Genomic DNA, 1,153,433 nt, shown 5'->3' on the forward strand with positions numbered 1-1,153,433 from the left:
ATCATGTTTGGTATCAAACATGTTGGAATCATACCCCCACACCGTTTTAATTCCAAGCACTGGAAGAGCCCCTCGTTAGGCTCTTCCAGTTATCAAGACACAGAATGGAGTAGGGCTCAGTGACAGGATCAACCCCCCATCTTCCTTTACCGGCTCGATGATTGATGATTCATGTGTTGGCCGACAGTGAGGGAGGGTGTTGAATTGTGATTTGGTAACTTGCTTGTGATGATTTGCAATGTTTGGGGCCTGAATGATGGGTGATAATTTCTGCCCTGGAGGTGATTGGTCACACTTAGCCATATTTACTTGCAGGGTCTTCTCCTATTTATGGTTCTTTAGAGACCAGAACAGTCACTTTAGTTACCAAAGAAAAACCTATGCAAAATACTGCAATTCTGTTTCTCTACTTGTTCTTCAACAGCAGTGCACTGAACCCCTATCTTGCTCGGGTCATGACTGATCTGATATAAAGTTACTCAAAATCAGGAGAAGGATGGAAGAACTCAGGGCTGGAGCCATGTGACTACCTCATCAACAGCTAGAACCAAGAAGTTATCAACTTCAAAGGGAAACCATTAGTCTGAGGCCTAGTACTCAGCTATGTGGAGTGGAGAGAGGTGCGTTGATTTGTGAAATGCTGCTGTGTGTTAGTGTTGCACTGGTGGCAAAAGTTAAACTCTGAGTTTCCTCTTGTTTTTTTTGTCTGCCTCCGAGTCTTCTTTCTTACCTTCCTCCAGTCCTTCTCCTTGACTCTAAAATACAGATTCTGTTTTACATTTCACAGGCCTTCTAGTATCCTGCATACTCCATACCAGTCTTCTTGACCCAGAAAACACAACACGGTTGCTGCCCACCAGAGACACATTCTGCCTTCCTGCTACTGGACCAAGCTTGAGTAGAAAAAGGTGGAACAATAGGCATCTTGTCACAGGGAAGTGTGACCACCTCCCAGACAGGATTTAGTGAATTGGGGCTGGGTGAGTGCGCTTGCCAGTGTCAGAGAGTCTGCATGAGGGGCACATTTGGTGTCCCTATACATAGTCCAGTTTAAACCAGTCCTGGAAGCCATTGGCTCCCGCCCTGGTGCAACACTAGACAAATATAATGGGAGTAAACTCCCCCTGTCCAGAGCCTCCCATGGGAGGGTCACCTGAATCTTCCTAACCCTTTCCTTAGGGTACCTAAGTGCTTACCTGGGTGTAGGTTTTCAGATTCGCCGTGGGATAAGATTCAGATCAGACACCATTGCACGTCTACCATCTGGGCACTCTTGCCTTCGCTGGACTTTGTTTAGGCCGGACTTCACCTCTCTTCCAGTCTCCTGCATCGTCTGTGCCTCTGCATCATATAGGAACCTTCCTAGACCTGTGAAGAATCAAGGACAACCAAAGTAATCTCTTGGAGTAAAGGGGTCAATCCCCTGCATTCGCAGACACCGCAACTAAGTCGACCGGTCTGCAGATCTAGAGCTCCCTAAACTCCGTGGGTTCTACAATCCAGGTAGTGGTTTTCCACAGCTCCTTAGGCCTTCTCTACCCTCTCACCAGGTTTCAAGCCAGTAGTCCTCGTGGGGGTTACAATAACCGAACCCCTGAGCACCGCATCCCCTTTGTAGTTGCAAAGGCTTGTTTTTGTCTTTGCAAGAAGATCTTCGGGCACCAAGGAACCCCAACCTCGAGCACCTCCAGTGACCCGAATCTTTGGCCACACCGCATCGGGTGAATCGTGGCCTGCTTCTTTTGGTGAGCTGCTTGAGGTCCTCTCGCGACTCCAGTGCCTTGAGCCTGTGGGTCTACTTGAGGGTCACACTTGTTTATTTGGGCTCCCCAGATTGTTCAGGGCCTGCCCTGGCTCCCCTGCTTGTGGTGAGTCCCTGGACCTTGCTGGTCCCAACTTTGCACCTTCTTGACTTCCTGCATGGGTTGCATTTGCCAAGGCTTGTTGGTGTGCCTACTATTTTGTGAGACAGCTCATTTCCGGGTCCTGGTCTTCCTCAGCATTGCCTGGTTCACACAGCTGCAGAGTCAATGTCATCTATATTTTCCCGACATCAGATGGCATTCGCCTTCCAAGTCTCCTGGTCATCCTTGAGTGAGATAGACTCGGTCCCCTCTGATTTCAGGTACTCCTCTTCAAGAATCCACATTTGTATTCCTCCAGACACTTTCTCTTTTTCCAGCATTGGCACTTTCCTGAAGTACTCCATTGGGTTTGACAGCGTTTTCCGATGCCTATTCACACCTATGCATCGGCTTCCCTGGGATAGGTAACGTGGGTACCATGGTATCCACGGGTGGGTTGGCTCTCCAACCTTCTGTCTTCCATGGGGTGTCTTCAGGGTCCATTGGAAAGGGTCCCTAATCTTTAAAAATCCATGTTCACACACTGCACGTGCTCTCTATGGGGTCCCTAGCTACTTGCCTTGGGTGGATCTATGGATCCTCAGCAATTCTACTTCCTCTCAACATCGTCCTGAATTGAGTTGTGGTTCTTATACCACTTTCTTAGTATATGATTCCCCCTTGGCCTACTGTGTTTTAGTGCTATTTACTGTTATTTCTTTGCTAAAGTATTGTGTGCTTTGTGTCTATCTCTGTGTGGGAGATACTGTAACATACTAGATCGTGTTATATAGTAAATGCATATTTTGTGTGGTTCTTTTTCATTTAATCTATACTATAAGATTGCATTCTGATAAAATAAGCTGTTTTACATCCCTTCAAGACTAAGCCTGAATGCTGCTCTCCACAGCTACAACTTGGATAGCTTTCTAGGTTTTTCCGAGACAACCTAAATCACCATAAGGGTTGTCCGGACTAGTGTAAGTTGCCCCCTTACATTAGTGGACATCATATACCAGGCCTGTTCCTCACACTGACTATCTGCACTAGCAGAAGGACGTCATCTGTGATCCAGCGCTCGGCACTGTCTCTCCAGATCGCCACTCGGCTGATGGCGGTAAGACACAGGATGGAGTAGGGCTCAGTGACAGGATCAACCCCCCATCTTTCTTTACCGGCTCGATGATTGATGATTCATATGGTGGCAGAAAGTGAGGGAGGATGTTGAATTGTGATTTGGTAACTTGCTTGTGATGATTTGCAATGTTTGGGGCCTGAATGATGGGTGATAATTTCTGCCCTGGAGGTGATTGGTCACACTTAGCCATATTTACTTGCAGGGTCTTCTCCTACTTATGGTTCTTTAGAGACCAGAACAGTCTCTTTAATTACCAAACAAAAACCTATGCAAAATACTGCAATTCTGTTTCTCTACTTGTTCTTCAATAGCAGTGCACTGCACCCCTATCTTGCTCGGGTCATGACTGATCTGGGACAAAGTTACTCAAAATCAGGAGAAGGATGGAATAACTCAGGGCTGGAGCCATGTGACCACCTCATCAACATCTAGAACCAAGAAGTTATCAACTTCAAAGGGAAACCATTAGTCTGAGGCCTAGTACTCAGCTATGTGGAGTGGAGAGAGGTGCGTTGATTTGTGAAATGCTGCTGTGTGTTAGTGTTGCACTGGTGGCAAAAGTTAAACTCTGAGTTCCCTCTTGTTTTATTTGTCTGCCTCTGAGTCTTCTTTCTTACCTTCCTCCTGTCCTTCTCCTTGACTCTAAAATACAGATTCTGTTTTACATTTCACAGGCCTTCTAGTATCCTGCATGAACAAAAGGTGAAAGTTTAGCTCAACACTCCTACTTAGGTACCGGACCAGTCCAAATAGGCACCCAAGAGTGAAGGATATTCCAAAGAGAATGCAGGTGCACCAACTCATTTTCCAATAGAGTATAATTTTTCTTTTAACAATCATATTTGGAAAAAAGGGTGCGTGGGTTTACTTGCAACTTAGAAAACAGAACATTTAGAACCTGATAACTTGGGTTTCGGGGATACAAGAACTGTTTGCGATGTATTTAACTGTACTGTGTCATACTGATTCCTTTGTTTCCTTCCACATCAGATTGATGACGATTGCCCAGATAAATGTTGTCCTTGAGTAGTGTTTGTCTTTGTCAAAACTTTCCAAAATCCCCTTTCCCGTCCATTTATCCAACCCCTATCCCTCTTCCTCCGGGCAGTGGGATTAATTGAGGTGTGGCTTAATTTACAACATGAATGGATCACATACTTGAGGGGGCAGATGTGGTAAAAGCAACAGAAACTTTGCTGTGTAGTTCCTACTAATCCATAGGATCTGCACATTTGTTGGATAATAGAAACTTTGGGTAGGATGTGTTGGCTTTGGAATCAGCTAGATCACATTGCAACCATAACCTCCCTAACCGTACCATGGAACAGATTGTTTCTGGCAACCGCTGAGCATGACAACCCTGACCCCTCGGGACCATGGAAAAGGAACAGAACCTTTTGCTCAGTACTTATGCTTACTTGTGCTGAGAGAAATAAACAGAGAATACACAGAGGGACTTTTGCAATATATTTATTGAACCAACTTTATTTTTGTAAAGAATATATGTGCTGCGATAATCAGTAGACAGAAGCAGATGAAAGTCATTACAAGCACCAAAATCAACCAAAACTCTACCATGGTGCTAAAACAGTATGTATATGTAGGCATATAAAAAAGGCACTAATCAGGCGTACTCCTACTATGCAAACCCTACTCTGCGTGTACCTAGAGTGTGTGTAGGAGTGAAGCCAAGAAATCCCCCAAGGGACTCTCCAACCCATTTATCTGGCAGGAGAGACTGTAGGAGCCCATCTTGCTCACAAACTGAGCACCCCCTCATGGAGATGTCAGAACGCTGCATGGTGAGGTCTCAGTTTGCAGGGACCCTCTGTGTCAGCCGAAGTGCCTCCTCTGCTAATCTTATGGAATGTTCTTTATTTATAATAGAAAGCAGCCTTGCGATGTGCGCATAGATTAGCAATGTTAGGGATATGTGGATAGCCCTGTCGCCCCTTGGATGAAGATAGAAACGACATTTGTACATAGTGCGTAGAAGGGCCTTGTACATGATGTTTGAGGCATCGAGATAATGTTGTGTGAAGCTAAATGTGTAAACAATGTAGTTTCTGAGAAACTACTCCAACATTGTCATCCATGCAAATAGGTGCAAAAGGTCATGGCAGAAATGTTATTGTGAAAAATAGGCCAATGTAACAAATGAGCACCTTTGCCTCATGGGCCTAGCCCGTGCACATAACACCTGATTGCAGTATCCTCTAAGCAGTAGCCCACACTGGCCCCATCTACCCACCTGCGCATAAAAGTGATCCATATTTTAGATATAGAAAAAAAAATCAGTGGATCGGATCATCATTCAGGCCTTTGGTTGCGTAACCATAAACGCCTAACCTAAGCTTGTCAACTCCAGACTTTGAGTCCATTTTTTATGAGTCAATGATTTTGTAACTGCTAGTAGCTCCCCATTGCTCAAGCTATTACTATTGCCATTATTTGTTATTTTATAATTATCTGGAATTCTTGTGTCATCGTGTAATAGTCTGGTCTCAATGCATTGTAAAGCTTTGATATCATATAACCCACTAACTCAGTGTTTTTTTTTCGATTTAGTTGCCTGCGATGGATAATGTTTCCAGCTAATCCTACAGTTGGAGCTCACCTGGGCGGAAGTGGGGCCTTGTTTGTGAAGTTGTGATGCCTTTCATGTTGTTGCTTCATCTATATTCTGGGAAGATAATTATGGAGTGAAATGAACTCGTTAAATTACCAAGTAATTAACTAACTGCTACTGCAAGTAATCATTTATCTTGGTTGTTGTAGACAATAAAGGTCATGGCAGCATCCTTCCTAATGGTCAAGATAGTAAAAGAGGTATAACTCAATAACTAAGTAGTATAGTACACTCTTACAAAAACATAAATAGACTGTGTAAAAACTAAAGGCAGCAGTGCAAAGCAAAAGTAAAAGAAACTGCTTCAGGCATACACTTCGATGAAATATAATGTTTTCCCCATATTTTGTTTACAAACAAACCCACTCTCTCCACCCACAGCAGGCCCATCCCTCTTTTCCAACAAACGGACCCAAACATCAAAGTCCAAAAACCTGAAATGTCCAACGAATATAAAACACCTGATCCCAACTCCCTTCCCACCCAAAAGTCACTCCCATTAAAATAAAAACATATATAAAAAGACTAGAAGAGCGCATTGTCCATTTGCATCCAGAGCCCCATCCTTCTGAGTCGGGTCTCCATATGCCAACCATCCACAGCAGGGTGCTCCATAGTATTGGCCTGTCAGAGCCTGAGGAGTGGCAGCAGTTGTGATCAGCTGGCGGGGGCACCAGCAATGGGATGTGCTGGAGGCTGGAGGCTGATGGGGACCGGTTCCGTAGGGGCCCGGCTAAGACTGAGATGCAGCTATTTCTGCTTTGTCTTCCTCCAAGACCCAGCAGCCGCTAGTATTCCTGCTTTGTACAGTCCAGCCTCTGGTTCGGCGAACAGGATGGTATTTCCTGCCCGGAGATTGCTATGGGTGGACCAGCATGAGTAGCTAAATTGAGAAAAACAAAAAATACAATTTGTAAATATTGCTCTGCACAAACCAATATTTTAAATTAGTTAGTGGCACAGTAGTAGCACATTGCTGATACCCTAGCGTCATTAGAATTTGATTTAATTATGATTAAGAGGGTCACAAGGCCAATTTTATGTTTCAGCCACACATGTCTCACATAAAAAGCACTGGCTATGTGTCAAAAATGTATTATGCAAAACAAGAATAAAACTGGATAACAAAATCTGTAATTCTTTTTTTCTTGACCCTTTCAGTGGAAAAATAAATTGTCTCTCATTAATGAGTAAGGAGTTATGCACTGTGGAGTACAAGTTGTGTGTTGTACTAAATAAACAGAGCCATGCTCATTGCTAGTCAGTGTATCAGATATTTTACTTCGGTCTGCAGAAGGGGTACTTGTAGTTGACAATCATCTATTTTGATTCCAACGGCCCTACTCTTCTCCAAACGCCTTTCTCTTTCTACCCTGACTCCAAAGGGGCAGATGAATAATAAATAAGAAACTTCATCACACAGCTCGCGTATAAAAAACAGTTATTATCCAGTCTCTTGTAAGTAGACATTGGGGGAAATGATGCACTGCACTACTGGGAAAAAGACATGGTAAATAGATTGTATTTGGCACGTTCATCCCAGCATATCCCATACACCAAATTTTACATACTATAATGCACTTACTCACTGGCCTGCTCCACCACATATAATTTCCAACAAATGAATTTGCTGGGCAGTAAGGAAAGGAAACGCGACTTACTCTACTGCAGGGTAGGGTAGAGTGATTAGGCGGGTAGGGTAGAGCTTTTAATATAGAATAGATGGGTCACTACACTAATCATCAATTCATCGGTTTTTGGCTTATTCAGTCACTGTACTGGGTCGATGGAAGTCAGAAGGGATAAAATTCATCTGTTATGGGAAACTATGAAAAATATTTTGGAATCACTTCACAAAAAGCAAAATGTGGCACATGCCAAGAACAGAGTTTTCATTTTTTTGGAAGGTTGGGACAGACGAACTTAGGAAAAAATAAAGGAGTGAAGTACTAAGAGGTGACTGAGTGGGTGAAGGGAAACACACCTTGTGTGTTTGATTTGCAATGCATAGAAAACTTTGTAAATGCTGCATTAACTGAAGCAGATGCACATTGCACAGGCAACACTGCAGGCCTGAGACGAACCATACTGCACTTTGGTTATAGGTGGCAAAATGCTTTATGCCTGGAGGGGTGGTTGATGAATGATGGGTGAGATACCTCTGCCTCGCTTAACATATACAGGGGCATATTAGCAAGGGCATTATTGCCGCTTTAGCTGCACTTTTTGCCGAAAAAGCAGTGATTTTTTTATCGCTCAATTACCAAGCTGTCGCTAACAGCAGTTAGCGACAGCTTCCAGGCGTTACCGACCGGTTTGGGGCCCGCTTTGCATGTCAGCGATATTTAGCGCTAATTACATGCAAAGTGGGCGCACCCAAACTGGTACGGACTGAAAGCAGCCGCTAACACAGCTATCACCTATTAGCAATACCTGTGACGCAATAAAATAATGCGCGCTAACCGCGATTAGCGCTAGGATTTTACACCTGGTAAAAACCTGACTAAGCCATATTAGTCAATGGTGGTTAGATTCTACGACTAAGTCCCCACCTGCCTATTAGCGAGATTTTCCTTAGCGATAGGATTTTTATCGCTGGAAATCTCATGTTATAGATGGGATTTGCCGCTATCGCTGGATTTTTTTGCGCTGTGGAGATAAACGTTGGTAATACTGCGTTATCTCCGTGATAAAATCCAGCGATAGGAGGCAATAAAAAAATCACGCTAAGCGTGGTTTGCAATAATGATCGCTAGTTGTTGCTAATATGCCCCACAGTGAGTCAAGGGAGTAGAACAAAATGTTAAAAATATCCCCCACTTTGAACCATAGCATCGATAACCCAACATAAACAAAGTAAACGAAGTAGGGGAGCAGCATGCCACTCTCCATGAGAAGAGCTGCCTTGCTTATTCCTCCAAGCAATCCAAATATTCATTCATCCTTTCATTCTAATTCACAGATTGCCACCATGATTAAGCTTTATGTTCTCTCATCCAATCTTTCACAAAATGTGCAATCCATCCTTTCAAAATCCACCCTTTCTTCCAACCATCCTTTCACCCATCTACCACTTTACCCACCCACTCACACTTTCACCCACCCACCCTTTTGTAGAAGTGAGATTCCTATCAGTCTCACTGGTGCAGGTACACCCTTTATCTACGGGTTCACAAAATGAGGATCGACACTGGAGTGGAAAAAAACACAGGTTTATTACATCTCATGAGAGAGTCCGTCATACATACACGACAAGTGTTTAAGAGGGAACTGACTAGCATGGTTTCAAACCTAGTATTTATATATTTTTGGTCCAGTAAGACAAGCACTGAAACCCATTTGTCATTGTTGCATAACGCTTACACAACCCCTTACACAACCCTTTTGTATAATGCTTACATGCTTAACTGTTGAATCCTGATAAACCCCTACCCATGTCATCTTTGTAGATAGGCAAGGGAGGTTACAGGCGTTAGTGGAATAACAGATTAGACATCTGTGCACTTTGGCCCTTCGGCAGGGCAGGACCCCTACTGTGGTACGCAAGTATTATCAGTACAACCAGATTTCCAGTGAACATGTAACTTCTGACTTTATGAAAGTCCCAGCAGAAACACAAAAATTGAGGCTGGTAGACAAAATGGAAGATGAGTAGAGCTAACTTAACAGAATACATTTTTTACCGTTCAACAGTCCCTCCTTTTAGACTCAACTAAACACCTTTTGTCTAATTAAATAATAAATAATATATATTCCAGACACATAAAACGTCATGAGTACAGAAAGCATAAAAGAGAATATATTAACATTCTTAGTGATATATTCACCATGACCACCATATTCCACCACTTCTGAATCTGATCATTGTGCCTGTGGGTTACCATCATTGTCTGGATTACATGCTATATTTAGCTCTTTATTAAAACCTCCTGTATCAAAGGTAAAAATCTTACTAACTGGTGCTGCCCATAAAACTCCAAACCAAGCTGTGCAAGAGGGATGTATGTTTAAACAACTACCGCCAAAACCACGAATACCTTAACACGAAGGCTAAACAACGACCAATGCTAAATCACCATTGCCCACATGCATCAAACTAAATTGCATTCGCAAACGGTGCGAATCGCAAAAATCGTCCGTTTGCGAATGCAATTCCTGTTTTTGAGGTGCATCATTCAAAATTGTATTTTTCTCAATCTGCGAATTCGCAATTGGTTTTGCGATTCCTTAAAAACTCGCAATTCTAAGGAATCGCAAAAAAATCGCAAAAAAGTGTATGCATCAAAAATCGCAAATTGCGATTTTTCAAGGAATCGCATTTAGGAATCTCTAATTTTAGAAGTACTGGGAGTAGGTGGTAATTTTTTTTATTTTAAGGGAAACATGTGTAATCAATTATTTGGGTACTTAAGGGGTTGTTCATTTGCAGTACACCTCTTTGAGGATGGCAGCAGTCATTTTTCTTGCACGTCGCTGGAGGTTGAGAGCAGCAGGAAGGAGAAGGAGGATGCTTAGTGAAAGGATATTTAGATTGCGCATTACTTTGTTTGGTCAGACACAGGCAGAAATATATGACAAGTATAGGTTGAATGCTGACTCCATAATAGATCTTATTGCTGAATTAGACCCAATATTACGCAGAGAAACACGTAGGACCCTAGCCATACCCACCCATGTGCAGGTCTTATGTTGTCTACACCTGTTAGCCTCAGGTTCCTTCCAGGGAGTAATAGCAATTGCTGGGGGGGTTTCACAGAGTGCACTTTCAAGATTTTTCCAAGATTTCCTTAATGCAATGCTGACAAGGATACAGCATCACATTCATTTCCCTAGAAATCAACAAGAGTTGTTGGAAACCAAGTTGGACTTCTACAACATGGCTAATTTCCCTCATGTGATAGGTTGCATAGATGGAACCCATATTCCCATTTGTCCACCATCTACCAATGAGTATATTTTTCGCAACAGAAAAAACTACCACTCTTTAAACATCCAAGTAATTTGCAATTCAAAAACAATAATCACAGACCTAGTTGCAAGTTTCCCTGGGAGTGCCCATGACTCCTATATATTCAAACATAGTGCCATTCATGGGCGACTGTTGTCTGGGAAATTTGGAGATGGATATTTGCTTGGTAAGTCATGCTTTATTGCACAAATTACATTCCTTTCACATTCTGTTACATGATAACTTAACTGCCATTCCAATATTTTAAAACTTCATAAGAAACAGTGCATATGGTGTGAGATCATATATACTGACACCATACCTCAATCCATCAACCCGTAAGCAGCAGAACTACAACCATGCCCATATTTCAACTAGAAATGTAGTGGAGCAGACCTTTGGGGTCATGAAGTCTAGGTTCAGGATACTGCACAAAACCGGTGGAGCATTGCAATATGGTCCTGATGTATGCTGCAAAATTGTAGCGACATGTGCCATCCTGCACAACATTGCCACACGGAGAGGCTTGGAACTGGATGTAGATGACATTCTACCAAACAATGACAACCAGCCACAACAACCACATGCAAGATTGCGCGGACCTGATGCTGCTGAAGGAAGGCGAAGACGAGCAGAAATCACAGAGCATTATTTTTAAAAACAGGTAAGAAGCCAGGTAATGTTCATGAATGCAGATTGATTTTAATTCAAAATGAAAATAGCAATAATGACAAAACAAGGAAACATGAAAGCAAAAGAAGTTAAAAAGAAAACAACATGTAGCTTTAAAATTTCAGCTGTTTCAGGCCAGTATTGGCAAGTTTTCAATCATTCATTAGTTTTTAAATTTATTTTCGCCCTCTCACACCTAAAGCTTTGCTTTTAGTATTCCTCAAAGCTGCAGATGTGTTGCCCTGCAGTGTGACATGTCTTGTACTGCGTCGTCCAACCACTGTTTCAGTTTTAGATGCAGTACTTGCTTCTGCACCTTCATTTGCATTGCCCCCATGTGTTGATGGAAGCACAGTCATGTCTTCCTGCATTACCTCCTTTGAATTGGTTTTGGAAAGCATTCTTTCAGACAGGGCCTTGCAACATTTCCTTAAGTCCTTTTGCATACACAGTGTAGTAGTAATAACTTTGACATTGGTATTGCATAAGCGATGGATTGCTCTGGTGTAAGTGTGTATGCTAGAGAAGATTCTCAGGTGCCTATTGGCATTAGCAATGTTCTGTGACTCCATTGCATCACACATTCTTTCCATGGCTGTTGCCATGCGCTCAAGTTTTGTACTAGTGGCCACATGTGCATTTTCCAACACAAAAGTCATTCTGACAAGGCTGTCACTCATGGTGCTAATGTTGCTTTTGATGTGGTTCAGTTGGCCCTTCATGACCCTGATGTCTTTGCCTTGCAGCCTTTGAACTTTGAGGAGCTTTTTCTCCACCACACTGGCCTGGCTCTCATCTTGTGAGGACATTGCCTGGCGAGCAGGACGTGATCTTCTCCTGTAAAATTGTTGGAGTCTACTGCGTTGATTTACAGTTTTATTTACATTACTTCCAACTGCTTGTTGCAAATTTTCATTTGTATTTATCTGTTCATCACTATCAGACTCTTGCAGTTGCTGAACCCTTTTATTTTTTTTATTTTTGCCTACTGTTGGTGATGAAATATTTTGAGTATGGACTTGCATTTCCTCTATGCCTGTATTGACATTGTTGTCCAAATCCATGCTTTCCCTCTCTTTCTGAAAATCTACAAATTGAAAATATATGTATAGTTAACATAATTCTATGTGAATTCCCTTCTAACTCCAATAAATTACATTTTGAAATGAAAAGAAACATGTTCTTTATGTTGAAATTCGTGTATTCTCATATGCTCTGACTTCTTAAGTAATTTTGAAACATTTAATTTAAAAAAATGGAAATTAAAAAATTCATGGAAACTACAACTCCCACAATGCAATGCTGCAATGCAAACTCCCATTAATTCCTATGACTCTTTTTGTGTGTGTTTCAGAGTACATGCTGGGGATTAATTATATCATTTGAGAATGAATCTAAAGGCAACTGTCTGTGACATATTTTAAGTAATGACATTTTAAATTACACACTTACCTTGTGAAGTCCCAGGCTGCTCAGAGGTATCTATGTTGGTCACTCCTACCACTGCTTTAGTGAGCAGGGTCCCCTCAACCATCTCCTCCAGTGGGGTGTTTGGTTTATCCTTTGGGGGTCCACCACCTGTCTTGTTAGCATGTTTAATCCTGGTTGCAATTTTATCCTTAGCACGGCTGCGCAAGTCATACCACCGTTTTTGTAAATTTGTGATATCTCTGTGGGCAACCCCCACAGCATTCACTTTTGATTGAATGGCCAGCCACAGTTTTCTCTTCACTCCTTCTGGGACCTTCAAGGAATCCTTGTCAAAAAGCTGGTCATGCCTCAGAGTGACCTCTTCAATTAATATTTCAAGTTCGTGGTCACTAAACTTTAATTTTCGTTTTCTTGCATGCAGGTCTTCCACAGCACTTTCTGCAGCCATTTCTCCTTCAAGGGCACACCAAACACACTCCTCCTGTAGCTGAAAGCCGAGCTCCAACTGCCAACAGCTGTTTAAAGTGAACTTCAGCTGTGTCTAATCAGTGTACTGACTTCCTGGGTGTGTCCTCATTGGTATGCATGAAATTGCGAATTCGCAATTTGCGATTTCGCAATTTACGAAATCGCAATGAAAAAATCGCAATTTTCTTGCGATTCGGTAAAAAATGCGAATTTTACCGAATCGCAATAAAATTGCGAAAAAAATGATGCATACCATTATGCGAATCCTAATTTGCGATTCGCTAATTTTCGCAAATTAGGAAACGCAAAAAAAAACTTTGATGCATGTGGCCACAATTTTTTTACGAGTTCCTAAACCACAAATTAATCCACCTCATGACTGTCCAATAGATGACACTATTGTAATAACAATACTTCTATGTGTGATGCTAAGAGTTCTTTTTCTTTTTCACTTTTCTCAGAACTGTGTTTAAATGTTTAGACAGATATAGGAATAATGCCCTAATGATGTGATGTGTTCTGTTAAACACATGTTTTCATAATATATGATACAATCACTTTAAAAATGAAAAAAAAAGATTTGAAACATTAAAATCAAAAGTTATGAGGGTTGTTTTGAAGATAATAACGTTTTATTAATGGAATATTTATGGAAATGTTACTTTGTAGTGTGTGCTCCAGAATTCAGTTCAAATTGCTTTATTACTCATGTTATGGCACTGACCAGGGATGTAGGGAAATATAAACTAGGTCTATCAAGCAGCTTCTGCCAAAAGCATTCGTTTAATGCCTTGGTTTGCTGAAGAGCCTGGGATGAAATCTTCTCTCAAACAAACAAAAATAAACTGACGCACGTCCATCTTTTGGCCCCCCCTCAGACCATTCATCACTGATTAAGTGCATTTTACGAACTGCGCCTTCCTCCTGTAAACACAGAAAATGGACTTTGCCTCAATACATATGACTGACATCTTAAGACAGTGTAAATACAATTCCTTCACAGCCTATTCCTCGATGTCTGTGACCAAGCATATGCTCTCCATAACCCCAAAGCCCAAAGTTCATGGGATGATTTATGTACAATGCCTCTGCAGATACATGCCACGCGTTACCATGCTGGCAGGATGAAGGGGCGAAGGTCGTGTGGGAGAAGGAGCGGAGGGGAGAGACTCGTGGTTTAAGAAAATCGTGGTAAGAAAAGTCGTGCTTAAGGAAAGTCTTGCTTTAAGAAAGTCGTGGTTCAGGATTCGTTGTTCAGGTAAGTATTGATAAAAACGTTGTTGTTAAGGATGTTTCCCATGCAAGAGTTATTGTGGGAGAAGGGGAGTGGTATTCCTGGTGTGCAGGCAACAATCCACAAACCCAGCAATCAAAATTATTAGCAATACTATGCGTATAATGCAACATTTAAATGTTCAGGTGTAGGTGTTGGGCATACAAGTGTATGCATAGGAAATTTCACATGTAGGAACCAAGCTATTACACAAATACTCATAGCACTAGAAAAACCTGCTGCCAAGTAAATTAATTTCCATTAATGTTTAGTCTCTCTCGACGTAGAGTGTTGAATATTTGGGCGTTCTTCCTCCATGTTTGGCATCTGAAAATCAACAATGTCTTTAACTGTATTGTCTCTTAAAAACGCTGCACAAAAAAAAATATTTTTCAAAAATGTCTATAGTTTATTTCCAATGTATATATCAATCAATTGGGAATTTCAGAAAGAAAGGAAACATTTGAAACAATCAAACAGCATTTTCACCTCAATCAAAGTCCAAGCTAAAAAAACAAAAATCGTTAAAGACTTGCAGTTCAATAAAACCATAGTAATGTAAAAGAAAGTCAATATAGCAAGTATTCAAGAAAGATCGTCCACAAGTTCATCCCCTACAGCCTGAATAATCATTAAATAGATTGCTTTTTTTTCAAGAAATATTTCTGGGCCCACTGGTGGAAAGTTCCGATTCTATTTCCAACCCTGGACAGAGCAAAGTAATGTACACACGGATAGTATTAGCAGTTTTCTGCACCACAAATCTTCTTATTTCCATTCAAAAATTATTTTCTCTTCAGCTCTTGACAATTCTCAGTTATTTATTTTAGCATTTTTTGACACTTTGATATAAGCTTGCCATCAGGGTGGCTCACACAGTTCAAACTTTGCATTACACAGTTTATTCAATGTGGCATTCTGTATTTTTTGTCATGCATTTTGACCACTCAGGTGCTGAGAAACTCTGACAGAGCACTATCAATCCTTTGCACATTTTCAATCCAAGCTTTTCACTTTTATTTTCACTTTGCCGCAAAAACCTATTCGATGTCAGTTGCGGTGTGTGTGTGCCTCGTAGATTTGCTTTATTTGCCCTTGTTTTTGAAAATTGTTATTCACACTGCTTTTAAAGTTGCATAGAGTCCGATTTGGGACTGTGGGGAACAAGCCTACCTGTGACCTCATTTCCGCCTGCTCCTCGGCCCCGGTCCGACGCGGTTTGTGCCGTTTGATCAGAGGGCCCCCCTGGAGTCAGAAGCGCGGTTAGCGCTCTAGCATCCTGGCGCTTCATGCTATTTAGGGCAAGGCTAGGCGTACGCGCAGCAGGCGCGCCGGTGGCGCACTGAAGGCGTGCCAAAGGCAAGCCCGTCTGTGCCCGTCCGCGCCTGTTTCGGGCCGAGGGCCAGAACCCCTGCCCCTTTTACCTCAGGGTTTATTTCCTACTCTCGCGAGGAGCTATGGGGATGGAAACCCGGAGCCCGAACACCCGTGCTTTTCCAGAATTGATCCTTTGTTAAACCTAGTAAGTGTCCTCATTGTGATCTCAGTTTCATTTTCTCGCAGTCAAAGTCTATGAAATTAAAAACACAGCAAAAGCCTAGTAAACATGGTATTGAACACCCGCTCCTTAGTCAAACACAACTTGGAGATGGCCGAGCTGATTGAAAGTCTTAAACTAGATTTAGGTTCTGTTACAGAAACGTGGGCCAAATAATCTTCTGACCCGGACCTAATAGCAGCTCTTCCCCAAAATTTTCAAATTACTCGAGCTGATAGGACACATAAACGTGGAGGGGGACTAGCTATCATCGCAAAAAACGATATTTCAGTAAAAGTTTCCTCTCTGGGTACTTCATTGGACTGTGAACTGCTTGAGTTTTAGGTTCTGTTGAACCACAATGATTCTCTCAATGGCCTCTTAATCTATTGTCCTCCCAAAGCTCAGCGCCCACTGCTCGACATTCTCACCCCTATTTTAGAATCCAGCATAAATTATGCTAGCTATACTATCTTGGGGGATTTTAATCACCATCTTGAGAGCCTCCTATGTACTAGCAGTAGGGACCTTGTAGAGGCACTGGCCAGGCTAAGCTTGGAACAACTGGTTAAAGAATGTACCCACGATGTAGGACACATCCTGGATGGCATTTTTACGTCTCATCCTTTGATTAGTATTGACAAAGTCCTTCGGATGGTATGGTCTGATCATAAAGCAAATATATTTTCAATTAAAGCCTCTGCTCAAGTACATAGCGAATCTGCGTCATCACTATCCTTTTCTTATCGAAACTGGGACAAAATGGATCAGGACCTTTTCCACTCTGCCCTGCCAAAGAATGTACCTAATCCGGGACCAGACATGAACCTAGCGGTTAACAATCTTAGCGATTGGATTACTCAGGCGGCCAACAAAGCCGCACCTCTTCTCACTTCTTCAACAAAAAAGGAAAATACCATCGGAACCTTGGTTCTTAGAGGCTTTAAGGCGTCACAAGCAATTGTGCTGAAGGACAGAAAACAATGGAGATCAAGCTATAGTACAGAACTAAAATAGAAATATGCACAGTCCCTGTCTTCATATAAAAAATTGATCAAGGAGGGAAAAAGGTAGATACTATTCGAACAAGATCGCAGTAGCCAACAACTCGTGTAAAGAACTCTTTAAGACGGTCAAAAAATTAGCAAAAACCCCAGAGAAAGGGATTCCGAGTGATAATGCTGATTTCTACAATACTTTAGGTCAGGTATTTGTTGATAAAGTGCAAGCAATCTATGACACTTTCAGCAACATTCCTACCGAGCCCAATACCAAAGCCTCCCCCATAACAGAAACTCAGAATTTCTCCTTTACCCCACCCAGCAGGGACCAAATCTGGCAAGCCATTAAAGAAATCAAATCACAAGCTCCCTCTGAGCTCAGCACTCATCTGATGGATATATTTGAGGGAATCATACAGCGCGGAAAGTTTCCTATGGCATGGAAAGGAGCATTGGTGCTTCCTTTTTAAAAAAACCCACCTGAGCACTGACGATGCCAATAACTATCGCCCAATCTCTAGAATTCGGTTCTGTGCAAAGGTCCTGGAGAAAATACTTAATACTCAACTTTCCACCTTCATCTCCTCAAATAGTCTGCTGGACCATTCCCAGAACTGATTCAGAGAAGGGCATGGGACGGAATCGGCCCTGGTGACGGCTAGCGAGGAGCTCAGGCAGTCTTTGGATGGAGGCAGGAAGGCCTCTTTGATATTGTTAGATCTATCAGCGGCCTTCGACACGGTCAATCACAACATCCTTATCTCTAGACTGTCTGAGCTGGGCGTGCAAAGCTTGTCACTGGAGCTACTTCTATCTTATCTGACTGAAAGATCGTTCAGAGTAGAAGTAGGAGGTACCAGGTCACAAGTTTTTAATTTACGTTGCGGAGTGCCTCAGGGATCATCTTTGAGCCCTACGCTCTTCAATGTATATGTGGCTCCTCTAGCAGCCAATCAGAAAGTATAGTTTCTCTGTAATCAGCTATGCCGATGACACACAAATTGTGGTGTCAATTACCGACAATGAAAGCGAGGTGGCAGATCGTTTTAACACGTGTATGTCAAAGGTATATAGCTGGATGCAAGCAAACTGTCTGAAACTGAACGGCAGCAAGACAGAGGTCCTACTTCTGGGAACTTACCCTCTGGGCTGGTCGCCGATATAGTGGCCCTCTGAGTTGGGTGAGTGTCCCCAAATTGTTTCCAAAGTCAGAAACCTTGGGGTGATTTTCGATGATCGGCTAACATTTAACAGTCAGATCAATGCCCTTTCAGCAAGGTTTTGGGCCACACTTAAGCTGATCAGAAAGATTCGAGCTTTCATTCCCCCAGAGTCATTGAAAACAGTGGTAATTGCCCTTGCAATATCCAAATTGGCTTATGGCAATGCGCTGTACCTTGGAATCCAAAAGCAATATCTAAGCAAGCTTCAACGTTTGCACAATGCGGCAACCAGATTAATTTTGAACATTCCCAGACATGAATCAGTGGCTCAGCAACTGGTGTCACTTCACTGGCTGCCTGTCAGAAAAAGAATAGCTTTTAAGGCATTATGCATTACATTTAACGCACTTCATGGCAGAGGTCCACTCTATCTGACCTCTAGAGTAAAATACTATGCTCCCACGAGAAATCGTAGATCTGTTAATCACAAGTTGCTGCAAGCACCTAGATTCAACAAGTTCAATATGGAGGCAGATGTTTCTTGGTAAGAGTGACCAAACTCTGGAACAGCCTGCCCATCTCGATAAAAAGCAGTTCGAACCTCACGATGTTCAGAAAATCTTTAAAAACCTGTTTTTCTCAAACAGACATTTAAACACACATGCATTTGTCTCTGACGTCGATTTCTTTAGTGTCAGCGCCAAGACACCTCCAGACATTTGTTGCGCTTTATACATTTTTAAATCAAATCAATCAGTTTCAGACGTTTCAGCTACGGGTGCAAATGATTTTTCATGGGACCACTGCAGACATTTTGGATACCCTGTCAGCTAGATTTTTTCTTCCTCCACTGGTAGGCCCACATCACTCATTTTTCCTTCAGCTGCTATACCTGACTCATTCACCTCTTTGACACCGCTTTCATATGAGTCAGTTTTCTCTTTTTGCTTTTCCAGTGCACTTTGCTTTAGTGCTGCTTCAAACTGTGTGTATTCCCTTACAGCTTGACTGACCCTCTTCTGTTGGCTTTTGCCCACTACTGGCATCTTTTCTTGAAGAGGAGCTGTTTTATCAGAGGGACACAGGACCATAGTGTGTGAGAGGCATACACCCAATTTGGAAGGCCACCACATTTAACAGCAGTCTTTGTCAGGATCATTTGGATCAGGCCTTTCCATTTCACATCTCTCAGATCACAGTTGTGGCACCAACCATTATGCAGATCTTGTGTAGCCACTGCAATCTGGTGAGAAACTGCACTCTCCACATTAGCCAGGCCTTCACAGCAATGGCTAGTCTTTTCATCAGTGATTTTCACAAGTGCATTTGCATGTACATATTCAAGCCACTTCAGTGATGCTGAAAGACAGTCTTTTGCAAAGTACAACTCAGTGCTGTCTTTTTGTTGCTTTATTGTGCTTGAAAGTTCAGGCAGATAGCTACAATCCAATCTTTGTCCAATCTGTGGCTCATTACGATCCTATTTCAGAGAAACCTGCAATCTATACCTGGACATCACTTTTTGCATTAACACATTTGCTACTATACAGTTGTTCTTTTTTCCATATTCTGTTCTGATACAACCTTGTTGTTCTGCTTCTAAAACATTCCTAATAGCTCGTTTAGTTCTTTAAGTCATTCACATCAGCTTTAAATAAATGGTATCCTTTTCATATTCACCTGTGAAAATTCCATTGAATGTATAAGCTAACAGGACACAATATTGTACAACTGAATTAGCATTTGTCTCTCCATTGACAATAATGACTTCCATTTGTGCAGTTATACTGCATGTTATGGTAAGGGCAATCAATTTCAAATTTGGGGCTACTACTGAAAGCCATGAAGCTTTGACAACATAATATATAGGGAGCACAGCGTGTGCTGCTCGAAATCTGTCATTGTTACCTTTCAAACCTGGGCAATCTACAAAATGGACATTGTCAGGCTCAATCACATGTTCATCCTTAAAATATAACCTTGGCTTTACACATAGGTTCATGACACCTAGACATTCAAATTCAGTTTCATCACAAACAATTCCATTTGTTGGCTGTAAGCTCAATAGATTTGAATTCAGACATTTCTTAGTCACAGTATTATCCCAAAACAACTTTACAAAGGAAGGCATTATTTTCTTACTCTTTTGTGACTGACATTTACCATAGCTACTAAATTAAGGCCGCTGGGCATTTCTGTGATGTTGGGGTCAAGGGTCATTGGGAAATCCATCACAGACCGTTGAACACATTCATTTTTCTGAACAGGCACTGAGAGAGTACAGCCTCCCTCTCACTGCAAATTGGTGCAATTCCTTTTAAAATAAACTTGCACTCATAGTGCCGGGCACAATACTTTTTCTCTTTCAACTCTAGGAATGCTTTTGTGCAATTGTTGTCCAATGGAAGCGGATCAGTTACATCCTTGTGTGTCAGCCTCAGAAAAGGCGTAGCCACCAGGGAAAGGTTTGGTAACCACTCACTACAGCAGCCAACCATTTCCAAAAAACATCCTGACTTCTTTCTGAATTTGAGGTGGATTCATCTGGTGAATTATTTCCACTCTCTCTGGTGACACTTTTCTAGCTCCTTTTCTAATTATGTGTCCCAGACATTCATCTTCTTTTTGACAGTATTCCTGACTATTCTCATGCAATAACACTGTGACATGAACTTGACAAAAATCAATAACAGAAAGCCATTCTTCCGCACATGGAATGTGAAAAAATATATTGGCTGGATTCAGTACCATAGGTCAACCTAGAAAAGTTATACTTCTACTCTCCTGCATTATTCTGTTCTTTTAATTTAGTTTCTGTGAACCTGTGATCAGAAAGTTACATAAACTTTCAATCAATTCCATAAAAGTTCCTTTGCTCAGTTTATCTCCAATTATTAGTAACATTTCTGCAAATGATGGTGTTCTTGGACACATCATCTAGTTCTAATTTGAACATGACATGTTCTGCATGTTTTATTAATCTGCAATCTTTTTCTGTGAACTCCCTTACTTCTGTGTTTATTATTTCTTTCAAATCATAATGTAATTTTTCAATCGTCATTTCTGCTATAGCGGTCTCTTGTTGGGCCATTTTAAAATGTACATCCTCATCAGGAATCTGATAATTAACATCAGCAAACTACTTTCTGGTGCGCACTACACTTGACAATAGCCACTCGCTTTGGTAGTGTTAATGCAGTCTGCAAATTTTGAAATAACTCTCCATGCTGTCTCCACAATTGATGCAGTGTGGTAATACCATCAGCTGCAGTCGTGGTGCCATCGGGTAGCTTAAAACAAGATCCATCTACATACAATTCACCCTGAGCATCAGGCAGGGGAATGTCAGCCAGGTCCACTCAACCCTTTTTTTGTTCTTCAGAGGTAAAAATGCAGACATGTATACCACTAGGCTATTCAGAGGGCAATGGCAGGAAAGTAGCTGGATTCAAAGTCAGGCAGGGTTTAAGTGTAATGTGTGATGCAAACAAAGTGAGTTTGTACCCAGTAAGACGAGCACTCGTCAAATTTTGTGCCTTAGTTTGATTTAATAATACTTCAACTGAATGGGGAACAAAAACCGTCAATTTATGATCCAGTACAAGTCCTGCTGATTGTCTGATTGAAATGGCACTTGGTGCCACAGGCTTCAGGCAACCCGTGAGTGCCCTGGCCACATATACTTTTTGCATTTTAAAGTCTAACCCTTCTCTCATCACTTTTTACACTCTCTTTGTGTGCTTCTAATTGTAATTCTTTAATTTTCTGTACAATAGTCTGTTCTTCAAATTTCTCCCTATCCTTTTCTTCTTTAATCTGTTTTTGTTTTATTTGTTTTCTCAATAACCCTATGGCATCAAACATACTCTGCCTACTTTTTCTCTTAAAGAGCTGCTCTTCTACATATTGCAATTTATTTAAATCAAATGTACCATTTAAGTGGCCACTGTAAACTGGCATCTGCCTTCGTATATTTGTTCCACAATGTGCTAAACAGTATGGCAGAAATACCGTATTTATTGTACATTTCAAAATTCAGAGTGCCTTCTAGAGGCGCTGGCTGTCTTTCTTCTAAAATTCTATTCGTGTTGCAACAGCAACATATTGCAGGAAGTGTGCTCAAAACAGGCATGTTTACCAAATACTTCTTAACAGTAGCATTAACAGACTCTTATACCAAAATCAAAAGAAGAAAAAACATTCTCACATTACCTGTCAAAGACATTTGCAAAGGCCTTTTTACTAACACAAAACCCTAAAAGGTTGACCAATTCGATCCTACCTGATCGCAGTACTTCCACTCCCTCCTGCTGATCCTCTGATCAATAGATCATCTCCAAAATGCCAACTGAAGAGCCCAAGTTGAGGCACAGAGCCACCATAAGTCGACAAGTTGAAAATCACCTTGGCCGTGAGAGCAAGTCTCAGTCTGCGTGGCACCCCTTAGTGTTTCTGTCCTGTTGAAATGACCTCCTTCTGGTCCAGTGGTGTCCTTCACTGAGGTCCAGCGTTGGGCTGCAAATTGTAGAAGAGAGATTCCTATCAGTCTCACTGGTGCAGGGACACCCTTTGTCTAAGGGTTCACAAAATGAGGATCAACACTGGAGTGGAACAAAACACAGGTTTATTACATCTCATTAGAGAGTCCATCGGTCAGACACTATAAGTGTCTGAGAGGGAGCTGACTAGCATGGTTTAAAACCTAGTATTTACACAGTTTTGGTACAATAAGACAGGTACTGAAACCCATATGTCATTGTTACATAACACTTACACAACCCCTTTGTATAATGCTTACATGCTGAACTGTTGAATCCTGATAAACCCCTATCCATATCATCTTTGTAGTTAGGCAAGGGAGGTTACAGGCTTTGGTGGGTTAACAGAATAGACATCTGTGCACTTTGCCCTTCGGCTGGCAGGACTCCTTACTGTGACACGCAAGTATTATCAGTACAACCAGCTTTCCATTGAACATGTAACTTCTGACTTTATGAAAGTCCCCGCAGAAACACAAACATGGGGGCTGGTAGACAAAATAGAAGAGGAGTTGAGGCCAACTTAACAGAATACATTTTTTACCGTTCAACACTTTAACTCAAATACAATTTTCCTTTCTGTGAACCTTCAGTTTTTTCATTTTCCCTCAAACCATCAATGCTCATTATGTGAGCTTTTGCTGAGATACAGATAGAAAAGGGCATAATAACTCAACTACCGCTGCAGCAGGTAATGCTGGAGGGTTCACAGTCACGAGTCTATGACAACCAGGTTCTAGGTAGTGAGTATATTAGTAATTGTCAATAAGCAATCACTTATGTGACTTGCCAGTTCTCATCCCTGCCTCTGCTTCTCCCCCTCCAACAGCTTCTCCTCCTGTAGTGGCACTACTTGAACTGGCATCCATGGTGATCTGTGTGGCTAGAGTAAAACATTATATATATTTTTGATGCCAGATATGCCGCCCCTTAATTTTTTCAATCAAACAAATACAATGGCAATACATCACTACTGTCGGTTAGCACTGCAGTATATTTTAACATAAATATTACTCTGGGAATTGGTTGTTTGACAATGTTAGACAAGCCAGGTAGTGAAACCAACCCCCAAAATGTTTTATTATAGAGGGACAGAGCTATGACCTATGATGATCACAAATCATGATGACTTGGTCATTGAAGCACAATTAAGGGGTGGAATAATGGTCAATGAAAGACATATAGTGTTGGTTAGCAAATGTAATGGAACCTCATACTTTTCTTCCAGCCATGCTGCACTGTATTGGAAACAGCGGGTATACTGTATAAATGAATAACACAACACACAACATTGTGGGGGTTGTCCGTGACCATGGCCACTCTCTCATTCACTCAACTGTTGAGCATGAGCAGGAAAAAGAAAGCCTTCCCCCCAAAAAAACCATGGTGAATATTATTTATAATGCCATGTTCACGGTAGACAGTAGAGTACCAAAAATGTGTTCTTAGCCTAACTCATTCAGTACCACAAGATATATAGGCAAGAGGGAAAATTATCAACAAAGCAGGAGATAAGTGAACTAGGGACTAGACACCAGAAACACATCAGCTACCAAAAAAGAAAGTGATGTAATATAAGAAAATTAAAGATAATGGAGGGATAACAGGACTGAGACAAAAATTGAATAGATGAGTTGGAAAGAAAAGGAGACAGTATAAAAAAATAAACAAGGCAAAATTTAAAGGTAGCATAATAGGCAGAGGAAAAATAGTGAATCCATTGTGCTTTGCATGAGTGGGTTTGTATCCAGTCTTTATTGCCACGTGAAAGGAAAATGGTAGGGAAAGGTGTCAGAGCAACTTTTTTTCTCGCCAGCAACACCAGCCTCCAGGCACCAACTGCCATCCTGGAACCTAGCACCAACATTAAAATAACCCAAGATTCTACCCTAACTCTACAACAATCCTAAAATACAACATTAGGGTAAATTATAAAAATAAATATTAGGACATTTTGGGGTAAGCAGAGCCCTCAGCAGCAGCGCTGGTGGTTGGCACTTCCTACTAACCAACTACTGCTGGACCCTTTACAACGTCCCTCTTTTTGCCCTTGGGTGCTGATGTAGGAAAAGAAGAAGATAAGAAAATAGATTAGTGATTCAGATAATCTCTACAAAATTATTATGTCATGAAAACGCAGCCACATAATTATACTACTCTAAAACAGATCATCTATAGTAGTAGTTTTAAGTCTATCAACTATTGTTGAGTTGCCCATACTAATCCTAAAATCCCGATTCCAAATTTCCTTAACAGAAACTACATTTGGAGCAAATGCATTGCAGTGAATTATCTTTGATTCTATTCTCATTGCTCAACCCCCTGATGACACAACTCAGTCTCCCTTTTTTACAATGAATGGATACATACTACACGTCACAGTGAAATAGCTTGGAACTGTATGAACTACATAAACAAAGTCGCAGAGAGAAAGCTAACTCACTGATATCCTTGATTCATTGTGGTGACAGGAGGACAGTCTGCAATCACTTCTTAGTTAATCAGCCAAAGCGAGCACCAATGATGAGTCTGATTAGGTACCACTGAGCACCTGACTAGCAGAAACTTGAAACTGGATCACATAATAATAATATTCTTAACATAAACTAAACGTAACTTACCTCTGAGTAGGAGCTTCTATTCAAAATAGTTTTAGAGCATTGTAGAAACACAACAAATTTTTTATACTCACTGAGCCCCAGTATTTCGACACCAAGCAGGTTGAGCGTGTCCTGCTCCCGGTCAAGGCTATCCGACCAGCAGTGAATCAGCTGCAGGTTGGTGTGCCAAACCTAGCTGGTGTGCTGCATGCACCAGTGAACCTTATGCCAATGCTCCTGCAGGGGGTAACCACTGCTGGGCCAGCCTCCTGCTGCCAGTATGGAGGGGAAGTGGAACTGCACAAACAAAATAGTGCTGCCACCTCCTCTTTGCTGAAGATAACCCAGGGATACACAACTGGGTACTGGAATTCCCAGCAAGGTAGGCAACCCTCTGCCATGGTGCTGGTTTTGGGAAACAAAAGATTAGAAAAGAAGGAAACTGAAAAAGGAAAAGTATGGAGAGAAAAAATAAGGAAGTAAGAAGATAAATAAACAAAATACAAAAAGTCACGAAAAACACTAAAAACTTACAAAAAAAGCATAAAATACACAAACACACACACTAATATAAGTAATAAAAATGAGAGGTAGGTGCATTTGATGGGCAAGATTAAAGAGGGACTGAAAATGAGGCTCAACACCATAAACAGAGTAGAAAAACAAAGATGGCGGTGCCCATGCAAATCGTGTGGTGTCGTTTGCGTGGCAGACAATCCAGCAAATTATCAGTCATTGCCTTAGCAGATGTTGAAGCAAGGGTATTTGTGTCTTGCCTAATTGAAGAACCTGAAGAGTGAGTTGTATCTCAAAACTTAATACCCATTTATCAAACAGTCTTTAGAAAGGCCAGTGAACAATTATCAACCTGCTTACTCTTACTTTGATGGCTGAAAGAGCAATATGTAAAAAGCAGAAATGATATATTTGTTTTGTGGACTTGAAGGCTGCCTTTCACTTTGTTTCAATGAGACCGGTTATGGGCAAAACTCGGTGCATGGGGTGTGTCCCACACTCTTCTTAATTTAACAATCCTACTATAGACTAACACATGGGTTCAGGTGAAGCTGGGAGACAGCACTGAAATGTAACACGTTCCATAGGTTTAAGCATAACTGTGTCCTTGCCCCATGTTTATTTATTCTTTTTATGGCTGATCTTCCCCAACACTTGGAAAATGTGAATTGCCCATGTACCCTCCTTCGCAGGTCATAACATAAAGTAATTACAATACGCTGATAACACTATATTATTTAGCAATACATGAATAAATGTATAGCGGATAATAGGGTTCCTTGATGAATATGCATCAGTCAACAGCGAGGAGATAAAGATTAAAAAAACTACAATTATCGCAATAGGACATTCAATGAGTGAGGCTTGTCAGAGGGAAGTCTATAGAGCCCATGAGGTCATAACAATAGTTTGGTATAATTTTGGATGATAGAGTATCATTTAGAAGACATTTTAATCATTTGAGCGCCAAAAATGCAACTTTCATCTATGCTTTTAAGATCCTGCATAACAAGCTAGTGTGTCCAAATACACTATTTTGATCAAAGTCATGGAGGCGAGATTGGTCCCTGCACTGGCCTACGGATCAGTCATCTTACAAGGCTGAGATGCTCCACTATTTAATAAGTTACAAATAAAGGCTTTTAAATGAGTTTTTAAGAGACCTAGGACTAGATGTAGGTAATTTTTTTTTACCACTTCTTAAATACCGAATTTTACCGATTCGGTATTTAAGAAGTGGTAAAATAGAGGGGGGGGGGATGTAGGTATTACAGAATCGGTAAGTACCGAATCGTTAAGATTCGGTATTTACCGATTCTGTAAATACCGATTCGGTAATGCCCATTGATTCCTATGGGCATTGAAGCCCATAGGAATCCATGGGCATTACCGAATCAGTATTTACCGATTCGGTAAATATCGATTCCATCAAGGGTGTAGGGGGTGTCACTTTGACACCCTCTAGAACCCCAAATAAGGGCATGTCTGTGTGTCACATTGCACAGGTGTGCATGCACAGATGTGCATGCACACCTGAATTCGGTATTTTACCACACAATAGGATTGTGTGGTAAAATACCGACTCTTAAGAGCCTGTGGCACTCTTAGGAGTGTTACCTACATATGGATTTACCGATTCGGTAAATATACCGATTCGGTATATTTACCGAATCGGTAAAATTACCGATTCTTAAAATACCATGCCCCTACATCTGAAAACCCTAATACCGGTCGGAAACGGCCAAAATCGGCCGTTTCTGACCGGTATTAGGGCTACTACATCTGGCCCCTAATATTTTGTCTCATTAGTAGACTATCTGAAAGATGAATATTTAACTGATGTTTACTCATCAGTGCAAGAATATGCTAGCCGCAGCCCATGTAGGTAAGAGCAGTGGGGCTGCGGGCCCGGTTGGGGAGGATTCCGATGGACGACGATGAGGGACAATTAAATAAAAAAATAATTTTCCCTTGTCACTGTCCATTGAAACCTCCCACCCCACCACCCCACTGCTCTTACCTGCGCTGTCCGCAGCTGGAATATACACATGCTACGAATGCTAAGGATTGTTATGTGTGTGCACACTTGCCTTCTTTGTCGGAGGAGAAGGTGACGAACCATCACATTTCCTTGTCTTATGCAACTTTATGCTGCAACTAGCTTCATTTGGTTTATAAACCACCTGGGAGCAGAAGTTGCTTCATGACACAGGTACATACATGTACTTTAAAAGCCCATATATAAGGCCATCTACAGAAAATGTTTAAGACAACCACATGTGTCATGAAAATATAAAAACGTATCAGAAAATACATTAGAACTTTTTGTTGAATGAATTCTTGAATTGTTGATTATATCCATATATGTATATATATTTCTATGATTGTTTAATCTGAATTATGTGGTATGTATGTGGTTTGTCTAATTTTATGTCAGAATAAGGAATATCTCAATATCAATCAATAGTTTTTGTATCTTTTCATCATACTGGTTTGTGTCCCTCCTGAGATTTCATGTATTTATTGTCATTTAATATTGTTTGCAGTTGCCCTAGGAATTTACAATATATATTCATTTGGTTTATAGACAGCAACATTTTGAATACTATTATTCAAATTTTGACATGGTGCTTTCAAAAATGCCTTCACAGAAGAGCATGAGTTTACACCGATTATAGAAAGAAAAGGAGACTGGCATTGTTTAAGACCTTACCTTCCTATTTACATTCTCAAAACCTATAAAACTAATTTCACATGCTCAATGAGACCTTTAGAGAAGACATTTATCATGATGTTAGATGAGAGAAGAGCACACATTGCTCGTACTCAGAATCCAAATAAAGATGTTTTAAAGGAAGCATGGAAAAAGGAAGAAGATGACTTTAGAAAGAAAAGACATCTCCAAAGTTAAGACGGAATAAAAGACAAAAAAGGGACAGTTTGCGTTTTAAGGACAAGATTTCTAAATAGTAAGAGTCATATAGGGGAAAACTATTGTGACCATACATTTGATCTATCAGGAGGGACAAGGCAAATTATACAAGGTGATGAACCAGTAATTCCTAAAGTTTATCTTATCTGAGGACAAAACACATATTTTAAATTGGCAAATAATAAGAGGGTATCTGCTGGTGAACCCTCTTCACACTCAGCAGTGCCAGGATCTGGCGTCTTTTTTCGTTGGAAAGATTGAGACTATCATCTCCAACATCAACCAAAATTGTACCGATACATACAAGCAGGACGACACCCCCCAAGCCCCCAGAGGAGATTAACGCCTTGAAACTTGGCCTCCCATTACTCTGGATAAACTGAAGGAATTGTCAAAATCCATTAAGTCGGGTTCTCCACGAGACCCTATTCCTATTAGCATCATCTGCCAGTTGGAGGACTTTGCTTTGACCATCATAGCTGAGACACTTAACTCCTCCATAGAACAGGCCACAGTTCCAGCGCTATGGAAACACGTTATGGTTAGTCCACTGCTTAAAAAGCCGGCGGCCGACCCCGCGATACTGGCCAATTATCGTCCAATATCGTTACTTCCTGCTTTCTCTAAAATTCTGGAGAAGCACATCCATAGTGCCCTCTCAATCTACGTGGAAAATAATGATCTGCTTCATTCTTCCCAGTCCGGTTTACTTAAATGTTTCTTCATGATTGAGATGTGTAAATTAGAATATGTGAGAAAGAGATGGTTTTATTTGTGGAATGATAGACCTAACCATGAACTGTTTTGTTTTGTAGAAGAAAAGCCTGTGGGAACCAAACTACAACTTGAACAGGGTTGTTACCAATATTACATGTAACACCTAATACTTGTAAGTCGTTCTTTCTAGAAAGCATAGACGGAGGAAGATTTCCATTCCCATAAATACATTGTGATTCAATTAGCTGAAAGGATGGACTGCTGCAACATTTGTTTTAGTTGTTGATATCAAAATATTATATTGATGTGTGTTCCTAGAGTAGACTTTGAGGTTCAAGCCTTTTCTTCACACAGCCATCCAGACACTCTGAAGCTTTATATTTTGAGCAGACTTTCTAAGCTTTTTGTTGAGCCAAATGATGAGGCTCATTCATTTCATCTTACTAGAATCTATGCTATATTTTCAAGACTCTACTGAATTTCCTAAACTTCTTTTCATGAGAAGTGCTATTTGAATTGCTTAAAGCTTTATACTTTCACCTATTGATTTACAACTCTTTATGGGTTCTGAAAGATATATTTACTTCCATTTTATAGAGAAAATAGGGATTTGCCTTTATGGAATGTGCTTTATGCAATGGCTGTGTATTGTATTACTGATTAACTGATTACTTATTGATGATGGATAAAGAAAATATTTGCTGATTGACTATAATAAAACCCTTTAAACGCATACCGAAATCTCATCATTGATTCCCAATAATTGATATTTAATTGTGATGCCTAATTAGAATTTGAATTGGCAGCTTCTGAATACATCTTTAGTAACGGTAAAGATCCTCAGTCCAAGGGCCCAGTAAGAGCAGGGACTTTATTTTCAGGTATGTTGAGACACAAATTCTGAATTCTGAGGCCGAAGTCTGGTTCCCAGAATTTTCAGGCAGTATGGTAAATTCTTACCAGATGAACCAGCGTGGCAGTAAGGGGCTTAGTGTAATCACCTAATTTGCAGTTGAATATAATGAAAAGTTAGCAAACACATGGACATAAATATTGTTACCCCACAAATGGCCATATTTGGATTTGGAGGAACTAAAGTTCACAAAAACTCAAATGTAGGATTCCTTCTGATGGTGTTCAGCAAGTATTTTCAATCCCAAAATCAGTGAACATTTTAGATGCACGTAGTCAGCCCTGCCTGCAGTACCAGCATAACTTCAGGAAAGACACAGCTTTCCTGGCCCTAAGCGGCAAATTGAATCAGTTCAGTTTATTGGTCCAAAGAGGATACAACATTCCCACTCTTGCTGCACAGAGATTTCAGGTGCTAGAACATCTAGAATATATTAGAATATTACATAAACGTCCAGTACTAGAATCAGTGTCCATGATAACCTATAGGGAGGTAGTCCCTCTATCTGGTACAATCATACACACCGACAAGCTCCATATGAGGCAGTAGATATTCTGATCTGCCTTAGCCTGCAGCCTCTGTCTCATGGTAAAAGAAGAAACATTAAAGTTCTGCAAATGAACAAATATCGAAAGCATCAAAGAATATCTGATAGGCTCCCAGCACTAGTTGCCAAGTGGCACCTTCTTCATTTTGGTGTAATTTGCTCTTCTTAAAAGCATTTTGCCAACACAACAGGAGCAGCATAACAAACCTCATGTAGTCCCAGTCACAAAGTTTTAAAGACCTCTCCACTTGTACATTTGCAGCTACATAAAACTCTGAAGTTGCTCTTTTTGACAGAGACGAATTTCCAATCCATACCTACCTCTATGAATACATTTGTAATTTTGGCTCTTCTCTTGCTTAAATGGCCCACAGTGACACTTGGTCAATGTTTCGGCCTATGCACCCTTCCTAACAGAACGACTTGATTTCTATATGGTATCATGTTAGCAGCAGCTTCCACTGTCAATTTTTCTCCAGTTTTCCTGTACTCATTTTTGTAAACGTTTTGTGATACTTAGATGATGCATAACGTTTCCATTTTATGAACTTTAGAAGCAGCAGATTCGTGGTTTGCCAAATCTGTGCTTCTCCGTTTAGAAGCATGGGATAACCGAGGTTTCTGACAGTGGAACTCAGCTTGGTCTGCTGCTAAAAACCTTTGACCTGATGGCTCATCTGTTGAGTACTACTACTTTCGCTTTAGGGTGGACCGACTGTTACTAGATAAGGTAGGTAAATTGCATAACAGCCCCAATGGATATACAGAAATCTCTCTGTGTAGCTTGCTATTGCTATTTTTTTTCCAAGAACAAGTTCCTACTAGGAGACCTTGTTGTTGCTGAACAAAAAATGGTTGGCAAGGTTGGCTCCACTAATGGCACAGAGAACCCCGCGTGTCTCACACAAACTAATGGGTACATATTTAAGAACATTTTTGGGATTCCTCCGTGAAACCCACTGTGATAGTTGTGGTGAACCTCAGCTAAAGCTACTCTTTCACCTCCAACTTTCTTTATTATGGGCGATGACCAAACCATGTGATTTTTATTCCAGCAGGAATGGAGACCATAGTAGAATCACAAGGGCAGAGTTTACTGCCTTTGCTTCTTTCTGTCTGCTGATTCATTGTGGGGATATTACAAGCATGGCCTGACAATCATCAATTTAACATACTCTATAATAATGTACTCCAGATTACATGGGTGCTGCTCCTAATTCAGCAAGTCAGTAGGACTTTTCAGTTAAATTTTATTCTTGGGGTAGTGGTGTTATGCCTCTTTCTAGTACACAAATCTCATCTCACTGTTTGAAAGTGAAGCAAATGGATTCTATTTCCCTTACTTCAGTCACACATCTACTCAGTGTTAGGGGTGTCTCGAGTTTAGCAACTCATTCACTGCCTGATAAAACAGTTGTATAATCAAAGAGAAGGGCTCGAGAGCTGAAGAGTTGCAAAACTCCAGCACTTAAAACAAGGCAAGGAGTGATATCTTGGAATGGATACACAGACCCTTCTGATCACACAGCTGTGGGATTCAATCAGGCAACTGTCAATTTCAGAGATACGGAATTACAATTAGTATTTAAAAGATAGCCAGTATTAATTTCAATGACAGCTATAGTAACAGTATGAAAATGACTCTGAGCTGAAATCAAAATGTGGGAGCCAGCCACAGAGAGAACATGAAGGACAGATGTAGTGAGAAATATAGACAGCCACGATGTGAAGTAATGAGAATGAGAGAGAACTGCATTCAGAATGTGTCATGAATATGCATGATACAGAAAGCTATGAGAGAGATAAAATGTGTGTGTGTGTGTGTGGAGAGTGTTTAAGTGTGTGTGTGTATGTATGTGTGTGTGTGTACATCGAACAAGTTACTTACCTTCAGTAATGATATATCTGTAAGAAACATTAGTTAGTTATAGATTCCTTACCTTAGATTTACCCCCAGGCATCAGACTGGATACAGAAAGTTTTTTCGTCAGTAGTACCTCTGCACGTTGGAAGGTTGCATCGGTCGGGATGGCATCCGTCGTTGTCGTCGTGCTCGCTGGGATGACATTGCAGTAGTTACTTAGACGCCGCCCTTGCACAATGACGTCAGTTTTGTACACGGCTTTATGCGCCAGAAGCGCAGAGCCATGCAAGACCCTGACCACTGGTGCACAAAACTAGGGCCCTGAAAGGACATTCTTAACCCTAGAAATCAATTAGCGGAACAGGGATGATGCAGCACAATCACTAGCTTGGGTTACTCATAAATTACCATACTCACCTGGGTCTATAAACATTCATACATACGCTGATGATCATTGCTCTCCATCAGGAATTTATATTTACCCTTGTCATAAATGTTATCTTTATACCATTTCTTACTAATCCTTATCACCTTAGTTCTTAATTTCCTCTGGTCAATGGATCAGATTGTTTACAGAATAGGTAGAAATTACATTTATTTCCATTTCTTTGAATGACCACAGACTCAAGAGAGTTTTAAAAGCTTTATCTATGCAATAAAATTGTGAGTCAGATACCAATACATGTCATACACCAGCTTCTTTAAGGAAATGATCAAAGTAAATCAAAGACTTAGTCAAATCTCATAACATTGGCACCTGGGAAGGGTAAAAAGGGAAAACGATACAAGGATATACCACACAGAACTATATTTACCTAGAATGGTGTGAGGACCAACCCCTGGCCAAGGAGCTGGGAAAGAAGACTCCCGTTTAGTCAAGAGTCAACAGTTCAGGACAGGTTCAGGATGGGACAGGTGACCTCTTCTAAGTGCAACGCCAGCGTCACACCCCTCTCTGGTACTGCTCTCTCAATTATTCCCCCTTCTAGATGGACAGGTTCATCTTCTTCAGCAATTTCACCAACTTTTCTTCTCTCTCCGTCTCTTCTCTCTCGATTCTTCTCTCAGAGTGCTCCAACAACGTCTTTGGCCTCCGTGGCATCGGCCGTCTTCTGTTTCAGTGATGGGTTTGTGACAGGTCTGACAGTCTATTGGTATGTGTGAGATGACAGTGACTTCTAAATGACTAAGCCTACCTTAATTATAATTTTTTTCAATGTATGTACCACCCCCAATGTTTCGATATTCGTGAATCCCCTACTTCTGATTGGACAATGGGATGGGGAGAGGTCATCACACCATACTAATGTAATGTCATTTATTAAGCTTATTGTTCAATATTCCCGTCCCTTAAATTTGCTTTCCCATGCTTTATTCCCAACTGCATTTCCTATTGATTTCATCTACAATGTATACACATTTTTGACTTCTTCCCCTTCCTCTCTTCGGGTCACGAGGTGGTGATCCTAGATGCTTCGCTGCTAACAGTGTCCTTGGCTGGGTTTCAATGTCACAGCACAAAGTTTGACAGAGTCCAGTGTAGTTACGCATAATCAGGCAAGATTTCAGTCCCCCTCCAGGCCCAAATACGAACCAATAATAAAGTCAAAGAAAAACATGTTAGAATACGAAAATAAATTAATGCACTGTATAACACCTATTCCTGCTCTAATCTCTTTAATTTATTTTAACTATTGCATTAGTAGTTCAGTAAGACGTGCAAGGTTTAGTTTAAGCATAGCAGGTGCATTAGCATGAGAGGTTCAAGCGGCCGTCTTCATAGCTACTGCACAGCTGCAAACATTTCTCACCATAGAGAAAGACGTCATACTACGTAGATGCAGTAGACGCATGCGCAGAAGAGTCTCGCGTTTTAGGCAGCCATATTAAGTCACTCGAATTACTTGTTAGTAAAGCACATTGAAAAGAGTCCCCTAGATGATGTATAATGTAGTGTAATACAATTATTAGTATTCACGAAACATGTTGGTTGCATTATTACATGTTATCCGAGAGGATTGAATCCGAGCAAGTTTCTTATGTACAAAATCCTGCTCCATCAGGGAGAATGTGTGGGGCAGTAAGGAATCTTTAACTAACTAATGTTTCTTACAGATATATCATTACCGAAGGTAAGTAACTTGTTCATCTGAAAGAAACACGTTAGTTATAGATTCCTTACCTTAGAATAGATACCCCAGCAATACCAACCCTGGAGGTTGGTCTGAGAACCAAGATCACACCATAAAGTCCTGAAGAACAGAACAGCCAAAGAAGCCATTTCTCCTGACTTGATTGAAAAGGCAGTAGTGTTTGGTAAAGGTGTGCAACGCAGCCAATATAGCTGCCTGACAAATGTCATTCAAAGGAACGCCATGTCCCAAAACAGTAGTTGCTGCAATCGCCCTGGTGGAATGGGCATGCAGCCACACTGGAGGCTCATTCTCTGCCAGACAATAACAGGCTTTGATACACAAAATGACCCATCGAGAGATAGTCCGCTTGTGTATGGTCCAACCTTTTTTGGTGCCCACGTAGCCAACAAAGAGCTGGTCATCCACCCAGAACTGTTTTCTGCAATCTAGATATATGGAAAGGACACATTTTGAGTCCAGACGGTGGAGCCTCTCCTCCTCTTTCGAAGGCTGCGGAGGCGGAAAGAAGGTTGGCAAAGTGATGGTCGGCCCAATGTGAAAGGCAGTGACAACCTTGGGCAGTTAGGATGGCTAAGTCCTGAGAACCACCTTGTCCGGATGGACAGAAAGGAAAGGAGGCTTGGAGGAAAGAGCCTGGAGCTCCCTCACTCGTCTGGCAGATGTGATGGCTACCGGGAAAGCAGTTTTAAGTGTCTGAAGCCTTAAAGGACAGTTGTGAAGCAGCTCAAAGGGAGCACACATTAAAAAAGTTAAGACTAGATTCAAGTCACACTGAGGCATAAGGAAGGGGATAGGAGGAAAGGGATGAGTTATGCCTTTCAAGAAACGATTAACAACCAGGGACTTGAAAAGAGAAGGCTGATCGGGAAGCCGAAGGAAGGCAGAGATGGCTGAAAGATAGCCTTCGATTGTGCCCAGAGCAGAGCCCTGCTGGGCTAAATAAAGAAGGAACAAGAGAACTTCAGAAAGAGAAGCAGAAAGGGGATCCACAGCCTTTGCTGTGCACCATGTCACAAACTTGTTCCACTGGCAGGCGTATACTGTCTTAGTGGAGGGGCGCCTCGATGCCAAGATTACATCACAGACTTTGGGAGGCAAGTCAAATGATGTCAACTGCCGCTACTCAATCTCCACTCAAGGAGGTGGAGACTAGACAGAGGCAGAGAGAGGACCATCCCCTTGCTGCTGCGACAGAATATCCTCCTGAAGAGGCAGTCTAAAAAGGAGGATCAATGGCCATGTTGAGCAGCTCGGGATACCAGACTCTTCATGCCCAATCTGGGGCCACAAGAATGACTTGGTCCTGGTCGCGCCTGATCTTCAGCACTCTGGGCAGAAGTGGTACGGACAGAAAGGCGTACAACAGACTGCAAATCCACTTGTGACGAAAAGCGTCACCTAGCGAGTACCGCCTTGGAAATTCCAAAGCGCAAAATTTCTGACATTGCACGTTCTCTTCGGTGGCAAATAAATCTAACTGAGGCTCTCCGCACTGTTGAAAGAGACCTTGCACCACCTCCAAGTGAGGACACCATTTGTGATACTTCAGGCACCTGCGGCTGAGTTTGTCTGCACTGTTGTTCAGGGAACCTGCCAAGTGTTGAACCACCAGGGATATGCCCTGATGATCCAGCCATGTTCAGAGGTGGAGGGCCTCATGACATAGGGTCCATAACCCCAACTCGCCCTGTTTGTTGCAGTACCACATGGCGCTTGTGTTGTCCATGAACACCTGCACTACTCTTCACAGGACAGAGGGAAGGAATGCCTTGAGAGCAAGCGAATCGCCCGAAGCACCAGAAGGTTGATGTGGAGCCCGGACTCCACTGGAGACCAGAGGCCTCGGATCTCGACCTCTCCCATGTGGCCGCCCCATCCCAGTAGGGATGCGTCCATCACCACTGTGTGCTCTGGTTGGGAAAGGGAGAGGGATCTGCTGTTGACCCAATCCTGTTTCATGAGCCACCACTGCAACTGTCGAGCAGTGCCCTCCGAGATCTGGACAAAATCGGACAGATTCCCCTGAAACACTGGATAGAAGCTGAAAGATCAGAATCATAGCCTGGAAATCCCGTACTCGCTGTTCAGGAGGATAAACCAGAAACTGTGTTGTGTCCAGATGAAGAGGAGCTTCTGAGAGAGACTAAGGTGTGACTTCAGCACATTCATGGAGAACCCCAGCGAATGCAGGAGGTCAGCCGTAGTTTGGAGGTGGGAGACGACTGCCTGGGGCGAGCCTGCCTTTAACAGCAAGTCATCGCGATAGGGGAAGACTGGAAACCCTGATCTGCGCATTTGAGTTGCGACCACCACCATCACTTTCATGAACACCCGAGGGGCACTGGTAAGGCCAAAGGGGAACACGGTCAACTGAAAATGCTTGTGGCTTACCCTGAACCGCAGGTAACGCTGGTGGGCCGGCAGGGCGGGGATGTGAAAATAAGCGTCCTGCTAGACCAACACTACCATCCATTCTCCAGGGTCGAGGGCAGACAAGACCTGAGCGAGGGTCAACATCTTGAACTGCTCCTTCCGAAGGAATCTGATGACATTCCTGAGATCCAAGATAAAATGCAGGCCCTTTCCCTTCTTGGGTACCAGAAAATAGTTAGCAACCACAACCTACTTCTGGGGCAGGAATGCGTTTGATGGCTCCCTTGGCCAAGAGAGCGAAAACCTCCTATTGGAGAAGTGCCAGGTGATTCGCTGACATGCGGTGGTATTTAGGTGGCATGGCTGGAGAGGGAGCCTTGAAGGGGAGAGAGTAGTCCCTTAAGACTATTTGCAAAACCCACCTGTCCCACGTGATGGTGCACCAGTGGGGGTGGTGATGGCGAATCCTGCCACACATTGTTGTTTAATGGACCTGAAATGTCAGACTAGGAGGGTTTGGAGGCTGCTGCAGAGGGGGGGGGGGTTGGTGGACTGGCCCACCCCCTGGCCCCCTGAACCACGACATTGGTTCCCACATCCCTGGACACACAAAGGTTGGAAAACCTACTGTGGCCTATGGCTCTGGGCAGGACGTAGTGGGGCACCCCTTCCGTAGCCAAGAAAGGGGTGAAAAGCAGACTGCACTGGGTGGCTGGAGAGGCCCAAGGACTTGGACACAGCCTGTGAGTCCTTAAAAATGCTCTAGAGCGTTGTCCGCTTTGTTGCCAAAAAGGCGACGGCCATCAAAGGACATGTCCATCAAGGTGTTCGGGACATCCCCCGAAAAGCCAGTCGATCTCTTCCAGGTGTAACGGCGAAGGGCTGCAGACGTGGAAATTGTCCTGCCTAGAGAGTCAGCAGTATCCAGCCCACAATGGATGGTAAACTTAGCTGCATCCCTCCCGGCAGTGACAGTCTGAGAGAGCACTGTCCGGGACTCCTCCAGACACGGAGGCAGCACCTGCGCAACCGTATCCCACACAGAGTGGAAATAACGACCCAATAGACATGCACTTTTTACCGACCGCAGTCCCAAGCTGGCGGAAGAGAACATTTTCTTCCCAAGATGGTCCAGCTTCTAGGATTTCCTTTCCAGTGGAGCAGTAGGTAAAGCGCTCTTGGAAGTGGAGGCTTGGACCACTAAGCTCTCCAGGGTGGTGTGTTGGCAGAGGAAAGTGGGGTCGCCGGCTGCCAGGCAGTGATGTCGGGCAATCATCCTATCCACAGGCGCCCCAGTGTTGGGCCTGGTTACATGCCCAAAAGGACATCGGTAAGGGCATCATTATACTGCAGCAGGGGCTCCGAAGAACTTGCTGCCGGCTAAAGCACCTCTGACAGGAGTTAGTCCTGACCGCCACCTTAGGAAGCTCGAGGTTGAGTGCCTTGTTTGCCCTATGGACCACCACTGCATATGATACTCCCTCTGCCGGAGCCACGGTAGGAGGAGACAACATGCAAAGGTCAGGAGATGTGTCAAGACCACTGGCATCTCCCAGTTCCTCTCTCCAGTCCTGCTCAGATTCCATCTGATCGGTTAAAGGGTCACTGACCCCTCCCAGTCCTCCTCCTCATCCTCAGGTTGCCAATCTGGCCAAAAACGGACCCCAGGAGTGAACAGGGGCACAAAAACCCCACTCAGCGCTGGATCACGTCGGGCGATGCCAGTCCGACTCTGGATCCACATTGTAATGGAAGTCGGGCTCAATGCCGGCAGGGGACACGACCGGCATCAGTTGCGGTGCCGGAGGAAACGGCGCCATTGAAGGCGTAATAAGGTGAACCAGTGTCGCTCTGGATTCCGAGAAGGCAGGGAACCCCGGAGTCGACTCTTCAGGCTCAGCACAAGGAGCGGCAAAAGGGGCACTGCATCAGCCGACCGACGCAGAGAAGTTGAAGAGCGACGATGCTTCTTTGACTTTTTTTCGTGCTTCGACCTACTCGACCTCGAGTGCAAAAACTTCGATGATTTGGACGAGTGGTGATGGCTCTGTGACCGGTCCTGCGACCTCCTTCATGGCCGGGACCTCGAACGGCCCAAAACTGACTACTCAAGCAGCTTTCGGGACCGCTCCCACAAAGCCTTCAGTGCCTTCAACCGGCAGTCAGAGTACGACTTGGGGTCGTGGTCGCGCTGAAGGCAAAAGAGCCACACTTGGTGCGGATCTGTAACCGACATCATTCAGTTACAGGAAGTGCATGCCTTTAAGGCGGGGATTCCTTCTGCACCAGGAGTTGATGGACTCAAAAAGTGAAGTCGACAAAAGTCAAGAAAAAGTCAGTCAAAAAGTGACTGAGGTACCGCTCTCTCCGGATCTGCACTGGCTGGTGCGGAAAAAGAAAGAACTGATGTCAGCGCATGAGGGCGGCATCTAAGTAGCTACTGCGACGTCATCCTGGCGACCACGACGCCAACGACAGACGTGAAGCCGACCGACGCCACCTTCTGAGGCGCAGAGGTACTGCTGACGAAAAAACTTTCCAGATCTAGTCTGACACCTGGGGTAATTCTAAGGTAAGGAATCTATAACTAACGCGTTTCTTTCAGATTATCCAATCATTTTGTTTCAGGAGACTGGCAATCGTGAGCAATGGCAAAGGGGCAAGATACATGGCCTCAACTGTAATGGAACCACATAGTTTGGAAGAGATATTTGTGCTGTCATTTTCTGCAATAGGTGCTGAAATAAAGTACTAATTATAGGTCTTCTTTAATGTGATGAACAGCTTTACAAGTCAAACTGGGGACAATGCAAGATGACACCTGTTTCCTATGAGGATTGCCCATGCCTGAGTTGCTTCAGTCTGGAATTGCCTCATCTAATTTGATCCAAACAAACAAGCAATAGTGTGACAGTGAGGGTCACTACTTTTTGTAGGCAAGGACCTAATCAGCAATTACATCAGTCGGGCTGTTTGTTGTAAACTGATTTTACTATACAGTGTGCATGCTACTGCTAAAATATGATGTATGTTGCATACTGCATTACAGTTCTGTGTCAGTCTAATTTTACAGAAAACTGAAGGATCGAAGGAGCTTTTTATTGAATAATTCTCAATTTGAGTGTCTGCTTCAGTTTATTGACTTTCTGTTTTAGTTAAGTGACTTTTCATGGGTTCATCTAATGATAACGTGTATTGAAGACTATGATTACATAGATTATAGATTTACACCCCTTCCAGTGAGTGGTGGAGTTTCATGCAATTGACTTTCTGAGTGCAAGGTTACTATGAGTAACTTGCCATCTGTTAGTGGAGATGTCCACCACTGGGGTGGTACGAAATCATACAAGTAAAACAAGTGAATAAATAAGTTGCTTTCATTAATAGTAACCTGGAACTAAACACGTGGAAATAAAATGTTACAACCCATTACCTGCTAATATTAAATTATAAAATAGTATATATTAAGTTAATTTATAAATATTATTTTGAAATAAAATAGGACTACCCACACTTTCTAACATTTACCTTTGTTTAATTTGCAGTAAATGCGGGTACATAATTTAAAAAAAAATGTTTACATATGTTACATGCCGGAAAGCACAGTCTCATGGGATTGGGAAGGAAGAAATTGCATTGCAATAGCGAGTTGGATAGTGAGGAGATTTTAGACGTTACATTGCTTTTAATCAAAACAAGCCAAGCCTGTGTCCAAGAAAGACAAGCATTGGCAAAGTCAAGTAGTCTTGCTCTAGCCACCAATCTTGTTGTCTTATTGGGAAGGCTACTGAACCGTACACAATCTCAAAATCAATTGGTTGAAGGTAAAATATATTTTGGTCCTCAAAACACACATTACCATAGCAGTCCCTGGCACCAAAGAAAGCTACTTTGTTTGTAGATGTACTCCTTTTTGAAAGGGCAGCAAGGCATAACTCACAGTAAAGTCAGCCAATATATGTAAGGACCTGGCTCATTGCCCCGTTATGGATAGCGAAGTGGGTGAAAAAAATGTGAATTACATAACAACAGACTAATGTATGAAGTCTGGCTAAAAAAGCTCAATAACTATGTTGCACACATAATTTTAGTAAAAAATGGATACACCAGACCTAAAAAGGCCAACTGAGCTGCCTTTGGCTGGCAGCCTCATTGCAAATGAGATAGATAGATAGATAGATAGATAGATAGATAGATAGATAGATAGATAGATAGATAGATAGATAGATAGATAGATAGATAGATAGATAGATAGATAGATAGATAGATAGATAGCAAGACATGCAAAATAAATTAGTTTACAAATATAACGGCATACAAGAGCTCAGATAGGGATCCATAATGCCATACAAGATTGAAAAACAGACTAAACTGGTATAGAAATATAACGGAAGTTCTCACTTACAATGTATGCAAGCATGACATACCGTGGTGCAGAAAGAAATGCACTTCGTTGCAGGCATACTAAAAAAATGACAACTTCATGAAGAACAGTTTCAGAGAGACACAATTTTGGAATGTTGTGAAATAGCACCAGTCAGATAAATGCTAAAAAGGCTACTCCAAAACAAATTTACTGCACCATCAGCAGGAGACAGGAACTGATAAAGCTGCAATATGCACACTGCTTAACATGGGGCGGCTGGTAGAAAGCATCTTGCTGTCTCATCAGACTTTAAACACAGAGGAGACACCAAATGATTATAGTAAACATATCAGTTGGTCCTGAAGAGAACAACATTGTTTGCGATGTACTCCTTATGAAAGAGCAACATGCAGTCACTCAAAGTGGCGTTATCCAGTGGCTGAAGGGGGCTGAACCCCGCCCCATGCTATGACTGTAGTAGGCAGGCGCAAATGTCAATGACACAACAACAGACCAATAGATGAAGAGAGGTGGCTGGAAGCCGCTTTAAAAAATAAGTATATTATACATACATTTTAAGAAAATCAAAAGGTCCTCTGCTACCCTAGGCCTAAAAAGAAGAGTGTTGTTCCTCTTGCAACTCACTGACACCCCTACCCACTCCCCTCTGCTACTGTCTTATGTTTCTGGTTGGGAATTGCAGCTCACTGTATCTGCGGATTATAATCCATGGTGCTGTGCTTTAAAATTAAATATCCACATAGACTCAATAAATAATGTTCCTTTCTTTCTTCATTTTCAGAGCCTCTGTTTTCGCGCGTTTTTCGAAGGAGCGCTGCGTGTAAAGCGTAATGGCCCTTTGGTCATCAACTATTTCAGGACACAAAATATCTTCTAAAAGCACGAAAGGTCTCAATTTCGAGGTGCAGCGGATGTGCTGATGGGGAGACAAACTGTGGCAATTTATTCCAAATGAGTAGCTTTAAGCTGCGTATTCAGACGCAGACACAAAGGATGCAATGTACTAAAGTTACAATGACTTGGAGTGATTTCAGTTGATAGCGCAATTCATCGCAGCACCTTTCAATTTTCTCCCGCTTTTACAGGAATGACGGGGCAGATTGACTGGCCGACAGCTAAAGAGGGATTTTGATAAATATGTAAACGGCTTTCAATGTATTCAAAGCTGAAAAGAAGAAAATTGCATGCTTTCCTTCCATAACAATATTACTCATTGATAGCTGATAGGAAAAGAGAGGCCCAGCATGTCACAGAGCTGCTGCAGTTTGTTCACAGATATAAACAATGCCAATGCTTTCTATTGGTTCTTCATGGTGCCAGATCAATGGCTTGGAAATCGCCTCCAGATTCCTTCTAGCAAGCTCTGGAATTCATGAATTTTATGAACACACTCATAAATACTGTTTGCTTTGGTATCCTGGCAGGTTATACAATCCTCATCTTTATTCTCTTGTCTCTAATGTAAAGGAAGCTCAGATGGTGTTCTCAATAAGAAATCATATGTTTCGAGCCCTTGTGTAGTCGAAGATTCATTCTCACCCATGGTTGAATATGTGGCTACCTTGCATTCCTCCTTCTCAGTCAACCACATGAAGAAGAATGCTGTGCTGAGGCCACACTACAGCCACTGTATAGAAATGTTGGAACATTTTCAGAAGATGGATGATAAATCTGGAGGTCAACCAAATGCAGCATTTTTGAAGAAGCATAGTAAAAAAAAGCTGCCCAGTTCTGCATGGAAGGTGTTGGGCAGATATTGAGGCCTCAATCAGGATCACATGTTGTGCTGCGAAGAGACAGGTGATTACCTCTGTACTGTGAGGGTTTCAAAATGCATTATTGGGATGCCAGTCCTTCAACCACCACAGAACTGCACAAGCTTGACTTCAAAATGGGAGACAACTGACTCTAGGAAGGTGGAGTAGTGTGTGGTGATGTGGGCTAGGCTTCACCATGCAATACTCTCACAATACCCAAAAAATGGTGCTTGGATTCACAATAATAAACCCTTACCTCAGTCCTGGTAGAGTGCCAAAGAGCGGTCAGGCTTTAGTAGAGGAACATGTGTTAAGTATTTCAGAGTATCAACATGGACAATAAGTAATTGACACAACGTGAAAGAAATCCAACATCAATTTTTTTTTTAAAGAAGATTTTTATGTAAATTTAGACACCAAAACAAAATCAATTGGATAAGTATAACCATACATATGAATTATAAAAGCAAAATGAAATCTGTGCAGTCCTGCAAAACGTTATCATTGCAGTCGATGGAAAAAAGCCCTAGTGATAATCGGCCACTTGTAAGTCGAGTTGCGTGGAACCCAAGGCTGGGAAAGTTAATGCAGGTCCCAGGACCAATTCACAACAGTCAGTTCAATTTTACCTGGCTCGAAAAGCCCAGGTGCAGAATTGTCCTGGCTGTTCTTGGTGCTGAAGTGGGAGCCGAGGAGGAGCTGTTTTTACCACTTACAGTGTTGGTTGGGAACTAGGTGCAAAAAGTCAATAACAAAGCCACTGCTGATGTTAAATGAAGGTTTTGTCGGTTTCCCTCGAGGTGCAACTTCGAGTAAAGGTGGTGGTTGCTGGACTGGCCACCTACAAGCATTGTCAGGAGTAAGGTCATCAAAAAGTTATTCTGGCATCAGGAGATCCGGGGGAAATTGTTGCCATCTCAAAACATGCTGGGGGTCAGGGCTACATTTCCCACAATGCACTGGATCATCTATGTTTGGGAGATCCCATGAAGGGCCTAACGGCCAGCGATTCCTTTGGTTCCGGTATGTTACCTGCGGTGTGCAGTGGACTATTTGCACTAGTCCAGGGGAGTCTGGAGTTGCCTTTGGCTCTCAAAGGGGTCCCTCTGTCTGCGGGATGATGGTCTAGGATGAGTTGCAGTCATGCAGTTCCATGAAGGTTGCCACTGGTGCAGAGTACCACACCTTTGCTTCCTGCAGATTTCTTTGTCAAAGACACAGGTATTTTCTTTGTCCTTTGTTGCAAGTCAGATCAGAACTGATGTTCTGATTTCAGGGGTAGCCCTTAAATAATACATTTAGGGATCTTAGGGCTGTGGTTGCAAGTTGCCAATGGGATACCAGGGTGTGGGTCACCTTTTCTACCTAGAACCTTCTGTTCTGCCACTTTTTAAAATGGCAGAAACGTTCATTAGCTGTACATACCAGGTATCCTACCCTAGAGATGAGGCTAGCCTTCTAGTGGTGTACCCCTCCTGAATACCTAATTTTCCAGCCTGCCTGGGTGTAAATGTGTGGGGGCACAGGTGGAAGGCAGATTTCTCCTTTCAGAGGCAGCCTGATTGCATATCAAAGGCGGTGAAGGTTTTGAAGCCACCGCCTTGATGTGCCACTATCCCTAGCCATCCTGACAGGAAAGGAGGTGTGAACTCCTTTCTTGCCAGACCAGTGTTTCTAACTTGTAGGAGACATCACATTCCTGGAAGATGGTCATATTCCTGTCTTGGTGGCAGCAGCTGCAGGCTGGCAGTCAGGGCATAGGAGAGGCAGGTGCAACCAGTTGGGGAACGTCTAAGGTAGCCATCTGGATGCATGCCACATCATTTTCGACAAAAGAATCCTGTCAGGGGTGATGTAGCATGTTCTTGGATACCAAACATGACATATTCCAGCAGTACCCTAATGGAGCTGCCAACTTCTAGATTCCCCAGGTGCCAGCCCATGTTATCCTATGGACCACTTATCACTTATAGTAGCCTTTAATAGAAAACACCACCATAGGGACATACAGGCTTGCACGTACATGCCTATTGAGTTAATATAATACCCCCTGATCCTTGGGCTCTGAAGGCCTTCCTTAGGGGTGACTGACATATATTAAATATAATCCACTGACTGTGTCACACATGGTGAGAGAAAAGTCAAGTTTGTGCAATTTGCAGTGTTTCTGTAGTCTGCAATGGCAGGCTTACGTGGGTCCCTACAAAAGGTTCAAGATACATAAACTCCTAGTCTTGTCACTAGCTGGTAGGGCACTCATACATGGCTGTACTTGCCCTTTTGGTAGACACACTCTCCGTGTACCCGAGTCTCATTAATGATATTACTAACTTGGGTACAGAGTGGGTACACAGTTCTGCAGTCACACATCCTTAAGCATACATAAAAATATTCCACACACCTCGACAAGCCAGAAGGGCGAGGCTGAGATTGGGGCGAGGCTGAGATTGGAGCTAGGCCTTGGGAGAATGGAACTTGAATGCCAAGTAGACCTATTAAAATATTACATCAGGATCCAATGGGCCCTCAAGAACACACTCAAGGCACAACTTTAAGCAATATATTCGAGGCACGGGGCTCTCCATGACAAGTGTACCTGGCTAAAAATGAAAAAAATGTAAGTTGCAAATCTACATCACCCTGACATACCTTTTGTAGTCGGCAAACATACAGAGAACTCGCAGGTCAAGAAGACCTCCCTAAATCTGGCCTTAGGGGGGATATTTACAACTGAAGTGGTGGAGTGAGGTGTTAGCCGGCATGGCTTAACTCCTCAGTCCACCACTTCAGAAACTCAAGGCTGCACCATATTTACAAGAATAAGGTGCAGCCTTGCGCTGGCACTATACTTAGCAGTGCAGCATCAACAAAGGTACCCTTGCACCACAGTGTAAGGGTGTCTGCGTGCAAGGGAAAGACTGTTTATGTACAGGAAGGTCATGCTTCCTGTACATAAACAATCATTAAATGACATTTTGACAATTCTATGTGTGCTGTTTAATGCAGCACACGAGGAAGTTACAAAATGGCATTTAAAAAAAAGATTGTTTATGTGTAGGAAGGGGGGCCTTTCTGCACAATACACAATCCAAAGCTTTTTTGCTTTTTCCATGTGTGCTGCACAGGGCAGCACACAAAAGAAAAAACGAGGAGAAATAAAGCATTTCTCCTTGTTTTGCCAACTTAAGACCAGATTTTCCCTCGTCTTAATGTTGGCGTTGCCTCCTATTTACACTGCCCTTGTAAATAGGGGTCAGTGTCAAAATCAATGGGTGTTGCAGTGGAGCACTAGATGCCTCCTGTATGGTGGGAATAGGTCAGCCCTACCTACATTAATCCCGTGTAGTCCACACATGCAGAAACATCTTATACATGCAGCTTCTCGCCCTACCTATTCTGGATTTCAACCCCTCTTGGGCAAGGCAGGGTGAGGCAAAAAAATTGGATATGGCGTAACTACTGTAAAGATTCTTGGTTCCCCAAACATGCCAGTGATTGTCATGCCTGTTATTCCCCCTATTTCTGGCCCATGGACCCAGAACCTGCAGACAAGCCTCGTATCTTTGGTTTTCCAATAGCACTCCAATGATCTTAACAAGGCTGGGAAAATGTACTGATACTATTAGATTAGCTCTCCATTTGTCACAAGTGGGTGCTACTGGACTGGACTGAATGTGAGCAGTGCACCACCCACAATGAAGTACAGCCCCAGAGGACCCAAAGTTCCTGCCCGCTCTCCAGCCCCCAAGAGCATTCCATCAGTACTTTCTGTTATCATGTGCATTTTTCATTCTCCCAGGGACATATGTGAAGACAATTGGATGTTGCCGCTCGCTAAAATGTGTTTGCAGAACTTTGCACTTCTGAGACGTCCTTCCTTTTACTTTTTTAAATGATTTAACCTCGACAGATTTTACAGTATCGATTTAATACATCCACTTTTGTATTCAGGAATCACTGTGCCTGTAGTTTCATGTAATGATTTTAAGTAATTTATCATGAATAAAAATAATTCATTCATTGGCGGCATGCGGATATATGATGTTAAAACGCGGACTTTTACTCCGCATACTGTTACAACGCGGTTTTTACAACGCGGATCATGTAACAACGCATGTATTTACAACGCTTTTTTTTACAACGCAGGTACCTTTACAACGCAGACCATTACAACGTAAGTATTGGTAAGTATATGTTAATAAGAATAATATAATAGTAACTTAATTTTAAAAGTATAATTTAATGTAATTTTAAATAATTTAATTTCCGTTAATTAATTTAAATTTAAATTAATGTTACTTTATTTTTACCATGTACCCCTGTACCCCAAAAACTCTAAACTGACCCTAAACACCCCCAAAAAAATTAAGTAATTTTTTTAAATATAATTAAAATTAATTATTGTAAATTAAAAAAAATATAACTTTATTTTTACCCTGTACCCCTGTACCCCAAAAACTCAAAACTGACCCTCAACCCCAAAAATAATGCAAAGTAATTTAATTTAATTTATTTACTAATAAATAATTTAATTTAAAATTAAATTTTATTTATTTTTACCCTGTACCCCAAAAACTGAAAACTGACCCTGAACCCTAAAAATACCCCTTTACCCAAAAACTAAAAACTGACCCTGAACCCTAAAAATACCCCTTTACCCAAAAACTGAAAACTGACCCTGAACCCTAAATATACCCCTTTACCCAAAAACTGAAAACTGACCCTGAACCCTAAAAATACCCCTTTACCCAAAAACTAAAAACTGACCCTGAACCCTAAAAATACCCCTTTACCCAAAAACTGAAAACTGACCCTGAACCCTAAAAATACCCCTTTACCCAAAAACTGAAAACTGACCCTGAACCCTAAAAATACCCCTTTACCCAAAAACTGAAAACTGACCCTGAACCCTAAAAATACCCCTTTACCCAAAAACTAAAAACTGACCCTGAACCCTAAAAATACCCCTTTACCCAAAAACTAAAAACTGACCCTGAACCCTAAAAATACCCCTTTACCCAAAAACTGAAAACTGACCCTGAACCCTAAAAATACCCCTTTACCCAAAAACTAAAAACTGACCCTGAACCCTAAAAATACCCCTTTACCCTAAAACCCAAAACTGACCCTAACCCATAAAAATACCCCTTTACCCTAAGACCCAATACTGACCCTAACCCCTAAAAATACCCCTTAACCCCAAACATATAACATTTAAAATATAACTATATACTTACCAATACTTACGTTGTAATGGTATGCGTTGTAAAGGTACCTGCGTTGTAAAAAAATGCGTTGTAAAAACATGAGTTGTAACAGTATCTGCGTTGTAATGGATGCGTTGTAACAGTAGTGCGTTGTAAAAAATGCGTTGTAACAAGTAAACACCGCGGCATGCCATTCCCATCTATCTAATAGGAAACTAACCAAGAAATGCCTAGCTAGCGGCTTCTAGGATGGCATCAGAATAGATGAGCATTAGCATATGGTGAGACCAGGACATCAGAAGTGCTGAAGGGAAAGAAATATAAGTGATGCATGCACTGTTACATGTCAAAATGATAATCAGAAACATTAGATAGATTTGATGCTGAAACTCATATGTCTAAACTCTCAACTACAAACCCCTCCACTCACCACTTTAGCAACCTGTACTCTGTATTAGTTGCAACATGTGGATAAACCAGTATGCGCTGATACCTGCCACTAATCATACTGGGAGCAAAGAGTTGCAAGCATGACTAGGCGTATTTATAGGATGAAAGAGGACATTTCTGAGCAATTGCTGGCTCTTACCATTCATTTTCTTGGGTTTCGAGAGTCAGGATATTTTTAAGAGAGTCTTTCCAAATCTTCAACAAGTCCGGGGAGATTGAAGTATTATTCATACATCTGATATATTTGTAGATAGTAGCTGCCCTGAGGAGGCTTTCAGGTGGAAGTTGAATAGAAGTAAACAGGGAGGAAGGTCGGTTTATGTTTTGTTTGATTAACTTATAATTTCTAAAAGATTTACTATGATCTTCATGCATCGTTTTTTTCCTGATTGTCTCGACCATACCATTTTTGTAGCGCAGTAAAGGAAATAATAGAACTGTCCTGATATATTTGACTGATTGGACCGAATTTCACTGTTGTATCATAGAGATTTGTGAAACCTTTTACAAAAACTGAATAATAGGCCGTGGTATATTCCAATAATTGTGTTGATTGAGCTTAGTGAAGCATCTTTTTTCTCATTTTTGGTAGTTAGAAATGAATGTAAAAGTGTGGGAAGCACTCAGAGTAACCCAACCCACGATCAACCCATGTAATACTTGGGACACCTTTTCCTGCTGATTTTAAAGAGTGGAAACAAAGATGTAAGGGTGCAGCAAAACAACATAAGGCCTTATATCAAATTATGCACAAGGTTGGTGGCTTAAAAGACACTATGCATGAAGGTTTTGCATCAGTGACTCAAAGCATAAAGAGAATGTTACAGACCATATTCACATTGACTCAATCATGAAATGAGCGGTTTGTTCAGGCAAGGCATGAGCTGTCACACTCCAGACAGCAGCAGCATATTCTATCTAGATCTGTTGGTCGGCTCTCAAATGCAACACATTTTCTGCACCAACATACAATTAAATTTCAGGTTGATTTTAAAAAACAAAGGGGCAGATTTATGTTGGTAATGCGCCACGTTTGCGTCACGCAACTGTGACGTAAACGTGGCGCATCCCTACGATCCATTTACAACGTGACGCATCTAGGCAGATGCGTCACGTTGTAAAGCCCTGCGCCACTTGTGGGCGTTCCGACGCTGGGTGGGCGTTCCGGGGCAGGTGCGCCTCGCAAAAGTGGCTGAGTAAAATCTATAAGATTTCACTCAGTCACTTTCAGGCCAATGCTGCATCAAAACCCTGCGCCTGCTTGAAGCAGGCGTAAGGCTTGATGCAGCATTGGACAGATAGGGCACCCCCGAGCCTTGCTGGAGCTGCGTCGCGCTTGCGACGCAACTCCAGCAATGCGCCACCTTTACGGCACAGATGCGTCACGCATCTGTGCCGTTTTTGCCCCATGGTGCGCCGCATTGTAAATGCGGCGCACCATGGGTGGCGGGGCAGCGGCGCAAAATAACTGGCCCATCCCTGGGGATGCGCCGGTTATCATAAATCTGCCCTCTGGTGTGGATTTAAAAGGTCTTTTCTGCCATAATAAAAATGCCCTGGAGGACTTACAAACCACTAATTTCACCATGACGAGAAAGTTCAATCTCAACAGGCGAAAGTGGGTGTGTCCAATATGCCCATCACAGCAGTGACAGAGGCTGCTATTGCAAGGCCCGGATTGGACAGGAATAGTGACATTGACTTAAGGCAAAAATATAAGAGCCCTGGCAAAGGAAATAAAAAATACATTAATTGTGAATTTTTTAGTTTCATGCTGTTTGCCTGTATTTCTGTTTCACAAGGGTAATCATTTGTTTAAAAAAATTCATTAATACAGGGAAAATCCTGTTCTTCATATTCTCCATATGTAGAAATAAACAATTGTGCAACTATATTAAAGTACAATTATCAGCATCAATATTTACAGTACTCTTTCTTTAATGCTTTTCCATAGAAATAATTAATTGTACTATCAGTTTTGGTGCCTTAGTTCCCTTTTGTCCTGATTGTTTTGGAGAAGGGGGTGGATCTTAATCAGACCTGTCATTTCAGGGTCAATTTGTGAAGGATTACACACATAGCTATCATTTTGCAACTTGTTTCAGGTGTTCTTCAATTTTCCTCCACTTTCATAAAGGCAACAAAATGCCCTCTTCAGAATTCCAAACGTGCACTCTATTACTGATCTTGTTAGTTTATGTGGGCTGTTGTATCTGTTTTCCCTAGCAACTCTTGCACTTAGGTAAGGGGTGAGCCCTTCCAATCTATGACTTTAATCAACTTTGGCCTCGGAGGAATGGACAGCTAACGTGTAGGCTTTGTAATTACCCAGATGAGTCTTGGCTACATCTGCTATGCTGTTGTCCCCGCCTTGCTCACGAACGTTGTCGGTTATTGTTCCCAGTTTATCGGGACAAGCTGCTGAGGCATAGCAAGGAAGCATCTAATTTGTGTTTCAGCAAGAATTCCCCTTAAGTTCTTGCAAGGGCTGGGAAGTTTATTAACAATAGTTTAACCACATTACACACAGCTCAGCCCTAAGGAATAGTCAAAGAACATGAGACGGCATCCAGGGGGTCAAATCGGATCACCTTGCAGGGTCTAACAACACACTCACAGAAATAGCTCACTAAGCTCTGTTGAAGCATTCTCAAGTCTCTTCCTATATTTCCTTTTTTTTTTTTTAAATCTTTTTATTCACAGAATTTTTAAATTTTTCCACCCTCTGGAGCACAGAGGGGGCATGGAGCAAATAATAATAAAAAAAAAAAAACAATATTGCCTACTCATATGAGGTTTACACCATATGTTTCATCTGAGGTAAACGAAAAGAAACTTCTTCTTAATACCAAAATAATACAACACTCCATATTGGGATGAGATCACTCTCCTTATACATGCAGATTAACATCAATTATACATTCTATATGTGTTATACGTTATTATACCTTTTTTACACATAATATACACAATAATACAAGTTATATACAAGTTATATACATATACATTTCCTATACAAATCATTCTTCTTCCTTCCATTTCGTTATTGTCTCCCATATTTCCAAGCCTAATTTCCTCAACCTTTTCCCTCTTTTGGAGTAGATCGCTTTTTCTAAATTGTATATACTCAGCAGCCTGGCTAACCATTGTTGGAATGATGGCGCCATTTGATCTAACCATGCAGTGGCAACACACAGTCTGTACACTGCCATGGCCACAAAAATAAAATATTTCCCTGTCTCAACATCATTATTTCCATCTACACCTAGCAGAATAATCGCGGGTGTTAAGTTAGCAGGTAGTTTTAGTGCCCTTTGTAAAAACATTTCTATCTCTTTAAGTACTGTAGCTAAACTCGGACATGTTGCGAACATATGGATGGCGTCTGCATCTGCACTCGTGCATCTGGGGCAGTTTATACCGGTTGTCGCTCCCCATTGTGCCAGTTTAGCCGGGGTATAATATAGCCAATACATAGTCTTGTAATGCTGTGCTTGTAATGACGCAGAGCATAGAATATTCATCCCTAATTCTGATGATATATTAAAACACTCTTGTTCTATGCCCAGCTTCATTGACCAGGTTTCCCCCCATTTAGCCATGTCGTCTGGTCTTTGTTCATTTAGCTCGAGATAAAATCTTTTAATTGTGCAATCTACTCCAGTCTCTATTATCTCTAATATATTATTTTTTTCAAATCCTCTTGTTCCCCCTCTTTTGTTTTGTAGAAAGCTTCTTACTTGTAAATATTTGAAGAAGTGATGTGTCGACAAATTGAATTTTTTCTGTATTATTGCAAATTGTTTCACCCCTTGTGTCCCCATTACATCCCCTAATTTTATTATCCCTTTCCGATACCATTCTGTAAAAACTGAATCAGAAAATATATCTCCCGGAAATAACATATTCTCGTGTAACCTCGTGTACCTATTAAACTTCCCTAAACCAAACTTTTTCATAAAAGCCATCCATATATTATATGCGCCCAGTAAAGTCTTAAAGCGTGTTCTTTTAAAATATGCCGTGTCAAAATTTTTCAAGAAAATATCTTTTGTTTCTTCACCCATCAATATACCATATACCGCTAATGACCCTAAGTGATCTTCTCCTTCTGCTTCAGCTCCACCTATTAATCCTACCATATACTGCAGGGCAGCGGCCCAGTAATACAGCTTAATGTCTGGTAACGCCCATCCTCCTCTTTCCCGGGAGTGCCAAGAATCTCGCCGCTCTCCTAGTTTTACCTTTGGACCAAATAAATTTGTTGATCATATTTTCAATCCTTTTAAACCACGTGTTATCAAACCATAAGGGAATTGTTCGGAAGAGATATAAAAATTTCGGCATGATTAACATTTTTAAAATATTCACTCTTCCAACCAAGGTAAGATGGAGATTATTCAGTCTGTCTAGTTCCCCCCCAACTTTCCGTACAATAGGGTCGATATTTAATTCTACTATCTTGTCTAAATCTGAAGTTATAGTTATTCCCAAATAGGTTCCCGTCCGCGCCACCCGAGAATCCTGGCATAAAGCCTTACTATTTTTTATAATTTGTGTTTTTCCGGTGTTCAAAGAATACCCGGAAACCTTCCCAAAATTCTTTGCCTCCTGCTCCACGTGTCTTATAGCCTCTGTGGGTGATGATGTTATGACCGCCACGTCATCGGCATAGGCCAATATCTTACACTCCCCCCTAAGTGTAACAATTGGGGAGATATTCCTATTTGACTCCAGTCTTCTGATTAGTGGGTCTAGATATATCGCAAACAGTAGCGGGGAGCATGGGCAACCCTGCCTTGTGCCCCTGTTAATTTTTACTTTATCCGTTAACCCCGCATTAATTCTAATTGCCGCCACAGGCTCTCTATACAATGTTTTTAACGCTGTTAAAAAGCCACTCCCAAATCCCAATTTTTCCAAAACACTCCACATATATACCCATGACACACGGTCGAAAGCTTTTTCAGCATCAAGTAATAATACCGCGAATGGGACCCCATCAGCCTCTGTTTTATCCATAAGGGTAATTAACTTCCTTACGTGGTGTGTAGTCCCCCGTCCCGGTATAAAACCGTGTTGGTTGTTAGTAACTAGAGGTGTTATTACACTGGCGAATCTTGTTGCCAGTGCCTTTGAGTAGATCTTTGTGTCCGTGTTCATAAGAGTGATCGGTCTGTATGACCCCGGGTTAGTTGGCGTTTTCCCTTTCTTAAGGATAACCACAATTTCGGCCTCAGACCAAGTGCCTGGTATTGAGATTCCCTTCTGTGCCTGTTTCATAGTATAGAGCATATCTCCACCTAACTCCTCCCAAAATACCTTGTAAAACTCTAGCGGGATTTTATCTGGGCCAGCCGCCTTTCCTGATGGTAAACTCTTCATGGCTGCTTTTACCTCCTCTAAGTCTAACAAGTTGTCAATCCTCTTCTTCTCTATTTCCTCCAACTGCCTCCCCTCATAATAGTTCAAATACTCCATTATGTCTTCAGGATCTTTTATATCGCTTTCAGAGTATAAATCCGTGTAAAAATTCCTGAAGACTTCCCTTATTTGTTGTGCATTAGTAACAATCACCCCTGAGCTGTCTTTGATTGCTTTTATCTCCCCAAAGGACACCTTCTGTCTAGTTCTAGCTGCTAACATTTTACCCACTCTTTCATTCATCTCGTAACAATTCTCTCTATTCACTGTATATTGTTTGGCTGCCCTTTCTGCTATCTGTTCTTCCTCCTCCATTCGCAATTTCACGAGTTTAAGATATGCAGAGTCCGTTGGAGCTCCATTATCAGTTTGATCTGTCCTACTATTCAATTCCTCCTCTGCCCGCAGTAGTTCCCTCCTTACCCCCTCACTTCTTTCTTTCTCCTGTTTCCTTTTCCTAACCCCATAGCTGATGGTCTCGCCCCTCACTCCAGCCTTAAAGCAATCCCACACTATCCCTACGGGTGCTGTATGCCTATTTATATCCAAGAACTCAAATATCCATCTCCTCATATGTTGAATATATGCGTCCTCCACTAAAAAAGCCTTTTCAAAAGACCACTTCGAAACCTTCCTTACCACTGTCATATCTTTTAAGGTGACTATAAGAGGATTATGGTCCGATAACAACCTTGGTATTCTTTCGATGTCTATCCCATCAATGCCTTGGCTATTAACCAAAAAGTAATCTAATCTAACACTTATCCTATGGGGTGCTGAATAATATGTAAAACCATCTTGACCAGGGTTAAGGGTGTCCCAAACATCAAGCAAAGCATTATTTCTGGCTAAGTTAACAATTGCTTTATAAACTCTTTTCTTCCTTCCCTTATATTTAATTGGGGGCCCCAGCCCCAGCCCCAGCCCCAATCCCCCTGCTCCATTGATATTAAAATCTCCTCCTATCACTATAAATGGAGCCCAGGTTGCCAACTCGGTATCAATTTCTTCAAAAATCTCCGGATCATCTCCTGTAGACCCATAAATAGACCCAAGGGTGACCCATGTTTCTCCAATCAGACATTCTATCAAGGCCCATCTACCCCATACATCCTCCCATTTTTTCCTAGTGGTGACATCTCTTTGCCTTGCCATAACCGCAACCCCCCTATTCCTACTTCCCTGCCTAGAGTGTGCTAAGACAGTAAGACCCAGCTGGTCTAACAGCCTAATTTCAGACAGTTGTATATGGGTCTCTTGGAGTATTAGAAAGTCTAATCTTAAACTTTTGATCAAGACAGCTGCCTTCTGCCTTTTTGTCTTATCATTAAGGCCATACACGTTCCATGTCATTATTCGTATACTCATCCTGGGTTTTTAACAGATACAATCACAATTTTAGTCGTTTAAAAAAAAAACAGATTACACATTGTAACCACGGCTTTATATAACAGAACCAACACAAACCTTCCTTCTGTTTCATTATTCCTCTTATTCCATAATATTTCCTGTATTATACATTTCCTATATGCTTTACGCTCCTTGCCCCCCCGTGTCTCCCACCCTTTCCCCCCCACCCCAACTATCCCACCCCCCCTACAGGCAAATAGGTCCATCGGACCTATATGTGACAGCTGTGTCTGCTTGGGTCCCACGCCCCCCCCCGCTCCTATTGTGTCCCTAACCCTCTACATAGAAGATGCTCACTTATTGTTACCAATCTACACAATTATATAACAATACGCTGCAATTCTCTGTTCTTGTGCTTCAATAGAATTTCAGAGATCTTAATTTTTATATCCTGCTACCTTTAGCTGGTAAGTCTACCACTAGGTCCTGAGATTGTGCACTGTTCTGCGGGGTCCTTTCCTTGAGCCATGCCAAAAATTCAGCCGCTCTGACCTCAGAATGAAAGATTTTAAACTGGCCATCCTTAACCACTTTCAGCCTACTAGGGAACATTAGGTATGCCTCACACCCAATTCTCTGGAATGGAGCTATTAGCTCCTGGAGTCTCCACCTGCGCTCTACCGTTATGTGGCAGAAGTCGGGTCTAGCAAAGAACTCTACCTCCTGGTATCTGCATTTTGCCTGTGGTCTTGCTTTGGCCATTATCTCTTCTCTCAATAAGAAATTGCCCACATATATTAGGAATGCTCTAGGCTTTTTTGATCCGTCCCCCTTTCTCTGTGTAAAAGGAAATCTATGAGCACGCTGAATCTCAGATTCCCAGTTCCAGCCTTTTATATCTGGAAGAGCACCCTTGAGGAATTCAATTATGTAAGCTCTTGCATCCTGTCCCTCCCTTCCTTCCGGAATACCTAAGAGTCTGACATTGTTTCTCCGCTGCCTATTCTCAAAATCTTCGAGCTTCCATAATACATCGCTGTTAATTTTCTCTTGGTCTTGTCTAAATTCCTTCCATCCCTTCATTTCATCTTCCAGGCCCCCCTGTTCTTTCTTCCACCTCTGTAACTCTCCCTGCCAACTCTGTGCACGCTTTATTTACTTTTCGAAGAGCATTTTGTATTTTTTTACTTTCCTGTCTGGCTCTCTGGCTCTCTACCCTTGCCTCAGTCTGAATTTGTTTAAGCATTGAAAACATCATTTCGAACCCCAAAGGTGAATTTTGACGTTGGAGTTGCTCCTGATTTTGAATCTGGGTTTCGGGTAGGCCTTGCCTGACTCTCTCCTCATTCAACCGTAAAGATCCCAAAGTCTCATCTAGACTCCCAACACCCTCTTTATACATCTGAGATGTAGCTGCGTAGTCCCAATCGAGTCTCTTTGCAACATTTATAGCTGCTGGGCTTATAGATCCTTTTGTTCTTCTCCTTTTTTTAGTCAAGACTTCCTATATTTCCATTGTACAAATGGACTTTGCTGAAAGATAGGTATTGGCAGCTGTAATAAACCCTGGGACATTCTGACATTGCCTTTTGCACTCCACACCTTCCATCTGGCTCTAAGTGGCCAAATTTGACATTCTTGCCATCAACCAGAAATGCTACTTGGAAAATGTTATTAATCTTGAATGATAGCTTTTATAATGTGCTTTTAAATTGTAATCCCTATTTTAATTAAGTATCAATGCAATGTTTGTATGTTACAGTTGTAATTAACTGTATAATAAAAGAGGGTGATAACCCATGGATGAATGACTTACGCGCGGTCACCTACGTTTAGAGAAAAATATATTTACACTTTAAGGACACCTAATGAATACTTTGTCTAAAGGTTCAATTGTCATGGTACATACCAAGAAGAAAACCATCTCCAAACTCTCCCCTTGCCAGCCAGTTTTAAAGGCCTGAATGACAAAACATGAAGGAGTTATGTGTGCTGCCTGCATATTTTGCAACTGTGGGCCTGAGTTAGATCTTGGCAGAACACGCCCCACCTTCACTTTTTCAATGGTTTCATCACCCACCTGCTTGAGAGTCTGCCTGCTCTATTTAGATGTTGGTGGGTCTATGGGCAAAAGACCATCCGAGAGCCACCAACTTTGCCAAGAATCATCACCTGGATCAACTGCGTCATAAGCAGAAGTAGCTGTTCAGGGAATCCTCCAAGATTACTGCCGGGCCAATCACAATGTGCCTTTCCATCGAGGAAACTGTGGCAGTAACACCTCCTGCTTTGATTTGGCAGAATCGAAGGAAAGGAGGTGCACAGTTAAAAATCACTAAATCCCTAACAAGAACTGCTGAGAAAAAATGGCGGAATAATAAAGATCCAGCTGACCGTAATGTATATAAAACCCTGCATACTAACTATATGCGGGATATAAGGTCGGCGAAGCGAGCGTATTTAACGGAGCGCATACATAAAGCAGAAAATTCCTCTAAAGAATTGTACCAAATTTTAAGAGAATTTACCACCCCCTATAATCCATCGTCCACTCCCAACGCTAGAGAATCGACCGAAGCTCTTTCGAGATTCTTTGAGGATAAAATAACTGCTATACATGAATCCTTTTCCCCATGCCAAATCCTAATGCAGTCGGAAGGGCCAACATGCACCCCTGATGACTCACCTCACATCTGGAATGAATTTGAAATGCTTGATAATGACAAGACCTTGTCAGCTGGATTAAAAATTAAGTCAGGCTCCCCTACTGATCAGGTCTCCCCCAAACGTTTTACTATACTGGCCCCTGCCCTGGTAGAAAGCCTAACCAGCCTCCTCAATAAATCTCTCCGGGAGACAGACTTTCCCATAGTATGGAAGGCAGCTATAATCAGGCAAATATTGAAGAAACCCGCAGCTGACCCTAACGTTCTTCTAAACTACCGACCATTGGAAAGATATTGGAATCCTTTGTTAATGGACAGCTGTTGAACCATCTAGAGAATAAGGGGCTTTTAGATCCTTCCCAGTCTGGCTTCCGTGCCGCTCACAGCACGGAGACAGCACTGGTCGAAGTCGCAGACAATATCAGGTTGGCCCTGGATAAACATCAATCAACAATCCTTGTCCTCCTTGATTTGTCTGCGGCCTTCGACACCATCTCCCACCGCATTCTTATTCAACGGCTGTGGGAGATTGGTATCAGAGGGAAAGTCCAAAAATGGTTTACCAGCTATCTATCCGACCGTACAACTACTGTCCAAGTCGGCAGGAACACAGCAAGTACTCGGCCTGTCAAGATGGGTGTTCCACAGGGCTCCATATTGAGCCCCACGCTCTTTAATGTCTATATGACACCTTTGGCCAAAGTGATTAGAGCGTTCGGCTTTGAGGTTCTATCCTACGCCGACGATACCCAAATTCTGGTCACTTTAAGACCCTGACCTCAATGAGACAAAACTCTGCTTCAAAAACTGCATGATCGAGGTCAAGAACTGGATGGGTATCAACCATCTGCAGCTTAACGGCAATAAAACAGATATCATGTTCTTTGGCAAACCCCTGGAACATTGGGCTCAGGACTGGTGGCCAGTACAGCTTGGCGACTATCCAACCCCCAAGGAATCAGTGCGGAACTTGGGTTTTCACATGGATAATAAACTATCCATGAAGACCCAAACCAACCACATCATAGGAACCTGTTTTGGACTTATGCGAAGTCTACACAAAATTTTCAAGTGGATTCCAGCAGAGGCGCGGAAACCCTTAGTGCAGGGTCTAATTATAAACAGGTTAGACTATGGGAATTTGCTCCTACTAGCGATAAATGAGCACTACCTGAAAAGATTACAGGTTCATCAGCACACTGCAGTGCGGTTGGTTTTAGACCTTCCCCGAAGATCGCCGTCCACCCCATGCCTCAGAAGCCTTCATTGGCTCCCTGTGAAGAAGCGAATTATGTTTAAAACATTATGTCTGGTTCATAAACATATGTATGGTAACGGCCCAAAATATTGGTCTCATAAACTTACTTGGTACGCACCCAGAAGGCAGCTCGGATCTAGTACTGAGTCGCTGCTTACCCCGCTGAGAATACAAACCACCAGAAATGGGAGTCGTGCTTTTTTCTTTCTTGTCCCTTCCCTCTGGAATAAAATGCCCCTGAACCTGCGCACTACTTCAGAACACATCTGCTTTCGCAAGAAGCTGAAGACATGGCTTTTTGCAAACTAAGCTGTCCGCCTCTCGTCAGAGCCGTCTGCAAGCGCCATGAGACACTTTGGATGTGATATGCGCGCGTTACAAATGCTTTTGACTTGACATTGACCTTTTGTTATGTTTCCCACCACCGTTTCCGTCTAAAACCTCATTATCCAGGTCCTTCCTTTGCTGAGTCTACTTGACCACAACGGTAATCATCTCTGTTGTTGGCGGTATACAAGGTAAGCAGCTTTTATACTTGTCTTACTATGAATCATGTGTTGACAATAGGTTGGCCTTGTGTATTTTTACATTGCTCTTAAAAGCATTTTCTTAATATAAATGCATATTTTACAACTTATCGAGTTAGAATGAGTACACCTGTATTGACAATTGTTAGACCTGGCCCTTTCTGCAGGGTTATCCTCAACGCTTTTGCCTTCCTCCTCCTATTTTTCGAACCCTCTTTTGCTGGCTGTAGGACTCTGGGCACTTTACCACTGACAACCAGTGCTTAAGTGCGTATGCTCTGTACTCTAATCATGGTACAGTTACCTTATCCACCATTGGCATATTTAATGCACTTGTAAGTCCCTAGTAAAGTGCATTATGTGTGTCTCAGGTCTATAAATTAAATGCTACTAGTGGGGCTGCATCAAAGCCTGTGCCATGCACTCAGTAGCCCCCTAAACATGGCTCAGGCCTGCCATTCCAGACCCTGTGCATGGAGCTTTACACTGCCAATTCGACCAGCCAAGTTACCCTACTTGACAGGCCCAAACATTCCCTTTTATTCCCTTTTATTACATTTAAGTCACCTCTAAGGTAGGTCCTAGGCAGCCCCAAGGGCTGGGTGCAGTGTATTTATAAGGTAGGACATGTACTTTTCAGTTTTACATATCCTGTTTGTAAAAAACTTCTAAATTCGTTTTTAACAACTGCAAGGCCTATCTCTCACAAAGTTTAATATGGGGATTGCCTCAATACATCTTTTAAGAGTAACTTCCAATTGGGAGCAGATAGAAAATGGGAGTTTGGTGTCTCTGGATGCACAATCTAAAAACACATATTTTAGTAAAATAGTTTTTTAATTGCAGGTCTGGAAATGCCACTTTTAGAAAGTTGAACTATAATGGGTGTGGCTCTAATCAGTAAGGCTGAGCCAAATAGAGACACAATGCAGTAGGGACCTGATGGTCCTCACTGTGGAAACAGCACTAAGGATTTCGCTGCAACAAGTAGAGGAAATTGCTACCTTGGTAACTGAAATCAAGAATAACCAATTGATATACAATGCTGCTTATACAATTCCGACCTCATGGTATGTGTTTTTATGCAAGTCACGAAATTGTGTATTACCCTGCCTTTATTTGCTATGATTTTGGTATGACCCCGTATGTAATTCATTTCATGTATCGGAGACCCTGTGTCTTTTACTTTACATTTTCTTTCTTTTTTCCTTTTCTTCTATTTATTTTTCATTAAAAATGATTTGAATACAAAAAAAAGAATAACCAATCGATTACTGATTCAAAAACTCTACTAGAGAAAGTGAATAAAGATATCCTGGATTTCAAGGATTATACTATTAGCCAAAAAGAGACCAAATTTGAAGGAAGGTCAAAAAATCAATGTATCTCTTTCTCCGATACTTCATCATCATCCGGGGGGAAACAGACAGCAACGAAGGACGTTCTAATTCTAATTCAAATAGAAGATGGAATGCCAAGCAACAACCTGGACAGTCGTCTTTTTTAGGGAGAGGCCAGTTAAAACCAAGAGGATGCACCAGATTTAACAACCAGCCGTGGGAGATGACCACCCGTCGGCAGCATTACAAAAATTGAATGCCTCACCAATCTTTAATTTATCTGGAAGGGTACTCACAGATGCGGAGGAAAGCCTACTCAATAAAGGCCTAACATTTGTCCCTATGAGACACACAGATCAGAAGCGGTCGCTCCTCACGCTGCTCCCTGCTGCTAGAAGTGGTATCGTAGCGCTTCTGCCTGACTAATCATTGCCTTAGTCGAATTGCGCACTGCTCGCTCTGCTCACTGTAATTATTTATTGTGCCTCATGTTATAGACATCGTAGCGCTATAGTGATAGACTGCTCTGCATTAACTGCAATACTGTGCACTGCTCGCTTTGCCTGCTTGAAATATTTGTGCTTGATTGTACCGGCGCCACTGCCCATTTATTAGCAATTCCAGGTTGTGCCCAAATCTCGTCCTGTATCGCTTTTGGGCTTGCTGCCATTTTGTTGTTTGTTATTGTGCCTCCCAGACCGGCTTTCCACCCCGCTCCCGCCTCCCAGCTGCTCCTCCCTCCCACTAAAGTTAAGGCTCGCCCCGATTGTTGTAACGCTGTGACCGTCCTGCCTAGCTCAGAAAGCGGTTGCTCCTCAAGCAGCTCCCTGCTGCTAGAAGTGGTATCGTAGCGCTTCTGCCTGACTAATCATTGCCTTAGTCGAATTGCGCACTGCTCGCCCTGCTCACTGTAAATATTTATTGTGCCTCATGTTATAGACATCATAGCGCTATAGTGATAGACTGCTCTGCATTAACTGCAATACTGTGCACTGCTCGCTTTGCCTGCTTGAACTATTTGTGCCTCATTGTACCGGAGCCTCTGCGCATTTATTAGCGATTCCAGGTTGTACCCCAATTTAGTCCTGTATCGCTTTTGGGCTTGCTGCCATTTTGTTGTTTGTTGTTGTGCCTCCCAGCCCGGCTCTCCACCCCGCTCCCGCCTCCCAGCTGCTCCTCCCTCCCACTAAAGTTAAGGCTCGACCCGATTGTTGTAACGCTGTGACCGTCCTGCCTAGCTCAGAAGTGGTCACTCCTCACGCTCGCTTTGCCTGCTTGAACTATTTGTGCCTGATTGTACCGGCGCCACTGCCCATTTATTAGCAATTCCAGGTTGTGCCCCAATCTCGTCCTGTATCGCTTTTGGGCTTGCTGCCATTTTGTTGTTTGTTGTTGTGCCTCCCAGCCCGGCTCTCCACCCCGCTCCCGCCTCTCAGCCTCTCCTCCCTCGCCCCTCCCCCCCCACAATCCACATATGACAGATGCTTTCGCGCGCAGTGTTCACGCGCAGCGGTCGCGCCCCATGCGCGCCGAAGGTGCGCCAAAGGTAAGCCCGTCTACGCCCGTCCGCGCCTGGACCGCTCCCAGGGCCAGACCCCCTGTTCCCCGCAAAACCCTTCCCACCCGCATAACATACGACGCCACAACCCTCTCAGCCCTTAACCCCGGCCGCACACCACAATGCTACCAAGCTGCCCCAGGACACACTCATGGACCCTTCACCTGCCACTCCTGCAAGTTCGACTGCATCAGGACCCACACCAAATCCACAAACTCCAAACAGAGCTCCGACACTAACCACCTAAAGTGCATCCTGCTCAACACCCACTCGGTCCACAGACACTCCATTGAACTCTGGAACCTACTCGACACTACATCGCCGGACGTCGCCTTCCTTACAGAAACATGGATGAACGCCTCATCAGCGCCCGACATCGCCATAGCCATCCCGGACGCCTACAAGATCATCCGAAAAGATCGCACCAACCAAACAGGAGGAGGCATCGCCATCGTCCATAAGAACACCATCCGCATCACGACCAGTTCCGACGATAACCTCGCTACCGCCGACCACCTTCACTTCCAGATCCACACCAACCCCAAAATCACACTGAGAGGCACCCTCATCTACAGACCTCCAGGACCCTGCACACAATTCAGCGAAGACATCACTGACTTCATCAGCCCACACGCCCTCCCCTCCGAGAACTACATTCTACTGGGAGACCTCAACTTCCACCTGGAAAAGAAAAACGACAGCAACACCACCACCCTTCTGGACAACCTGGCCAATCTCGGACTCAAACAACTTGTTGACACCCCCACTCACTTGGCCGGACACACGCTCAACCCTATCTTCACCTCTAGCAAGCACATCTGCTTCGATCACACCACAGCTCTCCATTGGACGGACCACAGCTGCGTTCACTTCAACTACAAAAAGACCACGACCCACAACCCCCCACAACCTATTCCTCGAAGAAATTGGAACAAAATCACCACCGACCAGCTCTTCACATCGCTTCATCAAAACCCCCCTGCCAAATCATCGGACCCAAACCAAGCAGCCACCAACCTCACACAATGGATCACCCACAGGGCCGACGAACTAGCACCCTTGAAAAACCATCTAATCAAGCAAGGTAGCAAAAAAGCCCCCTGGTTCAACGATGACCTTAAGAAATCCAAGAAGTTCTGTCGTACTCTCGAGAAAGCCTGGAGAAAAAACCCAACCACTGACAACCTGGCCACCTTCAAGAACGCCACCCGCAAACACCACCAACTGATCCGATCCACCAAGAAATCAGCATTTAAGGATCGACTCGACAACAACGCCCAAAACAGCAAGGAACTATTCAACATCGTCAAAGAATTTACCAACCCCACCGCCGGCACCAACGACATCACTCCCTCCCAAGACCTCTGCGACTCCCTATCCTCATTCTTCCACAACAAAATCGCCGAAATACACAACAGCTTTGAAAACCAGTCCAAAGACCAGTCCACTCCACCCACCTCCGAACCAAAACCGCACTCTAACAACCTTTGTGCCTGGAACCCAATCACCACCGAAGACACCATCCGCCTGATGAACTCCATCCACTCAGGATCTCCAACCGACCCATGTCCCCACCACATTTTCAACAAAGCAGACTCCATCATCGCACCCCATCTCCACGATGTCATCAACTGTTCCTTCAACTCCGCTACCTTCCCGGAAAGCTGGAAACATGTCGAACTCAGCGCCCTTCTGAAGAAACCCACAGCAGACCCCACTGAACTTAAGAACTACCGCCCCATCTCGCTCCTCCCATTCCCTGCTAAAGTAATTGAGAAAGCCGTCAATAGTCAGCTCGCCGCCTTCCTTGAATCCAGCAAATCCCTCGACCCCTCACAGTCCGGCTTCTGAGCCAAACACAGCACCGAAACAGCCCTCATCGCAGCAACAGACGACATTCGAACCCTACTGGACAACGGAGAAACAGCTGCCCTCATCCTACTTGACCTCTCCGCAGCCTTCAACACAGTCTGTCATAGCACCCTCATACAATGCCTCAGCAACGTCGGAATACAAGGAAAAGCATTGGACTGGATCATCTCGTTCTTCGCCGGAAGAACCCAAAGAGTCCGCCTCCCCCCTTTCAGATCAGAGGCCACCGAAGTCATCTGCGGCGTACCACAAGGATCATCAATCAGCCCCACCCTCTTCAACGTATACATGAGCCCCCTCGCATCCATCGCGCGCCAACACAACCTCAACATCATCTCCTACACAGACGACACCCAGCTGATCCTCTCCCTCACCAAAGACTCAAACACCGCCAAAACCAACTTACACGAAGGAATGAAAGAAGTAGCCGAGTGGATGAAGAACAGCCGTTTAAAACTAAACTCAGACAAAACGGAAGTCCTCATCTTAGGGTCATCCCACTCTGCCTGGGACGACTCATGGTGGCCACCGGCCCTGGGAACCGCACCCATACCTACGGATCACGCACGTAACCTGGTCTTCATCCTGGACTCCTCCCTCTCGATGACCAGACAAGCCAACGCCGTCTCATCATCTTGCTTCAACATCCTACGCATGCTCAAAATATTTCTTCCGTTGGATCCAAACCGAAACAAGAAAGACGGTCACTCACGCACTGGTCACCAGCCGACTGGATTACGGAAACACCCTTTACCCCGGAACCACAGCCAAACTACAGAAAAAACTCCAACCCATCCAAAACGCCTCAGCCAGACTCATATTGGACATCCCTCGGCAAGCCCACATTTCCGGCCACCTGAAAGACCTCCATTGGCTCCCCGTCAACAAGAGAATAACGTTCCGTCTCCTCACCCACGCACACAAAGCCCTCTACGACCTAGGACCAGAATGCCTCAACACGTGAATGTCCTTCTACACCCCCTCCCGCCAACTACGATCGTCCAATCAAGCCCTCGCCGCAATTCCCCGCATCCATAGATCCACCATGGGGGGAAGATCCTTCTCCTACTTAGCGGCCAAAACCTGGAATTCTCTCCCCACCCACCTCCGCCTTACACAGAACCACCTTTCCTTCAGAAAGCAACTAAAAACATGGATATACGATAAGTAAAGCACCCCCCTCCCTCAAGCGCCTTGAGACCCTCTGGGTGAGTAGTGCGCTATACACATTTTTTTTGAACTTTGAACTTGAACTTGAACAATCAAAATGAAGACAGAATCGATTGAATTCTGTCGCAAGATCCGTTTAAAAGCGTTCTTCCCTGACAATGAAAGTTCAACATCATTAGAAGTCACTGGACTTCGAAAGAAATCCACCTTCTGCACGCCAGCAAACAAAACTCCCCAGGAAATTAAGACTTTTGAAAAAATTATTCTGTCTGCAATTTCAATCATGGAACAAAAATCGAAATATGTGAAACATAACATCACTAAAGCTGAACGAGACGCTATCATCTCCCTCAAAGATGACCATTCAGTGACTATAAAACAGGCAGATAAAGGTGGCTCAATTGTAGTTTGGGGTACCCCCGAGTACTCAATCGAGGGATTGAAACAACTCAATGAACCTGTCTGATACAAACTTATTTCGAAAGATCCAATGAATGAACTCCAGGCCCAACTCTTCTCCATTTTGAAAACAGGATTTGAAGAGGGCTTCTTGGGTAAAAAGGAATACAGCTTTCTGCAAAATAAATTCCCAAGAATTCCTATCTTTTATGTACTTCCTAAAGTACACAAAAGTGTGACTAGCCCCCCAGGTAGACCAATCGTTTCCGGGTGCGACTCACTGATCGAACCAATATCCAAATACGTAGACTTTTCCCAAAAACCTTTCATGGAGAATGTTCAATCTTACCTCCAAGATACCACTGATTTTATAAACAAGTTGGTTAATGTTTCCTTCGAAACCAACAGAGATATAATGGTAACACTAGATGTTACTTCATTATATACCCAGATTCCGCAAGATGAAGGACTAGCTGTTCTGGAACATCACTTAGAAAAAAGACCTACACCACTGAGGGTACCCACTGAATTCATATTGCAACTGGCAACATTTGCACTAAAAAGAAACTACTTCATGTTCAGAAAAGAGTTCTTTTATCAGATAAAAGGAGTGACGATGGGGTGTCCTTTTGCCCCAGAGCTGGCCGTACTTTATATATCAATGTATGAAGAAAAATCTGTTTACACCAACAATCCATTCAGACAATTCATTAAATCATGGATGTGTTCCATTGACAACATCTTTTTGGTGTGGTCAGCTTCAAACTTCAACAATTTTATGAATGGCTCCACCAAAGATCGCCAGACATTAAATTTAGTATGAATCGGTCACCACACAGGATGCCTCTCTTGAATGTCGAAGTATATCCATCTGATGGAGGCTTGGCAACAACTCCGTATAAAAAACCTACAGACAGGAATAAGGCACTGCTCTTCTTGAGCAATCATCTGAGAAGCATGTAAGAGAATTTACCATATGGCCAATTTTTGAGGATTCGCCGCAATTGTACATTTGAGGATGAGTATAGTGCACAAGCCAGAAATTTGAGTGAGAAACTGTCAGAATGAGGTTACCCTAAAAAACTGCAAAGATCTACAATGAAGAGAGCCCGATGGACCCCAAGGGAAACGCTGTTACAAAAAAAAAAGGGTAAAAGAACATCAAGTTTTTTTGACAATTTTCTGCCCCAACTCGAATCTGCTCAAAAAAACCATCACCCAAAACTGCCACTTGATCCAAGATCTTGATCCGGCGTTTTCTAATGCTCCACTTTTTGCGTACAAAAAAACAAAAAAGTTTATCTAATCACATTGTGAGAGCTGCCCGTAAAACTGTACAAAAGCCATAATTGAGACAATTGATAGGTCTGGCCCCAGTCACAGGGCATCACAAATGCGGGACATGTTCCTGTTGTGAACAGACAGTGGAAGGTGCTTTATTCAGCCCTAACGGAATCTACTAGAAACAGAACAATTTTACAAACTGTAAAACAAAAAATGTGGTCTACGGTGTCCTTTGTCCTTGTCCTATGCTGTATATAGGAAATACAAATCAGGAGGTGCGACAACGCATCACCCAACACAAATCACGTATCAGAAAGCAAGTGGTCACAGCTCCACTTGTTAACCATTGGATGAAAAAAGCCCATACTGCACAAAACCTCAGTTGGACTGTCATTTGTGTCACAGTGGAGTGGTTTGGCTCACTGGTTAGAGGCGGCAGACCCAGAAGCAGGAGTCGGCCTGGGACCAGGGTTCAATTCTCGACGCGGCAGGGTCGTGGACCTGGGTCAGCGGACTCGATAATTCTCGCCTCGGTGCCTACTCTAACCAGGGGTCCCACTCGGCAACTCTGGGCATTAGCTTGCCTAATCTCCACAACGGCCCCATCAACGCCGGGGATGCTTGGCTCCACCTTGGGGACTCCCAATAGGGACCATCCCACAGGGAAAGCCAGGACGGGTTCCCCAGCGGTATACCGCGCCAGGATACTCCGGTAGTAGTTGTGCGCATTACAAAACAGCATATAACATAACATATAACATTTCCAAAATAGAGAGGGATCAAAGAGGCGGCAACCCTGAATTGAGATTATCCCAACGTGAAACCATGCTAATTGTCTGGTTCAATACAGCATGCTCAGGTTTGAATGAACTCTCTGAGATTTTTAATTTGTAAGCACTGCAAATTATTCGATATCACTGCGACATTCTTTGGATTTACAAACTTCTATTATATAGAACATTGAGATCACTGTACTACAGCTACCAGAATCCCTAGCGGTGATTTTTCCCACAATCCTCTGAATCGACCGTGTTGTGTATGAGTTCCACCTGGAGCACTTCGAGATAAAAGTCACATCCAGAGGTACAGGTAGGAGACGTTTACTGCCCTTGGAGGAGCCAACTTCTTTCAAATAAACACAGATATGATGCCTAACATTAAGTAAGTCCCTGTCTTTGAAAGTCCACTTTTTCGGGACATAACCGCATTGTTTATCTCTCGTAGCCTAAAATGCACAAAGGAAACGCGGCCGTAGCCAGGCAACCGTGCACCTCCTACGTCATGCCGGACATTCAAACACCTTAATCCTAAATTAGCAAGGTACGTTTGTTTGACCGTTTCTAGATTAGCGATTTCTCCCGTGACCGCCTCTTAGGTATTCACGATAAAACGTTAAAACTACCGGGCGGTTCACATTTTAAATGAGAAGCTGGGCACTGCTTATGAGACATAAGTCCAAGGCTAATAATTATATAAGAACGAGACCGGCTTGAATAGACCTTGCGAGTCATTCCTGTGTTTTTTCAGAATCAGCAACATTACACGGCATGGCTCCTTCCACCTGACGTTCAGTCACATTGGATTTAGATTCAACTTCGGACATCAGGTATGCTTAAACGCCAAAGACTCGATGCTAACAGTAATTATGTCGGTTGGGACGATATCACGATTGATAACATATACCCAAAAGTTATCTTTTCGCAGAAGCTGCAACTCACAGATAAGCCTAAAAATCTACTGCTTAGATGACACCATCTCATTTGAATCGGTAAGAGCTGATCATTGTTTACAGATACAGACAAAACTTGAACAATGTTCAATGACAACGTTGTTTTATTTTATTTCACGGTTGTTTTATGCTTTTTCTGCCTTCAGAGAACACATTGCTCCTTTGGCTATACAAAAACTTTAATGATCGCTAGTGGATCTGCAGGATAGGTAAGAAGCTCTTTGGTTTGCTGCTCCTAGATTGCACATTCTTGAGGATGGAAGTCAGAATTTCTAAACATTAGTTTGTTTCTTTTCTTTTTTTCAGATTTTTGTGGTCCTGAGGAGAACCCCAAAAGTGAGGGGGTTCGAAACGCGTACACCCCTTTGTGTTTCATTTTTTGTTGAATAGCAAACAAATGCACTACTTAGATAGTTAGGGCTGGTTGCACAGTGCAAAAAGTCGTTTTTTAAATGTATCATTGTTATCTATTATAGGTCTCTTGTAGAACCAAGCCTTTCCATTGGATTATTGCATTGTTTGGTTTTAGGCCCCACTGCCCATTTAAAGATACAGAAAAAAAATCTTTTCTGGGCTCTAAGGGGCCATTAGTATGTGTGTGATTGTTGACTAGTATGACTGAGGAAATATGGCATGAATGTGTAAAGCTATGAATGGACGAGTTGGTGTGAGATATTTCCCTGTATATAGATCAATTTTGTTTGAGTGTTAGATGTGGTGTCTTTATTTTTCTAACATTTTATGTCAAATGTGGCGTTGTTCCTTTTGAGAAAGAAAGATTACCAAAGAATACAGTTTTCAAACAAATAAAGATTATTGAATAATCATGGTACATATTGACTAGCAACTTTTGTGCCTGGTAAAGTAATCTGAACAGTGATCAGTATTGGCATCTCCGGTTGTTTTGACTTTTAGAAAGTTGGCATTGTCTTACTCTAACCATTCTGTACCTCTGCCTGTCTCAGAATACACAGCTGGGTTAGGATGACAGTTGGGATTTGTACATCCCCTCCAGACAATCACACAAACGGAGCTGGGGTGTGACATTTGCATATTAATGGCCCCTCACCAGGCTAATGGGCCTTTGTGTGATAGATTAGGATGGAGGGCTCACATTTGCACCTGAATAGGACTGGGCCTGTCCCCACACACAGGTTTGCATACCCCTCCTGTAGAGCTTCTCGAGCTAGAGAAGGAAGAGCAGGGACTTTGTGAGGATCAAAGGCCTCTTTGTTGTCTCCCCCATTTCAAAGACAGTGTAGTATAGGTACTGGACCTCTGACACCTAAAACTAGTTTACTATGTGGTCCTCAGGAGAGTCTGCAACAGAGAGAATCTACACTGCCAGAAGGAACTGACACATTGCCATTGCTCTGACGTGTTGGCCTGCTATAAGCTGATTGCTATGTTGCCAGGATGGACTGTCATTTTGCACTGTGCTCTGCTGTGTTGGCCTGCTGCTTGCTGCCTCTGCAGTGAGGGAGGAAGGATTATGCCCTCTTCATCTAATCACCCAGGAACTCCAAGGTCTCTGAGACATCAAGGATCTCGTGTTGTACTGCTGTACACTCCAAGTTGCAGGAGCATGCCTGGACATTCCTAAAGGACTTAAGTGTGGTGCTTAATTGCGTCCTACACTGCACCCACTGCTTGGGGAATGACTAGCTGCCTGGCAAAGGACGCTTGGCTCCCACCTTCAGCTGTGCACTGCGCCGTGGCAGGATTTCTACTATCTCCACTTTCTTTGCAAGCCACTTGTGCAAGGTCGCCGACCCTGTGAGAGCAGAGTCTGGCCTCCAGCCCCACCTGCCCCTCTGACCTCAGTCCTGCGTGATGCTGATGATCATGGGGGGGACAGCCCGCAAACAACAGCGATTTAGCCCCTGGGAGTTTTCTACACCTTTGATCCCCTCTTGAGATAACTCCCCAGAGACCCAAGTGGGTTTTATGGCACAGTGCTTTCTGACAAGCCTTCTGCAATACAGACCCCAGTGGAGATGTCCGCCAGCTTTATACACTGGTACCATGCCTACCGGGCCAGGCAGCTCACACTCACCAATATTTTAAACGACCTGGAGAGCAGTCGTGTAAGACCTACTTGGGTTTTTAGTTCTTGAGAAGACACTTCAAAGCTCCCTGTCCTCAAACGCAGAGACGGCCGTGGTGGAGAACCAAGAGCAGTACTGTCAAGTCAAGTCAAATAACTTTATTCGGTTGTTCGAATTGACAACCATAAAAGTATTTACATTACAGAAAATAGCATGACATACACATAATCTTAAAAGGTCATAATCAATTACAGGTAAAAATCACAGAATTAAAAATACATCCCTATTTCAAGATATTGAAGATCGTTTAAAAATGATGTTCTTTTGGCCGCAGTGATAAATAACCATATCGGTATTGTTATCCTTCCATACTGTTTCTGAATTTGATCGCCATTCTCAAAAAACCACATACAAATAAAGTGTAATCACAATTTAGCAGCTGTAGAAAAAGTTGTGCAGGACGATATTGATGAAAGTTCAATTTTTTCAAACAGGGTTTCAAGCATAACTTCCTTGGTACAACATAAAAGGGGCAAAAAAACAGAAAGTGTGCCAGATCTTGCGGAGACTTATCGTCGCAGCCGCAAGCTGGCAACACTTGACCTCGATGAGAACCCCTGGGTACCGCCAGCAAAAGGTGAAACAGGTTGAACCTGAACCTTGTTAACAAAAATCGGTCATAGCTTGACATTTGCCATGTCAGGTAGGGTTCCATAAGCAAAGTGCTTTTGATTAGTATGTGATTGCGTACACTTTCTTTTTTTAATTCACATGATTCCCTTTCCTGTTTTCTTAAGTCAATAAAGGCATTTTTGACAGAAATAAGATCCAATTTAGTAATGGATTCCGGGCATAAAAAGAGTTCAGGACGGCCTAAATCAGAGAAACATTTAAGTAGATATTTAAGCCAAGGAATCTTCAACCTGTTATCCCATGTAAGTGCTTCTCTTAGAATAAGCTTGGTCAGAGGAATATTGTCATTTAACCAGCTATTCATCCAGCATAACATGGGATTCAAAGCAAGTTTATCACTAACATACGGGACCCCCAGTTCTTCATGCACAGAAAAATTTGCTGTACCCCTTGGAACCCTTAAAATCTGTTTTAAAAAATTGTTTTCAACTATCTGGAGTACATCCAAGGGAACATATCCCCATATCTCACTGCCGTAACAAGCTGTGGTTACACTTTTGGCTTTGTATAGTTGGAGTAGCGCGGCAACTGGACTATTTCCCAGCTTTTTAGAGAAATCTAATATAGCCGCGTTTACCCTTGAAACGTCTCCCTTTTTTTTCTGAATCACGGGTCCCCATTTAAGTTGATTATCAAAGAGGACCCCGAGATAGGAGAATGTGTGCGTTACAGGTATTTCCACTCCATCTACATTTAGGCGATTTGGTTTCTTAAAACCTTCTCCGACCTTCATTATGTAGGATTTGGTGTTATTAATACTTAAATCTCTGGTTTTCATAAATGTATAAAAGGAGTCTAATAAAGTTTGAAGTCCATTGGCCGTTCTAGATAAAAGGACTGCGTCATCCGCGTATAATAAAACCGGCAGACCTTTTCGGCCAATGTATGGATAATCTATGTTGGTACTTAAGAGGGTCTCTTCCAGGTCATTAATATATAGATTGAAGAGGAACGGGGCCAGAATACACCCTTGCCGGACGCCCCGAAACACTCCAAAATCTTTGGTCACTTTTAGGTCCTGGGTATATCTAACATTCGCTTTGGTGTCTGAATGTATGTCTTCTAAAAGGTTTACTAAATTTTTGTCTACGCCCATTTTTTCCATGGCGCCCCAGAGTTTCCCACGGTTCACACAATCAAAGGCCGAAGAGAGATCCATAAACGCCATGTGAATCGTTCCTCTTCGTGCCTTGGTGTACTTCCCGACTATGAGATACAAGTTCAGACATTGAGAAATGGTAGAATGTCCAGGCCTAAAGCCATACTGGATTGGCGATATTATATTATTTTCCTCTGCCCAACTAGTCAATCTATTTAAAATTACTCCTCCTATCACTTTTGCCACAGAGTTTATTAAAGATATCGGTCTGTAGCAGGCCGGACTGCTACGGTCACCCTTCTTGAATATAGGGACTATTGTAGATACCCCCCATGATTTAGGGCATCCACAAAGCACAGCTGCATTTAGTACTGCTGTGAGTACCGGCGCCCATAGTGCCTCACGTGACTTAAAGAGATCAGGCGGAAGTCCATCGGGACCCGGAGCCTTATTATTTGACAAGCCTTTAATTCCTTTAACTATTTCCTCATTTGAGAAGCATAGAGAAATATCTCTGCCTATACCAGGATTGTGTTCTGCCTGTGATGTATTATTTATAAAAATAGAACTGAAATGGTCTATCCATTCGTCCTCTGATATATTTGTGCCCACATTTGGAATGGTAGGACAGTCAAATATTGGTTTGTTAATTATCTCCCAAAACTTCGAGCTATTTTTTAAAGTCTCGGGCTCTAGGAGTAATTCCCATACACTTTTTTTGACTGCTCGCTTACGAATGGCCAGTGATTTCTTATACTCATTCCGCAAGCCCCTGATGATCAGTGGATCTCTTGGTTTTGTATTTAGGGCTTTCTTGAGCTCACGACTGGCCTTTGAGCAAACACTGTCAAACCATTTTGGATTGCAGTTTGAATTTATCCTTCCCTTATTAGGTACCGTTAAAAGAGACTCCACCTTTTTAGCTATCTCCTTAAAGGATGTCAGGATTTGCAACGGGGCTGATGCAGAGGATGTACAAATCATTAATTCTTGATTACAAACTGCACTAACAGAGGTATAAAATTGATCGCTATCCACCATAGCCCATTTTAAGCGACGCTTCCCATTTATGCATTCTAAAAGGCCACGGTCCTCGCGAGGGATGTGTTTTTCAAGTAAACTCATGCCCAAAGTAATGCACAAAGGGTTGTGGTCGCTATAAATACTCATGAGGATCCTAAAATCCTCGATGATATTAACAAAGTCAGCTGAAATGAGGATGTGGTCTATATAAGTGCCTGTTGCATGGCCTTTATAAGTAGGGATTGGGAATACAGCTTGATCGGGTACAGTCGACATTGCAGTGAACAGGTTGTTTTCATTCATTAATTCGTTTAACCCTGTACCCCTCCGCGAGTATTCAAAGTGTATTCCTTCCATACTGTTACACCCCAACTGTCCAACAGGTCCCACGCTAGGGTTCCCACATAAATGTGTGTTAAAATCACCTACTAGTATTTTAGAGCATGGCAGAGAACTATCAATTGCCCCTAGCAAATCACGTAAGGTTTCTATATTGCAATCTCCAGCCTGGTTCACAGAATTATAAAAATTAATCAGTGCAAAATGGATTTTACCCCTTCTAAATTCCAAAACCTGGATGTTTTTGTTACCAGATTTATGTTCAGTCTTCTGACATATAAGCGACAAACTAACAAAAATGGCCAAACCCCCTTTAGCTCTTCCACTTGCAGATGGTGTTGCCGGGATTATAAAGCTCTGATATCCCTCAATGTATAGGTTTCTCCCTACTACCCAAGTTTCTTGAAAACATATTATGGGATATTTTTTAACATAATGCAGCCAGTCTTTATCTTGCATTTTGTCAGAGAGTCCGGCTATATTCCATGATAACAATAGAAGTCCCTCCAAACATTTTTGACCTCCACACTGTGTTTCATTCAAGCTCTCTGTTACAGGAGGGTTAGTAGTAGGGATTACAGTACTACAAGTATTCACATTCACTATGCCTACGTCTTCTGGTAGTCATTCTACCCCGTCCAGCCCTCCCTCCGCAGAGAAGATATCATACCTATTTGAAGTGGGGATATTAAAATAATAGGGATCTGTATGATATGGTCGTGGTTGTTGGTCATATCCGTCCCTACTATAGCCCCAGTTGTTTGCTGGTACTTCAAAACCCCAACCGTTTGTTTTTTCTGGCCATATTGGTCTAGTATAGGTATGATTAGGCTTAGGGTATGTCATGCTCCTTTGTTTTTTACCAAAAAATTCCAGAGTGAGAGGAATAATAGTACCACTCCTTCGTTGTGGTGGTAGAATGTTTGGAAGGATATTTGGTAAGACTGCAGAATTTACAAAATTTATAATTATGCAGTCGCCTTTAAATTTTTTGGGGTTTTGGCCTATCCAAGTGACCCTTCTGGCTGATTTAATATCTCTAGCTAGTTGTTGCTTCCCCCAGGGGGCCAACCGCATATTGCCCGATAGCCAATGCAGGGCTTTACTTGTTAGCCCCGTGGGTGATTCAGTTTGGTCCGGTGTTAAGGGGGGAGCATTTGCTAAAACCAGCACTAGAGGGGCTGCGTCCTCAATAAAGTGAAGTATATCTTCTCCTGCTCTTGGTGGAGTTATTCCTCGTGGTTGTGGGGGGTGGATATCCCTTGACGGCGACTGAGTGGATACAGTGTTTTGTGTCTGATCTGAAAGATTTACCCTTGTGATATTAGGAATTGTGCCTGCATCTGGTTGGTGGCCAAGTACCTCTTTTACAGGTATGGCCAGATTTTTAACTGAACCGGATATGTTGGACACTTCTTCCAATAACTTCTTTTGATCTACTCCCAGCTTTTTCACGTCTGCGGTTAACTTATCCAGTTTGGCCACTACCGGTTTAATTAAGGCTCTGAATTTAGTGTCAATTATATCTACCAACCTGGAAATAAGCTCCTCTTCCATATTTAATTTATCATCCTCTTCTAATTTCCTCCTACCTTTTTCCCTGCTTCTCAGTGGTGACGCAGCCCTCTTCCTCCCTATACTAACTCCACCGCGAGGTAGTTGGGTTTTTCTACACTTTCTAATCGCTCGAGCAGCTGGAGCTAGAACGGGAGGATCGGCTTCTATAGTTGTCTGCTCACTGACTTGTACAGTATGATTTTCTTCAGGGTCTACTATCTGTGAGTCCGAGACATTGATTGTAGCTGTATCTTGGTCCTGAGCTATACTCATGTTTAACGGACCATTTTCAAGCGCCTCGGAATCTAGAATTAAACTTCCCTCGGCCTGAGATGGAATATCTAACCAAGGTGAATCTAGTGAAGGGCTTAAAGGAGATAAATTGGGGGAATGACTAAGACCTAAAGATTGTCTCCTTTCGGTATTTATCTTTGATACTACTTGTACCATATAGTTTTCAATAGAATTACCCCCCATCACAACATTCTTCTTTGGCATTATTAAAAGTGATTGATGTTAAATCCTAAAGGTTATCCAATAGCCAGAACAAGCAGAATCACGAGTAATATAGTGCACAATTAACAAAAGGAGAGCGGGTATTTCTGGGAATTATAGTCTTACTGTTTGGTAACAATCAGGTACAACAGAGGCGAAGTGACGTGCCCAGTCCAGTCACGGCCTGTCTCGGAGGGTCTCAGAGGGTCCGCCCTTAGTCCGGGCTTTGTCCCGGGATGAGTCCCGCACACGCGTCCCGCTGACGCGCGCTGGGTTCGCCTAAAGTACGAAGCAGAGGGCTGAAGGGGAGGAGACCCGGGAAGAGGCGGCAGGTGTGCGAGATGTCAGAACGCACTGCCTGGTGGGCCTCGCAGTCCCGGTCTCCCGTAGTTCAGCACAAGCGCACTTGGGACCCAGCAAGGACAAAAGCTGCTCCAATCCTCTGATAAACGGCAATCACGAGATCCAAGGACAAAGCGACTACGAGCGGCACCCGCGGAGCGGGGGCCGCGAGTCGTCTTTTAACAAGCAGGCAGAAGAGGGGAGGAGACCCGGGAAGAGGCGGCAGGTGTGCGAGATGTCAGAACGCACTGCCTGGTGGGCCTCACAGTCCCGGTCTCCCGTAGTTCAGCACAAGCGCACTTGGGACCCAGCAAGGACAAAAGCTGCTCCAATCCTCTGATAAACGGCAATCACGAGATCCAAGGACAAAGCGACTACGAGCGGCACCCGCGGAGCGGGGGCCGCGAGTCGTCTTTTAACAAGCAGGCAGAAGAGGGGAGGAGACCCGGGAAGAGGCGGCAGGTGTGCGAGATGTCAGAACGCACTGCCTGGTGGGCCTCGCAGTCCCGGTCTCCCGTAGTTCAGCACAAGCGCACTTGGGACCCAGCAAGGACAAAAGCTGCTCCAATCCTCTGATAAACGGCAATCACGAGATCCAAGGACAAAGCGACTACGAGCGGCACCCGCGGAGCGGGGGCCGCAAGTCGTCTTTTAACAAGCAGGCAGAAGAGGGGAGGAGACCCGGGAAGAGGCGGCAGGTGTGCGAGATGTCAGAACGCACTGCCTGGTGGGCCTCGCAGTCCCGGTCTCCCGTAGTTCAGCACAAGCGCACTTGGGACCCAGCAAGGACAAAAGCTGCTCCAATCCTCTGATAAACGGCAATCACGAGATCCAAGGACAAAGCGACTACGAGCGGCACTACTGTAACTTCTGTGAAGGGGACCATTGCAAAAATTGGTTCACTTTGAGTGGCCTGGGGACTGTATCACCAGGACACTTCCCGACGTGCCTGTGCTGCTAGCCCAGATCATCAGACTGATTTGAAGAAGCAAATTTGGGTACTTTCCCCATGGACCCTAGTGGTACCAATGTTATACATGGTGTTCCCTCTGCACTAGCTGCCTACGAGTGTTTAAATGCCTGAATACTGGTCTAAAATTAGCGTAAAGGCTATACAGGCAGCCCTGTTTTGAAACACTTCATTTTGACCTGATTTATCCAATTTTGCATATCTCTGGACTAACTTATTTGATTTTTGTTATTTTGGTTTTGCTTAATTAACTATTAAATCTAGCTCAATTGTTATAACCTGGTGTGTATTATTTTTTGTATGGTGTTTCTTACTATCTTACTGTTCTAAGTGTTGCACCCATATTTTACACATTGCCTCAGATGATGCCTGCCTGTTCTGTGCCAAGCTACCAGAGGGCGAACACAGGTTATCCTTGGTGTGTAACTTACTTACCCTGACTACAGTGGTGGGTTCTGCCTGGCGGAGGTGCATACCCTAGCCACCCAGACACCCCATTTCTAACAACACTTAAAAAAATATATTGTTGTGGTGGTTGTGCGTGTTGGTCTTGTGGTGCCTGTGGGTGTGCATTCGATAGAGTATGTGTATTGTTTGTGTGCAATGCCATATGTAAGAAAGGGCATAATACATTACCTACATATATTTTAGAAGCAAACACAACATATATGTGTAGTGAGACATTAAAAGTAGTACTTAACAGTCGCCACTCCAGCAGGGAGTCCTTCTTTCAGGAATATGCTGCTAGGACAATGCCAGCACAACAAGGAAATCTAAATTAGCCTGGTAAAAACCTGCTGTCCTGATGGTGACGGAGTACTGTCAACCAGCAGAGGAGTCCGTAAGTTGACGGAGGTGCGCCACCCACATCTAAGTACGGTGACCAGCACTCCATCAGCTCAGCAGAGTACTTGTAACCGCCATCACAAAGGGACGACCAGAGTCTCACCCAGATCTCAAATCAGGCCCTATGCCTCTAATGATACAAGCAGCATTGCAAACTAATTGAATATTCAGGAAGCAGTGATTATTTTCCAATTTCAGTACAAATACTCAGTTTCTGAAGGAGGGCATATTTGAATGTGAGTGCTAGCCATACATCCCATTACGAGCGGAAACTGAGCAATGGCATAAAAATCTGCCTTATTGGAATTAATTTCTATTAGGCTACTTGGGCAATAAATGTGCAAGCAGAGTTTAAATAACATGGCATTTTAAAAATGTTGAATAATTCATGAAGGCTACTTTGTAATATCCCTCCAACAACTGCCACTATCCCTTGGTAGCTCCCTAAAGATAGAAGTCGAAAGGAACAAAGCACCTGTATATGTGTAGGTATGGCCTGGGTACGCAATGTGTGCCTTCCTAAGATTAGATAAGTTCATCAATGACATCCATAACAAACTGCATGTTCCACCTATATATATATAAAAGGCCTCCTCCTCTGTCTTCTATATGGTCCTTTCTTATTTTTTGTGCAGCTAGGATATACATTAGCCTCAAAAGAGCATGGATTGTAGCCATTTTGAAAGACTGTATATATAAATTTCTTTATTCAGCATTTCGTAATAGAAATCCATAAAAGCATTTTTGTACACATTATACCATAAGATCAAAATACAACCATATTTACAATAAAGAAATTTTTCCAGTCCAAATTTGAGAGGTGTTTCTTAAAAAAGAGATCAAATCTTTTTCCATTTGATTCAGTTCATTATGATTAAAACAATTTTTCCTCACAGATTATTTCTATGTTTAAAAGTACATTTAAAAAAATTAACCATGTGATAGCAGGTAATTTCGGAGTTCAAAAGTTGAAGGCGCAACATGGCAGGGCGACATTGTCTTAAGTCCCATGATTTCAGCAGTGGTACCAGCCAAATTTTACGATGAGCATGGTAATATTTACTAAAAAATACTGTATGTATGGTGGTCTGTACAGATATATCATCGCAAGGGCAGTGACCTAACGTTTGTTCCCAAGTGTTTCTCGTTGGGAAGACTACTAACCGATGGAAAAGATTTAGTCTAAATCTGGTTAGCAGGAAACGATCAAAGATGCCAATTTCCAGCGTTAGGTAAGGCTGGATAGTGGGGACAAGATGAACCATAATTGCGTGGTGAACAGAGGATTTCCCTATTTCACTTGCGAGTCTATTTCCGTCTAAGTGGTTCAGGGCCATTTCTTTTAACTCCTTCTTGGATATGTCAATGATTTTTTCCGGTGTTATATAATAATCCTCTAGGCCTAGATCTATAAAGAAGTTTCTAATATAGGCAAGCCATTTTATATCTCCTGAATGATCTAGTGCCATAGAATCCACCATAATTCCTCTAGTTAGCATATTTTTTTCTGAGGTCCAAATACGCCTCCATAATAGGAGAGGTTGAATTTTAGCCAGATCCTCAATGTAAGGTATGCCTAATTCAATATGGGATGCGTATATAGAAATTCGCCTCGGTGCAATCAGAAGAAATCTTAGAAAGGAGTTTTCTGCCACCTGTAAAGCGCTGACATCGACATGCCCCCAAACCCCAGCTCCATACAGAGCTACTGCTCGGCATTTTGCATTGTAGATGTTCAGCATTTCCAAAGGGGATCGTTTACCTAGTTTTTGTGAAAAAGCCATTAATGCAGCTATTGCGCGCTTAAGGGAATGTTTTCTAGCCTCAACTGCCGCTTTCCAATTTAATTTGTCGTCTATTGTAATCCCTAGGTAGGGGTACTGGGCTTTAGTTTCAAGATTTTGGTTATTAAGGGATATGTTTCTGAACCCTTTTTTTCCTTTGCCTGCCACCATTACAAAGGTCTTCTTGATATTGATATGGAGATCAAGGCTGCCCATGAAAACCGCATACCTAGTTAACGCTTTTTGGAGTTCTCGTGGAGTACGGGCCAAGATGACAGCGTCGTCCGCATAAAGCAGAGCGGGAATAGGGCGTGATTTTACTTGGGGGAGGTCTTGAGCCCCCCTCAAAAGTTCCGTCTCCAGACCGTTTGTATATAAGGAGAATAGGAAGGGGGCCAAGACACAACCCTGCCTTACTCCACGCTCAACTCCAAATGACGTGGTCAACTCTCCCCCAACACCATAGCGTACTCTTGCTGAGGCCTTGGAATATAGTTCCCTTAAGAAATCTTGGAGAGGGGGATCCACGCCCATTTGTGATAGAACTAGCCATAGCTTGGTATGGGACACGCAATCAAAGGCTGCGGAGAGGTCAACATACACCATATAAAGTTTATCTTTTTTTGCATGGACATATTTGCCTACAATCATTGACAGATTAAGAGCCTGCTCGACGGTGCCAAACCCCTCCCGAAAGCCAAATTGTTGTTCTGACAATATTCCCCTATCCTCTGCCCATTGTTGGAGACGTTCAAGTATGACCCTACCGGCTACCTTACCCACTGAATCCAATAATGAAATTGGTCGATAGCAGGTAGGGTCTTGACGGTCTCCTTTTTTGAAGATCGGGACCATGATAGACTTGGTCCAAGATTCCAGGAGCCCTATTTTTGCAGCTCCCGTACACACCCATGTCAATATAGGAGCCCATAGGTCTGTATTGTGTTTGAAAATGTCCACCGGGACCCCATCAGGGCCCGGAGCTTTTCCGTTTTTACTTAAATTTATGGCCATAAGGACTTCAGAAATGTCAAATTCTATTTGAATAGGGTAGTCAACAACTGGTTGAATTATTTCTCACTCTCAGAGGATGTCTGTTTCCTAAATATTTTTGAGAAGTGAGAGATCCAGGCTCCTTCTTCTATAGCTACTTCTAATTTTGGGAGGTTATCGTCAGCTAGAAAAGGGGATTTTACTACTCGTCAAAAAGCCTCACTGTTTTTCTGTAGGGCACTTTTATGTAGTTCATCACAAAGGATCTGCTTCAATTCGGCTTTTCTCTGCCTTCGAGCGGAGAGATACTCCTTTCTGAGTCTTGCTATTACCCGTGGGTCTCTATTATCATTGTTCAAGGCCAATTTGAGCTTAGTGTGTGCCGAGGTACAACTGTGGTCAAACCAACCTCTTTTATTTAGAGTTTCTACCTTCGGTGTTTTTGTCAGAAGGCCCTTAATGACAGTTAGAAATTTGCGGAAGTTAATTATAACTTCCTCCTCTGTCGCAGTTAAGTCAAGACATTTTATAATGTAAGGGTATGCTGCTTTAATCACTTTCTCGGTAATTTGTCCAGGGTCTATTTTCCCCCATTTTAGGCTGTACCCGTTTACCTGCGCCAATTGCAAGTTATTCTGGTTCAAGGCTTGGGCTATCGTCGTCTCAAGAGATTGTTGGTATAATAAGTCGAGCTCCATCCTTATGGCAAGGTGGTCACTTAATGTATTTGCTAGGGTCTCAACGTGTTTAATCTTGTTTGACAATCCATCTGATATAAGGACATAATCAACAGTGGTCTGGTAGCCTCTCCCAATATAGGTTGACTCTGGGTTTCTTGTTTTTGGGTTTAAGATGTTAGCTATTATAAGTCCCAGGTCAGACATAAGGTCGTTAATGGCTATGCCTGATTTAGTATGGCAGAAGTGAATGGGGGGAGTGTCCTGATCCTTAATCGTTTCAATACAGTTTTTATTTAAGCAAGGGTGCAGATTAAAGTCCCCTCCCCATAAGAAGAAGACAGCACCTTTCCCTACTTTCGTCTGTCTGAGGTAGGAGAGTTTTTCATTTAGGTTTCAAATTAGTCCCGTAAATTCTCCTGCCTCCAAGTTATTATAGGAATTAATGAGTACAATAGTCTCATTTTTCAGTAGAGAGAAGGAGAGAAGCTGAAAATTAGGGTCCAATTCAAGAGTAGTTATTTTTATCTGGAAAGTATTTGCTATATAAATTGTTAATCCCCCCTTTGCTCTGCCCATGTTCCCAACTACAGCTGGAGAAAAGAACGTCCTGAAACCCAAAAGATGGAGTTCCGTTGATGACCAAGTCTCTTGGAGACAAACAAGTTGGTGCTTGGCTAGGAAACTTATGGCGGTACCATCCTCGATCTTGGGGCGGAGACCGGTAATGTTCCAAGACACGACGCTTAAAGCTTGGGGGTCTCTGGTTGGGAGCTTAGGTATTTGTGATCCACTATTACACTCTAAATCCCTTTTTTTTGGGACTGAGATGTTTTTTATCCTGTGGTGGTTAGTCAACTAGCTCAAGGCCACTGTATCTGTTCGACATTGGGATGCCATTCCAACCCTCCCAGGGTAGTGGCTCTCTATATGAATCCCTATAGTAAGGCCCTCCCCAGTCGTCCCTTTCTCTACCCCGATGTTGAGGGCCTACTGTATGCCAGGCTCCATCGTGATGATATCCATTTCGATTTCTCGAGGGGTAAAAGAAGGAGAGGCGCTTTGTTCCTATAGCCCCGGTTGAGGTCTGGTAATCCCATGCACAGATGTGATCAACTAATCTGGGATTATCAAATGTGATAAGAACACAATCACCTTGTATCATTTTTTTACCATATCCTACCCACGGGGCTCTTCTTACCATTAAGATCTTAGGTGAGCAGTAAGGAGGAGGTGGGCGATTTAAATTTAACCAATGTTGGACCTTGTTCTTTAACAACCAGGTTGCTTCATTAGTTTGGTCTCTCATTTCAGGTACGCCGGTCATTACGACTGTGAAAGGACTAGCCTCCGGTGGGAGGTTGACGGAGAGTCTTCCATCATGAGGTCCTCTATCCCACCCTTTATTCAACTGTGAACTGCACAATGAGAAACCAGAAGACCTCGGATTAATCAAAGCTTCCCCACTTTGCCAAATTGCGCGATCCTAGGCAATTGTTTTATTTAATTTTCTCTCCTTTTTCTTTTAGTACCACATATAGGAGGACCTCAAAATACATGACTTCAGGATGTGTGCGGTACAAAACCTTCTTTTGTATTTATTAAACTATAACATTGTTCATGTATAAAAAGAACCTAGGTCACCCTAAGTGTGCACATAACAATTGACTTGCCTCTTAGCTCTCTAATAACATTGTTGTTGGTGTGGGAGGGAAGAATTGATGTTTCTAAATTTATATTTGAAAACTATCACTTAAAAAATACTTCTCAATGCACTGATATAATCTGATATTCTAAGGTGCAATGGCTGTGCATGTTATTGAAATACACTTTGTGAAGTTTGAAGAGTTCTTCTCATATTTTTACACTTTTGCTGCAAGATGGCTTTGATAATGAAGGTGTTTCTAAAGTTAAGTGGTGCAGGACAACCTAGTTACTTCTTTCTCTAACTTCAATTAACTTTTAAATAAAGGCTTGCCTGTATACACAACATCTTTTTAATGTTTGTACTGTGTTGAGTCCAGTGTTGCCGTTTATCAGGGGGGCTGCATGCTGCCCCCGGGCCGTACACCGCTCTATATGGTCACAGAACTCCTCTAGGAATTGTCACATCTTCATAATGTACAGCTGGGGGTACTTTATCCCTTGTATACCACTATGAGGGAAAATAAAGTTATACAAATACTACTATTATACATAACAAAAATGATGATCGGTATTATTATTAGCATTGTACAGCAAACTGGAATTTATAATTACATTGGTTATCTCAGCACCAATTGCTGGGATTGGAAACAGTTAAACAAGTTTTATGGCGAACGATCACATCTCAACCTTTTGAGCTCCATTTGACAGACCAAAATAAAACGGCACCAAAGATGTGGAAGACGATTTAACCAGCATCAGAAGCATCCACACCTGAAGTATTTCTGCTTCATGTTAAAACAAAGATTTACCACAAAGTGCTCAGCTATATCCAATGCCCCACATCCCTCTGACCACATTCACTCACATTTGGCCTTCGAAGGAACCCCGGGCCAGGTGAAAACATCATATTAGGATTTTGCATTTGTTTAAGCCTCACACCTTTCCTATACTTCAATGTCAGCTGGAACTCCTTTTGAATTTAACAAGGACAGTTTTTCCTGTTTTAGTTGATTCGACATGTTAAAACTCTTGAGTGTGTTTTACATGATACTTTTACCTTTTGTATGTAGGCCGTGCTCCCCAGGGCCGGACTGATAGTTGCGGCAACCGGGTGTTTCCCCGGTGGGATGCCAGGTTGGAGGCAGGTTTTGTGCCCCTGGGGGCAGTTTTTGTTGCCGGGGTCGGCAAAATCGGCCCCCTGTAACAAAATCGCCCAAAACCGTCCCTCACAAAAAGCTTGGCTGTACCACCCCTCACCCCAGGGGGGCCAGCCGAGCTGTTTGCCAGGGCCAGTTTCGGTGCCCAGTGCGGCCCTGGTGCTCCCCTACAGATTTGTGTAAGTGTGCACAGGAAAGCTGGAGGACTATATAATAAGTGCATGTGTAGATGAGTACCAGTCAAGCCACTTGTGTAGATGCCTGAAAGAACACTAACATGCTCACTCCTCCAGGAATTAAATCAGATGCAGGAAAACAATGTGTGAAATAGCTTTTTGGGTGACTGGAGGCAAATAGTTCATCTGATTGGCTGATGATGTAAGAATGTATAAGGTAAACAATATATGATTTTCGAGTTAGTGCTCAATTATTTTGAAAGCTGTCCTCTAAGAGAGTAGAGCAGCACTCACAGGTGTTGAGTTTAGGCACCCGAAGGGCATCTTCTCTACCAAAACTGTCATGAGTGGCATGGACATACCACCATCGCTGAGGTAGGGACCCTGTTAGTCATGGGGCACCAGCCTGAAGGCAACAATCACATTAGAGGGATGTAACAGTAAAGTACCAAGGTACTAGGCCTTGTTGGCCAGACTCTCTAACACTCCACACATCCTTGTAAGGTGCACGGAAGAGGAGATTTCAGAGAGGAGTTGCTGGACTTGTAGTTCATTAGAAGGCAGTCAGAGGGCAATATGCATCAAATCACAGACAACAGGGGAAATCTGAAATTCCTGTGAGGGTTCCTTCCTTTAGACTGAGAATCAGTTCCATATATAGTACCTAAATGGACCACAATTCTGGTGCCTACAAAGAATAACTATCACAGTGGGAATAGTTGGTGGATTACTCTTATTTAGAGTTGGCAGGCTTTATTGAAGCATTGGTTTGCTTATTGAAGTGTTTGTTTACTGAGTGGCATGTCTGGGGCTGCCTGGTGCTCTACTCACAGATAACAGCATTAAGATTCACTAATATGCTGTCGATACATAACTCTACTTGAAAGTCTTTTCGGCTTCAGACATCCAACACTTCAAGCACTACTTTAACAAGATCCAGGCCTTCATTTCCAGTGCCTAGCTGATGCTTAACCCAACTCTATTATTTGCCAAAAACAACAAACAAGATAGAGTGCAAACCTGGCCTAATGACCTGAACCTAGACAGCTTCAATCTCCAATGCTCGCCGAACACCTTCTCAAGGAACATGTTGCAAAAAAAAAAAAAAAAGACGACCATGTACATGCTCTCTCTTCTAAAGAAAGTCAGACCATGTTTTCCATAAAGCTACTGCAGAACTGCTGTTCAAGCCCTTGTACTCTTGCATCTGGATGGTGTTAATCCTCTATTCCATGTACTCTCACAGTCAACACTGGAAACCCTTAGTAACATCCAACAGGTCACTGCACATCTCATCCAGGGCCTGACAAATCATGAACACATCACACCCATTCTGATGTAAATCCATTGGCTCCCCTTGCCATCCTGCACCATCTACAAAACGGGCTGTATCATTTACAAGGCCATCACAAGCAGCACTTCTGTTTATCTTGCAGACAAGCACAGTACCTCTGGTGGTTCTCTCCACACCAGCACCCAGATCGCCATCAGACTTCAGACTTAGAGGTGTTGAAATGAAAAAAAACAAGAGTGCATTCCGTTTCCATCTATGCACCCAGGATCTGGAACAGCATCCCTGTATTCATCAGGACTGCCCAAATGCTGATGCTGGAGAGAGATGATCATCGGCTGATGTGCCAACGCTCCTCCACCTTGTCATGTCAGGACATGACTCTATGCGCGAGGCATGGTGTTCGATGCCGGCTGCCAGCTGGGGTAAGAGACGAGCTAACAGCCAGCTTGAAGAATGTGGTCACGGCTGGAATTTTACAGGGGATTAGTATGTAGCAGGCAGCCATGTGAAGACACAATAGGGAGGCCTTTATACTGTTCTTTTTTTTCCTTCTGCTTTCCTCACCTGATTGAGGACTCCAGACACAGTGACGCATACCACAGCATGCTGAAAAGCGCTGCTGCACATGGCATGGGGTTTACGAGGAAGATACTGTGCCCCACTTGGTTGGCATGATTTGGGGGCGCATAGGGCAACATGGATGGGCATATAGTCCCTTACTCCTGATAACCAGTGGTGACTAGGCTGTGGAGAAGACCAGTATTTTCCTGGCTGTGGCCGCCAGGTTTCTCACAGGAGGTGAGTGCACATGCTCTGCTTATTATCTCTCAGTGTCTGGTGGTGCTTCCCAGTAGAAGGTCCCTAGGGAGGGCCACATGAGTACTATTTCATCCTGGAGGCAGTCAATAACTCATAATATAATGGAGGCGTAGGGAAGAGAATAACAAATAGCAAGACTTAGGACTGGACCAGAGAGCACTAAAATGTGATGTCATCCAAAGCTTTCAGACACTGCAGCCTATCCTGTTGCAATTACTCTGACTCAAAGGGTTATAAAACTAGTGGGGAAAGATACAACAAAATTGTACTGCTGCTGCACATAAGTATTACACATTGCCTGGCAATATATTAGATCATGAAGACAGCACAAGCCCTGTAGAAGACTGTCAGGAACACTGCCAGGAGGGGGTTTTGGAGGTAGTAAACATGAACCACACCTCTAGTGCTAATTGCCCAGGAAACAGGAACTGTTCCACCTAATCAGACGTTAGCAAAATGTTTAGTGGAGGTCAATCTGGGGCAGGAGGTTAATATTTCAAAGACTACAGAAGTTATGGAATATCCTTGTTTCATAAAGGTAAATCTGGTTTCGAGCGAGGGCATGTATCTCGGGGCACATTTGAGGAGAAGTTACAACCTTGGCGATCACTCTCTGCTCTCCCACAGGGGGGCGATTTGGATATATTTCAATCACTAACGCCTCCAATGTAGTGGGAAACAATTTTGTGTCTGTCAGATATTGAGCAGGATGACCCGGGATGTGAAAAGGTGCAAAATGAGCCAGGCTTAAATCTACCAAACAATAAAGCAATGCAGGGGAGTATCCCAACTACTATGCAATGGAATGCTAATCCTGCTGGAAATAAGTGATCTGACTCACAAACTACAGAAATAACAGTTCTACATGTTCAGCTATCTGAGATTAAGGAGATCGTAGCCCAGATCCCGGAGAGGCTAAATGAAGCAGAGGTGAGGATTTCTCAGCTAGAGGACGAGGTAACCATAATGGATGAAAAGGTGGCCACTTTTCAAAAACAAAAGTCTTCAGCGGAGTAGAGTTAAAGGAACTGGAAAATCATTCCCGGTGCACCAATCTCCTCATCGTAGGGGTTCCACAGGGAATGGAGGGACATCAAATGCTGCAATGGGTAAATACTTTATTCAAAACACTAGTTCTTCCAGAATACTCTGGGGACCTTACACTTACAAGAGCCCATCTGCACACTTTACACTTACAAGAGACCTTACAATTACAAGAGCCCATTGAGTGCCAGTACACCAGCCCCCAAATCAAAAACTTGCCTTGTACAATGCTCGTAAATTTTGGAGACTATCGTGTGAAAGAAAAAGTACTATCTAAAGCTATTAAACAGAGACAGTTCAGCACACCATTAATCCTTCTCTGCCGTATATATTCTCCCACTTGTCAGCTTCAGCAGCCAAACGAAGGAAAGAATTTGTAAAGATGCTCTGTCTGTTTAAAACGCAGGGCGCACAGGCACTGATTGCGCAGCAATTCAAACTGAAGGTGCCAGTTAAAGGGTAATTCCAAGTGTTTTGTGATGTCTCCGTGTTGCAGGAACTTTTACAGCAAATCTCTAATAAGTCTTAGTTAAGCAATGTGTGGCTGGAATGTGGACCCATTGCTATTTAGTTTATTAGGATTGTGATTCAGCCTGATGCCCTTGAATGATGCTAACGATTGTGATCTGAAGATGTTCAGTTTGTTTTTCTATGCACCAAGTGTTTGCTTTTAGGGATGAGTTTTATTTATCTCTTTATTCTGTTTTGCGCCCGGATGGGGTAGGAGTTGTAGGGGTAGGCCAACTGATCTTGGAACAAGGTCAGGGTGCCAGCTTTTGTTGGGGGAGGGTAAGCATATCAGAAGTGAGTAGGGTTCCCACTCACCTCTAACCGCCACATAGGAGCAGGGTGACATGGGGTTGTTATAGGTGGGGGGTTGGGGACGTAGATTTGTGGGGTCAAAAGTTTGATAATGGGTATCCAAATTTGCAGTTGATTAGTTCATGCATAGGGGTGGAGGAATAAAATGTTAACCCTGCATGAAGGGAGGACCAACTGCCGAGTTGATTTTTGCATTAGTCTATTGCAAGCTAAAGCTGGGGTTCAAGAGTCTACCTGTGGGAAAGGGCAGGACATCTCAGCTTCTGCTCAATCCATTTTTGGATTCTGGACGGAGCAGAAGCTGGGATGTTACCAGCCGCGGCCCATGCAAGTAAGAGTGGTGAGGCGGAGGGGCTGGGTGGGGGAATAATTTCGACTGACAATGACAAGCGAAAATTAAATAAATATATCATTTTCCCTCCTCTTCGTCTGTTGAAATCACCCCACCACCCGGCCTCACCACCTCACCGCTCTTACCTGCAAGGGGAGAGGCTGGTTGTTACCTTATTAGTGTGCATTTGTAAGTAGGGCCTAGAGAGTGAGGAATAGGATAATTGTAACTGTACCTTCTAGTGTATTTTGTTCCTGGCTTTTCAGAATGCTGTTGCTGACCTTTTTGTATTTTACCCTGCTGAGTCATGGCCATTCTAAATGAAACTTAATGGAGTGTTACATCTAGTTAGTATGCATGTCCGCATGTTTCTTTTGGAGATAGACGATGAAGGGTTTTCTGGATGAACAACCAGAACAAAGGCATTTCAATCTTTGTATGAAGCATGATATGTCACTATATATAGTACACTGGTGTAGGGGTTTTAGTGGTGAAATCAGTGGTCCATTTATTAGTAAACCTGCCTTGGCTTGAAACTCCTTTATTCAATTGCCATTGCACTTTTTGATTTTTGAATTCGTACAGCACCTCTAGTGGAGGAGAACATTATTGCATTATTAATAATGCCCTACTGTTTCAATCTCAGATGCAATTCAATCTTTGTGCTTGACAAATACTACTATTGAGCCAGACGTTATGTGAAGGAGACCTCTGAATGTTCTCTGGTTCTGAGTTAGAGTTTGGCATAAAGGCTACTCTGATGCAGTCCCCTGTATGCCACACTGTTGGGCCACCTGGTCCATTTAGAGCAAGGCAGAATGTCCTATTTTGCGGGTGATGCTCATGCATATTCCACTGTAAGAAACCCTACACTTTCAGCCGGATGAACCTGGGGCCTTTGGTGTAAGAGCATCAGACCTTCCGCCTGTTTAGAGCAAATGGTCTGATGTGCTCTTTTCCTCTTCGGGCCACCAGTAAAAACCTGGGGGCATATTACCAAGCAATATCGATAATTATCGCTATTGCTTGGTTAGAGATAAAAATTTACTGCTGAGCTGCAGCGATTTTTACCGCAAATAAACCTTGGTATTACCAAGGTTTATCGCAAATGCTATAAAAATCGCCGCAATGCATGAATATCGCTGAAAATTCAGCGATATTCATGCATTACCGAGCTAATGCTCTTAGCCATGTTAGCCACCTCCCATTGGATAACATGGCTAAGAACTGCTCAGGGCTGGTGTTAGCTTTTGGAGATATTCGCGCTTAGCGCGAATATCTCCAAAATTTGGTAATAGGAGATAGCGATGTTAACAACTATTTTCAGTCTCTAACATCTTGGCACGCCCACTTTGCATGTCATTAGTGATAAATATCACTGACATGCAAAGTGGGGCCCAAGATGGTCGCTATCTCCTACTAGCTGTCGCTAACTGGTGTTAGCGACAGCTAGGTAATAGGGAGATAATTTTATCTCCGCTTTCTTGGCTTTTAAAGCCAAAAAAGCAGAGATAAAGCCCCTTGATAATATGCCCCTCTGTGATCCGAAAGAGAAAATATTTACCTCCTACACCCTAGGAGAAAAGTGGGTGAAACAAGATAATATTAGTTTAGAAAAATCAGTGCCATTAATTTTCAGTTTTACAGAAATTGCCACTTTAAAGTTTCTTTTTCGTAACTCAAGAACATTTATTGAACTGCTTCCAGGCGGGCAACTAGAGCCACATTTCGGGGGGGGCTGAAAAATATTTTGGGGGGGCTAATTCTTACAACGATAGACAGAGTGGCTTTAAGAAGGGGTGAAAACACAACAAAAGCCTAATTTACAAGTGAAAAAACCTGTTAAGTACTCGGGTGCGGCTGCAATTAGATGTTCGCCAGCCCGCAAAGCTGTGTCAGCCCGGGCTGACACACACGACGGGGGGGGGGGGCTGAAGCCCTGTGAGCCCAATGGGTGTTGCGCGCCTGGCTGCTTCTGTATATCTATAAATATGGTAGGCAGTAGTCTGCCAGGACAGCAAAAGCTATTACCTCTCCTCCCCTGGTGGATGGTGGGCTGCCACAAACCTTAAATTAAGGTCTTTGTCCGTAAACCACTGGGGGTGGTCACTGAGAAATTCTCAATGCAGCATGTTAAACCTCTACCCATGCACTCCCCCCGCTTTTCCTTCTTGATTTCTTACAGCATGTTGCTATTAACATTTCTGGCACTAGGACACGCTTCTGTCATTTGAAAAGAATATTATTTTGATATGAACTGGTGTCACTACTTACACATTGCCACTGCCCGCTTCTCTCTATCACTACATAGATTTGGAGTTTGCAGCATCTGGTAACCAGACTAACCATAAACAATTGCTAATGTTATTTGGTAGTCATGTAATCAATCCTTGCTGATAGTATCATACACTTTCATCTAAGGTTTACACCTAGATGTGCAGTTTTTCTATTCAACAAAAACCTCAAAATCGTCGGACACTGGCCCAGATTTGCAAATTCTTCATACAACGTCGAGCAGCAGCCACATTTGCTGCATTGTGCACTGAGGTCTACACTGAACAGATCCATGTCTGCTAAGACTGGCCTGCTTCTGTTGTATTCCTTTTCGTTGGCACACAGACTCCCAGCTTTGCACTATGGCGCAATGTCTAGCACAAAATGTATACTGAAAGAATACCCTTCTCATACTAATTCCTTTGCCTAGATGCACTCAGAAGAATCCCATGCATTGGTGTGTGGCGTGCCCGACAGCATACGAGCAGTGCTTGGGTCCTTTCAATAAATAAACACATCTCCCCCCGTAACACTTCTTTCAAGGATCCAGTCTTAACTATCAGTACGTTGGCCTTTGTGCTGATCTCCCCCAGTAATGCCCGTGACACAAGCAATGCAAAGCCGCACAAATGGGTCATTTGCACTAGGAAAAATGCCCCTTTTCAGTGCAAAACATGTTTTACCATCGCTCTTCAAACACGTTTTGCACTGGATAGTAAATAATCTGGAAACCCTTTGCAGCGCTTTTCATTCGTGCAACGCGTTATTAAATCTGGCCATGGTGCTCTCACTAACAACGATTTAGATGTGAAAATAGTTTTTCAGTTAATTATCCATTTCTCTTTCAATCTAATGGTTTAGCCCTCCATTCTGTTTACATTACGTTTCAAACAAGGAACATTCTCGCAGGGCTTGTACAAAACATTATTCAGGACACAAAGTCCTAACGCCCACTCTTGCAGCTGGTGAGGCAGGCTATCTCACTATTACAATTAACAATTCAGGATAAGTCCTTAAAATCAGCAAATAATGTTGTTAATCTCTTTTTCTGAACAAAAGCAATACACAGATATTGTTAAATTAAAACTAAAGCTATTAACCACAGAATGACCTTGGTTTTAATGTATGTCTTTAAAGAAATGAGATACACAGGTTACCAATTTCGGGTAAATTAATGTGAACAATTTCTGTAACCAACTACCATAGAATATGCATTCAAGTGTTGAGTACTGATGTACTTTGGAGGTTTAAGTTACCGTATTTTGAAACAAATACAAAATGCATTGTCATTTCATATGAAATGTCACAATGACATTTGTCTGATTTTAGCAGAGAATCCATTATTTCACAGATTTTTCTACTCGGGTATAGGTAATGAATATTACCGGCAAGTAACTGGGCATTACCTCCATCACAGCCCTCACGTCAGAGTACGTACCTAAGCCAACCGCTGATTGCGAAACAACACCACACACCAAAACATGCAAAGCAGAGGAATATTTAATGACACAAACCATACAGAATCATACCTCTGAAGAAGCAGCAGAACGCAAAACAACTGTAGTAAAATCAGAGGAGACATCCTCACCCACATGCAAATGGTAGTGGCTCATGAACGTGTGGGTCTGAGCCCAGGTTGCAGCAAAACAAATGTCCATAATAGAAGACCATTTTGAAGGATACCCAGGAGGCCAAAACACTCCTAGTAGATCTCCACGAAAAAGACACATGGGGCCATATTTATGAAGGCCTTGCGTCAGTTTTGCGCCGCAGGTGCGTCACTCTTTGTGATGCACCAGCGGTGTAAAAAATGCACCCTGTTGCACCATATTTAAAAAGTGACGCATCTAGGTAGATGCGTCACTTTTTAAACCCCTGCGCCACATTATACCTGCGTCAGGTATAATGTATGCAGAGGGGGCGTTCCCCCGCAAAAAGCCTCGTAATAGTGACGCAGTGAAATCTATGAGATTTCACTGCGTCACTTTTAGGACGCAGTTGCGTCAAAATCTTGCTCCTGCCTCACAGCAGGCGTAAGACTGACGCAAGCCCTTTCACATGGGGCTTTCCCCATGTGAAAGGATGCATTGCTGGAGTTGCGTCAGTTTTGTGACGCACTCCAGCAATGCGTCACTTTTGAGCTTACAGATACATCAGAAATACTGACGTATCTGTAACTCCTTGCGACATGATGCGTCATACATTAAATATGAAGCATCATGAATGTCGCGGGAGTGCGCAGTGAAAAGTGACGTATCGCTGTTTGCACACAGCGACTCGTCACTTTTCATAAATGAGGCCCATGGAGAGGCTGACCACCCAGAGAATAGACATGTGAAATGGGAAACGTAATGCAATGAGACAATGTGGAAAGGGAGGGCTTACAGCCCCATCAGACCAGACCATTGGAGACAAATAAGGCATCTGACTTGCTGAAGTCTGCCGTGCGACGCAAGTAAATCAAAAGAGCCTGATGAACATCCAGCAAGTGTAAATGCACCTCCTCAGCAGAGACAGGAGAAGGACAAAAGGTGGGCAAAACAATATCCGAATTCAAATGAAAGGAAGACTCCACCTTCAGTAGAAAAGCCAGACTGGGTCAAAGCACCACTTTGTCAGGAAAAAACTAAGGAAAGGAGGGAAGAAGAGCAAGCCCCCAAGCTCTCCAACCCGCTTACCGAAGAGATTGCCTCCAAAAAGACCACTTTAGCAGAGAGGAAGTGGAACTCTGTGGAGTCCAGAGGTTCAAAGTGAGCCCCCTACAAAACCAGCAGCAAGTCCCACACAGGCACAGGGGAATGTACCATTGGCTGGCAAAGAGAACAACTATGCAGCAAATGATCCACTGGAGGAGCCACCAATTGGAAAGACTCCCCCCCCCCCCCAAAAACGCTACAACAGCAGCCTACTGACTACAGGGGGTAGAAACATTCAAACCTAGGGGCCTGAAGGAACTCCAAAAGAGCAGGAGGTGGTCAGGCAGAAGAGAGACCCTATCCTGAAATGAGAGCAAGAAATTATGCCAGTTACGGTCATAAGCCTTATGGGTAGATGGCCGCGAAGACTGCTGGATGAGCTCAGCCACATCCACTGTACAACCCTGCCCTAAGAGGGAATGCCATTCATGTGCCAAACTGTGAGCTTCAACTGGCAAAGATTGTCCAGGGGAATAAGAGGCAGACATAGGGAAGACTAAGGCAGGAGCAGCAACCAATGGGGAGAGACAGACAGGCGGAGAAGACAAGGAAACCAAGGTCGCCATCCAAGCCGGGCCACCAGAAGGTTCTCAGCTCAGTGCTGGACCACCAGAGTGAGAAGGGAGAGGGGTGAAAAACAATAAAGGAGACTAGTAGGCCAGGGAACTGCCAGGGAATCCACCCTCCATGTACCCGAGGAGAAAATCAGACAACAAAAGTTAGGAAGAAGGACATTCTCCTCGGTGGCAAACAGATCCAGTCAACGGTGGCTAGACCTCCAGAGCCAGACACATTATCACCGAGGATGGAAACTCAAACTCAGAGCATCGGCAGGCCTATTCTCCCATCCCCAGAAGGAACACTGAGGACTGAGCCATAGGCAAAGTCAAATCTTCTAAGTCAGGAGAAAGAGAGAAGGCCACATGCCTTCCTGGCTGTTCAGGTAAGAGCACACTACATGGTTGTCCGTCTGCACACACACAGAAGAACCCACCTGTAAGGGACAAAAAAAATGGAAAGCCTGCTGGACAGCCACCAATTCTCTCCAACTGGAAGACTGATGTGGCTCCAGCGGGTCCTACAGGCACTGAGCTGAGGCCTCCCCCAGAGTGGCATCCCAGCCCTTTCTACTGGCATCGGTCATGAGAACCATGACAAATCTAAGGGGTCACAGGAATCAAAGCCTCATACAACTGGGACAGCAGATCCCAATGTACCAGAAGATGGTGAACACGGAGATAAAGGTGCAACCTCCCACAAGGAACCAGAGCCAAAGTAGAAGACATCTCCCCCTGACTGTGAAGCCAAGTCTGGGCTGAGGCCGAGACCCGAAAAAGGAGAGAGGACAGATGGGAGCGGAGACAATCAGAATACTCATCTGACACCACAACCTCCCTCAGGTCACTGTGGAAGCGATCCTCAATGAACAGGAGATCCTGGGAAAGCTCGACCTGGGACTTCTTCCAGTTGATCAGGAAGCTGAGGTCCTGCAGCAACGTGGTCACTCTGCGAACCTCTGACTGGGCCTTGGAAAAAGAACAAGAGGAAATCATCCAGTTTCCCAGATAGGGAAACACCTGGATACTCTCTGAATGTAAAATACCCACCAGAGAAGGCAGGAGCTTGGTGAACACCCTCGGGGCAGAGGCCATCCCGAATGTCAGGACCCAGAACTGGAAGTGGTTGTTCTGGACTGAAAATCGGAGATATCGCCGTTGAGAGGGATGCGCCGGGACATGCAAGTACGATTTAGAAAAGGGGGTGGTGATGAACAGAGTGTCTAAATTAAGCAGACCACTCTTACCCAGTCCAAAGATCAGGGCTTGATCCATCACCGTTATTTATCTCACTGCACCATCCCAGCTCAGAACCTGGCTATATGCAAATCAGTCCCTGGCCCAGTGCATCATGGGAACAGGGCAGACTAAACTACCAAGCCAATTCTTCACCAGAAAGGAGACAAGCTACCGGGGTTGGATCTAGCCCTGATCTCTTGACTGGGTGAGAGCTTTCTGCTTAATTCAGAGACTCTGTCCCTCACCACCCCTTGATGTAAATATGGGACATGCAAGTAGGCATCCAGGAGATCGATGGAGGGAAGGAACCCGCCCTGATACAACAGGTGCAGAATCTGTTACATGGAAACTATCTAGAAGGAGACATGCAGAACTAAGTGATTCACTCCTTGGAGATCCAGCACAGGGCTGAGGTCCACGGAAGCCTTCTGGACCAAGAAAGCAGGTAATAAAACCCCTGGAACTTATCCCAAGGAGGCACAGGAACAATGGCTGCCTTCTGAAGTAGCAACAGAATCCCATGAAGGAGAGAGAACAACTTTGCTGGAGAACGAGGAGCAGGAGTCTTGAAAAAGTGAGCAAACGGAGCCTCACTGGAATTAATTTTGTAACTGTTGGAGACTATTTGGACAGCCCAGGCATCAGAAACAGACTGAGTCCAAACCTCCTGAAAGTATTGGAGCTGTCCCCTACCAGATGGAACCTGGAACCATCATGCTTTGGGAGGGGTGGGAGAGGTGTGCCCAGGCCATGACCCCTACCTTGAAAAGGGGGTGTTGTGGGGTCTTACCCCCAGTGGAGAAAAACCCTCCAGAACCCAAAACCTTTGCCTCTTGTAGCAGGACGACTGGAGTGACCAGCTTCTAATTCTCTGCAGACTACGTTACTATGTCTTTCAAGTCACTGCCACACATCGTACAATCTGGAAAAAGCAGTTTAAGAGGGACCGCCCTCTGAGCAGGATTTGCCTTCCAAGACCGCATCCAAATGTGCTGGGCATCAATAGCTGCGCTTGAGACAGGGAGAAAGAGCCTGGTACTTCGGGGTGGACTGTTCACATGGGGAAGAAAACAAGAGAGGGAGTGGAGAGTCGGTATTCTACATGAACACCTGGGGTGGATACAGCCTCCCCTTATGATTACTAATAAACAGAAAGATCCACCCCGAGGAGATCGTAGTTAAATGAAGGTTAATCAAAAGAAAATTGTGTTCCTACAGTGGTAGGGAGCACATTAAAAAGTATCTGGCATGCTTTGAAACATGTTGACACACACAGGAGGTTTTCTACATTAATACAACACACCTCCAACGCCACCTTTTTAATAATATCAGCACCAAGGCTTATTAACATTTTTATTCCTATGGTTCCTGATATTTTTTAATTACTTACTCACCACTCACTCCTGACCCTACCTCTCACTACCTCTCAAAACACACCACACATAGTGATTATATCAGTGCTCCTACGTACTCATCGGTAGTAGCATGCCGCGCCCTGTAGAGGGGTGCGAGATCCCCTATGATGAAGCATGACACCAAGGGCCCTTTTGGTATGTGAGGGGTATTTAAGAAAAACCAAAGGAAAAAATGGACGGAGCGTTGACAATACAAGCACTCACCCCCAGTCAACTGATCTAGGTTTAATCCATCACCGTTCTTTAGCCAACTCTGCCACCCCAGTTCAGACAGGGCCATATGCATAAGCCCGGCTGAAGACAGCTGTAATGCCAGAAACCGGTCCTGGGAAGCTTGATTCCGGTCCAGGGAAGACATGGCTTGGCAGTTCAGGCTGGACTGTTCCCATGAGGCACACTGTCAGACTGATTTGCATATGGCCATTTCTGAACTGGGGTGGCGGAGTGAGCAAAAAAACGGTGATGGATTAAACCCAGATCAGTTGACTGGGGGTGAGTGTTTGTATTGTCAACGCTCCGTCCATCACCACCTTTGGTTTTTCTTTGTTCGCCCTAAGTTGTCAGGGTATGCTCAGACGTGAGACCCTTGCTCACTTTGCTACTGGAGTCAAGCAAGTCCGGCTGAAGACGGCTGTAATGCCAGAAACCGGTCCTGGCAAGCTTGATTCCGGTCCAGGGAAGACATGGCTTGGCATTTCGGTCTGGACTGTTCCCATGAGGCACAGGGTCAGACTGATTTGCATATGGCCATGTCTAAACTGGGGTGGCAGAGTGAGCTAAAGAACGGTGATGGATTTCACCCAGATCAGTTGACTGGGGTTGAGTGTTTGTAATGTCAACTCTCCGTCCATCACCACCTTTGGTTTTTCTTAGGAGTATTTAAGAAACACGATGTGCTCCCTGCCACTGTTGGAACACACTTATCTTTTGATCAACCTTCATTTAATTACAATCTCCTCTGGGTGGATCTTTATGTTTATTAGTATTGTTCACATGGGGAGCAGGGTCAATATTGATTTGCATTTGGCTGGATTTCAACTGGAATGGTATGGGGAGCAACAAAACAATGGATTTAGATCTCTGTACTGGGGTGAATGTTTGATATTGTTCAACATTCTGTCCATCACTTGTTCTTTTCGCGCTAGAGACAATTGCAGAAGTGCAGAGGACATCAAAACTGAAATTGGAAAGAAAGTGCACCTGCTGCTCCATCAAAGGCAACAATGCAGAAAAATCCATACCCTCCTGTGCCATCTTGGCCAAAAAATATGAATTCTTGAAGGAGGATATGAATGGAGTGAGGAATCATTGGCCCTAATGAAGTTTGAAGCCGCATAGGCACGCTTCACAGGCCCTTTCATTTTGGAGTCCACCGGATCCGAAGGCAAAGCATACTCAGACACATCTCCCCCCTGAGAAGACAACCCAGCCATAATGTCAATGTTATCGAAAGAGGGAAATTCCTTCCTGAAGGCCTCCAAGGGGTAACGCTCCCCCAAGAAATGTGGAAAAAAACGACTTCTCCACATCTTTCCACTCATTTGCCCAAACCTTGCAAATGGATGCATGTAAGGGCAAAGAGTCCGGTTCAGACTGCTGATATTGGGAAATAAGTTGTCCTCATCTGGAACTGGAGAGGCCAGAGAAAAGCCCAAATTGGCTCAAACATGATGTAGAACCTCAACCAGGTTTGCACCTTGCACAAACCGGCCCTTCATATTCTCATCCTCCCCGTCAATGGGAGAGTCAAATCTCGGCACTTTGGCAGGAGGCGCCCGCTCATTTGCACAGAAAGTAGCCTCCACAGCAGCCGCAATGATGGCCTGTAGGTCATGGGACACCAGAACACCAGAGGATGGCCTAGCCACTAACGGAGAGGCCTGAAGATCACTCCCAATGGGGTTGGTAACAGGTCAGATGTAACACGCAGGCACCAGAAAGCAACACACCAAAGCCACCAAAGCACAAGAATGAGGCAACAGCACCATGCAAAGAAATCAGGTATGATATAGAACCGGCTGGGACCCAGAACACGCTACCCTCACCGGAATGAGGGCCAGGCAGAAGTGCCGGGAAGTCCGAACTATCTGGCTGCTGTGCGCCATGTTAGAATCAGGCGGGCGCCTCGTGCCTCTCGATACATTCATAAAACCCACCGATACATCACATGAGAGCCCTGCACTAAGTAACAGTGACACAAAGGCGCTCACCGTTATTGCAACAGCCCAGCATACCCTAGACTCCTCTCCTGACCATGCATTACCAGTCTACATATGCAATCACAATAAAAATACAGGGACTGCCCAGCAGACCTGAAAAACCAAAGAAAAAAGGAAAAAGAAAATGAACTACCGGAGCCAGGATGACAAGCAGTGCTGAATGAAAAAAACAGGAAGCCTGTCCCAGGATGAGAGGTACTTGTACTCAGGGAGTACGGGGGCCATCTTGGAATGGGAAGGAAAGTCAATCAATCAAAAACTTTATTCGATGTCATAATAATATCTTAAAAGTACAATATATTACATTGTAACATCTTATGCAAAATGTATCCAAAAACAGTGTGTAAAACTGGTCATTTCTTTAAAAAAGCAATGTCCACTACTAATAAAGAACCATTTAATAAAAAATGTTAACATAAAATACAGCCCATACGAAACTTGACATACTACAGCATATCTCCATGATGGGCAAAGATTGTAAATAAAGATGAGCAGTGTGACATTATGTGAAATTAAGTGGTCTTAAAAAGGCAAAATGAAAAAACATGTTCTCAAAGTGCTGTAAAGTTTACAGAAGAGGACTATGTGCATAGTACTCTGTGTTGTCATAGTATCACAAAGGGCAATTTATTAGGTTTGCAGACCAGTCATTCATTTCTTGAAAGCTAACTAGAGGATAATAACTATCTATTCTTAAACGTGTAAGGATGAATCTGTGCCAATGACTTGATAGAGATTTAATGTAAAGTTGCATTTCATAGGTAGTTTGAATAACTTTATGTTTTACTACACTAGGCTTTAATATTTCATTGGTTAATGAAAGGTTCTCAAAATGCTACTTAAATTCATTTTCAATACTTTCCTATTAATGGCTCCCCGCGATTCACACTTCTCTTAATAATCAGAAAGCCTGAATCCCTGTAAGAAATTAATAGGAAAGACTTAAATGTATGGACTATCTTGCGAACCTCAGATTAACCATTGAAATATTAAAGCCCAGTGGGAAGGGAAGTCAAGTTTGGTGGGTAGGTTCTGTAGAATGGAGTAAACTCTGATGTGAGGACTGTGAAAGGAAGACTGACGAGGAGGTAATACATAATAATTATGTTGTATCTTCCTTTGCACTTGGAAAAGGCTTTTTAGGGAATTGCAGTCAGAGATAAAACACCAAATACCAGACAGCTAGTCTGTTCTACACAAATTGGCAGTAAGTACATCATTACAAGTTCTGAGCAGCAGTATGCAATGTTTATTTTGTGTGATAAATAGGATATTTTATAATTTCACCTCAAAAAATGGGGCAAAGCATGCGGATTTCGGTGCTTAGTGCTCTTAAGTCTGCATGTTCAGGTAATTACTGGGCCTTTTTCCATTTGTGAATTCTAGTTGAGTTGATTTGTCAAATGTTAATTTGTCATGCTTTATCACCTTCCAACTGTTGAATGTGAGAAAAGTCTTCACCACTCGGACCCCCACACAAAACAGAGATTGAGCAATGGCTACGATTTGAGGCCACTTGTAATGCATTCCTACATTATACTCCACTCAACCCACAAATACAGGAAACCAACCATGACACATCCTCGGTACCATGAAGAGAACAAACATTGGCAAAGCACACTTGGAGCATACAGACTTTATTCTGGTGCACCTTCCCTTTCATACAGATTGCTTATCTGGTTTCCAGTGGAGTGGAAGTGCGGCGAACTCCGGAAGCAGTTGCACAGACTTTTTAATTTGAAATCCCTATTTTGGAATGGATGTGCTGAACATTGGTCAGCCACATTCTATTCTCTTTTCTATCTATTTGTAGACCGTTTTGCACTGGTTCCCATTGTTATATTGTGTGGACTAAGCCTAGATTTCAAGATGGTGGTGAGGAATTGGCTTTGGATTTGTTTGGGGCGAGTACAGCTAAACAAATAATTAATCAAGGGGCAACTACTGTTACAAGCCTCAGAAACTAGAACGGCTTCAAAAACAAGAATTAAGTCGATGGTTGGATGGGGTGATTCTAGATCAGTATATGAAAAATTGTTAAATCCCTAGGGGATTGCGGATACTGATTTTTCCCACCTTTGAGGATTTAAGTAACAATTTACTAAAAGAATGGGAATGCAACTTGGAAGGAGCATCAATAACCATGATGCAAATCCTAGTGAGGCACTCTGCAGAAAAGGGAGAAAAATTTACAGGCAGACATAGAATTGCTTGAAAAGGAAATCAACAGTATGCCACAAAAAGACTTTATTGATAAAAATTACGCAATTCTGAAGCAAGTGATGGAAAATCAAAAGCTATTTTTAAAGGACACAAAACTTAGAAAAAAAAAGGGACGACAAGGACTACAAAGAAGGCAGGGTTTATACCTTTGCAAAAAAATTTGATGGGGTGCAGGGACTTGAGGAGAATAAAAAAAAGAATGAGAGATGACAGAGAGGAAAGTGACGAGACACAGTCTAATAGTAATCTATCCGTATCATCAATGAGAAGCTCCGCCTCTAATGCCACTATGCCTGAGGTCTCTTTAGGGGAAGGGGCCTCCTCCTTCCAAAAGGAATTAGCAAAACTAAGAATAAACAATCAATTACAACAAAAGAGGAATCAAGTAAAACCAGGAGGGGCGGGAGAAGGTCAAAGGGCAGATACAAGACGGGGTACAGCGAACAAAACAAATACAGGAACGAAACCAAAGAAATAACAATAACAAAGACATGTAATGCAAATGGTCCAAATGTTTGCCCAGGTATTGATCCTAATTTAAAAATTTTACAATTTGTCAAATAAAGTTTTGGACACTGAGGGGGGTGCTAGAGGGCGCGCAATCAAAATGGCCGCGCATTAGCGAGGCTCCGACCGGTTCGGGCGGACGAACATACATAAACCCCATCCTACACTACCACCCATGCAAATTAGGCACTGCCGAGAAGAGCCACTGCCGTCCTGCCTGCAGTGAACTTGTTACTGTCGTTCTGGGACATCGTGCGGCGGAGAAACGCGCCGCTGAATATTGGAGCGGCTGACCGAGTTGGGCGCCGGAACTTCGAGGCGACCGTGGTCAACAGGCAAGTCCGCGGCTGATTGGGCCCAGCTGCGTAGTGAGGCAGACGACAGAACTCAAGCTGTCGTGACCGCGGAAGCAGGCAACACTTGCGGATCGGCTGCGGCAGTGAGTGAGAACTGACAAAAGCGGCCAGAGCCTGTTTTCCAGCCTACTGGCGGCGTGGCGTGATGAGCGCGAAACTGCAGAACGGGTAAAATAGCCCCGGGGGACTGGTGAGAAATCGACGAGGCGCAAGCAGCGGGATAAGTGCCTTTTGAGGCTGCAGTGTCCACAAAGTAAAGGAATATTGCCTCGGTCTGCCCCAGCATAAACTTGGACTTACGTGCACCACTGGCATAGAACCCTTGCATGGAGCACCGATACATGGAAGACCATAGGCAGCAGCAGCCGCCATTTTGAGCACGTATAACCCCGGCGGGGGAACGGACAGCAGCCGCGCACAGAGGCTTGCCCAGGAAGATAGTTGTAATGCCTCACTGTAAGCCAGAGAGTGTCATAGAGGTGACGCTTGAGTAGGGGACCAGAATCCTGCTTCCAAAGCCGCCATTGTGGGGCGCTATGCCCACTCACCCCTGAAGACCACGGGCCCTGCTCAGAGAGGCTAGTGTAACAGTGAGGATTGGTGCGAGGAAACCCACACAAGGTAACCGCGGGCCTCTTTATTCACGACGGTGCGGCCTAATTGGAAGAGGGAACGCCGCACAGAGACGACCCCAAGCCTGGGCCAAGTGGATGCTGCACGCCCTTGAACGAAGCGTGAGAAGCCTATCATTGCGACACCATATCCCATATGCTGGCCACTCAAGCGGCGGCCCGAAGTATAAGGCGATACCACCATCACAGTATGGGGTGCACAGAACATAAACAGGCCAAGCTCTTGTTTGACTCCCGAAGGGGGCAATGGTCAAGCTCAGCTGAGCACAGAGATAAGAACCCCGTGGAACAGCGCAATGATGACTGGAAGGCGATCCTGATGGGTATGAAGCAAAGCCTTACGTCCATAGATGCCAAAATTGACACTATGAACTCCAGAATGGATTCCGTGGTTAACAAACTCAGGGAACATGACCACAGGCTCAAGCAGGCAGAGACTAGAGTGTCGGAGTTGGAGGATGGCGCTGCGGCGACGAGCGCGCACGTGCTTCAAATGGACAAATTGCTAAAAGTAATAGCTGATAAGAATGAGGATTTAGAAGCGCGCTCTTGCCGTAATAACATTCGAGTCCTGGGCTTAGCAGAGTCCACCAACACGGGCCGGATGGAGGACTTTATAGAAAAACTAGTCATGGAACTGTTTGGCGGAGAAGCCTTTTCAGCCCATCTTACTGTAGAAAGGACACATCGCTCGCTCGCCATGCAACCACCTCCGGGAGCACCTCCGCGGCCAGTCATTGTCCGCTTCCTAAATTACTGAGACCGGGACACTGTGCTGCGACTGGCCCGGGAAATGAAGCAGGTGCGCTATGAAAATACGACCTTAGCATTCTTCCCGGACTTCACTCAAGCTGTTCAGGAAGCGAGGCGCAAGTACGCAGTGGTAAAGAAGAAACTCCTGGCACAAAATATCCAATATGCAAGTTATACCCCGCGAAACTCAGGATCACTCAATTAGGGAAACAGCACTTCTTCACCAACCCTCAGCAAGCCGAAGACTACCTCTGGAAGAATCGCAGGGCCGCTTCCCAAGAGGCAGAGGAACGCAGGCAATCCAAATCCCAATCTCCCACATCTGATCCGGACTGAATGAAGGGCTGTTGCTGAAGCACGCCGGACTGCCAAGACATATGGATGCCTAGAGACTATCTCCTACTTGGTGATGTATCAACATTGGTATTACTTTTAATGTGGTCCGCCCGGACACTCCCCTCCTTCCCACTGATGCAGGCTGGCTTACTAGGTAGGGCTGCGGGTGGGTGGAATATTGGAGGTGTAGGGATGGTGTATCACGTGCCCCTAGTGTTTTCCCTCTTAACCCCCAGTTACCCCTCTAGTGAGAGAGGGCGCTTAATAGACTCCAGGACTTGAGTTGGGGGGAGGGTAGTGTACCCGGCAAGTTGGGGATGCCGGCGTGGGTGGAGGGGGGGGACAAGGGATGGTTTCTAGCTACAGGGATGGACAATGGACAGATTATGCAGGTACTGGAAATGAGAACAACTTGGGACAATGGCTGAAGGAGCAAATGTTATTAAGAGACTTAATGTATTATCGTGGAATGTCCGTGGGTTGAATGATCCGAGAAAAAAGAGGCGTACTAGGTTATATGAATAGGCATTGTGTTCAGGTTTTTTTTTTTTTGCAGAGTTTTATATAGCGCGAACTAGACCCGAACCGAATCAGGAATCAGAGCGGTTTACATATCACCAGTTACGTTACATGAGGACACACATTCATTTTAGGCACAGGGAGATTAAGTTATTTGCCCAGAATCACAGGAGGTTTTGGCATCGTTACTGGTTTTCTGAATCCAGATCCCCAGGTCCGAGGTGGAGCGCCCTAGCCGTTAGGCCATGATTCAAGAAACACATTTAAGCCTGTGTAGCCAGCCCCAATTTGCATCCCGGTGGGATTCCACTAGATGTTTTGCCTCGTACTCTAACTATTCTAGAGGGGTTGCAATCCTGGTGAAACGCGGGGTACACTTTGTGCAAGGGGGGATGGAAGTGGATATGAATGGTAGGTACTGCTTACTTTGGGGACGACTGCACTCCCACGATGTAGTGTTTGCCAATTATTATGGACCCAACGTAGATAACTTGCATGCCCTATTGGAAGTATGCGATAAGATCCAGGCGATAGGTACTACCTATGTGATATGGGGCGGAGACTTTAATACTGTCATTGACCCTAGGACTGACAGATCACGACCTGGTCCCCTGCACTACACCAACACTTAGGAGACACTCCGCGATATTGTAGCCACTATCTATCTCCTGGACACATGGCGGTACAAACACCCCACAATGCGAGAAGGCACACACCACTCCACTGTGCACGGAACCTGGGCGAGGCTTGGTTACATAATGGTGTCGGTGGGAATGGCACACTGGATAGAGAAGGTATCCCATCTAGCTCGCACTTACTCAGACCACTCGCCTGTCATGACAGAACTGCTTCCCCCGGCTACCCAATCCCCATACATTCACTGGCGCCTTAATCCCCAACACCTACAGGACTCAGTATTCCAAACAGAAATTAAACAAGAAATAAGAGAATTCTTTGAACATAACGTGAATTCACTTGGGTCCCATGGACTGCCGGTGGAATTTTATAAGACTTATGTGACGATAATGGCCCCCATTCTAAAGGCAGTTTACTACGAGGCACTGGAGGAAGGAATGTTACCCATAACAATGAGGGAAGACCAAATTGTTACACTGCTGAAGCCTGGGAAGTCCCCGATCTCCTGTGATTCTTACCGACCGCTGTCCTAAATTGCGACACTAAAATTTTGGCAAAGGTACTAGCCACACGCCTCAATCTCCTGATGGAGCGATTGGTACTGCCTGATCAGGCGGGCTTCATTCCGAATAGGGAGACAGCGCATAATCTTAGAACCCTCCTTGCAGTGAGGCAAGATATTGATCCTTCTAGTGCTGCGGTGGCGGTTTTTTTAGACGACACCAAAGCCTTCGATTCCGTGGAGTGGGATTACTCATTGGTACGTTGGGACATATGGAAATGCCTTACGCCTTCCTTAACTGGGTACAACTGCTGTACCGCAACCCGCGGGCCACGGTGTTATTGAATGGTGCCAAATCGGACAGCTTCCCCATTTCAAGGGGCATGAGGCAGGGGTGCTCCCTATCCCCGGTCCTCTTCGTGCTGGCGAATGATATAAGGCTGTACATCCACAAACCCCAAGACAACTTAAATCCAGTACTTAGGGAAGTCATGAAATTTGGTGCAATATCGGGAGTTCAGATTAACTGGAACAAATCAGCTGTATTCCCGTTAACAGACAGAACAGAACAACATCAGCTGGACTATCCACTGCAGTGGGAGATGAGGAGTTCAAATACCTGGGTATCCATATTATCAGAAATAGAGAAGAGCTAATGCGTGCAAATTATGGTACGGCTATGGATAAGATAACGGATAGTGTTTCTAGGTGGCTGAAGCTACCCCTCTTGATGGCAGGTCGCATATCTCTCATCAAAATGATGATACTGCCAAAAATGTTATATTTATTCATTAACATACCATAACATCCGGGTAGTTCCTTCTTCCGCACATTAAATACACAACTTCTCTGGCTCATAGGGGGGGGGAGCAGGCTCGGCTGAACTTGGCGACGATGAAGTTGCCCTACTAACAGGGTGGCTACGATGTCTCCAATTTTGAACAATACTATTATTGCGCGCAGGCACATTTTGCAGTATATGTTATGTTATGTTTGGGTCTCTTTTATAGCGCACGGCTACCCCAAGGGGTGTCCCGGCGCTTTACTGGCTACATCTGCCTCCCTTCATGGCACACTTGGCGGTAGAGGATGGATACATGGCTCCAACCCCCCCCATCTGGGTACTTGTTCACTCAGTTCACTCAGTAGTCGGCTGAGGCTCATTCACTTCAAATTTTTACATCTCTTGTACCATACCCCCGCTAAATTGCACCGCGTCCATCTCAGAGAGACTGATTGTTGTGAACGATGCGGCAGGGAAGGTGGGGACTTCATGCACTTAGCATGGCTCTGTCCTAGAGTGGAAGCTTACTGGACGGAGGTCTTTGAAGGAATGTCTGTGATTTTGGGTGTACAGATCTCAGCGTGTCCTCTCATAGGACTTCTTGTCTTAACACACGCGGTGCAGACTGTGCACAAGAAATTCCATGCACTGGGAATATTGATAGCCAGGCGGAGGGTGGCATGCAGATGGGGCGGGCACCTACATTTAAAGACTGGATACGAGATCAATCTACCTGGCAGGAACAGCTAAACAACTATGCAGAGTTACTTCCTATGAAATCTTGGCCCAAGGACATCTGGGGGCCCATGTTGACATATCTCCTTGCACAAGAGATGAGTGACGAAGGGGAATCAAGACCAGTAGAGGAGGGATTGGATGACATAACTACTGATGAAGTGGCTACGAGTGCAGTAGGCCCGCGCTGAAGGGACGAGGCGGTACATGGGGATGGCAGTTACTATAGCGGACTGTGCTTGCCTAGAATCACGTCGCAGATGCAGATCAACGCATTTGCTCCTTACACTGCATGTGGGTTCCACCTTGGTGAGGGACGAGAGGATACAAACCCAAGTAATCATTAAGTGCCAGAAAGCAATGTACCTGTATCGTCGCAACTGTTGGATTTTGTGGGAGGGGGTGGGGGGTAGGAGGGATATTCACTGGAAGGGGATGGACACACACTTTGCTGTTATACTGTATAAGATACTTCACACCTTGTACTGTACAAGATCACTTGAATTATGCTTCAATAAAGGTTTTAGAAATTAAAAAAAAAAAAAAAAGAATTGTGGACACTGATGGAATTATTATTTTAAGCAAGGGTCTCAATTTCTGCCCCACACAGGGCGGTGATTTTTCCAGCAAAAATATTGAGCTATACAAATTTATCAGAGTTCTTAAACTAAAGGATTATTTTTCTAACAGACCACATGACCCGGGGGAAGGGGGAGGGGGGCAACTTTCAGCCACTGTTCAGGGACACACACCATCAAGGATATCAGTGATGTTTTTTGTTTATCGTCCCTCGACAATGAGGAGGATCAGGATATGTCTTCTGCACTTAGTGATCTTGATATCTCTCAGAATAAGAATACGGATAGTGGCCTCCATCCCAAATCGAAATTCATACCCATAAATTCTTACCATCAGAATATTTACGTATTTTATAAAAGTGTTACGGATGAACTGTACAGTTTAGAAGTTCCCAACAAATTCACACCAAGGGTCCATCACATCATTACAGCCTCTGAAAGACTTGCTCTTAACAGACTTATCAAGGATTCAAATATTGTAATCTGAGAAGCCGATAAAGGTGGAAATGTTGTTGTGTTGAACCACTGCGATTATATGCAAGAAATAACTAGACAAGTGAATAACAATCCTTTTTATCGGGAAATTCAGAATAACCCTGTCCCGAACCTTACTATCATGATTAATGGCAAACTAACTGAATGGAAGGACATTTTCTTATTGACAGAGGACAAGAATAGATACATGTGGGTGGACTGTCCTACCTTCCCGTGTATATACATCTTACCCTAGATACACAAAGGCGGGCAGTTCCCCACGGGGAAACCCATTATCTCAGGAGTAGGTTCTCCCACTGAAATATTGTTACAATATGTGGACTTAAGACCATGACTTCATTTGTTCTCCTTTTCTTTATAGGTTTGCACAACGATAGGGTCTTTGTGTGCATATATATGTTATATAATATTTTCTATCACTTGGGCAGCTAAAGTGCATCTTTAATTGATATTGATATTCACACTCACACCTGTGCCCTATTGACTTCTATAAGTGTTAAGGATGATCGTACATGTCCGTTTCCCACTAGGACTCGGCCCATCATTTTGGGCCACCCCATGAATATATGAACGTGGACGATTGTGGGACACTCTATGTTTGATAAGCCCACCCCTTGCATTGCAAGCGGTAAGATGTTACACTTTATAGCTACTTTTGATACCAGCGCGACTGGGCACATCTCCGATTCGGGAATTCTGATATGCAACATTTGATTTTTTGTGATTGTTATTCCTTTTTCTCCCTTTCATTAGACTCTAAACTTGAGCCTTATGTTTTTTAGTTTGGATTACATTGACCCCAGTCTTAAGGATGATTACATATGTCCTTTTCTCCACTAGGATTCGGGCCATCTTCGTGATTTAAGGAGCCTGGACCATTGTGGGACATTATATATTTAATAAGCCCACTACTTGTACTGCAAGCAGTAAGATATTACCCCTTTAAAGCTTCTCTTGATATCAGTATGATTGGGCACTTCTTTGATTCTTGAATTCTGGCAAGGATGTTTATATTTATTCTCTTGCCTCGTGTAATTTTCAGTCACTGTTCTTGTTCCCTTTACTAGATCCTAGGATTTGCCCTATTTGGTTTTATCTTGGGGTACATTTATTTATGCATTCAGACTCACGCATACAGACTGACTGGATAAGGAATAATAGAGTTAAGCTGAGACTTTTAGGTGGGTTGGTGTTTTCTCTCTTTTTTCTCCCTTTTCCTTCCCTTCTGTTGCACTTCTCTATGCTATTATTAATATTACTGTTTTAGGTGACCATTCGTACTCTTTTAGTGTATGCTATATTCATTATGTCTCTTACCCAGGTATACTCTGCACTTTAAAGATAAATTATTTTTCTTCAATGGGGTGATTTCTTCTCTTTAAATGAGTATAATTCGAAATTCGACTTGTTATTTGGTATTGTTTAATGTATACAGGCTTGTCTTGTATTTTAGCATGTTTATATTCATAGTCTGTCTATTTTTGATTCTTTAATTTCCTTTTCTTCATTGTTTGATGAGTTTTGATGTTTTCTATATATATACACATGTTTTGTCATGAGATATATATGTATACATCTGTACAAAGGAATTTTTCATGTGGTTTTATCTTCAAATCGTTTCTGAGCGGTTCTGGGAATGTCATTGTATTTCTTTGTTTGGTTTACATATACTTATATGCTAAACGCAATCTTTAAATGTTAGTCTAATTGTACAGTGTGATTAAGTGTTGTTTTGTCTCTCTGTCTTTCCAGCCATGACGAAGTTCCAGCTGTGGAACGAAACGTATTGGCTGATGTCTAATTTTAAAATTTTAACTACAATAAAAGATACTTTTGGACACACTTGGAGCATACAGACTTTATTCTGGTGCACCTCACCTTTCATACATACAGGAAACCAACCTTGGCACATCCTCCGTACCATAAAGAGAACAAACATTGGCAAAGCCAATCATTCTCACTTTTAGAGAGCACACTTGTATGCTCCTGAAAACCTGCACACTGGACTTTCCTAATCTGATGTAGGCTGCAGTACCTTAAACATTTACTGAGGTGAACTCCAGTGAGACACAAATGCATGCAGTACTTTTAGCTGTTACCAGCTCTGCCCATATCCTTTGTGGCCCCTTTACTTAAGTATAGAAAGGTAAAGATGCCTTCAAGGGACTTTGTTCAATCTAAGTTTTGTTATTTAAAATTAATATGAGAAGAACCAATTTATCGTCCTTACAATGAGTGAATCAAAACTGATCAAATTGTGTTGTCAACATGAAACATATAAACAAAGACACAGGGTGTATACGAAAAAAGTGTTTTATCAAATAATTCATTAAGAAAAATCAGCTTCATATACAGACAAATAAGCGAATAAGATTTTAGGACTGTGGGTACACATAAAAATAAATTGCTAAGTGACTCAACAGAACCTAAAAGACACCTATCCCAAAACACATTGAGTAAAACAAAGCAAGGGATGAAGTGCAAAGTCGACGTTTCGGTTTCTTAGCAGTTATTTGATGAAACCATCCTCAGGACTGTAATCAGTTCAGAGTCACTTAGCAATTTATTTTTATGTGTACCCACAGTCCTAAAATCTTATTCGCTTATTTGTCTGTATATGAAGCTGATTTTTCTTAATGAATTATTTGATAAAAACACTTTTTTCGTATACACCCTGTGTCTTTGTTTATATGTTTCATGTTGACAACACAATTTGATCAGTTTTGATTCACTCATTGTAAGGACGATAAATTAGTTCTTCTCATATTAATTTTAAATAACAAAACTTAGATTGAACAAAGTCCCTTGAAGGCATCTTTACCATTCTATATTTACTTACCCAAGCCCTCAAGGGTATTCCGGGTTGCTCACTTCCTTAATAATTACCCTTTACTTAAGAGCCTTTCACCTACAATCAAATATAGTTATTCATTTGAAACCAAGCTCATGCCTAACTGTCTTGCTCTGATGCAAAGGGACAGACTGTCAGGCATTTTCAGTAGCTGAAATGTAGACTAGACACTGCTCTGTAGCGTAGAAAGAGCTTATGTTATGTAGCTGGAGCCCTCATGTTTCCTAGGATCCCAGGTGATGTTGCATCCCAGTCTCCTCCACTTTCTGGCGGCGCTATAGAGATTAGCCTCAGGTATTTCACCCTTCAGCTCAGGCTGCAGAAGGCTGAATGTCAATCAACAATACTTTCCCCACCCTTTCCCATTTTCTCATAGGGTGACGGGGAATCAGGAAGCATTAATAACCACACCCCACCCTGTGACATAATGGGAAGTGTTTAGAAGAGTACAAGATACTGCGTACTCCTTGTTCTGGAATTTCAGGTCGTATCACCTTTCACTTTTTTAATTAGTACATGATGGGACAAAATGATGCATTCCAACAGCTATGAATGGAGTTTAGGAATATCGGCAGAACTTCTATGATCAAGTCAGCCCAGCTGTCAATGCGAGGGAATAGGCACAGCTGCAAAACAAGCATTAAAGTGACCTCCAGATCTGACCCACGATATGATTAAATAGCACACTTTGGTATATATTAAGAAAGTAAATTCGAATCTCTGACTTCTGCGTGCCTACATAGTAAAGATTAAAAACCTGTTTAAGTATTTGTTTTCCTTTCACCTCCCCGTCTCACTAAGGAATATGCTCACTGGAAGGATCTGGTTTTGACTTCATCGTACAGGTAAAATCCTCTTAAAGCACGTCGACATTTCATCCTGTTGGATAGCATGACTACTCTTAAACCTTTTGGCTCCATAGTATGATATTATCAAATTCCTCATTCCATCTCCCCTGAACTGAGTGGGCATGTTTACTTGTATATAAACATTGTATAGTGCTTTATCTTTAATTTAGAATATGGCGTCCTCACAATCTCACAGAGCATTGTTTCAATGTCAATACTAGCTATGGAAGAACTATCCAGAAATTAGCCATCCCTCTACACTAAACAAAAATAGAGCACATTCAAGCATTGACAAACATAAAAAATTGTAAGCAGGCACAAGAAAACAGATGCAAACCAAAACAGTAAATGCACACAAATAGGCAACCAGACCCATACACACCGCCTGCCCTGATGCAGACACATGGGTACACATGGACAGGAAAAAGGAAGATAACTGCACAGGCACACACATAGGCACACACTTATAAAGCAGAGAAAACAAAATATGCTTTCAAATTGTTTAATTCTCAGATTTTAAATAGGGCCTCAAAAATACCAGGTATTGTGAGTAGTACAAACCAACAGTGTTCTAAGCTGATCAGGATACAGCGTTGGACATGCACAGGAGACATGTCAGCAAAGGTTAATTTCTTAACTGGTGTGCATCGAGTGAGGATGCTGTTTTTTTAGGTGGCATTTGAGAAGAATCAGATTGCAATGATTGCCGATCGCCCTTTTGAAAAAGGACACATCTGCAAGTGGAATTTTCGATGATCTGACAAGACCTCTTGCCTGGTCCAAGTTTCCCTCAAACTTGCTCATTTAGTGAAATTCTTTCAGACATGTCTATTGCAATTGTGGTCTTTGGTCAATTTCTTATATAGGGCCTGCTGTAAAGTTCATTATTTTAGCCCATTTGTAAATCAAAATTCCAAAGGGTAGAACTCATTAACTCTCCTTGGGAGAGCCGGTCATTTGCATTGTACAATTCCACGTATGAAATTAAGCCTCACCACTTTTTGCAATCACCAGCCACCACTGCTCTCCCAAGCAACACACAGAGACATTTTAATGCATGGGCAAAATGGGCTCTGACCCAGGGCCCCAGCCTGTCAGGGGGCCCCCTGACAGAGTCAGCTCTGTTCTCCAGAGTTTTGCCGTAAGACCTTGAATATTGCTTAAACAGATTGTTTTAAATACCGTTTTCCTCTAATTCATTTTTTATGTTCCTGATGTGTGATAGTCTAGTACAGCCATTTTGCAGATAAATGTTGGGTTTATGTTTCATGCAAAAGTTTCAAAAGTTTCTTTTAGATCAAAACAAGGCCTAACATAATTGAAATGGGAGGGCGTCACAGAGATTATGTGCAGTAATATTGGTGAGCTTCTGCTGTGTTACAATATTGAAAACACACATAACTATCCCTGAATGTAAACACATTTAGGGCCTTATTTATGAGAAGTGATGCATCGCTGTGTGAAAACAGGGATGCGTCACTTCTTTGTGTGACCACCTTGCGACATGATGGATGCATCATATTTACTGTATGACACATCATGTCGCAAGGAGTTACAGATAAGTCAGTATTTCTGACGTATCTGTAGGTGCAAAAGTGATGCATTGCTGGGGTGTGTCTGGAAATAGACGCAACTCCATCAATGTGTCCTTTGACATGGGACTTGCTTCCATCAGTCTTACATGTGCTGTGAGGCAGGTGTAAGATATTGACGCAATGGCGTCCTAGAAGTGGCACATAAGTTCTCATAAATTTGTAGCGCAAGAGTTCTCATGGATTTCAATGTCACTTCTACAAGGCTTTTTGAGGTGCAACACACACCCTGCATACATTATACCTGGTGCAGGTATAATTTGGTGCAGGGGTTTTCAAAGTGACGCATCTGCCTAGATGCATAACTTTGTAAATAGGGCCAACATGGCACATTTTTTACGCTGCCGGTGTATCACAAAAAGTGACGTACCAGTGGTCCTTAGAATTTGCACTAGTGCCCCTTTGCACTGTCAGGGACCTGATGAAAAGAAATAGTGTATTTAATAAAGCGTGCAGCTACTCTAGACTAGGGTGTCCTGGCGCGTGACAGCGGGAGGACAACGTGTGTAAAAGACCCATCAGTTATTAAAAAGCCAGGTTTTTAAGTTCTTCCTAAAAGAGAGTAGGTCTGTGTTAGTCTCAAAGACTCAGGGAGGCTATCCAACAATTTTAAGCACAATGCCAGGTTGGCATTGGAAGATCTTAGGGGTCCAGATGTTGTGTAGCGATTAACACGCTTATTTAGGTAGCCGGCACCTAAACCGTGGAAAGCTTTAAAGAAGATGGTCATCGCTTTGAAGTTAAGCCGTTCTTTGATGCGGAGCCAGTGTAGAGACTTAAGAATAGGGGTCATACTAGATCTGGGTTTAGATCTCAGGATGGCTCTGGCCGCCGCGTTTTGTACCACTTGTAGGCCCTGGATAAGGGATTTGGGGAGACCGAGGTACAAGCTGTTGACATAGACAAGCTTTGATGTCACCAGAGCCTGCACCACAATCCTTCTGCTCTCAAGCTGTAACAGTGGCAGGATTTTTTTTAGCATCCGAGTATGCCAAAGCAAGCGCCAGTGAGATTTTGGATTTGAAAGCACATGGAGAGTGTCTGGTCTATGACAATTCCTACGTTTTTGACTTTCTCCTTTTCCGTGGGCGGTGGTGGCAGATCTTTCGGCCACCAAGAGCTCCAGTCAGGTTTTTCTGGATTACGAAAGAAAACAAATTCAGTTTTGTTAGGATTGCACTTCATCTGATTAATCTTAAGCCAGTTAAAAACTTTTGTGAGGCAAGTCCTTATAATTGCCCCCTCAAAGTCGGTTCCTTTTTCACACGTAAAAATCAGCTGAGTGTCATCAGCATAGGAAACAATTTTGTCGCCCTCTTCCCCTACCAGAAATGTAAGGGGGAATAGTTATATATTAAAAAGGGTAGGACTGGGAATGGAGCCCTGAGGGACATCTACATTCATGGCCGGAACCCAAGTCTCTCTAGGAGCCTTTCTTGTGGGACCATATCGAAGGCCGCCGACAGATCAAGCAGGATCAAAACATCCTTGCCTTCTTGGTCCAGCTTACCCTTGAGAAATTGAGTCACTTCCAGCAGAGCGGACACTGTACTGTAGTTAGCCCTAAAAACGGATTGGGACCCATGAAGGGGCTTCCAATCTTCAATGTGTTTTTGGAGGTCCTTGTTTACATGATTCTCTAATACTTTGGGCCGGAAGAAGGGAGATTGGCCTGTAGTTGGCAGGGTCCGTCGGTTTGGCGTTAGCCATTTTTATCAGTGGAAGAAACTTAGCATTCTTTTATAATTTCAGCATGTTGCCTGAGGAGAGGGAAGCATTAAAGATCTGGTTTACCGTGGAGTTTATGGTGGGAGCTAATAAGTACAGGATATTCGCTGGACATGGGTTGGTAGGAGAGCCAGACTTAATGCTTTGGAGAAGGGTCAGTGACTCTTCAAGCAGAAAATCAGGGAAAGCTAGTAAAAATGGAGGATGCAAGAGGTGAAATTTGCTATTAGAACCAAAGTAAAAGGTCAGTTCTCCCTCTGAGATGTTAGTGAAGGCTTGTTGGAACACAGATATCTTTTTGTAGAAGAATTGAGCTATTTGTTTAGACCATTCATCTGTGCATGGCCCTTCCTTTGTGCCAGCTTTCGGGGCGGTAAAGAATTTGACTATGCTAAAGAATTCCTTATTCTTATTTTTGGCATTTTCTATCTTGGTTTGAAACAAGTTTTTCTTGGCTGCCTCCCCAAGAATGTAATGAGCTTTTAAGGTGTCTATATACACCTTCCTATCCTCAGGTAGATAGGATTTACGCCATTTTCGTTCCATTTTTCTACAAATTCTTTTGATAGATCTGAAGGAATCGTCAAACCATGGAGCTGGTGGGGCCGAACTCTTTGAGGAGCGGGAAGCAACCAGTACCGCTGCACCAATGTTGGTTCACAGCCATGAATCTATTGAGAGGGTGTCTGAGTCGGGGCAGCCAGACAGCTCCGGTGAGGAACAACCAAGGACGTCTGCTTACATCGGGATGGATATTTTATGGAACGTTCCATATTTAGGGACCCTCTGCCCTGCGTTAGCCCGAGGGGCTGTGGCAGAGTTGGGAATGATGAAATTTAATAGGAGGTGGTCAGACCAGATAATGGGAAGAGGTAGGATTACTGATATGTCAAAGTTGTGAAAGATTTTTTCTAGGGTATGGCTCTTCTCATGGGTGACCGGAGAAATGGATGGAAACATGTTGCAGGCCTGCAGCGTCTCCAACAAGGGTCTTTTCCATTGTCCATATGTATATTGAAATCTCCCAGAATAAGGCTGTTGTATTTTAAGGCCAGGGAGGTGGTGGCTGTATTAAGCTTAGTAATACAATTTCCAATTGCACTGGGAGGTCTGTAAATCAGATAACAAGCTATGCTATGATGGGGGGATAAGGTACAGTGGAAGCCTAAGGACTCTGCACCCTCGATGTTTTCCATCAGGATGGGAGAGCAGTCTAGTTTTTTATCCTAAATTATGGTGACACCGCCCCCCTTCCCACTCGGTCGGTCCCTCCTATGGATTTTTTAAACCATAGGGATGGCCGAGGTGATAGTAGTGTTGGAGGCTTCAGACAGCCTGGTTTCAGAGAGAAATAAAAGATCGTGCTGTTCATCTAAAAGTAGGCCATAAATGTGTGGTTTCGTCCTCAAGGGACTTCTTCAGGGCAAGTTGTTTAGAATGTTTGCAATCGTCGTACTGGATAGGCAGTTCTTTGTAGAAGAATGTTTCAAGCGATCTCTTAGTTCGTGGTATTAGGAAGCCCTAGGATTATCTGTGCACTCGAATAGGTAGTCAGAATATCAGACGTCTTCGAAAGTTCTATTGAAATATATCTTTCTTTTTGCTGTATGGATTAGTATTTGAAGGAGGATGAACATAGGAAAATGATAATTCCCTCAAGGATGACTCTTGTTAAAGTCCTAAGTCCCCTGCATCCTCCTTCATTCGTGTCGCACCTCGTCAAAACGCGGCTTCCTTCCCGAGGTAGGGCGTGACTAATACGAAACGAGTCGGCTGCGAACACCCGTGTTTTGCCTGTACACTTTTTTTGGAATAAAAGAAAAATCACGACTAAGAATATCTACGTCTGTTGTTTATTAACATTGTAGCTTTTACAATTGTGTGGTGCACCTTTGCATTTTTGTATTTACTCTATAAGTTCTTGGATGAACTATCATTGTGACAGTGGGTGTTAACCAGTGTGCACACACCTCGCCCATATATACTACCAGGGGCGATTCAAAATTTGGGGGTTGATCTGAGTTAGGTGCTAAAATAAGGAAGTCTCCACTGTCTTTCCTGTTTTTTGAAACCATAAATGTGTGGTTTATTGCTTTTGCATAGAGCGACAATTTAAAAGGGTGGCCTTTAAGTCCTCTGTTTTCATATTGTTTTTAAACATTGTTGCGTGGAAGGATCTTGGGTGCGAGTTTCCTGGGCTGGGGGAGATACCAGTTGCACTTATTGCATCGAAAGTTTACCTCCAAGATTGGATCAGCTGCTGTACACTGACATAATGGTAGCCGCCTAAGGCTAAGCATTTTTCCCTATCGTAATATAGTGAAAGAAACTCACCTGAGGGGAACTGGGCAGCATGGCCTGCACTGCACGCCTCCGGGTGCAGACAAGCTTGCCTTTGATGTGCCAATGGTGCGCCCGCTGCGCGCATCCATTTACATCGGGACTATATAAGCCAAGGCCAATGCCTATGATGCACACTGGATTGCTAACACAGATGAGGAAGTGGAAACTGCATGGGCGGCAGTGAGGAGCCTGATAGTAGCCCCAGCCCTCCGCACAATCTGTGTATCAGCCGCGGTAGACCAGGACTAGAGGAAAAGCGAGATGAGAATCGAAGCAGCTAAGGAAGTGTAGGCAAGCATAATCAAGTAAAGTGCAAGTGCGTGTAGGTAGGAGAAATTGTTAAAAAGCACAGAGTAATTCAGCCACACATATACAATTGAAAAAGTATTAAAAACCTAGTAGCAGGACAGGAAGCACTAAATCCTACCGCTGTCAGCTGCGCACGTCCGTTTGCATCTGGAATATATAGGCTAATCCCTGTGATGCAAACTGGGTCGCTAACGTAGCTGAGGAAGCGGAAACTGCATGGGAAGCAAGGGCTCAAATTGGATCATAATTTGAATGCTGTTATAAACAGGGGCCCCCAAAATATGTTTGGCCACGGGCCCCCAAAATCCTTAAGATGTCCCTGGCAACATATAGTATCAGTACACCTAAATGTACACATCAAAGTGAAAAAAATAGTACCAGCACCACATATGGCAAGAGAATCACTCCCTTGACTTTATAATTAGAATGAATGTGACTGCCCATTCTATTGCATGTTGCCTTTTCAGTTGGGAAGTACACCATCTTAAGGAATCATGGAACATCTGAGCACTATAAATTGTAATTCAAGAGACCATATTTTAAACAAAAACATTACTGAAACAACAGAAGAGGTGGTAAGCATATAACCGTAACTCTCAGGAAGTTGCAGACAGCAAAGGGAGCTCAGCAGGAGATAGCGATGAACAGGAGCAAGGGGGTTTTCTGGTTTCTAACCATGCCATCAATATAGAAGCTGATAATTAAAACCGCTCAGTGTATGACTATAACATCTCAGATCCACTTGCCTGGCCTAAAAATGAATATGCTGGGTAAAATTATGACTCATCTCTTTTTCATTCACAGTACTTTGCAGCTGATGCTAATAAAAAGCTTTATAAAACAGAATTGGCGGCAATGATTGCCCCTGGGGAAAGTGGGTCCCAGACTAGTCTTCCCCCGGGGTGCTTTGTTGTCAGGATTGCAAGCCCCCCTCAGAGAAAAAGACTTTCAGTAAGTGTCATTGCTCTTAAGGCCAGAGTTAAAAGAAGAGAAAACCGATTTCAGGTTAAGTTGTGAACAGGTGCCACCCCTAAAATGGCCGCCAGGAGACGACTTCTAGAGCAGCACGTTTGCGCTCTAGTGCATGACCGGAATCAGGATTTTCCAGGTGCGGGGCCCACTCTATTGTGCACTTCACTTAACTCACGAGGACAGTTAGACGTCTTGGAAGAAAGCACAGAAAAAGTTTGGAGAAGGAAACTTTTGTTGCGCCTGACCCATTTTCAAATTCAGCCAGAACTGCATCCAGAAATTATCACTGATGAAGACTATGGTAAGAATGTTCTGTATTTTGAATTTGAAGGCAAGCGCATTTGCTCTGAGTGGCGTCAATACTTAGAGCATGCGCAGCAACCAGAGTTTTTCAACATTGCTTATTTAGTTAGAGTCAGCACAAGTCTTTTGCCTAGTTATTTTTAGAAGCTCGGAGTAGGGAGTTTTTGGTAGTTCAGTTCAGCAATATTTGTTTAGTTATAGCGCAAAGTGATTGAACTTCACAGCAAGCCGTGGTACTTAATTCCTGAGTTATACAGAGGGAGTGAAGACGAGAATCTATCGAGGAGAAAAGATAGAAGTACAGAAGTAATACTTATCAATAAAAAGATTTCAGCTATCTCTACAGCTGAGATAACTTGAGGTGAGGAATTCAACACTAGAATAATAGGCTCTAACAATCTTGAATTATTAGTTTACAGAAAACAGAAGTCAAGTAATTATCAAATAAGAAGAGAAGCATAGGTCACACTAATACTGGGTAGGTGTGCCTGCAGAGGGAAATTAAGTAGGACACTAGAAATGCACAGAATGTCTTCATATATGTTTTTTCCCTACAGTCACATTCCAGTAAATTGCCAGATTAAGACGAGTAGCAGACATCTGAAGCTGACGGAAGAATCAGACGTAGTGTGGCTGTCTCTTCTCTGTCCCATCCCCTTTCCCCCCTGGGGTTTCATTGGCATTCATGCTTTTGGATCTGCGTGTTGCTGAGTAATCATAGTTTGGCATTGGGAACTTGCGACATTCTGCTCCTGTGCCTTGTGAAAACACATTTCTGACATTTGTGCTCAAACAGAACATAGTTGGGGAGGAGGGGCAGGAGTTAGTGAGAGTTTATACGAGTCAGCAAGGGCGGGTCCGACCTCTTCCTGACTGAGTATCACATGGTGGGGGAAAAAAAGTAAGCACAAAGTTTGTCGTGATCGGGTATGGAGTGGCGGAAATAGTAGGTGCATTGTTTTCTGATGTTCCATCCATTGCGATCCACAAGACATGGCCATGCCTTCAGCGGAAAAAGTGAGGGCTGCGCTGCACATGCTGGTTGCAGCCTGCCGGGAAGACTTATTGATGCCCTGAGTGTTAGGTCAGGCATGGGTGAGGTTGACCCATCTGACGTGTTCCATGTCAGGTGGTGTGACCTCAGTGGTAGCAACATGCAAATTCCTGGGGGGGGGGGGGGCACGTTTCTAAGGCCTCTCGCAGGCGGGCAGGAGAGCATGGCGCTCTACAGGAGACGCTTGCTGGATGGGAGGTATCGAAGCCTTCTGGCCCGCTTGAAGGCCCCCGGCCCCGCTCAGGAACTGGAAGCTCAGAGGAAACCTGATGGGACAGGGGCTAGCCGGATGCGCTCCCGCACGCAAGCTCAGGCGCACATAGGACTGTGAAGGATGAAAAGGATGCTTGGGCAGGAGGCCTATATTGAATTATCCACTAGGACTCCACCAGAAGGGGAATTTACAGCCCAGCTACTAATTAAACTGAAGAATGCTGTACAGGTTAGGCTGGTGGGGGACACAAGGGGAGTAAGAGGTAGGATGCACTCGTGGTCTAAAAATCTAGGGTCATGGGACACTATGCACACATTATCCAACAGCCTTATTTTAGTTTTCCCTACCATCTCCATGAATGAAAGGATACCTAGGAGAAGGTGAGGGATTTTTAATCTCTAGTTAAGCCCACTGGCCCACCTCTCTTTCTAAGTGCTCCCTGAAACACAATTGAGCCCACCCTGACCTTTAGGAGCCAGGGTGAACCTGATGATGAAGTATGAAATACCAGTATTTGAAAAGCGAACAGCTACCTTCGAAGTGGTGTCCCGGCGCTGGGGGCCCTTGGGAAGATTAAGCAAGCTATTGCCCGGAGTCTAATGGTGCTGGGCTAACCTGCTGCCGGCGCTGGGGATCGAACTGTGAACCCTGTAGTCCGGAGTCAGGCACCCTCCTTTAGGAGCCAGGGTGAACCCGATGATGAAGTATGAAATACCAGTATTTGAAAAGTGCACAGCTACCTTTGAAGTGGTGTCCCGGCGCTGGGGGCCCTTGGGAAGGTTAAGCAAGCTATTGCCCGGAGTCTAATGGTGCTGGGCTAACCTGCTGCCGGCGCTGGGGATCGAACTGTGAACCCCGTAGTCCGGAGTCAGGCACCCTGGCTGCTGCGCCACACCTCTTCCATGATACTACTAGAGTATGTGAGGGTTATATATAAAAAAGGATTTTTTTCCTTCCCCGCACAAGACATGTGGGGGGCTAGAATACCCATGTGGGGTGACCTACCCCTCCAGTCCGCATTCCTTACGTTAAATATACAATCCCCATGAGCTTTGGCGGTATACTGTTTTGCTGTTTCCAAGTGGAAGACAGGCCTTGGAAGGGTGGCAGTGGCCATGGGTACACCAGCACCACTGAAAACAGATGGCTGGGGATGGACATTGAGGGCCGGATTAGGAAACAGTGCTGCCTGGTCCAGGAGACTGAGGGACACCGGGAGAGGCTATGTAGGACCAGGGAGAAGATATGGATGCGGGGAAGAGGGTGGCAGGGGCACTTCCACAGCCGTGGGGGTGAGAGGGGAGCATGGAGATAATGTTTCTGGGCCTGATGCAAAGCACTGGATTTGGGTGCTGGATGAAGAGGTCAGGAGTTCGGACAGGCAGGGAGCTTGTGCGGCTGGGGGTCAGTGGTGCTCTTGACCCTCCTGGTTGGTGAAGCCCGGTAGGGGAAGTGCAGCCAAAGTCAGTAACTGAGGCTGGCAGACTGACGGCAAAGCCAGCAGGGCACAATATGGCCCGAGACGTTTGCCTGAAGAGATGGGGAGACACGTGGCGGCAGCTCCTACACTGAGGCCTCACGCATTCCCCACCACTCATGATGACTGGTCCCAGCTGCGTGCGGAGGCTTGATACGGAGGCTCAGATGGGTGACTTTGAAAAGGATGAATGAAAGGATGTGCTTGTGCTGGAATATGTTGAGGGCAGTGATGAGTGGAATGAAGGCGAGCTGCAAGATGAGGACGAAGTGGAGTTAACTGAGGTGCATCACAAGGGAAAGGGGTGCACAACAATTGGTGCAGTTGGTGTTTTACAGAAGTAAAGTGCCAACCTGAAAGGCACCACAAACATGGTGACAAAGCGGTGGACGTAGCACAGACAAGGATACAGAGCCATTGCCTTCAGGTATGGGGGAATGGTGGTCCATTTGGGGATAAGGGAGCAGAGGAAGAGTAGAGCCACCTGCATGTCTATAGGTGTTGGATATGGGGTAATTGAAGTGGGTAAGGTCAAGGTAGCTACGGAGGGAAAAAGGATGCCCAAGCAATATAGTGGCAAGAAGGCTGAGGAGGGAAAGAGGTGTCAGTCAGATAGTTTGGAGGATTCTGAACGGGCAAAAGGGGATGAGGCATCAGACAAGGAGAAACATAAGAAGAGATTGCCTTACCTGAGTTTGGCAATGCATCTGGGGTCCCATTTATCAGAGAAGATCAAGTACAGGATTTGGAAACACGAATATATGGATGTTTTAAGGCTCTTACATAGGGACATTCGGGCAAAGGAGGGGACTAAGGAGCAAGAGTGTAAACTCAGTAGATGGCCCAGGGTGCCGATTAATTTAGAGGATTTGACATTGTAATTCTTCATATATATATTAGTATATACTGCAAGAAGCACGGCGACAGGTCCATAGCGCAGTACAAATATATGGACATTATTCGGAATGCTCAGAACCATTTTGGGGGTTTCGCATGACTAAGTTATGATGAAAAGTTTCTGGGCAAGGGTAAGTTTGAATCCAGATAAGCCTTGGAGGGGGATGGACATTTTCAGCCTAAGCCCTGTGGAGTGGGTTATGTGCCTAAACCAGCAGTTCCAAGTGTTGGCAGTAAATAAAGGTTTCTGTTCCCACCACCAGTGCAAATTTAAAAAAGAGTCACCCAAAGTTTCACACTGGCCTGCCAGCCGAGCAGTGGAAGGCTTCCAGAGGAAGGGGTCTTTAGGGACACAGTGGTATGAAAAGTAACTACTCCCATTAGGTTTGATGCCCTATAGCCATGGCTGGAACTATAGACTGAAAGAGAGGCGGCTTTGCGGATGGAATGGGGTTTTAAGGAACGTTTCAGGATTGGGAACCAGGGGCCTAGGGAACTAAGGTGGGCGGACAATTTGTAGTCTGCAAAGGAGTTTCCTGGGGTGGTGGCAGCAAAACTGGGCAAAGAGGTGGCTGAGAGGGAATATAGTGGGGCCCTATTTGGACAGGCCCATCTTGGAGTTGATTGTTTCTCCTTTGGGAGTGGTGCCTAAGAAGGTGACAAGGGATTCCGGTTTGTCATGGCCTGAGGGAGCTTTGGTGAATGACTATTTTGTGGAGAAGGAATCCAGGGTGTTGTATGAGGCTGTAGATGACTTTGTGCTGCATCACAGAGTGCAAATCTCACTGGCAGTGAGGGCAGATTTGGGGGTGTGGAGGGCATTTTCAGATGACTTCAATGGAGTGCCCAAGGGTTTCCTGGACGAGACTACTGTCTGGCAGGTACAGATATTTTAGGATGCCACAGGTTCTCAAGGTTTTGTTCTGTTGTGGGACAGGAGGTGGTGTGCAGAGCACTGACCAGCACACTGGTTGAGGGCAATAGGCAATGGGCATAGCATTGCCCTTTTTGAGTTCTTCCCACTATTGGTGGCACTGTAGGTGTAGGAGAGAGCTGGCAAACAGGACTGTGTTGTGTAATGACAACAACATGACAGACAGAAAAGAATTGAGGGTGCTGCATTTGTTGAGGAGCTTCATACTAATTTGCTTATGTTTGAATATTGTTTTCAGGGCTAAACATTTACCTGGGGTGCAGAATGACATTACAGATTCCTTTTGTCGTTCACAGGGGCATCGTTTTCCCAACTTGGCAACAAGAGGAGACGTTGAGAACCGCATCCATGAGAAGAAGTTAAAGATTGTCTTGGAGCAAGTTCAAGGCGTTTGAGGATTGTCCACTGCAAGAGGGAGCCAGATCGAGTGCCAGTGGAGAAGAGTGTGATACGTTTTGTTTTGTTCAGTATCGACAAAGGTCTATCGCCCACAACAACTATAACAAGGGCAAGTTGTCTGGGGTCTCGTTTTATGGCAAACTGTGCTGGGGTTTTGACCCTGTCAGTGATGAGATTCTGGCTGGGTTTTGAAGCGATGGGGTAAACAACAGGGTGGGGGGACAGCAGCGCAGGAAGCTATTACGTTTGACTTGTTGAAAGAATTGTTGGCAGTGTTACATGCATGTTGGTATGATATTTTTGAGGTGGCTGCTTTTCATCTTTGCATGATTTTGATGATCTTTGGGGTGTTTTGGGTTTCGGAGTTGTTGGAGTCTGTGGCGGAGCTGGGGGTACTGCATGAGAAAGTATGTTTGGATCCAGGTCGCCTGGATATTTGGCTCCGGCGTTTAGAAACTGATCAACATGGTAGGCAAAAGTGGGTATGGTTGTGTGAGGGAGGGATTGTGGAAGTGTGCCCTGTGCGGGTATGGCTTTGCTTTCAGGAGTGGCCTGGTCGGCGTTATAGGCCACTTTTCTAGCATGATGGTGTCGGCTTTTCTGTTGTTGGTGGGACTGGGAATGGTGCTGCACTGCCTGGGGAGGGATCCTGCTGTCTTTGAGACAAACATATGTTGATTGGGTCAGCCTTTAGAGCAGCATGCTTGGGGTGAGATTGAGGTCAGATAAGTTGGATTGGAAGTTGGCAGTCTTAGTGCTGCGAATGCTATATGAAGAAATGAGGGGGGTCTAGTTCAAGTTGGAGATGGATGTGGGTCTGCAGGGGATACCAAACCTAATAATCGCAGAATGTGTGAGCGGTTCCGGGTCCAAGATGGTGACCTGGATCATGGGACATTAGTTTGTACATTGGTTGGCGAAATATGCGAACCAGCATGTATGCAGACAAAACCTGTGACCGCACAGCAGCCGTCACAAGGTGCTTTGGTTGGGTAAAAGTGAAATTCACTGGGGTAACTTGCTGCCTTGGTTGACAAAGTTGGTTCCACAGAGGGGTTGCCCTGATATGCTGTTGATTCACCTAGGGCAAAATGATCTGTTGCAGTTATCCAGATTGAATCTGTTGCAGTATAAGTAGCATGGTCTAGAGGCAATCAAAAGGGACCCTGCCAGGACTTCATTAATGTGGATGGAATTTGGGCCACATTGGGTTTGGAGGGGAGTCTTGAGACATGCAGTAATTGTCAAAGCTTGACGTAAGCTCAGCAGCGCTATGAGGCTTTTCTTTGGAACTATGAACATCACGGTGATCTCACATGGGGGCATAAAGGAGGAGGAGGTTTATCTTTTTTGAGATGATGGGGTGCATCTTTCACAAATATGGAATGCATATTATATGATGGAATTGCTTGATGTGGGAAGCCGCTTGTGGCGTACGAGCATCTGGTGCAGCAGAGATCCCAGTTGATGTGATTTCTGGAAGTGGAGTGGGAGGGTCAGAAACACCCTTTCCTGGATTTTTCTGGGTAGCAGTGTTTTGGGGGTGGGAGAGTCACATGCGGGCACATCCACACACCCACTGGGCCAGAAGAATGGAGTACAGGATAAAAGACAGTGTGTGGTGTGTTGTTGAGCGAGGAAAATGTTTCACAGGAAGGTGTTTGAGAGAAAGAAAGCAGAGCTTAGACAGTGAGCCCAATGAGTGGAACAGTGAAGTATAGAACAAGGTATGATGGCTTGGGGGATTGAAACTTAGAATGAGGTGTGATTTGTCATGAGATGCATAGGGAGTTTCATAATTGCAAAGTTAATGTAATAGATTTTGATGAAAAGTTCAATGAGTTTTGCACACCCGTGTCATAATAAATGGCCTTTTACACTAAATCCTGGCCATGGTGTGTTTATTGAGGCACGATGATGGCACCCAGGTAAATGAGTCATAGACTAGTTTCCCCCAGGGTGCTTTGTGCCCAAACAGGACATGGTACCGCATAGGTAGTTGGGGGGGAAAGGGGCAAGAGTTAATGAGGGTTTATAAGAGACAGGAAGGACGGGTTCGACCTCTTCCTGACAGAGCATCACTAGGTTGGGGGAATGGTAAGCACAAAGTTTGCCCACCCTACATGATTACCAGGGTTTGGTGCCAGGTTTTGTTGGCCCATAGCATTTTACCAAAGTTAGGACAGGTGGCAATGGTAGGTGGTATTTTGGGCGGGGAAGGGTCACCCTCAGAGGAAGGGAGAAGAACGTAGTAGAGAAACAAAAGACAGTGTGCTCTGTATTGTCGAAAGAGGAAATATTTTTAGGGGAGGTTGTTTGGCAGAAAGGTAAAGAGAGCTTTGATAGATGGCAAGAGCTGAAGCAGTGAAACAATGAAGTATGGAACAAGGTATGATGGCTTTGGGCTTGAGGGATTGAAAGTTGGTGTGAGGTGTGAGTGCTCGCGGGATGCATGGGGAGGTTTGTAATAGCAAAGTTAATGTTATGTATGTTGATTAAAAGTTCAATACTTTTTGCAACCATATCCTAATAAATGGCTTTTTATGTTACATCTTAGTCATGGTGTGTTTGTTGTGACACGAAGAATTTCGAAGCTGATATCTTCAAAGAAAAAAGCGGTACCACAGATTTTGTGCTACATTTGGGAAACATAGATGCCATTAGGGAAAAAAATGATTGTAAACAAAGTATGTGTGAGATGTATATCTTCTTTAATGGCTCTATTTTCTGGATTCTGCTTTCTGGTTGGCAGAATTGCCACTAGAAACACTTGCATTTCCGCCTTGAAAGATTAAAAAATAGAATAAGCTCAGCAATCTCTATATGATATTTCTCTTAATGAATGGTGACCAATTAATATGAAGATAGTAGCTGCCTGCCGGCATTAACATGTGCAAAATGCACAAAAGACCAATGTGGACACAACCCCCCCCCTTTTTTGTGCACACCGAGGTGGAAATATGACATGTGCACTTACACACACATACCCACACATTCAGGTTTAGTGCAAATGTTATGTGCAACAACCTCAGTTTAGATGTTGTTTCAGTGACCCCAATGCACTTTTCAAAGGGGACTACAAGGTACCTATAGCCACCATAAACAGTGTTGTTAAACTCTTGTCAGAGGCACTTTCTCAAACACAAAGAACAAACATAGAATCTCACAAATAATTACTTTAGATCCAACAGTGTCTGAATAATGGCTTCAGCAATGACACTGCTACAAATACTCAACCATCAGTGTGAGGCATACTCATTCTGTAAATAGGTTTCCCAAGGGAATAATTGAGGCAGGGTTTCTCTATCTGTGCTTTACTTGACAGTGCAACTGGAATCAGCCCACTCTGAGCCAACCTTGCTTCCGATAAAACAAATTGAGCATTGTTTCGGTGGGAAATAAAAGAGCAGCTAAACTGAATATTCTGAAGCAGAGTTTCTAAACCTACTTTCCCACCTCACCAAAACTGAGAACAGAGAGTTAGTTTGCTTGGCTTTTAACAATTGGGAGCAACAAATCCAAGTCTTGGTAACAAGGTGAGCCTTAAGAAGCAGGGCAGTGATCTTGGGATCAAGTCAGTCCTTCTTCTGTAAAGTTTGAAGGTCCAGGAGTGTACTTAAGAGATTCTCAGGAGGTCAAATATGTATACCTTGTGCCATCCTTTCCTGTAAGTGAGCAAATGTGTAGGCTATCCCACATCTGGTTCTTTAAAGTTCTTCTCTTCCTCTACCAGGTTTCAAGAAGGCTAGTGTGACAAACGACTAGTTCAAGTTTCTTTGTGCGTGCTGGAGGCACGCTCTTTGAAATATAAGTGGGCTAGGGAATAGCTCCCCACCAGTCATCCTGGCAGTATGGACCAGCATGGCCACACTTAGTCCCCTGTTGTTCAATGTCTGGGCCAATATGCATTCTTATAGTTTAGAATGCTTTATTGAAGTAATAATCAAAGTACAAAATCAATTCATGGTCTAAAAACAAAAGGATGAAAGGTAAATACAAAATATATGTGGCAATGAAAAAAAAACACAATCCTTAAAAGGTAAAGCCTGTAGAAAGAGTAAATGAATTTTATTTTTTTGAATTAAGAAAAGAAAAGGATAAAGAAAAGAAAGAAGGAAGAGGGAAGAAAGAGGGGAAGAAGAGTACTGCAGAGGAATAGAATAACGATGAAGAATGAAAAAAAACGAAAGAAGTAGCATTTTAAATTATAACAAGATACATGTTGGTATCATATGTACAAGCATAATCAATTGGCACACCTGTAAAGAAAGGAAGTTAGTGGTAATCACAACAAGTCTTTTTTTATCAGCAAATTAGTAGAGGAAGCCTAAGCCCGATCAAGTCTACGATGATGACAAAGCAAATTCCACCAAGCTTGAAAACATTTTTTTTGAGTCCTTCCAATTAGTCGTGATAATCTGAAAAGAAGTGGCTAAAAACAAATCAATGAATTTGCCCACCTTGCTCTGTCATTTCCAAACAGGAGAAGAACTACCTAGAAATATGTGTATGATATCAGAAGGTACATTAGTTGATACAATTTCATTCAATTTGGACCATATACGGGAGCACAAAGCTTTACCCATAGGACAGTGAAAAAACAAATGAAGACAATCACTACTCTCTTGGGAACAAGACCAGCATTCTGGGGAATCCAATAGTTTAAATCTGAGTAAGTCAGTGGGGGTAACAAAAAGTCTATTGTAAAAACAATATAACATCTGGGTTGTACTAGCTGAGCGTGAGGAAGTGTGGCTTTTTGACCAAATGGAGTCCCATATTTGAAATGAAAAGTTTGTGTTAGATCCTTTTCCCATATAATTTCTAATTTGGATTTCGCTCTGACATTAACAGGGCGAGAAAGTAACTTGTAAATACCAGCGGCTTTAAATTGGGTGGAGAAGTCCAAAGGAGAAGAGATAGTTTGGTCAGGTGTAATAGCAGAGTTACTTTGGCGCAAATAAAGAGTCAAATAATCTTTGAGTGAGGGGTAGTATTGGGCTCGTGTGGAAGAAATACCATAGGATCTTCGAATTTTTGGATAATCCATAGGGGACCCATCTCTTAATAAATGGTCAAGTTAGAGGATGCCTTTGTCAATCCATTCTTTCCAAAATAAAGCTCTGTTGTTAATCTTTAGATGTTTGTTTACCAGTTTTGTGTACTAGAGATGTAATCTGCAGAAGACAGCTGAGTTGCAAGCAGAGAGGTGGGGAGTGCCTTGGAATGGGTAAAGATAGGTGAAAAAAAACACTTTGGAGGTGGGGAAAGACAGGTAGCTGAAAGAAAGGAAAAAGGTGTGTATTGCACCTGTTCTATGGAGCTCCATGCTGTTACAGGTAGATGAGTAGAATCAAATAAAAAGGACCACATTTGTTTCAAGGAAAATGCAGAATGATAAAGTTTGAGGTTAGGGAAGTTTACTCCTCCTAACTCCATGGAAAGTTGTAAACGGGGAAATCAAATTCTGGCCTTGCGATTATTCCAAAGAAATTTGGTCAAAGAGTGATACATAGTGCTAAAAAAGGAGTTAGGAATCGCTAATTATTCTTGATGAGGCCATGAACAGGAACGAAAAATAAAAACATGCATAAGTGTCTCTTTTGTGATGAGTATAGCACCATTTATCAGTGATTCTAATGGTGGTTTGTATGGCCAGACTGTGTTACATGAATGAACGGTTGTACAAGCTTTATTCGAGATCATTTCTCATAAAAGCACAGCATAAAATTGGACATGACAGAATAAAAACATATCATTTAACAAATACAAATTCATATAAGCATTTTGTGCAAGCTCATACAATGCCGTCATAAAAAGGTTTACATGTATAACAAATTATGTTTGGATTTTATAAAACAATTAAAAACCAGATTAACTAAGCCCCCCCATAGATCGCCGCCTAATTGCCCAGGCCCACACCAAGTATTTGGCTACCCCAAGAACTATCGACTCCTGGGTTGATGTACACAAAATTCTCAATGCCACTGCACTATCTCTTGTCCCAAGGTTTTTACATACATGGGTAAGCCATACCCTCCTAGGTGATGAATAGGCTTTACAGACAAATAGAAAGTGGCCTAGGCTTTCCACAGCTGCTTCACATACTGGGCATGACATATTGGTCGGCCTCTGCCAACCTGCAGTTAGTTTTTTTAGGGGAATGGATCCAGATCTTAGCTGGAAGACTAGCTTCCTATCCAGTGGGACCGTAATAGTGTCCCAGTAATTTTCTAAGATAGGATAGATTTTTGCCTCCAAGAAGCGACCCGCAATAGAGTCAGATCTGGCACCTCTCAGCAGATTGTTGCCAACCCAATCCCAATATTGTGATTTGAGGGCTTCCTTGCTTGGGAAGACTTCCCCCAGTGGATTGGTCCAAAGATTAGAAAACCCAAGGTTAATTAACATTGCCCTTAAATTTTTTAGCCACTTTATCTTGTGGAAATTATCTTCCTTGATTATCGAAAGGAAACCATCAGCATATTGCCTAATCTCTGGAGTTGTCCAAAGACGTCTCCAATAGAGAACAGGGCGCAGTCGCGCTCTATCGCTAATTGGCCGTCTACCCAACTCCAGGAACAATGGTATTAGGGGGGTGCTCTGTGGGAGGCCTGTAATCCCTCTAAAGAACCTGTTTTCAGATGTCTGTAAGGTCGAGAGGTTGTCCCAAGCCCATAACTCTGCACCGTATAAGGTCGCGCCTAAGACCTTTGCATCATAAACTATAAGGGCAGGTTTAATCGGTTTGGTCTTGGATTTTCTGTGTTCCCCCCGCAATGCACCTGATAGTTGTTGGTGTTTTAAGGCCGTTTTTTCCAGGTGATGGGACCAACCTGAGCCCTCTGCTTTTTGGACCCCTAAATATGTAAACTCCTTGACAGTCTCTAACTTGCTATTGTTCAGGGTTATCTTGGGATAAATTTTACGGTGTGGGGAGAACGCCATTAGTTTCGTCTTCCCCACATTTACTTCTAAGCCGTGCTCTTTGCAAAAGACATCAAATATATTTAATGCGCGTTGTAGCCCTGCAAGGGTTTTTGACATAATCAGGGTATCGTCAGCGAACATCAGGATCGGGACCCTGGCGTCCGCTAACGATGGAGCATCTACACTCGCTTCCAACATTCGCTCGACAATCCCATTAATGAATAATGAAAAGAGTAATGGTGCCATGGCACAGCCTTGGCGGACCCCCCTTTCCACCGGGAAGTCCGATGTTGACTCACCATTCCCACCCCACTGAACTCTTGCGGAATTAGATTCGTGCAGACGCATGATTAGGGTGAGCAGTTCAGCGGGAATGCCCAGTTTTTGCAGGACCAGCCATATCTTAAACCTGGGGACCAAATCAAATACCGCCCGCAGGTCGACAAATGTGACATACAGGCAGCCCCTCCCAAGCAGAACCGTCTTCCACCGCAGTATGGTAAAACGGAAGACCTGGTCAATTGTGCTGGTTGCTCGCCTAAATCCTGCCTGGTATGGGGAAAGAGCGTTGTTGTCATCCACCCAATCCATAAGCTGATTTGTAACCATTTTCCCCATTACTTTTTGTACGGTTGCTATCAGACTTATGGGCCTGTAGTTGGCGGGGAGAGAACGATCTCCCTTTTTGTAAATGGGAATAATGATTGCTCCTTGCCATAACTCGGGAACCACCCCCCCCTTGGCTAGAGCATTTCCCAGCAGAAAAACATACCTCACCCATCTCTTCATGTCATGCTTGAAGATATCCGGGGGTATCCCGTCTAACCCTGGTGCTCTCCCGCATTGTACAGAGCTAATTGCATTCTCTACTTCTTTAAGGGAGAACAAATTGTCAATAGCAAAGACTGGCAGTATGCCCTCCCCCATCCCGGGGTGCTTTACTTTGGCATATTGTGGTCTGAAGTACTCGACCCAGGCTTCTTCGGCTACGTTGTTGTCAGGCCTTGCGGGGATACCTCCTCTACCCCACTTAATGATTTTCCAGAAGAGCCTAGAATCCTTGCTGCTAGAAGCCTCCTTTAACTCTGCCCAGTGGTCTTCATCCCATTTCCTCTTGGCCTGGGAGATGGCTAGTTTATACAATTTCCTAGCCGCTCTAGTTGCAGCACTGTCCCTGTTTCTAATGGCTTGGCCCAATTTCAATCGTGCGGATCTACACTGGCAATTGAACCACCTACCAACATCCGGGTTTTTTTTCCCTTTGCTGGTCTTAGTCAGAAAACATGGTTTAAGGAGGGAAAATAGCTTGTTATGGATATTTGTGATTTCCCTAGCCCCGGGGGTTGTGGAATCTACCGCCTCCATGGTGGAAATTGCCTTATCCACCTCAAGGTTAATGTAGGTCATTGTTTCATCATTTGCCAATACCCTTGGCCATTTTAGCCTACGTCCATCATTGGCCATAACTGGGATCTGGTCGTTCCTTGAATGCAAGTTTTCGGACCCAACATTCCACCACCTATGGATCACACAAAGGGGATTGTGGTCACTTTCTATTCTGGGCTTGATGGCCATATCAATAACTCCCTGCCACAGCTGGAGGCTACATATTACGTAATCAATTCTACTCCTGCTGTGGCCGTTATCAAAAGTACAACTGCCCTCCTTGTCCCCTGGTGTTCTCCAATTCAGGGCTCTTAGACCGTGCTCCATACAAATAGCGTTTAATAACAGGATGTCCTTTGTCCACCGCGTGACGGGATTTAGACATAAAGATGGTACTCCCCAAAGAGTGTCCTCTTCCTTCCCTAAGGGATCGTTTGTACAGTCGAGAGGTTCGAAGGTCCTGTTAAGATCCCCGGCTACTATTACCCTACTATCTTGGGACTTAGTTTCTAAGGAGGCAGACAGCACCTCTAGAGTAGAAGAGTTAGCTGACTTACTGCCTCTTGCGTAGACGTTATACGGTAACTGGACATAATATCGACTACATAATATCGAATGGACAAAATATCGACGGAAAAATATCGACATTAACAAAATATCGACTATAGGAATATCGTTGAAAAAAATATCGACTGCAAAAATGACCCAAAAATATCGAATACAAAAATATCGACTCAAAAATATCGACTAGACAAAATATCGAAATATAGTGAAAGTAAAAAATATCGAGAAAATGTTAGAAAATATTAATTTTATAAAATAATATATATATTATATAAATAAATAGTACCTAATGTTTAGGAGCGGGTTGTGGGTTTATAGGGGAATAGGGTGGGAAGTAATTTAATAATAATTAATTAGTTAATATATGTTTGGTAATTGTTTTAATTAGATTTTAATTGGTAATTAATTAATATTAATTAGTTAATTGTTTAATTGATTAATTAGAATATAATTTAATTGATTATTAATAATCAATATTTTTAAAAAATTAATTTGTATATGATTTCAATTGATACATTGGTTATTAATTAATAATAATTAGTTATTTATTGTATTAAGAATTAGTATATTATTTACATTTATTAATTGCTAACACATTAATTATAATTAGTTAATGATGTAATTAATATATTGCATATCATTTAAAAAAATTAATTGGTAATTAATTTATAATAATGACTTAATTACATTAATTGTATACATTTAAATGTAATGTGTTAATTAATGTTGATGTTAATTAATTAATTGGAATTAAACAATATTAATTAATCTAAATTATTATTATAGCTAATGTGATAATATATTTTATAATAGTTTTTTAAAAAATATTTGTTTTTTTAATATATTTATGTTTAATGTTTTGTTCCTTATTATTAATAGTGTTCTGGCTTTGTTTCATAGTTTTTGTTATAGGTTAATTTTTTAGGGTTCTGGGTCATTTTTCTAGTCGTGAGTAAAGGTGTATTTAGTGGGATTTGGAAAATTTTTACGTTTGTGGGTAAATGGGTATTTTTAAGGTTGAGGGTCAGTTTTCAGTTCTTGTGTAAAGGGCTATTTGTAGAGTTCAGGGTCAGTTTTCAGTTTGTGGGTAAAGGGGTATTTGTAGGGGTCAGGGTCAGTTTTCAGTTTGTGGGTAAAGGAGTTTTTGGGAGGTTCAGGGTTAGTTTTCAGGTTGTGGGTGTAGGAGTTTTTGGGAGGTTCAGGGTTAGTTTTCAGGTTGTGGGTGTAGGGGTATTTGTAGGGTTCAGGGTCAGTTTTCAGTTTGTGGGTAAAGGGGTATTTGTAGGGTTCAGGGTCAGTTTTCAGTTTGTGGGAAAAGGAGTATTTGTAGGGTTCAGGGTCAGTTTTCAGTTTGTGGGTGAAGGGCTATTTGTAGGGTTCAGGGTCAGTTTTCAGTTTGTGGGTAAAGGTGTATTTGTAGGGTTCAGGGTCAGTTTTCAGTTTGTTGGGAAAGGAGTATTTGTAGGGTTCAGGGTCAGTTTTCAGTTTGTGGGTGTAGGGGTATTTGTAGGGTTCAGGGTCAGTTTTCAGTTTGTTGGGAAAGGAGTATTTGTAGGGTTCAGGGTCAGTTTTCAGTTTGTGGGAAAAGGAGTATTTGTAGGGTTCAGGGTCAGTTTTCAGTTTGTGGGTGAAGGGCTATTTGTAGGGTTCAGGGTCAGTTTTCAGTTTGTGGGTAAAGGGGTATTTGTAGAGTTCAGGGTCAGTTTTCAGTTTGTTGGGAAAGGAGTATTTGTAGGGTTCAGGGTCAGTTTTCAGTTTGTGGGTGTAGGGGTATTTGTAGGGTTCAGGGTCAGTTTTCAGTTTGTTGGGAAAGGAGTATTTGTAGGGTTCAGGGTCAGTTTTCAGGTTGTGGGTGTAGGGGTATTTGTAGGGTTCAGGGTCAGTTTTCAGTTTGTGGGTAAAGGGGTATTTGTAGGGTTCAGGGTCAGTTTTCTGTTGTTGGGAAAGGAGTATTTGTAGGGTTCAGGGTCAGTTTTCAGTTTGTGGGTGTAGGGGTATTTGTAGGGTTAAGGGTCAGTTTTCAGTTTGTGGGTAAAGGGGTATTTGTAGGGTTCAGGGTCAGTTTTTAGTTTGTTGGGAAAGGAGTATTTGTAAGGTTCAGGGTCAGTTTTCAGTTTGTTGGGAAAGGAGTATTTGTAGGGTTCAGGGTCAGTTTTCAGTTTGTGGGTGAAGGGGTATTTGTAGGGTTCAGGGTCAGTTTTCAGTTTGTGGGTAAAGGAGTATTTGTAGGGTTCTGGGTCAGTTTTTAGTTTGTGGGTAAAGGGGTATTTGTAGGGTTCAGGGTCAGTTTTCAGTTTGTGGGTAAAGGGGTATTTGTAGGGTTCAGGGTCAGTTTTCAGTTTGTGGGTAAAGGGGTATTTGTAGGGTTCAGGGTCAGTTTTCAGTTTGTGGGTAAGGGGTATTTGTAGGGTTCAGGGTCAGTTTTCAGTTTGTTGATAAAGGGGTATTTGTAGGGTTCTGGGTCCGTTTTGGCCTTTAGGGTGAAGGGGTCTTTTTAGTGTTTTGGGACAGTTTTGGGTATTTTAGAGTGCTGATGTATAGTTTAACTTAACAGTGATACATTAAATTTATTACACGAAAATAGCTATTATTATAACTTTACATTAGTACCCTTTATTTAGATAAAAACAATTTATGTATTAGCATGTTTCCAGACAGTAGCTATAGTGGAGTTGGAATTCTAATTATTAATTGGTTGGTGTCCAGCACCATCAGTAATATTATCAACACTGGAGTTGGATTAATAAAAATACATTGGTTAGTCTCCACCACATTTTATGGTATTACCTTCAGTGTAGTAGGAATAGTAAAATAATTTTTGCTACTGTCCTGCAGCTTCTATCATTTTAGATTGACTGGAGTAGTAATAATACATATAAAATTGGTCAGTGTGCAGCACATTTGTATACATTTGTTCATTACTGTATTTTAATAATAAAAAATAATGCAACATAGATGTTTTCAAATTAGTTTATTAAACAATTTTTTATTTTTTTATTGTGTACTACAATAAAATCAAAAACAAATATAACATCACATTTTTTTTAACTTTTATTATTCACACAATAACATCTTTACATTTATATACATGTGGTCAATGTAAAAAATTATTTGGATTACTAGATTCTTTCAGAAAATTTTACATATTCCCATCAGTCATTTACAATTTAAAGTATTTATATAGAAATACATTAAACAATGATTTGTTATATATTTCTTACATTAATATTTAATAATGTTAATATTAAATATTAATATAATAAAATATATAATACATATTTCTTTTTAACAAGTAACATGACTATTATTACATTTCTTAGGATAAATTGAAATACAAAAATAAATTTTCTTGGTGTATAATTCACACAATGTTGTTTTTACATAAAACATATAAATCGCTTTGGTTGTAAAGTTTATAATTGTATAGGGAAACAATATGTTTAATTATAATATCTGGTATTTATCAAATTGTAGTAAAGCAATTATATAATTTTGTTATAATTAGAAATAATTATATAATCTTTTTTTACTAATTAATAAAAATAATAATTATTTTATTAATTATTATTATTATTAATTAATAAACATAAACATTCATTTATTATTAACAAAAATATATACATTCACAGATAAAATATAGACTTTTTTCAGGCCATTCTTTATATACTAAATGGTTCTACTTGTTATATTAATAACAATAAATAAGTTATATTATTTATCATTATTAATTATTCCCATAAACATTTATAATGTTTTATTAAGATTATACACAAAATTATTCATATAAATATACAGAATAACTAAATATTTACATCTTTTATTCAAAGTTTTACATAATTATTTAATATTATTAATATATAATACATATTATATATTAATTTATATTAAATATATTATTTTTTTTAAATAAAGGAAAATTGTCATGAGTATAGTGTATTAATTTGTTACATTATACATGTGTATGTATTATATATTTTATATTTCACAGTGTTTATTCTATTATCCCTTTACACAAATGGGTTAAGGGGACTACTTTTTTACCGCGTAAGGTTATTGCGCTCCATTCAGGACTGGAGAAGCTCGCGGTTGGGAGTTGCTTCGCGTGGAGAGAGGTAAGGTTATTTTTAACTACAAATTATAAGTAAGTGGTCATGTTTGAGGGTGTAATCAAACTCTGTAGTGTTTTTTGGTGTATGTATTATTAGTTTAAGTAGCGTTTGGGTGAAAAGTCTCCGTTATAGATGTGGCGTGCTTTTTTTCCTTCAAGTCTAATTTTAAGTGTTCGGAAATGTCTTCTTACATGGTTAATGTTAATTGTTAGTATATTTACAAATGTTAAGGGGGTATTTGTGGGTGGCTTTCGTTATGTATGTTATTTTACAGGTTTCGGTTCCTCGCATGAAAACTACATTGTAGGAAGCGTGTTTTTTAACGGAGAAACAAATGTTTAAGTTATTATGCTTATATTTTGACTTTTATCTCCTATTTTTCGGGTTTGCCAGGACCGGTTTTTTAACTTTTTAAACCTTTTTCGGGTTTTTTGGAGGGTTTCGAATCGGATTGATACATTGATATGTGTGACCGTTTTTTTTAAATAGTGTGTATATAACTTTAAATCCTAACGTGTACACACTACTGTTTTCGGGATTTCCTGGAGCGTTTTTTTACGTTTTACAATTTTTTTTCGGGTTTTTGAGGGTTATCCCATATTGGAATAGTAAGATATTGGATTGGATTGTATGGATTGATTTTTCCTTGATTGCGTCTCTCAAGTCCAAAAATTGTAAGTATTTATTTTACAATTTTGATTGGGTGGGAAATGTCGATTTACAATGTTATGTGTATGATATAAAAAATTATAAACATTGCATATTTGTTACAAATTTTTTTTACATAACTTTTAAAAGTTTGTCAAACAAATATGTTTTATTTATAATTCATTATATATGTTTATGACATGTGAATTTTATTAGTATTGTAAGAAGACATTCGTATATTTACTTGACATTTTTATAGAAGACTTTTTGCTATTATTGCCAGGTATTCTAAACCTCTAGTTGTAGGGTATAATGTGACTTGACTTTGAAGTAGTCGGAACATTTGTTGGGTTTGTTTAGTGAGTTTGGGCCCTATTTGTGACACTGATTGTTCCATTCTTAGTTCCTGATAGCTTTGTTCTTTTTTCAAAGCTTCAAGAAGGTTGTGGAAAGTGGGTTTGCCTCTGTTTGTAGTTGCTTGGAAAGCATTATGCCACCCTTCAACACTATTGTTGGTTTTCGCCTCTTGGTTTAAAGTACTGAGATAGACATTCCACCAAGAAATTTGGAATTTGGGCTGGCGTCGATGTCCTGATCTGTGCAACCTTCCCACCCAAGTGTCTTCAAAATAGTCTAGCAATGGTGTTAGCTTATCCTCATTCCTCTTATAATATGCGCTGTCAATTAATAAATTGTAATGTTCAGCAACATCTGTAACAGGGACGTAGGCCAGGGCTATTAACTTTTTAACTTGATAGGCAAAGGTGCTATCTGTAGAGTATAGTACACTTAAAGTAGATTTTTGGAGATGCCTCCATATACTCTGATTAAAATGATAATAGCAACCCTGGATTGCTGTGTGTGGAAATGTTCTCAAAATGCTATTTATCATAGCTAATTCGAAATCAATAATTATTTTTTCGGGAAAATAATTATTGATTTCCGTTTTGAGAACATTTAAAATTTCGGTGTAGGTTGTTTGCTGTTTGTTGGGTAGCAAACAGTAAATGAAAGGTATGTTAGAATGATGGTATAAACCGTGGATGGAATACAGTTGGTAAAAAGGTTTTGGGCAGGGTTTAAATGTTCCATCCATCATCCATTGGGGACACTGTTGGATTTTTCGTAAATTACTTGCAGTTGCAAACATAATTATTCTGTTTGTACTGCTTTCATTATCAAAAAGAATAAATTTATCTTTATTGTGTGTGATGGCCATTTCGGGTGAAATAATAATTTCTTCAAAACAAGTTGGGTTGGGTTGGGTTGTGCTAGTGAGTCGTTTGGTGCGTGCAATAGTGCGTTTCAGGGAGTCAATAGAGGGTAGTTGCCCTGAAGCATGGGCAGGGATTTTTACCAGTTCTTCTTTAAGTATTTGGGTGGTGGGTTTGTCACTTTGTGTGCTAGCACTTTTAATACTTTCTAAGGCATCTCTAATTTCAATTTCGGTGACATTTGGGGGATGATTATGTTCTCTAGTAAATAGCACATTAGTTTCCTCGGTAGTGGCCCTCCCATAACATTTGTCGGAGTAGTATTTTGTACACTTCCAAAAAACCTTTCTACCACTTTGTCTCTCCTGATTATACACATAACCCATGTAGCATAATAGCAATTTATTTTTCTGAGACATGACAAATTCTGCACCTTCAGTCATTTTGATTTACTTGTTCTAGGAAAGAGTAGAAAGAAACAAAATCAGTACACATTTTTTTACTTATGTGGTGCTAACATCATTAGTGATGCATTTATACTTACAGTTAATCAAAGTAGTAGTCACAGAAGCAGAAATGTCTTTTGAATTATGGTCTTGTATGTATGTCTTTATTTGCTGTTGGTATGAAAATATAGAAAAACAACGTTAATGTTTATATATAACAAACGTATTTCCTACTCAAAAGCAGTTGTCATTTTTGTCTACTAGTGCATTTGATGTAAGCATTACATATACTTACTTGTTTAAATAGTAGAATAGTAGTAATTGGTGGAGTTCATCAATTTAGTACAGGTATGATCTGTAGAGTAGATAGAAGAAATAAAAGCAAAATATTATAATTTTAATACTGAACCGTTTGGAAATGTAACAGATTTAAACGTATACTAACTTCTACATATGTTGTTTTATTTGTTGTAGGTAGAATAGCTGTATGATGTATTCAGAATATCTGTAGAGGAAATATAAAATAGATAAGATGTTGTTAAGAACATAGACTGTGTTATTTTCGGCAGTTTTAGAGAAATGATAAATATACTTACATTTTTTACAAGGCTATTCTTCTATATTGGTATATTTTGTGTAGGATGTTTTCATATGATATGTAGAATAGATGTATGATGTTTTCTGAATATCTGTAGAGGCAATTCAAAATAAATAACATGGTGTTAAGAATATAGTTAGCGTTTTTTGTGCCCACATTTTAGCAAATAACAATTATACTTACATTTTTCTGAAGGGTATTCTTGTGTTTTGCTATAGTTGATCTTGGATCTTTCAAATGATCTATAGGGAAGATGTAAAAAGCAAGATATGTTGTTTAAAAATGTGCATTAATGAAATTTGCCGTTTTATAAGAAACACATCTATACTTACATGTGTAATTAGCGTAGTTTTATCGTTTTTGCTGTAGAAATAGCACAATTTCGGTATATCTGTAAATATAATGTTAATGAAAAATAAATACTTTTGTAAATTAGTGTTTAAAAAAAGCAGTTGCTGTGTAACAGAGAATTATTATATACTTACTATCTGATTTTGCACATGAAGAAATATGACCATGTAATAGGAATTGTGTTGGAGTAGTTTCTATCAGAAAAGTAGGAAGACATGAAAATAAAATAAGTGTAAGACTTAAGAGATGTAAGGAAAATAGTGCACTTCTAATTTAGTTTTCTACAAAAATGCTGTGTTACTTACTTGATTAATTAGCTAGTAAGCTGGATCTTTAAAGATGTTTATTCTGCAACAAAATCTTCAAAGTGTTGGCATCTACTTTCCAGAGAGGTAGCAGCAACAAATGGTAGAATGCATGTAGCCCTTTTATAGTATATGTGTTATGTGTGCTTTGATTTGATTGGTTGTAGGATGTAAGGAAGCATAGTATAGGCTAGTTTGAATTTTTTTAAGTTAATTGGAGTGTTTGTTGATGTGAGAATGGTGGTATGTGGTTGTTCCCGCATTAAAGCAGGTTCGTGTTTAAATGAAATATATTTATATGTCAAAATAAGTAATGAAAATGTTAGTTAAATGCAAAGAATAATAGAAAATGATAAAATGCATGTAATAGAATGTATAGTAAATGTGGTTTAATAGTAATTTTATGTAAGAAACAGGTATTATATGTGAAACGTTTTTTTTACTGAGAAATGACTTTTATTGATGATAAAGATGGTATTTTAGAAAGAAAAGTGTGCAAACATGAACTCGATATTTTTTTTTTAACGATATTGTGGTAGTCTATATTTTTGTAGTCGATATTTTTGTAGTGTTAGGGCTAATTTCATGTCCAACGATATAATTGTAGTCGATATTTTTTTAAGCGATATTTATGTATTCGATATAGTTAGTACTCGATATTTTTTACTCGATATTTTTGTAGTTTGTGTAATAGGTATAGTAAGTCGATATTTTTGTCGTCGATAATTTGTCAACGATATTTTGGTAAGTCGATAATGTGTCCGTCGATAATATTTCAGTGATCCACGTTATACAAGTCCATTAAAACCCCCTTTTCTGATGAAATTCTTAACAGTTGTAAATCGCTAGTTCCCAAATCCAACATTTTGATAGAGATGTCCAGGTCCTGTTTTATCCATACAGTGAGACCACCCATTGGCCGACCCCTACCACCTTTGGAGGCCGGTATAGAGAAATTTAGATAGCCACAAAGGAAAACGGGGTCACAAGCCCAAGTTTCTTGGAAACAACACACATCAAACCCATTAATGAATTCCACCCACGTTTGAGAGTCTAGCTTGCTTCCCAACCCAGCAATATTCCAGGATAGAAACATACCAAAGCTAAGCTCGATCCCACCGGAATTGTTATTATTGGAGCATGGTTGAGAAGACATTGGGTTTTCAATGTTGTTAGCGACCTTCACAAAATCACCATTGATATCGTCATCCTCATTTACTGTAGGTGTGGATGATTCCCCTACACCAGCGTTGGTATTTGCCATCCCGCCTCCTTCCGCCACAATCAGACTCCCCTTTCCAGTGTTCCCAACAATTGTGATTGTACCAGCAGTAACATCATGCTCTTCACAACTCCCTTTAAAATCATTGGTACTTCCTCCTATACTACTGCACAAGTGTTGAGGGGTTTGTCAACATCCCCACCCTTGGTCTTGCCATCCGACAGGAGGGTTATAATTCAAACATGTAGTATAGTTTTGGGGCAGTGGAGGTGGAGCTGGTGTGGGAATAATTGGCCATGGTAGGGTGGGGGGATTTATGTGTTCGTTGAGCAGGCTAGTCAATACACTGGTTGGGCGGGGGTAAAAGAAGGTGAGATCGACAATTCCAATACCTCCCTTGTTTGTACCCCATCCCTGTCTAGTTATCCATCCTGCCACCCTTGGATCTTGGAAATTAACCACAATACAATCCCCACCCAGACTTTTAGTTGTATACCCTATCCAATCTATTCTCCTTACCCCCAAGATTAACCCATCAACGTCTCCAAGTAGAGGCCGATTCTCCCTTAACCAGTGCATGATCTTGTTTTTAAGCATCTGGAAGGTTTCTCTCTGTCCTACAGGTAATGGTGGAACATTTATGAGGACTGCTACGTAAGGGAAAGAATCTGGGGTAAGGTTCACGGGGGGTTTCCTATGTGGTGGCTTTATCAAGGGTGGAGGGATTGATTTGGTAACTGTAGGAGCAGGGCGGAGTGCAGGTTTGTTTGGTGCTAACTGATTATTAGTTGGTTGGGTAGGTACTGTAACTTTGCCCCTTGAAGGACATACGTTACCCCCTGGCCCAACAGCAGAGGGAGGAATTGGTATTGTTGTCGATTGATGCACCACAGTCTGGGCTGGATTTACAGTATTAGGAGGATTTGGAGCAGGGCCTGGATGTACTAATTCAGTAGGTTTGGGAGTTCTATTTGCAATCGCACTACCTGACTTGGGCGGTAATGGGGGGTTAGTTTGTGGCTTTCTTCCCTTATCCTGGGTAGCACAGTGGGTGTTGCCCTGGTGCTTGTTACTTACATCCGCCCTTGCGTGAGTTTTAATCAACGTTTTTGTAGAATAGAAGTTGTCTAACGTTGCCTGCTCGAAGTGGTCTAGTCGATCAGAGAGTTTACCAATTCGTTCCTCTATCGGGGAGAGAAGTAATCTAAGCAGCTTTTCTAGCTCAGGGATCAGGTTTGCGAGTGGTGATAAATTGTCATCAATTGGGGGACCTATCTCAGGAGAAATATTCTTTCCAGGGACTGGGCTATCTAATAAAACAACATTCCCCTCCTGAACACTTTCTGTGCTACAGCTTGCTTCAGTGGCAACCTCTCTAGTACACATAATTTTATGTAACTTCCTATGCTTTTGTGGGGGTTTAACAAATTTACATTTTCTCGGTATGGTGGTCCTTTTCCTTTTAGATCCATGCTTGGGTTGAGCCAAGATAGCCTGGGCACCTGAGTCAGGAAGCAACATAGAATCAATATGACTCCCACAAGGTGAAATCAGTTCGGTAACATTGTCCTTACTTGTTACATTTGTGGGTACATCAAATCACTCATTTACAGCTGGGAGATTTACTGAGGATAATGGTGTTACCAAAGCAGGATATATTTGGGCAGGGTGCTTATCCGTAGAGTTTTTGAGTAGTTCAATGGATAATCTGCGCTCAGCGCGCCTCTCTGCCAGCGTTATCTCTTTATCAATGGATAAGGATGAGCGGTTAAAAAAGAATTTATCCAGTGGACCAATTGTCAGTGGTCCGGTCTCGACCGGTGGAGTTGTCAGAATGGCATTACTTATGGAGGTAGCCATTGATCTGCTAATCGCCAACAATATACAGCGCTGCGGGAAACTCAAATTGAAAATATACTGCCTGAGGAGGAAGGGGAGGAGCCTGCAGGGAGAGCGTCCCAGCTGTTGGCAATTGGGAGTTGTGGGCGCTCCTGGGACTTGGAGTCCTGCGCCCACAACACGCTCGCAGCCCTGCAGGTCTCAGTGCCCAGAGGATGACTTTAGGCAGTAGCGCTGTGCAGGGAAGGCCTCTGGCGAAGCGGGACCCGCGCAGCGGGTACCGCGAGCAGTTGAAGGAGGCAGGCAGAAAGGTTCAGCAAATGCGGTAACACGGCAGCCCAGCATCTGGTCAGCAGCAATGAGGCAATGGAATCCACCAATGCAGGTGAGGAGGCGACTTTTCTCCACGTTCACAAGCCAGGGGAGGAGCCTGCAGGGAGAGCGTCCCAGCTGTTGGCAATTGGGAGTTGTGGGCGCTCCTGGGACTTGGAGTCCTGCGCCCACAACACGCTCGCAGCCCTGCAGGTCTCAGTGCCCAGAGGATGACTTTAGGCAGTAGCGCTGTGCAGGGAAGGCCTCCGGCGAAGCGGGACCCGCGCAGCGGGTACCGCGAGCAGTTGAAGGAGGGAGGCAGAAAGGTTCAGCAAATGCGGTAACACGGCAGCCCAGCGTCTGGTCAGCAGCAATGAGGCAATGGAATATAGCACCATTTAGAAATGCCATCTTCTCAAAAAGACCAAAAATTAGGCCATCAACAGGCCCAGGCAGCTAGAAACTCCCAGATGGCCTTAGGTTTTGAGAAAGAAATGCCAACTTGATACAAGTTCCTTAATAAAGGGTTTGGCCCTGTAACAGACAGCTAGATGGGGCCTGTCATAAGTTAGAACAACATTTTATCTAGCTGTCACATTCACCACTGTTCTTTACTTTAACAGACTCAGAGCATTCACTGATTTCTTTGGTCTGTAGTATTTCTTTACTCATCATTATCTCTATGTGATAAGCGTCATTTATCTTTTATATCAGAGCAAGGGACAAACTTGACTGTTCCAATCAATCAATCAATCAATCTGTCATAGCATTTATAAAGCATACTACATACCCATGAGGTTCACAAGGTGTTGGGGGGTGCTGCTACTGCTCAAAGAGCCAGATCTTGAGGAGTCTTCTGAAGGAGAGCAGGTCTTGGGTCTGCCATAGGTGGATAGGGAGGGTGTTCCAGGTCTTTGGCAAGGAGGTGGCCAGAGGTCGCTCTTTGGATGTGGGGGACTGTGGTGAGGTCAGCGGAGCGGAGCTGGGGGTATAGAAGCTGAGACGGCTGTTGAGATACAGTGGTCTGGTGTTGTGGAGTACCTTGTGTGCGTGGGAGAGGAGGTTGAAGGCTAGTCTCTTGTTGATGGGAAGCCAGTGCAGGTCTCTCAGATGGGGTGTGATGTGACTGTGGCAAGGGATGTTGAGGATCAGGCGTGCAGAAGCATTCTGGATGAGTTGAAGCTGTCTATGGAGTTTGGTCAAGAATGCTGCATAGAGGGTGTTTCTGTAGTCCAATCTGCTGCTGACGAGGGCCTGGGTGACCGTTCTTCTTCTCTCAGTGGGGATCCACTTGTAGATCTTGCAGAGCATGCAAAGGGTGTTGAAGCAGGAGGACGAGACGGCGATGACCTGCTTGGTCATGGAGAAGGTGGAGTCGAGGATGACCCCTAGGTTGCGTAAATGGTCGGTGGGTGTTGGAGCTGTTCTCAGTGCAGTGAGTCACCAGGAGTCATTCCAGGCTGAAGGGGTGGATCCAAGTATGTGGACCTCCGTCTTATCGGAGTTCAACTTCAGTCGGCTGTTCCTCATCAATTCAGTGACGGCCTTCATTCCTTCGTGGAGGTTGGTTTTGGTAGTGTGGAGGTCCTTGGTGAGGGAGTGGATCAGCTGGGTGTCATCGGCATAGGAGATGATGTTGAGGTTGTGCAGTCGGGCGACGTGAGCAAGTGGCGCCATGTAGATGTTGAACAGCATTGGGCTGAGGGATGAGCCCTGGGGTACGCCGCAGATGATCTCAGTGTATTTGGAGCAGAAGGGGGGAGGTGGACGCTCTGTGTTCTGCCGGAAAGGAAGGAGGTCGTCCAGTCCAGGGCTTCTCTTGGATCCCGGCGTCGCGTAGGCGTGTTCATAGTGTGCGGTGGCAGACCTTGTTGAAGGTGGCTGCAGGTTCAGGAGGATGAGGGTCGCGGTTTCTCCATTGTCTAGCAGGGTTATGATGTCTGATGTCATCAGTGGCGGAGATTAGGGCAGTTTTGGTGCTGTGGTTGCTGCAGAACCTGGACTGGGATGGGCTCAGGATGCAGTTCTCTTCTAGGTAGCTGGTCAGTTGTTTGTTGACGGTCTTCTCGATGACCTTCGCTGGGAACGGGAACAGGGAAATGGGCCGGAAGTTCTTGAGGTCCTTGGGGTCCGCCTTGGGTTTCTTGAGTGAGGCATTGATCTCTGCATGCTTCCAGCTAATGTCACTTACCCTATTCGTTTCAAAATATAAACGGAACTGGTTTCTAACGTTGTTGGAATTGCAACACAAGTTCATTACCGTATAAAGCAAACAAATACGCTAAATCGAACTGTATTTTAAATTACTGCAAAGTAAGACGTTCTCACTTACATTTTTATTACAAAGCGCCTCTCAATTTGTATAAATCACGGTGATACAAACTAACATTATTCAATTCTCATATTCCAGATGGAGGTCTCAAAAGCAATCACTGCTTCAAGTTAAGACACATGCGATGCAGCATAAAAAGACAGAATAGCAGGTACCATAAACAAGAAAGCCACAATAATTACAAACTGTAAGTTGATGAAATGTTAGTGCATGCACTATAGACAAACCGAAGTGTTAATGGATTACAGAACACTCATGTCACCTACCCTATTTGTTTCAAAATATAAATGGAACTGGTTGCTGTCTCGAAGGAGATGTTGATGGGTTTCCGGAGATGGGGTGCGATGGTGGTGCTGGCTTTGTTGAAGATGTGGTGTGGGCAAGGGTCAGACAGAGATCCGGAGTGAATGGTATACATGATCTTGATGGTGTCGTTGCTGTTGATTTTGGTCCAGGAGAGCAGGCGGTTGGTGTGGATGGTGATCGTAGGGGCGGGGTTTTCAGTGGTTGTCTGGGCGGTCGTGTTGTTGAAGCTGTCGTGGATGTCTGCGATGTTGTGATGGAAGAAGGTGGCCAGCAAATCGCACAGGCCTTGCAAGAGTGGGATGTCGTTGGTGTTGGAGCTGGGATAGGAGAGTTCCTTCATGATGTTGAAGAGCTCTTTGCTGTTGTGTGCATTGTTGTCTAGGCAGTGTTTGAAGGAGGCCCTTTTGGCGGATCTGATGAGGTGATGGTGTCTGCGGGTGGTGTTCTTGTGGGCTGTAAAGCTGTCTGGTGTTCGTTCATGGAGCCAGTTCTTCTCCAGCTTACGGCAGGTGTGCTTGGAGGCCTGGAGGTCTTCCCACATTCAAATCATAATCTTACAACAAAACATTACAACTATTACAAAAAGTGCAATACATTTGTGTGAAATGATTTACATGAAAAGAGTGAATTATATTATTGGTCCAGTCATCATTTTCAAAAAGCAGCAATCAATATCCAGGTTCATTTGAAAGCTTTGTAATTCTACAGCTGCTAACCAGTAAGAACACTGTTCATAATTTTCAGGATAGTAATATTTAAACAAAGAACTATTCCCTAGGAGTTGATTTATAACTATTAAATATGTTCCCCTGCTTGAATAATGCCAATGCGTTTTGAGCCCCATTGCAATTCCTTTTTTTTTTCAGGGCGGTTACTGGGTACAATCTGAAAGGTCAAAAATATGTAATAAAAATAAATTGTGGAATTTTCTACATTTTGTTGTTATTGTGGTTTTCTTGTTTATGGTACCTGCTATTCTGTCTTTTTTATGCTGCATCGCATGTGTCTAAACTTGAAGCAGTGGCTGTTTTTGAGAACTCCATCTATTGCGACACAGCGACCAGAGCACAGCGCGAGGAGAAGAACACAGGGGCCATTACCTGCAGAGACGCTGCCCAGGAGGAAATTGCAGTGAAGACCGCGAGCACCAGGCACGCCACCGCCGCCTCGGGACTACAGGTCCCGGCAGCCTTTGCGGCGGAGGCGCGTTCCCTGACGCCGATCTAAGGCGCCAGGAGGGGCTACAAAAACATCTAGCCCTCGGTGAAGCGGGGGGAGTCCTCTATTGCGACACAGCGACCAGAGCACAGCGCGAGGAGAAGAACACAGGGGCCATTACCTGCAGAGACGCTGCCCAGGAGGAAATTGCAGTGAAGACCGCGAGCACCAGGCACGCCACCGCCGCCTCGGGACTACAGGTCCCGGCAGCCTTTGCGGCGGAGGCGCGTTCCCTGACGCCGATCTAAGGCGCCAGGAGGGGCTACAAAAACATCTAGCCCTCGGTGAAGCGGGGGGAGTCCTCTATTGCGACACAGCGACCAGAGCACAGCGCGAGGAGAAGAACACAGGGGCCATTACCTGCAGAGACGCTGCCCAGGAGGAAATTGCAGTGAAGACCGCGAGCACCAGGCACGCCACCGCCGCCTCGGGACTACAGGTCCCGGCAGCCTTTGCGGCGGAGGCGCGTTCCCTGACGCCGATCTAAGGCGCCAGGAGGGGCTACAAAAACATCTAGCCCTCGGTGAAGCGGGGGGAGTCCTCTATTGCGACACAGCGACCAGAGCACAGCGCGAGGAGAAGAACACAGGGGCCATTACCTGCAGAGACGCTGCCCAGGAGGAAATTGCAGTGAAGACCGCGAGCACCAGGCACGCCACCGCCGCCTCGGGACTACAGGTCCCGGCAGCCTTTGCGGCGGAGGCGCGTTCCCTGACGCCGATCTAAGGCGCCAGGAGGGGCTACAAAAACATCTAGCCCTCGGTGAAGCGGGGGGAGTCCTCTATTGCGACACAGCGACCAGAGCACAGCGCGAGGAGAAGAACACAGGGGCCATTACCTGCAGAGACGCTGCCCAGGAGGAAATTGCAGTGAAGACCGCGAGCACCAGGCACGCCACCGCCGCCTCGGGACTACAGGTCCCGGCAGCCTTTGCGGTGGAGGCGCGTTCCCTGACGCCGATCTAAGGCGCCAGGAGGGGCTACAAAAACATCTAGCCCTCGGTGAAGCGGGGGGAGTCCTCTATTGCGACACAGCGACCAGAGCACAGCGCGAGGAGAAGAACACAGGGGCCATTACCTGCAGAGACGCTGCCCAGGAGGAAATTGCAGTGAAGACCGCGAGCACCAGGCACGCCACCGCCGCCTCGGGACTACAGGTCCCGGCAGCCTTTGCGGCGGAGGCGCGTTCCCTGACGCCGATCTAAGGCGCCAGGAGGGGCTACAAAAACATCTAGCCCTCAGCTCAGCGGGACGCGAGCGGGACGCCCGGGGCGAAGCCCGGGCAAAGGGCGGGCCCTCTGAGGCCCTCCGAGGCGCGACTAGGCCAGGCTAGGCCACCCCCCTGAAGACGACCACGTGGGCTTGAGGCACGGCTTTTTGGTTCCTTATTTTGGGAGTAAACTTCGGCCAATAACATAGTCATTATTCAATATTTGTGAGTCGGCCACCTTATACAGTATTACCCGTCAAGACCAGCAAGTTATTCGGCCAAAGTCTAGCCGACAGCGTGAGTTTTTGACTCTACAAACATTAATTTAAAGTATGGGTAAAAAATTGGTCCCTCAACCTTCCGAGGCTGTGAATACCCTTGATTCATACCTAGTTCAAGTGGTAACCAGCATCAACAGCAAGAGAAGGCAATCTCTGGGCCTAAGCCAATCACCAGTGCTGCTTGCAGATAGCCCGTCCACAAGCACAGCCATGTCCGATTCCCTGATAGGAAACGCACAGTCTATTGCTGTAGATTCTGGCCCTAACTCTCCGATCAATCACATTGAAGCCACTGAAAACTCTACTTCTGCCAAGGACAGAGCCGATCTTATAGATTTAGCTGACGACGCCTCCACCGAGACAAGCATCCAGACAGACGTCATAGATGAGGTCCCTCAGCTCCAGTCTCCCCCTAACCGTGCCGTTAGAGCATGTAGGAAAATAGCAGCCAAGCGAGGGGGGAAACAACAGGGGAGGAAGAAGCCAGCCACCCCACCCTTCAGAAGGATGGGTAATTCCACAGACCATGAGGTAGATGTCGAGTCTAAGCGCATATCTGATGATGATCTTTTCAACAGGATCCAAGAAATGATGGATATTAAGATCAAAACTATCATAAAGCCCCTGATCGGGAAAGTGGACAAATTGACCGCCGAAGTTAAGAAATTGGGAGGGGTTCACGGTAACCTGGCTAAGGAACTAGAGAATCTTTCAACCCTCGTTGCAGATCTAATATCTACGGATGAGGACGTTCCCTCTATTGACAGTAGTGTGCAGCCTATTCAATCAGGCTTGCCATACCCACCCCCATCCTTAACATCAATAGCCCCGAATCAGAATGCGGCAACCGGGGGCCCTCACGTCACCACCACTGATGCAACAGTGGCACGTAATCAAGAGGCCAGCCCGGTCCAGTTTATAGCGGAAGCCTTACCGCTAGTCTTGGTATTGGCCAACGTTCCTGTCTTGTCACAAGATAAATCAGAGTCCAACCAGGATCTCAAGGACAAAGCCCTACATTGGCTTTCTAACAACATCTACATGGCGCAAGAAGGGTTTGATAAATTGGCAGGTGATATAGTTTCGACCAGGAGGGTACCCTGGATTGGCAACAAGCCGAAAAAGTTTCAGGGAGACTGCGTCATCATAAACTTCACTAACGCAGATGTTCTCCCCGAAATCCTGACCAATCTCTTTCCGCCTCAACGGCGTAATGGATCCATAGTCCCGCTAACACTCAGATTTTTTTAACAACGAGCCCCAATCTGCTACTTTAGCAAATACTAACAGGCTAATTAAGTACAGGAACAATAGCAGCTGGGGAGGGGCAACGGGCTCCCGATTCACTAGTGATCGGTTTCTGCCTGCATCGCAGCAAATGTCAGGAAAAACCAATTACCCATACGAGCGGATCATCCCCCCGGCTCACCCGCAGGTGCTGGGACTTAGCGGGTGGGTGAACGGCGTACCCGGTTACGACTACAGTGCTCGGGGCATCAGGCCAACACGGTGGCAGAGAATGGACCCGGCTATGGGCCACCCAATCACTCCACATCACCAGTGGAATCTAGCTCATGCTGGTCAGACCCATCTAGCCACCCCTTCCGCTTGGGGCTTCACCACAGGCAATAGGTTTGGCCCCTTATCGGACCTCAACACCTGTGATTGACTTGCATTAAGATCTAACCCAAATAATTCTGGACTAATTAATTCGAACCCACGTAAAGAGGGCCATAACATCGACGGTCTCCAAAGTTTTTACAAGTCTAATGTAGTCATAGAGCCACATATACCCATCACCCGTGGCCAGCAAATACTTTCATTTGGGTCAGACGCTGGTCCTGATACGGGAACTATCAGAGGGATGACACAGCATCGCTGTCACGTGAATTCTACTAGGGCCACATTAGCGCAAGTTTCAGATGAAGGCGATTCTGAGAGTGGCAGTGAATCCACGACCATTAGGGAATCATGTAGGATTTTAAGCTGGAATGTGGCAGGCCTAAATACCAAACGCCAGGACCCAGTATGGTGCAGCTTTATTTCAAAGTACCACATCATCGCGCTGCAAGAAACATGGGACACTTCCAGTAATATCTGGTGGGATGGGTACACCAGTTTTGCAAGTTCTGCTGTCCCTAGTAGAATGGGCAGAGCCAAAGGCGGCCTGGTGCTCTTATTCTCCGTGGATTTAAAAGGAAGTTACAGACAGATTAGGTCTGAATCTGATAACATATTGATCGTTGAAAGGACTATCAATAAAACTAGCAGGACCCTATATGTCAACTTCTATAATTCAGGTAACTGTGCTTATAACGGTCGAAATATCGCTAATTTAGATAGCATTTTAAATTCAGTCCTACAGAATATCTCTTTTGTATTTGAGTTAGTTTTACTAGGTGATTTTAACATTCATTTATGTAATTTAGCCTGTAAGGGAAGAGTAGCATGTGATGATGAGGACGCTGCCTTAGTTGCGCCCCACTTCGAACATTCTACAGAGGGTCAGGAGCTTGAAGACCTACTGGCTAATTATAATCTTTATGAACCCAATTTCGGCGCTAGAACGCCAACTTTCAACGGCAGCCAGAATGGTTCTGTGATAGACTACATTTTCGTTTCTCTTGGTATTCTATCTCTTATCACGGCATACAGGACGGTGGCTACCCACTTCAGTGGCCACAACCCAGTGCTACTGGAAGTGGCGTGGGGCAGCCAGATGGGTACAGCACCATCAATCGTAAACCCAGTCTCCTCTCTGAGGACTACAGATCAAGATAGAAGAATAAAATGGGCAAAGGTGATCCCGGAAAACTTTTACAAAAAATGCTTCCCTAAGATTAAAATGCAGACTGAGTTGTGTCAGAATCCTGATACTCAAGGGAGCCTATTGGTCTCAGCCTACGAGGAAATATGTGCACAGGTCTCGAAAGATCTTATAGCTAAACCTTTTTCGGGAACTCAAGTTCACAAGCGTTGGTTCGACTCTGCATGTTCGAAGGCCCACAGAGATCTGTTGGCGGCTCTTAAAATCGTTCCAAGAGCAAAAGAGGAAATTGCGAGGCTAAGGAAAATCTATAAGTCAGCAGTAAAGAGCCGCAAAGACTCCATTAAGCGCGAAACATGGGAGGATCTCCTATCAGCGGCGGTGCTTAAGGACAGCAGAAGATTCTGGGAAATTATCAAGCATCCTCTTTTTTCGGAAGACAATAATCTACCAATGGACTGTGTGATCACCGAGGAAAAATGGCTATCCTTTTTTAAAAATGTGTATGGGGGCAATGCAGCCGTAGAGGACACTAATAGTCGATTACCTTCTAATGGGAATGTTAACCCTATTGTTTTCAATCCCCAAGAAGTAGAAAAGGCGCTTATGGAAACCACCAAACATAAGGCACCGGGCCCGGACGGAGTTCCGGCCGACTTTTTTATGTTCTCCCCTAAAATGTGGTCGAGAGTGTTGTCTAATGTGTTTAATGCAGTAAACTTCAACGCAGCACCCGCCTCATGGGCTAATTCTATTATCGTTCCCATTTATAAAAACAAAGGCCAGAGGGACGACCCAGCATTTTATAGGCCTATATCTCTGTTGGACTCCAATGTAAAAATTTTGGGGAAAGTTCTTTTATTAAGACTGAGGGAGAACGTTGAGGGATGCGGCGGGCTGTGCGATCTACAATATGGCTTTAGAGAGAGTAAAGGTACGATCGAGCAATGCATTAATCTGTATCTACTCATCTCTAAGTATACAATGGCTAAGGAGGGTTCAGTTTTTCTGGCCTTCATGGACCTTTCGTCGGCCTTTGACCTCGTCAATAGGTCCAAATTATGGTCGATTTTGTTGGATATGGGAATTGACGAAGCCCTGGTCACGTATATGGCCTCGTTACATCAGGAGCTTTTCGCAGCTGTCCGAGTGTCCAACAATGGTAGGTGTACCTCCTCATTTAAATCCCTCAAAGGAGTACGCCAAGGCTGCATCTTGGCCCCTACGCTTTTTACCATTTACATTAACGGCTTGGGGGCACACCTGAGGGGCAGGGGCACGGACGTCCCGCGCGCAGGAGACACCCACATTCCGGCACTCCTGTACGCGGACGATGCCGTGTTGATAGCCCGCACGGGTGTTGGCCTGCAGGTTCTTCTTGATGCATTTGGTTCCTTTATGGAAAACCTGGACCTAAAGGTTAACGCATCTAAATCCCATACCATGGTCATGGGTATAGAGGGCGTAAAGAGAAGACACAGATCATTCTTCTGCAGTGGGACTCCTGTGTCCGAGGTAACCACATTTCCCTATCTGGGAGTGCTGTTCGACCAAAAATGTACCTGGGGCCCACAGATAAATGCAAAGAGGTTGGCAGTAACTAGATCTTCCTCCGCACTCCTGGGCTTTGCCGGCAAATTGGGTGCCAGGCCCATGGAAGCGATGTTGAAGATATACAAAAGTAAGCCTGTTGCCATCGCATCTTATGGATCTTCTCTGTGGGGTTATGTAAACCTTGACCCCATTCAGAGAGCAGAAAATAGATTCATAAGATCCCTTCTCTCTGTCCCCCAATCAACCCCCACCTATTCCATTCACAAGGAGGTTGGGTTGCCATATCTGTCGGACCTATTAAGTGTTGCACCCCTGACCTTGTGGCTGAAAATGTGGTTAAATGCTGATTTACCTCTGAACCATAAAATCTTGAGGGACGTCCTATCACTGGACAATCAGAGCAAAATTCCTTGGCTGGCCTATCTAAGTAAATCATTCTCAGATCTGGGCCGCCCAGAACTTTTTCGCTCCCCAGAGAAAATCACGAACCGTGATATAGCCCAAACAAAAAAAGCCTTTATAGAAAGGAAGGAAGCAAGCCGTGAGGCAGTCGAGCTTCAGAAGCCTGCAGTAAGGGCTCACTTTCTATTGATGAGCGATTCCCAATTGGCCCCTTACCTCCGTTTCGTAACTATCCCTTACCACAGGTTTTTATTAACTAAACTAAGGTTCAACCTTATTAATTTTCACCTAGGCTCTTTCAAGGGTTGGCAGAAGCCAGAACTAGCCGCCCCTTGCAGCTGCGACCATTTTTCTGTGCAGGACACAATGCACTTCGTCATGTTTTGTAGCTTATTCCATGAGCAGAGGAAAAAACACTTGCTCCCCTTACTTAAAAATGCAGGGTTCACACAGGTGAGACCCGCACTGCTCTACCTACAGCTTATGACCGATCCATGCACCGCATTTAGTCTTGCAAATTTTTTAGTCGCGGCAGCTAGGGCGAAAGTTGCTGGCCAATCTCCGCCCTAAAAGTTTACTAAATGTATGAAATCATGTTATAGGCACTGTTTTATATATATACATACCTTTTAATCATGTGTAAATAGTATTTAAAATGCGTATTGAGTTAGATGTTTTTAAATGTCATGACCGCAATGTATTCTTCTTAACGTGCTGTTTTAATGCTTTTCTTTCTTTGTATGACTTTAATTAAGTCGAATAAAGATATTCTGACTGACTGAGAACTCCATCTGGAATATAGGAATTTTATAATGTTAGGTTGTATCACCGTGATTTATACAAATTGAGAGGCGCTTTGTAATTAAATGCAAGTGAGCACGACTTACTTTGCAGTAATTCAAATAACAGTTCGATTTGGCATCTTTGTTTGCTTTACACGGTAACGAACTTGTGTTGCAATTCCAACGACGTTAGGAATCAGTTCCATTTATATTTTGAAACAAATAGGGTACGTGACATGAGTGTTCTATAATCCATTAACACTTCGGGTTTGTCTATGGTGCATGCACTAACATTTCGTCAACTTACTTTTGAGAGATCTTTCTTCGGAGTTCCTTGTGTATTTCATCAATACGACTGAATTCTGGACTTCCGGTTTCCTGCTTATTTATACTCAGCAATCCATGATGTTTCAGATGATGCATTCTGGGACTCAGAGTACATCATGTATGGAACTGATTATGCCACTTCTAGGTTGCCACTGATCCAGCGCTCTGATTGAAAAACTGTCTCAAAAACGCCACCTATCACCTCAATACTCACCATTAATCATGAAACACATATAAAGGCCCATAATACTAATGAGACAATTTTTGAGCAACTGAATCAGGTGGTATGATTAACTAAACTACTCACATATTATTTTCATTATTATATACAACTGCAGTTTATCTTTCTTTACCATGGTTTTAAACATTTATTATTTATTAATCAGACCACTAAGGCGATTGGATCAAATGATGGAAACTAGACCATGAATAAAGAAAACCAGCTTGTCCTTTCAAATCTAATTTTGTTAACTTTATTGTTTTTCAAAAGAAAAAGCATTTACGTTTTAGAATCTTTATTTTATAAGCAAGTAAGAAAGCAGCATTTAATTAAGGAAATGAATTAAAACTGACATTTTCAAAGCGAGCTCAGAAAAACAAAGTATTAGCAGAATAACAGTTTCCATTCCCTAAATCTATTTCCCTGACTATTTCTCACTTCACCAAAAAAGGAAAAATCTTTTAAAGTCTGCTGTCCTTACATGCGCCAAAGGTCCAACAGCATGTCACGTCATTCAGGAATCAGAAAGTAAGAGTTTTTTTTCCTGCTCATAGTGTCAGATTGTATACCTTTCTCTCTAGCTAAACTTTCTACAGTTTACATTCTTTTAAGCAAATTGGAGCTTTTCATTGGCTGTCCTGTGTCAGTCCATGATAAAATGCATTAGGTCATCTCCGATTCTTGACCAAGTCCAGGCTTCAAATACGCCCTATTGTCTTTCATTTCCACATCTTTCAGCTTCCTCAAGAAAGTTACTTTTTCTTCGAGTTTCGAACATTGACTTCGTAGGCTTGGCAGACACTTTAAGTTCCTGTCCTTGAGCCTTTTCTCCATGAGCACGTTCAAACACGACCAAAGAACTGCTTTTTCAATTAACGATGACAGTGCAGTAAAAATCTTCACAGCTACGCATGTGCAAAGACTTTGCTCTGGACAAGCTTTTGCGTCTGCAGCACTGTCATCCATATTTTCTGAGCCACCTTTAGGCCTCACTCTGGAAACTATTATTAAACAAACACAAGACATCAATTAATTAAAGAATTGAGAGCCATTCTGTTACCCACCCCCTTTACTTAATAATCCTGTTATTTATGTTACCTAACAAAAAGCACAATCAAACAGCATTATAAATACTGACAAAGACAATAGACAAGGTTAGTTTATTATTTTTTCCTTTGCGTTTACAACATAAAGCACATTAGTTTGTCTCACGTGTATTGATGAATGTATTTTTAAACTAAGTTGATTAGTAATTTCACCACAAGTTTATTAATTTAATTACTGTTATGGGAGATTAACGTCACAAGTTTGAACAAAATCTTGTCTTCACCTTGCTCCATCACCACCAATAGTGAAACGCAGTTTATGTGTAAAGCGTTGCGCTATGGTCGTATGGTACTGTGTGCTTTTAAGGGCTCCATGGCACAAATTTCCATTAAGTTCTGCCTATTTCCGATGATTCATTCATGCCACTTATGTTTTTTTACAGATGATGACAATGAAGCCAATAGCCATATTGACAATAGAGCAGCATGTGTACCAATTTCTTTCTGGATTTCTCACAGAGTGATGTAGATCAATTAGGTGGTCCTAAAGAATGCCATGCACCTCATATTAGAGTAATTTTGAGTGGCAGGAACCTGTTGACCCTTTTGATCATGATTGGGTAGAATTATATTCCCCTTGGTTTGTTTTTATTATGCTCCTTAGGTACATGTATTAAAATGTATTACGTGTAATAAAATGTTTACTGATAGGAATTTTAAAAAACTTATTTCAATGTTCCCTTACCTCTACACTGCACAACACTCTGTCTATTCTCAATAACACCATCCAGCTCACACTGGTGTATTCTCTGCAAAAAAAGGCTAAGTGTCTCCTCTCCTATCATTTTGAGATAGTTGTAACCCATATCACCACCATATTTGTGAAGTGGTGACAGGAGGAACCCATTGATAAGGCATGCCACCTAACGTTGGGTGAGGGGTGTGGCCAACTGCCGAACATGGTGGAAGTGTCTAATAAACAAGCTCCGGGGCTGGGCAGCAAATTCCTGTTTCCACACCAGATTTCCTGTCCCTAATAGTCCAGCAACAGCCATACAGTTTCGGGCCGGCAGCATGAATAAATGTGTACAATGCGGACGAAGCGGTGACTGCCACAAGCGGAGCTGTGGTGACCGCGATCTCAACACGGATGATGCAGCTTATTATACCGTCCTGAGGGAAACTGTGGGCACCTTGCTGAGAGCAGAGGTGTCAGCGCAGCACACTTGCAGTGGAAAAGATATACCGGGCCGTGGCCTGCGATACGAAAGGAGCTAAAGACTCTGACCTGGCCAGCTGGTGAGCTGTGAGTGTCTCCTGTTACTGTGGATGAAGCCTGTGTGTTTTAGTTATGTGAGCCTAGACCGTCAATGTCGCAGTATACTGCAGAGACCTGGTGCCTCATTTATGGGGCTGTGTGTCACTTTTACGCCGCCGGTGCGTCACTTTTTGTGACGCACCAGTGGCGTAAAAAATGCGCCTTGTCGCGCCATATTAAAAAAGTGACGCACCTAGGTAGATGCGTCACTTTGTAAACCCCTGCACGACATTATACCTGCGCCAGGTATAATGTATGCAAGGGGGGGTATTGACGCAAGGAAGGGTCGTAGAAGTGACGCAGTGAAATCTATGAGATTTCACTGCGTCACTTTTAGGACGCCGGTGTGTCAAAATCTTGTGCCTGCCTCACAGCAGGCGTAAGACTGACGCAGGCATGCATTGCTGGAGTTGCGTCACTTTTGTGACACACTCCAGCAATGCGTCACTTTTACGCTTACAGATACGTCAGAAATACTGACGTATCTGTAACTCCTTGCGACATGATGCGCCATACATTAAATGTGACGCATCAGTAATGTCGCAAGGAGTGCGCACTGAGAAGTGACGCATCGCTGCTTTCACGCATCGGTGCGTCATTTCTCATAAATGAGACCCCTGGGGTGTAACGGTGAGGTTGAGGGAAACAGCGGAGGTCGACCCGATTAAAACTGAGAGAGAATAGAATTGGAGTATACATGAGCGCTGAAGCTCTGTTGGCAGCGCATGTGCAGACACAAGTTCCACAATCAAATATATGGCATTGACAGTGACAAAGTAGACACAGCTGGACGGTATGGCACTGTTTGCCTGGCTGTCTACAGACGTGTTGGGCTGATGTCGAGGAGAAGCCAGGATAGATATAAGGCAGCATCTGACCAGTAGTTCACCAAATACCTGTTGGGGCCCCATGAGCTGGTGAATACGATAAAAGGAGGAAATTGCACCCTGGACACAGGCCAATAAAGAGGTGCATGCACAGATTATTTCACCCCTTGCCTACATGTACGTGTGTAGTTCTGAGACTGAAGCACTACTGTGAATTACATACTACCATTAGCTTGGACCCATGCTAATATAAAAGCCAAGTGAAATTTGTGAACCGAGTCACCAAACCTCATTGCACTGTCCGGAGAGTGTGCACCCTACTACCTAATATTATTGGTGCAGTGCTAGTCTGAGCGGGAGCTTTGACGCTTGCACACATGGGGTATACAAGGCAGAAAACAACAAGATGCCAGCCCAAACACCACTCAATTTTTTGGAAGAACCAGAGCATACCTATCCTTCACTGTCACTGAGTTGTGTGCCCCCAACTAATGAGGACAGCCCAGTGGAGAAGCTGGACTTAATCTTCCAAGAAGTCAGAGACTCCAGGAAGGCAATTGAGCAGCAAATTGGCGCCCTTACGAACTGATTCACACTACTCAAGGTAGATCATGCCAAATTGGCGGACATAGTGAAAACAAATGCCATTACAATAATGGAGATGGCCCGCAACACAAATAAAATACAACACAGATCCAACAATTACAAAAGCAGGTTACTAACCTATTAGACCATGTTGAAGATGCTAAGGGCAGGGGCGTAACACAGGCCCCCACAGCCCCTGCTGTCATGGGGGCCCCAAACTCTAGGGGGGCCCTCAGCACTGCACATTGGCTGAAGAGCACCTGATAGAGACCAGAGGGGTCATACGATCTTGCTTCACCCCTTTGATGCTGGAAGAAAACCACTCTAACAAGTGAATACATATTTATAGCCGGTGCAGCAAAGCGAGTGACAAACACTTCTGTATTTCTAGATTTGGGTAAGCCACAAATTAACACAGGAGAAGAGTCGTCTGGCTTGCCTTTAAGAGCTCAGTTGCGAGCTGAGCCATTAAACTTTTGGCAGGCAGATCAGGCAATTGAGCAGCAAATTGGCGCCCTTACGACCGGATTCACACTGCTCAAGGCAGATCATGCCAAATTGGCAGACATAGCGAAAACAAACGCCATTACGATAATGGAGATGGCCCCGCAACACAAATAAAATACAACACAGATCCAACAATTACAAAAGCAGGTTACTAACCTACTAGACCGTGTTGAAGATGCTAAGGGCAGGGGCGTAACACAAGCCCTCCACAGCCCCTGCTGTCGCGGGGTACCCAAACTCTAGCGGGCCCCCTCAGCACTGCACTTTGGCTGAAGAGCTCCTGATAGAGACCGGAGGGGGTCATACAATCTTGCTTTATCCCTTCGATGCTGGAAGAATACCACTGGAACCAGTGAATACATATTTATAGCCGGTGCAGCAAAGCGAGTGACAAACACTTCTGTATTTCTAGATTTGGGCAAGCCACAAATTACCACAGGAGAAGAGTCCAAGTAGTAGTCTGGCTTGCCTTTAAGAGCTCAGTCGCGAGCTGAGCCATTAAACTTTTGGCAGGCAGATCATGCAAAAAATATTAAGTAAAAATGTGTTCAAATCCCTTAAAAAATTCATACGGAAGCGTTTATCTTTCACCTCAAAACATCAGATTATATCACTGCACTGAGCTGTATGTATACATTTTTTAAAACCTGAACTTAGAAACATTCTATTTGCCCCCACCGCCTCTGATGCGAATGCACTAGTGAAGTAAAAACTTGTTAGCGGTTGTGCACCCTTTGTATGGGGTAGATTATTATTGTAGAAGAAACAATAAAATAGTCAAGTCAAACACAAATTCCCGCCCCCCCACAGGTCACACCCAGACCTTATGTATTTAAAGGTGCTCTTGTGGAAGGCTACTTGAAATAAAATATTTGGCCAGTATCACACATTTTCATCTTTCAGTGCAATTCAGCAACTGGACGGGTATTTGTTTCTCTCTACTTTTTTATACCAAAGAGTAAGGTTTTCTGTTCCTTTCGTGGTGCTAAAAGTGGTGGGCAGAAACCACACAAAAGTTTGTTTTGGGCTTGAGGGTCCAAGAGGACCCCGGGCAGAGCCACAACCCGGTATCTGGCTCTAGCTTTACTCAAGCTTTCAGCGGCTCACCCACCTCTGTTTGTGCTAAAGTAGCTCAGTGAGTTAATGGGAGCTGCAGCAGACATCCTTGTGTAACACTGAGGTCAGAGGTGGGGAATATTACTTTTAAGGTAAGACGAAACTAAACAGCATGAACATTATGCCCTTAGCTTAAAAGGGTGTTTTATTGGCAGATAAATTCTCTGTCTACCTAGCATCCCTAGACTAGTGCCTACTTCTCATTGCACCCTCATCTGGAGGGTATCACGCTTCTTGGACACATGTTCCTCCTCCAAACAACCATAATGCCTATTCTTGACACTTAGCGAGTCATCTGCCCTCAAAACCTTCCTCGCTCTCCAGAAATGTTTCAAACTTTGTTGATTTCAATGGGCTGTCCTTCAAAAACCACTGTCACCCTGCTTAGAGACTCAAAAAGTTGAGATACATGGTAGTGGGAGATGAAAAATTAAATTATGTTAAGCTATTGTCATCTGTATGGCATGTAATCTGTCTCTGTTGTGGCATCACAACGTTTTCAGTAGTCAGATGTGACTTTCAAAATGTGTCTCTGCAAGGCTTTACAAGAGGAGTTTTCCCAGTAGTCTAGGTGGTTTCTTTGATGACTGGAGGGTCTTCACAAGGACAACCATATCAGAGGACGCTGCTCCATCTATTCCTCTGGATAAAAGTTTGGAGAATAGGGCTTACATGGTGGTCAGAACATCGACCTATGGCAACTGCATCGTGCAAAACTTGCTGAAGAATTTTCAGAGCTCGGCAGAACACGGCGACCGGGGTTTTATTTTCAGTCACATTTTCAATAATAGAGCAGAATGTGCAATATTTGGTGGACATCTCATCTGATTGCCTGGGAACAGCAGCAACGATTGCAGGTTTGGTGATGGCTGCGAGGAGGTAGATGTACATGGAAGGAGAAATCAAAAGAATTTATTGACACAGTTGCCCTTTATGGCATCAGAGTTGCTCAGAACACAACTAGGCCGTCATACAAGAGCCTGTAGAAGACAGATGCTCATAACTCCACCCAAACCTCCATTCATTCTTAGCGTCTCAAATACCTTTTTGTTTCATCCTTCCAGGCAAAGGAGATTGACCACAGGGGAGTAACACAGGCCCCGCAGCCCCCTCATCACAGTACTCAGACCTGGGAGCTCTAAATTAAATCCGGAGCGGGCCCCCTCCGTGTTTCTTGCATTGGGGCCCCCTCAACCTTCGTTATGCCACTGGCTGAGGGGAGGGCAAGATGCAACAACATTCGCATCATAGGCCTACCGGAAAGAAGTGAGGGTCCCGAAGCAACACAATATATGGAGCAATGGTTTAAAGACTATGTCACATTGGAGGGACTATCAAACCAATACTGCGTGGAGAGGGCACACAGGTAGGCCAAAACCTGCCCCCCCACCCCCCCGACCGCTCATAGCCAGGCTGCTGCTCTATAGAGATCAGGACCTTTTACTTCTGAAGGCACGAGAACTCTCATAGATCCGGTTCAAAAACTGTTGCATAACCTTGTATCCAGATTAAATGCTCATGGTGCAGCAGCAAAGATCATCGTTCATGGCTGTTAAGAAAAAACTACAAGTCATGCGGTTGAAATACGCGCTTTTGTTCCCAGCGAGATTGAAAGTCATTCATGAACAGAAAACATATTTTTTTGAGAGCCCAGAAGATGCAGAGGAATGACTGGAGGTGAAAAACCGACTACCTCAATGGGTAATGCCTCTAAAAACTCACTTAGTTGCTCCAGACGTGTTGTGAGAACGAATCGCTGTCGGACCCAGAAGACATACAGCAAGATACAACTATCTAATCCGACACAGCAGCAAGAGAAAAATGAGCAAAGACCTGGCAGTAGTGACGGCCTCCACTTTCAGAGACAATACGCACACTGCGGAGACAGCCTCGTCTGATGATAGCATGAACAAATCGGACTATGAGGACAGTGCTGCCCTTTCCCAATGGTAACACCACAGACAGCAGATGGTTTATTTGATTAGGAATTAATGGATAATGCTGGCTCGGATGGGTGACTTCCAATTAGTACTCTTTGTTTATCACAATACTGATGTGATTTTATATCATTTCCTAGCCCGAGACCCCGTAAGGCTCAAATGATCATAGCTGTAGCAGAATGTATGGCGTTGGTGACTACCCCCTAGTTGCGAATGCACTATATATATATACATATATAATGTAGATATTCACGTTACGTTGCGTTGTTTGGTCCGGTACAGTTTTCCAACCGGGCCTAGAATTGGGATTTATGGGGAGGGTTTTGGTCCTGGAGTACCCAATAGACTGGATAGGATTAGCGGCATTTACTTGCCACTGAGGCGAAAATGGTTTATCAAGACGCTACAAAGTGCACGCATAATACATATAATTTAATATCTTGGAACAATAGAGGTACAGGGTCTGTACAGAAAAGACACAGGGCCCATGCGCAACTACTCCGACGCAAAGCACAGATAGTGTACTTGCAGGAATCTCACATTATCGATCAAGAAGTGGTGAAACTCAGTGAGATATGGAGTTGTCAGAACTTCTCAACCAATTACTCGGGTTTCACAAGGGGTGTCACAATAGGGATTGGACATGGGGTACAATTTATGGCATTAGAATAGGGGGTGGACAAACAGGGCAGATATATCCTCATACGAGGGACACTAGACCACCAGCAGGTGGTCTTGGGTAATATCTATACCCAAATGTTGATCAGGACAAATTCTTGTCTAATCTAAACTTGGCATTAGCTGGCTGGGAAATGCATCTTTGGATTATAAGGGGAGATTGTAATGCAGTAATAGATGTCGCATTGCACCGCTCCCATTCCCCATTACAGGGTACTGGTGTGGTTAAACAGGCAAAGGCTCTTTGTGGGTGAACAGATGGGTGGGTTGTCTGCCACTCTCAGTTATATGTCGGGCTGCCATAGCCAAGATGGTGTTCCTCCCATGTTTGTTGTATTAAACATTCTGATTCTAATACTACACGTCTCCTTCAAACTCCTAAATACCATACTTACAGATCTTATATGGGGGACTGGTAGACGCAGAATAACCCTTAAAAAGTTACAATAGGGGACTGACAGAGGAGGACTGGGAGATCCTGATTTCGAAGCATACTACTATGCATGCCAGTTGCAATATATCTCCTACTGGACAGCGGGCCATAATTTACACAAAATAGCCTACACCACACGTGACATTGAGCAGGGTACCCTCCATACATTGTTATTTCCTAGTACAAAAACTCCCAAAGTAAAGTGATATTATAGACTGCACTACTGCAAATTAAGTATGTACTACCTGAATGTACTTGTTGTTAGTTTACTTTCTGTACTCAATAAGTGTCTACAAACTAAGCCTGTTTACAGAAAACGTAATAAAACTTGTCTTAAAAAAAGGTTGGGTGAGGGTTTTGGCCATTTAAGTCCTATATTCCATGAGATCGATAACTGCTCAAACACAGATTTTGAGTTATTTTTTGTTAGATGGACTCTCCATGTCTTTTATGTATGGTTTTTGATTATGAATTAACTCATTAATGAATACAATAAAGGCATGTAAGGACCTCCTTCTTATTATTTTTTTTAATTTACTGGATCACGTTCTTTCTCTCCGGCAGAACCCAGAGCGTCTGCCTCCCTCCCTTCCGATCCGAGGCCACCGATAGCATCTGCGGCGTCCCCCAGGACTCATCCCTCAGCCCGACGCTGTTGAACGTCTACATGGCCCCCCTCTCACAAGTGGCCCGCCAACACGACCTCAATATCAACTCCTACGCTGACGACACCCAGCTCCCTGACCAGGAAGACTACTTGAGGAGGCTCGGCCAAAACTATTCATTATTAAATCTACCTGGTTATAGCACAGCCTTGTTACCTCCTAAGGGTATTGACAAATGAGTAAAAAGACATAATTTGTTGGGATGGGGCATGGCTAGTGCCCAAGGACGTTGGCAGAGTTCGAGTGATCCTCCTTGGAACAGTGCAAACACTGGTAACCATACAGCGCTTCTCATGCTTGCTGACCACTGAAAACTGGGTTCCAAGCACCACAAACAACGGAGAGTAATGTGAGTTTTCCACATTTTGGCTGGTCGGAAACTCTGACTTTTTTCCCCTCGCATGTGCAGCTACCTCACAATGTCACCCACCATCTTGAAGTTATTGCAACAGTAAATAAATAGATGTCAGCATGATGGCACTTCGCCTGCTGATTTAAAACATGAAACCAGACCTCATGTGAGGCGAGGGCTGAAGATATTTAGCCTTATGTTATTTCCCCACTATCAAGAAGCACAGGGGTTCTGCATCTAGCGCAACCTCTCACATGCTACTCTCTCCCATTTTGTGGAATGTAGACTGCATGCTGGACAGCCTCTCAAACAACCATTATTCACCATTTGCATTCTCAAAATAACGTTGCCTCATTATATATCTATATATCTTTTTAATATTTATATGTCCCCGTTGGCTACACTAGTTGAGGTGCACGGCGCCCAAATTGTATCCTATGCTGACGATGCACAGCTTCTTTTTACCTGCGACAAAAATTTTAACTTCCCGTGCGATCAAATCAAAGGCTGCCTATCGGCAGTTTTCGCCTTATTCCAACTGAATCAGCTTAGGTGCAATTCAGACAAATTGAAGGTTATTTCCTTTGGTAGTCCACCAGACGATAATTGGAAAACCTGGTGGCCCGCCGACATGTTCCCCCCTTCGTCTGCCACTGAGTCGGCCAAAAACTCTCAATTTTAAATCGCACATCCTTACAGTTGCTGGTCAGTGCTATGGCTTTTTAAAATGTCTCAAAAAATTCCTTCCACTTTTTTCCTTCTCTCACAAGAGGATTATTGTGCAAGCTCTCATAGGATCTCGGCTGGACTATGCAAACATACTTTTCCTCGGTCTGCAGGAGTATCTAATCACTCGCCTCCAGCTGGTCCAAAATTCGTCTGCCAGGGCAATTTATGGCCTGAGTCGCAGATCAAAGACCTCTGGTTTGCTGAGATCTTTGCACTGGCTCCCGGTGCAAAAACGTATCTTGTTTAAGACACTGACCACTGCCTTCAAATCCTTACATGGAATTGGAGCAACTTACTTGAGGAAAAGGGTGCACTTTTACTATCCTGTCCGATCCTTGCGATCTGCGTCTCTGGCCTTTGCCTCTGTTCCTAAAGTCAAGCGAGCACGTATTGGCGGGTGCTCTTACAGACCTTTGGCCCCCCAACTGTGGAACAAGCTGCCAGTACATCTCAGACAGCTAAACAACCTGCTCCCCTTTAGGAGGGAGCTTAAGACCTGGTTATTTTCACAGTAATCTAGGGCTCTTCTTTCAGTCTGACTAGGTTTCTGTGCGCCAGGACACTCGGTTCGAGTAGCTGAGCGCTATACAAAAATTTCATCACATAACATAACATAACATATTCTATACTATATTTCTTCAGAATCAATGCTATTATGCCTTTTACTTTTTTGTTAATTATTTTTGAGGAATGACTTCACAGATATCTTTTTGTCTTACATATATATGGTGATATCCAAATTTAGTTACTACATTCTTAAAGTAATCTAAGCTGCTTCTGACTTCCTCCTCATATGGGCAGATTAAAAAAGGCAATGTCTTCGTTGACACCTTCTGCTCACAAATGTATAAATCACTCATATTTTCTCTCACATCTTGCCACAATGGAGGACTCAGTGGTTTCCTTACCTAAATATCGTTCTTCATCAACTATTAGTGTACCTTCTGCACCTGGAAGGCATCCACCAAATGCTTAAATAAAATCCTACTCCAAAACTGTTCCCGACTGTCTCTATGGATCTTCTTCTAGAAGAGCTACATGCTTTACGCCCCTTTGTCGAAGAGACTAACGCTAATTTACAAATTCTCACAGATAGATGGTCATGGATGGAAGAAATAATTAGCACAGCTGAGCAAAGCATCGAGTAATTGGGATCAACCAATCTTCAATCCCGGGTTTGTCTGTTCAGAAGCAGGTCAAACCTTGAAAATTGAAACCGAAGGAACAATCTTCAAATATATGGTATACCTGAAGGCTCCGAAGGTTCTGATCCCATTGCCTTCTTTAAAACATCCTTTTCAAAAGTTCTAAGTTTACCAGAAGGTACTCTTCTTAGTATTCAAATTCTCACAGGTCAGGTTCTTTACATGCAACCGACTCCAACATGAGAAAACCAAGAGGGATTATAATGTACTTTCTGGAATATACTGATCTCCTTAAAGTTTTGTCCGAAGTCAGATCTATGAAGTCTGTTTCTTGGGCGGGCAATTCTTTATTCTTCTCACAGGACTTTGCAAAAGATACGGCTGACAGATGTAGAGAGTTTCTTGCCATGAGACCGGATCTTCGCTCACTTGTTGCACGCTTTGGCCTGTCCCATCCCTGCCTATGAAGACCCTGTTAGACTGAGAAGCTTTCTGAACTTCTACAGGATAGACATTATGAACACCTCTTTAGCACCCACTACTTAGTTTATTTGGTCCCCCTTTAACTCTTTGGACCATTTCTGATGTTTCTTGATGATTTCTTCTATAAGAATATCGATAATATTTTTACTCACAAAAGTTACAATTTATTTTCCCTCCTTACAGGTACCATCTCCTCATTGTGTGACTTTTCCATTTTCATGTTGTATGTGCTGTGGTCCCTCCAACCTTTCCCCCTAGAGTCTGGGTGTGGCATATGTTCCATGTGGCCTGATCTCCCCACCCTTCTGTGCTCACAATTTGTGTAGGTATGGCCTACTTTCCCCACTTAATTCTAACATCAGCCTTTTTTTCTTCTCAATCTATTTAGTTTCTTTTTCTCAAGACTTTTTTCTAGTTCATCTTTTACTACAATCTGTATATCTCTTGTACTCTCTCCTTTCCTCTTTCCAGCATACTGTTTTTAATGTTATCGTATACATAATTGTAGACTGGTCTAAATTTGATATCCCATATATTGTGGCTCGTTTGTTTTGCTATGTTCGTAATTTGAGCATGTTATGCCTTTAAAAAATGTTTCATTGAATGTCAGAGGCTTAAACTCTCCCATTAGGAGACAGTGTGATCCATCGTATTTATCTAAATTAGAAGTCAACATAGCTTTATTGCAAGAATGACACCTTACAGAGTCTGATTCACTAAAACTAAAGGGGTTTTCTTTTCACTTGGTAATGGTAAAAGAATTGGAATTATAACTTCATGTCAAAAAGCACTAAATGCTAATCTTGTCTCTCAACAATCTGATGATGAAGGCTGATAGAAATTTACCAAAATAATAATTGGGAAGATTCCAATTTCTTTATTTAATGTCTATGCCCTCACTAATGGAGATGCTCCCGTTTGGTCTCGTATTTCCCAGTTACTTGTAAATTATCCTGCGGACAAATTTATATTTGTAGGCGATTGTAATCAGGTGGTTGATCCCTTTCTCGATCGCAAATCCATGGTTTCTTTTATTCCTAATAAAGCACATAAATGTTGCCTACAAACCATAAAACAATGAAAGCTAACAGATGCACGGAGACTTTGTAACCCTTCATTATGAGAATATACTTATTTTTTCCCAACTCATCAGACTCAAACCAGAATTGACAGCATTTTCATATCATATGTCTCCCAGTCTGTACGTGCAGTTGATACATGTCCCATTCTTATTTCAGAACATGCCCCTGTTTTTAATCAGATGAACATCTTATTTCAACCCTCACTCCCCAAAAGATGGCGTTTCAATAAACGTATTCCTTATAAAGAGATTGGAACATTCCTTTCATACATCCAAATCAAAGGAATGCTTGTCGGAACTTGGTAATGCTAAGATTCAATTTAATAAGAAATCCACGGATAACGCTTCGCTATACTTACTTAAAACCAGTGCAAAATCTTATGGTGGTAAAAATAAGTCAGGTATATTGTTAGCTATCTGCCTTAAGATTAGATATGATAAACTTCAAATTGAATCCATTATTGATGCACATCAAGTACCAAAGTATAAGGACTACTCTTAAAAAATCTTCTGATGCTTCGTCAATTTTAGACCTTTTAGAATCTGATGTGACACTGACAGAGTTGCAAAAAGCATTGAAGGTTCTTCAAAAGGACAAAGCCCCAGGTTCAGATGGATTAATAGTCGATTTTTATTCACATTTTGCACAATTACTCCTCCCGCAGCTACACACTCTCATAACCTTCTTCCTCACCTCACACAGATCATCTGGGTCCTTTTTAGAAGCTTCAATAAGTATCATCCCAAAGAGGGGAAAGTCTAGCTATATTGCAAACATTTTAGCCCCATCTCCTTAGTTAATGTTGACTATAAAATAAAATCCAAACTTTGGCCCTCTGACTTGAATCCTATCTTACCCAATTTTTTTGTAAGGAACAGTCAGGCTTTGTCAAAGGACGTCACATTACTGATAACACACATTTATTTTTTTATATTTTATCAAAAACCTCAAATTACACAGAATCTTTTGCAGCATTTGCCTTAGATGCTGAAAAGGCATTTAATTGAGTTGTTTGGCCTTTTATCTTTCACACACTCAAATGGTTTGGATTTGGGCCAAAAATGATATCCCTAATTTCTTTACTCTACACTGATCCTAAAGCTGCTATTTTTGCAAATGGCCTTACCTCTTCCTATTTCACTTTATATAGAGGAGTACGTCAAGGCCGCCCTCTTTCCCCTTTTCTTTTTAATTAGGCACTAGAACCATTTTGTCTAAAATGCGACAGAATCAATCAATTACTGGTTTCACATTTAACACTCATCAGATTAAACTAGTGGCCTATGCCAATGATGTCCTATTGTTCCTTTCCCGACCTCAATATACGCTGCCAGCATTTCTACAGGAGGTTCACTCCTATAAGATAGTATCCAGTTATAAATTGAACAAATGAAAAATTTGAAATTGTGCCTCTAACCAGATATACTTTTAGGGAGAAATGTTCAATCTCTAACTTCATGTGGTGCCGATTTCATATCAAATATCTTGGGTTATAGTTCACCCCATCTACTAAAACTTCAATCTCTTTAAATTTTGACAAGTGTTTTGATAAATTGACTACCCTCGCAATGAAATGGCATCTTCTTTATTTGTCCTGGTGGAGTCGTCTTGAAAACATCAAAATTATGTTAGTCCACATCATACTTTATACCATATCTATTATCCCACTACCTATACCACTGAAATCTTTCCATAAGATTAATTCTATCCTTTTATAATTTCTATAGAATACTAAAACATCTCAAATGTCATTGTCAAAATTGTCACACCCAAAATCGGAAGGGGGTGTAAACTTTCCTGATTTTCCTAGATACCATAAGGCGTTCTTAGTAGGACAATTATCTAAATGGGTCTCTGACCCCTCATTAGACTCCCCATTATCGGTTGAAAACTCATTCCTTTCACCTTTTTCATTCCAAGAATACTTATCTTTTACTCATAAACTGCAAAAGGTATCTACACCGGTCCTTAAATACTGTCCTTCACTCTACCACAAAAGATCTAGATGGTTTTCTTGCTTCTGCCATTTGGAATAATACACATATACTCAATAAAAATAAACCCACATTTTGGAAAACATGGGAGAAATAAAGGACTACTCTGGGTACATCAACTTTTTGAACAAGACACATTTCGTACATTCTCACAGGCATGCCTTCTTTTTCAACTCCCCTTTTCTTTTCAACATAAATTTTCTGCTCTATGAACTGCACTATTTGAAACATATGTTTACCTTCAATCTGCTTCCCCTTCCTCTTCCCCGACTGAGGCTATGTGGTATTACATCCTTCGTATAAACCCCACAGCATCTAGTATTTACTCTCACCTGACATCCACTTTGACTGACAGAGATAAAACAAAAGTAGAACTGTCCTGGGAAGCTGACTTGGACATAAAGTGGTCAATTTCCCTGTGGAATAGGATTTGGATAAAACTCAGGAAATCCTCCAGAGCCACAAACACTACACAAACTCTTTTCTTCACTTATAACAGGCTCTTACTGTCACCTATGACCTTGTATAAAATGCATTCCCGAGATTCCCGATACTGGTTGGTCGTGTTCCCTCAAACATGCTGACTTAAAACATTTCATTTTCACCAGTCCATTTGTACTCAAGTTTTGGAAACAAATTTGGGCTCAGATCAACACAATTTTTTACACCTCAACCCCTTTTTCACTCATTAATATTTTTAGGGGAAGTTTATCTACTGATTGGGACATAGGTCAATCTCTGATACTTATTATAGACTTACTGTTAGCAGTTGCATTCCAGCAGATCCCAAAGAATTGGAAAGATATGAATACATTATCTTTAGTAACATCGTGGTAAGCTGTCTGTCACAACCATAGATTAGATACCACATTTGTATATGCTCTATCTCTTCCTGTGAAAGATTTACATTTATGGTCTTGTGTTACACAGTTCTTGGATAATAGTGCAAAACGATCCATCCTTTGATCCTGTACCCTTTCAAAAAAAAGTTGTTCAGCCTCCTCGACTTCCTCTTTATTGATGACAGTGATGCTTAACATGTTACTTGTTTATTATTCACCCAATTGCATATTGATATTATATAAAGATTTTTGCTTGTATGAACCAGCTCTCTGTACTTTTTAAGTAGACAGAATACTTAAAATGAATGCTGTTCCCTTTATACTCTATCACGTATTATTGTACTAAGCATTGATGTTTGAATATTTCTTCAATAACTTATTTTTGTGCTGGAACAAACATAATTAGCAACTTAACTTGAATAAAACGTATTAGGAGCATGTAATATTCTGCGCCTCGGACATAAAGAACAGTAAGAACTGGCTCCTAGTTTATCATTTATTTCCCTTTTACTGGAGAGTGGTCTGAGAGTATGATCTCCATGACCATTGGTCATGCGACTGTTCAAGAACCTCACTAGTAAAGCCTGGGATGAGGAGGACAGAGAACAGGCACTGATTTTGTGCCAGGAGGCCAGGTCAGTCACATTTCCTGCCTGCAGCATTTTGATACTTTACAAATAATTTTAAAAAAAGGTTTTAAAACATGCCAGTCAGACAATGCTGCTTCAAAACTATATGTTGTTGCATTTGATTGTACCCTGTCTCTTGCCGAATTATTACAAGCATGAAGAGTTTGGGGGTGTGGGGTGGGGGGTGCTGTTTCTTGACTTTGAGAGTCCAGTACATATACAGTGTATTTTTTTTGTAAGATGACGGTTTCAACACATTTGATTATAGTGTATCAAATGGCAAAATTGCATTGAATGTCAATTGTTAGACCTGATTCTATTCACATACTCTGAAACATATATGCCCTCACGACGATGCCCCTACATGTGTCCTTAGGTGTTCCTATAGATAGAGTAACATTGTAGTATTTTGTTTTTGTGCCTCACACACCTAAACTGATGCTTTAAATGTGCTTTCATCAAAGAAAAAGAGAAACTGTGGAAAAACATAATTGCCTCGGATCACACAATTTTGTCAAGTTAAAACCGGAACTGATACAAGGTTTCCTGGCTTCATGTTGTTCAATTAGGTCACTACATTGTCATATCATTTTCTTTTTCATCTTAGATCAAAACTTAATGTTTAATTGTTTGAGGCCCTAAATCATGACACTGTTAAATACATCTGGGCTGTACACGTTTCACACAGAGTGGTGGTAGTTTTTGGGAAGGGTGATGTTTTATTGCTAAAAATCAAATGAAAACCAAAGCACACATGCTTGGTCAGTGCGTTGAGAACATTTGATCCACATCGGTAAAAGTCTTTGGTTATTTTCATCCATTCTTTAAAAATATATATATTTTTATTAAACAACAAAACAACATCTCAAACACAGTTTCGGCAGGCTAATTCACATTTGCATGATTATGAGCCCATTCTTTTCCGTTATACAATATATATTAATACAATAATGCCGCGATCTTTGTGGTGTTGCAGGATCTTCCAAAGAGAAAACAACTGGGGGATCACAAATATTATCAAGGTAGTATTTTTATCCATTTTTAAATGTGTTCATCCACCCGCTCCTCCCCCATCAAATTATCCATGCATTTCTTGAGCTGTGTAGCCATGTTCATAGCTGCCAAGTTTTCAGATTGCTTATGTGTGACATTTTGATGTTGTCAGAGTGCTTCTAAGCAATATCCTAATGCCAAATGAGTGACCCTTTCAGTGACAGTTTCTTGTAAGAAAGTTAAAGCAATGACCAGTGTTTGGGTGTAAAAACTGTAAGAGAATCCACAGGTAGAAATTAATTTACTATATTATAGCTATGCTATGCTCAAGGAACTTTCCTCTATATTTAGCACTATTCCCACACATCTGAATATTCTCCATTATAGCAAAGTTCACCCTGAACTCAGGCCCAGTACCTGCTGACTGGCAGGTGATCTGATTTAGAGATAAAGTTACACTACGTGTATTTTCAAATTATTCTTATTTAGTTAGGGGATCACAATATCCACACTCTCCTTATTCTTACCGACCAGGAAACTTTTGACACACTTTCCCCTCCTCCTTATTATATATAAAAACTACCTTGTTTACATTTTCAGGGAATGAGATAAAATATTTAAACGAGAAAGCTTTTTATTTGTCATGATATAATACAGTCAATCAAACGCCGACATTGGAACCCATTCTGATGCTCCTGAACTTAGTCTCTGCCTGCTGCATAGCAGAGAACCTTTTAGAGGTTAGATGATTCCTATGAGCATGAGATATTTTGGAGTATAGGAGTAGTAAACTGAAGCGAGACTGAGCCTGCTGAAAGTACAGGGTAGTATTTCCTTCAACAAGTTGTTTAACCCATAAGAATCCTATAGCTCTTCACAGTTTCCCAAAAAAACGTTTTACCTTTAATGGTAATTGTGGGTCCTGGTCCTTTTTGCAGGGTTGCCCCCAAACATTTTGCTTACCTCCTCCCCTTTTTGCCGAATTTGTTACTGTTGGCTTTAGGACTATGGGCAGTTTACCACTGCTGATCAGTGCTAAAGTGCATGTGCTGTCTGCTTAAAACATGGTAACATTGGCCTATCCATAATTGGTAAAAAGTCCCTAGTAAAGTGCACTATGTGTACACAGGGACTGTAAATTAAATGCTACTAGTGGGCCTGCAGCACTGATTGTGCCACCCACTTCAGCAGCACTTCAAACATCACTTAAGCCTGCCATTGCAGAGCCTCTGTGTGCAGTCAGTTCTAAACTGCCCTGTCAACCTGACAACGTAGCCAACTTAATTTTCTAATTTGGTGTCTCTGGACTCACAATATATAATCACAATTTATGGTGAAGTCAGATTTTAAATTGTAAGTCTGGGGATGGTGACAGCTGGGCTTGGTGCATTCCCTCGAGACAGTTACACACAAAGGGAGCAGAGCTAGATTGGATGGAGGAGCTGACACTTGTACCTGAATAGGGTTGTGCCTGTCCACACACAACAAACTGCATACCCCCTGTAGTGAATCTGGAGCCAGAGCAGGAAGGATAGGGACCTTGTGGACTTCAATGGCCACTCTTTGAATTCTCTCCCAGTTCAAAGGCATAACTGGGTATAAGTACAGGACCCCTGACACCACCAACTCAGTAAATTCTGCCAGGTAGAAGGACTGCTGTGCTGCTGAAGGGACTGTCACTCTGCTGGACTCTGCTTGACTTGTTAGCTTCTCCTCTGCTATGTCTGCCCTGTTACCTGATGCCTTTTGTCTGGTGGTGAGAAGGACTGGATCTGTCTCTCTACATCCAAGTGACTCCAAGAGCTTGCTAGCTTGCCTCCTGTTCTGAAGTCACAGGGACAGCAAAGACTTCATTCAACTGTGCTTTAGCTGCTGTACTCTGGTTATGCAGCTGTTTCCTACAAAAATCAATGCATTGCCTGCTTTGCACCAGTCGAAACTGGCACTTTTGCCTTCGAGATTGATGCAGTGCCACTTCGGAAACTACACAGCATCGACAGTGGGGCTTGATGATACCACAGTGCCTTCATTTTAAAGGAGTTTGATGATGAAGTGGGACCCGATAGTGGCCCTACATGTCTTCTGTATCCGACTTGCCTTCATCGCGGTCGGCTTGACATTTCAGATTTGACCTCAAGTGCCCCCTTAACTTTTGAGCACCAGATATCATAGCCTTGGTTCTACTTATTTGATTTTTGTTGTTTTGGTCTTGTTATCTTCATTAAATTAGGTTCTATTTTCTAACTTGATGTGGCATATTTTTGTGTGCTGTGTTTTCACAGTTTTACTGTTTTAAATGTTGCACAAGTACTTACACATTGCCTCTTAAGTTAAGCATGTCTGCTCTGTGATAAACTACCAGAGGATGAGCACAGGTTAAACCAGGGTGAGTAGCTGACTTACCCTGACTAAATTGGTGTTACCCACTAGGACAGGGTGCATACCTCTGCCAACTAGGGACCCCATTTCTACAATAATCCACTTATTACACCACAAGTATGATTTTAAAAATGTATCCGTCCCTGTCATTGCAATGAATATTCATAATAGAACGAAAAAGATCTAAAGAAGTTTTAAGAATAGGGCAAGAAACAAAGGAAAATTTCCAAGTAAATGTTCAGCAAAAGAAAATGGTGTGATAAAGGAAAGTTTGAGTTCCACCCATAAAGGAGGAGGGTGAGTAAGATTGTCCATAACTAAAAACCTAGATTTATTAAGAAAGAAAAAAGTGTGATGAGATAAAAATATTTGGAAAATTGACTCCTCCTAGCTCTTTAACTAGTTGAAGTTTAGCAAAAGACATATGAGGAGTTTTATTTTTCCATAAGAATTTATGCAAGATGAAGTATATAGATTTGAAATATTGATATGGAATCCATACAGGTAAATTAGGTAAATGAAAGAGGATAATAGGTACTAATATCACCTTGATGGAGGTTAGTCTGTCCCCCATCACAAGAATAAAATGGTCCATTAAGATATGAGAAATATAATTTTTGTGATTTTCGGTTCTAATGAATATATACTGTGTCTTTAATATTGTTAGTAAACCATATTTCCTAGTATGTAATTATCTGAACGGTCAAGACAAAATTAGAACATGAAAGGTCTTGTTTAAATCAGATTTTTGTTAGAGAGAGAATTTTGCGTTTGTCAATGTTGAGTTTACATCCAGAAATGATAGCAAACGTGTTTACTTCACCTAAGAAAGCCAGAAAAGAGGAAGCTGGTTTACTTGTTTCCTATCATACGTAAAGCCCATAATTACTAAATGTTGATGTATTTTGAGCAAGAAAGGTTCTAAAGCCAAAATAAATAGGAAAGACAAAAGATGACATCCCTGCCATACTTCTCTATGCAGTGGAAAAGATTCTGCTAGAAGGCCCATTTACAAGAATGGTAGTTGACAGAGATGTAAATAGAATAGAAACGAGAGAAAGAAAACATGGACCACAACAAACCATTTAAGCATTTGGAAAATAAAAGACCAACTCATATAGTCAAAGGCTTTCTCAGCATCCAGAGAAACCCCTGCTAAGGAATGGGCATATCTTTGGACCTGCTTATATTAGTGAGAAAAACTTGGGTACTATCTGCTAAGTTTCTGCCTTTAACAAACCCTGATTTTTTCTTGAACTAACAGTTGTGGGAAGAGTAAATCAAGGGGCAGAGGAATGTGCTTTGCGAACGTTTTATAATTTTAATTTAACTAAGGAAAAAGGCTTAGAACTCTTGAAAAGTTTGAGATCTTTACCTTCCTGTGGGTAAGGGAAATCAAAGCTTTTTGAAATGCCCCATTTTCTGACATATTGGTGATAAAAAAAGGAAGATAGTAGGATTTTGGAAAAGTGAAGATAAAATGAAATTGTGAATGAGTCCAGTTTAGAAGCTTTCCCTTTCCTGATTAAATTAATTGAGTTAAGAATTTCTTGAGTAGGGATCGCCATCTCAAAAGGGGCACAATCAATAGAAGAGGCATGTTCCTTACAGATAGAAGTGAAATCTTGGGAAAGTGAGTCAGAAAAAAGAAGCAATTCCAGAGTACACAAGTGGAGTAATACGATTTAAAGTCCTCTAGAATATCAGCATCAGTAAGGAGAGGAGTATTATGCTTGTCAAGAAGGAAATCCACTCTAAATGTCCCTTTCAAACCTTTAGAAAGTTGGCTAAGAGTTTGCCTGCTTTCCTTTGTCCACCTTAGTATTTGGCATTAGATTTAAGTAAATAAGTAGTAGCATCATCTATAGAAAGTTTATTCAAATCAAATTTAGCTTTAAGTAATGATCAAGGTGTGGTTTAGATTTAGAGGTGTAATAAAGGTGTTCTAAATGTCTGCTATGCTGTACGAGTTCAGTTGACTTTTGAATATTAAGGGGCCCATTAGGATCGCGGACGGACTTGCGTCCATCCACGACCCCAGAGTAGGAGGGAACCTCCGCATGGCCTGCAGAGTTCCCTCCTGTGCAATTGGGATGTGATCGCCACCCTGGCGGTCACATCCGCTATTTTTACCATTGCGGCGGGTGCGGCTTCAAGCTGCACCCGCCGCAATGGTAAAAATGCATACATTGCATTTGTATGTAGAAAGCGGCACGCACCGTGTGGTGCCTGCTGATTTCTGCATACAAATGCAGGGGGGTACCATAGTTACCCCCCATGTGCACCCCCCACACCCCCTTCACCCAGGGGCCCCGCAACGGGCCCCTGCAGTGAAGTTCCACATGCTTTTCCACGGCGGAAAACCCATGGCGGAAAAGCATGTTTTGAAACCCATCCTAATATTGCTGGCGGTGTCTGAGAGACACCGCCACCATATTAGGGCTTTTCCGCCATGGTTGTAAGCCAACCGCGGCAGAAAAGCAGTGGACTGAAACCAGGACCCACCAGCCATCCTAATGTGGCAGTGGGTCTTTGGTGGGTCCGCAGCGGATTTTACGCATCCTGCAGGCCGGCGGTGGCTTCCGCCGGCCCAGAGGATGAGGAAAATCCGCTATCCTAATAAGCCCCTTAGTTTCCATTTTTTAGAAACATATAAAATATTGAAGTCTTTAGTCGTAGCTTTAAATGAATCCCCACGAAGTTGTGGAGATATATTAGAAGTATTGTTAAGAAGGAGAACTCCTGAGTAAATTATTAGAAACTTTGAGAACAAGATGTGTGTAAAAGAAAAGAATTTTTGAACCACCATCTTTTAATACTTTTAATACCTAATACCTTTAGTAACAGAAATAAGATATAAATCTGTAATTACTTGTGCTAGGCCAGAAATTAACAAAGAGCTAATTTCTGAGTTTAAAAGATGTGACAATAAGGTTTTAGAGACAAAGAGGTAATCAATCCTAGACTAGGAAAACTGAACTGGGGAAAAAACATGGATTCTCTCAAAGTTGGGTTACAGAGTATCCAATGCATCAACCAGAGTTCTGTTAATGTTAATGTTAATGTTAATGTTAATTATCATTTATTGAGCGCTCGTACGCCCAGAGGCTTCATGGCGCTGTAGGAAGGAACAGGGTGCATCAGTCAATTAGTAGAAAAAAGCAGCTCAGTGATGTGCCTGGGAAAAAAGCCAGGTCTTCAGGAGATGTCTGAAACTGAGGAGATTATCACTTAGTTTTAGGTGAAGGGGGAGAGAGTTCCAGAAGGCAGCTGCAAGGTGGTCAAAGCAGCTGCCTCCGAGACGCTTCCTCTTGTACGGAGGAACAATCAGGAGAGATTTATGGGTGGACCGGAGGTCGCGGGAAGGGCTGTATCTTTGGAATAAGTCTCTGATGAATTGGGGACCAATGTCATGTAGAGACTTGAATAGAATGCAGCCCGCTTTGAAGGCCACGCGTTGTTCCACCGGCAACCAGTGTAGCTGTTTCAGGCCAAGTCTGACTGATTGCCTTCTAGGGATGTTCAAAAGAAGTCTGGCTGCTTGGTTCTGAACCAGCTGGAGGCGTCTGAGCTCTCCCTTTTGGAGAACAAGATAAAGACTATTAGAGAAGTCCAATCTGGACAGGACCAAGGAGATGACAATCTGAATAAGGGCGGCAGAAGAGAAGAAACAGGCAATTTTTTTGATTTTTTTCAACTGAAAAAAACTGGAAGACACGACTGCTCCCACCTGTTTTTTTAAGGAAAGGTCTTCACTGATATAAATGCCCAGACTTTTGACCGAGGGTGACTTAGATGGGGGGGCACCCATGCAGGAGGGCCAGAAGCTGGGATTCCAACTATGTATACTCTGTCCAGGCAAGACCAGTTCGGTCTTGCCTGGGTTAAGTTTCAGGTGATTACAGCTCATCCAACTCAGAATGTGGGACATGGTGTTTTGAAATTCTACCACTGAGTCCTTGGTGTTAAGAGGAAAGATGAGCTGCAAATCATCTGCATAGTTGAAGATGGTTACCTTTGCGTTTCTAAGGGAGAACAAAAGGGGGCGCAGGTACAAATTAAAAAGCAGGGGAGATAACGAAGAGCCTTGAGGTACTCCGCACATAGTGGATATGGTAGGAGATGTAAAAGTGCCCAGTCTAACCGATTGAGTTCGGCCAGAGATGAACGAGCGGATCCAGCTCAGTGCAGGGCCCCTGAGGCCTGCCTGCTCGACACGGTCGACCAAGATGGTGTAGTCGACCGTGTCGAACGCAGCAGAGAGGTCCAACAGCACCAGAGCTTGGTGGATCCCCTCGTCCGCATTCCGCCTCAAGGTATTCTGCACTGAAAGAATGACTGCTTCAGTCGAATGGCAAGGGCGGAAGCCGGCTTGGTTAGGTGCAAGGTACTCTGCTTTTTCCAGAAATGTAGAAATACTGTCACAAACATGGGACTCCAGAAGTTTGGCACAGTATGGCAGCAAAGAAATAGGCCTGTAGTTAAGTGGATCTAGCGGGTTGGCTCCTGTCTTTTTTATAAGGGGAATAAGGAGGGCTTTTTTAAAGTTGTTTGGGACTTTCCCTTGTGTGAGTGATCCATTTAACAAGGGAAGTAGGCCCTCGGGGATATAGGTGCCCACTTCTTTCAGGATGTGAGGGGGGCAAATGTCATCGGGGGAGCCGGATTTGACCTTAGTGAGGAGTTTGGATAGGATGGCATTGTCAATAGGGGGGTATGAGTCCAGGGTGGCAGGATTGTGAAAGATGTCTGAAAACAGAAGAGGAGGCTGAGTGGTAGAGATGCTTTGTTTGATGGTGCAGATTTTATCAAAAAAGAAGGAGTTAAGTGAGTTGCAGAGTTCCTGGGTGGGGATTGTCGGGAGGTTCTGTCACTGGTGCTGAGGTTTTCCACTATATTAAACAGTTCTCTGGATTTATTGCGGGCTTTGAGAATTTTTTCAGAGAAGTATTCGGTTTTATGTTTCAGGATAAGCTTATGGTAGTCCCTGCGAGCCTTGCAATAGTTATCCCTGTCTTGTTCTGAATAGGCTGTTCGCCACTTTCGCTCCAGTTGACGGACTTTGAGCTTGAGGGTTTTCAAAAAAGGTGTGAACCACCTATGAGCGTCGTTGGGGCGAGAGCGGGGAAAGTTGGTGCAGGGAGCATAAACATCAGCTGCCTGAAGTAGCCACCCTGAGAAAGCTACTTCCATTTCATCAATGCCCTGGTCAAATGAGGGAGGGGAGGAGGTTAAGGATCCAATAAAAGTGGGGATATCAACATTCTTCCACAGTCTAGTTTTTCCTCCTGGCTGGGGTAGGGACCTTCTACTACTTTCAATGGTCAAGGTGAAGTTGATCAAATAATGATCCGACCAAATGCAGGGCGTGATGGACTTAATAGCAAGGAGGATGTTTTGAGACCAAATTTGATCTAGGCTATGCCCTTTATCATGGGTAGGAAGATGAATATGTTGAGTAAGGTTCATGTCCAAAAGGGTTTCTTTTAGCGTGGCTGCCTGAGGGTCAGACTCAGTAGAGTCCAGCCAGAGGTTGAAATCTCCTAATAGCACGATTTTATCGTGGGCGATTGTCAAGGGAGCAAGTTGTTCTGCAAAGGATGCGGTGAATGTGGGCATAGTTTGAGGGGGGCGGTATAAAAGGATCAGAAGTAATGATCCTGAGTTAGTGTCCAATTTAAAAATCAAATTGTCTGATCCTATTAAGTCTAAAGATGGTAAAGAAGAGACTTTATGGGAGCTGCGAATGATCGCAGCGACCCCTCCACCTCTTTTGCCGACTGGTCTGTCGGCATGCAGAATATAATAGTTCGAGGGAACAGCGGCTAAAATATCAGGCAGGGATCCTTCATTAAGCCAGGTCTCTGAGAGGAATAGAAAGTCTGGTTGGTCGGCCTGGAGCAGGAGAAAGATATCCAGGTGGTGTTTAACCATGGACCTGGTGTTTAGGTATAGACATTTGAGAGTGGTCTCTGAGTTACGAGGGGTTGCAGAAGGTAAGGAGGGCTTGAATTTGGGAGCTTTGTCAAGAGTGTATTCGGGCTTCAGAATACCATACTTGTTCATCTAAATTGTTTATGGACATTAGAGGGGACAAAAGTGACCACTGAATTCCAATCAAGGAAAGGATCCACGACTAAGGGTCTGATTTAGATCTTAGCGAATATGGTCCTTCCATCACATATCCGATGACCACACCGCCTGCCCACATGGTGGTCTGCCCACTTGATTTAGATGTTGGGGTCTATGGATGCCATCTCTGAAAGAATTTCACTCCCACGTCAACAACATAATCGTGTGTTAACATTTGCTTTAGCCTTATGTATTTTTACATTGCTCTTTTTTTCTTATGTGTAATGCACTAGTGTTCATTTTATTTTTGTTGTGGGTGTTGTCCTTGTTGTGCCTGTATGTATACATTTAATAGTGTGTGTATGTTGTTTTTGCGCTATTCTATATGCAAAAAGGTTCATAACACATTACCTACATATTTGTTTGAAGCAAACATAAAATATATGTGTAAAGCATATTAATACGCAGTACTTACCAGCCTTTACTCCGCCAAAGAGTCACTCCATCAGGCATTCGCCACTAGGACAACGCCAGCACAACAGGGAAATCTAAATAGACTCAGCTCAAAACGAGCCAACCAGACAGGGAAGGAATACTGTTAGTCAGCAGAGAAGTTTGCCACTTCGAAGGGGATGGGCCTCCTACCTGACATGACACAGTCTGTTGATGCAGACATGCGTTCAGCAGGCACACATGTTGTTATGTTATGTTATGTTATGTTATGTTATGTTATGTTATGTTATGTTATGTTATGTTATGTTATGTTATATGGAATTTACAAGGCACAGCTTTCACTCCAAGGAGCATCATGGAGATATGCAGGACACTGCATAAGGTTCCGAGATAACTCAGATAAGTGAGAGGCATAAGGTGTCAGGAGCACCAAAAATCCAGGGCTTTACTGAAGTTAGCCTTTGTCGAAGGAAATTAAGAAGGCTAGAAAAGAAGATTCCAGGCTTTGATCCCTAGGACAGCAACTGATTTGCCACTCATAGTTATACACATGAAGCTAGGGGGCTTAAGGAGATTTGATGATAAAGATTTGAAGGGGCACTGTGTCATGTAGAGGGTGAACCTGGACCTTAGGCATTTGGGTCCTGAAGATCTGAAAGCTCTGTATGTAATTACCAGGATCTTAAAAAAGACTTGTTGGTGGATAGGCAGCCAATGTAATGATTTCATAGCAGCCTCAGCTCATAAATACATCCGAATATATCCGGCGGGACTCCACCAGCTTGACAGAGTATTTCTAACCACCGCCACTGAGGAACAACGGGAGTCCCATCAAGATCACTGTACCCAGCCAATTTCAGACAAGTTTATTGATATCAGGTTGAACTAAAATAGTTTCTTGTCGCAAAGCCACCTCTTTATTTAGTTTAGCTAATTTAGATAAAAACCTCTGCCTCAACATTCCAAAAGACTACTCTTAAAGACATTAACAATTATTGACAATAATGGTGATAAAACTATCGAACCCAAAAAAATACTCAACGGATTGTAGAAGTTTAAAATAATAGAAGAAAAACCGTCCCATAAAACCATAAAATAAAGTGAATTTAAGTAAAAAACAACAGCTCTATACAGAAATAAAGAACATCATAACAAAAGAAAAAAGATGGAAACAAAAGGACAAACAAAATGTACATATTAACAGACAGATTTTTAGGGGTGATGGATCCATAGAAAGAAGATGGCATGATCGGGTTCACAGCATAACATAACATGTGCATTTGTAAAGCGCACGTACACCCATAGGTCTCTTGGCGCTGCATAACGGATGTTTATTGTTACCCAACTCAATTGTACTCATTTTATCGACCTCAGATGGTTGAAAGGCTGAGTGGAACCACTGGGATTAGAACCTGTGCCCATGAGGTCGAACACAGGCCCTTGCAGTGGACGCTAGAGTCCACTGAGCCACCAGACCTGGTCTTAGCAGGTTGGAGGGGGGAAGAAGGCACATGAGAAGGCAATAGGGGGTAACAGCACAACACAGAAATGATCTAAGGAAAAATAAAGAATACAATAAAATGACAAAACATGTCATATAATAACCACAACACATGTGATACACAGGCAAAACTAGCATTAATTATACAGTAAGACATAGTCACAAATAAATAAGATATACAGAAAAACTCATGAAGAAGGTTCTGACATATTCATATGAACTTCTCAACAGGAATGTAAAAACGTCTGTAATAAGGCAGGATCATTGTAAGTTGTAGTCTTATTTTTGTATGTCACTTTACACAATAAGGGATGGAAGAGACCAAATAGGACATCCATTGAGCATAAATTGGGTGCCATTGATAGTAACATTTTCAGACTATCTGCAGTAGATTTAGCAACATCTTGAGGAAAGTAGAGATTATTATTGCCAGACAAGAAAGCACAACTTTACTTTCAGCAGCTTGAATCACTTTGTGTAGACCAGTATATTTCAAGAAGAGAATAATAATGACTCTGGGTCATAGGGAAGGAGAATTGTGTGAGGAATGACCAAGATGATGTGCTTTCTAAATATTGAGTTGGGTATCCGCTTGCAAGTCAAGAATCTTGGGAAGAAGATTCTGAAAGAAAGTAATAGGTTCTGTGCTCTCCAGGCCCTCTGCCTGACCGTAAATACATAGATAGTTCCTGTGATTGTGATTTCAAGCTCTTCAGCATGTTTTTTAAAGTGTGCTATCTTCATATGTAGATGGTGAACATAGTGAGAAATGTCTTGCACATCACTCTCTCTGTCTTCCCTATCAGTGACTCTATGATAAATTAAAGACCACCTACATCAAATTTCTGAAGTTTTTGGTTTGTTTCTTCCATATACTTTTTGAGCACTCTAATTGCATCCTGAATAAGTTCCATAGAAATAGACGCAGACAACTTGCTTGGAGATAGCAGATCTTTTTTAACCCACTTATGCTTAGCATTAGAGGGAGATGCACAACTTTTCCCTGTATATTTGGGAGATGGAATAGGAATGGAGGAAAGGATCACATCTTTAGAGTTCTACAGGGTGTGACAGCTGTCATCCATGCTGGTGCTGCAATGTGTAGAGAAAAGGGCAAAAGTACTGCAGGCTGTATAAAATGTCTGGATAATGAGGCAGGTTTGAAGGTAGAAGTTTGTTTCAAAGTTTTAGTACGACCCATATGCTGACAAGGAAGACAAAAATAATATGGTCCTTGAGTGAAGTAAAATATCAGAAACAGAGTGCAGGGTTAAATGAAAGTCATAAGCAATTCTAAAGACAACACTAGCATAAAAAGAAGAGATATGCTGTATGCATAAACACAAACAAGATTTTCTGCTGCTCAGAAATGGACATCACAGTGCTCCATACTCCATTGAAACATCCACAAAAAAAACATTTCTGTAGCTCAAAATATTTAAATTAGCTCATCATAATACAATTGTGCGCTTGTTTAAAGCAGTTTGAGTGACTCCATTGTATAGCAATACAAGGTGCCAAAAATAGATGTGGAGTGAGCAGTGTGTGTCACATGTTCTGTCGGGTAAGTGCGCTGAAGGTCATGCTGTTTTTACAGGCAATTGGACTGTCTCTCTCCACAAGCAAAGCGTAGCTCTGTTACACATCGGCCATCCTTGATGGCGCGTGGTCACGCCCCTCAGTAAAGATTATTTTTAAATCCAATTTATTGTTTTCATTTTAAGTACAATGGCCTCACTTCAGTCATGTATGTGGGAAGGAGAGACGGGTGAGCACAGGAAGCTCAAGCTAGAGGACTGCTTCTGGGTCAGCTTGAGGTCCTATTGGAACTTCGAACTAAGATTTCATGGGAGGCAATGTGACGTTGTGTCTACAACTCCAAACCATGTAACACTGGAACATGGGGAACCAGGTTCGAATCCCAGCCTCAGTGTATCATCCTCCGAATCCCAAGCAAATCTCCTTGTGATAAAAAAATAAACATCTAATATAGTGTGTCTGTTGGGAAGAACTCGTATGTCCTTGGGTAAGGTTAGCGCTATGTAAAACTGCCAAAAATAAAGTATGTATAATTCCTATCACCCATGTTCTAATCTCACTCTCCAAGAATTAAGGGTAAAGCACTAACAGTTTATGTCTGAAAGAAATACTGATATGGTAGCTGAAGTGCACAGTGTGAAACTGGAAAATCTGGAATCGGTTCTGGCCTCTTTACTTGGCCAAAGTGTGTGATCCTAGGCAATCAATGTATTTAACTGATACTCCTTTTCGTTCATTATCACTTATGTGGGAATCTTAAAACCTATGTTTGCTTGAATTAATAAACACAAATGTTGCTCCTTGTATAATAAGAATGTAGCCCACCTTATCATATTCTAACATAAATGTTGCATAATTGAAATGCTGAATATTTCTTTAGTTTTAAAAAATGTGCTGGTTTGGTACAAACAAATAATCATTTTTGAGGGGGTTGCATTTTGTGCCCTTTCATGTCACGGCCACACAAGTGAGGCACAGTTTTTCTCGGGAGACTTGAGGAAAGGCTGGATGGTAAGGACATGTGGAGATGCCTCCAGATTCCAGGACTTTGCCTAAAAAAAATGCAAGGAAAATATGATTTTTAGGCAAAGGTTGAGCCTTGCATAGGATTCTGGGTAAAGAATCCTGGTGAGAACCATGCTAGTCACCTCAGGGTGAACTCCCCTTGGTGTCTAGTTTAAAACAATTTGCTGGTTTGGTAGGTTTCCTTAGGTGTGATGTGTCTACATTGCCTTTGGCGCCCCTTTCAAGTTGTGGCCACTTTGTCTACCCACACAAGTGAGGTACAGTTTTTCTCAGGAGACTTGGGGGAACACTGGGTAGTAGGAAATTTGCGGCAGCCTCCAGATTCCAGGGCTTTTCCTCAGAGAAATGCAAAGAAAATGTGCTTTAGGCAAAGTTTGATCTCTGCATGGCATTCTGGGTATAAAAACATAGTTAGAGCCACGCAAGTCACCCTGCCCTGGACTCCCCTGGGTGTCTAGTTTTCAAAAATATGCTGGTTTGGTGGGTGTCTCTAGGTGCTGGGTGAGCTGGGGCCCAAAATTCACAGCTACCCACTTGGAAAACAGCATGTCCTTTTCAGTGGAAAAATGTGATGTGTCTGTGTTGCATTAGGCACCCTTTAGTGTTGCGCCCACTTGGCCTACCCACACAAATGAGGCACGTTTTTTTCTCTGGTGACGCAAAGGAATGCTGTGTGGGAGGGAATGTGTGGCTGCCTGCATATTCTAGCACTTTTCCTCACAGAAATGCAAGTAAAATGTGTTTTTTTAGGCAAAGTTTGAGATTTGCATGGCATTCTGGGTGAAAAATCTGTTTAGAGCAATGCAAGCCACTCCACTATGGACTCCTCAGTGTCTCTAGCTTTCAAATATGTGCTATTTTTGTAGGTATCCCTAGGTGCCGGCTCAGCTGGGCCTCAAAATCCAAAGCTACCCACATTGCAAAGAGCATCTTGTTTCAGTGGAAAAATGTGATGTGTCCACATTGCATTTGGAACCATTTAGTGTTGCGGTCATGTGGTCTACCCACACAAATGAAACACTGTTTGTCTCAAGGAGACTTTAGGGAACAGTGGGCCGTACAAAATTTAGTTTAGTTTAGTTTAGTTTAGTTTATGCATTTATAGCGCGCGTAATTCACCGGCAGACGGTCTCAGAGCGTTTGGGTCTGCCGGCAGATTCCAGGACTTTTCCAGAGAGAAATGCAAGGAAAATGTGTTTTTTAGAGTAAGTTGGAGCTTTGGACGGGATTCTGGGTGAAAAAAACTGGAGCGACCCACACAAGTCACCTCACCCTGAACTCCCTTGGGCACCTAGTTTTAAAAAATGTGATGGTTTGGTAGATTTACCTAGGTGGCGGCTGAGCTAGGGCCCAAAATCCACAGCTACCCACATTGCAAAAAACATCTTGTTTTTTAGTGGAAAATGACCGCACCCTTTCTGGAGACTTGAGGGAACAGAGTGTGGTAGAAAAGGTGTGCCTGCCTGCAGTTTCCTGGACTTTTCCTCACAAAATGTCAAGGAAAGTTTGATATGTCTACGTTGTGTTTGGTGTTCTTTCGCGTTGCGGCCACTTGACCTACCCACACAAGCGAGGCACAGTTTTTCGAAAGAGACTTGGACAAACGCTGGGTGGTAAGAAATGTGTGGCTGCCTGCAGATTCCAGAACATTTCCTCACAGCAATGCAAGGAAAATTTGTTTTTTTTAGGCAAAGTTCGAGCTTTCACTGGATTCGGGCTAGAAGAACCTGGCGAGAGCCCCGCAAGTCACCTCTCCCTGGCCTCCCCATGTATCTATTTTTTTAAGATGTGCTGGTTCGACTGGTTTTCTGAGGTGCCGGCTGAGCTGGGGCCCAAACTCCACAGCCTACCACCTTGTAGAAATAAAAACATGCCTTCTGCTGGATGAAATATGATGTTTCCTAGATCATGTTTTGGGGTGCTTTGTGTTACAGAAACAATGCCCAGCCACCACACAAGTGGGGTACCATTTGTATTGGGAGACATTTGGGAATACAGAATAGTAGAACATTTGTTATTACAAATTGAATATCTCTATATTTGTGCCTTTCAAATGTAAGCAAGTGTAAAAGAGACAGTTTACAAAACTGGCTCTTGATGATAGAGCATGGCACATTTTCACTAGCCTGTGCTCGGGATCGTCCTTCAGCTGAAGTGTTGCAAATAGTTGCATTGCGTGTCCCAGATCATTGCACACCGTCCGCTGTGAGGTCCCGTTATAGGAAGAACAATGCTTAATAAAATTGTTGTGGAGGAAGAACTTGCATGTTCATTGTAATGCCTGGTGTATGTATAGCTCCTTCTCATTTTCTTTTCTGTATTTAAAAATTTTTTTGAGCTTTTGTGACACTTGTGTTGAAATAAAGCTTAAGCAATAACATTTTAAAAGTGCCCTCCAAACACATGCCAGTATCGGTACCTGTAAATTCAAAAAATATACAAACAAACACTGCTTCTATACTCAGTATCTAGTGAACATTTTAGAAATGCAGAATTTTCCTTCATACACTTTTTCCATTCTTTATAATTTATCATATGAATCGATGTATATTTGGTACACAATGAAAACCCCTTGTATGGTGCAGCTTGGTTGTTGTATTTGGATATCTTTAGGTTCTTGGAGAACCTACTAGCCCGATATATACCTACAACCAGAATGGTCCAGTGGATGGAAGAGATATTGCTTTTAAAATCCTGCTATAGTAAGAAGAAGGTACAGATGAAAATGTAGAAACAAATGGCTCAATTTCAATATTTTTTTATTTCCACTGTCACTTTTTATAGGCAAGAGTTGAAGGATCTACACAAATGACCCATGGATGAGTTTAAAATATTGTCTAATTTTCAGCAATTTATAACTTTCCAGGATTCACCATGAGTGTCATACCTGTTTGCACGACAAACTGGAAGGCGGTCGAAAGAACACAAACTGGAAAAATGGGCTAACTCCCAGTAAAATTACAAAAACATTTTTAAAAATTATGTTTTCTGAATCAAATTTGCCTGTTGCTGAAAGCTTGAAAGATGGCTATTTTACCATTGCAAACCTTTCATTGATGCCATTTGCAGGGGGAAAACACAGACTCTTTCTTCTGCAGTATCTTTTTTCAATTTTCCCCAAATGAAAACCAAGGGGCATATTATCAAGAAACGGCGTTAAAATTATCGCTGATTTAGCGGCAGAAAACTGCTGCTAGAGCGGCGATATTGGGCTTGATAAAAAGCCCTTGATAAATCCAATAGAAGCCCATGTTCTGGTGTCAACATAGGCTTCCTTTGAAATTCTCTGTGAGATATTATCAAGCCCATTATTGCTGCTTTAGCAGTGATAATTTTAACGCTGTACTTGATATTATACCCTTTAATTAATAAATATTTTGGCTAATTTCTCTTTAACTCCAGGGGAATCTAGAAAGCCTGGATACCTTTAGAATCTCCAGGATGTTGAAACAAATGAGGCAAATTGGGCATGGATATCTTATGTGGAAAAAAGTTATGGAACCCTAAGCACAAACTACCCAAAATAGCCAGAAAAAAAGCTCAGCACTTGAGGGGGGAGAGTGGGAGGTCCAGCAGCTAAGGGGTTAAGTATTTTTACAGACTTCAACCCCATGTTGATGTCTGTGATAATTTTTATCAACGGCTCAGCACTAAGGAAGGGGAGGACCAGCAGCTAAGGGGTTAAGTATTATTCAAAAGTTAAACCTTATGTTGGTGTCAGTGATCATTTGTATCAGGGCCCTGCCTTTATGTTTTCTTTTTCTAAACACGTTTGCACCTACTTACCATGGTGGCCTATGATTTGCACTTTGTGTTTTAATAAGACGTTAGTTTCTGGATGATGGCATAGTCCTTCTAAATCATAAGAAATCCGAAAACATTGTTATTCTACCCTCTGACCACCATGCTTACCTTTTAGTATTGTTTGGTCTCCGTATTAAGAGCTTATGGGGCATTTTGATCCAGATGGGGATGGACACATTATCAAGTTCAAATATAAGCATTACATATACTCAAGATTCGGTTATTACTTTACTGTACTTGTGCAGGTAACTATGAACAGCCAGCATCTTGGGACTGTAGCATAAAGGTTGGCGAACACATACTGGATATCAGAATATCAGTGGTCTCTTGACATTGTTAGTTAAATATGCTTGCTTAAACTGTTTCTTTATTCACCTTTACACCTAAGGCACAAAAACAGAACATTTTCTGCTTCATTTTTTAGAAAATGTCACCCCCTTCGTGCCCAAGAGGACCTGTTATATCACAATCGTATTGTTTAAGTGACCCCGCCCCTTTGGGTATTGATTGTTTAGGAAATACATTTTACTCCTTTATTTTTTGCACACTTTAAGAGTTTAATTATAATCTATGCACCATAGATCGCTGATAGACCTATATTCACCACAACGGAAGACATCACTTTTTGCATGCTTACACGACTGATTCGGCCTGCTATCACGCCCTAATATCTGTATTCACTGTCTTTTCTTTTCTACTTCATCTCCAGGCTAGTTGGTATCTTCTGGGGCTTTTATTCTTCATTTTTTAATGACTGATCTGTGGTCTTTCTATATTAACTGCCCACAGACACGAAGCAACAAATGTATCTTCTTTTTATCTGTTATCCTAATTTTTTGGGAGGCACGCCCTATATATATCTTTTGTTCTCATCCACAGGAATTTCTATCTGGTTTTGGTGCCTTTTCCTGATGAAGGCACGGTTGTGTCGAAGCACGCAACGAATCCCAAATTATTAATCAGACTGAATTCATTGTCCAACAGAATATGGCTCCTTGCCATTTATGACGACATCACATGTCATGGAGATCTAATAGACTGAATATCATTGAAAATGAGAGACATTTTTTCTAACTAGTTTATCTCTCATATTATTTATGTATTTATATTTTGCTTGGCTTGACTGCACAGTGTGATGTTAGAGTGAATGTGGATAAGGCTGTTGTTTGCCTGTGGACTGTCTTATTGTTCGTATTATTTATATATTTTGTCTTGACTTAATAAAAGCTATTTTTGTATTTGTTTATCTATCCTTGTTCCTTTGTTCCTCCATATGCAAATTCTAAATTATTTTTACGTGTTAAACCATGTTTGAGTTGCCCTAGATATTTTCATTCTTTTAAGCACAACAGTGACACATCCGCACAGCTGCCATGTTTAAATAGCCTGCCTAGAAGAGGCTAGAGCATTTCTGGTGCTAAAAAGCAGGGAGGGGTGGCGGGGGGGGGGGGGGGGCAAATGAACACAAACGGGGTCCAGCATCTCCACTTCTCACCAGGTGAAATTACTAGAAAAGAATGTTGCAATTTAAAATTAGAACAGAAAACAAAAAGTGTGAATACAAACTCATAACAGCAAGTTTAAAACTGACAGGGCCTGACCTGGAGATGGCCACTGACTGGGACAGGAGCCAGCCAACTCCTTATATTGATTAAAACAAATACATGTTCAGCACAAACAAGCTTTTGGGCCCAAAAAACTTTCAAAATTTGTGAGTACTCTTTGGAAAACATAAGTGTAAAAATGTAAATATGAAGTACATTTGAGCGCTTCTTAACTTGCATTTCGGCTGCTGCTTTTCATAAAGTTTATGGTTTATTGTTTGCATTGCATTTGGTATTTGCATTTGCATAGGGTAGAGCTGGCTATGTCTAAAGTATGATGCTTCCCGACTCAGTATTAGCTGCAGTAGCTTCAATAAAATAAATGATATGCTGTCTTGCTATTATTAATTGAATAGGCAAAAATAAAAATATCATGTTTTTAAATATCCATCAAATATTACATTAATGAGATTAGACCATGAGCCTCCCATGGCTTATACTGATGTGGCACAACAGGAAACCCCACAGCACGACCAATCAGGCTATGCTGGGAAATAAAAAACAAAACTCAACCTTATGAAGTCAGAATATATTTGTAGATTACTCGTTTAAACATGCTTTAGTATGATACACTCACTATTAACACCTAATCTTGTGGTTTGTATGTGTATATTGCTTCCATGTCAAATATTGCCTTTGTGATGAAAGGGGACCTGACCCATTTAGCTCTTCCTAGATTGTTTTGTCGCGACACCCACTTTAAGGAATTTCATCAGTGAGTGAGTCTAACTGAGCCCCAATAACTGTCCGTTCTGGTAAAATAGGTGGGAGTCCTAATTGTAAAGACTCCCATTTAACATGAGGTCTGCTGCTGTGCAGCTGGGGTAAAAGGTTCTAGGCTGATTTCAGGTGTTCACATATACACATGTGCATGTGTATCCGGGGCTGAGCAAATGCAACTGCTGTCTGACACAGCACGATATCTGTGCAATCTGCACACAGATTGCCTGACGCATGTGGCCTTTAATAAATTAGTTATTGCAGGTGCAGATTTTTAAGGTATGTGGACATTAAAAAAAAAACATCCCCATTCTATTCTTACAATAGTGTGAGTCACTAGTACTTCACTGCAGGTCTGTTGTACTTTACTCTATTTATATTGTTGGTGAAAGCTCCTCAAAACTATTTTCGGATAGGCTGAACCTAGAGACACATTTAGCGTGCACTTCCCTAGGTAAACAAAAGTCCTGAATTCAAGGGACCACTAGGGGTCGTAACGGAGGACGCCGCCAGCCCAGTTTCACACACGGGAAAGAACAGGAAGAAGGAGCCCTGTTGACCGCACAGAGTGGTCAGTCGAGCAGCGGACATGGATGAATTTCTAGGGAGTTTGTGGTGGAGCGGTTCGTGGAGAAAGGGCTGCAGATGCCAAGGACACTAGGTGACAAGCAGGTGAAGACTGTGTCATGTAAGCAAACAGGCTATGTATATTAGTTGAATCAACACAAACACATCAGCAAGGCAAGGAAGTGAGGGCAGCCAGCCTGCACCCCTGGATACTTGGGGGGGGGGGGGGCGGATCAGGCACTCTGCCTAGTTTGGGAGTGGGTAGTTTGAAATCCACAGGCAGGGAGGCATTATGGGGGAGGGGTGGTTTCTGGATGAGGGGTTGGTTGAGTCTGGAGGTTTGAGTTCATTAGTCACAGGTGGACTGAGCATGGGGGTATACAACGTTTACAACAAAGTTTTTACCACGCACTACCACTACAACGCAGGCATTACCACGCATACCTTTACAACGCATTGCGCTGGGGGGCGCTCTAGGATAGGGAATAAGTATAATTTTATATGCAACACCTTCCCTAGTGTCCACGGGGACTGGAGTTGGAATATAAAATTATACTTACCACTATCCAGCACCTCTAAGCGCTATGCGTTGTAACGGTATGCGTTGTAAATACCGCGTTGTAATGGTATGTGTGGTAAAAGTATGCGTTGTAACTTCATACATCCGAGCATGGGTTCCAGGGTAATTCACATCGGTCATGTTGTAGCTAAGATGGCCGCATATTGGGATGCATGTTCTACGCACATAGGGAACTGCATGGAGGGGCTAAGGGAGATCATCCTACTCTTGGGTATGACGGTGCAGGCGGGTCAAGGTCAATGGACATTCGATGGCAGGGACTGATATGATTAAATCCCTTTCAGTGATGACGTGGAATGTGAACAGCATGGGGATAGTGCAACAATACCTGAAAAAGCAGGCCCAGGAACCAGGTGTTCCTCCTAGAGACACATATGGTGAGTAATAAATGCAAAGCCCTCACGAGATAGGGATACAAGCAGTTAGTCCACTCAAAGTTTACCTCAGGTTCAAGGGGTACAGGTATCCTGGTCAAAAAGGGGGTGGCGCTCATGGTGAGGCGAGTAGGGATGAATCCGCTGGGCAGGTTCGCTGTGGCAGATGTGCAGTCGGAGGGGGAAATTCTGAATGTGATCTCTGAATACCTCCCACCGGCGCTGGGTAAAGAAGTGATGGTGGATCTTGGGAGGATATTGACTGATCTCCCCGTTGGCACACTAACATTTGGCAGGGATTTTAATATGACCATGGATGATTGTAAGGATAGACATCCATCCGGACAGCTGACATGCCCACACACACATATGGAAGAGTTCACTGTGGCCCTGGGTTTGTTGCACATATGGCGTGCATTTCACCCAGATGGCGTCGAATACACCTACTAATCCAATGCCCACTGAAGCTCCTCTCGCATAGATTATTTCTTAACACAGTAGGAGTCCTTTGGCCACTTCCACAATCCCCAGGCGCTCCCAAGAGGCTTCTCGGACCACTCCCCAGTGATAGTGGAATTTACACTGTTTGGGCGCCAACCACGCACTGTACTCTCAATTAGTTCCTGGTTACTGAAAATCCCAGACATCAAGGAGGAACTACTCGAAAAACACCACCAATTATTATACCGAAAACGTAGGCTCAGTGGATTCGGAGCAAACAGTGCGGGAGGCATTCAAGATGGTAGTGAAAGGACAAGCCCTAGCTCTTAAAGTGGGATATACCAGAATGCGTCGGCATCAAATCGACCAGGTAGAGGGTGACCTCCATAGACTGGAAAACAATTTAAATGCTGCCCCTTCAGGGGACAGTAGGCACTGACTTAAGCTAAAGCGGGAGGAATTTAAGATCATGGTCAGGGAACAAATACAGGCCAACTTAGAAACACAACACTTAGGGCCATATGTATCATCATCACCATTTGCGATTTCTAAATTGCGATTTTTAAGGAATCGCTATTAAAAAATCGCAAAATGGTATGTATGTAGAAAATCGCTATTTTTTAGCGATTTCCAAATATTCCTTATATGTGAATTCGCAATTTGCGACTTCGCAAATAAGGAATAATTTCCCATTAATTTCTATGGGCCAGGAGGCCCATAGAAATTACTGTAAAATAATTCTCAATTTGCGAATTCGCAATTTGCTAATCGCAATTTGAGAATTATTTCAATGGTGCAGGGGTGTCTCAAGGACACCCTGCTGCACCTCTGAAAATTACATGTGTGTGCATATGGCGCACATACATGCCCAATGGGCATGTAGGTGCGTCATATGCCACCCTCACAAATGCACAATTGTGCATATTTACAAGAAATCGCAAATTACCACCAACTACAAGTTGGTGGTAATTTGCGATTTCTAAACCTGAATTCGCAATTTTGAAAAAGCTTCATACATAGCATTTAAGGAATCGCAAAATTGTGATTCCATTAATGCTTAAGCAAAGTAAGGAATCGCAATTTTTTGCTTATTTTGCTAATTTTTCATACATTTCAAAATTGGAAAAAAGGCCGTTTGCGATTCGCTAGAGCCGAAATTCTTCAAATTTCGGCCTTAAAGAATCGCAAAAAAGGTTTGATACATATGGCCCATAGACTCTACGAACTGGGGGACAGAACTGTGAAACTGTTGGCATGGCTGGAGAGGCGGGAGCAAGGGGAGAGGTGGGTGGCCCAATTAACTCTTGGGGATGGAACGCAGGTCACTCATCCGGGAGAAATCGCGGATGCATTTGCAGACCACCTGGAACGTGTCTACACTTCATCCACCTCATACACCATGGAAGACTCCCGTCAGTTCCTTGAAGTGAGTGACATACCGGTCCTGTCTGACAGTGAAAGAGAGGCCCTCGACCGAGACTTGTCTGACATAGAAATCCTACAAGCGATGAGTAAGATACAGTCCGGCAAGGCGATAGGTCCCAACGGGATACCCATTGAATTTCTGAAAGTGGCAGCTACTAAATTGACGTCCCATCTCAGGCTATGTTTGAGGAAATTTACGATAAGGGTCTCCTACCAGAAGACCTGCGATTGGCGTCCATTGTAGTAATTAGGAAACCGGGTAAACCCACCGATGCCTGTGGCTCTTACCTCCCCATCTCTCTCATAAACGCGGAAGCAAAGATCCAGGCAAAAGTCCTCGCCCTCCATTTAATAACGGTCATCTCATCGCTGGTCCACCCAGACCAATCGGGATTTATGCCAGGTAGGAACACGGTGCTCAATATCAGACGACTCCACAATGTCATGGTGTGGTGGTCCTCTCACTTGCCTTATTTATTTGAAGTTTTGAGGCGCAGGGTCTTTGGTCCCAAATTCATAGGCTGGGTGCGGTTGTTATACACAGATATCAGGGGACAGGTTCGAGTGAATACCTATACATATAGATACTTCACTCTGAAGTGGGGAACAAGACAGGGCTGCCCCCTCTCCCCACTGCTCTTCTCTCTGATGCTGGAGGGGGCTGAGATGGATGGAGGGCCACGAGGACAAAATATCCCTATATGCAGATGATATTCTGCTCTATCTTGAATCCCCTTACAGATCCCTACATGGGGTGTTAAATATTTTTAAAAATTTTGGAAAGTACTCGGGCTATAACATAAACTGGAGTAAATCTGTGTTGTTTGTTCTGAAGCGTCAGGCCCCCCGCCTACCCTCGGGGTGTAAAGCTGAGGTCACAGTGGAAGGCTTTCGCTATTTGGCGATCTTTGTCACTCTGGACACCCAGCTTTTTTATGATTGCAACCTCGCGCCCCTCTGGCCAGACAGAGGGCGGATATTAAACACTGATGGACTCTGCCTCTATCCCTAATTGGGCGAGCTGTACATTTTAAGATGTTGGCCCTTCCAAGGTGTCTGTATATCCTTCAAAGTTGCCCCACAGGATCTCAGACGCCTATTTCTCCAAGGCAGAGGGTGAAGTTAGTGTAAAAAAGCAAGGTCTCAATGGGTAGGTTACTCGTCAATCATCCACATGCACTCAATGAATCTCAAAATGTCATTCATTCCATTCGCTCACCAGGAATTTACTACAACCTATTGCTAAATGTACCTCAAAGACCACTGAACTTAATTATTATGAAATTTATTTTGTTACAGGTTCGTTTAAAATCTCACATTAAAAGCTGAAGTACAGCAGTACAATTTAATAAAAACAGTGCACAATGTTAATAATCCCAAATAAATACAAAAGCATAGGTCAAACATACATGAAGAGAGTATTGCACCAGACCTATACACTTGTTCTTTGACAGCTACACATCCCCTATTAAGCGATACAATACATTACTTGACAACATTTGAATATTTTTTGCCGTTCAAGTAGTGCGAGACCAGGGGGTTGTGTATCAATTTGTGTGCGTCGACGCGTTTCGATGGGTTTTCAATTTATTCCATCTTTATCAAGACCAAAGGATCACTCTCATTTAACAGGATACAGTTGTAAGTAGCTATGCACCTTCTATTTACAAGGTTTAGCTATTATGTTGACACCACGGCTTCTATTGCCCAATTCAGTCTGGTTTTCGGCCTGAAGTGATATTCAAATGCCTTATTGCAGGGAGATCTCTATACACTGTCGATAGGTATAGGCTCCACTGCTATTTTCTTCTTTCCACCTGTTTATTATTTTAGCGATTCACCCTCTAGATGCGAGCGCGAAGGGCCTCCGTCTATCGAGGTACCGTCTGTGTCCTCCTTTTGTATTTTGGGGATAGGCTGGAACTGGTTGGTTCCCAAATTATTATCAGTAGGCTCAGTGTCTGTATTAAACATCTGATTTCTGCATGCAATCCAGTTACTTCTCGGGACCCCGAGACACTGAGCCTACTGATAATAATTTGGGAACCAACAGAGCCAAGCGATGACCCGCTGAATTCGGATCTGGGGAGCGTAATGTAGCCGTATTTAAGTCCGAAAGTTTGTGTTCGAGCCGTGCGAGTGTGTTACATAGATCCTTAAGTACCCCAGCATGTTTTGCAATGCAAACGCCTCCAATGTATGCTTTAAAGCCCTCCCACAAGAACGCCCATGTGTCCACAGACCCAGTGTTTATGGAGAAGTAGTCTTCAATGGCTTTGCGTACCTCTACATTAAAAAGATCATCATGGAGGACCCTGCTTGGGAATCGCCACTGCCACTCAAATCCCTCAGGATGGGTGATCTTCAGACTAAGCAGCACAGGAGAGTGATCTGTTTCAGTCCTCGTCAGTGTCATAGGTGATTTGGCCCAGCCCACAATGCCCGGCGAGGCTATCCAGAAGTCTATTCTAGTCCAGGTGTTGTACTCGCCAGAATAATGTGTGTAGCATGTGAGAGCGGGATTGCGCTGGTGCCAAACATCTAGCAGCGATAGTTGCTAACAAAGATCTATGAGAGCACGGCGCGGACGAGGTTTGGTGTCAGGTGAGGGGGAGTTGCTGTCTAAGCTGGGGTTTAGGAGTAAGTTGAAATCCCCCCTACTAACATGAACTAAGGTACCAACTGCGCCACCTTGGCATGTAAGGAGTGGAAATCAGTATTTGGACCATACACACATACCAGAGCCGTGTTGTGGCCCATGAGCGAACCAGTGACAGTTAGGTATCTGCCCTCATTGTCCCCCACCACTGATCTGAAACTGAAAGGAACCCTTTTATGTACAAGGATGGCCGTGCCCCTGGCGTAACTGCTGTAATTAGCGAAATCCCTGTGCGAGCCCCCGCAAGCCGCAAATCGGGCAGAATCCAATTTTGGTAAGTCAGTTTCCTGCAAATAAGCAATGTCCACCTTATGTCTGAGTAAGTAGTTAACTACCTGCCTTCTCTTACAATTGTTATTAAGTCCCCAGACATTCCAAGACATCAAGGACAGGCCAGAGGGCCATCAACATTACCTAATCAAGCCACCAATTGTATATGTCAAACCTAACACATTCAAGCAGCTGCATATAAAGAAAATCTGTGACAGTGACCATATCTTCAAACATAGAGAAATAATGAACCCATGAGAGAATACCTCCTCCTCCCTCCCCCCACTCAACCTCACTACAATCAGAGCAAGGCAGATCCATACCCAGCAGTAGAACAGAAAGAACCAATCAGCTGTACATTGGAATGAAAGAACCCAATAGAGGAACTTTTGTAATAACAAGAACAAATCCAAAGGCATACACTTTGAGGGGTGGCAACGCCACGTCAGTCGACCAGCTGCATGCAACTGCACAGAAGGATGGAGAATATTATCCCCTTATTACTTATCTAAGGAGTGAGAAGGGGCCCAGTCACAGAGTCCGCCGGTGCTGGGGCCAGAGATGAGTTCAACACTTGCGTCAGATCTGCTTTGTGGGGGAGAGGAGCCCCCTTCCCACCCCCTGTACAGGTGTTGTTTATTTTTACGGGTGGCAGAACACCTGCACCTCTGTAGGAGTGTCAAAGATGCAAGTCCGGCTCCCCACATCTACCCGCAGTCTGGCGGGATACATCATGCCATATTTTAAGACTAAATTTCTGATGGTAGCCTTGACCCCATTGTATTTACGCTATGCATCCTGTACCATGACTGTGAAGTCTGGGTAAAGGGAGAGCTAAGAGCCCTGCCAGGTGGTGTCCCCTTGCTCTCTGGTGAGGCGATGTCTCGGAAGTTCATAATTCGTGCAATAATGGATCTGGGGGGCATCCTGGGTTAGGCCGTGGCCCCAAAGAGCGGTGAGCACGATCTACCACAAACCCTGGGATGAAGGACTCCTTTCCAAACAGGTCGGACAATAGGGTCTCAACAAACACATCAGTGCAGCTGGTGGAGGTGGTTTCAGGAACCCCCAAAATGCGAACATTTTTGTGCCTGCTGCGTGCTTCAAGGTCCTCATACTTTTCCGCCACCTCCTTGAGTATGTGTTTAATGCGTTCTAATCATTTTAGAGACTGCGCAGTACTATCTTCCACATCTGAGATGCAGGCCTCCGACACATCCTGGCGTCTGTCATGTACTTTGATTTTGGACCCCATATCCGCCAAGTTCTTTTCCAGTGCGTCAAATCGTCCGTAAAGAGATTTAAAGCTGGCTCTCATCTCCTGCAGGAGGGATGCGGACAGAGCGGGGGGTTGGTCGGTTGGTCTGCGCCCTGTGCATTTTTGCCTTGTAGTAGCCGTCCTCTGGAGCCTTATCTGTGATCTTTTCAAATGGTAGGGTCTTATGCTTGGGGTCTTTGCAGCCCATGCCGCAAAGAACCAGTGCAGGCATAGCCGCAATGCAGCAAAGTACGGCAAAGAACTGTGGTGGTGTCGGAGCAGACCAATGTGCAGGCCCAGTGGTGTTGGGCGAAAGGTAGTGGCATGGGGCAAAAGTGAAGTGATCCCATGTTGGCCCCGAAGAGGCTAATGACCAGAGTGACGCTGCAGGCAGACCACAGCACTCCCACTATGCTACTCGTCCAGGTAGATGTTTATAGATGAAGTTACTTGGGACTTAGGTTCTGGCCGGTAGCTGGGCCTGGGGCTTATATGGATGTCAGCATCCCGTCAAGGCGTCTGTGCCGCAGCAAAAGTGCACAGACAAGAGGTCAGCAGCATAGCCGGATCCGGCGGCAAAGTCAAGGCATGGATCCAGAGGCCCAGTAAGGCAGGGGCCCTCTCAGGATGTGGGCCGATGGTCAGATAAGTGGAAGCAGGCATCACGTCACCGGGTGGCCGGTCACGTCGCAGGATGGGCCGGCAGCAGCCCACCCTGCCCCCGCTCTCCACGCCTGCCCTTGCCTGAATAGGTGTCTACCCAGCACAACGCAGGCTCTATCCCCGCAGGGGCCTCAGGGTAAACAGCAGGCTTGTTTGGAGAGAATCGGGTGCTGCCCGACTAGGCCGCACCTAACCCAAACATGATACCGAATGGGGGAGGGGGAATCGTACCGCTGCCGTTGTGCGTCCGGCCCGCAGGTCCCAGCAACGGGCCCCTGCTCACACATACCCTGCTCCCCCCGTTCTCGTTTTCGTGACTGTGCGCAGGACAAAGGCCCAGGACGTTGTCAGCCGCTGTTCTGCCAATCACTCCACCAGGTGCGGCAGCTTGACGAAGGATTCACCACTGAGCCTCAGAGTTTGACCACTGTGTTCAGGATCTGTTCAGCCATCTCAAGCAGGTTTACTGGGCCGACATCAGGGAAAATGTCAATTCAGCTGGGGCGGCCGGCAGAGCTTCAGCGACAAGCAGCCATCTTGGTCACTTGTGTGGCCACGCCCCCCCTAGAACATAAACACTTCGGTGCGCTCACACCATTTTGGTTATGTCATGTTCTCAGGTGTACCTACACTTTATGTGTTTTGCCTTGTCTCTGATTTTCACTTCCTTTACTGAAATCTATGGATGACTGGGATCCTTTCAGTTCCTTCACTGAACCGGCTAAACAGTTTGAGTAAAGCTTCTGATGGTTGACTGGAATTCTCTCAGTTCCTTAAATAAGCAGGCTAAATGGTATGAGTTTACTTCCCTTACTTAGATTTCTGATGACTGGAGTTTGCCCTGTTCCTTCGCTGTGCAGGTCACATAGTTTGAGTTCCACTCAAAACAATATGGCTTTTGTACCTTTAGAGCAAATGCCTGAGTAGTAGTTGTGCCTGGATTATTTGGGATTTAGTAAAACAATGGCAGTATATCTGATTATTGTTGTTAGCACTGTGTTCAAGTTATGCCTGAGTTCTGAACTTTAGAATACACTACCTCTTCTTTTTTGGATTGTCTCCAGGTACCTGTAATGCAGCTGGACTGATGGAGATGTGCTCAGGTTGGTGGGAAGGTAAGTCCTGTTTTTCAGTGTGGCTAGGCTGCAAAAGCTGTTGGATATGGGGTTCCTGATTGTCTAGCAAGGCAATGAACATCTGTCAGGACTCATGGTAGTGCACACACTGCATTCTGTTTACCTGAGCTTACATCGGATGACCCAATACCAGCCTCTGCCCCCTTCTTCCTTATCAAGGTATCAATAATTTGTTTTTTAAATGTTGCATTTGACACTGTGCAAAAATCAATTTTATAAAGTGCTTCTATACAGCATGTGCTGTGTTTACAACACACTATAAAACTATATCAGTAAAAATGTGCATTGAATCAGTTAGTAATTTAAACCAAGCTCCCTGAACAGGAAGATTATTACCAAAAGGTCTGTGTAAGCTGAACACTAAGGTGATGTGTTTGCTTGTGAAGCAATGTGCTAAGCAATGTGCTAAGGCAGGCCACAATTCACCAAAGACACTCCGTTCTAGACTCTTCCCTACTCTACCCTTCCTTGCATTGTCTCATACCTCTTTTACTATTCTGATCCCCAAAAACAAGCCTTTCTAAACCCTTCCCCCTGAGTCTTCCCCCTCCCCCTCCACCTTCCTTTTACTCATCCAAAGCCTACACCTACTACTATGAGCTCCAAAACAAAAACATATATATTTCTAAATCCGTCCCTCTTTAATCCCTCCACTATCCTTTTCAATCCAAGTGACAGACTAACATGTCCACCACTCAAACTAATTTAATTTTTCACTATACTAATTTACCACTTATTCTTTAGAGGTTCCGAAGTAGAGTGTTACTCGCCAAATAAGCACTTTAACACCACATCGGGGTAGCAAGCCCTATATAGATTAAAACGTTGTTCCCTCTTCTATCCCTCTGCTATCCTTTTCAATTCAAATAACTGACTGAAATATCCACCACTCAAATTACTTTCATATTTCAATATACTAACTCACCACTAATCCTTTATGGTTTCCAGAGTAGCATGGTACTTAGCGAAAAAGAGCATTGATGTCACGTCAGGGGAAGTAAGCGCTATATAAATGCAATTGCAATAAAACACAATCATGCCAGACAAAGCATTCTTGGTCGTGCTTCCCTTCCTAACTAATCCACACACATGGAGGGGAAGGAAGTGGAATATTTTAAGACTTGCATACATGTCAAGGAATCCGATTCAGATAGGAGACACAAATGGGCTTAATTTTAGAAGTCTCCTGCCTAAAATCTTCTACACTTCAATGTAATTCAAAGGAGGAACAAATTCCCACATTGTTTTCGATATCTCCCAGGTTTTAGTTACAAAACGGCGACATGTATAAACAGGGCAATGGAGACTAGGAAAGGTAGGCAAGACAGACTGCTACCCATTGTGGAGATTATGTAAAGTTGGGCATTCATTTCCGGGTTGACCGAGGAAGCACACATATTCATACACTTCAGTCTTGTAGAAAGGTGCCTGACAACAAGTCAGTTAGTTGTATGGCTTCCCCGTTTTACTTGCAGTTTGTCACCCAGCTTCTCGATTCTCTACATTGATATTTTGCCTCCCACTCAGTTCTCTCGAATTAGAGAAACCGTGCCTATTTCTCTATGACTGTATTTGTCTGTGATTCCTGCTGCTGCTTTTTGCTTCGCCCTTAGCTCTTTGACATCCCAGCGTTCTCTGACAAATGATCCCTGTTGGTTGGACTGCTGGCTGGTTCATTTTGTAGCACGAATATGGGCGTCAGAGCGTCTTACATTGAAAAGCTATACACACACCAGTGAATGTATAACAAGAAAATACACTTATCACAGAGAGACAAGAACGACTCATAAAGAAGCGCAACGGGTACGTGAAAGCTGGTAAATAAAGTACAATACCAAATTAATTGGCAGTTTTTCATACTTTTCTGGTCATTTCCATTAGTATTGATTTACTTCCTCTTTTTCAAAAGAAAATAAGCATTGGGTTCTCTTTAAACACAGCATTAAGTGTCTGATCATGTGGTAAACAACGATTTTGTATAATTGGTTTGTTGTCACCAAAAAGCCAAGAGTTTACTATACAAAGAGATATAAGTTGTTGAGGAAATAGAGGTGAAGTAAAGATCAGTTAGGGAAAGAAAGGTAAGGTCAGTTTAAAAGTAGAGGGAGAAAGAGGTGGATGTGAGGTGGGCAAATGCACAAAAAGAGAGAAGCGGAGACGGAAAGTAGTGATGGAGCTGAATCAGTAGTGAAATAGTAGGTGCGAGCTGAAATAGAGAAGGTGATGCAAGGTGAGATAGCAGGCGAGAGAGGCAAGCTGGAGAGGGAAGGCAGTTAATAAGTTGTGTGGTCAAATGAGAGGTGAAATGGACTTAGGCGGAGGGACGGAAGGTTGATGCTGTTTTTACTTCTTCGATGATTATTTCTTTATGTTAAGATATTTGTACACAGTTCAAGAGCTGATGCCTCCTGATCTGTCTCATAAACTTACTGTTGGTATGTAACAATGTTGACCCAATGACGAACATCTCAATAAAATCTGTTCAAGAAAAAAAAGTGAGAGGTGAAATGGAAAAAGAGAGAGGGTGGCATAGTCCGAGAGATGTGATTTGAAAAGAAATGAGGTAGAGAGACAAATGTGGTAGAATGGTGAGGTAGAGGGAGGGCTGAGAGTGACATTGGTATGGAGACAGAGAGAGGCGTGACGTACAGAGAGCGCTTTGAGAGAGGTAAAATGGGATGACAGATGCTCGAGGGTGAGATGGAAATAGTGCACTGAGGTGCAGAGAGATGGCTGAGGTAGAGAGGGAGCTGCGATACAGAGGCAGAGGTGTAGAAGTCGGCACAGAGGGAGGTTTTGTATAGAGAGAAATGAAGAGAGAAGTTGAGTATATAAACTTCTAGTTAGAGAGAGGAGTGGTCACCTACATGTGATATAAAGAGTTGAGACAGAAGGGAGTAAGTAGATAGAGATGTCGGGCTGGGTAGAAAGAAGGAGAGTTATATAGAGAAGAGAATAGACAGGGATGACGCAGAAGAGATGACGTGAAGGGCACAAGACATGATTCAGAATGTTTTTTTTTGTATTTACTTATTACCGACTGCCAAATAGCATTGGACTTATTGATACACAGACTGGGCCGGTGCGCCAAGATTTCGGAGCGTCAACTTGGCGAGCTACCAAATTTGAAAGGAATCTGTTTATTTTGCCCACCTACTAAAGTAGAACTTCTGGTTTATCTGATTGCTTTCCTGGGTGCAGCCTGTAACGTTGGGGCGTTGGGCAACCTCCTACTTTACCCACTTTACCCAGCTCTTAAAATATTTTTACATCAATCTGAAATTTTGCATTTAGAGGCCCCATGCCTGTTCTTTGAGTGCCCACCCAGAAAGGTTTTTGTTCAATAAGTCTTGTGTGCCAATCAATTTATCAGGAGGTTTCCCTCCAAATTGCAAAAACCTTTCTGGTCTGCCCGGAGATGTTTGTTGCATGTATAAAAGGTGTCTCATATACCTCTTACCCAGAGCCCCTCACTCACAGGGGTCTGCGGGGTGTGGTTTGTATAAAAAAAGCCATGCATTAATCACCACAGGATATGGGGCTCTGAAATATGCCAAAAGTCAGCCATACCCAACCCCCCATCAAAGGGGAATTTACAATATTTTGCCAAACCAAGGCACAGAGGCCTGTTATGCCACAAGAATGGTCGAGTCAATGTGACAACTTCTCTGAAGAAATGTTCAGGAATTTCATAAGTAAGGAATTAGGTTATTATTTGGTAAGGAATATAGCATCTTCAATAGAGAGCCTACTTTTTAATATTACCCCACTCATCAAAGTGAGAAGCAAGGGCATCCAGTGTTGCACATTCTGATTTCGTTTTTCCAGTTGTGTACTATATTTCTGTCACAGGTCCTCTTCCTACTCTCCAACTTATAAATACCAAGGTATTTTTTACTCCCCTCTCGCCCAGATGTTTAAGGCGTGTTGGTGCATGCAGATGCTGCTAAGTGCAGTCTCTTTTATGGGGAGTAAATTATATTTCCCCTAATCAGTGGTGGCTGCTCCGGGAAAGTAGTGGTGTGGTAGAGAGATGGGGCAGAGGGGTTTAAACCCCCTAGCCAATCATGACACTGCTGTCCCCAGCATGACAGCAGCATCGTGATTGGTCTGAGAGGTCTGGTTCGGCGTTCAGATAGAGAGTGGGAGTCTGTGCATGTTCTCCACCTGGCTGTACAAGAGAACATGTTAAAGAACATTTTAGTGCTCATGACTCTTTGTAGATTGATTAAAGAGGGATGGATTGATTAAAAAGTAATTTGCATATAAAGAGATCTTATTTCCCATTTCCAGATTCCACTGTAAACCTTTAATTCCATTGAGTGCCCTAGTCATTCCAGAAAGGGTTTCTACTTCCATGGCAAACAGCAGCGGCAGCAGAGGACATAAGATTATGCAAGTGATCCCTTAATATCATACTTGCTGTAGGGGTAGTGATATTCAGTAAACTTGTTACTTCCAGATGAGGAGAAACAAGTATGACCAGTTAACAGAATTAAAAGCCTTTTCCAGGTCAATCTGTAGAATGTCTGCCGGTCTACTAAGTCCATGGGGCAGTGCACGTGCATTAAAAAAGTCTCCAGATATCGGGTCACATTGAAATGCTCCCTCTATTTCCCAGGTTTAAATTTAAAATACGCAAATTTAAAATACTCCTTTTTACTTCCCCCACACCAATAGTATAAAGTGCCTTTAGTAATCAGTGTACTTAAATATTCCTCTCTCAGGTCCCATCTTTCTAGCTGCCCTGTGGAAAGAACTACATATTCCAAACGAGTTTGAAATGTTCACAACATAGCACACTAATTGTCAAGAGCTGTAATGAATTACTATGGTATATTTTGTTCATATGTGTGCTCTTTGTGATTAATATTTGAAAGATAGTTCTTTTATAAGTGTGATCTGCATACTTCTATATAGCCTTATAGCCCGCCATAGAGGGCTATACCGGCTATTAGAACATTGGAATGTTGGGAGCTTCATTGAAAACAATGGAGTGCTCTGGGCTTAAAAAGGCTGGTATAAGCCTGGAGCTCCAACATTCCAATGTTTCTTTGGTCACAGCTCTGGCTGTGAACAAAGGCTTCAGGGAACCTGAGGGGATTCCATGCCCTCACGCTCCCAAAAGGCTTCGTTTTTTTTGTTAGAACATTCTGTCCTCTAGTGACAGAATGTTCTAATAGCCTTATAGCCCTTCGTAGATGGGCTATACCGCTATTAAAGTCCCTCTCCCTTGTTAAAGGCCCTCGCCTTCGCCTCCCATAGGAATGCATGAGGAATATGATTGACCATGGTAGTTCCTGATGTGTGGGGAGTAGAGGGTTGAGTTTGGTATGTGCTAACTCGTGAGATTGAATGCTGCGCAATGATGTATGCCACATGATTGTGTCTAGTGTGGAAGTGCCACTTCTAGAAGATGATTAAAAAAAGGGGGTGGTGATGAACAGAGTGTCTGAATTAAGCAGACCACTCTTACCCAGTCCAAAGATCAGGGCTTGATTCATCACCGTTATTTAGCTCACTGCACCATCCCAGCTCAGAACCTGGCTATATGCAAATTAGTCTGTCCCTGGCCTAGTGCATCATGGGAACAGGGCAGACCAAGTATTTGAGGAGTCCGAGTGCTCCAGAGGGCATGTGTTTATTTCTAGAGCCAGAGGGCTCCACCCCTTTGCACATTTGTGCACAGACTTTGTCCTAGGGCCAGTGGGAGCCCAGTTGGCCAAGGGGGCTGGTATGTAATTTCTGCGCAGTGTGATTTTGCTATGTTTAGAATGGTAATTGCCTAATGTGATTTTTGCGCAATGTGATGTTACTGTGATTGTGAGGTTACTTTACCTGTGTAGGTTTATGTTAGTGAGAGTTTACTTCACTGCGAGTCACACCCCTAAATGTGAGTTATGCTTGGGGGAGAGTCTAATGTGTTTAGACTAGTGAGAGATTGCCTACTGTAGTTTTACTGGTTAGGCCTCAATGTGATTATGCATAATGTGCTTTGCCTTTATGCTTATGTGATACATCTAAAGGTGCTTATGCTTAGAAGTTTGCTTCGCCTAGTATGTTGTACTAGAGAGGTTATGTGTCCATGTGTGATCTAGGCCTCTGGTTATTAGTATTGCGTAGTGTGTACCTACCTGTTACCAGTGGTTACTGGTTGTGGTCTATAATTGTTATTTTGTGCTACACCTATTCTATGTTCTTGAAGTGCTATTTCTGGTAAGTGTTGATTCTGACAGTGGCCCATGTGGCCCTGTCCTGTAAATACTCCCATGTGAATATTGCCCGTGCCAGTTGACACAATGTATATTTGTGTGATTACTATCTGATGTGTTTTGACAATACAAAAGTTATTTTTATACAACCTTGTGTGGAGTTCCTTTTGTGGTGTGCCTAGGATGTTGTTGCTGTTGTGTGCGTGCGCAAATGCTTTACACATTGCCTCCGGGATAAGCCTGTCTGCTCGTGCCAAGCTACCAAGGGGGTGAGCAGGGGCTATCTTGGTGTGTGACTCCCTTGCCCTGACTAGAATGGTGGTGTCTGCCTGGCTTTGGCATAAGCATTAGCCAACCAGAAATAGGCAGTTCTAACATACTTGGTTATCGAGCTGACTTTAAAAACTAACTCCCTGATCTAATAGGTTGTAGGTACCAGTGACGAGGATTTGTAAGTCATTGGTATAGGACCTTGGAGGTAAAAATAAACTGATAGTAGAGCGAAGGTTACCTGATTAAGTATTGTTTGTTTGGAATCCTCGGGGGCAGAATAGCGGGTGGGAAATGGAAGCCACATCGCAGTGAGGTTACTTACCTGTAGGAAGTTAGTGCATGGTTAGGTAGAACCAGAAGCACTATTTAGGGTTTTCTGTATGAATGTATGTATAAATGATAGCAAAGAGTTCGATGGCAAAACTTTTGTTGTGATATCACCTAGAAATGGTCACACGGAAGGAGAAGCAGGTTCGTCTGAGCTTGATTGATAGCAAAGGGGTTAGCTGGTGAAACTTTGGTCTTAGTATATATGCAGAGTGGATTAGTCCAGAGGAGTAGCAGGTTCTCTAATGCTTGTTTAGGGTAGGCGGAAGGGATCTACTCGTAGTATATGAAAGGTAAACGGAAGGGATTTACTTGCAGTGAAATATTTTTTTCCTTTCTAGTCACTCTGGTACAGTGGGAAATGTTTTTATGTTTTTTATTAAAACAAATTGCACTTTAAAATAAAAGAAATTGAAGGAGGGAGTGAGTTGCGGAGCTGCGCTGACGTCACTCAGAGCCACGCTGGTATTGGTCGAGACAGGGGACTTGTAGAGGAGATAGCATTGCAAAGGACGGGTGTGCACAGGAACGTGGGAAATCATCTCACGGGAAAAGCCTTGCAATTGTTGGTTGAGAATATTTGAAACCGCATTGTTGATTGGTTGAAGAAGAATGAAAGACGCGCTATTATTGGAAGCATTTAATTAACATTTTCACACAATTTGAATCTTTGCAAAATATATGTGGTATCCAAGTAATCCAGAAACTCGACCTGATCGAAGATACTTAGGGTTTGCTAGAGAACAGATGCTAAGAGGCAGACCTTACAAAATGTATGGAAGTGAGAGGAAAATGTCACTTATAAACAGAGTTAAGAATTTCTTTAAAAAAGACAAACCAATTAAAACTAGAGAGTTATTATTCCACCACTGAATACTCCTGCATCATTTATGATGCTTGACCGGGGTTACTACTCTTGTGTATGGTTAGAAAACTGGGTGGAATACACAAAAGATGACAGAATTTTGGCATTTCCCTTAGAAGACACATTTAATGGCAGAATTTTGTTCAACTTAAGGACTCGAATAAATGATTTACATCCTAGACCTAGATTAACGCAATATGAAGCACTAGAGGAATGTGAGATTGAGGCTTTGGAGCGAGACAGGCCTAGAATTGACAAGGGATTGAGTAAGTTCTACCCTAAAGTTCCACTGGATTCCAAAGATAAACAAATGAAACAATGGAGACAGAACATGTTAGTGGAAGGGCTATATCCTGTATTAACTCTAGAAGAGCCCACAGGAAGTAATAGGACTGAGAAAACCAAACATTTAATGACTAGTGGTGATGCATACGATGATTATATGGAGGATTTATTAATGAAAAGTCCACCACCTTATAATGAGAAACCAAGTACAGTAAATCCGAGCGCCCCGTTTTGAAAACCCCCTTTAATTCCGCAAGTGGTACATGAGACCTCCATCGAAAGGGTGTTACAAGAAAGAGAAAGAGAAGCTTTAAATAAACAGAGAAGTTAATTAATTCAGAAAATTTCCCAGTAACTATTGGCCCAGTTGTTCCTTTGTACGGAGACAAGCAAGCTAGTCCAAAAGCTCTGGTTATAACTACATCGGTAGTAAAGCCAAGAAAAGAACCATTGATAATAGATGATCAGGCAAGTGAGTGTGAGTCAGTAATCTCCTTAATGGATTTACCAATAAAAGAACCAGAAGGTAGTTCAATTAGGAAAACAACTCTTTTAAATTCGAGAGAAGTACCGATGGAGACATCTTCAGGAACGAGAAGTGCCACTGTAGTAACTCCTAAAGAGATTGACAGATGGACACGAGAAATAGAAAAAACAAAAACACAGCCAAAGTCATTAAATATATATAAATTGAGAATCGAATTGGAGGAATTGATGGCCGTAAATGTGGGATTGGATAGGTTAAATACCCTTAGTGAAGATGAATTACTATTCATTTGTAAAAGTATTACTACAAATACAAGGGTGTTTCATGAGAAATTAATGGACAATGCAGCTAGCATGGGAATTGACATTGGAAAATCTAAAGTATTGCAGAAACCCTATTGAGCAGAATTCTCTGACAAGGATTTAGAAAACATGAATGTGTCAGGAAGAACAGTGCACATAAGAGAGCTGTTGACACTATTGCAAAAAAATGGGGAGAACTAGACAAATGGAAAGCCAGATGGGCAAAGAAAAAAGAAGAGGTTCGATCAAAACAAATTACTTCAGATTATGTTTTAAAAGAGGCAGAAAAGGTGGAAAAATGATGTCCCATGCGAGAGGTACCAGGTGGAGGCTATGTGCATGTTCCATGGTGCCGACAGGATATTTTGTCATTTACGAAGGATTTTCCAAAACTTCGTGAAAAACCTGTAGAATGGTACAGACAAGTTGAGAGATTTGTAAAGGTTTTAAAGTGTTTTTTGACTTAGATGGATTATTTGACATTGTGGTTCCAGTAGATTTGTGGACGGAATGCAAAATTGATGTTGATTGGCCTAGTGATGAATACCCTAGAGACCCAAAAACAGGGGCACCTTCCGAGGATGTCATGAAAAAATATAATCAGGTAATACTTTACCTTAAAGGAAAGGTGCCTGCAAAAGAAACAGACTGGATGAAAATAGATAGAACCACTCAGAATAAAGACGAGTCAGTGCATGCATATTCTGAACGTTTATTACAAATATTCAAACAGTACAGTGGGTTGGATAACATTGATAGGAAGGATATGGCGCATTTCATTTATCAATTTGTGTTAGGATTAAGACCAGAAATTTCACAATGGATTAAAGACAATAACATTTGTTGGCAGGCTAAGCTCATAGACGAAAACCTTAAATATGCTAAATATTGTGAAGTTGAGCTAGAACATAAACGAAAAGAGTTAAAAGAAAAAGTCATGTGGGCACAAGTAAAATTAGCAGAGCAACAAGAACAACAGTTAAATCAGATGAGTAGCAACCAGAATCAGGGTGATGCAAGCGGAAGGAAGTCAAGGGGAAAATTCAATAGAGAGGATGTAAAAAGGAAATTTCCATGTCACGGGTGTGGCAAGTTGGGGCACTGGAAGAACGAGTGTAAGGCTGTGCAAAGTGGTAATATGCAAATTAATGAATCCACAGATGCAGACTGAGGTGCCACGGAAGACCCAGCAGCAGGTAATACAGAATCAGTTACCCCCTGCACCTATGCCAAATTACAGGAGCAAAGCACAACAGAGTTTAGATACCACAAATTGGGAAGGAAGGGAAAGAAGAGATACAGCAGCTTCACAATTTCTTCTGAGTGATACATTCTTTTGTGATGAACCTTACTGACAGTGCCTGAGGGGGGAGGACGAGGAGTGCGTGCTTGGCACCTCCTTGCAGGTAGACCAGTCAGGGCCAAACATTGAAGGAAATGTTGAAGGAAATGATGTCACCTTTCTGTTGGACACTGGTGCTACCCGTTCTACTGTGAGAACAGCAGACGTTCCAAACCTACCCCTCTCGGGAGAAGCGATCCAAGTAGTGGGCGTTTCTAATAAACAAATTAGTACCCCAGTCACAGAACCTATGGAAGTCAGAATAGGTAATTTTAAAGAAATGCATAGATTTGTTGTCTGTGATTCAAGTCCTGTAAACCTGCTAGGATGAGATTTGTTCTGCAAAATGAAATGCACCATTTTCTGTGCTCCAAATGGTGTTGAAATTCAAACCCCAGACGAAGACGGAATTTATAAATTAATGTTAGCAAGACCAGAGACAGAAATTAAAAGACTGACAATAAAGGACTTAAAAGAAGAACTGCAACAGACGGTAAAACCAGAGGTATGGAACTTTACTGGAAAAGATGTAGGATTAATGGCAAATGTTGACCCAATAAAAGTGACCATAAAGGAAGATGCAGTTTACACTAATACTCTACAGTACAAAATGAGTGCAGAAATAAAAGCAGGTGAGCAGTAGAAATAAGGCGTCTGGTTGAAACAGGCATTTTACAGCAAATAATGATCAGTCCATGCAACCCACCCATAATTGGTATAAAGAAACCGAGTGGCAAGTTCAGGGTCGTACAAGACCTCTGCAAAATGAATAAGATTGTTGTACCTTGCTGTCTAAGTATGGGCGGAAAATCCGTTTCGCTCGCGGATTTTGCGGATTTTCGGTAAATTCGCAATCCGCGAGATTCGCGAATCTCCCACAAAATCCGCAAATCCGTGAGCAGCGGATTTTATGGCTTGCTCGCACTGTTCGCGTGAGTTCGCGGCTTCCCAGTACAACTTCGCGCCCCGCGAATAAGCGCTAAATTGCAGAAATACGATCTTAGCAAAACTGAAACTACTTACCAGGTTCAAAAGTTCAGGCTCATCATTAGTAGCCATTTCCTGTAGTGCTTCCTGAGGGGCCCCTCCAGAGTTCAGTTGCCTACTTGCAACTATTATGTGACCCTGCTCTGAACCTCAGAATAGTTACACATATGCCACAAAGGTCCTGAATTACAGCTAAGGGAGACAAGCAGGAGCCAGGCTGGAAGTTCAAATCCATTAATCAGCCCCTAATTCATTATTGTCAGTTGGGGCAGGGCAGGTGTTGTAACTAATTTTGCAACAATGAATGCACTTAGCAAGTGCAAAAGATCACTAATCAGGAAGCACTAAGGAAGCAGGTGCCAGCTAAAAAAATATTCTGTGACACATTAATCAGCCCCAAATTAATTCAGGTCACTTGAGGCAGGGAAGGTGTGCTTTGCTTTGCCACAATAATGTACACTGACTGGACAACCAGAGGGTGCTGTGATGAAACAGAGGGTGGCATGGGTGGGCCAGAGGGTGGCATGAGTAGTCAGAGAGTGGCAGTGGTGACAGAGAGTGGCAGTGATGAAGAAGAGTGTCCCAAATAGGCTAGACACGTAGAAACAACAAGTTTGCAAAACTTGCAACCCGACTGGTAAGTTCGCGTTTGCGAAATTGTACAAAACCCTCGCGAACTGGCAGAAACCCGCGTGAACACAAAAAAAAAAAAATCTGCAAATTCGCGAGAATTCGCGGATTTTGCGAATTGCGAGTTCGCAAATCCGCAAAATTCGCAACGCGAGATTCGCAAAATTCGCCCATGCTTATTGCTGTCCAGTTGTGCCAAATCCTGCTGTGATTCTGTATCACATACCGTGGGAGGCTGGATAGTTTACTGTCATAGACCTGTGTCACGGATTTTTCTCGATTCCATTACATCCAGATAGCAAATGTCTTTTCTCATTTGAATTTGACAGTCATCTTTACGTTTGGAAACATGTCCCTCAGAGGTACACAGAAAGTCCCTCGATTTTTAATCAGATTTTGAAAAAGTGCCTTGAGTCATTGGTACTGCCTGGACAGTCAGTCCTAGTTCAGTATATTGATGATCTATTGGTGGCGTCTAAAACTCGAAATGACTGTGTCGTCGACACCATTGCCTTGCTGAATCATTTAGGTGAATGAGGACATAAAGTGTCACCAGAAAAATTGCAATTCTGTGCCACGTCAGTGAAATATCTGGGGCACCAGATAGAAAAGAGTGTCAGAAGAGTTACCTCAGAAAGAATCAGAATAATTAGAAATATGAATTTGCCTCAGACCCAAAAATAGATTAGAATGTTTCTTGGAGTTGTAGGATACTGCAGGCAATGGATTGTGGGATTTGCAGTCCTAGCGAAGCCTTTAATACAAATGACAAAGAAAAGAGCCAAGGACCCAGTAGAGTGGGATGACGAAAGCATGACTGCTTTTGTAAAATTACGAGAATGTCTGTGTATAGCCCCAGCAATGGGAACGCCTGACTATTTAAAGGATTTTGCACTGTTCTGTGACACACAAGATAATTGTGCACTTTCAGTCCTGACTCAGATACATGGAGTAGTGCGACGTCTTGTGGGATATTTTTCTTCCACGTTAGACCCAGTAACCGCTGCATTACCTGGATGTCTGAAAGCGGTAACTGCAACTTGCATGAGTCTTGAGCAGAGTGAATCCATCATTATGGGACATCCTGTAACTGTGTATGTTCCACATACAGTTGTAATCTTGCTAACCAGGACTAAGACTCAGTATCTCACACCTAGTCGGCTGACTAAGTACGAGAGTATTCTTGTAGGTGCAGGAAATGTAACCATTGCTAGGTGTAATATTCTGAACCCAGCAACCCTGTTGCCTAATTCACATATTGCCGAATTGAAGGAAGATGTTGAACATGACTGCATTGACCTGACTGAATACAGTACAAAACCACAACCAGACATAAGAGAAGAGCCTCTAATTGATTCAGATTATGAGCTATTTGTAGATGGCTCATGCATGAGGCATGAGGAAGGGGGTCTAAGCGCTGCCTACGCATTATGCACTTTGGGTGGTCCAGTGGAAGCATACCATTTACCTGGAGTTAAGTCTGCACAAGTAGCCGAATTGGTTGCCCTGGCAAAGGCTTGTAAAATTGGGAAAAAATTGGAAAATATCCATATACACTGACAGCCAATGTGGTTATGGGGTTGTGCATGACTATGGCTAATTATCAATGCAAAGGGAGTTTCTGACTTCTTCAGGTACCTCAATCAGAAATGGTCACTATGTGAAAGATTTACTGGAAGCAATCCAGTTGCCAAAAGAAGTGGCTGTGGTCAAGTGTGCTGCTCACAAATCTGGCAACGACAAAGTGACAGCTGGTAATCGATATGCTGACCAGTTAGCCCAACATTGTGCAAAATATAAAATGGCTGTTAACAAGAAAGTTGAGGTGGGCGGAAACAGCTGCCAACTTGTGTTGCTAGAAGGTGTGAATACGTGGGAAGAAGTGAGAGATTTGCAGAATGCAGCAGAACCAAAAGAAGGAGAAGAATTGAGGAAGCTAGGCTGTCGGAGAAGGGTTGAGGATGGTGTCATTGTTTACCTTGATGAAATGCCAGTGTTACCCGACTGTTTGCTTGCTCCTATGGCTAGGTTGATTCATGGAGATTCTCATTTAAGAAGAGATACTATGATACGTCTGTTCAGACAGTCATGGTTTAATACGAAATTCAGAAACATAGTAGAGGCACTCTGCCAGAGGTGTTTGGTTTGTCAACAGATGAATCCAGGGAAGAAAACAGTAGTGTTACCAGGGAAGATTGGGAAGGCAGAAGGTCCCTTTATACGTTTGCAGATTGACTTCATTCAGTTACCCCCTTGTCGAGGACTAAAATACGTACTTGTCATTATCTGCTTGTTTTCAAAATAACAGCTCCTATACCAGTGATCTGGTAATTTGTAATAAGCCTTGTTCCCACAGATGTAATACACTCTGGGAAACAAAAATTCAGTTCCATCTTACCCCACACGCAGGAATGATAGCATCACTATAGCCAAACTTCTACTTAGAGAGCTGATAACACGTTTTGGTTTTCCAGTAACAATTAAATCAGATAGAGGAAAGCATTTTAGTAGTGAAATAATGGGTCTAATTTGTGAAGCATTAAAAAATAAGCAAAAATTGCACTGTGCATATCGCCCAGAGTCTTCTGGAGTGGTAGAACAATTGAATGGCACAATCAAATCAAGACTGGGAAAGATGTATGAGTCTACTCGATTAGAGTGGCCAGATGCTTTGCCACTTGTTCTGATGGGACTTAGAAGTATTCCAGACCGGAACACAGGCTTAAGTCCCCATGAAATACAGATTGGAAGAGCAATGAGGCAAGCATGGGTGCCAGGACACAAGCTGCTAATTATATCTGATGATTTAGTATTGGAGTACTGCAAAGAACTGGCTGACTAAGTGCGTTCTATCTCTCACCAGGTTGGGGAAGACGCTGTCGCCAGACCAGCAACACCAGCACATGACCTGAACCCAGGTGACTGGGTAGTGCTTAAGAAACAATATCGAACATCTTGTCGTGCACCAAGGTGGGGAAAACCACGACAAGTGATTTTGGTTACCACCACAGCTGTAAAGTGTGCAGGAGTTCCACACTGCATCCATGCCAGTCATATGAAAAAAGTGACTGAACCTGATAACACTGAAGCTGAAGGTTGTACAGCTGAGATGTCTCAAGATATCGATCCTGAAGTAGCTGAAGAATAACAACCGAGCACCGGTCAAGATGATTGGATTCCAGTAGTCGACATACCTGCAGAATATGTGAGAACAAGAAGTCAAACTTATCAAGATAGACAGAGTGATAGTGAGGATGAGACAGGTGTAGAAGAAGGTACTCAGATCGTAGAAATACAAGTCAAAAGTGATTCTGAGGAGGACCAGATAGGGAAAGACCCAGTAATCAACACTCCACCAAGAACTTCAGAGTCTGAAAAGGGAAAGATAGAAATTAGGGCGGAGGCTCAAGCAGAAGCAAATCAAGGGTTCAAAGAGCTTGAGCAGGACCAGGCAGGAGTAGACAATAGTGTTCAGGAAGAAGAAAGAGAATCAAACGAAAGTCAAATTCAGCAGATCCCTGAACAAGGCCAGCTTAGTGACCAGGCAGAAGAAACAGAAATAAGACCTGGAATTAGTCAGATAGAGAGGGAAACTGAACACAGCATTGAAATCGATGTGCCACAACTGAATGAAAATAAAAGAGCTTTTGAAGAGGGCCAAAGCACAGTGCCAGCTAAAAAGGAGATAAATGGCCTAGATTTTTCAGAATACTGAGACTACGTTTAAAGACAATTAATGAAGAACCTAAACAAGTAAACTAAGTTACAAGTCCATCTGATCAACCTGTAATACAACCAAGAAGTAGAAGTCCACCACTAAAGAGACTGAATAATAAAACATTTGTATAAAATAATACAAATAATACAAATACAAAGGCCCTGAGTGGACCTACATAGTTTTGGAAGATTTTGAAAACCTGGAAATAAGTGACGAAACTGATGAAGCATTGATTACTGATCAAACTGACGAAGAAGTGAGACCCACCTGAAATTCACACAAGGTATAAGCTGTGTAAAAGTTACAAAGACTGGTTGAATCTCCTTTAGTCAGAAATGGCTGATCATACTGTTACTGGAAGACCGAAAAGAAATTGTTTAAAAACATGCTGCAGAGTATGTTTATGTAGTATAGCAATAGTACTTATACTTTAGATAGGACTAACAATAGCTATTCCTTACATGATGAGTAAAGAGACAAAGAATGACATTAATGGACAGTTGCCAATAGATACAGAAGAACTACAGACATTAGATACACCAAAAAGAATAGATACACAAGAGAAAGCCCTTAGCATTAGGCAATGAAAGGTTGACTTAGAAGCACCAGATGAGGAAGGACTGCATTATAATAGAATCAAAAACAGGACTCACTTAGATGCATTTTCAAACCTATTAGTACACTATGTAAAAGCGATGGAAATAGAGGTCTGCTATGTTTGTATGAAGCTGCCTACTTCGGTAGCTGAAGGTGTGACGTACCACCATTTGCAACTAACATATGGAATTTCATGTAGTGTTTTAGCTAGTTTATTCTATAAGAAAGGACCTTTATAGTATTATTATTCTATTTTAGATGTGATATTTTCTGAACTTCCTATACGTAGAAACCTGAATCCTGTACGTACTACTAGAAATGTAGCACACTACATGAGTGAATATTTTAAATATGGTTGAGAAAAGGAGAGAGAGTTTCCAAAGAAAAGCGAATGATAAGAATCATAAAATTCCTAAATGGGCTGAAAGTATAGGGAACACCTCAAATGGTGGAGCTAATGCTGCTGTGTTGCTGGATTTCAAAAAGAAGGGGAAACTCTGTCTTCACAGAAAAAAGACTAATTATAATAACAATGTATACAATTGGTTCAGAATTAAACTTGCACGGCGAACGGATGCCAACAGATGGTTTTCTGCCGACTTGAAAAGCAGGAAACTGGCTCTCCGTCATCTTGAGCGCTTGTGGCGCCGTGATTATGACATTGAGGGAAAAATTAAATATACTAGGGCGAGGAAGGAATATATGAAAGCCATCTCTGCAGCAAAGGTGGAGTATTTCTCTTCTCGTATTCTAGACTCATCAAACAAATCTAAAGATATCTTCTCTGTCTTTAATGAACTGACCAACTTGGAGAATGTCCGTCCTAAAGTAATCCCCACTCAGTGTCTGTGTGACTCACTCAATTCTTACTTTAGTGACAAAATCACAGACATAAAAACTAGCATTCCCCAATCAAAGACCCCAATCATGACCGGCATGGCAATAAAGACTGGCTCTGCCACCCTTACCAGTTTTCAACCCATAACCCATGGCCAGCTCTCGGAATTAATGATGAGAGTCAAATCTGGCTCCCCACTGGACATCTGTCCCCCTCGTATCTTGAAAGAATGGTTTTCCACCTACCCAACCCCTGTTCTTGCCCTTCTAAATGACTCCCTCTTGTCTGGCATAGTCCCGTCCGCTTTCAAAGAAGCCACGGTCAAACCTCTATTAAAAAAACCCGGGGCGGATCCTGGATGCAAGGCAAACTACAGGCCCATCTCCTTATTGCCTTACTTGGCAAAAATTCTAGAGGCACACGTGACGAAAACTCTCTCTAATTTTTGGGAGGAGTCCTCCTGCTTTGACCCTCATTAGGCTGGATTCCGGCCTGCACACTCTACGGAGGCAGTGGTCACTGCAGTTTTGGACACACTTCGAGACTGCGCAGATAGACGTACTCCCCAGGCCCTGGTGCTTTTGGACCTGTCGGCCGCGTTCAACGCGGTCGACCACAACATCCTGATTGACCGTGTCGGACAGGCCAGCATACAGGGCGTGGCGGCCTGCTGGTTGAGGTCCTTCTTGGAGGATCGCTCCCAAGCGGTGCGTCTTGGGGACTTGACCTGTGTTAAACAGTCCATCCCATGTGGAGTGCCACAGGGTTCCTCCCTGTCACCCCATCTTTTTAACATATACATACTCCCCCTTATACAAACCTTGAGGGACAAACAGGTGAGAGTTTTTAGTTATGCAGATGACCTGCAGATACTCTTCACCATTGACAATTCCGAAAAATCTATGAGTCATTTCCAGTCAACCATGAGGTTTATTAAATCCTGGATGGATCAAAATCAGCTGAAACTAAAACCAGGTAAAACCGAACTGGTACTGACTGGGGACAGTGCTAAGTACTGGGGTCCTCACTATTGGCCTTCAGATCTGGGTCAAGCTCCGCAACCATCACCATCGGCTAAAACGCTTGGAGTCATTGTGGACAGTGCCCTTTCACTAAAAGCACAAGTGGGACAAGTGGTCTCCAAATGCTTTTACCAGCTAAAAAAAATCAGGAAGGTCAGGCGACTACTAACGCCAGAAGCTATTACCCAGGTTGTGATCGCCACTGTTCTGTCCCATCTGGATTACGCGAATGCCATCTACCTGGGTCTCCCAAACTATTTACTCAAGCGTCTCCAGATGGTGCAGAACTATGCTGCTAGGTTGATCCTGAAGCAACCAAGGTGGTAGGCGGCAACTCCTCTTCTCATCAAGCTGCACTGGCTTCCGGTCATACAACGTTGTTCCTTCAAAGCAGGTTGTATGATCTTTAAGTCACTACACGGCAAAAGCCCTAAAATTCATTAATCAATTAATCACCAGATACGTTCCTTCCCGCAACCTTCGTTCACTCCACCTAGGCCTTCTCCAGACCCCTCCCTTCAAACTTAAACGTTCTGGTGGACGTAGATTTGCAATATTGGCCCCCTGCTTATGGAACACCTTTCCCCTGGAAATCCGGTCCTGCCAAGATCTCTTACCTTTCCGGAAAGCACTGAAGACCTGGCTTTTTAGACAAGCTTCTTAATCCACTTTCCTACCTTTGATTGTGTTACTGTCAATTTTAGCGCCAAGAAACTAATCAGTGTTAGTGCGCTCAATAAATGATTTAATAACATAACATAATAACATAACATGTGAATGTGAACATAATTTTAAGGTAATTGGCGGTTGGGGTTTCAAAGATGGAACTGAACCTTTGTTTCCCGGAGTGTATTACATCTGTGGGAACAGGGCTTATTACAAATTACCAGATCACTGGTATGGGAGCTGTTATTTTGGAATAATTTTCCCAAAAATATATCATGTGGGTAAAATCACTGGAATCAATGAAGAAACTAATGGATTAGTACGTAGTAAAAGAGCTAGTTTTTGGTGAAGTAGTAGGTGTTATATTTAGTGCATTGATACCAACAGTTGGAGTGGCTCTGAATATACACAGAATCTGCAATTTGTCAACAGTAGTAGATCGGTTATCAACTGACACTGCTGGAGGTTTCTTGATGGCCAATACCGAATTGGTTGCGATCAGATCTATGGTTTTACAAAATCAACTTGCTTTTGACACTTTATTGGCAAAGGAGGGCGGAGTCTGTAAACTGTTGAAAGCGCAACATTGTTGCACTTACATACCTGACAAAAGTGTGGAAATCAAGAGGTATGTGAGAAATATTACTAATTTGGAAAAAGAGCTTAAACCACTGGAGGCTACCTGATGGCCTCTCCGCAGTAGGTAGTTGGTTTTCTAATATAGGTAGGAGTCTTGTGAGTAGAATACTGATGCCAATAGCAGGAATAGGTTTACTAGTTTTAGGAATAATAATTTGTTGCAAATGTCAAAAAAACATATAAAGATATATTCTATAAATAGGCGAAGAGTAAAAAGAAATATTGAAAAACTCTAAATAGAAGAATTGATTAGCCAAAAATACAAGAAAATGAAAAATTCTCATAATAATAATGAGAAAAGGAGAATAGAAAGTTTGAAGAGATTGAGATGGGTGAATTGTGAAAAGTTGGCATCTGTTTCATTAATTAGTGATGATATAAAATGTCATCAAAGAGGGGATTGATGGATCAAGGATTAGCACGAGAAGCAACTTGCTTGTACTCATGAACCTCGAATAACGCTAACTATGTAACCAACATGTTTGTCTTACTAATTTTACACCTTTTACATTGATATGGGATGTCCGAGTGAAGCTTGCTTATGTGTTTACTAAACCTTAATACGCTTGCTCAAAAAAATGGCTGCTGCTATGCAGGATTTTCTACTGTGTATGTATCTGTCAAACTCACCTGACATGACGTACTCGCAGCTTTGGAGGTAAACTGTTGCTTCTGCACACTAGTGCTAATATGGCTGCTCTATGTTCTCACATGCGAGAAGCTTGCACTGCTGCTTTTGCTAAGCTGTTCGTTCTGCTTAATCCTAATGCTATAGTTTATTATAAAGTAATGGGAATAGTGTAGAAAGTCATGGTATACAGTGTTTTCATTTTATTATATGTTCTAAAACTGTTTCCTTTTACTTTTCATGTATCGTAATCTTTGGGCCTGGGAGGTGCTATTACTCCATTTTGGAAGTCCTTCTGCGCATGACAGACTGCAGCGAGAAGATGAACTCTTTGGCATTGAAACCGAGCCAGAAGACAGTCACAGCCAAGATGCGCCTGGGAAGATCACATTTGACCCCACTAGAAGAAGCCAAATTGCACACAATGTATCTGTCAATAAGATCAACCATTGTTAGGTGAAAATGCAGTTGTCATGTGAAAAGAAATTGATGGGGTGGGAACGGAAAAATTAATATTCAACACTGAAGTCTAAAATTTAGGTGGTGTGATGACATGTCCTCCTCTTTCTGTCCAATCGAAATTGGGGATCCCCACACTTGCAACATTGGGGGGTGGTACACTGCCCTGAAAAACAGTTTAACTAGAGTAGGCTTAGCTAGTTAATTTGTCCGACTTGTACGAATAGATGAGCTGTCACTGACCCAACGCACTCAACAGGTGATTAAGAGCAGTGGTGCTGCGAAGCACTCTGCCAGAAGATTTGCTGACCCATTCGGGGTTCTGGGAAGCTGAAGTGCTGGCAAAGCACTTTGCTGGTGAATGCTGTAACACAATCGGGGTTTTGGCTGAGTCCTTGCAGAGAGGGAGTAGCGCAGGCGTTGCAACTGAACTGCGGGTGCTGGTCTTAACCTTTTGTGGTCCGGTCCTGATCCAATTCTGGGATTTCCTGTCCTGATTCTGAACTGCACCTGCAGGCCTACTGGCACTGCAACCTTTGGGGCTCCTCTGTCCTTTCAACTTACCCGAGGCCAGGGTTGGTCTTCACACCATTCTAGGTAAATATAAATCTGTGTGGGTAATAATCAGTATAATTTGCATCCTTTTCTTTACCCTCCCTAAAAATTGCTAAAGCTTTATTTGCATATGTTCCTTTTTCTTACCCTCCCTTGGATAAATGATAAACTCGTGTTTTTGCTGTTTATTAGCATGTTCCATTTTCTTACCCTCCTTGTAGTTGAATGTTAAACGCTTTTTATGATTGCATAATTGTTCCTTTTTTCTTCACCCTCCCTTTAAAGTAGTTAAACTTGGTTATTTGATTTAATAGTGTGTTCCATTTCTTACCTTCCCTATGGTTATATGCTAAAAATGTGGTTTTGTCATTGCATATTGTGTTCCTTTTATCCCAACCGTTGATAATTGCGAAAGCTGTGTTGTTTTAGTATGTTCCTTATTCTTTACCCACCCTTAGAAAATTGTGCAAGTTGTTTTTAAAAATAATAGCTTGTTCCTTGTTCTTACCTTCCCTTTATTTTTCTGGCTAAATGATTGGCATAATATATCTTTTGCATAGTTATACACTATTTCTGATATTGGTTATCAATAGTCTCATTGCTTTCAATCTTTGGATTATGACCTTTGATGATGATTAGATAAAGAGTTTTAAACCTTCCAGAGTCTGTTGTTATTATGTGAGTGCAAATGCAACTTGGTTATCGAGCTGCCTTTAAAAACTAATTCCCTGATCCAATAGGTTATAGGTACCAGTAACGAGGATTGGAAAGTCAATGGTAAAGGACCTAGGAGGTAAAAATAAACTGAGTAGAGCGAAGGTTACCTTATTAAGTAAATGTGTAAATTAAATTATGGGCCCAGTTGAGTTTGGTAAATTTATGGTCGGGTGACCTGCGCGCTCTATGTCCCAGTTGAGTTGCCAGAACCTTGGCCAAAAGCTTTGGCTTTACATTTAGCAGCAAAAATCGAGCAATGTGAATTCGGTCTGTCAGCAGGCCTTCTGTTTTTAAGGATTACTGATTTATTGATCTCCATTGACATCGAGCTCAGTCTCTGGTTTTATGAAACATATCAAGCAAATGTGAAGCCAAGACATATGCATTGGTTTTTGTCATATTCAGCAGGGATGTCATTTTGGTCTCTGGGTCTTGCCAAACCAAAAAAGGCGAATTGCATCGAAATTCATTTTCACTGTATTTTTCTGATCTAAGTTACTATGGTCCAGTTCCTGCAGGACATTTAGAGGAAGTTCATCAGTATATTTAAGTATTGGGGCAGAGAGGGCAACGGCCTTTGGTGATATATTGCCCCCAAAATATTGAAAAAATTAATTAGTGGTGCCCGCAGTGTCTGTGACATTTCAGCCTGTATTTGTATTAACCGTAGTACTGCTCTGGGCTGTACATTGTCCTTACTCAGACAATAAAGCAGCTTACTGGCCTTTTGTCTATGATCATAAATTCTGCAATATAAAGCCAAGCATGCCTTTTGTTCATTGCCCATATACAGCCTGTTGGACTTGGCCTCTTTTGGAAGGTTCACCCCTGAACTTTTTTTGCCCTAAGCTCTGACATGGTGGTGGTGGTTTTAGGCCTCTGGGCATTTTAGCACTGTGGTCCAGTGTAAAGTGCATGCGCTCTCTGTGTAAGCTTGCCCTGCCCTCCCATAGGAATGCATTAGGGATTCCCCGATCGGTGTGTGTCAGTGGTAATTCCTGTTATGAGAGAAGCAGTGTGGTCAAGTTTGGTTTGTATGAAATTGTGTGAATAATGGTGTGCGCAGATTTATTGTGGTTATTTTAGAAATGCCACTTTTTGAAGTTGGCATTTCTGTGTGCTATGTGTCTGCCTGCCTGATGTGAATTGCATGTCTGGCTTGTGAGTGACAGGAGCTGAGGGGTGTGGGTGGCTCCAGGAGGGGCAGGATGAGTCAGCGCTGAGGAGCTGAATAGGACATCTGGGAGGGGTAATCCCCTGAGTCTGAATAGGATGGTGCCTGTCCTAGTGAATGCTGGCTCTGCCCCTGTGGTGTGTCTGATCTCCTAGCCCCCACCTGACAAAGGGGAAAGCAAAGTGCTCCAAATCCCCCCATAACCAGTTCTGATTGGTATCCCCAAGCCCTGTGCTGTGACACAAAGGGGAATGTAGTTTAAATATAGGGGCTGTGACCCCATGAAAATGTTCAGTTCCTGTTCTGATGTGCTGTTCCTGGTGGAGGGGGGCTTGCTGCTGCTGGGGCCCAAGAGGAACTGCAATCGGGGCTGCTCCCTGCCAGAGATTCCAGTGTGCTGGCCTCCCTGGGCCCAGCTATGCCCCTGAGCCTGGAGGATCTGCATTGCCCTTTTCATCTCCAGGAACATTTTGCTGGGACTTGGTCTTTTCCCAGGATCCAGGACCTTTTGCGGTCTTCTGCGCCCTGTGAGCGCTTTATCCTGCCTTCCCCCCAAGGGGGAGGGAGAGCCTGGGGGCTGCACAGCTCTGAGCTGCGGCCCTTGGCAAGGATTCCCCCGTTTTGCTTTGATTTGTTTGGCCAGTGCCCCCCACGCATTAATGTGCCTTTTTGGCGGGTGCCCATTCCACCAATAGTTTTAACTTAAAGCCCAAGCCGCTTTTAAAACTTCCCCGGGCCGCTGTCAGCGCGACCCGGAAGACAGGCCCTGCCTCGTTGTCGGCGGGCTGCAGGCAGGAAGGAACCGCCGGAGAGAACGTCCAGTGACACAGCGGGCTCCCGTGTCTAAAGGAGAGCCCTGCAAGTGCAGCAGCCAGCGGAGAGTGAGGTGAAGGGGGCCTGAGGCACATTGTCGGGGCCTGCCCCGCTGCATAAGACTCCGCGCCGCAAGAGGAGACAGCGTGAAGCCGCCAGGGCCCCTTCAGTTTATTTACCCCATCTGCCCTGTTTGCAGAGGGCAGCTGCACCGATGTAGATTTGCGCAGAGTCCCAGTGAGACCCCGAGGGCACAGTTGTGCCAGGGCCCATTTGTGTATTTACAGATGCCCCACCAGACAGAAGGCAGTTGCAACGTTTTGCACACATTTGCATAGGAGGGCTCAGTGGTGCCAGGCTTCATTTGATATGCACAGCTGCCCAGCAAGTAGTGGGCAGCTGCAACTTTTAGGCCACAGTTCTTTGGGGGCATGTTTTATGAGGTAGGAGTGATATACACTCCTCTGCCCCAGTACTTCCCCAGCTGCGCAGCACTTATTGCCATCTGCAACGTTTAGGTCAGCGCAATTGCGCATCTTGACTTCTGCTGCAGTGGCAGCACACCCTGACTTTTGGACATAGGGCATTTGAGCCCTTTTGAAAAGGCCAGTTGGCCAGGGGGACTGTTAGGTCTATAGGGCACCATGCCCTAATGTGATGTATGTGGTGCCAGGAAATGTGATTTATAGGGTATGATTTACAGACCCTGTTTTATTCCTCTAGATCTGGTTTTATGATTATGAGGTTTTGCATACTGTGTTATGTTTGAGTTATTCCCTACTGTGGTGTAGGTACAGGATTATTTGCCTCTGTGGTTTATGCTAGTGAGATGATTTCCTAATGTGAGTTATACTTAGGAGGTTATGGTCTAATGTGTTTAGGCTGATGAGGTTGACGTACAATAGATTTGGTGCCTATATGATTTATGTTACAGGAATGCTGAGTACAGTGTTTGCCAGTAAGTACTGGTTGTGTTCTATGTTTATCATATATCTACATTTATTATCTTTACTAAGTGATGATTCTGACAGTGGCCCACCTGGTCCTGCCATGTGTATATAATCCCCTGTAAATTTTGCCCAGTGCCAGTTGGCTGTTATATTGTGTGATTACTATTCTAATGTGTTTTATGATAATACAAAAGCTAATTTTGGATATAACCTTGTGTGGAGTTCCTTTTGTGGTGTGCCTAGTATGTTGTTGCTGTGTGTTTTGCTCAAATGCTTTTCACAATGCCTCTGGGATAAGCCTGACTGCTCGTGCCAAGCTACCAAGGGGGTGAGCAGGGGTTATCTTTGGCATGTAACTCCCTTGCCCTGACCAGAGTGGTGGTCTCTTCCTGGCTTTGTCGCAAGCCTTAGCCAACCAGAGATCCCATTTCTAACACAGACTCTGTACCAATTTTTTTATAATAGTATATCTGAAGCAACAAACCTATATCTGCTTTCTATGTGGAGAATGGTCTACTCTGCCCTTAAGAGATCATCCTCTGCCATTTCTCAAAGTGTGCAAATTCACTTAGCCTTGAAACAGAAGGTATCCTCCATCTGAGTTCTGAGGTGGTCTCTTTGGTTGGGATTTAAAAGCTAACAGAAGTTTAGGTGCCACATCTTTGATTTTTTTCTTTCAACAAGCCTGTATGCCACACTAATTGTAGCATGATCTGATAAGCCATGCAGGTGCAGGAGGGACCTAGTTACTAGAAGAAAGCTTAGCCTTGTTGATTAGGCTGGGATACTCACCATGTATCATCAGACAATGGGTATGAGGAAGCAAAGGCATGTAGCTTTGTGGAGCCTAACATGCCGAAAGTAGGTTGACGGTATCTGTCAATTAAGAAACCATCACCCAATTACAATCACCCTCTATCACTAATGTACTCTGAGGGCACTTCCTAACAGATTAATGTTAGAAATGGGGTCTCTAGTTGGCATTGGTTTGCAACCTATCCAAGTAGGAACCCACAATACCAGTCAAGGTAAGTGTAGTGCACACTAAGTTTGCCTGTGCTCACCCTCTTGTAACTCGGCTCAGAGCAGTTTGGATAAACTAAAGAGGCAATATGTAAAGCATTTGTGCGCGCACACACACACACACACCCACACACGCACACACACACACACACACACACAGTAACGCAGTGAATACAGCACAGAAGCACTCCACCACGCCAGTTAAGAAAAATATTGAATATTTATCTGAGTAAAACCAGACCAAAATGACAAAAATCCAAAATACACAAATCCAAATATAAATACTTCAAGATTAAATGCAGGTGTAGCACTCAAAGACACAATAGCTCCGGCTGGGGCTATAACCACGTGCTTGACGGAGTTTAAAGTCAAAGTTCGCGGCCAACCATGATGGAGTCCGTGCTGGCTATGGACTAGTACAGATCCCACTTACAGTACCTGGAAACAATGACAAAACAAAGATATTATGAGGCACCAGGGAGGTGAGGCATTGCTGAGGGCGATGCAGCATCTGCTTTTTACTGTCAGTGAAGGTTGCTGGCATTTCGGTGCTCGGACAGTACATTGCACAATGGAGGAATGGCGTCACTGTAGCAAGTGAGGAGTCACTTCTTAGAGGTGGTTCTGAGTCGAAAAGCCTGTGCCGCCCGGGACATTGCAAGGAACAGGGGAGGTGATGCTGATTTGGCGGCGAGGTGTCGAGCCATTGGCAGTGTGGGGTTGATGAAGTGTCGATGGTCTAGCCACAAGGCGTCAACTTCGCGGTTTCAATGTCACATCACAGGGCCACTGGTGCTGCGGCGGAGTTGGGAGTCATGCACTGTGGCTTATCTTCAAAGGCGCTGCTGTAGCGCTTAGACCTGCATTGCAAGTCGCGGTCATTGCATTGAGTGGAGAGCATGGCTTCAGAGCAGGCAGCAGCGTGGTGTTGAAGAACGGTGCAGGCTCCAAAGGTATTGCTTTATTCTTTAGCACAGCAAACTCACTTTCAAGGGCCAAAGAATTGTTTTTGGCACCCCTTGGCAGAGTAGGGCTCTCATCAGAGAAGCCCAGGCACTGCAGGTGAAGTCTTTGATGGCCCTGAGACATCCAAAAGGAAGCAAGCTCTACTCAAGCCCTTGGAGAATCTTAGACAGCATGATTCGGAGATCAAAGTCCAGTCCTTTCCTGTCCAAGACAGAAGCAGCAGGCAAAAAGGCCAACACAGTAAATCAAGCAGCAAAGTGCCAGTCCCTCCTGTCAGCACAACATCTCTTCTTCTTGCCAGAATGTCCTCAGTCCAGAAGTGCTCCGAGTGTTTGGTGTCAGAGGTCCAGTACTTATACCCATTTCAATCTTTGAAGTCGGTATACTTAAAAAAAGGTCTTTGTTATGCACAAGACCCTGCCCTTTTTTTCTCCTGGCTTTAGACACACTACACGGGGTAGGCAGCTCTTGGTCAGAGGGAAGGCACATCCCTATTCCAGGGCAAGCCTCAGCCCCTCCCACCAATCTAGCTCAGGAAGACCCATCAGCCTGGTGATGGGCCATCAGAATATGTAAGGCACACCTCGGCTCCCTTTGTGTGGGACTGTCGAATTTGAATTACCATTACCCAACTGACAACCAAACCAAAAGTGTATTCTAGGAACAGGCAGAGACACAGAATGGTTAACTAAGAAAATGCCAACAGTCAAAAAGAGACATTTTCATCCCTGCAATTAAAAAACCAGCTTCACTAAAAGATGTGTTTTTAAATGTTGAGTCCAGAGACACCAAACTCCAATTTTATATGTGTTCCCAATTGGAAGATACACTTGTAAAGCATTACACGGTAGCTCTAAGGGCAACCTAGAGGAGAGATACACTTTGCAGTAGTGAAAAACAGGTTGAGCAGTTTTTCACTACCAACACATGTAAAACTAAACACCACATGTCCTGCCTTTTAAATACGCTGTACCCTGCACAAGGGGCTACCTTGGGCCTACCTTAGGGGTGCCTTACATGTAATAAAAGGGATGGTTCGGGACTGGTAGGGAGGGGTGCATGCCAGGTTGATATGGCAGTTACAAACTGAGCACACCGGTTCTGCATTTGCAGGTTGGAGACATGTTTGAAGGACGCTTATGTGGGTGGCACAATCAGTGCTGCAGGTCCACTCGTAGCATTTGCTTTACAGGCCCTATGCTCACACAGTGCACTGTACTAGGGACATAATAGTAAAGCAAATATGCCAATCATTGAGAAACCAAATCCCATTACATTTTAGACACAGACCACGGGCACTTTATCACGGGTCAGCTGTGGTAAAGTGCTCAGAGTCCTAACACCAGCAAAAAAGAAGTTCAGTACACACTCAAAAACAAGAGACCTGAAGCGAAAAACGGGGAAAGCACGCCAAAAGATGCCAGGTCCAACAATTACTTATTAAATTGAGGAACAATGCTGTGATAGCTGGTGGAGCAAATAAGCTCAAATGTCAGCATCTGGTCTTCAATGTTGCCTGTCACCATTAAGTAGCTTCCCAGTTTATCTATTCGGGACAGAAATATGCAAGGGAATACATAGCATCTATGAAATTGAATTTCCACCCTCGCAATCCATGTTTGAAGCCTGCATTAATCACCTAGTTAAACCAATATATGCCTCAAAATAAGTAATTGTTTCCCATTAAATGTGTCCTTGAACCATCAATATATTGGGACCAATGTGTTTGGCAAACTGTGCGACTGCTTGATATTATTCAGTAACCCATTTCCACTCTACAATAATCAAAGCAGCTCTCTAGATTTTTTGCACAGTATTATCATTTTAGGGTGCTGTGATATCAGTAAAGCATGTAGACGACCCTCTAGCAAGGGCCTCCAAGTTTTTAGTGTTGCTATTTTTCCTTTTTTATTCTACTTTAACTAAATATTGAATCTCAACTCCCTTCTGAATATGAACTATCTGTCAAACAACTAATAAGAAAATGACCCGTCCCCAGTCCTAGAGAACTATTCTGTATTATTCCACTTATCCAACTTACACTCAGACTCTACTGGTCAGTAAATAAACAAAGTTAAATAAAAGTATCACACTTTCGAGGGTATTTGCATATGTGCTGATTTTGCACCCTAGTAAGCTTCTTCCCATGAATAATTGACAAACATAGCTATTTCATGACATATGTATGATATCAATAAATTAGAACAGGGGTATATTCATGACTGGCACATAAAATGCAAAAATGATTTATTCCCAGAAGGAAGGTCCGACTTGAAATTACCTCTCAGTTCCTCCATACTAAGGGCTAGATGTAGGTAAATAGGTTTTACCGATTCTTAAATACCGAATTTTACCGATTCGGTATTTAAGAATCGGTAAAACCTATGTAGGTAAAAAATACCAATTCGGTAAGATTGAAGCCCATAGGAATCAATAGCAAATACTGATTCGGTAATTACCGAATCTGTAAATTTACCGAATTGACAGGGGGAACAGGGTGTCACTTTGACACCCTGTTGCACCCCTGTTTCAGGCTTGTGTGCCATGTGACACACATGCATGCCCTTAGGGCATGTCTGTGTGCCACATGGCACTGGTGTACATGCACAGATGTGCATGTACACAGGAATTCGTTATTTACCATGTAATAGTATTACATGGTAAATACCGAATCCTGAATGGCCTGTAGCACTGTTTAAAGTGCTACCTACATAGCAAATTACAGATTCAGTATTTTTACCGATCGGTAAGTTTACCGAATCTGTAACATTTACAGAATCGGTAAATTTACCGATCCTGTAATTTTACCGATTCGGTAAAATTACTGATTTGGTAAAATTACCGAATCTGTACATTTTTCAAACCCCTACATACCAATGTCCAAATATCGGTTGGAAACGGCCAAAAATCACTATTTTCGGCCGTTTCCCACCGGAATTTGGACACCTACAACTGGCCCCAAGTCTCCTATTTATATTGAGTAATTTCCTGAAGTTGGTAACTCATCTCTTAAGTAATTGCCTGCATCTCTTTTACATAGGGAGTATTACTGTTGTGCCCACAACCACGATTCTCTTCATTTTCAGATCCCCAACAGAGTTTAGTAGAAGGAGCAGCACTCGTTGCTGCCACAGTGCATCGCTGGTTCAGCCTCCGACCGTGTTGAGATCCTTGTGCCTTAGTATGTTGACCCTTGGGATTAGCCTTTTCTCTATTCCCTCTGGTTGAGTCAAATTGTGTTAACTGAAGATTCCACACATTTGACTGCTTTCCTCACGCCTGAGGGCCTGTTTCAATATAAGAGAATGCCCTTTGGACTAACCTCTGCGGCATCTGTCTTTCAACATGTCATGCATCATATTTTTAAAGATCTAGAAGGATATGTTAAATGTTTTCAAGATGATATTCTTGTGTTTTCCCCTAATGATGACGCTCACAAGGAACATGTAATCGAAGTTTGTAAGCGTTTGGAATCACATGGGCTCACTCTTAAAGATAACAAATGCAAAATGTTTCATAATTCAGTATAGTATTTAGGGCACACTCTTTCTGGGGATGGAGTTTTTCCTAAAAAATCCCTTGTTGATCCCATCGTGAAAGCTCCACATCCAGATATCAAGGAAAAACTCCTGTCTTTTGCTGGATTATGTGAATATTACAGTAAGTTTATTACGGGTTTTGCGACTAAAATGGAACCTTTGAGGGAGCTTATTAGACAAAATGTTGAGTTTTGCTGGGGGGATAAGAAAGAATCTGATTTTCAGCTAATCAAAAATGAAATTGCTCATGCTCCCACTTTGAAACCGTTTCGTGTTCAAAAATTGTGTGTAGTTACAGTTGATGCTAGTGAGTATGGACTTGGAGGGGTCCAATCTCAAAAATGTGGAAAAGATGAATGGTGTGTGGTGTTTGCTTCTAGGACTCTTAGTGAAACAGAGAGGAAGTACTCAGTTACTGAGAAAGAACTTTTAGGATGTGTTTGTGGTATCGAACATTTCTGCAATTTCTTGTGGGGTAGTCGATTTCTTTTGAAGACAGATCATAAACCGTTGGTCTCAATTCTATCCCCAGGTGGCAGTAATAATGCCACTGCACGTAATGGAAGGCTCATGTCCAGATTACAAGAGTACAATTTTTCTATAGAGTATGTTCCAGGTAGAAGGAATGTAACTGCTGATTGCCTTTCCAGGTTACCCTGCATTCCAGAAAAAGTGAAGGATGAAGTGGATGATGTGGATGTTGTGGCCTCTTTGGGAGATGTTGTGGCTGGTGAGTTCTCTGCTATTTCTGAAGATGTGTGGAAGAGTTGTTCTGTAGGAAATAAACTTTGGGAGTTATTGAAGAAATATATATTGGGAGGTTGGCCTAGAATCAACATGATTCCTCCTGAGTTGAGGCCTTTTCAGCAAGTGTTAAATGAACTGGAAATTGACAATGATATTATTTTCAAAGTTGGGAAATGTGTTCCTCCTGAAGGAATGCAAGATGAGATCCTTAAACTTGCTAATGAGGGTCACCTGGATATATCGTCTATGAAAAGGTTGATAAGATCTAGTTTTTGGTGGCCGGGAATGGATAAGATGATTTATAGGATAGTTACAATATGTTCCATTTGCTGTTGCCTTAATATGTTTTTACTAGAAGTTTATCCTTGAAACCTGCATTGCAATCTGTTGCTATGGTTTTGTGTGTTCTATGTTTCAGCTACCAGGAGTTGAGAAGCACCTGGCTGGAACAGCTGTTGTACTGTGTTCCTCTTCAATAAATCTTCTTATGTTTGTATTTTATTGGATTATTTGCTACAGGAACTCAAACTGACCATTCAGAATTGTTCTCTGGGAACCTACACTCTCACGGGGCACCAGAGTGTGAACCAGTTCTGCTGCACCCCAAAGCACCACTCTTTTCTTACCTAATGTTGATTTCAGTGTTAGATGCTCAGGACGAGATCACCACCTCCCCAACGTTGTATGTGAAGAGAAGAGTTCAGCCTCAAGAAGCACTGCATGAGAAGGCACTAGTGCTGCAACGCCTGCTACTGCACATGAGCTACACAGTCCTCCATTGAGCAGAGCACACAGCTCGAGACCCCAGCCAACTACCTCCCACAATGGCCAAGGTAGGCGTCCTCACGCCTGGCTACCAATGAGGAGGAAGCTGCACATGAATTTCTCCTCACTCTGACAGCTTTGATTGCAATTGACTGCTCTCATCTCGGCTACAGTACTGCCTTTGCCACCCACCTCTCACAGATTGTTTTCCTGCGAGTGCTGCCTCTGTCATGGTTGCATGTACTGACAGCCTCTCGTTGCAGAGCCCCTAGCAACAGAATCTCCAAACCAACAGTCTACCAGGTGCAGGATTGGGTGGCTCTCTTTTTCAACGCTTTCCCCTTTTCCATTCTTTCTGCTTAACTACTTCCTTTGCTGACCTACTGTACCTCTTCTCATTTTTCTCTCCCTGTACTTTGTTCCTTTTTCTCTATACGTTGCATCTTTCTATATTTCTCACACCACTTTAGTGCTTTCCTTGCCTCTTCTTTCTGCTATTCCCTATCACACCTGTTTTACTATCTTACCTCTCTCGATCTTCGTCATCCTCCTATTTACCCTACACCACACCTTCTCTCTACATTTCTTCATCCTACCCCTAACTCTCTATATTTCTCCATCACTCTAAAACCATGGCTTCATCTTTACCTCTCTTTCTCTCGTTACTTCATCCTCTTTCTACCTTATCGTACCTTTTTTCTGTCCCCTTTAGCTTACGTCTCTCCATTCTTCACATATCACTAATGCATCACTATTGCTATCCCCTTCCTACTGCACTTGACTTCTTGTGATTAATCGTTGTCTTTATGTCTCTGCCTATCACTTGTCACAATCTCACCAAAAAGAACAATTGATGGACAGAATGCAGAACAATGTAATACATTCACCTCAGTACAGAGATGTGGGCCTAAATCCATTGTTGTTTTGCTCAACATGCCATTCCACTTTGGACCCAGCCATTTCCAAATCAGTCTGGACCCTGCGCCCAATGGGAACAGTCCAGACCGAACTGCCAGGCCAGGTCCTTCCTGGACTGGAAACAAGCATCCTAGGACTGGCTTTGGGCTTTCAGCCCTCATCAGCGAGGATAGCTTGACTCCAGTGGCATGGAGAGCACAGGACCCACGTCTGGGCATACCCGTCCCACTCAAGTGACAAATGCAAAGAGAAAAATTGATGGACAGAATACAGAACAATGTCATACATTCACCCCAGTACAGAGATCTGGGCTTAAATCCATTCTTTTTTTGCTCACCAGCCATTCCAGTTTGGACCCAGCCATATGCAAATTAGTCTTGACCCTGCGCCCAATGAGAACAGTCCAGCCCGAACTGCCAGGCCAGGTCCTCCCTGGACTGGAAACAAGCATCCTAGGACCGGTTTCTGGCTTTCAGCCCTCATCAGCCAGGATAGCTTGACTTCAGTGGTAGAGAGAGTACCGGATCCACATCTGGGCATACCCGTCGCACTGGGGGTGACAAATTCAAAAAGAACAATTGATGGACTGAATGCAGAGCAATGTCATACATTCACCCTAGTGCAGAGATCTGGGCCTAAATCTATCGTTTTTTTGCTCACCATGCCATTCCAGTTTGGACACAGTCATATGCAAATCAGTCTTGACCCTGCGCCCAATGTAAACAGTCCAGCCCAAACTGCCAGGCCAGGTCCTACCTGGATTGGAAACAAGCATCCTAGTAACGGTTTCGGGCTTTCAGCCCTCATCAGCCAGGATAGTTTGACTCCAGTGTCATGGAGAGCACGTGTTCACTACACCACTGGATTGAAGCTAGCCTGGCTGCTGAAGGGTGATGCCCTGAAACCAGTCCCAGAATGCTTGTTTCTGGTCCAGGAAGGATCTGGCTTGGAAGGTAGGGCTGGACTGTTCCCACAAGGAACATGGTCAAGACTGATTTGCATATGGCTGAGTCAAAGCTGGGGTGGTGCGGTGAGCACAAGAATGATGTATTAAACCCAGATCCTTGTGACTGGGGGTACATTTTTGCATTTTCCAGCAATCCGTCCATCAATTGTTTCTTTTGCATTTGTCGCCCTAAGTGGGAAGGGTATGCCCAGATGTTGGTCCCGTGCTCATAACACCGCCAGATTCAAGCTAACCTGGCTGAAGAAGGGTGATGCCCTGAAACCGGTCCCAGGATGCTTGTTTCCGGTCCAAGGAGGATCTGGCTTGGCAGTTCGGGCTGGACTGTTCCCACAAGGAACAAGGTCAAGACTGATTTGCATATGCTGGGTCCAAACTAGGGTGGTGAGCAAAAGAATGATGGAATAAACCCAGATCCTTGTGACTGGGGGTGAATGTTTGCATTGTTCAGCATTCCGTCCATCAATTGTTACTTTAGCATTTGGGAAATTTAGAGATCAGGTTCCAGCCACAGACTAAACACAGAAAGAAGAGACAGCCAAAGATTTAGCTCTAAATGCATTAAGAAATTGCTTTATTATTTAAGCTTTCTATTGCTATTTGGCTGGAAGATGTGCAGCTTGAATGTTTGGATGTTTTGCTTGTCCTTGTATTTTTTTTAAAGCTTGGAATATAGTTCAATATTGTTTACCGTTTAAAGAGATTGATTTAGCTAGTTCAGGAGACACATTTAACGGGAAACGGTTAACAAATTATTAAGTTCAAAGTTGTTCAGGTAGCCCCAAAATATGTCTTGCACAGACTGCAAAAATCCTTAAGATGGTACTGGAATAATGAAATAGAAGCAGAAACTCTTCCAGCATCAGGTAGATTGCAATCTGAAATCTCTAGCTGTGTGGGCACTTTCAGCCTTAGTAAGCACTGTAGTTAGACACTGCTAGCTCTTAAAGAAGCAACTTTTAAATTGGGTTTTTAGAGTACAAATACCAATGTTTTGCATTTGAAGTGTTCTCAAAAGAACAAATGCCAGTGCAAGATTGTTGCTCTGGCATTTAAACAGAGTTATTAGTTTGTTTCCATTTCATTACGAGAGCGGCTCTTATTCTCCTGGTGTGGCGTTGTCTGTGCCTCAATTAAGGGAGGGGATTGGAGGGTCTGTGGTGTGGGGAATGGCATGAGGAGATGTGGAAAGATGCAGGAGTTCCCTGTGGTCTAGGTGGGACTCATGATGTGGGTGCTATGTCTTGGTTACCATGGTTATTGTACCTCGGTGGCAGGATAACAAAGGTGCTAAAATGGAATGGGGAGTGGAGCATGGGTGACTGTTGGAGGACTGGAGGAGAGAGGAAACTGTCTTGCTTGCTCTAATAAAGATACTACTTACCTTAATTACTAAATGTGCTTACTACAAATTGGAGTTGAGTGAGGTGTAGGAGCCCTGCATGCACTTCAGCTTTAGGTCCTCGAATTCTGTGAAGGAAGTAGAGCAAGCAACGGAAGTGTCCAATGTGGGGTACATCAGTTTTTTGGGATGCTGTTGTATTTCAAGCTTTGCAGAGGAATTGTGGAGCATACTAGTTCTAGTGATGTGAGGCTCACTATTGGGTTACTGCATAGGACCAGCAGTGGTCGTGAGCCCTGCAATGTCTCGTGTTCAGCCTTGCTCGAGCCTTGCTCATGCACAGCAACCAGACTGTGGTGTGTCATACTGCCCGGAGATGCTGTCTGCCGTTTCCTCGCAACAAGGCAGCTACACTTACAGCGGAATGTCAGATGCACGATTGTACGTGGCGGCCATCGTTGAGTGTATCAGCATAATTGCAATTCCTGCCAGAGAACAGAAAGGAGAAAGGCTGTAAGTAGATTCACAGTGCACATCAACATTGATTCACACACTTCATTTTTAAAAAGTGACAATGTGCATCATCAGTGATTCACACACTGTAACCCACAATAACTTAAAGTTAATACTGCTGAGAGATGATCTTCTTTGGAGATTTGGGCACCCTGTACCTTTTATTCAGCTAGTTGAATATAGTGAGTGCCCTCAGTGATTCGCACACCAAGTTGACTAAAGTTACAGGGGGATATACTTAAGGATTGAGAACATATTCACTGAGAGTTGACACTGTTGGGTATAGTATTGGGTAGGTAATACAGGGAAGAAAAAAGGAAACCTTGGTATGAGTGCCCCAAATAGTGGTCTCAGCTCACCAGTATCGTTTCTTCAACAGAAGGCTTAAGGGTGTACAGTCAAATGGAAAAGAAGAATAGTCCTGCAAATAGTGCTGATGTGTTCAAGGATGAAGTGGACGATCTTTATGCACACTATAAACTTGATGTGTGTGTGGCCATTGATAGGTACACTTTTTTTCAGAGAAAGCCGGTTAAGACAGAATCAGTAGAGGACTTTGTGGCGGTGCTTACAAAACTGGACATAACTTGTAAATTTGGGGTCTTTCATGAGGATCTCATCAGAGATCAAATAGTTATGTATTCAAATAATGATGGCGTTCAGGAGAAGCTGTGGATTAGTGGGAATTCATCCTGGAAAGACATTATTGCTCTGGTAAAAAAAAGCTGAGATGTCTAAAAGGTGTACAAAAGCAGCTGTTAAAAATGGTGAGAATAATGAGTCTGTATGCAAGGTTTCAAATTCAAAAGCGGAAGGGAACAAGATAGAGAAAGGTAGTGGTAAAAATCACAGGTAGAAAAGGACAACTGTGGGAACACCTGAATCTGAGGACAAGCATCCGGTATGTTTCAGATGTGGCAATAAGGGCCATATGGCCAGAGATAGGAATTGAAATATCAAGGAGAGAGGTAGGGAGAGTATCTGACACTCTTGTTCCCCGGTCAATAGTAAATAAACAAAAGAAGAGTGTCTCGGAGAAAAAGAAGAACTAAGCTTGGAGCTCAATAACAACCACACTAGGATGTTTAGGAAGGCCCTCACTCACCACCTAGTGATGACATGCTTCATCATCGGGCCCCACCAAAGAGACCGAGTGTCTCTTTGGTGTGCTGCAACGCCAGGATTACTGCGGAGCTGGATGGTGAATATAGGGCGTGTTGAGTGAAAATGAAAAATTAGTGAGTGATGAGGGTATTTTTAAAAAAAATTGTCAGTAGTGTATCTGAAGCAATTTTATTAATGATCACTAAAGACAGACAATATAAAATGTATTTAAGGATCCAGTCCACTTTTAATTGAATGGTGGGATCCTAGAGAGTAGTCAACATGTTTCTTGCCATCGAAACGGTGTTAATTTACCCGGCCAGGGGAATTTAGGAATTATATTTGACCCCAATAGCTGTGAAAAAGTGATGCTGCTCGAGGAGCAGGTTGAACACATAGTTAAGAAACAATTTCCTAATTTATTTTCTGGTAAAGTAGAGAAATCAGCTGCTTTGTTAATAAAATTGTATTGAAAGAAGGCGTTACACCAGTAACTCACAAGGTCTTGAACACAACATTAAATACAGCCGCGGTCGGTAGCGGGTGTCTCTGCAGGGCGATGACGTGGGGAGGGGGAAGGGCAGGGTGGGGGTTAGTAATCTCTGGATTACTGAGCTTTACATGTAAGTAAACATATAAATAAATAAAACGAATTTCGCTGCATGCACTGCATCCCCGAAATTCGTTTATTAACCCAAGTCTTCTGTATGGGGGAAAATACACAGAGGCATATGCTTCCCGACTTTTGTCCCCCTCTGAGGAAAAGGTCTCAGTTATAGAGAAGGAAATGTTGGCAGCAATTTGGCCTATGTTCAGAAAGTATTTATGGGGATCCCGATTTGTGCTCCAAGTGGACCACAAGCCACTAGTAAAAGTCTTTACATCCAAGGGAATTATTAAAGCTACACCTCACATACCTTGGGTGACATTAAGAGTACTAGAATACATATACAATGTGGAGTATCTACCAAGTAAAAAGAAGCAATTAGCAGATTATTTTAGTTGTTCTCAATTACCCAGGAAGGAACTAGAGTGTGGAGAGTGGGATGACTCCAGTGTAGCAATGATTGGTGAGGGCAATTTGTTTCTTTTGAATAAGGAATGGAGAACTAAGTATGAAGAAGATGTATCTCTAACACAGATCAAACAATTAATTGTGGAAGGTTGGGCTAACAAGAGTACTTTGAGTGATGAGAGTAGAAAAGTGTGGTTGATCAGAGACGAATTTACCATTAGTGATACAGGTTATGGTTTAAGAGGGGACAGATTGATACCTGGAGTCTAAGATCGAGAATTCTAGAAATAAGTCATAAAGAACACCTCATCATAGTTACACTTAAAATAAGTGTGAAGTCACTCTATTGATGCCTGGGAGCAGATGTTGACACTGAATGCTTGTGATGAGCTGCCAGTAATGTGCAAACTCAGACAAAGCTCAGACCATGCTTAGACCATCTCTGTGGGATCGCAGGAGACCAGAGGGCCCTTGCGAGGATCTTAGCATGGACTTTTTCAGGCCTATTCTAGATGAGTAGGGAGTTTCCAAATATGTTATGGTCATTATGGATAATTACTCTAAATGGCCTGAGATTGAGGTGTCAGAGGTCAGAGATGCACAGTGACAATAATCCACATTTTGTAGCTAAAACATTTGAGAAATTTCTAAGCAGGATTGGAATTTCTTTTGAGGAAGACTTCGGTTTATCACCCTGCAGGGAATGGCATCATGGAACTCTTTATTAGAGTGGTGATGGGCAGCATGCACGCTGCCATAAATGCTGATTGGATTGGGTGAAGGAATTACAAAACATGATCTGGCCATACAGAAAAACACCTACTGTAACTGACTACAGCCCCTTTAAGATTCTCAGGGAAAGAGATCATTTCATCAGTGATAACAAGGTTTGAATGGATTTGAATATTTGTAGTAGATGGTCTCCCTCTGTGGTGAAGAGTAATTTAACAAATATGCAGAAGCTTTATAAGATATATTTTGACATGAAACATGGTGTGAAAGATGTGAATTTAACAGCAGGTGATTGGGTGAGAGTGAAATTGGGTTAGAAAGCAGGGAAGGGATGTAGCAAATTTTCGTAACCTATGCGAGTCACAGATGTCTATACTAAATCCGCATTGTTGGAAGAGAAAAAAATGTGGCACTTTGGCAGAATTGCGAGGTGTAATAAGGTTTACAATTGGCAAACTGCAAGAAAAGGGATGGGAAAAATATAATAATCTATGGAATGGTTGTGGGATGACAACAGGGTTGCAGAAGGGTAAAAAGGAACACTTGACTTACTGGATGATCTAAATGCAGCCAGTATACATTTTACACTTACTAATTCTGCTGAGAGGAGTGGAAGTTCTACAACCACAGCAACACGTGCAGGCAGGACAATTGTATCAGTGAACTTTTCTGCTGATTTTGTAATGTAATGGTATACAAAGAAGGGATGGGGATTGTGTTGTAATTGTCACATGCATGCTGAGTAGCAACAACCCCAATGGAGGTTATGCAGCTTATTTTGCGATATTCTCCAAAGCAGATTATCTCTCAAATGCAACTTACCTTGGGGCCATGTATTCTGTATTAGAAAGTATCATTTTATTAGTATTGCTAATTGTTCTATTTAGTGATTTTATAGTAAAATGATTAAGAAGGTGAGATGTGGTGTCTTGGTTACCGTGGTCATTGTACCTAGGTTGCAGGATACAACAGGTTCTAGAATGGAAATGGGAGTGGTGCAAGAGCGGAAGTTGAAGGAGGACTGGAGGAGAGAGGACGCTGTTTTGCGTGCTCTAATAAAGATAATACATACCTTAATTATGAGTTGCGCTTACTACAGTGGGCACTCCTCATGAGCCATGTGGATGGGACACATGATGTCTGGTGCTGTATAGGGCTGGAAAGGAGAGCACATCTAGTAGAAATTCAGCGAGCATTTGTCAACTTTCCACAAAAACTGTGGCAGTTGCATTTAAATGTTATTACCCTGCTTCCACGAAATGAGTTGTGGTTGCCTCTCTCTTTATTAGTCTGATTTGCAGACAATAGTCCAGTTACTTCAATTTCTAGTGAGATACTCAATTCCTATGTGATGCCAGTAAACATGTGCGGAACAGAAAGCTAATGTTAAATGTATACCCCCTGCATGCTATTGGGGTGTGTTTCCCTTCCCTGAGTGCCTATATGCATTTGTTTCTGGCCTCCTAACTTTTATTTTGGTTCTAGTGACACACTGATCTAGTGCACATGTAGAGACCTAGGGCTGTAGTTCACTAAGTGAGCTCCTGGACTTCCTAGTGACCTGAGGGGTGCACCAAGAGTGCCCTCTTTTGTTGAAAGAGGACTACTGTCCATGTCCTGGGCATAGTGCATTAAACAGTGGTGGAAAAGTAAGCACAGCTTGTTCCGGAAGGATCAATATTATGACCAGATAGTTTTATCTGGGCAACTGTCAGCAAGGCCTACAGCCCCGTTTGTGTAAAGTACCGCTGTTATGTCTTTGCCCAGAACCTTGCGCTAACACCCAGAATGCACATTGCATGAACATGTGTAGCAAATGCATAGTAGTAAGGTGTCATTTGTGTCAGTGAGCCTGGTACTGAAGCCGGTGAGATCCATTTTGGATGCCCCCAGACTGACATAGCAAAGATAGAGGGCTGATAGTGAGGACTGTTCTCCTCCTAGACAGTTGAAGTGCATTGCCTACAGTCCTATGTATGGAGGGGGGAAGCACCGAAGCAGGGTGACTGGAGAAAGGCTTACCTTTATGAATTCCATGAGTCATTTTGTTAGTAAGCAGCTGCTAATTAGTTCTTCTTGAGAAATTTCCATTTGGTTGATGATATGGGTGACGTTGCGACTGCAGTATTTGTTGTACAAATTGAGGACATTTCCAAATTAGAGCAGCTCTTTTGTCCACCCCTTATTAATGCTACAGTGGGGCTGATAACAGACTGATACAGACATCTCACATTTCATTCTGCTTACGTTGTCAATGACCCAGAGTTTAGACAGTGCCAGTGTTACCTGCTGTGGGAAGAATCATGTTGCACAAGAACTCTGCTTGGAAAGCAGCCTGAGGAATACACTTGAGAAGAAAACTGTACCAAACCCATTCTGTAATTGGAGAATGGATCCACATTCCCTGTCTATAACATGTGTATAAAATGTGGAACTCAAAACAGACCAATTTGTCGCAGTTCCAAGTCCTTCGTGTCCAGGGAAGGTTGTGCTCTCAATGTACTCAAAGTACTTTTGTGCAACCAGCCTGGTGTCTGCCTGATATAGTTAAGGTGACATCACCGGAAGTCCGCACTTTCTGCTGAAGGAGCTAAGGATCTGCCTGACATACCTAGACCCCTGTCTATCAGCTGAGAGGGAGAAGACATCTGATGATCCCTGCAGGAGAAGAGACTGGCCAGGAGGAGAGAGGCCTAGCATGTTCCAGAGATTGAGGGACATCCAGAAAAAGATGTCTAGATGACAGTGAGCTAGGAATGACCCGCACGGCAGAGGGTCTCCCTGGTCTCTCAAGTGGTTCCTTTTGGGAACTGTTTCATATGCTTGTGTCTTTGGCCTGGATGGGGCCACATCGGCCATGATCATAACCTTGGTCTGATCAGGACTGAAACTGTCTTGATCATGCTCTTAATTTAATTAGAATTGCAATTGTCATTGAATCAGTTGTGGCTGAATACGTTGTGACCCTTTCATTGACACACATGGGGTTTAATTACTTATACCTACCTCAGCTAAACTCTAGCCTACCTAGTGGCCTATAATTCTTCCCTCATTGTTCCACCTACAGGAGTTCAGAGGGCCTAACCAATCTGCTCTAAAGGAGCAAACAAAAAGACTATCATTGTCCTGCTACACAACCAGTGGGTCAGATTGGTAAAGGTAGAGAGCCCTCATCCACATTAATAAGACTATAGACTACATTCTAGGCAGCAAAACTGTGTGTCCACTTAGAAAAAGGCTTTGCCATAGTGTTAGCATTGCGCTGTTCTGAGTATACCTGTTTGGTACCAAATTCCTTCTCCAGACAGATCACAAAAAGACTCACATGTTTGAAGGCAATGAAGGGGGAGAATCCCAAAGTTGGTGACATGGTCTATCTCATCACAAAGCCTACATTTCACAGTAGAGCAAAAAGCCAAATTAATCATGGGAATGGAGATGTAATATTACCCTGATTTTGCCAATGTGTCAACGGGACATCTCTAATTGTGGATTAAGGATCTAGGTAGCCAGATCTTGGATGAGTATCTGAAGGATGTCAATGTGCCTCTCCAATTATACCGGCATGTTCCCCTACTCTGAGTGCTCGACTTTGTGTATGTGGCCCCCTAATTTTTTATTTGGTTTTAGCATCATGCTAATCCAGCATATATGCATAGGCCTAGGCCTCTCCTTGACCTCCTGAACCTAACAAGTGACCCAGAAGGGTGCATTAAGCATACCCCCATTGTGGGTAGAGGCCACATGTACCAGTCCACATATTTTAAAAAGAAGAATGACCTGGATGCCATGACCATATTTAGATTAGAGTTGAGTCTTGTATTACAAAGAAAGAATTGAAAATTGGAATTTCACCCTGACCAATATTTATGGAAGGATGGAGAGAGGTTAGTAAACTGTTGTCCAGTAGACTAAAGAAAACAAAGAACGTGTTGGGTTTCCTTATGGGGTACAAAAGGGGGTGGTGATGGACGGAGCATCTGAATCAATCAAACACTCACACCCAGTCAAAAGATCTGGGTTTAATCCATCACCGTTCTTTAGCCAACTCTGCCACCCCAGTTCAGACATGAGCTAAAGAACGTTGATGGATTAAACCCAGATCTTTTGACTGGGTGCGAGTGTTTGATTGATTCAGATGCTCCGTCCATCACCACCCCCTTTTGTACCGCTTTTGGCCGCCATAAGTGTGGCAGGGTATGCTCAGACGTGAGTCCCTTGCTCACTTTGCCACTGGATTCAAGCAAGCCGGGCTGAAGACGGCTGGAATGCCAGAAACCGGTCCTCGGAAGCTTGTTTTCGGTCCAGGGTAGACATTGCTTGGCAGTTCGGGCTGGACTGTTCCCATGAGGCACAGGGTCAGACTAATTAGCATATAGCCATGTCTGAACTGGGGTGGCAGAGTGGGCTAAAGAACGTTGATGGATTAAACCCAGATCTTTTGACTGGGTGTAAGTGTTTGATAGATTCAGATGCTCCGTCCATAACCACCCCCTTTTGTACCGCTTTTGGCCGCCATAAGTGTGGCAGGGTATGCTCAGACATGAGTCCCTTGCTCACTTTGCCACTGGATTCAAGCAAGCCGGGCTGAAGACAGCTGGAATGCCGGAAACCGGTCCTCAGAAGCTTGTTTTCGGTCCAGGGAAGACATGGTTTGCAGTTCGGGCTGGACTGTTCCCATGAGGCACAGGGTCAGACTGATTTGCATATAGCCATGTCTGAACTGGGGTGGCAGAGTGGGCCAAAGAACGTTGATGGATTAAACCCAGATCTTTTGACTGGGTGTGAGTGTTTGATTGATTCAGATGCTCCGTCCATCACCACCCCCTTTTGTACCGCTTTTGGTCGCCATAAGTGTGGCAGGGTATGATCAGACGTGAGTCCCTTGCTCACTTTGCCACTGGATTCAAGCAAGCCGGGCTGAAGACGGCTGGAATGCCGGAAACCGGTCCTCGGAAGCTTGTTTTCGTCCAGGGAACACATGGCTTGGCAGTTCGGGCTGGACTGTTCCCATGAGGCACAGGTAAACACGGAAAGGGGACCTGCCCGCAATAATTTTAGTTCATGGCCTAGGAGAGGTCCTTTGTATTATAAAAATTGTCCTGAACCCAAGCAATTCATATAACAAGTTAGTTTTTATCAAAATATATTTTTTTTATTTTCATGAATTCATTATCATTGTATATAGATATAAAAAGTTATACATCCAAATAAATAAACATCTTGGCAACAATTAAATGGTGGTTCTGACTTCATACTAACATACCCTTCACATTCTTACAAAAAACATTCACACATCATGCATCCTACAACACTAAGCAGAGATGATTTTCAGATGACAGGGGGACCGATGATCAAATGTCCGGGTTGGTTCAGAAGGTTCCTCAGTGGGAACAAACGCCAACGCGCGTTTCGGTGTATGGCCCCGTCCGGGGCAACACCTTCATCAGGGCAAAGTGGGGTAGAGAAGAAGGAACCACACAAGTATAGAAAATCTACTGGTAGCGGAAGGAGCTGGCGTATGGTTAACCACAGTAGGAGGCAATTTGCTTATGCCTAGGGGAGATCGTGTTGCTGTAGATAAATGGCTGGGATGGAGGGAATCCCGTTCCCACTTGTATGTGGCGGAGTCAATCCCACGGGGGGAAAAATGCAAGGATAAGTAAAATTGAGAGTCCCTTCACATCAAGAGGAAGATATCGTGGAGGACAGTAGGGGGATGCTGACCTTGTCTGCTGCCCGTATGGGATAAATATACCTTTTCTAGGTTAGGGCGAAAACCACAGATGGATTCTGTTCAAAGCGGGGGCCGCCGGCTGAGAGAGTAAATAGGACTTATCACAGATGATGTCTTGGGCGAATTCGGCAGTATTACCGTCAGGTTAGTTTCGAATTTAGTCAGGTCCCTTCTGGGCGGAGCCTGGCGCGTAGGCAAGGGGCAGTCTCCAGTCGGCGGTCCCGATCGCTCGCACGAGGCACAGGGTCAGAGTCCCTTGCTCACTTTGCCACTGGATTCAAGCAAGCCGGGCTGAAGACGGCTGGAATGCCGGAAACCGGTCCTCGGAAGCTTGTTTTCGTCCAGGGAAGACATGGCTTGGCAGTTCGGGCTGGACTGTTCCCATGAGGCACAGGGTCAGACTGATTTGCATATAGCCAAGTCTGAACTGGGGTGGCAGAGTGGGCTAAAGAACGTTGATGGATTAAACCCAGATCTTTTGACTGGGTGTGAGTGTTTGATTGATTCAGATGCTCCGTCCATCACCACCCCCTTTTGTACCGCTTTTGGCCGCCATAACTGTGGCAGGGTATGCTCAGACGTGAGTCCCTTGCTCACTTTGCCACTGGATTCAAGCAAGCCGGGCTTAAGACGGCTGGAATGCCAGAAACCGGTCCTGGGAAGCTTGTTTTCGGTCCAGGGAAGACATGGCTTGGCAGTTCGGGCTGGACTGTTCCCATGAGGCACAGGGTCAGACTGATTTGCATATAGCCATGTATGAACTGGGGTGGCAGAGTGGGCTAAATAACGTTGATGGATTAAACCCAGATCTTTTTTTCTGGGTGTGAGTGTTTGATTGATTCAGATGCTCCGTCCATCACCACCCCCTTTTGTACCGGGTTTTCTTATGGAACATTCCTTGTCCTGTGTGAAATTGGAATGTGGGAGTAGGTAGATTGTTTCTGTTTGAATGTAGGCAGTTGCTGTGTTCCTGCCAGGGCTGCTGGTCATGTTCTTTGATGATCAATAAACATGACTTGGATTACAATATACCTACATCTGGGTATCTTTTCATTGGTGATGAGACGACCGGTTTTGTCCATGGATCTTTTTCTGCATCATTAAGTCTCTGCAGCTGAACATAGAGGATAAGATGTACTAACTCATCCCTTCTTGACACTCCGCTTTGGTAAATTGTGGAGACAATGGGGCTCCTCGTGGCTTCAAGCACTCTGTGATGCACGCCATCGCACTGACCTGTAAATTTTGCTGCACTGTGTTTGTGTGCACATGGTGCAGTCTACTTCTATCTTGACCTCATTTTACAGTGGAACTCAGGCATCTCCTGGATGAAGAGTTGTTTAAGGCGGATGGGCCTAAAAAAAAGAAGTAAATCCTCTTGTAACTTAAAAAAGTTACTGCGGTTAGCAGGGACAATGGAAAGGCCCTTGCTTAGGAGTGAGATTTCATCTGATGATAAGGTGTGTTTAGACAGATTAAAGATGGGGATACAAGAGCAATTTGAGGTGCTAGGGCACGTGGGTGTAGGACCAACATCAATAGCTAAGCTAGATTGGGCAATTGCTGTTGGGTGCCCCATAGATAAGGTATACAGGGTAGTTGTGTGGTTTGAGGCACTGGGACATATGGGGGTTGCTTCATCATTGGTGCCCGGTTGATCAATCACTGTTGGGGGCCCCATTGATAGAACTTGCAACAAGTTTGCCACTCGCCCGCTTACTGGTATTAGTAATTGGGCCTTGTTTGCCCCGGCCGTGTCCACTGTTTACTACTAAAAAACGGTAGCTAGGAGTGGGGGTGGGTGGGGTCTGTTCTGTGGACGCTCTGAGCTGTGACCTTCACTAGGGTCCGAATCTTCAATGGAAGTATTCGATGAGTCTGAAAAGGTAATGATCTGATTATTCCTGTATCTCCCCCAGTTCCCTCATCCCTGCCTTCATTACCTTCACATCCCTCATCCACACGCACCACCCTCTTTGTCACTCTCCCCTTCCCTTCACAATCCCCTTCTATTTATTTATTTATTTTGGAGTTTTATAAAGCGCATGGCATTACGCACACCGGCGTGTCCCCGCGCTAAGAGAGAGTGAAGAGACACGACGGGGAGGCTACATCAAAACTGAGCGAAAAAGATGTGTTTTTAGAGCTCTACGGAATTTTGCTTCGGAAGGTTCGAGACGTAGCTCCCTCGGAAGCGTGTTCCAGCTCTTCGCCGCCAGTAGCCTAAAGGATCTGCCACCCATTCGGGTTTAATGAATTTTGGGGACTGCGAGTAACCCGGTGCCAGAGGATCTAAGCCTGCGTCCTGGGCTATAGGGAGTGATGAGGGATAGTAAAGGATTGGGTGCCTTGCCATTGATGATACGATGACATACGCATAGTGCTTTAAAAGTTATCCTCTCCCTTACCGGTACCCAATGGAGGGTTTTCAGAGCGACTCTAGAGGCAGTTCTTCTTGGGAGCCTTAGCACCAGCCGGGCTGTGGCATTTTGCAGTACCTGGAGGCGGTGGAGGCTTTTTGCTGTTATTCCCAGATAGAGAAGATTGGAATAATCCAATCTTGATGTAACCAAGGCGTGCACAAGAGTCTGTCTGGCACCGACCGGAAGTAGATCCAGGATCTTTCGTAGACTCTTGAGTATACCAAAGCACATCCCGGCTACCCGGTCTACCTGGGGAGCAAATGTAAGGGCGGAGTCAAACGTTACCCCAAGATTTTTAGCCTGTTGACAAGGCACTGGGGTAGAGCCCAGGCAGGCCGGCCACCATGCCGATGACCACACATTCGGACCACCTCCTACCACGAGCACCTCAGTTTTGGACCCATTCAGCCTCAGGCAGTTGTCAGACATCCAGGATGCAAGCTCCTGCATGCAGGCACTGAAGCTGACCGCCGCAACATCCGGTGCACATGGCAGTGAGATAGCCAGTTGTGTGTCATCGGCATATGACACTAGTTGGATTCCATAGCCTTCAACAATGGTGGCCACCGGGGAAGCATAAAGGTTAAACAGGGTGGGACTCAGGGCTGAGCCCTGAGGCACCCCCTGATCAAGATTGAACAACCGGGAGTAGTGTTCACCCTGTCTAACCTGAAAACCCCGGTCAGTGAGGAAAGATTGAACCCATCTCAGCGCTGACCCTGTGATACCCCCTTTGTTTAGACACTGTAGCAGAGTGTAGTGAGCTACAGTGTCAAACGCTGCGCTTAGGTCTAGTAGAATGAGGGCCATAGTTTGACCCTCATCTACTCCTTGCCTGATGGTCTCAGTGGCCATCAGCAGCGCAGATTCCGTGGAATGGCGGGACCGGAAGCCAAATTGAGTAGGGTGAAGTAGATTGGCTTGCTCAACAAATGCCATAAGCTGGAGGTTCGCTACCTTTTCAGCCACCTTGGCCAGATAGGGAAGAAGAGAAATGGGACGCAGATTTTCCATCCGGTCCCAACTAAGATTCGGTTTTTTTTGGAGAGGGAGGACTACCGCCTGTTTCCAAGTTTTAGGCACAGTGTTGGATTTAAAAGATGTATCGAGAACCTCCCTAATATAGGGTTCAAGAGTCTCGATACTTTCTGCAAAAAGTTTAGGTGACGCCGGATCACGAGGAGACCCTGACTTAATGGTACGGCATATCTGCTTAAGCCTGTCGGGGGATGGAGTAAAGAAATGGTCCAACCTACTGACACCATCAACCTCCAGTTTATTTTCTCTAAACTCAATTCCCTTTTTTTTTCCCCTGTGAAAGTAGAATAAATGGTAGCCACTTTGTCAGAAAAGAAAGCAGCGATACGGTTGCAAGATTCTTCCGAGACCAGTGATGGGTCAACAGATGAGCCGCAAAAAGAGATCTCCTTATAAATTTTAAACAGCTCTTTGGTTGAGTTCTTGGCTTCTCCTATCCTGCCTGAGAAGTAAGTTGCTTTAGCCCGTCTGATGGAATTATGGTAATCTCTGCGTTTGTCTAAATATCGCTGTTTAGCTAGGTCTAGGTATGCCACCCGCCACTGTCTTTCTAACTTCTTGCATTGTGATTTCGCTAAGCGAAGCTCATCACTAAACCAGGGGGCAGATTTCTGGGGTCTACTGCCGAGTTTTTTCTGACAGAGAGGGGCTATTTCATCTAAGGCGTCGTTGATGCGGCCATCTAGTCTATCTGATACCATGTCAGCATCCTCACCTCCTAGTCTGCCACCTTTAGTCAGTGCAGTCTGGAATTTAGTTATAGAAAAAGCCCGCCTATTACGGCTCATATATTTAGCATTAGTACTTTTATGAGTATTTCCAGTGGCAATATCAATGCTAAAAGGTACTAACAGGTGGTCGGACCAAGGGATGGAAACTGGAGTCTTTACTTCAATGCCTTCCCAATTAGCACCAATTCTACTCCTTCATCACCACCCTCTTCTCTTCTCCCCCTTCGTTATTCCGTATCTTGTCCTGCAAACAAGCTGTGTACTATCTGTAATTACACCAATGTGAATACCTTCTTTCATAAATTGTTTTCATCCCTTGTCAGTTTTATTCTGACACTATACCTTAGAACTTGTTTACATAACCAATGTATTACGTTTCTTATCTTAACTTGGCATCCTCTGGATCTATTCTGATTATTGTTACACCTTTATTTTAATCGATGACATGTTGAAAACCTATTTATATGTGTCATCTTTATTCAGCAATTGGTAACTATTCGTATAGCTTGTTATCAAGACTCAGTCTTTTTTCACCGTAGAATACGATGTATACCAATGTCCGTATTCCCCATTGCAATTCATTGTATATTATTGTTTTTCTGTCACGCTCGCATTCGTGCTTTCAACTTTTCCCGCTGTCATCTTTTCTCTGGTGCGTTTTCCCATACATCCCCCCGAGGCACGAGCCACGGCTATACCCACCCGGTCTACTTTTTAGGTCTCGCCTTTTCCATTCCGAAGGAATGGGAAATGGAGAGAATTCAAGTGCTCAAAATACTCGTCAAACCAAGGGTTTTTTGGTGCGGTTTTCTTCGAGTTCACGTGGCCACAGGCACGCGCTTTTGGGCCATAAACTTTAACGGCCATCTGTTCCCCAGCTCCAGCACCTCCCCTCACACTGCCTTACTTGGATTTCTCCTCCCCCTCCCCAGCCAGCTTCCCCCAGGCCGTGTTCCCTCCCACCTTTCCTCCTCTCTGTCCCTTCTTTTTTTCCCTTCACTTTCACTTGTCTTTTAGGGCCGCAACAACCAGCCCCGCCCCCCTCCCTCTCCCCTCTTTCTTGCGCCCGCCACTGCAGAACACTTTCGATTTCATCATTTTTTTTCCCCCTTCGCTTTCACGCGATCACTTTTAGGGCCGCCACAACCCGTCCCGCCCCCTTCTCCATCTCCCCTCTTCGGAATATTGGTTCTACCCCAACCCTTATAGTATAGTTCACCAACATTTAGCCAGTCAATCTTCCCCCAGGCCGTGTTCCCTCCCACCTTTCCTACTCTCTGTCCCTTCTTTTTTTCCCTTCACTTTCACGTGTCTTTTAGGGCCGCAACAACCCGCCCCACCCCCCCTCCCTCTCCCCTCTTTCTTGCGCCCGCCACTGCAGAACACTTTCAATTTCATCATTTTTTTTCCCCTTCGCTTTCACGCGATCACTTTTAGGGCCGCCACAACCCGTCCCGCCCCCTTCTCCATCTCCCCTCTTCGAAATATTGGTTCTACCCCAACCCTTATAGTATAGTTCACCAACATTTAGCCAGTCAATCTGAAGTATGCACTTTAGAAATATAACAAATGCATAATTAAATAACGCACAACAGCTTAGAAACTTGAAAGAAGCAATGCACAGGGAAAGAATAGTTCTATTCAGTGTCAGTGAAAATTCCTTTTGTTTAGTTCTCATCCCCAAAATCCCTCCTTGGATGTTGACTGCCAGGAAGATAAAAAGTAAATCTTTTTTTGTTCTAAATTTGTGCCAATCTTTCATATTTGCGTGCTGCGTCGTACCATGTTTTTTTCTCAGCAAGGCATTAAATTAAAGTGCTGCAGCTGGACTAGCACAATTTCTCCACTCTCCCAGGCTCCCATACAAGGGGGCCCTCTTCCTGTTTACAACTGTGTTTGATGAAAGCTCCATTTGTGCTGCATGGCGTGCTGCTTTTCAGCTAGAAAGAGTGACCTGCAATGCTTCAGTGGCGGCCCCTCCTGCAGCTTTCGTCGCTGCTTTGTGAACTCCACTTCCCCACCGATCCTTCCCGGCCTCTTTATCAAGGGTTGTCAGACTATGCTTGTTAACCAAATCTCGGCATGTCCTAGATGTTGGTGTAAGTATTGTTATCTATAGACACGCAAATGTAACAGCTGCATGCTGGCTGAGCTGTGTGGATGTATGTCAAAGCCGACACCCAGAGTATGATAAGACAAAGTCCTGGTATAGCGTGTCAATATTATGAATGGTTGCCAGGCAACTCGGTGTTGCCCCAGTGGCTTACACTGATGCCGTAGGAGTAGGTCACTTCGTAATTACAAGTGCCATTGAATACAGACTTCCAACTTCAGTTTCATGTTGTTTTACGCGCCTCTGGAGTGTGGATACTTAGATGTGATGTACAGTGCCCCATTTGAAAGAATTGGTGACCCTCCGCAGTGCAAAACAAGCAACCACCGTTTTGGAATACAAAAGGAGGTTGAGATGTGGAGCGTATGAGTGGGACAGCAAGCTACATATCCAATCAGTGCAACCAAGCTGCATTACTACAGACAATGAAAGCATGGCAAGATATACTCTAAAATTAGTGTTACTAGAATTTTCAGAGTGGGTGTGCTCCCATCATAACATAGCATACATTTTTATTGATCATTGTCAGGTGTATGCCTGCACTTTATCCAGTGTCTCATATTTAAACTGTGCTTATTGTTGGGCTGCTGGCCTCCATATGTCTGTAAATTATTAAGATATGCTGATTATGGGACTGGCCTGTGTTTGTTTTTTTATTATCTTACATGTGTAACTGTTTAAGATGTGCTGATTGCGCAGCTCATTGGAGTTTATTTTTTATTAGGGTCTCTTGTAATCTCCTAAAGATACCCATCTTTAGTTCATTGCTTTAGAACATCTTACTCTTTCGTGATGTGTGTGTTTCGTACCTTGTGCAGGACCACTATGTACTTCTCTGTATCACTGTAACTTTAGTATAGGCACACATTCAGCATCACACTGCAAATGACTGTTGGACTGAACAAAGCCATCATTTCGACGTCCTGCGGCACACATCCTCATGCTTATAGGCAATAGGTCTTGCCTTTGGGACCTTATAAGTGTATGACCATACAACAGTTAATGCTGTTGCAGTATGGATATTGTGCTGCATGACCAGTTTTTCTATTTTGCCACTATTTTATCTACTTCGGACCATTGCCATTATAAATTACAATCACTTTTATTTAAGTATTAATTATTTTAAAAAATTAAAAGCCATTGTTATATGTAATATCAATACATCTAAGTCACGTCAATACAAAACATGTGGCATTACAAATGCTAAAAGTGTCACATTTGCTAAAGTTAAAAGTATTGGCATTGTAAATCACAAAACATAAATATAAAATGTCATTTACAAAACCAATAGCTCCAACTTTCCTACTGCGAGACCTATTGGCAACGCCAGTGCTTGTTTGTGCCCATGTGACCCACTCTGCACCTCACCTATTCGGGCCTGCCTTTGCCCGTTCACAGCAACTTCGGCTGAGAACCTGGGCAATTCACTCGTCCATCTCTACTCGCTCTGCAGCAGTAATCCTCCCGCTTGCCTCAAGATCGGATCACTGCGTTCCTGGATAGCCTACCACCCTGCATTCAGGTACTGCCCTGATCGCCCTTTTTATCTCTGTCCTCCTTCTTTCCCTACTTCGGCCTGACATCCTTTCCCTCCTTTCCCCCACTGGTCACGCTTGCCTCCAAAACCATTGGACCTCCACCTGAAATACCGCAAACTATGTGATCAGTTATGTTCCCTACTGCATCGTGCTCCTGCCTCCTCCCCTGTCAGCGACTCATGCAGTCCTTTTATCCCTGGTCCTGCTTTCCTCCACAGGTCCCGGTACCTTGATACCACACTTCTCCGAACATTGACTTTCCTTGTTGGAGCACACACAGGCATACCTTACCTCTGCCCCTGTCGCCTTTGTTCCCATTCGGCCTTTACCGGCCGTTCCAGGCCAATACTTGACATTTTTCTCCCCTTTTCCCACTAGTGCTCCCTCTGGGACCTCCCACCTCGTGGGTTCATTATGGCCCTCTCCCCTGAAAGCCAGATTGTTGTGGAACTACCAATTCAGGTCGTTTTTCATCCCTCATCCTACCCTTCTGCCATCTACCATTATCATTTACTTGTATACAGGGCCCCATTTGTTAAACATGTCCTTCTTTTCCCTTTTTCCTTATTTCTCTGTACAGCACTATTCTGAAGATTGTAACCATTGTCCTGATGATGACCTGGAATTGAACAGTTCAAAATGCCATCGACTACACAGCGCAAATCGTGGCGTTATTGTGGTCAATCAATTCGGTCTAAATCAGAATACTCACCTTGTACATATTTGCATTGTATCATTGACCACATAATTACTTGCTTTCACTGTTTTTTCACCACTCATGCTGTCTTCTCTGTCTCTGTCTCCTCTGTCACTCTTCCGTTCACCGTCACTAGCACGTTCAGTGTACACTTGTGTGTTATGGTTACTTCATATAAAATTGTACTGTAGTGCTAATACAACTACTTACAAATAATACTCTATTCTCTATGAAATCCTTTTGTGGTCTCTTATTCTTCTCCGCCCCATTCAAGTGTTTTATACTTTCTCTGTAATTGTCCTCCCTAATGATTACCCGTTGAGGCACTGTTGCTTTGTTACTTAATCCATCTGGTCTCACCTGGGTTAACGGGATTACTCCTGTACTTGAATTCCATGTCAGTAATATGGCGGATTCTGGATCTCCTTTCACTCCTTATGCTAAAAAAAAGGTTCAGGTGAAGAAGCGATGCAACTTTCTGAGTGGGAGAAGAAATTCCTAAGAGTTTTTACTGAGGAGCATGGGAAACGTGAAGGATTTAAACACAAAATTAAACTTAGGTCAAGGAAGAACCCAAAGTCCACTAAGTGAGAAGGGTACTACTTAAAGTGAGTGCAGAATTACAGAACGAACTAGAGAAATTACAACAAGACATCATCAAACCCATAGTGGGCTCAGAGTGGTTATCTCGCATTGTTTTGACATGCAAATCTGATGGCAGTCTTAGAATGTTTGTTGACCTTAGGGTCCCAAATTCTAGGATTTGAGTAGACTGTCACCTGCTTCCTAATATAAAAGAAATATTTTCTTTGAATAAGGGTGCTAAGTTGCTTTACACACTCAATATGGCGTCTGCATATCACCAAATAGTTTTACATGAAGATTCACATCATTTAACCTTGTTTATCACCCCAAGAATGCTGATGGAATTGTTGTTCAAGGATGTGGGAGGTGTTATTTGTTTTCATGATGATGTGTTAGTGTATTGGAATGACAAAACTAGCTATGACAGATGGTTAGCACATGTACTAAAAGTTTTAAGAACAGAAAGGAGTAACACTAAAGGCAGATAATAGCAAATTTGGGGTGACTACAGTTGAATATTTGGGCCTTAGATTGTTAGCTACAAGTGTGGATCCAAAGATAAGTTTGTTCAGAACCATTGATGAGGCACATGTTCCTCAAGGAAAAGATCATTTGTGATCATTTATGGGACTGTTGGAATTTCATCCCTGTTTTATACAATGTTGCGCCAGAAAAACGTATGCTGTGCATCAATTATTGAGGAGAAATGAGGATTTTGTGTGGAGTCATGCTTGTGAACATGCATTTGAAGACATACAAATATTATAGTCAACGCAATTCCTCACAAACCTTTTGATAATAGGGAGCCTAGTATTGTGATTACAGATGCTAGCTAGTATGATTTAGGTGTTGTGTTGTTGCAAAGGAGGAATGGAAAAAGTGCTGGCCTTTGCCAGTTGTAGTTAAAAGGGGCAGAATCAACATATTCTGTGGTAGAACATGAAGCTTTAGGTTGCTGGTGCTGTGTCAATCATTTCCCACATTATTTGTGGGGCACAGAATTTGTGGTTAGAGTGGATCATAAACCTTTGACTGGCATTCTTGCCACGAGAGTTACTAAAAAAGTAACCCCTAGAATAGCAAAGTGGCAATATAGGATGCCAGAGTACTCTTACCATGAGTATATTCCTGGAATAAAAAAAACATTATGGCGGATTATTTATCGAGGTTGCCTTTGATTTCTAATGTTGAGGATCAGGAAGTGAGTATTACAGAAAAAATAACATATGGATCAACGAGTTGTCATCCATCTCTAGCAATGGCATTTCAGAGTCATAATGGTTAGTGGCTCTGGGTCAGGATCTATCTGTGACAGAAGTCATGAAGTATGTAAATAAAGGTTGGCTAAAAAGCAAACTTAGTGATTCTTCGGGGGATGCTTTTTGGAATTTTATGTCAGAATAGTCTGTAGTTGACGGTCTGATCTTTTAGTTTTTCTGGTCTCTGTGACATCAAAGGCAGTGGAGTTCACCCATGATGGTCATATTGGCGTGAAAGCCATAAGGATGAAGGGCAGGAGAGTTGTTTTGGTGGCCAGGTGTGGACAAAGACGTTGAACAACTTGTACAGCAGTGTGGGGTTTGTTTTGTAACAGATAAAACTCAGATCATGGTTCCTAGTCCGGTGACAGCTGTTCCTGTTCCTGAGAAGGCACGGTCCAAATTATTGGTCATGGGGGTATAACTATTGGTCAAGTAAAATACGAGGTTGTAGTTGTTGATTATTTTTCTAGGTTTTTGGAAGTGGCATTTGAAAATAATATCATTACTTTCATAGTTAAGGGTGTTTTGGACAAAAATAATTCGGGAAAGGGGTTCCAGATGGGATTTTTACTGATAATGGTCCTCAGTCTATTTCCCAAGAGTTTGAGTTTGTTTTGGCTGATTTCGGCAATAAACATATTACTACTTCATTTTATCATCTAAGGAGCAATGGTTTAGGAGAATGCTGTAAAAGAGTGAATAATGAGAACATACAACTATCTCTTGTGAATGGTTTAGACTAAATGCAAGAGGTAAAAGAAATGTGTGGACTATTCACACTGTACCCAATTCAGAGACTAAAGATTCTCATTGTGTGCTGTTGAAAAGAAGAATGTCTGGATCAAAAATTAACCAATTGTGGATGAAGAAAAAAATTATTTTTGATGAGGTGATGCAGAATGTGAGTGAAAACCGAAGGGAGGCTCGAAGAAGGTACACAACGGTTAAGAAAAGAGTTCTAGATATCAAAAATGGGGATTATGTGAGAGTCAGAGTATCAGTTAGGGGAGGAAAGAGGTCCTCTTGAATTGTCCAAAAGAAGGGGTTAACCTAAGTAAATATTCAGCAATTTTTGATTATGGGAAGTGTTTGAACAAGGATAAATTGTTGATTGCTCAAGAACACCATGTTCCTGTGAAATGTAGGCTGAAGGGTTACATACAGCCACGGCCCGTTGAGGGAGTTTCGGTGGGGCGGAGATGCGAAGCGGGGGTGCTAAAAACCGGAGTATGGATAATTGAAGGTAAGTAAACAATTTGAAAAATAAAATGAATTTCGCATCGCGCCCTGCATCACATTTTGCGATGGAGGGCGTGCTACGAAATTTGTTTTATTAATTACATTGTTTACTTACCTTCAATTATCCATACTCCAGTTTTTAGCACCCCCCACCCTGCACCTCCCCCACCCCGCCTCTCCGCCTCACCTAAACTCCCTCCACGGGCCGTGGCTGGTTACATAGAGCATGATGCTGGCTTGAGAAGGTCATGTAGAACATCAAGTCTTCCAATTAATTACAGAATAATGTGTTACATTGATCGGGTCTTCGTTTTGTTAAATATACTTGTTGTATTAATGGTGTTTTATTTCATAACTAAAGGCCCGATTCACAGAACTAACTTAAGACAAAATCCTAAACTTACTACCATTTTGGTATTCACAGAAGGCACTTACTCATTTTGGTATTCACAGAAGGCACTTACTCATTTCGGTATTCACAGAAGTTAGGAGTCCTATCTTTAGGACTCCAAAATGCCTTCTGTGAATACAGAAAATCTTAAAATTAGGATTTTTCGCAATTTAGTAGTAGTAAAGTTAGGACTCCTAACTTTAGGACTACTAAATGCCTTCTGTTAATACCGAAAGTCTTAAAATTTGGATTTTTCTCAACTTTACTACTACTAAACTGAGAAAAATCCTAATTTTAGGGCTTTCGGTATTCACAGAAGGCATTTAGGAGCCCTAAAGTTAGGAGTCCTAACTTTACTACTACTAAATTGAGAAAAAACCTAATTTTAGGACTTTTGGTATTCACAGAAGGCATTTAGGAGTCCTAAAGTTAGGACTCCTAACTTCTGTGAATACCGAAATGAGTAAGTGTCTTCTGTGTAAGGGCCTTCTTTGAATACGAAAATGGTAGTACGTTTAGGATTTTGTCTTAAGTTAGTTCTGTGAATCAGGCCCTAAGTGAGAATATCTTTAGGCAAGTGTGGGGTTTCTTTTATCATGTTTGTGTAGGGGAAGGTGTGTTGGGTTTTCTTATGAAACATTCTTTGCTCAGTGTGGGATTCGGATTGTGGGAGTAGGTAGAATGGTTCTGCTTCAATGTAGGCAGCTTCTGTGTTCCAGTCAGTGCTGCCCATCATGTACTCTGATGCTCAATAAAGCTCACATGGTTAACGTCATACCTGTATCTGAGCATCTTTTCAGAACCCAAGGTCTATATTATCAGTGGCAAAGCGAGGCAATTATAGTGAACATTAGCTATTAGAGTGAACATTAATTTTTCATTTTAAAGAAACGTATGAGTCTTTGGACAGTACAGACAAGGAGGCTTCCCAGGAAAACATTTTTTTTATACTATCAAACACCGAATTTTAAGGGATATCACGGATGACACACTTGATTCTTCTATAGCTGTTGAGAAAGATAAGACGTCATAATAAAATGAAATGTCAGAAGTTCATTCTTTGCAGTTATGCAAGATTTGTAATAATTTGTTTAAAATAAAATGGTTACCTGAATCCATGCAATCTGAAGTGAAGTGATCTTAGATTTTGTATTGTTTATAGAAATATATTACTCATGAATGGGGACAGTAAAATTATTGGCAAGATTTCTAGAGTTATATTGTAAAATGGCACATAGGAACATGGGTACATTCTGTCAAACTAGTGTTAAAAGGGGTTGGTAAAGAAATGTCATCATTCAAAAGATGATTGACATATGGAGTAGATATAAAAAATTCCAATAAGCTCTATCGATAATTTGTATCAGTGCGAAAAAGGCTTTCGGTTGTTTCTTACGAACCACAGTTTTAGACATGGTTTTTTATGTTGCGCCAACCCCATTTAGAGAGACACGCACCTTTTTCTCAAGCAACTGTGCCAGTTACTTTAAAACCAATTAAAAACTCTTAACACATTAATAAAAAACGAAAATAATTTAATCTTACAGTTGTACAAATGATAAGAAGGCAACAGCACATTTTACACAAAATAACATACAGATATTGAAAGGGGCGCTTTGTGTTTTAAAAAGCCTTAAAGTCCTAACTACATGCTGGGTTGTCTAAGCTCAGTAGTACTGTGTGTGAACGCTGCTCTCTTATTTGTGCTTTTGCAACTTACACAATTCTTTAAAATGAACATATTGATATATGCAAATGCAAATAATATTGAATCCAACACTGCTTATTCCAAAAACGAAATCTATCACTTTTGAGCCACCAAAATCTCTGGGATCCTACGTGTCTTGATAAAACATAGATTTCTGACTGGCAGTATGCATCACGACATAGTTTTATTAGACAACATCATGAACTGGTTTGCCCTCTGAAATGCGTTGCTCCCATAATATTTAGTTCATAAACCTTTGACCCATTCAACACACCAAAAAGTACAAGTTTCGTCTTGTTAATGGTCGTATCCATGGTCTTCAGAATAAACACATTATTTTATGCAGCATCCAATATCCCCTCGAGCTTTATCAATCAAGTGCTAATTCATGTACAGTAATACGAATTTGTCAGGATACCAATTTCTGACTTCACTTAGCTTCTCCCAAATGATTTCATTCCGTTATTACTTCTAGACAGTTGCTCTCAGACATAATTGGATTTTAAATGCTTTGCAGGAATCAGCTCCATATACAATTTACACGTTATAATTGGGCAATAATTAACATGGCACAAAATGTGGGTAGGAGTGGTCGGAAAGCTGCCATATGTAAATGACCTGTTTGTCAAGACATTAATGCACCAGTACTGTTAAGCAAGGCAGATGGAGAGCAGGAGAAACGGAAGGGGTGTCATTTTCGATGCACCGTCCCTGCCTCCCGAGAATTGTAGGCACCATTGCTCCGGTAGAAATCGTCGATTTCCGCCACTGCCTTGGATCTATTCTATGAAAGAGGGGAACAGAGACAAAGGCACAACGCTCGTACAGAGCTGAGTGAAAGCACATGAATCTCAGCGTTTGTGAACAACAAACTGTTCATGATTCACCCGTGTGCCCTCAGATTACTGAACCATCGTTGGCAGTGGTGCAAGGTAGGCATCAGAGGCATTTGTGGGGATGATTGTTTAAAGAGATTTGTTGTACTCCAACAGCTAGTGCTTAATGTGTTTGCAAAATGTCCATTGGATAGAAATATTGTGAATGCTCTCAGGCAGGCTGCCAACTACAAGGCTACATGCCCTGAAATGAATTCTATCATCTCCATGCCTAAAAATGTCTGGGGCCTTTTCGGAAAGGTAAATTTGGTCATAAAGGTATAAAAATGATGGAATTCCTAGCAGGGCTAAACCCATTCAGGAGTGTGAGGATATTTGCCATGAGTGCAGAGATTTCCACAGACCTAGATCCTACTGAAGGGGGTAGAAGCGTGGCATTCTGTGGTGTAGTTTGCCTTCGAAGTTTGGGAACGCCCACAAACTGGTTTGTTTGTGGGAATTCTCACACTTTGATTTATCCCCCTTCTACAATATAAGAGCTGCACCAGGCTGGCACAAATCCCCTTCCCTGTAATTTGTGGGCCTGATTGTCAGTCAGCCCTGTTGGGGTTTAATACAATCATCTAGAGAACATTGATAATAACATAACTTAACGTAACGTGTACTTGTAAAGCGCACGTTCCCCACTATGGGTATCTTGGCGCTGAATAACAGATGTTTGTTTAGGGGTAGTTTTCCGGAGGTGATTAGAGAATGATTATCCTTAATCCTGGGCTGGCTGGGAAACCATTCATCCCCACCGAATTGTATCTGAGAGGTTGTAATGAATGCCTCATGCAACAAAAGCTTATGGCTTTTTACTTTCTATTTGGAAACACTGGGGCATATTATCAAGGGGGTTAAGCTCCGCTTTTTTGGCTTTAAAAGCCAAGAAAGCGGAGATAAAATGATCTCCCTATTACCTAGCTGTCGCTAACATCAGTTAGCGACAGCTAGTAGGAGATAGCGACCATCTTGGGCCCCACTTTGCATGTCAGTGATATTTATCACTAATGACATGCAAAGTGGGCGTGCCAAGATGTTAGCGACTGAAAACAGTCGCTAACATCGCTATCTCCTCTTACCAACTTTTGGAGATATTCCCGCTAAGCGCGAATATCTCCAAAAGCTAACACCTGCCCTGAGCAGTTCTTAGCCATGTTATCCAATGGGAGGTGGATAACATGGCTAAGAGCATTAGCTCGGTAATGCATGAATATCGCTGACTTTTCAGCGATATTCATGGAAAGGGGCGACCACTCGGTCCCCCCGAACGTATGGTCGGTGGCCCGGATCCTCCCGGGAAACCATTTTGGGTGGGGGCGTGTCACGGCTGGTATGCCCAAAGCGGCGTAGCCGGGGCACGCCTTTTCCCGCCCAAGAGGGGTTGTCCTAGACACCTACACCGATGGCCACGCCCAGTAGGCGTACCAGCGGAGGGTTCACGCCCTCCCGACGAGGAATAAAGAGAGCGGGAATCCAAAGAAGCATCCTCTTGTTCCTGTGCTTGGAAGCTGCACCCACTCGTTGCACGTGAGCCCTCGACGGAACAAGGAGCAATTTTGAGAATTTGTAATTCTTTTGTTTCTCTTTCAGCGACTTCGAGGCTAAAAGATCTAGGACCGTTTAGATCGACTTGGAGCGAATATTCGAGAGGAATGTCTGGCAAGAAGGCAGAAAGAAGTCCGAGGCTGACCAGATGCTTCGTATGTTGGTGAGCAGAATCGCGAAGATCGAACGAAACGTTGGTATGGTCCCAGCGCTTGGCCGAGATATGGCGAACATGAAGAAGCAGATGGCTGTGATGAACAATCCGGGTAAACCAAAGAAGGTAATAGGCCCGGCATTGCCGGGAGTCGCCCCTGAGGGTAGGGGGAAACGGGTCAGGAATAGGGCGCCAGGGGGGGAGCTCCCGGTCCCCGAGGTACCCCCGGTGAGCCCCGCCATTCCGGTCGAGGCCCCGGTACTCCCAGACGCGGGTCAGCCGATTCCGGTTGTGATTACGCCCGCCAACGAGGAGGACATGCCACCTGAATTGGCCGCCCATTTGGCTGCATGGCTCGGCAGAAATACAGTGGGTGTTACGGCACCTGGAGACACGGCCAAAGAGGCCAGGTTACTAATTCAGCAGTTGCGGCAGTCGCGAGATGCCACAAAGGCGAATCTCCCTCTTGTCCCCCCACAGGTGACCCCGGAAGGACCGGCAGCTGGCGTCGAAAAGACAGCGGGAACGACAACCGAACCGGGTAAGCAGGCATTGCCAATTGCGGGGGAGGGCTCATTGCCCTCAAGACGGGAGAGAGTGGTTCAACACATCCCGTTGGCCACAAAAGAATTAATATGGGCTGACAAGTATGTTAATATGTTTTCTCTGTTGACTGACCATCGCGAGATGGAGTATGCTAAGACGCAGAAAGATTTGTGGCACCCAAGTGTTTGGCGAGCCAAGATGGCGGGATTCAGGGTGGATGAGACAATAACAAATTGGGCCAAGGCCTTTGCGATGTTTACTGCAATTATTGGGGAGCGTAAGCCCGAGGTATTACCCGAATTGTCTTGTTATCAAGCACGTATAATGGATTTTTATGAAACATATGAGGGGAATGAATGGATGGGTTACGACATGAAGTTCCGTAAGGCCAAAGAGTACGATTCATCTCTGACGTGGGATTGTCTCGACTCGATTTCTTGGCAGAAGCAGCTCCTGCCGGGCGCGACAAAGACGTCTTCGCCAGGCGGGAATGGGTCGGGGTTTTCCCGCCAACAGCCGGCGGTACCCTTTTGAGCGGGCGCCGGTGGCGATCACCAACCAAAGACCGGTGGGAATGGGGGAAAGTGGGGGGTCTGTTGGAGCTTTAATAGAGGTAACTGCTCCAGACCGCAAGGGGCATGTAAGTTCAGGCATGCGTGTGCGGGTTGTGGGAATTCCTCGCACCCGGAAAGTTCGTGCAGATCCAAAAATGGCGGGTCGGGAGGTAAAGGGGGGTCTAAACAAGACTGAGGGGGACCACTGCGTACCGTTACCTACCCCCGTTGATATCATGGCAATGGTTCCCTGGCTAAACAAATACCCTGATCATGTCTCCGCTGGGGTGTTGAGGAACGGATTCATATATGGTTTCTGCATCCCGGCGGGGGATTTTCGTGGGGAATCACTTTGTAGAAACCAACTATCGGCTCGGCATAATCCAGCTGTGGTAGAGAAGAAGATTGCAAAAGAGGTTACCCTGGGCCGGGTGGCGGGCCGATACCAGCACCCTCCAGTAACAAATTTTATCTGTTCCCCGTTAGGAGTAGTCCCCAAAAAAGACCCAGGGGAATTTAGGCTGATCCATAACTTGTCAGCTCCGAAGGGTCTCTCGGTGAACGATGCGATTGACCCGGGAGTTTGTTCGGTGCGGTACGGATCCTTCGATGATGCCGTCACCATGTTGAATCGCCTGGGGCCCGGAGCGCTGATGGCGAAGTCAGATATCGAGTCGGCGTTCCGGTTGCTCCCGGTACACCCACAGGATCAGCGTCTGTTAGGCTTTGTGTTCCAAGGACGTTACTACATGGATAGATGTATGCCAATGGGTTGCTCCATCTCTTGTGCTTATTTTGAGAAATTCAGCTGTTTTTTGGAATGGGCATTCACCGAGGCCACTGGGCATAGCCATGTTATGCATTACTTAGATGATTTTCTGTTCTTGGGGGCAGCCGGCGACACAAAATGTGCGCTGGCGCTACAGGATTTTTGCATTCTCATGAAGGAATTCGGAGTGCCATTGGCACCAGGTAAGACGGTTGGACCATCTACTTCACTGGAGTTTCTGGGAATTGAGCTCGATTCTGTGGAGGGATGTTTCCGTTTGCCGGTAGGGAACGTAGCGAAATTTAGGGCTTCCCTGGAACTGTGCCTTAGTAAGGAGAAAGTGACCCTGCATCAGTTACAACAGGCAGTGGGTCAGCTTAACTTTGCCCTGAGGGTGGTACCAATGGCCCGCCCCTTTTCACGCTCTATTGCACAAGCTATGGTTGGTCTCAAGGAAGGACACCACCGCACGAGACTGTCTGCAGAGGTTCGCCAGGACATGCGCATCTGGTTGGCATTTCTGGCGGACTTCAACGGTCGAGTGGTATGGAACAAGCCACCAGCGTCTTCGGACGAGCTAGGTTTGTGGACTGACTCGGCGGGGAGCGTGGGATTTGGTGCCATTTTTGGTAACCGATGGTCGGCGCAAACATGGCCGACATGGTGGCACACCAGCGGTCTCACAAGTAACATTGGGTTCCTCGAGCTATTTCCTATTTTGGTGGCTCTGATGGCATGGCCGGATGAGTTCAGAGATCGCTCTGTGGTATTCGGGTCCGACAATATGACTGTCGTTGAATGTATAAATAATCAGGCAGCACGCTGCAAGTGGATATTGAGATTGTTGAAGGAAATTGTACTACTTTGCATGAGACTGAATGTACAGTTCAGGGCGAAACATGTGCCGGGTGTACTGAATCATGCTGCTGATGCACTCTCTCGTTCACATATGCAGGCGTTCAGGGGTTATCTACCTACTACGGACCTAGCGGCGGCACCATTCCCCGAAGTACTCTGGCTACTCGGTGCCCCGGATTACAAGACCTCGTGGCAGCAAGCTTAGCCCCCAGGACGAGGAAGGCATACGAAGGAGCGTTTCGTTACTATTGTGCATTTTTGGGTCCGGCAAGGGATCAGAAATGGGGTCAGGAGGATTGCTTCCTAAGGTTTCTGGTAGCATTACACAGGGAAGGCCGATCAGTGGCAACGGCCAATAGGCACCGGGCAGCTATTTCATTCATGGCGCAGGTGCATGGCATCAAGGACCAGACATCTTCCTTTTTAGCAAGGAAAGCCCTTCGTGGCTGGCAGCGCCTTGAGGGTCGTAGAGTAGACGAGAGGCGCCCGATTGGGTTAGAAAGGTTGTCCCTGCTTATAGCGATACTACCCACGACATGTTCCTCCCAATTCGAAGCAGTTCTGTTCCGGGCCGCTTTCGCATTAGCGTTCCATGGGGCTATGCGGGTGAGCGAACTGGTCGCAAAGAATAAGAAAGATGTGGAGGGAGGTCTGTGTCGGGATCACATCCTGATCAGGGGTGATTCAATGGTAGTCACAATAGCTAAGTCCAAGACTGACCAGAGAGCTATGGGAGACAGTGTTGTTGTCCAGCGCATGCAAGGGTCCCCCATGTGCCCGGTAAAGTGAATTGAGGAATATTTGGCGCTGAGGGCGGACACATGGGGTGGGAGTCTGCTGAGACACATCGATGCCACCCCACTGACGAGGTTTCAGTTTCAGAGGGTACTAACATTGGCAATCGCAGCGGCGGGCTTGGACCCGTGCGATTTTGGGACCCACTCCTTTAGGATAGGGGCTGCTACTGAGGCTACAGCCAGGGGTCAGAGTGCCGAAGAGGTGAAACTGTTAGGACGATGGTCCTCGAATTGTTTTAAAAGGTATGTGCGGTTGCACATGTTGTGAAGTCAAGTTACAATGCACTCACGCTTCTTGTCTTCTGTTTGATTTACAGTTTCGCAAGCATGTTATGCGGGGCGGAATGTGCAGTCGACCCGGCACCAGGGGACCAGTGGTCAGAGTTCACCGGCTGAGGAGAGAGTGGTGTGGGTCGTGGGCCACTCATACATGAGGCGGGCCGGGGACGTATTCAAAGAAGGTGACGCGACTCACGCAGCTGGGGAATACGGGTACAGAGTGACCTTCCACGGAAGGGGCGGGCTCAGTATTGACCAGTTCGAATCTTTTGTCGAGGGACTCTTAGGGCGGCAGAGGTCACCGCCATCTGTAATCATAGTACACCTGGGGGGCAATGACATGGTGCCACTCGGTAGGCGAGTATTACTCGAGCGAGTTTTGTCTACCGTTAGCTGGCTGGCGAAAAGAATCCCGGGGTGCACGATTGCATGGTCCCACATGATTCCCAGGAAGGTATGGCGGGGGGGCCTCTCGGTGTCAGCACTGAACCATTCAGTGAAGAAGGTCAACAACAAAATTGGTAGGTTGTTTCGCTCGGCGCAGTTGCACAGTATTCCGCATGGGTGTATTCGGGGTGATCGCATGTATCTCGATGATGGGGTTCACTTGTCCCGGGAGGGGAATGTCTTACTCATAGGAGACTTCATAGCATGGCTAAGGGGTTTAAGGGAGCATGACCTCTAGGAGGAGTTTGTGGGGGGGGCCGGATAGCCGGTCAACTATCCGGCCTGTGGCGGTAAGGTCATGATCGGTGAGCAGTAATATCAAGGTCCCTAGAGGGGGGCGCCACCCACTATGGATGGGAGCGCCCGGGGGGAGGCGGCCATTGGCCCCTCCCACGGGGAGGCGGCACCCACTAAGTATGGGTCGCCCAGGGGAAGACGGCCATAGGCCCCTTCCAGGGGAGGAGGCGGCTATATGCCCCTCCTACGAATTTCCCGGGGCCCGGATATCCGCGACGGCGGATGTGATAGACAATGTGGGGTGTGGTGGGGAGTCCACGCTGCCTTCTTACAGACACCTCACACGGGTCCTCGGACGACCTTTAAGATGGCGTTGAGTTGAAATGGGGGGCCCCCAACAAGAAAAGGGAAATTGGAGTTGGCACAGAGGGTACAGTCCTCTGCGCGGCCGCCACTCACACCGTGAGGGCGAGAGTTTTGGTAGTAGGGATCTGACACCGGTTGCGACCTTGCCGTTGGCCCGTAATGCTAGGATGTACAATTTTAATTTAGAAAGTATGCATTTGCAGGATGTTAGACTCGGCTAGGAAAACCTTTGTATTAGAGATTTGTTAAGGTTAGCCAATGAACATGTCTTCATCGAAATGTAATAAATGAAAATTGTACATGATATGAAACTTTTATTTAATGTTTTAATTTTGTTTCATATTTTAATAAATACGGCCGGGAGAGTAACTCTCTCCCGCCTTCCAAAAGTTCAGAACTGCGTCCGTCTTCCCATCCTTGGGGATTGTGTTGGGAGGGGGTGACAGGCATCCCGGCCATATGGAAAGGGGCGACCACTCGGTCCCCCCGAACGTATGGTCGGGGCCCGGATCCTCCCGGGAAACCATTTTGGGCGGGGGCGTGTCACGGCTGGTAATCCCAAAGCGGCGTAGCCGGGGCGCGCCTTTTCCCACCCAAGAGGGGTTGTCCTAGACACCTACACTGATGGCCACGCCCAGTAGGCGTACCAGCGGAGGGTTCACGCCCTCCCGACGAGGAATAAAGAGAGCGGGAATCCAAAGAAGCATCCTCTTGTTCCTGTGCTTGGAAGCTGCACCCACTCGTTGCACGTGAGCCCTCGACGGAACAAGGAGCAATTTTGACCCACCCACCAGCCCCTTATGGCAATGTTAGTTCTGCAATAAAGTCTTTTTTCTCTGATAAACATCTTCTTCCCTCTGTGTTGCGGTATATGAAGGTCTAGTTTAATGATATGATTTCTGTCTGAAGGTACTGTTTTTTCTTGTAGCATAGACAAATATGCAAGTAGACAAGATGATGTTTTTTCCCTTAGTAGGTAATCAAATGTCGTATTTATTTTTGGTCGGGCGGTAAGGTCATGATCGGTGAGCAGTAATTTCAAGGTCCCTAGAGGGGGGTGCCACCCACTATGGATGGGAGCGCCCGGGGGGAGGCGGCCATTGGCCCCTCCCACGGGGAGGTGGCACCCACTAAGTATGGGTCACCTAGGGGAAGACGGCCATAGGCCCCTTCCAGGGGAGGAGGCGGCTATATGCCCCTCCTACGAATTTCCCGGGGCCCGGATATCCGCGACGGCGGATGTGATAGACAGTGTGGGGTGGGGGGGGAGTCCACGCTGCCTTCTTACAGACACCTCACACGGGTCCTCGGACGACCTTTAAGATGGCGTCGAGTTGAAATGGGGGGCCCCCAACAAGACAAGGGAAATTGGAGTTGGCACAGAGGATACAGTCCTCTGCGCGGCCGCCACTCACACCGTGAGGGCGAGAGTTTTGGTAGTAGGGATCTGACACCGGTTGCGACCTTGCCGTTGGCCCGTAATGCTAGGATGTACAATTTTAATTTAGAAAGTATGCATTTGCAGGATGTTAGACTCGGCTAGGAAAACCTTTGTATTAGAGATTTGTTAAGGTTAGCCAATGAACATGTCTTCATCGAAATGTAATAAATGAAAATTGTACATGATATGAAACTTTTATTTAATGTTTTAATTTTGTTTCATATTTTAATAAATACGGCCGGGAGGGTAACTCTCTCCCGCCTTCCAAAAGTTCAGAACTGCGTCCGTCTTCCCATCCTTGGGAATTGTGTTGGGAGGGGGTGACAGGCATCCCGGCCATATGCTTTGCGGCGATTTTTATCGCATTTGCGATAAACCTTGGTAATACCAAGGTTTATTTGGGGTAAAAATCGCCGCAGCTCAGCGGTAAATTTTTCTCTCTAACCAAGCAATAGCGATAATTATCGCTATTGCTTGGTAATATGCCCCACTATTTCCCTAAAGACGATGGTGGAATTAACTAGCTATCACACCATATGCTTTCATTCCCTGTGAAAATCTATCTGGCTTTTTAGTCTAGCCAACATTTAAATTTAGACATGGAAGAGGCAGTGTGTCAATTTCTGGTTTCGTTATGGTGAAATACAACTGTGTATCAACTATGCATGGGATAAAGTACCTCCTCCATATATCATAAGGCTATTGAAAATCAAAGAGGAGTTTTGTGAACATATAGTCCTTTAAAAGGTCATGGAACTCTGATTTGCCATGCTGCCATAAATATCTCCTTTCTGCTTATCACTGTTCATGTAGAAAAACAGATCAGATGAATAAAAAGTCACATTTCATTGACTTTTTTAAAGTGCAGCTTTAATTATACTTTGTGACCTGACTTTCCCCTGGTCTGCTGGCTCTGGCAGTGGCTACTGTGTCGTCAGAGCTAAACTGTAATACGTTTTTATAACTAAGGAGCCACGTCATTTTTTTGTTACAGGTGGCTAGGGCACAAGTCACCTGTAATGAGGACATTATAGACAGATTTAAATTCAGCGATTGCAGCCTCCCATGCATTATATATGATTGAAGTCTCAACCCATGGCATACTTTATCAGGAACATTAATGGAGCGATGTTTAAAGAATACATAACGGTCAATTGTGTAATAAGATCTAGTGTTGCCATTGAGAGGTTCTGGCGACAACAAAAACCACGAGGCCCATGGCCTAGTTGTTTCTAAACCCGAACCATGAAATGGCAATAAAAGACCATTTTAACATTATGTATTTTTTCAGTTGCATGTTTATTTTGGTTAAGCTAGCTTTAAAAGAAGATTTCCTTTAAAAAGCAGCTAACAATGTGCATGATTGGAATTCAATATTTATGTTTTTATTTGTTAATAAAACAATGTACAGTGGTAATTGCCTGTGAATTAATGCGATTCTGTTGCTGCAATGCTTGTAGCATAATTAGGTATTTACTGCATTTGACAGATAGTTGCCTGAGCAATAAGAGACAATTATAAACCTACAGCAATAGCCACACAATGAAACCCAATGTGTTCACTGATGTCTGTAATCAGTACTTATTGATCCTGACTGGCACAGATGGGTGTAAGCCCATCCGTGATACCCTTCTGACAGAGGAGAGTCTTGATAATACATTTTGGTGGTGACCAAATTACAGCAACATACTGACAAAAAATACACAAATATATATTTATGTTTTTTAAATGGTTACATTTCTCCACAAGATGAAGTAGAGCAGCATTCTGCATTGTCTCTGCGAACCTTTCTCTGACTTAAAATCAGAGGTTAGACATGTCAAAGCACCTCCATTTTTTTTAATTGCAAACAATCTAACCACCCTAGTAAGTACTTTTTTGTCTTTATACTGAATATTGGTATTTAATTATTTGTAACAGTGATCGTTTTCTGATTTGTTAAACTGATACGGATTGGTGCTAGGACGCATTTTTAAGGTGCTAAAGTGCTACACAATAATGAAAAGAACAGCTACAGAAGTCTAGTAACACTCACAAAGCCCACAAAAACAGATAGTTAACTGGAGCTGGCAGGCCTATCAAGCAGAGGAGTCCACAAATTGGAGCAGACGTCTTCTCTCAGGGGCTTCGTGTGGTTGAGTTACATGTGGTTGGTTCCTTTATAAAAAGGCAAATGTGATCTGAATTGATGGTATTGCTGTCATAAAAAGTACTACCAATTGTTTAGAAGAATGACGAAACCATTTGATAATTTGTTCTATTCCTATAGCATGTTATTTGAAGTTATGAAATATTATGCTATGTTAAGTACTGTTTTATTATGTTATGAAGGCCTGCCACGGTATGGCCTTGAATCGTGCCGCAAATACTGTGACAGCATATTGCTGCAGGCCCACACATGACATGAGCAGCTAGTTTAAAATTTAATTTCTTAAATCAATCCCTATTTTCAGAGAAAAGTTGATTGATCCCACTATTTTGACCATCTACACTTTGAATGAACAATATTAACACTGTGGTAATGCACTTTTATACAGCTTGGTTTGACTCAGTATGTCACCAAGCAACTGGCTGCTGTGCTAGTGTAGGAAATATTGAATAAACCTAGCTCTCAGATGTAATTGCTAAGCCACTTAAGCCCTCTAGAGTGAAGATCTTGCAGAGCTTCAAACCATCAAGAGGTCAGTTTCAGAGATAGCAACTTTTACAAGACTCTTCATTTACGCCGATAATGATGTTCGTGAAATGTCATGATATTCTCATCGCCCACAGTCGTCATCCCAGCAGCACAGCATCACAGTACAAAGTGTACATTTTATCTTCATAAAAATGCTTGTATTCTACAAAATCAGTGTAATCTTTGGTACCAAAAGTAAGGGCACCTACTTTGTATTTGATCACCTCCCAAACTGCACTTTACACTAACGTCCTTTAGGAGCACCCCATACTCGCTGATGTGATAAAGCACAGCAGATAAACAATCATGAGGATTTACTACAAGCTCAAGAGATCTACATTATTTTGTGTCTGGGTAAATCTTTCCACTCGTTGGTGCCAGTTTGAGGATGAGCGTTAGTCAATGATTATCAGACAATATCAGCTTTGCTACATTTGCTGGGGTGCCAGACCCCGTCTTTTCACACACCAATAAAAAAGAACACCCTCCACCCCACATTTAAAAAAAGTCAGATTATTGTACAATGTCAGACACAGTAAAGACTAAAGGCATTTAGTTGACCTGCTTGTTGTCGTGGCTCTACCTGTTCTACTCATTCATTGACCACTTTCCAATTATTTAAGCCAAATGTTTCTTTGAGCAGGGCTTCTATACTGTACATCCTCTTGCTGCTGTGTCTTGAAACAAGAAGCCAGAAGCTCTTTCCTGCTCCAAGACTAGAATACTTATTGACTTGTTTGGATCAAGAAAGCAACTCTTATTTTACATTCAAGATTTCCACTTAGTAAAAGTGGCACTTGCAAGATCCCTTGGATTTGGGATGCTTCAATGTTATAGCACCTTGCAAAGAAAAAAAATCAGCAGGAGCCGAAGTGACAAGCTTCTTTTTTTCAGCTGCTTAGTACATACTGCAAAATCAACTCCTTGAATTCAAGCCAGACAGATCTTCTTGAAGAGCTGCATATTCAGTTCATGGTTGTACTTCTTGTTTACTTCTATTGCTGTTCACATTTGCCTGTTGTTAATTTAAGTGCTCCTTTATTATGCAACATATTTAGCGTCTTAAACTCCAGAGGCATCCTATGTGGACTTGCGTTGGAAAAATACCTATACTTCAAATCATCATAATAGTGGTATTTCACTGAATTTCCATTTAAATCTTTTGGAAATGGCCAGAATCCATACAGGTGAATTTCATCACAGAATCTGGTTGCAAGGGTGTACATGAGAAGTCCTGTGCTTGGTCGCTTGATGTGCACCTTATTTGTCAGCCAGTAACTGCAAAGTAAACATGAAAAAAGGTGGTTAATATTGAGGCAAATGAAAGAAACACAAACACTTAATGCACCTGTACTTCCTACAGGATTGCCTAGTTATACCTTTGTTTGAATTAGTTTTAATTTATTTGCAGAGTTTAGCATTTATGACAGAACCTGTACAACAGCTAGCAAAGGCTACACATGAATTGAGGCGAAGGGGGGTTATATAAACCAAAGCATACTGGCTTGTGGACTGACAACAGCAAAAAGAGCAGAAGAACAGTCCTGAATTAAACATACATAGCATTAATATCTAGGTGAGTATTAGCTGTCCTGGAAGGTCAGGCTTGAAGTCTAGACTTTAAGGAGGGACCCAGAAGGATACTTCAAGGAAGATCAACAAGAGGGCACAAAGTACTTTCAGATCTATTGCGACTGAGTTCTAATGGTAAGAAGGAAAAAGATAAGAAGAAGCATGGGAGGCAGCAGACGTTATATGAAGGAGTTTGTAAGAGCAGGTGTAACCAGGCAGAGTACCTGCAACCAAAAAACAGGACACTCCTCAGAATACCCAGGATAATCGACGAGAAACTTCATCTGAAAGCATCAGGGTGTATTCCAGAAAATTGTAATTGAAACCCAGCATTAGGAAATTCATAAATAGGAAAATAAACAAACTATCAGATAATAAAGTAAAAAAAGAACAAAATAGGGTAAACACTACCTGTAAAACTCCTTAACCAAAAAACGCAAAATCCCTTACATTCTAAAATAATTATTTCATATATGATATCATTTTTCAGATATTTAGGCATTTAAATTACCCTTTTCCCAGGATATTTGCAAGTAGACCTCTCACAGTTGGTTAACATCTTTGAATTACCACTCATTAATCATACCACTGATTGTTAAGCTTAGTGGTATCAATGCACAGCTTACTAGTATAATCAGCCGTGGAACAGCCATCAAGCTCAACAGATTTCAAATTCTCTATAGATGACTCCCTATTCCTACCATAATTCTCCATAAGTGCATACAAGATTGTTTGATCAATTGAACTGCCACCACAAATGCTTTCTGCCCACATTACCTCACTGTCATGAACATTCCTGGGGAACTTGGAAACTGATTCTGCTCCACTATTATTCATCACACATACTTACGAAATGTTTTACCACTATCCTTAGCACACAATCTTGCAGCACCTTTTGCTAGTGTACTCAGGGCTTTTAACATAATCCAGTTGCCTTCACTGACAGTCATATCCTCAAAATGCTTTTCTTTTCATTGTAATCTAAATGGGTTTGCAACTACTCTTCTACCCAACTCTTCACATAGGCAAGTTTAACTTTAGTGGTTTTTATAGACTTTTCAAAATCGTGTTATTGATTTTATAAGTAGACAAAAAAAACAACAGGTCTCCATCAGTTACAAAACAGACTTGACATCTAACATAAGTCAGCGCAACTCTGGACCAGCCTGGGAAGCCCACATATTGTTGTCTGACCATCTGGGAAATAATAGAGTGAATCTCATGTTATAGGAAACTGCCAGCAGCCACTCATAAATCCTCAATACCATGTACTCCATATTTTCTCCCACTTCTTAGGGCTACTCTGACCCTCATATATCACTTTTTCAACGAGCATACACCAGCCCATATCATTCCTACAGTCACTGAGGAATGACAATTCTTTGACGAACCAAAATCTGCCAATATTTCGCTTTACCACTATTAGTCTCAGGCCATCCATAATTTCAAGTACTTCAGAGTTTCTGTATTTCCCCCCCCCCCATATATTCAATACATATTGTTTAGCAGAGCTGGCCAATCCAATTTCTGTTACATGAGTCATGCATTCCATATCTCTTTGCAGTAAGACTGTGCCCGAGAACATGATAAGAGAACATGGAGAAAGGAGCCAACCTGGCGACACCCTCTCAGACATATTTCTGAGTCACTCCTTCCCATCTTGAGTACAGTTACTCTTGAGTATTAGGACCTATGCAGGATATGGAGTTGTGTGAGTCTCAACCTAGATCTTAATGCCATGATTTTTGGGAGCCCTAGTTCCTGGTACCACCCCCTCTCCTCAAAAACGCAGACATCCACCTCCCAGTCCACTTTAAGTTTCTGTAGGGTGTCAGAGAAGTTATTCATGATCTTTTTATACACTAACAATATAGGGGGCCGATTATGTTGTTGGTCGGAGGCATATCATCTGGGAATTGTGACCAACCTGCCTCCAGTTGGTGGTCCCAACTGCCTAATTACGATGCGAACGGCCATGGTACGGCCGCATACTTACATTTCCCAATGGGAGCTTGTGCTACGGCCATAGGGAATTGGGAAGTTTTGTTCATCCCTGCACCGCTGGGCAGGCACTAAGAGGCGCCTGCCACGAGGTGCAGGGATCACACCCCTTGGCCTGCAACAAGAGGCTGCAAGGAGAAAGGGGTCCTGCTAAGAGCCCCCAAACTCGCTTTCTGACAGGCATTCCATGTCGGAAAGCCCAGCATGGAAAGTTTGTCCGAAACCAAGCATTGTAATCCCAACAGCGGAAATGCCATCCATTGAGATTAAGGGCCATTCTCCGACTGGCCGACGGGCTTCTGAGCCTGTCGGAATTCCGACAGAAGGGCCCATCAATTTAAAATCTGAATGTCTACTTTGTAATTAGGTGGTTGGATTTGAAACCAACAATGTTGGTCAGAAACGGATATAATTGACTCCAAAGTGCCAACACATCACTGTCCAATAGCACAGTTTCTTCGGTAAGTCTTCCTTTCCATCCCAAGTTGGCTCTCACCTTCCACTAGTCTTATACTATTGTCTTGGTGTGAGTGGGCAAATCTTTTGGAGATAAAGAAATGTCTTTACAGTACTGCAAAGTAGGGTCTGCTACCACAAAAGGCCAATTGAGAAGTGTGGCTCAATGGTTAGAGCGGCAGACCCTGATGCAGAGGTCTAGCCTGGGATCAGGGTTCAATTCCCCGCCTCGGCGGGTCTTGGGCTCAAAATTCCACAGACCTGATAATTCTCGCCTCGGTGCCAATTCCAATCATGGAGTCCCACTCTGGGCAATAGCCTGCTTAATCTCCACAATGGCCCCCACAACGCTAAGGATGCCTGGCCTCCACCTTGGGGGTGCCCAGGAGTGGACGCCTCACAGGGAAAGCCAGGATGGGTTCCACAGCGGTATTCATACAAGCTCCTCGAGACCCTTGCGGGTGAGTAGTGCGCTATACAAGTATTAATTTACAATTGGAAGGCTGAATAATATCTCTTTATATCCAGCAGAGCAATTCCTCCATGATACTTTTCAGCTTTAAATTTGCTTAGAACTATGAGGGGGGCATCCAACAACAATAAATGCATTTCAGCCTCTAGTTTTATAAGATCTTAACAAGAATGCAAAAAGGGGTGTTCCTGACCACATAGAGAAACCTGGGCAAGCACATCATTTTGCACAGGGACTTCCTGTCCAGACATGACAGAGGCAAAGCCTGCCAAGTTTGAACATCACTTTTAAACTTATGAAGAAATGAGAAGAGGTTTTGATCAAGTAATACTCCTGCATTCCTGGTTACATTTATGCCCCGATTTTGGAACCCCTCCATTAGAACAGGTATCTTGCAATCATTCGTCAATTTCAGTATTCCTCCTGTAAGGTGTGATTTTTGGCACTTGCCCCAGTTTATTCTATACAATGAAAATGTGCTAAAGCTTATCACCATTGCATTACTCTAGACACTGTGCATTCAGGGTCTGCCACAAAAAGCAGCCCATTGTCAGCATAGATAGACATTTTATCCTCCCAGGCATTATTTCATTTCAGGGTCCTAATCAATGGACCCTGCCAGATCCAGGCAGTCAGGGACCCTAGTGCCAGTGTAAACAATATGGGCAATAGCGGGAAACCCTATCTGTTTCCCCATCTTAATTCAAATACACACTCCATTAACCTTGACACTAGCCATTGGTCAGTTGTAAAAGAGTCCAATCCACTGCCATTTGAGGGCCGAAGCCCAGTCTGTCCAGCCCCGCAAACATGTAGATCTGCTCAAGAGGTCAAACATCACAGTGGATAAATTCTTTATTGTATAGTTAATAAAAACCATTACAAAATATAAAATACCACAATGTTTAAAAAGCAGGGAGTTAACACTGCTATATGAAAAATAACATTTATAAAATGAAGATATCATTCGAACTTCAGGATAAACTTGTGAAGGACCATGGCTCAGCCACATAGATAAAGAGTGCATGTTGCAGGTTCAAGTCTTTGCCAATAGCCCTCACTTTTTCTCAAAATTGGCAATAAATTTGACTGCTCTGCAGATGAATTGAGGATCCGCTGAGCATAGGAATTGTACGATCGCAGACCGACAGGTGCGAATTCCATGTTCCTTGAACTTGGCCTTTAGCCAACTCCGACGTTCCTGATTCAGAACAGGACAAATGCAAATCAGATGGATGAGGTCTTGTCTTCCTGCGCCGCATAAATCGCAGTCCTTACTTTCTTGGGGCCTCCATTTTGGTTGATCAGCCTTTGTTGGGAGGTTGCCCAGCCTTAGATTTAGGTATTTATGTTTAATAAATGGCGAGAAAGCGAGGTCTAGATAGGCTGCCGGTACAGGCTTTTTATATGATTGAATTGTTATCCAGGCGTGGGTTCGATGACTAAAGGTTAACTTGTCGTTGAGCAACGAGTGCCTGTTGGCAGCCTTCTTTACCACCTGTTTAAACGATAGAACTGGAAGCTTGGTTTCCCAAAGTGCTGCCAACTCGGTCTTTTCTATGATAGTCTTAAGTACTTGGCATAGTGGGAGTTGGGACTCTTATGTATTGCTTCCCACATGGCGCGATAGACCTCAATTTCCTGATTCATGCAGACATCATACTGAAATTTGACAGTCTCATACTTTTTCAGCAGCACTTGGGATTGCAAACCAAATTCAAGTCTTACTTGTGCAGGTGATGCGTTGTTTGGTAAGGCGAATACACGCTTGTAGACTTTCGTTTGAATTTTGTCCATGAGCTGTGCACTCTTACCATGAGGTAATACACTCCCGTATGCTATTGTTGGGAGTAGCTTAGCTTTCATTACAGTTAGTAGGGGGGTAACCAGAGGGCCTTTGAGTTTGGTTGCTACGTTGCTGAAAGCATGCAGCAGAGCAGTGCCCTTCTTTTCAATGCCGTTGAAGTGCGTAGAGAAATTAAGGCGCTTGTTCAGTTGTATCCCCAGATACTTATAACTTTCCACCACTTCCAGTTTAACGTTGTCTATTGTGAAAGTTGGTGGTGCTTTGTGGCGTGGGGGTATAACCATGATCTTTGTTTTCTTGCTATTTATTTCTAGCAAGTTCTGTTTTGTGTATCTGGTCAGTTCTTGCAATAGACGTAGCAAGCCTATTCTCGTCTGGCTAAGTAGAACCACATCGTCGGCATAGGATAGATGTGTAACACGGAGATTGCCTAGCCGCGGTGGATGAGCATTGGTCTGGTCAAGGCTTGCTGTTAAGTCGGCCATAAATAAATAAAAAAGGTGGGGGGCCAACACGCAGCCTTGTTTTAGTCCATCAAAGGTACTGATCTTCCTAGACTACTAGTGTTTGCTTTTGTGTGCCCCATCTCACCCCAAACCCCCCATATTGGTGGCAGAGGTTAAGCCTTGTTCAACTGTTTGGCTTAAAATCAGATTGAACTGGTTGTCTCAGGGTCAGTATCTTCCTGCAAAGCAAGAGGGTGTTCTATGTTCAGTACCTCCACTTCAAGCCTTTCCATTCACTCCCTCTTTTTTCCCCTTTTGTCTCCTCACTACAGGCTTGTATGCCTCTCTCTGTGTGATTGCAGAGTATACTGCTTCATTATTTTCTGTTAAGTTTTGAACAGAACCTGTACTAAGCCCCTTCAGTCTCTCCCTTTTTCAGGGGTTAATGGTCCACTCCCTCCCAGTCCTGCCAGCTCTAACACTCAAATCTACCCAAATAGGTGAATAGTCTGAAATTACCCTTGTCAGGTGTCTACCCTCAGTAAAAGAGCTCACATGCAGTCACTTTGTTAGAAGATAATCTATTTGCGAAGAGCTGCTATGGGCACCTGTGTAAAACATGTATGGATTTTCCAAGGGGTTATAGAACCTCCATAGGCCAATTAAGGGTAGCAAATCTTGGAATTCCAGTAAGGGCCAAAGCCTCCCCCACATTCCTCTTGGATTTCCTCCATCTCATTCTTCATTGGCCGCTGCATTTAAATCACCACCAAGTGTCAAAATACCGAAGTGGTGTTGTAACAATAGTGAGCCTATATCTGAAAGGGCTGAAGTGTGCAGGCTAGGTGGGATGCATACTGAGCAAAAGCTCAATGTCCACCACTCCCACTGCCCAGTATGTGTAACGTACAACTCCTGGGCATCTACCCATGCTAGGCAGGGGATCAAGGGTGAAAACTTGTTTATTTGGAGAAAACACCTCTGGAATCAGATGTGTAGCCCGATTACGCAAGCATCTTATATCAGTATCTATCGAGTGCTTTACAGTCATTACCTTTTAAGTGGGATTTCTGTATCAGGACAGCACATGGGGTGTCTTCTCTAAGCTACTGTGAAACCACACCTTGTTTGATCCTGCTGACCAGGTAATTCACTTTCCAGGATAGCATTTTTCTGAGTTCCAAAAGGACATTTGTGAGAAATTTGGGTGTTGGTTGGCTAGGGGGTGAGCCCTGGTCAAGCAGCAACCAAAATCCTTGTCAGGGTGAAGCACAAGCCAATCCTAAATTAACCTTTGCTCAACCCTCTGGTAGCTTGGCATAGAGCAATCAGGTCTAACTTAGAGACACAGGAACCGAAGTAAAGTGAAAACACCACACAAAATGGATCCCACAGCAAGTTAGAAAAACAAAACTGTCTTTAATAAAGAAAACAAGACCAAAACGTCATTAATCCAATCAGTAGAACCAGAGATATGCAATTTCAAAGATTTTAGGGAAAAAGCACAAAGCGCCAACTGTGGATATCTGATTGCACTGGACCGAGATAAAATCACAAGATAAGGGTGACCATGGTGGAGCACAGGCCAGCTACAGGGACCCAGCTTGTGGGTCGCTGTAGTACCTTAAATCCTGGTTTGTGGAGCACTGCGAGGATCCACGCCGAAGATGTGTCAAATCAAGGCATTGGTTCTGAGATGTGGCGATGCTGCAATGCAAGGGCCTGTGTTGCCAATGAGGATCCCGTCGACAGGGCCTTCGATGCACAGTCTAGTGTCGAGGATGTGATCCACAGTTGGAGTGATCTGTCAGTTCCATAGAGCTGTAAGGCTGTGATGTGGAGTGCGGTGTCATCATTGAGACTGGTGTGGACGAGGGATGTGAGGGCCTGTGTCGATGATTCATCATGTAGGGCAGTTCCAATGGTGTTGCGGGCTGCAGAGGCAATGTAGTTCTTTGCGACTGGTCTAATCTCTGCAGCAGCGAAGATGCATTGGTATGGCTGAGATTTGCACCACACAGCAAAGGAGATGCATCATTCTGCTGGATCTACAGAGGCTATCAGAGCTAACTAAGCCCACTTCCAAGGTTTCAGGATTAGGTGGCTATACTTGGCAAGGTAGAATCACAGATGGCAGAATCTGGGTGCCAGAGGAAGGTTGTTGGCAGCCTGTTATGTCCCTGAGGCTTTGGCTCCGGAAACCAGCCAACTAGCCCTTTGAGTCACTCTGTGTTCTGGATTCAAGAGATGCAGGTCCAGTCCTTCTCAACCAGGCAAGAGGGCAGCATGTCAGCACTGAAGGACTGCAGTTTCTTTAGAACAGCATTTCCGCAGAGTGACTGTCCTTTCAGCATAACAGAAGTCCTTCTTCCTGGTGGGGTATCTGCAGTACCAGAAGTGTAGTAAAGAGTTGGTGCCTAAGGTCCAGTATTTAAACCCAGCTGTTTCTTTCAAGTGGACAGAAGCTTCTAGAGGCATGCCTATGAAGTGTGCAGGTGCCCTGCCTTCCAGTCCCTGGCTCCAGGCTAAATATAGAGGTATGCAGTCATTTGTGTGGCGATAGGACACAACCTATTCAAGTGTAACTAGAGCTGGTCCCAGATATTCCTCCCATCCTGACAGTGATGGCCCATCCAGTCACACATTAGCTTCCCATTTTGTTGGGCTATCTAAGAGGAATAAACCAAGCCAAACTATCACCCACACCTAGTGATGTGACCCAGAAACAGGCTGCAGGTACCAAATAATTATGGCATGAAAATGCCAACTTTCTAAAAGTAAAATTTGTTCTAGAGCTTAATGTTCTAGACAGGAAGTGCACTACCTAAAACACTCCTACATGAGTGTGTATAAACAGTTCATCCAAAATTCATTAACACTTCATGAAAAGAAAAAACTTCATATAAAAGAAAAACATGAAAAAACATGAGAGAACAATATTATTCATCATGTAATATTTCTTCCATAAACCAAGTTAATCCAGGGAATGATGACAAGTGAATCGTTAACCACGATTGCCTTGATAATGTACTGCTTTGTGTCCGTGTGTGCAAAGTGAATCCAAATCAAGTGTAAGTTCCAACAGTCCATTTATTCTGTTCATAAGGAATGAAATAGCAGTTCGAACTTCAATCCCAATGCATTTCGGGAGCTGTCTGCACCCTTCTCCAGGGGATTTCTACAAATGACTTTATCAAAGTTTGTATCACAAAATTCTTATTACACAAAGATATTTATTTTCAAACATATCTGTATGAATTAAAGCATCAATTATCAATTAATGATAGACTTGGTTGAACCGGGAAGATCCCAAAAATACAACGTGAAATGTACTGAAGTCTGTTGAATGATAGAGAAGCACCAGATTATGGAAATAAAGGTGTCTAAATTCTACTAGATACTAGGTGAGCACTGAGGTATAGTAATGGTGACAAAAAAAATTCTTAAAAAGTGTCTACAAAAGTGAAACTGCCAAACGTACCAAAGTACCCTGTGAATGAAATCAAGTGTGCAGGAGAAAGAATATATAAAAACATGCTAATAATAAAAATCATCACTACGTGTAGGTAAAAAGCAGTGAGTACTCATATCTACCTAATTCCAATCACAAACTGTGACCAAAACAATGTCCAATCAATCAGAATCGAAGCCACAGCTCACTGTTGCTACGAACAAATTTTCTTTTGAATTGGCGGAAGGGTGGAACCACTCGAGGTAGTGCACACCAAGTTAGATTATCATTGAATTTTGGGTATAAATTTGGAAATTGATTTAATCTGATTAATTACAAGCTGTAATTAGTATCTTTGAACTTTCTAAAAGTGGCATTTTCAAAATTGTAATGTAATATCCGACTTCGCCATAAATTAGGATTATAAATTACAATCCAAGAGAAACTAAACATGAAATGGTTACCTGCTCCCATTTAGAAATTACTCTCATAAAATGAAATATGGTAACTCCAATGTTATCCAACCTTGCAATAGAGAAAACAAATGTAAGAGTTTTTCACTACCAGGAAGTGTAAACCTTAACCTCTTCTGTGCTCATGACGAGCTCAGCTGGTCATGAGTCACGGTGCCGCTGTGCTCATGACGAGCTGAGCTCATCATGACACGCGCGGCGCTCACACACGGGGATAGTTCCCTCGCTGTGCTGAGTGTTCAATTGAAACGGGCGTGGCCATGATGAGCTCAGCTCATCATGAGCACAGCGCCACTGTGCTGCGTGACGAGCTGAGCTTGTCACGAGCACCGCGGCACTGCACGCGCCCCTCCTCCCCCCAGCACAGCAGGAGAATTGGCCCCGCGGGGAAGGGTTAAAAGTACATGTTGAACTTTTTAAATACACTGCACCCTGCCCTTGGGGGCTGTTGAGGTCCTACTTAGGGGTGACATAGGTTTTACAAAGGAAGGTTTGGGCCTGTCAAAATGTGTATTTTTGCCTGGTTTAAAACTATACACATACAGGCTTCAATGGCAGGCTTGGGACATGTCTGAAGTGCTACTTAAGTGGAATGCTCAATCAATCCAGCAGGCGGGTCAAGAATATTGATTTTAAGGTAAGTAACATCGGTTTTTATTTTTATTATGTATTTTGTTATATATTTTATATGTATATTATGTCGTTTTTGTTGTTTAAATATTTTCAGTGTTTTTTAATGTATTTGCAATATTTCTAGTCATGATTAAACTTTATTTATGTAATTTTTATTATTTGTGGTACCCTAGCGGGCTGTGGGTTGATAGGGGTACAGGGTGGTAAGTAATTTAGTTCTAATAAATGAATATTAATTTTTTTATGAATATTATTTTTTTAATTAATGAATAATAATGAATTGTGTTAAATTACTAATTATTTTTTCAATTGTTCAATAATATTAATTATTTCATTGGTAATTAATTATGTTAATATATTGTAAATACTGTTTTTTATTTTAAATTATATGTGTGGGTTGAGGGGGTTATAGGTCTAGAGGGTAGAAAATAACATAATGTATTTATGTTACTAGTGAAGTTAATTCTTTTTTTTTAATTGTGAGTCGGTTGAGGGATTTATGGGTGTACAGGGTTGGAAGTTATTTAATTTTAGTTAATAGTTTGTTAATTAATATGAATTATTTAATTGATAATTAATTAGGTCAATTGTGTAAGTATTTTCGTTTTTGATTTTAGGTGTGTGTTGTGTGTTTTTTAGGGGTATATGAAGGGAGGAAATTATGAATAAACATATTTTATGAATTACATTTATTAATAATTCGTTTTTAAGAGAAATATTTTATACGTAAAATAACATTGCATTTCGTTTTTAATATTGTTTGTAATATTTTTATGACGTTTTTATTTAATGTTTTAATTTTCATTATTTGTTAAAATGTTATATACATGTTATTTTAAATATTTATTATTTACATTTCCATGTAGTTTTTAAAATTAATTTTTGTATTTGCAGAAAGTTTTGTTTGTTTGTAACGTAGTACTGACTGGTGGGAATAAAGTATTCAGTGAATAGCAGTGAATGTTGACCACACCTATTGAACCATGCAAACATGTAGCTAGGAGGGTGACAAGCATGTTGCCTGGTTATGACGTGAAGAGTGTGGCACATTGGTTGCGTTTCCTCAAATTAACCATCATACAGACACAGACTATGGCCCCTATTGCTCAGAGAGCTGCAGATATATGCGTTGTATTACCTTACAATGGGTAATTCTCTGTAGCAGGCACAATTAAAAGGTCTGTAACATGTCATGCAACTGTGGAAAAACCATTGGCAGTAACTAAACATGTGTGTGCGTGCACTGTCTTCGTGTCTGATGAGCTGCATATACAATTACTCATAAAGCCATAGGAAGCACAGGAGCCATTCCTTCTCTCATTGTTGCCAGAAATGTACAGAAAAAGTTAAAGTAGATAAAGGCTGTGAATAGTCGTTATCACTGCATGAAAACTAACGTATATATGAGGCCTGATGGTCAAAGTACTGGATTAAAAAGCAGTTGTTTGGTCTGCACAGTAAGTAATTTGCGATCCAGGGCTTATTTTCCACTGCAATAAATGTACTGATTCATTACAGCAAAAAGTGGATCTTTGGTAGTATTTGTAAAATGCTGCTCTAATAATAATAATGAAAAACTAAAAAAAGTGATTGGGGAATAATTGATATAATCTCAGAAGCTGGCAATTACTTTGGGTTGCATAGTATTGTGCCCACTCTGCCAGTACATGAAGATACCAGCCACATGCAAATCAGATTCGGTTATGCTCCAAAAGGGAGACGCCACCCCGATCTGCTAAGCCTGGTCCCCTCTAGACATAAGCAATGCCAGACTGGTTTCAGCCTAGATGGGTCTCATAAGTGAGATACATCTTGAAGGTATATGGTATAGTGAACATGCGCCCGTTGAGGCAGGATTTGTAAGTGAATCTTTCTGACTTGGCTGATAATACAGGACTGGTGCTCTTTAAGGGACAGATGACCTCCATAACAGACTGCAATATTTTAACTATTGGGATTGACATACGAAGGACATTAGGGGATAGGTACCAGTCCTGTGGACTGCCCCATACCCACAGCTGTAAACCATTGTTATGTTCAGCTGCACATCTTTAGAAAGGGGGCATTCTTATTGCAAGCTCATTTTTCAAACACATTCATAGTGGATCGTAAAGTGCTAATTGTGACTCACAAACTAATTGCAGAGTGCATTTTATACATTGCCTCGCATTTTATGGTCAAGGCCTGTGCGCTGTTGACTGGCAAGATCCACACGCACACATTTCTTTTGCTAATATAGCCCATGGTTTCTTACTTAGAGCGAGCATTTCACAGCAACATTTTTGATGTTATGTAATTTAAAATTAATGGTTAATGAAATTTAAATATATTTTATTCACAAGTTATTGTGTCAAAACTGCACATTTGTATACAAGTTTGTATGTAAAGCACAATAAAGGTGCCTATGATCAGAATGTATGCCATTTCATAGTTACTGTTTACGTTTGATCGGTATATATTTGTATGTGTGTATTTTTGGATCAAAATAGTCTGCAGTGAAGTGAAAATATGTCAGCATATGAATCTCTTATAATGGCGCTGGGTGGATATTTTAATATTTATGTGTGCATAAGTATATGAGTTTGTAAATATCTATGCATAGGTGTGTGATCCGAGAGATATCTAACCTTGGTTCCTCTACAGAAGCAATACATTGTGCCTGTGAATGTTTACAGGGTTTGAGTATTTTGTCTGTGCACCTCTGCTCAACTGTTTATTTATATCTTGTTCTAACATGTATTTTAATTTCGGATTATATTAATATATTTGCAAGTGTACAGGTGTGTGAAGGAGTGAGTTGCAATTATATGTGCCAAAGGGAATGAATGAATGTGTAGCTTTATTTGCATGTTTGGCACATAATTTAGATGCTGAAAGGTAAGCGCTGCAGTCCAGAAGGATACTTGCTGAATTTTAAAGCTATTTGTTTGCGTGATCGGCGCTACTGGGTCGCGCCTATTAATTAATTATTATTTTGCCCATTTTACTGCTCGTGGCTCTTAGCCGCTTTATTTTTAAATTAAATCGCCGCGCTGTCTGAGAGGGTAACGGGGACTGTTAGGACATTGCTAGCACCTAAAATCTGGAAACACTCACCGCTGCTTTAGCGGGCCTTTAGCTGCTTCTTCCTGCGTGGGGGACATCTTGGATGAGGTAGTGCCGGTTTGCGGCAGACATCTTGGGTAGCAGGCTAGTTGCTGGGTGACGTGTTAGGCACACAGGAGCCCATTTAAGACAGATAGGATTGGGCGCTCCCCCTGAAAGGTAAGCGCTGCAGTCCAGAAGGATACTTGCTGAATTTTAAAGCTATTTGTTTGCGTGATCGGCGCTACTGGGTCGCGCCTATTAATTAATTATTATTTTGCCCATTTTACTGCTCGTGGCTCTTAGCCGCTTTATTTTTAAATTAAATCGCCGCGCTGTCTGAGAGGGTAACGGGGACTGTTAGGACATTGCTAGCACCTAAAATCTGGAAACACTCACCGCTGCTTTAGCGGGCCTTTAGCTGCTTCTTCCTGCGTGGGGGACATCTTGGATGAGGTAGTGACGGTTTGCGGCAGACATCTTGGGTAGCAGGCTAGTTGCTGGGTGACGTGTTAGGCACACAGGAGCCCATTTAAGACAGATAGGATTGGGCGCTCCCCCTGAAAGGTAAGCGCTGCAGTCCAGAAGGATACTTGCTGAATTTTAAAGCTATTTGTTTGCGTGATCGGCGCTACTGGGTCGCGCCTATTAATTAATTATTATTTTGCCCATTTTACTGCTCGTGGCTCTTAGCCGCTTTATTTTTAAATTAAATCGCCGCGCTGTCTGAGAGGGTAACGGGGACTGTTAGGACATTGCTAGCACCTAAAATCTGGAAACACTCACCGCTGCTTTAGCGGGCCTTTAGCTGCTTCTTCCTGCGTGGGGGACATCTTGGATGAGGTAGTGCCGGTTTGCGGCAGACATCTTGGGTAGCAGGCTAGTTGCTGGGTGACGTGTTAGGCACACAGGAGCCCATTTAAACCTACCATTATGCTTACGCGCAGCGTATGCGCGCAGCGGGCGCGCCATGGGCACGCCGGAGGCTCGCCAGAGGCAAGCCATCTATGCCCATCCAGGACCAGACGGGACCCGGGGCCAGAACCCCTGGTCCGCGTATCATATATGGCAGAGGTGAGCTTCTGAAAATTAACTTGCGATGCTCACCACTTGAGGAGGGAAGCGAGGCGACGCTCCGACAGTCAGGATTATGGAAGGCTCATGATAAAAATCGTGACAGGGCTCTCTCTCATAAAGCTGGGGTTGTGCATTTCGGACTGCTAAACACACGCTCTCTCCAGAAACATTGTGGAGAGGTATTTACACTGCTGGAGGATGGGGAATTCGACGTGCTGGGGATCACGGAGACATGGTTGGAGGATTCCTCGCTACCGGACCTGGTGGCGGCCCTACCGGCAAGCTTCTCGGTCTTACATCGCAACAGAGCGGGAGAAAAAAGAGGGGGAGGGGTGGCACTTTTCTTCACTGACCGTATGCGTGGAGAAACAATCTTGGCCGAGGATATAGGCGGGGCGGAGGTTCTAGGTGTTAAACTTAGACTGGGGACAGATTGTTTAACTGTCCTGGTAGTTTACCGTCCTCCCTGGGCCTTGCCGGAGTTCCCGGATCTATTTCTGAAACTGGTGCAGGACATGCGCTCGAGGTTTGATAATTTGGTCATCTTGGGAGACTTTAATTATCACTGGGAACTCACCCCAAGAGAAGGGCAGGCTGGCCATATTGACGAGGCATTATCCTCGCTAGGTTTAATTCAGCAGGTAAGGGGACCGACACATGTGAAAGGCCACACGCTCGACCTAGTCTGGTCGTCAATACCGGTACAGGGACCGACAACCTCACAACCGTGTGTCTGGTCGGACCATTACTTACTGAAGGGAGATCTCCTGATGAACCTGCTTAAATCGAAACCGGCAGAAGGTCAGAGGCTGGTGAGGAAATGGAAAAACATCAATGGAGGAAAGATGGTGGCACATCTTTCAGCGAATTATCCTCAGACCCGTTCAGCTGACAATCCTGATGCCCTCTGTAGTAACCTAGAGGAGAGGCTTCGAAGTGCGGTCGACCATGTGGCGCCAGCACGTAGGGTCAATCTAGTGAATAGAGGCCGGAGGTCCCCTTGGTACAACGACTCCCTAAGGGAGAAAAAGAGGGTCGTGCGCAAGATGGAGAGAGCTTGGCGCAAAGCCTATGATACTAAGGCGAGAAGCGTCTATTTGCTTGAATTAGCGAACTATAAGCGGGCAATAACAGCTAGGAAGGCAGAATTCTATGAGGAAAGGATCACCACAGCGACAAATCCTCAAAAGGAAGTCTTCCGAGTCTTAAATGAACTTAAAAAAGTGAAAGAACAAAGGCCGGAGTTCACTCTAGAGGACTGCCAGAGATTTCAGAATTTCTTCACCAGCAAAATTGAAGATCTTAATTCGGAAATTGCCTGTACTCCCATACATGCTTGCCCCCCACTGACCACGTCGGCCAAAAAGCTGGTGGTTAGACCTCTGGAGCTTCTTCCCCCCATTACGAAAGAGGACCTGCCCCGGCTCACTGGGAGAGTGAAGTCGGGTTCCCAGGCAGACCCTTGTCCCCCTGACGTTTTCAAACTGGCCATGCCAGGAATAGAAGAGGAGGTGTTGAATCTTTTGAACTCCTCTCTAGCATCAGGAAAGGTTCCCACTGCCTTTAAGGAAGCAAGGTTGATCCCTTTGCTGAAAAAACCTGGGGCAGATGTGAAATGCCTAAAAAACTTTAGGCCTATTTCCCAGATCCCTTTCCTGGCCAAGGTGTTGGAACAGCATGTTTTGGCCGCCCTCTCTGACCATCTAGAAGGGAACGGCCTGCTGGAACCAAACCAATCAGGGTTCCGTGCAAATCACAGCACGGAACTGGTCATGCTGTCCATCATAGATGAGCTCCGAAATAGGGCAGACAAGAGGATACCCGGCGCCCTGGTGCTGTTAGACCTCTCCGCGGCGTTTGACACCGTCAGTCACAAACAACTGCTGTCGCGGATGAGAGACTTCGGCATCCAGGGCACAGCCCACGCCTGGTTTGCTTCTTTTCTACAAGGGAGGACACAAAGAGTTCAGTTGGGAGAACTGCTCTCCACTGCATCACCAATCTCTTGTGGAGTGCCACAGGGGTCGGCTTTGTCGCCCCTGCTATTCAACATATACCTCCAACCATTGATTGCACTCCTGAATCAAATGGATTGTCAGGTATATAACTACGCTGATGACACCCAAATCATTATCCAAATGGATGATGCACCTGGGGCACCAGCAAATCTGCAAACCATCCTGAAGCAGACAGCTAATTGGATGTCGCTGAACTCCCTAAAAATTAATCCGGACAAGACGGAAGTTCTACCTGTTACCATCGCTGGCAATCCATGGCATGATGGATTCTGGCCGAGGGAGCTTGGACCGCCCCCGGAGCCGGCAGTGGCTGTAAAAAGCCTTGGCATTTATGTGGATGACAAGCTTTCCATGCGGAAACAGGTTACCATGGTGGTAGGAACCTGTGTTGGCATGCTTCGTCAACTTAGGAAGATCGCGCCATTATTGTCCCATTCTACCCTGCGAAGGGCGGTTTCTGCTATGATCCTTGCAAGACTGGATTACGGTAACTCGCTCTATTTGGGCTTACCCCAAAAACTCCTAGACAAACTTCAGATGGTGATGAACGATGCCGCTAGGCTCATTCACAAGAAACCCAGGAGCACGCATGTGTCCCCACTTATGCGTGAGCTACATTGGCTCCCAATAAGGCAGAGGGTGCTCTTTAAAGGGTTATGCATTGCACATAAATCCCTTTACGGTAAGGCACCAAGTTACATCAAGACCCGCCTGACCCCATATACACCTGCCAGGGTGTTAAGATCTGCTGAGGCAACCCTGCTCATGCAACCCCGTTTTAGATTGGCGACAGTGGGCGGTCGTGCCATCTCTAACACCCTCCCAGAGGCCTGGAACAGTCTACCGGTGGATTTGCGCAAAGAACCCAATTTGCTGACCTTTTGGAAGAGGTTGAAGACTGTTCTATTCCAGAAGGCCTGGGGAGGGATATAAATTTCCTGTAGTGTTTCTTTTGGTTCCTGTGGTGCTTACTGGACAAGCGCTTAGAGACCCCTGGGTTATATAGCGCTATATAAATCGAAAGAAATAAATAAATAAATAACTTTGGCACACAATTCGCTCCTCCGTACTGCATACCCCTGACAATGTTAAAGTTCACCAGAGTGGTTTTGGGGGCTGTCATTATGCTGATTCAATCATTTTTCCTCATGCAACCAAGAAATATCTTCCATATTTCTCTTTGCCTTCTGAAATATGGGTTTTTATACCACTTTCTTTTTTACAATGATATATTACATACTGCCATTGCCAGTAGGTAGTTATAGTTAGGATCATGTTTCCATAGGAAATGTGCATTTTGGCTTGCCTATATCTTTACACTGTTTGATAAATATTCACGAAATGTTGCCCAAAAAGTGCGCTGGCGATTCTTGATGCTCATTTCAGGGTGATCTTTCAAACGGGGACTGAGAAGAAAAGGGTGATCAGTGTTTTTCAAATTTCATTTACATAGAGATTTTTGACATGACTACAGCCTGAACCGCTGGATGGAATTACACCAAATTTTGTAGAAAGTTAGCTCTTGGTCCAGAAAGAACCCTTTTTGTTATTTGGTGAAAATCTGTTCAGTGTTTTTTCTAAATGTAAAAAAAACCTACTTTTTATGAATAGGGACTTGGATCATCCACGGATCCGAAAGCCCCTGTGCTGAAATGTGATTGGCTGCCAAAACTTCACCCAGGAAGTGTTGACAGCCATCTTGGGACTCAGCTTTGGCCAAGTTCGACAAAAAAGTTTAAAAAAGAGAAGCGGCAGGGTAGGAATACCCATACCTGCTAGGCATCTTGTAGAGTTCCCCTGGGACCCTATATGGGGCAAAATAAATGTTTTTCTCTGCTGGAGTCACACTGGATCCACGGCTCCTGCACAAAAATAAACAAAAAGAGAAGCACAGGCTCCTGGGCTTCTTTCCAATTTAGCCCCTGGGTGGGCCAGGTCATGGCCTGAGGCCCATTGAGCCCCGGGAACCACCACCTTCCTGGGGCTAAAGAAAGATTAATGAGGGGGGCATGCAGAGGCCCTGAGAACTGAGGACCACCACCTCCTGCAGAATAATACCCACAAGTAATTCCCCACATCAGGATTGCTCAGACCTTGTCGGAGTCCCCACTCCCTTCCTCACCACTCAGGAAAGGAGCCTCCTGCAGCACTACTGGTTGGGGAATGAAGTCCCCTTGGCTGTTGAGGGTCGTTGGGGGCCAAGAACTACCATTGTTGCCTCAAGTAAGTCCTTCACAGCTGGATTGCTGAGACCTCATTGGAGGCCTGCCCCCTTTTCACCCACTCTGCCAAGTGGCCTCCTGGTGCACTACTAGTTGGGAAATGAAGTCCTCTTGGCTGCTTAAGGTAGTCGGAGGCCAAAAACATCTTTGGTTGCCACAAGTAAGTCATCCACAGTGGGATTCCTGAGACCTCGTCAGAGGCCCCGCCCTCTTCTCAACCACTCTGCAAACATGCCTACTGCAAACTACAGGTTGGGGGAGGAAGTCTCTTTGGCTGCTGAGGGTTGTTAGGGTCCAAGAATCCCTATTGTTGCCACAAATAGGACCCCCACAGTGGGATTGCTGAGACATCCTTGGAGATCTCGCCCTTTTTATCAACTACTCTGCAAAGGGGCATTCTGCCACACAACTGGTTGTGGGAGGAAGTCTAGAGGTGAATGTGTCAGTAAATACAGCCTGTGGTTGGCAGAGTCTGGGTCATCACAAATGACATCACTCATTTTATCATCCACAGAACAACTCACTCACCTACTCACACCCCAAGCAACCTCTCTTACACCCACTCACACACCCACAACCACTCACATACCCATTTATAGACCCACACAAGTACTTAAACACCCATTCACTTATCCATAGATCCATTTACACACCTACTCACTCACTCACTCATTCACTCACTAACTCATTCACTCACTCACTCACTCACTCTCTCACTCACTCAGAGAGCCTGATCATACAACCAGTCACTCACCCATATAGCCACTCACACAGCCACATACTCATCCATACAGCTACTCACCCACCCAGTTATTAACCTATACAGATACTCAAACACCCACTCACTTACCCATACAGCCTCTCTACAGAGCAGCTTACTCACCCATACAACCACTCACCCACTCTCTCACACACCCACACAACCACTGACATACCCATTAACACATCCACACCACCACTCTTCCATACACCCACTCACATACCAACTCACTTAACCAAACACTCAGAAACCTAGCTACTCACCCACCCATACAGCCACGTACATACCCAATCACTCACTCATACAGCCACTCACTCATCCACCCATACAGCCATTTACACACCCAATCACTCAATCATACAGCCACTCACTCAAACGCCAATACAGCCACTGACACACCCACTCACTCACCAATACAGCCACTCACACAGCTACTAAGTCACCCACACAGCTACGCAGACACCAACCTATACACCCATACTGTCACTCACAAACCCACTCACACACCTATACAGTCACTCAGATACCCACTCACACACAGATACATACAGTCAGAAAGCGACTCACATAAACTATATTACAAAAAGAATCACTCATTAGTGGTACAGAAAGTATAACAATTCTACTTTTGTGGTACCTTAGTTTATATGTTTAACACTCAAAACCTTTAGAAAACACTCAAAATTACTGGATGATATCATCATCAGTGAGATCATTTGAGATGTCATCAGTGATGGCCCTGACCATTTCATGAGTGATATAATATGTAAGGTCATACACTGGATGTCAATTCATTGTATACCATCATAGACCATTAAAAAGGCATCCAGGCTTGCCAACACTTCTTATGAGCTAGACCCCTGAGATACCTGGCACACACAGATATGATCCTAGAGATGACCAAACATTATCTTTCCAACAACATATTCGTCTTTGATGGGTCCCTGTACAAACAAATCCTTGGAACCATGATGGGGGCATATTTTGCTCCAATTTTCGAAAACCTTTTCCTTGGGTGGTGAGAGGAGGACATCTTTAAACAACAGAGAGGACTTTCCAGAGTTTGAACAGGTCATACCTTGGCTGAAGTATATCGATGAGCTGTTCATCATCTGGAAGGACATTGAAAATGTAATGATTCGCTTAATTAGCAAACTCAGAAGCAACAGACTCAATCTTATCCTCTCCCACATGATGAGCAGGATCACCGTAGATTTGCTAGATGTGAGAATTGAGATTATTGAATACACCATACATACCAAGCTTTTTTGCAAATCAATGGTGGGCAACAGCCTCTTGCATGCACTCAGTTGCCATCCAGATACCCCCAAATGGAGTATTCTGCACAGGGAGCTACTACAGGCCTAACACAATTGCAGTAATGAGGAGAATTTTTTGACTGAGCAAACCACCATGATCACCTGATTCAGAGAGAGTGGTTACCTCCAGTGGGTCCTTAACAGAGCCATAGACAGAGCCAAAAATGTGACCAGAGTTCAAACACTGTTTAGATTACAAGCCCAGCAGTGAGACCAGAGTTATTCTGACATACAATAATAATTCTAGGGACATCCAAAAAATCTTGACGAAAATTGAAACATACCCACAAGTGACCCCACTATAGGGCATACAATCCATGAACAAACCCAGATTAACCTACTGAAAGGGACCCAGCTTGTGGTATATATTATTCCACAATTACAACATAATCATCAAGCAGTTAAGGGAACATAGTGAAAACTGTTTAACACGTGTCAATAGTTTCCCATATTTGGATGCCATGTGTTCCATTTTAGGAGCTTGGGCACCCATTATTGTACATCGCAGAATGCAGTTTTCAAAGGCAATTTCTTTTTATTCTCTCTCCCTCAATCTTGGGGGATGGGCAATTGGCAGCTATGTTGCAGATTTACAAATCCCAGTGCATTTCCATTGCCACCAATGGACCCAAAATATGTGGTGTTGAAAATAGGTTCTGCAGGTAACTCCTTTGTGTATCGATTTTTACCCCACACATCACCTGCCATGAAGAATTTAATTTACAATACATAATTGATTTTATTAGGGTGAAACCCTTAATATTCTAGTTGTCTATTTGCACCAATGAGAAGGCATCACTAAATAGCCATATAATACATTACTGCCTCTCTTGTGGCAACGGTCTCCGAATTCCGTGCTTGGCATATGTTGAATCAGAAATGGGTAAAATTGGAATGCAGAGGGCTTTCAGCGAGCCAAATTCATGTTTGAGTTTTAATAAAGAAAAGTAGGCTCAATTTTTTGAAACTGCGTAGGAAAGGCATCTTAGAAGTCCAGAGGGGATACCTCAGATTACTGCCATGCCTCTTTGAGAATCCCTGTTTACCTGTGGCAGCCCTGTGGGAGATGGGTGCGCTCTCTGTTATTTAGGTTTTGGGCCAATACTGTTAAATACCTATTGTGTTTCCCACTTGCATATCTGTCAAATGTTGCTTTTTGTCCGTGCCCATGTGATGGCAAAACTGGCCAAGCAATGATACACTTTTTATTGTTCTGTAAATTCCCTAAATGTTATACTAGGTTGTTTGTCATATGTATGTTACTTTTATGGTTGAAAATGTCTTCTGAATAAAGTGTTTGAAACTGAAACTAATCCACAATGACATCACCATTACCAGGTGAGAGAAAACAACCACCAAGGTTTCTTTCCATGCAGCAATTGTAAGGCATGCAGGATAAGTACCATGCACAAGGATTATACCACACCTAGACAGAACCAAACCAAAAAGATGCTCCAATTCCCTATGTGAAGCTTCCCTTATGTGGTATATATCCTAGAATGCCCCTGCCATTTGAGATACATTGAGAATACCACCCAAATGGTGAAGACATTAAAAAAAGTGATCCTCATTACCCGAAAGCATAGCACTTTGTTGTGTAACTAGTCACTTGCTACGGGAACGGTTCCACCTCAGTGGAAACAAGCGGTGGTGACCCCATTACTGAAAAAGCCCTCGCTTGACCCGGATTGCCTCAAGAACTTTAGGCCTATCTCGCTCCTACCCTATCCAGCAAAAATTGTAGAGAGGGTGGTGGCAGGCACTCTCTCCAAACATCTTGAACAGCACAAGCTCCTGGAAGACGTTCAATTTGGCTTCCGTCCAGCTCATGGCACAGAGACGGCCCTTGTGACCGTATTGGATGAGCTATGTTGGCGGGCAGACAGGGGGCAGGCAGGGGTTCTGATCCTGCTTGACTTGTTTGCCGCCTTCGATACGGTGGACCACGACATTCTGCTGGACAGGCTGAGAGAGGTAGGAGTTGCAGGGAGTGCCCTTGGATGGTTTGAGTCCTTCCCCCAGGGTAGGGAACAAGCTGTGTCCCTTCCTCCCTTCCAATCCGCCTTTTCTACCATTTCGCATGGCGTCCCTCAAGGCTCGGCAGTTAGCCCAATACTTTTTAACATCTATTTGAAGCCCTTAATAGCGGTCATCAAACATTTTAAGATCAAACTTGTCAACTACGCTGATGACACGCAGCTGATTTTGTCCTTGGAGGTAAATGATTCAACCTCCCTGGAGGAATTCCACAACTGCATGCGAGCCACTGCGGAATGGCTCAAAGCCAATTCGCTGCAATTTAACACAGGGAAGACCGAGGTGTTATACTGCCCTCGGCCCAGAATACAATCTTCTCTACCCAGTAACTTCTGGCCAAGGGACTTTTCTACACTGGTCCAGCCTGTGAAGGTAGTCCGGAACCTGGGTGTGATGTTCAGCAGCGATCTCTCCCTGGAGGCGCAGGTCTCAAAGATGGCAGCTGTTGTGTAACCAGTCACTTGCTACGGGAACGGTTCCACCTCAGTGGAAACAAGCGGTGGTGACCCCATTACTGAAAAAGCCCTCGCTTGACCCGGATTGCCTCAAGAACTTTAGGCCTATCTCGCTCCTACCCTATCCAGCAAAAATTGTAGAGAGGGTGGTGGCAGGCACTCTCTCCAAACATCTTGAACAGCACAAGCTCCTGGAAGACGTTCAATTTGGCTTCCGTCCAGCTCATGGCACCGAGACGGCCCTTGTGACCGTATTGGATGAGCTACGTTGGCGGGCAGACAGGGGGCAGGCAGGGGTTCTGATCCTGCTTGACTTGTTTGCCGCCTTCGATACGGTGGACCACGACATTCTGCTGGACAGGCTGAGAGAGGTAGGAGTTGCAGGGAGTGCCCTTGGATGGTTTGAGTCCTTCCTCCAGGGTAGGGAACAAGCTGTGTCCCTTCCTCCCTTCCAATCCGCCTTTTCTACCATTTCGCAAGGCGTCCCTCAAGGCTCGGCAGTTAGCCCAATTCTTTTTAACATCTATTTGAAGCCCTTAATAGCGGTCATCAAACATTTTAAGATCAAACTTGTCAACTACGCTGATGACACGCAGCTGATTTTGTCCTTGGAGGTAAATGATTCAACCTCCCTGGAGGAATTCCACAACTGCATGCGAGCCACTGCGGAATGGCTCAAAGCCAATTCGCTGCAATTTAACACAGGGAAGACCGAGGTGTTATACTGCCCTCGGCCCAGAATACCATCTTCTCTACCCAGTAACTTCTGGCCAAGGGACTTTTCTACACTGGTCCAGCCTGTGAAGGTAGTCCGGAACCTGGGTGTGATGTTCAGCAGCGATCTCTCCCTGGAGGCGCAGGTCTCAAAGATGGCAGCTAGCTGTATGACTATCATCCGCCTCCTGAGAAAAATCTTGCCCCTGTTACCGCCCACTGCTCGTATAGAGGTGGTGCGCTGCACCGTTTTTAGTAGGCTAGACTACTGCAACGCCTTGCTGCTAGAGTCCCCAAGTTACCTTATGGATAGGCTTCAGAGACTACAGTCTGCAGCTGCTAAACTAGCCTTGGGGTGGTCTACAAGATCCTCCTCCTCAGGGGCTTTGGCTCAGCTGCACTGGCTCCCAGTGAGGCAGAGGGTGATTTTTAAGTCTTTATGTCTGACCTTTAAAGCTCTTCACGGTTTCTGCCCGGCATGTCTACAAAGGAAGTTATCTTGGCATGTGCCAGCCCGTAACCTACGCTCCTCCTCGGCCAGGATGGTGACCGTACCGAGGTTCAGGAGATCCAGAGCAGGAGGAAGATCATTCAGTGTGGTTGCGGCCAAGCTCTGGAACTCTTTGCCCATTGAACTTAGGCAGGTCAACAGCCTTCTTGCTTTTAGAAGGCAATTAAAAACCTGGCTTTTTCCCCTCCCTCCCTAATCCTCAGTCTGTCAACAGCTGTTCTCCATTCTTCTTCGAGTCTGCTAGCGCCAGGATGCCTCTCGAGGTGATGGTGCGCTTTATAAGTGAAATAAATAAATAAATAATAAATAACTTTCAAGAAAAACACTCCTCTGAAAGTTCACTGCTTTGCTACTTTGTCATTGAATACATTCCACCCAACTCCAAAAAAGAGGTCAAGGTTTTAGGATTCATAAAAAAAAGGAGTCCAAATACATTCTCAATCTCGAAACTATGAGTCCGGGTGGGCTCAAACTCAATGAAAAGCTGGGGGTCCATCTTAATGAAGAGTAGTGGAGTATGGGATTTCTTATTGCTGCCCCCTTTTTTTCTCTCTCCCCACCTTGGCTTGACTTGTTTGTTTTGGCTTTGCATGGATTTACTTGTTTGCTTTTCAGTTGCAGTGTAGGTACCCATTGTGGTTCATTCTGTGGCTGCACTGAAAAATATATTTTGTATGTTACAGATCTTCATCCATGTGTTCAGTTACAGACATTTATGTTATTCATGGTTTTGTCCTTGTGATTTGTTTCTTTCATCTAGGAGGAAAGGAAGGGGCCCTTGATGTGACTGTGATGACACCTGGACGGGTTCCCTACCTTTTCTTCATTTACATCAGCTGGGTGATGCACCTTCACAAATAGGAATTTGCAGACTATGTTACACTGATTTGTTTTTGGCTGTTTAAGTGTTTCTTTTGGATAATTCTGTGACTGGCTGGTTACAGGGTAGTGATTTGCTCACAGGGGAGCAATGTTTACCTAACCTCAGGATGCATTCCTCTTCTTCTGGGTGACACCATTGCCCACTGAGGACATGATTGCAGAGTTGCATCAGGGATTGAGCCTTTCTCTCTGGGAACCATTACCCACTTATAATGTGGATCAGTCCCCAAATGTGCACACTTAGGTATGACTTTAGTTTTAGTAAATTTGACCGATTTCAAGAGTTTTGTTGTACCCCATTCATGACACACCTTTATTGAGGGGCACTATGCAAGTACAGTCTCTGGATCCCTTCATAAAATGTGGGGGTTTTACTAGCCGAATGAGGCATGATTGCAGTACTTTCACTGGACTTGAGGCATCTCCCCTGGCACCCATGCTATCTCACATCTCGGGCCATCTCCAGTTATACACACCTGTTGTGCGTTTTGCACAGGAACGTGCCTAGCTATCGCACAGCATTACCCTTCCCCCCACCCTCAGAGCAGCATGCCCTTTCATGCTCATTATGCACATGACCTGCTTTTGATGTATGTACCATTTCTGTTATGGGTAAATGCCTTATATGACTATGGTGCTTATAAATCAATTTTCTGATCAAGTTGCCTCATCGACACTTAATGTATTTGTACTTGTCCTACTGTTTCTACTTTTAATGTGACTTTCCATCATGGCGGTGGTCCCCAGATGATTATGTTGATCTGTGCCTGACACAACCCGGAATGTTTTCGTCAGGCAGGTATTACTAAGACAGTGGCCACTGTATAAAACAATTTGTTTTACTGCTTATGGTACTCATGGTGTCAGCAACCACACATGTAATTATGTCTTTCATGCATGCATTTATGGTATCAGCATATCAGGCAACGGGCATTATACTGCCACTCCATCACGGCTGCACCTTTTTAAGAAGTTCGAATAGTTCTCATATGCACTACTGTTTGTCATACAGCTGTAAAAACTTGCACACAACTTTCTCTCATTTCATGTGATCAAGACTGTTTGTCAGTCGACATGCATTGTTAGACTCTGCATTGAAATAGACACACAGTTCCTATGACTGTGTCCTGAGTGTGTGTTAGCATTTTGTGGTTTTTGTTGGAGTTTACCAGCCGGCTTGCTCTGCTAGCAGCACAGCCCCCCCCCCCCTCAAGGGTATAAATATATATATATAATTTGTGAAAGTTACAATGCACTGCGTAAAGAGGAATCATGTAATTTGTTATGAAGAGCAATCAGTACACCTAGTTTTCACAGCAATTGATAACCATCGATGCTAGTTTTTTATTCCCCCCTCAAAGTTCATATACTTCAGTATGCAAAAGAGAATGATTTCAGTGCAGCCCGTTCAGACCACGCACCATCGCAGGGTGAGCAAACGATAAACACCAGACATACCACTAACTCAGTACACCGTAAATATTCGCCACATGCCCCAGTGCGGTCTGCCCGAACATTCGCATCATCGCGAGCTCTACCCAAACCGCTCCTACGTCAGTCCACCACAACTCATGAACTCTTTACAATAGTCATAAACCGTTTATGATGAAATATCTGTATATGATATCATGATTACCTTTCTACTTCTTACCAACAACAAATGTAATAAAATGGAGTTGAGCACATATGCCCGTACCCATTTCAACTATCTATCTGTGTCTATGAATTTATTGTGTTTCTAAAATGCTGCTCCTCCGCCCTACACGCAACATTCTATTTGGAATAACTTTTGCGTCTTGAAATTTTCCAAACTTTTGGCCAGCTCAGTTCCGCTCCTTCCCTGAAAGTTTGGGGGTGACTGGTGAAGCGGGCCGAGAAAAACGGGGGGGTCCCAAAACATGCTTTCTCCATGCAATTTCCCATGAGATCTTTACCACGGCTACAGCCCGAACGGATGATCGGAATTACAGAAAATTTGGAGAGGTAGTCCTCAGTTCCGACTTGTGTCGTTCACTTATCTGGTGTCAATCTGTTCAATAGTTTCTTTGAAAATTACAGTTAAAGTCCTTTATATATATCTATGGGCGCAGTGGATCTGCAGATTGTGCGAGGTTCGGCCTCTTAGGATAGGCGCATCGTCGCGATCACGTGCTCAATTCTAATTGGCTGTCAACGAGTTGTAAACATTCGAAACCAGTAATAGGAAAATTTCAAGAAGATTCATCAATCAACGCCAAAGTTATTCCAAATAGAATGTTTTACTATGGATAATAGGTCCTAACTATAACTACCTACTGGCGATATATATATATATATCTCAACCCCATGCTATAGGGTACTTATGGTTTCATTTGCTGACTTTTCACGAAGCTTTTTAAAAAAATTGTGTTATCCACCTCAGCTCCTTCCCGAGTTGTTTTGGGATGGTCCCTTAAGCGGGTCGCAAAACACATTTTCCAATGAAATGGTCTTTCGGACAAAGCTACAGCCAAAAACAGCTGAATGGAATTACACCAAATTTGTCAAAAAGTTAGAAATTGGTCCAGAAAGTGTGCTTATAGTGATTTGGTGTAAATCCATCCAGTACATTTAGAGAAATACATTTTCTAAATATTTGTTATTTCATGCCGCAGAGGATCATCAGATCGGACAAATCTAAAGATAAGATCTCATTGGCTACCACCATATCAACAAAGATGTGGCAGAAGCCAATTTAGGACTCAGGGATTCTGCAGTGGCTTAGCTAGACCTTAGACCACCTGGGACAGTTACTGCATTTGCTTCCCCGCGGCAAACATATTGAAGAGCGGGGTGGCTGACGGATTCCTTGGTTTCTTGCTGCCCTGCGATGATTGCACTGAAGAGCGGGAGAGGGGTGCTGGCAATTGCTGCCCTAAGACAGCAAGTGAGAGCTGGGTGGAGGCTGCCGCCCCAAAACTCATATCGCCCCTTGCTACACCATTGGGATTCAGTCACCTGTCCTGAAAATAAGCTTTTTTTAAAACATCTGCGGGGCAGTATAGGGATACCCTGCCCTGTAGACCTGGTCAGGATCCAAGACCTATATATTGTGATTTTTTAAACAGGGCATCAGATCCATGGTCCTGGTCCTTTGTGGGCTCCAGCGCTTTTTAAAAAGAAGCCACCAGCATGGACCAGGGCCTGGGGGGGGGGTCACTGCAATATTGTTTTCAGAAGGAGTAGTGCAGCCCCCTTCCTGGGCTAGTTCTAGGCCCACAGATACCCATGCCCCGGCCCATTTTCCTTTTTGGGGAGAGACATGCGCTCTACATTCCAGAGCCATTTTTTTATGCCCAAGGCCAAAGGCATTTTTTTGAATGGTAGGGTGGGGGTAAGCAGCAGCAGCCTGTTCAGGTAAGAGCGGTGCACTGGGGTGGGGGGGGGGGAGGGTATTCGATAGACAACCAGGAGGGAAAACTCAATAAATAATTATTTTTTCCTCCTTGTCTGCCGAAATCTCCCCCACCCGGCACCACCGCTCTTACCTGCATTGTCCATGGCTGGGGGAGAGGTACCCTTCCTGAGCCATTCTATGACCCTGGGGACCCCATCTCTTAGGGCGTGATGGTAGCAGGGTCCTGGGGACCCCAATCCCTGGGACACTGCTGTGTTCCCAATCTCAGAGAATATGGGCAGTGAATAGAAATGTAATTCCCTGCCTACAATCTCAAGGGCAGGAGCTGAGACTTAAGCTTCTCCCTCCCAGGTGGGACTAAAGGAACATTGGGCTACCGCTGACTCCCATGACCGGTGTGGCTGGGGAGCCGGCAGGGACCATGGGTACGTGGGGTACCCCTGTGCCCCAACTAAAAAAAAATAAAAAGTGGGGGTACCTCAGTGGCCACCGGGGCACCCATAGTAAACGTTTATGACCGGCTCCCACCAGCATTCCCAATGGGTGCTGGCTGTTGAGTCGGCTGGCGCAGTGTGGCGCGGGGCTACCCAACGACCCACCACTTAAGTGTGGGTGTCATGGGTGGGACCGAGACACCCAAAGAATAAACAAAATAAAGAATAATAAATGAGGGACAGGAGCCACTCATCTATTATTTACTGCTCCATGCAAGGAGCGCCTGCAATGCCCTACAAGGGCTTTTCTGCAATTTTTTCCTGGTTGTACCCCTAAAAGGGGCTGATCACCAGCAAGCATTTTATTAATGTTCTGAAGGGCTTCAAGACGACAGCAGCCCCCCCCCCCCCCAAAAAAAAAACATACAAAGGCAGTAATACTCCTGGACTAATAAATCCATTACCCCAGGAGTGCTTACCATCTGTTGTTTTTTAAAGCTCCCCAAGCTGGAGCTTTATGCTTTGCAACTCCCCTGCAGGTATCCCTTGTGCTTCGTTCTGTGGCTGCACTGAAAATTTTTAGAAAAAGGACTCAGACATGTTTAATGATTTTTGTTAAAAACACTTTCTTGAAAATATTTTGTGACAATCACTATTATCAAGCATTACCATACGTGACTTTATAAAGTATATATTTGATTATAGTTATTAGTGACGTTTGCCAACTAAGGATGCTAAAATGGTCTTTTCAGTAGCCATGTTATAGAGCTTTCTACACAGAAGCATACTTTGAATAGAAACACTTCTTGCCTTTTACTCAATTATTGCAATAATTTTCTTAATGTATGATTTTGTCAGCAGATTCTCATTGTGCTCTCTCAACTATGAATTCCTTTTAAATTCCTTTTATTTTTTTTCACTATCAGAACGGATTCCCCGAACCTTTTTAAAGCAACAGTGTTAACACACATTGTCTCTTTCCTTTTTCGATCATAATATTAAATTATGCTTTTTGCCCAGTTCGATAGCTAATTTAGACTGAATAATTTAACAAGCATTTTTTCTTGAATGCGATATTTGTGTATAAATCTTTTCATATTATGACCCTGATCAGCGATTGAGCATACATAAATAATGCCAGTTTTTAAATGGGGGAGAATAATACCAGCCATGGCCCGCGGAGGGAGTTTCGGTAAATAAAACAAATTTCGTAGCACACCCTGCATCACATTTTGCGATGCAGGACGCGCTACGAAATTTGTTTTATTAATTACATTGTTTACTTACCTTCAATTATCCATACTCAGGATTTTAGCACACCCCACCCTGCCCCTCCCACACCCCGCCTCTCTGCCCCACCGAAACTCCCTCCACAGGCCGTGGCTGAATAGTACTGTATCCTGCCACAATGTTCAGTCTCTCAGTTGTAATACAACAAGAATAAAAATAAGAATAAAATGAAACAAAATAGGATACTATTTTTCTGTACTGTGCAATAGACATTATATATTCCTGCATATGCCAGATTACACATTGGAGCATATTCACAAAAGAAAATGTAAAACCGCATATGAAGTTTGCATCGCCACATATACCTACTATTAATTATTTTTCCTTATTCACAAACAGGTGAACAGCTAACCTGCTGGGAATGGCATTACCTAAAGACCCCTGACCTTTTCCGTCAGCAGCTGTACATACTGTGGAATTCTACTAAGGGGAATTAATGGCGCTTGTGCAATTGCACATTCGTTTCTCCATCTGGAAACATCTTTTCTGTGTGGAGAAAGCTTTCTCCTATATCTCAATGAAATTCTTATTCTTCCGGTTCCTATCTTGAAAGTGAAGTTAATTTAGCCCTTAACTGGAGCAAATCTCTGACCGGTTCCAGGGTGGAAAAAGACCTTTGTGAATGTCCAGAAACATACATTCCTAGACAAACCACACCTTGAAACGTCCACTTCCCACCCCTTGAAAGTGATTCACATTAGAAAACATTTCTCCACACCTATGGCTGAAAAATGTGCATTCATAAATACATTTAGCCTCACCAGGAATCTCTTGAGCGTGCTGGTACCAGTTGTGTTAGCACTGTTTTGGAAAACATGTTGCATCCATTCTAACACAGCATGAGTTAAGAAGATTTCACATTCTTCAACATCGAAAGGTTGGTAATCCTTCTATTGTTGTATTGTATTGTATTGGTAATGTGCTAGCATAGGATCATGATGTCTTCAGGACACAGGGGACCAGTGATTCAAAATTCTCTTCAGAATGTAATTGTGGAAGCTTAAAAAGGATAGAGATGTTCCAGATCCGAAAAGAATGGTAAAACGGTGACAAATGCACCATAAAGATTGTCTAAAGCAGCGAAAGTGAATAATTTTACCTCATATATTTGCACTGGTGGATGCTTTCGTATATGTGCCAAAGAGTTGTCGGTTGATTTATTACTTTAATGCAAGGCGCCACCCCCCTTCGGGGAATGGCGTCGTTAGTGGCAGCCAAAGGGCCGACCCAGAGTAGGTTCACTTCCGAGTCAGTTGACCCGGAAGTGGATATGGTGCAAGGACCAATAGGAACGGGGGGGCGGCGGAACGCCCCAGAAGTAATCGTAGGGCGCGAGGCATAAAAGCCCGAGACCATCTTAGAGGCCCCCTCTTTGTCCGCTGACCGCCCAGGAGTCGGACGTCGCCTAGAGAAGACATCGCGGGACCATCGCGTAGGAGTGAACAGCGAGGGTCAATCCGACTTGTGATCTAGGTTAGCGGGCCGTGCAGTGTGTTGTATGGTTGAGTTTAAACGTTTTGCATTCGTATCTCTTGGTTCATACGTTTTTTGTTGAAGGAATGAACGGAATTGCATTAATTCCGAGATGGATGGGGTGGGGCTTGGGGATCGGGGTCCAGCGGTAATTTTAAATGCTTTTGAGGTCGCCCCCTTGTTGTCTTCATATCCAGGGGGGGGGAGCGCTGGCGCATTTAGCACAACCTGATTTCCCGGGAACAAGCTCAAGCTGCGCACGGCTTGCCTAAATGCATGTAATATCAGTCAAAGGTTTTTAATGTTTGTTTTCCTTAAGTGCAGGATGCCGCCGAAGAGGGCACCGAAGGGCAAAGAACCCGCAGCCAAAAATGATGAATACCTCGCTTTTACGGAGCTGCTGGAGTTCACAAGAGAAAAAGGCGTGGATTGGGTACTAAAGAACATGAGAGAAGGGGCTAGAGCAGATGCAAATTCGCAGGAAGAAAGGGGGAGAGGCAAGAGAGCGAAGCGTACCCCAGAAAAGCTTAAAGGTGCGACAAAAGGCAAACGGTCTAGGCCGGCAGACCCCCAACCAGCATCACCAGGTGAGGAGGAGGTGCTAGAGACAATTGACTTGAATTCAGGCGCAGATAAAGACAAAGACGATACTGAGGGGCAGCACGTGATGGCTAGGCCCACGCAAATAGGAGGGCTCCCCGTCACTCCTGTGGGGGGGTCCTGTTCGCAGGGTATGTTACCACCAGTTGTGGCGCAACCGGGTAGCGGAGTGTCTCAAGTGTGGGTGCAACCCGGAGGGGTCGCGCAGTTACCAGGGATGCAATTATATGGGTCGCATGGGCAAGCGATAGGTAACGGCCCCATAAGCTCGATGCTCCCTGCCATGTCCTACCCGACAAATGGGGCCCCCGTAATGATGAATGCTTACTCGAATTTAGGGTGTCCAACGCAGGGCCCAATGGCTAGCACCGTTGTTGATGTGACTGGGTCTCCTAATAGCCAGATACAAGGGGTGGCTGGGGGGCAACCAACAGGTCACCCACTGTTAGCATTTAGCCCGTTAATGTTTGGTTCATCCTCAATGACCCTATCGCCATCCACAGGGATCACCTGGCACGTGCCAGCAGATATGAAGGAAAAGATACTCAGAGGTGAATATGTGGAGGTATTCGACCTCCTTAATGCGGGGGTAGCGGCAGGAAAACCCAAAAGTGGGAAAGAGGGTGAATATAATCAAAAGAAGTCGCGGGTGGAGTGGTCCATGAAAAATTGGATCACGGGATTTGCTATTTATGCCGCAGTTGTATTGGAAAAGTATCCTGTGCTGGGCCCTCAAATGATGAGCTATATATCCCTGATTCATGGGGCGGCAGCTGAGTTTCCAGGCCAGGGGTGGTTAAAGTATGATAAAATGTTTAGACAGATAAAAGCAGTCCACCCAGGTATATCATGGGACCAGCGGGAGATCAATCTATGGCACACAGTGTTTTATTCCTCCCCCTCAACGTCTAACTCTGCTCCCCCCGCTCAGAGTCAGTCCTTTCGGAGCGACAAAGGCGTTGGCGAGAAAAAACAGGCCTGCTGGCAGTTTAACAGAAATGAGTGTACCAGGGGGGTCTCGTGCAGGTTCAAACACTGCTGTTCGTATTGCGGTGGAACCTCTCATCCTGAAATCAGATGTTTTAAGAAAACTGGTAATCCCAAAGAACAGTCCAGCCAGGTCACCCCAAAGGGAAAGCCTAAAACTTCCGACAAGGCTACCAACTCCCATTAAACGGCATGTCCTGACACACCTCCTCAGTAAGTATGACAACCTCGGGGAGGCTCAATTCCTGCTTCATGGTTTTATGTTTGGCTTCCGTATCCCGTCTTCAGCCCCCCCTTCCAATGTCCCGCCCCGTAATCAAAGCTCAGTGTTGCGAAATATGGAGGCAGCGCGAGACAAAATTATGAAGGAAGTATCCTTGGGACGGGTCGGGGGCCCTTTCAAAGATCCACCTACCCATAATCTGCTTTGCTTGCCGTTGGGATTAGTTCCGAAAAAAGAGGAAGGTAAATTCCGTCTGATTCATAATCTATCAAGCCCCCCAGGGTTGTCTGTCAATGATAAGCCAGACCCAGACCTGTGCACGGTGCGGTATACCAAGTTTGACACGGCCATTGAAAAATTGCAGGCACTGGGGGAAGGAGCATTAATGGCTAAAGCTGATATTGAGTCGGCTTTTAGGTTACTGCCTTTTCACCCAGAAGATACCAGGTTCTTGGGTTTCACTTTCGATGGTAACTACTTCGTAGACTTATGCATGCCTATGGGGTGTTCTATTGCCTGTGCAGTTTTTGAGACGTTTGCGAGGTTCTTGGAATTGTCGGTGGAGCAGCTCCTGACCTTGGACAAATCGCATGCAGTAGTGCACTACTTGGATGATTTTTTATTCATGGGTCCCGAGGGTTCCCAGTCTTGCAGGAAGGCCCTTCTGGGCTTCCAGCATTTGGCTGGGGCGCTGGGGGTGCCATTGGCGGCGGAAAAAACCGAAGGCCCGACTACATGTTTGACCTTTTTGGGCATTGAAATTGATACTACAACAGGTGTGTGCAGGTTGCCAAAGACTAAAGTAGATGCCTTCAAGGCCGCAGTTGATAGCTGCCTAGGAGCAAGGAAGGTAACCTTGCACCAGTTACAAGTTCTATTGGGTCAACTGAACTTTGCCCTGCGGGTCATACCAATGGGCAGGGCTTTCTCCAGGAGTATAGCGAGGGCAATGTCCGGGCTGCGGGCAAAACACCACAGGGTGAGGCTTTCAGCCGAGGTGAGAGAGGACCTACTGATTTGGAAATGTTTTTTGCAAGATTTCAATGGCACGGTGTTGTGGCGGGCAGCCAGCACCTCAAACGCTGACCTTGAGCTATTCACTGATGCTGCAGGGAGTATTGGCTTCGGGGCGATTTTGGGCCCCAAATGGTGCATGCAGCACTGGCCAGACGAATGGATAGAGCGAGGTCTGACCCATAACATTTCTTTTCTAGAGTTGTTCCCCATAGTAGTAGCTTTGCACTTGTGGGGGGATATGCTTGCAAACAGGCGTATTATATTCTGGTCGGACAGCATGTCAGTAGTCATGGTGATTAATAACCAGAGAGCAACCTGCACGTGGGTGCTCAGGCTGTTGAAAGAGTTAGTATTGCAGTGCCTGAGCCACAATGTCCATTTCACTGCTAGACATGTTCCAGGTGTAGAGAACAGAGCGGCTGATGCATTGTCTCATTTTAAGTTGACAGAATTCCGGGCGCATTGGCCGCAAGCAGAGACGACAATGACAGCCTTCCCAGCGGAGCTATGGAAGTTTGGTGCCCCACGGCTGCCGAGTTGATATCTGCATCCTTGGCCCCCATGACTAAGAGTATGTATCAAAAGTCCTGGGATTGTTATACGGCATACTTAAGGGGAGCAGGCCTAGTGAACGCCTTTGTGCCTCAGAGCGTGTTAGGTTTCATAGTACAACAAAAAGAGAAGGGGAAATCAGTGGCATTCATGAAAAGACAGTTGTCGGCATTGGCATTCTATGCAGGGCTACAGGGAGTTTCGGACCGGACAAAGGATCAGAGGGTAAGAAGAGCAATGAGAGGTTGGGAGCGCTTGTCACCAGGGGAGAAAGATTCCAGAAGGCCTATAGACGTAGGGAAGTTGGTTAAAATCTTGGAGGCACTGCCGCTCGTTTGTTTTTCCCCATATGAGACGCAATTATTCCGGGTGGCCTATGCCTTAGCTTTTTGCGGAGCATTGCGGATCTCCGAATTACTCCCAGCGTCTAAGACAGATAGAGAGGGGGGCCTAAGGTGCTCGGACATAATCGAGTCGGAACATGTCCTGAAACTTAGAGTTCGTAGATCGAAGACGGACCCTTTGGGTAAAGGGGCTTGGTTACAATTGGGTAGAGTAGAGGGGGAGCCCTTCTGTCCAGTTAACCTACTGAGGGGATTCATCCAAGTCAGGCCTCAGGGGGCGGATGATAGATTGTTAGTTCACGAGAGTGGTCTACCCCTTACCAGGTTCCAGTTCACACGAGTAGTTAAAATGACCCTGGCAAAGATCGGAGTTGATCCCACCGACTTTACATCCCATTCGTTCCGAATTGGAGCAGCGACAACAGCTGCTGGCCTGGGCCTGCCCGAACATGCAATTAGGAGATTGGGTCGCTGGAAATCAGCGTGTCATGAACGTTATGTCCACCCGCAATTAGTTTAACAAGTCTGTATCATTAACCTTCCGTTCCCTTCTGCCTAGGTTCATTCTCATCGTATTTCTTAATGTTTACTTTAGGTACCTCCCCTAAGAGAATCCAAATATGTTGGTGTGGCCACTCCTTCATTCGCAGGGCGGGGGCGCACTTCGAAAAGACGCTCAAAGACAGGGTGAACATGATGCAAGGTTGTGATCATCATTGGGTGGGCATAGGCGGGCAGCGCCTAGCGGACGTCCCGAGGGATGTTAAGGCGGCTTTGGCCAGAGGCATGCCTTATCCGGATGTATTCGTGTTGCACTGCGGAGGCAACAATATGATTCCGGGCGGAAGGAGAGAAGTGAAGGAGTCCCTGTTCTCTATTTTAGCAGCAGTCAAAAGCATTTTTTCGGAAGCCATAGTAATGTGGTCAGAAGTCATCCCGAGGCTCGTTTGGTCGCGGGGCGCACCTATGAAAGCAGTGAACAAATCTATTAAAAGGTTGAACCAGTCAGTGGCGGAAATCCTCCAAAAATCTAGTATTAGAACTATTCGTCACAAGTTGATACAGACGACCAGGCCGGAGTTATACGCGGAGGATGGAGTGCACCTGTCTGAGGCGGGCACTGAGATATTTATAGAAACAGTCCTAGGGGCCATCTCCGAAGCTCTCGAGCGCGGGGGGGGGGGGTCGAGTCCGCCAGTAAGCGCCTCGCCCTGTGGCGGGGTTCCGGACAAGAATACCACGGGAACTTCTTGTCTAGTGACAGTTTTTACCTCTGAACAGGTTTTCTAAATCATTCTGAACTCTGGGCTGGCGGGAGAGTTGGGGCTGACCTGCTGGTGGCCTTGGCTCTTCAGCCCTACCCCGGAGTCCGCTGGTTGCCAAGTGGGGGCACATTCCTCACCTGCGGCTCTGTTGACCGGAAGGGGGTTAACGTAAAGAGAGCAAGTGATCTGGGTTGTGGCCTGCAGGCGCAACCCTGAAGTCAAATCAAAGGCCCATTGGAGAATGGGCGGTAAATTAGTGTATATTGTATATAAGTGCAAGTTTATTCTTAAATACTGTGATGGAATATTTTACTAATAAATAAAGAAATGGTGGGGTCAATGAAGTAATTGACCTGTGAACTTAATTTTTAATAAACAAGCACACTGCAGAAAATCAAGCAAGACTCCCGAGTTTGATGTTGAATTGGGGCCTTGTAAAGCATGCAGTGGGGAGGGAGAATGCACTTTGTATGCCATCTATGCAAGGCGCCACCCCCCTTCGGGGAATGGCGTCGTTAGTGGCAGCCAAAGGGCCGACCCAGAGTAGGTTCACTTCCGAGTCAGTTGACCCAGAAGTGGATATGGTGCAAGGACCAATAGGAACGGGGAGGGCGGCGGAACGCCCCGGAAGTAATCGTAGGGCGCGAGGCATAAAAGCCCGCGACCATCTTAGAGGCCCCCTCTTTGTCCGCTGACCGCCCAGGAGTCGGACGTCGCCTAGAGAAGACACCCACCCACCCATCCCTGTAATAAGGATTTCAGGCAGGGCAGTAGCGGGGTTCCGGACAAGAATACCACGGGAACTTCTTGTCTAGTGACAGTTTTTACCTCTGAACAGGTTTTCTAAATCATTCTGGACTCTGGGCTGGCGGGAGAGTTGGGGCTGACCTGCTGGTGGCCTTGGCTCTTCAGCCCTACCCCGGAGGCCGCTGGTTGCCCAAGTGGGGGCACATTCCTCACCTGCGGCTCTGTTGACCGGAAGGGGGTTAACGTAAAGAGAGCAGGTGATCTGGGTTGTGGCCTGCTGGCGCAACCCTGAAGTCAAATCAAAGGCCCATTGGAGAATGGGCGGTAAATGAGTGTATATTGTATATAAGTGCAAGTTTATTCTTAAATACTGTGATGGAATATTTTACTAATAAATAAAGAAATGGGGGGGTCAATGAAGTAATTGACCTGTGAACTTAATTTTTAATAAACAAGCACACTGCAGAAAATCAAGCAAGACTCCCGAGTTTGATGTTGAATTGGGGCCTTGTAAAGCATGCAGTGGGGAGGGAGAATGCACTTTGTATGCCATCTATGCAAGGCGCCACCCCCCTTCGGGGAATGGCGTCGTTAGTGGCAGCCAAAGGGCCGACCCAGAGTAGGTTCACTTCCGAGTCAGTTGACCCGGAAGTGGATATGGTGCAAGGACCAATAGGAACGGGGGGCGGCGGAACGCCCCGGAAGTAATCGTAGGGCGCGAGGCATAAAAGCCCGCGACCATCTTAGAGGCCCCCTCTTTGTCCGCTGACCGCCCAGGAGTCGGACGTCGCCTAGAGAAGACACCCACCCACCCATCCCTGTAATAAGGATTTCAGGCAGGGCAGTAGCGGGGTTCCGGACAAGAATACCACGGGAACTTCTTGTCTAGTGACAGTTTTTACCTCTGAACAGGTTTTCTAAATCATTCTGGACTCTGGGCTGGCGGGAGAGTTGGGGCTGACCTGCTGGTGGCCTTGGCTCTTCAGCCCTACCCCGGAGGCCGCTGGTTGCCCAAGTGGGGGCACATTCCTCACCTGCGGCTCTGTTGACCGGAAGGGGGTTAACGTAAAGAGAGCAGGTGATCTGGGTTGTGGCCTGCTGGCGCAACCCTGAAGTCAAATCAAAGGCCCATTGGAGAATGGGCAGTAAATGAGTGTATATTGTATATAAGTGCAAGTTTATTCTTAAATACTGTGATGGAATATTTTACTAATAAATAAAGAAATGGGGGGGTCAATGAAGTAATTGACCTGTGAACTTAATTTTTATTAAACAAGCACACTGCAGAAAATCAAGCAAGACTCCCGAGTTTGATGTTGAATTGGGGCCTTGTAAAGCATGCAGTGGGGAGGGGGGAGAATGCACTTTGTATGCCATCTATTAGAATTATCAAGCACACGACCACCAAAATGCGTTGTGGTGCAAATGATTGAGAAGTAAACTTCCTGAAATTAGAAACTTATGATTGAACCAGAGTTCACAAAATGATAATGTTTTCAACTCTCTTCTAAAATCCTTATTCCATTACCAGATGCATATTGTTCCACAACCGGGGCTCAAGGTGACAACAGGAGTAGATCCCTGCCCGTGCACCTCTGACACACGGCACATGCAAGACAAGTGAGTTTCATGATGGAAGGGTTGAGTGGGCTTTTCAGCCTGCAGGACAGAAGTGAGTTTAGATCTTTAATTTCCATTGAAGATTGAATAGGTTTTACAAAGACACGAAACTTGCACTCTATGATCCACAGCCAGCTAATACAGATAAATCCGAGTCTCTGAAACATGAATGAACTTCCATTTCTACTGACTACAACATTATGTATATGAGGTCAGTTTCACACAAGATGAGAAGGCAAACCTAGATATAGACTTATAGCATGGTTGGCTCAAAGGAGAAAAGGAAGACTTTTTCTTAGCAAGCAAAACACATGAAAGCAGAAAGTACTCACTGCCTTCATCTTCATCTCCAGAGATGACTCCTGGTCAAGCAGGACCTCCTCAGATTTAGACTTAAAAGTAGCAGGTGTAGAAACAGGGCCATGCATGCAGGCCAAAATACGGTGTCTCACTGTCCTGCATGTTACCCCAGACAAGCAAATCAGTTTTTGGCACATATTTGCTGTTTTACGTATATACTGATAAGGTAAGAAACAGCTTTGGGTAATTTCCCTTTTTTTTTTTTTACTAGTCTGCATGTTAAAATACATGTCATACCGCTACAAAAAAGGCAGTCAGCTGTCAACCATAGCTATGACCCATCCATTGTTGATATATTGCCTAGCAGGTCCTCAATCCCAAGCATTCTGACTTTCCCCCCTAAAAATTAGTTCATTAAAGACTCTGTTTTAAAGAGCTGCAATTTTATAAAAAATATAAGAATATTTAAATTAACTATATAAATGCTATTTACATTATTTCATTGAAAAAACGAAAAAGGGGTTGAAAATGCATGATATCTTGAATGGCAGATATTTAACCCATTATGCATGATAGTATTGAAGGACTGGGTTCTTTAAGACCCAGCGGTGCCAGGGCACAACACCTGAAACCTTCGTGGGTGACCTGCTCCGGCGTACGAATGACAGAGACACGGGACACTTCCTTCGGCGTCAAAGATTCAGGGTTTATTTGCTGCAGGGAACACAGAAATCACAGGAAGTACATCGAGTGTAGTTCGGGGAGACTGCTTCAAATTGGTTCTGTGGATCGCTCCTTTTATACAGTTTTTACCCATAGGACAACATGGCACACAAAAGTTTACAACCCGGTTCCCACCATTATCCCCCAGAGGGGTAGCTTTGGTCACTTTGATACACATGAGGCCCGGAACATAAGTGCGGAAACAATTGGTGGTTCCCAACTGTAAAAACCCATCTTCCCAACATTAGTGCATTCCAATCGGCAGTAAAACAGATCGAAAATAGGAACAAGGACAGGTGCAGAGGAAGACGGAGACAGTGGGGAGATCGGGAAGGGTGTAAAAGGGGAGGTATCAGGAAACACGAGATACAGGCATCAAAGGGACGTGCCTAATGAGATGCACGGCTGAGACAATAAACCGGTACGGCAAGATGAGCCTCGAGCGGGGCCATCTGTCGTACAGTATCATCCCCCTCGTCATAAAGACACTTACAAAGGACATGCGTCTTCCGCAAATATCTAGGAAGTCCCAGGGTCGCGAAGCGGACAGCGTCCGTTCGCTGGCTACTTGAGGGCAAGAGACAAAATGGACGCCGTATCTAAGATGGAACCCGTGGGTACAGATGAAAAAACCCGTACAACAAACGAACGGTTTAAGTTAGCACAGCGAAACTGCGCACACTTACTAAACTCGTCATTTGCGGTTCATAGATACCAGACTCGACCATATTCGTGCGAGTCGAAAACACCACTTACAATTGTCACAGAACCTCAGTATGGCACCCCGCTGGTCGTGACGTTCATCAGTGCCCTGCCCACATTAAACATAAGTCATATACCTTGTAAAAAAGAGTCACTATTTTATGGGATACATTCAATAATTGCGGAAGTGACAATTGCTGCAGGAAAGGGCGCTAATGGCCACATTAAGAAATTAAGCAAAACAACAACTTCATACAAGATGCGATTTGTTGCTAAATAGAAATAGCATGGCACTTTATTTGTTCCAGTCGCCCACCACATTTGAAAAGCATTAATAAATACTCCAAGGACCTGCGTATATTTCGCAGAGCATGGGAGAGTATTGCGAGAGTGTGTATTAGTTCTAGCTGTGAACAGAACCTTGTATAAAGCCTTTTTTGATTCGCAAAGGCCGGAATTCGGCGAATTTCAGCCTTTGCGAATCGCAAAAGGCTGTTTTGCATTTTTTGATATGTATTAAAAAATCGCATCATAAGGAATCGCAAAATTTTGCGGTTCCTTATTTTGCTATAGCATTTAAGGAATCACAATTTTGCGATTCCTTAAATGCTATGTATGAAGCATTTTACTATAGCAAATTTAGCTTAAGAAATCGCAATTTACCACCAACTTTCAGTTGTTGGTAAATTGCGATTTCTTTTAAAAATGCACTCATTGGCATTTTTTAATGTGGCATGTGACGCACATACATGCCCATAGGGCATATATGTGCGCCATATGCACACACATGCTGATTTCAGGGGTGCAGCAGGTTGTCCTTGAGACACCCCTGCACCCTTGAAATCAATCTCATTTTGCGATTAGCAAATTGCAAATCACAAAATGAAATGCATTTCACAATCATTCCTATTGGCCTCCAGGCCCATAGGAATGAATGGGAAAATATTCTTTATTTGCGAATTCGCAATTTGCGAATTCGCAAATAAAGAAGATTAAGAAATCGCAAAAAAATGTGATTTTTTACATACATCCCGTTTTGCGATTTCTAAATAGCGATTCCTTAAAAATCGCTATTTAGAATTCGCAAAACGGAACTTTGATACGTGTGCTCAACAGGTTTGTCTTTGGTGAGTGAAGTGTTGTTATCCAGTACTATGTTTGGGGGGAAATATTGTATGTTCCATCATCACGAGGGACCCACACATTTCTATGTATCAATATTGTACATCCCTATCATACCTAACATTTTACAATGTGTGGATTTAAAAAAAAACATTACTTACATTTTACTTTCCCAGTATCTGGCTATATTCCGCAACAATGATGCCTAAGTTTCCCTATTGGAACCTGGTTTGTAGAGAATATCAGAAGTTATTTGTATTTTCGTTTGGTCACCTTAAGCGTTAATATCTGCTCCCGTCTGTAATTAACAGCATGCTTGTTCTGATTATTAAATTTCTTCCGCAAAGCATAATTCATTGTGGCAGTGTCTGGTCATATTCCCATTCTTTCGACAAAGGCTTAGCAGTGTTCATTAACGACGAGTGTCATTTTTCTCATACTTAATGTGCTAAAAGTCTATTTGTGAACATCTGCCGCAAGGCTTCTTTCCATCTGTGACCTTCAGAACTAGTTTGGACTTCTTACAGGAACAATAAAGTGCTCTTCTGTCTCCATAATACACGGCTTCACTAAACCAAACAATGGAGCAGGGTTTCACCAATAGTGTCCAGGCCTGGCTCCACCTTCATCTAAGCCAAAATGTTTCTTCCAGTAACTTCAGTTCTACTGCCTGGTCATTTGGGTTGGCACAGAGTTTCTTCCGTTTTGTACCTAAGTTTATGATCTGACTTACCTTCTAGGAGGTTAATCAAAAAGAAATTACTGGATTTATCAATGCTTTAGGCTGGTGCAAAGTCACCAAAAGTGACACAACCAGGTGCAAAATGTTGATTTGGGATTTACTTTGCAGTGTAAAACCTTTTGTGCTGGAAAGGTACCTACAAGTAACGGAAAGTAGCACTAAGCACTTTTTCATCAAGGGGCAGTTCTGTGGTTGGTTCATGGGCATTCCAATGATACCACTCAAGACTTTTAATGCAAAAGCCTAGTTTATTTACATTTGCAGAGAGTGCTTCATGGTAAACATTACCTCCTTTTGGTGGGTGCAAAGAAGAAGACTTTTTTTTTTTCTTCAAATCAATCACATATATATATGAAGGGGGAACGTATTAAAGTAAATCTAAGATTAGTATTTTGTACTGGAAGGGTACCCTTCCAATAAAACGCCTATGCTAGACTCACACAAACACCTTTACACTATGGTGTGTGGCAGGGCTTTAAGTGGGATGAAAAAACTAGGGGGTCTCTCAAAGGGGCGTGGCCAGTGTATCAGGGGTGTGGCTTTAAAATACTTTCGCTAAAAATCTGTGTTTAGCATAGTGTGCCGCCCGACTTGTATTTTGCTGTTTCTGTCATTGCATCCAGAAATGTGATACAACAAGTAACATTATACCTACAACAAGTAAGGACTATTGGCTTTGTCAATGGTTATTAGTTGTATAAGATAAATAAGCTGCAACTATGGCTTGTTAATATTGAAAAAGCTTCCTAATAAAGCCCTGGTGACCCTACCACAATGTTACTGCTCTTGCGTTTCAGAAAGAGAAGGGAAATGGAGAAAGAAAATGACTCTTTACAGGATTTCCCTTCCCCCACAACGCTCACCTGGCATGACGTCATGCCGTATCTTCTTCACTAGTGAGAAGGAAGCAGTGTGGGCAGCGCACATCCATGTGCTTGCTGTCTCGAAACGGGTCTCTATCGGGCTGTTTTGCGCCCTGGTCCTTTTTTCCGGACTGCAGTGACAGCAAACTGCTGTCTCTGCAGTCCGGAAAAAAAACGGACCACATGTGCCATGGCTCAAAACAGAACCCGATAGAGACCCGTTTCGAGGCCCCCTTTAAAAAATTGCTGGTGCTCAGACCCATTGAGACCCGGCCTACTTAAAGCCCTGGTGTTTGGTGCTACAGAGACAGAAAGTTCACCAAAGTTTGGGAAGAGATCGTCAGCACCATATCTTTGAAGTTGTGCTGCTGTCCTGCTTATCAAAGAAAAGACAGAGATGTATGAGGTAACAGCACTGTCAGACTCTTGAAGCTTGAGGAACTGAACTGCAAACAGCTGGCAGGTACTTCAGCAGGCCATTCACTCTGCAGGAGAGTACAAAAAGTGATTGATTGAATGTTTGAATTTTTTGCTGGAAATTATTAAGGGCCACATCCCAGTCCACTTTCCTTTTGTCCACCATGCCACCTCTGGCAGCACCCGGCTAAATGCTAGTCAGCTTGGTTCTACTCCAATAGCAACAGTCTAGCTTGAACTGCCAGGCCAGGTCTGTTCTGAACTGGAACACAAGCTACCCCGGCCCGATTATGACCTATTTGAGCATCTTCAGACGGTGCAGCGTTGTTCCAGTGGCACAGTGAGCACGGCACCCACATGTGGTAATACAAGTCACACTTTGGGTGTCACACTATGTAGTACTTAAATATGATGGGTGCAATGCTTGAATATGTGACAGCCACTGGTACTTACTCAGGGTTGCATCTGTGCTCTGCTGCACCTTGAGCTTAACCTCATCCGTGCTGCCCCGATTTACCGCCGGTGCTGGGCCCTAATGAAAACGGGCGTTTTCATGACGGAACCGTTCCGTCATGAGCATCAAAAGGGTTAAATCAGGTTAAATTCTCTAACATTGGTAGAACAACACAGTTCAGTTGGGATTTAGGGAGAAAGTCGGGCATCTTGTTTTAGCTTCTACTAAGGATTGTATTAACAGGTGAGTGGCCGAAAATGGCAATTTAAAGGGTTCCGTAAAGGTCATTACAAAGGGTACTCCAAAACCAGTCACTAGCTGTTTCAGATGTGATTTACATCCTCTTTCTCCACAGTGTTTAATTCTAACAAAGAACATTTGATGGTTATTTCTTTTCTCACTGAAGACTGGAGGGGTCTCTCTTGAAACTTCAGCATTTTGGCAATTCTCCAAACTACTTTTACATCAGCGACATTCCCACTGCTGAGTAAAAGACACAAACTAGAAACCTCATGTGCAGCATTACTAATCAGTTCAGCAAGGAAGGCCCTATAAAGGCAAATGTATAGGGCCATTTAGGGGTCATCAGAGGTAGAAACTGAGACCCCAGCCATTATTTGGTAGCCCTAACATTGTCTTTGAGACTCCCTAAGCACTGGCAAGACAACACTAGGAACATAAAATAGACACTACTCTCTATACGGCTGTGTTTTCTTTCTGCAGTCTGCAGACTGAGTAGTATAATGAGCATTCTCGCAGCCAACTGCAGCCCAACCATAGGGGCTGAGGGGTCATGCCCCGTCATATTTTGCCCCTCTAGAAGACTGTCTGTCAAGCTGAGCAAAGGTAAGCCTGACAGACATTCTTTATTTTCAGATGAGGCAACCAGGAGCTAGACATGAACTTAATGCACAGGCTCCTGGCCTTTGGGCTGAGGATGTCACACCTCCTGTGGGTGTGACATCTTGGGCTCAGAAATGGTCCTTGAGGCCCCACTCATGGTGAGGTGGAGTGTCATTCGTTGCCTCAGACCTGGACGCTTCAGTTTTTAGCCCTTAAGGGCCCAGGGCCAAGTGTCAATAAGTGACACTGCGTCACAGAGTGGGGTGGGGTCAGCAGTCTCAATGACCCTATCCCACTTTCTGATTAGGATAGGACTGCTGTCTTCCCTCACAAGATGACCAAAGGACAACCAATTAGGGAAGGCAGCAGTTCAAACTTTCCTCGGACCTAGGGGCAGAGCTGCAGGTCAGTGCAATTTATTTGTAAAATAATGTTTGGTACGTGCACGTATGTCTGAATATCTGGTAATGAGTGTTGTGAATGAATGTATGTGTGCACACTCATGTGTGAATGCATAGGTGTGAGTAAGTGTGTGTTCCAGTCCGCCCCACTGTCTCCTACAATTACTGCTACCACTGCTCGCAGCTTGTGTTAAAGCTTGTTTTCTCTCAAACTCAGCACCTGGTGTGTCCAGCATGCTCCAGAATAGTGCCATGAAGTTTTCCTGAACTTACTACTATCTTTTTCAGGAATGGAGATGTTATGGTATGCGTCGTCATACTTTCAGATATTCGGCGTGAAAGGAGAATCCTCTTGCGGAGGCCAGAAAGTGCACATGCAAGTACTGCGATTTACATGCCAAATTAACATGTGGAAGTAGCACTCTCCAGATCCTACACGCTGACTTTAAACATTGTGTCTACATGAATTATACTTGTAGATCGATTTTATTATTACCATTTGGCATTTCAGCCCTGATGAAGTCGGTGGCTAATGAGCCAAAACGACAAAACACTTGTTGGCTATTTAAATTGCATAACTGTTGTATACGAATTGATGTGTAGAAGATAAAGAATCAAGAAATAATTTTTGGATCAAATTTAAAAGAACGGATAGATCCTGAATCCTTGTTGTACATTTAATTTTCTTTGACTTTGAGTGGCCAGGATAATTGCTTATATAGAAGTTTAACTTTCCCGACTTGGGTTATATTTAGGGTTGTTTAGTGGCTAACTGTTATCCTTGAGCACAATGCATTGTGTACTATTTAATTTTCCCTGTACTTGGGAGAGTGCCCCATTTTTGCCTGGCTGTCCCTTTTTTTTTGTTTTACATAGCAACTGTAAATGAAGGCTTTCATACTCCATTGGTTGTAGTGAACAAAAGGATTGGTCATAGGCTTCCTAACGGTAAAATGTATGTTTCAGTGAGGCCTATGTACAGTGAAAACTAACTAAGGCTTTAGACATTCTCAGCTCCCAAGTAGGGTACCAAATACACTTTAGGGAACGTTTACTAATCAAACAAGCATTTGGCGTAGCCAATAGGTTTCGCCTTTGGGACCTTATAGTGTTTAGCCATGCAACAGTTGATGTTGTTGCACCAAGGATATTGTGCTGGATAACTAAACCCTTATAAGGTCCCAAAGGCTTGTTAGGATTACTTTTAGCGCTCTTAGCAGCTCCCACCAATTATAAAGAGGCCATCTCCTAAGAAGCACTGCTTAGGCGAAACCTAAAAAGTGACAAGACGAATGAGGAAGTGGCTTTAGGTGAAGGTGAATTAAAAATAATTAAAACTGTGTAAGCGAAGCAAAGGGCTCATGTGAGCATGATATAAATAGCCTGATATTAGTATAATACAGATTTTTTTAGGTAAAATTACTGGTACAGGGAGCATTCTTTAAAGTTTTTGTTAACAACAGGTGAATAAAGTTTTGCTGCAGGTGACTCCAAAGAGTCTAGGGAGGGATTTTATTTATTTCACTGTTGTTGTCCGTCCTCTCTCTTTGATAATGAAGCAAAATGGCAGCCACTGAACCGCAGAGGGAGTGGAGCAAGGAGCAGTTGAAAAATGACGACCTGCCAAAGAAGGACATCATCAAGTTCCTGCAGGATCACAGCTTAGAATCGGTAGTTCCATGGCGGGAGGCTGAGCAAATTGGGGAAAGCGTGAAGACGGCATCGCTCTGTATCGCACACGCCTTGGCCTGACACACACAGCGTTTCCCTTGCGGGAGCAAGCAGGGTCACCATCTGTTTGCAAGATAATTACAAACAGATGTCCCCAAAGCTCACTCCTGCAAGGGAAACGCCAAACGTGCACACGTTGCAATTGAAAGCAATGCAAAGCATGCACTTGTTTGGACAAAAAAGCTGATTGATTCCAAAGAGGTCCCCTCCTCAGCAGCGCATGCACGCTGCGTAGGCGAGACCTAAAAAGGGACTCAAAAGGATTTTGGTAAGGTCCAACATACATGCCCAGGTAAATCAAAGAAGTGGTATGCAGTTCCTGAGTGGGTCAGCAGGTATTATAGTGGAGAGAGGTACATATAGGATAATGTAGTCCTAAATCAAAGAGTAGGGAGAATTCCCCCTCCTATTCTTTGCATTAGGAGTACATTATCCTATATGTACCTCTCTCCACTATAATCCCTGCTGACCCAGTCAGGAACTGCATACCATTTCTTGTTTGACTTTAGGTAACCTGTCACTTTCAATAATGCCTTATAGATGGGTGGTTATAAAATACAAAATGCCCCCTCAGAGAGTCTCTGAAGAGAACTTTTCTAAAGTGTCAGGGTAAATATAATGAGCTTTTTCCCAGTAGACATCAGTTCTCTTGACTTCTTTATTTCTCTCATGTTGTTTTGATCATATGTAGCGTGTCCTTTATAACGCAATACATCTACATGAGTTCTATTTTAGTGGTGTGATTTTACGTGGCTCAGAAAAGTTAAGAACTCACTGCCGATATCTGGTCATTGGCTTTAGCCTCTGAATATAGCTTCCCTTCTGTTTGGTGATGTAAGAGTACCAATATACTTGTTATGTTTGTCAAATGGTGTCTTCACATATATATTGATGCTGGGTGGCCTAGTCACAAAAGTAGATTAACAAATTAATACATCTACATATGTAAATATACTTTTACAATTTGTAGTAAGTTTACTGCTTTTGGCTAGTCACCACTACAGAGTATAGACTTGCATGTCTCATCCCCTGAATTCAGAGTGGAGCCTAATTTTGAAATGTAAACTTACTACAAGTAACTTTAACCTGTAGACGGAGGTCTCTCCCACCAGGGCAGAGATCTCCCTATGGTAAACTACAGGGAAATTGTAAAAAGTTTATATGTAAATCATTAAATATTTTAGATTTTTTCAAAAATATTTAAAAAATATTTTTTTTAAAAATGCCCAATAAAAGTACAATGTTTATTTATCATGTAGTTAAGGTTACTAAAGGCTACTTATAGAATTAGTTCAAATGTAATTAATTTTGTTTTATAAAAAAAATAACTTTAATTTTTTTCAAATTAATTATTAGTACATTTTAAAAGAATATATAATTTATTTGTGATTTATGTATATTTTAACACATTCAATTACATGTATTTACATGTATATACATTTCTACGAAGTTAAAATTCTATTTTAATTCTCTGCCTTCCTTATTTTCTGTGGTAGTGTTGCAGGATCAGTGGTTGGCCATGTGTGGTACTTAACATACTACAGGTCTGAGATGCAGTGCATTTAGAACTGTTTGGGATCTTTTTTTTAGCTGGAATAACTTTAACTTTAGAATGCAGTTTGAGAATAGCAATGGGCATACTCTTGTCGGTGGGTGCATCTCCATCCCTTAACTCCTTTTTAACCCTCCCTTAACCCATCCTTACCCCTTCCTAAACCTCTTGCATTTAATAGCAAGTATTGCCCATTTCCTAGCCACTACCCCATCCCTCCCACATTTACTACTAAACTGTAGACATACATGTGTGTAGATCTTCGCAGATGGGAAGAGATATCCGCCCAGAAAAGAAAGGAGGGGAAAGGCAGAGGTGGAGACGTTGACATCCACTTGTAGGTTAGTGAATAAAATGTTGTAGTATCTGAGAAGTACTATTTTAGTACTATTAGACATACTACTAAATGCAGTTTGCGCATTGGTCCCTGCATGTTTCGTCTGTCAGGTTCATTAATTTTTAATTGTTTGTAATCTTTTTTTCCTAATGACCCTTTTTCTTGGTTAGACCCATTGTGTCTAATAACACAGATCCATTTACAATAGTAATCAAACAAGCTATCGCTTAGGCACCAGATTGCTGATCTCAAAAGATATCATCAAGAGCACTTACAAACTGATTCATAAAATTCCTACACGTTTTCATAATTGTGGTAAAGAGCACTGCTTCCGAACATTCCCTTCTCTATTTTTGTCTGTGGATTTCATACTCTACATCCTCCATAACTTTTCCCCTAAGCCAACCATCATTAAAATTAAATCATGTGAAACATAAACCATTGACAACTCTCATCCTGAATGATATATGTTATTCGGGATCAATAACATATCCCAACGACTTAACATCAAACTGTCAAATGTCCTATCTAACATGTATTAAATTTTGAATCACAGTCATTCATCACATTCATCCAAATAAATCATCTCTTCTTCTATCACTTAAATGAGGTAGCTTTCAAATTCAGATAAAAAAACTCCTTTCACCTTTTAACAATTTGCAAACTCTGGTAGTTTTTTAAGCTCTGTGTAAGGTTTTTCTCATGTGATAACATGGTGCTCAGGGATGCAAAGCAACACAAAGCAAGGAACTTCACTGCATCAATTTCCTTAGCATTTTAAAAGCCAGAGGGCACAGCAGAAGCATTCTACAGCACCACACAAGAATCCACAGAACTCAGAGTAAATACTTTCCTATGTGTCTCAGCCTTTGCCCAGAAAAGTACTTAAACAATATTAATAAAGGTCTGAGGCAATGAAAAGCAGATGGAACAATGACATTTTCCTCAAAACTAATTCTGACAGGAATGAGGACAAAGGTTCTTCCTGGTGAAGAATAAAACTCACTGATGTAGCTTCATCAGAAAATACAATTAGAATGTATACATTCAGAAAACATTTTCATTTTTTATCAGAGAAGAAGGGAATGCTTCACAAAAAAAGTATTTTCTTGGTTGAGAAGATAAAGAAATATACAGATGTGTAATATCCTAAGCCTTTTTTCACCTAAATGTATGTCTGAAAATCATCAACACAAAATGTAGCAGAGACCTGATGGTCCACACAATAGAGACGGCCCAACGTCTATGCAGTCAGGAAGAACAGGAAATTGCAGATCTGATAAAGGCTATTGCAGATAATAAAACTGAAACTGAGGCTAAAGCCTTACTTGAGAAGATTGAAAAGGAAATACAAACCTTTAAAGACATCACGATTAGCACTAAAACTTCTCAATTTGAAAGAGATTCTAAGTCATTCAAACTTGATCAAGTATATCCCTTCTTAAAGGAGGACTACTACACAACGGTAGAGTCCAGGAGGGCCTTGAATACTTTCCAAGGAAGATCAAAAACAAGATTTTCCACCTTTTCTTCCACCTCGTCATCGGGGTCTTCTCCTGATTTACGCCAAGACAGACAATGGGGCCAGAATAAAAGGGGTGCAAATCAACCTTTTTTAGCGAGAGGCGGACAACAACCGGTCCGCTTCAAACAACCATGGGAGATGCGCACGAGGAACAGATACTACAACAATTAGATACGTCTACCATCGTTAATCTTTCAGAAAAAATTTTAACGCCAGATGAAAAACTGATTCTAAGTAGAGGCTTAAAGTTTGTGCCCAGCCGTAGAACAGACTTCACCAAACTTAAGCTGGAGGCAATCGAATTTTGCCGAAAGATCAGGTTGAGAACCTTCTTTGCCGGTGCCGAACCCACTCCAGAGAGGGAAACCACTGGGTTAAGGGTGAAATCTAAATTTCTGCCTATGACAAATATCCCAAAACAGGTCTACGCCTTTGAACAGGCGATTTTATCATCACTCACAAAATTGGAAAAAAGCAAAAGCTTCATTCGTCACAATATCAGCAAGAATCAATTGATGGCCATTAATGATTTAAAAACAGACACTTCGATTGTGATTAAACAAGCGGATAAGGGGGGAGCGGTGGTAATTTGGCCTCGCACGATGTATCTATCCGAGGGTAAAGCACATGTGAACAACAGAGAATGGTATAGACCAGTCAAAGAGGACCCAGTGTTTGAGATTCAAAACAAGATCAGCAAACTCACAAAAGAAGGGTTGGAAAATGGGTTCCTGGGCCCAAAGGAGTTCGAGTATTTAAACAAAAAGTCACCACGAACACCGATACTTTACTTCTTGCCAAAGATCCATAAAAACCAACAGACACCCCCCGGAAGGCCAATTGTTTCAGGCTGTGATTCAGTATTGGAACCTATTTCCAAGTACATTGATTTCTTTTTAAAGCCTTTCCTTCCTCAGGTTAAATCTTATCTGAGGGATACGATTGATTTCATCAACAAATTACAAGACACTGTAGTAGACGGTGAAAATGAATTGATGGCCACAATGGATGTCAATTCACTGTATACACAGATTCCTCAAGATGAGGCGCTTGAAGTCATGGAATATTACCTTGAGCAACGTGAGAGACCTCATAGGGTCCCCACCACCTTCATCATTTCATTGGCAGAAATTTCTCTGAGAAGCAACTACTTCAAATTCGAAAATGAATTTTTTATCCAGATCAAAGGGACAGCCATGGGTTGTCCCTATGCGCCGGAAATGGCGGTACTGTACATGGCGCAGTACGAAGAAAAATTCATTTATCAAAATAACCCCTACAGTAATAACATCAAACAGTGGGCAAGGTACATTGATGACATCTGGCTACTGTGGCAGGGTAGCCAGATGGAGCTGGATGAATTCCATCAATGGGTGAATGCGAGACACCCAGACATTAAATTTTCAATTGACTCTAGCAAGAAGAAAATGACCTTTCTGGATGTGGAAGTAGGCATTGAAGGGGATAGGTTCTCAACCTCATTGTTTAAAAAACAGACAGACAAAAACACCATTCTACATTATAACAGTGCGCACCCCCAAGGTCTTAAACAAAACTTACCGTATGGCCAATTACTAAGGATTCGACGAAACTGTTCTGAAATAACCAACTTTGAGACACATGCAGCTACATTCTGCGACGAAATGAGTAAGAGAGGTTACCCAAAAAAATTGCTAAAGCACTCCGCGAAAAGAGCGAGATATACCCCTAGGGAAGAGCTCCTGCAAATAAAACCAAAAAAGGAACTGAACAAATTGGTCTGTGTCACCACATATGGGACCCATACCAATAAATTCAGACAAATAATACTGCGAAATTGGCACCTACTTGAGGGTTTGGAAAACCCCCTGGAAAAACCAATTTTCGCTATGCGAAAAAATCCAAGTATTGGCCAACAAATCATCAGGGCGGACAGTTATGTCGCCAAGCCAAAAAGTGATCTTATATCACAGTGGAAATTAAAGCCCATAACCGGACACCACAAATGCGGTACGTGTGCCTCCTGCAGTAACACCGTAGAAGGAAATGAATTCATTCATAGTGGCATCAAATGGAAACATGAGATGCATACAAACTGTAAAAGTAAGAACGTTGTTTATGCAATAATGTGTGCTTGCAATAAAGTATATATTGGAAAAACTTGCCAACAAGTGAATGCCAGAATTACACAACACCGATCACGACTAAAGAAAAGAGTTCCAAATGCCCCAATGGTTGACCATTTTGCGTCCCTTAATCATAAGGAGACCGATTTCACTTGGACAGTGCTATCAAGCATTGACCCTAAACATAGGTCGCCTGATGTTGAGCAAGCGCTGTTACGCAAAGAAGCATACCTCATTATGAAGTTTGACAGCATTAACAAAGGCTTAAATTCGATGAGTGAATTGAATAGACTATGAACATTGCCTCAATTCACTACAACTCCCAGAATGCTTTTTTCTGGTCCTCTCGCAACACTCTTCTCCTATTGGTCCAAAAAGTTTTAAGAACCCGACTGGAAACAGCCGGTCTAAACAACACTGAAGATTCAGACCGAGGATTGATGCGAGAGGAGATGCAAGCAAAGGGATAGGTAAGCGATTATCCCCAGAACGCTTAAACTAGTTTTAGAATCCCAACTCTAAGTACAGCGCCCTTGAAACGTTCCTTTAATGTTGCAGATTAAAAGAAAACTGCACGGGTATTCAATGACACGAAGGAACAAAGATAACATCTAAAGCGTCAGAAGAAACGCGGTGAGTGGCTTAGCGGCTCACTAGCCAGAGCGACTAAAAATAATGTTCTTTCAGCGCTCCGTTTTTTTAAACACAAACAGAAACTATAATGGCATTTTGGTCACTTATTTCCACAGAAATGCGTGAGAAGAGTGATTCTGTGTAACCCTAAGATAGAAGGAAAATAATAAACAATATTGCACAAAGCTCTAATCAAAGATTCAAGTGTGACCTTCACCTCTACAACCCAGAGGTAAGGCGCCTTGTTTTTCACCAATTCTAAAGAAACTAAAAACCCAAGGAAGGGGTTCTAATAAGCATATATATGTTTTTTATCATTAGGATAAGGAAAAAGATTCACTCAGCCCTGATGAGAGTGTGGGCACAGGATACCCACACTTGAAACGCGTCGGCACAAAGGACTCAACCCCATAAGTTTGAAATAAAGGCATAAAGGACTCAAACCCATAAGTTTGATATAAAGGATTAGAACCTAAAATTGCTGAAGAAGTTTGTTGTTGACAAAGGGGGACTGAACCTTATCGATTTAAAATATCGTTGGCATTCTAGTAATTTTGAAATGATTGCATGTATGCATTGATGTCTATTGATTAATAAGTTTGACATCCTATTTGATTTCTTTTTTCCACCTGTTTGTTTTAAACTCACGTCATATCATGAAATGAAATGTATTGACTGTTTGCTGTTTTATGTTTGCACATATGTTTTGTAGAAATCATTCACGAAAACGTGTGGTTATTTTTGTGGAGAACTCCTTTTTCTCTTTCTAAAATATTGCTCTTTTGTAAAACTCATTAATAAAAGGCTTAAATAATTGCCGAGATGAACATGATAGATTTGGTTCATTTCTTGCTCTAAATAAGTTTAAATTAAACAATTGGAAGTGTGGGTACCTTCTCCTTTATAGACATAATTGGGCCCAACCCCACTTCAGTCCACAGGGCCATACCCCCAAGTTCCCCATGAAAATCATCCACAGCAGAATGTGAAGTATTCATTTGGGAAGGGGGACCTCATAGTCTCATCGTAAGTCTCAGAGAAAGTCTGTTTGATCTTTCATAAGAATGGCACACACCGCAGGAAAATCCCCAGAGACATCTGTATTAAGTTCAAGCAGTATCAGTAATTCAAGAAAATAAGGCAATACAATTCCCAGTCTAATTTAGAAAAATAGAGAGTACTTTTATGAGCAAAAAGAAACCAAAATTATAATGTTGGTCCTCTGAAGTAGGGAGAAACTTCTAGAGGCATGCCTTTGAAGTGCACAGATGCCGTGCCTTCCTAGTCCTGGTTACAGATGAACTACAGTATACAGTATACAGTGGGGGACACAGCCTATTCAGGTGCAAGTGAGGCTGCACCCAGCTCTTCCCTCCCATCCTGCCCATGATAGCCCCGCCAGTCAAACCTAAGCTCCCATTGTGTGTGGCTGTCTAGGAGGAATACACAAAGCCTAGCTGCTAACTACACGCAGTCATGTGACCGGAGACATGCTGCAGGCACCAAATGGCTATGGCAAGAAAATGTCAACCTTGTAAAAGTGTCATTATCGTAATTGCAATTTAATATCTGACTTCACCATCAGTTAGGATTTTAAATTAGAATTCCAGAGACACCAAACATGAACTAGTTAACTCTTTCCATTTGGAATGACACTTATAAAATGTAATAAGGTATTCCCAATAATATCCTATTGGAGAGATAGGCCTTGTAGTAGTGAGAAACTAATTTAAGAGTTTTTCACTAACAGAACATGCGAAACTTAAAGTTCATGTCCTACCTTTTAAATACACTGCACCCTGCCCTCGGAGCTGTCCAGGCATATCCTAGGGGTGACTTATATGCAAAATAAAGGAAGGTTTGGGCCTGGTAAAAGGTTTATTTTGTCATGTCAAAATGGCACTTTTAAACTGCACACACAGGCTCTGCAGTGGCAGGCCTGAGACCTGTGTACTAGGCTACTTAAGCGTGTGGTACAATCAGTGTTGCAGGCCCACTAGTAGCAATTCAAGTCAGGTCAAACTTTATTTCGGTCGTTCCGACGACAAAAGTGTGAATGCTAACAGTGCAAAGTGGTAGAAATTAATACATTGGAATAACACCTTAAGTGACTTAGAACTGCAAAAGTGCAAATGCTTACAGTACAGAACTTCAGATTTGATTACAAGACAAATGTTCATTGAATGCATTACAATAATTATTATTCGGACAATTAACAGTCTTGATAAAAATAGTTAAAATAATCGATTAAAAAGATAAAAAGTGTGGTTAACCAAGGGTAATACCCTGTTAAAGTGCATTAAAAATCCCACTATAAAATCACAATAAAAAGATCGGACCACAAGCGATTTTAAAAATCCTAATGTTGATTGCATGTTCTCGATTAGCGAGTTTAGGAAGGTTGAGATGGGGCACTCTAAGGCATACCATATCACTTCTTAAGTGTGCGCCTTCTGATTACCCCCCTTTTTCCAAGAAACTCAGCTACTGCACAGACAACAAATGTTCTTAAATCCATTTTTAACATATGCAGCGCTTCCTGATAACTTAGTGTTCCCAGCAACCTACAAACGGATGCCAACCATATGCAGCTCGGGGAGTTATACATTGGGTAAACAAAAGAAATGTGTGCGATTGCCTGAGTAGACTTGGAGCAACCAGGGCAATGTAGCTGACCTGATAGAGGTTGTCGCCACTCAGCTGTAAAGAAGTGCACAGGAAGTGATCCAAATCGAATTTAGATATAAAGCTTTCTATTCTGTGGGATTGTAAGGAACTCCAAATATTGCTTGTGTACACTTCGGATTTTAAAGTCCAAGAATTCAGTTGTGAGGCGACCACCATGTGACTATGTTTCGCTAGTCTGAGCCACCCAGTTCCAATATTGAGAGTTAAGCAGCCTTTTACTTGGTAAAGAACAGGGTTCATTGGCATTCTATGAACTCCCTAAACCTATTGCTGCGAGTAGGGATCTAAATGTGGTAAACCACCAGATTTTGTTAAAACAGTTGAGTTTGCAAACTACATCAGCTGCAGCAGCATAATGTGTATGCTCAGGGATTTGTTTCAGGCACAGCCAAATGAGTAAAGGGCAATGTCTTACCTGATTAACAATGGATTGCCTACCAATATGAAACCTTAGAGAAAGAAGTGGGGTGCATTGGGGGAGAGAACAGAGGGATCTAAAAAATCTGTTCTTAGTAGTTGAGACTGTCTAAGTTCTCGAACACCCAAAGTTCAGCCACATACAAAGCAGAGCCCACTACTTTATGGTTGTAAATCTGTAGTTAAGCTGCTATTGGTCTTTACTGGCAGCATCTGTGCTCCTTCAGCAGAGCCCCAGTGGTCTGCTTCTGCTGAAGAGTCTGCTTTGCTATTTGGTGCTTCCAGGCCATTTCCACCCAAACAGACAAAAGTGACTACTCTCTCGAGGGGGGTCCCCCCAAGAGTCAATTTACCTTGAAGGGTTTGTGGGGGTTCAACAATAAAAGTTTTGTTTTCAATGTGTTGAGCTCCAGGCCTCTCAACCCACAGAAAGAATCAAAGCGATCTAACAGCAGTTGGAGGCCACTGGGGGTCTTTGAGACCAACAACGTGTCATCCGCATAAGGCAGAGTTGTTACTTTGACCTTTCCCAGCGAGGGGGCATCAGCTGAGACTTCCACTAAGTGGTTGACCACTCCATTGATAAAGAGCAAAAATAAGGTGGGCGCCAACATGCAACCTTTTCTAACCCCTCTATCGACCCTGATCGGATCTGTCAGCTGTCCTTGCTCTCCCCAGCGAACCCTGGGGAAGTTATCCTAGTGAAGGTAGATAACCAATGCAAGGAGTGGTGGTGGAAAACCCATCTCCTGCAGGACTTGCCATAACTTGTGTCAGGGGATGAGATCAAAGGCGGACTTCAAGTCGATAAATGCTGTATAAAGATTATACCTCTCCATAGTGACTGTTTTCCAGGCCAGTAGTCAAAAATGAAAAACCTGATCGATGGTGCTTACTTTCTGACTGAACCCTGCTTTGAAGGAAGATAAGATATTAGTCTCCTCCATCCATTCAGTGATTGTCGTGAGAAGTGCATGGGACAAGACCTTTTGGGCACCATCAATAAGGCTAATGGGCATATAGTTGGATGGAAGTGAGCAATCACCCATTTTAAATACCGGGATGACCTTTGCTTTCTTCCACGAGGGTGGCATTGCAGCCCTAGCAGCAATACCATTAGCAAGTGTAATGTATGTGTCTTGTAAGGACTAGTTAACTCTATTGGAAAGGAAGATGTCACCAGGGATGCCATCAGGCCCTGAAGCCTTTTTCCTGATCACCCAGTGTATAATATGTGATATTTCCTCTAGGGTAAAAAATGAGGGGTCTGGACAGTAGTTGTATTTGAGTCAAGCCTTTGAAAACTGTACCAGTGTAAACTGCAGAGATGTGTGCATACCAGGTGGAGGTGGCAATGTTATTAGTAGGCGGCCTCGGTCTATCTATGTCTCTCCTGATCACCAAGAGCCAAAATTGCTGCGAATCCTTGTTTTGGCAGGCATCCTTGATTTGAAGCCATATAGCCTCTTCCCACTCCTTTTTGGCTTTGTCCTGGGCATTCTTGTAGGATCTCCACACTACTTTTAGATCTGCCACATTGTTGGCTCTAATAGCCAAGACCAGTTGTAATCTTAATTTTCTACATTCCTGGTTAAACCAAGAGGAGTGATGACTGGCTAGTTTTGGTTTGCTCTGTGGTCTGAGAGGGACGATAAAAAATTTAGCTGTTTGTAAAGCGTGTGTGGAACAACGTAATCTTTGTAAAACCTGCTGCTCCAGTAGGCTAAATAGCACAATAGTGCTCTCTAGCAGTTTTTCTTTCATGGCCTTTAGCTGTGATGTGTCAGTGGCTACACGATCCCACTTGAGTCCCCTATTTTTGTTAGTTGGGACTATCTCCTTGGTGATAAGTTGTGTATGCGGGTGGCTAAAGTTTGTGTCCCACAGGGGTGACATGTCAAGCTCGAGAGGGTTGTGGTCACGGTCAATGGTTCACCCAACTACCATATCCAGCACCCCTAGGAGGATGTAGTTGATGCGGCTTGTGTTGGTGGTTCTGTTAAAAGTATTAGCCCCCTTCTTATTGGACTTGGTCTGACCATGAACATCTCTGAGCCCATTTTTAAGAGTCACAGCATGTAGCTGTAGGGCTGTGCGGGTCCATTTTTTAATGGGTGGCAAATCTAAAGAGGGAACGAGCCACATCTCATCCACCCTATCGCTCTCCAGTATATGATGGGAATCCAGGGGTTCAAAGGTGGTATTAAGGTCCCCCACTACTATTACCGGTGACTATGATTCCTCTCTTCTAGGCAATTTCCAGATCCAGGATGGTGGGAGAACTACAACTAGCCTTGGTGCACCGGGCATAGACATCAAAGAAATCAAGTCCTGTACCATTCCTGCCCCTGATGTGAATGGCTAGGATGGCAGAACTTTCGATTTTAATCTACTGGAGACTGCTGGATGGAAATAAGTGACTTAGCCAGGGATAAGCACAGGGGTAGTAGACAGCCAATATCAATCTGCTCAATATACTGGGACCCATGTGGTAGTGCCAGCTTGGGCTTCACTCCTGCAATGTTCCATGATAGTATATGAAAACTATGAGATGTTCCCCTGTGTACTAGTTGAGGGAAATAGATGGCGTTCAATTTGTAGCCTGTTACTCGGTCTACTATATTGTAAAGCCATGATGGAACCTCCTCTCTTAGGGTAGCAATTGTAAGCTGTTAAAAAACGGAGGCCTCCAAGGTACCAGGCTTTAGAGGTGATAGTGTTGGAGCAATACAGTGGCTCGGTTTAGTTCCTAGGTGCTCAACCTTTCTAGTGCAAGGGGCTGATGAGGAAAGTAAATTGGTTAAACATGAATCAGAACCTATAGGGATTCCTTAGCTAGTGTTTGTAGACTGCTGAAGGTTGCTTAAGGGATTCTATTTAAGTCTGATACCCGTTTAAGTGGGTGAACATGATCTTGCCTCTAGGGCTATGAGGTTATGGGCTAGGTTTGCATCCCTGAGATGTAGTTCTATAGAATCTGTTGGAGAATAGTGATGTTATAATATCTTTGCCCATACAATATCCTCTCTAATGATGGATCTACTCCCCCTCACCTTCCGGATCCAATGTGTTTCATATGTGTACTTTGGGTACATTTGTCATGTAGATGGACCTGAAGCAACTTTGGGCCTGATAATTCCTATAACTTAGTTGGCAGCCACTACCTTCTTTTGTGTGGTCTCTGCTTTGCTTTATGTCACATCTACCTTTGACAGTTGTTGTTGTGGGGGAAAGGTGGGAATGGCCATTAAAGGGACTATACTACTCAAAGTGTTCAATGGCTCCCGTGTAGGTCCCGTAATCTGCACTGGGCAGCATACTTCAGAGGAGCCTCTGTCAATCAAAAGTTGTACTCAAACATTAAGTGCTAAAATTAATGTTTTTAGTGAGGTTCCTTCTGCCCTCAGATTTAAAATAATCCTAGCGGTATCCTCGCTCTGCGAGATATTATCCCCTGGGAGGCTCCCAACTCATTGCACTCTTGAGTCTGTTTTTGAGGGTTCTGTGGACACCCTTGGCAAGAGAAGATCTGTCTCTAACTCCTGGACTTCCCCTTTTTGGGTGTTGGACTGGTCTTGAAGCTGTAATAACCTTTTTGATAATAAAATGGTGGTGGAACTGTCAATGTTGGTGTTTATCAGGGTTTTTTCTACATCCATTGTGGGGAGTGGGGGTGAAGCTGCCTCCTAAGTCCCATTGCTATCTGTAGCATATGTAGCGGTGGTGGTGTGATGGGGCAAAGTTTTTCTATTCCTTGTGTTGGTAAACATTGTGGGAATCTGTTTTGTAGGGTTAGTAGTGGGAATATAGGGATAACCACAGATGGTTGTGGATTGACTGAAATGGCTATGCTGGTGTCTGGAGTAAGGATTTCCTGGCATTCCACTATTAGATCATCGATGAAAACAAGTACACAGTTATTGGTTGTAGTCTTTTGAACCAGCTTAATTCTGCTCGATTTCTGAAGGGACCCCTCAGACCCACCTCTTCCCTCACAATTGTACAATTTTCTTTTCCCCATAATGATGGTCAAAAAGTTATAATGTAGATAGATAGTGGTTGATAATATCTACAATGGTGTGTATGGGAAGTATTTCAAACTAAAGTTCAATAAATAGCTACAGTTGTCTGACAACTGCAGCTACCACACATATATTTCACAGGTAAGTGCAGTCCCCAAAAGCAGTACCCAAATCCCCCTTTCTTAATGTGTGACTAAGCACGAATGGAAGCTTAAAAGAATGGAAATAAAGGTACTCCACGTCTTGCCTTTTGGAACTTAGAGATAGCAGTAGCTATACCATAAACAGTAAACGAGGAACAGCAAATCAGTCCCAAATCAAAGCAGGAATTGCAGATAAGTGCAGGGTAATCGCTAGACGCAGAGGTTGCTATCAGGAGTCTCAAATTCTCAAGAACCCAAAGTCCAAGGAGGAAACAGGATGGTGTCGTGGCTCCAGCCAGGGGCAATGAGTCAGACTCCTAGTGAACAGCAATGGCACATGAGTTGTTCAGACAAGACGGTATAGTGATGGAGAAGGCTGGCAGTTGAGAGTAGCCCAGGCCTGCTTTATCCTTGTGCCTGTCAAAAGTTATTGCGACTGTAGGCCTGCTATAGTAGCTCAAGGACAAGTTTGGAACAGGACCACTTTGTTACCTGAATACAGAATGAGGGAAAATGCGCAGGACCCTGTGTCCTGATGGCAACTGCAATCAGCAGTTGGTCAAGATGAAGTAGAGTGGCATACTCACCCAACAGTCAGAGAAGGAGTCCTCAGAAAGGTCCAGATGGAAGAGGGGTGACCCAGCCCAGCCTCATCCGGGCTCTGACGGGCATGGACGGACCCGCCCTTGGCCCAGGCTTTGCCTGGGCAGGTCCCGTGCTGCGGGAGCCCAGGCACGATTTTATGCACCTCCTGGTGTGCTTGTTGCATGCTGGCAGCTCCCCTGCCGATGTAGTCATGATCAGCAAAGTGGAGGCAAAAGGTGGAGCAGGAATACGGGCGTCCCGCACTGCTGGAGCACTGGTGCTGTTTTATGAGCCTCCTGTCATGCTAATGGCATTCAATTTACATGCCATGAGCACATGTAATGCACTTTACTAGGAACTTATGTGTAAATTGAAAGTCAATTGGGTATAAGCCAATGTTACCAAGTTTTACACAGAGAGCACAAATACTTTAGCACTGGTTAGCTATTATTAAGTATGCAGAGTCCTAAGGCCAGCAAAAACATGTTTAGCAAAAATAGGAGGAGTGAAGGTGAAATGTTTGGGAATGGCCCTGCAGAGAGGGTCAGGTCCAGCAGTTGTTAACTTCCGCCACCAATGGGTATTCAGCCTCTGGAGGTGAAAGGAGTTACAGAAATTATTTTATGGCAGTTCTGACTCAAACAGCTCAAAGTATATTTTTAAAAAAGATAATTTTCCACTAAGGTTATCAAAAATCTAATTTCATCATGGAATTCATTTTTTAAAATTAGGTGGGAAATAACTTTGAATTTGTTTCTAACATTTACCCAAGCAGTGATGTGAAATAAATATTTCATTGACTTTACTTTGGGAAATCTAGCTCTAACCGCACAGTGAACATAGATTGCAAGCCTCCTATTACTATGAGGACACTTATTTCAAATATATAATATGCCACCTTTTTTATATATTCAACATACTGCCTGGTGGGATTCCATTAGACACTTCAGGGATGACTTATTAATATCTAAAAATAGGTTTTCTTACATGGCAAGTGTACCCTTTCTTGCAATGTGTTACTGCAGTGCATTTAAACTCCAGCCCAGCCAGAGCATAGGGCTGTTCATGACAGCCATATATTTTTGTCATATATTTGGATGCTGTTAATACATACCATAATACAAGGTTGCGTTCTTGTCCCTACATTATTCACCCTCTACATTAATGGTCTTATTGGTGAAGTCTATAATTGTGGTGGTGACCCTCCGAAATTGGCAGGCAGCGCAGTGCCATGTCTACTTTTTGGGGATGACACACTGCTTATAGCCTGAACTCCCAGAGGAATCCAAAACTTTTAAAAAACATTTGCTATGGTCTGTGAAGAAAAGGGCTTAGAAATAAACTGCTTCAAAACCAAATACATGTCTTTTAATCCCTACAAATCGAGCAAGGGAAAACTTATGCTGGGCACGCACGTTTTGGAGCAAGTTAAGTCCTTTGACTACTTGGGAGTTCGTATCAGCGACAGTCTGGCATGGAATCCTCAGTTGGAAAAGAGTTCCTTGACCCTCCAGCATGTAGATTGTGCCATAGTACACAGGGCTAGGGCCTCTCCTTACCAGCCCATCTCACCTATCCTAGAACTCCACAGGGCAAAAGCAATAGGAGCAGCCCTGTACGGGGCAGAGTTATGGGGGCTGGATAACCTGACTGACCTAACCCTCGCAGAAAATAAATTTATCAGAGCCATAATGGACCTGCCAGTAAGCACACCACTCTTGCCGCTTAGGTTAGATCTTGGCTTAAAACCTACTGAACATGTTGCTATTCTCAGGGCACTCCTGTTCTGGATAAGGGCCTGGACAAGTAACACCCAGGTCCTGTTGAAGGAGGCTATGGTCGAGTTGATTGCCCTGCATAAGCAAACAGGTCATATTAAGTTGTTCAACAAGATCAAGGCTTGGTTCATTCAATTAGGGTATGGACAGCTCTGTGAGGAACCTAGGACCATTATTAAATCTATGGCTGCCCCCTTGTCAAAAAAAGGTTCTGGGGACTGATGCCTTCGAAAAACATTGAACGCACAAGGCACAAGGCACTTTAACCGTGAGGTTTTTTAATGTCAAAGATACCTTTGGCTTCAAATCTTTCCTGGACGATATCGAACGACCACAGGCATGTGCACTGTATACCCAACTTAGATATGGAACTATTCCCTTAAATGCAAGGAGAAGCTGCTGGGGTAATGTGCTAGCTAACCCATTGTGCAGTTCATGCCACACTGCTCCTCAGACACTTGAGCACTTATTCTTTTGTTGTCCCTCCTATGCTGTTTTTAGAAGAACTTGGATAGCTCCTGTGTGTGTCGTATGCTTCCCATTAGGTGTCCTTTGGCAGCCACATGCATTTTTTAACCAAACACCACAAGATGGCTAGTGTTTGCTATTTCGAGATTCCTGCTATTTGCCTGGTGGAGGAGATCAAAATTTGTTAATCAGTCTCTGAACGTTGTTGCACCTTTATAGCTCTTCTTGCTCTTATGTTTGATGCTGCTCACTATGGGCCAGATGTAGGTAAGTTCCATTTACCGATTCTAAAATACCGAATTTTACCGATTCGGTATTTTAGAATCGGTAAATGGTATGTAGGTAAGTATTCGGTAAAGTTTACCGAATCGGTAATATTCGGTAATTACCGATTCGATAAATACCGAATAGGTAATTCCCATACATTCCTATGGGCCTGGAGGCCCATGGGATTGAACGGGAATTACCGAATCAGTATTTACCGATTCGGTAATGGGGGAACACATTCAAGGGTGGGAGGGTGTCACATTGACACCCTGTTGCACCCCTGAATAGTGCATGGGTGCACATGTGGCACACATACATGCCCTAAGGGCATGTATGTCTGCCACATGGCACTTTTGAAAAAGGCAAAAATTTGCTTTTTCAAAGGTTTTCGATGTTTACCACCAACTTTTATTTAGTGGTAAATACCGAATACTTAACCATGCAATGCACTCATTTGAGTGCTCCCTACATTTCAGATTCGCTAATTTACCTATTCGGTATTTTAAGGAATCAGTAATTTACCAATTCCTTAAATTACCTGTTCTGTAAATTACCGAATATGAAATGTAGCCACCTACATCTCGATAGCCTAATACCGGTCGGTAACGGCCGAAAATCGGTAATTTCGGCCGTTACCGACTGGTATTGGGCTACCTACATATGGCCCTAAGTTTTTAAAGTGCTTATAACATTGAATTGTATTGGATATTTTAATGAATATTCTTTTAATGTAATATTGTTTGTTTTGTATCCTGATGTATTGCTTTTACAATGTAAATGATCTTACTTTTGATCGAATAAAGAATATACATACCACAGCCCACATATGAGTAACTTCCTTGCCACTGGTGCACAATCTGTACCCTCTATCATAGTGTTATTGAAAACTTCAATAGAAACCAATATTACCAAGAACATTTAGGCAGAGAGCGTACATACTGTGGCACTGAGTAGCAGTGCCATAGTGTGCACACTCTTAAACCAGCTGGAAAAAGACAGAAAACCTAGGGTCGCCATGAAATAAAGGCAGTTTGAAGCCACACTGCTCTGTCCACCATGCAGAGAGTAATCAGGAATAGGCATAAAAGATGAGCAATACTCACAAAACTCTAATACTACTTTTGGTTCTTAGGATTTTTTAGAAAATTTAAAAATTCTGAAATTTGTCTATTTCATAGTGTGTGGAATTTGCCTAATTTCCTTTTGTATACTTGCATGAAATCGCGAGAAAAGTTACATGATAATTAAAAGAACAACAAACCCATAATGTATTGCTGTAGTTTAGCTAGATAGGTGTCCTGGTCCCAATTTTGAATGCAAAGATGCATTTTGTGCTACAAAATAGTGCTAATTCATAGGACTTGAACAGCAGCTGCTCGCATTCTCTTCGTTCACAATGTTGCTATGAATCTGCAATACGATATTTCCCGAAAAATGTGGAAAATTAAACAACATGGTGTAATGGCATAAATATTGCCATTTCGCTGAACAAGCATAAAGTAAAATGCTGGAAATTAGGCGACATAATTAAGATTTCGCTGGGCCAAGGGTAAATCTAATTCCAACTTTCGAAATTCAATTTGGAAACCAGTACTTAAAGACATAATTGAGATTAGGGCTTATATCATTTGATATCTGATAATTTATTCAGTGTATTAAACTTTCTGGTAGGGCGCATAATATTACACGCAAGGTATTTGGCACATAACTCATTTCTGAAGATACTGTATTCTGAAAAGTGCTACATTGAAAAGCAGGTGGAAACTTCAATTTATTTTGAGGCTAAGGAGATCTTGAATGACAAGCTGGGAAACCAAGCTGTTTATTGCTGCCATTAATCAATCTAGTTACTCGATTTCAAACCAACCGCAGATTCAAAGCAGGATTTGATGAAACCAGACAATGAGAAAGTAAACACATTCACAGAGGATATCAATCACTTCTCTGTAATCATAACTTTGAAATCCGTCTGAGGAACCCAAAGGCTTCCTTATGTTGCAACCAGGTTGCTTATGGGCCCACTTCACAAAACATAATGCATCCCTAAGTGTATCTTATATGTGCAAAAAGTGGAATCTTTGCTGAGAAAAATCCCAGACGTTGAACACTTCCTGTAGCCATTGTGTGCAGAGATTCTGCATATCACTGCTGAAGAGATGCAGGATGAGTGAATATTTTTAATGTTGTTTATTTGACCACGGTGTAGGAAGATGAGTTATGTGAGTTAGCAACACAAAGGTGATGAAACGCTCACAAGCAGTCACATGACTTTACACATTATCTGCACATCTAAAGTTCCCTCTACAAAGAGAAGTAATAGTAAGTGTGTGAAGGAGATATCCTCACATAGAAAACATTTAAGAGGTTCTAAAGCCTGTTCAACTTCTAATTTTCCTTTTAAGTGTAAAGGGTCCATCTTTTAGATGATTCACAAGCATAAGGTTGGCTGAATCATCATACACACCCAAAGTTGCTGAAAACATGGATTTCTCAGGCGCTCGGAACACGCATTGGGCAATAGCAATAGGTTTGATCTATTTAAGGTTCATCTTTTTTGTTGTGTGCTCTGAAATTTGAGATGTCATCAGTGATGTAATTGAGATGTTATTAGTGTTTTCATGAGTGATGTCACTGACTATGTCATCAGTGATGTAATATGTTAGGTCATAAGCAGTGCATTGCGCAGGTGTTAGTTATAGTTAGCTAACTATAACTGCTGAATTTCACTGGTTTCGTACAAGTGAAATCTCAGCTTAACTATAACGTCCCTGTGACATTTGTTTTTTTTCGGTGAATTTCTACATTTTTTTAAATTCTATTTCCTAAATGTAACATCCCTGTAATCTTTGTTTTTTAAAATGAATTTCTATGTTTTTTTTAAGGAATAGTCGCATTTGTAGAGTGCTGGAGAACGGTGGTGGGGAACACATAATAGAGGTAACAGGAGGTCTTATTGGCCCCAAAGGACACTCAGCTTATAGGAGGACCCCATCTCCCAACCAGTAGTGCACCATGAGGCGCGTTTGTAGAATGATGAGAAAGTGTGTGTCTTTTCCGAAGACCTTTCAGCACTTCCGCTGTTTGAGATTTACTGAAGGTAAAAGGAGGGCTTTTTGGCCCCTCATGACCATCAGCTGCCAAGGAGCCTTTATCCTCCAACCGGTAGTGTGCCAAGAGCGGCATTTGGTGACTTGTGGACATAGGAGCAGCGAGTACTGTTTTTACTTTACATGGTATAGAATGGCTGTCAAGTGACCAACTTCAAAAACATGGACTGTACAGTGTTAGGGTGAGTCTTGAGTGACTTTAGGTGATTAGTGATTGTAGTGCTGCACATGAAGTGATAACGAAGACATGTGAATACAACCAAAATGGGAAAAGGGATATTTTTGATGGTCAGGTCCAATTTACAAACATATCATGCCAACAAACAATTCGAATTTTTGTTCAGTTTAGCGAATTGTATGGACTAGTGGACACAGTAACGTCGACGTTTTGACCCTGAGGGATGGTGCAGTCAATTATGCGCATCCGGAGCGGGTCTTAATCAGGACAAGGGGTAAACAGAGAAGGGATGGGACAGCCTGTAGATTGAGAACCAAAAGGTTGGTCTTAATGAAGTTATCATGCTGCACGTTTGTTTCACTCGCTGATTGGAGCCTCTTAAATATCTGTTGGGCGCTCTTATTTAATTTGCCATTTAACTTTGACTTCGCTCTTATTTAATTGGGAATTTAACTATGACTTCGAAGGGTATGCATCACCGCGGCACTGCAGGAGGCTTTGTAATTTTCCTTGTAACACAAGAGTTTAGAGTGCACGTGTTAGGATATTGTGCATTTCGGTCAGAAACAATTGTTTTAAAATACAACGCCTAGTTATTGACGATGTATTCAGGCACTGTACAGCGTGATAGAATTCACCGACTGTTTTTAACTCGGGCTGTGCTCGCCCAACACCGGCATAATTATTATGTACAATAGGCACTGCCATAGACCCACCGGTGATTAACATGACCTTACCTGGCACACTATAGGCACTGTTAACCGCTTTTATAACTATGCACCACCGAGCCCCGAATTTGCACTTACTAGGTCATAACACAGATATATCCTGTGTACTATAATACCATGACTTGTTTGGCCTCTGGCACCCTGTTTGAGCCCTCTTTTTTAACCCCGCACAAATCCAGGATCGCCTCGGCGACCAACCACAAACTTCAACCTGCTGATGAAGTTCAGAAGTATTCAGGTATGTTACCGCTCGTGATGCATCACACTTTTTAGCACACTACCCCTGACCTGTATGTAATTCTAATACTGGTCCAACCTTTGTTATTTCCAGATGTTGACCAATCGGTGTACGTCTCAGGTGTCGGCTGACAACTCCTCGCATTATTGCCACAATAGGAGACCAATTCACAAGGATACTCCAGTACTGGTAAGCTTACGTACGCCATTAGGTCCTATTCAACAAGCTTAATTTAAACACACCATTAAGACCAACCCTTTGGTTCTCCCCCTACAGGCTGTCCCCTCCCTTCTCTGTTTACCCCTTGTCCTGATGAAGACCCGCTCTGGATGCGCATAATTGACTGCACCATCCCTCAGGGTCGAAACGTCGACGTTACTGTGTCCACCAGTCCATACAATCCGCTAAACTGAACTTCAATTCGAATTGTTTGTTGGCATGATGAGCCCGATTCACAGAACTAACTTAAGACAAAATCCTAAACTTACTACTTTTGGTATTCACAGAATGCACTTACTACTTTTGGTATTCACAGAATGCACTTACTACTTTTGGTATTCACAGAATGGATTTACAACTACTAACTTTACATCCGAACTTGGGCAGGAGCTTCAGGCCCAGAGGCGGAGCTACCGGCTTGGAGGCGGAGCTTCCAGCCTGGAGGTGAAGCTTCCGGCTTAGAGGCAGAGCTTCTGGCCCGGAGGCGGAGCTTCTGGCCCAGAGGTGGAGATTTCGGTCATGGCTAAATCTCCCCCACCTCTGGGTCGGAAGCTCCGTCTCCGAGCCGGAAACTCTGTTAGTTAGTAGTCGTAAATCTATTCTGTGAATACCAAAAGTAGTAAGTGCATTCTGTGAATACCAAAAGTAGTAAGTGCATTCTGTGAATACCAAAATTTGTACGGTTAGGATTTTGTCTTAAGTTAATTCTGTGAATCGGGACCGATATGTTTGTAAATTTAACCTGACCATCAAAAATATCCCTTTTCCCTTTTTTGTTGTATTCACATGTCTTTGTTATCACTTCATGTGCAGCACTACAGTCACTAATCACCTAAAGTCACTCAAGACTCACTCTAACATTTTATTATCCATGTTTTTTGTAGCTAGTCACTTGACAGCCATTCTACACCATGTAAAGTAAAAACCATACTCACTGCTGATTATGAGCTGTGTGTTTTGTGAAAAATTAGTGTGTTTTTTTACAAATGTTTGAAGTGTATTTATTACCGTGTACAAATTAGTTGTCACACCTGACAGAACCATTTTTCTTGCTCTACAATTTACCCAGGTTCTGAGGGACACAGGGTCACCCCATTATTTCCAATGGTGGACAAAGGAAGCATGTCCTCTGATGACCTCTCAGCAATCCCACTGTTTGGGACTTACTGGAGGTAACACAGGGGATTGTTGGCCCCCAAGGACCCTCAGCATTCAAGGGGACTCCATTCCTCAACTTTACAGAGTAGTGGAAAAAGGGTGTGTGACCTCTAAGCACCTCTCAGCAATCTTGCTGTGTGGGACTTACTGGAGGTAACAGGAGGGGTTTCTGGCCCCCAAGGACCCACCGGAGGCAAGGGTACTTCATCCCCCAACCAGTAGTGCACCAGGAGGAGCGTTTGCAAAGTGGTGGAGAGAGGGGGCATAGCCTCCAAAGACCTCTCGGCAATCCCACTGTGTGGCATTTACTGGAGGTAACAGGAGGTCGTGTTGGCCCCCAAGGAACCAAGGGGACTTCTTTCCCAACCAGCAGTGCACCAGGAGGTGTGTTTACAGAGTGGTGGAGAAAGGTGAAATGACCTCCAAACACCTCTCAGCAATTGCGCTGTCTGGGACTTACTGGGGGTGACAGAAAGAGTTCCTGGCCCCCAAGGACCCTCAGCATCAAATGGAACTTAATCCCCCAACCAGCAGTGTGCCAGGAGGTGCATTTGAAGGGTAGTTGAAAAAGGGGGCAGGGACTCTTACAACCACATTTATTTGTTTAGTTTAGGGGAGGGGGCCTTGTAGCCCCCCTTCCCTTGGCTGATTTGTGCCGGGGGACCCCTTCCCCCAGGCCAGGCTTTCTTTATTGGGATAGGGGGCTGTGTGGAGTCCCTCCCCTCAGATCCAGCCTTTTCTTTTTTATGTAATTTTATAATTTAAGGGAAGGTGGGCCCACTCCTTGGATGTTTTCAGCCTCTTGACCCTATGCCCAGTGGCGTGGCCTCAATTGTGGGTACCCTGGTTCCACCAAGGGCACCCACTGCCACTAATGGGGACTGCAAGGGGATCCTAAAGTCCTCCGCTGTCCGTGCTGGTTACCCACCTCCTGTGGGAGCCGGCAATGATTTTACACATAGCGTTCTGCTAACATGCAGCTCCCTGTGTGTCAAAGCAATTTTGCTCTGCTTTGAGCAACCGAGAAGAAAATGCTGTTGCTTTCTCAAAGCGGAGCACCATTTTCTATGGCCTGGAGGAAGCAGAAAAGTCCCGCCTAGCCATAGCAATCAGCTATGCCGTGGGGGTGGGCACCCTGGAACATAGAAGGAGCTGATCCTGAGGGGGTGGCAGTCATCAGGACCATCTTTGGCTCCAGGAGGGGGACGGCGTGCCCCCTCCTTTGTTACAAGTGGTCCTTAGGACTGTGGGGGGTGGGGCCCACCCGCCCCCTACATTATTGGCAAATTAAGTCCCGGGGACGTGGTGGCCCCCGGGGCTGCGGGTGGGTCAGCACAGCCTCCGACTACTTTTCTTCTGAAGCCCTGAGGTGGTGGCAGTCCCCGAGGTTGGGGGGAGTCTGAGAGCCCCCCTATTTAATAAGTAAATGAGACCCAGGGAGGTGGTGGTACCCGGGTTGCGGGGGTGCTGCGCAGACACCCACCGCATATGACAACAAAAACCCAGGGGTGGTGGTGGCTCTTGGGGTTCATTAAACCCTAGAAGGAGGGCCCCATGCATCCCCTCTGTTATTTTTAATATGCCCTTGGGATTTGGCCCACCCGGGGGTTTCCTATAAAAGATGCGTGGGAGTCTGCAACTTATTTTTTCAATTTTGCCTTGGATCCCCGGGTCCACCCATGACTTTGCTGCAAAATTGAATTAAACATAAAAAAAATAAATCATCTAACCCCATATCTGGGGGGTCAGAGTATTCTTAACCTGCCCTCTTTTCTTTATCTTTATATTTTTGTGGGGCATGGCCAGGGGGTTGGCCTTATGTATGGTAATAAAATATTACTTTTTATTTTAAAAAAACATAGAAATTAACCGAAAAAAATCAAAGGTAAAGGTGACGTTATAATTATGTGAATACGTCAGTTTAAGTGAAACATGTTAAACTAAAAAAAAACACTGCAATTCAATAGTTATAATTATTTCAAGCACACTGCTTACAACCTCATGTGTTACTACACTTATGACAGTCTGAGGCACTATTGATATATTGATAACATTACTGATGAAAACTGCATTGGCATCATTGACGACGACACTGTGCATAACAGGGTTGCGCAATTGTTGAATTTCAGTGTGTTTTTTTAATGAAAATATTACGTTTAAAGTAAGGTTTATCTAGCTATGCCACTTTAACCTTTGTTTTTTCAGTATGTGTATATTTTGTATGCAAATGAGCTGACAATTTATTTTCTCCTAATTTTTTAGGATCTGCCTCTAGTGAGTTATAAAACCTCCCAATGGCAATGAATAGCATATTACATTCTGCCATTTAAATATATGGTGTATTTAATGGCTCTCTGCTTTGTCATGTGTATTCCACGCTAATCTATACTACTATAATAAAGGAAGAACTTTCAGCCTTTGAGGCGGGTAAACTCGGGAACCACAGTGCCAATCCACAAACCCGATACATCGTTGGGATCGTCAGGGTGTGTAGATGGTTATAGGCTATATAAATTTAAAAATAAAACGTTATTTAAAAAATGTACAGAAAAAAAAGTAGTCCCTCCGAAGTAGCGCCGGCCGCGACGTGCGTGCTCATGTCAGGAGCGCGGGGAGGAGCGGCGTCCAGGAGCGCGACGAGAAGTGGTGGACATGGCGCGGGGGAGGAACGGAGACGTGAGGAACAGCGGACAGGCCAGTGGCGGTGCGAGCAGCGGACATGCTGGAGGAACAGCGGCTGAGGTAAGGGAGCGGCGGACATGGCGCGGGGGAGGAGCGGTGATGTGAGGAGCAGCGGACAGGCCAGCGGCGGTGCAGGCAGCGGACAGGCGGGAGGAGCGGCAGCTGAGGTAAGGGGACCCATGTCGGGGCAGGCGGGGGACGGGCTGGGCGGGGGCCGAGGCTGCAGGAGAAAAGAGAATGATCCCATGTTTTTATGGTGAAACAGCAATCATTAACACTCCTCTAGGCCAAAAAGATTAGCTATGATGTAAGCTTTCCCAACCAATGTACACTCTGTAGAACGGATTGGTCAGCTGTACACCTCTGCAAAGAAGAACAGACATATTTAAAGCAGTATATCAGCAGCGGACAGGCGGGAGGAGTGGCGGTGAGGTAAGGGGACCCATGTCGGGGCAGGCGGGGGTCGGGGCAGGCAGGGGACGGGCCGGGTGGGGGCCCGGGCTGCTGGACAATGTTAGAGCTGGTGGGGTCGGGGAAGCCTGGTGCTCCCGGACAAGGTCGGGACGGGCTGCTAGTGTAGAAATAAACTGGAATTGGACCTTTGTACTATAGTAATAAATGCATGAACTCATGTCCATCAGTACACTCTAAACATTGTGATAATATATGTACATAGGAGAGGATGTGGTGTAACAACCAGAGCAGCCAACTTTAGGAGCTGGGGTACTAGGCTCGAGTCTCTGCATTGGTTCAACATCCAGTGATTCTGGGCAAATCACTTAAATTTCCTGTGCTTACAAAAATGAATGTGTTCATCTGCAATATAATTGGCACTCATGTAAAGTGCTCCTATACGATACATTTAAGAGTTTATATTGGTTTAAAAAAAATGTCAAGTGGAGTTTAAAATGTTAACACGTTTGTATATAAATTATGTTTAAGTTCATGAATCAAAATTTGCAACTACGGTCAATCTGACTTTGCATTTTTTGACAAATCTAATTGGTTGAAAGGAAGGCTCTGAAATGTTTACCGAAATCTTGAAAATCACTAAACAGTTTAGATTCTATATATATTTTCCAGCTGTGGAAATCAAAATTTGTAGCAATGGAAGAGTATTCTCTGGGCTAAACATCAGGAAAAAACATTAAAACTGGTGCATGAATCACAAATCAAAAAGGAATCACTGATCCATGCCGATTCCGGCAGTCCCATGGCGGCACCACCACCATGGCCACCATAGTCATAATTTGGCGTTTAGTCACCATGCCAGTCCCAAACCTTATCAATTCCTTTGAGAAGTGTTATCTCACTCGGTGTGGCTGAATGCTAGTTCATGCATTTGAGAATGTACTCCTATTTCCTGTTCTACTGCACTTACAATCACTTTCCTGTTTCTACTCTCCCTAGGCACCACTGTAGGGATTATGATGCCCCTTTCCAACTGCCTTTTCATGGCGGTCCCACTGCTATGGAAAGGAAGCCGGAAAGAGACTTTGGGGCCCAAAGTAGGGCCCCCATCCCGTTGGCCACTGTTAGGAGGAGAGGGGCCACATGTGGTGCCCCCCCACACCCATGCACTGTGTGCCAGGCATTATATAGTTTATAACGTGCATTTTTCTACTGCAGCTTGTGCTGCAGCTCTTTTCTGGGTCACAGCAGAAGCTGCAGTAGAAAAAGGTATTTTAGGACTGCCTGCTTGGTGATCGTATCATATTAGGGCATCGTTGTGTTTCCACACACCCAAAAGAACTCTCAGATCCGCCGACCTAGCCCTAGCAGAGACACCCCGCATTTGCAGAAGCAGAGCAAGAGGGAGGGTCTTCTCCTACACCGCAGCCAAAACCTGGAATGAGCTCCCTGTCAGCATCAGACGCTCCCCCAACCTGCACATCTTCAGGAAGGACCTCAAGACCTTGCCCTTCGACTGAGCCAGAGCTGCCAACTCCCATCCCCTCTCCCAGCGCCTTGAGACCCTCACGGGTGAGTAGCATGCTCTATAAAGCCCTGATTAATTGATTGATTGATTGATTGATTGATTGATTGATTGATTGATTGATTGATTGATTGATAGGGCGGGTGGTACCGCCAACACATAGTCGGACAGTCATCTTCCCACGGTAATGATGGTTGGACGAGTCCGACCACCATCATAATGAGACCCTAAGATGTGCATTTCCTTTCAGTTTCATATATTCTTTCTACTTCTAGCAATAAATACTGTGAAATATATGTATTATTGCAATGTGAGCATGACAAAATTAATGTCAACCATTTTTCCTCTTCTCAATGGTTACAAGCATTCAGACTTTTTCTTTGTATCCACCAGTATCAGGCTATAACATATTAACCTAATGACTATTTAGAGTTTGGGAGTTTCGGACCATCCACCAAAATATGTGGAATGTCCCTTCCACCCTATTAGAATATGCATAGTGTATCACAGAATGCTGAATTTTGCTTCAGTCATACTCCTCAGGTATTTGATGAGGAAACTCATCCTCTAAACAGCAGGTGGGATTGTGTTCTTTTCTCTTAGAGAAAAAAAGAAATGAACTGGCCTAAATTTATCGTGTAATAAATTATCATTTTTTCTTGGCATAATGCATTTTTTATTAGATCTTTACCAGACAGATTTTTAGCTGTTCGTGTCCTCCCAAGGTAGCATTTGAAAGACTAAATAAACAATATCACATTTCAAATTTTGCTTGCAATAGTGCAATTGAGTTCAAGATCAAAATGCATATGTCAAACAGGGTCAGAATGACTTTTCTATCCGATAAGGCAATAATTATATTAAAAATATTCAGAGAATGGGTGGTTATGATATATCATTTCTTCTAGCAAAATGTAAAGGTTGTTTTGATAATTATCTATATTTTGTTAATGCCACTCAAAGACCTAAATGGATTATGGATGACTAGTATGAATAATGCAGCTATGGCAAAGCCCAGTGTCACTCCAATAGGGATTGTGTCATTTCCAACTGCTTTTCAGGACCATATTAATGTCAGTATGATGGCATTCAGAATATTTAAAATTTTAGATTTGGATTAGTTAGCATTACCTTCACAAAAATAATGGTGGAACTGTTATTTTATTAAACATATTTTTTTGTGAAAAGTAATAGATGGATATTTATTGCATCACTTAATTGTGTAGCTTTTACACCAAACATGCATATTTCTGCTTTTGTGGTTCTAATGAGTATTTGTCCGGCATTTCTGCTTTATATTTGAAGATCAGAGCCATTTCAACCAGTACAAAGTTTTTTTTTCGTACACTACACCCATTTAGGGAGTTGGTAAAGTTTTACTGACTCCTATAATGGGGTTAGAAATTAATACTGAATTGAGATCCGGAAGTGCGTGTTGTAGGCCTTCCTTCCAAATTCCAATTAGGTGCCTTCTCTATAAAAGGTTTGCGACTAAAATCAGTAGCCGCCTGTAGTAGGAGTACTGCTGGGCGCTGAGGTGGGGCGGGGGAGGGGAAGGGTTGGGGTAGTAAACTACGGATTACGGCCTATTAGATGTAAGTAAACATATAAATAAATAAAACACATTTTGTTGCGTGCGCTGCATCGCCAAATGCTATGCAGCGCTCGCAACGAAATACGTTTCATTTATTTATATATTTACTGAACTCTAATTGGCCGTAATCCGTAGTTTACTATTCCCCACCCTGCCCCTACCTCGCCCCAAGTCAGCGCCCAGCAGCACTCCCACTACGGGCCGCTACTGACTGGAATTCCAGTTGCAAACCATTGAAAAGTTACTGATTCCCAAGTTGGAGTGGGGAGCCAATTTGCAATGGGTTGGAGCCCCCCCTTTGGACCCATTTTCCTTTAGGAATTGAGGTGGCAACTTCAGGAGAAGTAGGCAGTGGTACAGAGGACCCCTGCTAACTCTCACTAAAGCTTTTTCTTCAAAGAAACGGACTGCTTTAAAGAAACGTTTTCTATTTTTGAAATACTTTCCCAGGCATAGTCATCTCCTGAATTGCAGGCATTCGTCCCTCTAAAATAAGTCAATTACAGGGAGTCGCAATTTGCAACCTGCTAATTAAACAGATCATTCTGCAACCTCCTCAAAATCAGTATTTTGCAAATTAACCTATTAGAAAATGAGTTGCTTTACAAAATAAGCAAAAAGTAGAGTTGCAATCTGACCATTTTTTGCAAACAGTATCTCAGTACAGCTAGCCCATACTCTGTGCAAGTAATACCATCATCAAACTAGGTGATGCTTAAAGCGAAATTTAAAACCATTTTTGTTATTGTTTATTCAGAAGTGCAAGTAGAAACATGGCAGGCAGGTCCTCAGCAACAAACCTAGCCCACTCTGCAATAAAACCGGCCCCAACCAGCCAGCACACCAAAAGGCCTGGTAGCTAGTCTAACCTTGCTCAAGGTCCCAAGTTGCAAAGCTCAGGGTACAGGAAGTATGTAGCAGGTCTCCATATCCTGCCTTAAAGCACTGCATCGACCATGTCATTAAGAAACATTCCTGAATCCTGCTTCTTCAAACTGAGAGGAGCAGTTATGTGTGCTCCTGGAAATTGCCTACTCACAACACGTTACACAGCAGGTGAAGAAGAAAAAGTATAGTCGGGGATAGAAAATGTTCAGGGGTATGATAAACAATGCCTGTCAGAAGGTGAGCAGGGCATCCGTAAATTGGACCCTAGATTTATCGACTAGCACCGATGGCGCGCTGAGCACTGCCGAACACATGCATTTCTAGATCCACACAGACCCTAACTCCACCCTCAGAGGCACCCTCGTCTACCGACCCCCCCGGACTCTGCCCCCAGTTCAGCGACTCCATCACCGACTTGATCAGCACGCACATACTGACCTCCACTGACTACATCCTCCTCAGAGACCTGAACTTTCACCTTGAGAACAACAACAACAACAACTCTACAACCCTGATCGACAACCTCGCCAACCTCGGACTGAAGCAACTCGTTACAACGCCTACCCACTCCGCCGGTCACACACTCAACCCCGTCTTCTCCTTAAGCCTGCACATCTCCGTCAGCCACACCACCAAACTCCTCTGGACCAACCACCACTGCATCCTCTTTGCCTTCCAGAAACCAACCATTGCACCCAACAGATCCCCCACCGCTACTGGAGCAAAATCACCGAATACCAACTACACGCAAACCTTGCTCTGAGCCCACCCACCGAACTCTCCAACTCCGACGACGCTGCCCACAGCCTCAGACGCTGGATCAAGGACTGCGCTAACACCCTCGCCCCGCTGAAGAAACCCCCCCACAAGAGGGTCAGCTGGTTCACCCCTGAACTCCTAGCTTCCAAGCAAGCCTGCCGGAAACTAGAGAAGAAATGGCACAGTGAACAAACTCCGGACAGCCACGCAGCACACAAGGACGCCATCCACAACCACCACCTTATCAGGGCGGCCAAGAGGACCTCATTCAAAGACTGCCAGGACAACAACGCACACAATAGCAAGGAGCTCTTCAACATCGTGAAGGAATTCTCCAACCCCAGCCCCAACACCAACGACATCCCGCTGCTGCAAGCCCTGTGCGACTCCCTCGCCACCTTCTTCCACCGCAAGATAGCAGTCATCACAGACAGCTTCAACACCCAGACAGCCCCAACAGACAGCAATACAACAGACCCTCCACATAACACGCTGAGATTAACACCCTACTCAAAAAACCTAAGGCAGACCCAAGAGACCTCAAGAACTCCCGGCCCACCTCTCTGCTCCCCTTCCCGGTCAAGGTCATTGAGAAAACAGTCAACAGACAGCTAACCTGATACCTCGAAGAAAAGAGAATCCTGGACCTTCCCAGTCAGGGTTCTGCAGGAACCACAGCACCGAGACTACCCTCATCGCCGCCACCGACGACATCAGGACCCTGCTGGACAACGTCAAGACCACAGCACTCATCCTCCTAGACCTCTCAGCCGCCTTCAACACTGTCTACCACCGCACACTACGTGCACGCCTCCACCCAGAGGGTCCGCCTCCCCCCATTCTGTTCCAAAGCCTCCAAGATCATCTGCTGCGTACTCCAGGGATCCTACCTCAGCCCGACTCATTTCAACATTTACATGGCCCTGGTCGCACACGTAGTCCGACAGCACAAACTCATTATAATGTCCTACATCGACGACACTCATCTGATCCTCTCCCTCACCAAGGACCCCATCACCGCCGAAGCCAACCTCCACGAAGGAATGAAGGCCGTCGCCGACTGGATGAAGACCAGCCGTCTGAAGCTCAACTCGGACAAGACGGAGGTCCTCATCCTCGGCTCCAACCCTTCAGCCTGGGATGACACCTGGTGGCCGACTGCACTGGGGGCAGCCCCTACACCCACCGGCCATGCACGCAACCTGGGAATCATCCTCGACTCAATGCTCTCAATGACCAAGCAAGTCAACGCAGTCTCCTACTCCTGCTTCAACACCCTCCGCATGCTCCGCAAGATCTACAGATGGATCCCAACAGATACAAGAAAGAGAGTCACCCAGGCCCTCGTCAGCAGCAGACTTGACTACGGAAACACCCTCTACGCGGGAGCCCCGACCAACCTCATCAAATGACTACAACGCCTCCAAAATGCCTCGGCAAGACTGATCCTCGACGTACCACGCCATGGCACATCACCCCCCACCGGAGAAACCTGCACTGTCTCCCTGTCAACAAGAGGATACCCTTCAAGCTCCTCACCCATGCACACAAGGCACTCCACAAAACCGGCCCAGCCTACCTCAACAGATGGCTCTCCTTCAACATCCCCAACCGCCAGCTACGCTCAGCCGACCTCTCACTCGCCACCGTCCCGCACATCCGAAGAACAACCACCGGTGGGAGATCCTTCTCCCATCTCGCCGCCAAGACATGGAACACCCTCCCACTGAGCCTACAACAGACCCAAGACCTGCCGACTGTCAGGGGGATACTCAAGACCTGGCTGTTCGATCAGTAGTGCCCCCACCCCCAGTGCCTTGAGACCCTTGCTGGTATGCAGTGCGCTTTACAAATGATTGATTGATTGATGTCAAGAACTTGGGAAGATGTTGCCATGACCTAGGGCTTTTCAGAGTCCTGTTCATCATCTTACCTGTCAGTCTGACCTCAAAGGTAAAATGTCTCCCACTGCCCATCCCTTATTACCTTCACTGCAAAACCCATCAGCCCACGCTTTTGGAACTTCAGGAATTATTTCGATAGAACTTGGACCACCCCAGAACGTTTTCAAAAATGGACACATACATTTCTTACAGCCTGGAAGAAGAAGTGATGTGTGGCTATTTTCTCATTGAGAAGTTCCTCAATTCTGCCTGGTGGTCACTGGATTCCGGACATTCTCAAGAGGATTAAAGTTGTCTTTGTAAATTGTTGTGTCCTTACACTCCGCCAAAAATATTGCATTTTTCTGCCATTTCCCCAACTTAGCTTGAGCTGCCATGTGCTTTTGCCCCCCTCATTTCACGTGCTTTTCTCTTATGATGTGTTTTTCCCAAAACATAGACCTAATACTGAGCCTTTGTTTAGTGTTAATGACGTGTTTTTTCTATAAGGTATAATACCACAGTATTTCCATTTCTGATTATTTTATGTAACAGATACTACTGTCAGCCAATGTAACCCAAATGAAGTTCCTCATAATCTATGATGGGCCCACTAAATGGAGATACCTGGCCCAATTAGATTAAAAGAATTGCAAAGACAATGTGGATCGAGACAGTTTCTCTTCCGGACCTCGTTGCTCACAGCAGCTGAAATCCACAGGTAAAAATGCAGCTGTAAATGAGGAATAACCACGCAGACTTGAATGAGGTTAATCCAAACCCCCACGTTATTAGTAGATTGTCAGGTTCCAACTCCTAATGGCAATGTTTTCTGGCGTCCAGAGCTACTGTAGCCTCTAGTAATGGTAACTCCAGTGGCTGGAATTGCCAGTCCTACTATTGAGCACCTCGTAATGAGGCACATATTGATACAAAATGTACCAGCCAAGGATAAACGGTCGAGCTATCACTGTGGAGAAGCAAACCCCGTGACCTGCATGCCACCACACAGGACACAGAAGTGACATGTAACACAATCGACCAGCGATTTATCCCCTAGAGACCTTTTGCTGAACTTGTTGCCTCCATATTCCTCCCCTTTCCCTATTTCCTCAATTACTTTTACATTTCTCCATATATCTAAATGTCCATTAAAGTTGCCCTTTTATCAATGTACCTGTGGGAGCTACTTGGGTATGAAAGCAACACATTTACTTGAGGTGGTTATTGAGCGCTATGCAGCTTGCCTTGCTTATTTGCACTGACCATTGTCACTTCATATGCATACTAGACCTTCAGTGTAACTATTCTGACCACCCTATACCTTCAGAATGCATTAAAATCGCTATCCTCTATATAGACGGCATAAAAAACGTAAAAGAAATATTATATGTAAATAGTTCTTATTTGACTGAATGTTATGTGTCAATGTAATCTGAGACTTTAATCTACATAAATTTGATATGATCACATTCAGACCCAGATCTACAAAGATTTTCCTTCGGTGTTGCATTACGTTTTAGATGCAGCCCGAACCAACATTAATTTTGCTTTGTTAAAACAAAGTAGCTCACAGCAGCATGTGTTGCCTTGCGTCACATAGGTGTTACATTGGTGGTGCATGGGTGTGTGCATGCATCCACCATGTATTTTGTATTTTGACACAGTCCCATATTTACAGAGGCTTGTAAATGTGTTTGGTGCATCTACCTGAGGTTGGTTAACCAGGAGAAATATTTCTGTTTCTCCTTGTTTTTGTCCTCTTTGCATTCTGAAGTACACATAAAAAAGGAAATAGTCTCAAAGGAAAGTTTTTGTGCTGGAAGATATCCCAAAAAGTATCCGGAGCACAACAGAGGAACACATGTCAATATGACGCAAGTCTGCCTGTGTTAGTGCTATGCAGCCACAAGCGCGCCACATTAAGAGAGCTGAAATGCAACAAATCTCTGAAATAGTGTGCGGTTCTTCTCTCTCCCTTTCACGCAAAGCAGCAAAGCAACTCAACTTGCTGAGCTTAGTACATTTTACCCTTCATTCTCTATAGTTAAACAGGTGAGATTACAGAACATAATTAGTAGTTTTTAAGGTTGGGATTCTTCTCCAACTGGTATATGAGCCGCTTATTACATCCTTTCTGTGTATGCTCAGCTTGCTTTGTTTAAGTGCGCCATTATCACACTGGCCTCCATGGAGGGGTTGAACAGCATCCTATGATTATGCCTCGGAGCGGATGGGGGAATCCTTTTCCATGCCTTTTATTTTGGTGCATTCATTCGTTATTGAAAAATGCGTTTATTGTGTTTCTTGTTTTCATATAGAAGTTCTTCTGCCTTTTGTCTGCTTTCGATCACTTGTGTAGGGAAGAGGCATAACAGAAGGCATATGGAAGATACAGGAGGTAAGAATTTGGAACTTTTGAAAGTGCACTTCATGGTAGGTGGTCAATAAGACTTTGTTCCACAAGATTTTGTTTTCAGTATGGATTTTCTTTCATGCAAAATATTTACACCACACAATGCAGAGAGATAATCTGTTCTGGATGGATAACCTTAAGCATCTTCCTGGTTGGCATTGAGACAGGAACCTAAACAGATAGACAAGGCGTGGTAGTGTAGAGCTGCAGGGAGAATTGACTCAGAGAGGATTGCCTTGGGATGCTTTCCTGTCATAGGCGTCCCTTTAGCAGCTTCAGCGGGGGTGAGGTTCTTTATGGGACTCTTCTGTCTGCAGCTCAGTTAGACAAAAGCTGATGGATACAGCTATAAAGGAATACAGCATCAGAAGAAAAGCAAGCAGGAGTAAAGAAGGATAAAAGATGAGTAAATATAAGAGAGATTGATGGAAGGAATATTGAGAGGAAGAAAGGATGAACGGATGCATGGATGAGTGGCTGGTTGAATAAGTGGATAGGTGGATGAGTGGGTGAAAGGATGACTGCATGGATAGAAGGATGGACAGGTGAAAGGATGGAAGAGTGAAGGGATGGATGGATGGATGCTGCATGCTGCCACTGCTGCAGTGCTGGGACACCTCTGTAGAGGTAGCTGTTCGCGATTTATAAATGTCGGTATTACTATTAAAATTATTATGGGTGGATGAATAAGTGACAGGATGGCAGAGTAAAGGAATGAATGGATAGATGGATGGGCAAGTGAAAGGAAGAAAAGGGAAAAGGATAAGTGGGTAAAAAGACTAGTGAAGGGCTAGCAGGATGGATGGACAAATGGATGCATGGATGGGTGGATGGATGGCAGAGTGGATTACTGTAGGATAGATTGATGGATGGCTGGGTGGGTGGATGGCTAGATGAAGGGCAGAGTGAATGACAGAATGATTGGGTGGATGCATGGATGAATACATGCATGGATGAATGACATAGTGGATGGATGGCAAAATGGATGGATGGGTGACAAGATGGATGGATGGCAGAGTGGATGGATGCAAACTGGATGATGGAGGTATGTATGGATGGATGGATGGTAGATGGATAGAGGGATGGGTGGATAGCAAAGTGGATGAATGGATGTTAGAGGGGATGGATGGATAGATGGGTGAGTTGATGGATGGGTGGCTAGATGAATGGATGGATGGCAGATTGGATGGATGAATTGATAGATTAATGAATGGCAGGGTGGAAAGATGGAAGGATAGATGGTAGAGTAGGTTGATGGATAGCAGTGGATAGATGAGTGGATGGCAGATGGATAGATGAATGGACAGACTGATGGATGGATGGCAGAGAGGATGGGAGGTACAATGGATGGATTGAATAAGGAATGACTGAATAATGGACAAACAAATTAATGGATGTTAGAATGCAAAGTCAAATAGTTGATAAAGGGTAAAGGCTGAACAGATAGATGCTTGGATGGAAAAGACAAGGAAGTTCTTCTAGGAAGGGTTAGGCTTGCTTGCTTTGCTTCCTTGGTGCCATCAGAGGTTTAGTTCAATGTGGGGGCATTTTAATTCTCTGGCCACTCCCTTGTTTCCTACATCCCTCCTTTTGAATTAGAAGTTACCCCGGGCGGAGCTGGCAGAGAGTAACTACGCGAAGGTCTACAGAGTTGGGGGAAAACTCTGTGGAACTCAGCTCCACCACCCGCCTCCACCCCCCTAATAAAATAATACTGCCAACCTAATTTAAAAGAAATAAAGTAACTTACCTGTATTGCAGTGTCCCCAGGCTGCCCTCCTCCTCCTTGCTGTACATATTGTACGAACGGCGGGCATGTGCAGATCGTGCAAGATGTACAGAGAAAAGGAGGAGGGCAGCCCGGGGACGCTGCAATAGAGGTAAGGGACTTTATTTCTTTTAAATTAGGTTGTATTATTTTTTGGGGTGGTGGAGGCGGGGAGCCAATTTAGCGGTGGGCAGGGGGCTGGCTAACTCCGCTCTCCTGCGGAGTCGGAGTTTTACCCTACTCCGCGTTCTCAGCGGAGCGCGGAGTAGGGAAATCTTCGCACACTCCACTGGCGGAGCGGAGTTCTCCACCCAGCATTAATTAGAACCTGGATGATATATGAAATATATTTGTTGTGAATTGTTTTAACTAATGTTCTTAAGTGCCAGGACCTTTCTCAGGATGCCACTGCACCTTGCACTACCCATTGCCCCTGCCAGCACTGCCAATGACAACACCAATGTAACTACTGAGCACTGCAGCCCTACAAATGTGACAGGTCACACTTTTCAAGTCCACAGAAAGCTATGAGAAATGCGTGGGCATCAGGAATTATTAATTTTTCAAATATATTGAAATATGTATGTTTTTATGCTGCCCAGGGCCTCGCGCCCAGGGGGCCCCCTGCCGGCCCCGCAGAGTAGGGAAAAGCGCACTCGCGCAGGCAGTAAGGCACTTAGAGGGGCCTCACATCTTCCCTTTCGCCCGGGGCCTCAGAAGGCCTCAGAAGGCCTAGGACCGGCTCTGAGCACCACCATGTGGCGGACTGCCATTAGAGCTGGTTTGAGAATTAGGAAACAACTGGTTCAAATTAAGCATCCCTTGCATATGTAATGGGGAATCACTGGATGTCTCCTGATGCTACTGAACGTGTGTGACAGAGTGGGGCGCTGCATACACATCAGTGTGACTGGGAACGCCAGGTGACTCACCAGGTCTAATTAATGCACCTCACCTGGCCCTAGTTTTACCATGAAGACCAGCAATGCTGTTTGGTTCAACGAAGGCGTGAAATTGATGTTAAATCTACAACTCTGCTTTTATATGTAAATGCCTCAGCCTTTCCCCGCCTTGGCACGGCAACCTAAATAACTGATGTGTAATTCCTCCGTGTCAGAAACAGATGGGAGAGGCTCTTTTTTTTAAATCTAAGACATTTAGTCGCTGTCCTAGTCCTAATCTGTCTGGCACAGGGTACAATATCTTGCGGATATTTAAATAAAACACAGCAATTGTTATTCCATGGTCAGGCTTCTGTGTGACAGGTATCTATTGGAATTCATCACAGGTGTAGTTTTGCTTTGCCGTCCTTTCACCTCAATTAAACCTCAATGTTCCCTTAATATTGTAGGACGTATCCCATCTTCTTTATCCACCATCATCTCTGCCGTTCCATTTGCATCATTTCCTAAATTGACTTTTCCATTCCATTTGAGCTCTTCCTTTTCAGAAATCTGATAACAGCCAACAATTGTTTAACTGGCCTCATTTGTTAAATCATATATTACTTCACTGGCTATTTTTCATATCAGCTGGATACTGCAAATCATCAACATTTCTCACTTCTGCTTTACAGTAAAAACAGTAGTGAACATGTCATGAGGGTTAACAACAATTTGATAATTATTAGGTGAAGAATGTATCCTGAACATGCTCAAGTTAGAGGAACATTTCCATGCATCTACATAGAGTAAAAATAATGTCCTTCCTTCTGCCATTTTTTGTAGCAAATATTACTCCTGAGACGTTTTTAAAGTTAACATGAATGCTTGTATTGCAAAACATGTCAATAAACTAGTTTACCTCAAGGACAAAATACACTGTATTTATACAGACACGCACGCACGAATGCCCAAATCTCTGAGATCGCTCGTTTATCTGGGATGAGTTGCCAGAGTCCAAAAAAGCACCAGTAATATTCAATAATTAAGTTAAATGGCGACACAGAACAGCGAGAACGTTTCTTAAGCTACTTCTACGTGTTGTAATCATGATGAAATACAATATTACATGTAGGAAAGCGTCCATCTTAGATAGAGACAACGCGGAAGTCTCAATAGAGATAGGCGACCAATTTAGGGTTAGTAATCGTGAAACTAAAAAATACAAATGACATATCAAAAAACAAAGGTCTACTTGTCCCCATGTATGTAGGAATCTGCGTAAAGCAGGCCCTGGAGGCAGTTTCTGCAGAACATGCGTCATATGTCTATGTATAAGCCAAACGAATTGAAATTCCTCTGGGTCAAGAAATAGTGAAGCCCTCAAAACAGCCATGCCTAGTCTATGTTACTACTTTTTAACATAGAATGCCTCAACTGCTGTGCCTCCTGTTGCCTACCTAAGTAAGACCTGAACCTGGCAAAAGAAAATGACGCTTCCATCGCAAAACAGTGGTGTTAAGGAGTAACTTGAATTGAACATAGAGAACTGGAATACAAATCACGTCAGGGATGTCCAAATTAGCTCCAGGAGGGCCAGATCCTATCCGTAATTTCAGGATAACTATAGATGATGTACATTAGTTATATTTATATTTATTGCATATTCCGTTATCTTATCCGAATATGAAAATCTGGTGTGGATCCGTCTCTCCACGTTAGCAAAAGATGCATGACTATTCACCAAGTTTACACCTCCTTACACCTTCTAACAGTGGTTATTCCTCCCTACAGTTGTCAAGAAGCCCATAAAAAAGAGCACCGTACAGGCAAATCCTTGTACATCATGACATACAATGGAGTCATACGTGTACAGCATCTGGGGAATCGCTGTAGCAAGATACTGCTGAGACCAGTGCTCTATTTAAATTCTTTACGGTAATAAGTTCAAGCCTTTCTTTGGTCTAGAACGTATTTCCAAGTATATAAACTATCTGGGAGAGCACAAGTGCTAGCAGCTAGCAATGAGCACTAGCAAGAATATCCACAAACTTACTACCTGGTAGCACACAAAGCTTGGATGTCTTTATTTCCTATGATTTATCAGTACAAAGTATGCCAGTCATCTGCCCGATAAATCACAAGGAAGCTTGAAATGCTTTATTAAGAAGGACCCTTAATTAATTGTTTTCTACATTACCACAAAAGCCACTGCCCTAAAAATGAGGGGATTTATATTACTCGTACTTTGGGGTAAAAAAAATCCACTGTTGTGGGGTCACTTCATCGTAAAGTAAACAGGACTACTTTTTGACTTGATGCCTTACACAAACCTTTGCAGCCAGTAGGTAGGCAATGCAGTTATGTAATACATGGGAGCCTTTAATTCCTGTATAAAATCTTGTCTCTAATTTCCTTAACATAATCGAGCTATGACGGACCTAGTCACCTGTAATTACGAAATGGCATAGCTACTCTACTGTAAAAGGTCAGACGGCACAATGAATTAACTCAAGAGTCAGTCTATATAGGGAAAACTTGAACTGGCTTTTTCGTCTTCTGAACTGCTTTTCTAAAAAATATGTATATATGTCAGCAGAAAATAGATGCATATGTCAACATGTTTTTTTTTCTAACACAATAAGTAAATCCTGCTGAATATAGAATGTATTTATGTTTGCATACAATCTGAGCCTCCACAATTTTTTTTAACCTGATGGATATTAATCTGATTCTATTATCTTTTCGTTAAAATTGGAATCTGCTATTTGTTATCTCTATCAACAGCATTTCCGCTGTACGGATTACGATGTTGGTTTCCAACAGGCTTTCCATTTTGGGCTTTCTGACATGGAAAGCATGTCAGAAAAAGATATTGGGGCCCCTAGCTGGGCCCCCTTCACCCTGCGGCTTCTGGTTGGGGGTTAATCCCTGCACCATTTGGCAGACACCCTGAGGAGTCTTCCACGCAGTGCAGGGATGTACATATTCTCCCATTTCTCTATGGGAGCTTGTGCTATGGCTAGTTTACAGCCGCAGCACAAGTTCCCATAGAGAAATGGGAGTAGGGGACCACACCATCTGCGGACGCATTGTAATGCTGCGGTCTGGACCACCGACCGGAGGTCGGCCGGTCCCGATTCCGCAATGATGTCTGACATTGCAATAAGGGCCTTAATGTCTGAAAATGGTGATGGGAGAACCTTTTGCGATCTTTCATGTGTATGCATGATCACAGCTCTAATAAAACTAATAGGATGGATGTGAGTTCTTAACTTTACTTGGAGTGGAAGGCTCTCTCTTTCTAACACTATTTTTAAGATGGTTCTGAGCTCCATCCTGGTGACAAAAATCCAGTTGACTCATTGCAGATTGATTTTCCTGGATCAAATTATTGAGAGCTTTTTAAAGGGTGATCTAAAATTCCACTAGGTCCTATATTCATGTGCCGGAGTAACTCCTTTGGGGGTTTAACCTAATGTCCTTAGAGTGTCAATGCCCAGCTGCCCTTGTAGTAAAAGAGAGTTTTTTACTATATTTAGAAATCCAATATTCTCCAAATTGCATTTTCATAGCCATTGAGTGATTGCATACTGTATCATACCAAAATTAAAATAAATGTATTTTTTATGTGTCACGTGGACTTCTGTGCCCGAGCTGAGTGACCTTACACCAACCCAAAAAACCTATTGCTAATCCTTTTATCTCAGGTTTCGTGTTTGACTTTAATTTAAATATCCATTGAGAAGAAAAACACCAATTATCGTAATGAGTATGCTCCATGTGTAATGAAATATACAATTAACTTATTGGTTATGCCTAAGCCAAACAGATTATAACAAAAATAAAAAGCAAACTAAATTCTGAGTATCTAAGGGACGTACAGTTACTTGATTTTAAACAGAATAAGTAAGATTTGTAATGTTGTATTCCAACTTGAATTCCGCATCCAACATTGGGGCATATGTACAAACCCCTATCACCACGGGAACGTCACTTTTTGTGACGTTCCTGTGGCGATAGGGGCTTTGCCTTATGTACAAGAAAGGGTTAAGCCACATAACGTGGCTTAACTCTGCCTTGTACATAAGGCACCCTTTCACACTATGGTTAGTGTGACAGGGGTGTGCAGTGGGTGTTGTGGTGGGTGTTCCACCACAACACCCATTGTATTTGACGCTGCCCTCTATGTTCAAGGATGGCGCACGCAGGAGGCAGCCCAAAATTAAGACCAGGAAAATCCTGGTCTTAAATTGGCGAAATGAGGAGAAATGAATTATTTCTCCTTGTTTTTGCTTTTTCCATATGTGCTGCCTTGTGCAGCACACATGCCTTGTGCAGCACACATGGAAAAAGCTGTGGTTTGTTCATGTTCAAACCTTTAAAAAATAAATTACATTTTGTAACTTTCATGTGTGCTGCATGAAGCAGCATACATGAAAGTTACAAAATGGCATTTTTTAATTGTTTATCTGCAGGAAGGGACACATTCCTACACATAAACAATACTCCCCTGCACACAGACACCCTTGCACTCTGGTGCAAGGGTGCCTGCATTGGTGCTAAGTTGTGAAACTTAGCACCATCGCAGGGGGAAATGCAAGCTGCACCACATTCTTGTAAATATGGTGCAGCCTTGCGTTTCCGAAGAGGCGGAGCGTGTCGTTAAGTCAAGGAGGATAATGACATGCTCCGCCACTTCATTGTACATATCCCCCATTGTGTCCTCATCTCAGGCACCGAACTCTGGACGTGCCAATGCAGATGTTTCCAGTCCTTCCTTGCTGTCTAAACTAAATGCAGCTTACAAACTGGAGGGTGCACTACACCGTTGGATGGAGGAGGGAAGGTGTAGAGCTCTTGCAAACAGAACACCTTCAGATGGGTGAGGGAGTGTGTAGACCTCTTGCAAATGGAACATGCATAGGCGTCAGACACAGGATTTATCCTGGTGATCTTACAAACAACAGATACAATTACATCGAAGGAGCAATGGTGGGAAAAATATTTCTAGTTTTTCATGCTCCAAAGCCATTCCACAGCTTAAAATTTTAATTAGCTCGCCAGCTACCTGAAAATAGCTCTCCTGAGTGCTGCCCAGGCTACTAAATTAGAAGCTTTTGATTGGTTGAATTATTAGATGTATACCAGAATTGAAAATAGAGTTTTCAAGAAGAAAATGGGTGTGTTTTTGTAACTCAATAGTTTCAAGTTTCAAGTTTAGTTTATTATGTTTCGGCTCTCAACAGAGGGCCACATAAAACACATACAATTATACAGAAATAGTTACGATGGAAAACATAGGTTACATAATTAAAGAACCACAGCTTTATCACTGGGTAAGCAGGCAACTAGCACTTCTCCAGGAAATATTTAATAAATATCTAAAAACCCCCTGAAAAAGTTAAAAATTCTAAAACAGAACATTTAATTTGGCGGACAGTAAAGTGCATGGAAAAAAGTTTTAACATTTAAAATTCCCAGTTGTAAACAAATTGGTTTTAACCACTTAGAACGCAGAGGGCGCAATACTGGACAAATAAACAAGACATGATTACGATCCTGTATGGCATTATTACAAAGATTACATATCGGGGATACACCATACCATTTCGCAATAAGGTAATTAAGGGGGAGCAGATCATGTCTTAAAAGGTACCACAATCTACGGACTCTATGGGGAATATTCCAAGTAAGGTATTGTTGGGCCAGTTTTGGTGTATATGAACTTAGCAATAACTGCTTTTCTTTAATCCCTTGTTTAGCAAGCATATCCATCTTAAAACTGAGTTCCCATGAGGCACTTTTTAATTTTGACTTTAGTTCGGCAGGAGTAAGCAAAAACAGTGAGCTCTCATCCAACTCCAATAAATTTACAGCTTTTCTAAAGTTCTTAACCAACATTGAGAATTCATTAAAGTGGCCCAAAAGTTCTTTTTTAATAGCATCCCGTAGGGTATCAGGGTTACTTCTTGCTAAACAGGCTATCCACCTTACGAGGGCAATTAGGCCCTGTACCCAACAACTACGAAGTCCGAATTCTAGTCTGCATGCGGAGACTGAGCAGGCTGTATTTAGGGAAGAAATTCTTCTTAACACCTTTCCTTCTATTTTATGCAGGAATTCCCAATAATTTAGGTCCACTAGTTCTAAACCATAAAGTAACGTGGCAGGGATCTTTGCTCTGAATACCTCTAGAAATAGTGTGAAGTGTCTCTTCCCTGTAGCATTATACAAAGACCTTAACCCCATACCATGAGCCAAAGCTTTATGAGCAATGTGCTCAATGTGGGGTTTCTCACTTAAATTTGAAGAGATGATCTTACCCAAAAAGGTATAGGTTTTAACCACTTCAAGTTTGTGTCTTCCTATGGCCCAACCATAATTTTCAGATCTACATTTTTTCTTTCCAAAAATACACATTATTTTACTTTTCGAGACGTTAATCTTCATATAATGTGTTTCTGCAAATTGATTTAATGCATGCAGACGGTTGGACAAGCCCTTTGGTGTTAAATCTAGGACAAGGATATCGTCCGCATACATTAAGACAGATATCTCTAAATCTCCTATTTTTGGGGCTTGCCCCTCACAAGCTGTGATAACCTTTGGAAGATCTGCCGTATACAAAGAAAATAATGTTGGGGCCAATATACACCCTTGTTTCAAACCATTTGGGGAAAAAATGGGTTGTGAGAGACCTCTCTCCCCACCGTATAACACCTTGCACCAAGTGCTCGAATGAAGAGCTTTCACAAGTTCAAGGAGCTGTGTTGGCATGCCTAAAGCTGCAAGCTTTCTCCACAGCGTTGGACGATCCACTTTGTCGAACGCTGTGGAGAAGTCAATAAATGCCACGTATATTCCACTTCCTCGAACACGTACATATTTATCAGTAAGCACCTGCAAGGCTGTTAAATTATCTAGTGTTCCATGATTTTTACGAAATCCAGTTTGTTCCAGAGGTAAAATACAATTGAGTTCTATCCAGTCATTAATTAAAGTTAAAAGATATTTGGCGAACACTTTTCCTATTGCATCCAATAAGGCTATTAGACGGTAGTTTGCTGGATTCTCCCGTTCACCCTTTTTAAATAGGGGAATTAATATACTTCCTCTCCATGAGTCAGGGACGGATCTAGAGAGGAGACATGCGTGAAATATTGGGAGAAGAATTTTACTCCCGGAGGTGACGTCTTGTTTCAATAGGGACATAGGTAGTTCATCAGGACCCATAGCTCCCGAAGAGCGCATGCTCTTTAACACAGAAGCTATGGTTTTCTCAGTTGGGAGCTCTATGCTATTTTTACTATTCAGAACTGGATCCCCAGTGTCACCTGCAACATCATTGGAAGCATATAAACCAGTTATGAATTTTATCCAGATATCTTCAGCAATAGCAATGGGAATGGTGGTAGTTCTTACACCACATCCCTTCCCTATTATTGACCAAAATTCTCTGGAATTATTAAAGGCTAATGCTTCTCTTAACCTAATCCAGAGAGAATCTTCCTTTTCTCTTTTTAATTTTATTTTCAGTCTAGTCCTGCTTCTCTGAAGTAGGGCTAATTGCTGTGCAGTTTCCTTAGTTCTACTCAGGTACTGTAGCCTCACAAGTTTATTTATCTCCCTATTTAAGGGTAGAAGTATACTCGGAATGGAATACGACTTTTTGGTATTTTTTGTTTTCTTGGCTAATGTGGTAAGCTTATTCTTAAACTTTTCAAAGTTTAGAAATTCCCTACCCTGCCAATCTTTTAATTCCAGAATGGTTTGAAGTAGTATATTTTTGACATCCTTCATGCAAGTGGGGTCCCAAAAGCACCTACCAGATTTGGTATGAATAGAGACTCCTTTATTAGTTATAGACCAGGAGTCTGTGTCTGGAGGTTGCAAGGAAACAGTTAAGTTAATCATATTATGGTCACTTAAGGAGGATTGAGAAATCATTATATCTTGAATGAAGGAAAACGTATCATAATCCGTAATCACATAATCCAAGATAGATTCACCTCTAAATGACCTATGAGTGAACTTGGCAGGAATGTCAGAAGGCATCCTACCATTTACAATTAGACCCTCAGAGTAGCTGAGTTCTTCAAGTAATATTTTTCCTCTTTTGTTAGTTTTTATGTTACTGGGAAAAATTGCTTGAGGGATGTTATACGCTTCTTCCTTGTAGGTATTTCTAAACATATCTAGACTTACATTGGAAACTTTGCTATTTAGGTCACCCATAAGCAAAATATAAGGAGGCTGATCCTGCTCTAGTAGTTGCTTTACATAAGAAAACATTCGCTTCAAAACTACATTAAAAGTGTCTTCAGGGGGAATATATGCATTTAAAAGAACTAGAGAAGAACGATTTCCTACTATTCCTAAATACTTAATAGTTATGGACTGGAAAAGATTACTGCTATCCTTATAGTGAGAAAACTGCCATTGTAATGTATTTAATAAAAAGCATGCAATTCCACCTTTTGCATGGCCTTTCTTCACAGACGTGGCGGCAGCCTCAAGCACAATATAGTCTTTTCCTCCATATATACTGTTTTTGCACCATGTTTCCTGAATACATAATACATCAACATGCAAAGATAATAAAAATTCTAATTTCTCTGAACAGTTATGTAAGCCAGCGGCATTCCAGGATACTATTTTTAATTGACTGTTAAAGATGTTGAAACAGTCTTGGGTTGTTCGATGTACTATTAGACAAAACTCCTGGTAGCCAATTCCATAACTAGTTGTCTTCTGTAGGGGGCTTATCCAAATTCACAGAAAGAGGAAGTACCTCAGAGACCATGCGTTTACCTCTGGACACCCACATTTTTAAATCTTTACTGTGAGAATAATGATCATCCTTCTCACAACCCATTTTGAAGACTTCTTCCCTGGGAGCGAAACGCTTTCCGTGGTTAATAAAAGGTAACACATCGATCCCTTTACATTGAAAGGCTTCTGCTTGTTGGAGAACTAAATTAGCAATAATTTTCGAACAAAATTTTACTCGTGCTCGTTGTTCACAACCAACCCTTATTATAGAGACCAGGTCAATATCACTAGACAGGATTAGTTTTAAACTTTCAATGTCTTTAAAGGAGTTAATCAACCAGGATCTATTTAAGTTTAGGTCAGAGTCAAATAAGGGAAGGAAATCCAGAGTCAAAGTATCGATACAGAGGTTAGAAATTTTTGAGGGGACACAAGAGATATTCGTCGGTTCCTCAGCAATGGGATGATAATCGGGAGCAAATGGGTTAAGTACCCTTTTTCCAGTATTAGGAATACTTCTAGTAGCCTCTTTTGCTGATACCATGGGGATTGTATCGACTACTTTAGAGTTTAATACACCCTCGTCCAGGATACTGACTACAGGTGGATCTTCTACAACAGAGTTAATTGCAGAAGGAACAGCCACATTAGGGGAAGTATCCAATAAAGAACCATCTTCAATATCTATTACGTCCTGAACCTTTGTATCAATATGCTTTTGAAAAATAATTTGCCTCTGTTTTTTCTTATTATACTTTCGAGTAGGTTTCCTATTTTTTCCCTTATACTTTCTACTTTTTACTTTTACCATCCCTTTAGACAGTACCGATCCATCACAGTCTTTTGCATCCTGATTAAAAATAGGAAAAAGATCAATCACGACAGAATGGTTAACCTCAGCCGCGCATTTTTCCTTCAGCGATGGGTCAGAGTCTTTTCTCCTTTGTGAGGGAGAAAAGTGGGTAGCCACAGAGGGCTCGTGAATATCAACCTTTACCAACTTCTCCGATTGTATATTTTTTCTCAATATCGGATTACTGGCCAAGTCCTTCTGGTCAGCTGTTTCAATAGGATCAGTAACTCCAATCTCAATATTTTTAGCAAGCAGTACTTTCAGTATTTCTGTAACCGAGTGCAAAATGCAGTCTGAGCTCCCAACAAATTTACCTAATAAAAGAAGTATGGAGGCAAGTAAATGTTCAAGTGCTATCAAAGATTCAGAGATAGGTTTTTCACTTTTTGGTTGTTCTGATGCAATAAGAGAACAAATCCCAGATAAATTAATCTGCGGAGAATTCAAATGGCTCTGCAACGAAAAAATGTCTTGTGAATTCAATGATGGAGTGCTACTGTAAAGCAATAAACCCGATGGCGTTGCTCCATTTGGAGTTTTACTGGGTATTGGTTGTTCCGGTAATTTCTCATCCAAATAGCGACCACAAAGTTCAAGATCGATACTGGATGGTATGGAAAGATCATTAATATTCAATTCCTCGTTTTCTTTGTGTTTATGAGTCATTGACTGAGGATCTTTAGAAAAGGCTGGGACAAGATCAGAATTTGAGCTTTTAGATATCCCTACTAAGGGCGTAGAATTAATATTTGGAAGAGAAGTAGATATATTTCTATCTGTATTCAGCTCGGTTTTGGCAATCTTCACTGCTTCGAACTTTTTATCAGCCATAGTTGACGATAGAACGTTAGAAATACTTGAGGCTTCCGTAGATTTATTCACTGATTTTTCCCAGATTTTCAACAATTGCACCTGACCTTTCAATAAAACGCTCTTTTCAGAATTGTTCCTTAAAGTATTGGATTTAGTTTTTATACTAGACCTTCCACCTAATACTCTGCCAGAGCGTAATGTTCTTGATGTCATAGTTTCGAGGCAAGATGTAAGTAGCACAACTGAACAACAAGTACTATTTTTGTAATCAAATTCTAAATAACAGAGCCCAGCCCAGCCTACCTCAGCCACGGAGGGCCACAGAGGGCCCGCCCTTTGCCCGGGCTTCGCCCCGGGCGCTCCCGCGACGCGGGGGTGATGTCCTTTTCAAGCGCCGCCTGGCGCGTTCACTGGCCGGAAATTCCCGCCGCTAGGGCAGCCGGGAAATGAAGTTCCGTCACTGCAAAGCCCCCCTCCGCTCTGCGGCCGCTATATGGCTGACAAACTGCGGCGGTGGGAGGGGAACAAGAACCGGCAAGTGACGATATGCAGCAAGGCAGCGTGAAGAATCCTGTCCTGAAGCGGTAAGCACAAGGCAGCTCCACCCGCTCTGCCGGGGTGATGTCCTTTTCAAGCGCCGCCTGGGGCGTTCACTGGCTGGAAATTCCCGCCGCTAGGGCAGCCGGGAAATGAAGTTCCGTCACTGCAAAGCCCCCCTCCGCTCTGCGGCCGCTATATGGCTGACAAACTGCGGCGGCGGGAGGGGAACAAGAACCGGCAAGTGACGATATGCAGCAAGGCAGCGTGAAGAATCCTGTCCTGAAGCGGTAAGCACAAGGCAGCTCCACCCGCTCTGCCGGGGTGATGTCCTTTTCAAGCGCCGCCTGGCGCGTTCACTGGCCGGAAATTCCCGCCGCTAGGGCAGCCGGGAAATGAAGTTCCGTCACTGCAAAGCCCCCCTCCGCTCTGCGGCCGCTATATGGCTGACAAACTGCGGCGGCGGGAGGGGAACAAGAACCGGCAAGTGACGATATGCAGCAAGGCAGCGTGAAGAATCCTGTCCTGAAGCGGTAAGCACAAGGCAGCTCCACCCGCTCTGCCGGGGTGATGTCCTTTTCAAGCGCCGCCTGGGGCGTTCACTGGCTGGAAATTCCCGCCGCTAGGGCAGCCGGGAAATGAAGTTCCGTCACTGCAAAGCCCCCCTCCGCTCTGCGGCCGCTATATGGCTGACAAACTGCGGCGGCGGGAGGGGAACAAGAACCGGCAAGTGACGATATGCAGCAAGGCAGCGTGAAGAATCCTGTCCTGAAGCGGTAAGCACAAGGCAGCTCCACCCGCTCTGCCGGGGTGATGTCCTTTTCAAGCGCCGCCTGGCGCGTTCACTGGCCGGAAATTCCCGCCGCTAGGGCAGCCGGGAAATGAAGTTCCGTCACTGCAAAGCCCCCCTCCGCTCTGCGGCCGCTATATGGCTGACAAACTGCGGCGGCGGGAGGGGAACAAGAACCGGCAAGTGACGATATGCAGCAAGGCAGCGTGAAGAATCCTGTCCTGAAGCGGTAAGCACTGTAACTCAATAGGTAATGTCAGGAGAAAAATGGTTGAAGTACCAAAAATATTTAAAGCTTATATTTGAGTGACCAATCATGCAACGTTGAGAGAACATTACTAATATTATTACCTTGGTGCCGGATGCACTGAAGCTATGACTGTTATATTGATCTAATGTAATCTTGTTTGATGTGGTCATTAGTACACCACTAATAATATTATTAGCACATGATGATTTTCAATCAGCATAAGTAGATCTTGTTAAAGAAAAGGTTGGAGACCTCTATAGACTTTATGTTGAATTAAGATCATTCATTTTGGTTGAAAAATTGTATGCCACTGATGAAAGCAAGACAATTTTGGAGAGAAGTGAGCAATGGATCGATGAGTCCCCGCTTAGCATTAGACAGGTTAAAAGGAACCAGTAAGGTCGGTATGAAAAAGAAGGCACAGGAGACATAAGGAAGATAGAGATGATGCAGTGATTTGAGAGACAATTGATGTGGTTTCTTTTTAGTAAATCAGAACTAAATTATTGGCTAAATGTGCCCACTCTAACCCTTGTGTGTAGCAAGAAGAACGCAGTATTTACCTGAACGTGGAGAATCAGACGGGGTTGAAATAAATCAAAAGAGTTTAAGAAGGAGCCACACCATAAGAATTAGAGCAATAAACAGAAAAAGAAGAGTAATGAATAGCCATATTAAGTGTCGACGATTTGGAGAAAGGCATAAGAAGAAGATGAAAAGGATAAGCTGGAATTATTCTAAGTACTCATGAAGCAGTAAAGCATCAACAGGTTGTCAATTGCAAGTACAATCAAATTGAGGCTTATTAGGAAACATAACATAGAAAATGTAATATGTTTTGCAAATGGAAAGATGAGAAATAGATGGTTGGAAAAACGTATGTCGAGGGGATTTAGCTAATAAAGAGAGGAAATTGTCAAGAAAAAGAAAGTGATGAAGGAAGACCTACAAGCCAGTGTGCGATCAACCAGTAGTGAACCCCTGGAGCAGAGTTCTTGTTTTTGTGAGAAGATCAAAGGTCTCTAATGGAGGGCTGTACCCACAGACCTACAGTCCTGCCGGGCATGATTCTGTGATGGTCGTATATGTCATAGTGTTCTTTTCCTTCCCTCATTCTCAACCCCTTTGAGGAGGTGGGTGCAGTGAGGTGCTAAAGTGTGAGTGAAAGTCCTAGGCAAGCCATTCCATTTGAGGGGAGCCCTCACCGAGTGAGTCACTGCTTTCAGCATTCCAGTGCCAGGCTCTGTTGCCGTACTACTGCTCCTTTTCTAATTGGAGCATAGGCTATGGTCAGTAATCCGTTCCTCCTATCACCGGTAGTTTAACACACCTCTTTTATAATGTGCGCTTATGTGTCAGTGAATATTATTGGCTGGCACAACAGTACGTCCAGTTTGCAGAACACTGCTCCACAGTCTTGCCTCTAGGGTTTTACAGTTCTCATTGCAGACACATTTTTATTAAACATAAATCAAGAGATAGATTTTTTGCGGTATGCTGGACTTGCAAGTCCCGCTAACACATATCTCTGTGATACATGTATCCGGAGATTCTCTCAAACTGTTGGCTAATCGTGGGTGGCTTCTGCCTCTTGTTTTTCTTCAAACTATCTTTAAATTGCTTTAAAAAAAAGCCTGATCTTATTTCCGGGGCTATATTTTTTTGATCTGATTCAATAAGGAGCTGTGGCATTTAACTTCCAGATAACGACTATTTGTTGCTGCAGATTCTTTTTATCATAAGGTGTCCAGGTCTCCTTTATTACTGAAATAGATAAATGGCCATAAACACATACACAGACAGCGAGCAGTGACATTTTCTGCCTAAATGAAAGCACTGAAGTATTGCTTTCGAGTTGGCAGGAAGTGTCTGCCCTATTGCCCCAGATGTCTCCACATGTGGCCCGATAGCTTTTCAATATTTTCACTTCACTGATCATCTACCCTCCCTCTGCCCATATATGGGTCCCACCAGCCCTGCACTCTCATTGTACTCTTTAGTGCTGGGTGGAGCACCAGGGTACTGGCACAGCACTGTCTCTCCAGAACATCCTTCCATCGATCTCATGTTGGCATCACCTGATGTCTCAATGCCAGCAGCTCTGCTGCTGCTGTGTGGGATTTGCAAAGTGCTGCAAAATTGGTGCTTGTACGATTGTTGGAGGAGGCAGAGAGCTAGTGCTGGCTCACGAATGGTGCAGACTCTAGGGCCTAGGTGACACACCTCTGCAAGACCCTGAGTGAGAGCATGTGCACAACAGAGCAGCACGATCGCACAAGAAGCAACAGCAGACAGAACCCTACCCATGTGGGCTAATTCTGTGAGCTCTTCATTCTGCACCGCTCAGCCACAGTGACACTGCAGAGAGGTGCTGCAACAGACTGCGGCTGAAGAGGCCAGGTCCCCACTAGGACTGTCAATGGCGGCCGGCACGGATCGGGGGTGGTGAGGCGGGGAGGAGGGGTAGGAGCGTAAATAAAAAATGTAATTAAACTAACCTCCTTGCTGCATCCTCCTTGCCGTGTCCTCCTCATCCCGTCTCTCCACTCCTCCCTCTGGCCGGAACAGGAAGCACCCAGGCTCCCCTGAGCCAATCACGATGCTGCAATGCAGCATTGTGACTAGGCTGTGCACAGTGGTTCGGTGCTCAGACTGGGAATGGGGGCTGTAATGCAGCCTGGGTGGAGAACATGCTGAGTGTGCATGAATGTTTGGCTGGCCCGAGTTCGCCCTCCAAACATTCATGCAGACTTAGGGAGTAAAAACAACTCCTCCCCTCTGTCAGCAGAGCAGTCCTGCCCCTCCTCACGAAGCTGCAGCGCCCACAAGAAAAAATAAAATGATAATATTTGTCCTTACCCTGCTGAAAAGCAGTGGGGTGACGCTCCTTCTCCTTAGCGAAGGAGGCCCCACTGAGGACTGCTCTCCCTCAGACATAGATCCCGGCCTTCCTGATGTCAGTGGGACAATCCAGAATTTTGTGAATGATAAAAATGTTTGTATTTTCACATGCTTGTGCTTTACATTTGATCCGGTTTTATGTAACTGCATTAGAATGTGGGGGGCACTGGCAGTCTACCTCTCATTCTCTCTCTCAGGGATTCCAATGCGTTGCCATGTCATGTGCGCTCACTGATTGCTTGACAGACAGAGGTGAGACCTCAGCAGAGAAGAGCTGCCTCAGACTGAAACAACTACTAGGAAAAAGGCTGCCACGGAGAGGTTATAGTCTGGAGTATCGTGGAAGGAATATTGAGGGCCACAACATAAAATACTGAGGAGGTACGTGCACAGAGGGAGGCACAGATCTACACATCTATGTATCTTGAAGGTACAGACCATCGAGTTGCGTAGATGAGGAACTAGACATATGGGGCCTCATTTATGAGGTTTTGTCGTAGGGCAGCGCAGCAGTCTGCTGCGCTTCCCTACGGCAAAAGAAAAGGGCAAGCATGCGTCTTATCTATAAGATACGGCGCATTCCTGGCCATTTCCCCTGCGCCGACTCACAATGGGCTGCTGTGCGCCAACACAGGCACCTTTGCACCAAGGTGCAGAGGTGCCTGCATTGCAGGGATGATGATTTTTGAGCAGGAAGGGAAACCTTTCTGTACAAAAATAATCACAAGGGATTTTTTCCTCTTTCTATGTGTGCTGTTGAATGCAGGACAAATAGAAAAAGGGAACAAAACATGAGGAAAAACGAAAAAGGTAAAACGAAGAGAAATAAAGATATTTCTCCTCTTTGTGCCTCCCTTAAGCCTCCCCTGGGGAGGCATAAGCTTTTGGCACTGCCTCAGATTTATGATTTCTTGTAAATCTGGAGCAGTGTCAAAATGCCATGGATGTTGCAGGGAACACCCCCAGCAACACCCATTTCACTCCCCCTTAACGCAGAACACAGCGTTAAAGGGACTGATATTTATCAGGTAGCATTAAGCCCAAAAAAGTGGCTTAGTGCTGCCTGATAAATATCACGCGGGCTTCTGCGACACGGAACGTCACAAAAAGTGACGTTCCAGAGGCGCAAGGAGTCTCATAAATGAGGCCCATGGAATATATACACACTTACCTGCCCATATTTTGGTTCTCGATATTCTGGTCATGATGTTGTGACCACTCCATATCTCTTCTGCGACACTCTGGAACACATCCCAAGATGCCAGGTTCATATCGGAGTGAGTTAGTGCATCTACTCGTGATCACTGGGCAACCTTCTGAGGACCGTGTTTATCCCCTTACCCTGAATTATCATTTCATCCTCCCTAGAAAGCGTAAACAAATAAATGTGCCTTTGACGGTGTCCATTCTTCTTTGCAATGTCGAAAGCTGCCACACTGCACTCGAGCACGAGCAGCCCTCGCCTCGCATTGCCACTGCCTCATCAGGACCATAGCAGGGGTAGGACCTGAAAGACGGATTCCCAGGCCATGCCCTGGAGGGGGCTGGCTCAACGTGCTGCTCGCCATCTATTTCTTTTTATTGGGGTTGAGCCCGCAGACTTTCTGTCTTTGTAGTTATTTATTCTGTTATTCAATATTAAATTGGTTATTAATTGCACTCTTTATTTACAGCGATTAGAAACGGCAGAAGTGCAGTTTGAAGTACAGTAGGTGCAGTAAAAGCACTTTAAAAACAAGTTTGGCCTTTTTTATTTTTATTTCCAGCTTGTATATTTAAATATAGAGATTTACAGAGTTTGAGAATTCGAAGATTGTTAACTGCGGAGCCAGGAAGTGGTGTGGTGGTTCCCACATTGCAACAATAAAACTCTCATATCTTACTTTCCAGGTTAATGAAGGAATTTTGCTTCCGTCGAAAAATTAAACAACAGTCTTTCCTTTAGATCTTGTGACTTGGGTTGTCTCAGCAAGGCCACTCAACTATTGTCTTTTTTCAGTTCTTCTATTTGAAATCTGTTTCATTGAAGGCAGAAATTGTGCGTGCTGATTAAGAGGGGGCGAAGAGCATCGCTCTGTGTCTTAGCTCTATCAGCTCACTAAAGGGCTATCAGAGATCAGTGGGAAATGTGCTTGTTTTTTCGCTAGTGTGTTGGCCAATATTCAGAGCAGCCTCATGCAATGGAAGTTGCCTGGCCCTGCACTGGCTTGTCTCCTCATATGAATCTGAGATGAAGGCCAGTGCGCCGACAGCCACCATGGAGCTAGGCAGCAATGTCAGAAAGCAGGCATATCCCTATCTTAGGTTTAAATCATTTTTATTGCAGCAGCACAAGAAAACATAATTTACATTGCACAAGAGATTTATTTATTTATTTATTTATTTTTGACATTTATAGAGCGCAGCAAATACCCGTAGGCGTCTCAGCGCCAAAAATCATCTGTCTCCTATATGTGGTTTGCGCCTCACTGATTAAAAAGCCAAGTCTTTAAGAGTGGAGTGTCGGGCTCGTCCTGGTGTACTGAGGAAGGGTATTCCAGAGTTTGGGTGCGGCCACTGAAAAGCGGCGGTCACCCCAAGACACTGTTTTTGATCGAGGAATTATTAATTGGTGTAAGGTGGAAGAGCGTAACTGTCTGCAGGGTATGTAGGGTGTTAATTGGGTTTTAAGAGCATGCGGTCCTTGGTTGTTAAGTGTTTTGTAGACTATACACAAGGACTTGAACTTTATTCTATTGTGGATCGGTAGCCAATGGTACTGCCTGATCGTATCTGAAATGGGACTGAACTTGGCAGTTCCTGAAATCAGTCGTGCCGCCGAATTCTGAATGGACTGTAACTTTTGTGTGACCCTGGCCTGGGCATTAAGAAATAGCCCGTTACAATAGTCGAGGGATGACAAGACTAATGCACTGACCAGTGTTTTAATTGCTGACTCAGGTAGAAAGGGGCGGATCTTCCTGATCATTTTCAATTTATAATGGGCGGTAGTGGCAACTTTGTTTGCATGGTCCAGAAAGGTGAGCCCATCATCGAAGATGACTCCCAGATTCCTAACTTTAGCTGTTTGAATGGGGGGTGAGCCAAAAGCTGCTGGCCACCAGCATGATGACCATGCTGGGAGGAGTGGTCCAAAGATAACTACCTCAGTTTTTTCTGAGTTAAGTTTGAGGCAATTTGTGGTCATCCACTCTCCTATTTCCAGTAGTCCATCTTTGAAGTTTTGTGCCACTTGTCCTCCGTCACCCTTGATGGCCAGGACCAGTTGTGTATCGTCTGCGTAAGACATTAGGCTCATCCCATATGCCCTGATGACATAGGCAAGGTCCGACACATATATGTTAAATAGTGTCGGACTAAGGGATGAGCCTTGGGGGACCCCGCATGGCAGCGAGAGTTGCGCAGACTGAAAAGGTCCAAGGGAGACTGCTTGAGATCTCTCTGCTAGAAAGGAGGCGAGCAAGTCTCTGGCCTGATGGCGGATGCCCAACTTTCCGACACGGTCGACCAAAATATTATGGTCGACCGTGTCGAAGGCTGCAGATAGATCCAGTAGTACTAGAATAGCGGTACCTCCTTGGTCCCGGATGGCTCTGACATCGTCTGCTGCCTTAGTAAGGGCAGTCTCGGTCCCATGGTACCTCCGAAAGCCGAATTGGGAGTCATCGAGCAGTCGGTGTCTTTCTAAAAAGTCAGATAGTTGGGAATTCATAGCCTTTTCGACCACTTTGGCTAAGAATGGAAGGCTTGCAATAGGCCTGTAATTTTTAAGTTCTTTTTTATCTAAGCAGGGTTTTTTTAGTAAAGGTTTCAATAAGGTGTTTTTTAGAGATTTTGGGTAAATGGCTGAAGACAGGATGGTGTTACAGACTTGTGTCAGCACAGGTATGATGGTCTCCATTACTGGTGGTAAAACTGATGGAGGACAAGGGTCCAAGGCAGAGCCGCTTTTGATAGAGGAAACAATAGTCCTTATGTGCTCATCTGTGAGTGGGATGAAGCTTGAAAAATCATTGGCTGAATGTGCACAAGGGGGATCCCTGTTGGTGGTTGTGGATTTAGAGGCAAAGGCCTGATAGATTTCGTCCACCTTGGTGAAGAAAAAGTCTGCCAGAGCGTCACAAAGAGCTTGAGACGGGGAGGGGGTGAGGTCGGGAACATTGCCTGCCAATATTTTCGTAACTTCAAACAGTTGCTTACTAGAGTTTTTTGCTTGATCAATTTTATTTGTGTAAAATCTTTTTTTTGCTTTTATGATCATGGATTTATAAAGGGCCAATGAGTCTTTATAGACTTTCTTGCTGTCCATGTCGTAGGTTAATCTCCAACGCCTTTCCAGATTCCTGCTAGTCTGTTTTTGCAATCTCAGCTCGTCAAAATACCATGGAGCGGTTGGTTTGGATCTATTCCTAGACAATGATTTGGTGGGGACTGAGCGCTCCGTTGCGTGGGTGAGCCAGGTCTGGAATTGTAAAGTAGCCGTGTTAGGGTCAGTGGACACCGTGGGGCAGGTCTTAACCAGTTGCGTTTTTAACTCTGTGTGATTTATATGCTTCCAGTCTTTGAAAGCGTTTTGGTTCCTTATCCGAGGTGTTTTGGGTTGGTAAGTCTCGGTGGGGATGTTGATTTTGCCAAAAATGGCGTAGTGGTCAGTCCACGGCATAGGTAGGGTGTCCAGTATTTGAAGGCCCTCAACGTTTGAAAATATAGCGTCAAGCGTGTGGCCAGCTAAATGTGTGGGACAAGCGACCAGTTGTTTTAACCCTAATATTTCCATGTCTGTTACTAGGGAGGATGTATCAGTTTGATCGACTTGATCGAGGTGAAAGTTCAGATCACCTAGAACTGTAAATGTTGTTTCTGTAGCTAAGGTTTCCAGCATAGTATTGATATTTGCAAGGAAGCCAGTTTTCGTCCCGGGGGGGCGATAGATCAATATTCCCTTGAAGTTGAAGACGGAGCAGAGCTTTATTCCGAATTCCATCGCTTCACAGGATGTGGAAGTGATAGGGGTTACTCTAACCATAAAGCAATCTTTGGCTATGATGGCTAGGCCCCCTCCTTTTTTATTATTCCTGGCTCTATCGTGTCGGTAGACCTTGTAACCCCTGGGTACTGCCGTGACCATATCTGGTTCTGACGACTCATCTGCCCAGGTTTCAGTGACAAAAAGAATATCTAGTTTATTATCGGTGATTAGGTCAGCTACTTCCTGGCTATGCTTGCATATTGAGCGGGCATTAATGAGTGCAAATAGAAAGGAGTCTACATCTGCAATGGTTAGAAGCGTGTGCAGGGTACTGAAGCTTCTTAGACAACAGTCTACATGAGTCCAGCCAGTAGAGTGACATAGACATATATATATAACGTGTTGCAAGACTATATGAACCCCCCCTGTTAACTCCCCCCTCCAACCCCCAAACTCCCCTGACCCCCCCGCCTCCCACCCTCCGTCCAGTGCGTAGGTCCATCTCACCCCTTTCCTCCCAGCCACTACCCAGGGGCAATGTCTCATCCGAGTCCCGTTCCTGCATCTGTCCCCTCAGGTGCAGTAAGCCGTAATAGGCGAAGATATTTCAGGCATGTGATTCCCCTAAATTCCGTGACCAGCAGGGAATGGAACGGGTGCCAAAGTTCATCAAACTGATCTATATCACCAGCTAAGGTAAGGGACAACTTCTCCATCCCCGTACGTGCCACAACCTGTGTAGCCATCCTGTAAGGGAGGGAACTGTGAGGGTGTGCCAGTGCGTGAGGATGTTCTGTACCGCAGAGCCCAGGGCGATGGCAATCTGTCTCCCCCTGCGGGAACACAATGGGTATGTCAATCGGTTTGGAAGCCCCAGGAGAATGTATGCGGTAAATCGTGGCAGCTCGGTCCCAAAGTGCGTGTCAATGTCATCTATCACCTGCTTCCAGTAGGAGTGCAGACGTGGACAATCCCATAAGATGTGTGATAGTGTGCCTACCTGCCCGCAATCTCTCCAACAGGTGTTATCTTTACTGCGGTCCATCTCATGTATACGTTCTGGGGTATTATACCAGTAGGTCGTCACCTTGGTGAGTGTCTCTTCGAGCCCTGTGTGGTATGCAGAGTGACGAGCCCTGTGTGATATCTGCTCCCATTCTTTATGACTCAACGTCCTACCCAATTCCCGCTCCCAGCGTTCTCTTTCCAGGTTGTGAAGGTGTGTGGGGGGTGGTTGTAAGAATTTGTAGAGATCAGAGATCAGTTTCACGTCTGATGTGCGGGTTAAGAGCCACCGTTCGTAGGGCAGCAGTGTCCTATCAGCCGCGTCCCTTACTTGTGGGTGCAGTGCCCAGTGGCGAACTTGAATATAGTGCAATCTTTCGGTCTCCGGCAGTGTGTATTCTTGCCTAAAGAGTGTGAAGGAAATGACACCATCTGGGCCATACATGTGGCATAGTGCTCGACACCCCGCAGGGCACCAGTGTGTGAAGGCCCCCTTCTCCATCCCCGGGGTGAAATCAGAGTTATCAACTAGTGGAGTTAGCGGGGAGGGAAAGGTGGTAAGCTCATGCAAGGTGTTAGTGGCGTCCCACGCTTGCAGGGGAACTTTCGTGATAAAGGAGGCATACAAATTAGCTGGTCGGTGGGCTTCGCGCAGAAAAGGTTTGTACTGTAAGGGGCTTCCCGCTACCGCCTGGTCCTGGAAGAGCCAGTGCTTATCCGATTCCCACCTACTCCACTCCACCAGGTAGCGCAACTGAGCTGCCTGAAAGTATTTCTTCAGATCCGGTATCCCCAGCCCTCCGGCCTCCGGGGCTAAAGTAGACAACGCTCTCTTCATTCTAGGTTTCCGCCCTTGCCAAACAAACCGCGAAAGGTCTGCTTGTGTTTGCTGAAGCCACCCCGTAGGGGGCTGCAATGGCAGAGCTCTAAAGAGATTGAGAATTTGGGGCAGAACAGTCATCTTGACCGCAGCTATTCTACCCAACCAAGATAGGGTACCGCGCCACCAACGACCCAACTCTTCTCGTATTTTCCCGCTTAGCAAGGCATAGTTGGCCTTTACCATGGCCGGCAAAGTGGGAGCCAGCTGGATCCCCAGGTATGGTACCACGTCCGACGACCACTGCAAGGGGAAGAGGTCTTGTAAGTAGGCCCTGGTGGTAGGAGAGAGCGACAGATCTAAAGCTATAGATTTGTCCATGTTCATCTTAAAGCCTGCAACTCTCGTGAAGGTGTCCAGCTCCACGATGCAGGCCGGTAGGGCAGTTCGCGGGTTCTCCAATGACAGTATAACATCGTCTGCGTAGAGACTGATGGAGTGGGTAAAGCCACCAAACCTCACCCCTGTCGCCGCCTTCGTCTGACAGATCCTCTGAGCGAGGGGCTCCATGTACAAAGCAAAGAGTAGGGGGACAACGGGCACCCTTGTCTCATGCCTCTCTCAATATTAAAGCTCTGCGAGCTGTACCCATTCACGCGCACCACTGCCGAGGGAAATTTGTAGTAGTTAAATATGAAGGAGCGGAATTTCTCTCCAATACCTACTTTTGTCAGGACCCTGTCCAAGTATGGCCAATGGACTCGGTCGAACGCTTTTTCGGCGTCCACTGATAACAGCATTCTCTCTCCTGGGACCCGGGAGGCCTTTTCTATGAGATGGACAATCCTCTTGGTGTCCAGAGACTAACCCCCCTGATCCGGGTCCCGGCAGATGAAGGGCCAACCGAGCCGCCAGGATCCCAGTGTATAACTTAAGATCCACGTTCAAAAGAGATATCAGCCGGTAGGAGCCGCACTTAGTCCTATCCTTCCCAGGTTTGGGGATGACCGTTAGGGAGGCCCGCAGGAGATCCGGCGGGATAGTGCCAGGTGCCGAGAAGGAATTGAAAAGGCGGGTGAGGATCGGTGCCAGAGTCGTGCAAAATGTTTTATAGAAGAGAGTCGTGTAGCCATCCCGCCCCGGGGCCTTGCCCTGTTTAAGCCTGGCAATAGCCGAGATCACCTCTTCAATGCGGGGATCTCTATCCAGATACTCCGCCTGCGACGGGGCCAGCAAGGGTAGAGTGACCGAGTCTAGGTATGCCTCTGCTGCGGAGTCGTCTAGAGAGCTGCCAGTGTAAAGAGCCTCATAGAAGTTGCGGAAGTTGCGGAAGGTGTCCGCTATTTGGGCATCTTCTGTGACTAAGGAACCTTCAGGCTTCGCAATCTCCTTCACCAACTGCTGTTGTCGCGCGGCCCGGAGCCTACACACCAAAAGTCGGCCACAGCTGCGTACTCCGCTTGGTCCATATCCAGGGCCGTTAGGAGTTTCCTCGCCACTTTAAGTTGCTTCCAAATTCTTGGAGCCCCCTTTCGTTGATGCATCTGTTTGAGTTCGCGCACTTGCTGGGTGAGCTCGTCTCGCTTGCATTGCCTATCCCTATTTTCTGCTGGGGAGAGGGCCATAAATTTGCCCCTAATAACAGCTTTCATGGCCGCCCATTGTGTCGCTAAGGACGTGTCAGTATTAGCATTGTGAGACAGATAATCGCAAATAGCATCCTGAATATGCTTCACCACCGCTTTTCTATGCAGCAAGGTGTCGCGGAGACGCCAGACCCTGGGAGGGTATGATGTAGGTGGCAGTTGGAGTGTGGTCGTAACTGGCGCGTGGTCTGACAGGGAAAGAACTCCCATCTCCGTAGAGGTAGCTAAGGCACCCACCTGCTCCGTGACCAGGAGGTGATCCAGCCTGGCGTAAGTTTTGTGCGCATTTGAGTAATACGAATACTCCCTTTCCTGGGGGTGAGTGCGACGCCAAAAATCGTGAAGACCTAATTCTGCTATCCGTTCTTTACACCGAGGTGAAAACGCCCCGGTTTGGGGAGAGCGCTGAGCGGACCTATCCAGGGCCTTGTCAAAGACCAAATTAAAGTCCCCCCAATTACCATGTATCTATCCGACGTGGCTGTGACGTCCGTCAGGGCTGATTGTAGGAAGTGTTCTTGGTTCTCATTGGGGCTGTACAGGGACCCAATCGTGAACGTGAGGCACCCTATCTTGAATCGGTACGCTAATAGTCTCCCCTTTTGTTCAGCGCATTTGTGTGGGACCTCTCCCTTAAAATGTCTTGCCACCAGAATCGCCACCCCTTCCGTCTTGTTGTTGCCAGAGGAGAAGAGTTGAGTCGGGAATTTGTGTGAGCGGAGTCGATGGCCGTCGTGGGACAGTAGATGAGTTTCGTGCAACAAACATGTCAGTTTGGGTGCTTTCTAATTGGGACAGTATTGCGCGCCGTTTGACTGGGTTGTTGAGACCCCGTACATTAAGGGTCAAAATCTTAAAGGTTGTAAGTGGCATGTGGGACAATGAAGTCAACAACGCTAATGCCCAGTCTGGGCGGTGTCGGGCGCAGATCCACCTCCGGGGTGGTTAAAACCTGCGTGGAGCACTGGACGACCCTCCCTCCCTCCAACCCCCCTTCCGTCCCCTCCCAGAACCCACCCTAGCCCCAACTGCATAGTCCTCCACAACCCCCCCTTCCCCAACCTGCCTCCCTCCCATCTCCCTCTCCCCTCCCTCACCCCAACGTGAAACCCCTTTTGCAAACCATAGTCTTGGGCCTGATGTGACCAAGTTCAGGTACGTAGTAAGTCATCATGTTGGGAAACGTGGCAGTGGCGGCCCCTGCCGGCTACCCGCCCATCTCCCCCTTTCAAATCAAAGCGTTAAAGGCTGCCCCCCCATGCAAGGCTTTTCAGGGAGGAGCTGTGGTATCTCTTACCACCTCCTGGACTGCTGCTGCACATTCCTGGGCCATTGTCGGGGGGTCAGGTTTGAGACGCGCTTTGGAGTGGCGCCGTCGACGAACCCGCTGCCAACCCTCGCAGGAGTGATGTGTAGACCCGTCCTGTGACCTGAGTGGGGAGGCCCCTCCGGACTCCCCATCCTCTGGTAAGTCAATGTTCAATAGGGCACATGTATTGCTAAGAGAGCGGAGTTGCTGCAGCTTCCCCTGCCATTTAAAGACGATGTGAAATGAATGACCCCACGAGTATGGCACCTTGTTGTCGCGTAGGAATGTCGTGACCACTTTGAAAGCTCTTCTCTTCTGTAGCGTGATGGCCGACAAGTCTTGGAACAGAGCGATGGAGTCGCCTCAGAACTGCAAGGGTTGCTTTTGACGGGCTACCTGTAAAATCCGCTCCTTCAGGGGGAAGTCCTGGAGGTATGCCAGAATGTACGGTGGTGGGGCTGGCGCACGTCTCGCCAGGCCCACTCTGTGTGCCCGATCAATGCGGATGACAAAGTCAGACGGTTCCCCCAGTACCTCCCTGAAGAGATCCTGCAGGTAACAGGTGATGCTATTCCCCTCCGCCTTGAGCGGTACATTCCTGACCCGAATGTTGTTCCTCTGGGAGCGATTTTCGAGGTCCTCCGCATGCGCCTGTAGGTCCACTTGTTGTTCCTGTAGGCGAAGGACCTCTTGTTGAAGGTGAGACAGTTCCTCACTGCGGGCATGGCCAGCGTCCTCCACCGCGGCCACTCGCTCCCCTAGCCCGTCAATATCCCTACGGAGTTCTCTCTGCTCACCAGCTATGTCCTGCTTCAATGCCTGGAAATCGTCCCGCAGGGTGTTGAAGGGGGATTCCAGGAAAGTCTTTGTGATGGGTGCTTCTCCATCCCCTTGCTGTGTCTCAGTAGTGGTGACTGTAGGCGGGGGGGGCACTCGAGTCTTCCCTCCTTTGGGGGTGGTTCTGCCGAGCATATCTGGGATAGTGCGGTTATTCCTGCGTCCAGTGTTAGCCATGCCTCTCCCGGCAGCAGTGGTCCCCAAGGCAGCAGGGTCTCGCACCGACAACGCCAAGGGGGGATTTTCCCCCTGGGATGAATGGGCTCGGGTGAAAGGCGCTGCAATTCTGGAGTGACAGCTATCGGTCGATTTATCCCTTTATGCCATGAGCCTGGTGCCCCTGACTGTCCCTGGGCTCTGTCAGTACCCACGAGGTCCGTGATTCCAGCCTTGTCGCCCAACGAGTTGGGGTAGCGCTCCGTCCCCTGGCCTTGCTGTTCCGGATCACCCTTCTCCTCGCTTGCCGTCGGGCCCCTCCTGGTCCCGCCTCAATCTGCGCTGCGGGGTTCCGGTGATCTGGGCCAAGCCGGCCTCACTAGGCCCCGTGCCGGGAGCTCGATTTTTGCTCCCCGGGGCTGCGTTATCCCTGTGGGCTGAGCTCCAAACTCTGCTCCGGGGCTCCGTGGAGGCCCACGCTATCTCGCCTCCCACTCAGTGGCCCTCGGGGACCATTCCCTGTTGGCACCCGCCTTCACCGCAAGCAGCCGCCCGCCTCTACCAGGTCCGGACGCTTCAGGCCTGGCGCCATGTGGGCCCCCTTTCTGCTCCCGCCGGGGGCTAGATCTCCAGGCCCCCCGAGCTAGACCCGACTCCTGCTCCTCACCTCTGTGGGGTATCCCTGGCCAGCGCCCCTCCGTGTCTCTTGGTCGTCGTGCTTTGCGCCGGGCGGTCCGCTCTGGCTCCCGCGAAGGCCCGAGCCGGGGCCTCAAGTAGTGGTTTCCGGGCCTGCTCGCCGCCACTTCTCCTTGTTTGCTGTTGGGCCCCTCCTGGTCCCGCCTCAATCTGCGCTGCAGGGTTCTGGTGATCTGGGCGGAGCCGGCCTTACTAGGCCTCTCGCTGGGAGCTCGATTTTCGCTCCCCGGGGCCGCGTTATCCCTGTGGGCTGAGCTCCAAACTCCGCTCCGGGCTGCGTGGAGGCCCAGCGCTATCTCACCTCCCACTCAGTGGCCCTCAGGGACTCTTCCCTGTTGGCACCCGCCTTCACCGCAAGCAGCCGCCCATCTCTGCCAGGTCCGGACGCTTCAGGCCTGGCGCCGTGTTGGCCCCCTTTCTCCTCCTGCCGGGGGCTCGATCTCCAGGCCCCCCGAGCTAGACCCGAATCCTGCTCCTCACCTCTGTGGGGTCTCCCTGGCCAGCGCCCCTCCGTGTCTCTCGGCCGTCGTGCTGTCCGCCGGGCGGTCCGCTCTGGCTCCCGCGTAGGCCCGAGCCAGGGCCTCAAGTAGTGGTTTCCGGGCCTGCTCGCCGCCACTTCTCCGCCGGCTCAGTCTCAGCGGGCTCCTGCTTAGTTCGCCCTCCGGCCGTCCCTTTGCCACTCGGGCGGCAATCTGCCTTGGGCCAATCTCCCCTCGGGCTCCAACCTGCCCAGGATGGGGTCGCTCCGACCAGGGGAAGCCAGCTAGTCCCGCCGTCTCCCGAGATCTTCTTCAGCCCTCTCCGGCACAGGCCACTGGGACCGGTCCCCCGGGCCACACCCGCTGCAATCCGCTCGTTGCCGGGGGCCAAGTGCTTGCAGCACCAGGAGACGCCGCTGTTGATAAATAGGGGGGTCAGTTTATCTGTAAAAGGGCACTAAGGGGAATCGGGCGAGGAGCTTCTCGTTCACACGTCCGCTCCGGCCGCCATCTTGGCCACGCCCCTCATATCCCTATCTTAAATGGTAATGTGCCTTTATACTGGTCTATGACAATCTGCCTAGTGACATGGGAAGCACTCTGTCCAGTCACCTGGGTAGGAATATGTTAACACATTGCATATACTCTTTTTTCCCTCACTTGTCTTATTTCTTTGATTTTGCATTGAAAGTCAGCACACATTTTTGTAAGGAGGCAAACGCTCACTTTGGTGACATAGATGTAACCTAGAGACAGTGCTTATTTTCTAAAAAAAATAAGTGCTGAACCCATAGCTTTTTTCAGAAGCCTACAGCTGCCGCTACAGAAGGTCAGAGCACCGAATACCAAGCTACTTAGGTCCTGATTTAGATCTCAGTAGACAGGTTACTCCGTCACAACGGTGGCAGATATCCCGTCTGCCTAAATATATATCCTATAGGATTTAAATGGGGTTTATAATTTGGCAGACGAGATCTCCATCACCATTGTGACAGAGCAATCTGTCCGCTGAGGTCTAAATCAGGCCATTATTCTTGATTCCACATCATGTCTTTCTAATCCACCACCAGACACTTCCTGCCTCATTATCTCACTCTTGCAGATTCTTTTTCGGCCCTTTTTTTTCCTTTCCTCACAGTTTTTTCGTCTTTTTCTTCTATCATCTTTTCACCCATTTGAGATGTTCTCTCTCTTGCTAGGGATCAAGGTTTCTTGAGGGAAAATAAATGGTGGTCCCCAAATATGATTGCTTGTTGGCACCACCTGCAACCTCTGGCTCAAATTAGGCACTGACTAGAGACCACAGATTCAGAAAACAGGAATGGCCAACTTGGAAATGGTACAAGAATGGTAAGCAGCAATATGAAAGAGCATTATCTTTATTGTCAGTGTCAGAGCAATCTGCTGAATACGATAATTGCAAAACGAGTTGCACCTTCTCATACAAGATGTACTGCTGGCACTGGTACAACATCAATAATTGTTTACATACATTGTCCATATTTTCAGAACAGCAAAACCTATTTCTTTGCCAATGCTTGTTATCATAAGTAGGGGAATGCTGGTTCAGTGTGAGCAGGTACACAAATTCATCAAAAACTCCAAATGGCCTGTATGGTAGCCCTGAAAAAAACAGAAACACCCAGAACTAATCAAAGTGAGCAGTAAATACCACTGGTAGGTAAACGCTTGAAAATATTCAATGTTTCTAGAATGTGGGACGATAATGAAAGAAATCAAGCTATGTTTATGATAAATAACGTTACTGTCTTTTACTGTGTGATTTTATGTCTGCTTCTGAGAAATGCCATAAGAGGGCATACCAATCTAAGACCCTATCTGTCCTTAGCCCAAGTTACATAGACTTAATATATGTAAACAAGATTATTCACCATTTTTACTGGCAGAGGGCAACAACCCATTCAGGAGGCCAAAAGGTGGGACCCCCCAAAGCTGTTCTTTGCCACTGACAATTATGATCTCAGTTTTATCAGTATTCACCTGTAGCCATCTTCAGCCCATCCAGTCACTCATCTTTGATGTCAAGACCCTGGCCAAACAGGAAGGGAATCTAAGGGCCTCATTTATGAAAAGTGTCACATTACTGCATGAAAACAGTGATGCAACACTTTTCAGTGCGCCCTCCTTGAGACACCATGGATGCACCGTATTTACTGTATAGCACTCTATGTCACAAGGATTTACAGATACGTCAGTATTCCTGATGTATCTGTAGGCGCAAAAGTGGTGCATTGCCAGGGTGGGTCTGAAAACAGACGTAACTCCAGCAATGTGTCCTTTCACATGGGGCAAGTCCCACATGAATGGCCTGCATCACTCCTTATGCCAGGCGTAAGGATTTGACGCAGTGGCATAGAGTTAGTTTTTGTACAGATTTTAAATGTTGCAGGTTGCATTAATAAAACCAACGCAGTAAGGTAGTTCTTAACTAGGCATGTGCGTAATTTCCATTGCTGATGTCTAATGTCACATCCGTAGAGTTCGTTTTTGTACAGATTTTAAATGTTGCCGGTTGCATTAATAAAACAAACCCAGTAAAGTAGTTCTTAACTAGGCATGTGCGTAATTTTCATTAAAGATGTCTAATGTCACATAGGTCCCAATTTTTGTTCTCATTTTGATTTCCACAATTTCATGTTTTTTTTTAGAATTACACCAATTAGATACCACTCTCTCAGAGACAGGTGATTTGATCAGAAATGTCTTGTGAAACTGGATTTGTGCTGCATGCCGTATGCCAGCGATGACCAACGGTTACAGAAACAATAGGGAGGGAAAGGTATGCATGTTCATTATACTTGCGGACACATGTGAGAATGGGCTCTCAAGCTGAAAGCACACTGGAGTCCTCCCAAATCTGCATTAAATCTTTAGTTTCCACAGGAATTACACATTTGTTCTAGGTGGGAAAAAAACATGCAGCTTCAGCCAGCCGAGCTGCTCACTACAGCACTTATATGAAGAGATGTGAAAGGTGTCCAGAAGCAAGCCATACATCTGACAGGTCTAAAACATTTGGCGATTGTCATATACTGTCAGTACAGAGAGCAGCATGAATCAGACTCAATAGCGTCATTTTTTAGGAATTCAGCTAAGTCCAGCAATGACTCACGAGCAGGAGGTCAGCTTGGAGACCCAATTTGAGAGATGGCTTAACTGAGTCTATTTCATGGCTCTCTAGGGGTCATCTGTGTATTTACAAAATGTTCCTTTCCACCCTAGAAATTATCAAGAGAAGACATTCTCAGGGGCATGTCTGTACATCCTGCCATGGAGAGCTGAACGACTCGCTAAAAGGAATATGTTGCGCAGGTTACTGAAGAGATAGCATAATGTTGCTCTTCTGAAGTGATTTGAAACCAGACAAAAAGAAAACCCAGAGTTTGAATAAATAAATGTTTATGTGGATACTACACTTACCAAGATGGAGACCAAATAAAGATGTCTCTCAGGGTACTGAAATGTAGCGGATATATTTATATCTATTTTTGTCTCCCACTTAATCTGCACAAGTATGAGTTTTGTGAATATTAACCGCAATGAACAGATTTCTCCTTTAGAAAATCTTCAAGCTTAAATAAATATTTGCTACAACTATTTAACATTCTTAAGTGGCTTAGTACAAGTTTCATTGATGTATGTTTTCTGTCATTGGAGGATCTGTAAAGAGCCTTGCTCAAATAGCGCAGCGGTCAGTGAGTTCCCCTACACTGAAAGGCTCTGAAGTGTAACAGGGCAGAAGCTGGCAAAGGATTTGGAGGTGCAAACTCTGTGCTATACAAAGCGTTGGCTTTTGATAGTGCAAATTCCCAATGCACGATGTTGAAATGTGAAAATAATATATGCATATCAAAACAATCTGTATATTGCAAGTCCTTATAAACCACAAGGAAAAGGGGGTAGCAAAGAGACACCACACCCTTGCAACTGACAAGGAGATGCATCATTGAAATGCAACTGATATTGTGAGGTGTGGCTAGAGCCTAAGGAAGATGGAGGAACCTCCCTGACTCTTCGCGGGATGGTGCCGGGACCGGCAGCAGCGACGATGAAGAAGACGATTGCGAGCAGCAGAAGAATGGTTTGCAGGCTCCGCTGTCGACGAGGATGATGAGGCTATGAGTGTATGACATTTTAACACTCTGTGGGCATCCAAATTTGATTTTCAAATCATGAGCGGCTATGACAAGATGCCGCTCACCATCTTGAAGGGACACGATTGTATGGGTAACACAGCAGTATGTGCATGCTCTCTTTAGGAGTATTAGAGGCTGCTAGTTCTCCTGCGAACGTTGGAGGTCACCTTTTTTACTTGAAAAGCAACAAAGTGGGATACATTATTTATTGCCTCATGTGCTGCTCTTTCTGAGGTGACAATGTGCTGTAATTTAGTCGCCTTGAGTAAAACCTTTCTGGCTTCCTGCTCTTTTCTTTTTTGTAAGAAGATTGAAGAATATATCTTGCAGTGCCTTGAATTAGTTTTGATGCGGATGTGGTGTTTCATATACATGGATCTTGCAATTGCCTGTGAGAAGTGCATTTATTGAAATAGCGGTTGATGGTCATATTATTGTCTTGAGTGGAAACTATCCCAAGTTCTGGCTTCTTCAGGAAATATCAGCGCAAGTATTTGTTTTATTTTTTATAACACCTCCTCAAGTTAAGTGCTGACATATTCGCTGTGAGGCTTCATTGACTTTCCTCATGTTATTTAACTATATGTAGTGTCACTGCAAGCAAGCTATTTCATAAAAATTCCATTAGAGGTCTTCTACATTAAAAGTTTTTCATGCTGCTTCCTACTGCCTCCTCATATGGGCAGACTGAAAAAAACAAAAACTTTGTTGAGACCTTCAACTCAACAAGCTTATACATTGAACACATTTTCTCACACACCTTGCCGCAATGGAAGATTCTACGACCTCCTCACCTAAGGGTGCCTCTCTTCCAATATTAACACATATTCTGCAATTAGCAAAGCACCAACAAAATGTTCGAAAAAAGAACCTCCTTCTTCTCCAAACCAAGTCTTGATTGTTTCTAATGATCTTCTTTTAGAAGAGATTTGCGCTCTGAGCCCATTTGTAGAAGAGACTAATTCTGAACTACAAATTCTAACAGATTGGTGGTCATGAATGGAAGAAAGAATTACTACAGCTGAACAGAATATTGAATCTCTAGGGTGAACCAGTCTTAAGGTAAATGCTCTTCAGTCTCAGGTCATGTCCCTTCAGAAGCAAGTAGAGAATCTTGAAAACAGGAAAAGAAGGAATAATCTTCGGCCGTATGGTTTAACAGAAGGTTCAGAAGGTTCTGACCCCATCACCTTTTTCAAGTCAACTCTTCCAATAATCCTTAACTTGCTAGAAAGTACTCTTCTGTATAGGCATTTATATAGCGCACTACTTACCCGTAGGGTCCCAAGGCGCTTCGACCGCTCCGAAACCCTTCCTGGCTTCCCTGAGAGATGGTCCCTTAATGGGTATCTCCAGGGTGAGACCAGGCATCCCCGGCGGTCTGGTGGGGCCGTTAGTGAAGATGAGGCAAGCTAATGCCCAGAGTTGCCGAGTGTGATCGCTGATCAGAGTGGGCACCGAGGCGAGAGAATTATCGAGTCCGCTGACCCTGGTCCACTCAACATTCAACGTGCCCACAGATAGGGTCCTCCAAATAGAACTACCTCCAACGTGAGGAAGCTGAGAGGAATCATGATGTATTTTTAAGTTCAAAGTATTTTATTAAGACTTTTCAGAAAGCAAACAATGTAAAGACAGAAATAAAAAATATATGAAGTACACATATGTTGGTAGACTGGTGAAGTTACTCAACAATAACGGGGTCCAAATGATATGATCCATTGCAAGCTATGAATAAAAGAAGCATCTACAAACAGATAATAATACAAAACAATACAAATTGAAACAATAGTTGGTCTGAGAGTTGAGAATCGAGTATGTGTTCAGATGTAAAGAATACACTGACCTCCTTAAGGTTTTATCAACAGAAAGAGTCATAAAATGTGTCTCATGGTCATGCAGTCCTCTATTCTTTACAGAGAATCAGACCCTGCGGTTTTTAAGGAATGAATTCCAATTACTATTTTTAGGCGAGTCTGTGGGGGAAATGAACCTATAGCGGGTCCCAGAGGGCAGCTATTTTCTCTAGATCTAGTGATAATCTGGAGTTGTGTCACTATGCAATAAACACATCGGATAAATGTTAAACATATACAGAAACAATTGATTAAAAAAAGTTTTTACACTTTATTAAATACCTCCCTTAAGGGTTACATTCTAAAACTAATCAAACACATCATATTATGATGTATATATTTAAAAACAAACAAAAACAACAGTTGACGCGGCGTTTTGGTGTACTTAAAATGGTTTCACCTTCATCAGGACATTGACATTAACTGCAATCTTCAACTGAAGATTTGTTTTATCTGACTTTATAGTTCGGTTTTCATGAGGTATCGCTAGGGCTTCACTTTTGTGTTTTCCTCTTGTGGACTAACGGGTTTTTCCTCTTGCGGACTAACAGGTTTAATATCTTGATGAGAATTTCAGCATTTAAAAATGGGCACGCAGAAGCCACCGCTTATACAATACCAGGTAAATTATGTACCTTTGATATTTTGCCTCCCTGCCTCAGCGTGCCCGTGTCTTCATGGTAGCCGAATTCTTTGATACAGGTACATAATTTAAGGAGCAAAATATCAAAGGTACATAATTTAAGGAGCAAAATATCAAAGCAGAGTGACATGATTCATAATTTCCACCAGATGATATACGATATATGATATTCAAATCCGCAATTTTAAATTGAAGAAAGAATCCGCAAAATGCTTAAGACTGCACCTGGTATTGTATAATGTGTATGTGCTCTCTTTTTCAACTATCCCTTTCCTTCCAACAAAAATTTTTAATTTTACGAAATGCAATAATTAAAGCATACACCTACTTTCAATCTCTGAGTTCTTCCTCCTCTCTGACTGGCTCTACATGGTATAACCTTCACCATACAAATCCCCAAACCTCAAGTATTATTCTTGCCTGACACACTCTTACACAGACATAGATAAAACAAAAATAGAACTTTCCTAGGAAGCTGATTTTGATATAGAATTGACCATCTTCCTATGGATTAAGCTATGGACAAAAATCTGAAAAACATTTAGATCAACAAATATTACACAAACTCTTTTTTTCATTTATAAACGGCTCTAATTAACACCCATGACATTACACAGCATGCACGCTGAACTTCCTGACACTTGCTGTTCATGCTCCTTTTATTTTTTCAAGGGGGGGAGGGACAGACCGTTAGCAGGGTTGTTCTCCTCTAGTCTGCCGGGGATTGCACCCACGGAGCTGGGCGGTTGTCTGTCTATCGGGGATTGTGTGACCCTAAATGTCCGTCTAGGGCGGCCCACATCATGTTTTGTGCTGCGTGACTAGTTGAGTGTTTTGCTGTGATGTTGTCCGCCCCTCTGAGGAAGGTCACCCAGTTGACCCATCTCTGAAATGATCATGCTGATTTAAAGCATCTACTTTTTATGTGCCCATATGTTCCTCAAATTTTGGAGACACAACTGGACTCAGATTATTGCTATTTTTCATACCACAGCTTCGTTCTCATTCAATATCATTTTTCTTGGAAGTCTATCTGAGGATTGAAATATGGGTCAATCACAAGTACAAATTCATAGACTTGTTGTTACCTGTTGCTTTTCAACAGATAACAAAGAATTTTAAAGGTGCATCTAAATATTCATATTTAACCTAGTTGTATGCTGTATGTCATAACCACAGATTAGATACAATTTTGTATGTCCCTTATCTCTTGCGAAGAAATGTTTACAGCTATGGTCTCCAGTCACACTTTTTTTTAAATAATAGTGCAAAAAGTATTTTGCTCCTATTCCCCTGCTACAAGAAGTTGTTCAGCCTCCCTGACTTCCCTTCTATTGGCTTTCCAAACAAAATCATCGGTTTCACTTCTGACAGCCAAATTACAATTTAGGCAGTCGGAAATGAAACCGGTCAGTCATTCTGGTTGGATTCCAACAGGCTCAAGAAGCCCATCAGCCAGTTGGATAACGGCCCATAGTCCATATGGATGGCGTTTTACGCTGTCCGGATTATGATGCTCCGTTTCCAGCAGGCTTCCCATGCTGGGCTTTTCGACATGGAAAGTCTGTCAGAAAGTGAGTTTGCGGGGCCCATTGCAGGGTCCCCTTCAATCAGTGCCTCCAGTTGGAGGCTAAGGGGGCACTTATGGTGCCCCCTGTTGATCCCTTTACAGTGTGGCAGGTACCATGAGGTGCCATGCCACGCTGTACAGGAATGAACAGAAACTCCCTTTGCTGTATGGGAACTTGTGCTGGGGACGGTTTCTGACTGCAGCACAAGCTTCCATAGAGAAAAGGGATCATAATTAAGCGATTGGACCCGTATTCGTTACGGTGTCCAACATCGTAATAAGCCCCCAAGTGTTTGCTGGGATGGTGCCGATTTTTCACCATCTGCCCTGGCAGATTACAGAGAATGTACATCTTGGTTTTCCATGAGGTACAACTGAGCACAGAGAGGAAAGTTGTTTAGGTTCAAGTGCAGGATTTGTTAGACCAGTGCTTATCAAAAATGAATGTAATGAACACAGATGATAATGTGTTTAAAAGTTTAATTTAATTGCAGATAGTCTGCTTTCTATATTTGTGAGGACTGTTTATGAAGTTATTATATGCACCTCAGTCAATGCAAAATTGTCGTCCTAATTCTTTGTTTGTGTAATGTCTTGGTTTTTGGATTTTTCCAAATTCTGCTCACCCAGTGCTGGATTCTGATGACAACTGTCTATGGCATATTGTAATTGCTGCACTTATACAGCTAGATTCATCATTGTCCCGTTTTGCGAGTCCTTAATAGCGATTATTAAGGAATCGCTATTAAGGACTTGCAAAACGGGATTCATGTAGGAATCGCTAAAGAAATTGCGATTCCTACACATTCCTTATTTGCGATTAGCAAATTGCTAATCGCAAATAAGGAATAACTCCCCATTCATTCCGATGAGCCTAAAGGCCCATCGGAATGAATGGGGAGTTATTCCCTATTTCGCAAATAAGGATGGATTTCAAGGGTGCCAGGGGTGTCCAAAGGACACCCTGTAGCACCCCTGAAATGTAAATTTACACACATGTCCAAAGGACATGTGTGTGTGTAACATACAACTGAGAAAAATGCACAAAAGTGCATTTTTCTCAGTTTTCGCTATTTACCACGAAGTCAGACTTCACGGTAAATAGCGGCAACAAATAGCGAAATCGCAATTTTTTAATGGTTCATGAATAGCATTTAAGGAATCTCAAATTGAGATTCCTTAAATGCGATCGCAATTTGAAAAATCGCAAATTTTTGCGATTTATCAAATTGCGAGTTCATGACCCATTGATGAATTCCAAATGCCATTTTTGCGGGTGCAAACGGCAAAATTCAGCGATTCGCAGCATTTGCGCCCGCAAAAATGCTTGATGAATCTAGCTGATAGTCTCCAAAAAACTGCTATAACGTTACACTAGATGGCAATCAGTGCTTTAAAGAACATATAAACACATAAATTAGTGAATACATAAATTAAATTCTGACATCTTTGCTTAATTTATACACAGCAAGAACTCAAAGCATCACACAAAGATGCAAGACATACAGCTTTGAATAGCATTTACGTCTCTAAGCTACTTTATTGACTGTTCACCCTGCTGGAGCCGAGCACAGCACATGCCCCACTCTAAGTCAAAGCTAACAGTTTTATTCTGAGTAATGAGTCACTTTCAAGAAAGTAAATATGCTGAATCTGTCAATCTCACTTTGATAGTGATTCCCACCTACAGAAATCAATGCTTGCATTGCTTCCCCGTTTTCCTCCTTGTGCTCACTCATTGCTAAGTGGTTTGTGTTAAATATTTGGAGACCTAAGCAGGTTGCTGCTTATGCAGTAATTATTGACTGAAGGGCCATTAGCTGGAGTTTTTTGATGTTAAGGTTATTGCTTCCTAAATCTACTGAGGAAAGTAAAGAACTGAGAACATGAGGTTAAGAGATCCTCTTACACACTGAGCTCTGTATCTGGAAGCAGCAGAACACTCTCTCTGCACTAATGCAATTTTTACAAGGGCCGAAATACATCGAATTGTATTAGAACAAAATAAGTTATAACCTATATTTATTGTGTGATATGATTGTAGCCCACTTGGCTGGGGTGCTCTGTATTGCAGAAATAATATATATAACAGTGAAGTGCTTGGAAAATAAGATTCATGCGAAGACTTTCTATTGATTTGATGCTCCAACTGGTTTTGGTCAGAAATGTGCAAGTGAAGTTTACAGGTTAAAGCCACGTTGCCTTTCAAACAAAATGTATTTTTACTCTATATATTGACATTACTGTTTTAACAATTGTATAGAGCTTCCCTACAACTCAGGGCGTTGTATGATGCTTTACATAGAGCTATTTCGATCAAATATCGATAACTCTTATGAAAATTGGAACAGAATTAGGAAGATAGCTCCTTGATAACCATATATTGTTAACATGGTAACTTATGGAATTATTTATTTGCAAATTATGTAGATTAAGTAAGAAAGCGAGATTTTCCACCTGCAGATTAGATGCAGGTGGCAAAGGTCGACTTCAGATATTTCCTGAATGTGAGAAGGGGAGGTTTAGTTTAGATAGAAAGGGGCAGAGGGTTCAAAGCAGAGGTGACTTCACTGTAGTGTACTGTTTATGAGAGCATTTGAGAACCAACTACTTAAATCTTTAAGGCCAATGGTGCTTACCCTGTTTTCCGAAGACCCCTAGGGGTCCGCAAAGCCTAATAAGAGAGTCTGTGGCTTCATAAGACAACTAAATAATATTCTCAGATTAATAAAGTTCATATAAATAAAGAAACAACATTGAAAATGTAAACACTTCTGTATATGGGAAGGAATTTGGAGTTGAAGGATAAAAATGATGTTAGTATCCTTAGATTGGAAGAGTGGAAGAGGTGTGGTGCCACGGCTAGAGCGACTGACTCCGGAATCTGGGGATCATGGTTCAATCCCCGGCACTGGTGGCAGATTAGCGTAGCACCATGTGACTCTGGGCAATAGCTTTCCTAATCTTTCTGACGGTCCCCAGCGCCTAGAGACCCTTGTGGGTGATTGTGTGCTTTACAAATGTGGGTTTATTTATTATTTATTAGATTGATAAATGGGAGCAGTGCAACTGCATCACATAGGGTATAGTATGACTGATGAGAGTCCTCATTTGAATTTAGAAAGCTTGAACCTTCCCATTAAAATATTTTGTATTTATTTTTGTTATATTTGTTTGTGAATTAAATAAGATATTTTATCTTTTGTGTGTTTGTCTGATGAATACTTGTTTTTGAATGTATTTGTATTGTTTTGCAGTTTAAATCATTGATTGATTTGGCGGCTAGTGTAGGTGGTGGTGGTTTTTATTTTTAACTCTGTCCTCATTACTGTTGCATTTTAAACTGTGCTCGAGTCTCGTGCTAAGGCGCTCGCGCTCATTTTTAAATAATTTTTTCTTGACTGCCAACTGCAACATTGTTTACCTGTGCTCCCCATATTGTGGTGTAGAAGGTGTGCCTCCCCTGCCCCGTTCCACCGTGGCCTGCTGTGCCGATTGTGTGGAGGGCAGGCGGCCATCTTGGGAGAAATCCCGGACCCCGACTCGACTGGTGGCAGCGCTCTAGCTGGGGGAGGGAGGGTCTCGCATAAATTGACTGGCTGACTGGGTCGCTTGCGGCTTGAGTAGGTGGTGGCAGCTCCTACTTGACCCCGTTTGCACTTCAGTGGTAGTTGACTTTCTGATCGTTTTTATTTTTAACTCTGTCCTCATTACTGTTGCATTTTAAATTGTGCTCGAGTCTCGCCCTAAGGCACTTGTGCTAATTTTTAAATAATTTTTTCTTGACTGCCAACATCATCTGCAACATTGTTTACCTGTGCTCCCCATATTGTGGTGAAGAAGGTGTGCCTCCCCTGCCCCGTTCCATTGTGGCTTGCTGTGCCGATTGTGTGGAGGGCAGGCGGCCGTCTTGGGAGAAATCCCAGACCCCGGCTCGACTGGTGGCAGCGCTCTAGCTGGGGGAGGGAGGGTCTCGCATAAATTGACGGCAGGACTAGGTCACTTGTGGCTAGAGTAGGTAGTGGCAGCTCCTACTTGACCCTGTTTGCGCTTCAGTGGTAGTCAGCGTTCTGATTGTTTTTATTTTTAACTCTGTCCTCATCACTGTTGCATTTTAAACTGTGCGTAAGTCTCACGCTAAGGCACTAGTGCTCTTTTTTAAATAATTTTTTCTTGACTGCCAACATCATCTGCAACATTGTTTACCTGTGCTCCTCATATTGTGGTGTGGAAGGTGTGCCTCTCCTGCCCCGTTCCACCGTGGCTTGCTGTGCCGATTGTGTGGAGGGCAAGCGGCCATCTTGGGAGAAGTCCCGGGCCACGGCTCGACTGGTGGCAGCGCTCTAGCTGGGGGAGGGAGGGTCTTGCATAAATTGCCTGCTGGACTGGGTCGCTTGTGTCTAGAGTAGGTGGCGGCAGCTCCTACTTGACCCCTTTTGCACTTCAGTGGTAGTTGGCATTCTGATCGTTTTTTTAAAACTCTGTCCTCATTACTGTTGCATTTTAAACTGTGCTTGAGTCTCGCGCTAAGGCGCTCACGCTCATTTTGTAATAATTTATTCTTGACTGCCAACATCATCTGCAACATGGTCTACCTGTGCTCCCCATATTGTGGTGTAGAAGGTGTGCCTCTCCTGCCCATCCCACCGTGGCTTGCTGTGCCGATTGTGTGGAGGGCAGGCCGCCATCCTGGGAGAAGTCCCGGGCCACGGCTCGACTGGTGGCAGCGCTCTAGCTGGGGGAGGGAGGGTCTTGCATAAATTGACTGCCGGACTGGGTTGCTTGCGGCTAGAGTAGGTGGTGGCAGCTCCTACTTGACCCTGTTTGCACTTCAGTGGTAGTCGGCGTTCTGATTTTTACTTTTAACTGCCCTCATTGCTGTTACATTTTAAACTGTGCTCGCGTCGCTCGCTAAGGCGCTTGCGCTCATTTTAAAATATTTTTTTCTTGACTGCCAACATCATCTGCAACATTGCTTGCCTGTGCTCCCCATATTGTGGTGCAGAAGGTGTGCCTCCCCTGGCACGTTCCACTGCGGCTTGCTGTGCCGATTGTGTGGAGGGCAGGAGCCATCTTGGGTGAAGTCCTGGACCCTGGCTCGACTGGATGGCAGCGCTCTAGCTGGGGGAGGGAGGATCTCGCATAAACTGCACATGCCATCCCGGACACGCGCAGGGGTTGCGCCGCTGGCGCACCGAAAGCGCGCCAAAGGCAAGCCCGTCTGCGCCCATCCGCGCCCCGGGCGCTCCTAGCACCGGCAATGCTGCCTGATTTTCCTCCGAGCTGTCGGGAGGTAAGAGGGTGTATAATCATGTGGAGATAATGGCACTTAACGCCGTGGAATGCAGGGGCGTTACGCAGTGGGAAGTTCTGGATGGTTCTTCCAGAGTGTGCCCCTCCTGTAAATTCTGCTTTCAGCAAACGATTGAGGCTATACCCGCCTCCCAAGTGAGCAACAGATCATGATCTCAGCAGCACTTATAAATGCCTGGTCCATGGTCAAACATGCTGCCGATATTTTCGAGCTTCAGTCGGATAGTAGACTTACTATTTTATTCATCACTTAGACATGGTTAAATAACTTGTGTGCCCCGGTGCTTGAGCTTGCCATTCCTAGAGGCTTTAAAATCATCCGGGCTGATCGTCTAACTGGGAGAGGAGGTGGATCAGCAGTGGTGTTCAGGGACATTTGGTCCTTCTCTAGTGAGGTGGCTGAAGAACTGGGTGAGGGTGAGGTTTTACATTTTTCTCTCATTCTCTCCCCCCACTTCACGCTGGGAGGAACGCTGGTGTATCATCCCCCTGGTCCGCCTGGGGCCTTTCTCAATGTTTTGGAGGATGGTATTATGCCGCATGCCCTGCACTTTCCTAAGTTTTTACTACTGGGGGTTCTTTAATGTTCACCTGGACGCTTATGAAGCACCTGGTTCAAGAAATCTGCTGGACTCTCTTAATTTAGCTCAGCAAACTCAGTGGGTGAAGATGCCTACACATTCAGGGGGCCACCTACTGGACTTAGTCTGCTCTAATGTTGACTTATCCCTATAGAATCCAGAATATGTTACCTGGCCCGAACACCATCTGATTAGGTTTTCCTGGTCTCTAGAGAAGCCTTCCTGTTCCTCTGCTCCTTCTCCTGGGGTCCGTCCCCAGAAGATTAGTCTCCCAGCACTCTCTGACGCTTTACTTCAGGGCCGTCCAACATTGGGCTCAGATCTAACTGAGGCAGTGCATAGCTTTAACTCCTCGATTGGTCGTGGGGTTAGTTCTTCCGTTAAGCCTGTTGCCAGTATCCAAAAAGCGCTCTTCCCCCTCAAAGCAATGGTTTTTGTACGCTCTGAAAGAACTGAAACTGGATTGTGAAAAACTGGAACGCTGCTGGAAGCGCAAATAATGCCCCCTGGCCAAGGTGGCTCTTCGTGCTGGCCAGAAGGAATAATATTCTGCTATCAGGCTGGCTAAAAGTAGCTATTATACTGGTAGGATACCTAAGGCCAATAACAACAGCAAGGACATTTTTTCCGTTGTTAAGAGCTTTCTCTCCCCCTGTGGCGAGCAATCGACGCTACCTTCCTCAGAGCAGTGGTGTGAGGACCTGTCTTCCTTTTTTGTTGACAAAATAGCTGGGATTCAGGATAGTCTGCGCACTCCTTTTTCCAATCAAAGAAACGCTTCCTTGGCATCCCCACTGCCCCTTTGCCCCCCTGCCAACTTGTTTAGGGAATTTTTCACCACCAGCTGAGTCTGACATCTTAGCTGTTCTGAAATCCCTGAAGTCCTGATCCACCACGGACCCCTGCCCAGCTCGTGTTTTAGCAGGGGTGGCAGAGGTGGTCAGTCCCGAGGCTACCGAGATCATCAATCGCTCCATTCAGACATCAGTGATGTCATCAGTGATGTCACTGACCATGTCATGAATTATGTAATATATGACATCATCAGCAGTGGATTGCGGGTGCGCGATATATAGTTAGTGCAACTAACTATATATGCGAATTTCAATGGTTTTGTGCGAGTAAATTAAGGTTTTGTAAATGCTAATCCCTAACTATATATGGTCTATAACCTATGGTTTTTTCAGTGAATTTCAATGGTTTTTTAATAGCAAATATCAAAAGCTGTAAAATGTCAAGTACGTGGTAGGTAAAAACATTTTCGTATTTATGCACGCTGATGTGCTTTGAACGCTGCCCCCCCCCTCCTCTTTTCTTTTAGGAGTATTCTTCTTTGCAGATAGTGAAGGGTAGGTAACACAGGCCTTTGCCCCCATTGTAATCCGTCGTGCCTGCTTCCCTCTCCATTTGATTGATTGTTATCCTAGCATTTATTGTTTTGGAATTGGTTCTCTTTGGTTCATTCTCTATTTACAAACAAGCACAGAGTCGCAATACTCTGTTTAGTCTTTGCAGATAGTGAAAAATCGTTAAAAAAACAAAAGGAATCAAGCAAAATCAGTAGGCCACTAATGGGATCTCTTTTTGACCTCGCTAAAATAGAAACATTATGAACAACCCCTCATGACAAATACGAAACTAGTGAGAGGAACTGAGCTCGACACCATGATGGCTGCAAGACAGCTCGGCTCCGCCGCCCACGCCACCCAAAATAACGACAAACACTATGCAAATATTATAAATATATACAACACACCAGCAAAGTAACAGGGTAAAACGTTTTATTAAATAACTATTTACATGGCAGCCTGCTGCAACATCGATCCAAACAAGCCTTTGTATTTTGGGCTCAAAATAAACCATCAATAGTAAGATTTTCATAGGTGAGTGTAGGTTCATGGTTTTCCATCCACAGACTAAAAGCCTGGAGTGGGAGTGAAAGAACAATAACTAGGTAAGAAGGAAGGCAGAGGTTGTGGGAAGGACTCTGGATATGGTATGTTGCTTGGTCCCTGAGATGCTTCGATGTCACTGCCTTGCACAAATGGCACAAGTCCTGATGTTGGGTGCCATAGTTAAGGGTTCCGAGCAACGCTTGTAACACTGTCTGAAGCCTATTTGCACCTGCTGCAGCTCAAAGTAAATGGGGGCTGTTTGTGGACCTGACTGCATTGGAAAACAATGTGATGCGGTGCCTCCCTGAACCACTTGACGGAGGCCCCCGAGATACTTGCGCCTGCTCCACACCTTGTCCCACAATCCGTTTGACCTGAAGACACGTCCTGCGGTGCCCTGGTCCGACCATCACATATACCTGCACCAGGAGACGGCGTGGGGTGCAGTAGAAGGGAGAGGCGGCGCGAACGAGCCTCCCCCACCTCCCCAGGTGGAGGTTTCTCAGCTACACCCCAGCGCTTCACTCGACCAGCTGACTTGCGCCCGCTCTTGCGACACAGTGCCTCGCTCGGCCAGCTGAATTGCGCCTGCTCTTGCTATTACAACGTCTCACCCGCCATCCAACGGAATTGCACCCAATCTTGCGGTACAGTGACAGGCGGCTGCTACGGAGCTCACGAAATGGCGGTCGGCTCCACAGACTTGGGCCTGGCCTGCAAAGATGGCTCTGGGCAACCGTGGAACTCGGACGCTTGACTGCTAGGGCATGGGCCCCATTCCCAAAAGAGTCCCCTCAGCCTTGAAGATTCTACAACAGTCACCGAGACCCCCGACTCCCGTAGACTTCCGGTGGGGAGCGACTGCCATGATTGCTCGCGGAATGGCCACAACGTAGCCACGAGATGGTGGTGCTCTCATGCGGACGCTAGCTTCAGTCTGAAACATCCAGAAACACTGTAGACTACCAATTCGATCAGTTCCGGTGGAGCCCCAACGTGACCCGGTAGAGAAGAACTTGCCCTCCCCTCTTTGACTGATTGTTCTTGTTGCCTGTCCCTTCTCTTGTCATTTAACAGAACTTTTTGGACTGCTGAAAGGGGTTGTGTTCCGACCGCTGTTTGGTGAAGACATTTTGACTGGGCGCAATTCAACTGGATGGTGGGCGAGACGCTGTAGCCGCAAGAGCGGGCGCAACTCAACTGGATGGTGGACGAGACGCTGTAGCCGCAAGAGCGGGTGGTAAACAGCTGAATGGCGGATGAGGCACAGTGCAGCAAAAGCGGGCGGAAAACCGCTGAATGGCAACTGAAACGGTAAAGGGGCGCCCCACTACAGTAGACGAGCCTCCACCTGGGGAGGCCCGTTCACGCCGCCTCCCCCCCACCCGGGGCGCCCCACGCCGTTTTTCGGTGCAGCATTGTAGGATGCCAAGACCAGTGCGGCAAGTAAAGGACATCACCTGGGTGCCGTCCAGATCTCAGCGCGTTGTGCTGCCTTCGGACTATTCGCACAACAGTCCGCTACTGACGCCACCTCACAGCAGCCCATTGTTGCTTTGTTTAAAACATTTTTTTTTAACGTGTTTACTGTTTTTGGTGCGTTGTATATATTAATAAGTAATTAAAGTGTTATGATCCTACTACTTTGTTGGAGTGCTATATATTTTTAATGTGACACATAATTGTGAAGACTTTGATGTACAAAAAGGCATCCCTGGAATCTTCCGCTTCAGGCTCGGTCCCACACACCCTCACAGTGAGAATCCCCTCCCCAATCACAATACAGGATCGTTATCAGATAGTAGGAATGCGTGTGGTGTGACGGATCTCATGGGGTGGGGGCCTTGATCTACTGTAACTCCTTTGAAGAGGGGTGATTCTTTACAGTTGAGGCCATAAACTACATCTGCAGGGCTAGGTGATAGCCTGGGACCGGCCTGGACAATCAGACACAGAGGAAGAGGAGTGTCAGAGGGTGCGGGAGTGAATAGGGTGAAAGGGAGGTGTCGGGCGGGCACAGGGTGTGATTCTCAGGGAAGAGCGGCGCAGATGGGGGGAGGTTTATGGCCCATGCATGAGAGAGAGAGCTGGGGTGACCAGTGCGTGGGGGAGATGCTTGCGAGGGTGGGGAGCCATGCTGAGGATCGGCGGCGTGCAGAGAGTGGGTCTGGTCAAGGCATCTAAAATGGCTGCCTTGCACGACAAAAGTGTGGCATTGGAAAAAAAGCAAGATGGCGCAGACAATGTTTATCAATACGGATTAATTTATAACAATTATTTTTAACAATATATTTACTCGCAGTGTCAAAATGGCGGTCAACACTTCCTGATTTCCTTCAAATCGAACGTTAACAGACGTCACGCAGCAAAAAAAACAAAAAAAAACGCTCACACGCAGCCGCTGGAAGACAAGTATCAACATATATAAGCATCCTCAGCCACCCTCAGAAAACATAGGGGGTCAGGATACGTCTCCCGTACCCCCTTATACCCATTTCTCACATTGTTTTTCCTCCATCTTGTAATTTAATTAAAACGAAACACAAAATGGCGAATTCCCGTTTCGCGTCCCGGTTCGCGAACCGGAAAGCGCTTCTACCGCAAAAAATCAAATTTTTTTTATTTGCCCCACGGGACCCTTTAATAACCCCAACATCATTCCTAGGGGGTCAAGAGGGGTCTACCTTGCCCCCTTTCATTAAATTCCCCCTTCGTTTTTCTCCTCCTCTTGTCTCTCGATCCTACCGAGAGACAAGATGGCAGCTGTTCCGGACTGTTTAGAATGTTGACAGACACCGGAGAGCCAATCAGCTTCGCTTCGCAAAGTTCCGTTACGCGAAAAGTTCGCGAACCGGAGCGCTACCCGGGACGCTGTCACAGATATATCTGTTTTTTAAAACGTTAATTTCTCAAAATCCACTGGAGCACATATATTGAGACCTAGCAAAGGCACATCGGGCTAACAGTCCCTACAATTTTGCCAAGTTTCGTGCAAATCCATTCAGCCGTTCGAGCTAAAAGTGAGGCCAAACGCACTATGGAAAAATGAATGGGAAAAACGCGTTTTGGGACCCCCCTTTTTTCTCGGCCCCCCTTGACGAAACCCCCCCAAATTTTCAGGGGCTGCTCAGAAACAAAATGTGCCATTTTCCTTAAAATTTCAGCCGATTCCGTCCACAAACGCCAAAGTTATTAGACATAGAATTTTCAAAAGTCCCATAGAGAAAAAATCCTAACTATATATACATACTGGCGCCGCCAGTAGGTAATATATATATATATATATATATATATATATATATATATATATACACTTACACTATATATAAATATGTATATATATATATATATATATATATATATATATATATATATATATATATATATATATACATATTTATATATAGTGTAAGTAACTTTTCTAACTTTACCCCACATATAACTTCACCACACATGCCTTTGCGTTATAAAGTTATATGCAGGGTTAAATTTTGCGGAGTGATTATACCGCGGAGTCATGGCTCGGCGTTGTAAATAATGCGGAGTCATGGTATGCGGGATTTTTGAATGCGGAATGTCATCATATATTCCTCTAAAAGATCAATCCACGTTTTTTAGGTCTTTTTCATGTGCAATTGACAGTTTTGGTCTTAGTTTTACTCCCGCTTCTCTAATGCCTAAATCTGGTTTGAAACAGTTTTTAAAGAAATTCAGATCCCCTATCAGTTCGGCGAGAGACACTGCTTTAAGTAAATCCAGGCCCAGTAACATGGCGGTCAGCTTTGGGAAATAAACCACAGCCTTATTTAACTTGGTATATCCCTCACGGGATTAGAAGGCTGATACTACTACTGAGATTCAATCTGCTGCCTTTAAGAGACATCACTAGCATCTGGGATAAAAAACCTAGAGAGAAGAGAATTTGTGAATTGTGCCAGTTGCAAATCCAAGATCTAAATCATGTCCTATTTGTATGTTCAAAGCTGCAAAGTGCCAGGCGAGTGTTTTTAAAACCAGTATTTATCAGATGTAATATTCACTCTGCTCAGGACGCACGCTCTCTGCTCTTGTCCACCCAAATGAAATGATTTGTTTAGGATATACCAATTTTTTGGAAAATGTTTGCCTATTTATTAGAATTTTGTCTAACAGTAGTACTCTGGTTACGATTTAATACTAATTGGTTGGCTATTTAATTGTTTTATGTATTTATAGCATCATTTGCACATATCTTAGTATGTTTGATATAAGAATTGTTAACGGTCGGTTACGTGATTGTTTTACGTATTATAGCATTATTTGCACATTTTTCACTATGTTTGATATAATGTTATAGTAATGTATAAGGAAGGAATTTCGTATTGTATGCAATGTTTGTCTTTTTAAATTTTTGGTGTGTTTTTGTGGACCTCCGTAGGAGTTCCAAAACAAAATAAATAAATTGGTAAAAATTGACTTCAGAGCACAGGGTTTATGGTTTCATCTGCAGCTCCGGTGGCAGCTCAGCTCAGCACCATGTGACTCTGGGCAATGGCTCACTTAATTTCCATGACGGCTCCCAGCGCCGTGAGACCCGTAAGGGTGAGTAGTTTGCACTTTACAAATACGAATTTACATTTATTTGTTATCTTGGAGAACATTTCCAATAGATATCAAATTCAGTGCTTTGTTCATGAAGCTTTGGCGTTCACATATTAGTATAAAAACCCACATAATTTCTGATTTTAGTTTTGTTTTTATTAACTAAATCCCAACATTTCAGTAGAAGTAAAACATAAACTCAATGGCCGTTTTTGGTGGGTTTTTTCAGAAAGCCTATGTGAATGCACAGCTGTTTATAAAATGTCTATTTGCCTTATTTCTACTCATTGTCAAACAATGTTTTAGTTGAATTGTTTCAGTTTACACCGTCACAATGACATGACACTTTCCTGATATTACATATATTCCTTTCTTCCAATGTTGGCTACAGGACACCACAGGAGGAAGATGAGCAGTAGCTAACATGTGCAGCTTTATTGCCTAAAACATGTTAACTTCTTCATATGAGAAAAGAACAAATAGTGTGAGAGAAACAGACCTATACAAATGAATGCCACCTTCACATAGCATCTTTATGGGACCTAGGTAATAGCACTAGGTTTTAACACTTGTCCATATCCTGTAGAATGTCTTATTTATGATGTAATGGTTACACTTTAAAGGGCTGCATATCTTGAGCAGCAATAAAAGTTATTGCATAATGTAGCCTCCGGTCTTGTAATGAAATCCAGCAATATGTTATAAAGACATCAGAGGAAAACTAATTAAGGAGCAAGATGGTAAGTGGTAAGTACTGTGCAGTGGCTCTCAAGTAATCTGCAGGCCATGTACCCTATGCAGTTGTGAAAAAAAGACTACTTTAGTGCCATTACCAGATTCTAACAGAAACACAAATGGCCATTCTCACCATGCTGTGGCCTTGATGACGGATAGCTGATCAATCAATTATAAGGCATGAAAAAAACATGCTTTAAGAGACTGGTTTAATCCCCACTCTCCATAAATACATGTTATTGTACCTTTTAAACGGATTAAAAACATAACATGTTTATTTATAAAGTGCACGTTCACTGCTTGGTGCAGCTGGGCACTGCATAGAAAATGCTTATTGTTACCCTGAGCAGTGCTATTCATTTTATTGTCCTCAGAATGATGAAAGGATGAGCGGACATGCAAAGATTCAAACTTGTGACCATGAGGTTAATTAACCCCTCCCCTGCTGGTGACGGAACCGCTCTGTCACCAGCTGCGGTCGCGCTGTGCTGATGACGGAATGGTTCTGTCACGGCCCGCTCGGCACGCCTGCGCGGCGTGGATTCCGCGCCTGCGCTGAGTGTTCCATTGAGCGGACGGGGCCATGACTGAACCGCTCCGTCATGAGCACAGCGTAACCACGGCTGGTGACGGAGCGGTTCCGTCACCAGCATGGACACGCTGCGCGGCCACCCCGCCCCCTTAGCGCTGCGGCGGAATAGCCGCCGCAGCGAAGGAGTTAAACATACCTCTCTAGAGTGGTGTATTGGCCACCGGACATGAGGTCTGACTCTAGACTGGCCAAGATACAAGGAACGAGGCTGAAAATTGGCACTGATCGCATAAGACATCCCAGCCCCAGAAGATGGTACTTTGTCCATCTACAACAGAGTCAGAGATTCTTGGCTTCCACTTAAAATATCTGAAATATGTTAGCAATTTATAGTAAGGTGTGTTAGGCTATTATCAGGGACCCACTATCAGCTTTTCACAAAACACGCTGAAACTATTTACAAACTATAAACATCATGAAGGTTCTGTGACTGTACAACATCTAAATCAATCTCAGTATTTAGCTCAAAGTGCAAACAAAGTCATGCAATGCCCCTTCCTGGATGATACTGTTTTTTTGTTTTCTATTGTTCTCAACTTTTTATTTATTAGTTAAGCATTTTAAGATTAATTGAATAATCATATAAAGTTTTAAAAGATATCACCCAAACCTGATCTAATTTTCGGCTACTTGTTGGTATTTGAGCTTGTATGGAAGAATCAGCAGTGCATTGGACATTTCGGAGTCTAAATATGTCAGTTCTATTTGTGACATTCTGACTTTCCAGCAAAGTGTAAAAATAACTTGAGGCCCCAGTACTAGCCCACTGTTGACCTCTCTCATTGTTTTGTTTTGGACCTCACTCATGCCTCCGTTAAAGAACCAGATCCCAGTGGAAATTAACCTGTTGGAGTTGGGTAAGATTCAGTATGTCAAAAATGTTGCCAAGCATATCTTCCTGTTCAGTCAGGCGGTCTTTCAGGTTTCGTCAAGCGTGACAGAAGCAAGCAGTACTAAATAGAATGAACATGATGGCTAAGAAAGGAAAAGTAAGGGATACAATAAAAAGAATATATTTTATGTTAAATAAGTTATGAATTGTAAATCACTTGCAGAAGGATTTTCAAGAAACAAAAATAAATGATACTTAGGGAGCTTAATTTGTGAAATATAAGCACACACATACATTTTTGTTCACCTAAAGTCACTTGTGGACAATGATGCAGACAAATGCAGCTATGTAAGAAAGTCTTCTAAGTCGATCTATTGGAAGTTAACATCTTATCAAATCTAAGTATGCCACCATGAGAATTAAATACATAATTGTTTCTTTCAGCAGTAAAATCGAGAACAGACACACTATTTCGGTCAAGCATTCAAGACCTCTTGTATATACTTTAGTATATAATTATATGTGTATGTATTTTGCGGGCTCCGGAGATCAGCCCTAGGACTTATCTGCTTCGCTTAAGGACTTTATTTTCTGTTCAACTGCCTCTATTTAACTAGCTTGATAGAAAATGACGAGTAGAGGTCAGTAAAATACCATATTTGCTTTCAGCTGAGGGACTTTCTTTTTTTTTCTGGCAACTGGCTCTATTTAAATTTCTTGATAGAAAATGACCAGCAGAGGTCAGAAAAATATCAGAGTCACTTTAGCATTTTCTAGATTCCAGCCCAAAGAAATTTCCTTCCACAAGCACCTGAAGACAATATTTTCTTCAAATCTTGTATTTTCAGAGATATGACCACCGATGGCCCTGATTTTATTTTAAAAATAGAGCTTTGGACTATAGCGTTTCCTGATGAAAAGCATGTCATACAGTTTGATGCATACTTTCCCCCCATGTTAAAGAACAGTAGATGTTTTAGCACCCAGGCTAATGTGCTGCATAGCTAAATACATATAAGGTCCCAAAGGCGAGACCGATTGCATTGCAAATGCTTGTCTTTTCTTATTGGTTACAAACTTAAAAGGCAAACGACCAAATGAAAATTGAACATAGAGAAATTATTGACTTTAAAACCAATCTTAAATATTTAAAACTGAATTTTGACCCTTTTACTGATCCGCTGATTATCATTTTTCAGGTGTCCCTCTTGTTAGGTCCTGAAGAGATCCCCTATTGAAGGTGAGGTCGAAACGCCATCGACACAATCCCGTAACAAACCGTTTCCCTGCCCCTACCATTGTTCTAGATAGCTGTGATTTATTAATGAAGTATATGGTCGTTTTTGTATTTTTGAAACCTACTTGTATGTCACCAACTGTCAGAAATGTGATATTTAGGTTCTATGTTTACTTGGGACACCCTGCACTGTTGTTTGATTGAATTCATTACATATTTATATAAAAGGCAAGTATTCTTAAATGTCTTGTTGTATATTGTTCTCTTTCTCTATCCAACATCTCATCTCCCAGATAATTTACCATTGAGCTAACTCTTACAAGATATTGTACACATTGTCCACAGGAACCGCTGTTTCTTGTTATATAATAGATGGCCTGGTTCCATGTGAGTAGGGTGGCCCTTGTTCTTCCTCTACACGTCCACAGGGTGTGAGGCACCAGGGGGCCCTGTTGGCCCCTGTTTGTTACCTCTCTGGCACAATAGTGTAAGGTGTTTGTATTTTGGTCAGCATAGGTTGTGTGCTGGAAGGGGCCCTTTCCTGTACAAATACTAGGCTTTAAAGTATTTTCATTTTTTAATGTACTGTAGAATGCAGCACACAAGCAAAGAGGAAGAAATGAAAACATTTCTCATTGTTACGCCTTGTTCAGGGAGGCACAGGACTTTGATGAAAATCCCTGTTTACAATTCTTTGCAGGTAGGGATTTGCCTCAAAAGACATGGGTGGTTGTATAGGAACATGCTTGCATCACGCATGGAACGTCCCTTTGATGCAAAGTAACACAGCGCACTGAATTACTTTGGGTTACAATCCAACACAAATCACAATTTGTATGGGATTGTAAATCTCACTAGTAGACTTTGCGTTGGGTCTGCATTAAAAAAGTAACACATACCCGATACAAAGTCTTTGTAAATCTGGGCCTGTGTTTTAGACAGCTCCATATTATGTGTTAGAAACCAGTGCCTGCATGTGAAATAATTGGGCATGTTGTGGGTATTATCTTAGAAATCTTAGTTAGACATCATCTTCAGCATTTCAAAGCAGTTCTCAAAAATCTAGGTAGGCCCCTGTAAGATGGGTGTTTCCTTAGTAATATGTAGGTCAGGTATCCGTCAAGGACTCAGTAAGCCCAGCCACCATGGTACGGTGTGTGTCTATTACACCCATCTACCTTTTCATTGTAATTGTGCAGCTAGGTAATATAATTCGAAATCTGAACCCCCCGCCTCCCCAAATCCTCCCTCTTTAATTGGCAGTTTGTTTAGAGAAACTCCCTGATTTGGGTGATCCAAATTGGTAACACTAAAATAGTATAAGAGGTGAGGAAGCCTAACCATTTTGCCTAGGACTTCACAGACCATGACCGATAATTTTTCTAATAATCATAAATGCGATTTTGTGAAACAGAGTTTGTTTTTATGCCCCACGTATGTTACTAACATATATTATTTTTATTTATTAATTGTTTTATTCATAGCTTAACCATCAAACAACAACATCATACAATATCGTGCCCTGTACTTCCCCAACTTCCTCGGGTCCTTCACTCTATCGATTAGGAGAAAGGTTATTAACATAAATTAATGGCATGCCCTCCAGCAAGTCTTTAAATCTGTGGCAACAAAAGAAAAATATTGAATGCTCCCCTCTGAACTTTAATAAGCACAACATATCACAGACGCTGTGACACTTCTTGTAGGAAACCTCAGTCTCACCAAAGTTTGGTGATGTGTTTGGAAAGTCAAGTCCTTTTCCCAGAGAAATAAAAAATTGACAGTTCACAGTCTGACCAGGCAGCAGTGGCTGACGAAGGGGATCTCCACTTTCCTCATAGCTGGCTGCTGGGTAAAAGTAGCCTACACTAAGTATAAAAAGAACATGACTGGATTGATTCACAAAGAATTTATGAGTGCAGAAAGCACTACTGCAGATGTACTCTTGAATGTACTTTTACATTCCTTTGTCAACTGGCCCTAAAACGGTCAACTTCTTCTCAATAAAAATGCAAAAAGGGCACAACCCTTTATATTTGTAATAATTGTATATGAATATTTCTATTTTAGCATATTTTGGGGACAATGTATAAAGGCATGCCTACTGGAGTACTACTTCTTGTATTCAAAATATATTTGTGACTAGTCCCCCTGGTTCTCCCAATCTGAGAGGCTTCCAGACAACAAAAGTGCCAAAAAATGAACCTCCGAGCAGGAATAAACAACACCAGGAAAGCTTTCAAACAGACTGTTCTGTCAGAGAAGCCCAACATCACCTGCAACTCAGGGCTTCCATATAGAAAGTGATTACATGGAGAAGCAGACATTCTGATTGGGCATATGTTTTACAATTTCCGTCACTTGTGAAATCACCAACTATTCTGCTCAACCTGAGGGTTGAATATTCCTCTAGCCAATTAACATTCACTCTACTCACATATCACTAGTGCTATTGTCACCACTGTAATGTGTTCTTTCCCCCTCCAAGGTATCTTGCATATGTCTACACACTTTCAAAATGTATGTATTTCAATTAAAAGATCATTAAAACCACGTGTGAAATATTCATATGCAACACATCCACATCTAAAAAATCGGAGACCACAAAATATTACAGTAAAAATCAGGTAAACATCTACATTAAATTGTGATCAGATCACTAAATCCCGAAAGCTTTTTAAACGTGGAATGCAGAACGCAAGCCAAAGAAATTGTATTACTAAGTACATCATTAATTTAATATTTCAGTGTGGGGTATCTTTTTTAAATGAGCCTGTTTCATACGTGGTGGTTACTATATTCTCCAGACCCAACCAACTAATTTAGGGAAACATTGCCATTGGAAAACTATCTTTAATACACAATACCTATTTTAACTCAATATATTTTAGGGTCTAGGGTCTCTTATACTTACAGAGAAAAAAAATGATAATGTATAAAGTCTAAAACTAGAAATATATTGATAAAAACAGTTGTTAAATATTGCTGTATAGTATTGAAATGGTGCTTCTTTCTGCCTTTGATGATTTAAGAAGACTTGTAGATAAGGGAAGTGTTGGGGTGCTGAGCCTATTAGATCTATTGGTACCTTCAACACCATTGGGCGTGGCATTCTTCTACAAATGTTCATAAACCTGTTTCTCATGCACGATGTTTAATTTATTTGCACTCTTTAACTCTGAGAGTACGCTGTTGCAGTGCTGCATGTTGTCTCTGAGAGCAGGAGCCTGAACAGATTTTTCCTCAAGGTTTAATATATTTGCTCTCGCTGTCAAACGAATAGATGGTGTTTCTAGTTGCCTTCTTTCATCAGATCAGTGCAAGTTTGTACATGCAGCTTGATGTTAATTAACTCATGTTTGCATTTGCACATCAATAATGGAGTAATCCTTGTTCTCAAATCCCATACCTAATAAGTAAATGTCTTAGTAGCCCCAAGGTGGATGTCGGTCAATTTTCTGATATTCAGTTCATCAAAGACTATGGCACTCTTCTTCGCATCCTCATCCAATGACTATTTCCTTAAAGCCTGGCCGCACACTCTGGGCCCTTCTCCTCTTCCCTCTTAGGTACTTTGGAATCTTGGAGTTCTATTTGACTTCCTGCTGACCCTGGTCCCACAGGTGTCCAAAGTGGCCATTACTTGTTTTACCACCTATGAATTCGGAAAGTGTTCTTCCTTACATTGAAACAGCATACACATTCCTGTGATTAATAGTTTTATTGAATCAAGACTGAATTGTCCCAGCTCCATACATTTGGAGTTACCTGACCAACATCTAAAATGCTTGCAATTGGTTTAGAACACTAAGGTAATACAATAACCGAGATCTAAAGTGACTTCACTTGTCGTCAATTGAAGTAAAAATTAGGCTTGAGGCTTTGATAATTGTTCATGAAGGCATCTATCCCAGCTATTCCATTTTATTTTTTCCCACTTATTTTTCACGACTCTTTGAGCACATTCCCTCCTCCTCGCAAAAAATAATCTCCTGGCTCACCTTTGTCACCTTTGCAAATGCAACTATTTGTGTTGCTGCAGCCAAATTGTGGAATGTTTTTTTATTTGCAAGTGGATTTGAATATTAGAAAGCAAATCATAACACACTTGACTCGATTGTTTTAACTAGCAGTGGCGGCTGGTGACATTTGAAAGTGGTGAGGCATAACACAATTGCTGTACTGCACTGCGCGAGCGAACCTGAACCAGCTACAAGAGGTTTGGGGGGTTTCTACCCCCCGAGAAAATTTTGAAAAAAGAGTGGGAAAATGGTGCATTTTTAAGCAAATCTGAGAAGGCAGGAAGGTTAATAAAGAAATTCTAGGTCCATTTCGTGCCTTTATCATACTTTCAGGGTGGAATGTTAACTACTCAAAAATAAAACAAATTGTGCTCAGAAAAAAACTGGTGCTTAAATGTACATGCCGACGAACAGCATTGCACCTTTAATTCAAGGATATGTGGGCCATCTCAGCCAGAGAAATATCGTGTAAAGCCAGTTTTATTAAAAAAAACATGAACTGCGTAATTCGTAAATATGGACAGTGTCTAAAATGATTTTAGATTTATAAAAAATAATGTCCAGAGCAAAGACTGTCATGCTGTTTGTTTCGGTGACTTTACTTGTGGAAGCGTATTCATTTTCACTACTTGCACTGAGGCTCAAGACACCCTTGCTACACCACTGATTTTCTTCTCTCATTCTGTGTCTCACTGCACCCACCAACACACTGGGAGGAGCTTACACGATTAAACCAGGGACACAAGCCAGAACTTCGAATTTGCTTCCAGTGTCGGATGGTGATATTTGAAAGTGATGAGGAATAAAACTTCATGATGAGTGGTCTGTGGCGAGTGAGCATTGCGAGCGATCCCGACCTTCATAGGGAGGGTTCGGGACCTGGAAAGGTTTCTCCACCTGGGAACATTTTGAAAAAACAAAGAGTGGGCAAATGGTGCATTTTCAAGCAAATTTGAGAATGCAAGAAGGCTAATAAGTCCATTATGAAATTGTAGTTATGACATCAATAAACAGATATCATATGATATTGACGTAGCAAGCTGCTTATTCAGTATAATCAGAGAACTTCATAACAAATTTTAAGATAACAATGCAATGTGTCTGAATTAAACATTACTAAGGCCTGGGGAAGGGGTAGCGGTTTTCATAGTGTCTCGCTCATACCTGTTGTGCTTATTCTACATTAGATCTGTGCATCCTTCTCTCTTCAACCTCGCCCATCTGCATTTATTATCTTCAGAAGTCTCCTTTCACTAACCCCTGAATTTACTTCCCATCTCCTTCAATTCACAACCCCCAAACACAGAACGCACTGACTCACTTGTAAGCACTGTATTTTCATTTACTTTTGTCTTCACACTTTTGCTTTCCCACTATTTTGGCAACTATGTACCTCCTTCATACACAGTTGTACAGAATCATAATTGCAGAGAGGCCAAGGGCTGGATGACAAAGTATTCTGAACATCTTTATGACCCACTGACTGGCATGCACTGTGAGAAATTTGCACTATCTTCAGCCTTTGCTCCAGAGCTCTCAATGGTGGCCCGTTAAAAACGCCTGGAGGTGGCTCAGTTCAAAGTATGCACTGTGCCAGTGATGTACTTTGATGATATATAAGCAAATGTGTGAATGCTTTGGGCAGAAGGGATGTTTGTAGTTTGTCATATGTGAGTAGTGCTTTGATGTTATTGGTGATGACCAACACTGTATAATCGTATTCTATTTTTTAACTGCTCCTTGAGTTGTATTGAAGCAAAAGGATAAGACACTACATTGAGAAATTCCAACCTTCATTCCCCTCAAACTGAAATATGCACAAGTGGCTATATGTTATTTTGTTTATAATATGGAAACCTTCATCAATTCATGCTGGTCCCCTTTGTCTTAAAAACTCAGAAGCTCCCACCTGAACTGCGTCTGTTGGCATGTATGTGGTCTTGAATAATATACATGTGCTGCTCATAATACATGCTAATTGTACAGAGTCACTCTTTTTAATCTACCAAACCTCTCCCAAGCCCTATTTTTTCATTATCGCTTAGGCTTTGATAACATGGGAATTTGGTTGTATATAACAACTTAAACCATAACCATAGCTCTGTTGTCACGACACATAACGTGACCTGCTTCTACTGACTCATCTCAATGAGACACCATGAGATTCGAGAAATATATAAAACCCCAAACTCACATTAGCATTCAGCTTTTGATCCAGGCCTGGACTCCATATAACGTTTTTTTAGAAATCCTGCCTTGAGTACATTATAAAGAGTAAGGGCCCGATGTAGGTGGCCTTTACCGGTCGGTAACGGCCGATTTCGGCCGTTACCGACCGGTAAATGGGTCAATGAGATGTAGGGGGACCTTGTTTACCGATTCGGTATATTTACCGAATCGGTAAAGTTACCGAATCTGTAAAATACCGAATCGGTATTCATACCGATTCAGTATTTTACATATGTAGGTGGGACTCTTCTGAGTCCCAGAGGCCTTACAGAATCGGTATTTTACCATGAAATAAAACCTCATGGTAAAATACCGATTCCGGTGTGCATGCACATGTGTGCATGCACACCTATGCCATGTGACAGGCAGACCTGCCCTTAGGGCATGTATGCCTGCCACATGGCACCCACGCCTGTTTAGGGGGTGCCAGGGGGTGTCAAAGTGACACCCTCTGCACCCTTGTGAAATTCGGTATTTACCGATTCGGTAAATACCGAATCGGTAAAGCCTATTGATTCCTATGGGCTTTGAAGCCCATAGGAATCAATAGGCTTTACCGATTCGGTATTTACCGAATCGGTAAATACCGAATTTTACCGATTCGGTAAAAGGGAACATCTGGATTCCCTACATACCAACCCCTCACATTTACCGAATCTTAATTACCGAATCGGTAAAATTCGGTAATTTTCGGTAATTAAGATTCGGTAAATGTTACTTACCTACATCTGGCCCTAAGTCTTTAAAAGTGGCCACAGCTAAACTGGGGGACCATAAATGCCCAGTTACGCCCATGGTGACAAAAGAATACTAGAAATAGGTTTATGTCAAGTATTTTTTCTTTATGTTAAGACTCACTCATCAATGGCTGGAAGCAAGCATATGAAATATGGAATTGTGCAGAGTAATTCAATTTCACCTTAAGTCTCAGTTCACAACGTTTTAATATTCCCAGATTTCTTTCACTTTAAATCCAATGCGGGGGAAAAACATGAAAACATGTCTTAGCTAATATTGTTTCTCATCATCTCTAATCCGACATCTAAGGCCACCTACCTGTCTGCATTCCCTGAGCAAAGACACGTGGTAGCCTTGTCTCTAAAAATAGGCTGCATACAAATTATTTGTGCGCCTTTTATTGTGGCTTTTATATGTTCACTTAATTTGTGTCTCCATGTGCTTTTTGTGCCCACCTCGCTGAAGGCTCTAAGTACAAAAACAGCAATGAAAATAATTTGGGTCCATTTTTGTATACAGGGGACACTGTGTTGATGCTTTCATGGTTCATGTAATGAGGCCCAGGCACGGCCACCTCATTACATGCAACCACTCACATCCATCACTCAAGGCCAGCCACTTTGACTACAGAGAAAGCACAGCCACTCACTTTGATCCCCCCTCCCCCCACAGTGCATAGAAGTTTTTTAATGGTCTTGTTGAGCCGGTTCCAGCATCAGCCTTTCATAACAGTCCACAGCAGGCCACAAGGTGACTCACGGAAAGGTCTTCCATTCACAATGAGGGCACAAACTCACCCATTAGGGAAATGCTTCAACTTCACTGGGGTGCCACAAGCCCGACGTGGTAACGGAGAACCGACGCAGACGGTGCATTCCGCAGGTGTCACCTTCGGATCCGGCCAGGGCAAGGAAGGGAAGCTTGTAGGTGATGCGGACATGCACCTGCAGTGCGTAACACCTTGTCTGCTCCTCACCTCCAGTGAAACACAGGCACGGGAGCTGCAAATGAATTATGGCATCCTGCTTTCACACTGTCCAGCAATAATTAGAAGCGCGGGAAGCTGATATTTCGAGTCTGCGCAGTGTGTCTCCAAAGTCCGGAAGACAAACTGCGCAGACTAGAGTTCCCAGCTTTCTGTTTGACTGTAGCCTCTATCCCACCCTTTCACAACTTATCAAAGGGCCAAACTCACCCCCTATGACGAGTTGGGAAAGGGAGGGGTGACAGTCTCCTCCGCTCCCTGACTGACGAGGAGCCCCTGGCACTACAGGGCTTCAGCCTGAAGGGCCCGGGGCTAACTTTACCCCCACGTCATCAGGGGGTGGAGACTGGTCCTCGAGGCTATGTATTTGCCGAGCTGATGATGTCACATGCCTCAAGGTTGTGAGCTTGTCAGCCCAGCAAATACTGTAGACTTAGGCCCGCCCATTGAATATGAAATGTCCTGGCATCGCTACCAGTATCACATGAGAGGCTTGTCATTATGACCCCGGCCCCAAGCAGGAAGTGTGTAATTTGTTTTTTTAAATATAATTAAAAGAGTTTGTTTTCACTTTTTTAAATAGCTGACCGAATGGGTGAAAGTAAAGGGGGTGGAGCCCCGATGACCTCACACACAAACCTCCCCTGTTAAATAGTGTACTTACTGTTAGTTGATTTGTGTTTTAGTAAGTGCCAAGAATGTGACCTTACAAAGAAATAGAACGTAACATAACATACTTAGGTCAGAAATTTGATCTTGTCTAGCACCTTTCATCTAACTGTACCTGCTTTCTACCTTCTACATGACAATCTAGTACATTTCCTTATTTCTTTGTTACAGGGAGGATTCCGGATGGAATGAGTAAAGTAGCTGATTGTTCAAATTGTGCATACTTGCTGTCTGAACAATGGCCAATGATCAAAACCTGTGTATATGCCTATACATACTAGCAACAGTGATTGACATGCAGTGGGGAGGGAATGAGCAATTGATAATTGGGATGTTCACAGACCTGTCAACTTTTATGGTTTCCCCATCTCACATGATATCGGAGCTCTTCACAGAGCCACCCCATGAAGATCTGATATCACACAGTGAACACAAGGTGAGCTAGAACCCCCTGTTCACACCTGTTTGTGCAGGCTCTGCAAATACATAATCAATCCAGTAGGGTTTCTAAAGCAGTCTCCCTTGTCCCATGGACCTAGTAGCCCTACTTGATAAGAAGGCTAAATATTTTGCGGGCCTATTACTTCAGGAATTACCATCTTGGGCTGCATAAATTACAGCAATTCCACTCAATCAAACTGTCTTTTGTAAAAATATGGGGACGACAATTAACATTCTAGCCCTTCCTCTAATGATAGATGCTGCACTCGCAATAAAACAACCACCATACCTGTGGTTTATCGATTACAGCTCTGCCTCCCATCATGTTTGTGGCAAAAATTAAAAAAGCTGAACATCCAACTCCTGCTTTTAAACCAACCAATTCTCTTGCATAGTGACACCTGGGTGCAAGTAAAGCTAGGTGCAGGATAATATTTAACAAGGAGGATCCCAACAAGTACAGGGGTAAAACAAGGTTGCGTGATTGCACGTACACTTTTTATTCTCTTAATGGGAGAACTTTCAGCCTTGCTGAATGAAAGAAATTTGCACGCACCCAAGCTAGGGGACTTCCAGCTATCCAGCCTATTTTATGCTGATGACTTAGTGCTTATAAGTCGGACCCCCGTAGGCCTATGGCGTCTGCTGGACATCACGTTGCGATGCTCGGAAACCAACATGTTTAACTTCAACCAAGAAAAAAACTAAGTTATGTGTGTTAACATCCACAAAACGAAAAGAACAAATAACTGGTACTTGGCATCACGCAAGATGGAGACTGTACTCAAAGATAAATATTTGTGGTTTATCGTCGACAATAAAGGCAACTACAAGCCCCAATTGGAGCTATAAAAAGGAGAGAAATAATGGCAGCAGTGGCATTAAGGAATCTAAAAATCAAGATCACTGGCTTTCTCCCTCTAATAAGGGGGATTCAAGCAAAATTAATTCTGTCTATCACTTATGGTAGTGAAGCTAAGAGAGGGAAGGATGCTGATACATTAAACGGCACTATGAATGAATGAATGAATGAATGAATGAAAGAAAGAGCACTGATAGGGAGCATAGCTACCCGGAGGCATCCCAGCGCTAAGGGATGAGTTAGAAGCATCAAGAAATCACTTGGGAAAGAGCCATGTTTTCAACAGCTTACGGAAGGCTATATGATTGGGTTCCTTATGTAGCTGAAGAGGGAGGGAATTCAAAAGTATGGCAGCATTGTAAGAGAATAGCCGGCCACTGGTTCTGGCCCTCTTAATTCTGGGCTTGTCTGAGTGCAGCCCCGTGTTTGCTCGATAGGCCTGGACAAGAGAGGAAATAATTGATGGTCCTTTCCCTCTTATTATCTTGTGGGTAATACACAAGGCTTTGAAGTGGACTCTCTCCCGGACCAGGAGCCAGTGAAGAGCTATCACAGCAGGTTTTGCAGACCGCCACTTTTAATCCCCACAAGAATCCTTGGAAAGCATTTCTGCACTTTTTGAAGTTTAGCAAGGACTGAGCTCTGAGCACGAAGGTAGAGGGCATTCCCGTAGTCCAGGCGGGAACAAATAAGTGCCTGGACCATGAGTTTTCTCGCCTAGGAGGGGAGCAAAGGGAGCACTTTATGGAGCATCCTTATATTATAATGCCAAAGCAGGAATCTGCAACCTTCCTGGCTTGGACTTTAAAGCTGAGGTCTAAATCAAGCCAAACACCCAGGCTCTTTATCTCGGTGAGGGGCCCATTCAGGCTGGCCACATAGTGTCCGCCTTGAAAAGAAGGGGATTGCCAAGGAGCATGAGCTCGGTCTTATCTCCATTCAATTTTAGATGTGAGAGTTTCATCCATTTGGCTACTTCTTGAAGGCAGAGACAAAGGTGGCTAGAGATCCTGTCTGAGGGGTTCAGCGCAACAACCAGTTGGGTATCATCAGCATAAGTCACAATATGCACCCCAAAGGAAAGAACGATGTCTGCAAGAGGAGCCATGTAAGCATTAGAAAGAGTGAGGCTCAGGGACGATCCCTGAGAAACCCCACAGTGGGGAGGCAAGGATTTCGAAATAGCCTCATCCTCGAATACATGGAAGGATCTTTCTTCCAGGAAAGATTGCAGCCATGTAAGGGCGAATACGGACACCACCAGACTTCTAAGTCGTTGGACCAGAATATGGTGGTTGACCGTGTCAAAGGCTGCGTTGAACTCCAGAAGGATCACATCCGAGGAACCTCCTGCATCAAAGATCTTTCTGGAATCTTCAACGACAGCCAGGAGCACCGTTTTTGTTCCTTGGCACGGGCAAAAGCCCATTTGAGAGGAATTAAGGAGGTTGTGGGATTCCATATATATGGAAAGAACTGAATTAACATGCTTCTCTGCAATTTTGCTGATCCCTGGGAGAAGCAAAATGGGTTGATAGTTGCCAAGGCAGTCTGGGTCCAAGCTAGGTTTTTTCGAAAGAGATTTCACCATGGCTTTTTTCCATAAGGGAGGGACCACACCAGCAGAAATCGAGGAGTTGATTACATCCAAGATGATTGGGACGACTGATTCCACAACCTGTTTCAGAATCTTGGGCTGGGCGGTGTCTCTGGGCAACCCGCTCTTGACAAGTGCAGATGTAGACTAAAGCAAGAGCTTGCCAGCATACACATCCCCTGAACAAGTGAGGCTAGAATTTGAACTGTCAAGAGAAGAGCTGGCAAGCAAAGGAACATTTATCAAAAGTTGGCACAAAATTAGAAGGGGAGAACTGGAAAGGCTAAACGCCCTTCTGTGGAAAGAACTACAAGCCAAGGAGGCCTGCCCTGCCAGACTTTACCTGGAGGCCGCTCTTAACCAGTTGGGGCTATGGCAACTATGGGAACAACCAGGGACCCTTGCAGGATTAAAAAAAGTAGTTTACAACATAGTTAAGAAAGAATCTCTCTTCCAAGATAAAACCTCTATGGCAGAGCGCGCACATGGCTGGCTCACCATACAATCTTACACCAAACTCTCGCCTCAAGCATATCTTCACACCAGCTTCTCCAAAAATATGAAAGAGACGTTCTTAAAATTTCATTTATGGTGGCTGCCCTCCGCAAATGACTTGCCGTCGTGGCTACGCCCTATGATGCCAGCAACTTGCCGACTCTGTGGGGAGGGAGAAGAGAACATAGTACATCTCATCACCATATGCAGGGACCTATTAAAGGGACCGCAGGACCCTCCTGAGACCGCTATTCAACACAAAACACTTACGGTCCTGCAGGCAAGTGGTGCTGGCAAGCTTCCTCGGCGACGACATCCAACTGAACTGCCGTTTAGTAAAATTTCTTGTAGCCACAGAAATCCACCTCAACAAATGGAAAGAAGGTCTAGCAGACAACAGTGCTCCAGATGCTGAGCAGGACCTAGCACCATGATATTTACAGAGAAGGTCCACACTTGCACCACAAGTGCATCAAGAAGCTCAGCTCTGGCATTCTACGCACATCCTGCCCTTTATGAGGTTAAAGTAATCTGGAGGGAATGAGGGTCTAGCTTGGAAGTTGGTCCCTAATGTCAATTTACAGAACAAGGACTTAAAGCTGTTGAGACAGCGCAAAGATCTTACAAACAAGCGATCTCCCCCCCCTGAAATACCTGCCTTCTGAACAATCAGCCCTGCGTATCCTTTCTAATGGACTCTCAGGAAATTTTCCGCTTTACTATTTCTTGCCTTACAGGCTTTAATCATATGTGAATTGGAATGGCGAATAAGATAGCTCAAGGTCTTGTGGTGGGCCAAGCCCTGTTGACCTGTGTTTAATTTTATTGCAGCATTTGCACTAAGCACTTTCCCCAGTATATCTGCACATTGTCACCTGCTACTCTTAATGCTGCTCTTACACTAAGCACCTTTCCCTGTATTCCTGCACGTTGTTATCAGCTGCCCAAACCATACCGCTGTCAAGCATACGACTAAGAGGCTGATTGGCCAAGCCATGCTGCTAATAAGCCTCTTAGCAATAGCTGCAGTCACTATCTTTAATTTATTTTATATTTAAACCTCCATTAGCCTAAGCTTGCTAAATATTTCCACACTAAGTGCATAACACACTTTTCGGTAGGTAGCAGGTACGAACTTTAACAAGCAACCAGATTCTATTGATTATGGTTCCTGAGGCACGTCTGTGCATACAGATTCTGCTACTTGCTCTTAAGGGCAGCACAACACTGTATGCGCCCCGCCATGCATATAGGCTTTGAATAACAAAATTGCCTACTTAATGCTTTCCTGGCTGCCCTATCTAGGCCTCGACTCACCTGCACACATGGCACTTTACTTTCTTGCTTTCCGCAGGCCCAAGACACCCAGCTACGAATTTTGCACATATAGACAGGGACAGGGTCAACTCTCAGGTTATTTTTTATGCCCATTAATCATTTGCCATATTTTAACAGCTTTTATATCTCTTAAATAATAGTGTTTCTTTTTCTTTTTATCCTGGAATAGCCAAGTGGCAACATGTTAGGACATGTACTTTTACTATGAAATTGTGTAAACCGACGGATGTTTGTAATGGTTTTAATTAACTGTACAATAAAATTACCTCACCTTACCATGGACTTACGATGCTGCTTCAAAAGCCTTTTGTTTGTGTTTTGAGGGCTGGATAGCAGTAGGCGCCACTATTCTTGGCCCTCTATGGCTGCTTAGGCTGTTAAGGACCCAGGGCCCTGGCCCTTCACCACACCATGCCGCTTCATGGACCCTCATTCTCTTCCACATACTGAAATACTATTTAGGAATGGCAGGTATCCGTTCACTGCCTACTTTTATTCCATGTTCCATTTGACAAGCACTTGACTGTTTTTGCACCACTAACGCTGGATAAGAATTGGCACAAACCACATTTTGGGCTTTAAATCACTATATTTCAGTGTATTCATAGAGGCCAGAATTTGGTTTATCATCATTTGTTTCCACCACGGTCATCTAAGACATAAAAATAGTTTACAGATATTTTAGTTTTTCTCATTACATTTATTACATTAATTATCTGTATATTTCCCAGGTTCCTCATAATGAAAGAAGGATACATCCTCCTAATTCAATTAGACAATGGGCTTTATTGAGAAGGCTGACGGTGCATGCTTCTGGGTTGGGTTTGGTGGGGGCTGGATGAAAAACAGCAGGAAGGTAACCATCCAAATGTCCTTTTGGGTCTTGTCTGTGCTTCCTACCAACCATCCATTCCAATACTATATTAGTAATGTGAGTGTGGCTACGGGCCAAGCTTGAGGTTCAAGTCGTTGGTTACCCACTTAATTAGTTGCAAAATTAGACAAATATTTCCAATTCCATTTTGATTTTATTTAATAAATTTAGTAAAATGTTCCTGCTAGTTTGTCATTACCACAAAGACATGGTCATATCATTAACTAAAATACTGTCTTATTGTTATTACTATCATTTGCTCTTACTATCAAATCCATTCATTGTTGGATATTTGCTAAATTACCTTGACATGAAAAGGACCCTAGAATTAACCATAACATCCATTTAGCAAAATGTAATCATAATATTTGTTAATGTCTGCAACAAATCTGTTTAAAAGTGCATACACTAACAGTTCTATAGTGGCAAGTGGGCGGACAACTAATTTCCAGTGACACAAATGATGGACTACAATTTAATCTGTTTGGAAGGGTTGATTGAGAGTATTGTGTGTCTTCCTCTCACCCCTACAGTTCTAGTTCAGGCACGTTACAGGATGCATCTGGAGATTTTCATGTTGGAAGTCAACGTATAATAGCAAACCCCATGGTCAGCAGTTATTTGCAGGAGCTCTTGGTGGCATTGCAGGTTAGAAAACGGGAAGACATTTGAGTTGTCCTGGTACAAGTAGGTCATCATGGTCCTAACTACAGAGTATGTAGCATCTACAAAACTTGAAGTCCCAACCATACTGAGCAGCCAGGTGCTGATGGTGCCTGCACCTTAGCTTTTGATTAAACAGTCACCATGGGGTCAGTGATGGGTCAAGACACCCTAAGCAGTGCTTGTGCAGTGAGATGTTCAGAATGGGTAGATCAGGAGGAAGCTTGCCTTCTGCTGTGTGCCTTGACAGCCCCTACTGATGAGGCATGTCACTTCTGTAGTATGGAAATATCCATTCATCCTAAAAAAAAGATAAAGAGCCTTGGTGTATTTTAGATGATTTTCATTATGAAAGCATAGATTATGAAGGCCTGAGAAAAGTGGATGGTGAAATGCATAGATAGGTTGGGAGGTTACCAAAAGCACGGGTGTATGAAGCGGGTATATATGCATTGACAACTAGAAATGGCTGATGCATAAAATTCGGGTTTCACAACGCAAATCTTCAGTACACTGATAACAGAAATTGCAAGTATCACCAATTAAGGTTTGCTAGTTGTGGCTACAAGTCAGAGTTTCTCCTGAACCATAATTAATGGAAATCCATGCATGTGTGCAATCCATTATATTAGAGGAAAAGCAGTTTGTATATTATTAATGATAAGACGTCTGCTGTTATCAACGATTTGTCTTAGGTTTTCACATGTACGTGACTTGAAATGTGTTTTATTGTAATGTGCCACATAGGAAATGAGTACTTGATCAATATAAGACACATGTCCAAGAATCCAAAGTTCTCATGTTCATTCTCTGTTAATTCCCATTTGTTCTTATCATACTTAAAAAATAGACCATTTTTTCGTTGCTCACGTTCTCGTTTCTTTTTTTATCTATACCCAAATCATTTAACTTTATTTCCTCTGTTCGAGTTATGATTGGCCTCCACAAGCGCCATAATAGCAAAAGACAGCAAACGATTACTATGAAAATATATTATATGTACATTGAACTTATGCATATGTTTTGTGGATATCATTAATACCTACTGGATATTACTATTGAGTGGCTCATAATGTAAGCCAATCCATATCTCTTAATATTATTCATAATTTTTAAATCCATTTGCGCAAAAATGTCCACACTTTGCATGCCTGTATTATAGCTGTTCCACCTGCGCTGTGTGGCTCATTTTTGTGAGCTGTTGTGCAATGTACGAAGACCGCAGAAAAATGGAAGTTCAAAGCAAAGACGACAAGGAGATATGTCTGTAAGAGAAATTTAAAGTGACATAATCTGGTAACATTTGAACTATTTTGAATGTATTGGACAAAATGTTGGAACTCGATTTCAGTTGCTGTTCCTGTGTTGTTCCTAATCAAGGTGGATGTCGATCCCCATTGTCTATTTTGTACCAGTCAACAGTACGTTGTGCTTTCTCCCAAGCCTCCCACCAATTCAAACTTTTATTGAACCCTCAGATGTGGTCAATCATTTTGTGCGCTTCTCAATGCACATTGTCTTTCCCCTATTCCAAGTGTTCTTTCTTTTTTTTTAAAAATATTGCTGTATTTGCTCAAAAATATTTCGCCCTTGTGCTCTGAAGTTGAAAGTGTTTTAATAACAAAAATATTACGTGTTAAATCAATGGAAGCGACAAATCATCAATTGGCAATCATGTAAGAAATATAAAACTGAAGGGATTTAGAGTCAGCATTTTTGTCTCCTACACCTACAGCGATTTGTCACTGTGATTAAGTTTCACAAAGTTATAAACTTGAAAAACTTGAGGAGTAATTCAATATAAATTGAATTGAATATCGGCATTAGAATGTATGAGGAAATACGAACCCTGCACAGCCAGAAATTTTGTGTCAGTGAAAACTGTTGTTCATTTAGGATCTCTAAGAGAAAGATGATCCAATTGCAAGTTTAAATATCAACACCCTGTACAGGGGTGCTAATCAAAGCTGAGTAGCATCAATTGCACCCACACATCCCAGGCAAGCGTAAAGTAACCCTTGATCAAAAATGTCAATGCCCACAGCATAGCTGCCAAGGATTTTAGAATGCTTGGGTGTGACATTTTACAATTTCAGTGTAATTATGAGTGACATTCTAAGACTATGAGTGCCACTTTCTCGCGACCAAAATCAAGCCTTAAAGACCATGGAAACAGACAAATATCAGAAATTACTCCCATTTGAGCAACGAAAAACTCTGGCCTCATCACTAGATACCATTGACCCAGATCCAGACATAGCTTCTAACAATTACCTTTTACACCTCAATAGCTCCCTAGACGCCCTCGCACCACCAAAACTCATTTCCCAAAATCGCACCTCGCCCTCAGCCCCTTGGTTTTCCAAAAATTTGTGCTTACAGAGACAATTCTGTAGGAACCTAGAAAGATGCTGGCGCACACACTACAGCTTCACTGACAAACTTACATACAAAAGCGCTCTCATTAAATACAAGGAGCAGTTAGTTATAGAAAAAAGCAGTTACTACGTCACCCAGATCAAATCAGCAGAAAATTCCACCAAAAAGCTCTTTCATGTAGTTAACCACCTGACTAATCCTCGTACTCCACCAGAAAACACCTCTCAAGAGCTGTGCAACTCGCTGGCGGACTTCTTCACTGACAAATTCACCTCCATATTCTCTGCTTTTACTCCTCAAGCTGTGCCCACTGTCAAATCCCCTGTTTTCAACCATTCCCCCAATCCCCCGTCCTTTTCTTTCTTCCACCCAGTCACACTTGAACAAACCTCACACTTCATCACTACTATCAAATCAGGCTCACCACTAGACCCCTGCCCCCTTCCATCCTCAACCTCATTCCTGAGGCCATCTCACCTACAATAGCCATTATATGCAACAATATGTTCCGAGAAGGTACCTACCCGTCGGTGTGGATAAAAGCGATCATCAGGCATCTTCTAAAAAAAACCTCCCTTGACCCCACTGATCCTGCTAGTTACAGACCAATTGCATGCCTACCCTTTCCATCCAAAATTTTCGAAAGCCTCATGAACCAACAATTATCAGACTTCATTGGCACCCATAACTTATTGGACGACACACAATTTGGCTTTAGGAAAGCACACGGAACCGAAATAGCGCTCATCAAAGCAGCGGATGTGATCAAACATACGTTAGACAAAGGAGGAGCGGCAGTCCTGATACTGTTGGACTTCTCAGTGGCTTTCGACACGGTCGATCACAAAATCTTGATCGACCGTGTCGCAGGTATGGGGGTGGAACACAAAGCCAAGGACCTGATCGCATCTTTCTTACACAACCGGTCCCAAACTGTCAAACTGGGTTCCTTCTACTCATCTCCCCTTTTCCTTCCCTGTGGTGTCCCACAGGGCTCCTCGCTAAGTCCGACTCTTTTTAACATCTACGTATCGGACTTAGCGAGGGTGATAAAGGAACACGACATCAGCCTCACCACCTATGCTGATGACACTCAGTTAGTCCTCTCAATACACCGGGACGGAGACAGGGTGGCCGCCAACTTCCAGGAGGGAATGTTGACCATCAGCTCCTGGATGGCGGCCAACTGTCTCAAACTGAATTCCAACAAGACTGAGATTATGCTTTTTGGCAAACTAGAGCCCTGCTAGACCCCTCAGTGGTGGCCAATCGAACTAGGCCCCCCACCCAAACCTGTAACAAAAGTAAGAAACCTCAGAGTTATCTTCGATGATCGGCTTCTCTTCAATTATCATGTAAACAATGTTGTTTCCTCATCCTTTTTCACCTTGAGGAAAAATAAAAAAATCCTACCTTAAATTCCTACCTCAGCTGCAAAAAGCCTGATCACCTCCCTCGTACTTTCACGAACAGACTATTGCAACTCCCTCCTCCTCAATGCTCAGGCAAAGGTGCTTACTAAGCTCCAGTTGGTGCAGAATGGGCAGTCAGGGTTCTGCTCAACATTCCAAAACACAACTCTATTTCCCCCTTTATTCGTAAACTGCACTGGCTTCCGGTGAGAAGCCGCACAAAGTTTAAGGCTCTATGCATAGCATATAAGGCCATTAACAGTACTGGTCCTCAGTTCCTCAAACTAGCTTTCAGACCTTTAGAGGTACCAAGAACTCTCCGCTCATCCTCAGCCCACCTCCTGAACGTCCTGCGTACAAAAAAGGTCAACTGGGGTGACAGACGCTTCATAGTGGCCACAGCCAGACTGTGGAACTCACTCCCCCTGGGTATTAAGACTTGCCCCACGCTACTCAGCTTCAGGAAACAACTTAAGACGTGGCTGTTTGCATAATAGATGCCCTTGTTCGTGTAGTTTTTTATCTTAAAGCGCTGAGACACCTCCGGGTAGTTGCGCGCTGTACAAATCGCAAAAATAAATAAATAAATAAATGATGTGTTTGTATTGTAAAAGAGAAATGCACAATGAAATGAGCCCTGTGAATTTCTTGGCTGTGAGCTGTAATAGGTACCGCAGGATATGGGATGCCACATATAGGCAAGTCCACCTGCAGTAAAGCGGGGTCCTCCTGTACAGCGATGATTTAGTGAAGATGAGGACTACAAATGCGGGTCCTACACAAACATGGTTTATAGGTAGAGCTTAATTTGAGCCAGTGGTTTCCGGGTCTCGGCATTGGCACTTAATTGGGAACATGAACACTGACACTGATGACAGACTGCCACATGGTGATGCTGTCTGTGTAATTTAGAGATGGGAAGAACAGCTGTTTATTAATGAAAACGAGTAATGCCTACTGCTCAAGCCATTCTTGAAGCTTTGGGTGCCTCGAATAGTCTGAAATGTCACACTTACAGGAGAGAGGTGTGGCGCCGCGGCCGCGGCGACTGACGCTGGAATCTGGGGATCACGGTTTGATCCTCGGCTCCGACGGCAGGTTAGCTCAGCACCATGTGACTCTGGGCATTAGCTTGCTTAATCTTCCTGACGGCCCCCAGCGCCCAGAGACCCTTACGGGTGATTGTTTGCGCTTTACAAATGTGGATTATTAGTATTATTATTATTAGTAGTAGTTGTGTTGCGCGCTGGGAGGGGCAATGGATAGTTAAAGCTGCAGTGGCCTCTTGATGGGGGACCTGGCACTTTTTTTATTACACATTAAGAGCTACTTCTGAAATTAATTGTTCTTTCTTTGGAAGAACTCTGCTTTGTACTAAGGGTAGGGCGGGCAGGTTTTAATGGACCATAAACAGTGTTAAGAGGGAGATTCCGATAAAATGGAGTGTGCCTACCAGTCAGACTGTATTCCAGTTACTTGAATAGGTGGGAGACATATTACTGTCAAACAATACTATTCCTCAAAGTTTGAATGACAAAGTTAAAAATGTTGGAGTCAGATAATTTCAACAGTTTCCCTCTGTAGCATTTTATAACTGTGCATGGCTGAAGGTAATGATGGATCGGGGATATTTTAAGGTAGACCCACTGGGCCTTCCAATGTTTCTGTAATGGTACTCTTTGCACATTCCGTTCAACAGAGTAATTCTGCAAACTGTTGAATGAATAGACACATAATGCCAAGTGGAGTAATATGTGAGGGCCCGATTACTGCACATCGTATGGCTTTCTTTATTTGTAAAGCTCTTGTGTGCCAGACTCTTTGTCCTTATTTCACACCGTGCCCTCCTGTGCCCAGTGCTAAGGGCCATCTGGAGATCTTCCCACAAGTATCAACATCATTGGGCATCACATGGGGAAGAGGGCATGGCTGCGATATGTTGTTATTCTGCATTCACAAATCAGAGCAGTTCTCTTTAGCGTTTTAGTTGCATTATTATCAGCGTTTGTTTCTGTGGTTCTCTGTTGGCTAACTAACCTCATTCGTAAACAAAAAACGGCTGATCTTTTTGCTTTTATCACCCGGCTGTGTGACACTTACAGAGTTCTCACTATTTTTACCAATGTTACTAAAAAATGCTAAAGTCACCAGCAGCACAACCTTAGGTGCATGCACATTTGTTCACACCACCATTCACCACATATTTACAAACATTACAGGAAACAATAGCAACTGCTCCCACAGTACAGACTGCATGGCACACGCCCTCGTCTTTCGTTTAACAAGAAGGGGCATGCGCATTCGTTCACACCTTTAAAAACATTACAGGAAACAATTAAAACTGCTCCCATACTACAGAATTCATGGCGCACGCAATGGCTTTCAGTATAACAAGATGCGTGCGGATTAGTTCACTGTACCATTCACACACTAAAACATTACAAGAAATAATAGAAACTGGTCCCACACTACACGCTTCATGGCACAAAACGTGTTCTTTCTTGTACCAACAAGGTGCGTACGCTTTTTAAAAGGAGGTGAGGCGGGCAGGTCAGAGCTCGGCCCAGCGGCTGAAGAGGCTTTTGCTGCCACTGAAGACGTGGGTGGAGCGTCAAATGGGCAGCCTGTTTTTGGTGGCTGGAGGGGAAACAGATGAAGATACAAATAAAATCAAAGCGTGGGGCTTTTAAAATTGGTGCCACGCTAATGTAAATTTGAGCATTTTAAAACAGGCACCCCGGAAATTCACTTGCACAACCAAAACACTTCTACAGCTGCTGTGCAGAACCAAAGCACATTTACAGTCCCTTGTCACTTGACCTAAACACCTGTACAACCCTCTAAACCGCACTTTATAAAATTCAACAGACCCAAATGGCTCTGCTGAGAATCTCCCGTTCAGCTCTGATGTTTAGACATGTCCACGTATCAGCCCCAAAGAGTCAAACTGCGAAGGAACGCGTCACAGGTGTGGACAATTACACTTCCGGCCGAGTGCGTTGTTTCATTTGACATCAGAATTCTAAATACTCGACACCTTGGGGAACATCGCTCTGCACATTGCCCAAAACAGCGAGCAAGCTAATAAAACAAGCTCCACATACAGCGAAACCGCGAAAAGTGCCTCCTTCTTCCAATGCTAATAATACTCCCGGGTCTACGCCAATGTGTGGCGTTTTGTCACGCATGCGTACGATGTAAAGCATCGCGCGCATGCGAGACAGATATTGTGAATGCAACCATCAATCAAAAAGCAAACAAGCACTAAAAATGCAATAGGACACGTATTTACGGGATTCCTGTTGCATTTTTAACAAAAGTGCAGATGTAAACTAAGGCACGGAACAGGAGGGGATGGGAAGGTGTTGTTGGTGGAAGAAGTCACGGAGTATGGGAGGAAACGGGGAGAGGCAGGGGAGCCAAACTGTTAACAAAGGAAAGTTGCTGATAGCCGAGGAAGGGAAAAAATTACGACATGCCCGTCAGGAGGTGGGATTACCAAGCCAAGCACCAATCACAATGCTGAAAATATGATGCAAGCCAATCACAAATAAGCCTGGAAAGTGGACGGAGCTTCCCCCACTATACTGAATACAGCATCTCTCTGACGAGACACCGCATGCGCTGCCTAGTCCGAGACCTAAAAAAGAAATGTAGAATAAAATGTAATAATATCCCAACTTATGCTTTGTTGAACGAAAGATCTAATATTAAATTTCGCTGAAGGATCTAATAGATAATCTGGCAGATGCATCAAGCAAAATACCTCACGGTAAAATAGCGAATCAGTAAAACAGGACGATACCGAACAAAAAAACAGAAAATGCAATGCATCAACCTCAAATCGGTAACAAATAAAGAATCGCTAAAAAATCCCCTCTGTAAATTACTGAATCGCAATTCAGACAATCGGAAATAACAAACACCAAAGCTGACCTCGAAAATACCGAATCGCTAATAAAGAAACGCAATAGAATGCATGAAAAATCGCAAATACCGAAAATGCCCAAAATCGAAATTTAGCATAAGCTAAATAAGGGGAATCTCAAACTGGAGGTAAAGTTATTTGAAGGAATGAAGGAAAAAAAAATTCTTTCCAGGTGCTGACAATCAGTAAGCCTTTAAAAATGCCCCTGGAAACCCTGTAAGCCTACATAAATGGCTGCCCCCTACGTGCTTGCTAGGAGGAGGAGGATCAACGCCCAGGCTCAGCGCAGGAGGATGATCCAGGACAGGGTCTTCAGGGTGCGCATCACATTGCTTGGGCAGACAGAGAAACAGGTGTACGATAAGTACAGACTCAACCATGCCATGATCATGCGCCTAATAGCAGATCTGGAACAAAGACCCGTAGGACCAACACCATACCAGCCCATGTCCAGGTCCTATGCAGCCTGCACCTGCTGGTGTCTGGAAGCTTCCAGGGGGTAATAGCAGAGGCTGGAGGCGTGTCCCAAAGCGCACTATCACGCTTCTTCCACCGGTTCCTAGAGGCCATGCTGACATTCATACATCGCCACATCACATTCCCCACAACCCCCCAGCAGCTGACCCGCACCAAAAGGAGTTCTACCAGGTGGCACAATTCCCCCATGTGATAGGGTCTGTTGACTGCACGCATGTCCCCATCTGTCCTCCCTCAGCCATCGAATACATCTTACGCAACCGGAAGTCATATAATTCCATCAATGTGCAGGTCGTGTGCAATGCAAAGCACATCATAACGGACCTCGTAGCCCAATTCCCAGGGAGCACACACAACGCATACATCTTCCGTCACAGTGGCATCCACAGGCGCCTGATCAACGGTGATTTTGGAGAGGGACACCTACTAGGTACATATTGATGCATCATCGTTTACTCCATCCCCACATGTGTCATTGCATTCATGCTGCTGACCATTCTCTCCCCATCCTGCAGGTGACAATGCTTACATATGTGAAAAAATCCTAGGACGTCTAGGTATATAGGCGTACAGATAAGACAGGCCAGTTGTCAAGAAGGAACAGTAGGGGAGGATTAATGAACTTTTTATACAACTTCATTAATCCTCCCCTACTGTTCCTTCTTGACAACTGGCCTGTCTTATCTGTACGCCTATATACCTAGACGTCCTAGGATTTTTTCACATATGTTGCTACCCTGCCCTAGGAGTCTATAGATTGTTACTACCCAGGGGGTCCTTGCTATTCTCAGGTGACAATGCTTACGCCTTGCGTGAGTATCTACTCACTACCTACCTCAACCCAGCAACACCTCAAGAGCAACGCTACAACAGAGCACACATCAGCACAAGGAATGTGGTGGAGCGTACATTCGGCATCCTAAAGAGTCGCTTTCAAGTACTGCGCAAGACAGGAGGTGCCTTGCAGTACGACCCAGTGACCTGCTGCCAGATCATAGCTGTCTGTGCCATCCTGCACAACATTGCCACACGTAGGGGGATACCCATAGAGGTGGACGGAGAGGATGAACTACGTGCACAGCAACCCCCCCCCCCCCAACACCAACAGGCACATGTGCCCAACACAGCAGAAGTATTTACAACAAGGGGTGGTGAGGGACAGAGTCTCTGAATTAAACAGAATACTCTCACCCAGTCAAGAGATCAGGGCTAGATCCAACACCGTTTTTTAGCTCACTGCACCATCCCAGTTTCAGAACCTGGCTGTATGCAAATTAGTCTGTTCCTGTCCCAGTGCATGATGGGAACAGGGCAAACCAAACTACAAAAGCCAATTCTTACACTGGGAAGGAAACAAGCTACCGGGGACCGGTTTCTGGCATTTCAGCCTCTTCGGCCCGGCTTGCTTGAATCCTGATGGTGCAATGAGCAAGGGACTCACATCTGAGTATACCCTTCCACGCTTAGGGAGGACAAAAATATTTACAACAAGGGGTGGTGAGGGACAGAGTCTCTGAATTAAACAGAATACTCTCACCCAGTCAAGAGATCAGGGCTAGATCCAACACCGTTTTTTAGCTCACTGCACCATCCCAGTTTCAGAACCTGGCTGTATGCAAATTAGTCTGTTCCTGTCCCAGTGCATGATGGGAACAGGGCAAACCAAACTACAAAAGCCAATTCTTACACTGGGAAGGAAACAAGCTACCGGGGACCGGTTTCTGGCATTTCAGCCTCTTCGGCCCGGCTTGCTTGAATCCTGATGGTGCAATGAGCAAGGGACTCACATCTGAGTATACCCTTCCACGCTTAGGGTGGACAAAAATATTTACAACAAGGGGTGGTGAGGGACAGAGTCTCTGAATTAAACAGAATACTCTCACCCAGTCAAGAGATCAGGGCTAGATCCAACACCGTTTTTTAGCTCACTGCACCATCCCAGTTTCAGAACCTGGCTGTATGCAAATTAGTCTGTTCCTGTCCCAGTGCATGATGGGAACAGGGCAAACCAAACTACAAAAGCCAATTCTTACACTGGGAAGGAAACAAGCTACCGGGGACCGGTTTCTGGCATTTCAGCCTCTTCGGCCCGGCTTGCTTGAATCCTGATGGTGCAATGAGCAAGGGACTCACATCTGAGTATACCCTTCCACGCTTAGGGTGGACAAAAATATTTACAACAAGGGGTGGTGAGGGACAGAGTCTCTGAATTAAACAGAATACTCTCACCCAGTCAAGAGATCAGGGCTAGATCCAACACCGTTTTTTAGCTCACTGCACCATCCCAGTTTCAGAACCTGGCTGTATGCAAATTAGTCTGTTCCTGTCCCAGTGCATGATGGGAACAGGGCAAACCAAACTACAAAAGCCAATTCTTACACTGGGAAGGAAACAAGCTACCGGGGACCGGTTTCTGGCATTTCAGCCTCTTCGGCCCGGCTTGCTTGAATCCTGATGGTGCAATGAGCAAGGGACTCACATCTGAGTATACCCTTCCACGCTTAGGGTGGACAAAAATATTTACAACAAGGGGTGGTGAGGGACAGAGTCTCTGAATTAAACAGAATACTCTCACCCAGTCAAGAGATCAGGGCTAGATCCAACACCGTTTTTTAGCTCACTGCACCATCCCAGTTTCAGAACCTGGCTGTATGCAAATTAGTCTGTTCCTGTCCCAGTGCATGATGGGAACAGGGCAAACCAAACTACAAAAGCCAATTCTTACACTGGGAAGGAAACAAGCTACCGGGGGGAAGGGCAACGGAGGCGGACATATATCACACAGCATCATTTCTGAGACAGGTAAGAAAGAGCCTTGACAAGATGAACTGGTTTGCAAGCGTTTAATGGACATGAACACCTGACTGGTGCAGAGAAATGTAACTCAAGCATGATGCAGCTGAAATAAATGCAAAACTCAAATTATCCATTGTCAACACGGGTGCTGCATGTGGCACTATAGTTGGCCCATGGTTAGGTCACCATGGATAGGGAGCCATTGCCACATGGCTGCTTGCGTTTGCCACATACCCCCAGTCTCCCGTCCCGTGACTCCTCCACATCTCCACGATGAGTGTCTGTGGCTGTTGCACTGCACCCACTGCTCCTCCTCCCGCTGGTCTCTGGCAAGGAGACGCTGCTGACACTTGAGGGAGCCTCACTCCCCTCATCCACTCCCACACTGCTGACACTGACAGTTGCAGACTGCAGATGCTCCACTGCAGTGGTCACTCTCTCGAGGGCCCTTGCCACATCCCCACAATAATGCCCTAAGTCAACCTGCAGGGACACAGACCTATGGGAGAGCACAGCAGTGCTGTTGCACAGCTTAGTGATGGCCTTAATGGTGGAATTTGTTTGGAGCATGTTCTGCCTGTGCCTCCGGCGCTCACTTTTTTGGCCTTCAACAACAGCACGTGTGAGTTCCTGCAGGCATAGCTTAATGTCATTGTTGCCCTCAGCTACGGCTGTGGTGAGGTCACGCTGACAAATCTGTTGGACATTTTTGTCATGGTAAGATTAATTGCACCCATGTGTCTCCCCTGCAGGCGCTGGACACGCAGCATCCGGGTCTCTACGACTCCATACACATCTGCCGGATCCACTGGTCTCACTGGATCCCTACCCAGGGGCCCGGCCCTCTGTCTGACACGCTGACGTGCTGCTGTTTGGGTGGTTGGAGTGATGACAGCCTGCCGTGGGACATTTGGGTCTGCTGGACTCTGCTCCGTCTCCATCTCGTGCAGGGATGGGACATCTGCCCTGCGGCTCGGCGGAGTTGTCCGCACTGGTGGTGGTGGAGGTGGTATTCTTGTCCGCACTGATGGCGGTGGTGGAGGTGGTGTTCTTGTCCGCCCTGATGGCGGTGGTGGAGGTGTTGTTCGCGGTGGTGGTGAAGGGGAGGACATGGCTTCATGTCCCTGTAGGTACTCGGCATCGGTCACCACTGGTGTCTCAGAGATGACGAGGCGGCTGCTGTCATCAGATTCCATGGATCTGTGTGTGAAACAGTGCAGTGTTATTATTTATCATTATATGTGGGTATTGCAATATTTTGTCTATATAAAGTACATATTCGGACAGACGTTTGGCCCTTTGCTGCTTTCTTCATATCATTCACCTCTGGGGTTAGACATGCACTCATTCATGTTATGACTACAACTCCCATGATGCAACACTCTGGTGAGGGTATGTGCTTTAGGCACGGCTACATGTGCACTGTGTCTGGCATTGGGGAGTGGGCAGGGATTGACAACACGCTGCATTTCTAAGCTGGCATGCATCTTACCTTGTCCTCCTTCCGCAGCAACAGAGGTGTCCAGTTGGGTGACCCCCACAACAGCTTCGGGTTCAATTGTTGACTCCACAAGGTCCTCCAGGGCTGTGTTTGGTGTCACATTGGATGACCCCCCCCACCTGTGCCTGCCTGCTGCATCCTTGACCCTTTCAGCAATCTTCTCCTTTGCCCTTTTACGGAGGTCATACCACCGTTTCTTTAAATCGTCAATGCTGCGGTGGGTGATTCCTGCAGCATTGACCCTGTCCTGGATGCGCAGCCACATCTTTCTTTTTTCTTCCTCAGGCACCGTCAGGGACAGCTTCCCAAACAGCCTCTCATGTTTGCTGCTGACACCCTCAATGAGTATTTCAAGTTCCTTATCAGAGAACTTGCGCTTTCTCTTCCTGGGTGTGTCCTTTCCCTGCTGGGGTGCTTCCTTCTCCATGTTCAAATGCTTGGCAGGTCCTGATTGCTGCTGGTTCTGTGTAGCTCCTCAGCTCCTGTGCTCTGCCTCCTCCTCTGAGCTCCTCAGGGCACTGAATGGAGTATGGGCTGGGCTGTCCAGCTTCCTGGTTGTGATGTCATCAGCCTGCTTCCGATGCGTCCCGTCTTTTTGCGAATTCGCAAATACCAAAATCGCAATTACCGGTATTTGCTAATTCGAATTTTGCTAATCTTTAATTTGTTGTCTCGCAATCGTAGTTTCGCTGTTGAATAACGATTTTTTGCGATTCGGTAAATATTACCGATTCTCGTGATGCATCGCGGTTTGCATGTCCTTATTAGCGATTCCTTATTTTTCGCTAATAAGGACTTGGAATATCGAATTTTGATACATATGCCCAAATGTCTCTTAATGCTTCTTTGGAATAGTAGCTATAATCTAGGAAGAATAATTGGCGTTTTTCGGGCATATCGTGACGTAAGTTTATAACACAGTTATCCATCTGCACTATATGAGCAGAGATGTGCAAGGGAAGTGACAACTACGGCACATTTGTTACAAGGGAAGCAAATAGTGCGCAGAACAAAATGTAATATCCTGTTGTTAAAGACATGATTCTGAGTGTGCAGCTAGAATATCCACTGTTAATATAACCTGTGCAAGAGTACATCACAAAGGGGTACGTAATGGGTAGGAGCACAGTGTAAAGGCTACATCATTTTGAAATAGCACTCTGATAAAATGCTGGTGTAGTCTGGAGCACTGCAAAGAGTCAGGGAAATCTACTCAAGGAGAAGAAGAGTCTTGTTACGTTGAAATGAAAGGAACAACAGCAATTGAAAAAAGAATAAAAGCTGGTAAATGAAGGGTGCAATCCTGCTTCCGGTAAACACTACAAAACCCTGGCATGCTGAGCAACAGTGAAACAAAAATGTAAACAAAACTAAAACCTAATATGCCCGAGAGACATCAAACATCTTATTCCAGAATCATGGTTGTTGAAGGTTTATACAATGGCTTATTCGGTTTTTGGGTCTCTCAACCACCAATACGGCGTGAACATTTGATTGCCATGTCCTTGGCAATTTTCTTAAGAAACAGTAATGGAGTCTACCTTAAATTCATCACAAAATGTATTTTCTACAAAGTTGGCCCATTTCGATCAATATAAGTCACTTACAATATATAGCACTTCATTATACAATATTTTGTTTTCTGCAAAAACTAACATTACATGAAATGACCAGATCATTCTTAAGTTTGCTGTTTGTGGTGAGAACCAATGCTGGAAAAAGCATCTGAGTGTTAAAAAACATGAACAAAAGAGCATACTGGAATCACAGTCATTAAGACATTGTAATGGGATTGCAATCCACAGAAAAATAGCCAGCGATACAATGTACTTTGATACATGGCAAGCATCAGAATACTAGAAGTCTAGAAGATGCTACATTTGTGGAACATTGTAAAAGCCTAAAGTACAAACTTGCAAAGACCAATTAAAGAGTTGAAGAGGTCACTGTGAAAGATAAAGCAATGGTCTGTTTGAAATGTGGACTATGTATCCATACTTATTATACTTGAGATATTGTAATAGAGGCTTGCCTTATAAAGGCTAAATGTCACCCAATCAGCAGTTTTTCCTGCAGGAGCAGTCTAGCAAACTGCACAGCAGTTCACAGCGGCAACATGTCCTCTGAGAGTCCTTCCACAGGTCCAGTAGTGAGCTGAAGAGTGGGTCTAAAGGTCCTATTTTTATACCTTTGTGCCCCTTTTCTGGAAGGTGGGTGAAGCATCTGGAAAGGGTCTTTGAAGCACATGGATTTCCTGACTCCCCTGACCTGGCTCACTCCAGTGACAGCACACGGTTGTTAATGCCTTTGTTTGAAGGCAGAGCACAGGCTATTCAGTTGTAAGCGGGGCTGTGCCCAGCTCTGCCCCATCCTGCCAGCCGATGGCCATTGAGGCACACCTAATCCCACTATTGTGCGACTGCTTGGGAGGAATTTACCAAGCTTGACTGTTTTTTCTTCAGAAATGTAGCATATATATCCTGCTTGCAAGGCTCTCTTTTGTTGTGTGGGTTTCATTCAAACACCCAAGACAGCCAAAGCCTCCACAAATTGCTCTCTATGGGACCCGTATTGGCAAATCCTGAGGATACACGTTTAAAGCTGAACGAAATGTAAGAACATTACAATATGTTTGCAGTCTTCTAACTAGGAAAACGCAACTCCCCAGTGTGTGAACCATCAATCACTTGAATAAAAAACAGGAAAAATACTGATTCATATTTAGTTGTTTAGGAAATAATGAATGATTTTTATGACGAAGACGCACGCTCTGATTTCACACATCTGCTCATAAATCTATGCCAAGCTATACTTCTTTGATGTGCTTTTTTAATAAACAAATAGCATTTTATCATGTAGATTCCATATTTTAAATTGAACCATCTGTCAGTGTATTTTCACTTTATTCCGTTGCATGAAAACCATATTCAGAATATTTTCTTATAGTAACTGTAGCAGCCATTGGCAAATCTAACGCTTTTGAGCTCAAAGTGCTAACAACTGTAAGCACATGCATGCCCAAATGCTATTTACAATATTAAAGATAGACACATTGGCTTTGCCTATGCTGGAAAAAGAAGCAACAAAAGATTGCTTTGAACAAAAGTGTTGCATCAGATAAAGAATTTCATGTTACAAACAGTGTGGTGATCAAGTTAACTTTTTAGATGTAAGCATCGCCCATCATGTATTTAAAAAAAACACCTTTTTGGAAGGTGGATTATAGGTAGGGGTAAGTATGCACCCACCACTAGCAAATAGGCCACCAATGCAATATAAGATCCAGTCAATAAATGATTCCCTTGCTCAACCCTTGGTAGCTGACAACGCGCAGGCAGGCTTAACTTAGGAAAGAAGTGTATAAAGCATTTAAAAACAACAGTACATCAAATACATACGACATCACACACAATAAAAATCCAACACCAATGTATAACAATAGGGGATATTGTTATGATTACAATGACACCAAAAAGACAAAGATCCAATGCAGGGAACCTGAGATATGAATTTTCTAATGAATAAACACTTTCTAGTGCTTAAAAATCTATAGTTCCAAAATGGGCCATCTGGTCGGGCTTGACTGGGTCAAATTTAAAGTTTGAGGTTGACCATGATGGAGTCCTGGTCGAACACACTAAGAGGGAGGCCTCTCTGAAAAGGTTTGCCTTCAGCCTCAAAAACGTTTCTGGAGGATTTACTGTTGACATTGAGCGGGACTCTGCTGTAGGCCGGTTTCATTGGTTTGGTTCCATTGGAGGCCCCACTCAACTCCTGGTAGTCTAGAACTTCGGAGCTTTCAGTGAGATGAACCTGAAATCTAGGACAGGTTGTGATTAGATATACCTATTGCTTTCAGGGAGTCCACTCCTTCTGTTTTTTGGACACAAGGCAAAGTAAGGAGTGCTGTAGTTCCTTAGATTGCAGTAGGTACAGTGATTCAGAGTTCAGTTCTCTTGATGTAGGCTAGGGTTCCATCAGGGCAGTCCTTCTTGTCTTTGTATTTTCAGGCAGCAGATCTGAGTTGCTTTGCAGCTATCAAATATTTAACCAATTTTCTGGGGTGAGAAGTAGGGGGCACCCCTGACCAATTAGGTACAAGGTGCCACCCAAAAACTTGACAGCTTCTTCAAAAGTGTGACGTATTCTTTTCCCACATGCAATGCACTTTAAAAATCAAGATGGGGAATTCCATTTCCTTCGGATTAAAATCTGGCTAAGTCAACCTACTTGTATGGCTCAATTCCCTTAACACTACCCTTCCCAACCTCCTGCAAATACCACTACTGGGGCTCCCATCTGGCTGGTGGTTACAGGAAGAGGGAGTAAGCCTGGCTGGCATTCCTTACTTTCCTACTCTCTTTAAAGCCCAGATTGTGTACCCAGCCCCCTTCCTGCTCGGTTCTCTGCAGCTGCAGAGCTCCCCATTTAGATAACCTCTGTCTCTGTGCAGGCCATTTATCACCTCATCAAAGCTGTTTGAACAAGCTTGCTAACGGCTGGCCAATCAGGAGAGGCTGCTAAAAAGCTGCATTTTGGCTCACAGAAAAGAAAGTTCTACAACTTATTTTCTTTATTAGTTAGGATAAATTCAACAGTGGCAGGATGTTGATTGTATCATTACCAATCTTTTAAGTCTTTGAAATATTATTTGAGCTACCTCTTGTCAAATAGTTACACTGTATTACAGTATTCCCAAGTTAACCTATGGAGCTAAAATGCTACAATGGAGGATAAATGAAATTGTTAGCTTTTCCGCTCACCAAGGCATACAAAACACATTTTAAAATGTCCTTGCCTATTTTACATAGCACCCTACCCGGGGGCACCAAGGGATGGCCCTAGAGGTGACTTATATATACACAATTAAGGTAGATTAATGCTTTGAAAGTATTGTTAAATCCAAAATTGAGTTTTCTTCTAATTCCCATTTAAGAGCAGCTTGTAAACCGGGGTTGACTTTTCAAGTGACATCAGGCACCACAGCAGTACACACTTAATTGCTTCCAAGCTGCTGGACCTCTAAACCTACATTGCCTTTCATATATTAGGGACTTAAAGGTAGGCTGCCAATGCCAATTGTAACTACACCTGGGCTGGTTATCAGAGCCTGGGCCTCAGTCAGAGTCAGATACCACCAGTATCAGTTAAAAAATGGGGGTGATTAGAGCAAAAATTATTACTTTTTCACACCTTGTAGAATTCAAAATGATACACACACAGTGAATACTAAGTGAGAGCGGAAGTAATCACCTACTTAATCCACATCAACAGGGAGGTTGGGATGTGGCAATGAAAAAATCAGGTGTTTCTTGTGAACAAATATCATTTTAGGTTTATGGCTGGGAAACACAATTTTCTCAAAGCAAACATTCTAATATAATTCACCAGTAGTGAACCTCACTTTACTACTAATCAAGATATGGACTTGGTGACCGATTGACAGTTAGTCTTACAAATGTTGTGCCTGCAGACAAAAGTATTGATTCTTCACATTCATCCAGTGGATCGATTCCTTTTCACAGTGTGAGAAAACGAATACCATAATTGATGAAGAGGTATGCCATAATGTCATAAATATCCTGGCTGAATTAAAACTGAATTTTCTATTAATTTCTTTAATTTAACAAAGTACGGAATGAGATTATTATTTGGGGTCACCCATCCTAAAGAAAAATAAGACTAACTTGTCAGCATGTACCCTAAAGTCACTAGATTAAATTGAGCTCAAGCCCCTCATAGCAATAGCACAGAGCAGGCAGGGCAATGTGTTAAGTATTTATAGAGTGCTAAAGCAGTATTAAAGTCACAACACCATACACCAATAAACCCAAATCAATCAGAAATATAGAGAAATGTTAATGAACATCAAGACACAAAACATCAAAACTCCATTAAGGGAAAGCAAAGATATGAATTTTAAAACTTTTAGGTAAAAATGGCACCTAAATGCACTAAGGGCCCGAGTTATATTTATTCAGAAAGGGTTCTCCATTGCAACGGAGTACCCTTAACGCCAACAAAATGGTCCAGCCACCAGATTTAAAACCGGATAGACTTTTCGTGCAACCATGGTGGAGACGCATGGTTAGACCCCACCAACAGAGTAAGGGCTGCTGGAGGTTGACTTATATGCCTGTCTACCTAATTTTGATGGGCGGACATACAGGCCAATTTCCACTGACCATCACCACCAGGAAAACTCTGATGGTAAAGGGTTTGCCCTGTAACCATGGGAGATAACTCCCATGGTGAGAGGCCATTGTTTTTTTATTTACAATAACAAAATCCCACTTTAGGGTTTTAGTTTTGTAAATAAAAACAAATTATCTTTGCCATACGGCTCCATCATGTTTGAGTCCCAATTTTATGAAAGAGGTAGACCAGGACATGGGTGTAATTTCAGTTCAGCCACAATGGAGAAAGTGTCAGATACACCAAGTGGGTTCGTCCCTAGCAAAGATTTTACCTTCTGTCTTAGACATTTTTATGGAGCTCTAAATCCAGCGGGGCAAGCCTGATGTTGTATCCGAGAAAAGTTTATCAAAATCCAACGACATTGCTGCAAGCTCGCCATGAAGGCTCAAAACACTTCAGGATTTATGGAGCAGCACCTGTGGGTTGCCTTCAAGACTCCCAGGACCCCAGGGACAACACTTAGGGGCCAGGATGCACTCCAACAGAGTCACTAGCAAGGTCACATCCAGGTCTAGTTGGAACTGGCCTACTAGTCATGTAAGGAAAAATACCTCTTGCATCTTGTTGTGTCCCTGTAGCCACACAGGAAGCTAGCCAACTAACCCTTGGCGTCCACTTCTTTGTCCTGGGTGTAAGAGGGGAGAGGATGTAGCCTAACGGTTAGGGCAGTGGACTTCAAATCTGCTGAACTGGGTTTGAGTCTCGGCTACGACGCTCAACACCCTGTTATACTGGGCAAATCACTTCATCTCCCCGTGCCTAACAAACATTATTGCCACCTGTTAGAACTGGGGGTCTCTAGTTGGCAGAGGTAGGTACCACTGTCGAAATAGGGACCCTTGCTTCTAGTCAGGGTAAGGAGGAAACACTCTTCAAATAACCTCTGCTCACCCCCTGGGTAGCTTGGCACGAGCAGGCAAGGCTTATCGAAGGAAATTTGTAAAGTATTTGTACCAACACTCACAGTAACACAGTGAAAATACCGCAAACTGACTCCACAACAGTTTAGAAAAATACAGGTATTTAATCTAAACTACACCAGACCAAAATGACAAAAATCCAACATACACAGTTCAAGAATATGGTTGCAAAAAAGTTCTTAAAGTTGCGATAAAATAATCCACACTTGTGTCACGTTTAGCCAACAGTACCTTTAAATGCGACAAAGTTCCAAAACAGAAGCTGGTGCGGTGGAAAACAAGTGATGCGTCCTTGGGGAGGCGATGTGACAGCCCCGCTGGATGTAGCGGCCATGATGCGGTGACTCCGGTCTGTATGGGGAGGGATGCGATACCTAGTATGGATTCCGGTACGGAGGTTCCATAGTGAAAGAAGCTTGCAAAGGCACGATGCGATGATCTTTGGAGTTGCAACGATCTCCGGGGCGACGAAGCACGGACCAGAGGTGATCTTCCTATCGCAGCTTCTCGTTGCGATGGCTCTGCGACGACACTCGCAGCGACGTGATGTGGTCCGCAAGCAAGCGACGGTCTCCCCCAGCGACGACAGGCTCTGCGACAACCTTTGCAGCAATGGTAATCTTCCCGCACCGGTCTGGTGCGTCCCGCAAAGGAAGGATGCGATGACCGATCTCGGCCGTCGTATCGGCGGGAATTTCCTCGCACTGTCGGGGATGCGCTACGCAAGCGAGTGATGCGACAAAACTTGCAGGAAGTCTTTACAAGCTTGGATTTCAGCTTCCCAACAGAGGTACAACAACTGGCCCAAGTGCTCTAGAAAGGACAGAGCTCTCTCAGCAGAGTTCAGGGAAGCTGGGGGTGAAGTCCTTTTGTTCCTGGGACTTCTTAACAGGAAGCCAGCTCTTTTCAGGCCCTTGGAGATTCCTTCAAGGAAAGGGACACAGCACCAAAAGCAAAGTCCTTCCCCTTTCCTTGGCAACAAAGCAACAGCAGGTCACTCCAGCAGACCAACAGAAGGACAGTCTTCCTTCTTCAGTTTCAGCTTTCTCCTTGGCAGAGGTTCCTTCTTGATTCCAGGATGATCTAATTTTCTGTAGTCAGGGGTCCTGTACTTATACCCCTAAAAGTCTTTGATTCCTTTGTGCAGGAGGGCTCTGAGCCCGGTCTGAACCAGTTCTGGGTGTTCCTTGAGCACTTTGTTTTCCTGGCCTCTCCTTTCCTTTCAGGGAGAGGGGCAGGGTCGTCAGCCGCCCAGCAGAAGGTGGAGCCAGCATTGTGGAAGGCAGACACAGCCCTATTCAGGCCCAGGTTCCATCCCCTTCCACCACTCAATATGTAGATTCAGTAATCCTGCCCACAGCTGACTCAGCCAGCCTACTGGGGGCTCCCAGCCCCTGTCACTCTCAAACCCGACAGTCAATTCACAAACAGGCCAAGGCACACAGAAGGGTCATTTAAGAGAACAGCAACTTTCTAAAAGTGCTGTTCTCAAACCCAGGATTTAAAAACAACCTTTCCTAAAAGGTGTGTTATTAAATTCTGAGTTCAGGAATACCAGACTTCTATATCCTATCTTGCTCCTATGGGAAGATATGCTGGTAGCCACTGTAGCCAGCACCTCCCATGATAGCCTATGGGGCAAGATAGCCTTACAATAGTGAAAAACTAAAATGGTTGTAATTCACTACCAGAGCATGTTACCTGCACAAGTACAAGATCTACCTTTCACATACACTGCAACCCTGCCCAAGGGGGTACCTTGGGCCTTCCATAGGGGTGACCAATGTGTACAGAAAGGGAAAGGTTAGGCCTGGCCAGTGGGGACACTGACCAGGAGGACATGGCAGTACACAGACTGCACACAGGCACTGCAGTGGCAGGCCTGAGACACCATTTTATGGCTACTCATGTGGGTGGCACAATCAGTGATGCAGGCCCACTAGTAGCATTTGTTATCACCAGCCCTGGCACACTCAGTGCACTTTACTAGGGACTTCTTGGTGACACAAATATGTCAATAATGGATAACTAATTTCAATAACAATTTACACAGGGAGCACTTGCACTTTGACACTGAACAGCAGTGGCAAAGTGCCCAAAGCATCTAAACCAGCAAAAACGAAATCCAGCACAGCATCAAAAATACAGGAGGTAGAGGCAAAAAGATAGGGGGAAAACACGCCATATATGCCAGGTCTAAGACATCCTCATGTATTGCAACTGGTGCTCATGTAAAGCGCTCTTGTCCTTCAGGTCTCCTCTCAAGTGCAACCAGGATCTAGTCCTCTTCTGATCTTCGGCAAGACCAGAAAGTGTTCTGAAGAGGGTTCCTTGGGGTTCCACCTTAATGGATGGCACTAGATAGTGGGTGGCGGTGACTCCTGGGCACCCCTTACCTAAAGGCGAATAAATTCCCAGAGAGAACCCTACACTCCTTTCAACAGTTCTTGTTTGTCCTACTGCAAACAATGACACAGTGCGCCTCCCACCTAAAATCCAGGATGGGTAAACTGTTTCTCCCTTGTGCACAACTTGTGTGTTCAGGAAAGATGTGGCTAGGAAAATGAGCAGTCTCCTCCTCTGTGTCTACTCCAAAATAATACTGGTGGTAGCTTCATTCCCATTGGGTTTGGAGTCAGCCTGTAGTGTGGGCCTTGGAGACAAAGGCTTCCCCTTCTTCATGTTTCTCCTTACACTAAACTATGAATTGGCAGGTCTGACCTCTGTCCCATTCAAGTTAATGACGTTCCTGGTCCACCACAACCATCCAAAATGGCTTGATACAGATCAAATGCCCAATATATCGACCTTCCTGTCACCAGATCCATGCCATTGTTCTGCTCTGGAAGCTGAAATTCAAGCAATTGCTGGTAGGATGCTGATGCCAGGAGGACCAGTCAGATAACTTTCTTAACATAACGTTTCCTACATATTTGTCAAATATCTAACTTCACCATCAGATCAGATTTTAATAAACATTAACAATAGTCGTGAAATGACTTTAGCAGCAGTCTCCTGTCAAATGTTACAGATTACATTTAACAATCTGTACTTTAACATTTTCTTGGACTTAGCTACAGCCCTCCCAGTGAAAACAGGATTTGGGTCCTAGTTACTGGAGGAACATGAAGTGTTCCACTTTTAAATATCAGGCACCCTACCATGTGGGCAACTAGACTTACTCAGAGGTAACTTGTCATTATTTAAAATTAGGGTTTCCCACCTGTCCAAAATGGTTTTTGGACAAGTGTTTCCTGGGCTACTGCACACAGGCTACATCTGAGAGTCATGAAGCCATGTTTTCCAGGCGCACTCTTTAGATGGCACAATAGCTGTTGCAGTCCACAGGTGGCATTTACCTTCCAGGCCCTGGGTGTATTTCCTATATCGTATACTAGGAACTTATAGGCAAGATACACGTGTTAATTAGAGGTAAACCAGTGTAACCGTGTTTAAACAGGTGCCACAGACACTTTACTCTGGTGTGGCCTTAGTAAAGTGCAGAGCTCAATAACCATAAAACATAGGGACCAGAGAAGGGCAAAAAAAATCTGTGATGACCAAGCAAGAATGAGCCAATTTTCTGCAGACTTTTTCACAGAAACCTTTTCATCACTCTGGGCCTAATTTACAAATTGGGCAGAGAAGCACAGCCAGTGTGCATTTGAAGGTACCTCCAAGATACTCCTTCACGCAGGTGTCATGACTCACTGCACCCAACTTTAGAGGGATTCTTGCCTCCTTTAAAAGTAAGTTTAGGTCAGAGCCTTCAGTAAAAAAGTAGACCCACATGCCTTTCACTTATTGGCTGGTCACGGTGCAGGTGTGAGACAGAGATAGTGAACAGTGCATTTCCTATGATAAGACCCTTTTCTCCAAACGGTTGCCAGTGCGCACACTTAAAGGTGTTGCAGAGGGAAGGGTGTAACAGCAAGACGTAGGGCACCTCAGCAATCGTTTATAAATATTCCCTAGGTCCATTTTAAAGTGAAACCTATATTTGCATTCCTAATACCACCGTATTTGGGCAACGAGCAAATTTCCTTTTGAATAAGTGAGCAATTACGATTTAATTGTGTAAAATTCTACATACATGTATGTACTTAATATCGAATAAGTAAGCAGTTTGAGCTGCTATAACTGAAAACTATCAGACCCTCAAAGGACACATAACAGAAACAGAAATATCTTGGTTTAGTCAATAAAATTCAATTGACGCTTAAATCTGTAAAGACATGGTAAATCCATTATGTACACATGAGTTGGGTGAGTATATCACCTGAAGGCAGATTAAATATAAATAACTATTGATTTTTTTACAGCATTTGCTATTAGTCCAGAGTCTTGCATCCATCCACTTAACTCACTATGACAATCTGTAGAACAAGATATTGACAAAAATCTTACAATTGTGTATTGTTCAGGGACATCCTATTGCATTGTCTTAAATACACTTAGGAAAAATAATTCATGAATCAGGGTGGCGCTTGCATTTCTGAGATCTGCGCGTTATCTCGCTTTGACATAGAAACATCTATTATGACAACATAGTATACCATACCTTTTTCCAGCAAAGAGTTTAGTGTCACACATGCTGTTCATCGTTATAAAAACTGTTCATTTTTACATTCATCAAACAGATAAATTCCTTCTTCATAATAGGTGAATACAATCGCCATAATAGACAACAAGGTATGCCATATGATCTTTAATAACCAGGATTAATGAAATGGCATTTTATATTTATTTTTTAATCTAACACTTTCATTAAAAAAGTCCCGAACACTCTGGGCTTAATTATGAATCGTCACTCCATGCACTCAATTTTGAATTGGGTGGAGTGGCACAGCCAGCGTGCCTTCACGGGCGCTTTGGGGAAGGAGGCACAAGGCCCAAGGAATCCCTAAAGTACATAGCTCTCCTGCAGACAGGTACAGTCACTCACTGCACCCACCTTTAGAGAGATCCCTGTGCCCTTGAATAGAGAGTTTGGTTCACTGCCTGCAGTGAAATTCAGACTAGTATCTTCAAACTACTGATCCATGTTTCACTACTGGGGCGTTCACAGTGCAGGTGTGAGATGGTACCTGCACTTTGAACACTGCATTTTCTGAGATATAGTGCATTCCCCTAGTCTACGCCTGCTGCACACACTTAAGGCATGTATACAAGTCAAGGACAATTACATTATCGCACCCTTGCCTGAGGTAATTTTGTTCCACCTGAACAGTGGTTATCCTTTTCCGCACTGGGGAGTACCGGGTGTTGAAGGACCTTTCCTGAATATTCCCGTTGGAAAAGTCTCCTGCAACTTTGACTGCAAAAGCAGGCAATGTTTCATTTCTTGTTAATTAACACAGTGCAGAATACTGTGCTGCCACCTGAAATAAGTGACCCAGAGACAATACCATTCGCATTCTGATGCGTTCTACAAAAGTATGTCTAAATTTCAACCTTATCAGGGTGACCATCACTAAATTATTTTGCATGGTTACAGCATTGACAATTGTCTTCCTTTCTCATCCAACAATATCATCAAAGAGCTCCAAGATCTCTAATTGATCCAATCCAGATGTATCATTGCCCAGGGTAGGGCTCCAATGATCAAGTATACTGTTGTAATTAAAAGGTAGTCCAGTAGTCCAGAGTAGATTAAGAAGGATGTTTTATTATGTAGTTCAGATCAAGAGCTGTAATGAAGAACCCCACCAGGAGCAGCCTTCCTGTTGCTCAGCCCATACTCCGACTGACTCTCTCAGACATCCACAATTCCATGCATCACCACTCACCAACATTCCACTCCAAACTCACACTGGCTGAGCAGCAGGTATAACATAAAACATGATATTTCGTGGGTGAGGACCCCTTCATTATTTTATAGGGTTATTTATGCAGGGTGTCAAAAGTATAATCTTGAATTTGTCTGATCTGGGGCACCTTACCCCAATTGATAAAGGACATTAAAAAATTCATCACATATCACTGTGTGAAAAAAGAGTACCAAACAATGTCCACTCTACATATTTTGACTGGGAGTAAAATAATTAAACATTTTGGCTGTGTGTAGAGGACTAAAAACTAAGAATATCGATAAACCACTATGAAAACGATTATAGTGAGTATGCCACCAACAATAATAGGTACTATATCTCATACCCTCAAACCTTTATGCAATAAATGCATACCCTAAATATTTTCCAAACTCCGAAACACCTCTGTTGAGTTCTGATGCGAGTTTAGGGAAGCAATTGCTGTCAGTGCAAGCTAGGCCTGAGCAGGTGCAGTTTTATTGACAGATGCAATAAGACTTTTTTTGCAGCACAATACTAGCATGAAATGCGTTTAGTGAATTATTACAAGTACACAAAGACAGCACCCGCTTTAATGTTTTCACAAAAGTGTTCCATTTATTTTATACTCTTCAAATATTTGGAGAAAATACATCTACATTGACTGGAATATTGGCATTGTTTACAGGGCAATACTTTTTTATGATCTTGTAACACTATTGTATGGTTGCCTATGTGAACTGGGAGGTTTTCAATAGTTTTTTTACATATACATAACTATACTACGAAACACAAGCTCCAATGAGAAACAAATAGATGATGCAGTACTTTTTAGGTCTGTCTTAGAGACGCCTTTATCTGTATTGACAGCTGTGTGTGGTACAAAAAAATATATAAAAACAAAAGTATAAGGCTGCTATGTTTAGGGGTGTGAGAAATTTAGTGGCTGGTTGACTGGGGTTTGAGCCCCGGTCACACAGCAAACCCCAAAATAAAACCTATGCTCAATCCTCTGGTAGCTTGGCACGGAGCAATCAGGCTTAACTCTGAGTCAATATGTGAAGTAGTTGTGCAATACTTCAAACAGTAATACAGTAAACACACCACACAAAAAGGACATCAAACCATGTTAAATAAATACAATAAACTTAATGCAATAAACAAGACCAAAACAACAAAAATCAAAACAGTAGAACTGGAGTTGTGAATTTAGTGAAAATAGTACCAAAAAGCAGAAATGCGGCAACTCAGGATATATACGTTCATACTGGACCAGGTGAAAGTCAAATTTTTAGGATGGCGATGATGGAGCGCAGCTCAAATACAGTCACCCGGTTAGGCCCTTTGAAGTTTACCTCCTCAAGTCTGAGTCAAGCGTCCTGTTCACACTTGGGAAGAAGCAGGGAGGGAGCAGGGAAAGTGTTGTGGAAGGCTGTCAGCATATCGCAAAGAGCTGGCTTGCATCATGGGCAGGCGTTGCTGGAGCTTTGCGCTGGCTGTCCCTTTGAGCGGTCAAAGCCTGGATGCAAACAGTTAAAACTGATGGAGCTTCGCACAGGATTACGGTGAGAGTGGGGAGGTCAAGATGTAGATATGCTCCTTTGTAGTTATGGAGAGCCCAAAAACTCGATTTCAGTTCACTGAGATTCACCAAGGGTACAGGACCTGAGGGGTACCACTTGGGAGTAAGGAGCTCGCTGAAGCAGGGTCCAGGGGGCTGGTGCAAGATGTTGGGGGGCTTTTTGTGTCCCTGAAGCTGCTCAGATTAGGAGGCCAGCAGACTTGCCCTTGAAGTCACTCTGGGAGCCCTGGGTTAAAGATGATTTTGCAAGTTCAGTTCCAGACAGGAGTGCAGCAGAGCAGCAGTTTCTTCAGAGCAGCAGTCTAGCCGAGTGGCAGTCCTTTCAGCAGCACAGCAGTCCTTTTTCCAGGGAGAGTAACCACAGGTCCAGAAGTGTACTGAAGAGTTGGTTTCTGAAGTTCAAACTGTAGAGACAGTTGTGCCTTTGGAGTGTGGAAAAGCTTCTAGAGGCATGCATCTTTGAACTGCACAGATGCCCTGTCTTCCTGGCCCACGGCTCCAGACTAACTACATAGGTATGCAGACCTTTGTGTGGAGACAGGACAGAATATTCAAATTTAAGTGGGGCTTGGCCCGGCTGGGCCCGGCTCCTCCCTCCCATCCTGCCATTCATAGCCCATACAGTCGCACCTAAACTCCTGGGTAAGCTTGTGTGTGACTATCTAGGAGGAATACACAAAGCCCTGCAGTCAAATACACCCACTCATTCGACTGAGAGACAGGCTGTAGGCACCAAATGCCTAAGACCAGAAAAAATGCCCATTTTCTAAAAGTGGTATTTACAAAATTCTAATTAAATTTCAACTTCGCCATAAATTAGGATTTGAAATTCCAAATCCAGAGAAACCAAACACGATGGGGTTACCTGTTCCCATTTGTTACACTTTTAAAATGGAATACGATAACTCCAATGTTAACCTATCGGAGAGGTAGGACTTGCAGCCGTGAAAAACAAATTTAAGAGTTTTGCACCTCCAGGACATGGAACACTTAAAAGTATATGTCCTACTTTTTAAATACAATGTAACCTGCCCCGAGGGCTATCCAAGCCTACCTTAGGGGTGACTTTATGAATTAAAAAGGAAGGTTTGGGCCTGGCAAAAGGTTTATTTTGACAGGTCAATCTTGCAAGTTAGAACGGCACACACTGGCTCTGCAATGGCAGGCCAGGGACATGTTTAAAGTGCTACTTAAGTGGGTGGTACAGTCAGTGCTTCAGGCCCACTAGTGACTTTGAATTTACAGGCCCTGGGCACAGGGATTGCCACTTTACTAGAGACTTCAAGTAAATGAAATATGAAAATTGGGTATAAGTCAATGTTACCATGTTTCAGGGAAAGAGCACAAGCACTTTAACAGTGGTAAAATATGCAGACGCCGAAGGCCAGCAAAAATGAAGACAGCAAAAACTGGAGGTCTGAAGGTGAAAAGTTAGTGGAAAACCACGCCAAGGATGCCAGGTCTAACATGGTGCAGCATGTTTTCTTTTTTTCCTCTTTTTGTGGTATATGCTTGCATTTAAAAATAACCATCATACCAGCTTGCAGAGGCCAGACATATTGGAGTTTCCAAAGCTAATTACTGTTCCTAGGCACTCTGTGTCACCGAAAATATCATAAAGGTGCCATAAATGGTTTTCTGTGCTGAACACTTAGTATAATTGTTGTAAAAAACATTTTTGTGTGGTATACCCTAGATGTTTGCCTGTTGTTGAACCTGTTTTTGTTGGACATATACGTCTGTGCGCTTTGTTGTCTTTTCACTTAGTACTGGTGGAGTGCTGCATAAATACTTACCACATTGCCTTTAAGTTAAGCTTGACTTGTTTTTGTGATGCTACCAGAGGACTTAGCACAGGTTTAATTAATGATTTTAGTGGTTCACCCTGAGACGGACTGCAGTTATTATTTGATGTGGATATTTATCCCCCTCAACTATTAACCCATTTTCTTACATTAATGCTCTCTGAGTCCACAGCCAGCATATTGAGATAAAGCCCAGGGCGGAGACTACTGAACAAGGGTGGCGAAAAGGCTAATGAGGAATAAAAAAGAAGAAAAAAAAAAAAAAATTAATGCTCTCTGAGGTGGTAAAGGAGGAAATATAGTGGGGATGAATTAGTAACTGGGAAGCAACTGAGCAACACTGAGAGCTAAACTTAGTCCATGTGCTGTGACGCAATCTGACCTGCATCTCCAGGCTCCATGTCTCACAGTCTGAAGTCTGCTTTATAAATACCATTTGCACACTTACTTCTCTAACAGTGAGAAAATGCAGAACGGCACACACACCTTCAGTTTATCATGAAGTAAAAACGAGTAGATGAGGCCAAGTCGAGTTGTATACTGTAAATGTATTTTCGTCTCAAACAAGAGTGGTAAGTAAACCTCCAATATATGGTTGAGCAAATTGTCCATTGCAGGCAGGAAACAGTAACTGCATAGGCCCTCAGACGTTTAGGGTGAACCTACAAAGATGTAAATATCAAGGAACATGACACCTGCATTCCCCAATCCTTCACAGATGAGCCACTATATGAAACAGATTCAATTGGGATTGCTCTTGTGCAGTGAAAGAGGCAACTGTTCTTCTTTGATATGCATTTCTCTTTCAACTTTAGCTGAATATAGCAAAAGAATGCACCTGCATAATTTTGGAGCATAAGAAGATGGGCTTTGCTGATGCAGCGCAACGCAGAGCATGAACTAGACCCAAAGGTATTGGAGCTCTTTACATGAAAACTAGGTATATTACACAAGGGCACATTCATTTTTTTAGGCAGGGGTATATTAAGTAATTTGCCCAGAAATATAGGATGTTGAGCTGATGTGGAGACTACAACCTGGTTCCCAGGTTCAAAGTCGGCAGATCTCCTCATTATGCCACATACTCTCCTCGCACCTGCATAAAGTAAATGCATTTAACCCAATAATTCTCTAGGTTAGTCCTTTTTCAGTTAGTACTGCTATGAAACAGGAAGCCAGGTGTAAGACTGTCTTACCTGTGCTGTCTGAAAATAAAGCACAAACTCTGTGCATAAAACAGGCCCCTACACTTGACTTGCAGAGCCTCTCTTGATATGGCCCCTGGAGTCTGTGCCTGTGCGCTCAAAGCATTTTAGTTTGCGAAAATCGCTAGAAACCGGTGGTGGCGCTCAAGCTCTCAAAACAGAGATCACATGGCAGCTGAACAATCATCAGTCTACGTTTGACTGACATTTTCTAAAGGAGTTGGGGTTTAGGAATTTTAATATGAATCTCCAGGCCACCATACAGTAAACATAGCTAAAGTTCATAATTGTGGGCTCCATCGCTGAAAGTGCAAGCTTAAAACAGATCTGTCAAAGTATTGGGCTGACTGGTGTCTTAAAAGCTTGCAGAAATCGAGCAGCAGAAAGTTACCACCTTACATAGATTCTCACTGAATCCTTGAAGAAATGCACTGCTTTTTACAGAAAATGCTACAACATTTGTTGGCATTTCTAAAGAAAATAACAGAACACAGTAAAGTCAAAACAGAACGTTGAACAGTAACGATAATAGAACTCAATACAAATTCATTGATTCAGCACAAAACAGCGAGAAACGTACAACACAACCAGAATATTAAAATAGTCACACACTATCACCTCCATAAACATGCTTTCATATAACAGAGGCAAAAGGTGTGTGCACCAAACACAACCTTACTAACCATCAGGACATGTATTAGACCCATTGAAAAAAAATGTGTGATTTCCAATATGTTTTTTTATAGATGCAAAGAATGGACACTGGGCTGCTAACCTAAATGAGACTTCAAACTACTTGTGGTGACTTCATTGGTGCCCGTATGTAGCAGGTCACTCCTGATTTTCTGGTTAAAGCAATGTAACCTTAGCTCATGCACACCCATTTGCCTAAAGAGAGGCTCTGTTTTTCTAAAGACATAAACGCCTTCTTTGAAATGTATAGTTGTGAAGTTTAACAGCAACTGCTCATTTAGTCTGTAAGAATCAATCTCTTAACACAGGATATTACAAATCAGGCTTAAACGAAACAAAAGTGCATATTGCAAACGGTGTCGTCCTTTCAGTTAAAATAGCAAGCATTGACAAAGACAAAAGGTTTGAGGCATGCACTGAAGTGCCGACAAAAGCAAAACATCTGCTGCTACAACACTGGAAAAGGTTTGAGCTGGTATTGCATGCGCTTGTGTTTGCCACTGTTTGCCGGTGTATTCCGGAGCAAGTGCAGACAAAATAATATGTAAAATAATGCTAGAGAGAAACAGGGCTGCTTTCTTTTCTGTAGCATCCATCTTTCAGATTGTTTTGGATGCTTTTTTTAGTGCTCGCTCCCTAGTGCTACTGACTACCGACTATGTGCAGAATATAAAATAGCCCCTCATGCATTCATATGCAGCAGTAAGGACACACCTAAATAACAAATAAAAACAATCAGTGATACCAAAACACTGCTGTGGGCTGAAACAAAATGTGATCGATAATGTAACAAGCAAATTGTTGCAGGTTTCAAGATAATAGAACACCGAGATTGAAGGAAGATGACCTAAACTCCCTTAAAGTATTTATAAAATACAAAACGTTTGCATTAATGGTGCAAGTTTCATATTCTATCAACTAAAAAGGATTGTTTGTGTATGTAATGTATGAATGAAAAGGGAAAAAAAGAAAAATATAACAAATGTGAACTGACAGAGTGCCATATCGTTTGTCAACTAGTCCTTCACGCATTCCATTGGAGGCGGAAGGAAATTACCAAAAATCCAACAGAAAGAAAGACTAACCTACTCCTGTGGGCTGTCGAAGGTGTTAGCGATAATTTCTCACACTAATGGCTGAGCCAGGTGAGTCTAAAAAATCAATAGTTGAAAGCAGTTGAACTAAAGCCCAGATAGTAAGTCTAGAACTCAGAACGCTCACTTTGAAAGACACAATTGCCATTATAAGTCAAACCAGCTATTCCAAAAAAGCTGCAAATGTGCACCGATGTTCATGTGTAATATTGGGAATGTTTGTGAACAGGAAAAAAAATGTGAATGTGCACATGTTCGCATGAGCACTAGTGCAGATTCTAGATTTCTCTTAGTGAATCTGTGCTATATGACTGAATGTAGTACAAGCTCATGTGCAGGGACATATCTGGACAGGTTTAATAATGCAATAGGTGAGCCAGATGTGTGATAGACAATGATGGACAACCCTAAAACCACACTTTATTCCTGGCTGTACACTTTTTTGCCACCTCATCTCTGCTTTTTTCTGTGTTGCTGTATCTGGGATGATTCTGTATCCAGTGTCACTAGTAATTCGTTGGGATCATACTAGAGATGTCTCAATGCAGTGAGCATGTCAGTAGTGTATTTGATATATGATGAACCTCAGTAGTCGTCTGTGTGGTAGAATCAATCAGTGCGGTCCAAAGAATCTTCTCAACAAAGTAGATGAAACTGAAGGTAATCATGCGCATATACTACACACTACCAGGGCGTATAACATAGGCTGTCTTTTGCATAGAGGGTGCCCTGGGTTTTTCACCTTCCATTTCTTTGTTTTTGGAGCCCATTGACAGAGGTTGGATGAACAGATAGATGAAAGAACAAATAGATGGATACGTTATTGGTAATGGTGGGGTTCTGGTTTCATGTTCACTAAAAATGATATTTTTTGCAGTTGTATATGCATAAACTTGGCCCGTGGGCATTGGAGCACTTTATATGAACACCAGTTACATTAAATGTGGTCAGATGTGGTCAGATTCATTCTTCTGGTTAGGCACAGGAGATTAAGTGATTCTCTCAGAATCCCGGATGTTGAGCTGGTGGTGGAACTCTAACCAAATTCCTCAGTTTCAACGCCAGCAGCTCTGGCTGTAATGCCACATCCTCTCACCTGTTCTTCCGTGAAGATAGTCTTATTTGAATGTATGGGGTTTAGTGTCAATATCTTTCAACTGTCAGTCAATTCTTTGAAACATTGGCAATAAAATGTGAAAAAACAAACTTTACCTTCCACGCCCAATTCTTGCCTTTGGTGCAGTCAACATCCATATCTAACAAACATTGACCTGTCCTTGCCTCTTACATCCTTATATGGTGTGATATACCATACATATGCAGCACTTCAGTTTAGCTCCCCCACCTTTCTATGAGTTTCATATGTCAGATTTAAGTTGTCAGACAGCTCCAATCTACAGCTCAACAGGTAGCCAGTCTTGACTTTCATTTGCTAATCATTATCAGGTTTGTTAGTCGAAATAAAACTAATATTACACCATATCGTTAAGTGGAAAAGCAGCACCAGAAACGTGGGGGCCTATTCAGAAAGGGAAATTTAAATGTTTAATTTGAATTCACTTGTAAATCTCCTCTTGCACTTAGATGTAATTGTACACTTTTGTGCTATTTACCACTTTCAAGTGTAATTTACAGATGGGTATAAACTTACAAACCTAACCCTCTCTCCCCCCGTTTAGGGGTGGAGACATCTAAGAGTTTATGAATGTAAAGTTACTACTACTAACTTTTCACAAGTAGGTGGCTGAGAGCTCCCTATGGGAACATGTAAAAAGGGTATTTATATCAAAAATATAAAAATGTCTCAATACGAAGTATACCTGTAAAATAATTAAAAATAATTACTTTAACTTAGAAATAATAACATGAAATGTTAAAGCACATTAACTCTTCATATCACTAAGAGCCACATTATGATGTCGGGTGAATCGCAGGGGTCGGAGGGACCGACCCACGTCTCCAACAGGATCAAGGAACCCGTCCTGTCGTCAGTCAGAGAGTAATCGCTACAATGCGGAGGCACCACCGTAAGGATTACGATGACCCTTTTTCCTCTGCCTTTAAACGGTGGTCCGACCGCCATTTGAAGGCAGACGGAAAGGGGATTCGAGGGCCCCTAGCAAGGCCTCCATCCCCCATGGGCCTACGCTATGGGGCCAGGGAGGCACATGTGATGTCCCTCAAAAATCCAATTAACGTGTGCCAGGCACCAGATGGTGCCTGGCACATGGTGCATGGATGTTTGCAAAATGTCTTTTTCATTTTTTCACAAGCCACAGTGGAAAAAGGCATTTTTGCAACTGGCTACACAGTGGTCAGATCGCAATAAGGCAGGTGGAGCTACCGACTACATGTCGGGCAGTCTCCATCTCAATATGAGTGCCCAACAGCCATCGTTATGAGGGCCTAAATGATTATTAATTAGCTAAAACATTAAAATATATAATTTGTTTCTTATAAACATAATTTTTAAAGTAAAATAAAAAGTTTGCCCCGACATTAACAGTTTTATTTTCAATTAATATTTTCACATTTAATTTACGGTTATGTGTTTTAATACATTTTAATGTGTTTTTAATAAGGGAAGGGAGCGTGAATAGTGCAGGTTATTCATGACACGTCTCTGATATCTATACTATTGGGGCACTTATCTGAAGTTCAATAATTATGTAGTGACTTACATTGCAGTTGTAACATTGCAAGTATTTGGAGCGTATATAATACAATAGGCCCATCTGACTATTTTCGTAATAGCATGGGCGTATGAGTGGGATAAGTCAAATTCCAGGAGCAAAGCTCGAATTTGAATGGTTGAACTTATTGTACAGAATGTTTGCAGAATTTTGCCTTTGTAAATGTTAGACCTGTCAGCCTTATGGTGGTCTTCCCTCAAACTTTTTACTTCACCTCTTCCATTTTGCTGAATTTATTTTTGTTGGCCTTAGGGCTCTGTGCACTTTACCATGGCTAACAAGTGCTAAAGTGCTTGTGTTCACTCTCTTCAAACATGGTTACATTGGCATATTTAATGTACTCATAAGTCCCTTGTAGAGTGGTATATCATACCCAGGTACTGTAAATTAAATGCTACCAGTGGGCCTGTAGCACCTATTGTGCCACCTACTTAAGTAGCACCTAAAAGCATGTCCCAGGCCTGCTATTGCAGTCTGAACGCAGTTCTAACCTGCCATGTCGACTTGGAATTAAAACCCCCTTCAGGAAGTTGTGGCGCGCAGTTTGCGAACCACCAATGAGTTGCTCAGCCTTATAAACCACTTGTATTCCAATTAATACCCGTAATCAGTAGTAATTCAAATGTTTTTATTTCTGAACGTTTATTATTGCTTGTCTGTCATGTCAAAGGTACTGAGATTCCATAATTTTATGTATATTTATTGCTCAAGAATTGACCATACGGGCTATTCGCAGGCATATGAAGAAACTCGAATCCTCCAAGCCATCACATTATAATTCATCGAATGCATTTCGGTCTACTGCGACCTTCGTCAGAGGTATCTGTGATATTTAAAAATATATATGTCAACTAAACACAGTAAATATGAACCAACAATAAATAACAAACAAATCTTTCCAATCCTTGACCCTTAAATTAATTAATAACATGATCCTAAAATGAATGTTAATTCTGTCCCCTTCGTTGATGCAATCCCAAAGAATCCACACCTATTTTTAATAAACCGTCGATCTAGCCCCCCTTTTTTTTATCAAATGTTAGGGCGGTCTACCTCGAATCTGAGGAACCGGGTTCGAGTCTCTGCAATGACGCTGAACATCCTGTGATTCTGGGCAAATCACTTAATCTCCCCCTTGCCTAACTTGACCAGAAACCCATTTTTGAAGGAGAGTTCAAAGTAGACATCTTTTTTTGTAGACTGGAATTAGAAAAGCACCCTTTCAGTCCATAGAAGAAACACTAATATTGAAAATAGCCCAACACACTCTGCTAGCTGGGGTCATTCTCTATAGTCTTGGACGTTCCTTTTAAACGCTGTTTTTCCAATCATGAGGCCCTGCTGCACATGAATACTTTAACTTGACTCCATCAACAAACACATTTTAGAATGCAAACAAGTAAAAATATATTTTAAATATCTCCACCCTGGTTTGTTCCTGCATAGAGTTAATGATATTGCCAGCCCATTCCTTTTCTTGTTTCCTCACTGTGAGACCATTATCGGTCAATCACAAAAAGCAGTGCCCATCATCTGCGCTATAGTCCACAAAATGTTATCACTAATTCGTTGGTGCAAAGTATTTAGTGTGCCTCCAAAGGCACCGTCTTAAGGGTTAACATGAAATACCCTAAGAACTGTTGAGGATCTGGTTGTGGGGTACCAATTTGAAGGCAGGGTAGGTCAGAGATAATATCAGTGTAGCAGGGGTCATGAAGACTATGTCTGCGACTACGCACAATGCATCTTGGCTTCTCAATTTCTTCATGAGATTAGGTACAGTGATTAACAGCATCCATCCTCATGGGGGCTATCAGGGCCCCCATGAGGATCTCTTGAGAAATTGTATCTTAATACGCTGAGCTATTAGTTGTTTCGTGGAGTGGAAGAAGGATTCCACACAAATAAAGGACAATTTATTGAATATTATTAATCATTCATTTCACCCATTCCAGATACTACAGCCATAAAATTATAGCTACTCGGCTGTTTTCCATGAGAAATTTACCCACAGGCTCTTAGGATCTTTTCACATGCTGTAAAAAGTAAGGAATTCAACTAAATAAATCTTGAATTATAAACCTGCATTACTGACTTGAATCCCCGCTCTTCCATTTATGATAAATCTCCATCATTGCCTCAAAGCTATTCAGTCAGTCTTTTGCTATGTGAATCATTTAGCATTTTTAAAAGGAAAATCTGAAATTATGATAAACATCAATTCTAACCAGCCTATACAGGATCATACATATTTTAGGTCCTGCTATATCCATGCATGTTGTTGTGCGGCAGTATTTTGAGTCAAGATTGATTTTAAACTCAAATATGGAATAAAGGAAATTTGAATATGGAAATATTCGAGTACATCGTAATTATGAACTTCTGGTTTTGCTTATACTGGATAACATATCTTTCTATTAGGATACAATTAATTTAGATTGCACCACTGAGGTTGTGGCGCTGGAAGAGTGTGGTGCTGGCAGTTTCTTTCCTGACCCTCTGTATCTCTGGAATTCACTGGAACAGAAACACCGAGCCGTCGGCACCTCCTGGCTCTGTGGTTTTATCCTATTTGCTGCCTGTAATGCATAGCTTGACTCGCCAAGTTAGCGTGTGTACTACACACTGTGCATTTTTGCGACTTGGCCTTGTATTTACAAAGTGCACAAAGTAAGGGTACAAATCAGACTCGTTAGGGCTGTGCACAGCTACCTTAATCCAGAGGTACTGTGCCTGGCCCTGGGACAGGAGTGGGGCATATGTCTTGCAAATCCAGCATGCCTGCATTTGCAGAAATGAATGTATCACCTTATCTCCATGACTCTCGGGTGATAACTAGCGCCCTTGCCTGCAGATACAGCAAAGGTTTGAAGGGAATGATACAAAATTAAGTGAACTTTTTGACAGGAAACGGTTTTGTTCACACGACCACCGAAACGGGTCAGGAAAAATGCTGATGCTGATGGAGATTGACAATGCTGACCTTTTAAATAATTCACGTAAGCATGTGAAGTTCAATAAGAGGAACATCCTCAATGTCTCTTCAGTACCACAGCAGTGACTGTAACTCTGAGTTGACTGGAGTTCCCACTAGAAAGAGAGAATTCTGTTTGTTGATGTATAGTTTATGATATTTGGAAATCCGCTATTTCACTGAAAATATGTTAATATAGCTCACACACCCATGAATGTGAATCTTTACACTCACGCACAGAAAGCAGACGCCTATACCAACAGACACGTATTCATCTAGAAACCTTTATTTGCAAATCATTATAACTAGTATAAAAGTGAATAGATAGGCGGGAATGTATGCATGTCAGCTTTTCTTCCCAAGCCATGAAACATCGACCTTCATCTGAAAAGTGCCTGTATTATCTACATTTTAATTGTTTTTTTAATTCGTTTTCGATTGAAAAGTCATTCTATTTCCATTTTATTAGAATCTATATTTATGTATTCATGTTTTACTGAGAACGCTGAAGATTCAGGAAGCTGATCCAACACTAGAGATAAAGGAACTCTGTCTACAAAAAGTGGGAGTTCCTTGTTTACCACCCCTCTGGTGAGTACAGGTGCAACTTCTCCAGATGCACCACCCTTCTCAATCACAACGTTTGTTGCAAAATGAAAAGGCTGCAAGTCTGCAACAAAGGAATACAGTGAGTGAGTGTAGGACATGGCCCTTTCTGCTGGGTCATCCCCAAACTTTGTGCCGTCACCTTCCTTTTATCTGAACACATTTTTGTTGGCTTTTAGGGCTTCGCCCACTTTACTACTAATAACTATTACTGAAGTGCTCCTTTAAAGATGGTAAATTTTCCTTACACCCAATTGGCACATGTAATCTACTTATACGTCCCTAGCAAAGTGGTAGCATAGATCCCCAGGGCCTTGGCCCGTAAATTCAATTCTACTATTGGTCCTGCAGCACTGATCGTGCCATCCACTTAAGTAACCTGTTAAAATATGTGCCAAATCTGCTATGGCAGCCTATGTGAACAGTTTAACCTGTTATTTTTAGCTGTCAAAATAAACCTTTTGCCAGGCCTAAACTTTCCTTTTCCAGGTTGCAGTGTATTTAAAAAGTTGGATATGTACTTTTATCTTTTACTTGTCTTAGTTGTGAAAAGCTCTTAAATTCGCTTTTCACTACTAAAAGACCTATTCCTCCCATAGAATAACATTGGGCTTACCTTAATACATTTAATAAGTGAAAACTTTATATTGTGAGCAGATAGGAATGCTGAGTTTGGTGTATAAAGTATTGTATTTTAAAACCCTCTTTAATGGTAAAGATGGACTTCAAGTCACAAACCTGAAAATGTCACTTTTGGAAAGTTGGTGTTTCCTTTTCCAAACCATTTGGAGCATGCAGCTTGTATTCTGGGTTACGCGACTAAGTGTAGCTGGCAGTTGGTCTTTGTGCAGTGCTCCCAGATACGGAGACAAAAGGGGAGTAGGTGTTGATAGCAGTGCTAAGCTGTCACCTATAGCACTTAAATATCATTAAGACGCTATATGAGAACACTCAGAAAGGATTTGGCACTAGTATTTTGAGTCTCTAGAAAATACAGGGGAAGCAAGAAATTCCAAACAGCTCTGGGGGTGGAAACCTCCAGGACCATCACCTTCTCCAAAGTGGGTACCAGGTATAGATATTTGACCCTCTAATACAAAATCTTCAGGACACATTTGGACCTTTGGAAGACTCAGAAGGACTGCTGTGCTGCTCTGCAAGAAGGACTGCTATTCTGTTGCCCTACTGCCTGAATAGAAGCACTGGACCTGCATTTTGCACCCAGGACCACCAGAGTGACTCAAAGGGCTAGTTGACTGGCCTTCGTGAACAGAGCCTCCGTTATAGAAAAGGCTTCAATCACCTTAAAAACAGCACATGAACTCAGCTGTGAGTCCAATCTCCCAGGTTGTGCCACTCCAGTCCTGGACCATTGGATGTGGGCCTAAATGTGTTCTGCCAGCCCAACTGTGGGTCTTTTGATGGAACCAACACCTTGCAAAGCATTTCCTAGCAGCTCCACTTCTGAACCGATGCAGCGGCATGCATATCCAATACATAACCTGCATATGCTCTTCCTTGCATAGCAGCCTGCAGTCTCCTCTGAACTGCTGCTACCTGATGCATCGTTTATCCAGGCCTTCCCATCACAAGCCTCTCGTCAACAGCATCCACGACAATGATCACACACATAGTCCTGTAGCTTCTTCTGAACCGCTGCTGCATCAAGCAGCCTCGACGCAGGACTTCACGTCACAAACCTTTCATCTACGGCATCCTTGATGATGACGCAAGACTCCCTATCGCAGCACCGCAGCTTCCTTGGAACCACTGCTGCACAACACATCTTCAATGCAGGATATTGCAACACTTCACAGACTATAATTTAAGGTGCTTTGTTCAGTGGGCCTAACCTGGTCCCCGTAACCTGGCCCACACACCATTGTGGTAGGCCTGATCTTGTGACTTAGTCACAGTTAGCACTTTGTGCTTCTTGACACTATGTTCTCTTAGATCTTTAAAATTAAATATCTCTGGTTCTACTTTTTGGATTTTAGTGTTTGGTCTCAAATAACTTATTACATGTTACTCTATTTTGCTTAATTGGTTTAGGATTTTTCTTGTGTTGTATTTTAACTTTATGGCTGTTTGAAGTTCTGTATATGCACAGTGCCTCTAAGTTAAACCTGACTGCTTTGTGCCAAGCTCCCAGAGGGTTAAGCACAGAATAATTAGGTGTTTGCTTGTTTTTCACTCTGAAATAGATTGTGGTTGCTGCTTGAGAAAGGATTCACCCCCTTCAATTACATCCTGATTTCCAGCAGTAAGGTATCAATGCCTTTTCTGTGACCACTTGTGTCTAAATGCAAGGTATTGCTTTCAACTGGGCTGTACAATGAGGCCCACTGTGATCCTATCCTAGTTTTAAGCCAAAAGCCTTAAGCATGCTGAAAACGTTAGGCCCGGGTATGACTGGTCAGTCCCATGCAATCACGTCAATGGGCAGCTGTTATTTTCTAACCTGTAAACCTTTTCTGCAGATTTAGAGACCGACTTAATGTATATTTTTCAAAGGCAGCTCATGGGCTATTCCCTTAGGTTAATTTGTGGACTATTTGAAGGTGTTTGTGTTTGTATTCGAGGGATCGCTAGAAATCCAGGACTGAAAACGAAGCAGCAGCTAGACAACAGAAGCCTGACATAACATTTGCATTTGGTCAAACTCTACAGCATTTCAGATGCATACATCTATATCTAGACTATGTCAAATGTTGAGCATACTGGAAAGACTAGATAGACATTGAGAAAGGTAGATTAAGGACTAGATTTTGTCAAAGGTGAATATTGTGGTAGCCCAGTGCTTTGTGGGCACATTTTCAGAAAGCTGCGGGGAATCACTTTACTGGCGCTGCCTCTGTAGGTATTGTTCAATGCAAATATGCTCTTCCATCATTCGAAAGAGCCAGACATCTGCAGGCCTGGAGAGGGCGAATGTGGCCCTGAGGTCAATCCATGGTGGACAATGAGATCGGAAAGGTTTTCACACTTTAGCAAAAGCCCATGATCACGGAGAGATGGTCACTTACAATCGATCCTAGACCGATTGGTTGACAGACTGAGTAAAAATCATAAAGATCCAGGGCAGCTCAAAGGCAGCGACGTTTGCACCAATGAAAACAGATAATGTTGCAGAGACCACCCCTGCAGACCAGTTAACTTAGTATAGATCAACTAGAAACGAAATCTGTTCCATGGCTGGTGAAAATCTTCAAAATCACAGCATATAAAATGTATGCATAAACGAAGCAATAATTTGCAAATTAAATTCAGATTGCTTACTGTATAGTGTAGCAATCATCATCAAGACAATTTAAAAATTGTTTAAAAAAATATTCTTCATAAAAACAAGTCTATTATTTGGGTAGATTTCTGATTATTTGGAGGATAAAAAATAATATTCTCCAAGAGCAGTCTTGAAAGTCCGTGCACGCAGAGGATTCATCGGTTTCCTCCTATGCTGTCCTTACTCCTGTGGACCGAAAGTCAGCAGAAGTAAATGTATTACAATTGTATTTTTGTCTACAGGGGAAAAGAATCATTCTTGTGAAATATTCATTTGCGTTGCAACCCCCTGAAATCCGGAGGAGTTCGGAAACTTTAACAACCGATTTGAATGCTTTTTGAGTAACGTTTTGAGTGCAAAAAAAAGAAGAAAAGGCGCACGAGAAGGTATGTGAACGCTCTTATGTGAGCTGTTGTTATCATGCGGATGGCCAACCTTCTGCTCCCAACCAGAACACCCTTATTACCCCACCATTAAACTCATTACTGGAGAACATCCAGCGAACTGACATATTTTGTAGTATTGAGTGTTCTTGTCTGCATTAATGTTGAACTTAGAAGAGGAAAATAATCTGGCGAATCAGGACTCATTGTACAATCCAGTTCATCATTTTTCTATAGTGTAAAAAGAGCAATTGTAAAAAGTGAAGCCTTGGAAGTAACAATAGATGTATAATAAATTATTTTATAGAGCAAGGGTTTATTGCAAATTGTATGGCTTGTTCAAAGTAACTCTCTATCCCTTTCAGTTTTGTTTATTACCGTGCTATTCACTATACATAGCTACAAAGAGGCTTCTGAGTTCTATTTAAGTAGTCTTTAAACTCAGTGACAGTGGGTGATGAAATGTTCAGAATGTTTGGCAATGTATTCAACAGAACTGCACAGGCGCTGTTTGATGTGCTTTTTATAATTTGAGTCAACTTTAGGGGTAGATTAATAGCCTCCATTTTTTGTTGATATCTAGCAAGGTCCCTTCTATAGGATTAGTAAATAATGTTGTTGTTTCCACAGCAATATATTAATTAGAGAAAGCTGAGATCATCACATTAATGGCAATGTTGAACTCGTACTACAAAGAACAATAATTAAAGTGGTCTGGGACCTGGCTAAGAGAGGGTTTAGTTGATTTTCTATTAATGAGTGGTTATGGTGGGCAGATAGATAGTAGCTCTTCCTCGTCAATTTCAAACTATCACACTACATTTCAGGCAGAGATATCCTGCATAGATTGGACTGTTAATAGCGAGCTTAGTAAGCACTGCAGTTGGGAGTATTTATTCGACTAATGTTGTGTTTTGTCATTTCCTTGAGGGCCAGTAGCATAATGTGATTTGCAGGTCCAATCTTAAATTAGTGGCATTATTGAGTGGAGACTCTGGTGGTGATGACTCTGGCAGAAACAAATTCTTAATTACAATTGGCTCTGAAGTGATACTAGGACTCCAAATTGTTTTCGAGGATATATTGTGTGGAAGGTTTTCATGGTTTTAGACAAGCATCGTCCTGATCTTCTCATCATTTGTGAATATGCAGGATGCTTAAGGTTCCAAAGTTTGAGCGCTGGAGAAAAGGATTTGAGGGCATGGGTGTCCATGCACTTCTCTGCTCAAATTCAGTGAGTACTTTATACAGGTTAGCCCAGGAGGTGTTTAGTATGGTTAGTTTGGGCCCATGTTTTTTCCGAAGTATTGTGCTGTCTTCACAATTTTTATGAATTAAGATTAAGATGCCTAATCTGTGTTTTGTAAGGGGTGACATTTTTGGTTTATCAGGGAGACTTAATTTAAAAGAAAAGGCTGAGAAGGCAGAGTGACCAACTGATCTAAGATATGTTGAGTAAAAGTTTCTGATTCGGAAGGGGTTTGAGAGGTGCTTCTAATCAGCCAATTAGTACATTGATATGTACCTTACAGCACTACCACAAGCTGTCCCCCTTACCTTAAGAAGTGCAGCAACCACAGAAGGGTCAGTGATCAGGCCCTGGGCCCTCGTGGAACAGAGAAACTCGAGTGTGTGAGGGGGCTAAAGTAAACAAGAACCACAAGTTTCAGCCCCTGTCGCCTTCTTGCCCTGCCATGCCTTCCACCTTCAGCCATGTCAGCTGTTCCTTGTCTCCTTTGCAGTGAGTCTGATTACACTTGAGGGGATGCCACTGCAGGAGGTTTAATCCTGTGAAAGTGTTGTGCTTGTGCTGTATTATGTCTGGCTGGGATATCTTTCATTTTTCATTCTCTAGGAAAGCCTCCAAAGTCCTTAATCTTGGGCCTCAATTTGGCCAGGCTTACTATCTGGCTAGTGCCTTGAGCCAGTGCTGGAGGTGAATGTGAGAATCCAGTTGTCGCCATTACCGCCGACTGTTTACCACTGCATGACTAAAAGAGTATGGCTTTCATTGGCCCTGGGTACCCGAGGTTATCTTAGCAGACACCTACACGATATCATGCACAGAGCTCAGCTGCCCAACAAGATCAGTGCAGATCAGTACAGATCAGAGCAGCTCATAGGCTGAAAGCCGAAGACCAGTTTTCTTGCAAGGTGCGGGCTAAAATACAACAAAACTTTCGTTCGCGTACAGCCTTACTTAAGACTGAAATCAGCTGTTAGCATTTAGTATCCAGCAAATTAAGTAGACCAGCAAATGCTATAGGTAGATACAGGCATCAGTGCCTTGCATCAGGTCTTTAGGTGTGAGGGCAGCAAGGCAGGTAATGAGCACAGGGAGCCACCTCCATCACATTTGGTCACACTAGCTCAGAGATGTGACATGGAGAATTTCGGCTGGGCTGGAATCTCATACTTACTTTTTAGCTTATTATGTCGCTACACACAACTACCAGTTGTGTAGTGGCTCTTATTTTATCACAAAACTGATCAACTTATGACACAATTCATGGCCCAGCACTTGATCAGTGTGAGTAGAACTGAGCTAAAGCCAACTCCTCCAGTGCTAGCTAGGTGTAAAGCATTGAGCAGTCAGCACCTGGCTTCAAAGAGCTACCTTCGTGAGTTCTTCCACTTGACCTCTCCTGTGTTTCTGAAGTCACGCGTACCAGGCCCATGACCAGGATTCTAGGCAGTTGTGGTTCAGCGAGACAAGCAGAGCACCAATGCGATCAATAGTCCCACATGAATGTGAGTATTGGGAAGAAGGTTCTCGTACTTCTGGCAAGCAATTGTTCATAAGCAACAGCAGAAAGTACAGAGTTCCCGGGGAAAGGTCAACTAAATGACTAAAACTAACCTCTCTCTCATAGAGTTGAACAGAAAAAGTGAATTTTGTGAACCCTTTACGGAATTAGGGATACCTCACACAGGTCACCGGTTGGACGACTGTTGTCATCCCACCCGACGATCGTCCAGCGTCATCATCGGTATCCTGCCCCTACGACAGGCTGGTGGTGCAATGCCCGTCGGGCAGCACAAGATGCTGCACTTTGGCGGGGATCTTTTATTCCTTTGCCAACGGGTGTGTGGGTGTGAGGGGCCTAAAAAAGTGCAATAGTGAGCATGAGTGTAGTCTAAAAAAAGTCAGTTGAGTCCATTAGGCGAAATTTTAATGGCATGGCTCACTGCTTTGTTAAAAGGAACGTTAAGGGGTATTGAGGCGAGACAGTCTAGGTAATCAAGCCTCATTCAACCCTTAGTGAACACGTGGTCAACATGTTTCTTGCCACTAAGGCAATTCATCAGGACCAAAAAAGTGCTCATATAATTGCTGTTGATCCCTCAGTGATCAGAGGAATCGAGTATACGACCTGGTGTGTGTCGTAGGAAAATCCTTCATCCAGTCCCTCCCCGGAACCGCAGTCCCCGGGTTGGAGATCCCTCAGGCTGACCTGGTGGGGCCAGAACTGGGTGTAACACACCTGATCAGTTGCTGGCAGAGGGCGTCTAGTCACCTACCCCTCCCACGTCGGACAGTTCTTCCACTTGACCTCTCCTGTGTTTCTGAAGTCACGCGTACCAGGCCCATGACCAGGATTCTAGGCAGTTGTGGTTCAGCGAGACAAGCAGAGCACCAATGCGATCAATAGTCCCACATGAATGTGAGTATTGGGAAGAAGGTTCTCCTACTTCTGGCAAGCAATTGTTCATTCCAGGTCCAGCTCTAGGTAAATGGGAATATGTACTCTTTATTTCGTTAAGTGAGTTAGAAATCCTTATTGCTTGAAAAGAGTAGTAAGGCTTGTAGACTTAACCTGCTATTTGTATAGGGAATTTACCAAAGGTGTTTGCAGCCTTCGTGGCTCCAGTCCTGGGGTGATCCTAATATGGACAAATCCCTTTTTCCAGGAGCATGAATCCCACATTTCAAACATTTTGATTTGAGAGTGCCCTCGTTCTTATGCCACAATATTTTTCAGTTGCAATTAATATATACCCTCTGATCTGCTTGAATAAATCATAGGGCTAGGTTAATTTGGGACATGATAGACCATCAGACAGGTCTCGACGGTGTCTTGCGTGCTCCCTCAGTGATGTTTAATCCTATCGGGTATCTCCTGACTGGGGTTTCACCACAGAATGCATTAGGAGGTAATTGTTTCCTAACCACTGCTTAAATCAAGTTAATCAGCGATGCAGTGGCTGAAGAAGGGTAGCTTTTTTAAAATGACTAATGATCTCGTTCCTTAAAAACGTAACTAAATATGGTTTCCATTTTAGTGTCTTTAAATAATTCTTTCAGTGTTCTAAAAATGTATCAATCTTAGCTGTGACTGAGAATGTAATAAACTATATTTAATGAAGGTGCAGTCTATTGCAAAAAAAGTCGAGTAAATAATGTAGGCCTCTGTAAATGTCAGAAATAAGGTGACAGCCAAGCCAAACTCTTGTGCATTCAATCTTACTTACATGTAATGCCTCAAAGGACATTGCCAGCATATTCAGTCACAGCTGCCATTGTTCAACTCGATTTTCAATGATGATAATATACACGTAAAAGAATACCTCTAAGTAATCGCTCAACATTCCCAGTTTTTTTAAAGCGTTCCTGCATTTCAAATCGTATTTTAAAAGTTGTAAGGGATTATTCCTGTGTTAAAATAGTATTTGCAATGGTTGCAATGTTTCAGCTTAAAAGGGCTTGTCTAAAAATATACATGCAACAAAAAAGGAAGAGCATCGTTTGTTCTTTGTGCTGATTATCTCAGCGTTTATCACATGATAAAAGTGCATCTGCTTGATTACAGTTATTGTTGAAGATGATCAGTTACTGCCAATTTTCTAAAAATATACCTCATGACATTTTTATAAACAATTAATTTTTTCCTACGGTTTTATGAAGTTGATTTCTGCCCTTGACCAGCGAGATTTGGGTTCCCTGCCGGCACATTTTCTTTGTTCTTAGTTTGGCTTTAAAACGCCGTATAAAAATAGAAAACTAATTTGCTGCTTTGCTTATGGGAAATACTTTACAATGAACTTACTTGGCTACAACGGTAAATGCATAAAGCCATTGTAGTCAATTATAGCCTTGTTGCACGCGTTGCATTTTTTACTGTTAATCATGCAAGATAGAAGTAACGGGATGGCTTTTATAGTGCAGATTTGGCAAGTGAGTGGCTTAAACGATGCAAAGTGCTGTAATCTACGTTCGCATAAATGTCTTTGTCTTTGACTTCGCCGGAATTAAAGGTATAGTAAACCAATTACAAGTGATAATTCAGCAACAGCTGCAAGGAACGCTCACCAAACGATCACTAAAATGATTTAAAGGACAAAAAGCGAACAGCATTAATTTTCACCACAAAACATCGACTGAATTCATCAACCTGATTTATTGGGAAGCCAGCATTGAAAACGATTGATTTTATAGTACTCTTTCTCCTCATAACACTGATGGGACATTAGCACCACTCACTCACCTAAGTATTCTGAATAGCTCTGTCAAATGGTTAAGACATTACGGGTTTCTATATGTTCCTCTCTTTCTTACAATATTTGTCATATATCAAATCGATTTATGATTGGCAACAGCCCAATCAAATGTGTACCCATCGTGTGTATTACCTGTCAACATATTTGAATAGTAAGAAAGAGAATTTTCAGCTGGGAATTTATAGAAAAGCAGATTGATTTTGAAACAGCGGTTCACAGCCCAAAGTCTAAAACAGAAAGAAAAGGGGAGAGATTTAAAAAGCCAAGTTTTGAGCAGTTTTCTGAACTTGAGGAAGTTTTAGAACCCATATATATCTAGAGGAATGACAGTGGTGAGCTGCCAGATATGGAAAGAAACAGCCACATGGCCCGAAAGACGGACAAAGGGGGTGTGGCCAGACCAATGTAGAGGGTCTGAGGATACTAACTGGTCTATTAAAAGATAATCTGATTCAAAGAAATTAAGGACCTGCAGCTGGTGGAGTTGTATAGGAGTTTAAATATGGATCGCTTGGCACGTGTATCTAGTCTAAGGGATTGGGACCCAGGGAGAGTTTGTGAGCTAATTAAGCACTAGATGGGATGTGGATTTTTAATAGGTTTTAAGTCTTTTCAATAAGGATTCGAAATGCCCACATAAAGAGCACTGCCATAATCCAACCAAAGAGTTATTAGTGCTTAAATGAAAGCTTTTCGGCAGGTATAAAGCTAATGAAAGATTTTGCGTAACATGAGCAGGTTCCCATGACGGGTATCACAATTTGCGGGAGCTTGCTCTTTCATGGAAAGGGAATGGTCAGTGATAATCCCCAGGTTCTTGGCCATGTGAGTGGGTGAAGGAAAGGAGCTGGACTTGTTTGGCCACCAATACAGAGCCCACATAGTGTTTGCTTTATCAAAAAGAATGACCTCTGTCTTATTAGCATTAAGCCCCAGACAGTTGTCCTTCATCCGGATAGCAATCTTATGCATGCAATCTAGGGCCAGATGTAGGTCGCCAATTACAGGTCGGTAACGGCCGATTTCGGCCGTTACCGACCGGTAATTGGTTTTTGAGATGTAGGGGGCCAGAATTTTACCGAATCTGTATATTTACCGGTTCGGTAAATTTACAGATTCGGTAAAATACTGACTCGGTATATTTACCGAATTGGTAATTCCAGATGTAGGTGGCACAGTTTGCAGTGCCACAGGCCCTTAGGAATTCTTATTTTACCACCCAATCCTATTGGGTGGTAAAATACCGAATTCCAGTGTACATGCACATCTGTGCATGTACACCTGTGCCATGTGACACACAGACATGCCCTTAGGGCATGTATGTGTGCCACATGGCACACAAGCCTGCAATTGGGGAGCTACAGGGTGTCAAAGTGACACACCGTTCCCCCTGCCAGGATTCGGTATTTACCGAATCGGTAAATACCGATTCGGTATTTCCCATTGATTCCTATGGCCTTCAAGGCCCATAGGAATCAATAGGAAATACCGATTCGGTATTTACCGAATCGGTAAATACCGAATCTTACAGACTCAGTAATTCTCAAATAAGAATTACCTACATCTGCCCACTTCCTATTTACCTACTCTTAAATACCGAATCGGTATGATTCGGTATTTAAGAGTAGGTAAATAGGAACTACCTACATCGGGCCCCTAGAAACCTGTGACTCATTTCTTCGATGTTCTCTAATGGAGATAATTAGTTGAGATTTATTGGTGTAAGATACAGTTTTAATGCCACATTGCTAGACCTTGCATCCTTAGGGTGGTCTTCCCCAACTCTTTTTGCTGTATCCTTCTGTTGGCCTTTGGACTTTCAGCCCTTTTACACTGCTAATCAGGGCTAAAGTACATGCGCTTTTTCCCTAAACGTGTGTGCCATATAATGTATGCATTATTGGCATATTCAACTTACTTGTATGTCCCTTGTGAAGTGGTATACAATATACCCAGGGCCTGCACATTAAATGCTGCTTGTGGGCTTCAGCACTGATTGTGCCACCTACAGTAGTAGTCTTCCAATCCTATCTCAGGCGTGCCACTGCAGTGCTTGTGTGAGCAGTTTCACTGCCATTTCATCTTGGCATTTAAAATGACATGCTGAGCCTTAAACTCCCCTTTTATTACATATAAGTCACACCTAACAGCAGGGTGCTATGCAACTAAAAGGTAGGACATGTTCCTGGTTGTTTTACATATCCTGGTAGTGATAAACACCCAAATTCGTTTTTCACTACTGTGAGTCCTACTCATCTCATAATTTGTTGGGGATTCATTAAAATACCTTTACACTGTAAATCCTGATTGCAGAGGAGTAGCTGCTTTATGTTTTATATCTTTGGATAGGTTATGACAAATCTTCTTTACAAGTAAAGTTAGATTTGACACTACTGATTTAGGAGTGCCAATTTTAGAAAGTGGACATTTCGCTGCACTTAGTACTCTATCTGCCTTACAGCCTGTGTCCAATGCACGTCTGGGGTAGGGTGTACACTTTGTACATTCCATCTAGACAGCCACAAGTACAGGATACGTCAGGGCATTCATCTGCATACTGATGGGTCTTCTTGGGAAAGAGGGAATACAGGAACTGACACCTTCACTTCAATAGGTATTGTCCTGTTCTCCCACAAAGCACTGTTCAATCCCCCACAGATAGGCTGGCTGACAGGACGGGGTAAGAGGGGACCTGTGCACTTCAAAGGTTTTTCTTTGAAGTCACCTAAATTTCAAAGGTATTTTGGGTATTAGTACTGAGTCTCTGACCCCTAAAATCAGACATTACTGAACTTGTAACTAAACTCTGCCAGAGGACTGTTGTCCTGCCAAATGGATTCAACTGGACTGCTTTTCTGTAAGGACTGCTTTTCTTCTTGTTTCCCTTCTGCCTGCTGACTCTGTTGAAGGACAGCTGGACTCTGACTTCTGCCAAAGTGATCTCCAAGGACTTGCTGGATTATCCCTTGCTCCCGAAGTCTCAGGGCCATCAAAGACTTCATCGTCCTAGTACTGCTGTGGGAATAGGCAACCCATGAGCCCAGCAGCTGAAATTTGACAAAGAGCAGAGCGGGCATCAGCGCCAGCCTTGTGTTGTGAAATGACAATCACCTTGTCTGCTTACAGATCAAGCACTTTTGCTTGGTTCAGGATCAGCGTCTCACCTTAGGCTAGTGCTGCAACCTTCTGAAGTTGTATGGGCCGATCACCACCTCTTTTGGATGCTGAGGCATCACCTCCCAGTGCTAATCTACAGCGCTGCATTGTCTAGGAGACCAGGGGGTGCCCGAGACATGGGTCCATGAGGTTTGTTTCTGCCCCAGGATCAATGCTGCCCATTCTATGCCGACCTCCTCACAGCCCGGCATCTGCATCAGCACCATCCAAGGCTTTCAGGCTTCAACGAGCCCTTTCCACAAGGCACTCTGAATAAGCGGGGTCTGTGGGAGACGTGCTGCCGGATGGTGCTCCCTCGTGGGATGTTCTAGCCATGTCAGCTGTTTTGGGTTGAGTGACCCTCGAGTCCTCTGCCTACTCTCTAGTAACTTCAGGGTATCACTTTATCGAGATACTGGGTGCAACCCTCCTGGAGGACCCCAGATTGGATTTGGTATCGTCTTACGTTTCCTGCATGACTGCCTATAATCATTGATGGACGAAGAACGTGTTGAGCACTGTTATACATGCAAACTCTAAACACTCATAACTATTAATTTCCTTCTATTTAAATATAGTGCTTATTTTGAGCAGTCTTTAGACAAGGTATATCCCCCACTTGCTAAAACACTATACATGAAATACAGATATGGTGTATTGAATATAAACACAATTGTAGCAAGGTGGGTAAACAATCATATTGAAAAGACAGATGACCTATGCACCTTATGCACAGGTAAAGCCAAAGAAGATGAGTTGCACATCCTTTTCTTTTGCCCTGCCATTGTTGTAGCTAGGAAAATATGGATCAAACCACTCTGTTTAAATCTAGGAGTGAGATCAAACAAAGAGGCAGGGAGGATCCTAAAAACTGATACTAGACAGGTTATTGTTTTTGTCATTAGCAGGTTTTTGCTAGCAACTAACTTTGTACGAGCAAAAGTGGGCCTGAAACTTTAGAGAATTTTTGTATTGCAATGCAGATGATCAAAACAATATAGTAGCCTCAATGAGATGATACTATCTATTGTATTGCTTCATGAATTATTAAGTGTATATATACTAATTGTTTGGCGTTTTTAAACAACATTGGAATTTTTTGACTGGCTATGGATTCTAACCTCGAATATCATATGTACTTCCTTATTTCTTTTTGATGGTTTCTTAACTTCTTTAAATTAATGTTTTAAGATGTAAGGATTATATAACCCCATCCGGGCTTCTTTTGTATAAATTGCTCGCTTGTACCTCTATTTGGATTTTGTAATAATGTTAGTTGATGTTTTTATATATCTTTTACGGTTCTAATGTACCGAAATAAAGATTATAAATAAAAGTATTACTTGCATTTTTATTGTACAATACAATAACCTATTTTTATAAACTTGTGTGGAGTCTATTTGTGGTGCATTAATTGTGTTACTGTGTGCGTGTCTTGCACAAATACCTTACACTTTGCCTCTTTAGTTTAGCCAAACTGCTTTGTAACAAGCTACCAAAGGGTGAGCACAGGTAAACTTTTAGTGTGCATCTTATTTACCCTGACTGGAGTGTTGGTTCCTGGCTGGCCTGGGTACATACCTCAGCTACCCAGGAATCCCATTTCTAACACACATGTTCTCATAAGATCAGCCAGTGCTTTCATGTAAATATTGAAGAGGGTCACGCTCGGAGGGGAGCACCGTAGAGGAACTCCTTGATTTATGGAAACCAGGCATGATTTGAATTTGGAAGAATGATGGATTGAGTTATATCTGCATCTGAAGCCTAGAACCACTTTAGGGCCTTAGAGTGGATACCTACCTCAGGCATGTATCAGACAAGTATGGCATGTGACACAGAACTGAATACTGCAGAAGATCTAGCAGAATGAGGGTCGATGGTCTGACCTCAAACAAGATGAACCTTATATCAGTGGCTGCCATCAAGGTTTTAGAGCTGTGGCAAACCCTGAAGCTGGAGAAAGGGGTCTAAAAGATTGTTAGATTCTAGATAAGACATCAATTGAACATTAACAGGTTTTTCCGGGGCTTTAACCAGAAGGGCCGATATTTAGAAAGAATGGCGGTGTCAGCAGAAGGTTTTTTGGTAAGGCTAGAACCTTAGCATGTTTCCAAGCTGACAGAGTGTCTGCATCAGAAAGGGACATATTAAACATGTCCATCAGAGGGGCAATGAACACAATACGTTAGCAAAAAATATATGTGGATGAAGGTGGCATCAGGGAACCTTGAGCTTATCTCACTCAATGCAGTTTACAAGTCTGGCATACGAATCTGCTGAAACGTAACCAAGGAGTAAATTGCACTGGTAATGGGGGACGTAACGGGGTGGGGGTGAGAGTTAAGAGGGGGTTGGGTAGTGAACTAAGTGTAGATGTTTTTGATTTAATCATGTAAGAAAGTGAACGGAGTGCTACACAGTGTTTGCAATGTAATGGTGACTTGGGAGAAGATAGTGAAATGGGTAAATTATTTTGCTATTCTAAATATTTAAATTGAAGAATGTTTGTTTTGTTTAATGTGTGCTGTGAGATAGATCTGGCGTGGCATAAGAATATTCTTGTGATAGTCAAGAAGGGTAGTGTGTATACCATTTTGACAGGTTCGAGCTTGGAGCCACGCCAGGTATGTACAAGTTGCTTGCAATTTTTTGTTTTCCCCTTATTTTGGGGCATACCATTTAGCTGCAGTTGATCTCCTGCTTGTTTTACAAATTTCTAGAGATGCTATAGTGCCTTGTGGTATGCCAATGGAGATTTATGGATTTGGAATTTGTTGAGGCCTGAGCCAAGTTTCGGTGCAAAAGCATAGATCTGGGCAGGAACTGTGCGTGAATAGTGTCCCACACTTGTATATTGTATTTATCGAAATATTTAGCATTACAGTAGCCATTATTAATGACTAAGTGTGTCTCTAAGCTAAGTGTGTGGGTGTCAAGATGAGAGGTGGCCTGACTCTGTGGGGAATTATTATTGACCCCTAGATGGTATCAAGGCAACAAGAGGTCCTGCAGTGAAAGCAGGACAAGAGGCCTTCAATGATAGCAGAAGTGCCCTTACAGCATTTATCACTGGACATAAATGAGGCAGTAAGAGATAGAAGTGAGGCAAGAAAGCCGGTCCCACCTGTGGGACTTGCTTGGAAAGGCTAGGATTTCTGGGGTCTAGCCTTATCAACGGGCACAAAAGATTGCCCTTAGCATGCCATCAGTGCACCAGCTGTGCGTCCATGATGGTTTTATCCCTATCCCAACACATGAGCAGGGACAGAGAAACGATACTGCCGAGCAGCTGAACATGGCTGCTGCTGCTGCAGTGCCAGGCAAGAGAGGGGAAAGTAGCTGCTTCTCAATATATGAGTCAACTATATCCCCAGTGGGAGCACACAAAGTAAAGCACACAAGAGTAAAAATACCCCCTTCTCTGGCTTTCTCCAGCCCCCACTCACGCGGTCCAAATTGGAAATGAAGTAAAAGGTTAACAACGGTTTAAGTAATTGAATAGATTTAAAAACCCATAAGAATGTACTCAATTTAAATTGTAGGAAGCAGTAATTCAGATAATGTGCAGAAGACAACAAGGCACTGAAAGGCTAGCATAACGGAAGGCTTGGGATGTTAGAGCGAATGCGCTGGGGCTCTGGTTTTATCCTTTTCCCAACGTATGGGCAGGGACAGAAGATTAGAGCATCGACCATCAGAAAATGGCAGCTGGTCAACTTCCAGGCAAAAGAGGGAACAATGGCTGCCCTGCTACATACTAGTCAACTATATCCCCAGTAATAGCACACACAGTAAAAGCACAAAGAATAAAAATACTTCCTTTGCTAGCTTTCTATCCGACCTCTCTCCTGATTGCAAATGAAGAGAAAGGTTAAAAATAAATTAAAGTAATTGAATGGATTTAAGAATGGACAGGGATGGCAAAAAATTAAAATGCAGCAATCAGTAATTCAGGTAAAGTGCAGGAGACAGCAAGGCGCGGAGAGGATGGAGGATACATGGCTTGGGATCTTTGAATATGAGTATCCGGTCCATATCCAATTAAATTGTAACATAACATTGAAACCGTGCCGAAAAATACTCTCAAACGTGCTCTCTTACCAAGCTGCCATTTTACTTTAGCAATACGCGTTGAAGTAAGACATATTTCACAATGTTTCATAAGCTGCATAATAGCAGGTCTCACATGACCGGATGAATAGCTTTGGTCTCCAGTAAACCTGACATAGGAAACAGACGAGCTCTCCTGCATTCAACAATAAAATTTCAAAGGGGCAAAGCCATCCACGTTGAAAACTGAATCTTATGACACACCGAGTTCTAGGATCACCAAGAAGTCCCAGCTACAGATCTTTTAACTAAAGGAATTCTAGATTGTCACTCTATTTAAACATACTTTCAATACAATGAGCTTGATGCAAAAATACTTAGGAGAAACCAGGAAGTTATGCATATTTCTGAGCAAATTATCTAGTTTTTGAATTGATAGGATGTCACCAGATCGCACAACTGATAGAGATATGATCTGCTCTTCCAGGAATTGAGACACGTGGACCATAGTAATTCGTGATATCTAAAAAGTATTCAAACTCAGATGCTATTGGATGGATGAAGAGTTTACAATATTATAAAAACATCATTTGATGCTCCTTACCGTTGGGCATTTTCAGTACCACTCAAAAGATCGGTATTGTTTTAAAAAGTTTACGGTGGCTGAAATCTATTCTGTCTACTATAATCTTGACTATTAGCATTTCTTCTTTCTCCTCTCAAAACTCTCTCTGTTTGAAAACACTGATAATCCACCCAGTAGCATGTCATACAGGCTTCCTTAAGCCCCTCACTTGGCATATTTAAACATTGATATTTGCTTTCTGTATGCTGTATGCTGATGGCTCCCAGATCATGCTATGGCTTAATACAAGTCCGTACACATCTCGTTATGTAACTGTTTCAAAGCCATATATTTTTGGCTGAAATGTCACAAGATATAAATCACTATCACCAAAACCCACTCACATCTTGCAACAATGACCTTTAGTTGAGGGCAAAGTGATCCACTGCAATGCAATTAGGAACGTTTCTGGGTTTTGTGTTAGACGACTAGGTTTTTCTGGGCTCACTAAATGGCATGGGGCCTTATTACGAGTCTGGCGGTCCATGGACCGCCAGACTAGCGTGGCGTGGCTTTGGTGGTCTTCTGACTGCCCTATTACAACCAGGGCAGTTGGGTCGCCCTCTTACCACCACAACTGTGGCGTGGCAGACTTGACGCCGCAATGTGCTTAGTGGGACCTTCGCGGTCCCACCAAGCATATTGCAAGTTTCCTCTCTGTCACCGTTTTCATGGTGGTGAGCCCGCACGAAAACTGTGGCTGTGAGGAAACAAAGAGGGTCCTACAGGGCCCCCTGTTGCCCCAAGGCTAGAGGGTGAATGCAGAGGGCACATTGTGTGCCCCCTCCCTGTTTGTGCCCCCCCGTGTGCATGCCCCCCTTCGCCTGCACAGCATGGACTGCAGCAGTCCAAGCCCTGCAGGTGATTGATATTGATGTTCCTATTGTGGTGACTATTTCATAGGCACCGCCGTGGGAATGCCAAAGAACCATCTGCAAGACATCCTAATCTTGCGAGTGGGTCAACCACGGGTTTGGCGATGCAGAAGTAGGGTGGTCCTGCTCCCGAAATGTAAACCTCATAATGAGGCCCTTAGTATTTTGCACTTCCTAGCATAATCTTACTTCCAAAAAGAAGTTTGCTTTTTAAGGATTTCCAGCACAATTTGTTCTCTACTCTATCCTCATTTTCCACAGGATTACCTACAGTAAGTTGATACTTCAGTCTACTTCCACATAATCCTTAAAGTGTGAAATATAGCTGCTTATCTGCTGGCAAAAATTAACAAAGAGTACCAAGGTTTCTGGCTCTGACCCGCATCACAAAGAACCACAACACAAATATCTTGCACTGGTTTATTTCAATGGCATTCAAGCAGTGCTTCCAGGTCTGTGAGGCTCATAAGGTCTGTTCCTACCGCTCCATAGGTGTGGCCAAATGCTTCCTTGAAAATGTCTTTGAATTACCTTACTAAAATGTGAAGTACATCATCTCATGAGAAGAGTGTGTATGATATTTTTACAGAGTTTTATGTGATGGTAATCAAACCACATATTTGGCTGCACCATGAGGATTTCAGTTCAATGTTGCATGTGAAAACCAAGTTAAGTGCCTAGACCTAAGGGTGAGCCATTCTTACAGTGCTTGATTGAATCTGCATGACCTGCATGCTACTTAGTTCCTTTGTTGTTGGATTACTGTCAGGTAGTCCAACCCACAGGTTGATATTTACTACAGCTACTTACTTCTTCTGCCACAGGACAACTTTGGACAACTTTGGCTGAGTGCACTTTAAAATGGAATTACTGATAATATTACAAATAAGGATTTTTTTAAACCGACCAGCAGGTAAAGTACCAATTTTAGGATTTCATTCACGTATATGCATCATGCACAAGATGTTCAGAGAAAAAGACCTTCCTTATCTTCAAAGCCTGGCCACAAACTATGGACCCCCATTGGAATTTGGGTCCATATATGTCCTGGCCTATGCTAAAATAAGGCCAAATAATTCAAACACAGAAGACCATCCCTCAAAATCCCGGGTTCTCACTGTGAAATGAAATAAACCCAGCCTTAAGAGATGAATCGAGTTAGTTCAAATTCAGGAAGTGAAATACTTGAAGAATGTTACTTTCATGGATGATTTCAGCACAAATACCTGAATGGAATCATCTCACTCCCCCATCACAAGTCCTGGTACTGGGCACACCTTACCATTAAATCTTTCCATGTCCACTCATAATATCTTTGATGTCACCCATGCTTTCTTGTTCCTAAGGGTGATCCTGAACTACACTGTCCATGAGATTTCTTGAGCACCACCTTGAGGACCGTTGTCCTGATGTTCAACACAAATTCTTGAAGTCTGTGGAAAGCATGGAATCTATAAAGGTACTTACCGTCACCTAGAGCTCTGGAGTGGCAGTATGGCGTTATCAGTCATATACAAAACTCTTTAACTTAATAAATTAAAATATATTACAAACAGGCCGTTTTCATTGTGCATTGTGTGACCACGCACTTGAATGAGAGCTTCAGAATACCAGATAGGTATTATAAAAAGTTCTCCCTTATTTTTGTTTTAGTTTGCATTCTTGACAATGTAAACCAGAAGAGTAGCATGTTGAAGATAAGCTAGAACTGACTCCAAACCTGTTACGCTGATTATGTAGCATTTATTTTGGACGATATGGTCACATGCCTCTGGCCTAACTTACAGGCCAAGCAGGGGTTATTTGTCAGGCCCATTTTTAAAATGAGGTTGACATCCAGCTGATTGATCAACTTAAATGAACCACTCACCTGTGCTAAAGGCTGGTTTCAGTTCTCACATATTTGCACTAGGGTTTGTACATTAGCAGTAATAGTTGATTTCCAAACCTTTGTCCGAGACTGATTTGCATATAGCCATGTCTGAACTCGGGTGGCAGAGTGGGCTAAAGAACGGTGATGGATTAAACCCAGATCTTTTGACTGGGTGTGAGTGTTTGATTGATTCAGATGCTCCGTCCATCACCACTCCCTTTTGTACCGCTTTTGGCCGCCATAGGTGTGGCAGAGTATGCTCAGACGTTAGTCCCTTGCTCACTTTGCCACTGGATTCAAGCAAGCCGGGCTGAAGATGGCCGGAATGCCAGAAACCGGTCCTCTGAAGCTTGTTTACGGTCCAGGGAAGACATGCCCTGGCAGTTCGAGCTGGACTGTTTCCATGAGGCACAGGGTCAGACTGATATGCATATAGCCATGTCTGAACTGGGGTGGCAGAGTGGGCCAAAGAACGGTGATGGATTAAACCCAGATCTTTTGACTGGGTGTGAGTGTTTGATTGATTCAGATGCTCCGTCCATCACCACCCCCTTTTGTACCGCTTTTGGCCGCCATAAGTGTGGCAGGGTATGCTCAGACGTGAGTCCCTTGCTCACTTTGCCACTGGATTCAAGCAAGCCGGGCTGAAGACGGCTGGAATGCCAGAAACCGGTCCTCGGAAGCTTGTTTCCGGTCCAGGGAAGACATGGCCTGGCAGTTCGGGCTGGACTGTTCCCATGAGGCACAGGGTCAGACTGATTTGCATATAGCCATGTCTGCACTGGGGTGGCAGAGTGGGCTAAAGAACGGTGGTGGATTAAACCCAGATCTTTTGACTGGGTGTGAGTGTTTGATTGATTCAGATGCTCCGTCCATCACCACCCCCTTTTGTACCGCTTTTGGCCGCCATAAGTGTGGCAGGGTATGCTCAGACGTGAGTCCCTTGCTCACTTTGCCACTGGATTCAAGCAAGCCGGGCTGAAGACGGCTGGAATGCCAGAAACCGGTCGTCGGAAGCTTGTTTCCGGTCCAGGGAAGACATGGCCTGGCAGTTCGGGCTGGACTGTTCCCATGAGGCACAGGGTCAGACTGATTTTCATATAGCCATGTCTGAACTGGGGTAGCAGAGTGGGCTAAAGAACGGTGATGGATTAAACCCAGATCTTTTGACTGGGGGTGAGTGTTTGATTGATTCAGATGCTCCGTCCATCAGCACCCCCTTTTGTACTAGTGTTGAGAAAGGCACCATTAAGGTTAATAGAAAATGTTATATGAGTACCTATTTATAGAAATAGTCAACATATGTCAAATGGTTCAGTAACAGCACTTGTAGTGATAATATTAAAATATTTCAAATACACTTTAGTGTTTTCTATAGAAGACTGGCCTTCACCAGGCTGACACTCAACCATCCGTCTTCCCAAAAAGAGGATTAAATTTCATTGCAAACCAATAATGCTTTTTTGTTGGCTCATAGCCATTCATTATCTACCTAGGAGATTAATAGCTAGTGCCTGCGACAAGCTGTATTACAGTTTCAACCTACATATCACAACAAGTTCATCTCATAAAAGCTGCCTATGAACATCATAGATTTCTAATAAGGAACAAGCATGTTCCCTACCTCACAGAATGTGCCAGCACTGGGAGACATGCTGCTGGAGAAGTCAGATTAGATCCATTCACGTTTATGTATCTGAAGATGTTTCTTATTTCTGCTCCAAAAAGTGAATTAACTAAAGGAATCCCCAAAACATTCCTTGTCAAGTATTTGTATTCATTTTTAATTACTAGAGGCTCTATAAAAAAGGTAAAAAGCAGTGGCGAAAGTGGACAGCCCTGCCTAGTCCCTCGGTTTATTTTTATCGATCCTGCCCGGTTTGTGTTGATTAATACCTGGGCCGAGGCCCCCTGTTAAATATTGCGCAACATATTAATAACCTGAACTGGAAATCCAAATTGATCGAGGGGGAAAAACAGGGTCGTCCAATTAACCAGGTCAAATGCTTTTTCAGCATCGACCGTTAAAATACATGCCGGGGTTAAATTAGTGTTAAAATAATCGCGTGTTTTAAAAACTCTGTATTAGCTGCCATATGTCTTCCCGCTATAAAACCTGTCTGATCACTATGAATTACCTCCTGGGCGGCAAATAAAAAACGTTCGGCCCATGCTTTCATTAAAATCTTATAATTTGAATTTAAAAGACTAATGGGCCTAAAAGAATTTACATCCTCTGAGTTTTTGTCTTTTTTAACAAATGACTCTATTATCGCTTCTTTGAAGGTGGCGGACACCACCCTCCTTGCTTAATATAGTTAAATAGTTTTTTCAGAGGTGTCAGTAATTCATTTAAAAAGGTTTTATAAAATTCGATGGGGAAGCCATCCTGGTCGCATGCTTTTGCACCAGCTGTTACTTTACTAGAAACCTCTATTACTGCTGAATTTATATCAGAATCTAATTGACTGACCCGGTTATCTGAAATTTTAGGAACATCTATATTAGAAAAATATTCCTGGATCAGTTCTTCCCCCACCAAATACTCTGTGGAATAAATACGGAAAAAATGCTCTAAAAAAATCTGTAAGATCTTATCACTTTTAACCTCTTCCTGGCTGGTCTGGGGATCCCGTACCTTCACTATCATTGCTGATTCCTGTCTCTTTTGTCTTGAGTTTGCCAAGAGTTTCCCTACCAACTGACTGTCTTAATACACCCTAGGAATTAAAATTAGAAATAATGCTGCTATTCAACCCCCGATTCCCCGAATGGCTAAGTTGAAACTCTTCGCGGACTACATCATTTTATATCTGTTGCCCAATAAAGAAAATATGAAAAGTATACTGAGGGAATTCAGAGATTTCGAGCAAATTGGGGGTTACAAAATAAATCCGAATAAAACAGAGATCCTTGCCCTCAATGCTGATTTAAATTGTTTTCCATTGTGTTTGCATGTTCAAGTCACTAATCAAGAGCCGGTTAGATATCTCGGATATTTGTAACCAGTCAGTACCATCAGTTATATCACCTGAACTATATAAGAATGTAAAATAAGATTAAGAGACTTTGGATCAGTGGCTTCTACTCACTCTTTCACTTGTGGGCAGGGTTTCACTAATTAAAATGTCGATACTACCACTGTTTATTCATCCTTTTTTAAAGAAGTGGAAACGATGCTTAGAGGTTTTGTCTGGGGGAAAAAAAGTATCCAGGGTCAAGTTGTCAGTAGTACAACTATACACTGACCAAGGGGGCCTTGCTCTACCTCATTTAAAAACGTATTATGAGGCTGCCTTTTTAGATATAGTCGCGGGATTCATAGGATCTAAATGTATTCAAGATAGCTTCTTCTTTAATAAAATGCTACAAGAAATTGGTTCTCAAATTCAAGTATTTTTAAAAACCGTCACACTTCCAAAAAAGACCAGATACAAAACTTTAAGGGAATATTCTTTTAGACTTCAGTCATTTATCCATAAGATTGGCTCCTCAGGTGTATGATATCAGAGTTTTAGGGAATGTACCAGCCTAGGTCTCCAATTAAGGATAAGCCAGTTAACAAATCGGGAAAATTGTGGGCCTACAGGAGTTAAGACATTTCGTTATTCAAAATAGGGTGGTTGCTTGGCAAGAGGTGATGATAAGGGCAAATAACCATAAGAGACCCATCTTTTTTGAATATCTGCAAATTGTTCATTTAAAACAAAATATTAATGGCCTTTTTGAGTCTCCAAATGAATTGGTAGTAGCTCTTTATGGGGCTAGAATTAACGGTATAGGGAATTGGTATAGGTTGCTACACCGCCAGGGACAAACTTCATTGATAGAAAGCCATATGGGCAAAATAGGCCAGGAGACACAATGCCCTTTTTCATGCAAAGATTGGGAGACCCTATGCCATTTAGGAAGTAAATCCCTGCACGCGGCCAATTTTAAAAGGATTGCATTTCTAACATGCTGGCTCACTTATTTGACTCCGGAGGCCCTGTGGAAGAGATATCCGGAGGTCGAAAACAAATGTTTCAGATGCCAAGCCAATGGTCAGGGAGGGTGGTACCATATTATTTTTACTTGTCCACGGCTAGAGCCCTTTTGGGAGGCAATTTTGCAGATATAGAGCTGGCAATCGGGAAGAAATCCAGCCTGAGGCCGAGCTGGCCCTATTCGGTATATGTAAAGACAGAATGATGTTAAATAAGGCTAAGGAAATGTTCGTATTTATATCTTGTACTGTAGCCCGCTCCTTAATCCTTCAGAACTGGAAATCCAGTGAGGTTCCCTCCCAGTTAAAGAAGTTCAATAAAATGAAGAGGACTCGTAGTTTCGAAAAGGCATGTGCCAGTCGGGTGAGTGCCTTTAGGAAGTATGAAAAAAATTGGAAGTATTTTGAAAACCTAGAAGAATTAAAGGGAGGGTGATTTATACTTGATTTTGCTAATGATGTTGAAATTGTAGCAGTCTTTGTGATTAAGAGCACTAGCACTCTTTTTTTCTTGATGATTGCACTCTAGAAGCATTAGCACTTTTGTGGTTATTGCACTTTGTAATATTTGCACTTTTTGTGGTGCTGCACTTTATTGCACTTTTTTGCTGTGGCACTTTATTGGAGGTTTTTACACATTGTCTCTTTTTAAAATATTGATGATGATGTTGGCTGCAACAGTTTTTTCTTTTTAATCATGTTATAGCAGGAAGAAGCTATTTAATGTTTTTAAAAGGTTTCAATAATTGGGGTTTTTATTCAGATCGTGAAATGTATATCATGTACCAAATGCTCTGCTCAATAAAAACAAATATTTAAAAAAAAGAAAAAAAATTGTATTCATGTCAAAACTGTGTTTTAAAATAGTATCCTCATTTTTCAATCTTATTTACAATGTTACTTTTCAACCTTAAATGAAAATGTTTCTAAAAAAGACAGAGACAATTTTAAGAGACAATAAATATATATTTTAAATGAGCTTTATTATTACTATACATTTAAATTGCATGTATACATTGATACAGGATCATGCAACTTCTAACAAACAAAATTTGGAAATACTAAAAAGAAAATAAGTAAATGTCCAAGCCACTCATTTGGATAATCTTGCTACTAACTTGAGCACAAATCTAACCATTTTAAATATCTTCTTGCACCTCAAAACAATCTACTACCGTACAGTTAAATGGGAGATTTAAAAAACCTTATGTCTATCAAATACTACTATTTTAAAATGGAGGAGGAATTGAGCAACATAGAGGATGGGTAGCTTGATAAACCAGATGTGGAAAAGGGATGCTGGCCTTAGCTAGGGATTTCTCTCATGTACTAATTTTAACCCGTTAAAAATATAGTACACCATAATTGACTAAACACACTATGTCCTGTAACATTTATTTATATACCTGGTTCCTTATTTGTGTTAAAACTTCAATGCTAATTTACTTCAGCCTGCTATATAGGAAAGGCTTTAAGTTTAAAGACTCCTATTCCAGTAAAATGGTGCTCAAGAATGATTTGCGTTTGTCTTGAAGGTAGAATGTTAGCATACTAGTTGCTCATGAGAGTCTCATGGGTGAAACTACAGTAGAGTACTTGGAAGTAAAATGAATACTGCCCGTGGTATTGGAGGTCCATGTTTGATTCAGATTGCAAAATGTATTTGATAATGTATAGAAAATGTGTCCGTATTATAGCTTTTTAGTACAATAACTATATTTTATGACACAATGAAAATTATGAGCTAAAACCTTTTTTCTCTTAAATATGGTGCATCAAATAGCAGCCGAGGATCAGTATATTTCACATCTTAGAATTCACCACAATTCTTAAGAATACTGTGACACCTCCAACAAATAATTTATGTTGTGTTTAAAATCTGCTATCATCCTTTCTCTATGTTCATTTTTCTGCCATCATGTCCAGGCATTCACTATAAAGCCTTTCAATCGGACCAAAATAAAATCCATCTAAATATTCCCATGTAAAATATTCTATCTAAAAAACATATATCATAAATGTTGCCTCAAATGTTAAGGGTCTGATTTACAATAGCAATAATATACAAAGGAAGGGTTCTTCCAGTTAGTTAATGACTTAGGGTCTGACTCCACCTGGGCCTTGGCTAAATTTCAGTAGTTTTGTGTTCCTCTTGGATGAAATTCCAGTAATTGCTTAATGACGCCACGTCACATAAATACACACTGTTCATGGAAAAATGTAATACTAGCACATGAGAAAATGAAAAGGACCAGTACAGGAGTAGCTGCTGTTTGTGGTGCTTGCATTTTTTGAACTTTTTCATCACAAAATACGTCTTCGTTAAAATATAGGGCCAGATGTACGACCATTTAGTGACTCGCAAATTGCAACAAATTGCGACTCGCAATTTGCGAGTCACCAAAGTTCAATGTACAACAGTGTCTCAGACACTGTTTGTGATTCCCAATGCGGTCGCAAATTGCAAGCCTCATAAATATTAATAAGGCTATTGCAATTTACAACCCTACTGGGAATGGCTGACAGTCCAAGGGATGGTGGCCCGCTGGGGTCAGCAGACGACCATGTCTGGGACTGCTTTGTTAATAAAGCAGATTTTATTTAAATGCAGCCCGATTACCTTGAAGGAAAATGGGATGCATTTAATTAAGAAAAAGGAAGCTTCTCAGTTTCATGTTTTAAGGGCAGGTAGTGGTCCATTCACAAAAAGGAAGTGGTCCCCTGGGGACCCCTTCTCATTTGCAAGTGCCTTACCACCCTTCTGAGAAGGGTGGTAAACTGCAAGTGTTTTGCGAGCGCAATTGCAGTCACAAAACAATCATACATTGGGTAAGGACTCGCTATTAGGAAGGGACGCCCTTGGCATGCCCCTTTCTAATTGAAAGTCGCTAAACCTATTTTGCAAGTTGCTAATATGTTAGCGACTCGCTAAATAGTGTTAGTACATTGGGCAGGGCACTTTTGCAGTCTCAAAGGAGCCAAAATCCCTGTTGCAACCGCAAATAACTGTCTTACATCTGCCCCATAGTGCCAAATGATAGTTTTCAATTTCACTTTAATACATCTAATTTTCTGAAATTTCGCTTGATTATGCAGAAGCAAATTACATGAATTTCACACACTCATATTATTACTGGTAATTAGGCAACCCCAGTATCTAGCTAATAATTCTATACTCAATGTGCAGGGAGTAGTCATTGCAAAAAATGAAAACTATCCTTCGGATGCACAAGTGGTAACAAAGCATGCATTACCATCACAAAGTGAATGATTGTGATCAGGTGGCTGGCATAGGAGTGAAAAGTAGACTTGATTTGTCAAACTAACCTCTTACATCCTCTCAGATATATGAATGTTTGCCAAATCTCGACTCACAGTACAGTGGCTAACCACTCTAGCAACCTAACGATTGTTCTGAGGATGACCATTACATCAACTGGCTATTGCGTTAACTGCACAGGTTTTCGTTATGTAGCTCCTGTTCTAGCTAATTTGGGTGCTAGAGACAAAAAGACAAAATTGTGAGTCGACGTCATGGGTGATTTAATTTTCAACTGTATGCAGTAGTCAGTCAAAATAGTGTTGCTGAGTTAGCTGGAATACCTAAAACAAGATAAAAACTACAACCGTTTTTCATCATTATTAAAATTTACAATTAATAATCTAATCAATGAAAAAAAATACATGAATTATTCTAGGTACACACATTGAGTTAAAAGCATGAGGAACATTTGCATATTCTAACAACGTAGGGACTTTCAGGACTTAGTCCACCTTCCGAATAACCCCAACATTGCCCACTACTTATGAATTCCATTGTCCCAAGAATTCTCCTGAGCCTAGACTTGACTTCTATGGACCACTGCTTAATCATTACTGGAAACTGGGGAAGCCAGCCTAAGCATTTCTGTTAATTTAATCCTAGGAGGTGGAGCAGAAAAACCTCGAGTCTTATTAGCAAATGCTTGCTAATAGCTCTATTTTAAGTCTCCTCTGTAAATTGTTTTGAGTGGAGAATGCCCTGCTGAGTCACCTTTAACAAACCTAGAGGCACCTAAAATAGGCTTAGGAAGCCCCCACAAGGTGGTCAGCTGCTGAATAATATGGGAAACAGTATGTAATTATAGGGCCACTATTCCACCTGTTCAGCAGCATCAGGCCCTCTGTATCACTAGTATAGGTAACCTGCATATGTGTACACATGCATTCCACCTGCATTCCCCCAGCTCCTGAAGTGAACATCTTACATGGCTACTCTATTTATAAACACCCTCCAGCTTATACGGAGTTTAAGTGTTCCTGTGTCTGCACTGATTAGTCAGAGGAGGGCTTTTCAATCTCTGGTCTAGGAATGGGAAGTCAACAACACCAAAGCCATAGCATGCAGGCTGTACATAAAGGTGGCCTGTCCCCATGGAATGAGTGCAGCTATAATCTAAGCCCAAGTCCAACAAAGGCATATGAGATGATTATAGCATTATACCCTGCCAATACCCACCCAGTGGGGCATAAACATGTATCTGAACTGGTTGAAGTCCAAAATCAGACTGAGGTATAAATTAACTCCCTTTGCTCATGCATATTGCAACCATACTAGCACTTCACAAAAGGTGTGATTAATAGGGTTAGTGCTTGACTCAAAGCTGAACTGCCTATTTGAATTAACACTTTAACCAGAGATGAGTTCCGCCGTCTGTATTCCTATGCAAACCTAACAACACAATGCAAACAGCCAATACCTCACTGCCAGCACCAGCCACTTACTGAACTAATTTAAAGACAATTCTGATAGCTTCTCCTGTTAACTAGTCAAAGATAGATTTTGTTGGACCTTGGTGTGGTCTTTTCCCAACTCGTTGCATTCAGTCCTCCTGTGTAAAAAGTGGGGTTAGTGGTTGAGGGGAGTGAAAGCCTTCTCAAGTAATACCTACAATCCTAGTCATGGTGAAGTCACAAGCAAAACCCAAATTAACCTGTGCTCAACCATCTGGTGGTTTAGCATAGACAGTCAAGCTTTAGTTAGAAAGTAAAGAATTTTTGCAGCACTCCAATCAGTAATACAGTGAAAACAAAACATAAGAAAAATCCTGAGCCAATTTGGAAAAATAGAGTGGAATTGAATAAATAATAATAGAGCTGGAGATATGGAATTGTAAAGATTTAAGTGAAAATAGCTCCAAGAAGCACCACATGCGCAAATGTGGGCGTGCAAGACACGAGTGAAAGTCACAAGTTCAAGCTGACCACAATGGAGCACGGGTCAGATACAAAAACCAGGTTAGTCCAGCTGAAAGAGTTACCTTCAAAGTCCAACACAACAAGTTCTGTTCATGGTGGAAGGCATTGCAAGGAGCAGGGAGAGCATTGTAGATGATCATCGATGTAGCGTGAAGAGCAGGTTTGGCGTCAGGGATGGTCATCATTGTAGCGCAAAGACCCTGTATGCATTGCAGACAGTCCTTGCTGGAGCTTCTCGATTGTGGTCTCCGCCAGTTTTCGATGCTGTGCCACAAAGTACAAACCTTGCACTGCCGGGTGTCATTGGCAGTGGCTGTAGTGCGAAGAGTCGGGTTCACCAACACTTTGTGCTAGCAACAAGATCTTAGCGCGAACCGGCTCGTTCACATTTGCAAAAAGCCCAAAAACATCTTTGGAGCTTAACTGAGTCAACACCAAGGGTCCATTACCTGAAATACATCACTTGAGGGTCAGGCACTCACTCAGGCCAGCAGGGCTCAGGCAGGTCCAGGCAACAGTTTAGCTGGGAAGTTGCAAGGAGACTCTGGAGATTGATTTGTCCCTCTCACCCGGAACAGGAGGTCAGCTTGCTGACCCATGGAGTTACTTTAGCCTGGTATGAAAGGTGCAGGTCTGGTCTTCCTTGTCAGCAACAAAAATGGGTTCAGATAAATATGGAGAAGAAGAGCAAAAAAGTTTGGAGAAAGACCACCCTATGGCTGATGGGTCTAATATTCTGTTTTTGCTGGACTTAGGACTCTGCACACTTTTCGACTACTAACCAATGCTAAAGTGCTTGTGCGTTCTCCTTTAAACATGGTGAAACTGGCTTACACCCTATTGGCCTATTTCATTTACCTGTAAGTCCCTAGTAAAGTGTTAATACATTTACCAAGGGCCTGTAAATTAAATTCTACTAATGGGCCTGCAGCAGTTATTGTACCACCCACCTACGTAGCCCTGTGAACATGTGCCAGGCATGTCACAGGAGCCTGTGAGGGCAGTGTTAAAAGTTCATTGCAACCTGGCAAGATAAACCTCTCGCCAGGCCCAAACCTCCCTCTTTAATATTTATTAGTCAACCCTAACATAGGCCCTACAAAGTCCAAAGGGCAGGGTGCAGTGTATTTAAACAGTTGCCCATGTACCTTTAACTTATATATGAGCTGGTAGTGAAAAATTCCTAATTTTGTTTTTCACTACTTTGAGCCTTACCTCTCTGATAGGAAGGATGAAAATGGGTTCCCTTAGTACATTTGATAAGTGGTATCTTTGAATTGGGTAATGACAAAGTGAGAATAGTGCGCGCTGCAACCTTGAGTTTTAATGGGAAATTAATTATGCTGTACATTTTTTATATATGCTCCTGGGGCAACGTGCCGGTAAAGGACGTTCAATTAAATGTAAGAGGCTGCACATCACTATGTAGATGTGTCCCCCTGGGAACTATTTATGTCCTCTGTTCTGAGGTTTCATTAAATTTTAGAAAGGTTTTTCTCCAATTCTTCTTAAGCAAAAATCAAAAGACGTGCTTCTTCTTAAGAAAGTTTTATTCACTTTTCTTTAAAGATTTCATCACTCTTGTTTTCTTAAATGTCTCATTTGTAGTTCATTCCAATGCATTTTGGGTTATAAACCCTTCATCAGGGACAAATGAGACACTGGGGGTCACGTTTTAGCAAACGTCGCATTTATGTTCGCCTCGGATGAGGATTATTCCATGTTCATGCGGCGAGTGAAGTAGTTGTCCACTTTTAGTTTGTGCAAACTAACACTGGATAACTACTTCACTACAAATGAGACATTTAAGAAAATAAGAGTGATAAAATCTTTAAAGAAAAGTTAATAAAACTTTCATAAGAAGAAGCATGTCTTTTGGTTTTTCCTTAAGAAGAATTGAGGAAAAAACCTTTCTAGAATTGGATAGAAACCTCAGAACAGAGGACATAAATAGTGCCCAGGGGGACACATCTACATAGTGATGTGTAACTTTGAAATGGGAGCAGATAGGAAAACCGTGCTTGATGTCTAAAGGACTGTGATTTTAAACACTCTGTAATTGTGTTGATGGATTTTAAATCACAATTTTGGAAATGCCACTTCAAAAAAGTTGGTGTTATCTTGTTCTAATCATTCAGTGCCAGCAGCCTATATCCTGGGTCAGATGACCAGGTGTACCTGGCAGTTGGTCTTCGTGTATTGCTCCCAGACAGTGAGACAAAGGCAAAATATTTTTTGGCACGATGGGCTATCTCTGACTTGCACATCACAAAGGCTCCGCCTTAGCACACTCTTTTGTACCCCCAAACAAGATGGGGCCAGGGCAGGAAGGCAGGAAATTCCAAGCACCTCTGGGTTTGGAAGCATATAAATACATATCCTACTTTAAATGCTGGCACTAAATATAACTATTTTTCCCTCAGACCCAACTCTTCAGATCACTTCTGTTTCTGTGAAAGAAGAACTGCCATGCTGGGAAGTCTGACAACCTCAACTGCTTGCTTACCAAGGACTGCTTTGTCTGTTGCTTTCTCGCCCTAAGTGCGCCAGATATGCCCAGACGTGGGTCCTTGGCTCGCTCTGCCACTGGAATCAAGCTATCCTGGCTGATGAGGGGTGAAACCCCAAAACAGGTTTCCGATCCAGGGAGGACTTGGCTTGGCAGTTCCAGCTGGACTGTTCCCATGAGACACAGGGTCAAGACTGATTTGCATATGGCCAGACCTAAACTGGGGTGGCATGGTGAGCAAAAGAATGATGGATTTAACCCAGATCTCTTGGCTGGGGTTGAATGTTTTGATTTGTTCTGCATTCCATCCATCAATTGATTGTCTTTTACTTGTAGAAAGTAGGCATTTTCTTGTTCAACCATTCTGTGTGCCACTGCTGTTAGTGTATTGACTGTATGGTTTTGGACTGACAGGAGCTGGGGATGTGCATTCAGTCTAGACAGTCACAATTGGGGGTTGAGTTGTGTCCTGACTTTCCTGGGTGACTCATAGCTGGTCTGAATAGACAGTGGCTGCATTTAGCGTGGTGAGAGGAGTTTCACTTGCACCTGAATAGGCTGTTTCTCCTTTGCACAATGCTGTCTCCATCTACTGTGGTCATGCTGCACAAGAGTGGACAGAACTGGTTTGGACGGGTCTTAGAGCCCCTTGCCACCAAGAGAACAAAGAGAAATGGGTATAAGTCTTGAACCTTAAACCCCAGAGAATTAGATCACTTCTGGAGTCAGGAGGAACCTCTGCCAAGGAGAAGAGCTGGAGAGCTGTAAGGAGGAGTACAGTCCCTTTGCTGTGTGTGCTTTGCTTGGTTGGCCTGCACTTGCTGCTTCTACCAAGGAGAGGACAAAGACTGGAACTTTGCAGTGAACCTGCCTGCAGAAGAATCTCCATGGGTTTGTGTGTGCTTGCCTTCTGTTCTGAAGTCTCAGGGCCACAAACACTTCATTTGCAACTCACAGGCCGGCACCTGGACTCCTCTGTGATCTCTGACATTCAAAAGGCACCAATCCCAGTTCCTGGGCCATGAGAATTGTGTGGTTGGTGCTGCAAAGCAAGAAGAACAACTCCCATGCCGTCATTGATACAGCCAGTGATGCTGTGACCTGCACTGGCTATCCTCTTCATACTACGAGCAGCTTTGCAGGAGATATGGAGGATTAACCTGATGAATTGGGTATTGCATAGACCATAGGCTGGACCAGGTCTAACAGAGACGCTGTGTTGTTTTTGTGCAATGAGGATTATTTGCTCTTTCTCCGAGCTTGTGAGCCAGAGATTTAGGATGAGCCCATGAACTGCCAACTATTCGAATTACTTTTGGACTCTTGAAGTATATTCCTTGATACCTTCAAATTATCAGGAATAAGTTACCTCAGTGAATATTGGGACAAATCTGAATAATTTTATCCAATTAACGGTGCAATCCATTGATACAATCTACAAGGGCATACACAACAGTTTATTGTCGTGAAGAAGACCCCATTGGGATGTTTTTGAAACACACACGTCAGTAGGGGTCAAAACTTTGACGTTCCAGAACTAGAATGTTTTCAGCCCCGCTAGATCTATATAATTGAAGTGGTCTTGCTAGGGTTTTCTGTGATTGCTAGTAACATAAAGAAGAATTAGACGTTTCATGTTGAAGTTTTGTTTCTTTGCAAATATTTGTGGAGTATTGTGGTGTGTATTGTCACAATCTGTCACCAATTCATGCCACTATTGTAAATACTCACATATATTCTGTTGTGTATGTTGCATATTGCCATTTGGTTATTTTGTCAAACCTAAGAATTTATTCAAATACAAAAAGATTTGTTGAATTTAAGTTGTCATTTTTTTCTATTGTGTGCTTCTTACACATATGTTGTAAATCCATCTGGAAAGAGCGACATACAAGTTAAAGTTTTTTCAGGTGGCAGAACCACTGTTCTTATACTGTGACCTGCACTGAGGTCGATGGCACCACTTGTGAGGAGCACAACACACTGTCACATGTGCACTGTTGCTCCAATGCATCCAGACACATGCTGATGCCTGCCACTGGCTGCATTTATCTGCCTTCCTGGCACTTGCACCAAGTTCTTCACCACCAGTTCCTGCATCCCGTTATGAAAGAGCCACTAACAGATGAGGATAACTTCATGAACTCTTCGACGTTGCATTGTCTCACTGTAACTGATGCCTCACCGCCAACATCGTCTTAACTTCCCCTGTCCTGGATTTGCCACCTCGCTTCCTCACGGGCTCAACGCCTCAGCTCCCCCATGGCACCTGGGAACCGGCCCTGCCTCAACACGACGCCTCACCTCCACAAGGCTGTGCATCGTCTTTTGACTTTGTTTCCAAGGTACTGTTTTTTGGGGATCTGTATGACTCTGTGCCCGGCCCTTGTACCTTGCGGTCGGCTCTATACTTTGGATTTATGCCTGCCACGATATTGTAATAGCCCGAGGTGGAGCTATTTGTTTTTACAAGTACTATTTATAAAATAATTATGCTAAAAGTAATATTTTGATACATGTATGTTGGATCTTTGTCGTTTTGGTCTTGTTTGGTTTAGATAAAGATAGGTTATTTTTCTAAACTGGTGTAGTGTTTATTTGTGGTGTTTTCACTGTGTTACTGCGCGTTTGGGTTTAAATACTTTACACATTGCCTTCGGGATAAGCCTGTCTGCTCATACCAAGCTACCAAGGGGGTGAGCAGGGATTATCTAAAGTGTGTAATCCCCTTAACCTGACTAGAAGGAAGGGTTCCTACTTGGACAAAGATGCAAACCTCTGCCAATTAGAGAACCCCATTTCTAACAATGAAAACCTATGTATTTATGGCCTGTGCATTTCAGTGCTTTAAAGCCAATACATGTTTCAATCATATTTCAATATCTATTTCCTGTGCTTTATTTTCTACAGTAAATTGATAATATTAACATTATACAGTGCTTTATTGGCAATAGCTCCTGAACTTTCCTTCTAGGGCCCAACTTGGCAACTTCTGCATAGTTTTGGCCATACTTGTGACGACAAACTGTCAGTGATTAGATGTTGTATCTCTGATTTAGGGTTATTTTACCATTGCTGTGATAACACCATCTTTGATCTGCTTCATCTGTGAAGATGCTATATTTGTTTTGCTGTCCCATTCGTACCCCACTGCATAGATACTAAGGAGCTCATTCATATGCTGCTATGAACCTCTATTAACCGGTTTTATGTTTGTTCCCATCGTTAGCTTTTACAGCCACCATTGCGCCTGAGTGACTCCCCTCCACAATATTTCTGAAATTATCAAAACATTTACCTCCTTGTTGATAAGGAGATAATATGCCCCAGTAGACGTGTTTTTAAAGACCTGGCATTGATAAGGATGCATCTGATGGCGCTAAGAGAACCATGCTGTGCTAGTTCACTGATCTCCTGCTCGTTATGCAGTGGGAGGTACCAGCCTTGACCAAGAGACCCAGATGGCAACCTGACTCATTTCATAAAGTACTGTTCACCAGGGATAGGCGAGCACTGCTCTCCAACACAACAGTAATCAACACAAAAAAACAAGATGACTGTCAACCAATCAGCGTTTTAATGATGAAAGGGGCAATCAGTGCTCACTTACCCCAGTCATTCATTAAGGTAAGTATTGCTTTAGTTTAACAGATGTGTGCTGCTTTTTTAAATAGCATTTTATAAAGTTGTTCTCAATCATTAAAATGGAGCATATGTGGAATTTGGTTTGAAAAAACATTCAGCATAATTCACCCTACTGTTCGAAAGCGTGTTACTGTAGGCAGGGGTCTTCAAACTGGGGGCGGGGCCTTAACTGATCCCAGAGGGGGCTCAGGCTCTGGTTAAAAGAAGCATCAAGCTGATAGCTGTGTTTAGTTGTAAGTTGAAAAATAACAAGGGCAAAAAGCCACTCTGTAATGGGCCATCGCTAGCATTGTTTATCATTCATAACTGGCTGGGAATATGTGTCAAATGGAAAGGCATTTCAAATATTCTCCAAACCTCCCGAGCCCCATTTCTGAGAATCGCACTGTGAACACTTTTACACATTAATAAAGCCTACCTAACCAGAATAGTATGTTTAAAGGATTATCAGAACTTAACTTCAGTGTTTAAATAAGTCAAGACATATTTAAAATATTGTCAATTTAATAAAATAACTGTCAAAAATACCGAGGGGGGGGGGGCGGTGGGGGTCAATGATTTATATAAATATATATATATATATATATATATATATATATATATATATATATATATATATATATATATATATATATATATATATATATATATATATATATATATATATATATATATATATATATATATATATTTATATATATAATCACCAGTTGCAGTTTGAAGACTACTGCTATACGTTAGAACGTTTTCCTAAGTTGTGCGTTTTAGAACTAGAGATGGAGACAACCTATTCCTTAAGAATTTAACAGATGAATTAATAATGCAGCGCGTTCTTCTGCTCTCCTTTGTTGGCTTGGTAACCTTCTGGGAACAAAAGGAAGACCGCTTTAGGGTGACAATGCGCCTTTGAAAGGGCCGCTCCGCATTGTATTTGGAATGATAATGGGACGGCGAGAAATAAACGCCTTACCGCTTTGTTGAACGAGCACTCATTTCCCATTAAGTTCGCTTGGAACTCTTTCTGACGGACTGGAGTCATAGCTGTGACCTTCAAATCTATTCATCGTGCCTTCTTGTGATGTTGGCTATTTATGTACACATCAGAAAAGCCACAATAAAACGATTCCTGTCGATAATATGCACGCTCTTTTTTCGTTTTAGCTGATACTCTGCAGAAGTGAGAGATGACAAGACTACGGGGCTGCATTTACGAACGCTTTGAGGCAGAACCAGGTTAATATGTGCCTTTTGTACATAAACATATTTGGGTGTTTTAGCATTCGCTCAATGCGATTCTTGTGACCGAATTGCTTTACGTTCACACATTTCGCCCTACCACAAATAGGCTACCATGGTCAGGCCGGCATTACGGCAGGTGCGGTCGTGCGGATAGATTGACACACCTGTGTCTGGCACCCTCCCCGCTTCCCAAGGAAGTCTCCTCTGGTGCATGATTAGCACAGGGTAACTGTGGTAATATCTTTCTTCTCTTTTCATTGTAGTCTTTTAGTATTTTAAGTCATTGGTATTGTAGTATTATGTTACATCACACAGAATGTTTGGTATGTAATGTAGAATGTATTTGCTTGAGAGCTAAGGTTCTAGACCAGAGAAGCGGCTTGAGCACCAGTGGGTCATTTTATACATTTAAATAAATAAGTATCTAACTCCATACTGCCTCCTCCGCTCTTTACAGTAACGCACAGTGTAGACTGGAGGCACACATGTCTCTTGGGGGGTCTGATGGCTCAGTAAGCTAACGGTTCAGTCTCACCTGGGAATTTTTTTCGGCCTCAATATCACATTTCAAATCAATGTGTGCCTACTCAGCCTTTCATCCTCCCGATTTTAATAACATGAATACTATTCAGTTGCATAACAATAAATATCGCTTTTATAGTGCCAAAAGACTACTTGGGGTGAATGTGTGTTTTGTGAATACATAAGTTGCCTACGTCATGCTCCTTCAACACCAATACAGTTTATATTGTCTTATTTCTACTCTTCGTTCTCCGAGAATGAAATGTAAGGCTTTTGCAGGAAAATGTGCTTCAATCTTGACCCAGATGGGTAGATGGCAGAGATCTGCTGCATGAGGGGGTAGTGCCCTAAACTCCTTAGAGCAACAACTGGCTGGTGGCAGCTGGTTTATAGGCTTGGGTTGACTAGGGCATCTGGTGAGTTGCCTACTGTCCTCCATGTGTAAATTGAAGTCCAGAGTATATGGGCAAAATTAGCCTGTATATATTTTGTTACATATAATATGTTTTGATCATTATGCATGGCCATCTGCAGCACAGCTCTTGATTAGGATCAGTGTGCAGGAATTGTGATAATGGGTTCGCAATTATCAACAGCGCACTCTATCACCCGCTTTAGAGCTACCTATAAGTAACAATTATCTATATCATATAAAAAAATCGGAAATTGAAAGCCAGACTATGAATACTGCCTACAGGGGACAAACCCTACCCTCGTTTCTTCTTCCTGACTTTGTTAGTTTGGAGAAATCCACATAGTTCCCTTCTGAGATAGCCCTGGAGGCATCAGCTGGAACTTCTGGCCACGGTAAGATCCACTTGGTATCCCATGCTCCTTTCTGAGGACTGGTACGCTTCAATTGTATTGATGTATTTGTGGTTAAGTCGCCTAGACCTGGAAAAGCAGCACACCAGCACAGTATCGAGGTATCGAGGTATTTTGATGACAACTCCCTGATTCAGGCAGTAGGCAATGTTCCCAAAGGCTACACAGAGATGCAACAATGCAGTGTTTCTATTCTAAATAGGGTATATGGGTCCAAGACTGCTTCCTTCCCTGTAACTGCAAACACACCTACTCCAGGCAGCTTCAGTCTAACGGACCCACTCCGCTTCAAGCGTGGTTGGCAGTGAACAGAGTTCTCAAGGTTCCAAGGCTCTGTTCGTACTAAATTAGTATTTTTTTACATGAATGACAACACAGAAAGCGACATATGTAACATTAATAAGTTAACAGGAATACCACCCTAGGTTACAATTATACCTAATGGATACTGTATGCAGATGGCAGATAAAATGTTAGGAATATACTATCCTTAAAAAGTGAAGGGTTTGCTTAGTTTAAAAAAGGTAAGTGCCAGGTATGTCTCAGCAGGCCACTGCAGCGTGCACCACCCTTTGCCTCTGAGAGCGTTGACATTAGCATTACCAACACAAATACTAATTATTAGACTATTCCAGGCCACCCACAGGTACAGGAATAGTGAGGGAAGCAGGTATTAATCATTTCTAATATATATTGAATGATTAAACAACAGTTGTTGTGCTCATTTCAAAAGTAGACAAACATTGGCACTGTGTGGCCTCTATAGCACACAGGAAATAATCCACACATGGCAGAGGTGTGGCTTTATCGTTTGCATTGTGGTTCTAGGTTTTGTTTTACGGTTCTAGGTAAAGGACTATAAGTCTCAGAATGCAAAGAGAAAGGGACGACTGACTGAGACCAGATGACAGGAAGTATGCACAGACTCGAGAACTGTTATCCTCTATGAGGAGTAGTCAAAATATGTGGAAACTCAACACTCAGAATCCTTGGTCGTTCAAGCTTGCCTTCTACCACCTTTGGATGTGCCATTGGAGTTCCTCCATGATACTGTCATTGAAGTCCTTCTGTTGTCACAATGGGACCCACGATGGTCCTACTTCCATGTTTGAGGTCAGCTCCAATTATTGATTTAAGACGACTGGACACCATTGTCTGCAGCATCCTCTTTGGTTCTGTGAGAAGAGATATATACGGGGCACCTGTGGAGCTTACGGCTGCCTGCAAAATAAGCTGTCTGACCTACCATTTGATTTTCACTTGAATTTCTATTTTGGGATTCTGAGTGAGTTGGGACTACTACTCCAATTGCAGTCGCTTTCGTAACTGGTTTGTAGTAACATTTTTGGTGGCTCCACGGTATTTGTGCTCCTGCTCAGTCTGAGGAGTGGTGGTGTGAGAGGAGTAGAGTTGTTGCAGTTAAGCGACTTCCTCACGTATTTCCAATGGTTAAATGTGTTTGCTGCATGTTTGACGTGCTTTGGGTGAAACAGTTATGTATGTGATGTAGATGCTGCCAAGTATGGCCTGCTGCTCATTGCATTGGCCGTACTGAGGCAGAAGGTTCGGTAGACACGGCAGAGTTCTGGTCCAATGGCGTTCTGAAGTCTCATTACAGATGTTGATGGTGGCCCCTTGATCCACTAATCTCTACTAAGGTGTGATGTCTGGAGTTTCACTTTCGGTAGTAAGTTTTGGAGCATGGAGATGAAAGAGGTAAAAGCAGCAGTGTGTGATGTTTGTAGTAAATTACGTGAATGTGGAGTTAAGGGGGTCCCTGAGACCACGGCAACATCAATCACATAGACCAAATCCTGGGTTAATTCTGAGAGCTGGCTTCCCTTCACGAAACCTTTTTAATTCTTGTGTATGAGATCACCTAGAACTTTATCTAACCTTTTGGCGAGAATTTGACTATATCGTTTATACAGTTATGTAAAGATATTGGTCTATATGCCTCACATTTTTTGGGATCTTTATCAGGTTTAAGTATTAGTGTTATAATTTCCTCATTCCATGAAGGGGGGAGGGAATGGTGTTCCATATAAATCTTATTCAGTAACTTTATAAGGAAGGGTGTGAGTTCCTCCCTTAATACCTTGTACAACTCGTTGGGCAGACCATCCGAGACTGGTGCTTTCCCATTTTCTAAATTTTTAATGATCTTATCTATGTCCTATATGGTGATTTCTTGATTAAGGGATAATTGTTGATCTATACTCAAACTAGGTAGACTATCCTGTTGAATCCGCTCTCTGATCTCCGTTTGTGTAGCTATTGTATCATCACTGTATAAATCTTGGAAGAAACCCAGGAAGGCCTCCTGATTCGTCAGGTCTTCTGTACATCTCTCTATAGTCGCACTATCTACTACTTCCTTAATTTCATTCCTAATATTGTCTTGTCTCACCTTCCAAGCTAACAACTTCCTACACCCTTCTCCATATTCATAATGTGCCAACTTGCTAGCCATCCACCTCTTCTGCACATTCCCTCCAAATATTCTAATAAAGTTACCTTAGCCTCCCTTAGACTACTGTGAAGTACTGCAATTGTAGTGACCTGCACACATTTTGTTAACTCATCCTGGATTTCCTTAATTCTCAATTCACATTGTAAAAGTTTGTTATTGCCATCTTTTCAATGGCACGCTACAAAGTTAATGAATCTTCCACGAATGTAGGCTTTATATGCACCCCATACAATATATATGAGGGACGATGGCTCATTTAGCTTAAAAAATGCTATTGTATCAGCTTTCAAGACATTCACAACATCCGTCTCCTCTAGGAGAGTCCTATCTAAGGTCCATCTAATCTGGGAGGGGAACTTCGCTACGGAGATCTCTAATTGTATCGCAGCATGATCTGACAGATGTATTGGTTGATGTAATACCCTACTAATATTCTTTTTTAATTTTACATCCGTTAAGAAGAAGTCAATTCTAGAGGAATGAGAATATATATATTATTTTAAAGTATACTCTCTTCTCTGCCCGCGTTTAACCGCCAGATATCCACCGGGCAAGGTTCTTTATTACCTGATTCGCACTCTCTCTCATTTTTGGTGAATTCACTGCTGGCCTAGAACTAGACCCAAAGGTATCAGAGCGCTTTACATGAGCATCAGTTGCGTTACAGAAGATAACTTTCATTTTTTTGTTAGGCATGGGGAGATTAAGTGATTTGTCCAGAATCACAGAATGTTAAGCGTCTCTGCCAAGATTCAAACTGGTTCCCCAACTCTGAGGTTGACCGGCATCGCCATTGGGCCACATTCTATCCCCAAGTAGTTCTTAAATATTCCTCCTCCTAACACTAACCCTTAACCCATGCACATTCCAGGTCAGAACCCTTAATTCATGGGTCTCTTTCTTACCTCTTATCTTCATTTGTGTATATATGATCACACCATCTCCTATTGATACTCCATTCCCTTGTACATGTGAGGACTGGCTTTTTTTCCCTCTATGCTCCCTACTAAATTACCTAAACATGACCCGTTCGCCCTCCCCCCCTCATTTCCCACCATGGGGAGCCCTCTCTTCATCCAAATTGGGAATTTCACTGTACCCTGTGAGCTCTTTCTCTCCGACTTGTTGATATAAACCTTTCTGTCTCTTTATCTGAGAAATTATATTTTCAACCTCGGATACCTCTCTCATGCTATATATTTTATTATTCCACATCACTGTCAGGAGGATCCACATAAAAAATGTGGACTGGGGGGAGTGAATATTTGGATTCCTGGATTAATAAACTCCAGGCATTTTTTTCAACAAGAAGGACATACACATTGATGCATTCAACATCCAATGAATGCCGCTCATTTGAAACAATTCAAGCAACCGTGTTTATAGAAAGGTTTCTCCAGAAAAAGTTTCTAAGTAAGTATTTCTCTAGAATAACACAACTGAGTAGACTAAACTTGCATTAGCAGGTAAAAACACTCTGGGTCAGAATTGTTACACTTTATGCAGTACAGATATGCCCGTGTGTATGACACACGTTATGCTTGTGCATAGGCAGCCAAATGCTACATAACCATGTTCAATGAATATGTAAATATCAATCTTACACTTGACTGTCACAAACTCATTCGTTGTCTCCATCCATGACAGTGCAAAAGCAGAAACTGGGCGTTTATGGGACAGACAGTAGGACCGGCCCGTCATTAGCAAATTAGTCACCTAAAAAAGTGGCCTAGATTCTGGAAAAAAGACCAGTTTTCAACTTATGCATAGGCGTTTTGCAAGGAATGGAAGACTGCATGCATTTATGCAATACTCCATGTAAAGTTTGTGATGATATCAGGGAAATCAGCAGTAAAAAACAACAGCCCACTAAATCCTAAAACAGGCCCGCAAACAGCGAAAAAACAGCCTACACACTGGCATGTCGCACTGTGCTGATGCGGTACAGTGTTATGGGTATACACAGAGGTTGTTGAACATGTTCCTTTAACTTTCACACGTGCTAAGTATGACCTGATAACCATTCAGGTGTGCAATGGCAGTGAACTATGAACTGGTGAACCATGAGTTAAGTAGATTAATCCCAGTGGATTGTGTGCCCTTGCAATTTTACATGTGAAGTAATCAACCCACTTGCGAGTGTACAATTTGCCACGCACAAAAGTGAAAATATAAATGTGAGCAAGAACAAGGGGAAATATTTTTGGAGAAAATTAGATGAGAAAGGCCTCATTTTAAGCTCCTGGTTATACTGATGGGGCTGGTAACAGTAGTTAGCGGCCCTATCGGAATATTAAGCTGTGGTGTTTCACATGAAAAAAATCTGCGTGAAACTTTGGGAGAAAACTTGCAGGAATTGGCACGGAAGCATTGATTGCCACATGGTATACCCCAAGAAACATAAAAGTCCTGTCATTTGTCCACTCCCCAGAATTATGAAGTCATTGGCAACGTAATTCCAGTGGAGGGGAACAGGGGTATTATCAACGGGAAACATTTGGAACACCGCAGTCTAAACTATGAGTGTTCCGACTCTGCCAGCTAAACCATGCTTGCCTTAACCACGCATGCGTGGTTAAGGCAATGCACAGTCTAGCTGCTGGCTGTGGCAGATGGAAGCAGAAAGACCTCGCAGGAAGCGGTGAGGTAAGTGGGGCTGGGTGTCATTCTGGGCGGGGGTTGTTTTGTGGTAGTTTAGTAGGGTGGGGTGTCGGGGCTGGGTGTGTTTTGTGCGCTGGGTGGGTTGGGGGTTGTTCTGTGGTAGTTTAGAAGGCTGGGGGTAGGTAGTTTTATGGGCTAGGGGGTTGGAGTGGTTTTTCTATACTCGGGTGGGTCTGAAAAGTTTTGTGGGCTTTGGGTGAGCCGGGGTAGTTCTGTGGGCTGGGGAGAGACAAGGGTAGTTTTCTGGGCGGGGGTGGGTGAGGGGGAAGTTTTCGGGGTGGGAGGTAGTTTTCAGGGTGGGTGATTTGGGGCTAGTTTTCAAGTATGGGGTAGTTTTCAGGGCTGGAGGTCAGGGGTAGTTTTCAGGGCTGGGGGGTAGGGTAGTTTTTAGTGCTGGGGGTCAGGGTAGTATTTTTTTTAGGGGATACGGTATTAGGCCTCAGGGCAAGGGAATGGATAGTTGGAGTCATTTTTAGGGCTTAGGGGAGGGCAGGGAAGTTTTAGGGCTGAGTCGGGCTGGGCTTGGTCAGCTTAAGGGACAGGGTTAAGGGAAAGGGTTTTAGGCCTCAGGGCAGGGGAAATGGAATTGGTAGTTGGGGCAGTTTTTGAGGTTAGGGGAGGGCGGATAGTTTTTAGCGCTGGGTGTTGGGTAGTTTTTTAAAATAGGGGTTTGCCTAAGGGCAGTGGAAGGGGTTGGGGTTGTAGTAGGAACAAAGCAAGATGGTGTCGGGGGTCGAGGTAGTGTTTAAGGGTTAGGGACAGCGTCGGGGTTGGGAGGGGATAGGGTAGGGATATTTGGACGTCAGGGCGGGAGGGGGGAGAGGCGGAGTTTGTAGCTTAGGGCAGGGGGAGGGGGGACATGACCTTAGCAACACATACCCCTTTACAATTCATGCCTTTACCACAAATTTTGTGGTAAAGGCATGCATGGTAAAGGAATGCATATTAAGACGCCTTCGTTGTTTAGGTTGCGTCGTGGAGGCACATGTCTGCTTTACCCACTCCTGGTTCTATCATACAACCATTATTAACAGGTGACTCCGCCACAATTTTTCCCAATCCATATATGAGCAGTCAGATCCCAGAGATAGCTGATCCAACCAAGCATCTGCAGCAATGACCTTAAGTTCCATCAAAGCTCCAAGTTAGTGACAGATAACGGTCTCCACATTAAATACAGTAAAATATGATGCGCTATTGGTTGGTAGTTTTTAATTGCTTTGTAGTGCTGTTCACGACTGAAACAAAGACCATTCCCAGCAGTAAAATATTTTATTTAGGTGTTACTACTTCTGGAATCCTTTTATCAATCTGTCATCCCAGGAAGAGAAAGAACTCTGGGCTTGATTACGACTGACATGGTAGGTTTAAAGTCTGACTACCGTATTATGATGATTGTGGTTGGAGTTTAAACCGGCCGGGGAATCAAACGTGGTTTTGACAGGCTCAAGGAGCCCGTCAGCCAGTCGGAAAGTCCTCATAATCCCTTAAGGACGATGTTTACGCTGCTGGGATTATGAAGTTAGTTTCCGGCAGCTAATCCATGTTGGCCTTTCCAACATAGACTGGCTTTTGGAGACTAAGTTTGGAGGTCCCAAGCAGAGCTCCCTTACCCCTTTGTCCCTCAGCATTTGGCCCTAAGGTACACCCCTTAACATCCCTGCACCGTGTGGCAGGCACCGTAAGGGATGTTTAAAAACTTCAATTTCTTAATGGCAGCTTGTGCTGAGGGATGTTTCCCCCACTGCATAAGCTCCCATTGATAAATGGAAGTGTGCAGCCTAATTGTGCGGTCGGAACCGCCGAAATAAGGGCTGTTCCTGCCATGAAACGGTGTTAGTCGAAGGGAACTCCGACCGACATCGTAATCAGTCTCTAAATGTCACCCTGATTCATGTACAATGAAGATGTGTAATATAATCAAATCTTCCAAATGTTTCAATTGAAAAAACTTTACAACATTCATGTTGATATCCAATTTTCATGGGCTAAACTACTTTTGAAGTTATGGAATCTTATTTAATTTTTTTCTGAAATGTTGATCCTTCTGCGTTGGTTATTGTAGATTTAATTTCCATGTGCTAGACATGAAGATTAGTTTTTAGTTTAATTTACTGAAATATTTTTTTGCTGCACATTGTGTATGAGACTAAATTTGCAAGAATGGTCATGGAGAGGCAATGCGGAGTGTAATTAAAAACTATATTGTCCATAATGAATAGGTGGGGAATGAAAGGCTGTTGCAGTCAGGTTTTTTCTCATTTCATGGTTTTCAAAGGCAATTCATTGTAACTGATGAAAATACATTTGTTACTAATTATGTTTTTGCAGAATGAACTCTCCCTATTGGCAAAAATACAAACACAAAAGCCTTCCTTACAAAGACCGATGCTGGTGAATCCTCACATCCAGTGAATAGTTCTGTTGACAGATCCCTGGTACTTACCCTCTGACTGCATGAATAAGTCTCAGCGAGGGGTAGGCGGTTCGCACCTTCAGTTGGTTCTTTAGGATCAGCGCGTTCACCCACTCCACATGCTTCTCGCCCCCTTTCACCATGAACGCAGGGATCCAAAGTACGCTGTCATTCAGCATGGACAACCGCTGGACGAACTTCTCGCGGTCGCTCTCATTTCTAAACCCTCCAAAGGCTCTTTGTACTACGGACGGGTTCATGGTAATGAAGTCAGACTTGGTGCCAACATCTTCCGCAAACTCCAGCACTGGAGCTAGATTGCACCTGAAAAGATATGGAATAAATTATCAATAGTGCATGGGAAACAGTCCGATTACAATCATTTTGTAACACTATTTTTAGTGAAACATAAATATCTAGTGTTTATAACTGTAATTATCATCACTATCATAATCATGGTTATCTGTTGTATTAATATTACTAGTAGCAGTAGTAATAACAGTATCATTAATAATGTTGGTGTTTTGTTGCATAAAATCCAACACCACAAACAAAATCCTCGGTGCTTATGATGCCAAGGATTATGTCCTTGTTGATGTTATACGAGATGTTATCAATAATGGACTCAGTTTATTGTATTTGAGAAGTTACTGTATGAATTCATTAATGGTGTCATTACTGATATTACATATTAGGTAATATGTCATATCATTATTAATGCAATTCGGAAGAGATATAAATTCAAGTAAGTAAGTGCCTTCCCCGTTGCAAAGCAACGCTGTCGGTTACCCAGAAGCAGAGAGGGGTCTTTAAATCACAAGTGATCAAAAGAGTGAGTAAGGCCACAGAGATTGTGTAAATTGTTCCCAGATGCAGTGCTGTTACCAAAGCCCCCACAACCCCCACGGCGAAGTGAGGGGACGGGGCAGAGCTCCGGAGGCCCCCTCTGGCACAGATAGGCCTGTGGTCTTAGAGCTTCGGACTAGGTCTGGAACATGGTGGGCCCCTTGCCTGTACTTTGCAGAGGGGCCCTTCAACTTTCGTTACGCCACTGCCCAGATGAATTCAAAACAGACCGTCCGTTATCTTATGAATCCTTTTCCTCAGCTCTTTAATACCTATGTATGGGAATTTCTGGGTGGGTCTACTTAAAAAACTTGGTGAACACCCACAAATCTGCAGCTTGTTCCCCACCATTGAAAATGCATATAGATTTACCGTGCATTTCCAGGATGAGAATGGGACAGGAATACCCCTCTCCCCCAACAGTGATGTAATTTACCTGAGGAGAAACTAAAATAAATACATGAGAAAAAGTACATTTGCAGTCAATTTACACGTATACCTGTGTACACCCAGAGCCATGCACTGAATGGGCGCACTGGTGCGGAGAAGACCTGTGCGTCTGTATTTCAAATATTGCACCCTCTAAAGTGCATACTTATATCTTATACATGTTCTGATATGGGAGTGATCGGCAGACAGCGGCAAGCGCTGCACCCTGTTTCTTCTTTGTATTTTCTGAAGTTGATGGACTAACGGAGAATTTCTGAATTACGTGAGTACAATGAATGTCCCATAAAGAGAGAGGGATCTTTGCTCTGTGACAGTGCACGTTTATGACTCGGCGCCTGATAACATTACAAATGTAGATGTGTTTTGCATTGGAGTGATTTTGTGATTCAAGTCAAACGACACCCCTTAAAATAAAATACATTTAAGAATTATGAGAGTCTAAACTACTTCCTTTAGAATACTGTTTTATGTGCTCTGCTCTAATATTGGCTTGGGGAACAGAAATGACGTGCAAACCATAAGCAATATAGTCATGATTAAAAATGGCTTTATCCGGACTCTATCCAAGCAGAGTCCTCTTAAAACACCCCAGGAGTCAACGTTACCCAGCGCGAATTGAGCCATTAGATTTGCTAAACTCTGTCACCTCTTGCCTATTTCCTGTAACCAGATCAATACATAGGGGACTATTGAAAAAGCTATTTTGAGTATCTAAAATAGTACTCCGGTAGTACTGTTCACATAATCTTGCAATGCCACATGAATTGGCGTCAAAACAACCAAAATGTAATAAAATAGGAAAATTTTGAACAATAATTAAAAATGCAAAATACTTTGTTCTTTTCATAATACGGAGCTGCTCATTTTGGGACAAATCACAGAGACAAGTCAAAGTATGTAAAAGAGCACTCCTATAGTAGTATTTCCTAGGCTCAGAAATGCTTTTGCGACTTAGCTCCATATACATTAACTTTGTGTGCCAAGGCCCCTCACGATTGTGAGGTCGTGTTCTTTTGTATATACACTTCTACCAGTCTATGGTACTTCTGTTTGTTTTAACCGTTATGTAAATGTAACTTTCCATAAGAAATGGAGGCAGGCACCTTCTCCTGTCATTTCATCATTTTGTACCTAAATTATTTAGGGCCTTGGTGACGGAAATCCTGTCTATCCTATTGTAGATGTGACAGACATGATGACGACACTTACATTAATCGTTTCAATAATAAAAAAGGCTGTAAACAGAGGCAAATGTCAAAATTATCAAAAATAAAAGCAGGAGACATTACAGACATAAAAGATATATAGAGGATAAGCTGTAAAAGGCAAAGGCATTTTGAGGCTACTGTGTGGTCTCTTCAAAATAGCTCACTCAAGAGTCATATGACAGAGAAGGTCAATATGAAAGAGGCGGTTTTAAACATTGGAAATTGAAGAGAAAGAGTTTAGTAGAGAAAGCAAATATGCCACTTTACAGCATTTCGCACAAACACAATGAACAGATGGATGAAAGAAGTTGGGCCTCATTTGGACACATTATTTTAATATTGTAAAGATAAGGCTACCTACATTATACTTCATATAAACATTTTTTGTTTCAAATACATTGTAACCACATATTTGAAACAGTAGCACATGCAAGTGCTTAGAACAAGCAGTGCATTTAGAATTTATTTTGCTTCTATGGGATTATCATGCTTTGTTCAGAGAATCTTGCATGGTACGATGGTACCAGAAGTGGTACCATGGGGGTAAAGCTTGAGCATTGGCTCCAGAGGAAGTACCATGGTATATCATAGGAGGACTGCTTGGTTTCCTCTGGGAGTACCTCTGTACCTGTGACAAGAAGTTTTTTTATTTTTATTTTTTGGCCACCTGGAGGGTCCACCCTCCAACAAGTGCCTGGGGTTCGGGGTGTCCCTAGCCTGCCCCCTTATATTGATTTCAAATTTTTCAGGGACAGAGTGACAGAGTCCTGTAATGGTGGCCACACCATTTTTCTCTGGCTAATCATTTTGTTTGGTACTAAGTCTTCCGGTACTGAAAATCCATTTCTCGATCAATCAGAGGGCACTATTTTTTTTACATTTTCAGTTCCTCTGGGCTCTCATGGAACCAACCATTCAGATATACTTATTTGTTATACCTTCTTCATGACCACATTTTTAAATGCAACTTTCTCAAACACAGCTGTATAGATTCACAACAAGTCACAAAAAGCTCGCTTTTTGAGTAAAGTTCTAACTTTTTGCCAAATTTGATGTAGTTCCATTCATCTGTTTTTTCTGTACCAGCGACAGAATTTTCCTATGGAAATTAACGTAGGAAATCAATGTTTTGGGACCTACCCCCTTTTTCCTAGCCCCTGCTTATGGGATTACCTCCAACATTTCCAGGTGGCATGGTGGACAAAGTACAATTGTTTGGAATGCTACCCTGAGCAATAACCAGTGGTTAGACAAATTACCAGCATTCTTCCCATCACCTTTTGTGTGATGTATAATATCAGTACCATCAAAGATGGGCGAAAATGAGATTCTACTACACAATCAAGTTCACGATATGCATTATAAAAAGACAATTTTATTGTGATTTTATTGCAATAAAATTAAGGGATTCTCAGTGCATCAATGTGAATGTGTGACCTCTTCAGAAAGCACATGACTGGGTCACTTAGTAAGCGAGTTAGTGAAACTGAGGGATTTCCAATGAAGAATTAGTTAATAAATGGGAAAGAGACAAGTACAAGAATAATTGTTAGAACTTGTTGTAATGCTTACATTCATTAAATTGAATCTATGAAGCTGGGTTGTATGTGATTTAATACAAAAACGATTTAAAGTAATACCACTACTGAGAAACCAATTCATAGAAAGCCTTTTCGGCTGAAATTGGCTTTTGAATGCTTATTTATTATCCATCACTGACCTTCTCAACTACTAAACACCATCAATCCCTGATTTCTAAATCCTCTCACCACACCTAAACAACACTCATCACTGAAGACTAAAAGCCCTTTCTACCCCGAAAATCCACCATCCCTGAACCCTAAAATCTCTCCCTAATCCTAACCCCACACATTCCTTAACCCGAAACACCTTTCTATTCCAAAACCTCACCCATCCCCTACCCCTTAAAAAACCACAGCTCACCCAAACTCCAACCTTACATGAACTCTAAAAAGCCTTCACCACCCATAACCACCAGCCATCCATGATCCATAAGAACTCATCACCCTAAACTGCTCATCCCTGAACCCTAAAACCCCATTCTACATATAAACCCCACCCATCCCTTAATGATTAAAACCCCTCACTACCCTAAACTCCACCCCATCCTAAACCTTAAAAACCTTTCACCATCCCAGCCGCTACTCATAATTGAACCTTAAAAACCCTCACTAGCCCTTAACTCCGCCACTTCACGCACCCTAAAACTTCTTGACACCTATACAATCCGCTCATCCCTGAAACCTAAAAACACCTCACACACCTAAACACCACTCATCTGTAAACACTAAAAAGACCTCACCACCCCTGCACTCCACCCATCACTGAACCATAAAAACCCTATTCTATGCCCTAAAACCGATTATTCCTCACCTCTGAGAACCCCCTCATCACCCTAAACATGATCCATCTCTGAGCCCAAACACCCCACAGTAATCCTAGGCACCCCCTAAATATAATGTCATTTTGGATTTCTTTACAATTATATTTTCTTTCATATGCAAAATGTTTCCTTTAATTTTCAATTGTTTTGTATTTCCTTAAAATTTGTTTTCCATTATTTAGTTTCCTCCATTGTGGTTTCTATGTTTTCGTATTTCTATTAATTCACCTACTACCTTGAAGCTTGATATATGATGAAAACAATAAAACTGCCCCAAAGTTTTATATTTTGCTGGATTGATTAGAAGACAGTGCTGGGGCACCAGGCTCACATGACTATTTGTCAGAGAAGAAACTTTACCCTTTATCTGGCACTACTTGACAACACAGAGGTACAAGATGGCAAGAATGTATTATTCACAGACATAATAATAAGACCTAAAATTCCTATTTGTAAAATGCGAACATATCACCTCCTTAATGGTTTCAAGGCGCTGGTGGCCGTCGGGAAGATTAAGTGAGCTATTACCCAGAGTCAAATGGTGCTGAGCTGAGTTGCTACCCGCGCACAAACCATGAGCCCAGCACTCCTGAGTCATCCACTCTGGCTGCTGCGTCACACGGATAACATCCATTACAATGCAGTCATTACAATGACCTACCTTTACAACGCAACTGTTACAATGCAACTGTCTTTACATCGCATGTCACTACAACGCATGCATTACAACACATACCATTACAAAGCATACCATTACAGCGCATCATAAATTAAGAAATGGTGATTTTTTCAGTATTAGTGTGGGTTTGTGTTTTGGGGTACATGTAAATAGTAATGTTTACCTCTACACTATCCAACACTTTCCCTACTGTTGCACTCACTGGAGTGGGAATAGTAATTTTTACCCCTACACTATCCAAAACGTAGTAATTTTTACCCTACACTATCCAACACTTACCCTACTGTTGCCCTAAAAGTTTTATGCTTTGTTATGTGTTGTAATATCATGTTCTATTATTTGCTGAATAGGTTTACAAATTGACATCGTGACAAACAAATAAAAAATGAAACCATATATTTTAATCAATTACAAAACTATAATGACGCAATCTGTATTCGGTTATAGCGAATCCACTGATTTAAGGCAAAAAAAATGCATACTACCCACAGCCGAGGACAAGTAAACTAGAATGACAAGCAGGATCAGAGAGAGACAGGAGTTGCACTGTGGGTCTCAATGAGAGGAAACTCTTTATTTGATCCACGCCCCTCTTTTAAGTGTCATTTTCGGCACGACGGCCAGGAAGCCTGACAGTCACTAAAACACACCCTGAAAATGTAATCAAGTACTGGTGCTCATGTAAAGCGCTCTGATACCCTCAGGTAAAGTTAGCACTATAGAAAACTCACAAAAAAAGCACATAGGTCCCTAATGTGCACTCCTTTACTAGGACCAATTTCGAGAGATGCCTTGCTTTCCCTCATAGTGTTGGTTTCAACTAATGTGTGCAGACTGAATCAGCTCCAGGGGCAGCAACCATGAAGGATGGTGTCTGGCCCAGCATCTTGCCACCACTTTAATCCTCAGATAGAACACTGGTTTTGGAGTTGCTCCATTGTGTTTGGGTCCCCGTCCCATTCCGTGACCCACTGCATCTCCCCATACTCCAAACGTTAGCTTATTGCTCTGATGAAAGACCAATCGGTCCGAAATGCATAGAAGACATACAATGACCTATTGGATGGCCATCATGATTTTTGAATGCTGTCATAAAGTCATAACATTGAAGATGGCATCTGTGATGATGAAGAAAGAGCGAAGTAAGAATCACTCTGCTCGTGGAGTCTGCACTACTGTTATGTTACTGGAGTATGCTTTCTATCATTAATAGCAAGCAAAGTATTTACTACTGAAAAACTGCAGAGGGTGGACCAAACGTTTCAGATGTGCTTTTATGACACAGTTATTTGAGTGGGGCTGTGAAATGTGAACTAAGTAGAAGCCACTTCATTTCCTACAGGACAAGAAAAGAGTGGAAGAGGGAAAGGATGAGTTATACCATACTGCGCATAAGAAGTTGGAAGGCATTAAAGTAAACTGTAATAATATTAGCCTCCGTGTCTTTCATAAAATCCAGAATTTCAGTTCATATGATTATTCTGAGCCTTGTGCACTATCCTAGCAACATTGAAACAAGATTGATATTATCAGTTTTTTTTTACTTGGAACAAATTTAAAGGTGCACGAAATGTCATGTTTTAACATTAAAATTCACATGCAGAATACTTACTAGACTTTAGAAGGTTATTTTAGCCTTCTTGAGAAATACTAGAGGCTCGCAAGAGAAAACTTCCCCAATTTCACACCATCCGTTTTTAGGTTTTGCCTGGGGCACGGAGCTTTAGCTCCGCCCCCAGGAGAAATCTGTAGTTTTCAGTAAGGGACACTTGAATACGCCCTCTGTTCCATTGGCTAGCTCCATAAATGGAGGCTAGCCATTGGAACAGAGATTTGTCCGTCAAGGCCGGACCAGATTTGGGGGCGTTCCCGAGATTTTTTCCCTCTCCACCCTTTTTGCCTCGTCATCGGGCGGTGGGCGTGTTTATTTTTTTCTTCTTTCTGCAGCATCCTTCCTCACACCAGCTGGACGGCTCTCCATGTGAGGACGCAGACCTGACCGGCTCTCTACTCCGAGCCGACACAATGGAAGGTGATTTGTTGCCAGTCTTTCTCGTGCAGCTCACAGGGCTCTCGGTACGAGGCCGTGCTGTCCCCCTTGTTTACGTAAGGACCTTGCCGCTATTGTTTATTTTCACCTCGAGGGAGCCCACCCCTCGGTGAATTCACTCCCTGCCTGCAGTGGCTGAGACGGGCGGCCGCGCTGCCCGTGACGACCCGGAAGCTAAGGGGGCGAGCCGTGCTGTCCCCCTTGTTTACGTAGGGACCTTGCCGCTATTGTTTATTTTCACCTCGAGGGAGCCCACCCCTCTGTGAATTCACTTCCCTCCTGCAGTGGCTGAGACGGGCCGCCGTGCTGCCCGCGACGACCCTGAAGCTGAGGGGGCGACCCGGAAGTCCCGCCCCCCCCAGCGCGGACAAGCAGAAGCAACTGCACCCACCGGCAGGGCTCCATGGTGGAAGAGGAGCCCCGCCGCTGCCCGTGAGAGCACCCGGCCCCAAGAAGCGGGACCGGGTGAGGAAGAGCTGCAGCGTCCAAGTACCGGTGAGTGCGGCCGCAGAGAAGGGAGGGGCGCCGCCGAGGGGGGGCCCGCACACTGCCCCGCACTGCCTGGCTCCTGCAGCACTCTCAGCCACGAGAGGACCCCACATCCGGCTCCCTCCCTCCAGCGCCATCCAACCCCCACAAGGCGCTACACCCCCAGCACTCCGTGCATCGTCAGCACATCCTGGAGCCTCCAGTGACCCCCTCTTGCCCTGCACATCTCCCCCCCCTGCAGCCCACCCCAGACCCGCAGCCCTCTGCCCTCACCTCACACTCTGGAGCCACCTCTCTTCTCCTAACAAAAATTCCCCGGACAGAAAGATGCCAGAGACACACGGATATAGAATTAAATAAATAAATACACACAGACACATCGGTGAGAAAGGTTGCTTTTATTTAAAGTTACAATTCGTGTCTCCTTGTTGCCTTCTTGTGCCTCCGTTTTCGTGTCTCCCTGTTGCCTGCTTGTGCCTTCCTTTTTGGTGTCTCCCTGTTGCCTGCTTGTGCCTCCGTTTTCGTGCCGTGACTCTGTTGCCTGCTTGTGCCCCTGTTGCCTGCTTGTGCCTCCGTTTTCATGCCTGTGAGACTGAGTGCAGGCTGTGAGTGCAGGCTGTGAGTGCAGGCTGTGAGTGCAGACTGTGAGTGCAGACTGATGGACTGTGCGTGCCTGTGTATGTGTGCAGCTATGTGTACAAGAGCTAAGTGATGCTGTGTATGTGTGTGTGATGCTATATGTGTATTATGCTATGTGTATGTGTGGGTCTGTAGCTGTGCATGTGTGCAGATGTGTCCAGGAGCTGAGTGATGCTGTCTGTGTGTAATGCTATGTATGTGTGATGCTATGTATGTGTAATACTGTGTGTGTGTGTGTAACTGTGCATGTCTGTAGCTGTGTGTGTATGTAGCTGTGTATACAAAGCCTGTCAATGTGTGTAGAGGAGGAGCTCTGTGTGTGTGTGTATAGCTCTGTGTACATATACCTATGTGTGTATAAGTGCAAATGCAATAGGTCTAACATTTCGTAACCATAAAGCAATTTACTAGTAAATGACAAAGCCATTTGTTTATCTGTTTTACAAAAAAAAACATAGGTGAAAATTTTGACATTTACAATGCCAATAGCTCTAATTTTGTCAAAGGCAAAACCATTGCATTGTAAATGCTTGTTGAGTAATGGCACTAACAGAAGTCTCACAAGCAACCATGGTAGGAGCTACAGCCCCGCCACGCCAGACATTTAGGGTACTTTCCAAGGTGGCAGTGGGTTCCAAGCTGTCACGTTCTAATCGTACAATTCAGGAGTGGGAACTGATATTGAAAGATGAAAGTGCAAACGTTGGTGAAGTACTTGGATGATTACTTATCATCTAGAGAATTTTAGTTCCTTTCCAAATAGGCATAGGACAGGAGGATGAAGAGCAGCTATCTGACCATTTAGATGTACTGCTACAATATTTTATTTACATTTACACAACTCTCTGAATGAGATCAAACAGTGCCCAATTTTAGCCCCAGTAGCCAAAACGTAAAGCTATTTAAAGGCAACTGCTTGTGTTGAGTATAAGGAATATTAAGCTGTGCCATGACTGCCATCTACGTGCAGGACGACGTCCTGTCACCATCCTCCACGTTTCCCAGCATGATTGTGTTTATATTTATAGGTAGATTGCAGAGAAGAGAGGGGAGTTGGAATTCACTCACCAGCCACGTATACTGGTATTTTACTATTGCTAAAAGTTACAGCAGGAACACGTGCTGGTACTGAAAGGTGTGTAACTGTATCTTCACTAAAGGAAGATTGCTGAGCTGGTGGATGATGGAGATTACTTATCAATGGGTATCACCTCACGGACGCTCATATCTCAATTAGCATGTCTGTGCGCCTTGCTAATTCCCCATAGGGTGAATTTGATGTGGTAACCATGGAAGGTCTATAGAATGTTTGGTGGTATTACTGACCATAGAAATATTAGATACGCTTGTAACATGTCTCCTGTCCTTATCTCTGGCCATTACCATGTGAAAACAGGCCATGTGTGATGTATGCAGTTTTGAGAATTAAAAAATAGTTTTAATTTAAATTATATAAAACAAAGGAATATATGCATGAAGATTCCAAATTAAAGTTTGGTGGTTGTGGAAAATTCTGCAATTAGTAAAAGAAGTAATACATCCCTTGTTAGTGTACACTTCACTTACACAGAATCCTCCAATAAAGGAAGAGATGATTATGATAGGAGTTTACCAGCCATTAGAGAATCATGCAACTAATTATTTACCACTCCTTCGTCTACTAAGTAGATAATCACCAAACTCTAAAAAGAGTATTTGGAGTTAAAAGTGCAATGGAGGTAACAACAATGTTTCTAATGTAGCAGTTCACATTTATTACACTGTTGTATTTTATAGAAAATGCATTTTTCAAGAAATACTTAATTACACAACGTGGTTCATAGTGTAACAATAATAATCCACATTTGTAATAATAATAATAATAATCCACATTTGTAAAGCGCACAATCACCCATAAGAGTCTCTAGGCGCTGGTGGCCGTTGGGAATATTAAGCAACCTATTGCCCAGAGTCACATGGTGCTGGGCTAATCTGCCGCCAGTGCCGGGGATCGAACCGTGATCCCCAGATTCCAGAGTCAATCGCCCTGGACGTGGTGCCACACCTATTCCCAAATGATTTTTCATTCCCAGGATCCCTCAATGACTGTCTGTTAATAAATATTTGCTGTATAGATTACAATACTGACACCCTATGTTCCAGTGTCATTAGCCTCGTGAACAACCACTTTTTAGATCTCGCCTAAGACAGTGGGCAATGTGCAGTTGCTTGCAAGAGATATTGTATACTACAAGGGGCTGGGAACACGCCCATTGCTTACCATTAGTTGACATCATTGTCACCCTGATTAGCTGCCTCCTAGTGGACCAGCATGCACTGTCTTCACTTCCTCATGTTTCATGTGGAGGATAGTCCAAGTACTGATTGCTTCAGCTTTATTAGCGTACTTCGGCTGCTTGCGCTATGATTGAGGTTCTATTTCTCTTTCTTCTTCCTCGTTGTCCGAGTTGATTCATCCATTAGCCTTCTTTCCCATCATCTTCGTTGTCCTTGATGCTTCTTCCTTCCCACCCCTCTTTGACATGTTGCTTCTTTCCTCCCACCTCCCTCCCTTCTTCCCTTTGTCTGTGCTGTCCCTCCACCCACCATAAAAAAGCACCAATGATGCCGCCAGAGCTGTACACGTTCTGGCATTTTTTTCCCTCCTGTGGTCCGTGGCGCTCATTCCCTCCCTCACATTGTCTGTGTTGCCCACCCTTCTGCCCGCGGTCCACGTTGTCCACTTCCATCCGCCATAAGAAAAAAAGAGGGCTGTGACTTGGCCAGGAGTGGCCACATTATGGCACTTTTTTTTCTAACTTTTAATCATGCTGCACAGCAGATGGGCCTCTGCACTAAGGCTAAAGGAAATTGGCAAAGCATCTAGATCTTGTGTTGGGTTTTGTGAATCCTTGATGCATGAATGTCGGAATTTTAGTAAAATGTATTAGAAGCTCCTGTACACATCAAATATAGGCATTCCAATCTCTCAATGAAGTGGCAAATCAAAAATATTTCCTAATTAGGCATTAACTTAATACCAATCATTGTGACATTAGTTTAAATTCTAAAATATTTTTATCTGTTGAAAGGCAGTGCACATCTTATCGTAACGAAAACATCTGGTCGTTTAGGCTCTCTGATGTGCAGCTGGCACTCAGGATGTCCTGTTCTGTGGGGCATCACGCGATAACATATGTTATTTCCTTTTAATTTTTCGGTGCAAAAAGCATTAAAGGATTTTTCGATCATGTAAAAATCTTTGGATTAAGCCAGAATGCTAAAATGAAACCCAGTGATCCTTTAGAATACAATGTTTCAGTTACCATTAGTCTCTCTACTGTATTATTTGCATACATGGTAATCAATGTTTCACATCAATGGTTTTGAGTATAGTTGGTTTGTTTACAAAATAAAGTATGAAGGTCAAATGATTATTACACAAATTTCTGCAATTTAAGGAACTGATTTGCACTACCATTTTTTGATCCTATAGAGCGAACAAAATATCGATAATAGCCAATTTGTTATTGACATTTACCAAAGAAAGACAGCTCTGCGTCCGATCACAAACTATTTGTGACTGATATTTTTTTCATTTCCTTGGTGTAGCAAGACAGGCAGTGATGGTTGCCATGAAATGTTATCACTGTATTGTAAAAGCCGATCTACAGAGATGGTATTGTGTGACATAAATGTTTTTTTGTTTGGCATGCTCTTGTGGTGATGATGTGTTGTGTTTTTTCTGTGCTTTTAAGCTGCATTATTGCAATAGGGAAACATCCGTACAGGGACCAGCCTTTACAACAAAGTCAGTATCCCGCATACTTTACCATGCAAGTCGTCACAACGACTTGCTGTAGTGGGCATGTTTTTAGACTGGTGTTGGCTGTTGTGTAGAATGGAGTTGGGATAGTAATTTATACTATTCCAAAGTCCAGCGTCCCCTAAAGCAAGTCATTGTAATGACTTGCGGCTGAAGCAGCGCTTGGTAACATCTACGTGGGGTACTGACTGTGATGTAAAGGAGTGCGGGGTAAATGCCTGTGGGGTTCCATCATACAACCATTACAATGTGATGCTGATGTATTGTGGTTCTGGTGTTGCTCTCATAATTTGAATGTTTTATTGTGTTATGCTCTCTTATGATTTGATTGTTTCGTTAAGTTGTTATGTCTGTTATGTTCTGTTGTTTTCTTGAGATGGCAACAAAGGCTGCTACATTTCCGGCCAAATGCAGCGCACATGTTTAAAGTTCAGGTATCAAGAAACAAATAGCTACCATCTCAAGACTGAAAAATAGTGCTACTCCAGCTATTCAACTATTTAAGACATGAGGCAGCCTAAACCTATGTCAGACACCCGACTATCACTTCAAATGCTTACTTTATGTGAAATTCAAAGAATAATACAATTGGTGGCTGGATGATTTTCGTACACTTTATTTTCTGAAAAGATCACTATACTTAATAGACATGACCTTGAGTTATATTTCAACACTTATTTACATTCATTTTCTTGCATTTGTTAACACTTAAACAGGGAGAATGATACTTGAATCCATATATGTAGACCACATTGTTCAAAACATTGTGCTAAACAAAAACATCACATTGCTAGTGAAAAGTGTTTAACCATGTACCAACAAAACTCATGTGTATCAATCCAGTGTTCAACCAGTCCTAAATTAAAAATGGCCCGAGGGAAACGTTTTGTATGCCCTCTTGGCATACACAGTGGGGTTCCAACACCATCTAATATGGCACTGCAGGAAATGCTTTGTCAAAAGTCCTAATCATTCTCCATATTGATGTGAAGTATGTGCGGAATACCCAATGTTCCAATCGTCAACACGTTTCAAACCCCAGATTATTTCTGGTTCTCCTCAGGATCAGGACGTGAAGATTTCTAAATCTTAAGCAATCAAAGGAGATTTCATAAAGCAGTGTCACCGTAGTCTGAAAAATGGTTGCCAGGATTTCTGCTGACGTGTCTTCCCGCTGGCGGGTCCCACGTCTTCTCGGCTCCTGCTCCTGCTCTCCTACCTGTTGAACCACAAAGTTTAGGAAATAAACCTGTGCCTAACCCTCTGGTAACTTGTCACAAAATTAGTGAGGCAATGTGCAAAGTAACATTAATAAAGTAAGAACACAATGCAAGAAAAGGCGCAAACCTATATAGAAAAATCGGGACATTTCTTAAAAATAAAAATGACAGAATGACAAAAATCCAATTAGTAGAGCTGGAATTATAAACCTTTAAAAGGTTTAGGGAACAATAGTGCCAAAAGTTCACACCAAACCCAGAAAAAGTCACAAGTTCAGGCCGACCATAATGGAGCACATGTCGGACACATGACCAGGTTCATACTGCAGGCAAGGAGAAGTGCACTCTTACTCCAGCCAATGGTAAATTAAATGCTACTAGAGGCAGTCATTGTGCCACCTACTATAGTAGCACTGTAACACCTGTCTCCAGGCCTACCCTTGCAGCTTGGATGTGCAGTTTAAAATGCCATTTCGACCTGGCAGTGAAAAACCTCCAAAGGTTGGCTTCCCAAAGAGTAACACGGGTTTACACTATTACATTTATTAGGTGCTAATTTTAGATTGGTAGTGGCTACAAAATGGTTCAAGGGGCCATTTTTGTAGTATTTCAAAATCCAACTTAATGATCAGGTCCTATTTTATATTATTATTATTTAGGAAATTACACTTTTAGAAAGTCGTAATTTTCCTGCCTAAAACCCAAAGGCAGTGTCCACCTGTCACTTGACCCCTGATGGCTCCTCAGTGGTGAGATGTGTATTGTGCCCAGACAGTGGACAAAAGGCTCTGGGTGTGGGGTGGGGGTACTGTTCACTTGAAAGGATGGCCTTTGAGGCTGAGATTAGCCCCTTCCTGAGCGTCAGTGGATACCTAACTTGTCACTGCCGGATGCAGCTTACACGTGGGCCTGACCCAAACTGGTTTAAAGGCTGTACAATGGATTGTCTTCTACCCACAGGTTGGCACTAAGCATAAAAGTGAACTCCACAGACCTCTCCACAGAACACTCCTGGACCTGTTAAGAATCAAAAGAAGATCTACTCTGCTGTTTGAAGAACCTGAAGGAAGACTGGACTTGCTTGCCTCGAGCCCAGCCTTCAGAAGTGACTTCAATGGTCATTTGGCTGACCTCCTGTTTGAGCTACAGCAATACAACCAGCTTCCAGAGGCCGATCTCCCTGCAATTGCCCAGATGACCAGTTCCAGTTCCAACTGGACCTGCTCTGGTTCATTCTTCTGGCCACTGTGAGAGTGAGTTCTAATCCCCAACTGGTGCCCCCAGGTCCAGGACCTTGATTAGAGTGCACTCCTCCTGTCCCTAAACTGCAAGATCTGGGACTTGGAAACTTTTTCTCAAATTTCTGACTTGAGAACTGACTGACGTTGAATTCTCTGTTGGCCTCAGCTTGCTGGTTTGCAGTGGCGGCTCACAGAAGGAGTGCTGTGGGGCGGGGAGGGGCAGGGTGGGGGCGTAGTGAAGTCGGACATACGACAGCAAGGAGTAAAGTAAGTCAATAATTAAATACAACTATTTACCTTGCGCTCGCTACATCACAGAGTTGGCGATGCAGCGAGCGCAAGGTAAATAGTTGTATTTATTTATTTACTTACTTTACTCTTTGCCGTCGTATGTCCGGCTCCACTACCCCCCACCCTGCCCCTCCCACGCCCCACCACCCTGCAGCACTCCCTCTTTGAGTCGTCACTGCTGGTTTGCCCTGATGAAGAAGATATGGCTTTCAAATGTTTCTAAGTTCGAATGTAGAAGGCTTCATCTGTTATGCTATGTTATGATAATGGGTGTCTTATATAGCGCTCGGCTACTCCGAGGAGTGTCCCGGCGCTTTCTGACCCATAGCTGAAAAGAAAGATGAAGAAACAAGGAACAGACCGGTTATTGACTGTAAAGCCAGGTTTTCAGGGCCTTTCTAAAGGCCAGCAGATTAGAAATGAGGCGAAGAACAAAGGGAAGGGAGTTCCACAGTTTGGGGGCGAGATGTTTAAAAGAACGACCACCTATCCTGGCTTTCCTAATGGATGGGACAGTTGCCAGTCCAAGAGATTCAGATCTGAGAGATCTAGTGGGCTTATAGAAAAAAAGCCGTTTCTGAATGTAGTAGGCCCCAACCGAGTGGAGTGCCTTATGGGCCAACGTAAGTGCCTTGAAAGCAATACGCTTCCTGACAGGAAGCCAGTGAAGGGAGAGAAGCAACTCCGATGCCCTAGCATGGCGGGGGAGGCCAAAAATGGCCCTCGCCGCGGAGCTTTGGACCACTTGAAGTTTTTGCAGAAGGTAGTCCGGAAGACCCAGGTAAAGGACATTGGAATAGTCGAGCCTAGAACAAATTAAGGCCTGTACTGTCAACCTCCTATGGACCAGAGGAAGCAGAGGGAGGAATTTACGCAGCATTTTTAAAAGACCGAAGCATGTGCCGGTGAGACCTTTTATTTGGGATTTCAGTGAAAGAGTGTTATCAATTTTGACCCCAAGGTTTTTGGCCACCGAGGAGGAAGATGATGGAGGGGACATACTCACCGGCCACCAGTCCTGCCAAGGCGGACCGACCACCTTCATCGACAACCGTCTTGAACCCCGCTCTGTTGCAACCAGCTGCCGTTGAGCCCCTCTTTGGATCCAGCTTGCAGCTTGACCTGGCAATGACTTACTGATAGAAACTTTTATGGGGGAAAAGTGGTTAAGTCGGAAAGCAAACTTTCTATAAGGATGTACCTGGTCCCTTTATCTTACTGGTGATCCATCGGAGTCAGCATTGACTCTTGACTTTTTATAGCATGACCAGATAACCCTGGTTAGCGCTTTGTGCCTTTGAAGCTATTTTTAATACAAACTTTAAAAGCTCATATCTTTGGTTCTACTTAATGGTTTGCTGTCATTTTGGTGACATTTTGTTTATTAAAACACAATCTCTGTTTCTAAGTTGGTGTGGTATTTTTCTTGTATTTTCCATTTATTACTGTTTGAATACAGTATATATACTTCACACATTTGCTCTAGGTTAAGCGGATTGCTTTCTTTCAAGCTACCAGAAGGGTTAAGCACAGGTTTATTCACCCTGACAAAGATTGTGATTATTATTTGAGATGGGTTATCACCCCTTTATCTATGACTCCAATTTCTTGAACAAATCAGCAGTGGCACAATAAAGGTTGTACAAGAGGTGGCTACTAAACTGAAAGATGAGGTAGAGTCATTTTATAGGCAAAAGAGTGGGACAGGGTGAAATTAAGATAGGTAGCAGGTTCATAATATAAAGGATAACAGCACCCAGAAAGGAGGGCATAAGAAAGGAGGTCAATTAACCCTGAACCTACAAACATCTGCCTTCTTCACACATCATTCATACTGCTATGGTGTTTTATACAAGATCTGGTAACAGGGACAGTTTGGGAATGAGAATAGGGACATATAAATATAAACACAAGTATCAGGAAATTTCAATGAGTCTGGAAGAAGAGAGATATAGTAGGGCTTCTATTACATAATACTGTAGTCAAAAGCATGACAATAAAAAACCACTGATGCACCAAAATTGTGGCCCTCTATAGAGAGTTTACATACTTCCAAAAAAAACTACAACAATTTTATGAACAGAATATTGTGAACCTAAATATTGGTATTTTAAAGGTCAGAATATATATTTTGAAGTATGTAAAAAAATAAGAGTTAGAAAAGGAATTCACTTAAAAACTAAAATTTAAATTTATGGACATCATGACAATGAAGAAATAAAAGTATTAATTTAAAAAAGAAATATTAGTAAACATTACATTTAAATCAACAATATATACAAAACAATATATCAATTAATAAAACTAGAATGTTTCTTATAAATATTACATCATTAAAATTGCATTTTATAAACGCTTCAAATAAAATTAATTTTGCTGAAAAAGTTACAAAATTAAACAAAAATATAAAATTGCATTAAAACACAGTACAAATCAACAAACATTCAATTTAAAAAATCTAAAATACCAAACATTTAAATAAAATGAAAACATCACCAAAATTGAAAAACACTAATACCAATTCTACAAAAAATAATAAAAATAGACATATCTTTAACCAAAAAGAGAAAAATGATTACAGTTCTACATCCAAACTAACAAACACTCAAAAGAAATATCAACACTTAAACTCCATTAAAATTAAAAATTAAAGCTAAAACATAAATAAAACAAAACTAACTTTCCAACTTCAACCAATAAAAGTCAAAAGAATATACATATTTTGAAGAATAAAATGTATTAGTTCCATTCTAACCGAAGCAAAAGCAGAGAAAGGATTTTGGAGAAGTCAGATTTAATACTCCCATTCCAATCTTAGGGGCTGATTAGGATAGTGGTGAGACTGAAACCGACAGCCCCAATACACGGGACCTGGGCGGCAACTATAGTGCCACCTTACAAATCTCTGCACCATGTGGCAGGCCCCGTATGGAGCATGCCACATAGTGCAGGGATGTGTGCCGTGTTCCTTTTTTACATTGCCGTGGGTGCTGCAGCCAGCAGCACCCGCCGCAATGCAAAATATAGGCATTGCAACCGCCGTGGTGTTGGTCGCATCAAAATGCCTACTGCTGGACTGCCGACAGTATTTTGAGCGGTCCCAGTACCCGATAAGGTGGTGTGCGGACTTAAGTCATAATCGGGTCCTAAGTAACAGTAGGGAAAGCAATGGACTTTGGGGGGCTAAGACTGACTTTTCCCACTCCAACATATGCAACACTTGTGAAAGTTTTAGGATGCAGCAAACATAGCATCTTCCAATGAATAATGGTTGGTTAAAGCTTTACTTACATCAATCCCTTGATCCATACACTTGAATCAAGTGAATTGGTTGCACTATTGCTACACTGTAGCTTCTAAAGGGGAAATTAGTTTACATGGTCTTGAACTGACTTTATAGCTAAACATTAATCTGTGATATTGCACATGCTTCTGAGCTAGGGATGCACAATGTTCTTTCTATATATGTTTCACATTACATTGATGGGTGCAAGTACTAGTCTTTGTGGGTCGTTTTACTCAGCCCTTTTATTATTGCTGCATTCCTTCAATTAGCTTTTCTCAACTGCAAGCTAGAAATAGTTTAGGTCTCTCTGATTTGTTTTCCCAGAAAAAAAAGATCTTGCACAGTGTCACCCATAAAACAATACATATGAATATTCATCAAGAACTATGATGAAAGCTAAAGCCCAAATGCTCATTCTTCCCTGGTGGCCTAATCTTTAAAACGTTAAGACTAGAAAAAATTGCATTACATTGTTTGGGGAGGGTAGTGAATTTGAACTTGCATTCTATCCAAATTATACCTGATATTTAATTATTTCTTTTAATAAATGTTTTCAACCTATCTCACTCTGGGGACCATGGTGATCCACAAAGCCTTTTCCTGTTTCACCTGTGACTTCATAAACCTCTCTAAATACTTTAGAAAGATGTACTTGAAGATTATGACATGATAACAAGAACAAATAGGTCAGGTGTAAGCATTTATTAAGCGTTGTCATATCATTCAGTAGAACAGTATTTTATGTTATGACTATTAAGGCCTGTCATCAGTGTTTTGCTGATACCAAAACATAGCTGAAATAACATTCAGGCCCAGATTTACTAAATTGTCACGTAACACAGTGCAGCAGCCAAAAATGCTGTGCTGCATTGCGTGCGAAGAAAAGAGCAGGAGAGCACAATATTTACATAGCTATCTTCTCTTCTCCCCTCTTCATAGCACTGGTGCAGAAGTTGCTCCAGAACACGACGCGTACAAGGGTGCAAGGGTGTCTGCGTGAGTTTCGAAAATATTTTGGACTAGAAGGTTTCTCTTCCATTAGAAAATACTATGCTTCGACTAACTTTTAAACTTTTTCCACCTTGTTGGTGTTCTGTACAGTGCAGCTCACACGCAAAGTTGAAAAAGAAAGAGAAACAAAATAATTTCTCCTTTCTAGCGCCTATTTGAAATAAGTGTTTTATTTATGCAAAACCCTGTCTATTTTTTTGTAGATAGGGTTATGCATCAAAAACCATGGGTGGTTGCATGGGACTGTCCATGCCTCACCCATGGAAAGCCCCCTTGGAGCTAAGTACTGCAAAGTACCACTATGCGCAAAATAGCATTACTTTCGAGTGAATTTCCAGTGTAAAACAAGTTTTGCACTGAAAAGTTAATTGAAAAAAAAAGATTTTGCATCAATTGGCATCACTTTGTGGCACAAACACAGCGCAAAATCTTAAATAAATACACCCCTCAGTGTATTGAAGATACCGAGAATATTTTAAGAATCTCTTTTCTTATAAAGAAATATTCTTTAAAATAGCATATTCCCACTTCTGCAAAAACAAACCCTCTCACACATCCTGTCTGTAACTAACATGTGGCTTCCTAGTGCGAAAATAACACTCACATTTTCGTCATGTGGCCATAAGAGCTGGATATCAAAAATACAAGACGGTACCAGGTTGGAGCAAAATGTGGCAGGATGTTTATGAAAAAGGAAATTAGGCTAGCAAGGGGATTACCAAAGGATAACACATGGGTCCCTCTCTTTTGTCCAAAATAGATTTTATTTGAAACAAATAGTGTCGATGGTGAGAAGTGGAGATAGGGGCAGGGAAAGGAAGGAGAGAAGAAAATAAAAGGGAAATATTAATTTTAAAATGACAAAGTTTCAATATATAAAGGAGTAGCAGAAAAATACATATTGTGTAGAACTTTTGTTTCATTTACATCATGTTCACTAGTTATAGCAGGTAAAATAAATACCTGTTGATTTTTGTTTTGTATGATGTCAAGTCCAGTAGGGGGGTTCAGAAGGGAGAGAGTATTGACTATTTTTGACCGGTTTGCTTTTAATTTCCAGTCTAACCCTGCTCTCCAGACATTGTTTTTGCAAATTGAAAATTAAATGTTTGAACTCGAGCTGTGGTCTCAGGTAACTTGAAGCCACCACCAGGCTTCTGGAGATTTAAATGGAAGAAAAAGCCTCACAGATGAGGTCCAGGTATTCCGTGACTCTAGTGCTGCTATAAGGCGAACTTTCTAGTTGGTGGTAAATATGGCCATTGTTTGCATGTACATGGAATCACTGATGGTCTTCATTAACTACTGGTACTAGTGGCTACATCTACATATTTACATATTAAGCAATAAAGGGCTGTAAAGAACAATCATTGTTTAACCCCTTCCGTGCTTCCGTCGGCCGTTGGCCGACTGGAGCACTCACTTCTCTGTGCTGTGAACAGCCAACGGCCGACGCAGCCCTGCCCACTCCTTAGAACACCCGCACAGGGGTGGAATTGCCGCAGGAGTTAAGACATTAACCCCTGAGTCAAAGAATAATTGCTGTATAGACTACTCGTTGGTACCAGTGACTGTATAATCTATTTGGAGATTAGGCGGCTTCGAATTGAGTATAGTGCATATGACTGTAAGGAATACTTTTAAACACTTGGATCAATTTGAAGAGATCTTATTTTTTTATTTATGTAATTGGTTCATTGCTGTCATACCATAAATCCCCTTCATGCTGGAATCCAAATAAAGGCACTTGAATTAATTTCAGGGTATCCCTCTAATGATTTTTTTGCATTATGCACTTTCTCTCTGGCACTATAATGATGTTGATATAACGTGTCACTTAACAAAAAACTATCTTTTGATATTGACATTTTAACCGATCCGCCTACTTTTTTTTTAAATAATGTGTTTCCGATTATAACTCCTATTGTTTATACTAATGAGATGGTTTCGTTTGTTATGGTTTTAATTAACTATACAATAAACTAAATTCATTCAAGTATTGCTGTATGGACTAACAGACAGTGCCGAAGAGTCTTGTTACCCTAATTCTTTAACTGGATAAATAGTTTCCACAGGGTGTTTACCGCATAAGCAGATGTGAACCTCTTCTCACATTTGTTTGCACAGTTTTGGTTCCTCCCCTGGTTTCACATTACAACTCACATTCAGGGGTTAGATTGTATTGTTCCATCATCGGCACTTACCTGGTCACCTCTACCTCATGATTTTGCCAGGGTACGGTAGATCTGAGAAGCAATACAGTGTTAAGAATCTTGGGTTTTGCAGTGTCGTTTTCATGTTTAATGGGTTTCAGGATCTCCCCCAGAGGAAGCTGTGTTTAAGAGCTCTCTTAGGAATGGAGGTGGCATCAAACAACTACAGTCTTTATGACTCACTTTGACTGCATGGACTTCGTTATCTGAAAACATCTTTTCTTGCCGACAAAAGAGTAACAAAATGAAGCCGTTTTTAAAGTGGAAAGTGTCAGGAAAAGAAAAATGTACTTCTCGAAAATAACTGTTCGCTCAAGGAAGTGTGCATTAATTCTACAAATCCACAGATTAATGTTCTCCTTGGAGAGATGAAACAATTTGTATTGCACAAATATCCTATAAATAAACTACTAATAATACGAAAGTAACAGAGCTAATGAAAAAGCATTGATTCAGTACACTAGGTCAATGAAACACAATTTACTCCTGGGTAAAGTTAATTTAAAGAAATTAAAAACATTTGTGAAAACGTAAGGAGTCAGCAATATTTTCTCTACTGTGGTATAAGCAGAGAAGAAGCAATATAAGATAAATCATGCAAAGGCAATGCACCAACCATATTGAAAGTTCCTATTACTGTTTAAATGTAAAAGCTACATTATTACATTTTATTAAGGATTATTGCTGCGATTACAAATTGAAAACCAGAAACAAATGTTTAGGTCGGTAGGTCGCCAGTAGGTAGTTATAGTTAGGACCTTTTTTTTATTCAAAAAGAGTTTTTCTTTTGCCAATATATTTGACGCCGGTTGACAAATCTACGCAAAAGTTTCAAAACTAATGGTGTGCTCCAGTCAACTCCTGTCTTGAAAGTTTTGGGGTGATTCGTTAAGAGGGGGCAGACAAAAAAGGGGGGTCCCAAAACGCATTTACCCCATGTTAATTTCCATAGGAACTTTAGACAAAGCTACAGCCGAACTATTGAACGGAATTACACCAAGTTTGGCAAAATGGTAGGTCTTGGTTCAGAAAACACCCTTGTTTAAAATGGTGTAAATCCATTCAGTAGTTCCTGAGAAATTAGAAAAAGAAAAGTTTTGATATCTGAGCACTGAGGAGGAGACACGACTCCTCCCGAGCACAAGCTGACTCCTGATTGGCTGCCAAAACTCCAAACCAGGAACGGTTTGGCAGCCATCTTGTTATTCGATAACCGAGTCACAAGAAAACAGTGAAAAAAACATAACAAGGGGCAGAGTCAAAACACCCTGACCCCCTAGGTCTGCTGATGGACCCCCATGGCCAAAAAAAGCATTTTTTTATTAAACAGCTGAATTCGCGCTGGGTGTGTTAATCCTGCAGAGAGAATAGAAAAAACTGAAGGGCCGGCTACCGTGCTTCTTTATTGTTAAGCCTCCAGGTAGGCCAGGGCCCAGGGCAATCCCAAACTATATAGCGGGCCCATACAGACCTGGGGACTGCCACCTCTCCGGGGTTCTCATTGTATAAAATAAAATGTGATTGAAGCGAGAGCAGGAAAACCTGCCTTCGCTTCATTGAAGAAAAGCAGGATTGCTTTTGCACAAGGGGAACTGCATGTCAGCAGCTCCCCTTGTGCAAAAGCAATGCAGGCTCCCCAGGCGGCGGGGAGCCGGCAGGCTAGTGGGGGCATTAGGGCTTCGGAGAGGCCAGGCGATGGGAGTTGGGGGTCCCTAGGGCCAGAAGTGGCCCGGGAGGGGCCACGCACCCCCTCCAGTCTAATTACAAAAAAAACGGAAAGGCCGCCCCGGCGGATAGGGTCCCCGGGGCCATAACTGGCCTGTGGAGGGGGCAATGCGGCCCCCCTCCAAATAATAATAAAATGTCATTTTAAAAAGTCTGGCCATGCCCCAGGGGATGAGGTCCACTGTGCTAATATTGGCCTTGGTAGGGGGGCCATGCGCCCCATCCCTAATTTTAAAAAATGTTTCTGGGGACCCCATCCCCTCGGGGTCAGGCCCGAGGGGATGGGGTCCCCAGGGCCCCAACAATGTAAAAGAAGGAGGGCCACACAGCCCTCCTTTAAAAAAAAAGCTGCCATCTAGCCGGAGGCCACGTCCCCTTTCTTCTCCACTTTGCAAACGCGCCCCCTAGCACGTTGTTAGTTGAGGAATTAATTTCCCTTGAAAACTGAGGGTCCCTGGGGGCCAACTAGCCCACCAGGTACCTCCAGTATGCAACACAGAGCTACATTGCAGAGAAGTGGTCCGAGGCCACACCCTTTTTTAAACCACTCTGCAAACACACCTCTTGGCGCACTGCTGGTGGGGTGATGAGGTCTTCTTGTGTTCTAAGGACCTCAGGACACAAGTGGGCTTCCTCTTCCAAGCAGTAGTGCGCCAAGAGTAATAGTTAGCTGAGCTAACTTTAACGGCCAAATGTATTCCTCTGGTTTTGTACGTGTGAAATGTACAACTAACTATAATGTCCCTGAAACCTGTGATTTTTCAGTGAAAATATATATATATAATTTTCTATTGGTGAGCATGTATGCAGTGCTTAATTTGTAAAATATTAAGTGCAGGTGTTCACATTTTCTGTAGGAGGCCACACCCACTTTCCTGCCCAACCCACTTCATCCACTGACTCCACCCACTTCCTTTATTGGTTCCACCCGCATCCACAAGACTCAACACATAACAGCCAGACCCCCACGTCTTGAGTTCCGCAAGAAGCTGAAGATCTGGCACTTCCTATAAGCACTTTCCTGTCATACTGCGCTCTGGTACTACACTTCAGAGGAACTTTGCTGCCAGTCATGGGGCACTACTTGCATACTGGGCTGAAAGTGTATCTTTTTTCTTTTGGTTGGCTGTATATGCATGAATTTTTGTAGAGACATAAGAGGGAGATGGGAGGGGGTTTAATGGAGGTGTCAAACAGCACCTTTGGCAAGTAAAAAATATTATTTAAAGCCGCTTAATATGAATCTCTGATATCAAGAGGGATGCTGTTGTGTGCAGGACTTTTACTGAGACAGCTACGTGTACTCATTTTAAGATTGGTGGCTTGGGCCCTGCATCAGACATGGTAAAGGCCAGATCAGGAACCAGAACTTCATTCCAACCATTTGCCCGGGCGAGATGGAGAAAGACCAGTGAAGGTAGAATTTCCCAGCGTTCTCTCAGTACCCCTGAAAGTGTTTCAAGTGGAAGCCACACAAAAGAAAAAAAAGAACTTATTCATGTATTGCTTTACAGCTACATCTTAAACTTTAACACTTACTTAGTGTCTTTGCACTTAAAATATTCAGGGCTCATCGAGAAAGAACCACACATAGAGGATAAGGACAGAAAAACACCAGAAAACAAACAAGCACACACACACACACACACATACACACAGGTAGCCTCCAGCTGGAACGGCGTTATACCTGAAATAGAACACACATTTTCGGCTCATTGACCATCTCAAGCTCACTGGTCTCTCATTATTACTTTGCGTGCACACCCACACCATCAGGGCCGGTTCAAGATGTACCCCTCCTCCCTCCACCGATTTCCATACAGCCTTGCAGCAAGATTTATGAGCTACTGCTATACGTGCATTTAACTTTCTTGCTTTCCCATGCCCCTGAATTTAAATACACGTTTAACATTATTCAATCTGCAGCCCAACACTTTTCCTTACTTTGTTGCCATACTCCAAGGTATGCTCTGTAGTGATATGATGCCTGTTAATGGGAAAGTGAAACCTCGTCACTTGTACTAAATTACTGCTTTCACTAATGTCACAATACATTTAAGCGTCGCATAACTGAGTAGCAGTTCCCACCTTTGGAAAACATCTCGGCGTTTGCAGAGTACTTAAGTGCAACGAGGCAGCAAAAATCACACCCGCCTCAGTCACTTTATGCCTCTTCCCTCTCTAGTCTCCCACCATTCAAAACATACCAACAAAACGAAGCAATGGTTTCTTCTCTCCTTCTAAGCTTGTCCCGAACCAGCACAGTGTTCAAGCAGCAGAACATCTCTTGACCCCTCGGTTCAACTGCAACTCAACTTCCGCTTTCAACCGAGACAGAGACAATATAGCGGGATCATGTAGGAAACAGAAAACGGACCTGAAAAACCGCGACACGGTTGCCAACAAGCATTGGCAATCTCAACCAGTGTCCCGGAGACATAGACCCGGCCCTGAGAAATAAGTGCTGGTGCTAAGCACCGGAAAGCACCGGCACAAATTAAGCACTGCATGTATGTGTGTCATTGATTGTATGAGTAAGTGAGTGGCTGTGTGAGCATGGTGTATGAGTGGTTGTACATGGTGAATCAGGGGGTGCATGAGTGGATGAATGGGTGTTTGAGTAGACACATGAGTTGTCTGTGTGGGCGAGTGACAGGGTAAAGGAGTGGTTGTCTCCGTGCATCAATGGGTGTGTTGGAGGGTGTATTAGTAAGTGAGTTTGTGTATGAGTGGTTGGATATGTGAGCAATAGGGTGTTTAAGTGGTTGTATGAGTGAGTAAGTGACTATGAGAGAGGTTGTTTTAGAAAGTATATGGGTCTTTTAGTCACTGTACAGGCGAATCAGTATATGTATCAATATATGTATATGTAACTAAGTGGCAGTGTGAGTAATTGTATGGGTTAGCTAGTGGCAGTTTGACTGACTATGGATGAGTGAGTAGGTGTGTGCATAGGTGTATGGTTAACTGGTTTACTGTGTCAGTAGCTCTATGAGTGTTTGAGTGGGTGTGTAAGTGTGTCTTTGTCTCTGTGACTAAATCTGTGACTGTCTGTAATGGTAAGTGAGTACGTGCATGAGTGACTATATATGTGAGTTAGTGGTTTTATTAGTGGCTCTATCGGTGAGTTGAGGTATTACTGGATTTATGGATAAGTGATGAGATATGTGAGTGCTTGTATGGGTTCTGTGAAAGAGTTTGTTAGTGATGGCGTGGGAAAGGGTATGACATGTTTTATGGGGTGTAAGTGGGTGTGTCAATGTTTTTCTGGATGATGTAATTTCAGATGTCACTAGTGATGTCATCAGTGATGTCATTTGAGATGTCATCAGTGATGTCACTGACCATGTCATGAGTGATGTAATATGTGAGGTCATAAGCAGCACCATGTGGTGGCGTGAGCTATAGTTAGCTCAGGTGACTATAACTGCTGAATTTCTCTGGTTTTGTACGAGTGAAATGTCAGCCAAACTATAACATCCCTTTAACCTTTGGGCTTTTTTCATTTAATTTCTAAGGTTTTTAAAATGTTATTTCTTATCTATAATGTCCTTTAATTTTTTTCTATAAATAAATATTGAACATTACATGTGTATGGTGCACCACTTATGGTTGTATTTTTCATCCATTTATTTAAAAAGTACATTAATCATCTTATTTCAAGATATTCTTGGTTTTCATGATGACATTGTGATCAGTGAGGACACACAGAGCACGATTCACAGCATTAACTTAAGGCAAAATCCTAAACTTAATACTTTTGGTATTCACAGAATGCCCTTACTACTTTTGGTATTCACAAAATGGATTTACGACTACTAACTTTACGTCCGCACTCGGGCCGGAGATTCCAGCCCAGGAGCAGAGCTTCCGGCCCGGAGGCAAAGCTTCTGGGCCGGAGATGGAGCTTTCGGCCCGAAGGTGGAGATTTCGGCCATGGCTAAATCTCCGCCACCGGCCGGAATCCACACCTCCAAGCCGGAAGCTCCACCTTCGGGCTGGAAGCTCCGCCTCTTGGCCAGAAGCTCCACCCCCGGGCTGGAAACTCCGGCCCGAGTGTGGACGTAAAGTTAGTAGTCTTAAATCCATTCTGTGAATACCAAAAGTAATAAGTGCCTTCTGTGAATACCAAAAGTAGCAAGTTTAGGATTTTGTCTTAAGTTAGTTCTGTGATTCGGGCCCACAGCGAATACCACTTGTTTTTCACAAAGTGTAAAACACAGATATAAACATGTTTAACATAAAGTTTGAGTTGAGATGTTTAGTAATATATGAATTTAACTTTCCCCTTTGTATTCATTTGTCGGAAAAACTACATCTAAAATGCATTTTCGTTGTTCATGGTGACACCGGAAGTCGCAATGACGTTGGTAGTCGTGAATACCCCATTGACAAAGTGTTAAAATCATATATAGACATGTTTTACTTAAAGTTTGAGTCTAGCTGTTTAGTAAGATGTTAGTTTAACTTTCCCTTTTGAATTAAATTGTGAAAAAAATACCTAAAAAATGTATTTGCTTTCTTAGCGGCGACACAGGATGTTGCGATGACGTTGGTAGTTGCGAATACGTCATAAAATGACACAACGAAAGCACACATTCAATAGCTACTACTACATACAAGACGTATAACTAAAAAATTGATTATAACCAATATACTAAACACATTACTATCTAAAAGACTCAATATTAACATGTATAACTTCCTTAATATCTCTATAACACTATGTAAGTGAGTGCATGAGTCTCTCAGTGGGTCTATGACTGGAAGGGTGAGTGTCAGAGTGGTACTGTGAGTGGGTGTGTGGGTCTCTGAGTGGGACAGTTAGTGGGCGCATGAGTCTCTTTTTATAATCCATTTCCAAACACTGATGTGATATAGTAACTGATTCTCTGAAGTGCGTGCGGGTTGCACCATTTAAAGTACCCACCCCTTTGTTCTATCTTTTGTCCAGGAAGCAGTCTAACACAGGAGGAGTGACTCCAAACTTGAAAGTCCCACACACAGGCTATAGGAGTGACTAGAGGATAACACCTGGATGTCAGCCTCACTTTTATATGCCTATCAAAGGGTTGCCAATGCCCTGGATATATAGTCTTTTTGATTACGTTGTCAGCCCCATCAGCTTCCTGAGGTGTGCATGGACCCACTGACCAGTAATCTTTAGAGAATCAAAGAAACCTTTTGAAGTACACAAGAGCGCTGGCTCTCCTTTCTTCCAGTGTGTGTGTCTCACTCATCTCTCAGGAATGCAGGCAATTCATAAATATGTCTGGAATTTCCCCTATGTCTCCACATACTTCCCACCAGACCGTGGGCTTCCACTATGGAACCCACAGGCCTCTATGTATTGCACCACTTACAATCACACATACATCCCAGCATACACAGACACACATGTGCACTGCACAACACAACATGCTGACTCCATGTAAGCCAAGGTTGAGTTAAGTACACAGCATTGGAAATTTACATCAGTGGGCATGTAGGCCTCACTCCAGTTACACAGATAAAATGGTTGTTCACTATAATGAATATTGGAACAAAAACACAGTATGCTGCCACCACCGGGCTCGTGATACTTAACTAGCTGATAAGAGCAGTAGACCATTACCACTAATGAGTGTAGCGCATTGGGTGCCCCTCTCTTTCCAAGGAGGCCATAATCTGTGAGACATGCATAGGTTATGGGACATCCATCTGACCAATTTTTACCCATGACTAATAATGAGAACCAGGGATTCAGATATCGCTACAGCTGTGACACTCAGGGCAGGGCTGCCCCTCCATCACCAGGTAAGGGACTTTTCCCTCCCAACAGTTATATAACCAGGTAAACTGTTACATTGTGCCCACCCTTAATGGATACACATGGTGAGCGGCCAGATAACAAAAACAAGGCCTATCCTAGGGAAGGTGCTAAGGTTGTTGCTGCACTTTTTAAACCGCCACTCTTATATAGACTGCAGGCAATGGAGCAGACCATTTTCCATGAGGGTTATGACTCCTCCACCCCACCCCACTAGTCGCTGTAATGAGTGACTGCACCTGTCACAGGGAATTTAGTGTAGCGTCTCTGGAACTCTTATCCTTCTTCCCAAATGGTGCTCTAAAGGGGCGGACTAGCTGCGGTTCACTTTCCAAGTAGTGCAGCATCAGTATCTTTTCCCAAACGCCAATGTTTGCCTCTACCAATGTTGGTTAGAAGGAATTGATACTGGGGCACAGACTTTTCCTCATTTGCATTGGACAACTCCCCTGTGCAAACAAGAGAACATACACTTGACATGCGCTTTTTGTAAAATATGCACCCACACAATTGATACTGTTGAAGGAGTTGCCCAAGTATGTAGAACCCTTTCTGTAATACACAGGTGCCATTTGGGGGTCCAAAACAGTGAGTGCAAACACTGGGGTGACCCTAGAAACCTGTGTAATGCAGTCCCCAAATATCTTGATTCTACGGAGAAAAAACGTTTATTAATACAATTGTTTTCTATATTACGAATGGAGGTTGAGACAAAGCAGCACATCTATTTGAATTAATAATACTTGTAAAGGTGTTTTGCATATTTCTAAAATTCCTGTGTACCCTGAGGTAAATATGCTTATTTAAATATTGAGGTAACTTGAACGGCACGAGGTGTATGTTATGGAATGCTGTACATAGCTCTATGTATATCCATTGTTTAATGTGTTCATTGAAATGCATGCCCCTCGCCGAAGGAAAGATCAACAGAATCAGTGCATTATGTGTTCATAATGCACTGATTAATGGGTTTGAACCTATGCTTTGTTAAATGTATTATTTTAAGTATACTATGGTGAAATGGCATATTTAATTAATACCCAAATAATTAGTCGAATGAATAAAGAATTTAAGAACTGTTTTTTGAAAACTGTACATATTCATGTAAATAGTCTCTGAAATCTTTGAAGTTAGTAAGCTAAGAGTTTTAGAGATCAGGATGGGATGCTACATTTTACAGCTGTTTGCATGATCAAAACAGACTCTGCACATAATCAACAACAATCCCCTGCTGTGCATAATTCCCAGTGACAGCAGAGGGCTTCTGTGTTTATCAGAATGCAGAACTTCAAGAACGAAATCCAGCTGGAATTAATAGAAATGCATTAATAAGTTTACAATTTAAAAATGAAAATGAAAACGTGCTTACAGTGATACACTTAAATGGAATAGTTGGCGACCATGGCAGCCCCTGCTGCGGCTGCTCTGTGGCTGTATGCAAGAGGAGTGGGGGTGGGGGTGCTGGCTGGTAACCCCAAATGTTAGGACTGGTTAATTGCCGCGTGCCTTAAAAAAAATCTTTTTTTTGTGTATGTTATATGATTATTTCACATTAATGTTCACTGTTATTGTTACATTTGTTGTGATGTCGATTTAATTTGAATAGGTACGCAAAATGAGTTATGTATGACGCCACTTCAACCCATTGTTTTCTACTCTAATACATGCATAATCAAGTCTGATTGTGTGGTGCAGAATTGTCATATTATAAGCTGAATAAAGCTTTGGCGCCTTCGAATTAAAGGTCTAAGGTGTCCATCAAAATGACGGTTAACGGTTTACCTGGACATACAGTTTGTTTCTCATTATACAGTGGTCCAGTCCAGGCAGCTAAGGACCCAAGCCTTGCTTGTTTACACTAAATATATCCTTCGCATGATTGTAACATATTGTAAATGTTCTCATTCATTAAAACTATGGACTTATGCTGACCCTTCACTTTATGTATCACTTTCCTCTGATAGTTTACACTCAGAGTTTCAATTTTGTTTCATAGGTTGACAGTCATAATAATGCCCCCACTCTAGAAATAGAAAACGAGTTAAGGTGCCCTCTAAATCATCAGTGCAAGTTTTGCTTTTTGAAAGCTTGGCATGGATTAAAGACCCCCGTGACAGTGCTGTATTTGTAAGACATTGTGGTGCTGCACTATCAAGGGAGTAGCAAGAAAATTAAAATGCCTCCCACTTGAAACATGCCTCACATCAGACCGAACACACAAAGCAAGCCATTGCAAGCTTCCTAAAAAGAGTTCCTTTCACTCGTCTTCCATCTATCCATTAATTTGTCTTTCTATATATTCATTCCTCCATCTGTCCATACTTTCACCTTTACATATACCCACCTTTGGCCCATCCATCTTTTCACCCATCCACTCAGCAATATGATCATGTATCCATCCATCTTTTAACCCTCCATTTTTCTCTCTTCTTCGTTTGTGAATTCTTCAGTACTCTCATCCATGCACACTTTCACCAGTCAATCCTCTCACTCCAGCCATTCATCTACCCTTTCATCCCACCTTTCACCATTCTTCCATCTTTCCCTTCACGTTTCCTTTCTTCCTGTCACCCTTCCTTTCACCTCCCGTTTTTTCCCCTTTGTTTCTATCTATCTTTTTTCTCTCATCCACGCTTTTTCTTTCATATTTTTCTCTGCCATGCTCATTGTTTCCCAATGTGTTCATCTTTCCGCATTTTCTACTATTCAACTGTTTTCTTTATGTGTTCCCTTTCCTGAGCATGCCATCCAGCCGCGGACCGTGCAGGTAAGAGAGGTGAGGCTGGGTGGTGGGGAATTCGACAGAAAATTAATTATTTACTTAAGTTTCCCTCGTGATCGCCTATCCACTCCCCCACAACCCTGACCCATGGCTCTTACCTGCACGGGCAGCGACTGATGACATCTGAAAGTCACAAACCTGTCTCATGGTATTTGGTAACAGTGCTATTTATCAGCATTTTTGTTTGCTGATTTAAGAGGTACATAAACAATTAATTAATGTTATGACAACCCAGTTCACCAGCTTATCACGCCCAGTGGGAGTCCCCGCTTCTGCTGCTAAAGCAGGGGGTTCTCTACACAGCTGTACACTATGCTATATTCGTATAAATTGTGGTCCCGTGAGTGACAGGTATGCCAAAGCCTAGTCTTGTGCTTTCTGCACAACTGGACTCAAGCTATTGCTCGCTGTTGAGGCCTAAGCAGGCCTAAACCATTCAAGGGGCTGCTTTTTTTCCTGCATACGCAGGTGTAATTGTTCCAAGTGGAGTAAAATAGTCATATGTCAGAATACCACCTGCATGAATATCATCTGACAAAAGTGTTGCGTACCAGCTCGTTGGGAACACAATTTCTGTCATTACCTCCAATGGAACGATATTTTGGTAAACGATAACAAGTACACCATAATTATGTCAGACAATAGTCTGACAAAGAGATTTGTAGGGAGATTCATCAATGTCCCGATTTGCGAGTCCTTAATAGCGAATATTAAGGAATCGATCTTAAGGACTTGCAAATCGGGATTCATGTAGAAATCGCTAAAGAAATTGCGATTCCTACAGCCTCCTTATTTGCGATTAGCAAATTGCTAATTGCAAATAAGGAATAACTCCCTATTCATTCCTATGGGCCATAGGAATAAATGGGGAGTTATTCCTTATTTGCGATTAGCAATTTGCTAATCGCAAATAAGGATGCGATTTCAAGGGTGCCAAGGGTGTCCAAAGGACACCCTGTAGCACCCCTGAAATGTAATCTACATTGGTGTTGCGCACACACATGTCCAAAGGACATGTGTGTGTGTAACATGGAACTTAGAAAAATGCATTTAAATTTTTCGCTATTTACCACGAGGTTAAATAGCGGCCCAAAATTGTGATTTCGCAATTTAAAAATGGTTCATGAATTGCATTTAAGGAATCTCAAATAGAGATTCCTTAAATGCAATTCCTCACAAATGTGCGAATTCTTTAATAGCGAATTTTGCATTTGGGATGATGAATCCCAAATGAAAAAATTGCACTCGCAAAGGGCCAGATTCTCAGAATCTGGCCCTTTGAGAGCGCCGGACACACACTCGACGCCGTCTTCTCATCCAGCACAGACATCGACTTCAGCCACGCCACAGAGCTTCAATGGACGGACCACAGCTGCGTCCACTTCACCTTCAAGAGAACGACGACCCACCAACACCAGCAACAGACCGCCCGCAGAAGCTGGAACAAGATCACAGCAGACCAGCTCGCCACCTCCCTGAGCCAACACCCTCCTGCCAGCTCAGCGAACCCCAGCCAGGCCGCCGACAACCTCACGAAGTGGATCAGCAACTGCGCGGACGAACTCGCCCCGCTGAGGACCCCGCCTAGCAGACCCGGCAGCAAGAAGACCCCATGGTTCACCGACGAACTCAAGAGCTCCAAGAAGAACTGCCGAGCCCTCGAGAAAGTCTGGAAAAGGGAACCGACACCGGACAACAGGACCTCCTACAAACTTGCCACCCGGAAACACCACCAGCTGATCCGCGCCGCCAAGAAAACAGCATTCAAGGACCGGTTGGACAACAACGCACACAACTGCAAGGAACTCTTCAACATCGTGAAAGAGCTTTCCAACCCCAGCGCAGGAAACAACGACATCACCCCATCGCAAGACCTCTGCAACTCCCTCGCCTCATACTTCCACAACAAGATCACGGACATACACAGCAGTTTCAACAACCAACCAACGCACACCACGACCGACCAGCCACCCCCCCCCACCACCACCCTCCACGCCTGGACCCCGATCAGCACCGAAGACACCATCCGCACGATGAACTCCATCCACTCCGGATCACCGACCGACCCCTGCCCTCACCACGTCTTCAACAAGGCCGACGCTGTCATCGCACCCCACCTGCGAGACATCATCAACACCTCCTTCGACACCGCCATCTTCCCTGAAAGCTGGAAACACGCCGAACTCAGCGCTCTACTCAAGAAACCAACAGCGGACCCCACCGACCTCAAGAATTACCGCCCCATCTCGCTTCTCCCGTTTCCAGCCAAAGTCATCGAGAAGACCGTCAACAAGCAGATGGCCGCCTTCCTCGAGACGAACGGATCCCTCGACCCCTCACAGTCCGGCTTCCGAGCCAAACACAGCACCGAGACCGCCCTCATCGCCGCCACCGATGACATCCGAGCCCTGATGGACAATGGAGAAACAGCGGCCCTCATCCTCCTAGACCTCTCCGCGGCATTCGACACGGTCTGCCACCGCACCCTAGTACGGCGCCTCAGCAACATCGGAATCCAGGACAAGGCGCTGGAATGGATCATCTCCTTCCTCGACGGAAGAACACAGAGAGTCCGCCTACCACCGTACAAGTCAGAGGCCTCCGAAGTCATCTGCGGCGTCCCCCAAGGATCATCCCTGAGCCCCACCCTCTTCAACGTCTACATGAGCCCCCTCGCGGCCATCGTACGCAAACACCACCTCAGCATAATCTCCTACGCCGACGACACCCAGCTGATCCTCTCCCTGACCAACGACCCCGCCGCCGCCAGATCCAACCTGCACGAAGGGATGAAAGAGGTAGCCGAGTGGATGACGACCAGCCGCCTGAAACTGAACTCGGACAAGACGGAGGTCCTCATCCTGGGCTCCTCACCCTCCGCCTGGGACAACTCCTGGTGGCCTCCCGCCCTGGGCACCGCACCCAAACCGACAGACCATGCACGAAACCTGGGCTTCATCCTGGACTCCTCCCTCTCCATGACCAGGCAAGTCAACAGCGTCTCCTCGGCGTGCTTCAACATCCTACGCATGCTACGGAAGATCTTCTGGTGGATCCCCACAGAGACCAGGAAGACCGTCACCCAGGCCCTCGTCACCAGCCGACTGGACTACGGCAACGCCCTCTACGCCGGGACCACCGCCAAGCTCCAGAAGAGACTCCAGCGGATCCAAAACGCCTCAGCCAGACTCATCCTCGACATCCCACGATCCAGCCACATCTCCGGACATCTGAGAGACCTTCACTGGCTCCCCGTCAACAAGAGAATCACCTTCCGCCTCCTCACCCACGCACACAAAGCCCTACACGACCAAGGCCCGAGCTACCTCAACAGCCGAGTCAACTTCTACGCTCCCAAACGCCACCTCCGATCAGCCAACCACGCCCTCGCCGCCGTCCCCCGCATCCGAAGAGCGACTACAGGAGGAAGGTCCTTCTCCTACCTGGCCGCCAAGACCTGGAACTCCCTCCCGTCCGACCTGCGCCTGACCCAAGACCACCTCTCCTTCAGGAAGAAGCTGAAGACCTGGCTGTTCGAGCAGTAGCGGCACCCCCCCCCCCCCAGCGCCTTGAGACCCTACGGGTATGTAGCGCGCTTTATAAGTGTCACTGATTGATTGATTGATTGAATTAAGCTTGATGAATCTGGTCGTTGGTGCTGTACCAACAGGCCCAAGTCTAACTTGCTTGTAAGTGATTTCTACTCAGAGGGGCACAGTGGGGAAAAAAGAATTGACTGGAATGCGTCATGAGCAATCGCTAATGGCTGAGATTATTTCAAGCATTTCTTCCATCTCCAGATGTTGGTCTAGTGCTCTCTATGCCACTGGTCTCAAGCGTGACCTCAATGGTGAATGAAGCCTAAATTGGCCCAAACAGGTCTGAGGGTGCTACTCTTCCCCTCTAGAGGAGGCCTAGTAGCTCGGGCTAGACTGTTCCGATTGAAGCAGGACCAAAGCTGATTTGCATATGAAGTGTCTCCTAATGACACAGTTTTTTTTTAAAGAAATTTTTATTAAGCATTAAAAAGTAATACAAAAAACATGTCATGAGAAGTTAGAAAAAAAAAGTACATATGAATATAATATTAACTGACATCAATTCAGAGGAATTTATATAAGGAAAAGAAGGAGAGAAAGAAAGAGAGAAAGGAAAGAAGGAAAGAGAAAGAAAGAAGAAAGCTGAGGAGAAGGAAAGAGTAAAAGAGAGAGAGGAGAAAGGGAGGGTAACCAGAGGGATCATGAGGGATTAATAGCACGTGGCAAGGGAGAAGGATTAGAGGAAAGATATGAAATGAAGGGAAGCCATAACAGATCGGATTTAATTTTCAGAGGAACAGAGTTGGAGGAAGCAATAGAAATTCTGTGTTCATCACAAATGTAATTCCACCATGTGTGGACAGAGAGTTTTGAATTGTCTTTCCAACACGATAAAATAACTTTAAATGCAAGAGCAATGAATAGGTCTAACAATTTAGTAGAAGAGGGTGTAACAATATTAATATCTTCAGATAAAGAACCTAAAAATATGCGTAAAAAAGATAACGGGGAGGAAAGAGATAACATTTTCATACATAGATTCCAAACATCAGTCCAAAAAGATAAAACAGGGGAACAGTCGTAAAGTTGCTGTTGTAGAGTACCTGGAACTTTGGAACAAGACCAACATAAAGGAGAAGAGGTAGAAGAAAATTTATGAATAGTAACCGGGGTAATAACAACTCTATGATATATAAAGAGTAAGGATTGGGTAATGCGTGCAGCAACGGAGACTTTAAAAATCCTGGACCATAAACGATCCCACATTGCAGTGTCAAGGGAGACATCGAGGTCGGTCTCCCAGGCAGTCTCTACTGTAGGTTTGGAGCGAACAGATGTATTGGATAGTAAAAGTGAATATGCAAGAGCAGCTTTAGGGAGTTGAGTAGAAAATAAAGGATAAAGTGGAGTGACAGGAGTGAAGGAAGAAAAAGATTCGGAAGAAGAAGGTAGAGGAGATAAGTGAGATTGAATAGCAGATGTTATAATAGAATATTCGGAGAGAAATGAGGAGGGTAAATTAAACATGTTTTGCAATACTGGAAAAGAAATAAGAGAGGAATCAAGAAAAAATTGATGCACAAACAGTATATCCTTTTCCTTCCAGTGTTTAAAATAGAACGATTTACCTTTATATCTAAGAAATTTGTTATACCAAACTACAGAGGATAAAAAACATTGCAGAGGGGAGAGATTAGAGGAAAAAACATGTTGTAATAGAGATTGGGAATACTTCAAAATGGGATATTTGGATATAAAGGTACAATTTGACATAAAAGTAATATGCTGAAAGGAGAAATCTTTAAAAAGAGAGAGTTCCAAAAGAACCCACTTAGGGACAGGAGTGTCAAGGAAATCATAGGCCAAGGAGAAGGATTGTTTGATCAAAAAGGCAGAGTGGTATGAGCTAAAATCAGGAAACCGAACACCACCTTCATTTTTAGGTCGGATCAACTTATTCCTAATGACACAGTTGGTAAGAAATTATACACTTGCATGTGGCTGGAATGTACATCAGTGGCTGAGATTAGTTCAAGCATTTCTGCCATTTCTTTGTTGTTTTTTGGAGTGGATGCTCTAAGTACGACAGGTATGATCAGAAATGGGTCAGACGCTTACTGTGCCATCGGATTCAATGAGGGATCAGTAGACCAAACTCGGGCAGAGGTTGCTTGCGTTCCCACTGGGAGGAAACTATATAGGACAATTTGTTTTGCTCGGTTTCGCTGGGACCGGGTCATGGCATTTGCAGATGCCTGGTCTCTGGGTATCATAGTGGATTGAAAATGATGTACTAGAATGCAGCCCATGCAATCATCAATGGCAGAGATTAAATCAACCATTTCTCCTATCACTTTGGTGTTTGTTCCATTTGTTTTAAAGGTACGTATGTCTGCGGGAAGAGCATGGCATATAGCATTTAAAAATATATTTACTTGCATGTCCAATGCAATATAATAACAGTAAAAGGACCAGAGTCTACTAAACAGTAATTGACGGTTGTCATTTCACTATGAATCAGAAAAATAATCAGATGAATAGGTGACTAGAGGGCAGCTTAACAGTGTCCACCGGAACTGATAAGAAAACAATGATTCGTTTTATTAAGAAACAGGTTTTTTCTAGATGGATGCAGCATTTGACAATTTGCTGTGCATAGGTACAGATAAAACTGATTTATGATTCACTTGAGAATGCTAAAATGAAAATAATAAGCAGGCTAGGAGGTAAGCAGTGGGGGGTAATAGGTGGAATTGGCACGAGTATCCATTTCTACTAGACACACAATATTTTGATGCAGGAGCATAAAACAGCAACCTGCAGGCTATGCAAGTGCAACACTTTCTAGCAAAAATGGATCAAGGCGAACTTGAACATCACAAGTTGCTTTGCCATTTGGGGGCATGGCTTGAACGTATGGCAGACTAGTCGTGTTTGCTGGAGCTCCCGCCAGTGATTCTGAAATCCGACATATATCCTGGACATACCCGAAGCAGTGGAACCCCCTGCAGTGGTGGGGGACGTGCTCGACCGGAGTGCTCCACCCGAGATGAACATTTGCCTGCCTTGCCCGATGTGAGAGCTGGCAGAGCTACGGAGGTGAAAGTCGGAGGGAACCATTTTGGGAGCACAAGCCAGCGAAACATTGGAGGCCCGTGATCCTGGCTGCAGAGTAAGGTGATTATCGGAGGCAACAGGGAAAGCACTAGCAGCACACTCTGGGGAGAGAGCGGGCGGTGAAGACTGCGCATCAATCATGCACGCAATGTTGGGCTCCAGCGAGCGACCCGAGGTACGGGAAGGACAGGCCCAGCTGCGGGTGAAAGGCCATAGAACTAGCAGCGGGGGATGGACGTTCAAGTCAACATGGCCAAGGCAGCCCCTCATGGAGGAAGATTGTGGCTAGGGGGCCTGGAGCCGATTACAAAGGTGGAGCAGAGGTGAGATGACAGGGGGAGCGTTTAGTTTGAAACTGCCCCCCATATAGTGCAGCCCGCTACGAGACAGGAGGAGGGCCTCACCCCTGCAGAACAGCATTGCAGGGAGAACGAAAAGGGGGTGCTCAGTTCCCACGAAATGCTCAGAAGCCCGAGTTGGGCGGCAAAGTCAGACTTTCCCGAGTCATGATAGGGATCCCCCAGACAATGGACTGCATTAAAAAGGTCAGCCAGGGACACTGAGAAGCTGAGCTTAGCTACCAGACTCAGAGAATTCTGACCCAGAATATTGCCAGACTTGGATGGAGAGAAAGGGCGCATGGTGGGGCCTACACAGCGCAGTGAACTGAGTCAGGTTATTGGCAGCGCTTGAACTACGTGTGCTGGGGCCTTCTGGTGCAGGCATGCACACCCGGGTGCCTGATATTCACGAGGCATGAGAGAAGAGGGGACAGGCTTGCTCCCCGGGCATCCCACTAAAGTACTTTGGCGTGGCTGATATAACCCAGAGGGAAACAGACAGGATCCGACCATCAGAGACAGAAGTTACTGGTGATACTGCTGGTTGTCCCTGGTTGGGGTTCCTGGGCCTGTTAGGGTTCCAGGATGGTGAAAGAGAAAGCCAACAAAGTACAGACCAACAAAATTTCCAATTAGGCACAGCCTTGCACTACGGGGCTGGTCGGAGCAGCTGCAAATCAGGCAGAACAGGGAGAGGATGTGCTGAGTCTCTCAGACACAAATCCAACACTAGCAGACATTAGGGCAGTGATTCACTCCTCCAGGGAGGATACAGTGCATAGGATTGATGCTGTGGCGATAGATGTGAATCTTTTGAGATGCGATCAACACAAGGTGTCGGCTAGGGTATCCGCCACGGAGCAAAATGCGGAAACCATGAAGCAGGAGGTCCGCTCTCTTAGGGACATGGTAGTGAAATTACAGCAAAGAGTGGTACAGTTGTATGACCATGCAGCGCATATGGAGGGAAGATCAAGAAGGAACAATCTACATTTCATTGGTTTTCCCAAAAAGGCTGAGGTCTCTTCAACAGATCTCTTTTTGGAAAACTGGATTGTTAATGAACTGGCCCCCGAGATTAAATTCTTCAACATAGAATTGGCCCACAGAGTACTGGGGCCACTGCGCCGCCCGTGGCCCCCCCAAAGGCTATCATAGCCAGCTTTTTTAATTACAGGGATCGAGACATTATCCTCCAGAGTACCAGAGCAAAGGGCCAGAAAATGTATCAAGGACATTCTATTGCAATCTTTCCCGACTATACACAGAGGGTTCAGGAAAAAAGACGATCCTTCCTGGTGGTGAAAAGATGACTACGAGAGGCTGGACTGAAATATAGTTTGCTCTCCCCTGCCAATCTACAGGTGGAACTTGAAGGAAAGACCTGTTTCTTTCATTGGGCGGAGGCTGTAACAACATGGCTGGATGAATCGGGCCTGTCGGACTCATGTTTGGCGCTCCAGATGGGATCTGGCAGGTCCTGGTGAAGGGGGGGCTCCTGGGCGAGGGGTGCCAGCCTTCCCATAAGACACAGGAGGAGAGCGACGACAGCCCAGGCAGAGTCCGGGTTCGCTCGGACGGGACTCTGGAGTTGGAACCGGTGCCAGACTCTGAGGGGGGATCATAAGCTTTAGTACCAAACTCCCTCTTGTCAAAGGAGTCTGTGAGCTGAAAGTGGACAGTTGCCTAACTATGCCGTATCAGATAAGTGCTCATGATGTTGGATAAGGGAATAATGTATGACCATGGTGAATGTGTCAATTAATAGAAGTGTTATCACCGGCAGGGGTCCTATCCATGCCTCTTAGGCACTGAGCCACGTTTCGGGAGCTAGAGGCTTTACCCCACACCCGACTGCCTGCTTGGTCGCTTGTATGCCTAGCAGAGTAGACTACTGCCTCTTAATTTACTTAGCCGGAAATAACGATGCATTGAGTTAAAAATACAGTGGAGCCATAGTTATCGTTTAATTGTAAGTTGTTTGGCAGGGGTGTGGAGTGACTGAGGCAGGCCCTGTCTCTGCTAGTACGGGAGGAGTGGGGAGCAGCCAGGTTGCCCAAGGGGTGGAGGGATTGGGGAGTTCATTTAGTTCCACATGTTGGGGTAAGTCGGATGTTTTTCAAGAAGATGTGGGGTCTGCTCAGTGCAACAGGGTCCAATTTATTAGCCAGCTGGTGGAGGGAGGCAGTGGGAAGGGGAAGAAAGGTGGATAACGTAATATGTTGGGACATGGTGTACACAGATTTGAAAATACTTTCCTGGAATATTCGGAGACTGGCAGCATTCGAAAAACGTCTAAGAGTCTATGCATATCTAAATAGGTACACAGTGACAATAGCGTGCCTGCAATAGACTCATGTGTGGGGGGACTCAATTACATGTATGTGGCGTAGGTGTAGAGGACAACTGTATGCCACGTCCTATTCAGAATTTGCTGTGGGTGCTCTTATATGGGTGGTGCCTGGGGTCCCCTTTAAATATTTACACCACTTGGTGGACCCAGAGGGGAGGTATGTGATCCTTCATGGCAGGTTAGAAGGGAGAGAAATGAGTTTAATTAATATTTACGTTCCCAATGTCGATTGCCCAGATTTCTTCCCTACCGTCACGGCGGTAGCCACACCATATCTGGTAGACACAGTGCTAATGATGGGTGATATAAATTGTGTCCTACGTGGGAATTTTGATTGGGAGCCTCCCCATTTTCACACCAACCATGTATGACAGAAACGCTGACTAATATTCTGAGGGAAATGCAACTCAAGGATATATGGAGGGAGCGTAACCCCATTAAGAAAACATTCTCATGCCACACACCAGCCACTTATACATTTAGCCGCCTAGACTATTGTTTTATCTCACCAGAACTAGCTCAGGAAGTTAAGGTGATAACATATCAAGCCAGGTATATCTCGGACCACTCACCCATCTTGCTCAGCTTTGACGGCCATAAACCCAAACCAGCAGCCCCTATGTGGCGGCTTAGGGCGGAGGCATTATTGGAACATCCTTTTGTGGCGGCAGTATCGACTGCACTAACTAAATACTTTGAGGAAACTTGGGGAACGGCCTCGAATAGAGCTTTTGAATAGGACGCCATGAAGGTGATGCTCAGAGCGGTCTGTAAACACACAACAGATGTGGTTAGGTAACAACTAGAGAGAGATATAGTGGAACAAGAATGTAGGATGTCCAAGCAAAAAGCGGTGTTGACTGAATCCCCACAGAGGAGGGGGGAGTGGTGCGAGGCTCGAGCCGAACTGCTGGAGTCATGGAAAAACCTAGAAAAGTATGACTATAAGGCATACAGGCAATGCCCCCAACGGGAAGGAGACAAATCTGGAGCCATGTTATCCAGGTAGCTAAAAAAGGGAAACATCCACAGTGCCAATTCTGCAACGTCTGGATTGTGATGGGATCATGGAGCAAACACAGGTGGGGATCACTGAGATAGTCGCTAGCCATCTGACCAAAGTGTATAGTAAAGGTACTGGTACTGGGCCTCCGAGTTTAGCAATTGAGGAGTTCTTGTCCTCAGTGGAGCTACCCCAAATCCAGGGGCCCGATCATGAGAGAGGAGCTACTGGGGGCTATTAAATGCTTAAAGGCAGGGAAATCGCCCAGGAGCAAAGGTTTCCCTGCAGAATGTTACCAACAATTTGCACCAATACTAATGGAGTAGTTGCTGGAGGTGTACAATGACGCCCTCAAGATGCAAGGGTTACCAGATTCTCTATGCAAGAAGCCCTGGTTTTAATGATCCCCAAACAATATATGGGCCCACAGGTGCTGAACTCATACCGGCCAATTTTGCTATTAAATATAGATGTAAACTTACTGAGTGGCATTTTGGCATGTAGACTTCTCCCTAACATTACATATTTGATCCATCCAGATCTGATGGGTTGTATCCTACGCCATAGCACCACGTTCAATTTACGATGGCTAGCACATGCTTGGCACAACCCGGGTATAACGAAGGAGGACCATGCCTTAGCTCTCTGTATGTCACCCTTCTTCGGCCAGGCTAGAAGGGTGACATACTGTGCCACTGGATGCAAGCTAGCATTGCTGAAGAAGGGTGACATACCCTGAAACCTGTCCCAGGATTCTTGGTTCCGGTCCAGGGAGGACCTGGCCTGGCAGTTCGGTCAGGACTGTTCAATTGGGGCACAGGGTCAAGACTGATTTGCATATGGGTGGGTCCAAACTGGGGTGGTGTAGTGGGCAAAAGAACAATGGCTTTAACCCAGATCGTTTGATTGGGGGAGAATGTTTGCATTGTCAGCATTCCGTCCATCAATTGTTTGCTGTAACACTTTTCGCCCTAAGTGGGATGGGTATGCCCAGACATGGGTCTCTTCCTCACTGTGCCACTGGATTCAAGCTAACCTGACTGAAGAAGAGTGACATAACCTGAAACCGGTCCCAGGATGCTTGTTTCCGGTCCAGGGAGGACCAGGCCTGACAGTTTGGTCTGGACTGTTTCAACAAATCAGGCCCACAGGGTCAAAACTGATATGCATATTGCTGGGTCCAAACTGGGGTGGCGTAGTGGGCAAAAGAACGATGGATTTAACCCAGATCTTTTGACTGGGGGAGAATGTTTGCATTGTCAGCATTCTGTCCATCATTTGTTTGCTGTAACACGTTGCGTTTAATAATTGCAAAAAGATGTATCGCGATTGAGTGGTGAAAACCGACACCACCTGAAGTGTGAAAGATGGTTGAAGAACATGTGTGAGTGGGCAACAGGTGAGAGAGTAAGAAAAAACAAGTCCGGAGGGACAACAAACTAGAAGATGACCTCAAAGCGTGATCGGAAATGATAGCTGACCTACAACCCCATCAGAGGAGTAGAGAGAGAATGGGTCAAAAGCCCCTGGAACACACAAGAGAAACACATTTAAAACCGTTGAGCAGACCGAATACTACAGAGACATACAAGGTTATATCGACGTCCCACAGGGGGTGGGGGGGTTAAGGGGAAATGTTGGCACTGTACATAATCTGAAAGCATAGGTAATAATGATTCATATTAGGGAGGAGGGAACGAGGAATGGTCTACAGTATGTTGTTTCAGGAGAACATGTATTATTCTGCATGATGTATAAGAATGTATAAAGTCTAGTAGTGTACATACCCCTTGTGTATGATAATGCATGAACTATTCCTGACATTGTTTCTGTATGCACTATTGAAATGCCAATAAAGTGGTTTTAAAAAAAAGTTTCTTTGCCACTTGTTGTGTTCATTTGATTGGCTCTTGCAGTGGTGGCTGGTAAGGTACACAGGTGATAAAGTGCAGGTTTGAAAAGAAAAAAACACTTCCCGGATCTAGCTGCGTCTCTCCTCTGTTTCTCCAACGTCGAGTGAGTCTTTTCCAGTTAGCATCCAGGCTCCCCACAGCCAATCAAAATGCTGCAATGCAGCATAGTGATTGGTCTGAGTGCCATGGTTTGGCGCTCATAATGAATGGTTGGTGGTATTGCACTCTAATAATCCAATTAGTAATCACTTTGCCGGTATGTGTGCTACACTAAATTGGTGCCTGCCAACACCCATGAACACTGTATATGGCCTAGGATCGCAAGATCATAAGGACTCTAGTGCGCACCAACTGAAGAATAAATATCTCAAATTTTATCATTTGCCTTGTATTTTAATTCAAACATCTTTTATAGCTTATTTCATTTTCACTTCAAATGAATATAGCATAATTCATTGCAATATATACATATGAACGACACACAATTAATGCCTTTGATAATACATTTCTGTTCAACAATTTAAACACAACACAGTTTTAGTTCACAACCCAATGCATTTCGGGGTTAGCCCTTCGTCAGGGGCCTAAAGAAGAAAAGGAAGAAAGAAAAGAAAAAGAGAAGCCTTATTAATTTCGATGCTAATGTGATTATTTATCACTATTGACCTGGTCTGTTTTTATTCTTACCTAACTAACTGGTTGGTATGCGAATCATACGTGGTTAAAAACTTCTTTGATGACTCTGTAAAGATTTATCATAGTAATATGAAGTTTAAGGACTTATCAGTTTATAAGAAGCCATATAAGGTGATATTTTGACACCATGTTACCTTTATTTCTGGATGACGAAAGCTATTGCCTGTGGGAAATTATATCAAAGATTTAGAACGCTGCTCATTATTATTTGTCTACAACAAACCAACAAAGTTAGATTTGTTTTGAAACGAGCGCTCACCTGTGAGTTATGAGCGTTAAGCTGTAACGTTGAGGGGATCTAGTGAAGAAAATAATATGAAGCAGGAGGTTAAGGACATGTATGTCCACTATCATCAAGTGCACGACTGAGCTGATGAAATATACAAGTTAGCATTACGATTTCAATTTACCTGCGAGCCTTGTGTTAATTTTTCAGGATCTCGCTAGATGTCCGCTTTTTTCAACTCTATATGAAATAACAGAGAGATATAATACTCGTTTAGTGCTCGATAGTTAAAAAAACTATCCTCGCGGAGAAAACTCCTTCATAGTTATGCTTACCGGGAACTCGAAAAAAGGCGCGTTGTACCGGCGTCTATCTTCGTGGTGTGTATAGACTAATCTAGTGCGTTATTTACGTTGATGCGCCAGACCCGATGTTGACACAATAGACGGACTAAGACTTGATTGCGAGAATGGAAATGAAAGCTGGACTGAGTCTCATGCTCGTCAGTGCCGTGTTAAAGGACCCGATATTAACACAAAGGACGGACCTAACTTTCTGAGAAGACCCGGTTGGGGGAATGGAAAAAACAACCGGATAAAACTCATATTTGTTGGCGCCATATTGAAAGAGGCGCTATTATTAAACATTATTTATATATTGTGTCAGTGTGTGTGTGAATGTTTCAAGTCACACTAGGGCCACTAATTTATGGATGGTGGGTATTTTTTGAATGACTCAAAAGTATACAGAAGAAAAGAGTAAAGTACAAAAATATCGAAAATAAGTACAATACGTTGCATAATTTCATGTTCTTAAAAAATTAGTAACAGAGCATCAATAATCAATTTTGTCATACACAAATCAATGTACCTCTTATAAATGATTATGCCATGTGTGTATAAATGTACCACATATAAACTCTCTGGTACCCGGTGCCATTATATGAATGACAACCCACGGGTGATCTGAATGCTGATTCCAACCTATGCTTAGAGAAAACATATCATATCAAGTTTGTCATTGAGCCCATCCGGGACTACTGTCTGCAATTTGCGAATCCAATATATTTCTCTCCTAAGCAAAATTTTGGCATTGTCCAACCCTAGACGCTGTGGAATTTGTTCGATGATTTGAAAACGGACTTGTGCTATAGTGTGGTTCTTCTCGATCCAATGTCTAGCTATTGGTGAGGTTATATTTTTGTTACGAATTCTGCTCTTATGCTCTGCCAAGCGTATTCTCATTTTCCTGTCGGTTTTGCCGACATACAGTAGTCCACAAGGACATTTTATGGAGTATACTACATGTTCTGCATTGCAATTTGCTGAATGCCTAAGGCCTATTTGTTCACCTGTTTTTGGATGAGATAATTTACTGCCAGTGATTACATTATTGCAGTTCTTGCAGTTGTAGCATTTGGTTGTGCCTTTAGGACTAGGTGTTTCTAGTATCATGTCATCTGGTCTATTCAATAGTTCCTTGATGTTTCTTGACCTTGAATATGCGAAAAGCGGTTTCTGCTCATAAAGATGGTTGAAGTCACTTTCCATTTGTAGGATATCCCATCTTTTAAGAATTGTCTTTTTAATGTCTCTTGTTGATGTTGAGTATTTTGAGACAAATACCATTCTCTGTTTTGAAGTTTTAGTCTTTTTTTGTAGTAATTCCGTCCTCGGAATCAATTTTACTTTTTCCATTTGCATATCAATTAATTTTTCAGGATAACCTCTTTTCAGATAACATTGTTTCTGTCTTTCAAGACTCATAGTACATTGAGCATCATCCGATGATATTCGTTTTATTCTCATGAACTGAGATACTGGAAGGTTATTCTTCAAAGTGGTTGGATGGAAGCTCCCATATTGAAGTGCTGTGTTTTTATCGGTAGGTTTCTTATAGAGTTCTGTTTTTATCTCATTCCCTTCAATTTTTACTTGAACATCCAAAAAAGGAAGTGAAGTAGTGCTGACCTGGCTTGTGAATTTAATTCTTGGGTTAATGAGATTTAAACTTTGTATGTTGCGCTCAAGGTCTCTCATAGGTTTCTTCCAGATAAGGAAGATATCGTCAATGTACCTTTTGTAGTACAGAATGCCAGTTTGCCACGTTACGTCTTCTAGAATATATTCAAGTTCAAATTTGGCCATAAAGATGTTTGCGTAGACACACGCCCCGGGAAAACCCATGGCAGTTCCGCTTAGTTGTGTGTAAAAATCAGTCCTTGTGGACTACTGTATGTCGGCAAAACCGACAGGAAAATGAGAATACGCTTGGCAGAGCATAAGAGCAGAATTCGTAACAAAAATATAACCTCACCAATAGCTAGACATTGGATCGAGAAGAACCACACTATAGCACAAGTCCGTTTTCAAATCATCGAACAAATTCCACAGCGTCTAGGGTTGGACAATGCCAAAATTTTGCTTAGGAGAGAAATATATTGGATTCGCAAATTGCAGACAGTAGTCCCGGATGGGCTCAATGACAAACTTGATATGATATGTTTTCTCTAAGCATAGGTTGGAATCAGCATTCAGATCACCCGTGGGTTGTCATTCATATAATGGCACCGGGTACCAGAGAGTTTATATGTGGTACATTTATACACACATGGCATAATCATTTATAAGAGGTACATTGATTTGTGTATGACAAAATTGATTATTGATGCTCTGTTACTAATTTTTTAAGAACATGAAATTATGCAACGTATTGTACTTATTTTCGATATTTTTGTACTTTACTCTTTTCTTCTGTATACTTTTGAGTCATTCAAAAAATACCCACCATCCATAAATTAGTGGCCCTAGTGTGACTTGAAACATTCACACACACACTGACACAATATATAAATAATGTTTAATAATAGCGCCTCTTTCAATATGGCGCCAACAAATATGAGTTTTATCCGGTTGTTTTTTCCATTCCCCCAACCGGGTCTTCTCAGAAAGTTAGGTCCGTCCTTTGTGTTAATATCGGGTCCTTTAACACGGCACTGACGAGCATGAGACTCAGTCCAGCTTTCATTTCCATTCTCGCAATCAAGTCTTAGTCCGTCTATTGTGTCAACATCGGGTCTGGCGCATCAACATAAATAACGCACTAGATTAGTCTATACACACCACGAAGATAGACGCCGGTACAACGCGCCTTTTTTCGAGTTCCCGGTAAGCATAACTATGAAGGAGTTTTCTCCGCGAGGATAGTTTTTTTAACTATCGAGCACTAAACGAGTATTATATCTCTCTGTTATTTCATATAGAGTTGAAAAAAGCGGACATCTAGCGAGATCCTGAAAAATTAACACAAGGCTCGCAGGTAAATTGAAATCGTAATGCTAACTTGTATATTTCATCAGCTCAGTCGTGCACTTGATGATAGTGGACATACATGTCCTTAACCTCCTGCTTCATATTATTTTCTTCACTAGATCCCCTCAACGTTACAGCTTAACGCTCATAACTCACAGGTGAGCGCTCGTTTCAAAACAAATCTAACTTTGTTGGTTTGTTGTAGACAAATAATAATGAGCAGCGTTCTAAATCTTTGATATAATTTCCCACAGGCAATAGCTTTCGTCATCCAGAAATAAAGGTAACATGGTGTCAAAATATCACCTTATATGGCTTCTTATAAACTGATAAGTCCTTAAACTTCATATTACTATCATAAATCTTTACAGAGTCATCAAAGAAGTTTTTAACCACGTATGATTCGCATACCAACCAGTTAGTTAGGTAAGAATAAAAACAGACCAGGTCAATAGTGATAAATAATCACATTAGCATCGAAATTAATAAGGCTTCTCTTTTTCTTTTCTTTCTTCCTTTTCTTCTTTAGGCCCCTGACGAAGGGCTAACCCCGAAATGCATTGGGTTGTGAACTAAAACTGTGTTGTGTTTAAATTGTTGAACAGAAATGTATTATCAAAGGCATTAATTGTGTGTCGTTCATATGTATATATTGCAATGAATTATGCTATATTCATTTGAAGTGAAAATGAAATAAGCTATAAAAGATGTTTGAATTAAAATACAAGGCAAATGATAAAATTTGAGATATTTATTCTTCAGTTGGTGCGCACTAGAGTCCTTATGATCTTGCGATCCTAGGCCATATACAATGGTTTGGCGCTCAGCCAGGGAATGGAGCCTTCATGGATAACATGACTGTTTGGTCGGCCCTTGTGGAACGGTCAAACATTCATGCGTACTTTATAATAATAATATTATAATAATCCACATTTGTAAAGCGCAAACAATCACCCGTAAGGGTTTCTAGGTGCTTGGGCCGTCAGGAAGATTAAGCAAGCTATTGCCCAGAGTCACATGGTGCTGGGCCAATCTGCCGCCGGAGCTGGGGATCCAACCGTGGTCCCCAGATTCTAATGTCAGTCGCCCTGGCTGCGGTGCCACAGCTCTTTACAGACTGCACAACCCCTCCTCCTCCCCGATGTTAGGGGATTCAAGCCCCTCCCTAGCCTGATGATACAAAAAGTAAAATGATAATAACTGCAGTTAGATTTTTATTTTTCCGTTAACACTGCTCCGTTTGAAGTGGGGCCACACTCCTCTGCCTCAGCGGAGGAGCCGCCATTGCATAAGGAAAAGAAAGTGGCAAAGGATTTTCCATCTTTTCCTTGTAACTCACAATGATAAGTATAATTGTTTTATGATAATTCCTGCGGTTGCAAACCAATGACAGATTAATGACCTATTGAAACAGGCAGTGTTAATTTGTATTTTAAAGCATGCTGCGTGGGTGGCAGCTTCCACCTTGTGAATGTCAGGTGCATAAATTGGGACAGCAAGCAGCAATCCAAGGGATGACTGCACCCACTCCCAGATGTTCCTTTTACAGTAGCACTTTAAATTTTAAATTACATTCCCCACCCCTCCAAGGAAGAGAGGCTGCAATGATGGCATTTTTAAAGAAGAATGCCTGGATGGCTGTCTACTGTCTCTTGCTGGCATCCACTGCGGAATTGCAACCACTGACAAGAATTCACAGGCAAACTTCTGTCATTAATATTCATGAGCAAGGGCTTCTATAAATACTTGTGAATGTCCTTTATGCGCCTCTCTGATTAGTACTTTCGAAGAAGTGCCATTAAAGGATTAGGAAGCACTGTGGAGTGGCCCAAAAACAGCAGGCCTGCTTTAGAGTTTTGATGACAGCTACCCCGTCACAAGTGAGGCGCATGTCCTGTTCCCTCTAATCCAAGTGCATTCTGTCCTTTGGTACTTGTAATAGGGCAGACGAGCTATCTTTCACATTTGTGACTGAATAGCTGCAACTCTATTGGGCCCAGTCTCTGGTTTGTGACAGCAGGCTTAACACACTTGCTCCTTACAATGTAGGACCGTGTTCACAGTATAGCAGTACTTCAGTTTTTTTTTCTATATCTAGGGAGTCAGTCGTTCCATGCCATACATACCTGAAATAGAATTCTAATGATTGATCTATACAGGGCCTCCTAAAACTGGAAAGTGCCTCTTGGCATTAACAAGGCAACAACATGATTTATTGAGGAAGAGCTTGACTGAAAATAGAATTTAGCAGGAGCAACTTCCAAATGAAAACATCAAGGTCAAAACTCGCGTAATAAAAACGGAGGATTGGGTAAGAGGGGTCAGTCAGCACGGTGCGCCCTTTGCCCTGGCGAGAAACGTCTGGGTTAGGCAAGTGGAGTTGCAAAACATCGAAATATATCGGGCTGGCTGTATAAATTGGATGTCTGCGCATCCTCACCATGTAAAATGCCAGCATACGTTGAAAGTATTAGTTGTTTACAATTTGGAGATTACAGCTATCCTCCGAGGTCAAACAACGTATCTCAGCGAATGTGCCAACTGCACTGGCAGCGAGCCCGGCTGGAATTAATGTTATTACAGATTGTCAACGAAGCAAAGAAGTAGCAGCAAAGGTATTTAATTAAGAAAAAGTTAAAGTTCTAATATTGCATCTCGAATGACAGGCGAGGAAGGTGATGATCTCATTAGAGCTCGACTAAGCCAGGCTTCTGGATTTAGCCGCCAAGCGCCATCACCTTTCACATAATTGCTGACATTTGGAATCCTGCCCTTTTCTATTCCTTATGGGAAAAGTAATTTGTGAAAATAATGTAAGATAATGTAACAGCCAATTGATTTCATTTGTTGATGATATATTTATTAATTATCATATCCGTCAGCATTGGATTGCTGTTGGATGATATATTCAAAGTCTATTAATCGGTATATTTTTGACTTAAGATTGTGGATTTCTGTTTAAAAATGACAAGGTTTTTTTCTAAACGGACTCATAAATTTTAAAGAGTTAAAGTCTGTTCCTTTAGTGTGCACCGATGTAGTGCTCCGCCCAGTCACCCCATTACCCCTTGTCATGTCTCTCTGTTAGTGAAACTGCTGTTCTAGAGACTCAAGAGGACCAGCTTGGTGGAGCAGGTGAAAGAGAAAACAGACCATGAATCTGACAGGTTGCTAGCTCCACTAATGCGAGTGGACTTTTCCGGAAAGGTCTTGATTGAAGGTGTCCTGCGAGCTCTGGATTTGTTAGAGGGAGGGTGTCTGGGATAGCTCCTAAATACACAGTCTCACCATCTTCAAAACACCTAGTCGATGAGTTTTAGATTGATATGTGCCCAGATAGGACGGATTTTGAGTAAAGTTTTAATGGAGTGGTTGTTTTCTCTAATTACTGATATGTGTTGTCCACTTCAGTCGCTCTGTGGCGTTGCTGCCTGGAGAGTTTGATTCCTCCAAGTCAAGTGGGAGTGTGGTTTCTTTCTTGGCAACAGTGTTTCAGTGATTGATGATCCTCACAATGATGTAATGGTGTATACTCTTTCAGGAGAGTACTGATATAGGTGTCGCCTCTCAATAATATGGTAGTCTATAACACATCCAGAAGATCCCTGGACTGGTTGTATCTTTACATTTCTCATTCAGATGAGTACTTGTGTGGTTACCTCCTCCAATTTATTTGGTGTCGTAGTATTCTTCATCAGAACAGTAGTGGAGTGGATTTATCCTCCCTTTTGTACTGATATGTTATCCTCTTTCAAATGACCTTTGTAGTGCTTTTCTCTAGCATATTAACCTGAATGCCAACAAAACAAGGAGCTAGACTATTTCTTTACTTCTATTCATAAGAAGTTGCTACCAGGTGATGGCCGAAGATGCCTTTCCCAAAATGATGTGATTTGCTTCTTTTTGTTATGTTTTGTTATGTTTTGTTACATTTATTTCTCAAGCACACGTTTACTCGGAGATGTCTTAGTGCTAACTTTACCGAACCTGTTACAAAAAAGCTCACTGGGACCCAAATAACCATGTATTTATAGCTTTCCTAAAAGAGAGCAGACTGTTCATGGATTTCATATACAGGGGCAAACTATTCCAAGTTTTGTGTAGTCAAATCATGAAACTTCTTCCACCCCAAGAAGGGTGTCTGAATTTTGAAACTGTGGCATTTTGTGCTACGGAGGACCTTCGTGTCCTCGGTGGTAGATACCGTTTAAATGTATTTTTCGAATTAATCAGATCATACACAATGCAGAGCTTTGAAGGTGATGCAAAGGGACTTAAAACATTTCTCAATCTGACTGGGAGCCAGTGAGTGCAAATGTTTAATTCGATGGAAGCAGATTCGAAATGTGGGATCCCTAATAGCAACAGTGCTGCTGCATTCTGCAGGGTTTGTAATGTGTTCAAATATTGCTTATGCATGTTTGTATAGGGGACATTACAGTAGTACATTTTTTAAAGGACCATGAATGTGACTACTGTTTTCTGTAATGCTGAAGGAATGTAGGTATGGATCTTTTTATGGTCCTGAGTGGGTAAAAGGAAGAGGATGTGACTGCATTAACCTGAGCACTAAATAGTATTTTGTCACATACTAACTCTCCAAGGTTGTGGGGCTTCTTGACCGGATTTAGAAGGGTTCTCAGCTCTTGAGGGCACCATGAAGGGGACCAAAAGGAAGCTTGGTTTCTGAACAAAATGACCTCTGTTTTCCCAGAGTTTAACTACAGGCAGTTATTGGCCTTCAAATCACTGACTACTCACTTTTGCTCAGGGAAATGAACTGGTCATCGTCGGCATAAGACATGAGTGAGAATACAAATGGTCTGATATGATCAGCCAGGGTAGTGACATACATGTTAAACTATGTGGAGCGTATTAAGGAACCTTGCAGGACTCCACAGAGCAGTGAAAATGGTTTGTATGTGAATTCATTAAGAGCCACTGATAGTTCTCGACAGAGAAGAAAGGATCTCAGGAGGGCTAGATCAACTCCTCCGATTCTGCTGTTGTGGAGATGACCGTTCAGCAGCTGGTGGTGCAAGAGAATAGGGCTTGTTTTCTCATATCAATATATTGTCCTACTAGTGAAGGCTGTACTAATTAGCACATCTTTTTGAGCTGCTATTGTCTTCCATGCAAGGAGCAGAATCATTGCTTCCTCACATTCCTGTGGTGCTCTCTTGTGTCTCCTCTGAGTAAAGTGGTTATTTCTCATGAGTGATGTATCCTTGCCTCACAGGCAAGGGTTCAAATGATTGTCTCCCCAAAAAGATTAAGGGGCATATTTACATGTTCTGGCGCATGTCTGCAAATCAGCAGGGATGCACCAGAACAGATGCGTCATGCAATCCCCTCCTTGCGCCACCACAGATGCGCCGCATTTACAATGCGGCGCACAATGGTGCAAGGAAGAGAAGATGGGTGACACATCTTGTGGCGTATGGGCGGCGCATTGCTGGAGTCGCGTCGCAAGCACGACGCAACTCCTGCAATGCACAAGGGCCACCCATACATAACATGGTGCGTCACTCCTTACGCCTGCTTTAAGCAAGCGTAAGGATTTGACGCAGCAGCGTCGTAAAACTGACTCCGTGAAATCTTGTAGATTTCACAGCGTCAGTTTTACGGGGCTTTGATATGAGCGAACGCCCACCCTGCGACAGAACGCCCACATTAAACCTGATGCAGGTTTCATGTGGCGCAGGGCTTTACAACATGACGCATCTGCCTAGATGCGTCACGTTGTAAATAAGTCGCAATGTGGCGCATTGTTTACGCCGCCGCTGCATCACAAAAGTGACGCAACGGCTGCGTAAAAGTATCACAAGGGGCTTGTAAATCTGCCCCAATGTGCCCTCTGCAAGTCAGAGGTTTCAAACATTGTGTTTTCAATTATATGTTGTTTCCTTTGATAGGCAGCTGCAACAGAAGCTGGCCCTACTAATGTTTTTCCCGATACTTTTCACATAAACATCTCCTTATTGGACTCACAATAACTATTTCCACTATATGTCCCCATCACCGACTTGTCACTACTGCTCACTGTAACATTTTATCGCAACTTGAAAATACCCACTTGGCTTTTTTCATCTAAAAAGTGCTTAGTCATTAATGGGGAATTGTAGGTGGGGGGTGTGTGAATGGATGAGTGAATGAATGGGAGAATAAGTTAAGGAATGAGTGAGTAACTTCATGGGTCAAAGAATGAGTGAGTGAAATGCCAGTCACTAAAGTAGTACTTTGAATTTAATGGCTAGACCTATTGGCTTTAACAGTGTTTGTTAAGAGAAAAACACCTATGTACAAACGTTTGGGAAAAATCTTGCTCAATACCATTGAGTTTAAGCTGAAGGAGAATGAAATATGGGAGACATTGGTGCATGGTGCTCCCAAAATGTGAATTAATACATTAAAGGGAAAAAGACGGTGGCTTGTATTGGTTTTATTTTGTTTCTTTGTCCGTAGCGCATCTTCTGGGCAATAGATATGCGCCGCCAGCATCTCAAGTTTTCAGACCCAAAGCCGTTGCGGAGTTGGCAAAATTTGTGTAGCCAATGGTGTGACAGTGTGATATATTTGACAGACAACTGAAAACATCAGCGTTATAACAATACACATTGCACCTCTCGCTGTCACGATTTCACTCTCACTGACCCAACTCCTGCATTCGTGGCTTTTCTATTTATGACATGATTAACTGTGAAAGTCCTGACATGAATCTTGTTAGCGCTGTCGTCAGAAACCGAATGCGGCTCAGTGCCCCGAAATATGGAGAGAAATGCCAGCCGTGTTTCTTACGAGCACCGCTCAGCCCTGCAGGAGGCAAGGCGCAATGCACGCCCCGGGGGTGGTTTGTTGGCACATGCACAGTCAGTCAATGATTTATCCCGAAAACAAGACTGAATAAGCCAGTCTGGTTTCGAGTCACAAATGTAAGCCTTAAGTACTCTGTGCTTTTCTCTGCCTGGAAAGGTATTAAACTAGATGTCACGATGTCAAACATCTCTCAGGGTTATTGCGCTGGTAATTCCTAACCAATCATAAATGTGATATCTTGCACTAAAGCTTCCCGCCATTCTCCAGCACGTGCGAGAGCGCGGCATCAACCACTGCAACATAAAGCGCACCTTATTACGAAGTCATGGCTGTCAATCTCCTTGCCACATTCACTGTCAAGCAGGATTCCAGAGTTTCCCACCACAGCGCACATTTTAAAGCGCCGGCTTTTCATTGGAGACACTTCGGGCAGGAGGCTGTGCAAATTGTGAGAGATGTTCAGCGTGCGACGTCGGTCCAGCACATAGTGGATGACATCACCTGGCTTGAAACTGCTCTTCACCACAGATACGTCCCTTTCGGCGTCCAAGAATCGAAGAATGTCCTTTCTGAATGTAAAAACAAAAATACAAGCGTTAATGAAATCCCCTGCATGTACCTACATTACACAAGAGCATAACAGACACACTGCTGGCAGGCTGTATTGATTAATTCTGCTTGAATGGCCTGGTTGAACATGTGAGAAAATATTGCGTCTAAGAAACACTGCGTTGATAACCTCGGGTAGGCCTTGTTTTTCATTTCAAATAAAATAATCGGTCAGTTTTTATAGTGTCATTTAATAAAGATAAAAGCATGTGGCTCACCTCAGCTCTAGGAATGCTGCCCTAATGAAAAAACTCCAGATGAGCACGTAACTGAGAAGCAAAGACCATATTATTGAGGAATTGAAGCATATGGTCTGATTAATTTAAAAATGTAGATCTACCTTTGTTTGTTGACTGCTATGTTTGGAGTATTTTAACAAATGCATGTTTTCGAATTGGCAAATAATTCCAGGAGTGGTCCTCTAAGAAACTGGGTCAGTCGCCTCTTTCTAGGTGTACTCACTCAGTTACGAATTTACTGACGTGAAAATGTGCCTGTACACTTGCAAATTAAAACTTTTTTTCATCCTAGGGCAAATCAATGACCTCCTTGAGAAACAATATCTGACCCAATCTGCTAATTTTGCAGGTGGCCAGCCCCCTCCCCATTTCACCCTGTGATGTATAAATCATGATTCTTTGAAATACTTCACATTTTTACAAAAATAGGTCATTACTTATCTCACCCTCAAGGAACATATCACCAGCTCTCTTCATTCAATTTATATGACAGGAATTCAGTTATATTCTGAGGAGCCTACCAGAGGTGGGTGGTGATAAGCAGTCAGCACATCTTTATTGTTCAAGTGACAGCAGTGGTCATTCATTTGTTTGGAGATTGTGCAAAGGTGGTGCTCCCTTGTAGACCATACACCAACAAGTCTGATCCAGTTAAGCGGGCTTAAAAGGGTCGTCCTTACCACTGAACTTTGTTGAACTAAACCCAACATACAACACCATAGTAATAATGATTTGTGGTGGAAGGGTGAGAGTAGGGAGAAACAAGAGATGAAGGTTAAACAGATATTCCAAGGCATGTGAACACCAAATTTGACACTTCTCCTTCCCAAGGCTACACACACTCTTGTATGCCCTCAGACTAAAGTAACCTAATCCCTTGTGTACTCTATAACATACTAAACACACATCTGGGAGAAGTGAAGGGTCCCAGTCATACTAGACAACATGGAAGTACCTAGGTTGACAATAAGCACCCTCTTCAACTTGGGATTAAGGCATGAAGGTCTGGCCTGTCCTGCCATCATTTCTTTGTCATGTCAAAGCCTGAATATGGGGATGACAGTCAACCATTGTGATAGGAAGCCAATCTTGTGGGTCCCCAATCCAGAAGTGCCAAATAATCTGCTGGTAAGCAACCTCTTGAGGAACTTTCAAGAAAGGGTTCAAAGGACATGAAGCTTCTGTGCATGAAAGCATAACAAGGAAGTCCAGATGTTGATAATGGGCGCAGGGTAACAAGGGTTCCTTGTGACGAGACATTTGACTCTAGAAAAAGCACACTGCTATCTGGTCTGTAGCATACTCTGGTCACATTCTGCTTTCCGCGTAGACATAGGAATGGATTTTTCTCATCTACTGTCCATGCACACATTGTGCAAATATTTGACATGTTCAGAACGCTTGAATAAACAATAATTGAAACATGGGGCATCACTTGTGCAATTCTACCTTCAGTGTAGCGCCAAATGCCAGGGCTTCCAGTAGACACAGAAAACGTCCTCCACTGTACTTCATGGATGGCCTTCATCCAATAAAATAAGCATCTACTCTTCATGTTTTGCCCAACAAGGTTGCCAGTTCCAGGGCTGAGGAAACCCCAAGAATCATGGGAAAGGGCAGTAAAGGCTATATATTGGTATGCATCTACATACGTTTCAATCTCTGAATGCTCAACTGTTTATGATACTACTGTCAAGGACTCACCCAACACATAGAATTATTAGAAGAACTAAAGCAGGATCCTGAAGACGAAGGTCGTTACTTGGTTGAGGGTCTGGAGACACTAATCCCAGTGGGAAGATCTTATCCCTTCTGGTGATTTTTCTTTTGTGTTGTTTATATCTGAGGAAATTGCATGATAAGAAGGAATATATGTATCTGACTATTGAACTGTGGAGAAGAATTTGTGCCTCCTTTTGGGATCACATCTGGATAATCTGAATAAAGAGACAATACAGTGCAGTTTTATCTATCTGTAAGAACACATATGGATTATTTACTCTGACGAAGTCCTCATGGATGAAATGCATTGGCTGGGCTGATCAATTTTCCGTTTACAAAGAATAGAAATACATTGAGAAATTTGCAACAAAATGACGTGACTCATTGTATTTGAGATATCCATACCTTGAAGTTGGGTTTGGACTGAATACTTATTGTTCGAGGGAATGTCTTTTTGATGCTGAAATCCGGATAATAGGAATATTTTGTAAAAATGTGGTCTTAGATATAATTTGATGTCATATTCTTAACTAGTAAGAATAACATATTTACTCAGATGAAATTGACGCTCCTGCTTTAGTTCTTCCAATAATCTTGGGGTCGAAATGTGCCAACACCAACAAACAGTGGTATCAGGTGCCAAGAAAGCTATGGAATGCAAAAACTAGCCAGCTTAGAAACCACTTGGTTCCCTTAATAATTATTTTTTTACCTCAATCACCTGCATACATTTTGGCAACCTATTCGGACGAATCTTCTAAAATGAATGAATGAATGAAGCAGTACTTGTATAGCGCTATCTACCCGGAGGCCTCGTAGCGCTTGTGACAGAAATTCAATTAGCAAGGGCTCAGGGCAGGTCAACAGAATGTAGTATACAAGTGTGTTTTTAAAGTTTTCCTAAAGGAGAGATGGTTTAAAGTTTCCCGCAGAGGCAGAGGGAGGATGTTCCATAGCCTTGCCGCAGTGTGTGAGAAGGAGCGGCCACCCCATCGAGCCTTCTTGACTCTGATGGGAGTAGCCAACTGGGAAGAGCTGGACCGAAGAGAACGAGATGGAGCATAGGGAGTGACCAGGGACTGAAGAATTGCAGGGCCGGTGCGATGGAAGGCCTTGTGTAAAATACACATGGCCTTAAATTGTATTCTTCCAGCTATAGGAAGCCAGTGAAGTTCCCTCAAAGCATTCCTCGCTGACTGCCAACGGGGAAGGTTGTAGAGTAGACGGGCTGCACTGTTTTGGGCGACTTGGAACCTGTGGATGGTATAGGCAGGAGCTCCCATATAGAGGACATTCCCATAATCCAGGCGAGATAGTATAAGGGCCTGGATCAGGATCCTCCTTGCCTGAAATGGGAGCAGAGGGAGCACCCTCCGTAGCATCCTCATCAACCCAAAACAGGTAGCCGCAGTCTTCGTAGCTTGTACCGAAAAGTTCAGGTCGGTATCAAGCCAAATCCCTAGGCTTTTTATTTGAGGTTTGGGCGTAGGGGGTGGGCCTAGACATGGAGGCCAGGAGGATGCAAAACCCGAGGGAGAGGAATTGCCCAGCAAGATGACGTCTGTCTTCTCCCCGTTGAGTTTTAAACATGAGGATTGCATCCATCTGGAAACCGCCTCCAGACAGGAGCCTAAGGTGCTGGACGATCCCTCCTGGTGGTCTAAGGAGACCACCAGTTGGGTATCGTCTGCGTAGGTGACAATACGCACACCAAAGGGATGGACTATCCTGTCTAGGGGCTCCATGTAGACATTAAACAGAGTGGGGCTCAGGGAGGAGCCCTGAGGAACCCCACATCTGAGAGGGTGTTTAGGGGATGTCACCTCGCCCTCGAAGACCTGAAAGAAGCGGTCAGCCAGGAAGGATGTCAGCCATTCTAAGGCTGCGCCCGACACACCCATGTCCGCCAGGCGTTGTAAAAGCGTGACATGGTTGACTGTGTCGAACGCAGCACTTAGATCTAATAAGATAATGGCGACCTTTCCACCCTGGTCCAACACAGTTCTAGCTTCCTCCGTTACCGCTAGGAGAGCGGTTTCGGTTCCATGTCGAGGGCGGAACCCTGTTTGGGAGGCACGCAGGAGCCCATTAGATTCCAAATGGCTCATCAGGATGTTGTTCACGTGCCTCTCCAATAGTTTACTCAGCCAAGGGAGCAAAGAGATAGGGCGATAGTTCGCCAGATTGTCCTGGTCCAGGTTGGGCTTCTTCAACAGAGCCCTCACCATTGCGCACTTCCATGACGGGGGTACGGATTTTGTGGTGATGGAGGTGTTGAGGACGTCCAGTATGACCGGGCGGATTATGTCCACTACCTTCAGAAGGGTCTGGGGGGATGCTGAGTCACTGGGTGAACCAGAGGTAATTTGAGAAATAAGTCTGTCCAGAGTAGGCATATCTAAAAGAGGAATGGTATTTAGCTGGCAAGGAGTAGCAGTGGACAGGAAAGTAGGGGAAGAGGGGTCCGGGGTGCTATCGGCTTCTCCAAAAGAACAGTATATAGTCTGAATCTTTTGGGAGAAAAAGTTCGCCAGGTTGATACAGCGATCCTGGGCGCCCTCCACGGAGGGGCATTCAGTTGGGGGAGAGATAAGGGTTTTAACGATTTTGAAGATTTCCCTTGGGGCATTAGCGGCAGCCTCGATTGTGCTGCCGTAATAGGAGGCTTGTGCTGTTTTTTTGCTCCAGTTTATAGAGCCTGATGGCCGCTCTATAACTAGCTTTCTTGTCTTGGGAGTAATCTTGTCTCCAGGCTCTTTCATATTTCCGACAGAGTTGTTTCCTAGATTTAAGGTTAGGAGTGAACCAAGGAGCAGGTCTCAGTCTTTTAGTGACATTGGTAACTCGCACAGGGAGGACCATGTCCAGAGAGGAAGAGATCCAGCTATCGAAATTATTGGCAGCGATATTGGCATTCGGGGCTTTTCTCGGGGGGTCTCTGGCCAGTGCAGTTTCCCATTCAGAGAGGGGGAGTGAAGACCACTTCCTACCTCGCTGTTTAGCAAGATGACAAGTGGGGATGGGAGAATATGTATGCCAGATAAAAGGAACCAAAAAGTGGTCGGTCCATGGTAACGGAATCGGGGTTAGCACTGTAAGATCGTCGCTATTGCTATAAATGTGATCCAGAAGATGGCCTCTATTGTGGGTTATATGAAATCCTTTTTGATGAAGATCCAGTGCTAAAAGGTTAGAGCGGAGCGTATTGGCTGCTGTATTGTGAGGGTCATCAAGATGCAGATTAAGGTCCCCCAGTAGAGTGAAGTTGGGTGAAGACAGCACAATGCTAGCAGCAAGATCAGTTATTTGAGCGATGGAGTTTTTTAAAGCACCTGGAGGGCGATAGGCTAATATTCCTGAAAAGGTGGTAGTAGGGGAGAATTCTAACGAAAAATGAACACTTTCGCAGGTAGGTGAGGTGGTAGGGGTAATACGGCATTTATAATTGTCTCGATAGACAATAGCCAGTCCCCCGCCCCTCCCAGTCTGACGATCCAGCCTCTTGAGTGTAAAGCCCTGGGGAATGGCCCACCCAATCGCTGGATCGTTGTCTAAGTGGAGCCAAGTTTCCGTTAGGAAAAGTGCGTGGGGGTTGAGCTCTTCAATCATTGTATGTAATTCCGTGTGGTGTTTACAAAGGGACCTGCAATTAAGGAGATACAATCTCCATTCCAGAGCTGGAGAAGGGTGTGGAATACCTATATTTAGGATAGAGGGATTCCAATTACAGTTCCTACAAAGATAATTGATATCAGACGGATGAAACAAATGGGCACAATGAGAGCGTAAGGGAGGGCGTAAGGCAAGCAATGAGGGGACATCATAAGTGTAGGAGGGGAGAGTCATGGCAAACCAGTATACCTGCCGGTCCGCCGGAGCGACAGGACGCGGACTGGCGCAGACTGGCTTCTCTCTGGCGCCTCTCCGGCGCGTCTACGGCGCTACCGCTGCGCGTCACCGCTGCACGAGTAATTGAGAGCTAAGTAGGTTAGGCGGAGTGGGAGACTAGCGCGTCAACCCACCAAATATGGCCGCCTCCGATGGAGCAACCAGGAAGTTGTGCCGCTTGCCTCCCTCCACAAACAAACAGCACAGGTAGCTGCGGTGGACCGGGGAGTGAGCGAGCACAGCAAGTAAGTAAATTACACTAGTACAGTTTTAAAATCAGTACACACTAAAAAACGCTTTTCTAATCAGGCTAAAATAATGGTTAGCAGGAATACAAGAAGAAAAACGCTTGTAGCAGTCCTGCTTGCTACCAAGCGCCAGCGCTACTAGAATCTCAGTCAATACTCGAGCGCGCTTGTAACCGGCCCTTTTGTGATCAGGGCGGAGTGGGAGACTAGCGCGTCAACCCACCAAATATGGCCGCCTCCGATGGAGCAACCAGGAAGTTGTGCCGCTTGCCTCCCTCCACAAACAAACAGCACAGTACCTACATTTTTTATCACACTACTTTTGGATCTGGAATTGCGCCTTAAACGTCAGTAAAATTCTCTGCATTCAGTTTTTTGCTCACATTGACTTGTAATATCAGCACTATGAACTCTGCACTTTCATGTAGTTTATTGTCATGATGGAATTATGTTATGTCTATTGTGTAAAGCATTTATGTGTGTGATTTCATTGTCTATAAATAGGTGAGAGCTTGCAATTATCAAGTCTTTGAAGAGAGACAATGAATCGTTTTGGATGATCAAATGATGGACTGTATTGATAATTCTTTTAAATAAGTAACTTTGATGCGTGATAACCACGTGAGTTACTTCTTCTTTTTGAGTCACGTTTTTTGTCACATTGAGATGCATCAGTGGTTTCTGACCAAAGATGTAAAGCACCAAACATATTCTTAGACCCGACATGGGGGGTATCTCACTCACAAAGTGGAAGCTGCCCTGTGTGACAGCTTCCATCCAGTGAATGCTGCTGCAGGCATTGGTGAGAGCAGTCAGTGGTCCAGGGAACCACTTCATGCCGCTCCCCCCGCCCCTACAGAAGTCATTCCCTGAATTTCGACATTTTTTAATAGCAGCCCTGTCTCTTTTGGGGGAGGGCTCCTTTCAGCATTTATGGTATGAACATGCAGATAAGGAGGTCTGTTGTGCCTTGCAGGCCCCCATCCCTACTTACACACTGATTGTCAAGGGCTCAGAAAAGGGCCCCTGCCTCATACACAGTAATGAAGCGGGTTTTTTTTTGGGACCTCCTCCAAATATACATTTTGCACTGCAACTAATTAGTATTTCAGCCACAATACAATATACAGGTTAGCTAGTAAACCAGCTGGTGCACAGAAAGCACAATTCATTTGTATCCTGACCTTCGTACTTCAGGTCTTATATTGATTGCTGATATCGATCTAACAGGGAGATGGTGCCCACGCTTAAGAGCTTTATATAGAGTTTGGTGGATGCTGGTTACATACCAAAAAATTAAGACTTTCTGTTAATTCTTTTTAGAGTGCATAGACGCCCTGTTCATGCTAAATCTTTAAAGAGGCAATTATTCTGCTTGTTTATGGTGGATATCCCGCATAAGGGCCCATATATTTATTTCAGGACTGAACCACATTAGAGTTAGGGGTTTCCTCCAAATTGCGAGAGGAGAAATTCTTGCTAAAAGTGGCTCTGGAAGAACTTAGCAAATGATTTACAGTTGGATCGGTATAGAAAACCCCCCAATTTTAGGAGGAAGCCTACGTCTCAAGGCGAATTCATCAGTGAAAATGCATGCACCCCTCTATCCCGTGGGTTAGATGTTCAACTGAAGGATTTGCCTCTGGATTTGGCACCTGCTCCTAAAATCAGAATATTTGACATTTCCATCCATGTCTAAAGCGGATTCTTTAGTCTCACAAAGGTGCAATATGAAGTTCACATTACTAATCTAGTCCTCCTATGAATGTTGTTTTGCTGGTGGTTCCTCATTATAAGTACTTAACCCCTTCGATGCTTGTGACGGAACCATTCCGTCATCAGTCACGGTTGAGCTGTGCTGATGACGGAATGGTTCCATCACAACCACACCCAGTTAAGGAATGTCCAGCACGGGAGGGAAATCGGGGGAGCATCCATGTGGTTAATTCAAGGAAGAATGAATGTTGTGAATGCCGGAGGGAGCTGTTCATGATAATACCTGAGTGGATACTAAATTGGGTTCTCCTGTTGATGTTATCTGGCATATTTTCTCTTTCCTTGTGTCTAATTGTAGAACGCTGAGAAGCAAGGACATTGCCTTTATCTTGGATGATTATGTTACATATTCTTCTGGAAATCCCAAATGGTCGCAAGTACATACTATATATTCCTTTGATTTCAACTCATCCAGAGACACCACTAACAAGTTAGTCATGGATTAGGGACACTGCAAAAGATAACAGTAGAGGTCCTAGTTGACCTTCAACATTTTTTAATCATCTATGATTTTAACTCCCTCGCAAGTCTCAGCATATAAGCACCCCAGCCAGGAACACCCTTAAAGCCAGTTAATTCTCCATTACAAAGGCCAATACCTAAACAAAAAGAGTGGCATACTAAGGCTGATGCATGGCTAGTTCCTTCCAGTGATGTTGCAGTTTGACCAGGCTGTGTATTTAGAGAGAAAAGGTATCTGTCTCTTAGAGGTGCAGTGTTTGGAAGAAGGTCAGAGGAATGCCAATACAGTACATGGCAAGTTTAAGGAAAGAACAAACGGCAGACCAAGGTCAAGCACATCCAGTCCATATGTACTATCAATTCAAATGGCGGTGCAATTCTCTTCCCACACCCGCCTACCAGGGGTGTCAAATAGTAGCCAGGTTCACCAAAGAAGAGTGGAAGGTGCACTAGCTGTGGAGTTAGTACAGACAATGTTAAGGATCGTTCCAAACTTATTTCTTTGAATTCAACAAAACTTTAAAAGTGGCACACAGCCAACGCGTTTCGTTCCCGATTCTTTGCCAGATGGAACTTTGCCAGGGCTGTAACATTATAGACATGACACAACATCAATATGATATAACAAAACATTCAAAAAACATATATATAAAATCACATAGATATTGTCAGATGGCCCAAGAGATTCACATCACATAAATATCACATAAATGATAATATTAAATAACATCAAAAAATTCCAAGAAATCACATCACAAGTCCTCATATAGATACTACATATTTCTCAAAGAGAACATTTTACTAATTGCTTAAGAGAAACATATACCAAAGACATATATAAAAAAGACATATATAAAAAACATATAAACAACAAATAAAAACCACAACATTAATAATACATATATATTTTAAAACCGGTTGTTGTATTAACAGTTGATATGGCATAGAAGCATACTAATATCTAAACAGATACCATCAGGGACACATCTATATAAAGGATAGTACTTCTACCAATGAAAGGTCCACAAGTGAGTAACCCTATGGTAATTGTATTAAACGAAAATGTACCGATTGCCGTAATTCAGGCCTTAATATTAGTAATTTCCCAAAAGAGAGTATGAACCTCTGGGAGTCAATGGATAGAGCTAGACATCTATAGAAAATCTGTATACTGAAAGAGATATAATAAAGGAACAATTCTCACCTCCTATCTGTTCTATTGGTCAGTTACCAATGGAGGTGTATATATTTCGAAAATCCAATCCAAGAGAGCATAAGTAAAGCCTCAATAATAGATTATAGAACAAAGCTTCTAAAATAAAGAGGAGGGATAGATGCATAAAGAAAAACAATACAAAAATAATCCTACTTGGGAACTCAAATTAGAGTAACCTTCTAGCAATCATAGAGAAAACTGGACTCACCTCTCAGCTTCAAATACTAATCATTGACTGAATAAAGCAAAAAGAGTTTGACCAATATTACGGTACGATTTAAATAATTTCTAAAAGGGAGGAAGGGGAGAGAAAATAAATCAGGAAAAATTATCTAAAAAGGAGAATCTAAAAGAGAGAGAGTCCTGAATGGAGACTCAAAAGTAGAATAACCTTATGACAATCATGATGCACCATGCACTCACCTCACAGCTCCAGGTAATGGGCGTGAAGATTTGCTATGTACAAAAGTAGCACTGAAAGTAGCATTCAAAAAGTCTTGATTCATCAGCCAACTGTAAATCTATGGTGGTTTGATGTATGGGCTGTTTGGACAAATAATGAGTGTCAGTCCCAAGAAGCATAACATTACTAATATATTTAAAATAGTATATTAACAAAAGCATCCATCCAAAGGTAGACTAATTCATTCGGAAAAATCGTGAGTGATCGAATCTCATAATCATCGATGTTCAAATAGTTTGCTAAAGTATTATAGAAATGAAGGTATGATCATTTATTCCGTCTTTGCAATTTCAAAATGACACAAAAACTAGACTGTCACCTCTTAAAATTTCCAATTAGTAATAACACAATAGATACTCTCATCAAGAGCTCAGCATATGTAGCTATCAAAGCAGTGTCACAATGCCAATGAGTGAGTCAACCATTGCGTGCGATGTTAAGATTCAAGTTCCTATCACATTGGCAGGAAGTACTAATTAAAAATAGAGCGAGTATAATCAAGCAACATTAAAAATCAAGTCACAGGTATATATCTATGGGATATCCTATCTTTTCAAAAAATGATTTGTTAAAACGACAGAGAATAGAAATAAAACATCTTGTCAGAGAAACAAAACATTATATCCAGAACCATCCGGAAGTGCACCAATGAAAGCAGCGCGCACTATGTATCTCAATAGGCATGCACTACAGAGTCATATAGCAACAGGCAGAATCATTAAACGTAACGCCGTAATCTGGATGCAATGTCAAAATTCCACCAGGCATTCACTAAAAAATTCATATATCACAGAACAAAGTCATTTACAGTAACGTGGCAATCCGGATGCAGTGTCAGAGTTAAACCAAGTATTCCTGGGCGAGTAAAGATTCTAAAATTCCACCCAGCATTCCTGGGCAAACAAGGGTGTACCCGGGAGCTATGTATCCTGATAGACAATAAATGTGGATCGTGTAACGCTTACGTGATAAAACAAAAGCTCTGCATAGCGTAAAGTGATATTCGGCGATACAAAGCCGAACTGCAAAGTGCCATTATTTGAAGCCCAGAAGGGATTGAATTACCACGCAGTACCTTCCGTCATGTGACCCATGGATCATGACGGAGAACTTAGTATAGACAGTCGAAAGATGAAGACGCCCATCTTGTAGTGATGGAAGCATTCATAGCAGCACTTATATCCATCAAGACATATGTTTAATCAATAAAAAACAACATGAGGTGACGTAATATATCAAATATAATCCCCAAAAAATAAGAAAGTAGCCAAGTTGCATAAAATCAAAAAAACGAAGAGAAAACTCATTGGTTAACTAAATAAATAACCAACAAGTTGGAGAATAAAGCTGCAAGTATCGTGAGGCTGATATATAGAATAATCTGAAAATTGCTGTGACTGACCACATTCTAACAGTCACATATCCCTGGTATATAGACAGAGAAGCTGTATACCAGATAACAGTACGAAAATGGCGGCCATCTTGTAGTCGCAAATAAGAGCACAAGAAAACTAGTATACATAATGAATGAAGGATGAACCAAAAATTAGTATGTGAAATCAAATAAACAAAAAGAAAAAACAACCGACTGAAGGGAGAAGTAAATAAGTTGGGAACTTATTTACTGCTGCCTTCAGTCAGTTGTTGGGAACATATTTACTGCTCCCTTCAGTCGGTTGTTTTTTCTTTTTGTATATTTGATTTCACATACTAATTTTTGGTTCATCCTTCATTCATTATGTATACTAGTTTTCTTGTGCTCTTTTTTGCCACTAAAAGATGCCCGCCATTTTCGTACTGTTATCCGGTATAGGGCTTTCCTGTCTATAAACCAGGGATATGTGACTGTTAGAACGTGGTCAGTCACAGTACAATTTTCAGATTATTCTATATATCAGCCTCATGATATTTGCAGCTTTATTCTCCAACTTGTAGGTTAATTTTTTAGTTAACCAATGGGTTTTCTTTTAGTTTTTTTGATTTTATGCCACTTGGCTACTTTCTTATTATTTGGGGATTAGATTTGATTTATTACTTCACCTCATGTAGTTTTTTATTCATTAAACCTATGTCTTGATGGATATAAGTGCTGGTATGAACTTTTCCATCACTACAAATTGGCCGCCTTCATAGTTTGACTGTCTATACTAAGTTCTCCGGTCACGATACATGGGTCACATTACCGGAAGGTACTGTGGGGTAATTCATTCCCTTCTGGGCTTTAAATATTGGCACTTTACTGTTCGGCTTTGTATCGCCAGTTATCGCGCCACGCTGCGCAGAGCTTTTCTTTCATCAGGTAAGCGTTACACGATCATCATTTAGTGTCTATCGGGATACATAGCTCTCGGGTACACCCTTGTTCGCCCATGAATGCTGGGTGAAATTTTAACATCTTTACTCGCCCATGAATACTTGGTTTAACTCTGACACTGCATCCGGATTGCCACGTTACTGTAAATGACTTTGCTCTGTGATATATTACTTTTTTAGTGAATGCCTGGTGGAATTTCGACATTGAATCCAGATTACCGCGTTACTTTAAATGATTCTGCACGTTGATATATGAATATGTAGTGCATGCCTATTGCGATACATAGTGCGCGCTGCTTTCATTGGTGCACTTCCGGAGGGTTCTGGATATAATGTTTTGTTTCTCTAACAAGAAGTTTTATTTCTATTCTCTGTGGTTTTAACAAATAATTATTTGAAAAGATAGGATATCCCATAGATATATACCTGTGACTTGATTTTTAATATTGCTTGATTATACTTGATCTATTTTTAATTAGTACTTGCTGGCAATGTGATAGGAACTTGAATCTTACCATCGCACACCATGGTGACTCACTCATTGGCATTGTGACACTGCCTTGATAGCTACATATGCTGAGCTCTTGATCGGAGTATCTATTGTGTTATTACTAATTGGGAATTTTGAGAGGTGACAATCTAGTTTTTCTGTCATTTTGAAATTAAAATTACAGTATAAATTATCATACCATAATTTCTATAATACTTTAGCAAACTATTTGAACATCGATGATTATGAGATTAGATCACTCACAATTTTTCCGAATGATTTAGTCTACCTTTGGATGGCTGTTTTTGTTACTGTACTATTGTAGATATATTAGTAATAATATGCTTCTTGGGACTGACACTCATTGTTTTTTCAAATAGCCCATACATCAAACCACCATAGATATACTGTTGGCTGATAAATCAAGACTTTGTGGATGCTACTTTCAGAGCTATTTTTCTACATAGCAAATCTTTACGCCCATTACCTGAAGCATTGAGGTGAGTGCATGGTGCAGCATGATTGTCATAAGGTTATTCTACTTTTGAGTCTCCATTTAGTACTTTCTCTCTTTTAGATTCTCCTTTTTAGATTCTTGTTCCTGATTTATTTTCTCTCCCCTTCCTCCCTTTTAGAAATCATTTAAATCATACCGGAAAATTGGTATGTATGTATGTATGTGTGTTCTTATATAGCGCTCGACTTACCCTAGGGCATCTCGGCGCTTGCCTTGGGAACCCGTCCTGGCTTTTCCCTGTGAGATAACCTGTACTGGGCATCCCCAAGGTGAAAGCCAGGCATCCCGCCACGGGGGGCCGTTGTGGAGATTAAGCAAGCTAATGCCCAGAGTTGCAGAGTGTGAACCCGTGATTAGAGTGGGCACCGAAGCGAGAATTATCGAGTCCGTAGACAATTGGGCTCAAGACCCTGCCGCATCGGGAATTGAACCTTGGTCCCGGGTCTGACCTCTGCTTCAGGGTATGCTTTCTCTAACCAGTGAGCCACACTTCTTCTGGTCAATCACTTTATGATTTATTGAGCCAATGATTAGTATTTGAAGCTGATAGGTGAGTCAAGTTCTCTCTATGATTGCTATAAGGTTACTTTAATTTGAGTTCCCAAGTAGGATTACTTTTTGAATCTTTTTCTTTATGCATCTATCCCTCCTCTTTATTTTAGAAGCTTTGTTCTATAATCCATTATTGAGGCTTTACTTATGCCCTTTTGGATTGGATTTTCGAAATATATTCACCTCCATTGGTAACTGACCAACAGAACAGATAGGAGGTGAGAAGTGCTCCTTTATTATATCTCTTTCAGTATACAGCTTTTCTATATATGTCTAGCTCTATCCATTGACTCCCAGAGGTTCATACTCTCTTTTGGGAAACTACTAATATTAAGGCCTGAATTAAGGCAATCAGTACATTTTTGTTTAATACAATTACCATAGGGTTAGTCCCTTGTGCACCTTTCATTGGTAGAAGTACTATCCTTTATATAGATATGTCCCTGATGGTATCTTTTTAGATATTGGTATGCTTCTATGCCATGTCAACTGTTAATACAACAACAGGTTTTAAAATATATGGGCCCCATTATGATGTCGGGCGGATTGCCCCCGCCAGGCTTGTGGTGGCTACCGCCAGCCTGGCGGGGGCAATCCGCCCGATATCCACGCTCGTTTCCCCCGCCATAGTAGTATGGCGGGGAGGACCTCAGCGGACAGGAAGACCGTCCGCCGCTTTTCCGCCCCGGTCGCCTTGCGGCCGGGGCAGAAAAGGAATATTATGTTGGCGGTGTCTATTAGACACCGCCAGCCATATTACGATGGGCCTGGGCAGGTGCCTTTCCTTGGCGGCGATGCCGCCATGGAAAGGCATGTGGTCTTCACTCTGGGGGCCCCCTGCGGGCCCCCAAAATGAAGGAGGGGTGGGGGTGCACACGGGGGGTACCTGTGGTACCCCCCTGCCTTTGCATATACAATGCGGAAGGCACAGCGCAGTGCCTGCCGCATTGTGTATGCAAATGCATACATGCATTTATGGCATTGTGGCGGGCGGTGCAGAGAGCACTGCCCGTCACAATGTTATAAATGCAGGATGCGGCTGCCACTGTGTCAGCCGCATCCTAATTCCACCCACGAGACCCCGCCCTTATGGCGGGCGGTCCCTAGTCCCGATAGGATGGCAGGCGGACTAAGTCCCCCGTCATCCTAATGACCCCCCCTATGTATTATCAATGTTGTGGTTTATATTTATTTTTTCTTTGTTTTTTATACATGTCTTTTTTATATATGTCTTTCGTACATGTTTCTCTTGAGCAGTACGTAACATGATCTCTTTGAGAAATATGTAGTATCTATATGAGGACTTGTGATGTCTTGGAATTTTTTGATATTATTTAATATTATCATGTATCTGATATTTATGTTATGTGAATCTCTTGGGCCACCTGACAATATCTATGTGGTTCTATATATATTTTTTTAATGTTTCGTTATTTCATATTGATGTTGTGAGGTTCCGTGACGATCGTAAGTGGTGTTTTCGACTCGCACGAATATGGTCGAGTCTGGTATCTATGAACCGCAAATGACGAGTTTAGTGGGTGTACGCAGTTTCGCTGTGCTAACCTAAACCGTTCGTCTGTTTCGTGGGTTTCTATATCTGTACCCACGGGTTCCATTTTAGATACGGCATCCATTTTGTCTCTTGCCCTCAAGTAGCCAGCGAACGGACGCTGTCCGCTTCGCGACCCTGGGATTCCCAAGACCCTTGCGGAAGACACGTTTCCTTTGAAAGTGCCTTTATGATGAGGGGGATGATACTGTAAGGCAGATGGCCCCGCTTGAGGCTCATCTTGCCGTGCCGGTCTATTGTCTCAGCCGTGCATCTCATTAGGCGCGTCCCTTTGATGCTTGCAACTCGTGTTTCCCGATACCACCCCTTTTACACCCTTTCCGATCTCCCCACTGTTTCTGCCTTCCTCTGCACCTGCTTCTGTTCCTTCTTCGATCTGTTTACTGCCAATTGGAATGTACTAATGGTGGGAAGATGGGTTTTTACAGTTGGGAACCACCAAATGTTTCCGTACTTATGTTCCGGGCCTTGAAGGCCTGAAAGCAACCTCCTTGTGGTTTATGATGGGAACCAAGTTATAAACCTTTGTGTATCATGTTAACCTATGAGAGAAATGTGTATAAAAGGAGCGACCCAAAGTAGCAATTTGAAGCAGTCTCCCAGAACTTACATGCTATGTACTTCTCGTGACTTCTGTGTTCCCTGCAGTAATAAACCTCGAATCTTTGACGCCGAACGAAGTATCCCGTGTCTCTGTCATTTGTATGCCGGAACAGGTTACCCACGAAGGTTTCAGGTGTTGTCCCCTGGCACCGCTGGGTCTTAGGAAAACCCAGTCCTTCAGTTGGCGCCCAACATGGGGCTGCATCAGTGGTACCGGTCCAAGCCTGACGATCGTGAGGAACTTCGTGTGAAATCTCCGAGGGAAGGTGCACCCCGCTTCATCGATCCTGTTGTCGAAACAAGTGGCCCGACGACTTTTCCCGCGAAGATTCCCGCCTCCTGACGGCTGCGACGGACTGCTGCCCTGACTGTAGACCTGTTTTGGCGCCTGGTGTAGACCTTGGTACAGCGAGACGATTGACGGGCCTTCCTGGTGACGCCATCGATCTTTGAGTTAAGTATTTGTGGGTCGCTCCCAGAGTCCTTAGTTGTGGGTGCTTAGTTGTTGCATGGTTCCATTGCATTTGTGGTTCTTAGTACTTGGTTCTTTGTTGTAATATTTGACGTCTGCAGTCGCCAAAAACCGAGGGTTTTTGCTCTTTGCTGGGACTTGGTAAATCCCGTAACCCTTGAAGTTTGTGAAACTCAGCCAGTGTGCAAGATGCCTGGCCGTAGTACTTTGTTCAGTTGTTTTGGTCGTTGTGGTGCGGATTCCCGACTGGAGGACTCGTGTCCGATACCTCCGGTTGGAACTCCAACTTATGAATTATATAGCAAGCATGGGTTAGGTCCGATTACCTTTAATGAATGTTGGATTCGTTATACCAAAAAAGACGGTGTCCTTAGTTGGCCACCTCATGGTAGTTTTGAGACCCCGATTTTAGATAACCTCGAGGCTAAATTGTTTGAGAAAAAATCAAGGCCGGCCATGTTTGATGCCTTTCGGTTGTGGCGCAAAGAAGCCAAACAGAAAGAGATCAGACAGACAAAACGCAATCAGAGAGATGGAGTTGCTACTATAGTGAAGAAAGCAGAACAGTTTCAGCGAGATAAGGAGGAAAAGGAAAAGGAAGTTTTTGATAGGCTTCAGCGTATGTCTATAGATAAATGTTACCCCGCTTTGCCAACGGAGTCGGATAAGAAGGAGGAATCAGTTGAGGACCCTCTAATGTCCTATCTTTTGAAATCACCACCTCCGTACGCACAGGGTACCGCAGCTCCTGTGGTTCCCCCTGTACCTGCTCCTGTGCCTGTCCCTCAACCTGTCCCTCAACCTGTTCCTCAACCTGTACCCGTTCTTCCGATTGTTCCTGCTCCTTTGCCCACTGCTGTTCCTACTGCTCCACCGCTTGTACTTCCTCATACTCCTGCTCCCGCTGCTGCTCCTGTTCTACTTACTCCTGCTGTTTTGTCTGTTTCTAACTCTTCTCTTGTTAATACTCTATGTTATACTTCTCCATCTACTCGACGTCGTACCCCCTCTGTTGCTGCTAACTTTTTCAATTCTCTTGGACCTATTCTTGAGTCTGCTGGTTCGGACGGTCCCCAAAGACGTAGTCAGCTTCCTGGTAATAGAGAACGTGCTGCACTATATAATATGGCGATGGCTTGGATGAAATACCCTCTTAGAAATCCACCACGTGCGGTGCTTGACACGTTCTGTCAATTCAATATACCGACACAAAGATACGTTTTCGAAGAAATGTGTAAAGTTTTACGTGACCAAATATCGGCAGATGCATCGGACGATGTGTTGACTGCTTTGACTAATCTGCAGCTCCAGTTTTTGAGCAGAATGATAGTCGATTCAAATGTTCGACGCGCTGTTGAGCAGTTATTATCTTTTTCGTCCTTCTATAATGCCGAGGGCATTGTTTGTAGAAGACATTGAGGGACCACTAGAAGCACCTGGTCAGTATCCCATGCGCGAAGTTCCACCAGTGTGGATGCCGGGTAATGCTGCAGCTCAACCTCCGATCTTGCCACATTTCCAGAGAGTGTGGATACATCTCCTGTGGAAACGATCGGAAGTTCTCCAGGTGAAGCAAAGTTTGCCTGACCCTCGCAAAAATCCTGCAGGGTATTATAAAGAATTATCTCAGCTCGTAGATGCTACGATAATGAATCTTGCCGATATTGATATGCTGTTTGGCAATGTCGTACCGCAACCGGTATGGGCAAAGATTCGTCAAGAAAACCACGTGGCAGAATTGGGTGGTGATTGGGCTGCTCTTATTGCGGCAGACACACGACAAATTGGTGGGGCTAAACCTGAACAGCTCATTACGGCTTTGCCTCAGAGAATTATCGCTCTGATGAAAACGCTTATGCCAGCTATGAAGGTAAATTGGGACAAGTTGTCCACTTGCAAACAGAAGAAAGATGAAAGCGTCTCTGATTTCTTTACGAGATTTGAGGAGGCCTTCATCGACCACAGTGGTCAAGACATGGGTACCGAAGGTGGTCAGAGGTTGTTTGTGGACAAATTTGTTTCGAATTTACTGCCTGACTTGAGCAACAAATTACGGAATTCTGAAAGTGCGTGGGCTGTTTCTACTTCTGCTCAAATATTGGCTACGGCCCAATATTATGAGAATAGGGAGAAAGAGGAGAACGATCGTGCGGACAAGAAAACGAAAGAGCTTAAAACCAAAGTGTTGTTGCAACAGGCGTATCCTCCGCGTTCGAATCAGAATGACTCGCAACAACGTAATCGATCGCAGTCTCAGTCAAATAGGTCACAATCACGAAATGATTCCTCTTCACAGAGATCATCGTTAGGGTACAATCAGTGTGCCTATTGTAGGCAAGAGGGCCATTTGAAATTCGATTGTCCGGTCCTCAATGAGCGTAATAGTGGTAATTCGTCTAGAGGAGGTCGTGGTGGTTCTCAACAGACATCACGTGGTAGAGGTCGCGGTGCTCAGAACGATCGTTCCCCTAACACTTCTGACTCCAATAATTGTTTTGATCAGCGTGGATCGTCACAAGGGCGATCTGCTCAGTATAATGTGGATGATTATTACGTCGATCAGGATGCTGACGACGGTAATTACTAGGACAGCCATAGACAAGGAGAGGGAGTAGTATCAGTTCCGGTTGATCAGAGAGGGCCTTACGTCGCAGTTGCCACCTCGGGCGTCGTTGAGCCTTTTCTGTTGGACACTGGTGCAGCGAAAAGTTCCATAATTCATTCGAAACTCCCTGGCGCACCTTTGTCTGGCTTAACAAATGTTTCCATTGGATTCTCTGGCGCCCCTGTTAGCAATCCGGTTTCGTGCCCTTTGCCTCTTACAATTGGGCCTCGTGAGCTAAAAGCTCCGCTGATTTTGACCAGTGGTTGTGGTGAAAATCTCTTGCGCCTGGATTTGCTAAAACGTCTGTATGCGACTTTGTATTGTTCTCCTGCGGGAGTGAAGCTTACTTTGGGTGAGAGAGTTATCTCTCCAATGTACCTGTCTCTCGATAAGCTTCCACCGGAATTGAGTTCTCTTCCTGCATCTTTGTGGGCAACAGGTCCCAATGACGTGGGCCTGCTTGACATCTCCCCTTATGCTGTTCATTTGAAATCTAATGTGCGATTGCCACGTATTCCCCAGTATCGTATCTCCCTTGATGGTGAACGAGCATTGTTAGCTATTATCTATGACCTGATTGAGAAAGATGTTATCGAGGAGACACGGGGAAACGTGTGCAACAGTCCTGTGTTGCCCATTCTAAAACGTACTGATCCTTCGAAACCGCCTGTTTATCGTTTTGTTATCGATTTACGGGAGGTAAATAAAATTGTGATTCCTCAGTTCCCTGTTGTGCCTGACATCACGGCGCTACTGACTCTGATTCCAGCCTCGGCATCGTGGTTCTCAGTGATCGATCTGAAGAATGCGTTCTTCAGCATCCCGATTGCTGAGGAAAGTAGAGACCTTTTCGGTTTCTCTCTTGGTGGTCGCAGCTTCCGGTTTAAACGTGCTCCTCAGGGCTACTGTGAGAGTCCATCGATATACAGTCAAGCCTTGAAGGGCCAACTGGATGCGTTTGTGTTGCCGGCTGGCGCAGCCTTGATTCAATATGTTGACGACTTATTGGTGGCTGCAGATACTCAGGACATCTGCAAAATTGCTACGGTATCGTTGTTGCAGCATCTCTGTGGCTTACATCATAAGGTGTCTCCTTCTAAACTTCAATATTGTTGTCAAGAAGTAACCTATCTAGGTCACTTATTGTCAAAGGAGGGAAGAAGGTTGACCCCAGAGAGAATTGCAGCAATTGCCCGAATGACTGTCCCAACGACTCAGAGAGATGTGCGTGCCTTTTTAGGTATCACGCCATACTGCAGGCAGTGGATCCCAAATTTTTCATTGCTCGCGAAACCATTGGTTGCTCTTACGTGCAAGGATGTTCCAACTCCTTTACCATGGACGGAAGAATGTCAGAAAAGTTTTTCTGAATTGCGTGACGCGTTGTGTTCGGCTCCTGTGTTAGGTACCCCTGATTACAGCAAGCCGTTTACACTATACGTGCACGAGAGAGAGAGGTTTTATGACATCCCATGGTACTAAGATTCAGCATGGACAACTTGTGAATGATCTTTTGGATGCACTTACGTTACCTAAACAAGTGGCGATTGTTAAATGTAGTGCGCATCGTAAGGTGACGGATGATGTTGGACGTGGTAATGCGTTTGCGGATGAGACTGCTAAGGAGACTGCCCGGAACCTTAGCACTAGAATGTATGTGACGAGTTCGGTTAGGTGGCCTACAGAGACTAGTATGTGCGAGGACACCATCGAGAGTGTGAGAACGATACAGAACGAGGCCACCGAGACTGAAAAGACGAAGTGGAAAGAGAGTACGGGAAAGTTGGATGCAAATGGTTGTTGGATTGATTTGTCAGAGCATAAGAGATGGATGTTGCCAGATGCGTATGTGCTAGCTGTTGTGACGATGGCACATGGGTTAGCACATATCAGTGCGAAAGGTATTTGTAAGTTGTTGTCCCCTGTGTGGAAGAATGATGGTATCACTAAATGTGCTGAGAGATTGGTGAAGAATTGCATGATATGTATGATGTACAATCCTGGTAAGGGAACACCTACACCTCCTGGCCATTTTGCTCCCCCTTCATATCCCTTTGAAGTGATTCAGCTAGATTTCATCCATATGGAGCGATGCAATAACCTGAAATACGTTTTAGTTGTGGTTTGCGCATTCTCCCGATGGATCGAAGCCTACCCTCTCAAAGACAATACAGCACTGTCCACTGCGAAAATCCTACTGAAGGAATATTTTCCTCGGTATGGAATGCCACGAATTGTATGGTCTGATAACGGAAGTGAGTTTGTAGGGAGTGTGATGAAGAGTGTGTGTAAGGGCCTTGGAATTACTCAAAAATTCCATAGCGCCAATCATCCCCAGTCAGCAGGTTTGGTTGAAGGGTATAATGGCACCCTTAAACTCAAACTAGCGAAGATTCAGGCTACGACTGGTCTTTTGTGGCCTGACGCTTTGCCTCTAGCTCTGTTGTCAACAAGGACGACTGTACACTCCCGAGTAGGGCTCAGTCCCTATGAAATAGTGTTCGGCCGTCCTGCGAATGTTTGGGGGGTCCCTAGACCGAGTGTGTTTTCTGATCTTGAATATCCAATGTTGATCGATTATCTTCATGATCTGACTGCTAAACTGAGGTTAATTCACCAACAGGTCTTTGAAGCACTGCCGACGCAGACGGAGGGTCCAGGCCACCAGCTCCAGCCCGGAGACTGGGTGGTGACGAGGAATTTCGGAAGAAAAAGAAACCTCGAGCCTCGTTTTACTGGACCCTTCCAGGTCCTCCTTGCCACGAGAACTGCTGTCCGTTTGGAAGGCCGGAAGAACTGGGTGCATGCCACCCACACCAAAAAGGTACCTATACCTTTACAGGCGGACTCGTGGGTGAGGAAAGGCATTGCTTCATCTGAAACGGAAAGATTACAGACCTTCGCACCTTTTAGCGACGCCGAACCTGTCGGAGAATCCTACGTGCAGCAGAACAACATTGTTGGACATTTGTCACCCCAAAGCTCAAGATCTGAAAACTTGACTGATCAGCAGAACTCTGTTCCTTCATCGGACCCATTGTTTGACGAACAGACACGTCCTGGAAAGAGCCGATACTTTTTGCGATCTAACACCAAGGACAAATAAATTTGCTTTTATTCCTCGACATTTACGTTACCCCATTGACCCGATCAGTCTAAAACACTCGTATAACTATGATTTTGTAAATATTGAGTTTTTTCCACATCTGTGTTTTTGCTTCCACAGCTGAAAGACTTTGTGCATATTTGTGAAATTAAGATACCTTCCATCCAGGTGTACCGTAGGGCCGCGCGTGTACTTCCTTATGGTTAGTAGGTCTTGACACTAGGTCAAAGACCGTCGGTTCCTGGGAACTCCTGGGGATTGACTGCTGCGACACAGAACGAAGTGCGTCAAGAAACGCTGCGGACGGTTTTAGGGGATGGCGTTTTCAAAACTTGTGGATTTGGAAAAAGCTCAGGCGCAAAGATTCAAACTGCAACAAATTACCCGTACCAAAAGCTTTAGGTTTCAGGTGTTCCTTCTGTTTTTAATTGTTTCCTCGTTATTGGCGGGTGGGGTGTATTATATGATACAGTACTTCCTACCTTCTGCCATACCTACTCCTACTTCTGAACCTAAACTTACCACCACTGTGTCCCCTCATTCCTTTCACATCTTACCTCAACACGAGCAGGCTAGATGTGCAGAATTCAGAAATAATTCCTTTATTCAACTCCTACATCAGCATCAGTTAGTGGTTAATACTACTAATTGTTGGGTGTGTGGGTTAATGCCACATACCACGGATAAGGGAATTCCATATCTGGTCCTTCCTTATAGTTCCCAGGGTTCAGCTCGAGCATTCCAAACTATGTTTCGAAGCGCACTAGATTCCTACCCCAATCGAGAGCCACGTCCTTCCCACTTTGGTCCTGGCCCGTATCACAAGCCTTTGGCCAGAGCGATTGCTGATTTAGATAGGGATATCTATGAGCCGTCGCTGATCCCAGAGGAAGAGGTGCGAGCCTATAGGGACCTGAGTGAGGCTGAGTATAGTGCGCTCGTGGGTGAAAGAAAGCTCAGAAGCTCGTCTCCGATATGGGTCGTACCCCACCTTGGTAATTTCTGTCTAACAGGTCGTGGCCGAAAACCGAGAGCTCATCTTGGAGAGAGTGCTTGCTCCGAGACGTATGTCTTGCCGATGCTCTCGTCCCCTGTGTTTCTGACTGCCAAGGGTACGTACTTTGTCTGTCATGATCGTGCGTATACGTGGTTGCCCTCCGACTTTGCGGGCACATGTTACATCGCAAATTTGTTGCCTCCGACATTCACCATAGATGCAGACTATCACAAGACTAGAATTGTGAGGGGCGTGATTAGCGAAGAGGACACTGCCGGTCAAGAGGCAGGAGACTTTTTCAAGGGTTTCTTTCCGTTTTGGGGGGCCTATGGTTAATAGTAGGAACCTGAGACAGTTGACCCGAGTAGTGGAATCGACAGCTAATATCACTGCCAGTGCCCTTGGTAATATCACTGCAGAACTTCAGGCGGATAGGCTCATGACGTTACAAAACCGTATGGTTTTAGACGTTGTTTTAGCAGATCGAGGTGGAGTATGTAAGGTGATCCATTCGAGCTGCTGTATTTTCATTCCAGATAACGCTCCGACTGTCTATCAAGCCATCTCAAAGTTGCATAAGATCTCTGAGTCCATACACGTGGACGTAGGGGATTGGACGCTACTTGGATGGTTTTGGGGCCTAATGTCGACTTGGGGTTGGAAGATTCTGATGATCATCGGAGTTGTTGCGGCGTTTCTGTTCACGTGTTGCCTTTGTGTGCAGTGTGGTCCTGCCTTATGTGGCCTCTGTGCTACAACGTGTATAAGACAGCCGCCTGTTGCCAAGGGAGCTCAGATGGATAGAATTCTGCTACAGCAACATCTAGATGGTCTGATGAATATCGACTATGATTCTGACTAGTGCTTGCCTACATGAGGGCAAAAGGAGCGTCTGAGGTTCCGTGACGATCGTAAGTGGTGTTTTCGACTCGCACGAATATGGTCGAGTCTGGTATCTATGAACCGCAAATGACGAGTTTAGTGGGTGTACGCAGTTTCGCTGTGCTAACCTAAACCGTTCGTCTGTTTCGTGGGTTTCTATATCTGTACCCACGGGTTCCATTTTAGATACGGCATCCATTTTGTCTCTTGCCCTCAAGTAGCCAGCGAACGGACGCTGTCCGCTTCGCGACCCTGGGATTCCCAAGACCCTTGCGGAAGACACGTTTCCTTTGAAAGTGCCTTTATGATGAGGGGGGTGATACTGTAAGGCAGATGGCCCCGCTTGAGGCTCATCTTGCCGTGCCGGTCTATTGTCTCAGCCGTGCATCTCATTAGGCGCGTCCCTTTGATGCTTGCAACTCATGTTTCCCGATACCACCCCTTTTACACCCTTTCGATCTCCCCACTGTTTCTGCCTTCCTCTGCACCTGCTTCTGTTCCTTCTTCGATCTGTTTACTGCCATTTGGAATGTACTAATGGTGGGAAGATGGGTTTTTACAGTTGGGAACCACCAAATGTTTCCGTACTTATGTTCCGGGCCTTGAAGGCATGAAAGCAACCTCCTTGTGGTTTATGATGGGAACCAAGTTATAAACCTTTGTGTATCATGTTAACCTATGAGAGAAATGTGTATAAAAGGAGCGACCCACAGTAGCAATTTGAAGCAGTCTCCCAGAACTTACATGCTATGTACTTCTCGTGACTTCTGTGTTCCCTGCAGTAATAAACCTCGAATCTTTGACGCCGAAGGAAGTGTCCCGTGTCTCTGTCATTTGTACGCCGGAACAGGTTACCCACGAAGGTTTCAGGTGTTGTCCCCTGGCACCGCTGGGTCTTAGGAAAACCCAGTCCTTCAGTTGTGTCTTGTCTATAATGTCACAGCCCTGACGAAGTTCCCTCTAGCAAAGAATCGGGAATGAAACGCGTTGGATATGTGCCAGTTTTAAAGATTTATTGAATAAAAAGAAACAAGTTTGGAACGATCCTTAACGTTGTCTGTACTGGATCCACAAAGGGTGCACCTTCCACTCTTCTTTGGTGAACAACAGTACATGGCAAGGCCTAGTTCGTCCTGTCAATTCAGTCCATCAACATTTCTCCAATAAGAGAAGAGTATTCTGTTTCGTTAATTTTAAGTATATCCTTCACAAATAAAAATAATAGCATATCGCCATGTTTAATCAAGAAAAATAGCTTACCACAAATTTCTGGCACACAGTGTAATTGATTAAACCCAGTTCTCAAGTTTATACACATACATCCTCACTCAATGAGAACATAGGTTTCTGATTTCACAAAATTCCTAACTACAGGCAGCACAAATAGCTAAAAATACCAGAAAGACTAAGGTAACATAACATTTAAGCTTGTACTCTCCTTAGAGACCATGTACTAAATGACATTTGAGTAATACCACGGTACTCTTTTCTCAGGACATACTATTCTTAAGGCTACCAAAGGACTGCATAAGATATAATAAGTATAAAGAAAACTAAAGTTATATCAGTATAATATTCATTTCTCCTATGCTAGTGCACCAACAATCTCAGGTTAAGCATGATAGCCGAAGGAGCAAATCCAACAAGCACACACAAAAAAGACACATAACACCTTCACTCTCTCAAGTCACATGAGTAAAGAAAATGATTATTGAGCACATTTGCATTGTTTTCATGGTTACAGTTTTTTTCACTATATGTATGGTGCATCAAATAAGATATCAACATTTGGATATACATTACAATGTGCCTCATCACTTCAGCCTTAAGGAAGCTGCAGGCTTGCAAGTCATAGGGGTGAAACGTGTTGGCTGCCTATGGACTATTGCAAATAACACCACAAAGATCTGCAGCAAGGCATACCCTTTGGATAACATAGGAATTGAGAAACCCAATGGATGGAGGTAACTCAACACCCTAAGGAACTGTTTAATCATCAATGTGGTATCTTTCTGTGTTTCAGTGAAAAATAAATGTGAATAACGGACAGAATTACCATTAACTGATTGTTGTGATCAGTAATAATTTGTAACACTGTCTAATTTTTTGCAGTTTTCTGATTTAAAGGGTTAGGTTACCATAACACAATGAGTATGATTATAATTAGAAAGTAATTACTTTCCCATATATAAACATTAAGTTAAACAGAAGGAGTAGTTGACCCAACCTTTATCTGAGTATACTTTCCCCACCACAATTCACAGTAAACCAACAAGAAGGGGGTGTTGTGAGTGGAACAGGGTGCGTTGGTCCTACCAAAGAGTACTGTGTGTTATCTCATGGTAGCCTCAATAGAGTTAACTCAGAGATGACATTAACATTGAAACGCTGAAATATAGATCTCAGGAGGGGTGAGTATGCAGTAATATACACCTAAATTTGCCCAACCAGGACAGGGGCTTTTAGGATCAAATTTCTCATGCTGACACTACAAAGGAGGAAGGAAGAGGGGCACTTTTCTGAGTAACTCACTTAAGCAGCGGAAAGGTCCGACCCGAGTTCCAGTGGGAATCTCACCTTTGTAGGTGACAGCCGCAAGGTTGTTTGCAAACATAAAGAGGTAAACATGAATATGCTATATTGTTCCTGATGCGCAGTCACGACCTCAATTGGTGAGGTAGGATGCTTGGAAATACAGCTATGGAGAAAGGTAAGAGTGCCTGCACGGTTGTGAACATGTGTTGGAAGCACAAGGCAGAGGGGTGAATTATAATTCACCCAACAATTCATATCTCTACAAATGAAATCATTCTCTGGTCTCGTTTGGGAACTTCAGAACTGCCTAAAAAGTTACCCTATTCCTCGCAAAGGCACTGCAATGAATATAAAATGGAATCTTGGGCACTATACCCATAGCAAATAGTGCTGATTTACCAATGGATTGGTTGCAAGAGGATTCTACGATATGACTACTGCTGCTTAGTTGACATTACTATAACCTTTTCTTCAAAGAGCTAGTCATCTCAGATGGTTGCGAGGGCACAAAAGAGAAGACTTCAGTGAAACATAAGAGACAGCAGCATTCCTCATTTGAAGAGTAAAATGTGACAGGTGACAGATAGGAAGTCTCCATTGGAACATCAATCTTAAGAGAAGATCTTTAGATTTTGTTTTTGCAAGGTTGTTTAGCATTTTTGTACTGCATTGTCAAAACTCTCAAATAGGTTATGGAGCACCCAGCTTCTGTTGAGATAACATAAGAATATATTTCTCAGATTAAACCACGTATTCTGGAACTCTATATTACAGTACTACGTTTTATCCCAGTGCATTTGGGGTTTTGTAGTAAGTCAATTGGACCACCGTTTTACATTATAATTCGAGATCCCAGTTGTATGGTACTTTTACATCTATATTTATCCGTATTTCTTTATTTTTTGGCCATCTTAACAGTATTTCTCCACGTTTATTCTGAGTTTTGTGAACAAATGAAGTTCTTACTTGTACATTTACACATTTATTTAACTGGTAAGCGTGCACTTATATTTCGATATTTTTCAGGTTGGAGCACTTTACAAAGTCAAATATAATAAACCAATACACCAAGATCAAAATACTAGCAGCATACCACAAACAATGTTGAGATACGGAGTTATTTAAGGAAATCTCATCCTGGTTTTAAACTTCCTATGCTGTCAATCTACACAGCTGTTGACCCGGAATTTATGAATGGTGGATACATAGTAACTCAAAAGAAACCAAATTATTGGTAGCTATCCACTTTTAAAAATAAACACAAAGCTAAAACACACTGGTTTCTGTCTGTATTTAGCCGTAAAAATAAGTAAAAACAGGAAACGGGTAGCCTTAGCTCTAATGGATGGTAGAAGGAAAATTTGGATTTCTATTAGGAATATCATGTACAAATTAATGATGTCATTGAGGCAGATGGGGTAAAGTAACATAATTAATGATCACTTAAATGGCAAAATGTGATTCTTAAAAAAGAATCATGTGTTTCTCTGCGCAAAAACATGGTTTTAGGATGGCAAGAGGTAAGCTGCACTGCTTCAGTTTTTGCTGTGGGCCCAACACAAACAGTTCAATCAGCCCTTATTTAAGATTATTTATTTCCTTTCTCATATTATTCAATTGACTTGAAATGCTTGGCAACGGTGTCGTTGCAAGCCTGGAGCAAACCATGTGCCAAGGCCAAGCCATTGTTTTTGCCGGAGACATCTCAGGTGGTTGCACTGTCGTAATCTTAGAAGATGGACCCTCATCACAGAGTCACATGCTGCATGACTGCACCCTGCATTGGCTCCAGCATTTAGCATGAGGGGGCAGCACAACCGGGATGGAACTGTGTGCCTGCCCATAGGGTCCATGGAGCAACCTCAGCTGAAGGGTTCAACTGAGACCCACGCAGGTCATTGACAATAAAAAAATACGTAATAATTGATCTTAACTCGTGTGTTCTTGCACGGGGATGACAGTGTATATGTATGTATAAATTGTTTTATAGCGCGCTCCGTTACTGGAGAGTATCCTGGCGCGAAGGAGAGAAAACGGGGGGAGAACAACAGAGAACAGCTTATGTCACACTTCTAAACAGATAGGTTTTAAGATGTTTCTTGAACTGAGTAACACCTTGACTGGAGCGCAGATGTAATGGTAGAGCGTTCCAGGCTCGGGCCGCCACTACGGCAATGGACTGGCCACCCAGCCTGGCTCGCCTAAACCGAGGAAGGGTCATTTTAGACAGTGAGGATGACCTAAGGGCTCTTGTAGGGACATAGAGAGTAAATCTCTTATTCAGATAAACCGGACCTTGGTCATGAGTGGCTCTAAAGGCAAGCACTAGGGTTTTAAAAAGGATCCGTTGCGGGACTGGAAGCCAGTGAAGGCTAGACATATGAGACCGGACACTCTTCCATCTTGGGACATTAAAAAGAAGGCGAACAGCGGCATTCTGTATGACTAACAGCCGATTAACTAAGTAGGCAGGAATGCAGCTAAACAGGGCATTTGCGTAATCCAGCCTTGTTAAAATAAGTGCTCGGGTAACAGCCTCCTTAGCCTCTCTAGGAAGCAGTGGTAAAAAATTTCTGAGCATTCTTAGAGTAGCAAAACATGTCCCAGAGACTTTCTTTATATGGTCCTCAAATTTCAGATCCTCCCCGAACCAAACTCCAAGACTCTTCGCCGGGCCCCCCATCACCTTGGGGCAGGGGATATTCGGGGGCCATAGCGAACTTCTGAAACTGGGAGGGAAGGAACCATAAAAGAGGACCTCCGATTTAGCCTCATTACATTTTAACTGGGCCACAGTTAACCAGCGAAAGACTGCAGATAGGCAAAGCTGAACCGTTGCCGTATCTAAGTGATCATCTGGCCAAGTAAAGAGCAGCTGCGTGTCATCAGCATACCCTATAATCTTAGCCCCGTACTGTTCAGCCAAAAAAAACAAGGGGGTAATATATATGTTGAACAGCAGGGGGATAAGAGTAGATCCCTGTGGTACCCCAGTGAGCAGCGGTTTGGGCTTAGATGAAAAAGGTGGCATTTAGACCTGTTGTGTCCTACCAGAGAGAAATGAGGTCACCCAGGCCAGGACATTGCCACCAATGCCAATTGCGGCTAACCTGGAAATGAGGAGAGCATGGGGAACAGTGTCGAAGGCGGCAGAGAGATCCAATAAAATCAGGACCGCTCTGCCGCCCCCATCCAGACACTCCCGAATAGACTCCGTCATCTCTACCATCGCCGTCTCTGTGCTATAGGCCGCCCTAAAGCCAGACTGGGCTGGATGCAGGGCATTCGAGGTGTCCACAAACCATTCCAGTTGGCGAAAGACTGCTTTCTCACATATTTTCGCCAATGCAGGCAGCAGAGAAATAGGACGATAATTGCCTGGGACAGTAACATCAAGGCCAGGTTTTTTCAGAAGTGGCAGGAGCATAGCCTGCTTCCATTTCCCAGGGACTTCTGCCAGAGAAAGGGAACGGTTAACTAGCTGGGTAACATCCCCACAAACAATGCTGGCCACCCCCGCAAGAACACGAGCAGGATAGGGGTCTGAGGGAGAACCCGATTTAAGGGATTGAAGAAGGAGCAGAAAATCACACTCGGCGATCGGCGAAAAGTTAATAAGCTGCTGGGATTCATCATGGCATGGGCTAATAAGAAGTCCATCCTCAGAGCTCTCAGTCGGAAGGGCAGAGAGCAAATCCTGCTGGATTGTAGCTATTTTGTCAATAAAGAAATTAGACAGGTCTTCACACCAGTCTGCTGAGGATGGAAGTACGGTGGCTTCAGCTACCGGGGATACAAAGCTTTTAACAATTGAGAAAATTTCTCTACTGTTATTTGCCGCTTTGGCCATTCTCCCAGCATAGTAGGACCCTTTAGCAACCTTGATGGCGGCATAGTAGCTTTTTTGGGCTGTGCGTAGGGCAGCCTTTGCATCAGAGCTGTAACCCCGCCTCCAAATTCGCTCCAACTTCTTACAGCCCAATTGTAAGTCCCTCAATTCAGGGGAAAACCATGGTTGAGAGGGGCTGAGCCGTACCCTAAGTACAGTGGTATGTTTAGTGGACGCATTTACCGCTTGTAGCACCTTTTCATTAAAGACATCAACTGCTTTTTCTAAGTCAGGGGGATGCTTCATACCAGTTTTTTGTAGCTCCTGGCCAAAAAGATCCAAATTAATCCTCTGCGGATGGCCAGCAGGCAGTGTCAGAGCGGGTCTGCCTACATTATCCACCTCCCAAGAGAATCTAATGAGCCCATGATCCGACCAGGTGACCTCTTCAACGCCCAATACTTTAATAGGAAAATTGGAGCAAACAAAATCCAGAAGATGGCCACCGGCGTGAGTCGAAGAAGTCACCCATTGCTTAAGCTGAGCCACATCAAAAAATTCCCCCAGTCGGCGCGTTTCCACAGAATCAATATCATCTACGTGGATATGGAAATCGCCAACCAGATGGAATTTAGAAAAACTCAGGGCCCGAGGTATTATACATTCCTCCAAAGTTTCTATAAAATGGCTGGAATGGCCTGGAGGTCTATAGATCAAAGATCCTCCCAAAGTGAAATGGGGACTTATAATTAGAGAAAAATTGAGAACTTCACCAGCCACCCCTATCGCTAATTGCTCAGTAGAAAAGCCATATTGTTCCTTAATAATCACTGCTACACCACCCCCTCTCCCCAAGGGTCTATCAGCTCTTACAACTTTAAATCCTCTGGGGACAGCAAGTTCGATAGTCGGGCCACATGAATCAGTGAGCCACGTCTCAGTGATAAAGAGAAGCTCAAGCTGGCCATCCACCAGCGTATCAAAGATGTCGGCTGCATGTTTCACTATCGATCTGGCATTAATTAGGCCGGCCCTAATTGTTGTGTGGGCTCTATCAGCAACTATACGCGGGGATGGGGAGGGTCGGAAAGAAAAACCACAGCTAGAACATATAGCCGTAACACACTCCCGTGTAAAACGCTGGCAGCTCCCAGCATTAACATGGGGGTCCAACTGCATCAACTCACCTCAAGAGTAAGCAATCCTGTTGGACCTGGCTCGACCAGAGAGAGGAGGGGCAAAATGACTGGCCCTAGGCTCGTCCGGTGCACGGACGGGCACAGACAGGCCCTCCTTTGGCGCTCCTTCGGCGCGCAGACGGCGCGCCCGCTGCGCGCTCTATGGGGTATCATTATTTATCGCCCAAGCCCCTCCCCGAGCTGGACCGCTACCTCCCGACCAGCCGGGGACCGGGACTCACTAAAGATGTGTCTTTGAGAGTGAGAGCATGTGTGTGTAATGGACTGTGTGTGTGTATGTGTGTAAAAGTGAGAGTGAGTGAGAGTGTCAAAACAGTGAGTGTGATTGTAACTGTGAGAGTGAGCCAGTGATTAGGAATAAGAGGTGAATGTGTGCCATATAGTGGGCACCAATAGCATATATTAAAGAAAGTGGGGTCAACGCGTCAGAAGCACCAGATTCATTGTCACACCATGAAGTAATTTACTATTTATGAGTGCCATTTCTGAACTGTTACTTTTTAAAGCAACTTTATGTAAAAATGGTGCTTTAAGATGCTCAATTTAGCACTCCATTAAAAAAAAAAACCTTGGGAGGAACCTTACCATTCCCTCATACAAAAAGTAGTTCAAGCTCACTTACATTTAGGTATTCAAGTATTGTGCCTTACCACTTTCAAAGATCACCAGCCTCTACTTATAGGAATGGATCCAATAATTATTTTGCAGTCATAACCAACCGGGTGGAACAGTTTTTCTAATTCTACAAAAATAGGGTTCCATCAACTGTGTAATAAGAATCTTCCGTATTAACTCTACTCACTAAATAAAACACTTGTTCATTATCACAGGCAATTAAACAACAGCATCCACATATTCGGACTTATTGCTGGCAACATATATAATTGTCACTCTCTGGGTGATGAACCCGGCAGTCAAACCATTGTTGCAAGCTGCCTAATTGACAAGTATTAGTGTACGAGAGACAGTGCAAGAGAGAAAACGAAAGAGAGATGGAGGGAGAGAGCAAGAGAGTATGGAAGAGAAGGAGAGAGAAAGGGAGAAGAAAAAAAGAGTGAAAAGGAGAGAGAATGTGGAAGAGAGATTAAGATTTGTGTGCCTCGGTGGCACAAAAACTGAGATTCTCGTGATTGGTGTGAAAAGTAGAAAAACATCCCATTTAAATGAATACGATGAGAAAGTGGACTATTACACTTGATTCTAACCAATTTATCCCTACATAATATGAATTTTAAATCAGATATGCTGACCATCATTATCAATAACAAATTGTAAATTAAGCTCTGTAAATCAGATATGCTGACTATCATTATCAATAACAACTTTTAAATTAAGCTCTGTGTAGTGGTCACTAAGAGCCCCATACCGCCGCCTTAAGGGCGGGGGTCCCGATGTCTGCATTAGGATGCGCCCGACATAGTGGCGGGCATATCCCCCATTTTTAACATTGTGGCGGGCGGTGCTCACCGCACCACCCGCCACAATGTTAACCCCTTCGCTGCTGATGACGAGCTCGGAAAGGCATCCGATTTGGCCCATACTAATATGGCTGGAGGTGTCTATGAGACACCGCCATCATATTAATCCTTTTCCGCCCGTCTGCAAGTCGACCGGGGCGGAATAGCGGCAGACGGTCTTCCCGCCGGCCACTGCCCCCCCCCCCACCATACTAATATGGCGGGGGGCAGGGGAATCGGGAGTGGATGTCAGGTGGATTGCCACCGCCAGGTCGGTGGTGGCTACCGCCAGCCTGGTGGGGGCAATCTGCCCGACATCGTAAAGGCATGCGTTCTTCACTCTGGGGGCCCCCTGCGGTGCCTGCCGCTTTGTTTATGCAAATGCGCACATTAATTTTTAACATTGTGGCGGGCAGTGCAGTGAGCACTGCCAGCCACAATGTTAAGAATGGGGGATGCGCCCGCCACTGTGGCGGGCGCATCCTAATGCAGACATCGGGACTCACGCCCTTAAGGCGGGCGGTCCCGTTTTCCGCAAGGATGGCGGGCGGGCTAAGCCTGCCCGCCATCCCAATGGGGCCCAAAAACTCCACTCTGTGGAACTCCATAGACCTTTATTCCCTGTTCCAACTCTCAGTACAGGCCTATTACATCTAAGCAAGTCTAAAATACAGCACAAAAAACCAATACCATCTCTCAGTGTCTTTATGAATAATGGCATCAGGCAACTCTGATAGACAGAACAGAGCAAGTATCAGTACCATCCAGAGGGGTAAGGTCTTCCTGCATCACCTACGGATAGACGATTCTAGTTTGCTGTTGTGATTTCTTTCTGATTGTATCCTTACAACCACTTGTTCCTCATCACTGCAGATATATGGGCTCCTACAAAGCCTTTAATTACCCCACCCTGTGATTAATATTACGATAACAAAATATAATTTGGAAATATATAAGGTCGTCATCTAAGGGACATTTGTATTCTCGATTTTCATAGAACTGTAAGACGCACCTTTCTCTTTTTGCTAATATATGGTTATAATTATAAACAAGGACCCGTTGAGAGGATGCGGCAAGCAGTCCAGTCTGAACTATTTTGCTTGTTTGTGTAGGCCACTGCCTAAAAATGTTTACTACATGGGTCAGTAATTGAAAGGGATTTTTTGCTTTGGTGGTTATTTTACCGCTTTGCCTGTTTCATTTTATTTGATTTATATTTAGCACAACTTTATTGGAATATTATGAGGATAATATCAATTACAGGTAAATCATGTTTTGGAGTATAAAAAGCATGACTTCTAAAGTGTTTCAGACAAATATGAAAATCAAAGGGTAAGTGGAAAAGGATTACACATATTGCTAGAAAAATGGCAAACGTGCCACTCCATCATGCTTTGGATTCAAAATCAAGATTTCAGGAGGACTCCACAAAAAACCTTGAGACAAGAAGCAAGGAGAAGTGCCCTGAGGCCATCAGTGGATGGTTAGCAGTGATTCAAATGAAGTCTAAATGAAAAAAAATCATACTAAGCAATGTAAACGAGCAGATCCTGAGAAAAGCTGATGTTTAGCAGGTATTTATGCACTACCAAAAACCACAAAGCATTTTGTATACTGGCATTGATAAAGATATCCCCTTACATGTCTCATGCCGTATTTTGTCGGATCTGATTCACCAAGCACTGCTTCCTTGAGTATGTATGTTGTTAGACTGCTGGACATTCTTAAGCAAGTGACACCTACGATTTTACAGCCTGAAGTGCTTTGTGAACTGGTCCTCCAAGCTCACCAGTCATTCTATACTGGATTGCGACACAATGACTCACAGCAAAAAGCTTTGTGAATTGGGTCCTTCGAAAATAAAATGCTATTTTCGTGCACCTGAGTGCTACTTAGGAGCGCAAAGAAGTTTGTGTATCACGGGCATTATAAAATACATAGATAACTATGTAGTATACATTGCTCAACTATAACAGCCAACTGTAAAAATCATACCGGACACGAGCACTTTTCCTTTCCTATAAATACACCGACACATTTGAGTACATCGTATGTTTTGAATTGACCACTTTTGCTTACTAATTCGAAATTCTTCTGTTGCTGTAGATCTTTATTGAAATATTCAATTGATGCTCACAATTATATCAGACAAGCGTTCGTAAAGCTAATTGGTCTTGCTTTGCCAATGCTCTGCAGTGACCAATATTAACTTAGCCAATGCCGAATGCTTTTCACATGTGCTTGCATTGTGAAATCAATAGTGGTGACCTGCATCTACAGAAAAACACAAAGGGGTATATTCACAAGAACGTGTGATGACTACCGCAACAGTAGCGTAACGCAACTTTCAACATCGTAGCCTATCGCAGGAAAATAACCTTGTGTCAATGTGGAATTCACAACAAGGAGGAAGCATGCGATAGCCACCAGATAACGCAAATGTCAGCGCGAAAATCAACACCATGCCGCAAAAATGCGAAACGCAAACTCAAAAAAATATGCGAAGAGGCCAATTGCAGGACAAAAATCAGAGAAACTCAGCCAGCAGGCCTGCAAACCCCACATGTCTTGCAGGAAAATGCACTATAAAAGAAAGAAGAAAAAAACAAAAATCAATTATAACTGCCCTGCAACATGGATGCACCCGGACCAAGTGCGGAGGACAAGCCGAACTCTACAAGCCCCACGGGGGTACTGCCAGGAACCCCGTGTTCGGGAAAGGGCAAGGACAAGAGGAAGATGGGGTTCAGTTGTCAGGAAGACCGGATCATCGTCACAGAGGTGATAGAACACCATTAACAACGGTTCAGCACTTCCAATGCGGCATTGGCAACCCAAATCGAAAAATGGCAGGCCATCGTCACCAACGTCAATGCAGTCGGAGTGTCAAGGAGGTCACTGGAGGAGGTCAATAGGTGCTGGCATGAAGTGCACAGCCAAACCAAGGAGAAGCTCTCTGCCAACAGGACGGCCTCATGGGCTACTGGAGTTTGGAGTCCTGCGACACAGGAGGAGATTGAGGAGCTGGAGGAAATGGTGTCCACAGTCAGCAGTGTGGAGACAGTGTCAGGAATTGGGGGCCTGGACACAGCACGATAAGACTGGACCCAACAGCTACAGAGTGAGTAACGACCCAGGACGGGGGGACTGGGGAAGATGGACACAATGGCACACATGCACAATTATGTATAGCACACTGCACACCCACAATGATTGTGGAACATGTCACTGATAGCCTTGGCACACTGCAGCACACATAGAAATGCCAAGTATGCCCCTGTCCACAATGTGCACAACGGGGCACCCCTCCATATCACCAATATCACAACCGACTCAGACACATGTGCTGAATCCAGCAAAGCAGTTGCTCTGTGACCCACACTTACTATGCAACTAACACTGCATGCCCAATAGCATGGCAGCAGCCTCAAAACATGAGATGGCCCACGAATCAACATGGAGGTAGCCCAGTGTGGATCACATCCATAAAGGAGCAGGTTACACCGTGACATGTCCACGTGCATACCCAACCCATTCCGTATAATACACGCAGCAAACTAACAATGCCCCAGGCCACAAAATCTGTCCGCGAGCACATATGACACAAGTCAAAAACAAATCATGCCCCGGAAAGCACACAATTCAAAGGCACTCTACCTCAAAGGGAGAAAGCTACACGAAATTAGAGCTGCAGGGGCAACTCCCCCACAATGCAGCACACACACATAGCAATCACACAAAATTAGCAATGAGGTACAAAGTGCAACACCATAGACTCACAACAGGTCCTGCACGTGCGTAGTAACTGTCCATTCACATCTGGCATTGCCTGACACTGTGTGATGATAATGCAAAGCTACTCATGGGTACTACCAAACATCCGGTAGGAAACCGCTGCACTCGCTGGTCATAACTAAGTAAATAAAGTAATCGATCAGTCTTCAAAGTTTTGGGTGCTCCAGGTGTTCACCTCCTAGTCCATGAGGTGCCAAACGCTATAAGACAACAGAAAAACCTTGCACCGTGTAATCAATAATTGATATATACTTCATCAAAATGAAAGTATAGATTTCGAATCATTAGAAAGAAGATGATGATGACTTATGGAATCCTGTGACAAATAAAATTGAAAAATATCTTCCAGAATTAAACTATCTACTTTTTTCTTTCGAAAAATACTACGCGCTGTTTGCGCTCCTGGAGTGCACCAGGTCATACCTTACACGGTGTAAGGTTTTTCTGTTGTCTACTACCACACATCCGTCATGCCGTGGAAAAACACACTGACTGCCATCAAATAGCCAGCTCCACCAAAACAGTGACAATATACATTGGCATGCAGTCTGAATGGAAACATCTGCAAATCTTCAACATACATGTGTAACTCTGTTAACCTGCATCTCCCCTTTCACATTGCAGAGGATCTAACAACACCACCTGCAGGGCACACCACACTTCACATCATTGATGATGAAGAGGACAACCTGCACATATGTCAAGACACCCTCCAAATGATAATGGACAGCCTCCACACCCCATCCCCAGGAGCAGGGCAGGCCAGCCAACCTGAGGTGAGCCCACCATCTGCACAGACCACATAGCAGGAAACACACCCCATCACGGCTGTCTCTCAGCACCCCCGACCAATACATGGAGTTCAAACAACGTGTGTGGGATTGCCAGGTGGGGTTGGCTGTACAGCTGCAGGTGGGTTTCAAACTCATGGCAGACAAACTCAATGACACCATGCACCATGCTCCACTACAGACCTTGCTGGGGCCATGAATCGAATACACGAACTGTCTGGTCAGACAGGCACCAGCGATTACAGCACAGAGTTGGCACAGATGCAGAGCTCAATGGAGACCATGGAGCAGATGCAGGCTGGAAGTATGTCTGCCACGGCTGGACACCAGCGAGTAGTATCTAGGAACTTCAATGCCCTGCCGTACTTCATATTATCATTGCTGCCACTGAGCCGTTCCCAGATGATTGCAGCGGGAACATTGACACACACAGATCCGACCCCTGATGTGTCCGTGGGACAAAGTGATGCTGACCCATCACCCTTGCAGTCTGTTGTGTCAGTTGCACACAGGGATGCAGCCATCACCCCGCCACACACACCAGACACAGAACCTGTATCAGGGGAGTAAGAAGGGGATGGGTATTATTGGGTGAGGTAGGAGGCAGTAGCATCCATCACCACCATATGCCCTGTCCCTGCCTGGTTATGACCTTTGCATCATGCCTTGGGAAATACCTCCTACTGACCCCCGGAACACTCTGTGACATTCACCCAGATCCCAAAATGGACTCCCATTTCATCACTGCTGGCCAATTACACAGCAATCCTGCTGAGGACTGCACTCTCCCACTTTCTAGACACTCCAGTCAATCAATCAATCAATCAATCAAACATTTGTATAGCGCACTAATCACAGTGCAGAGGGGGAGGGGTGGTGCAGCTACTGCTCGAACAGCTAGGTCTTTAGAAGTCTCCTGAAGGTCAGCAGGTCCTGGGTCTGTCACAGCTCTGTGGGGAGGGTGTTGCATGTCTTGGCATCAAGGTAGGAGAAGGATCCGCTGCTGGCGGAGGTCCTGTGGATGCGTGGGATGGTGGCGAGGTCGAGGTTTGTGGAGTGAAGCTGGCGGTTCGGGGTGTAGAAGGTGAGATGTTTGTTGAGGTATGCTGGTCTGGCTTTGTGGAGTGCTTTGTGAGCGTGGATGAGGAGCTTGAAGGTGATCCTCTTGTTGACTAGGAGCTAGTGCAGGTCTTTCAGGTGTGCTGTGATGTGGGTGTGGCAGGGTATGTCGAGGATGAGGCATGCAGAGGCGTTCTGTATGTGCTGGAGTCTGTTCTGGAGTTTGGCTGTGGTTCCTGCGTAGAGGGCATTGCCGTAGTCCAGTCTGCTGTTGACGAGGGCCTGGGTCACTGTCCTTCTGGTTCCGGTGGGGATCAATCAGTAGATCTTGCGAAGCATGCAGAGGGTGTTGAAGCAGGTGGAGGAGACGGCGTTGACTTTCTGGGTCATTGAGATCGATGAATCCAGGATGAACCCCAAGTTGCGTGCACAGTTGGTAGGTGTGGGTGCAGCTCCCAGGGCAGTTGGCCACCAAGAGTCGTCCCAGGCGGAGGGGGTGGAGCTGAGGAAGACGACCTCTGTCTTGTCTGAATTCAGTTTCAGGCGGCTGTCCTGCATCCAGTTGGCGACGGCCTTCATTTCTTTGTGTAGGTTGGTTTTGGCTGTGGCGGTGTTCTTGGTGAGAGAGAGGATCAGCTGAGTGTCGTCGGCGTAGGAGAGGATGTTGAGGTTGTGCGAGTGGACGATGTTGGCGAGTGGTGCCATGTACACGTTAAAAAGGGTAGGGCTGAGGGATGATCCATGGGGAACGCCGCAGATTATCTTGGTGGCTTCAGAACGGAAATGGGAGAGGTGGACCCTCTGGGTTCTGTCAGTGAGGAAGGACGTGCTCCAGGCGAGGGCTTTGTCCCGTATTCTTGCGTCGTGTAGGCGTGTGCATTGGGTGTGGTGGCAGACGGTGTCGAAGGCAGCTGAGGGGTTGAGGAGGATGAGGTCAGTGGTTTTGCCATTGTCCAGTAGGGTCCTGATGTTGTCTGTGGCATTGATGAGGGCGGTTTCGGTGCTGTGATTGCTGCGGAATCTAGATTGGGATGGGTCCAGGATGTTGATGTCCTCGAGGAAGTGGGCCAGTCGCCTGTTGACGATCTTTTCGATGACTTTCACTGAAAACGGAAGCAGGGATAGGGGCCAGAAGTTCTTGAGGTCCTTTGGGTCCGCTGTGAGTATTTAGAGTAGGGCGTTGATCTCAGCGTGCTTCTTGCTTTACGGGAAGGTGGCGGTCTCGAAGGAGCTGTTGATGATCTTCCAGAGTTGGGGTGCGATGATGCGGTTTGCTTTGTTAAAGATGTGGTGAGGGCAGGGGTCGGATAGTGAGCTGGAGTGGATGGTGTTCATGGTCTTGCTGATGTTGTCGTTGTTGATGTGCGTCCAGGAGAGCAGGCGGTTGGTGAGGCTGGGGAGTGGTGAGTCTATAGTGTAGGCGGCTGTAGGGAGGGTCTGGGCGTTGAAGCTGTTGTGGATGTCTGCAATCTCAACAATGTTAAAAATGGGGGATGCGCCCGCCACTGTAGCGGGCGCATCCTAATGCAGACATTGGGACCCACGCCCTTAAGGCGGGCGGTCCCGTTTTCCGCAAGGATGGCGGGCTGGCTAAGCCTGCCCGCCATCCTAATGGGGCCCAAAGACTCCACTCTGTGGAACTCCATAGACCTTTATTCCCTGTTCCAACTCTCAGTACAGGCCTATTACATCTAAGCAAGTCTAAAATACAGCACAAAAAACCAATACCATCTTCCAGTGTCTCTATGAATAATGGCATCAGGCCACTCTGATAGACAGAACAGAGCAAGTATCAGTACCATCCAGAGGGGTAAGGTCTTCCTGCATCACCTACGGATAGACGATTCTATTTTGCTGTTGTGATTTCTTTCTGATTGTATCCTTACAACCACTTGTTCCTCATCACTGCAGATATATGGGCTCCTACAAAGCCTTTAATTACCCCACCCTGTGATTAATATTACGATAAAAAATATAATTTGGAAATATATAAGGTCGTCATCTAAGGGACATTTGTATTCTCGATTTTCATAGAACTGTAAGACGCACCTTTCTCTTTTTGCTAATATATGGTTATAATTATAAACAAGGACCCGTTGAGAGGATGCGGCAAGCAGTCCAGTCTGAACCATTTTGCTTGTTGATGTAGGCCACTGCCTAAAAATGTTTACATGGGTCAGTAATTGAAAGGGATTTTTTGCTTTGGTGGTTATTTTACCGCTGTGCCTGTTTCATTTTATTTGATTTATATTTAGCACAACTTTATTGGAATATTATGAGGATAATATCAATTACAGGTAAATCATGTTTTGGAGCACAAAAAGCATGACTTCTAAAGTGTGTCAGACAAATATGAAAATCAAAGGGTAAGTGGAAAAAAATTACACATATTGCTAGAAAATTGGCAAACGTGCCACTCCATCATGCTTTGGATTCAAAATCAAGATTTCAGGAGGACGCCACAAAAAAACCATGAGACAAGAAGCAAGAAGAAACGCCCTGAGGTCATCTGTGGGTGGTTAGCAGTGATTCAAATGAAGTCTAAATAAAAAAAAATCATACTAAGCAATGTAAACGAGCAGATCCTGAGAAAAGCTGATGTTTAGCAGGTATTTATGCACTACCAAAAACCACAAAGCATTTTGTATACTGGCATTGCTAAAGATATCCCCTTACATGTCTCATGCCGTATTTTGTCGGATCTGATTCACCAAGCACTGCTTCCTTGAGTATGTATGTTGTTAGACTGCTGGACATTCTTAAGCAAGTGACACCTACGATTTTACAGCCTGAAGTGCTTTGTGAACTGGTCCTCCAAGCTCACCAGTCATTCTTTACTGGATTGCGACACAATGACTCATAGCAAAAAGCTTTGTGAATTGGGTCCTTCGAAAATAAAATGCTATTTTCGTGCACCTGAGTGCTACTTAGGAGCGCAAAGAAGTTTGTGTATCACGGGCATTATAAAATACATAGATAACTATGTAGTATACATTACTCAACTATAACAGCCAACTGTAAAAATCATACCGGACACGAGCACTTTTCATTTCCTATAAATACACCGACACATTTGAGTACATCGTATGTTTTGGTTTGACCACTTTTGCTTACTAATTCGAAATTCTTCTGTCGCTGTAGATCTTTATTTAAATATTCAATTGATGCTCACAATTATATCAGACAAGCGTTCGTAAAGCTAATTGGTCTTGCTTTGCCAATGCTCTGCAGTGACCAATATTAACTTAGCCAATGCCGAATGCTTTTCAAATGTGCCTGCATTGTGAAACCAATAGTGGTGACCTGCATCTACAGAAAAACACAAAGGGGTATATTCACAAGAACGTGTGATAACCACCGCAACAGTAGCGCAACACAACTTTCAACATCGCAGCCTATCGCAGGAAAATAACCTTGTGTCAATGTGGAATTCACAACAATGAGGAAGCATGCGATAGCCACCAGATAACGCAAATATCAGCGTGAAAATCAACACCATGCCGCAAAAATGCAAAATGGGAACTCAAAAAAACATGCGAAGAGGCCAATTACAGGACAAAAATCAGAGAAAACCAGCCAGCATGCCTGTCTTGCAGGAAAATGCACTGTAAAAGAAAGAAGAAAAAAACAAAAAACAATTAAAACTGCCCAGCAACACGGGGGTACTGCCAGGAACCCCGTGTTCGGAAAAGGGCAAGGACAAGAGGAAGATGGGGTTCAGTCCGCAGGAAGACCGGATAATCGTCACAGAGGTGATAGAACACCATTAATAACTGTTCGGCACCTCCAATGCAGCATTGGCAACCCAAATGGAAAAATGGCAGGCCATCGTCACCAATGTAAATGCAGTCGGAGTGTCAAGGAGGTCACTGGAGAAGGTCAATAGGTGCTGGCATGAAGTGCACAGCCAAACCAAGGAGAAGCTCTCTGCCAACAGGATGGCAGCATGGGCTACTGTAGTTGGGAGTCCTGCTACACAGGATGAGATTGATGAGCTGGAGGAAATGGTGTCCACAGTCAGCAGTGTGGAGACGGTGTCAGGAATTGGGGGCCTGGACACAGCATGATACGACCGGACCCAACAGCAACAGAGTGAGTAACGACCCAGGACAGGGGGACTGGGGAAGAAGGGCACAATGGCACACATGCACAATTATGTATAGCAAACTGCACACCCACAATGATTGCGGAACATGTCACTGATAGCCTTTGGCACACTGCAGCACACATAGAAATGCCAAGTATGCCCCCGTCCACAATGTGCACAACGGGGCACCCCTCCATATCACCAATATAACAACCGACTCAGGCACATGTGCTGAATCCAGCAAAGCAATGGCTCTGTGACCCACACTGACTATGCAACTAGCACTGCATGCCTAATAGCATGGCAGCAGCCTAAAAACATGAGATGGCCCACGAATCAACATGGAGGTTGCCCAGTGTGGATCACATCCGTAAAGGAGCAGGTTACACCGTGACATGTCCACGTGCATACACAACCCATTCCGTATAATACACGCAGCAAACTAACAATGCCCCAGGCCACAAAATCTGTCCGCGAGCACATATGACACAAGTCAAAAACAAATCATGCCCCGGAAAGCACACAATTCAAAGGCACTCTACCTAAAAGGGAGAAAGCTACACGAAATCAGAGCTGCCGGGGCAACTCCCCCACAATGCAGCACACACACATAGCAATCACAGAACATCAGCAATGTGGTACTAAGTGCAACACTAACACCAGAGACTCATAACAGGTCCTGCACGTGTGTAGTAACTGTTCATTCACATCTGGCATTGCCTGACACTGTGTAATGATAATGCAGGGCTACTCATGGGTACTACCACACATCCGGTAGGAAACCGCTGCACTCGCTGGTCGTAACTAAGTAAATAAAGCAATCGATCAGTCTTCAAAGTTTTGGGTGCTCCAGGTGGTCACCTCCTATTCCATGAGGTGCCAAACACTATAAGACAGTCTTGACATATGTGCAGATTGTCCTCTTCATCATCAATGATGTGAAGTGTGGTGTGCCCCGGAGGTGGTGTTGTTTGATCCTCTGCAATGTGAAAGGGGAGATGCAGGTTAACAGAGTTACACGTGTATGTTGATGATTTGCAGATGTTTCCATTCAGACTACATGCCAATGTATATTGTCACCGTTTTGGTGGAGCTGGCTATTTGATGGCAGTCAGTGTGTTTTTCCACTACATGACGGATGTGTGGTAGTAGACAACAGAAACACCCTACACCGTGTAAGGTATAACCTGGTGCACTCCAGGAGCGCAAACAGCACGTAGTATTTTCGAAAGAAAAAAGTAGATAGTTTATTTCTGGAAGATATTCTTCAATTTTATTTGTCACAGGATTCCATAAGTCATCATCATCTTCTTTCTAATGATTCAAAATCCATACTTTCATTTTGATGAAGTGTATATCAATTATTCATAATTCAGCAGATGTGACGTAATTTTAAAGTAGGCAACATCCCCTATGGATATCGTGCATAGCACTTCATCAGGGGGAATCTGTAGACAAAAGTAAGTGTAAAAACATGTGGTCGCTGATCAAGAGGCCAGTTAGTAGTGGTGATGGTGAATTGATGACTAACATCTCTTAATATGCAGAATAATAATAAAGGTGCTGTTAGGATAGGCACGGGGTCAACAAGTGTATATCGTGGTTCCAGCTCTTGTGCAAACTGATAGCACTAGTCATATGGGTTAGTGTGAAGGTTATAAAGATTTAGTGCGACGTTCTGTAAAGTGGCCGGTGTGCCCGTGCACTATTTAATCCTAAAGAAAATTTCAGCAGTTCGAAATATATAACACGCTGTATCGAGGTGCTCAATGGGTTCTGCGACAAGCCGTGAGTATCTGGTAATAAGAAGTATTAAAAAGGAGTGATGTAACCTTCACCAAGAAAAACATGAATTACAAAAAGGGTGCATAAAGGAATTCAAATACATGAGAAGCGTGTTGGTAACGCAACCCGCTTACCGGCACTAGAACTAGTTCAGCAGGAATGTTAGACACGAGATCCCAGTGGTGTCTATCGTGTATCAGGAAGACGCCGCTGTAATCGGAGCTGCGGCATATATAGAAATAGCAATAGGACTACTAAGGAAAGTGCCGGTGAGTAAGTAAGCAAAATAGTGTGCTAATAAAAATGGCGGAGTTCGAAGTGTGAGCTAATGAAATGTAGTGTTGTGTTCAGTATTCAATGGCCCTAAATAGTCAAGAAACTAACTGTAGGACAAAATAAATACATCGCGCAATGCGATAAGGTGTTTTCCTAAAAGTGTGAAGGTAATGTATCAATCTGAAAAAACGGTAGTAGTTAGTTTGCTTTGTAATACCCCGTTGCTCTGTCCTACTGTTGTCCAAAATCATAGTTCCTTAGTGCAATTTCCAAGTATCACTGAGCCTGTCTTTTTGGACATACTCTCTAAAGTTAAGACAGGCTCTCCCACTGACTGCTGCCCTCCCAGCATTTTGAGAGAAATCGTCCCTATCCTTCCCAGTCCTGCACTCCACCTTCTGAATCAATCACTCTCTCAGGGTACTGTCCCCGCTACCTTCAAGGAGGCTATTGTTACCCCCCTCTTAAAGAAATCTGGGGCAGACCCCCAATTGTTAACAAATTATCGCCCTATCTCCTTTCTGCCCTACCTTGCCAAGGTTCTGGAAACTTATGTCACTAGATGCCTTACTGAGTTTCTAGAAGATTCTGAATTCCTTGATTCCAGCCAAGCGGGGTTTCGTCCGGCTCACTCTACCGAGGCGGTGATTCTCACAGTCTTAAATTCTCTTTGTGAGAAGGTCGACTCTGGTTCCCCGCAGACCCTTGTCTTGCTCGACCTCTCCGCGGCCTTTGACACGGTCGACCACACTTTCTTGGTCGATCGTGTCAGAGACACGGGAATCATGGGACCTGCCCTTGGCTGGATTACGTCTTTTCTGGAGAATCGATCTCAGGCAGTCAGCAGAGCATAATTTACTGCTCCCAGAGTGAGTGTCTCCTGCGGAGTTCCTCAGGGTTCCTCGCTCTCTCCCCTGCTGTTTAATTTGTACCTTCTCCCCCTCATCTGAGCTTTGAAAGAATGTAATGTCTGCACTTTCAACTATGCAGGTGACTTTCAACTCATCTTTCCCATTAGTAACTCTCCGGAATCTGCCTTCACTTTTCAGTCTACCATACTGTTCATCAGTCAATGGATGAACAGTAATCATCTTAAGCTCAATCTGGATAATACAGAGCTAGTTCTCACTGGAGGGATCATCAAGAACCCTTGGGGCCAGCATTTCTGGCCCAGGGAACTTGGCCAAGCTCCCTCTCCATCATCCACGGCCAAGAACTTGGCAGTCATCATTAGCCAGGACCTTACGATGAAGGCTCAGATTGGTTCAGTGATCTCGACCTGCTTTTTCCAACTTAGGAAAATAAAAAAGATATGCAGGTTTCTCACCTGTGAAGATAGAATCTAGGTTATTCTTGCTATGGTTTTGTCCCCGGTTGACTATGCCAACTCTCTTTACTATGGTATTCCCCTCTATCTCTCCAAACGTTTACAGTTGGTCCAGAACCAGGCGGCTCGTTTGATCACTTATCAACCCAGACATTTCCATATCACCCCCCTTGAAACAACTTCATTGGTTACCTGTAATCCAGCGTTGTGCCTTTAAGGTCGGGTGCCTCATCTACAAGACCCTTGATGGGAAAAGTCCTAGATTTGTGAATGATTTGATCCACAGGCAAGCTCCCTCCCGCAACCTACGCTCAACCCATAAGCTACTGCTGTCTCCACCCTCTTATAGACTAAAGCGCACAGGTTTGCTGTACTTGAACTTTATCCCTTCCGACATACAATTCTGCCACACTCTTCTTAAATTCAGAAGCTGTCTTAAAACTTGGCTTTTTTTGCCAGACTTTCTAATTATGCATTTGAACTCGGGCTCTGAAGACATTGTAGTGCCAAGAAACCTCCTCGTATATGTGCGCTTAATAAATTTTACTTAACATAACATCTGCCAAGGCATCTCTCTCAGGGTGTTCCAGGCATGTTCTGGACCAAGGTCAGTGGTGCAGGTGTCCTCCCTCTTTCTGCATTGGAACAATGGAGTTTTCATCTCTGTTGTTTGTCTGACTACTACTTGCGTTTTTGGAATGTGATGCGGCTTTGGCACTGAGATTGAAACACAGCCTTGGGATCATGGGGTACGGGTGGCGATACACACACACATGTTGCCATGTGGAGCCAAGTGCCCTGCAAGGCCTTGCGCTGCCTATGCAATCTCACTCTGTCTCTCTCCCTCGCTCTCTCCCTCTCTTTCCTTTGTTGGGCGCATGGCACACCTTCTTCTCTTGGATTTAGTCTTCCAGGCTGTGTCCTACGGATTGTCCAGTGAGGAGCCGCTAGGACTCATCCGATTGGTTGTTTTGGCTTTTGTTTGTATGGTGTTTTGTGTTGGTGATTGCATTGCTGTATAACTGATTCTCCTTTTTCTGGCCACGCATGTATATTGTTTTTTCTGCTTGTGCGATATCAGGCAAAATATTTGTTTGGGAATTTGTGGTGTTGGTGTGCAGTTTTTTGGTCCGGGATTGGGGGTGGGCTAGATGGGGGGTGTTGAGGGCCTGGAGTTGGTGTCGGTGGGTGTTGTGGCGCTCTTGGGTGTCCGTGCTGCATGTTCAGTTGCTCTGGGGCATCTGTTGTTCTTCAAGTGTGGCTCTGGGATGTGCTCCCTTTTGTGGTGCAGACTGTGGTCTGACTTTACATCAGGTCAGAGCAGGTGTTAATTTCCTACTGCTAACGTGCCTTATTGCATGTTTTGTGTTCTTGTCGCAGTTCTGTCTGGTCGTTGTGAATGTTGTGGTGTGGTGTTATTGCGGCTTTTGGCATGGGAACGCCTACTCTGCATCTCATTAGCGATAGTTGTGGGAGTCCTCTGTGGCGATGTTTTTTGCTGCTGCTATCGCGGGAAAACTGGTGTTGTGGCCTGTTAGCACCAGCTTGTGAATGGGGGGTAAGTTTATCACTACTTTGGCTTCGATAAAGTGTTGTTAATTCTGCGATAGCTCATTGTGAATATGCCCCATAGCTTTCATACTTTCTGGTTGGCTGACTTATTGCATAAAGTCTAGTGGTTCCTAGTGGTGATGCAACACAGTGGCCATCTTGAAAGTTTTCAGGAAAAAAGAATGAAAGAGGCATGGGACAGTGCTGCACAAAAACATCTAGGGCATCAGCAAGCCACATTCTGGCACCTGGCCTGCAGCGGAGGAGTAAAGGTTATCTCTGGTCAGTATTTAATGGTGAGAGCTATGCAGGCCTACCAGGTATCATGATTCAGGCATGACTCTAATGCATTTCAGTGTGGTGATCCGCATCACCGCACTGAAATGCATTGTAACACATTTTAATGCCGGCCCGTTGCTCTGCTGTACCAGCGCTGAAGTATGTATTGGCCATGCCAGGCTGCTAGCGCACATGCCTGTGAATTTTGACAGCTCTACCAGCACAGGCTCAGTCTAATAGCTGGCTTCTGCATTGAAATTCCCGCACGCCGGCACGGCTGAGTCACTCTGACTACAGCCCAGGCCTGAGGTCACTGAGGTAGTACTCGCTGTGCCAACACCAAGATAGTGACACCCGCCGGGATGGGTCTGCCTGTGGTTGCATGATGATTAAGGGGGATGTGACCTCGCGTTGTGGTCTATAAAGCACCACAAATGAGAGCTGCAGTATCAGCGTGCAACAACGACGTGCGCAGCTTCTAGCAGGCTTGAGTGTATGTGGTGCACCCGAAACAGCAGCCGGCATGTGACGTCACTTTCAGTGCCCAATGGCTATTGGGATACTTATTAGGGCGGTGCCACAAAAAGGCCGGCATTTCAAGATTAGCTGCACTTGCAGTGTGCATGCAGCGCTGCTTGTAATACTGCGGGGCAGTTCATATCGCAGGCGAGCCTGGCCCTCTCAGGCTCACCCGACTCTCATCAGCACTGTGACATGTTAACTTAGACTCACTCGCCATGGAGAGCCTGCTGCCTGTGTCAGAGGGAGTTGCTCAATGCTTGTTTTCGGCTGGGGCTAACTTAATCCGCCCAAGGCACGGATCAACAGTGAGTGAATAAATGGTGTCATGTGCCACATAGATTTGAGCGTAGCCCGGATCGGAGAGGTAAGCACTGGCATGTTTTTCACTTTATTGTTTCTCACAATAAGCGCAGATCAAAACTTGTTGTGATTAATCACACCCACTGTCGGGCCTTCCCACAAGCTTTCCTTGTGTGTTCTGCAAATGTGAAAGAGAACAACGTGATCTGGATCATTATTCGAACGGCAGCCCCCACACACAGAACGGGTGGTACCTCGCCTTCATTTTTTTAAAAATGCTGGCAAGGCACCACAGACAGCAATTCCTATGCACTACTGATGACTAGTAGAGCAAAAAATTCCAGGCGGAAAGTGAACGGCCAGTTTGGTTCTTTTTACCGAGCTGCCCTAGGCTGTCCCTGCCTCTAAACGTACGTGGTGTTTGTAATGATGTTGATGCAAAGTGCCCAGTGACCCAACTGGTCAGGCACTAGGACCGGCCCGAGTGAGGGACGAGGGCGGGCGGAAAGGGAGGAGCTGGGGACCAAGTGGGCAGGAAAGGGCAGTGAGCTGTTGGGATTTGAAGAAGGAGGACGAATAATAAAGAAGGTCCCTGACCCTACCCCACTGTGTCCGCCTGAGTTATTGGGGCTGGACACTACAACTGGCGACGAAGGCAAAAGAAACCCTAAGTGTATGGACAGCCACAGCAGCAACCGGCGACCGACTGGCCCGGAGCTCGCCCCACGTCTGGAGGCTCGAGCGCGCTGCGAAAAACGCCCACCGAGTGCCCACCTCGGCGGCGGACGAGCGATAATAAAAGCGCCTACCGAGTGCCCACCTCGGCGGCGGAGTAGTGTTAATTAAAGCGCCTACCGAGTGCCCACCTCGGCGGCGGAAGCGTGTGGCCAAGGAGAACGCCCACCGAGTGCCCACCTCGGCGGCGGAAGAGCGCCAACTAAAGCGCCTACCGAGTGCCCACCTCGGCGGCAGAAGCGCGCTATCGAGAGCGCCCAACGAGTGCCCACCTCGGCGGCGGTAGCGTGCAGCTGAAGGAAAACGCCCACCGAGTGCCCACCTCGGTGGCGATATCATACAGACAAAGAAAACGCCTACCGAGTTCCCACCTCGGCGGCAAAAGTGAAAGAAATTGCCCTACCTTGATTCGTGACTCAAGCGGTGGACCACGGCTCCGGTGAGTGAAATCACCGCCTAACTAGCCCCCCCTGCCGAAGAAACGAGCAGAAACGACCGAAATCTCGCTAAAAACGAGATTCCCGGCGGCCATTTTGAAGTCAGGCAATATTGACCAATCCCCTGCGAGGGATCATCGGCGGCCATTTTGAAGTCAGGCAAAAAGCCTGAAACAGCTAACAAGCACTGACAAGCAACAAACAAGCATTGGCAAGTAACAAAAAAGCACTGGCGAGTGCAACAAAATAACAAACAAGCACTGGCGAGTGCAATAGAAGCAATAATAAGGCACTGGCAAGTGCAAGCCTTAAACAGCAAACAAGCACTGACAAGCAACAAACAAGCATTGGCAAGTAACAAACAAGCACTGGCGAGTGCAACAACATAACAAGCAAGCACTGGTGAGTTCAATAGAAGCAATAATAAAGCACTGGCAAGTGCAACAAATGAACAAACAAGCACTGCGAGGTGCAATAAGGACAATAAACAAACACTAGCAAGTACAATGAAAACAACAAACAAGCACAAGCAAATTCAAGACATAAATGAAGATAACGGTAAATAACGATGAGCAAGCGATAAGGAAACATAACAAGCACCAGACAGTGCAAATCTCGAATGCGACAAACACAAGCAAATGCAGGTCTGAAACACAACAAGCACGAGCAAAGGCAAGTACCAAAGTAAACCTCTAACGCTATGCAAAGAGAAGAATTTAAATAAAGAAGGTGAGAAGATAAATGGTCCAGAATCATACCGAGATAGCTGCGGATCTTACCAACCTAAAAGGGAAACAGTCCTGTGATCGTAGCACATCAAAATCTTCCTCCCTCATGGCGGTGGGAAAAGCAACACAACGATCCAATCCCTACATTGAAGTGCCTCCCCCAGTGACACAGACTGACATTCAGAGTTTGGGTCCCAAATGGAACCGGTGGCTGGAATCACTGGACGACTTTCTTGACACCACCAGTGAGCGAAGAGATGGAAAATGTCTGACATTACTGCTCCAGTTGATGGGCCATGAGGGCCGAAGTTTAATTAGAACATTTTCTGAAAAGGACACAGAGACTTATGAAAGACTACAAGAGACGCTACGCGCCCATTTCAACGCAAAGGATGATGTGGATCATGAACGCATCGTTTTCAACACAGCACGGCAGGAACCAGGAGAATCATTGCCAAACTTCATCACCCGTTTGCAGAGTCTGGTACAACGCTACCACTTCAACATATTTACAAATGAGGACGCAGTTCGACTTCAGGTAATCGAAGGCTGTTCAAGGTCTAGTACAAAGCACAAGATTCTTCGAGGGCATTGGCCACTAAAGGAAATAATCAAGAAGGCCGAAGCTGGAGAGCGGGTCAAAGCAAGAGAACTATCAAAAGATCCGCACCTATGTGCAAGACACCAAGATACCAGGAAAGAGACATCTCTAAGGTCGGTGAATAAAGCACAAGAAATAAACAAAACCAGAAACGGGGAGTGTGAAGACAGATCAGAGATAAGACAATGGGAGAAACAAAGTAACATGAAGTACTCTGAGTCAACAACACGAAAGACCGGGATGATCCAGGAGTACGACAGCGTCACTAATGCAACCTCAAATTCAACGTGTAGTGCAAGTGATTATGAAGCAGATGAAGCATCAAGTGAGACAGATTGCACCAATGGACCGGATGACAGCCTACCCAACAAATGTGCAAGAAAAGTATAGAAGACTGGACCAGTTATGGCAGCACTGGAATTCGGTACATGATCACACCCGTAACACAGATGTCAGTGCACAAAACAAGCAGGAAGGAGAAGGACACCGGATAAGACAGACTGACTCACTCGGACACCGGGAAGAGGAAGACAAACACATCCACGATATCCGAGACAATGAAGAAACTGAGAGGAGGCCATTATCAAACAACCTCTCCAGTAATCAAACAACCTCTCCAGTAAGACGACACCGAAGTCATTTCGAGAAAGGTACCAGGAGAAATATGCCAAAGAGAACTCCGACTCTAGGAGCAGCTCGTCACGGCCTATCTATTTCAAAAATCATCTATTCAAGACACACTCAAGAGAACGGTATCAAAGGACATCGACAGAAGACTCCTCTGATTCAGAAAGCACGTCTGTTCGATCCCTCGAGTCGACCGAGTCATGGTCCCGACGACGGCCATGGCATCAACCACCTGAACATACCTCAGAACCAAAGGACATCAGTCACGTCAAGAGTAACGTATCTCACATCAATGTCCCTGAGTACTCAGTCACTCCACAAGACAACCTGTCATGTCAATCGCAGATACATCAAGATATAAACAATATACCTTCAACACTGATAGGGTCAGCGAGGCTGACCCACAGGGCCTATGGAAAGAAAATAAGGATAGTGGACACCACCAACCGGATGGGAAATGAATATCCAGTCACCCAGCAAGGAAAACAAGACGTGTTAACAGAGACAGATCATCATCAGATGAGAGAGAAACATGCACAGGCCCAGACAGTCAAAGAGCTCACCAGTCCCAAACATGAGTGGGTGAGGCAAACAGAGGCAGCGAATGAGTCCCCGAACCAAACCAAGATGGTCTTTTCAGATAGCGCCTCACTGTCTGGTATACATGACTTTGAACAGGAAGGCAGTGTTGCCCTCGACCGGACAAGACAAAAGGAAGTAAAGTCACATGCGGGTGCTCGGAAAAGAACCCGAACAACATCCCCTCATGAAGGAAATCGAGCGTCAATCAAACAAGAACCCCATATGAAGACTGACTGCCGCCATCAAGTTGAGCTTTTCACAGTCACCTCAGAAACTGAAAATGAGTGGATCAGCCAGAAGCTGATTGGAAACCACCACGAACCTGAGCACAAGAAGACCACGCGAGATGTCTCGCAATTATAAAGATACACTACTGTAACAAAAGATGTTCTAGTCAAAGCAACAGAAAGCCATACAAAAGAAATGGAGATGCATCTTCGTAGCCTAAATAGGCGGCCTGCCGACCCGTGTGGCTGACTGAGGAACTATTAAACATGTCAGACGCTAAGTTTATTTTGTCAACAAGGGGGAGATATAATAGTGTGATGCAGTCTAGCGTTTCAACAAAACGGAACTATAAGAACTGCAGAGGCTGACGGAAGACGACTCACCCACAATGTGAAACCGAAACGAAACTGGAACAGAGAGATCCTGAGACACTGCCAACTGACAGTCAGGCATTGATGGAGACTGCCGCTGAGAATGAGCCCGACAGGCCCTACCGTATCGCTTCATCAAAGAATTCTAAAGAAAGACAATTTCTTGTTTTGCCGTGGTGTATATTATTTTGTTTTCTTTTATTCACAGAGGGGGGAGATGTAATGATGTTGATGCAAAGTGCCCAGTGACCCAACTGGTCAGGCACTAGGACCGGCCCGAGTGAGGGACGAGGGTGGGCGGAAAGGGAGAAGCTGGGGACCAAGTGGGCAGAAAAGGGCAGTGAGCTGTTGGGATTTGAAGAAGGAGGACGAATAATAAAGAAGGTCCCTGACCCTACCCCACTGTGTCCGCCTGAGTTCTTGGGGCTGGACACTACAGTGTTGGCAGGATGTTTTTCCCACTGCATCTCAATTACCGAAGGGCCTCCTGGCAGTCAGTAGAGCCCCACCTCCAAACATAATTTTGGTCCCAGCAGCTGTGTGACTCCGAGAGCAGATCGTTCTCCTCTAAGGTCAGTCTCCTCTGCAGCAAAACCAGCAGAGAATTTTGGGCAACTGGCAAGACATTGAAGTTCTCAATGAGAACTTGCTAAAGAACAACTAACACTGTAAAGGCAATCTATGACACCAACGCAGCACCTAGTTGCATTTTACTCTCTATTGCATTCCCGAAGACTATTTCCTTTTAATAACTATTATGTTTCTGTAGATTTTAAAACACTCAGGCATTACGTGCTTATTGACAATTTCCTAGAGATGTTGGAAGAGAAAAGAGAAAGAATTAAGGTGTATAAAGAGTGAGAACCTGCAGAGACAGTATAAATGGAAAAACGTCACATTCGGTAGTAAAATGCCACTCATTCACACAATGAAAACATATAAATATCACACATAAGCGATTATCAAAATTGGTAGCTATGTAAAGCTGTATTTAAGAATCGTGTCTGGCCCTATGCAAAATGTTAGAATGAGAACAGAAAGCTAGTATTTTTCTTGTGGGTGGGAGAGATGCAGAAAGGTTAGGGTTGTGAGGGTAGTTTCAATAACAAGCTGGCCATGCTATAAAATGTGCTTTTTAGGCTAGCATGCGGTCATGAACAGATCATCTTCTGAGCAGCAGCAGTGCCTGCCAGCCTGCAGTCACACAGTGTGCCCTTCCATTTCTGGTGTCGTGCAGCAGATCTAAGATCTTGTTAGAGTTTCTCATTGCTCAAATGGGTAGAATCTCTGATATTTATATGTGCCTCTCATCTTTATTGCTTGATTTTTGCCTGCGACATAGTATCACTCATAGGCGTTGAAATGTCACTCATAATTACACTGGAATTATGACAATGTCACACCTAGCAATCTGAAACCTTGGCACCTATGGCTATGGTAAGGAAATTTTGGGCAACAAGGGAAATAGCACAAGATCGATCTAAGTGCATACAAAGAAGAGAAAGTAGCAGGACATGCACTTCCATGGGGAGCTTAATAATACATGTAACATAAAACAAAAAACTAATTTCATGATCTCAGCAGTGGAAGGATACAGCCCTTCCAATGAAAAGAGAGAGTAAAGAAGAAAGGCTTCACTCTGGGACAAACACAAGAATAGGAAGAAAACCATTGCAATAAAGAGCTGATATAGACAACACAGTGATCCACTCATGAGCGAAGGGCTGACAGAAAAACCCACTCTGTCTAGTATTGAAAAAGATGCTGTCTGTGACAGATTTCTGAAGCTGTTAGTAGCAAACCCACAACATCTACCCCTAAGAGACTGCTGCAAATGGTGCTCTGAAAGGCACGTCATTATTTTCTAGGCTATATCAAACTCTAACTGAAATATACATACAATTACACTTTCACAAGCTGCTCCAATTTGGGAAGATGGATGGTGTTTATAATTTAATATACGTCTCATGGTTTGATTAATGCTTCTCATAAATATGATTTAAGAATTGAAAATACCCACCCACCTTCAATTACAGAGCAATGCCGGTGGAATATTATATATGTATGTTTTAAAATCTAGATTTATGAATATAAAGAGATGTAAAAAAAATGCAACCTCATTTAAATTTGACATTTTTCGAAGGCAAACATAAAACTTTATTGGGCTTTTGCTGCAGCATTCAGGAGTAGTCCTGATTTATACAACGAAAGATGAATGCATAGTTTACAGTCACTGTGGTGGCAGCACATCTTTTAACGTTATAAACTATTTATTTTTCATCCTGCCGCTTTACCGAAATAATTACTAATTATAAACAAAATGCTGGAAATAATTGTTGCAGTGTGATACATATGCACAACATTGTAGGTAAAGCCTGCTATCTAAGATGTCTGTGTAAGAAAATACCTCTTATGGCTAATCACTATAATTATTGGAATAATGCTGCTGTGTTTTTGACTCTTTGCATGGGTGCTCTGCTAACCAGCCCCCAGTGCATATGCTCTGACCCCTAAAACATGTCAAATTTGGCTACACTCCTAATTGGTCTATTTACCTTACCTTTAAGACCCTAGTATATGGGATGAAGTGAATCACAGGCCTGTAAGTTAAATGTCACTAGTGGATTGCAGCACATATTGTGCCACCACCAAAGCGACATGACTGCAGGCCTGCACCAGTAGCCTGGGTGTGCATGGTAAACTGCAAGTTCGACTTGCAAAAATACTCCCTTTTACAAACTTAAGTCCTCCTTTTAAATATCAATAAGTCATCCCTAAGTTAGCCTTAAGTGCCCACAAGGGGCAGGGTGCCTGATATTTAAGAGTATGGCATGTAACAGTTTAAAGTAAGACATATCCTTCCAGGGAAAAGGCCTAAAAAGCTATTTTCAATGTAGCAGCATTAATTGTTCAATAGGAAAGCATTGGCAGTTAATGTTAACTTTAAATAATGTTATCTCCACCTAGGAACCAGATAAAAAGTTACATCTTGGACTTTTTAAATATTTAACACTAATTCAATTCTGCTCTGTGCCATAGGTACCAGAAGTTGAGCTCAGGTTTAAAATGCAGAAACCTTTACTGGGCCTAACATGCATAGTGCCATTATTACTTGTGGTGAACTACCATCTACCCCAACTAATAATCCACTTTCTGACTGTCTCCATAAATGGACCCCATACTGGAATATTATGTATTTGTTTAACAAATTGATTGTGAGGGTGACAGGTAAGAGGCTCTGTGGTTTATGTATATTTACACTCTATGCCTCTATGTGAACTCCAATGTGAGCAACTTAGAAGAGAGCCTTGGTCATATTGTGTCAGTCTCTAAGTGATCCCACAAGTGGGCTGTCCCTCTGTCTAGTGCAGCACCTGATATATGTTTGCAGGTGAATTCGACTAACGCTGATACAGATACCTATACCATCCAAGGTGAGCAGTCAAAATATCAAATTTTTAATATCGACCTACAGTAATATTGAGTTTTTAATATCGTAGGGACAGAATATTGAAGTCAATAATATCGTTTACTAGAATATCGACTGCAAGGTAAGTAATATCGATTTTTTAAATATCGAAATAAGTAATATTGAAGTAAATAATATTGTTAGCAAAAATATTGTTGTAAATATTATCGCAATGCTGTTCTCCCACGGCGCAGAGAGAGACGAATGGAGAGGACGCAGCTCAACTTGATGAAAGTGTGACTATAGGGAGCTGCCCTCGCTCCCCTGCCAGTTCAAGTTTAGATTTCATATGAACTCAGTTCCACTTTGGGGAGCTAGGCGCTCTACCTTAAAGTGCTCAGAGTAAGTTACTCAACAAGGTTGTTTTCCCTCCATCCCTGGATATAAGGCGGTAGGGTTAGTACCTTTTGGGGTCATTCACTAGTGAAGTCCTGATGAAACCCTGGTGATTAGATTTTGACAGCTGAAACATGTCGACATTTTTTGCGGAGAGCAGCGGTTGGTAACTCATTTCAGGTTTTCCAAACCACCATCCACAGGTCCAGGTGTGACCACTTTGTATTCTGGACAGGGTACCCAATAATATAACTATTAGAGAGACTCCTTGGAGACAGTTTTAAATCACCATTTCCACACTTATTTTCACTTGTGATGCCCACATTACTTGCCACTTTTGTGTTGTATAGTCCTCCCCCTCCTTATTGCGCCACCTCCAGCGTTGGTCTGCGTGGAGGTGTGTTAGTAGCCCATATGATGAAGCAGGACACAGATCTCTGTATGTGAGGGCAGTTTTAACACCCTCTCCACAGCAAATAAGGTATTTGCCTTTTTGTGACTGCCCCACAGCTGGGAATAATGAACGTTGTCTTCAGGGAGGACACCCACAACAAGAGAAGAGAGGGATGAAGTCTACGCATCTAGTACCTATCATCTTTTTGCCACATTTTTATGATAAGCCCTGTCTCCAGCCTCCCAGAGCTTAAGGTCTGGTGCAGCACAAAAGCTTCAGTAATGCCAGCAACACCTTTTGATCATCTGGGGGACATTCATACAGCCTCGACCTTGTGCCATGCTTTGATAGAGAAAATCCAAAATTGAGCCCACTGATCTCATAAGCACATGCTCGTATGCTATGTTCTTAATATCAGTCGCCAGTATTCCATGTACTCATACTATACACTCAATATGTCAGCAAAGATTGCAGTCATGATAGTTTAGCGAAAATGTTGAAGTGCAATATGCTTTTCTCTTGCAACCAGCGAAAGGATAAAAAGGCCTATCTAGTACTGAAGAGTCAAAAACAGCATGTTTGCTCCACTGCTAAGCACCTATAATGCTCCTGTGAACTCGTAGATAGACGAGAGTCTCAGGTAAAAAGGAAGGCATTCTTGGAGCACCATTCCATGCCACAGATCCCCAATATGGACCTTCAGTACCTTTTCACATAAAATGCCTCCACACTTATGCGCGATTGTCGCAAACAACATCTAAAATTAACAGAAGTAGGATCTGCTTATTGGGTGCCAAACCACTTGATCTTGGAGCATCTCATATTACACGGAATTTTGAAGAGATGTGAATGAAGTTTAGGTAAAAACAATTACAATTAATAAAGATTGAGGTTTATTTGAAAAATATGTCATCAATAGGCATATTTTATGACAAGTGCTTGTGAAAGGGTTAGAGACACGCAGGAGGTAAATAGTGGAAATTTTCGCGTGAAAATACGAATCCCCGAATAGTTCTTTCATTCTGTGCTCTGTGGGATGAAAAAGAAGGCAATGTGTTTTCCTATTTCTAAAGCGCATGATGCAAAACACTCATACATCTTTACAAATTAGATAAATGCAAGTTGATTTCATTTACTTAATGGGAGAGGTTGCGCTAAGTTCAACATGCGCTCATGATTCATTTCTTCATGAGACCATGGCTTAAAAGCCTTGTATGATTTGCTGCTGTTCGGCTTCACCAAACGGAATAAAAACAACGAATGCAGTTCTTTGCTCTTCTACAGATATGCAGCTACATATATTACTATGATAAACGATTTCAGGGTTGGCTTGCTTGTTTTTCCAAGCAATATAGAGCCGAATTCATGCAAAGAATACACATAAAGCAATCTATACACCAGACTTGTTGTGACTCACCTAATGTCCATCACCAAAGAAGCATTGATTTTCCAACCCTCTCCTGAGTGCTGAAAGATTGAAGATCCTCCTTTGCGTAGAATTTTATCTGAGCTATTGACCATCAGTCGGCTGTAGCTTAGCTCTCCCTCCCTGAAAGGCAAGGCAGAAAGTGCAAACTGTGAGGCATGGAATACTGTCACGCAAATAGAGTAATACTTCACATTTCAGAGTACAAGAAGATAGGGATCTGGTAAAGAAATGCCCAAATAATGAAATCAACACTGAGGCCTTCGTTTAAGCCAGTCCTAATCCATATCATTCACCACTCCTCAATGTACTGCAGTAGTCACTGGCAGAAATTGCCCTACATTTCTAGGGCAGGCGGGGTGTTGGGGGACAATGGTGGGGAAAGGGTGCACATCATCATGGCAGTGGAAGCACTGCTATGGTAATGTACCTATATTGTCAGAGTTCACAATGTAAAACCCCTTCCTACAATATTTGACACAAGGTCTGTATTAACAATGTCTCATTCCACTCTGACCAATTGAACCTTCAAAAGCTGGCTAACATGCCCAACAGATGCCCTTAAAGAATGTCAACAAATAAGCAGAACAAAAAAGTTGGGACCATTTTAGAATCAACCTGAAGTTAACACCAAGTAGCTCCTACGGAACCTTTGCATCACTGCTGTGAGGCAGGAAAGTCTGGTGCATACTCAGGGAGAGGATGCTGGGCAGCATCTCAGAACGCCACAAAACACACAATAGTGAATGTCCAGCAGGTGCCTCCGCTTTAAAAAAACATATTTCACACACAGCTAAATGCTAAACATAAAATTGCAAATGCACAAAAAGAAAATCAAGCCTTTCTAGAAAATCCTAAACACGAAATGTATATATGAATGTAACAAAAGCTCTTCCTATTGAATTTGTAAGAGTTCATAATGTCAGGAAACGTTCTTATTGCATTCAAAAGAGTTAACAATATAAAACTCCTTCATACTGTATGATTTAGCGTTATACCATGCAAAGCCCTTTCATACTTTGGGGCCCATTAGGATCTCGGGCGGATTGCCATGGCCCGCCCAAGAGCTGTCCCCGCCCGCAACCCATTCCCCCTCCATATTAGTATGGCAGTGAGGACCGCGGTAGATGGAAAGACCGTCTGCCGCTTTTCCACCCAGTCAACAAGTCAACCGGGGGGAAAAGAGTTTAATATGGTGGCGTGTCTGTCAGACACCGCCAGCCATATTATCATATGGGCGGAAACATGCCTTTGCCGCCAAGGAAAGGCATGTGGTAATTGCTTGTGGGGGCGTTTGCGGTCCCCCAGGGACTCTGGGGGATTCACATGGGGGCACCTATGGTACCCCCCTACAGTTCCATGCAAAACATGCCTTCCTGGCATTGTGGCAGGCGGTGCTGAGTGCACCGCCTGCCACAATGACAGGAATGCAGGAAGCTCCTGCTAATGTGGCGGGCGCATCTTAAAGATCCGCACAGGACCCCCGCCCTTATGGCGGGCAGTCCCATTTCCTGATAGGATGGCGGGTGGACAAAGTCCAACCCCCATCCTAATGACCCCCTATATTTGCAAGGGGATGTATTACAATGACTCTATCAGTTATAAGCATTGGGGACACTTTTCAGGTGCTATAACACAACTGTTGGCCAAACAAGATGATGTATGGAAGGAGATAATCAAAAATTCAAATACCATTTCTGCCTTTTAAATATTTTTTTGGGATTACTCGAGCTTTGGCAGACAGCTGTGTTACCAAGCTTAATCTAAACATCAGTTTCTTGTAGCGCTAAATGTGCTCCATTGGATAGAAGTAGCCAAAAGTGACTATTTCAATTTGATGTACATTTGGCTGTTTATAAAAAAAAAATTGGGGTGGGGAATCACATTCACTAATGGGTGCATTTTTTATTCTCCAATTACAAAAATTCTACAAGTGCCTATGGAAAGAAATGTGGGTGTGGGCAACTGGGCATTTTTGGATAACATGTGATTGGTACAGCCTTCCATTGCTAATATGGGCCACTAAAGTTATTAAACACTACAGACCTGATTCACAAATAAAACATACACTTTTAAGTAACTTAATAACTTTTGCCTATTCACAGAGGCCTGATTCATAAAGGTAGCATACACTTTTGAGTAATTTACACACAAAACAAAAAAAAAACCCCAAAACAAGCATTCGCGAATCCAATAAGTCTCGCTGGTGCAGAGAGTGAATATCGAGTACAAAATATTGGTGTGGCACAAATATCAAGTTATTAATATCGTGGGTCAGAAGTGTTTAATATCGTTTGCAAAAATATAGTTGTTAAAAATATTGTTTTTTATTATTGTTATGTAATTTAGTATGCATTTTATATGTATGTGTTTTTTTTGTATAAGAATTGTTAGTATTATTAATATGTGTGTTCAATTTTTACTGGTTATAAATGTCTTTTTACTCTTTTTATTTGAATGTTCTGCTTTTAGTTCCATAGCGGGTTGTGGGTTTATAGGGGAATAGGGTGGGAAGTAATTTAATTATCTGAAATGTATTAATTTTCTTTTATTTGAATTATGCATTTTTAGTTCTTAGCAAAAATAATTTAATTAATATAGATTTATAGATACATTTTTATTTATTAATATTCGTTTAATTGAGATGTTATAGTGTTAAATGTGTAATGTCATTTATTATTAATTTATTAATAATTGAATATCAATGATGTTTTATTAATTAATTGGTAATTAATTATGGTAATTGTGTATATCATTTTAGGTGTGTGTTGTTGTGTTTATAGGTGTATTATGCATTTTTAGTTCCTTAGCGAGTTGGGGGTTTATCGCGGAATAGGGTGGAAAATAATTTAATTATTATTGATTTATTGATTCATTTTTATTTATTAAGATTTAATTGAGATATTATAGTGTTAAATGTGTAAAGTAATGTATTATTAATTAATTAATCAATTAATTAATAATTGATTATCAATGATTTTTTATTAATTAATTAGTAATTTATTATGGTAATTGTGTAATTAATTTTCGGTGCGTGTTGTAGTATTTATAGGTTTAAAGGGTGATTTTATGAATTAATATTTGGTTGTTAATTAATTTTAATTAATTAATTGGTTATTAATTGTGGTCATTTTGTAATTTATTTCAGGTGTGTTGTGGTGTTAATAGCTATTAAGGTTGGGAAGTAATTTATTTTTGATTTATGAATTAATATTAGGCTGTTAATTAATTGTAATTAATTAAGTTGTAATTAATTTTGGCAATTGTGTAATTAATTTTAGGTGTGTGTTGTGGTTTCTATAGGTGGCAAGGGTGGGAAGTGTGGGAAGTAATTTATTTACTTGAAGAATTAATAATTGTTTTCTGAATAATTAATATAAATTCATTGTTAATTAATTATGATTATTGTGTCATTAATTGTAGGTGTGTGTAGTGGTGTTTATAGGAGTAAAGAGTAGGAAGTAATTTGTGTTTAATTAATTATATATAGCTGTTAATTAACTTAATTATTAGATTTTTATATTTAGTAAAAATGTTTATGTGTTGTTTTTACTTTTAAAGGGGTAAATAGTAGGAATTAAATACATTTTAATTATTTAATTATTCAATGATAATAGTAATAGTTTTTTATTTTAAAATACATTTTAATTGCGTTTTGCTATTTTATAGTTTAATTTAGGTGTGTGTTGTGGATATTATTGTGTTAAAGTGTGTGTAGTCAATGAATGTTTATTATTTGTTTTTATTGTTAATATTTTTTAATTCATTAATCATGTTAATTATGTAAATAAATGTTATTAAAATAGTGTTTTGTTGTGGTGTTATAGGGGAGGAAATAAAATAAATACATTTATATTTCAATAAAAATGTTGTTTTTAAATATTTTCTAGTTTAAAATAAAAAAAGTTAAACGTATTTCTTATTTTATTTTCTATAATATTTAGAGTTTTTTGTTATATGTAATTAGTATTATAATATGCGTTATTTTTATGTTTTATATATATATATTTTTACATTTTGTTTATTAATTTTTATTATTTCTCTAATTTGTAATATATACATATTTTTTCAAAGTGTTTGAGTGTGAATAGTAAATTTTTTTCTCCGCTATCCAACACTTTTCCTCGTGTTGCATTCACTGGAGGGGAATAGTAATTTTTACCCCTCCCCTATCCAGCACTTTCCCTACTGTTGCACTCACTGGAGTTGGAATAGTAATGTATACCCCTCCACTATCCAACACTTTCCCTACTGTTGCGCTCACTGGAGTGGGAATCGTTTTTTTACCCCTCCGCTATCCAATACTTATACTACTGTTGCATTCACTGGAGTGGGAATACTAATTTATACCTCTCCACTATCCAACATTTTCCCTACTGTTGGACTCTTTGGAGTGGGAATAGTAATTTTTGCCCCCACTATCCAATACTTTCCCTACTGTTGCTATCACTGGAGTGGGAATAGTAAATTCTACCTGTTAGATTTTGGGGTCTCTAGTTGGCACAGGTAGGTACTTGTGACAAATAGGGACCCTCTCCTCTAGTCAGGATAAGGGAATTACACTCCTAAAATAACTCCTGCTCACCCCCTTGGTAGCATGGCACTAGCAGAAGGGCTTTACTTCAGAGGCATTGTAAGTGAAGCATTTTTGACCACATACAGTTAACCAATGACAACACTACACATGGACACCACACATGTTTTATATAAAAAATAAGTAGACTTTATATTGAGTTACCACAAGACCATAAACGACAAAATACACACTATGATTACTTTAAGATGGTAGATTTAAGCTTAGTTCAGTTCAGTTCTTAGATGCAGCACTCTGCGTCAACGTACCATAAGTTGTGATGCGCTTCCACGACAAGCAATGTCGCAGTGATGGGAAATGTGGCAAAGTTCAGATACAAAGAAATAAAGACGTGAAGATCTTCCAGGTGCAGCACGCTTCTTAGGAATGCGGGAAGCTCTCGGTTTGATGCGTGGACTGCAGCAGCGACACCCTTACGATGCGACGATAACAGCTCCAGCGGCGAGGCTCTTCTCCCACGATGCGTAAAGTTTCCGCTCGATGCAACAACTACAGCGGCGACATCCAAGATGCGACGGCAGCAGCTCCGACGGCGGCTCGCTTCTCGGGGATGCAAGGTGCTCTTGGTCGATGTGGAGCAATACGACAGTTCCAGCTGCGACACCCTCCTTCGGAGTTGCGACGGCAGGCACAGCGACGGCAAAACACGCTCCGACCTCGTTGCGAGATTCTTCTACTGATGCGGTGCAGTGCGACAGTTTCAGTGGTGACACCCTCCTTCGGAGTTACAACGGCAGGCCCAGCGATGGCGACACGCTTCTTCTCTTTGAGTCGCGCTTCCAGCTCCTTGTGACACACAGTTCCTCAGAAGGCCCAAAACAGCAGCAGGCACTTCCAAAGAATTCTGGGGAGCTGGGGGGTAACGTCTGGTGTCCCTTAGACTTCAGCAGGAGGCAAGCTCTTTTCCAAGCCCTTGGAGATCTTTCACAAGTTGAAAGCAAAGTACACAAAGTTCCTTTCTCCTTCCTTTGGCAGTAAGGCAACCCCTGCAGGCCAATCCCCCACGCAGCACTTCAGCTTGGGAATAGTCTCTCTTCAGTTTCTTCAGATTCCTCTCCTCAGTAAAGGTTTCTTCTTGTAGTCCAAAGTGATCTAATTTCATGGGATCAGGGTCCCAATATTTATACCCCAAAATCCTTTGTTCTCTGAGGGGAGAGGGGCCTTTGCCCAGTCCAAACCAGTTCTGAAGCACTGTGTTTACCAGATTTCTCCTTTCCTTTCACAGTGTAGGGCATGCACATCAGACGCCCCACAGGAGGTGGAGCCAGCATTGTGGAAGGCAAGTACAGTCCTGGAGCACTTTGTTTACAGGATTCCTTCTCTTCTTTCAGTGTGCAGGGCAGAGACATCAGCCGCTCCACAGGGAGTAGAGCCAGCTCTGCGGAAGGCAGGCACAGCCCTATTCAAGGTTCAGGGGCAACTCCTCCCTCCCATCTAGATGCAGATCTCCCTATTCACCACTGGGTGACTCAGTCTGTCTCCTGGAATTCCACAGCCCTGTCACTCACAAAACCAGACATAGGAATACAGAACCTGGAAGAGGCAGGTTTGAATGGTTAGACAAGCAAACACCTTTTTTCTAAAAGTGGTATTTGTAAAAACAGAATATAAAAATAAACTTTACTAAAAGATGTATTGTATTATTCTGAGTTCAGGCATACTAAACTCGAATTTCTACCATGTTCTCTGTGACAGTTAGGATTATAAAATGCAATAACTCTAACAGCCCATTCTGGCCTATGGAGAACAGGTAGCCTTGCAATAGTGAAAAATGAAAATGGCTGTAATTCACTATTAGGAAATGCCACACACACCAGGGCTTGTCCTACCTTATACTTACAATGCACCCTGCCCTTGGGCCTACCCTGGGGGTGACTGATATGAAGAAAAGGGAAGGTTTAGGGACTGGCAAGTGGGTGCACTTGGCTAGTCAGCATGACAGTACCAGATTGCACGCAGGCAATGCAATGGCAGATCTTGGAAACATTTTACAAGGCTGCTTCTGTGGGTGGCACAACCAATGCTGCAGGCCCACCAGCAGCATTTGGATTTACAAGCCCTGGGCACACTCAATGCACTAGACTAGGGTCTGACAAGTAGACCAAATAGCCAAATATGGAACCACTGATTAATACATTAATTTACAATAGGGAGAACTTGCACTGTGGCACTGAATAGCAGTGGCACAGTGCCCAAAGCATACAACACCAGCAAAAATACATGAAGCAAGAGCAAAAAATGGAAGGGAGACCCACGCCAATGGTGCCAGTTCTAACATGTGTCCCCTCCAGATGAAAAGTGGGGAGAACTACCCTAACTCCTGGGAGTTCTCTTCACTAAGGCGGAAAAATCTGGACAGACCATCAGCGTTGGCTAGTTCTGTACCAGGGCCGTGTTCCACCATGAAGTCCATACCCTTTAGGGAAATAGACCACCTCAACAGCTTTGGGTACTCACCCCTCATCTGCATAAACCATCTGAGGGGCCTGTGGTCTGTCTGAACCCGGAAGTGAGTCCCAAACAGGTATGGTTTCAGCTTCTTCAGTGCCCAGACCACAGCAAATGCCTCACGCTTAATAGCACTCCACCTCTGTTCCCATGGAAGTAACCTTCTACTGATAAAGGCTACAGGTTGATCCAGGCTCACCTCATTCATCTGTGACAGAACAGCCCCCACACCATGCTCTGAAGCGTCTGTTTGGATGATAAACTCTCCTGAAAAGTTGGGTGCCATGAGCACGGGCGCTGTGCACATGGCAACTTTCAGGGCCTCAAAAGCTTTCTGACAGGTGTCAGTCCAGATCACCTTCTTGGGCTGCTTCCTGGAAGTCAGCTCTGTCAAGGGTGCAACAATGTTGCCAAACCCATTGACAAACCTCCTGTAATACCCTGTGAGACCTAAGAAGGCTCTCACCTCTGTCTGGGTTTTGGGTGGCTCCCAAGCAAGGATGGTCTCAATCTTGGGCTGTAGGGGCGCCACCTGGCTGGTCCCAACTTGGTGTCCCATGTACACTACGGAACCCTGCCCGATCTGGCACTTACTCGCCTTGATCGTGAGGCCTGCATTCCTCAGCGCCATCAACACTTCCCAGAGGTGACACATATGTTCCTCCCAACTGGCACTGAACACTGCGATGTCATCCAGGTAGGCGGCACTAAACTCATCCACTCCAACCAACACCTGGTTGACCAACCTTTGAAAGGTGGCAGGGGCATTCTTCTTCCCAAAGGGCATAACTCAGAACTGGAAATACCCATCTGGTGTGGAGAATGCTGACCTCTTCTTTGCCCCATCAGTCAAGGTGATCTGCCAGTACCCAGTCGTTAAGTCAAACGTGCTGAGGTACTGTGTAGCATTCCAGCCTCTCTTCTTTCCATCCGCAATTAATAGAGGCTACATATTCTGCTCTCTCTACTTCAACTGAATCAGGCATCTTTCAAAAATAGAACAAAAATCCCAAAAAGAATCTACCAAAAAGTATGTGGTATTGTTATGTTCTGCTTCCACTAAGTAGTGTTCACCAGTCACTGTACATGAGTCACAAATTCAAATCCAGAATCCTCACCGCTGACTACCAATGTTAGATTTCGGGGTATCTATTTGTCACAAGTACCTACCTGTGCCAACTAGAGACCCCCAAATCTAACAGTACCCGTCTGCTATCCAACACTTTCCCTGCTGTTGCACTCACTGGATTTGGAATAGTAGTTTTTACCCCTCCGCTATCCAGCACTTTCCCTACTGTTGTATCCACTGATCTTACTGGAGTGGGAATAGACATTTTTACCCCCCCGGTACCCAACACTTTCCCTACTGTTGCACTGCTTGAAGCGGGAATAGTAATTTTTACCCTTCCGCTATCCAACACTTTCCCTACTGGTGCTCTTACTGGAGTGGGAATAATAAATTTTACCCCTCCGCTATCCAACACTTTCCCTACTCTTGCACTCACTGGAGTAGGAATAGTAATTTTTCCCCTCTGCTATCCAACACTGTCCCTACTGTTGCACTGTTTGGAGTGGGAATACAAATTTTTACCCCTCTGCTATCCAACGCTTTCCCTACTGTTGCACTCCCTGGAGTTGGAATAGTAAATTTAATTATTTTGCTAGCCAGCACTTTTCCTACTGTTGCACTGATTGTACTGGGCAATTTATGTTTAAATATTTATTCATAGTTTAATGTTTTGATTAATTTATTCTAGAATGTTTTTTAAATATTTCAAATTGATTATATATTTTATTTTTATTTAATTTTAAAGTTTTAAAATAAATTAACGATAATAGTTTATTAATTATGTTTAGGGCTCCCAGTTTTCTGTTTTTACTGATTACATTTTTTTTCCTGTCAGTATTTATTTTTAAATACAGAAAAATACGGAAAATATGTCTTCTTTGGATGTTTTTTTCTACTGTCAATCATGAGTGCCAGGTCAGTATGTGTACAGGTTTAGAGGTAGGGGAGATGAAAAAAGACAATACATTTCCTAATTAAGCTTAATTAATTGCAGATCTACAGTTATTTATGCTAATCTGCAATGCAAGTGTTTTGATATAACGCTATTGCAATGTATACTTCTGAAACCATTTGGACATTCAAATGCGAATGCACATTTATCAGTCAAATAAATGTGGAAAAATACCTACGGCAGCTTCATTTATACAGAAAACACAAAATAGAAATGAATAAATACAGGCAAAAGCAGCAAAAACTAAATATTGTTAAATACAGACGGAAATGTAGAAAAAATAAATACCATAAAAACGGGAGCCCTAAGTATGTTATAGTAAATATATATGTATAAATTAATATGTTTGTGTGTTGATTTTTTTAAATTAAATTTATTTGTAATATTTTGTAAAATGTATATTAAGGGGTCGATTCCGATTCGGTAAAATCCCCTACGAATAGCCGTATGGAGCATTATTCCCATACGAATCATACACCTTCAACGCCCCCGTATGTACGATGAAGTACAATCCGAACCCAAAGCAGATCTCCATACGAATCGTACGAAAGACCATATGACATACAAATACGTACAAATCGCATTCTGAACATGCAGTACACGACGTCCGTACGGATTGAAGCAGCTTTTTCTGACCAAGCAAGTACGATTCGTTACGACAGCACTCCGTACGACTCTTTATCTACGGGAACGACTCTTTTTCTACGGGAGTTAAAAATGTCCGAAAAAGCAGATTTTTACTCGAACCGCGTGCGAAACGGACCCCCATGATTGCAGGGGTATGGTGCATAGGGGTACGGTGCATATCGGGGTATGGTGCGAGGGGTACTGTGCATCGGGTACGGTGCTTAGGGGTACGGTGCATCGGGGTACGTGCATCTGAACTCAAACATCTTGCACCCCCCCCCCCCCCCCCCCGCTCACCTGAATGGCTCATAGCTTATCGAGTGTTAGATACAGTGATCTCAACACATTCCAAATGATTAGAATAACTTTAAGTCGCTGGAGCTAAGGTAGAGGGGTATTGCTGTGCCTAGCACCTTAATGCAGAGAGCTCCATAAGCCCCTCCGAAGGTTGGCGCCCTGGGCATGGGCCCAGGACGCCCATGCCAAGAGCTGGCTCCGATGGAATTGCATGGTAGTTTTGTGGAATCATGAGAAGTATTTAGGCAAACTTCAAAAGAATGAATGGATCTTGTAATCACCAAGGGAGAATAACAGTTTAAGCATTCCATCCTGAATCTCTGAGAGAGATAAGAGAAGCCACAAGTGCAGTAGCAGATGAGAGGCAAGGGAAGTAAAACTCAGCGTTTAAGAAAAAAATTAAAATTGACAAAAAAATAAGCCTTTGTCTTATTTCCTGATCCATCGCATAACTACTGGAATTTTAGAGAGAATTAACCAATATTACCAATTTGAAGGAACAAACTGTTTTTCAAAGCAACTCGGCGAAAAGAAATATGGGAAAAAATCTATTTTTGGACCTTCTCAAATGTTCCAGTCCTAAACTTTTAAGTGTTAAAGCAGCAATTGCTGGACAATGTTACCAATTTCACTCATTTCGACAGACTGTGTGCAGCACTACTAGGCATTCGCCGAAAATAATTCTATATGAATAGTGAAGCTAAAACAATAATGTTTCAGTTTCTCTGATTCCTAAACCTTGGCTGAAACATGGTTATACACAAGGAGTTTTGGTTTATTACCTTATATTATTTTGAATGTACGCCAAGTGTGTGGAGATAAATCTCTCTCTATATATTTCCTTTCCAAAGTAAACAATTCTGAGCTCCGGTGCAGGGGGTTACAGAGACCCAGGAAATATGGTAAAAGTACATTTTAACACTAATGGGGTACCCTTTGCCCTAGCAACAAGCCAATTATGTAAGCAATGTGTTGATGTCCTGAACCATCCTGTGGCAATATCTGGTGCCAAATGTGGCCCTGGAGTAAGTTACCCATACCTCTCTTCTTACATAAATATTTAGAGCTGGAATTATGAACAATGCCAATGACCATTTAAATATGCTTGGAGTTGGCATCTAATATTATATTACCTTTGGAATAAGGAGTTCAATTGCCGTCCTTGCGACTAACTGAGCTGCTAGTGTCATGCTTGAGACACAGATTTTTATTCTCCATGTAATTCATTATAGCACTTGTCATTTTCATTGGTGTTGCAGCTGTGGAAAATATAGCTGGTCTTTACTGAAATCACTGGAGTCAGACAGTGTGTTGGCTGGCGCCAGTAAGGTGCATTCATCGGGCCTCTGCTGCCTTTCATGTGTCCCATTAAAAGGGTTTATTACGTGAGGTATTTTGGGATCAGGGCAAACACATTACAGAGGATCACGGAAAAAAAATACATGAAAACGTTATCTAAGAGACACTTTTTATTCCTCATCATGAGAGGCACTGAAAAAAACATAAAGCTTTAAAGTAGAAAAAAATCAAGTTCTCGTACAAAGGAAATGTATATTTTTTTAAAACAACAACCTTCTAATAGTCATGAAAAGACAATGCATGTTTTTATTATATTGATGTACAGTGCATCCAAGTGTCCCTTGTGATATGCAACACTTTCAGAGAGTGATGGATGTTATAGTCAATAGAACCTTGCAGTCTGGGCTTGTAGTTTGCATTATGCCATTTTTTAAAGTAGACGCTGAATCATTATAGCTTGCTAAATGCTGCTGGCCAAAAACCTCATCTCTGGCTGAAGGTGTTTCAAATTATATCAGGCACATCACGTGTCCTTCCAAAGTAAGGCATAATATGCATTCATTGCATAATTCACACAGCCCTATGCCCAGGAATAATACATCTCCCAAGGCTCCACTGATGCACAATCCCCAGTGCTCACCTCATGCACAGAGTCTAGGGATCAAGTGCAGATGTGGGACAAGTGTTCCCAGGGAGCGCAGCACGCTGTGCTCCCATGGATCGCATCACCAACTGCTCCTCAAGAGCACATGAGCCAGTGCTCTCTTCAGATGTGTCACTCAATGTTTCAATGAGATGCCACACAATGTCATCCCAGTTTTACAACACTGTGTGCTTCTATGCTTAACACTACACTGTGGTCCAATGCCGCACTTCAGTTTGTGTCTCTCGCTGCCCATCATTCTCTGTTATACTGAAGTGGATACCAACATGGCTCTCAGTCTGAAATTGGGAAAACTCCTAGGGCCACATTTACTAAAACGTCATGCAACTCAGCATAGCAACTTTAGCGGTACTGCGTTGCGTGAAAGAAAGAGAATGAAACAGCACTGTATTTACTAAGATGTAACACTGTTCTCCTCTGGCACTTTTGAAACCTATGCACCAATGTAGACACCCTTGTGCCGTAGTCCAAAGATCTCTGTGCTTTCTAAAGCATAGGTTTTGTACTGGAATGGGTTCCTTCCAGTACAACAATTATGCTTGAAGACTTTTTTACCAATTTGTATGTGTGATGTTCAATGCAGCACACATGCAAAGTAGGGAGGGCAAGAAGAAATAAAAACATTTTAGTGCAAGTGCCTGTCTCTGATTATTTGTAGATATTTGTGTCAAAATCCATGTGTGATTGCATCTGAATGCCCATGCACCACACATAGAATACCCCTTTGACACAAAGGGGCCGATTCCAATCTCCCAGGGAGAAGGCTTCGTCCTACTCGGTTCTGGTGGGCTTTCTGACCAACTCGTGCTCCGGGGTCCCAATTGCCTGAGTACGATGCAAACAAGTGTTGACAGACAAGGGTTGCTCAGAGCCCCATTGAGTCAATGGGAGCCTGTTGTAAGACGTGTACATAGGCTCCCATTGACAAAAAAGGTGTGTGGGGAACAAGGGCACCCGCTGTAGTTGGGACGAATCTGTGCCATCCGCACAGTACATGGATGTGTTGGGGGGACCCTTGCCCCCCCCCCCTTGGGATCGACTTGGACAACTATAGGTTTTTGGGGGTTCGGTTTGGACCCCCGAAGTCCGCTTCCCGGAGCTTTTACGTGTCGGAGGCTCCAACTCCATCCGGCTGTCCGACTCGTACATTGTACGGGCTCAGTCGAAAATCGCCTCCATTGCACGGCATGGTTTGCTTATGGACGTGACGAACAGAGTGGTTCAGACCTGGAAACTATTCGGTCGGTGATTTCGCGTTTTTCGCATCGTTCTTGCTCGCTCGTACAGCTGTACGAGTCGGTTGGAAAACACGCGTCCAGCTCGTACTTTTTCCGGCCGGATTGCGTTCGGAGCCCTTCCGAGCGAGATCTGAATCGGCCCCAAAGTGATAAAAGGTAGAGCATTGTTCAACTTTTCTTTACTTCGGGATACCAAAACCCACCTTAACACTATGAGTCAGGTTTTTATTACAAAAATGACGTAAAACTGACACAAAGCATAAGTAACTCTCGGCCTCAATGTGGGTATTGAATGCATAGAACTTCAGATACAACAGGAACTGCTTATCTAGGGATGTGAAAATCTTGGAGTATCCTACATTTTTGCCTTTAAAAAGAGTAAATACTTCGAAAATTGACCTCACTATCACTCCATATATTAACATGACATATGGGAGTCAATGAATTTCATAGAAACTTGAAATGCAAGCTATCTTAGAGGAAGGTTTCTTTAACAAATATTGCAAAGCTTGATGAAAGGTTTAGGTATCTTGAACTGCAACGTCTTCTTGAAAAAACACAAAACAATGTTTGAAATTGCTTGAAGTGATCCTTATCTACTACTAATTGTTTGGGCAGCATTCAGTTACACTATTTGTTACTCACTGTTCAACTACAGACAACGATCAACCCTAGGCACGTCAGTCTTTACCTCATTCTGCATGAAGGTGAACACAAGCAACACCAGACACATCTGGACCTTGCTGGACCTTTTCATTGATTTTCAGTTTAATTTTCTATGGCACAATACGCCACAGGGCCCACGTCTGAAAGTGCCAATGTCAATTTAGGGCAGATAACTGAAGTCCAAGACACAAACATGTCTGAGGTTGCTTATGTGTCGTAGCATTTTGGGCAGGATTGTCCATTTTAAAGTAACGTCAAGACATATGCATAGGGTTAGTCCTTGCGTACAAACGTAAGATGATTACGGTTCATGGAATGGAATGCATTAGGTTTGTGATTTTGCAGTGTCTTTGGGTCATGCAGAAAAACTCAGGATTTTTTTCTCAATTTTGAGCATGTCTTGTCCCAAGGGCGCAATGTGCATTTTTGGGGAAGCAATGTTAATTTTTTTTCAAATATTGAGGGGGAGGGGAGTTCTTTGCTGGGCAGTTCAGGACTGGAAAAAGTGTGTGTGTGTGCATGTTTGTGTGTGTGTGTGTGTGTGGCTGCGGTCTTGCTAGCACAGCAGTTAAAAGTGCTATACTCTTATGATTGGACCTGAGATTACCCAAAATGGTTTCAAATAAATAGAAAGGTACTGCCTTGCAGGTTCATACACTGCTCCCTGGGTATGTATTTTGGTTGGTTGATTGCTTTATTTCGATATGCATATATCATAAAAGCGATACAAAAGATTAAAACAGCATGTCGAAAAGAGTATGACTGTACAATAAGTAGAAAACATTAAAACACATTAGTTCGTCATAAATTAGTTAAAAGGAGATTAAATTGATATGGACAGTCTTCTAAGTCTAATCAACCAGGCCCATTTTAAAAACTTGGCAACGGCACAAACAATCGGAGGTATGTATTTTACAAATGCTCATTCTGGCCATACCCACATCATAGTAATAATTGAGTTGACATGCTCCTAGCTTCAATTCAATTTTAACACGTTTAAAATAATAAACACTATGAAGGGGGCCGGCAGGTAAGATTAGGTACTTAAGGTTCACATACATACCTTTTGAGTCTCGTATGCAGGAAACATTGCAGCTGTCTAAAGTAGATACAGATTAGAACAGAAGCCTGCTGCTTTGCAGCACTTCAGACCCAGGGAATAGACAGCAACCTCGCGCAACATTAAATATACTGCATCCTGTAGGTCCTGCTCAAAAGAGACCGATCACAGGGAGCCTTCCCTTCCACATCAGGCTTACAGTGCATAATCGCAGTCTAGTTACTGACCAAAACTAGGTCTTTGAAAGTACATCATTTGGTAAGTGAATATCTTTTTAACAAAACCACAGGTTTTAAAGAGCAATATTTACGTAGCAGGATTGCTGCATGAGTGAGTGACCATAAATGTAGACCTATTGCAGCCCATTAATCCAGCCAAAAAGAAACTGCTTAATTTTCTAGTGTAACAAAGGACACCGTTCAAAGTTCTGTGTGTTATTTAGACATTCCTTCATGAAAAAGGAGCCAAGTGCCAACAAATGTCCACCCTCCATTGTATTAATGGCTGTAATTTCAGATTGAGAATTTCAAGATTGATCAGCTAACCAGAGGGGAAAACATCAGAGTCAAAAGACCTTTTATTTTACTATTATTGGGTTAGTATCCGAAAACACTATGGGCCAGATGTAGGTCGCCCAATCGATTACCGAATTTCGTCCGTTACCGACTGGTATTTGGAATTTGGAATGTAGGTGGCATTTTTGTATGATTCTGTATTTTACCGAATTGGTAACTTAAGGAATCGGTAAATTACCAATTTCTTAACATACTGATTCGGTAAATTACCGAATCCGTAATGTAGAGGGCACTAAAGTGAGTGCATTCCTCAGTTAAGGATTCGTTATTTACCACCAACTACAAGTTGGTGGTAAATAAAGAAAACCTTTGAAAAAGCCATTTTTTGCTTTTACGACACTGCGATATGGCACATGTGCACCCATGCACCATTCAGGGGTGCAACAGGGTCTTAATGTGACACCCTGCCACCCTTGTATGTGTTCCCCATTTACCGAATTGGTATTTACCGATTCAGTAATTCCCATTCATTCCTATGGGCCTCCAGGTATTTAAGAATCGGTAAATATTATTCCCATACATCTGGCCCTATGTCATTTAGCATAATTCAAAGAAAAGTTGCAAGCCAATCATTTGAAAAATACTTTTGGCTAATAATCAAACTGTTGGGGTGGAAAAGTCCTATGAAAAAATCCTATTAAAAGTCCTATTAAGTGCATCCCTGCTCTGAGTGCACAACTGTACTGATGTCTGAATGCTGAATTTTTCTATAATAGCATGGGTGCATGCCATGACACAGGCCTGTCTCACAGATTGATGTTTTGTTGGACTGAGCGGGACACTCAAGGCACTACCCTCATAAAGGTGGAAGGTTACTACCTTAGCCGGGAGTTAAGCAGCCCGACAACAATGGTAGCAAGATATCGTGTAATGATCAGTAGGATTGACCAGGTCCTTTTTTGTTTCACCTGCACAGCGCTTGCACTGTGATTGTGAAATCTATTGTACTCAATATAAATCTACAAAGGAGCTTACCGCCTGACCGCTTGCTTTTCACTGGTTCCTTTGCTTGCCACTTACGTTATTTCTCTTTTTCTGTTGGCTATAGCATACTATTGCCTGTTGTTCCTCTGTGTGTTTCTCTTATCAGTCTCCCATTGGCCAAGTGCTCTTTTCATCTGCTCTGGTGGAACTTCTTTTAAGCATCTCAGCCTGCTGTCACTACAAAAGCTACACCCTTGCTTTAACTTTCCAGCCCTGCCTAAGTGCTGTGGGTGCTGTTGTTATCTCTGTGGATAGCCTCCAATGTGCCTTTTATTCCTTCTCCGCACTCCAGATGAAGCATGCATTGCCTATTGCCCCCCGGGCACAAGCAGGGACCCACTTGAGTGTGCTTGTCATTGCATGCACTCAACCAGCCCCCCCCCCTCCGGGGCACAAGTAGGCATACACTCTAGTACTTGTTTACTGAGTGACTCTGAGTTACACGAACTTCGGGCCCAGAGTGTCTGTACAAGGGAGATTGAGCCAAGGCCAAGCCCAGCCATATGAATGGGACCGGGGCTCGTGTGTAAGCTAATATGGGCGGGCTTTGACTTGGTTGAACTCAACCGTGCAAGATCTTCTGCTGCACCACCCCGGCTGTACCTTCGTCAAGCTCGCGTTATGTGCTTTCGTCTCTATAGTTGTTCAGCCCTACGCCCGGTCCCAGGCTCCATACTGCTTGGAGACCTGCAGCACCCTGCTGCCGCTCAAGGGAGCCATGTTTACAAAATTACTGGTGTGGCCCAAATCATATGAATAGCTCCAACAACCCCAAGTCTAGTGTGTGGCTCATGCTTCCAATACTATAAATGCATAAGTGCAAGAAACAACCGCCTAAAGTCATGGTAGATTGATGGTGCACGTGCAGGCAGGGCAAAATACATATATTTCAGTATCTAAATAATTTATTCAGTTAAAACTAAGAGTCAGGAAGTGTATTAAAGGACACTTTCCTGTGTAGTTTGGCAGCCATAGTATTTCCTTTTAACGTGTCAAGTAAAAGTCAATATACTTGGTAAAAACGTTGATGCGTAGTTCTGCCATATAGAACATATCATAATCAGTGTTGCTGTCTCATAGCTGCTTCTTGAGTGGCAGAAACTGGTGCCGCGCCTCCTGAACCTTCATAGTAAAGTCCGGGAATAAGGTGAGTGTAGACTCCTCGTAATCCAAAGTTTGTTTCTCCTGAGCAACTTTAAACTCTGCAACCCTGTCGCGATAGTTTAATAACTTTGCTATTATTGGCCGTGGAGGGGTGCCGGGTGCGGGCCCAATGAGCGATGAGCACGTCTACCACAAACATGGGCGAGAAAGTGTCAGAGCCCAGAAGCGTGACCAATAATTTCTCAATGAACTGCTCCATGTTGCCGGTAGGTGTCGTTTCCGGTAGACCAATAATTTGCAGGTTACATCTTCTAGACCTCGCTTCAAGGTCTTCGGTCTTATCCTGCAACACTTGAAACATCCTGTCCAAGCGTTTGTGGTTGGTGTCTGTTTCCGTCTGAGCTTCCTTAACTTCTGAAATACGCCTTTCTGTCATATCAATGAATTCAGCATATTTGTCGAGCCTTTCTTACATCTGGTCCATACGATAAGAGAGTGAATCAAACTTTGTTCCTAATACTGTTAGCGTGCTTTGCAGGCCCTTTTCCACATAGCCTTGATGTCGCCATCTGGCGTGTCACTCCCTCGCTCACCTTCCTGCCCTCTGTCATATGCTGACTGCGCACGTTCTTTGGGCTTGCGCTGGTCAAAGGACAGCTTCTGTTGTGTTTTGTCTGTGCGGCCCATTGCCTGACGCCACTGCCAAAGACGCCAATTCCAGATGAGGTAACTCGCCAGCAACCAGTGGATACGTACGCTGCAGCTGTTATATGCCAAGCAGAGGGGGACAATGGGCTATCAAAGGTCCCTAAAACAACTCACTGGATCACCCTGCTCTCCCGTGAGCATGTAGCCAGAGCACCAGCACAACTCTCCTCTTGCCTGCCAATGTGAGCTCCCAGCCCCTAAGTGCTATGGGCGCAAATCTGGCCAAATATCAGGAAGCACCTCGCACTGGTGCAATGTAGTAGTTATGTCCACAGCAGCAGAAGTGACCAGCAGTGACAAGCGCAGCAAGCACCCATCAACAGAATCAAGGAGCTAATGCAGTAGTAATGTCCCCAGCAGCCGAAGTGCACAGCAGTGTTAATCTTTGCAGCCATCAATCATCACAATAAAGGGTCCAAATTGGGAGCTGTTCTAGGACAACCAATTTGCGTGTGACTTTATTGGATGCCAGTACTAGCACTAATGGCGGCCCGTTCCTCGTCTCCTCCATCACTCCTCATGGGGACGACAGCAGGAGTCAGAACTCCGAGGCACCCCGCCAAGTACCCGGACTGCGGGGCGCACTTCAGCGCAGAGATGACTCGTCGCGCTGGCCTCACCTTCGTGCCTTTCCTGCTCACGCGGCACGACTTCAATTAGGCCGCCATGTCTGGCAGACACGTCGTCGCTCTTCCACCCTTCGCTCCACCGCAGCGCAGGACAACGCACTCCCCACTATGTGCGCCGATGTCTGTGCCTGCCACAGGGATGCCTTTTGCTATTGTTTTAGGCCATGACCAGTGTGGCACGGTGTTGTAGCCCAGCGCGGGTGCGCCTCCAGCCAGAAGACACCAAAATTCGGTCCGGGGATTCGCGGCGTGGGCCGCTCGTTTCAGGACTTCTCACTGCTCTACGCACTCACCGCGACTTGGACGGCTAGACTACCACAGTAGGCAGCAGAACATCTTAGCTGCGAAATGCCTCAATTCGCGGGTTCCTCAGCCTCAAGCCAATGCAGGCTAGTTTAAGGATATTATTGGACAAGTGCAGAGTTCCTTCGTCAGACGGCCATTTTCGGCGCCGGCAAGCTCCGCCCCTCATGTTAATATATTTATCATCAGACAAATCATTTGTGTGATACAGTATGCTTCTTTAGAAAAATCACGGTTAGTATATGATCAGGGCCACTGGAATGTGGGGGAAGAAATATGCAGCAGGGTTAACTAAATTATGGGACAAAAAAGGCAAATTATGTGGCACATTTTATGATAGTATTACTTCATTGTTTTCTCATTTTTCCACGTGTTAGTACTGTCTGGACATAGGTCGCAGCTCATTAGTATTGGTTTAACACCCAACCATAGAAGTAAATAACAGAAAGGTGACCAGTCAACCTTTGCGAAGGGCATCCCACTGAGCGACAACACGCGCCACTGCGTTTTCAGTAACTTTAAAACAATTTATTCTAGAAACATTTTTTGTTGTTGTTAAAATCGGCAGATTATGCATCTGAAGATTGATTATGTGGCAAATGCGGTAAATGGACCACAGGTGAGCCCTACTTAAGGCGAGCTTGGCAGTAGCTCGGCCTTGGAGAAGGTAGTAGCACGCACGCGCGCTATGCTGCTGAATTGTAATCTTCAGCGCTGCTGATATTTTAAAAATGCCGCTTTTTGTATCTTGGTTGTTATAAATTGCATTTTCCCCGTTTTTAAATCTATCTTTGTGTGCCCTCTCACTTGCACCTTAAATTGGGCCCCCCACAGCGCTTTTCGCGGATCTGTGTCACTTTTCTCTCAGCCTTCGTGTTTGGCGCTGGGCGCCATCTTGGGGGTGGTGTGTAGCGAGTGTGCCACTTGTTTGAGCGCTCTAGCGCTCACCTGGACCACAGGTGAGCCCTACTTAAGGCGAGCTTGGCAGTAGCTCGGCCTTGGAGAAGGTAGTAGCACACACGCGCGCTATGCTGCTGAATTGTAATCTTCAGCGCTGCTGATATTTTAAAAATACCGCTTTTTGTATCTTGGTTGTTATAAATTGCATTTTCCCCGTTTTTAAATCTATCTTTGTGTGCCCTCTCACTTGCACCTTAAATTGGGCCCCCCACCGCGCTTTTCGCGGATCTGTGTCACTTTTCTCTCAGCCTTCGTGTTTGGCGCTGGGCGCCATCTTGGGGGTGGTGTGTAGCGAGTGTGCCACTTGTTTGAGCGCTCTAGCGCTCACTTGGACCACAGGTGAGCCCTACTTAAGGCGAGCTTGGCAGTAGCTCGGCCTTGGAGAAGGTAGTAGCACGCACGCGCGCTATGCTGCAGAATTGTAATCTTCAGCGCTGCTGATATTTTAAAAATACCGCTTTTTGTATCTTGGTTGTTATAAATTGCATTTTCCCCATTTTTAAATCTATCTTTGTGTGCCCTCTCACTTGCACCTTAAATTGGGCCCCCAACGCGCTTTTCGCGGATCTGTGTCACTTTTCTCTCAGCCTTCGGGTTTGGCGCTGGGCGCCATCTTGGGGGTGGTGTGTAGCGAGTGTGCCACTTGTTTGAGTGCTCTAGCGCTCACTTGGACCACAGGTGAGCCCTACTTAAGGCGAGCTTAGCAGTAGCTCGGCCTTGGAGAAGGTAGTAGCACGCACGCGCGCTATGCTGCTGAATTGTAATCTTCAGCGCTGCTGATATTTTAAAAATACCGCTTTTTGTATCTTGGTTGTTATAAATTGCATTTTCCCCGTTTTTAAATCTATCTTTGTGTGCCCTCTCACTTGCACTTTAAATTGGGCCCCCCACCGCGCTTTTCGCGGATCTGTGTCACTTTTCTCTCAGCCTTCGTGTTTGGCGCTGGGCGCCATCTTGGGGGTGGTGTGTAGCGAGTGTGCCACTTGTTTGAGCGCTCTAGCGCTCACTTGGACCACAGGTGAGCCCTACTTAATGCTCGCCTACTGCGCGCAGCGGTGACGCGCAACGGTTGCGCCGGACTCGCGCCGGAGTCAAGCCAGAGTCCTGCCCGTCTGCACCCGTCCGCGCTAGGGACGCGCGGACTGCGGCAGGACCCTGTGTTTTGACACTATGAGTATTCTGTACTCTAGTCAGGACCTCCTCCGGATTAGACATAGTCTGCCTCCCTGCCCACATTCAGATCTGCATCCCTTGTGTGGTCCCCACTCTTGCCCATGTGGTCGGTGGGAGCTATCAGCACCACTGTTAGCCCCCAGCCAGGTACCATTACATCGGAAGAAGGCACCGCCTCCTCCTAGTACCTTCAAACTTTGACACCATAATGTCAGGTCTCTGCCGAAGCACCATCGAGACATATACGAACTGATCTCGCTAGAAGGCCCTGATGCCTTCTTTATGACGGAGACCTGGCTAGGTGATGAGGACGTGGCCATTATCAACTTGGCCCTTCCTCCGGGCTATGCAATCCATACCCTAAATCGTAAGGGAAGAGGAGGTGGTATAGCCGTGGCTTTTAAAAACTGCCACACTTGTACCTGGAAGCCCATGGACCTGATCGGGGCTGAGTGCGCCCATTTTTCCATCAGCGTCGGACACACACAAACCTTATCAGGTCTTCTGATATATCGGCCCCCAGGGAGCGACTAAGCCTTTAGGAAAGCTCTTCCAGAGCTGGTCAGCTCTCTGTCTTTGTCCTCCTCCAATATAACCATCATCGGCGACCTCAATATACACTTTGATGCCACTGACATGCCAGCGGTTAGTAGTCTGCTGGACGATCTCGAAGCAGTGCAGTTATCTCAACTGGTCCGTCTTCCGACCCATGAGGGTGGTCATACCCTTGACCCGGTTTTCACTAACCTTCAATTGGTCGAGGTCTCTCCTCCTAGACCTATGGGATGGAGTGATCACCATCTCATTGAGCTTCGTGTTACTACGACAACACGTCATACCGGGAAGCCTGATAAAACATCTTTCAGGCGCCCCTGGAAAAAGCTCAAACTGGAGGACTTCCACCGTTTTTTGGCCACCTCTCCTCTGGTTCTTAAGGAGGACGTCGCAACTGGTTATAACATCTTCTGCGACTGGATTGTGCAAGCGCTTGATGCTCTTATTCCAGCTAAATGGAGCAGAAATCGCTCTTCTCAACCTAACCCCTGGTACACAGAGGCACTTAGACGGATTAAAGCTACCTGCCGTCAAGCCGAAAGAGCGTGGAGGAAAAACTATGACAGAGATCTAAAGGTACACTACCTGGCGAGGGTTAAGACATATCATAGAGCTGCCTGTCGGGCTCGGGCTGACTACTATGCTGGAGAGTTTCAGGCTAGTTCCAATCCATCCAAGCTGGTCTTTAAGGTCTTGAAGGAGCTCACTGCGAACAGACTTCCTAACACGGAGATTTGCTCCCTTGCGCACTGTGATTTGTTAGCCAGTTTCTTCGTGGAGAAGGTAAATACCATCTACCGTTCTTTTCCCAAAACTGATCCTGACAGTACGACTTTTACATTGCGTACATCACAGTGCCTGACTATCCTTCCCATACCATCGGAACTGGAGTTTAATCTACTAGTAGCCAAGGTTAAGTCTGGTTCGCCAGATGACCCTTTGAGACCGGCTCAGTTTCTGGACTCTGCGTCTATTTGCCTTCCACCGATTCGAAAATTGGTGGATCAATCCCTCACCACCGGGTCAGTACCACCTAGCTGGAAGGCGGCCTGTGTTATGCCCATCATAAAGAAGCCGGGACTGGATCCAGTGAAGCCGGAGAGTTATCGACCCATCTCCCTTCTGCCATGGGTGACAAAGATCACAGAGGCCCATGTGAATAACATCTTAACGAAACATCTGAGCCGCTCACCTTCTGGATCCCACACAGAATGGTTTTAGATCTGGCCATAGTACAGAGACGGCACTCCTATATATGGTTGAACACCTCCGCTCTGTACTAGATGCAGGTCAAACGGCGGCACTGGTCTTATTAGACCTTAGTGCCGCCTTTGACACTGTATCCCATACCATTCTTATCCGCAGGCTTGGTGAGGCGGGCATATCTGGCAAGGCGTTGGATTGGTTCCAATCGTTTCTCTCGGAACGATCATTTCAGGTAGTAGTGCCACCGTTCAGATCAAAACCTCACGCCATTACTCAAGGAGTTCCGCAAGGTTCGGCGTTGAGCCCCACTCTTTTCAACTTATACGTCCAACCTTTGGCGGCGGTTGCGAAGAGTTGGGGTCTCACTATGGTATCTTACGCCGATGATACCCAGCTGGCAGTGGTTCTCAATGGGGACTCTGACCAGTTGGCATCCAACTTTGCGGATGGTTTGAGGGCTGTTGCTGGCTGGCTTACCACCAACTGTTTACAGCTCAACGCCCTCAAAACCGAGGTGATGGTGTTAGGGAAACATCCAGATCTGTGGGGCGCGAACTGGTGGCCTAACGAGTTGGGTCCCCCGCCTAAACCGGTTTCCGAACTTAAAAACCTTGGCGTGTGGCTGGATTCCAAACTCACCTTCTCATGTCACACTAAGAAGGTGGCATCTACTTGCTTCGGCATCCTGCGGGGATTGAGGCCTATCCTCAATTTTTTTGATGCCCCCACTCGCCAGTTGGTGATTCAAGCCAGCATTGCATCAAGGCTTGACTATGCAAGTTCACTGTTTTTAGGTGCCAATCAGGCGGAGGTCCTGCGACTCCAACGGGTGCAGAACGCGGCTGCCAGGGCTCTGGTAGGCCTGCCACGGTTCTGTTCAGCCCGCAGCACAATTTGCAAATTACATTGGCTGCCAGTAATCAGGCGTATAGAGTTTAAGACACTGTGTTTCGCATTCAAAATTCTTAAAACCGACACCCCCACCATCCTCCAGCATCTTCTGACCCTGTACATGCCATCTCGTAGCCTTCGCTCTGCTAGTCAAAATTTAGCATCTGTTCCGCACTTTAAAAAAAGTAGACTAGGTGGTCGCTCTTTTACTGTGTTGGCTGCCAAGCTTTGGAATGCGCTTCCTGTGCACATTCGAGCCTTGGAAGATCTTTTACTTTTTAGGAAGGCTGTTAAAACGCATCTCTTCCCCTTGCCTTATTAATATTTTCTTACCTTTTTATTCTGTTAGTTATGTTGCCTCTTCAGTTATAGCGCCGGGACGCCCCTTCGCTGGGGCAGCTGTGCGCTCAAAAAAACTAAGTAACATAACAAGTAACATAACAAATTCATAATTATGTGAAAAGTATTGTTACTTCACATTATGCCTTTCGCAATGACCAAGTCATAACTCTTTCACGAATTACAGTAACTTATATTGCACAACTGCTCTGAAAGCTAAAATTTACAGCCAAAAAAGCTTATTTTTAATCACACAGGCGAAACCTAATGCATTTAATAATGCTTGTGAAACGGTGTCACTGGAAAGAGGCCTACAGGCTTACTCACTGTTTAAAGATTCTTCTGTTGTGCACTTAACTTATCCTTGGCCTACATCAGGTTGGCATGAAGTTGGCTGCACAGTGCAGAAGTTGTGTACCTGCGCTGGCTGTATGTGTGCCTGGGAAGGGTGCCATACAGGGATAATGCAGTAATGAGTAGTGCCTCCATTAAGTATGCATGGGCTGGAGGTGCAACTGAGCATGTGTGGTACAGTAACTGAAGAATAATGTGCTGTATAGTGTGTGCTGGATAGGTTCATTTGCTGTTTTTATGTGTACCTATGAATGGTACGATTAATAAAAACATACAGTGCATGCATATTTGCACATGCTCAATACATGTGTACATTTGAGTATTGCAATACATGAATAGTTCAGTGAGTGCATGTTAAATGCACTTGCTGGATGCATGTGTGCCCGTGAGTGGTATAGTACATATAGGACACAGTGCTGGCCAGTGCATGAATGTTAAAGGCATGTGCATATGCTGGATGTATGTGTGCCTTTGGGTGGTATAATACATGGAGGATACAGTCCTGTGCAGTGCATGTATGCCGCATGTATGCACTGGGTGTATATGTGTGTGAGACAGTGCCATCTTTCTTGCACTGGTATGCTCCCACTTTTTTCTGAACTGCTGATGTACTTTGACTGAGTCTGCCCTGGGTACCTGCCAACCAGGTATCCAAGGCCCGTGTTCCTTCCCCAAAAACTGATTTGAAACTAACCCCCAATTGGCATCTCTGGCCACCTTTCAGCCCCTAGTAAATGGTACCCAAGGTACCCAGGGCATGGTGACCAAAGAAGACCCCTGAGGACTGCAGCACTTATTGTGCCACCCTGAGGTGCCCTGTACCCTGACACCCACACACTGCTTTTGCAGGCTGAGTGTCTAAGTAAAAAACTAAACAAAGAGTAGACATAGCACACATCCCTGTGTGCCATGCCCACAGAACCCACTGCCCTGGCATACTTTAGTCACCCCTCTAGCTGGGTGCCCTATTCCAGAGGTGTGGACACAGGTGCATGAGCCCTGTGCTCCTACAGTACCCAGGGTCATTCCTGGGCACTGTAAGTGCAGTGATACCATTAAGAGCATATGGTGCTGGGAGGTTGACATTACGAACTCCACAGCACCATAATGGCTACACTGAAGACTGACAAGTTTGGTACCAAACTTCTCAGCACATTAAACCCGCACTGATGCCAGTGTGGGATTTAATGTAAAATGCAACAGAGGGCATCTTAGAGATGCCCCTTGAAAACCTAACCTACAATCCACGTCTGGGCTGAGTGGCTGCAGAGGCAGCCACAAAGCAGACATGTTGCTGGACCCCTGGGTGGAGAGCCCCCAGCTCTCCTGGGCCTGCAACAATGCACATCCTGGGCGAGGTGCTAGGTCTCCTCCCCCAGGATGGGCATGGGGAAGCTTCAAAGGCATGCCGCCTCTGTGAGCTTCTCCAGACCATTTGCTGTACCCAGCAACTGGCCCCCACAGTTCTGACCCACACTCTGGCAGGAAGACTGGTAGGAAAAACTACGTCAGGAAGGGGGATGTGCCAGCCTGTGCCAACCCCACCCCTCAGGTGGAGAAGACGAGGTGAAGCATGACCCCGGACTCCGGCCATCTTGAAGATGGGGAGCCTTGCCCTATCACAGCTAGGCTCCTGCCCTCTCCCACAGGAGAGGAGCAGGCTTGGGGGTGTACCCACCCCAGGACAGGGACCTATTGGTCCCTGCCCTTGCCCTACCTGTAACGCCCCTAAATTTAGTATTTAGGGGCTCCCTGAACCGTCCTTCTGCAGATCCCAAAAAGAAAAGATGAAAGAAGACTAAGAGGAAGAGGACCCGCGGTGCAGCTGTTAACAACAGGACAACAACTGACTTGGCCCCAGCCCTACCGGCCTGTCGATCCTGGAACCTGCTCCTGCCTAAAGCCCGGCGACTCGTGTGGACAGCAATCTTGGGACACCCAAAGTACCTGCCTGCCTTGACCCTCTTAAAGCCTGGGACTCCCATCAGCAGAGGCTCTGCTGCAACAACCCCCCTGGTGCCAGCCAGGAAGCTCCGGACCAGCCCACTCTGCACCCGCCGAGCCCGGCCCGTGCTGGAGTGATCCAAGACTACGAGGACGTTCCCCCAGCGACTGCGACCCAAAGTCTAGTGCCCAAAGACCCTCCTAGATGAACCAGACGACGCCTGGAGACTCAGAACCAGGGTCCCCCCAATCTCAACCAGCTGAGGGTAAGCTTTTCCGCACCTAAAGACACCCCTGCACCCAGCACCCTACAGCCCCCTGGGCCTCCCTTTGGGGTACCTACCTGTGCTCCAAGATCCCAACTTACCTCTCGACATGCTGGTGGCCCCTGGAGAGTCTCCGCCCCCGAGCTTGCAGCCTTTGTTCCCTTTTTACCTTTTCCATTGGATAACATTGAGCGCCCGACGGCTCAAAAGCACCCGGCACCCAGCTTCCCGAGTACCGCTGGCTGTGCCACCTTTGTCCTATCCTGCTTCCCACTTTGTTCTAAGTGTCTACTTTTGAAAACTATAAATATTCTTTAAAAATCATACAAAATACTGAAACGTAATTACTTACCTGTTTTAAGTTGAGACCCCAGTGCTGGCCCCAGGAGCCCAGTACTGGATTACAAAAGTAACGAGATCGTACTTTACCTGCAACCTGAATTTTCTCCCATTGGATAACATTGCCAGATTTCTGTTGATAAGTTTCTTAGTGTGAACTTTTAAAATGTATTCTTGAAAAATCACTACAATACCTAAAACGTTTTTGCTAAACTGTTTCCAGCTTAGACCCCAGGACTGAACCTAGGAGCCAGTCCTGGAATTACCAAAGTAATCTACAAAGTAATCAACTGCGTTTATATAAGGAAATCCATTGAGCTCAATGCTAAATGGTGTGTAGAATTGTGTTGCCTACTGCAACCCCTGTACCTATTGTATTTAAAAAGTTTATTGCCTTTCGGCAAAGTACTCATCTGAGACCTCTCATATTGAGAACAGTATATTTTGATACCTGTTGGTTCTAGAAATAAAACAACTATATCTTTTGATATAAAAACAATAGGCCTGGAGTTCAGTCTTTAAGTGTGTGAAATCTTTTGCTGACTGTGTACAACAAATGCTTTACACTGTCCTCTGGTACTGTCTTACTGCTCGACAAAGCGACCACTTTAGAGAGTAAGGTCCTACCTGGCTTTAACCTCTGGTATACTTCTGGGGTTTGTGGACTCTATACACACTGTACCCTATTCTGGTCCAGTATATATAGAGCCACTTTCTCACAATGTGCTTGAGGATAGTACAATATATAGAGGACCCTGGGTTCCATTTTGGGGGACGCAGGCTGCAAGGTGAAACATGGAGTGTAGGTGGAGAGATCCCCCAGGTAGAATAGTGTATTGCTGCATTCCTGCAAGATGGGTGGGACGTACACTGGGAGGACCAGGCCTCCCTAGTACACCTCAAGGGTTGGTCTTTGATTCAGTAAAATGTCACAAGGAATGGGCTTGGGTACGTCTCAGAAAGGAGACGGGGCTGATAAAAGAATCATAAAGAATAGGGCTGGGATCCCTGGGCTCACCGTTTGAGACACATGTCACTGTGACTGACATCCAAGTGTGAATTGTAGCCATTTCCAGAACCCAGATGCCCTGACACGAATGAAACCTGAGATGGCAGATTGTCACGTGCACTATACAGCTGAGCTATACAAATAATCAGTATTGTAACATCCATACATAAATAACGGTCAAACAGTCTTGCTTATAATATTATGTTTTAAACTGCTTTATTGATATGCAACATGACAAAAAGAAGACAAACTATGACCATCCCTTTTACTGAACTCCTAATAAGCTGTTCAAAAGAACAGAAATGGATAACACATTTCTCACATGTTGCGCTGGGTGAATTTACTAGCATGTATCAGTGAAATGTAAATGAAGAGATGCATCATAGACCCTTAGATTTAAAAACTGTAAAAAATGCATTCTCGCTTCCTGTCTTATTTCACTCGGCCTTTAAAGCAGAAGCATATGGCTGACAGCAGATAAGATAGATGATAATATATTTATCATCAGACAAATCATTTGTGTGATACAGTATGCTTCTTTAGAAAAATCACGGTTAGTATATGATCAGGGCCACTGGAATGTGGGGGAAGAAATATGCAGCAGGGTTAACTAAATTATGGGACAAAAAAGGCAAATTATGTGGCACATTTTATGATAGTATTACTTCATTGTTTTCTCATTTTACCACGTGTTAGTACTGTCTGGACATAGGTCGCAGCTCATTAGTATTGGTTTAACACCCAACCATAGAAGTAAATAACAGAAAGGTGACCAGTCAACCTTTGCGAAGGGCATCCCACTGAGCGACAACACGCGCCACTGCGTTTTCAGTAACTTTAAAACAATTTATTCTAGAAACATTTTTTGTTGTTGTTAAAATCGGCAGATTATGCATCTGAAGATTGATTATGTGGCAAATGCGGTAAATGGACCACAGGTGAGCCCTACTTAAGGCGAGCTTGGCAGTAGCTCGGCCTTGGAGAAGGTAGTAGCACGCACGCGCGCTATGCTGCTGAATTGTAATCTTCAGCGCTGCTGATATTTTAAAAATGCCGCTTTTTGTATCTTGGTTGTTATAAATTGCATTTTCCCCGTTTTTAAATCTATCTTTGTGTGCCCTCTCACTTGCACCTTAAATTGGGCCCCCCACCGCGCTTTTCGCGGATCTGTGTCACTTTTCTCTCAGCCTTCGTGTTTGGCGCTGGGCGCCATCTTGGGGGTGGTGTGTAGCGAGTGTGCCACTTGTTTGAGCGCTCTAGCGCTCACTTGGACCACAGGTGAGCCCTACTTAAGGCGAGCTTGGCAGTAGCTCGGCCTTGGAGAAGGTAGTAGCACACACGCGCGCTATGCTGCTGAATTGTAATCTTCAGCGCTGCTGATATTTTTAAAATACCGCTTTTTGTATCTTGGTTGTTATAAATTGCATTTTCCCCGTTTTTAAATCTATCTTTGTGTGCCCTCTCACTTGCACCTTAAATTGGGCCCCCCACCGCGCTTTTCGCGGATCTGTGTCACTTTTCTCTCAGCCTTCGTGTTTGGCGCTGGGCGCCATCTTGGGGGTGGTGTGTAGCGAGTGTGCCACTTGTTTGAGCGCTCTAGCGCTCACTTGGACCACAGGTGAGCCCTACTTAAGGCGAGCTTGGCAGTAGCTCGGCCTTGGAGAAGGTAGTAGCACGCACGCGCGCTATGCTGCAGAATTGTAATCTTCAGCGCTGCTGATATTTTAAAAATACCGCTTTTTGTATCTTGGTTGTTATAAATTGCATTTTCCCCATTTTTAAATCTATCTTTGTGTGCCCTCTCACTTGCACCTTAAATTGGGCCCCCAACGCGCTTTTCGCGGATCTGTGTCACTTTTCTCTCAGCCTTCGGGTTTGGCGCTGGGCGCCATCTTGGGGGTGGTGTGTAGCGAGTGTGCCACTTGTTTGAGTGCTCTAGCGCTCACTTGGACCACAGGTGAGCCCTACTTAAGGCGAGCTTAGCAGTAGCTCGGCCTTGGAGAAGGTAGTAGCACGCACGCGCGCTATGCTGCTGAATTGTAATCTTCAGCGCTGCTGATATTTTAAAAATACCGCTTTTTGTATCTTGGTTGTTATAAATTGCATTTTCCCCGTTTTTAAATCTATCTTTGTGTGCCCTCTCACTTGCACTTTAAATTGGGCCCCCCACCGCGCTTTTCGCGGATCTGTGTCACTTTTCTCTCAGCCTTCGTGTTTGGCGCTGGGCGCCATCTTGGGGGTGGTGTGTAGCGAGTGTGCCACTTGTTTGAGCGCTCTAGCGCTCACTTGGACCACAGGTGAGCCCTACTTAATGCTCGCCTACTGCGCGCAGCGGTGACGCGCAGCGGTTGCGCCGGACTCGCGCCGGAGTCAAGCCAGAGTCCTGCCCGTCTGCGCCCGTCCGCGCTAGGGACGCGCGGACTGCGGCAGGACCCTGTGTTTTGACACTATGAGTATTCTGTACTCTAGTCAGGACCTCCTCCGGATTAGACATAGTCTGCCTCCCTGCCCACATTCAGATCTGCATCCCTTGTGTGGTCCCCACTCTTGCCCATGTGGTCGGTGGGAGCTATCAGCACCACTGTTAGCCCCCAGCCAGGTACCATTACATCGGAAGAAGGCACCGCCTCCTCCTAGTACCTTCAAACTTTGGCACCATAATGTCAGGTCTCTGCCGAAGCACCATCGAGACATATACGAACTGATCTCGCTAGAAGGCCCTGATGCCTTCTTTATGACGGAGACCTGGCTAGGTGATGAGGACGTGGCCATTATCAACTTGGCCCTTCCTCCGGGCTATGCAATCCATACCCTAAATCGTAAGGGAAGAGGAGGTGGTATAGCCGTGGCTTTTAAAAACTGCCACACTTGTACCTGGAAGCCCATGGACCTGATCGGGGCTGAGTGCGCCCATTTTTCCATCAGCGTCGGACACACACAAACCTTATCAGGTCTTCTGATATATCGGCCCCCAGGGAGCGACTGTGCCTTTAGGAAAGCTCTTCCAGAGCTGGTCAGCTCTCTGTCTTTGTCCTCCTCCAATATAACCATCATCGGCGACCTCAATATACACTTTGATGCCACTGACATGCCAGCGGTTAGTAGTCTGCTGGACGATCTCGAAGCAGTGCAGTTATCTCAACTGGTCCGTCTTCCGACCCATGAGGGTGGTCATACCCTTGACCCGGTTTTCACTAACCTTCAATTGGTCGAGGTCTCTCCTCCTAGACCTATGGGATGGAGTGATCACCATCTCATTGAGCTTCGTGTTACTACGACAACACGTCATACCGGGAAGCCTGATAAAACATCTTTCAGGCGCCCCTGGAAAAAGCTCAAACTGGAGGACTTCCACCGTTTTTTGGCCACCTCTCCTCTGGTTCTTAAGGAGGACGTCGCAACTGGTTATAACATCTTCTGCGACTGGATTGTGCAAGCGCTTGATGCTCTTATTCCAGCTAAATGGAGCAGAAATCGCTCTTCTCAACCTAACCCCTGGTACACAGAGGCACTTAGACGGATTAAAGCTACCTGCCGTCAAGCCGAAAGAGCGTGGAGGAAAAACTATGACAGAGATCTAAAGGTACACTACCTGGCGAGGGTTAAGACATATCATAGAGCTGTCTGTCGGGCTCGGGCTGACTACTATGCTGGAGAGTTTCAGGCTAGTTCCAATCCATCCAAGCTGGTCTTTAAGGTCTTGAAGGAGCTCACTGCGAACAGACTTCCTAACACGGAGATTTGCTCCCTTGCGCACTGTGATTTGTTAGCCAGTTTCTTCGTGGAGAAGGTAAATACCATCTACCGTTCTTTTCCCAAAACTGATCCTGACAGTACGACTTTTACATTGCGTACATCACAGTGCCTGACTATCCTTCCCATACCATCGGAACTGGAGTTTAATCTACTAGTAGCCAAGGTTAAGTCTGGTTCGCCAGATGACCCTTTGAGACCGGCTCAGTTTCTGGACTCTGCGTCTATTTGCCTTCCACCGATTCGAAAATTGGTGGATCAATCCCTCACCACCGGGTCAGTACCACCTAGCTGGAAGGCGGCCTGTGTTATGCCCATCATAAAGAAGCCGGGACTGGATCCAGTGAAGCCGGAGAGTTATCGACCCATCTCCCTTCTGCCATGGGTGACAAAGATCACAGAGGCCCATGTGAATAACATCTTAACGAAACATCTGAGCCGCTCACCTTCTGGATCCCACACAGAATGGTTTTAGATCTGGCCATAGTACAGAGACGGCACTCCTATATATGGTTGAACACCTCCGCTCTGTACTAGATGCAGGTCAAACGGCGGCACTGGTCTTATTAGACCTTAGTGCCGCCTTTGACACTGTATCCCATACCATTCTTATCCGCAGGCTTGGTGAGGCGGGCATATCTGGCAAGGCGTTGGATTGGTTCCAATCGTTTCTCTCGGAACGATCATTTCAGGTAGTAGTGCCACCGTTCAGATCAAAACCTCACGCCATTACTCAAGGAGTTCCGCAAGGTTCGGCGTTGAGCCCCACTCTTTTCAACTTATACGTCCAACCTTTGGCGGCGGTTGCGAAGAGTTGGGGTCTCACTATGGTATCTTACGCCGATGATACCCAGCTGGCAGTGGTTCTCAATGGGGACTCTGACCAGTTGGCATCCAACTTTGCGGATGGTTTGAGGGCTGTTGCTGGCTGGCTTACCACCAACTGTTTACAGCTCAACGCCCTCAAAACCGAGGTGATGGTGTTAGGGAAACATCCAGATCTGTGGGGCGCGAACTGGTGGCCTAACGAGTTGGGTCCCCCGCCTAAACCGGTTTCCGAACTTAAAAACCTTGGCGTGTGGCTGGATTCCAAACTCACCTTCTCATGTCACACTAAGAAGGTGGCATCTACTTGCTTCGGCATCCTGCGGGGATTGAGGCCTATCCTCAATTTTTTTGATGCCCCCACTCGCCAGTTGGTGATTCAAGCCAGCATTGCATCAAGGCTTGACTATGCAAGTTCACTGTTTTTAGGTGCCAATCAGGCGGAGGTCCTGCGACTCCAACGGGTGCAGAACGCGGCTGCCAGGGCTCTGGTAGGCCTGCCACGGTTCTGTTCAGCCCGCAGCACAATTTGCAAATTACATTGGCTGCCAGTAATCAGGCGTATAGAGTTTAAGACACTGTGTTTCGCATTCAAAATTCTTAAAACCGACACCCCCACCATCCTCCAGCATCTTCTGACCCTGTACATGCCATCTCGTAGCCTTCGCTCTGCTAGTCAAAATTTAGCATCTGTTCCGCACTTTAAAAAAAGTAGACTAGGTGGTCGCTCTTTTACTGTGTTGGCTGCCAAGCTTTGGAATGCGCTTCCTGTGCACATTCGAGCCTTGGAAGATCTTTTACTTTTTAGGAAGGCTGTTAAAACGCATCTCTTCCCCTTGCCTTATTAATATTTTCTTACCTTTTTATTCTGTTAGTTATGTTGCCTCTTCAGTTATAGCGCCGGGACGCCCCTTCGCTGGGGCAGCTGTGCGCTCAAAAAAACTAAGTAACATAACAAGTAACATAACAAATTCATAATTATGTGAAAAGTATTGTTACTTCACATTATGCCTTTCGCAATGACCAAGTCATAACTCTTTCACGAATTTTCAGTAACTTATATTGCACAACTGCTCTGAAAGCTAAAATTTACAGCCAAAAAAGCTTATTTTTAATCACACAGGCGAAACCTAATGCATTTAATAATGCTTGTGAAACGGTGTCACTGGAAAGAGGCCTACAGGCTTACTCACTGTTTAAAGATTCTTCTGTTGTGCACTTAACTTATCCTTGGCCTACATCAGGTTGGCATGAAGTTGGCTGCACAGTGCAGAAGTTGTGTACCTGCGCTGGCTGTATGTGTGCCTGGGAAGGGTGCCATACAGGGATAATGCAGTAATGAGTAGTGCCTCCATTAAGTATGCATGGGCTGGAGGTGCAACTGAGCATGTGTGGTACAGTAACTGAAGAATAATGTGCTGTATAGTGTGTGCTGGATAGGTTCATTTGCTGTTTTTATGTGTACCTATGAATGGTACGATTAATAAAAACATACAGTGCATGCATATTTGCACATGCTCAATACATGTGTACATTTGAGTATTGCAATACATGAATAGTTCAGTGAGTGCATGTTAAATGCACTTGCTGGATGCATGTGTGCCCGTGAGTGGTATAGTACATATAGGACACAGTGCTGGCCAGTGCATGAATGTTAAAGGCATGTGCATATGCTGGATGTATGTGTGCCTTTGGGTGGTATAATACATGGAGGATACAGTCCTGTGCAGTGCATGTATGCCGCATGTATGCACTGGGTGTATATGTGTGTGAGACAGTGCCATCTTTCTTGCACTGGTATGCTCCCACTTTTTTCTGAACTGCTGATGTACTTTGACTGAGTCTGCCCTGGGTACCTGCCAACCAGGTATCCAAGGCCCGTGTTCCTTCCCCAAAAACTGATTTGAAACTAACCCCCAATTGGCATCTCTGGCCACCTTTCAGCCCCTAGTAAATGGTACCCAAGGTACCCAGGGCATGGTGACCAAAGAAGACCCCTGAGGACTGCAGCACTTATTGTGCCACCCTGAGGTGCCCTGTACCCTGACACCCACACACTGCTTTTGCAGGCTGAGTGTCTAAGTAAAAAACTAAACAAAGAGTAGACATAGCACACATCCCTGTGTGCCATGCCCACAGAACCCACTGCCCTGGCATACTTTAGTCACCCCTCTAGCTGGGTGCCCTATTCCAGAGGTGTGGACACAGGTGCATGAGCCCTGTGCTCCTACAGTACCCAGGGTCATTCCTGGGCACTGTAAGTGCAGTGATACCATTAAGAGCATATGGTGCTGGGAGGTTGACATTACGAACTCCACAGCACCATAATGGCTACACTGAAGACTGACAAGTTTGGTACCAAACTTCTCAGCACATTAAACCCGCACTGATGCCAGTGTGGGATTTAATGTAAAATGCAACAGAGGGCATCTTAGAGATGCCCCTTGAAAACCTAACCTACAATCCACGTCTGGGCTGAGTGGCTGCAGAGGCAGCCACAAAGCAGACATGTTGCTGGACCCCTGGGTGGAGAGCCCCCAGCTCTCCTGGGCCTGCAACAATGCACATCCTGGGCGAGGTGCTAGGTCTCCTCCCCCAGGATGGGCATGGGGAAGCTTCAAAGGCATGCCGCCTCTGTGAGCTTCTCCAGACCATTTGCTGTACCCAGCAACTGGCCCCCACAGTTCTGACCCACACTCTGGCAGGAAGACTGGTAGGAAAAACTACGTCAGGAAGGGGGATGTGCCAGCCTGTGCCAACCCCACCCCTCAGGTGGAGAAGACGAGGTGAAGCATGACCCCGGACTCCGGCCATCTTGAAGATGGGGAGCCTTGCCCTATCACAGCTAGGCTCCTGCCCTCTCCCACAGGAGAGGAGCAGGCTTGGGGGTGTACCCACCCCAGGACAGGGACCTATTGGTCCCTGCCCTTGCCCTACCTGTAACGCCCCTAAATTTAGTATTTAGGGGCTCCCTGAACCGTCCTTCTGCAGATCCCAAAAAGAAAAGATGAAAGAAGACTAAGAGGAAGAGGACCCGCGGTGCAGCTGTTAACAACAGGACAACAACTGACTTGGCCCCAGCCCTACCGGCCTGTCGATCCTGGAACCTGCTCCTGCCTAAAGCCCGGCGACTCATGTGGACAGCAATCTTGGGACACCCAAAGTACCTGCCTGCCTTGACCCTCTTAAAGCCTGGGACTCCCATCAGCAGAGGCTCTGCTGCAACAACCCCCCTGGTGCCAGCCAGGAAGCTCCGGACCAGCCCACTCTGCACCCGCCGAGCCCGGCCCGTGCTGGAGTGATCCAAGACTACGAGGACGTTCCCCCAGCGACTGCGACCCAAAGTCTAGTGCCCAAAGACCCTCCTAGATGAACCAGACGACGCCTGGAGACTCAGAACCAGGGTCCCCCCAATCTCAACCAGCTGAGGGTAAGCTTTTCCGCACCTAAAGACACCCCTGCACCCAGCACCCTACAGCCCCCTGGGCCTCCCTTTGGGGTACCTACCTGTGCTCCAAGATCCCAACTTACCTCTCGACATGCTGGTGGCCCCTGGAGAGTCTCCGCCCCCGAGCTTGCAGCCTTTGTTCCCTTTTTACCTTTTCCATTGGATAACATTGAGCGCCCGACGGCTCAAAAGCACCCGGCACCCAGCTTCCCGAGTACCGCTGGCTGTGCCACCTTTGTCCTATCCTGCTTCCCACTTTGTTCTAAGTGTCTACTTTTGAAAACTATAAATATTCTTTAAAAATCATACAAAATACTGAAACGTAATTACTTACCTGTTTTAAGTTGAGACCCCAGTGCTGGCCCCAGGAGCCCAGTACTGGATTACAAAAGTAACGAGATCGTACTTTACCTGCAACCTGAATTTTCTCCCATTGGATAACATTGCCAGATTTCTGTTGATAAGTTTCTTAGTGTGAACTTTTAAAATGTATTCTTGAAAAATCACTACAATACCTAAAACGTTTTTGCTAAACTGTTTCCAGCTTAGACCCCAGGACTGAACCTAGGAGCCAGTCCTGGAATTACCAAAGTAATCTACAAAGTAATCAACTGCGTTTATATAAGGAAATCCATTGAGCTCAATGCTAAATGGTGTGTAGAATTGTGTTGCCTACTGCAACCCCTGTACCTATTGTATTTAAAAAGTTTATTGCCTTTCGGCAAAGTACTCATCTGAGACCTCTCATATTGAGAACAGTATATTTTGATACCTGTTGGTTCTAGAAATAAAACAACTATATCTTTTGATATAAAAACAATAGGCCTGGAGTTCAGTCTTTAAGTGTGTGAAATCTTTTGCTGACTGTGTACAACAAATGCTTTACACTGTCCTCTGGTACTGTCTTACTGCTCGACAAAGCGACCACTTTAGAGAGTAAGGTCCTACCTGGCTTTAACCTCTGGTATACTTCTGGGGTTTGTGGACTCTATACACACTGTACCCTATTCTGGTCCAGTATATATAGAGCCACTTTCTCACAATGTGCTTGAGGATAGTACAATATATAGAGGACCCTGGGTTCCATTTTGGGGGACGCAGGCTGCAAGGTGAAACATGGAGTGTAGGTGGAGAGATCCCCCAGGTAGAATAGTGTATTGCTGCATTCCTGCAAGATGGGTGGGACGTACACTGGGAGGACCAGGCCTCCCTAGTACACCTCAAGGGTTGGTCTTTGATTCAGTAAAATGTCACAAGGAATGGGCTTGGGTACGTCTCAGAAAGGAGACGGGGCTGATAAAAGAATCATAAAGAATAGGGCTGGGATCCCTGGGCTCACCGTTTGAGACACATGTCACTGTGACTGACATCCAAGTGTGAATTGTAGCCATTTCCAGAACCCAGATGCCCTGACACGAATGAAACCTGAGATGGCAGATTGTCACGTGCACTATACAGCTGAGCTATACAAATAATCAGTATTGTAACATCCATACATAAATAACGGTCAAACAGTCTTGCTTATAATATTATGTTTTAAACTGCTTTATTGATATGCAACATGACAAAAAGAAGACAAACTATGACCATCCCTTTTACTGAACTCCTAATAAGCTGTTCAAAAGAACAGAAATGGATAACACATTTCTCACATGTTGCGCTGGGTGAATTTACTAGCATGTATCAGTGAAATGTAAATGAAGAGATGCATCATAGACCCTTAGATTTAAAAACTGTAAAAAATGCATTCTCGCTTCCTGTCTTATTTCACTCGGCCTTTAAAGCAGAAGCATATGGCTGACAGCAGATAAGATAGATGACGATCTTTTGTGGTATATGGCATATGTAGTTGATGTAATAGCAAGAACAAAACGTGTGATTACTGCAACTTTGCAGCTCCCACACAACGGAAAATTCAAACAATTCGCCATGCTTGCTCCATATGACTGGGAGAATCAAAAGAGTGTTGATTAATGTTTTACAGCTTCCGTTTTCGATGGCATTTTTAACAGTTCTTGCAAACATTTGGGGCACCTTAGTCTGTAATAAAACTCTTGCACTATTTCGTCAGTTTTTATAACCAAAAATCCGATCCTACATTCCCATCACATCAAGAATATATGTCATTTTAGGGCTACAGGCAGCTAGCTGTCTGTTGCAGCACTATTGTTGTAATATGTTAACATATACTTCCAGGGTACTTTGTGTTAGCCCCGTGCTCATGATTGGATTGTTTTGTTGACAGACTCAGTAACTTGCTGTTGACTTGATGCCTTTAACTCTATCTCTGTTTTTTGCGCACCCCAGGAGCATTTCGTTCTCACATTGTTTGAATGACTGAGTTGTATCTTCCCAGTGCTATTAGGGATCTATTTTTTTCAGGCCTGGGACATAAGCTATTTCCTGACCATCATTATTCCATTCCAATCCGAAGTGATTGCTATGAAAGGTTACTCATTTTTACATTCAAGAACCTGTCATTAACTAAGGATGCTATTGTGACTTCTTCCAGAACATACAGGAATATCTATAGAGACATGATAAGGACTATTATCACAAACCCAGCATTAACATATTTGTTATGTATGGATCTCATAGAGACGCTCTGTTTTTTTTCAGTTTCTGAATCTCATAGCTCACTGCTATGACATAGCAAGAGATGATAATAAACTGGTTACCAACTGCTGTGATGTCATGAAGGCCTTCCCCTTTCAGGCCAGACTGACAGACCACCCTGAGAGCTTGTCAGTATAGCTCTCCTTGTCTGCTATAACTAAAAGCATAAAGCACAGCTGCAGGGGGGGAGGAGGGGGAAGAAGGCAGGGAAGGTGGTAGTGGTTGGTCAGTGATAGGATAGGATGTATGTTTATAGAGCGCATGATTGATGTGGCGTCTTGCACTAGTGTAAGTCAGAGGAAAGGCCTATGTCACCAGAAGGACTAGGTTGAAGTTAAACAACCATGTTTTCCAATGCTTCTTAAAAAGCTGCCGATTTGCTTGAAATCTCATGGCCATTGGCATTTTTGTTCCATAGTTTTGCCGCACCGTTCGATAATGTCCTTCCACCCCATCTTGCCCACCTAATCTTAGCAGTCTGGACAAAGCCTAGGTTGGCAGAACTAAGAGCACGTGAAGGGGTGTAAGGTAGGACATTTTTTTTTAGTTCCTCGGCACCACCGCCGTAAAGTGCTTTGTGCACCAGTCATAAGGCCTTGATTTCCACCTGCTGCTGGATGGGAAGCCAGTGCAGTGATTTGATTCCTGCTGAAGTTGGTTGTCCTTTGGGGATATTTAAGAGTAGTCTCGCTGCCGCATTCTGTAAAGTCTGAAGTTTTCTCATCTGAGTCTTATCAATGTCCAAAAAGAGGGCATTGCAATAATCAAGTTTAGATAGAAAGAGACCCACTACCACCGTCTTTTGTAGTTCCTGTGAAATAAAAGAAAAAACAATTCTGAGTTTTTAGAAAAAAAAGCAAGCGGAAGTGAGACTGTTCACTTGGGCAGAAAAATTCAGCTGGTCATCGAAAATGACCCCGAGATTCCTGACCTTAGGGACAGGGCATGGGCCGGTACGGGCCTCGATCGGCCACCAGGAGTCATTCCACAGGGACCGGCCATGGCCAAACTCTATCAACTCTGTTTTGTTGTTGTTCATTTTCAGGAAGTTATGGTTCATCCAGGTCATAATCTCAGTGATAGAACCATGAAACCTGGCGGCTGTGACCTCCGGTTGCTTGAGAATTGAAATAACAAGTTGCGAATCATCGGCATATGAGACCAATGCAAAACCATGCCTCCTGATAAGTCTGGCCAACGGGGTGACGTAGATGTTAAACATTGTCGGGGACATGGCCAGTCCCTGTGGGATCCCACATGGAAGATGGAAACTATCAGATTTCAAGCCATCCCAGTACAAACTCTCTCCCTTGCCTCCAGAAACGAGGAGAGGAGGGCCAGGGCAGCGTCCTCAACCCCCACATCCTTCAGCCACTGTACTAACACCGTGTGATTCACGGTGTCAAATGATGCAGATAGGTCTAGGAGTATTGGGACCAACCTGCCTCTCCCATCCACAATTTTCCAGATCTCCTCTGTTGCAGTAATCAGAGCAGATTTGGTGGAATGATACGACCGAAAACAGTGCTGCATAGAATCCAGTAGGTTCTTTGCGTCTACATAGTCAGTCAACAGCTTGTTTACTGATTTCGCCAGAATTCATGCTACTATTGGCAAGCCAGCAATTGGGCAATAGTTTTTCAGGTCATTGGGGTCCAAGGTCGGTTTTTTGAGCAATGGCCTAATAGCCACTCTTGTCAAGGTTGTAGGATACCTGATTCCAAAACTTGGTTAACAAGAGGGATAAGCTGGTCACAGATCTTCCTAGCGACCTGGTGCATAATAGCAGGCAGGAGGAAAAGGGTCATTGGGTGATCCAGATTTTATGGAGAGGAGAAATGTTTGTGCCTCATCTTTAGTGATTTTCTGGAAACAGGATAATCTGCAATGAGTTGATCGAACACCGTCAGGGAGTTGACATTGCTCATCCTGAGTCCTCCGAGAGTTCAAGAGATCATTATAGGTCACTTGCACCTTACTCTGAAAATAAAGGGTCAATTTGTTCCGCTCTCCTACAGCTTACTTTTAGGCACTTAAGATCAGTGCTGTACCAAGATGACAATATCTTAGATCATTTTACTGCCACCAGCTTTTCAGGTGCACGATTGGCCGCTGCCAAAACCCATTCATTAAACTGGGAGGCTGCTTTGTTATTATCGTTCCATAATAGGGTGAGAAGGGGGCCCAGAGCCAACTCTAGGTCATTGCCTTGAACTTTGTTCCAACGTCTGACTTTTACCTCGGATGGCTTGGTTTGAATGCAGCGGTTAGGCTGCATAACCTTGATGGTAAAACTGACAGCCTTATGGTTTGTCCATGGGAGAGTTAATGTTTTGGTCAAGTTAATATCCGAGCTATTGAAAAAAATGCCATCCAGAGTGTGGCCCGCCGAATGGGTGGGTTTAGTTACTAATTGAATTAAACTAAAAGCTGCAAGATTATCCAGCAGTCTGGCTGTTTCTGAGTTATTTATTAAATCTAGATGGTATTTAAAGTCGCCCAGGATTGTAAGGGAGTGAGAGTCTGTATATGACTCCAGAAGTGTCAGTGAAGCTTGGGAAAAAGCCACTCTGGGTCAAGGCAGGCGATATGTATGAAGCCCCTGAAAGGTTGTTAGGTTATTTAATTTTTTGCAGAAATGCAGCGCCTCTGCTGGAAAAAATGAGATGGCTTCCACACGCACCTTTAAATGTTCTCAATAAAAAATGGCTATGCCACTCCCCTCTACTTTCCTCTCTTTCTTGATGGCAGGTAAATATTTATTTAACCTTCGGGACAGGGATACATGACAGAGGCCATGTTATGAATGGCTTCCCCAATACTCCTCTGCTACTGCTTAGCAGTTGAAAGCAGGGGCAGACACATTTGGGGGCCCATACCTAACATAAAATAGATGGGTGACAATGTAATTACAGGGATAATTTTCACCTCAGGATTCTGAGTGACATCTATTTGACATCATTCAAACCCCTCTGTTAAAAAAACATCCCCATAGTTCACTGTTACCCTTATATAATTCTATACATTTAGAATAAAGAAATAGACAAAAATCAACAGACCTGTGAAAGTGAATATCCAAATGTATGTTGAATCCTTTTTGTGACTTTGCCTGCTGAAAAAGCACAGTCACATATTTGTTTATTTCCACTTTCAACAAAAAACAATCAAGGGCATCTGCTCTGTTCATAATTCTTTGGTAGTCGGAAGCTGAAGGGGCATTGGTGAACACTAGTTGAACCTCCATTGATGACATATTGGACTGCCACCTGTCTACAGCAAGGAAATATCTTTTACTTATGAGATCTTTAGTAAAAGCATAAGGTACTTCACGCTGCTTCAGAAAAGGAATTTCATCTGGCTCCATGGACCTCTAGTAATGGCCTAGGGTACAGTAGCCTAATTACAGCAAGGGCATATATGACTCCAGTGACCCCTACTTACAGTCTAAGATACTTCAGGCTGCTACAGACAAGATTTATTTCTGACTCTAAGCAGCAACCTAATGTACTGAAATTTGCAATAGAAAAGTATTTGTATCTGACTCCAAAGTCCTCTAGTAATCACCTAAAGTGCTGCAGTAACTGCAAAAAATTATTTGTGCCGAACTCACCTCAACTCACTGGGGACCTCTAGTAACAACCTAATGTACTACACACTTCTATGGAAAGAATTGGTGTATGATTCTGGGGGCCTCTGGTAAACATCGGGGATAATGACCTAAGGTACTTCAGTCTAGTTATTACAAGGGCATATCTGACCCAAAGACTGCTACTAACAGCCTAAGGTACTGCACCCTGCTTCAGAGAAGGAATTGTATTTGACTCCATGAACCTCTAGTAAAGACCTAAGGGACTGTAGTCTGATTACAGCAAGAGCATATCTGATTACAGAGACCTCTACTACCGACAAGATGTCTTTCTTACTCTAATAAACTTTTGCAACAATCTAATGTACTACAACTTGCAACAGAAAAGGATTAGTGTCCGACTCCAAAGACCTCTAGGAATCACCTGAGGCGCTGCCATCACTACACAAAATTATTTGTGCCAAACTCACTGAACAAGATTTGCTAAGCTCTGCTTCTTCGTTTTTTGGTGAGGAGATTGTCTCTGTGTATGGATACATTGATGGAGGCGGTAGTAATCCCTGAGGCAATACTGCACTTACACAGTTGGGGCTAGTGGCTGTAGTGAAATAGTCAAATTGGTGTACTCACCAAACTAAAGCCTTTTGACAACACTGCATCACTGCAATGACGTCAGAGACCCAGCAGTGTTTGGAAAGTGGTTGACACCTTATTATAGGAGCCCAGTTGGATTGGGACCCATCTGTTAATGAGCAGGAAGGAAGTTACCCAAGTACATGCTTTTTGCACTGTTTTGAAAATTGAAAGAGATCAGAGCTTGGCAAAAGCTTTTGGGAGTTCATGTAAAATATAAAACATCATGATTATTCCAAGCAACTCAGAGACAAAACTGCAATTGTGGTACAAAGAAAGTGCCAATCATAATGAAGATCATTTACTAGACACAATAAAAGGCAAACTACTTTATTGATAACTGATGTACAATAAAGCAGGAAATCGGGATTACGACTTTTGAATAAACAGGTATTCAGAGGATGCCCCCAAAGTTTATAGACAGTGATAAAATGTCTGAAAAATTCACAGGTAATGCAAATCCTTAGCTTTCCAAGACTCTGACACTAAACAAGGCTAGCAAATGATATCGGACGCAGCCTGAAAAGATTAGGCCCAGAGAGCCACATTTCTTCAACGATTCTGGAGAAAAAGTTCTTCTTGTGTGGGCTGGACACTGAGAGTGCCCACGGAGACTCTTTGCTTTCTGACTGGTATAGTTTATGCTCCTTACTAAAAATGCATACGTCGATAAACAAATCCACTTTGTGGAACTGGTGGGGATAGCTGAGGAAAGAGTTTATTGATCAGCAGCATTGTCTATGGACCGAATCATCCACTGCTCCCAGTTGCTTCGTTAGAGGATGCAGAAAGTACTTGAAGCAGATATGGTGCAGAGAATGTGTGACGAGAGCGCAAATTCTATCATTATTTTGTGCAAGGAACTTTGCACAGGAGCCTTGATGAGGGCTTGAAATTCCGTAGGGATTTTCTTTCTTTCTTATTCAATCCTAAACTTGAGTTCATAGTTTTTCTCTCTTAAGATATACAGAAAGTCATTGTTAAAATGCCTTATTATTGTGTAGCGGTCCATACAACAGTTCATCTAAATGAATGTAGAAAACTGAGTAAAATACACCAGAGAGGGCAGATCCATGAAAAGCATTACCACTTTCAGACATATATTAAACAGGTTCTAGGGATATTGTAAAAAATATTGAAAACATTGTTTTAATCCATTACTGCCACAAAGCCCTGTTGGCTACCAAGACATCAGAGCTATTTCTGTAAATTAACCGGATGTTTGTGGCACTGTGCCACACCTTTGGCTAATTAATGGAAGCTCTTGTAGCAACACAGAGAGGAAACAATGAACGGTAACTTTGTTACCAGATTTTTTTCCTTTTGTTCTATTACCAACAAGTTTACCATGAGAAGTAAAGCCTAAAGGCGGTGTGATGCTGATGCTGGCTCTGCTACATCTATTGTCAAACTCGCAGAGTCATGCTGAAAGCCCAGAGAAAAATCATATCCCGCTCCAGATTTGATGATTCAAACAGCACAAAACGGAGATTTTGTTGGTTGAGCTAGATTACCACTGGCACTGTCCACCTCCCTCAAGTCTATCAAAACACAAGAACGGCTGAGAGAATTGGGGTAATTGAGGGTCATCATTTGTCATCCTCTGCTCCCTTTGGGTCCTTTAAGACCTAAGGGAAGCACCAGATCAGTGTTCACTTTAAAACATCCTTGAGATCCAGTTTTACCATGCTCTGACATTAAAGAAATTAAAAACAACAATTGTATTGAGTGCCCTGACATGACAGCACTAAAGCAGATCAATTAATGAGTGTGTTTTTTTGGTAATGACTTCCTCAAGAACAAAGTAAAGCAGTCAAAGAAACCATGAAAACTCAAACCATTCTTTTGGAGTCTGGGAAAGTTCCTATAAGAATTGGTATGCATTTTCCCAGATGAGCGAGTGCTTATTAGAGACCATACGTGTACAGTGCACAGATAAGGTTTTTAGCAATTAGGTGTGAGAATAGAGCATATAATCGGCATCTTGAATTGCTTGATGTTGTTGACTGAATGGATTCATTTAGTGATGGTTTCCATTGATAGCTGTGTGTGAGAGTTCATCTAAAATACAGCCCTAAAGTCCACTGGCCTGATACACAAAAGTAAACTTAGACCAAAAGTCTAAGTTTAGACCTAAAGTATAACTTCACTACTACTAAACTTAGACTTTTGGTCTAAGTTTAAAGCAAAAGTCTTACTTAGACTAAAAGTCTAACTTTACTACTACTAAAGTTAGACTTTTGGTCTAAGTTTAGCCCAAAAGTCTAACTTAGACCAAAGTGTAACATTAGTAGTAGTAAAGTTTGACTTTTGGTCTAAATTAGACTTTTGGTCTTAACTTAGACCAAAAGTCTAACTTTAGTAGTAGTAAAGTTAGACTTTTGGACTAAGTTGGACTTTTAGTCTAAACTTAGACCTAAAGTGCACCATACCACAGGGGAGGGCATAGCAGCATGAGCAATATGCCCCTGCAGTGTCATTCACAGACATTGTAAGTGCAGTGAAGCCATTTTGAGTTTATGGGCTGGGAGTTTTTCTTTACGAACTCCACAGCTCCATGATGGCTTTACTGAAAACTGTGGATTTTGGTACCAAACTTCTCAGCATAATAAACTCACACTGATACCTGTGTTAGTTTTATTATGAAATGCATTCAGAGGGCATCTTAGAGATTCCCCCTGAAAAACAACCAACTTCTAGTGTATTGGCTGATGGGTCCCGCCAACCAGCCACCACCAAACAGATTTCTGACTTCATGGGGTGTGAGCCTTTGTGCGCTCGGAGGTCAGGAGCAATGCCTGCTCTGGGTGGAGGTGCTACACATCTCCCACTGGCAGGAACAGCAACACTTGGCAGTAAGCCTCAAAGGCTCTCACGTTGTGATGTGCTGATTTGAGCAGCTACAACTAGTGGAGATGCTCACCCCCCTGTCCAGGCCCCACGTTTGGTGGCAGGAAAGGCGGGGAAATTAGTAAACCAAGTAGAAGTGTCCACCTGAGCCTAGCACACACCTACGGTCATCATGATCCAAGGTGAACTCCTCTCTTAGAAATTCTCCATCTTGAATTTGAGAATTAGGCCCAGTAGGAACTGGACTGTGCCCCTCTACCCAAAGGGAGAAGGCACCCAGAGGGTGCAGTCACCCTGGGGCACAGTAGCCATTGTAACCTGCACCCAGCCCTCAGTAACGCCCTTATATTCAGTATTTAAGTGCTCCCCTGAAGCTTGTTCCCCAGATTCGATGGACCAAAAGAAGAAGACAGAAGAAGACCTCTAACAGACCAGGAACTCAACCAATAACATGGCAAGAACCACGCTGCCTGTAGCTGGTTCAACAACTGGACCTGCTGTTCTTTCAGAAACCCTGCCAAGCCTCCAACAAACCTCGGAGACCTCCCAGCCTTCAAGCTCCAAGAACCTCCCATTGAACTAGAGGCGCTAGTCCTCAGCGTCCACCTGCACAAAGACCGCAGTAGTTGAGGACCGACACTTTTGTTGACGCGACTCACTACTGCAAAAAGAACCCCACACCCGCAGCAGGAGAGGACATACACCTGTGTCAATGTCACTCTGCCCTGTAAGCCGAAAGCACAGCAGTTGGACGGCCTCCAAGACATAGAAGGATCTTCTTAACCCAATGACCTAAGCTGATGACAGCTCCGTTCCCGAGAGCCTGTACCCTCCTCCAAGTGACCTTGTCAGCCTCCGCCTGCTCGACTGTGGCCTCTCTGAGAAGGCCCAACATCGGCAAGAAGCCTCTACCCTCTATGCATCTCCATCCCCACGACTGCGACTGCTAGGCAAGCGCTGCCTTCCTGCAACCAACACTGACTTTCAGACAACGACTGTGAATGATCTGCGTTGGCAGCCTACTGACTCCCACTCGTCCGCATTGCTCTCTGGGGACCTCAAGAGCAAATATCATTGCTGGAATTGACCCCCGAGGTGTAGATGCTGAACCCTGCCCCCGGATGGTGGTGCAGTGCCCAGCTCAAACTGACCCTTGCCCAAGGTCGGACTAACCCTCGAAGACTGGCAACGTGAGTCATGTACTTACCCGCTGATGCATAACACTGTTTCCCTCCTTAAAATTGTATTGCACTCTGTTAATTACTTGCAAATGTCTATCTTGTACCAGTACTGAAAGTTACTGATTTGGAATGACAATACTATAATGTATTCCTACCACTTTTTTGGAAATATTATCTATCTGTAACTGAGTTCAACTTGGTTCCTAGGAATAAAAGAACCTAAAAGTGATATTTTTCTGCAAGCATTGGCTTTGAGTCAGTCATTGAGTGTGTGTTCCTGCTTTTTATAAGTATGCACACCAAATGCATTCACGCTACCCTCTGATAAGCCTAACTGCTCAGCCCAGCTACCACAAATTTGATAGTAAGGAATTATCTAGGATAATCTCTGCCACACCTTTCGGGACTCACCAGAGACGCAGCACACTGTACCAATTTTTTTGGTAGCGTAAATACAGAGCAGGCTTTCAACACTATGATCAGCATAAAACAGAAAAATCTCCTCACAACATGTAAGGAAATAAAGAAATCATCATAAGCAGTAGGTTATGGCAAGTCGGGCCAGCACAGCAAAGTGCCAAGGGCCATTGCAAGGGTAAGGATACATGGAAGAGTTGAGAGCTTTTTACCTTGGAACACGTACTGTATAGAAAGCAGCTAAACATGATGCAAAAACAGGTGAATGTCATCATCATCACCCAATGGTGAGAGGTCTTCCGGTGATCCGGTATCTTCACCCTCGGTTTCCACTGTAAACGCCCACCCCAGCATGAAGTCAGTTAGAAATGGCTACAACCTATTACAAAAAGTTACATGGACAAGGGTTCTTATGAGAACCTTTTCCAAGCCTACTCTGTTTGGTGTCTGGTGTCTCATTGTATAACAATACGCTGCTCTATGAAATTAAACATTCAAAGTCTGGTCTGTCCTGGTTATATCACAAAATGTGAGCTATAGCAAGCATTTTCTTTCCATTAATACACTTGCTCATTATCCATATGTGGTAAAGAAAACAGTGTAGTGAAGTCATATAGTGTGAGGAAAAAAGGAATACATTTTTCCAGAACACAGCACATTTCATTAAAAGCCCTAGAGTTCGATTATATTGTTAAATCATTATTTTATGAAAATCATTTATTTTCTTAAAGAGATGGGGCAGAATATATGAATAGTGCAGCAGAGCAAGTTGTGAACAATAGAAAAGAAAGCTTTGTGCAGAGAATAAACAGCATTTTTTTCACATTTGCACGTTAAATAAAGGCACATTTAACTCATTGTGCATTTTCAGGTTTAATTTTTAGAGTGTTTCTATATTATTACATTTTCAGCTTCCTCATCACTAATGATTACAAAGTAATCTTCTTTCTCAAAACAGAGGAACAACTAGGTCACTGATTGAGAAGATGTTTTCAAAATGGTACCAAAACTGGAACTAACCTGGCCTCTAGATAGTAGGAATACTTGCAATTTGTCTAACCACTGGCAGTCACTAGGGGCAGCATTGCAACCCAGCATTCTTTGGCCCCAAAGCCACGTCAGTTCGGATCAGGCCATATGCAAATCCATCTTGATCCTGTTGCAAGCATTCCTCCCATACCCTTTTGTGTGTTTAATATGAAAGAATACACAAAGGCACATGAGCCTCTGGCAAGAGTGAAGACTGAGGGTCTCACAGTCAACTCAGAAATATCTCTGAAGGCCAATCGTTTTTTTACTAATTTGATGACAATGTGCGGTATTGAAATGGAAAACTGATCAATGCAGAGTCTGCCTTGTTTAATAGTACCCTGCAAAAAAATGAAAGTTACTAATAAACATCTATTTTTTCAACATTTATTGGAGAACATATCTCAACATCAGTAAAAGTCTGTTATACATGCTGCATTATGGTTCATGTGCAAAGATTTTGTTGTACTACTAAATAGAAACACCAGAATATTGCGGTACAAAGTTTCGTAAGGGCATATATGGAAGTACAGATTTACTATTCCTAATATACATATTGCAGACAACAGTTCAAGAAAGCGCGCACTCAGGGGGTCACAATGCAGTGCTGGATTTATTCAATCTAGATTGTGCATTATAATTTAACCTTCAGGCTCTGGCGGCATATCTAGAAAGATTCCAACTCCCACCACTTCCAACCTCCAAGTGGCGGCGACAAAGAAGGAGACGCAGACCCCACAGTATTTTTGGCAAGATGTTTTATGCTTTTAAGATCAACAACCCAAGCACGATGCGTTTCGGGCTTGATCACATATATATGTAAATGCAAATGTAAATGTAAATGTACAGGAATTTATATAGCGCAAATCACCACCGGTTTCTAAGCGCTTGCTTAGGGAACCCGTCCTGGTATTCCCCTGTGAGATAACCCCGGCAGGGTATCCGCAAGGTGAAAGCCAGGCATCCCGCCGCGAGGGGCCGTTGTGGAGATTAAGCAAGCTATTGCCCAGAGTCGCAGAGTGTGAACCCATGAATCGAGTAGGCACCGGAGCGAGAATTGTCGAGTCCATGGACATTTTACAACTCAAGACCCCGCCGAGCCGGGAATTGAACCCTGGTCCCGGGCTGACCTCTGCTTCCAGGTCTGCCTCCTCTAACCAGTGAGCCACACTTATCCATATATATATATATATATATTCACTGAAAAAAACCATAGGTTTTAGACCATATATAGTTAGGAATTAGCATTTACAAAACCTAATTTTTTACTCACACAAAACCATTGAAATTCGCATATATAGTTAGTTGCACTAACTATATATCGCGCACCCGCAATCCACTGCTGATCATGTCACATATTACATCATTCATGACATGGTCAGTGACATCACTGATGACATCACTGATGACATCTCAAATGACATCACTGATGACATCTCATTTGACATTACTGATCACATCACTGATGACATCATTCATGTGATAATAAGATGAACCTCTTCAGACTTTAATATAACCTTAGATACACTCAGTGTAAACAGACACTCACAGACTGTCACTCATCCATGGAGTTACTCACACACCTAGTCAGTCATGCAAAGAATCAATCACACCTCCATTTCCTCAACTATACAGTTATACACACCTTACTTATTCAAACATATACTAACGCATATTTACTCTCTTATACAATCCCTGATACAAGATCACAAATATCCATACAGCCACTCACACATTCACTGGCTCTTATGCACAGTTATTTATATATGTCAACTCTCACATGTACTGTGTTTTACATATGTACTTACTTTGACATGTAGCACTGAGATATCCATTCACTAACCAATACACTCATGCACACAGTCAACCGTCCATACAGCTGTTTCCACATGCACTTTTGAACCTATACATCTAGTGAATCAACTGCTCAGACATCTATGCACAGAGTCATACACCTCCCAGCCACCCACACACACACTCAGTCTCCCATACAAATACTTGGGCAACCAATCAATAACCCATATAGTTACTCATATAGCTACTGATATAAACATGCTGCAGTTTACAGAACAACAGACATAATGATGCACAAATTAAGACAGTTTAGTCACTAACCCATGCACTGAGTGAGACACATTTATTCACTCACTCATACAGTCAGTCATGCACCTACTAAATCCTTCATCCAGACACTTATACATCCACTCATTCTTCAATATGTAAAGCATATTTTAACTTTACAGAAACATACAGTCACTGGATGTTGTCATCAGTGATGTCATCAGTGATGTCATTTGAGATGTCATCAGTGATGTCACTGACCATGTCATGAATGATGTAATATGTGACATGATCAGCAGTGGATTGCGGGTGCGCGATATATAGTTAGTGCAACTAACTATATATGCGAATTTCAATGGTTTTGTGTGAGTAAAATAAGGTTTTGTAAATGCTAATTCCTAACTATATATGGTCTATAACCTATGTTTTTTTCAGTGAATTTTCAATGTTTTGTAAATGCTAATTCCTAACTATATATGGTCTATAACCTATGGTTTTTTTCAGTGAATTTCAATGGTTTTTTAATAGCAAATATCAAAAGCTGTAAAATGTATTCTTCTTTTAAAGGAAAAATATATTTTATATGTGTTTAATATAATTTTTTTATGTATATAAATTTTTTGAGGGAACGAATTTATCAACTATCATGCTGAAGAAGAGTGTGGGGAAAAAAAACAAAGAGGAGGACTAAGAGGAAAGAACAATCAGTTCAAAAATACAATTGCTTTAAAGCATGAAGTGCTTTTCCACACATTTACATTTAAATAACCCATATTAGAACATACAAAATATCTACAGAGGAGACGGTGTACATTGAATTTTAGACTCTTCATTGGTACCGACATGTTGGTACTTACATCACCCACACAACACAACAGCTCTATTCAGAGCTACCCTACCTCAAAGCACTCTAAAATATTATTTTACTATTTCCCTTGGTTTTCCCCTTGTTACGCTTTCCGGAACGCTACCCGGTGCGCGGACCGGGCGCTAACCGTGCGAAAATTTGAAAAAAAAGGTGGTTTTTTTTTACATATATGGGCCTCCTCAGCCACCCTCAGAAAACTTAGGGGGTCAGGATATGTCTCCCGTGCCCCCTTATACCCATTCCCAACATTGTTTATCCTCCATCTTGTGACTAAATTCGTCCGAAACACAAGATGGCAGACTCCCGTTACGCTACCGGTGAGCTACCCGGTTCGCGTACCGGGTAGCGCTTCCACCGCGAAAAATCGAAAAAAAATGTCTTTTATTTTTTTACCCGCGGGCCCTTTAATAGCCCCCACATCAATCCTAGGGGGTCAAGAGGGGTCTACCTTGCCCCTTTCATTCATTTCCCCCTTCGTTTATTTCCACCTCTTGTCTCTCGATCCTACCGAGAGACAAGATGGCGGCCGCTCCGGACTGTTTAGAATGTTGAGAGTCAACGGAGAGCCAATCCGCTTCTCCTCGCGAAGTTCTGTTACGCGTCTGGTACGCGAAACGGGGGGGTTAACCGGGACGCTGTCACAGATATATATATTTTTTTGAAAGTTAATTTCTCAAAATCCACTGGAGCACATATCTTGAGACCTAGCAAAGGCACATCGGGCAAACAGTCTCTACAATTTTGCCAAGTTTCATAGAAATCGTTTCAGCCGTTCGAGCTAAAAGTGAGTCCAACCGCCCTATGGAAAACTCAATGTTAAAAACACGTTTTGGGACCACCCTTTCTCGGCCCCCGCTTGACGAAACCCCCCCAAACATTTAGGGGACGCTCAGAAGCAAAATGTGCCATTTTCCTGAAAATTTCAGCCAATTCCGTCCATCAACGCCAAAGTTATTCAACATAGAATTTTCAGAAATCCCTATTCAAAAAAATCCTAACTATATATACCTACTGGCGACCGCCAGTAGGTAATATATATATACACATGTATATACACACACACACACACACACACACTCACATATCACTGAGGTTCGCATATGGGGAGTTAGGTACAGAAAATACAGACTTACTTACCTGTAGATATTTTAAATATGTTGTCTTTGATATTGAGTGCCATCAATATTGCAGTGTCGATATTCAGGGTGCACACCCAAACATTTCGTATTAGAAACATTTAATTTTCATTACAGTTAAAAGACAAGATAGTACGTCATCTGGGATTTCTCTTTCAAAATACCCATCCCAAAACTATTCTTAAAACATTTGGCTTACTTTCAAGGCTTTTCATCCATGTTTGTATTCTGAGAAATTAAAAAGCCATATTGAATATCAGGTTATGTAGATGCATTTGGCAGTAGGGTTAAAGTTTGCTTGAAATGTTTAACCATTATAGCAGAGGAACGTTGCCCCACTAAAGTGCCTCAGAGATTAAAAATAAAATGGTAATGAAGTTAATTCATTCCCATTTTATTTTTCATCAACCTGTCCTGAACAAGTGTCAGGAAGGGGTGGGGCCTGCTGAGTAGCAGCAGCAGCAGGGGTAGCAGCAGCAGCAGGGAGGAGGGTGGGCTGCCTGGGCACTTCAGCTCAAAGTGCCCATGTCCCGTTGGCTGGCGTCTTCTGTCTTAAGACAACTGGGTTGAGAGCAAGTGCAGGCCTCCAAGAATGGCCACTCCCTTCAATCCTGGCTTCTCTCATCCTGGTTATCAGGATTGGTTAAGGGAGTTGGCTGGGACCCTGGACGTCACGAAACAAGAAGAGGACTGTAGCGAGGAGGATGCACTGCACGGTAAGTAAAGTACTGATTTTTTGTACTTTCCCCATCTCTCTACTTGCCATACTTTCCAGTTGCCAGTGTATTTGACATAATGTCTGTAAACCGTTAAAACATTTTAGCTCTTATTTCACTTCATTTATACAAGAGGGAGGACCTGGAATCAACATGTCTGAAGACCACTGCCGTAGCACATTCAATGAGGAGACAAGGTTTGTATTGGAACTTCTTCCATAGGTACTTTTGTGGCGATAACCTAGCATATTTCATATCTGTACAGCAGGGAGGGTACAGTTGATGGCTAATGTGATGATATGTGATGTCATACCTAATGCCATGCAGATGAAGATTTGTGGTTCTGTAACTGACCATAAGAGGCACATTTTAATGTTTTTGGTTTTTGGATTGTAATCATAGTCTGTGGTTAACCTAAATTATGTTTAGGTTGTTTAGGTTATTTGCATGATTGTTTATATTGCGTGTAAGTGTTCCAAAGAGAAGACTAACTCATCCTTCTAGGATAAAGTGTTTAGTGTAAGAAAGGAAACTTCTTTCACCAATAGGATAGTATAATAATTCATTAACCTTCAATCTTGGAGGAAGGCATTCATAACTAAGCTTACAAAAATGTGATTATGAAATCACAAAACAATGTGTTTAAAAGATAAGACCAACCTGATAAAACCAACCAGGCAATCTGAAAAAATAGGCATGACTCATTCTTTCAATAGAAAGCCTGATGGCGAATTATGCAGGTTCGGCATAACAACTTTCAAAAACTAAAATGCCCTGGAGTTGTGGAAGGACAACGCACCATTGCTACTGAGCCTCAAACATTAGTTATTTTCTGTCTGCGGCCCAGTGTGCCCTAGCAGAATCATAACAAGCCCTTCTTTAAAGGTTATCAGAAACTCTATTTGGTAACTGCACACAAAAGATCTGCTGAAAATTACATCTGTAGGAAAAGAAAACGAATTCCTCCTGTTTATTTATTCTACCCTACTTTCCTCAACTTTCCAGAAGCAAGTTCGTGAAAATGTTCGTAAACCAATATTACTCGGACGGCACTGCACATCCTCAAACAGGAAACGATGCAATTCTTGCATCAACAACGGTGAGCATGCATGCAATGTTTTGTTTTATAGAGGAAATGTCTGCAAGCCACCATACCTTACAGCCAAGAAGAAACAAGCCCCCCTCCAACAACCACTTCATGATAAGAACTATGAATTTTAAAAACCAAGATCATTCAAGGGGAACCCCTAAATGATCTCCACAGAACTGACGCCATCCAGACAGCCGCAGCCGCTGCAGCTTAGAGCGGTGAGGCCGGCTGGGGGGGATTTCAAAAGACGACCACAAGGGAAAATTAAATAAATAATACATTTTCCCTTGTGCTCGTCTCTCGAAATTCCTCCCAGCTGGCCTCACTGCACCACCGCTTTTACCTGCAGTGGCTGAGGCTGCATACAGATAGCAACCTCAGAAGATGCCAAACCCTCTTAATATTAGCTTCACGTGGGAAATATTTTTTAAAATGATAAAACTATTATTCTTTGCTTTTTATTTTGGCAGTATCATGGGCCAGCTTAAAAGAGCTGGTGAGCAAATAATTGTGCCTATGTATGGGTATGTATTCATGCCACTAAGACAGAGTAATTTGTTCATTCTGCAAACCAGAAACATAGAGAACCATGGGTGCTTATTTAAGTTAGAGGCATGTAATAACAGTGTATTTCTGTGAGGTTACCATGGAAACTCATAGCTGATTGTTTTGGCTAGATACATGCAACAGAAGTTTGCCTCTGTGAACTTGTCAGGAAAACATATATCTAATTGTCTTAGCTCGAGACTTGGGCCAAAAGAGGGGGGCAGCACAGACCACAGACTAGCTTGTTGGTGTGAAAAAGGCCGCTTTATTGGAAACAGGTGCACATCACAAGCAAATTCCCTTGGCCTGTGCCGTACAAAACTAAGCCTCACTAAATAGTGTCTTCCTACCTTACCCCCCACCCCCTCCCCTAAACATGTTCACCCCGCAACAATTATAAACACAACTTGCCATCCTAACTTCTCTACACCTACCTAACTAGGTAAACTTCTTCTGTTCTTTCATAACTGTAGCCCTCCATCATTATATCCCGAATGACCTAGGAAAATGCTCAACAGCAGCATAGAACACCAGACCAGCACCTGTTCCAGCGACAACTCATACAAATACAGCACTTGCTCCCAAGAAAAATAACCTAACCGAAAACAGAAATGCAAACCAACCCATAAGCAGAACGCCGTAAAAAGAAAATAGGAAACAGAAAAATTAAAAAAGGGTGTTCCCGGGAGGGAGGGCAGGAAAAGCAAAATGCCCAAAGACCTCCTCAACCAGCTGTCGTGTCATGACTACCAAAATGGTGGCTCACAACACTAAATGGCCGGTTATAAACCCCCACAGTCCAAAACCAGCCCAGCCCGAGCCCAACCAGCCCATAGACAGCCCAAAAGAGGCCCAACCAGCCCAACGGGGTCCGGCTGCCCCCCGGACCAAAAACACCCGGGGGCAGGCCTCCCTCTGGTCGGCCGCCCCCCTCCCCCCAAAGCCCTATTAGGCCAAAAGAGAGGGCAGCACAGACCACAGACTGACTTGGTGGTGTGAAAAAGGCCGCTTTATTGTAAAGAGGTGCTCCTCACAAACAAATTGCCTTGGCCTGTGCCGTACAAAACTAAGCCTCACTAAATAGTGTCTTCTTACCTTACCCCCACCCCCTTCTCTAAACATGTTCCCCCCCTGCAACAATTATAAACACAACTTGACATCCTAACTTCTCTAACCCTATGGGCACTTTTTTTAGTTGACAGAACACCTTGCACCCACACTGTGCACACCTATGTCACATTGTACCGTTTATCACAAATATAAGACACAAAGAATGAAAACATTTCATTCTTGATAAGTTCACAGTAGAAATTTCGAGGTATGTTAGTGTTTAAAAATAAATTGGCACATTTATGTTCCCTCTGACCAAATCTTAGTGTCGAAAAAGAGATTGGCACACTTATTTTCCCCAGGGACACCAGATTGTCACAGAGACATCCAGACAGGGGTTCCTCCCACTCCTAAAGAAATAAACAGTGAAACACTCAGCACGACAAAATAGGTAATCATACACGTCAATATTTTTTGACAGGAAAATGGGAGACTTTAAAAAAAAGGTGGGTGAATTTATTTTCCCCATTGGCTTGTATTGAAGCAGAGGCAATTTCATGTGGGAGGCAGCAAAAAAAAGTCATTTTTGACTTACAAAATTGGCAGTCTTCTGCCTGAATCGGACCTGTTGGCATGTATGGGTCATGCACATGTTGAGATCATCTGCATGCAGTGCTAACAACACTCACACTAGTCTCACAGAGCTAGGGAACACACCCCAGAGCAAAGACTTTTCCTCACCCTGCAAAAATAGATAGCAGAATAACACTGTAAAAAGCACTGAGGTCTTTCCGAGCCCTAATTACACTGCACAGTGCTGCGTGACTGAGTGCAATAATCAGGACACCACACTCTTTCCTCGGGTAGAGGGACCTGGCTTCTTCTTAAACCATGAGATGTTGCGTGTCACGATTTCTCCTCCTTTTTCAGCTGTTATCATGGTCCCTTTTACGCTGACCATCGACCGGTAGCCCGGTTCAAATCGGGTCCGGAACTTTTCCTCAGGCCTCCTGTCTTTCAGTAAGACTGTGTCTCCTCTGTGTACCTAACGGGCAGTCACTCTCCTTATTCGGCTGGCAGTTAGGTTTCGTTTTTCTCTCCGCCCCCTGGCCTCCTCCTCGTCATAGGGGGGTGACGACCACCCAGGGGAGGTGGGGAGGGTGTCACTACGGACACTGTTGAACATGAGTGACCACGGAGCTTGGCGTGTGGTGCTGTGAGGGGTGCCCAGGCACTCTCAGAGAAACATCTTTAGGTGTCTTTCGAGGTCCACATTCTCAGCTACTGCAATGCGGAGGACCTTGTTGAGAGTCCTCATAAATCTTTCAATCTCCCCGTTGGCTTGGGGCCACTGTGGGCTGATGCGCCGGGTCGTATCCCATGGAGTTGAAGGAATTCACGGAATTCATTGCCCTGGAATGGGGGACCGTTGTCGCTTTTAATTTCTCTTGGACATCCCAACATTGCGAAGATCTTCTCAAGCACTGGGGCCACCTGGGTGAAGGCGGTGGAGCTGATGACTACTACAATGGGTATTTGGAGTAGCTGTCGAAGAGGGCCAGGGCTGTTTGCCATCAGGGAAACTCCCAAAGTCTATACTCACTTTCTCCCATGGTACGTTACCATATTCTTCTGTCTGGACAGGCGCAGGTCTTTCTGAAGCACTCGTCAACTTACAGGCAGGGCACTTTCTCACTATTTCTTCGACAAGAGTCTCCAGACCTGGAAACCAGACTTTTTCCCTCATGCAGGCTTTCATTTTCTCAACCCCTTGGTGTCCTCCAAGAGCCAACTGTATTGCCTGGTGTTGTAGGGCCGCTGGGATGACCATTCGGGCACCTCTCAGCAGGATTCCGCCCTGGTTTACACTCGGTTGGTCCCTGATCCTCCACATCTGCATGAGGCTTTCTTTCTCAGGCCTGATCAGGTATTGGCAGACTGCAAGAAGTGGTGCCAGTGCCCCCTTGAACCACAGCATGGACTTGGTTATGACAGGATCCCCTTCTGCTGTGGCGTCCACATCTTCCAGTGTTAGTGCCTTTGGACAGGTGATGGTGGAAATCATGTTCAAATGTGCTTCTAGTGCTTCTGTGTCTGGTTCTTCCTCCTCGCCTCCTTGCGGGCTGGGTTGCCACGAGAGGAAATTAGTGGTGTTTTTGGCGCCGTGCCAGTACACCACGTCCATCTCAAACTGTTGGAGTCCAATGGCCCACCGCTTAATTCGCGGGCGCGGATGTGGTGCTTACCCTTTGAATAGAGGCACTAACGGCTGGTGGTCTATGACTACCCGGAAGGATTGGACGCAGATGTACAGAGGGAAATGGCAGCATGCCGACCGGATGGCCAACGCCTCTCTCTCCATTTTCACATAGCGCCTTTTAGTGGGGGCTAGCGCCTTGCTGGCGTAGGCTAGGACAGACACCATCCTGGTTCCTGTTCTTGTAGGAGAATGGCCCCAAGGCCCATGGGGCTGGCATCGACCAGTATTTCTGTTTGCTTGGCTGGGTCAAAATACACTAGCGTGGTGTGGTCAAGGAGAGTCTTCTTGATTTTTTGAAAAGTTATCTCTTCAGGAGTCCCCCATTGCCACATAGCGTTGGCGCGTGTGAGGTTCTGGAGGGGCTCCACGATAGTGGACAGATCGAGAATGAACCAGCCACAGTACGTGGCCATCCCCAGGAAGCTATGTACTTCCGATACAGCCAGGGGAGCTGGGGTGTCCTTGATCGCCTGGGACATCTGTGGATCCACTTGTATTCCTTCCTGGTTGAAAGTGTATCCAAAGAACTCTATTTGTTCCCTGTGGAGGGTGACCCCGTGCTCCTGGAGTCACTTCAGTGTGGCTCCTAGGAGTTTGTAATGCTCCTACGCTGTTCTCATTCGGATGAGAATGTCATCACTTACGTTCAATACTCCCGGCAAACCGGTCAGAATCTCCTTTATAGCATCTTGGAATACTTCGGCTGCTGACGAGATGTGGAAGTTGAGGCGTTTATATGTCCGCAGTCTCTGCTGGGTACTGAATGTAGAGATGTAGCGGATTTCCTTTGCTAGTACCAGCTAATGGTAACCGGCATTCAGGTCCAACTTGGAAAACCACTGGGAGCCGTAGAGGTCGGCCACCATATCATCCATCATTGGGGTGATGTGGCTTTTGCGTCGGATGGCCATATTGGGGAGGCACATATCTATGCACAGCCTGATCTTTCCTGGCTATCGGGGCTTTTTCACAAATACCATGGGGGATTCCCATGGCGTAGGTCCAGAGACCTTTTCAATGACCCCTCGATCTTTGAGCTTTTGTAGCTCCTGTTCCACTAGTGGCCTGAGGTGGAAAGGGATCCTCCTGTGTCTTATGGATGTTGGGGTTACAGATGGGTCAATGTGCAGCTTGATTGGAGTTTTTTTTTTGATCCGTCCCAGGCCTTTGAACAGGCTTGCAAATTGGTTAAGTAGCTCTCCGCTTGCACACTTCTCATGAACGTCACCAGCCTGAAGTCTTCCACTACGTGGCTGCTTAGCAGGGTGTCGGCTTCTTGATTTATGACGTGGACTTCCATGATGATCTCGTTGTCTTCGGACAATATGGGCACGGACATCTTGCCCTTAAGGAGCAGAGGTGTGGGCAAAGATCTCCATATTGGAGGGCCTGAGTTCAGGTTTGGGTCTCAACCGGTTATACTGCTGAGCCCCCATGACATTAACCGATGTGCCGGTGTCAATCACAGCGCTGACTTCGGATCCAGCAATTCGCACGGTGCACGTGGGTTGAGGCCTTCTCTGCTTTTTGAGTGTCTGCAAGAAAGAGACTAAGTATGTCTCTCCTTCGTCCTCTTCCGAGGATGTGTAATCGCTTGGTAGGTGGTTCGCTCACTTTTCCTTTCTCCGTGGGAGGATGCAAGAGAGACACTCGAGAGCTGTCGCACCATCTCTTGCATGGGTGTTTCTTGTCTTACGTCTTTCTTCGGGGCTTTCCTCCTGCATACGGATGTGAAGTGATATGGAATGCCAACGTTTATGCATGTTTTACCCTGTGCCGGGCACGACTGGGAGTGTGTTCCTCATGCCCGCAGTATCCGCACTGGCCTCTCGGGTTCTGGGGCAAGTGGTCTCTTGGTGTGTTGCTTCTGTTGCGTGTCTTGACTGCATCAGCTCGCTCCACTTTGATGGGGCACTCTTTTCGGTCATACGTGTCAATGCGAGGTCCATTTTGTCTGCGCGAGCTGCTGACAGGTCGTGTGTCCAGGCTATGACCAGTAGGTCATTCAACGGTAAGTTCGGTTGTGGTACGATGAGCCCGCGCAGCACCTTGCTGTGTATTCCTTGGATGAGCTGGGCTCTGATTACTTCGGGCGCTCTTTCATCCACTAGGTGTGTGCTGGCTAGCTCCATCAGCCTCCCCTGTATGGCGTTGATGGATTCCCCTTCCCGTTGCCTGGCCTGTCTCAACTTGAACCACTCGAAGTCTGGTTCAGTTGGGGGTCAAAGTGCACATTGAGAGCTGCCACCGCTGCCTCATAGTCATTTGGAGGTCCGACATCTGGGAGATCTTTGAAGAGTAAGTACACCTCTACCCCGGTGTAATGGAGTAGGAGTGACCTCTTGACAGCCCCATCTGTTTCCCTGGTGGCTATAAAATAGTTCTCAAGACGGCCGAGCCATGTCTTCCACCTGGGGGAAGCAGTGGTGGGGTCAGCAGCCTCACTAAATTGGTGTAGGACGCCTGTGAGATGGTGCTGTGTGACTATGCAGACTGGAGCTTGGTTATCTTTTGCATTGTCACCCATTATGTACTGGGTCAATGACCCCGCCCCATGTGGTATGGGGTCTGCTGGGCTTCTTGTGGCTATAGTGCCACTACGCCGGGCTATTCAGGAGTGCCCTCCCTTGCCTGCATGGGCATGGCTCAAATGGCCGCTTGGGGCTGATTTGCGCAGGCCTTGAGCTGCATGGCGTCTGGTCAGCCGACCATGTGACTAGGCCTTACCGGTAGCGCCTCGGGCCTGTGTAAGGGGGTCTGCTAGTGTGCTGGTAGCAACCGCAGTTATGTGCCAGGGAGGTGGGGGCCTGGAAACCACCCGGGTCTTTCTTTGGGCAGTGTGCACTGTTAGGGTTGTTTTAGCAGCACTGCCACCATCGATAATGTGCTCCCCGGGCCGGCCCTGGGCTGATTTGCTTTTTTGGTCTTTAGTACACTTTCCCTTTGGTACTCCACAGCTGTGCCCCTGTAAGGAGTTGGAGCATGAATCTGGCTCCGATCTTCGTCGGCAATGTAAAGAGCACAGCAAAATTTCCGTGCCCTAATTGCATTGCATGGCGCGCTGCGGCTGAGCGCAATAATTGGGACATGACACTCATGGATGCTTGGGCACCAAGTGACCTTGTGCGGTCACGCCCACTTTTATTCAACGTGCTCCATCTTCCGGCGTGAGTACGTGGGTGTAACACTTCCGGCGTGGGCAGGGGCAGTCAGCTAGACTGGTGGCTTATTACAAACACCATACCAGTATACTTTAAAGTCAGTGCATTTGAAGCGAAACACTGAAATAGAACCCATGATGTACATCATGGTTAACTAATTTCAGGCCTCTAAATACTGCAATTTCTGCTGTAATAAATCTCATTTCCTTTTCATAATGTGTCTCTGGACTGTTGTAGTAATTTCTTAAAATATATAAATTGCAAAGCCAGCTTTCAATCGCATGGCCTTCTACTGATCTGTACTTTTGGGATGTGTGAAAAAGAACTGAACAATCCAGACATGGATCAACAGTAGTAATAATCCACAGCAACTCTGCTTGAGCTAATCACAATGGACCCGTTACAATCATTCAGAAAAACTTGCCTGATGAACAGTAAACAAAGGCAATAGTTTGCTGCCTGCCAAGCTCTGTGGGACTCCTGTAACACTTTTGTCAAAGGCAGAAGCCTAGCTAAACATGGCGACAATGGTGGCTGGTGTCACTCCCTCTGACACTACTGGATTTCTCCTGTGCAATCACCATAGCTGATGTCTAGGAAAGGGATGGGGCATTTGGGGCTGAAAATGTTTTTTTTATTTGAAAATCACATAAGAGAATTGCTGCCTGTCAAATGAGCAGATCTAGACCTGGCAAAAACCTTAATTGCCAATGAGCATGAGGATAGGAATGGACACCTCATGAGCAACGCTTCTTACCTATCTACACTTTGCATTCTGAGACTTGTGTTTGGCCATGTCATTATAAGCAGGATAGGAATTCCAAGCTTACATTTTTATTGCAATGTGTTTATTTTTTAATCGTTTATTGTCCTCATTTGCCTAAACCCTCATATAGAAACCACATGCGGGTTTCACTACTTTATGCAACAGAGCGAATGAATCTATCCAAAGTTGCTCACACTGGGAATCTAACTCTGTTCCCCATAACTCATCGGGGAGTTTAAAGTCGCCATCGACCTCCTCCAAGATTGCCCAATACCACAATGAGACTTCTTTGCTGCCCCCTGGCTTTGCTACGAGAAGTTCCTCCAAGTTACTTTCTTTCCCCAGTGGAGACCCCTGTCTAAGCTGTGCCTGCACCCACCTATTTAGCTGCATATATTTGAATCAGGATAAACAGGAAACCCACACTCTCCCGTAGCTCTTCCCAAGGCAGCAGTGCACCCCCAGTCAGCAACTCTCCCCACTTCATAATTCCAGCACCTTTCAGGGCAGTAGCCAAACTATTCTGTAGGCAAGATGGAGTGCCTGGTGATTCCCATATTGGTGCCAAATTAGAAAAATAACTAAGTCCTATTTTCTTTTTGATTATTATCCAGCTTTTAGCGAGTGAATGAAGAATTTTTAATTAGATTTTTTTTATTTTATTGTGGTCCCCAAATTTAAACCGAAAGCCCTCAGCTGGAAAGTTGGCCCCTTCTAACATGGCCCGAAACATTTCACCTCCTGGAGTGGTGGCGGGATTTTTTAACAACATTCTTGAGTGCGAAAACTGAAAAGCCCAAGCAGAGTATAGAAGATCCGGTAATGCCAACCCTCCTTTTTCCCTCCTCCGCCAAAGTTTTTTCCACGCCAGTCTGGTGGCTCTATATTTCCAAATAAATGAATTAATCTCCCGTTAACACTTGTCTAGTTGCTTGGGGTCAAAGGCCATAAGAATGGAGTTAAAAAGGAATGCATATTTGGGCAAGATGGACATCTTCACTAAATTTGTCCTCCCCAAGATGGATAAGGGAAGGTGCCCCCAAGCCTTAAGCTGTTTCTGGCAGGCTTTAAACACCCGATCCAGGTTGTATTCGGGAATTTTTCCTACCTCCTGTATAATATTGATCCCTAGGTAACGCAGGGTGGGAGCGATATTCAGTTGTGTGTTACTTATGTTCCAGGCCATTATTTGAGTTTTGTTTGCGTTTATTTCGTATCCTGAATCCTTGCCAAACTCCTCCACCCTCTTGATAACTATTTGAAAAGCAAGATCAGGGTCGGCCGTCAATACAAGAATGTCGTCTGCATATAAGGCCACCTGTCTTTCCCACCCTGCGAATTTGAAGGAAGGAATATTGGGACCCTCCCTAAGAACCTGGGCAAAGGGTTCAATATACAGATTGAAAAGGAGGGGGGAAAGCGGGCAACCTTGCCTTGTACCCCTTGTAATCTTTAAGGCCTCCGTCATCGCACTGTTAACAAGTAATCTAGCTGTTGGTGCCTTGTATAAAAGCTCTATTACACGACAGAATCTGTCACCTAAATTAAATGTTTTCATTACTGCGGCCAGATAAGCCCAGTTTCCCCTATCAAAAACTTTGGTCGCATCAAGGGTAAGAGAGGCCAAAGGGAGAGAGAAGGCAGATGCGATGTCAATGGCCCCACTAGGTCGCACGTGAGGTCCGCTAATTGGCGCCCTTTTACAAAACCTTTTTGATCTTGATGTATGATGGAGTCTGCTACGCCCCCAACCGTTTAGACAAGATAGCAGCAAAGATTTTGTAGTCATTGTGAAGGAGTGAGATCGGGCGGTAGGTTCCACACTCAGTCAGGTCTTTCCCTGGTTTAAGGATCAACACTACCGTCGCCTCACTTCACGAATTTGGGGGGTTCTCTCCGTTCAGGAGAATACTGTTAAAGACTTTTGCCAAAGTTGGAATAATGGCCTCACCAAGAGAGCGGCACAGCTCCCCTTATTGCAATGTGTTATTGAATTACCAGTAAAACACACAATTTCAGAATGAATTTTTTAGCCCTTTGTAATTTGGATTTGTTTATATTTGGGTAAGAGGCCAAACCAGGCTCCCAATTTACCTTTAGCATTTCTTCCTATCACAGTCTGCATCAACAGCGAAGAAACATGCATTCAAAGGAAATCATGAAAATATTCAACTAGATTGATAAAACCATTTTTGAGGGCTGAACTCGTGCTTTGGCTTTTTGTCATAGGTGAGCACACAGTACAAGGTGCTAATGTGACCATTTTGGTTGGCAATGCAATTACATTAAATCCTATGCCTCAAAAATGATGATTACATATTGGTAAATGAACCTTTTTGCATTTATTTTCATACAAACAGACATCAGTGGAAACACCAATAATTTTAGAAGCTCACACACTGTGCTCACTAGCCTTGAGATTTTTCACTAGTCTTTAGCGCACATAACCTTGGCTGCAGTGCACAGAGGCCCTTAGTGCTGTAAACAGGGTAACAAAATAGGAGGGAAAATTGCTTCAGACAGCAGAGTTCCTTTCACTTTCAAATTGACAATGGGGAGCTTATGTTTTTGATTGCCTCGCCATTAAGAAGACTGTAGTTACATCCTTTGTAAGCTATTAGACTAAATTAAGCAGTATAAATGGTTAGTAAAGTAGTGAGTTTCAGAAAGTTGAAAGAAGTTAGTGCCGTCTTCATAACCGTTTGCTCAAACATTCTCAAAATTATGAAGAAAGATTAATTTATCAAACTGTAGGCAACGCCTACTTCATTACCCCTATTGACACTTAAATACACAGTTCTTCATTATTGTGGATCTTCACCCTGGCCACATATTTCTTCATTGTCGTTTCGATTCCCTTGTACAATTGTTGACCTAATTTTAATTAGATAATTATATGAAATAATATTTTCATTAGTGCTCTGTACACAGAATTGAGGTTTGATAAAATGTAATGTGTAAAATGAACTACCTCGACCATTTAAAGAACACAATAAAATGAGTGGACAAAAAAATGGGAAAGGTGTTCCAGAGTAAGTGGTCTTGCAAAGGAAATGTGCCACTTTCTAGCTTCAACTTTATCTAAGTAGCCACCATTTAGGGTAGAATGTCCAAAATCAGCATATATGGGATCGTTTTCTGTGACTTAATTAACCTTTTATTTCATTACGGTATTTAAGTCGTGCTTCTGTCTGTGCTAGAATCCAGGGTGTTACTTATGAGGCATTTAATGTGATTCTCCAGCATTTATATGTATACTTGTGTGTTTGCCCTCTAGTGCAGCACCTTCAACATTCAAGAAGCCTATTTGGCTATTAATTGCACGTAACCGGCTTGGCAAGCTGAAAGGTGAAGGTGAAAAAAATGCTTATGCATGCATCAGGTCTACCCAGAAAAGGGGTTGCAATATGTTTGCCAAACCTTACATGCATGCGAGATATGGAAATAATCACAGAACACCCTCACCTAGTGGACCTCCCAGAGGTTAACTTTCATAGAGGATGAGACATTGCTGCTTTAATGTATAAGAGCTAGACGAAGTCAGAATGGTTGAAGGGCTCAGTGTGGTCAAGAAGATTTAGGATAAACATAAAGCTCCAGCCAGAGAAAGGTTTCCTGCAATGGAAGATGCTGAATACCAGGTCACCTGATCTGCTAGTTGAGTCTCCTTCATAAATTCTGCATTGCCAGTGATTTTGGAGATATTATCCTACTACTGGCATTGGCCACAGTCGAATATTTGGCCTGCTTGATTTCACTACTTGGGGATATGCCATACTGCATAGTGGGGGGTTTGCAGATATAGGTTCCTGTAAACTAATTGTTTTCAGCTTAATTACACTATTTGCTGCCAAGGCTTCACCCACTCCTCTTGAACAAAGTTATTAACAAAGATCCAAGCAGGCAGAGTAAGAGCTGTAAGCAAGTGCCCCTTGTAGTCCTTGGATCCTCAGTTCCATCTGCACCCAACAGCTACCAGACCTTTTTCCTACATCGTATAAAGGGTTCCAATGGTACACAAGTGGGAACCCAGCAGAAGACACAGTAATCCCCTCTCGCACTCTTAGATCGCTAGGCCAGAACTTAGCAGTGGTCCCGCGTTTTAAGTTGAGCAGAATTGGTGGCCGCTCCTTTCGAGTCCTGGCAGCGAGCTGGTGGAATTCTCTTCCTCCACAAATCCGGGCCATCGATGAGCTCCTTCAGTTTAGACGGGCTATCAAGACCTTTTTATTTGTTTAGCTCATCTGCTGTGTCTCTTCTCCTTTCTGCCCGCTTTTAATGCTGTGTTGTGTTTACCTTCTCAAAGCGCCAGGACGCCCCTTTGCTGGAGCAGCTGTGCGCGGTACAAATAAAAATAACATAACATAACATAATCCACAATGTCTCTGGGAGTAGGTCAAAAACTGGCTTGCTCGGATATGGTCTTCATGTATAATCCAGGCATTCTCTTCTTGATCTAAGAAGCTAAGAACCTGCTTAAACGCTTTTCAGCCTTGAACTGTGCAAGGAATGTTGTAACCTCATTGGTCCAGTCCAGTCCAAATCTCAATAGTCTCTGGTCATGCGGGACAGCAAAATGGTTGACGAATGATTAGAATGCCTTCAAGTCAAATGACAATGAGGCCATCTCCACTGGCAGGGGCTGTGTGACACCCTTTCAAAATCTGAAATACCTTTACATACTCAGGGATAGAAATTATTATTGTCTGCTGTTACTTGGAGATTCACTCTGTCAACTGTGCCACTTTTCTCCTGTAACCATTACAAATATTACTATTGCATTCTGTGAGACACAGGGAAGCTTTTACACAAGACTTCTGTATCACCCAGGGGCCTAAATATTGCAGGGAAGAGAGAGTGAGACAGAGAGAGAGAGAGAGAGAGAGAGAAGAGAGAGAGAGAGAGAGAGAGAGAGAGAGAGAGAGAGAGAGAGAGAGAGAGAGAGAGATAGAGAGAGAGCGAGAGAGATAGACAAATCCTATTTCTCTCTGTGTATCTTATTGAAGCTTCTAAAGCTTATTTCTGAGGTTTACGGGTAACCACCAAGGTGGAAATGAAAACATTAATGACCATCAGTTAGGTCAAACTTTAGTTCTCAAAACCAGCAAAGATATATCGTTCTAAACTTATAGATTAGATACATTCCTTCTTTCAAATGGCAATACTTTGATTTGGAAACTAACTTTCGGTATAGAGAATGAAGACCTCCATTTGCAACTTCATTTAAGATAAACTGGAAGTACGCTAATATCAAATCAAAGCTACTCAGGAATGATAGAGGCCCCTAATTAGACTAATTCATGGAAGGCCAGAGGTGAGCCGATTGAAGTTGTAAAAACCCATAGATATTTAGGTATTTTATTTGATAATACAGTGTCGTTTAAGAATCATTATAAGGATCTAAGAGCAAAAACTGTAGCCTTAATTCATACTTTTAAATACCTGCATAAATCACTCAATTTCCAATTATATGAACATCTTCTTAAAGTCATGAGAGCAAAGCTCCTGCCTACTATTTCATACGGCTCACCGATTACCAGGGGGAAAGATACAAAGCTTTTAGACCTATTAGTAATCAAGGCTTATAAAGCACAATTTGGGATCCCCAGTCCTTGGGTGAAGCTGAAAAAAGATTAGAGTTTGGTCTCCAAAGACAGTGTATGGTGTCGCAAGGGGCATTTTTGAAATGCATGTACTCTATGTTTTTCTCCGACCCGGACTCTTTGGCGAACAACTGTTGGCTTGAAATAACTAAATCTGTTAATACTGCTACCCAGAGATCCTACATTTCACCTTGTTTACATGAAATTGGCTTACAGATCGAGCTTAATGATTTGATTATGCCTAATTATAAATGAATCCTAAATAAAACAAATCAAAATTAACTCTTTTAATGCAGACAATACTGTCTTACCGGCAACATCTCATGTATGGACTGTTATTAACTCATCTCAGTCTCTCCGTATTCTGTCATACCTCAATGCCCCCTTTTCGGCTTCAGCAAATAAAAATGTAAAAAAATTTGATAGGGATTAAATCCAACTAAGGAGGGCACGCCGACCTGGATTCAGCAGTGGCCTAGTGCCAACTGTAGATTGTGTGGGTGGCCGCAGAAATCTTTAATACATATAGTATGTGTGTGCCCAAAATTGCTTAAAATTGTTCTTGAAGTTTGGGGTGAGATCGGCACGTCAGGCTCTTATTTTAAGTTTATTGGGGGAGTCAATTCTGCTTCTATATCAATTGATAACGTTTTGGCTGCTGTTGAAAAATGTTTGGGATTGATTGTTTAAGGCATATTATAATTAAACTAAATGATTTTAAGAGAAATATTGAATAAAGGAATGCATTTTAATTGGTTATTTTTGCACATTATGGCCTCTAGAAAGATGTATTGATGGTAATCTATTAGAAACTCAAATAATAAAGATACTTTATAGCCTGTCTGCACAATGGAAGATACTGATGCACTTGTACAATTTGCTTTCACAACAGAATAAATGTTTGCTATACTTCTGCACTCATGTATAATGATTCTATCTATGTTTAATCGATTTTATAGATGATTTAAATATTGAGTTATAAGGTTAATTGAATTTTAATGTATAATTATGAAGGTAAATATAAATTGTTGAGTATATCCTTGCTATGTATTAACAGTCTCCCAAAAAGTAATTCCACCGGCCTGGATAACATACCCCTAGAATTTTACAAGAAATTCTCGACACAATTGAAAGATTGTATGCTACAACTATTTATACATGTATTTAAGGGGGGAAGACACTTGAGAAGATGGGGTGACACCTCACCCCAAAACCGGATGCACTGCGTTTGATTCAAGCATAATACTGATGCCATAAATTCATCCAATTTCATCATTATTTATTTCAATTTCATTCAATGTTCCACATTATCCATAGTTTGTCCTCTTGTCACATGAGAGGTGTCTTACGTTTTTCACTGTATCCTAAAAGCTGCAGAAATGCCAATCCAGGCCTTATACTGTAGCACAGAGTGCACATAATTAATCCTCATTAGTTAATCCTGGTAACCCAATGCATTTCGGGCCTATTCCTGGCCCTTCGTCAGAGGTGCTCTACAATTTAAAAACATTATTGTGAGACCATGTATTTAAACCGATTGAACATGTTGATAACTACACAAACGTCTGCAAGCCCTTGCTTTATAACTTTTCACCATAATCAACGTCTTCCCGCTAAACGTAGCCAAAATGCTACCACTAAATCGATACCCAAATCCACCTCTCTCAACCTCCCTAATTTCTCTTGTATTCAAAACCACCATTTTAGACCCACGTTTTTCCGTTCCTGTAAACATACATAAAATCCTTCTACAAACTAGTTGTTAACAAATAGCAAAATCTTATCTACCCAAACTATTACCTTCAAGATCTGTTATTGTAAATGCCTACCGACTCATTCACAACTCTCCACATACTGCATTCTCACCATATTCTGAAATTTAAACATCTGTGCTCTGTCTCCACCCCCACCTCCAATTAACTATCGTCAACTCTTAACCCCATACATCCCAATTGCGTGCTGCTTAGGCAGTCACATTCCTTTCTATGTGCTTTACCCTCAACCTATTATTCATCTAAGTGTTGACCCCCTTCTCACCTCCATCATTCACTCACTGGCCACATTACATTAAATGCTGCCCTACCCCCAGAATGCCCCGTTCAGACTAATTACCAAAACCTGATGTACTACAGATCCCATACTACACTGTGTTTGCCATCATAAAAAGCCTTAATATAATGTCTACCATTCCGCGTTATTAACACTACCCCAAACACTATTCATTCAATCTTCCTAGGCATCAAACTTAAATTCCCCACCTACCCTTGGATGGCATTTACGACGTCAATTATACGATTTCCTACGTTTCGTATTTCAGCCTAAAGATGAACATAACAGTATTCTGTGCTAGTTAATAATGCACATGCTAACTATAAAAACATGCATAAAACAGAAATTAAATCACAATCCACCATATGCTTAAACAAAGTAGTTCAAGGGGTTCCCTTTTGAGAAAATGTTCTTTCGATTGTCTACCATGTGACAATGTCATGTTTGTTTATTCTTTACTGTAGTCGATGGGTGCAACTCGTCAGAGGGCAGTCAGAAATACTTCAAAAAAAGGGATGACAGAGTGCACACCGATTTCTTCCTTTCATTACCTTTTATCCTATTTTATCCGCATCGCTGCTGCGGCGATTTTTGCGCTGTGCGGCTTTTTTCATTTTACCGCGTTACATGACGAGCTCAGCTCGTCATCAGCACACGCCACGCGTGGCTGATGACGAGCTGAGCTCGTCATTAGCAGCGAAGGGGTTAAGTCTATTTGCGTGGAAGCCCGGAATTGTGGTCTGCCCTAAACCACATGCATACGTAAAAAGTTGAGAAGATGGAGGTGACATTAAGATTTAGTCTAAAATCCTTACCAGTCGCCTAGCCTTTATAACTCACAAGGAAGTCTCTATATGACAACATTGATTCATACCAGGGCATGGTACGACGGACCACATTAGAAAGGACATTTCACTTTTTGATGCTTCAAACATCTCTAGGGACTCAATGATTTTTGTTAATCAAGCAAACAAGAAATTAATCACAATAATCATTAGAATCAATGGTCTTGTACAAGGATTAACTGAGGGCACAATCACCCCAATGTGCAGTATTTTTAAAGCTTTCATATTATACTGGTCGCCACAATAATTGTAATGCTATTGGAGCGTAAATCAGCACATTCATATATACTTTAGGCCAGCTGTCATGAGGAATTGTTGGGGCATTCTTAAAGTCAATGCCAACAAAACATCTACAACTGATTAAGATCAAGGGCATTTTTTTGTAGTTTGACTGACAAGCTAAACTTTCACAAACTTGGTTGATATCCTGAACAGCTTATTACAAGTACCTTAAATTCTAAGGCACTTGTAATATGCATCAAGTTCCTTAGAATAGGATTTCCATTATATTGTGAGGGAAAACTTGCTACCAGGATAGCCCTCAGCAATGGATCCTTTCTTACAATAATTTAGTTTGCATAAGAGACTGATTTTTGGTGGGCCTCTATGAGCATTGCCAAATAAAGAGTTTCAGGAATTTGCTTTGCATAGTTCTACTACAATGATAAGGTTCCAAATAAAAGTTCAAAGGAGTGAAAGCCCATACTGATAAGATAAGCAACAAAAAGGCAAGGTAGAAGAATATTCCAGAGATCCTGGTCTGTACCAAGAGACCATCCACTGATGGGAGCTCCACAGTGTCAAGAGAGCTGGGGGTGGTGGGTGCCACAAGAACCCAACCAGTTGTGTTTTCTGGGGGTACCAGTCCACATTGAAGAGTGAAGAGGCCCAGAGTCCTCAGTGGGAGGAGCAGTGGGTGAGGGGTTGCTATGTCTGAGATCAGAGAACTCTAAGACTGAACCTGGTAAGGCCACTTCTGGCCTTGGGGGACCCATGCACTAGCACATGGACAGAGGGCTGGAGAACTGCGCCAGATAGACTCTTGCACAGCACATGCACAATGTGCTTCCCTCGGTGGGTTGTTGTACTCCCTTGGAAGTATCCCTCGATTGCCAGGCACATGCTCCAGCTAAGGGTATAGACGGTGGGTTGAAGGATCAGTTTCAGGTTATCACCCCTGAACACCCCAACCTCAGAGGCCGGGGAGCCCTGAAGTTCCTGTAGCTTGGCTGCTGAAACTGACCGCTTTCGGTCCAAGTGTACAGGCTTTGCCTTGGGTTGGGGACAGAAGTTAGTCCCAAGGCGTGGATTTGGCCTTGGTGAAACTATCTGAATTTGAATTTGAATTTAAAAATATTTATTTAGCGCGCTTTTACCAAGCGGTTTCATGGCGCTTTACAGATTACGACCAACGTCAGTGGCAAGGGGGATTAGGCAGCAAAAGCTCGGGAGAAGAGTAGGGTTTTAAGGTTTTTCCGGAACTCTGTGTAGGAAGATGAGGTGCGAAGTCCCACAGGGAGGGAGTTCCAAAAAGCTGGGGCGAGGACAGCAAATTTTGTTCCACCAGCCTTTTTCTTTTTAAAGCGTGGGGTGGTCAGGAGTGCCATGTGAGTAGAGCGAAGTTCTCTTCCTGGTATGTAGGGTTTGATGGCAGAGCATATAAACTCAGGGGCAGTGCCCATTCTGGCCTGGAAGGTGAGGCAGCCGAGTTTCAATAAGGCTCGCTCTCTCACAGGCAACCAGTGTAACGCCTGCAGAAGGGGGGTGGCACGGTGAAATTTGGGCAGGCCATGAATCAGGCGAGCAGCCTGGTTCTGCACTAGTTGCAGACGATGGATAGCATAGGCCGGCGCGCCATTATAGATTATGTTGCCATAATCAAGGCGTGAGAGCACCATTGCCATCACGATGATCTTTAGAGCCAGGAGGGAAAAGAAGCGGGAAATCTTCCTGATTGTCCTGAGGGAAAAGAAACAAGAGGACACAACAGAACTAACCTGAGAGTGAACAGAAAGTTGGGAATTAGGAAGAATACCGAGAGTTTTGACTTTGGGAACTGGGAGTGGGGGAACACCAAGTGAGAAGGGCCAATGGGACGGAGACCAGGGGCTGCAACCACCTCCGGTCAAGACCAGCTCTGTCTTGTCCGGATTGAGTTTGAGGTGGTTGCAGTTCATCCAGTCCTGAATGAACAGCATGACAGTTTGGACATTCTGGGCGGATGAAGGAGAATGGGAAAGGTTGAAAATTAGCTGGAGGTCGTCGGCGTAATTAAACACCGTGACCTCAAGCTGCTGCAACATAAAAATGAGGGGGTAGATGTATAAATTAAACAAAAGAGGGGAAAGTGAAGAGCCCTGAGGAACACCACACACTACCTTGCGGGAGGCAGCGGTGAAACCAGCAAGATGGACCGCCTGAACCCTCTCGCTCAGGAAAGACTCGAGCCACGAGAAGGCTAAGCCCTCTGTGCCCGCCGCCCTGACACGGGTGAGAAGGATGGAGTGGTCCACCGTGTCAAAAGCGGTGGACAGATCTAAGAGGATGAGGGCTTGAGGGAGGTTGGTGTCAATGCCTTCACGTAGCCCGTCCATCACTGAGATCACCACCTTCTCCGTAGAATGAAGGGGCCGAAAGCCCGCCTGGCAAGGGGAGAGGCAGTGATTAGTCTCCACTTGGGTGCTCAGGGTGCTAGTCACGTGGGTTTCTAAAACCTTACCCAAGTAAGGCAAAAGAGAGATGGGGCGATAGTTAGAAGGGGATGATGGGTTGGCGCTGGCTTTTTTAAGATAGGGATGACGACCGCAGATTTATGGGGGGTAGGGACGACCCCATTGCTGAGTGAATCATTAAGGAGTGTGAGGGGCGGAGTAGGACAAGCTAGAAAGATTTCTCTAAGGATGTGGGCAGGGGCAAAGTCCAGGGGGGAGCCTGACTTCACCCTTTGAAGCAAGGGGAGGAGAGTGGCTTTGGTCAGGGGGGGAAAGGTGGTTAGTTTGGAAGTGGTGGAAGGAGGGGAGGGATTAATGAATGTGGAGGATGGGGGAGGAATGTTAGTTTTAATCTTTGCGACCTTTTCAATGAAGAAATCGTTGAGCGAATCGCAGAGGGGTTGGGAGGGGGGAATCGTAGCCGTGGCTCTATCCGATGGGGCCAGTTCATGTACGGTGGCAAAAATTTCTTTTGACTGGGACTCCGCTGCCAGAATCCTATTGGAGTAGAATTCAGTTTTGGCGTCAAGAATGCCTTGTTTGTATGTCTTGAGGACAGATAGGTAAGTGGCTTTTAGAACAGGGCAGTACGCTCTTCTCCATGCTCGCTCGGCTCTCCGTGCGGCCAATTTCTTCTCCTTAAGGTCTAAGGTGAACCAGCGGTTGGCAGCTTGGGCTCGTTTGACCGTGATTCGCCTCAAGGGGGCGAATTCGTTGCCCGCTTGGGTCAGCCAGTTATTGATGGTAGTCAGCTGAGCAGGAGCTGCAAGGCCGGTAAGGTCAGGGCTGGAGTTGGCTAGAGACGAGCAGAAAGATGGCATGTCGGCTTTGCCCCATTTCCTAACCCAGGTGTTCTTAGGGAGCGGGGGCTTAGTCTCAGGGGCTAGGGCAAGGGAAATTGAAATTAGCGAATGGTCAGACCAGGAACAAGGGGAGATGGAGGGGGGTGTGGTGGGGATGTTCAGGGTCCAGATCTGATCCAACGTGTGGCCCTGTGTGTGAGTGGGGCTGTGAATGTGAGGTGTAAAGTTAAGGCTAATCATGAGATCGGTGAACTCCTTAGAGAGGGAGCTTTCAGCAGGGTCACTCGGCCAGAAGTTGAGGTCGCCTAGGACTAACACTGACGAGTTGTTTATTACCAGTGTGGCCAGGAGATCTTGGAGGCTGGAAACAAAAGAAGGGGTGGAGTGAGGGGGACGGTAAATAAGAACAGAGGTCAGGGGAGCCTGATGAGAAGTCGACCGGGTTACCAGGTAGTCTACTTCGGAAATGGGGGGGAAAGGGAGGATCTGGAAGTGGAGGTCAGTGCGAGCTATCAAGGCCACTCCGCCGCCTCTTCTGCCCTCCGGACGGTCCGCTCGAATGGCAGAGTATGAGGGGGGCAGTGCAGCTAGAACGTTGGGCAGGGAGTCGGCCTTGAACCAGGTCTCCGTTAAAAACAGGAGATCAGGTTTGTGTGTGTCGATGTAATCGAATATCTGCCTACTCGGATGCATCTGTGAGCAGATAAAAGTTAGGTGCTACACAGATGGTGAGAAGGGTTCCCCACGGTTCAGTTTAGTGGCACCAGAAAGCATAGACAGAGGGATGCAACTGGGTTCAGAAAGGCATGAAATTGGCAAGGCCCTAGCAGTAGTAGGTCATTGTCCATGTTCTACTGCTCTAAGTAGGGATGTATATAAAGGCCTTGATTAGTCTACGCTGGATTTAGGCTGGAGGGGGGGTTGAGTTGGAAAAAGGCCCTCTCTAAAGAGTCACCCCAGACTGCTGTGCTAAAAAGATTGCCATTCTGTTTGACTGCTGCTCTGGAATAACTGCTTTTCTGCTTTGATGTGCTGCCCTGCTACCTGCTTATATCTGCCCTGCTGAGGTCAAGGTATCGACCCATCTCACTTGAACCCAGAGTGACTCCAAGGGCTAGCTGGCTTTCCCCCTTGTTCTGAAGTCTCAAGGCCATCAATGACTTCCTTCAAAACTGCAACAGCATTTCGAATCTGGAATATGCGAGTCCTTCCCTGCCAAGTGGTGCTAGGCCCTTGAGAGGTGACTTTGGCTGTAAAGTACCATCAAAATCGATGCAGTGAAGACTTTGTGCGATCCGCACCAACACATTGCTTCGACTCCAATGAAGGAGGATATAACTTTGATGGACTGCGAAGTTCGACAACAACGCAGTGGCTTTAATGTAAAGGGGTTCATTGAATAAGTCGCCTTCGCCTTTGTGGATCAGAACTGACGCATCGATTCTTCGGCATTGACGCTTACTCCATCCAAGATACTTTTTCAGTGGAATCTCGTGAGTCCTGTAGCTGGCCTCCCCTCCATCATGGTTAGCCTGAACTTTGGATGTACCCTGGTCCAGCGTGACTTCAAGCAACTCCTAAGTGCTATTTGCTTCATCCACTACTTTTTGATTTATTCATAACTTTGGTTCTACTTATTGGATTTTTGTTGTTTTGGTCTTGGGTTACTCATAAAAATATAACCTATTTTTCTAATCATGTGTGAAGTCTTTTTTTGTGGTGTTTTCATTGTGTAACTCTGTGTGTGTGTGTTGCATAAATACTTTACAAATGTCCTCTTTAGAAAAGCCTGACTGCTCTGTACCAAGCTACCAGAGTGACTAAAGTGATGATTCCTGCTTGTACAGGGTGCATACTCTGACAACCAAAAACCTCATTTCCGACATTGCCGATTTGGGTGGAGGGTTTGCTTTATTCCCCCTATACAGCAGAAGGAGAAAATCTAGAGAAAGTGTTCACTCTAGGTCATGCTTCCCAACAAGTAGCTCGAGAGCTACTAGTAGCTCACCAGCTACCTAAAAATAGTTCTCATGGGTGCTGCCCAGGCTGCTAAATTAGAAGATTTTGATTGGTTGAATTAATAGATGTATACCAGAATTCAAAAGAGTTTTCGAGATGAAAATGGGTGTATTTTCAGAACTCAGAAGATCATGTCTGGAGAAAATGGTTGAAGTACCAAAATATATTTAAAGCTAATATTTGAGTGGCCAATCATGTAATGTTGAGAAGACATTACTAATATTATTACCTTGGTGCCAGATACACTGAAGCTATGACTGTTAGTTATATTGATCTAATGTAATCTTTTTTGATGTGGTCAATATTACACCACTAATAATATTATTAGCGCAGGATGATTTCAAATCAACATAAGTAGCTCTTGTTAAATAAAAAGTTGGAGACCCCTGCCATAGGTCAAAGTTGACTGTGGTCACCTCTGAGATTCCTTTATGGTGGAACCTGCCCACCAAGCTATTTATTATTCACTTTTCCTACCCAGGTTCATGTCATCATTAAATAAGAATGGTATCTTCCTATTTATAATCTACAGCCCCTTCTAAAAAAACTTAGCTTAGACCCTAAGGATCCAAATAATTTTCGTCCTATTTCAAGGCTCCCAGTAAAAGTGATAGAAAAAAATCATGAATATACAACTAAGTACCTTCTTAGCTGAGACTGAAGCTTTGAATCCCTCGTAATATGGCTTCAGAGATGGCCCTAGCACTGAGCCCACGCTTATTAAAGCCACCGAGATGATCAGGGAAGCCGTTGATCGGGATGGCAGAGCAGCACTGATTCTATTAGATCTGCCCGACGCCTTTGATACGGCCCATCACGATACCCTGATGGACCGTTTAAAGACATATGGGATACATGGAAAAGCTTTGTGGAAGCTGGCTGCGAGAATGTGGAGTAAAATGGTGTTGAAGGCTATGGAGGGGTCTTGTAGGATGTTGGCCGCAGTGTTGCCCTGGTTGAGAAGCATGCGAATGTCATCGGTGCCAGCAAGGAGGGTGATCTCGGTGCAATGGTTGCTGCGAAATCCGGACTGGGATGAGTCGAGAATGGCGTTCTCTTCGATGAAGGTGGTCAGCTGGGCGTTGATGAGTCTCTCTGTGATTTTGGCTGTAAAGGGAAGGAGAGAGATGGGCAGGTTGTTTATCAGGTCCGTAGGGTCGGTCGAGGGTTTCTTGAGGAGGGGCTTGACCTCTGCCCGCTTCCAGTCATCGGGGAAGATGCCGGATTCGAGGGAGGAGTTGATGGTCCGGCCTAGTTCGGGTGCTACGGCAGCGGCGGCTCTGTGGTAGATGTGGGGTGGGCAGGGTTACGTGTGGGCTCCTGAGTGGGTGTTCATCATGGTTGTGGTGGTGTCTTCAGTGGGAGCGGGTTTCCAGGTGTTGATGGTCGGCTGATTGAGTGACCTTATACCCCACCCCCTACAGTGCAAAGAGATGCAGAACCCATGGCCATAAAAAGCAAGACCACAACTAAATACCTAGGGTGCACAGTAATATGGTGTGCAATGCCTTGCCAGGCCATTTCCTATACCATAATGTATTCTTTGGTCTGCACTGTCTTTTCTGGAGATACACAGAATCCTATTTTGCAAGCCCTTCTCATTCTTTCTGGGCTACCCGCCTCACAAATCATTCTTTCTCTGCTCCTCCCAAAGCAGCCATATGCCCTCCAGATTAATCTCCTCCACATAACTATTGATCTCATGCTACAACAGTATACATTGCTCCTCCTTCGACCAACTTATTCTACATTGTCCTTACCACTTCCCTCCCCCTTTCTGCAGCACCCCCTTTCCTGTCCATTTTCCACAGGCTCTCTCCTTCTTCCCTCATCCAATCCAGATCCTCCTTCTTCCCTCTAAACTAATTTTCAAGGGTGGCACTGTCCCTGGCTGTTGCTGTTTTTCCCCACGCCCAATGTTGTGGACCTTTCCTGCTTCTGGCAGCTTCTCACTCTGAATGCCGGGGGACTAGTAGAATCATGAATGGATGACCGAAATCACAAAGTTCCATCTTTTGCGCCCTGACTTACTCAGGTAAGTTAAGTCCCCGTTTGGACTGGACAGACCATGTTTCACTATTCTTATGTCTCACTATCGTGATGCAAGGGAGGAGGGCCCAGTCAGCACAGGTTGTGGCAGGATGTTTTTAATTTAATTGCTGTTGTCACATGGCACTGGAGTATAGGACAAGCTGGTGTTGGTCTGACCTCCTGACAGCCAGACCTGGTACATGCTGCTGCCCTGTTGTGGAGGTTTTGAGGGAGAGGGGGCATTGTGTGGTCACGGCATGAGTCTGAGAGCAGATACTGAGTGTCTTTAAAAGGCACACAGCTTGGCTCTCAAGACAACGGTGCCACCACTTAGCGCCTCTCACCACAGTGAGAGAATTATCTTCTATAGTCAGCAGTTGTCAGCAACCAGGCCAGAGTGTGACTCACAGATAATATCAATTTAGCAACCGTCGGCAGCAGGCTTTATTTTTCCAGCTGCAGCACTGGTGTTATGACTCACAGACTTTTATCATTCAAAAGCCAACGCTATGATTATAAATGCTCCTTCTCAAAGGTCGGAGTTTTACCTACTGGCTGTTTTGATTTGCCATGAGGTACTAGTGCAAAGGGTTAGTATCCCTACTGTAAATAACGTATGTCATTGCATATTCGCAAAGCTGTATTTTAGGTTGTCAGATACCTGTATGAGTTACTGCTTTTTTCACAGAGAACCTTTTGTTACTTGTGGAACTTTTATTGGATGGTACCTAGAGCTGAGGGGTGGAGGGTAATTTGTCTGTATAAATAATATGGGTTTAAAACCACTTGGCAGTGAGAAGGACTGAATTCCGTGTGTGTCAAGGAGTTTTCTGGTTACAATAAAAATGTCAAGAAAACTCTGGGGAATATTGTTCCTTGTGAAGCGAGATCAGCGTTTAGTACAATGGCAGTTTTCACTCATCATAAAGTAGCGCAGATGGTTAATATGCCTGCTGCACAGAACATAAACCATCCATATTCGCAGAACTGTATTTTATGGGGATAGCTGTGAGTTACGGCTTTTCTCAAAGAAATCCTTTTGTTATTTGTGGAACTTCTTTGCACGACACCTGGCACTGAGCTGAGGGGGTGGAGGGCGCTTTGAGTAAGTATCCCCAGGCTATTTATTCTTCAAGAAACTCAAAAAAAGAAACTGTTTTGGTCCAAAAACTGTGTCCTGGGGCCGTGGTTACATGTTACCAGCTACCCTGCCAGCAGTTTCAAGATCGTCTTATAGTTTCTCGTTGCTCAAATGGGTGTAATTTCTGATATTTGTATGTTCCTTCATCTTCAGTGCTTGATTATGCCCACGAGAAAGTATCACTCATAGCTGTTAAAATATCACTCATACATACACTGAAATTAGGAAAATGTCACCCAAAGCAGTGTGAAACCTTGGCAGCTATGGTCGTCTGTTCTTGGTGGAAGCCTTGCGCTTGACTTACTAGCAAAAGGCTTACAACGATGACATCATAACATCATCAATCATGATTTGTGAATGATTATTACAACATGATTGTGGCAAAAGTTTTGGTAGAGTGTCTGTTAGAAATGGGATTTCTGGTTAGTTAGGGCTTGTGCCTAAGCCAGGCAGAAACCACACTCTAGTCAGGGTAAGGGAGTTACACACTGAAGATAACCCTTGCTCACCCCCTTGGTAGCTTGGAAGAAGCAGTCAAGGTTATCCCAGGGGCAATGTGTAAAGCATTTGCACAACACACACAAACGGCAGCAACACACTAGGCACACCACAAAAGAGACTCCACACAAGGTTATATAAAAAATAGCCTTTGTGTTATCCAAAACACATTAGAATCATAATCACACATTTACACTGTGCAAACTGGCAACAGGTCTTAATTTACAGGCCACCAACACCATGTCAGAAAAAAGGCTAGGAGGAAGGCAAAAAGTTCAGGGATGACCCAGCAAAAAGGGCCAGGTTCAACAGTGTCCATCTAGGCTTTTGCGTATTGTGCTCTGTCAATGTATGTTGGTCAAAGAGTTGTATCTTTATGGAAAAACACAGATGTGGGAGGTTTCCTGGACTAGCGTGGACTCACTGACAGAATATCGGAAACAAGAATATTGTGTGGACAGAATATCGTATCCAAAATATGGAGGACAAAAAAATATCAAGAAGGTAAGTGCAAACAGGTAAGAATACCTTTACTATTCATAACAGCAACCTGAAGCACGAAGATTCACGGTGTCGGTGCCTGTTTTCTTATATGCAGTCAGGATAAAACTTTGCTTACCTTTAGAAACTTACCTACACAATATTTTTGTACTTGATACGCTTGATGTGATATTTTGACCAATGATAATTTTGTTTGCAATATTCGGTTTCAACACCCTAGGGTGAAGACATATTAATCACTATGTAGTGCTGCATTTCATGAAAAGGGAAAATTGTGCGCCATATTTACACAGCTAATAATGTTGCTGGCGTGGCTTGCACACAGAGGGGTATATTTACTAAAATATCTTGCAACACAGCGCAGCAACCAAAGGTGGTGCACTGTGTTGTGTGAGAGGGAGAGCCCGAAAGTGCCACATCTATAGAGATATGGCACTGTCCTGCTCCCTTCACATCACTGGTGCACAATCAGGCTTCCAGCACCACACATACACCTCTGCACCTTAGCGCAAAAGTGTCTGCGTCAAGTTTAGCCTAAATGTTGTACTGTAAGGGTCCCCTTCCAATACAAAATATGCTTAACATTTCCTACTTTATATGCGTGTAGACTACATACAAAATCAGAAAGGATGAAGGAAATAAAAGCATTTCTCCTTGATAATGCCAATGTCAAAACAGCATTATTTTTTATGTAAAACCCTGTGTACCTTTTTGTAGATAGGTTTTTGCACCCATGGAATGCCCACTGTTTCAAAGTAATGCAAAGTAGTACTATGAGCTGCTTTACTTAATTTTAGGTTACTTTCTGCGCAGGAAAGTACAATTCAAATGAAAACTTTGCGCTGATTTGCAGCACTTGCACTTTAGTGCAACACAATAACAAGTATTGTACAGCAACACAAAAGCAAACTACGCCTTTTTAAAATGTATTGTCAAGATATAACCTCTTCAACAAATTTGATGAAAGGACAAATGGAAAAGTATAAGCTGCATTAAATTTTGAACTATTTATATGTTACACATGGGAATATCCCACAATGTTCAGCTTGTTGTTTGCATCTAGTTTTAGTTGGTGGTTAGTTTCCATGCACAGTTAGGTCTTGCTAGTTTAGTAGATCTGTATTTAAACATAAAGCCTATGGATGCTTGTGCTTTGCTTGCCTCATCAAGCCCTCGGAATTGATTATGAGGGGTTTGGCCCTCCTTGATACAAATGCATTTGCTTAAGTCAACTGTAATCTCAGAATTATTCTAAATGTGGAGGAGTAGGGAAACAAATTTAAAGGTTGGATGAGGAACCTCATTATGGGAATATAAATGTGCTATGTCTCAAGGAGATATGGATGATAGAGGATGTATTTGTAAATATGTTTGTCTGTGTACAATTGGCAAAGAAGCTGAGGCTGATGTGCTCTGCTCCAAGGAGATAAGGGTGAGATAGATTTTGTTTGCAAATAATGTTATGTCTGTATACAACTGGCAGAGAAATTGAGGCAAGGAAGGTCTAATGGTCTCTGAAATTTTAATTAAGGAATATTGGAAAAGAAAGTATTAACATTTGGATTTAGGAGTTAGACATGCAAATATGTGGCTCGGAGAATAAATGAATATGCCTTTGGGGAGCCGAAACATAAGCGCTTATGATAGTAAACATATGTTTCATACCAGAAAAGTCCCAGAAATACTTCTTGGCAAATATTTTTACAGTTTTTCCTAAAATGGTGCCAGTAGCAATGCACCACTGTTTTGATAACTAGTGATTTTAATTAGCAATAGGCAGCTGTGAACATTTTCTTTTGTGATTGACCCAACAGGTTTGGGCTGGCTATGATGCATCAAGGCCATTCAGAACCCACTGTTCCCAATAGGATGAGTACAATACACTTGTACGATAACCTGTGCTTACCCTTTGGTAACTTTCCACCGAGCAGTCAGGCTTATCCTCAGGGCATGAGTGTAAGGCATTGGCACAACACCCCTCCTCATAAAACACGTTGTATTCACCACAAAATGACTCCACACCGTATACATAAAAACACTTGTCTTTCTTTTACACACATACACTGAAATCAAAACAAGATACACATAGTATATACACTTCACACTTATATGCAACAGTCATACTTCTCTATTGAAACCACAACGAAATACACATTGTATATACACTTTATAGTTATATGCAATTGTTGGACTTTACCATTGCAGGAAGGTCAAACAGTCACAAGTTCTGCCTATGTCTCCTTACTCGGCCCCTCATTCTTTCAGCTCTATCAGCCAATGGTACACATTTCCTTGCTGGCGCCCTGTTGACTGGACAGTTGGAACCACCTAACACAGAAGGAAACTGTTACTTAGTTTTATCCATTTGGATTAAACCAATGGCACCTGAGCGAGGACAGGATCACTATCCCCTCAGTAGACAACAGGTTGTGACACAGGAAGCTGGTGCGCTCCCCGTTTGGAGAAATGTCTTCCCTTTAGGTGACAGTGTGACCTGCCATAGACCCGCGACAGTCATCTGCAGGTGCCTACAAAGCACACGAAACCTATCGGGTCTCGTCACAATGTTTTAAAAAAGAAAGCACCATGTGACGTGGGTCCAGGGAGAGGTAGCCAACTACCTTGGACAGAGGCTGAGATGCCAAGCACCATTGTCCTCCTGACCTGGAGGCTGAAGACAGTCTCAGCTCCTGACTCTGGTTCCCCCACACCCATCGGATACCACACACTCTGGAGCACAAGCGAGCACTGGTCCCCTTGGTTGTGAGCACAGGTCCCTCGGATTCTGCAAGCTTCCCCCTCACTCCTCAAACCTCCTCACATCCTGGCACCTCAGATGGTTACTGATCTTTACACACATATTCCTCTTGCACGGTGAGATGATGGTGTATGTCAGGATGGTTCTTGTGCCAACCACATTTACTTCCACCTGTCTCTATCCTACCCGGTGAGGTCCTTACAATCTCGTGGAAAGAGTGCAACCTCTTTAGACCATAAAATCCCATGGACAGGAGGCCAGCTCACTGGTCCTCAGAGAGTACTTCAACACCAGGCCACAACATTTGTCACTAGCAGCAGGCCAGCAATGTCCATGCAAAATCCACCAAGTGATAGTCTCCTTCCTGGAGCACAACAAGCTCCAAGCCACTACAAGTCTGCGGATAGCCCATTTGCAGTTCCTCCTACCCTAATGATTCCTTGTGTCAATTTCCCAGTATCGAGCCAATGTAGTATGGTTCAACATCCAAAAGTGTCTCTACATTAGAAGACTGAAGTCCTAGTAGTTATACCCACCATGGCCTTTGAAGATACGGTCAGTTCAAAAGGCCATTTTTGAAATGCACACACCTTCTCTAAATTTGGTCCTGTCTGCCATTCTACCCTGGGAGGTTTGATCACAAACTTTAGTGGGGCCAAGACTCTGCCCCTGGAATTCACTTCCCAATTCCATCCCCACTTAACCATCTCAGAAAAGCCTTTCTGAGTTAGAGGTCAGCAGTTTCCTGTGAACCCCTAGTTTAGGCTGTCTATTAGGAATTTACAGATGTGGCTAGACACTAATTCCCAGCTTTGAATTAGGAGTCAGTTTGGCAGGCCCGGCAAACAGAGCCACACACATCGAAATCCCCACTTTCCCAGAGTGACATTTCCATTTCCGTAATGTTGAACCCACTAGCAGAGAGGATTCGCCATTATGAACTCATCACTACCAGACATTATACTGTTGCTATTCTGACCACAGAAAATAATGCTAGACAGCCTATCCCTACACCCCATTGTACCAAACACACTGCCCGGTGTCATTCACGAATCTGGCTGGTAACACATACACACTCCTGTCCAATCTCTTCCCAACTCCACACGCCATCGCCAGAGAGAAATCCGATATATCAGGAGACATACAGAACCTTGGCACACAGCTTTGTAAACACCAAATTGAGAAAGAGTAACTCATGCACATAGGCCCCACCAGACAAACCTGTGGCTCAATCAATGAGCGACTTCTCTGGATGGCACAGCCAGTATGGGACGCCCAAGGAGGCACATTGGAGATACATGCCCCTGGTATAGGTAAAACCCACGGACAACAGACTTACAGCTAACTCGAATCAAACAATCATATATTCAAACTCCCCAAAGTCCTAAGGCTAGCACCCAGAGCAATAGAAAAAGGGGAAGGAGAAAAGCAAAAAGTTGACAGAAAACACCATGGAAAGGGCCATTTCCAACAGTGATCTTCCAAAATTCTCTCAAATACAATGATTACTAGCTGCAGGCACCAAACATTTCTCCATCAGGATGTTCACATTAAAATATGCACCTCTTTTAGTTGTTTTGAGAAAGAATAAGGTCACTAACTACCATCCAGGTGTAGTGATAAGGGATATATTTTCAAAGTTAATGCCTAAATAAACTGCCCATTCATTTTCAGGAGCAACTAACCCTTGAACTGAAATATTGCTAGCATCTTCCGAAACACCAACTGAGGTGATTCACAAAGAAACAACAGGATTCTCTGTAAACAATGGATAGGCCAATAATCAGAATTTACAAGAGTAGTTACTTATGTCACACCGCTATTTTTAAGGATGAGATCTTCAAGGCAAATTATAATTATACCATCAGCCGAACAATCAGCGGAATGAGCTCTGGAGAGTGCCTATCTAACTTTTTTAAATTATCACTGAAATAGGAAGGCTCTTTATGGTTTGAAATTATGTAGATTTCAGAATCTGCATATGCATAAATATAAAAAGCCCTTCTACAGCAGATGATGTGAAAAGAAATGTCAAATCTTTTTATTTATGTCAATGCTCTGAGGTGGCAATTGACCATTGGCCCATAACATAGTAGAGGCTAGTACAAAGGTAAACGTACATGCGAGAAAATCTATATGTCTATGTTTATTCTTACACGTTATAGTAAATGTACTACTTTTGGCACTTCACCATTTACAAGTGTACATTTACTACAAAGTGTAGGCATTCATGTTTCCATCTCCTGAAACCAGTGGGAGGAACCTAATTTGCAAGTGTAAAGTTACTACTTGTAACTTTTCACAAGTAGGTAGGAAACTCCATAAAGTATTTTAAAAAAAGTCAAAAAATTGATAAATTAAAAAGAAATATAAGTAAAATATTTTATGATAAGTATTTAATGTGAATGAATTGTATATATATATTTTGTACTTCAACAAAAAAGAGAGGTCTGGTCAGTCACAGGACTGCCACAAATTTGGAGCAAATTATGGAAGGATAACACACTCACTCAATTTGAGTAGGAAGGCCCTCACACACCGACCTGGTCAGTGTCATGCTTCATCATCGGGCCCCACCAAAGAGGCCGAGTGCCTCTTTGGTGTGCTGCGACGCCAGAAAGACTGCGGAGCTGGTAGTGTGAGGAGGGCGTGATGTGAGTAAAATATAATTAAAAGTGCCTAAGAGGGTATCAAAAAAAGGTTTTTAATGAGTGATCCCTAAGACACAGGTAAGTGGTATATGTGTCTGAATTTACGTGCCAAGGTTGTTAGGATTTGGTTAAATTCAGCTAAATACCATAGAGTTAATTAATCAGTCAACATGTTTCTGCCATACTAGTGGTATAAATTCACCAAGCCATTCTTCAGGACTATACCCCGGCGGTATGGACACTCTAATAGTCCACCCTAACCTGGGGGCGTGAACGTGAAAAAAGAAAAGGTGAAAAAGGTGCTTAAAATTAGAAGAGCGGGTGGCTCATTCTAAAGAAAAAAGACCCCAAAATCAGGGGTATCTCAGCACTTTAAAACAGGGCGCTACTAGCACCATGGGTCTCGGGAGGAGGATTGGAGCGCACCTGGCACATCGCCCTCAGCGCTCACAACCCGCTTTGAACCTTCAAAGTTCCTCGGAACCGGACCCCGACGAACGACGAATCGTTCCCCCCATGTTCCCCCCCTGTTTTAAAGTGCTGAGATACCCCTGATTTTGGGGTCTTTTTTCTTTAGAATGAGCCACCCGCTCTTCTAATTTTAAGCACTTTTTTCACCTTTTCTTTTTTCACTTTCACGCCCCCAGGTTAGGGTGGACTATTAGAGTGTCCATACCGCCGGGCTATAGTCCTGAAGAATGCCTTGGTGAATTTATACCACTAGTATGGCAGAAACATGTTGACTGATTAATTAACTCTGTGGTATTTAGCTGAATTTAACCAAATCCTAACAACCTTGGCACGTAAATTCAGACACATATACCACTTACCTGTGTCTTAGGGATCACTCATTAAAAACCTTTTTTTGATACCCTCTTAGGCACTTTTAATTATATTTTACTCACATCACGCCCTCCTCACACTACCAGCTCCGCAGTCTTTCTGGCGTCGCAGCACACCAAAGAGGCACTCGGCCTCTTTGGTGGGGCCCGATGATGAAGCATGACACTGACCAGGTCGGTGTGTGGGTGGCCTTCCTACTCAAATTGAGTGAGTGTGTTATCCTTCCATAATTTGCTCCAAATTTGTGGCAGTCCTGTGACTGACCAGACCTCTCTTTTTTTGTTGAAGTACATTTAACCGGGGACTGAGAGAGTGTCCTTGATTCTCCCTACCTCTCCCTTTGTTGAAATATATATATATTTTGTTTCAATTTAGAACTCAATATGGAAAATGCGAGAGCATACCATTATCTAAATGCTGTATTAAATATTTATTTAATTTAAATATTTCGAATCAAATTACAATTATTTGTAAAGATCAAATAAAAGTTATATAAAATGCATTTATATTAATTTTGCTTCCTAAAAAAAAGAAATATACATTTATTTTTTCATTTAAAAATGATTATTAAAATAATTTAAAATAATACATGATTTTAATTTATACTTGTTTTTAACATTTAATTAAATTCTTATATATTTTAAGAATTCTAAATTCATTAATTTTAACACTATTTTCTAAGGGATGTACTTTTAATTTCCTGTCTCCATTATTTTCTATGGTAGCGTGTTGCAGCGCCAAAGGTTGGCCATGTATGGTGGTGGACTTACTCCAGTTCTGCCAGTCCTGAGCTGTAATAGATTTACCTAGCTTCTATTTGGCTGTAGTTACTTCAGAAGTGTAGTTTGTAAGTAGGAATGGGCTTATGCTTTTGTAGATGAGTGTATGCATGTCCCCCATAAACACTTTCCTAATGCTCCTTGAAACCCATCTTACTCTTTCCATATCCCCTCCTATTCCATTTAGTAGTAAGTATTCAACCACCACCCGCTGTCCCTCCCATATTCACTACTAAAACCCAGGCATACATGTGTGGAGATCTCTGCAGCCAGTTCACACACAGAAAACCTGAGAGAGGTGTAAGGCCTTCAAATGTAGGTTACTGAACTGCATTTTGCAGTACGTGAGCAATACTACTGTAGTACTAATAAATGTACTACAAAATGCAGTGTGTGAATAGGCCCAGTAGTGTTAAGGAGAAACTGAACCCTCAATAAAACAGGTGATCAAGACACGCGGTTCATTCTCTTTTGATTATAAACTATTAAGCATGAAAGCAGAATGAATCACTGCTTCTTCCTCCCTTCTCTTGATTTTCTGCATCAATAAGAGTACCAACAAAATGAAGGTCCATTCCGGATACAAAATAATACACTGGGATGGACAGTGTAAACATTTAGTCAGAAGTCTATCTTCTTGGATAATTGTTTTTATTTTAGAAGAAAGAGGTAGGTTGGTGAGTTGTTGTGGGACGATTTTAAATAATTTCACAGTGATTTTAATAAGAACTGCAGTAGGGTAAAGGAACTGGCCATGGTGTTGTAAAGAATTGCTGAACAGGGAGTCCAGCATTTACTATGTTGATTTAAAAGGAAACGTAGGAATCTTTGCAAGTGAAACATGGTTCAATATAAGGACAAATGTTGTCATAAGGTAAATCAGGTCATATTTAAAATGAGTCAGATTTAAGATTAAGATTATTATCGCTGCTCTGTCAACCTTAACGTATAGTTGAGTGACTGGTGTCCAGGAATTGGTTAATTACAGTTAAGTAGCATAGCCAATGCAAGATCTATCCATTGCCTAGTAGGTAAATAAAGGTGTATATTCATTGCTCGGTTGCCGGGCACTTATGTGATTTTTAAAGCTCAGAATCCCAATGGCTGAAAAGAACAGCAATTCCTATGTGTGGACAAGCACTGGATGCAGTGCCTGTGTCAACAATGGCAGTTCGGGCTGGACTGTTTCCATGAGGCACAGGGTCAAGACTGATTTGCATATGGCCGTGTCTGAACTGGGGTGACGTGGTGAGCAAAATAACAATGGATTAACCCAGAGTTGTGACTGGGGGTGAATGTTTTGCCAATGTGCAACATTCCGCCCATCATCTTGTCTGTTTTGCTCTTCGCCCTATGTGGGATGGGTACGCCCAGACATGGGTCCCGTGCTCACTATGCCACTGGAGTCAAGCTATCCTGGATGATGACGGCTGATAGCCAGAAACCGGTCCTAGGATGCTTGATTCTGGTCCAAGGAAGACATGGCTTGACAGTTCGGGCTGGACTGTTCCCATGAGGAACATGGTCAAGCCTGATTTGCATATGGCCATGTCTGAACTGGGGTGGCGTGGTGAGCAAAATAACGATGGATTAAACCCAGATCTGTGACTGGGGTGAATGTTTTGCCAATGTGCAACATTCCGTCCATTATCTTGTGTGTTTTGCTATGTCAACAATAAGGCTGGACCTGGAGACATTGACTGCAGGTCAAACACCCTTATGTTGTAAATTAGCGCTCATATAGCGCTTAAAACTATTGGTGTGGCACCGCCACAAAACCTACCTCTGTTACTCACGGTGTTTGTAAATTAGCATTCATATAGCGCTTCAAACGACTGGCGTGGCTCAGCCACAAAACCTACCTCTGTTACTCATGGTGTTTGTAAATTAGCATTCGTATAGTGCTTCAAACTACAGGCGTGGCTCAGCCACAAAACCTACCTCTGTTACTCACGGTGTTTGTAAATTAGCATTCGTATAGCGCTTGAAACTACAGGCGTGGCTCCGCCACAAAAGCTAGCAGTGTTATTCAAGGTGTTTGTAAATTAGCATTCGAATAGCGCTTGAAACTATGGGCGAGGCTCTGCTACAAAATCTAGCTCTGTTATTGAAGGTGTTTGCAAATTAGCGTTCGTATAGCTCTTCATACTTTAGAGCACTGTGCTGTTGAGGCTATCCAGGCTCTATTTATGCTTTGGTGTACTGACTCTGGAACGCTTTGAGTGTTGTGTGTGTGTGTGGGGGGGTGATGTTGCTCCTGTTGTATCACTGCAGGAGTGTTGCGCTTTGACACGAGTATGGCTCAGTAGGGTGCCAGAAGGAAGTTTGGAATCATAGTGATGACATATTGTATTTGTAGGCACAAATACCCACTTGGGTGTCCACCTGGTGAAGCCCGTAACCAGTGGTCACTCTTTCACCTCCGGCTAAGTAGACTGGTGACTGACACTGAGACGCATCCGAAAAATAAGTAAGCTGGGGTACATGGCAGGAAGGACACAGGTGAATTTTGCCAGTGGAAGTCGTAAGAGGGCAGAAGAAGGAGCTGGGCAGCAATGCAGCTCAGTGGTAGAAAAGCAGAGAAGAGGACATCTTGAAAGGAAGAGCGCAGATTAAAAAGCTTCCAATAACAAGGAAAAGTGACGTGGCCGCATGCCCGCCCGTGAAAGTGATTGCGATCAAAGACAAAAACAGATGGCGGCGCGATCGCGATCAAGCGAGAACTAAAAACAGGGAAGATGGAGGTTAAGTCTGAGGGCCGTACAGAGCTGTGATCTATGTCTCTCTGTCCAACCTGTTAAAAAGCACATGAGTTTAGGTCTCCATCATCCATCAAAATGTGCAAGTGGGAGAACGTCATTGTTTTTTTCTTTCCATTAAAAAGGCTAATGAGGAAAAAAAAAGATTCATAACATGTTCAATAGCTCTGTAAAGCTATGGTGCATTAGGAGGATATGCGTTTTTGAAATACTTTTTTTTCAATTTAATTCGCACATACAGTGTAGCTTATTCGTTCACAGTTTACATAGCATGTCATATTGATGCATATACATACATTATTAATTTCCATTGGTTCGCGCAGGAAGGTCTAGTGGTTAACTCTTCATTGCCCCACATTTCAGTGACAAAAACCCAGCATGGTTTACAGCACGTCATTTGTCATTTGATATTACATTACGTTACACATGGAAATTATCCCACAAACTATACCCCCTGCGCTTAGTGGCTAAGAAAAAAACCATACCCCCTGCGGTTAGTGGCTAAGAAAACAAGGCAGCGCTGGGAGGGGGGCTGGGCACGAAGGAAGGAGAAATGTGAGTCACGGCGTCCGTGAAGTGTGAAGCAGATCCCTTTGAAGCCCTCGGAGGCAGGAGCAAATGGTAAGGGGAGGAGAAATGCTGCTGGGGTGAATGCCTGAGGCCAAATCCGGATCGTAAAAGTCAGCTTTGTGGATGGACGGCATTAGGTCTCTCTACGAGACCTAAAAAGGATGGTCCTATTGTTTCTGCATCTAATAACTGGATTCATTAATTATTCGAGCGAGAAGATCTTTAAAAGATTTCGACTTGCAAAAATTGGCAGGCAAATAACCAGAAATGAATAGCCCGTTTTATAACGACCAGGGAAATGTGTTGTCTTTGTTTTAGGCATTTAGTGGAAAGTATGCCACGAATTGGACAATCCATTGCATGTAGCATTTGTGGGGCTATCCCAGGATACTTATCAAGGATAATGGTGAACTTTTATTTGGAACTTGGGTTAAGATTTCAAATGAAAAATGTTGGCTGTTTTCAGAGAAAGGCACACAAAATTAAGTGTGGCGAATGATCTTCCATCTGTTTCCTCACATCTACCTGAATCATTGAAGCACTGTCACCTGTTTATGTTTCAGACTGGGATTCCATCCCCTCCTAATGGAAGAAAGTTATGTATTTCAAAATATTTTGCCCCTTCTCTTCGCTTAGAGAACAGACACTCTAAGGTGTGATCTTTGGCTAGTCATACCTTAAGGAAATATAAGTTATATGGTACGCTCAGTCTTTCAAATAGCTCTTCCTGGCACTCAACTGGAATGGCTATCACAGAGTTTTTTCCCTGAAGATCCTTCTTTGAATATCTTCTGCCTAACAGAGTCATACCTATCTTGCAACCCAAAGGAGCATAAAGAGGATTGCCCATCTCAAAGCGCACATGCTTAACCTCGTCTGTCCAAAATGGTGTACGTATTGCATCAGAGTATGCCATGCAGTCCGGAGTTTGACACACAGTGTATCTTCCAATACCCTGAAAAGAAAATCTTCTGTTGGGACAGAAAGGTACTCTACTTCAGAATGCACGTGTACCCATGTCCTGAGTGCCCAACTGGTATGTTGTTTGGATCCCTAATGCTGATTTTTGTTATAATAGGCAAAAAACTATCATGCGTGTGCGCCATGACATAGGCCTGACTCACGGATTGTGGTCTTGTTAGACCGGGTGGGGCGTCCAAAGCGATACTCTCATAGTAGAGGAAGGTTACTGCCTTCACCAGGAATTAGGCAGCACAAGTGTAATGGTGGCAGCACTACATGCGATGATCAGTAGGCGTGAAAAGAGCCTTTTAACCTGTGTCACTGGAGTGAGGCCTACAGGCTCATTCACTTTTTAAAGTTTAGCTTCTGTGTGCATAACTCGCCTTTCAACATAGATCAGTTAGATGTGAACTGCTGTGAAGTGCGAAAGTGTTGACTCTGCACTGGTTGGGTGGTATACAGTACAGAGCTACAGCAATACTGTGCAGTGCGTACATGGTGAGTGTATGTACTGAGTTATGTGTAACTGTGAAGAATGTAGTACATGAGAGATTTGTGCTATGCAGTGTGTGCATTCTGAGGGCATGTTCTGGGTGTGTGTATATATATATATATATATATATATATATATATATATATATATATATATATACATATATATATATATATATATATATATATATATATATATATATATATATATATATATATATATATATATTCAAGGAGTACAATAAATGAATGGTGCACTGTTCTGCAGCGTGTATATGGTGAATGTGTGAGCTGGGTGTCTGTGTGCCTGAACTTGGCACAATGCAAAAAAAGGCTACAATACTGAGCAGTGCAGACAGAGTGAATGTGTGTGCTGAATGTATGTGTGCCTGTGGTAACAGAATACATGGAGGTAACATTGCTGGACTGTGTGTGTGAAATATACATACACTATGTGCCAGTGTGCCTATAATAGAACATTACATGGAAGTCCCTGGGTTCCATCTTGGGAAGCTGAGGCCTGCCTGGTGAAGACATGAGGTAGAGGAACCTCCCAGACAGGTCTGTGTACTGCTGAATTCCTGTGAGCTGAGAGGGATAGGGTGGAGAAGGAAGAGAGAGACCCCCTCTCTACACTTCTATGTAAGCACTTTTGTTCAGTGAGAGATCATAGGAAAGGGGCCTGGCCACATCTCAGGAAGAATATGGGGTTGTGAAGGGAATCATAGTGGGGCTGGGAGCCTGATATTAAACTACTGATGTATATATATCACGGTGTAAGCTCTAGTCACGCCCATGGCCTGTGTTTTGAAACTATCCGCTTCAGAGTCTCTCTTGCTTTGACAACCGCCTTTGAAGAGGAAGAGGGAGAGGAGAAGCATGTACTTCAGAAGAAGCAGAACCCCAACATAAAACTTCAAAGACCCGTGCTCTAAATCACATTTGATGTCTGGAAATGGACTATAAGAAGGGGAGACTGAGACCCCACAAATTGTCATCTGCTGAGCAGTCAAATAGGCTGTGTGAGGAAGGGAAACTGCAAGATTTCTGCCTATGACCAGGACTGGAGGACATGGGCTGCTAGTCTCCCTGGAGAGTGAGGGGGGACATCACCCTTCAAAAAGAGACCACCTGCTCTGGAGCCTGGAGTACCCGCCTGTTTGACAAGACCAGTGTGCCCTGTGAGGTAGAGGAGAGTGTTGGAGGGGGGGGAAGTTCAGTGGGGAGCCCTGTTGAATGGGAAGTGTGAGGAGAAGGCTGGTGTAGCAATAGGGTTGTTGCCCATGTACGGGTTCAAGTTAGCAAGCCAGAATAGGGCTGCCGTGGAGATAGCCATCTAAAAGTGCTGTGGTTTAAGGGTGAATCCCATTCAGTAACATTACAGCAACCCTGTATGACAGGAGGGGCCACCGTGGAAGATACTGTGTATTGAAAAGGACCAAAGCCTGCGTGGGACTGTAGCGGTGACCAAGTATGCCAGGAGGGACTAATGTGGTGCAAATTGCTGTGCTGTAAGGACCGGCACCCTGGGAGGGCAGCGGTGTGGCAACCACATATGCCAGGAGGGGCTGCCGATAACAATTGCACCTTCCAGATCAGGCTCAAAAACTGTGAACTGTGATGAACTGTGGGTCATGTGGAGCAACAAGGACTGCAACTGACCTGACCCCATGTACCCGGTGAGGTCCCCATGAAGGCATCATCTCATCACTGGGATCAATTTCGGGAGCATCAGAATTGCCCCTTGCCCCTTTAACTGTGTAGGCTAGGAGGCTGCATCTGTAGAGTGCTGTGTTTGCCTCATATGTGCAGCTGCCTTACCTAGCAGGATGGGAGCTATGAGAGGGTCCACAGACCCTGCTCCTTCCAAGACACGGCATCCTTAATCTCGACTGGAGATGGTAAGACTGAGTATGGGTACCTGGGGACTTGCTGCTTAGAAGGCTGTGACATCAGGCCACTTTTGACTATTTGCTAAGAGTCAGAATAGACTCTTGAGTTAAGGCCTGCTAGTGAACATTCCCTGGATGTGGCCACCAGTAAATTAGTATGGAGCAGGTAGGGCAAGGATTTGCCATTGAAACAGTAGAGGCCTGTCCTCAGTTGGGAAGTTATTTTTGCCTAGAAATGTAGTAACCTTTCTTTTTATGTGTAGATGTTAGAAATAAAATTTAAACATTTTAAACAAGACTTTAACTGGAATTTATTGATACTACTGCATCCTCTTTGAGTTATAACTCGTGTTCGGTAATCTGCATCCACACTTATTCCCCGGGGGGAACCTTAGAATGCTTGTTCATGTTTACCACTGAGAGTCAAGAGCAGATATGGTACGTGGCTCAGCCACTCAGCATCCATGGTAGATCGCCCCACAAAAAATCAGGTTCAAAATGCCTCAACGCCCACGGTTGAGGTCAGTAACCCCTGCGTGCCCTGTGGTCCTTTTAAAGGGTTTCTGAGACCATCCCAAAATGTATTAAATTATAAAGGGCTAGTCAGCGGGAGGCTGGGCATAGAACTCCAGATTTTGTTCTCTTGACTTCACTTCATCTTAAGTGGAAATCTTATCCAGAAGATCTGACTTCTAAGTCTTCACCGCTTTTCCCACTACTGTAATCTACATCATAAACTACGTTGGAACTGGTACCCAATGTGGAATGGGTGCAGTTGCTTGAATCTCCACATGTCATCTCCAGAAATGCAAGATTTGAAAACATTCAATATACAATAATTCAATGGGCATAGCTTACACCGTTTCGATTGCACTCTATGTACACAACCGCCAACCTAAAATCCCCTAGATGTCTGGCCTATTCAGCTGACTTTCAACACATGCTTTGGTCAATCAATCAATCAATAAACGTTATTCGGCTCTAAGGAGCCGTAAAAGTGAGCAATCCCGATATAAACAATACATAATAATTAAAAACATGCAGTACTCTTGCAAAACATTTAAAATTTATCGCAGAGCACACTAAAGCTCAAAGACAACATCCCTCAAAAAGCAAATAAGACAATGAATCAGCAAAAAAACTCTAAGAGGAATTAAAAGATTAGGTTAAAAGGGTCCAACATGCTGTCTATGTATTAAAAGCTAATAGAGATTAATTAAAACCCTAAAACATAAAAACAGATAAAAGTGCATTAAAAACAATGCAAATGCCAGGCCTGGACACAAGACATAAGTCCAACACTTCAACCTGGGAATCTCTTCCTAACCCTGAGGGCCCCTATTAGAAAAGTGGCTACATTAAAACAGATAAGAGCACTTATTAATATTTGTAAATACATCAGCACTGTTCTTACTTGCTCAAAGGGTTGGTCCTTAAAGGCAATATGCACCGAAACCGCAAAACTCTGTAATAGTCACAGAAAAAGATAAAATGCAGAGTATCTTGTGGAGTAAAATCATCACCACCTTATGTCTACCTAGTGTGACCGCAAGGGACAAATGCAAAAGGTTGAGTCTGAATCTAGCCAACAGGGATCAGCGTTGAGATAATGTGACTGTGGCAAAATAAGGCTCCATTGAAGGGCAAGGTTTTAACAAAATATACGAGCGAACTGTAGATTTGGTCATGCCCTACAGTAGACTGTTACAGGCATCCGATGCACACTGCTTTGGCTACTATTACAAATTTCACAGCTCTAAAATCATGGGAAGCTACAGCATTAGTCATATTTCCCAGGAGGAAGAGTCATAAGGTGAGGGTGAGATTTCTGAATCTAGTCCTTCTTTTGAGAAAACATTTACTGACCATGCATTGGTGGGCGCAGCTGTCGCTGACCAGCACCCAGTGGTGTAGGGCTCTGCACTGCTGGGATGAAGAAGAGAGCTCTGCACTTCACTGAGAAGAGTAGCGTAGAATCCGCTCCATTGCAGCACCCTGGGACGCCATATTAATACAATATAAACAAATCTCAACCGAAATGCACCCACCACCTAATACGACCTAGTAAGTACCTTCCTAGTGAGTGATTAGTTATTCAGCATGTTACGGGGTGTTGCTTACAGTGTGCCGAGACTCCCTCTCCTTCCTATATGTTGCTCCTCCTGGTGGAAAATAAGATACTCAGAGTGCATTTGGATTCACCCGAGCCCTACATATCCCTCCTGACCAGTCTACCAACAAATCTTTATGTTAAATGCTTGTGAACTTCACTTAGTTTCCCCTCTCCAAGTTGAAATTCCCTATCATTACAAACCTAGTATATGATGCAATGTGATCCTGGATCTGCAAAATATATGACACTATCCCTGGCTTTGCAAAATATGTGAAACTAAGAGCTTATGGACAATAGAGACTCACATTACAAAAATATAATTCAAGTGATAGCGAGAGATTGCAACTCTATATTTACAAACCGCTTTACCTGTTGATGTATATTTACGTTGTATTTTAAAAGTCTGGAAATTTATAGGATATTTCCAAATGTTTACTTTGAGGTGATGCTTAATGAATTGATTTACTGAATAAAAGACATTGATTGATTGAAAAACCCCGTAAGAACCACTTGACCTGAAATGTAATGGCTACCCAACACAGCTTAGCAAATGGCTGTAGATACATTCTCTGTGAATAAAGCCTGAAAAGATTCTTAATAATCCACTCTGTCACCATTACACCGTTATTTATAAGAATGTGTAAATCCTTTTAAATGTTGGTTAGTGAAACAATTCTTAGGCATACTTATTGCAGAAACATACATAAATGCAGGCCTCATTTTCCCCCACAATACAGAAATCTGGTAACAGACATTCCTAGTTAAATGCTGTCCATAGGAAGTACATAGTCAATATTTAGTTCAGCAACACTATTATGATCTGTCTAAACAGTTCGAGAACCGTTGAGGAGTACATCCATGGGTTGACTAGACCCAAAGTCTTCACCTCTACCCTCGTTATCCTTTTAACCCAAACACCATCTGCTAGAGGGTTCTAACCTGCCTGGAAGAAATTTTCCAAGAGCATGTGCATGTCAGATTCTAACCCCATCAATACAAATTGTAGACTTCCGAAATGAAGCTCCCAGTCCATCACATCTGCAGCTGCGAAACAAGCTTTGGCTGATCTTCCTGCACCACTCTGCAAACCTGATCACAAGCAGATTCTAAAAGCAGTACACAATTTAATGGTGGTACCTCGGAAACAAGCAATCTATTATTCCAAAAACTTCAGACCATGTTTGAAGGACAATTGAACACCATCTTTTATGACCTGACTGGGGGCGGAGGTATATTGATCCAGTCTACATCCCTCCACTGCATGGAAATTCAAAACCTGTACTTTGCCTCCTGTGACTGCATAGTGATATGCTTTCTTGTCAATACAAACTGTTCCTTCATAGGGGTGAGTTCCGTGGACTGAGCTCCCATTGAGGCCTTTCCTTGAAGTGTAAATTCAGCCAAATGATCAAAAAGCAGTGTTCTTCAAACTTTTTAATGCCCCCCCCCCCCCTCCGCCCCCCCATTGGGAAAAAAATCATCGGGCCCCCCTCAGAATTTTTCACAATTATTTTACTAAATTGGCAATGTTTAAATATGTCTATACGTATTTAAACATTGCAGTTCCCTTCTATTACTGTTTTAAAAAGGCACTCATATACATGATTGCGAAACATACCATTCTGGTCAGTCAGACCTTACTAACATGTAAAAAATATCCGCACTGTGACTATTAGAAGTGAGAGGGGGGATGGTTGAAGAATATCTGGAGTTCCTTCCCTTTTGACACATTCTCCCAGCCAGTATATAAACAGCAAAAGATGTTAGTTATGGCCCATTACAGAACCGCTTGGGGACGCTAATTATTTTCAGATTAACACAAAGCACTGTTATCAGCACAATGCTTCTTTTTGGTCAGAGCTTTGTGCCCCCACACCTGGGGTCACTTAAGGCCCCCCTAAGGGGGCACGCCCCCCAGTTTGAAGACCCCTGATCTAAAGGCTGGAGTTTGAATGTAGTGGAGTCACCTACATGCAGACATGGGAGTTTGAATATCCTTATGCCTGATAACAAGCAGAGCTCTGAGGCACGGTCCGCCAAATTCAAGGTGAGCACTGTGTGTTCATGATCAGCCTGCTGGAGATTGAAAACCTGAAAAGGTCAGTGCCAAAAAACACGAGGGCCAGAGGACCAAAGTCTTTTTAGATACAGCAGTGGGCTGACATATGAATTATCAACCAGTCTGGCTTCGTTAAATAAAGAAGGGAACTCTTAAAAGAAGATCTGCATGATTTTGCAACCTGAGACCACAGCAGCATGTGACCAAAAAGAACATTAATATACTCCCCACAAATGGGGGGAGACTTTAATGACAGTGTGGATAGCAACAGTCAGTAGCGAGATTTGGAGAAAGACCAGGACGTTGCTACTCTCAAGGGATGCAGGTTGCGGTTTATGGATACGCGCAGAACATGCCCACCCGTGGAGCAGCTACTGGCATAGTGCTAATCAGTCATGGGATGGATTCAATAAGCAGACACAAAGATTTTGTCAGACAAGATTTAATTTTTATCCTCCCATAACCGACCCAGTTGACATGGCATTCGCTAAACCAAAATTCCAATAAAACCACAACCCTAGAGTCTAATCAAACCTAACCATGCAATGGCACTAACACTGTCCAGACCAATAAGCAACTGGAGTCTAGTGAGGCTGATCATAAGGAGCCTGTGACAAAGGAAGTTATCCCAACGGTCTTCAAAGAATTCAGGAAAGACAATGCATCTCTACGTCAGGAATTTATCATGGCACTTTCTGATTGAGACCATTCTCTCCAAAAGTAGGGAACGAGAATGGACGACATTGAAAATAACCTTGCAGATCAATCAAATGCATGAGATAAGAAATAAGCTCAAATTGATTCCCGGAATAAAACAATGAGAAATGTAAGCTAATATCGATTATATTGAAAATAGATCCATACGGCACCATAATATATGACTCAAAATCATCTATAGTGAATAGTGATGGTGCCAGTATGAAGTTGGAAGCTCACATACAAGCTCTCTCCAGCCAACTCCTTCAGGCACCAGTGAACAAGGATAGTCAGCTGGTTCATAAACATAGGGGATTATAAAGGTAACAACTTTAGAAGAACGTATACCCTGATGTTTTTACGAGAGCGCACTACTTCAAAGAAATTGGTAAAATCCTGTCTGCTGCTTGCAAGCAAGACCCAGTACTTTTAGAGGTAACAGTATTTCGAGATGTTGCTACTTGCTATATAGACGCTTGCAAAATGCAGAGAATTCAAAGATATTACACCTGAGAGGGAAAACAAAATCCCATTCAGATGGGGTTACCCATTTCTATTGCATGTACTGATATGGAGCAAACAATATGCAGTGGAATAATTGAAGAAGCAAAAGAAATAATGTGACTCTCTGACAAAACAGATGCACAAGCGCCACTTATAAGTACCTCCAAAAGACATACGTAGAGGGTGGCAAACCCAGAAATTGAACACAGAATGCAAGGACAGCTCATGTTTGGGACAGAAAGAATTATAAGAACATTGCCATCCGAGGACGATTGACACACTAAAGGGCTATATAGGCTAGCATGATCAAGTAATCCTATTTGAATATTCATCTAAATAGTTTGTTGCCAGTTTAGCGCTCATGTAGCACATCGGCTGCAAACAAATGATTCTGGGAGTTGGACAATGCTTCAGTGGCGCAAAGTTGGGACCTGGACCATTATCAAGGAAGTTGTCCTTACAAAGTGATGAAAACTGTGTGATCAATCGCAGTCATGTTAATAATTTGGCTAATATTGCCAACGCAATCGAGTATGTTAGTTACTGTTTACACTGTTGTAGTTAAACAATTTTGTTGGCCATTGTATTTTTTAAAGTATAGGGGGCTGGGGGGCTTCGGCATGAGAACAAGTGGGGGTGTTCCGAGGGGGTGCAGACAGGTACACTGAATGACCCCATAACACACAGAATAAGCACAGCATTGAGCGAGTCATAAAAACAATTTCCCAAGGAGGAAAGTACATTAATCAATCAATCAATCAAGAAATTTATAGAGAGCGCTACTCACCTGTGGGGGTCACATGGTGCTGGGGGGAGGGGGGCGGTGCTGCTACTGCTCGAACAGCCAGGTCTTGAGGTGTCTCCTGAAGGTGATGTGGTCCTGGAGACGTAGGTGGGTGGGGAGGGAGTTCCATGTCTTGGCTGCCAGGTAGGAGAACGATCTTTCTCCGGTGGTGGTTCTGCAGATCCGTGGGATGGCGGCGAGGGCTATGGTGGCGTAGCGGAGCTTGCGGGTTGGAGTGTAGAATGTGAGGCGTCTGTTGAGGTATTCAGGTCCGGCGTTGTAGAGTGGTTTGTGTGCGTGGGTGAGGAGCCTGAACGTGATTTTTTTGTTGAGGAGGAGCCAGTGCAGGTCTCTCAGGAGGGCGGTTATGTGGCTGAGTCGGGGGATGTCCAGGATGAGGCGTGCGGATGCGTTCTGTATGCGCTGGAGTCTGTTCTGAAGTTTTGCTGTGGTTCCTGCGTATAGGGCGTTTCCGTAGTCCAACCGTCTGGTGACGAGGGCCTGGGTGACCTTCCTTCTCGTTTCGGTGGGGATTCACCTGAAGATCTGTCGAAGCATGCACAGGGTGTTGAAGCATGAGGACAAGATGGCATTGACTTGTTTGGACATAGTGAGCGAGGAGTCCAAGATGAATCCTCGGTTGCGTGCGTGGTCCGTGGGTGTCAGTGGGAAGCCTAGCGTAGTGGGCCACCAGGAGTCGTTCCAGGCAGATTGTGATGCTCCCAGGATGAGGACCTCCATTTTGTCTGAGTTTAGCTTTAGGCAGCTGTATTTCATCCATTCTGCGACGTCTTTCATTCCTTGTTTGAGGTTGATTCTGGCGGTGGCTGGGTCTTTGGTGAGAGAGAGTATCAGCTGGGCGTCGTCGGTGTAGGTGATGATGTTGAGGTTGTATTTGTGTACGATGGCAGTGAGGGGGCTCATGTAGACATTGAAGAGGGTCGGGCTGAATGAGGAGCCTTGGGGTACGCCGCAGATGATTTTGGTTGCCGTGGACTGGAAGGGAGGAACCCGGAGGGAGGCCGTGGTACACTCCTTGATTAACATCTCGTTGGAGTCAGGCACGGTATCTGCTAGCTGGAAGCGGGCGTTGGTTTCTCCCATTTTAAAGAAGCCTTCTCTGGACCCAGAGAAACCTGAAAACTATCGGCCTATCTCCTTGCTCCCGTGGCCGACCAAAGTGTTGGAGGCCCATGTCAACAATGTTCTTTCGGCCCACCTTATCGATGCTAACATCTTGGATCCCACCCAGAACGGGTTCCGTGCTGGTCACAGCACAGAGACCGCCCTTCTCTCCATGGCTGAACATCTTTGCACGGTGATGGATGCGGGGCAGACAGCGGCGCTCGTTTTATTAGATCTGAGCGCCGCGTTTGATACTGTCTCGCATCCCATCCTGTTGCATCGCCTGGAGGAGATTGAGCTGGGTGGCCCTGCCCTCCAGTGGTTCCGGTCTTTCCTAGACGATCGTTTCTTTAGCGTTGCCGTTCCACCGTTCCAGTCCCAATTCCATCCTTTGAAACAGGGGGTGCCGCAAGGTTCCTCGCTGAGTCCCACGTTGTTTAATCTATACGTGAGACCGCTGGCTGAGGTCGTCAAGCAATGGGGCATGACCATGGTCTCATATGCCGACGACACTCAGCTAGCGGTTACGATCAGCGGGGATGCGGACCGGGATGCCCCCAGGTTTCAGAGTGGACTTATGGCGGTGGCGAGCTGGATGAAGAACAACTGTCTCCAGCTCAACGCAAAGAAAACGGAGATCATGATCGTCGGTAGGAGGTCGGAATTATGGGGGGACAGGTGTTGGCCTTCGGAGCTGGGGCCGGCCCCCCTTCCGGTCACAGATTTAAAGAACTTAGGAGTATGGATGGATCCCTCCCTCAGTTTTGTGGGCCATACGAAGAAAACCGCGGCCTGTTGCTTTGGTATCCCAAGGTCGCTGCGTCCCGTCCTGAAGTTTTTTGACCATCGCACCAGGCAGCTGATAGTCCAGGCTACAGTGTTATCACGCCTGGACTATGCCAGCTCTCTTCTGGTAGGGACCAATCTGGCTGAGGTTACCCGCCTCCAACGCGTTCAGAATGCCGCGGCGAGAGCCATTGTTGGCTTACCCCGAACATGTTCCGTTTCCGGCACATTGAGATCACTGCATTGGTTGCCTATCAGGGCAAGAATCCAGTTTAAAGTGCTGTGTTTGGCGTTCAAGATTTTGAGAAGTGGGGGTCCTCAAATTCTTGCGGACCTTCTGTCCTGGTATGTGCCTACCCGGTCCCTGAGATCTTTGGGCCAAGCACTTACTGTGATCCCCGATACAGGCTGTGTCGAGTCGGTGGCCGATCCTTCCGGGTCAGAGCGGCCGAGCTCTGGAACTCTTCCAGTAGAGATGCGGTTGCTAGAAGATCTTTTAGCCTTTCGCAAAGCTTTAAAAACTTTTCTGTTTTAATAATTCGCCTTTGTCTCTCTTTCTGTTGTGTTCCCTGTAGGTGTTGCATATTACCTGCCATGCGCCAGGACGCCCCTTAGCTGGGGCAGCTGTGCGCAATACAAAAGTATGTAACATAACATAACACAACTCTTTGGGTTCTGTTGGAGAGAAATGAGGTGATCAATTCCAGGGCCTTTCCTTGGATCCCTGCGTTGTAGAGTTCGGTGGCAGACGGTATCGAAGGTGGCAGAGAGGTCTAGAAGGATGAGAGCGGCAGTTTCCCCATTGTCAAGCATGGTCCTGATGTCATTGGTGGCTGCAATGAGGGCGGTCTTGGTGCTGTGGTTGGCTGGGAAGTCAGACTGGGAAGGGTCGAGGGAGCCATTTGCCTCGAGGAAGGTGGTCAGCTGTTTGTTGCCGGTCTTCTCGATGACCTTCGCTGGGAAGGGAAGAAGGGAGATGGGCCGGAAGTTCTTCAGATCCTTTGGGTCTGCTGTGGGTTTCTTCAGTAGGGCGTTAATCTCGGCATGCTTCCAGCTCTCTGGGAAGGTGGCGGATAAGAAGGAGTTGTTCATGACGTTCCGGAGGTGGGTTGCGATGACGGCGTCTGCTTTGTTGAATATGTGGTGAGGGCAGGGGTCTGATGGTGAGCCAGAGTGGATGGTGTTCATGACATGGGTGGTGTCCTCAATGCTGATGGGGGTCCAGGTGCTGAGGGTGTAGGTGGGGGCATTGGCTCGGTGTCTGGTAGCGGGGTCTGGACGTCGAAGCTGTTGTGTATGTCGGCAATCTTGCAGTGGAAGTAGGTGGCGAGGGAGTCGCTGAGGTCTTGCGAGGGTGGGAATGTCGTTGGAGTTGGAGCTGGGGTTGGAGAGTTCTTTCACGATGCTGAAGAGCTCCTTGCTGTTGTGCGCATTGTTGTCTAGGCGTTCTTTGAAAGCGGTCCTTTTGGTGGTGGGAATCAGTTGGTGGTGTTTGCAGGTGGCGTTCTTGAGAGCTGTGAGGTTCTCTGTTGTTTGGTCGTGGCGCCAGGTCTTCTCGAGGGTTCAGCATGATTTCTTTGTGTTCTTGAGGTCATCGGAGAACCTGGTGGCTTTCTTGTTGCTGGGCTTGCCCGAGGGTTTTTTTAGTGGTGCGAGGGCATCGGCGCAGTCACTGATCCACTGTATGAGGTTGCGTGCGGCGGCGTTGGCGTCAGTTGTGTCGTTTGGTGGGTTCTGGCTCAGTGATGTGGTCAGCTGGTCTGTGACGACTTTGCTCCAGCATCTGCGGGGGATCTGTTGTGGGCGGTGGTGGGATGTGGTCTTCTGGAAGGTGAAGTGGATGCAGCTGTGGTCTGTCCAGTGTAGGCCGGTGGTGTGGCTGAAGGAGACGTTGTTGCTTAGACAATTAACGAGTCATGGGTCACTAACAATATTATCTTTACATTCTCAAGGCCTAAATTCTCCAGTCAGAAGAAAAGCACTATTGCAGTGGGTGAAAACCAAGGCAATAGTTTTCCTCAAAGAGACTCACCTAGTGGCAAAGGACACACCGCGACTGCTGTGACACTGATACCCCTTACAGTTAATGCTACAATAGACACTACAACTAAGGGGGTAGCTGTACATTTATAAAGAGACCTAACATTTAATGTAGAAACAAAAATATACAAAGAAGGTCGACATATGAGTTAGAGGCACAATAAACCAATTGCTCTTTACATTTATATTGCTGGAATAAAATATTCTCCGATTTTTTTCCAAAGGTAGCTCACTCCGTAGGAGATAGTCTAATTCTAGGAGGAGACTTTTTTGCTCTAATGCCCACCAAAGAGGTCATATTCCATAGAGAAAGATATGCCTAAAGGCCCCACGATTCTGGATGTAGGACATAAATGATTTAAAATGTTTTGATCTTTGGACAAATCAACACAATCATTTATCAGGCCCCCATCTGGCTGTCTCTGGGCCCAATGTCACATCAGAAACCCCTAAAATGACCCAGATAATCAATGCTTGTGTGACTCAACCTTGAAAGCAAGCCTAATAAAAATGCTAGTACACTATTTTGAGCAGAATAACAATTTGGAAGTGAGATTGGGCTACTGTAGGATGCAGCGAGTGATGTAAGATGCAGAGGGTTATTCTCACATGTCATATGTGAAAGGGCAATCCAGACGAACAAAACTAGAACTTTTTTTAATAGCTGGAATCAGAACATAAAGCAAAAAGTTCTTCATACACGTATCAGGAATTCAAGAAAGTCAGGGATCAATTATGGTGAAAGAAGCGGACAGAAAACTTCTAAATAGCAAGAAAACATTATTTTGAAAGGGGGACAAGGAGGTCAGACTTTTGGCAGAAAAGCTACAAGAGCTACAAATATGAAACTATATCAAAGGAATTAAAGATCAGGCGGGAATATTATACAACAGCATCCAGGACATTATTAATTTCTTCACCGCTTTTAATTATCGCTCTAAAAAGCGGTACAAAAGGGGGTGGTGATGGACTGAGCATCTGAACCAATCAAACACTCACACCCAGTCAACAGATCTGGGTTTAATCCATCACCGTTCTTTAGCCCACTCTGCCACCCCAGTTCAGACATGGCCATATGCAAATCAGTCTGACCCTGTGCCTCATGGGAACAGTCAAGCCCCAACTGCCAAGCCATGCCTTCCCTGGACCGGAAAAAAGCTTCCTAGGACCGGTTTCCAGCATTACAGCCATCTTCAGCCCGGCTTGCTTGAATCCAGTGGCAAAGTGAGCAAGGGACTCACGTCTGAGCATACCCAGTTAGCAAAAGAAAAAGTAAGATGAATATCTAACTTATTACTCTCCCCCATCTCCCCCAAAAACTCCACCACCACTAAAGCTGCAAAAAGCACTCGATCACTGTTCTTTTTATATAACAGAGCTTACCGAACTCCTGTATTCTTACATAAAATTAACACTTTTCACACTCCTCTTTGCTGGTCTTGCCTATCTTCTCATGGTACTTTACTTCATTTATTATACCATTGTCCTAATGTTTTTAAATTTTGGCAATCTGTATGGTTAAAATGTTAAAAAATGTGTCATCTCTCTATTCCATTATCTATTCAAAATGTATTTTTAGGTTCTATGTCTTCTGCTCTCCCTAACCCCTTCTTCAAAGTTAACTTGTTTGATCTCGTTATTGCCATTGCATTTAAAGTCATTCTTACTTGTTTGAAAGATAATTCAAAACTTTGTATATTAACTTGGCTGAACTTTATCTGCGATGAACATAGAATCTCTACTGTCTCTTCTTCTTCTATTACTCAAAAAACTTATTATGGTTACCCCTCACTAACTCTATATCTACACACTCATCCTTACGTAACACTTTCATATACTTCTTTTTTCTGACATTTCCTTTTCCCTCTTCCCCCCTCCCTTCTCTCTTTTCTTTTCTTTTCTTTCTTCTTCTCTTCTCACAAAAAGCAAATACTATCTATATATGATTATTTATTAATATTGTACCTAACTGTTGCATTTAGCTTTTTACATAAGGTCATATGTCCTTGTTATATTTCGCTTTGCATGTCTTGTTTTACTTCCTTATGTTATTGTACCTATGGTACTGTTCTCTTTATTCAATAAAACAAATTTTATAAAAATTACTCTCCCCCATATTTCAGATGGACTGTGATTCCCTAAAGGTGGAAATCTCGTTAGAAGAGGTCGGAACAGCCAAAAAAGAAATGTCTGGCTTTAAGGTAACTGGTCTAGAGGCCTTCCTGTTATTTTTCAAGGGTTACATGGATATATCAGCTGGTCTACTTCTTCACAACTGGCACTCACTTCTGATCTTATTGCTAAAAATCAAATAAGGATCCATCATCCTGTACATTCTAAAGGCCATCTGTCCCCCATAATTGTGAAGTAAAAATCTTCACATGAATATTGATCTCTCAACTACACTCCCCACTCGAATGAAGGGCTTATCATCCTATCTCGCTGCTCAGTGCAGATTCCAAGATACATACCAAAATCCTGGAAACTAGAATTAAAAGCATCATCACAAGGTAGACAAAGAGTCAATATTCTGAGCAACAGTCATATAGTAAATCACATATAAGTCCACAAAGTAGTCTTCAAAGTCGGTCTTCTTTGCACTTTATTCCATATCTTGTTTGTATAAATCAGTACTCCAATCTTCATTAAAAACAAATAGCCACAGATTAAGCCAACAAGTGTTTCGTCTTAATGGGTTTAACCAAAGACTTCATCGGGGCTAAAACAAATAAATCAGCTATATTACAACATGTCCAGCCAATGTTTGGTAATTAGTCACAACATGCTTCACCAAGTAGAATACTGTAGTATTCTATTGATGTTAATGTTATGCCCTTTTCACCACCTGTTCAGCCAGTGTGTTTTGCTGTGTGCTGCATGGAATGCTGGAGTAATGATGCGCTTTGGAATGTTGAGTGCCTGAATGATAGACTTACAGTTGAGAATGGGCTGAGCAGGAGGCAGGCTGCTCCTGGCAGGGCTGATCTACAGAACATGTCACTTACTACAAAAATATCTTGAACTACTTCCTACCTGCGTGGACCTCATTGCTACATTTATTTTGGTGACGAGTTGGAGACTTGCTCACACACTACAGTGAAAGAAGCTCAAGATGACATCTACAAATAGTCACCATGTTTGGGAGAAGCATCAGACAACACAAGGAAAAGTTTGCAACAAATCTGGGTCACAAGAGGCCACACAGATGCAGTCGGTGTCTTTGTGCTTTCACATGTTGCTTGGGACCGTGATCGCTACTCGAGATGTGGATGACATTTGTGGTAAATAGCCCTGTTTACATTAGTTGTGATCTTTGAGGGGTGAGTCCATTTTTATTTTCTTAAATAATAATTAAAAACTTTGGCTACCCCTTAAACTACTGGCAGTTCAACCGTAGGTCTGCAGTTTGAAAAACAGGCGTGTGCCATGCTCTTTGCACGCACTCTTACCATCTTGTGGTTCATGGAATCTTCTTCTGTGACAAACAAGTCTCAGGATCCCTTGTTATGATCCAGCCGTCCAGTGCAGCAGGGTTAGGTGCACGCGCACTCGGTGAGCAAACCGGTGCTGGCGCGATAGCCTGCCACCATCTTTGTATTGGAGGCTGCAGGAATTCCATGTATCTTTGAAATGTGCCAACCACGTTCCTGTCATGTAAATAAAGTTTATTGACTGTTTGAGCTGAGCGTAATGTTGCGGTGTGGAGTTCGGCTCCTCATGTAGGTGGATCCGGTGGGAGTTTGCAGGCTTGCCTTTCGACGAGCTCCCGGTCAACTTCCCTGGAGCGGACGTAGAAAATTTTCCTTTAACGCTTCAACGGGGCAACCCAGGAATCAAGGCCAAACGCGATGGAAGGCAGGTGGCTTGGCTCTCGCAGTTGCTCCCGGCCACCTTTTCTACGAGCGCACTTAGAAACTTTTCTGGAGCTTTTTCTCTTCGGGTCTCTCGATGCTCCTCATGTAGCCGGATCCGGTGAGGGTTCGCTGGCTTCAGTTTTCTTCTAGTCCTGGTCAAACTCTGGAAGTTGGATTGATGGAGCTTTTAGCAGGATGAAACTGGTTGGCTTGGCCGGCCCGTGGTTGAAGGCCTGGCTGACCATGTTGAGCCTCTCCGTCTATGGAACTTTTTTCAAAGTTACCCCACAGTTCTCCAAACTTCTTGAACTTATTCCTGAAGTTCCTCAAGGGGCCCCAAAGTGTCTCAAACTCACTCCAAGGGTCTAGAAGCTCCAAGATGGTCCTTGGTCGACATTGACTAATGGGGTAGAATGAGTGATCATATTGTAGTTTCATCGCTTGTTCAGTTCTCCTTGTGATGCCTTTCCTTCTTGTCATCCGTTAATTCTGGACTAAATTTTTGTTGCTAGTCTTTCTTTGTCTTCTGTCTTTCCCTCATTGTAGTATGTTTCTTGTTTTTCCTTTCCTAGGAGTGAGGTTCCGTGACAATTGTAAGTGGTGTTTTCGACTCACACGAATATGGTCGAGTCTAGTATCTATGAACCGCAAATGACGAGTTTAGCAAGTGTGCGCAGTTTCGCTGTGCTAACTTAAACCGTTCGTTTGTTATGTGGGTTTGTCATCTGTACCCACGGGTTCCATCTTAGATACGGCATCCATTTTGTCTCTTGCCCTCAAGTAGCCAGCGAACGGACGCTGTCCGCTTCGCGACCCTGGGACTCCCAAGATATTTGCGGAAGACACATGTTCTTTGAAAGTGTCTTTATGACGAGGGGGATGCTACTGTAAGGCAGATGGCGCCGCTCGAGGCTCATCTTGCCGCACGGGCTTATTGTCTCAGCCGTGCATCTCATTAGGCACGTCCCTTTGATGCCTGTATCTCGTGCTTCTCGACACCCCCCTTTTACACCCTTTCCGATCTCCCCACTGTCTCCGTCTTCCTCTGCACCTGTCTTCGTTCCTGTTTCGATCTACTTTACTGCTGATTGGAATTTGCTAATGGTGGGAAGATGGGTTTTTACAGTTGGGAACCGCCAAATGTTTCCGCACTTATGTTCCGGACCTTGTGTGTTTCAAAGTGATCTAAGCGACCCCTCTGAGAGCGACTTGTGGGAACCAGGTTGTAAACTATTGTGTATCATGTTATCCTATGGGTAGAAACTGTATAAAAGGAGCGATCCACAAATACAATTTGAAGCAGTCTCCCCGAACTACACTCGATGTACTTCTTGTGACTTCTGTGTTCCCTGCAGTAAATAAACCTTGACTCTTTGACGCCGAAGGAAGTGTCCCGTGTCTCTGTGATTTGTACGCCGGAGCAGGTTACCCACGAAGGTTTCAGGTGTTGTGCCCTGGCACCGCTGGGTCCAAAGAACCCAGTCCTTCAGTTGGCGCCCAACGTGGGGCTGCATCAGTGGTACCGGTCCAAGCCTGACGATCGTGAGGAACTTCGTGTGAAATCTCCGAGGGAAGGTGCACCCCGCTTCATCGATCCTGTTGTCGAAATAAGTGGCCCGAAGACTTTTCCCGCGAAGATTCCCGCCTCCTAACGGCTGCGACGGACTGCTACCCTGACTGTAGACCTGTTTTGGCGCCTGGCGTAGACCTTGGTATAGCGAGACGATTGACGGGCCTTCCTGAGGACGCCATTGATCTTTGAGTTAAGTATTTGTGGGTCGCTCCCAGAGTTCTTTGTTGTAAACACTTTAGCGAGTGTTTTTGTTGTAGACACTTTAGCGGGTGTCTTTGTTGTACACGCTGTGTGAGTGTTTTTGTCGGTGACACTTTGCTAGCGTACTTTGTTGTTGTTGTATTTGTTTGACGACTGCAGCCGCCAAAGACCGAGGGTTTAGTTCTTTGCTGGGACTTGGTAAATCCCGAAATCCCGTAACCCTTGAAGTTTGTGAAACTCGGCTAGTGTGCAAGATGCCTGGTCGCAGTACTTTGTTCAGTTGCTTTAGACCTTGTGGTGCGGATTCCCTGCTGGAGGACTCGTGTCCGATACCTCCGGTTGGAACTCCTACATATGACTTATATAGCAAACATGGGCTAGGCCCGATTGCTTTTAACGATTATTGGATCAAATATACAAAGAAAGACGGCGATCTTCGTTGGCCACCTCACGGTAGCTTCGAAGCGTCGATCTTAGATAATTTGGAAATAAAGTTGTTCGAACGTAAATCAAGGCCGGCCATGTTTGATGCCTTTCGGTTCTGGCGCAAAGAAGCCCGACAGAAAGAGATCAGACAAAATAAACGTAGTCAGCGAGATACTGTTGCTACTATAGTGAAGAAAGCTGAGCAGTTTCAGCGTGATAAGGAGGATAAGGATAAGGAAGTGTTTGAGAGATTACAGCGTATGTCCATAGACAAATGCTATCCTGTTTTGTCTACGGAGTCGGATAAGAAGGAAGAGGCAGTTGAGGATTCTTTAATGTCCTATCTTATGAAGTCGCCACCTCCGTACGTACAGGGTACCGCAGCTCCTGTGGTCCCTACCGTACCTGTTCCGCCTATTCCTCAACCTGCACCCGCTCTTCCGACTGTTCCTGCTCCTTTGCCTCTGTCTATTCCTACTGCTCCTCCGCTTCCACATACTCCTACTCACACTACTGCTCCTGTGTTGTTAACCCCTGTCGTTGCTAATGTCTCTACTCCTTCTCTTGTTAGTCCTGTGTCTTACTCCTGTCCCTCTACTCGTAACCGTAGTTCTCCCATTGCGGCTAGCTTCTTTCAGTCGCTCGGACCTGTTTTTGGGTCTGCTGGTTCTGATGGTCCACAGAGACGTAGCCAGCTTCCTGGTAATAGAGAACGTGTTGCGCTATACAATATGGCGATGGGTTGGATGATAAACCCTGTTAGAAATCCACCTCGTGTTGTCCTCGAAACGTTTGATCAATTCAACATACCTACTCAGAGATATGTGTTTGATGAAATGTGCAAGTTCTTACATGATCAGATAGCGGCTGTTGCGCCTGACGAGGTGCTGACCGCCCTGTCTAATCTTCGGCTTCAGTTCGCAACTGGACTGATAGTCGACACTAATGTCCGACGTGCTATTGAACGGTTGCTATCTCTTCGTCCCGCTCCTATTCCTCATGCATTGTTCGTTGAGGACATTGAACAACGAGATGGGTCTGGCCAATATCCTATGCGAGAAGTTCCGCCAGTTTGGGTACCCGCTGATAATACTAATGCTAATGCTCCAATACCAGCACATTTCCAGAGAGTGTGGATACACCTCCCTTGGAAACGATCGGAAGTGCTTCAGGTGAAACAAACTTTGCCTGATCCTCGCAAAAATCCTGCGGGGTATTACAAAGAATTATCGCAGCTCGTAGACGCTACGATAATGAATCTGGCCGATATCGACATGTTGTTTGGCAATGTCGTACCGCAACCGGTATGGGCCAAGATTCGTCACCAAGATCACGCGAATGAATTAGGTGGTGATTGGGCTGCCATTACAGCGGCAGACGCTGGACAAGTGGCTGCTACTAAACCCGATCAGTTGATTGAACTTCTTCCCCAGCGAATCATTACGTTAATGAAAACGCTTATGCCAGCTATGAGGGTAAATTGGGACAAGTTGTCAGCCTGTAAGCAGAAGAAAGATGAGAGTGTTTCAGACTTCTTTACGAGGTTCGAGGAAACATTCGTCGATCATAGTGGGCAGGATATGGGTACTGAGGGTGGACAGAGGTTGTTTGTGGATAAATTTGTATCGAACTTATTGCCCGACTTGTGCAATAAATTGAAAAATTCAGAAAGTTCATGGGCCGTTTCTACCTCAGCTCAGATATTGGCTACGGCACAATATTACGAAAATAGAGAAAAAGAGGAAAATGACCGTGCCGATAAAAAGACGAAAGAGCTGAAAACTAAAGTGTTGTTACAACAAGCATATCCGCCGCGTTCTAATCAGAATGCGCCTCAGCAGAATAGATCGCAGTCGCAATCAAATCGATCGCAGCCGCGTAATGATTCATCTTTTCAGAGATCTTCGTTGGGGTACAACCAATGTGCTTATTGTAGACAGGAGGGACACATTAAATTCAATTGTCCTGCTTTAAATGACCGTAGTGGTGGTAATTCGTCTAGAGGAGGTCGTGGTGGTGCACAGCACGCATCACGTGGTAGAGGTCGTGGTGCCCAGAACGACTGTTCTGATAACTCGTCAAATTCTAATAATTGTTTCGACCAACGTGGATCATCGCAAGGACGATCTGCGCAGTACAATGTAGACGATTATTACGTCGATCAGGGAACTGACGATAGTAATTACTAGGACAGCCAAAGACAAGGAGAGGGAGTGGTATCAGTTCCGGTTGATCAGAGAGGGCCTTACGTCGCAGTTGCTACATCGGGCGTCGTTGAGCCTTTTCTGTTGGACACTGGTGCAGCGAAAAGTTCTATCATGCATTCGAAACTCCCTGGCGCACCTTTGTCTGGCTTAACAAATGTATCTGTTGGATTCTCTGGCGCCCCCGTTAGCAATCCAGTTTCGCGCCCTTTGCCCCTTAAAATTGGGCCTCGTGAGCTCGAAGCTCCGTTGATTTTAACCACTGGTTGTGGTGAAAATCTTTTGGGTCTGGATTTGCTTAAACGCTTGTATGCGACTTTGTATTGTTCTCCTGCGGGTATAAAGCTTACGTTAGGAGAGAGGGTAGTCTCTCCCATGTACTTGTCCCTCGATAAGCTTCCACCGGAATTGAGTTCTCTTCCTGCATCTTTGTGGGCGACGGGTCCAAACGACGTGGGCCTACTTGATATCTCCCCTTATGTTGTTCAGTTGAAATCGAATGTGCGATTGCCACGTATTCCCCAATATCGTATCTCCCTGGATGGTGAACGAGCTTTGTTAGCGATCATCTATGATTTGATCGAGAAAGATGTCATTGAAGAAACCCGGGGAAACGTGTGCAATAGTCCTGTACTGCCCATTCTTAAACGTACTGATCCTACCAAACCGCCTGTTTATCGTTTTGTTATTGATTTACGGGAGGTGAATAAAATTGTGGTTCCTCAATTCCCTGTTGTGCCTGACATTACGGCGCTACTGACTCTGATTCCAGCTACGGCTTCATGGTTTTCGGTGATTGATTTGAAAAATGCGTTTTTCAGCATCCCGATTGCCGAAGAGAGCAGGGACCTTTTCGGTTTCTCTCTTGGTGGACGTAGCTTCCGGTTCAAACGCGCTCCTCAGGGCTACTGTGAAAGTCCATCGATTTACAGTCAAGCTTTGAAGGGTCAACTAGATGCGTTTAGGTTGCCGGTTGGTGCGGCTTTAATCCAATACGTCGACGACTTATTGGTGGCTGCTGATACTCAGGACATTTGCAAAATTGCTACAGTGTCGTTGCTGCAACATCTCTGTGAGTTAAATCACAAGGTGTCACCTTCTAAACTCCAATATTGTTGTCAAGAAGTAACCTATCTAGGTCACTTATTGTCAAAGGAGGGAAGGAGATTGACCCCAGAGAGAATTGCAGCGATTGCGCGCATGGCTGTGCCACAAACCCAAAGAGATGTGCGTGCCTTTCTAGGTATCACATCGTACTGCAGGCAGTGGATTCCTAATTTTTCATTGCTAGCGAAACCATTGGTGGCTCTTACGTGCAAGGATGTTTCGACTCCTTTACCATGGACGGAAGAATGTCAGAAACGTTTTTCTGAATTACGTGATTCATTGTGTTCGGCCCCTGTGTTAGGTACCCCTGATTACAGCAAGCCGTTCACGTTATATGTTCACGAGAGGGAAGGTTGTGCTTTAAGCGTCTTAACGCAACCTTTTGGTGGTAAGCAACGTCCATGTGCATATTTTTCCTCGACCTTAGACCCAGTAGCTAGAGCATTGCCGAGTTGTTTGAGAGCAACTGCGGCAGCTGCGGTCTCCATCCGACAATCAGCAGGATTGGTCATGGATAATATGCTTACGGTGATGGTTCCGCATGCAGTCGATACTCTTTTGAACCGTACGAAAACTCAGCACTTGACGAGTGCGAGGTTATCTGGGTACGAATTGACGCTCTTGGCAAGCCACATTCAGATAAAACGTTGTAATGTCCTAAATCCGGCAACTTTGTTACCAATTAGTGCAGAGTCAGATGTAGTAGCAGAACATGACTGCTACTTGCGTACAGAGGAGGAAACAAAAGGTCGTGTGGACCTTAAAAACACCCCATTGGAAGACCCGGATGGCATCCTGTATGTGGATGGGTCATGTTTTAAATTGCCGAATGGTGATGTGACTACTGCTTATGCTGTGGTGACATTGAATACTGTTGTTGAGACTGCGAGATTGAATCAGAATTCTGCCCAAGCTGCAGAGCTGATCGCTCTTACTAGAGCATGTGTATTAGCAAAAGGTAAACGTGTGAATGTGTACACCGATAGTCAGTATGCTTTCGGTGTAGCGCATAGTTTCGGACGATTGTGGCGAGAACGTGGTTTCTTGACGTCACATGGCACGAAAATACAGCATGGCCAGCTTGTGAATGATCTTTTGGATGCATTGATTTTGCCTGCTCAAGTTGCAATTGTTAAATGTAGTGCGCATCGTAAGGTTACGGATGATGTTGGTCGTGGTAATGCGTTTGCAGATGAGATTGCTAAGGAGACTGCCCGGAACCTTAGCACTCGAATGTATGTGACGAATTCGGTTAGGTGGCCTACAGAATCAAGTATGTGTGAGAATACTATAGAGAGTGTGAAAGCAATTCAGAATGAGGCCACCGACACTGAAAAGATGAAGTGGAAAGAAAGTACGGGAAGGTTGGATGTGAATGGTTGCTGGATTGATTTGTCAGATCAGAAAAGATGGATGTTGCCTGATGCGTATGTACTGGCCGTTGTGCAAATGGCACATGGGTTAGCACATATTAGCGCGAAAGGTATTTGCAAGTTGTTGGCTGATGTGTGGAAGAATGATGGAATTACTAAGTGTGCTGAACGTTTGGTGAAGAATTGTATGGTGTGTATAATGTACAATCCTGGCAAAGGAACCCCAACTCCCCCTGGCAGTTTTGCTCCTCCTTCGTATCCCTTTGAGGTGATCCAATTGGACTTCATCCATATGGAGCGATGCAATAACCTGAAATACGTTTTGGTTGTGGTTTGCGCATTCTCCCGATGGATCGAGGCCTATCCCCTCAAAGATAATACTGCTTTGTCTACTGCGAAAATCCTACTGAAGGAATACTTTCCTCGGTATGGAATGCCTAGAGTCGTGTGGTCAGATAACGGAAGTGAGTTTGTTGGAAGTGTGATGAGGAGTGTGTGTAAGGGCCTTGGAATTAATCAGAAATTCCATAGCGCCAATCATCCCCAGTCAGCTGGATTGGTTGAAGGGTACAATGGCACCCTTAAACTGAAATTAGCGAAGATCCAGGCTACGACTGGACTTTCGTGGCCTGACGCTTTGCCTCTAGCATTACTGTCAACTAGGGCGACTGTACACTCCCGAATAGGGCTTAGTCCCTATGAAATAGTGTTCGGCCGTCCTGCGAATGTGTGGGGGGTTCCTAGGCCAGGTATATTCGTTGATCTTGAGTACCCGATGTTGATTGACTACTTACATGACTTGACTGCTAAACTGAGGTTAATTCATCAACAGGTTTACGACGCCTTGCCGACGCAGACGGAGGGTCCAGGCCACCAGCTCCAGCCTGGTGATTGGGTTGTCACCCGAAATTTTTCGCGCAAGAAGAATCTGGACCCCCGCTTTGTTGGACCTCACCAGGTGCTTTTGGCCACGAGGACTGCCGTTCGTCTTGAGGGACGGAAGAACTGGGTACATGCTACCCATTGTAAGCGAGTCCCTATTCCTTTGCCGGCAGACCCGTGGGTGAGGAAAGGCATTGCGTCAACAGAAGCAGCGACATTGCCGGCGTTTGTACCTTTCAGTGACGCACAACTTGTTGGTGAACACTCAGCGCAGCAGAAAGCCATTGTTGGAACATTGTCAGCAAGAGACTCAAGACCAGACCAACGAACTGATCAGCAGGACGCTGTCTCTTCGACAGATCCCTTGTTTGACGAGCAGACACGTCCTGGGAAACATCGATATTCTTTGCGTTCTCATACTAAGGACAAATAAAAATTTTTGCTTGCTTTGCTGAAATTGATAACTGCAATATCTTCGTTTCCCATGATCAACTTTGAACAATTCGTATCACTGAAAATTGTTTTTTACATATATCAAGATTTTTTCTTGTATCTTTTTCCTTCCACAGCTGAATTATTTGTGCTAAATAAAATACATATTGTGTATTGAGGGCCGTAGGGCCGCGCGCGTACTTCCTTCTGGACAGTAGGTCTTGACGCTAGGTTAAAGGCCGTCGGTTCCTAGGAACTCCTGGGAATTGACTATTGCTGCACAGAACGAAGTGCGTCAAGAAACGTTGCGGACGGTCATAGGGAAATGGCATTTTTGAAGCTGAATGATTTGGAAGGAACGCAGGCGTATAGAGTCAAGCTGCAGAAACTTAGTCGTACGAAATGTTTTGTATCCCAATTGTTTGTATTGTTTTTAACTGCTTCTGCATTTTTGGCGGGTGGGGTGTATTACACTATGTCTTACTTCTTACTTCCTACCCCTACTCCTACTCCTTACCCTAACATTACTTCTACTGCTTCTCCTCATTCCTTTCATATGTTACCAGAACACGAACAGGCTAGACGTGTAGAATTCCGCAACAATTCCTTTATCCAGCTCCTCCATCAGCATCAGTTAGTGGTTAACACTACTAATTGTTGGGTGTGTGGGTTGATGCCACATACTACGGGTAAGGGAATTCCATATCTGGTGTTACCGTATAGTTCCCAAGGGTCAGCTCGAGCATACCAAACAATGCTTCGAAGCGCACTAGGTTTCCACCCCTCTCCAGAACGTTCCCCCAAACCGGGTCCTACCTCATGGCAGTGGGTGGTATCGATGATAATACAGGATTTGGAAGATGAGATCCATGATGCTTATCTCATCCCTAAGGCAGAGGTACAAGCCTATAGGGCACCGAATAGAGGGGAATATAGTACGTTCACTAATGAAAAGCAGCTTAAAAGCTCGTCTCCAATATGGGTCGTACCCCACACTGGTAATCTTTGTCTTGTGGGTCGTGGCTCGCAAGCCTCACTTGGAGTAAGTGCTTGCACTGAAAGTTACGTTCTGTCAATGTCCCCGATCCCCGTGCTTCTGGCTGCCAAGGGTACGTACTTCATCTGTCATGATCGTGCATACACATGGTTGCCCGCAGACTTCATGGGCTCATGTTTTGTTGCAAATCTGTTGCCTCCGACGTTCACTGTAGATGCCGATTACCACAAGACTAGAGTTGTACGAGGCGTAATTAGTGAAGAGGATACTGCCGGTCAAGAGGCAGGAGACTTTTTCAAGGGTTTCCTCCCGTTTTGGGGACCTATGGTTAATAGTAGGAACCTGAGACATTTGACTCGAGTGGTAGAATCGACAGCTAACATTACTGCCAGTGCCCTTGGTAATATCACCACAGAACTTCAGGCGGAGAGACTTATGACATTACAAAACCGTATGGTTTTAGATGTTGTCTTAGCAGATCGCGGTGGGGTATGTAAAGTGATCCATTCGAGCTGTTGCATTTTCATTCCAGATAATGCTCCTACTGTCTATCAAGCCATCTCGAAGTTGCACAAGATCTCCGAATCCATACACGTGGATGTAGGGGATTGGACGCTACTTGGTTGGTTTTGGGGCCTGGTGTCGACTTGGGGTTGGAAGATTCTGACGATCATCGGGGTTGTGGTAGTGTTCCTGTTCACGTGTTGCCTTTGTGTGCAGTGTGGTCCTGCCTTATGTGGCCTCTGTGCTACAACGTGTATGAGACAACCATCTGTTACCAAGGGGACTCGGTTGGACAGAGCTATGCTACAACGACATCTTGATGGTCTGATGAATATCGAGTATGATTCCGACTAGTGCTTGCCTACATGAGGGCAAAAGGAGCGTCTGAGGTTCCGTGACAATTGTAAGTGGTGTTTTCGACTCACACGAATATGGTCGAGTCTAGTATCTATGAACCGCAAATGACGAGTTTAGCAAGTGTGCGCAGTTTCGCTGTGCTAACTTAAACCGTTCGTTTGTTATGTGGGTTTGTCATCTGTACCCACGGGTTCCATCTTAGATACGGCATCCATTTTGTCTCTTGCCCTCAAGTAGCCAGCGAACGGACGCTGTCCGCTTCGCGACCCTGGGACTCCCAAGATATTTGCGGAAGACACATGTTCTTTGAAAGTGTCTTTATGACGAGGGGGATGCTACTGTAAGGCAGATGGCGCCGCTCGAGGCTCATCTTGCCGCACGGGCTTATTGTCTCAGCCGTGCATCTCATTAGGCACGTCCCTTTGATGCCTGTATCTCGTGCTTCTCGACACCCCCCTTTTACACCCTTTCCGATCTCCCCACTGTCTCCGTCTTCCTCTGCACCTGTCTTCGTTCCTGTTTCGATCTACTTTACTGCTGATTGGAATTTGCTAATGGTGGGAAGATGGGTTTTTACAGTTGGGAACCGCCAAATGTTTCCGCACTTATGTTCCGGACCTTGTGTGTTTCAAAGTGATCTAAGCGACCCCTCTGAGAGCGACTTGTGGGAACCAGGTTGTAAACTATTGTGTATCATGTTATCCTATGGGTAGAAACTGTATAAAAGGAGCGATCCACAAATACAATTTGAAGCAGTCTCCCCGAACTACACTCGATGTACTTCTTGTGACTTCTGTGTTCCCTGCAGTAAATAAACCTTGACTCTTTGACGCCGAAGGAAGTGTCCCGTGTCTCTGTGATTTGTACGCCGGAGCAGGTTACCCACGAAGGTTTCAGGTGTTGTGCCCTGGCACCGCTGGGTCCAAAGAACCCAGTCCTTCAGGAGGATACTCTTCCTTTATCACTACTCGGTATCTACAATCAATCCTAGTACTACATAAGTATCATGATCATATATTTATTTGTACTAATGATGTCCACACAGGTAGCTCATTGTAGTACATTACATGTTGTGTAGATCAGCCCCACCAGGAGCAGCCTGCCTCCTGCTCAGCCAATTCTCAACTGTAAGTTTACCACTCAGGCACCCAACATTCCAAAGCGCATCATCACTCCAGAATTCAATGCAGCACACAGCACAACACACTGACTGAGCAGGTGGTGAAAATTGCATGACATTAACATGAACAGGATACTACATAACCCCCTTTCTTATATAACAGAAGCAATTAATCTGGTAAACTGAAAGAAGGAGCAACAGGGAAAACCAGAAACAAGGAGAGAATAAGAGGAATACAAAAGCAGCATAAACAATGCAAAGAAGTGAACAACGAGGGAGCAGGAAGATATGCTGTATCCTGTTCATGTTACTGTGATGCTATTTTTACCACCTGCTCAGCCAGCATATTAGTATAATTTGAATTGATATATGTGTGCTGTTTTACTTGATTCTCCCTTTCTAGTTTTTTTTGTTTTCTATCTTTCCCTAATTCTTGTGTTGTATTGGGAGGTTATAAATGTATGTTTTGTATTTATGCCAAATCAAGTATTTTTAACCCTTTCTATGTCAATAGGATTATCAATGTATTGTTGACATACCTTTTATATGTGTGATCTATAAATGGAGTGCAGTGCTTGTAAATACGTCATTGAAGCTCTGTGCATTTTGATAATTATATAGTACTAGGATTGATTGTAGATACTGAGTAGTGGCAAAGGAAGAATATCCTCCTAGGGAAGGAAAAACAAGAAACACACTATGATGAGGTAAAGACAGCGGACAAAGAAAGACTAACAACAAAAATATAGTCCAGAATTCATGGATGACAAGAAGGAAAGACATCACGAGGAGAACTGAACAAGCAAGGAAACAGAGAACATGAGACAAAAATATATATGTCTGATCTATAAATGGAGTGCAGTGCTTGTAAATACGTCATTGAAGCCCTGTGCATTTTGATACTTATGTAGTACTAGGATTGATTGTAGATACTGAGTAGGGCTGTAAGCATGATGTCTGCTAGAGCAAGTGTTTGAGAAATATATGAGTGTAGATTATTCACAGCCTTGACCATTTTTGTAAAATCATTAACGCAACCAGACTATGTGATCAAGTGTATTGCACTTTGTTTGATTTTCATGATACCCCTCTCAAACTCAGAAATTGTATAAAGCACCCTATTGCTATCCATGATGTTTACTGAGGCCACAGATGATATACATGTTGTTAACTGCACTAGATTAAATACATTTTGGACTTCTATACTTCACAGAATTGAACTTATACAGCTCTCTATGATTACCCTTTCCCCTAAGATGATTGTATTAGGGAGTAAAAGAGAAGATTGGGTAATTTATGCTATAACTTTTGCTAGGCTAATAATTGGTAATAAGTTGAAATCTGAGCTCGCACCAACTTATGAAGCATGGTGGAGGGAAATCACGCAGGTATATGAACTCGAACCAGAGACAGCTACAATACGAGGTTCACCTGTCAAGTTTCAACGAATCTGGGGGAAAATGAGGGACTATTTAATTAAATTAGATTTCTTCCCTCTATTTCTCTTTACCCCATTTTAGTGTTTTATAATGATATTATCCTTGCTTTGTATTGTGTGCTCCAAAAAGAAAAACTGCTCTCTACTTGGCCCTATTTCATATTTTCTCAACAATCAAGCTTTATAAAGATCACTACACAGGTGACAATAGGAGATTAGCGGCAGTCGCAAAAAGAAGAAAGCAGGAAATTATTTTTTTCTCGTTAGATGCAGAGAAACCTTTTGATAGGGTTGATTAACAATATATATTGAAGGTGGCTTGATAATGATAATTATAAAGAGTCCTTGATCAAAATAGTTGGGAATGGTAAGTATTCTGTAGAATACCAATAACAAGACAGACAAGATAGGGTAATCCCCACTCACTCTTAATATTTGCCCTACCAATGAAATCTTTGTCCAAAGAATTTTTAGAAATCCAAATATAAACGGATTAAACATAGCCAAAGAACAGCGTAAGCTGGCATTATTTGCTGATGATGTTCTCTACTTCGTTGCTGATAGGAAAATATCCCTCTTATCCCTAATCGAGGAGATAATACTTTTTGCTGAGATTTCCGGATTTAAGATATTGTTCAAGTCACATGCAATATATGTCTCCAACAGCAGGATTCCCAGGAGCCACTAACAGAAAATAGCTTGAGTTGAGTGGAATGATCAATTAAATATTTCAGAATAAATATAGAATAAATATACAATGGAAAATCTCTGAAATATATGAGGACACTAGCCCACCATATTTTAGACATTTTACAATAACCTCTACCAATGAGGGGGTTAATAATACCCTGCATAGGAAGGATTATGAGAGTAAAAATAAATTTTCCTAGCCCACCTCCTATATCTACCTCAGACAATACCCCTCAAAGTCCCTAAAACTGTGGTAGATCAAATTCAGAAGAAATCGATCTCCTTTGTGTGGAATGACAGGACTCCAAGAGTACACAAGACCACCCTTTACCATAGTGCAAGGGTTGAGGGAGTCTGGGATTTCCTTACATAAAAGCTTACAATATACAAGCAGCTCAGATCCATCCTGATCTTGACTCGAATCATACCCATAGAGGAAGATGTCGTTATAGATGGAACATAGAACAGTAGCCAGTGCACCTACACTCTTCACTGTGACATCCATCTATGGCGAGGCCCAGAAATCAATTACCTATCGCAGACAACCACAATCCTCCTGAAATGTTGGCAATGGGTAGCAAAAAAGAATGGGGCAATATCATTCCCCTCGCCCATGACGTCAACCAAGCACACCCCTGATTTCCAAACTGGAGTCTTAGTCCTCCTGAAATGTTGGCAAAGGGTAGAAAAAAAGAAAGGGGCAATATCATTCCCCTCACCAATAACACCAATCATAAATTCTCCTGATTTCCAAACTGGAGTGTTAGACTCAGGGTTCACAAAATAGAATCAATATAACCCTACACTATTGGGAAGACCTTTCTTCGGGGTTGAAGTTAACCCAAGAGTGGAAAGTCATGAAAACCTTGCCCTAACACTGAAATAAATTTAGTATAAATCAATTATAACTCTGGGCAGGTACCTGGGGAGATAATTGGCAGGCAAGGAGAAGACCCAATTAGAAGCTATCATTTTTAATAAACAAAGGCAAAAGAGCATGGCCTTGTTGACAAATATGTAAACGACAACTACTACATGAATGCAAATGAGAAAGAGATTGGAGGATTGATATACCTAGAGAATTAGAGTGCCATGATTGAGGAGGACAAGGACTGGTAGATGCTCTTTCTCCTTTCTAGGCCCCTCTGTATGTAGTACTCTCCCTCCGCATCTGAGTCAGGAAAGTTCAGAACTTGCTTTTAAAACAAAGTTGAAAACTTGGCTATTAATCAGTATTTTTGTACTTGCTGCAAGACTAGCACTGGGACACTCCCAGGAGCATCAGTGCGCTCCATAAATTTGTCTTCATCAGCATATCAAATGGAACTTGGTCTAAAATCTGGGTTAGGGCAGATAAACCATTGATTCATGTACCACATAAAAACAGCACATATTGTATCACGACTAGATGCTACTTATTACCAACAAGGCTAAAAGCTATGTTTGGAACCCCAGATACATGTTCCAATAAGAATTTGTGAGAGGTTAAGCTATTGGCATTGTAAATGACGATGGCTTTTATTTATATGTTTTGATAATTAGCACATAAATAAAAGGCATTGTTATGTGCAATGCCAATAGCTCAAACTTTTGTAAATGCCAGACTTATTCAAAGAAGCAGCCGCCATTGTCCCGGGCTACTTAGAAAGTGAAAGCATGCATGTCGTGCTGAATGTTGCAGGAAAGCATGCTGTGCTTGTAGTAGGAGAAACTATTTAAAGAAAATAGTGTTTACAGACTAAAAAAGACTCACTGTGTAACAACAGAAGTAAAAGGGCTAGTCCTCATAGGAGGTTACGAATGAAGACATTGTGGTTGTAAGGAGGGACTAACAAGTCTATTTACGAATCAGAAGCCAGTATTTACGAAGGACAATGACACAAGTCAATGACATATATGGGCGGATAGTGCGCGCTTCTGTTCCAGAATCCAATACAGCACGGCTCGCAGAGCACTGCATGCGCTGCCCTGCCTGGCTCAACCTAAAAATTGTGGCGAGAGTGGCACTCTATTTCAAACATGGTGGTCCTGCATCCATATACAAATCTACTGCAAGGAAATATTGTCTCATATACCCACTCTCCACACCAATAAGTGATATAATTTGCCACATATTGTTGGTGGCTAGTCTGGCAATCACACATGCCTAGAAAAACCAGATTGCTACTACAATACATGTGTGGTAGGCAAAGATATGGACTATTCATTTTCATTTGGATTCTTTATTCGATGATTAAAAATAACCATAAAAGTGCAAACATTCAATATACATTGAGTTCATTTCTTTTAAAAAACAAACCATCAAATTAACATGTATCCTGATGTAAGTGCAACAGCAAAGTCCCAGTGAATTCAATAAAACATTATAATCCATTAAAAACAATCACAGAGGTCCCACAATTCCCCCCCCTCTAGTTGCTCTTAGTCGAACAGCTACTTTAATAAAATTAATAATGCAGCACAATGTAAGGGGGTCCGACGCCTGTTGTAAAAAAATCAAAGCCGCTTTAGCACGTTTTATATTAGATTTTTTTCAAAATATCTACCAAGAATCTACGCCTGGGTTCAGAATAAAATGGACATATCAATACAAAATGAAGGGAATCCTGCGGAGACCTATTGTCGCAGCCGCAGGTTCCCTTCTGCTCAATAGTAAGTGAATACCCTAATGGTGATCCCAATAAATATGGTAAAAAATTGAGCCTAAAACGGGTCATTAAAAACCTTTCCTGTGTGTTGTGTAACAGATATAGGTAAGGTTCCATTCCTTCTGTAGTCTTTACAAGATTATATGCGCACACCGTGGTTTTAGCCCTTTCTTTTTCTATTCTCTGTGCGGCTTTGTGGGCAAAAAACGCTTTTTTAACAATTTTCTTATGCTGGGAGATGATCGCTGTCGGATCGATAAAAAGATTCCCTAGGCCCAGAGTTACCAATACAGATTTTACTTAACTGAGCCACAGGATTCGCGACCATTTTTCTCTGCCCATGCAGTCCTTCAATATTTCCCTGCTTAGGCTCGCCTCTGGGTTTTTCCAGATTTTAAGCCAGGCTAAAATTGGCCTAACCTTTATCGAATCTTCAAGTTAGGGGATCCCTAACTCCCTGTGTGCTATTGCGGCTGATAAACTGTGAGGGGCTTTCAAGACAGATCGTAGATGTTTATTCTCCTCCCGCCGCAGTTGGCAAGTGTTTGCAAAGCCCCACACCTCTGCCCCATAAGTAACTTTAGAGCAGCATATTGAGTTGTATAGTATCATCACCTGTTGGGGGCACCACCTCCCCAGCCTTCGGCCATAACCAGCTATTGCCCCATTGGCGGCGTTCATTTTACGGCAATGATCCTCTATCAGGGCATTATATTTTAATAACCCATCAAACAGTAAGCCCAGAAATTTGAGAATGACTTAACCTTCTCTATCTTGTGACTCCCTATTGTAAAGGTACATTTGTTGGATGGTTTTTTACCAGCAGATAAAATATAAGATTTACCCAAGTTGACCGAAAGGTCTAATGAACCCATAAAAGAAAGAAAACCATCAATTAAAATCTGTAAACTCTTTGGTGTGCGTCCGAGGAGGACCGCGTCATCTGCATAAAGTAACACAGGAACATGACGCGACCCTACTCGTGGACAGTCGGATCCCAACTGTAAGAGGTGCTGTTCAAGATTATTAATATAAAGGGAGAATAAAAAAGGCACCAGGATGCAGCCTTGACGGACCCCACTTTTACATTGGAAGGAGTCAGTGCATCCACCCTCAATGTTATACCTGAATTGCGCTGAGGTATTACTATGCAATTCCCTTAATATGTTAATGAGGCCAACCTCTATCCCCATACTGGTCATCATGTTCCAGAGCTTGCCTCTATTAACATGATCAAAGGCGGCTGCCAGATCCATGAACCCCATATAAAGGGATTCATCACTGGCCATAGTGTATTTGGCTGCTATCATGTAGAGGTTCAAGCATTGGTCGCTCATAGAACGACCCATCCTAAAACCATACTGTGCGTCTGAGATGATGTTATTTGCTTCTGTCCACTCAGACAACCGGTTTAATATCCCCCTTCCCAGGATTTTGGCGGATACATCAATCAGGGAAATGGGGCGATAGCATTGTGGGTCGTCCCTATTACCCTTTTTGAAAATAGGGACGATGGTGGCAGTAGACCAAGAGGGCGGTAAGCCATAGCGGATTGCAGTATTGATGACTCTCGTCATTGTAGGGGCCCATACTTCCACCGAGCTAAGGAACAGATCAGGCGGGATTCCATCCGGGCCAGGTGCTTTATTTTTAGATAGCCCCTCGATCCCGACCTTGATTTCCTTTAAGGAAAAAACTACGAGCTGACCTTGGTCTGCATTCCTATTTTCATACTGTGTGTCTATTTCATGATTATATAGACCCCTATAGTGAGTAATCCACATGTTGGGCGTGATGTTTGTTCCTAATTTAGGGGCCATGTCATCCTGGAATGTGGGTCTGTTGATTATTTTCCAAAATTCAGTCATGTCCCTCTTTTCCCCCGCTTCTCTAAGGTCCGCCCAACCTTCTGCTTGTAATGCCTTTTTTCTCCTGCTCAGCTCACTTTTGTATTTTTTCCTGCAGGACGCAACCCGAGTGATGTCCCTAGGCTTTACTTTGATACTGTCTTCGAGCTCCCTCAGTGCTTTAGAGCAGTCTCGGTCGAACCATCGCGGCTGGCTACCAGTCTCTTTTGCCCGGGCCCTAGTCTTTGACATCCCATCTACCAAGTGTGCTATGTGTTCAAATGCTGTGAGTAGCTGCCGCCCTTCAATTGTCTCATCTAAACACGCCTCAATGGCTGTTTTCCTCTTCTCCATAAGTGATTCATAAAACCTTTGCCCATCGATCTTAGACCACCTTAGGCGTCTGCCCTGATCAGTAACCCTCCCAGATACCGCTACAAGCTTTTCCCGGATTGGAGCGGGCTGGCATAATATGTCTAACACCAAAGGGTTATGATCGCTAAACGGGTTCCATTCTATGCCAACCCTAGAGATTCTGTTTATAAAGGCTCTTGAGGCGATAATGTAGTCAATATACGATGAGCATCCTCTACACTTGAAGGTAGGCGGCAGGGTCTCGTCCTTTGACATATGCATTATGTCCATGGTGTGAACCAGATCCTGATTCAATAGAAATTTTGTTAAGGCATCGCCTTCTACTGTGTGCTCAAAGTGGGCTCCATTGTCCTCCGGGCATCGCGACCATGTCACGTCTATTGGAAAAAGGGCTGGGCAGAGGTGACAGTTAAAATCCCCCATGATTAGACTGTTTTGGGCATAAGTTTTGGCTTTGCCGGTAGAGTCTTGGCGCAGTCTATGCTCCAGTTCCCGTATCAGTACATTACATCCTCCACCCGCCACGTTATTATACACATTTAGTATTGTCAAGTTAAGTCCTTTACCCTTGAGCCGCACCTCTTGGATATCATGAGAATTACAATTTGTAGTTGACCATGTACCAGGGAGGTTCAGGTCCACATATAATGATAGCCCACCCATAGCCCTGCCTGATCTAGATTTCCTTGCTGGAACAGAGAAACATGTATACCCTTGTAAATGTAATGAGTGATTATCAACTGCCCAAGTTTCCTGTAAGCATATTATGGGGAATTTGTGTATATACTGGCGCCATTCTTTATTATTAATTTTGGCGGCCAAACCAGCGATGTTCCAAGACACAATTCTAACTGCCTCATTGGCCACCTTCCCCCTTATGTCTCCCCTGCCTGGGGCTTGTGCATGAACTGGTTGCCCCTTGTCTATGGTCACACAAACACTCACTGATTTTTGGCAGGAAGTATGCTTTGGGGGGGAAACATACACATTACAGGTTGTGTTTGACTTTACAGTTGTGCAGGGGACCTTTTCAACGACATCATTATCAGCTATATCCCCTAAACAGAGTCAATCGACTCCCTCCATGCCCTCCTGGAGCGACATGTACTGGCCCCAGGAGCTGGGCCCAACCCCACAGCCAGCAGCCACGGTTAAAAGTCTGGGTATTAAATTGGACAGCGCCCTCTCAATGACCAACCAGGTTTCCACCGTGGTTGGCACTTGCACAGGTCTTCTAAGATAGTTGCGCAAATTAGTCCCTCTTTAAAAGCCTCTGCATAGCCCATAAAGCCATCTATGGGAAGGCCCCGACCTACATCAAGGAACGGATTGAGATATATAGACCGGAAAGAAATCTCAGGTCCTCTGATGCCAAACTCCTTGTATGTCCTCGTTTTAAGCTGGCCACAATGGGAGGGAGATCTTTCTCGGTTTTATTTCCGAACCTTTGGAACGCCCTGCCTGAAACACTCCGAAAGGAGGGGAATCTACTCCGCTTCAGGAAAGCCTTGAAGACCAACTTGTTCAGAGCAGCACTCAGCTTAGCTTAAGCACTCCACCCTTTTATATCCCGGATGTTATGTTCTGTGGTCAAAGCGCCCTGAGCCCTGAGACCTGTAGGTGACCCGGCGCTATATAAATCCACAATAACAATAACAATAACAATAACAATAACAATGCTGCGAAGTGGTTAAAAGTGGGCCAGGGGTAATCACCTTGATCATAAGAGAAAGGTCTAAGACAATCATCCTGCCTCTGGATGGAGGGCCCAAAGCCAAGATTCCGGGGACAGAGTGGGGGGGTTGCATGGTTGTTCTGCTGGTGGTGAGAGATGGGTCTAAGATAACCATCCTGCCTCTGAGTAGAGTGCCCAAAACCCAGGTTCTGGTGGCAGAGTGAGGAGGTTGCATAATTGTTCTGTTGATAACCCAAAGGCCTGAGGTTGGGTATCGGGGTGACTATTCCTCTTGGGTAGAAGTAAGTTAGATCACGTACAGTAATAGCGTTATCTACATTTTGTGGAAACCCATTTACAATGTATCTAACAACTCTGTCATCTTGAAAATTTGTGATGACCATGTCACCCGATAAATCCTTGGTTCTTTTCCCCAACTAGGCTAGACATCTAACATTAAGTATTGCCCCATTTATTTGCGGTGGGAGTGGGCAATTCTGCCTCAGCCAGTGTATGACTTTATTTTTTAGCCCACGTTGGTCTTCTCCACATCCATCCACTGGTGCTGGCACCCTGGTGAGGACTGCAACATATGGCGCCGCTTCCGGGGGCAACTCTACTCTGAGCTTCTTAACTGGGAATGTCTTTGCTGGTTTTTCTTGGTCAATGGATTTGGGGGCATTTCTGGCCAGATGGTTTGGCTGGGCATTTCCTAGTTTATCTGAGATTACACCTTCCTGTATCTTCTTGGCGTTATTTTTACTATTTATGGCTGCAGTATTAATGGGTAATATTTTGCGGGGTTTTGGTTTAGGCAAAGTCGTGGTTTTTATACCATTCTGAACAGTGGTATTTAAAGGTGGTGCGGAGGGATGGTGCTCTAGTTCAGGTTTAGAAGGTTCCTTAATTGCCACTTTAATTTCCCCTAACTCCTTTTCTAGCTTCTCAATTTGGCTGGTTAATCCCTTCAATCTCTCAACTAATGGTAGCGTGAACGATCTTAATATTTGCTCTATACTGCCCAATAAATTTGTGCTAGATGGATCATTTATCGAGGTAGGTATTGAATTGACCATCAGGATTGGTGTAGGTGCATTGGGGGAAGGTTTGTCGGAGGGCCCCCCATTTTTACCAATAGCCTTGTTTTTATATAGAGAATCCCCCCTCTTTTTCCTTCTTTTGGGCGGTGGACCTTGGGCTCTGTGGATTTTGGGTGCTCCCTTTACTATGTTAGGTAAGTCCACTCGCATTGGCAAAGTGTCGGGCAGGGCTCCTGCGTCTGGAATCAAACTACAATTCAAAGATGAATCATTTATAGTCAAGTAATTGACTACAACTAATGGGGGAGTATTTTCTTGCAAAAGTAGTGGGATACTGATATTTAGGGATACCTCAATATCCCCAATTACAGGAGAAATACTATGGATAGGGGAAATCGTTAACTTTGGGGAACCTATAGATGATCTCTTGTTTTTGATGCATTTGATGGAACGGCGTCTCTCCGCCCGTCGCTCAGACAGAGCGAGTTCCTTGTCTGTTCCAGTGTTAACCCTGAATAAGAAATCATCCAGCGTACGCTAGTTAACTCCTCCTATTGATGGGTACCTGTCTTTTATGGGAGACAACGTCATTGTTTGCTAGTAAAACCAATTCTAAACAAAAATAAACACTATGGTCCAACAAACTGCGCAAGCTACCACTTCATAAACAATGTAGCAGAATAATTATAGACTTCGCAGCTTGCTACATCAAATGACAAATATACTTTATCACAAATAAGTCAATGAAAGGGGGGGCCCAGCCCAGTCTCTAACGGTCTCTGAGGGCCTCAGAGGGGCCGCCCTTTGCCCGGGCTTCGCCCGGCACACGCCCGCGCGCGTCCCGCGTTGCCGGAGAAGTGCCGCTGCTTTTGAGCGCCTCCGGGCGCGGGCGATGAGGTCAGTGGGCGGGGCTTACGGGAATTGTGGGGGCTGTACTGTTGAAGTGCGGCGGCGGGGGGGACCAGGCCCCGAGATGGCAGCACTCCCGTTCAGCAACACACATCCAAAGTCAGTGGGTCTCCTGCAGCAAGGGTAAAACAAGGTACGGTTCCCTTCTATAACAAAAAGGTCTCCCGCTCCTCCAGTGGCGCGCCGCTGCTTTTGAGCGCCTCCGGGCACGGGCGATGAGGTCAGTGGGCGGGGCTTACGGGAATTGTGGGGGCTGTAGTCCCCCCGCTCGGCGGCCGCGATGTTAAAGTGCGGCGGCAGGGGGGACCAGGCCCCGAGATGGCAGCACTCCCGTTCAGCAACACACGTCCAAAGTCAGTGGGTCTCCTGCAGCAAGGGTAAAACAAGGTACGGTTCCCTTCTATAACAAAAACGGCTCCCGCACCTCCAGTGGAGCGCCGCTGCTTTTGAGCGCCTCCCGGCGCGGGCGATGAGGTCAGTGGGCGGGGCCTACGGGAATTGTGGGGGCTGTAGTCCCCTCGCTCGGCGGCCGCAATGTTAAAGTACAGCGGCGGGGGGGGACCAGGCCCCGAGATGGCAGCACTGCCGTTCAGCAACACACGTCCAAAGTCAGTGGGTCTCCTGCAGCAAGGGTAAAACAAGGTATGGTACCCTTCTATAACAAAAACGGCTATTTATGCAATGGAATAGCAATTTGACATTATACAGAACACGGTGCACAAGTCTGGGAAGAGCTGGCTACCTATCAAAGCCCTCATAAAGAATAAAAGACCCAACAACTATGTCTGATGTACTATAATGAAGCTTGCCTTGAGAAAAGTTGTCAGGGCAGAAGAAAATGGGCAGCATAAACATGAGTCTGAGAATTCTTGGAGGATAAGCAACAGTCTATAGAACATAATAAGAAACTTAGGGTCACAGCCCTACATAATGACCAGGAAAAGTAAATTCTTTAAGAAAATGTTCAGAGCTATTAACAAAACATATTATTGTATTCCCTGTAACCATGAACAAAAACTTTAAAATAAAGTTGTTAAAAAGAAGAAATTGTTGCTTCACTATAACAGCCATTAATTTTGCTCTAGAAAGAGAACATCTCGTCTTGCATATCCTATTCTTCACTCAAAAAAATATTATCATGGTAGGTTTTATCAGTAGGTGGATAGATCTGATAATATAAAAAGCATAGGGCTTTGTGCAAGGGATGGGTGTCCTTTCTCACACAGAAGGTCAAGTTCTTGATCTGGAGGTATTCACTTACAACATTGAATCTGAGGCACTAAATGTGCAACCTGTAGAGGGCTTGCCACTCACTAATCACCCTCTTCCTCTGTAACATATTGTACCTGAATCTGACTAAATCCAAATCCTACCCTAAACGGTAACTAAACATCTTATGCAAGCAACAAGTGAACACAGTTTACAAAGAACTCATATAAAGTTGTTAATCCAATTTAATGCAGAATAGATTCCAGCCACTAAAAAAATACTTAGTCCCCCACTATCCATGAAAAATCAAGGACTGCAACAGAAGTATAGATCAGTGCTTCCCAAACATTTTAGAACCATGGCCCGCTTTTTAGCACAACAGACTTTGGTGACCCATCTAGCTATAATGGACATGAAGTAGGTGTTTTTTTAATGTAACTTTAGCATCATGTTATAGCGCATTGTAACTTACAGAAAGCATTTTTTTTCAATTCAAACGCCCACTAACTTTGCGCAGGCATACATTTTTACTGATAAAACTATAACGAACACAAATGATAATACGTGGAAATGGGGCTTCAGTGAATATTTATTTTTTGTGCATCACAGAGTAAAGTGTCTTGATTTGTTCTGGTCCTATTAAAAATTTTGCTTCCATCATATTCCAGAATTGCATAAAAAGTGATTCATTTTTACGTTCTTAACTGCTGAAAGTGTACAGTTCATTTAAAGTTATTTACATTTTGCCGTGTTTATGAAAATATGACATTCCGCGTTTTTTCCTTTCACGCTCTGTACACCAGCAACATTGTCACATAATTCACTTTACTTTTCTTTCTATCACTGTAAAGTGAGAGATGTTTGTAAACACGAGTCACATAAGCAGCAATAATCCAGAAGGCATAGCGACATAGGATTGGCATTCCACCTCTGTCTTTGAAGCATAGCATATGTGATAAGATAAATACAGAATTTAAAGGTATCTTTAATTATTGCTTGGACTTTTACAACTCACCAGCGGGCTGGACCCTTTCACTTCCTAATCAGCAGGCAAAGGGATGCACGAACACCTCACGCTCCTGAGACTCCGGGTCCCGGGAGTGCGGGGCCACCAGGGAGAGCAGTATTTCAGCTTGTGTCATTACGCTGCATGTAATGTGCAGGTGTTTTAACATATGGCTCTGGACTACTGACCTGTATGCTTGCTGTGGGGGCTCCTGGTGACTTCTGCCCCATTGCTGTTGGCGCCCGGCATCACGCCCTTGCCGCCGGTCTCCCCCTGCCGCCGCAGCCTTTCCACATCACGGCGCGGCCGCAGTGAGGGGCGACTTCAATCCCCATCATCCCCTGCGCCCGGAAGCCGCGCACGCCTTGTCCCACGCCCGGAGGTGCATAAAAATCACTGAGAGCCCCGGTGGAGCGGGGCTCTGGACTACTGACATGTGTGCTTGCTGTGGGGGCTCCTGGTGACTTCTGCCCCATTGCTGTATGGCGCCCCGCATCACGCCATACCCGCCGGTTTCCCCTTACACCGCAGCCTTTCCACATCACGGCGCGGCCGCAGTGAGGGGGGTACTTCAAGCCTCATCATCCCCTGCGCCCGGAAGCCGCGCACACCTTGTCCCGCGCCCGGAGGCGCATAAAGATCACTGAGAGCCCCTGCGTCGTGGGACGCGCGCGGGCAGCGCCGGGCTAACACTGAGAGCCCCTGCGTCGTGGGACGTGCGCGGGCAGCGCCGGGCTAAGCCCCGGACAAGGGTGGCACCATCCAAGGCCGTCAGAGGCCGGAGGAGGCTGGGCTGGGCTGCTCCCTTTGGCCCTTAGGTTCTGGCCTTTTCATTTCGGAGGGAGTGATAGTAACCGGTGACTCGAGAAGGAGTTGCAGAAGGACTACCGAACTGAACACTGGGCCCTTAAAAACTGTAAGCAAAAAGAAGAGGGCTAGAGAGGGGCTCCCTGGTCCATGGAATATCTGTTAATGTTCGGGGCTTGGAGTGCTTTTCTGTGAGTGTTTGATTTAAGATATTGGGGTAGTCACACTTAACCTAGTGACTGAACATAGTATGGCTAACAAAGCAAATACCCGTGCAGCAAAAGCAAAATCAAATGTCCCTCTTACACCAAGGGTAATTGTTCAGGATCTTAACTCATAGCCCCCTCCTAATATACAACCTACCGCGATTGATCGCATCTTGCGGAAAGCCCTAGAGGCAGTCTCCAACGAAATAGAGCGCACGGAGAGACGACTGTCTTTAACACCACTAATTGACCCTCTCACTTCACCTCAGGATAATATCAATGAGAGAACAGTTGTTTACCCAGGCACTAGCCTTGAGTCAATCACCCACTCTTGCGCACTGTTGGCTATTGGTGAAGTCCAGGTGACTTCCTTGTCAGATAAGAAAGCTTCCACCAGTAAGAAAAGAAGAGTATGCCAGAAGAACCCAGGTACTAAGAAAATCAAATCAAGGTCAACCATCCCCCAAACTAGACACATAGAGGAAGAGGTTTATGAAGTCCAAGTGGCCCAACAGTTAGCCCCCCAAGCTGGATGGCTCAAGTGGTTACAGATCTACAAAAATCTTTAGAAATATTTATAGTTAATCAGATCAAACCACTCGCCAGCCGACTGGATAAAATTATAAATGATTTACACAAGAGGGAAAGGATACTGGGCAGCCCGGGGAACCTCAGTGCGAGTGGTAGTATTTCCACATCAGAAACTAGCAAAGTCCTTCAGTCTGCCACACTATCCGACTGTACTGTCAGTAACCCACAAAGTGCAACACAAGACCCATCATCCCTAGGTTTGCAGATAAAAATGAATGCTGTATCCCGCCAGGACGGAGGTACTAGTGTTCTAGATAGAGGGTCTAGCATGTTACCAGCACAATTGCAAAATAAAAAGCTGTTGATTAACAAATCACCAGAGACACAATATCCAAGTCGAGAAACCAACCCAAGATCAATCAAGCCCCTACCTAGTATAAATCTTCCGCCCGAGACATGCCCCTATGTAAAGGTACTTAGGGGAGTCCCAGAATTGAAGCCAGATCAGAAAGAGTCCTACCCAGAACTTATAAACAAGACAATAGCTTGGCTGAATGAGAACAGACCACTGGTAGGGAATAAAAGTGGAGAAATCTTGCATGTCAGAAGGGTGAATTGGATTGGCAGGAAAAGCAAAGACCTGGTGGGCAACTGAATAATTGTGAACTTCAGGGACATTAGATTGGTGGAGCACATATTAACTAGTGGCTCTTTTCAATCAGCAAGTAACATAAGAACGTTGCCGCTGGGATATTTTTATCCCATGCAATGTGCCCCCCACGATCAAAGCATTACCTGGGGAGACTGGGGATGGGCCAAAATGTCAATGTGGTTCGAAGCTATCCCACGAACGATGCTGTGGTAAAAGAACAAGATGTTCCCAACTGGGAAAACAGATTTGGTCCCCTTATGTCCCTAGAAGACAATGATTGACCACGAATATCATCGGATCAAGTAGTGGAGTCAATCAGGAGTGAGAGCGTCAAAATTAGCTTACTGGACTGGGCAGGAAGAGAGTTGAGTGGGATTAAAAATGATGTCTGGCCACAACTCCCTGTAAGGAAAGTACCTTATTTATTAATAAGCCCCAATAGGGAGGTCCCCCAGGAGACTGAAAATCAACCTAGCTCCCGAACATGTAGTACACTGGAAGAGAAGTTGAGGGTGGTACCAGCCCTGTCACCAACACAGAGACTTGGGATACAAATTACACCTTCAAGTACCTAGGAGGGGCTGAGTGTCCAAAGTCAGAGAGATAAAAACCTAGACAGGGAACCTCAAGTGGTGGGGGAGCTAAAAATATTGTCCTGGAATATTGCGGGCCTGGCAGGAAAATTTAACAACAACGAATGGAGACAGTACACAGTGGGTTTCAGATAATTAGCCTACAAGAGACCTGGGCAGTTGACAGTAACCCCCTCCATATGGCAGGGTACAAATGTTTCTTTGTGCCAGCTCAAAAAGCAAGGTCAGGAAGAGCGATTGGAGGTTTATCATTATATGTAGACCTAAACCTGAAAGGAGTTTGGACCCGTCCTTCTTGGTCCTCACACACCATCCAGGCGTTAGGTTTTACCAGTTTTGGGCTAAGGTTGACTTTGTTCAACTTATATAATGTAGGGTCTGCAAAAGGAAATAATCCTACATTAAAGGAATTGGACTATAGACTTCATCAGGAAGTAGCCCATAGAAAAGGAGCTTTAGAAACCACTATATTAATAATGGGCGATTTTAACTGTCATATGTGTCCAACCCTGTTCCCCTTGAATGCAGACTGCTCCCGATGTCCCATTGAGAAGGGCCCACACTTTGAACATTCCCCAGAGGGAACAGGCCTTAGTAATCTCCTAAAGACCCACGATCTGGAACACACGATTGATTTGGTCCGCCTGGAGGAAGATGGGTCCCTCATTCCAACTTTTAAAGGGAGAGGATCTTCCTCTTATATTGATTATATATTAGCGTCCATGCATGCAAAAAATTGGATTAGCACAGTGGGGATAGACTGGAGTGCATTTAGCGACCATAACCCCCTAACCGTAAAACTAATACAGCGGGGTCGACCCAAGGCATGCCCCCAGGTGGACAGTGAGTTGAAGGTAACCGACCAGGGAAGGCGACTTAAATGGTCAAAAATTGACGGTGAAGCCTTCTATAATGATTTAATGGTAAAAGGAAAAGTACAGATTGATAAATGCCTAGATCCCATGATAGAGGGGAGCAATTTGGTCAGGCCATTTAGGTCAGTGACCAAACTGGTAGAAGGTCTACTAAAAACAAAAGCCCCCATGAGGAAAAACATGCAGCCGAGATGGTTCGACAGAAAGTGCTTACGAGCCCTGAGAGACCTAAAATCCAGTTTAAAATCTAACCCCAGGGACAATTTAAGAATAGTCCAGTGCAGACGAACATACAAATACGCGCTCAAACAAAGAAAGATTACTCTTCAAACTGAAGCATGGGCAGACCTAAGAGAGGCTGGAGAAAGAAGGGACATGACTCAGTTCTGGAGGATTATAAATAATCCATGCTTTCAGGATAGTAATACCCCTGGGATTGGGACGAACATCTTACCGGAACAGTGGGTATCACATTTTGAGGGATTGTACAATCATAACCAGGATACAGATCTGGAGAGGGGGTGGGCTGAACAACAGGGCTCGGTCATCGAGTTCTCTCTAGCTGAAATAATACAGGGGATCCAGGGCCTCACATGTAACAAAGCCCCAGGCCCCGATGGCTCACCACCTGACTTGTACTTGAGCAATGTAGATTTTTGGGTTCCCATTCTCACAGAGTGTTAAATGCGGTAGTTCAGTATGGTTTACCTCGCTCCAGGTCTATTGCAGTCATTGTTCCCATCTTCAAGAAGGGCAACAGGGATAATCTGCAATGCTATAGACCAATCTCCCTGATTGATGTCTCAGCTAAAATCTTGGGTCGGGTAATCTTGCAGCGGCTCATGGAATAGACAAAAGATCACCACATAATAATGGATATCCAGTATGGCTTTAGAACAGGGAGGTCTACAAGTGACCAATGCCTTAATCTTTATTTGCTGGTTGCAAAATATACCAAAGCCAGCAATGAAGCTATGTATATGGGGTTCATGGACGTAGCGGCTGCTTTTGACCATGTTAACAGGAAAAAGCTATGGTGCCTGATGAGGGATATGGGAACTGACCCAGGTTTGATCAACATCCTTAGAGAGTTGCATTGGGACACGACAGCCAAAGTTCGTTATAACACGGAGGGGGGGGACACAGAACCATTCCCTTGTATGAGCGGGGTGAGACAGGGCTGCATTCTTGCCCCCTTCCTGTTTTCACTTTATATTAACAACCTAGAGCAGGCTTTGATTGATCTAAACACAGATTGCCCGAGAGTAGGACCGCGCCACATACCGGTGCTTTTATACGCGGACGACGCGGTCCTGCTTGCCCGCACCCCGAGGAGCCTAAAATGTTTAACTGATGGATTTGTTAAATTTAAGGGCACTTTGGATCTGTCGGTGAACCTGAGCAAGTCCTTTGTGATGTTGGCTAGAACCAAGCCTTGTAAGAGGTTCTAATATAAAATAGGGAACCACACACTAGAAAAGGTGCAGTCTTTCTCTTACCTGGGGTTGCTATTTGACGGAGCACTAAAATGTAGATCCCTAGAGGAGGATCGCTGCACTAAACTAATGTCCGCAAATGGGGCAATAGGAAATTTTGGCCGAAGGCTAGGTCGCTGGTCCCCGGAACAGGTTATGAACCTTTATAATTCGATAGGCTGTTCGAAAGTCACGTACAGATCAGAATGGTGGGGTTATGTTAATGTGGACCAACTGCAACTGGAGGAAAACAAATATTTGTGAAGGGTTTTAAAAGTCCCCCAGAGTACCCCAGCTGCAATTGTTCATAGTGAATTGGGGATACCTTTCATAGAGGACCAGGTCAAGTTAAGACCCATCATGGCATGTTAAAAATCTGGGTAAACCCTGAGGCAGAACTAAGCAGACAAATTTTGAGAGACTGTCTGCACAGGGATAAAGGGTTACAAATACCATGGTTAAAGTATGTTAAGGTCACTTTGGAGGGTATTGACCGGAAGGACCTTTTTATTAACCCCAGCACTATCTCACACCCTGATAAACTGAAAATCAAAAGAATGTTGTCTGATCAGTTTTCCACACGTAGAGCAGAAGAGGAGATGACCAAACACTCTGTAGGTGCCCACAGTTTTATAAAAAACAATGAGGGCATGGAGCCATATCTGTATTTGATGCACAATGCACAGGATAGGATTTCAATGACTCGTTTTAGGCTCAATTTATTACCACATATACTGGCTGATCGGCCAGGTTTTACATTGACAATTGAGCAGAAGGGTGCTTGCGGTTGCGACAAGCGATCTCCGCAGGACACATTTCATTTTGTACTTCTGTGCCCCTTTTTTAAGTATCCTAGGCATAAAATTTTGGTGGAGATTTAAAAAAAAGAGAAGTTCTGTCATGCTAAAACTGCTTTACTTTTTTTGCAAAGAGCTAACGACCCGTAGACACTTTGTTGTAGAATGAATTTTAGTAAGATTGCTGTAAGGTTAAGAAATACAAGAGGAGAGGGCTAATCATTGGACACTTAAGAGTACATTTTTTACCTGATTTTAAACGCAAATCAAGATGTTGTTCAGATGTAATTTTATTCTATTTTTAATTTTGTATATATGTGTACTTTTATGATGTTTTTAAATCATCGAATAAAGAACAACTGAACTGAACTGACTCACCAAAAATCAGCTGCGACCCTCAGTTTAGGAAAAACTGATCTAGATCAAATGAAAAAGAAGTTTGATAATATAGGTTGCCTGTATGTCAGAAGCAGGCAAGCCACCTTCAGGGATCAGAAAAGGGCATATTGCAAGACAGTTAAATTCACATTAAAAATCTTGCTTGCTAAACATAACTTCATGGCAACAAAACAACGAAAATAATATTCAGCATCTCCCAAGAAGTGATTAACATGGAAGTACTGGAAGATTCGTACAACAAAAGCAACGCTGCGTAGAACTTTTGATCATTTCTTTTCAAAATCACTATGATAAAGATCTGAGCAGCTATTGCTAACAACATATATGAACTCCTCAATCGCACTTGGCTCCAATTCTCCCTCACCTCTTTCAACCCCATGATGGGGGAAGGAGTTTAAAACAAGCCAAAAAAATAAAATCCTCCAACCTACTCAGGGAATGCTGTTGGATAGTTTGCATGCTGAAACTGTTGCCAGACTTGCAATTGATGAATCAAATCTTATAAATGCATCCTTTTTTAGGTGGAACTGTTCCAAATCATCTGAAACATGCAACAATCACCCACCCACTGAATAAACCAATAGAACTTTGCCAAGTGCTATACTATTACAGACACTGTCCAACCTCCATTATCTCAGCAAATACTTGGGAAGAGAGGTTACCAGACAACGTCAACACAAGAATAGAGTGGAGATGTAGCTTAATGGCTCGAGTGGGCAGCTGTGGATCTTCAAGACCTAGATCAGCATCCTGACATCTGTGCTTGGCTTTACATCGTGTGAATCTAGGCAAATCACTTAATTTCCTTGTCCTAAAAAATGTTAAGTGAAATGTAACTGTGTAATCCTCACTTGATGTACATATTCTTGAAATCGACACCCAAACCCCATGTAATGTACAACTCTCTGTTGCTCCCCAGCTAAGTTTGCACTATATACATGCCAATAGATATATACATAAACAAAATTTATCCTGAATGATTGCCAATGTGGTTTCAGAGCTGTACAACGTACATAATTATCTGACAGATATCAGAGAAAACCTTCTTATCACCTTTGATGAAAGTACACAGGCACTCTTGATTCTCTCTGACAGTTCACAGACTTGTTACACAAATCAAATCAAAGAGACTTTATTCGATTGCTTTTTGAGACAATCATAAAAGTACAAATAAACAGTTCATTCATTAAGATTATAAAATGTTAAAAACTATACATGATTACATTAATAAAGTCAGCAAACAAACAATTGTAATAGTCTCCACATTTACAAAATGATAGATTTTCTGTGGCTAAGAATTTTTTTTTAAAACATGCCTATCTGCCAGGCTCTATGTACATCGTCCAGGAGCTGCAGCGCCAGCAATGCAGGGTGGCATTGTCTCAGGTCAAACTCTTTTAAAATCCGGACAATCCAAATTTTCCTCCAGTTACTATAGAACCTACAAAATAACAGAACGATAATTGTCGATTGATCCGAACAGTTGTCACACGGACAAAGTCCTAGAGTTCGCGACCAATCGTTCATATCTGGGAAGCTCACTAGCGTGTGAAAAATATTAAATCTTAAACGGGTTAATAAAAATCTGTAGTAGCCACCAGGTACAATCATTAAGTAGGATTGAATGTTAAAAGAGGATAAAATCAATTGGTTATATTGCACAGTGGGCTTTAAGCTCTCGCTCGCCAATCTAATTGAGTTCAGATTAAGGAGGCCCTGTTTTTTTAGTTGCTTTCTACTGATCAACTGCATTGAGCTTGGGTATTATAATACTCCGAGTGGCCAAGCTCAGACATAACATTTCTAATAAACCTCAGCCATGGGATCAGTAGTGCTCCTTCAAGCTTTAAACTATCTGCTAAAACTTCCTTATTTAGCTTGGTCTCAGGTTTCGACCAAATTCTGTGCCAGAGAAGAACAGGCTCCATTTTTATCAGGTCTGAAATAAATGGCAACCCGAGCTCTGAGTGACAGACATATGCAGAGAGACTGCTGGGAACAGCTAAAATACATTTAAAAAATATATCTTCCATCCGTTGACAGTGACTGAGTCTCAATGAAGCACCACAATCCTGCTCCGTACAAAGCTGCAGGGACGCATTTCGCGTTGTAAATCTGTATGAGTTCCCGTGGTGGTCTTCTCCCTAATTTCCTTGCAAAGTTTACCAGGGACAACGTAGTCCTAGCCATTACGAGTTTTTTGGCATTAATGTCTCGAGTCCAAGAATCAGTGTGCTCAAACAATATTCCTAGGTATGCAAAGCTGGTAGTGTGCTCTATTTTCCGGCCCTCCAGGAACATGTCCCTGCATATGTGACTCCCAGGCCCACATCTCATGATGTAAGTTTTGGAAGTATTCACCTTGAGATCCAAATGTCCCATAAACTTAACAAAACTGTTTAAAACTCGTTGTAGAGCTATTTGCGTGCGGGACATTAAAACTGCATCATTTGCATAAAGATATTTGATATTTGATATTTATTGGCTTTTGTAAAGCGCTACTATCGCTCCGGAGGGAGCATCTTGGCGCTGAGCCTGCCCTAAAGAAGGGCAGGGATGGGACGCCCGGCTATTTATGGAAAGTCAATGTTGCCCTTAATTAATGCTTTGCATAAACCTTTGATCTACAGGTTATAAAGGAAAGGAGCAAGGACACAACCTTGCCTGACTCCTTTCCTAATAGGAAATGTGGCTGTGGGTTCTCCACCTGGGCCTAAACAAACTTGTGCCTTAGCGTCACAATATAGGTGTCTAAGGTGTGGATTATGTGTATATCTACCCCTAGCTGTTCAAGGATAGCCCATAAAGCCTAATGTCTCACAGAGTCAAAGGCTCTCTCATGTACTTTCCCATAAAAATCGATAAGATAAGACTTTGCTCCAATGTCCCCAGACCTGCCCGGAAACCATATTGTATGTTGGCCAGGATAGTATTTTCCTCAGCCCAGTCACCTAACCGTTCCAGTATTATGCGACTTGCTTCACTATGGATGAAACTGTTTTGTACTATATACATACCAATTGATATATATCAGTGGTAGAAGTGGGCGGGGATGGAAGGGCACGGGGTGCCCCTACTTCTAAAAATTATTCCAGTCCGTTCCCCTACTTCTTACTTTCAAAAAAGCATCCCAGGACGGCAAGAATAGTCCTCCTTGAAAACAATCACTTTTTTTCTGCTTCCAGGGGCGGCTCGCACTTCCCTGTGAACTCCAGAGGCTGCAGCAGCCCCCCCCCTGAGCTCTCACAGACTGCGGGCAGGCCCATTGTCATTCCGATTGAGGCCGAGGCACAAGAAGTGATGGGTAGGTAACATGACAGGCAGGAGATGTGATGGGCAAGAGAGGTGATGGGCAGGAGAGGTGACAGGGCAGGAGAAGTAATGGGGCAGGAGCGGTGATTAGGCATGAGCAGGAGTGGTAACCGGGCAGGAGCGGTGAACGGACAGGAGCAGTGAACGGGGCAGGAACAGTGAACGGGGCAGGAGCAGTGAACGGGGCAGGAGCAGTGAATGGGGCAGGAGCAGTGAATGGGGCAGAAGTGACAGTGCACGAAAAGTGACAGGACAGGAGAAGTGACGGGACAGGAGAAGTGACCGGGCAGGAGAAGTGACGGGCAGGTGACGTGATGGACACGTGACATGACGTGCAGGTGATATGACAGGGCAAGAGAGGTGACCAGGCAGGAGAAGTGACTGGGCAGGAGAAGTGACCGGGCAGGAGAAGTGACGGGCAGGTGATGTGACAGGGCAGGAGAGGTGATGGGACAGGAGAGGTTATGTGACAGGAGAGGTGACGGGGCAGGAGAAGTGATGAAGCAGATAAGTGATGGGGCAGGGGCGGTCATTAGGCATGAGCAAGAGCGGTAACCAGGCAGGAGCAGTGAACGGATAGGAGCAGTGAACGGGGCAAGAGCAGTGAACTGGGCAGGAGAAGTGACGGCCAGGAGAAGTTAAGCACCAGGAGAAGTGACGGGGCAGGAGAAGGGAAGGGGGCCGGGAAATTGACGAAGCATGAGTGTTGATCGAGCATGAGCAGGAGTACTGACTGGACAGGAGCAGTGAAAGGTCAGGAGCAGGCATTTCCCAGGGTGACTGGAAGGGTAGGGGGCTAGTTTAGTTTGGGGGGACCGGTTTTGTACAAGTGCAGGAGTTTTAAAAACACTGCAAAGTTCTTCGTATATTCAACAGGTTTCGGTCAACAATACAAGTGCCAAGATAACTTTGGTGTTGAATGTACCTGCTGGAGAGAGATGGGAGCATGTTTTGTCTAGTAGCTTTTTTACTCATCTAAGGTTGTGCAGAGGGGTAATATGCCTGCTGCAAAGAACATGTACCATGCATATCAAAGAGCAATATTTTATGTGCATAGTTCAGTGGGTACAGCTTTGTGTTCACTTCCCGAATGAAAGGATACTTGAATACATATGGCCTGGCAGTTCGGGCTGGACTGTTCACATTGGGTGCAGGATCAAGACTGATTTGCATATGGCTGGGTCCAAACTGGAATGGCATGGTGGGCAAAAAAACGATGGATTTAAGCCCAGATCTCTGAACTGGGGTGAATGTATGACATTATTCTGAATTCTGTCCATCAGTTGTTCTATTTGCTTTTGTCACCTAGAGTGGGACGGGTATGCCCAAACGTGGGTCCCGTGCTCTCCATGCCACTGGAATCAAGCTATCCTGGCTGATGAGGGCTGAAAGCCCGAAATCGGTCCCAGGATGCTTGTTTCCAGTCCAGTGAGGACCTGGCCTGGCAGTTCGGACTGGACTGTTCATATTGGGCATAGGATCAAGACTGATTTGCGTATGGCTGGGGTCAGACTGGAATGGCATGGTGAGCAGAGAAACGATGGATTTAGGCCCAGATCTCTGTACTGGGGTGAATGTATGACATTGTTCTGCATTCTGTCCACTATTTATTCTTTTTGCTATATTATGATTGAGCTGCTACTTGGCTGACATGAATGTGAAGGAACCTTTGTGGGTTTCCGTGAGTCTAGATTCTCCTGAAGAGTCCCTTTCTCTTCTGAGCCCTGCTTAACACATGTGTACAGGAGGAGCCGTGTATTCATGACCTCAATGTTTGAGACAAAAAATAATCATGGATTTCTGAACAATGAAAGTAAAAGCATTAAGGTAACATGTTGTTCCTGCTTATATTTTGCACGCTATTCCCTATGAGTGTTTGCTTTTTCCTGAATTAAACCTCAAATAAACATATTTATCCATTGTTTGAATCAAATAACGTTATAAGCTGTAACTGGTCAGTGAAATGTACCTGCTGGAGAGAGATGGGAGCATGTTTTGTCTAGTAGCTTTTTTACTCATCTAAGGTTGCGCAGAGGGGTAATATGCCTGCTGCAAAGAACATGTACCATGCATATCAAAGAGCAATATTTTATGTGCATAGTTCAGTGGGTACAGCTTTGTGTTCACTTCCCGAATGAAAGGATACTTGAATACATATGGCCTGGCAGTTCGGGCTGGACTGTTCACATTGGGTGCAGGATCAAGACTGATTTGCATATGGCTGGGTCCAAACTGGAATGGCATGGTGGGCAAAAAACGATGGATTTAAGCCCAGATCTCTGAACTGGGGTGAATGTATGACATTATTCTGAATTCTGTCCATCAGTTGTTCTATTTGCTTTTGTCACCTAGAGTGGGACGGGTATGCCCAAACGTGGGTCCCGTGCTCTCCATGCCACTGGAATCAAGCTATCCTGGCTGATGAGGGCTGAAAGCCCGAAATCGGTCCCAGGATGCTTGTTTCCAGTCCAGTGAGGACCTGGCCTGGCAGTTCGGACTGGACTGTTCATATTGGGCATAGGATCAAGACTGATTTGCGTATGGCTGGGGTCAGACTGGAATGGCATGTTGAGCAGAGAAACGATGGATTTAGGCCCAGATCTCTGTACTGGGGTGAATGTATGACATTGTTCTGCATTCTGTCCACTATTTATTCTTTTTGCTATATTATGATTGAGCTGCTACTTGGCTGACATGAATGTGAAGGAACCTTTGTGGGTTTCCGTGAGTCTAGATTCTCCTGAAGAGTCCCTTTCTCTTCTGAGCCCTGCTTAACACATGTGTACAGGAGGAGCCGTGTATTCATGACCTCAATGTTTGAGACAAAAAATAATCATGGATTTCTGAACAATGAAAGTAAAAGCATTAAGGTAACATGTTGTTCCTGCTTATATTTTGCACGCTATTCCCTATGAGTGTTTGCTTTTTCCTGAATTAAACCTCAAATAAACATATTTATCCATTGTTTGAATCAAATAACGTTATAAGCTGTAACTGGTCAGTGAAATGCTAAACATACTAAAAATTGGTATGTTTTGCTATTTCTAGCCACACCCCTGACTCCGCCCACTTATTCAATCTTCGGTTATTCCTGCCCCCTGATTCTCCACCCACAGTTCTCCTACCTTTTTTTCCCAATTCGACCACTAATATATATACATAAACAAAATCTATCCTGAATGATTGCCAATGTTGTTCCAGAGCTGTACGAAGTACATAATTAACTGACAGATATCAGAGAAAACCTTTTTATCAACTTTGATGAAAGTAGACAGGCACTCTTGATCCTCTTGGACAATTCACAGACTTACTGCACTATAGACCAAACTGTTTTGCTACACAGGCTTAACTAATGCTCAAAGGTATCAGGGATGGCATTTTATGGCATGGGATCCTTTCTCCATTATCCGACCTCGAAAGCACATATAAAATCTTCTAACTTGGGCTTTTGTAAAAAGAAATGCAATGTCATAGTGCCCTACATGTTTAGTTATTTATATGATGCTCCTGGTGCAAATTGTTGGCATACAGCATCCACAGTTCTAAATTGATGCTGATAATATCCAAATTCTCGTCTCCCTAAAGAACAGACTTAGTAGTGCTGATGATCATGAAGTGCATGACTGAATCACCTGCTGGACAAAATCAAAACAGAGCGTACTTGTCTGATTGAAACAAAGATTCAAGTCTATCTCTCACAAGAATGCAATAGACCAGCAATTTGGGGGTATTTGCAATCTTTCAAAAACAAAAGCAGTAGTCAAGGAAATAAATACATTATCGGTGGTCTCTGTTATTGAAATAATTCTACTCCAACGAACAAATCACAGGATAAAACGAATATGAATTTATTTATGACATGACATGCCTCTACTGTTAAAATGCTGTCACTATCGGTCAGTCCAAAAAACTCATCTAATGACATAAAAAGGTCCAAATCAAGAAGTGTATATGTTCTTGCACCAACAGAGACTCAATCATGTCAATCAAGCCTTTGGTAGCACGTAATACGCTTCCAAGAGAATCCAGAAATAAAGTTAAAACCTAATGCCTCATCCATAAAGCTTACGGGTGGCAAAACTTCAGCTGTCTTCAAATGTTGCCTACTATGCAACGAACTTGTGATCAGCATCCTTTCAGCGGACATAACAATGCTCCTTCAAGAGGCTAAATATGGCACAGACAATCTTGTAATGTCCAAGGCCTGAAACTCGGGAATATCCTTAGCCCATGGCTGTAAGCTGAAATTGCTTCCAAGACCCCCAGGTAGCCAGCTTTACGGGGTGTGGGGGGGCATAGAGGGGGTTGCGAAGAAAGCCAGTAAAGGACCTTTCTTCCCTTGCACCGCCCGAAGTAAGGTGAGGTGTCTTTGCCATACAAAACTTTGTATAAATAAATGCATGAATAAATATATGGATTTGTGCTTACATACATAAGTACATGTATGCTAAGTTTAGGAACACTCAAACTAAAATGCAAGGGAAGCAGAACACCAACTCTACGAATCAAGGAACTATAATTTATTATCAGTTTTTCGATTCCTCCAAATTTTGCAATTGAAAGTTAAAACAGTGAAGCACCTCTCTGTATCGGTTTACTGGAGTGGCACTTTAATTGTGAAACTGCATCGTCAATAGGTAAGAGCAGAAAGTGGCGGCCTGGAGACTGCGTGTAGGGTAAAACAAACAGGCTATGTATGGTACGGTTTAGAGTATGTAAAGTAAATATTGAACTGGGTTTAGTTATTTTTACATTAAATATTAAAATGTGAATGCACTTTTTAATTGGTTTTCGTTTATTTTTATATTTGTTAACACTTCTGTGAATAAAAGTGTTTTCTGGTGTGATTTTTCGGCCATAGCGGGGGTCGACATGTTTTCTAAAATAAATCCCCAAATCCAGCCTGATTCAGCCTCCGTTAATTTGTTGCCGATAGTGTCACGTGACCTCCCTACCATCGCCTGCATGTCCTGCTGTCTGCAACGTCGTAATGCAAGGGGGTGTTCCTGAAAGAACTTTACAAAATGCAAATGTGACCTTGCCTATTTCCTGAATCAACAGGTGTGAGTGATTAACAAACTCCTACTCATAGCTTCACAACAAAGCTGCAGCAAACACCCCCACCTGCAGACAAGCTTTGAAGCGGTGGGCGGCCGGGCCGGCGGACGGCTCTCAGTCACTCACGCCTTCTCCATGAAACCGGCTGACAAGTGACCCAGACTTTGTTATTTCTCACGAGCCGTCTAATTTCCTGTTTGCGCAAATTACACAGAGTGCCGAGGAGTTACTGGTATTAAAGAAAACAGGAAACGGAACATCTGAGCGGCTGCTTACACCAAGAGAGTTCCTCTTCAGATGTTCCAATGTTTTCCACTAAATCCCTTCTAAACGTGTCCCTTGTGCATCGTTTTATGCAGCGCGTGCAAAAATGTGTACTCTGTCAGCGGCAGAAAAAGTGAGAAATACGTGCATGGGAGCTGTTACATGCCATCCCATCTGGGGCCCAGTCATGAAGGTGCGCGCTAGGGAGGGACGCAGCTGGGCGCCTGTTTTATGCGCTTTCACTGTCATGTGTACCTTTAACTCGAGATTTCGCAATGATGGTGGATAAGCAGCACGCCCCACAGTTCGGAAACAGTGAGCATTATTGGTTCTCTCCGTTTGCGAGCTTTGGTGCCTGCAGCTCGTGTACTGTGAGAAATTCCGAGTTAAATGCATGTATGTATGTACCCTAGAGGATGGAAGAGCATAAAACCAAGCACTCGACCGTGCTCTTTCATCGCAGCTGTTCATGCTACCTGCCTACATTGAAGGTCACTTTTCTTTCAATGTTGTTCACCCCTTGCGTCTCTCTCTCTGCACCCGTGTCAACCTCCCGTTGCGTTTCTGTTCTTTCCCTTTACACCTACATCATTCACATACAGTAGTGTCGGCTCTCTCTCTCAGTATATGACTGGCATACATGTGTTCAAACTGTCTCGCTGTCTCCATAAGCATTGCCTCTCTCACTGTCTCTGTCCATTTTAGCCTCACTCAGCTCCTCGTCCTATTCTCTCTTCTCTGTCCACCCCCCCTTGTCTATCTGCCTCTGCTCTGTCTCTGTGTGTGTCTCTCTGTATGTCTGCCCATCTTCCTCTAGTCTTTCCTGCCCCCCGTCCTCTCCACTACACCCTTGCTGTCTCTGTGGCCACAGCTGTCTGACTTCATGTTTTATATGTATGTCCCTGTCAGCTTGCGTGCCTCACCCTGTCCATGCCACTGCCCAGGTAATTCACACCTTCCAGAATAAACGAAACCGTGTGTTTCTATTCTCCCCCTGCAATGGCCCATATTCTACGTGTCTCCGTCCGAGCCCCCAGTCCTCCCCCGTCTTTGTGCGCTGCCTGCCTCTCCTTGTGTGGTAGATTTTCCTTCCAGCGCGCCGCTCCCGTGCGCTCCATCCATTCTCCCTCCGGCTGTACCACACAATACAATCCTATGCAGCCTGCCCTTCTGCCGGTAGGTGTGTCTCTCTCCTTTTGTCTAAGTCTCCCCTACGAGCCCGCCTCCCTCTGCGTTTGTGTCTCGCGCCATCTGCATGCCCGTCTCCATCTCTATTGGGGGATGCTCAGTAGACAGGCGGGGGCGCCGGGGGATGACACTTCTTCACAGCACCATCACCTAGATCCGGAGAAGCCCTCCGTGGGAGTCGGGTGCAGCCGGCTTGATGCTGGATACAAGAGCTGCCGTTTTGAGGGCTCCGGTGGTGCTCTCATTTTGAGGGCGCAAGGGGTTGGTGGATGATGCTGCTACATTGTATTAAAGCACACAGTGCAGCAAACAAAGCACTTCAGCGCTGCACATGAGCGCTTGTTCTTGGAGAGGCGAAGCAGAAACTGACAAGCGTGCCCGCCCCCTTTCCTGTCTTACCTCGGTGCCATTGTGATGTGCACGGCACTTCACCATTAGGAGCAAGCTGTATTATATTTAACATCCAGGGTATGTCCTTAAAGGTCTATATTTAACAAACAGAAGATTAATACGACCTTTCAAAGTCAACCCCTCAAAAATATGTCAAATGTCAAGAACGACAGCATCAGGCAGGGGTGGTTTAAGAAGGGAGCGGGCGGGGGTGGGTCGCTTTTCAACTCACTCAGTTCCCTCGGACAAAAAAGGGGTGCTGGGAGCAGGCGAACTTTCTTTGTCTTATGAAAAAGGTCGAGAAGAAAGAGAAAATGAAAGCAGGGGGAATATAAAGGTTTCCAAAGAGGGTCTCGCCCCCCAAAGTCCATCTGCATGTGAATCGACATGACACGAAACAGAAGACTATAAATTGGCACATTTTCCAGGCAAACAGATCACGCCAATTCTGCCGGCACCACAAATTAACAAAGATGACATTTAGTACAACTAAAAGCACATTGATCACATCGACTCCTATATATCCCCAGGTTATCAACGCCTCCAGCCAAGAAAACGTACGTTTCGCACTCTTTACATTCTCATTTGCATAATTTAACCGCGCGCAGATCAGAAGTGCTGGTTTATCCTGACATTACTTATTGCCTCTTGACTGAGGTAGAAGTTATGCCGAGTGCCTTTAGAAAGAACCAAAGTCTCACCGCTCCCACTATAAACAGTTATTAATATTGTGCAAGTACATTATTCAGTAAATCCGTCAGTGCATTTTATTCAATGGTCATGGATTTAAAAAAGGCATTGATGGCACACGATTTTGTCTCAAACATTTCTGTTGACAAAACTTGAGCCGCCCAGCCAGCACTTCCTCGTCTCAGCTTCGCCTTGCCTCGAAAAAGTGCACTTCTCTCAGTTTAACCACTAACAAAAGAAACCACCACGTTTAAGATTGTACACACAAAGGCTCTCGCCTCAGCAGCAACACATTTCCTTCCCAAAGCCTCATCCCTTGCAATTCAATTTACCCGTTGAGCTGCGTTTCCAGGCGCTCCTCTTCTGTCCTTGTGATATCTTTTGTCTTGTAAAAAATGAGAAGTATACTGATTGTGCAAATCGTCCACCTTTTCCTTATCACACGCATGTCTTTGCCAGGAGCCAGGCCACCCTAATCCGTTAGTTTCCACAGAGATGTTTCAATGAGCGGGGCGCAGCCGGAGCGGACGCAGTTTCCTCGGCCGGTGCTCAGCGGGTCGCCCCCTCTGTCTTCCAAGCAGTCATTGCCAGGGGTGTGCACAGCAGCAGCAGCAGCCGCTCTCATCGCACCTCCTTCCTGCTCAGACACCACCGTGCGACTGCAAGACGCTGATTGGTACTTCACTGTTTCTCGGCTGGGAAACGAGGAGAAATAGGGGAGCCAATGGGAGCGAAAGCGGGGGCGGGGTTTGCTGCGTAACTTTGAAACATTTAGCAGGGGAGCGCGGACAGCACGCGGCTCAGAGGTAGGTCCCGGCGCTGGACACACCTTGGGTGCACAAGAGAGGTGTAGTCTGCACTGAGGACCGCTGGCTGGCGTGGATGCTGGCGGGAGCCCTTGGCCTCCCTGGTTTGTTCAACAGTGTCCAGAAGGATTCCCAGGATTCCCTGACGGTGACACACCTGCCAGCGTGCAACAAGCTGTGCCCTAGGGCATCTATTTTTTAACCAGAAACCAACCAACGAGAAGCTGAAAGTCCGCAACATCGATCACTCATTGGAGATGACGATGGGGACAGCATGTACATGGTACCACAAATATCACTTTCAAGGCTAGATCACAGAGTCTAGCTGGCGATATTAAGGCAGTGCTTGCTCTTAACATACTATACAACTGTATTAAGAGCATATTATTTTGGAGGAGGTAATGGGTGACAAGGACTTCTGTGCGAATTTGCGCGTGGCATTTGGTGTGGTGGTGATGTGATCTGTTGTTATGGTACTGATGTCTTTTTGTACTGTAGTAATACAATGTGGTTTATTTTTTTTTTCTTTAGTTTTGAATTGCGTTCTATTTTTTTGATTTTATTGTGGTGTTGGGTTGCTTTTTATATGTCAATGTATTGTGTTTAGTTGTTTAACGTAGATATGTCAACAAACGTTGGCATATTTGTAGCCAAAAGCAGCAACTGCATTGAAAGTTCCTGCAACAAGCCCCCATTTACAAATAGGGTGATAAAACATAGCGCTGCTCCAGCTCTTCAACCACTTAAGACACGAGCCAGCTAAGACTGCGGCTGCTGCCAGTGCTCACTTTACGCGATACGCCCTCCTAGTACCTCAGTTTGTCACTTTGCCTCGAGAATGTAGTTAGGACTCAGGGCTAAGGAATACCACAGGAGGACGTGCAAGGTATGGCAGTGTGTGTGCCTAGCTGGGCTATGGCAGTGTGTGTCTGGCTGAGTATGATATCACGTGCAAGCAATGTCAGTGTATGTCTCTAGCTGGGTATAGTTGTAAAAGGGTGGCTAGACAACCGGTGACCAAAGACCCTTTTGTGTTGCCCGGCGGTGTCGCCTCTATTACCCACAAAATATGAATCAATGAAGAAGCAGGCGCTGGAGACTGAAAGGCAGGAAACAAGGGTTTATTCTCTCCGGAGGAGAACACATTAAATCGGACAGCAAGTATCGTCACGAGGTGCTCTAACCGCATCTCTGAGGCCTGGCCTCTTATACACAGGTTTATTGCTTTATTACATGAAACACATATTTGTCAATACTTTGATGTTCGGAAAGGCATCCTAGGAATCCCCGCTTCAAGCCCGTTCCCACACGTTTACAGTTGAAATCCCCACCCCGGTCACAACAGGTGATGATTATCGCGCAGCTGGACATTCCGCCGATTCACGGAATGTGTGGAGTTGATCGGATCTCATGGGGTGAAGGGTGTTCGATCGACTCGAGGGTCCTTTGATAGGGGAAGCTTCCTACTGTACGGGGGTGTGATAAACAGTATCCGCAGGGCCAGGTGGCGGCCTGGGAACAAGGGAGACAAACGGGCACACAGGAAAAGGGGGTTTGTATCAAAGGAATTGGGACCATGAAAGGGGTGAAGGGAGGTGTCGCACTGGGAACAGGATGGGATTCCGAGGCAGAGCTGTGCTGAAGAGGGGTTTATGACCCGAGGCATATGAGAGCGAGGGGGTTGTCAGCATGCGGGGGATGCCTGCGGGGCTAAGAGAGAGTGAGAGACGCGCTGGCTATCAGCTAGGGGCAGAGGGGCCATGGTTCTCAAAATGGCTGCCGCTTACGCGCAAGGCATGTGAGAGCGGGGGGGGGTGATCAGTGCGTGGGGGTGCTTGTGAGGGTGAAGAGCCGTGCTGGGGGTCAGGGGTGTGCAGAGGGTGGTTCTGATCAAGGCAGCTAAAGTGGAGGGGGTGTGCGACAAAGAGTGTGGCATCAGGGCAAAGGGAAGATGGCGCAGATAATGTTCACCAAACCGTACTAATTTTCCACAGTCCTCCCTTTAACATTTCTAAGACATCTTGCCGGTCTATTTCCTATCTATGTCTACTGTGGTGGTCATAAGTAAGGAAGTGATAACCCAGGTGAAGGAACTGTACATAAACATCACATTTTTAAAATCTTTTCATCTTAGTGGGTGGGCTCATCGTTAAGCTCGTTGCAGGAAAGTCATAGTAATGCAATATCAGACAAAAATTATGTAGTGAGAGCGTTGGGTACAGATCATAGATGCTTATAGTCATTTGGAATAGGAACTGATAGGTTACCACGTAAGTAAGTTCTTTTTGTACTCGGTTGGAGCATAGTCAATTCAATGGTGGTTGGGAGAGAAATGAGACATAGTAAAAACAATAATCAGGGTTTCCAGTGTCTTATGGTCGTGGACCATTATTAGTGAGTTCTCAGCATTCTTTGTCATCTTCTGTTGGCACTGTTGAGCACCTGCATTACAATTCGTTCTTTAGTAGGAATGTCCATGTGGGTTGAGTCGTTGGAGGTCTGTGGGCAGGAGGGTGTCTTTGTTTTGTTTCGCCAGACCTCGTGGGAGAAATACGTTACGGTTTTGGAGCAGGTGCATTTTCTTCCATAATCTAGAGTGTGGTCATTAGAGGGAGACAGAAAAGGATTGTGATGAAGAGTGCAATTGTCTTTGAGTTGTGGAGTCTGTTTGTCCTTGGGTCTCTGTAGTGGGTATTTCCTGTTGCTTCCATCATCTTCAAGGTGCTCGGTAGCGGGCAGAACCACAGACTTCGTTTAGCTTCTCTTTGGGGCGACCCTGGGTGGTGTTTAGGTCACCGTTCTGAGATTTAACACAGTTCGTGGTCTACTTAGTCGGAGCTCCCTCCCTTTTGACGCAGGAAATACCCTTCTCTGGATGGTACAGTAGGATTTAGAGGATTTTGAAAGTTCAGGTGGAGGGAGGGGGGTGTGTGAGTAGTTCCTTATGGTAGGTCGGAGGAGGAGGGGATGGAGCAGGGCCAGATCGGGAACAGACCAGGGGGACGGAAAGTTTTAGACAGGCGGGTCCATAACCAGGTTCAGAGAGCGGGGACTTTTCGGCACATGGCGATCATAAAGCAGGGGCCTCAGGTCAGCCTTTTCCTTTCATTCTGTCAGAAACAGTGCCTCGTCCTGCGACTCCTTACTGCTGCGGTCTCGCCTTGGCCAATGTCGCTGATGTTCCACGATCTGCAGTCAGGCCGCGTGCTCCCACATCCGGTCTCTTTCTCCTCCGACAGTGGTACCCTTAAATGAGTTTGAAAAGACAGTCTTTAGAGATTCTGCAGAGGAAGGTAATCACATAAATCTATTTCTCTCCCCAACACTAAGGAACTGGGTAAGCATCCGTTACATTGAGGTTTTTTTTTTTTTTTTGAAGCCAACGTATAAATAATTGATGATAGGTTTGCTGGGTTCCCTACAGCTTTCCTTCGTTACTATTTCTTTGGCGTTTTGTTGGTATTACATTCATTGTCGTGGAACGAAGTCTGATACTTATTCATTGCATTTTATCACAGTCACGTCAATTCTTCTGGCAGAGACCCACTTTCCTAGTACGAGTCCTACGAAGCTTATGCCGTTCTTCAGGGCTTTGTATTTTACGAAAAAGTGCAACGTGCTATTCACCATGGTCTGATAGGTATCTTTCTGAGGAATGAACATAGGCTAAATGATTTTTCATTATATCAATGCATCCTATCTTTCGGCTAAACAGTTTACTTTCAAAAGGGTTTACTTGCAACAAGTTCTTTCATTTTTGACTTAATTCTAACTTCGCAAACATTATTCTAAATTCTACATAGTTTCTTACAACCTGGCTAATTTATTAAAAACTCGGGGCTTGCGATGACTATTCAACTCATCCTTGGGGTGAGCGAGGTCTAATGGAAAACAACTAGGAATGTAGCGGACTGGGGCAAGGGACATTTTTCAAACTCTCGTCCAGGGCAGCTGATACAAAACTGGGGGCATTTTGGGAAAACGGGGATGTCTCGATCACTTTTACTGTTTGGGTATTGAGATCATTTCGGGACGGGGAAGGTCGCGTTTACCAGAGACATTTTTATCATGGATGCCACTGACAAGTAGTTCCCTCAATATGGGTCAGATTAGGGAACCTTAGTCGTCTTACCTGTCCCTTTCTTTTCGGCCAATCTAGGTTTCATCAATATTTAGCAGAAAAGTAGAGGTAGTAACGTGGTATCGATGTAATTTTTATTTAAGACAAATTTGTGCAAATACTTGTGGTATTTGGAGCCAATCAGGTGGTGCACCAGGGGTAGTGGTTCGCCAATTAGGTGCCAGTCGCTAGGAAGAGTGAAAGTGTGGAGGAGAGAGAGAGAGAGAGAGAGAGAGGGAGAGAGAGAGAGAGAGAGAGAAAGATAGAGAGAGACAGATAGAGAGAGAGAGAGATCAACAATAGGCTAAATAGTACACGCGTGACATGGAGAGTGGCCGTGTACTATTTAGGCTATTCAGTGCATTACCCAACATGAGACATTTCGGGTCTGTGTTAGAATGTAGAAAGCATGCAGTTTGGGACGGAAGAGCATTAGGCCGGGTACATAAGGACATGCATTGAGTTGGGTGTCTTTAGGTGCCATCTTGCAGCGTAGGTCCGCTTCGGGTATCGGACATGGCGTGGCTCCGAATCTTTACTATACCCTAGTCGTGATTCCAATGTAACCTGTAGAGGGAGAAAAAGGAAGAAAGGGAGGGGGAACAACATTCAAGCATATCAAAGGTACGGGCACGAAAGTTCTTTACTTACCACATACTCGTTTTATCTCCTCGGGATATAATCCCTAGGGTCTTGGTTTCCGAAGTCAAGGGGGGGTGGGCAGTGATAGGTTGTTCATGGGGGGGGGGGGGGTCCGAGGGTGGCATTATAGATCATGTGTAGGGAAACGCTAAAAAGAGAAATCAGAGGCACCTAGCGCGAGGTATCTGGTTTGTAGATGTATCTAGCTATCGGGATCCTTAAATCATTCCCAACGCTGTGATGTTCTAAGGCATATCAGTTCTTCGGCCAACCCTGTCCCTTAGTACCTTCGAGCATCATACCTTTATCACACCGCTTCACTTTACCCGTACTCAGAAGTCGAGGTCCTTCTTCATGCGTTAGTTCCTGAGCCTAGTCGCATATTTGGAGGCAGCGTATCATACCTTAGATTCGATCATCAATCCGGGGCCAAACAACCATTTTCTAATAACCTTAAAAAGAGAGCAAAACGGTTGCGCACAGAATAGCCCTCCCGCCAATTCCCACATTTACAAAAGTATGCGATACCTGTTCACAGTTTGGAAAACCTTTATTTGCATAATCGTTCAGTAAGTAAATATGTGAGTGCAATCGTATTTGGCCGGACACGACGATGGCTGAAGCACATACAGTAGGGGGGCTATTTTTGCAGTATTTTAAAAACATTGAAAACGTCTACTTAGTTATTTGCAAGAAACTAAAAATGTCTATTAATAATTGAGGGATCAGAGGGTATTTATTTCATAAATTGAAACACAGTCAGACTAATTGCAATCACATTTCCTAGATGTATACCGTGGGCGTGCGTCATAAGCTACGTTATGTATCGGTTACAATAAATATCATAATAAATCGTACATTGAAATCAACATTTTAACGGGATCCTTTCAAATGTTCGCCAAGTGAACCCTCCTCCCTTTTTCGTCAAGTGTACAAAGGTTCACATACATATCTCAGAACATCAAGTCTTGTTAGCTAAAGAACACCACGCGGTGTTCGTAAGTTCCTATTGATACCGGCGCCATTTTGGGCGATGCCGGGTTGGTTGCACCAGAGTCCCTTTCGGCAGTTCAAAAACCTGTGCTAACAGAGGGGCTGGTAATGTGGACCGTCAATCAAAAAGGGGAGGGAGGTAGAATCTTCCTTACCGGGTCACGTTGAGGTTCAGCCGGAACTTACTCGAATTCGTTAGCCCGCAATATTTTTGGATGATTCAGACTGAAGCTGGTGCTGACACGAGAGCACCACCATCTTGTGGCTATGTCGTGGTCATTTCATTTGTGATCAAGGCAGTTGTTCCCCACCGGAAGCCTGTAGGGGCCGAGGGCTTCTGGGACTCTGGTAGAATCTTCAAAGCTGTGGGGATGTTGTCGGAGGTTGGGGCTCGTGCCCAGGCAGGCAAGCGCCCGAGTTGCAATACCGGACAAAGTTACTCCAGCGGCCTAGACCCGCCTTCCAGGGGGCCCAGATGCCATTTTGAGACCCTGCAGCAGCCGCCCTTCGTCGTGTCTTCAAGAGTGGTAGAGACTTCTCTGGGGCGAGAAAAAATGGAACACCGTGCCGTTGGAGCAGGACATTGGCTCGGGGCGCTAGGATGCAGCTGTGGCGCCTCTACCTGGGGAGGTGAGGGAGGCTCGTTCGCGCCGCCTCCCTCTCCCAGTGCACCCCACGCCGTTCCTTCGAATCAGGGGTGTACATGATGACCACCCTACACCCCTGACTCGGCGAGTACTCTGGAGGACCATTGTATGTCCGGTGCTGCGCAAGTATGCCCGTCGGACATTGTATGTTCTGTGCTACGGAAATAGGTCCGTCGGACATTGGATGTTCTGTGCTGCGGAAATAGGTCCGTCGGACATTGGATGTTCTGTGCTGCGGAAATAGGTCCGACGGACATTGTATGTTCTGTGCTGCGCAGGTATATCTGTTGCCCGGCTGGAGGATTTCGGCGCCGGGCCGGGGCTGGAAAACCTCCTATCTGTGGAGGTGGAAGAGGCTTGTCCGCGTCACCTCTCCCTCCCAGCCCACCCTGCACCAGTTCAGCGGAGGAATTTGCGATGGCCGGACCAGGAGATACGAGGGAGGGGGTCATCTGCATCCGCCCCCTCCCTACTCGTGGCCCGGGGGACGCCGCCCCAGGAAGGAGAGGATGGGAAGACCATTTCATGCCGGGCCCGTGGAGCCTCCTGTACATTCTCGCCGGCGACCTCTTTGGTCTATGGCTGTCGGCAGGCCCCGCCCCATACGTGCTGTGTGTTTCACCTTCCGGATGGGCGGGACCGTTGACCCGTTACATTTTGGGAACTTCCGGAGTGAGCGTAATATGTTTTGTATTGCTCCTATTAGTACAGTTTTACTTTAAAGAATGTTTTACTAGTTTTTCTATTTATCGTTGGTCGTGTGTTATCTTTACCGTAATTAAATCTTAAATTATATAACAGAGATTTGGCTTCCTTGAATCCTTTTACTACGAGAACCTCATTAGAGTGGGGGTGGGTATTTATGCCTGGGTAATAGGGGCGGGGTATCCACAAGCACAGATTTCCTGCATGGGGGGTTGTCTATGCAGGTCTGTAATTGCTTTTGTTTTCCAGAGTGGGGGGGGGGGGGCAGAGAGTAATCAGTCCCAGAACTCAATCATGTCGTTGAAATCGGTCTGACGAAATCTGTGCCATCGGGCATAATCAAACGTTGTAGTTCTATCTGTCCTGTCCGTGTTAGTCTGATTCGTCTTTGTCTCGCGTCTTTTCCCTTTCTGCCGGCCTGTTATTTCTGTCGGCCCTCCGCTCTTACCTATGTTCCGTAGAGTCGGGCATTGGGCTTTCCAGTGCCCGAGTCTTTTACAAAAAGCACATTGGTTTTGCCTTAAGTCTGTTCGTCCTGCGCGTAGTGTCGGGGGGTTACTTTCGGGTCGTTGGGTCTCGGGGTTGACCTGTCGGTACGTCCCTTTACACTGTTCCCTTTTTGTGTCTAATCCTTGGAGCTGTGTCGTCGCTGCCCCTTCCTTTGGCCTACCAGACGCTTGGAAGGTCGCCTGTCGCGTTTCTTTACCTACTCTGACTTCGTCTCTTTCCTTTCGTTGAGTTGCTTCTTTGCGCCACATACCGAGACTGTCGAGCATAATAGGCGTGGTCTTGCTACTACGAAGGGCTATTTCTAACGTTTCTATTTTGTCAAGATCGAAGGATCCTACCAGTGGCCACTGTTTCTCTTGATTTGCTTTGGTATACTTGTGCCATAGCTTACTATAGGCTATGGTAATTAATCCATACTTTGTGAACATTTCTTTATTAGGGGTGCCTTCCAGCGGAGCTAGATGGTCCACCTCTAATAAACGGTCCGGGCTGAACCAGCTACCAATCAGTGGGGAGAAGACAGGCATGACGGGTCACAATGGGGACAATAGTCAGCACTACCTATCTTATCACTGTGTGCAAAGACTAGACAGAATATTTCTATTCTACGTTGTTTGCAGGCAGTGAATACCTCAAGAACCAATATCAATCAAAAAATGGTCAATGGGGAGAATAAGTAGGCCCGCAAAAAGGTCTGCGTCACCTACCCTTTCACTATCTGCAAAGAGGGAACCTATTCTTTCCTGTTTGCAGACAGAGAATCTCCAGAAAATAATCCGTAACAGTTAATCAATGGGGGGGGCAATTAATCAGTGGGGGAGAAAGATAGGTACGACGGGTGCGTTACCTATCCTTCACTGTTTGCAAAGGGAGAGCCGGTTGTTTCTCCGTTTGCCGACAGCGAAACTCCAAAGAAATCAACAAAGGGTAATACTAGTATTTTTTTACAATCAATCAAACAATTTCTTAATTCGTCGTGTCTACACGACCTTACCCGGACCGTATGGACAGTTTCTTGTCTTCCGAATCCAGCGCCCGATCGTTCTCTTTTCTTCGTAATCCTCGCGGCACTCCTGATGGTTCCCAGTCAGGACCGTAGATCACTCGAGAGAGGTCTGTTCGAAACCAGTGAAGTTCGGATGATCGGCTGTCAGACGAGGGTCTATCGGACAGGGTACCTCCCGATCGTTGCAGTCGTTCACTCTGTCGTCAGGACCTCTCCCACTGGATCCACGAGTCGCTGATGGGCCCCACGTTTGGGACGCCAATTGTAAAAGGGTGGCTAGACAACCGGTGACCAAAGACCCTTTTGTGTTGCCCGGCGGTGTCGCCTCTATTACCCACAAAATATTAATCAATGAAGAAGCAGGCGCTGGAGACTGAAAGGCAGGAAACGAGGGTTTATTCTCTCCGGAGGAGAACACATCAAATCGGACAGCAAGTATCGTCACGAGGTGCTCTAACCGCATCTCTGAGGCCTGGCCTCTTATACACAGGTTTATTGCTTTATTACATGAAACACATATTTGTCAATACTTTAATGTTCGGAAAGGCATCCTAGGAATCCCCGCTTCAAGCCCGTTCCCACACGTTTACAGTTGAAATCCCCACCCCGGTCACAACAGGTGATGATTATCGCGCAGCTGGAATGTGTGGAGTTGATCGGATCTCATGGGGTGAAGGGTGTTCGATCGACTCGAGGGTCCTTTGATAGAGGGAAGCTGCCTACTGTACGGGAGTTTGATAAACAGTATCCGCAGGGCCAGGTGGCGGCCTGGGAACAAGGGAGACAAACGGGCACACAGGAAAAGGGGGTTTGTATCAAAGGAATTGGGACCATGAAAGGGGTGAAGGGAGGTGTCGCACTGGGAACAGGATGGGATTCCGAGGCAGAGCTGTGCTGAAGAGGGGTTTATGACCCGAGGCATATGAGAGCGAGGGGGTTGTCAGCATGCGGGGGATGCCTGTGGGGCTAAGAGAGAGTGAGAGACGCGCTGGCTATCAGCTAGGGGCAGAGGGGCCATGGTGCTCAAAATGGCTGCCGCTTACGCGCAAGGCATGTGAGAGCGGGGGGGGGTGATCAGTGCGTGGGGGTGCTTGTGAGGGTGAAGAGCCGTGCTGGGGGTCAGGGGTGTGCAGAGGGTGGTTCTGATCAAGGCAGCTAAAGTGGAGGGGGTGTGCGACAAAGAGTGTGGCATCGGGGCAAAGGGAAGATGGCGCAGATAATGTTCACCAAACCGTACTAATTTTCCACATAGTTATATAAAAGGTGGGTGACCCAATAAACTCTTGCGAGCTTGGGCTAAAGTTTGATACAGTGAAGATGCCAACAAGGGAATTTATTCAACAATTAAATCGCAGGTGATTGATCGCATAAATTCTTTGTGTGTCTGATTAACTAAATTGAATTAATTTCTGCTTTTCTTATAATTTGTCCCATGAATTAGGATACAGTAACCGAAATACTCAAAAAGAAGAAAAGCTACATGGATATTAAGTTTGACAATATCACTTTATAAAAATTTGTTCTAAAAGGGTACTTTTACAATCAATACAAATTTCATCAGAAACAAATGGACAAGAAATAAATGAATTGTTCTTAACATCCACTTGTGCTGTAGTCCATTCTTAAATAAATGAGTAACAATGAATCTTGCACTACCTAAAACAATGATTCAGTTGTCTAAATTCTTTAAACTTGGAAGATATGGACACAAATAGTGGACGTTTTGGCCTTGTAGTTTTTACATCCTTAAGGCCATCCTCAGGACAATTCAATCTTTAGAGAGTAGAGACCCCCTGCATATTCTTTAGATTCACACAGTTCTGAAGGATTGTGTTGAATTGGAGTTCCAAACGATCTTTTCTTGAAGAATATTTGAACAAAAAAATATGTCGGGATCAAAGTGTTCTATCAGCGTCTCCAGAGCGTATTTGTTCGAAATGTAACTTCTCGAATAACCGTTTGTCTCGATCGTTGCGTAAAGCAACAGCTGGGGTCTGGCAACATGTCCAGGCATTGTTCTGTAATATGGTGGAGCGTGCTGCATCAGCCCCAGACTGCTAGTTTGCCAGTGCAATACTTTACACAGCCTAACTTTAAACTCTCTGGTGTAAAATGATGCCTGTTATGAAAAGGAAAAATAAATAAATAAATATTTTAAAGTCTCTGATGTAAAATGATGCCAGTTATAAAAGGAAAATACATAATATAAAAAATAAATAAAAACAGGTGTTACGCAATTGTTACTTCTTTCTACATGAGAGTAATGTGTTAGGGATGATAAACATGGCCAGCATGTAAAGCAACAGCTGATGGTGAGCAGAGACGTACCTGCGTGCGCCATGTTGGCTGGGCAAGCAGGGACATGTCTGGGCATGTTCAGCGGGTAGTTGCGGCTGCAGGGGGGTGTTGATTGAGCAGTGGTGAGGTCCATCTGTGGAATGGGAGCCCTAGAGTGTTGCTGGGTCTTTTTGGAGGTAGACCAGGCCCTTAGGAGGCGTGCCTAATGCCTATGGAGTTCCTGAGTGGTGGCCTGTGGTGTAAGTGCATAGCCATAGCCAGCCAAGGGTGTGAATTCCAATGTCCCCAGAAGAGGCGGGAAGCTAGACTGTTGGTTTGTGGGAACAGTAATTTTACCGCCTCATTTTAAAAAGTCTCTGATGGAAAAGGAAAAATAAATAAAATAAAAAATAAATAAAGACAAGTGCTATGCAATTGTGGTTTCTTTTTACATGGGGTAATGTGTTAGGTATGATAAACATGGCCATCTTGTAAAGCAACAGCTGGGGTCTGGCAACATGTCCAGGCATTGTTCTGTAACATGGTGGACTGTGCTGCATTAGCCCCAGACTGCTAGTTTGCCAGTGCAATATTTTGCACACCCTAACATTAAAGTCTCTGGTGTAAACGGATGCCAGTTATGAAAAGAAAAAAAATATATATATTTTAAAGTCAATGATGTAAAATGATGCCAGTTATGAAAAGGAAAATAAATAAAATAAAAAATAAATAAAGACAGGTGTTATGCAATTGTTACTTCTTTTTACATGAGAGCAATGTGTTAGGGATGATAAACATGGCCAGCATGTAAAGCAACAGCTGTGGACTGTGTAACAGGCCAGTGCATGGTTCTTTGGTGTTGCCACAAACCTAGACTGTAAGGTTGCTGGTGCAACATTATGCACAGCCAAGGTTGAAAGTCTCTGATGTAAATGACACTAATTATGAAAAGAAATAATAAATAAATGATATAAATAAGGACGTGTTAGGCATCCCAGACTATGCTTTATGTCTGAGTGAGGGGCCATGGCTGATAAACATGGCAGTATTGTAAAGCATGCGGAAGGGTTCAGTAACATGGACAGACATATTTTTGTAACTGTAAAATAGGCTGCTACAGCCCAGAAAGGGCTGGATGGCGCAAATTCCACAAAAGGTGTCAAACCAGTTATGGAGTTGTAACAGGGTGAAAAAAAATGCTGTTGCATCACAGAAAGAGCGGGACGAACAAGGGTTTCATAAGAGCGGCAAAACTAAAACGTAAGTTTGCTGATGTAACATTTTCAGCGCTTAATTTCAAACCGCCTAAAAGACTGCTAAGACACGAAGAGGCTTCTACATAGGAGTCAGCTGTCAGAGACTGATAAGCATGAGAGTCTTGCAAAAAGTGGCGCAAAGGGTCTAGAAATATGCACAGTCATGATGTTCTTAGACAGGGAGAGGTCGGTGAAAGTATGACATTTTTAAGGCACGCTTTTTACACCTTGGGAGTGCGCAGAGAAAAAATTTAAATAGGGATGTAACTACACTTGCACTCTGAAATTTGTTGGAGCACCTAATTGTATCTTTGCGGTTAAACAGGCTCTGGCAGAAGACTACAGAGTTAACATGGTGCAGAGGGGAAACAGCCATGCTGATGAAACACACTCTCTACTTAATGTAAGTAGGTATGGACTTTGTTTTTAATCTATAAGGCAGTTCTGGTATTTGTTAAAAACTTTATAGAAGGAATAACTGTAAATTAAGCATGCATATAGGTAATATTGTAGTACTATGTCATAGAGACCTAACTGCTTTAAGAGGGTAAAAATTACAAAATAAAACAATGCCTTTATACACATACCTTAAGTGTTGGTGGTCTCCTGCGTCTGCTGTATTACAAGGGGCCAGTTGTGGTAGGTGCACTGGCTACTGCTGCTCTGCGGACTTGTTTTACCCCAGATACAAAATTTTATTGACTGCTTGCCTTCCCCTGCTGCACCTTCTGGGAGCACACTCCTCAGCATACTGATACACGATCTTTACTTAACACAGCTAGCATTCCAGTACTTGTAGTGCTGGCTATTCTCAGACTCATACTCTTTAGGGGCGGTACAGTAATGTTATTGGGAAATCAACAATGACAATACTTCCTATCAACATTCTATGCATGTTCGCATTCATTTGAGAAGATTATTGATGTTTTCAGAGTGAGTGTGCCGTGATGCTGTTAGTCTAGTACATTTGTATTTACGGCAGCCAGGATACAAAGTGCACATCAGAGGGCTCAGACAACACCATTGCATTTAACAATTACAGACGTGGCATTACATTCCTCAGCACACTGCCATTGTATGCCCTTATGTGGCACCGCTGATAGCCTCCTCGTGGTTGTCTTCTGTTCAGTCGACTGCTGTATTGACAACACTATTTTATTGTAGTTTTACTGCTTTGATTCCATGGCTCATGGATACACAGGTTTTGCTCTCTTGATCTCAGTTGCAAAAATTGTCCTCTGTTGACCATTCATTGCAGAAGTTAATTTGTAAAAAATAAGTGCTGGGGCTCTTGTCAGGATGCAGCTTCCGCCAGACCATTTCTCCTGCTAGCAACGCCTAAAACAGAACCAACTAGCAACCACAAAAGTGGGGAGAGAATGTGGCGTAATGGCCAGAGTTGCTGATATTGGTGCAGGGGGACCAGGTTTGAGCCAGGACATAGGCTCAACATCCTGTGGTCCTGGACAAATCAGTTAATCTCTCTAAGCATAAATTAATGTGTCCTTAACTGGTGCGAACGAAAAGCATTGGTATTGATGATTAAGCGCCGGCTGAGCACCGGAAAACACTGGCTCAAATTAAGCACTGATTCTTCTGCTTCTTTGTGCCAGAGCTAAAACATACATAAACCTGTCAATATGTGGAAGCTATTCCTAAATGAAACTGCCTTGAAGTACATGTGCTGAAGCAGGAGGACAGATCTATACTCCCCATACACAGAGTATACTCCTTGTGTTATACATTACCAAAGGTGCCATCCAGTGTAGATAGAAAACACAAAGTTCTTTTTGTCCACACCTATGTCACTCACAATTACCAACAACTGGGGTCCGAGTGTTGGAACTAGGGTTGCAGCAGGTGCTACAGCACCCCCAGACCTGGAAGGAGTCAAGAAAGGTGGTGGAAAACAGTGAATCCTTTCAATCTGTGAAATTTTCAAACAGCATTAGCAGTGTGCTCAATAGCAGTGAAAGATCAACAGAAATTAAGGAGAGCCCAGAGAACAAAGGTATGCCACTCTTGTGAGTGGGGGATATCACATTAGCAGAACGAGGCACATGAAAGGCACCAATCTAACTAATAGTTCCTTTTTAAAGTTTGTCAACATCGCAAACAAGAATCATTTGAGTCTTTTAATTGGGAAATGTGGCGACAGACGTGTTAAGGTAGGGTGGGAAAACAAACCAATTTACAAATTATTTTACCCTTGCGTGCATGCATGTCTAAAACCACTCTGATTTATTAAGTGTCTTTTCGAAGTAACACATTTCTTTAATGTATATATTTTTTTAATTAATTGACACAATGTATTCACATGTTTCAAAATATCGCGCCATAATGCAAACTAAAACACATTTTCACTAAAAAAGGTCTCAGACTATCATGCACCCGCTTCCATCCCTTCAGCTCTCCACGTAAAACATTTTGTCATGCTCATTTGATACACTTGCTTGTTCAGTAACAGCATGATGCTCTTAGAACACCTACAGTTTTAGCGTGCTGAAGCCACTGGCCACCATCCTGAATCAGAAAAGTGTTCTAACATCACTGATGGCTTTTCAGAGCTCATGTGGCATATTTCACCAGATGACCCCTTTCTAGCTCCCTGGGAAGCAGATCCTACGTTGGTTCATGCCTTAGAGCAGTTCTGCGGATGAGTCTAGGCCTTCAATATTCTAGATGACAGAAGATTTTTGTTTTCCAAATCCTCATGCAATTAAAAGTGTCTCAGACCAAGGTAGATATCCCTCTATCACCATAACAACCTTTAAAATCTACATACTTAGTCTGTCAAAATAGGACTTTCTGTGGTGTATTGAGTCGAAGAAGAAAATGGACTTGGATGTCCAGAAAGCGAGGAAGTAAACCCGATACTGTGTTAGTAGCAACTGTGCAAATAGGAGAGAACTCATTGTTATGTTATGGTAGGTGTTTTTATTTAGGCACCCTACACTATTTACATGGTCTGTTAACACCCTTAAGTGTTATGACAGTTTGCTCTCCAACAGAAGGTTCATTTATTGTGGAAATCAGACTTGTGTATTCCGGACTTGTTGTCAGTGTGTTTGTGGTGGCTTTGCTCAATTTGCACTGTGGTGGTTTGTCTCTATCCCTGAGCCTTGTGTTTATTGTTTGTTCATTTGTGGATGTAAACAAGCAGGTGCCTTTGGGTGAGGGATGCGTGGTTTGCATTATATTTTTATATTATACTACAGCTCTGTTTGGCCCAGCAGTGTGAGGTTTTGCTGGAAGAGTTTTTCCATAATAGATTCATGGTTTATACTAGATGTTGAACACCCTCATTTTCTGTGTAAGACGTGTGTCTTGTTGTAACTTGTGTAAAGAAGTAGGTTGGTAAGGTTTAGACTGATATGGTGTTGCAGTGGGTGGTGTAGGATGGTGTGAGGAAGGAAGTGTGGTTTTGGCTATTGTCCGGCAATGAGATGTATAGTAATCACATTGCAATTTAGTGTGGTAAGTTAAGGTATTTGGTGATGTGGTACACAAACCTTTAAGGTGAGATGTAATGATATGGTGTGCCAAAGTCTGAGAAAGTATGGCATTGTGTGATATTGAGTCTGTTGAGAGAGGTGTGGTACTGAGAGATGTGGTGTTGAAAATTGGTGATGTGACATGATGGCATATGTTAGTTATTATTATTATTATTATTATTTAATTTTATAGAGCGCGTAGTCACCCGTAAGTATCCCAGCGCTAAGATCAGTACAACTGGGGGTCAGCAGGGGCAGGGAGGGGGACAGGTTTAAGGAAAGAGGTGGGTTTTCAATTGCTTCCTGAACCGTAGGTAGTTGGGTTCAGTTCTCAGGTCGTGAGGTAGGGCGTTCTAGAGACGTGCGGTGTGGACCGAGAAGCACCTTCTTCCTGTTCGGGCCTTCTTGACTCTGGGAATGACGATGAAATGTTCCTGGTCGGATCGGAGGGATCTAGGGGCTTTATATGGTTTAATAATTTTTTTTAGGCTTGGGGGGCCATTGTTTTGAAGCAGTCTGTGTGCCAGGCAGAGGGCCTTAAACTTCACACGTTCTCTCACCGGAAGCCAATGGAGACGCTTCAGAATTGGTTTGGCCGAGGCTCTGGCAGGGGTGTTAGTGAGGATCCGGGCAGCTGCATTTTGGACCCTTTGTAATTTGTTCAGGGTTGCGTCCAGGGCCCCTAAGTAGATGGAATTACTGAAGTCGAGCCGAGAGAGTATCAGGCCTTGAATCAGCAGTTTTTGAGAGTTGTGGGGGAGTAGGGGCAGGATCTTTCGAATTGACCTGAGGAGCCCAAAGCACGTCCCGGCTACCTTTTTTGCTTGTGTTGCAAATGATAGATCCTTATCGAGCCAAACACCCAGGCTTTTTACCTCTGGTTTCGGGTCTGGGAGCGGGCCTAGACAAGGTGGCCAGATGTTCTGTGATAGAGAGGGCCCCTTCTGACCAAGGAGGAGAATGTCAGTCTTTGATCCGTTAAGTTTCAGAGATGATCTGTTCATCCATCCTTGTATCTGCATCAGACAGTTGTAAAGGTCCGCAGGTTGTTGGCTAGGATGAGAAAGGGACACCACTAATTGTGTATCGTCAGCATAGCTGACGATGCTCACTCCGAACGGAATAACAACCTCCTCCAATGGGGACATGTAGATAATAAATAATGTGGGGCTCAGGGAGGAGCCCTGAGGCACGCCACATTGGAGGGGAGTGTCGGAGGAGCGGGTGTTATTCTCCCAGATTTGAAAGGAGCGTTGACTCAGAAAGGACGATAGCCAGGACAGAGCAGTCCCTTCAACACCGACACTCCTGAGTCGTTGGATAAGGAACTGGTGGTTGACGGTGTCAAAGGCCGCACTGAGGTCGAGGAGGATCACTGCCACTGATCCTCCTTTGTCTAAGAGTGCTCTGGCCTCCTCCACCGCCATGAGGAGGGCGATGTCGGTGCCCTGCCCGGGGCGGAATCCCGTCTGCGAGCTTTTTAGCCTGTTGTTGCTCTCCAGAAATTGTGAAAGTTTTCTATTCACAAGTTTTTCTGCGATCTTGCTAGTTCCCGCGAGGAGGGAGATTGGTCTGTAGTTTGCCAGGTAAGCAGGGTCAAGGGAGGGTTTCTTTAGTAGTGCCTTGACGACTGCCGCCTTCCAGCTGGGGGGGAAGACTCCTTGTTGAAGGGAGGCGTTGATAAGGTGGGTGAGGGGGTGAGCGATCGTGGATGCTACCCTTTTGAGAATACGTAACGGGCAGGATCCCTGGGAGATCCGCTTTTAATGATATGCAGCGTATTTTCGACCTCTTCTGTGTATGATATAATGTGCTGTAGTGAGGTAGACTGAAGTGGAGTGGTGCAATATAAGATTCACTTGTGTGGTATGTTGGTGTGTTCGCTGGTGCAGTGTGGTGATATGTACTAAGTGAACTTTGTTGTTGTATAGTTCTGCTGTGCTGTGATGTGCAATGTAAATGCTTTTATATGGATAGTTGTGGTATTGAAGGGCATGTTTACTGCATGGTGAGGTGTAGTCTGATGTGGAACCATAGGGAACTATGGGAGGGGTTGATGGATGGGTGGGGTGCAATATGATAGCCTGTTATATGGCTTGGTATGAAGTATGGGATGTTGTAATCTGGTATAAGTATACTTGCATCCAGTGGTGCACTGTGTAGGATGTTGCGTTTTGGTTTGGTGTTGATTGGGGTGGGGTACATTAGTGTGATGTTAGATTTTGTGGTGCTATGTGGCATATGTGGTATGGTGAACAGGGAGGTGTGTTGTGGTACAGTAAGGGGTGTTGTATACCATAGAATGTATGGTCCTACGTGGGGGAAACATCACTTACAACGCAACTTTTCTAACGACATACCATTACAACGGAACTTTTACAACGCAAAAACTTTTACAACGCATGTATTTACAACGCATGTTTTTACAACGCAGGTACCTTTACAACGCATACCATTACAACGTAAGTATTGGTAAGTATATAATTATATTTTAAATGTTATATGTTTGGGGTAAAGGGGTATTTTTAGGGTTCAGGGTCAGTTTTGGGGTTTTGGGTAAAGGGGTATTTTTGGGGTTCAGGGTCAGTTTTTAGTTTTTGGGTAAAGGGGTATTTTTGGGGTTCAGGGTCAGTTTTTAGTTTTTGGGTAAAGGGGTATTTTTGGGGTTCAGGGTCAGTTTTTAGTTTTTGGGTAAAGGGGTATTTTTGGAGTTCAGGGTCAGTTTTTAGTTTTTGGGTAAAGGGGTATTTTTGGGGTACAGGGTCAGTTTTTAGTTTTTGGGTAAAGGGGTATTTTTGGGGTTCAGGGTCAGTTTTTAGTTTTTGGGTAAAGGGGTATTTTTGGGGTTCAGGGTCAGTTTTTAGTTTTTGGGTAAAGGGGTATTTTTGGGGTACAGGGTCAGTTTTTAGTTTTTGGGTAAAGGGGTATTTTTGGGGTTCAGGGTCAGTTTTTAGTTTTTGGGTAAAGGGGTATTTTTGGGGTTCAGGGTCAGTTTTTAGTTTTTGGGTAAAGGGGTATTTTTGGGGTACAGGGTCAGTTTTTAGTTTTTGGGTAAAGGGGTATTTTTAGGGTTCAGGGTCAGTTTTTAGTTTTTGGGTAAAGGGGTATTTTTGGGGTTCAGGGTCAGTTTTTATTTTTTGGGTAAAGGGGTATTTTTGGGGTTCAGGGTCAGTTTTGGGTTTTTGGGTTAAGGGTACAGGGTAACAATAAATTAAAATTAAATTTAAATTAAATTAATTAATATAAATTAAATTAAATTAAATTACATTAAATTATATATTTTTTCAATTAATTTACGATTATAAAATTAATATATATTTACCAATACTTACGTTGTAATGGTATGCGTTGTAAAGGTACCTGCGTTGTAAAAACATGCGTTGTAAATACATGCGTTGTAAAAGTTTTTGCGTTGTAAAAAATGCGATGTAAAAGCATGCGTTGTAATAACATGCGTTGTATCATCATATATCCCCTATGTGGTGGTATTAAGTCCGGGAGGATGCTGTGAGGTGCGGTAGGATCACGGGAAGAGTTTTGCCGTAATAGATAGATGGTTTACACTAGACGTTGAACAACCTCATTTTATGTGTCAGACTTGTGTCTTGATGTAACTTGTGTAAAGAAGCAGGATGATATGGTTTAGACTGATGTGGTGTTGCAGTGGGTAGTGTAGGGTGGTGTGGGGAGTCAAGTGCGGTTCTGGCTATTGTACTACATTGGGTTGTATAGTAATTACATTGCAATTTAGTGTGGTACGATGAGATATGGTGTTATGTGGCATTTGGTGATGTGGTACACAGACCTTTAAGGTCAGATGTACTGATATGGTGTGCCAAAGTATGAGAAAGTGTGGCATGGTTTGGAATTGTGTGTGTTGAGAGTGGTATGGTACTGAGAGATGTGGTCTTGAAAATTGATTTTGTGACATGATGGAATATGTTGGAATTATGATATAATGTGCTGTAGTGAGATAGACTGGAGTGGAGTTGTGCAATATGAGATTGTCTTGTGTGGTATGTTGGTGTGTATACTGCATGGTGTGGTCTGATGTGGAACCATAGGTTACTATGGAAGGGGTTGATGGGTGCGTCAGGTGCAATATGATAGCATGTGATGTGGCTTGGTATAAAGTATGGGATGTTATAATCTGGTATCGGATGGGGCAATGTGTAGGATGTTGCATTTTGGTGTGGTGTACATTAGTGTGGTGTTATGTTTTGTGTTGCTATGTGGCATACGTGGTACGGTGAACAGGGAGGTGTGTTGCGGTACAGTAGGGTGTGTTGTGTTGTATACCATAGAATGTAGGGTCTTGTGTGGAGGTATGAAGTCAATGAGGGTGCTGTGAGGTACGGCAACATGACTGGGTATATGGTTGTAGTGAGTGGTTGCAGTGTAGAGTTGTTGTGTGAGATGATGGGTAGTGGTCTCATTTAGGATTTCACCCTTGTTCCCCAGCATCTGGGTACTCTCCGGTAAGGTGCGAATTGATCTGGACTAACGTTTTGGGATCTGAGTTGCATTGTGCTGAACACATTATAGTGTGATGTTAAGCTTACTGATTATATTGTGTGCCAGGTGTAGTGATGATGTAGTATGGTATGGAACTGGTTGGGGTAGTGTTGTTTTGTGGGAGGCAGTGATGCGGGTTCATATTGTATAGTCTGGAGGTCTTTTGGAGTGTGCCGTGGTGAATGCTGTTATCATATAGCAGAACAACAAAAACCATTTAACTTACTTTAGGATCCCGGAAAACATAGCGGTCTAAGTACAAGACCACGTTATGCTGGAAAAAGAGTTAATTCATTATATAATTACATTTCGAATTGGTGTGTCACCCCTTCTACTCATGTTCAGGTAGTGGTAGAAGTGGGAGTGAAGTTGCTTCCGTTGTAGATCCAACAGTGTACCAAGTGGCAGAAGGTCAAAGGCATTTTCAATAGCTCTTAAATAGTATTCTCAAAAGAACCTATAAGAAAGCAAGCTTTTCATATAGCCTTCACAGCCAGACTGCTAGATATGCACAAAATGGCAGTGCAAAAAAAATTGCCTTAGTTAGACTAGCAGCTGCTAAACCCAAAGTACACAAAATATGTTCCAAGCAAGTACTCTACTTATTTATTCATTCATGTTGAATGTGTGGCTAAGAATGCTGCCTCCTAGGCACTATCGTGGGGCCAGTATAGCTCCTTTATCAGCAGAATTCCAAGCCGCAAGGCAGGCCGCTAATCCTGTGTGTGCTACACCTTATGAAGAACTTAAATAAGCCATTTTAGCGAAAATTGGGCTTAATAAAGAGAATTACTGAGTTGTGCTCAGAGAGAAATGTGGGCTTATGAGGAAATCCTTAGGGATTATTTTTTAGAGTCAAAGACTGAGGATACATATGGTACAGATGGGTTTGGCTAGTGAAGGTTAGAGATAACATATATAGGGATATAATCAGTAAGCTTAACATCACATTATAATGTGTTCAGCACAATGCAACTCAGATCACAAAACTTTAGTCCAGATCAATTCACACCTTACCGGAGAGCACCCAGATGCTGGGGAACAAGGGTGAAATCCTAAATGAGACCACTACCCATCATCTCACACAACAACTCTACACTGCAACCACTCACTACAACCATATACCCAGTCATGTAGCCGTACCTCACAGCACCCTCGTTGACTTCATACCTCGACACAGGACCCTACATTCTATGGTATACAACACAACACACCCTACTGTACCACAACACACCTCCCTGTTCACCATACCACATATGCCACATAGCAATACAAAACCTAACACCACACTAATGTACACCACACCAAAACGCAACATCCTACACTTGCCCCACCGGATACCAGATTATAACATCCCACACTTTATACCAATCCACATCACATGCTATCATATTGCACCCCAGGCACCCATCAACCCCTCCAAGAGTGCCCTATGCTTCCATATCAGACTACACCACACCATGCAGTATACATGCCATTCAATACTAAAACTATCCATATAAGAGCAATTACATGCAACGTCACAGCACAGCAGGACTATACAACCACAAAGTTCACTTAGTACATATCACCACACCGCACCACAGAACACACCAACATACCACACAAGACAATCTCATATTGCACCACTCCACTGGAGTCTACCTCACTACAGCACATTATATCATACACTAACATATTCCATCATGTCACATCATCAATTTTCAACACCACATCTCTAAGTACCACACCACTCTCAACACACACAATACCACAACATGACACACTTTCTCAGACTTTGGCACACCATATTATTACGTCTTACCTTAAAGGTCTGTGTACCACATCACCAAATGCCACATAACACCATACCTCACCGTACCACACTAAATTGCAATGTAATTACTATGCAACCCACTCTGCCCTCCCTACCAGGACTTCGGCCCACGATTTGACCCTTTTGCAGGCTCACTGGCCCCTCAGTACCATCACTCAGTCTAAACTCAACTCACTAGGGCTGCTCTGCCCGAGACGGGTTTAACCTGAGGTCGCTTCTCCTCTGGCCATGGACCCCCTCCCAAATACCCTGCCGTGCCCGGCCCCTTCCCCCTCCTTCACCAAAATGACTGTTAACTCTGAGCTCACTGTATGCTATTTGAATACTCGCTCCCTACCCAAGCACAAGCTGGAAATATTTCATCTTCTGGACTCTGACAAACCTGACCTACTACTCATCACTGAGACATGGCTCAATGGGGAATCCTCCCCGGATATTCTTGCTGCGACCCCGCCAGGTTATTACATCCTCCAGGCTAATAGGGTCTCAGGCAAACCGGGTGGTGGGGTGGCAGCTATCATCAAGCACCCCACCCGCTTATCCTCATTGGCTGTGGATGATATTAGCTCAGTCGATTGTCTTATCCTCAAACTTGAATCTCCAGCGGTACCACTTATTTGTGTTTTGGTCTACCGGCCCCCCCAGTACATGCCCAACTTTCCTTCCAGGTTTGGTGACAAGCTCTCCCAATTGGTCATTAACAACTCCAAAGTTTTAATTTTGGGAGATTTCAACTACTGGCCCTCTGATGACAAAGAGAGTGCGTGCTCACTGGCCTTTACTGATATTCTGACAGGCATTAACTGTTCCCAACATATCAAATCGGCCACCCATGTAAAAGGCCATATACTGGACCAGCTATGGACTATCAACCTAAATATCTCCACTCCCAGTATCCTCCCCTGCCTTTGGTCGGACCATTTCATCATTAATTTTTCTTTGACTATTGGGTCAAACATTACTCGGACACCTGACACCAACGTCTCAGCCAGGAACTGGAATAAAGCTGACCTTAGCGAATTCATATCCCTGCTCAAAGCCTCTCCTCCCCCCGATTACGACTCCTTAGACGCTCAGGCCTCTGGCCTAAATCGCTGGCTTGATTCAGCTTGTGACATCGTAGCCCCTCTCAGACAGGTTAGATCAAGCGTCCGCACGACGCACAAAGATGGTTCTCTGAAGAACTTAAAGAGAAGAAGCTCAGACTCAGACAAGCTGAGCGATGTTGGCGCCGTGATTATGCCACTGACAACAAGTCGGCATTCACGTCCCAGCTCAAAGAGTACAAATTAGCCATCCTGCAAGCAAAAACTGCCTATTTTTCAAAGAAGATTGTTGATTCTTCCTCTAAAGATAAAGACATCTTCTCTATTGTTGAGGAGTTATCCCACCCAGACAGGGTAACCATTAGACCCCACCCCTCCCAGGAGCTCTGCGACTCCCTAAATCAGTTTTTTATTGATAATAAAAATCAAACATAGTATCTGCCCCACTGCCACTGCTGGCCCCCTCCCTCCCGCCGTTACCCTATGTACCCCCAATCCCCAAGTAATCACTCAGATTCCCCCGATCACAGAGGATGAGTTTTTGATCCTTCTGAATAAAGTGTCCTTGAGTTCCCCCACCGATTGCTGCCCTCCCCATGTCCTACGCGAGGCCTTCTCCACCTGCCCTTCTCCCCCCCTGACACTGCTGAATGACTCCCTCAAACGGGGCCTGGTTCCCAGCTCGTTTAAAATCGCAGAGGTGGTTCCTATCCTCAAAAAACCCAACGCAGATCCCTCAGTCATGAGTAATTTTCGCCCTATTTCTTTACTCCCCTATCTTAGCAAAATCATTGAGACCCATGTCACCAACTCTCTGAGCCTCTTCATTGAGCGCTCACAGTTCCTCGATTCCCAACAGGCAGGCTTTAGACCCGCCCACTCCACTGAGTCGGTCATTCTCTCAGTGATGGAGGAGCTGCGGAGGGGAGCCGACTCTAACATCAGTCAGGCCTTGGTACTCCTGGATCTGTCGGCCGCCTTTGACACGGTTGACCATAAGATCTTGATCGACCGTGTCAGGGAGGCCAGCATCCAGGGATCGGCCCTCAACTGGGTTTGCTACTTTTTGAGTAACCGCTACCTGGCCGTTTGTCTCTCCCAGTTCTCCGCGGAGAAAGTTGGGATGACCTGTGGTGTCCCACAGGGCTCCTCTCTCTCTCCCCTCCTTTTTAATTTATACCTGACCCCCCTTATCCAGTCCCTACGAAACAGCAATGTCACCGCATCCAATTATGCGGATGACATTCTGCTGATTTTTGACATTAACCCCTCAGATCTATCTGTCCATAATTTCCAGTCTACCTTATGCCACATCAGTGACTGGATGGGGGCAAACCACCTTAAACTTAACCCCGATAAGACTGAACTGGTTCTTATCGAGGGTGCCTCTAACCCCTGGAGGCCCCATTTTTGGCCAACAAGTTTAGGTCTTCCCCCCCTCCCCACAAACTCTGCAAAAAGTCTTGGGGTGATCGTCAGCAATGATCTCTCAATGAAACCCCAGATCAAAGCTGTGGCCTCCTCTAGTTTTTTTCATTTACGCAGAATTCGAAAAATTGCGCGTTTCCTCACCACCCCTGCCCTCACTTTGACCCTTCTGGCATTAGTCATCTCGAGAATTGATTACGCCAACTCTCTTTATGCTGGCATTCCCTCCTATCAATTGAACCGCCTCTAGCTGGTTCAGAATCAAGCTGCACGGCTAATCTTCCATCAGCCCAGACATCAGCATGTGCGCCCCCTCCTGAAGACCCTCCATTGGCTCCAGGTAACAGAACGCTGCTAGTTCAAATTGGGCTGTATCATCTTCAAAGCCCTAGCTGGCCTTGGTCCTCTTTTCATTTCTTCTCTTCTTCATCATTATGTTCCCCCCGCAATCTCCGTTCTTCTCATCTTGCCCTACTTAACATCCCTGCTTGCAGGCGTAAGAAACATGGTGGGCTCAGATTTTCCTTCCTGGCCCTTCCTTTTGGAATGCACTCCCTTTAGAATTTAGGCTTACTGCTTCCTACCCCCACTTCAGGTCTCTTCTTAAAACCCATCTGTTCTGCAAAGCACACAGCTAAGTCCCCCTCCGATCTGTCTCCACACGCTACATCTCATTGCCGTACAATAGCCAGAACCACACTTGACTCCCCACACCACTCTACACCATCCACTGCAACACCACATCAGTCTAAAAAATACCATCCTGCTTCTTTAGACAAGTTACAGCAAGACACAAGTCTGACAAATAAAATGAGGTTGTTCAACATCTAGTGTAAACCATCTATCTATTATGGCAAAACTCTTCCCGTGACGCTACCGCACCTCACAGCATCCTCCTTGACTTAATACGCCACATAGGACCATACATTCTATGGTATACAACACCCTTACTATACCACAACGCACCTCCCTGTTCACCATACCACATAGCACCACAAAATCTAACACCACACTAATGTACCCCACACCAATCTACACCACACCAAAACGCAACATCCTACACATTGCACCACTGGATGCAAGTATACTTATACCAGATTACAACATCCCACATTTCATACCAAGCCACATAACAGGCTATCATATTGCACCCCACCCATCCATCAACCCCTTCCATAGTTCCCTATGGCTGCACATCAGACTACACCACACCATGCACTAAACATGCCCTTCAATACCACAACTATCCATATAAGAGCAATTACATTGCACATTACAGCACAGCAGAACTATACAACAACAAAGTTCACTTAGTACATATAACCACACTGCACCAGCGAACACACCAACATACCACACAAGTGAATCTCATATTACACCACTCCACTTCAGTCTTCCTCACTACAGCACATTATATCATGCACTAACATATGCCATCATGTCACATCACCAATTTACAACACCACATCTCTCAGTACCACACCACTCTCAACAGACTCAATATCACACCATGCAACACTTTCTCAGGCTTTGGCACACCATATCATTACATCTCACCTTAAAGGTTTGTGTACCACATCACCAAATACCTTACCTTACCACACTAAATTGCAATATAATTACTATACAACTCATTGCCGTACAATAGCCAAAACCACACTTGCTTCCCCACACCATCCTATACCACCCACTGCAACACCACATCAGTCTAAACCATACCAACCTACTTCTTTACACAAGTTACAAGACACACGTCTTACACAGAAAATGAGGGGGTTCAACATCTAGTATAAACCATCGATCTATTATGGCAAAACTCTTCCAGCAAAACCTCACACTGCTGGGCCAAACAGAGCTGTAGTATAATATAAAAATATAATGCAAACCACGCATCCCTCACCCAAAGGCATCTGCTTGTTTACATCCACAAATGAACAAACAATAAACACAAGGCTCAGGGATAGAGACTAACCACCACAGTGCAAATTGAGCAAAGCCACCACAAACACACTGACAACAAGTCCGGAATACACAAGTCTGATTTCCACAATAAATGAACCTTCTGTTGGAGAGCAAACTGTCATAACACTTAAGGGTGTTAACAGACCATGTAAATAGTGTAGGGTGCCTAAATAAAAACACCTACCATAACATAACAATGAGTTCTCTCCTATTTGCACAGTTGCTACTAACACAGTATCGGGTTTACTTCCTCGCTTTCTGGACATCCAAGTCCATTTTCTTCTTCGACTCAATACACCACAGAAAGTCCTATTTTGACAGACTAAGTATGTAGATTTTAAAGGTTGTTATGGTGATAGAGGGATATCTACCTTGGTCTGAGACACTTTTAATTGCATGAGGATTTGGAAAACAAAAATCTTCTGTCATCTAGAATATTGAAGGCCTAGACTCATCCGCAGAACTGCTCTAAGGCATGAACCAACGTAGGATCTGCTTCCCAGGGAGCTAGAAAGGGGTCATCTGGTGAAATATGCCACATGAGCTCTGAAAAGCCATCAGTGATGTTAGAACACTTTTCTGATTCAGGATGGTGGCCAGTGGCTTCAGCACGCTAAAACTGTACGTGTTCTAAGAGCATCATGCTGTTACTGAACAAGCAAGTGTATCAAATGAGCATGACAAAATGTTTTAAGTGGAGAGCTGAAGGGATGGAAGCGGGTGCATGATAGTACCACATCACCAAATACCTTAACTTACCACACTAAATTGCAATGTGATTACTATACATCTCATTGCCGTACAATAGCCAAAACCACACTTGCTTCCTCACACCATCCTACACCACCCACTGCAACATCATATCAGTCTAAACCTTACCAACCTACTTCTTTACACAAGTTACAACAAGACACACGTCATACACAGAAAATGAGGGTGTTCAACATCTAGTATAAACCATGTATCTATTATGGAAAAACTCTTCCAGCAAAACCTCACACTGCTGGGCCAAACAGAGCTGTAGTATAATATAAAAATATAATGCAAACCACGCATCCCTCACCCAAAGGCATCTGCTTGTTTACATCCACAAATGAACAAACAATAAACACAAGGCTCAGGGATAGAGACACACCACCACAGTGCAAATTGAGCAAAGCCACCACAAACACACTGACAACAAGTCCGGAATACACAAGTCTGATTTCCACAATAAATGAACCTTCTGTAGGAGAGCAAACTGTTATAACACTTAAGGGTGTTAACAGACTTGTAAATAGTGTAGGGTGCCTAAATAAAAACACCTACCATAACATAACAAAGAGTTCTCTCCTATTTGCACGGTTGCTACCAACACAATATCAGGTATACTTCCTTGCTTTCTGGAGATCCAAGTCCATTTTCTTCTTCGGCTCAATACACCACAGAAAGTCCTATTTTGACACACTAAGTATGTAGATTTTAAAGGTCGTTATGGTGATGGAGGGATATCTACCTTGGTCTGAGACACTTTTAATTGCATGAGGATTTGGAAAACAAAAATCTTCTGTCATCTAGAATATTGAAGGTCTAGACTCATCCGCAGAAGTGATCTATGGCATGAACCAACGTAGGATCTGCTTATCAGGGAGCTAGAAAGGAACATCTGGTGAACGATGTCACATGAGCTCTGAAAAGCCATTAGTGATGTTAGAACACATTTCTGATTCAGGATGGTGGCCAGGGGATTCACCAGGCTAAAACTGTAGGTGTTCTAAGAGCATCATGCTGTTACTGAACAAGCAAGTGTATCAAATGAGCAAGACAAAAAGTTTTAAGTGGAGAGCTGAAGGGATGGAAGCGGGTGCATGATAGTCTGAGACCTTTTTTAGTGAAAATGTGGTTTAGTTTGCATTATGGCGCGATATTTTGAAACATGTGAAAACATTGTGTCAATTAATGAAAAAAATATATACATTAAAGAAATGAGTTACTTCGAAAAGACACTTAATAAATCAGAGTGGTTTTAGACATGCATGCACGCAGGGGTAAAATAATTTGTGAATTGGTTTGTTTTCCCACCCTACTTTAACACATGTCTGTCTCCACATTTCCCATTTAAAAGACTCAAATGATTCTTGTTTGCGATGTTGACAAACTTTAAAAAGGAACTAATAGTTACATTGGTGCCTTTCATGTGCCTCGTTCTTGTAATCTGATATCCCCCACTCACAAGAGTGGCATACCTTTGTTCTCTGAGCTCTCCTTAATTTCCATTGATCTTTCACTGCTTTTGAGCACAATGCTAATGCTGTTTGAAAATTTCACAGATTGAAAGGATTCACTGTTTTCCACCACCTTTCTTGACTCCTTCCAGGTCTGGGGGTTCTGTGGCACCTGCTGCAACCCTAGTTCCAACACTCGTGCCCCAGTTGTTGGTAATTGTGAGTGACATAGGTGTGGACAAAAAGAACTTTGTGTTTTCTATCTACACTGGATGGCACCTTTGGGAATGTACAACACAAGGAATATACTCTGTGTATGGGGAGTATGGATCTGTCCTCCTGCTTCAGCACATGTACTTCAAGGCAGTTTCATTTAGGAATAGCTTCCACAGATTGACAGGTTTATGTATGTTTTAGCTCTGGCACAAAGAAGCAGAAGAATCAGTGCTTAATTTGAGCCAGTGTTGTCTGGTGCCCCGCCTGCGCTTAATCATCAACACCAATGCTTTTCATGAGCATCAGTTAAGGACACATTCATTTATGCTTAGAGAGATTAAGTGATTTGTCCAGGATCACAGAATGTTGAGCCTATGTCCTGGCTCAAACCTGGTCCCCCTGCACCAATGTCAGCAACTCTGGCCATTACGCCACATCCTCTCCCCATTTTCGTGGTTGGTAGTTGGTTCTGTTTTAGGCGGTGCTAGCCGGAGAAATGGTCTGGTGGAAGCTGCCTCCTGACAAGGGCCCCAGCACTTATCTTTTTACAAATTAACCACTGCAATGAATGGTCTACAGAGGACAATTTTTGCAACCGAGATCAAGAGAGCAAAACCTGTGTATCCATTAGCCATGGAGTCAAAGCAGTAAAACTACAATAAAATAGTGTTGTCAATACAGCAGTCGACCGAACAGAAGACAATCACGAGGAGTCTATCAGCGGTGCCAAATAGGGGGATACAAAGGCAGTGTGCTGAGGAATGTAATGCCACGTCTGTAATTGTTAAATGCAATGGTGTTGTCTGAGCCCTCTGATGTGCACTCTGTATCCTGGCTGCTGTAAATACAAATGTACTAGACTAACAGCATCATGGCACACTTACCCTGAAAACATCAATAGTCTTCTCAAATGAATGCGAACATGCATAGAATGTTGATAGGAAGTATTGTCATTGTTGATTTCCCAATAACATTACTGTACCGCCCCTAAAGAGTATGAGTCTGAGAATAGCCAGCACTACAAGTTCTGGAATGCTAGCTGTGTTAAGTAAAGATCGTGTATCAGTATGATGAGGAGTGTGCTCCCAGAAGGTGCAGCAGGGGAAGGCAAGCAGTCAATAAAATGTAGTATCTGGGGAGGAACAAGTGCGCAGAGCAGCAGTAGCCAGTGCACCTACCACAACTGGCCCCTTGTAATACAGCAGACGCCGGAGACCACCAACACTTAAGGTATGTGTATAAAAGGCATTGTTTTATTTTGTAATTTTTACCCTCTTAAAGCAGTTAGGTCTCTATGATATAGTACTACAATATTACCTATATGCATGCTTATTTTACAGTTATTCCTTGTATAAAGTTTTTAACAAATACCAGAACTGCCTCATAGAATAAAAACAAAATCCATAGCTACTTACATTAAGTATAGAGTGTGTTTTATCAGCATGGCTGTTTCTCCTCTGCACCATGTTAACTCTGTAGTCTTCTGCCAAAGTCTGTTTACCCGCAAAGATACAATTAGGTGCTCCAACAAATTTCAAGTGCAAGTGTAGTTACATCCCTATTTGAATTTTTTCTCTGCGCACTCCCAAGGCATAAAAAGCGCGCTTTAAAAATGTCATACTTTCAACGACCTCTCCCTGTCTAAGAACATCATGACTGCATATTTCTAGACCCTCTGCGCCACTTTTTGCAAGACTCAAATGCTTATCAGTCCCTGACAGCTGACTCCTATGTAGAAGCCTCTTCGTGTCTTAGCAGTCTTTTAGACGGTTTGAAATTAGGCGCTGAAAATGTTACATCAGCAAACTTACATTTTAGTTTTGCCGCTTTTATGAAACTCTTGTTTGTCCTGCTCTTTCTGTGATGCAACAGCATTTTTATTTCACCTTGTTACAACTCCATGACTGGTTTGCCACCTTTTGGTAAATCTGCGCCATCCAGCCCTTTCTGGTCTGTAGCAGCCTATTTTACCATTACAAAAATATGTCTGTCCATGTTACTGAACCCTTCCGCATGCTTTACAATACTGCCATGTTTATCAGACTTGGCCCCTCACTCAGACATAAAGCATAGTCTGGAGATGCCTAACACTTGTCCTTATTTATATAATTTATTTATTATTTCTTTTCATAATCAGGGGGTCATTAGGATTGCGGTTTTTCCGCATCCTCGGGGCCGGCGGAAGCCACCGCCGCCCCCGAGGATGCGGAAAAACCGCAGCGGACTGACCAAGGACCCACCGCCACATTAGGATTGCTGGTGGGTCCTGGTTTCCGTCCGCAGCTTTTCCGCCGCGGCTGGCTTACAACCGCAGCGGAAAAGCTCTGATATGGTGACGGTGTCTCTCAGACACCGTCCGCCATATCAGGATGGGATTTTAAAAGTGCTTTTCCCCGGCGGGTTTTCCGCCGTGGAAAAGCATACGGATCTTCACCTACGGGGCCCGTTGCGGGCCCCCTAGGTGAAGGGGGGGGTGTGGGGTGCACATGGGGGGTACCTATGGTACCCCCCTGCATTTGCATGCAGAAAGCGGCAGGCACCGCGCGGTACCTGCCTCTTTCTGCATGCAAATGCAATGCGTGCATTTTTAACATTGCCGCGGGTGCAGCTTGAAGCTGCACCCGCGGCAATGTTAAAAATAGAGGATGTGACCGCCAGGGTGGCGGTCACATCCTAATCGCACAGGAGGGGACTCCGCAGCCCATGCGGACGTCCCCTCCTCCTCAATGATCGCGGACGGACGCAAGTCCGTCCGCGATCATAATCGGCCCCTTAGTGTCATTTACATCAGAGACTTTCAACATTGGCTGTGCATAATGTTGCACCAGCAACCTTACAGTCTAGGTTTGTGGCAACACCCATTACCCTGTTAAAGAACCATGCACTGGTCTGTTACACAGTCCACAGCTGTTGCTTTACATGCTGGCCATGTTTATCATCCCTAACACATTACTCTCATGTAGAAAGAAGTAACAATTGCATAACACCTGTCTTTATTTAATTTAATTTTCTTTTTCCTTTTCATAACTGGCATCATTTTACATCAGAGACTTTAAAATATTTATTTATTTGTTTTTCCTTTTCATAACTGGCATCATGGTACACCAGAGACTTTAAAGTTAGGCTGTGCAAAATATTGCACTGACAAACTAGCAGTCTAGGGTTGCTTCAGCACGCTCCACCATGTTACAGAACAATGCTTGGACATGTTGCCAGACCCCAGCTGATGCTTTACATGATGGCCATGTTTATCATCCCTAACACATTACTCCCATGTAGAAAGAAGCCACAATTGCATAACACTTGTCTTTATTTATTTTATTATTTTATTTATTTTCCTTTTCATAACAGGCATCCTTTTACACCAGAGACTTTAATGTTAGGCTGTGCAAAATAATGCACTGGCAAACTAGCAGTCTGGGGCTGATGCAGCACGCTCCACCATGCTACAGAACAATGCTTGGACATGTTGCCAGACCCCGGCTGATGCTTTACATGATGGCCATGTTTATCATACCTAACACATTACCCCCATGTAAAAAGAAACCACAACTGCATAACACTTGTCTTTATTTATTTTTTATTTTATTTATTTTTCCTTTTCCATCAGAGACTTTTTAAAATTAGGCGGCAAAATTCCCGCCTCTTCGGGGCAAATGGAATTCCTGCCCTTGGCCTGCTATGGATACGCCCCCACACCCCACGCTACCATTCAGGAACGCCCTAGGCATCAGCCATGCCTCCTAGGCGGCTGGCCTACCTCCAAAAAGACCCAGCAACACTCTAGGGCTCCCATTCCACAGATGGACCTCGCCGCGGCTCAAGCAACACCAGCCTGCAGCCACAGCTACCCGCTGCACCGGCCCAGACATATCCCTGCATGCCCAGACATGTGCCGCCTTGCCCAAACAACATGGCACCCACAGGTAAGTCTCTGCTCATCCATCCCAGAACCCTAAACACGCATAGCAGACCCTACTGCCTGCCTTTGGAGCTTGCCCTAGGCATCCCCCCACCATCACTCTACAACTATGGCACACCTACACAGCCATTAATTCCAGTGTGCAGGGTACCCACACTACACCTGGACCCCTCAGGGGCTGCCCCTCAGGAACCGACCCTCAGTGGCTGGACTTCCGTCCGGCCCTGGACTTCCGGCTCTTGACTTCCGGCCCTGGACGTTCCTGCCCTGGACTTGCGGAGAAGGACTTCTCAGGCAGGACTTCCGGGGCAGGACTTACAACTCCTACGTCACTTCCAGGGGGCGTTCCCACCTGTCAAAAATGAATGGTGATGGATGCTATCATCTTATACTACTGCTGTGTATAGCATCACATGCAAGCTTTGGAAGTGTGTGTGTCTGGCTGGGTATGGCATCACATGCAAGCTATGGCAGTGTGTGTGTCTGGTTGAGTATGGTATCATGTGCAAGCTGTGGCATTGTGTGTGCCTAGCTGGGCTATGGCAGCGTGTGCCTGGCTGTGAATAGCAGCACATGCAAGCTATGACAGTGTGTGTTTCCGGCTGGGTATGGCATCACATGCAAGCTATGGCTGTGTCTGTGCATAGCTTGGCTATAGCAGTGTGTGTGTCTGGCTGGGTATGGCATCACAGGCAAGCTATGGCAGTGTGTGTGTGTCTGGCTGAGTATGGCATCACATGCAAGCTATGGCAGTGGTGTATCTAGCTGGGTATGGCATCACATGCCAGCTATGCTGTGTCTTTGCCTAGCTTCGCTTTGACAGTGTGTGTATCTGGCTGGGTATTGCATCATGTGCAAGCTATGGCAGTGTGTGTGTCTAGCTTGGCTATGACAGTGTGTGTGTCTGGCTGGGTATGGTATCATGTGCAAGCTATGGCAGTGTGTGTGTCTAGCTGGGTATGGCATCACGTGCAAGCTATGGCAATGTGTGTGCCTAGCTGGGCTAATGCACTGGGTGTCTCTGACTGGATGTGGCATCATTTGCAAGCTATGCCAGTGTGTTTGCTTAGCTGGCCTATGGCAGTGTGTGTGTCTGGCTGGGTATGGCATCATGTGCAAGCTATGGCAGTGTGTGTCTGGATTAGTATGGCATCATGTGCAAGCTATGGCAGTGTGTGTGTCGAGCTGGGCTATGGCAGTGTGTGTGTCTGGATGGGTATGGCATCATGCGCAAGCTATGGTAGTGTGTGTGTGTCCGGATGGGTTTGGCATGATGTGTGTGCCTGGATGGGTATGGCATCATGTGCAAGCTATGGCAGTGTGTGTGTCTGAATGGGTATAGCATCATGTGCAAGCTATGGCTGTGTGTGTGTTTAGCTGGGCTATGGCAGTGTGTGTGTCTGGCTGGGTATGGCATCATGTGCAAGCTATAGCAGTGTATGTGTCTGGATGGGTATGGCATCATGTGCAAGCTATGGCAGTGTGTGTCTAACTGGGCTATGGCAGTGTATGTGTCTGACTAGGTACGGCATCTTGTGCAAGGTGTGGCAGTGTGTGTGTCTGGTTGAGTATGGCATCATGTGCAAGCTATGGCAGTGTGTGTGTGTCTACCTGGGCTGTGGCAGTGGTATCTTGTGCAAGGTGTGGCAGTGTGTGTGTCTGGTTGGGTATGGCATCATGTGCAAGCTATGGCAGTGTGTGTGTCTAGCTGGGCTGTGGAATGCTCTTCCACCCAGGATTCGGATGGAGCCGAGCTATCCGAAGTTCCGAAAGCTCCTCAAAACCTTTCTGTTCCCCCAGGACTCCTAGACGCTGGTACTGTCCTTGGCATTCCTTTTTTTATAGCGATAGGACGCTCTCGGGCAGCCATGCGCTCTACAAATCCATTGTCATTTCATTTCATTTCAGTGTGTGTGTCTGGCTGGGCATGGCATCATATGCAAGCTATGGCAGTGTGTGTGTCTGGATGGGTATGGCATCATGTGCAAGCTATGGCAGTGTGTGTTTCTGGATGTGTATGGCATCATGTGCAAGCTATGGCAGCGTGTGTGTGTCTGGATGGGTATGGCACCATGTGCAAGCTATGGCTGTGTGTGTGTCTAGCTGGGCTATGGCAGTGTGTGTGTTTGGCTGGGTATGGCATCATGTGCAAGCTATGTCAGTGTGGATGGGTATGGTATCATGTGCATGCTATGGCAGTGTGTGTGTCTAGCTGGGCTGTGGCAGTGTGTGTGTCTGGCTGGGTATGGCATCATGTGCAAGCTATGGCAGTGTGTATGTGTGGATGGGTATGGCATCATGTGCAAGCTATGGCAGTGTGTGTATCTAGCTGAGCGTTGGCAGTGTGTGTGTCTGGCTGGGTATGGCATAGAATGGATCTCGGTGTCATGCCAGGCACTGTGGGATGTGCCCTGCATGACTCAAGACACTTGAGTCATGTGGCATTATCAGATTGGCCTCCATGACTTGAGAAGAGAGTGCATACGCCCTGACACACTTAAATATTCCACGTTGCTCTGGTCCCGATGACGACAGAGTGGCTAGTGGCAGCAGTGGCAGGGGTAAGGTAGGGGGACAAGCCCCCCAGGCCTTTCAGTTGGCCGGTTTCACTGCTGTGTGGGCCGGGTTTGGTGCTGGTGACCCCCTGGCCACGTTCTCACTTGCAGCACTTCTAAATAAACAATGCAAAAACAAATGTTTTAAAGTATACTTTAAGACCTTACGCTTTTGCATTGTTTATTTAGAAAGAAACACCCTGTAGCCAGTCCTGTCCTGCGTGGCTAGTGCTTGCATGCTCGCTATACTCTTTGAGAGTGAAAGTACAAATGGTGCCACAGCTCAATATTTCTAGACCCTGATCTGCTTATTCATTTTATTTATTTTTGCTTTTTGTGTCTTTATTAACTTTAGCTTCTTTCTTCTTGTTTCTAGCCTCTCATCGACCCTTCTTTAGACAGGCAGAATTATATGGATACATGGCTGAGTAAACCAATGATTGAGACACACCAGGGTCTCCTTCTTGTTGGTGATATTATTTATATCCTGTTGTTGAAATGAATTCCACCATAGGTGTTTCTTTCGTTTTTCTATAAGCTCTTACTGAGTGTCCTGCAGGACACTGAAAGGCCTAGCCCAGGGACACATTAGCAATCTCTGTGAGAGCCATAGTCGAACAACATGGCACTGCACCCTCACTTGCTACTGTAAGCACCCATTGGGACAGTAAATACTCTGGGCATGCAATCGGTGTCTAGCAACTTGCCACATTACTCATTGCTGTGGACATGAACTTAGGGATTTTGATCTATGAGTAGTGTAAATAGGCCTCTTGATGATGTTTTGGCTGTCTTAGTCTGCAGACTGACCATACCTGTGGTAAAGACAGGATGGGGAGGTGGCTTTCGTTTATTGGGAAATATCCTTTTCTCTGCATGCGTTACAACGAATGTCATTACCCCGCATTTTTCACTCCGCAAAAAAACTTTTGCAACGCAGGGCTTTACACCAGAAATCATTACAACAAATTCCCCATGACAACGCCCGGTTGAGTTAGAACAGTAAATTGTGTTGAAATGGACAATGCGTTGTAAGGACCTGCATTGTAAACGTTTTTGTGGAGTAAAAATTATGGGGTAATGGCACGCGTTGTAAATGTGTGTGGAGTAAAGTGTCCTATTCATGTTTATTGTGTTCAAAGATGAACACTTCTGACAGGGTTATCAAACATAAGCACAGGAGAAATGACACTGAGGTTTTCCTATCCCAAAATCAGTATATCAGCTTGGCTCTATGTTCTGCAGATCAATAAACATAAGAGCTGTCTTAGATAGTCCAGTAGGGTGTCCAGATTGTAGTCTCGGATCCCTACTTCTACAAATACTCATGCAAATATTAAGCATACTATTTTACCAATCACAAGCCACTGCTCTAGAAACTGATGAAATCGAAAAGACAAGTTACAGTGCATAGAAAAGGCCAAATAAATCAACCAGATCTATGGATTACGGAGCTTTACAGGTCAGTAAACATTTGAATAAATAAAACGAATTTCGTTGCGTGCACTGCATCCCCAAATGCGGTGCAGTGCGCACAACAAAATCCGTTTTATTTATTTATATGTTTACTCACCTGTAAAGCTCCGTAATCCATAGATTACTACCCCCCGCCCTGCCCCTTCCCCTCCCAACATCACCGCCCTGCAGGTACACCCACTACCGAACGCGGCTGCTTAAGATGTCCCTGTCTATGTGTCAATAAAAGAAACTTCCCCTCTGTGAAAGATATTTAAAATTAGAGAAGAGAAAGTAGAGACTGCTCTATGCTCAGTGTTGCGTATAATTTTTAAGAGCAGTCATTTCCTTCTCAAATGTTGTTTTTGAGCTGTTGGTGAAAAGTGGCAGGGAAGTGATAAGAAAAGCAACAAAACACATCATATATTTCACTGATAGTTACCAACGTTCAGAGTAGGCAGTCAACGACCACACATTTTTTTACCCAGTCTTCAGAAACTAAGCTCCCCTGCAGAAGCCTGTGAAAAGTTCAATTTGAGACAAGTTGTATCTGTGGTCATGCATGGAGTACAGGCCCAGCCTAGTGAACAATTTAAATTGTTAATTACCCTCCCTAGCATTTGTGTGTAGGAAGGAGATGGAAAGGTACGCACTTAACAGTAGTGTCTTATTTCTAATTTTTTTCCTCCACTAAGAACCATATGTATCAAGGCCAAATAGGTTCGCAAACGCCGAAATTCGCAGAATTTCGGCCTTTGCGAACTCATTTTCGCAAAATGGTATGCATGAAGGAATTTGGGTGCAAAATAAGGAATCGCAAAATTTGCGATTCCTTATTTTGCGATTGCATGTAAGGAATGGCAAATTTTGCGATTCTTTAAATCCAATGTATGAAGCAAAAAAATATCAAAAATGCCCTTAAGGAATCGCAAATTACCACCAACTTCTAGTTGATGGTAAGTTGCGATTTCCTTGAAAAATGCACATTTCAGCATTTTTTAAAGTGCCATTTGACGCACATACATGCCCTTAGGGCATGTATGTGCACCACATGTGCACCCATACTTACTTCAGGGGTGCAACAGGGTGTCCTTTGGACACCCCTGCACCCTTGAAATTATTCTCAATTTGCGATTTGCAAATTGCGAATCGCAAATTGAGAAAAAATTCCCATTCCTTCCTATCGGCCAGGAGGCCATAGAAATGAATGGGAAAGTATTCCTTAATTGCGAATTCGCAATTTGTGAATTCGCAAGTAAGGAATATCAGGAAATCGCTAAAAAATAGCAATTTTCTTGATACATACCAATTAGCGATTCTGAAATAGCGATTTCTTAAAAATCGCTATTACAGAATCGCTAATTGGTATCTTGATACATATGGCCCATAATGAGCTATTTGTTCAAAATATATAGGATAATTTCCAGATATATGGCTTTGAATGTATAGAGAATATACTAATTTATTGTTGATGTGTGGTGATGATATTTCACTTGTATCGCAATATGTTTGTTGCAAATCATCTGTTATTGAACACACTGTAGATTAAGGCTCTATAATGCCGGCATCAAGAATATAATTCATATGTATCTGAACCAGGATAGCTCAGTGTGTATCACATTTTCGTTATTTAGGGCTGAAGATTACCAATAAATAAGATCTAGTTAATTTTGATTTAGTTTAAACTCTTATAAATCATTTTATTACCGCAAGGATTTATTACGCTAAACTGTACCATGCAGTAGCATGTCCAGATATCTAAAACAGATTAGCTGAAAAGGAGAGACTTCAGAGCTTTATGGAAAGGGAGAAATTGAAATTTGCCTAACTTTAGCAGCAGCTGGTATCAGTGTTTCGTCCCCATATAGCGAAAGGAGCGGCTACGTTATCAAGACTTTCTTACAGGTGGAATATTTTATTGAGTTTTTATAAATAAATGAACAAGAAACAGTCAAAAAATATCAGCAAAAGTGTAGTAAACAGTTAGTCATGCTATACATATGCTATGCAATTGTGTAATAAGAAATATGTTGAAATTAGTAATAATCGTAAAAAAGAAATATAAATTGTAAATATATTTAGGGCTACATATGCAATACTGAATTAATAATATTAAATAGAGATTCATATTCATATGAATTCAATTAGAAATATATTCATTCAATGTTTTCCAAATAAAGGTTTGTATTTAAAGAGATTTTTTTGTTTTGTTGAAAGAAAAATCAATTCCATCCTTAAATAAAGAAACCAATCCCACCATACTTGTACAGATAAAAGGTTAGCAGATTTCCAATCCTAGTTTAATTGGTATTAAGAATAGGTTTGCAAAATTGACACAGCTGTGTGAGGTTAGAAGGATTAGTAAGTATCAATTTGTTATAAGTTTTAGAGGCACCATGGCCAGAGAGACTATGTATATTGAAAAAAAGCTCCCATCTGAACCTAAACGGTGAAGAATGGACCAATTGTAGGCACTGAGGATTGTGTTTCATAAGATGAAAAAATGATGGTATGCAGATGCTGGAATATTAGATTTGAATTGTAGAACTGAAAAGGATAAAAACATGTTATTATGTCAAATGTGAGAAACATAAAATATCTCATCATCAATCCGTGTAGGTCAGTTTATTGTACAGTTAATTACATTTTTTTAATTGTACCTAAATGATAAAAATAAAACTAAGTTAGAAGAAACCATCCAACTGTTTTCTTATTATGCCATATAAAAGATTCACAGAGGAAATTAGTTCATGTGCAAAGAGTGCTCCATTGGATACTGATTACGCCCAGGTTTGCTTATGCCAAGAGTTCCATGTAAATCCTTGATTTGTTAGCAGCAAGAGAATACCAATTTATGGACTTTTCTAAGTTAAAGTGTTACGTGCTATTTTAGATACCTGGGTTCTGCATGGTTTGATAGTTCTTTTGCCCTCGTCAGGTTAGTTTCAGTGTTCTCGTCACAGCTTTTATATTCAGTTACTGCATTGCGCACTTTTCCGATGCCCCATTTATTCCTTAACCGATCTTTACTTCACCTGTTTTGCAGTAGCAAGGCGACAAAGGAGGAAACCTCTTTTCTACCTTACTTAGGAATCTCACAAAGCAGCAGTTTTGTTGCGTCAACTTTGGATTGAGACAGGCCTGTACTTTGGATGCCTCTTTGAATTAAGAGGGGACAGAACATTGATCGTCGCTCCTCCAAGAGTTTTGTGCAATTGCATATTATATGCAGAAGGGCTTCATAGCCGGTCCCACATAATTGGCAGGAGGACTGTGTGGTGTTCCGTTTCCAAGGCAGTAAATGTGGGAGCAGAGGTAGCATGCCCAGATGACATTTAAAAAATTCATTTTTTACTGCCAGGATGAAACTTATACCAAGATATGGTTGCAGCTGTGTTGCGGCATAGGCGTTCAGTACAAGCCAGCCTTGAGACCTGACTACCAGCACTGTCTTATCCTCTATTAATGAGGTAGTTTTAATAATTTTATTGATGAGTTTAAAGCTGTTGTGAGTTGCTGGAATCTCCCATATTGCCTGCAGAACTAGTTAAGCTATAAAGTCGTGAAGATATTTCCTAGCTGGGGATCTTAGACGTTACCTCCACCCAGCACTGATAGTTTAATTTGCTCTGTTTAGCGCCCCTTATCTTGTGCCAGCATTTGATGTATGACCCCTTTCTGGACAGAGATTGTCTTTGAAGGCCAAATTCCAATCTTATTTGCAAAGGAGAGCAGTACTTTGGGAGGCCAAAGATCGCCCAATATGCCCCAATAATCATGCTGTCCAAGGTGGTTGCGTCTCTCCCTCCCAGTGGCTCATTCCTGTATGTTATCATTGGCAGGAGTTTTGCTTGGAGTACCTGGAGTAAAGAAGTTAAAGTGGGACCTGCCACTTTCATTTTTTAAAGATCTCAGTGCCAAGGTTACAGTGATACCTTTTCATAGTAGGGCATCTTTCTTTGGCTTAAAGGCTCCCTTATCATCTATGATGACTCCTAAGTATTTATATTCTAACACCATTTCCATCTAATGTCTGACTAAATACCAATTTAGTTTTCAGCATTTTGTGTAGTTTATTGCTATGACTTTGTTTTTTCCAGGTTAATTGGCAAGATGTTTTCTAGTGAGTACTCTTGGGTTGCATCAAGTATATGCTGTAATCCAACTGGTGTGCGGCTTGTTAGCACTAAATCATCTGCATATAGAAGACTTGAGAGGACCAGATTGCCCAGTTTTGGAGCCTGTGAATTGCAGTTCTCCAGTCACACTGTCAGGTTGGCCATGACAAATTTGAACAGAGTGGGAGCAAGGACGCACCCCTGTTTTAACGCTTTAGTGGTGGGGATTCAACTGGAGAGGTGTCTCCCAGCCTCCAGCTTTACTCTTACCCAGGTGTCTGTATGCAGTAGGGCTAGATGCCTTAGGAGGGCTGGAGGAATGCTCCAATTCGTCAACTTCTGCCACCATTTTCTTCGGTTGATGTGATCAAAGGCAGAGCGATAATCAATTTGATAATAAATAAAGCATAAATACAATGGTTGCTTTGTTTCTTCGGCCACCTCGATCAGCAGGGATAGGGCCATTATGTTGGTGATGGTTCCCAAGTGCTTACAAAAACCTGCTTTCACGCCAGGATGTTTATTCTTCCAGAACTGTTCCTGTGTGGGATTTTGCATCATTATTAATTAAGACGACAAGACGATTCTTTTTGCGTTATTCCCTGCTTGTCGATGGGGGATATTATGGATCCATTCCATGGGGCCGGGATCAATTCTTCAATCCAAATCAGGTTGAATTCAGGTTCCAAGATTTCAGACAGATATGAAGGACCTTGCCTGAATAAGGCTGGAGGGATCCTATTGGGTCTCAAGGTTCCCTCCAGCCTCCCTTTGGCAATCTGCCTCCTAATTTGCTGCTCCGTTGTACTGAGGCAGACTATCCAAGTGGTTTATAGAGTCTCATGGTCTTGGGATACCGTGGCAATTGTTACAATCTCAATTATTGGATCTTGGAACACCTTCCCTATTGGGTTCACACAAAGTGCTGCATACTTTTCCCACTACTTAGGCGCTGTTAAAATGCCAGAGCAATAACTTGGCCATGTTTCCTCTGAGAGATGAGAGTTTATTCCTAAATGGCATGAACAATGAAGGACGCTCACCAGAACCATGCACTGTCATTACATTTTGTGTCATGAAGTAGCTTTGCCCATATAGATTTGTTTTCCTGTTTTTTATGGACCATTTAAGCTTTTTCATGGCGGCTTTGCGATATCTAAATTTGCAGTGCAGAGTAAAATCTTGTGGACTCCTGCATAGTTTTCTCAAGGTTTCATTTCTAGATTGCTTGAGCCATTTCAATAGGGCTCGATGCAGGGCATTGGAGTTGGCCTTGGGCCTGCCAGCCTTAAAGATGCCTTTGCTAGTTGTAATGTTGGCAAATGTATCATTGAAGGTATTAGTAAAAGTCTCCCATTGAGCAATGGGATTCCTGGAAACGGCTTGCCTCTGTTGAAGTAGGTTTCTGGCTAATTCCGTATGAATGTCCACAAAAGAGGTAGTGCACTTGACCCGCCTGTTGTTGATGGTGAATACTAAATTGGTTATTTCGGTCATAGAGTTGTGAGGTGTGATTAAGTATTTGAAAGTAACCACTTGTGGGAGATGATCATTCATGTCTGTCATTCCCCGATTGAAAGAGGAGATTTTGTGAAACATGAGAAGAGTGACAATCTGAGAACTGAGATTGAGAATGCTGAATGATACGTTGGTAAAGGCAGATCGTCATCTTGAAGGTGCCCCTTCAGTGCCCCGAAGCTAGGATGGTCCAGTTCTCTCATGAGTTGTATACCTGTCTTGGTTTGCTTGCCTGCTTTGCTTGACCCCTGTTATGGTATATCCCATTGCACTGACTGGTAAAGTAGCAGGTCTTCGTCTGCTGTTATTCCCAAGAGCTGGAGATTGAAGTACCCTGTTAACATGAACTAATTAGTTTCCTCTAATTCTAAAAGCCTTAGCAGTTCACTGATCAGTTGCTTTGAGCCTTTGGCCCCGTCACTAGGATGCAGGTAAATGCAGGCTATCACCACACTATATTCATCTTGGCCACTCCTGAGAGTCATTCGTATCGCTAGCATTTCACTTGGCACTATAGGGTTCTCATTGAAATCCTTAGCAGAGCCATTGGTTGCTATTGAGATGTATATTGCTAGGCCTCCCATTAGATGACCATATCTGTACACCAGTGGCGGCTGATGAAGTTTGAGAGTGGTAGGGCGGGGCAGCACGTTAGGGGGAACGGCACCCCATTTTGAGGAGGCCATTCGCCATTTCCATTTGTGGATACATCGGGGCTTCCCCGCTTAAAGTGTGTAATCATACACAAATATTTTATCCCACAATAACTCTGCAAAAGAAAGACAGCAGTGAAAGCGAAAAATGAGCAGTTAGTTCTTCAAGAGAGGGGTTACTAGCATGCCACAGAACGAGTCTGAATCCATGCAAGCGACCTGAAGCCAAGATACCCGGGAGACGTACAGCAATAGAAACAGCAGTGTGAGGACGAACAGGGAGTTGTTGGGCAAAGTTACCAGCAGCAGAAAAGAACTTGGCAGGGAGTAAATCAACCACCATGAAAGAATTAGGGTGGGGGCTGCAATGACCAACAAGATAGGGCACTGTCGAGCAGAGAGCGCCACAAACACCCTGCCACGCCTTGCACCCCCACATCACCCTTTGCATTATTCACTCCACTCAGTCGCGGCTGACATTACAGGTGGGGGGGTGGAAATGGTGTTGTCGCGCTGCCAGGCACAATAAAAGTGGTGATATAGAATTTCCTTTGAATTACCTTGGAATCCTTTCACTATAAGGATGATTGTTGACCCTTCCACTGGTTCAGGCGAAACCTTGTGTGCAAGTGATTCTACTGGGTTTTTGTGTGCTTTAACATACATGTGTGCCTGTTAATTGTGGAATTACACATTTTCTTTGTCTTAACTTACCTATACCTTCCCACCTTCAAGTTCCGACTCTGGACTCCCGACTCCCGCCGCCCTGTTCTTCAATTCCCATGGTACTCGTCGTCACGCGGGAGGCTGCAGGCAGCCTCCCTCCCCTCCACCACAGCACAGCGCTGTGATTGGTTCGGCCGGCTGCCCCAACCACGTCATTTCGCTCTCTATTCTGCAGCATACAGAGAACAGGGAGAGTGGGAGATGTTACTCGAGGGCAGGGGGGAGCGGCTTGCCCACTGTTGTTAATACAGTTAATACTGTCTGTTTGGACAGCCTCTCAGGCTGCCCAAACAGACAGTATTAACAACAGTGGGAAAGCCACTCCCCCCTGCCCTTGGGTAACGCCGCCCACTCTCTCAACCAGGAACTTCTGCTTTCTCGCCGTGCGGGAAGGCAGAAACAAATGGTAGTTCTCTACTATTTGTTTCTGCCTTCTCGCCCGGCGAGAAAGCAGTGGGGCGGTGCCCAAACGCCCCCATGGAGGAGCCGCCACTGCTGTACATATGTAGACAAAGAAGATATAGGTGTATGTAATTTGATATTAGAATAGAGAAGATAATATTATTATGAAACAATGCATCAACCTTAGTAAGACCATGTTTTCTTACATTCAGAATTGACAAACTCAAACTAAAAGGAGCAGCAATATTCCTCTCAATTAGGACAAAATTTGGCATGTTACCAACATCTGAGCTTGCTAATCAATGAACACTTTGTGCAGCTAAAAGCGAGAAATTATATATTTGAAAATCAGGAAGACAAAAATCACCTTCTAGTTTTGAAAGTTGTAATGTTTATATTTAATTCTTGCAGGTTTATTATCAAACAATGCATCAATCTTAGTCAGACCATGTTTTGTTACATTTAGAATTGACAAATTCAACCTGAATTTACAAAGGTCCATGGTAAGGATTTCAGGTAAAGTAAAAGGAGCAGCAATAGTCCTCTCAATTAGGACCAAATTTGGTGTGTTACCAACATCTGAGCTTGCAAACCAATGAACACTTTGTGCAGTTAAAAAAAAGAAAAATTATATTTTTGAAAATCAGGAAGACCAAAACCACCTTCTAGTTTTGAAAGTGATAATATTTATATTGAATTCTTGCAGGTGTATTTTTCTAAATGAATTTAATGAGAATTGAATTGACAGCCTTGTAAAAAGAAGTAGGACATGACAGAGGTTGCACTGATAGCATGTATAATATTTGAGGTGTAATTACCATTTTAATTGCTTCTAATTTCCCCTACCAGGATAAGTTCAAGGAAGACCATTTGGCTTATTTTTCTGTAATACAAGAGATTACTTTTTACATTTATATCGACAGTGTTCTTAATTTAATTTTTTTAATAAAGTCCTAAATACTTTAAAGTAGATGAGTTCCAAATAATATTGGATTACTAAGATTATCTGGCGTACAATAGACATTCAGTTGATGAAATTCAGGATTAATAATATTCAGTGGGAAACCTGAGAGCGAAGCATAATCTTGTATAATGCGCAGTATACTGGGTAGAGTGGTTATGGGGTCTCTAATACAAAGTAAAACATTATAAGTAGAAGTGTTAAAATAATATTATTAACTTTAATTCCTGTATTGTCTGATGAATTACGTAGAAGACGCAATAAAGGTTCAATGGATAGTAAAAATAATAGGGGCGGAAGAGAACAGCCTTCTCTCGTACCTCTATATAAGGCACATGACTCAGAAGTGGAGCCATAATTACATATAGTACCTTGAGGTGAAGAATACAAAGCTTGAATCAATGAAAGAAATGTTGCTCCAATACCAAATGTCTCCATAGTTTAAACAAAAATTTCGAATTAACTTTAACCAAGCTTTTTCAGCATCTGGAGCTAAAAGACAAATAGGGTGTTTTATCTTAGATACTGAAGTTATAGTATGACAGACAAGTTAGTTTTTTATTATATGCTGATAAACCTGTTTGGTCGGGGAGAATAAGTTGAATTAGTACATGGCATAGTTTCATTGTGATGTTTTCGCATATATTTTGTAGTCTTGATTAATGAGCGAGATTGGGCGAAAGTTTGAGATTAGAGTGTGATCCGTATCTCGTTTGGGGAGCACAATAATTGTGGCATCTTTAAATGGACCCTCAACATAAGCATTACAAGAAAAATCTTGAAACAATAGGAGGACCGGACCTATTTGAGTAGAAAACGTTTTGTAGAATTCTTCTGGAATTCCATCAGGACCTGGTGTACTTTTGGACTTTAAGGATTTAATGGCAGCGTAAATTTCATTATTTAAGGGGAAATTGAGAATTTTTCTATCTGTAACGGGTAGCGTTGGTAAGTTACAATGAGAAAAGAATAAGGTAATTGTATCATCAAGAGCATTGTGGGGTTTAATGTATAGGTTTGAATAAAATTCTTGGTATTTGTGATTTATTTCTGTGGAATATAAAAAAAATCAGCCACTTGAGGAACGAATTGCAGGAACTTATCTCTTTTAATATGTAGATAGTTTGCAAAAATCTCCCTGCTATATTAGCATTAAACTGTAAGTTAACTTTCTGCTTACACATATAAAGATTCACTCTTTTACTAAGCACTATATTGTATTCATACAGATGGGTTTGCAGTTTTAGTTTAAATTGTATAATATTAGAAGACATAAACCGTTGTTACACTGTAGTTATTTGTTTCTCTAGTAATGATAATTTGGAATAAAATAATTTCTTCTCATATGCCATTATTGAGATGGAAACTCCTCGTATGTAAGCTTTAAAAGCATACCAATGATTAATTTTGGATGTGTCTTCAATTTTGTTGTTTTGGAAGTAATCCGTAATGCCAGCTGCCAATTTGAGTGGATTTTGGTCAGAAAGAAAAGTGTCAGTATTCATTCTCCACCTATATTTATTTTGAGGAACTTCAGCTAAGGTTAGTGATAAAGAGATTAAAGTATGATCTGATATAGTGATGGGTTCTATTTTAGAACTTGAACCCATATGAAATAAATGTCTTGAGGATAATACATAGTCGATATGTGACTATGTAGAATGAGGATTGGAAAAGAATGTAAAGTCTTTGTCAGTTGGGTGTGCGAGTCGCCAATGATCTAACAAATTAGTAGTTATAAGAAAGGATTTAAACATTGCATATATTTTGTAGGATGAAAGTTAGTTGTGGAAATTCTAACAGTGGGTCAGAAATTATATTAAAGTCACCGACCTTAATAATAGGTACAGGTCCTATAGCTAGGATTTCAGATGTAATTGTTTGCCAAAAATGGGGATCATCTTGGGTGAGAGCATAAATATTACCTAGATGGAGAGAAGATTTATCAATTTGAATATGAGCATAAATGTAACTGCCATCTAATTCAGTTTTATGATTTAAAATGGTAAATAGTGAGAGAAAAGAATAGCAACACCATTTTTGCGACCAGAAGCTGGTGAGGACACTTTGGCTCCCACCCATGATGTAGTCATAGATGCTAGGATTTTATCATCAATATGGGTTACTTGTATAAAAAATGTTAGCTTTAATCTAGGACTTTCCGTCATTTGACTGGATGTCGTAAACCGTTAACATTAAGTGAGACCATTTTTAACTCACAACCTCTAGCCATAATAAATGAAAGAGGACAAAAAATTTGATAAAAAGCGGGATATATATTTTTACACACATATATATATATATATATATATATACATATATATATATATATATATATATATATATATATATATATATATATATATATATATATATATATATATATAAGTTGCAAGTTTTACCGTAGTAAGTATCACACGCACTCAAAGTGGTACAGCTGGTGAAGATTTATTTTCCAAAGTCACGCTACGCGTTTCGTGTGAACAAGGCACCTCGGTGCTGAAACGCGGAGCTGACTTTGGAAAATAAATCTTCACCAGCTGTACCACTTTGAGTGTGTGTGATACTTACTACGGTAAAACTTGCAACTTATTGAACTTTCCTCGGCGGTAGGGGGCCGCCGGGTTTGACACGCCACCTGACTACGGGACCGGGATCCCAGTAATCAACCCTCTTACAGTACTTGGATATATATATATCGGACTCATGAAGGAATAAACGCTACTTGCTTTTTTGCACTTACTTTGGGCTCGTGTCTGCTTCCTTGGTGCTGACTGGGACTGCGTCGTTGCACCTAACCTTTGTAAGCAGCCTTTCGGATATATATATATATATATATATATATATATATATATATATATATATATATATATATATATATATATATATATATATATATATATATATATATTATATTGTTCACTTGACTGTAACAAGGGCATCCGCCTGAAACGCTTCAGTTCGCTTTGCTGCTCAGTTTGCCTAAATAAAATCTTTTTTGCCTCATTTTGGATTCGTTTGGTTGTCTGTTTGGCTCTTGGAAGCTGGAGCTGCAGTGTGACTATTTTGTGTATATATATATATATATACTCAACACACTCCTGGTTACAGCACTTCATAAATTGAAAAACCAGAGTCGGAGCCCAAATCAGATGCGGTGTTGTCAAGGTTTATTCGGCAAAGGAAACACCCAACGCGTTTCGTGATCCGCTGACCACTTTCTCACGGGTGGAGTTTACCTGGGTCAACCTCCATTTAAAGCAACATACTGTTTTAGAATTTTACACACGTGATCATAGACATAGAAAAAATAATGAATAAACAACTTATAGCTATGTCGGCAATTTTAGAAGGCATGGCACAATTGTCTGATGAACGTAATTATGCCAGAGCGAATAAAGAGGACTATAACATGTCAAAAAATGCATATGGGGATAAACTGCGGGATTGGAAAGCAAGGGGTCTAATTGAGGACGAAGAGTTTTCTTACCTCTATGTGAAATATCCCAAAATACCCGCACTATATTTGCTCCCCAAGGTGCACAAAAATCTTCAGGAACCTCCGGGCAGACCGATCGTCTCTTCGGTTGGTAGCCTGTATGAGAACACTAGCAGATACATTGACCACTTCCTCCAGCCCTTTGTAACCAGTCTGCCATCCTATGTCAGGGACTCCTCAGATTTCTTGGGTATTATCAAGGACCTTGTATGGAGTCCTGAGTACTGGCTGGTAAGTTTTGATGTTGCCAGCCTGTACACCAGCATTCCTCAGGAATTGGGGGTAGAAGCATGCAAATTCTATCTTGGAAACCGATCGGTTTCATTTTTGTCACACACTAACATGTTGCTGGACATGATATGGGAATGTATGAGTAACAATTACTTCATTTTCAATAAACTAATGTTTAGACAAACCCAGGGCGATGGGTACTTGCTTTGCCCCCAGCCTGGCTTGTTTATACCTAGGCTGGTGGGAGGAGTTAGTGGTGAAGGAGATCTCCCACTACAGTGCCCACGTCATCCTCTGGAAGAGGTATATTGACGACATTTTCTGTGTCTGGCACGGCACCCTCGACCAGATACACGAATTTGAAACTATCCTTAACACTAATTCACTGAATCTGAAATTTACCAGTGTAATCAGCCAAAAAGAACTAGAGTTCCTTGACATTAAACTTGAGGTTGATGAGGGGAAACTAACAAGCACGCTATTCCGCAAATCCACAGCCGGAAATAGCCTGCTACATGCAGGGAGTGGACATCCCCCAAGTCTTATACGCAGTATCCCGATGGGTGAACTTATCAGGGCTAAGAGAAATTGTAGCTCGGTAGAGGGATTTACCAAAGAAAGCCAAGTTATGACCCAACGATTCTCTGAGAGAGGATATAGCAAAAAGGTAATACAGCAGGCCCTCACAAAAGTCAATGCTATGGACAGGGAAGACTTATTGGTCCCTAAGCAACGTACGGTTGATGAGAAGGTACGCTTCATCACCACCTACAGCAATCAATCATGGAAACTACGTAAATCTTTGACTAAATATTGGGAAACTCTGAAACTTGATCAGGATGTGAAGGATGTGATCCATGAAAATCCCTCACTGACCTTCAGAAAGGCGAGATCAATAAAAGACATATTGAGCAGTACACTCATAAAAGACAAAAAGAAAATCAATCCTATCCAAGGATTCTACCCTTGTCATAAATGTAAAGCCTGTAAGTACAGCAACAACCGCAAGTCAATAAAATTGTCAACGGAAAGAGAGGCCCACAAAATTACAAAACACCTAACTTGCACTACGGAGTATGTTGTTTATGCCCTTGAGTGCCCCTGCAATAAGTTTTACATAGGGTGCACTACGAAACAGGCTAAACTCAGAATCTTGGAACACCAAAGGGCGATAAGAAATGAAAATCAGCAATACCCTGTAGCGAGGCATTTTTCTGATGTACACAACAAAAACCCAAATGTCATGAAATTTTGTGTTCTGGACAGCATTGAAAGCAACGAAAGGGGAGGTAATAGGTGGTTAGATTTGAGGAAACTGGAATCTAAATATATCATTATGTACAACACCTTGCAACCGACAGGTCATAACTTGGGGGAGGAACTTGCAATCCATCTTCATACGTAAATGATTGTGACTAAATCATGTGAAATTGTAATGCTGCTGCTTCTTTGGTAACAATTTCAAAAGCTTTTAATTGGTTTTAACTGTGCACTGATCCAACTGTAATCACTATCACCTATAGCTATTCCCTTTTTCATTTTTTCCAGGAATATGGCCTCAATTATTGTCCACTTGGAGCTCATTGAAAACCCTGCCTGTCATGTAATGGACTGAATTGCCCACTGGGGCAACATGACCTCTGACTAACCCATCACAAGTACTGATGTGAATGTGCAACATGGTACTGCATAATGGGGCTGGCCAACCTTGGCGCATATGAAATTACCTGGTTTCAGTTTGCAAAACAGGCTTAAACTGTGTAATACCCAGGGAACTGCACATCATTATTATGGACTGTATATGTATCCGTTATTCCTGGATGTGATACAAATTTTCACTTGAAACAATGTTTCTAAAATTGCCGACATAGCTATAAGTTGTTTATTCATTATTTTTTCTATGTCTATGATCACGTGTGTAAAATTCTAAAACAGTATGTTGCTTTAAATGGAGGTTGACCCAGGTAAACTCCACCCGTGAGAAAGTGGTCAGCGGATCACGAAACGCGTTGGGTGTTTCCTTTGCCGAATAAACCTTGACAACACCGCATCTGATTTGGGCTCCGACTCTGGTTTTTCAATTTATGAAGTGCTGTAACCAGGAGTGTGTTGAGTTATAGGGGTTGGCGTTCCCCGTCGAGAGCCCGCCGTGGAAGACGGCTCAAGCACGCCAAACCTGTGTGTGTTTATATATATATATACATATATATTTATAGGAAATAAAAAAGATTAAAAGGAAATAAAAAAGATAAAAAAGACAGAAAGCAATTGTCAAACAAGTAGCACATGAACAAGAACAGACTCACGATTAAGACAAACAATCATTGAGAACACTTTAGTAATTAACACATAAAAAGAATGATTGAAACTACGTATGTATGATTAAGAAATCTAATGAAGATCATGCAGCCTGCTAGAGGATGAGAAAATTATATTAGTTATGCAGTAACAAGTATTAAGTAGCATTCATAGAGGACTGAGATTCTATTGTCACCGAAGCGTGAAGATCAAGATACACAATTAGGTCAGAAGGAGAGGTGAAGGACTTGAAGATGTAATGTAGCCATATTCCCATCACTGCAGGATCAAACAGACCTTAATTATATCCAGCTTTCCTCAATCCAGGGTGTAAAGCAGAGAATTGCTTGCGCATGACTACAGTCTCTTTTAAAAGGGCTTGATTGATATAAACTTTATATCCTTCAACCATTAGTGATGGAATTTCTCTGACAGCCTTTCGAATAAGAACAAGATGATGGTGTCACAGTACTTTGGAAATCATTTGTCTTGACCTGGATTGAGTCAGTTTCCGATATGAGAGAACTCACAGAGCCTTATCGATTTCAAACTCTTCAGAGAGTTTATTTTCCAAAGCGAAGGTATGAGATTCTCTAAAAAAGCTCTACAGTTTTGTCCCTCAATAAATACGTAAATTATATTGGAGATTTCTGTTTTCAAGGTCTAGAAGCTGTTTCCTCATCGGCACAATAATATTAACCTGAGGAGACATTTGTTCAATTGAAGCCTTAGGAGCCCTGATTTTAATTGCTTTACTGGAGGTCTGCATTGTAGGCACTGCCATAGGTCTCTGTAAATGTTTAGTATCAGAGCAAATGGGGTCTGTATAATTATGCAATGCTTGTATTTCTTCCAGAATTTTCGTCATAGGTTCTGCATTTGAATTCACCATTTTTGGTTTGGAAGGAGGTGGAGAAGATGTTTGGTTTCGTTTACGATGAGGATTTTGTGTTCTTTTATTATTCATTTCATATACTTATGAAAGACAATTCCCTTAAAGGTTGACAAAATGGAATAAATGTGAAAATAGGGAGTACAATTCTTCTTTTTGCGATAAAACTGCCAGAAAAGCAGGCCATAAACCAATGAAATGGCGCTCAGAAAAGAAGATTTAATAGTTGCCAGGTGTCAGTAAAAACAGACCTTGCCTTAAATATATGAAGCAAAAGCCAGACCAAGTACCTTCAAGATGCAATAGCAGGCTGAATAAGACCTCCCTATTTCAGGAAACCTCCCTCAGTCAGACTTTGGGAAAGCAAGCTTCTTACTGGAGCATTGTAAGAGCAGGATCGAGGTCACCAAGGCGAGAAACACAATTAAAAAACATCAGGTAGGCAACAAATTCCATGAAATGTCAGTATTCATGCAGCAGTGAAGTGCAGAACTGCAATTTATTGGCAAAAACTGTTGAAAAAGTTCATGCAGAGCTTACAGTGAATCCTTTATTGTGGATAACACAAGCTCTCACAGTCTTCTGCAGGTGGATTTTCAGAAAGAACTGATGATCATAATGGAGCAATCAAGCTGATTTATGAAGCTTGACAAGTTGGAAAGGCAAGATTGCTCCAGTTGGTAAGAAACTTTAGGAATGAGGAAAAGTAACTTGAAAAATATTTTCTGTTCCACTGGTAAAGAGCAAAGTTCTCTTCAGGCCTCTGAAACATGATTATATTTCTTCAACTGGTAATTTGTCTCACTACCATATTCTGCTTTGGAATGTTTACAGTTAGTGAAGCTTCTAGTTAGTAGACCAAGATGTAGGCTATCACAATAGTCTGCGTTGAAAGTAAATAATGTGCACGTTCGAGGCTAGGAAGTAGTGTAGAGTGTAATAGCATGGATTGAATACAGAGGGGCAGATTTATTAAGTATTTGTGTTGTCCTTGTGTGAGGCAAATCATCACAAGGCAATGTAAGTCTTTAAATGGGATTTACAAAGCCACGCATGCAGCTATTTGGGTCATCTTGTATGACTTTGTAAAGACATGTAAATGTACAGGCCCGCTCTAGGTTGCATTATATTCTGTTGTAGTAGACGCTCCGCTGGTAGAGCATGGGCCTTTCCTTGCAGCCACCCATGCAGTTTGATGCAATCTCAGATTTAATAATGGCAGTAAAACTGGAATTGTACAACAATGGGGTACCTACCACAGAGAGGAGTAAAAGAACTATCTTTATCCCTGTTACTTCGTTTTACTATGTATGATGCATTCTGCATTGCGCATTGAAAGAAGTAATTGTCTCTGAGGATTGTTTTTGTGCAGGAATGCAACCCTTCATGCACATAAACCATTGCGCCTGTAACACAGGCAGCCTTGCAGCATGGAGCAGGGATACCTGCATTGGTGCTGGGCAACACACCGTGCACCAGCATTAGGAGAGTACACAAGTGCACCATATCTTAGTGAATATCTCACTTCTGCTCTCTCCCTTTCACACAATGCAAAACGGCAAATGGTCGTGTTGGTTTGCGCGAAATATTAGTAAATTTGCTTCATAATTTATTTGGGAGCTTACTGAGAGTTCATTGTCAAGTAGGACTCCTATTGATTTTGCTTGGTTGACTGGAATGGGAGGGGGTTCCTAAGCTGGTAGGCCAGAGCCTTACTGCCACACTTTCCTGCATTTTTTACATTAATAATAGTTCTCTCTTGTTTTTAGTAAGCTTTAAAAAGTTCTAAGCCATTCATGTTTGAAGGGCAAAAATACAGTTACAAAGTGAGGCCATAGGTCTTGATCAGATCCCAACCTCTGTCAAAAATAAACCTGATCTCTGAGCTAATATGCTTCCACCTTTGTTTACTCATTGATATGAAATGGGCACTGTACCTGACTCGTGGACAAGCAGTGTTAGTCATCCAATCTATAGAAATGTCTCCTGCAAACTACCTAGCCACAACAGACAAATTGCTGTCTTAGATTCAGTTGGCAAATATTTTGAAAAAAATATTTTGCCTCACCTCCAATTCGGGTTTTATCTAACAAAATAATTCCAATCAAGCAGGGCGGCTTCAAAACATATTGTTAAATATATTAGAAAGGTATGTGCGCTTAAAGGGTCCTCCAAAGCACTCAACTTTAATTGATTTCTCTGCAGTTATCTACAGAGTCAATAGACTGTCTCTGGGGGGCTAACTGATGACTCTCGTGATTCTGCCAGGGTTGCTGAAATGAATTATTGCTCTTCACACTTCCACTTGGTGTCAGGTATTTCTGGGAGGGGATTGTGGTCTTGGCTTAAGACTTGATGGAGATTACTGCTTACGTTTAAGTAATTAAAAAATAATTGTAGATATACTTTGGTGAAAGCATTGCATACCTACCTTGAATTATCCCTTGAACATGAGGTATGGTGGATGCTTTTATTATGAATGGTAAACAACTGATAGAGCAACATGATATTCTGAAATTTGAAGGGGTGCATCATAATCACTGGTAGTCCGCACCCACACATATTCTGTGTTGAACTAAGTATTAACCCTTAGGAAATGTGGACATAATAATGAACAATGTAAGTGTAATGCTAGAAAATTCGTTTGTGTTAGTAGAAAGGATAAAACGACATTTAAATATAACTGCCTATTGCAAGTGCTTCAAGAATCAGTTTGTATAAAATTAGAAAAATATCTAAACTGCCCTATTTTAGCTATATGGCCCCGATATGGGAGTCTCCTGGGGCTCCATCCTGGACAAAAGATGCGCTAGCATTACACCTGAAAAAGGAACCTGCTTTGCAAAGGTGGAAAGATCTGTTTCAAGATGGCAAACTAATTTCTTGGGCTTTTTGCCAGCAAATGTGGGGCCCAGTTTTCTCAAAATATAAATATCTACAGATACAAAGCTGGGCAAATCATATGGATTCAGAGATCGGAACGGAAAATGACTTTGAGTTAAAATTGGAGACAGGGATCTTTAAGAAGGAAGTAGCTTTTTGGTATTGGCAAATACTAGAATTGGAAGATGGAACATTTGATCTGCCAGTGACCCTGTGGATGGATAGCTTGCCAAGGATCGCGACAGAAAACCAATGGCAAGTATCTATGAGCATGCTATATAGTATTGTTAAACCTGCAAACCTAAGGCGAAACCTCTTATTTACCATTCACAGGGCATATTGGTCTCCGTATAGAATTTCTAAGTTTAAAGAAGGAGGAATTGTGGGATGTCCAAAATGTAAAGCGCCAAATGTGGACGATCTACATATGTTTGTATCTTGCCCAAATATCAAGCAATTCTGGATTGACGTAAGTGACTCTTTATCCAAATCTCTGAACCAACGCATTGAGGTAAGCCCTGAATTAATTATTACGGGGAGATATGATTTAGAAAACAGATTTTTGAACAACAATGTTAGACTTATTTTTGATGCCATATTGCTAGCACGTCGAGAGATATGTAAACTATGGGTCTCACCGCTCAGTCCTAGCTTAATGGATTGGATTTTAGCTATGAGGTACATAGCTAAGCTTGATATCTTAGACCGATCAAAAAGAAATAGAGGATATTGGATACCCTTCTTGTTAAATTTTGGTTGAATTACATTTATGTTAAAGTCCGATGATTAAGCCCGTGCATGTCTCGCTGGTATATGGTTTCCTCCAAGACGATAGAGATGGTGGAGGACACACATGTTGGGTCAGGTGGTCAAGAAGGATAGTTTAGAGGAAGGCCAGACTCAAGAATATGTGTTGTTTACGCCCCATTACTCTAAACCAGCCTAAGAGATAAAAAAAAAGCCCAGTGGTGGATTAAGATAGAAGTTATGGGTGGCAAGACGGCAAATGAGGATAAATAAAAAAAAAAAAAGAATCAGTTTGTGTGTAATGTAATGCATTAGATTTAAACTTGCACTAGAAAAGCCTGCACGTGTAGAGATGACTAAATGTGCCTTAAGGTGAAGAAATGTAATGCTTATATGGCTGAGATACCCGCCACCCCCTCTCAACACAATCCCCAAATGAGGGAAACCGGAAACAGTTCTTGAAGTTTTTGGAAGTGGGAGGGAGTGACCCTCCCGGCCGTATTTATTAAAAAACAAAAAATAAAACATTTAAACATTAATGTACAATTTCATACCACACTGCGATGTTTGGCTAACCTTAACAGATTCTCTAATACAGAGGTTCTCCTAGCCGATCTAACATCCTACAAAACATTTACTTGAAATATTGAAATTGTACATCCTAACGTTTAAGGGCCAACGGCAAGGTCGTAACCGGTGTCAAGATCCCTAACCAGACATACCCCCCCCCACTTGGGAGGGGCGACAGCACTGAGGCGTACTCACGTGCAACTACTACAATTTCCCTTGTCTTGACGGGGGCACTTATCAACTCGACGCCAGTTAAAGGTCGTTCGAAGACTCGTGTGAGGTATCTAGAAGGTATCGTAGACCTCCCCCCAACCCCACACAACTTACCGCATCTGCCGTCGCAGATGTCCCTGGCCCCGGGAAATTCCCCAGGAGGGGGCTGTAACCCCTCCTACACAGGAAGGGGCCTTGACCGCCTTTCCTCTTCTTCCGGCGACCCATCCTTAGAAGGGACCGCCTCCCCGTTGAGGGGCCAAAGGCCACCTCCCCCGAGCGCTCCCATCCGTGTTGGGTGACGCCCACTCATAGGGATCTTCCAATTAGTGCTCACCGATCATGACCTTACCGCCTACCGCCTGACCGAAATAAATACGACAAGTGCTAACTAAACGAAACTACATTGGCCATTATGACCGAAAAACCTGTGTCTAAATGGACCTTAAATCCGACATTCTTTAATCACCAACTTGTAACATTATACCAATCTTTATTACACATTAAATATCAACATAACACCAAAACAACCTGAAAACGAAATCGAATAACTGATCAACTTTATTAAAACAACTAGCTGTCCTCAGGGGCTGGTGGGTGGGTCAAAATTGGCTCTTCGTTCCGTCTCGAGCTCACGTGCAGCGGGGAGGTGCAGCTTCAGAGCACAGGAACAAGAGGATGTCTTCTGGTCTTGCGTCTCTTTTTATCCATCTTCAGGGCGGGCGTAAACCCGCCCCTGCCTGCCCCGAGGGCGTGGCTGGCGGCATCCGTGTCTAGGCCAGCCCACTCAAGGGCGGGAAAAAGCGCGCCCCGGCTACGCCGCTTCGGGCATACCAGCCGAGACGCGCCTCCCGCCCAAAAATGTCTTCCCGGGGGGATCGAGGCACTCTGCCATACGTTCGGGGGGACCGAGTGGTCGCCCCTTTCCATATGGCTGAGATACCCGCCACCCCCTCTCAACACAATCCCCAAATGAGGGAAACCGGAAACAGTTCTTGAAGTTTTTGGAAGTGGGAGGGAGTGACCCTCCCGGCCGTATTTATTAAAAAACAAAAAATAAAACATTTAAACATTAATGTACAATTTCATACCACACTGCGATGTTTGGCTAACCTTAACAGATTCTCTAATACAGAGGTTCTCCTAGCCGATCTAACATCCTACAAAACATTTACTTGAAATATTGAAATTGTACATCCTAACGTTTAAGGGCCAACGGCAAGGTCGTAACCGGTGTCAAGATCCCTAACCAGACATACCCCCCCCCACTTGGGAGGGGCGACAGCACTGAGGCGTACTCACGTGCAACTACTACAATTTCCCTTGTCTTGACGGGGGCACTTATCAACTCGACGCCAGTTAAAGGTCGTTCGAAGACTCGTGTGAGGTATCTAGAAGGTATCGTAGACCTCCCCCCAACCCCACACAACTTACCGCATCTGCCGTCGCAGATGTCCCTGGCCCCGGGAAATTCCCCAGGAGGGGGCTGTAACCCCTCCTACACAGGAAGGGGCCTTGACTGCCTTTCCTCTTCTTCCGGCGACCCATCCTTAGAAGGGACCGCCTCCCCGTTGAGGGGCCAAAGGCCACCTCCCCCGAGCGCTCCCATCCGTGTTGGGTGACGCCCACTCATAGGGATCTTCCAATTAGTGCTCACCGATCATGACCTTACCGCCACAGGCCGGATAGTTGACCGGCTATCCGGACCCCCCACAAAACTCCTACCTAAAGGTCATGTTTCAAAGATTTCAACCATGCTAAGAGGTCTCCTAAGAACAACTCATTCCCCACCCAAGACAAATGCACACCATCCCCCGAATACATCCTGTCATCATTAATACAGCTATGAGAAATAGAATGCAATGTCCTGGAACGGAACAACCTACTCACTTTATTGTTAAGCTTTCTAACAGAGTGATTCAAAGCAGGTATAGAGATAGCCCCCCGCCACACCTTTCGTGGAATCAAATGGGACCATGCAATCGTGCACCCCGGAACTCTCCTCGCTAACCAACTTACAGTGGAAAGCATTGCCTCCAGGAGTAGTCGTCTACCGATGGTGACCAAATCATTGCCCCCAACATGCACTATAACTATAGACGGCGGTGACCTTGTCCGCCCTAACAAACCCTCAAAAAATGTTTGAAACTGGTCAATACAGAGACCGCCCCTTCCGTAGAAGGACATCCTGTACCCGTATTCCCCAGCTACGTGAATCATGTCACCTGCTTTGAATACGTCTGCGGCACGCCTCACGTATGAGTGGCCCACGACCCACACCTCCTTTTTCACAGCCGGTGATGTCTGACCGCTGGCCCGGTGTAAGGTCGACTGCATAGTCCGCCCCGCCTCGTAGGCTTGCGTAACTGAAACCAAACAAAAACAAGAAGCGTGAGTACAGAGTACATAATTACAGCTTCACAACATGTGCAACCGCACATATCTTTTATAACAATTGGAGGACCAACGCCCCATTCGTTTCACTTGCTCAACATTAAGACCCCTGGCTGTAGCTTCAGTAGCAGCCCCTATCCGAAAGGAATGGGTCCCAAATTCGCCAGGGTTCAAGCCCGCAGCGGCAACTGACATCGCAAGCACCCGCTGAAACTGAAATTTCGTCAGTGGGGTGGCGTCCGCGTGTCTTAACAAAGTCCCCCCCCATGATGCCACCCTTCGTGCTAGGTAATCCTCTAAACACTTTACCGGACATATGGAGGACCCAGGAATCCTGCGTATGATGACGCAGTCACCCATCCCATCTTGGTCAGTTTTTGACCTTACAAAGGAGACAGTCATTGTTTCTCCCCTGATCTGAACGTGTTCCCGGCACAAACCCCCCGCCACATCCAGTCTGTTCCTTGCAACTAGTTCGCTTACTCGCATTGCTCCGTGAAATGCTAGCGTAAACGCGGCTCGGAACAGCACTGCCTCAAACTGAGATGAACATGTGGCAGGAAGTGTAGCTAACAACTGGGACAATCTATCCAAACCTATCGGGCGCCTTTCATCTACTCTGCGACCCTCAAGGCGTTGCCACCCACGCAGCGCTTTCTGTACAACGAAAGACGCTGTTGGGTCCTGGATAGCGTGTGCTCTGGCAATAAAGGAAATGGCAGCACGATGCCTCTGGGCCGTAGCCACCGATTTCCCAGCCCTACGTAAGGCCATCAGGAAATTCACCACCCATTCCTCATGACCCCAAAGTCGCTCTCTATCACTCCCCAAAAAGGCTAAATAGGCCCGAAACGCCCCTTCATATGTCTTCCTCGTCCTTGGTGCTAGACTCTCTCCCACGAGGTGACGAAGTTCGGGGCACCGAGAGACCAGAGAGCCTCGGTAAAGGGTGCCGGCTCCGGGTCCGCTGAGGGAAGGAAACCAGCAAAAGCCTGCATTTGAAAACGAGACAGTGCGTCAGCTGCCTGATTCATCACCCCTGGCACGTGTTTTGCTCTGAATAGCACGTTCAATTGCATACATAGTAAAACAATTTCTTTAAGTAGTCTTAAGATCAGTTTACAACGTGCTGCCTGACTATTGATGCACTCGACCACAGTCATATTGTCCGACCAAAATATGACCGAGTGATTTTTGAACCCATCGGGCCATGTTCTCAAGGCCACCAAGATGGGAAACAGCTCGAGGAAAGCAATATTACTCGTTAGACCCTTCTCATGCCACCAAGTCGGCCATCTTTGTGCTGACCATTTTGTGCCGAAAATGGCGCCAAAACCTATGCTTCCCGCCGAATCTGTCCACAGCCCCAGCTCCTCAGAAGACACGGCTGGTTTATTCCAGACGATTCTACCATTGAAATCCGCCAAGAATGCTAACCAAATACGCATGTCCTGGCGGATCTCGGCCGATAGTCTCGTGCGATGATGGCCTTCTTTAAGGCCGACCATCGCTTGGGCAATTGAACGGGAAAAGGGGCGGGCCATTGGTATCACCCTCAGTGCAAAATTCAACTGTCCCACCACTTGCTGTAATTGTTGCAGCGTAACTTTTGATGCATTTATACACAGTTGCAGCGCAGCCCTGAACTTCAACACTTTCTCGGCTGGCAAACGGAAACACCCCTCAATGGAGTCCAACTCGATCCCCAGAAACTCGAGGCAAGTCGTAGGACCCACTGTTTTACCCGGCGCCAATGGGACGCCTAACTGTTTCATCAACCCACAAAATTCGGCCAAGGCCCGGCCACATTCAAGACCCCCAGCTGCCCCAAGAAATAAGAAATCATCAAGGTAGTGCATTACATCTTGGAAACCCGTTTTCTTTGTGAAAACCCATTGTAGAAAACAACTGAATTTCTCGAAATAGGCACAGGATATAGAACACCCCATTGGCATACACCTATCCATGTAATAACAACCCTGAAACATGAAACCTAGGAGACGCTGGTCGTCTGGGTGTACCGGGAGCAATCGGAACGCTGACTCGATATCTGACTTCGCCATCAGCGCCCCGGGCCCCAGGCGATTAAAAATGGCTACGGCCTCATCGAAGGATGCGTACCGCACCGAACACACTTCTGGATCGATTGCCTCATTTACGGAAAGACCTCGTGGAGCTGATAAGTTATGAATTAGTCGGAACTCTCCAGGGTCTTTCTTGGGTACTACCCCCAAGGGAGAACAAACAAAATTCTGAACTGGGGGTACACTAAACGGGCCAGCGACCCGACCTCAAGTCACCTCTTTTCGGATCTTTTCCTGTACTACGGTTGTATGTTGCAGGACGGAAAGTTGGTTTTTACACTTTTCGACACCCTGAAAGTCCCCTACCGGGATGCGGAAACCATACGAAAAACCGTTTCGCAGCACCCCAGCAGAAGTACGATCCGGGTAATCACTGAGCCAAGGGATCATTGCCAGGGTATCAATGGGAGTGGGTAAAGGCGCCCCTCGGACTATATTAGACCTGTTTGGCACCTCCTCTCCCCCCGTTATCACCCGTTCTGGCTCTGCACGAGACCTCAGGATGGGACGACCCACAACCACTACATTCATGTTTGAATTTACACGATCCCTGCGGTCTCGTACATTTCCCTCTGTTGTAATTAAAACAGAAACCCTTTCTTCCGGTATTGCCGGTAGGTTTCGAGTGATCGTCGGACCCCGAACCTGATCGAAAGGGCGTCCCCGCATATTGTCGAGAGGATTCACCCACATTACTTCCTACCAACGGCATTTTTAACATTCCTGACTCCTTCATTTTATCCCAGGTCAAGGCATCATAACAATCCCAGGTTAAACTTTTATTATGCTCCTTTTCCTTTCTGAACATATTATCGTAACAAAACCAATGGTTCCCCTGGTGCGATGTCGAGTACCCCATGATTCGTGATTGGTATATTGGGAACTCGGAAAGCAACTCAGGCCTACGTTCGCCCAGGATTGATGTAAAAATTCCCCAGGCATTGCCCCAATTGGCGATATTCTCATTCACTTTAAAGGCGGCCATCTTTGCGCGCCAAACACTCGGGTGCATTAGGTCCTTCTGACTCTTTACATGCTCAACCTCATAATGATCAACAAGTAACGAAAAAATGTTCACATACTCCCCCGCCCAAATCTTTTCCTTAATTGCCAAAGGAACATGTTGCCCCAACTTTTCTCTCCGAGAGGGTGCTGACTCATCCCTCGCGATCGGCAATGGCCGCTTACCTGCACCTGACGCTGCCTCTGTGGTCGCAACCGTCCCTGGTGTCTTGTCCCCTACTGCAGCCGGTACGGGCACCTTGGCTGCTTCCCGCTTCTCACGCAATTGCTTAATCAGCTCCTGCGCTTCGACAGCCGTGGCGCCCTCGTTACCTTTTCCCAACCACGCTGCCAATTGTGCTGCCAACTCGGGCGGCATATCATCCTCGGACACGGGGGTGATCGGATTCCCTTCCCCTGGCACGGGAATTGGAGCCTCGAGCGGAGTACTGGGACCGGGAATCTCTTCTCCCGCTGCCCCCCTCCTGGGCCTCTTGTTTTTCCCTCCCGGGGCTGCTCCCGCCAAAGGACGTTTTGGACCCCTTTCTTCATTCATGTCCACCCGCTTCCTTAGCTCGGACATCTCCTTCATGAGAACACGCAGCATCTGGTCGGTATTCATACGCTTTCCAACCTTCTTCGGCATTCTCCAACAAAGTAACTGAAAAACAAACAAGAACGATTAAAACGCTCAAAATTGGCTCTTCGTTCCGTCTCGAGCTCACGTGCAGCGGGGAGGTGCAGCTTCAGAGCACAGGAACAAGAGGATGTCTTCTGGTCTTGCGTCTCTTTTTATCCATCTTCAGGGCGGGCGTAAACCCGCCCCTGCCTGCCCCGAGGGCGTGGCTGGCGGCGTCCGTGTCTAGGCCAGCCCACTCAAGGGCGGGAAAAAGCGCGCCCCGGCTACGCCGCTTCGGGCATACCAGCCGAGACGCGCCTCCCGCCCAAAAATGTCTTCCCGGGGGGATCGAGGCACTCTGCCATACGTTCGGGGGGACCGAGTGGTCGCCCCTTTCCATAAATGCAACTTTTACTAATTTTGTGTAGGTTTGGATGTGTAAAGGCCTGAAATGAATGTCCACGTTTTTTCATGAAAGGCCTTTTCATGATTTCTTATGTTAGCTAAATCGAGTAGGCCTGAAATGTATTTTCCTTTGGATGGCTCTCAGTTGAAGATAGTCAGCAGATTTGTACATGCAAGGTTAATTCATTCACATGCTTTCCGTTGCAGGTGCAAGGACATTTTCCTCGTTAGTTAGACTGATGCTCTTTGTTTTAGGAGTTATGTGTGGAGGAGACCTCTTACAATGTTTCATTGGAATTCGGATAATTAGAAGCTTGCTGGAGCAGCCTGAGATGCAAGGATAACAACCGTTTGTGGATGAAGTGCCAGTTTGTGGAAATCACCTGCAGAAGATGTCCAGCCAAAGAAGGTGCTTTGGGGTGTGTTCTTTGAGTTGATCATTTTGTATTAGGGACAGTGCCCCGGGGAGGAAAGCACAGAGATGAGAGGGAAAAGCAGATGAGAGCAGAGGGCCATTAGGAGGGTAAGAGAAGGGATTGATTCTTAGAATGAGGACTTAGCTTTGGCTTCTGACCCTTTCCAACGTGAATGAACTTCTTAGGCAGTCTTCACGAGCTGACACCTTTTCTCGATCTTGCCTGGGAGATGCTACGTAGGGATGTCACCTTAGCGCTAGAGTAGGAACAGAATTAACCAATTATTTTTCCTTTCTGTAAACTGATAAGACTAATTTAGATATTGGAGCAATTGTTGCTTGTTTAATTTTCTTAGAACTGCTTATTCTTTTCACGTTGGACCAAATTAGGTTGGTCTATAGAATGAATGTTGTACTAGTGCCCATGTATCTTTTCAACCTCATTATGAGGTGTTTGAATGCTCAGTTATTTTTGGCTTTGTAATAAACACTTAAATTGTAAGTCGTTATCAAGTGATCTTTTCCGAGCTTGAATTGATTGTTTTTTACTGACGGTGGTATACGTATTGGTTTTCTCCCCTTTACACTTCACAGCAATAAAAAGGTTCAGTCGACAGAAGATTCTTATAAATGGTAAGATCTGATAAGACGAGATAAGAATCTGGCGCAATCACAACTCACTTTAGGAGTTGTTTCTGGGACATGGACCAGACTAATATACAATGAAAATTTTCGTAGTTTAACAATGGCATTCAAGATTTCAATCATGTTCTCTTTAGGTGCTATGCCTTAAGATTAAAACATATACAGCGTTTGTGTCCACATTTTCTTAAATGTAATGTACCCTCAGTAAATGAGGCACAAACATTTATAAGCACATTAGTTCTAACATTTTAAACAATTTTAGAATGTTCTCGATTCAATATTAAATTTACAAACTCGGACATGAGTTTTATGATGGTGATGATAATTTATTGATCTCTGAAGAAGTTAAAAAAAATAAAGATTTTATTAGATTTTTCAATGGATGGTGATATGAACATCTAATTCCCCAATTGATAGGATCCATTCTAACTTCCATTGTACGATTGTTTACTCATTCTAAAAAGCACAAGTGCAAAGGTGAGCAAAAGCTTTCACAGCCTCAGTGCAGCATACACGCTTGCTTAAAGGAAAATTTGTAGGAACAATTATTGCACAACATAATTCTCGTAAATGTCCATGATTAGCAGTTTAAGTGTCTCAAAATAATACTGCTGACTTACAAAAGAATAGAATAGTCATAATGTTTTTACAGGCATCTGTGACCATCTAGTATTGTGACAGATTCCTGAAAGGTCTATAAAAACCGGATGTATGCTAAGGAGAGAGAGCTTGTATGAGTAACAGGAGCAAGAACCTGTCAACTGTGTTGGGATTGGGGTAGAAAGTATGGTACAAACATATGATATCCCAACTGGTATAATTCAAAGACAATTAGGAACGATATGAATACAACATTATCAAAAGGAAGCAAGGAGATTCTGTTTTTGATTTTTGCCTGTGCTCATGGCATCATTTATGTAGAAAATTTAGGAGAAATGAAGAAAAGGCAATTGGCAGTTGTGACAGCACTGGGATATACAAATAAAACGATTGGGAACAACTCAAATTGTGACTGTTGCTCAAGGTGTGTGAGTGAAAAACACAATAGCGACGCAGGTGACAATGTGATCAGCGAGGAAGGCGCGTAGTGACTGGTGTATAAATATGTACAGTGAATGAATGACACAGTATGGTTCCAGGTAGCTTGGAGGGTTTGTTTCTATTCAGTTGAAATGTATTGTTCGTGAACCACTGTGTGAGGCCCGCCTAAGATCGCGCTGAATGGTCGACGGCGTTTCGATCCACTTCAACCGGGATCTTCATCAGGACTGGGTTGGAAGCAGTGCTGGACATAGGGGGCAAAGCAAGAGGGTAAGATTGGGCAGGACGGAGAAGGGAAGCGCAGGGGGGCATCTGTGAGTCATCGGGGGAAGGAAACAAGTGTTGTTGGCAACTCGGGTCCAAGACACAAGCGGTAACCATGCATGGCTAGTGGGTTGCAAAGGTATGCTGGCCAATTAGGAGTGGCAACAATGAGTCAAGAAATGCTGGAAAAGGGTGTCTCTAGTGTCTCAGAATAGTACGCGCATGTATAGAATAAGACACGCTCTGTGCTGTTAGAGGCAGGGCAAGGGGAAAGGCTGAGTGGTGAGGCGTTATATGGTATGGCGTCATCTGAAACTGCGCATGGTAAGGGTAGGCTAACCGTGCCCTGTAGTGTTAGACGCGCAGTGGGAAGATGGGTGAAGGCGCCGGCCACTGATTGACATTAACTAATGGTGCACTGGCGGGTGAGCGTCTCCAGGGTCAGACCTGGTGCATAGATTGGTAAAGGGGGTGGCTATAATGGAATGAAGACCCTCTGAACTATGGGGTGTGGAGCCCTGTCACGGGAGCTGGCATTCGCGTGGTCTAAAGGTGACCGTAGGAGGGGGAGGGGCATCAATATTTACCTGATATGGGGGGAGTAGAGGTGGACATCAAGAGTCCAGTAGCATGAGCCTGATTTCTGCAGAGAGAAAGTGGATGGAATTAGGGGAACTGCTGTTGCGGACTTGTACAGGACCAGGGCTTACCGTCGATAGCGTGTAGATCCGCGAAGGATGGAGTCAGAAAAGAAGGGTGGTATGAGAATGGGATGCGGTAAAAGGGGAGGAAAAACAGATTGGCGTGGGTCCAGGTGAACGGACTTACCAAGGCATAGCGGTGTAGATACGCATGTGTTGGGGCCCGATCTGAGAATTCCGAGGCTGATCCAGCGGGGGTCTGGATAAGGAGAGCAGGCAATGCCCTGGTGCCGATCCGACAGTGATCGGTATTACGAGACTGAATCTGTCAAACGAAAGGATGGGCTGGAGTGAGAGAGGGGTAACAGGCAAAGCGATCGGGGAGGGCTAGGGAAGGGCAAGCCAGGGGAAGAAATACCTCGGGTGGGACGGCGGGCTGTATGAGGTTCGTTCCGATGTGGAGTATCCAAGGAGACGGCTGTGAAAACAGGAAGACTACAAGGGATTGGATGAGGGGAGGCGGCTCCGTGACGCATGGAGCAGGAGGATGGGGGGGGCGCTCAGGATTGGTCGGTGGCAAGCAGAGGGAGTGTGTCCGGGTAGACGTGTCGGAGAAGTAATATGCAAATAAGTAACTGTAAATGCGGGCCCGGTTTACAGTCATAGATCAAATACAGACAGCGTTAGGAACAAGCTGATAATTTATATTGAGGAGACAGGCAGGCGGCACAGTTCTAGTCACATTCAATTAGGCATCATGGAACAACAGCGTAATATCCAAGTGGAAGATAATGCAGACCAGTGAATACAATAAAGGTGCGCTATTCAGATTATACATGCATGTGGACTGACATAATTGTAAGGTTTAGGGGAACAGTATCATTGAAAAGACAGGGGTTGGATTGGTGAACACAGTCCTGGTAACAATCAATTATACATTTTAGAAACAGCATAGTATACGTGTGGTAAATAGCCAAGAGCCTGATGGAGACTAGCAATTACAGTGATAGTGGGCTATTCAGAATGCATGAGCATGTGGGCTAACATGAGTGTAAGGCTAGGGGGAACAGTTTCCATAATGCTCATAGTTAACAAGGAAAATTAAAAACAAGTCAAAACCAGTAACAAACTGTTGAAAGACAATATCTCAATTGCACAGTGGTATAGGTCAATTATCAACAATCTGTGTTCATGTATGGTGTAGTGTGTCATATACACGATTGAGACAGTAAAGGAATAAGGAAGGAAAGGAGGAAAGTTGAATCTTATCAGGGAGAGAACAGAATCATATAGCAATGGTGCCATTCCACTCGTCAATTGTGTTGAGTCCATTGTTGACTGAGTCACAAAATGTCATCCATTTACACTCACATCTATTCAGGAGAGATTTTATATCTCCACCTCTCGGGGGAGTGTGACCTGTTCAATCACTTGCCACAAGATGTCAGTGTCAAGGTGGTTTTTGTCCAGATAGTGTGACACCAGGGGGGCCGTGATGACTTTGCAGTTTATCCGGCTCTTGTGTTGAATAATCCTGTTCTTGATTGTCTGGGTCTTCTGGCCGATGTAGAGCAAGGCACAGGGGCATTGGATGGCATATATCACGTTATGTGATCTGCAGTTTGTATCGTTCTTTAGAGTGTGAGTTCTATTTTTGTAAGCAAAGATTTTGGTGTTAGATGTCAGATCACAGACAGAACAGTTTTGACATTTGAAATGACCAACTACTGGTGGGGGCCCCCCATGCAGCAGTGATGGTGTGCTTGTCCATAGTATTTACAGGCCAAGTGATGGCATGTACCAGCTGTGATGCTAAGTTGTCGCCACGTTGATAAGAGAAAAGGGGTTCCTCCTTGAATGGTTCGAAGGGGCGGAGTATAGACCAATTCTTCCTTATGATTTTAGCCACTTTGTTGCTACTTGGGCAGAATCTGGAAATAAACGGAATTCTTTTCAAGGGTTTCTTGGTTTGGGTAGTGAGCAAGTGTGTCCTGTGGCAATACCACGCTCTTTTACGGGCTCTAGAAATGAGTCATTTAGGGTATCTCCTTGTGATCAGTTTTTTAGCAAGGACCTCGGACTCTCGAAAATAATCCTTGTGCCACTTGCAATTTCTTCTGATTCAAAGAAACTGGCCATACGGTAATCCATCTCTCAGTCCACGTGAGTGATAGCTGGTGTACTGTAAGAGCGTGTTTCTTTCAGTCGGTTTCCGGAAGAGGCAAGTACCCAATTCACCCTCCTCTGCGTGTATAGTAACATCTAGGAATGGTAAATCATTGCTTCGACAATCACATGTGAAGCGTAGATGTTCTTGAGAGTGCTTGAGCCAGTCCACAAAGGAGATTAGAGCCTCTCTAGTTCCATTCCAAAGCAGCAGGATGTCATCTATGTAGCGATGCCATAGATTGATTTTGTTGAAGAAGGGGTTGTTGGTATGTAGAATGTGTGTTCTTTCCAAGTTGTGTACAAAAAGAATCACAAAATTTGGGGCAAAGCAGGCAGTGATGGAGACTCCTTTAATCAGTAAATAAAAAGTGTCACGGTAAAGGAAGTAGTTATTTTGTAGAGCAATCCTTAAAAGATCCATGATGAAGTCGGTTGGTATCTTGGTGATCATGGGTCTCCCGAGGAGGAGAGATTGGATCACCTGTAGTCCTTCAGAGTGTGGAATGTTCGTATACAGGAATTCAATGTCTAGCCCGGCCCTAAGGTCGGTCTTGATGTTGTAAGGTTTGTCTTCAATGGTGTTGATTAAATCTGTGGTGTCCCTAATGAAAGTGTCAGTGATGGGAACAAACTTCTTGAGGATGGCGTTGATGTACTTGCCGATGGGTTCCAGTATTGATCCACAGCCGGATACGATCGGGCGTCCAGGAGGGTTAGTGGCGTCCTTGTGGAACTTGGGGAGGACATAGAGAACAGGTGTGCGGGGGTGTTGGTTGTTTAGAAAAAGAAATTCCTTATGTGTTATGATTTCTCTGGATTTGGCTTGTTCTGTCACATCCAATATTTTTTGTCTGATGTCTTGGAGTGGGTCCTTGTTGAGTGGGCGGTAGTTCCCAGTGTTGTTTAGTTGACGTTTGATTTCGTGATCATAATTCTCTTTTTTCATCACGACAATACCACCACCCTTGTCCGCGGGTCTCAGTGTTGTTTTTGAGGGATAGCAATGCTCGTTTTCGGGAAGGGAGATTTTATAGGGAATATATTGGGATTGCAATTCGGCAATGTCTCGTAGTACCAAGCGTTCAAAGGCCAGGATTTCCGGTGGTATGGTAGCAGATGGAGGGTTGAAAGTAGAAGCCGAATGGAATCGTTGTATGGCAGGTTCGCTGGGCTCAGGTTCATTTATAAAAAATTGTCTTAATCGTATTCGACGGAAGAACCTCAGTACACTTGATTGTAGTTCCAGGTAGTTGGTACGTTCCGTAGGGATGAAGCTAAGGCCTCGGGAGAGAGAGCCACATGGTCTTGTGTCCTGTTTGCAGGCCATAGCCTGACCCAGAGGTCAGAAATGCAGAGTTCCCAATATAAATAATATACCAGGAAATGCACAAAAGTAAAGAGAATTCCTCCATTCATTCAGAGGAAAGATAGAAAAGTATACACCATCATTTAGAGTGCTCATCTCATTTGTGGAACAGTCTGGACAGTCCATTTGCCTTGCCATGGATTGTGCCAGGTCAATGTCATACCATAAAATCTATTCAATGCGCAGAAATGGAACCCCTCCATAGTTTTGTATTTTCCTTCTCATCTCCTTATCTACTTTAAGGGGATGTAATCCAGGTGAACTCTAAAATATATTCCAAATAAATATGGTTTCTCTTTTTGCAATCACAGCAAATACTTCATGATCAGCGTGTGACCAGTACTATTCAGAGGATAGCCAATATCGACTACTGAATGCTATTGGATGATCTTGCATATTCGCATTTTAAAACACCGCACCTACACCATGTGCTGATATTTTGGTTCAGAAGATTAACTCCTACCTGAAACAAGAACCTTTTAGCAATGTGGCTAAGCACCAAGCACGGCTCAAGGTATTAAAGACAATATGGGCTACATTATAGATGAGTGTTCAACCAAATGTGCCATAATACTCACATGCCCTTGTGTGCAGAAGCTGGTTGAATGATCAATTAAGGCATAAGTAGGCCCTGTTAAGTGATTCTGAATTTGGGGGCTTCTAATTTGTGATTTGCCTGTAACATGGCCTTTTAAGGCTATATGCTCTCAGTGCATGCCTTGCAACTGTGGTAAAAAGTAGATCCCTTCTCTTCCTGGCACTTACTAGCTGTGATAATCACATCTGCCTTTGTCATGCCTAAAAATAATTCTTCATTTGCAAAAGGCTTTGGCTTTATGATAATTCTAGTACCACTTCCTCCTATGCTGAGACATCCAGTTATGCTTGTTCCCCATCTGTGCAGGAGTATGTGAAAGCCAACTGAGCCGCCAGTCAGTTCCAGAACAAAGATCCCTAGATTCAGTGTTTTTTCTTGGTTGTCCTTGGGCTGCTATGCTGAACCTCTCTCGAGGAGCCAAGAATGTGACAAATGAAGGACGGGGTTAGTAGTAAGCTGTGGAGCTAGACTGGGGCAGTGGGGGAACCAGCCTTTCCTGCAAACCTGACATCTGACCCCCAACATCGAGTGATGGTGACAGCTGACATGGCCCATAGTGAGTGTCCCTTTTTCCTTTTAGTGGTGCTCAGTGGAACTCAGTGATGTAGACATGAGGTGGTGAGCAAGAGCCTGCACTTCTTCCAACATTGTGCTTTAGTATGCCAGTAACTGCTATGTGGGAAATGTTATCAGTCTGCTTTAAAAGAAGGATCCATTACATTTTGCTAATGTGATCAAACGTTGCTTGATGTTTTAAAGGATCTTAATGTTGGTACAAATTCTAAATAGCAGCTCAAAACATATAAACAAAAAGATGAAGAAAAAACAAGAAGCTGTGTGAAAATAGACTGAGTAGTAGCCTAGTTATTATTAAGGGCCCATAAGAGATATACCATCTCCAAAAATATACATTTTCTGAATCATTTTACCTTTGTGGGAGTCTATAATTATAGCTGAATTGTTATAAGCTCTAAGCTGTGTTCTATCATCAATGTTATCTTTACAAGCCATTTTCAAACTCTGATCATACATTGAGGACTTTTTCAGATATACCCAAAGCTCTACTCAATTTGTCAGAGAAACAAAATAGTGATGATAGATCATTGTTCTCCAATTCTCTTCCACGCCAAATGAATTTTCTGACCCAAGCTGGGTGCTTATAGAGACTAGTTCAAAGATGTATTAGCTCTTCCTGGCATCCAGCAGATACCCTGATTTGCACACATTAGGTCCTTGCTTAGGAATCTGCGTTTGGGAAGTTATTGGGCAGAACCACTCCTGGCTCCAAAACGTCAATCAAATTGACCTATTGGCATATGGTACATCAAGAAGTCATGGGTAGCAATAGAGAAACATTGACCCTCGATTTTCTGGAGTTTGAGCTATGAGGATACAATAGATAAAATTTAAACAAAATTTGATCCAGCACACAAATTTCTCTTATCAATTATTCAACAGTAACCATAATTATCATGCACAGTAGTAATCATTTGACGGCTGAATCAGTAAAGTTGTTTTGAAGTTCATTCTTTATTTAATCTTCATAAAAACACTGTAGCCATAGCCAACGCATTTCGTCCTCAACGGACTTCTTCAGGGCAAACTAAAGAACTCTTCTTCTGATGTTAACATGCGGAAATGTGTCCTTTGTCCAATCCAATTTATATTAAAGTATCTTAACGATATTCTTCCTTTCTTATCCTTAAGTTTTATTCACATATAGTGGAGAGAGCACTGTATTTACAATTTACAATCGCTCACGTTTGATGGTTAAGCAATTGTTGAGAATTTATGAATAGGTTTTAACCGGCTCCATCGCGTGGCGTCGTCCATAGATGAAGTCACTCCTGTTTTGGCCAGGATTTTTTTTTTACAATTTGGATACCAGTCCCTCCCCATTATGGGCTTCCATGCTAAGTGGACAAATGCAGTTCACCGGAGCACAGAATGCCCTACGAGCAAAGGATTCTACCCTTCTGCAAATCCTTGGGTGCTAGGAGCTACTTGGTTGTCACCAGGCTCCTAAGATCTGACTCTTCTAGGCTGGTGGTGTTTGCGGTTGCAAGATAACGCCAGACGGCCTGGATATGGTGGCCCAAGTCCATCCATGTCACTGATGCTAGAACACTACTAGAGAAGCAATAAGGGGGACTCTGAGGTCTTTGAATGTGTTAGGCCAGACTTGGTCTCAGCCCATGAAATTGACTGTGGCAGACAGGCGTGTGAAACATACCAACCCATAATATTCTCCTGAAAGGATGTCCCACACAGTAGAATCTTATTTTTTCTAAGTTTTAGATCATCATACATTTTCCATGAATTTGTTATTTTAATCATACACTGTGTTGCTTGGCAATTAACACTATTGTACTTTCATTTTTTGGTGAAAGCCAGAGTATTTGAGTTTCTTCCTATAGATTTAATCTCAGTTTTGTGGATGGCATGATGGACCCATCTAGTGCTACCTAGGGTTTCCTTTGAGGTTTTTGGTTTTCTGGCACTCTATTTTAATATGCAGATAGGTTATTGGGGGTACTCTTGTAGATCTATCAACCATTTGTGTAAAAGGTGTAATCTGTACTTGAATTTAACCATGTCTTCTCAACCGCATTGCAGCAAATTGAGTCTTGCAATTAATTGTGTGTTTTTCTTGTGTTTGTGTGTATCTACTTGTATTGCCCTCCAAACCAAAATAAAGATGTTGATGATGCTTGTAGCAAAAAAAGAAGAGAAGACTTGAAGAATCAGAAAGGTTCATTAAAACAGATCTCACAATACAGACTTCAACTAACTAGGGAAATATTTATTCTGAAACATCTATTTAAAGAAACCAGACATACTATGAAGAAAAAAACAATCAGTAAAAGATGGTCCATCTATGTTGATCAGGTCTAATACAAATATCTATACAATCTCTACCAAATAATTTCACAATAACAAGGGATTGGTGGCTAAACATAAGAAGAGTAGAAAAATTTGCCTTAGAACAAATAAAGAACAAAGGTCTCAAACATTTTTATAACCACTTGAATATTTCCCTAGTCAAGAAAATTCTCCTGATAAGGATAAGATAATTCATTTATCTACGACCACTAACACTGAAACAGAAGTATTGGAGAAATCCCCATCCCTTCTTTCTATAGAAGCCTCAAAAGAAAAATCTCTGAATCCAAAGACCCAATATTTCGATATGTACAAATTGGAAAAAAAGATATTAGCTACAATCAGTCTAAAGAACAGTTATTAAAGACTGTGGAAATAAGGAGGCACAAGAATATACTCTTCAGTTAAATAAAGATTTCAACCTTCAAACATGTGATTCACTTTGTCTAGATTTTGCAGACTTGTTTCCAGAATCACATCACTACCTACATCGATCTTGACATTTAAGCATCTTCTATGCTATTTTGTAGCTAAGACTGATAAACATTAAGGATTTGTAAAGCGTAATGTTACTAGATTCCAATAAAGGCTGGATTTCTAAAAGCATCAAAATAAAACAAACATTGAGTTAATATTTTCTTATGTGGAGTGTTCCCATCTAATGTGAATCAATGTGGAAAAAAGTCTCATGACGGCATGATATTAAATGGGATGGTAGAAGGAAATAATCCTCTAGCAATACTCAATACAGAAAAAGTGAGGGATCAGTGATGGATTATATGGCAGAGCCTTTTGGGCTTTTTTCTTGATATCAAGTACCTGGTACAATTAAAACACATTTAAGTGAGCATTACTTGCTATTGGTCACCTTCAAAATATCCCCACTTGTATTGATTCAAGATTAATAATAAGCTGATATTTTAATAATAGCAAGAATTAGTAATAGGGTTTATTAGTCTCCAGGCTTAAGATCTCTGATGATGAGTGAAAAGGTAAAAACAGTTAACTACTCAGCATAGTAAGTTCAGCATGGAGACTACAATTCTTTAATGCATTTCTAGCCAATATTGTGGAATTAAAAGCAAATGTAAGTGCGTATCATATGAAAAATGATAATAATATAATCTAGAAATATGAAGTGTCCAAACCAAATGAAACTAGAATGTGTAAAATTAAGTTAAGTAAATGAATTAGAAAATAATTCTTAATTAATAATTCTCAGCATAAAGAAGAATTGAGAATACTTAAAAAACGTTTAAGAAAGCGTAGAGCAGCAGCAACAGAGCAGGGGACTTTAACATTTGGTCACTCTTTGTCTGAGGCAGTATAGTCCACAAATAGTAAAGTGCATTGTCAAATTATAGTCAATAATATAAAATAAAAAATTCAAAAACCATGTTTCTATATCGTTAAGATTCTGGATCACCTACCTTCAAGAATTATATGCCTCAAACAGAGAGCAACAAATGGATTTAAAGATGATTTATGTATCAGCTCACCCTTTTTAATATTGATTTTCAAGCTTTAAATATGCTAAGACGGCTAAATAGAGACACCAAAGCCCAAGGTCAGGATTGAATATCCATATACTTTGAAAGCAAGATTCAGATTAATGGCTAAATATGCTTTCTCCATTATTTATGTAATTTTTGGGGGATTATTCCAGACTCTTTGAAAGGTAGTGTAACTATTCAAATCCATAAGAAATGGTTGAAATTTGAAGCAACCATTTAGAGGCAGGTAAAGCAATTTGCTGCTATATGTAAAACCTATTCCGTTAGTGTACTATAGCATCTCCAACAGTGGGCAGAGAAAGAGAACATATTTGCCAAGGGGAAAATAAGATTTATGCTAAAACCATTGTACCATGGAAGGGTTCTCCATGGTGCAATTTATTTCTGAGAAGCATGTAGTTTAAAAAAAATGCAGCCCATTTATGTTGTGTTTATTCACTTTACTACAGCCGTCGAAAAGGTTGATGTTGGAAATGGCCCTGGCGGAGTTATCCCCAAAAGTTTAGCTTCTTCCTCCTTAGTTTTTCCTAACCTGTGGTTGTTGACTATAGGACTCTGGGCTCTTTACCATTGCTGATCAGTGCTAAAGTGCATATGCTTTCTCTGTAAATTGTTATTGTGATTGGGTATCCATGATTGGCATATTTGTTTTACCAATAGGTCCCTCGTAAAGTGCACTAAGTGTGCCAGGGCTGGTAATTCAAATGCTACTAGTGAGCTTGCAGCACTGATTGTGCCACCCACATGAGTAGGCCCAAAGAGATGTCTTAGGCCTGCCACTTCAGTGCTTGTGTGAAGTTTGCTAACTGCTATGTCAACCTGGCCAGTGTACCCACTTGCCAGGCCTTACCCTTACCCTTACCATTTCTTACACATAGGACACCCCTATGGTAAGCCCACGGTATCCCCCTGGGCAGGGTGCAGTGTATGTAAAAGGTAGGACATGTATTAGTGTGTGTAACATGTCCTGATAAAGAAATACTGCCAATTTCGTTTTTCAATATTAAAAGTCAATCTTTAATATAGAACAGATTGGAGAATGCTGTGTAACAAGTTTACCTGCATATCGCCCCATAAGAGCAAGATAGAAATTTGGAATCTGGTATCCCTGAACTCAGGATTTAATAACACATCTTTTAGGTTTTTAAATTCTGTGTTTGAAAATAGCACTTTTAGAAAAAGGCTATTTTCTTGTTCAACCTTTCTGTGTGCCTCTGCCTGTTTGTGGATTGACTGTCTGTTTTGGGAGTGCCAGGGGCTGGGGTAGCTCCAGGAGTATGGGTGAGTCAGCACTAGGCTGAATAGACCTATCTGCATTTGGAGTAGTTGGAGGAGTAGCACCTGGGCCTGAATAGGGCTGTGCCTGCCTTCCACAATGCTGACTCCACCTCCTGTGGTGCATCTGACGACCCTGGCCCACACTGACAAAAGAAGAAGTTGTGCACTAGCAGAGTGCACCCAGAACTGGTTTGGACTGGGTCCAGGACCTCTAACACATAGATAACAAAGACCTTTGGGGTATAAATATGAGAGCTGAAAGCCCTGAACCTTAGACTACTTAGGAACCAAGGAGGAACCTTTGCTGAGGAGAAAAGCTGAAGAGCTGAAGGAGAAGTACTGTACTGCCCTTGCTGTGTGTCTGGGGTTGGCCTGCAGTTGCTATTTCTGCCAAAGGAAGGAGACAGACTTTTCTGTGTGCTGTGTCCTCTGCTTGAAGAAAGGACTGTGCTGTTTGCTGTCTCCTGAAAAGAAAGTCTCCAAGGGCCTGAGAAGAGCTGGCCTCCTGTTGTGGAAACACAGGGATATAAAGGAGTCCAAGACTACTTCGGGAACAGGAGGAATCCCTGCCAAAGAAGATCAGCTGAAGAGACTGAGGAAGAGTACTGTCCTTGCTGTGTGTGTCTGGGGTTGGACCGCCGTTTGCTGTTTCCACTGAGGAGAGGACCAAGGGGCTTAGCTCTGTTCTGTGTCCCCTGATTGAAGAAGGACTTTGCTGTGTGCTGTGTCCATCTGAAGAAAAGTCTCCAAGGGCCTGAGAAGAGCTGGCCTCCTTTTTCTGAAGTCCCAGGCACAAAAGGTCTTCATCCCCAGCTTCCCTAAACTTCCTTGCTGGGAGATCCAGTCTGCCAAGAGGGCCTGTAACTGTGTGTGAGGCCTTTTTGTTGTGGGGAGCTGGAAGCGTGACGCAACGAGAGAGAAGCGTGACACAGCCGCAGCAGCCGCTGTTGCATCATCAAGGAAGCGTGTCGCTGCTGCCGCTGTTCGCCGTCACATCACTGGAGAAGCGTGCTGCTGCACAGAGGGTGCCATCACATCACCGGAGAAGCTTGTCGCAGGGCCATCGCATCGCTGAGGAAGCGTGCAGCTTCTGATCGTCCCCACAACACCGGAGAACCGTGTTGCAGTCACCGAGGGTGTCATCACATCACCGGAGAAGCGTGTTGCAGGGCCTGTATTGGCTCCAAAAACCACCGATTTCGCCGCTCGGTCGCCTGGCGTGCATGCATCACCTCTAGATTGTCGCATCGCAGTAAAGATGCCATTTTCTCGCATCGCACTGGATTGTCACAATGCATTAAGGCGCCTTCTTGTCGCATCGAACCGGAGCGCAAGAAGAATCGATGCATCATCTTCCCTGCGACCCTTTTGTTTGTTTTGCTTTACGCATCCCAGGTACTTTGTGAGTAAAGTGTCTAAAGACATTCTGAGTTTTTTTATGTTGGATTTTTGTAGTTTTTGTCTTGTTTATTTTAGATAAAGATCTTTTATTTTTCTCAACAGGTGTGGTGTCCATTTGTGGTGTTTTCACTGTGTCACTGTGAGTGTTGGTACCAATACTTTACACATTGCTTTAGGGATAAGCCTGCCTGCTTGTGCCAAGCTACCAAGGGGGTGAGCAGGGGTTATCTAAAGTGTGTATCTCCCTTAGCCTGACTAGAAGCAAGGGTCCCTATTTGGACAAAGGAAATTGGGACCCAAGTTCGTATGTGCAATAATCAGGGACCTTCTCAAAAAAATTGCTTTGGGGGATTAAAACAAGGCTGTCCCTTAGCTCCACTTTTATTCCCTTTTTATATTTATGACCTGCCTCGTGTTTGGGCCTCTTGTAATATATTCCTTCTAGGTATTGGTGAAATATATGGATGTATTGATATTATAGTGCATGCTGACAATGTTGTAACCCGTGATCAGACTCCAATTGGCCTCCTGTATGAATTGTCAAGTCTATTTGTGTGTGGACATGTACAACCATTAACTAAAAATAAAGGGGGGAAAAGTAGAAATTTATTTTTATCAGGCTTTTACTGATTTTGGCTCCAGAAAAACAAGAAATGTTTTTATTATTTAAATATTTAGGGGTTCAATTGACATATACTGTGAATGTAATCCTTTATGTTAAGTATTTAGAGGCAAAAGTTTGCTCTAAGGCACCGGGTTTAGGACATTTGCAAAAATCACTTAGGAGAAGCACTTTTAATGCAATGGTTCCCCTACTTTGATCTGCCAGACTGACTATATATCTTATAACAAATAAGGTATGAAGGAAAACATTGAGAAGCCTCTTGTCTGTTCAACGTAGCATCCCAACATATGTTACCAGATTAAAATTGGGTGTAATGATTGTATGAAAGCCCTTTGGGGCAATTCTGTGATAGGGGCATAATCAAATGAATGCAAAGGTTGATACTTTTATGGAACATATCTGTTTATTGAGTTAGTTGGTAAGTGACTCGACATTTGCACACAGCCATTCGCCTACACCCACAAGGGCCGGCAGCTAAAGACAATGCATTAAGTGTATATAAATAGCTCTATCGAAGTAATGCTAGCGCATAGGAACAGCATACATTTTCAGAGGACTGTGCCAGTCCAGGAACAAGAAACCACCTTAACAAGCATTAACAAAGCCAATAGGTGTCACCTTGGGGAACTTATAAGTGTTTAGCCATGCAACACTTGATGTTGCACCAAGGATATTATGCTGCATAACTAAATACATAAGGTCCCAAAGGCGAAACCTATTGGCTATGCCAATGCTTGTTGGTATTGGGTGACAGGTGTGAGGACTAAAAATGAGTTACCTGCAATAACACTATGTCTCGCAATTTCACTGCCACCTGCTGAGTCCTAAAGGGGCGTCTCCCATGCAGCCATGACAACATCAAAGGACTTCATTGATTGGAAGCAAGGTCTCAACCAATGAGGAATAAGGTTGAAATACCCAAGTCAAAATGGTTGCCTTCCCCACGTAGAAGGCAAAAGCGATTCCAAGACTTCAGCAGCTTTACGTACGTGTCTGGGTAACGGAGCAGCGTAAGCAGCTGCTTAATGTATATGGATGAGTCCCTTTCTTTCACTGACACTGGGTCCTGCACTGCTTCCAGTGCTTGTGCCGCCTCGGTTTGATGAAATTCAGGTCCTGCCCTGTATGCACGCCCGGGAACCTGGATACTTAGAGAAAAAAATGTAACCTCTAATAGCATATTGTATGAATCTTATATATTTGTTATACACACAGCCAAAAATGTACTGTCTCTAGGTGAACTTAAACCATACATCTTAAAAAGTACCAGTTTAATAGAGAACATAAGCCTCCCCTGCTGGGGAACAAACCTGTAAACTGCAGTTTACATATAGATCTCAACAGCAGGCACTCAACCCAATGAGCTACCGTAAAAGCGTGTTCTGAGAAAAACATCTCAAGACGGGCCGGAACAAAAAAAACAAGTTAAAGCAAATATTTTCAACAGTCTCCTCTGTTTGAAGGTAAAGCACATTACTTTTATTGGCAGGGTTAAATGTTAGACATGTATTCAAATGCCCCAGGTAAACCAGTTCCACACATTTAAAACATTACAGAGCGACAATTATAAAAGGCTTATAAATGCTGAGCCATCCTTTACAACCCATAGAATGGATAGTGGCGATGAATTATGTGGAAATAAAATTGAAATGACCCCATGAAAGGGAGGGCAGTGCGACTGAAGGCAGGAATATAAAAGGAGCCTTCATCCTCCGCCGAGCAACTGGGGAGAGGAGGGGCGCAGTCGAAGTCTCAGGGTGATTAATTTCATACAGGAATGCATACCAGGAGAGATGTATGTGGTAAAAGAGGAGACTGCTTCGTTTTTAGAGAATTGTTTACAAGGGATCACTGCTCTTCATGTGGGAGCGGACCTCCAAGCACCAGGAAGTGGTACTACATTGTCCTATGAGAATTGCCGAGTCATAGCACCCTTTAGAGTGCTTAAGTAAGTGTGAAATGTCCATATTTCGCGTGTGTTTTTGTGTGACACCGAAATGCCTCGCGTGCACCAATTTGAATGACACGTACAAGAAGAGAAACGTAATACTGACAAAGTAGAGAGATACATTGAAAAATGCCTTGCGCGGCATCAGGGAGCGAGGAGGGGGCCTGCACAGGTTTCCCTTGCGGGAGCGAGCATGAACCATTTGTCAAAGCTCGCTCTAGCTCCCGCAAGGGAATCGCCAAACGTGCACGCGTTGCCATTGAAAGCAATGGAACACGTGCACATTTTTGTCTGAAAAGCTGAAGCGATTGCTAAAGGTCTTTTGGCTATGCAGTGCATGTGCACTGTGTAGGCGAGACCTAAAAAGGGAACAACAAAATAGAAAAACAAACCCACCCTCCCACCACCCCCCAAAAGAGAAGGGAAAACAGAGGGGAACCCGTACCAAGATGTCAAAAGCTGCATAGCAACCTATACTACCCGTCACGCCTGCCTCAGCCCCTCTCGCTCGCCCAAATGGGACACTACTTATTCCGTAGTTGGAGGTATTAGACGTAGCACTTGTAGGAGTTTGGGCCAAGTGACCTAGCAAAGATCCTTCAATAACAATGTTATGAAAGGAGCCCAAAGGTCTGCGTACTTCTCACTCTTTTGGTTTTGGATCAGTGAGAGTCGCTCCATGGCTAGGGTCATCCAGAGCCTGTGGAGCCAAGCCGAGTGATCCGAAACTGTGGCAGTACCCCACTGCACTAATATTGCCTCCTGCACTGCAAGTAGTGCTAACACCATCTGCCTTCCTCATAGTGACCTCAATGGTAAGGTGAGTAGGTTTGATAACCCCAGCAGGTTGTAAGCCGGGAAGTGAGGGATCTCGGTTTCAAATGCTGTGTCATTGTCATTAAGTACCCGCTCCCAAAATTGCTCTAGCCTCGGGCAGTGCCACAAAAGATGTGCAAAGGAGCCCGTCAGGCCGCAGCCTCGCCAACATTCTTCAGTGTGGTTCTTGTCCCATCGATGTATCCTAGCCGGTGTAAGATACCAATAGAATGCGACCCTGAATGCGGATACAGTCCCTGCAGTGCTGTGCACTGTGTGAAGTGCTCTGTAGTGAATGTTGTCCCACTCCGTATCTGTGAGGGCCCGTCAGAGTTCCACCTCCCACTGGAGTTGACCGCGAGAGCGATTTCCTACCGGGCGCTGAGTAAGGAGGACATACAGCTCTGCTATGAGATGTTTGTCGTCTTTCTTATTCGCTATCTATTTCTCGAAAGGACTAAGTTTACAAGAGACATGTGGTAGGTAGGCCTTCAAGGTAGCCCTGTGTTGGAGCTGCAAATAATGGAACTCATCAGTGCAAGGAAGGTCAAGGTCGTAGCGAACCAGGTCAAGTGGGATAATGCCTTTGAGATTAAATAAATGGCCCAAGCACTTGCACCCAGCTTCCCTCCATCTCTGGGCAACCGCAGTCTTATCTCCCAGGGAAAAATCCGGGTTTTCCACCATAGGAGTCATCAGGAAAGGGAAGGTTGTAAGGCCATTCAAAAGCGCACTTGGTCCCACACTCTCATTGTAGCTGCCGTGACCGGGGAGGAGTAAAGGCCCCATGATCGTGATGGGCGGGGCAGCCAGATTTCCTGCCAAACATTCGCCATATCTACTGCCTGGTCCATAAAGGTCCTGTGCTTCTCTGAAACTGGGCGTTTCCATTCCAGCACATAACGAAGTTGCGCAGCCTGTAGATATCTGCAAACTAATGGCAGATTCACCCCTCCATCGCCCTTGGAACGCGACAGTTGTGAAACCGAAAGGCGTGCCTTCATGTTGCCCCAGATGAGTGAGTTTATTCATAGCAAGCTGTGACTCTTGCAAAGCTTTAGGTGGCGGAGTTAATGGGAGGGTCTGGAAGAGATATAGTATGCACGGCAGAATTGTCAGTTTTACCGCGGCGATGCACCCAAACCATGACAAATTGTGTTTGGTCCATCCATCCAGCGCCTTCCGCGTCTGAGCCACCAGGGTTATGTAGTTAAGGTCCAGCATACGTGGGAGCGAGGGGGTCAGAAGGATGCCCAAATATGGCACAGGATTGCTAGACCAGTGTAGGGGAAGAGACTGTTTGAGTGCCTCCACCTGTATTTGTAGGAAGGACAAATTGAGGACCTGGGACTTGCCAAGGTTAACCTTGAAGCCAGAAAGCCGACCAAAGGACTTGAGTTTTCCGACCAGTATGGGAAGTGAGGTTAGAGGCTGTACAAGGGAAAGGATGACATTGTCTGCATAGAGGCTCATCTTGCGGATGTCGCCTCGGAACTTGAGATCCTGGATGCCTGGGTGATCACGTATGTTCTGCGCAAGGGGCTCCATGTAAAGTGCAAATAGGAGGGGCAAGAGGGGGCACCCTTGTCTCATGCCACGGGCGATCTCAAGGTAGAAGAAGGTACCCCATTGACTCTGACAAATGCCCAATGGGCATGATAGATGCATTGTACCCATTTGATGAAGCATGGGCCGAATCTGAAGCTCTGACAAACGCTTTCTCGGCGTCGACGGAGAATAGCACATTTTCCACCTGGGAGCAGTCAACACTGTCTATGGGGTGGAGAAGGTGCTTGGTATTGTCGCCTCCCTGACGTGTGGGAATAAATCCCACCTGATTAGGATCGATGAGGCCTGCCATTAGGGGTTCAGCCGAGACGCCAGTGAGCCCGAAAAGAGTTTTGCATCAATGTTAAGCAGCGAGATCAAGCGGTAGAAATTACAGAGTCCTGGGTCCTTATTAGGCTTAAGGATGACAGAAATCACTGCCTCGGACATAGACTCCGTAAGCGCCCAACTATCTTGGAAGGAGTTGAACAGGCGGGTTAGGAGAGGAGCCAATTCATGAAAGATGTTTTGTAAAATAGGGCCGGGTAACCGCCTGGGCCCGGTGACTAATCCAGCTTCAGCCGAGCGGTGGCTGAGATAACCTCGTCTAATCGAATGGGGTCCTCCAGGGGATCTGCCTCTGCTTTTGGGAGATGAGTGAAGTTGCTAGATTCCAGATAGTCTCGAGCTTCAGGGGAACCATGAGTGTCAACGCTATATAGGGAGCGGTAGAAGCACCAAAACTCCTCAACAATCTGGGAATCCAGGAGGATCTCCTCGCCTGTAGGCCGCTTCAGAGAGGGGATGTTCCCTGCCACTGCCCTGGCCCGCAATTTCTGTGCTAACATCTTCCCACATCTGTCACTACCCAAGTAGAACTTGTGTCGAAGGCGGAGTAAGGCATATTCGGCCCTATCAAGGTCTAGGCATTTTAGAAGCATCCGTTTCTTCTCTAGGGACCACCACACCCTCGGAGCCCCTGTGCGTTTATGTATCACCTCCAGTTCTGCCACTTAGTTTTCAAGACCCGAGCGGGCTTCACTATGTCTCCGAGCATTAGTGGAGTAAATAGGCATAAATTCCCTGCGTATCACCGCCTTGCGGGTTTCCCAAGAGTGGCCAGGGAGCACCCATTTTGTTATGCTGGAGGTAGTCCAATATCTTGGTACGCCCAACCTCTACAGTGTCAGGGGAGTGTAAGAGGCCTACGTGCAATCGCCACCAAGCAGGGACACGTCCGACCCCGTCAGGGTGCAGAGTAAAAGAGATATGTGCCTGGTCAAAGAGGGAGCGTGTAGCTATCGAGGCATCATTAACTCTAGGGAGAAGCACACTAGACACTAGGAACATGACTAGGTATTCATATGACTTGTGCGCCACAGAGTAGTGGGTATAATCGCGCATGCCCACATGCTTAAGGCGCCAAACATTGTGGAGGCTGCTCTCCATCAGCCATTGCTTACCCTCTGGAGAGAGGCTCCCAACTGAGTGTAGCACTGCCCAGAATGGTCCCAATAATTGTAGATTACCAAGTTTGGGTCCCCACCCACCATTAGTGCAGAATCCGGGGAAGCCAGACCATCCGCCACATGCTGGAGGAGAAAGGGCTCTTGATGCGCATTGGGTGCATAGATATTCAGTAAAGTGAGGACAGTGGACCCCCACTGAATCCGAAGAGCCAGGACCCTGCCCCTGGACTCATAGAAGGTAGCCAATACCTTGCCACCGAATTTAGCCCCCAGAAGGATGGCCACTCCATTCTTTTTTGCCACCCCAGAAGACCAATATTGATGCGGGAATAGCCGTGGGTGCATGCGAGGAGTATTTTTAGCAAGCAAATGGGTATCTTGAAGCAGATAGATATCTCCTTCGGACTGTTCGAGTAGGTAGAGGATCGCAGCGCATTTCGTACGGTGGTTCAGGCCCCGAAAATTGAGGCTCACAATTTTCAGGTCTCTAGTCATTACCAGTGGAGATTAGCATGCAAGGCGCACCCACAGGTCTAAAGGAGCGCAATGCAAGGGGCGGGCTGGGGAGTGTGTGGGCCCTCAAGGAGGACCTGCAAGCGCAGGGTCTGATAAGGGAAACCCCTAAAAGAAACCCCAACAAATATGCAAAGAACACATACCAAAATAACACAGTCCCATGAGAGAACAATAGACATAAGTCTGTCTGCAGGAAAAAAACAGTAAACGCCCAAAATATCTAATTCGAAATATCGACAGGGCAGAATACCGAATCCAAAATATAGAGAGGACAGAATATCGAATTACCAAAATATAGTTGGTCAGAATATTGAAATTGAGGTATGAAATATCGAATTCCATAATATCGAATAAAAAATATCGTTTTCTATAATATCGATTTTTTTGTGTTATGTATGGTAGTATATGTGTTAAAATGATATATTATGTTTGTAATATATGTTTAATTTTTTTAAAGTAATGAATGTTATGTAATTTAATTTTTGCGTAATTTAATTCCATAGCGGGTTGTGAGTTTATAGGGGAATCGGGTAGAAAGGAATTTAATTATAGTAAATAAAATATAAATTTTAATGAATTATTAAATATTTTTAATGTAATTTTGCATTTTAGTTATGTAAGGCGTTGTGGGATTATAGGGGAAAAGGGTGGGAAGTAATTTAATTGTAGCAACGTTTTAAAAAATGTATTTCCATGTATTAATAATTAATTGATTGATAATTAATTATTAATTGGTAATTAGTTTTTATTAATTGATAATTAATTTTTATTAATTGATTAGTTGATAATTAGTTTAATTGTATTAATGTATTATTTGGAGTGAGTTATGGGTTTATAGGGGAATAGGGTGGGAAGTAATTTAATTGTAATTAAGTAAATATTTATTTTTATTTATTGATAAATAATTTATTAATTAAATATTAATTGGTAATTCATTTTTATTAATTGGTAAATATTCTGAATTAATTTTTTATTGGTATTGATAATTAATGTATTTTTATTTTAATATTAAATCATTACTTTCCCTACTGTTGCACTCTCTGGAGTGGGAATAGTAATTTTTACCCTCTCACTATCCAACAAATTCCCTTTTTTTGGATTAGCTGGAGTGTGAATACTAATTTTTTTTCCTTAGCTATGTAATGTTTTTAATTTTGTTATATTTAATGTAGTGTAAATTATAACCTAATATAAAAAGTATAACTTTAATTATTTTAATTATTATATATTATTTATGTTTATATGTATATAATAGGTTTATGTGTATATATATATATATATATATATATATATATATATATATATATATATATATATATATGTAAATATATTTTTCATAATGTTTAAATAATTTATAATTAGGATTAGTAATTATTTTTTATTATTATTAAGTAAATATATATGTTTAAAAAAGATTATGGTTTGTTCTACATTATATTTATTATTTTTACATTTTAAGCTTTTTTACATTATTTTAAGTATGTTTTATTTAATTGTGTTTAATATTTAATTACTATTATATTATTTTTAATACATTTAAAAAATTTGATATTTCAGTTAACTATATTTTACCTATCAATATTTTGTACTCAATATTTTAGTACCTACCTGTTTTTAGCTAGGGATTCTATATTCTGTACTTCGATATTTAGTCATTGAACTGAAAAAAGGGGTATCGGGACCTTGGCAGCAGACCACAGAACAGCGTCCCTTGAGTCCCAAGAACTGTAAAGGGGAATTCCGCTTGACCAAGAGAGGAAATCGTCCCAGATCTTCCTCCGGCATCCCTACATTACGTCCATCCCCGCACGCTCAACTGGGAACCTCAAGGGGAACTAGGATGGTCGTGGGGTTGTGAGAGAGAGGAGATCACAGCCTCCCACTCCTTCGCCATATCCTCCAGGTCATTTTTCACAGAGGCAATCGATTTACCAACAGTGTGCCATTTTGAAAGTCGTTGTGTAGCCCGGCCCTTGGTGCTCTCTCTCTGCTCTGTGTCTGCTGTGTTGTCCATAGCCAACTAGGCATGAGCCTTGATGAGTGAGCGAATCTGCTGCAATTTACCTTTGTGCTTGAAGATGATGCGGAAAGGATGGCCCCATGAATAGTCAATTCCATTGTTGCGAAGGTAGGAGATGACCACTCGGAACTCTATCAGTTTGGATAACGTGGACACTGCAAGGTCCTGAAAGAGGGCCGGTGAGTGCCCTTGGAACTGGATCGGCTGGGCCGCTCGAGCCATGTGCAGGATCTGTTCCTTGAGCTGGAAATTGTTCATGCAGACAAGTACATATGGTGGGGGGGGGCTTTTCCCCTCTGGGCAGGCTCACACGATGCACCTGGTCGATCTGAATCTCTTGCGGGCCATCATCTCCTAACACCTGCTGAAAGAGAGCCAGGACGCAGGCTCGAAGGTCCTCCCCCTCAGCTCATCAAGGAATCGCTCAGATACGGAGATTGTTCCTTCGTGAGCGGTTCTCTAGATCCTCCACGTGGGCCTGGAGGTCCAAATTTTTATCTCGCGCCCTGAGTACTTACTGTTGTATCCGGTCATCTTCCCGGCTCAGCTCGTGCTCTTCCAGGACAGCCACCCATTTTCCTACTTCATCTATGCCTCACCGCACCTCCTTGAGATCAGCAGAGAGTTGGCCCTTCAGATCCAATATATCCTCCTTGATAGCGGAGAATAGCTTCATCATAAAAGCTTTCATATCAAGTCCATCTGCCCCGTCTGATTGTTCCGTGTGCCCTGAGTTTCGGGGTGCTGCATTCGTTGCGTCAGAGCCAGATGACTGCTTCAGCAGCAAGTCCTTGAGGGCCTTCTCCTGTTCTGCATGAGCTAATGCCATGGTGCTGTATTGTTCTCGAGGAGAATGCAAAAGGGAGATAACTGTCCTCTCAGGGCCTGAGGCCAAAACAGTTCTATGATACAGGGCAGGTGCCGGGGGTAGCAACCCCAGAGCAGGTAGGCCATCGCTGTGGGCCTGTGGAAAGTGGTGGAAATATGCTCAGACTCTAGGTCTCTTTCATCCAGGGCTTGCATCTCCCCAGTGGCTTACTCGTTCCAGCAGGCCCAATATCCACATGGCAGGGAGGCGCACGCAGCGGCCCAGGCCCACCCAGGTGGGGCGTTAAGAGAGGGGCCTGGTGATGTCACAGGCGGGAGGGCAGTCTGCGCCCAGCCCTCTCAGAAAGCGTGGTCTCCAGTCGGCAAAAGCATCACCCTCCCTAAATCCGAGGCCGCAGTTCCTCATGATATGACCTCTGGCTGACGCAGGATACTTTTATAATAGTATTGGGGAGGAAATGAAATATTTTTCTTTAGAAGAATACACATTAACATATAATATGACACATACATTTAATTATTTGGACCTAGAGATGAATATTAATTTTATTTTATTACCAGAATAATAAAAAAGCTTTCTGTAAACAATAGCTTTGTAAAATATCTTGTTTTTATGGATCTTGGCAGATCATGCCTCAAGTGAAAAGGTTGTAATCTTATTTAGCCTCTTTAGTTAATTATGAACTGAGTAGTTTCATCTTTAGCATAAGAACAAATGGCCTCTCTTCATTTTAATGTTTCAAAATAGAACAATACCTGAAAGCATGAAGACTTTTGTCCTTTTTTCGGATATATTCAAGTCTTGAAACATATTCTTTTTGTTTGTCCTGCTTTCTTTAATGCAAAATATCACTATTTGAAAAAATTGATTCAGCTGATTAACTTGCTTCATCTTAATGGAGCTTCCTCATCGGTTTTAAACCCAAAAACCCTAATTGATCTTTAAAGATTTTTACATTTTGGGAATTTTTTTATATTTATGGTATGAATAGTATATATTTTATTGTTTTTTCTAAAGTTTGTAGATCACATTATTGCGGTTTGCATCAAACAATAAAGTAACTTACAAATAATTGATTTGCAAAAGTGATCACCACAACTGGAGCTGTAAATAGTGACTTTTAGAAATTGGATTTCTGGTTGGCTAGAGCAAGCGCCTAAGCCAGTCAGACACCAGCACTCTAGTCAGGGCAAGGGAGTTACACACTGAAGATAACCGCTGCTCACTGCCTTGGTAGCTTGGCATGGGCAGTCAGCCTTATCCCAGAGGCAATGTGTAAAGTCTTTGCGCAAAACACACACACAGCTGCGACACACTAGGCACACCACAAAAGAAACTCCACACAAGGTTATACAAAAATAGCATTTGTATTATACTTAAAACACATCAGAACATAATCACACACATATATATATATATATATATATATATATATATATATATATATATATATATATATATATATATATATATGCAAAAAAGAAGCAGAGAACTCTGGGTAGTTCTCAAGTTTAGGTGGAAAGCAGCCCCTGTTAGAGCACTCTCAACACCAGCGACACTCTTGATCTGCTCACCTCAAATGTTTTTCTATCAAAGTTTTTAAGCATAGGATTAGCACAGTGCTATCCACGCCGAGATAGAAAATGATAGTGTGGATAGCACTGTGCTAATCCTATGCTTAAAAACTTTGATAGAAAAACAGACATTTAAGGTGAGCAGATCTAGAGTGTCGCTGATGTTGAGAGTGCTCTGACAGGGGCTGCTTTCCACCTAAACTTGAGAACTACCCAGAGTTCTCTCCTTCTTTTTTGCATAATTTATGTGTCACTCTATGCCTGAAAGGGTTTTGTTTTGACTTAATACTGGGTGCTCCTGTGTGTCTGGACAAAGCTTTACCTCTCTGAAGAGCTCTAATTAGAGCGAAACACTGTGTCAGGGGTTGCTTTTACTCATTTCAGGTTGGCTTGAGTTGGTATTTCACTAATTTAAGCTGTAATATTGTGCCTGGAGTGATAAATAGCTTTTGTAATTTTACAGCTCGGCAAGGACAGCACTGTACTAGTCCTATGCTTAAAGACTTTGCTGTATATATTGCAAAAGACTTTGTCATTTTCTATCTCGGCGTGGATAGCACTGTGCTAATCCTATGCTTAAAAACTTTGATAGAAAAACAGACATTTGAGGTGAACAGATCTAGAGTGTCGCTGGAGTTAAGAGGGCTCTAACAGGGGCTGCTTTCCACCTAAACTTGAGAACTACCCAGAGTTCTCTCCTTATTTTTTGCATAATTGTATGCGTCACTCTATGCCTGAAAGGGTTTTGTTTTGAGATATATATATATGTCCGGTGCTCCTTTGTACGTTGGGTACCTCGGAGCTGGAATATATTTACGCGGCGGCCCATGCCACGGAAGGAGCACCGCCCTGAAAGAACCGGGGGCCATGCGGTCTTGACTACCGGCCGAGAACATGGGACAGCAGCATATGGATTCTGCACACATTCCACACAGCGAGGCCCATCTGTGGGCTTGAAAAGTTACCAACTGAACATTCGCGCGACGTGAGGCACTACAAGTCCCATAAGTCCCATCTAGGGCGTGCATCTAAGCAAGAAGGGGTGTGGTGCCTCAAGCGCTCCTTCATAACTGCCAAAGCCTCTGAAGAGAAGTGGGGACACTTCGAAACGCGTCAGGCATCCAGGGCAGTTTGAACAGTCAAAGGATATCGTTGTGCTGGAGGCGTGCTTACCATTCAAGGCTCCTTGTGTGCAGCTGATGTCCGGGTGCTCCTTTGTACGTTGGGTACCTCGGAGCTGGAATATATATATATATATATATATATATATATATATATATATATATATATATATATATATATATATATATATATATATATATATATATATATATATATATATATATATATATATTTATATATATATATATATATATATATATATATATATATATATATATATATATATATATATATATATATATATATATATATATATATATATATATATATTACCTACTGGCGGTCGCCAGTAGGTAGTTATAGTTAGGATCTACTTTCCATAGGAAATCCGTGACATTCTATTGAGAATAACTTTGGCGCCGGTGGACGAATCTGCGCAAATTTTTTCAAGAAAATGGCCCGCTCCGCTCCGCTCCTTCCCTGAAACTTTGGGGGGGATTCGTCAAGCAGGGGCTGAGATAAAAGGGGGTCCCAAAACGTGTTTTCCCCATGTTAATTTCCATAGGGCGGTCGACTTCACTTTTAGCCCGAACGGCTGAATGGATTTCCACCAAACTTGGCAAAATTGTAGGGACTGGTAGCCCGATGTGCCTTTGCTATGTCTCAAGATATGTGCTCCAGTGGATTTTGAGTAATTTAGGTTAAAAAAATATATATATTTATGGCAACGCCCCGGTACGCGCACCGGGGAGCGCACCGGACGCGCTACGTGACTTGCGCACGGAAAGCTGATTGGCTCTCGGGTGTCTGTAAACATTCGAAACAGTCCGGAGCAGCCGCCATCTTGTGTCTCTGTAGGATCGAGACACAACAGGTGGCAAAAACAAAGGGGGAAATGACCATAAGGGGGCAGGGTAGACCCCCCCTGACCCCCTAGGTTTTATGTGGGGGCTATAAAAGGGCCCCGTGGGGCAAAAAAAAAAATTTTTTATTTTTATTTTTGCGGGGGGAGCGCCCGGTACGTGCACCAGGTAGCGCACCGGGAAGCGTACCGGGGAGCATACCATGGGGAAAAAAGAATGACAGTTTGAAAAAAATGGAGCTGTTTTTAAAAAAAAATTCTTTTTGTTGTTTTTTTTTTTTGATTTAAGTACCTACATGTAGGTATCAATGTAGAGACTTAGGGGCAGATTTACAAGCCACTTGTGCCACTTTTGTGTCACTTTTCCCATGTTAAACGTGACGCAAAGGTGGCGCAATGCGCTTGTAAATCTGCCCCTTAAATTGTTTTTTTTTTTTTATTTAAGTACCTACATGTATGTTCCAATGTAGAGACTTAGGAGCAGATTTACAAGCCCCTTGCGCCACTTTTGTGTCACTTTTCCTATGTTAAAAGTGATGCAAAGGTGGCGCAAGGGGCTTGTAAATCTGTCCCTTAAATTTAATGTACACCTTCTCCTCTGTAGATATCTTGCATGTTGTTACAGAAGTTATTGTGGTATATGGAATCCATATCATAGTCTGTCAAGAAAGCAGAAACAGATACTTTAAGCACTTCCTGAGAAGGCCTAGTGGATGATAGGTAGTGTATCCTGCTCCCTTATGATGAAAAAGAGATGAATATTACACATTGTAGATAATATAGTGGGAGAAAGGAAGTAACTATGAGCAAACCTACTATGTAACACAAAAAAGTTGCACAGTATACTATAAGTCTCACTTTATATTTTAATCATTTTGGTAGTACTTCATGAATTACATATAAAAATGAATAATGTCTCAAACAATTTTTAATTATTAAATATACATTTATTGTTCTGATTTTTCAAAATTTAAAAGAACTTCTAACATTAGATCATCTGGTATGTCCTCATTTGTTTGAATGATTCTATTGCTTCAACACTGTCAAGTAATTGTTGGTCCAGAGACTGATCCATAAAGTCCAAATCATCCATATCTTCCTCTGGATTGTTCTCAACAACAACTTCGAAAGAAATATTAATTTTGTCTTGTTTTCCTTCCATTTTCTTGCTGTAAATTGCATAAAAAATACCTACATCAGTAGAGTTAGGGTACTGTTGGGTTTAAGATCAGACAGGTTCTTCTGAATTTTTAACTGTGAAGTAATTTTTGGGTAGTGTATGGTTTCAGGCAGGAAGTAGAACTATTAAAAAGTGCATGTGATGAAGCATAAGTATATTCATAATTATACCAGAGAAGCCTAACTCAATTCATAAGTATAACAGAGAATCCTATCTCAATCTATAACTATTACAGAGGGACAGTATATATCTATCAGAAAACGTTTTGTCAAATTAACTTAAAGTGCACAACATAGTTCCCCTTCAAAAATATCAACTTACCTTTTTCAAAGCAGTTGAAGTTTTCTGTGAAAATGTCAAAATGGCTGTTTCCCTCTCTTTTTTCATATATATTGATGTACATAACCAATCAAATGTCAGTATATAAAAGTACAAAATGTAAGTAACATTTTAATTGGATGAAAATTCTAACCCTTTCATATGTGTTTTTGTCATGTAATTTACCTCAGGATATTTAGACAGGGCTACAGTCTAAATGGCTCAATGGAATACCATCACATTTGGGAAAATGGTAGGGACTGGTATGTAGTAGGGTCTATTCTATATTTGGTGAAAGTCTGTCCAGTGTTTTTTATGTAATTTCGTTTCCCACATTTTTTTTGGGAGCGCTCACCGGTGCGCGCCCCGGTATGCGTACCGTGAGCGCTACGGGAGTCCGCCATTTTGTGTTTCGGTCGAATTGAGACACAAGATGGAGGACAAACAACGTTGGGAATGGGTAAAAAGGGGCACAGTAGACACCCCCTGACCCTCTAGGTTTTCTGAGGGGAGTTTAGGAGGGGCATATATGCCAAAAAAAAAATGTTTACATTTCGCGGGGGCACCTGGTGAAAAATAGTGAAAAAAGTTAGAGAAAGATAATCATAACCATTTTGAGTGATCAGAGGTAGGGTAGCTTTTGGGTTCTGTGGCTGATTTAGGTATCCTTCACTCTTGCTTTATTTCCTAGTACATTATTTTAGATTTTTAACCTCTTGACCCATTCCTTCTATTTTAAAATATATATTTTACTAATTATAACTTTTTTTTTCTTTTGTCTTTCACAGATTTAAAGTGTAGTTTAAACATGAAAGTAAGTTTACATTAATTATATGGTAAGTGTGACTATTTCTCATCACCTTTTGTTTTAACCTCACTACTTTTCTCTCACCCTACCTCACCCTTGTTTCCTTAGTCTGCTTCCCTCAGTTACTCTTTTCCTTACTTCCCTACCACATTCAACTTCTTTTAGTGCCACTGCTCACCCACACTCCCTCACTTACCTTTTTTTTCTGGTTCACTTAGTGCCTTTCTGTCACTCCTTCCTTTACTCTCTCTGTTCTTTCTCTCTGTCACTCCCCATGTCTTACTCCTATTCACTTTTTTCCACCCTCTTTCACCCCTCTTTACTTTCACTCACTGCCCGCTGTTCCTTTTCTCTAGTTCCGTCACTACCCGTCATTCTCCATCCTTTACGTTCCTTCCTTATACTTTCATCACCCATTCACATTCTCCCAGAACCTCTGCTTTAGTCTTCTTCCTCTTTCTTCTCTTCTTTTGCTCCCTTATTCATTTTCCTTTTCTCAGTTACTTCCTCTTACACCTTTTCTCTGTCTTACTATCTATTACACAGTCCCTGTGTGTTCCTACCTCTAGCTCTCTTTCTCTTTACGCCACTCTCTCTGTCCCCTTTCCTTATGCTCACTCCTTCATTATTATTTTTTTCTTTTTTTGGGGGTGAACTAACGGAACGCGCCCCGGTACGCGCACCGGGGCGCGCCAAAAAATATGCGCTTACCGGTGTGCACACCGGTATGCGTACCGGGAGCGCTCCAAGGCAAAAATAAAATAAAAAATAAAAACCATGAACAATATATATAAAAAAAATATTATTACATAAATATACAATATAGGATTCATTTTAGAAAACATTACATTTCATAGCTATAGAAATTTGCTATTAAAAAACCTATGAAATTCACTGAAAAAAACATAGGTTTCACACCAGTTATAGTTAGGAATTAGCATTTAAAAAACCTATTAAATTCACAGAAAAAAACATAGGTTTCACACCAGTCATAGTTAGGAATTAGCATTTAAAAAAACCTATTAAATTCACTGAAAAAACCATAGGTTTCACACCAGTTATAGTTAGCTGGAAATTTTACTGACATAAAACCAATGAAATTCCATGTTATAGTTAGTTGGACTCACTATAACTTACGCGTGTAATGCACTGCTGATGACATCACATATTACATCACTCATGACATGGTCAGTGACATCACTCATGACAGCACTGATGACACCATCCTTGTGATAGAGTGACAGACCTCCTTTCACTGTAAAGTAACCCTTGAAACATATATTCAAAAATAGAAACTAACATTTTCAAAAAAGTGGATATACCCATACCAGTTACAACAACCAATTCAGTAATTCCACCATCTATATACACATCCACTCATTCACCAACAGTTCTATAAAGTCACTCATACATATACTCACTCATCATATGTAGTGATACACCTATACATCCTGTTACACACCGACAGTCATCAAAAAGTTACTCACACACATATTCACACATGCAAATAAACTACTAAACATCCATTTATTTACATATACAGATATACACACACTACCACCTTACTTCTAAGGAAACTTACACATACTTACTCTCTTAAACAATCACTTATAGAAACACATACTTATTTAAACAGGAACTGTTCCAATCTCTCACTCTCACATATACTGATTTATATATATCAATACTCACATAAACTAGATTACAACATATGTAGTTACTGATAAAGACACTAGTGAGGCAGTCATTCACTCACTAACACACACATATACACACTCATCTACCCATACAGTCCTGCACATATGCTGTCTTCAAAAAACATATAAACAGTGAGTCAGTCATTGATGCATCTATATGCTAAGTAATAGCCCCACCAAACCATACAGACACTCATACTGATACTAAAAAAAGTCTAATAACCCATATACACACACATGTAGCTACTCACCAACCCATGTAGCCATTTATACACAAAGTGAAACACTGATACAAACATTTAAATATTTAAACATTACTCGCTAATATATGTATTCACTAGGATACACTTAATAAGCCAGTTATCCAATCATTTTTTTTTAAAAAAACATTCATTAAGACAATAATTTGAACATTTATTTTCCCATCGACCTTTACATATACATATATAAAACATATTTATTTTTCAGAAAGACGCACATTCACTGGATGGTGTCATCAGTGATGTCATGAGTGATGTCACTGACCATGTCATGAGTGATGTAATATGTGATATCATCAGCAGTGCATTACACGCGCAAGTTATAGTGAGTCCAACTAACTATAACATGGAATTTCATTGGTTTTATGTCAGTAAAATTTCCAGCTAACTATAACTGGTGTGAAACCTATGGTTTTTTCAGTGAATATATATTCGAGGAGTCAGCGAGGTCGGCCGACCTGTGTGAGCCGAGAACGCCGACATCAGTAAGACATCGCCTGCCTCAGCGTTTGCAACGCAGTGTATTAAAGCGGGTGATTTGTGGGATAATTCTCAAGAGAAAAGCACATTACAAACTTTATATTTCACCGTCTTTGCTTAGTGAAGTGGCTACATCAATTTAAAAGCCAACACATTTTTTTCACTTAATCATGATTTCCAGTGACGTGCTCAAGAGCAGAGAAACGGCAGCTGAAGCACTGTATGAAAATCTACCGGTGGTTAACGAAGCTCTGCCTGGACCCAATCAGGGTACTAATCAGGGTACTGCAACGAACAACAATGTGAAAGACTTATTGAAGCAGTTGGAGAAACTACTTCAAAATGAACTCTCAAAATGGTGGGAAAAAAAGTCTTTAGAGAAGTACATTGACGCAAACCGCGTTCCTAGAGGCTTGCGAGTATTGATTGTTCCCACCTATGACAATCCGGACCCCAAAATGCTGCAAGAATGGGCAGATAATAACCTACAAGCCTCCAGAAACATGCTGCACATTCTTATTAAATATGCTCAGTCCGATAGAGAAACTTTGTTGTTGGAAATTGAAAGAATTAATGGGTTAATAGAAGCCACTGGTGAAGCAGATTTAATTGCTAAATCCAGAAAGGAAATTGAAACCCGCCTGAAAAAATATGAAGAGTCTATTCAGGAGCGCAAAATTCAGAAATTTGCGAGAGTCCAGCGCGACTATGCAACAGGTCGCATTTTCACCTTTGCCCGTAAATATGACTCGTATAAAAGAAAGGCTATGTCTGGATTGCAGAAAAACGGGCAGTCAACAGTTCCTCCAACAAACGCCAGCAATGATGCCGTAGAATTGGATAGTGCATCTCTTACTTCCGGTAGTGGCTCTGAAGACAGTAGATCTTTGGTTTCTATGGATGCTTCAGAATTAACTGACTTCTCCGTGGTGGATGAGCTGAATTTTGTCAGCGAGGACCGGAGATACTCCGCAACCCTCAGCAACAAAACCAAAGCAGAGCAGCAGCCAAAAACGCCGCAACAGGAGGCGCAATTCCAAAGCGAGGTGCGGCAAGGGGCAACTCCCGGAGGAATTGGAGAAAACCCCAATAAGGGAGAATATTACAGTGATCAATTTAACTGACTTCGTCTTGTCTAAAGCAGAGGAACAACTGCTGATGTTAGGACTTTCATTTTGCCCTTAATCTGATTTTTCTTACACTCAGGCGCGCATAGACGTTTTTAAATTCATCAGGAAGATCAAGCTGATGAAGTATTTTCAACTACATCCTAAGCCTGATGTGTCGGCAATAACTAACACAAATACAACATCAGATTCTACTAACGCCTCTCTGCAAGTGAGAAATCTGGAAGGCCAGCAGACTTTATTATCCCTGGAACATAATGACAATGATGATGATACACCTACTGTAAGTCAAGTGATCCCTGTTAATAAACCAGCTCCTAGTCCATTCCGAAGTAAATCAACTTTTCTACCTCTCATGCCAAAGGACGAGGTTGACGTCTTTAGTGACCGAGTTATATCAGAACTAAAACAACTGAACAGAACTACTTTGGGCTAAAAGAAACAGTATAACCATCATAACGAACAATACTGGCAATTGATGAAAAAAATTCAAAGTGATCAATCAATAATTGTCAAAAACACTGACAAAGGTGGTAACACAGTATTATGGGCAAAAGTGGATTATATCAAAGAAGCCCAAAGACAATTGGATGATCCTTTATGTTACACCAAGACAACCAAGTTTGCCATGTTAAAGAGCAATGATATTACTAGAAAAAAGATCAATCAGTGGCAAAGACAAAGCCTCATCACTAAAGAAGAGGCCACATTTCTCAGCGTTTCATATCCGATCACCCCTGTTTTTTACCTCCTTCCCAAAGTGCACAAATGTATCACCCCTGTTCCTGGTCGTTCTATCATTTCGGCATGTGGGAGTATGAATGAAAATCTTTCCAAATACATTGATTATTTTCTCCAACCTCATATGATTTCACTCCCCTCCTATCTCAAAGACACTACAGATTTTTTGGTTAAAATCAAACATGTTAATTGGTGTTCTGAATTTTGTTTTTTGGTGATGGACATTGAATATACTAGCATTAACCATGTGGAAGGTTTGGAGGCAGCCAAATATTATTTAGATTTTCGCAATTCCATTCTGCGTAATCATAATATCATGCTAGTTGAAATGATGAACATCTGCTTGTCTAATAACTATTTCCAATTTGAAAATGAATTTTACCATCAAGAGAGAGGTGTCGCCATGGGTTCGTGCTTCTCCCCCAGCTATTCATGTTTACATGTTGGCTGGTGGGAGGAGCACGTGCTGGGTAAAACCCATGGTCATTGGCTTCCACATCTTGCCCATTATTGGCGCTTCATCGACAGAATCTGTATTATTTGGAAAGGGACACAAGCGGAGGCCCAACAATTTGTTAATGAAATTAACATTAACAATCGTAATCTGAAATTTACTGCCACTATCTCAACAGACTCAGCTGAGTTTCTGGATGTTCAGATGTATATTAAACAGGGTAAGCTCCACACCAAACTTCACAGAAAAACAACGGCGGGCAATGCAATCTTGCATGCCCGCAGTGCCCATCCTATACATACAATCAACAGTATACCTTTCGGCGAGTTTGTCCGAATCAAGAGAATTTGTAGTGATTCAGTCACAACAGATCAATGCCTTAAAGAATCCATTTTAACATTTCAAGAGCGCGGTTACAGTACAGATTTACTGCAACGCGCCCTTTCGAAAGTATCCTTACTTTCGAGGGATGATTTATTGACTCCCAAACCAATGACCCTTATTGAGGAAAATGACATCAAGGTAGTACGTCTCATCACCACCTTTTGCTCTCAACAACGCAAACTGAGACGTATCATTAACTCCGAATGGCCTATCATTTTGACGGACGTCATTTTGGGTCCCATTCTACCTAACAAACCGGCTATCACCTTTAGGAGAGCTCCCTCCATGAAGGATGCTCTAGACCATGCCCAGCCAGAATCAACACCTAAGCGTACCTGGTTAGCAAAAACTGGCTTTTTCAAATGCACGTCTTGTCGTGCTTGCACTTTTGCAGTTAATGGCACCCATTACAAGTCAGCATTTTATGATAAATCCATCCCTATTTCTGAATATCTGACTTGCAGGAGTGACTATGTCATCTACCAACTCAAGTGTACTTGCAATCTTTCTTACATTGGCAGCACTAAGCTACCTGCCAATCAACGTATTTTACAACATATATGGGCAATCATAAATTCAGACAGCAACTACCCGGTGGCTCGCCACTTCAAGGCTGTGCATAACAACAGATTAAAAGATTTGCAATACACGCTTCTAGGGTCTGTCTCAAACCCCGGACGGGGAGGAGACAGGGAGAAACTCCTAAGACAAAAGGAAACGTATTTCATCCTGTTATTCGATTCTAAGGCACCTAATGGCCTAAATGCCACTGATAAATTACACAATTTTCTGTAATATTGATCTGAATCTAAATCTTTGAGTTTTTGATTAGGTTACTCATAGTAAATAAGTAACTCATGAATAGAAGAATAATGAATTTAACTGTTGTCTATTATGAACATTGATGATTTTCTATTACTGTGCTTCAGCTTCAACCGTTAGAAATAATTTATTGTTTTTGATTTTTAAGTTTTTCACTCAAATCATTATGAGCACGTTTTTTATTCGGTTGACATTCTGTGAATCATGTTTGATATTGTTTGGAATACATTACTCTGAGTTAGACACAACTTTATTGCAACTTGGTTGAAAAATGTTTATCATCTGTTTGTTGGTAATTCCTGAAATGAATTTAAACATTTGTGTAAAATTGATTTCTTTTGATTATATTGGATCAATCGCGATTTAGGGGAAATTCCAACTTATTAACTCATAACATTATATTTCAACCGGTTGTTTAGATATTCATGCACTATGCATGGATTTGTCGAGTTGTCTCTTTTTGTGTCTCTTAGTTTTGGTGGGGTTGGATTTAATTTTGGCCCTTACAAAGTGAATAACTACTCAACATCTATGTACTTAAGCACTATGCTTTTATTGTTTGGGTTTTATCAAATGCTTACAATATCTTTATGTACGAATGTTATTTGAAACATGTTATTTATATCATGCCAATCAATGTCATTATGCACTTTATCTTATTTTTATGGGTGATTGAGCTTGCTCCAAACTATTTATTGTTCCATTTGCTGTGAGCGCGTCATGTGACCAAGCTCCTTTGTAGGAGCGAAACGCGTCAGGGAAGAGCATCAGCTATACACTTTTTTTGTTTAATAAATATACCACTTTGGAAAGACGGTGTGATGGCGTTTTAGCTTTGCGCTAAATTGACTGGTCAGAGAAGAGGTCCGCGCCTGCTGTATTGCCGCTTTTTTTTAAGGACTAAATCAAGCACTCTATGGGGTGCGAAACGCGTCACGTGGATTTATGAATTAAATAAATCAACTATTCTGGACTTATAAGTGGATTGTGGTCTGTCCGTCTGGTGCCTGAGTGCTCGTGAGGAACGCCGTTTTTTCAGGGATATATATATATATATATATTTTCACTGAAAAACCATAGGTTTCAGCCACGTTATAGTTAGGAATTAGCATTTAAAAAACCTTGCAAATTCACTGAAAAAACCATAGGTTTCACACACGTTATAGTTAGGAATTAGCATTTTAAAAACCTTTGAAATTCACTGAAAAAACCATAGGTTTCACACCAGTAATGTGATTTGAGGTGTCATCAGTGATGTCACTGACCATGTCATGAATGATCTAATATGTGACATCATCAGCAGTGCATTGCGGGTGCACAAAATATTGTTAGTCCAACTAACTATATAGGAGCAATTTCAATGGTTTTGTATGAGTGAAATGTCCAGCAAACTATAACACCCCTAAAACATTTTTGAGTGAATTTCAAAGTTTTTTTAAAGCTAATTCCTAACTATATAAGGCCTGAAACCTATGGTTTTTTCAGTGAATATATATATATATATAGAGGTGGAGATAGAAATGCAAAATTAAGAAAATTAGAGACTAAGTACATACTAGAAATGGATACAAAAACTCCTAATGGTTTGAATTCCACTGAAGATTTTTATACATACTTATGAATTGATTCTGTTTTAAATGTATATATCTTCTAGTGTTTTTGTACATTCATTAATTTAAGAAAGTTTACCGCTTGCTGAAAACTATATATTGAAAATTGTTTTTAAACCACATTTTTTAATCTAATTGGGATGTTGCACATATGATTTACACTTGCACTTTTTTAAGGACAATTAGCTGAATTGCCCACTTGAGCTTGATTGATCTTGTAACAGTGCCACAGTATTATTTTTACTGCCAAATTTTAATAGTGTATTATACTTTGATGCATCAGTTTTGTGGTTTTGTCAGTTAGGAATTCTTAGTACAGATTTTAATCAAATTGTGTTTTATAAAATTAGTTTTTCTATAATATGACATTTTAAAAGAAACCGTATTTATGATGTTCGTTTATAAGTTTTAAATATTTATTATGAATATTTAAATTGAGCATCTTTGCACATATTTAACAATTTGGCGTATTGGATTGCTGTATTTTACATGCATTACTTTGTGGTAGTTGACGCTGAGTCTGTGGTCCATGTTTATTGCACTGTAATCAGCACTAGCACTTTAAATTGAAAAAAGCTTCCCCATGTGACTTGTCATGTGATCAAGGTCCGACTAGGACTGAAACGCGTCATGGCGGAGGTGCTGGGTGAGAGAAAATAAAATTTTCAGCACGACTTTGGGTCCGCGTTGTCTCTTTGCCGAAAAAAAGATTCCTGTGGTGAGACTTTCGGGATATATATATATATATATATATATATATATATATATATATATATATATATATATATATATATATATATATATATATATTCACAGAAAAAACCATAGGTTTTAGGCCATATATAGTTAGGGATTTGCATTTACAAAACCTTATTTTACTCGTATAAAACCATTGAATTTTGCATATATAGTTAGATGCGCTAACTATATATCGCGCACCCGCAATCCACTGCTGATGATGTCACATATTACATCATTCATGACATGGTCAGTGACATCACTGATGACATCACTGATGACATCATCCTGTGACTGTATGTTTCTGTAAAGTTAAAATATGTCTTACATATTGAAGAATGAGTGGATGTATAAGTGTCTGGATGAAGGATTTAGTAGGTGCATGACTGACTGTATGAGAGAGTGATTAAATGTGTCTCACTGAGTGCATGGGTTAGTGACTAAACTATCTTAATTTGTGCATCATTATATCTGTTGTTCTATGAACTGCTGCATGTGTTGATCAGTAGCTATATGAGTAACTGTAAGGGTTATTGATTGGTTGCCCAAGTATTTGTATGGAAGAGTGAGTGTGTGTGTGGGGGTGGCTGGGAGGTGTGTGACTGTGCATACATGTGTGAACAGTTTATTTACTAGATCTATGTGTTCAAAACTGCATGTGGAAACAGCTGTATGGGTGGTTGACTGTGTACGAGTGTATTGGTGAGTGAATGGATATCTCAGTGCTACATGTCAAAGTAAGTACATATGTAAAACACAGTACATGTGAAAGTTCACATATATAAATTACTGTGTATAAGATCCAGTGAATGTGTGAGTGGCTGTATGGATCATTGTGAACTTGTATCAGGGATTGTATAAAAGAGTAAATATGTGTTAGTATATGTTTGAATAAGTAAGGTGTGTATAACTGTATAGTTGAGGATATGGAGGTGTGATTGATTCAGTGCATGACTGACTAGGTGTGTGAGTAACTCCATGGATGAGTGACAGTCTGTGAGTGTCTGTTTACTCTGAGTGTATCTAAGGTTATATTCGAGTCTGAAGAGGTTGATCGTATTATCACATGATTGATGTCATCAGTGATGTTGTCAGTGATGTCATTTGAGTTGTCATCAGTGATGTCATTTGAGTTGTCATCAGTGATGTCATCAGTGATGTCACTGACCATGTCATGAATGATGTAATATATGACATCATCAGCAGTGGATTGCGGGTGCGCGATATATAGTTAGCGCATCTAACTATATATGCGAATTTCAATGGTTTTATGCGAGTAAAATAAGGTTTTGTAAATGCAAATCCCTAACTATATATGGCCTAAAACCTATGTTTTTTTCTGTGAATTTCATTGGTTTTTTAATAGCAAATATCAAATGCTGTCAAATGTCAAGTACATGATAGGTAAAAACATTTTCGTGTTTATGCACGCTGATGTGCTTTGAACGCTGCCCCCCCTTCCCCCTCCTCTTTTCTCCTAGCAGTACTCTCTCTTTGCAGATAGTGAAGGGTAGTTAACGCAGGCCTTTGCCCCCGTTGTAATCCGTCGTGCCTGCTTCTCTCTCTATTTGATTGATTGTTATCCAAGCATTTACTGTTTTAGAATTGGTTCTCTTTGGTTCATTCTGTATTTACAAACAAGCACAGAGTCACAATACTCTGTTTAGTCTTTGCACATAGTGAAAAATAGTTTAAAAAAACAAAAGGAATCGAGCAAAATCAGTAGGCCACTAATGGGATCTCTTTTTGACCTCGCTAAAATAGAAACATTATGAACAACCCCTCATGAGAAATACGAAACTAGTGAGAGGAACTGAGCTCGACACCAGGATGGCTGCAAGACAGCTCGGCTCTGCCGCCCACCCCACCCCACCCAAAATAACGACAAACCCTATGCAAATATTATAAATATATACAACACACCAGCAAAGTAACAGGGTAAAACATTTTATTAAATAACTATTTACATAACTATTTTATACTTTTTGTTGCCCGATCCGGCTAGCTCAATCGATCGAGCATGACACTCATGCACTCTGATAGCAAGCGTTGCTGCTGATGCTATACAGACCAAAACTGGTTTTCAGTTTGTACATTCTTCTAGATTTTTCCATCCAAGGCTGGTTGAGTTTGTAGAACGATGGCTTCAGATTTTCAACATACGGTGTGGTGGCGCGGACTGGAAGGGGGCGCTTGGCTCCTGCCCCCTCCCCAAGTAAGATTTTCATACGTGAGTGTACGTTCATGGTTTTGGTCCCTGAGTTGCTTCGATGTCACTGCCATGCTCAAATGGCATAAGTCCTGGATGTTGGGTGCCATAGTTCAGAGTTCTGAGCAGCGCTTGTAACACTGTCTGAAGCTTATTTGCACCTACTGCAGCTTCACTATTCTCAAAGTAAGTGGGGGCCGTTTGTGGACCTGACTGCATTGTTAAACAATGTGATGCGGTGCCTCCCTGAACCGCTTGACGGAGGCCCCCGAGGGGCGGTGAGATGGCACTTAGCTCCTGCCCCCTCCCCAAGTCGTGTTGCCCTGGTGTGGCCTGAGATCGCCCCCGACATAGGCGGCCGGCTCCCGGGGTCCGGCGGAACTTTTTGCCTTTTGATGACTCTTCCATTCTGGACCTTGTCCCACAATCCGTTTGACCTGAAGACATGCTGTAGTGGGGCGCCCCTTTACCGTTTCAGTTGCCATTCCGCCCGCTTTTGCTACACTGTGCCTTTTCCGCCATTCAGCTGTTTACCGCCCGCTCTTGCGACTACAGCGTCTCGCTCACCATGTAGTTGAGTTACTCCAGCTCTTGCGATGCAACAATAGGCGGCTGCCACAGGACTCTCAAAATGGCGGCCGGCTCTTCAGATTTGGGCGTGGTCCACTAAAATGGCCCTGGGACAACTTGGAACTCGGACGCTTGCCTGATAGGGCTTGGGTCCCTTTCTCGAAAGCGTCCCCTCAGCCTTGAAGATTCTACAAAAGTCTTGGGGGCCCCCGACTCCCGCAGGCTTTTGGTGGGGAGCGGCTGCCATGATTGCTCGTGGAATGGCCACGACTGAGCTACGAGATGGTGGTGCTCTCATGCTGACGCCAGCTTCCGTCTGAAACATCCAGAAACACTGTAGACTACCAATTTGATCAGTTCATGTAGCGCCCCAACATGACCCAGTGGAGAAGTACTTGCCCTCCCCTCTTTGACTGATGGTTCTTGTTGCCTGTCCATTCTGTTGTCATTTAACAGAACTTTTTAGACTGCTGAAAGGGGTTGTGTTCCGAACGCTGGTTGGTGGAGACATTTTGACTATATTCTGGACCTACGTTGTCGCGTAATGCGTTATATGACACGCCGCGTTAGCGCACCCGGAAGTGCTCCGGTGCGCAGCGCGTAACGTAAGCATAACAGGTCATGTGACTTGTTAATAAAACTTTTCATTGGTTCATTTTACTTTTGTTATTTTAATGATGAAAAGCTTGGTCATATGACCTAAAAATTACGCTTTTTATTGGTTTCGAACATTATTTTTTCTTAAACATATATGTTATAATGTTCCAGGCTAATGTACTTTCCCGGAAAATTTACAACTGTCCTGCAAGTAAAATATATTCCTTTTTCGAGAAAAAGGGCGTTTCTTCTTCCCATGACGGAGCCGTTGAGTAAAAGAGGCTTGGCCTGCTGTCTTAGTCGCCGATACGCCTGATTATCACATTCTTATCGATCACTTTATGTTGCAGGAGTGGAAAACACAACTGCCCTTGACCATTTATCTTTACTGCGTTCCTGCGTATTATACCTTTTATCCGTCATGTAATTGGACTGCTTTATTTCACTTGCCTTTTACTGATTCGAAAACAGTGACTAAAATTAAAAACTTTACCAATGTAAATACTACTACCATGTTTTGTTTTAAAAACCTTTATTGTGAAAATGTCAGTATACAAATACGGGCCTATAACCACGTGGGCCGGCCACGGAGCAAACTGAAATCGTATATGATGAGGAGACATTTACATTGTAGAAGAACGTAACGAGCGGGCCATTAGGTTGCAAGAACTAAGGTGTCTAACAGTTGCGGAATCGGTGGACGTACATTTTGTAATTAAAATACGACAGGGCCACTTTCAATAAAATTATCTAGATATACATTTGCGGGCAAGTACCATGGGTGACGTTAATTCGAACTTTCAATAATACAGTAATCAATAACACATCAGAACTTAATATCAATAGGGATGTCGAAATATTCAATCAATTCTCTTCCCCGCCCGCCATGAGCATCAAAACTGCATTCATATCTCGTGATATCAAAGTTGTTCAACCAGTACACAACAAGGAGTTACGAGTCCCATTTATACCGGCGCCATTTTGGGCGAGGCCGGGCAGGTCCAGGATATAGTCAAAATGTCTCCACCAACCATCGGCCAGGCCAGAACCCCTTTCGGCCCTTTATGCTACAAGATGGTGTCTTCCATTCAGAAAATATTGTTGGCAGCATTTTGAAAGGAAAGATAAACAGCCGTTCTCCTAGTGAGTCTCACATTGTTAAATTTAGGAAGAATGTTGAAGAGTAGTATGTTGAAAATCTGAAGCCATTGTTCTACAAACTCTCAACCAGCCTTGGATGGAAAAAAAAATCCTGAAGAATGTACAAACTGAAAACCAATTTTTGTCTGTATAGCATCAACAGCAACGCTTGACTCAGCTTTGTGTGAAGCCGCCATTTTGATTCAATCAATAACGTCCCCCTGCACACATTCAGGGTCCTGGTCGTGTCTTCAGGTCAAACGGATTGTGGGACAAGATGCAGAAAGGAAAAGGAAAAAAGTTCTGCCGGACCCCGGGAGCCGGCCGCCTATGTCATGGGCGATCTTTGGCCACACCAGGGCGATAGTGAAGCTGCAGCAGGTGCAAATAAGCTTCAGACAGTGTTACAAGCACTGCTCAGAACTCTCAACTATGACACCACCTCGGTGCCATCCGGATATTGGCGCCTTGTGCTGGTTCTGGCCTATTCACACATCGGTCTGCTACTGACACCACCTCACAGGCCAACGGGGCACCCCACGCCGACTTTCGGGGCAGCATTGTAGGATGGCCACACCAGAGCAGCAACTTGCTAAACACCACCTCGGTGCCATCCAGATCTCGGCGCGTTGTGCTGCCTTCGGCCTACTGTAGCCGCAAGTGCGGACGCAACTCAACTGGATAGCGAGTGAAACACCAAGGGGCGCCCCACTGCAGCCGAGGAGCCTCCATCTTGGGGGCGGCGCACAGCATCACCAATGCAGTCAGATCCTCAAACAGCCCCCACTGACTGACGCGACCTCACAGGCCAACGGGGCGCCCCACGCCGTCTTTCGGCGCAGCATTGTAGGATAGCCATACCAGTGCAGCAACTTGCTGGACACCACCTCGGTGCCATCCGGATCTCGGCGCGTTGTGCTGCCTTCGGCCTATTCGCACATAGGTCCGCTACTGACGCCGCCTCACGTGCCAACGGATTTTCTACACTTTTTATAGCCCTATGCCGCATAACAGGTCATGTGACTTGTTTATAAAACTTTTCATTGGTTCATTTTACTTTTGGTTTCCTAATGATGGAAGGCTTGGTCATATGACCTACAAATAACACTTTTCATTGGTTTAGAACATTTTTTTTTCCCAAACGATGAAAGCCCCACCTTGTTTCTGGATGTTTCAGACTGAAGCTGGTGTCAGCATGAGAGCACCACCATCTCGTGGCTCCGTCGTGGTCATTCCGCGAGCAATCATGGCAGCCGCTCCCCACCGGAAGCCTGGAGGAGTCGAGGGCCCCCAAGACTTTTGCAGAATCTTCACGGCTGAGGGGACGCTTTCGAGAATGGGGTCCAAGACCTAGCAGACAAGCGTCCGAGTTCCAAGGTGTCCCAGGGCCATTTTAGTGGACCAGGCCCAAAAAGGAAAGAGCCTGCCGCCATTTTGAGAGTCCTGTGGCAGCCGCCTATCACTGAACCGCAAGAGTAGGCGCAACTCAGCTGAATGGCGGATTTTGGCACAGTGTACCAAAAGCGGGCGGAATGGCAACTGAAACGGTAAAGGGGCGCCCCACTACAGCACACGATCCGCCACCTGGGGAGGCCCGTTCACGTCGCCTCCCCCCCCCCCCCCGGGCACCCCACGCCGTTTTTCGGAGCAGCATTGTAGGATGCCAAAACCAGTGCGACAACTTACTGGACATCACCTGGGTGCCATCCACATCTCAGCGCGTTCTGCTGCCTTGGGACTATTCGCACAACAGATTGCTACTGACGAGGCCTCCCCGCGCACCCCCCGGGACGCCCCACGCCGTTTTTCAGAGCTGCATTGTAGGATACCAAAAACCAGTGCGGCACCCAGGTAACATCACCTGGGTGCCGTCCAGAACTCAGCACGTTGTGCGGCCTTGGGACTATTCGCACAAAACACAGCTACTGACCATTGTTGCTTCTTTTTAAAAAAAAATGTTTAAATGTATTTACTGTTTTTGTTGCGTTCTATATATTTATAAGTTATTAAAGTGTAATCCTACTACTTTGTTGGAGTATATTTTTAATGTGACACATAATTGTAAAAACTTTGATGTACAAAGAGGCATCCCTGGAATCTTCCGCTTCAGGCTCGGTCCCACACACCCTCACAGTGAGAATCCCCTCCCCAAGCACAATACAGGATGGTTATCAGATAGTAGGAACCCATATGGTGTGACGGATCTCATCGGGTGGGGGCCTTGATCTACTGTAACTCCTTTGAACAGGGGTGATTCTCTACAGCTGGAGCCATAAACTACATCGGCAGGGCTAAGTGATAGACTGAGACCGGCCTGCACAATCAGACACAGAGGAAGAGGAGTGTCAGAGAGTGCGGTAGTGAATAGGGTGAAAGGGAGGTGTCGGGCGGGCACGGGGTGTGATTCTCAGAGAAGAACAGCGCAGATGGGAGAAGGTTTCTGGCCCATGCATGAGAGAGAGAGCGGGGGTAACCAGTGCGTGGGGGAGATGCTTGCGAGGGTGGGGAGCCGTGCTGAGGATCGACGGCGTGCAAGAGTGGGTCTGGTCAAGGCATCTAAAATGGCTGCCGTGCACGACAAAATTGTGGCATTGGAAAAAAGGCAAGATAGCGCAGACAATGTTTATCAATATGGATTAATTTATAACAAAATATTTTATCGCAGTGACAAAATGGCGGTCAACAGTTCCTGATTTCCATCGAATCGAACGTTAACAGACGTCACGCAGCAAAAAAAAAAAACGCTCACGCACAGCCGCTGGAAGACATGTATCAACATATATGAGCCTCCTCAGCCACCCTCAGAAAACATAAGGGGTCAGGATACGTCTCCCGTCCCCCCTTATACCCTGTAATTTAATTAAAACGAAACACAAAATGGCGAATTCCCGTTTCGCTACCAGTTTGCGGCCCAGTTCGGGGCCCGGGAAGCGCTTCTACCGTGAAAAATCACATTTTTTTTATTTTCCCCACGGGACCCTTTAATAACTCCAACTTCATTCGTAGGGGGTCAAGAGGGGTCTACCTTGCCCCCTTTCATTAAATTCCCCCTTCGTTTTTCACCTCTTCTTGTCTCTCGATCCTACCGAGAGACAAGATGGCGGCCGCACCGGACTGTTTAGAATGTTGACAGACGCCGGAGAGCCAAACAGCTTCGCTACGCAAAGCTCCGTGACGCGAAAAGTACGCGATCTGGAGCGCTATCTGGGACGCTGTCACAGATATATACATTTTTAAAACGTTAATTTCTCAAAATCCACTGGAGCACATATATTGAGACCCAGCAAAGGCACATCGGGCTAACAGTCCCTACAATTTTGCCAAGTTTCGTGCAAATCCATTCAGCCGTTCAAGATAAAAGTGAGGCCAAACGCCCTATGGAAATTAACATGGGAAAAACGCGTTTTGGGACCCCCCTTTTTTCTCGGCCCCCCCTTAACGAAACCCCCCCAAATTTTCAGGGGCTGCTCAGAAACAAAATGTGCCATTTTCCTGAAAATATCAGCCGATTCCGTCCACAAACGCTAAAGTTATTAGACATAGAATTTTCAAAAGTCCCATAGAGAAAAAATCCTAACTATATATACCTACTGGCGACCGCCAGTAGGTAATATATGTACATATATATATATTTTTTTTTTCTCCAAAAGCAAACAACGTTCAGCACTCTCTCAGAATCCAACACAGGAACACTGTATGTCAAGTCCAAGGGTGTTTATTAACACAAACTACATGTTTCGGCCTAGCAAAGGCCTTGCTCAAGTAAGTGTAGACAATCGTGCATACAAAATAAATAGAGTTACAACACAAGGAATGGACATATAAAGTGGACCTGGGATCAAAATAACGGCAGACATGTTGGAATGGTAAATCAGCAGTACATGACAGTGCGTCCGAAGAATCTGTGCAATAATATAGAATCAAATGTTCGGCACAACAGACAAATTCATTTTGCAAGGTGATAAAGCAAAAGAATGTCATAATTGAATAAATACAGATTGTAAGAATTGTGCAAAGAAACTGATGTTTGAAATGCAGCAAACAAAAAATATATAATACCACACTGGGTATATTCAAAAACGAGAACCAGCTAAAAAATAAATGGCCAGACTCGGATCTAACTGCAAAGATATGCCTCCCAAGGGAGCGAGAGAGATGTAATACGCACGTGAAGTCACCAGGAGGCGCGTAAACCTCCAATCACAGGAGAGTGTCCCAGGGTGGGGAAGGGGTTTGTTGTAGGGTTGAGGGGATAGTAACACAGTAACCAGGTAAAATACCACCATGGCCCCTACTCGATAAGAGACCTCCAGTAGGATACACTAAATGGAAGCCTCAAAATAGACGGGCTACACTGTTCTTACTTGCGTAAAAGCCCCGTGCCCACAGTACAGTCCAAAACCTTCTAGATGGAAGCCCAAAATGGGCGTGCTCATAAGTGATGACAGAGAAGTGATAATCAATGGTTTGGAACAGTCGTGCTGTGATGTAACCCATTCCCCACTTTAACACCTATCGGGAAAAGGAATAAGATGTCAAATAGCATGATAACAAGTATGTATGCACTTAAATAAACAAACAACCTAGGAGATGTACAGAAGATGAAAGAATAAAACCAAGATAGTATACAGGTATCAACAATGAGAACTGATCACATGTGGGGTTAGTTATCTTTGAGATGAACAGAAAGTTCCTCGTCAAAGTTAAGCCCCCCAGGTGTCTTAATTTGGAAACTGATGATATGTTTAGATTCCTTCTGTCTCAACTTGAGAACTCTGTTCCCACCCCTGGGATTCCTGTTGATCTGTTCTAAGATGAAGAATTTCATGTGTGCAGGATTAGAAAAATGATGTTCACTAAAGTGTCTAGCCACGAGATACTTGACGTCACCATGGACTATGGCACGATAGTGTTCCAATATGCATTTTTTGGCCTGGGCAGTAGTACTCCCAATGTACCAAAGATCACAAGGGCAAACAATGACGTAGACCACAAACATGGTGTTACAATTAAGAAATTGTGTGATCTCCCTCTTAATGCCATTGTACTCCACTCTCTTGACAAGGGTGCTGTTTTTACATGCCTTGCAGTGACTACAAGGAAAGAACCCTTTTAGACCTAGGCCTTGATACGTGAGATAGATGGTAATATCACCGTGGACACAGAGATCTCTGATGTTGCTGCCCTTCCTATAGGTGATACTTGGCCTGTCGGGAATCAAGTCGGCTATGGTGCCATCACTTTTAAGAGTATTCCAGTTCTTAGCTAGAATCTTTCGTACCTGCCTGGACTCTCTGTTAAAAGTTAAGATGAGTTGTGTGTTGTTGTCATCTGTATTGGTTTGTTCAGCAGTGGTAACTTGAAGGGTAGAGCTTCTCAGCATGGTATCTGCCCTGGCTTTCGCTTTTTTTAAAACCCATGATGGATACCCTCTCTGCGTGAAGCAATCCAACATTTCTGAGGCAACTTGTTGGTAACCAGACTCCGTGTTACAGTTTATTTTCGCGTGCAACACACTGTTACCGGCCGTGGTTTTCCGAAAGAGAGAGGTATGTATTTTGTTGTCAATGATGTTAATCTTGACATGAAGATATTCAGCTGTCACCTTGCTGATGTTGCTGGTCAAAATTATTTTATTGTCAATGAGGTTAAGACAATCAATGAAACTCTGGGCTCCTTCAGGCGATCCTCTCCACACCATGAACAGATAGTCAATGTAGCGCCACCAAGTCATCACGTGGCTGATGTGTTCTGCCAAAACAGGGTTCGTAAAAATGCTATGCTCCCAGTATCCCATGAACAAGTTCGCGAAGCTGGGAGCAAAACAAGAACCCATCATGGTTCCAGTCACTTGTTTATATAGGGTGCCATCAAAGAGGAAAAAATTATTCATGAGGCAAAATTCCATCATTTCCCACAGCATCTTGCTGTGTTCACGAAAGCGAAGTGGACGAGAGTCAAGAAAATATTTACAAACTGCCAGGCCCTGCTGATGGTTAATGATAGTGTATAGGGCCTGGACATCCATGTTGATGAGAAGACAATCTTCATCCCATGTCAAGTCCTGCAGTTTAGTCAAGAAGTCTTTAGTATCCCTGATGTAACTGGGAAGAGCATGTACCCATTCACGTAGATAATGATCCACGTATTTGGATACGTGTTCAGCCACACTCCCCCTTGAGGACACGATAGGTCTACCGGGGGGGGGGGTTGTCCTTGCTCTTATGGACCTTGGGCAAGAGGTATAGGATGGGGAGAATAGGGTTATCGTTTTTTAGGAACTTGTATTCTTCCCATTCCAAAATACCCTTGTCCTTCCATGTGCTGAGTTTGTCCCACAACTCAGTGATGCTGTTTCTGTAAAGATCTATAGTACTGGTGGTATAGTATTTAAGATCAGATAATTGTCTATTCGCCTCCGCTACGTAATCCTCTCTATCTATAATCACGATGTTGCCCCCCTTGTCAGCAGGGCAAATCACAACATTCTTTTCGTCAACAAGGGATTTGAGGGCATTCCTCTGACTCCAGGACAGATTATTAGGCATGAGTCCCTGTTTTCTCTTAGTGTGTCGGTACGTGTTCCATTGTTTGTTAACACACTCATGAAAGGTATTTATGGCATCATGTGCCAAGGTAGGAATTAAGGTAGATTTAGGTTTAAAACCTGAGGCTGCACTGCTGTCAATGGCAAAGTGTGCCTCTCGAAGGAGCTGAGTATTACTAAGGAATATCTCTTCTCTTTCCTCAAAGCTAGAAACACGTCGGGACTGTTTCCCCTCACATTCTTGTTCGAGTTCTATGATGTTGACCAAGGCATCAACATCGCCAATCCTAAAGGTTTCATTAATGTGCGGTTGGGGCTTCAATGTGGTACAACCACCCAGGGCTCTAAGTTTGTGCCATTTTTTAAGTTTCAACTTACGGACAAATCTAAAAAGATCAATTCTAGATTCACTGTAATTAAAAGGCATAGACGGACAAAATGAAAGTCCCAAACAAAGAGTGTTTTTTTCAATGTCACTCATAGTTCTTTTAGATAGGTTGATGATTGTTTATTTACCAGATCAGGGTCCATTATTGTCTTCCTCTGGAGCGTGTGTTCATATTTCCCACGTTGCCCCTTGCATTGCCTCTTTTGCCACCTCTGGTAGAGCCTCTTCCCCCTGTTCCTCCGTTTCCTCGTCCTCTCGCTCATCCTCGACCTCTTGGGGTTGCTACATGTGGTGCCGGAATCTCCTTGATCGTTCGCCTGCTCCGGCGCAGGTGAAGATATTCCTCTAAAAAATTTGGCTTACGTTGAGTTTTGGCCGCTTGGTTGGTCTCTTCAGTAGAAACTATGGAAATATCCGATTCAGTCTCACTCAGTTGAAGTCTCATCTCCACCTTGTACTGCTGCCACTTGTGTCACCGAATCACTGGTGTAAAGATGATCGTCTTTACGACTAAAGGTCAGAATCCTCCCTGTGTCGTAATCATTGTAATCACGATCAAGCTTTCTCTCTTTACGAGCTTTGATATCCTCCTTGTAATTTTTCAGGCGAGCTTTCATTTCCGACACAAGTTTATTCACCATGTCATCTTCTGCCCGTTTTTTTATGTCATCCATTAGCTCTTCAATTTGTTTTAACAGACGGTCTCTGTCTATCCAGGCATATTTTACCAAAATCTCCAACATCCGTTTAGAGCTAAGCGCCGAGTTCTCCGACCACTCAGTCAACATGTCAGGATTCGGTGCCTCGTATATGGGGGTGGTAAAGATTCTAAGTCCCTTAGGGACCATCTTTTGGTCAAAATAGTTTTGTAACGAGATAGCCTCCCACCATTTGGAAATTTCTCCATGTTTCAATGTTTCCAATTTAATAATTTTATCCTTTATGGTTTGCGAGGAATCATTCTTAGCCTCTGTGGTGTTTTTTACTATGCCCTTCGTTTTTCTTGTAAATAGAGCCTGCGCATCAGCTCTTCTTTCGTCTTCTTCCTCCATGGTTGTAAAGCCCCTGGTGTGTGTAGTCGGCTACGGTGAAAGTATTGAATTCTCCTCAAACCAATATGAGGTTCCTCCTGCTCAGGAATAGGGGTACAGGTCCTCGAAAGTACCCCAAAATAATGGAATTCTGCCTGTGTACCGGACACGAAATACTACTCTGTGTAGCGTTTACCAAATGTACTGACGTTCTACAGAGTAGGGAGACCAATGGCAACCCACATGGGAGTCTTCGGAGAATCCCAACAAGCGCCGTTTCTCACCACAAATGCCAATCATAGATAATGGGTAAACGCTAGGCAAAGGAACCCGGTGCCGTTAACCCCAGGGCAAACGTGTAAGGTAGCAGCCGACCTAAACAACCTGGTCCCTAAAGGACGGACACCACGACACAGCCAGCGCAATTACCCCGTATTGTGTTTTCTCAATGTCTCCGTGTCGCAATAGTTCCCGATACTAGTCTCGTCTCCTGGCCGGGCCGGTAGCACTTGTAATGTCCGTGACACTCCGTGAAAGAAAGTTGCTCAGAAACAAGATGCAGGTGGCCCCGAGGGAGGTGGCGTGAATGCCGGCCGAGCACGCCGGGCAATAATTTTTCTCCAAAAGCAAACAACATCCAGTGCGCTCTCAGAATCCAACACAGGAACACCGTATGTCAAGTCCAAGGGTGTTTATTAACACAAACTACATGTTTCGGCCTAGCAAAGGCCTTGCTCACGTAAGTGTAGACAATCGTGCATACAAAATAGAGAGACAACACAAGGAATGGACATAGAAAGTGGACCTGGGACCAAAATAACGGCAGACATGTTGGAATGGTAAATCAGCAGTACATAACAGTGCGTCCGAAGAATCTGTGCAATAATATAGAATCAAAGGTTCGGCACAACAAACAAATTCATTTTGCAAGGTGATAAAGCAAAAGAATGTCATAAATGAATAAATACAGATTGTAAGAATTGTGCAAAGAAACTGATGTTTGAAATACAGCAAACAAAAAATATATAATACCACACTGGGTATATTCAAAAACGAGAACCAGCTAAAAAATAAATGGCCAGACTCGGATCCAACTGCAAAGATATGCCTCCCCAGGAAGAGAGAGAGAGAGATGTGATACGCGCGTGAAGTTACCAGGAGGCACGTAAACCTCCAATCACAGGAGAGTGTCCCAGGGTGGGGGGGTTTGTTGTAGGGTTGAGGGGATAGTAACACAGTAACCAGGTAAAATACCACCATGGCCCCTACTCGATAAGAAACCTCCAGTAGGATACACTAAAACAAAGCCTCAAAATAGACGAGCTAAACTGTTCTTACTTGCGTAAAAGCCCCGTGCCCACAGTACAGTCCAAAACCTTCTAGATGGACACCCACAATGGGCGTGCTCATAAGTGATGACGGAGAAGTGATAATCAATGGGCTGGAACAGTCGTGCTGTGATGTGACCCAGTCCCCACTTTAACACCTATAGGGAAAAGGAATAAGATGTCAAATAACATGATAACAAGTATGTATGCACTTCAATAAACAAACAACCTAGGAGATGTACAGAAGACGAAAGAATAAAACCAAGATAGTATACAGGTATCAACAATGAGAACTGGTCACATGTGGGGTTAGTTATCTTTGAGATGAACAGAAAGTTCCACGTCAAAGTTAAGCCCCCCAGGGGTCTTAGTTTGGAAATTGACAATATGTTTAGATTCCTTCTGTCTCAACTTGAGAACTCTGTTCCCACCCCTGTGATTCCTGTTGATCTGTTCTAAGATGAAGTATATATATATATTACCTCGGGCGGTCGCCAGTAGGTATATATAGTTAGGACCTAGTTACCATAGGAAATCTCCAACATTCTATTGGGAATAACTTTGGCGCCAATTGAGGAATCTGCGTGTAATTCTCCTTCAAATTGCTTCTCTCTGCTCCGCTCCTTACCTGAAAGTTTCTGGAGGATTCATCAAGCGGAGGCCGAAAGGGGGGTCCCAAAACGTGTTTTCCCCATGTTAATTTCCATAGGGACATTTAGACACGGCTACAGCCTGAACGGCTGAATGGAATTACGCCAAACTTGGCAAAATGGTAAGGACAGGTATGCAGTAGTGTCTTTTCAATATTTGGTGAAAATCCCTCCAGTAGTTGCTGAGAAAATTGAATTTGAGCAAATTATATATCTATATGCGCTCAACATTCTATTGGGAATAACTTTGAGGCTGATTGAGGAATCTGTGTGTAATTTCCGAGAATTTTGGCCAGCTCCGCTCCGCTCCTTCCCTGAAAGTTTCGGGGGGATTCGTCAAGCAGGGGCCGAAAGGTGGGTCCCAAACGTGTTTTCCCCATGTTAATTTCCATAGGGACATTTAGACACGGCTACAGCCCGAACGGCTGAATGGATTTACGCCAAACTTGGCAAAATGGTAGGGCCTGGTATGCAGATGTGCCTTTGCTATGTTTGGTGAAAATCCCTCCAGTAGTTCTTGAGAAAATTGAATTTGAAAATTTTCAAAAGGCATTTTCTATGAGACCTGTAGACAACGCTACAGCCCGAATATCTGAACGGAATTACACCAAACTTGGCAAAATGGTAGGGACAGGTATGCAGTAGGGCCTTTTCTATATTTGGTGAAAATCCCTCCAGTAGTTGTTGAGAAAATTGAATTTGAGCAAATTATATATCTAAATGCGCTCACCGTACGCGCAACGTACGCGTACCATACGCGTACGTGCGCGTACCCTTACGTGCGCGAGCGAGTTTCTGATTGGCTGGCAGTCGACTGTTAACATTCCAAACTGTCCAAACCAGGAAGTGTTGGCCACCATCTTGTTATTCAGGAGAACTGAGGCACAAGAGAGCTCAAAACAAGAGTGGAAAACACGAAAAGGGGGCAGGGTAGAGACCCCCCAACCCTCTAGCCAATCTCAGGGGGTCCCCCAAGGGCAAAATAAAATCGATAAAATCGGGGGTACGCGCACCCTACGCGTACGGTACAAGTATCTTGTGCGTACCCCACCATGAATGATGTCATCAGTGATGTCATCAATGATGTCAAATGAGATGTCATCAGTGATGTCATCAGTGATGTCATTTGAGATGTCATCAGTGATGTCATCAGTGATGTCACTGACCATGTCATGAATGTTGTAATATGTGACATCACCAGCAGTGGATTGCGGGTGCGCAAAATATAGTTAGTGCAAATAACTATATAGGAGCAATTTCAATGGTTTTTTAAATGCTACTTCCTAACTATATAAGGCCTGAAACCTATGTTTTTTTAAGTGAGTATATATATATATATATATATATATATATATATATATATCCAAATTGCTGCAAAAACGATCCTCGACCTAGCAACGCTGGTTCTATAAGTGCACAATAAAGGATTTGTGGTGGATTTTCCTGGTGTGCCGTTTTCTGTGTCCAGCTATTGAAGGTGGATGGGAAGCATGTTCTAATATATATATATATATATATATATATATATATATATATATATACTGTGCCACCTGGCACTAGGTATTACGTTACAGGGATTATATACAGGGCAGGGCCACTCGGGCCACTGTCAAAACCATGAGCACTCACGGGTAGTGAACATAAAGCAACCAGTAACTACTGGTAACATTACACTTAGCCAAACATATTAAGCATTAGCATCATAGCATGACTCCCCATTAAATAGTAGGCATAAACCACCTAACATCACCTGGTACTGCATATTAGGTAAACATCAGTGCAGTGCATCACTATCACTGCGTACATGGGGGCTTCTCATAGCACTGTAAGTCTGTGGGACGACGAAACGTATTGAAATTTACGATTAAAAAGCATGCTTTTTTGTACTCCCCATAATACTTCTAGTTGGGGACTGTGTTCTAGTTTGTATATTGAGTTGCTATTCTATTCAAATGAAGTTGCAATTTTGGTATCTAGTTTTGTTCATATCCTTAGGTCTGCTTTCGAATTAGAACCTTGGCATTTTTTATATATTTTTCATTATTTAGAAACCAGGCTTTATTCTACTCAGATTTAAGTTTTTTGGATTCATTTTACCTTTATACACTGACCAATTGAACCTAACTCAAGATATTTGAGGTGAGACCTTCTGATGGTTTGTGTGTTTATGTACCTGTAGGTATGACACATGGTCTTTTCTCTGATTTCAGGATGTATTTTCCTCACAATATATGGCTTTATGGTCCCCCATCAAATTGCACGATACCTTTTTCTAATGAGTTCAGAGCTTAAATTAAATTAAATGAGATACATTGTTTTGCCTGTGATGTCACTGTCCTTTTTCCCCCAAAACTCTCCCTCCTTGTTCCTTTCTCCCTTTTCTCTTAACTCCCTCCTTGTTATCCCCTGAAGTTTATACATGTGTTGATGTGACAATTATTTTGTTGTGCTTTTCCAACAGTTTTTTTTTTATTCAGGCCAGTACTCACAAGTTCTGTATTATCAGTTGTCACATAATTTTTGTATAATTTTTGTATATATTTGTATGCATATATTATTTTTGTCCCCTTTTTTTCTTTTTTTCTTTTCTTTTCCTCTGTTGCTTGGGACACATTATCAATTAGAGTATAGGCATATATATTTATATTTATGTTTAGTTTCTTTGGTTCTTTGTGCCGTTCTAGAAATGTTATGAAAGCATGAGTCCAATGTGTACATATACATATGTATTATACAGGGTGTTTGTAAATGTTATGTGCTGTTTTATGTATTAAGTGTTTATAATGTGTTTTTATCTTTGTGCTTTTTCCTCCCTGACGAAGTTCCATCTGGAACGAAACACGTTGGTTGAGGATTGAATTTTAAACTGATAAAACGATAAAGGATATATTGGGGATATACTTGAAGCTTCCTTACTTCATTCTGGTTCACTGTTCTTCTCTTTTCAAACTTTTTTATCTGGTCTCCAGTGGAGTGAAAGTGTGGCTAACTCCGGACGTGGTTGCACAGAAAAAAGACGTATCTATTTACTTAGAAACTGAGGTGCTGAACTGTGGCCAGCCGTAATGTGTTTATTTAATAGTACTGTATGTATATACATCTGGGCACCCAGGCACAAACACTGCCCCTCATCAGTAGGTCCTGTAAAAGTACTTTGGACGCTATGGCAGTAACTCTCCACTCAATGTGAAGTATAGGGATCTCCGCTTCCCCCTTAAGAAAATGCATAATCGTTACTGAGATCCTTTCTCCTCTGGGTTCAGGGACCTCTGTTGAGGTCTTGCCGCTACCTAACCCTGAGGTAATTACCCCGGTGCCCTGTGCACCAAATACAGGGTGGTAGAGTGCAGAAATACATCCAGTCTCTGCCCACTGTGAGTGCTCCCAAGAATCTGGTCAGGGTGTAGCTGCCACAATGCAGACCATTTCACCACCACGGGCCGGGTCACCAAATATGGTGGGGTCACTCCCCCTACCATCCTGGCACTGCACTGGCTTCTTCGTGGCAGATACCCAGAGCAATTCGGCCCCTTCTGGGCCAGTATCAACATCAGGGATACTGGAGCAGGCTCGTTTTTCTGGCTCCTTGGACTCGACCACCTCCGCTCCTCATGAGGCGAGCACATCACCCGGAGCCACGTCTCCAGCGGCTTTACTCCTAGAAGCATAAAGCTAAAATAGTGATAATACATCTGCGCACATCATTACGCAGCATTTATTACCACTATTCCAAACATACCAAACTTGACCATGCTACTCCTCTCATATAAGGAATTACCACTGAAAAAGATATCAGGGAATCCCCAATGCATTCCTATGAGAGGGCAGCCTCACAGTAGTGAGAAATGAAAATGGCTGTTTGTCACTACCAGGACATGCCACACAGTTAAGGTACATGTCCTACCTTTTACCTACAGCGCACCCTGCCCAAAGGGCTAGCTAGGACCTACCTTAGGGGTGACTGATATGTAGTAAAAGGGGAGTCACAGACGTGGCAACCACTTTATGTGCCGCATCACAGCGGCAGTAAACTGCACGAGCAGTCCCTGCAACGGCAGAGGCCTTAGACAGGTTTGAAAGGCTACTTTGGTGGGTGGCGCAAGCAGCGCTGCAATCCTACCAGTAGCATTTAATTTACTTGCCCTGGGTATCTAAGATACCACTTTACAAGGGACTGATAGGTAAATTAAATACGCCAAAAAGGTGTAGACCAATCTTACCATGTTTTACCATAGAGAGCAAATGCACTTTACACTGGCAACAGTGATAAAGTGCCCAGAGTCCTAAAACCACCAACACCAGGTCAGAAAAATACCAGGGGGAAGGCAAAAAGTTCAGGGATGACCCTACAAAAAGGGCCAAGTACAACAGTAACACTGCCTAGAAAAGGGATACTTTCCACTCATTCAGGACCTGGTTGGCAAGGCTCTAAAATGCAATAAGTCTACGCACTAATCCAAAGGCCATGACTTCACATGAAAAGTGGCCCTAATTGGTAAAAATGCAGCACTCTCCTTGGCACCCTTGCTCATGGAGATCTCCTGAATCCCATGACCTCAAGACAAACATATTCACAATCTTGTCAGATCATAGCTTGTTAATTAGGGTCTAGTTGGTAGAAATCAAGCCATTGCTCCAGGGACAAATGGTTCAACTTTTGAGAGTTAATTTTGAAAGCTGTCCCCATCTTCAGAAAAAAGTATCCAATACAATGAGGCCCAGATTCATCAAAGGATTGTGTTGCCCTTGCATCACTTCACAATCTTTAAGTACAATTTAGCAAGCCTGCAAGGCCAACTCGCGCAGCCCTGCATTTTTGGTTAAATCTGAAGAAATGCAAGGCAGCACAAGTTGCTGCCTTGGATAACTCTGCGCTGGGAAGGCGTTACATGAGTGGAGTGTGGGTCGGCCCACACATCCAGCCATGCTTCTTTTTCGCATTTCCAGATTTACCAAGACTAGTAGACCTGGGAAAGTGCAAAATTGTACACATTTCAGCTAGTAGTGCAATGAAGCAAAATATCTTTAATTCTCCTCATTGTGTCCTCTTGCTAAGTGTGCTGTATTCTGCAGCACAATTAGAAAGAGGAAACCACCTCTAAGGTTGTTTTTGTGCAGGAAGATGTTCCTACCAGCACAAAAAACAATCCAGCCTGCAATGCAGGCTCCTTTACACCATAGTGCAAGGGAGCCAGCTTTGAGGCTAGGCAGCTCATAGTTGCCAGCGCAGGGAGAGAGCAGAAATGCACCATATCTTGCTAAATATGGTGCATTTCTGCCCTTTACATTTGATACAGTGCAGCAAGGTGTCTTTCTGCACTGCACTGCATCAAAGAATGATAAATCTGGCCCTGAGTATTTTATGAGACTGCAGTAAATATTGGCTAGCTGAACTTACAGATTCTGGTTCACAAAGGGCCTCTGCACTCATGGCAGAGTCCCCAAGTCATGGGAAAGTCTCCGCTATTGGGGAAAGATTGCCACAATTAGAATTCCCATTGTGGAGATTCTGCCCTGAGTGCAAAGACTCTCCCATGACTGCGGAGCCTCCGTCATGAATGTGAAGGCCCTTTGTGAATCAGGCCATTTAAAGGGCTTTTAACGGAAATAATAAAGAAAAAATGATCACCATCCCCACCTCAAAGAGAGGCGCTCAAGGAAGCAACAAATAAAGCTCAATATGGTGTCGATGGTCTATGGGCTGGATCATCCTAGAGAAGATAAGTCTGCTGTTGGAAATAACAAAGCACTTCCATCGCAGCACCTAGACCTCTTTCAGATTGATGAGTGGTGCCTGAGTTGAGATTCAGTATCTATGTTATGTTCTGTTATGTCATGTCATGTCATATTATGTTAAATATTGTTATGCAGATGTGTGTGGCAATTGTCTGCCATTAGTAGCACCTCAGAGCACTTCTCACACTGGTTATGATAATTCTGTCACAGACCAAAGTCCGATATACTGTCATTTGAGTAGTGTGGGTGTGAATCCAATGCTGCAATCAAGTGATTTGTTGAATGTGTTCTAAAGCGATTAGTGGCGCTTGGTGTGTGTAACCACAGTTGGGGTACATGCAATAAGGAAAAGTGTTATGTACATTGCCCTGCGTGAAGAGTGTGTCTGAAGTAATTAGTAGGATAATGTTTTTTTAGTCTCCATATAATGCCTTTAAAGATATCAACTGGTGGGGCGTTGAATACATTCTGATTTCATTTGTTCTGCATTGATGTAGAATGGTATATTATTTTGACGTGTCAGGTGCTGTTGTGAGGATACCAAGGTCCAGCGGTACCTCTGAACAGTGTTAAATGTGTATGCAGTGTTCCTTCTAATATATTTTGTTGGATGTGTTGTGTGTGATGCTTTCTAGGGGAAGGCTGTGTCCACAGCTGAATCCAAATACCAGTCACATCTGCCCTGCCTGCCCTTACTCTTGTGTGCAGTTGCATCAACTACAATCTTGTGTGTGAAGATTTTTATTGTGCATGATTTAGTAAGCTTGTTGATACCTGACTTTACAGAATATCTGAGCTGTGTTGGATGCATGTGCAGTCCACACTGAATCTCAGTCCTGGAGTTCTCCTTTTATGAAGGTCCTTAGCAACAAAGCCACAGGACTGAAACGAGGACTACTAGAGTGTGCAATATTCCCAGGTCTAGAATCTTGGACATTCCAGCTGTATTGATGAATTTCTTCTTAACTGACAGCCCATAAATGTTTTTGACAAACGAGCTCTCAGTGCTTTTCAATGTCTTGGAAACACGAGCTGGTGAACAGAGATACCATAAACACAATTTTCTAGAACTGCTCATGCACTTGTTGGTAGGCTGCCTACAGCCCTTCTTTTGAAGGACAAAGAGCATCACTGTCTCCAAACAGCCACTCTTCACCTTGAGAATGATATATATGGGCGAGGACCACTTTCCTCTTCTTCGCTTCCATCTGTCCTTATTAACATCATCTTAGCAGCTTTGCTATCGTGATGTTTATCATTGTTAACATGTAAACTTAGATTGGTTCTGCTGGGTTTCAGGAGCTACTGGGTATTTCAAATTGCTGGCTTGTCAGTGCCGTGTAAGACACAGGTCACTTATCTTGGAGAGCTAACAGCTTTACATACCTCACCATCATATCTGGCTAGGCTGGTTTTAATTTTTTCAAATCCTGAGTAGGTGTCAGATTTTTGCTGACCTTTTTGTATTTCAGGCCATCTATGTTGCCTATAGTTTTTGACGGGTTAGGTTATAATTTTTCTTTCACCGCCTGTGACATATTCTCTGGACAGGCTCAAATCTGATAATATTGATGTCCTTATGTGTTAGGCCTGTGTAAGCAAAGAACAGGTGATGTAACAAGATATCCCACTTCCACCTCTTCCAGTCCAACATTCATGCCTTTCAGCATCTTGTGGGCTGTATTGATGAGCCTATTGGTTCATGGAGGACACAAGTAGACTAGCCCACATTTATCTCTAATAGCCGCCATTTAGGTTGACAGAAAGCTAATCCCTTGCTACGTTTTAATTTAGGAACTCACTCAAGTAAAAATACTCAGCAGGGCTGAGTAGCACCACCTGATGGTACCTTTTGATATAGTCTTCAAACATTCCGGCATCTTCCTTTTTGTTTTCCTAGATGCCTATACCATCGTCCATAGAGACGCGTGAGTTAATCGTAGTACCCTTCCAGTCGCGTCACCACGTTACCTTCAAAAGCCTTGTTTTTTCCGTTCACCAATCTTTCAATTTAATCCATTAACACCGTAATACTCCAAATACTGCATGAGCCCTTGCCTCTTTTTAAATTTGTCATCACCGTTTCTTGTCATAACTTGCGTGTACCCTCTATCACGTCCAGCACAATTAGAACTTTAAACGCCAAGAATTCACTTGCTTTCTTTTTTAACAGCATCACCTAACAGTTAACACACGTTGACAGGTACAGACCACGCAATTACTCTTAATTATAGATTCCCAAATTCACCAGAGTTGTTCACACGTTATCACCATGGCATCGCCATTTTACTGACAACTGGTTTCCTTATTTGCAGTATATCATCCCATGATGAAGGGCTCATTGGCCCGAAATGCATTGGGCACTTTGAATGAATGTTGAATTCAAAGCTGACTTAAAGATTTCATGGATAATAGTGTCATTGGATAACCCAAGAATTAAAAAGATATACAATACAAACAACGTCATGAAGCAAGTAATTACTCAATTGATCAAAGATTGAACTTTCTTACTGAGTGGAAGAGGGGGGCACTCTCTCACACCGAGAGAGTGCAACCACGTCTTAATCATTCTCATACTCAGGAGGACTTACCCTATTGCACCACCTACGGTATTACCATCCTTTGAGAACATCCTGAATACTCCAAAGGAGTGTGTTACTCTCTTTCTCGCAGTCTTTCCCCAACCTCAGTTTGGACCCAGCTATAGGCAAATCAGTCATGACCCTGCTCCAATAAGAACAGTCCAGCTCCGACTGCTAGGCCAGGTTCTACCTGAACTAGATCATAAGAAATTCAAGACTGGAGCTTATCAGTCGGTTGTAGCTTGGCTCCAGTGGCACACAAAAGGGGATGGGAGGAATACTTGCAAATATTTTAACACTGACAATCACTTAGGGGAGCATTCCACTCCACTGTTTTTTCAGCAGATTTATGCAAATCAGTACTTACTCTGTTCCTTATAGAAACTTGCTGAAATCATCTTGGGTTGGTTGTGTTCCAGTTCAGAGAGGACCTTAATTGACAGTTCTTGGTGGACTGTTCCTATTAGAGCAGGACCAAGGCTGATTTGCATATATATGGGTTTAATCTGAGGTGGCATGGTGAGGAAAAAAACAATGAATTGGATTACTACCCCAAACAATTGTCGATGATTATCGGCAAGCATTCCATGCATCATCTATTGTGTGTTTGATACAATGAGTGCTTTATCCTTAAAATTTAAATGTAATTTAATACCTACAAAAACGAATTACTAAGTACAAGATGACAAACATATAGAAGGTGGTAGGTGGAAATACCAGTAGGGAAAACCTGTGATGGGAATTTCAAATTGCATGAGGTGCACAACAAGGAAAGATCACAAAGTTCAAATGGCCCCTTTAAGGTAGACTAGACCCATATGCCGCAGTTACCCTCAATGCTTTACATGCTGGCAGACCCTAACCATTAAAATTACAATTCCACAATATATGCCTAAATTAAACAAGTGATATGCATAGATAAAAAGGTAGGTTACTGGCCAGGGGTGGTTTCCCTGTGAGGGCGCCAGGGCTCCGCCCCTCTATTTATTTGCATTTTATTTCCTGCTTCTTTTATTATTATTGGTTGAAAAAAGATAACTAAATGATGTTGATATTGCTTCCTGTGTCAGCAAAATGAGCAATTGTAGGCTGGGTCTCGTGTGCACGTGCCACCCAAATAAGGCAATCTGGACTGACAATCTCACATCCCTTAGGTCTGTGAGGTCATCAGTCGGGCACTGCCATAGCCTTCTGCACTGAGAATGCCCCCATATGACGTGCAGGTGAAATTGGACCAGGGCGCTTTGAGCTTCATCCCTGTAGCACTCTGCTCTATATGACTATCAGGGACTGGAAGCTCAGCCAACCCACCCTTTCATAACTCGTCATAGGATGGGGTGGGGTTAGAACTTTCACCCCACCCCTGCCGGGTGACAAGTTGGGCAAGGGTGGCAGGAGACGCACATCCCTGAGGTTGTGCTGCATGTATTTAAGTGGTTAGGTTACGCTACTTTTATAAGTAAGTGCGTGATTGCTGGAGTGCCGTGGAGTCAGTCTTCAGCTGTAGTGGCATGGCCATACCGTACAAGGACAGTGAGAAAAGTCACTGCAGAAAAGTGCATGTATTTCGCTTAAGGCAAAATGGAAGCGCGCTCTCCACTGACTCAGCATGAGCTCTGTATGTGGTACCGTGCCATCCAATACATGCGTTGTCTCCTTGATTCTGCCTTACGTTGTCCCTGTCTTAGCAGCGTATCTATGATTACTGCAGCAGAGGCAGCAGCACTATGGCCCAGAGGGTAAGGCAGTCCAGCTTGTCCTGTACCAGAAGTACAGATGTCAATTTATTCACCATTTTCTCTCTCAAGTGACTACCGGATAAGTGTGTTCACATCTGTGTGGGTGCAGCAGTGTGTATTCAGAGGCACTTGTAGTAGTATGCACGCAATTCTAGCCATTCCATGTTATTACCCCCATTATGCACAGTTTCCAAGCAGTATTGAGTCTCCTTAGACACGTTGCACCTTTTCACTGGAAGAGACGTCTCAGGCAATGCAGGTCCATTCCATCAGAGCTGTCACGTCTGCTTCCTTGCATGCCCTAATTTATACAAAAAAAGGGAATCCACTCTTATCAAAAATAGTTGCTGAGCTGATAGTTGCGTACTGTGTGAGTCTGACCTATGAGTTGTACATATGCATTTCGATAAGAGAGAAAGGCATAGTGGCTCAGGGTGCAGGGTTTTGGTGCAATACTGGCCAGTCCACTTGTAGCCATACCTGCCCAGGCCTGAGTCAGATATTTGTCACCCTTTGCCACTCGCCTGTTCTGAACCACCTTCGGAACAGTTCTTGAACCCCTATCAAGCTTCATTACCTTCCTCCTCCATCTTCCTCGTCACAGTCACCCCGGAGCACCCTGTGTTCCCTGCACAGCCTTCACCCATAAACAAAAAGTCCCCACCCAATATGGTGGCCTCACAGGAAGTACTGTCACCTGACCTATAGGGGTGAGGCAAACACAGAAACATCCTTCTTTTTTTTTCACAGTGTTTCAGCTGGATCACCCATTGTTCATGAGGCCCGTCCTCTGCTGTTGCACTTCAGGTCTCGGTAAGTTTTTTTACTTTATTTTTTTCTTGCAGGGTCTGTTATAGTGTTCCCTTTCGTGTGTGGCTGCTGTTCCCCTGGGTGCGGTGGTTTGCTCCTGGAGCTGCTCCCGCAGAGAGCGAGAGGGAGCGGCTGCCTGTTCACTTTTCTGCCCTGGATCTCACACCGCAGCTCCCACGTTGAGCGAATGGGGAGCGGCAGTGGTGGGTGGTGGCGTTTTCCTCTCCTGTGCTGTAGCAGTCAGGTGCGTCTGGTTTTCCTGCCTTTTTGTGTGCTGGTGCCTCATTTGTGCTGGGCGCCCAGCTTACCTTTGTTTCCTGCGGATTATGGCCACACCGGGCAGTTCCTGGGGTCATTTTATAGTCTCTGGGTGAACATCTTTGGCGTACCGCGTCAGGGGGGGTGGAGCCGGTTGCTTGGCAGCGGTGTCTCTCGTCACCTTTTTAAAGGTTCTGCCTCCTTCAAAGCTGTTTTTCGTCATTGAGGGTAGACGCACTGAGAAGAGTCCACGCCAGTCTTCTGGGTCGAATTCTGAGCCTGCTTTCTCACAGCAGCCTGTGGGCATGGATCTTGATGTTCTGCAGGCTATGATTATTAAGGCAGTGGATTCTGCCATTGCAGCTCAGGATGGGCCGGTGCCTCAGGTCCCTAGGGCTTCTTCTCAGCCTGACCCTGACAGTTCTGATGAGGAGCAGTGTGAGTACTTTGCTAAGGGCACAGAATTGAGGGAGGTCCTGATGCACTTGAAGGACAAGTTGGCCTTTCCAGCTGTTGATCCTCTGGTGGAAGAGGATTTTTTCTCCCCCTACCATCGGAAGGAGCCTGACGCCCTTCCCATTCATAAGGCCATCTGGGGGCTTCTGTCCAGGGAATAGACAGATGTTTAGAACAATAGGTTCCCTCGGTTTCTTGCTAAGAAGTACCCTCTTTAGGACTTTCTGACTAAGTTTCCCCCTCAGGTGAAGGTGGACTCTTTCATGGTGGGTCTGGGCTTCAGTGGTTTGATTATCTCTGAGGACATCTCTCCTACCGATCCTGTGAATAGTAGAGTGGACAGTGCTGCTAAACGGGCTTACTCCGCTTCTAACTTTTCCATATGGGCGAGAGCTTATGCCTCGTATGTGGGTCAGTCTCTTCTGCATGATTTTCAAGTCTTGTCTGAGGCCCTCCAGCACAGGGAGGACGTTATTTCCCATCTGTCCCTTATGGAACTGCAGGTTTGCTTTTTGTCAGACACTACTTTTGTCTCTCTGTCTGCTGCTGCTGCAATTTTTGTTTTTATTGTTTCTGCTCGTCGAAACATCTGGATGAGGTCTTGGAAGGCAGAGGCCTTTCAGAAATCCCTTCTTTCGCGCTTGCCCTTTGAAGGTGCTAAGTTATTTGGGCCTCAGCTTGAGGATCTCCTGAAGAAGTCCGTGGAAGATCGTAAGCTCCTGACACCTCTGCGGCCTGCTGTGAGGGTTCAGGGATTTGGGTATAGGAGTGCCTTTGGGAATCCGCCTCTGCAGGGCGGGGTTCCTTCAAGCCCTTTTGGGGGAGGGGTCGTGGCAATGCACCCCATTCTCTGCAAAATCCTGGCAACAGCCTGCAGGTGCTGCCCTTACAGATGCCTCTCCCAAGTCCTGACTATCTCAAGGTGGGCAGCCGTATTGGACAGTTTTCTTCCACTTGGCTCACGACGTCACCAATTCCTGGGTTCTTCGCCTGGTGGTCGAAGGTTATTGTATCGATTGCTCTTCTCGTCCGCCAGATCTTTTTGTTCCCACCCCCACTCCTCGGAATCCTCTGAAGCTGCTGGGGTTGAAGCTAGGGATCTTGGATCTTCTCTGGAAGGGTGCCATCGTTCCTGTTCCCGGGACCGAGTTGGGGCAGGGTTGCTACTCTCTGATGTTCCTGGTGCAAAAGGTGATGGGGGGTTTCTGCCCTGTTTTGGATCTCAAGACAGTGAACTCCTATGTGCCTTACCAGAGGTTCAAGATGGTGAGTTTGCAGAAGATTCTGCCTCTTGTTTCCTCTGGGGCCATTCTGTCATCCTTGGACCTTTTAGATGCTTATTTCCATATTCCTCTGTATCCTCTCTTCCAGAGGCATGTACGGTTCTTACCCTGGGACGTTACTTCCAGTTTTGTGTTCTTCCCTTTGGTTTGGCCACTGCGCCTTGGGTGTTTACTAAGGTCCTGACCCCCCTTGTGGGTCTGTTGCATGCTCGGGGTGCTTTTGTTTCCCTACCTTGATGAGTGGTTAATTTCTTCCTCCTCTTTCCATAAGGTTCTGGAGAATGGGTCATTGGTGCGGCATTGCCTAGAGTCCCATGGGTTCCTCGTGAATCTCAGCAAGTCCCATCTCATCCCGTCTCAAGAACTCCAGTTCATTGGCGCTCTCTTCAATACCCTTTTGGGGATGGTATTTCTTCCTCGAGCTCGCCAGCTCCGGTCTCATCTGGAGTCCCTCCTGTCTGCCTCATCGGCCTCCGCAAGGGACTGGTTGCGGGTTCAGGTGGACATGTCTGCTTCTCTTTTTCTGATTCCTTGGGCTCGCAGACACCTCTTCTATCTGGTGTATCACCTTCTGTCTCACTGGGATCGGGGGTCCCAGGACTACGATACCTCTGTTCTAGTGACTCCCGCCACTACTCTCCAGCTGCATTGGTGGCTATTTCCGGTCAACCTGGCGAGAGGGGTTCCCCTGGACCCTCCTCTTTCCTGTACCCTGACTACCGATGCCAGCCCTTGGGGTTGGGGTACCAACCATGGGGTTCTTTCTGCTCAGGGTCCTTGGTCCCCTGCTGAGAGCAGGATGTCCTCAAATTGGAAGGAGCTGGCTGCTGTGTTCAAGGCTCTCTTGCACTTTACCCAACATCTGAAGGACATGTGATTTCAGGTCCAGATGGACAATCAGGCTGCCTGTGCCTACTTGAATCATTTGGGGGGCCCTCGCTCTCCTCTTTTGGCTCTCCTGGAGAATCAGATTGGGTCATGGGCGGAAGCCAATCTGCTGGGTCTGACGGCTATCTATCAGGGAGAATAGGCGTGCGGATCAGCTGAGTCACCTTCTTCCTTCTTCAGTTTCTCTGTCTCTGTCTCCTCTGGTCTTTTGGGAGCTCTAGGGTGGTTCAGGAGGCCCTGGCTGGATCTCCTTGCCTCCCCTCAGGATGCTCTTCTGCTGAGGTCTTGCACCCTTCTTTCTTGTGGGGGGTGAATGCCCTGAATTTCCCTTGGCCTCAGGGTCTTCTCTATGCCTTTCCTCCCTTTCCCCTTCTCAGAAGTGTTTTGGTGAAGATCAGGGCAGAAGGCGTGGTGGTGCTGTTGGTGGTCCCCCGTGGAGGTTTCTGCTGTCCCCTTCTCCACCCCGCTTTCCTTTCATGTCTCATTAGGCTCTAAGCCAGTTGGTGTTGGGGGTTTGGAATTTGAAAGGCATTGGATAGTATTTTTGTGTTGTTCCTCTGCGGTGGCCCTGTCTATACAGGATTCTCGCACGGGCAGTTCTCTTACGGTCTACGAACATCACTGGAGGAATTTCTGTGGTTGGTGTTCTTCGCGGGGTTTTCTTCCTGTGAGGGGGTTCTGAGCTTAAGTTCCTTCGGGATGGGTTTTTGCTTGGGCTGTTGGTCTCTACTCTCCGCAGCCAGTGGACTGCCATTAAAGCTATCCGGGGGGGGCCTCTCTCGTCTCCTTTGAGTCCTTGGCTTCTTGCCTTCTGCGTAGTTTTTTTTTCTTTGTTGGTCTGTTGTTGCTTCTCCTCTTTCCCGCTGGAATTTCCTTTGGTCCTTCATGCCTTGTAGCTTTCCCTGTTTAAGACTCTGCCTTCTGTGTCTCTGGAGTTTCTCACCCTAAAGGTTTGTTTTCTGGTGGCCATTACGTCTGGGTGACGTTTGAGGGAGCTTGGCGCTTTGCTTTGACATCCTCCCTTCTTGCTTTTCTTCCCCGACAAAGTGGTCCTTCGTCCTGACCCGGCATTTCTTCCCAAAATGTCCTCCGCTTTTAATTTGTCCCAGGATATTGTCCTTCCGGCCTTTTTTCCTGCCCCCTCTATGGACGAGGAGATCCAACTCCATTCCCTGGATTTGATTAAGGCTCTGGAGATCTACCTTGAGCAAAGTGTATTTTTTGTTTGTCACTTTTGGAGTTGCCCAGGAGGGTCATCGGCCTACCACAGCTACTCTTTCACATTTGATTCGGTTCGCTATCTCCTTAGCTTACCTGCATTTGGGAGTCTCTCGTCCCCTGGTCATTCAGGGTCATTCCACCTGGGGTGTGTCTTCATCCTGGGCTTCTTTTAAGGGGCACATACCTTCATCTCCCATAATAAGTTGCTGGATGGGGGAGTTTTTTCTCGGGATTTTGGTTCCGCTGTCCTTGCGTCTGTTCACTGGTTGTGTGTGCTTGTCTGCAATTAAGTGTCCTTGGTGTAGGAGAGTAGGGTCTGCTTCCTATGGTCACCCCCACTTTTAGCTGTGATTCTCTGGCTTTTTGACTTTAGTGTGGCTGTGGGCCTGCCACAGACCAGCTGTTCTTTCTCTAAATGTATACCATGTACTTTAGGTACATACCAGATTGGTTACTGGGTCACCCTTGTGAGCCCCTGTATAGTGTACCATAGGTACCCAGGGCATAGGTGCACCTTAGGCCTACCAGGGGCTGTAGCATGTATTGTGCCACCCCCGGTTTGCCTTCCAAACTGACACCACAGGTCTGTTCACACTGCCTTGGTAAGGTGGTGTAATCACCCCTTACTTAGATATGGTATACCTATATATACATATATATATGCCTATAAGTCACTCCCATGACAGGCCTTAACAATCCTGGGGGCAGAGTGCTTGGTTTTATGTGAGAGGGTGCCCTAGCATGAGCCAAGCCCCTCTGCAGCTTTCGGAGCCATCTCCTTTTAGCTGTTCTATGATATGGCCATACCGTATACTCTTAAGTGCATTTTAATCCTTGCGGTTAATGCTAACTTTGGTTTGGCTTTATCAAAACAAGTTGTGTAAGGTGTCAAACACAATAGATTTCCTGTCCAAGAAATTGCTGGCACCTCCCCAGACAGGGTTTTGTGTTTTGGGGGAGGGAGAGCTGCATCAGCAGTTGCTTTTCCAGACACTGCCTGGGGCACACAAGGTGCTTCATGCATAGCCCAGTTCAAACCAGTTTCTGGGCCATTCAGCCCCAGCTCTGGCATGAAACTGAACAAAGGGAAAGGAGTGTAACCACCCCTTCTCAGGTCCACCCATAGGAGGGACCTAGCCAGGTATCCAGCCCCCACCCTTAGTATAAGTATAGGAGTTGTGTCCCCAGGACTTTAGATTACCCTGGACGAATCTTTCAAAGACATATCCTGGACCTTCGATGTTCCATTCTGCCTGGAAGACGGAAGATATCTCCCTTGTCAAGGAGTGACCACCCTGTTCAAACAGGCACCAACAGCAACTTTGCCAGTCTGCATTTTTGATGCTCCTGCCAGATCCCTAAGAATCTGTGACACAGGACCTGGACTTTCAGACATCTCTGACCCCAACCCACATCCACAGCAAAGCTGAGACACGTTCCAGACACAAGAGATGTGGGACTGGAACTCCTGCACATCCTGCATTTTGCAAGCTGCACTCCTTCAACAAGGTATCTTGAAGTTGTGCTTTGAGGTGCTTGAATCCCAAGCCCCGAGCACCATTTGTACCAAAGTCCAGGCCCCCACACTCCACAAGTGTTCCATTGGCCCCTCTTTTGCATTTGAGTTTGATGCATCTTCTCGGTTCCTAGTTAATTGGCTAGTGAGCCCCCTAAAGACCCCATTTTAAAACTAACTTTCTTTTCTGGTTGCTTAAGACTTGTTCCAGCATCCCTACAAAGGAGAAGTGCTACAGACGTTGCTGGTCTGCAACAGAGCCAATCTTGACCTCCTGCGTGGGTTGCGGTTGCCAAGGCTTGTTGGGTCCAATCCGGATGCGAACACTGAAGTCAATTAGATCCATTATGGTACAGCTCGAATCCAGCGCCTGGTCATCGTCTATGCCTCCTGGACCTAGTGGGTGAAGAGACAAGTTTGACTACTTCACCTGAAATCACCCGACATCGCCTAGTTCCTTCCTGGTCACTGGCTAGTGACCCAGACTCTGTCCCTTCTGCTTTCAGGTTCTTCAGATCTTCGATCCACCCAGACACTTTTCCTCTGGTTGCCTGCAGCACTTCTTTGCAGCTCTCCATAGAAAACGATGACGAAACCCGACACGAAAAGGCACCTACACAGCCGGCTTCCCTGAGTGAGGTAACACGAGTACTTTGGTGCTCCCGTGGGTCTTGACTCTTGAATTGTCCTAGTTTAAAAGGGTTCCATCCTAGTTCATCCGGAAGTGTCCTTAAATTGTATATTTGTAACTTTTACGATCTCCATAGAAAGTCAATGGTAACCCGCGCCTGTGTTTAGACACTGCACGCGGCTCCCGTGGGCCTCCTACTTCCTAACCTTTGGTCGATTAGAGTAGCCCTAATGATTCCACAGTCCCCAGGCCTGCTTTCTAATTCTCTTGTGATTCTTATACCACTTACTTAGTATATAGTTTGTGAGGCCCCTAGGGCATAACGTATACTGTGCAACTTATCGTATATTAATTGTGTAACTTGTATTGTATTTTTACCTCTGACCTCATAAAGAGTGCAGAGAGGTTGTGTTTAGATTAAATACATATATATTTGATATATACCTTGTGTGGTGTCCTTTCATTTGGTATTCAAGGGATTATAATTGGTAAAAACAACTTGCTTAACTCGCCTACTGAAGTCTTAGCCTGGTGACTGCTGGCCATTGCTACCCCTAGGATAGCTTTCTATAAGGTTGACTTTACAACCATCATTAATAAGGGTCGATTAGACTGGTGCAAGGTGCCCACTAGAACTAGTGGACATCATATGCCAGACTAACTTCTCACATTGGTGTGCAGCGGATGGGATAAGTGAGGTTCTTCGATTTCTGACTTCGTCCTGTATCTAGCCGCCATTTTGTGTCTTGCCGCCATTTTGTGTTGCCCTCACTCCGGCTGCATGGCGGACGGTGTGTTTTTGCTTTTCCAGCTGCTGCGTGTCCTTTCAGTTAAAAAGTAGCCCCATTGCCCTTGTTTACGAAACCCGATGTCAGGGTCTGGCTGAGTTCGTTAATCCATGTCTGGCTTGATTGATCCCTGTCTCGATCGACTATTTGCCTTCTCCTATTCTTTCCTTATACTATCTTATCCGACTGGCCTTCGCTATTCTCTCCTTGTATTCTCCTATTACACAACTATCCTTTGAGGCACACAAAAACGTCCTGCCACCTGCAAGAAGGGATTGTTGATGCCATCACTGATTAATTTGTTGGGAGGGTTAACACACGGGGTCTGAGAGAGGGGCATATTTGAGACACCTGATAGCTTGTTTTCCAAATTTTCTCATTGGTTCGTTTTGTATGTGTAAGGAGTGAGATGCTGTAAATATGTTGGTATATAAGATTGTGCGCCACGGATTGAAGTGGCAGTCTCCTTAGAACCCACCTTGTGTGTAACTTCTGGGATAACTGGGCTTAGCTGCAGCTAATAAACCTGGCTTCCACGCTCAACGGAGTGTCTCATGTCTCTGTTTTTTACAGGGCAGGTGAACTGCGCCGCCAGCCCCATAAGGCCCGGTTCTCCATAAGAGCTTGCTTTGTTTTACCAAAGAATCTCTAAATATCATCTGAAATATCATATCAAGGTACCTGTAGGTACATATAAATCAAGTCTTATAGAAATAAGTTCTACTGAACTTAGCAGTTGTAAGTGGTAAGGGCTTAGCATACCTTGACTACAACTCCTAGAGAGGTTTTAGTAGGAAAACAAGTAATGTAGGTAGGTGCACAAACCACACTAGCCATGTACTTGGAAGCAGGGCCTAGTGGACCCCTGCCAGAAGACAACCCAAGGTTCCCTTCTAAGTATGACACATTCTCTTTTCAGGAACTGAGAAGCTTGTGTGTGGTCAGAAAGTTAAGACAAGGACAGAGTTCAACCTTTAACCACCTGGTACATATCTTAGTGGCTCATGATGTAGAGAATGCATCAGACCCAGGTAGCCAAGGTAGTAGAGAGGGGGGCCATTCCTCAACAGAAGAGAATCCTACTGGAGAGGATCCAGTGGTCTCTGATGATGATGTGGATGTTGTCCAGGATGAGGTTGATGAACCTTACCTGGGCAACTCAGGACTATCTTAAGGTGGAGAGGGCCAAGGTAGGCCCCCCTCTAACCTTCCAAATAGGCCTTATGGTGGGAACAGAAGGCGCAGATCACTGTCCAGTGGTTCTGAGCATTCTGACTCATCAGTAGGGTCCAATGCCTCTGCTCAAAGGAGAATGACTTCCCCTCAGAGAAGAGAGCATAAAGCTAGAATGAGAGAGGTCACGCTGAGGATCAAGGGGCAAGAAGTTGCCCTTGCAAAAGAGACCGTAGCTCTTGAAAGAGAGAAGAAATTGTGTGGGCTAGAGCAACAACCCTAGTGGTGGGGTAAGGTCTCATGACCATAGAAACCTGAACAAGATTGTCCCTCTTTATCAGATTGGGGATGACATCCACAAATGGATAACTGCTTTGGAGAGGGCCTGCAAAGTACAGCAGGTACCCCAAAGTCAGTGGGCAGCAATCCTGTGGCTCTCCTTTGCAGACAAAGTAAGACACAAGCTCCTCACTGTAAGAGAAGAGGATGCTGACAACTAATATGTCCTGAAGAGTGCTCTGATAGATGGGTTGGCCTAACCACTGAGCAGTTCAGGTTGCTGTTCAGAGATACCCAAAAGACACAGACTCAGGACTGGACTGATTTTGTAGATTGTGCTACTAAGGCTCTGGGAGGTTGGTTACTGAGCAGTAAAGTAACTGACTATACAGGATTGTATAACCTTATTATGAGAGAACAAATTCTTAACAACTGTCAAAACCAGTTATTGCATCAGCACTTGGTTGACTCTGATTTGACCTCTCCCCAAGAATTGGGAAAGAAGGCAGACAAATGGGTCAGACCAGGGTGAAGCAGAAGGTACAGAACAAAGGTGGTGACCAAAAGAAGCAAGACCAAACAGGTGGGGAGAAAACAAAAGAGCAGAAGTCTTCTCAAGATCCCCAAAAAGCTTCCAATGATGGAGGATCCCAATAATCTAAAAAGAAAGAAGGCCCAAAGAAACCATGGTGCAAGTTTTGTAAGGTACATACTCACTGGACCAGTGATTGCATCAAGAAGGAAGCAGCTCCAGCCACCATTGCCCCTAGTTCAGCTCCAAGTGGTGGTTATCAACGGAGGGGTGTGGTAGGGTTAACCCTGGTCACTGAGAAGGATTCTGGCCTAGTCAGGATACCAACTCAAGCTGTTTTGATCTGTGATGGGGACATAATTAGGTCCTCTACTGTGAGTCCCAATAACTTGGGCAAGTACAGACAAACTTTCGATTAATGGCAAAGTGGCTCAGGCCGATAGGGACACATGTGCTAGTGTCACAATGGTGACGCCTCACTTTGTGGACCTTGGACAGATCATACTAGGTGAAAATTACCTAGTGACCAATGCTATCAATGTCACTACCACTCACAGTATGGCAATTGTTAATTTCTCCTGGGGAGGGGTAACTGGCCTCAAGAAGGTTGTGGTTAGCGCAGACCTCCCCGTAGTATGCTTGCTTGGCAATTACCTGGAGACTTCAGCTTGGGCTAAAGTGGAGTATAGGACCCATGCAGAAATGTTAGGGATATCATCACATGTCCTTGCTGTGACTAGGTCACAGGTCAGAAATTACAACACTGAACAGGCACTGGATTCTGGAACAATGGACCAGTTGCCTATCCAGGAGAAGCAGTAGGGTTAAGGCAGTACCTTCCCCCTTGCCTCAGGAAGAGGATCAGCCTTCTGTGGAAGCTGATTGTGAGACCCAGGAAGGAACTGTCCTAGAAGAACTTGAGCCTGATCAGGTTGAGTTTCTTGGGACAGGGGGACCTTCCAGGGCAGATCTGAGGCAGGCGCAGTTGGACTGCCCTTCTCTTAAACCCCTCAGACAGCAAGCATTCCCTGCTGAGGCTGCAGGGAATGCTAGTGGGACCCACAAAACCTATTGGGATTAAGGGCTCCTGTATTCAGAGGCTAGAGACCCCAAGCCTGAGCTACCAGGAGGTTAGTCATACCTTTGGCATTCATGGGCTTCCTTCTCACACTAGCCCATGATATTCCCCTTGTAGGACATCTTGGCCAGAACAAGACTTGGGACAGGCTTGTCCCTCACTTTCACTGGCCTCATATGTCAGAAGATACCAAGGAGTTTTGTCGCTCCTGTGTCACCTGCCAAGCCAGTGGCAAATCAGGTGGCACCACAAAGGCCCCCCTTATACCACTACCTGTGGTGGGGGTTCCCTTTGAATGTGTAGGGATTGACATTGTTGGACCAATGGATCCCCAAACAGCCTCTGGGCAAAGATTTATTCTGGTGGTAGTAGATCATGCCACCAGATACCCAGAAGCCATTCCGCTTAGGACCAGAACAGCACCTGGTGTGGCAAGAGCCCTCCTGGGAGTTTTCTCAAGAGTGGGCTTTCCGAAGGAGTTGTCTCAGACAGAGGTGCAAACTTTATGTCTGGATACCTGACTGCAATGTGGAGGGAGTGTGGAGTGAACTACAAGTTCACCACACCCTATCATCCACAGTGCAATGGTCTGGTTGAGAGATTCAACAAGACATTAAAGGGCATGATCAAGGGTCTCCCTAAAAAGCTCAGGCAGAGATGTGACATCCTACTGCCCTGCCTTTTGTTTGCTTATAGAGAGGTCCCACAGAAGGGGGTTGGCTACAGCCCTTTTGAACTTCTGTTTGGGCATCCTGTAAGAGGACCCTTTGTCTGGTGAAGGAGGGATGGGAGTTACCTCTCAAACCACCCAAGCAAGACATTGTGGACTATATACTTGGTCTCCGCTCCAGGATGGCTAAGTACATGAAAAAGGCATTCAAAAACCTTGAGGCTAGTCAGGAATTGCAAAAGACCTGGCATGACCAAAAGGCTGTGCTGACTGTTTACCAGCCAGGACATAAAGTGTGGGTGTTGGAGCTTATGGCCCCAGCAGCTCTTCAAGACAAGTGGAGTGGACCCCATAATATTGTTGAACAGAAGGGAGAAGTCACCTATTTGGTGGACCTTGGAACTCCCAGGAGCCCCCACAGGGTGCTTCATGTCAACAGACTGAAACCATATGTTGACAGGGCAGACATGGGTTTGCTCATGGCTACTGATGAGGGACAGGAGGAAGAGAGTGACCCTCTCCCAGACCTGCTCTCTCAGCACCCTGATGATGGTTCAGTTGATGGTGTAGCCTTGGCAGGCATCCTCACTGACCAACAGCAGCAGGACTGCAGACAAGTTCTACAGTCTTACAGACATATGTTTTCACTGACTCCAAGTCAGATTACCTGGTGCACTCATGAAGTGGACACTGGGCACAGTCTGCCTGTTAAAAGTAAGATTTACAGGCAACCTGATCATGTCAGGGACTGTATCAGGACAGTGGTCCAAAAGATGTTGGATTTGGGATTCATTGAACCCTCAGAGAACCCTTGGGCCAGTCCGGTAGTCCTGGTGCCTAAACCTCACACCCAAGTTGGTAAGAGAGAGATGAGGCTTTGAGTGGATTACAGAGGTCTCAATGCTGTCACTAGGACAGATGCCCATCCAATACCCAGGGCAGATTAACTCATTGACAGATTGGCATCAGCCAAGTTTTTGAGTACATTTGACCTGACAGCTGGCTACTGGCAGATCGGACTAGCTGATGATGCAAAGCCAAAGACAGCATTTTCAGCCCCTGGTGGGCATTATCAGTTTGCGGTGATGCCCTTTGGTTTGAAAAATGCACCTGCCACATTCCAGAGGTTGGTGAACCAAGTCCTCTCAGGTTTGGATGACGACTGTGCAGCTTATCTTGATAATATTGCTGTTTTTAGCTCCACTTGGGAAGATCACCTGATCCACCTAAAGAATGTTTTGGAGGCCCTGCAAAAGACAGGCCTAACTATCAAGGCTACTAAGTGCCAGATAGGGCAGAGTCAGGTTGTATACCTGGGCCACCTTGAAGGTGGAGGCCAGGTTCACCATTGCAGAGCAAGATCCAGACCATAATGGACTGGACTGCTCCAACCACCCAGACTCAGGTCAGAGCTTTCTTGGGCCAGACTGGGTATTACAGGAAATGTGTCAAGGGGTATGGTTCCATAGTGACACCCCTTAATGACTTAACTTCCAAGAAAGTGCCAAAGAAAGTTCAGTGGACAGTAAGCTGTCAAAAGGCATTTGATGACCTGAAGCAGGCCATGTGCACTGCACCAATTCTGCAAAGTCCAGACTACTCCGAAGAATTCATTGTTAAAACAGATGCTTCTGAGTTAGGGGTAGTTGCTGTGCTTTCACAGCTGAAAAAAGAGGGTCAAGACCAGCCAGTAGCTTTTATAAGCAGGAGGCTGACCCCTAGAGAGAAAAGTTGGTCAGCTATTGAGAGGGAGGCCTTTGCTGTGGTTTGGGCCCTGAAGAAGTTGAAACCATACTTGTTTGGCACTCACTTCAAAATTCAGACAGATCATAAGCCCCTCTTGTGGCTAAATCAGTTGAAGGGTGAAAATCCCAAACTGCTCAGGTGATGGACTTTACAGTGGAACATAGACCTGGGAGTGACCATGTCAATGCAGATGGACTCTCAAGATATTTTCACTTAGAACATGAAGACTCAACTGGTCAAGGTTAGTTTAATGTCCCTGCGTTGGGGGGGGGGGGGTTTGTAGGAGAGTAGGGTCTGCTTCCTATGGTCACCCCCACTTTTTGCTGTGATTCTCTGTTTTTTTTACTTTAGTGTGGCTGTGGGCCTGCCAATCAGACCCACAGCCCAGCTGTTCTCTCTCTAAATTGATACCATGTACTTTAGGTACATACCAGATTGGTTACTGGGTCACCCTTGTGAGCCCCTGTATAGTGTACCATAGGTACCCATGGCATAGGTGCACCTTAGGCCTACCAGGGGCTGCAGCATGTATTGTGCCACCCCTGGTTTGCCTTCCAAACTGACACCACAGGTCTGTTCACACAGCCTGGGTAAGGTGGTGTAATCACCCCTTACTAAGATGTAGTATTCCTATATATACTTATCTATACATATAGACACATAAACACCTACTAGCAGCCCGCCTCGACGTTGTCCGGGTATGAATTGCTGCCGGCCAGTAGTATATTGTTTTGTAGGATTTTGTTTTGATAGCATTTCTTATCTGTGACAGGCTTGTGAAACGCTCCGATTCACAGTTCACTGCTGATGTACTTAAGTGCGCGTTCAGTAGTGTGGGAACTCGAGTTTCCCTACTTTATTTTTCCTTGCAATATTATGTAGCGCGAACTCGACAACATGGCATGAGCACAATTTACATTACAGAAGAACACATTCATTTGTTGTAGGCACGGGGAGACAAAGCGATTTGCCTGGAAACATGGGATGTTGAGCTGATGCCGAGATTCGAACGTAGCTCCCCAGCTATAAAGTTCGCAATTCTAGAACTGGTGGTGGGAGGTGTGTCTAAAAGTGTATGTCGGTTCTGGCCATCAATGAGAGAGACCGGTGCATTTTTGAAATGGGTGGTGAAAAAAGTATGAGTATGTTGCTGGAGATGTGGGCCGCCGTGCCACCAATGTACTTACCGGGGGAGGGTAAACACCTATTATTCCGCAACTTTCTTTCCGCATACCATCACTCCGCATACTTTCATTACGAAAGTACCATGGCTCCGCAATGCCATTATAACGCATGGCATTACATTTTATATGCTTTTACCACGCATACATTTACAACGAAATTCGTTGTAAATGCATGAATGGTAAAAGCATGTTTTTTTTATAGTTTGGATAAGGTAAGTATGGGTATAGGGGTATATGTTTTGGGGTACTGAGGTATATGTTTTGGGGTGTTTGGTTATTTTAGGGTTCAGATATAGTTTTGGGTTATGGGGTACAGGGGTAGTTTTAGGGTTTAGGGATAGGTATGGGTTTTGGGGTACAGGGGTATTTTTAGGGTTCAGGGCTAGGTTTGTATTTTGGGGTACAGTTGTATTTTTAGGGTTCAGGGCTAGGTTTGGGTTTTGGGGTACAGGGGTATTTTTAGGGTTCAGGGGTAGGTTTGGGTTTTGAGGTACAGGGGTATTTATAGGGTTCAGGGCTAGGTTTGGGTTTTGGGGCACAGGGGTATTTTTAGGGTTTAGGGATAGATTTGGGTTTTGGGGGACAGGGGTATTTTAGGGTTCAGGGGTAGGTTTGGGTTTTGGGGTACAGGGTTATTTTTAGGGTTTAGGGCTAGGTTTGGGTTTTGGGGTACAGGGGTATTTTTAGGGTTCAGGGGTAGGTTTGGGTTTTGGGGTACAGTTGTATTTTTAGGGTTCAGGGCTAGGTTTGGGTTTTGGGGTACAGGGGTATTTTTAGGGTTCAGGGGTAGGTTTGGGTTTTGAGGTACAGGGGTATTTATAGGGTTCAGGGCTAGGTTTGGGTTTTGGGGCACAGGGGTATTTTTAGGGTTTAGGGATAGATTTGGGTTTTGGGGTACAGGGTATATTTATAGGGTTAAGATGGGTTAGTGTTTAAGGGTGTTGCGTTATTTTAAGGAGTAAGGGTGGGTTATGATTATGGGGTGTAGGGGTGTTTAAAGGGTGCAGGGTGGGATTAGCACACGATATAAGACAATGCATGAAGGGCGGAAAGTACCACACGCCCCCAGCGTTTGTCACGCCCCCAGCACATGCCCACAGCACAATGCAGACACGCCCACAAGGGACTACTTTGCTGGCACAGTTCTTTTACCTTTTAAATGTATATGGTGGGCGTCTGCATAGCCTATGTCTTTCTGCTGAAACTGCCCTTTCCAACGCTGTATTGGGTGTTGTGATTGTTGCTGTGGTTCCTGAGATTACCCGCCTCAAAGGTTTGGGCTCTCTCTTTATTATATTAGTATGGATAAGTCACTCCTATAGCAGGCCTCAACAATCCTGGAGGCAGAGTGCTTGGTTTTATGTGGGAGGGTGCCCTAGCATGAGCTGAGCCCCTCTGCAGCTTTTGGAACCATCTCCTTATAGCTGTTCTATGATATAGCCATACCATATACTCTTAAGTGCATTATAATCCTCGCGGTTAATGCTAACTTTGGTTTGGCTTTATCAAAACATGTCGTGTAAGGTGTCAACCACTTTTGAATACTACCCCCTGCCCGTCCTGGCGGTGGGGGTAGCATTCCACCCTTCTAGTGGGAGAAGACATGTAGTTACTGCTTTACCCGGTTAAAGTTAAACCGAGCCTCAGCATCACAAAATGGATGCTGCTGCTACAGACATGAGTCTGACCTCCTGTTGCTGACAAAACTCCGGCAGGGGAGGCCTGGACAATAGGTTTCCTGTCCAGGGAGGTGCTGGCACCTCCCCAGACAGGGTGTTGTATATTGGGGCAGGGAGGGCTGCATCAGCAGATGCTTTTCCAGACACTGCCTGGGGCACACAAGGTGCACCATGCATAGCCCGGATCAAACCAGTTGCTGGGCCACTCAGCCCCAGCTCTGGCGCGAAACTGGACAAAGGAATAGAGGTGTAACCACCTCCTTCTCAGGTCCACCCATAGGAGGGACCTAGCCAGGTAGTCCAGCCCCCATCCTTAATATAAGAATAGGAGCTGTGTCCCTAGGACTTTAGATTACCCTGGATGAATCTTTGAAAGACATATCCTGGACCTTCGATGTTCCTTTCTGACTGGAAGACGGAAGATATCTCCCTTGTGGTCAAGGAGTGACCACCCTGTTCAAACAGGCACCAACAGCAACTTTGCCGGTCTGCATTTTCGAGGCTCCCGTTGGATCCCGAAGAATCTGTGACACAGGACCTGGACTTCCAGACATCTCTGAACCTGACCCACATCCAAAGCAAAGCTGAGATATGTGGCAGACACGAGAGATGTGGGACCAGAACACCTGGACATCCTGCATTTTGCAAGCTGCACTCCTTCAACGAGGTATCTCGAAGTTGTGCTTTGGGGTGCTTGAAGCTCCATCTCCGAGCACCATTTGCTTTGAAGCCCAGGCCCCCACACTCCACGAGTGTTCCATGGGCCCCACTTTTGCATTTGAACTTGACGCGCCTTCCTTGTTCCTATACTTTTGGCTAGTGAGTCCCCTGAAGACCCCATTTTAAAACTAACTCGTTTTCCTGGTTGCTCCAGGCTTGCTTCAGCTTCCCTACAAAGGAGAAGTGCCACAGACCTTGCTGTTCTGCAACAGAGCCAATCTTGACCTCCTGCGTGGGTTGCGGTTGCCAAGGCTTGTTGGGTCCAATCTGGATACTGACACTGCAGTCAATTAGATCCATCATGGTAGAGCCCGATCCAGTGCTTGGTCATCGTCAATGCTTCCTGGACCTTGTGGCTGAAGTGACAAGTGTGACTACTTCACCTGAAATCACCCGACATCGCCTGGTTCCTTCCTTGTCACTGGCTTCTGACCCAGACTCTGTCCCTTCTACTTTCAGGTTCTTCAGATCTTCTCTCCACCCTTGGATCCACCTGGACTCTTTTCCTCTGGTCGCCTGCAGCACTTCTTTGCAGCTCTCCATAGAAAATGGCGAAGAAACCCGACACGAAAAGACACCTATGCACCCGGCTTCCCTGGGTAAGGTAACACGAGTACTTTGGTGCTCCCGTGGGTCTTGACTCTCTAAGTGTTCTAGTTTAAAAGGGTTCCATCCTAGTCCACCCGGAAGTGTCCTTAAATTGTATATTTGTAACTTTTACGATCTCCGTAGAAAGTCAATGGTAACCCGCGCCTGTGTTTAGACACTGCACGCTGCTCCTGTGGGCCTCCTACTTCCTAACCTTTGGTCGATTAGAGTAGCCCCGACGATTCCACAGGCCCCAGGCCTGCTTTCTAATTCTCTCGTGGTTCTTATACCACTTACTTAGTATATGGTTTGCGAGTCCCCTAGGGCATAACGTATACTGTGCAACTTATTGTATATTAATTGTGTGACTTGTATTGTATTTTTACCTCTGACCTCATAAAGAGTGCAGAGGGGTTGTGTTTAGATTAAATACATATATATTTGATATATACCTTTGTGGTGTCCTTTCGTTTGGTATTCAAGGGATTATAATTTGAAAAACAACTTGCTTAACTTGCCTACTGAAGTCTTAGCCTGATGACTGCTGGCCATTGGTACCCCTAGGATAGCTTTCTATAAGGTTGACTTTACAACCACCATCAATAAGGGTCGATTAGACTGGTGCAAGGTGCCCACTAGAACTAGTGGACATCATATGCCAGGCTAACTTCTCACACTTGGCATCTTTAGTGTCTGTTTCTTTTGCTCGTCTGGCCCTTGGGTACACGCTAATGGGTGACTGTGACGAGAAAGACAGAGGAGGAAGGTAATGACTTGGTTACTTATCTTCATTACTCCAAGTCATAGTCTTCCTCGTCACAGTCATATTCCCTCCTGCCCACCCTTGATTGTGAGGGGACGAACAAAATGTTTTGCTTCCTTTTGGTTTTTGCTCTGCTTGTGTATTTCAGGATGTTTCCTGTGTTTGCCCCATCCTTACAGGTCAGGTGACAGGTACTTCCTGTCAGGCCACCATATTGGGGGGGGTCTTTTTGTTTATGGGTGAATGCTGTGCAGGGAACACGGGGTGCTCCTGGGTGACTGTGACGAGGAGGACTATGACTCGGAGTAATAAAGATTACCGGTAAGTACTGAGTCATTACGTTCTGCTCTCCTAGGCCAGCGCCTCGGTGAGTGAAGACATTTTGCCATTTGGAAAGTGGCTGTACACATTCATCTCCTGCATTGACTCAAATGTATGTTTCTCAATCACCCCTGCAGGCGAGGATCATCATGTGGGTGAGAGGAGGGTCTCATGACAGCGTTGACTGAGGACTGTGTTTCTGTCCCATGTTCAGTAAGGGCAAACAACAAGAAATGTGGCCAAACAAAAGAGAAGAATACGTAGGGTGGCAGGAAGTGCAGTGTTAGAAGCAGAGGGAGAAAGCAGATGATGGATGGCACTGGGTATTGAGAAGAGGCAGACCCGCAAGGCATGTAGAGGAGTGGAAGACTGCTAATAGGCAAAAAGCAGTGGGAAACATGGGGAGGAAACTGCAGGATAAGTAGATGTGGCAACATAGCAGGCATAAAGAGAAATCAGCAGTACACAGAAATGAACCTGCAAGGCACCAAAAGCAATCAGCAGCATACAGAAAGAAAACCGGCAAGGGCTAACATCTTTACATAGCGGTACTATGTGCAGTGCCTAAGAAACACGGTGCCAGGGTGCTGTAATCCAACACTGTGCCTCCATGACCCAGTCAGCGTCCATACTCTGCCAGCCCAGGCCATGATCATCACCTGTGCAAAGTATAACTGGGAGAATCAGCTCCGAAAGATTCTTTGTCAGAACCACATTTATTAAATGGGGTACTGAATTAATTAGGCTTCCTAGAGGCCCACATGCCAAACTCTAGTCAGCCATCCGTGGGAACTCGAGCTCACAATTGCCCCCATTGCAACTCTTTTCCTTCCAAACTAAGGGGCGCAGATAGTAATTGTAAATGGAGAACGGGACGCGGGTGAAGGTGAAATGAGAGAAAGGTGAGATCATGAGTGAAATGGAAGGGTATATGCGTACATGGGACATACTTTTACAGGCCTTTGGAATGGGAGAGTGTGAAAGCGTCTATGCAGATGAAAGTACAAAAGATAGTCTGTAAGGATGAGAGAGGAGTAGGGATGCGGACTGTGGTGACATAGTGACTACGTGGAAGATGGCACAATAATGCCTTGTAGGATGGAGAGAGAGAAAGGGTATGTCAGGGAGAGAGGGGCTGTAAAGGTCTGTAAGGCTCGGAAAGGTGGTAATATGAGAGTAGCGAGAGCTGTGGGGATTGGAGAGTAGGTAAGGTAAAAGGGGGTCACTTAAAGGCCAGTTTAGCATGGTAAATGAGCACCCCAAAATGTTAAACAAGAACACAGCAGCAGTGGGGCAAGTCTGGTGGGGAGTTCATGCATGATCGATTAACATAGCTATCACTGGTGTATCAGGTGCAGTGACACCAGGGTCCATGAGTATGAGGGGGTTTAGTATTACGCCTCACCACTTTCAAAGTTCACCAGCCGTCACTGCTACTGGCGTTGCCATGGAATGTCACCTTATAATCAATAGTAGAATATTGTTCATTCGTCAATAAGCAATATTTCACCAATGTGAAATATTTCACAATGTTACCACAAATACGAATTTACTTTGTCTCTCACCATCAATGAAGCCAGTCCTATGGGCTTTGATATGCATTGCATTTTAAACTGCATAAAACAGCAGAAATGTAAGTAGAAGCTTTGTCTCTATCGTTAACAGGGTTATCTACTAACAAAAGAAGGCAAGTGCAAAGAGCCCATGGCCTCTAGAGCCTTGGAACAAGTGCTCATCCCTAATATTGCTTGGAAAAAAATTGGAAAACCTATCAAGGCCACTAATATAGTGCCTGGAGACACTTAGTGTGTCACACTTTATACATCTGTACAGTGGGCTACTGGAGGGCACATCACTGCTCCTGGGTACGCACCTTACACAGTTTTGTGTTTTGGTGAAGCCAATGCTTTTCTCTGTGCACCACAGGACAAATATGCAAGTTATTTTAGCTAGATTAATATTCAAAGGATCCTTCCTCTGAGGAAAAACCCTGGAAGTATATAAGAGTGTCATCTTAAAAATTTCCGGGCCCTGGGCAGGGAACATTTTGGGCGCCTCCTGTTCGACACAAATTAGAATGTTTTATTATCTATCTTCTGTTAATTCAAGTTTACATGATGCTAAACAAAATTGAATTATGCTTTAACTTTCACACAAAAACAGCTGAATTTTTTTTCCTGGGAATATTCTTAAAATTGCAATAGTCCTAAAAATGACCCTGGGTGGTATCTATAATAAGAGATATCTTGGGACTGGAATAAAATTGCCTTGGACTGAAATACATTGAGGGTCAACTGGGGTCAGAAATAATCGGGAGGCGCCCAGGGGAACAGCGCAATAAATGAAAGCTAGCCAGCGAAACATAACGAGGGACAACCAGACAGAAAAAAAATGAGACTGCTACTGAGAAAAAAAAAGACACAATGATCGGGAAGTAAAAGCAGAGGCAGTCGGAGAGAGACAAAGTGATAGACTGGAAAAGAAATAAAACTAGTCGAGCCAGGGAAGGAAACAAAATGATACATTGGGAGCAACAAATAAAACACGAGTGTGTGCAGCGATGTACAGAAAGAACGGAGCAACTGTATTGGTACCGATCGGAGGAAACAAGGCGTTGAAAATGCACGTGAGTAACGGCGAGATATCCAGTTGCACCCCGCTGTATTGACACCCATTAACCCAATAGCACCCATGAGGCGAACTCCCCATTGGCACACACTACAGCTAAATTGATAAAGCTATCTGAGCAAAAAAGACTCAAAATGGCAAATGATTTGGTTCACCACGAAAACCATGACAAAATAGGGGACCTTTTGTTTTTATCTTGTAGGCCAGAACAATGAGAAAGAGGGGGCTTGCCTGGCCACACAACTGGGGGCAAATTGTAAGCTTGTGTGAAAAGAGATGATTCTTGGCGCGCATTAAAAAAAGGGCATATGAGCGTGGGCAGACTCCAGAGATGAGGGGTAGCCTTCTGTCTGCATTTCTTTATCCAAGGACCCCCTGTGGCGCATCTGCACCTGAGACGAGAGGGGGAGGGGGCGAAGGCAGCGGTCCCAGCGGTTTCCTGTCACGCCGCACAGCGCCGTCTGTCTGGGGCCAGTCAGCATGACTGCCGAGCGCGCGGTTTCCTCTTTTCTCTTATTGTCATAACGTTAATCTTGCACCGTGCCTTGCATCTCTGACAGAGGAAGTACAGCTGCGCCTGCCAGCCGAACGTGACTGAGAAGAGCTGCCGAGGAGGAGGGGGGGGGGGGGGGGGGGGGGGTGGTTCAGGGGCTTTGTTGCGTAAAGACCGTTAAGGAGCAGGGGCTGGCAACCCTTCACAGTGTGCGTGAATTGGGGACTGTAGGATTGATTCGCGATGATGACCTAACTTTTAAAAGTGCGTTTTAACTTGTAATTATGCACCCCCCCCCCCCCACACACACCCTCCACAAGAGTTAGAGTACGGACGAACATGACACATCATTTGTCTCTGTTTCATCAGAGCTGGGAGTTGGTGGTCTCCGTTTTGTTCATCTTGTGATGTCACGGCGCTCTTGTAGGCACTTTCCTCAGTTGCAGGTTTAACCTCTGGTGCAGTGTGCTGGGTGTAAACACCGTGACCAGTGCACGCTCCCCGAGAGGCAAACTTGTAATTTGGGAATGGTCTTCTCCAGTACTTTCCTTCTGACAGGATCATATTTATTTTATTGCTTACGTAGGGAGGAAATCCGCACATGAGATTAGAACACCAAACCTGCTCTGATCTGATCTTATCAGGTGTCAAATCAATATTCTATGTTCACGTAATATGTTTAGTCTAAGGCAGAGGTCTTCAAACTTTTGGATGCCAAGACCCCCCCTGTCAACATTTTGAGGCGTAAGCACCCCCTCCTGACAAAAATTTCTAAATCTGTAGGCAGGGCTACTAGAATTATGAGTCAAGTGAGGACCAAATTACGCGACAGGCTTGACTAAATTGTGTGGGAAGAAAATGTAAGTGATGTTATGTGATGCCGCGTAATTTGGGATAGCATTGCTTAATTATTTTGACATTTTTTACACACAGTAACACTGAGGAAAGATTTCACCCCATCAGTACCCGTTTATAACCAAAATACACCAATTAACATCAGAAAGATTTCTAGTCAACCTTTGAGAAGGGCCTTCCACTCCGCAGGAATACGTTGCTGCCACATTAGAAGCTCACCTGGCCCTGGCCAGGAGAGGCAGGGGTCCGTTAAAAACCTCCCGGTTTTGTGCAGAGTTAAGCAGTTTACCCATGCAGCCTTCCTCTCACCCCCTCCCTTCCATCCCTCTCTCCTCTCCTAACCCCGGATCCTTCTCTCACTTTGCAGGCCATTTTCTTTCACCCCTTTTTACAACATCTGAACTCTCCCCATTCAACCTCTCACTTTAACAATGCACCTCATCTCTCTATAGCACCATTCTGACAAACATTTAATTTTTTTATAGCGCTACTCATAGTTTACTCACACTCAGTTCGGTGATCTGCATGGTACACGTTCTTTGTAGCAGGCAGATTAACCCTATGCACACTGTGTGGGTGACAAGAGTGCCCATGTGAGTGCACGGTGAGCGATGCAACAGTGCGAGAGTATGGTAAGAGAAGTGACTGCAGGGTGAGTGAGGTGGCGTATTAATTTGTGAATTTAGTTGCAAATGCAAGTTCAGAATGGGACGAATGAATATATGATTACTGATGGGCTTGTTTGAGTGAGTTGCTTATTGAGCAGTGAGGGGGTCAGGTGAGTGAAGTGTCACATGATTGCAGGATGAGTAATGTACTCGTGTGACTGCAGGGTGAGGTATAGGGTGAACAGCGCAAGTGCATTGTGAGTGCAGAGTAATCACTGTGATTACAGGGTGAGCTGGTAAATGGTGTGAGTGCATGGTCATCAGTGTGAGTGCATTGTGATTACTGTGAGTGCAGGGTGAGTAATCAGTGTGAGTGCACAGTGAGCGTGAAAGTGAAGGGCGAGAATGAGGAGCGAGTTGTCTGAATGCAGGGTGCATTTCCATACACTTGAAGTAACTCAGCATGTTCTTGACGGCGGCATAGGGTTTAAGATCTAAGTTAAACTACTGCAGCATTAATCGGGGATCGAGGGTGGAGGAAATAAATAATGTGCTGATCCTGCAACTAACTTACAGTCCTATGGTTAGGGTTGCCAGCAGATTATTTTGATGGCCCAGTCGGTACAAAACTAAGCAGACACCTAAAGCTGTATTTTAAGCACTTATCTGTGCATACTTCGAACAACAAATATAAATGGAAAGCACTTTTAATTGTGTTCTATGGCTGCCTCAATGATCCCTGACTGACAAAGAGAAAAAAGACAGAAAAGTCACATAACTAATGCATAGATACTTTTGTATTTAAAAGTCTATTTAGTGTCAAGAGGAGATCTTTGCAGGCTCTTTAAACAAAACAGGCAGGCATTTTTCTTTTGGCAAACACTACTTTATATTCCTTTTCATTAAATACATGTTCACACTACAGCAGTAATTGTAAAATACAAATGTAAGGAACAGGCACAGTGGGGGCCCAGGGGGTACTGAAACCAGGAAAAAAAGTAAGCCTCTGTAATCACTTTACAAAGGCATGTAAATATGCAAATGGTCTTTAAAGACCTGTGAAAAACTTGGGCGTGTTGGAGATGACTCCAGACACAGCCCAGCCCAGCCCACAGCTCGAGTTACACTGCAGCAGCAGCCGGGCCATGAGACACAATGAGGGAGGAGGGGAGCTGAAGCCCTTGGGCCTGGGAAGAAGTATGACTGTGAAGGCGCGACCCCCTTTACATCGCTCCACGCCCCCCCTGGGGGCCGCGCCCCACAGTTTGAAGACCCCTGGTCTAAGGGGATGTTGTTGGCGTTAAAGAGAGACCCCTTGGTATAGTACTCCAGCAGCGGGTGACATAGCTGGACTCTACATTCATGCTGTAGTCGCTGATGCATGACTGTGATGTATAGAGTACAACAAGTAGTATAGACGTGACTTTCTAACAATAGGCGCATGCGACTAGAAAAGTGGATTCACAAACGTGACAACTGAAGAAGCAGACAGCTATGACCGATCCTGACCACAACAAACTGTGAACAATCTGGGGGTAAAGCCCGGAGGAAACGGCCAGTGTGCTACCCACAACCATTCAAAATAATAGTGTTGTTTAAATTAAGAGATGCAACAAATACAAAAGTCCAGTCCTTAATTTTACCTGCATTTCTTTCCACTGGCCCACATCTGGTGCAGAATAACTGTCATGGCTGCATCCATTCTAGCACTGAAAACGGCAGCATAGGGTCAACTTTTTCAAATAAAAGAGGGTAGCAATCCGGCCTTTATTTTATTTATTTTTATTTATGCTTCGCAAAAAGCGTGCAGTCATTTATAAACTGGTTGCTGGCAACCTGATTCCCGCTTCAGTATTTACAAAATGGGTTTTTAGGATCAGGGACGAAAAAGGGCGCTCTGCCAACAGTAGACGTTATTGGTAAGGACCTGAATGGTTGGGATGTGGTGCAAAAGGGTGAGGGGATAAGCCCTATAACCCCTCAATTGTGTGAAGGAGACAACCAACACAGTACAATTAAGCAACTGAATATACATGCACATAACAAGTAATAATTGGAAAGGGATATCAGTATTATTATATGTACATTTCAATACAAAGCCTAAGTGAATGAAAAACAAAGTATGCCTTGTACAATCCGCCAGAGTTTCAGTTATTTCATGCTTTCTTAGACAAGCCAGCCGACACGTGTTTCGTTGCATATGGGATATTCTTCCCGCGACTCCTCAAGGCCAAAATTGAGGAGGCGTATATGGAGTAGTCGCTCCGCCGGTGATAATTCCGACCCGTCAGGGCCAAAGACTAGGTGGTCGGTGTGTCTGTAGGGTAAAAAGGAGAGATCAGATGATTGGATTAAATAGTCTAAATCCCAGTGAACCGTAGGGTCTCAAATATTGTATCTAGCGATATCGTGGTTGGAGATCCGGTTTCTTGGTATGAGTGATGATTTTGAACAAAACGGTAATTGAAATGTTCGTAAGGTGCTATGACCGCAGGAGGGTAAACACGATGCTCAAGGAGTGGATAACTCCTGATGCTGGTGAAATGCAGGTCAGTGCACGTCCGTGGGTTCCAGTCCTGACGTTCACCATGAACCTGATTCACGCTGACTGGTAACAAAAATCATGGCTAAACAACAACGGCTCCAGTGGATAGATATAGAACACTTCAAATAAGTATTTATGCACAATGGCAATGTGAGTGTTAAGGTGGACGGCAAATAAAGGAGCTGTATAAACACTTGGTCAGTTGCGGTGCTGCCTTCCACACGCACACTGGTGCGTGTGGAAGGCAGCACCACAGAGGCCCTAATTGAATACAGCACGAGTGCAAGTGACGGCACCGCCAGGAATGAGCTACCACCATTGACGGGGAATACTTTCTTATCCCCTTCCAACATCCCCTCCTGAAGAGAGAGCACCACCGTGCACATTTCGCCCCCTGCTTCTACCACCACGGATCATTTGGACCGATCTTTTATACATAATTGCCTGCCCATCACTCCCTTCTAAGGGCTCCCGGCCGGGAACCCTGTGAGTTTCTTGTATTCACTTCCACAACACGGTGCCACTTCTACCAATTACATAATACCAAGCAGTGCAAACCTACTTCAGGTGACCCCACATTTGCAAGTCCTGAAGAGACCCGACATCCACCAAGGGTCAAAACGTCGTCGACAATTATAAAGAGACAGACCACGCACAACAGTTGCCCATATTTCCAACTATTGTACATTTATTATAGACACTTTAGTTTGGTCGCCTCTTTCTGATGAAAATCAAATACGAAACAGAATTTTTTTTTAATGTTATTTATTTTTCACTATAGAAGTGTAGGTTCTCCTAAAAAAATTCACTTGGGACACACAGTCACTTGATATACTGTGTATGTAAATGTTTTATATACTATGTATTAATAATCCTTATTGTCTATGTGAGTATAAACTATGGAAATATCTTAACAACTGACCAAGTGTGTATACAGCTCCTTTATTTGACGTCCACCTTAACACCCACATTGCCATTGTGCATAAATACTTATTTTAAGTGTTCTATATCTATCCACCGGAGCCGTTGTTGTTTTGCCATAACCTTATACCCAGGCTCCAAGTGAGTAGAGTTCCCTTGTTTTCCTTCCCATGGTAACAAAAATCAGCAGAAGAGCAGGCACTGAATGACAAAGGTGCTGTGTGTGTACCGTGGGGGAAGCAGCTGCTCATAGCCAGCGGTCGGAGTGCGTTAAAAAAAATTATGCAACGTGAGCCTTACCTCCTTCAACTAGCTGCCCAAACATTCTGAGGGGGACTGCACCGACACTGCTAACGCTGCTGACCAGGGGGAAGAGCCTGGTGCCACCGACTCCATTTCCCAGCGTCCCCCGGCGGGGCTCCCCAGTAGCGTCAGTACGTAGCGCCAGGAGGCGCTTTAAATCGCAGCAGGGCTCCCGCAGCGCGGGACACACCCGGGCGAGCCGGGGCCAAGTCCAGGCCAAGGGCGGGCCCGTCCACACCCGTCCGCGGCCGGAAGAGGCTGGGCCACCCCTCTGAGAGGCACAGTATCATGTGTGCATTGCTACAATCTAGTGGGGTCTATACGAAGATCTAAGGTACTGTCTCTTCTCCCTAGTAAGGAAACATATATATCTCCCAAATAGAAAAACAAAAGTGCGTAGTAGGCACATTGGATGCATTTTTAGTAAGGGCAGAATCTGTGCTTTCACATGAAATTCACCTAACAGAGCGACGCCTTTCGCTAGGCCCCGCCACACTGCAGAGGCATTTGTCATCTGGTGCTTCCTCGCCCTTATCAGAAACTGCCAATCAAGCGCAGAATAATGTAGCCAATTCAGTTACAGCTGCTTTATTATTGTCCCTTTTATTGCCTGGTTCTGACGTCTCGTTGAGCCCCTTACCTGCTACCATTAGAGCCACCCGTTCAAAGACTACAGCGAGTGTGGACACACCCAAGATCGACCAAGGAGCAGAAAAAAGTAAGAAGGACACTGGTGCAAGGAAAATCAAGGGTAAAGGGAAGACTGCAACTTTTCCAGCAGTCACTTGTACTACGGTGGGCACACAAACAGAAACAGTTACCACGACAAAGAAACCTATAGACATTACTACCTCTACAAGAGCCATGACTGACCAGCCTATAGGAACTATTGATCCAGGGCTAAGCTCAGCTTTAACATGTATCTGTGAGCTGGTTGAAAATTATTTTTCTATGTTGTGGGAGAACGTTAGTGCGCTCAAATCTGTAATTAATGCCTTAAACGTTAATATTACTAAGAGCCAATAAACAACTGGAGGTGATAGAGAAGACACAAGGGCAATGGGGGAGATTGCTTGGCAGTTGCTAAAGATGGGACAAATGACATAATGCAGGAACACTGGGAGTGAGCCTGTGGGGGGACTAGCTATAGGGAATAATGCATTAGCTACCAATAGCAAACCGAAACACCAAGAAAAATCTTCAGCCAAGGTCAAGGGTCGGCAGTGTCCCTAGTGGAAGCGAGAGGCCTAATGAACCTAGTGAATCATTGGCTCCTAATGACGTGACAATACAACTCCCCCGGCTGCATGCCCCTACGTTATAATATTGACTGGGGTTCCAGCTTTAAGGCAGGACCACATGAAAAACTGGGTAGAACTAAGGAATAAAACCCTAGACTGGCTGGTAAAACGAAAGAAGATTCACCCTTGAGATGTTAGTGAGATACTAATGGTCAGGAGAGTACTAGAGGGGATTGCATCGTGGTAAACTTTTGCAGGCCAAGTATGGCCCATCGCTACTAATAAACCACGATGCAATCCTCACCCCTAAGACTGAGATTAGTGCTCTGCCTCTAGAATACTTCTACAAGCAGCATGGGGAGATCAAAGCTGGAAGAGCTCCATTTTTTAGCCAATCGAATAGGTTCCAGGCCCTGTCAGATTTAGATTCTCAGGACTGACAACTAACTGGAAATAGTCAGGCTACGGATAACCTAGCAATCAGTACATTCTTAGGCCTTGAGACTGAGGGTAGCAAAACGGTTGGTGGGAATAATGATGGTACCCTTAAAGACCGCACTGTACTAAGAATTTTGAGAATTAATGACAGGACCTTAAAGGCGTCCCCGAAAATCCAGGCAGAGGTCTCGCCTCCCGACTTTTCAAATGCCATGGCTGTGAATGATCTTAGGACTTGTGATATAGGTTATTTACATGTAATAGTTCAAAGGGAGGTGTACGAAAATCAGACTCTGATTGAAAATCACGGTGATAAAGTTTTAGGACACCTGAACATAACTAATGATCCGTGCAACGACGTAGAGTATAGGCAGTGAGATGAAAACATATATAAGGATAAATGGCAATATACCCGATGTAGGTTGTAAGCCCAATATAAAGTTAACTTCCTGGAATATAGCTGGAGTCAGAAAAAACTTAAGTGACCCTACATGGCAGGAGTATATAGACCGCAGTGAAATTGTGCTATTTCAGGAAACATGGGCTGTAGAAAGTCATTTCAATGTAGGTTACAAAACTTTTAGCATACCTGCCACTACTCTAACCAAAGGAAGGCCCTCTGGAGGTCTTGCCATTTGGACGAAAATCACGCTAGGAGCTGAATTCAAGCAAATTGATACCTATAGTCAAGATATATTAGGAGTTAAATTTGTGGGTCCGAAAAAAAGGGAGATATATATTTTGAACGTATACAGCAGGCCTAGCGTTGCCAATAAAGAAGTAGAGGTTATTGAGCAATTACATTATATCATATCTACGTTCAATCAGAGTGCCTTGATAATTATTGGGGGGGATTTTAACCGCGAATTCGAACCGGTAGCAAGGCTGGAAAACTTCTTTGAGGAGGAGGATAGTGCAGACAATATCCCACTAATAGAGAGTAGCCCTGTAGTACAATGCACACATGCTGTAGCGCAGCTATTGGGGTTGACTGCAGCCCATGGCCTACGTGCCTGTAATGGGCGCCTACCCTCTGATAGTCCAAGCCAGCCAACCTTTAAGCGAGGTAATTGTAATAGCCATATAGACTATGTACTGGTCTCAATTCCATTTTGGACTATGGTAAGTGACCTGGCAGTGGAAGATCGTATAGAGAGTGATCACTACCCCTTGTGCCTGATGCTCTGTGCTTCACTTTTCAAGTAAACTGCCCTAGAGAAAAATATCTCCATATATACCAAAATTGAACCTGTGGTGTCAAATAACCGCAGAGAACTCAAATGGCCTGTAGTATTAGGGAATGAAGCCATGGCTAAGAAGATCTACGAGACATACGTAGAAATAGTCTCCCCATATATTTATCTGCCAGAAATGAGATACAGATCATGCGGATACATGAAAATATGGTAGAGGGACTGGGCTAAATATTAACCAAAGCTTCAAAACCTTCTAAAAAATGGGACATTAGATACATCGCTAAATGGCCACTCATGGTATAACGAAGAGTGTTGCAACGCTAAAAAAGAATTAACAGAGGCAGTAAAAAGCAATGATATCCTAGTCCTAAGGGAGAAAAGGAGGAGCTACAATGATGTAGTATTTAAGACAAAGCAATGTTTGGATGAGAACATCTGGTCCGAGCTGTTAGATGCGTGTAAAGCAAATAACCAAGCTATGTCTTGGCGCTTGGTTTCCAAGGGCAACAGAAATGAGATTAGCCATAGGGATTTATTCCTTGACATATACAACAAAAGAACTTAGGGGTCTAGGATAGAAATCCTTTAGTGATTTCTTAGAATGATCCTAATGTCTCATAGAGTACATCGGGATGAACAAATTATATCAACAGACCATATCACCAGAATGTGCAACACCCGTGATTGTCAGTAAACCTCCATGTAGATTCCCATCAAAATCTTGTGTTGATCAATATTCTCATCTAGTAATCCTACCAGGGTATTGTGTCTCTTGATCACTGAGACTGACAATATACCCCTCTGGTTGGCTTGGGGTAATCACCCACAATCACTCAGTATTACCACATGGTGTTGATATGATGGGGAAGTGCAGTGCAAAAAAACATAAGTGGTGAATAAAAAGGGATAGGGAACTTAACAACAACTATTTATTGGGCGTAAGCCCCTTCCTGTTTAAAACCAAGAACAGTGCAATTCAATGATCGCAGTGTAAACAAATAGCTGCGAGATGGCCAAAATGTCTCAGCCTATAACGGAAAATGACCAAGGCTTTCTTCAGGGCCGCTGTTCTACAAAATGCTACTGCCTGTAAGTGACTTAATGTGTGAAAAATAATTCAAAAAAACACACTCGTGACACAATACCAGTAAAGGATATAATGTTCCTTCAACTGTCTCAAATCCTCTTCGGCAGCTGGTATCTTACTAGTATCTGTTAAAGACAAACACATAGGTGAGCCCACATTCAGCTACCATGGTCTATAGATTTAACGCTTCACTAGCATAAATTTCTAAATTAGTTACTCACCCAGAATGTCCGGGGAATGGACCTCACCTCTTCCTGGACCTGGCTCAGGATATGTGAGACCCCGCTCTGCAAGGATAAAACCAACCCTGTATTTAGCACGGGCAGAGAGAATTGTCTCATATCTACTCTGTCCATACTTTGTACCCAGGGTTCTATATTTATATACGTGCAGAGTAGCCTAGTATACAACAACCGGCTCCAAATCAAAGACCTCACTTCCACTCTAGTGTTACCTGCAACATTTTAGTTTCAACAATTGCTTAAATTCAAGGTAATAGCAAAAAAACAAAAAACAAAAAGACCTTATTGGATCTGTCCCTCAACTAGGAGTTTTAGATGAAAGGATGGGAGAAGAGGGAAAGGGAACGTCCCTTTAGTGCTGTCTCATTTATTCTCTTCCTGTACTGGTTCTAAATCAACAGGAAAAAGAAAAGAAAACAGTACACACTATCACAGAGAACGCAGCATGACTGTGTGCCTACCTGTCCGTCGTTGTCTCGATCTGTAACTGAGTCAGGGGGAGGCACTGGGCTCTCATGAATTCTGCTTTTTCAATGGTAGTGTCCTGTTTCAACCAGCCAATCAGGTCGTTTGCGCACGATATTGGCTACTAAAAGTCATTTCTTGGATAAATCTCACGCTCCTCTGGCTGTATGTTACTACTTCCATGGGTTAAAAAACGTCTGGTTACGATTTTAATAGACTATGAATTCTACAATTTGTTTAGGTGTCTTTCACTCGCGTGTTCTCGTGAGAGAGTTAAGAAAGAACTACGAAATGACATCCCACGCTCGTTGTGTGTAGTTCAATGGGTATACGGCCACCGTGATCGGTTGTACCACAGTTGTAGGTGTTGTGTTACCAACAAGGGACACTATATATAGGGCTAACCTCTACTGGAAGTGTCAACTGTGCAAATCGAGCATAATATAAGCCAAATATACCACTAGTATTTAGATCCAATTAGTCTCGCGAGAAGACGCCTATGAACTACAGGATGACGTCATGCGTCTCGCGCGAGTAGTTCAAAGAATATGTGCCCGGTGTGAAGTTCCCTGATTCTCATATATCGATCTCCTTTCTTAGGTTGGACATTTGCAAACAATCTCCCTGAATTGGAGTTAGACATGAAACCAAGTGGTCCTGATCGAACCTGTTGGAAAATCGAGTCATTAAACAAACTGTTGTACTACTGGGTTCGTGGCTGCAAAATTGGAGGCATGTAAATGTACGATTATCTGGTAGTAGCATAAGGATCCAATAAAGCTTGGGAGAAAAATGTTTTGGAAAACTTTAGGACTTCAATGGTAGTGGCTATAGAGCAGAGGTATATAAGCCAATCAATATGCTAAAAATCCAGACATAGGGAGAATTTTCTTAATCCTTTTTTAAGAAAATTCTCCCTATGTCTGGATTTTTAGCATATTGATTGGCTTATATACCTCTGCTCTGTAGCCACTACCATTGGAGTCCTAAAGTTTTCCAAAACATTTTTCTCCCAAGCTTTATTGGATCCTTATGCTACTACCAGATAATCGTACATTTACATGCCTCCAATTTTGCAGCCACGAACCCAGTAGTACAACAGTTTGTTTAATGACTCGATTTTCCAACAGGTTCGATCAGGACCCCTTGGTTTCATGTCTAACTCCAATTCAGGGAGATTGTTTGCAAATGTCCAACCTAAGAAAGGAGATCGATATATGAGAATCAGGGAACTTCACACCGGGCACATATTCTTTGAACTACTCGCGCGAGACGCATGACGTCATCCTGTAGTTCATAGGCGTCTTCTCGCGAGACTAATTGGATCTAAATACTAGTGGTATATTCGGCTTATATTATGCTCGATTTGCACAGTTGACACTTCCAGTAGAGGTTAGCCCTATATATAGTGTCCCTTGTTGGTAACACAACACCTACAACTGTGGTACAACCGATCACGGTTGCCGTATACCCATTGAACTACACACAACGAGCGTGGGATGTCATTTTGTAGTTCTTTCTTAACTCTCTCGCGAGAACACGCAAGTGAAAGACACCTAAACAAATTGTAGAATTCATAGTCTATTAAAATCGTAACCAGCCGTTTTTTAACCCATGGAAGTAGTAACATACAGCCAGAGGAGCGTGAGACTTATCCAAGAAATGACTTTTAGTAGCCAATATCGTGCGCAAACGACCCGATTGGCTGGTTGAAACAGGACACTACCATTGAAAAAGCAGAATTCATGAGAGCCCAGTGCCTCCCCCTGACTCAGTTACAGATCGAGACAACGACGGACAGGTAGGCACACAGTCATGCTGCGCTCTCTGTGATAGTGTGTACTGTTTTCTTTTCTTTTTCCTGTTGATTTAGCACCAGTACAGGAAAGAGAATAAATGAGACAGCACTAAAGGGACGTTCCCTTTCCCCTTCTCCCATCCTTTTATCTAAAACTCCTAGTTGAGGGACAGATCCAATAAGGTCTTTTTGTTTTTTGTTTTTCTGCTATTACCTTGAATTTAAGCAATTGTTGAAACTAAAATGTTGCAGGTAAAACTAGAGTGGAAGTGAGGTCTTTGATTTGGAGCCGGTTGTTGTATACTAGGCTACTCTGCACGTATATAAATATAGAACCCTGGGTACAAAGTATGGACAGAGTAGATATGAGACAATTCTCTCTGCCCGTGCTAAAGACAGGGTTGGTTTTATCCTTGCAGAGCGGGGTCTCACATATCCTGAGCCAGGTCCAGGAAGAGGTGAGGTCCATTCCCCGGACACTCTGGGTGAGTAACTAATTTAGAAATTTATGCTAGTGAAGCGTTAAATCTATAGACCATGGTAGCTGAATGTGGGCTCACCTATGTGTTTGTCTTTAACAGATACTAGTAAGATACCAGGTGCCGAAGAGGATTTGGGACAGTTGAAGGAACATTATATCCTTTACTGGTATTGTGTCACAAGTGTGTTTTTTTGAATTATTTTTCACACATTAAGTCACTTACAGGCAGTAGCATTTTGTAGAACAGCGGCCCTGAAGAAAGCCTTGGTCATTTTCCGTTATAGGCTGAAACATGTTGGCCATCTCGCAGCTATTTGTTTACACTGCGATCATTGAATTGCACTGTTCTTGGTTTTAAACAGGAAGGGGCTTACGCCCAATAAATAGTTGTTGTTAAGTTCCCTATCCCTTTTTAATCACCACTTATGTTTTTTTGCACTGCACTTCCCCATCATATCAACACCATGTGGTAATACTGAGTGATTGTGGGTGATTACCCCAAGCCAACCAGAGGGGTATATTGTCAGTCTCAGTGATCAAGAGACACAATACCCTGGTAGGATTACCAGATGAGAATATTGATCAACACAAGATTTTGATGGGAATCCACATGGAGGTTTACTGACAATCACGGGTGTTGCACATTCTGGTGATATGGTCTGTTGATATAATTTGTTCATCCCGATGTACTCTATGAGACATTAGGATCATTCTAAGAAATCACTAAAGGATTTCTATCCTAGACCCCTAAGTTCTTTTGTTGTATATGTTAGTTCCCTTGGGGGATATTACTTAGGCAAGGTCTTTAAACATTCCTCTAGCCCTCATTCACCGTATTGTTATTTATATTTATTCCTTGACGCCAATACTTGGGTATCCAATTTCTCACACTTATATTCAGCTCCTATAAATGAGACTATTCTCGGCAGTGATGACCTAATCCCCAACCTAAGCGAAGTATCGCTGTAGTCAGCTTGTCAGAAACCATGGAAGCAATAAATGCAAGAAAACCTGGAAAGGCACCTGGGCCAGACAGGATGCTTGGGGACCTATGGAGACACAAGTTTCAAGTTTATTTTTATTTGTTTGATTAATTAAAATCTTACAAAAAAGGCAGCTAAAACTTCACCAATTTTTACAATTTTAAAACAATCGGATTTTCAATTAATTTTCAAGGAGTTAAATATGTATCGTACACAATTAATTGTCTAATAGCCTGTCCTTTATGATTGTTTTAAACGCTGTATTATATAAAATCCATATTCACATAGTCTGTGTTTGGTCAAACAAAAGCCTCCAATTTTTTCTGTACAGCACAAAGGAATTTGACAAGTGCAGAACTCATTGACAGATCTTCTGGATTTAGACTTGCAATCGGGGCCTATTTACATGTCCTTATACCACACATGTTAAACATTCTTTTAAGCGTAGTTTTTCTTTCGATTTCCAGATCCGGGCAAAGACACAATAAGAGTAAGATGCTTTCTTCTCCTAGTTTACAAAGCCTACATAAGTTTTTTCCTTGTAATCTTTTCCATGGAGCTAAGTGACATGTGCCTGGAAAGAAGCCAAATCTAGCATTAATAAAAATGTGTTTATTTTTCTTAGACCATGGTGTTTCCAGGTAAGTTTGAACATTTTTTTTCTTAAATCCAGAGACAATTGACCATGAGTGGCTGCGTTTAACCAGAATGTCTTTATCCATAATCATGGAAAGGTAATTAGTAAGTTTGTTTATAGTTTTTTTGAAGCTCTCCAACGTAATTGTGGTTTTCCAGATTGGTGTTATACCAAATTCTGAAATTGCACTATTTAGGTAGGAGCTGACATTTGTGTTTGTTTTATTATTTACTTCCTGCCACAATAAACGCGACATTTCGTTATCCTTATCGTTTTTTATTCTGTTCCATAATTTTAATGTGTGCCCTTTCCTTGCATAGCATTGATTGTTTAGCCCAAACTCAAATCTCACCTGGGCTTGTGAGGCATTCTTCGGGAGAGAGAATAAAGATCTATACGTTTTTGACACGAAAAAGAGATATGGGCGCCGTATATTAATCTTTTGTGCTACGCTGTTGCAATGGGTGCTCCTATCCCTGAATCATTGTGGGGTGCAGAGATTGTAGCTATTTTTAAGAAAGGGGACCGTATGAACCCCACGCATTACAGACCAATTAGTCTAATCGACGTCCTACAAAATGTTTTCACTAGACACATTTTAAACAAACTGAGTTCTTGGATTTTGGAAAATAGTATTTTAACCAAGTACCAGGCAGCTTTTAGGGAAAAAATCAGCACAATTGATTAGGTGTTTAGATTCCTTTGTATTATCTGGAAGTATATTAAAATAAAAAAAGACGCATCTGTATATCACATTTGTTGACCTCAATGCAGCTTTTGACCTGGTCCCCAGAAATGCATTGTGGAAAACATTAAGGGACCAGTGTGTCCCAGGAGAAATTTTAGCACAGATTATTAGACTGCACAAGGCTAACTTTGCCAGGGTCAGATGGGGTGCAAACAGTGAACTGACAGATCGTATATATATAAATAGGGGTGTAAGGCAAGGGTGCGTGCTTGCCCCCACACTCTTCTCTTTGTATGTAAACGACATTCCAGAATCCCTCTTGGGCTAGGAACATGATTCTCCCAAGTTGGGGGGCTCATGTACCTGCACTCTTGTTTGCAGACAATACGATTTTAATATCCCAGACACCCAAAGGCCTTCAAAATTTACTTAATACTTTTAGAACTTATTGTGAAACCAAAGGATTGGAGATTAATTCAACTAAAACCAAATATACCGCAGTCAATCCACATAAAACTTAAAAAAAAACTTTGACTGTTCAGACAGAAAGGATTGAATATGTGCACTATTTTAATTACCTAGGCATTACTATAGATACTAAATTAGAGTGGAAACCCCAGCTGGACAAGAGTAATACAGCTCTCATCCAGAATTTAGCCCCGATAGCGAGGAGATACAAGATCAGCCAATCAAAAGCTGTTTTCCCATCATTGGAGGTATGTAAACATAAGGCACAATCTGCTTCCCTTTATGGGGCAGAACTATGGGGTTATGCAGTGAAACATACATTTATGGCACAAGAGAATATTTTCTTTAGGAAACTATTAAGTATCCCAAAACGCACCCCTTTACTTCCTCTTGTAATGGGCCTACACATCCATCGTACTGATGACCACGCGGCTCTACGGCCATTATTGTTTTGGGTCCACTTGTGGTCAACAGATGAACTTGTCCATTACAGAGAAGCCCTACAGGAAATCCTGAGAATAAAAAACAACACAAGATTGGCATGGTTGACCCATAACAAAGAGTGGTTTACCAAGCTGGGGCTGTGACAGTTTTGGGAGAACCCAGAAGGCTTGACTTTGAGTTCCAAAAAAGTGTTAAAGCTAAGCTACTGGGCGTTTATTCAAAGCTCCCGGTTACTCAACCGCAAACTAGGCACCCTATCCAAGAGGTATCTTTCTATGAAACCCATCAGTAAATTTGAGTCCTTTATGGATGAATTTCTACCAGGTCTTGCCAAATCTCTGTATTTAAAATTTCGTTATGGCATTTTGCAAATTAATGCAAATACTGCAAAGTGGGTGTGTAACACAGGAAAGCAAAACAATGGTAGCTGTGAACTTTGCAATTCAGGTGCCAAAGAGAATGAAGTACACTTGATATCTTCTGCTCCGCTTACATCTTTGCTAGGAGAAAATTGATTAAACCAATTTGTCGCCTTTTGGGTTTTAGACGCTGCAGTGAGGCTGAAAGAATATTGCAAACGGATACTACCCAATCCATTGTCTTTATCATAAGCAGATATCTTTTCTGTGTAGATTTAATAAGAAGGAGAAGGGGTTTTACATTTTAGCTATCTCCATGATTAATCTTGTGCAAAGAAAAGAATATTAACTCCTTCAATGTATTGATATAGGTTTTTTGTATGTAATGCCGATAGTTCTAAATATATTTTAAAAAGTAAATAATATCACGTAAAAAATTGTGTTTACATGAATTGGTAATATTGTAATTTTGTTAAAATGATAATTTTATGGAGGTTCCACGTTTTTAGACTTTCAAATTGTATTTATTGTTTAAATTACTAGGATAAACCTCTATTGGGACTTCGATTAGTACCTTTAACTATGTTGGAATGGATGGGCGCAGGATTGAAAGATCTGTTTTATGACTGTGTTATATTGTATGAAATCTTTTATGGTTTTTATAATCGAAATAAAGATTATTGATTGATTGAATTACCAAGGAATCCAGGTTTTAAGAATATTTCGAACTTTTCGTAGGTATGTTGTAATTCTTACAGTAAGTGGCAGAAAGTTTAAGAGGGTAGCTGGTGGAACCTGAAATGGCATGTTTGATTAAACTTAATATTGATTATCAAAAAGGAGAACAGGCATCCTGGTCATATTATAATTATTCAGTTTTTGTCTATCCTCTACTCAACCCATTTTACGATCTCCATTGCCGGATGTGAATTTGTTTTCTAAAATGGTCTGAGAAAACGTTTGGACTGGTTCTATAATGAACTTTATGAATTATAGCAGCAGTTTTGATCTAGATTCGTTTTTTATAACGCTAGGCAGTGTAGGTATTTAAGGAAGTCACATACATGGTCAGATTTTCTCAGGTTGAGCAGTAGTTTGAGGATGGTGTTCTGTAACCTTTCCCAACGAGCTGCACTTTTTCAGGCAGGCCCACATATACCAAGTTACCGAAACTCAGCCTGGACTGGGTTGATGTAGGTGTTAAAAACTGTTCTTCTCTGTGTACAGAGAAAAAAAAGTGAAAATCTTGCATGACATTTTCAGTTGGAAAAGAATGATTCAGTAAAAACAGTTATGCAGATGTCAAGGAACAGGTATGGGTCTGGAATAATAACTGCATTCCTGGCCACTGTCATGTGATTTAGGCAGTCACATGTGGCATGAGGGCCATAGTACGCAATCCCACTCTTTATCGTCTGTTATAGTTAACACACCTAGGGGCTCATTAGGATGGCGGATTGGGATTGTAAACACTGTCAAAAGTCCGTGCGCGATGGAAGAGCGTGCACCGCCGCGGAACTACACCCGACCCGCGGCGGACGTAACCAATCCAGAGACACCGCCGTACGGAATGACGTCTCCGACCGTCCTCCAAATCACGATGGCGGAAAACACACATCAAATCGCTGCGGAAAAACGACCTGCCTGAACACCGCGGATTCCCCTCAGCGAAGAAACTACACATTTCAGAGATACCCACCACAGGCAGCTCGCCCTCATGGACCCAGCGCTATACGCATTTCCGATACTCTTCGTGCTCCACCACCAGCAAGTCATGGACCATCATCGACGACGACGCAGGTACGCAACACACCATTTGCTGTTGGAAGGGGAGTACCTGCCAGGGCTGTGACGTTGGAAGGGGGAGTGTCATGTTTGAGAAACCACATTAGATCGCACAAATATATCCTCAATTTAAGTACACAAGCAGGAATGAAAACGACAAACCACTACACATGATTGACTTGCTTTATTAAACATAATAGGGGTATAATCTCTGAGTATGCAAGAGCATGGGCACTGGGTACAACAGAGAAGGTACATCATTGGCAGCACATGAGAGGGCAGAATGCAGTATCAGAACAGCAACAGGGCATTGTGGCCAACAGAGCAGGTACTTCAGGGGCAGCACATGAGAGGGCAGAATGCAGTATCAGAACAGCAACAGGGCATTGTGGTCAACAGAGCAGGTACATCAGAGGCAGCACATGAGAGGGCAGAATGCAGTATCAGAACAGCAACAGGGCATTGTGTCCAACAGAGCAGGTACCTCAGAGGCAGCACATGAGAGGGGCTAAGTGCATCAACAGTCCATTGCACAGAACAGGTAAATCAGAGGCAGCACATAAGAGGGGCTAGGAGCATCAACAGTCCATCGCATCGAACAGGTACATCAGAGGCAGCACATGAGAAGGGCTAAGTGCATCAACAGTCCATTGCACAGAACAGGTACATCACTGGCAGCACATGAGAGGGCAGACTGCAGTATCAGAACAGCAACAGGGCATTGTGGCCAACAGAGTAAGGACATCAGAGGCAGCACATGAGAGGGCAGAATGCAGTATCAGAACAGCAACAGGGCATTGTGTCCAACAGAGCAGGTACCTCAGAGGCAGCACATGAGAGGGGCTAAGTGCATCAACAGTCCATTGCACAGAACAGGTAAATCAGAGGCAGCACATGAGAGGGGCTAGGTGCATCAACAGTCCATCGCACCGAACAGGTACATCAGAGGCAGCACATGAGAGGGGCTAGGTGCATCAACAGTCCATTGCACAGAACAGGTACATCAGAGGCAGCACATGAGAGGGGCTAGGTGCATCAACTGCCCCTATTTAACGTGTCGATGCGTCGAGCGCGCAGCGGTCGCGCGCTGCGGGCGCGCCGTCTGCGCGCCGAAGGAGCGCCAAAGGAGGGCCCGTCTGTGCCCGTCCGTGTCCCGGGCGGGCCCTGGGCCCTGCCACCTCCTTACACACCCTGCTGTTTACGTGCTGGCTCTCTGAAGTATACATCTGAGGAGCTGGTTGCCCTCAATACCTTCAGCTGCGATGCCGCCAAACACTGGGAGGTGTTAGAGACTACTCTCCATCGCTGTCCGGCATGCGGGTTTTGTTTTACACGCCATTTGTCCCCTGCTATTATATCCAGGTCCAATGTAGATATCATTAAAGCTGGCCTGATTAACTCAAGATCTATGGTCAGTCATGCGGATGACATTTTTGAGCTGCTCGATGAGCAGGAGTTTGACCTCCTTTTCATTACTGAAACCTGGCTCACTGAGTCGAGTATGCCGGTGCTTGAACTTGCTATTCCACGCGGATTTAGGATCGCTAGGATGGATCGACCGATTGGCAGGGGTGGCGGCGTGGCGGTAATCTATCGTGACCACTGGGCAGTGGTGTGTGAATCGCCAGATTTACTTGGCGATTCAGAATTGCTACACTTTGCTGTGGTCCTCTCCCCCCACTTTACTTTGGGAGGCACCCTACTCTACCGCCCCCCCGGCCATGCCAGTAGTTTCGTGGGAAAAATTGAGGAGGTTATTGTTCCTCGTGCCCTTAATTTTTCTCGCTATCTCCTGCTGGGCGATTTTAATATCCATATGGACATGGGGGATCTGCCTGAATCAACGGCTCTGGTGGAGGTCCTCGCGCTGGCGAACCTGACACAATGGGTGAACTTCCCCACCCATAAGGCTGGTCACTGGTTGGATCTGGTTTGCTCTAACTTCGAGATCACTATGTTACCCCCTAGGAGGGTTACCTGGTCGGACCATGCCTTGCTTTTGTTCACATGGCCCTTAAGTTCTAAAGGGCCGAGTGATCTGCCTGCCCCTCATGCTCACGCCCAGCGAATAAATGTAACCACTTTTTCAGAGTCTCTTTTGGCTAATCGGCCAATTTTGCCGTCTAACCTAGAGTCTGCTGTGGATTCATTCAATGCCTGGGTTAAACAAAGCGCCGTCGTACCCACCAATAGAGGTGGTAGTAAACGGGTCAGGTCATCGCCCTCTAAACCCTGGTTCTCCCACGCTCTCAGGGAACTCAAATCCGGCTGTAAAAAACTGGAGCGAGCTTGGCGCCTTGAATTCCGCCCTGACCTGAAGAGCGATCTGCGGAGGGCGCAGAAGGTTTACTATGCCGAAATTAAGGCTGCTAAAAGCAGGTATTTCTCAGAAAGGATAGAGAAGGCGGATAACAATGGCAAAGAAGTCTTTGCCATTGTTCAGAGTTTCCTCTCTCCCAGTGCTGCCTCCCCAGTCCTTCCGGCTTCTGATCTTTGGTGCGAGGAACTGTCCTGTTTTTTCGACAATAAAATTGTTAAAATCCAAGAAGAGCTCCAAAATTCCTGTGGTCTTCTTCAGCCTTTGGCACCCTTTGCCAGCTCTGGTGGGAAGCAATCCATCAGTCAATTTTCCATCTTCGAGCCAGCTCTGCAAGCGGACGTGCTGGCCATCCTGGAGTCATTAAAGTCGGGTTCGCCCTCTGATCCGTGCCCCGCCAGGGTTCTGGGTGGAGCGGCGAGCTTGGTATATCAGGAGGTCACTCAGGTTGTTAATCTGTCTCTGGCCTCTGCCTCTGTGCCCATTTGTTGGAAACAGGCGAAATTACTTCCCCTGCTAAAGAAACCTGGCCTGGACCCTCTAGCCACATCCAGTTATCGTCCGATATCGCTGCTCCCGGCATTGGCGAAGGTCTGTGAAAAGGTTGTCTTCAGACAACTGAATAATTTCATTGAGTCCTCTAAAGCCCTTCACCCGGCTCAATCGGGTTTCAGGGCGGCTTTTAGCACTGAGACGGCCCTGGTGGAAGTCTCAGAGGCTATTAGGGAGTGCCTTGACGGAGGCGGCAGAGCGGTCCTGGTTTTGCTGGACCTATCTGCCGCCTTCGATACGGTACCACATGCTCTGCTGCTGAATCGGCTGGCAGAGGTGGGACTGTCAGGCGCGGTTCTGGCCTGGCTGTCCTCATTTCTGTCGGAGCGGACGCAGCAAGTATGGATACCTCCTTACGCCTCGTCTCCCAAGAAGCTCAGCACAGGGGTCCCTCAGGGGTCGACGTTGAGTCCTCTGTTGTTCAACATTTATATGACTCCGTTGATCCATCTGGCTGAGCAGTGGGGAGCCAAAATAATGGCGTATGCCGACGACACACAGCTGTTGTTTACCTGGCCTAAGAACTGCTTAGATGCCAGTGTCGTCTGCTCCTGTCTATCCAATGTCTTTCGGTGGCTCCTTTCAGCCCAACTTAAATGTAACGAGGACAAGACAGAGCTGTTGTTTTATGGCAACTTCCCGGCCAACTTCAAGGATCTTATCTGGCCGCCTGATTTTGCCTGTCCCAGCTCTCTCAGAGGCCTGGCCAAAAACTTGGGGGTCTGGTTTGGACAGGATCTCAGGTTTGAAGTGCATCTAAAAAAACTTACGGCGACCTGTTTCCTGACCCTTAAGTCACTAAAAAGGTTCCTCCCACTGCTTCATAGGGAAGCAAAAGAGACGGTTCTGCGTGCTCTGATCTTATCAAGGCTAGATTACGCCAACGCCCTCTTTAGCGGTCTCCCCAAATATCTTATCAATCGAATGCAGATCATTCAGAATGCTGCGGTTCGACTTTTATTTCACCTCCCGAGAAGAACTAGCGCATCTGCCCATCTTCGAAAGCTCCACTGGCTTCCTGTGGCCCATCGTATTGTGTTTAAATCACTGGTCCTGGCCTTTCGTGCCTTGCACCAACAAGGACCACAATACTTGCACAAGAGGTTTACTTTCTATATTCCTCGCCGTGCACTCCGATCAGCTAATCTCCTTCTGATGTCTACGCCTAAAGTCAGATATGTGAGATTGGGCGGCCAGTCTATCTCTGTCCAAGCAGCTCGGTCGTGGAATGCCCTGCCGCTCTCTTTGCGAGCTTCAGCCACACTGACAGAATTTAAGAAGGGGTTAAAAACCCACCTTTTTAAACTCAGTATCTAGTTGCTTTTTTTTTTTCTTTCTCCTTCTGGTTTGGCCCTGTTTAAGCTCACATATCGCGCCAGGATACTCTGTAGTAGCAGAGCGCGTAATAAAATATTTTATACATACATACATATACATTGCACAGAACAGGTACATCAGAGGCAGCACATGAGAGGGGCTAGGTGCATCAACAGTCCATTGCACAGAACAGGTACATCAGAGGCAGCACATGAGAGGGGCTAGGTGCATCAACAGTCCATTGCACAGAACAGTTACATCAGAGGCAGCACATGAGAGGGGCTAGGTGCATCAACAGTCCGTTGCACAGAACAGGTACATCAGAGATAGCACATTCGAGGGGCTAAGTGCATCAACAGTCCATTGCACGTAACAGGTACATCACTGGCGGCACATGAGAGGGCAGAATGCAGTATCAGAACAGCAACAGGGCATTGTGGCCAACAGAGCAGGTACATCAGAGGCAGCACATGAGAGGGGCTTGGTGCATCAACAGTCCATTACACAGAACAGGTACATCACTGGCAGCACATGAGAGGGCAGAATGCAGTATCAGAACAGCAACAGGGCATTGTGGCCAACAGAGCAGGTACATCAGAGGCAGCACATGAGAGGGGCTAAGTGCATCAACAGTCCATTGCACAGAACAGGTACATCAGAGGCAGCACATGAGAGGGGCTAGGTGCATCAACAGTCCATTGCACAGAACAGGTACATCAGAGGCAGCACATGAGAGGGGCTAAGTGCATCAACAGTCCATTGCACAGAACAGGTACATCACTGACAGCACATGAGAGGGCAGAATGCAGTATTAGAAAAGCAACAGGGCATTGTGGCCAACAGAGCAGGTACATCAGAGGCAGCACATGAGAGGGGCTAGGTGCATCAACAGTCCATTGCATAGAACAGGTACATCAGAGGCAGCACATGAGAGGGGCTAGGTGCATCAACAGTCCATTGCACAGAACAGGTACATCATTGGCAGCACATGAGAGGGGCTAATTGCATCAACAGTCCATTGCACAGAACAGGTACATCAGAGGCAGCACATGAGAGGGGCTAGGTGCATCAACAGTCCATTGCACAGAACAGGTACATCATTGGCAGCACAAGTACATGGTTCAAGCTACCCGTCCCAAGGACAACAGCAATGCAAGGCTGGTTACAATGGACAATCTACACACCAAATCAAATGACATGTGAGTGAAGGGAACAGCACCTTACATCACAGAATTTGGTGGACTGCATGAACTACTTGCCTCGGACACACTGCTAGCACCAGAAACTGGAGTGTGAGACACAGCCACAGCTCTAGTGACTGACACATGAGCCATAGCCCCAGACACACTGCCAGCACCAGAAATAGGAGTGTGAGACACAGCCACACCTCTAGTGACTGACACATGAGCCATAGACCCAAACACACTGCCAGCACCAGAAACAGGAGTGTGAGACACAGCCACAGCTCTAGTGACTGACACATGATTCATAGATCCAGACACAATGCCAGCACCAGAAACCGGAGTGTGAGACACAGCCACAGCTCTAGTGACTGACACATGAGCCATAGACCCAGACACACTGCCAGCACCAGAAACAGGAGTGTGAGACACAGCCACAGCTCTAGTGACTGACACAAGAGCCATTGACCCAGACACACTGCCAGCACCAGAAACAGGAGTGTGAGACACAGCCACAGCTCTAGTGACTGACACATGAGCCATTGACCCAGACACACTGCCAGCACCAGAAACAGGAGAGGGCACAACTGAGACAGTGCCACTACATGATATATGACAGCAAACAACAGACACAGTGCCACTATCTGATACATGAGAGTGAACTGCAGCTGCACCACTGGGACCACTGAAATGATGAGCCACAGGGCTGTATGGGCCAGGAGGCAGGGTGGCACTGGGAGTTGTTGATAGCTGTACTGGAGTGACGTCAGGGTGGTCAGGTGTCAATGGTGTGTGTCTACGTTTCTTAGGGATATGTGAGGGCACCCTGGACATGACTGGACTGGTAAGTGGTGCGGACTCAAATGAAATATCACCCACCAAAGGTGGAGCATCTGCTGGTGGGGTTCTGCTCTCTGGGGACGTGCTGGACCCTGCTTGTCGTTTGCTGTGGGCCTGCCTTCTGACCTCTGTATCATGTGTAATGGGGGATGCAACAACAGGGTACTCCTTCCTCTGCTTCTGACGGGCGTGGATGGGAGTAGAGGTATGGGGGACTCCACCGCGGAGACATCTGTTTTACGTTACTTCAACAACATCAGCCTCAGTGCAGCCAGGGGTGATGTATTCCTGTCCTTGATGGAGCTAGTGTCTATGGGAGAAGCCTTGTCCCTTGGATGTGCCTTGGCCGTAGGAGGAGTCTTGTCTCTGGAATTTCCATGATCCCTGGCCGATTCCCTGGGTGCAGACTTGTCCTTTGTAGTGTACCTGTCTCTAGAAGCGACCTTGTCCCTGGGAGTGTCCCTGGTCTTGGGAGTTGCCCCTTCCTTTGTAGTGTCCCTGTCCCTGGGAGTGTCCCTGCTCTTTGGAGGTGGCCTTGCCTTTGTAGTGTCCATGTCCCTGGGAGTGTCCCTGATCTTGGGAGTTGCCCCTTCCTTTGTAGTGTCCCTATCCCTGGGAGTGTCCCTGCTCTTGGGAGTTGCCCCTTCCTTTGTAGAGTCCCTGTCCCTGGGAGTGTCCCTGCCCTTGGGAGTTGCCCCTTCCTTAGTAGTGTCCTTGGGAGTGTCCCTGCTCTTTGGAGGTGGCTTTGACTTTGTAGTGTCCTTGTCCTTGGGAGTGTCCCTGGACTTGGGAGGTGCCCTTGCCTTGGGAGTACCTTTTCTGTGGGATGCCTGTGTAGCATGTGAACCCATTTCCCCAACACCCCTTGAGGATCCTGTGTGTGAACTCCAGTGTAGCTCACGTCGTCTTTGGTAACAGATTTTCCTGTCCTAAGGGAAGGGGTCTGTGCCCTCCGTGCCCTGCCTTGCTGCCTGTGGCTGCTTCTAGTGCAATAACCTGTAAAAGAGTCCTGGTCAGAAAATTCACTCCCCCCTGAGACATCAAGTGGTGTAGATGGGGGAACAGAAGTAGCACCCTGTCTATGCAACTCTACAATGACGGAACTGTTCTGTGTAGATCAGCAACATCGCCATGCATCCCCTCCATGAATGCCACCACCTGCCCCAACTTCTTATCGTGGTCTTGGAATTCATTGATCATGTTGGTCTGCCCTACACACAGCTGTCGTAGCAGATCAACAGCCTCAGCACAAAGTGCACTTTGTGTCACAGGGGCAGGGGCAGCGGTGCCTGCACCGAAGGCAACTCTGCTCCCCCTACTCTTGCGAGCATGAGCAGTACTTGTGCAGTTGGCAGCAGTGTGGGCCCTGTGTGCTGTATCCCGACTGAAGGTGTTGATTGCCCACTCCCTGTCTGTGACAACAGTGCTGACTCACCAACACTGTCTGAAGATGAGGGCGATGGTGTTTCCACATGCGAGTCCTCAGGGACGGTCCTGTCCCCCTCTCCGGGGCTGCCCTCTTCTGTGTCAGTCTGCGTGTGTGTGATCTCTGTTCCGGATGCATTGCCACCACTCATCTCCATCGTCTGTGGGTCAGTGCCCTCTGCCAAAGCTGAAACAGAGAGAAAAGAGGTGTAAGTAAGTGCCACACTCACGTACTGAAGGTCAAAAAATCTCCTAATCCATTACAGACAAAGAACATGTAGCACCCATCCTGCACACGTCCCACCCCTACCAGACATCCTCACATCAATGAACCGGTGGTGGCTGTGAAACATGTACATCATACGAACAGGGCAAGTGCCTGTAGATCAACACACATGTCATGCCATGGGACCACAGACCTCAACGGAATGTCCTGGAACCCTCAACTACAAAGCAAGTGGCCTGTCCACCTGGCGGACATGGATGCTACCGCTCACTCCGCTAATGGCACCAACATGGTATTGCAGCAAAACATACGCACCACGGATGTCACTACTGCGTCTGAGCAGCAATACATGCATTGCACTCACAAGTCACATACACATACAGTCTGCTTACCGCTAGTTTGCTGTTGATCCCCACTCAGCCGGGCGGGCAGGTCAGGATGCGTCATAGCAATGATACGGTGCATTAGAGGGGTCATGGTGCGTCGGGCCAGACGTGAAGATCTTGGAATCATCCCCAGTGTCATCTCCGCAACATTCTTGCTTAGCCTGGAGATGTTGTCCCAGCGCTTGTGGCAGTGTGTGTGTCGTCTATTGCACACCCCCACTGCCCGTACATCACGTGCTATGGTCCTCCACATGGCCTTGTGAAGGTGCAGCTTGACCTACCATGATGGGAGACAAGAGGGTAACGTAAGTGGACAGTATGACATTCACAAACATCGTAGAAACACGTATCTACATGCAGCCATGCTCAACACAACACATGTGAAGGTCCCACAGCACACCGCCAAGCTTGCAGAAGACAGGAGTCAGTGACCACCTCATGCCCACCAACATGTTCACCACTGCACTTACCACCTGTCCGGGTGCGCCGTACAGCCATTCATAGTGGCTGAGCACACCGTCCACAAGAACATCTAGTTCCGCTGCAGTGAAGGGACGAGACCGGATCTGTCGCACTCTCTGCATGGCAAGGTCCAGGACTGTGGCACTACAGCAGCAGTTGTTGGTCAGCTCAGCAGCAGCAGGTCCAGGTGATGGTCAAAGGTAGCAGTTGTTGGTCAGCTCAGCAGCAGCAGGTTGAGGTGATGGTCAAAGGCAGCAGTTGTTGGTCAGCTCAGCAGCAGCAGGTCGAGGTGATGGTCAAAGGCAGCACTGGATGAAAGCAGTGAATGTTTGCTGGTGAAAATCACACAATTATAGGGCCCTGAGCCTATGTCAGTAGCACACGTCGGCAGCAGTTGGTTTCCCCTGGATGCCTCTTTCAAAAAGAGCCAATGACTGGCCCTGGTGTGGCGGTGAACGGCTTCCGTAATTTTCGAATACGCATACGCGCCCCGCTTTACCTCTTCCCATCGGCTACATGTGCACGGACCGTCACGGACACACATGGGCAACCGCATGTGCGCGCTTCCGTGACGGTGCATCATTTGAAAATATACAACCAGTGGCGTCGCCATGGCGGTGCATGCATTTCGCAGGGGCGGTGCAGGCCAACACATACTTTTGAATATGAAATTAGAAATGGCAGTTGATACCCCCCTTACAATCACATTGCAGAACCCACCGTAGACCGGCCGGCCCAGGCCGGTCACCCACCGCCGGTCCAGGCCGGTCACCCACTGCCGGGTGGTGGCCGGTCAACCACCGCCTGTCCAGGCCAGTCACCCATCGCCGGCCCAGGGCGGTCAACCACCACCAGCCCAGGCCGGTCACCCACCGCCGGGTGGTGGCTGGCCACCACCCAGCAGAGGTGGACTGGCCTGGCACGGCGGTGGGTGACCGGCCACCACCCGGCGGTGGGTTACCAGCCTGGACCGGCGGTGGTTGACCGGCCACCACCCGGCGGTGGGTGACCGGCCTGGGCCGGTGATGGGTGACCGGCCTGTTCTGCAATGTGACTGTAAGGGGTGGTATCAACTGCCATTTCTAATTTCATATTCAAAAGTATGTGTTGGCCTGCACGGCCCCCGCGGAATGCGTGCACCGCCATGGCAATGCCCCTGATTGCATATTTTCAAATGATGCACCGTCTCGGTAGTCCGCACATACATTATGAGGGGTGTGACCGTGATGGTACTTTGCCAAACAGCATATGTCATGCACTATATCATGGACAACGATCATCTTCTGTGTAGGTGGAAGGTGTCCACACATGGCATATGTACACACACTACATGTCTCCGCACACATGTAATGCTGATAGTTGTACATGTGTGTTAGGACATGTACCGAATGCTGCAACAATTAGGATGCGCAGTCAATGGCCCGTGACCACGTGTGTATTTCGCACCCTCTTTTTTTCATGTGTGGTCATACTATTGACCTTGACATTGGTTAACTATGGCTATTGATGTGCACCCAATTTGAAAACACATGTGCATGTCGACGTGTTGACGTCTTGGTTTTGCGTACACACGTTTAAACTTAAACTTTTGCGATGTATGTTAAGCGGCGCAGTCTGAGCCGCGAGTTGAGCCTCTCTGCACGGTGTTGCAGACCCGCTGGGATGCCAGAACGCCTCAGCTTTGGGGCGAGTGACACCTACCAAACGAAATCAAGAGCATTTGGTAAGCAACGCACCAACGCTTCTGCTACCCACTTGGGGTTAATTTGGTGATACAGACAGCTTGGCAGTGGCAAACTTTGATGAAATATATACCAAACCACAAGATCCAGAAGGCCACAGCGTGGCCACGCCCAAGGGGGCGGGACTTTTCAATTTAAGGCGGTTCATCCCTGGCCACACCTTGCTCCATTCCCATGCCTGCAGCTCCTGAAGAAATGCTATTAAGCATGAAACGCGTCGAGCTGGGCTTGACAGGACTTGATTTTATTGCGAAGCTTGTGGGCTGTTTTATTGAATGCTGGTCCTTTGGTGAATAAATAAGGTTACTCCTCTTCACTCGTGTGGGCTCACTCATACCAGACAAACTTTTGCGATACACGTTTAAACTTACACACTTCTACACAGTACATCAAGGGTGTCAAACCACATTCAGAATCTGTTGTCAGTGTGTGGTTTGTGTGTGAAAGTAACAATGATGGGGGTACACATGCATTCTGTGTATGCGTATGTGTGTTGCCTGTTGTGTGCCCATGCATGTCATGTGAGGATGCTCAGCATTGTAGGTGTGGTCATTGGTGCATGAAGACAAGGAGTGTGTGTTCCATGTTCTTATTGTGTGTGCACGTGCATGTGTGTCTGTGGTGACGCTTGTCCACATTTGGGTCCTCAGTCATGTCTTGTTGGCAGTTCTTTTGACATGTGCGCACGTTACATTGGACATGTTTGCACACATAAACAACAAGAGCCCCTGCTCTAGGAAAATAGCAATAAAGTCTCTGTAGTTTCTAGTTATGGTAACAATAGTAAAATATGCACATCGACAATGTTTCAAAGTCAATAGATAGCGGTGTGCCAAGAAAGAAATTTGCAATGGAGTGGAATCCTTGTTATGGAAAACAGTTTATTGTTCCTCTTGTTGTGGCCAACACGTGTTTCATCGCAGGGAAACAAACTGCGAATCTTCAGGGCCTTTTAAGAGAAAAAAGCCAGGATTAGTGATGTGGCCAACGCCACAGCTTTAATCTATTCTCCTACCGGTCTTGGCCCCCTTATGAGCCCAATAAGGAACTAACTAACTACGCGTTTAAAGCGCATTCTCCACACTCTCGCCCTCCTGGGCGTTGGCCACATCACTAATCCCGGCTTTTTTCTCTTAAAAGGCCCTGAAGATTCGCAGTTTGTTTCCCTGCGATGAAACACGTGTTGGCCACAACAAGAGGAACAATAAACTGTTTTCCATAACAAGGATTCCACTCCATTGCAAATTTCTTTCTTGGCACACCGCTATCTATTGACTTTGAAACATTGTCGATGTGCATATTTTACTATTGTTACCATAACTAGAAACTACAGAGACTTTATTGCTATTTTCCTAGAGCAGGGGCTCTTGTTGTTTTTGTGCATTTTGTGTGGACTTCTGATCCACCTTTGAGCGGTTACGAGGGATTACCGCCCGCCCCTTTGCCTGGAAACTGATACCTTACAACACCACAATACCCTGCGGTCACTCGGTTGTGCGCCTATCCTAATCTGGAATACCTTAAACCCTCCCAGTAGATCAATAACATGTTTGCACACATGATGTTGTTTGTGGCTGCACATTGTTTTTGTAGTTATCCGTATTGCATGAAATATTAGTCATGTCACACATATGATAATTGTCGGCAACATGTCTTATTTCTATTGTTTTGGCCTACATGTGATAGAGTTGCACAGCTATGCGTTGTTGGTAAATTGACATCTACTACCATCTACTCCCACACAGGAGGGCTCCAAATGTGCATCGCCCATACACTGTTCTGGAGGACATGTTTGACGAGGAAGTGATCCGAAAAATCCGGCTTGATCGACATAGATTGCTGGAGCTTGTAGACCAATTGTCACCTCATCTGCAGCCTTGAAGAACATATCCTTGTGCTATTACACCCACAGCAAAGGTGATGGCGGCACTTCACTTCTTTGCAACTGGCACCTTCCAGTACACAGTTGGACATTGACGGGGGATGTCACAATCCATGTTCAGCATGGTACTGCGGGATGTTCTAAAAGCCATGATGCTGTACAAGGACGATTACATCCATTTTCCACGGCCAGCAGAGTTGGCAGCAGTCAAAGCTGACTTCTATGCACTTGCACAGATTCCACACGTAGTGGGTTCCATTGATGGCACCCATATTGGTCTCATTCCACCCCAGGCACGTGAGCCTGTATATCGCAATCGGAAGCACTATCATTCGATCAACGTGCAGGTGGTGTGCCTGGCTGACAACATCATATCCCATGTGTGCCAGATTTCCAGGCTCCGCACATGACTCCCACATCCTGCGGAGCAGCATTGTCCCCCAACTGATGGCCAATCTGCGTCCAGAACGTGCGTGGCTTGTAGGTGAGTTTGCTGTGGGGACAGTTGTGTTTTATGTGTGGCATGGGGTACCCACCAATCCTGGTTATGATATTTGTGTCTGTCATCCCCCCACATAGGCGAATCTGCGTACCCAAACCGGCCGTGGCTGCTGAGCCCCATACGTAATCCTACTACAGCTGGTGAAATGTGTTACAATAATGGCCATGGAAGGACACGTCGAGTGGTGGAACGTACTTTTGGACTGCTGAAGTCTAGGTTTCGCTGCCTGGATCAAACCGGAGGGGCCCTACCTTTCACCAGGCAAAGTATGCAAAATCGTGATTGCCTGCTGCATGCTCCACAACCTGGCCTTGCGCAATGACATTGAACTGATCATGGACCCTGAAGACCAACAAGTTGCTCGGCCTCCCATCCCACCCATGTCGACTGATGAGGATAGTGGTGAGGAAGAAGGTGTGGACCAGAAGCGCCAGCTCATTGATCGCTATTTCCCTTGAATGTGAGTAACTACCTCTTGTGCAGGTTGACAATGCGTGATGTATGTTTGCTGGTGGAGTGTGGATGTGGTGTGTCTATGCTGCCAGTTCTGGTATGTTATGTTTGCAAATGTGTGTGGTAGATTGTGTACAGGCAAAGCTCCCTGATATGTCTCCTTTGATCCACTGAATTGGTGATGAGTGTGGTTTGTGGGATGTTGCAGTACAGTGTGTTGTGATGGGTGTGAATCACTTTCCTGACGTGTGTTTGTTGTCTCTCATTATCCCTAGGTCACTCCCACAGAGGCATGATTCTCAACAACATTGATCCCTGCACCTGGTAACGTCTGATTCTAAGACAATCGTGTGATTAAAATATGGAGGCCACACATCATTGAGTGTTTACGTGATATTTATTTACAGGTTGAGGATTGATGTTGGTGGATATTTACAAGGAAGTGTTGGGGGGGGAGTGAGAGTTGAAGGTCATGGCAGATGAAAACACAGTGGGGACACCACATTGTGTGATGTCCAGCTAGTCCAACAGACGTGTGGCAATACGTGGCATTGCGGGGCAGGATAGTTGGCAGGGTGAATGGCAGGCTCAGGCAAGGGTAAAGTCATTGGCGGCCCCTCTTAGAGCGGGTAGATGGTGCATTTCCACTGCTCTCACCTGGTTCCAGCCTCGGACGGCCCCTCTGTCTTGGAGCCGGAGCGGAGACAGCTGTGAGGGCAGGTTGGTCAGGGGCCAAATCCCTGTCCATGGGCTCAGGTGTGGGTGGCGGTGGTGTTGGTGACCGGTCCTGCTGGGCACTTGGGTGAGGGGGTGGTGGTGTGGGGCGGGATAACCAGTCCCTCCACAGAGCAGTTTGCTGGCCCCTGAGGTCCACAATTTGTCCTATGCGGGTATCAATGGACTGCAACAGATTACAGCACTCTTGTGAGTCTTGGTGGGCCCGGTCGGACTGTGTCTGTGCCCGCTCATAGGAGGCATGGACTCTGGCGAGGGCTTCAAGTGTTTTGACGCCAGGATGGGGTGTGTGTCCTTCCCCACCTCGCCGGAGAACTGCACTCCTGGTTGTGAGCTGTGCCCTCACCTGTGTCCTTTCCCGTCCACTCTCCCTGCTTGCCAGGGATGTCGATGGCCCATCATCGGGTGATGGGTCAGGCAGGGTGGCACAGGCAGGAGTGGTGGTGCTGGTGGTGGTGGAGGTGGTGGTGGTGAGGGATGTCCTGGGAGCCTGATTGCCCTGTGAGTCTGCTTGGGCCCGCATCGTCCTCTGCACCCGAGCTGGCAATGGGATCGTCCCCAGAGAGTCCGTGCTGTGAGTTGGGCGACTGGTGCTGGCGGTTGCTGCTTTCGCCAGTCAAGTTGCGATCACCTGAGGGACAGGATTTTCATGATCGAAGCTGTGGACATGACATTATTTTGGTACTAACATTACAAATCACTAACCTCTCACACACCCCACCCACCACCACCCTCCCTGTGGACATGGGGGCCTGTTGGGAGTCGTAGTGCTGGTCTATTACCCACCCCACCCACCTGTGGAAATGGGGGCCTGTTGGGAGTTGTAGTGCTGGTCTATCACACACCCCACCCACCTCTCACACACACCCCACCACCCTCCCTGTGGACATGGGGGCCTTTTGGGAGTTGAGGTGCTGGTCTATCACCCACCCCACCCACCACCACCCTCCCTGTGGACATTGGGGCCTGTTGGGAGTCGTAGTGCTGGTCTATCACACACCCCACCCACCACCAGTCTCCCTGTGGACATGGGGGCCTGTTGGGAGTCGTAGTGCTGGTCTATCACACACCCCACCCACCCACCTCTCACACACCCCACGACCCTCGCTGTGGACATGGGGGCCTGTTGGGAGTTGCAGTGCTGGTCTGTAACACACCCCACCCACCACCACCCTCCCTGTGGACATGGGGGCCTGTTGGGAGACGTAGTGCTGGTCTATCACACACCCCACCCACCACCACCCTCCCTGTGGACATGGGGGCCTGTTGGGAGTCCTAGTGCTGGTCTATCACACACCCCACCCACCTCTCACACACACCCCACCACCCTCCCTGTGGACATGGGGGCCTGTTGGGAGTTGTAGTGCTGGGTGCCTTGACAACATGCATGGCTGGAAAGGTATGAGCAACATTTGTGTTTGGTCATGGTGGGTGCATTTGAGCACAGGCCTTCACTTTTTGGTGACTATGTGGCCCACATGCATGGATTGGAGCCTGGGAGATGTGTCTTGTCAGTTGTGTAAGGCAGACCATGTCGGTGTGATAGTGGTGCTTGGTTTGTACTTACCAGCCTCTTCTCCCTCTTCGATTCCTTCCCGGCTCTCAGGGTGCAGTATGCCCAGCACCTTCTCCCATTCTGCACATGGTATGGGCTCCGAGGGAGTGCCGCCGCCAGTGTGGTGTGCCCGCAGGTGGTTCTTTGCCCTGATGCCTTTCACCCTTGTCTTGAGGTCGTGCCACATCCTCTGGATGTCGTGTTTTGTTCGTGGCACGGTCCCTGACGCATTCACTTGGTTGACTATCCTGTCTCACATGTTGTTTTTGGTTGCCACAGTGGTCTGCTGGACTAGGGTGCTGAAGAGGTGTGGTTCGACACGGATGATTACATCCACCATGACCTTCAACTCACTGTCTGTGAATTTGGGATTTTTCTTTGGTGCCATGGTGTGTGATGCGAAAGGTGTTGGTGGAGTGGGGTGGGATGTGCAGGTGTGTGGTGTGTAGGGATGGTCTGGTGAGCGTTTGTGTGGTGGGTGTTTTTGTGTGCAGGTTGTATGTGTGTTTTTGTGTGTCTGCTGTTCGTGGTATTCAGCCTCTTGCTTGCAGCTATGCTGTGATGCAAAAGATTGTGGTTGTGGGAGGGATCCATTTTATACTCTGGGTCGTGGTTGTGTCCCAATGGTTGTTGCCAGTCAGGTGCTCGGTTGGTGTGTTGACTTGTGTGGATTTTTTGGTGCTTGGGGGGGTGTCATTGTGGCGTGTAATTGCTGTGGGTGTTTCAGGTGGGCGGGTGTCCTGTTTAGTGTGTTTTGTATTTACTTCCGTCAACCATTTTGAAATTGGTTTGTTGGTAGGGATGGTGTTCGTATTGGCCTTCCGCTGGGATGCTCCGTTTATCGTTGCATTGTTTCCGCTGGGGTCGTGGATGGAGGTGAGTTCCATCGGACTGGCGGCGTTATCCTAATCGCGGAGCCTCCGCAGGTATTGCGGTGGCTGTGCCTGTTCCCGCGGTCATGTTCGTCCGTGGCGGGCGGTGTTTCTTTGGTACCATCCGCTTGCGGCGGTCTTTGGTGTGCTCCGTCTGCCGCGGATGGTGTTTGATGTGGTCCGTCCACCGCGGTCGGAGTTTCTTGACATTATGATCCTAATCGCACCGGCGGTTTATCTGCGGAGCGGTCAGGAGTATTTTGGCCGCGTGCTTGGCGGACGGAACCCTTTTCCGTCCGCCATCCTAATCGACCTCTAAATGTAGCAGTAGACTCTTTTGTACAATGTGGCAGTTAAAAAACACACCAGCAGGAAATTAAACATTCACACTGTAAATGTGGGATGGAGATTATGATTATTACTTTCATAGTAATAAAATAGCTCTTTTATAAAGCAGTTTCATCCAAAGAGGGTAACACCGCCCCTTGCTGGTAAAAAGAAGAACAGAGTTGTATCAATCGACCTGGTAAAACTACAACCATGTGGCCAATAATAAGTAGTAGGCCCAGTGGACTCCCAAGATGTAGCAGAAGACCAAACCTTGCTACAATTCGAGAGGTTCAAACTGAGAGACTAATCACATTTGATAAAACTGTAGTGAATGAAAAAGGACTATGCAGCAAAGCCATGGAACTTGTGCCTCTTTAAACCCAAATAACAGTTCGTCAAGAAACACCTGTCTACAATGATGTAGCCTCTGAATATACTAATATGACAAAGAAAGAAGCAACTACAAAGATTAATAACAATCCTGATGCGATTCCATCAATTGACAGAACTGCCTCTGGCTATTTCATCAATTTCGATGACTTTTCTGAAAATCCCAGTGAACATGAAGAAAAGCCAGCAAACAAAACATTCAAAGAAAAAATAACAGAACTCTTTCATCAACTTGGAGAAATATATCTGATTTCGCCATGGATTGAATTGTGGATTGTGTTAGGTGTACATTTCGTCCTGCTCTGGTTCATTTTGGTTTTAAGCTTGGGAAGAATGATTGATGGAAAATACAGTACAATGGACACAGCAAGTCAGAAAATCAACTTGGTCCTAAAACCTCACGAGTCATCTCCTGTTGAAAAAAGAAACCTGTCATCAGTAAACATCACAGCCATTCCTATACCTGGTGGCGTAGCATGGGGCGCTACTGATTACGACATTTATGGCCCGGTTGAACTCTTGAAGTATCCACACCAGTTCAAGGTTTCTTTAAGTGACTTTGTCTTACCGAGCACTTTCTCTGATGATTGGAACTTTGAGACTATTAATAATATGATGTCTGATTTAGAAATGTCAGCAAAATATACAGATCATGATTATTTAGAAGGTTCATCTGATTATGAAGAAATGTATTGCTTTAATCATTTTGGGCACCACTATTTGCATAAATCTGCAAAACCTAGAAATGTTTTTACTTATAATCAATGGGAACATTGTCCAACACCGCCAAAAGGCAGCTCGAAAAAATTTTATGGGAACATTTTCAAACTTCTCAGGGTTTAATGTTACTGATCCAGAAACTTTTTTTAAAAAAATGTCAATTAGACAGGAATGAAAAATATGTTGACCAATACAAAACAGATATATTCTGCAAAATTTTAAGAACAATTGTCTACATTTGGTTTTGAATTCTGGAAAGATATCATTGAAACAAAAACAATCTGGGGTTCAAAAGACTGGCAAGTTCTGGGATTAGAATCATTATTCAGAGCCTGCATGATCCCAGAACAAATAATGTTCCTGAATGTCACCATTCAACAAACAACCTGTCTTGGCCTAGCCAAGATAACAGATTTAAATAACCTGTCTATACCAAAGCCTATGCCTGATAGAAGTAGTACTACAGATGAGGGGTTAGACGTGTCCCGTATTTTACACCAAAACATAACTAATCCTGATTGGAAAAAAATGGTTGATCTGGCCCACAGACACTAATAACTGTCAAAAGAGATTCCTGGACAAAACACAGGGGTTCAAACAGAACAGGCCAGACCCAAGATATTCCCAGAGACAACATCCAGGGATAATAACAACATACAGTGTAGGAAAACTATGCCTCGAATGGCTGCAGAAATCCACACTACCTGAAATTAAGCAACACTTGACTTTACTTAAAGAAGGTGCTGACTTGCGGGATTTCTTATTGGGACCTCACAAACAGCGTCAAAATTTTTTCATATATGCCGGTATGTATGCTGCTTCCAACGAAGCTTGGAAAGTAACGCAAATTGAAACTGCTGAAAAAATACGAGAAATTGATCGTATTAATTTGGAAAAAACACTGTATGTAGCGGACAATGGGTTAACGACTCTGTCCTCCAGAATTTATTCTTTGGACAGCATTTTATCATCTGCCATTGATATAATAGATCAGGATATGTTAATGTTACAACATGGCCAGTCCCAATTACGTTCTATTGTACAGTTAGGCTGGACGTTACAAAATCTGTGTTCAGGCTACGTGCCTTGGCGTCTAATCAACACAACGTCATTATTTTCTATCTTTAACCTTACAGATAAACAAATCTCTTTGGCACAAAAAGGAGCAGACTATACGGTACTGAGCATTGAAAAACTAGAAAGATTACCATTAACAGTTTCCGAGAGGCCTGTCATTGAATGGATAATACATGGTACCATAACAATACCAATAACGACATTCCAGTTTCAATACTGCCTACAGCATATACCAGCGGGCCTGTATGAAAGGTTGGGTAAAGGATACATTACGGACGGGGGAATTGGCTGCTCACACTGAACCGATACCGTTTTCCGTGTGAGTCCACGAGGTGGCGCCAGAGCGTTTCACGAGGGAGAGCGGAGAGCGCAGAGAGAGTTTCACGGAGGAGTAGAGGAGCGGCGTGGTGCGAGCGGCGCTGCGGCGGCAGCGTCTTCACCGGGAGCCGAAGCTGAGCCGAAAGCCGTTCCCAAGCTGTCATCGAGCCGCCAAACCAGCCTGCCAAGCCGCCTCCAAGCTGCTGTAGACCTAAAGGTGAGCCGCAGTGCGAGGCAGCCGCCAGCAGTACATTGCGGAACCAGGAGCAAAGCCAAGCAAGGGGGGGGGGGAGCCTTTACAAACAAAGCAGACAATTTGACAATAGACAACTGAAAAAATCCGAGATTCGCCGGCTTAGGAGTTCTGTGAGTTCTGTGAGCCGGCCCTGCAGAGCTTGGGCTGTAAGGGGGAATAGGGTGTGGGAGACGAAGCAAGAATAACGTGCACGCTTCCACATTAAGGGCTTTGGACACCGGGGGCCTGCGACACCTTCTCCTTGTCCTTTTGACCTCAGAGACTATGAGGGGCTAAGGGGGTTTGAAGGAGACGGAGCTGGGGACATGATTCAGGGGAATAAAAAGCAAATAACGAGCTAAACAGTAGTACAGCTCAAGGCTGCTTGAAAAGAAAACTAACGTTCAGCGAAAGCAGTACAGACCCCAATAAAAGACAATACAAAGTGCTCCCCAAGAGGCTTAGGGCGCATAGGACACAGGAAAAGCACCAAGCTGGGCACCGTGAGGAGACCCCAGTCCCAGGAAAGAAGGTGGATCAGCAGTGAAAATCTAGGGCGGCGGGCTGGGCCTTGTGTGCACTAAGGAACACTAAGGAGCAAGGAGTATTTTAGAGACAAGGAGCAAGGGAGTAAGGAAGCCAAGGGGCTGAAGGAACTGGAGGGGACACGAGGGGTCTTAAGACTCCAGAGTTCCTACCAGGAGAATTTCGGAGAAACCCTGAGAAACCCCGAGATACTCGGAGAGCTGAGGACAGCCAGAGTCAGCTCAATAGGCAGAGGTAAAGTCTCAGAAGGTGAGAGACGAATACTGGGTATAACCAATCTAACTGACAAGTGTACTCCTTTGACGGCAGCTGCCGCTGCGGCGGCAGACGGGCTTAGGGAGTCTTGGTCAAAGAAAAACAGTATACGAGCCGGAAGGAAAAAACATCCCTGAAAATTGTAGATGGAAGATGAGGTCAGGAAAAATTCAACAGCCTCGAACACAGAAAGCAAAAAGAAGTTTGGCCACAAAGGGGAAAAAAGAACAAGGGAACAAAAGCAATTCAGAAGAGACAACCGGGAGCGACCAACCTGATCAGGCACATATCCCCATGACAGAGCTTTTCAAGTTCGGGGGTGACAAAGTGAAGTATAATTTTCAGTTCACAAAAGAACAAGGGGCGGTAATATCAAGCAATGGTGAGGGTGCAAAACCTCAAAATAACCCGAAAAAATAACCCATTCGACGCCATCAAGTAAAAAACGCAAGATGAGAAAAGACTCGGAAAAAAGTATGAGTCCCAATCTCAAAGAAAAATCAACAATAAAGAATTGGCTGGTCAAAACCACGGCACAAGTCCATGCAACCTGCAATCAAACAAAGCTAACTTCAAATTTAACCCCTAATGAGATTAACAAAAATAGTCCAGCAAACTTTAATCAGACCACTTCAGGATCCCGAATAAATCTACAGAAAAGCGCACAAAAGATAGAGTGGTCCAAATCATTCTCTATCTTCGAAGAATCAGAACTGCGGAGAATGCTTGAAGAAAATACACACAAGGAGGCCGACCCAATGCAACTGAGTCTCGAAAATTTGAGTAAACCGGAAAAACTCGAAAACACTGATAAAAGGAAGGATAATGGAGAAAAAAGGAAGCCAAGGAAGCAAACTTCCTCACCAATAATCCTAACATCTAGCCCAATTAGACAACCGGCCGATAAGAGCCAGGTCTCCGACATAGGAAAGAATATAACAAAAGAAGATCAGCATATAACGATTTCTTCCTCAGAAAGCCCAACCAGACCAACAGGGGCACATCCGCTACAAACAAAAGAAAAATCTATACTCTGGGGGGACGTGCTCCTAAAAAGCCTACAACAATCAATCACTGCGCTGAATTTCCAATCGAACAAACTCGATGTGCAGGTAGATCTGATGAATCTAATGGCATCACATATATCGGGAATAAATCTAAAATTGGAAAAAATTTCGTTATACCTCATAAAAGAAAAGGAAGAAGAAAAACAAAGGAAAGGGAAACTAATAGAACAAAACTGCGTCTGCAAGGAAATAATAGATAAATTGGTTTCACTACCAGACATTTTAAAAGAAATATTAGCAGCAACTCGTGGGAAAACCAACAAAAGTGATAACCCCAATACAGAGGCCAGTAAAACTGAAATAAATAGAACTATTCACAACATAGAAGTAGTAAAAACTTCAAATGACTCAGATGACAATAAACCACTAAAGCGACGTACGGAAGAAAACAAAACATTGGGTTCATCAGGCATGTCAGAACCCCTGACCAAAAGACAGCGGAAACGGGCAAGGAAGGCAAGAAAAAATGCTATAAAAAATAAACAGGCAAAACAATTCTTTGCCATTTTTGAACAAAAGACAAAAGAGGCCCCAATTAATCAAATTACAGATACCAGCATCAACGAAGACGGAAACAAAGGAAGCATTAAAGGAATTATTTCAGATGAAGTAGGAGACCAAACACAATCCCCAGACCAGATCAAAATAATGCCAAGTGAACAGAGAAAACCAGAATATGAGGAAAAATCAAGCACAAACAAAGTTAACGACAAAAGCGACATACTAAAATCAAATCAAAGAGAGGCCATAGAACAGCAAAAAACACATGAAAATAAGTCACAAAGGGAATGTGAAACTTTGACCCGTAAAGGTTTAAATTGGCAGGCGGGAGGAAACCTTCCATCTATCAAGGAAAGAATGGTAAAAGATCAAAGCCATAAAGCGGAGGCAGACCTAGTGAGGGAACCAAATATTGGTCTGATAATTACAGCAGGAAATAAAGGAAGAATTTGCAGAGACCTTCATGAACTTGAGCCAAATAAAAAGACAATACAAAATGTAAGCAATACACAAATAAATCAAGCGAAAAGCCCTCCATAAAAGAAGCATCTATGGCAGACCACATTCGAGTAGACCAGATAACTACGGTCCACCAATTTGACAACATACCTCACATTCATCTTGACCCAGCAGAGGGAAAAAGGAGAGTTTACCAAACACGATATCTCGAAACAGCAAGCATGGTAACAGAATGTAAACTACTATTTAAACCGGAATTTCAAACAAAAGGGAATTCAGATACGCTGAACAGGGGAAACATCCTGCGACTAATCGAAGAGATACCAAAACTAAGGGGAATTACAACAAGAGACCTAAAGGCTGTAGAATTCATTCAAGGACACAAAAATCTGAATTCAGAAATAAGCAGTACCACCTGGGCATCTAAAGAAATAGCAGAACTTATTTACTCAACCAGGTCACACTTTTCAGAATGGGGAATAACTGTAGAGCGTCACACCGCAACAAAATATCCGTTCCCCCTATTAAAAAGCAAGATTTCTCAACCGAACAATATAAAAGAAACATCACAAACAATCTTGAGGGGAGCAAGAAGTAAATCAATCTCCGAACAAGATCTGAGTAGCACTAAAATAAATCAGCAATATCAGGGCTCGAAGGAAAACAAAGACTGGTCTTGGTTGGCACAGGCACTAAACACCCATCGATCCTGATGTAGCCAAAGTGGCGGAAAGAACTCAAAAACAAAACACCAATCAATTTGCAAAATCAGAAACAAAAATAAAGATTTGCTCATGGAATGTACACAGTTTTAAAGAAATGTCCCAAGATCAAGAGACAATAGAATACCTAAGCAAATTCGAAATAATACTACTCCAAGAAACATGGAACATAACCCCGAGGCAAATATTGGGATATGAGGAACATCACACAATGGCAGAAAAATTTGCAAAATACGGGCATCCAAGGGGTGGCCTGTCCATTTTCATCACAAACAACTTAGACTGGAAAACTGAACTGATAGAATCAGGGGAGAACTGGATACAAGTGATCAAAGTAGAGTCTAAAGTAAGCAAAAAAAGCACCGGATGGAAGTTATTAATTATAAATCTATATATCCACCCAGACAAGGCCACAAAAGGGAAAAAAGCCCAAACAGTAGTAAATTTGATAAAAACTCTAAATAGAACTTATCAAGGCCATGAGATATTTGTCTCGGGCGACTTCAATTGTAACCTAATAAAAACCAACCGAACCAAGGACAACGTTCAGAAAATTTGGAGTGATCTGGAACCTCTAGGCTTATCAATTCTAAATGGCAATACGGAAGGAGACATACCCGCCAAGACCACTTTCACCAGTGGCAAAAGGAACTCCACAATTGACTTCACCTTAATAAGTAAGGAATTAAGAAAGAACATAGACCACTTTGGTATTCACAGCCGACCAGAGAGTGATCACTCCCCACAAGAGACAATAATGAGGAAAAAGATTGAGGAAAAAAAAATCAACTAGAATATCTGACTGTAATACCGGAAATATATAAACTGAATAAAATTAAAAGTAAGGGCCCAGTAAAAAAGGAGATAATGAACGCAGTTTTGGAACACGAAAAATTGACGAAGGCCATCGAAAACCAATCACCCATAACTAAATGGGAAAATTTACATAAATTTGTGCTGGGAAAATTCGCGATAAATACATCAGCAACTCATGGCCCCAATGCAAACACTGAGCCATGGTATAACACTAAACTAAGAGATATGAAAAGGGAAATTGTGAAAAAACTGAGAAAAAAGGCAGCAGAAAACAGGTCAGGAAAAAAAATAGACAACAACGACTTACAAAAAATGAGGAAAGAATGCAAAGAGGAGTACAGAAAAGCTAAAAAATCCCACACAGAGGAAATTTGGGAAGAGCTGTTAAGGACCAGTAAATTGCCACATAGTGGAGAATTCTGGAATACAATAAATAAACTTTCAAAAGGAGCTGGTGGTCAATTGAATATAGGAATAAGTGAAACAACATGGGCCGCGTATATTGATAACCTGTATAACATCCAGAGTTTCCCAACAAAAAGAGAAGTAATCAAAAATTCAAAAAACGGCATAGAACAAAAAGAATTAGTCCTTGGACAAAGAAATAATGATGGACAGGACAACATTGACAAAGATGAACAAATGCCGCTGACAACAATCAAACAGCTAACTGACCTAATAAAGAAAATAAAAGCGGAAGGAACAGCTGGGCCGAACGGAATGCCAAATGACTTATTCAAAAAAGACACCGACTTCTGGGCAACATACCTAACACCTTTATTCAATTACATTCATAAAGAAAAAAAGATCCCACCGTCCTGGCAAGGAAACATCTTCCATCCAATATACAAAGGTGGATGTAGATTGGAACCAGGGAACTACAGATTAATAGCTCTAATCGACGTGGAGGCAAAGCTCTTTTCATCTTGTATTCTGTCCCTTCTACGACAATGGACAAAGGACAACAAAATAATACCCATATTCCAAACCGGTTTCAGAGAAGGCATGGGCTGTTTAACCAATCTGTCTGCTCTGTCACTATTAATCGAAGGTGCAGTGAAAAGGAAGACCGGATTAATAGCCTGCTATATAGACTTGAAATCCGCTTTCGACCGAGTGCCCAGAAGTCGCCTATGGAAAAAACTGGAACAGTTGGGTCTTCCGAAAGTATTATTGGAAACAATAATGGCACTATACAGCGGAACATGGGCAAAAGTAAAACTGGGAGACGGAAGAAGAATATCGGCAGAACAAAAAATAACCAACGGCCTTAAACAGGGCTGCGTGCTCTCCCCAACCCTTTTTAACATATACTTGGCCGATTTGAAAGATCAACTTAAGAACGTGAATGGACACCCGCCTAAATTGGCAAACGAAAGTATTCAATTCCTCCAATATGCGGACGACATTGCAATCTTAAGTCAAACACCAATAGGCCTACAAGGAACAATAGTGGAATTAACAGATTGTTTTGAGAGAGAAGGCCTGGAACTAAACATCAAAAAAACAAAAGTGGTGAGATTGGCGGGCACCAGTAAAAGTTCTTTCAAGTGGTTCACTAATGGCAGACACATAGAGGAAGTAACAGCGTATAAATATCTAGGGGTCGCAATAAGCAAAAACATGTCACTTTCAACTCAAAAAAGAATAATCGCGGCAAAAGCACAATCACTGAGCTTTGCGTACAAAGTTCTCCAAAAGAAACTGCAATGCCCTTCATACGACCACCTGCTAAAAGTAATGGCAGCCCAAGTTCTACCCACCCTCTCATACGGACTGGAAATATGGCACGGAAAAGAATCAGACATTTTAAATACCCTACAGACAAAAATATATAAATCTGTGTTTCTCCTACACAAAGGAACGGCCCCGGCCCAAATCAGGCTGGAATTTGGTTTGCAAAATCAAATATACCAAAGGAAAGCAGCACTAGTGAAATGGTGCTGGAAACTGAGAATGGCAGAGACAGGATCCTTAAATAATTTATGTTGGCAAGAAATCAAAAAACAACACGACCAACAGGAACCTAATTCATGGGGCTACGACCTGCGAGCATCATTAGAAACCCTCAAAATGGTGGAGATCTGGAAGAACCCACCAAAAGAAGCCGCCTTTAAAAAGATTTGCAAGCTAAATACAAAAGCCCTCTCTTTGGTTGAAGATAAAAAGACCCTGGCCAAACGACGACACGCATGGACTATCCTAAATTCGTACAAATGTTTAAAACCACAACCGTACCTCATGGCGCACTTTAGGCTATCTTTAAAAAGAAAATACATGGCCCTCAGAATGGGTGACCATTCCTCCAAAGACTTGATTCCATCTTGGAAGGACACATATCAGGGACAAAGATGCAGACTATGTGATTATCACAGTGAGACACTGTGCCATCTCCTGTGTACATGTGTTCCCTTAAAAGAAAAGAGAAAAATTTTATTGAAACCAATTTTTAACATGCTACAGATTCGCACCTGCAGGCAAGCTGTGATTAGCTGGTTGGGAGGAGGTTCAAACATTTTAGCATGCCGTGGGGTAAAATTTATGAATTTTGTAGAGTCTCAGTTTTAAAAAGCAGAAACAGATCATAGATAAGGCCTGAGACAAAGTGGTTAATTTAATGAACAATAAGATACATTTTATTTAAGTGAACTTTTAACTTGCTACTATTTTTTATGGAAGTCTTTTTTGTATATGTATGCCTTATGGTTATGATTAACCAAATAAAGTAAATGTTTGACTGACTGACTGATACATTAAGTCGACCTGGAATTTACCTTACACACATAGATGTTGGAGTGGGCATAACAAAGAAGTATTTATTAGTGGAAAAAAATGGAAAAACTCGCTAAGTGGTACCCTTCTGTGTCAAGAAATTAATTTACATGGAGCCAGTGAGGGTTCATCTAATGACCTTTCTTGCCACTTGCACGGCACCCCAGCCACACAAATAGAACCTGTTTTCAGGCAGCTTTCCAACGACAGCTACGTTATGTTAAGTGACCACAGCTGTTGTGGCATGTTGCCAGGAACGGCCTATCTCGTCAGTGTTACATCCACGGTCACTTGTTGTATGCAAGTATTGTATCCAAACAGCAAGCCAGACAAGGAGGCAACAATTTGGCCTTCATTGATTATCTCTTCTATTCGAATTGATACATTAAGCAGAATGAAAGCCATTCTTTTACAAAAAACTGTGCCTTTGACCTCGTCTAGAGAAAAGTATGATCTGCAAGTTGCAAGGACTTCAGCAGAGATACATACGCTATTATCAACAAATTGCCCCGTACATTTCGTAGAAATGTTAGGTCAAATTTTAAACATGTCATCTACCAGTGGCATCACACATGTATTTAACACACTTTTTTCGGGACTATTAGCACCCTTTGAAGCAGTCCTGAGCATATTTCCTAATTTCGTGCACTCTGTGTTCGGCGGTCTGCCTCTCATTTTTGGACTCATAGCAGGAATTTTATTTTTGTTTCTTCTGCTCTGATATGGCAAGTCCAGTCACCAGCGATACCCAGGTTACCATGGAACAAGCGATCCAGGCACTGCGGTACCGAAATAGGATAACACAGGTGCTAGGCTTGGCTCGTCTAAGATATCTGAATACCACATGGTTTCTATCTTTCAGACCAATCTGGCAAGATTGCATCTTACCTGTTCTACGATGCCTGCTCTGCGGAGAAGAATGTGTGTTAGACATCTGTCTCTCACTTCCATCAGCAGTAATAAATGTATGTCGATAGTTTGCTTGGTTCGGTAACGGCTCATGCAACGTGTTGTCCCCAGCGGCTACCAATTCTGATGACGGCATTCGTTGAGACTTCATCATTACGACTAGGTGGCGGTGAGGTACGAGATGAAAGCGGCACACAGGTACAACTTTCTGTGAACATTACTGATGCAGACCACGCTGACGGTAATGCATCTCACATATGCACTATTTCTACTTTTTCGGAAATGGCCCAACTTTCACCTACTGTGGTAGATGAATTCTTTGCCAGTCTATATGAGTTAATGTTTTCTCCTAACAACAAGAATAACTCTTGAGAAACAAGCACACAGCGTTCCCTGAACTTTGATTTCGGCCTTCAGTTTTGATAAACAGAACTTCTAAAAATTTGGAACTATTTTTTACGACAACGAAATTATTTTCTCAATACCAAAATATTTACCTTTTTTTTGACACAGAGTAATCTGCTTAATGTAGAACTATTCTTAGAGAACAAGATTTCTATTTTTGAAACCTAGAGACAATATTTAAACTAAGCCTCTAGCACATGTACAGTATTATATAAATCTGTGATGAAATGGTCTCGACCTTCTCTTCTGTATTAAGAGTCATTTCATAAATGTAATTTCGTGAATCATTCAGCCAGCATTTCAAATGTAAAACTACATGCATTATGAATGATACCACTGCTTAGTACAGTACAGTACTCACTTTTCATGTACAAACCATTTCAAATGCATTTTATGTATTTTTGGGGTGGGATTGTAAACACATGCTTAGAAATGTTATAAATGCTTAGTATTTAGTAAAGATTGACATTCTACGTGGAATGGGTGTGGTAACATATCTAGGGCTCTAGTGAAATTTTCCCGATCCATGCCCTTATATAGATATAACTTATCATATCCTTATATAGGCATACGAATCATAACCATATTTAGACACAACCAATGCAGTCCAAATACGGCATGGCTACTTCCACTAAGCTCCTAGAGTACAACGAGTTCTTGAAGACAACCAGCCTTCAGCAGTACGGGACTTCCCCCTGCTTCAGTATTGATTTGTCCCAGAACTCCTGGAGCGTGTAAAGACTTTGAGTTCTTAGTGACGTTATTAGGTCCACCCTTACGTCAAACTCGGTACCTTCCAGGTATAAATATACCCACATCTGCCCTAGCAAACACACGGTGGTTTGGAGCAGATCGACTAACTACTTGCCCGACACCCTGCTGTAGCGAGTGCCGAAGGAAGGCGACCCTCCAGCTGACGCACTGAGAGAGACGCTGTCTTTTCTCCTGCCGAGAAATCCAGCTCCAGTGTTTCCCTGCTACCCTTGCGGGTTATTGGGAGATCGAGTCCTGAGAGAGAGATACAAGATCTCCTTCATTCTATAACCAAGGTACGGAGCTGATTAGACCCTTAGAGAATTCTTGGATAGATTCTTGGCAGAAACTATTTAACTCAAGCTACACCTAACTTACTTCTTCCCTTGTACTAGACTTAGGTTAGGTACACCGGGGTAGGCGTATTTTAGATGCACCAGTTGAGTACTTTTAGTCATTATTTATCATAGTATGTATTTTATCTATTTTAAGTATCTTATGGCTTAAAAACCATATAATGCTTTTACAGTATTATTTCATAATACTCCTTTTACTGTACGCACTTTACTTCATAGCAAGTATTACGATTGTTGCAATGAACATCTCTTGCATGAAAAAGAAGACTGCTCAATAAATAACCTTTTTATTGAAAACGCCCGTCTCTCTATTTCTCTGCAAAAACCCTGGTGAAACGAAGCATGCACGATTGACTGAGTGAAATAGCCATCTATTGTTTCCGCAACTCTGAAGATATATTTCTTATTCTTGGGGAACAAAGTTGTCATGTTATATGGTTGTCAGAAACCAATCCCTTCTTGTGTATTCAAGAAAGTTTCTAGTGACCTCTGAGCTAGCTGGCATTCACAATTAAGTCTAACATACTCAATAGAGACCTAGTCAACCTCAGTCCTACGTCTAAACTATCGTTTATGTTATTCCAAAGCGCAGACCTATTGGGAATATAGGAACTACACAACAATATAGTTGCAATAATTAAACAAAACATAGCAGCGGTGTCTGTCTTCTGAAGGTATTGTAAATAGTCTATTGTTGTTTTAAATTTTCAGCACGGCTGCCACATTTGGAAGCAACATGTGGGCCATCTTGGAATGTTAAAACAATGATACACTATGGACAACAGTATTTCAATGGTCTCCTGCTATAGAGGAAGTAGCCAGGTGAGCTGTACCCCGATGCAGATGAAATGAGGTGGAAGCAAACTACCCAGTAGCAAAGACTCGAGAGCTGTAGTATTCAGTTGACCCTTCCAGGTAGGTCGCTCCCCCTCTGCACAGCACCGCCTGTGTGTCCCTGCCCCAGCTCCCGCTGCTGAGGAAGTTCGAGGCCCTCCTCCACCCGCAGGCTACCACCAGCGCCTCATCCCTGGTGGCCAGTGGTAGGCCGTAGGTTTGCTCATCCTCCATCCTCCATTTTATTACCTGTATTTTTTTCCATTGCTCCCGTTGTAGTGACTGCATTTTCATTGTTGTGTCTTTGACTACTGTTGTCTGTTTCCCCGCTGCATGTACGTGGTCTGTACCCGTACTCTCCCTCCGTTCCCCTCGCTGCCCCCGTGTATCTATGCCCATTTTTGCCTTCTGTTGCTTAGCTGCCCCTGCATTTCTGTGAACCTTCTGCCTTCTGTGTCACTCGTTTCTCCCTGTTTTTTGTGACCTTTCTGCCCTTTCTTGGGTCCTTTCTGTCCTCTGTGCCACTCATTTCCCCCCGTTTTTTGTGACCTATCTGCTCTTTCTTGGGACCTTTCTGCCCTCTGTGCCACTCGTCCCCCCTCAATTGTTGTGCCCTTTTGCCTTCTGTTTCCTTTGTTGCCCCTCGCTGCGTCCCCTGCGGCTCTGCCCCCCTGACTGCCCATTCGCTGCCCCAGCCTCCCACCTCCCTGCTGCTCCTCACTCCCACCTCACCATACGTGCTGGCCGAGGCACGGTCACGACGCTGGTGTGTGGCAAGCCCGTCGGCGCCCATCCATGCCTGGACCGTGCCCAGCACCAAAACCCCTGGCCCCCGCACCCGCCATGATGATCGCCGCCACTACGATGCCTGCACTTTGCACGCTCTCAACCCTAGACAGCCCCACAACTGCTTGAAGGCCACCCTGAAACACACACACGGTCCCTTCACCTGCTGGAACTGCAGCTACACCAGCCACAGAGCCGAAAAACCACCTGCCAAGAAAGACCTCAACCACCTCCGATGCATACTACTGAACAGCCGCTCCGCAAGCAAACACGCCGTTGAGCTCTGGGACCTCCTCACCACATCCTCCCTGGACGTCGCCTTCCTGACAGAGACCTGGTTGAACAACTCCTTCGCACCCGACATCGCCATAGCCATCCCAGACGGCTGCAAGATGACCCTCAGAGACCGCACCAACCGAGTCAGAGGAGGAATTGCCATCGTCCACAAGAACAGCATCAGGGTCTCGACTAGCACTGACGACCAACTAAGCACTGCCGAGCACATGCATTTCCAGATCCACACAGACCCCAACTCCACCCTCAGAGGCACCCTCGTCTACCGACCCCCCAGACCCGCTCCAGATCAGTGACTCCATTGCCAACTTCATCAGCACGACTACATCCTCCTCGGAGACCTGAACTTTCACCTTGAGAACAACAACGACAACGACAACAACTCCACAAACCTGATCGATAACCTCGCCAACCTCGGACTGAGACAGCTTGTCACAACGCCCACCCACTCTGTCGGCCACACTCTCGACCCTGTCTTCTCCTCGAGCCCGCATGTCTCCATCAGCCACACCACCGAACTCCTCTGGACCGACCACCGCTGCACCCACTTCACCTTCCAGAAACCCACCACACACCACCGCGCCCAACAGATCCCACGCCGCCGCTGGAGCAAAATCACCGAAGACCAACTACATGCAAACCTCGCTCTCAGCCCACCCATGAACCCTCCAACACCGACGTCGCTGCCCACAACCTCAGATGCTGGATCGAGGACTGCATCAACACCCGCGCCCCACTGAAGAAACCCCCCCACAGGGACACCAGTAAGAGGGCCAGCTTGTTCACCGCAGAACTCCTAGATTCCAAGCAAGCCTGCCGGAAACTAGAGAAGAAATGGCACAGTGAACAAACTCCGGACAGCCACGGAGCACACAAGGACGCCTTCCGCAACCACCACCACCTCATCAGGGCTGCCAAGAAGACCTCCTTCAAAGACTGCCTCGACAACAATGCACACGACAGCACGGAGCTCTTCAACATCGTGAAGGAACTCTCTAACCCCAGCTCCAACACCAACGACATCCTGCCGTCGCAAGCCCTGTGCGACTCCCTCACCACCTTCTTCCACCGCAAGATAGCAGACATCCACGACAGCTTCAACACCCAGACAGCCCCAACAGATAGCAACACAACAAACCATCTGCACACCATCGACCACGTCCCCTTGCTAGACTGGACCAGCGTGAGCATCGATGAGACCATCAAGACCATGAGCACAATCCACTCCGGCTTTCCGTCAGACCAATTCCCGCACCACATCTTCAACAAAGCAAGCAGCTCCATCGCACCCCACCTATTCTACCTCATCAATCTCTCCCATGAGACCGCAACCTTCCCAGAGAGCTGGAAACACACCAAGATCAACGCCCTACTCAAAAAACCCAAGGCAGACCCAAGAGACCTCAAGAACTTCTGACTCATCTCTCTGCTCCCCTTCCCGGCCAAGGTCATTGAGAAAATTGTTAACAGACAGCTAACCCGATACCTCAAAGAGGACAGAATCCTGGACCCTTCCCAGTCAGGGTTCCACTGCAACCACAGCACTGAGACCACCCTCATCGCCGCCAGCGATGACATCAGGACCCTGCTAGACAACGGGGAGACTGCAGCCCTCATTCTCCTAGACCTCTCCGCCTCCTTCGACACCGTCTGCCACAGCACACTACACGCACGCCTCCACACCGCAGGGATCTGAGACAAGGTTCTGTAATGGACCACCTCTTTCCTCGCCGGCAGAACCCAGAGCGTCCGCCTCCCCCCATTCCATTCCGAAGCCTCCAAGATCATACGCCGCGTACCCCAAGGATCCTCCCTCAGCCAGACACTGTTCAACATTTACATGGCCCGCTTGCATATGCCGCCCGAAAGCACGACCTCAACATTATCTCCTACGCCGACGACACTCAACTGATCCTCTCCCTCACCCAAAGACCCCATCACCGACAAAGCCAACCTCAGTGAACGAATCAAGGCCGTCGCCGACTGGATGAAGATCAGACGTCTGAAGCTGAACTCGGACAAGATGGAGGTCCTCATCCTCTGCTCCAACCCATCAGCCTGGGACGACTCCTGGTGGCCAACGGCACTGGGGGAAGCCCAGACCCCCAATGACCACGCACGCAACCTGGGAATCAACTCAACGCACCGCTCTCAATGACTAAGCAAGTCAACGCCGTCTCCTCCTCCTGCTTCAACACCCTCCGCATGCTCCGCAAGATCTACAGATGGATCCCGACAGATACAAGAAAGACAGTCACCCAGGCCCTCGTCAGCAGCGGACTCGACTACGGAAACACTCCACAAGACCGGCCCAGCCTACCTCAACAGACGGCTCTCCTTCCACACCCCAACTGCCAGCTATGCTCCGCCGACCTCTCACTCGCCACCGTCCCACACATCTGAAGAACAACCACCTGCGGGAGATCCTCCTCCCACCTCGCCGCCAAGACATGGAACACCCTCCCACTGAGCATACAACAGACCCAAGACCTGCTAACCTTCAGGAGGAAACTAAAGACCTCGCTGTTCGAACAGTAGCCCCCCCCCACAGCGCCTTGAGACCCTCGCGGGTATGTAGTGCGCTTAACAACTGACTGATTGATTGATTGATTGATTGAAGCAAAGAAATAGAAAGGGAACAATAAAAGGAGAAAAGTTAAAATTAAAGGACTAGCCCACCAGGCCTGACAATGAAGTACTCTCATTTTTCGGTGCATGTACACATGTGATCAGAAAATGTTGTCATTCACAGGGCAAGAGAAAAGACTGATGTGGACTGAACTATTAACCCGTCCAGTTAACCATCTTGGATGGAAGCAGAGTTTAAATAAGAATCAAAGCGACCAACAGTAGAATAGAGCTGGCCAAAGGCCCTCTATATACATATATGGATATACAGTTACACAGATTGATGTATACAATATTTAATGATTTTTGTATTACGAGATCTTGGTGGACAGGGGTAGGAAAAGATTTTAGAAATAATTTTTGCATAGACAATCATTTTCTTCTAGGGTTTGCCAGTGGCAATATGCAACACCAAAATCTTTCTCTCAAGGATAATTTGTGACATTTCATGTAACAAAATGCCTCTCCGTAGGCTTACAATGCAAAGAAATAACAATCCACCTGTAAATGCCTATTGATTTTAACATATGCTATTCGCAATCAATTTGTCAGGCCAAATGCATTCATCAGAACTTTTCATATTAAACATATTATACCTATGACAACAGAAATATTTTTTCAAGTGATCCAATCAGTCCTTCTTGTTTTTATAATTGATGTATCACCATAACCAACTGAGCCCTCCTGTACTGAGCTTTAGATGTCCCACAAAGCAACAATCAAAAACACAGTCATAAATGACATAGTAAGCACAAGTATAGGTGGAGGAGCAAACTGAAATCTGTCCCTAAGTGGAGCTAACAAGGATATAGCAATAGAATATACTCATGGTTTCTAGGGGGGGTCAACTAGCACCAAAGCCATTGCCTACTATTGTTATCTGTGAAATTCCATTTAACAAATTACCTATGTGTAGGCTTTAGGACCCGAATGCCTCAACATGTGCCTGTCCTTCTACACCCCCACCCGCCATCTTCGTTCATCCAATCAGGCCCTCGCTGCTATCCCGCGCATCAACAGATCCACCATGGGGGAAGATCCTTCTCCTACTTAGCGGCCAAAACCTGGAATTCTCTCCCCACCCACCTCCGCCTTACACAGAACCACCTCTCCTACAGAAAGCAACTTAAAACTTGGATATTCGATAAATAAAGTACCCCCCTCCCCTCCATCAAGCGCCTTGAGACCCTCTGGGTGAGTAGTGCGCTATATAAATCTCTGAACTTAAACTTGGACTTTAGTACAGAGTAATAACAATCTCCCCATAAATGTATATTGCCTTTGACATTTGCTTTTCACAATCAATGTTTCAGGACTACCGCCTTTATTATAACTTTTTATTATAAGCAATGAGGTCTAAAACATTTAACATTGGCTTGTCTACATAACCAACTAAGACCTACTATACTGGTTCTAAAGACTTCCCACAATGCTCCCATCAGGTATATCTATCCTAATAATACGACAAATATGTACAAAATACACTTTCAAAACAAACTAAAATCCTGGCTAATAGAGTTTAATAAGGATTACCATAGTGCAAGTAATCTATCCTAATGGTATGTTACCTACTAAAGTAATCTGCAAGATTCCATGTAACAAAATACCTACATACAGACTTTAGCATTGTGTAATAACAATCCACCCTTAAAAGCCTACTGCCTTTAAACATACTTTTCACAATATGTACTGAAGACCTACTTACTTTGTCAAAACTTTCCATTCTAAACAGATCACACCAAAGGAGTCTGACATAACTTTTCTCAGTGCACCGATAAGGCCTCTAGCGTTTTCCAGGGGCTCTACACTATATACAATCGAGGTCTATTGAAGTGCACATAAACTGACATCCATCAGTCATACAATTATAAACTTACAAATATGTAGACAATTACAGCTGGCAAAACAATATGCACCCTCCCCCTCTCTTCTAAGACAGCATAACAAGCATTGTTGTAGTTCATATCTTCATTCCCACAGTTTGTTTGGATGGATTTCCAACACTAAAACTCTTGCATTCTACAGTAATCTGTGAACACTGGCAGAAAGGCACATTTGGCTCAAGCAGGAAAATTACAATTTTACAAAATTGTCATCTAAAATTCAATTTGCCCATTGAGTTCGATTTTAAATTACAAGTGAAACAAGTCCTTGAATAATTTTTCTACCTATTCCTAACTTAAGTGAACCATTATAAACTGTTAAAATGTAACCAAGGGGCATATGTATGAAGCCCATTTCCCATTTGCAAACAGGCCGATTCTAAGAATGGGCCTGTTTGCGAACGGCAAAAGCCTTTTGGGCTGTATCATCCCAAAAAGCCCTTTGCAAAATAGGGAATCGCATAATTTGCAATTCGATATTTTGCAAATGCATTTAAGGAATCTCAAATTGCGATTCCTTAAATGCGAAGAAGAAAGCACCCAAGTTGTGCAATTTCTCCATAAGAAATCTCAAATCACCACCAACTTCAAGTTGGTAGTAATTTGCGATTTCTTTGAAAAATTCACTTTTTGGCATTTTTCAAAGTGCAATGTGGCGCACATACATGCTCTTAGGGCATGTATGTGCACTGCATGTGCACACATGCTCATTTCAGGGGTGCAACAGGGTGTTCTTATGACAATTCGCAATTTGCGTATACCCAATGGGCACTGCAAATTGCAAATGTCTTCTAATTCATTCCTATGAGCCTATAGGCCCATAGGAATGAATGGGAAGCCATTCCTTAATTGCGACTCACAATTTGCGAGTTGCAATTGAGGAATGCCAAGGAATCACAAAATATTGACAATTTTTTTTATTACATCCCGTTTTGCTAAAAATCGCTATTTCAGAATCGCAAAATCAGTATTTGATGCATATGCCCCCAAGTGTTTTCATATGAGAGACCCAACCTTACCACAGTGAAAACTGATTTTAGAAATTTTTCTCTGCCAGGACATGTAAAACATAGGTGCACATGCACTACTTTTTAAATACCATACTATGGGCATATAGGGCTTACATTAGGGATGACGTATAAGTACTGAAAAGGAATGTTTAGGCCTTGCGAAAGATTTATTTTGCCAAGTTGAATTAAAAAAAGGAAAGGACAAGGAAAATATAAATTCATACATACCGATTAGCCTTCTGAATACAGATTACAAAATTTTTACAAAACTTTTAGCAAATCAATTAAATAAAATAGTAAGAACTCTGGTAGCCCATGTTCAGTGTGGTTTTATTGCAGGCAGGCATCTCCATTCCAACACTACATTTTTACTGGAGGCACTACATTATTTTAAAACTAATAAGGTGAAGGCTAAAATTAGTTTTTGAGATGCAGAGAAAGCCTTCGATCTAGTGTCTTGGGATTGCCTGTTTGCAATTTTACGTAGTTTTAATTTCCCTAATGTTTTAATTTCTCTTTTACGACAATTGTATATGAATTCTAGGGCACAAATTATCGTCAATAATACTAATATTGGGTCCTGTGAGGTTACTAGAGGCACGCGACAAGGATGCCCCTTGTCGCCAATTTTATTTGCATTATTTATTAAACCTCTAGCGATCGCCATCAGGAATATCAAAGCTGACACTGCCCCAATATTAGGAATTCCAAACATAAAATTATATATTTTAAACAACAAGGGGACCCCAATTGGTATCAGCGAGGGACCTCGGGGAGCTTAATCATATAAACACAACATTGGTCCCTGGCAGGGAGATGAATGAGTGAAAATAAATATAGACTCAATCAGTACTATATTGATGAAGACGTACCCAGCCGGGCAGAGGTCTTCAAAGTTTATATTTCAGTCAAAAAATGCAAAACAAAACAAAAGAACACCTTCAACAAATCACGTGCGTGGGGCACAAGCCTGTACCCAACCACGACCATACACAGACAAAAACATACACAAAGGGCTTGTAAGGCAAAATCAACAGTCTCTGTAAGGTTCCAATTTTGGACAGAGAGTTACTTGTGGGTACCATTACATAGTTTTGTATTGAGAGTTCCACATGTATATGGTACACAGTAGGTCGACGACGTTTCGGACCCCCTTGCTAAATAATGGGGTCCATCATCAGGACAAAGCAATGGTTGCCTTTTTAGTTATTAGCCTCTTTAGCCAGAAACAACACTATGCAGGCTCATATAAGAGCGCGCCGGCGGTTGGCTTAATCGGGAGCTTAATCAGGATCCGGGAATATGAATTTTCAGAGTTTCAAATTAGATTTATTCATGGGTCCAGGGGCGGGAGAGGATTAGTGTCTCGTTCCGCTGTACCTTAAAAACCGGATAATACCGGGAGCGCCGCGTCGCGCTGGGTTTCTGGAACCAGGGGGGGCCGGATCAGTCGGCAATGCTTGACTTCCTGGAACGAAAATTGGAACCTTACAGAGACTGTTGATTTTGCCTTACAAGCCCTTTGTGTATGTTTTTGTCTGTGTATGGTCGTGGTTGGGTACAGGCTTGTGCCCCACGCACGTGATTTGTTGAAGGTGTTATTTTGTTTTGTTTTGCATTTTTTGACTGAAATATAAACTTTGAAGACCTCTGCCCGGCTGGGTACGTCTTCATCAATATAGTACTGATTGAGTCTATATTTATTTTCACTCATTCATCTCCCTGCCAGGGACCAATGTTGTGTTTATATAAACATAAAATTATATGCAGATGATATTGCCCTTTTCATAGACTCTAAACCCTCAAGTCCACTGAAGATTTTAAAAATCTTCTCTGACTTTCAAAAGCTAGGGGGTTATAAAATTAATGTAAACAAAATGGAAATTATTCTACTTAACTGCGCTATAGACACTTTAGCTCCAGAATTCAGGCGGATATACAACACGGATCCAAAGAGATATCTTGGAATATTTATATCGGATAGCCCAGATGATCTCTTTTCACTTAATTTTTTACCTTTATTAAAAAAGGTGGGTTCACTTTTAGACAGTTGGAATTTACTATCCCTGTCTCTTATGGGGCGGGCATCGCTAATTCGAATGTCGGTGTTACCCCTTTTCAATTTCCTTTTTAGCGCAATTCCCTGCGCAATCCAGGCCTCTTACTTTAAAAAAATAGAAGCTTTGATCTCCTCTTTCTTATGGGCAAAAATATCTCCCAGACTAGCGCTGAGCACTTTATATTTATCATCTACACAAGGAGGGCTGTCCCTCCCAAATATCAAAGAATATTATTTCGTGTCTTTTGCACATTATAGCCACAGGTTTTTTTTCTTAGATTGTCATGAGACAGATAATTTATTTATGAAAAGAATGTTGTTGGAATTGAAAATCCATGATCCGGTCAGAACCATGAAAGATCCAAAAAAAGTACGATATAAATCCCTCCAGTGGATTTTCAAGGTGAAAACTCAGTTTTTTAAATTTTATGACTTACCCATTTTAAGTAATAAGACGAATTTAATAAATGTTAGCTTGGGAGATGCTTGCTGTATGGACAAAAATATATTAACTCTTTGGAGGGAGAATGGTTTTGAGAACATTGAAGACTTCCTGCTGGGAAATAGGTGGAAATCTTGGGATGAAATTCATAGCCAGTTAATCCACTCGCACTTAACGCTGAACTGGTCCTTTATTAGGATAAATCCAAAACTCAGAGAACTCAATATAGGAAATGTATTCAATAAAGAAAATATTTCCACTATCCTTAATAATAAAATACAAAAGAAAATGAGTATCTGGATTAAAATATTAAAAGAAAGTAAGGACCAGGACCTCAGCAAGATTACTGAAAGATGGAAAAAGAGGGAAGATATTACAATTAATCAACAGGTATGGGACAAAATAAATAAATTCAATAAAACCATCTTTCGAGGAATACATTTTAAACGTATGCAATTTTACAACAAGTGGTTAATATATAGAACCCCGTCCTTTTTACATAATATCTACCCCAAAGTAGCTGACAAATGCTTCCGATGTGACGAAAAAGGCACTTGGAAACACATTGTCGGGGAGTGTCCAAAAATCCAGGTTTTATGGAAGGAAATAGAAAAATATCTTTCAATCGTTCTCAAAACTAATATTGTATTTGATGACCTAATTCCCCTCCTAGGTTGCTCTCCTATTCACACCCAACATGATGAGTCCCTTTTTATAGCTTCTTTAATAGCTAAATCCCTCATAATACAGTCCTGGAAAACAGATCTTGTTCCATCCTTCCAGGCATGGAAGACAAAACTACTCTGAATCCAGGGTAGGGAAAGAAAATATGCTCTTAGATCAGGGGCTCTCAAAAAATATGATAAATATTGGAGTGTGTTTGATCTTTAAATTTGTCCTGCTATTACTTAACCAGATTTATACTTTTGCGAGAACATCTATTAGTCTATTACGATCGTCTCGACTCTGCACGCTGCACTTTTTAATTCAGCTCTGGAATATTAACTGAGAAGACGCTCATTGTATTTAAATGCTACGTACTGTTTTAATTCTAACAAAATCTTTTGAATATCAATGACAGTCGATTGATTGTTCGCTCTTACACAACCCTGCACTTTACAATTTAAATGTTAAAATGACAATTTGCATGAATGTTTTTAGCACTCTCTTTCTCGTACTGTATTAATTGGATTTCAACTGTATCCTGTTTCCTATATTGTATTGTTATATTTGAACTCTCAATAAAAAAAAATATATAAAAAAAAGTTGAATTGGCACCTTTAAAACTGCTTACCCAGACTGGAGACATGCTTTACATTGTCACTTTAGTGGTGGCAAAGGTATGTGCTGCAGTCCACTAAGGACATTTACCTTACATGCCCTCAGTACACATTTATACTATATACTAAGGACGTATAGGTAAGTTAAATATGCCAATCAGGAGGGTATCCAATTTCAACATGTTTCAGGGTTAAAAGCACATCACCTTTTGTGTGTTTGATGCTACTCCCTAAGTACCCGAGAGTATGCATATACGTGGGGTCATTTCTTGCTTTGCCACAGGATCTTAGCTATGCCTTACTGACAAGGCCTAATAAGGCTAAAGCGGCATGAGGTTACTTGTAGTCTCTGCTGGAGTGGGCCTTGTCTAGCAGTTTGATATGGATTGTCCCAATGAATTGCTGGGTCAGTAGTAGTACTGATTTACATGAGATGGGTCTCTGTGTGGAGTGGCACAGTCTGTGAAACACAATGAGTTTGGAAGGCTACCCCATGTGACTGAAAGTGATTACACTATTTGCAAGCATTCCTACCATAAGCCGTGTGTGTGTTTAAATGGTGTAACAGCCACTACTTGCCAGCTGTGCACCAGTATTTTTCCATCTCTAAAAGTCCTTTAGGGTGGGTCTTCGACCAATGAGTAATGGATGGTGTGTGCCTGCTGAGCATCACTGACCCACTTACCAGTGGCGTAGCTAGCCTTGTGCCGCTCCGGGTGTTCACTGTCTTTGCCGCTGCCGGCAGCTGCGTGAAAGAACGTGGGGGTGCTGGTGGTTTCTTTGTTGGCGGATGCATGATAGAGCGCAAGGTGCCGGCCGCCACCCCAAAAACTTGTGACGCCCGGGGCAGACCGTCCGCCTGGCTACGCCACAGCCACTCACAGCACTGTAAAACAACAGCTATTGCACACTTTTAAGGTTCCTTTTTCTTGCCCTTTTTTCAAAACTCATCACGTTCGCACTCTGTTAAGCTAGTAACATGTTTTTCACAGAGTAGCAACATGTTGCACTACACAGTTTCTCGCTACCGTCTCTCACATTGAAAATTGCACATGTTCCCTACTAACCAGGTGTTGGGTCTTTTGTCTGAGATACAAAGTTAGCCTCCAGTTACTCCTTAACTTTGCAGGGGGTGGGCAGTCCATTTTTCCACTGGGCACTTCCTGGGAGGGCTGTACTCTTTAGAAGCTGGTATAACAAGCCCAGGGTCACTCGGAGCCTCTGTCATCTTCCGTTGCTCCTCAAAGCTAACTGCCGCAGGCACAGGGACATCAAAGAGAGAGCGGGAGGGAGATGGAAATAAAGAGATGGGAAAGGAAAAAAGAAAGAAGAAAGAAGGTGAGATGGCGAGAGAGAATGTATGGATGAAAAGACAGAATGAGAGCGAGTTGAGGGAAGGCGAGGAAGGGAGTGAGGATGCTGGTTGGAGCGTTTTGACCAAGGCTGCTTTTGCTTCACTAGGCAGGCCCTGTTTGTGCGGGAGTTTAGAAAAACCTTCATGGTCCAGCTCTAAAGACGTGCTGTGAATGTTCAAACTTTTTCAGTACAGGGCAATTCATGCATTTAAACATAGCTAAAAGAACAACTTTGTCTTATCCCCATAAAGCCTTACTGTTAAACATAAAGTGAGAGAGGATTTTTCACACAGTTCAGTAAATTCTAATTATCCACAATAAAAACAAAGTAACAACAGTGACTACCAATTTGCAATGAATATACATTTACTAACAATCAGTACAAGGCTCTGATTCAGTTTGATATTTGTAACATGCTATTCACAAGTGCTAATAATCATGATACTGTTTCATGGGAAACAAACACCAAAGTTATTCTGGGGATAGGGAACTGATACTATTCCTATCACCAAAAATGACGACTCTAACTATACTGTACATAATCACCTCTGTAATGATCCCGACACATTTTATGCTTGTTATGCCCTCCCCTCTCTTTGCTCCATCCCAGACATTGCATGGATGTTGTAGCAGGCCTCTGATGAAGCATGCCACTATTTAGTGGGTGAGAGCAGTCTTTTAATAAACCCCAGGTTTTCTGAAGAGAAGGGTGTTATCTTGGCCACCGTCCTCTCCCTCCTTCTCCTCATTTTATGGTTACAGTATGAGCATTACAGGGAGGATGGAAAAAGAGCAGTATCTCTCTCCCCTTCCTATTGAGTAATGCTTTAGAAACCGCAAAATACCAGTCGGACGGCACACTATGCTAAGCACAGATTTTTAGTGTAGGTGTTTTTAAGCCACGCCCTTAATTACATCGGCCACGCCCTTTTGAGAGACGTCTCAGTATTTTCATCCCACTTAAAGCCCTGCTCTTCAGTAAATGTCGCTACCTAAAAAGTGGAGGTACAGCAGATAAAACTGAAGAATAGGACGCATTCAACCAGAGTAAAACAATTAAAAAGTGCAGTTGCGTGCTAATCACTAACAAACTCTTCTTCAAGTCTCCTTAGTTGAGACATGGTTGGTGCATGGAAGCGCACATGAGTAGCCTTTAGACAGTTTCTCCATTTGATGGTACGACCTCTTTAAATTTTTGCTCCACAGTGATAGTAAACTTTACCAGGCAAGCTATTACTTGTGGGCTCCGGCCTTGCAAGCAGAACAGCGAGGCTTAGCAGCATGTTCTAACTCTATTAACATTCAAGGGGTTGCGTAAAAGCTCTCCGCATGCCTTTTGCAAAATGGGCCATATGCATACTATGTGCAACAAAGATCCGTCCGGCCCCTGACACAGCCTGCATGACGGTGAAGTCGGCTCTGGGGCCCAAGGAGGCATTGCATCCCATGGCATCGATATTACTGTTTCCGGGCAAAGAGCCACTGATTATTTCTCTGTGGGGGCTTGTGGGGGTCCGGTGCCCCTGTCATGGCCCCGGCACTGCATCTGTCTGTGCGCCCAGTCCCTCATGTCGTGTGTCACAATGCCCTCCTCCTAAATTGTATAGTTCTGAGACGAATTCGGAAGGGTAGGAGCAGCCGCAGGTACTGGTCATCTAACGACTTTTCTGGACGTATTATTAAAACACCTTCCATGCACAGGGCCACCATGAGCCTAGAGACCTAGAGCCCTAGAAACCTAGAGCCCTGCCGACAGACATAATCACCAAACGGTTCAGCCACAGAAGTTGACTCCTGTTTGTTATTTTATCCAGCCCTCGTTTGCCAAGATTCCCTCCTATCACTTAAGTTGTACCTTTTTGAGTGGCAATGGGGGCTTCGGTAAGTGAAGGGTCCAGCCTGGGTGCAGCCCCCAAAGTAACAGCAGTAACAGCCTCGGACAAGATGAAGACGTTGAATTCTTGACACCTCAGCAACAGAGTCACAACAGTTTTTCACTTCAAAGACTAATGCAAACATTGGATGCATAGTGAAGGAAGGCAATACATTCCTGTGTAGATAACCAACTCTTATGGCACGCATCTGTCATGCCAACTAATGGAACGATTACAGGCCCTAAATTGCCCATTGCCGACACACAGTAGAGACAGCAACTTATTTTACCGAGATCTCACCCCACCCCCACCCATTCAGGAGTCTCATACCACTTTCCTTTGCACTCAGAAATCTCTCTTGGGCATGTACCAAGTGTGTCAATAATTGCAATCTTGCCAATCCCCAATCTTTTTCAAAGTGGTATCATAAACAACGGTCCCCCCAAAAAATATTCTTGATATGATGGGTCTATATTTTTGTGACATCCTGCTCCCTTCATGAATAGTGACATTCCCTCTACCGTACCTGGGACTGAGAAAGCAGCTTCATATGTGTGGTCTGTGGGTGCCTTTAAAAGAGAATTGACGGAGCAGGGTTTTTTGTACGTAAACGTGCTCAGATTAAATCTCCCATTGTGTGAAAATCATTAACTAAGATTTTTAAATTAACCGAAAAAGTATAAATAACCTTTTGTTTTGGAAAAGCAAATAAGAAAGGTGCGGGAAAATGGCAATTGGTTTATGTAGGCCACAAATGATTTCTGCACGAAAGACAGCAAAGGAGAACATTTTATTTTCATGAGCAAATGTTAATGAAAACGTATTTAACTAAGCAATATTAATTAAATAGAATAATAGTTAAAAATCATTGCGTTTATATTAGACTAATGAAAGATTGAAATGAAAAATGAAATGTAGCTTTTATTTTAAGCAAATAACTGAATCTGTTTATTTCTCCTAGAGAAAACTGCACACTTTACAAAGAAGGCCTGAAAGCTGCCGTAAGGGTTAATTTGCTTTCAAAAGTAGTAATGCAGAAAAATGTGTTTTAGTCTTCATAGTGACTATTGTGTCATTTCTTATCATGGCTGCTTCGTGTTCGGAGTATCAGCGGAACTTCCTACTGTCCAAGGAAATGTTTAGTTTAATGGCTAACTGTGCTAGTAAAATGTGCACGAGTCAAGGAAGGAGAAGATTTTGATTTCCTTTGTTGAAGGAGGCTGATGACAGCATGAGTCTAAACAAAGAACTTTTGAGAGTGAAGAGCGGCGGAAGTGGTGTGACTTAACACCCCATGCTTCTAAACCAATGAAGAAAGAGAATTTTCTATATTTCAATACAAGAGTATGGATGGACTTTAAACATTAGGGTATAATTATCAGTGTTAGAATCTACTCTGTGCACGGTGTTGGTGTAGCTTAGGCAGACTTGACGTTGGTTAGCATCTCTGTGTGAGCAGAGAACTGATTTCTTGAGCTAATCTAGGGCTGTTGCAGGTGGGTTAGCTTTTCTCACTATTAGCACACTGTGCTATAGGTTTTTTAGGTTCGTACGAAAAACTGTATTTGCATTAATCTTGTTGTAATGCACTTTTGTCTCATACTCTATCCACTCAACTCATGCTCCTTAAATGAGATTGTATTGTGAATTACTGATTTGTGTTCTCATGTGGGAATTCGATATTGTACCTATGTCTGACCATTCCATATGCTTTATAAGAAATAGATGAAAGCAAAGTAATAAAGAAAACTGAGTTTGTTGTTATTGATTATTTGTGCATATGATATATATATATACATATATCATATAAAACTTATCATAAAAGCTTCACATTAAAAACATACAATTTCATTTCTAGAAAAGAAAAGAAGAAAATATAGAAATTTGATTACATTTAACCTTAGTATCTTAATTTTCAGATAAAAGAAGCACATCATAAATAGTTATTTAAAAAGAAAATTAAACATTTCCTTTAAGCCTTTTGCTTCTAATGCACCAGGCCCATGATAAAAATTTGGAAAGGGCACAGACGTACAGTGGGCGAGAGTCCGACATTAAAATACGTAGTGCCTCAATGTGATGCCTGGTTCCTAACAAACGGCACAATTGCTTAAGCCATCTTCTTCTTGGTTGAGCATACTCCTGGCATTCAAACAGAAAATGTGCCACTGACTCTTGTCTGGATATGCAAATAGGGCAAAATTCTGTGGTCTGTGCTGGGGGTTTCCACTGAGATGTACATATATATATCTATACATTCCTCCAAATTAATCTTTTCAGATTATAAAATGAATGATGTCATCAGTGATGTGATCAGTAATGTCAAATGAGATGTCATCAGTGATGTCATCAGTGATGTCATTTGAGATGTCATCAGTGATGTCATTTCAGATGTCATCAGTGATGTCATCAGTGATGTTACTGACCATGTCATGAATGATGTAATATGTGACATGATCAGCAGTGGATTGCGGGTGCGCGATATATAGTTAGTGCAACTAACTATATATGCGAATTTCAATGGTTTTGTGTGAGTAAAATAAGGTTTTGTAAATGCTAATTCCTAACTATATATGGTCTATAACCTATGGTTTTTTCAGTGAATTTTCAAGGTTTTGTAAATGCTAATTCCTAACTATATATGGTCTATAACCTATGGTTTTTTCAGTGAATTTCAATAGTTTTTTAATAGCAAATATCAAAAGCTGTAAAATGTGTTCTTCTTTTAAAGGAAAAATATATTTTATATGTATTTAATATATTTTTTTTATGTATATAAATTTTTTGAGGGAACGAATTTATCAACTATCATGCTGAAGAAGAGTGTGGGGGAAAAAAACCAAAGAGGAGGACTAAGAGGAAAGAATAATCAGTTCAGAAATACAATTGCTTTTAAGCATGAAGTGCTTTTCCACACATTTACTTTTAAATAACCCATATTAGAACATACAAAATATCTACAAAGGAGACGGTGTACATTGAATTTTAGACTCTTCATTGGTACCTACATGTTGGTACTTACATCACCCACACAACACAACAGCTCTATTCAGAGCTACCCTACCTCAAAGCACTCTAAAATATTATTTTACTATTTCCCTTGGTTTTCCCCTTGTTACGCTTTCTGGAACGCTACCCGGTGCGCGGACCGGGTGCTAACCGTGCAAAAATTTGTTTTTTTTACATATATGGGCCTCCTCAGCCACCCTCAGAAAACCTAGGGGGTCAGGATATGTCTCCCGTGCCCCCTTATACCCATTCCCAACATTGTTTATCCTCCATCTTGTGACTAAATTCGTCCGAAACACAAGATGGCGGACTCCCGTTATGCTACCGGTGAGCTACCCGGTTCGCGTACCGGGTAGCGCTTCCACCGCGAAAAATCAAAAAAAAAATTATTTTATTTTTTTGCCCTGCGGGGCCCTTTAATAGCTCCCACATCAATCCTAGGGCGTCAGGAGGGGTCTACCTTGCCCCTTTCATTCATTTCCCCCTTCGTTTATTTCCACCTCTTGTCTCTCGATCCTACAGAGAGACAAGATGGCGGCCGCTCCGGACTGTTTAGAATGTTGAGAGTCACCGGAGAGCCAATCCGCTTCTCCTCGCGAAGTTCCGTTACGCGTCTGGTATGCTGTCACAGATATATATATTTTTTTGAACGTTAATTTCTCAAAATCCACTGGAGCACATATCTTGAGACCTAGAAAAGGCACATCGGGCAAACAGTCTCTACAATTTTGCCGGTTAGTGTTCCGGTTTGCGTACCTGACGCGTAACGGAACTTCGCGAAGCGAAGCTGATTGGCTCTCCGGTGTCTGTCAACATTCTAAACAGTCTGGACCGGCCGCCATCTTGTCTCTCGGTAGGATCGAGAGACAAGAGGAGGAGAAAAACGAAGGGGGAATTTAATGAAAGGGGGCAAGGTAGGCCCCTCTTGACCCCCTAGGAATGATGTTGGGGTTATTAAAGGGTCCCGTGGGGCAAATAAAAAAAATTTGATTTTTCGCGGTAGAAGCGCTTCCCGGTACGCGAACCGGGTCGCTCACCGGTAGCGTAACGGGAGTTCGCCATTTTGTGTTTCGTTTTAATTAAATCACAAGATGGAGGAAAAACAATGTGGGAAATGGGTATAAGGGGGCACGGGAGACGTATCCTGACCCCCTAGTAAAATTTTTTTTAATTTTTCGCGCGGTTAGCTGCCGGTACGCGAACCGGGTAGCGAACCGGGAAGCGAACATAAGTGAAAATTAGTGAAAAAAGGTACACTCGAAATTTGGAAAGACTAATTTTAGTTAAGGTAGCTCTGAAAAGAGCTTTTGTGTTCTGTGTAAGTTCTAGGGGCCTTATTTATGAAGGCCTTGCGCCACCGGTGCGTCACTTTTAACATGGGAAAAAATGACGCACCGGTGGCTCAAGGCCTTCATAAATAAGGCCCTAGGTACTTATAAGTAGGTACCAATACACAGTCTCAAATTTTGTATGAAAACTCTGTTGCCCTCATCTGAGAAGTGTACACCATCTCCTCTGTAGATATCTTGCATGTAGTAGCGCAAGTTATTGTTGTAGATGGCGCCCATTCCATGGTCTCTCATATAAGCTGAAACAGACTTATTTACATGCTTCCTCGCTTTCTCAATTTGTGGACAAAATTGATTGGACCACCTCCATTTCTGTCGTGGCATATATTGGAATATACCAAGGCAGTTTGAGGGAAAAGTGCCATCAATTGCTCAAAGGTGTCCTTTAAGAGCATTTCCAGACCTACCCCAGTCAAAGTGCCCAAATCATTTCCTCCACAGTGCACTATTATGAGGTCAGGGTTTGGCAAATGCAAAAAGGTTTTCACCAATGGTATCAATTGGTGACATCTCAATCCTCTTTGCCCAATCCATTTGATATCCACATTTTGAAAATTGAGGTTGGGTAAATTTCTGTTATCAGCATACCTGTGAGCCCAGTGGATATAGCTATGTCCAAGAATCCAGACAGAAAACATGGCGAGAGGAGGTTCTGCTGCAGTCAGATGAAGTGTGGGAATGAAATGGCAGTTAAAACAGTAGGAGTTTGTAAAGAAAAAAAAACTGTGGAGTTTCAGTGCTAATGGTTCATTAGCAATGATTGGTGGATTTCCATTGCTGAAAACAGAAAGTTAGGGTGCATGGATGTGTTCTTTGAAAGATGTAATTTGAATGGTTAAGAAAAAATGATTTTATGAAAGATTGCAGTGGATTAGCAGGTGTACTGAGAGTTCAGAGTTCATTTGAAACATTGTTGTGTGAACTTGTAAACATGAGAGGTCTGGCAGGAGGTAGTTGCTATGGAAAAAGGGCAGAAAGGGCAGAGGGGGGAAGGGTGTTGATTTGAAAAAAGTGAGGGAAGAGTTTTGATTGGCTGACATGAGATATGTGTGATGAATATCAGCATTTATGTGCCTTTCTTGGTTGCAGCCTCTGGAGTGCATACCTTTTGTTCTGCTAAAGAAAAATTGGTGTGTTTCTGAGACTGTTTTGAAATTCAAAAAGCATTTGCTAAGGTGAGATATGGTTTCTTTATTTTAGATAGAGACTAGTATGCTTTTTGGAGAAAATAAGAAAGCCAGCTGTGTATTTAAAATGATGTTTTGTATGAAGTGTTTGCATTATGTTTTCCAAAAAGCTATTGCATTCTTTTACAAATTGTAATTGTAGATAATGTGAAGTATTAGTACTGACAAGGTGTGCTTCTACATAGGAGCTGTGCTGTGTTTTCAAATTATGATCAGAAAATCGTTTTTAAGGAAAAGGAATACTTTTTAAATTTATAAGAATTTATTTACTTGCGATGTGAGTCCTGCATTGCGTCGCTTTTGTTGAATAGATGCATGATGCATCTGTACTGTTTTTGCCCCATGGTGCTCCACATTGTAAATGTTAAAAACGATGCATAAGTGGTGTATAGGCCTTGTAAATACTCCTATGTGTGTGCATGGCCATTTTAAGTCACTTACCCCTGGTGCAAGGGTCTTCTAAATATGTCCTCATGGGTGCTTGGCATTTTTAAATCACTTATCCCTGGTGCAAGTTCCTTGTAAATACGCCGTCATGTGTGCTTGCACATTTCCAATCACTTCCCCGTGGTGCAAGGGCCTTGTAAATACGCCCCCATGTGTGCTTGGCCATTTCAAGTCACTTCCCCCTGGTGCAAAGGCCTTGTAAATACGTCCCCATGTGTGCTTGGCCATTTTAAGTGACTTCCTCCTGGTGCAAGGGCCTTGTAAATACGCCCCATGTGTGCTTGGCCATTTTAAGTCACTTCTCCCTGGTGCTAGGGCCTTGTAAATACGCCCTCCTGTGTATTTGGCCATTTTAAGTCACTTCCCCCTGGTGCAAGGGCCTTGTAAATACGGCCCCATGTGTGGTTGGCATTTTTATGTGACTTCCCCCTGGTGCTGTGTTTTCAAATTATGATCAGAAAATCGTTTTTAAGGAAAAGGAATGCTTTTTAAATTTATAAGAATTTATTTACTTGCGATGTGACTCTTGCAATGCGTGTTTTTTATGGAATAGATGCATGATGCATCTGTGCTGTTTATGCCCCATGGTGCTCCACAGTGTCAATGCCAAAAGCGATGCATAAGTGGTGCAAGGGCCTTCTAAAAGAACAGATTGTGATGAATTCGGAACAAAGTTTATGCTGTTTGTTGAATTCTGTGTTAGAGAAATGTAGCGCTGATAGAAGAAGAGTAAAAAGTGTGTCTGAAATTCGTAATCTGTTAGACAAATGTTCAGGTCAAACGTAATTCTCTCAAAATATTCAGCAGGATTGTCAGGAGTTTTTAATGTATATGCTTGATGTATTGCAAGATGAAGGTGCAGATGTAGATTATCTGTTTGGCCTTTCTTATCAATGGCAGCATGACTGCGAGAACTGTAGGCTATCAAGTACTACTAGTGTAGACTCAGAAAGATTTATATATTTAACTTTGCCCGACAGTAAATCAGTATCCTTCAATAAGCTAGTAAAAGCAGTCAATCAAAACATGGAGTGTAGCCGATGTAAGTCTGCAATGCTGTCCACGTTAATTATAAGAAGTTATGGCCAGTATGTCATTTTAATGTTCCAACGATGTAGGTCTGATGGAACTAAATTGACAACTTTAATTAATAATTTTGTGGCTTCGCAGTTGTCAATATCAGGAAGGACTTTTGTAACTAGAGCAATTATATATCATGACGGTCCATCAACAACTTCAGGACATTACCCAGCTTATTTAAAATCTGGAAACGGCTGGTCATTCTGCAATGATTCTGTTTTAACTTTCAAAAAAAGATTGACTTTCCACCTTCAAAATTCTTACCTGCTGTTTTTACAACCAAAATTTTAGGGATGGAATCTTGGGATTTGTTCTGAGGAGTTTCAAGAGGTTATAATGGCTCCTACTCTATATGGCCTTGTGGATAATTGTAGTACAGAGCGAAAACTGTTTGTGTTTATGAGCTAATTCAAGCAGTAGATCAAAACAAGGAGTAGAGGAAATGTAAGTCTGCAATGCTGTCCACAAATTTAAAAAAGGCTGCTCTTTCAGCAATGATTAGAATTTGACTATGAAGCAATGTTGCCTTTTGACTTGTTTTTAGTAGTGAGAATTTAGGGTAGGTAACTGAATTATAATGATTCTAGGTAACCAGCAGTCTAGCTGATGGTGAATTGTATAGCTGCTTAATAGTTCTGCAGAAAACTTCACCGCAGTTGAATTTTTTTAAGACGTCATTTAGGTAGAGCCGATTAACTCTGTCAAACGCCTTAGTTGCGTCTAGAGTCAGGGTGGCCAAGGGGAGAGAGAAAGCAGTAGCAATATCTATAGCCCGGATTAGCTCACGCGTTAGCTCAGCTAATTGTCGCCCCTTAATAAATCCTTTCTGATCTTGATGGACTACAGTACCAATAACGCTAGCCAATCTTGTGGCAATTATAGTTGTAAAAATTTTATAGTCGTTATTAAGTAACGATATTGGTCTGTATGACCCGCACTCTAATGGGGATTTCCCTGGTTTTGGGATGAGAACAATTATGGCCTCACCCCAAGATTTAGGCATAGGCTGTTCTTCCATTAGAATGCAGTTAAAGAGTTCAGTTAGTACAGGTGTAATGGCGTTCTCAAGAGCTCTATATATCTCTCCCGGCAAACCATCCGGGCCTGCTGCTTTGCCTTTCTTAGTTTGACTGATAGCTTTTTTCACCTCCTCTTGTGTGATGTCTGATTCTAATGATTTGCTCTGGGTTGTTGAGAAGGTTGATAGTGTAATGGCTTCCAACCAGCTATCTCTTGCGTTTTGATCGTTGGGGCGATCCTCTTTGTAAATATCCTGAAAAAATGTAAGAAATGCGCTCCCTATCTCAGGACTGGTGGTTCTTGTCTCTGGCTCACCTTCTATCTTAATTTCCCTGATGTAGTTTAGGGCTTTATCAGATTTGATTTTCCAAGCCAGAATTTTTCCTGCACTTTCTCCAAACTCAAATTGAGAAGATTTACTCGCTTCCCACCTTCTATTTATTCTCTCCTGCAGTGTATGTTCTAACTCAGCTTTCAATTCAGCCAGTTTTTCTTGTTCTTCGGCTGTTCTTGATGGCGAGGCCGTTTTTGACTCTAAAGTTTTCATATCTTGTTCTATTCTATTTATCTTGTCAAAATATACCTTCCGCCTATAGGAGGCTCTGTTAGTAAATTGCCCTCTTAAAAACGCTTTAAATGTCTCCCAGATGATTGTTGGGGTTGCTGAGTTTCTATTTAGATCGAAGAAGGTTATAGATTCCTTAATTAGGAAGTTAATTTCCTCTTCCTCAAACAGGAGTGTCCTATCAAAGGACCATGAAGGGTGTTTGACAGTAGTGTCAGACTTAAGAGTGAACTCTAACGCCGAATGGTCTGATAGATGTGATGGTAAATATTCAATTGATTCTAGAGTGTCTTTTAGACAGTAACTAAAAAAGGCATAGTATATTCTGGATTTATGTTTAAACCTGCTGTTCCTATAAGACACCCCAATCTTTTTACCCACTTTTTCTCTCCAAAAATCTGCCAGACCCATGTGATTCATAATTGTTTTAAGTGTTTCTCTGGATTTAATAGAGCCAATAGTTTTAGATCTTATTGATTTATCTAGTTGGGATCAAGAACGACATTAAAATCACCCATCCAGATTATTGGCTCTTGCTCTGTTAGTAACTGGGTCCTTATTGCATCTAGATGTGATGGGTCGTCCGAATTTGGGCCATAATAACCCACCAAAATTCTATTCTGACCATCAAGCGAAACTCTTACTAATAGCCATCTCCCTGTTTGGTCTTCCCTGCAATCTAGTATTTCTGCCTTTGCAGATTTTTTAAAAATAAATACTACTCCTCTTATGTTAGCATTATGGTCTGTGGAACAAAATTTATCAATCCACCTATGTTTTTTTAATATGATATTTGCCTCTGTTCTGAGAAGGTGTGTTTCCTGCAACGCTATGACCTGCGCCCGTGAGTCTCTCAGATATTGTAGTATGCACTCACGTCTTCCTCTCACACGCAGACCATTTACGTTCCAGGACAAAAATTTAGTACATGTCATATTTTGCATCTATCCCTAACACCCTTCGTTTTTTGGTATTTATATGGAATTTTCTTAGACCTGGCATGGAAAAAGCATGTTTTAGTGAAAATTGTAATGATTGGATGTTTAAACCAACAATAGAGGAGCACAAATGAGGATTTTTTTTTCTATTCTACCACCACCCCCCTACCCTTACCCCGGGAAACCCCCCCTTGTTTACTCTGGCTTGATCTTTAGCCAGGTTAACGCCTGTCTACAGCCCATCCATGAGCTACTACTGCTACCTTTTTTCCTTTTTGAGTAGGCGGGAGTTAAGTGCTATTTTCAATTTGTTTTATATATAAAAGCTAACAAAATGAGTGAAGAGGAATATGCAGCGAGGGAGCTCGAGGCAGTGAAATTGTTTGAAGATTCTGCTCAGCTAAGACCGGAGAAAGCGGGGGCGGCTGCACCCGTAGGGAATCCGGATCTAACAAAGAACCTGCAGTCTCTAGAAAAGTTGAAAAAGAGAGAAATATCTCGTTGGTGGGAAGTGGCATCATTGAGACGCTATCTTGATGTGAATCGAATTCCGCGGGGGCTCCGCATAATGATTTCCCCCTCATCTGAAAACCCAGATATTGGAATGCTGGAAGAATGGGCTGAAAATAGTGCTGGAAGCTCAAAAAACATGATGCAGATACTTCTGAAATATGCAGAAAAAGAGCGTTTAGAAGTAATTGACAAAATTAAGGAACTGAGTGAAGTGTTGGAGAAACATGATGACAAAATGAGAATTGAAAAATTCAAGACTGATCTGAAGCCGAAACTTGAAAAATATGAGAAACGCATCAAAGATAGGAAGGCCACGAAATTTATAAGAGATCGTATTGACTACGAAACCCGGGCGAATTTACACATTCGCAAAAAAAATTTGATATGGTACGGCGACAATAGATCTTCAGTGGCCAAAACACCCAACAAACGCCAATGCAAAGTGATGCAAGCTCAGGAACAGGCTCAGAACAAGAGTCGGATGATGGTAACCGAAGAGGACCAAATGATGTACGGTTGCCAGTAGCTGATGAGGTCCGTTTTATGATCATGGAACAACAATCGGACCATCGCATGGGAAGAGGGAGAGGATGGGGAAGGGGCCGCGGAAAAAAAGACAAAGACGAGGGGGGGAAGGTTACAGGAGGAGTACAAGGTTGGCAAACAAAAAGATTTCTGCGTTCGAACAGCAAAAAGCAGTAGATATTGTGAACATTGCCAAGAAGGATACAACAATTATTAATCTGAGCTCAGTTCAATTAACAAGTGATGATGAGACAATCCTAAAGTTAGGGCTTTCCTACTGTGACACTAATGATTTTAACTATCCTAACAGTAGGATGGATTTGTACAAATTTATTAGGAAACTCAAACTTAATAAAATGCATGCAACTAAAAAAAGCAATGCTGTTCTGAGCTCAGCTATGGAATTAAATATTACACAACCTTCCCTCACAGTCCATGAATTACCAGCTTTAACGGACATGATAGCGCTAATGGATGACACCTATGAGGAAGAGAACAATGAAGATTCTGATCTTGGAAACAGTTTGTTACTTGAAGATCATACGCCATTTAGGGCTACGTCTTAATTTCTTCCACAAACAATAAAAGATAATGTAGACCTATTTGGGGAGAACGTAACCAGAGATCTGAAAAGTCTATACTTGCAAGAAAATCAAAAGAAGTGTAAGATGAATTTGAGGAAAGCAAACTTCCATAAAACAGTGAAGAAATTACAAATGGAGGATGGACTTCTGGTGAAACCCTCCGATAAAGGGGGAAATGTGGTTCTCTGGGGAAAAGAACAGTATAAAAAGGAGGCTATGAGCTAAGTTATCGGACCACAGCTGCTATAAAAGTATAAGTACCAGGGAATATGAAAATGTCATCAGAGAGTTTTATGGAAGGCTGGATCACTGGAAAGAATCCGGTTTACTTAGCTGGGATGAACATAAGCATATAAAACAAGATAACCCAGTGATTCCGGTCTTCTATATGTTACCTAAAATACATAAAAACTCCACTAGTCCACCAGGGAGGCCCATAATTTCTTCGTGTGGGAGTCTTTTCGAGAAAGCTTCTAGATATATAGACTATTTCCTGAACCCCATTGTCAGAACACTTCCATCATACATAAAAGATTCAACTGAATTTTTAAAATGTATTTTTGATATTTGTTGGGATCCTACTACTATGATTCTATTGACATTAGACATTGCTACTCTTTATACGAGTATAAGACACAATGATGGTTTGAAAGCTTGTGCACATTTTCTGAATAGAAGACCAATACGCCTTGCATCCAAAAATAGGATGATTCTGGAGATCATAGAGTGGTGTTTATCAAAGAATATATTTTTGTTTGGTAATGATCTTTACATTCAGGAGCGAGGTACCGCGATGGGCACCTGCTTTGCTCCCAGTTATGCCAACTTACATCTCGGCTACTGGGAGGAGCAGGTGCTCAGAGGGGGCCCACTAGATCATTGGTCGGAGCACATTCTTTTGTGGGTGCGTTATATCGATGATGTCTTCGTGCTGTGGCAGGGCACGGAGGCATCAATCGGCACCTTTATTGAGGAGATTAATCAAAATTCTTTGAATTTGGAATTTGTGGGGAACTTTAGTAAGGTTTCAATTGATTTCCTCGATATTAGGGTCACCCCTTCGAATAATAAGTTAGAGACAACTGTGTTCCGCAAGCAAACTGCAGGTAATTCTATACTGCACGCTGAAAGTGCTAATCCAACTGCATTAATAAGGAGGATTCCATTTGGGGAGTACTATAGGGCCAGACGGACATGCAGCAGTGATGAACATTTTAACACCATTGAAGAAGAAATGACTCAGAGATTCCTAGAAAGGGGTTATAGCAAGACAGTCCTTCAAGGTGCTGCTAGCAAAGCCAAAAAATTAACCAGACAATCTTTACTTTTTGAGCCCTCTAGAACCCGTAAATCGAATTCTAAACAACAAGATCAAGGCAGCTCAAGATTTATCACTACTTATAACATCAAACACAAGGAAATTAGATCTATATTCAGGAAACATTGGTACTTGATTAAGAATGATCCAGTGTTGGGCTCCAAGATGAAGAAAAATCCAGAGATTACCTATCGGAAATCCAAGTCATTAAAAGATCTAATTGTCCGTAGTGATTTTGAAGATAAACGCAAGAGTGGTGCTGACTGGATGAGGCCAAAACCCGGTTTTAAAAAGTGTTTTAAGTGCAAAGCATGCCTACATGGTATGAATCGCACTGAGTTTCAAACATCCTTTAACAAAACCGTCAAAATTAAAAGCACCATTACCTGTAAAAGTGAATTTGTTGTGTATCTTCTGCAATGTCCCTGTCCCAAGATTTATATCGGAAGTACAACTTTACCAGTACACCAACGGGTGTTACAGCATAGAAGAGCAATAGTCAACCAGGATAGGTCTTACCCTGTGGCCCGACATTTTGAACTCCATCACCAAAGTAACCCCGAAGGTCTGTTATACTCTTGTATTGCAGAAGTCCCGAAAAAGAAGAGAGGGGGGATAGAAAGAGTGAGTTACGGAGATTGGAGACCTACTTTATATTAGAATTTAATTGTAATGAACCCCAGGTTCTGAACGTAGACTAAGACCTATACACTTGTTTGGGTTGACAGTGTAAATACAATGAATTATTTTCTAAACCTCGATAATCCCTAAACTGCATTTTAAGATTTTTTCATTATGTATTTCTTTTTGGTGAAAATCTCTTGTTGATTTTAATGGTTCAAATCTGAGCTTCTTCTTTTTGTATCTTCATGTACAGTAGTGGTTTTTTTCTTGTAAGATATTGGCTCTGGGAGAATTTTTATTACAATGTAGGAATGCTGTTTTTGTTCTGAGATATGCACTGACACTTTGGAATAATGTTTTTGTTTGTGCAATTTGAGTGAAATGTTTACATTTATGAAGTACTGTATTTTGAGGTAAAGGCACTTGCACTTTTATAATGAGATCAAGAAATTCCTGAAATGATATGTAGTAATATATCATAGAAGGATGGTGTGTAGATATGAATTACTTTGAGAAACACGGGATTATTTGCACTTTATTTGAGATATTGAGTACTCCTCAAGCACTAGCACTTTCTATTTTCCATGTGCAATATCCAGTCAATTTGTTTACAGTATATATCTGTCTGTCGACTAATGCACTTGCACTTTATGTCTTTAATAAGGTAGAACCGTTTGACAGCATTAACATTAGTATAATTCCCACAAGCTGAAATAACACAAACTTGATAGTCAGAGCCAGGATGAATTCACATGAGACTGGACTGTGTTGAGTTAAAATACAGCGAGATATTCTGGTAATATAAATGGTTAAAAACAAACTTTTCCCCCATCAAAGAAAGGGTTACGCTCTATTGAAACAGGCACTTGCCTCATTTTAAATGCGCATTTTTTGCACAAAGGGACTAATATGTTTCTGTTGAATGAAATATGCACTTGCACTTTAAAAATTGCGAAAGTTTCATTTATGAGATAATGATATATGTATATATCTCTTCTATTTTGAGCATTTTTTCAATTATTCCCTTATAAATGCTTTGATTTGCGAGGTCCTGCAATATGATATTCACTTTGATATCTATGTATTTGGAAAATGCTAAGATGGCCGCTGTGCTTACTCTACCAGTGTTTCGCTGTGAGTCCTTTTACTGTTTTTATCACCCTGTATGTGTGTGAAAAGGAAGGCTCAGACCAACGCAAAAACATCGTGATCAAGGGAGCTTGACTCCCGAAACGCGTTGATGGTATATTGCTTAAATAAATAAGCTTTTGATAAAACCCTGCTCGTGAGTGCCTGGATGTTTTCAGTGACGAAGACTGTTGAAACTGGGATCTTATCCTGAATATATATATATATATATATATATATATATATATATATATATATATATATATATATATATATATCTTTTTTTTTTTTAGAAATTTATTTAATTATTCAATCCTCCCCTTCCCTATGCACGATCTCCAGTGACTATCTATATTTATTGTGCGTGTTTTTTTTTCTCTTTTTTTTTCCCCTTCCAACTTTTCTTTTTTTTTTCCCCCTTTTTTCCCCTTTTTTCCTTCTCTGCTTTTCCTTTTTCCCTTTTGTGTTACCGATTTCCCTATTTGATATCTTCCTTTTTCATTTATCTATATATAAGTTTGATTTCTAAACCTAATGAGAGTGAGCCTGGTCATGGGCTTGAGCTTGGGCATGATCTCGGATAGATTCTAACAGCTCATCTGCATCATGTATAGTGCGGACATTATGCATCTTATTATTATACATGATGCGCAGGAATGCAGGGAATCTCATCTGCACCGTAGCCCTGTAAGATCTAAATTTATCCATGCGCTGACCCAATTCCCACTGTCTGTCCAGTGTAGTTTTTGAGAGGTCAGAGCGAATCTCAAAAGAAAAATCAGGACCTTTTATTGTACCAGCTTTCAGGGCAAAATTTAGTATTTTCTCCTTAAGAGTATACGTCAAGAAGTTAACTAACACTTTCCTAGGTTTAGTCCTTGCTGGGATCAAACGAAATGGATCTCTATGTATCCGTTGGATGTCTTTATCGAGTTCTTCAACCGTTTCCTCCAAGTTGAGTGCCTCTTTTATTAGTTTTGTTATGTATCCCTTGAGATCTCCACTTTCCTTCCCTTCCGGGATCTTCAAAAGTCAAATGTTGTTGCGTCTAGAAAAGTTTTCCAACAGTTCTAATCGCTCTTTCATGTTTTCTCCCTCTTTTTGGAGGTTGTATATTTTTGACCTGGCGCACTCCAAGTTGTTAGTTAGTAGACCCACAGAGCTTTCTAGAGTCTCGGTCCTTTCATAAAGGCTATCAACCTTATGACCTAGTTCCTCACAGGTTGCTCTTATTTCGTTTTGATTTACTTTAGAGACTACAAATTCCTGTCTAATCTCTTCTCTCATTGTTGCGATGGAGGAGACTATAGCCTCGAGCGATTTACCAAGATCTAGAGCTGTGTTTTGTTCAGCCTCCCTTCCAACTGATGCATCCAGGGACGCCCCCTCTTGAGATATTGCGCTGTGAGTTCCCTTCTCTGTAGAGGTTTTTGAAGCCAAAGGTGTAAGTGGAATAGCTGGAGCTTCGCCCCCTTGCCCTTCATCTTGTTGTGCATTGATTATACCCCCATTTGATAATGAATCGGGGTTACTCTGCATTTGCTTGTTGCTTTCCATAGCTACTGCTGCCATATCCTGCGTAATCTGTGTAATCTGCAGAACTCGGGGTAGGACTCTAAAATAAGAGTGCAGTGATGGTGTAATGTCACCTGGGGCTTTCAAGCTCTTATTCTTGAGTTTATTCTTGTTTCTTTGTTGTTTTTTAGTATCTAAAGCTAATTTAGATTTTTTTTAGCTCCTGTGCTTTCTTGTGAACCTCCCCCCAAGTGCACCCTGGGCCCTGTAGTTCATTTCCTGAAGTTTCTATAGTTTTAGCCTTGCTCCTTGTTATTCTCACTTGAGACTCCCTGGTCAGATCCTCGCTATAGCCTCTTTTACAGTCGTTATTTGTGGGCCCCCTTGTATTAATTAACCCCACCTTACTTGGGCAAGCGTTGATGTCACCTTGATCCTCCAGCTCGGCCGGCTCTCTCTCAGTTTCTCCCGCTTTCTCGGCTATCTCAGCATCTACCGCATCCACTGCCTTGCGGTGCTTTTTCTGGCTCCCTCCGCCGTACTCTGCCACCGTGTGGAGTCTCTGCGCCGCCGCCACCCGGCCGCGTCTTACCTCCGCTGCCGCCCGCCACCAACACAGTCGAGAAGCGGAGATCGGCAAAGGTAATACTGCCGGCGGGCACATCCACAAATGCAATCCCCCAGTGGCAGAAGCCAAAAAATAAAGAAAAAGAAGACCGGGTCAGCGCGCAGTTTCTATGCTTCTTTGTTTCTGATTCTGATTGCAAACCTCCACCGGCAGACACCGCAGCCGAGAGTCGAAAGCCTGCATACGCGCAGGGCTCCGCCCCCCCTCTCCGTGCTCTGATCCCGAGCCTGTCCTCACTTGCGTTAATGGTGAAGAGAAGAAACCGCCGTGAACTCTAGATGCAATACCGGTCAGTACACGACTTCATAGGTCCGGTTCTTCTCTTTTTTCTCCCGCTTTCTTCGCTCACATTACCATCGTAGCGATAGCGGTAGCAGTGTAGATTTTGGATCGGCTGCTCTCAGGAGCATGCGCACCGCTCTAGCCCGCGGCCGCCATGTTTCACTATCTATTACTTTTTTTTTTAAATTTATTTATTTATTAATTTATTTTTTTACTCTACTCTTTCCACTCCTGTTCTCAGTCCCTCTTTAAACAGTATCTCTGTGTTACTCCCTCTAACTGTTTTTCTTTTAACAGTACTTTCAGTTTACTTACTCTTCTTTTTTTAAAAAAAAAAAAATTTGAGTTCGCTCCCGGTTCGCGTACCGGCGCGCGAACCGGGAAGCGAACCAAAAGAAATAGAGGTTGTCAGAGTGCTAAACATTTTAGCAATTTCTTATAAAGGGGAGGTAGTTCTGAAAAGAACTTTTTTTATTATTTTTGTTGTTTTATATTTTTTTATTATTTTTCTGAACATTTTGTTTTTTTTTTGTATTTTTTGAACAGTTTTATATTTTTTTTGTTTTTTGATGGGGGGAGAAACAAAAATGTTTCATTATGAAGGGCTCAACAGGGGCAACAAAAAAAAAGATAATTTATTTCTTGGGACGTTTTGCACATCTGTGATTTTCAATTGCTTTATTAATTAAGTTTATGCTGCTCTCTCTGAAGCAAATGAGTTGTCCACAAAAAATGCAAACATGCTTCACACTTGCAAATTTCATTTGAATATTTGGGACCATCTCCCTCGCCTCTGGTCCCAACACTGCCTCTTCATTGGTGGATGTACTGGCCACAGGTCGGGGGTTATCCACCAGATCACAAAGTTGTGCAGCACTGTCATTTATAGGGTGCCAGCTTTCCATATGGTGATGCATTGTATAATTACCAAAACTGTATTTCTTGTCTGTTCCTCTAGACAGTTCATCTTTGCAAATCAGGCATGTAACATACCGGGCATTTACCTTTTTTTTGATGCGGGGGAAATGAAAAAAATTGCCAAATATTTTTTTTTTAACATATGACCTCCTTGGTTCTTCAGGTAAAAACCTCCCTGTCCCTTGCTCCTCTTCCTCTTCTTCCTCTTCTTCCTCCTCTTATTCTAGGATGACCTGAGAAGGTGGTCCTCTCTTCCTAGGAGGTTGTGGTGGTGGTGGGGGTCCACCAGCTGCAGCAGTCATTGAAGCCATTTCTCTGGTATTGAAAAAAGGTCTTTCTCTCATAAAAATGAAAGTCAGAGTGAGAAAAAAAGGTGGGGCTTTCATCATTTGGGAAAAAGAATGTTCTAAACCAATGAAAAGTGTTATTTTTAGGTCATATGACCAAGCCTTCCATCATTAGGAAACCAAAAGTAAAATGAACCAATGAAAAGTTTTATAAACAAGTCACATGACCTGTTATGCTTACGTTACGTGCTCCGCGCCGCGCCGCGCCCCGGATCGCTTTCGGGGCGCTACGCTTCACACCTCAGTTCGCGTTCCGGAGCGCTTCCAGGTGCGCTAACGCGTAGCGTCATAAGACGCATTACGCTGTAACGCGATACGTCGCATTTATGCGACGCGTCACAATGTTGATTTCTAACGCGGTAGTTGCGCTAACGGAACGTTTACCGGTTCGCGGACCGGGTCGCGGAACCAAATTGCGCTAACGGGAAGCTGCCCGGTTCGCGGACCGGCAGCGAAACAAAAAACAATAATAAAAAAAAATAATAATATTACAAAAATATAAAATATATTTTTGAACTAGAATAAGAATACATTTGACAGCTTTTGATATTTCCTATTAAAAACCCATTGAAATTCACTGAAAAAACCATAGGTTATAGACCATATATAGTTAGGGATTAGCATTTACAAAACCTTGAAGATTCACTGAAAAAACCATAGGTTATAGACCATATATAGTTAGGGATTAGCATTTACAAAACCTTATTTTACTCGCACAAAACCATTGAAATTCGCATATATAGTTAGTTGCACTAACTATATATCGCGCACCCGCAATCCACTGCTGATCATGTCACATATTACATCATTCATGACATGGTCAGTGACATCACTGATGACATCACTGATGACATCTCAAATGACATCACCGATGACATCACTGATGACAACATCCAGTGAGTGTATGTTTCTGTAAAGTTAAAATATGTCTTACATATTGAAGAATGAGTGGATGTATAAGTGTCTGGATGAAGGATTTAGTAGGTGCCTGACTGACTGTATGAGTGAGTGATTAAATGTGTCTCACTGAGTGCATGGGTTAGTGACTAAACTGTCTTAATTTGTGCATCATTATGTCTGTTGTTCTGTAAACTGCTGCACGTGTTGATCAGTAGCTATATGAGTAACTATATGGGTTTTTGATTGGTTGCCCAAGTATTTGTATGGGAGACTGAGTGTGTGTGTGGGTGGCTGGGAGGTGTATGACTCTGTGCATAGAGGTGTGAGCAGTTGATTCACTAGATGTATGGGTTCAAAAGTGCATGTGGAAACAGCTGCATGGGCAGTTGACTGTGGGTATGAGTGTATTGTTGAGTGAATTGATATCTCAGTGCTACATGTCAAAGTGAGTACATATGTAAAACACAGTACATGTGAGAGTTGACATATATAAATAACTGCATATGAGCCAGTGAATGTGTGAGTGGCTGTATGGATCATTGTGAACTTGTATCAGGGATTGTATAAGAGAGTAAATATGTGTTAGTATATGTTTGAATAAGTAAGGTGTGTACAACTGTATAGTTGAGGAAATGGAGGTGTGATTGATTCTTTGCATGACTGACTAGGTGTGTGAGTAACTCCATGGATGAGTGACAGTCTGCGAGTGTCTGTTTACACTGAGTGTATCTAAAGTTATATTAGAGTCTGAAGAGGTTCATCGTATTATCACATGAATGATGTCATCAGTGATGTGATCAGTAATGTCAAATGAGATGTCATCAGTGATGTCATCAGTGATGTAATTTGAGATGTCATCAGTGATGTCATCAGTGATGTCATTTGAGATGTCATCAGTGATGTCATCAGTGATGTCATTTGAGATGTCATTAGTGATGTCATCAGTGATGTCACTGACCATGTCATGAATGATGTAATATGTGACATGATCAGCAGTGGATTGCGGGTGCGCGATATATAGTTAGTGCAATTAACTATATATGCGAATTTCAATGGTTTTGTGCGAGTAAAATAAGGTTTTGTAAATGCCAATCCCTAACTATATATGGTCTATAACCTATGTTTTTTTCAGTGAATATATATATATATATATATATATATATATATATATATATATATATATATATATATTACCTACTGGCTATCGCCAGTAGGTATATATAGTTAGGATTAATTCTCTATGGAACTTTTGAAAATTCTATGTCTAATAACTTTGGCGTTTGTGGACGGAATCGGCTGAAATTTTCAGGAAAATGGCACATTTTGTTTCTGAGCAGCCCTTGAAAATTTGGGGGGGTTTTGTCAAGGGGGGGCCGAGAAAAAGGGGGGTCCCAAAACGCGTTTTTCCCATGTTAATTTCCATAGGGCGGTTGGCCTCACTTTTAGCTCGAACGGCTGAATGGATTTCCACGAAACTTGGCAAAATTGTAGGGACTGTTAGCCCGATGTGCCTTTGCTAGGTCTCAATATATGTGCTTCAGTGGATTTTGAGAAATTAACGTTTAAATCAAGATATATATCTGTAACAGCGCTCCGGGCAGCGATCCGGTTAGCGAACTTTTCGCGTATCGGAAGCTGATTGGCCCTCCGGTGTCTGTCAGCATTCTAAACAGTCCGGAGCGGCCGCCATCTTATCTCTCGGTAGGATCGAGAGAGAAGAAGAGGTGAAAAACGAAGGGGGAATTTAATGAAAGGGGGCAAGGTTATACCTCTCTTGACCCCCTAGGAATGATGTTGGGGTTATTAAAGGGTCTCGTGGGGAAAATAAAAAAAAAATATTTTTCACGGTAGAAGCGCTTCCCGAGCCGCGAACTGGGCCGCAAACTGGTAGCGAAACGGGAATTCGCCATTTTGTGTTTCGTTTTAATTAAATTACTAGGTATAAGGGGGTGCGGGAGACGTATCCTGACCCCTTATGTTTTCTGAATATGTTGATACATGTCTTCCAGCGGCTGTGCGTGAGCTTTTTTTTTTTTTTTGCTGCGTGACGTCTGTTAACGTTCGATTCGATGGAAATCAGGAAGTGTTGACCACCATTTTGTCACTGCGAGTAAATATTTTGTTATAAATGAATCCTTATTGATAAACATTGTCTGCGCCATCTTGCCTTTTTGTCCAATGCCACAATTTTGTCGTGCACGGCAGCCATTTTAGATGCCTTGACCAGACCCACTCTCTGCACGCCGTCGATTCTCAGCACGGCTCCCCACCCTCGTAAGCATCTCCCCCACGCACTGGTCACCCCCGCTCTCTCTCTCATGCATCGGCCATATACTTCCCCCCATCTGCGCTGCTCTTCCCTGAGAATCACACTCTGTGCCCGCCCGACACCTCCCTTTCACCCTATTCACTACCGCACCCTCTGACACTCCTCTTCCTCTGTGTCCGATTGTCCAGGCCGGACCCAGGCTATCACCTAGCCCTGCGGATGTAGTTTATGGCCCCAGCTGTAGAGAATCCAGACATGCCAACCCTCCCGATTCAGGCGTGAGACTACTGATTTCAGTGCTAGTCTTCCGCCTCCCGATTCCTGCAAGGAAAAATCCGGGGGCATATTACCAACAACTAGCGATAATTTTTGTCTCTAACTTGTTTAGAGACAAAAATTATCGCCGCACATCGGCGAATTTTATCGCAGATAAACCTTGCTATTAGCAAGGTTTATCGCAAATGCGATAAAAAACGGCTGCAATGCATGAATATCGCTGAAAAGTCAGCGATATTCATGCATTATCCAGCAAATGCTCTTAGCCATGTTATCCACCTTCCATTGGATAACATGGCTAAAAACTGCTCAGGGCAGGTGTTAGCTTTTGGAGATATTCGCGCTTAGCGCGAATATCTCCAAAAGTTGGTAATAGGAGATAGCGATGGTTAGGGACTGTTTCCAGTCGCTAACATCTTGGCACGCCCACTTTGCATGTCATTAGTGATAAATATCACTGACATGCAAAGCGGGGCCCAAGATGGTCGCTATCTCCTTTTAGCTGTCACTAACTGGTGTTAGCGACAGCTTGGTAATAGGGAGATAATTTTATCTCCTTTTTTTTGGCTTTTAAAGCCAAAAAAGCAGAAATAAACCCCCTTGATAATATGCCCCACGATTCCTCGGGGGTTTCAGCTGACAGGGTTTGGTATTGTGTTACGTGCTAATTCTTCCAGGAAACGTCAGAGGGTCGATGCAGGGGTTCTAGAAGGGGTGATAAACCATTTAAGCCTCATGAACAAGCGCATGGTCTTTTAAAGATTTGTGAAGTACTCGGGGCGGCGGTGTGTGTGTGCCCTCTTTCAGGAGCGGGCGGGGGGGCACTGCCAGCAACTTGCCAGGCCAGGCAGTGTTCAACACGTGCATCACCCTTTCTCTGCCTGCTATTGCGCTCCATGCTTCGGAAAGGTAAGAAAAAGAACGTGCATTTGAGTTTGAAATGTCCGATCCTGTAGCAGTACACTTGCAAAGCCCACACATGACAATAACCCGATTCAAGGCCCCATTCACCCGATTTTTAAAAAAAATATAGCACTCCACGAAAGTTGGATTATAAAACTTTATTAACTTTTAAATATAACGAACGCAACAAAAACTGTAAATATATTTAAACATTTTTTGAAATTAACCAGAACTATAATGATAACAAGAACAACAATAATATAACTTTTATGCCTAAATTACGCAAACATTTAGCTAATCTGCTAAAGGGGGGAGTCGCCATTTCTTTACAATAATCAATAATGAAAAATCAACATCAATAGGGTTGTCCGTATTCCCGATGCAGCACTATAGTGCAACATACACAGCACCTGGGGTGTCAAGAGTGAACAGGTCCTAGCTGCTTAACCAATGACTGACAAATGCGTTAGGGATTTCCTTGTGTTTCTTAATAGCATTGGTGTCTGCACACTTCTTTGTCAATTCTGTGAACATGATAACTGCTTCATAGACAGACGATATCTTTGTTAAGTCATTAGTGTTAAGTGTGTCTGAAACTACAGTGCCCTTCTGTTTTTCTTTCTTCAGGCTCTACAGAGTTTTGTGTGTTGTTCTTTTGAGCGACAATTATTCCAGAGGTTTCAGGTTCACTTGTTTTGTCTTGCAGTGAGTTAACAGCTTTAGAAACTTCATGTTTATTTGCTATGTCCTGCTGTTCGTCAACTGCTTCAGAGACGTCAGCCTCATTTGTTATGTTTGACTAGATCCTGGACCTGCCCGGCCGCGCCCAAAATGGCGCCGGTGTAAATGGGACTCGTAACTGCTTGTTGTGTACTGGTTGCCCAACCTTGATATCACGAGATACGTATGCAGTTTTGAAGCACATGGCGGAGGCTCGTCTGCTGTAGTGGGGTGCCCCTTATCGTTTCAGTCGCCATTCCGCCCGCTTTTGCTACACTGTGCCTTTTCCGCCATTCAGCTGTTTACCGCCTGCTCTTACGGCTACAGCGTCTCGCTCACCATGTAGTTGAGTTGCTCCCACTCTTGCGGTGCAGCGATAGGCGGCTGCCACAGGACTCTTAAAATGGCGGCCGGCTCTTCGGATTTGGGCCTGGTCCAGTAAAATGGCCCTGGGACACCTTGGAACTCGGACGCTTGTCTGCCAGGGCTTGGGTTCCATTCTCGAAAGCGTCCCCTCAGCCTTGAAGATTGTACAAAAGTCTTGGGGGCCCTCGACTCCCGCAGGCTTCCGGTGGGGAGCGGCTGCCATGATTGCTTGCGGAATGGCCACGACGGAGCTACGAGATGGTGGTGCTCTCATGGTGACGCCAGCTTCAGTCTGAAACATCCAGAAACAAGGTGGGGCTTTCATCGTTTGGGAAAAAAAATGTTTTAATCCAATGAAAAGTGTTATTTTTAGGTCACATGACCTAGTCTTACATCATTAGGAAAACAAAAGTAAAATGAACCAATGAAAAGTTTTATTAACAAGTCACATGACCTGTTATGCTTACGTTACGCGCTGCGCGGCGCGCTCTGGATCGTTTCCGGGAAGCTGCGCCTTGCGCACCGGAGCACTTCCGGTTGCGCTAACGCGGCGCGTCATATGACGCATTACGCGACAACGCAGGTCCAGAATATAGTCAAAATGTCTCCACCAACCAGCGGTCGGAATACAACCGCTTTCAGCAGTCCAAAAAGTTCGGTTAAATCTTAAGAGCGGGAGCAACTCAACTACATGGTGAGCGAGACGCTGTAGTCGCAAGAGCGGGCGGTAAACAGCTGAATGGCGGAAGAGGCACAGAGTACCAAAAGCGGGCGGAATGGCAACTAAAACGGTAAAGGGGCGCCCCACTACAGCGTGTCTTCAGGTCAAACGGATTGTGGGACAAGGTCCAGAATGGAAGAGTCATCAAAAGGGAAAAAATTCCGCCGGACCCCGGGAGCCGGCCGCCTATGTCGGGGGCGATCTCAGGCCACATCAGGGCAACACGACTTGGGGAGGGGGCAGGAGCCAAGCGCCCCCTCTCAGTCCGCGCCATCTCACCGCCCCTCGGGGGCCTCCGTCAAGCGGTTTAGGGAGGCACCGTATCACATTGTTTTCCAATGCAGTCAGGTCCACAAACGGACCCTACTTACTTTGAATAGTGAAGCTGCAGCAGGTACAAATAAGGTTTAAACAGTGTTACAAGCGCTGCTTAGAACTCTGAAGTATGGCACCCAACATCCAGAACTTATGCCATTTGTGTAAGGCAGTGACATCGAAGCAACTCAGGGACAAAAAGCATGAACGAACATTCACGTATGAAAATCTTATTTGGGGAAGGGGCAGGATCCAAACGCCCCCTCCCAGTTCGCGCCACTACACCGTATGTGGAAAATCTGAAGCCATTGTTCTACAAACTCTCAACGCTTGCTATCAGTGCATGAGTTTCATGCTCGATCGATTGAGCTAGCCGGATCGGGCAATAAAAAGTATAAAATAGTTATGTAAATAGTTATTTAATAAAATGTTTTACCCTGTTTCTTTGCTGGTGTGTTGTCTATATTTATAATATTTGCATAGGGTTTGTCGTTATTTTGGGCGGGGTGGGTGGCGGAGTCGAGCTATCTTGCAGCCCTCATGGTGTGGAGCTCAGTTCATTTCACTATTTTCGTATTTCTCATGAAGGGTTGTTCCTAATGTTTGTATTTTATCGAGGTCAAAAAGAGATCGAATTAGTGGTCTACTGATTTTGCTCGATTACTTTTATTTTTTTACACGATTTTTCACTATCTGCAAAGACTAAACAGAGTATTGCGACTTTGTGCTTGTTTGTAAATAGAGAATGATCCAAAGAGAACCAATTTTAAAACAGTAAATGCTTGGATAACAATCAATCAAATGGAGAGACAAGCAGGTACGACGGATTACAACGGGGGTAAAGGTCTGCGTTAACTACCGTTCACTATCTGCAAAGCGAGAGTACTACTAAGAGAAAAGAGGGGAGGGGGGGCAGCGTTCAAAGCACATCAGCGTGCATAAACACGAAAACGTTTTTACCTATCACGTACTTCACATTTGACAGCTTTTGATATTTGCTATTAAAAAACCATTGAAATTCACAGAAAAACCATAGGTTATAGTCCATATATAGTTAGAAATTTGCATTTACAAAACCTTGAAAATTCAATGAAAAAACCATTGGTTATAGAACATATATAGTTAGGAATTTGCATTTACAAAACCTTATTTTATTCGCATAAAACCATTGAAATTCCATATATAGTTAGATGCGCTAACTATATATCGCGCACCCGCAATCCACTGCTGATGATGTCACATATTACATCATTCATGACATGGTCAGTGACATCACTGATGACATCACTGATGACATCTCAAATGACATCACTGATGACATCACTGGTGACATCTCAAATGACATCACTGATGACATCTCATTTGATATTACTGATCACATCACTGATAATATCATTCATGTGATAATACGATGAACCTGTTCAGACTCTAATATAACCTTAGATACAATCAGTGTAAACAGACAGTCACAGACTGTCACTCATCCATGGAGTTACTCACACACCTAGTCAGTCATGCAAAGAATCAATCACACCTCCATTTCCTCAACTATACAGTTATACACACCTTACTTATTCAAACATATACTAACACACATTTACTCTCTTATACAATCCCTGATACAAGTTCACAATGATCCATACAGCCACTCACAAATTCACTGGCTCTAATGCACAGTTATTTATATATGCCAACTCTCACATGTAAAGTGTTTTACATATGTACTTACTTTGCACTGAGATATCCATTCACTCACCAATACACTCATGCACACAGTCAACCGCCCATACAGCTGTTTCCACATGCACTTTTGAACCTATACATCTAGTGAATCAACTGCTCACACATCTATGCACAGAGTCATACACCTCCCAGCCACACACACACACTCAGTCTCCCATACAAATACTTGGGCAACCAATCAATAACCCATATAGTTACTCATATAGCTACTGATCAACACATGCAGCAGTTTACAGAACAACAGATATAATGATGCAGAAATTAAGACAGTTTACTCACTAACCCATGCACTCAGTGAGACACATTTAATCACTCTCTCATACAGTCAGTCATGCACCTACTAAATACTTCATCCAGACACTTATACATCCACTCATTCTTCAATATCTAAGACATATTTTAACTTTACAGAAACATACAGTCACTGGATGATGTCATCAGTGATGTCATCAGTGATGTCACTGACCATGTCATGAATGATGTAATATGTGACATCATCAGCAGTGGATTGCGGGTGCGCGATATATAGTTAGCGCATCTAACTATATATGGAATTTCAATGGTTTTATGCGAGTAAAATAAGGTTTTGTGAATGCAAATTCCTAACTATATATGTTCTATAACCAATGGTTTTTTCATTGAATTTTCAAGGTTTTGTAAATGCAAATTCCTAACTATATATGGACTATAACCTATGGTTTTTTCTGTGAATATATATATATATATATATATATATATATATATATATATATATATATATCCTACTGGCGGTAGTTATAGTTAGGACCTAGTTTCCATAGGAAATCCACAACATTCTATTTGGAATAACTTTGGCACCGGTGGACGAATCTTCGTGAATTTCTCTAAGAAAATGGCCTGCTCGGTTCCGCTCCTTCCCTGAAAGTTTGGGGGTAGTTCGTCAAGTGGGGGCTAAGAAAAAAGGGGGGTCCCAAAACGTGTTTTCCCCATACAATTTTCCATAGGGACCCTTAGCCAGGGCTACAGCCCGAACGGCTGAAGGGAATCACACGAAATTTGGCAGAGAGGTAGAGTTTGGTTCGCAGATTGTGCATTTTGTTAAATGGTGTAAATTCATTTAGTAGTTTCTGAGAAAATTGCACATAAAATAATAGCAATATCTAGAGATGGGGTGCAGCACGCGTACGGAAATTCGTTCAATTACGAGCGTGAGCTGCATGCTGATTGGCTGTTAACTGTCTGTCAACGCTCAAAACCAGGAAGTGTTTGCGGCCATCTTGTGCCTCGGTAGAACTAGAAAACAGTAAAGAAAGTTGAGAAATAAAGGAAGGTGGTAGGCTACAAACATTTTGATCCTTTACGCTTGCTCAGGGGGTTGTACATGGATGTTTAGGCTCTATTTTTCTTTTTTTTTTAAAGAAAAATTGCAGAGTACGCGTACGGAAATACGCAGAATTACGAGCAGGAGCTGCATGCTGATTGGTTGTGAACTTTCTGTGAACACTCGATACCAGGAAGTGTTGGCAGCCATCTTGTTTGTCGCTAGAAGCGAGTCAAAAGAAAACAGTAAACAAAGTTGAGAAATAAGGAAAGGGGGCACGGTAGAACCATCCTAACCCTGTAGGCTTCGACAGCGGTTAGGCTTAGAATTTTTAGTCTATTTTTATTTTATTTTATTTTGAATAGAAAAATCACGGAGTACACTTATTTACGTGCACGAGCTGCATGCTCAAAGTGTGGCCCAATGATTAGAGCGGCAGAATCTGATGCAGAGGTCTAGCCCGGGACCAGGGTTCAATTCCCCGCCTCGGCGGGTCTTGGGCTCCAATATTCCACGGACCTAATAATTCTCGCCTAAGTGCCTATTCCAATCATGGAGTCCCACTCTGCAACTCTGGGCAATAGCTTGCTTAATCTCCACAACGACCCCCACAACGCTAAGGATGCCTGGCCTCCACCTTGGGGGTGCCCAGGAGTGTACGCCTCACAAGGAAAGCCAGGGTGGGTTCCACAGCGGTATTCGTACAAGCGCCTTGAAACCCTTGCGGGTGAGTAGTGCGCTATACAAGTATCAATTTACATTTACATTTACATGCTGATTGGTTGTCGACACTCCAAACCAGGAAGTGTTGGCAGCCGTGTTGTTAGTTGCTAAAACCGAGTCAGAAGAAAACAGTAAAAAAAAACAAAAGGCAAGTAATAAGGAAAGGGGGCATGGTAGAAACATCCTGATCCTGTAGGTTTGCTCAGGGGGTCGATCATGGATTTTTAAGCTCTATATATTTTTTTTACTTTGAGTAGTCTGTCTGTCGACACTCCAAACCAGGAAGTGTTGGCACCCGTGTTGTTGGTCGCTAGAACTGAGTCACAAGAAAACAGTTAAAACATGTTTTTTTTTAAAAAGGTGAGAAATAAGGAAAGGGGGCATTGTTTAAACATCCTGATGCTGTAGGCTTGCTCAAGGGGTCGTTCGAGGATTTTTGGCTCTATATATTTTTTATTTTGAATAGAAAAATCGCAGAGTACGCGTATTTACGTGCACGAGCTGCATGCTGATTGGTTGTCAACTGTCTGTCGACACTCCAAGGCAGGAAGTGTTGGCAGCCGTGTTGTTGGTCACTAAACCCGAATCACAAGAAAACAGTTAAAAAAATTAATTCAAAAAAAGGTGAGAAATAAGGAAAGGGGGCATGGTAGAAACATCCTGATCCTGTAGGCTTGCTCAGGGGGTCGTTCATGGATTTTTAAGCTCTACATATATTTTTTTATTTTGAATAGAAAAATTGTGGAGTACGTGTATTTACGTGCCTTCTGATTGATTGTCAACTGTCTGTCGACACTCCAAACCAGGAAGTGTTGGCACCCGTGCTGTTGGTCGCTAGAACCGAGTCTCAAGAAAAACAGTTTAAAAATAAAAGGTGAGAAATAAGGAAAGGGGGCATGGTAGAAACATCCTGATCCTGTAGGCTTGATCAGGGGGTTGTTCATGGATTTTTAAGATCTATATATATTTTTTATTTACAATGGAAAAATTGCAGTGTACGCGGACGTACAATCACGAGTTGCATGTTGATTGGCTGTCAACGCTTCAAAGTAGGATGTGTTAGCAGGCATGTTTTATTTTGAAGAGTGGCCAAAGGGGCGTGCATGTTAGTTAGTTAATATGATGTTAGTATGATTTGTAGAGCGCACGTTCACCCCAGGGTTTCTTGGGGCTGTGTACCGCTGGGGAACCCGTCCTGGCTTTCCCTGTGAGATGGTCCCTATAGGGTATCCCCAAGGTGAAGCCAGGCATCCCAGGCAGCGAGGGGGCCGTTGTGGAGATTAAGCAAGCTATTGCCCAGAGTTGCAGCGTGGGACCCATGGTTAGAGAGGCACCGAGGCGAGATTTATCGAGCCCGCTGACATTGGTTCCGTACCCTGCCGCGTCGGGAATTGAACCCTGGTCCCGGGCCGAACTCTGCTTCTGGGTCTGCCGTCTCTAACCGGTGAGCCACACTTCTCCACTGCTCCGGGGTCCGCCACCTTCCTGGGGCAGTAATCTTTAAAATAGGGTGGCCGTGAGGGCACGAACCTCCTAGCTCCGGGGGTTACCACTTTTCGGGGCTTTTTAATGTTGGGAGGGGGTAGCGCTGATTCTGTCCTGGAGCTCTTGATTGTTCTGGGGACCACCATGTCTGAGGGCCGACTCCTGCAGTGTCCCGGGGTGTGTACCCCTGGGACACTGCTGTTTGGTATGGTAGGGCGAGAGTGTCGCGGCTTCCACTTTAGCACAGCAAACCGGTTTCCTATTTGAAAGGGAGAGCAAGTTAAGCTGCTGTGTCTTTCAAGTAGGAATTAGATTGCTTTTCGTTAGAGAGCAGCATATAAACTGCTCTCTCTGAGAAAGCAATGCCGGCTCTAGAAGGATGCAGGGAGACAGCTCGGACCGTGTGGGCATTGGTGTTCCCCACACGGTTCCTAATGATATTTCTTGAATCCCGGGGAATGGGTTCATTTGCAGCTCCTAAACATTCATACATATAGTTCTTGCAAAATTCTTTTTTGTGTTGGGGAACAGAGTATTAGTCCAGTGACTTTGTCATGCATGTATGTTTTTTATTTTTCTTTACTTGTATTCCGTTTTATTTACAGTATGTTTCTACGTCTCTTCAGAATGAGTTCCACAGCGTAGCACCTGTGGCAGTATTGTTTTTTGTTTGCCTCCCTCCATCCTAATTGACAACGTAATAGGGGCACTAATGTTGTCTCTGTTTTAAGTTTGAAACACAGTAGGTAGGATAAATAAAGCACTTAACACAATGTAGAGTGACAGTATTTATTATATTTAATTTTCCAATGTTTTTAAAATAGAATATACTCATGTACAAAATATTGTTTTATTTGAAAAACAAATATTTAATATAATTTTTTTGAATCACCACATGAGCTGATATCATAGTAAAGATAAAAAGAAGTGTTTATGTACAAGGAGCTACAACAGAAGAAATTCAGTATGGAAAATCAATAACACAATTTGAACACATTTTCGAAATTAGTAACAGTGTCATAGAAGAGCTGAACATACTTTTTACAAGTAGCGAGAATGAAGAGAAAGATATAAATGGTGGAGATATTAGCTGTGATTTCCTAGATTAAAGGTTAGATGTTAATTTTCTGGAAGAATTACATGACATCGAGTATGAACAGATGAGTTTTGAAATTGATAATGAGGTATATGAAATATATGATGAAATTATTTTTGGTCTATTAAGTTATGAGATGTTATAAGAATACATTTATTAAAACGGTTGCAAGTGTGCAAATTACCCAGTGCCTTTAGCCGGGGAAGTAGCTACAACAAAAAGGCTCGATGCAGGGCCTTGACGTTCAATCAGAATGTGATATTGAAGAATGATTGATAATACCAGTCAAGAAAGGCAGAAAGTGTGCAATTAAAGCACTGCTTTCGGCTGAGGTAGTTTATACTAATTCGAAGATAATGTCAAAAAAGTAATGTTGAGCATAGTGATGCTCCTGATCCATGCATTTTTTTAGGTCGATAGACTGTTCCTCGTGAGACAAAATTTCATCACAATAAATGCATAGAATGTTAATTTCACTGAAATGAGGATTAATTTGTGGGTGTGGATTGCTTGCTGAATATGCTGCTGCAGCAATTGCTGTGCTTGGTGCAGCAGTAGGTGGGCTCTCTCTGTAAATGAAAAGGAGGACATTTTTCTGTGTTAGGCTCTATAGGAATAATAGCCTGAAATGGATGGACACATTTAATAAGAATAGACTCATAGGTATTTAAATCCATCAGTTCAGAAGGAATTATTACGAAGTCTACATTATTATGCACAACAATATGAGGCATTTTGTTCTTATCTAATTTGTTATAAAAATATTTAGAAATATGCTGATTAGAATCAATTCAAAACAATTATGTGATAAATAAGTTGCGAAATGTTTCGTCATTATTATTTTCCTTTTTAAATACAGACGAACAGTACTGGTTTGATTTTCATAACGAGTTTGTTGAAAACAGATGGAAGAATAATTTGGTGTTTTGGTGTTAGTGAAATCACCTACAACTTTGTATTATGTTGCTCAGAATTATCTACAGTACAACATTGTACATTCTGTTCCACATTTTCTTCTATTAATATCTCAGTTTCTGCACGGTTTTCCTGAGGACCAAAGTAACTAAGCTGAATTTCTTAAGAGACATTTGTTACATCTGATACAGATGCATGGAAAAGAGTACTGTTAATTTTTTTTAACATTAGTGCTGGAATTTTTGCGTAATACAATGTTCTGATTAATTTTCTGATTTGAGTATGATGAGCTGGTAACATTCTGAATTGGTGAAAAAAACTTTGGCATACTTTTTTTAGAAAGACAAGTCAGGGAATGACTTTGCAAACCAGTATTTTCTCGAACTCGGCAAGAGTCTAGTGCGTGCCACATCTTAATCTTTTGTTTAACACTTTTGTTATTATACTTAGGTAAAAAGTTGCATTAAAAATGTAATAGATTCTTAACTTACAGTATAAATACTACTACAATTGGAAGTGTTCACTGGAGTTTTAGAACGTGTCCCAAAAAGTTCCTCAGGTAACACTTCTTTTGCATTTCTAGGAACAATTTTGAGTTTCACAATAGCACAACCATTTCTAACCTCATATGAATGAATGAATGAATGAATGAATGAATGAATGAATGAATGAATGAATGAATGAATGAGAGATTTGTATTGCGCGACTTTGCCCGGAGGCGTCAAGGCGCATAGGATGGGAAACAGCTAAGTGAGAATGTGAACACAGATTAAGGGTTACAGGTAGGCTTCTGCGAAGAGCCAAGTTTTTAGACCTTTACGGAACAAATCTAGGGACGCCAGGCCCTTGAGTTCTGCAGGAAGCAGGTTCCAGAGTTTAGGGGCCAGGGAAGAAAAAGCCTTCCCTCCTCATCTGGCCCTGGCGGTTCGAGGGACAGAAAGAAGGTTTTTATTGGAGGAACGCAGAGTCCTGCCCGGGGTGTAGAAGAACACAAGAACCCTAATGTCTTCTGTACCAGAACCGTGAAGAGCACAGAAAGTAAGTACTAGAACCTTGAAGTTTATCCTGGCCTGCACAGGAAACCAGTGAAGGTCCTTTCTAATCAAGGATCCTGAGGACCCCCTGGGAGCATCAACAACAAACCTTGCTGCTGCATTCTGGACAACTTGTAAGCAATGGACCAGTCTTTTACTAATGCCCAGATATAGGGCGTTACAATAGTCCAGATGATGGGAGATGAGAGCCACTGAGACTTGTTTACGTGCTGGCGGGGAGAGATACTGTGTAAGTTTTCTCAGAATCCTTAGGACACCACAGGAAGTAGAAACAGTCCTGTTAACTTGCTTATCATAGGTACGAATACTAGTGTCATCTGTATGCAAATCATTACTCTGAAGATAACTTGTAATTAAAAAAAGGCTTAGAAGTTGCTCTATCGGGGCATGGTTTGGTGCCCGGCGAGTATGGCAGCTCCAATGTGAGCGCTCGTCAGTGCCGGTGAGCATCTGCGGTTCACGGGCTTCCCGAACTTCGGTAATGGAGGCTTCGATTTGCGGAACGCCTCAGGCACACCTAGGAGAATTTTTGGATGTCCTTTGAAGTTGTTTTGCTTCATTTTTCAGTGAAGACGTTCTGGTCGCGGCTCTTCACGGCCGTGGCCGCCATTTTGTTTTTGCGGAGCGAATTTCACGCGTAGCGCTCTGCTATTTGCAGCGGAGGAACGTTCTTGCCTGCTCTTCCACATGGCTTTGTTTTCAACTGCCTTCATCAAGGTGGGACATTTTCGCCGCTTGTTGCCTTAAATGTCTTTCCCATTTCCTTCCATTAACATTTGAGGCACTGTTCCTCATAATGTTTGGCAGCCATTTTGTGACTTTCTTTAGCACGCACTGCTGCTTCTATACTGATGCACAAACAACCTTTCTTTAGGACAGATTCTACTGCTATTTTCTATCAGGATTTTGATGCTTGACACCTCTGCTTGTTTTTGGATGCTTTTTCGTTGTGAATTGCGTGGGATCCCTATGGTTTTTGACTGTAGCTATTTAAATCCTCTGGCACGCTACTGAATATATTACTCATGCAATTTGAGCTCCTTGTAATGTGGATTTTATTCACTCCACATGCCATCCTGTTGACTTTTGTACTTTCCATAGCCTCATAGCGTGCCTAATCTTTTACTAGGCGCTCTCTTCAGTGTGTCATTTTATCTCATGGGTAAAAAATCAACGACCACTGCTCAAGTTGCACTCTTCTTAAGAACTCTAAATTATTTTCTGAGTTTGCTAGGTACGAGGCTTCTCAACCTTTTTTCAACAGCGACTCACAGCTTGGGATGGAATCATCTGTGATTACCTCAGGGAGGCTACAACCAAAAGGTTAAAAAAGGATCCTCCCTCACCACCTAAATCCGCAACGTCAATATCTATGGAGCTTCTGTTGGATGAAATACGGGCACTTCGCCCTTTCATGGAGGAAACTAATGCTAAACTACAAACCCTGACTGACAATTGGGCACAGATGGATGCACAAGTCATCACAGTGGAACGGAATGTTTCCTCTCTCCAGGAATCGTCTACCAAAGTCTTTAATTTGCAGTCGCAGGTCCACTCTTTTCAGAAGCAGGTGGAGGACCTTGAAAATCGTAATAGGCGCAACAATCTCCCTATTTACGGCCTGGTGGAGGGATGTGAGGGGACTGATCCCATTACCTTTTTCAAATATTTCCTTCCCAAGCTTCTGCATATGCCAGAGGGTACTGTGCTTAATATTAAATGAGCACACAGGCTTGGCCGTGCTCCGCCTTCAACTTCCACTACGTCGAGACCGTGAGGTGTCATCATGTATTTCCTGGAATATACAGATCTCTTAAAAGTTTTGTCAGCAGCCAGAGCTTCTCCTCGTCTTACTTGTTCAGGATCACTTTTGTTCTTCGCACAAGACTATGCTAAACCTACAGCAACACGTCGCAAGGCATTCCTGGACATGCGAGCTGATCTTCGAGCCATTGGTGCCAGATATGGACTTTTTCACCCATGCCTTTTTAAGGTCACCTACAACAACAAAACCACAACATACGCAGATCCTGTTCGTCTTCAAAGCTTCCTGAATTCTTGTCACACTTCTGATATGGACCTTTCTGGTCCATCTTCTTTCTTTCCTCCCTGATTCTTCTGATTCTCTGTTGCTTCCTCTATGCCTGTTTTACTGTGCATGTTACTTATTTAGTAGGACCATTTTATGCGTCCAAAATGTTTATTAGTAGTTCTAGCCTACTTCTGTTCCAGTTATCGTTTCTCATGTTGACTATCTGGTCAATCTTCATTGTTGCTCTCCTCATGTTTCATAGATCAAGAATCCTGTTCCGTGATGTCTCCTGGTTTGACGTCTCGCTGACTTTGGACGTCTTGCCTACTCCGTGTGGTTCCATCCCCCTCCCCTCTCTTCTGGTTTTTTATGCTGACAGTATCCCCACACCCTTTTCCTTTGTAAGTATGTTCTTCTTTCACATGTTTCACGTAGTTATCTTTGCATTTCTTCTCCCTTTCCTCTCCCCTCTCCTTTTCCTTTCCTTTTTGGTAGGTGTCACTCCTTTTTCATACTTTTTTCTCTTTTTATCTTTCATTCTCCCATATTACACGTCTTACTTCTTCTCATGTTGTATCTCATTCCCTATCTGTTTTTCACCTTTTCTCATTCATCTTCCTTATATTTTTTCTAGCTTATCTGCTAATATTCTTATCACCTCATATTCCTCCACACTATTCTTCCACTCCTTCTTCTTCATCTTCCACAAGTTTTTCTTTTCTTTTCTCTGTTTACTTTTTTCGGCGGGCTTCTTTTATGGATTTCTTCATTTTGTCTGTCATAATATGTTTTTAATGTCATGTTGTTAAGAGTTATCACATGGAATGTTAAGGGTATTAATTCTCCAATTAAAAGACAAAGAATTTTGTCTCACCTTGCCAAATTGAATGTTGATTTTGCGTTTTTGCAAGAAACGCATCTTACAGATGTTGAGTCTGCAAAGCTCAAGAGGGGCTGGGTGGGTGATGTTCATTATTCTCCTGGTGATGGTAAGCGTAATGGGGTGGCAATTCTGTGTCGCAAATCTCTAGCTTACTCATGTGTATCTCAAGAATCAGATTCTGAAGGTAGATGGACACATGTCAATGTATCCATTAGAGGTGCTCCAATCTCTTTGCTTAATGTTTATGCCCCTACTGGAGGTGATCCTGCTTTTTGGCATATGATGTCCCACATATTTCCAAATTTGTTGAAGACAATTTCATATTAGCAGGAGATTGCAATCAACCTCTCGACCCCTTTCTTGATAGGAAATCTACTGCTCCTTATATCCCAAACAAATCCCATAAACTCTTCGCCCAAGCGATTTCTCAACATAAACTCATTGATGCTTGGCACATCTGTAACCTGACAACAAAAGAGATTACTTTTTATTCGCCTGCCCATCACTCCCAGTCAAGGATTGATTATATTTTTGTTTCCCATAACATAGCTTAAACTCTCATTAATGCTGACATTGGTCCAATACTCTTGTCAGATCATGCCCCCGTTTCAATTAGTATTGACATATTACCTAAAACTGACGGGCCTAAAAAGTGGCGCTTTAACAATGCCCTACTCTTTGATTATAAATTTACTACCTCCTTTACTGAATTCTTTGGTGAGTTTTTTCAAATTAATGATACTGACTCCATACCCAAGCATACCATTTGGGATGCTTTTAAGGCTTCAGCGAGACATTTTATATTTGGATTTGTTGCTAAAAAAAGGAAAGCTGCCCGTAAATTTACTGGAGACCTCCTTCAGAAAATTAAAAGATTGCAGTTTAACAAAAAGTCCACCGCTGATGCCTCCCTGTACTTATTGAAATCGAGCGCAAAATTTTATGGAGGTTGTAACAAGGCTGGGAAGATCTTGGCTAATTATTTGAAAGTTAAGCACAATAAGCTAAACATTGAATCTGTTTTTGATAATAACTCTGTTCTCAAATATAAAGATGCTGACATTCTCTCTGAATTTTCTCTCTTTTACAAGACCCTGTACTCCTCAGAAACACAACCTTCCCCTCAATCTCTGTCACATTTTTTCTCTAACATACGCAAACCCCAACATTTTCCTCTCGATCTTACCTCCTTAGAATTAGACATATCCCGACAGGAATTAGTCATCGCACTTCAACATCTCAAGAAGGATAAGGCTCCTGGGCCAGATGGCTTCACAGTTGAATTTTATATTCACTTCTCACAATTATTGTTACCTAAATTGCACTCTCTAGTAGACACATTTTTGACCTTAGGTGCCTCTTCAGTTCTTTTTCTGATGCGCACATCTGCCTTATACCCAAGGAGGGAAAGGACACCAAATATTGTAAGAACTATAGGCCCATTTCTTTGGTTGATATAGACTATAAAATATTTGCTAAATCGCTTGCAGCAAGGTTAGACCTCATATTGCCTGACTTGTTAGGTCCGGAGAAGTCTGGCTTCATCAAAGGACGCTTTATTACCGACAATACCAGGCTTTTGTTTAATGTCCTGTCAAAATCCTCGCATCTGCAACATTCTCTTGCAGCGATTGCATTGGATGCCGAGAAAGCATTCAATAAGGTTGAATGGTCCTATTTTTTCTCTACCCTCAAATGGTTTGGTTTTGGCCCCAAATTTATCTCTTTAGTGTCCCTTCTTTACTCCAACCCACGTGCAGCGGTTTGTGCTAACGGTTTGGTATCTGCCTTCTTTGACTTCGGCAGAGGTGTCCGACAAGGTTGTCCTTTATCCCCGTTTCTTTTTAGTTTGACTCTAGAACCCTTCCTCTCCAAACTCCGTCAAAATCCTAACATACATGGTTTTCGCACCACGCATTCTCATGTCAAACTTGCCGCATACTCAGACGACATTTTACTTTTCATATCTAATCCTACTGAATCCATACCCGCTTTTTTGGACGAGGTACGTGCATACTCTTCCATCTCTGGCTATAAATTTAATAATGACAAGTGTGAGATCTTACCCCTAAGAAAGTTTACTTTTAAACCTGAGTTTAGCGCCTCCAATTTCACTTGGAGTTCCTCACACATTAAATATTTAGGTTTACATGTGACTCCGTCAATCTTGGATACCATTTCTCTCTGTATGACTAAATGTATCCAAAAAATAACTTATTTGACAACCAGATGGCACCCTCTTTATTTGTCATGGTGGGGGTCGCCTTGACACCATTAAGATGATGTTTTCCCCATAATTCTTTACACGATTTCGAACATCCCATTGCCTATTCACTCCAAATTTTTCAAAAAGATTAACGCATTGTTATCGTCTTTTCTTTGGAATGGCAAAAAATCTCGGATGTCACTTGCAAGGTTAATACGACCGAAGTCAGAAGGTGGAGTTAACTTTCCAGATTTCCCGGCCTACCAAAAGGCATTTCTACTGCGCCAAGCTTCTTTTTGGCTCCAAGATTCTGGTGATCCTTGTCCTCTTTGGGTCGAGGTTGAGCGTCTCTCCCTCTTCCCCTTCTCTTTTGCTGAATTTCTTTCCTTTTCTCGCAAACCACCATCAATTACCACCCCCATCTGGCACAATCAGAGCCTTTTAATGAATAACAAGCCCTTTCATTGGAAGTCTTGGAGACAAAAGGGAATACTCTGGGTATCTCAATTATTTTCGAATTCAATTCTTTTATCTTTCTCAAAACTCTGCCAGTCTTTTGATTTACCGACTTCCTTTGTTCACAAATACCTTCTGCTTAAGGAGACAGTGATGACAACCTATACCCGATTTTTACATTCATGTGCCCCTCTCACTCCTACCCCTTCCACTTCACAACTTCATTCTTTTCTACAGTCAAAACCTAAGGCTTCTGCAATTTACAAATACCTTCACATCACAGAGATTATTTGACCCAAATCTAAGGTAGAAGAACAATGGGAATGTGATTTTGCCATGTCTTGGCCTATATCTTTGTGGAATAAGCTATGGACTAGGATTCACAAATCTTCCAGGGCAGCGACTCTGACACAATCCCTGTTCTTCATTTATAACAGACTTCTTCTTACGCCTTCTACTCTTCACAAAAGGTTTCCCACAACCCGGACCTCTGTTTGTCTTGTTCCTCCCCGCACGCTACTCTTTTTCATATGTTGTTCACTTGCAATGCTGTTTATGACTTCTGGAAGCAGGTCTGGTCCCAAATTATTGTAATTTTTCACACTTGCATTCCATTCTCTTTCACTCACATTTTTCTGGTAAGCCACTCTTCATGTTGGGAGGATGCTACACTCAATGTTCGCATTGTTGATTTGTTACTGGCTGCTGCATTCCAGCAGATTACAATTAATTGGAAAAACTTCTCAAGCATCACCTTTAAAGCATGGTGGTACAATGTATGTCATAATCACAGACTGGACACTGCTTTTGTTTTTCCTATCCACATGGCGATGAAACGTACAGAACTGTGGCTCCCTATTACATTGTATCTAGACATATGTGCCAAACTCTCCTTTAACTTATTGCCTGTCCAACAAGAAGTTTCCAAACCCCCCTGATTACCTTTGATGTTCCTTATTTATTCACAATTACCTTTATCTCCCTATTGATGTATTGCTCTACAGTTATGATAATTTTATCATTTTTGTTTCGCTTGGGAGTTCGCTTTTAGGTATGTATTATTGCTTTTGATGTATTGTTCTGTTTAATTATTTTGATGTCTTTCCTGAACTTGCTTTGCATTTTGTATTGACACCCTATTTTAGACTAATAAACTTCTTTTTGAACTGAAAAGAACTTGATCTATCGTTCTATTCTCCTAAGAAAAGTGTCTGAAAAATTATGTGTTAGTTTCTCTTTTCAGTTTACTTTTGGCCTTCATTAAAGGGATCGATGAATGCAATTTTGTCACAGTTAACAGAATGTGTGGACACAGTAAAATTGTCTGTCTTAAATAAAGCAAAGCTACATTCAATGTTGTCCTTAGTATACATGGAAAGGTGAATTGAAGTTGTTAATCCTTTTGTCCGTAGTGTAGGTCGAAGGCAGTAGTTGACACAGAAATGAAGGAATGCTTTTTGTCTCTAATTATACAAAATCTGAAGACATACAGTAGAAACATCTATAATTTTAAGAAATGAAGGCTGAATTTCATAATGTACAAACTGTAAGGAAATGTGATGACATTGTGAAATTGTCTGTTTTAAATAAATCAAGATTGTATTGAATGTTTTCTGTACTACTGGTGGTATTGGTATCTAGTTGTGAACTCTAGTGAGCGCAAAATTTATTGAAGGCTCTTCTTTGTAGACATAAGAGAAATTTACATGCAAAAGTGAATTGAAGTTGTGAACCCTGCTGTTCGTAATGTACATCAAAGGTACTAATCAATACAAATATTGATGAATGCTATTTTGTACAGTTAACAGAATGTGAGGACATAGTATAATTGTCGCTGCCTTAAGGAAAGCAAGGCTGAATGCAATGATGTCCTTAATATAGAAGGAACGCTGAATTCAAGTTGTGAACTGAGCTGTCTGCAATGTAGATTGAAGGCAGTTGTTGACACAAAGATTAAAGAATGCTATTTAGTTGCAGATAACAGAATTTGAGGTCACAGAGAATTGTCTCTGGCTTAAGGAAAGCAAGGCTGAATACAATGCTGTCCTTAATGTAGAAAGAAAGCTCAATTGAAGTTGTGAACTGAGCTGTCCGTAGTGTAGATTGAAGGCAGTTGTTGACACAAAGGTTGATGAATGCCATTTATTCACAGACAATAGAATCTCAGGATACAGTATAATTGTGTTTGCCTTAAGGAAAGCAAGGTTAAATGTAATGCTGTCCTTAATGTAGAAGGAAGTTTGAATTCAAGTTGTGAACTTGGCTGTCCACAGTGTAGATCGAAGGTAGTTGTTGACAGAAAGATCGGTCAATGCAAGTTGTGAACCCTGCTGTCTGCAGTGTGCATCTAAAGCAACAAAGTTCTGTGAAATTTGCGATGAAGAGTGGTCAAAGCAGGACGCATTGGTAACAAAGTCTTCATAATCAAGTTTTCTAATACATTTTGGTTGTTTATTTACAGAAGTAAGTTGAAGTATATCTCTGAAAAGTTTGATATATTTTTTTTCTAATTAATTCATCTCATTCAATATGGTGATGTGGTGATTTGTGGTGCACTGAGTTAGTAATGTTTGGTGCCGAGGATGAATGTACCCAGTGATGATGTGTGGTTGGGCGGGGTACAGTAATTGAAGTAATGTGTTATGTCGATTGAATTCTGCATGAATTCCATTTAAAAGGTACAGTATGTCTCACTGTGACATAAAACTGTTCACTCTTTTTTGTGATGATTTATGGTGCAATGAGTAAGTAGTATGTTTGGCAGTGAGCTTGTATGTTCCCTGTTCAGTGTATATTGAAGGTAGTTGTGAACAGACATAGACAAATGGTATTTGTCACTTATTTAAAGAAAATCTGAAGACATACAGTAGAAGCATCTCTAAATTAAATAAATGAAATCTGAATTTCCTATTCTTCAAACTGTAAGGAAATGTGAGAACATTGTGAAATTGTTTATGTTTTAAATAAATTAAGATTGTATTGAATTTTTTCTGTAGTGCTGGCGGTGTTGGTATCTAGTTGTGAACTCTACTGAGCGCAGAATTGATTGAAGGCACTTCTGAGGACACATAGTGAGGAGAAATTTACATGGAAAACTGAATTGAAGTTGTAAACCCTGCTGCCTGTAATGTAGATCGAAGGTACTAATCCATACAAACATTGATGTATGCTATTTTGCACAGTTAACAGAATTTGAGGACAGAGTACAATTGTGTCTGCCTTAGGTAAAGCAAAGCTGAAAAGAATGCTCTCTTTAATGTAGAAGGAAAACTAAATTAAAGTTGTGAACCGAGCTGTCTGTAGTGTAGATTGAAGGCAGTTGTTCACACAAAGATCGAGGAATGCTATTTAGTGACAGATAAGAGAAGCTGGGGACACAGTGTAATTGTCTCTGCCTTAAGGAAAGCAAGGCTGAATACAATGTTGTCCTTAATGTAGAAGGAAAGCTGAATTCAAGTTGTGAACCCAGCTGTCTGCAGTGTAGATTGAAGGCAGTTGTTGACAGAAAGATCGATGAAACCTATTTAGTCACTGTTTGCATAACCTGAGGACACAGCATAATTTGTTAACCATAGACCATACTGGCTCTTTTTTAATATTGGTAGACTTTTATTAAGCTTTTTATTATACATGAACGGCAGGAAATTTCCCACTGCCATTGATGAGTAATAGTTACGAAGAAGGCTCAATAAAGGGCCTGCACTTTGAATTTTAAGAAAAATAATTGATAAGGCCAGCTAAGAAAGGCAGGAAGTGTGCAAATTTCCCACTGCCTTCTAGCATTCAGTATCTACATGAAAAAGGCTAGACAAAGGGACTTGAGTTTGAATCAGAATATGAAATTCAAGAGTATTTAATAATCCCAGCCAAGAAAGGCAGGAAGTGTGCAAAGTTCGCACTGCCATCGGCTGGGTTAGTAGCTATAACAAAAAGGTTTGATAAAGGGCCTGCATTTTGAATATGGATATGAAATAGAAGAATAGTTGTTAACCATAGCCAAGAAAGGTAGAAAGTAGGTGTGTGTGTATATGTGTAGATGTTGTGTTGAGTGGAAGATAAATAATGTAAAAAAACAAGAAAGGTTGAAAGTGTGCAAATTACCCACTGCCATTCATGGGTAGTAGTTACCAAGAAGGCTCAATAAAGTGACTATACTTTAAATTTGTATTGCAAGAAGGATAATTGATAACAGCAGTCAAGAAAGGCAGCAAGTGTGCAAATTTTCCACTGCCTTCGGCTGGAGTAGTAGCTACAACAAAAAGGCTTGAAAAAGGACCTTGACTTTGAATCAGAATATGAAATTAAAGAATGATTGATAACCCCAGAGAAGAAAGGCAGCACGTATGCAAATGTCTTACTGTTTTCGGCTGGGGTATTTGTTACTATAAAAAGGCTTGATAAAGGGCTTGCATTTTGAATAGGAATATGAAATAGAAGAACAGTTGAGAACCATAGGTAAGAAAGGCAGCAAGTAGTTGTGTGTGTGTATAGATGTTGTGTTGATTGAGTGGATGATGAATAATGTGAAAAAATAAGAAAGGCTGCAAATGTGGAAGTTATCTAATGCCATTCACAAGCAGTAGTTACCAAGAAGGCTCAATAAAGGGTCTGTACATTGAATTAGGATAAACAAATAGAAGATTTGATAACCATAGAACATACTGGCTCTTTTTTTAATATTGGTAGACTTTCATTAAGGTTTTTATTGTACATGAACGGCAGGAAGTGCGCAAATTATCCACTGCCATTGATGAGTAATAGTTATAAAGAAGGCTCAATAAAGGGCCTGCACTTTGAATTCCAATTTTAAGAAAAATAATTGATAAGCCCAGCTAAGAAAGGCGGTACAAAAGGGGGTGGTGATGGACCGAGCATCTGAACCAATCAAACACCCACACCCAGTCAACAGGTTGCTTGTTTCTGGTCCAGGGAAGACATGGCTTGGCAGTTCGGGCTGGACTGTTCCCATGAGGCACAGGGTCAGATTGATTTGTATATGGCAATGTCTGAACTGGGGTGGCTGAGTGGGATAAAGAATGGTGATGGATTAAACCCAGATCAGTTGACTGGGGGTGAGTATTTGATTGGCTCAAACGCTCCGTCCATCATCCCCTTTTGTATCGCTTTCAGCTAAGAAAGGGAGCAACTGTGCACATTTCTCACTGCCTTCTGGCCGTGCAATATCTACATGAAAAAGGTTTGATAAAGGGACATGAGTTTGAATCAGAATATGAAATTGAAGAGTATTTGATAATGTCAGCCAATAAAGGGAGGAAGAGTTCAAATTTCGCACTGCCATCGCTTGGGTTAGTAGCTACAACAATAAGGTTCGATAAAGGGCCTGTTCTTTGAAAACGGATATGAAATAGAAGAATAGTTGATAACCATAGCCAAGAGAGGCTGCAAGTAGGTGTTTGTATGTGTAGATGATGTGTTGATTGAGTGGAAGATGAATAATGTGAACAAATAAGAAAGGATGCAAGTGTGGAAATCATCCACTGCAATTCATGAGTAGTCGTCACCAAGAAGGTTCAATAAAGGGTCTGTACTTTGAATAAGGATAAGAAACAGTAGATTTGATAAATATAGACCATAGTGGCTCTTTTTTAATATTGCTAGACTTTTGTTAAGCTTTTTATTATACATGAACGGTAGGAAGTGCCAAATTACCTACTCATTGATGAGTAACAGTTACCAAAAAGGCTCAATAAAGGGCCTGCACTTTGAATTTGAATTTTAAGAGGAATAATTGATAAGCCCACTTAAGAAAGGTAGCAAGTGCGCACATTTCCCTCTGTCTTCTGGCCGTGCAATATCTACATGAAAAAGGCTTGATAAAGGGACATGAGTTTGAATTAGAATATGAAATTCAAGAGTATTTGATAACCCTAGGAAAGAAAGGCAGCAAGTGTGCAAATTTCCCACTGCTTTCGGCTGGGGTAGTAGCTACAACAAAAAGACTCGAAAAAGGACTTTGAATCAGAATATGAAATTGAAGAATAATTGTTAATCCCAGGCAAGAAAGGCAGTAAGTGTGCAAACTTCCCACTGTCTTTGGCCGGGGTAGTATCTACAATAAAAAGGTTTGATAAACGGCCTGCATTTCGAATATGGATATGAAATAGAAGATTAGTTAACCATAGCAAAGAAAGGTAGATGGTAGGTGTGTATGTGTGCGTGTACATAATGTGTTTATTAAGTGGAAGATAAAAAAGGTGAAAAATAAGAAAAAGCTGACACACAAACTACCTACTGCTTTGTAAAGTCCATTACACAGACTGTGCGTCGGATTGTGCAGTGGGAGCCTGAGAAATGGGTATCTCATTTAAGACGTTTAGCGAGTGCACAAAGTACACACATTGTGTGGTAGAAAGGACGCAAAAAAGGATGCAAGTGTACAAATTACCCACTGCCATTTATGGGTAGTAGTTACGAAGAAAGTTCAATAAAGGGCCTGAACTTTGAATTACTTCAAGAATAATTGATAACTCTGGCGAAAAAAGTCTGTAGGTGTGCAAATTTCCCACTGCTTTCGGCCACGGTAGTAGCTAGAACAGAAAGGCTAAATAAAGGGCCTTGACTTTGAATCAGTTCATCAGATATTTCATACACATCCATTTTCTCGTTAGCAGTATCGGAATTCATTTGTTCTAAAGTTTCAACATAATTTAATGCTTGTAGAAAATGTGTATCAAAGCTTTAGTCTTTGAAATCATGGCTCATATATGGAGCACTAATTTCCCCTCTTCACTCTCATTGCCTGTGATAGATACGATTAGTTCTTGAATTACACTCCAGGTAATATCCAAAATCTCCTCAGTATGAGGCTGTTCTCTTTCCATAATTTTTTCTTTATGTTGTTGCTCCTTGTATAAAAATATAAACAGTTAATTTTATCAGTTTTCATAATATATAAATACAAAACTAGCATTTTCACCTATTTTGGCTTACAAAAAATATTATATGAAGACCATTATCTAATAACATTTCATTAGTAGAGTTTTACTCATTTACAAAAGTATATAAATATAATTACTTATAAGGATATTTTGTTCTTATGTTTTCTTAAATTTTGAAATCAGTCATTCCATATGACTTTAGGAAAAGGCTCAGGCTGTTATAGCAAAATACAGTACTAAAAAAATCTAGAATATGTCTAGTCACCTTAGCCATTCCAAAATAGTTTTGTTTTCACTTTGGTTAGAACAAAAAGGCTCGATAAAGGGCATGAGTTTGAATCAGAATATAAAATAAATGATAATTGATAAGCCTAGCCAAAAAAAGGCAGCAAGTTGGTGTGTGTTATGTGTAGATGATGTGTTGATTGAGAATATAAAAAAGGTGAAAAATTAGAATGGCTGCAGAGGTGCAAAGTACCCACTGCTTTGTCAGGGAAGTGGATGTTTTTGTTTCACACCTCATTATACAGATAGATTGTCGAATTCCGTATTGGAGTCTGAGAAATGACTACCACATGAAATGAAGGAATGTAAGTGTACTAAGTTAACACTGCGGCGGTAGGGCTGAAAAATTACAACACCGGGCCCATTTCAGGGACTCCAATTTTAATTACAATAATACTTGGCAAAGGCAGCAAGAAATGTAGTAGGTAGGTGTATTTGAGGTAGTAGATGTAGAATAAGGTAAAAAGAAAGAAAGGTAGCAGAAGCGGAAATAACGTACTGTCTTGTAAAGGAAATGGGTGTTTTGTTTTCCAGTACATTACAGAGTGTTAGTGGATTCTGCAGTGGGTGCGTAAGAAACGGTTGTTCACCATAGGCAAGAAAGGTAGAAAGTAGGTGTGTGTGTGTGTGTACGTGTAGATAATGTGTTGATTGAGTGGAAGATGAATAATGTAAAAAATAAGAACGGCTGCAACGTCACCAAGTACATAAAGAGCATCTCTCTAAACATGAAGTCGTACAAAATGAAGATACTCATCCTCAGACCCACCCTCTCAGCCTCGGATGACTTATGCTAGCTGAGTACATTGCGGACAGTGCCAACACCTATCAAGCATGAGCACAACCTAGGATTCATCCTCAACTCCTCCCTTTGTATGTGTAAGCAAGTCTACACCGTCTCCTCGTACTGCTATAAAATCCTTCAAATGCTCTGCAACATTTACAATTGGATCATAAACAAAAGAAAAACAGTGACACGGTCCTTCATGAGCAGCAGACTACACAGTGGCTAAACACTGTATATAGGAATTCTAGTCAAACATGTACAACAGTTACAACAAGTCCAAAACACCTCCACCTGAGTGATTATCAATGTCCTCTGTTGCAGCTACATCATTCACCACCTGATACACCTACACTGCCTTAATACCAAGAATAGGGTCATCTTCAAGCTGCTCACCCTCACTTATAAAATACTCTACAACACCAGAGTAATCTACCTTAACAGTAGAAATCCTAAAAGGCCAAATTTTGTTTGTAAAAATATTAGATAAGATTCTGGTAATTCTTTAGGCAAACGTTGCTTATAAACTAATTGCCTATCATTACAATGTATCCAAGCTTTCAGTGATTTTAAATAAACAGTGTAATGTCCAGATGTTGTAGAAGGTCCATTATGAAAAACAATTGCAACAGTTACAAAAGTTCTTCCTGTTATTGAAACTTGACCAGCTACAACATTTTTAATTAAAATTTCCAATATTGTTATTGGCTGCAAAAGTGCAAATTACCTAGTGTGTTTAGTTGGGAAAGTAGTTACAACAAAAAGGCTTGATAAAGGGCCTTGTCTTTGAATTAGAATATGAAATTGAAGAATAATTGATAACCCCAGCCAAAAAAGGCAGCAAGTAAGTGTGTGTACCTGTGGATGGTGTCTAGATCGAGTAGAAGATGAATTAGGTGAAAAATAAGAAAGGCTGCAGATATGCAAACTACTCTCTGCCTTGTCAGGGAAGTGGATCTTTCAATATCCTTTTTATTATACAGAGAGGGTGTTGTATTCCGCAGTGGGAGGCTGAGAAATGACTACCACATCTAAGGAAGCAAAGCAAGTGTACTAAGCTCCCACTGTGGGCCGTAGAGTTTAAAAATAAGAACACTTGACCCTTTTCAGGGTTTCTACTTTGAATTATAATAATAGTTGGCAAGGACAGTCAAGAAAGGCAGCAGTTAGGTGTGTTTGTGCGAGTGGATACAGAATAAGGTGAAAATTAAGAAAGACAGGAGATGTGGAAAGTACAGACGGCTTTGTAAAGGAAGTGGGTGTTTGGTTTTGTAGTCCATTACACAGACTGTGCGTCAGATTCTGTAGGGGAAGCCTGAGAAGTGGGTAATACATCTAAGCAAACAGTGTACGTGCGGAAAGTACAGTCACTGTGCTGTAGAAAGGACGGAAGAAAAGACACAAGTGTGCTATTTACTCACTGGTATTCACGGTTCGTAGTTAGCATGAAGGCTGAATAAAGGGTCTGCATTTTGAATTTGAATTCATTTTAGAATAATTCATAACTCCAGCCAAGAAAGGCAGCAAGTGTGCATATTTTCCACTGCCTTTGGACGGGGAAGTTTTTACAACAAAAAAGTTTGATAAATGTCTAATAACTAATGTTAAGGACAGTGACACTTCTGTTTGTTGATTTTTATGAGGTTTATCAACTGTTTCGCGTAACACAAAAGTTATTCGCAATAAATGCATAGAAATTTAAATTTACCAAATTGAAGATCAATATATAAGTATGGACTGTTTGCTTCTGCAAAATCTGTGTTGCAGTGAAGCTAAGTTGTTGGGGTGTAAGTTGTTTAAGTGTTGCACTATATTTGCTGTGCCAAAGGAAGGTTTTTTGGATTGATCACACTTTGAAAGACTTGTTTGGTAAATTTAACAGGTTACTAATGATTGATGTGTTTCAGTTAGTATGTGTGTGGACTTTGCTGGAATCTTTAAGGGACAAATTAGAGCTTTCATAATACAGAAACACTTTGTACTTAGTGAAGTCCAATTCTATTTTGTGAAGAACTGTTGAGCTCCAGATCCGCCTTTAGAACTAGTGGGAGAGTAGCATTTTAAAGTGTTTGTTAGGTTACACTACATGTGTGCATGGAGCTAAAGAAAACTTAGCATGGTTATGCAAGGGCATCGTCTCACAGAAAACGTAGCATTCAGGATTGTAAAAGCTTGAGATAGTAATCTTTTTAGAGTTGGAGCAGAGTTCCTGTAACATTGATACTTAATTTTCTTTTTGAAATTCAGCAATTATTTTGTTTACCTGTTGAAATATACATTTAAATGTTCCTCTTTGAAGGTCAAGAATCAACACCACTCCTCTACACAATATTGTTCAATGTTAGTCCAATAGTAGTGGTAATTCCACTGTCACCAAGGTAGATATCTGACAATAGAATGAATTATATTTTTACACCACAATTTCATAGTCCTAATGCGAAAGGTGTGTTTAGACTCAACAAAATGATTTTTTTTACATATATAGGCAGTAACAGGTAAGTATGATTTACATTTCCTTTTATGGATTGAAGGTGGTCATCTGCTGCATTCGAAACATTGGGCCTGTTGAAAAGAAAGTGAAAAGTAAGTTGTAATTAATATTGCATGGTTTAAAGATGAATAGGTTGTTGAAATAAAAACTTTATAAGTATTAATATGGCAAACATAGTTCCAGGGTCAGAATATGCGGTTTAATAATCTGGATAACGGCACACAAAGTAGTTTTGTTCATTGCCAGTAACTACTGTGGAAGTTTGTGCTTTTTAAAACCAAAAATATTTTTGGGTTTTGCCAAGGTTTGTTATAATGGTGAGGGCACAGCAGCTTCCACTGCAATAACGTTTTAGAAACACGATGCCAAAAGAAGTCACGCAATGACAAAACTAAAAAGCTGACCATCAATTTTAGACTTACTGACTTTGCCAATGTTGGTTTAATTTGGTTTTCCATACTCTTCTTGAAACTAGTTACAGAGATTTCCATATTGACATTTTTGAGAAATAGTTTGGATCAACACGTTACTAAAAGATTCTGCAAAAAAATGGTAAGTGAAATTTTATAGTAGTTTAGCAAAATGTTTTTTTCCTGCTTTCTCTTTTTCATGAGCATTTTAGTCTGAAAGGAAAGAATCATCAATCTTCCTTTTAAGCTTTAGCAATTATTTGCATCAAGTCACAGAGCATTCTGGGAGCAGGAAACATAGCCTCATAGTAGTAAAGTTTGCAAATGTGTGTACACCTTTTTTTACTAGAAAAGCTTACAACATTTATTTTGAACACTCACTCTAATAATAATGAGTTTGGATCAATGTTGTGGAAGGTTATTAACATATGGTCACAAATATTACCTTAGCAGCAGACAGTTACCATTCCTGCTCCAGAACGTTTTATTGAAAATTGGCAGCTGAGGGATTTGCGCTGCAGGGGATGGGATTACTTATTCCTAGGACAAAGTAAATGTGATTTTTTGATAGACCTGGCCCCAACAAATATATGGTGATCATTGAGAGGTGCAAGAGTTCCTAATAAGTATACGTGGGTCAGACGTGTTTCAGAGCTGTATGCTTTTCTGTACTGCAGGCACTGACAGTAGTGCAGTGAGAGCTTACAACATTTACTTAGAGTCTCCAGCTGAATAATAAAGGCATTCAATTAATGAAGCATAAATACAGGTTCGAAAAGCGTTAACATATGGGCAAACATATTACCTTAACTGCAGACAGTGCTCTTCCCTGACCTATTATGTGGTACTGCTAACTGGTAGGCAAAGGGTTTGTGCTGCTGGGAGTTGGGTCTACTTGTTCTAAGGATATAATACGTATGAAAACTTGTTGTCGTTGATCCCAACCAATATGTCCTGTGCGTCGGGCTATAGGAATACCACATCCCTGACGGTGCATAGCCAGCTTTCGAACATAGTGGAGGCAACTTAGAAAAGATCCTTACTATAAAGTTTTCTCTCGAAATTGCTGAAACTTTTTGGTTGTAGATAGCACAAGACTTTTCAACAGACTGTAAATGTAAAAAAGATGTATATAAGCGCATCATAATAGCAATGCTAACCATTGGAAAGGTAATTTGCAAATTATTGTAGATGTTGCAAGTGTTTTGAAATCAACGCAATGGGACTGTGGCAACTATTCAAAACAACAATAATTATTCGTATTAGGTTTAATAGCAACTGTGTTAGGACCATAGTTGTGGTGAGACAAAATGATATGCAAATAGCAATATGGTTCCGAAGGGCACTCTAGATTCATTTGATAAACGTTCATAAATGTTATCCTTGAAAACCCTTTTTTGCTATTTACGAGTATTTTAAAGAAGTAAACTATTAAGATGAGTAACTGCCACTGGTGATAGTCGTGACACTTCAATTGTTGTACAGAAACCCTTTAGAGAGATACAAATGGTTATGTTTAATAGTTTGCTTTTTTTACCTTCATAAAGAGAAATTATATTGGCAATTTTATATTTGTACAATATAATAAATAATAAAGAGATAAGGAACATTTTTTGGAGGGAAAAGTTACCTTCAATTTAATGAAAACTCTTGATAGGTCTGAATTTTGTTACTCCGTGACTCAAGACCCATTGTCTTTGTAAAAGGTTTGGAAGTGTATAGAAAATATTGTAGAAATATGATTTTTAGTATGGAAAGTTTACATTTTACTGTACAGATGTCTACATTAGATACATTACAAAATTATTTAAAAAGATTACCCTTTAAATTATTTGATAACATTTTTTTAGATAGTTTAAACTATTACAACCAGTTATATTTTCCAAGAATAACTTTGAAAACGGACTAATGAATGTTGAAAAACTTGCACTTAACAGACGTATCCAATGACAGGCAGTATTTGTCGGAGTAAGAAGAATGTCCATTTTCTGAAAAGGTACCTGTAGAGTTAAAATGCAATCATTAATAAGTTTACATTACAACCCAATTACATTTGTTTAGAGTTATAAGTATTAGAAAAAAGTGAACATTAATGAATATATTTTCAAAAGGAACAGTGTTTTATTGAAAAAACTTTAAAAAATATCTTACATTTGTCATAGTCTTCTAATCGTTACTCGATTCTACTCTTACACAATAGTTCAAATAGAGGTCTGAGAGGGCCATATGAGGTAGCAGTACCTATTACAACCATGTACGCATCATTTTAAAGAATACAGGTTTGGGAGTGTCACGTGACGCAGTAATAAATATTAAAACTATTGGGAGAATTAGGAGGGAGCAAATACGATGAACCAGAAAGTATATATTCCACAAAAATAAAGCAAAACAGAGCTGGGAGGGCCACGTGACAGATAAAAAAATACTATTATGAACGCAAAGTTTATATCAATAGAGGATAAAGCACGTGACAGTTTAAAAATACGAAATTGAAATTTATGGTCAGAGAATTTTTAAAATTAGAGGTCTGGAGGACCTCGTGATGCAGAAAGAAACATTTATACTATGTATATACAATTTAAAACCATTGAGGGGTGGGAGGGCCATGTGATGGAGAAAAGAATATCATCATGAATGTACAATACAAAGAACACATACCAAAGCACGTGACAGTATTCAAAAACACTACACAGAAATTCATGCACGCTCAATTTATAAAAAAAGAGGCCAGCTAGTGGTCCGTGATACAGAAGGAAATATTACGATGAACAAAGGAAGATCAATAGGAATACAGGCCTGGGACGGTCTTGTGACGCTGAAAAAAAATACCATCATGCATGCACAAATAATAATAGAGGCCTAAGCATGTGGCGTAGTAGAGAAATACGAAAAAGAAATTCATGCATGGTCAATTTATAAAACAAGCATTTACAATGCAATGGTCTCGGCTTTGTTAAAGTTAGAGCTATTGGCATTGGAAATGGCATTTTTTTTAACATAAACAAATGGTATTGTCATTTACAATGGCAATAGGAGAGCACTAGAGAGTAGTAGAGAATATTAGTGAACATAGAGCCATACACACAAAGCCACACACAGACAGAGAGCCCCACACACACAGAGTCACACACACACACACACACACACAGAAACTACCACACACACAGACAGAGAGCCCACCACACACAGACAGAGAGCCCCACACACACAGAGAGCCCCCCACACACACATAGAGCCCCACACACACACAGAGTCACACACACACAGAGTCATACACACACAGACATCTGTCATTCTAGGTCAGCCACACGCCCATCTCTGCCCAGTAACGCCTCCGGTAACAGAGGCAAGAAAAAAACGATGACAAGCAGGGAACGATCAGAAGCAGGGAACAGAGGCACGAAAAACGAACAGTAGCAGGGAACAGAGGCAAGAAAAAAAATCTCAAACCAATGAAGTCATACTCCACAGAATCCACGACCACGGTGTGTCCAACATTGTTACCTCCCTGATAAAAACATGTCAAATTAGTCCACTTCCTGACAAAACCTAAAGGTGGCACGGTTAGTGCCAGACTCCACTTGCTACACAACACCTGCGCCACTCAGTCGATGCCCATGCAGGTCACGGGGGTGCCTGACTGTCAGTACTGTCCTGGAGCGTAGCTTTTATTTCTGTAGTAGGTGTAGTGGCGCTGTGCACATAGGCGCCCACTGAACTTTCGGTATTACTATTTCACAGTTCAAACAGCGGGAGGAAAGGGAGGGTGGTAATACAGGGCACACGAAGCACCTGTTACTCCACTGCCGCTGCTTTGTCTTACAGCACACCTGATCTAATAGGTGCATTCTTTCATTTGGTAATGTAGTGTCTGAAGAAATATTTTACACTGAAATGCCCTAGTGGGCAATGTCAACACATCGTCCGAGAATAAGGATGCACCATTTAATCAGTTGCGAAATGTTGACGTTGCATTGTGGGTAGATCATAGCGTATTCGCATGTGATATATGTATTATAGGGTAACATGGCAAACGATAACGTCCGACCTGAAAATGGCTATCCTTTCACCGCAGTCGCCCATTAAAATGTACATTTCAATAAAGTGGACTGTCTTTTAAATTGACTCAGTGACCTTCACATCTACCCCTCAATCAATAAAATCCCACCTCTGTGATGGGCTGTGCTTCCTGTCTCCTATAAGCGAGCTCTTACCTGACACCTGCATACCAGGTACGTATCCATGGGAAGCAGGTCGACTATCTTCTGTTTACGGAGGGGGGGCAGCACAACGAACGAAGGGGGCAGCACAACGAACGAGGGGGGCAGTACAACAAACGAGGGGGGGCAGCACAACAAACGAGGGGGCGGGAGAGGAAGTACAATGAACGAGGCGGAAGGAGAGTTAAGTACAACGAATGAGGGGGCAGGACAGCAAGTACAACGAATGAGGGGGCAGGACAGAAAGTACAACAAACGAGGGGGCAGGACAGCAAGCACAACGAACGAGGGGGGCAGCACAACGAACGAGGGGGGGGCAGGACAGCAAAGAGTACTCACCGGAGGGCTCGGTAGGTTCTGAAATTGTTCCAGCAGCGGTTGGACAAAAATGGCGCCAGGAAAGCGGCACCATTTTCGCATTCGGGGGCGTGTTTTTTGAGGTTGAGTGAAGGATGACGTCACAGACTTAAAAACTGCAAAAAACACGCCCCCAAATCCAAAAAAGACGGGGCTTGAACAGAGTGACGCCCCTGTGCTCTAATGGCTCTCCTCCGTTTAGGAAGCCAGCCAGTGGAGAAGAGGGGTTGGTTGAAGCCCCCACACTGTGTTTACATTAAATCTCGGCTGTGCGTACACTGCTGCGCAGTGTAACACTAGGCCGAGATGTAAAAAGAGGCCTGGAGGACTTTGTGACGTAGAAAAAAAAATTCCATTATGTATGCACAATTTAAAACCATTGAGGGGTGGGTGGGCCACGTTATCGAGAAAAAAAATACCATCATGCACGCACAATTAATAATGGAGGCCTGAGCACGTGGCGTAGTAGAGAAATACGAAAAAGAAATTCATGTACACCGAATTTATTGAAAAAGAGGCCTGGGACGGCCTCGTGACGCAGAAAAAGAAATATCATCATGCACGTACAATTAATAATAGAGGCCTGAGCACGTGGTGCACTTGAATGTAACATATGTACATAAATATGTTATTAGTCTGTGCTTCAATTTGCGCTGCTGGTGAAACTGTCTGGGTGAATTTGTATGTGTGAGGGGCGGATTTAAAATCCCCTTGTGCCTCTTTTACACAGCTGTTGCATCAGTTTTGTGACACAGCGATAGTGCAAAAGATGTGCCATGGTGTGTTGTATTAAGAATGTGATGCATCTGGAGCGTGCATTACATTGTAAAGCCCTGCGCCAGAAGGAGGATTTCCTGTGCAGGAGGGGGTGCAGCAACGCCTCCTAATAGTGACTGAGTGTGTGTTTGGGTGGCTGGGAGATGTGTGACTCTGTGCATAGATGTGTGAGGAGTTGATTCACTAGGTGTATGAGTTCAAGAGTGCATGTGGAAACAGTTATATGGGCGGTTGACTGTGTGCATGGGTGTGTTGGTGAGTGAATTGATATCTCAGTGCTACATGTCCACGTAAGTACATATGTAAAACAAGGTGCATGTGAGAGTTGGCATATATAAATGACTATACATGAGAGCCAGTGAATGTGCGAGTGGCTGTATGGATCATTGTGTACTTGTATCAGTGATTGTATAAGAGAGTAAGTATGTGTTAGTATATGTTTGAATAAGTAAGGTGTTGTGTGTATAACTGTATAGTTGAGGAAATAGAACTGTGATTTATTCTTTGCATGACTGACTAGGTGTGTGAGTAACTCCATGGATGAGTGGCAGTGTGTGAGTGTCTGTATAGGTGTATGAGTGCATATGATAGTGTTGTATTGATGAGTGACTGTATGTATGAGTGATTCTATGGGTGAATGAGTGAATGTGTGTGTAGACCTAGGAATCAGTGAGCGCATATGTAGAACTGGTATTGGTGTGTCAATGGTTTCAAGAATGGTTGTCTGTATTTAACACTGGGTGTATCAAAGGTTATATTAGAGTGTGAGGAGGTGCATCGTATTATCACATGAATGATATCATCAGTGATGTGATCAGTGATGTCAAATGAGATGTCATCAGTGATGTCATCAGTGATGTCATTTGAGATGTCATCAGTGATGTCATCAGTGATGTCACCGACCATGTCATGAATGATGTAATATGTGACATCATCAGCAGTAGATTGCGGGTGCGCAAAATATAGTTAGTACAACTAACTATATAGGAGCAATTTCAATGGTTTTTTAAATGCTAATTCCTAACTCTATAAGGCCTGAAACCTATGGTTTTTTAAGTGAATTTGCAAGGTTTTTAAAATGCTAATTCCTAACTATATAAGGCCTGAAACCTATAGTTTTTTAAGTGAATTTGCAAGGTTTTTTAAATGCTAATTCTTAACTATATAAGGCCTGAAACCTATGGTTTTTTAAGTGAATTTGCAAGGTTTTTTAAATGCTAATTCCTAACTATATAAGGCTTGAAACCTATGTTTTTTACAGTGAATTTGCAAGGTTTTTTAAATGCTAATTCCTAACTATATCAGGAGTGAAACCTATATTTTTTTTCAATGAATTTCAAAGATTTTGTAAATGCTAATTCCATTAGCGGATAACGTTTATATATGTTATTATCCTTCTGGGACCACCTGAGCAGCCATCTTGTTTCTCAGGAGAAGTGAGGCACAAGAGAGCACAAAAAAAGAGTGGAAAACGCGAAAAGGAGGCAGGGTTGAGACCCCCCTGGTCCCCTAGCCCTTCTCAGGGGGTCCCAGAAGGACCACCAAGTGCAAAAAAAAATAGTTTTTTTTTTAAATCGCGGGGTTAGCCCTTGAAGGGCTAGAGGGTTGGGGGGTCTCTACCCTGCCCCCTTTTCGTGTTTTCCACTCTTGTATTGGGCTCTCTTGTGCCTCAGTTCTCCTGAAAAACAAGATGGTGGCCAACACTTCCTGGTTTGGACAGTTTGGAATATTGACAGTCGACTGCCAGCCAATCAGAAACTCGCTTGTGCACGTAAAGGAACGCGCACGTATGCGTACGGTACGCATACCGTACGCGTACGGTGAGCGTATGGTGAGCGCATATAGATATATAATTTGCTCAAATTCAATTTTCTCAACAACTACTGGAGGGATTTTCAACAAATATAGAAAAGGCACTACTGCACACCTGTCCCTACCATTTTGCCAAGTTTGGTGTAATTCCGTTCAGCCGTTCGGGCTGTAGCTGTGTCTAAAGGCCCCATAGAAAATGCCATTTGAAAAATTTCAAATTCAATTTTCTCAAGAACTACTGGAGGGATTTACACCAAACATAGCAAAGGCACATCTGCATACCAGGCCCTACCATTTTGCCACGTTTGGTGTAATTCCATTCAGCCGTTCGGGCTGTAGCCGTGTCTAAAGATCCCTATGGAAATTAACATGGTGAAAACACGTTTTTGGACCCCCCTTTTGGCCCCCGCTTGACGAATTCCCTGAAACTTTCAGGGAAGGAGCGGAGCGGAGCTGGTCAAAATTCTGGAAAATTACACACAGATTCCTCAATTGGCGCCAAAGTTATTCCCAATAGAATGTTGAGCGCATATAGATATGTAACTTTCTCTAATTCAAATTTCTCAACAACTACTGGGGGGATTTTCACCAAATATAGAAAAGGCACTACTGCATACCTGTCCCTTACCATTTTGCCAAGTTTGGTGTAATTCCATTCAGCCATTCAGGCTGTAGCCGTGTCTAAAGGTCCCATAGAAAATGCCATTTGGAACATTTCAAATTCAATTTTCTCAAGAACTACTGGAGGGATTTTCACCAAACATAGCAAAGGCACATCTGCATACAAGGCCCTACCATTTTGCCAAGTTTTGTGTAATTCCATTCAGCGGTTCAGGCTGTAGCCGTGTCTAAAGGTCCCTATGGAAATTAACATGGGGAAAACACGTTTTGGGACCCCCCTTTTTTCTCAGCCCCCGCTTCACGAATCCCCCCGAAACCTTTAGGGAAGGAGCAGAGCGGAGCGGAGCAATTTTAGGGAAAATCACACGCAGATTCCTCAATCGGCGCCAAAGTTATTCCCAATAGAATGTTGGGGATTTCCTATAGTAACTAGGTCCTAACTATATATACCTACTGGCGACCGCAGTAGGTTATGTATATATATATATATGGAGGAGCACTCACGATGTTCTGCCATCCGGCCTGATAATACAGCTTGCTTTGCTAGTGCGAGTTTCTTTTTTTTGTTTGATGGTGCTTCGCTCCCAGTTTTGCTAATCTTTTTATGGGACTCTGGGAGTAAGAGATTTTCACAGGTTCAGGCCATATACAAGACCTATATTAGGTGCAGATGTGGCTCAGTTACATTGATGACTTGTTCATTATCTGGAAGGGCTCTGACATCAAAGCAAAACAGTTCATAGAGGAACTTAACAACAATGACCGCAACATACTCATTTGTAGTATCAGTGACAACAGAGTGGGACTATCTTGATGTACATCTGGAGATTAAATTAAACAAAATACACACCTATTTGTTTCGAAAGAGTACAGCATGGAACAGTATTCTACATATCCTCAGCAGTCACCCTGAGTCACTCAAGTGGAGTATTCCCTATGGTGAACTGCTGAGGGCTAAAAGAAACTGCAATAGTGAGGCAGCTTACAGACTTGAAAGCGGTGATGGAGAGATTTAAGCTTAGACCCATGCTCTATGCTGTCTGCACGTAGAGCCAAAGTAACACATAAAACACATAGTGTATTGTCTCTGTTGATTCTCCTTTTTAATTGTCCTTTTAGAGGATTGTGTTTTTAATGTAATTGATTTTTATGTCTTTTGAATTTGGTGTGTCATATATATTTGCATAAAAAACTTTTTCTTGCATTGAATAAAATGTATGAATAATTTGACTAAAATAAGTAGTTGATTTATAAGTGCTTTAATCGTAGAGTGTGACTTGGTGTGGAATAGAAGTTAGTGTGAGATGCTGAATTTGGATATCATCCAAAGGGAACCTTCTTACTCTAACTTGTTAGTTACTGGGTGCTCCATCCCTTTGGACTAAAAGAGCCCCCTCTCCTTGTGTTCAAAGATATTCTCAAGTGTGACAACAGACAGACCCAACATTACTTACAGACGTGGCAGGAGTTTAAGGGATATGCTAGTACACAGTGGCATCACCATACAGCAGGACGTAGGAACACATAGTCTCAAGGGATTCTTTCCTTGTGCAAGGCCTGCCAGACCAGCAGTTTACGGAGTAAATTTGTGCATGGAACCTACAGGAAGGAAATTATTCAATTCCTCACTTGCAGTACCACTTTTGTGGTATATGTCATCGAGTGTCTCTGTAAGCTCTAATATATAGGAAGTACTACATTGATGGCAAAAAAGAGAATTTTAGAACATAACGTGCCATCACCAACAGGGATCCCAGATATCCGGTGGCTCGTCACTTTCGGGAGAATAATTTCTCTGACTCCTCTCTCATGATGTATTTTATACTTGAACAGGTCTGGCTGGGACATAGAGGAGGAGACAGAGTATTGCGACTCAAACAGAGAGTCTAGGTACATTGTGGATTTTCAGACCAGGATCGCATGGGGACTGAATCAGGATGAGGAACTAACCATCCACCTCAAGACAGAATGAATGACATGTTATACTCTCTGTTCTATCTGTCTTTTTTGACCTTTTGCTCTTCCAATTCCCCATGTTCTATTTTTCTCGATTTCTTGTGTTTTATTAACAAGCGCATCATTTGCGTGCTGCTATGTTGTAAATTAGCCTCAAAGAATTTTTATGTCTTTTCCTCCACCAATCTGTGCATCAGAAATTGCTTTTGATATAGAGTGACAGTGTCACTTTTGTGCCACGTTTTTGAACATCTTTTTACATTTTTTTAACATTTTCTTTCTGTTTGTTTCTGTTGCAGGAGGGAACGAAGGGACCCATTCACTTACACGGTTACCTAACCTATTCTTAGAATTCACTTTTGGACATCACCATTTAGGCACAATTATATAGGATTGGGATTCACAATAAGACAGAGTTATAGGAAGACCAACCATGGAGTGGTGGGTCTGTAAATCAATGTTTTCAAACTTTTCCAACATTGTGAGGCCGCTAACTTTGGGCACGCATATAATGGTTCAATTAGTTAACACCATGCGACTGTAGACATTGAGCGAGTGCTTTGTATCCTTAGGTCAGAGTCGACATGCCCTGGAGCACTATGCTAATACCTGCCAACTGTGATAAGGCCAGGGCACTTTAATTTAATTTTATTTACTTGCATTTAAGGCAGTTATTACTTAGCCTCGAATTCCATTATGAACTTCCTGTCATGTTGACAGTGAGGTTGTTACTTTATCTTGGTCTCATGTTCCATTGCGATGTGTTACATGCCCTTTAGAGTATGGACTGGAGGCGGCATATCGGACATCCATCATTAACTGGGTGTACATACACTATGTTTTGAACTATATCACTAATTCAGTTGATAATTTAGTTGAATACATTTTTGAAGACATGGAATGGTCAATATTTTATATTGCATTTGCATTATATCTTTTGGTTGCACACTTTGATTACATGTACTGCAAGATTGACAAACTGGTAAATTCTTTGACTCACTAACACAGTATGGAGTTTGAATTAACCATTCAAATATGGCCACCAATGTAGGTTATCATGAGTGCCTTTTCTCTGTTTTGATGAATTGCAATCTGACGTTATAAAACACTTTTTTGTTCGTGTACTTAGTACAAGTGAGCAAGGCTGCGGACGCAGTCAAAACGTGTAGTGGAACAAATTTGATTTGCAGCGGTATACTGGATTGTGTGTCTATTTGTCCTGAGTGCATTCATTTGGATTATTACGTGAATACACACAAATACACTCAGGAGGACAGAGCCTACTAAAGGTGAACACTAAACAGCGCTTCTTAGGACTCAAAGTACCAGCATTCCAGTGTCCTGAATGTGTCATGCCCACTTGGGCGGATACATTTCAATGAATTGATGTGAACTAAAGCGCTGCTTTTCTGACCCCTCTGTGCAGCTATCCATGATTACGGGGCGTTCCATCTCGAAACGCGTCGGAAAAGGTCAATTAACGAAGGTGTGCAGAAGGCAAGCAACAGCGAGGCAATCAAGGCTGGAAAGGGTTAGACAGCGTTGTTTGCTCCTCTGAAGGTCAAGGGCTTTTTGTGGGACAAATATACATGTATATATATATATATATATATGTATATATATATATATATATATATCTCCAAACCCACAGCTCAATCCACGAACTGTTCCACAAATAAGGACACTCCAGCCAAATTTCTTAGTCTCTGCGCTTGATTTATTTCAGCGCGAACACTCAGTCAACAAACAAACGCGTTTCGGCGTTGCCGCCTTCGTCAGTGCTGGCTGACAGAGACATTTTTTCATTTAAATAAAGTTTCAATCAACACATCACATGTTAAAAATAAACATAAAAGAGGCACATAAGTTCATTCACTTTTGGCAGCCATCTTATAGTGTTTCAGATCGGCATTTACACCCTCTTATTTCACTTTTGGCTTAAGTTCATTGCTCGGTTTCAGACAATTTTGTATGCGGTATGTGTAATTCCTATAAATTCAACATAGTATTTCAAAACCTCACATTGACATTTGTTCCGCAATTTCATTTAACTTTATAACTGAATGTTTTCCTCTGTTGCCTAGCAATGAAGTTCTACTTAGCATATTGTGCCCTGAATGGGCTTTTCATGCGACGGACTCTTACATCAGAGTACATCGGATTCAATTCATTCTCTTGGAACGTGCCTCGCGGTATCCTCCTAGTACCTGCTATTACGCCCTGAATGGGCTTACTCATCTTCATCATTTACAAAGAGGATACACAGTCTTGGGAAAGGAAGGAGAGACAGCAGCATAACGCAGTTTCATAAACAAAAAACAATAATCAAAGGGGGAAGCAGTAAGGGGAGGTTTGTTTCATTTCCTCTGTGTACATTAACTGGGGAAGTGTTTAGGAAAAATGTTCACTAACCCTACATTCACTGCTTTGATTATGTGGGTTAATGTAGATGTACCCACATTTCCTCTTCATTATTCAGGCCTGTCAGATTTTTTGTTTGGAGCATGATGATATAACGGGACTCCAACATTCTTAATTTCTTGACCCAGTCCCCTCCTCTCTCTGTTCTAACCAATTGGTCTATTATGAAGAAGGACAGCAAGTTGTTGTTGCTTTGATGTTCCTTCTCATAATGCCGGGCTACTGGGTAGGTCTGATCTTTCAAATTGATGGCCCTCATGTGTTCAAGGATTCTTAATTTTGTCTGTTTTATGGTGCTGCCCACGTACTTTTTTCCGCATGGACACAAAGTGTTATTTTCAGGTCACATGACCCGACACGCTTACGCTACGAGCCCCGGGGCGCGCCCAGGGGCGCGAGCGTAAGCGCGCCGAATGCTTCCGGGTGCGTTTATGCTGTGCGTATCACGCGGACGCGGCTACTCGATACGTCACGATCATGTTTTCGTTCGCGACATTTGCGCTAACGGGACGCTTCCCGGTTCGCACACCGGGGCGCTTCAAACGATTATGCTCTCCGGGGCGCGCACTGGGAGCGCTCCAAGGCAAAAATAAAATACTAAATAAATAAATAAATTTAAAAAAATGGGAAAAATTGTAGGGACTAGTAGCCCGATGTGCCTTTGCTATACTCAAGTGGTTTTTACGAAAATTAACTTTGAAAAAAATATATATTGTGCTACATTGGGCTATATATATGTTAGAGCCCAAATGTAGCCCAAATGTAGCCCAATGTAGCCAAATGTAAACAATCACTTATAGAAACACATACTTATTTAAACAGGAACTCTTTCAATCTCTCACTCTCACATATACTCACTTATATACATCAATACTCACATATACTAGATTTAAACATATGTAGTTACTCATAAAGACACTAGTGAGACAGTCATTCACTCACTAACACACACATATACAAACTCTTCCACCCATACAGACCTGCACATATGCTGTCTTCAAAACACATACAAACAGTGAGTTAGTCATTGATGCATCTATGTGCTAAGTAACACCCCCACCAAACCATACAGACACTCATACTGATACTAAAAAAAACATCTAATAACACATATACACACACATGTAGCTACTCACCAACCCATGCAGCCACTTATACACAAAGTGAAACACTGATACAAACATTTAATTATTTAAACAATACTCGCTAATATATGTATTCACTAAGATAAACTTAATACGCCAGTTAACCAATCCATTTTTTTTAAAAAAACATTCATTAAGACACTTATTTAAACATTTATTCTTCCATCGACCTTTACATATACATATATAAAACATATTTATTTTTCAGAAAGACACACATTCACTGGATGGTGTCATCAGTGATGTCATGAGTGATGTCACTGACCATGTCATGAGTGATGTAATATGTGACGTCATCAGCAGTGCATTGCAGGCGCGCAAGTTATAGTAAGTCCAACTAACTATAACTCTGTGTGGTGTCCTCCCTTTCGCAGGCAAAACTGTGTGTGTAATATTGAGCGGCCTGCCTGAGCCGCGGGAAGGACCCTGCTGCGTGCTGCGCAGTCCTGCTGGGATGTTAATTACGTTCGAGCCATTGGGGCAGACGAGTGCTTTCCATCAGAACAAGCGGCAGCACAGAGCACAGCTTTCCATGTGCAGACCCACTTGGGACTTTACTTATCGTGTGGGTGTTAGAAGACAGCATCTTATTTCAAGAACAATGCCTGAACTACGATGACCAGCAGCCTCAGGAGAGGCGCCGCCCATGGGCGGAGTTAAAGTGGTCATCTGGTGAGCGAAACAGCAGTCCCTATTCTCCACAACCCCAGCACTCCATGATTAAGTGCTCTCACCAGCACGAAACGCGTCGGAGGGGTGATTTTACATGCCGTGGTTGCCGTTCGCTGTGTGTGCCTCCGAGGATTAAAAAGCCTATTACTGAACTCCTCTGTGTGGTGTCCTCCCTTTCGCAGGCAAAACTGTGTGTGTAATATTGAGCGGCCTGCCTGAGCCGCGGGCAGGACCCTGCTGCGTGCTGCGCAGTCCTGCTGGGATGTTAATTACGTTCGAGCCATTGGGGCAGACGAGTGCTTTCCATCGGAACAAGCGGCAGCACAGAGCACAGCTTTCCATGTGCAGACCCACTTGGGACTTTACTTATCGTGTGGGTGTTAGAAGACAGCATCTTATTTCAAGAACAATGCCTGAACTACGATGACCAGCAGCCTCAGGAGAGGCGCCGCCCATGGGCGGAGTTAAAGTGGTCATCTGGTGAGCGAAACAGCAGTCCCTAATCTCCACAACCCCAGCACTCCATGATTAAGTGCTCTCACCAGCACGAAACGCGTCGGAGGGGAGATTTTACATGCCGTGGTTGCCGTTTGCTGTGTGTGCCTCCGAGGATTAAAAAGCCTATTACTGAACTCCTCTGTGTGGTGTCCTCCCTTTCGCAGGCAAAACTGTGTGCGTTATATATATATATATATATATATATATATATATATATATATATATATATATATATATATATATATATATATATATATATATATATATATTCACTGAAAAAAACATAGGTTTGACACATGTTATAGTCAGCTGGAAATTTTACTGATATAAAACCAATGAAATTCCACGTTATAGTTAGTTGGACTCACTATAACTTGCGTGTGCAATGCACTGCTGATGACGTCACATATTACATCACTCATGACATGGTCAGTGACATCACTCATGACATCACTGATGACACCATCCTTGTGACATAGTGACAGACCTCCTTTCACTGTAATGTAACCCTTGAAACACATATTCAAAAATAGAAACTGAAATTTAAAAAAAAATGGAGATACCCATATCAGTTACAACAAGTAATTCAGTAATTCCACCATCTATATACACATCCACTCATTCACCAACAGTTCTATATAGTCACTCATACATATACTCACTCATCATATGAAGTGATACACCTATACATCCTGTTACACACCGACAGTCATCCAAAAGTTACTCACACACATACTCACACGTGCAAATAAACTATTGAACATCCATTTATTTGAATATAGAGTTATACACACACTTCCACCTTACTTCTATTGAAAATTACACATATTTATTCTCTTAAACAATCACTTATAGAAACACATACTTATTTAAACAGGAACTCTTACAATCTCTTACTCTCACATATACTCACTTATATACATCAATATTCACATATACTAGATTAAAACATATGTCGTTACTGATAAAGACACTAGTGAGACAGTCATTCACTCACTAACACACACATATACACACTCATCCACCCATACAGTCCTGCACATATGCTGTCTTCAAAACACATACAAACAGAGAGTCAGTCACTCATGCATCTATGTGCTAAGTAATACCCCCACCAAACCATATAGACACTCATACTGATACTAAGAGAAACATCTAATAACCCATATACATACGCATGTAGCTACTTACCAACACATGTAGCCACTTATACACAAAGTGAAACACTAATATATATATTTAAATATTTAAACATTACTCACTAATATTTATTTTTCAGAAAGACACATATTCACTGGATGGTGTCATCAGTGATGTCATGAGTGATGTCACTGACCATGTCATGAGTGATGTAATATGTGACGTCATCAGCAGTGCATTGCACGCGCAAGTTATAGTGAGTCCAACTAACTATAACGTGGAATTTCATTGGTTTTATATCAGTAAAATTTCCAGCTAACTATAACATGTGTCAAACCTATGGCTTTTTCAGTGAATTTCATAGGTTTTTTAAATGCTACTTCCTAACTATAACGTGTGTAAAACCTATGGTTTTTTCTGTGAATTTCATTGGTTTTTAAAATGCTAATTCAGAAAAATGTCGTGTATGCAACCTATACTTTTGTCAATAAAGTTCTGGCAATATTTTTTTCGAAAACAAGCCGTTTTCTTCACTGTTCAAGTTGCATAGAGACTCCTTGTAAAGCAATACAGAATTCGAAAGTCTGTACCTTGCCTTTTTTTAAACACATTAAAATTTATCTGTAAATAAAAATAGCCTTACTAAACTTTCGTGCGCGACCCGGTGTGCGCACTCTCGGCAACAGTTGTCAATAAAATGGATATCGCATTTCCAGGCTTTCGTGCGCGACCGAGTGCGCGCACCTGCCTATATATTTCGTGAAAACTTTGCAATTTGAACTTATTGAATTTCTTCATACACCCCTCAAAGAACTTATAGTACGTCAAAGAGACTGTACCTAGACTTCTTTTTTATTCTTATGAAACTTTTCAGTAAATGGAGCCGAATGTCTTTTTAAACTTTCGTGCGTTACCGGATGTACACACCTTGGTATTTTTTTTAGAAATATAAAACGTTTCATACTTTAACAATTGTGTGCTTAAATCCAGCTCAGAAGATATACAAAATCAGGATGGTAGTTGGTTCAACCCGGACCGTTTATTAGAGGTAGATCGTCCGACTCCACCGGAGGACACCTCTAATAAAAAGGACATATATATAAAATGCGGACTAGCCGCTGTATCGTGCTAGCAAACTATAACATATAAATCGTTAGAAAAAACAAAAGGAATCGAGCAAAATCAGTAGGCAACTGATGGGATCTTTTTTTGACCTCGCTAAAATAGAAAAATTAGGAACAACCCCTCATGAGAAATATGAAACTAGTGAGAGGAACCGAGCCCGACGCCATGATGGCTGCAAGACAGCTCGGCTCCGCCGCCCACCCCACCCAAAATAACGACAAATATTATAAAGATATACAACACACCAGCAAAGTAACAGGGTAAAACGTTTTATTAAATAACTATTTACATGGCAGCCTGCTGCAACATGAAAACAACACTTTCAATTGGTTCTTAATAGTTTCAATTCTGGAATTTACACGCAGCACTCCACCCACTTTCCTCACTATCTTTTCTACTCTCAAGAGAGAACAACGTCCTACATCTTTCGGAAGACTTTGGTGAAATGGCTACCGTATCTCATTCATCTTCCGAATCTGACCAAAATGATCGACTACCTTTAATAGGAAAAAATAAATCTTTCATCTGGCAATTTTTCACTTATCCTGAAGATCAAAAGAAAGTGAATGCACCAAAAGTAACCTGCACGATATGTGACTTGGTTCTCTCAAGAAGAAATCCAGCAAAAAAATATTCCTTTTCCATACATACCATGGTGCGGCATGTCAAACAAGTGCACCCTCTGCATTTGCAGAGGCAACGACAAGAGCCCTGGCCACGCTATTACCATTAGAGGTGGCCAGCACATCTTCTGATCGACGACCTGTATCTCCATCGAGTGCAGAGATGGACTTCAGATATTTAACTATATATGGTCTATAACCTATGGTTTTTTCAGTGATTTTCTTTGGTTTTTTAATAGCAAATATCAAAAGCTTTTTTGTGGAAAATGACTAAAATTAGGTATACATAAGCGGTGTTCATTTATGTTCACCACAGCCATTGTTAAAAGTAAAGTGAAAGTCGCGAAACAGTGGCCACGCCATCTAGTCCCTTTTAGGCCCCATCATGCACGTAGGTAACAGCCATTTTCTGTGTCATGGCCTCTCTGCCCACTGCCAATAGCCTATGATTGTTCGAAATTGGTTCTCTTTGGGTCATTCTCTGTTCACAAATAAGCACAAAGTCGCAATACTCTGTTTAGTTTTTGCAGATAGTGAAGGATAGGTAGTGCACACTTTTGTCCCCTTTGTAACCCGTCATGCCTATCTCTGCCCCGTTTGTTGGTAGTTGGTTCAACCCGGACCGTTTATTACAGGTAGATCGTCCGACTCCACCGGAGGACCCCCCTAATAAAAAGGACATATATATAAAATGCAGACTATCCGCTGTATCGTGCTAGCAAACTATAACATATAAATCGTTAGAAAAAACATGAAACTAGAGAGAGGAACCGAGCTCGACGCCATGATGGCTGCAAGACAGCTCGGCTCCGCCGCCCACCCCGCCCAAAATAACGACAAACACTATGCAAATATTATAAATATATACAACACACCAGCAAAGTAACAGGATAAAACGTTTTATTAAATAACTATTTACATGGCAGCCTGCTGCAACATGAAAACAACACTTCTAATTGCTTCTTAGTAGTTTCAATTCTGAAATTGAACACCCAGTACATCCAGAGGTGATGTCCGACAAGTTGTGTGGGGGGATGCCTTGCTAATGCCGCCACCCCCACCACCTTCTGTAGGAAGGACTCTGGATATGCTTGGTCCCTGAGAGGCTTCGATGTCCCTGCCTTGCACAAATGTCATAAGTTCTGGATGTTGAGTGCCATACTTCAGGGTCCGACAAGTTGTGTGGGGGGATGCCTTGCTAATGCCGCCACCCCCACCACCTTCTGTAGGAAGGACTCTGGATATGCTTGGTCCCTGAGAGGCTTCGATGTCCCTGCCTTGCACAAATGTCATAAGTTCTGGATGTTGAGTGCCATACTTCAGGGTCCAAGAAACGCGGACTCGGAGGGGGCGCTTGGCTCCTGCCCCCTCCCCAAGTCTTGTTCCCCTGGTATGGCCTGAGATCGCCCCGACATAGGCGGCCGGCTCCCGGGGTCAGGCGGAACTTCTTGCCTTTTGATGCCTCTTCCATTCTGGACCTTGTCCCACAATCCGTTTGACCTGAAGACACGTCCTGCGGTGCCCTGGTCCAACCATCACATATACCTGTGCCTGGAGACGGCGTGGGGTGCACTAGAAGGGAGAGGCGGCGCGAACGAGCCTCCCCCACCTCCCCAGGTGGAGGTTTCTCAGCTACACCCCAGCGCTTCACTCGACCAGCTGAGTTGCGCCTGCTCCTGCGGCACAGTGCCTCGCTCCGCCAGCTGAATTACGCCTGCTCTTGCTATTACACCATCTCACCTGCCATCCGGCTGAATTGCACCCACTCTTCCGATACAGCGACAGGCGGCTGCCACGGAGCTCAGGAAATGGCGGTCGGCTCCACAGACTTGGGCCTGGCCTGCAAGGATGGCTCTGGGCAACCCTGGAACTCGGACGCTTGACTGCTAGGGCATGAGCCCCATTCCCAAAAGCGTCCCCTCAACCTTGAAGATTCTACAAGAGTCACTGAGGCCCCCGACTAGTGCAGACTTCCGGTGGGGAGCGACTGCCATGATTGCTCGCGGAATGGCCACGACGTAGCCACGGGGTGCTCTCATGCTGACGCCAGCTTCAGTCTGAAACATCCAGAAACACTGTAGACTACCAATTCGATCAGTTCCGGTGGAGCCCCAACGACGTATCGCGTTGTTGCGTAATCCGTCATATGACGCGCCGCGTTAGCGCACCCGGAAGTGCTCCGTGCGCGAGGCGCGAAGCGCAGCTTCCCGGAAGCAATCCGGGGCGCGGCGCGGAGCGCGTAACGTAAGCATTTACATTTCAGTTGGTTCTCCCTCACAATATTTTCAATGTCACATAAAAGTCACCCATCACCCACTGCCATCTCTGGCTGTTTCCATGGTAACACCTCATTCTGCACCTGGCTGAAGGCACAGGTCAAAAGTTCATATCTCAACGTTCTACAGCAAAGTAACAACACTGTTTTCCCTCCAGAAACACTTGCCAATCCACAGCTCTGTTACATGTCTTTTTTTTTCACACCCAATAGTACTTTTCGTTTAACATAAACATTAACATGCAACGTACTGTTCAATCTCCACTTCTTACAATCAACCAATCATTTTTATTTTTTAAACCACACCCAGCCTCTTCCTTTTTCTTTATTTAGAATTTCAACTTCTAACTACCATTCCACTTCCAGAACCGATCGGAGGACGACTACAAATCCCTTGAAAATGAAGGTCTGGCTAATAGGACACAGTTATATTCACTGGAGTGAAAAATATGCAGTAAGCAGACGAATTTGCAACCTCGGCTTACCAAATGTACACATAACATGGATTGCCAAAAGAGGATTGAAATGTCACCAATTGATTCCATTGGTGAAAACTTTTATGCATCTCCCAGAACCAGACCTTATAATTGTGCACTGTGGTGGGAACGATCTAGGCACAATCACTGGGGTAGGTCTGGAAATGCTTCTAAAAGACACCTTTCAACAATTGATGACACTTTTTCCTCGATCTGCCTTAGTATATTCCAATATATGCCAAAGACAGAAATGGAATTGGTCCAATCAACATTGTGCACAATTTGAGAAAGCAAGGAGACATGTAAATAAATCTGTTTCTGCGTTCCTCAGAGATTATAGCATGGGTTCTATTTACCACAACAACTTGCGATACCACATGCAAGACGTCTATAGGAGAGACGGTGTTCATTTCACGAATGAGGGAAACAGAATCTTCCTCTGCAACATCAGGCTCTGCATCGGTACTTACTTATAAATGCAGAAAACACTCAATTAACACAATGGCTCTTTTCAGAGCCACCTTATATCTAAGCACTCAAACTTCTGATTTATCTCCATTTTCACACTCTTGTAAAAAGGTGTGCGCGACCGAGTGCGCGCACCACGCAACTTTAAAAAAAAATGTATATATATATATTTTCGCCTTTAAGGGCCTTACTGCACACCCTGAGAAAACCTACGCAGCAAAACAATCTCTACCTTCTCCCCTTTCCATGTTCCAACGCTTTGAAATCAACAATATATTTACTCGCAATGACAAAATGGCGGTCAACACTTCCTGATTTCCTTCGAATCTAACGTTAACAGACGTCACGCAGCAAAATTCCGCTCGCGCGCGCAGCCGCTTGAGTGCGCGCACCCGTGCGCGCGTATAGATATATAATTGACTTTAACTTTAATTTCCTCAGCAACTACTGAACGGATTTACACCATTCCAAAAAAAGCGTAATATGCGAGCCGGACTGTACAGTTTTGCCAAATTTCTTATAAATCCATTCACCCGTTCGACCTGTAGCCGAGTCTAAAGATCCTATGGAAAATAACATGGAGAAAACACGTTTTGGGACCCCCCTTTTATCTCAGCCCCCACTTGACCAATCCCCCCCAAACTTTTAGGGAAGGAGCGCAGCGGACCGAGCCATCTTCTTTGAGAAATTCGCTAAGATTCTTCAACCAGGGCCAAAGTTATTCCAAATAGAATGTTGAGGATTTCCTATGGAAACTAGGTCCTAACTATAACTACCTACTGGCGACCGCCAGTAGGTAATATATATATATATATATATATATATATATATATATATGTATATATATATATATACATATATATGTGTTTGTGTGTGTGTGCATATATATATATATATATATATATAGGGTGCATTTATGCTGTTATTTTAATGTGATATATTGAATTTCACAATAAGTTTCCTTATGTACAATTTTCAGGAATTTTGATGCTTTATGGTCATAATTTTTACATTATGTTTAAATAACTGACCTGAAAAGAGCACTTATACTTGAGATATTTTTTCTATGTCTATGCAAAGGTTGCACTGCACTAGAACTTTAAATAGCGAGAGAAAAAGCCATTGAGTTGTCATGTGATCAAGGGAGGGATCGCCCGAAATGTGTAGTGGCGGCAATGGCGAAATAAAAATATTTGCACTTAAAAATCGGGTCCACGCTCATCTGTTTTTATGCAGAAAAAGAGAAGGCTGGTATTGGAGTGATTTATGCCGGATTGACTCTCTACGGCTCGTGGACCCCTCTCCTGAATGAGGCTCCGCAAGTGGCGAGTCTTGCCTCGGAGTGTATCTCACCGACGGCATCACAGGCTCATGGTGTTTTTTGGCGGGGTCCCCAGGGGCACTGTGTGAAGTGTTCCAGAAAGGAAGTACAGTGGAGCCCCCTGTGAGCAGTAGTAACCGAGTGATTTTGGATGATGAAATCGGTCATCAGTGGCAAGACTTTCTAACTTATGGTGGAGCCCGGAGTGGGTGCATTGACGGGAGGAAGTGTGCGGCAGGACGTCAGAGTCGTCACGAAGGTACATCACTTATCGGCATTGTGTATTGGGCAGGTTGGAGAGTGTGCAAGCCTCTCGGTATTCACGGATAGAGAATCAGGCATCGCGCATAATATAAAAGGAAGCCAAGTATGTCCGCAGTCTTACTCAAGAATCGCGAGCTGGCAGCCAAAGGGTTGCTTTCCGAAACCACCGAGGAAACACAGGGGGCCAGCAAGGTGACAGATGAGGAACCTGGTAACAGCAAAGGCAAAGGGCTCAGGGACAGTTTCGGAGCGCTCAAGAAGTTAAAACGACAAGAACAGGGAAAATGGTGGGAGGCCCACTCTCTCCAAAGATATTTGGATGTGGGCAGGATACCGAGGGGGCCTCCGTATCATGATTGCCCCAAGCTATGAATCACCAAATCGCTCCATGATGGCTGAATGGGGGGAATGTAACTTGGATTTATCGCGTCAGCTCGTGGAGAAACTGGTAAAATATGCTGCCATTGAAAGGGGCATGATCCAAGGCAAAATAGAGCAATTGGAAAAAGAGATTGAGTCACAAGGGGATCCTCAGTTTAAACAAAAAATGGTGGAGGAAATGAATGCTCGTCTCAAGAAGGAGGAAGAAAACATTAAAAATAGAAAAAGTTATAAGTTTAGGCGAGACAAAGACGATCATGCGAACGGTCAGATTTTTACGTTTGCCAAAAGGTTCGATTCAATGCGGGTGGCAACTGTAAATAAACTTATGGGCTTGGGCAATGCTGAAGATAGAGCCAATCGAAGAGCAGAAGAATCCCCATCATACTCGGACCTTAGTTCAGCCGTGGAGAGTGCATCAGAATCAGATAATTTGGGAACTAGGTCAGAAAGGAATAATATTAAGTTAAAGTTGGGGGAAGAGTTGGCAATACTGAAAAGCAGCCGCATAGATACTCTGAGGCCGCACACCAAAGTTCTCGGCAAAACAGGGCAACAAGGTGAAGAAGGGGGCACAGGCAAGCATGGAAACGGTGCCAAGAAGTGAGGGAGAGGCAGAGCTCGCAGATAGAGGTTGGGCAAGGGGCAGGACTAGATGAGAACAAAGTAGTCAGTCCCTCCACCTAAAGCAACAACACTATTATCAACTTAGCAGGCATCGACCTCTCAGCAGCTGAGAAACAACTCTCATCACTGGGTTTATCCTGTTGCTCTGAATCCAATTTTAGTTACACTCAAACTCATGCCGACATATATAGGTTCATATGAAAACTTAAGCTCAAGAAGTTCCATCAACAACGGGGGACCCAAAGTGGTGCAGAGGAGGCGGTTATATCACTGAACCCCGGGATGCAGGGCCTTGTTGGGGCAGATTATGAACTGTTATATGACATGCAAAAATTGGAGCAAGGAGTAGGGGATCAAAGGGATTTCCCTGACTCATCCCATGGGACACCAGTGTTGAGGGAAGAAAATATGGAGTCAACACCAATACATGGGACTAATGTCAAGCCTCAAACCCCCTTCAGAGAAAGATCAACATCACTTGTACCCATCATGGCATAGGATTTAATAGATGTCTTTAATGAACAATTGATAGCACAAGTAAAAAGACTCGATATTGCCACTAAGAACTCAAAAAGGGAAATTATTAATCAAGAGAGAAAATACTGGCAGCTGGTTAACAAACTAAAGGAAAATCACCAAATTATAGTGAGAAACTCTGACAAAGGAGGAAACCTGGTGGTATGGCCTTTACAAGATTATTTGGAGGAGGCATACAGTCAGCTGAATTATATTGAATGCTACAGAAAAGTTCCAATGACAAAATACAAGGAAACTCAGGAGGCTTTGTTCGCGCAACCATTGGCTTGGAAAAGTGTTGGGCTACTTAATTGGGAGGAATTCAAATACCTTAAGAAAGAACACCCAATTGTACCAATAATATATTTTATACCCAAAGTCCCAAAAAATATGGACAAACTACGGGGACACTCTATTATTGCAGCATGCCATGGCCTGTTGGAAAACCTGTCTAGATATATAGACTTCTTCTTGCAAGACTTTGTCATAGGTTTGAAATCGTATGTACAAGATACAAGTGATTTTCTGAGAAAAATACAAAACATCAAGTGGAAGTCTACCTATTTACTGTTAGCACTTGATGTATCCAGCCTATATACATGTATTAAGAACAAAGACGGTATGAGAGCAATTGAGTATTTTTTGCTGAATAGGCCTATTATTTATTCACAACACTCCAATATGCTGCTAAAAATGTTATTATTCTGTTTGGAAAACAATTTTTTCTTATTTGATGGCAAGATGTTCCAGCTAACTCAGGGAGTTACCATGGGGGCCAGCTTCTCCCCCAGTTATTCCTGTTTATTTATGGGTTGGTGGGAGGAGCTAGTCCTCAGGCAACAACATGAGCAGGTGTACAATAGGAGTGTGGTAACATGCTTGCGCTTCATTGATGATTTGCTTATAATATGGGACGGGGACTATGAAAGTGCTGTTGATTTCATTGACACATTAAACAATAACAAAGTTAATCTACATTTTATGGCAGATATTAGCAAGGAAATGGTCACATTCCTGGATGTTAGGGTCCAGGTTTTTAACAATGAATTGGTCACTACCCTTTATCGGAAGCCTTCAGCGGGCAATACACTCCTGCATGCCTCCAGCGCTCATCCATCACATTTAATTAATAGCATCCGCTATGGGGAGATGCTCCGCATTCAACGGATATGCAGCATATAGGAGGATTGCAATAATAAACAGAGTGAATGCAAAAGCAGGTTTTTGAATAGAGGATATAGTTCAGATGTTATTGAATCAGCGATTATTAAATCTAAATCGCTGGCCAGACAGGATCTGTTGAAGTACAGGGACAAACAGAGCAGTTTGAATCCACAGAAAGAACCCGTTAAACTTATCCTTAGTTTTTCAAGACAAAAGAAACAGATCAGGGAGATAGTCAGAAGAACTGGCCAATCAGACCCAGTAATAGGGGGGTCACTGCCTAATAAACCGTCAGTGACTTTCCGAAAAACAAACCGCATGGGCTCATCGTTAGTCAGGAGTAACATTGAAACAAAAGGAAAGGGCTCCTGGCTTATGGCAAGAAAGGGGTTCTTTAAGTGTTCTGTATGCAAGGTCTGCCAGTATGGTATGAATACCACATGTTACAGCACAGCCTTTGGTCCCACAAAAGGCAAAATCAGCCAACATCTTACATGTAAATCTGATTTTGCAGTTTATGTGCTTACTTGTAGCTGTAATTTGAAATATTTGGGAAGCACGAAATTACCAGCACATAAAAGAATTCTTCAACACATCCGTGACATCAGCAACAATGATGATAATTATCCAGTTGCTAGGCATTTCAAATTGCGGCATAATAGCGATCCCAAGCATTTGAAATAATATGTAATAGAGGCCATACCACCGCAAAAAAGAGGAGGTGACAGGGAGTCTAAATTAAGGACATTAGAAACCACTTACATCCTGCAATTTGACTCTAAATCCTCGAATGGATTGAACAACATGGATAAGATCATTTATGAAGTAATACAGAAGTTCATTTAGTTCACCTGATGTGAGGTTTTAACTGATGTAGAGGAACTTTTAGGATACTAATATTTATATATTTATAGTATTAAGGATTGATTTTAGAAATCATTAAAGGGAAAGTATAATTTTTTACTTCTGGATATTTATAGTGATTTTCACTGTAGGATCATCCTGAAATGTGAATGTATTTATTGCTGTCCTGGAGCTTTTTTGCACATTTGAATCTCATAGCAATTTTGCACAATAATGACAGTCACCTTACAGACCGCCCGAAATATCTGTCTGTTTTAAAAAAAAAAAATTAATTCACTCACTTGAAACAAATTGCACTGATTTTGGTTATGCACTTGGACAAATTTTATGTTTTGGATGTAGTTGTATATCGAGTATAGGATGCATTTATGATGGTATTTTAATGTGATATATTGAATTTCACAATAAGATTCGTTATGTACAATTTTGAGGAATTTAGATGCTTTATGGTCATAATTTTTACATTAGGATTTAATAACTGACCTAAAAAGAGGACTTATACTTGAGATATTTTTTCAATGTCTATGCAAAGGTTGCACTGCACTAGCACTTTAAATAGCGAGAGAAAAAGCCATTGAGTTGTCATGTGATCAAGGGAGGGATCTCCCGAAACGCGTACTGGCGGCACTGGCGAAATAAAAATATTTGCACTTAAAAATAGGGTCCACGCTCGTCTGTTTTTATGCAGAAGAAGTGAAGGCGGGTATTGGAGTGACATATATATATATATATATATATATATATATATATATATATATATATATATATATATATATGTTCACTGAAAAAAACATAGGTTTCAGACATGTTATAGTTAGGAGTTAGCATTTAAAAAACCTCAGAAATTCACTGAAAAAACAACAGGTTTCAGGGTTGTTATAGTTACTTAGACATTTCACTCATACAAAACTATTGAAATTCCCCTGCTATGGTTAGTTGTACTAACTATAACTCTCGCGTCCGCAATCCACTGCTGATAATGTCACATATTGCATCATTCATATACAGTGTGATTTGTAGAATATTCTCTTTGTTCTAGGTCCTCTTGAGGGGCATATTCATCTAAATCTTTTGCCAAATCCCTGTCAACTCACCGATCAGTCGGAGGACCTGTTGTAGATATGGGCCAAAATTCGGTCTAATGAAATTGAGATTTTAGACTGATTGGCACTTGGTGTAAATATTACACACTCTGCTTTAGTTATCCAAAAAAAGCTTTTCCGCTATCATGATGTATTTTTCTTTTTTGCTATAGTCAGTTGATAAGGAATAGTCAGTGCCCCTGTAGAGGTCTCAATATTCATTATCATACATTAACAAGTCTAACCATCATGTAGTGCAAAAAAATGCCTTTACGGACAGTTTTGTCCAAAGTTCAAAATGGTCAAGTGATTGTTCTGAATTTATTGATTTACTTCTACAGTTGGGCAATTTTTATGCAAAAAGAAAGCATTTCGCACCCACTATACTCTGGTTTTATAAGATGAAGCCTGTCTCATGGTAAAGTGCCCGCTGCCCATGGCACCAAGAGAAGAAGATATAGCAGCTGGTCCCTGATGTCCTTATTGCAGAGCAAGTGCAATCCTCAAGAAAAGAAAAAATACCAAAAGGTAAACAATGACGCATAGAAATGAAAATAGGCATCATGTTGACCATATCAGAGATTCACTACCTCTGACATCTTAGAGACTGATGCTAAAAAATAAAAGTAGCGTTGTAGAAGATTTTTTTATGTGTTTATATTTCTGTGCATCATTAACATTGAGCAGAATGCATTTTCACACTTGATTTCACATTTATTCACTGATATTGTTATATTTCTTTTGAAATTTATGTTATCTGATGAGTAGAAGTGCGTTTTTCTGATGTATGTTAACTAGGCTACAAATTAGACATAAACACCTTTTTTGTCCATGGTGGAGGCATGCAAAGATTGGGTATCATAGCCAGGCAGATATTTGAGTAGATTTACAACTGTTATGAACATGGCAGCAAATCACTTTGCAAGGCATGACATGATAAAACATAACATTGCAGGTGTACGAAATCCAGTGGGGAAGGGTCAGTAATTCAAAGGAAGTTTTTCGCCTCTGGAGTGTTGGTCCTATGCATAATGAACCTTCAAACTGCAGACTACTTTTAGCACATGACTCTCAGGATAATGAAGAATAGCAGTTCAAGGCAGACCCATTGTGGTGCTGTGGAGTGAATACTCAGAACTGAGTAATGCTGGGAATAACTCTCAATAAATCTCTGTCTAGTCTTTGAGTTTTCTTGAAAAGGGAAAACTAATTTAGAGCACACACAATAAAACATTATACACAAAAATACAAATATTTATATGTTCTCATGTACATTTGCAGATTTGAACTTCTCCTAAATCAGAATTTCCATGGTCCAATTCATGTACCATCACGACATGTCACATAGGACAACAAACCCATTAAATGTGGCCTCTCCCTATTATCTGCAACCACCAGGCTCTAACAGGTTCCAAAATTAAAAGATATATTAATACCCACTACAAGTACAGATATTACAGAAAACATATATGTATTTTCACAATTAAAAAGGCATGTCTACCAGCTTTGTCTTATTCCACAATTAAATAGGAAAGGCCACGTGCCTTTGACAGTTCTTCTCTCGTACCCATACATAATCAAGCATGTGCTTTTCACACTAGCCCAAGAAGGACTGCAACTTTTGACATTAAAACTCCCTTGTTTACCACAAGTAGCTTAGCAACCATGCTAGAGCCCCAATCCCCGACAGTGTTAGCTTTCCCACTTTCTTCTAACCAGACCCATAAAGCTTGTTGCTGTTGGTCTTCTGCTCCTCCAGGGCACCTACTTCTCGATTGTGGAAGACTTACCATTGCAACATTTCTCCCTGCTTGGGGTGGGAGGGACTCCTCAGTGCAGTTGCCCCTACAGTTAGTGCTCACAGTGCCTGTGGTGACGTGGGGGAGCCAACACAAGTAGAACAATGGCAATAAGGTCCAAAAACTCCCCAGGGCCATGGTAAAATGTCTTCAATCCTCGCAAGATCCATCAACAGGCTTCTCCACCCCTAAGGAGAAGATATTTAAAGAGTACGCACACACATAAAGGTCACTTAGGTAGACCCATCTCAAAATGAGGGGTTCTCAGACAGTTAACAAAAATTGTGCTTAAGATAGCTTATCAGAAATAGGTGTTGGCAGCTTCATGGTTTATGTTATGATGTTTTCTACACCGTGCCTGAGCAGCAAACAATGCTGCAGTTTCTGACTTCACTGTACAGATTCCAGTGGAAAGTTTAATGTCCGGTTACTTTAGCCACTGGAGTATCAGTGGATATTCTGACCCCTAGGTTTGCTCGAGGCTTATGGAGGAAAAAAGACTGACTGTTCAGAAAGCGACTGAGAACCTGGTTGTTATGAGGACAAAGATTCAATATTGTCTCTGTTGGTTTTAGTGCTGGGATGCCTCATGTGGGTAGCCATGCGCTATCTAAGCTCGTCTGAATTGACAGCCACTGGTACTGCAGCTTTTCTCTAACTCAGCAACATCCTAGCAAAAGAGGTTAGATCTGCTCTCGTGCTCAGCCCTGGTAGTCTTTTGACCAGGTGTCTTCCTGAAAGCAGCGACAAGGTCCTCTACCACAGACCACTATTTCACCTAGATATAAATTAATTTTTTTTATTTAACGATCATATAGTGGTCAAAATATTGCGACTACAAAAATATCATGGACAAAAATATCAAAGGCATGCATATCATGTTTTAATGTTTTACAATAACACAGGTGCTAAAATATTGTTTCTGTGCAATTGATTTTATTATGTTGTGTTATGGTATTAAGTTCTTTTTTTATATACATAATTAGGTTTTGTGAAATTAAAATGTAATTATGTTTAACAAATATTAAAACAATGTATTTTAGGAGGTTTTGAGTTTAATGGGAAATTGAGTGGATAGTGTGTTTCTAAATGATATAATAATTGATTGTAAATGGTTAGTTTGTTATTTGTCTAAATTTTTTATATTGTATGTATTAAATTGACATTTTGGGTGTGGGATTTAGTATAGTACTGAACTGTAGTGTTTAATTAAAATATACATATTTGATCATATTTGATTAATGTATTAGTTATGCGGATTCAATTATAACATTAAAATATGAAAATCTTTGTTTATATTTATTTCTAGACTTTTTTCACTTTTTTTGGCTTTTTGAATGTATTGTGGTTTGTGTAGGTATGCACTTTCAATAATATATGCTACACTGGAGTTTGAAAACGACCTTTGCGCCACCCAATTTTTGTACTTTCCCCTAAGCATTTTAGTCTGGCGTAAGAATGGTAAATAACACCCCTCTAATTTATGCATTTTCCCCATTATTAGTTAGATTGGAATTAGAACTGTAAATCTTACCCGAATGCATGTAATATCCTCAGTATTTGCTTTCTTTTATTAGTTTATTTTTTAATTGCTTTGGAATGAAGTTAGGTTATTGCATATTACTAAAATGTTTTAAAGATATTTAGAACTTGGAGCCTAATTACAATGCTGGTCTGAATGCGGCAGGGACAGCTCCGCCCACAATATTACAATGCAACGGGAAATTACACTGTTCTGGTAAATGTAAATGTGTGTATACTTGTAAAGCGCACTGTCGCCCCATCTCGAGGCATCCTGGCGCTGTATACCGCTGTGGAACCCTTCCTGGCTTTCCCTGTGAGATGCCCCCTCCTGGGCAACCCCAAGGAGAAGCCAGGCATCCCAGCACTGTTGGGGCCGTTGTGAACACTTTTTCTGTGAGCCCTCTGTAAATGAGAAGGTTTTTAGTCCACATCATCTTGAAAATTAGGATCACCCTGCTACTCTGGTGGCTTATATTACTGGTGGAGACAACTCCCATATTTGGTTAAATTACTAGAGTGGACGGTGTTTAACCAGCTGTCATCTTTTTGTAGAGTTTTACAACTTGCTACAGCCAATGCAAGTTCTGCAGAATGCAGCACACAGAGTGTAGTTGCTGAAGCATTTGATGATCTGTGCTACTGTGCAGATCGTGATATGCTGGCAGCACTGGTCGTGTAGGATTTGTCTGCAGCCTTTGATACATTGGAAAACCAGATGCTATTTATGTACCTGGTATTATTCGATATCAGACACTCAACGCTTAGCTGGTGTCAGAGGTTTTTGTTTGACAATGCTGCAACGAACAGTAATTTCACTTTACTATTTAACCTAAACAGGGCGACATTATTGCACCTTATTGAAGCCTGTCAAGTCAAGTCAAGTCAAGAGATTTATAGCGCGCTACATACCCAGAGGGTCTCAAGGCGCTTGAGGAAGGGTGGGGAATTACTTGTCGAATATCTAGGTTTTAAGTTGTTTTCTGAATGTAAGGTGGTTCTGAGTGAGGCGAAGGTGAGTGGGAAGTGAGTTCCAGGTTTTAGCTGCCAGGTAGGAGAAGGATCTGCCTCCCATGGTGGTTTTGTTGATGTGGGGTACAGTTGCAAGGGCTTCGTTGGAGGATCGTAGGTGGCGGGAGGGGGTGTAGAAGGAAAGTCGTGAGTTGAGGCATTCGGGTCCAAGTTCGTAGAGTGCTTTGTGTGCGTGGGTTAGGAGGCGGAAAGTAATCCTCTTGTTAACGGGGAGCCAGTGGAGGTTTTTCAGGTGTCCAGAGATGTGGTCTTTACGCGGGATGTCTAGTATGAGTCTGGCTGATGCGTTCTGGATGCGTTGGAGTTTTTTCTGGAGTTTTGCGGTGGTACCGGCGTATAGGGTGTTGCCGTAGTCCAGGCGGCTCGTGACCAGTGTGTGGGTGACCGTTTTTCTAGTTTCGGTGGGGATCCAGCGAAATGTTTTTTTGAGCATGCGAAGAATATTGAAGCAAGAAGATGAGACGGCGTTGACTTGTCTGTTCATAGAGAGTGAGGAGTCCAGGATGACACCTAAGTTCCGTGCGTGGACCGTCGGGATGGGTGCTTTTCCAAGGGACTCTGGCCACCAAGAGTCATCCCAGGTGGAGGGGGAGATGCCTAGGATAAGGACTTCAGTATTGTCTGAGTTCAGTTTCAGACGGCTGTGCTTCATCCACTCGGCTACTTCTTTCATTCCTTCATGTAGGTTGGTTTTGGCGGTGTTAGGGTCTCTGGTGAGTGATAGGATCAGTTGAGTGTCATCAGCGTAGGAGATGATGTTGAGGTTGTGTTGGCGAGCGATGGCCGCAAGGGGACTCATGTATACGTTGAAGAGGGTGGGGCTGAGTGAAGATCCCTGTGGCACGCCGCAGATGACTTCGGTGGCTTCTGATTTGAATGGAGGAAGGCGGACTCTCTGAGTTCTTCCGGCAAGGAACGAGGTGATCCATTCCAGTGCTTTTCCTTGGATTCCGATGTTTCTGAGGTGTTGTATTAAGGTGCTATGACAAACTGTGTCAAAGGCTGCGGAGAGGTCGAGGAGGATGAGGGCGACTGTGTCTCCGTTGTCTAGCAGATTTTGGATGTCGTCTGTTGCTGCGATGAGTGCGGTCTCAGTGCTGTGTTTGGCTCGGAAGCCGGACTGAGAGGAGTCGAGGGATTTGTTGGTTTCGAGGAAGGCGGCAAGCTGGTTGTTGACAGCTTTCTCAATGACTTTGACCGGGAATGGGAGGAGCGAGATGGGGCGGTAGTTTTTGAGTTCGGTGGGGTCAGCTGTGGGTTTCTTCAGAAGGGCGCTGAGTTCGGCATGTTTCCAACTTTCCGGAAAGATGGCGGAGTTGAGGGAGCAGTTGATGACGTCTCGGAGATGTGGTGCTATGATGGAATCTGCTTTGTTGAAGATGTGGTGAGGGCAAGGGTCTGTGGGGGATCCTGAGTGGATGGAGTTCATCAGGCGGATGGTGTCCTCAGTGGAGATTGGGTTCCAGTAATTGAGGATGTTCAAGGGGGGTGGGGGTACTGCAGAGGGTAGGGTGGGTTGGTCTTCGGGTTGGTTGTCGAAGCTGTTGTGGATGTCTGCAATCTTGTTGTGGAAGAATGAGGCTAGGGAGTCGCAGAGGGCTTGAGAGGGGGTGATGTCGTTGGAGTTGGCTGAGGGGTTGGTAAATTCCTTGACGATGTTGAATAGTTCCTTGCTGTTGTGGGCGTTGCTATCTAGTCTGTCCTTGAAAGCGGCTTTCTTGGCAGACCGGATTAGTTGGTGGTGTATACGGTTGGCATTTTTGAAGGCGTCCTTGGTGCTGGTGTTTGGGTCTTTTTTCCAGGCCTTCTCAAGGGAGCGGCAGAGTTTCTTGGATTTCTTAAGATCATCGTTGAACCAGGAGGCCTTCTTGCTGCCTAGTTTGATTTGATGTTTTTTCAATGGTGCTAGGGTGTCGGCGCTGTTGTAAAGCCATTGGGTGAGGTTAATGGCTGCTTGGTCAGGGTTTAAGGAGTGGGCGGGGGGATTTTGAAGAAGTGATGAGGAGATCTGGTCGATGGTGATTTTGTTCCAGTTTCTTCGCAGAGTGGGTTGAGGATGGTTGTTGGAAGTGGTCTTGTTGTAGGTAAAGTGAACGCAGCTGTGATCCGTCCAGAGGAGAGCTGTGGTGTGGCTGAAGGAGATATGTTTGCTGGAGGTGAAGATAGGGTCAAGTGTGTGACCTGCGATATGGGTGGGGGTAGTGACAAGTTGTTTGAGTCCGAGGTTGGCGAGGTTGTCCAGAAGGGTGGTGGTGTTGCGGTCATTGTTCTTTTCAAGGTGAAAGTTGAGGTCTCCCAGAAGAATGTAATCCTCTAAGGGGAGCGCGTGTGGGGTGATGAAGTCCTTAATGTCCTCACTGAATTGTGCCCGGGGTCCCGGTGGCCTGTAGAGGAGGGTGCCTCTGAGTATGGTCTTGGGGTCGATGTGGATCAGGAAATGAAGGTGTTCAGAGTTGGCGAGATTGACGTCAGAGCTGGTTGAGATGCGGATGGAATTCTTATGGACGATAGCGATGCCTCCTCCTGTTTGGTCGGTACGGTTCTTACGGATGATCTTATAGCCTTCCGGGATGGCAATGGTGATATCTGGGGCTGATCTGGCGTTCATCCATGTTTCAGTTAGGAAGGCGACGTCTGGAGAGATGGTGTCAAGCAGATTCCAGAGGTCGATGGCGTGCCTGTGGACTGAGCGGGTGTTGAGCAGGATGCATTGTAGGTGGTTGGTGTCAGATAACTGTTTTGTGTTCGTGGGTGAGGAGTTGTTCTTTGTACCGTCGAACTTGCAGGAGAAGCAAGAGAAGGGTCCATGGATGTGTCCGGGAGCGGCTTGGACGCAGTTGGGGGGGCGGCCGGGGTTTAGGGCTAGGAGGGTGGAGGCGGCGTATGAGATGTGGGTGGGGTGGGGGGTACGAGGGCCAGGGGGTCTGGCGCTGGGCGCGGTCCAGGCGCGGATGGGCGTAGACGGGCTTACCTTTGGCGCACCTTCGGCGCGCATGGGGCGCGGTCGCTGCGCGTAAACGCTGCGCGTGGGTGCATCTGACATAAATGGGTGGAGGGGGAGGGGCGAGGGGTGCTCAGCTGGGAGGCAGGGCGGGCTCTAGAGGACGGGCTTGCAGGGAAAAACAACAACAACGAAATGGCGGCGTGTGGTAAAGCACGAGCAGCAAAGCGCCAAGCACTAACAATAAAGCGCCACAGAAGAGAGCAACGAAGGCACACTCAAATTAAATGCGCAGTAATTACAATTAATCTATGCAGACAAAATGAGGCACACTTAATGCTTATCGTCACAGTGCAAAATAACGCGCTACAAGTAAGAAGCCAGATCGCAAGCGCAGCTCAGTGCAATTATCGCGTTGTGAGTTTCAGAGCAGGATTCCAAGCGCAGTATAACGATACCAGTTCGAGCAGGGAGCCAGGGGAGCGACTGCTCACAGCAGCGATGAGACAGTCACAGCGCTTCCGGGGACGGGAGCGCTATATGTAATCAGTGGGAGGGGGGCTCAGCTGGGAGGCGGGGCGGGCTCTAGAGGACGGGCTTGCAGGGAAAAACAACAACAACGAAATGGCGGCGTGTGGTAAAGCACGAGCAGCAAAGCGCCAAGCACTAACAATAAAGTGCCACAGAAGAGAGCAACAAAGGCACACTCAAATTAAATGCACAACAATTACAATTAATCTATGCAGACAAAATGAGGCACACTTAATGCTTATCGTCACAGTGCAAAATAACGCGCTACAAGTAAGAAGCCAGATCCCAAGCGCAGCTCAGTGCAATTATCGCGTTGTGAGTTTCAGAGCAGGATTCCAAGCGCAGTATAACGATACCAGTTCGAGCAGGGAGCCAGGGGAGCGACTGCTCACAGCAGCGATGAGACAGTCACAGCGCTTCCGGGGACGGGAGTGCAATATGTAATCAGTGGGAGGGGGGCTCAGCTGGGAGGCGGGGCGGGCTCTAGAGGACGAGCTTGCAGGGAAAAACAACAACAACGAAATGGCGGCGTGTGGTAAAGCACGAGCAGCAAAGCGCCAAGCACTAACAATAAAGCGCCACAGAAGAGAGCAACGAAGGCACACTCAAATTAAATGCGCAACAATTACAATTAATCTATACAGACAAAATGAGGCACACTTAATGCTTATCGTCACAGTGCAAAATAACGCGCTACAAGTAAGAAGCCAGATCCCAAGCACAGCTCAGTGCAATTATCGCGTTGTGAGTTTCAGAGCAGGATTCCAAGCGCAGTATAACGATACCAGTTCGAGCAGGGAGCCAGGGGAGCGACTGCTCACAGCAGCGATGAGACAGTCACAGCGCTTCCGGGAACGGGAGCGCTATATGTAATCAGTGGGAGGGGGGCTCAGCTGGGAGGCGGGGCGGGCTCTAGAGGACGGGCTTGCAGGGAAAAACAACAACAACGAAATGGCGGCGTGTGGTAAAGCACGAGCAGCAAAGCGCCAAGCACTAACAATAAAGTGCCACAGAAGAGAGCAACGAAGGCACACTCAAATTAAATGCGCAACAATTACAATTAATCTATGCAGACAAAATGAGGCACACTTAATGCTTATTGTCACAGTGCAAAATAACGCGCTACAAGTAAGAAGCCAGATCCCAAACGCAGCTCAGTGCAATTATCGCGTTGTGAATTTCAGAGCAGGATTCCAAGCACAGTATAACGATACCACCCTGATGTATGCAGATGACACCCAGATCCAGTTCATAGTGTAAAGTGATTTTGGTGTTAAGACAGCAGATTTACAGAATTCCTTGGACTCCATACTTTGGTGAGAAGCACACCCTACTGCACTGCATTAAAATTCTATGTATCAAATTTGATTGTGCTCTATCAATGGCAGACTAAATGAATGTGTCTTCCCTATGCTGGATTTCTGTAGTTCTACCTATATAAACTTACCAGTTAAATCTGTGAAAACAATTGCATGCTGCACTCAGACTAAGCTGTAATATCAGGAAATGTGATTTAGTGTTGGCAGGCATATCTACATATCATTGGCTGCCAGTTTGTCAGAGGATTACATTTAAATCCTTATGTCTTGAATTTAAAGCACTCTACAACAACAAATTAAGTTGTCTGCCTAAAAGGTTTTCATTCTATACTTTTAGTCAGACTCTGTATTTAAAGAAGACCTGTTTAGTAAATATACAAGAGCTTCTCGGGCGGGAGACTGTTCTATGTGGTAGAGGTGAAACTGTAGAACAATGATCTACGAAGTGAAACTTCAATATTAATGTTTAGAAAGCTGGTGAAAATGTGTCTTTTTTCTCAATAACCAGTGGCTGATTAGGGTTTAAGGTCTAGGCAATGATCTGTTGAGTTCTCTGCTTGAGTGCTTGAGGAAAGGGCTACTCCTCCCAGTAGCCATGGCCCTACCAGCACAAAGCAGTATAACAACAGTACAAGCTGTTGTGTCTACTTATGTGGGTAAAAAAAAGAGGAAAACCCCAAAATAAGTTAGCAAACCTCCATGTCAATCTTGTAGCTCTTGGTGGAAGATGAAGTTTAATGCTGTTGTTATTAAGGCACCAAACTCTCTTTGACATCCAGGACAATAACAGAACCCAGCATAAGTAACCAGGAATTGATCCTTCAGAAGATCCAATTGCTAGAAGCAAAAATTAGATACATATAAAAGCAAGAATATGTTGAAAAATTGGGGAAATGCTGATTTACATGTGATTTATACAGGAACAGCATCTCCTTGCACTTGGAAACCCTCAGAGAGCATTCCAAAGAAAGACCACCATCTGGGAGAGAGAGAGAGAGAGAGCAGATTGACTGCAGACTTAACCACACCCCGTTTTCTGAAACTCATAGGCCAAGATTTGCATTGATGTCATGAAACACAGCACAGCACCCATAATTGCTGTGCAGAGCTGCATTGCATGACAGGGAGAGAATGAAAGTGCCATATCTACTGAGATGTAAAACTCTCCTCCTCACTCACTAGCACTAGCGCACAATCAAGCAGCTAAGCGCAGGCATACAACTTTGCAAGGGTGTGCCTGTGAGTCTTGGATAGGTTTTTTACTGGAAGGGTGCCCTCCAAGTACAACTTCTATACATTGACAAAACTTAGAACCTTTCCCTCTTCTGATATGTGCTGTATAGCACACATGCAAAGTGGGAAAAGTTAGGAGAAATAACAGCAATTCTCCATTTAATGCTTGTTCCAAAGTGGTGTTATTTTTTGGTGTAAACCCCTGTCTACTATTGTTAGTAGTGAGAGTTTGTCGTGTTCTTATCTAGCACCCTAATTCTATATTCCCGATTTATGCCCTTGTGAGGTTATAATCAATAATGTCCTGACAACGGCATAAGAATCAGATTCATATTCAGTAATAGCCCATGCAATCCATTTCACCCTCTGAGGCATGCCACCCTCTGAGGCGGAAAGCCGGAGGTTCTTACGCTCTTCTCCTGTCTTGACTGCCAGCAGCGCTACGCTACGCTTGAAGTAATAAGCATTTTATGTTCGTTTTAAAGTAGTGGTTTAATAACCTTGTTGCTTGATTTTAATAAGCGCTTGTACTTGTAACTGTCTCCTCACCTCCCTTTGCCGCCTGGGCCACTCTCAGCTGAGTGTTGACGCTGAGAGTTGGTCCCGGGGAGGCGAGGGCAGGACGGCGGCCATATTGGGTCGGGCTGCGCCGTGACGCGCTCTAGACTTCTTTAAAAAGGGAAGGGCCTCTCCGCGTAAGCGGACGCGTTGCGGACGCGCCGGATGCCCGCCGGAGTCACGCCGGAGTCCAGCCCATCTGCGCCCGTCCGCGCTAGGCCAGGCTCTGGGCTCTGGCATACTCTTCTTCTGGTGAGTAAAGCCACTATATCCATCATGGTTCTTACATATTCTTTTGAAGAGTTATATGCGCTACGTGGTGCTCCCAATAATAACTGCTCCACCTACCCTTTCGCGCCTCATAAGTTCAGCTGTCCTCGTTGCAGCTTCTCATTAAAAACTCCTACCATGTGCAGATCCCTTCAACATCAAGGTAGACGAAAGAGACAGGTATGCTCCAGGACAGCTTCCACTCGCCCCCCTTTAAGATTTTGGAGCATAAATTGCAGATCCTTGCCACAACATAGATACAATATCCATGACTTTCTTGTTGAAAATCAACCTGATGCGATATTCCTGACCGAGACGTGGCTCAGAGACTGCTCAGGTCCGGATATTGCAGATGCCATTCCCTCCAATTATGCCTTTCTTCGTCAGGATAGAGTTTCTGGCAGGGGTGGTGGAATTGCAATTATTTACAAGAATGCATATACTTTTAAATTGGTAGATGCCACTCAAAAAGATTGTGAATCAGCCCAATTTAAATTGTCCATTACACCCCAATTCACGCTGTCAGGATTATTGGTATACCGTCCCCCTGGGACAGCGAGCTCATGGATAACATCATTACCGGATTTCTTAGCTCCAGTAATGCTTAAAGCGTCGAATTTTACGATCTTAGGGGACCTAAATATACATTTAGACGACCACGAGTGCCCTAATAGGAATCAGCTTCTCTCCATCCTGGAAGCTTTTAATCTTCTACTTCAAAACACAGGTCCCACACATTGTGCCGGTCATTTACTGGACCCGATCCTGTCCAATCTGTCTTTAGACTGTTCTTGTGAAGCTCTACAAATTGCCTGGTCCGACCACTTAGCTGTCCCCTTCCCCTTAGATATGGCTGAAACAGCAATAAGACCTGAGGTGGAAACTACGAGGCCAGTTCGGAATTGGGGGAAGATCAACATGCCAGAACTCAATAAGCTATTGATCAAAACACTCCCGTGTGCTGAACTACCAGTTGCTGCACTCAATTGCACCACTGAACTCTGGCTAACCAATGCGGTCAATTTGGCGCTACCGATGACATCAAAGTTCGCACTTTTACACCATCCCCCGGCTCCATGGTACTCGGAACAACTTAAAAGCCTCCGCTCACAATGTAAGACCTTGGAGCGTAAATGGAGACAAGGCTATTCTCCTTCACGCAAAGTCATATATAAAGAAGCCCTGAAAAAGTACCACAACAGCTGTAAAACTGCTAAAGCAGATTTCACTAAAAAAACAGTGACTGATGCACAAAATTGCCCAAAGGTGCTATTCTCCGTTGTTAAAAAATGGACTGGTGCAAATTCTACTCCTCCTCCTCCGGCACTTGATGCCACCCAGTGTCAGTCCTTAGCAGATTACTTTATAAATAAAGTTGATCTTATCTACGACCATTTTACTACACTTCCAGGGACTACTTCCACTGCCCCTGATATGGTCCAGGAACCGGAAAATACCGCCACTGATGCAGCAATTACTACCTGGCAGCCTTTAGATGCCACTTCCTTTGTCTCCTGTTTAAATAGTGTGCGATCGGGCTCCCCACGGGACGCTCTCCCGGCCAAAATACTAAAACAATTAGATCCCCTCACTCACCCCATCATTATCAAATTACTAAACGCTTCTCTGAGTTAGGCCCATGTCCCCCAACCTTGGAAACACGCCATGGTTGTACCTTTACTGAAAAAACTGGGTGCAGATTCTTCCAACCCTGCCAATTTTCGCCCTATATCTCTGTTGCCAATCTTCTCGAAGATACTGGAGAGACATATAAATTCCCAGCTTTCTAAACTGGTCGAAAATACTGCTTTTCTCCATCCTTCTCAGTCGGGCTTTCGGCCTAGGCACTCAACTGAGACAGCCCTCCTGGGGGTAACAGAGAGTCTTAGGCACGGTGTCGATCAGGGAAACACCATGGCGCTCATCCTGCTGGATTTGAGCGCAGCCTTCGACACCGTGTCGCATTCCATCCTCATTGACTCTCTGAAATCTCTAGGTGTGGCAGGCCAGGCCTTGGCCTGGCTGGTGTCCTTCCTCAACGACCGAAGCTTTCAAGTGTTTTCTTCTAAAGCAGCTTCCACCATCTGCCCATCTACCCGCGGCGTTCCCCAGGGCTCAATCCTTAGCCCTTTATTATTTAATATTTATGTTAAACCCTTGGCAACCATAGTTGAACAGGCTGGGCTAACCCTGTTTTCCTACGCAGATGACACCCAGATTGTCTTCTCCTTATCAGGGAGAGACGAGAACAATATCTCCGCACTCAAGTCGGGCCTCACTCTTGTGGCCGATTGGATGCGGAGAAACTGTCTCAAGCTGAATGGGGAGAAGACCGAGGTGGTCATTCTGGGACGGAACAAACATCATGGGGGGTCCCCGCTATTGGCCCACCGAACTGGGAAATGCGCCAACACCATCTACTGCAGTTCGTAACCTGGGTGTCATTATTGACGACAGGCTAACTATGAGGCAACAGGCTACTAGGGTTGCAGCCATTTGCTTCTCAACGCTGCGGTGGCTTTATAAGATTCTGTGGATCCTCCCCCTCTCCTCCCGCAGAACCGTAGTCCAGGCACTTGTAACATCACTCTCACAAAAACAGGAGCCTAGGGGGAAACAGAGACAGGCCGCCCCCCACTCAAAAATCTCTCTTACAGCAATGGCCTGCTCTTGAACAGCTCAACGGCTAAACAGAATGCAAAAAGTTTTTGTTCATGGGGTAGAGAGAATATCTAACTTCTACCCCCAGTGTTACACTACGTTGTAATTGTTAATCTGGCAGTGATGCCCAGGTATGTGTATGTGTATCAGTGTCCACCGCCACTACATATGCATCCTCCCTTCCATACGTGAAAAAAAGGGGAGGGGAGGTTGACAGTGCCTCACGGAAGCAACACCAAGGGGAGGACTATATCAGACTGGTACTCGTCTGATTCCTCACTTCTCATCATCGGCTACTGTCAACCTTAAAAAATAAAAGGGAGAAAACAAACATAAAGATAGTGCATACACGACCAACAACCAAGAGTTTGTGAGTGCTGAGAACCCAATGTGATATTTCTGTGCCCAAATCAGTGAAAAAACAAAATATCACCTTAAAAAGAGCGTAACTAACTGGCAACTCATGTCTTTATTCTGTGCTGCTAGCTCGCTCTGATTAAAAGTCAACCGACATGTTTCATCACTATATTTTCAGTGATTTCTTCAGGGTTTTGATGGTGGGTCAGCGTTTAGCATGCACCTTTCAGGATCTACCCTTATTGTACCTGCAGTGGGTGGTGGGACATGACAGACAGACATACACAAATGTTAAAATCTCAGCAGAGGGCACCAAACCTGGTGGTCACTGGTATAGGGCAAATTTCTGTTGTATGGATTTACCAGGTGGCCTGTTGTGATGAGCCTACCCGGCCCCCGTGGAAGATTGCGTCACGAGTAGCGGTCCCTGTCTGTGTACTGGGACGCTTTGAACCGCCAATTGGTCGGTATCTGTTGCGAGAGATCAAGGCACGAAGAATGAGATAAAGTGTACCTCGCTCGTGGATCATGAGCCCTCGTGGCTCAATACGATCCCCTTTTCAAAGTAATTGCAGCCCCCGCTCCCGTTAGCCTGGCTAAAAAACTCCTTACCGCGTAGGTGTGCTGGTGTGGTCTCGGCTCACCCCTCGTGTGTCGTTGCGGTGCCGGTCGGCTGTTTACGAAGCCTGGTTCCGGGTCACGTGGGCCCGCGTGACGTATCACGTCACGTTTGGAGCGCGAGCGCCATCTTGGAATGGGTAACAGAACATGTTGGTAGTTCTGTCTACGCTATTTTCTTATGTACTTAGTTACTGTCGATGAATTATCGAGAGCCGTCCCTCAGGACTGAATTAAAGCAGCATTTGTATTTTATTCAAAATTTTAGCGAGGATAAACTTATTAGCGCAATTTTCTCTGCAACGTGCCAAATTGTCAGAAGTACTGCGAGTACTATTTTAAAGTTCACTTGCCATATATACATTATGCCATTGCCTTGAAGGTACAGAGGGCTATCCCTAAACAAGTATGTTAACTAGGGATTGCATGTCATACCTATGCATACTTATATTATCCCCATGCTACGATCTTTATAATGCAATCAGCATAGATACGACATTAGATAGTGTGAGCATCCCTGCATGGGATCCCCTGTGGTCATCTATCTTATGTTGTTTGTGTACTGGATCGAGGGTCACGGATCTCGGGATTATACTGTGTGGTTGTATAGGAAAATACTCTAGGTCATTGAAACCTTATTCCACTCAATCACATCGTTGAGGCCTTGATCAGCTGTTAGTTCTTCATAAATCCATCGTGCCTCTTTCCTGATAAGTCTATTATTTATGTTGTGTATGTCACCCTGCACTCTCTCTAACACAGTCCAGCGGAGGTCTCTCGGTTTGTGTTTCATGCTGCTAAAGTGTTGTACCAGTTTAGTTGAGAGTTTTGCTGCCTTTAGGGTGCTGAGATGTTCTTGAATTCTCACCTTGATTTTTCTGGTGGTAAGCCCTATATAGTACAATCCACATGGGCAAGTTAGTCTGTATATCACGTTACACGTGTTGCAGTTACTAAAGCTGTTTTGGTGCCATGTGCTTCCGTTCGTCCTAGTGATGGAATTAGTTTTCACAGTCAGAGGGCAAATGGTACACTCCCCACACGGATAGTGACCAGACGGAAGATTCAAATGGGGCAGCTTGGCTTGAGGTCTTGTATGGACCAGCCGGTCCTTTAGACTGGACGATCGCTTGAAGGCGAATCTGGGTGGTGGCATTCGCATAGAGTTGGTGCTAAGGATATGCCAATGTTTTCTCATTATTTGGCGGATTTTGGTGGAGTGAGGTCCATAGGTGGTGACTACCGGAATGCAGTCTTCAGTCGTTCTAGGTTGTCTCTCCAACAGAGCTACTCTGGGTGTGTTTAGTGCTCGTTTCTTGGCCTGTGTTATCGTTTTGCGTGGATATGCTCTGGCGACCAGTTTTTCAGCCAGTTCTTCAGATTGCTCCATGTAACTGTTGGTGGTTGTGCAGTTTCTCCGGTACCTCATGAATTGTCCCACAGGGAGGTTGTCTCGCAAGGCCCTGGGATGGAAAGATTTGTAATGCAACAACGAATTTTTGTCTGTAGGTTTTTGATGTACAGATGTTGTCAATTTGTTGTCTATGGCACTGATGTCCAGATCTAAATAGGTGGCTTTGTGTCGGTCTATATTCAAGGTAAACCTGAGACTTCCATCCAGTGTATTGAGCCATGTTAGAAAGTTATCTAGAGTTTCAGATGTTCCTCTACAGATGCATAGAATATCATCTATGTATCTCTTCCAGAGGACAATGTTCCCCTGGAAGAGATTGGTGGCATGGTAGATGTGGTTGGCTTCAAATTGACCGACATAGATGCATGCCAGGCTGGGGGCAAAGGTTGCCCCCATTGAAGTCCCTGAGGTTTGCAGGAACAGTTGGTCTTTATATGCAAAGAAATTGCGGGTCAAAGCTAATTCGATGCACTGCAGGACTAGAGTCTGTGCTGTGTCATAGAACCATTCCAGCTCCCCCAGGGAGCGGGCTGCTGCCACCAGCGTCGCCTCCTGGGGTATGCTGGTATAGAGTGACTCTATGTCGATTGTCACCAGTAGATTTTCTTCCGGGTTGTATGTGACCGTTTCGAGATGTCTCAGGATATCAGTGGTGTCCTGCACATATGAGGGTTGTGTGATGACACACTCACGTAAGAAAAAATCGGCAAACTGGGAGAGCGGCTCAAGTACAGAGTTTATACCTGAGACTATTGGCCTGCCAGGTGGAGGGCGTTGTGGCTTGTGAATTTTAGGCACAATGTAGAATGCTGGTATTCTAGGGGATGGATTGATCAAGAAATTGGCCTCTTTTGCTGTTATCCATTTCTTTTCTCGGGCAGCCGCCACCATAGTTTGTATTGTCACTTGAAGGTCAGGTGTAGGATCTCTAGCCAGAGGTCGATAATGCTCTCTGACTCCGAGGAGTCTATTGCACTCTGCCTCATAGTCAGAGGTGTTCATTACCACCACTGCTCCGCCCTTATCGGCCGGTTTAATGGTGATAAGGTCGTTGCTTTGTAGTGATTTGACTGCCAGCCAGTCGCTTTTTGACATGTTGCTTGGTTTATTGGAGTGTTGTTGCTTCTCCAGGTCCGCAATGTCTTGCAGGACTTTCTGCTCAAAAACTGTAACTTCGGGGCCCACTTGATGGTTCAACGGTGTAAAGTTTGAGGGGCGTCTTAAATCTGTGGTGAAATCCGTATTGGAGGTGGTGTTATCCTTCCCCTCAAAGAATTTGCGTAATTTGATTTTTCTTATTACTCCATTAAGTTCCCCTCGTAATTGGAAACTGTCATGCTTGGGGGTAGGGACAAAGCCAAGACCTTTGTTAAGCACTGCATTTTCGTCTGGTGTCAAGTGGTAATCAGACAGATTAACCACTATGTTCTCTGGAGGATTTATATTGGCGTGCGACCCCTGCTGCGGGTGATCCTTGGGGAGTAGGTTTGTTGGTTCGTGTTGGTTATGTGCCGGGCCCTTCCTCTGCCTCGGCCTCTCGTGTTTGCCCCTCTCTGGTTCAACTGGTGCTGCCCTAAAAAAGCTCTGAATAGGGCTCCTAAGTCCTGGTCAGAGGCACTTTGGGGTTGAAACCTCACCCGGGTATGCCCTGTGGGGCTTGCATCTCCAGGTCATCTTCCTCACTACTTGTATTATCAAAGGCCCAGTTTTGTGGTGTTCTCCTGGGTTGTTGTCTACCGCCCCTCCCCCGGGGTGGTGCTGGGGGTTGGGTTTTAGCTTGCTGGTAGTATTCGTCCTCTGTATATGGGAAAGCCCATTCGTGGCTAAACCTGTCCAGATTACGTTTTAGGCCTTTTATTTTTTGGTTCACCATATATGTTTGGTATTCACCCAAGTCAGTCTGAATCTTGGCTAGCTGTTCTTTAGCGTCAAGTATGGTGGTGTCGTTTTTTATGGTGGTTTCCATTTCCAATATTTCTGTGAGTAACTCCTCACTAAGACGTTTGGCGGTGTTAATGATTAGGATAAGCCAGTCCCGGGTGCACTTGTTGGCTATGTAGCTCCAGTCCACCCGGAACTGTTTATCCTCAAGGAAAATCTTAGGTTCTAGCCTCACCAATAGACTGGCGGGTGCTGCCCCTGCTCGGAGATATTCAGTCATGAGTGCTCCGTGCAGTGCTATCCTTATTTGGCGTTTCCTCAGAGTTGATAGTTTTTCCCACTCATCCCTTGCGGTGTTAGTGCTGCCCAGTGGGGTATCTGGTAATAGGGATGGTCCCTCTAAGATGTTAGCTATGTGATCCTCCGTAAAGGCCAGACAGAATTTTGCCATTATACTCACGGCACCAGTGAATCAGTGTTTGCTGAGATTATATTTTTTTAAAAAGATACACTATAACAGAGTCACGGGAACTTGAACCTCTAGACAATGTATACTTTTTTGTGTATGGAAATTTATGTTTAGAAGGCTCTCACGGCTAGGCTGCCGTACTAAATACTCTCACAAAAACAGGAGCCTATGGGGAAACAGAGACAGGCCGCCCCCCACTCAAAAATCTCTCTTACAGCAATGGCCTGCTCTTGAACAGCTCAACGGCTAAACAGAATGCAAAAAGTTTTTGTTCATGGGGTAGAGAGAATATCTAACTTCTACCCCCAGTGTTACACTACGTTGTAATTGTTAATCTGGCAGTGATGCCCAGGTATGTGTATGTGTATCAGTGTCCACCGCCACTACATATGCATCCTCCCTTCCATACGTGAAAAAAAGGGGAGGGGAGGTTGACAGTGCCTCACGGAAGCAACACCAAGGGGAGGACTATATCAGACTGGTACTCGTCTGATTCCTCACTTCTCATCATCGGCTACTGTCAACCTTAAAAATAAAAGGGAGAAAACAAACATAAAGATAGTGCATACACGACCAACAACCAAGAGTTTGTGAGTGCTGAGAACCCAATGTGATATTTCTGTGCCCAAATCAGTGAAAAAACAAAATATCACCTTAAAAAGAGAGCGTAACTAACTGGCAACTCATGTCTTTATTCTGTGCTGCTAGCTCGCTCTGATTAAAAGTCAACCGACATGTTTCATCACTATATTTTCAGTGATTTCTTCAGGGTTTTGATGGTGGGTCAGCGTTTAGCATGCACCTTTCAGGATCTTCCCTTATTGTACCTGCAGTGGGTGGTGGGACATGACAGACAGACATACACACATGTTAAAATCTCAGCAGAGGGCCCCAAACCTGGTGGTCACTGGTATAGGGCAAATTTCTGTTGTATGGATTTACCAGGTGGCCTGTTGTGATGAGCCTACCCGGCCCCCGTGGAAGATTGCGTCACGAGTAGCGGTCCCTGTCTGTGTACTGGGACGCTTTGAACCGCCAATCGGTCGGTATCTGTTGCGAGAGATCAAGGCACGAAGAATGAGATAAAGTGTACCTCGCTCGTGGATCATGAGCCCTCGTGGCTCAATACGATCCCCTTTTCAAAGTAATTGCAGCCCCCGCTCCCGTTAGCCTGGCTAAAAAACTCCTTACCGCGTAGGTGTGCTGGTGTGGTCTCGGCTCACCCCTCGTGTGTCGTTGCGGTGCCGGTCGGCTGTTTACGAAGCCTGGTTCCGGGTCACGTGGGCCCGCGTGACGTATCACGTCACGTTTGGAGCGCGAGCGCCATCTTGGAATGGGTAACAGAACATGTTGGTAGTTCTGTCTACGCTATTTTCTTATGTACTTAGTTACTGTCGATGAATTATCGAGAGCCGTCCCTCAGGACTGAATTAAAGCAGCATTTGTATTTTATTCAAAATTTTAGCGAGGATAAACTTATTAGCGCAATTTTCTCTGCAACGTGCCAAATTGTCAGAAGTACTGCGAGTACTATTTTAAAGTTCACTTGCCATATATACATTATGCCATTGCCTTGAAGGTACAGAGGGCTATCCCTAAACAAGTATGTTAACTAGGGATTGCATGTCATACCTATGCATACTTATATTATCCCCATGCTACGATCTTTATAATGCAATCAGCATAGATACGACATTAGATAGTGTGAGCATCCCTGCATGGGATCCCCTGTGGTCATCTATCTTATGTTGTTTGTGTACTGGATCGAGGGTCACGGATCTCGGGATTATACTGTGTGGTTGTATAGGAAAATACTCTAGGTCATTGAAACCTTATTCCACTCAATCACATCGTTGAGGCCTTGATCAGCTGTTAGTTCTTCATAAATCCATCGTGCCTCTTTCCTGATAAGTCTATTATTTATGTTGTGTATGTCACCCTGCACTCTCTCTAACACAGTCCAGCGGAGGTCTCTCGGTTTGTGTTTCATGCTGCTAAAGTGTTGTACCAGTTTAGTTGAGAGTTTTGCTGCCTTTAGGGTGCTGAGATGTTCTTGAATTCTCACCTTGATTTTTCTGGTGGTAAGCCCTATATAGTACAATCCACATGGGCAAGTTAGTCTGTATATCACGTTACACGTGTTGCAGTTACTAAAGCTGTTTTGGTGCCATGTGCTTCCGTTCGTCCTAGTGATGGAATTAGTTTTCACAGTCAGAGGGCAAATGGTACACTCCCCACACGGATAGTGACCAGACGGAAGATTCAAATGGGGCAGCTTGGCTTGAGGTCTTGTATGGACCAGCCGGTCCTTTAGACTGGACGATCGCTTGAAGGCGAATCTGGGTGGTGGCATTCGCATAGAGTTGGTGCTAAGGATATGCCAATGTTTTCTCATTATTTGGCGGATTTTGGTGGAGTGAGGCCCATAGGTGGTGACTACCGGAATGCAGTCTTCAGTCATTCTAGGTTGTCTCTCCAACAGAGCTACTCTGGGTGTGTTTAGTGCTCGTTTCTTGGCCTGTGTTATCGTTTTGCGTGGATATGCTCTGGCAACCAGTTTTTCAGCCAGTTCTTCAGATTGCTCCATGTAACTGTTGGTGGTTGTGCAGTTTCTCCGGTACCTCATGAATTGTCCCACAGGGAGGTTGTCTCGCAAGGCCCTGGGATGGAAAGATTTGTAATGCAACAACGAATTTTTGTCTGTAGGTTTTTGATGTACAGATGTTGTCAATTTGTTGTCTATGGCACTGATGTCCAGATCTAAATAGGTGGCTTTGTGTCGGTCTAAATTCCAGGTAAACCTGAGACTTCCATCCAGTGTATTGAGCCATGTTAGAAAGTTATCTAGAGTTTCAGATGTTCCTCTCCAGATGCATAGAATATCATCTATGTATCTCTTCCAGAGGACAATGTTCCCCTGGAAGAGATTGGTGGCATGGTAGATGTGGTTGGCTTCAAATTGACCGACATAGATGCATGCCAGGCTGGGGGCAAAGGTTGCCCCCATTGAAGTCCCTGAGGTTTGCAGGAACAGTTGGTCTTTATATGCAAAGAAATTGCGGGTCAAAGCTAATTCGATGCACTGCAGGACTAGAGTCTGTGCTGTGGACACTGATACACATACACATACCTGGGCATCACTGCCAGATTAACAATTACAACGTAGTGTAACACTGGGGGTAGAAGTTAGATATTCTCTCTACCCCATGAACAAAAACTTTTTGCATTCTGTTTAGCCGTTGAGCTGTTCAAGAGCAGGCCATTGCTGTAAGAGAGATTTTTGAGTGGGGGGCGGCCTGTCTCTGTTTCCCCCTAGGCTCCTGTTTTTGTGAGAGTATTTAGTACGGCAGCCTAGCCGTGAGAGCCTTCTAAACATAAATTTCCATACACAAAAAAGTATACATTGTCTAGAGGTTCAAGTTCCCGTGACTCTGTTATAGTGTATCTTTTTAAAAAAATATAATCTCAGCAAACACTGATTCACTGGTGCCGTGAGTATAATGGCAAAATTCTGTCTGGCCTTTACGGAGGATCACATAGCTAACATCTTAGAGGGACCATCCCTATTACCAGATACCCCACTGGGCAGCACTAACACCGCAAGGGATGAGTGGGAAAAACTATCAACTCTGAGGAAACGCCAAATAAGGATAGCGCTGCACGGAGCACTCATGACTGAATATCTCCGAGCAGGGGCAGCACCCGCCAGTCTATTGGTGAGGCTAGAACCTAAGAATTTCCTTGAGGATAAACAGTTCCGGGTGGACTGGAGCTACATAGCCAACAAGTGCACCCGGGACTGGCTTATCCTAATCATTAACACTGCCAAACGTCTTAGTGAGGAGTTACTCACAGAAATATTGGAAATGGAAACCACCATAAAAAACGACACCACCATACTTGACGCTAAAGAACAGCTAGCCAAGATTCAGACTGACTTGGGTGAATACCAAACATATATGGTGAACCAAAAAATAAAAGGCCTAAAACGTAATCTGGACAGGTTTAGCCACGAATGGGCTTTCCCATATACAGAGGACGAATACTACCAGCAAGCTTAAACCCAACCCCCAGCACCACACCGGGGGAGGGGCGGTAGACAACAACCCAGGAGAACACCACAAAACTGGGCCTTTGATAATACAAGTAGTGAGGAAGATGACCTGGAGATGCAAGCCCCACAGGGCAATGCCCGGGTGAGGTTTCAACCCCAAAGTGCCTCTGACCAGGACTTAGGGGCCCTATTCAGAGCTTTTTTAGGGCAGCACCAGTTGAACCAGAGAGGGGCAAACACGAGAGGCCGAGGCAGAGGAAGGGCCCGGCACATAACCAACACGAACCAACAAACCTACTCCCCAAGGATCACCCGCAGCAGGGGTCGCACGCCAATATAACTCCTCCAGAGAACATAGTGGTTAATCTGTCTGATTACCACTTGACACCAGACGAAAATGCAGTGCTTAACAAAGGTCTTGGCTTTGTCCCTACCCCCAAGCATGACAGTTTCCAATTACGAGGGGAACTTAATGGAGTAATAAGAAAAATCAAATTACGCAAATTCTTTGAGGGGAAGGATAACACCACCTCCAATACGGATTTCACCACAGATTTAAGACGCCCCTCAAACTTTACACCGTTGAACCATCAAGTGGGCCCCGAAGTTACAGTTTTTGAGCAGAAAGTCCTGCAAGACATTGCGGACCTGGAGAAGCAACAACACTCCAATAAACCAAGCAACATGTCAAAAAGCGACTGGCTGGCAGTCAAATCACTACAAAGCAACGACCTTATCACCATTAAACCGGCCGATAAGGGCGGAGCAGTGGTGGTAATGAACACCTCTGACTATGAGGCAGAGTGCAATAGACTCCTCGGAGTCAGAGAGTATTATCGACCTCTGGCTAGAGATCCTACACCTGACCTTCAAGCGACAATACAAACTATGGTGGCGGCTGCCCGAGAAAAGAAATGGATAACAGCAAAAGAGGCCAATTTCTTGATCAATCCATCCCCTAGAATACCAGCATTCTACATTGTGCCTAAAATTCACAAGCCACAACGCCCTCCACCTGGCAGGCCAATAGTCTCAGGTATAAACTCTGTACTTGAGCCGCTCTCCCAGTTTGCCGATTTTTTCTTACGTGAGTGTGTCATCACACAACCCTCATACGTGCAGGACACCACTGATATCCTGAGACATCTCGAAACGGTCACATACAACCCGGAAGAAAATCTACTGGTGACAATCGACATAGAGTCACTCTATACCAGCATACCCCAGGAGGCGACGCTGGTGGCAGCAGCCCGCTCCCTGGGGGAGCTGGAATGGTTCTATGACACAGCACAGACTCTAGTCCTGCAGTGCATCGAATTAGCTTTGACCCGCAATTTCTTTGCATATAAAGACCAACTGTTCCTGCAAACCTCAGGGACTTCAATGGGGGCAACCTTTGCCCCCAGCCTGGCATGCATCTATGTCGGTCAATTTGAAGCCAACCACATCTATCATGCCACCAATCTCTTCCAGGGGAACATTGTCCTCTGGAAGAGATACATAGATGATATTCTATGCATCTGGAGAGGAACATCTGAAACTCTAGATAACTTTCTAACATGGCTCAATACACTGGATGGAAGTCTCAGGTTTACCTGGAATATAGACCGACACAAAGCCACCTATTTAGATCTGGACATCAGTGCCATAGACAACAAATTGACAACATCTGTACATCAAAAACCTACAGACAAAAATTCGTTGTTGCATTACAAATCTTTCCATCCCAGGGCCTTGCGAGACAACCTCCCTGTGGGACAATTCATGAGGTACCGGAGAAACTGCACAACCACCAACAGTTACATGGAGCAATCTGAAGAACTGGCTGAAAAACTGGTCGCCAGAGCATATCCACGCAAAACGATAACACAGGCCAAGAAACGAGCACTAAACACACCCAGAGTAGCTCTGTTGGAGAGACAACCTAGAACGACTGAAGACTGCATTCTGGTAGTCACCACCTATGGACCTCACTCCACCAAAATCCGCCAAATAATGAGAAAACATTGGCATATCCTTAGCACCAACTCTATGCGAATGCCACCACCCAGATTCGCCTTCAAGCGATCGTCCAGTCTAAAGGACCGGCTGGTCCATACAAGACCTCAAGCCAAGCTGCCCCATTTGAATCTTCCGTCTGGTCACTATCCGTGTGGGGAGTGTACCATTTGCCCTCTGACTGTGAAAACTAATTCCATCACTAGGACGAACGGAAGCACATGGCACCAAAACAGCTTTAGTAACTGCAACACGTGTAACGTGATATACAGACTAACTTGCCCATGTGGATTGTACTATATAGGGCTTACCACCAGAAAAATCAAGGTGAGAATTCAAGAACATCTCAGCACCCTAAAGGCAGCAAAACTCTCAACTAAACTGGTACAACACTTTAGCAGCATGAAACACAAACCGAGAGACCTCCGCTGGACTGTGTTAGAGAGAGTGCAGGGTGACATACACAACATAAATAATAGACTTATCAGGAAAGAGGCACGATGGATTTATGAAGAACTAACAGCTGATCAAGGCCTCAACGATGTGATTGAGTGGAATAAGGTTTCAATGACCTAGAGTATTTTCCTATACAACCACACAGTATAATCCCGAGATCCGTGACCCTCGATCCAGTACACAAACAACATAAGATAGATGACCACAGGGGATCCCATGCAGGGATGCTCACACTATCTAATGTCGTATCTATGCTGATTGCATTATAAAGATCATAGCATAGGGATAATATAAGTATGCATAGGTATGACATGCAATCCCTAGTTAACATACTTGTTTAGGGATAGCCCTCTGTACCTTCAAGGCAATGGCATAATGTATATATGGCAAGTGAACTTTAAAATAGTACTCGCAGTACTTCTGACAATTTGGCACGTTGCAGAGAAAATTGCGCTAATAAGTTTATCCTCGCTAAAATTTTGAATAAAATACAAATGCTGCTTTAATTCAGTCCTGAGGGACGGCTCTCGATAATTCATCGACAGTAACTAAGTACATAAGAAAATAGCGTAGACAGAACTACCAACATGTTCTGTTACCCATTCCAAGATGGCGCTCGCGCTCCAAACGTGACGTGATACGTCACGCGGGCCCACGTGACCCGGAACCAGGCTTCGTAAACAGCCGACCGGCACCGCAACGACACACGAGGGGTGAGCCGAGACCACACCAGCACACCTACGCGGTAAGGAGTTTTTTAGCCAGGCTAACGGGAGCGGGGGCTGCAATTACTTTGAAAAGGGGATCGTATTGAGCCACGAGGGCTCATGATCCACGAGCGAGGTACACTTTATCTCATTCTTCGTGCCTTGATCTCTCGCAACAGATACCGACCGATTGGCGGTTCAAAGCGTCCCAGTACACAGACAGGGACCGCTACTCGTGACGCAATCTTCCACGGGGGCCGGGTAGGCTCATCACAACAGGCCACCTGGTAAATCCATACAACAGAAATTTGCCCTATACCAGTGACCACCAGGTTTGGTGCCCTCTGCTGAGATTTTAACATTTGTGTATGTCTGTCTGTCATGTCCCACCACCCACTGCAGGTACAATAAGGGAAGATCCTGAAAGGTGCATGCTAAACGCTGACCCACCATCAAAACCCTGAAGAAATCACTGAAAATATAGTGATGAAACATGTCGGTTGACTTTTAATCAGAGCGAGCTAGCAGCACAGAATAAAGACATGAGTTGCCAGTTAGTTACGCTCTTTTTAAGGTGATATTTTGTTTTTTCACTGATTTGGGCACAGAAATATCACATTGGGTTCTCAGCACTCACAAACTCTTGGTTGTTGGTCGTGTATGCACTATCTTTATGTTTGTTTTCTCCCTTTTATTTTTAAGGTTGACAGTAGCCGATGATGAGAAGTGAGGAATCAGACGAGTACCAGTCTGATATAGTCCTCCCCTTGGTGTTGCTTCCGTGAGGCACTGTCAACCTCCCCTCCCCTTTTTTTCACGTATGGAAGGGAGGATGCATATGTAGTGGCGGTGGACACTGATACACATACACATACCTGGGCATCACTGCCAGATTAACAATTACAACGTAGTGTAACACTGGGGGTAGAAGTTAGATATTCTCTCTACCCCATAAACAAAAACTTTTTGCATTCTGTTTAGCCGTTGAGCTGTTCAAGAGCAGGCCATTGCTGTAAGAGAGGAACTTGTAACATCACGCCTGGACTATGGCAACATTCTCTACTTGGGCACAGATAAAGCCACCATACATGTGCTGCAGGTTGTGCAAAATGCGGCTGCGCGCCTGCTAAAGAACGTCCCTAGACGCACTTCAGCCACTGCCGCCTTGCGTGACCTTCACTGGCTGAGCATCCCTGAACGTGTTAAATTCAAGGCACTCTGTTACATGTTCAAGGCCAAGCAGGGCAGCGCCCCAGCATATATTCAAGGGCTGGTAAAACCCTACAGACCCCTGCGCTCACTAAGGTCATCGGACACTGGTAACTTCACAGTGCCAAGATGGAAGCTGACAAAAATGGGAGGCCGCTCCTTTTCTACTTTGGGCCCTAAATACTGGAACTCCCTCCCATTGGCACTAAAATCAGAGACCAACCTACTCCGCTTCCGTAAGGCTCTGAAGACTCTGCTTTTTACTAAGCTTGACCTATAGTCGGCTGTGGCCTCAAGTCAGGTGATACACCCTCCTTTCTTCTATAGTCTATCCCTGGCGCCGGGAAACCCATTGTGGGTAGCTGTGCGCGATATAAGCTTAAATAAATAAATAAAAATCCAAAGCACAGCATGGCTACTCCCATCGACTCCTAGAAAGCACACCGCGTTCTTTAAACAAACCAAGCCTCCAGCAGCCCGGGAAACCCCCCCCTGCTTTTGTTTTCATTTGAACAAGAACTCCTGAAGTCCTGCAAGAACTGTTAGTTCTTGGTGACGTCTTATGTCCAACCTTACGTCAAACCTGGCACCTTTCAGGTATAAAATACCAACAATTACCTTAAGCAAACACAGAGTGGTTTGGAGCAGAGCGGCCATCTACTTGCCCGAGTGCCCAGCTGATGCGAGTGACCACGGAAGCCGCCCCTCCTGTTTGACGCACTGAGAGAGACGCTGTCTTTTTCTCCAGCCGAGAAAATCCAGCTCCGGTGTTTCCAGCCTACCCTTGCAGGTTGCTGGGATATCGAGTCCTGAGGAAAGAGATACTAGACCTCCCACTTTCTATTACCAAGGTACGGAGCTGACTATGGAAGAAGTAGAGAAGGCCATAGCCAACACCGTAGGGAAGAAAGCGCCAGGCCCGGATGGCGTCCCAGCCGACATGTTCAAGGCCAATGCTTCCTTTTGGGCTAATATCTTGACCAACGTCTTCAATGCTGCCACGAAACACAGCTTGCCTGTCTCCTGGTCACATGCCACCATCATACCTATCTTCAAGAAAGGCCAAAGGGGAGACCCGAGGTGTTACCGCCCCATTTCACTCATTGACTCGTCGTTTAAAATTCTGGGGAAAGTGATACTGGCAAGGATTGATGAGTGGGCTGCCAGTAATAATATCCTATCAAACGCCCAATATGGGTTCCGTAGGGGAAGAGGGACGGAGGACCAGTGCCTCAACTTACATCTGATCCTAGGTAAATACACAGTGGCATCCAGTGGATCAATCTACCTAGGGTTCATGGGTTTGTCCACAGCCTTTGACCTAGTGAATAAGTCTAGGCTGTGGGAAATCCTCCTGGACCTGGGGATGGACCATTCCTTGGTTTATTTTCTGGCCGAGGCACACCGGGACCTACAAGCCTCCATCAGGATGACACAGGAGGGAGCTTTTACTGCTGGCTTCAAGTCCACTAGAGGGGTGCGACAGGGGTGCATCCTCGCTCCAATGTTATTCACACTCTATATTAACCACCTTGAATCCACACTGGAGTTGGCAACACTAGACGTCCCGCGTTTTGGTGGACTGTCTACCCCGGTCCTCCTTTACGCGGATGACGCCGTGCTCGTGGCACGCACTCCCCTTGGGCTACAAAGACTACTGACAGCCTTCGATGTCTTTATGACCTCCCTTGATTTAAAAATTAACACAGACAAGTCACATGTTATGGCTGTGGGTGGGAGAAAAAATAAGGATTTGAAGACCTTTTTTTGTGCCAATACACCAATTTCTAGCGTCAGAACTTTCACCTATCTGGGGGTAGTTTACGACGATAAGGGCACGTGGGCACCTCAAATAACTGTCAAAATCAACGCTATGAAAAGATCAGCAGCTGCCATCGTTGGTTTTTCAAAACGTCTGGGTGGTAAACCCACGGAAGCAATGCTGGCACTTTACAGAGCGAAATCAATCTCAGTAGTAAGGTACGGGGCTTCCATTTGGGGTTATACCAACAATGTAGAAGCAATCCATGTGGAAGTAAATACATTTTTACGTATGCTCTTAGGTCTGCCTCAATCTACAGCCACTTTCTCCGTTCATATGGAATTAGGCCAGGGATATATAAGTGACATTATCAAACAGTCCCCAATTTTGATGTGGTTAAAAACGTGGCTGAACTCTAATTTAACCCTGAACCACACAATCATGAGGGACTGCTTACTCTTGGACAATATGAAAAACATCCCGTGGCTTGCATACAGTAAAAAAAATTTAAGTTCCCTGGGCCGCCCAGATCTTTTCTACAAACCGGACTGCATTGTTAAAGATGACCTGGAATGGTTCAAAGCAACCTTTACTAAAATGAGAGAAATAGAGCGGGAGAGCTGTGAGCTTGTGAAACCCACTGTGAGGGAGCACTATACTTCTAAAACTACACTGGCCATTGAACCCTATTTAAGGGTAGTGTCAATTCCGTTACATCGCTGGTTATTAACCAAACTAAGACTTAACCAGATTCACTTCCTGTTAAATGACTCTAAGGCGTGGGCTAAGCCCGAGGATTTATCGGTCTGCAAATGTGATAGTTTTTCTCTGCAGGACACTATACATTTTATGATCTTTTGCAGTATATATGCCCTGCCCAGGAAAAAGTACATTGTTCCGTTGCTTAAAAACAAGGGGTTTGTCCAAGCCAAGCCTGCTCTATTTTATTTAAAAAAGTTAGATTCACCACTAACAATGTTCAGTGTTGCAAATTTCTTGGTAGCTGCTTTTCGCCTCAAAAAACGTTCCGGAAATAGACAATATAACTGTATTGGCGAGAACTTATGGAACCATTGAAAAATTGCTGTATTTTTTTTTTTTTTTTAATCTGTAAATATTTTAATTGTTCAATCTTAACAGTGACATCAATTTTATGTAACTGCACCCCTAATTATGCATTTTGTGTCTATGTGCTTTTTATGATTCGTTATGAATCAAAATAAAGTTGTTTTGAACTTGAACTATTACCAAGGTACTGAGCTGACTAAACCCTTAGGAGAATTCTTGATGCAGATTCTTGGCAAAATTATCTTAAACCAACTTAACTTAACACTGCTACTTCCTTGTCCCTTCCCACGTAGTAGGTCAGGTACACCGGGGTAGGCTTAGTTAGAAGCACCAGTTGAGCCTTTTAGCCAATGTATATATGTATGTATATATTTTATCCATTTTAAAGTATCATATGGCTAGAAACTGTATAAATGCTTTTACAGTATTATTTTATAATACTACTTTTACTGTACGCACTTTACTTTACTTTAAGTATTGCAATTGTGACAATTCATTTCTCTTGCATGAGAAGGAAGACTGCTCAATAAATAACACTTTTTTATTGAAAACGCCCGTCTCTCTATTTCTCTGCCCTCTGGTGAAACTAAGTATGCACTGTTGACTGAGTGAAATAATTGTCTATTGCTTTCACGCAACTCTAGAGATATACTCTTATTCTGAGGGAGCAAAGTTGTCATGTTTATGCGGTTGTCGGAAACTGAATCCCTTCTTGTCTGAGCCAGGGAAGGTTATCCAACCCTCTTCATTCGAGAAAGTTTCCAGTGACCTCTGAGCTAGCTGGCGCAAACCTAAATTAAGTTTAACATAGTCAGTAGAGACCTAGATGACCTCAGTCCTATGTCTACACTGCTGTTTATGTTATTCCAATGCGCAGAGCCTATTGGGAAAATAGGAACTACACTACAAGTTTTGCATCAAAAACTATGGGTGATCGTATGGGAACGTCCATGTAAATCCCACGCAATGTTCCCTTGACAAAATAATAATGGAAAGCAGTGCTTTGTGTTGCTTTGGGTTACTTTTGAGCTGCTTTCCAATTTCAAACTAAATGTAAAGAAAATTGTGCTGGTTTGCATCACTTTTTTGATGCAAACACAGTGCAAAATATTTGAAAATCCAGACCATAGTATCTATTTGGTACAAAAAAGCAGCCCAAGAGTAACACACTTTGCCTGCAATAAGGTCCTCTTTGACTCACTTTGGTTCTCCATTTTTAAAGTGTTACACATGGCCAAGAGGTCCGACATGGCGAATGCATCTTAGACGAGCACTGTGGGCTCGTTCGATATCCTGCATGGATCCTGGTCATCAGTAATTCTACAATACCCCCAACCCGAGCTCTACATACCGGACACTCTGTGGAGCAGCTGGCGTGTCTCTCCAAGATGAATGCAGCTGGCTGGTCGGTGATCAGACTCGTTCCGCTGCCCATTGCAGTGCCGGAGGGGGATTGGCGGGACAGCGCACTAGGGTCCGGCCCTGCCTCTGATGACCAGAGTGAGTGGAGTGGTGCCCCAGGCACCCTACGTAAGTCCTTCTTAAGTGCAGCCTGCAATGTACTATCTGCGCAGCCTGGCGTGGGCCTTATCGATTTCCTGGGCTGGTGGCCATCTTGCAGGCAGACTGAGCGCTCTGCAGCCAGCGGCCCATGGTGGTGATGCAGCATTGTTGGGGCCTAGCTGAGGACTGTGCTGGGTCATTTTGCCCGGAATGCTGTCGCTTTGTGCGGGGCATTAGACGACTCCTGTGCCATGAGCGCACCCTCCCGATCAAGCGCTGAATGCTAATTGGCTGTCAAGTGGTTGTCAACATTCAAAACTAGAAACTGTTGGCAGACATTTTATGCCTTGGTAGTAGTGAGGCTGAAGAAGTCTGTGAAATATATGTGCAACACGCGAAAAGGGTGTAGGGTATATACACCATGACCCCCATAGGCCTGATCAGGGGGTCCCAGATTGACCCCCAAGTCCAGAAAAAAATGTTGTTTTTAAAAAAAAAATCACGGGATGTGCATAGGATCCGGGCATTTTGCTGCTGAAAAAAAAACCGAAGCACGGGCTCCTGTGCTTCAAAGGTTATTAGCCTCCGGGGGCCAAATCCCGGGGGTATTTAAAAAAAAAAGTGTGGGGGTCCTAATCCCCCCACACTGCCCTGGAGACCGCCACCCCCCAGGGCTGCAACTTAAAATATGTGGGGGGGCTCACAGGGTCCCCCCCACAGCCCCGGGGACCGCAACCCCTGGGGTTCTTAGGCTTTTTGAAAGTGTGGGAGTGGGGCCCCAGGGCCAGCTCCAGCAGTGTCCCAGGGTGCCCACCCCTGGGACACTGCTGTTTGCAATGGCAGGGCAGAAGCCTCACGGCTCCCACCCTGTCGTTAAAAACTGCTTTCCTATTTTCCAAATAGGAAAGCAGATTGCTTTTTCTCAGGGGGAGCAGCATGTTAGCTGCTCTCCCTGAGGAAAAGCAATGCCGGCTCCCGGAGGACGCGGGGAGCCGGCTGGGTCCATGGGGGCATTGGGGCTCCCCCCTGGTCTCCAAAGTATTATATAAGCCCCGGGGGATTGGGTCCCCTGGGATAATAAACATTTGTGATAGGGGCAAATTTTTCTTTGACTTTAAAATTAGGAGTCGTGCACCCAGCACGGCGCTCAGTGCGGCACCTGTTGTGCATGCGTTGGATGCACGACTTCTAACCCGTAGGGTGCGCGACTCCAGCGAGTGTGGTGCACGACTTGCACGCGTTGGCTGCACGACTTTAACGCATTGGGTGGGCAACTCCTAGCTAAAAAACAAATAATATTTTTCAAATCAAGCTTATATGTTTAGTTGTTAGGTGGCTCTAAAAAGAGCCCTTGTCTTTATTGAAAGATTTTAGTACCTACAAGTAAGTACCGATGCAGAGTCTATAGTTCAAGAGGAAGACTCTGTACCCCTCATCTTTAAAATGTACACCATCTCTCCTATAGATACTATGCATATTGAAACGCAGATTGTTGTGGTAAATTTACCCCATTCTATAGTCTCTGGGGAAAAGCAGAAATAGACTTATTCACATGTTTTCTAGCTTTCTTAATCTGTGGAAAAAATTGATTGGACCAGTTCCTTTTCTGTCTTTGGCATATGTCAGAATAGACAGTAGTTTTGGGGGAAAGTGACATCAGTTCTCCGAAGGTGTCCTTCATAAGCATTTCCAGACCTACCCCAGTCAAAGTGCCTAGGTTATTGCCCCCACAATGCACAATTATGAGGTCAGGGTGTTGGAGATGCAAAAAGGATTTAACCAATGGCATCATTTGGTGCCACTTTAACCCTCTCTGCCCAATCCATTTAATGTCTACATTTGGTAAACCTAGGTTTTTCTGAATTCCTTTGTGTTCTGCATCACTTTGGCTCCAGAAAATATAGCTGTGTCCCACAATCCACACTCTAAGCATGTTGAATGGAGGTCTGGATGCACTCAGATGGTCTCTTTAAATGAAGTGGTAGTTTGAAAACTAAGATTTTTCAAAAATGGTGGATAACATGCAGTGTTGAAAAAAGAAAATAAATCATTGGTTGTTTGACAACATTCTACACTGAAAACTAGGGTGCATGTTTCTGTTTTTTTAAAAGCATGATTCTTATTGGTTAACAAAAAGTGATTGAAAAGACCATTACATTGGATAAGCTGGTATATTGAGAAGTCAAGCACACTTACTGTTTTGATTAGCAACATTGTGTGATGAACTTTCGACCTGTGTGCTCAGTTAAGTATTCCATGAAGTGTTTCCATGGTAACAGGCAGAAGGCAGAATGGGGGTAGGGTTGAAATGTATGTCATTTGGAAAGGATTGAAATGTGTAAACAATAGAAATGTGTGTTTGCTTTTGAATTAATGAGGGAAGCAATGTGATTTGATGTGAAGGTGTATATGTGTTGAAAATGAGAGGGAAACTGTGCCATTCTTAGGTTCTGGTGAGAGGTGTTCAAAACAGTGATTATGTATAAGAAAATCTGCTGTGTGACTGACATACTATTCTACAAAGCAATTCGAAAGGTGAGATATTATTTTGTGAGGGAATGTATGTGGTGCATTTCTATTTCAATCAGACTAATGTGTTTGTGCTGCTAAAGTGCAGGGAATACTTTTTTTCTCTAGAATTTTGTGAGGTTGTGTTAGTGTCAGTTATTTTTTATTTATTTGCAAAAATGACTCAAGTTTCTACATTAAAATGCAGTACTAATTCTAGACTATGAAATGTGTTTTGGTAAAATGCAATGGATAGTGTTGGTTGTCTAGAGTCTCACAGTGAGTTTTGGTTCCATTTAGGATTCATTCTGATAGAAGCACTCTGTACTAATGTGTAGTAGGAAATGTTGTGCAATGTGCAGAGTCACCTAAATTCTTGTTGAGTGGGAAATATGTTTTGGTTAAATGCAAGGGATAGAGTTGCTTGAGTAGAATCACACAGTAAGTCTGTGCATTTAGGAATCGCTCTGAGAGATGCATTTTGGTAGTTCACGTGTTTCCCGACATGTAATTGCAGTTCTGAAATATATGGAATGCATGCTCTATGTTTTAAGTACATGTAGTCTTGCAGTGACACTACTCCCAGTATGATTACCTACACTATCCAAACACCACTGCACTACTGTAAACCATTAATCTACCTCCAGCACGACCACCTACACTACCCGTTCACCACTTTACTACCCTAAACCTTAAATCTACCCCAGCACAACCTCCTACACTAAACAAACACCACTTTATTTCTAAGAACACTACCCTACCTCGACCTTCTACACTATACAAACACCACTGCACTACCTTAAACTCTAAAACACTATCCCTAGCATGATCCCCTACAGTACATAAACACCGCTGCACTATGCTAGAACACTACCCCAGCATGACTCCCTATACTATTTAAACACCTTTTCACTACCCTAAAGCTTAAATCTATCACAGCAGGATTCCTTACACTACCCAAACAACACTATACTATCCTACTACTGTACTTAAAAGAAATATTGTTATTTGTCTAGAATCACACTGTGAGTCAGGGTCCATTAGGGGAAATTGAGAGACAATGATTTGGTTGCTTTATGTGTTTGCAAACATATAAATACATGTACTATTGCAGTGACACTATCCCTAGCACAGTTCTATATACTACACAAACAGCAATGCACTACCCTAAACCCTTAATCTACCTCCAGCACCATCACCTACACTACCCATTCACTACTGCAGTACTCTAAACCCTAAAACACTACTCCAGCACAACTGCATATACTACTCAAACACCATTGCACAACCCTAAACCTTAAATGTACCCCAGTACAACCTCCTACATTACCCAAACACCAGTGTACTTTCCTAGAACAGTACCCAACCACGAGCCCCTACACTACACAAACACCACTGTACTACCTTAAACCCTAAAACACTTTCCCTAGCATGACCCCGTACAGTACATACACACCACTGCACTATGCTAGAACACTACACCAGCATGACTCCCTACACTACTTACGCACCATTTCACTAACCTAAAGCTTAAATCTATCACAGCAGGATTCCTTACACTACCCAAACACCACTATACTACCCTACTACTGCATTTATAAGAAATATTGGTATTTGTCTAGAATCACACTGTGAGTCATTGTTCATTTGGGAAAATTGGGAGACACTGATTTGGTTGGTTTATGTGTTTGCAGACATTTAAATACATGTACTCTTGCAGTGACTCTATCCCTAGCACGATTCCCTATACTACACAAATAGCAGTGCACTACCCTAAACCCTTAATCTACCTCAGGCACGATCACCTATTCTACCCATTCACTACTGTAGAACCCTAAACCCTAAAACACTATTCCAGCACAAATGCCTACACTACTCAAACACCATTGCACTACCCTTAACATTAAATGTACCCCAGTACAACCTCCTACACTACCCAAACACCAGTGTACTTTCCAAGAACAGTACCCTACCATGAGCCCCTATACTATTCAAACACCACTGCACTACCTTATACCCCAAAACACTATCCCTAGCATGACCCCGTACAGTACATACACACCACTGCACTATGCTAGAACAGTACCCCAGCATGACTCCCTACACTACTTACATACCATTGCACCACGCTAAATCTTAAATCTATCACAGTAGGACTCCTTATACTTTCAAAACACCACCATACTACCCTAATACTGCATCAATAAGAAGTATTGTTATTTGTCTAGAATCACACTGTGAGTCAGTGTCCATTTGGGGAAATTGAGAGACAATGATTTGGTTGGTTTATGTGTTAGCAGACATACAAATACATGTACCCTTGCATAGACACTGTCCCTAGCATGATTCCCTACACTACACAAAGACCAGTGCATTACCCTAAACCCTTAAGGTACCTCCAGCATGATCCCCTACACTACCCATTCACTACTGCAGTACCCTAAACCCTAAAACACTACTCCGGCACGATTGCCTACACTACTCAAACACCATTGCACTACCCTAAACCTTAAATCTACTCCAGCACAACCTCCTACACTACCTAAACACCACTGCACTACTGTAAACCATTAATCTACCTCCAGCACGACCACCTACACTACCCGTTCACCACTTTACTACCCTAAACCTTAAATCTACCCCAGCACAACCTCCTACACTAAACAAACACCACTTTATATCTAAGAACACTACCCTACCTCGACCTTCTACACTATACAAACACCACTGCACTACCTTAAACTCTACAACGCTATCCCTAGCATGATCCCCTACAGTACATACACACCGCTGCACTATGCTAGAACACTACCCCAGCATGACTCCCTACACTACTTACAAACCATTTCACTACCCTAAAGCTTAAAACTATCACAGCAGGACTCCTTACACTACCCAAACACCACTATACTTCCCTACAACTGCATTTATAAGAAATATTGTTATTTGTCTAGAATCACACTGTGAGTCAGTGTCCATGTAGGGAAATTGAGAGACAATGATTTGGTTGGTTTATGTGTTAGCAGACATATAAATACATCTACTCTTGCAGTGACACTATCCCTAGCATGATTCCCTACACTATACAAAGACCAGGGCACTACCCTAAACCCTTAATCTACCTCCAGCATGATCAACTACAATACCCATTCATTACTGCAGTACCCTAAACCCTAAAACACTACTCCATCACAATTGCCTATACTACTGAAACACCATTGCACTACCCTAAACCTTAAATCTATCCCAACACAACCTCCTACACTACCCAAACACCACTGCAGTACTGTGAACTCTTAATCTACCTTCAGCACGACCACCCACGCTACCCATTCACCACTTTACTACCCTAAACCTTAAATATACCCCAGCACAACCTCCTACACTACCCAAACACCACTGTACTACTGTAAACCCTTAATCTACCTCCAGCATGACCACCTACTTTACTCATTCACTGCTACTACACTAAACCTTAAATCTACCCCAGTACAACCTCCTACACTACCCAAACACCACTTTATTTCCCAGAGCAGTACCCTACCACGACCCCCTACACTACACAAACACCACTGCACTACCTTAAACCCTAAAACACTATCCCTAGCATGACCATGTACAGTACATATACATCACTGCAGTATGCTAGAACAATACCCCAGCATGACTCCCTACACTACCTACACACAATTTCACTACCCTAAAGCTTAAATCTAAAACAACAACAGGACTCCTTACACTACCCAAACACCACTTATACTACCCTACTACTGCATTTATAAGAAATAATTTTATTTGTCTAGAAACACAATGTGAGTCCGTGTCCTTTGGGGAAATTGAGAGACAATGATTTGGTTGGTTTATGTGTTTGCCAACATATAAATACATGTACTCTTGCAGTGACACTATCCCTGAGACGATTCCCTATACTACACAAAGACCAATGCACTACCCTAAACCCTTAATCTACCTCCAGCATGATCACCTACAGTACCCATTCACTACTACGTTACCCTAAATCCTAAAACACTACTGCAGCACAACTGCCTACACTACTCAAACACCATTGCACTACTCTAAACCTTAAATCTACCTGAGGCCAACCTCCTACACTACGAAACACCACTGCACGACCCTAGAACACTACCCCAGCACTACCCCTGTACCCTACACAAACACCACTGCACTGCCTGAAACCCTAAAACACTATCCCTAGCATGACTCCGTACAGTACATAAATACGACTGCACTATGCTAAAACACTACCCCAGCATGACTACCTACACTACCTAAGCACCATTTTACTACCCTAAAGCTTAAGTCTATCATAGCAGGAACACCCCTTACACTACACAAACACCACTATACTACCCTACTACTGCATTTATAGGAAATATTGTTATTTGTCTAGAATCACACTGTGAGTCAGTTACCATTTGGGGAAATTGAGAGAGAATGATTTGGTTGGTTTAGGTGCTTGCAGACATATAAATACATGTACTCTTGCAGTGACACTATCCCTAGCACGATTCCCTATACTACACAAACATCAGTGCACTTCCCTAAACTCTATTCTACCTCCAGCACGATCACCTACACTTCCCATTCAGTACCACAGTACCATAAACCCTAAAACAATACCCCAGCACGACCTCCTACACTACTCAAATACTACTGTACTACCCTAGAACAGTGCTCCACATTGACCCCCTACACTACACAAACACCACTGCAGTACTGTAAACTCTAAATCTGTACTGTTGGTAAACAGTACAGGTGTAGTAATCTATTTACTAAAGTAAAATGAACCAATTATGAATTCACTCAGTGTCTCTCCTTATAGTATTGTGATAATTTTCTTAATATGCAGATACTCATAAAGTGCTTCAGGTTTTTGTTTTATGGAGTGCTTCAAAGTGGTATGTACTATTTATGTACTGTTGTTACCAACTTCAAAGTTGTGCTTCACACCTAAAATTTCTTAGTTAGAATTTATATGGAATGTGTTTGTATAGTAATAATAAAGTATAATTTTAAAGTTATTAATAAATATTTATTTATGAATATTCTTTACAGATTCTGTTTATCATCATTAAAAAAAGGTTATGCCAGAGAAGAAAAGAAGAAATGCTCCGAAGATGGATACTTACTTGAAAAAGAGTCAACCACAAGTATTGGAAGACCAATATAATGTTTCTAAAAAGAGAAAAAATTCTGGTAAGACCACAAAGGATTTCATTAAAAATATCACTAGATTCAGAAAAAAATGGAAATGTTCAAAGCAGTGAAAATGTTCCAAACAGCGAAAAAAGTGGAAAGATTAGGAAAGGAAAAAAAGTCAATGTACCTACGAAGGATAGAACTTATAGTAAAAGAAGAGAAAATCAATATAAAGAAATACACAAAAAAATATTTTACAACAGAGTAGTCCATAATTTACTGAAACACAAAGAAATGTAGAAAGAGAACACTATTTTATAAAAAGAAGAAGCATATCGAATACATTGTTGAAAAGGCTTTTGAAGTAAAAAGGAAATTATTCCTTTTAGTATTAAAGATAATTCGATCACTAGATAAACCAATCCATTTCATGAAGGCTAAAAGTAAGAGGAAAAGAGTAATTAACAAAAGTAATTTTTGTGATATTTCTGTTCTGAGCCTTTTTTAATGAAGAGAGTTATTTACAGAGCAATGATTTGTTGCATGCAGGTGACACCAGTGGTCAGGCTTCTGAGGTTAGAAATGGTTGTCCAATTGGGAAAGAGAAAATGGTTCCTAGAAATGCAGAAGAAGTGATAGCTGATGAAGTTCTAGGCAGACGTCCTAAAGCCCCAGTGTACACTTGGGATTGTAGTAGTATTTGTAGTGTACGACAAGAATCTTTTGATCAATTACGCAATTTCTTACAAGCATATTGTAAAATATTGTTAAACAAAAGATTAAGGTGTTGCAAGGACTAGACCCTTGCAGAGTGAGAAAACATACTGGTTTGCAAGGTCATTCTCTGGCTTGTCTTTCTAGGAAAGTATGTCAAAGTGTTTTTCACCATTTCAGGATGTTGGCACTACATCATACTAAAATGCGGAAGTTAGTGAGACTATTGTATCATGCAAAAAGTCCAGCACTAAAGTTAAATGAGTTGAACAGTGCTCTTTTGCATGGGTCAGTATCAGATGTGAAAAAGGTGTGTGATGATATTGAGTTTTGTTACTTTGGTCCTGAAGAAGGGAGTGAAGAAACTCAGACATTAATAGAAGAAAATGTTGTAGAGAATGTTGAATATAGTTGTGCAAAAAATTTTGAAAGTGAAATTATAAAGTTTAAGGTGATTTCTGGTCAAAGGCCACATTTTTCTTGTATTTGTTGTCACCGAACTCACTACAAAAATCAGACTAGGAGTGTTGATCTGTATTTAAAAAGTGAAAAAGAAAATAATGATACGTGGAAAGAATTTGCAACTTATTTGTTGGTAGACAATTGTTTTAATTTGGGTTCTGATCAGCCTATTTGTAAATATTGTTATAACAAATTAGATGAGAATAAAATATCCGCTAGAGCTGTTCATAATAATCTAGAGTTGGTTGCTATTCCTCCAGAACTGATAGATTTAAACACGTATGAATGAGTCTATTCTCATTCAATGTGTGCACCCGTTTCAGGCTGTTGTTCGTATGGAGCCTAAAACCGGTAAATTGCCTCCTTCAGATTTACAAAGAGGATTAAAAGGAAGAGTTGTGTATTTACCGTTAGATTTAAAGAAAAATATTGGAACTATTGATGTAGAGAGTGTAGAAAGTGAATCACTAGTTATTCTTATTAATGATGTGCCGACTAAGAATAAGAACATCTGGCAGGAGTTAATGGATGTTAGGAAAGTGCAAAAGGCAACAGTGTATTTGTTAAAGAACAATACATACTATAAGAATGTTTATATGGGAGAAGAAGAAATAGTTTTAGCAGAAAATACTGAAACATCAAGTGAAAAAATTGAAAAAGTGGATATGTTAAGATGTGAAGAAATCTATAAACACTACAGTGTACATCCACTTCATTCAACAGAAGTGATGGGGAACACTATTGATTTGTTCCGAATGAAAAAAGCAAAAGGAACTCTCATGAGTGAATGGGAAGAGAGCTTGGAAGCTCGTTGTTTTCCGCAGTTGTTTCCAACAGGAAAAGGAGGACAATATGATGAACGTCCTGTGCAGATACCTGCATCTGAATATCGGACAACAAGATTATATGCAGAAGATCCAACATTTCGACAATGTATCCCTTCTATATTTCATCTTTTGTTTGAAAGTGACTTGTCTGGACTTTCATGTGCAGTCAATCATATTCTAAAAACTGGAATACATCTGCAAAATGTATCTGCAAAGGATTTTATGGATAAAGTGCACCTGTCAGAACCGTAAAGGATACACTGGTTCGGCCCCCTCAGGAACAGAAGCTTTTTCCTCAGTCCCCCTCAAGCCAAGACCAGACACCGCTTGATATTACAGTCTCTAGTCCTAACCCGCAAGGGAAAGGGGAAGTGGACAGACAAAACAAGAGAGACTTCTTCCTCGACTGGTCTGCCTCGGGAGTCTTCTGGATGGACTCGCTAAAAAGGAAAATACAATTCATTAACCCTCTCTACTTAACATTTTGAGTTACTCTGCTCTATATTATCTTCTCTGAACTCCAAGCCTTACCCAAGCAGACTAGGAAGATAGCCACTCTCCTTATTGTAATGTCTGAAGTGTTACTACCGGTTCACTGGAAGAACACTCAAAGGTCTTTGGAAATTTCTTGACTAGATAAGTTGCTGCGATACACTCTCTGAACTGTGATACTCAAAGTCTTGAACTCTGAACTGTGAAATCTCTCACACACTGGAATTCTCCTGAAAATTCCTTGTGGATAAGTCTTTTCGAAAACAGAGTCTTTACTATTTTGGCATACTCTGAAGCTTCAAAGTTTTTTATCGAAAGTTTCTCTTCAAACAGTCTCTGATAGGCTCTAGACGCAAACGCTCTTCAGCCTATTTGCTAAAAGGAGTCCTTAGCGTCTTTAGTTCATTGCCTTGAGACTTCTCTTGAATAACCCAAAATTACTACGCTTACTTGAAAGTCTTTGAGGGAACTTCTCATGACTGAAGTCTTCCCAAAACTCCGACTCCTCCTCACGGCTACTTCTCTTGACTCCGACGTCGTGATGCTTCCTGGTCACGAGATTACTGAGGGAAAAAATGTGAATTAGGAAATGCAATTTTCATTCTGAGCAAACGTAACTCAGTTACTTTCCTTGAGGTTTCAGTTCGGAAGCCTTGTCTGACTAACTCTGGTCGAAAGGAGAATTTTCTCTGAGGAGAGCGTGAGGAAACACTCTTCCCCGGCAAATTCTTCAGTTGAAGTGCGCAGCACGAATTGCGCGCGTGCGCAAAATACAGACGCTCTAGGAACAACTGCAAGGCTACCCGCCGAGCGGAAAACGGAATTACTTCTGCATTCCCAAGATGGCGGACCTCCGCAACGCTGTCACTAGAAATCGCAGTGAAGTCTTCCAGCAAGGGTTTCTTAGCTTGTACCTTCATCTTGATCTACCCTTCTGGCGAGGAGATGGGCGGATCCTGACAGTACCTCCCACCAAGGATGCTCTCCCCAACCTGGGTTTGGAAGGATGAAGCTTATGAAAATCTCTGAGCAATTTTGGAGCATGTATGTTTTCACTAGGCTCCCAAGATCTTTCCTCTGGACCAAGTTCTTCCAGTCAACCAAATAGTATAGTGTGCCTTTTCTGAACCTTGAGTCTAAAATTTTATGTACTTCAAACTCTTCCTCACCATCTATCTGAACTGGCTTAGGAGTCAAACCTACTCTCAAATGCGCTGGACTTTTCTTAATCAAAGAAACATGAAAGGTAGGATGAATTTTCAGAGATGAGGGTAAATGTAGCCTAACCGTTACAGGACCTAACATTTTCTCAACTGTGAAGGGCCCTAAAAATCGGGGTTGGAATTTCCGATTAGTTTTTAATTTCAGATTTTTTGTGGACAGCCACACCTTTTCTCCAGGACAAAAAACTGGGTCTTCTCTCCTCTTTTTGTCAGCATGTTTTTTGTACGATTCCTTGGCTCTGGACAGATTTTCTTTAACTTGAGCAAGGGACCTCTGAACTCTTGAAACTATGTCATTCACTGCAGGGACTGAACTCTCATCTTTTTCCACAATTAGGGTAGGGTGTCTACCATAATTTACATAGAAAGGCGAATGACCAGTGGAAGAGTGAACCGAGTTATTATAAGCAAACTCTGCAGCCCACACCATCTCAGACCATTCCATCTTTTGATCCAATAGGTATAGCCGAAGGTACTGCTCAAGTTCCTTATTCACTCTCTCAGTCTGGCCATCCGTTTCTGGATGGTAGCTTGTGGAGAACTGAGTGTCTATTCCTAGCCTGTGGGTGAAAGCCTTCCAAAAATGCGAAACAAACTGAGCTCCCCTGTCCGAAACCAGAATCTTGGGAATCCCATGCAATCGCACGACATGCTGGGAAAAAAGCTGTGCCAAGGTGGGTGCATCAGGAACCTTTTTTAAAGGGAAGAAGTGTGCCATTTTAGAGAATACATCAACAAACACTAAAACTGTAGTGAACCCTAGGCTAGGAGGTAGCTCCACTATCAAATCCATTGACACCGTGTGCCAGGGATAAGGCGGCACTGGTAAAGGTCTTAACTTCCCTTGAGGTGATCTCCTATCAGCTTTCCCTCGCAAACACCTCTCACAAGAAGTTACATATTGCCGAATCTGCGGTCTCATGTCTGGCCACCAAAAGTTCCTTTCCACCAGCTCTGTGGTCTTGAGGATTCCTTTATGCCCTGCCAATAAATGATCATGACAAGATTCCAATGCCTTTTCTTGGAGCTCTGATGTCGGCAGGAACAAACGTTGATCTTGATATGGCAAACCATTCTTAATTTCTCGACCTTTCTCCTTCTGAGACCAATCTTTCATTTCTTGAAGGGACATACTTTTCTGCACCTTGTCTCCCAGATCACTCGCCGTAGTCACCATGACGATTTTTTCCTTCGGAATGATGCTCTGTTCCTCTCTTTCTTTTTTCTCTGAAGTGGTCGAATCAATTCTTGACAATGCATCTGCTTTGGCATTACTCTTTCCGGGACGGAAGGTAATGACGAAGTCAAAGTCCGCAAAAAACAATGACCACCGCAATTGCCTCGCAGTTAAGGTACGCGCTGACATGAGGAACTGCAAATTCCTGTGGTCCGTAAAGACTGTCACTTTATGCCTCGCTCCCATTAAATAGTGGCGCCATTCCACAAAAGCACTCTTTACGGCCAAAAGCTCCTTGTCAGCAATAGAATAATTACACTCAGGAGGATTTAACTTTCTAGAGTAATACGCCACAGGATGAAGCTGACCTGAAACGGGATGCCGCTGAGACAAAATTCCTCCAATTGCTACATCAGAAGCATCAGCTTCTACATAGAAAGGGTCTTCAGTTCGTGGATGTAACAATATTGGAGCTCGAGTGAAAGAATTCTTCAGAAATTGAAAAGCCTCCTCAGCTTCTTCTTTCCATTCAAACTTGATTCCCTTCTTAAGGAGTCGAGTAATGGGGGTTACCTTCTGAGAGAAATCGGAAATGAACCTTCTGTAGAAGTTCGAGAACTCCAAAAAACTCTGAACTTCCTTTACAGATCTGGGAGAGGGCCAATCCTGGACAGCTTTAATTTTTGTGACATCCATACTCACACCTTCAGGGGATAGCACAAAACCCAGAAACTCAACTCTGGTAACATGGAAGGCGCACTTTTCCAACTTGTCATAGAGATGATTCTCCAGGAACTTACTCAAAATTACCCTCACATGAGGAATGTGTTCCTCCAGGCTGTTGGAGAAAATTAAAATATCATCGATGTAAACCACAGCCACTCGATCCAAAAACTCTCCCAACACGTCGTTCGCAAAATGTTGGAAGGCTGCAGGAGCATTACAAAGGCCATATGGCATCACCTGGTATTCGAATAGCCCATAACGTGTTCGAAACGCAGTTTTCCACTCATCTCCAGAGCCTACTCTGATTAGATGATATGCCCCCCTAAGGTCCAGCTTTGTATAGACCTTAGCATTCTTGACCTGATCCAGCAGTACTGAGATTAGTGGGAGCGGGTACCTATTCTTAACAGTCACCTGATTTAATGCTCTGTAGTCAATACAGGCTCGCAGATCTCCATCACGCTTTGGGATGAAAAAAAGAGGCGAGGAGACAGGAGACTGCGAAGGACGAATAAATCCATTGGCCAAGTATTTGTCTAGGTACTCTTTCAAAAATCGATTCTCAGTCTCTGTGAGAGCATAAATTCGACTGCAGGGCAAAATAGCTCCAGGCTCAATGTCTATCTTACAGTCGTAAGGACGATGCGGAGGAAGCGTTTCTGCCTTTTTTTTATCAAACACAGTTGCTAAGTCCTGATACTCCGCTGGAATCGATTTTACTTCCACCACACAGATTTGGGCCAGGTGAACAGAGGCTAAGATCTTGACCTGTGACTCATCTTCTGGAATCTTCTCAGCACCAAAACAATTTTCAACACAATAAGGTGAGCTCATTTCTATCGTTCTTTGACTCCAATCGATTCTCGGATTGTGCTCCGTTAACCAGGGAAGTCCCAAAATTAACTGGAACTGCGGAGCATCGATCAAATTAAAAGTGATATACTCCGAATGTCCTTTTAACCCTGTTAATTGGACCAACTCCGTTTCATGAGTAATGGGCCCCGAGGACAAGTTGGTGCCATCCACCGCTCGTACAGGTTCAGGGGTAGTTTTCTTCACAAATTGAATTCCATGTCGCCGAGCATATTTTAGGTCACAAAAGTTGCCTGTTGCCCCAGAGTCAATCATGACAGATACTTCTTTGATCTCTTGATCTCGAAATCTCACCACAAAAATTGCGATTAAATGTGGAGCAGCAGACTGGAGGGTATTCATAATATGCTGTGATTCTGGAGTTGATTTTGCTGTCGCTTCTACCCGTGCAACTCTCTCTACAGACGAAGCCGATCTTTTACTGGCAGCAAAGTTTTTAACCTTTTTGGACATTCTCTGACGAAATGCCCAGACACACCGCAATAGAAACACAATTGTGAGTTCCTCCGTCTCTCCTTCTCTTCTTTTGACAAAGGACCTCGAACTGATCCAATTTGCATGGGTTCTTCAACAGACGATGCCTCTGAACTCTTTTGAGATTCACTTCTTATCCGATCAAATCGAGGAGGTATGGGACGAAAGTCCTTTCTTTTTTCATGTTGTCGTTCATTTAGCCTATGGTCCAACTGTAAGACCAAGTCTATGAGAGCGAAAATTTCTGTGGGTCGTTGCGGGATTTGGGCAAGAGCATCTTTTAATTCGTCCCGAAGGCCTCTGTAAAAAATTGCCGCTCTTTTCTCCTCAGGCCAGTTAGTTTCCACCACTAACTTATTAAAGTTAGCCAAATATCCAGCCAAGTCTCGACTTCCTTGCTTAAGGTCCAGCAGCTCATTATCGGTAGATTGAGCACAGGATCGTCGATCGAATATTCGGGCAAACTCCACCTTGAAGTTTTCATAATTGGTTAGGATCGGATCTTTTTTGGTGACCAATGACATGGACCAAGCAGCCGCATCTCCCGTCAGATAAGACAATATGAACGCTACCTTAGCCTGATCATCAGTAAAAATTACAGGACGACACAGAAAGTGTAATGAACACTGTGTCAGAAAAATCTGAGCCTTCATCGGATCCCCCCCATATCTCTCTGGGGACGCTAAAGGAATGACTGGGGAGATGGAATGAATTACTTGAGTTGAAATCCCTGACGAGGATGACTGCTGTGGTGTCGAAGTTCTAGGTAAGGACCCTGCCGTCACTAAACTTTCTAACCTCTGATGAGTGTGCATGGTCTCTAAACTAGATCTTTTAACTTCCTCCCTTAAGGCCTTATTTTCCTCTAAAGCGTTATTTAACTGCACCTGCATGCTACCTAAAACTTCATTTAAAGCCTTCAAGTCAAAGCCTTCCGTCATTCTGTCCGGGAGGGGACCTGATTCCTCAATAAGAGGCAGGCACTTCAATCTGTCAGAACCGTAAAGGATACACTGGTTCGGCCCCCTCAGGAACAGAAGCTTTTTCCTCAGTCCCCCTTAAGCCAAGACCAGGCACCGCTTGATATTACAGTCTCTAGTCCTAACCCGCAAGGGAAAGGGGAAGTGGACAGACAAAACAAGAGAGACTTCTTCCTCGACTGGTCTGCCTCGGGAGTCTTCTGGATGGACTCGCTAAAAAGGAAAAGACAATTCATTAACCCTCTCTACTTAACATTTTGAGTTACTCTGCTCTATATTATCTTCTCTGAACTCCAAGCCTTACCCAAGCAGACTAGGAAGATAGCCACTCTCCTTATTGTAATGTCTGAAGTGTTACTACCAGTTCACTGGAAGAACACTCAAAGGTCTTTGGAAATTTCTTGACTAGATAAGTTGCTGCGATACACTCTCTGAACTGTGATACTCAAAGTCTTGAACTCTGAACTGTGAAATCTCTCACACACTGGAATTCTCCTGAAAATTCCTTGTGGATAAGTCTTTTCGAAAACAGAGTCTTTACTATTTTGGCATACTCTGAAGCTTCAAAGTTTTTTATCGAAAGTTTCTCTTCAAACAGTCTCTGATAGGCTCTAGACGCAAACGCTCTTCAGCCTTCTTGCTAAAATGAGTCCTTAGCGTCTTTAGTTCATTGCCTTGAGACTTCTCTTGAATAACCCACAATTACTACGCTTACTTGAAAGTCTTTGAGGGAACTTCTCTTGACTGAAGTCTTCCCAAAACTCCGACTCCTCCTCACGGCTACTTCACTTGACTCCGACGTCGTGATGCTTCCTGGTCACGAGATTACTGAGGGAAAAAATGTGAATTAGGAAATGCCATTTTCATTTTTTTTTTTTTATAAGACCAACGGTCCCAAACTTTATTCAGTTTCACAAATAAGCCAGTAGTTAATCATACAGTGTCAGAACCACGGAGTATTGTTACAAACATTAACCCAGCAGATAGTGCATGTCGACATTTCAGGTACACATGAGTGAAAACAAACAGTTGCTGGTGGAAGTGCATCAGTTCATAAATGACGGTGACAGGAAATGTCATGTGGTGCAGTGTCTACGGTTCGTAGCACTGCAACAAGGAACCAGCGTGTCCAAAATGAAAAGCCAACAGTCATTGTTTGAAATGGAGTTCCCTGGTCATTGTAGCAGGGGAGAAAGGCCGCATCATACCCTCCGGTGTCTAGTGGGTCGCTGGGTGCCCGCTTCCTAGTTCTGAGCACATCTAAGCAGCTTTACATAAGATGCAGACAAGGAAGGGTACTCGGGCGTTATCAAAAGCATAGTATGAACGGCCTCTGTGTCAACCAAAAGAATTAACTGGGTAGCCGAAAACAAGGGGTGGGGGAGGAACATTGCAATAACTGTTAGACTAGCATTCGTGTGTGTGGTAGTGCATCTAGGTTTCCAGCTGTGTGTGGTGTATCCCGTGTGGGCCGTGTAGGGGCAGAGACAATGGATGAGGCGGCGTCGCCGTGACTGTAGGGCAATAGGGGGGGGACTGAGCGGCGGGGGGGGCAAAAGTGGCAGGGGACATCTCCATCGCGCAAGACCCCTGTTACCGGGAGGGGGGGTTGGGGAGGTAAGTAAGCACGCGGGACGGGGGGTGGGACGGGGGGGGGAAGAGAGGGGGGGGGAGGGAGGGGTGGTGGAGTCTGTGCCAGGTGCGGACAGCAATCAGGTGGGCCCTCCCTGTTCTGTGTCGAGTCGGTACTCTATGCCGGCTTGGGTGCACGCGCGGTGATATGTAGTCAGGGCAGCGTCCCAATCTTGGGCGATCGGGTATTTCCGTAGACCCGCGGTTTCCTCTCTATGGAGCGACACACTCTCCGCACAGGCCCAGTTGGCAAAAGAGCGACGCCAGTCTGCAGGGCGCGGCGGGGTGGGACTCTTCCATCGCCGTGTAATGAGACGCTTGGCCGTAATTAGGCCCAAGTCCCAGAAGCGTGCCCGTAGCTTGGTCTGCTTGGTTCTCTTGTAGAGTCCCAATAGGCATACTTCCCACGTCGCGGGGAGGGTTCCGCCCGTCGCCGCTGTTAGCATATCCGCGATCGCAGAACAGTACGAGGTAAGATGGGCGCAGCTCCAAAGTGCGTGCAGGAAGTCTGAGTCCAGAAGGCCGCATCTGGGACATGCCGACGAAGTGAGCCCGAAGTAGCGGTTCAGCTTGTCCGGAGACAGATATGCACGGTGGATGATGTAGTATTGGATAATCTTGAAACGTGCATTACGGGGAATGACCCTTGCGCCTGCCAAGATAGCATTCCATTGTTTGTCCGTCCAGTCTGAGCCGTGGTCGGTCGCCCATTTTTCCCTCAATTTCTGGGAAGAAAATTGCGTATGGCTGTGCAAGGCTTGTGCGAGCCAGTGCACAATGTGGGACCCGTCTCCCATCACATGCAGGTATTGAATGAGCAGGTGAGCGGGCGGCTCGTGGCTAAGGTCACCCCACGCCTTTGCCAGCTCATGAAGGAGTCTGGCGTGTGTCAGGAATTGACCTACCGGTAGCTCTGTGTCCGCAGCCAAGGTCTCGAATGGCATCAGCTCTCCGTCGCTGTACAGGCCGCCCAGGTCATCCAGGTCTGCTGCAGTCCAGCTGCGCAGCTCAGCCGTGGACAGTATGCCCGCGCCCAGAGGTGTCCCTAGCAAGGGTAGGTTCGGGGCATAGGGCACCGTATGCCTGGTGAGCCGAAGGCTCCGTGCGAAGCATCGCTTTGCCACTGCTACATGGACCTGCGTGGGGGACCGGCCCATTGTCAGTGGGTGGAAGAGTGTGAGCGCCTGTACAGGGGATAGGATAGTATCAGCCGTGGCCGTGTCCGCCAGGTTCTTACCGCTCAGCCAGTAGGCAACCCACTGTAGCTGTGCTGCTAAGTAATAAAGCTCCTGATTGGGAACCGCTAGGCCTCCAGCGTCTGTGGGTGCATACAGGGTCCTTAGCGCAACCCGGGGTCTCCCCTTATTCCAGATGAGGCGTCTGGTGAGGGTGTCCAGCTCCCTAAATATGCGCGCCGGTACATACACTGGCAAATTAGTATAATAATAGAGAAGCCGGGGTAGCATTATCATCTTGGTCAGGGCCACTCTGGCTGGCACATTTAAAGGGAGGGAATTCCAGAATGTGACCTGGGCTGTGAGCGAGGAGATGGCCCTCACTAGGTTCCCCTCCAGGAGATCCGTAGGGTCCCGATACATCAAGATCCCTAGGTACCTAAATACCGTCGGGTGCCATCGGAGTGTCTCCCCCATCATACGCACATCGCACTGTGGCAACTCGCCATCGAATGCGTAGGTCCCTGATTTGGCCCAGTTGACATGGAGCCCCGACATGTCTCCAAACGTCCGAAAGGTGTCCGAGAGCGCCGCTGGTATGCGCGTGAGGTCTCTGACAAATAATAACAAGTCATCGGCGTACAGAGACACCGAGTGAATGCCGTCCGCCAGCGGAATGCCCCAGGCGTCTCCGGAAGTGCGGAGCATCTCCGCTAGTGGCTCCATCGCCAGGGCGAATAAGATGGGGGAGAGGGGGCAGCCCTGTCTGGTGCCCCTCCCAATGCGGATCCTGTCCGAGAACAACCGTCCGGTCCGGACCCGGACCTCAGGTGCTTGATAGAGGAGCCCCACCATCTGGACGTAGGTGTCCCCCAGCTCGTACTTCTCAAGGACTCGGAGGAGATACGGCCATTCCACCGAGTCGAATGCCTTCTCTAAGTCAAGCACGATACATCCCGAGCGTGGCCAGGTCGGGGTCGCGTAACGTTGGACCCTGAAAAACCGGCGTAGGTTGTGGGACGTGCTCCGTGTGGGTACGAAGCCATTCTGGTCAGTGTGTACCAGAGTGGGGACCAGTGGTGCAAGCCTCCGGGCCAGGGCTGCTGCGAGTATCTTATAATCGGTATTGAGGAGCGCTAACGGCCGGTACGAGCCGAGTTCGTTCGCTTCTTTACCTGGTTTCAGCAGGGAGACCACGTTTGCTTCGTTCAGGGACGACGGGAGTTCAGCGTCTTCCAGCGCCGCCTTGTACATTTTCAGCAGTTCCGGTATTAACACCAGAGAGTAGGCTTTGTAGAACTCCGCCGGGAGCCCATCGGGGCCCGGTGCCTTGCAATTGGAGAGGGAAAAAATCACCTCACGCAGTTCCTCACCAGTGAGCGTGGCTCCCAGCTCTGCTTGTTGGGCAGCAGTGGCGGTCGGGAGCTGCAGTGTCGCCAGGTAGTCTGTGATCTCCGCTACCGTGGCTCGTAGTCGCGAGCTGTACAGGGATTTGTAATGCGATGTGAACGCATCATGGATTTGTTGTTGGGTATAGACCTCAACGCCCTGGGCTGTGCGGATAGAGAGGACCGATGCGGATTGCGTGTCTTGTCGCACCAGCCACGACAGGAGTCTGCCAGGCTTATCTCCCGTGCTGTGGGTGCGCGCGGAGTGCGCAGCGAAGTTGACATTCTTGAGGCGTTCCATCAAGGCAGCGTGGTCCGCCCTGGCCGAGACGAGTTGGTAGTCATCACCCCCCATTGCCCCTTGCTCTGCACCCAGCAGTGCCCTTTCCGCCTGTGCCAGGTCTCGCTCTACTTGCCTACGTAGGCCCGCCTGTACACTGAGGCAACTTCCCCGGGTCACCGTCTTAAAGGCGTCCCACTCGATTCTCGGGGAGGAGGTCGAGTCTGCATTGTCCTCGAAGTACTGCAGGATCTTCCCGGAGATTTCCTCTCGGAATGGGGTGTCGAGTAGGAGGTCCGGTTGCAGGCGCCATGTTGGTACGGGCGGGTGTGGACGCTTCCATCCATATACCAGCGTGTGCGGGTTATGGTCCGAGTGGGTCCGACCGAGGTAGTCAGTGTCGGACACAGAGGGGAGCAGGTCACGGGACAGCATGAATCTGTCCAGCCTGACATGCAGTGAGTGGGCTCCCGAGTAGTAAGAATACACCCGGGCGGTGGGGTTCCTGACGCACCAGGCATCCTGTAAGTTCCACTGTGTTGCCCAGTCAAGGAGGGCCTTGGAGGTCGCCTGTACTGGGGCGATTGTCGCTGGGAGAGATGAGCGATCAAGGGAGGCATTCAACACGCAGTTATAATCCCCGCCCACCATCAGGGGTACGTCCGGCCATGTCGCTATCGCTGTCGACAGTCGTGTGAAGAATTTCCCCTGTTCTACATTAGGTGCATATATGGAGGCTATGACCATCTGCTGCCCGTCAAGTCTGCCCTGTATGAAGACGTAGCGTCCCTCAGTGTCAATGTTGCTGTGTGTTAGCGCAAACGGGACCCCGGGCCGGACCCAGATCAGGGTCCCCCTCGCAAACGCCGAGAAGGTTGTGGCAAATATCTGTCCCCTCCATTTACGGCGAAGTGTGGCTACCTCTGTGGCAACTAGGTGTGTCTCCTGTAGCAGTGCAATCTGGATCTGATGCCTTTTAAGATAGGAATATACCTGGTATCTACGTGAGGGTGTGTGCATGCCCCTGACATTCCAGGTACAAAATTTAAACGTAGCCATCACAGTGTTGATTGCGGCCAAGTGTCCACCTCCCCCCCTCCAGGCCTCCACCCGCCTCACCCACACCCACACAATAGCGGTGAATAATGAGCATTGTTACCTCACGCCCCTCCCCACAGACCCAAAGATGCACACAATAGCAAGTCAGTACCAACACTAGTCTCAAAAGAAATAACTTGAACATAAACATAATACCAAAAGGGCAACAACAAAAACAAGTCGTCGCCCAAACGCTCTATCGAGCTCAATCAATCCGTGAGTTCAATGGGGGGTTGACTAAGTACAGCACTGAAAGTAAACAGGGTAGTTCGTTATGCCGAAAGAGCCGAAGCGGCTCCCCTCCACGGGCAGTGGGCCGGAAGAGCACCAAGAGCCAGTGATAGTGTCTGCGGCCAGTTTAGGGCTCCCAGTGTCACTTGACCCAGAACATTGGTCCCACGGCGGGGCCCCATCTTTCATTCCCCCGGAGGAGGGGCACTCACCTCTAGGGGTCCGTCCACCCCTCCAGAGTCAAGGTCCCGGTGATGTTCCAGCAGAGGAGCCCCGGCCCCCCATCTGGTGCCACTGTAGCTCCATGGCAAGCCGGAAAGCGGGGTTCGGCAGCAAAGTACAGGTCTCGGAGAAGGCGGCGGCCGTGGCCGTCAGGCCTTCAGAAGCATCCATGTAATTCCCCGATCGGGCCATCGATGGGGGGGAGCCGACCGCTCCTCTGTGCGAGTCGCTTTGGTCCAGCCAGGGCTGGGTTGGGGAGGAGCACTTACGATATCAGATCTGATGTTTGGGGGGTGACGTCTGGCAGGCCCCCTGGGTTCGAGTCGTCTGGTAGACCGTATATGTAGTCGTCGTCCTCGCTCCCGCGTGAACGCGGGCTGGCGTTGGATAGCAGTAGAGGCGATTGCGACCCGCTGATCACAGCTGTTATGCGGACGGCTTCCATTTGTTCATTCTGTATTTGCTCCGGGGTTGGGCCGATTTCCGTGTCCATGGTCGGCGATCCGGCCCTCGAGGTGTGTCGTTGTCTCCGTCTGCGCGTGCCTCGATTCCGGCGCTGTTCTCTCGGTGCGGGCTCGGGGTTCGTGTCCACTCCCGAATCCAGCCAGGCCATTGCCGCCTCTGGGGTGTCGAAAAAGTGGGTCTTGTCTGATGCCACCACTCTGAGGCGTGCCGGAAACAACAGCGAGTATTTGAGAGCCAAGCGTCTGAGCCGGTGCTTCACCTCAAGAAAGGACTGACGTCGTCGCTGAACTTGTATGGTATAATCAGGGAAGAACATCACCTTGGCGTTGTCTATCTGTATATTTGATAGTTTCCGCGTCTCGCGGAGGATGGCGTCTCGGTCGCGGTAGTTCAATACCCGCATGAGCATCGGTCTTGGGTTGGAACCTTCCGGGGGCGGGCGGGCTGGTACTCTGTGTCCCCGCTCCACTACAAAGTATGGCGACAGTGTGCCTTCTGGCAATAATTCTCTGAGCCAGGTCTCCATATGCTCCGCTGTCTCTCTCCGTTCCCAGCGCTCCGGTAGGCCCACTATGCGCACGTTGTTCCTCCTGGCCCGTCCTTCCGCGTCTTCTGCCCTATCCTCAAGGAACTCCACCCGGTTGAGCAGGTCCTGGACGTGCTTGTCCGTCTGTGCTAGTTTGGGGGTGGCCTCCGCCATCGTTTGCTCCAGGGTCGTGGTGCGGTCAGACAGTTTCTTGTGGTCTGCCCGGAGGAGTGTCAGATCCACGGCCACCTTGTCGATCCTGTTCTCCAGCGACGTACGGGTCAGCTGCATGGATTCCTCCAGGCGCTCCATGGCCGCCAGCATGGTGTCTAGCTTGGAAGCAGTCTGGTCAGCCTCTGCGTTTTTCACCATTTTCCCTTTGCCGAGGGTCCCTCCTGTGCCAGTCTTTGCCCTGGTCCCCCCTGACATGTGGGAGGCCTTTGCGACTGGTCAGGCGGGTGGGTATGTTCTCTCAATGCGCGGCGGAGGGGCCAGAGCACGTGGGTCTCTCGGTCAGGTTCTCTGTGTTCCCTGTTGTGGATGCCGCGTAGCCGTAGGCGGGGGGGGAGGGCCGTCCCACCGCAGGGTTCCGGGGATCTGTAGCACGTGGCCGCCTAGGGAGGACAGGGTGGTTGCGTGGCGGCCGTTGAGGGGACTCCCGAGCGTGGCGGTCAGTGCCGCGGGGGTCCCGGTTGCCGTTCGCCTCCCGTCTGAGCCACTCGGTGGTCCGGCAGGCCGGGGTGGTGGGTCACCCCCGATTCGTCCGTCTGCTGAGCCTGGGAGGACGTGCTCTGCCGGATGATGCTAGGCGGCCCCTAGCGCCGCGCGTGGGTCTGGCTCGTCCGGTACAAGTCCGGTGGATGCGTGGCGTGTGAGCTGTGTAGGCCTCGTGGCGCCAGGGCGGGAGAGTCTCTCAGCGTTGGGCTGGGTGCTAGCGGGGCCGGTGCAACGTGGTCACAGTTCGTGAGTGGCGCGCTTTAGGCCTCACGGCGCCAGGAGGGTCCGATGTCGATCCGTGCCGTCTCTAATGAGATGGGCAGGCGCAGAGGTCTGGTAGGAGAGGGCCGTGCAGCCTCCGGTGATGGCCCGCTGAGCTTGGCGGTGACGGTGTCTGTGCGGGCCTCGTGGTGGCCCAACTTGGCAGCTCACAGGTGCCTGTTCAACCCGGTCGGGTGACTCCAGTGCCTGCAGGTGTGGAGGGGCAGTGACACAGACCGCCACGGGCCGGCTCTGTGTGGGTGCTTGCAGCGCTGAGGGCCCTCGGGTGGCCGGGTCCTACTGGCACCGTGTCGCGGGTTCCCTGCGTGTGTCGTGGGCCGGCAGGGCCCTGGGGCAGTGTTGCGTTAGTGCGGGCCTCCAGCCAGGCTCGCGCGTTCACCCCCTGGTGGTCCCGGAGCTCGGTGGGATGCCCTCAGTGGCGGTGGGCGAGGCGCGCTAGTGTCGCGGCCTACCGTGGGTCTGGGCGTTGAATGTCCGCTGATGTCCGGGGCCCCTGCAGGGTCTGGTCGCTGGTGGGCGCCCGGCGTGTGGGACGTGGTCCTGTCCTTCCGCCGGACCGCACGTTGCAGGGCACTTGCTTTGCGGCCTATTCCGCAAGGCCGGATCCCCGGCCTCAGGCAATTGGGCCGCCGGCCGGAAGTGCACTCCAGGCGGCCAGTCTTCAGGGCCGCTGCCGGTCGGAGGATCAGTCGCTCCGATGTGCCCGAAAATCGCCCTGGAGGTGGGTCGGGCGTCCGGGTGCACTCGGTCCGAGTTTGAGCTCGGTACCAACAGTAATTCAGGATAAAATGCCCGTGGTAGGGGAGCTTCGCTCGGAGCTCAGCTCGGGCACGTCTTCCTACATCGCGTGCTTGGCCACGCCCCCAGGAAATGCCATTTTCATTCTGAGAAAACGTAACTCAGTTACTTTCCTTGAGGTTTCAGTTCGGAAGCCTTGTCTGACTAACTCTGGTCGAAAGGAGAATTTTCTCTGAGGAGAGCGTGAGGAAACACTCTTCCCCGGTAAATTCTTCAGTTGAAGTGCGCAGCACGAATTGCGCGCGTGCGCGAAATACAGACGCTCTAGGAACAACTGCAAGGCTACCCGCCGAGCGGAAAATTGAATTACTTCCGCATTCCCAAGATGGCGGACCTCCGCAACGCTGTCACTAGAAATCGCAGTGAAGTCTTCCAGCAAGGGTTTCTTAGCTTGTACCTTCTTCTTGATCTACCCTTCTGGCGAGGAGATGGGCGGCGCCGTTTGCGCGCCGAAGGCGCGTGTTGGAAAGGGGAGTCTCTGGTTGGTGCAGTGCAGCACTGGCGACAAGCAGGGACCCTCTCTTCCACGTCAGGGCTAAGGGTTACCTTCAAGACAACCTCTGCTTACCCTCTAGGTAGTGTGGCGCAAGCAGTCTAGGCTAATCTCTGGGGCACATGGGGTTAAACATTTGCAATACCGTACCACCACAACCAACCCACCACACAATGACACCAAACTGTATTTGTAAAAATATATTCTCTTTATATACTTTTTAGAAGCAGGCTTGTAAATACAGTCTTGGTTCAATTTAAAAACGGTTCCAGTGATTCTTTACATATGCCACAGATCTTGTTCAGCATTAAAAGCATTTCTTCAGAAGGCAATGTTCTCTAAAATGCAATGTTCTGGGCCTTCTGCCCAGTTTTGGCAAGGTACAGTGCTTTCCTGCGCTTCTGTGCGCTTCCCCACGTCTGCGTTCACTTTTCGGGAGGAAATCGGGCCCGGCCTGCCAAAGCGCACGCTTTCCGCGTGAGCGGCGAAAAGGCACGGCCGGGTCTGCTTGCAGAATGAGTCACCCTTCTGTACGCGACTCGAGGCAGAGGGGGCACCGGCCACAGGGAGTGTTAGGGGGGGCCTCGGGGGCCAGGAGCGGTGCGAGCCTCGGTGATAGGGGCGGCTCGTACCACAGGGCAGCCTGCAGCTGCGGGGCTCCTGGGGTGGCTGAAGATCACACAGCGCGGTGCGAGCCTGGATGGCAGGACGCTCGCACCGCGAGGGGGCAAAGCACAGTACCTTGGATACTTTGGTGGTTCCTGAAGCGGACGGCTGCAAGGGGAGCTGTCCCACGTCGCGTTGCTTCCCTGCAGGGCGAGGCGATCTGCAGCTCGAGGCGGAGCAGGTCACGGGTCACCCGGGGCGGCGGTGCTTAATGGGGTCAGAGGTCCTTCTCTTCAGTGTTCGCTTCAGCCCTGGAGGAGGCGCGGCGGCAGGCGGGGCTGATGGGGGTACACTCCACAGGATGCAATGTACCAGCCAGGCGACGCCCCGCAGCAGTTCACTTCAAAGCTGCGGGGAGGGGGTCTCAGCGCCCGGATCACAGAGGGCACAATCTCAGGCAGAGTCCGTCTTTGCTGGGCTGCCTGCGACACGGGGATCAGCATGCGGCGATGCTCGGACCGGACAGGTCCTCCCTCATGGTGTGAGCTACGGCTCAGGGCGGTGACAGTCACGGTGCTCGTACCAGCGAGGGGCTGGTCTTCACTTTGCAGCTGGCGACACGATCAGGCCACAGTCACGGTGCTTAGGGGACACGGATGCACAAGTTGGTAGAGAGCGCGGCGAGGGTGCACGACGCTCTCAGCTCTCCTTCACTCGGCGCTGCAGGGACAAACAGCACACACCAGCAGCAGCTTCCTTCAGGGGGGTAGCGCCCAATGTTCCTGGGGCGCAGTTCAGGGGGCAAGTTCCACAGCAAGCCCTTGGAGATCTTTGTAGAAGTTTGGCACAAAGTTCAATAAAAGCAAAAGTCTCTTGTAGTCTTTTCTCTCCTCTCCTTCTGCAGCAAGGCACCAGACACAGGCCAGAGACAGCACTCCTCCTTGTCCTCCCAGGTCCTTCTCTTCGGGCAGAGTTTTTTCTGTAGCGCAAACAGGATCTAATTTACAAGGAGCAGGGCTCCTACTTTTATACCCAGTTTCTTTTGTTCTTACGGGCCAGGGGGGCCTTTGCATAACTGCTCTCAGTCCCTGAGCACTTGTGGTGGGTACTTCTGCTTCTGCATTCAGTGTGAGGGCAGGCACATCAGCCGCTCCCCAGGGGGTCGGAGCCAGCATTGTGAAGACAGGGGCAGCCTGAGCACTTTGTTGACAAGCTTCGGTCCTTCCTGGGCCAGGTGCAGGCTGAGTCATCAGTCGCTCCCCAGGAGGGCGGAGCCAGCATTGGGAAGGCAGAGCACAGCCTGATGCATCATTCAGGGAAACTCCCACCTCCCACTAAGGTGTCATCCTGCTATTCACCACCTGTCAACTCCCAGCCCTGTCACTCACACGACTCAGACAGTCAGATACACACAAAAGCAGAGGCGGGCTAAAATGGTTAGGCAAGCAAATGCTAGCTTTCTAAAAGTAGCATTTGCAAACCCAGGATATTAAAATAAACTTTACTAAAAGAAGTATTTTATTATTCTGAGTTCAGGCATACTAAACATTACTTTCTACCATGTTCCCTGAGCCTGCTAGGATTATAGAGTGTAATAATTCCCGCAGCCCATTCTGGCCTAAAGGGAGCAGGTAGCCTTACAATAGTGAAAAACGAATTTGGCAGTAATTCACTATTAGAACATGCCACACACATCAGGGCATGTCCTACCTTACACTTACAATGCACCCTGCCCTCAGGCCTACCATAGGGGTGACTAATATGAAGTTAAGGGAAGGTTTAGGGGTGGGCAAGTGTGTGCACTTGCCCAGCCAGCATGACAGTACCAGACTGCACGCAGGTTCTGCAATGGGAGACCCTAGACACATTTTAAGGCTGCTTCTGTGGGTGGCGCAACCAGCGCTGCAGACCCACTGGCAGTATTGGCATTTACAAGCCCTGGCACTCCTGGTGCACTTTACTAGGGACTAACAGTAAATCCAATGAACCAATCATGGACATCAATCACATGTACACTTTTCAGTACGGAGCACTTGCACTGCGGCACGGGTAGGCCGTGGCGCAGTGCCCTGAGTAGCGGACACCAGCAAAACATCTGAGGCACAACAGCAAAAAGTGGAAGGGAAACTCACGCCAAGGTGCCAGGTCTAACAGCGCACCTAAGGCAAGCCCGTCTGCGCCCGTCCACGACCGGACGGGGCTAGGGGCACGACTCCATGCCAAATTTACATCGTACTCTTCTGAGGAGATCACCACCCTCAAAGGCCAATGGCCACTCTCAGAATCCGTCCGCAGGCACATTTCCTCATTAGGGCTCGCCCCTTCTTCTACCCCAACATCGCCGCCACCTCTACCGGACTCACCGCCGCATTGCTCTTCCCCGCCCGACCCCCCCCCCTACTCCTTCATTATCAGTTCTTTTACTCAACACCAGGTCAGCGGTCAAAGACCATCATGAGCTGTTTGTCCTGCTCGACTCCGAGAAGCCTGACCTACTGCTCTTGACCGAAACCTGGTTCTGTGATTCTTCCCTCCCCGTTCTCTTGGCTACCCTCCCCCCTTCCTACGTTGCCTTACGCGCTGATCGTCCGGCGGGCAGGGTAGGCGGTGGTGTGGCATTAATCGCTCGGTCTGAATTGAACTTTCAAACCCTTCCCTTCCCCCCCATCCCCCCCACTGAATTCCTTGTATTCCGCTCCCTCTCCTTCTCCCCCCCTATCACATGCCTCCTGATGTATCGCCCACCCCAGTCTTCGTCTCTGTTCTTACCGGCATTTCAAGACCTACTGGCCACCCTGGTGGTCAACTACGCTTCGGTCTTGGTGCTAGGCGATTTTAACTACTGGCCCTCCAACCCTTCTGAGTGTACTGCTTCGAAAGAATTCACAGAATCTCTTCTCTCTCTGAACTTCGTTCCGCACATTCCTGTCCCCACTCATTCTCACGGTCACATACTTGACCAGGTGTGGTCCCTCAACCTTTCAGTTTCATCGGTGACTGTATCTCCCTGTCCCTGGTCCGACCATGCCCTTATCTCTTTCTCCATTTCTCTCAACCCGGTATCCAAAGTCCCACACGCCAAAAACACCTGGGCGCGGAATTGGAACAGAGTTGATCTTCCCTCCTTGACCTCCCTGCTTCGGAACTCCATTCCGACCCTCTCTGGTCTTTCATCCGACTCTCAAGCCAATGCTATTAATGCCTGGCTGGCTGGAGGTTGTCACTCAGTGGCTCCTCTGTGTCGCATTTCCATCCGACGACCCAAGGACTCCAACAGGTGGTTTAACGACAACCTAAAAGAGCTAAAACTGACCGTTCGACGGGCAGAGAGGCATTGGAGAAAAAATTATTGCCCCTCACTAAAAACCCTTTATCTCACATCACTTGCCGAATATAAAACAGCAATCCTCGCCGCCAAAACCACCTATTTTTCAACTAAAATAACGTCAGCCGAAAACAAACCTAGGGAGATCTTCGGTATAGTGAATGACCTAGCCTTTTCCGACAGATTCATCTCCCTCATTTTCACTTCATGCTCCATTTGGAGTTTTCGCTCTTCCAGAGCCATTCTTTTGCTCTCAAGCTCCAGTTGGCCCTTCAAGTTTAATTCTGCCAGCTTCATTTCATGATCCCTGGTTGCCTGTCTGTCTGCCAGCTCCTCTGGCGACAGGCCTCTGCCAAAGCTATGGACGCTGTCTGGTTTTTCAAGATCCACCAGATCCACAGGTACATTCTGATCCTCAGGTGCCTTCCTAGATTCAATCCAGGCTTTCAGGGCCTTGTAGAGCTCTGGTTTGTTTCTGCACCCCACGTGTGGGACCTTGAGTTTCTTGCAGAAGAACTTCAGTTCCTTTCTTGTGTAATCATCCAGCTTTGCTGCATCCCATTCTATCTCCAACACATCAGAGGTCATGGATTCCGCCCCATCAAGGCTGTTTGTGCCCGGCATGATTTCAACACTAGGGATCTTCTCTTGGCAAAATTAAAAAAAACAAAGTCTGTGGCTAAGTTACTGGACTGTAATCACTGTGCAATGGTCAGAGGTTAAGGCAAAGACACTGCAAATGTAAATCCGCGATCCTCACCGCTGCGTCCAATGTTGGAAAGGGGAGTCTCTGGTTGGCGCAGTGCAGCACTGGCGACAAGCAGGGACCCTCTCTTCCACGTCAGGGCTAAGGGTTACCTTCAAGACAACCTCTGCTTACCCTCTAGGTAGTGTGGCGCAAGCAGTCTAGGCTAATCTCTGGGGCACATGGGGTTAAACATTTGCAATACCGTACCACCACAACCAACCCACCACACAATGACACCAAACTGTATTTGTAAAAATATATTCTCTTTATATACTTTTTAGAAGCAGGCTTGTAAATACAGTCTTGGTTCAATTTAAAAACGGTTCCAGTGATTCTTTACATATGCCACAGTTCTTGTTCAGCATTAAAAGTATTTCTTCAGAAGGCAATGTTCTCTAAAATGCAATGTTCTGGGCCTTCTGCCCAGTTTTGGCAAGGTACAGTGCTTTCCTGCGCTTCTGTGCACTTCCCCACGTCTGCGTTCACTTTTCAGGAGGAAATTGGGTCCGGCCTGCCAAAGCGCACGCTTCTCGCGTGAGCGGCGAAAAGGCACGGCCGGGTCTGCTTGCAGAATGAGTCACCCTTCTGTGCGTGACTCGATGCAGAGGGGGCACCGGCCACAGGGAGTGTTAGGGGGGGCCTCGGGGGCCAGGAGCGGTGTGAGCCTCGGTGATAGGGGCGGCTCGTACCACAGGGCAGCCTGCAGCTGCGGGGCTCCCGGGGCGGCTGAAGATCACACAGCGCGGTGCGAGCCTGGATGGCAGGACACTCGCACCGCGAGGGGGCAAAGCACAGTACCTTGGATACTTTGGTGGTTCCTGAAGCGGACGGCTGCAAGTGGAGCTGTCCCACGTCGCGTTGCTTCCCTGGAGGGCGAGGCGATCTGCGGCTCGAGGCGGAGCAGGTCACGGGTCACCCGGGGCGGCGGTGCTTAATGGGGTCAGAGGTCCTTCTCTTCAGTGTTCGCTTCAGCCCTGGAGGAGGCGCGGCGGCAGGCGGGGCTGATGGGGGTACACTCCACAGGATGCGATGTACCAGCCAGGCGACGCCCCGCAGCAGTTCACTTCACAGCTGTGGGGAGGGGGTCTCAGCGCCCGGATCACAGAGGGCACAATCTCAGGCAGAGTCCATCTTTGCTGGGCAGCCTGCGACACGGGGATCAGCAGGCGGCGATGCTCGGACCGGACAGGTCCTCCCTCACGGTGTGAGCTACGGCTCAGGGCGGTGACAGTCACGGTGCTCGTACCAGCGAGGGGCTGGTCTTCACTTTGCAGCTGGCGACACGATCAGGCCACAGTCACGGTGCTTAGGGGACACGGATGCACAAGTTGGTAGAGAGCGCGGCGAGGGTGCACGACGCTCTCAGCTCTCCTTCACTCGGCGCTGCAGGGACAAACAGCACACGCCAGCAGCAGCTTCCTTCAGGGGGGTAGCGCCCAATGTTCCTGGGGCGCAGTTCAGGGGGCAAGTTCCACAGCAAGCCCTTGGAGATCTTTGTAGAAGTTTGGCACAAACTTCAATAAAAGCAAAAGTCTCTTGTAGTCTTTTCTCTCCTCTCCTTCTGCAGCAAGGCACCAGACACAGGCCAGAGACAGCACTCCTCCTTGTCCTCCCAGGTGCTTCTCTTCGGGCAGAGTTTTTTCTGTAGCGCAAACAGGGTCTAATTTACAAGGAGCAGGGCTCCTACTTTTATACCCAGTTTCTTTTGTTCTTACAGGCCAGGGGGGCCTTTGCATAACTGCTCTCAGTCCCTGAGCACTTGTGGTGGGTACTTCTGCTTCTGCATTCAGTGTGAGGGCAGGCACATCAGCCGCTCCCCAGGGGGGCGGAGCCAGCATTGTGAAGACAGGGGCAGCCTGAGCACTTTGTTGACAAGCTTCGGTCCTTCCTGGGCCAGGTGCAGGCTGAGTCATCAGTCGCTCCCCAGGAGGGCGGAGCCAGCATTGTGAAGGCAGAGCACAGCCTGATGCATCATTCAGGGAAACTCCCACCTCCCACTAAGGTGTCATCCTGCTATTCACCACCTGTCAACTCCCAGCCCTGTCACTCACACAACTCAGACAGTCAGATACACACAAAAGCAGAGGCGGGCTGAAATGGTTAGGCAAGCAAATGCTAGCTTTCTAAAAGTAGCATTTGCAAACCCAGAATAATAAAATAAACTTTACTAAAAGAAGTATTTTATTATTCTGAGTTCAGGCATACTAAACATTACTTTCTACCATGTTCCCTGAGCCTGCTAGGATTATAGAGTGTAATAATTCCAGAAGCCCATTCTGGCCTAAAGGGAGCAGGTAGCCTTACAATAGTGAAAAACGAATTTGGCAGTAATTCACTATTAGAACATGCCACACACATCAGGGCATGTCCTACCTTACACTTACAATGCACCCTGCCCTCAGGCCTACCATAGGGGTGACTAATATGAAGTTAAGGGAAGGTTTAGGGGTGGGCAAGTGTGTGCACTTGCCCAGCCAGCATGACAGTACCAGACTGCACGCAGGTTCTGCAATGGCAGACCCTAGACACATTTTAAGGCTGCTTCTGTGGGTGGCGCAACCAGCGTTGCAGGCCCACTAGCAGTATTGGCATTTACAAGCCCTGGCACTCCTGGTGCACTTTACTAGGGACTAACAGTAAATCCAATGAACCAATCATGGACATCAATCACATGTACACTTTTCAGTACGGAGCACTTGCACTGCGGCACGGGTAGGCCGTGGCGCAGTGCCCTGAGTAGCGGACACCAGCAAAAAATCTGAGGCACAACAGCAAAAAGTGGAAGGGAAACTCACGCCAAGGTGCCAGGTCTAACAGCGCGCCTAAGGCAAGCCCGTCTGCGCCCGTCCGCGACCGGACGGGGCTAGGGGCACGACTCCATGCCAAATTTACATCGTATTCTTCTGAGGAGATCACCACCCTCCAAGGCCAATGGCCACTCTCAGAATCCGTCCGCAGGCACATTGCCTCATTAGGGCTCGCCCCTTCTTCTACCCCAACATCGCCACCACCTCTACCGGACTCACCGCCGCATTGCTCTTCCCCGCCCGACCCCCCCCTACTCCTTCATTATCCATTCTTTTACTCAACACCAGGTCAGCGGTCAAACACCATCATGAGCTGTTTGTCCTGCTCGACTCCGAGAAGCCTGACCTACTGCTCTTGACCGAAACCTGGTTCTGTGATTCTTCCCTCCCCGTTCTCTTGGCTACCCTCCCCCCTTCCTACGTTGCCTTACGCGCTGATCGTCCGGCGGGCAGGGTAGGCGGTGGTGTGGCATTAATCGCTCGGTCTGAATTGAACTTTCAAACCCTTCCCTTCCCCCCCATCCCCCCCACTGAATTCCTTGTAGTCCGCTCCCTCTCCTTCTCCCCCCTATCACATGCCTCCTGATGTATCACCCACCCCAGTCTTCGTCTCTGTTCTTACCGGCATTTCAAGACCTACTGGCCACCCTGGTGGTCAACTACGCTTCGGTCTTGGTGCTAGGCGATTTTAACTACTGGCCCTCCGACCCTTCTGAGTGTACTGCTTCGAAAGAATTCACAGAATCTCTTCTCTCTCTGAACTTCGTTCCGCACATTTCTGTCCCCACTCATTCTCACGGTCACATACTTGACCAGGTGTGGTCCCTCAACCTTTCAGTTTCCCCGGTGACTGTATCTCCCTGTCCCTGGTCCGACCATGCCCTTATCTCTTTCTCCATTTCTCTCAACCCGGTATCCAAAGTCCCACACGCTAAAAACACCTGGGCGCGGAATTGGAACAGAGTTGATCTTCCCTCCTTTACCTCCCTGCTTCGGAACTCCATTCCGACCCTCTCTGGTCTTTCATCCGACTCTCAAGCCAATGCTATTAATGCCTGGCTGGCTGGAGGTTGTGACTCAGTGGCTCCTCTGCGTCGCATTTCCATCCGACGACCCAAGGACTCCAACAGGTGGTTTAACGACAACCTAAAAGAGCTAAAACTGACCGTTCGACAGGCAGAGAGGCATTGGAGAAAAAATTATTGCCCCTCACTAAAAACCCTTTATCTCACATCACTTGCCGAATATAAAACAGCAATCCTCGCCGCCAAAACCACCTATTTTTCAACTAAAATAACGTCAGCCGAAAACAAACCTAGGGAGATCTTCGGTATAGTGAATGACCTAGCCTTTTCCGACAGATTCATCTCCCTCATTTTCACTTCATGCTCCATTTGGAGTTTTCGCTCTTCCAGAGCCATTCTTTTGCTCTCAAGCTCCAGTTGGCCCTTCAAGTTTAATTCTGCCAGCTTCATTTCATGATCCCTGGTTGCCTGTCTGTCTGCCAGCTCCTCTGGCGACAGGCCTCTGCCAAAGCTATGGACGCTGTCTGGTTTTTCAAGATCCACCAGATCCACAGGTACATTCTGATCCTCAGGTGCCTTCCTAGATTCAATCCAGGCTTTCAGGGCCTTGTAGAGCTCTGGTTTGTTTCTGCACCCCACATGTGGGACCTTGAGTTTCTTGCAGAAGAACTTCAGTTCCTTTCTTGTGTAATCATCCAGCTTTGCTGCATCCCATTCTATCTCCAACACATCAGAGGTCATGGATTCCGCCCCATCAAGGCTGTTTGTGCCCGGCATGATTTCAACACTAGGGATCTTCTCTTGGCAAAATTAAAAAAAACAAAGTCTGTGGCTAAGTTACTGTCTGTAATCACTGTGCAATGGTCAGAGGTTAAGGCAAAGACACTGCAAATGTAAATCCGCGATCCTCACCGCTGCGTCCAATGTTGGAAAGGGGAGTCTCTGGTTGGCGCAGTGCAGCACTGGCGACAAGCAGGGACCCTCTCTTCCACGTCAGGGCTAAGGGTTACCTTCAAGACAACCTCTGCTTACCCTCTAGGTAGTGTGGCGCAAGCAGTCTAGGCTAATCTCTGGGGCACATGGGGTTAAACATTTGCAATACCGTACCACCACAACCAACCCACCACACAATGACACCAAACTGTATTTGTAAAAATATATTCTCTTTATATACTTTTTAGAAGCAGGCTTGTAAATACAGTCTTGGTTCAATTTAAAAACGGTTCCAGTGATTCTTTACATATGCCACAGTTCTTGTTCAGCATTAAAAGTATTTCTTCAGAAGGCAATGTTCTCTAAAATGCAATGTTCTGGGCCTTCTGCCCAGTTTTGGCAAGGTACAGTGCTTTCCTGCGCTTCTGTGCGCTTCCCCATGTCTGCGTTCACTTTTCAGGAGGAAATCGGGCCCGGCCTGCCAAAGCGCACGCTTCTCGCGTGAGCGGCAAAAAGGCACGGCCGGGTCTGCTTGCAGAATGAGTCACCCTTCTGTGCGCGACTCGAGGCAGAGGGGGCACCGGCCACAGGGAGTGTTAGGGGGGGCCTCGGGGGCCAGGAGCGGTGCGAGCCTCGGTGATAGGGGCGGCTCGTACCACAGGGCAGCCTGCAGCTGCGGGGCTCCCGGGGCGGCTGAAGATCACACAAGTCAAGTCAAGTCAAGTCAAGTCAAAACATTTATATAGCGCACTACATACCCAGAGGGTTTCAAGGCGCTTAGGAAGGGGAGGTGGATTATTTGTCAAAAATCCACGTTTTAAGCTGCTTTCTGAACGCTAGGTGGTTCTGGGTGAGGCGAAGGTAAGCGGGGAGTGAGTTCCATGTTTTGGCAGCCAGGTATGAGAAGGATCTGCCTCCCATGGTGGTCTTGTTGATGCGAGGAACAGTGGCGAAGGCTTGGCTGGAAGAGCGAAGTTGGCGGGAGGGGGTGTGGAAGGACAGTCGAGAGTTGAGGCAATCTGGTCCGATGTCGTAGAGTGATTTGTGTGCGTGGGTAAGCAGTCGGAAAGTGATCCTCTTATTGACGGGTAGCCAGTGGAGGTCTTTAAGGTGACCAGAGATGTGTTCGTTGCGTGGGATGTCTAATATGAGCCTGGCTGAGGCGTTTTTGATTCGTTGTAGTTTCTTCTGGATTTTGGCGGTGGTGCCTGCGTAGAGGGTGTTTCCGTAGTCCAGTCGGCTCGTGACTAGAGCATGGGTGACTGTTTTCCTTGTTTCGGAGGGGATCCAGCGAAATGTTTTTCTGAGCATGCGAAGAATGTTAAAGCAGGAAGAGGATACGGCGCTGACTTGTCTGTTCATTGAGAGTGAAGAATCCAGGATGACGCCGAGGTTCCGTGCGTGGTCTGTCGGGATGGGTGCATTTCCGAGGGCTTCCGGCCACCAGGAGTCGTCCCATGCAGAGGGGGATTTACCTAAGATGAGGACTTCTGTTTTGTCTGAGTTCAGTTTCAGGCGGCTTTGTTTCATCCATTCGGCGACTTCTTTCATTCCTTCGTGTAGGTTAGTTTTAGCGGTGCTGGGGTCCTTGGTGAGAGATAGGATCAGTTGAGTGTCATCCGCGTAAGAGATGATGTTGAGGTTGTGTTGGCGGGCGATAGCCGCGAGGGGGCTCATGTATACGTTGAAGAGGGTGGGACTGAGTGAGGATCCTTGTGGTACGCCGCAGATGATTTCAGAGGCCTCGGACTTGAATGGTGGGAGGCGGACTCTCTGGGTTCTTCCGATGAGGAACGAGGTGATCCATTCCAGTGCCTTTCCTTGGATTCCGATGTTTCTGAGGCGTTGTAAAAGGGTGCTGTGGCAGACTGTGTCGAAGGCGAGCCTGGATGGCAGGACGCTCGCACCGCGAGGGGGCAAAGCACAGTACCTTGGATACTTTGGTGGTTCCTGAAGCGGACGGCTGCAAGGGGAGCTGTCCCACGTCGCGTTGCTTCCCTGGAGGGCGAGGCGATCTGCGGCTCGAGGCGGAGCAGGTCACGGGTCACCCGGGGCGGCGGTGCTTAATGGGGTCAGAGGTCCTTCTCTTCAGTGTTCGCTTCAGCCCTGGAGGAGGCGCGGCGGCAGGCGGGGCTGATGGGGGTACACTCCACAGGATGCGATGTACCAGCCAGGCGACGCCCCACAGCAGTTCACTTCACAGCTGTGGGGAGGGGGTCTCAGCGCCCGGATCACAGAGGGCACAATCTCAGGCAGAGTCCATCTTTGCTGGGCAGCCTGCGACACGGGGATCAGCAGGCGGCGATGCTCGGACCGGACAGGTCCTACCTCACGGTGTGAGCTACGGCTCAGGGCGGTGACAGTCACGGTGCTCGTACCAGCGAGGGGCTGGTCTTCACTTTGCAGCTGGCGACACGATCAGGCCACAGTCACGGTGCTTAGGGGACACGGATGCACAAGTTGGTAGAGAGCGCGGCGAGGGTGCACGACGCTCTCAGCTCTCCTTCACTTGGCGCTGCAGGGACAAACAGCACACGCCAGCAGCAGCTTCCTTCAGGGGGGTAGCGCCCAATGTTCCTGGGGCGCAGTTCAGGGGGCAAGTTCCACAGCAAGCCCTTGGAGATCTTTGTAGAAGTTTGGCACAAAGTTCAATAAAAGCAAAAGTCTCTTGTAGTCTTTTCTCTCCTTCTGCAGCAAGGCACCAGACACAGGCCAGAGACAGCACTCCTCCTTGTCCTCCCAGGTCCTTCTCTTCGGGCAGAGTTTTTTCTGTAGCGCAAACAGGATCTAATTTACAAGGAGCAGGGCTCCTACTTTTATACCCAGTTTCTTTTGTTCTTACAGGCCAGGGGGGCCTTTGCATAACTGCTCTCAGTCCCTGAGCACTTGTGGTGGGTACTTCTGCTTCTGCATTCAGTGTGAGGGCAGGCACATCAGCCGCTCCCCAGGGGGGCGGAGCCAGCATTGTGAAGACAGGGGCAGCCTGAGCACTTTGTTGACAAGCTTCGGTCCTTCCTGGGCCAGGTGCAGGCTGAGTCATCAGTCGCTCCCCAGGAGGGCGGAGCCAGCATTGTGAAGGCAGAGCACAGCCTGATGCATCATTCAGGGAAACTCCCACCTCCCACTAAGGTATCATCCTGCTATTCACCACCTGTCAACTCCCAGCCCTGTCACTCACACAACTCAGACAGTCAGATACACACAAAAGCAGAGGCGGGCTGAAATGGTTAGGCAAGCAAATGCTAGCTTTCTAAAAGTAGCATTTGCAAACCCAGGATATTAAAATAAACTTTACTAAAAGAAGTATTTTATTATTCTGAGTTCAGGCATACTAAACATTACTTTCTACCATGTTCCCTGAGCCTGCTAGGATTATAGAGTGTAATAATTCCAGCAGCCCATTCTGGCCTAAAGGGAGCAGGTAGCCTTACAATAGTGAAAAACGAATTTGGCAGTAATTCACTATTAGAACATGCCACACACATCAGGGCATGTCCTACCTTACACTTACAATGCACCCTGCCCTCAGGCCTACCATAGGGGTGACTAATATGAAGTTAAGGGAAGGTTTAGGGGTGGGCAAGTGTGTGCACTTGCCCAGCCAGCATGACAGTACCAGACTGCACGCAGGTTCTGCAATGGCAGACCCTAGCCACATTTTAAGGCTGCTTCTGTGGGTGGCGCAACCAGCGCTGCAGGCCCACTAGCAGTATTGACATTTACAAGCCCTGGCACTCCTGGTGCACTTTACTAGGGACTAACAGTAAATCCAATGAACCAATCATGGACATCAATCACATGTACACTTTTCAGTACGGAGCACTTGCACTGCGGCACGAGTAGGCCGTGGCGCAGTGCCCTGAGTAGCGGACACCAGCAAAACATCTGAGGCACAACAGCAAAAAGTGGAAGGGAAACTCATGCCAAGGTGCCAGGTCTAACAGCGCGCCTAAGGCAAGCCCGTCTGCGCCCGTCCGCGACCGGACGGGGCTAGGGGCACGACTCCATGCCAAATTTACATCGTACTCTTCTGAGGAGATCACCACCCTCCAAGGCCAATGGCCACTCTCAGAATCCGTCCGCAGGCACATTGCCTCATTAGGGCTCGTCCCTTCTTCTACCCCAACATCGCCACCACCTCTACCGGACTCACCGCCGCATTGCTCTTCCCCGCCTGACCCCCCCCCCCCCTACTCCTTCATTATCCGTTCTTTTACTCAACACCAGGTCAGCGGTCAAACACCATCATGAGCTGTTTGTCCTGCTCGACTCCGAGAAGCCTGACCTACTGCTCTTGACCGAAACCTGGTTCTGTGATTCTTCCCTCCCCGTTCTCTTGGCTACCCTCCCCCCTTCCTACGTTGCCTTAAGCGCTGATCGTCCGGCGGGCAGGGTAGGCGGTGGTGTGGCATTAATCGCTCGGTCTGAATTGAACTTTCAAACCCTTCCCTTCCCCCCCATCCCCACCACTGAATTCCTTGTAGTCCGCTCCCTCTCCTTCTCCCCCCCTATCACATGCCTCCTGATGTATCGCCCACCCCAGTCTTCGTCTCTGTTCTTACCGGCATTTCAAGACCTACTGGCCACCCTGGTGGTCAACTTCGCTTCGGTCTTGGTGCTAGGCGATTTTAACTACTGGCCCTCCGACCCTTCTGAGTGTACTGCTTGGAAAGAATTCACAGAATCTCTTCTCTCTCTGAACTTCGTTCCGCACATTTCTGTCCCCACTCATTCTCACGGTCACATACTTGACCAGGTGTGGTCCCTCAACCTTTCAGTTTCCCCGGTAACTGTATCTCCCTGTCCCTGGTCCGACCATGCCCTTATCTCTTTCTCCATTTCTCTCAACCCGGTATCCAAAGTCCCACACGCCAAAAACACCTGGCCGCGGAATTGGAACAGAGTTGATCTTCCCTCCTTGACCTCCCTGCTTCGGAACTCCATTCCGACCCTCTCTGGTCTTTCATCCGACTCTCAAGCCAATGCTATTAATGCCTGGCTGGCTGGAGGTTGTGACTCAGTGGCTCCTCTGCGTCACATTTCCATCCGACGACCCAAGGACTCCAACAGGTGGTTTAACGACAACCTAAAAGAGCTAAAACTGACCGTTCGACAGGCAGAGAGGCATTGGAGAAAAAATTATTGCCCCTCACTAAAAACCCTTTATCTCACATCACTTGCCGAATATAAAACAGCAATCCTCGCCGCCAAAACCACCTATTTTTCAACTAAAATAACGTCAGCCGAAAACAAACCTAGGGAGATCTTCGGTATAGTGAATGACCTAGCCTTTTCCGACAGAGCCTCACCTCAAATCCCCCCATCCCTGCCTCTGTGCGATCAACTAAACACCTACTTTTTGGATAAGACCGCAACCATCAAGGCCAACATCCCCCTCCCCTCGTCTGCCTTTGTCGATCCTTCCCCTCCCACTGTTCAATGCCATCTTACCTCCATTCCCCCCCTCACTGAGGAAGTATTCCTGGAGAAACTCCCCAAAGTAAAATCGGGTTCTCCGGCAGACATCTGCCCGGCACGAATCCTGCAACAAATCTACTCCTTCAGTCCCGAACCCCCCATCACTTTCCTCAATAGTTCCCTAACGCAGGGAGTAGTGACCCCTGCGCTCAAATCAGCCACCATAGTGCCCATTTTAAAGAAGCCTGGCGCTGACCCGTCCATCTCAGCCAACTACCGCCCCATTTCCCTGCTGCCCTATTTGGGCAAGGTGCTGGAGCGCCATGTCACCGCGGCACTCAGTGCCCATGTAGAGGCAAATGGGGGTCTGGCTTCCCGCCAGGCCGGATTCCGCCCCAGGCACTCGACCGAATCAGTTGTGGTATCGGTCCTAGACAACCTCAGGAAGGGAATGGATCACAACAAACACCAGGCGCTGGTGCTCCTCGATCTCTCCGCCGCCTTTGACATGGTGGACCACACCATCTTACTGTCCCGTGTCAAGGCGGCTGGAATTGAGGGATCAGCCCTGGTATGGCTTTCCTCCTTCCTGAGGGACCGCACCCAGGCGGTTCGGCTAGGAGACTTCACGACCACCTCACTCCCCGTCACCTGTGGTGTTCCCCAGGGTTCCTCTCTCTCCCCCTTACTGTTCAACCTTTATATCTTTCCTCTCATTTTCGCACTTCAGCAGCTGGAGGTCACCGTGTTCAATTATGCGGATGACCTCCAGCTCATCTTTGACCTATCCTCTTCTCCCCTCTCTGTCTCTAACTTTCAGTCCACTATGATCTTCATCAGGGACTGGATGAACCACAACCATCTCAAGTTGAACCCGGATAAAACCGAGTTGGTTCTCACCGGTGGTTCTTCCAGTCCCTGGATCTCTCTCTTCTGGCCCTCCTCTCTTGGTCCCGCCCCCACTCCCTCAACCACGGTCAAAACACTGGGTGTCAAAATGAACAACCAACTCACCCTCCATTCACAAATCAGCTCTGTGGTCTCCTCCTGCTTCCTCACCCTCCGAACCATCCGCACCGTCTCCCGCTTCTTTTCCCCCCAGGCACTCAAGTTGATCATGGCCGCACTGGTGATATCGCGGCTGGACTATGCCAATGCCCTATACAACGGCATCCCGGCATACAGCCTGCGGAGGCTCCAGATGGTCCAGAACCAGGCGGCCCGGTTGGTCTATGGTCTCCCACGTTACCACCACTCCACACCCCTCCTCAGGCAGCTCCATTGGCTTCCTGTTAAGGAACGTTCCCTTTTTAAAACCGGCTGCATGGTTTTCCAGGTCCGCCAAGGCACTGCCCTCGCCTTCATTTCCTCGCTCATAAATGAACACGTCCCCACCAGAGAGCTTCGTTCCTCTTCCAAGTCTCTCCTTCAAATCCCACGTTTCAAGCGCAAAAAGTGGGGTGGAGCCAATTTCTCTACCTTGGCTCCTACATTCTGGAACTCCCTCCCCGACCACCTTCGTTCTGCCACTCATTATGTTTCCTTCCGCAAAGACCTAAAAACGTTCCTTTTCAAACAGGCCTTCTCCGTGTAACTGGCCCAATCTTGCCCTACGACAGGTTTATTTTGCCTCAGTTGCCGGACCCTTCGCCAAGAAACCGTACGGTGAACGTTGCGCTTTATAAATGTTTTAAATTGGAAATTGGATCCTGACAGCACCAGAGAGATGATCATCTAGAATCTCAGCTCAGTAATCTGATGGCATGTCAGCGTGGGACTAATAAATATTGGTACCGTCATCATGGAGTACTGAAATATATGCTACCGAACTTAGGAACATGGTTCCTTACCCTAAGCTGTGCTGAGTACGCTAGGGATGATTTGCTAGAATTTCTTCGAGAGGCAAATTCCGATATAAAAAATATTGAATACAAGACACCTGGAGAATTGTGCTCTTTGGATCCTGTTAATGTATGCAGGCATTTCAATCATAGATTTGAGTCCATGATGTCTTTTTTCTGCAATAAAAAAATCCTCCTCCGGAAGAAGTTGTGGATTTCGTTTGGAGAAAGGAGTATTAAGCAAGAGGTGGCCCTCAAATACATACATTTGCTGTTATGGATTAAGGACGCTCCCAAATTTGGAACAGATGCAGATGATACTGTTTTGAGTTTTGAACAATATGCAACATGTGATGTACCCAAAATCACAGAAGAAAACAACTTAAGAGCACAAGATGTGGAAAAAACTGTTGCCAAAGGTCCAAATCTAAGGACAAGTTCTACACCAAATGTCGTTTTGCATGTCCACGTCCTGTAATGTCCAAAGGAAGAGTGAACAGTTTTATGTCATCTTTGCAACATACCATCACAAGAAAGTCTCCAAAAAATACCTACAATTTAAGAAGAAATGAAGAGTCAAAATACATAAATGACTACAACCCAGTCATTGTGTCCATGTGGAATGCTAACATGGATATTCAATATGTTGTGGACAATTCCATTGCTGTTGCTCGATATGTAACGTCCTGTATTACAAAATCATAGAAGACGAGATTGAAAGAAATGTGGGAAGAGATTTCTCACGAGAAGACTCTCAGTAAGAATGTATACAGTTTCAGTTTGAAGATGTTATCCCATCCAGAAATTGGAGCATATGAATGCCATCTGCAAGTCTATACCCCAAATCTAAAAGAATCCTTTATGTGAGTATAGGTCTTGCATCAATGCGAAATCGAGGACTGAAATCTGTACAAGAAATTGAATATTTAGCAGCAAAATATCACAAAAGTACAGATATTTTGAAAACTAATATGTTGGACACATATTACCCAAACAGAAGTCATCATCTTGAGAACATGTGTCTCTATGAAGTGCTGCAAAACCACACTTTCAAACAGAATACTACAGAGAACATCAATGATGGAAAATATGGAGTCATTGGTTCCAAAGGATGTTTGGTGAAACAAATGAAAGGAAATTTGATTAATCACAGGAAGCTGAGTTGCGACACTGCTGATAAAAAGGGAATTTTACTATTTAGCCCTATTACAACTATTCAAAACATGGCATTCAGAACTGGAATTACTTGCAGATTTCAAGAGCTATAAAGATTCCTTTAACACCTTTAATGCTTGTGACAAGGTCAACTCGTCACGGGTTTTACCTGCCCTGTGCTTTTGACGAGGTGACCTTGTCACATAACATGGGATTTTAAAAATTGCAGCACACAGCGGGAATATACTCTAGCAGTGATGCGGTTAATGCTTTTAAAGATAGCATACATTGATTAAGAAGCTACAATTGCAGCTGAGATTGCTTTAGACAGTTTTCAAGACAGTCAAAGTTCTGCTGCGCTGAGTCAAGATCCACAAGGGCAAACAATTGTTGAAAATGAAGCAGCAATCGACATGAATGAGGTGGAAACAGCAATGCATCAAACTCAAGAAGATGTAACTAGTGTAGGAAACTTGGAAGAACAACGAAATGTTGAGCAAAACAAATATATGAGCAAGTGAGACAACAGATTGACCATGGATTACTTCATGAAAAGAAAGAGTGCTCATGCACATCATTTAAACCTATCCGAATATACAAGAGTGGACAAGCTAGAACAGGAAAAAGTTTCTTAATTAACGTCATCACCAGATATCTACCTAGAACAACTAAGTCGCATTTGTCTTGTGTTGTCACTGCTCCAACTGGGTTGGCAGCACACAACATTACTTTACATTGTTTACTAATGCTACCTGTAGAGCATGAAAACAAATTGGAATACCACAAGATATCTGGAGAAGCTTGTTGTGAAGTTTCAAGAGTCTTGAAGAAAATGAAACTTCTCATTATTGATGAGGTAAGCAAGGTATCAAACTGAATGCTTGCGCTTGTGCATTTAAGAATGCAGCAAATTCTTAAAACAGAGTATGATGTGTTATCTGGAGGAAAACATGTCATAGTTTTTGGAGCTCTACTGCAAATGACTCCTGTAAAAGGACAACCAGTATTTAAAACACTTGCGCATGAAGACACCATAAAGTCTCTGGGTAGTGTTGGAAACATGAACATTTGGTCATATTTTGAATACAAAGAGAACTCATTACAAATATGCAACAGGCAAATGATGTTGATTATGGAACTATTCTCCAAGATATAAGAATTGGACTACTGACTGAACATGCCAAACAGGTTTTGCAGACTCAATTACTTTCCAATTTGTTTCCAAATGAAAATGTAATTCCTGAGAAAATATACATGAAAATTGTAGAAAACAAATCTGTAATCCGCTTAATGCCAACACTGCGTGAATGTTCTGTATTCAACAAAAAACTTTTGAAAATGGAAAATAAAGAAATAATAAAAATGGAAGCCATCAAAAAATTGAGCATGAAGGAATTACTGTTATTTTGACCGAAAAATTGAAGACAAAATTGTATTCTTTAGAAAAATCAATATCTGCAACTGCTGGTTAGAAAAGAATCTATATGCATGTAGAAACTGCCGGATAATTTTAAGGCGTAATTTGGATGTAGACAAAAGTTTAGTTAATGGAGCAATGGGTAAAGTTGTGGATTTAGTAAATTACCAAAATAAAGATGGTATTGAATTCTTGAAGATTACATTTGATCAGATTGAAGAAGTGAAACAAATTGGTTGTTGTTCTGTTAGTTTTTTGCTTGTTAAAGATTTATATATCCGTAGAAAACAGTTTCCACTTTCTCTGGCACATGCAGTGACTATTCATAAATCTCAAGGTTTAAGTGTTGACAGTGCTTTGGTGAACATTGGAAATACTGTGTTTAAAGAGGGTCTGGCATATGTTGCTTTGTCGCGAGTCAGAACATTATCTGGTTTGTTTTTGATTGATTCTGATGATACTTATATTACTGCAGATGCCAACTGTGTCAAAGATTACAATAGGTTAAGAAGAACATATGCTCCTAATTTAGGTCAATATCCTTTATTTGAAAAGCGTGTGGTTGGTCAAAAAAGAAGGTTTGATAATATCTGTACTGAAGGTGTAGAGAGGGAAATAAATAAGATAATGTTGTGATTGCAAGCAAAAAGAAAAAGGACACTGTTGAAGAGATTGTTGGTAATCAGTTTGAAAATAGTTCTGGTGTCAACTGCTATGCTAATGTAGTGGCCAATGTTGTTTTTTTTCTTGAAGGTTTGCAACAGCAAGTTAATGAGAATCATGAAAAAAGATGTTGTTCCTAGTTGCATTCTGTTCATGAAGAATTGAGAAAAGATAAAAGTAAAATACAAAATGTTTCTGATGTTCGTAATCTTTTGGATGTATGTTCTAGTTCTACACAATTTACACAAAATATCCAACAAGATGCTCAGGAATTTCTAATGTATATGCTTACTGTATTTGAAAATGAAGGTGTAGACATAGAGAATATTTTTGGCCTTTGTTATAAATGGGAACATCAATTTGAAAATTGTATGTATACATGTAGCACTAATGTAGATACAGAAAGATTTCTATATTTGACATTACCGGACTGTGAATCAGTGTCTTTCAGTAAATTAGTTAAAGCTTCAAATCAAAACATGGAGTGTAGCCAATGCAAATCAGAAATGTTATTAACATTATTTATACAAAAAAAATGGAATGATGCAAAAACGTTGTACAGCTGATGGAAGAAAATTGGACACTTTAACCTCATCGCTGCTAGGCATATTCCCCTCCGGTGCTAGAGAATGATGATTTGGGTGTGGTCATGACGGAACGGTTCCATCATTAGCACAGCTCCACTGTGCCTCATGACGGAACCGTTCCGTCATGAGCATCGAAGGGGCTAATAAAACATTTTGTAGCTACACAACTATCAATATCAGGAAGGACTTTTGTAGCAGTAGCAATAATTTTCCACGATGGTCCAACAACATCTCAACATTACACTGCCTATCTAAAAAGTGAGAAAGTCTGGAGTCTTTGTAATGATGCTGAGTTGTTTTTCAAACATGTTTGCGTTTCGAATTACCAAATTCCTACCTAATATTTTTAAAGCCAAAGTTTTAGGAATATAATTCAGCCTCTGAGGAATTTATTATTATCATTTATTAGGATTACCATTGGACAATTTACATAAAAATGACTGCAAAAATACAATTTGGCCTCAAAGGAAAGGTATTTCTTTGAATTATGGACTTTTTGTTGCTCGTTGTCTCAGTGTATAATTTTAACTGGCATCTTTTATAGTGTTTATAACTTTAAGTTATAACATTTTCTAAGCAGTAATCATTTTATATATGTGTGATTTGTATTATCAGGTGTTTTATTATACATAGATTGCTGTTTTTTTTCAAACAATCTAATTGATTGGTTTTTTTTGCCCGCTGTTATGTGATGAGTACGATTAAAATTACTATTTCTAGTGAAATGCAATATATTCTGAGAACAGCAAAAAAGGCAAAGAAATTACTTTGTAAAATGTTAACATTATGCTGTGCTATTAAAAATGTATTATTACATGTTATAACTATTTTTTATTTTCTTTTACAGATCTGAAATTTAAGATATGGAATTTACCACAATTTAGAATATAAAAAACAAGTGAATAAAATGTGTAGCATTTTTTTAGGTGTATTACTGGTGAGGTAAGTTTTAGTAAAGCTTAAAATGCAGAATGGACTGTGTTTCCACACAGTTGAAGAAAAGGAAGATGGATGGACTAGATTTGTGACAGAAAATTCCAATGCAAATAGGAATGAATTAGGGGACTGTTTCTGAACACCTGTCTGCAAGATAAATGGTATAGTGCAGAATAGACTGATATGGTTGTTTTGCAGGTCTTGGTCATTTTAGAATTGAAATAAATCTCTCTAACTTAAACCACATCACTGAGTTTTTTTTTTGCACATGTCATATTAGGCCGCATCCCTTCCCTTCAGTAATATATAAACATGTCCTATCAGTTCCCTTAAACGTAAGTAGTTATAAATGTATCTTGTTCTCTGTTATCAGTACAGAAATGTACTCCTATAATAACAATTGGCTTAGCCATTAACTCTCTTTCTTATTTACAAGGTGAGGAAAAGACATTTTGTATAGCTTTTCTTTTCCATGTAAATATAATCTCACCATACACAGCACTTTATGTTGAAAGGGTGTTCTATAGGGTTTGCTCTGCGTGTTTGCACAGAACACACATAGAACAGGACACATCTCCAGATTTATCAGAAATCATAAATCTGGACATGTTTGTGAATGCTGCACCATCCTCCTATTGGTGTAGCAAAGCACAATGAGGAAAATTGTTTTTACTTCTCCTCATTTTTTCACTTTCAATATATGCTACAATGCACAGCAGATATTGAAGGAGAAAAATGCCTTTACTGATTGTTTTTGTGCAGAAAGGTGACCCTTCTTGCACAAAAACAATCTCCACATGACACGGACATCCTTGCATCATGGTGCAAGGGTGCCTGTGTCACCACATTGCTCAAATATGCGACAAGCAAATGATGTTGATTATGGAACTATTCCTCAAGAATTGGAAAATTGACCGAACATGGAAAACAAGCTTCACAGACCGATTACTTTCCAATTTGTTTCCAAATGCAAATATTGTCCCACAGAAAATATACATGAGAATTGCAAAAAACAAATCTGTAATCTGCTTAATGCCAACACTGCGTGAATGTTCTATATTCAATGAAGAAATGTTAAAGTTGGAAAATGAAGAAATTGTACAATTGGAAGCAATTGTTAAAATAGAACATGAGAGAGTCAGTATTATTTTGAGTGAAAACTTGAAGATGAAAATGGATTCTTTAGAGAAATCGATAAGTAAAACTGCTGGTTTAGAAAAGAATTTGTATGCATGTGTAAATTGTAGAGTCATTTTGCGACGTAATTTGGATGTGCAAAAAGGTTTAGTAAATGGAGCAATAGATAAAATTGTTGATTTTGTTAATTATGTAAACAGAGCTGGCATTGAATTTTTGAAAATCAAATTTGATGAAATAGCTGAAGTACAACAAGTTAGTCGTTGTGCAGCTCGTTTTTTGCTGGTAAAAGATTTTTATGTCTGCAGGAAACAGTTTCCTGTTTGTTTGGCATATGCAGTGACCATTCATAAACCTCAAAGTTTAAGTGTAGATTGTGCCTTAGTGAATATTGGAAGTACTGTGTTTAAAGAAGGTATGGCATATGCTGCTGTGTCTCGAGTCTGAACTTTATCTGGATTGTACTTGATTGATTTTGATGAGACAAAGTTTTCTGCAGATACAAACTGTGTGAAAGAGTATAATAGGTTAAGAAGAGAATATGCACCCAATTTAGGTCAATATCCAGGGATTGAAAAGCGTGTGGTAGGTAGAAAAAGAAGATTTGAGAATATCGCTTCTAAAACTGTAGAGAAAGAAAATAACAAGATGAAGTTGCGCCTCCAAGCAAAAAGACATATGACAGCGTTGAAGAGAATGCTGGTTATCGATTTGAAAATAGTTCTGGTGTCAACTGCTATGCTAATGCAGTTGTAAATGTTGTTTTTTTTCTTCGAAGTTTCCAACAGCAAATTGGAGAAAATCTGGACAAAAGGTTCTGTTCATTGTTGAATTCTGTTTATGAGAAATGTACTAGTGATAAAAGTAAAATACAAAGTGTTTCTGATATTCGAAATGTTTTGGACATATGTTCTGGTTCTACTCAATTTACGCAGAATATTCAGCAAGATTGTCAGGAATTTTTAATGTTTATGCTTGGTGTACTGGAAGGTGAAGGTATAGATGTTGAAAACCTTTTTGGCCTTTCTTATAAATGGCATCATGACTGTCGAAATTGTTTGTTTACATGTAGCACTGACATAGACTCATATATTTGACTTTACCTGACTGTGAATCAGTGTCTTTTAACAATCTAATTAGAGGAGCAAGTCAAAACATGGAGTGTAGCCAATGTAAATCAGAAATGTCATTAACATTATTTATACAAAGATATGTACATTATGTTATTTTAATGCTGCAAGGTTGTAGAACTGATGGAACAAAATTGAAAACTTTAATTAAAAATGTTGTAGCTGATCAATGTTCAATATCAGGAAGAACTTTTATAGCTGTTGCTATTATTTTTCATGATGGACCTTCTACCACATCTGGACATTACATTGTTTATTTAAAATGTCTGAAAGGTTGGATACAGTGTAATGATACTCAATTAGTTTTTAAGCAACGTTTGCCCAAAGAGTTACCAAATTCTTACCTAATATTAAAAAAAAAACATTTTAAGATCCAAATTTGCCCTTTAGGATTAGTGCTGTTAAGTTAGATTACTCTGGTGTTGTAGAGTATTTTGTAAGTGAGAGTGAGGAGCTTAAAGGTGATCCTTTTGTTGATATTGAGGCAGAGTAGGTGTATCCGGTGGTGGGTGATGTGGGTGCAGCCGGGTAAATTGATGATCAGTCAGGTAGTGGTCTTTTGGATTTGTTGTAGTTGTTGTAGGTGTTCGGCTAGAACTCATGTGTAGAGTCTTTTACCAGAGTGAATTCTGCTGCTGATGAGGGCCTGTGTCATTATTCTTCTTTTGGTTGGGATCCACTTGTAAATGTTGCGGAGCATGTGGAGGGTGTTATAGCAGTACGAGGACATGGTATAGACTTGCTTACACATAGAGAGGGAGCAGTTGAGGTTGAATCCTATGTTGTGCACATGGTTAGTAGGTGTTGCTACTCTTCACACTGTAGTCAGGTAGCAGGAGTTGTCTGAGGCTGATGGAGTGGGTCTGAGGATGAGTACCTTCATCTTCTGCAAGTTTGTGTTTACATTGCTGCTCTTTATGTAGTTGATGACGTCCTTCATTGTGTCGTGGAAGTTCCTTTTGGTGGTATGTGGCTTCTTGGTGACGAAGAGGATGACGTGGGTGTTCTTTGTGTAATAGATGTTGTTGAAGTTGTGATGGTGGCCTACTTGTGTTAGGGTAGCCATGTAGATTATGAACAGCGTCGGATTGATGGATGAGTCCTGGTAGACCCGTAGATGATGTTGGTGGTTTTGGAGCAGAAGGCTGGGAGACGAATGTTCAGGATTACTATTGAACAACTTCCAAACAAAGGACTTTATGCATACTATTTGTCCGTAAGGAAAAGTGTGCAAAACCATTATGGACTTTTTGCTGTCTATTTTCTCAGCATATACTTGTAAGTAACATTATTTACAGTGTAAGAAAATTTATCAGAATATATTGTCATCATATGATTGCTTGAAATATCTTATATTTATGTATGAAATTGCTCTTAGAAAAAAACATTTAAGATATGTTTTATTTCTATTTTTTATATTGTTATTGACAATGTTGACTGGGTTTTTTTAAGATATCCTTATGGATTGTCTTTATTTTGCCCGCTATTATGTGATGAGTACTATTGAACTCACTGTTTGTAGTGAAATTCAATATATTCTGAGAACAGCAAAAAAGGCAAATTAAATGTTTTACAAATAATTTTGAGTTGTAAAATATATCTAGTAACTGTGTTTGTTGTATCTTCCATAGGTGACAATTTTACAATATATACTTTTTTTATTATTTATTATGCTTAACGTAAGTACAAGTAACTGACTCAGCCGCGGCCCTTGGAGGGAGTTGTGGTGAGGTAGGCAAATGGGGCGGGGGAGGGACAGGGTGGGGGTTATAAACAGCAGAATCTGGATGAATGCAGGTAAGTTAACTATTAAATTAATAAAATGAATTTCGTATCCTGCGCCGTACATCGCAAAATGCGATGCAGGACATCGAACGAAGTCGCATATTATAAACAAAAGGCGATACATTATCGCCGCTTTTATCGGCAGCAAAAATTCCGATAAAACGGCGATAATGGGCTTGATAATAGAGCCTTGGAAATTCCCATAGCGGCCCAGGTTCTGGTGTTAACTTGGGCTGTTATGGGAATACACATGGGCCTATTATCAAGCCCTTTATAGCCGCTTTATCAGCAGTTTTCCTGCTGATAAAAGCGGCAATAGTCTTAATAATGTCTTTCTGTTGAAGAACACGCGTTGCAATGCCTGTGGCTTATGTCCTTCAAATTAGTTTTTAGGTATACGTGTGACCAAGTCTGATAACATCAGAGTTTAAGGACAAACACCGTGATGTCTGTGCCTCGAAATCGCGACGATCACAAAGAAAATAGGAGGAAGATAAAATGAAAGTAACAGATGTAATAAAAACAACGGTGAAAACCATTTAAAATGGCGGTAGATGGAGTACGAAATCAACGTTTGGCGCCTCAGCACTACGTTCCAAATAAATATAGATAAAATACGATTATTAATATAATAAAAAAGTACAGCAGCAGATGACACACACGACCCGGGAAAACAAAGCGCGAAATGTTATACCTGAAATAAAGAAAGCTTTGTTTGTTGAACTTGAAGAAAAAGAAAAAAACATGGGCTTCGAAACGAGGCTGCACATTCGTAGAGAGTACAACTGCTACACAAAAAAAGGAAAGTTTTACATACTATCATAGAAATGAAGGGGCATATTATCAACAAAACGTGATACATTACCACCGCTTTTATCGCCAGTAACTGCCAATAAAGCGGCGATAATGGGCTTCATAATAGACTCTTGTTAATTCCCATAGAAGCCAATGTTAACACCAGAACATGGGCTTCTATGACAATTAACAAAGGCGTATTATCAAGACCATTTTCGCTGTTTCATCGCCACTTTCATGCCTATAAAACAACGATAATTTTAACACCAATCCTAATTAGAGGAGCAAGTCAAAACATGGAGTGTAGCCAATGTAAATCAGAAATGTCATTAACATTATTTATACAAAGATATGTACAGTATGTTATTTTAATGCTGCAAGGTTGTAGAACTGATGGAACAAAATTGAAAACTTTAATTAGAAATGTTGTAGCTGATCAATGTTCAATATCAGGAAGAACTTTTATAGCTGTTGCTATTATTTTTCATGATGGACCTTCTACCACATCTGGACATTACATTGTTTATTTAAAATGTCTGAAGGGTTGGATACAGTGTAATGATACTCAATTAGTTTTTAAGCAACGTTTGCCCAAAGAGTTACCAAATTCTTACCTAATATTTAAAAAAAAACATTTTAAGATCCAAATGTGCCCTTTAGGATTAGTGCTGTTAAGTTAGATTACTCTGGTGTTGTAGAGTATTTTGTAAGTGAGAGTGAGGAGCTTAAAGGTGATCCTTTTGTTGATATTGAGGCAGAGTAGGTGTATCCGGTGGTGGGTGATGTGGGTGCAGCCGGGTAAATTGATGATCAGTCAGGTAGTGGTCTTTTGGATTTGTTGTAGTTGTTGTAGGTGTTCGGCTAGAACTCATGAGTAGAGTCTTTTACCAGAGTGAAGTCTGCTGCTGATGAAGGCCTGTGTCATTATTCTTCTTTTGGTTGGGATCCACTTGTAAATGTTGCTGAGCATGTGGAGGGTGTTATAGCAGTACGAGGACATGGTATAGACTTGCTTACACATAGAGAGGGAGCAGTTGAGGTTGAATCCTATGTTGTGCACATGGTTAGTAGGTGTTGCTACTCTTCACACTGTAGTCAGGTAGCAGGAGTTGTCTGAGGCTGATGGAGTGGGTCTGAGGATGAGTACCTTCATCTTCTGCAAGTTTGTGTTTACATTGCTGCTCTTTATGTAGTTGGTGACGTCCTTCATTGTGTCGTGGAAGTTCCTTTTGGTGGTATGTGGCTTCTTGGTGACGAAGAGGATGACGTGGGTGTTCTTTGTGTAATAGATGTTGTTGAAGTTGTGATGGTGGCCTATTTGTGTTAGGGTAGCCATGTAGATTATGAACAGCGTCGGATTGATGGATGAGTCCTGGTAGACCCGTAGATGATGTTGGTGGTTTTGGAACAGAAGGCTGGGAGACGAATGTTCAGGATTACTATTGAACAACTTCCAAACAAAGGACTTTATGCATACTATTTGTCCGTAAGGAAAAGTGTGCAAAACCATTATGGACTTTTTGCTGTGTATTTTCTCAGCATATACTTGTAAGTACCATTATTTACAGTGTAAGAAAATTTATCAGAATATATTGTCATCATATGATTGCTTGAAATATCTCATATTTATGTATGAAATTGCTCTTAGAAAAAAACATTTAAGATATGTTTTATTTCTATTTTTTATATTGTTATTGACAATGTTGACTGGGTTTTTTTAAGATATCCTTATGGATTGTCTTTATTTTGCCCGCTATTATGTGATGAGTACTATTGAACTCACTGTTTGTAGTGAAATTCAATATATTCTGAGAACAGCAAAAAAGGCAAATTAAATGTTTTACAAATAATTTTGAGTTGTAAAATATATCTAGTAACTGTGTTTGTTGTATCTTCCATAGGTGACAATTTTACAATATATACTTTTTTTATTATTTATTATGCTTAACGTAAGTACAAGTAACTGACTCAGCCGCGGCCCTTGGAGGGAGTTGTGGTGAGGTAGGCAAATGGGGCGGGGGAGGGACAGGGTGGGGGTTATAAACAGCAGAATCTGGATGAATGCAGGTAAGTTAACTATTAAATTAATAAAATGAATTTCTGAATTTCGTATCCTGCGCCGTACATCGCAAAATGCGATGCAGGACATCGAACGAAGTCGCATATTATCAACAAAAGGCGATACATTATCGCCTCTTTTATCGGCAGCAAAAATTCCGATAAAACGGCGATAATGGGCTTGATAATAGAGCCTTGGAAATTCCCATAGCGGCCCAGGTTCTGGTGTTAACTTGGGCTGTTATGGGAATACACATGGGCCTATTATCAAGCCCTTTATAGCCGCTTTATCAGCAGTTTTCCTGCTGATAAAAGCGGCAATAGTCTTAATAATGTCTTTCTGTTGAAGAACACGCGTTGCAATGCCTGTGGCTTATGTCCTTCAAATTAGTTTTTAGGTATACGTGTGACCAAGTCTGATAACATCAGAGTTTAAGGACAAACACCGTGATGTCTGTGCCTCGAAATCGCGACGATCACAAAGAAAATAGGAGGAAGATAAAATGAAAGTAACAGATGTAATAAAAACAACGGTGAAAACCATTTAAAATGGCGGTAGATGGAGTACGAAATCAACGTTTGGCGCCTCAGCACTACGTTCCAAATAAATATAGATAAAATACGATTATTAATATAATAAAAAAGTACAGCAGCAGATGACACACACGACCCGGGAAAACAAAGCGCGAAATGTTATACCTGAAATAAAGAAAGCTTTGTTTGTTGAACTTGAAGAAAAAGAAAAAAACATGGGCTTCGAAACGAGGCTGCGCATTCGTAGAGAGTACAACTGCTACACAAAAAAAGGAAAGTTTTACATACTATCATAGAAATGAAGGGGCATATTATCAACAAAACGTGATACATTACCACCGCTTTTATCGCCAGTAACTGCCAATAAAGCGGCGATAATGGGCTTCATAATAGACTCTTGTTCATTCCCATAGAAGCCAATGTTAACACCAGAACATGGGCTTCTATGACAATTAACAAAGGCGTATTATCAAGACCATTTTCGCTGTTTCATCACCACTTTCATGCCTATAAAACAACGATAATTTTAACACCAATCCTAGATAATACGCCCGTCAGTGCCATATCATCACTAAAGGGCGATACATTATTGCCGCTTTTATCAGCAAAAAACTGCCGCTAAAGCGTCCCATGCTCTCCACACCACTGGAGTCAAGCTATCCTGACTGAAGACGGCTGATAGCCAGAAGCCGGTCCTAGGATGCTTGATTCCGGTCCAGGAAAGACATGGCTTGGCAGTTCGGGCTGGACTGTTCCCATGAGGCACAGGGTCAAGGCTGATTTGCATATGGTCATGTCTGAACTGGGGTGGTGTGGAGTGCAAAAAAACTATAGATTTAGGCCCAGATCTCTGTACTGGGGTGAATGTATGACATTGCTCTGCATTCTGTCCATCAACTGTTGTTTTGCATTTTGTAACCCAGAGTGGGATGGGTATGCTCAGACGTGAGTCCCATGCTCTCCACACCACTGGAGTCAAGCTATTCTGGCTGAAAACGGCTGATAGCCAGAAATGGGTCCTAGGATGCTTGATTCCGGTCCAGTAAAGACATGGCTTGTCAGTTCGGGCTGGACTGTTCCCATGAGGCACAGGGTCAAGGCTGATTTGCATATGGCCATGTCTGAACTGGGGTGGTGTGGAGTTCAAAAAAATGATGGATTTAGGCCCAGATCTCTGTACTGGGTTGAAAGTATGACATTGTTCTGCATTCTGACCATCAACTGTTGTTTTGCAATAGGAGTATTGACAGCCAATCAGCATGCAGCTCCTGCTCGTAATTGTAGGTATTTACATACGCGTACGCCACAATTTTTCTTTAAATTTTTTTTTTTTTAAATTGAGCCAAAACATCCATGTACGACCCCGTGAGCAAGCCTAGAGAGTCAGAGTGTCTCTAGCCTACCCCTTTGCCTTATTTCTCAACTTTGTTTTACTGTTTTCTTGTGACTCGGTTCTAGCGAGGCACAAGATGGCCACCAACACTTCCTGGTTTCAAGTGTTGACAGACAGTTCACAGCCATTTAGCATGCAGCTCGCGCTCGTAATTGAACAGATTTCAGTGCACATACTGAACTCCGACTCTAGATATCGCTATGATTTTACTTCAAATTTTCTCAGAAACGATCAAACGGATTTATACCATTTAAAAAAAGCACTATCTGCGAACTCAACTCTACCTCTCTGCCTAATTTCGTGTAATTCCGTTCAGCCGTTCGGGCTGTAGCCCTGGCTTAAGGTCCCTATGGAAGATTGCATGGGGAAAACACGTTTGGGACCCCCTTTTTCTCAGCACCCACTTGACGAATCACCCCCAAACTTTAAGGGAAGGAGTGGAACTGAGCAGGCCATTTTCTTGGAGAAATTTGCGAAGATTCATCCACCGGCGCCAAAGTTATTCCAAATAGAATGTTGTGGATTTCCTATGGAAACTAGGTCCTAACTATAACTACCTACTAGCGACCGCCAGTAGGTAGGTAATATATATATATATATATATATATATATTAGACAGTTTTTACTTTTCTCCATGTTCATGATGCTGGTAACTCTGCTTTGTTTTACCTGCCTAATAATTGCAGCACATTCTCTCTATGCAAGATTGCGATTGTTTCAATACATGCATTCGTATCTGACTTGTGTTTACCAAGAGCATGAACGAGTAGACAGTGAAAGGTTGTACGATCTGTTTTTAAGATTCCATTGGGGATCTGAGTGTTATGTTCGAGGGTGAGAAAATCACCTGCTACCCCAGGAATGTAAGGTGTTCAGGTGAGGCACAGTGAGCTAGCTAGGAATTAGGCAAACATTTTCAGATAGTGTAGATGGGCTCAGCCTCTACACTCAGAAGTCCTGTTGTCCTAATACTCAGTCCTACCTTTTCCAGTAAGAACTCTATAACATGCCCAGCACTGATTCTGCAGTCCCTCTGCTGCCCTTTATGGGTAACAGTGAGAGCAAATGTGCCATGATAATCCATATGGCACAGACATGTGATTTCATGCTGAGTGCATCATCCAACAGCATGCTGCATGAGAGTGGTAAGAGTGCTCCTTCATCTTTTGGATGTATGAAGATTCTTGTAAGCTGTCTCTCCACATCTTGGCACTGGTACATTTTTCTGAACAAATGTAACATCATTTTTCACTTTTCTGAAGCACCAGGCTTATGAGGATGCAGTTAATTGTAATGGCAAACTAACAAGTGAGGACAGACTGAAGAAGCATCACTCAATGAATGTTCACCAGAAGAGTCATCTTTCCAGGGATCAGTAACTGAAGACCACCTCAATACATCAGAGAATAACACATTTCTTGAACCTAATATTCTGGTTAATCTTGTACCATAACTGGCAAAAGTTCAGATGGATCTTATAGTAAAGATCAGGAATACATGGCTTCCATTAGGTGAGTGGCATTGCTGTAGTTTCCCACTTTTCACATTCTTCAAAGACCTGACCCCACCCCCAGGTTGTTCTCAGCCTGGCTGTCCCAAGCTAATGATGGCTAAATCAATGTCATTACTTTTTATGACCTGTCCTGACTTGAAGAACCCAGGACCATAATCGCTAATACCAAGATAAGTCACCCATCATAATGTGTCTCTCAAGCACAGTGGATTCACCATTCATACCCTCACACCAAGACCTTACAAACTCATCATATGCACATATCTAACATCCACAACTTCATCTACATACCACTTACTAGAATGCGCACACTACCCACATCACATCATTTTCCACTCATGCTCATCAATTGTTATTGTTATTGTTATTGTTAGTGTCAGTTTATATAGCGCCAAATCACCGGCAGGTCTCAGGGCGCTTTTGACCGCAAAACACAACAACCTAGTCAGTGTCAATGTCCACTAAGCAACAAGTAATGCCTTAATATTGCCAGCATCATGCATCTTTTCATTACAGACAACTGGATTACAGTCTCTTCTAAACACATTCCTGATTGTCCCCCTCACACTGGATACAGCATCCAACACATAGACTGCATGAACAGAACTAGAGGGGGACTTGCAGTCATGCATCAGTCATCGTGGCCTTTCACATCTTCCCATTTTGTGAGCTTCTTTCCTGCTACATCCTTTTTTTAACCTGTAAAACAGATACCTTTCAGATCACTGCACACCACCGGAACCCACAATGACTTCATAGAAGTAATAACAGACCGCATTACCTCTGCTTGCAGTGAAAAACTCCCACTCCACCTTCCTCAGCGACTTGAAGCTTCCCAGCAACACTAGCACAAAAACTATGAAGGAAGCCGCCAACTGTCTACTCAACAAAATAGAAATTAAACACTATATCAGCAACCCAATGTATGCCAAAGGCAATGCACTAGACCTCATTCTGCCTGAATCCTCCAACTTCTACTGCAGCCGCCCTCATACTCCTGCACTGGCCTGATTGTTCCCTGTACCATCACATATGCAACACTCCCACATACGAGCAGCAAAAACAGGAGAAAGTTACCTTCTTCTCTGCTGAGGACATCCACCTAAAATCATTCCAAGACTTCGCAACATCTACAATACCACTCTAGAGAATCATGTACAATGCTGTACACCTCTAAAAATTCAAATCTATGATCCAAAGCTACCAACACCCCGGGTACACCCAAGAACCTACCAAAAACATGCACACTATATGAAAACAGGAAAACAAATGGAGAAGATCAAAATGACAAGAGGACCTAACCCTTCTGAACGTACTCCACTCCAACCATTGTTCTGTTTCATGATCACCAAAGCTAATGCCACATACCACAAGATTATTATCAATGGACCATTGAACATAAGTAAAACCCTCTTTACAGTGTGCCAATCCCAACCATGAATGTACTTTACTACTATCAGCCAGCAGATGTAACATTTACAACTGCTTTTTCAATCAACAAAATCTGATCTAAGATCGTCTTCATCCACACCATCATCTAATCCCAATCACCACATCACTAACTGGTCATCATTCACCACTGTTACCCACGGATGCCTCTCAAACATTTTTAAGTTACAGCCACTCTCGTAATAAGATGCTTGCCTCCTCTAGCATCAAGTCTTCACAAGGAGAAGCAGACACACCCTTTCTCCACATTGTCAGTGCCTTGCTTAGCCAGGATTGTTGGACTTGGCCCTTTTTACAGGGCTATCCCCAACATTTTTGCTTCTTCCTCCTATTTTGTTTCTTGGCTTGTTTTTATTGGCTTTAGGACTATGGGTACTTTACCTCTGCTAACCAGTGCTAAAGTACATATTCTCTCTGTGTAAATTGTTATTGAAATTGGGTCTCCCTGAATGGTATATTCGATTTACGGGGGGCCCTAGTAAAGTGCACACAGTGTGCAAGGGCCTGTAAATCAATTGCTACTAGTGGGCCTACAACACCAATTGTGCCACCCACAGGAGTAGCCCTGAAAAGGTATCTCAGACCTGCCACTGCAGTGTCTGCACGCAGTTTTGAACTGTCATGTCAACCTGGCATATGCACCCACTTACAAGGCTCCAACTTTCCCTTTTCTTTCTCATAATACACCCCTCAGGTAGGTCCAAGGTACTCCCATGGGCAGGGTGCAGTGTATGTGAAAGGAAGGACATGTATTGTGTGTAACATTTCCTGATAGTGAAATACTGCCAATTTCATGTTATCACTATTGAAAGGCTATCTGTCCTATAGGATAGCATGTGAGATATTTTTTAATATCTTACAAGTATAACTTTCCATTGGAACAAGATAGAAGACAGTTTAGGCTCTATAAACTCAGAATGTAATAACACATCATTTAGTAAAGATGTTTTTTACATTGTGTGTATGAAAATTCCACTTTTAGAAAGTAAACACAAGGAGATGAAGTACAGAGCGCTGACATTTTTCAGACACTCACCCCCGGTCACAGATCTGGGTTGAATCCATCATCGTTCTTTAGCTGACTTCGACACCCCAGTTCAGTACTTTTAGAAAGTAGGCATTTTCTTGTTTAACCATTCTGTGTGCTTCTGCCTGTTTGTGGATTGGCTGTCTGGTACACCTGTCTAGGGCCTGCCTCCCTTGCACAATACTATCTCCACCTCCTGTGGTCAGACTGCACCAACGGGGACAGATCTGGTTTGGACTGGGCTCAGAGACCCTTGCACAAAGAAGAACTGAGACAAAATGGGGTATAAGGAATAGCAAAAAAGGAACAAACGACAGATCAATGTCCAGTTCAACCAATCAACATGTACCATTAATAAAAAAATCTTTGGTGCAAAACACTTCCTGCTCCCGTCGTCCAAAGGTGTAGATCAGGTCACAGTTTTCATGAAAAGATGGAAGGTGCACTCGTAGAGAGTACAAGCGCAAACAGAAAGTCCAAAAAAGAACTTCTTTTTATTCAGCTAATCTTAAAAACCGGCACACAGCCAACGCGTTTCATTCTCAATTGTGCCAAAAGGGAACTTCGTCAGGGCTGTAAAACTCACAAACAAAACCAAACATTACTAAAAGTATATACAATACATATATACCTACAAGGACATACAATATACGAAAATAATATTAAACGAAAGATATTACCCAAAATGAAATAAATCCAAAAGTACTATGACATTCCTTTACACATACATATATATAAATATATATATAAAAACACATGAACACGACATGGAAACTACAATTCACATCTTATTGACATAAAATAAGGAAATATCACCCTAATTAATTTTCACGAGACACAGAATAGGAAGATTGGTCCATATATGCTCAAAAAGACAAGGGAAGAAAGAACATACAACTATAGAATTTAATAACATAGCACGCAATATGCCCAGAACGTATATATCATAATTTGATGTGATCAGAAAACAAGTGCATGAACATCAAAGCCAAAAACATAGTATATGCGATATATCTAATACATATTTGAAATATGTTCCGGTCAATAGGATGAGCAACCTAGCACTAGATACAACAGAGCTGTGTAATTTGCCATTTCAGAGTCCTAGTCTTATCAGTTCAAAAATACCGTACCCACCCTATAGAAAAGCCAGATAATTAAGTGCGGCTCACCTCTTGAATAATATGCCAAATAGGCATTGAGAGTTAGTGAGACAGGACTACCAGCGGGGTCTACTTTCTACGAGTGCAACTTCCATCTTTTCGTGAAAAATGGGGTATACTTAGTGGAGCTTAAACCCCAAGGGCCTTATTTATGAAGGCCTTGCGCCACCGGTGCGTCACTTTTAAAATGGGAAAAAGTGATGCACCGGTGGCGCAAGGCCTTCATAAATAAGGCCCCAGAACTTTAGATAGCTTCCGGACTCAAGAGGAAACCTTTGCCAAGGAGAAGAGCTGGAGAGCTGCAAAGAGGAGTACTGCATTCAAACCTGGATGTCAAAAAACCACCTGAATGTTTGCCCCATTAAAAGAGAATTCCTCCTGTTTGTAAATAATGCCAAGCTTTCAGTCATAAGTCTCAACTTACACCAAACGTGCTTCACATTTTAAACTGACTAAAGGGATTCTCTTAGATTCATTCTCAAAGCAAACCTCTCACTCAAAGAACACATTTTTAAAAAGACCAAAGCAGCCTGGTTCCAACTTTCTCTCTTTCCTCACAAAAGTGAAACCTTTTCTCCAAGGAAAAAATGTCAGTATTAGATTTCAGGCATTAGTTCTCTCCACTGAAATGGAGGCAACAACCTGCACAATAGCAATTCTGTCTCTCCCTCCCCCTAACTGCTGTCTGATCTTTCAGTCTGATGCATGGCTCATTATTGGGCTGAAGAAATCTGACAACATCATCCTCGTGCTAGGAGGATCTACACTGGCTCCCCTTACAAGCCCAAATCATTTTTAAGATCAGCTGCTTCATTTTATATACCTGTTTATCTAGATAAAAATATCTGGAGGTCAACGCCAGACAAGGAGCTCTAACATCACCAGAATAGAGTTTAAATACAGTAGAAAAAGAGAACACAAGATACTATGCCTTCTTATCCTACTCCCCTAAGATCTGAAACAACATCCCATCTGATAGCATAACAGCATTATTCCATTAAAAATTAGGCCAGTAATTCTCTGGGGTAACCTTAAGCACCTAAACAGATGCGGCGGCAGGAGACCACCGAGTATGACCTATTGCTGCTGCAAGTGATGGCTCTGTTGGCCACTAAAGGTAGGGGAACATTTGCTGGCATTCTGGATCTGGTAGTTTGGGATTGAGACACCACCAGCACCAGAGACAAGTGAGGATACAGCAGCAGTGGCTTCAGCACTCTCTGAGTGGAGTAATACCACCCAGACCCATTGGTACAGCCCCATTGATGCTGGACGGTCCTTGTTAATGGCCTAGGGCCAAGCTAAACTTCTGCAAGGTTGGGCTGCTCATGCTGTGACCACTGTTCACCTCCTCACTGGGGATGACAACTAGCAGGACCGAGAGCAGCTGTTCCATAACTTCTGGAAGGCCTTTTACACAAGACCAGATGTTCTTCCACATTGGAACCCTTAGCTGCCTAGAACTAAACACCACAAAGGAATCTGGGAGCAATGGGAAAGCTCAAATAAATTATGCTTGGATGCAACTAAAATACTTGCTGCTCTTTCCTGCCAACCATAAGGTCAGAGTGAGTCAGTGTACCAAGAGGTTGCTTGGGATTGGGTCTTAAAACAGGGCTCCTAATTGCACATAGACTTGCCCTGGGTGGGAACACCAAACTGCCAGATGCAGGCACAGAAGGGTCAGAGTAATGCCTGGGCCCCTTTGTCTCTCCATAACAGTAACAAGTTCAGGACAACAAGCACTTGGTACTTGTTGCTTGTTGTTATGGTTTTATTTGTTTTATAGTTTTATAGAGCGCGAACCAGATCCGTGAGGGTATCAGAGCGCTTTACTGGATTAAGGTGTAGTATACAAGCGACGGGACAGAGATCTGTCCTAGTGTCCACTTTATGCTTCTACTTTGCCTCCGGCAACAAAGCCAGTTTTTTTTCTCTGATGCCTCTCCAAGCATCAGTCTCTCCTCCATTGGTGAACCCTGAGACAGTTGTGTGATGGGTTGGCCTCTCCTGGATTGGCCAGTCTGGACCTAGACTCTGGCTGGCTCTACTTTGCTCTGTTCACTTCAGACTTCAGCGTAATATAAGGATAAGTTCTTGGATGCCTTTTCTTACCTCTTTCTGGGCACCTATCATAAGCATACATTCCCCTGTTTGATTCCCCCCCTCCACTGGGGCCAAATTTATCATAGTATTGCATTGCCATTGCATCACGCATGGTGTTGCGAGGGCAATGCAGTAGTAAGGTCAGGTTTATCCAGCAACGCAAGGCCATCTTAGGTGGCCCATTGTGTCTTGGTAAGTCTTGAGTAATGCAAGGCACCAAAAGTCGCTGCCTTGTGTTAGTCCGCCCTAGAAAGGTGTTCCATGTGTGGAATGCAGGTATTTTAGCTTATTCTCAGATTTACTGAGATTGGCAAACCTGGGAATTTGTTCAGATCCTACATTTCCAGGGGAGGTGCAAGGAGGAGAAATATCCCTGTTGTTTCCTCTTTTTTAAGTGTGCTCCATTCTGCATAACACTTAAAAAGAGGAAAAAGACTCAGAGGATTGATTTTGCGCAAGAAGATTTCCCTGCACAAAAACAATCCTGCCTGCAATTCAGCTAGTACCTGCGTTTGTGCTAGGCAGCAGAGTAAAAATGTGCAATACATTGTGAAATATGTCACATTTCTGTTCTCAACCTTTAAAACAGTGCTGCGCAGCAAGTTGTTTGCTGCGTTGCATAGCGTGAAAGATTGACAAATCTGGCCTCTACTTTATTGGAAATTAGCGCGCATTGCCTGTTTGTTTGGCATTATCTTCTACAGGCATTGCTTTTTTGATTGGAAATCTTAGCAAGGATGGACGCCATGAGTGAGGATGCTGGAGCAGGTCATTTTATAACCACTGGCTGCACTGCACACTCCAGATGCACTTACCTAGATTTCCTAGTATTGATGGACAGTCGTCAGTTTACCCTTTGTCCTTTGCATTGTTGTTTTTAGGGCACAGAGCACAGAGCGGGCAGATTTGTCAAAGTTCAGGGCAGGTGGATGGATCTTCTATGCAGCTTGGCAGTATTTACTCTCCTAACATGGTGCAAAAAGCACTCCTGCGATTGATGTGTAGCAGCTTGCTAAGTCGGTTCACATTCCGTGGATCCTGGGATGCGACTTTAACTGTGTGTTAGACATCAAGTTAGATATGTCGCACCCACCACTACCACAAGCACAGACTGTTCACAATGTGAGCTGGCAACTAATAAGACACAAGGGACCAATTAGCAGCAGTTGCACATGGCGTAGTGCCGCTGTTGCTTAGGGAAGGCTTGATAGTGTCAATACCTAAACTTGGTCGTGCCCTCTCTGATCCTTCTCCTATGGATTGAGATTGATAGCTATCCTGATATCCAGGAATGAAATTCTTAGCAAGGTCTTGGTAAGCCACATTATGTGGGTGCTTACCCAAATTGATTCACCCAACGCAGAATGTTTTCATGCCTGAGAGAAGCACATTTCTGAACTTTAGGAGATTGTATGTAATCATGGACTCGGCCTCTCTTGGTCAGCCAGGTCCTTGACGTCATTGCGACTTGGTTCCACCTTCTAAACATTCCACAGGCACCACTATTCAACAAGGAACATTATGCTCTCACAGCATTCTTCTGAGGCTCTTTAGCAGAATCTAGAATCATATATTTTTCTTTCCCTGCCTCAAGTTATGTTACGTTAAGCCTATTTGTATAGAGCACAAATCACCCAGGAGGGTATCTAGGCGCTTGCAGGTTGGCGGGCTGTATCCCCCAGGGGTTGGTTACTCGGGCCAGCTATTCAGCTTGTTGTGGAAATCCAGAAGTAATGATGTGCTGTGGCAAGTAGTTCCATGTTTTGGGGCGATGTAAGAGAATGTTTGTTTGCCAGTTCTTTACTTTACTTTGTGGACTTATAAAGCGCAGGCGAATCATCCCCAAGGGGATCTCTCGGCACTATAGGAGGAAGTAGGGAGGGCACACCCATCTAGAACAACCAAGTCTTTAGAAGTTTCTTAAAACTGGGTAGCTTGCTGCATGCCCTGATGTTTGATGGCAATTTATTCCAGTGGCTCACGTCCAAATAACAGAAGGCTCTACCGCCCTTCCTTACCCTCTGCATCTTCTGAATACACAGAAGGTTGACATTAGTAGATCTTAATTGTCGGGCCGGTTTATACCGCCTGAGTTTGTTGCTGAGATAAACAGGTCCTTTCCCCTGTACTGATTTGAAAACAACACAGAGCATCTTAAAAATAGCTCGTTTCCTCACTGGGAGCCAGTGTAACTGGTTCAACAGAGGGACCGATGGGGTCCGTGCCGGCTTCATTAGGGTGAGGCGGGTTGCAGTGTTCTGCACTACCTGCAGATGTGTTAGTAGGGCCTACCTGGCACCCACAAACATCGAGTTACCATAGTCCAGCCGAATCACCAGGAGTGACTGAACAAGGGTTTTCCTTGCTGACAAAGGGATCCAGGAAAAATTTTTCCTGAGCATCCTCATTGTGCCAAAACACGTGCCAGACACTGTCTTGACCTGCTCCTCCGTAGATAATTCATCATCTGTTCTGATACCCAACTTCTTGGCCCATCTCCTGGGTGACGGAGCTTTGCCCAACTTGGGTGGCCACCACTCAGGGGACCAGATTGTCTCATCCTTCCCGAATAGCAGAATTTCAGTTTTTGAGGAATTGAGTTGCAAGAAATGCTCCTCATCCAGACGGCAATACTAGACATGCAGCTACTAAATTTCTGTTGGGTTGACATAACATCTTCCTCAATGGGAACAATTAGCTGTATGTCATCCACATAGATAATAGTCCCAAACCTGTGGCCTCTGATGATGTCTGCTAGGGGTGTCACATATGCATTGAACAGAATCGGACTAAGTACAGAACCCTGCAGGACACCCCTGGCCATCCCTATTGTCTGTGATACAAATGAACCCAAGTGGATACTCTTTGTCCGCCCCACTAGAAAGCTCTGAATCCACTCCAGAGCCTTACCCCGCACCCCAATCCCCCTCAGTCTGTCCAGCAGCAACCGGTGTGAGATGGTATCAAATGCTGCTGACAGATCAAGGAGGACTAGGATCACTGGAGTCCCTCCGGCTAATGTCATCCTGATGGTGTCCATCACTTCTAACAGTGCAGCCTCCGTGCTATGTGATGCACGGAGCCCAGACTGATAGGGATCCAGGAGATGATTCTGTTCCAGATAGTGCGACAGCTGTTGGTTGACTAGAGTTTCCAGAACCTTTGCACACCAGGGGAGGAGTGAAATAGGACTGTAGTTCTGCAGCTCAGACAGATCCGCTGTTGACTTCTTTAGGAGTGGCTTAACCCGCACTCTTTTCCACTCATTCGGAAATATAGCTATCTCCAACAAGATGTTGTATATTTTAGAAAGCGCATCTACTAGCACCCGGCTGAGTATTGATATAACCGCCGGTGGTACAGGATCAGATGGCGAGCCCGACTTTACACGGCTTAGTAGGGAGCCTACTTGCTCTCTAGTTATAACGGTGAAGGAATCCAGCCTACAGGAAGAACCAGTTACCAGAGCGAAAAGTCTACTCTCTCACTCAAACAATCACTTAATGTGGTTGCGGTGAACCGGAGAGTGTCGTGAGTGCCCCCGTACAGTTAAAAAAACACACAGCAATAAAATATACAGTGTAAACTTAGATTTCAAAACGTGACAGTCAGATAAAATTTAGGTTTTAAGTGCTGCCCCCAATACCTTCCTCCACGAGCGCGCCCGCCCGGGAGCTGAAATTTATGGCAGTGGCGTGTTGACATGTTGGCAACTAGACCACCAACCGCCCGCTCAGTTACCAGAGAGAAAAGACTACTCTCTCCACTCAAACAATCACCTAATGTGATTGCGGTGGACCGGAGAGTGTCCTGAGTGCCCCCGTACAGTTAAAAAAACACACAGCACTAAAATATACAGTGTCAGCTTCGAGTTCAGAACGTGACAGTCAGATACAATTTAGGCTTTAAGTGCTGCCCCAATACCTTTCGTTCTGTTCTTGCGCTAGTGAGAGTTCGAATGATTGGAGGAATGTGG

At 43.7% G+C, this 1,153,433-nt stretch overlaps 1 protein-coding gene across 2 annotated transcripts; it reads right to left on the reverse strand.

Annotated features, from left to right (window-relative positions):
• Window positions 1-259,714: 259,714 nt before the first annotated feature.
• On the reverse strand, window positions 259,715-771,028 carry ST8SIA4 (ST8 alpha-N-acetyl-neuraminide alpha-2,8-sialyltransferase 4). 2 transcript variants are annotated; one of them, XM_086960965.1, is made up of 6 exons: window positions 770,698-771,028; window positions 620,993-621,124; window positions 561,854-562,111; window positions 506,110-506,403; window positions 269,270-272,733; window positions 259,715-261,617 (listed from the first exon to the last, which is right to left on the reverse strand). In XM_086960965.1, exons 1-5 carry the CDS (start codon window positions 770,811-770,813, stop codon window positions 272,451-272,453), a joined length of 1,083 nt encoding a protein of 360 aa, XP_086817091.1. In that variant the 5' UTR covers window positions 770,814-771,028; the 3' UTR covers window positions 259,715-261,617; window positions 269,270-272,450. The 2 variants fall into 2 exon arrangements, with proteins under 2 accessions (XP_086817091.1, XP_086817092.1); XM_086960966.1 differs by lacking the exons at window positions 259,715-261,617; window positions 620,993-621,124 and having other exon boundaries at window positions 272,310-272,733; window positions 770,698-770,943.
• Window positions 771,029-1,153,433: the final 382,405 nt, after the last annotated feature.

Source organism: Lissotriton vulgaris, chromosome 3_1, assembly GCF_964263255.1.
Source record: "Lissotriton vulgaris chromosome 3_1, aLisVul1.2, whole genome shotgun sequence".
NCBI lineage: Eukaryota > Metazoa > Chordata > Amphibia > Caudata > Salamandridae > Lissotriton > Lissotriton vulgaris.

Bases quoted from the DNA above. Each gene is read 5' to 3' on its own strand.
- ST8SIA4 (XM_086960965.1), bottom strand. From the start codon at position 770,813: ATGCGTGTGATAAGGAAAAGGTGGACGATTTGCACAATCAGTATACTT. The intron at 621,125-770,697 runs GTAAATTGAATT...CTTGCCTTTCAG, and splicing joins CTGGAAACGCAGCTCAACGG to GGAGGGAGAGCTAAGCTACA. The intron at 506,404-561,853 runs GTGCGCTTTATG...ATATCTTTTCAG, and splicing joins AGCCATGACTTCGTAATAAG to GTGCAATCTAGCTCCAGTGC.